The 1,003,028-nt window shown below is 38.4% G+C and overlaps 4 protein-coding genes and 1 long non-coding RNA gene across 15 annotated transcripts; 2 read left to right on the top strand and 3 right to left on the bottom strand.

Moving 5' to 3' along the window:
* Positions 1 to 114,548: 114,548 nt before the first annotated feature.
* On the top strand, positions 114,549 to 611,482 carry ANO3 (anoctamin 3). Of its 8 annotated transcripts, none has more exons than XM_086340919.1 (29): positions 114,549 to 114,719; positions 124,150 to 124,256; positions 246,041 to 246,088; positions 394,516 to 394,710; positions 395,795 to 395,866; positions 416,664 to 416,782; positions 473,972 to 474,130; positions 479,876 to 479,976; positions 489,573 to 489,617; positions 501,186 to 501,317; positions 501,879 to 501,985; positions 504,414 to 504,469; positions 508,258 to 508,379; positions 512,267 to 512,401; positions 520,499 to 520,595; positions 529,130 to 529,190; positions 556,418 to 556,500; positions 556,926 to 557,066; positions 557,603 to 557,767; positions 571,213 to 571,249; positions 577,127 to 577,238; positions 578,094 to 578,151; positions 590,187 to 590,284; positions 593,426 to 593,559; positions 594,418 to 594,570; positions 595,690 to 595,837; positions 601,145 to 601,225; positions 601,376 to 601,481; positions 608,212 to 611,482. In XM_086340919.1, the coding sequence occupies exons 4-29, from the start codon at positions 394,518 to 394,520 to the stop codon at positions 608,392 to 608,394; spliced, it is 2,898 nt and encodes a 965-aa protein (XP_086197045.1). In that variant the 5' UTR covers positions 114,549 to 114,719; positions 124,150 to 124,256; positions 246,041 to 246,088; positions 394,516 to 394,517; the 3' UTR covers positions 608,395 to 611,482. The 8 variants fall into 8 exon arrangements, with proteins under 8 accessions (XP_086197045.1, XP_086197044.1, XP_086197046.1 ...); XM_086340918.1 differs by lacking the exon at positions 246,041 to 246,088 and adding an exon at positions 290,164 to 290,221; XM_086340920.1 differs by lacking the exon at positions 246,041 to 246,088.
* MUC15 (mucin 15, cell surface associated) lies at positions 530,108 to 541,959 on the bottom strand. 2 transcript variants are annotated; one of them, XM_086340924.1, is made up of 5 exons: positions 541,839 to 541,959; positions 541,638 to 541,703; positions 535,214 to 535,932; positions 532,872 to 533,021; positions 530,108 to 530,608 (listed from the first exon to the last, which is right to left on the bottom strand). In XM_086340924.1, exons 3-5 carry the CDS (start codon positions 535,893 to 535,895, stop codon positions 530,448 to 530,450), a joined length of 993 nt encoding a protein of 330 aa, XP_086197050.1. In that variant the 5' UTR covers positions 535,896 to 535,932; positions 541,638 to 541,703; positions 541,839 to 541,959; the 3' UTR covers positions 530,108 to 530,447. The 2 variants fall into 2 exon arrangements, with proteins under 2 accessions (XP_086197050.1, XP_086197049.1); XM_086340923.1 differs by having other exon boundaries at positions 541,638 to 541,840.
* Positions 611,483 to 622,119: 10,637 nt separating the features above from the next.
* Positions 622,120 to 673,479, bottom strand: SLC5A12 (solute carrier family 5 member 12). The gene is made up of 15 exons (XM_086338541.1): positions 672,811 to 673,479; positions 661,103 to 661,168; positions 659,668 to 659,719; positions 658,003 to 658,070; positions 652,939 to 653,093; positions 652,678 to 652,818; positions 647,211 to 647,340; positions 646,250 to 646,338; positions 640,222 to 640,334; positions 634,472 to 634,539; positions 629,026 to 629,112; positions 626,965 to 627,131; positions 625,555 to 625,658; positions 625,231 to 625,358; positions 622,120 to 623,070 (listed from the first exon to the last, which is right to left on the bottom strand). The coding sequence occupies exons 1-15, from the start codon at positions 673,147 to 673,149 to the stop codon at positions 622,924 to 622,926; spliced, it is 1,854 nt and encodes a 617-aa protein (XP_086194667.1). The 5' UTR covers positions 673,150 to 673,479; the 3' UTR covers positions 622,120 to 622,923.
* Positions 673,480 to 832,797: 159,318 nt separating this feature from the next.
* On the bottom strand, positions 832,798 to 849,167 carry LOC147358333 (uncharacterized). 3 transcript variants are annotated; one of them, XR_015141585.1, is made up of 4 exons: positions 848,902 to 849,167; positions 836,943 to 837,045; positions 835,308 to 835,513; positions 832,798 to 834,691 (listed from the first exon to the last, which is right to left on the bottom strand). It is a non-coding gene; the product is annotated as an uncharacterized LOC147358333 (long non-coding RNA). The 3 variants fall into 3 exon arrangements; XR_015141583.1 differs by having other exon boundaries at positions 832,798 to 835,513; positions 848,902 to 849,166; XR_015141584.1 differs by having other exon boundaries at positions 832,798 to 835,513; positions 849,010 to 849,164.
* Positions 849,168 to 957,680: 108,513 nt separating this feature from the next.
* On the top strand, positions 957,681 to 959,713 carry FIBIN (fin bud initiation factor homolog). Its single transcript, XM_086338542.1, has one exon. The coding sequence runs from the start codon at positions 958,105 to 958,107 to the stop codon at positions 958,738 to 958,740; it is 636 nt and encodes a 211-aa protein (XP_086194668.1). The 5' UTR covers positions 957,681 to 958,104; the 3' UTR covers positions 958,741 to 959,713.
* The last annotated feature ends 43,315 nt before the right edge of the window (positions 959,714 to 1,003,028 follow it).

A 1,003,028-nucleotide genomic window follows, 5' to 3' on the forward strand; every position in this document is an offset into this window, starting at 1 on the left:
ATGAGATGGCTGGATGGCATCACTGACTTGATGGATGTGATTTTGAGTGAACACCGGGAGTTGGTGATGGACAGGGAGGCCTGGCGTGCTGCGATTCATGGGGTCACAAAGAGTCGGACACGACTGAGCGACTGAACTGAACTGAACTGAACTGAGCCTATCCCTTCTCCAGGGGATCTTCCTGACCCAGGAATAGAGCCAGGATCTCCTGCATTGCAGGAGGATTCTTTACCAACTGAGCTATCAGGGAAGCCCCAACAATGGATAGATCTTTCAAAAGTTTATAATCTAGGGAGATGCACTGGATATGGTGTAGAAGAGTAGAGCTTCACCCTCTCTTTCTCATGAATTAGCTTAGTATTTATTGAAAATGTTACATTATTCAATGTTTACTTTTCTTATCTCTAAAATGGTACCATATTCTCTGCCCTAGCCAACTAATAGATGCTGAAAATATCAAATTAGATGATAGATATGAATGTGTTTTTAAAACTGTGGTATGCTCGTGAAGTAGCTTGAGAATTTAGAGGCATGGGTTAAGTATATGAAAAAATACAATTCTTGACTAATGAGTTAGACATACAAATGGCTTCCCCTTGCCATTCTCACCTCACATATGGCATTTTTAAGAGTTAGCCTCAATCAAAAATGACGGAATATTCAGAACAGCAGTTGCTAAAATTAGACAAGTTTATTTTCGCTTTTACCAACAAAAATTTGCCCCTAAAAACGTATAAATAATGTGGCATGCTACTTCCCAATGTCGTTAGAACCCAGACATCTTCCAGTTTGTTCTTCCATCACAGCGCATGGCTCCTTCTCAGGGTACAAAATGGATGGTCAAGCTATATCTATCACTCCAAATTCCAACTATCAGGAAGGAAGAAGGAACAAAGAAGGGTGCTCCCCCTTATTTTAAGGACATTTAAAGAAACTGTATGAGACATTTTACTAACAGGGGTTTTCTTACTAGTAAAAAAGGGAAAATAGATATTGAAAGATATCTAGCTGTCACTCCTGCATTTCCTCATACCTCTGTGATAGAATAAAGTTCTCAGACAAAGGAACTTCTAGAGAATGTGTGGAATTAGGGGAGTAAAAGAAAAAATTAAATCAAACGACAAAAATTCTTAAGACTTGTCTTAAAGACAATAGTCTTTGCCACTGGAAATTTTCTGTTGTGCTTTTTTTTTGTGTGTGTGAAAGACAATCTAATGTTGTAGTTAAGAACACGAAGTCTGGACTTCCAATTTAAGATGGCTGAGTAGAAAGATGTGCAATCATATCCTCTTGTGAAAGCTCCAAAATTGCAACTAGCTGTTGAACAACCATGGACAGGAGGATGCTGGAACCCACCAAAAAAAAAAAAAAAGATACCCCATGTCCAAAGACAAAGAAGAAGCTTCAGTGAAGTGGTAGGAGGGGTGCAATCATGATAAAATAAAATCCTATATCTGCCAGGTGGGTGACCCATAAACTGGAGAACAATAATACCAAAGAGCTTCATTGTTGTGAAGGTTCCAAACCCCATGTCAGGCTTCCTAGCCTGGGGATCCAACAAAAGGACTGGGAATACCTAGGGAATCTGGCCTTGAAGTGAGTGGGATTTAATTATAGGACTACCACAGGACTGTGGGAAACAGAGACTCCAATCATGGATTGCACAACAAAATCTTCCATAGGAGACTGAACCAAAACTACCTAATAGTGTTGGAGAGCCTCCTGTGGGGGCATGGGTTGGCAAGAGCTCACCAGAGGGATGGGGGCACTAGTAGCAGCAGGATGGGAAGGTCCGCCTCAGTGTAAACCCTCTTGGAGTTCACTATTAACCCTACCATAGAGCCCATAGATCCTAGGGCTAGGTCTCCTCAGGACAAACAACTACCAGGGAGGGAGTGTAACCCCAGCCTCAGCAGATAATTGGATTACAGCTTTTCTGAGCAAGGCTCTGCCCACCAGAGCAAGACCCAGTTTTTCCCATTGCCAGTCCCTCCCATCAGTCTTACACAAGTGACTTAGTCTCATCCATCAGAGAGTAGATAGAAGAAACAAGAAGGGCAGTCCTGTAGCAGCTAAAACAAAAACCATATTACAGAAAGTTAATCATGATGAAAAAGCAGAAAGTTATGTTCCAGATGAAGGGGCAAGACAAAACCCCTAAATTAAGTGGAAATAGGCAAGCTTCCAGAAAAAGAATCCAGAATTATGATAGTGAAGATAATCCAGGATCTTGGAAAAATAATGGAGAAGATGCAAGAAATGTGTTTACCAAAGACCTACAAAAACTAAAGAACAAACAAACAGAGACAAATAATAGACTAGAATAGGAATCAATAGTAGAATAACTGAGGCAGAAAAATGGATAAATGACCTGGATGACAGAATGGTGGAAATCATTGCCATAGAGCAGAATATAGAAAAAATAATGAAAAGAAATGAAGACAGCCTAAGAGACCTCTGGGATAACATTAAATGCATAAACATTCATATTCTAGGGGTCCCAGAAGGAGGAGAGAGAGAGAGAGATAGAAAGGACCTGAGAAAATATCCGAAGAGGTAATAGCTAAAAACTTCCCTAACATGGGAAAAGAAATAGTCAACCAAGTTCAGGAAGCACAGAGAGTCCTAGGCAGGATAAACCCAAGTAGCAATACATCAAGACACACAGTAATCTGACAAAAATTAAAGACAGAGATAAAATATTAAAAGCAACAAGGGAAAAATAACAAATACAAGGGAACTCCCATCAGACTATCAGTTGATTTCTCAACAGAAACTCTACAAGCCAGAAGGGAATGACATAATATATTTAAAGTGATGAAAGGGAAGAACCTACAACCAAGGATATTCTACCCAGCAAGACTCTCATTCAGATTTGATGGAGAAATCAAAAGCTTTCCAGACAAGCAAAAGCTAAGAGAATTCAGCACCATCAAACTGGCTTTACAACAAATGCTAAAGGAACTTCTCAAGGCAGGAAACACAAGAGAAGGAAAAGACGTACGGAAAATAAACTCAAAACAATTAATAAAATGGTAGTAGGATCATGAAAGTGAAAGTGAAGTTTCTCAATCGTGTCCAACTCTTTGTGATCCCATGGACTGTAGCCCCCCAGTCTCCTCTGTCCATGGGATTTTCCAGGCAAGAATACTGGAGTGGGTTGCCACGTATCAATAATTGCCTGAAATGTAAATGGATTAAAGTCATCAACCAAAAGATATAGACTGGCTGGATGGATGAAAACACATGCATATATGCACTTCCACTAACCACATCACTCTGCTTGACCCCCTAAGTTGTATGTAATTATTTTATACTGTTAAGTTAGTCGTGCTCCTATTATGGATTGCAATTGTAATTATCTTTTATTTTTCATCTGGCTATTGATTGTGGAAAATGATAAACATCTTTTACTATTGTGATTATGTAACTTTTAGTAACAATAACACTGTATCATGATTGGTCAACAGAAAAATAATAGAACTCTATATCTCTAAATAATAGAACTCTAAATCCTCTATTGCAGGATTTAATAGAAAAACCTGCAATCACTTTTTAAAATCCAGATGCATATCAGAATTATCTTAAGTTTTGAAAAACAAAAATACCCATGACTGCTTTTTTTGTTTCCTTCAGAGCTCCAGATATTTTTCTAATAAGCAGTTATGTTTAAAAACAACTGGATTACATGATGACCTTTTACTTTTATCTAGTTTGTTTTGCCTTTTTCTATTTCATATCCAGTGCTCCCATTTCATTTAGTTTATGTTTACCAATTTCTCCATCTCGTCTTTTTTAATGTTCTTTCTCAAGCCTTTATCAAACATAGTGGAAAACCTTTTGTATATATGCATTTAAATATGTCTTATGTATTTTAGAAAACCTACGAATTTTTGTCTAGCTAAAGAATTTATGACTTTTTAAAGTTTTTTTTTAATTTTATTTTTTATTGAAGGACAATTGCTTTACAGAATTTCATTGTTTTCTGTCAAACCTCAGTATGAATCAGCCATAGGTATACATATGTCCCCTCCCTTTCCAACTTCTCTCCCATCTCCCTTCCCATTCTACCCCTCTAGGTTGACACAGAACCTGTGTTTGAGTTTCCTGAGCCATGCAGCAAATTCCTTTTCACTATCTTTTTACATATGGTAATGTAAGTTTTCATGTTACTCTTTTCATACATCTTACCCTCTCCTCCCCTCTCCCCATGTCCATAAGTCTATTCTCTGTCTGTTTCTATATTGCTGCCCTGTAAATAAATTCATCAGTATCATTTTTATATATTCCATATATACATGTTAGAATACAATATTTATCTTTCTCTTCTGACTTACTCCACACATTCACTCTGTATAATAGGTTCTAGGTTCATCCACCTCATTAGAACTGACTCAAATGCATTCCTTTTTATGGCTGAGTAGTATGTATATTACTCATACACATTGTGTATATGTACCACAATTTCTTTATCCATTCATCTGTCGATAGACATCTAGGTTACTTTCATGTTCTAGCTTTGCAAATAGTGTTGCAACGAACAATGGGATACATGTGTCTTTTTCTGTTTTGGTTTCCTCAGGGTATACACCTAGAAGTGGGATTGCTGGGTAATATGGTGGTTTTAATCATAGATTTTTAAAGGAATCTCCATACCATCTTCCATGGTGGCTGTATCAATATACATTCCCACCAACAGTACAAGAGTGTTCCCTTTTCTCCACACCTTCCCCAGCGTTTATTGTTTGTAGACTTTTTGATGATGGCCATTCTGACTGGTGTGAGGTGATATCTCATTGTAGTTTTGAATTGCATTTCTCTAATAATGAGTGATGTTGAGCATCTTTTCATGTGTTTGTTAGCCATCTGTGTCTTCTTTGGAGAAATTTCTGTTTAGGTATTTTTCCCACTTTTTGATTGGGTTGTTTGTTTCTCTGGTATTGAGGTGTATGAGCTGCTTGTATATTTTGGAAATTAATCCTTTGTCAGTTGGTTCATTTGCTATTATTTTCTCCCATTATGAGGGTTGTCTTTTCACCTTGCTTACAGTTTCCTTTGCTGTGCAAAAGCTTTTGGTTTAACCAGGTCCCACTTATTTACTTTTGTTTTTATTTCCGCTACTCTAGGCGGTGGGTCATTGAGGATATTGCTTTGGTTCATGTAATCGAGTGTTCGGCCTATGTTTTCCTCTAAGAGTTTTATAGTTTCTGGTTTTACATTTAGGTCTTTAATCCATTTTGAGTTTCTCTTTGTGTACAGTGTTAGGAAGTTTCTAATTTCATTCTTTTACATGTAGTTGTCCGGTTTCCCCACACAATTTATTGAAGAGGCTGTCTTTGCCCCATTGTATATTCTTGCCTCTTTTGTCAAAAATAAGATACCCATAGGTACATGGGTTTATTTCTGGGCTTTCTATCTTGTTCCATTGGTCTATGTTTCTGTTTTTGTGCCAGTACCATACTGTCTTGGTGACTGTAGCTTTGTAGTATAATCTGAAGTCAGGAAGCATGATTCCTCCAGCTCCACTCTTCTTTCTTAAGACTACTTTGGCTATTCGGGGTCTTTTGTGTTTCCATATGAATTGTGAAATTTTTTGTTCTAGTTCTGTGAAAAATGCCATTGGTAGTTTGATAGGGATAGCACTGAATCTGTAGGTTGCATCTGGTAGTATAGTAATTTTCACAATATTGATTATTCCTACCCAGGAACATGGAATATCTCTCCATCTGTTTATGTTGTCTTTGATTTCTTTCACCAGTGTCTTATAATTTTCTGTGTATAGTACTTTTGTCTCCTTAGGTAAGTTTATTCCGAGATATTTAATTCTTTTTGTTGCAACGATGAATGGGATTGATTCCTTAATTTCTCTTTCTGAATTTTCCTGTTAGTATATAGAAATGCAAGTGATTTCTGTGTATTGATTTTGTATCCTGCAACTTTGCCAAATTCACTGATTAGCTCTAGTTAATTTTCTGATACTATCTTTAGGGTTTTCTATGTAAAGTATCATGTCATCTGCAAACAGTGAGAGCTTTTCTTTTCTTTTTCATCTGGATTCCTTTTATTTCTTTTTCTTCTCTGCTGTAGCTAGGACTTCCATAATTATGTTGAATAATAGTGGTGAAAGACAAGGTGAACACTTGTCTTATTCCTGATCTTCAGGGGAATGCGTTCAGTTTTTCACCATTGAGAATAATGTTTGCTGTAGGCTTATAATATGTTGAGGCTTTTACTATGTTGAGGTAGGTTCTTTCCATGCCCATTTTTTGAAGAGTTTTAATCATAAATAGGTGCTGAATTTTGTCAAAGGCCTTTTCTGCATCTATTGAGATTATCATGTGGTTTTTATGTTTCAATTTGTTAATATGGTGTATCACATTGATTGACTTGCATATATTGAAGAATCCTGGCATCCCTGGAATAAACCCAACTTGATCATGGTGTATTTGCTTTTTGATGTGTTGCTGAATTCTGTTTGCTAAAATTTTGTTGAGGATTTTTGCATCTGTGTTCATCAGTGATATTGGTCTGTAGTTTTCTTTTTTTGTGTGTGTGTTGCCTTTGTCTGGTTTTGGTATCAGGGTGATGGTGGCCTTGTAGAATGAGTTCAGAAGTGTTCCTTCCTCTGAAGCTTTTTCAAAGAGTTTTAGAAGGATAGGCATTAACTCTTTTCTAAACGTTTGATAGAATTCTCCTGTGAAGGCATCTGGTCCTGGTCTTTTGTTTTTTGGGAGATTTTTGATCGCAGCTTCAATTTCAGTTCTTGTGATTGGGTTCTTCATAATTTCCATTTCTTCCTGGTTCAGTTTTGGAAGACTGAACTTTTCTAAGAATCTGTCCAGTTCTTCCAGGTTATCCATTTTATTGCCATATAGTTGTTCATAATAGTCTCTTATATTCCTTTGTATTTCTGCATTGTCTGTTGTAACCTCTCCTTTTTCATTTCTAATTTTGTTGATTTGATTATTCTCTCTTTTTTTCTTAATGAGTCTGGTTAAGGGTTTGTCAATTTTTTTTAATCTTCTCAAAGAAACAGCTTTTAGTTTTATTAATATTTACTATTGTTTCTTTCATTTCTTTTTCACTTATTTCTGCTTGGATCTTTATGATTTCTTTACTTTTACTAATTTTGTTTGTTTTTTTTTTTTTCCTTCTTTTTTTTCCAGTTGTTTTAGGTGTAAAGTTAGGTTGTCTAGTCAATGCTTTTCTTGTTTTTTTTTTTTTTGAGGTAGGGTTGTATTGCTATAAATGTCCTTATTAGAACTGCTTTTGCTGCATCCCATAGGTTTTGAGTTGTTGTGTTTTCATTGTCATTTGTTTCTAGAAATTTTTTGATTTCCTTTTGATTTCTTCAATAACCCATTGGTTATTTAGAAATGTGTTGTTTAATCTCCATGTTTTTGTGTTTCTTACAATTTTTTTCTTGTGATTGATATATAGTTTCATAGCATAGTGGTTGGAGAAGATGTTTGATATGATTTTAATTTTCTTAAATTTACTGAGGTTTGATTTGTGACCCAAAATGTGGTTTATCCTGGAGAATGTTCCATGTGCACTTGAGAACAAGGTGTATTCTTCTGCATTTGGATGGAATATCTTGAAGATATCATTAAGATCCACCTCATCTAATGTATCATTTAAGACTTGTGTTTCCTTATTAATTTTTTGTTTTGATCATCTGTCCATTGGTGTGAGTGGGGTGTTAAAGTCTCCTACTGTTGTGTTACTGTCAATTTCTCCTTTTATATCTGTTAGTGTTTGCCTTATGTATTGAGGTGCTCCTACGTTGTGTGCATGCTGCTGCTGCTGCTAAGTCGCTTCAGTCGTGTCCGACTCTGTGCGACCCCATGGACTGCAGCCTACCAGGCTTCTCTGTCCATGGGATTCTCCAGGCAAGAACACTGGAGTGGGTTGCCATTTCCTTCTCCAGTGCATGAAAGTGGAAAGTGAAAGTGAAGTCGCTCAGTCGTGTCTGACCCTCAGCGACCCCATGGACTGCAGCCTTACCAGGCTCCTCCATCCATGGGATTTTCCAGGCAAGAGTACTGGAGTGGGGTGCCATGTGCATAGGTATTTACAATTATTATGTATTCCTCTTGGATTGATCCCGTGATCATTATGTAGTGTCCTTCCTTATCTTTTGTAATCTTCTTTATTTTAAAAAAGGTCTATTTTGTCTGATATAAGGATTGCTACTCCAGCTTTCTTTTGCTTCCCATTTGTGTGGAAATAATTTTTCCATCCTCCAACACTGAGTCTACATGTGTCTTTAGGTCTGAAGTGGGTTTCTTTTAGACAACATATATATGGGTCTTGTTTTTGTATCCATTCAGCCAGTCTGTGTCTTTTGGTTGGAGCATTTAATCCATTTACATTTAAAGTAATTATTGATATATATGTTCCTACTGCTATTTTCTTAATTATTTGGGGGTTGATTTTGTAAATCTGTTTCCTGTTCTTGTATTTCTTGATTATATAAGTCTCTTTAACATTTGTTGTAAAGGTGGTTTGGTGGTATTGAATTCTCTTAACTTTTGCTTGTCTGAAAAGCTTTTATTTCTCCATCAGTTTTGAATGAGATCCTTGCCAGGTACTGTAATCTTGGTTGTAGATTTTTCCCTTTCAGTACTTTAAATATATCCTGCCACTTCGTTCTGGCCTGCAGAGTTTCTGTTGAAAGATCAGCTGTTAAGCATATGGAGTTTTCCTTGTATGTTACCTGTTGCTTTTCCCTTGCTGCTTTTAATATTCTTCCTTTGTGTTTAATCTTTGTCAGTTTAACTGGCTTCCCTGGTGGCTCAGACAGTAAAGCATCTGCCTACAATGCAGGAGACCCGGGTTCAATCCCTGGGTTGGGAAGATCTCCTGGAGAAGGAAATGGCAACCTACTCCAGTATTCTTGCCTGGAAAATCCCATGGATGGAGGAGCCTGGTAGGCTACAGTCCATGGGGTCTCAAAGAGTCAGACATGGCTGAGCGACTTCACTTTCACTTTCTTTTGTCAGTTTGATCAGTATGTGTCTTGGCGTGTTTCTCCTTGGGTTTCTCCTGTATGGGACTCTTTGTGCCTCTTGGACTTGATTGACTATTTCCTTTTCTGTGTTGGAGAAATTTTCAACTATAATCTCTTTAAAAATTTTATCACACCCTTTCTTTTTCTCTTCTTCTGGACCCCTATAATTCGAATGTTGGTGTGTTTGATATTGTCCCAGAGGTCTCTGAGACTATCGTCAGTTCTTTTCATTCTTTTTACTTTATTATTCTCTGCAGAAGTTATTTCCACCATTTTATCTTCCAGCACACTGATTTGTTCTTCTGCTTCAGATATTCTGCTATTTATTCCTTCTAGAGTATTTATTTCAGTAATTGTGTTTTTTGTCTCTGTATGTTTATTCTTTAATTCTTCTAGGTCTTTCTTGACTGATTTTGCATTTTCTCCATTTTTTTTCAAGGTTTTTGATCTTCTTTACTATCATTATCTGAATTCTTTTTCAGAGAGCTTGCCTATTTCCTCTTCATTTATTTGGACTTGTGTTTCTAGTTTGTTTCTTCATTTGTGAAGTATTTCTCTGCCTTTTCATTATTATTAACTTATTGTGTTTGAGGTCTCTTTTTCCCAGGCTTCAAGGAAAGTTTAATTCTTTCTTTGAAGGTTAAATTCTCTCTTTCTTTTGGTTTCTGCCCTCCTAAGTTTGGTCCAGTGGTTTCTGCAAGCTTTGTATAGGCTGAGATTTGTGCTGAGCTTTGTTTGTTTGTTTATTTATCTTTCCTCTGATGGGCAAGGCTGAGTGAGGTGGCACTCCTGCCTGCTGATGATTGGGTTTGTATTTTTGTTTTGTTTGTTGTTTAGATGTGGCGACCTGCACAGGGTGCGACTGGTGGTTGGGTGATGCTGGGTCTTGTATTCAAGTGGTTTCCTTTGTGTGAGTTCTCACTATTTGATTCTTCCTAGCGTTAGTTCTCTGGTAGTCTAGGCTCTTGGAGTTAGTGCTCCCACTCCAAAGGCTCAGGGCTTGATCTCCGGTCAGGAATGAAAATTTGACAAGTGATTTGTTATGGCATTAAGTGAGATTAAAAGAAATATACAAATGAGACCAAGGATGAACCCCAGACAAATGGCAGTTACAAATTCAGGAAAATAATAATTAAAATAATGGAATATACACAGATACATATACACCCATGAGCAAAGTCAAAACAGTCCAACAAAAATGAAGCACAGTAGATTGTCCCAGCAAACAAAGGAAATAAAAATTATATTTACCAGTTAACAAAACTAACTAAAGCACAAACTGGAAAACAAAACTAAAGGAAGGTGCCAAGTTGGGAATAAAGCAATGAAAAGAAAACTAACAAATATGTTGAGAGGAAAGGAAAGAAAGAAAGAATAGATATGTAAAGTTAAACAGAGGTAGTTGAAGAAGATTTATATACATTAAATATTAACTGCAAGGGGAAAAGAACAGTAGGAAAGGCAAACAAAGGAATAAGTGTAGAAAAAATATAATAGATTTTCAAAAATTGAAAATTAAAATGATAAAAAAAGAAAAAACAACAAAAACAAAAACACGGAAGAAGAAAGAAAAAAGGGAAAAGAAAGAAAAAACTCCATAGAACTGCAAAAGCCCAATAGAGAGGCAGAAGTTTATAAGAACAATAAAAAGTGTGACTGAATATACACATATACATATACACCCATAAGCAAAATCAAAACAGTCCAACAAAAATAAAGTACAATAGATTGACTCAGCTAAAAAAGGAAACCAAAAATTATATCTGCCAGAACAAAACTAACTTAAGCACAACCTGCAAAACAAAACTAAGGCAAGGTGCCAATTGGGGGATAAGGCAATGAAAAACACTAACAAATATATTGAGAGGAAAGGCAAGAAAGAAAGAATAGATATGAAAAGTTAAACAGAGGTAGATGAAGAAGATTTATCTATGTTAAAGGTTAACTGCAAGGGGAAAAGAACAGCAGGAAAAGCATACAAAGGAATAAATGTAGAAAAAATAATGATAGGTTTAAAAAATTAAAACTAAAAAAAAAGAAAAAAGAAAAATTCCACAGAACTGCAAAAGCCCAACATAAAGGCAGAGGTTTATAACAACAATAAAGAATGTGACTGAGAAAGAAAGGGAAAAAAAAAAAGCTCAAAAGCTTAGGTGGATTTCATAGTGCCAGTGAAATCGACAACTACAACAGCTGCTGCTGTTGCTGCTGCTTCAGTCGTGTCCAACTCTGTGCGACCCCATAGACGGCAGCCCACCAGGCTCAGCCGTCCCTGGGATTCTCCAGGCAAGAACACTGGAGTGGGTTACCATTTCCTTCTCCAATGCATGAAAGTGAAAAGTGAAAGTGAAGTCGCTCAGTCATGTCCGACTCTTCGCGACCCCATGGACTGCAGCCCACCAGACTCCTCCGTCCATGGGATTTTTCAGGCAAGAGTACTGGAGTGGGTTTCCATTCCCTTCTCTGCAACTACAACAGAGGTGGGAAAAAAAGAAAAATATCCAAAAGAATCTACAGGACATGTCAAACCATAATAATAATAAATGCTTTTCTTGAGTCATTGCTGTCTGCCGGGAGCCGGTGAGGCATTCCACTCATGATAAAGGTCATGAGGAAGGAGGCTCGGCACACGCAAAGGTGGGATCGAGCCTCAGGAGTCCCTCTGGATATTCTCGAGCATCTACCCCCCAAAAAAACCAGAGTGTGCCTACTTTATTGCTTTGTGCTCTCACCTCTGACTTTACTGGGGGCTGTCCCCCACCACCATCTCGCTCTTTCAGTCAAAGAGTTAACTTACAACTCCAATTAATTAAGTTCCTGGGCAATTAGGAGTGTTTAAATCCAAACCCCTCAGATAGCTCTCTAACTCGCCTGACAAGTTTACCCAGACTCCTACAGCTATGCATACGATTGTTTACAGTCTCCCAGCCTCGAGAGGCATGGGAAGCTTAAGATATTCAAATAGCTTAGAGCCTCTCAGAGTTAGAAACTGTCAGAATAAAACTAGTAAAAGATTTCATTGATGAGCCAATGCTTGCTGCCAAGTTTCCACATCTTCTGTATTGTATCCTTGAATGTGTATTAATTAATATAGTTGGTATGTAGAAAAAATAAGTAGTGGCCTTGGTGTTAGCAACTTTAGACCCTTAAGGTAATAAATTCTTTCCTTTGTTGTAAACCCATTACACATCTGCCCTATAGGAATGCAGCTTTATCTAACACCTTCGGAAGATGGCGCCAAACCTTAAAATAATTACTCTTAGAGAAAATAAGTCTTTGTCAAGAGTCATAAAATGTTAATAGGCCTTCTGGCCAGAAGATGATGTAAATCACCTAAACCATTTGTATATGATAAATTTGCAGGAAAGAAACCTTGGTTTTTGATAAGGATCAAAGACTGCTGATTTTGCATCCCCTATTATCCTCTATGTGTAACTTAGGGTATAAAAGCCCTGTTGAAAATAAAGCTACGGGCCTTGCTCACCAAAGCTTGGTCTCCCCATGTCATTCTTCTCCTCAATTTCCAGCTGAGTCTCCATCTGGAGCGCGGAGGTCCTCTGCGACCATTTATTTACCTGGGCTTCTAAGACCCACTAGAGAAGGTGTCTAAGGTGGGGCACCTTCCGCTATTTGAGAGGGCGCCTGCGGCCTCCATGGTCAGAGCTACCCTGGTGTCACAGGTTATATTGATTTTCCGCGTAAACCAAGCTACTCAGCCTCTTTTCTCCACTGAATTTTCCTACTGAGCTATCCTCATTCTATTACTTTTTATATCTTTGATGAATATGTAAATAGTCGCCGACGCTGTCTCTCTTTCGAATACCCTGGATCAGCTGGGGCTGGACCCTGGCAGCTGTCAGAGTCCTTTCCCTAGTTGGGAGTCATAGTCCACCTCACCTCCCTAGGATGCCCTCTAATACTGTGCTGATCTTTGGACCTGCTGTGGGGGCAACTCAGATTCTAATCTGGTCTTACTCCTCTGTGTTCTTGCCTCCAGTGTCCACAGTTATCAGAACTAGTGCATTTTCTTTTGTGGGAGCTCTCAATGACCTTTTATATATTCCATAGACACAAAGTCTGCCTAGTTGATCGTGTGGGTTTAATCTGCAGCTTGTACAGCTGGTGGGAAAGTTTGGGTCTTCTTCCTTAGCCACACTGCCCCTGGGTTTCAACTGTGGTTTTATTTCCACCTCTGCATGTGGGTCATCCACTGGGGTTTGCTCCTGAAGCTGCCCTAGAAGGCTTGAGTTTGTCCCTATGAGGGTCAGGTGTGGAGGTGGAGCAGCTGCTTGGGTTGCAGGGGTTTTGGCAGCACCAGGTACTCAGGGGAGGTGGCGGCTAGGCCAGCAGGAAATATAGTGCTCTAGAAGGAATGGTAACCATTCCTTCCAATAGCCACTATGCTCCAGTTTGCTTGTCTAGAGAAACCCCTCCTTGACAGAGAAGCCTGGCAGGCCACGGTCTACAGGGTCACAGAGTTGGACATGACAAAGGCAACCCTGCACGCATAGATGTAAGACTTTTTTTGCCTGTGACAGCTCTGCCCTAGTGAAAGTTGAGCATGAAGGTGGCACAGCTGCTTGGCTTGCGGGTACTCTGGTGGTGACTAGTGTGCAGGATACGGGTTGCCTCCATCGCAGGAGTAATAGCCTTATCAGAGTCTTTTTCTGAGCCTCTTGTGGCTGGCCATCAGAAGGCGTCTTCAGCCAGTCTTTCTCCATAGCTCCTCCCATTCAGGCACATAGAGGGGGCCCCCTTGGCTGGGGTCCTACTCTGTAGCTCAGTGCCTCAGGCACTTAAAGGGGCACCCTGGGTGGGGTCCTACTCTGCAGTTCAGTGCCTCAGGCGTTCGATGGGCCAGCCTCTCTATTCTTCAGCTGCAGATGCTAGCATGTGGGGAGACAGAGTCTACAGTGATGGTTCCAACCCCTTACGCATGACTCAGCAGTATCATCTTGCTTCCATGGCTGCCTGGATTTCCTCCACTGGCATTTCCCACCAGGATCTCCTCCCTCACATCCCCTCAATCTGTCGCTCAGCAGTCAACAGCAGTCTTCGCCCTGCAATTGCTCCACAATTCCTGAACTCCAGCTCCCAGCCGCTGTGCCTTCCAGTGGACCAGCGGTCCCATCTGGGGTATGTATGGCTGCGGCAAGGACTGTCTGATTCTCATTTTATTTATGCTGCCACAGATCAACTGTTTCACTCTCAGTCTTAAATGTTTCTCCTCTGACTCAGACAATTGCCCTGATGTGAGGATCAGACTCCTGCTTCAGTTCACCCACCTGCTAAGGGCAGGTCCAGTCCTACTAACACTCCTGTTTTCCCCACTAGTTCCTTCATCCTATTGAGTTTTGCGTGGTTCTATATATCCTTTTTCACTGGTCAGGTACTCTTGTCCACTCTCAGCTGGTGTTCTGCATGCATTTCTGTGTCTGAAGGTGTATTCCTGATGTATCCATGGAGAGAGATGTACTCCATGCCAACCTACTCCTCCACCATCCTGTTCTCCCCATTTATGACATTTTGATTCCACTTGTAGGACATAGTATGAATAGAATGCTAGATTTCTAATTTTTAAAAAAAGATAGGCAACAAATACCAAAGGTTTACTGTATATCACAGGAACTATAAATGTCTTCTAATAACTTTTAATGGAAAATAATTTCAAAAATAATATATGTGCATAACTGAATCACCTTGCTGTGACCCTGAAACACTGTAAGTCAACTATACATCTATAATATATATATGTATATATATTAAGAAACTGTTATTTCATATTCAGTCAGTTCACTTTACTCGCTCAGTCATGTCCAACTCTTTGTAACCCATGAACTGCAGCACCCAGGCTTCCCTGTCTATCATCAACTCCACGAGTTCATCCAAACCCATGTCCATTGAGTGGATGATGCCATCCAACCATCTCATTCTCTGTCATCTCCTTCTCCTCGTGTCCTCAATCTTTCCCAGCATCAGGGTCTTTTCTAATGAGTCAGCTCTTCGTATCAGATGGCCAAAGTATTGGAGTTTCAGCTTCAGCATCAGTCCTATCAATGAACACCCAGGCCTGATCTCCTTTAGGATGGACTGGTTGGATCTTCTTGCAGTCCAAGGGACTCTCAAGAGTCTTCTCCAAATGCAAATCAAAACCACAGTGAGGTACTATTTCATGCCAGTCAGAATGGCTGCGATCCGAAAGTCTACAAGCAATAAATGCTGGAGAGGGTGTGGAGAAAAGGGAACCCTCTTACACTGTTGGTGGGAATGCAAACTAGTACAGTCACTATGGAGAACAGTGTGGAGATGCCTTAAAAAACTGGAAATAGAACTGCCTTATGACCCAGCAATCCCACTGCTGGGCATACACACTGAGGAAACAAGAATTGAAAGAGACATGTGTACCCCAATGTTCATCACAGCACTGTTTATAATAGCCAGGACATGGAAGCAACCTAGATGTCCATCAGCAGATGAATGGATAAGAAAGCTGTGGTACATATACACAATGGAGTATTACTCAGCCATTAAAAAGAATACAATTGAATCAGTTCTAATGAGGTGGATGAAACTGGAGCCTATTATACAGAGTGAAGTAAGCTAGAAATAAAAACACCAATACAGTATATTAACGCATACATATGGAATTTAGAAAGATGGTAACGATAACCCTGTATGCGAGACAACAAAAGAGACACAGATGTGTAGAACAGTCTTTTGGACTCTGTGGGGGCGGGAGTAGGGGGGGATGATTTGGGAGAATGTCATTGAAACATGTAGAATATCATATAAGAAACAAATCGCCAGTCCAGGTTCGATGCAGGATACAGGATGCTTGGGGCTGGGGCACAGGGATGGTATGGGGAGGGAGGTGGGAGAGGGGTTCAGGATGGGGAGCACGTGTACACCCGTGGTGGATTCATGTAGATGTATGGCAAAACCAATACAATATTGTAAACTAATTAGCCTCCAATTAAAATAAATAAATTTAAATGTAAAACAAACAAACAAAAAAAGAGTCTTCTCCAACACCACAGTTCAAAAGCTTCATTTCTTCGGCACTCAGCTTTCTTCACAGTCCAACTCTCACATCCATACATGACCACTGGAAAAACCATACCCTTGACTAGATGGACCTTTGTTGACAAAGTAACGTCTCTGCTTTTAAATATTCTTTCTAGGTTGGTCATAACTGTCCTTCCAAGGAGTAAGTACCTTTTAATTTCATGGCTGCAATCACCATATGCAGTGATTTTGGAGACCAGAAAAATGAAGTCAGCCACTGTTTCCACTGTTTCCCCTGTTTCCCCATCTATTTGCCATGAAGTGATGGGACCAGATGCCATGATCTTAGTTTTCGGAATGTTGAGCTTTAAGCCAACTTTTTCACTCTCTACTTTCACTTTCATCAAGAGGCTCTTCAGTTTGTCTTCACTTTCTGCCATAAGGGTGGTGTCATCTGCATATCTGAGGTTATTGATATTTTCCCAGGCAATCTTGATTCCAGCTTGTGCTTTCTCCAGCCCAGCGTTTCTCATGATGTACTCTGCATATAAGTTAAATAAGCAGGGTGACAATATACAGCCTTGACGTACTCCTTTTCCTATTTGGAACCAGTCGGTTGTTCCATGTCCAGTTCGAACTGTTGCTTCCTGACTTGCATACAGATTTCTCAAGAGGCAGGTCAGGTGGTTTGGTATTCCCATCTCTTTCAGAATTTTCCACAGTTTATTGTGATCCACACAGTCAAAGGCTTTGGCATAGTCAATAAAGCAGAAATAGATGTTTTTCTGGAACTCTCGCTTTTTTTGATGATCCAGCGGAAGTTGGCAAAGTTCCTCTGCCTTTTCTAAAACCAGCTCGAACACCTGGAAGTTCACAGTTCATGTGTTGCTGAAGCCTGGCTTGGAGAATTTTAAGCAGTACTTTACTAGCGTGTGAGGTGAGTGCAATTGTGTGGTAGTTTGAGCATTCTTTGGCATTGCCTTTCTTTGGGAATGGAATGAAAACTGACCTTTTCCAGTTCTGTGGCCACTTCTGAGTTTTCCAAATTTGCTGGCATATTGAGTGCAGCACTTTCACAGCATCATTTTCCAGGATTTGAAATAGCTCAAGTGGAATTCCATCACCTTCAGTAGCTTTGTTCGAACCGATGCTTCCTAAAGCCCACTAGACGTCACATTCCAGGATGTCTGGCTCTAGGTGAGTGATCACACCATCGTGATCATTTGGGTCATGAAGATCTTTTTTGTTCAGTTCTTCTGTGTATTCTTGCCACCTCTTCTTAATATCTTCTGCTTCTGTTAGGTCCATACTATTTCTGTCCTTTATTGTGCCCATCTTTGCATGAAATGTTCCTTTGGTAGCTCTAATTTTCCTATTTATTTATTATTATTATTATTATTTTTTACTTTACAATATTGTATTGGTTTTGCCATACATCAACATGCATCTGCCACGGGTGTACACGTGTTCCTCATCCTGAACCTAATTTTCTTGAAGAGAGCTCTAGTCTTTCCCATTCTATTGTTTTCCTCTATTTCTTTGCATTGATTGCTGAGGAAGGTTTTCTTATCTCTCCTTGCTATTCTTTGGAACTCTGCATTCAAATGGATATATCTTTCCTTTTCTCCTTTGCTTTTCGCTTCCCTTCTTTTCACAGCTATTTGTAAGTCCTCAGACAGTCATTTTGCTTTTTTGCATTTCTTTTCCATGCGGATGGTCTTGATCCCTGTCTGCTGTACAATGTCACGAACCTCCATCCATAGTTCATCAGGGACTCTGTCTATCAGATCTAGTCCCTTAAATCTATTTCTCACTTCCACTGTATAATCATAGGGATTTGATTTAGGTCATACCTGAATTGCCAACATCTGCTGGATCATCATAAAAGCAAGAAAGTTCCAGAAAAACATCTATTTCTGCTTTATTGACTATGCCAAAGCCTTTGACTGTGTGGATCACAATAAACTGTGGAAAATTCTGAAAGAGATGAGATTGCCAGACCATCTGACCTGTCTCTTGAGAAACCTGTATGCAGGTCAGGAAGCAACAGTTCGAACTGGACATGGAACAACTGACTGGTTCCAAATAGGAAAAGGAGTACATCAAGGCTGTATATTGTCACCCTGCTTATTTAACTTATATGCAGAGTACATCATGCAAAACGCTGGGCTGGAAGAAGCACAAGCTGGAATGCAGGAAAAATATCAATAACCTCAGATATGCAGATGACACCACCCTTATGGCAGAATGTGAAGAGGAACTAAAAAGCTTCTTTATGAAAGTGAAAGAGGAGAGTGAAAAAGTTGGCTTAAAGCTCAACATTCCAAAAACTAAGATCATGGCATCTGGTCCCATCACTTCATGGCAAATAGATAGGGAAACAGTGGAAACAGTGTCAGACTTTATTTTTGGGGGCTCCAAAATCACTGTATATGGTGATTACTGCCATGAAATTAAAAGACATTTACTCCTTGGAAGGAAAGTTATGACTAACCTAGACAGAATATTGAAAAGCAGAGACATTACTTTGCCAACAAAGGTCCGTCCTGTCAAGGCTATGGTTTGTCCAGTAGTCATGTATGGATGTAACAGTTGGACAGTGAAGAAAGCTGAGCACCAAAGAATTGAAGCTTTTGGACTGTGGTGTTGGAGAAGACTCTTGAGAGTCCCTTGGACTGCAAGGAGATCCAACTAGTCCATCCTAAAGGAGATCAGTCCTGGGTGTTCATTGGAAGGTCTGATGTTAAAGCTGAAACTCCAATACTTTGGCTACCTCATGCGAAGAGCTGAGTCATTGGAAAAGACCCTGATGCTGGGAAGGATTGGGGGCAGGAGGAGAAGGGGTTGGTAGAAGTTAAGATTTCTGGATGGCATCACCAAGTCAATGGACATGGGTTTGTGTAGACTCTGGGAGTTGGTCATGGATACGGAGGCCTGGCGTGCTGCGATTCATGGGGTCACAGAGTCGGAGACGACTGAGCAACTGAACTGAACTGAACTGAATAATCTAGTGGTTTTCTCCACTTTATTCAATTTCAGTCTGAATTTGACAATAAGGAGTTCATGATCTGAGCCACAGTCAGCTCCCAGTTTTGTTTTTGCTGACTGTATAGAGCTTCTCCATCTTTGGCTGCAAAGAATATAATCAATCTGATTTCGGTGTCAACCATCTGGTGATGTCCCTGTATAGAGTCTTATCTGGTGTTGTTGGAAGAGGCTGTTTGCTATGACCAGTGTGTTCTCTTGGCAGAACTCTATTAGCCTTTGCCCTGCTTCATTCTGTACTCCAAGGCCAAATTTGCCTGTTATTCCAGGTGTTTCCTGACTTCCTATTTATATGTATTTCTTAATATATATATATAAAGAAAAAGAATCTGACTGCCAATGCAGGGGGCACAGGCTCAATCCCTGGTCCCGGAAAATTCCACATGCTGCAGAGCAACTGAGCCTGTATACCACAACGATTCAGCCTACATGCCCGAGAGCCTATGCTCCACAACAAGAAAAGTCACAGCAATGAGAAGCCCCTGCTCGCTGCAACTAGAGAAGCCCATGTGCAGCAACGAAGACCCAGTGCAGCCAAAAAAAAAAAAAAAAGAACACAAAGTCTGAAATTTTCATGTCTGGCCAAAATGAGCAACAAGGCCTACAGTAATTCGCCCAGATTAAATGATTAAAAAAACTGCAAGATGTGAAATAACAGGTTTCAGACAGCATACAATAAGCAGTGAAGTGTAGCAATCCTCGACTGAAGGAAAACAAAGGAAGTGAATGTTATGAATCTCTCATTTAAAACCTGGATATACTTTTTCAGGGTAAAGCACTGGGTGTGAAAACACAGTAGAGCCTGGCAGTATCCCAGACTGAGCAGAATGAAATGGCAGTTTAGGGAGATTAGTGTTCCCCTGTGTCTCTCATGTCTCCAACTGAATCAATAATTGCTTTAGAAGAACTTACCTGAGAGTAGGGAGAGAACCACACAAAATAAAGTGGTGAGTCAATCCCCAGGGCTCATAAAAGGCTGGGAATAGTTTCCACCAAAGCAGAAAAACTGTTGCATGTGGCACTAAGTAGCAGACTTAGAAGGGTATTTCCTCAGCACTGCAAAAAAAAAAAAAAAAAAGTTAGGCCTACATTAAAGGCTGCTATGGTCTGGCCAAACAAACTTAAAGGTGAGCCTCAAAAGAACAGAAATATTAGGTTGGTACAAAAGTAATTGCAGTTTCAGACTGTGAGTTTTAAATCATTATAACTAGGCTCAAACACACCTTTATTAATCAAAATTGGAACCATTACAATCAACACATTTTTGCCAATGAGAAATAAGTTTATTCCTTTAGTGTAAAAAATCCATGCTTCAGGATTTGATGAATGCTAGGAAAGCATTTTCTGCACTCTGGTGGTTGTGGAAGTGTTTTCCCTGCAAAAAGTAGTCAAGATGCTTGAAGAAGTGGTAGTCAATTGGCAAAAGGTCAGGTGAATATGGTGGAAGAGGCAAAACTTTGTAGCCTAATTCATTCAACTTTTGAAGTGTTGGTTGTGTGACATGTGGCTGGGTGTTGTGGTGGAGAATTGCGCCCATTCTGTTGACCACTGCTGACTGCAGGCACTGCAGTTTTTGGTGTATCTCATTGATTTGCTGAGCATTTGTCTCAGATGTAATGGTTTTGCAGGGATTCAGAAAGCTGTAGTGGATCAGACAGACAGCAGACCATCAAACAATGACCATGATCTTTCTTTGGGTGCAAGTTTGGCTTTGGCAAATGCTTTGGAGTTTCTGTGTCCAACCACTGAGCTGGTCGTTGCATAAAACCCACTTTTCATCACATGTCACAATTTGAGAAGTGATTCACTGTTGTTGTATAGAATAAGAGAAAGATGACACTTCAAAACATGATTTTAAAAAATTTTCAGTCAGCACATGAGGCACCCACGTACAGAGCTTTTTCACGTTTCCAATTTGTTTCAAATGTCAAATGACTGTAGAATGGTCAACATTGACTTCTTCAGCAATTTCTGGTGTAGTTCTAAGAGGATCAGCTTTGGTGACTGCTCTCAATTGGTCACTGTCAACTTTCAATAGCCAGCCAATACACTCCTCATCTTTAAGGCTCTTGTCTCCTTTGCAAAACTTCTTGAACCACCACTGCACAGTACATTCGTTAGCAGTTCCTGGGCCAAATGTGTGGTTGATATTATGAGTTGTCTCCACTGCTTTACAACCCATTTTGAACTCGAATAAAAAAATTGCTCAAAATTGGTTTTTGTCTACATTATTTCTATAGTCTAAAATAAACATAAAATAAATAGCAAGTAATAAGTCATTTGCAAAAAACAGAGCAAGAAATGTGCACTAAAATGTTTTAGATAACTACATTTATTAAGAATGTATTTCATTATCAAATGGCAAAGTTCAACAATGTAAAACCTCAATTACTTTTGCCCCAACCTAATATTTTCAAGTTACTTTACTGGGGTATGGAACAAAGACCAAGAATACATATTATTAGGGATGGTATGCGGAGGGAGGAGGGAGGAGGGTTCAGGATGGGGAACACATGCATACCTGTAGCGGATTCATTTTGATATTTGGCAAAACTAATACAATTTGTAAAGTTTTAAAATAAAATAAAATTTAAAAAAAAGAAAAAAAAAAAAAGAAAAGTAGGCAACAAAGCAAAATTCACAATGCTTAGCATCCAATCAAAAATTCTGTTGTTGTTACTGTTTAGTCGCTATATCATCTCTCTCTCTTTGCAACCCCATGGATTATAGCCTGCCAGGCTTCACTGTCGCAGGATTTCCCAGGCAAGAATACTGGAGTGGGTTGCCATTCCCTCCTCCAGGGGATCTTCTTGACCCAGGGATTGAACCCGTGTCTCCTGCATCATCAGGCAGATTCTTTACCACTAGGCCACCAGGGAAGCCCGAATCAAAAATTACCAGGCAGATGCAATCCATAAATAGGAAATAAATAAGTCAACAACTACTCAGAAAAGTCTCAGATGACAGGTTTAGTAGGCAAGGATATTAAAGCTTCATTACAACTATATTCCATTTGTTCATGACAATAGAGGAAAGCAAATATTTTAAGGGAAGACATGGCAGATATTTTAAAAATATGTAAAGTGAACTTCTAGAGATGAAACATAATGTCTGAGATGACAAATACACTGCTAAGATTAAAAGATTAGACACTGTAGAAAAAAAATTAGAAAATTTGAGAAAAAAGAATAGAGAAACTATGAGCTGCAGAACAACTAGAAGCATTCTAAGATAAATGTGACTGGAGTTACTGAAAGTGAGAAGGGAGAAACTTAGAGACAAAAACAATATACGAAGAGTTAGTGGTTGAAAGATTTCCAAATTTGATGAAAACTATAAATCCATAGGCAAACGCATTACAAAATCCCAAGGAAAAGACAGACATAAAACTACAAAACACATCATAATCAAGAGAAAATCACAAAATCAGCCAAAGAAGAATGAAAAATTACACATAAAGGAATAAAGATAAGAATGATTTTGGGATCTTCATGGAACAAGAATGACTTCTGGTGAAAAAATAATGAAAAGCCAAAAAAATAGTGGAGCAACCTCTTCAAAGAACTGAAGAAATAAAGAAACAACTGTGTTACCCTAGAATTCAGTATTAGAATTACAAAAGAGTTACAAAAAGTGAAATACAAGATCTTTTCAGATATTAAAAACTGGAGAATTAATCAACAGGTGACATCTACTATAAGAAATGCTAAAGAAGGTCTGTCAATAAGAAGGAAAAAAAGTACCAGAGGGGAATGTACACCAAAATAAAGGAATGAGGCACGTTGGAAATATTAAACATATGTGTTGTTGTTTAGTCACCAAGTCGTGTCCGACTCTTTGTGACCCTATGGACTGCAGGACACAGGCTTCCCTGCCCCTCACCATCTCCTGGAGTTTGCCCAGGTTCATGTCCATTGCATCGGTGATGCCATCCAGATATCTCATCCTCTGTTGCCCCTCTTCTTCTGCCTTCAATCTTCCCCAGCATCAGGATCTTTCCCAATGAGTCAGCAGTTCGCATCAAGTGGCCAATGTATTAGAGATTCAGCATCAGTCCTTCCAAAGAGTATTCAGGGTTGATTTCCTTTAAGATTGACTGTTTTGATCTCCTTGCTTTCAAAGGACTCTAAGAGTCTTCTCCAGCACCACTGTTTGAAAGCATCAATTCTTCAGTGCTCTGCCTTCTTTATTGTGCAGCTCTCACATCTGTACATGACTACTGGAAAGATCATAGCCTTGACTATAAAGACCTTTGTCAGCAAAGCGATGTCTTTGCTTTTTAACACACTGTCTAGGTTTGTCATAGCTTTCCTGCCAGGAAACAATCATCTTCTAATTTCATGTCTGCAGTCACCATCCACAGTGATTTCAGAGCCCAAGAAGAGGAAATCTGTCACTACTTCCACCTTTTCCCCTTCTATTTGCCATGAAGTGATGGGACAGGATCCTATAGTCTTAGTTTTTTTAATATGGAGTTTTATGCTGGCTTTTCCACTCTGTTCCTTCACCCTCATCAAGAGGTTCTTTAGTTCCTCTTCACTTTCTGCCATTAGAGTGGTATCATCTGCATATCTGAGGTTGTTGCTATATCTCCTGGCAATCTGGATTCCAGCTTGTAACTCATCCAGCCTAGCATTTCACATGATGTACTCTGTGTATAAGTTAAATAAACAGGGTGACAATAAACAGCCTTGTAGTATACCTTGTGTAGGTATGAAAGAATGTTATTCATAAAATCACTTTAGATGATAATTGAATATTTGAAGGAAAAATTATAACCATGAATACTGCAGCTCATCACAATCATAGAAGTAAAACAAAATGTATGACAATGATAATTCAAAGGCCAGAAGTAGAGAAATGAAAGTGTACAGTTTGTTGCACAGTTCTTTACTACATGTTAAGTAGTATAATATTAGTTGAAGGTAGACTAGGATAAGTTAAATGTGTATACTATTAACCTCAATAAGGAGTATATAATAAGCCAAAGGAGCTAAATAGAATTAAAAAAATATTAACATCAAAAGAAGGAAAATAAACATGGAACAGGAGAACAAAGCAAATAGTAAATGCCAGATTTAAATATAAATATATCACTGATTCATTTTAATGTAAATGAACTAAATGCTCCAAATAAAACAATTGTCTAACTAGATTAAAAGAACAATACTCAACCACATATGCTTTAGAAGAGCTTGGTTTGTTGAAATAGTAAGTAAAAGAATAGGAAAACACAAAATTTTATATGTATCAGTATTTCATTACTAGGATAATGCCATGTCCAACCAAAGGCAAAAACTTTAATCATATACAATTATAATTTATTGCTCAAACCTCTGAGCTAATCAATTATTCAGTCTGCTCACCTAGACCAGCCTCAGTTAATATGACCAGATAATTCTGCTCCATGTGACACTCAACTAGGTTGGCGTGAGTATGTTCTTATGGTGATGGAAATTATCTAAGAGAGCAGGACCAAGGTACAAACCCATTTCAACCCTCTGCTCCAAGGGATGTCTTCATGTCAGAGTCAAAGCAGAGTGTGTCAACTCATAGTAGGAGGCCACTGTAAAGTTGCATGGCAACAGCTATAAACACAAAGAATGGAATTAAAGGAAAAATGAGAATTGGGCCCATGTGACATAATCTACTTCACTATATTATCAGCAGATCAAAGAATCTTGAGGCAAAAAGCATTAGCAGAGACAAAGAGGGATATCTCATAATCATGAAAAATGGTTTTTTAGAAAAGAAATTTTCATTTATAGGCATCCAATCACACAGCCTTTAGAAGAGAAGCAGACAAATTCACAATCATGACAGGAGATTTAGCACATTTATCTCAATAAAGGATATAATAAGCAGACAAAAGTTCTCTAAGTAGATAGAAGATTTTAACAACTCGATTAACAAACTAATCTAAATTAACATACATAGAACACTGTCTTCAATAATCACAGAATGAACATTGTCTTCTAATGGAAATGGAACATGTTTTCAAAACTGATCATATATTGAGCCACACAACTGGTTTTAGTAAATATCTAAGAATTGAAACTGAAACTGTACCCCATAAAGTTAAAAAAAAAATCCATCCTGAAACCATACACAATAGGATGACCAGAAACAGGTGAATAAGAAAATTTTGAGCTCATCTAACATATCAGTCGCTCAGTCGTGTCTGACTCTTTGCGACCTCATAGACTATACAGTCCATGGAATTCTCAGGGCCAGAATAGTGGGGTGGGTAGCTGTTCCCTTCTCCAGGGATCTTCCCAACCCAGGGATCGAACCCAGGTCTCCTGTATTGTAGGCGGATTCTTTACCAGCTGAGCCACCAGGGAAGCCCAAGAACATTGGAGTGGATAGCCTTCTCCAGCAGATCTTCCCAAAACAGGAATCAAACTGGGGTCTTTTGCATTGCAGGTCGATTCTCTACCAGATGAACTACCAGGGAAGCTATGAATGGGCTTCCCTCATAGCTCAGTTGGTAAAGAATCTGCCTGCCATGAAGGAGACTCAGGTTCGATTCCTGGGTCAGGATGATCCCCTGGAGAAGGAAATGGCAACCCACTCCAGTATTCTTGCCTGGAGAATCCTATGGGCAGAGGATCCTGGCAGGCTACAGTCCATGGGGTCACAAGAGTCGGACACAATTTAGTGACCAAACCAACAAACAGATCAGTAGATAAGCGTACAGCTTGTTCAAAACACCCTCTGCTTCACTGAGCGAGTCTGCCTTATTTGTTGCAAAATAGATACCCTCCAAACTTCACATAGCTTAGGAACCTGGGGTCAGCTCTTGTCCAGTTGAAGCCAACATACACTAGTTGGGATACTAACCCAAAACCCGAGCCTGCTCAAGTATCTGATGTATGATTTTTTTGATGACAGAGGGCCACAAACTTCACCCTCATATCATGCTAAGCATCTCCATTTTTTGAACATGCATCTATGAAGAAGAATGTCATTCAGATACACCTGCACAAAATACCAATTGCCTCACCTTTTCTCTACCTCAAATTACCTTTTCTCACCCTATTTATACAACTGTTTTTATTTGGAGCATAAAGACCACCCTGCTTATTTATCCCATAAATATCTCAAATCCCTCACCTTCAGGGACCTGGAACTGAGTTTTATTTCTGGCGCTGAGATTTGTTCTCCTCTACAAACCCTGGTGTATTTGTGCTTGGTTTATTGCATGTCAAGCAAATGAAACTGATTTGGTAATAAATTTGGGGAGCCAGACATACTTTTTATCCATGGTTTGTTGATTCTTTGCAGGCATTATGAGCCTGTGGATGAGTCCAAGCAGCTGTCTGGTCCATTCGTTCCAGGGACCATTCCCTGGATTTCCCCTGGCATGATGCTGCTGACCTTTGGTATATTATTTTTCATGGCAGGTAAGAAACAATTTCTGGGTCTGGAAAATACTTGATGCTAAAGCTGAAGCTCCAGTACTTTGACCACCTGATGCAAAGAACTGACTCATTTGAAAAGACCCTGAACCTGGGAAAGATTGAGGGCAGGAGGAGAAGGGGGAAACAGAGGATGAGATGGTTGGATGGCATCACTGACTCAATGGACATGAGTTTGAGCAAATTCTGGGAGATAGTGAAGGACAGGGAAGCCTGGTGTGCTGCAGTCCATGGGGTCACAAAGAGTTGGGCATGACTGAGCAAATGAACAACAACAACCTGATTAAAAAGTACCTGTACTTAAATTTTCCAGATGGTGGGTTAGAGGCCCAGATGGTGGGAACTTGGTAGGATCATGGGCTAGAGGACTACATTAACAGGGACAATAAAAATGTCACACTTGCAGAGTTCTTCTAAACCTGGGTTAATGTCCTGAGGTTTTGGTTTTAGATTGTTTTATGTTTTGGCCTTAGTTGTCTTGTCTGTCTAATATCTGATTGTCTTCTTTGTTAAACATTGGCTATTTGGAGGCTGAGAATTTGGAACTACTTTATATTCAAATGAAAATAAAAGAATACGTGAAATGGTGTTTCTAAATCTCAGCTGGTTGTTAGTTTTAGTCACTAAATTGTGTCCAACCCGTTGGACTGCAGCATGCCAAGCCTCCCTTACCATCACCAATTCCTGGAGTTTATTCAAGCTCATGTCCATTGAGTTGGTGATCCCATCCAACCATCTCATCCTCTGTCGTCCCCTTCTCCTCCCGCTTTCAATCTTTCCCAGCATCAGGGTCTTTTCCAATGAGTCAGTTTTTCGCATTAGGTGGTCAAAGTATTGGAGCTTCAGCTTCAGCATCAGTCCTTCCAATGAATATTCAGGACTGATTTCCTTTAGGATGGACTGGTTGGATCTCCTTGCAGTCCAAGGGACTCTCAAGAGTCTTCTCCAACACCACAGTTCAAAAGCATCAATCTTTCAGTGCTCAGCTTCCTTTATAGTCCAACTCTCACATCCATACATGACCACTGGAAAAACCATAGCTTTGACCTTTGTTGGCAAAGTAATGTCTCTGTTTTTTAATATGCCATCTAGGTTGGTCATAGCTTTTCTTCCAAGGGGCAAGAGTCTTTTAATTTCATGGCTGCAGTCACCATCTGCAGTGATTTTGGAGCCCCCCAAAATAAAGTCTGTCACTGTTTCCACTGTTTTCCCATCTATTTGCCATCAAATGATGGAACCAGATGCCATGATCTTAGTTTTCTGAATGTTGAGCTTTAAGCCAATTTTTAAACTCTCCTTTTTAACTTTCATCAAGAAGCTCTTTAGTTCTTCACTTTTTGCCCTAAAGGTGGTGTCATCTGCATATCTGAGGTTATTGATATTTCTCCCGGTAACCTTGATTCCAGCTTGTGCTTTCTCCAGCCCAGCGTTTTGCATGATGTCTCTGCATATAAGTTAAATAAGCAGGGTGACAACATAAAGCCTTGACGTACTCCTTTCCCAATACGGAATCAGTCTTTGTTCCGTGTCCCGTTCTAACTGTTGCTTCCTGACCTGCATACAGATTTCTCAGGAGGCAGGTCAGGTGGTCTGGTATTCCTATCTCTTTAAGAATTTTCCAAAGTTTGTTGTGATCCACCCAGTCAAAGGTCTTGTAGGTCTTCATAGAACCATTCAACATTAACTTCTTCAGCATTACTGGTCAGGGCATAGATTTGAATTACTGTGATGCTGAATGGTATGCCTTGGAAACAAACAGCGATCTTTCTGTCATTTTGATTGCAGCTAAGTACTGCATTTCAGACTCTTCTGTTGACTATTATGGCTACTCCATTTCTTCTAATGGATTCTTGCCCACCGTAGTAGATATAATGGTTATCTGAGTTAAATTCATCCATTCCAGTCCATTTTAGTTTGCTGATTCCTAAAATATCGGTGTTCACCCTTGCCATCCCGTTTGACCACTTTCAATTTGCCTTGATTTAAGGACTTAAGATTCCAGGTTCCTATGCAATATTGCTCTTTACAGCATCAGACTTTACTTCCATCACTGGTCACATCCACAACTGGGTGTTGTTTTGCTTTGGCTCCATCTCTTCATTCTTCCTGAAGTTATTTCTCCTCTGATCTCCAGTAGCATATTGGGCACCTACCGACCTGGGGAGTTCATCTTTCAGTGTCCTATCTTTTTGCCTTTTCATACTGTTTCATACTGGTCAGAATGGCCATAATCAAAAAATCTACAATCAGTGTTGTGGTGGGTGTGGAGAAAAGGAAACCCTCCCACACTGTTGTTGGTGGAAATGTAAATTGGTACAGCCACAATGGAGAACAGCATTGAGGTTCCTTAAAAAACTACAAATAGAATTATTATATGATTCAGCAATCCCACTTCTGGGCATGTATCTGGAGAAAACTGTAATTTGAGAAGATACATGACCCCCAGTGTTCACTACAGCACTATTTACAATAGCCAGGACATGTAAGCAGGCTAAATGTCCATCACCGAATGAGTGGAAAAAGAAGATGTGATATATAAGATGCACACACACAATGGAATATTTGTTGTTTAGTCACTAGGTTGTGTCTGACTCTTTTGTAACCCCATGGACTGTAGCCTGCCAGGCTTCTCTTTTCTGGGATTTCCCATGCAAGAATACTGGAGAGGGTTGCCATTTCCTATTCCAGGGGATCTTCCAAACTCAGGGGTCAAACCCTTATCTTTTGTATTGTCAGGTAGATTCTAATGGAATATTACTCAGCCTTTAAAAAAAACTAAGGAAAAATAATAAAATACACATAATTCAAGCTACTAGAAATAATAAGGGAAATATTTTAGCATACAGGAAAGATATGCGTTTTCAGTGCAAGAAAGTATGAAAAAATGGAAATGCTTTTTGTTAAGGGAAAACAAAGTGATTTTTTCCTGATCCTGGTTATTTTAAAATGGGAGAGAAAATGAAGGTTAACCTAATATGGATACACTGGAGCAGGAATGGTAACCCACTCCAGTGTTCTTGCCTGGAAAACCTCCTGGACAGAGGAGTCTGGCAGCATATAGTCCATGGGGTCACAAAAGAGTTGGACATGACTCAGCGACTAAACAATATGTACACAGAAAATTGTGGAAGGTTGTTTATGGGAAAGGAACCCTGAGGAGAGTTTTGTAAGTGGTCAGAAATGGTTAGGATTAGATTGGATTTTAATTAGGTAAATGATCTAATTAGGGACTTTGTTATTAAAAGTAAGATGATGAAAGACTGAAGTTTTGGTGCTCTCTGTTAAGAGAACCAAGTTTTCTTGGAATACTGAGCTACTGTTGATTACAGATTTTACATTCCTCACCTCCTTTAAGTGATCTGTCATAACTTTATTTGCCTTTGAAATCTTTTAATGGTACTTTGGTTAAGTGAATAAGTGGTGCTTTACAGTCATCTTGTACCCTATTTGACCAGGCATTTTAAAGCCTTTTTGACAAAGATTTCCGAAAAAATCCCAAGGGTCAAATTCTAATTGAAGTTTTTTGGATCTCGAGCTAACTTTGGGATGCTTCAGAGGGCTGCTGAAGCATCGAAGAGAGAAATATTAAACTAATTAGGATTATTTGATATTTCAGACTACATGGGAAGCATTATAAAATGAGTGGTGATAAATCTTAAGTTGTACAGTATGGATAAATGTCATTAATATAAATTTCCTAGAAATCATGTGAAATTTCTAAAACTTGGATATGTCTGAGTATAGTATTATCAGTCATAATTCTAGCTATTATCTTTAAACACTGTATGACACACTGTATGTCAAGTTTGTCAACTGCATTCCCATCAGATCTTTAACCAAGCTTTTTAAGCTTTTTCAAAGAGAAAAAGAGAGTTATTTATTCAAAGAGAGTTATTATTGCATTCTAATGCATAAGCAAAAAGAATTTCATTTTAAGATTCATAGAAAGGACTTTTGACTAGTACTGCTGCTGCTGCTGCTAAGGTGCTTCAGTCGTGTCCGACTCTGTGCGACCCCATAGAAGGCAGCCCACCAGGCTCCACCCTCCCTGGGATTCTCCAGGCAAGAACACTGGAGTGGGTTGCCATTTCCACAGGTTTCTGTAAACATTCAGATCACACTGCTCAGCTGAATAACTACAGAAATCTAATGGAAACACTGATGTAACCCTGATGGTTCCTTCAAACTGTTAACAAAATATAAGATCAAAGATTAGGTACATTGGATAGAGTGAACTGATGAATATAGTTATACGTTTTATAGTTTTTATCTGAAATATTACTGGCTTTTAATCTGTGTTTTCCATATATGGGGAAAGCTTTCCCCTTAAGCTAATTATAACATATAGTAACCTGGTAAGTTATAACTTTGTAAGTAAAATTGAAACATTTATGTCTTCTCTACCCAATCCCTTCACAATTTGGAAACTCAGTATTTTTATTTTCATGGAAATATAGCTACTTGCATGAGTTCACTAAGAATCTGTTCTCCTTATAATGGGACACAGTAATAATGACTATATGACCATGGCTTTAAGTGGAATATCCTATTTGGAAAATATGTAAACTCAAATATGACTAGACAGCGTTAAAGAACTAAAGTGGACTTTATGGAACCATAAAGCCCCTTGAAAAAACAGTTGTGGTTCAGTAACAAAATCTGGAGGGTATATTCTCTGGCTACAGTTCGATCAAACCAGAAATCAATCATAAAAAGATAACTAAAAAATCTGACATTTGAACTATACACTATACTCATAAAAAAAACCATGGGTCAAAGGCAAATTACAATTATATGAGAAAAAGTTTTAATTGGTTGGTATTGAAACTGCAATACGAATTGCAATATGAATATTTCAAATACTGGCCAAAGAAAGACATTCTGAACAAAAGTTCTGTGACTGAGAGGAAGGTAAACTACTTGAATACTGAATGAAACATTCTAGCCAGAATCATTACTATCATAATTTCCCACATATCCACCAATTCTTTACCTTGCATCTATCAGCCAGGGTAACCAAATTCACATGAAAATTCAGTACTATTTAGAGAAACACTAATAAATATGATTTCTCTTCTAGATCTCTCCTATTTCCAAACCCATACATCCAAAACTCTACTGCAAACTCAACCTGGATTTTTCACAGGCATCTCAAAATTTAGTATGTCCAAAACTGAACCCTTGACTTTTCCTTCAAAATCTATTTCTCTTGAGGTCAGTTCCATGTTAGTAAAGGGCACCCCCGTTCACCCAGTTGTCTGAGCAAAATCCAGGCTGTGTCCATTAGGACTGAGAAAGTAAAACAAAATTTACCCTACAGACATAAAAAAAAAAACAAGAAAACTGGACAAAATGCATGAAACAACTTTCAGACATCTGACAAGGCAAAGATGAACAGTGACTCGAGAAGAGAAATAAAAATGCCATTCACACCTGCATGACGTACAGATAAGCCGAAACAGTGGCCCTGCCCAGGGGCTGCGGGGCTTGGTGCCCCCCATCCCCACACCCACCCCGTCCCATCCCGCCCTTCCTGCCCTACCCCGCCTGGGGACTGGCTTAAGTGGAAGCCCTTTGTTCTTAGCGCTGTCCCTTGAGCAGGGAAGGATGATGGCAGCGCCAGCTTCACTAGACACAGTGAGCTGACAGGGTAGAATGCCTAAGGTGTGCCTACCAAATTGAGAGTATTAATGTAGCTTCATCTTTCTAGAGATGCCTAAGGGGTAAGCACAGAGTTGTACTTACAGTGACTGCAATTTGAAACCTAAATCAGGAATACAGGCTGGAGAAGGCCAACGTCTCTCAAGATGGCGGCCAGGCAGAATGAAGAGCCCAAGACTGCAGGTATGGGTGGGCGTGGCCAGGGGCGTGGCCTCGGATACCAAGTCAGGGACTGAGATGAAATACAAGGCTAACACCTGACCTTAGCTCAGAGCACCACACTTTAAATGTCTTTTAAGGTATGGACTGTTTTGTCTTGCTCTTCCTTAAAATAACTTACACATAAACTCAGTTCTTGTCAGTCATTTAGTTCAGGCATTAACTAACTTTGTACCCCAGTTTGTTATTAATTCTCTTTCTGTTTTACTTTTTTTTCTCTTAACTAACCTGCTTCAAAAATTTACACCTTTGTTTAATCTCTGATTCCTCCAGGCATTTCTCTAGCTCTCATCTTATTTCTGACTTTTAGACTTATATCCAACTGTTTACTGGTCATATTCATCTGAATGTCCTGCTGTAGACACCTCAGAGTCCATCAACCCTAACCTGAAGGATCTTTCCGTCAAATACAGTTCATTGCCTCTGTCTTCAAATCCCTAAATGACAAGATTTGAAACCAATATTTCATTTGTAATTCCTCCTTTTTCCTTTCCAACTCCATTCCCATGGTTACCTACCAAATTCTGATTATTATACTTCCTACTCATTTTTCCTAGACATTCTCTTATTGATTGCAATGCCCATTATTTTCTTGGGCTCCAAAAATCACTGCAGACAGTGATTGCAGCCATGAAATTAAAAGACACTTGCTCTTTGTTTTGTTTTGTTTTGGGTTTTTTTGGCTCTTACACTTAACTTTATTTTTTATTTTTATTTTTTGGAAGAAAAGGTATGACAAACTTAGCATATTAAAAAGCAGAGACATCATTTTTTCTGACAAAGGTCTGTCTAGTCAAAGCTATGGTTTTTCCAGTAGTCATGTATGGATGTGAGAGCTGGACCATAAAGAAGGCTGAGTGCTGAAGAATTGATGCTTTTGAACTGTGGTGTTGGAGAAGATTATTGAGAGTCCCTTGGACAGCAAGGAGATCAAACCAGTCAGTCCTAAAGGATATGAGTCCTGAATATTCATTGGAAGGACTGATGCTGAAGCTCCAAAACTTTGGCCACCTTATGTGAAATGTGGTCTCATTGGAAAAGACCCCTGATGCTGGGAAAGATTGAGGACAACAGGAGAAGAGGGCAACAGAGGATGAGGTGGTTGGATGGCATCTCTGACTCAGTGGACATGAGTTTGAGTAAACTTCAGGAGATAGTGAAGAACATGGAAGCCTGGCATGCTGCAGTTTATGGGGTTGCAAAGAGTTGGACACAACTTAGCAACTGAACTACAACAGGCTGATAATCATCACCCTGGTAACAACTTCTTAGTACTACTATGCTAAGTGTTAAGATCTCACTACTTCCAGTATACCTTTCCAAAATGTGCCTTTCAAGAGTTGTCTAGTGATATTTTTTAAAAATGCATACCTGACCATAGTTAAAATTCATCCCTGCTGCTGCTGCTGCTGCTGCTAAGTCGCTTCATTCGTGTCTGACTCTGTGTGACCCCATAGATGGCAGCGCACCAGGCTCCCCCGTCCCTGGGATTCTCCAGGCAACTGGAGTGGGTTGCCATTTCCTTCTCCAATGCATGAAAGTTAAAAGTGAAAGTGAAGTCGCTCAGTAAGTGTCCGACTCTTCGTGACCCCATGGACTGCAGCCTACCAAGCTCCTCCGTCCATGGGATTTTCCAGGCAAGAATACTGGAGTGGGTTGCCATTGCCTTCTCTGAAAATTCATCCCTAATGTTAAATTTTTAGCTCCTTAAGTTGGATCCTGCCTTTCTTCCCAGCTTCATCTTCCTTCTTCTCTCCTTCATCCCAACTCAGCAAAAGTTGGGTAACTCCAGTAAAAGTAAACCCCTTGTACTGCTCTCCTAGACCATTATGTGTCTTTCTTCATGCTGTCCCTACTGCCAGGCTGACCCACTTTCCACCTCTAACTTTCACCTGGTTAATACCTCTTGTTGGTGTAAGACTCACAGGAAGCTGATCATTTTTGATCATCACCACCTATTCCTCAGAACCATACTCAGTTAAATATTTCCTCCTCTTGTCCTATATGTCCCGTGAAATCATTGTATCCACTGAGATTAGGTAGCAATCAAGGGATTAAGAAATCTTTTCTGATATGAAGATTTTCTAAAACTTCTTCTTTAGACTTTTCTTTTCTCTTCTCTTATCAAGAGAGAATGAAACAAGTTCTGGAGGTTGGTCCCATGTTAGGGCAGACATAGGTCTGATACTATCATTCTTAGTTTTAAAGCAGAAGCAAGACAAAATTAAAGCATGCAAAGCAGAATATAAAAAGGGTAACAAAGAGTTTATCAAATAAGTCTAATTATCACATTTTTATTTCAAAGAACATAAGTACTCAATCTCTGTGTAAGGCTTCAAATCTAACCACAAAATATAGTTAAAGAATTTGACTCAGGGACATGATATAGGATAAGAGACCACGAGTTCTCACTGATATCCGGGAAATATTTTCTCCCAGCTTTATTGTCCCAAAAGAACTGACTCAGTTTCAGACTTGTTATTCATCTAATTAAATGGCTGTTTTGTAATGAATACTGTTCAAAGTCTAGTAAGCCACATATGATTTTAGACAAAAAGTATGATGAACTGATATAAGATTGTGCTAGAAGAACTGAGTTATTTTTTTAAGGACACTTTCGAACCTGCAAACGAAGAATGTTAGCCATTTTTTCACAACTCTACCCTCCTGTAGAGTAGGAACTCTTAGTCAAATAGTTTCCATAAGGAACAAGCTGACCCAAGACAAACTTTTCTTTCTAGTGATCATTGTTACACTATCATCTTGGGGAGAATTCTACTGAAAACAACATAAGAGAGTTTGCAGTTTGTTATAGTGCCTGGAAAATCCCATGGACGGAGGAGCCTGGTGGGCTGCAGTCCATGGGGTCATGAAGAGTCAGACACGACTGAGCGACTTCACTTTCACTTTTCACTTTCATGCACTGGAGAAGGAAATGGCAACTCACTCCAGTGTTCTTGCCTGGAGAATCCCAGGGACGGGGGAGCCTGGTGGGCTGCCGTCTATGGGGTCGCACAGAGTCAGACACAACTGAAGCGACTTAGCAGCAGCAGCAGCAGCAGCATAGTCCATAAAGCCTGTTTCATATACTTTGCAAACATATGTACACACACACACACACACACAACAGTCATTTGCTACTTAAACATCTAGGCTGGCCTACTGTCACTTAAGTCTGTGTGTGACAGGAGAGGCTTCTCAGAAAAGTGTAAGAAGCAAGTAATATTAAAACAAACACTCAGATTTCTAACCTGCAGCCTACAGTCTAGGCAATAGCAATCCCAAACTTTATTTGTATCATTCTAATTACTGTTAGAGCAATTCTGTTTGTTACTGCTTGGACTGAAGGCTGAGTCAGGAGCTGTTTTAAGTACCAGTTATCTAAATCTGCAAAATAATAAAACTGACACAAAAAAGGGATAAATTCAAGACCTATAGCTGGTGAGTGACTCACCAGCTGAGTGACAGCCTCTGATTTTCCTTTCTTGGCAGTATGCTGGGGCTTGATGCCAGACACTAGTCATCTGTACAACAGTGTATCAAGCCCAAAGTCTGGACATTATCTTCACTAAAACATATGGTATTCCTATTTTAACAACTGTCCTTTTTTATTAAAAGTAATGATTCTCTTCATGAAAGCTCATTGAAATTAATATTTTTGCTCTTAATACACTCATAATGAAGAAATACTGAACAGCAAGTTTGAAAGAGCTACTCATTGGTAATATTGGGGCTGAAACTCTTAACAACTTGACAAGAAAAAAAGAATCCCATGCTTTTGAACAGAATATCCGCAAGCAGCCTGAAGTGGTTTTAGGTTGTTTTCAGTGTTGATTGGTCTTTGATTCTGTGGACAGAAACCAGTTATTGGCTAAGATGCTCAAGCATAACTCTGACTCCTAGTTATTGATTCTTCTATAAAATTTCCATATTAGTGTGAGTAAAAGGTTTTGTGGCATAAAATCTGATAAACCAAGTAATTCCAAGCATTATAAAACAGGACTGCATTTGCTGTGTGTCAGGGTTTGTGTTAAATACAATGCATATGTTATTTATTTCTTCAGAGTCTTAGAGTTAGATATTATCATTGTATTTATGTCACAGGTCTAGAAACTGAGAAAGATTAAGTAGCTTCTCCACAGTCACATATACCTCTGACTCATTAACTGTAGCTTCCCAGGTGGCACTAGTTGTAAAGAACCCGCTTGCCAATGCAGGAGACATAAGAGACATGGGTTCAATCCCTGGGTCAGGAAGATCTCCTGGAGGAGGGCATGGCAACTTGCTCCAGTATTCTTGCCTGGAGAATCCCATAGACAGTGGAGCCTGGAAGGATACAGTCCATGGGGTCACAAAGAGTTGGATACCACTGAAGCGACTCATATAATCTAACCCAGTCCATTTGACTTCAGTTACATTATGAAACTTTTTTTTCCTAGACCTGGATTCTTCAGTTAAGTAGCTGTGAGCCACCCATGGCTAACTAAATTTTAATTAATAAAAATTTAACAAAAATAAAAGTCAAGTTTCTCTGCTACTAATCACATTTGAAGTGCTTAACAGCCATGTGTCTCTAGCAGTTATTGTACTTGACAATGAAGGCAGAGAAAGTTAGTATTCAAAGTTTATTGGACAGTGCTGGTCTAGAATCACTGGTAACTGAAATGCCCTCTCTCTTTTCTTACAATGAGAAATACATGAAGTACGTTGTTACTTTGACTTCCAGGAAGTTCAGTTCCAAAGTTTAAAAGCTAGAGTATAACAATATTTTAACTCTTGTGAGCAACATACCTGTGTCATCTTTTCCTTGGGCCTAATTTTCTGTTATTTATTACTGCTTCATTGAAAAAGTTCTTGTTGGAAGTTTTCTTAAATCATTTGTGGAAAAGGCCAGTAGATAAATATAAATAAAAATCAGGACACTTCATCTGATTTTGTATGACCTCCCTGGTATAAAGTATGGAATAGTCAACTATATGCTGTCTAAAAGAAACACACTTCAAAAATAACAACAGTTATTAATAGTCAGGATGAAAGTAAGTGGATGGAAAGGTTATACATGAATCAAAGGAATGCAGAAGAGGCTACATTCATACCAGATAAATTATACTTCAGACCAAAGATAATTACTAGAAACACAGAAGGACATTATATAATGATAAAGGGCCAGCCCACAAAGAAGACATAGCTATTCTAAATTTGTGTGCAACAGACAACAGAATTACAAAATATGTGAATGAAAACTTGATAGAACTAAAAGGTGAAATAGATGGATCCATAATAGTTTAAGTATTCAACACTAAACTCTCAAAAATTGATAGGACAATTAGATTGAAAATCAGCAAATATTTATAGGAATTCAACAACAGCAACCAATAGGTCTAATTGATATGTATAGAACATTCCACCAAACAACATCAGTATATACATTCATTTCAAATCCTTACAGAACATAAGCAAGTATGACCATATTCTGAGTCTTAAAACAGACCTTGACAATATAAGAGGAGTTAAATCACACATAATGTGTTCTATGATACACTGGAATCAAAATAGTAATCATAACAGAAAGATAACATGAAAATCTTCAAAATTTTGGAAACTAAACCACACACTTCAAAATAATCTATGGGTCAAAGAGCAAGTCTCAAGGAAAATCATAAAAATACACTGAACTCAACGAAAGTGAAAATACAACACATACAATTTATGGGACATACCTAAGGCTGTGATGAGAGGGAAATTTATGGCAGTAAATATATAAATTAGTAAAGAGGAAGTCTCAAAACAATAACATAGCTCCCAAGAATCTAGAAAAGAAGAGCAAAATAGACCCAAGAGCAGCAGGAAGAAGGAAAGTAAAATAAAGAGGGATGAGACACGAGAGAAGTGGTTATGACTAGCAAAGGGCAATATGAGAAATCCTTGTAGTTATGGAATTGTCCTGCATCTTCACTATATCAATGTCAATGTTCTGGTTATGATACTGTTACTCTAGTTTTGTAAGTTGTTCCTCTTTACCACATATGTAAAGAGTATGTGGTGTATTCCTTTGTATTCTTAAATATCTCTTCAGTTCAGTTCAGTTCAGTTCAGTCGCTCAGTCGTGTCCGACTCTTCATGACCCCATGAATTGCAGCACGCCAGGCCTCCCTGTCCATCACCAACTCCCGGAGTTCACTCAGACTCATGTCCATCGAGTCAGTGATGCCATCCAGCCATGTCATCCTCTGCCGTCCCCTTCTCCTCCTGCCCCCAATCCCTCCCAGCATCAGAGTCGTTTCCAATGAGTCAACTCTTCACTACATGATATAAAAAGCTACAATTTTCTCAAAACACTTAAAAGAGACAAGCCACAAAATAGATTTTACAGGACAAAATAAGAAAAAAACCATCAAGATTACAACGAATTCCAACAAAAATATTCAATAGATAAAATGAAGAAAAGATTGAAAACTCACTTCACAAAAGAGGAAAAGCACAATAAAATACAATACACACACCAGATTGGTTATGATGAAATAGTCTGATGGTACTGAATGTTAGCAAGGTCCGAGCAATTTGAGAAAGGTTGAGTAATGGATATGAACTTCCGGATTGGTGGCAGATTAAATTGGTACAACTTCTTTGGAAAACTCTTAGGAATTATTTTAGAAATCTGAAGATATATTTGCCCTAATATCCAATAATTCACAACTAGAATGTCTCCTAGGTAAACATGTGCTTTTGGGCACTAAATATAAAGCACTGTTCTTAGCAGCATTCCTTGTCATAGCCTCAAACAGCCAAAAACTCCCAAATGCTCATTGAGAAGAATTAATAAATAATGTCAGCACATTCAGACAACTGAATAACATGGAGCAAACAAAGCCAGATGACCAGACCTTTAGCATAGGATTTATTGGAAGACATCAGTAGCAGGTTTGGAAGTCCCCTGTTGCTTATTCCATTTGTAGTCAACATACAGGAATGAGAGGGGCCCTGATTCTTGTATTAATATGACTGCCAACAAGGGAGGATATTGCTTCACAAAGGAAGAGGCTGGAAAAACACAGAATGGCTAGCTTGACAAGGGTTGTGATCCAAAGCCTGCATGACATGGCAGAATTGTGGCTTATAGCCTCTTCCACCATTTCATCGTATATCAGTTAGGAGTTAGGCACTCATCAGACTAACCATTTACCACCACACACTCAAACTGAGGAAACACAATCTTTGGGTCAATATCAAGCCTACCTACCAGTGGGCCAAACCATGATCTAACATTCCTTCTATCTTACACATAAGAAATCTGTACTTGTCCTCTCAGGAACAACATGGAGGATCTTCTGTGATTTTACTGTTCATTTTTAATTGTTTCTTTCCTCTCATAAACCAACATTAAGAGTCATCAGTTCTTTATCAATCTTGACCCCTTGATCTAAAAGCCAAAATCAAATAGATTATAGGAGATAGCAGCTCACTTAGCTCTCCTACAGTTAGCTCCTCACCTGGAGGTGGGGATGGAGAGTGTGATGGTTAACACTGTGTCAACTTGACTGGGCCTCAGTCAAGTTGGGAAGCTCAGTATCTGGTTAAATGTTATTTCTGTGTAGATCTGTGAGGGTGTTTCGAGAAGAGATCAGCATTTGAATTGATGGACTGGATAAAGCAGATGGTTCTCCTTGGCGTGGGTGGGCATCATCCAATTAACGGAGAGCCTAAAAAAACCAAAAAGGTAGAGGAAGACTGCTCGCTGTTTGACTATTCACCTGGGACATTGATCTTCTCCTGGTCTCATTGCTCCTGGTTCTCAGGCATCAGACTTCAACTAGAATCCAGCTCTTTGGCTGTCTAGCCTTCAAACTACACCACTGGGATTCATTCAAGTCTCCAACTTGTAGATGCAGATCATGGGACTTCTCAGCCTCCATAACTGCTTAAGTCAATGCCTTAAAATATACAAACAAATATACAAACATGAGACCCATCCATTTCTCTTAATATTTAAAGTAAAAGTGAAAAGAAGAATAAATACACATCGAAGTACATAGTGGTAAAAGGACACCTCATCTTCAACTTAATCTCAAATGAATCTGGAAGAATAAACATATGTCATAATATATTTTTTATTAGGTTTTCTTAAGTTTGAAATTATTTCAAAATTTAAAATTAGAAAAGAAAGGAAAGGGAGAAAGAAAGGCATACTCCAATTCTAATATTTTTATCTCCTTTTTTGAAGGAAATAAAACTCATCCAGCAGAGGCAGTGGTACCTCAGAGTATGACAAGATAGCTAATGGGGCTGACATGACAAGACAGAGTGCTGGTTAGGGACCTGGACCATAGTGGGAGGACAAAAACCACAAAGACAGCAGGACAGAGCTAACATTTCCAACACTCTGCAAACATTTCCATTTGCAGAGAGTTTGGCCACACACTGTAAAAACAGGGTACTCTTACAACTGACAGACTATCATCTCAGGCCAACAAACCCATCCAAAATTAACACAGTCTCGGATTTGGAGATCCTTCTCTTTGATCTAAGGATTCAGGCCACCAGAAGATGTTAATTTTTTTAGCTCCTTATTCAAGATGGAAAAAGAGGCCAGCTTCTTGAAGAATAGCCTTATTCTAAAAGTTGTCACAGTTCATTCCCTGACTTCTCAGACTGCTCTCACCTAGTATATGGCTCTCATCCTAGAAAACCTCTCAATGTTGTACACAAGGACAAGATGCGGACAGCAGCCTAGGGAACTTAGGGAGTCAAAAGCTGCTACACAGATAAAACCATTTCACACAAAATAGCATGGAAAACATCACTGAGTCAAGAGCCTCTGAAAGAGTTGCTAGATGCAGATACAAAGTAAAATGTGGTAGTTTTCCCTCCCATATTAGCATCAGCTGTGCCAAAATAGTGGTACAGGCATAATGGTACAGGAAAGAGAGCTATTTAATATCCTTTGCAGACTGAAAAACACTATGGCATCCCTCAAGATATTTGGTGTTGGCAGATGCAAACTATTACATTTAGAATGGATAGGATGTCCAGAGATAAACTTACACACCTATGGTCAACTAATGTATGAAAAAGGAGACAAGAATATGCTATGGATAAAAGATAGATTCTTCAGTAAGTTGTGCTGGGGAAATTGGACAGTTACATGTAAAAAAGGAGGGTTCCCCAATGGTTCAGTGAGTAAAGAATCCTCCTGCAATGCGAGAGACACAAGAGACGCAGGTTCAATCTCTGGGTCGGGAAGATACCCTAGAGAAGGAAATGGCAACCCACTCCAGTATTCTTGCCTTGGAAATTCCATGGACTGTAGACAGGCTACAGTCCAAAGGGTCACAAAGAGTCAGAGATGACTAGGTACACATGCACACACATGTAGAATAATGAAATGACAACATTCTCTAACCCCATTCACAGCAATAAACTCAAAATGAATTAAAGACCTGAATATAACTCCAGACATCTAAACTGTTAGAGGAAAACACAGGCAGAAAATGCTTTGACATAAATAACAGCAAGGTATTTTTTGACCCACCTTGTAGAGTTATGGAAATAAATATTAAAAAAAAAGTACCTAATTAAGTGCATTTGCATATCAAAGGAAACCATAAACAAGATGAAAGATAACCCTCAGAATGGGAGAAAATAATTTCACACAAAAGGACTGACAAAGGATCAATGTCCAAAATGTAAAAAATAGCCCAAGCAGCTCAATATCAAGAAAATAAACAACCCAATAAAAAAATGGGTGAGAGGCCTAAATAGACATTTCTCCAAAGAAGACATACAGATAGCCAACAAGCATATTAAAAGATGCTCAACATCACTAATCATTAGAGAAATGCAAATCAAAACTACAGTGAGGTATCACCTCATACTGGTCAGAATCATCATCATAAAAAATCTACAAACAATAAATGCTGAAGAGGGTGTGGAGACAAGGGAACTCCCATGCACTGTTGGTATGAGTTTAAACGGATACAGTCACTATGGAAAACAGTATCGAGGTTCCTTAAAAAACTAAAACTACAACTACCATGTGACCCAGCAACCACACTACAGGGCATAAACCACCAAAAAAGCATAATTCAAAAAGATATGTGCCCCCAAATTCATAGCAGCACTACTCTAAATATTCTAGATAGTGCTGCTTCCAGGACACGGAAGCAATCTAAATGTCCATCAACAAAGGAATGGATATGGAAGATGTGGTACATACACATACATAATGGAATATTACTCACCCACAAAAAGTAATGAAATGGGTCATTTGTAGAGAAGGATGGACCTAGAGTGTCATACAGAGTGAAGGTCAGAAATTGAAAAACAAATATTGTATATTAATGAATATATGTGGAATCTAGAAAAATGATATGGATGAACTTATTTGCAAAGCAGAAATAGAGACACAGATGTAGAGAACAAATATATGGATACCAAGGGGGAAGGGGGTGGTGGTAGAAGTTGGGAGATTGGGATTGACACATATACGCTATTGATATTATGTATAAAATAGATAACTATCAAGAATATATTATACAATACAGGGAACTCTACTTAAGGCACTGTGTTGATCTGAATGGGAAGGAAGTCCAAAAGAAGGGGTTGTATGAATATGTATGGTTGATTCATTATGCCATACAGTAGAAAATAATACAACATTGTAAAGCAACTACACTGCAATAAAAATTAATTTAAAAAGCTTCAAATCAGGTATTATATATATGTTCAAAGAATTAAAGCATAACAATGGTGTGAGTGCACACAATTGCACTCATCTCACATGAGTGAATAGTGAATCAACAAATATAGGTTCTATTATTTAAAAAAAAACAAGGAATATACTGGAGTTGAAGCATAACATGGTAAATGAAAATCTCACTTGTGATGCTAAATGAAAGATTCAACCTGGGAGAAGAAAGAATTAGTAAATTTGAAGAAAGACCCATAGATATTCCCAAATATAAGAAGCACAGAGGGAAAAAGGATGGAAGAAAAAAGTAACAGAGCATCAAAGAACTGTTGTTCATTTGCTCAGTTGTGTCTGACTTTTTGCATGCCATGGACTGCAGCATGCCAGGCTTTCTCGTCCTTCACCATCTCCTGGAGCTTGTTCAAAATCATGTTCATTGAGTAGGTGATACCATCCAACCTTCTCCTCCTTGGGCATCCCCTTCTCCTCCTGCCTTCAATCTTTCAAAGCATCAGGGTCTTTTCCAATGAGTCATCTCTTTGTATCAGGTGGCCAAAGTATTGGAGCTTCAGCTTCAGTCCTTCAAATGAATATTCAGAGCTGACTTCCTTTAGGATTGACTGGTTTGATCTCCTTGCTGTCCAAGGGACTCTCATAGTCTTCTCCAGCATCACAGTTCAAAAGCATCAATTCTTTCAGGCTCAGCTTTCTTTATAGTCCAACTCTCATATCCATAAATGACTACTGGAAAAACCATAGCTTTGACAGTTGGACCTTTGTTGGCAAAGTGATATCTCTGCCTTTTTTTTTTTTTTTTTGAACCCAAGAAAATAAAGTCTGTCACACATTTCCATTTTTTCTCCATCTATTTGCCATGAAGTGATGGGACCAGATGCCATGATCTTTGTTTTTTGAATGTTGAGTTTTAAGCCATCTTTTTCACTCTCCTCTTTCACTTTCATGGGTACAATAAAGGACAGAAATGCTGTTGACCTAGCAGAAGCAGAAGATATTAAGAAGAGGTGGCAAGAATACACAGAAGAACTGTACAAAAAAGATCTTCACAACCCAGATTATCATGATAGTGTGATCACTCACCTAGAGCCAACATCCTGGAATGTGAAGTCAGGTGAGCCTTAGGAAACAATCACTGCCAAAAAAGCTAGTGGAGGTGATGGAATTCAAGTTGAGCTCCTTCACGTCTTAAAAGATGACGCTGTGAAAGCGCTATACTCAATATGCCAGAAAATTTGGAAAACTCAGCAGTGGCCACAGGACTGGAAAAGGTCAGTTTTCATTCCAATCCCAAAGAAAGGCAAAGCCAAATAATGCTCAAACTACCACACAATTGAACTCATCTCACATGCTAGCAAAGTAATGCTCAAAATTCTCCAAGCCAGGCTTCAACAGTACGTGAACTGTGAACTTTCAGATGTTCAAGCTGGTTTTAGAAAAGGCAGAGGAACCAGAGATCAAATTGCCAACATCTGCTGGATCTTTGAAAAAGCATGACAGTTCCAGAAAAACATCTACTTCTGCTTTATTGACTATGCCAAAGACTTTGACTGTGTGGATCACAACAAACTGTGGAAAATTCTTCAAGAGATGGGAATACCAGACCACCTGTCCCGCCTTCTGAGAAATCTGTATGCAGGTCAGAAAGCAACAGTTAGAACTGGACATGGAACAACAGACTGGTTCCAAATAGGAAAAGGAGTATGTCAAGGCTATATATTGTCACCCTGCTTATTTAACTTATATGCAGAGTACATCCTGAGAAACGCTGGACTGGAAGAAACACAAGCTGAAATCAAGATTGCCGGGAGAAATATCAATAACCTCATATATGCAGATGACACCACTCTTATGGCAGAAAGTGAAGAGGAACTAAAGAGGCTCTTGATGAAAGTGAAAGTGGAGAGTGAAAAAGTTGGCTTAAAGCTCAACATTCAGAAAACAAAGATCATGGCATCCAGTCCCATCACTTCATGGCAAATAGATGGGGAAACAGTGGAAACAGTGATAGACTTTATTTTTTTGGGCTCCAAAATCACTGCAGATGGTGACTGCAGCCATGAAATTAAAAGACGCTTGCTCCTTGGGAAAAAAGTTATTACCAACCTAGACGGCATGTTAAAAAGTAGAGACATTAATTTGCTAACAAAGGTCCATCTAGTCAAGGCTATGGTTTTTCCAGTGGTCATGTATGGATGTGAGAGTTGGACTGTAAAGAAAGCTGAGCGCCAAAGAATTGATGCTTTTGAACTGTGGTGTTGGAGAAGACTCTTGAGAGTCCCTTGGACTGCAGGGAGATCCAACGAGTCCATCCTAAACGAAATCAGTCCTGAATATTCATTGGAAGGACTAATGCTGAAGCTGAAACTCCAATACTTTGGTTACCTGTTGCAAAGAACTGACTTATTTGAAAAGACCTGATGCTGGGAAGGATTGAAGTGGGAGAAGAGGGGGATGACAGAGGCTGAGATGGCTGGATGGCATCACTGACTCAGTGGACATGAGTTTGAGTAAGCTCTAGGAGTTAGTGATGTACAGGGAAGCCTGGCGTGCTGCGATTCATGGGGTCGAAAAGAGTCAGACATGACTAAGTGACCGAACTGAACTGAACTGATGCCACTTTATGTGAGACTTGAATGGCCAGCATGGATTTTGGTATCTGAGGTGTTCCTGGAACCAATTCCCCATGGATACTGAGGGAGGACTGTATATGATAAAGGACTATTATCCAAATGTACCAAGAACTCTTAAAGCTCAGCAAGAAGAAAACAATCAATCTAATTAATACAATGGGAAAAAATCTGAACATGGTATCCCATCCTCTCCCAAGTAAATCAGGTCTCACTGTGATGATTATATAAGTCTCTTACTTTGTCTTTCAGCACCTATTCCTGCTCCTAAGTCTATTTCCAACCCATCAGAGTAAGGTAGTTAGAACAAATAAGATGATATTACTTCTATGTTTAGAACCTCCTAGGGCTTCTCATCTCAGAGTAAAAACAAAAATTCCTATTGTATCTTTGTCAACATTATTTTCTTCCATCTTATTTATGATTTTCCCCTTTGGCCTATCATATCTACCCAAATGGAAGTTCTTCTCTCACTAGGCATTCCCCTGCCTCAGCATGTTCATGCTTGCTTTTCCCTCTGCCTGGAAATGCTTTGATACAGACAATAACATGATTTTGTCCTTCACTTCCTTCCAGACATTTTTCTTGAAACCTTGTAGAGCAACAACTTTAAATTTACAATCCCTACTCCCTCACAAAATATCTTCCATCCCTGTTATATATTTTTGTTCTTTGTGCTTAATACTGATTAAAATAATATACCATATTTTACTTACTTATGTGTAACCTATTAGATTATAAATCTGATGAGGGTAAAGATATTGATTTTTCTGTCTGATAGTGTAACCTTAGTCCATAGTACCCTGTCTGCCTTTGATATATATTGCTGGATGAATAAAGAAATCTTAATGAAAGGGCTTCTCTGATGGCTCAGACAGTGAAGAATCATCCTGCAATGCAAATGCAGGAGACCCATGTTCAATCCCTGGGTCAGGAAGATCCCCTGGAGAATGAAATGGCAATCCACTCCAGTATTCTTGCCTGGAGAATCCCAGGGACAGGGGAGACTGGTGGGCTGCTGTCTATGGGGTCACACAGAGTCGGACATGACTGAAATGACTTAGCAGCAGCAGTAGCCGATCATATTTTAAAAATATATCATATGATATGATATGCATAAGATATGCAAGCATATTCTAAGTACTTGTATGATAAGAAAATGGAGTATAATATTCTGTAAGTTTCTTTAAGTGTTTTCCTCCTACAGGAGCACATTTTACCATTGTATGTTGAAAAATTCGCTAGTCTTCAAAGTGTCTTATTAATATTAATATATTTGTCTTCCCTAGTGGTGCTAGTGGTAAAGAACTGGCCTGCCAGTGCAGGAGACTTAAGAGACATGGGTTCAATCCCTGGATGGGCAAGATCCCCTGAAGAAAGGCATGGCAATCCATTTAAGTATTCTTGCCTGGAGAATTCCATGGACAGAGGAGCCTGGTGGGCTACAGTCCATGGGGTCACACAGAGTCAGACACAACTGAAGCTACTTAGCACAGTGTGTGCACACATGCGTGCACACACACACACATAATACAGGAACACACACACACACACACACACATATATATATATGTATCTGTGAATTTTTTTTCTGAAAGCATGATTCTGGTGCATGTTTGAATTAATATTAAAAAATGCCTCTCTGGAGATGACCATAAGTATAGCTTTAGGCATTTGGAGAATACTGAATTGGATTTCCTAGTACCTCAACATTTAGTCTTAGTGAACAATTTAAATTTACCTCAGTAATAAACACTTCCCAGTTCAGTGGGGACAAATAAACAAGAGCAGAGAGTAGAGAGAAAATAGAGCTCTTTTCTGATATTTCTAGGTTATTCTTGCCTTGTGGAAAGCTTTAAGCAGTTCATCACATTTCACTTAAAGAAAGGATAGATGGATTTGTTTTCCAGCTTTCAGATTTCTCAGTTTCTACTTTAACTAGTGGTTTGTCCCACTGGAGATCCAATACATCTCTTATACCGTAAGTTTATAGGTGGTGCTGTTGTGGTTCATTCGCTAAGTCATGTCTGACTCTTTGTGACCCCATGGACTGCAGCATGCTAGCTTCCCTGTCCTTCACTATCTCCTGCAGTTTGCTCAGACTCATGTCCATTGAGTCAGTGATTCTATCTAACCATCCCATCCTCTGCCACCCCCTTTCCCTTTTGCCTTCAATCTTTCTCAGAATCAGGGTCTTTTCCAATGAGTCAGTTCTTTGCATCAAGTGGCCAAAATATTGGAGTTTCAGCTTCAGCATCAGTCCTTCCAGTTTATATTCAGGGTTGATTTCCTTTAGAATCGACTGGTTTGACAAGTTTACAAGTGCTTGATGCTATTTGTAGTATCAAAATAAGTTGGCAAAATATGTTTTATAATGAGCTAGAATGTAAGTAATTCTTAATGCTAGAAATCAAACTGTGTCTTGTGGAATGCAGTTAATTGTCAACCTGTAGATACTAGAAAGTTTCATCTGTTTCTTATCTACTTTTAAATTTATTTCAAGATTTCATATTTGATTATAGATGAATAATCTTTAACACTTGTATATTTTATATCTATATGAGAGTCATGATTATGATTTTCAATAATAATAATGACAAAAATTATCCAGAAGAAGAATCATTCAAAAATGTATGGAAAATTTCAAAATAATCAGAATTCCAAAATAATTATTATTACTACTATTATCACTAGTATTGAATAATATTGAGTATTAAGATAGCAAAACAATTCAAAAGTGTTAATAAAACAAAACATTTAGTTATTGCAATCATATACTGCTCAAGTAATAACTTTAAATATATTAATGAATTAATGAAAAATATTATATTAAGAAAAGCTGTCCAGTTGTTTTCCAGCATTTCCATTTACAGACACAAATCTACTATGGACAATTGTACAGTAACTAATTAAAAAACCTAGAAGAAACACATAGATTCTTAGAAACATAAATATCAAAACTTACGATGAAATTGAAAATCTGAACAAACCAATTATTAGTAAAAAGACCGGTAAGTAATCAGAAGTTTCTCAAAAAACAAAAATCCAGTACCATATGGCTTCACCAGTGAATTCTACCAAATATTTAAAGAATTAATACCAGCCATTCTCAAACTCTTCTAAAAAATATAAGAGGAGGGAACATTTCCAAACTTATTTTATTAAGCCAGCATTATCTTGATGCCAAAACTGGACAAGCACTTACTAAAAAAGATAATTATAGACTGATATTAATAATGAACATAGATGCAAATATCTTCAACAAAATAATAGCAAATCAACAGTACATTAAGAGGGTCATATACCATGACCAAGTGGGATTTATCTCTGGGATGTTATGCTGGTTCACATATCATTCACAAATCAATCAATATGACATATATCACATTAACAAACATTCACAAATCAATCAATATGACATATATCACATTAACAAAATAGAGGACATAAATCATAAGATCATCTCAATAGACGTAGAAAAAGCATATGAGAAAATTCAACAATTTATGACTAAAAACTCTCAACAATCTGGATATAGTGGGCATGAATCTTAGCATGATAAATGTCATATATGATAATCCTACAGCTAACATCATATTCAATGGTGACAATCTAAAAGCTTTACCTTTAAGATCACAAGCAAAGCAAGTATTTCCACTCTCACTCACTTTATTCAACATAATATTGAAAGTTCTAGTGTGACAAATTTGGCAAGAAAACAAACTAAAAGATGTCCAGATAGGGAAGGGAAAAGTAATGCTGTAACTGTTTGCAGATAATTGTAGAAGGCATACAGAAATGAAAAAAATTCCATACTCATGGATTAGGAGATTTAACATTAAATATGTTCATACTATTGTCACCCTGATTATTTAATTTATATGCAGAGTACATCATGAGAAACGCTGGGCTGGAAGAAGCACAAGCTGGAATCAAGATTTCCAGGAGAAATATCAATAACCTCAGATATGCAGATGACACCACCCTTAAGGCCGAAAGTGAAGAGGAACTCAAAAGCCTCCTGATGAAAATGAAAGAGGAGAGTGAAAAAGTTGGCTTAAAGCTCAACATTCAGAAAACGAAGATCATGGCATCCAGTCCCATCACTTCATGGGAAATAGATGGGGAAACAGTGGAAACAGTGTCAGACTTTATTTTTGGGGGCTCAAAATCACTACAGATGGTGACTGCAGCCATGAAATTAAAAGACTTTACTCCTTGGAAAAAAAGTTATGACCAACCTAGACAGCATATTCAAAAGCAGAGACATTACTTTGCCAACAACAGTCCGTCTAGTCAAGGCTATGGTTTTTCCTGTGGTCATGTATGATGTGAGAGTTGGACTGTGAAGAAGGCTGAGCACTGAAGAATTGATGCTTTTGAACTGTGGTGTTGGAGAAGACTCTTGAGAGTCCCTTGGACTGCAAGGAGATCCAACCAGTCCATTCTGAAGGTGATCAGCCCTGAGATTTCTTTGGAAGGAATGATGCTAAAGCTGAAACTCCAGTACTTTGGCCACCTCATGCGAAGAGTTGACTCATTGGAAAAGACTCTGATGCTGGGAGGGATTGGGGGCAGGAGGAAAAGGGGACAACAGAGGATGAGATGGCTGGATGGCATCACCGACTCAATGGATGTGAGTTTGAGTGAACTCCGGGAGTTGGTGATGGACAGGGAGGCCTGGCTTGCTGTGATTCATGGGGTCATAAAGAGTCGAACATGACTGACTGAGTGAACTGATGTTCATACTTCTCAAAGCAATCTATAGGTTCATTGCAAAATTAAAACATATCAAAATTAAAATTACATTTTCCATAGAAATAGTAAAAGCAATCTTAAAAGTTGCACAAAACCAGAAAAGAAAATGGCCAAACCAATCTGAAAAAAATAAAACTGAATGAATCACACTACTTTTTTCAAACTATATTACAAAGCTACAGTAATCAAAACAGTATAATAGTGAAAGTGAAAGTCGCTCAGTTGTGTCTGACTCTTCGTGACCCCACTATACAGTCCATAGAATTCTCCAGGCCAGAATACTGGATTGGATAGCCTTTCCCTTCTACAGGGGATCTTCCAAACCCAGGGATGGAATCCAGGTGTCCTGCATTGCAGGCGGATTCTTTACCAGCTGAGCCATAAGGGAAGCCCAAGAATACTGGAGTGGGTAGCCTATCCCTTCTCCAGTGGATCTTCCTGACCCAGTAATCAAACTGGGGTCTCCTGCATTGCAGGTGAATTCTTTAAAAACTGAGCTATCAGGGAAGCCCCAAACAGTATAATACTGGCATAAAAACAGACACATAGATCAATGAAACAATTAATTTAAACAATTTAACTAGTGAATTAAATGAAACTTTAACACATGTATATTTTATATCCATATGAGAATCGTGATTAAAATTTTCAATAGCAATAATGACACAAATTATCTGGAAGAAGAATCACACAAAAATGCATGGAAAATTTCAAAATGATCAGAATTCTAAAATCAGATAGCCTAGCAATAAACCCATGCATATATAGTCGACTAATTTATGACAAAAAATGTCAAGACTATACATTGGTAAAGGATATTACCTTCAATAAATGATGTTGGGAAAAGTGGAAAGCCACATGCAACAGAATGCAAGTGTATCCCAATCTTACTCCATACAAAAAAAATCAATTCAAAATGGATTAGGTTTGAACATTAGACTTAAGATCATAAAACTCCTAAAAGAAAACAAAGACAATACGCTTCTTTACATCAGTCTTAGTGATGCTGTTTCGGATCTGATACCAAAGCAAAGGCAAAAAAGCACAAATAAGTGAGTGAGATTACATTAAACTAAAAAGCTTCATCATAGCAAAGAAAACCTTCAACAAAATGAAAAGGCAACCTAAAGAATGAGGAAAATATTTGCAATCATAAATATAAGGGATTAATGTCCAAAATATTTAAAGAACTCACAGGACTCACTGGCAAAAAGGAAAAAAAAATCTGGTTAAAAAATGAACTGAATAGACATCTTTTCAAGAAGACATGCAAATGGCTAATAGGTACATGGAAAAGTCTACACCATTACTAATTATCAGGATATGCAAATCAAAACCACAATGGAATGTCACCTTACATCGGTTAGAATGATGTCACCAAAAATATATATAGAGAGATAAGTGTTGGCAAAGATATGGAGAAGAGGGAATACTCTGTGCACTTTTCATGAGAATATAAACTGGTGGAGCAACGATACAAAACACTATAGAGGTTATTCAAAAAGTGAAAAATATTCAAAATAGAACTACCATATGATCCAGCAGTCCTACTTCTGGGTATGCATATTTAAAAGAAATTTTAAAAGTGTATAAAAGAGATATACTCCCATGTTCAATGTGGCCATTATTCATGATAATCAAGATATGGAAACAGACTAAGTGTCCATTAATGAATGAATGGCTAAAGAGGAGGGGATGATGAACATATAAATATGCAGCTGACTCTTGAATAACATTTCAACTTAGAGGGTCCACTTATACACAGATTGCTTTCGAAAATAAATGCTGCAGTACTATGGATCATAGGTTGGTTTAAACCATGAATGTGGAACCTCGGATCCAGAGGAACCACAGACACACAGGGCTGACTGTAAGTTATACACAGATTTTTGGTATGTGGAAGGTCAGTGTTCCTAACCTCCATGTTGTTAAAAAAAAAAAAAAATATATATATATATATATATATATGATGAAACACTAATAAGCCATGAGAAAGAAGAAAATCCTGACATTTGTGACAACATGGATAGACTTTGAGGGCATTATGCTAAATGAAATAAGTTAGAGAAAGAAAAATGCTTCATTGAATCACTTACATGTAGAATCTTTAAAAAAGTCAAAGTCACAGAAATAGAGGGTAGAAAAGTGGTTTTCAGGGCCCAGGTGGTATGGGAAATAGAGAGAGGCTGGTGAAACAGTACAAATTCTCAGGGTACAAATCGTAAGATAAATAAGATTGAGTCTATAATGTATAAAATGGTATTATATTTGATAGCATTGTATTGTATGAATGAAATATGCTAATAAACCAGAACTTAAATGTTATCATCAAATTAATAAGACGAATAAGAATAAGAACAACGAGAAGAAGTGGTGAGGTGATAGATGAGTTAATTAACTAGATGGGAGGAGTCTTCTCATAATGTTCAATTCAGTTCAGTTCAGTTCAGTTGCTCAGACATGTCCGACTCTTTGTGACCCCATGAATCGCAGCACGCCAGGCCTTCCTGTCCATCACCAGCTCCTGGAGTTTACTCAAACTCATGTCCATTGAGTCGGTGATGCCATCCAACCATCTCATCCTCTGTCGTCCCCTTCTCCTCCTGCCCTCAATCTTTCTCAGCATCAGGGTCTTTTCAAATGAGTCAGCTCTTCGCATCAGGTGGCCAAAATATTGGAGTTTCAGCTTCAACATCAGTCCTTCCAAGGAACACCCAGGACTGATCTCTTTTAGGATGGACTGGTTGGATCTCCTTGCAGCCCAAGGAACTCTCAAGAGTCTTCTCCAACACCACAGTTCAAAAGCATCAATTCTTCGGTGCTCAGCTTTCTTTATAGTCCAACTCTCACATCCATATGTGACCACTGGAAAAACCACAGCCTTGACTAGATGGAACTTTGATGACAAAGTATGTATTCAGTATATCAAAGCACCACAATGTATTAACACACTTTAAATGTCTTACATTTTATTTGTGAATTATATGTCAATAGAACTGAAAGAAAAAAAGAGCAGAAACTGAGTTGATGAGGTTGTCAACTTTTAGAGTTGAGAATCATTGATTGCACCCTCCAGCGCCAGTACTCTTACTCTCCCTACCACACCTGCCTGCCCATTTCTTTATGTGTTTTAATTCTTTTTTTAAATTAATTAATTTATTTTTAAAATTTATTTTAATTGGAGACTAATTACTTTACAATATTGTATTGGTTTTGCCATACATCAACATGAATCTGCCACGGGTGTACACGTGTTCCCAATCCTGAACCCCCCTCCCACCTCCCTCCTCATACCATCCCTCTGGGTCACACACATTCAAAGGATGTGATACTATTCCCATTTTATAGAAGCATAAATGAGTTCAGAGATCTAAGTTATATAGCAAGTAAGAAGCACACTGCAGCATCTGACTGGCTTCTCTTAGATTCTGCTCTTGCAAATTCTTTCTTACTCTCATGTTTTATATCTCTCAAATGTATGCAGAGATTCCTGTGATTCCTACCTGTAAATGAGAGCATGCCCCAGGGGTCTATGCCTATCCAGAGAGGTAATATTGACAAATAAAATATAAATAAAATACATATACATTGTGAGAAGACTCCTCCTATCTAGTTAATTAACACATCACCTCACCACTTCTCCTAGTCTTTGTTTTTATTCTTGTAAATGAGAGCATGCCCCATGGGTCTGTGCCTGACCTTTCAATTTTTTTTTTAATAGAGTGACCTCTGCATTTTAATTGTCACTCAATCTAACAAATTCAAAAATTGAAGTTTTAGTTAAAATATCTTGTCCAATTTATATTCTTATTGCTCCAAATGCAGTGAGGACAATTCCCATCCAGAATCATGCTTTCAGCCTAAACATGACTAACATCCTCTGCCTTAGATAGAGTGTGTGTGTGTGTACACGCGTGTGCACACATGCTCAGTCTCTCAGTCATGTCCAACTCTTTGTGATCCCATGGATAGTAGACCGTGAGGCTTCCCTGTCCATGGAATTTTCCAGGCAAGAATACTGGAGCAGGATGCCATTTCTGATTTCATTACTTTTTCTTTTTTTTAAAAATTTTCTGATACATGTTTTTTTTTTCTTTTATTTTTTCTTTTTTAACTTTACAATATTGTATTGGTTTTGCCATATATCAAAATGAATCCGTCACAGGTATACATGTGTTCCCCATCCTGAACCCTCCTCCCACCTCCCTCCCCATACCATCCCTCTGGGTCGTCCCAGTGCACCAGCCCCAAGCATCCAGTATCGTGCATCGAACCTGGACTGGCGACTTGTTTCATATATGATATTATACATGTTTCAACGCCATTCTCCCAAATCATCCCACCCTGTCCCTCTCCCATGAGTCCAAAAGACTGTTCTATACATCAGTGTCTCTTTTGCTGTCTCGTATACAGGGTTATTGTTACCATCTTTCTAAATTCCATATATATGCGTTAGTATACTGTATTGGTGTTTTTCTTTCTGGCTTACTTCACTCTGTATAATAGGCTCCAGTTTCATCCACCTCATTAGAACTGATTCAAATGTATTCTTTTTAATGGCTGAGTAATACTCCATTGTGTATATTCATTACTTTTTCTGGTTTCCTTTTTCCTTTTAAAGATTTTCATTCCCCCCCTCGCCCCTAGTTACTGAGACGGGAAACCTCAGATATTTTTAACCTCTCCTATATCCAGTTACCTGTTGCACCTTTCTTTTCCTCCTCCCTTGTCCACTGCTCTATCCAGATACCAGCTTAGTTCCTGGCATGTACAAACCATTCTGTTAAGACTCAAGGGGAACAAAAAGTAGTGTTATTTAGCAAAGAATAGAAATTATAAAATAACTATCTAAGATGTCTAGGGTAAAGCAATAAAATGGCTATGATTAATAACCTTCGGTGACAAAATTCCACACATAATGCTCCTTTATTTCTCACCAGAACTCAGTAAGTTAAGTTAGGTGCAATTATTATTTTTATTTTACAAATGAAGACTCCAAAGCTCAGAGAACAGTCTACCTAAATAACACGACTGAGAAAGGCTGGTGCTGGGATCTAAGCTTATCTGTACCTAAAGCTCATTTCCCTTTTAGTGGGGCTACATTCTACAATAATATAAAGTTGATCAGGGAACAATGCCAGACAAAAGAATACCCATGGAATTAGAATGACAAAAGGTTTCAGCAGCCTGAAGAAGCCTGCTTTTTCTAGTGGTACCACAAAGGCCCCCGCAGGCCTCTGACTAGCCACTTGGTCATTCTATGGTATTTAGAAAGAGGTGAAAACACCTACCAGATCAACACCTCATTTAAGATAACACACAATGCTTAGTAAACATGATTACAATGGCAGTACACATGATTACAGAGAACTGCACAGTGGAGTGTACACAGCATGGGTTTTGTGGTAGGTCAGGTCTGGATTTGAATTCTGGCTCTATCACTTACCCTGGGCAAGTGCATCGCTTTGTTTAACTTACTTCTTTGTCTGAACAATGGAATATTAAGACCTACCTATAATTGCTATTGTGAGAACAAAATAAGTAAAGGAATTATGGAGTTTCTATACTATGAATGCTTAGTACTAAATATGTCCTTATTAAGCAAAAATAGTATCATGATTAAAAATTAAATAATACTTTCTCACCTTTGTGAGAAAGGTCACATTTTAAACATGAGTTTTAAATGTGACATAGGAAGTATGAAGTTTAGATTGAGGGACTTTTGTTAAATCTTAGTTTTGCTCAGTGATTACATAAAAGTCCCTTGTAAACAATCTTTCTATGCTAAAATCTATCCAGTGTTAAGTGGATATTTGGAAAGTATAGGGAGAATCATTTAAATGAACATAACATGAACATGCATCATCAAGAAAAGAACTCTCAGTATTGCCAGTTTCCAGTGTTAACCTTAAATTTCATTGTTTATAAAGGCAATTAAATGAATGTTTATAAAGATATTGCATACACACTTATACGAGGCTTATATTTTCACCTTTCTTCATATTTGGTCTAATCCACTGTTATGGTCAATGGTAATCAACATCTAACAAGACAGAACAAGCAAATAAGCAGTTCTTAGCACAGATCTTCTCCATGCAGCTCAGGACATAGCAGGGAATGTTATGAACTCATCTCAGAGATTTGCCCTCAAAGATCACAGTGGTCATGGTTAAGCTTATTCTCTCTCAATTCTGCTTTGTTGTTCATAAATTTACCTATTTGTTGTTCTGTTCTACAAAACCATGCCAACTAGTAATATAATGATGAATGAAGCTTGACTTCTCCCTAATGGAACTGACAGATACTCAGTGCACTCTTTCATATGGTTTCCGCCTTTATTCCCTTGGAACACTGTGCCAGGTATGGGGAAGGACTGAGGCCTCCCGGATAAAAGTCAGGACCTGTCTGTTAGCAGATGTGAGACTACTTTGTACTTATTAGCTCAAGCTACTGTCCAACAAAATTCAATCCATTGTGAGCCCGAGAGAAACCAGCAAAGGGTGAGAGAGCCCTCTCCCGATATGCAAACTGATCACTTTTTGTATCTTCTCGTGGAGGAAAGTGCAGGGTGCTCTGCAGATCTCTTTTATAAGGGGACTAAAGCTTCCCTGGTGGCTCAGTGGTAAAGAATCCCTTCCCAAAGCAGGAGATTTGGGTTTTATACCTGAGTCAGGAAGATCCCCTGGAGATGGAAATGGAAACCCACTCCAGTGTTCTTGCCAGGGAAATCCTATGAACAGAGGAAACTGGCAGGCTGTAGACCATGAGGTCGCAAAAGTTGGACATGACTTAGCAACTAAACAACAACAATCACCTCCTAATATCATCACCCTCGGGATGTAGGATTTCAACATACAGATTTTGGGAGGGCACAAATATTCAATCTATAATATCTGGCATAGATAAATGATAAAATGTTGCTTTATATTTTTTACAACTTGCTTTATGTGGTATCTTCTAAATCAGGGATCAGCAAATACTATTTCTGAAGGGCCTGATAGTAAATATTTCAGGTTTTGAGGGTCATATGACCTCTGTCATACCTATTCACCTCTGCCACCACAGTGCAGACAGTAAGTAAACAAATGGCATGGCTGTGTTTCAATAAAACCTTATTTAGAAAACAAGGCATATGGGCAGATTTGGTTTATTGGTCATGCTTTGACAACCTCTGTTTTAAGTCAACAGCTGAGGAGAATATGTAATTCTCATTTTAATAGTATGAATTCAATGATTGGTAATTAGCCTTTTCGTTGTCTTCAGAAAATTCTATATTGAAAGAAACTATACAGACATTGTCATAAAAAATATCAAGACCAATCACTGCAGTCAGCATACCACTGTGCAGTATGGAAAAGCCAGATAAACAGTTGCTATTACAGAATATATCAGAGAACTCAGCAAATGTAAACTGTTTTCAGAATCACGTTTTCCCTAAAGTAATATTACTGCTATTTTGAATACCATAACAGAAATTTAAAGACAATAAGAAATAATAATATAGTATGTTAGATGTTCTACTTTCTTAAAATTATTAGGGCAATGTAAATTAATGTAAACTTAACAAAAGCAATCTATTCTGACAGAATGTTTGGGTCTGATGATTAATAAAGATGTATGTGAAAAGATCATTTGAATGAAACTGTATTTCTTTCACTCTTGAAACACCATTTGACACCATTCTTACGCAGATTCTCTAAGTTTTTCATTATTCATTTGAGCTACATGTATCAAAGAATAAATCAAAGTCAATAACACTGGAGACACAAATAATAGCATTCTTACTGGAGAAGAAAATAAAAGTAACTTCAAAGAGACTAGCCTGTAGGCGTTTAAGCTTTTATTAATAAATGCGCCTTCTTACATGTTACTCAGGTTAACTAAATTAAACAACGGACTTTCAAAAAATCTTTCCTAACTTCAAAATTGACATAGCACAGACAGAAATGGTAATTTTAAAAGATTGAGACTAACTAATTTCAGCTGAAAAAACTGTTTCTATAAATGTCATTTCCTAGAATTTCCAACAGCCTCTATCTTAATAATTGAGTGATAAAAATAAACAAAACTACTTGCAAGACCAATAGTCACTAATGGATAAATACTACCTCCTCTTGCTACTGACGCATGAATAGATAAATCAGTAGGACAAAAGAGAAAGTTAGAAATATATTTAAGTACAGAGCAAAATCTAGGGTATAAAAATATCTCAAATCACTGAGGAAAAATGACATATTAATAACTTGTGGGCAACTAGATACAAATTTGGAAAAAAAATAAAACTGAACTTACAGTTTAAACAATACACAAGAGTAAAGTCAAAAGGGATTAGAGGTCAAAAAACAACAAAACAAAACCCCAAAAGAATTCATGTATATAATAGAAAAAAAACATAGATTAATCATAATCTGAGGATGAGAAAAACAAACTTTTCCAATTATGGCTTGAAAATTCAAAATCAGTACAAAAAAAAGTGCATAATAAATTCAACTATATTAAAATACATTTATAAAGTGAAAAGACATTGTAAAGTAAAAAGATAAATGAAAACAGGAAACATTTCCAAAAACTACCAGTGAGGACAAGATTATCTTCCTAGTACAAAATGAACTAATACCACTTAAGGAAAAAATATCAGAAACATGATTTTAAAAATGAGTATAGTATAACTGACAGTCCATAAAACAGATATGCAAAATGGCTCTAAACCTTATAAAAAGATGTCCAGTTTCTTACATAATTATTGTAATGCCAATGGACTTCCCTAGTGGCTCAGAGGTAAAGAATCTACCTGCCAATGCAGGAGACACAAGTACAGTCCCTAGGTTAGGAAGATCCCCTGGAGAACGGAAATGGCAACTCACTCGTTCTTGCCTGGAAAATTCCATGGACAGAGGAACTTGGAGGGCTACAGTCCACGGGGTGGCAAAGAGACAATGACTGAGCAATGGAGCACATGAACACATACACACATAGCAATCCTACTTCTATGAATTTACTCTGAAGTTTCATTGTTAGGAATATGAAAAATACATGCATCAATTTTCTCACTGTAGCATTATTTTTGATAACAAAATATTGGGAATGAGATCCTGCCAAACATAGGATGCTATTTGAATAAATAAATTACGATACATCCATAAACAATTACAGTTTCTGTATGCAGATACCTAATGAATGAAGATAATCTCTGTAACTGTTTTGGGGTGATTTCTAATATATACTACTGAATAGAAAAAGCAAACTGCAAAATAGTTTATATGGTATGCTAACTTTTGTGTGAGAAAGAAAGGAAACAAGAATCATTGAAGGAGCCGAGAATACACAATGGAGAAAAGATAGTCTCTTCAATAAACGGTGCTGGGAAAACTGGATATTCACATGTAAAAGAATACAACTTGACCCCTAATTTACATCACTCACAAAAACTGACTCAAAATGGATTAAAGACTTAGACCTAAGACCTGAAACCATGAAACTCCTACAAGAAAATATTAAAAATCTCCTTACATGAGTCTTGGTAATAATTTTTTTGGAAATCACACCTAAAGCACAAGCAACAAATTTTTTTAAAAGTGAGGCTACATCAAACTAAAAAAGCTTCTGCACAGAGAAAGAAACTGTCAATAAAGTGAAAAGACAATCCATAGAACAGGAGGAAAAAAGTATTTACAAACCATTGCCAGGGAGGAGAAAATTCCCCCCTCTACCTTTCTTGAGTTCTTGCAGCTGCACTAATAATAAAACTGACACAAGACAGATTATCAGGAGAAAAAGAAATAAATTTTATTTATGTGCATGCAGGTCTCATAGAAATAGGACCAAAAAAATGGCCAAAGCAGGCAGCTTTTATAGTTTTATTTTAGACAAGCAATAAGTTGTGAGGAATTGACAGGACATAAAAACTTAGGTTTGCAGGGCTCACTTAGTAAAGAATCTGAAGAGTTTGGATTTGGGGCAGTATGTTAAAGAAGTGACAAGATTTGCATAAATAGGCCTCTCACCTGAATTTCCTGTCTCTGGCAATCAGGGCATCCTTTCACCTCCAGATGCAGGGAGTACATCTTTCACCTGAGAGATTTATTTCCTGCTTTCATGGAGCCAGAAAGGAGGTTTACAGTATTCCTCTTGCACTGGCCATTTTTAAAATAACTTTAATTCCAAGTAATCAATATGCTATTGGGTTATATTTGTGGGCAGTTCTCCCTGAGCCCCAACACTGTATGTCTGATAAGGGATTACTGCCGGAAATACACGGAGAACTCTCACAACTCAATATCGAACCCTCAAATTAAATGATTTTTTAAAAATAGGCAAAAGACCTGAATAAACATTTTTTCAAAGAAGATACACTAATGACCAAGAGGTACATGAGAAGATGTTCAACATCACTAGTCATTCAGTTCAGTTCAGTTCAGTCGCTCAGTCGTGTCCGACTCTGCGACCCCGTGAACTGCAGCATGCCAGGCCTCCCTGTCCATCACCAACTCCCGGAGTTCACTCAAACTCATGTCCATCAAATCGGTGATGCCATCCAGCCATCTCATCCTCTCTCGTCCCCTTCTCCTTCTGCCCCCAATCCATTAGAGAAATACAAATTAAAACCACAATGAGATATTATCACCACACGCATGTTAGAATGACCATCAAAAAAGAAGAGATAACAAATGTTGGCATGCATACAGAGGAAAGAAGGAAAACAAGTTAGGTAACTTTTGAATGTAGTACTGACTATATATGGATCAATGAGACATATTTTAAGGGAAACTAAAAGAAATTTTGAATTTTAATAGCAGGGTTTTTTTTTTTTTTTTGGTAGTAATAGTACTGGTAAAGTGACTCTTGAACTACTGTATACTGTAACATTAAGCAAATGGTACAAATGTATTAAAAGTTTTCGAGAACCAGATTTCCTTATGGGAAAAAGGGGAAATGCAAGTATGAAACGGGAAAGGGAGACGACTTTGTGGTTTAGGATCAGAATTCCAAGTGTCACTATGAACTCATAATTAAAACAAACAAACATATTTCCTAACCGTTCACAAAACGGGCTTTATAACAGTGACAATCCCATGGACTGTAATAGTCCATGGGGTCACAAAGAGTCAGACACGACTTAGTGACTTTCACTTTCACAGGTCTTAGTCAACCACACCTAGTTCAAAATATAGCTATGCATGGTGATCATTCCTTTCCTGTAAGAGTCCCTCCATCTAAATTCTTTGGGAAGCTAACAGGAAAGGTCAACACTTTTTTATGGGTCTTTTGGATTTTAATTGTTTTCAGCTCAAAATAATCTACGTGTCAAAGAGACATTTGGTTCTCCTATACATACATATGCATCTACAGTAGAATCTGTTTATTGTACAGATTCCTAGGTTTCACATTTGAGATTCTGATATAGCAAGTACAGGATACAGAGCTTTAGGAAAACACTTCAGGGATATTTTGAAGCTAGTGATCTGAGATCCACACTGTAGACAGTTCCCCAAAACTGGCTGATAGATAACCTGAGGAGGTGTTTTATGTTTGTTGTTTATTAAGTGCCTAGATTAGTAAACTGCAATCAACTGTACCGTGTAGAACTCTGCAGAGTGATACCCAGGATTTCTGTTTTTAAAACTCCAAAAAAGCAAAGTAACAGCAAACAATCTCTTAATCCCAATGAGAGTCTGATTGCAGAATTGATAATATGTGACATTATATGCTCATTAAACTTCTTTGTAGTTTCCTCTCAAAAAAAGTGTGGTATGGTTTATTCGAGTAAACTTATATATCCCAAGAAGTCACCCTATATTGTATTTTCAAAAACAAAAGACAGGTAAGCTGTTGTTTTAACCACTAACTCCAACTTCAGCTCCACTGCTACCATATAGATTTTTTTTATTAGTGGTAGTACTATTGCAATTCCCTTGTTCTTTATAAATCAAACAGATAAGCATAAAGGATGCTACACTTGCAAGATATATACAATTTGAGTAGATACTGTATGAAGAAAAAAAGTGCCTTTTCTTCTCTTTATAAGCAGAATGAAACACTGAGACAGGAACAAAAGAATAACTTACAGGTTGGAAGCATCTGGAGAGACAAGCATTCTGTTTTTCCAAGTAAGAGTTTCTGTAATGTGTGTGAGTATGTATGCTCAGTTGGAAAAAAAAAAAAGAACATATGTATGTGAAAAAAGTGAAAGTGTTAGTTGCTCGGTAGTGTCTGATCCTGTGACCCCATGGACTGTAGCCCACCAGTTCTCCTCTGTCCATGGAATTTTCTAGGCAAGAATACTGGGGGAGGTTGCCATATTCTACTCCAGGGAATCTTCCTGACCCAGGGATCAAACCCACCTCTCTTGCATCTCCTGCACTGGTAGGCAGATTCTTTACCACTGGGCCACCTGGGAAGCTGGAGCTTTATAACAGGGAAGAACAAATCTCCCTATTAGATCTCCTTCTTTTACTTTAACCTTTGTATGTTATTGCTTTTGTTACAAGTTAAGAATGTTTCCTATAGTCTGAAATATACAGAATAGCCCATATTAAAGGTTATGACCCTAAAGGTTTACTACTTGCCCATTCATACAGAGAGAAAAAGTTGCAGAACAGAGAATAACATCTGTCTTGGAGGTTATAGTAACATCATGACCTGACCTACATGGACTTCTGCAGGAACAAAGGACTCTGACACCAAGAACTTTACAACCAACCATTCTCTTTTAATATAAAATAAGCTGGAATTCTAACTCACGTAGGATGATTCTCTGGGATAGCAGTCCACCATCTTCTAGGCTTGTGGGCTTTCTTAATAATGTCACGATTCTCTGTCCCAACAAATATTTGTCTCTCGATTTATTGGCCTGTTCTGTGCGAGCAGTATGAGTTTGGACTTGGTAACATTTTCACAGCTATTTCACAGGTAAGAATTCAGCTAGGTGACAGTTCTTCATAGATGATCTACAATACCACTGCCTGGGGGCTTGTTAAAAATGGAGGTGTTGCAGCACTACAAGTAGCAGGGCTGGTAGGAAAAACAGCAAGTACTTCAGAGGGGTACAGGGTGATAAACCCAAGACTGGGGATATACAACACAGGAATGAGAATTTAAATTGTGCACACATGACACAGGATGTTAAAGGTCACCTGAATGAATTCAGGTGTTATTTAGGTGGCAATACTGAGATTTGAAAAACTTGAAATTCAGTCATCCTAGTGGTATAAGTGTTATCTCATGGTACTGATGCATATGTCCCTAGCGAGCAATGATGTTGAGCATTTTTTCATTTGCTTATGAACTATCTGTATATCTTCTTGGAGAAATATCTATTTAGATTCTTTGTCCATTTTTAACTAGATTATCTTTGTAGTATTAAGTTTTAAGAGTTCTTTATACATTCTGGATTCAAGAGCCTTATGAGGTATCTAATCTACAAAAATAGCATTTTATTTCAAGGTAAGAAATGTGTCTAATAACAAATGGATAAATCACCTAGAGTAGTAAACTGTAGTTAATGAAAACATGGTTTAGGTTGGTTAGGTTTATTTTTGGAAAGAGAATTAGACAAAAAAAGTCCATAGCAATAATTGCTGCTGCTACTGCTAAGTCGCTTCAGTCGTGTCCCACTCTGTGCGACCCCATAGACGGCGGCCCACCAGGCTCCCCCGTCCCTGGGATTCTCCAGGCAAGAACACTGGAGTGGGTTGCCATTTCCTTCTCCATATAGCAATGATTAAGATTCCAGAATAAATCACCAGTATCAGAATACAGGCATAAGGGGTGGGGATATTTTCTTTCTGAGTCCTACACTACACAAACTGTCTCACTGTTGAAACTAGAGCTCTTGTCAGTTTGTAGATTTCAGAGAAATGTTTTATTTTTAAAATTTTATTTGTATTTAAACAAACTTTTTATAATAGCTTTAGATTTATGAAAAAGTTGCAAAGATAATACAAGTTCCAGTATTTCCCTCACCCAGTTTCCTCTCATGTTACGATCTTATATTACTGTGGCACATTTTCACAATTAGTAAGCCAATACCGATACCTTAATATTAACCAAAGTCCACTTTCTCTTTTTTTTTTTTTCCATTTTTTTTAAGTTTAAGGTATACAGCATAATGATTTGACTTACACACATCATGAGATGATCATCACACTAAATTTCAGTTCAGTTCAGTTCAGTCGCTCAGTCATGTCCGACTCTTTGCAACCCCATGAACCGCAGCACGCCAGGCCTCCCTGTCCATCACCAACTCCCGGAGTTCACTCAAACTCACATCCATCGAGTCGGTGATGCCATCCAGCCATGTCATCCTCTGTCGTCCCCTTCTCCTCCTGCCCCCAATCCCTCCCAGCATCAGGGTCTGTTCCAATGAGTCAACTCTTAGCATGAGGTGGCCAAAGTATATGAATTTCAGCTTCAGCATTAGTCCTTCCAATGAACACCCAGGACTGATCTCCTTTAGGATGGACTGGTTGGATCTCCTTGCAGTCCAAGGGACTCTCAAGAGTCTTCTCCTAAATTTAGAGACTAGAAAATTTAACACAGGATATGGGAAGTGATTGTTTCTACACATATTGTTGCAATTTGAAAATCTTAAATAACAATTCCCAAGGCCATTTCCTCCCTCATGAAATATTTTGTTTTCTCAGTTCTAAAGAAAAATATTGGTCTTTTGAGGCAGTTTATTTCTGGCTTCCCTCTTTGGGTGATGCCATTGAGTCTGACCTCCAGTTTTATGAGAAGATTTGATGGAGACATCTGAAGCCAGAAGAATCTTTCACAGGCATTGAGAAGTGATGAAGAATATCTGTTTCACAAAGCAGTACCAGTTTAATATAAGCTTTAGAGAATGCCTAAGCCAGGAGAATTATGATGTTATTATCATACTTTAAGGGTGCTCAGATTTGACTCAAACTATTTACTCAAGTGGCTAAAGCATTTTGTTAACTCTAGAATAAAGCTGAGAAAGTATACTTACAGAATGTATCTTAGTCTCATGCTTGGCAATGAATCTCTGAGGAATCATTTTAATGAGAAAATATTCCCACAGACACATTACAGGACTGAGGATATCGGAAGACAAGGCATGACATAGGCTACGGACAGTCTGCAACAAATACAGATTTCAGAAGTCACATACTCATCAACTTTGAGATGGCCCATCTTTGTACACGTTGCCTTCTGCAATTCAACAACCTATATGGATTTCTGAAAATGGATATCTCATCAAGAGAAGAACTGGCTTGGCTGAAAATGCTATCACCTATGTTTCTGGCAACAGACTCATAGTATCTGCTATATTCTTGTGCTTTTTTATTCATATGCACAGGCAAAGCCAGATGCTGGACAATATAGTCACCTGCTGCTCCTGCTGCTGCTATGTCGCTTCAGTCATGTCCGACTCTGTGTGACCCCATAGACGGCAGCCCATCAGGCTCCACCATCCCTGGGATTCTCCAGGCAAGAGCACTGGAGTGGGTTGCCATTTCCTTCTCCAATGCATGAAAGTGAAAAGTGAAAGTGAAGTCACTCAGTCGTGTCTGACTCTTAGTGACCCCATGGACTGCAGCCTACCAGGTAGCCTACCAGCCTACCGTCCATGGGATTTTCCAGGCAAGAGTACTGGAGTGGGGTACCATTGCCTTCTCCAATATAGTCACCCAGTTGGACTATAAACAAAGCTGAGTGCTGAAGAATTGATGCTTTTGAACTGCGGTGTTGGAGAAGACTCTTGAGAGTCCCTTGGACTGCAAGGAGATCCAACCAGTCCATCCTAAAGGAGATCAGTCCTGGATGTTCATTGGAAGGACTGAAGTTGAATCTGAAACTCCAATACTTTGGCCACCTAATGCGAAGAGCTGACTCATTTGAAAAGACCCTGACGCTGGGAAAGATTGAGGGCAGGAGGAGAAGGGGACGACAGAAGATGAGATGATTGGATGGCATCACCAACTCAATGGACATGGGTTTGGGTGGACTGCAGGAGTTGGTGATGGACAGGGAGGCCTGGTGTGCTGCGGTTCATGGGGTTGTAAAGAATAAGACAAAACTGAGTGACTGAACTGAACACATTGGAAAAAAAACAATTATAATTATCAAATGCATATTTTATATTATGTATATTATTCTAAGAACTGTGTCCTTACAAAGTCACTCTTTCATGACTATTATCCTGATTTTATAGATGAGGATACTGAGGCATAGAAAGACAAATTTAATGGGCCTAAGATCATGGCATCCTGTCCCATCACTTCATGACAAACAGATGGGGAAAAAATGGAATCAGTGACAGACTTTATTTTGGGGGGTTCCAAAATCACTGTAGGTGGTGACTGAAGCCATGAAATTAAAGATGCTTGCTTCTTGGAAGAAAAGCTATGACCAACATAGAGAGCATATTAAAAAGCAGAGACATTACTTTGCCAACAAAGGTCCATCTAGTCAAAGCTATGGTTTTTCCAGTAGTCATGTATGGATGTGAGAGTTGGACTATAAAGAAAGCTGAGCTTCGAAGAATTGATGCTTTTGAACTGTGGTGTTCGAGAGTACTCTTGAGAGTCCCTTGAACTGCAAGGAGATCCAAGTAGTCCCTCCTAAAGGAAATCAGTCCTGAATATTCATTGGAAAGCCTGATGCTGAAGCTCCAGTACTTTGGCCACCTGATGTGAAGAACTGATTCATTGGAAAAGACCCTGATGCTGGGAAAGATTGAAGGTGGAAGGAGAAGGGGAAGACAGAGGATGAGATGGTTGGATGGCGTCACCGACTTGATGGATGTGAATTTGAGCAAACTCCAGGAGTTGGTGATGGACAGGGAAGCCTGGTGTGCTGCAGTCCATGGGATTGCAAAGAGTCTGACATGACTGAGCGACTGAACTGAAGATCATAGAAAGACTGGATAAATTTGCCAAGATCAGATTTAAAATTTGAGCCCCAGAGTCCACTGTTTTAACTACCAGAATAAACTAGACTTTCTAAAATGTATTATATTATGAACCAAGAGTTAAACTTGTTTACTACATTTACTGTAGGACTAATAATTTAAATACAGTAAAAATACTAAAGAGAAATGTTCTTTACACATTCTGGATTTAACTATGGACAAGTATGGAAGGTCATAATTCATTCAACAAATATTTCACTTAGTATCCACTATCCCATTGCTGGGATTGTGGTTATAGCCCTGAAAGAGAAAGACAGGAGATGGGCTCTCAGGGAGATCAAATTGTGGAAAAGGAGGGCAATAAATAATTAAAAATTATTATATAACTTTAGTGTCATAAAGAAAATAAAATAGTTAATACGATGGAGACTGCTGGAGTGGAGTAGATGATTTAAACAGTGTGTTGAAAGGTCTTTTTTGAAACATATGCATTAGATTTGAAATCTTGTTTGTAAAAAGGAGCCAGACTGGGGTAACCTAAGGAAAGCACTCTAGGCAGAGAGAACTACAAGTACAGAGCAACAAACAATGGAAAATGTTTGGTAACAACACAGACAAGGAAACTCAGTACTGAACTCAGATCACAGAACCATTTTCACAAATTGCATATTTATTTTGACACAAAGTCAGCCCTGCTTTTTGTTCCCAAATCATGAAGCAGCATAAATGAGAGGTTACCACCTTATGGTCTTGTATGAACTGGAATTTAAGACTTGTAAGAAAATCTGAGATCATTTAGCCAAGCCAACCTCTCCTTGAAAAACCAGTTAAGAATAATCTCTAAACTATAAATGAAAGATCTTTAAAAGTTGCAATACATTTTTCTATCTACTAAAGCAACTCCTTATCAAGTAAACAGTTAAACAATATTTATATACATTTCTGAATGTGAAAATAAGAAAATATTAAAAATTAATCTTGGCACCCATTATCATCCTTACTCTTCTACTTTTTCTTTTTCCTATTACTTTGTAATATACCAAGGAATTTACTTATTATTATATTTATCTTTAATGGATTGACTCATAGTAGAATGTACACTTCACAAGTACAGAGAGTGTGTCTGCTTTCCTTATTGATATAGACTCTTAACAATATTTAGCCTATAGAAAGCAGGGAATAATTAAGCAAATAAATGAATGAATATGTAACTATGTCCAATGACAGGAAATTAAAAGAAAATATATTGTGTTTGGCCATCAGAGTTGTGATATTTTTCCAGAATTGTCTAGGTTCAGTTCAGTTCAGTTGCTCAGTTGTGTCCGAATCTTTGCCACCCCAAGGACAGCAGCACACCAGGCTTCCCTGTCCATCACCAATTCTCGGAACTTGCTCAAACTCAGGTCTATTGAGTTGGTGATGCCATCCAACCATGTTGTCCCCTTCTCCTCCTCAATCTTTCCCAGCATCAGGGTCCTTTCCAATGAATCAGTTCTTTGCATCAGGTGGCCAAAGTATTGGAGCTTCAGCATCAGGCTTTCCAATGAATATTTAGGACTGATTTCCTTAAGAATTGACTGGCTGGATCTCCTTGCAGTTCAAGGGACTCTCAAGAGTCTTCTCCAATACCGCAGTTCAAAAGCGTCAATTCTTCGAAGCTCAGCTTTCTTTATAGTCCATCTCTCACATCCATACATGACTACTGGAAAACCATAGCTTTGACTAGATGGACCTTTGTTGGCAAAGTAATGTCTCTGCTTTTAATATGCTGTTCAGGTTGGTCATAGCTTTTCTTCCAAGGAGCAAGCGCCTTTTAACTTCTGGCTGAAGTCACCATCTGCAGTGATTTTGGAGCCCAAGAAAATAGATGTTTCCCATCTATTTACCATGAAATGATGGGACCAGATGCTATGATCTTCATTTTTTGAATGTTGAGCTTTAAGCCAACTTTTTCACTCTTTCACTTTCATGAAGAGGCTCTTTAGTTCTTCTTCGCTTTCTGCCATAAGGGTGGTGTCATCTGCATTTCTGAGGTTACTGATATTTCTCCCGGCAATCTTGATTCCAGCTTGAGTTTCATCCAGCCTGGCATTTCGCATGATGTACTCTGCATATAAGTTAAATAAGCAGGGTGACAATATACAGCCGTGATGGACTCCTTTCCCAATTTGGAACCAGTACATTTTCCCCATGTCCGGTTCTAACTATTGCTTCTTGACCTGCATACAAATTTCTCGGGAGGCAGATAAGGTGGTCTGGTATTCCCATCTCTTGAAGAATTTTTCACAGTTTGTTGTGATCCACACAGTCAAAGGCTTTGGGGTAGTCAATAAAGCAGAAGTAGATGTCTTTCTGGAACTCTCTTGCTTTTTCTATGATCCAGTGGATGTTGGCAATTTGATCTCTGGTTCCTCTGCCTTTTCTAATCCAGATTGAATATCTGGAAGTTCTTGGTTCATGTACTGTTGAAGCCTTGCTTGCATAACTTTGAGCATTACTTTGGTAGCATGTAAGATGAGTACAATTGTGCAGTAGTTTGAACAGTCTTTGGCATTGCCCTTCTTTAGGATTGGAATGAAAACTGACCTTTTCCAGTCCTGTGGTCACGGTGAGTCTGCCAAATTTGCTGGCATATTGAATACCGCACTTTAACAGCATCCTCTTTAAGGATCTGAAATAGCTCAACTGGAATTCCATCACCTCCACTAGCTTTGTTCGCAGTAATGCTTCCTAAGGCCCACTTGACTTCTCATTCAAGAATGTCTGGCTCTAGGTGAGAGAGCACACCATCATTGTTATCTGAGTTATGAGGATTTTTTGTATAGTTCTGCATGTTCTTGCCACCTCTTCTTAATATCTTCTGCTTCTGTTAGGTCTATACTGTTTCTGTCCTTTATTTTGCTTGTCTTTGCATACACTGTTTCCTTGGTATCATTAATTTTCTTGAAGAGATCTCCAGTCTTTCCCATTCTATTGTTTTCCCCTATGTTTTTGCATTGCTCACTCAGGAAGGCTTTCTTATCTCTCCATCTATTCTTTGGAACTCTGCATTCAAATGCGTTTATCTTTCCTTTTCTCTTTTGCCTTTCACTTCTCTTTTGTCAGCTGTTTGTAAGGCCTCCTCAGACACCCATTTTGCCTTTTTGCAGTTCTTTTTCTTGGGGATGTTTTTGTTCACTGCCTCCTGTACAATGTCACAAACCTCTGTCCATAGTTCTTCAGGCACTCTGTCTATCTGATCTAATCCCATGAATCTATTTCTCACTTCCACTGTATAATGTAAGGGATTTGATTTAGGTCATACCTGAATGGTCTAGTGGTTTTCCCTACTTTCTTCAATTTAAGGCTGAATGTTGCAATAAGGAGTTCATGATCTGAACTGAGTTCATGATCAGCTCCTGGTCTTATATTTGCTGACTGTATAGAGCTGCTCCATCTTCAGCTGCAAGGAATACAGTTAATCTGATGATGGTATTGACCATCTGGTGATGTCCACCTGTAGAGTCATTTCCTGTGTTGTTGGACATAGTCTAGGTTGGACCAGTTCATCTCTCAAGTTATTTTCAGCCGTACTCATCTATAATTTGCCTTTGAACACTGTAAAAATGCCATACTAAGTAAATATGTTGTTAATAACTTTTGCATTAAACAGATGCTTTTACATTCCTAGAATCTATAAAGATTGAACAGTCAGATGGGTAAGTTTTATATTTTTATTACCATGTTTTCTCTTTGGGGCGAGACCATGCTTATGTGGTTCAGTCTTCAAAAAGCATGTTTAATTTGACTAAAGGTAGAATAAACTCTGAAAGTCTCTTTGTATATCCACATGCACACAACTTTTTCTACAATACATACACAAGGGGTGCTTCTATAAAGGAAGATAAACATTTTCCAAGAATCTCTTAACTGTTTAAATGTGGAAAGCTTGGTTTATGTGGTTAATATACACTTTAAGTAACAGTTTGGGTAAACTTTCCTGCTCTTAACTTCTAAACCATTCACCAGAAAGGGAATATTTATTTTAGAATCATAACAATTTCTACTAACATGTGACAGTCAAAATATATTCATTTAAAAATAAGTAAAAAGACAAGACTAAAACATTAAAGTGCTAAGTCCCCAAATTTCAGAATACAAGTTAAGAATAGAAAATGATGTCTAAAATTCACCTCATTCCTTTTGGCATATGCATTTTTTCCTTCTCTTACTTTTTTTCAATTGATTAAAAATAAATGACTTTGATGGAGAATTTTATACAACACTGAAAGACATAAAGAAGAAAAATTCCAGCTCAGATAAGATGCAGATAGAAATCTCATTATTTTCATGAACACGTTCAGTGTCTTATGCAATTTGATGATGTTGGGATGGTGGACAGGTGCCAAGCAACTATGACTTTGCAGACCAGTGTCTAAGATTTGGAACTATATCTTGACAACAATATGGATGTAAGTGTATGAGTTAAAAGGTGCTGTTGTAGTTTAGAAGAGAAATGGCACTTCCTTAAAGGCAACGGATCTATTTTATACATCCATATTTTCCCATACTCTACACTGTGACACAGAAAACAGTCCTTCCAGAAGACTTCCAAAGAGCTGGAATGTTGCACATACATTCCTCTCTTGTCTTTCCCTCACAAAGGAAATATTTGCATTTATTGGCAAACTAATTATTCTTCTGTTTAAAATCTATCTTCCCCACTATCCCATGTATTCGTGTGCTGTTTATGCTAAATTGCTTCAGTTGTGTCTGACTCTTTGCAACCCTATGGACTGTAGGCTGCCAGGCTACCCTGTCCATGAGATTTTCCAGGCAAGAATACTGGAGTGGGTTGTCATCCCTTCTCCAAGGGATCTTCCTGACCCAGGGATCAAACCCACGTCTCTTATATATCCTGCATTGGTGGGTGGGTTCTTTACCACTAGCGCCATCTGTGAAGCCCAAGAATTGGTAGGGAGCAGAACAAGATAAAAATGCAGGCCTCTGATGAAAAATCTGGAAAAAAGTTTTTCATTTTTCCATGTCTCTCTCTCTCAACTGTCATAGAATTTTTATTTGTTATTAAGTATTACATTTGCTCAGGCATGGGGAAACTTGTGGTACATTTGCAGACGCTCATAGTCTCCAGGGTCCTGTTTCATGACACAGTGGTACACAAACCTCAGCCCTTCCTGTGCCAGCAACTGGGGTCCCTCATGGGGCAGCAGTCACTGGGCAGAGGTGGAGGAGCTCAGGGTAAGACCAGTCACATGATGGTAGAGAGAGGCAGAAGGAGGCGGGACTGGGTGTAAGCTGAAACTCCAAGTTTTTGACATGTGCTATATTATCCATGGAACTTCATTTACAAACACTGATAAAATTTATAAAGAATTTCAACACAGTGACTACCTAGCATTAAGTAATATGATTTATTAAGACGTTTACTCCTTGGAAGGAAAGTTATGACCAACCTAGAGAGCATGTTCAAAAGCAGAGACATTACTTTGCCAACAAAGTTTCGTCTAGTCAAGGCTATGGTTTTTCCAGTGGTCATGTATGGATGTGAGAGTTGCACTGTGAAGAAGGCTGAGTGCCAAAGAATTGATGCTTTTGAACTGTGGTGTTGGAGAAGACTCTTGAGAGACCCTTGGACTGCAAGGAGATCCAACCAGTCCATTCTGAAGGAGATCAGCCCTGGGATTTCTTTGGAAGGAATGAAGCTAAAGCTGAAACTCCAGTACTTTGGCCACTTCATGTGAAGAGTTGACTCATTGGAAAAGACTCTGATGCTGGGAGGGATTGGGGGCAGGAGGAGAAGGGGACGACAGAGGATGAGATGGCTGAATGGCATGACTGACTCGATGGATGTGAGTCTGAGTGAACTCCGGGAGTTGGTGATGGACAGGGAGGCCTGGGATGCTGCGATTCATGGGGTCGCAAAGAGTCGGACACGACTGAGCAACTGATTTGATCTGCATTGGTTGTATGCTGATGGAGTTGGTACTGACTATATTCCATCTTTCAATACCATGACCAATGATAATTTGAGCAACTATGCTTTCACTGAAAAGCATGGATTACCATTTCTTATTTTTTCCTCAGAAGTAAGATATCCATGTAGTTATTAAGCAAACGAGAAACCCACTCCCAGATTCTCATTTGGAAGCCCTGATTCCTGGGATCATTCCTGGTCTAATTACTGTATCAGCAGAAAAACAGATCCTTCACTCAAAAGTGGTGATTAAATAAATTCAAAGACAAGACCATTTACAAAATTTGGGGGCAGAGTTAAAGAAAAATAACAAGGATACCTTGGTAAGCACCCTGGAGTTAACCGGGGTGTAAAACAGTACTGCTTTTAAGTCTGAAGGGACAAAGACAGGGAGCCATTTTCAAAGAGAAAAATCTAGTTGTGGAACCACCAGGCAGAAGTTGCAGCCTTCAACAGCCTTCATCCTCCGTCAACCACACACCAGGAAGGAGGAAGTTGGTGGATAATTGTCTCTACCTCTCTTCCCTTCATGCACTGATCTCCTCCTGGTGCCTCACATTTACCAACCAAAGTATTCCAAACTGCAGAGCTCATGAGGATCACAGTTCTAGGGCACAGAACAATATCAAGTGGGTTGTAAAACAGAAGTAAGGGAGCAAACAGAAGTTACAGTGCGGGTCAGTTTTCACTCATGTGCCTACTGCTGTATACCCAGCAGTGCCCTACACAACTAGCAGTCCCCCCAAAAAGCAATTCTACGGAATAAGTGTGCCAAAATTTCAGATTTAGATAGTCAAGTCAACCAATCCTCAATATATCCATTCTGAAAATCAAAGTTTAAGAGCCTGTAACTGGAAACTATTTGACTCACCGACAAGTTCACATGCATCATCATGGAGTTGATCTAAAGGGTGAACACACTTTGGAATCATTAGTCAGGGAAAGTTTTTTGTTCTTTCTTTCCTATAGTAATACTAGTAATAGGCAAATTAGGCACTAAATTGAATTTATTCACAGAAAATTTTATGGTAGCAATTTGAAATGTATTGTCACAGACAGTCTACAAACTTTCATATCATTCCAGCCTATTTTCATAAATATTTGTAATATAACATAATAAAGATAAAATATAAGAGGTCTGGAGGATAAAATACCTTGTAGCAAAAATATTTTATGTAATACAAATTGTGATTTCTTAGTAGGACAATTTATCATACTCAAAGACAAGCTCAAGAACAACTATATATTTTAATAACATGAATGTACATCAATCATTTATATTTACTCAATAATCACTCTGTGTTCAAACACTGTTCTTGTCTGTCCTGAAGTGCAGGGAAAGTGTTACATATTTCTGATTAAAAGCTGATTTACCTGCAAATTATTTAGAAAAATAATCACTTCTCTGTCTGTCATAATTCTTTTTCAAAGTAACAGAAGCCACCTTAATTAGTTCAAATGGAAAAGCAATTTACCTAAAAACAATCTTACAAAATCTCAGTGAGCAGGGAAGAGCAAAGTAAAAGATTCAGAGATCATCCATCTAAAAAAACACTAAAACCACACTGCTGGAACTGAATCATGAACATCAAAACCCTAGCCACTCCACCTCGAACACTTTATGTTAATGCTTTATGTCACCAACATCACTAGAAAAAACTAATTTCTTCATGCATCTGCTTCTTCATATAGCTTTCTTCTGAATCAAGGTCATACACTGGTGCCTCTGATTAGTAAACCTAGGTTTTTGTTCTAGATGTAAGAAAGGCTGAGAAACTGATGACTCCTGTCTAAAGGGCTCCTTTCTAAAGGGTAGGGGTAGTACACAAAAGAATTATGGCAAATACTCCAAACATTGGAAAGTTATTTAAAAACATCTTCTGCATGATGAAATACCTTGAGCTATATTGACTTTCCAGTATGGAAAAACAAAAAACAGATCCTATGTGTGAAATAATCCCTACAAGCATTAAATAGTACACTTCTCAATAACCCACATGTCAAGGAGGATAGCATAAGAAAAATTATAAAATATTATAAACTAAATGAAAATGAAAAAAGAACCAAAATTTGCATTCATAATAAATACAGTTCTTACACAGATATTTATAGGTTTAAATGTTTATATCAAATACAAGGAAAAGTCTAAAATCAATGATTGAGACTTCTACCTCTGAAAAAGTTAGGAAAACAAACAGTAAGACTAAGGTAAACAGAAAAAAATAAATAAGAGAGATCATTAAAATAAGAAATGAATACAGAGAAAAATCATTAAAACTGAAAGCATTTTTTTCTAAAATGATCTACAAAATTAAAAAGAAAACACTCAGGTTGTACTGATTAAAGTAAATAAAAAAGAGAGAAGACAAAATTACCAAATAAAAGGAATTAAAGAAGAGTCATCAGCACAAGTGCTACATAACTTAATAACATCAAATAAATATATGCAAATAAATTTGATATCTTATGTGAATTACAAAAATTCCTTGAAAGCACACATTTAAAACTTGATGCTGCTGCTGCTGCTGCTGCTGCTGCTGCTAAGTCGCTTCAGTCGTGTCCGACTCTGTGCGACCCCATAGACAGCAGCCCACCAGGCTCCTCCGTCCTAGAGGACATAATAAATCTTAACAGCCCTATATCACTTTAATATATTTGCAATTTAAAACCTTTCCACAAAGAACATTCTGGTTTTAGAAAGCATCATTAGTCAAATCCATCAGACATTTAAGGAAGAAAAAATAACAATCCTTCATTAAATCTTTTAGAAAAACAACAAGGAAGGAACGTATCCAAACTCATTTTATGGGGCAAGCATTATGGTACCCAAACCAGACTAAGATATTTCAAGGGGGGGAAAAAAAACCTAAATACTGATATCCACCACTAACTTACACAAAAACAGGCTTAACAAAAGACTTAGAAAATAAAACACAGCAATATAAAAAAGAATAATACATTAGGACTGCTGTAGTCTTAGCAGAACTAAAATAGCAGTTTGCCAATTTAAAAATGCATCAGTGTAACTGATCACATTAAAATAATAAAGGAGAAAAATATGATCATATCAATAAACATCATCTTAATACATGTTGAAAGCATTTAATGAACTCCAATATCCATTCATAACAAAAAAATTCTCATAAAACTAGAACCAGAGAGAAATTTCTAAATCTGTTCAGGGCAAGCATCAAAATCACATATAATTTCATGCTTAATGGTGAACGCTTTAGCCCTAAGATCAGAAATAAAACAATAGGTCCACTCATCAGCTCTATTCAGCACTGTATGGAAAGTGACAGCCAGTGGGGAAAATTAAGTGCCAAGGGTTTGGAGGGAAAGAGGGATGAATAGGTGGAACACAGGAGTTTTTAGGAGAGCAGAACTATTCTGTATTCTAATGGTGGATACATAACATGATATTCATTAAAACTAGGAAATACAATGCACATCAATTGTAACAAATGTGTCACACTAATGCAAGATGTGAATAACAGCATGTGGGTGTGGGAAATTAAAGGCCATCTGGGAACTTTCTCCGAGAAGGCAATGGCACCCCACTCCAGTATTCTTGCCTGGAAAATCCCATGGATGGAGGAGCATGGTAGGCTGCAGTCCATGGGGTCGCTAGGAGTCGGACACGACTAAGCCACTTCACTTTCACTTTTCACTTTTATGCATTGGAAAAGGAAATGGCAACCAACTCCAGTGTTCTTGCCTGGAGAATCCCAGGGACGGGGGAGCCTGGTGGGCTGTCGTCTCTGGGGTCCCACAGAGTTGGACACAACTGAAGCGACTTAGCAGCAGCAGCAGCAGGGAACTTTCTGTTCAATTTTTGGGTGTACCCAAAACCACTTTAAAAAATAAAGTCTACTGGACATGGAACAACAGACTGGTTCCAAATAGGAAAAGAAGTATGCCAAGGCTGTATATTGTCACCCTGCTTATTTAACTTATATGCAGAGTACATCATGAGAAACGCTGGGCTGGAAGAAGCACAAGCTGGAATCAAGATTTCCAGGAGAAATATCAATAACCTTAGATATGCAGATGACACCACCCTTATGGCAGAAAGTGAAGAGGAACTCAAAAGCCTCTTGATGAAAGTGAAAATGGAGAGTGAAAAAGTTGGCTTAAAGCTCAACATTCAGAAAACGAAGATCATGGTATCCGGTCCCATCACTTCATGGGAAATAGATGGGGAAACAGTGTCAGACTTTACTTTTTGGGCTCCAAAATCACTGCAGATGGTGACTGCAGCCATGAAATTAAAAGACGCTTACTCCTTGGAAGGAAAGTTGTGACCAACCTAGATAGCATATTCAAAAGCAGAGACATTACTTTGCCAACAACAGTCCATCTAGTCAAGGCTACGGTTTTTCCTGTGGTCATGTATGGATGTGAGAGTTGCACTGTGAAGAAGGCTGAGCGCCAAAGAATTGATGCTTTTGAACTGTGGTGTTGGAGAAGACTCTTGAGAGTCCCTTGGACTGCAAGGAGATCCAACCAGTCCATTCTGAAGGAGATCAGCCCTGGGATTTCTTTGGAAGGAATGATGCTAAAGCTGAAACTCCAGTACTTTGGCCACCTCATGCGAAGAGTTGACTCATTGGAAAAGACTCTGATGCTGGGAGGGATTGGGGGCAGGAGGAGAAGGGGACAACAGAGGATGAGATGGCTGGATGGCATCACTGACTCAATGGACGTGTGTCTGGGTGAACTCCGGGAGTTGGTGATGGACAGAGAGGCCTGGTGTGCTGCGATTCATGGGGTCACAAAGAGTCGGACACGACTGAGCGGCTGAACTGAACTGAATATGTAGTTAAATAAAATAATATATAAGTATATACATACATATAAATGTAAAAATGGTGAATCTAGTGAAGAGTAGAGGGTATTCATATTACTCCACTTTAAAGTGAGTTGTGAGAAACAGTAAGGGCTATATGAAGAAGTCTACAAAATATTTAAGAATATATAAAATAAAATCTAGATATGTTAAAAATGTGTGTATCGTCTTGGAAAAATCTAATCCTGTGATCAGTTCAGTTCAGTCACTCAGTGGTGTCCAACTCTTTGTGACCCCATGAATCGCAGCACGCCAGGCCTCCCTGTCCATCACCAACTCCCGGAGTTCACTGAGACTCACGTCCATCGAGTCAGTGATGCCATCCAGCCATCTCATCCTCTGTCATCCCCTTCTCCTCCTGCCCCCAAATCCCTCCCAGCATCAGAGTCTTTTCCAATGAGTCAACTCTTCGCATGAGGTGGCCAAAGGATTGGAGTTTCAGCTTCAGCATCAGTCCTTCCAAAGAACACCCAGTACTGATCTCCTTTAGAATGGACTGCCTATGATATCCCTCCTTAAAATCATCACCAGCTTCCCACTCTTCCTAGGATAAAGACAAAACCGCTTAACACAGTGTCTGAGGCCCAATGTGATCTTGGCGCCTGCCTCTTCTTCCTCACTTCTGTCCACTGACTGGCTTCACCATGACCATCATCTCTGCTCTTTGGGGTTCAATCATACGAAAATGCTACCGAACACATTGGAAGCAATGACTCCTTCAAAGTTCTCTCTCCTCTCAGACTTTGCTCGTGCTGCTGCTTCAGGTTGGCTAAGCCAGACTGGAAAGGGATTTCCCCCGGTTTCTTCTCATCTGTTCCCCTATATCTCCTACAGGAAACTTTCCCCATCCCCTAAATCCAGAAACTTCCTTCCTTAGCATCTAGTGCTTAGTCCCATAGTGTATTGTAACTGTCTGCATGCCTGTCTGTGTTCTTCAGTGTCTGTAAACCTGAGGACAAGGACTATCTTTATTCCTCAACCTCAAGTACTGGATCTGGCCCACAGTGATTATATGTTCAATAAATGGGCTGCATGTGAAATTAAAAAGTTGGACTAAACAATCCAGAAGATCTATTGGCATGCATCAAATAATCCCAACACCAGGAAATACCATTTTCTCTGAATTCCTCTGGTTCTGGGTGTTTGAAGACCTCACGAGTCAGGGTGTAATTCCCAGGAACCCCCTGCATTTCACGTGCCACTCGGACTACGGTCACGCGACACGGACTTCATTTCCCAGCATGCCTCGAGACGCGGCGACTGAACGGCCACGCGAGCCTGGCCCTGAGTGAGCGGAGGAGACTGCCCAGGTGGAGTGGCCGCGTATGCTCATGGGTCCGGGGCCGAGAGGGCTCAAGAACCATTTATTCATATCTTCGAGATGGCCATTTCATTTGCGTGAAGTTGGAGCGGAACTGAACCATGAAGTGTGAGAGTGGCTCAAGAAGAGCTGAGGGGCAACTGGATCCCATGCGGCAGCAGATGTACTTCCTCATGGTCAGGTGAATTTTACCTCTAGGGACTGAAGTGGTCCACGCTATCCTTTCTGAAATGCCGGCTGTTGACGGGCTGACCATCTAGGCATGAAACCTGCCTGGTAGAGGGGTTTATTAAGGGTGAGAATCCCTGGCTTCGTTCAACTGAAATATATTCACCAGAAATAGCAAATTATTAAAAATGCCAAATCTAACCTTGGGGAAGGGCAGAATTATTCAGTACTGCTCTTGCCCTCAACTGTTCAGGAAGGAATGTTCAGTTATTCTGTGTAATCAGTTCAGTTTAGTCGCTCAGTTGCCTCTGACTTTTTGCAACCTCATGGACTGCAGGACGCCCAGCCTCACTGCCCATCACCAACTCCCAGAGCTTACTCAAAGGCATGTCATCTGAGTTGGTAATACCGTCCAACCATCTCATCCTCTGTTGTCCCCTTCTCCTCCCACCTTCAATCTTTCCCAGCATCAGGGTCTTTTCAAACGAGTTAGGTCTTTGCATCAGATGGCCAAAGTATTAGAGTTTCAGCATCAGGCCTTCCAATACATATTTAGGACGGATTTCCTTTAGAATTGACTGGCTGGATCTCCTTGCAGTCCAGGGGACTCTCAAGAGTCATCTCCAGCACCACAATTCAAAAGCATCAATTCTTCGGGGCTCAGCTTTCTTTATAGTCCAACTCTCACATCCATATATGACTAGTGGAAAAACCATAACTTTGACTAGATGGATCTTTGTCGTCCAACGGTGACTAAGAAATCAGCCTGGCCTGATGAGTTGGATACAATCCTTTATATTAAAATAGATAATATTATGTGACTTCCAAATAGGTACATAAATAAAATTTGTATGTATTAGAAATAGTTTTCATTTCAGATGGCATTACTCTATGTGTGGGAAATCTCAATATTTGTAAAAACAATTAGATCTGATAAAAGAATATTATCAGTCTCAGATTCAAAGTAATATACAGAACTTAATTATTTTCCTATATTTAAACAATGTACACTTGAAATTAGATATCATTAACAATAACATATAAACATATTGTTTTAGAAAAAATCCAGGTGGAATATTTGTACACTGAAACCTATAAAATATGCTGAGAGAAATTGTTTTCTGCCGGGATCCAGCATGAGGAGCTCCACCTGTGGCAAAGGTCATGAGGAAGGAGGCTCGGCATACGCAAAGGCGGGATCGAGCCTCAGGAATCCCCTTGGATATTCTCGAGCATCTACCCCCCAAAACCAGAGTCTGCCTACTTTACTGCTTTGTGCTCTCACCTCTGACTTTACGGGGGCTGTCCCCCACCACCATCTCGCTCTCTCTGAAAAGGAGTTAACTTACAGCTCCAGTTAATAAAGTTCCTGGGCATTAGGAGTGTTTAAATCCAAACCCCTCAGATGGCTGTCTAACTCACGTGACAAGTTTACCCGGACTCCTACAGCTATGCATATGATTGTTTACAGTCTCCCAGCCTCGAGAGGCACGGGAAGCTTAAGATATTCAAATAGCTTAGAGCCTCTCAGAGAGTTAGAAACTGTCACAATAAAAACTAGTAAAAGATTTCATTGATGAGCCAATGCTTGCTGCCAAGTTTCCACATCCCCTGTATTGTATCCTTGAATGTGTATTAATTAATATAGTTGGTATGTAGAAAAAATAAGTAGTGGCCTTGGTGTTAGCAACTTTAGACCCTTAAGGTAATAAACTCTTTCCTTTGTTATAAACCCACTGCACTTCTGCCCTATAGGAATGCAACTTTATCTAACACCTTTGGAGGATGGTGCCAAACCTTAGAATAATTACTCTTAGAGAAAATAAGTCTTATGGATTGACAAACCTTTGTCAGAGTCCTAAAATGTTAATAGGCCTTCTGGCCAGAAGATGATGTAAATCACCTAAACCATTTGTATACGATAAATTTGCAGAAAAGAAACCCTGGTTTCGATAAGGATCAAAGACTGCTGACTTTGCATGATTTTACACCCCCTATTATCCTCTATGTACAACTTATGGTATAAAAGCCCCTGTTGAAAATAAAGCTATTGGCCTTGCTCACCGAAGCTTGGTCTCCCCATGTCATTCTTTCTTTCACATTCTGGCTGAGTCTCCATCTGAAGCGCGGAGGTCCTCTGCAACCATTTATTTGCCTGGGCTTCTAAGACCCACTTGAGAAGGTGCCTAAGGTGGGGCACCTTCTGCTATTCGAGAGGGCGCCTGAGGCCTCTGTGGTCAGAGCTAACCTGATGTCACAGGTTATATTGATTTTCTGTGTAAACCAAGCTACTCAGCCTCTTTTCTCCACTGAATTTTCCTGCTGAGCTATCCTCATTCTATTTCTTTTTATATCTTTGATGAATATTTAAATTAATCGCCGACGCCGTCTCCCTTTCGAACTCCCTGGATCAGCCGGGGCTGGACCTCGGCAGTTTTCATTCTAAATTGATCTATAGGTTGAAATTTAACCCAGCCAAAATTTCAGAAGTTTGTATTTTCTGCAAATGGACAAGCCGAAACTATTAAATATATATGGTAATTCAAGGAACACAGAATGATCAAAACGATTTTAAAAATGAAAAAGTAGGAAGACACTACCTCATTCAAGATTTACTATAATGCTGGAGTACTAAAAAGAGCAATCTGTTTGTTGAAGAACATGCAAATATATAACTGGAACAGAAATATACTCACATGCCACTCACAGATATGTGGCCTAATGACTTTCAGCAAAGATTCAGGGTAGTTCGATGGGGGAAAGAATAGTGTTTCAACAAATGAGACAATTAATAATTTAAAACAAAAATGAAGTTTATATCACAATGTATAAAGTTGAACTTGAAATGTATCATAGAAATAAAACTACAAAATTTCTAGATGGAAACATAGGGAATAAAATTTGTAAACCTGAGTTACACAAAGATTTTTTAGAAAGGAAGCAAAAAGTATGAATGATGAAAACATTTGTTAGAATTGAATTTGGTCAAAATTTAAAACTTCTGTTTTCAGAAGACACTTTTTATAAATGAGAAGTCTACCCACAGTCTGGAGTACAAGTTGCATTATTCAGAATATTGTACATGCATATATAAACATGCACATACATAGTACACATGTATATATGTATGAAAATGCATACATATACACATATGTATAATGGAGCTGCAAGATTATATATATGTGTGTGTATTCATATTGTATAATTTTACAGTTCAATAATACAAAGTGAACCAAAACAATTTAACAAAACAATAAATGTTTTAAACAGATACTTCAACAGAGAAGATGGGCAGTTGAAAAGTAAGAACATAAAAGGTTGTCAGCTTCATTGTTCATTAGGGAAATGTAAACTAAAACCACAGTGATATATCCACACATTCACTCGAAGGGCTGAAATTTAGATATACTAGCCAGAATGTAAAAACAAAAAGGCAAAATGGGTTGTCTGAGGAGGCCTTACAAATAGCTGAGAAAAGAAGAGAAGCTAAAGGCAAAGGAGAAAAGGAAAGATATACCCATTTGAATGCAGAGTTCCAAAGAATAGCACAGAAAGACAAGAAAGCCTTCCTCAGTGATCATTGCAAAGAAATGGAGGAAAACAATAGAATGGGAAAGACTAGAGATCTCTTCAAGAAAATTAGTGATACCACGGGAACATTTCATGCAAAGATGGGCTCGATAAAGGACAGAAACGGTATAGACCTAACAGAAGCAGAAGATATTAAGAAGAGGTGGCAAGAATACACAGAAGAACTGTACAAAAAAGATCTTCATGACCCAGATAACCAGGATGGCGTGATCACTCACCCAGAGCCAGACCTCCTGGAATGCGAAGTCAAGTGGGCCTTAGGAAGCATTACTGCGAACAAAGCTAGTGGAGGTGATGGAATTCCAGTTGAGCTATTTCAAATCCTAAAAAGATGATGCTGTGAAAGTGCTGCTCTCAATATGCCAACAAATTTGGAAAACTCAGCAGTGGCCACAGGACTGGAAAAGGTCAGTTTTCATTCCAATCCCAAAGAAGCGCAATGCCAAAGAATGTTCAAACTACTGCACAATTGCACTCATCTCACACACTAGCAGAGTAATGCTCAAAATTCTTCAAGCCAGACTTCAACAGTACATGAACCATGAACTTCCAGATGTTCAAGCTAGATTTTAAAAAGGTAGAGGAATCAAAGGTCAAATTGCCAACATCTGTTGGATCATCGAAAAAGCAAAAGAGTTCCAGAAAAACATCTACTTCTGCTTTAGTGAAAATGAAAGTCATTCAGTCGTGTCCAACTCTTTGTGACCCCATGGACTATACAGTTCAGGGAATTCTCCAGGCCAGAATACTGGAATGAGTAGCCTTTCCCTTCTCCAGGGGATCTTCCCAACCCATGGATGAAACCCAGGTCTCCCACACTGCAAGTGGATTCTTTACTAGCTGAGCCACAAAGGAAGCCCAAGAATACTGGAGTGGGTAGCCTATCCCTTCTCCAGCAGATCTTCCCGACCCAGGAATCAAACTAGGGTCTCCTGCATTTCAGGTAGATTCTTTACCAACTGAGCTATCAGGGAAGCCCTACTTTACCCTTTATCTGCTTTATTGATTACGCCAAAACCTTTGCCTGTGTGGATCACAGCAAACTGTAAAATTCTTCAAGAGATGGGAATGCCAGACCACCTTACCTGCCTCCTGGGGAATCTGTATGCAGGTCAAGAAGCAACATTTAGAATTGGACATGGAACAATAGACTGGTTCCAAATAGGAAAAGGAGTACGTCAAGGCTGTATATTGTCACCCTGCTTATTTAACTTCTATGCAGAGTACATCATGAGAAACGCTGGCCTGGATGAAGCACAAGCTAAAATCAAGATTGCCGGGAGAAACATCAATAACCTCAGATATGCAGATTTCACCACTATTATGGCAGAAAGCTATGGTGTTAGAGAGGACTCTTTAGAATCCCTTGGACTGCAAGGAGATCCAACCAGTCCATGCTAAAGGAAATTAGTCCTGAATATTCACTGAAAGGACTGATGTTGGAGCTGAAACTCCAATACTTTAGCCACCTGATGCAAAGAACTGACTAATATGAAAAGACCCTGATGCTGGGAAAGATTGAAGGCGGGAGGAGAAGGGGACGACACAGGGTGAGATGACTGGCTGTCATCACTGACTCAATGGACATGAGTGTGGATAAACTCCGAGAGTTGGTGATGGAGAGGGAGGCCTGGTGTGCTGCAGTCCATGGAGTTGCAAAGAGTTGGACATGACTGAGCGACTGAACTGAACTGAACTGAGCCAGAATGCAGAATAACTCAAACTTATTAAACTATACAGCTAAAACAGGTGTTTGTTTTTTTTTTAAATGAATGTAAATAATGTCTTATTTAGACTTTCAAAGTAGGCAGCATAAGATAGCTCAAAGGTAGTATGAGAATATAGGAAGACAGAGGAGGCCAAAGCCAGTAAAGACTTCCCAGAGATTACGCTTGAACTAGGTATTGAGGATGACTATGAGCTGCCTAGCTACATAAAGAAGTAGATGGGGAAAGAAGGTGCATCAGTAATTTGAAAAGAGTTTCAGTAAATTCAACAATATATGAAAGCAAATGAGGTACAAGAAAGGAAAGTGAAAGTGGCTCAGTGTGACAAGAGCTTAGGGAATGAATGAAGGTTCAGCAGGAAATAATACTGCCAATTATTATACATAAATAATTATGTATATGGTTATATAGAAAGAAATTGGTAGAAGCTAGTTCATAAAGATCCTTGAATTATAAACTGTGATTTTAAACTATCTTGTTAACTATCTTATATGTGATGGTGTATAATCAAATGATTTTGGACAGAAGACTGATTTAATTAGATTTTATTTATAAATAAATTCTGATTGCAATATGAAAGTTAAAATGAAATATGGGGAAACTAGGTGAGAAACATAGTTACAAGAGGAAGATGAAGAGGGCCTAAAGCAATGACGTTGGTAATCACACGGCAGAAGACATACAGAAGGTTATGTGATTCTGCTACTTAGACAAGGAGAGTCCGAATATAAGTGAGTTCTCCAGGTTGGATGATATCTTGATGATGGTGTTGTTTCTGGGATTGAGACATGTAGTGGTATGGTCAGTTGTGTATTAGGATGAGAATTTAGAGAATCAAATGTATGATATTAAATATGCCGAATCCAAGGTAACCATGGTAAAACTAAGTATAGTCTGGTACAGTTTCTTTGTTCCCTCCCCTCAAAATTGTATTTGTTTTGTACTTTATACCTTTTTAAAATCAACTTTTTTTCTTATAAAGGTTTCTAAAATTGAGTTACTTTATCCCTCATTCTTATTCTTGACCTTCTTTCTTCTTCTACTGTAAAATTATTTTAATATATAGTAACTGTGTGTATAAATATACACACAACCATCAGATGATCTCTTGTAAACATGTAATTTTCAGGTGCTCTCTTCTTTCTTTAGTCTGTATATTTTCTAAGGGAAGTAGCTTTAACTTGCTCCTTAATATGGTGATTGCATTAGCTTTTGTTGATGCTGTTGTGCTGTTATTGTCATTTATCTGTTTGCCAAGCTTCTCTTATTTTGCTTATAACTGGTTTGTTTCAGAAAATTAAATTTCTATCAGATATTAGGCAAAGGGAGAGGGAAAAGATAGATAATATTTAACTGCATCTATTTGGTATCGATTTTGTGCTAAAAGGGACACATTTAATTGTTAGAACTCTTTTCTTAGGCTTCTTGAAATAGGGGAAAAATCCTTTCCAGGTGGTGAGAATATTTTTCAGAAGAAGCACTTCACTTTTTTTAGCAAACACTTTGAACTGTTTAGGATTGTGACAGATATCAGTGAATACGAATTAATTAGCAGTTATAGAAGATGAATAAATTGTATGAGCTGACATCTTATATGCATGTGTTGTTCTATCTGAGTTTTATAAAAGCACAAGGTAAAGACATTTTCACACTTTTAGAATATGTTCTAGTTGAGTATGCTAAATTATAAAGCACACAAAACATTAGGGATTTGCAGTATTTTTTTAATACTTTAAAAAAAAAGTTTCAGTTAGTCAAAACTACTTGAGATTAATCTCTGAGTCATAATCTATAAGAATTCTAGGTAAGACAGGATATTGCCTGAAGTGATGGTATCATCTGCTGTCCATATTGTGCAAGTACATGAAATACTAAAAGTTGTTGATTTAATTTCTCTTGGGAAAGAAAAATTTCCATTCCCAACACAATGTACACATGCACACAAAATAAGACACTACATCTAATAGAATAATCAAAATAAAAGAGATAAAAAATGCAAAATGTTTATAAGAATGTGGAACAATACACATTCTTACAATTTGGTAGTGAGAGGGCAAATACTACATCTAGTTTATTAAAGTTTCAAAGTTATATAGTGATTTCTTACAAATTTAAGCATGCATCAACTCCATGGTCTAACATTTCTATTCCTAGATATTTCCCAAGGAAATAAATTAGAGTTATGTCCACAAAAACACTTGTATAAAGATTTCATAAAAGCATTATATATAATATCAAATAAAATAAAACAGAGAACAACCCAAGTTCTAACTGTAGAAAAATGGATAAACACAGTTGTGATGTATTCAAACAATGAAATAGTACCCAGCAGTAAAAAAGGAAATACACTTGAGATATATGCAGTATCACAGACAGTGAAAGAAGATGGAGACACACACACATATACACATAAAGTAGTGGGAAATGGAATTTTCATAAGGTATATGTGAACTAGCAAAAGCAGTCTATGATGATAGTGAGTGCTTGGGGAAGGGTAGGAATAACGATTTAAAGGGTAAAGTTGAATTTTATGGAATGAGGAAAACGTTTTATATAGTATTTGGAATGGCGGTTATATGCTTGGGTAATTTAAGAACACGTACTTTTTAGCCTATTGTTGACCCCTTCTAGAAGTCATAGCACTTTGCCTCATTGGGAACCATTGGTAGGCTGAGATCAGCAATAAGTATATCTTTTTAGCTACATGGAGAATTTCTAAATCATTAGTAAAATTATATGCAATAATCTGCTGGCTGAAATTATCACACTTGTAGCAGATAGGCACAGTGAAAATCTTGCTAAATAAAATAAAAGTGGAGAAACTGTGTTTCTCAAAACTAAGCTCATATGGACACCTGTGTATTTCAGCATCATCAGTTTAACAACTTTAATTTAGGCCTCAGATTATCACTTACATATTTTTCTTACTTATTTATGAGGCAGTTAGGTTTAGTTTTCAGTATGTAAAGCAATAAATTTCTCCTAAGGTTACTCACTGTTTTATCTGTCACAGATTTTTCAGGCTTAGAGGTTTCAGTATGGAATGATTTATTTTTGTCTTAATATCTTTAATGACTGTATGGCTCAAGTGCTTATATATTCTGCCATTTTAAACACTTCACAAGAGAAATAACATGATAGCAGCTGTGAAAAGGTATAGTGATGAGTTGAAATTTTCAACTATGGGAAAATTTGCTTTTAATCTGCAAATGGCAAAGACATCTGACACCTGATGATATGTCCACATCAAACTCAATAGAACTTAAGATCTGTTAGTTATTTTATTTTTTACTTCACCTGATGTTATCATTTGCTATCTTCATAATTCATTTTTTCCTGCCAAAGGTTAATGTGACATTTGATTATGGTAAGACTTCGTTACATGTAGGGGAACATGTTATTTAGTTAAAAATATGTATGGTGCACCTTCTATGTACTAGGCACAGAAATTATGTAGTATAAGATGCCCATCTATTTTCTTTTTCAAAACACTTTAATCTATTCTAGACCATTTGAATTTCCAAATAAATTTTATGATTTGATTATCAGTTTCTATTTTTAAAAAAAAACTATGAGAATTTTGACTGAGGTTGAGTGGAATCTAGAATTAACTTGAGAAAACTTTTCATCTTGATAATATTGAATATTTAAATTCCTGGTATGTTACATCTATTTTATTTGTTTTACTGTTTTATAAATATACTAAACATGGTAAACTTGCTAGTTCTAAAAGCTGTTTATTTTTTATTCCATATGATTTTTTATATAAAACACCATGCCATCTGAGAACAGAAGGACTTTTATTCCTTCCTTTTTAATATGTATAACTTTTATTTTTCATACTTTGTTGCTTTTCCTGTAGCATCTAGTACAATGTGGAATAGAATTGGTAAGATATTCTTGCCTTAGTCTAGCTCTTAGATGAAAAATACTTGATCTTTCACAATTAGACATACTGTTAGCTGCAAGTTTTCCTTGGATGCTTTTTTGCAGGTGGAGAAAGTTTTCTTCTAATTTGGTGAGAATTTTTATTATCCCTGGAAATGGAACTAAGAGATGAAAAACAGAAAAAAAGTGAGGTAGAGATTGTGGAACTGAAGCCCGTTCCTTTGTGGTAGCAGTTACCATACTTTCTAAGCTGTTATTACAAATAATTTGGCTGAACTATATGATTTAAGCTAGTATTCCCATATTTAAAGTGTTCAATCATGTCTTACCATCAAAGGATAAAATTCAGCTCACTTAGCATGGTGCTCATGGCTCTCAATAGTACACTCTCTGCTTTCGGCTTCCTGTTCTTAATCATCCCTATTATCCTGCATGACCTTCTGTACTCTTGATGGTTGAACAGTGTGTATTTCCTAAAACATGCAATAGTTGGCACTTCTGTTTTGTAACTGTTATTTCTTTTGTCTGGAATCTCTTTTCAGTTCTGGGAAATAATTTGCACACAATTTGAACCACCACTATGAGCCAGTCTCAAATCTGTGATACCTCATTATAAACATTTGTGTCAGAACACAATGTACAGTTACTATTTCTTCTGTTGCTTGACCATCCTCTCCTCTCTCCCCCTCCTCCCCACACACGCACACACTGGACTATGAATTTCTTAAAGGCATGGACTCTCTGGGTGCTATATTTGTATCCTGAAGGCTAAACTTTGTTGTTGTTCAGTCACTCAGTTGTGTCCAACTCTTTGTGACCTCCATGGACTGCAGCATGCCAGACTTCTCTGTTCTTCACCATCTCCTAGAGTTTGCTCAAACTCATGTCCATTGAGTCAATAATGCCATCCAATCATTTCATCCTCTGTTGTCCCCTTCTCCTGCCTTCAATCTTTCTCAGCATCAGGGTCTTTTCCAATGAGTCAGCTCTTTGCATAAGGTGGCCAAAGTAAGGTTGAACTTATTTGTGTGTAACAAGTGATACACATTAGTAGTTTATGATAAATTTTTACAGAAAGCAGTTTACGTGGATTGGCCAAGGCTGGGCTAAAGTATCTTGACTGAAAAAGTCAATCTGGGTTGACTTATCCTGGTATTTATATATAAAAATACCCAAATGGATTCTTAACTCTGGGATTTGTGGGTATAGTAAACAAACAGTATTAATTTGTAATTATTAATTTTGGAACAAGAATGTAATAAGTTTGGTGACACATTGTTAAAGATAGAGTTAATTAACAAAATTATTTACACAAGGATTCTGAAACAAGTTCCATCTCTTCCTTTCCAGTGACCTAAAGGGGTGCAATAACTAATTTCTAAATGGACCTAGTTTGAATTCACCTATATACATATTTTCAGCTATATGAATTTCAAGAAAAATTTAATCAATCCTTTTTCATACCTAGAGGATGTATTCTTCAATATTCCTAGGCATCAAAAATAAGTTGATTTCACCGTTTCCTACTTACTCTGTGATAGCTCTCTGAAGAAAATATATTCTCTATTCTTAAATCAACAGTAGTCTGATGTTAATCTAGATAAAATGACTTTCTAGGACTAGATCAACATGTGAAAGTGAAAGTCACTCAGTCGTGTCTGACTCTTTGCAACCCCATAGACTATACAGTCCATGGAATTCTCCAGACCAGAATACTGGAGTGGGTAGCCTGTTCCCTTCTCCAGGGGATTTTTCCAACCCAGGGATTGAACCCAGGTCTCCTGCATTGCAGGTGAATTCTTTATCAGCTGAGCCACCAGGGAAGATCAACTTGTAGGTATATGAAAAGGAATGAAAACTGAGAAGTCTCTGCTTTTGTTTCAGGGTGTCAGACAACAGGTGAACTCTAATAGTTGTCTAGACAAAACTGACCAAAAAAAGGGTGAAAGGGGCCTGAAGTATGTCTTTGATGGGTATTTTCAGGTTGGAGAAGTGAGTTTTCTGACATGCAGAAAACAAAGTTACTACTTCCTTTAGAAATGTGTTTCATAAGAACTTGCTTACATTCCTAGCCATAACATCCCATCTGGGCTTGTGATTTTGTTCTATTTGGGACCAGTCTCTCCTGCCTAGCTGTTGAGCAAAGGTGTATCTCTTGATCCTGGTAAATCTGTGTCACATCTCTTAGAGCAGTGCTTTCATGTATTAGGATATCATGGAATCTTTAGTCCAATTACACTGTAGTCTACAGAAGTTCATTGTCACATCTTATTTGACTTTTTTCAAAGCGGACCACTTTATTCTTAATACTACCACTTTATTTTAATGACAGGTAAGGGTTGGTTATCTAGGAAGCCCATGACAGAACATTATAGTTATCAGATGTTTTGTTGATGCTCTCAAATATTTGTCTGATACTAAATTACCTGTTAACACCTTCAAGGTCTCAGAAAATTTCTCAGTTACTATTATTGACTGTCATGACACAGATGACACTTTTTACTTATTTTGTTCTCATATACTCAATTTCTTCCCTTTAAATTATAATCTAGAAACATTGGCAGAACTGTAATAAAATGATACTATATGCAGAAATACCTAAACAAAGTTTTATGTATTTTTTTCCTTCTTTAGTGCCTTGCTATTTTTCTAAATAATTGGGATTGCATTTTAAAGCTGTGATACAAGATTACAAAATGTAAATACTTAAAAATCTTACACGTTTAAGTCTAATTTTGCAAGATATATGTTTATAAACTTTGGAAAGAAAAGAAAACAATATAAAGCAGAAAGTAACGTCACATATAGATGACCAAAGCACTAACAGTGTTTTTCTTAACAGATGAATATCTTTCAATAGTGTGTTAAAAGCACTGCTTTTCTTGATCTTCTATGATGGTAGGACAGAAAAATGTTTTTATATAGAGGCATAGCCACAATTTGAACATTGACAACCTGAGGGAGGGATAGCAGTAGACTTCATTGTTTTGAGCTAGTCACTTTGACAGTTCATCATTTGCTGTGTTTTTAATGATCTAATAACACTCTCTGTTTAAATACACTTGTTGGCAAGATTGTAAACACTATGCATTATGATTGCAGGCATGCCGCTGCCGCTGCTGCTACGTCGCTTCGGTCGTGTCTGACTCTGTGCGACCCCATAGACATACGTCATTAATAAAACAGGCAAATGATAAAGCAATGCTGGTGCTGGCTCAGCATCACCAAATCAATGCTGGAAAAAATATATATATTTTAAAATTTTATTTTATTTAACTTTACAATATTGTATTGGTTTTGTATCAGTTCTAATGAGGTGGATGAAACTGGAGCCTATTATACAGAGTGAAGTAAGCCAGAAAGAAACACACCAATACAGTATACTAACGCTTATATATGGAATTTAGAAAGATGGTAACAATAACCCTGTATACGAGACAGCAAAAGAGACACTGATGTATAGAACAGTCTTTTGGACTCTGTGGGAGAGGGACAGGGTGGGATGATTTGGGAGAATGGCATTGAAATATGTATAATATCGTATATGAAACGAGTCGCCAGTCCAGGTTTGATGCACGATACTGGATGCTTGGGGCTGGTGCACTGGAACACATGTATATAGAAAATATTTTTAATACTGGTTTGAAAACTGGTTTTAATGCAGTCAAACTCTGGAGGGCAGTATTTCTCAGAGTTTCATGTGGAAGTATCTGAAACAGAATCAAATAAAATGCAGTTTTCTAAGCCCCACTGTAGAACTTCTAAGCTAGAATCTCTGAAAGAGTGGAGTAAAGAACAGGAAAATTGATATATGTTTTTAAGTATCTCCCCAAGAAAATTTCTTCATACTCAATGGCTTGAGAAACACTGTTCAAAACTATATTATATGAGTAAGGCCAGTTATTCTTGACTTTCCTTTTAAATTCTCATAGCCCCAGATCTATTCTGCCTCCAAATCAGATGGATCGCATCTCTTCAAAGTTACTCATATTTGCTTTCTTATCAACACCACACCATGTTGAAACTCAGACATTCCTTATTTCTTTAAAAAATTAAAAAAATTATTTATTTTAGTTGGAAGCTAATTACTTTACAATATTGTAGTGGTTTGCCATACATTGACATGAATCAGCCATGGGTGTACATGTGTTCCCCATCCTGAACCCCCCTGCCACGTCCCTCCCCATCCCATCCCCCAGGGTCCTTCCTTATTTCTAAATGATGAAATCTGCACTATTTTAGATAGTAGAGACTGTCCACATGTATCTGTTGATCACTTATAAAATCAAGAAAGTGGTTATAATTTTCTTTAAATTAGTTTGGTTATAATTTTATAAATGGATACTTACTTCATATATTGGGAGACTTTTAAGTGTGTTTTAACCAATTTGGAAGTATGAATCTGGTTTTTCAAATGATAATTTTATGAACTCTAAATATAAGCCAGATGTTTCACATGGAAATCCAGCATCCAAATTGAAATGTTGTGTATGTTAAAATACGTAGTGGATCTCAAAGATTTAGTATGAAAAAAGGAGTGCAAAATATCTCAGTAGTTTAATATTGTTAACATGCTAAAATAATAACCTTTGTATATTGAGTTAAGTAAAATATAGTTTTAATTCAACTTTACCTGTTTCTTTTTATGTTTTTATTGTGGCTACCAGAAAAAAATTAAATTGTATATATGACTATTCTTATATCTCAGTTGGAGAACACTGTTCTAGAATAAAGAAACAGATAGCATTTAGTGTGACCAGGGCCACCCTAACCATTAGTAAAATAAACATGGTTTCAGAAACGTCTAGAAGATAAGGGATAACAAAAAGAGGAACTGAAAGGCAACATGGGAATTGCAAGCAAGAACATTAAAACTACAGGAATGGGATAACCTGCTTCACATTTTAACAATGAAATAAACAGAAATCACAGTATCAGATTTGTTTTGCTAACTATTCCTCAAGAATTTTTCTAAGTAGCTCCTTTTCACCCCATGCAATATTAATCAAGGAATCAAGGAAGTGCATAGTTGAGAATGATTTTCTAGGCAATAGCCCAGTCATTAAATTTTATAATAATATTTTAATTGAAAATTCTGCTTAAGAAATATCATCCTCACTTTTGTCCTTAAGTTTTATATAACAGTCATTTAAGGAGGACAATCTGAGCTAAGGTAAAAAGAGAAGGGCCAATGAAACAAATGATCCAGAAAACAAATTTCAGTGTGTTAAAATCATGAGAATTACCTTCTCTTCTATTCTACACCTTCTCTTCTCTCTTTTTTAAACCATTTCTATCTCTGCCTTTCCCTTCCTCAGCAATCCAGTCTTAAGGCCATTAGGTAGGGCCTAGCAGGGAAGTATTCTTTACTAAATGGAAAAGAGTCATGGCTCCACAAAGCAGGGTTCAGTGCCGTGGGGGTATGAAGAAGGCCTTCACACTGAAGAGGAAGGGGAGTGAGGAAGGGAAGTCCCAGCAGAAGAGGGGGACATTGCAATCTATGATATAGAACCTATGTGAGGTGAGCCTGGGATCCAAATGGGGGTGGAACAGCTAGGCCCTTGCAGGGGCCTGGAGCCCAGAGTGGGTACAGAGTCTTCTGTGCTATGGAATGATTTGGCAATGGGTGTTGGAGCATGGGCAGAAGATGGGAGAGTTCTCCACAGGTGGGTGGTAGCTGATGCTAGACATAGCGTGTCCAGTCTAGAGTAGGGTGAAAAGAGGGTGTGTGTTGGATATGGGGATATTAGTTAAACAAATATATTAAAGGTATTAGATGCTAGTATCAGAGAATAGAGTTACAGGTATGAGATAAAGGGAATAAAGAAGAATGATGGTTAATTAATTTTGAAGTCATTAATGGAAACTCAGAATATATATGCATCTACCTCACAACTTTTGACTTCTATATGCCGTTCTCATCTCCAAGAAATCTGGGATTGATGGAGAAGTGACTGAATGCAAGCATAGGGCAACCCCACCCGAATATGAGCCTGACACTGCTGATTTCAAAAAATAAGGAAATGTTCAAAGAATATTTCAAAGAACACAGTAGCCAGCTTGTTCTCAGATAATTTAAGCACAAAAATAAACATGACTAATGGATTATGATGCATTGAATAAAATGGGAAACCAGAAGCTCTAAAATAATAAAAATAGACATGAGAATAAATTGAAAGATTTGCAAAGAACAGTATGTTTATAAAATTTCAAGGCAACTCCCCACAAATACCAATCTATTATAAAGATTGCATATATATAATATATATATATATATATATATATATATATATATATATATATACACACACACACATACACAGAATATATTATTTTGGAGAAGAGATGCCTAACAGTTATCACCCTTGTCAAGAGGTCAAACATTATTGGTAATAGGACAAATTGAAATCTTGTGCCCCTGATAGGCTGCAAAAAAGAAAAGAAAAAAAGCATAGTATAACTTCTGCAGTATCTATCCAAAGATGTATAACCTGAATCTGCTTTTAAGAAAACGTTAGATAAACCCCACTGAAGACTGTTCTACAAGACAACTGGCCTCTAACATTTGTTAGGCAGGGGAATTTTTCCCCACCCCTTTTGTGTTCTTTTGTCTGGACTATTAATTAAATTGATACAAGACAGATTAAGAGAAGAAAAAAAAATCATACATACAGATGTCCCATAGATACGGAAATCAAAGAAGTGACTGAAGCAGGAACCTGATATACCTTTTAGACAAAGAAGCAATAGATTTTTGAAGAATTGACAAGAAATAGAATTTGAAAGGTAATAAATTAGTAAAGAAGTAACAAAGTTTATGTAGGCTCTAAATTCTGTATCTGTGGTTGTAAGGATGTCTTGCTACCTCCTGGTACAGAGAGGGTTCCTTTCACATGAGAGATTAATTTCCTGCTTCAAGGGGGACAAAAGAGGGTCAGAGTATTCTTGCATCAGTGTTTTCTTGCATGGGTACATGCTGAGTTGCTTCAGTTGTGTCCAACTGTTTGCGACCCCGTGGACTGTAGCCTGTCAGGCTCCCCTGTCCATAGGATTCTCCAGGCAAGAATACTGGAGTGGGTTGCTATGCCCTCCTCCAGGAGATCTCTCCTTAAGTAACTTTAATTCAAAATAATCAATATGCCAAAGAGCATATTTTGAAGTGTGCTGCCTTGAACCTCATTACTTTGAAAAGTATCAAGTTCACGAAAGTTAAGGAAAGACTGGAACAGCTACATTCTGAAAATCACTAACGAGACATGATAACTGAGTGCATCGCATGATTCTGAAAGCTATTTCTGGGCTTTAAAGGACATTTGGGGAACAAAGTTTACATGTGAGGGTATGAGAATTAGATTGGTAATAACTTACTGTTAATTTCATGATTCCTGTGGTTTGTCTTTATGCAAGAATTTTAAAATACTAAATTATTTGGTTGGTGCATCATGTTCTCAGCTTATGGGCAAATAGTTCATGAAAATATAAGAAATAAAAATATAAAAAATATATTTTTACTGTTCTTGCAAGTTTTCTATACATTTTGGAAAGTTTTCAAATAAAAACAACAAAAAGCTCGTGAGAATAAAAGTATCTCTATTTTAAAATCTGTAGTCTAGTAGACAAATGGTTTTCAAATATTGTCTTTCCAATTATAGTTCTGTGTAGTTGCTTTGGTTTTCTTAGCTAAGTAAGAACCAAGGTCATAAACTGAGAGAGGATTGGCAAAATATTTTTAAGTTTGAAAAGAAGAGGAAAAATATAAATACTCATCTGGAGGAACTGGATTTAGGAAAGGCTGGGAGTTACAGTATGTCGTGGACAATGTTACGGGCCCACTTGAAAGCAGAAGTCGTAAATTTAGAGTGAGATCAGAATTTTTAGTTACATTTATCTGCAAAGGTGCAGATTTTGGCTTGGATTGTGTTTTTCCTGGGAAATATGAAAAAATTAAAAGGGAGAAAAGATAGCTGAGCATGTTTGCAGAGGAGTTATGATTATTCATTGTGTAAATATGAACTGCGGTAGGTTTTAAACATGATACACGTTGTTGAAGAACATGCTTTTTCCCCGACTCAGCATATTAATGCAAGTGCTCCTGAAATCCTGCTATTCCTAATTGGAGAAAAACATAACTTTATGTGTTGTGAAGCATGGAGTACCATATTCTCCCCATATTTACTGTGTATATATCTCAATCACTAGTGCCATACCATTTGTTCATGATTATCCTTAATGTGTCTATCATTTATGTGTCTATTTTCCCAACAGCACTGAGAGATTCTGAAAGATGAGAGGCTGTTTGCTTTAAATGTCTTGTGCAGACCCTGATACTTAGTAAACTATCAGTCTTTTAGGAAATCCTGCTATTTTATTTTTTGGAACAAAATCACCATCTTGTGAGAAAATAAAATATTATCACTGTAGACTTAAAAGTGTCATTGTCTTAATAATTACTGGCATAAGTATAATTACTTTCTGGTCTTTGAACTCTGAATGAGATAGTATGTTAAAAGTAGTATCTTCGCTGAAGGTGCTGAATTTTCACATTTCTGCTTTAATCTCCATCTATATAATTTAAACTTTTGGTTTTATTTAACTGTAATTTTTCTTTTGTCTTATGGGAAAAATAATACTTTCATAAGAGAGAGAGGTGTTTATTTCAAGAACCTAGATAAGTTTTCCAGAACTCAAATACGGAAAGTCACATAGGGTTAGACTTGAGAACTGAGAAGCCATCAGCAATGCAAAGCAGTTATGCATCTTTCAGGCTCAGAAACTTTTCTTCTCTTAGTTTTTTTTTTTTTTTTTTTCTCTCTCTAGAGAACTCTCATCTGATCCTGCAGCTTGAAAATGTTTCACCATGACTGGTCTTGGCTCCTTTATAACTAAAGTCACTTGTTTTAAATCTTTCGATCAATGGACACAGTCTCTGTGCTCTGAATCTAAAATGCAAAAGAGTTATCTAGTTTGCTCAGATGATCTTTTTCTCAATGTGTCCATCTGTGGATGGGCTCCTTCTTTAAATTTTTTTCTTCTCCTTGTTCAACCAGTTGTTTTGAAAAGATAGGTCATGATCTCATCCAGAGGGAGTGTATGGGCAAGTCTATCAGTCAGAAAAGCAGGACCAATGAGAACATGTCAAATAGGGGATGGACTCTAGGAATTAAACCTTATACAGTGATAAAAGTAAGGTCCAGAAAAGAGAGTTGAATGATCAGAGAAATTTTTTATTGGCCTTCAGAAGAATTTCCAATATTAAACCTCAAAGTATAGAAATGCAGATTTGGTCCTGGTAACCTGATGAAGAACATCTATAAACAGACAGGTTTTGTGTGTTTTTTTGCTATGAAATTCATTATCAGCAACACATTTCCTTAAATTTTACCTTTGTGATGTGCTCTTGATGTTTGCTAACTTTAATGATTTGGACTGATATTTCTCATAATGAGAATGCTTAGCTTGATGAACTTGATACCAAAATCTAAAAATTATCAGTGAGTTCCAGAAAATGATACTTGTTGCTCCCATTTAATACCTAGGAGGTGATTACATTTAAGTCTAATCTCCTCCATAAATTATGTTCACGTGACTTTCATCCCTGAAATTTTTATGAATCTGAGAAAACTGAGTTCTTTTTCTGTTTGTTTCTTCAGTATTAAAGGAAGTTGATGCCCTGTTTTATGAGTTAAAATATATCTATAGTTAGGTTTGAGAAGTCTTCTGAAGATTGATACAATCAACCATTGTTTGTATGATCATCACAGAGGATAGTGCTGAACATCAACTGGATTTTTTTTTTAAAGATTGCCACAAAGAGGAAATTTCTTAAATTGTATGGGAAAGAGATGTTATGAGCAAGGAAAATTCAGCTATAAATGTTTAGGGGTAGAATTAAAAATTTCCAAACAAGAGAACACAGAAAACCAAAAATAGAAAAAAAGAATCAGCTGAATTTTACTGCCACTTACAGTAAAGTTGTAGAGTATTGGGGCAGAAAGATTATAGAAGTTAATGTCCCTCTCCTAGCCCAGTAAGCATTGAATTTGCTTTAACTAAACAGGGCAGGATGGAACTGGGCTGAGATTTGGCAGTCTGTGTCAAGAAGAAATATTTTCCTTTAAATAAAATAGCACAAGGGAGTGAATACTTTGGAATAAGTAGTCTCAGTTTCTGATACCATAGTTATTCCTAAAAATTTGTCACATATTTGAGAAGGTTGCCTTCTAATCCCACAGCAAGCTCTATAAAAGATAGTTTATTGTAAGTGCATTTCTTTGTCATTTTCAATTTACCCTACTTGAATATGAACTGAAAAAGGAAATGTCTATAAGTATAGGTTTATGTTCAGCTCTGAATGTTAACTTGGAGAAAAAGAGGGCACATATGAATGAGATCTCTGTCTAGTCAAGAGATGCTTTTGGATATTTGACAACCAAATCTATGGTTATAGAATATGGAAGAGTCAGAGAAAACATTAATGTAAAAGTAAAAAGTAAGGCACTAAAGTTAGCAATATTTATCACACCAAAGAGCTTATAAAGGCTGAAAAATCTATTGTAGCTATATGCCATGCATGCACAACCTGCCAGAAACTGACATCAAAGAAAAGTACGTGTTGCCAAAATGAATGACTCTTGTGTCATAACATGAGACCATTTTGACCTGTAGTGTATGAAATTACCTGTCACTGTAACAAATTATTGCCCAACCAGTTTTCTGTGCCCTCTTATTAATGTATCTCTTTTTCAGCCACTCCAAATTACAGACACTCTCAGGAGAATCTGCTTCCCAATTCCTGCTTCCTTTTGCCACAGTGTCTTTGCCTACAAACAGCTCCTGCAGTCTCACTTTTACCCCAGCCCTTCTCCTGCTCTGATTGGTGATTACTTAGCTCTATTAATAACTGCATCATCTTAGTAGGAACTCATTAGCTAATGTCAATATTCAGAGAATTACTGGACACCACTCCTATTCCCAGATTGCTACTATAACTTAATCTACATGGAAAGGATTAACTGAAATATATATTCTATTAATCCCAAACTAAATGTACCTTCTCAACTCAACTTTCCTTGAATAAGATTCTAAAAATGTTAATTGTCACCCTAAAGCCACTGATGAGATGGGAATTATTATAAAGTGGGGGGCTTCCCAGGTGGCTCAGTGGTAAAGACTCTGCTTGCCAATGAAGAGGCCAAAGGAGATGTGGGTTCAGTCTCTGGGTTGGGAAGATACCTAGGAAGAGGGCATGGCAACCCACTCCAGTGTTCTTGCTTGGGAAATCCCATGGGAAGAGGTACCTGGTGGGCTACATTTTGTGGGGTTGCAAAGAGTTGGACACGACTGAGTGACTAAGCACAGTATAGCACAGAAGAGGCCTCATGTAAGTAAGAGGCCTTAAACCTTTTATTCCATTAGCTTTCTGGTAAATCAGCCTCTGACTACAACCCCAGCACTCTTATGGTGTAAAGTAAGTTTATAAAAATTGGCCATCATACATGGGTTAACATGTTAAAATGCAGAAAAAAGCAATGTAATATTAAGTATCAGAATGACTGCTGCCAGAATCCATGTCACATTCCTCTAAAGGTCAGGGTACCTCCTGCTCCCTACAACCTTTCAACAAACTTCAGGGAAAATTTTTCCCCACTATGAATATTCCAGACTACATGTCCAGGCTTAGGATGTAGGCCCCGATATCCTGGAGGTATCTAAGCCTCACAGTCATCATCATGACTGTTTCCTGCATCTTCACCATCTCCAGGTTCACAATTCAGCTAGTTAGATAAAATTGTTTTTATTCTCACGTTGAGAGAGTCCTCATTCTGAAGCAGGATGGTAGTTCATTTTGAATAGGAAAAAAAAATAGAACCTTTAAAAGTATTTCCCTTAATCATCACACACACAAAAAAGCAGTCTGTCTACTGCCACTTTCTTCTGGGGAAGGGATGCTGCTGCTGCTGCTAAGTCGCTGCAGTTGTGTCTGACTCTGTGCGACCCCACAGATGGCAGCCCACCAGGCTCTGCTGTCCCTGGGATTCTCCAGGCAAGAACACTGGAGTGGGTTGCCATTTCCTTCTCCAATGGGAAAGGGATAGATGGGAGATAAGCTAAGAGCCTTAGAAATGTCAGAAGTAGTAGGTAGTAGTAGCAGTTCCTTGGACTGCAAGATCAAAAAAGTCAATCCTAAAGGGAATCAACCCGAATGTTCATTGGAAGTACTGATGCTGAAGCTGAAGCTCCAATTCTTTGGCCACCTGATATGAAGAGCCAACTCATTAGAAAAGACCCTGATACTGGGAAAGATTGAAGGTGGGAGGAGAAGGGGACGACAGAGGACGAGATGGTTGGTTGGCATCACCGACTCAATGGTCATGTGTTTGAGCAAGCTCTGGGAGATGGTGAAGGACAGGGACGCCTGGCGTGCTGCGGTCCATGGGGTCACAAAGAGTCGGATATGACTGAGCGACTGGACAACAATGAAATAGGTACTAGTTGCAAAATACTTATCATTGATAGAAGATGCAACAAGATAGGTGCCCAAAGGGAACTGAAAATAGTAGTGGAGTTCAAAGAAGAGAGAATCCACTTACTTGCTGGAATCAGAATTTGATGAATCGGAACTACGGCTATAAGTGCAGGACCCTGTAGGTGAGTGGAAGACAACAGTGGAAAGAAATACTAGAGCTACATCCTCAAGATTTTAAACAGAAGTATAAAAAATGACTATGTAGTGAAAGAAAAATATATTTTTCTCTCTGTGCTGCTAAATTCTTGGCTGAGAACCACCGACTCCCATAAGAAAAGACAGATTACAGAAGGAAAGCAAGCAGAAGCTTAGTAACGTGTACCTCCTCTATGCATGGAAGAGACTCAGGAAAATGGAGTAACTGCCCCAAATGCCCTAAACCATTACCTTAAATACATTTCCAAGTAAAGACAAAAGGTTTTGGGTGGGTGATGAACCAGCAGGGAGGTTTTCAGGCAAAGCCCAGTAAACAAAGGTACATTTGTTATGCAGACCAATTCTTCTCCATTGATGACAGGCTCTGGAGATTTAGTTGTCTTTTTCCTGGTATACCAATGGAGACACTCTTGTAAGGTGATTGCTTTTATCAAAGTAATGTCTATTTACATTACAAAAGGTTAACAAACTTCTACTAGATTTTCTGAGCTGCTCTTGTGTCCACTCTTTCTTAAAAGTAGTCAGCCTAAATCTTTATGCCAAAGAGATATATTTTAGGCTAGCAAATTCTGCTCTCCTTCAAGTATTTGGTGGGAAATAAGCAACCCCACAGAGTTCCTGAGCAGATATCTGAAATTAATCAGATCTATGAATCAGGGAGTTTTGTCCAGAGTGAGAGATAGTGATGAGAGGGAGAAGGAAGTGGACTGCTGAAGAGACAGATCTGCAAGTGAGTCCAAGTCTGAGCGAGATGAATCAAGAGCAATAGCAAAAGAGAGTATGGGAAGAGTGTGGATACAGTAGGCTTTGGGATGGTTTTCACAAGAAAAGGATCAGTGAAGTAGGTACTTGATTGAAAAAGTAAGCACTGAAGTTACTAGAGTGAAATAGACAACACCCATGTTCCTATGAACTTCCACTTCTTCATAGATGTTCTATCAGAATTAAACTGTGCTTGTGTTTCTAGCCACCAGATAAGAATTTTGAGAGTCTCTTTGACTTTTTTTGTGTGTTAAAACACTACACTGCAGCTCATAGATACAAGGACATAACTAATAGACATCAAGACACATTGCAGGAGTTAAGCTTAGAATAGTCTGCCATCATAAAAATAAGAAGCAATCATTTTATTTTTTCAAATAAGCATATATCATCATACATAAATTTGCATAAAATATACAACTTTAGAAACAGTCATGGGGATAGTGATTTTATTCAATAATAGCTGAAGGACACAGAATGCCTAGTTAAATTAAAACAAGGTTTGTCTTCTAAATTCTTCTTCATAGATAGCTATGGGAACTTCATATTTTCCTGGGAAAAATTATTTTTTTCAGAGAATAGAAAGCAAAAGCCAGTAAACATTCAGGCCTCTTGCCAAATGAAAATTATCTGTGCCGAGAATGGTCAAATTCCCAGCACATGAAGATTTTTTTTTTCTTCTTTTCCATGGCATCAGTTCAGTTCAGTTCAGTCACTCAGTCGTATCTGACTCTTTGCGACCCCATGAATCGCAGCATGCCAGGCCTCCCTGTTCATCACCAACTCCCAGAGTTCACTCAGACTCACGTCCATCGAGTCAGTGATGCCATCCAGCCATCTCATCCTCTGTCGTCCCCTTCTCCTCCTGCCCCCGATCCCTCCCAGCATCAGAATCTTTTCCAATGAGTCAACTCTTTGCATAAGGTGGCCAAAGTACTGGAGTTTCAGCTTTAGCAGCATTCCTTCCAAAGAAATCCCAGGGCTGATCTCCTTCAGAATGGACTGGTTGGATCTCCTTGCAGTTGGATCTCCCTTGGACTCTTAAGAGTCTTCTCCAACACCACAGTTCAAAAGCATCAATTCTTCGGCACTCAGCCTTCTTCACAGTCCAACTCTCACATCCATACATGACCACTGGAAAAAACATAGCCTTGACTAGACGAACCTTTGTTGGCAAAGTAATGTCTCTGCTTTTGAATATGCTATCTAGGTTGGTCATAACTTTCCTTCCAAGGAGTAAGCGTCTTTTAATTTCCTGGCTGTAATCACCATCTGCAGTGATTTTGGAGCCCCAAAAAATAAAGTCTGACACTGTTTCCGAATCTATTTCCCATGAAGTGATGGGACCAGATGCCATGATCTTCGTTTTCTGAATGTTGAGCTTTAAGCCAACTTTTTTGCTCTCCTCTTTTACTTTCATCAAGAAGCTTTTTATGGCATCTTTGTCAGGTTTTGGTATTAGGGTGATGGTGGCCTCATAGAATGAGTTTGGAAGTTTACCTTCCTCTGCAATTTTCTGGAAGAGTTTGAGTAGGATAGGTGTGTTAGCTCTTCCTTAAATTTTTGGTAGAATTCAGCTGTGAAGCCGTCTGGACCTGGGCTTTTGTTTGCTGGAAGATTTTTGATTACAGTTTCAATTTCCGTGCTTGTGATGGGTCTGTTAAGATTTTCTATTTCTTCCTGGTCCAGTTTTGGAAAGTTGTACTTTTCTAAGAATTTGTCCATTTCTTCCATGTTGTCCATTTTATTGGCATATAATTGTTGATAGTAGTCTCTTATGATCCTTTGTATTTCTGTGTTGTCTGTTGTGATCTCTCCATTTTCATTTCTAATTTTATTGATTTGATTTTTCTCCCTTTGTTTCTTGATGAGTCTGGCTAATGGTTTGTCAATTTTATTTATCCTTTCAAAGAACCAGCTTTTGGCTTTGTTGATTTTTGCTTTGGTCTCTTTTGTTTCTTTTGCATTTATTGAAAACTACAGGCCAATATCACTGATGAACATAGATGCAAAAATCCTTAACAAAATTCTAGCAATCAGAATCCAACAACACATTAAAAAGATCATACACCATGACCAAGTGGGCTTTATCCCAGGGATGCAAGGATTCTTCAATATCCGCAAATCAATCAATGTAATACACCACATTAACAAATTGAAAAATAAAAACCATATGATTATCTCAATAGATGCAGAGAAAGCCTTTGACAAAATTCAACATCCATTTATGATAAAAACTCTCCAGAAAGCAGGAATAGAAGGAACATACCTCAACATAATAAAAGCTATATATGACAAACCCACAGCAAACATTATCCTCAATGGTGAAAAATTGAAAGCATTTCCTCTAAAGTCAGGGACAAGACAAGGGTGCCCACTTTCACCATTACTATTCAACATAGTTTTGGAAGTTTTGGCCACAGCAATCAGAGCAGAAAAAGAAATAAAAGGAATCCAAATTGGAAAAGAAGAAGTAAAACTCTCACTATTTGCAGATGACATGATCCTCTACATAGAAAACCCTAAAGACTCCACCAGAAAATTACTAGAACTAATCAATGATTATAGTAAAGTTGCAGGATATGAAATCAACACACAGAAATCCCTTGCATTCCTATACACTAATAATAAGAAAACAGAAAGAGAAATTAAGGAAACAATTCCATTCACCATTGCAACGGAAAGAATAAAATACTTAGGAATATATCTACTTAAAGAAACTAAAGACCTATATATAGAAAACTATAAAACACTGGTGAAAGAAATCAAAGAGGACACTAATAGATGGAGAAATATACCATGTTCATGGATTGGAAGAATCAATATAGTGAAAATGAGTATACTACCCAAAGCAATTTATAGATTCAATGCAATCCCTATCAAGCTACCAACAGTATTCTTCACAGAGCTAGAACAAATAATTTCACAATTTGTATGGAAATACAAAAAACCTCGAATAGCCAAAGCGATCTTGAGAAAGAAGAATGGAACTGGAGGAATCAACCTACCTGACTTCAGGCTCTACTACAAAGCCACAGTTATCAAGACAGTATGGTACTGGCACAAAGACAGAAATATAGATCAATGGAACAAAATAGAAAGCCCAGAGATAAATCCACGCACATATGGACACCTTATCTTTGACAAAGGAGGCAAGAATATACAATGGATTAAAGACAATCTCTTTAACAAGTGGTGCTGGGAAAACTGGTCAACCACTTGTAAAAGAATGAAACTAGAACACTTCCTAACACCATACACAAAAATAAACTCAAAATGGATTAAAGATCTAAATGTAAGACCAGAAACTATAAAACTCCTAGAGGAGAACATAGGCAAAACACTCTCTGACATACATCACAGCAGGATCCTCTATGACCCACCTCCCAGAATATTGGAAATAAAAGCAAAAATAAACAAATGGGACCTAATTAAACTTAAAAGCTTCTGCACAACAAAGAAAACTATTAGCAAGGTGAAAAGACAGCCTTCAGAATGGGAGAAAATAATAGCAAATGAAGCAACCGACAAACAACTAATCTCAAAAATATACAAGCAACTTCTACAGCTCAACTCCAGAAAAATAAATGACCCAATCAAAAAATAGGCCAAAGAACTAAATAGACATTTCTCCAAAGAAGACATACAGATGGCTAACAAACACATGAAAAGATGCTCAACATCACTCATTATCAGAGAAATGCAAATCAAAACCACTATGAGGTACCATTTCATGCCAGTCAGAATGGCTGTGATCCAAAAGTCTACAAATAATAAATGCTGGAGAGGGTGTGGAGAAAAGGGAACTCTCTCACACTGTTGGTGGGAATGCAAACTAGTACAGCCACTATGGAGAAGAGTGTGGAGATTCCTTAAAAAACTGGAAATAGAACTGCCTTATGACCCAGCAATCCCACTGCTGGGCATACACACTGAGGAAACCAGAAGGGAAAGAGACACGTGTACCCCAATGCTCATCGCAGCACTGTTTATAATAGCCAGGACATGGAAGCAACCTAGATGTCCATCTGCAGATGAATGGATACGAAAGCTGTGGTACATATACACAATGGAGTATTACTCAGCCATTAAAAAGAATTCATTTGGATCAGTTCTAATGAGATGGATGAAACTGGAGCCTATTATACAGAGTGAAGCAAGCCAGAAAGAAAAACACCAATACAGTATACTAACACATATATATGGAATTTAGAAAGATGGTAACAATAACCCTGTGTACGAGACAGCAAAAGAGACACTGATGTATAGAACAGTCTTATGGACTATGTGGGAGAGGGAGAGGGTGGGAACATTTGGGAGAATGGCATTGAAACATATATACTATCATGTATGAAATGAGTCGCCAGTCCAGGTTTGATGCACGATACTGGATGCTTGGGGCTGGTGCACTGGGATGACCCAGAGGGATGGTATGGGGAGGGGGAAGGGAGGAAGGTTCAGGATGGGGAACACATGTATACCTGTGGCGGATTCATTTCGATATTTGGCAAAACCAATACAATATTGTAAAGTTTAAAAATAAAATAAAATTTTTTAAAAAAGAAGCTTTTTAGTTCCTCTTTACTTTCTCCCATAAGGGTGGTGTCATCTGCATATCTGAGGTTACTGATATTTCTGGCAATCTTGATTCCAGCTTGTGTTTCTTCCAGCCCAGCGTTTCTCATGATGTACCCTGTATATAAGTTAAATAAGCAGAGTGACAAGATACAGCCTTGACGTACTCCTTTTCCTATTTGGAACCAGTCTGTTGTTCCATGTCCAGTTCTAATTGTTGCTTCCTGATCTGCATACAAATTTCTCAAGAGGCTGGTCAGGTGCTCTGGTATTCCCATCTCTTTCAGAATTTTCCACAGTTTATTGTGATCCACACAGTCAAAGGCTTTGGCATAGTCAATAAAGCAGAAATAGATGTTTTTCTGGAACTCTCTTGCTTTTTCCATGATCCAGCGGATGTTGGCAATTTGATCTCTTGTTCCTCTTGCCTTTTCTAAAAGCAGCTTGAACATCTGGAAGTTGGTTCACGTATTGCTGAAGCCTGGCTTGGAGAATTTTGAGCATTACTTTACCAGTGTGTGAGATGAGTGCAATTGTGCAGTAGTTTGAGCATTCTTTGGCATTGTCTTTCTTTGGGATTGGAATGAAAACTGACCTTTTCCAGTCCTGTGGCCACTGCTGAGTTTTCCAAATTTGCTGGCATATTGAGTGCAGCACTTTCACAGCATCATCTTTCAGGATTTGAAATAGCTCAACTGGAATTCCATCACGTCCACTAGCTTTGTACAGGAAATAGGGATCAAGACCATCCCCATGGAAAAGAAATGCAAGAAGGCAAAATGGCTGTCTGAGGAGGCCTTACAAATAGCTGTGAAAAGAAGAGAAGTGAAAAGCAAAGGAGAAAAGGAAAGCTATAAGCATCTGAATGCAGAGTTCCAAAGAATAGCAAGAAGAGATAAGAAAGCCTTCCTCAGCGATCAATGCAAAGAAATAGAGGCAAACAACAGAATGGGTAAAACTAGAGATCTCTTCAAGAAAATTAGAGATACCAAGAGAACATTTCATGCAAAGATGGGCTCGATAAAGGACAGAAATGGTATGGACCTAACAGAAGCAGAAGATATTAAGAAGAGATGGCAAGAATACACAGAAGAACTGTACAAAAAAGATCTTCACGACCAAGATAATCACCATGGTGTGATCACTTACCTAGAGCCAGACATCCTGGAATGTGAAGTCAAGTGGGCCTTAAGAAGCATCACTATGAACAAAACTTACCTTACCATATGTAAAATAGATAGCCAATGGGAATTTGTTGTATGGCTCAGGAAACTCAAACAGGGGCTCTGTATCAATCTAGAGGGGTGGGATGGAGAGGAAGATGGGAGGGTTTTCCAAAAGGGTGGGAATATATGTATACCTATGGCTGATTCATGTAGAGGTTTGACAGAAAACAGCAAAATTTTGTAAAGCAATTATCCTTCAATAAAAATAAATGAATTAAAAAAAAAGCATAAGCATAACAAGGGATGGTCATGGGAAGTAAATGCCAAATCAGCTTCCTCCTTGACTTGAATTCTTTCTGAAGTTCAAACAAGTTTTTGTGTAATTTTAGAGGAAAAAGAGGAAAGGAAGATTTATTCTCCTGGGAAAAATGACCTAATTTAAAATAACATGAAGCATAAAATATTAAGGCGAATAATATGTGGTAGGAGAGAGAGAATAAAATCCCCTTTAAGACTATGTAATACAAGAATTGGTGATGGCGTTATATTTGTACTTGACAAGTGTATAGGAAAGATGCAGATATTTTTATCCCATTGAATTCTTCCACAAGAAAAGTTCGTGGACTGGTCCAGGGAATAATTCTGTTTTGATCCTTCCATGAAAGTTGGGTGCTACCGTGGTAATTTGTATTAATGTTAGCCAGTCTGAACTTTGAAAACAATTATAGTGAAATGACATTTTGTTGTGTGATTTTCTCCTATTAGCTATTAGTTGTAGTATTGGTGATATTGGTGACAGCTCAGTTTAAAGTTTCTTACACAGTGTTCTATGGTACACTGTTTTCTAGTATGGAATAACTGTTAATCAAAAAGAAAAAGAGTGACTCTCTTTTCAAATACATATATACATATATTAGAGAAATGCTGAATTAATGTTAATCTTATTATTTCTGAAAAAAATCAAAGATTTTAATATTTTAACAGTCTTTCAAATATCCTTGAAGTGCTTATTTTCAAATTGGCAAGAACAACTTTGTAAAATTTTTTTAAATTGGAGTATAGTTACTTTACAGTGTTGCTACAAATGGCATTATTTTGTTCTTTTTTATGGCTAATATTCCATTGTATATATAAATACCACATCTTGTTTAACCATTCCTCTGTTGATGGACATGTAGGTTGCTTCCAGGTCCTGGCTATTGTAAACAGTGCTGCAGTGAACATTGGGGTGTACATCTTTTTTTGAATTATGGTTTCCTTCAGATATATGCCCAGGAGTGGGATTGCTGGATTTTATGGTAGTTTTTTTTTTTTAAGGAACCCCCATACTGTTCCACATAGTGACTATACCAGCCAACAAGGGATTAATCTCCAAAATATACCAACAGCTCTTGAAGCTCCATATAAAAAATGGGTAGAAGATCTAAATAGACATTTCTTCAGAGAAGACATGGCCAAGAGTCACATAAAAGATACTCAACATAACTAATTGTTAGAGAAATTCAGATCAAAACTACAATGAAGTATCACCTCAGATTGGTCAGAATGGCCATCATTAAAAAATCTACAAGCATTAAATGCTGGAGAAAAGGGAATCCCTTCACTGTTGGTGGGAATGTAAATTGTTACAGCCACTATGGAGAACAATATGGTGGTTCCTTAAAAAAATTAAAGGTAGAGCTACCATCGGAGAAGGCAATGGCACCCCACTCCAGTACTTTTGTCTGGAAAATCCCATGGATGGAGAAGCCTGGTAGGCTGTAGTCCATGGGGTCACTAGAGTCGGACACGACTGAGCGACTTCACTTTCAATTTTCACTTTCATGCATTGGAGAAGGAAATGGCAACCCACTCCAGTGTTCTTGCCTGGAGAATCCCAGGGACGGGGAAGCGTGGTGGGCTGCTGTCTATGGGGTCGCACAGAGTCCGACACAACTGAGGCGACAGCAGCAGCAGCAGCAGCAGCAGCAGCAGAGCTACCATATGAGAACAGTATTAACATCTAAAGAAGTTAGTGTTCTAAGAAACACAGTTTGGAATTTCTTTATATATGTATTTTAACATCAGGGAATAGATGAACCGTTCTAGGGCATTTTAATCAATTTTTTAAACCAGTTCACCCTGGGAGGTTGAAGACACTTTCTATCTGCCTCTGTCTGTCTGTCTCCCTCCCTCCTACTTCCTTCCTGTCTCTCCGTTTCTTAAATTACATTTGAAATCCATTTTTCACAACAATTTTCTGTGATTGTGCATTTGATGTATTTATTATGGCACCGTAGGACATCCTTGGACATCCTAGGACACACAAGGACATTGCCCTTGTGAATGTGTGGGGCCTTCTTAGATTTTTGCTGACACTGACCACTAGGAGTTGAACATCTTTAAGTAAAATTGAAATCTCTCTTCTTAAAATTGATTTCCTCTCATACTTAATTCTGACATATGCAAATGTTAAAAGACTTCTTGCTATGAGGCAAAACAAAATGGGAAAAAGAAACACAGACCCCTCTTCTGGGAAAGAGGCTTCTAAAATACACTTTTACCATCTTCCTTAGTAGCTGAACTCAACTGAATAATTTATGTCAGCTAATCATTGCCTTTCAGCTTCTGTAGCCATACAGTTAAGTTCTGGTGAATGACATAGGAATCAAATCGCTCAGAGGTACTTAACGTTCTTTCTTTGGAAGGGAAAGAGAATGTTTCTGTTACTCTTTTCTTTACTGTTAAGTGTGGTATTGATGTTGTGGCTAAAGCTACAATGTTCATCTTGGACAGGCAGGGAACCTTAAGGATGAAAACAACCAATGGATGAGGTTCCTGTTGATATTAGGAAGCATTAGATTAAACCCAGAATTGCCTGCCTTTTGACTTGTTTTACACAAGAGAAAAAAAGTCTTGAATATTTAAAGGAGGCCTTTTTTACTAACCAAACACAATGTTTATCTGATGAAAACGTTTTACTACATGTTTACCTGGAGCTCACTTTGCCCTCAGAACTGTACTAAGCTATGCTTTTCAAAGATTTTGATGGTGACCCACAGTAAGAATTTACTTTATATCACAATCCAATATTCACATGTACATTTTTTTCTTATATATAATGGAAAAAATCTTTTAAGAAATAGTATTTTATCCTTGCTGTATGTGCAATATATATTTAGTATATTCAATGTATCTTTTCATTTTATGTGATATTTGAAAACAGAGTTGGATTAATCATGCCAAATAGAACACAAAGAGGTATCGGAGGAAAAATAATGTTAATCCTCATTTAAACAAAGCAATATGTCTGTGTATACACAGAATGAAAGAGAAAGAAGCTGGCAATTTAATAATTGCTATATGCCTGACAGTATCTTAAGTGATTTGCATAGGTTGAACCCATTTGATTTTTATAAAAATGCTGTGAGTTAAAATTTTCTGCATTTAGTAGACAGCTGTAGGTATTTGAAGTGAAAGGACTATACCATAAATTGTGTAGTTAATTGGTCCTAGAGCCAGGATTCAAACTCAAGTTTGTCTGCCAACTACATTACTCTTCAGATATTCAATTCTACTGAAGTATGGGTTTTTATTACTCTGATATGTTTGTGTGGGTTTTGTTTGTTTGTTGTGGTTTTCTTTTGGTTTGCTTGTTTTCTGTTAACAGTGCTGTTATGTTGTTTCATTTTCACTCAATACCTTTGAAATTTTGAGAACTGAAATAAAGAGTAAATAAAACAAAGGAAAATTATTTTGTTCACTTTTGCTCGTGAGTACCTCTGAAATATGGTCATTGATGGGCCAGTTCAGAAACAGTCCAAGTTCAGTAGATTCACTTAACATCTTAGAAATAGCCATGTTTTGTCTTGCGTGTTCCTGAGCATTCCTATGGAATTTCATTGATCAGAACTTGATTTTATTTCTTTTTCTTGTTCTTTACAAGATCTTTTTTGAAGCTATGAGGACTAAGTACCAAATCAAATTGTTGCTGAATTGTGCATAGAAATCATAAAAGACGTTAATACAAATCCTGGTTCTAAATAAAAACGTTACCTTGTGCAAATTATTTAGCTTCAGTTTCCTCACCTGAGAGATGGTGATTTAAGCATCAACTTCACAATGTTGGTTTTAGGCTTATACATCTAAAGTAAAATAGGGAAAGGAGTATGACAAGGCTGTATATTATCACCCTATTTATTTAACTTATATGCAGAATACATCATGCAAAATGCCAGGTTAGCTTGAATCACAAGCTGAAATCAAGATTGCTAGGAGAAATATCAACAACCTCCAACATGCAGATGATACCACTGTAATGGCAGAAAGTGAAAAGGAACTAAAGAACCTCTTCATGAGGGTAAAAGAGGAGAGTGAAAAACTGGCTTAAAGTTCGCAACATTTAGGAAACTAAGATCATAGCATCCAGTCCCATCACTCTGTGACAAATGAAAGGAGAGAAAAGGTGGAAGCAGTGACATATTTTCTTTCCTTGGACTCCAAAATTACTGAGGACAGTGACTGCAGCCATGAAATTAAAAGATGTTTGCTCCCTGGGAGGAAAGCTATGACAAACCTAGACAACATATTAAAAAGCAGAGCCATCACTTTGCCTACAAAGGTCCATATAGTCAAAGCTATAGTTTTTCCAGTAGTCATGTATGGATGTGAGAAAGAAGGCTGAGAGCCGAAGAATTGATGCTTTGAAATTGTCATGTTGGAAAAGACTCCTGAGAGTCCCTTGGACTGCAAGGAGATCAAACCAGTCAATTCCAAAGGAAATCAACCCTGAATATTCATTGGAAGGAACTGATGCTGAAGCTAAAACTCCAATACTTTGGCCACCTGATCTGAAGAGCCGGCTCATTAGAAAACCCTGATGCTGGGAAAGATTGAAGGCAAAAGGAGAAGAGGGCGGCAGAGAATGAGATGATTAGATAGCATCACTAGCTCAATGGATATGAATTTGAGCAAACTGTGGGAGATGGTGAAGGACAGGGAAGCCTGGCATGCTGCAGTCCTTGGGGTTGCAAAGTCAGACATGACTTAGCAACTGAACAACAACAACAACAACAAAATATCTAGAGCAGTAAATATAGACTGAACATTAGTAGTGCTAAGTGTTCAAGGTTCAGGTCACAGAGACCTAGTTCAATATCTGCACCTTCATTACTACCTGAGTAAATTGGCAATGTTTTTTAGCCTAGCTGTAAACCTTTCTTTTCTTTCTATAATCATTAAAAATACTCACTCCTTTTGTGATAGCTGTGAGATTATGAAAGATAATTTATTTGAATTGTTTATCACAAAACGTTACATTTAAGCACTCAAATGTTAGCACTTGCCATCATTCCTCAGTTGATTAATAATTAGTTCATATGTGAAATAGATGCTGCTAAATTTTAGTGGACAGGCTTTTAAAATCCTGTTAGGAAGACCAATTAGTGCAGTAAGTCTTGCAATTTGGAGAATTATCAGACTCCACCTAACAGTGTAAATATCTACATACAAAATCCTGTAGTGCTAGTTCTGGGGGACTTCTGACTGATTTCAAAGAAAAAAAGATCTAAAATGATTAAAGCATGTGAAGACTTTTGAAGTATATTTCTTTGTTATGATATTTGAATAATTAATTAGAAAATATGCTCAATGTAATACAGAAAACATATATTTTTTCCCCTACCATTTGACTTAATGTGTTTTCAGTCATGTACTAATTCTTAGTTACATGGGAAACAAAGATGAAGAATTTCATCTGGGATATAAAGTATTCTTTTCTGTTTTTGGAGATTTCTCCTTGTGACATCTTTAATATAAGTCACTTTAGTGAAATCTTCATGAACATTAGATGATTTTTTAAATTGCAACTACTTCAAAAGAATCCACTTATTTCTCAAGATTAATCTGTTTCTGTATTACATAATCAGGCACATGAGCAATGAATCAACATTAGGATTTTGCAGTTGTTTGATACACAACAAATCTGGTTAATAAAATCTGTTGCTTTCCCTTTCTCACTTTAATAGATACTCTGTTTGAATAATTCTCCTACCTTAAAGCCACTGAATAATTCCATTTCTGAGGCACATTTTATCTAAGTTTCCTATTTAGATTGGATCTTTCTGCTGGTACCTTATATTCAGTCTGTAACCACTACTATTACAATAGGCAAAATTGGAATTAATTTTAAAATGTGGAAAAACTTTATCAGAAAGAGCTCACAGGGCTAATTAAGAATTAATAGGAGTCCTCTTGTCATTTTATTTGCTGTAGGCCCAGGAAGTTACAGTAGTCTCAGCAACTTTGCAAAGCAACTACTGGCTTGATTGAGATTTAAGACATAGATGATTGGTCAGTTTATATCCTGCAAGGCAAATTTACTTTTGGTGAAGTGGTCTTCATGAATCCAAAGATAATCAGTCACCATATCCATACAGTTATATATTTATTCCTTGCTCAAATTCTCCATTATTATTGCTTTGAAATCCATTCATCCTTGTTGTTCACCATTTGATTTAACTGATTTAAAAGCATCAGCTAGAGAGGAGGAGCCAAGATGGCGGAGGAGTAGGACGGGGAGAACACTTTCTCCCCCACAAATTCATCAAAAGAGCATTTAAACATCGAGTAAATTCCACAAAACAACTTCTGAATGCTGGCAGAGGACATCAGGCACCCAGAAAAGCAACCCAATTCTTCGAAAGGAGGTAGGAAAAAATATAAAAGACAAAAATAGAGACAAAAGAGGGAGGGACGGAGTTCCGTCCCGGGAAGGGAGTCTTAAAAAGAGAGAAGTTCCCAAACACCAGGAAACCTTCTCACTGACGAATCTGTGCCGAGCTTTGGAAGCACAGAGGGCAACATAACAGGGAGAAAAAATAAACAAGTAAAACTCGCAGATTGCGAGCCCTATGGTAACTCCCCCAGCGGAGAAGCAGCGCAGACGCCTGCACACACCATTAGCAAGCGGGGGCTGGGCAGGGAGGCGCGGCGCCGGCTGCATCGCTCAGAGTAAGAATCTGGCCTGAATACCCTGAGCACTATCTGAGCGAAATAATTTGGGCTAGCAAACCAGACTGTGGGATATCTACCACGCGAAAAGCCAGCCCCAACCTAAGACACCGCCAGGCCCGCGCACGGAACAAAGGACTGAACAGAGATAGCCGGCTGCAGACCTTCCCCCTCCGGTGACAGGCAGCCAGAGCTGGAAGGGGGCAATCGCAGCCCCAGAGAGACATTATCTATAAAACTGTAAGCAGGCTTCTTTGCTAACTAAAACTTCTTGGGGGTCTGGATGGTCAACATCTGCCTGAGAAGGTGCGCCGGTTTTACGCCCAGATAACCCAGCGGCGGGGAGGCCATAAGTCGCAGCATTGGCGCTCGCCAAACACCTCATCACCTGAGCTGCTCGGACCTGGGAAGAGCACAAAATGCAGGCCCAACTGAGTCTGCGCCTCTGAGGACTACCCGAGTGCCTGAACCTGAGCGGCTTGGACCTGGGAGGTACATGCAGCACAGGGCCGGCCTCGGATTGTTCTCGGTGGAACAACCTAGAGCCCGAGCAGTGTGGGCAGGGAGGCTACACGCGCTGTGAGCGGGGGCAGACCCAGTGTGGCTGAGGCACTGCGAGCGCACGCCAGTGTTATTTGTTTGCAGCATCCCTCCCTCCCTCCCCACGGCGCGACTGAACAAGTGAGCCTAAAAAAAAAAAAAAAAAGTTTCCCCCACCGTCCCCTTTGTGTCAGGGTGGAAGCCAGACACTGAAGAGACCAGCAAACAGAAAAAGTTATAACAGAGGGAAACGCCTTGGAAGCTACGGGCAATAGATTAAAACCCCGTGGTTACTACGGACTACATAGGAAGGGGCCTATAGATCTTGAGAAATATAAGTCGGACCAAGGAACTAGCCAAAAATGAACTGAACCCACAATACAACAAAACCAGAGAAAGTCCTAGATATATTTTTACTATTTTTACGATCATTCTTTCTTTCTTTTTTTTAATTAAAAAAAATTTGTTTTAAGTCCTCTATTGTTCCTTTAATTTTCACTTTTATAACCTATTACTTTGCAAAAAAAAAGACCCTATTTTTTTCTTCTTCAGCAAACTTCATATATATATATTTTATAATTTTTGACCTTGTTTTTTTTCTTCTTCTTTTCTTTAACATTGTATTTTTGAAATTCCAAACTCTACTCTAGTTTTTTAATTTTAGCTTTTTGGTATATGTTATCAATTTTGTACCTACAGTTTTTTTTTATAATTTCTGTGACTTTTTTTTTTTCTGTTTCATTCTCTTCTTCTTTTATATAACATTGTATATCTGAAATTCCAAACTCTACTCTAGATTTTTAATTTATGCTTTTTTGTATTTGATATCAAATTTGTACCTGTATTTTCTTTATAATTTTTGCGACATTGTTTTTGTTTGTTTGTTTTCTCTATTTATGTTTCTTCTTCCTTTTTTTTAACATTGAATTTTTGAAATTCCAAACTCTACTCTAGATTTTTAATTTTTGCTTTTTGGTATTAGTTATCAATTTTGTACCTATATTTTCTTTATAATTTTCGCAACCTTGTTTGTTTTTCTTTGTTCGTTTTTTCTCTCTTTCTTTTCCTTCTTCTTTTCTTTAACATCGTATTTTTGAAATTCCAAACTCTACTCTAGATTTTTAATTTTTGCTTTTATGTATTTGTTACCAATTTTGTACCTTTAAGAACCCAATCTTCAGGACCCATTTTTCACTAGGGAGCGAGATTACTGGCTTGACTGCTCTCTCTCCCTTTGGACTCTCCTTTTTCTCCACCAGGTCACCTGTGTCTCCTCCCTAACCCCTCTCTACTCTACCCAACTCTGTGAGTTTATGTGTGTTCCAGATGGCGGAGAACACTTAGGGAACTGACTACTGGCTGGATCTGTCTCCCTCCTTTTCATTCCCCCCTTTTATCCCTCTGGCCACCTCTGTCTTCTTCCTCCTTCTTCTCTTCTCTGTATAACTCCGTGAACATCTCTGAGTGGTCCAGTTGTGGAGTGCACATAAGGAAGTGACTACTGGCTACCCCACTCTCTCCACTATTGATTCCACCTCATCTCATTTGGGTCACCTCTAACTCCCTCCTCCCTCTTCTCTTCTCCATATAAACGCTGTGAACCTCTCTGAGTGACCCTCACAGTAGAGAAACTTTTCATCTTTAATGTAGATGTTTTATCAATGGTGCTGTATAGAAGGAGAAGTTTTGAAACTACTGTAAAAATAAGACCGATAACTGGAAGCAGGAGGCTTAAGTCCAAACCCTGACTCCAGGGAACTTCTGACTCCAAGGAACATTAATTGACAGGAGCTCATCAAACGCCTCCATACCAACACTGAAACCAAGCACCACACAAGGGCCAACAAGTTCCAGGGCAAGACATACCAAGCAAATTCTCCAGCAACAAAGGAGCACAGCCCTGAGCTTCAAGATACAAGCTGCCCAAAGTCACCCCAAAACCATAGACATCTCATAACTCATTACTGGACATTTCATTGCACTCCAGAGAGAAGAAATACAGCTCCACCCACCAGAACACCGACACAAGCTTCCCTAACCAGGAAACCTTGACAAGCCACCTGTACAAACCCACACACAGTGAGGAAAAGCCACAATAAAGAGAACTCCACAAACTGCCAGAATATAGAAAGGACACCCCAAAATCAGCAATTTAAACAAGATGAAGAGACAGAGGAATAGCCAGCAGATAAAGGAACAGGATAAATGCCCACCAAACCAAACCAAAGAGGAAGAGATAGGGAATCTACCTGATAAAGAATTCCGAATAATGATAGTGAAATTGATCCAAAATCTTGAAATTAAAATGGAATCACAGATAAACAGCCTGGAGACAAGGATTGAGAAGATGCAAGAAAGGTTTAACAAGGACCTAGAAGAAATAAAAAAGAGTCAATATATAATGAATAATGCAATAAATGAAATTAAAAACACTCTGGAGGCAACAAATAGTAGAATAACAGAGGCAGAAGATAGGATTAGTGAATTAGAAGATAGAATGGTAGAAATAAATGAATCAGAGAGGATAAAAGAAAAACGAATTAAAAGAAATGAGGACAATCTCAGAGACCTCCAGGACAATATTAAATGCTACAACATTCGAATCATAGGGGTTCCAGAAGAAGAAGACAAAAAGAAAGACCATGAGAAAATACTTGAGGAGATAATAGTTGAAAACTTCCCTAAAATGGGGAAGGAAATAATCACCCAAGTCCAAGAAACCCAGAGGGTCCCAAACAGGATAAACCCAAGGCGAAACACCCCAAGACACATATTAATCAAATTAACAAAGATCAAACACAAAGAACAAATATTAAAAGCAGCAAGGGAAAAACAACAAATAACACACAAGGGAATTCCCATAAGGATAACAGCTGATCTTTCAATAGAAACTCTCCAAGCAAGGAGGGAATGGCAAGACATACTTAAATGATGAAAGAAAATAACCTACAGCCCAGATTATTGTACCCAGCAAGGATTTCATTCAAGTATGAAGGAGAAATCAAAAGCTTTTCAGACAAGCAAAAGCTGAGAGAATTCTGCACCACCAAACCAGCTCTCCAACAAATACTAAAGGATATTCTCTAGACAGGAAACACAAAAACGGTGTATAAGTTCTAACCCAAAACAATAAAGTAAATGGCAACGGGATCATACTTATCAGTAATTACCTTAAATGTAAATGGGTTGAATGCCCCAACCAAAAGACAAAGACTGGCTGAATGGATACAAAAACAAGACCCCTACATATGTTGTCTACAAAAGACCCATCTCAAAACAGGGGACACATACAGACTGAAAGTGAAGGGCTGGAAAAAGATTTTCCATGCAAATAGGGACCAAAAGAAAGCAGGAGTAGCAATACTCATATCAGATAAAATAGACTTTAAAACAAAGGCTGTGAAAAGAGACAAAGAAGGTCACTACGTAATGATCAAAGGATCAATCCAAGAAGAAGATATAACAATTATAAATATATATGCACCCAACACAGGAGCACCGCAGTATGTAAGACAAATGCTAACAAGTATGAAAGGAGAAATTAACAATAACACAATAATAGTGGGAGACTTTAATACCCCACTCACACCTATGGATAGATCAACTAAACAGAAAATTAACAAGGAAACACAAACTTTAAATGATACAATAGACCAGTTAGACCTAATTGATATCTATAGGACATTTCATCCCAAAATAATGAATTTCACCTTTTTCTCAAGCACACATGGAACCTTCTCCAGGATAGATCACATCCTGGGCCATAAAGCTAGCCTTGGTAAATTCAAAAAAATAGAAATCATTCTAAGCATCTTTTCTGACCATAATGCAGTAAGATTAGATCTCAATTACAGGAGAAAAACGATTAAAAATTCCAACATATGGAGGCTGAACAACACGCTGCTGAATAACCAACAAATCACAGAAGAAATCAAAAAAGAAATCAAAATTTGCATAGAAACAAATGAAAATGAAAACACAACAACCCAAAACCTGTGGGACACGGTAAAAGCAGTCCTAAGGGGAAAGTTCATAGCAATACAGGCACACCTCAAGAAACAAGAAAAAAGTCAAATAAATAACCTAACTCTACACCTAAAGCAACTAGAAAAGGAAGAAATGAAGAACCCCAGGGTTAGTAGAAGGAAAGAAATCTTAAAAATTAGAGCAGAAATAAATGCAAAAGAAACAAAAGAGACCATAGCAAAAATCAACAAAACCAAAAGCTGGTTCTTTGAAAGGTTAAATAAAATTGACAAACCATTAGCCAGACTCATCAAGAAACAAAGGGAGAAAAATCAAATCAATAAAATTAGAAATGAAAATGCAGAGATCACAACAGACAACACAGAAATACAAAGGATCATAAGAGACTACTATCAACAATTATATGCCAATAAAATGGACAACGTGGAAGAAATGGACAAATTCTTAGAAAAGTACAACTTTCCAAAACTCGACCAGGAAGAAATAGAAAATCTTAACAGACCCATCACAAGCACAGAAATTGAAACTGTAATCAAAAATCTTCCAGCAAACAAAAGCCCAGGTCCAGATGGCTTCACAGCTGAATTCTACCAAAAATTTAGAGAAGAGCTAACACCTATCCTGCTCAAACTCTTCCAGAAAATTGCAGAGGAAGGTAAACTTCCAAACTCATTCTATGAGGCCACCATCACCCTAATACCAAAACCTGACAAAGATGCCACAAAAAAAGAAAACTACAGGCCAATATCACTGATGAACATAGATGCAAAAATCCTTAACAAAATTCTAGCAATCAGAATCCAACAACACATTAAAAAGATCATACACCATGACCAAGTGGGCTTTATCCCAGGGATGCAAGGATTCTTCAATATCCGCAAATCAATCAATGTAATACACCACATTAACAAATTGAAAAATAAAAACCATATGATTATCTCAATAGATGCAGAGAAAGCCTTTGACAAAATTCAACATCCATTTATGATAAAAACTCTCCAGAAAGCAGGAATAGAAGGAACATACCTCAACATAATAAAAGCTATATATGACAAACCCACAGCAAACATTATCCTCAATGGTGAAAAATTGAAAGCATTTCCTCTAAAGTCAGGGACAAGACAAGGGTGCCCACTTTCACCATTACTATTCAACATAGTTTTGGAAGTTTTGGCCACAGCAATCAGAGCAGAAAAAGAAATAAAAGGAATCCAAATTGGAAAAGAAGAAGTAAAACTCTCACTATTTGCAGATGACATGATCCTCTACATAGAAAACCCTAAAGACTCCACCAGAAAATTACTAGAGCTAATCAATGACTATAGTAAAGTTGCAGGATATGAAATCAACACACAGAAATCCCTTGCATTCCTATACACTAATAATGAGAAAACAGAAAGAGAAATTAAGGAAACAATTCCATTCACCATTGCAACGGAAAGAATAAAATACTTAGGAATATATCTACTTAAAGAAACTAAAGACCTATATATAGAAAACTATAAAACACTGGTGAAAGAAATCAAAGAGGACACTAATAGATGGAGAAATATACCATGTTCGTGGATTGGAAGAATCAATATAGTGAAAATGAGTATACTACCCAAAGCAATTTATAGATTCAATGCAATCCCTATCAAGCTACCAACAGTATTCTTCACAGAGCTAGAACAAATAATTTCACAATTTGTATGGAAATACAAAAAACCTCGAATAGCCAAAGCGATCTTGAGAAAGAAGAATGGAACTGGAGGAATCAACCTACCTGACTTCAGGCTCTACAACAAAGCCACAGTTATCAAGACAGTATGGTACTGGCACAAAGACAGAAATATAGATCAATGGAACAAAATAGAAAGCCCAGAGATAAATCCACGCACATATGGACACCTTATCTTTGACAAAGGAGGCAAGAATATACAATGGATTAAAGACAATCTCTTTAACAAGTGGTGCTGGGAAAACTGGTCAACCACTTGTAAAAGAATGAAACTAGAACACTTCCTAACACCATACACAAAAATAAACTCAAAATGGATTAAAGATCTAAATGTAAGACCAGAAACTATAAAACTCCTAGAGGAGAACATAGGCAAAACACTCTCTGACATACATCACAGCAGGATCCTCTATGACCCACCTCCCAGAATATCGGAAATAAAAGCAAAAACAAACAAATGGGACCTAATTAACCTTAAAAGCTTCTGCACATCAAAGGAAACTATCATCAAGGTGAAAAGACAGCCTTCAGAATGGGAGAAAATAATAGCAAATGAAGCAACTGACAAACAACTAATCTCAAAAATATATAAGCAACTTCTACAGCTCAACTCCAGAAAAATAAATGACCCAATCAAAAAATGGGCCAAAGAACTAAATAGACATTTCTCCAAAGAAGACATACAGATGGCTAACAAACACATGAAAAGATGCTCAACATCACTCATTATCAGAGAAATGCAAATCAAGACCACTATGAGGTACCATTTCACACCAGTCAGAATGGCTGCAATCCAAAAGTCTACAAATAATAAATGCTGGAGAGGGTGTGGAGAAAAGGGAACCCTCTTACACTGTAGGTGGGAATGCAAACTAGTACAGCCACTATGGAGAACAGTGTGGAGATTCCTTAAAAAACTGGAAATAGAACTGCCTTATGATCCAGCAATCCCACTGCTGGGCATACACACTGAGGAAACCAGAAGGGAAAGAGACACGTGTACCCCAATGTTCATCGCAGCACTGTTTATAATAGCCAGGACATGGAAGCAACCTAGATGTCCATCAGCAGATGAATGGATAAGAAAGCTGTGGTACATATACACAATGGAGTATTACTCAGCCATTAAAAAGAATTCATTTGAATCAGTTCTAATGACGTGGATGAAACTGGAGCCTATTATACAGAGTGAAGTAAGCCAGAAGGAAAAGCACCAATACAGTATACTAACGCATATATATGGAATTTAGAAAGATGATAACAATAACCCTGTGTACTAGACAGCAAAAGAGACACTGATGTATGGAACAGTCTTATGGACTCTGTGGGAGAGGGAGAGGGTGGGAAGATTTGGGAGAATGGCATTGAAACATGTAAAATATCATGTATGAAACGAGATGCCAGTCCAGGTTCGATGCACGATACTGGATGCTTGGGGCTAGTGCACTGGGGCGACCCAGAGGGATGGTATGGGGAGGGAGAAGGGAGGAGGGTTCAGGATGGGGAGCACATGTATACCTGTGATGGATTCATTTTGATATTTGGCAAAACTAATACAATTATCTAAAGTTTAAAAATAAAATAAAATTTAAAAAATAATAATAATTAAAAAAAAAGAAAAAAAAATAAAAGCATCAGCTAATTAAATGACTCAGAGCTATCATTTTGAAACAACTAACAGAAGTATAATTTGGGTACATTAATATACAATCTTATTCATGCAACTAGATTTTATAATACAGTATTAGATTTTATAATACAATATTGGAAATAATGGCTAGTAATTGCAAAATTACTTTTCTGTTTTCATATTAAGAAACAATGTCCCAAATATCACTACTTTGATACCTGCCAGATTAATTGATAAATATAAATCAATTATCAACACATTTTCTATCAGTATATCTTATTTTAGAGTCCAAAGTTGGAAGTTCCAGCTAGAGTCATATGAAACTTAAAACACAAAGTACTCTTTGCATTGGGATTTTAAGGCATCATTTCAAAGATATCAACTAGAAAGCTCTTTGCAAAAAGACATCATTTACTAATTATTTTTTCTCATCTTGAGGGCAGATTTAAATTTTAAGACTTGTGCATACATCTTCATTTGATATTTTTATATTCCAAAATTTTCTTCAATAATACTTCTCTGTCAAGCAAAACATTTCCCTTGTGCTAAAAACTTAATTTCTTAAACAAATATTCTATAGCAGGGAAGTCATTTAATTCTTTAAACCATTACCCATCTATGAGTATATTTTGAACTTTTCATTCCACATTGTATATATTATTTCTACTATTACATCTAAAACCTTTTTTTAAAAAAAATCAGATTTGAGTAAATTAATGCCAAGTTGGAGCTTCCTTCTCTCTTGGTCCTCTTCCTACATTCCCATTACCACCTTTCCTCAACTTTTCATTTAAAACAAAAATGTATTGAACCCAGACAAAGGATCAGTAGTATGCTTCATTCAGGAGCTATAAATATGAGGATGAAACAGCCTGTGCTTCTCAAATCCTTCACAGATTAGGATCAAAAGCTATGCAAATATTATTAACACCAAAGAAATATGACAAGTTTTATGATAGAAGAGTAATCATGAATATCACAGAGAAATTATCATATTTACCTAATGAATAAAGGAAGACAAAAGTGCCTTGAATTGAGCCAGATTTTTATGATTAAAGAAGGTGGGTAGGACTATTCATATGTAAGTATAATCTATAATGGAAAATGCAGTAAGTGTTTAGACTTAGGACTTAAGTCTAGGGGATCATAATGTACTACTTTATAAAACTGTAGAACTTGAATGGATATGAGAATAACTTTATTTTGGCTAATGGGTTTGAATAACTTTCTCCTCTGAATTTTACTCTAGAAAGTGCTGCAGTAAATGGGGTAAAGGAATGATACAACCAGTGAAGATCAAAGAACAGTATCAGATTTGTCTGTAACAATCTGTTATTTCCAATGGAAATTATTTTGGTAAGTAATAACGGATTTTTTCAAAATTATAAATTTGAAAACAATCTCTTAAAGTAATTTATCAAGATATTCAAGATGGTTAATTCTGGAAGGTAAAAATTATTTTTCCTTGAACTATTTTGATATTTAAGAATTCATCTAAAATTAAAAAAAAAAGACCACTTCCAAAGAGAATCTGTTTAATCAGAAGTTTGAATGATTGCTAATTAATTTAGGAATAAAGGCAGTGGGGAGTGGTGTAGGCAAAATGAGTTAGAGGGGTAAAAAAGTATAAATTTTAAGTTAAAAAATAAGTCATAGGGATATAATGTGTAACACAATAGCAATAGTTAACAGTAATATACTGTGTATTAAAAGTTGCTGAGAGAGTAGCTCTTGAAAGTTCTTATCAAAAGAAAAAAAATGTAACTAGGGTGATAATGTTAACTAGCTTCATTGTGGTGGCCATTTTGCTATATTTCCAAATATTGATTTATTAGCTTAATATTGTAAGTCATATTTAAATTAAAAACGAGGGCAGAAATATCAGTTAAGAGATGAAAGCAGTACTCCAAGTAAAAGGTAATATGTTTCTGAATGAAAGGATGACATTAGGAGACTGAGTTTATAGGCTCACTACTGCGTGAAGTGAAAGAAGCATCCTGAAAATATGGTTTAATTACAGAGAGCTGGAGATGTTACTTCATGTAGGTAGAGAGAGATTTTTGTAATTAAAAAATATTATTTGTAATTAAAGTTTTTATTGTGACTAAGTGAAGACAATAATATAAAATATGTGCAATAGATGACAATTCTAAATTAACTCCTAGATTCTTGAAAAGCCAATAAAAGTGTTTAAAAGATAGATAATGTGTAGAAGGTTTAAAGCCAAGAGCTAAGAGGAATCGAGTCACCTTTTTAGAGCATAAAATGAGAGGCATTAATTGACTGTGAGGACCTGGAAAAGTAGAAAGATTTAGAAAATCATTCTCTAGGCATACAGTATATTCAAGAAATGCGGGTGCCTGTGAAGGTTTAAGAAATGGAATTTGTTTCTCTCTTGACTTTGATGAGTGCTTTAAATCTTTGCCACATCACGTTCTTGTAAGTTATGGAGCCTAGCTATGACTCTACTCCTTGTCTTCAGTCTGCTCTCTTCATTCTTCCCTCTTTTGAGAGCTCAGGCAAACGTCAGAGAAAGACTACTCATTAATCCATAAGTGGGTACCAGAATGGAAGGATAGATTTAAAAACTTTCTACCTAGATCAGTTAGAAGCACATAGACTATATTGTTGCTGGTGGTCAGTCGCCTAGTCGTGTCCAACTCTTTGTGAACCCATGAACGGCAGCACACCAGTCCTCCCTGTCCCTCACCATCTCCCAAAGTTTGCCCAAGTTCCATTGCATCAGTAATGCCATCCAGCCATCTCATCCTCTGATGCCCTCTTCTTCTTCTGCCCTCAATCTTTCCCAGCATCAGGGACTTTTCCAATGAGTCATCTGTTCACATCCGGTGACCAGAATACTGGAGTTTCAGCTTCAGCATCAGTCCTTCCAAGGAGTATTCAGGGTTGATTTCCTTTAAGATTGACTAGTTTGATCTCCTTGCTCCAGCACTACCACTACAGTTTGAAGGCATCAATTCTTTGGCGCTCTGCCTTCTCTATGGTCCAGCTCTCATACCCGTACTTGACCACTGGGAACAACATAGCCTTGACTATATAGACTATTGTTGGAAGAGTGATATTTCTGCCTTTCAACACACTGTCTAGATTTGTCATGGCTTTCCTGCCAAGAAGCAATCATCTTCTGATTTCAAGGCTGCAGTCACCATCCGCAGTGATTATAGAGCCCAAGAAGAGGAAACCTATCACTGCTTCCAGCTTTTTCCTTTCTTTTTGTCATGAAGTAACGGGGCCAGACAACCCACTCTAGTGTTCTTGCCTGGAGAATCCCAGGGACGGGGGAGCCTGGTGGGCTGCCGTCTCTGGGGTCGCACAGAGTCGGACACGACTGAAGCGACTTAGCAGCAGCAGCAGCAGCAGCAGCAGCAATGGGGCCAGACGCCATGATCTTAGTTTTTTTAGTATTTAGTTTTAAGCTGGCTTTTTCACTCCTCCTTCACTCTCATCAAGAGGTTCTTTAGTTCCTCTTTGCTTTCTGCCATTAAAGTGGTATCAGATATCATATGCATATCTGAGGTTATTGATGTTTCCCCTGCCCGCATCTTGATTCCAGCTTGTAACTCATCCATCTTGGCATTTCTCATGATGTGCGCAGCAAGTAGTTTAAATAAACAGGATGACACTAGACAGCCCCTTTGCAATGACAAGGCAGTGATCTGTGAAGGGGAGAGAATATATTGGATACACTTAAATCTTAGTTTAAAGAATAAGAGAAGCAGTATTATGCATTGGGTCCAAGATTACAGAGATAAAGATGGGACAAGATGGATCAGATTCTAGATGGGTATATTGAGGGTACAGAGCAATAAATCAGGATAGAGTCACTGGATTCAAGATTTAGGTTATAAACAACACCAAGGTACTGTGAAAGCATTTTCACTGGGTGATAGCTGCATCTGTAAGACTGATTGTCGTTCTTATCTTATGTAAAAGGAAAGGGAGACTCAAAAGGTTAAGTGTCTCACCTAATTTTACATGAATATGCCCATAAGTGGCAAAGCTATTATTCAAATCAAATCTTGCTGACTTTGAGGTCCACATTTTTTGCCTATACCATACTGACCTGTGAAATGAACTATTTCCTGCCATATCCACAGGCTAAAAATGTCTCAGCTATCAGTGATTTCTGGCCTCTTAATGTGAATGAGGGCTCCCAAGAGGGAACAGTGCCTGGAATCCAGCAGATGCTGCCTCCCCCACCAAGGTGATTGTAGAGGAGCTTGAGGGGGATGCAAGAAGCAGCCATCCACCACATCTGCCACACCTTATGTTGACAGGAAACAGGATTTAGCCTTGGTGGCTCAGTGGTAAAAAATCCACCTGCAATGCAGGAGACACAGGAGACCGGGTTTGATCCCTGGGTCAGGAAGAGTCCCTGGAGGTTGGCATGGCAGTCCACTCAAATATTCTTTCCTGGAAAATCCCACGGACAGAGGAGCCTGGCGGGCCATAGTCCATAGCTCACGAAAGGTTGGACACAACTGAGCACTTGGCACGCATGCACAGCTGAGGTGCATAAGATGAATCCAGTGAGCCCCTAGGCTTGGATCTTCCCATACATAGAAGAACTAAATTCCTTAGCTTGATATCTGATTTTCCTTACTACTTAACCGTAGTCTTTGATGTTCCAGCTGCCTGCCCCCTTTGTTGCAAACTTATATGTAGCCTGACTCCCTCTCTTACCTCCTTGGAGCAGTTTTTCTTAGGGCCATTGAGATGCTGCCTTCTGGGGCTCAGAGTTCTTAACATACCCACCAAATAAAACAGCTCTCTATTAACAGATTGTGGCTAAATTTTTTTTAGTTGACAGACCTTAAGACATTTTTAAGGACTTTTAAAATATATTCAGGTGTGCTTTTTGGAAGGATGCTTTTGGCATAGTTTACTGGTAAAGTGTATGTTACAGACCTTTTCTCCTGCCTAAATAATCTCAATTGTTTATGTATTATGCATTCTAGCTTCCTCTAGTACCTAGTTGTTCTTCCTGTTTACCTTTCAGTTTGACAGTAGCATGATGTATTAACCTGTTTTCTTTAAGAAAACAAGATAAAATGTGGACGAATTTTAATAGGGAAGCTCCTGTTTGAAAGGAAGTAGGGGGAGGGCAGTTGCAAAAGACAGGGAGGGTAAGTAAACTGTGTTGTAAATTCAGCCCTGTGGCAAGCAGAAAGGGAGGGAAGGTTGGGTAGATTTGTCTTAGACTGCAGTACAATTCAATAAAGTCTGGACAAGGTCAGAATTCTTCAAGGAGTTCCAAGTCTTGCACGCATGGGTCTGCCTTAGTAGCCGTGCCACACTATCATTGGTTGGGAGCAGCTCCTGGGAAGTAGAATCTTGGCAAAAACATTGCAGCAAATTTCAGATTGCAATAGGCTGTTAATCTATCTACAATGTTGTAGCCACGCGTTCCAGGAAACAAACTCACTCAGAAGGACAATGCAGATAGTGGAGTGCAGTTTATTACACCAGCAGGCTCAAGGTAGAGTCTCCTCTTAGCCAAGGACCTGGACCAGTTTTTGTGAAAACCTTATATACCCTAAGTGTACGTGCCCAAACCCACCTCCCCCAATTCCCTGAAAGTAGTCTGAACAAAGGGAAAGAAAGATACAATCAAAGTTAACCTGTGATTCATATGTCTTAGGCCTAGGTAGTTAACAGTGGACAATTATCAATAGGCCTGTGGTCATACCCCAATAAGCGTAATAGAATGTATGACTCTATTTGTCACACAGATAATTAGGGTATTCTTCTAGGCGAAAGAGAGTCTAGGTATGAGCCCTGGGGCTCTTCTTCCTGGGGGTCTGGTTTTCCAGTTGGTATGTTGTTTCCATAGATACTGGGCTGCTGCTGCTGCTGCTAAGTCGCTTCAGTCATGTCCGACTCTGTGCGACCCCATAGACGGCAGCCCACCAGGCTTCCCATCCCTGGGATTCTCCAGGCAAGAACACTGGAGTGGGTTGCCACTTCCTTCTCCAATGCATGAAAGTAAAAAGTGAAAGGGAAGTTGCTCAGTCGTGTCTGACTCTAGCGACCCCATGGACTGCAGCCTACCAGGCTCCTCCGTCCGTGGGATTTTCTAGGCAAAAGTACTGGAGTGGGGTGCCATTGCCTTCTCTGAGATACTGGGCATAGAGCTCAAAGTCCACATTCCGACTCAAGATGGAGTCCTGCTTTCAAGATGGAGCCTATTCTGTCTGTTTCCTCCTTCAATAGTTGTGGACCTGCAAGCTGCATTCTCATGGTTGCCAAAGATGACTTCCAAAGCTTTACGAAAATTTAGAAACTTATCAGACATTATCTACCCTATAAATTAAGGAATATTTGTTGTTCTGTCACTCAGTAATGTCCAACTCTTTGTGACCCCATGGAATGTAGCACGCCAGGCTTCTCTGTCCTTCAGCATCTTCCAGAGTTTGCTTAAACTCACGTCCGTTGAGTCGGTGATTGTCATCCAACCATCTCATCCTCTGTCGTCCCCTTCTCCTCCTGCCTTCAATCTTTCCCAGCATCAGGGTCTTTTCAAATGAGTCAGCTCTTCGCATCAGGTGGCCAAAGTATTGGAGTTTCAGCTTCAACTTCAGTCCTTCCAATGAACACCCAGGACTGATCTCCTTTAGGATGGACTGGTTGGATCTCCTTGCAGTCCAAGGGACTCTCAAGAGTCTTCTCCAGCACCACAGTTTAAAAGCATCAATTTTTCGGTGCTCAGCCTTTTTTATTTTCCAGCTCTCACATCTGTACATGACTACTGGGAAAACCATAGCTTTGACTGTAGGCAAAGTAATGTCTCTCTTTTTTTAATACACTAAGTTTGTCATTGCTTTTCTTCCAAGGAGCAAGTGTCTAAAGGACAATGGCTGTAGTCATTGTCCACAGTGATTTTGGAGCCCAAGAAAATAAAGACTGTCACTGTTCCCATTGTTTCCCATCTATTTGCCATGAAGTGATGGGACCAGATGCCATGATCTTACTTTTTTGAATGTTGAGTTTTAAGCCAGCTTTTCCACTGTCCTCTTTTACCTTCATCAAGAGACTCTTTATTTCCCCTTCACTTTCTGCCATAAGTGTGGTGTCATCTGCATATCTGAGATTATTGATATTTCTCCCCCCAATCTTGATTCCAGCTTGTGCCTCATCCAGCCCGGCATTTCACATGATATTCTCTGGGTAGAAGTTAAATAAGCAGGGTGACAACATACAGCCTTGACCTACAATTTTCCCAAATTGGAAGCAATCTGCTGTTCCATGCTTGGTTCTAACTGTTGCTTCTTGGCCTACATACAGGTTTCACATGAGGCAGGTAAGGTGGTCTGGTATTTTCATCTCTTTAAGAATTTTCCAGTTTGTTGTGATCTTCACAGTCGAAGGCTTTGGTATAGTCAGTAAAGCAGAAGTAGATGTTTTTTCTGGAATTCTCTTGCTTTTTCTATGATTCAACAGATGTTGTCAATTTGATCTTTGGTTCCTCTACCTTTTCTAAATCCTGCTCGTACATCTGGAAGTTCTTGGTTCACAAACTGTTTAAGCCTGGCATGAAGGATTTTGAGCATTACTTTGCTAGTGTATAGTTTTGATAATAATATGGGATTATATGTAAAGACTTCCTTATGACTCTCTCATATCTTCCATACTCTTGAATGAGAGTCATGGATAAAATCCTTTTAAAGATTATTTAAATAAAAGGAAGAGTGGAAAATCTAAATTTGAATTATAAATAACATTGAACACAGTCTCCTATGAAGAGTGAAAAGCATATTTATTTTTTCAAAACTAAATATATTGAAAGATAAACCAAGAGCATTAATGAGTCTTTGGGACACTAGATTAATACTATTTTTGTTGCAAGAGATAACATGGGATATTTGTTCAGTTTACTCCGATAGATGTGAGGGCTGAGGGGACTAGGAATGCCAACACCTTTGAAATGGCCATAATATGTCCATGATCATGGTAGATGATTTACATTTGAAAGGTAGCAGAATATACCAGCCTGAAATATAACTGTAGGAGTTCAGGGTGTGTCAACCCTAAATATGTTTCTTAAATATATTGATTATTTTGAGTGTTAGACCCTGGAAAAACAGCAAATGTGGGGAGAGGTTTACTCTGAACTCTTCTTATCTGCCTAAAAACAAATCCCCCTAAACTAACTCAGTTGTCATAAGGCTCCTCCCCAGGAGTCTCTTCAGCAGAAGAAGATCGGCACTTCTTACAGGAGATTAGAAGTTGATAGCACACCGAGAGAAGCTTTGTCCTCTTCCTTTAAAAGAATTACATCCTCCCTCTCTTTTCCTTATTCCTGTGGTATTTAAGCTAGAATTCTAGGCCACCCGGAGAAGTTATTCATTTCCCTTGGGTATCTCCCATGTACATGAGGTATACATCTTAATAAACTTCTGTTTGCTTTTCTCTTATTATTCTGTCTTCTACTAAGCGTTATCAGCTAAAAACTCAGAAGGGAAGAGGGAAAATTATTTTTTTTTCTTCTACACATTCAATCCATATAATGACTACAGTAGAAAAAAATATTGGTCTTATTTAAAGATGAAGGTAATAAGGCTCAAGGTCACAGATCAAGGAAATGACAAGGAAGAGATTTTCAGTCTAAATCAGAGCAGCTCTGAATCCTGTAATCTTTCCAAGTACAGGTATTTTACTTTGTTTATCAAATATTTTCAAAATAGCTCTTTTATATCAGACACATTTTATAGACTATGGAAGATTAAATACAAAAATATATGTTTATAATGTTCAGTCCCTCCCTTAAGGAATTTATAATTATTTGCAAGAGATAATATTAAATACAGAGTTATGAAACCCAAACCCAATTGTATATTATATGACTAGTAAAATCAAAATACTATGAGTTGAAGTCGTTAGTGTGAGCTTTATGGTGGTTTGGGTGCTTGCAAAACTAATAGGAGGTAGTAGATGTTTTTTGGGTGGATATCTTGCTATAGCATAATACCAAGAATGGGTAGCTAATAAATATAAAAAAATTATTTTTCACACTACTGGAGACAGAAAGTCCAAGATCATAGAGCCAACATGGTTAGGTGAGGGCCCCTCCTGACTCTTCCTGAGTCCAGACTTCTTGTATTCTGACATGATGCAGCAACTGGAGATCTCTCTGGAGCACGGACCTTATTCAGAGGGCTTTATGCTCATCACTTAAGCGTACTCAAAATGACCCACCTTTTAATATCATAATTTTGGAGGCTTAAGATTTAAACATATGAATTTTGTTCAGTTCAGTTGCTCAGTCATATCTAACTCTTTGTGACCCCATGGACTGCAGCACACCAGGCTTCCCTGTCCAACACCAACTCCTGGAGCTTACTCAAATTCATGTTCATCGAATTGGTAATGCCATCCAACCATCTCATCCTCTCTCTTCCCCTTCTTCTTCTGCCTTCAATCTTTCCCAGCATTAGGGTCTTTTCAAATGAGTCAGTTCTTTGCATAGGGTGGCTAAAGTACCGGAGTTTCAGCTTCAGCATCAATCCTTCCAACAAACACTCAGAGCTGATTTCCTTTCGGATGGACTGGTTGGATCTCCTTTCAGTTCAGGATTCTCAAGAGTGTTCTCCAACACCACAGTTCAAAAGCATCAATTCTTTGGCCCTCAGTTTTCTTTACAGTCCAACTCTCACATCCATATGTGACTACTGGAAAAACCATAGCTTGGACTAGATGGACATTTGTTGGCAAAGTAATGTCTCTGCTTTTTAATATGCTGTCTAGGTTGGTCATAGCTTTTCTTTGAAGGAGCAAGCGTCTTCTAATTTCATGGCCGCAGTCACCATGGCTGCAGTGATTTTAGAGCCCAAGAAAATAAAGTCTCTCACTGTTTACATTGTTTCCCCATCTATATGCCATGAAGTGACGGGACCAGATGCCATGACTTTAGTTTTCTGAATGTTGAGTTTTAAACCAACTTTTTTATTCTCTTTCACTTTCATCAACAGGCTCTTTAGTTCTTCTTTGCTTCCTTCCGTAAGGGTGGTATCATTTGCCTATCTGAGGTTATTGATATTTCTCCTGGCTATCTTGATTCCAGCTTCTGCTTCATTCAGTCCAATATTTTGCATGATGTACTTTGCATATAAGTTTAAGTAGGGTTACAATATATAACCTTGACATACTCCTTTCGTGATTTGGAACCAGTCTGTTGTTCCATGTCCAGTTCTAATTGTTGCTTCTTGACCTGCATACAGATTTCTCAGGAGGCAGGTCAGGTGGTTTGGTATTCTCATCTCTTTCAGAATTTTCCACAGTTTGCTGTGATCCACACAATCAAAAGCTTTGGCATAGTCAATAAAGCAGAAGTTGCTATTTTTCTGGCACTCTCTTGATTTTTCCATGATCCAACAGATGTTGGCAATTTGATCTCTGGTTCCTCTGCCTTTTCTAAATCCAGTTTAAACATTTGGAAGTTTGCGGTTCACATACTGTTGAAGCCTGACTTGGAGAATTTTGAGCATTGCTTTGCTCTCCTGTGAGTTGAATGCAATTGTGTGGTAGTTTGAATATTCTTTGGTATTGCCCGTCTTTGGTATTGGAATGAAAACTGACCTTTCCAGTCCTGTGGCCACTGCTGCGTTTTCCAAATTTGCTGGCATATTGAATGCAGCATTTTCACAGCATCATCTTTTAGGGTTTGAAATAGCTCAACTGGAATTTTAGCATCTCCACTAGCTTTGTTCATAGTGATGCTTTCTAAGGCCCACTTGACTTCACATTCCAGGATGTCTGGCTCTAGGTGAGTGATCACACCATCGTGGTTATCTGGGTCATGAAGATCTTTTTTGTATAGGTCTGTGTATTCTTGCCCTTCTTCTTAATATCTTCTGCTTCTGTTAGGTCTATACTGTTTCTGTCCTTTATTGTGCTCATCTTTGCATGAGATGTTCCTTGGTAGCTCTAATTTTCTTCAAGAGAGCTCTAGTCTTTTCCATTCTATTGCTTTCCTCTATTTCTTTGCGTTGATCACTCAGGAAGGCTTTCTTATCTTTCCCTGCTGTTCTCTGGAACTCTGCATTCAAATGGGTATATCTTTCTTTTTCTCTTGCCTTTAGCTTCTCTTCTTTTCTCAGCTATTTGTAAGGCCTCCTCAGGCAACCATTTTGCCTTTTTGCATTTCTTTTTCTTGGGGATGGTCTTGATCACTGCCTCCTGTACAATGTCACAAACCTCCGTCCATAGTTCTTCAGGCACTCTGTCTATCAGATCTAGTCCCTTGAATATATTTGTCATTTCCACTGTATAATTGTTAGGGATTTGATTTATGTCACACCTGAATGGTGTAGTGATTTTCCCTACTTTCTTCAATTTAAGTCTCATTGTTAGAATAAGGAGTTCATGATCTGAGCCACAGTCAGCTCCCAGTCTTGTTTTTGCTGACTGTATAAAGCTTCTCCATCTTTGGCTACAAAGAATATAATCAATCTGTTTTTTGTATTGACCATATGGTCATGTCCATGTGTAGCATCTTCTCTTGTGTTGTTGGAAGAAGATATTTTCTACCAGTGCATTTTCTTGGCAAAAGTCTGTTAGGCTTTGCCCTGCTTTGTTTTGTACTCCGAGTCCAAATTTGCCTGTTACTCCACATATCTCTTGATTTCCTACTTTTCCATGAATTTTTGGGGAACACTAATATTCCGACCATTAATAGTTGGGAATACATGTTTGACTTAAGACATCTGGGACTGAATTCTACCTCTAACATTTAACATCATAGTTATTTAAGTTAACTCTCTATGACTCTTAGTTTTTACCTTTTTAAAGTAGGGGAAACAATACCCACTTCACTGTATTGTTGTCAGTATTGGCTAGGAAAATGAGTGAAAGAGCAAGCCACAAATTCATAGTCTAAATGCAGAAGGCACTATAATTGGCAATGAGATCTGTATTTTATCTGAATGACAAATTCTGTTCATGCTTAAACTAGATCCAATGTTTAACCCTGCTGTCAAAAGTTTTCAAAAAGAAAACATCAAAACTATTTGTTCTTGAATTTTAAAATTCTTTGAATTGTATGAGTCATCAATTTTCAAAATATTTGTTTCGTTCACTGATGTTTATGAGAGAGCAGAGCTCTTAAGTACGATTTCTAAAGTTGGAAATAAACGAAATACCAACTCTATCTAAAAGAAACCTAAAAATAAAACTAGAGAGGAGCAGGAAAGGCATATTTTCAAAATAGAAAACATTCATAAGAGTCACACAGATAAAGTATATTTCAAAATGGTAATCCAAGAATTCTCATTGGACTGACTATATTCTCATTAAATCAAAGTTGATTTTCCAGTATGGGCAGCATGATACTCTAGTCTATGTTTGTTGTTAACTTTAAAAAAAAGGAATTCTTTTGAGCGACTTTACTTTCACTTTTCACTTTCATGCACTGGAGAAGGAAATGGCAACCCACTCCAGTATTCTTGCCTGGAGAATCCCAGGGACGGGGGAGCCTGGTGGGCTGCTGTCTATGGGGGTCGCACAGAGTCGGACACAACTGAAGCGACTTAGCAGCAGCAGCAGCACCTTATTGTTTATTAGCACATTTAATTCCTGCAACAATTTTAGGAGATAGTTGTTCTCACTTTACAAATGAGTTAAGCCTAAATCCAGAAGGTTATATCCAGATGACATAGGATATAGATAGTCTACCCCGCTGTCCTTGTTCTTAACTGTTGAATTTACGGCATGTATGCTATTTGTAATATTGTCTCCTAGTTTACCTTCTGGGAACATACTAGAACCTGTATGAATTCTGTGAAAAGTGAAAGTGTTAGTTGCTTAGTTGTGTCTAACCCTTTGTGACCTCATGGACTGTAGCTTGCCAGGCTCATCTGTCTATGGAATTCTCTAGACAAGAATACTGGAGTGGATAGCCATTCTCTTTTCCAGGGGATTTTCCTGACCCAGGGATTGAACATCGGTCTCTTGCATTGCAGGCAGAGTCCAACAGATGCAGTACATACTCTGTTCATGGACTCTTGCATTTGTCCAGAAGCCTCTTGTTCCAGATATCTACAGAGCACACCATCCTTTTCCTTTTAGTTTCCTTGCAAACAGCATCTCCCAAGAGCCCTTCCTTGACCACCCTTTCACATGCAATCTACTTACTTGATGAGTTTTGTTTTGTCTTTGTTTTTTAATAATTATTACTGTCTTTAATGTCACCTTATACTTTTAATGGCTTTATCTTTTCTATTATTTTGATAAACAGTGCCTAAACCAATGGATATTATATTGCAGACTCTTTTTATAAATGTGTGTTGAATGAATAGGTGGTCATGAGCCAGATGTTATGCTAATAGCTTTGAGGATATTATCTCAGTCTTAAAACAGTCCTTCTAGGCTATCATTATTTCTCTTTCCACACATGGTGAAACAGATTCATATATGTCAAATAACTTTAACAGATGTAAATAAGTATTAAATATCCAAGACAGGATTTAATCCAGGTTCATATGATTTTAGAGTTCCCAGTTTTGCAATTATTCTGTGCTGCCTTTCTAATTATTTTGAAAGAAAAAATAAGGAAAATGAATATTTTATCTATGCTGTAAATCATTATTTTGTATCACAGTAACATGTTTTAGTATAATATATCCGTTAAACTAAGTCTGTAGTTTTAAAAGGACATTTCTTCATACCTTTATAATGAAAGTGCTGACTGTTTTTTTCCATTATACTTTCATCTATCTTTGTTCCTCTACAGAGATATGCAATTTAAATTCTTCATTAAATAATAATGTGCAGCTTTATGAATCTAAGAACTTTAAGAGGTGTATCAATCCTTAACCCTAAGTGCCCTAGAACAAGTCAGAACTGTAAGTCTTTTTATGACACAGAATTGAAAGTCCACTTCACAAGCGGCCACAATGATCTCTGCCCTCCTCCTAGAAAAACAAATGTTTCCTTTCTCCTTTTCCCCTGCAAATTTCTTTTATGAAGCCTCTGTGTCCTTTAAAAATTTAATCATGTTATTACCCTAGGGATTTCTTATAAATGCCTGATTGCTTGGCTCTAAACAAATTTTTAAGAACACTCATAATGGATCTTTGGTGTAAGATAGTAATCATATGATGTGATAAGTGCAGAAGTGGCCTAACAAAAAAGATTTTTGTGGCTCTGGTTTGTAGTAGATGGAATGTTCAGCTGCTGCTAAGTCACTTCAGTCGTGTCCGACTGTGTGTGACCCCATAGACGGCAGCCCACGAGGCTGCCCCGTCCCTGGGATTCTCCAGGCAAGAACACTGGAGTAGGTTGCCATTTCCTTCTCTAATGCATGAAAGTGAAAAGTGAAAGGGAAGTCGCTCAGTTGTGTCCGACTCCTAGCGACCCCTTGGACTGCAGCCTACCAGGCTCATCCGTCCATGGGATTTTCCAGGCAAGAGTACTGTAGTGGGGTGCCATCGCCTTCTCCGGAATGTTCAGCTAATTCATTCAAATAAATAACTTTCCTTTGCTTCTATTAAAACTTGTGCTCACAAGTTGCATATTTCCAACTCTAAGTAAAGTTTAAAAATGTACGTAGGTGTGTGAGATTGCATCTCAGAAGTCAAATTTTCAGGAGCTATTGTGAGAAATTTGAGAAGCAAATAACCAGGGCTTTGGGATTATGCATTACTTATGTGAATCGTAAATGTAATGAGATAAGAACCCTTTTTCCTCTAAGAGTAGTGTTGGTGCTGGGGAAAATATATTTGAATATGTAATCAATTTGATTGATCATAGTGTTTCGACTGACTTCAATATGGTATGGGAATCTGATGACTGTGAAATGTTATGTAGAATGATGTCTGGAGACTATCTTAGGTCGGTTAAAATGATCAATCAGTAGATTTAAGACCAAAAGCCACAATGAGATAAAATAACATTCAATAGAGTTAAAGTTGGCTAACAAGTAAAAGAAGTTTACTTCAATTTTGTTACTGATTTTTTTGGACTGTTTTTATTCAAGCACTAAGTCATATCTGGTTCTGTGACCCCAGGGACTACAGCATACCAGGCTTCTTGTCCTGCACTATCTCCTGGAATTTGCTCAGACTCATGTGCATTGTGTCAAAGATGATAGCCAACCATCTCATCCTTGGTTGCTGCCTTCTTCTCCCGCCCTCAATCTTTCCAAGCATCAGGGTCTTTCAAATGAGTTGGGTCTTCCCATCAGGTGGCCAAAGTATTGGAGCTTCAGGTTCAGCATCAGTCCTTCCAATGAGTATCCAGGGTTGATTTCCTTTAGGATTGATTGGTTTGATTTCCTTGCTGTCCAAGGGACTCTCAATAGTCTTCTTCAGCCCACAGTTTGAAAGCATCAATTCTTCAGTGCTCAGCCTCCTTTATAGTCCAACTCTCACATCCATACATGAGTACTGGAAAAACCATAGCTTTGACTATATGGATCTTAGTCGGCAAAGCTTTTAATACGCTATCTAGGTTAAGGAGCAGTTCAGTTCAGTCGCTCAATCGTGTCTGACTCTTTTTGGCCTCAGCATGCCAGGCCTCCCCGTCCATCACCAAACTCATGTCCATCGAGTCAGTGATAGTATCCAACCATCTCATTCTCTGTCGTCTCCTTCTCCTCCTGCCTGCAATCTTTCCCAACATCAGGGTCTTTTCAAATGAGTCAGCTCTTAACGTCAGGTGGCCAAAGTATTGGAGTTTCAGCTTCATCATCAGTCCTTCCAATGAACACTCAGGACTGATCTCCTTTAGGATGGACTGGTTGGACCTCCTTGCAGCCCAAGGGACTCTCAAGAGTCTTCTCCAACACCACAGTTCAAAATCATCAATTCTTTGGTGCTCAGTCTTCTTTATGGTTCAACTCTCACATCCATACATGACTAACGGAAAAACCATAGCTTTGACTAGATGGACCTTTGTTGGCAAAGTAATGTCTCAGCTTTTTAATATGCTATCTAGGTTGGTCATAATTTTCCTTCCAAGGAGCAAACGTCTTTTAATTTCATGGCTGCAATCACCATCTGCAGTGATTTTAGAGCCCCCCCAAAATAGTCAGCCACTGTTTCCACTGTTTCCCCATCTATCTGCCATGAAGTGATGGGACCAGATGCCATGATTTTAGTTTTTTAAATATTGAACTTTAAGCTAACTTTTTCACTTTCCTCTTACACTTTCATCAAGAGGTTCTTTAGTTCTTCTTCAATTTCTGCCATAAGGGTGGTGTCATCTGCATATCTGAGGTTATTGATATTTCTCCTGACAATCTTGATTCCAGTTTGTGTTTCATCCAGCCCAGTGTTTCTCATGATGTACTCTGCATATAAGTTAAATAAGCACAATGACAATATATAACCTTGACGTACTCCTTTCCTGATCTGGAACCAGTCTGTTCCATGTCCAGTTCTAACTGTCACTTCTTGACCTGCATACAGATTTCTCAGGAGGCAGATCAGGTGGTCTGGTATTCCCACTTCTTTCAGAATTTTCCACAGTTTATTATGATCCACACAGTCAAAGGCTTTGGCATAGTCAATAAAGCAGAAGTTGATGTTTTCTGGCACTCTCTTGCTTTTTCAATGATCCAATGGGTGTTGGCAATTTGATCTCTGGTTCCTCTGCTTTTTCTAAAACCAGGAGGAAGTGTCTTTTGATTTCTCGGCTGCAGTCACTGTCTGCAGTGATTTTGGAACCAAGAAAAGAAAAACTGTCACTGTTTCCATTTTTTCCCCATCTATTTGCATGAAGCGATGGCACAGGATGCCAGGACCTAAGAATCTGAATGTTGAATTTTAAACCAGCTTTTTCACTCTCCTGTTTCACACTCATCAAGAGGTTCTTTAGTTCCTCTTTGCTTTCTGCCATTAAGAGTGGAATCATGTGCATATCCGAGGTTGCTGATACTTCTCCCAACAATCTTGATTCCAACTTGTGATTTTTCCAGTCTTGCATTTCACGTGGTGTACTTTGCATAGAACACTAATAAGCAAGGTGGCAACATACAGCCTTGACGAACTCCTTTCTCAATTTTGAACCAGTCCATTGTTCCATGTCCAGTTATATCTATTGCTTCCTGGCCTGCATACAGGTTTCTCAGAAGACAGGTAAGGAAGGTGTCTGATATTACCATCTCTTTAAGAATTTTCCACAGTTTGTTGTGATAAACACAGTCAAAGGCTTTAGCATAGTCAGTGAAGCAGAAGTGGATGATCTTCTGGAATTCCTGTGTTTTTTCTATGATCCAGTGGATATTGGCAATTTGATCTCTGGATCCTCTGCCTTTTCTAAATCCAGATTGTACATCTGGAATTCTCAGTTCAGGTACTGTTAAAACCTATCTTGATGGATTGTGAGCATTACTTTGTTAGCATGTAAAATGAGCACAATTGTGCAGTAGTTTGAACATTCTTTGGCATTGCCCTTCTTTGGGACTGAAATGAAAACTGACCTTTCCAGTTTTTCACTGTGAAAAATCTAAAAGCCTCAGGATTCAAGCTCAACTTTGTCTTGGTATTCATATTCATAGCTTATTTTGAAATTTTAGGCCAATCAGCTAATTTATATTGGGCTTCCTTTATGGAATAAAACAATATTTCATGTAAAAATGGGCACAGTAAATGACAGATACAGCAGGGACCTAACCAAAGCAGAAGAAATTGAGAAGAGGTGGCAAGAATAAACAGAACTGTACAACAAGAGTCTTAATGACCAGGATAACCACAATGGTGTGGTTACTCACCTAGAGTCAGACGAACTGGTATGAAGTCAAGTGGGTGTTAAGGAAGCTTTATTAGGAACAAACCTAGTGAAGATGATGGAATTCCAGCTGAATTATTTAAAATCCTAAAAGGCGATGCTATTAAAGTGCTGCACTAAATATGCCAACAAATTTGGCAAACTCAGTAGTGTCTGTCAGTCTGGAAAAGGATAGTTTTCATTCCAATTCCAAAGAAAGGCAATGCTAAAGAATATTCAAACTACCACACAATTGCGCTCATTTCACATGATAGCAAGGTCATGCTCAAAATCCATCAAGATAGGTTTCAACAGTACCTGAACTAAGAATTCCAGATGTACAATCTGGATTTAGAAAAGGCAGAGGATCCAGAGATCAAATTGCTAGCGTCCACTGGATCATAGAAAAAACACGGGAATTCCAGATCATCCACTTCTGCTTCACTGACTATGCTAAAGCCTTTGACTGTTTTTATCACAACAAACTGTGGAAAATTCTTAAAGAGATGGTAATACCAGACCACTTTCCTTACCTGTCTCCTAAGAAATCTGTATGCAGGCCAAGAAGCCACAATTAGAACCAGACATAGAACAATGAACTGGTTCAAAATTGAGAAAGGAGTTCGTCAAGGCTATATGTTATCATCTTGCTTATTTAACTTCTATGCAAAGTACATCATGTGAAATGCCTGGCTGGATAAATCACTAACTGGAATCAAGATTGCTGGGAGAAATGTCAACAACCTCAGATTTGCATATTTCTACTCCTGATGGCAGAAAGCACAGAGGAACTAAAGAGCTTCTTGATGAGTGTGAAATAGGAGAGTGAGAAAAACTGGCTTAAAACTCAGCATTCAGATTCTTAGATCCTGGCATCCTGTCCCATCACTTCATGGCAAATAGATGGGCAAAAATGGAAACAGTGATAGATTTTCTTTTCTTAGACTCCAAAATCACTGCAGACAGCGACTTCAGCCATGAAATTAAAAGATGCTTGCTCCTTGGAAGGAAAGCTATGACAAACCTAGGCAGTGCATTAAAAGCAGAACCTTCACTTTGCTTACAAAGGTCCATATAGTCAAAGCTATGGTTTTTCCAGTAGTCACGTATGGATGTGAGAGTTGAACCATAAAGAAGACTGAGCACCAAAGAATTGATGATTTTGAACTGTGGTGTTGGAGAAGACTCTTGAGGGTCTCCTAGATAAGGAGATCCAACCAGTCCACCCTAAAGGAAATCAACCCTGAATATTCACTGGAAGGACTGATGCTGAAGCTAAAGCTCCAATACTTTGGCTACCTGATGCAAAGAACCAACTCATTTTTAAAGACCCTGATGCCAGGAAAGATTGAGGGTAGGAGAAGAAGGAGTAACAGAGGATGAGATAGTTGGATGGCATCACCAAGTCAATGGTTTGAGCAAACTCTGGGAGATGGTGAAAGCATGGAAGCCTGTTGTGATGCAGTTCATGGGGTCAGAAAGAGCTGGGTACAATTGAGCAACTGAACAATGAACAAAGTGCTCTTTAATGTTAATTGATTTTTTTTTTTTTGAGCTAGCCAATATAAAGTTTTAGAATCGTAAATTCTAACATTGAAAAACTGAAGAATTCTCAAGTAATATCTAATCCATTATTCCTAAATATGACTCATTACTGATATTTCGTAGGTGGCTGTTGAAACATCTAGCTTCCAACTGTAGTTCAGTAATTTCTGCTTCTGTAAGACTGAGGTGTGGCCATGGAAAAGATATTAACATTTCCTGGATACATCCAATACACAATGGCTAGGAGACAACTGAAGTTAAGTGAATAATATTCTCACTAATTAGAAATTAGTTTTAGCTGGAAATAGAACTGCCTTATGACCCAGCAATCCCACTGCTGGGCATACACACCGAGGAGACCAGAATTGAAAGAGACACGTGTACCCCAATGTTCATCCCAGCACTGTTTATAATAGCCAGGACATGGAAGCAACCTAGATGTCCATCAGCAGATGAATGGATAAGAAAGCTGTGATACATATACACAATGGAGTATTACTCAGACATTAAAAAGAATACATTTGAATCAGTTCTAATGAGATGGATGAAACTGGAGCCTATTATACAGAGTAAAGTAAGCCAGAAAGAAAAACACCAATACAGTATACTAACGCATATATATGGAATTTAGAAAGATGGTAATGATAACCCTGTAAGTGAGATATCAAAAGAGACAGAGATGTATAGAACAGTCTTATGGACTTGGTGGGAGAGGGAGAGGGTGGGATGATTTGGGAGAATGGCATTGAAACATGTATAATATCATATGTGAAACGAATCGCCAGTCCAGGTTTGATGCATGATACTGGATGCTTGGGGCTGGTGCACTGGGATGACCCAGAGGGATGGTACGGCGAGGGAGGAGGAAGTGGGGTTCAGGATGGGGAACACGTGTATACCCGTGGTGGATTCATGTTGATGTATGGCAAAACCAATACAATATTGTAAAGTAATTAACCACCAATTAAAATTTAAAAAAAGAAATTAACTTTGGCTAAATTTTAGGGAAAAAAGTATATCTATCAAAGAATAAATTTTTTTTTTTGCCATTTGTACCTTGACATTATAGAGGAATATACAAATATTTAAGATATATTTTGAGAGGATATGTTTCTTATTTAAAATTGCATGAGACACAGACCCTCTAAGACTGAAACTTATCACAAAGTTATAGTATACTCCCTCCTCCCCACATCCTAGCACCGCCACAGTAGGGCTTTAGTAATGTAATACTGGATTCCAACCAAAAGAGCTGTGATGTGTAGCCTCTCTTTAATCAGGCATTCTTAGGGAAATCCAAAAGCAATTGAGGAAACCAAAAAAAGGCAACAGAGTAGACTGAAACCTTTGCCATCTTCGGATAGAATAAACACTAAAGACAGATCAACCTCTATTACCTCATTATGTCTGTCTAACATGGAAGTGTTTGAGAAACCTTCACACTACATTTCCCTCTATAGTTTCATCTAATAGAGTGATTATGTGTACTCTGCAGTCTTACATGAGCAAGACCCTAATCTGATTCTCTTTGCTTTGGGAGAGTCCTTGATGATATAACAAATTTTCTCAGATCAGCTAAGTAGGGCAGCATACTCCCTCCCACAACAGTCACAAATGGTGCTTGGCAAAACATCAGTGCTTTTGGCTGCTGCTGCCTCTGCCAGCCTCTTTAGTGAACAAGTGTCATGGCTCACAAAAACCCATAATAAAACTACAAAGGCAGTTATTTAGATAAAAAAATCTGAGAGAAGTTTTAGAAAAGTATGAAATTGCAAAAAAGAAGCCAAGAACAAAGAACAGGTTAAATATTTGAATAAATAGAACTGAAACCATGATAATATTTTCTTGTAGTGATTAAACATATATACACAATTAGTTACAGCCCCAAAAGGCAGGAAACAAATTAAGGAAGTCTAAAAGTTCCAAGTTCTTTTAAAGAAGTGGCAAAAGTGTCAATTTATTAAAATATTTTGTATTATGGTGATCACTAAGCAAAGATTAAAGTACGTATAATAGCATTATGGGAAAAGAAGAATTGCAGAGAAACAAAACAAAAAAACCATTGGTTTGTCCGGAAGGTTAAGCAATTAAAAAAAAACAAATGGTAGATTTAATCTTAAATATATCAGTTGCTGCTACTGCTGCTAAGTCGCTTCAGTCATGTCCGACTCTGTGCAACCCCATAGACGGCAGCCCACCAGGCTCCCCCGTCCCTGGGATTCTCCAGGCAAGAACACTGGAGTGGGTTGCTATTTCCTTCTCCAATGCATAAAAGTGAGAAGTGAAAGTGAAGTCGCTCAGTCGTGTCCAACTCTTAGCGACCCCATGGACTGCAGCCCACAAGACTCCTCCTCCGTCCATGGGATTTTCCAGGCAAGAGTACTGGAGTGGGGTGCCATTGCCTTCTCCGAAGTATATCAGTAACTACATCTAATGTAATACATTAAGAACAATTAAAGCACAAAGGCTGTCACTGAGATTTTTAAAAACCTTGTCATATTCTCCTTAGAAGAGTCAAAACTGTTATATAGAATACAAAATGCTTGAAAGTAAAGAGATGAAAAAATGTTATACTCTACAAATATTAGCAAAACCAGCCTGATGTTGCTAAACATCTATTGTTGGTAAAGGACTATCAGATAAACAGACTATCAGTTCAGTTCAGTTCAGTCCCTCAGTCGTGTCCAACTCTTTGCGACCCCATGAATCGCAGCATACCAGGCCTCCCTGTCCATCACCAACTCCCGGAGTTCACTCAGACTCAGGTCCATCGAGTCGGTGATGCCATCCAGCCATCTCATCCTCTGTCGTCCGCTTTTCCTCCTACTCCCAATCCCTCCCAGCATCAGAGTCTTTTCCAATGAGTCAACTCTTTGCATGAGGTCTATAAGTCAATAAATTTTAGTAGATATAAGAAGGAGTATATAATTTCTTAAGAAAAAGGTTAAATCCACTACAAAGTGTTATAACTTTGCATGTGGACTAATAACATATTCTCAGAATACTCAAGGCAAACATGACACAAAGGAAATAGATACATACACATTCGTAGTAGAAAATTGTAAGAAAAATTTCCCAGTTATTTGTGAAACATGCAGATAAAAATCACCAAGTGTTTCGAAGCTTAGACAGTATGGTTAACAGATGGCCTTGCTGGCCTGTAAGAACATTGCACTGAAGATCTTATGCTGGGTCTTAAATAATTTTCAGTGAAAGTCCAAAGATGGAAATCATGGTTCTTGCCATGTTAAAACCCAACTTGTCAGTAAAACCAACAAATGGAAAAAAATAAAGAAGGAAAGAAGGAAGGGCCCAAATTTGCAAATTAAGCAAGTACTAAGTAGCCTATAATTCAAGGAAGAAATCATAATGCAAATTAGGAAATCATTTGAATTGAGTAAAAATGATAATATTAATTTTTAACATAAAGTATAATATTAACTGTTAATAGCAAAGTATTAATAACTATCAACAAAACATGAGATATTGTTAAAGCCATGTTTAGGGGAAAATTAACATTGAATTTATACTTTAGAAAAGAAGAAAGATTGAAAATCTGTGTATGCCTCTTAGGAGTCTAGAATAAACAGTAAATTGATTCCAAAAAAAAAAAAAAATAGGAAGAGGAAATTTTAAAAGTAAAAGTAGAAACTGATATATAAAAGAAATAAATAAAGGAGAAAATCAAGAAAGTTTGCTGTCATGTTTAAAAAGATAAATAGAAGTAAAAATACCCTAAACAAGATTGATCAAATCAAAGGAAAAAAGGCCTAAATTGTCAATAGTAAGAATAAAAACTGGAAATAACTTCAGACCTTACATACATCAAAAGGATATGGAGATGCTATCATGAATTTGGTGGTGGTTGTTTAGTCACTAGGTCATGTGGGACTCTCTTTGTGACCCCATGGACATTGCCCGCCTCTGTCCAGGCTCCCCTTTCCATGGGATTTCCCAGGCAAGAATTCTGGAGTGATTCGCAGTTTCCTTCTCCTGGGCATCCTACTGACCCCGAGACTGTACCTGTGTCTCCAGCACTGGCAGGAGGATTCTTTACCATTGAGCCACCAGGGAAACCCATATTATGAATTGTTGTTTATTCTCTAAGTTATGTCTGATTATTCGCGACCCCATGATCTGCAGCAAACCAGGCTTCCCTGTCCTTCATTTATTTCCTGGAGTTTACTCAAACTCATGTTCATTGAGTTGGGTGATGAATAGCATTATGCAAAAGAATTTTTAAAAGTATATAGAAACCGAAAGTACCTTGGGAAAGACAACATTTCACAACTGACTCAGGGATTCAGTGGGAAAAAAAAGAAGTTCTCTATCTAGTAAAGAGATTAGATCAATAATTAAGAATTTTCAAAGCAAGAAAACTTCAAGTTCCAGATGGTTTCCCAAGTTAGTTTACCAAACATTTAAAGAAGAATAATAGTAATCTTAAAAAAAATTCTTCCAGAGAACAGGAAAAATAATAGTTTTAATTATTTTACAGAAGGACAGTATCATCTTCAATGCCACAACTTATAAGGACTAAAGAAAGAGAATTACATGCTGAGCTATCTCATAAACATAGGTGCAAGATTAGCATTTAAATCCATTGATACATGAAAATAATCATTACATCAAGGTCAGTGTTGAACTTAGTGCAGGAATAAAAATTAGTTTTAAATTTAACAATCACATTAAAAGGGAAATCATCTCAATAGACATTGAAAAAGTATTGGGCACAAGTCAACTCACATACTTTGTTTATAAAAGCAGTATGTTCTTATTGAAGTATGAATAAAGAGGAATGGCAATAATCTAATAAAGGAATATCTACAAAAAACATATGATAAGCTACATATGTAGTGAAAATTTTCTGCTCATAATAGGAATGAAATAATATTCATGATTGTCATTTCAATTAACATGTACTAGATTTACTAGCCAGTGCAAAAAGAGCATAATTATTAAAAAGTTTTTAGGTATATAATTATTTTCTTATTGGAAGGTTAGAATCAAATGATGATTAAGAAAAAGGAGCATATCTCATCTTAATTTCAGTATCTCTGGCTCTCAACTGGGGAAGATTTGTCCATGGACATCCTGAGTCAAACTATTTATTTTGAGGCAACTTCCTTTTTGTTATTACGGAATTGCCCATTATTCAGTCTATTTAACACTCACCTCCACCATATAGTCCAGAATTTTCTAAAAATTTCCAATACTTTGCTGTCTTGCTACTCTTAGATTTTTAAAATTTCCTCTGCTAATTCAAGGGTAGTCTATGGTAATTTATTTAGTTAGATCAATGGTTGGTTCAATGGAAAAGATAGGGTATAAACCTGCGGGCTCAAAGAGTCATTCTGAAACCAGAAAAATGATAAATATATGTCTGGGGAATTGTTTCACGCACTGCATCCAAGAGCAAAGCATCTGAGACAGTGAAAATACGTTGTCTGATATTTTCACTGATATTGTGACATGTCACTGATATTGTGTGATATATCACATAACAATTATTCAACTGTTATAAAGTAAAAATTGTTATAAACAATTACAATTCATAACAATTGTTCACTTGGGAATTTGTACATATCCTAAAACCTGTGTAGAAAGCAAGATTATACTTGTTTGAAAATGTATTGATGAGACTATTAAAATTGCAGTGATTCAAAATAAGTTTATTTTAAAAATAAAATCAAGTTACTTTGGCCTGTTAAGAATCCAAGACACATTATAACAAATAGGCTTTATTGAAGAAGACAAAGTTTTGCGAATGCAGTTTATATTTTAGAATGAATAAAGGCCCAGATTTGAATTTATGGTAACCACTGGCAAGTGAGTGGTTACTGTAATAACGGAGACAAACTGATCCAGATTGAGAGAAAAATTTTCGGAGTTAGACCAGTCAGCAGGAAGGTTATGTGCCGTTTCCTGCCCTCTTACGTTCCTACTCTAAGGAGAAAAATATTGGAGGATGTGTTTCAGGTATCAGAAAGATGACATGAGTCAAAAGTTTGCACTGATATTTCCAAAGATTTACAGACAAATATTCTGAATGTAAGTATTAGCTAAGCTATCGTGGAAAATACTTCATGAGAGAATTTGAAGTTTAGAACTAACTTAGGTAATATCTCCATCTTACTCAATGTTTTATGTCAATTTTGCCTCAGTAAAACTGTTAGGGGGAAAGAGGAGAATACAGTGTTTCTTAACTTAAAAAAAAAAAAAGACTGGCAGTCACATTCTGACCAAAGACCCAAGAATAGATATGTGCTGAGGGTTCCAGTTCTTTAGTATCCACATTAAGGAAAGATTCTTTATTACTGACATTTTCAGGCCTCAGGAGATGTTTGTACCTACATCTCTAGTGGAAAAGGACATTGAAGTGAGTTTGTTGACAAAGTTTGCCCATATATATTATTCATAACAGTAAAATCTTATTTTTAATATACTGGAGAATAGTAATTGCTGGTTTATGAATATATGGACCATTTCAAGTAATTTTGTATGGTTTGTAGATCCACCCATCTTAGAGAAGGTTAGTAACATTTTCCACACTTATATGAAGACACTTTGAAGTATGTGATTAATAAAATGTAATATTTAAGTTTTAGTAAATTTCAAGTTGTTTTATATGAATATGTCATATATTGATAATCAAAATACAGTAGTATTATGAGTACAGAGGGATGATGACTGGAGATATATAGTGTCTATATACATGCATAAATATACATATATATATTCTTTTTTTTCCCAAGGTGTCCTCATGTTCAAAAACTAAAACCCATGCTAGAAAAAATGAGACTGTCTTATGATATAAGATATCATACCCTCAGTGTTTTGCTGAAAAATCACTTAGGCATTTCTAACTCTGGTTCTTATGCAAAATCACATTTCCATTCTTTCAAGGATTGCTTGAAAAAGGGAACACTGCAGGATTTGGGCAGACTTTTCAGAGGTATAGAGGGTAGAAATTATCATGTAGTTAAACCTCCGTGTGTGTGTGTGTGTGTGTGTGTGTGTATGTGTAGCTCAGTTGTGTCCGACTCTTTTTGACTATATGTACTGTAGCCTGCCAGGTTACTCAGTCCATGGAATTCTCCAGGCAATAATACTGGAGCGGGTAGCTATGCCCACTTCCAGGGGATCTTTAAATCAAACCATCTAGACTCTATATTTAAGAAACTGCCCTTTACTATCTACCATAACAGATATTTCAATTATTGTAAGCCCATACTTCATGATTCTAGAACCTACTTTATTTCTCTAAATTGTATAATGTACCTTTTGCTTTTATCATCTCCCCAAATTTATGCCAACTATCTTTTCTGCTACTCATTTTATCACTACTGACCTATTTATATCTCTCCTAGAAGCCTTAACTCAAGTTTTAAGAATCCATAGGTGGTAGGAGACAAGTAATTGTTTGTATTGCTGTGAAAGCACTTCATCAGGCATTCAGAATATTACTGATACTTTCATTTTTATTTTAAATGTAGTATTTTTCTGAAATATCATTTATAATTTTTTATTGACGGATAATTGACTTACAGGTGTACAACGCAGTGATTCTAGATCCCCTGGAAAAGGAAATGGCAACCCACTCCAGTATTCTGGAGGAGCCTGATGGTCTGTAGTTTATGGGGTGGCAAAAGAATTAGACAAGACTTAGCGACTAAACTGCAACAACAACAACAACGTATGTATGTGTGTTCAGTTCAGTTCAGTTCGGTTCAGTCGCTCAGTCGTGTCCGACTCTTTGCGACCCCATGAATCGCAGCACGCCAGGCCTCCCTGTCCATCACCAACTCCCAGAGTTCACTGAGACTCATGTCCATTGAGTCAGTGATGCCATCCAGCCATCATCCTCTGTCGTCCCCTTCTCCTCTTGCCCCCAATCCCTCCCAGCATCAGAGTCTTTTCCAATGAGTCAACTCTTCGCATGAGGTGGCCAAAGTACTGGAGTTTCAGCTTTAGCATCATTCCCTCCAAAGAAATCCCAGGGTTGATCTCCTTCAGAATGGACTGGTTTGATCTCCTTGCAGTCCAAGGGACTCTCAAGAGTCTTCTCCAACACCACAGTTGAAAAGCATCAATTCTTCGGCGCTCAGCTTTCTTCACAGTCCAACTCTCACATCCATACATGACCACTGGAAAAACCATAGCCTTGACTAGATGGACCTTTGTTGGCAAAATAATGTCTCTGCTTTTGAATATGCTATCTAGATTGTGTGTGTGTGTCTATATGTGTGTCTATATATATATATATATGTAATATATATTCTTTTCCAGATTCTTTTCTGGTATAGTAATTAGAAAATATAGAGTATAATTTCCTATGCTATACAGTAAGTCCTTGTTGGTTACCTATTTTATATATAGTAGTGCATATATGTTAATAACAACCTCCTAATTTATCCGTCCTCCCTTTTCTCCTTTGGTAACCGTAAATTTTTTGGTATGTCTGTGAGTCTCTTTTTGTTTTACAATAAGTGAATTTGTGTCTTTCTGGATCTCACATGTAAGTGATACGACACTTGTCTTTGTCTGACTTCACTTGGTATGTGCCTGTTACGGCTTCCCAGGTGGTGCTACTCTCCAGGTCCATCCATGTTGCTGCAAATGACATTATTGTATTCTTTTTTATGGCTGAGTAGAAAGTGAAGAAGAACTAAAGAGCCTCTTGATGAAAGTGAAATAGGAGAGTGAAAAAGTTGGCTTAAAGCTCAACATTCAGAAAACGAAGATCATGGCATCCAGTTCCATCACTTCATGGCAAATGATGGGAAACAGTGGCTGACTTTATTTTTCTTGGCTCCAAAATCACTGCAGATGGTGATTGTAGCCATGAAATTAAAAGACACTTACTCCTTGGAAAGAAAGTTATGACCAACCTAGGCAGCATATTCAAAAGCAGAGACATTACTTTGCCAACAAAGGTCTGTCTAGGCTATGGTTTTTCTGGTGGTCAAGTATGGATGTGAGAGTTGGACTATAAAGAAGGCTGAGCACCAAAGAATTGATGCTTTTGAACTGTGGTGTTGGAGAAGACTCTTGAGAGTCCCTTGGACTGCAAGGAGATCCAACCAGTCCACCTTAAATGAGATCAGTCCTGGGTGTTCATTGGAAGGACTGATGTTGAAGATGAAACTCCAATTCTTGGCCACCTGATGTGAAGAGCTGACTCATTGGAAAAGACCCTGATGCTGGGAAAGATTGAGGGCAGGAGGAGAAGGGGATGAAGAGGACGAAATGGTTGGATGGCGTCACTGACTCAATGGATGTGGGTTTGGGTATACACCGGGAGTTGGTGATGGACAGGGAGGCCTGGAGTGCTGTGGTTCATGGGGTCACAAAGAGTCAGACACGACTGAGAGACTGAACTGAACTGAACTGAACTGAATATTGCATTTTATGTATGTACCACATCTTTTTATCCATTTATCTGTCAATGGACATTTAGGTTTTTTCCATGTCTTGGTCATTGTAAATAGTGCAGTGAATACTGGGGTACATGTAACTTTTTGAGGTATAGTTTTTTCCAGATACATCCCAGGAATGGGATATCAAGATCATATGGAAACTGTGTATTTTGTTTTTTAAACTGATAATTTGGTTATGCTTTCACCATCTTATCCAAGCAAAGTGTCATATAATTACCAGAGAAACTTGGTCATATTAGCCATTTCAGTCAGATTGTTCATTCCTGTTCAAGAACTGTGGTAGCCTAGGTTTGCCTAGCATATTTTCTTGTTGTCCTTGCTGTTGGAATGATGATGATTCCATGGCTATGAACAGTAGTTTATAAAAGCATGTAGAGCAGAGAGCCAGTTTTCTTTACTTGTTTGTTCAGTTACAATAATTAATGATGAGTAAGACTTGTCACTTTTTCTCCAGAATCCTTTTATATTATAACAGCAGTGGATTTGCAGGCCTGTTTTATATATTTACCTTCTCAGAGCCTTCAAACATATTTGTAACCTGGCTGGGGATTGTCTTTCATTCCACAGTACCTGGCCTGCAGGGGAATGCAGGGGAATAATAAGTAAGCTTAAGTAGTCCAACAAATACCAGCGCTTAAAGCTGCACTTGGCATTTTTGTATATAAGCTAATACCTAGTACAGGGTCAATACATATTCACTTAAATGAAGAAATAAATGGTTAAGTAATATTCCATTGTACATATATTGCCTTTATCCATTTATCCATCAGTGGACATTTATATAGCTTTCATGTTTGCCTGTTGTGAACAAGGAGGTGCAATATCTCTTCAAAATAGTGATTTCATTTCATTTTATACAACCAGAAGTGGAATTACCAAATTATACAGCAGTTCTATCTTTTTAATCTTTTGAGGAACCTCCACAGTGTTGTCCTGGAGAAGGCAATGGCACCCCACTCCAGTACTCTTGCCTGGAAAATCCCATGGACTGAGGAGCCTGGTAGGCTGCAGTCCATGGGCTCGCTAAGAGTCGGACACGACTGAGCGACTTCACTTTCACTTTTCACTTCATGCATTGGAGAAGGAAATGGCAACCCACTCCAGTGTTTTTGCCTGGAGAATACCAGAGACGGGGGCGCCTTGTGGGCTGCCGTCTATGGGGTCGCAGAGAGTCGGACATGACTGAAGCGACTTAGCAGCAGCAGCAACAGTACACAGTGTTCTTCTTCTTCTTTTTTTTTTTCTGTAACCTGCCTGCATGTTGTATCTTGTGTTTTTGTTTTGTTTTTGTTTTCTTTGTAATAGCCATTCTAGTGAATGTGAAGTGGTATCTCATTGTGGTTTTATTTGCCCTTGCCCGATGATTAGCAACGTTGAACACCTTTTCGCTTACTTGTTGGCCATTTGTATGTTTTCCTGGGAAGACATGCAGGTTGTTTGCCAGTTCTTTAACTGGATTCTTTTGCTGCCAAATTGTATGAATTCTTTGTATATTTCAGATGTTACACACTTTCAGTTACATGGTTTACAAATGTTTTCTCCCATTCCATAGTTTGCCTTTTCATTTTGTTGACTGTATTTTTGTTGTGCAGAACTTTTTAGTTTAACTCATCATTTAATCTCCACTATCACAAGCATGTTTCAGGAAGCATGAAGACTACAGTCTCACAATCCTGACCGAGGAAATATAATTTAGAATTAACTTCCTTCCAAATTAAGACATTCCTCTGATGTGCTGCCCAGTGGAATAAAGTTGCATTCTCTGACAGTACTTAGCCCCACCCAGCTGATCTTTTGTGTACAGATATGCGGAGACCTAATACCAAGTTACTAAAAGCATCTCTCTGCAGCCTTGCCTGTATCTTCACTTAGCTCATTTTACTTTCTGTTGCAGCCTCTCTGAGATGGGGTTAGCACTGCTATCATTTAAAGGCAGCAAGATTATCTTCAAGAAAAACAGCGCTAAAATCCATCCATCCTCTTGACGTCAATTGCTTAGGAAGGGAGTGAATACAGAAAACTTCGTAAAGTCAGCTCTGCATGTTTTATCTCTTTTAAATTTCCAAGTGAAAACAATTACTAGAAAGCCTGGGGTTGTTGCTGATTATAAAACAGTGATTTTCCCCCTCCTGTGATTTTTAAAAATTCAGTAGTTTGAACTATCTGAATCAAAGTTTAAACTTTGATTTATATAGCTGTATAAGAATTTTGCAATGTCAACTGTGAAGTTTGAATTGGATAATCTTTCTCCTGAAGGATTCAGACATGAGCATGCTTCCAGCTCAGATTTTGCTTTAACCTGCTTGACTGAACTTTCTGGTGATTCTAGTCAATGGGAACTTCAGCACTCCAGTTCTGTCCCTGTTGGTAAGCTAAACCTTAGATTGATATTTTTGAGTATCTTAACTTATATCTGTACTTTTTAAATGCCAGATGTGTAAAAAGTAAATCTTAATGTCATTTACTTTGCAGTCGTGTAACTGGTGTCAATTTTAGTTTCTTGAGCTATTTTTTCCTGAAATATATAAATACTTTTTATAGAAAAGAATAGAGGGTTTGCCAATAGAGTAAAATGTCAGAAAACAAATTCAATGAACTAAAAAAAGTTAATGGTGAAGTAGATTTTGTTTGTCTGAACACTCAAGTCTATCATGGCTTAGTTTTGTTTGGGACGACTGATGAAATCAGGGGATTTATCCATAAACTGCAAAAAAAAAAAAAAAAGCCCTGCCATCTTTCATTCCTCTTTTTTATTTCTGTTTTCTTTTACATAATTATATCAAAGACAAAATATGCTTTGCCTCTCTTTAAGAACAAGATAGTATGCCTTTTGGTTTTGTTATTTTATTTGGATTCTGTGTGAGCTGACAGTGTTAATAGAATTTAATGTGAAGAATTTCTTTTTTGATACCTTTGGGTATTACTTATCCAGAATCTCAGTTTTCCTTCTTGCTCTGCAATTTTGAGTAACTAATGCTAGACACTAATAGTTTGCATTCATCAAAAACTTCTGAGGGTTTCATTTGGATGAACAGCTGTGAGATGTCAATAATAAATTGTTCTTTGTAGAAAAAAATTGTATAATAAATAATACTTAAATGTTATTCTAAAGGAAAACTATTATGATTTAGTTCTTTATCTTTACTCATAAAAATGACAGTGTAATATGAATGTAAAAGTTAAGCAAAGCCTTCTGGCATTGAAATATGTGTAATATCATATATGAAATGAGTTGCCAGTCCAGGTTCGATGCACAATACTGGATGCTTGGGGCTGGTGCACTGGGACGACCCAGAGGGATGGTATGGGGAGGGAGGAGGGAGGAGGGTTCAGGATGGGGAACACATGTATACCTGTGGCAGATTCATTTTGATATATGGCAAAACCAATATAATATTGTAAAGTTAAATAAAATAAAATTAAAAAAAAAAGTTAAGCAAAGCCTTCATCACTCTGGTTGTTACTGGACACTAATCTTTGTCCAGTGAAAAATATTTGCAGAAATAATAAATTCCATTTTGTAACCAGAGGATTATTCCAAGAGAATCTGGCATGTTTATTTGTTTTGAGATGTTTAAAAAGAAGCTTTATGTGACTCCAAACCAATTGCTGATTTTTTTGTTGATAGATTCTTTGTCTTCTGTGACTTGTTTTATTATACTATAGGCAGTTCTACAGTCAGGAGATATAACAATCTTTTGTAAATTTTCTTTCCATTGTAAGAAAAGAGGTCCCCATGTTATTGTCTTTTTCTTAAATTGAGAATCTTCTTGAGAATTGAACCTACAATTTCATAAAGTGGAAAAATCAGTTCTTTACAAGTAAATGCAGCTTTATACAGGAAACTTAGACAGGAAAAGAAAATTTATAAACAAAGCATTTGCCAGTTCAATCATTTTCTTTGCAAGGAATTTTATCTTATTTCATCTCTGTCATAGCACATCTTGAATTGAACAGTTGTCTTCATGCAGTTGAGCTGTACATCTATAGCTTAAGTGTAAACCCAGAGCCTGGAAGACACTTCCTCATTGATATCCTGGCAGTGCCTCAAATTCAAAACAACTAAGCAAAACTTCCTAAAAACTCCTCCTCCTTTTTATATCCTTTTTTTCCCTTTTAGTCAATAACTGCTTAGCATATATTTCAGTATAAAGTTTGTGTTTAGTTGTATGCATGTTAGTTTATTAATAATATTTGTCTTCTCTACCTCTTTGACAACCACTGTAGCCCTAGTACTCAGTAGGGTGCCTGGCAATAAAAGGTTCTTGATGTGACTCCCTGCCTGCATACCTAAGGGACTGAAAGATTGGCCCTCTTCATTCCGCCTAGTGCATGCACCTGTGTAGATTTCTAACTGATCTCACCTCCAGGTTCTCTAACAAGCCTCTTGCATATTGACAGTCACATTTGTTGTTGTTTGGTTGCTCAGTCATGTCTGACTCTTTGCCACTCCATGGACTGCAGCTCGCCAGGCTTCCCTGCCCTTCCCCATCTCCCGGAGCTTGCTCAAACTCATCTCCACTGAGCTGGTGATGCCATGCAACCATCTCATCCTCTGTCGTCCCCTTCTCCTCTTGCCTTTGATCTTTCCCAGCATCAGGATCTTTTCTAATGGGTTGGCTTTTCCCATCAGGTGGCCAGAGTATTGGAGCTTCAGTTTCAGGCTCAGTCCTTCCAAAAAATATTCAGGGTTGATTTCCTTTAGGATTGACTGGATTGTTCTCATTGCTGTCCAAGGGACTCTCAAGAGTCTTCTCCAATACCACATTTCAGAAGCATTAATTCTTTGATGCTCAGCCTTCTTTAAGGTCCAACTCTCACATTCATGCATGACTACTGGAAAAACCATAGCTTTGACTAAAAGGACCTTCGTTGGCAAAGTAATGTCTCTGTTTTTTAGTATGTTTTCTGGGTTGGTCATAGCTTTTCTTCCAAGGAGCAAGTGTTTTTTAATTTCATGGCTGCAGTCATCATCTGTGCTTTTTTTGGAGCCCAAGAAAATAAAGACTGTCAGTGTTTCCATTGTTTCCCCATCTATTTGTCATGAAGTGATGGGACCAGATGCGATGATCTTAATTTTTTGAATGCTGAGTTTTAAGCCAACTTTTTCACTCTCCTCTTTCACCTTCATCAATAAGCTCTTTAGTTTCTCTTTCCTTTCTGTCATAAGGGTGGTGTCATCTGCATATCTGAGGTTATATTTCTCCTGGCAATCTTGATTCCAGCTTGTGCTTCATCCAGCCAGGCATTTCACATGATGTACTCTGTATATAAGTTAAATAAGCAGGGTAACAATATACAGCCTTGAAATACTCCTTTCCTAATTTTGAACCAACTGTCCAGTTCTAACTGTTGCATCTTGACCGGCATACAGATTCTGCAGGAGGCAGATAAGGTGGTCTGGTATTCCCATCTCTTGAAGAATTTTCCACAGTTTTTTTTGTGATCCACACAGTCAAAGGCTTTAGCATAGTCAATGAAGCAGAAGCAGATGCTTTTCTGGAATTCTCTTGTTTTTTTTTTTTTATATGATCCAACGGATGTTGGCAATTTGATCTCTGGTTCCTCTGCCTTTTCTAAATCCAGCTTGAACATCTGAAAGTTCTCGGTTTACGCACTGTTGAAGCCTAGCTTGGAGAATTGTGAGCATTATTCTGCTAGAATGTGAAATGAGTGCAATTGTGGGGTAGTTTGAACATTCTTTGGCATTTCCTTTCTTTGGGATTGGAATGAAAACTGACCTTTTCCAATCCTGTGGCCACTGCTGCATTTTCCAAATTTGCTGGCATATTGAGTGCAGCACTTTCACAGCATCATCTTTTAGGATTTTAAATAACTCAGCTGGAATTCCATCACCTCCACTAGCTTTATTCATAATAATGCTTCCTAAAGGCTCACTTTACTTCACAGTCCAGGATGTCTGGCTCAAGGTGAGTGATCACACCACCTGGTTATCTGAGTCATTAAGATCTTTTTTGTATAATTCTTCTCTGTATTATTTCCACCTCTTCTTAATATCTTCTGCTTCTTTTAGGTCCATACCATTTCTGTCTTTTTTTTTAATACATCTTTTTATTAAATATTAGCTTGGTGTCTCTGATTTTCTTGAAGAGATCTCTAGTCTTTCCCATTCTATTGTTTTCCTCTGTTTCTTTGCATTGATCACTTAGGAAGGCTTTCTTATCTCTCCTTGGAATTCTCTGGAGCTGTGCAGTCAGATGGTATATCTTTCCTTTTCTCCTTTGCTTTTTGCTTCTCTTCTTTTCTCAGCTAATTGTAAGGCCTCCTCAGATAACCATTTTGCCTTTTTGCATTTCTTTTTCTTGGGGATGGGATTGATCACCACCTCCTGTACAATGTTACGAACCTCCATCCATAGTTCTTTAGGCACTCTATCAGATCTAATCCTTTGAATCTATTTGTCACTTCCACTGTATCGTCAGAAGGGATTTGATTTAGGTCATTCCTGAATGGCATAGTGGTTCCCTACTTTTTTTAATTTAAGAAGACAGTCACATAGTCCTTCATAAGTACAAGTCTGACCTATTTTCACCTTTGTTTACAATTTCTGTAATTCTTTATGACTTCAGTTATAAACCTAGTGCTCTATGATCTAAATCTGTTTTCTTCCAAAACGTTTCCAGCCTCATATAACCTACACATACCCAACAAGAATGTTTTTCACTTTAAATCAGTGTGCATATTATTCTTTAAAAATAATTTCCAATAATTCTTTCCCTCTGCCTCTATTAAGATCTCACTGAGATAAAATACTGTTGTATCCCCAAATACCTATGATTAACTCTCTATATAAAGGAATTTTTCCTGTTGCTAAACTTCTACAAAATGTTTGTTCATTGTGTTAAAATGTTCACATTCTAATTATTTTTATAAATACATATGCTCATGGATCCTTTCCTATTAGATTATGCTGCTTAAAGGTAATTGCCATTTCACAATTGTTTTTGTGTCTGTGAATCACATATAACAATTGTCTGTCACATACAGTAAATATGATTCAGTGAATTGCCAGTTAGTACCATATAGTTTGGGCTTCCCTGGTAGGTCAGCTGGTAAAAAATCTGCCTGCAATGCAGGAGACCCCCGTTCAGTTCCTGGGTCAGGAAGATACCCTGGAGAAGGGATAGGCTACCCACTCCAGTATTCCTGGGCTTCCCTGGTGGCTTAGACCTGGTGGCTCAGACCTGGGTTCGATCCCTGGGTTAGGAAGATCCCCTAGAGGAGGGCCTGGCAAACTACTCCACTGTTCTTGCCAGGAGAATCTCATGGACAGAGAAGCCTGGCAGGCTGTGGTCCGTGGGTTCAAAAAGAGTGGTATGTGACTAAGCACAGAACAGTATAGTTTATCTTTTAATGAATTTTATGTTATAGGTAGTATTTACTGAAATAAAATTATACATATATTTTAACAGCCAAAATATGTGGAAATTATTACACAATATGTTGCCTGATAATAATAAGTACCTGGAATTTGTTTTTTATTTGAAATTTTTATGGAGCATTGAGCATTCTAGAATCTGCTTTGTCCTATTTCTAATAGAGTCAGGTTGTATCCTTTCATTCAATATATATTGATTGAATATTCATGAGAGTTAATGCTTAGATGTCTATATGAAAATAAAATTAGGTGATAACAGAAGTAGAGAAGAACTGTATCCTTTTAATCTCAGTGGCATGACAGTGTGCATTTTTTTTCTTTTTGGTAACCTTATTTATTTTTGGCTGTGCTGGATCTGGTTGCAGCGAGAGGAGGACTCTCTCCAGTTGTGTAGCGGGTTCCTCACTGTGGCTTCTCTCCTTGCAGAGCATGGGCTCCAGGCACATGAACTTCAGTAGTTCTGGAACATGGGCTCAGTAGTCGCAGTTCCTAGGCTCCAAAGCACAGGCTCAATAGTTGTGGCACATGGGCTTAGTGGCTCCACAGCGTGTGGGATCTTCCCAGACCAGGGACTGAACCTGACTCTATTGCAATGGGAGGTGGATACTTTACCACTGAGCCAGCAGGGAAGCCCAGCAGCATGTTTTCAGTATGCATATGTGCATACTCCTAGCATGGGAAAATGAAGTATGAGATGAATGGTAGTTCCTACATTTTGTCAGTCAGTCAGTTGCGACAGTTCAGTCGCTCAGTCAGTCTGACTCTTTGTGACCCCATGGACTGCAGTGCACCAGGCCTCCCTGTCCATCACCAAATCCCAGAGTTTTCTCAAACTCATGTCCGTTGAGTCAGTGATGCCATCCAGCTATCTCTGTCATCCCCTTCTCCTCCCGCCTTCAATCTTTCCCAGCATCAGTGTCTTTTCAAATGAATCAGTAATCAGCTTCAGCATCAGTCCTTCCAATGAACACTCAGTACTGATTTCCATTAAGATTGACTAGATGGATTTCCTTGCCGTGTCCAAGGGACTCTCAAGAGTCTTCTCCAACACCACAGTTCAAAAGCATCAATTCTTCGGTGCTCAGTTTTCTTTATAGTGCAACTCTCACATCCATACATGACCACTGGAAAAACCATAGCTTTGACTAGATGGACCTGTGTTGGCAAAGTAATGTCTCTGTTTTTTAATATGTTGTGTAGGATGATCATAACTTTTCTTCCAAGGGCAAGCGTCTTTTAATTTCATGACTGTAGTCACCATCTGCAGTGATTTTGGAGCCCAGAAAAATAAAGTCTGTCACTATTTCCACTGTTTCCCCATCTATTTGCCATGAAGTGATGGGACCAGATGCCATGATCTTAGTTTTCTGAATGGTGAGTTTTAAGTCAACTTTTTCACTCTCCTTTTTCATTTTCATCAAGAGGCTTTTTAGTTCTTCTTCACTTTCTGGCATAAGGGTGGTGTCATTTGCATATCTGAGGTTATTGATATTTCTACCAGCAATCTTGATTCTGGTTTGTGCTTCATCCAGCCCAGAGTTTCTCATGATGTACTCTGCATATAGGTTAAATAAGCAGGGTGACAATATACAGCCTTGATGTACTCCTTTTCCTATTTGGAACCAGTCTGTTGTTCCATGTCCAGTTCTAACTGTTGCTTCCTGACCTGCATACAGGTTTATCAAGAGGCAGATCAGGTGGCCTGGTATTCCCATTTCTTTAAGAATTTTCCACAGTTTGTTGAGATCCACACAGTCAAAGGCAAACGTCTGACAAAATATGGTCCACTGGAGAAGGGAATGCGAACCACTTCAGTATTCTTGCCTTGAGAATCCCATGAACAGTATGAAAAAGCAAAAAGATATGACACTTAGAGATGAACTCCCCAGGTCAGTAGGTGCCCAATATGCTACTGGAGATCAGTGGAGAAATAACTCCAGAAAGAATGAAGAGATGGAGCCAAAGCAAAAACAACACCCAGTTGTGGATGTGACTGGTGATAGAAGAAAAGTCCAATGCTGTAAAGAACAATACTGCATAGGAACTTGGAATGTTAGGTCCTTGAATCAAGGCAAATTAGAAGTGGTCAAACAGGAGATGGCAAGAGTGAATGTCAACATTTTAGGAATCAGCAAACTAAAATGGACTGGAATGGGTGAACTTAACTCAGATGACCATTATATCTACTATTGTGAGCAAGAATCCCTTAGAAGAAATGGAGTAGCCATCATAGTAAACAAAGGAGTCTGAAATGCAGTACTTGGATGCAGTCTCAAAAACGACAGAATGATCTCTGTTTGTTTCTAAGCCAAACCATTCAACATCATAGTAATCCAAGTCTATGCCCTGACCAGTAATGCTGAAGAAGATTTTAATGGATCTGTCTAAAAAGAAATACATTCCATTGTCTGCAAAAGCAGTATTTATATTTTTCACTTTTTTAAAAATACCTTGAAGATAACACATACCTACAGAATTTAAATAGTTCTCACAAGACATCTATTAGATAGAGTTTGTTTATCTTAAACTGTTCACTAAGAGAATCCAAATTTCAGAGAAGTAATTTAATTGGACAAAAGTCATATACATATAGTAAGAGAGAGAGTGTGTGTGTGTGTTTGTGTATATTGGGGAAGTTTAAGAGTTCTTAATCTGTTTTCTGTCTCTAGTGTTTTTTCCTTCTTAACACAAGTGGGACATTAAGTTTAAAGAAAGTCACATGGGGGAACATGCTTTATTGTGTTCCAGAAATGAATTTAATTAGTAATCAGTAAATTTCCTGTCTGGACTCCAGAATGCACTTTAAATGATTTGTGAGCCAGTGAGCATTTCATCATTATGGTCATCTTGGTCATCATCCTTACTGTTGTGTTAATGACAAGCACAGATATATAATTTCCTGTGTATTCAAGCAGTGCTTTCTTTTATACCTATAATGTTTATATTTATATATAAAACATATAATGTTTATTTATAACATACTAATGTAATATATATACATTTATACATACATACATGTATACACACACACACACACACACACTCTGGAGAAGGGAATGGCAATCCACTGCAGTATTCTTGCCTGGAGAATCCCCACGGATAGAGGAGCCTGGCGGGTCACAGTCCATGGGGTCGCAAAGAGTCAGACATGACTAAGCAACTAACACTACATTACTACACTATACACACACAAATGTATGTATTTACATATTTAATTTCTCATGTTCAGCCCTATGGAGAGTTAGGTAATATTATTTCCTTATCACACTACTAGTCAATCAACAGATATTTTCTACACCTTAAGAAATGTGTAGTGGAGTAATGGATCATTTCTCGCTGTGAGAACAGTGGTTCACATTTGATATATGTGCCAACATGAACAATAAGGAACAAATTATATGTACATAAATGCAAAGAGTGGTTACCACTGATTTTAGATGTTTATAAAATCTACACATCTTTAATTTTCTGTAACAATCTGTTATGCATCTATAGGTTATAAAAACTTATTTAAACCTAATTGTGTCTTTGATTCGGAGAAGGCGATGGCACCCCACTCCAGCACTCTTGCCTGGAAAATCCCATGGATGGAGGAGCCTGGTAGGCTGCAGTCCATGGGGTCGTGAAGAGTCGGACATGACTGAGCGACTTCACTTTCACTTTTCACTTTCATGCATTGGAGAAGGAAATGGCAACCCACTCCAGTGTTCTTGCCTGGAGAATCCCAGGGACAGCGGAGCCTGGTGGGCTGCCATCTCTGGGGTCGCACAGAGTCGGACACGACTGAAGCAACTTAGGAGCAGCAGCAGCAGTGTCTTTGATTATTGTGACTTTTTGGTGATTGGCTCTACTTGATAGTTAGAGACCTACAATTTAGGAAGCAGATCATTTGTTCAGGTTGTGGTTATTATAATATAGCAGAAAGAAGACATAACTACTGCAGACTGTAGCAAACCCGGATGCAATTTTAAAGAATGTCTTCTCCCCTTGTCTATAGTGTCTGCCTGTGTGGATGTCTAGTTCTCTAGAGTGACTTACTGCTCTGTCTTTACATCTGTTTTCTATATCCTTGATGCTTCTGAATGTTTGCTTTTTTGCCAGCTCCTCAGGGACTCTTACTATTTTTCATGAACTGTTTTTCTAGTTTCAAATTAACCTGTTGCTGCATGATGCAGACACGACATTCCTTTAGAATTTAAGTACCTCATACAATTAGATAATAACCTCTTAACATAAAATCGTATATTACTGAAAAAAAGTTGTGTCAGTTATCTCAATTATGTGAAAGCAAACCAGTAAACATCCATTTGGGCCAATGGGCTGCATATTGAAACAATGCTTATATAATTCACATAAGTACTGCTACAAATACTTCACAGTGGTGGTAAGTGTACAGTGCTAATTCTGAAGATCACTTTGTTCATCTATTATTCCTTACCAAAACCAGGTATGTCCCACTGATAGTCATGTAACTTCCAGTGTGATAAAGTAACATTTTGATCAATGTGATCTATAATTCACTTAAAGGCCAATAACATAAAATACATTTCAATGGTTGAAAGATTTTGGCCATAATAGATAGTAAATCTTTTTTCTAGAGTTTCATACAGTGCAGTCTAATATATTCAAGAACGTATGTGATTCAACTTTGAAGAAGTTTGTTAATTTTATTTAATCTAGGACTGGGCATGTTTATTAGACTCAAAACACTTTTACATAGAACATTTCCAACATCCTGCAAGATTTGCTTTGAAGATTTAAAGAATACATTATGTAACTAATGAAATAATGCGAACTCTAATAAAAAATCAGGATAGGGTCCCACTAAGTCACCTCAAAGTATACCACCTTAGACAAGGTTTTAACATCTCTTCTGGATGATTTTCCTAATCTATACAATATCTAGAATAGATTAGTTGATCTTGAAGGCCACTGATAATTATAAAAAAACTTAATAAAAACAGATTCAGAACATTTCCAATACACATCATTAAGCTTGGTAAAGCCAGTAATATAAAAATAGGTAAAGATAATGTGTATATTTATATGTAAGTTATAGCAGTGAGTGTCAGCATATGCAATGAACTTCATAATTTTCAGAACTCTTTTACATTTGAATTTTACAACCACTCTGTAGATGAAATCATTTTATTATTCCCGTTTTACAAATAAAGAAACTGCATATCTAACAGTTAAATTTTAGTCAGTGGCAAACCAAGGACTTAAATCCAGGTTTTTTCCAATTCCACATGTTATTACCACTATGCTACTACAAGTATAAGTACCACTATTGCTGTAATGATTATAGTGAAAAATATGAAAAACAACAATATTTACTATATTAATTGCCTTCCAGACAATTCTAATCTCATTTTATTTTTCCGATACTGTTCAGAAGAACGGAGAGATTCAATAGTATTGTAATCACCTGTCTATTTCAAATATAGTTTTTCAATAAAGAAGGGTTGAGCTGGTATCTTTGCAAGAAAAAATATGACAAGTAACTTGTTAAGCTAGGAATGACTACTTGGCCTACAGAAATTAACTGTTAACATGCTGGTTTTAAAAAATTAGTATGATCATTTCAAATGTGTTCTATATATTTGGTGAAGCACAGAATCTTTTAATAGTATTAATCATTTTAAATCATTTTTTCCTGTCTAAATTAGGAAGCTTATTCAATTCTAATGATTTCTGGTAAACTAATCCTAACTTTTGACCAACTATCATTAAATACTAGAGGCTGACACAATTGCTGTACTTTAAAAAATTGCCTTTGAGTTATTTCCATAAGAGACTTGCTTTCTTCTCTAAATTTTTATTTAAAAAAATTCAGATGTCTTAGCAAGGTGCTGGTGTACTGTGCATTTACAGTAACATTTTGATGCAAACAACATCCTTTCTGCTTTCTTTTGTTTGTAGCTGAGGATTAACTTGAAATTATTCTATTTAGTCATACTGCTACTTAATACCAAAGATGAAGATGAGAAGCTGGGTCTCATTTCTCATCTATTGCATTTCACACTAAAGTAGTTATCTTCCCTCAAAAATTTCTTAGTATCATGTCTCCCTGATACCAAGTGAAAATAAATCTACTCCACTGAAGTATAACTGAGACATAAAACAATTAATTATTGTGCTTTCCTTAGGAAACAGATTTTAAGGTGTCATATGATCGCAAACAAATGCTGTATTTTCAAGAGCATTGCACCATTCAGTAGTAATCAGAGGAGTAAATATAAACCCATGATAAATATTACACAGTATCCCCATCAAAAGGCACACACGTACATACACATTCAGTCACTGTGTTTTTTAGAGAATTTTATTGCTATTTTTTCGAAAGTGTTCTGGAACCCAGAAATGACTGACCACTCTGCTGAAATTCTAGTTGTGCTAAGCATAAAAACAATCTTTTTATCATCATAGGTGGTTTGGGCTATTATCAAATGGGCTTTTCAGTGATTATTTTTTGTCTCAAAAAATTAAGAGCATGACTACTAAAGGGAATCCAAAGAATAGGTTCTGTGTTCTCTGACCTTGGGGTATGAGGATGAGCATCCAACTAATGTCAGCCCAGAAGACTATCTCTGACCAAAAAGTAGAAGACAGGCCACTCTACAAAAAGAGGTTTGTTCAGTTAGAAGTAATTAGAGGTACTAACTTTTTTGAGATGCTTAGAACTATGACCAGCTGCCACATGACTAATTATAGTTGTACAAACATCACCAACTGTTCGTTTTTATTAAATGTCTGCTCTGTGTCCAACTCTCTGCCAGTGTCTGTGAGAAATGTACTTGGAAGGCCCAATGTCTGCTCTAAATCTGGTTATGAAAAAATCCATATGTATGATTGAAACAGGTTACTGTCTCATCCTGCCAGTGTCATTTAGGGCAGGAACCTATGAACCGGGAGGACAGTGCTTTCAGAGAGGTAGTTCTTAAAGCCAAAGTGTAGCCCACAGAGCACTCGCATTAGAATCTTGTAATATGTGAATATTCTTGGATCCCATCCCAGACCCATTACATGTACACTCTGTGGTTATAATACAGAAATCTAGATTTTAGAAACTTCTCATAATATGACTCTGTATACCAAAGGTTGAGAACCAATGTTTTTGTCAATGGCAAGGAGAGGTTTATTGGCAAAGGCCCCTTTCGGTGATCACTATATTATGGCTTTTTTTTTTTCCCAGATAATTTCTGATTGTAATGATTTTCAAGTCTCCATTTGACTGTCACAGCATTTCCACAACCCTCTATTCCAATCTCATCTTCATGCTGGGGCCCTAGCATAGAGGCCCACATGAAAACATTAAATCCAGGTAAAACACTGAGTACTCCAGTATTCTTGCCTGGAAAATCCCATGGGCAGAGGAGCCTGGTAGGCTGCAGTCCATGGGGTCACTAAGAGTCGGACCTAACTGAGCGACTTCACTTTCACTTTTCACTTTCATGCATTGGAGAAGGAAATGGCAACCCACTCCAGTGTTCTTGCCTGGAGAATCCCAGGGACGGGGGAGCCTGGTGGGCTGCCGTCTCTGGGGTCACACAGAGTCGGACACAACTGAAGCGACTTAGCAGCAGCAGCAGCAGCAGAACTCTTTTGTCATCAACTTTTGTTTAATGGCTGTTGATCCATTTATATACTTGCCAAAGTGTCTTCCTATTTTTCTTACGCCTACACATCACCCTCAGATAAATTCAGATTCACATCCTTCTAAAAAGTCCTTCTTCTCATCTTTTATACAAAATACTTCATTTTCTCTATATTGGAGGTTCATTATACCCATTTCTATGGCACTGATTTCAATGTAAAGTGTTTACTTTTTGCATTTAATCTTGCATTTAAATGGGTGTATTTTGTAAAATAGAGAATAAACTTCTACAAGATAAGAGACATGTTGTACTTCTCTTCCCTCAAGAGGGACCACCAGAGAGCTCTGTGAACAGAAGGACCTGCATCACTTGTTCTTAATATGACTTTACAAAGATGGCCCAACTGATGGAAATCTTTACTTCCTTTGTGTAATGTTTTAATATAACTCTGATCTCCTAATGGCTCTGCCTAGGGACCTTCAGTTCATTCTGTCTCAAGAAGAGCAATCTAGGTTCATATAATATGTGTACTTTGGCTGCCCTGGTAAAATGAAAAGTTAATGCTAATGTGATGTTGTAAAATGAAATAACCCCAACAACCATCATTTTGTTAAATGCTTGCTGAAAATATTCTACTAGGAATTGAGTACTTCTGTTATAATTCAAAATAATGATTTAAAAAGTGGCCTTTCTAGATTCCACATATAAGGGATGACATGATATTTCCCCTTCTCTGTCTGGCTTAATTCACAAAAGGAGTGATGCAAATGAACTTACTTACAAAACAGAAGCAGACTCACAGACTTTGAAACTGAAAAAGAGCTTATGGTTGCCAGGGGTTGGGGCAGGGGAGGATAGGGGGAAGGGATATTTAGGGACTCTGGGATGGGCATGTACACACTGCTATATTTAAAATAGATAATCAGTAAGTACCTAGTGTACAGCACAGGGAACTCTGTTCAGTTATGTGGCAGTCTGGATGGGAGAGGGGTTTGAGGGGGAATGGATACATGCATACGTATGTATGGCTGAATCCTTCACTGTTCACTTGAAACTCTCACACAACATTTGTTAATTGGCTAAACCCCAGTACAAAATAAAAGTTTTTTTTTTTCAAAGTAGCTTTTCTGATAACATACAAGGAGTGCTTATGTGGCCATTGCATCAGTGCATAATAATTGGTGGAATTCACTAAAATGAATAGAGATAAAGATAGTTGCTGATATAGAGATATCTCTCCTCAAATGATTTCTGGTGTCTTGTCTTCCTGATGCCAGATGAAAAAAATTTTTGCTTCAATTTTTTGGAATAAGTCTCAGTACCTTGGCTTATCCAGCATTTTATTTTATTTTTTTAAATTAAGACTTGTAGTGAAATGTTTATGATAATGTTCTCAGGTTGACATAATGATACATAGCCTTAATCTTTATTCATAAAACTGTTTCTGGAAAGCAATTGACAGGAAGCTCTCTCTAAAGTAATGGGTGTGTTCATATCTGAGGTATGGAGTCATACACGCTACCTAATAATTTATGACCAATTACAGAAAATATACTTAGGCACTGCAGCTTGTGAGTATTATCTCTTTACAATAGATTCAAGATTTTCTTACAGTTAATCAATCTCACTTTAACTCCAATGCTCTTATTTTTTTTTTTTTTTAAAGCAGGAGATAAAGTAGTGGGGTACAGATGTACGCTGTGAATTAATTAAGTCTGCGTATGTGGGTGTATTTACATGTGTAAAGGTAGAAACAAAATTGAAAATCACTATTCTTAGAGATATAAGCAGGAAGATAGAAGTCCAAGAGTAAACTATTCTGGAAAGAAATTTGGCATTATTTTTCAGGTGGATTTCAAATCATATATAGCTTTGATTCAGAAATGCAACTTCTAAGAATTTGTTTCAGATAAAATCAGAGACATACACAGAAATAATGAAGCAAAAACGCTCATTGTAGTGCTGCTTTTAATAGAGATAATGAGAACTAAGAGTCCAACAGTGCTGAATTCACTAAACAATTAAACTATAACATATCTCCCAAGAAGGAATGTTAGAGACTCATAAAACAAGTAATGAAGAAAATGCTGTTGGTAATGGAAAATGCTCAAGACGTAACATTAAATGAGGTGATAAAATTATATGCAGATGTTTTATACAAGGTTTGTGTAGATATTTATAATTACATGGGATTTGAGCAAAATATAAAAGAAAATCGTACCAAAATAGTAAAATCTGTTAGTCTTGAGTGTTCAGTTCAGTTCAGTCGCTAAGTCGTGTCCGGCTCTTTGCGACCCCATGAATCGCAGCACGCCAGGCCTCCCTGTCCATCACCAACTCCCGGAGTTCACTCAGACTCACGTCCATCGAGTCGGTGATGCCATCCAGCCATCTCATCCTCTGTCGTGCCCTTCTCCTGCTCCCAATCCCCACCCCAGCATCAGAGTCTTTTCCAATGAGTCAACTCTTCACATGAGGTGGCCAAAGTACTGGAGTTTCAGCTTTAGCATCATTCCCTCCAAAGAAATCCCAGGGCTGATCTCCTTCAGAATGGACTGGTTGGATCTCCTTGCAGTCCAAGGGACTCTCAAGAGTCTTCTCCAACACCACAGTTCAAAATCATCAATTCTTCGGCGCTCAGCCTTCTTCACAGTTCAACTCTCACATCCATACATGACCACAGGAAAAACCATAGCCTTGACTAGATGGACCTTTGTTGGCAAAGTAATGTCTCTGCTTTTGAATATGCTATCTAGGTTGGACATAACTTTCCTTCCAAGGAGTAAGTGGCTTTTAATTTCATGGCTGCAGTCACCATCTGCAGTGATTTTGGAGCCCAGAAAAATAAAGTCTGACACTGTTTCCACTGTTTCCCCATCTATTTCCCATGAAGCGGTGGGACCGGATGCCATGATCTTCATTTTCTGAATGTTGAGCTTTAAGCCAACTTTTACACTCTCCTCTTTCACTTTCATCAAGAGGCTTTTGAGTTCCTCATCACTTTCTGCCATAAGGGTGGTGTCATCTGCATATCTGAGGTTATTGATATTTCTCCCGGCAATCTTGATTCCAGCTTGTGTTTCTTCCAGCCCAGCGTTTCTCATGATGTACTCTGCATATAAGTTAAATAAGCAGGGTGACAATAAAATTTACCTTTTTTTTTGTTGTATGCTTTCCGAACTGCCTTGATTAATCATGTATTACTTTTACAATGATAAAAAGGAGTTACATCTGAATGCATATCAGGAGTATAATTGTTTTCATATACTTAAGAAAAATGAGAAAAATCTTACATGAAAATAGACATAGAGGGAGCTAAATTGTGCCAGAGTCCTTGGCTAAATATAGGTTTCCTAATATTTGAGAATTTTCAAGTCTCCATTTGACTCTCACAGCACTTCCACAACCCTCTATTCCAATCTCATTTTCATGCTGGGACCCTAGCATAGAGTCCACATGAAAACACTAGATACTCAAGACACTTGTTCAGGATGCTGAGGATAGTCATCTTTAGCACTGTTTTTGCAGTCATTGTTCACCGCAGCTCTTCCATATACAGAAATAGCCAATATGCACACATCAATGGCCACTTACCATATCCAGGTAAAACTGCAACTGGCACTTTTATGAGCTTCATTATGTTTTACTTTCTCAGAAGAAGAAATCATTTTACAACCTTTCAAGAAAGAGGATATTTCAGGGAAGACAAAGGGGCAGCCAACAAACAGGTGCCCCATCTATTTAAGGTTAGCAGAAAGGAAAGAAAGGATAAATAATGATGGCTGTAGGCATCAAAATGTCTGTGGGCATCAAAAAGCTAACAATAAGAGAGAAGAGAAAGGGCCATGTATTAAAAACTAACAATAGCAAAAGTATGGAAATCAACAGAAAGATAATTATACAATAGAGAGAGAATATTTTTATGTATCAGGATCTGTTGAAACACAGAGACTTGTTAGGAAGATATTTTATATCTCATAGAATCATTGAATCAAGTTGAAATAGGTTCTAAGGTAAGTTTTCAGGAAAAAAAATCATAGAACATACTGATGTTTAAGCATGAAAAGTGAGACATAGCTGCTGTCAACTCCAAACACATGCTACTTATGCTGATATCCCCAAACTTTCACCTCTCCTCCAACTCTGGCGCTACACAGAAAATCACTTGGTAAACAGGAAAAGTATACAGTGCTACATCTCCAACCCAAAACTGTGCCCTAATTGGTTTCTGATTAAATCACTGCCAAAACCCTTACACTGGGGTGGAATGAACCCCACACAGGACCCATTGCCTGAGAGTAGGCAATGTATAGATTTATCAGGAGAAGGCCACTTTGAACTTGTTTCCTCATTTGAAAAACAAGGGACTTGGACCTCTTTTCAAAGATTCTTTGATTTTTTTCATAAGCATTTGGTTAAAAAATAATAAGGGTCTTTGTTTGAAGGTCTACAAAGTCCTGCAAGTCATCATAAATTTGGAATTGTTGCTTGATATAAATTTGCACACTGGAGAAACCCATCATTGGCTTCTGATCTCCCATGTTCCTGTGTTCTCACCCTTACTCTTGTGTCTTTTCAAAACTTATGGTGCTGCCTGACTCAGGGGTACTTTTCATCTAAACCAAGGGCATTGGAGAAATCATTGCTTATCCCTTGAGTCAGCTGTGGTGGATGCTATTATTGATAGTGGCATTTTGCCTGTTCTTAGATGACCAATGGGAGAAGGCAATGGCACCCCACTCCAGTACTCTTGCCTGGAAAATCCCATGGACAGAGGAGCCTGGTAGGCTACAGTCCATGGGGTCTCGAAGAGTCGGACACGACTGAGTGACTTCACTTTTACTTTTCACTTTCTGCATTGGAGAAGGAAATGGCAACCCACTCCAGTGTTCTTGCCTGGAGAACCCCAGGGATGGGGGAGCCTGGTGGGCTGCCATCTATGGGGTTGCACAGAGTCAGACATGACTGAAGTGACTTAGCAGCAGCAGCAGATGACCAATGAACTCTACTGTCGTTTCCCATATTTGTATCTTACACATTCTGAAATTCGAACTTTTTGCCTGTTCTTTGGTTTTCTTTGTCCTTTGTTCTTTGCTTTTGCTTTTTCTTGGTCTGTAATTTGAGTTCTCAAAGCTCAAATATACTTGTTCATGTTATCTGAAAATTCTGTGCAGAAAGTTTTTGCTTCAGTTTATGAGTAGAAAATACAAACCATAATGATAATTTTAGATTTAATAGTTTTATTTTCTACTTCTTGTAAGTAAATGCAAAAGTTGCTAGCATTTATTTTTGCAATTTTTTGAACATTTAAACTGAACAACAACTTCTTGATATGGGAGTTGTCTACCTAGAAATGGAACTTAGCAGATAATCTGGTACCCTATATAAAGTAAACTTGTTATTCATCATATAAAGCAATAGAGAGGCAGTCGCTTTAGATACTAGAATCAAGCTAGAGTCCAGAGGTTGCTCTGATATTTCTTAGTTATGTGACTTAAGAAACTTTCAATGAATCTCTGTGTGTTTCTGTTTCCTCATATAAGGGTGTAAAAAAAAATCTCTATTTCACAGAATAGTTAAGAATGAGAGTGAAAGTTGGTAAGTTGTATCCAACTCTTTGTGTCTCCATGGACTGTACAATCAATGGAATTCTCCAGGCCAGGATACCGGAGTGAATAGCTGTTCCCTTCTCCAGGGGATCTTCCCAACCCAGGGATTGAAACCAGGTCTCCCGCATTGCAGGCAGATTCTTAACCAGGTGAGCCAACAGGGAAGCCGAAGCCTGTAAAAAAAAAAAATCTCTATTTCACAGAGTAGTTAAGAATAGTAAGTTAAATAATACCAAAAAAGCATTTAGCACAATGCTTAGCAGTTAGCCTATAACTAGTAAGTATCTGGGCTTCTCTGAGCTTTAGTTAAGAATAGTAAGTGAAATAAGACCAAAAAAGCACTTAGCACAATGCTTAGTACTTAGTCTATAACTAGTAAGTATCTGAATTTCCCTGCTGGCTCAGATGGTAAAGAATCCACCTGCAATGTGGGATACCAGGCTTTGATCCCTGGGTTGGAAATATCCCCTGGAGGAGGGCATGGCAACCCACTCCGGTATTCTTGCCTGGAGAATCCCCCATGGACAGAGAAGCCTGGTTGGGCTACAGTCCATGAGATCACAAAGAGTCGGACATGACCAAGCAACTAAGCAGACACAGTAAATATTTAGGAAATTTTGTTATTTTAAGTACATTATACAAGGTAACAAGGTAGGATATATACTATCATGGTGTTCCACAATATGATGACTGACCATGTTCTGGGGATTGTAATCCATATGAGACAAATTATAGCATCTGTGTAGTGAGAACTGAGCTTCTCAATTTAGGTACAGTTTTCCACTTGGATACATGACTGTGCAGAGAATTAACATCACACATTTCAGGAGCATTTATTTTACTTGAAAAGTAATCTTATGAAATTTTAATATTAAAAAGGAAAATTTGGTAGGAAGTGAATAAATACCTAGATTAATTTGTATGATAAAATGTTAGATTTCAAAGAAAATTCCTGTTAACCTAGAGATGTTTGTGGGCATTTGCTTTTCTAACATGAGAAACATTTCTAGAGGAAAGTTTGTGAGGCACTGGAAAGAAAACAAAGCAAGAAAAAAAAAATGTATTGGCTGCATCAGAATCCTGGTTTCTGCTGGTTGTTTGGGTGTTGATGGCCCATGACAACGGCTTCCCTGATGGGTCAGATGACAAAGAATCTGCCTGCAATGCAGGAGACCTGGGTTTGATCCCTGGGTTGGGAAGAGCCCCTGGAGGAGGGCATGGCACCACTTCAGTATTCTTACTTGGAGAATTCCATGGACAGAAGAGCCTGGTGGGCCACAGTCCATGGGGTTGCAAAGAGCTGGACATAAGCACACACAGCCCCATGATGACAGTGGTTCTCAGTGCTTTTTGTGGAGTCAAATGTCTTGGGTTCAGTGAGGCCATGTTCATTTTAGCATTTACATAGTTGCATTGACATTAAACAGTGTTTTCTTCTCAGGATATCATCAGGAGAAGCTGGGCATTTTATAATACTTCACTTAAAATGAGATTGGGAAAGGGAAACTTGAGCTTTTTTCTGTGTTAGTTATTAAACTTGTCTTTTGCTCCCACTCTAGATCTAGACCAGCAGAGTAATATTATGCTTAGTGACATAAGTCATACAGAGAAAGACAAATACTGTTTATGGAGTCTAAAACATAAACTAAAAAAAAAAAAAAAAAAAACTAAAAAATAAAATAAAATAAAACATAAACTAATGTGCTTAGTCACTCAGTTGTGTCAGACTCTTTGTGACCCCATGGACTGTAGCCTGCCAGGCTCCTCTGTCCATGGGGATTCTCCAGGCAACAATACTGGAGTGGGTTGCCTTGCCCTCCTCCAGGGGATCTTCCCAATACAGGGATTGAACTCAGCTCTCCCACATTGCAGGTGGGTTCTTTAGCACCTGAGCTACCAGAGAAGCCCATAAACTAATGAATATAACAAAAAAGGAACAGACTCATGGAGATAGAGAACAAACTAGTGGTTACCAGTGGGGAGAGCAGAAAGGGAGGGACACGGTAGGGGATTAAGAAATACAAACTACTATGTATAAAATAAATAAGCTGTAAGTGTATTTGTACAGTACAGGGAATATTAGCCAGTGTTTTATAATAACTATAAAAGGAATATAATATTTATAAACTGTGAATGATTATGTTGTACACCAGAAACATATAATATTGATAATCAACTATACTTCAGTAAATTTAAAATAAATTGAGGTGATCTAGCTTCTAGAAATGGGATGTCTTCTCTCAATGTTGAACAATGTGTTACATAAGGAAGCTGAGATACTAGTGATGTTCAGGCATCATCTGGATCAGCTTGACTGAATTGTACTTGTCAATGGGTAGAGATAGATCTGTAATCTTCTCTTGTGTGAAAATATGAGAGTGGGACCAAGACAGCATGTGTAGCTTGTCTAAGATCACACAAATAATTGGATACAGAGGTCAGTCTATAATGTTGTATAATTTACATTGTCAAAACTGCAAGTGTCTTCTAATTCCAAGGGTTCATGATGAATAAGAGGCACGACATGGGCTTCATCATAGAAAGCTCTGACTATGATTCAGAGACACAGTAGATTTCAGAACTTGTACAAGTTACTTAATAATTTTCTTCCTGTTCTCAGTGGGATATCCACTTTACAGACTTGTCTATGGGATTGAGAAAATGTATGAAAAAATACCTTGTGCAGAGAAGGGACTTACAATAAGTGTTTAATAAATATGTGATGTCTCCCCATTTCCCATTTTCAGTGTTTTGCCTACTTATTTACTCCCTGTGCTTTCTCAAACGAAAAATTGCTGGGCCATTCATTAATTGCTATGATAACTAAGGATAGTGAATCTGAAAACCACAAAATATTCTACAAATACCTATATCATTGTGAGTTCCCTATTTAATTCTTACAACTACATGCCTTTTACATGCCTTTTAGATCAGATTCCCTTGAGAGTGATTTATGAATAATTTCAAAAAGACAAAGATATGGGAATATTCATCTAACCATTTTTAGTAATATCAGAATCTTGAGCTCATCATTGTTGGTTTATTGTCCATTAACACTGAAGAAATTATCTTCCCCCTTTATCTATTCTGCCATTGTTTGCTCCAAAATTCTTATCTGATTCCTTGGTAGATAAGCATAATTCAGTGCTTTATTTTTATTCCTTTCCACTGAATATTTGGCTCCAGCCAGTCAAATTTCAGAATGCATGTTCCATTTCCAAGGCCACAGTGGAGACAAGTCTTGAAAGAGAAGGACATAAAGAAGAGGTCAGTTCTATAGCAGAAACCAGAGTGTGGATTTTGGAGGTTACCTAACTTCTACATCCAAAATGCTACGTATTTCATAATTTCAAATGAAATACTATAGAATAATCGTAGACAGCGTGGTCATTTTTTCCTCTGGCTTTGTCTTGAAAGTCAAATGAAGTTGTTCTCAATTTATCTGATGTCCTTATTATATGGATTCTTTAAAAAAGTTTTTAGAAAAATAAAAATAAAATTAATTAGTTTTTAGAAAGTAGCATCCTGTTAGCTCCATAAAATACATATGCAAACTGTCTTACATTTGAATTGAAAGTGACCATTTATTTCATCACAGAGAAATGATGAAGAGAAAGAATAGGTGGAATTTTTGGAAGCTCCAGGGAATGAATTATTTATTTATGGATCAACAATATAATGTGTGACCTACTAAAATGTAAAAATTGTATAATACAAGGATAGGAATGAATTAAAAGGAGATTAAAACAAGGTATCTTCTTTTAGATGACTATTAGAGAAGACATTCATTACATTAACACTCACTGAGTAGTCATGTGTCTGTGTGTGTGTGTATATATAAATATATGGCAATACATTGTACAATATATAAATATACGCAATATACAATGTACCATGGGTAAGTGTACTTTGATACGCAAGCAGTAATATCTGTGTATATGTGTGTGTACTGCCTGGGCTGGTATCAACTTTATTCTTCCTGACATTCTAGATATCACCGCATCCCTTGCCTCATTCTTTCTTATTCATGAATTAGCTCAAGCTGTCCTTTCAGTCTTGGGCTCTTGTTCTTGTCTCACCCTGAACGTGCTCAGTATTAGGATCTTGATAGATGGCTACAAAGAAGGAGAAGAAAACTAAGAAAAAGGAGAGTCTGCATGAGAGTTTTGCAGTATAGTCACTGTGTGGATGTGTCCAAGTAAGTTTAATTTTAGTCTTTAGTTTACTGAAAGTTAAGCTAGAGAAGAATCTCTTCCTGGGCTTACAGTCTGTGCTTCTATGTCATAATATCTCTTTATCTGTATTAGTCTTCCCTAGTGTTTCTGAGATGTACCTTTCCCAGATCTGGACTTGGCCACTGTTTTAATCTTCATCCACACTAGATATTCATCCTCCACAGATGTCAAATTCCTGCATTCTCCACACCTCATGCCATCTTACTCAGCCCTACCTGTTGGAACATCTGTATCTCATGCGTGACTCCAGCCTCAGTATTGCTGAGGACCTTCACAGAATATGGGGCCATCAAAATGATGGGAGTGAGCACACCCTTTCACCTCCCAGGTCCAGTGAGGTAAGAAGTGGTAGCAGTGTTCTTCCCTCTCCCAATATAAGTGGTCAGGTGTTAGAGAACAGGAAGGAATTTAGGATCGTTTTGGAAAGTCAAATTAGAACTTTAATATTGTACCTCAGTTTCATGATGAATTAATTAAATGTTGCTAAGCTGTCCTGGAAAGTGGACACACTGTATCACACCACTTTTTAAGCGGAAGAGATTTCTATCTTCTGTACAGTGTAACTTAGAATTTAACCCTCAGCAGCACACACAGCTGCTTTAAAGTTGAGAGTGATTATTGAAGGGAAAAGTGAGGTAACTGTTGATTATAGTGTGTGTCAAAGGAAAAATCAATGATTGAGGATATGTGTTCTGGACTTTCAGAAGAATCGATCAGTATGGCCCAAAGAGAGTAGAAAACGAAAGACATTTTAAAGTGGGACAGACTTTTTTAAAAGAAAGGAAGAGGTTGTTCTCAGGGGATGCAATGATGAAGACTGACCACAGAATATGATGTCTTAAAAGCATTCACTTGTGCGTCTGTGTATGCCTGTGTTTGCTGGTTTATTTTTTGCCAGTCCTGCATACATTCCTCTTTCAGTATGAATACTCTGGATTTCTCTTGGGAAATGAATCCCTTTCCTACTCTTTGATGATAAGGTTTGTGCCTCTAAACTGTGCCCGAAGTCAGCCTTCCTTCCAAGTATTCCAGTTATCGGGCCAATGAATTTCTTATTGGTTATCACTCATTTGATTTGACTTTTCTATCAGGGGCAACAGGAAGATTTCTCAAAGGTAGATATGTACATTTCCAGTTTGGGGTAGGATAATGATAAGAAATGACCTGCTTAGCTAAATTAGAAGATCCTTGTTGTCAGGTGGTGGAACATGGATAGAATGGATGAATGTTGTTGTTCAGTCACTAACTCGTGTCTGACTCTTTGTGACTCTATGGACTGCAACATGCCAGGCTTCCCTGTCCTTCACTATCTCCCAGAGTTTTCTCAAATTCATGTCTATTGATTTGGTAATGCCATCCAACCATCTCATTCTTCATTACCCTCTTCTCCTTCTGCCCCCCAATCTTTCCCAGCATCAAGAGCTTTTTAATGAGTCTGCTCTTCACATCAGGTGACAAAGTATTGGAGCTTCAGCTTCAGCATCAATCCTTCCAATGAATATTCAGGGTTGATTTCCTTTAGGATTGACTAGTTTGGTCTCCTTGCTGCCCATGGATAGAATAGTTAGCCTTTAATGATAAATGAATAGTATTAGCCAGTGTGGATGATAGATACCCTGCTATTTGAGGGAGACCCATTTTATCTTTACTCTTTTTTTCTAGTCAAGACCTCATAACAGTAAGCTGGGCCCATAGCCAGACAACCGTTCTTAACTCATGGAAGTCTAACAAACTCTGGCCTTAACCTCTGCTCTCTAGGTTCCTGACTTTATATCCTTTTGCATCTAAAATAGATGGAAACTAAGCCTCATGTAGAAGCCTAATGTGTCCCCAAGGCAACATTGAAGTTCTCTGTCCCTCCCACCAAAGAGAAAATTTTATTTAATTGTAGGAGGAGGAGGAAGTGGCTAATCTTAGACTGTTTACAGAATTCCTCCAGGGGTCTCAGATTTGCCTAGCCTGATTCAGTTCTATTTCAGGGTGAACTCCATGTGGGTACTTCATGTTCCTGTTTTTTTGTTTCACGCAGGCATGGGATCTAGGCATAAATTTATACTTGCATAACCACCGAGAAATGACATATTTAACCATCTGGTTAGGAACTGGGACAAAGACACTTTTACACTCTTAAGAAGCTATGACTATAGAATTCATTGATATTAATGGTATCCTATGTTTCTATATTTTCATGGTACCTTAATGGATTTTATCTTCCTTATATGAGGAAATTGATTTTTTTCTCAGTGAATGGTTTTAAGACTAAAAACATAAGACCATGTGGTTCTGTATAACAGTTGCAACAGAGTACATTTTCCTCTCAATGGAAACTCTTAGCCAAATTTCTTTGAAGAAACATTCCCTTGCCACATTCTAATCATAATATTAGTAGATAAAAGCCTTTTTTCTGGGAGTTTGACTGATCCATGACCATAGAGTGTCTTACTTATTTAGATATGCTTGTGCAATTAGAGTGGCTATTAGGACTTCAGTTAGGAATTCTGGGCTCACTGTTTGGGTTTGAGGAAAGACATGAGGCTAAAACTGAGACCTGAAACAGTTATGCTGTGAGAGCCTGGAGCTGTCAGGGCCTATCTGTGGAGCATATACTGAGAAGAAGAGGAACCAAGAGATGGATAGTACTGTAATCATTGAGTATTAATCAGGCCCTAATTGAAGCTGGTCTGAATCCAGAAATCTGTTAAATTAAGTCTGTTATTTTTTAAAACTAGCCTATGTCAGAATTTGTGTAACTGACCCTTTCCTTTTCTTCAAAATTTCTCTCAAGTTATTTCTTTGTGAGGCTTTCTTTTTTTTGACACAACTTGATAGGTGGTTAATCCATCATAATCTTTATCATATAATGGCATATTTGCTTATCTATATCTTTCATATTATAAATTACTGTAATTAATTTTACAGTATTTAGCACCTCTTCTATTCTATATTGTGTTCAATTTGGGGAATTCATCAGGACAGAGTTTGTGCTCTGAGTGAACTACCAGAAAGACAGATTATTGATCATTAAAGGTATGATGTATTTTAGCCAAAGGAAGAACTAGGGATGCCATGGAAGATGTCTAATAACAGATTATTACATATGCAACATATTTTTGAAGTCTACATAAATATACTGTTCAGTTTTATTAATAAATTAAACTTATTTTAATTATTTTTATTTAAATATTTTTATTTTGTTTTATTTTAATTACTTATTATTTTATTAATAAATTAAATTCATTTAAATTAATAAATCATAAGTGAAATCATACTGTGGATTTTCAGTGTGGTCAAACATACAGAAATCATGAAGGTCAAGCTCATGAATGTTATGTTTGAGTAGTAATACGTTTAATTCAGAGAGAGAAGTTACATGAAGGGATAATGATTTGTGTATTCAAACTATGTAAATAAACTATTGCATATATTTGGGTCTATTTCTCTCTATAGAATCAGTACATGAGGCAATATTTTTAAAAATGTCCCTCAGAGCCTTTGAGGTCTTAACATACAGGTTATCAAATGAAAGACTGACCACTAGTAAAACCCTGTTGAAACTGTGCTAATGATTTTAGGCAGACACTCTCATTGATGCTTATAGTCTATTGCTATTTTTACATTCATCTATCAAAAGGTCATTTGAGTTTGGCATACAGCTGATGTTGGAATAGAATTAAGCAAACTGCTACCCTGGAGACTAGGTTCAAGCTATTAGCTTCCTTGGTCTTAATAATTAACCTACTCCTATAACTGGTTGAGTCTAGAAGAGTCAGCAACAAAAATTTCTTAGAATATCATATCCAGAATTTCTCAGTTCAGTTCAGTTCAGTCGCTCAGTCATGTCCGACTCTTTGCGACCCCATGAATCGCAGCACGCCAGGCCTCCCTGTCCATCGCCAACTCCTGGAGTTCACTCAGACTCATGTCCACTGAGTCAGTGATGCCATCCAGCCATCTCATCCTCTGTCGTCCCCTTCTCCTCCTGCCCCCAATCCCTCCCAGCATCAGAGTCTTTTCCAATGAGTCAACTCTTTGCATGAGGTTCTAACTGGCTTCAAATAATCTTCTAAGTTATATTTATTTCCAGAATTCCATTCATTAATTTGTTAGTTATAAAAAGTACTTTTTAGAATCTTATGTGGTGGATTTTGATCAATGGAACATTTTAGTGGAAAGAGAAACACTTAAACCTTCTATTAAAGTGTAACATGGTTAGTTCTATAGTAAATTCATGAATAGTGTGTTGTGGAAACACAGCACTAGAAGTGATAAGTTCCGACAGAAAGAATTGGAAAGGAAGTGGCAAAAAAAGTACACAATGGTGGAGACATTTGACTCCTTATAAACAGAATTTTTCCATAAAGTATGAGGCTGGCGAAGGAGTCCAGGTAAAGAGAGCAATGTGGTCAACCACAGAAGAGCATGGGAAAGAAACCTGCAGTTGAGAAATCAAAATCCATCTTTAAAACCACCCTGAAACCACCAGAGATATTCAGTCATTTCTCTGAATTCCTAGAACATTTTTTCATATATTTGGTAGAATAATTTTTTTATGAGTCTCTTAGGCTATTTGTCATCATTCTATGTTCCTCAAAGCAGGAACCATTTCTGATTTACTTGGCAAAGCATATGTTTCCTTGGCAGCAGTTCAGGAGACAGTTGTTAAATGGATAGTAATGTAACTGGGCTGTGGGTTGCATAAGACAGAGATTGAAAGATGAGGTTAAGATGGGCCAATTTATGATGGGATTCGAATGTCAAAACAAGCAGTTTAGCTTTTATTTTTTTAAAGAAGAGAAGCCTCCAAGGATATTAAAGGAGGTTAGTGACACAATCCAAGCTATGCTATTGGTAGTTCCAGAGGAAGAAAAGTTATTTTCTTTGGTCTCCGAATGAAGGCTAATTATCTTGGTAAAAAATGTTTTAGTATGGCCTCATATGATTCTTAAGTTTATGAATAATTAAAACAGCTGGTCATACACAACTTTTAAGTTTATTAATAATTAAAGTACCTTCTGAATAATTAGAAGTGGGTATGGACGGTGTCTCTTCCTTATTACCAGTTGTAATGAAATCAACATATACTGCTACATTCAAATACTCATTAACAGACTAGTGTGAAATAGTTATTCCAATTCTGTAAGTTCACAAAGTCCTATGGCCAGTCCTTTCAGGTGCTCTGATAGTGCCTTGAGTGAAAGATTTATCTGAGGCAACGCAATGATATTCTAAGAGCAAGTTCACCTAAGCTGTAAAACAGGACTATTTAAAACTTAAATCTAGGGAACCATTCTTAAGAAATCTAAGATATGGGTTCCCAGATTTATATACCCTATTGTGCAATGGCAAAAATGCCTCTGTACTGTTTCTACATAAACTATGTTTGAAACATCACTCCTTTCACCAATAAAAAAATCATACTAACATCCACTGTTTTGATTGATAAACCATTGGTTTTGACTGCAGATAGTAATAGTGAAAAACTGGTAGTAACTGCTTCTGGAGTGTAGATTAACTCTAGCAACATGCGCTCTCCTGGGGTATAGAGTAGTAGAACAAAGAGACAGGTACACACACCTCTCTTATACACACACCCACTCAGATGCACAAATCCACTCACACACAAACTCATCACATCCTCTTTGCAAAGGCATATTAAGGTAAAATTTAGAGTATAGAATATTCTTTAAGAATGTATGTACTTTTTCTAATTACTATACATTAATCTGTCATTAAGTCTGTCTTCTCTGCTCTTGAACAGTTTTGTAGGCCAATTCTGCTCCTCTTGCCAGTTGCATTCAGGTTTACGAGAATCAAGTTTTAAGAAATTAAAAAGTCCAGAAAACAATACGATTTAACACTTCAACCTTTCATGCTGTCCGGTTTAACTCACCTTACCTTCTGCCATAGATTTTAATGTCTGTTTTCCCTAAAATTCATATGGAAATCCTATCCCCCATTGTGGTGATAATTAGAAGGTGAAGACTTTAGGAGGTAATTAGGTCTTGAGGTTGGAGCCTCCATGAATGGAATAAGTGCCTTTATAAAAGAAAGCCCAGAGAGCCTCTTGTTCTCTTCCTCTGTATGGGAACATAGTGAAAAGATGACCATTTAGAAGTAGGTCATCACCAGACACAAATCTGCTGGCACCTTACTTTGATTTTGGACTTCTCAGCCTCCAGAACTGTGAGAAATGCGTGTTTATAAACCATTCAGTGGAAAGTTTCTGAGAATTTTCTGGAGAGTCACTCTAATCCCAACATTCACACCTTCTCTGGAGCTTCTGCTCTACTCTCCCTGGGAGGGTGCCACTTTAGAACGCTTCCTCAGTTCCCACACACAAAACTTGCACCTCACACAGGCCTTTTCTTAGAAAAATTTCTTCACCTTGGCAGGCATTCCTCTCAGGCAAGTTCCTTTCAAGCTGTTCCTTCCAAGCATTGGCCTATCCCACAGGATAACACAGTAATATTATACCCAACACATTCCAGAAGGGCAGGCAACTAAGCTACTCTCCGGTTTTTTCTCTTTGCTGTGTTATCAGGAACATCTCCAGCACCTATGTTATTCAGAATTTTTCCAGGAAAATAGTAAGACATTGATTTCTGTGCCATGGGAACCCCAGAAAACGCAGGTTATTTTTCCCCAGGAAGACATTTGTCACTTAGTCTTTCGAAACTCTTAAGAATCTTTCATTGCCGAGCTCCTGTGTGGGTGCAAAGCAGGTCTTTCCCTGAGGCACCCTGACTCTTTGGACTAGTTTTCTTGAATCTGCCACATTTGGTTTGAGATAGACACAGCAGATTTCCAGCCGACTTCTGCCACTTGGAGAGATAATGAGTTCCACATCCATTTCCACATCTGTAAAATGAGGATAATAATACCTATTCTTAGAGCCGATGTGAGTATTAAATGAGCTGTAGAATGTCCAGTAGGATGCAAAATGAGATTTTTTTTTCCAGAAAGAGGAACCAAAGCTGAAAACAATAGGTAAAATTCACCCCCATGTTCCAAAGAATGATGCTGGGAACACTTACAGATTATAAAACACGGCTGCTTCCCTTTACACATCTTTCAGCGCATCTAAATATAAGACAATACAGGAGATTAACAGGGAAGAAAGACTGAAGACTCACTCGTGTACACAGGAAAGTGTTAGCCTGCTGTATCCTCTGCACATCTTCCCAGTGTGCTTCACCTCTATCTCAAACCAAATGTGGCCAAGTAAAATGGCAGTTGAATCAAAGTTACCAATTCATGCCTCAAAAGGCATTGTTTAAAACTCAAGCTTAAATTTTATGTGTCCTCTTCTAGTAATTTTTGTTCCTTCACCTGTTAAAAGGAAAATCTAAAAAACTTTTAAGAAAAATGGAGGTACATGCATAGATGAAAAGGGAGGAGATAACAAGAAATAGTGATAGACAATAACAATATATTGCTGTGGTTTCTCAATTACAATTCAACTTTTATGGTTTAGTTTTCTATTGAATATATCATAGGAAACTATTTCTGATTGAGCTAAAGATATTATCAAACATAATTTGATTATACATTTGGAAATTTGGTTTAATTAGTAATTTGGAGCTTTTAAAATATGGGTTTATATGGATGTGATAGTCTTTTTATTGTACTTCCAGTTTATATTACTTGAATCTTGCATATGTGTGAACAATTCATCTTGCAGTCAAAATGTCACCTCTCCCTGTTCCTAACAGGATACATGATTCTATCCATCCATCTCCAAATGCATATATTATATTATTAGAAATACTGCATATTTAGAATTTCTCTTAAAAAAGTCAGAAATCTGGTATTTGTTAATCAACTTGGTTTGCAGTTCTAGGTAAACTCATTATTATTATCTCTATTTGCACTACTTTTTATAAAAATATCAACACTGTTTCCTTTCTGGGTAGTATCAGAACAATTTAGTTTATATTTTAATATAAACTGATTTCCCTAAGGAAAAGAGAAGGTGACGTGGAGAGGACATCAGCATAATTATTATTTGACAAATGAGAATGATTTTATCTTCTTAGTACAAAGCTGTTTTAAAGACTGAAGAGAAAAATGCATTCAAGGACAAAATAATTGGAATATTCTCAATCAAAACTAACTCAAGGTTAGTGAATTATTTATTCACCTTTAGGGATTAGTTGTGCAGAGGTTTTGACATGCTGGGGCATTATGTGCTCTTAAACATTAAGTTAGGCATTGAGCAGATGAATGAACATACAAGAAAGAAGCATTTTAGTGTGCACTTTGAGCTTTGCTAATTTAATAACTAATTTAACTGTTTCAATTAATTATAGTTGATTTCTAAAATAAAGTCAAATTAATAGGGAATTTGATGCCCAGAGAAATAATTTTATAAGGATTAAGGGTTTAAAAATAGTTTTTTAAAAAGTATAAATTCCTTATAATAAATCAGATTCTTAAATGTAGAGTTAATATTCTAAGTTTTGGGGTTTTTCTGTAACCTTTAGAAGTTTGGAAGAAAAACCTCAGCAGTAGTTTTCTTTTGTATGTGTGCATAATTGCTTTATTAAACATTGATGTGGGTTTAAATTCACATTTTTCTCTCTCATCAGCCATCTTGCATGAACCTTCAACTTCTCTGCTCTTCCAAAGTTTCTTCATCTTTAATGATAATAATAATAATGATGATGACATTAATAAGAATAAATTCATTAAGTACTTGGTGCCAGGCATTGTTTTACATGCTTTTCATAATTTGATTTATTTAATCCTCATAATGGGTCAATGAAGAAGTTGCTATAATTACAGAAGAAAGAGCTGACGCACAGAGATGTTAGAGGTTGCCCAAGGTCGGTTACATCTACTTTGTAAGTGGCAGATATGAAGCAGGGGTACTGCAAAGCAGGGGTACTGCAAAGATGGTTCATTTGCTCTTAATACCCACACTAGGTTACATCAACGTCAGTAAAAGGTAGAACTTGTAAAGGTGACATTTCACTTTGATTAATATAATCCATTAGAGGTCTACACTGAAATCTCTATGGGCTAATGATATCAAACTTTGTGTGGACGATACACATGGTTAAAGATATAGTACTAAGCTTTCACACTTTATTTGCTAAGCATTGATCATGGAGGCTCTCCACAGAGAGCCACACTTCTGCAGATCATTTGATTGCAGGGAACTGAATGTTTTATAAAATATAAAAATAAATGTCAAAACTAAAATATTTCCATATAATATGAAAATGATGTTAGCCCTCACTAAAGGAAAAATAAAGTTCTAAGGTATCCAAGGCATCTTTTTAAAGATTATTTTGATTAATATTTTTAGTTTTACACAAACATTTATTGTTTTACATACATATTTATAAAATCAAAGCAGTTAGCACGTCCTTGTCTTAGATCTGAATGAAGCAACAGCCTCAGGTACAGCCATCATGAGACACAACAGTCAGAAGAAAAAGATATTGAGGTGATTTTGCTTTTCTAATATTTTTAAAGTTTTCTGATTCATTAAGTTTGTTTCATTTTATAGCACTGTATAATATGCAAGACCTTTAATTTGTATTTTGAGGCTTTGCTTCAGCAGATCTCCTCTCTTTTCCTGTTTCTTCTGACTATTGATGAACAACGAGGACTGTTGTTGCTCTTGTGGAGTAGAAGAAATGGGTGCCGGTGGTGGGAACAGATGTACTTGGTGTGACTCTAGCTTTTTTTTTTTTTTATTGAGGGATACTTGCTTTACAGAGTTTTGTTGTTTTCTGTCAAACCTCAACATGAATCAGCCATAGGTATACATATGTCCCCTCCCTTTTGAAGCTCCATCCCATCTCCCACCCCATCCTACCCCTCTAGATTGATACAGAGCCCCTGTTTGGGTTTTCTGAGCCATACAGCAGATTTCCGTTGGCTATCTATTTTACATATGGTAATTTAAGTTTTCATGTTACTCTTTCCATACATCTCACCCTCTCCTCCCCTCTCCCCATGTCCATAAGTCTATTCTCTGTGTCTTTTTCTCCATTGCTGCCCTGTAAATAAATTCCTCAGTACCATTTTTCTAGATTTCATATATATGTATTAGAATATGAATATTTATCTTTCTCTTTCTGACTCACTTCACTCTGTATAATAGGTTCCACCTCATCAGAACTGACTTAAATGCATTGCTTCTTATGGCTGAGTAACATTCCATTGTGTGTATGTACCACTACTTCTTTATCCATTCATTTGTCAGTGGATATCTAGGTTGCTTCCATGTTCTAGCTATTGTAAATAGTGCTGCAATGAAAAATGGGATATATGTGTCTCTTTTTTTTTTATTTATTTTTATTTTATTTTTTAACATTACAATATTGTATTGGTTTTGCCATATATCGAAATGAATCCACCACAGGTATACACGTGTTCCCCATCCTGAACCCTCCACCCTCCTCCCTCCCCATACCATCCCTCTGGGTCATCCCAGTGCCCCAGCCCCAAGCATCCAGTATCGTGCATTGAACCTGGACTGGCGACTCGTTTCATATATGATATTATACGTGTTTCAATGCCATTCTCCCAAATCATCTCACCCTCTCCCACAGAGTCCAAAAGACTGTTCTATACATCAGTGTCTCTTTTGCTGTCTCGTATACAGGGTTATCGTTACCATCTTTCTAAATTCCATATATATGCGTTAGTATACTGTATTGGTGTTTGTCCTTCTGGCTTACTTCACTCTGTATAATAGGCTCCAGTTTCATCCACCTCATTAGAACTGATTCAAATGTATTCTTTTTAATGGCTGAGTAATACTCCATTGTGTATATGTACCACAGCTTTCTTATCCATTCATCTGCTAATGGACATCTAGGTTGCTTCCATGTCCTGGCTATTATAAACAGTGCTGCGATGAACACTGGGGTACACGTGTCTCTTTCCCTTCTGGTTTCCTCAGTGTGTATGCCCAGCAGTGGGATTGCTGGATCATAAGGCAGTTCTATTTCCAGTTTTTTAAGGAATCTCCACACTGTTCTCCATAGTGGCTGTACTAGTTTGCATTCCCACCAACAGTGTGAGAGGGTTCCCTTTTCTCCACATCCTCTCCAGCATTTATTGCTTGTAGACTTTTGGATTGCAGCCATTCTGACTGGCATGAAATGGTACCTCATAATGGTTTTGATTTGCATTTCTCTGATAATGAGTGATGTTGAGCATCTTTTCATGTGTTTGTTAGCCATCTGTATGTCTTCTTTGGAGAAATGTCTATTTAGTTCTTTGGCCCATTTTTGATTGGGTCATTTATTTTTCTGGAGTTGAGCTGTAGGAGTTGCTTGTATATTTTTGAGATTAGTTGTTTGTCAGTTGCTTCATTTGCTATTATTTTCTCCTATTCTGAAGGCTGTCTTTTCATCTTGCTTATGTGTCTCTTTCCATTTTGGTTTCCTCAGGGTATATGCCTAGATGTGAGATTGCTGGGTCATATGCTGGTTTTGTTCCTAGTTTTTAAAGGAATCTCCATACCGTCTTCCATAGTGGCTGTATCAATTTACATTCCCACCAACAGTGCAAGAGCATTCCCTTTTCTCCACACCCTCTCCAGCATTTATTTTTTGTAGACTTTTTGATGATGGCCATTCTGACTGGAGGAGAAGGCAATGGCAACCCACTCCAGTACTCTTGCCTGGAAAATCCCATGGAAGGAGGAGCCTGGTAGGCTGCAGTCCATGAGGTCACTAAGAGTCGGACACGACTTCATTTTCACTTTTCACTTTCATGCATTGGAGAAGGAAATGGCAACCCACTCCAGTGTTCTTGCCTGGAGAATCCCAGGGATGGGGAGCCTGGTGGGCTGCGGTCTATGGGGTCGAACAGTGTTGGACATGACTGAAGCGACCTAGCAGCAGCAGCATTCTCACTGGTGTGGGGTGATATCTCATTGTAGTTTTGGTTTGCATTTCTCTAATAATGAGTGATGTTGAGCATCTTCTCATGTGTCTGTTAGCCATCTGTATGTCTTTGGAGAAATGTCTGTTTAGGTCTTTTCCCCACTTTTTGATTGGGTTGTTTGTTTTTCTGGTATTGAGTTGTATGAATTGAAGTGAAGTTGCTCAGTAGTGTCTGACTCTTTGCGAGCTCATGGACTGTAGCCCAACAGGCTCCTCTGTCCATGGGATTTTCCAGGCAAGAGTACTGGAGTGGGTTGCCATTTCCTTCTCCAGAGGATCTTCCCGACCCAGGGATCGAACCCAGGTCTCCTGCATTGTAGGAAGACGCTTTACCATCTGAGCCACCAGGGAAGTCCCTTTGTTTGTGTATTTTGGAAATTAATCCTTTATCAGTTGTTTCATTTGGTGTTATTTTCTCCCATTCTGAGGGTTCTCTTTTAAACTTGATTACATTTCCTTTTCTGTGCAAATCTTTTAAGTTTAATCAGGTCCCATTTGTTGACCTTTGTTTTTATTTCCATTACTCTTGGTGGGAGGAGGGGGTCATAGAGGAACTTGCTTTTTGATTTATGTCATTGAGTGTTCTGCCTATGTTTTCCTCTATGAGTTTTATAGTTTCTGGTCTTATATTTAGGTCTTTAACCCATTTTGAGTTTCTCTTTTTGTATGGTGTTAGGAAGCGTTCTAATTTCATTCTTTTACATGTAGCTGTCCAGTTTTCCTAGCATTATTTATTGAAAAGGCTGTCTTTGCCCCATTGTATATTCTTGCCTCCTTTGTCAAAAATAAGGGACCCATAGATGCATGGGTTTATTTCTGGGCTTTCTATCTTGTTCCATTGGTCTATGTTTCTGTTTTTGTGCCAGTACCATACAGTCTTGGTGACTGTAGCTTTGTAGTATAATCTGAAGTCAGGAAGGTTGATTCCTCTAGGTCCATTATTCTTTCTGAAGATTTCCTTGGCTATTCAGGGTCTTTTGTCTTTCCATATTAATTGTGAAATTTTTTGTCCTAGTTCTGTGAAAAACGCCCTTGGTAATCTGATAGGGATTGTATTGAATCTGTAGATTGCATTTGGTAGTATAGTCATTTTCACAATATTGATCTTTCCTACCCAGGAATATGGATATCTTTCCATCTGTTGATGTTACCTTTGATTTATTCTATTCAGAGAAGGCAATGGCACCCCACTCCAGTACTCTTGCCTAGAAAATCCCATGGATGGAGGAGCCTGGTAGGCTGCAGTCCATGGGGTCGCTAAGAGTTGGACACGACTGAGCGACTTCACTTTCACTTTTCACTTTCCTGCATTGGAGAAGGAAATGGCAACCCACTCCAGTGTTCTTGCCTGGAGAATCCCAGGGACGGGAAGCCTGGTGGCCTGCCGTCTATGGGGTCGAGCAGAGTCGGACAGGACTAAAGCGACTGTCATAATTTTCTGTGTACAGTTCTTTGGTCTCCTTAGGTAAGTTTATTCCTAGATATTTAATTCTTTTTGTTGCAATGGTGAATGGGATTGATTCCTTAATTTATCTTTCTGATTTTTCATTGTTAGTATATAGAAATGCAAGTGATTTCTGTGTACTGGTTTTGTATCCTGCAACTTTGCTAAATTCACTGATTAGCTCTAGTACTTTTCTGATACTATCTTTAGGCTTTTCCATGTACATTATCATGTCATCTGCAAACAGTAAGAGCTTTACTTATTCTTTTCTGATCTGGATTCTGTTTATTTCTTTTTCTTCACTGATTGCTATAGCTAGGACTTCCAGAGCTATGTTGAATAATAGTGGTGAAAGTGGACACCCTTGTCTTATTCTTGATCTTAGGGTTTTTTTTTTCACCATTGAGTTTTTCACCATTGAGAATAATGTTTGCTGTAGGCTTACCATATATGCTCTTTACTATGCTGAGGTAGGTTCCTTCTGTGCCCAATTTTGAAGAATTTTAATCATACATAGGTGCTGAATTTTGTCAAAGGCTTTTTCTGCATTATATGGTTTTTATCTTTCAATTTGTTAATACGGTGTATCACATTGATTGATTTGTGTATATTGAAGAATCCTTGCAGAGACATTACTTTGTCAACAAAAGTCCATCTAGTTAAGGCTATGGTTTTTGCAATAGTCATGTATGGATGTGAGAGTTGGACTATAAGGAAAGCTGAGCACAGAAGAATTGATGCTTTTGAACTGTGGTGTTGGAGAAGACTCTTGAGAGTCCCTTGGACTGCAAGGAGATCCAACCAGTCCATCCTAAAGGAGATCAGTCCTGGTGTTCATTGGAAGGACTGATACTGAAGCTGAAACTCCAATACTTTGGCCACCTGATGCGAAGAGCTGACTCATTTGAAAAGAACCTGATATTGGGAAAGATTGAAAGTGGGAGAAGAAGGGGATGACAGAGGATGAGATGGTTGGATGGCATCACCGACTCAATGGACCTGAATTTGGGTAAACTCCAGGATCTGGTGGTGGATAGGGAGGCCTGGCGTGCTGCGGTTCATGGGGTTGCAAAGAGTCGGACACGACTGAGTGACTGAACTGAACTGAACTGAACTGATTTTATCTTTATCAGAGGAACTGCTTCGTTCTTCTGCTTCAGATATTCTGCTATTGATTCCTTCCAGAGTATTTTTAATTTCAGTAATTGTGTTGTTTGTCTCTGTATGTTTATTCTTTAATTCTTCTAGGTCTTTGTTAATTGACTTGCATTTTCTCGATTTTGTTTTCAAGGTTTTTGATCATCTTTACTATCATTATTCTGAATTCTTTTTCAGGTAGTTTGCCTATTTCCTCTTCATTTATTTGGACTTCTGTGTTTCTAGTTTGTTCCTTCACTTGTGTAGTATTTCTCTGCCTTCTCATTATTTTTTTTAATTTATTGTGTTTGAGGTCTCCTTTTCCCAGGCTTCATGGCTGAATTCTTTCTTCCTTTGTTTTCTGTCCTCCTAAGGTTGGTCCAGTGGTTTGTGTAAGCTTCCTATAGGGTGAGATTTGTGCTGCATTTTTGTTTGCTTTTCCTCTGATGGGCAAGGCTGAATGAGGTGGTACTCCTGTCTGCTGATGACTGGGTTTGTATTTTTGTTTGTTTTTTAGATGAGGTGTCCTGCACAGGGTGCCACTTATAGTTGGGTGATGCTGGATCTTGTATTCAAGTGGTTTTCCTTTGTGTGAGTTCTCACTATTTGATACTCTCTAGGCTCTGGAGAAGGCAACTGCAACCCACTCCAGTACTCTTGCCTGGAAAATCGCATGGATGGAGGAGCCTGGTAGGCTGAAGTCCACGGAGTCTTGTCAAGTCAGACACGACTGAGTGACTTCACTTTCACTTTTCACGTTCATGCATGAAGGAAATGGCAACCCACTCCAGTGTTCTGCCTGGAGAATCCCAGGGGCGGGGGAGCCTTGTGGGCAGCCATCTATGGGGTCGCACAGTCGGACACGACTGAAGTGACTTAGCAGCAGCAGCACAGCAGGGTTAGTTCTCTGGTAGTCTAGGGTCTTGGAGTCAGTGCTCCCAAGGCACTCCAAAGTCTCGGGGCTTGATCTCTGGTCAGGAATGAAGATTCCACAAGTGGCTTGTTATGGAATTAACTGAGATTAAAACAAGTATCCAAAAATGAGAAACCAAAGATGAATTCCAGACAAATGACAGTTACAAAATCAGGCAAATAATAACTAAAATAATGGAATATACACATATACATATACACCCATGAACAAAGTGAGATAGTCCAACAAAAATAAAGTACAGTAGATTTACCTAGTGAACAAAGGAAATCAAAAATTATATGTACCAGTTAAGAACAAAACTAACTAAAGCACAAACTGGAAATCAATACTAAAGCAAGGTGCCAAGTGGGAAATAAAACAGTGAGAACAAAGCTAGCAAATATGTTGAGAGGAGAGGAAAGAAAGAAAATAAAGAAAAAAATAGATACCTGAAGTTAAATAGAGGTAGATTAAGAAGATTTATATACATTAAAGATTAACTGCAGTGGGAAAAGAACAGTAGGAAAGGCAAAAAAGGAATAAATGTAGAAAAAATACTATGCTTAAAAATTAAAAATATAAAAAAGAGAAAAGAATAAAGAAAAATGAAAACAAAAAAAAAGGAAAACTCCACAAAACTGCAAAAGCCCAACCTAGAGGCAGAGGTTTATAACAACAATAAAAAGTATGCTGAATATACACATACACATATATACCCATAAGCAAAATCAACACAGTTCAACAAAAATAAAGTACAATAGATTGACCCAGTGAACAAAGGAAACCAAAAATTATATCTACCAGAACAAAAGACAAAACCAACTAAGTACATACTGGAAAACTGAGCTAAAGCAAGGTGCCAATAGGGGAATAATAAAGCAATGAAAATAAAACTTACAAATATGTTGAGAGGAAAGGATTGAAAGAAATAGATAAGAAGTTAAATAGAGGTAGATAAAGAAGATTTATAAACATTAAAGATTAACTGCAAGGGGTAAAAAAACTGTAGGAAAAGCAAACAAAGGAATAAATGTAGAAAAAATACTAATAAGTTTAAAAAATTAAAAATTGAAATCAAAAAAAGAAAAAACAAAAAGGAAAACTACACAGAATGGCAAAAACTCAATGAAGAGGCAGAGGTTTGTAACAGCAATAAAAAATGTGATTGAGGGGGAAAAAAGAGCTCAAAAGCTTAATTATATTTCATAGTGCCAATAAAATTGACAACTACGACAGAGGGGGGAACAAAAGGAAAAGGAAAAAGAAATCCAAAGGAATTCTAGAGAACAAGTCAAAACATTAGAATAATAAATGTATTTCTTGAGTCACTGCTGTCAGAATCCTTTCCCTTGCTGGGAGTCACAGTCCACTTCACCTCCCTAGGATGCCCTCCAACACTGTGCTGATCTCTGGACAGCTGAGCTCTGGGGGCAGCTCAGATTCTAATCTGGTCCTACTCCTCTGTGTTCTTGCTTCCAATGTCCACAGCTATCAGAGCTAGTGCATTTTCTTTTGTGGGAGCTCTCAATGACCTTTTGCATATTCCATAGACACAGAGTCTGCCTAGTTGATCCTGTGGATTTAATCTGCAGCTTGTACAAGTTGTGGGAAAGTTTGGGCCTTTTTCCTCAGCCACACTGCCCCTGGGTTTCAATTACGGTTTTATTTCCACCTCTGCATGTGGGTTGTCCACTGGAGTTTGCCCCTGAGGACTTGAGTTTGCCCCTATGAGGGCCAGGTGTAGAGGTGGTGCAGCTGCTTGGGTCGCAGGGGTTCTGGCAACACCAGTTACTCACTGGGGTTGGCGGCTAGGCCAGCAGGAAATATAGGGCATGTCAACCAGTATTGGCTAGTACACTCCAGTATTCTTGCCTGGAAAACCTCAACCCCCCGCCCCCCCACCCCAACCCCGGAAGAGAAGCCTGGCAGGCCACAGTCTACAGGGTCACAAAGAGTCTACTACTGAAGTGACCCTGTGCACATAGACGCAAGACTTTTTTTTGCCTGTTCAGCTCTGCCCCAGTGAAGTTGAGTGTGAAGGTAGAGCAGCTGCTTGACTTGCAGGGACCCTGGCGGTGCCAAGTGTGCAGGGACACGGACTGCCTCTGCTGCAGGAGTAATGGCCCCATCAGAGTCTTTTTCCAAGCCTCTTGTAGCTCCCAATCAGAGGGCCTCTTTGGCCAGTCCTTCTCTGTACCTCTGCCCATTCAGGCACTTGGAGGGCTCCCTTGCCTAAGGTCCTTCTCTGTAGATCTGGGCATCAGGCACTTCAAGGGGCACCCTGGGTGGGGTCCTACTCTGTAGTTCAGTGCATCACGCGGTTTGATGGGCCAGCCTCTCTATTGTTTATTCAGCTGCCGATGCTGGCATGTGGGGAGACAGAGGCTATGGTGATGGCTCCACCCCTTATGCATGACTCAGCAGTATCACCTTGCTTCCTTGTCTGCCTGGCTTTCCTCCACTGGCATTTCCCGCTAGGATCTCCTCCCTCACATCCCCTCAATCTGTCTCTCCACAGTCAACAGCAGCCCTCACCCTGGGATCACTCCATAATCCCCAAATTCCAGCTCCCAGCTGCTGCGCCTTCCATGGGACCTCATCCCTGTCCAAGGTATGTATGGCTGTGGCAAAGCCTGTCTGATTCTCATTCCATTTAGGCTGCCACACATTAGCTGTTTCACTGTCAGCCTTAAATGTTTCTCCTCTGACTCAGACAGTTGCCCTGATATGAGTATCAGATCCCTGCTTCGGTTCCCCCACCTGCTGAGGGCAGGTCCAGTCCTACTAACACTCCTGTTTTTCCCCCTAGTTCCTTCATCCTACTGAGTTTTGCGTGATTCTATATGTTCTTTTCCTCTGGTCAGGTACTCCCGCCTGCTCTCAGGTGGTGTTCTGCATGCACTTTCGTGTCTGAAGGTGTATTCCTGATGTATCTGTGGAGAGAGAAGTACTCCACGTCCACCTACTCCTCCGCCATCTTGTTCTCTCTCTAGCTTGTTTTTTATCCTCAACTGGAATTTTCCTCACAGTTCAGAGTCTCATAAGAGATTAAGTTAGGGAGAAACCCGTGTTATAGGAAAAAAAAATGCTGAAATTAGAGTTGGAAGAAGTAGGTTCCAGGATGGGCTCTGTCACTTGGTAACTGCATAACTGCAAACGAGGTAAGTAACTGTTGGAGCCACTGTAGCTTTCATTGTGAAGTGGGAATAGCTTTGATCCCATAAGGCTGATATCAGTAGATTAGCTAACTGATATGAAAGCGCTGGGTAAACTGTAAAAAAATTGACTATATACAAATACAAAGTAAGTAGTAAACTAATATGGTGTAGTAGTGGTAGTGATAATATGGATAATAATAATTTAGTGACACTTATCACCTTACTTTGTATAACGACCTTTGGTATTGCTGTATCACAATGGGAGAGAAAATTCAGTTTCAGTAGCATCAGTGGATTCATTTCACATTTTATAAAGCAGCTGTTATATTCTTGACAAGGTCAAGAGTTGACTTTAAAGTTCAAGTAGAAATGTCCATGATATAAATAAGTCAGGTTTGCAGTGAGTCTTGGGATGGATGGATTGGGCTAAAAATATTCTTTAGTAGTTTATGGTAAAAAGCATTTATCATCTGCACTAGCCAGTTCATGAGTTTCTCATACCAAGGTAACCTAAAATCCAACTTATCTGTATTAATAGTGATTTTCACACATTTCCACATTTATCAAGAAAGAGGATCAATCTCCTGGGATTAAAATATTATATAGGTGAATCTGTTGGTCTCATGCCTCCCAATCACTGAGCCCTCTAATGATAGTAACACACTATTCTAGCAGAATCTTAACTCACTGACAACATTACCATTATCATGAATAGCTTTCTCTGTGAGGACAGAGAAGGCAGAACTATGGCACCACCTGCCATGTAGTGAGGAAGAACCTGTTAAGGAAAGACTAAAAGGAGCTGGTGTGGCAGACAGTTGAAATAAGGAGCAATCAGTTCTGACTTCCCTGAGAAAACTGCATTGAATTTTGGAATGTTAGACTGTTATCTCTTAATTACAACTTGAGCCCTTTTTCTTAAGGCTCACTGTATGAAAAGTCATATAAAATTTAAGATTATAATTTCCTTGAGATTGTGTTTTATAGTTCATAAATTGCCCTGATTAATAGTGATTTTTAGGGGAACAAAATTTATTTTCTACTAATTATTTTGCAATAGATAATTGATAACCCTGTTTGTGAAGCAACTCCCCACTAAACTCTCTAAATTGATATGAGTTGATCAAGTCCTATAAACATTTTAGTGTGAATGATATTAACTTATTCTATGTGAATGTGATGACAGCTAATAAATAGATACATTTTATAAATAAAGTGATAAACTATTGCCTCAACCAATCAATGATATCTTCTTCATAACTACAAAGAATGAATTTATTCATACTGGTTTTGTATATTTCTCATTTTTGTTAGGCATCAATCCTCTTCTCCCTGTCATCAAACATGCTGGTCAGATGCACTCCTAGTCACTCTTTCTTGACAATGTTTCTCTTGAAAAGAAAAATCTCTGGTAAATACTAGGTACCTGCAGCTGCTACTGCTGCTAAGTCACTTCAGTCGTGTCCGACTCTGTGAGACCCCATGGACGGCAGCCCACCAGGCTCCCCCGTCCCTGGGATTCTCCAGGCAAGAACACTGGAGTGGGTTGCATTTCCTTCTCCAATGCATGAAAGTGAAAAGTGAAAGTGAAGTCGCTCAGTCGTGCCCGACTCTTAGTGACCCCATGGACTGCAGCCTACCAGGCTCCTCAGTCCATGGGATTTTCCAGGCAAGAGTACTGGAGTGGGGTGCCATTGCCTTCTCCAATAGGTACTTAAAAGTTTGTAATTCTTGGATAAGACATTTTTTAAATTGAACTAAAGGCTGCTTCCTTGAGCATAAAACTCAGGAATAAAGAATAAAAATTTATGCAGCTAATGTATTCTAGGAGTAGAGTAGCTAAGAACTTGAGTTATTAGGAGGTTATGTTTTGGCTCAGAATTATTGACGGGAATTGTAAGCACTAGTTACTTGAACGTTACCACTTCTTTATTTCTCCATGGATTTTCTTTGTCTTTGTATGCATCTTTCATATTTGTGTACTGGCCCAAACACATGTTCCTACATAACAAAAATACTACTTCTGTGATTTCATACACAATAGGAAAAAATTCTATCTTAATTCAAATTGAAGCCTTCAAATATATGTAGCTACATAAATTTCCCCAAGCCAATATTTCATGTTGTTCTTTCTAGTCTGACATCCACCTCCATCAAGCCATTTTCTAAAATATTGAGAATATCAGAAATATATAGCAAGCACCTTTATACTAATCAGCATTAATTTAATGGTTAGTATATGAAATATACAGAAACTGCAGTCCACGGAATTGCAAAGAGTTGGACACGGCTGAGCAACTGAACAACAGCTGTCTTCTCTTATGTTAGCAGATTTTTTAAGCTTATGAATATTTACCTACGTTTTCAGGGATTTTCAGTTATATATTTCTCAGGAACATTCTTAATAAAAACATAGTCACATGAGCAACTTTTGCACCTTGATTCAACATCTGATGAGAGCAACAGTTACTTCTTTCCTCAGTAATAAGTCCCTTTATTTAAAATACCTTCTAAGCATCTGTATATCATGTGCCATAAATAGCGTGCATTCCTAATTTACAGGAAAGGTTCACTTTTGTTCTGTGGTTTGAAGAAATTTGGGGAAGAATGTGAAAAGAGTTAGATTTTGGAGAAAAATTTATAAAAGTGGTTAAAAAGTGGAGGAAAGCAAGGTTAGACAGTGGGAAAAAGTGGGGGCAAATATCTTTCTTGTTTTGACCTAATCAAAATTCTTTCCATGAAATAAGAAGATTTCTTATGAAATAAAAAAATAAATTGTTGCAGTAACTCAAAAGGAGAATACTGATTTTGATAAGGTAATTTTCTGGTACTGTCCTGATAAATCACTTTCAGGTCTATTCAGTTAGAACACATCATTCACTTGGTAGTAATTGTCCTTTATCATTTGAACATGTGGACAGAAGTGGGAGAACCTTGCTTACAATTTTGTAGGAACTATAGGGAAAGAGACGCTAATTCTGAGATTACAAGCACTAAGGTGTGATCACTCACCCAGGGGCAGACATCCTGGAATGTGAAGTCAAGTGGGCCTTAGAAAGAAAGCATCACTACTAACAAAGCTAGCGGAGGTGATGGAATTCCAGTTGAGCTATTTCAAATCCTGAAAGATAGGGCTGTGAAAGTGCTGCGCTCAATATGCCAGCAAATTTGGAAAACTCAGAAGTGGCCACAGGACTGGAAAAGGTCAGTTTTCATTCCAATCCCAAAGAAAGGCAATGCCAAAGAATGCTTAAACTACCACACAATTGCACTCATCTCATATGCTAGTAAAGTAATGCTCAAAATTCTTCAAGCCAGGCTTCAGCACTACATGAATCGTGAACTTCCAGATGTTCAAACTGGATGTAGAAAAGGCAGAGGAAACAGAGATCAAATTGCCAACATCCGCTGGATCATGGAAAAAGCTAGAGAGTTCCAGGAAAACATCTATTTCTGCTTTATTGACTATACCAAAGCCTTTGACTGTGTGGGTCATAATAAACTGTGGAAAATTCTTCAAGAGATGGAAATACCAGACCACCTGACCTGCCTCTTGAGAAACCTGTATGCAGGTCAGGAAGCAACAGTTAGAACTGGACATGGAACAACAGACTGGTTCCAAATAGGGAAAGGAGTACGTCAAGGCTGTATATTGTCACCCTGCTTATTTAACTTCTATGCAGAGTACATCATGAGAAACGCTGGGCTGGAAGAAGCACAAGCTGGAATCAAGATTGCCAGGAGAAATATCAATAACCTCAGATATGCAGATGACACCACCCTTATGGCAGAAAGTGAAGAGGAACTCAAAAGCCTCTTGATGAAAGTGAAAGTGGAGAGTGAAAAAGTTGGCTTAAAGCTCAACATTCAGAAAACGAAGATCATGGCATGTGGTCCCATCAGTTCATGGCAGACAGATGTGGAAACAGTGTCTGACTTTATTTTCTGGGGGCTCCAAAATCACTGCAGATGGTGACTGCAGCCATGAAATTGAAAGACTCTTACTCCATGGAAAGGAAAGTTATGACCAACCTAGATAGCATATTCAAAAGCAGAGACATTACTTTGCCAACAAAGGTCCGTCTAGTCAAGGCTATGGTTTTTCCAGTGGTCATGTATGGATGTGAGAGTTGGACTGTGAAGAAAGCTGAGCACTGAAGAATTGATGCTTTTGAACTGTGGTGTTGGAGAAGACTCTTGAGAGTCCCTTGGACTGCAAGGTGATCCAACCAGTCCATCCTAAAGGAGATCAGTCCTGGGTGTTCTTTGGAAGGACTTATTTTGAAGCTGAAACTCCAACTTGGGCCACCTCATGCGAAGAGTTGACTCATTGGAAAAGACTCTGATGCTGGGAGGGATTGGAGGCAGGAGGAGAAGGGGATGACAGAGAATGAGATAGCTGGATGGCATCACCGAATCGATGGACATGAGTTTGAGTGAACTCCGGAAGTTGGTGATGGACAGGGAGGTCTGGTGTGCTGCAATTCATGGAGTCACAAAGAGTTGGACAAAACTAAGCGACTGAACTGAACTGAACTGAAGGATATTATCAGTCTGGCAATATCAGTTGCCACTCTATGGGAAAAGTAGTCTTAAGATTACTCTTCCCATACAGTGATAAAGCTGACCTCAATGTAAACTTGGGAAAAGTTCAAATTTTCTGCTTTTTTTAATAAAATAATGATAATTATTTTAAATGATATATTTTGATTGATGTACAGGTTAATAAGGGTGAGATTAAAATGTTTGTATATCTGACATGATTTTAAAAGGTCTGTTTTAAAGAATTAGTCTTTATTCATTTAAATTTGCACCTCTCTCTTCAAAGTACATTGCACTGAAATATGTCTTGATTTGATTTCTGTTTGGACTAGTGCAAGTTTAATTAGATTTCTGAATCCAGAAGTAATTTGGTTTCTCCACATATGACTTTTAAGGGCAAAATAGCTTTATATATTTGTTCTGAACACTAAAATAAAAATGAAAGTCAGTTTTAATTTTGCAAATCTTTTGGTAATAGAGAGTTTTGAAAGGTAATTTTCACATATATGACCTTTCATGTTATATCAGCATGTAAGTGAAAGTCACTCAGTCATGTCTAACTTTTTGCGATCCCATGGACTGTATAGTCCATGAAATTCCCCAGGCCAGAATAGTGGGGTGAGCAGCCAATCCCTTTTCCAGGGGTTCTTCTGGACCAAGTATCGAACAGGGGTCTTCTGCATTGCAGGTGGGTTCTTTACCAATTGAGCTATTTATATCAGCATACCAATTTCCAAACAAAAGTTTCTCCCTTAAAAATTGCAATGCAATATATTATGCCACTTTACTAAATTGGAAAAGAAATATAAAACAAGTTACAAGTATTACCTTTGTCTAAACCTTATAAATATATTTGTGAATGTAAATAGGCTCCCCTTGTGGCTCAGCTGGTAAAGAATCTGCCTGCAATGTGGGAGACCTGGGTTTGATCCCTGTGTTGGGAAGATCCCCTGGAGAAGGGGAAGGCTATCCACTCTGGTATTCTGGCCTAGAGAATTCCATTAACTGTATAGTTCATGGGGTTGCAAAGAGTCGGACACAACTGAGCAACTTTCACTTTCGCTTTCGTGAATGTAAATAAGTACCAACATTGATTTATGTTTTTCTGTTTGGGAGATTAAGGATGGGCAGTGGTGGTACTTGTAAGATAGGCTGTCATCTTCTAGTTTTCCATGAATTCACAACTGCCATGCTTCATTATTTTCTTTCCGATGGATAACTGTTGATTTAATACTTAGTCATGGATTCTGGCAAAAGTATTCCACATCAAAATAAATATCATCACTGTTAACTAGCAATATTTGAACATGTCCAGCTACATCCAGAGACACAAACTTGGGAATAGTCTGATTCCTTTTTATACTCCATCCTCTACTCATTATTTTTTCCTTCTCCTTATCAACATAATATTTTTAAAATAAACTTTTCAGAAAAGATTTAAATTTATAGAAAAATCCAGGGAATAGTATGAGGAATTCTCATATACACCACCCCTAGTTTTCCCTGTTATTAAATTTTGCATCAATTTGGTGCATTAGTAAAATTAATAAACAGATATATTATTATCTAAATTCCATACTTCATTCGGATTCTCTTAGCTTTTATTTGTATTCATTTTGTTGTTTCAGAACCTCATTCAGTAAAACACAATGCTTGTGTTTGTCGTTTCAAAGATCCCCTTGAGAAGGAAATGGCAACCCACTCCAGTATTCTTGCCTGGAGAATTTCTTGGGAATTTCAAGGACAGAGGAGCCTGGCAGGCTACAGTCCATGGGGTTACAAAGAGTCAGACACAACTGAGTGACTCACACATTAAAGCTACTGTTAGCTGCGACAGTTTTACAGGCTTTCCTTGTTTTTGATGGTCTTTACAGTTTTGAGAACTGGTCAGCTATTTTGTAGAAAGTCCCACAATATGTATTTGTCGTATACTTACCTCATGTTTAGACTGGGATTATGTGTTTGAGGGAGGAAGACCACAGAGGTAAAATACAATTTTCATTACAATGTGTCAAGGTTATACTATCAACATTACTTGCCAATGTTGAAATTAACCTGGATGAAGTACTGTTTGTCAAGTTTAGAATGTTTTCATTTCTTTCCTTCTTTACCATAGAAAAGACTCACTAAAAGTATAAATAGCCCACACTTACGGAGTAGCAAGTTGTTTTCATCTCCTTTAAGGAGTAGCATTCAGATAAATTATTTGGAGGTCTTCTTTATGGGTGATTTGTTCATTTTCCCTCATTTGTTTAAATACTCCGCTGTTTTTATCAGTATGGAAACATGCATAGTTATTTTATATTTTAAGTTTTAATACAGTATGGCTTCAGTTGTTCACACTTTGGCCATCTGGAGCTGTTGCAACTGTCTCCAGTGTCACCTTGCTGTACTACTACTGTTCTGAGTATTTGTTTTTCCCCTTATGAAACATTCTGCACTTTTAGAGAATACAAGATACTACAGACTCTTCTTGTATATTTCTTTCCCCAGTCCTTCAGCAAGCCATTTTTCTGAAAACTCTTATTCCGTTCATTGAAGAACAAATGGAAACCAACATCTGGGTGTTAAGTATGCTTATTAGTGTTCTAATATCATTGCTGTTAGGCTCTCTCAGCTGAAAGTACAGTGAACTATATGTATACATAATAGCCTGTATGTGTGCATCTATCTGTAAATATTTCAGTGTGTAGCGGTATCCATCTATGTTAAACTGATCCATTCCATGAGTCACTGTAGCCTCCTCCTTTGTTTATCTGTAACAATCAACTCTCAACAATGAGAAACTTGACTTGTACCATGTACTGATACCATCCATTTACTGATTTATTTTTCAATGCCAGCATACATATATAGTGTTACTGGAATTGTTAGCCTAAACCCCCAACAGAAAGAACTTTGTCCACTAGAGTACTGTACCTATGTATAGCCTCTTGCCTTTAGTCTTACAGATTTCTTTCATTTTCAAACTTGTTTACGATAGCAACGTTTTCCTTTACTCTCTTTAGTTAGGATGTTTCATTTATTGCAATAAATGTAATTGGCTTTGTTACATTCTGCCTTCTTTCCTGAAGACACTCTATTCAGATTTTTTTTTTTAATTTGCATGTTTTAGGGTTTGTTCTTTGTGTCACAAAGTTCTAAAGGTTTAAATAAATGTGTTCAGTTCAATTGCTCAGTGTTCAACTCTTTGCGACCTCATGGACTGCAGCACCCCAGGCTTCCCTGTCCATCACCAACTCCTGGAGCCTACTCAAACTCATGTCCATTGAGTTGGTGATGCCATCCAACCATCTCATCCTCTGTCATCCCCTTTTCTTCCCGCCTTCAATCTTTCCCAGCATCAGGGTCTTTTCTAGTGAGTCACTTTTGCACATCAGGTGGCCAGTGTATTGGAGTTTCAGCCTCAACATCAGTCCTTCCAATGAATATTCAGGACTGATTTCCTTCAGGATGGACTGGTTGGACCTCCTTGCTGTCCAAGGGACTCTCAAGAGTCTTCTCCAAGATCACAGTTCAAAAGCATCAATTCTTTGGCGCTCAGCTTTCTTTATAATCCAACTGTCACATCCATACATGACTACTGGAAAAACCATAGCCTTAACTAGATGAACCTTTGTTGGCAAAGTAATGTTTCTGCTTTTTAATATACTGTCTACGCTGTTATAGGTATAGGCTAGGCTAGTACACAAATAAATGTGTACTGTCCTGTATTCCACCCAGTATCATAGATAAAACTTTAACTGTATGCCATTGTACTCTACTCATTAAACTTTCCCTTACCCTACACTTGGCAATGACCACTCTTTTTTTTTTTTTTTTTCTACCATCTTTATAGTTTTTTTACATTTAAAGGAATGCTGAGTAATTTGGAGTCATATCATATGCAGCCTTTTCGGATTGACTTCTTGCATTTCACCAACATGCATTTAAGGTCCATCTGTGCTGTTTTGTGGCTTGATTAGCTTATATCATTTTGTGGCTGAATAATGTTCTGTTGTATGTACATGCCACAGTCTTCTTAGCCATTTACTTACTGAAGCCTATTGTGAATACTTCTAATTTGGGTGGTTATGAATAAAGCTACTATAATTTTCATGTGAAAGTTTTGTGTGGACATATTTTCAGTGAGTTTAATAAGCACCTCAGAGTATGATTGCTGGAATGTATGGTAAAATTGTACTTAGCTTTGAAATAAATAGCCAAACTATTTTCCAAATTGACTGTACCATTCTGCATTCTCACCATCAGTGAGTGAGAGTTCCTATTGTTCTGCATCCTGGTCAGCAATTTATGTTGCCACCCCTCCACACACAAAACATTTAAAAAATTTTTTTAAATGTTTGAAGTGATATTTAGTTTTTGTTTTAATTTATAATTCTCTCATGACAAGATCTTGAGCATCTTTCATATGTTTATTTGCCACCAAAACATCTTCTTTGATGAGGAGTCTAGTTGTCTAGTCAGATCTTTTGCCAAGTTTTTTATGGTGTTAGTTTTATTATACAGTTTTAAGAGTTATTCCTGTGTTTTGCATACAAGTCTTTTATCAGATATTTACTTTTCAAGTATTTTCTCCAAATCCGTGGTGTCTTTCTCTTCCATTAAGTGTCATTTCAGAGCAATAGTTTAAAGTCCAAGTTATCAGTTTTTCTTCCACAAATGGCACTTTTGGTGGTGTATCATACAGATATTCTCCCTTATTATCTACCAGAAGGTTTATAGCTTTATGTTTAGTTCTATAATCTAGTTTGAGTTACTTTTTGTGAAACATATAACCTGTGTCTAGTGTACAGACAGGTGATGAAAACTTTGTAGCATTTCTTGACTGTAGGGGAAGGGATTTAAAATACTTCTCTCTGTCTCTGTCTCTTTTTGCCTGAATTTCAAGGAGTCTGAATGTCTTCATGTATTGCCAACAGACTGAGGTAATGAGGGCCTCTCCCATGTCATATACCTTCAGATGGGAGTTAGGTGGATAAAGTAAAGATTGGGGAGTCACAGTGAGAGATCACAGACTCTGAATTCAGATGATCTGTTCAGAATTCCAAGTCTATCTTTTACTAGCTAGTTGACCCTGGACAAGTTTTTGTACAACCTCTTGTATCTTGGTTTCTCCATCTGTTCAGTTCAGTTCAGTTCAGTTCAGTCACTCAGTCATGTCCAACTCTTTTCTACCCCATGGACTGCAGCACGCCAGGCCTCCCTGTCCATCACCAACTCCCATCTGTACAATGGTGATATTAGTCTGTATTCATGCAGATGATGTAAGGTCAAATTAATATTTGTTAAGTGCTTGGAGGAAAACCTGGGACATAGTACATGTTATAACAATATTTGAAAAGTATTTGATATATAAATGCAAATTTAAATTCAAATTATCTCTAGATATTTGTTATTTTTTTTTAACATTTAACTTAAAAAATAAAACCCTTAGTCATTAACGATATGTGGTGTGTGTGTGTATATGTATATGAATGTGTTAGTTCCTTTCTGAATGATTGGAGTTGGGAGGTTGGGAGGTTGGTGTCTGTGTTCATGCATGGACCAGCATGGAAAATGGAGGATGTAATTTGCATTGGGACCAATGTAATAACTAAGGACATTGAACTGCAGGCAGGAGAATTCAGGATACTCGTGGCTTGTATGATTTAGCTATCCTAGGCAGGTCAGGAAGCAACAGTTAGAACTGGACATGGAACAACAGACTGGTTCCACATAGGAAAAGGAGTACATCAAGGCTGTATATTGTCACCCTGCTTATTTAACTTATATGCAGAGTACATCATGAGAAACGCTGGACTGGAAGAAGCACAAGCTGGAGTCAAGATTGCCGGGAGAAATACCAATAACCTCAGATATGCAGATGACACCACCCTTACGGCAGAAAGTGAAGAGGAACTCAAAAGCCTCTTGATGAAAGTGAAAATGTAGAGTGAAAAAGTTGGCTTAAAGCTCAACATTCAGAAAATGAAGATCATGGCATCTGGTCCCATCACTTCATGGGAAATAGATGGGGAAACAGTGGAAACAGTGTCAGACTTTATTTTTTTGGGCTCCAAAATCGCTGCAGATGGTGACTGCAGCCATGAAATTAAAAGACGCTTACTCCTTGGAAGGAAAGTTATGACCAACCTAGATAGCATATTCAAAAGCAGAGACATTACTTTGCCAACAAAGGTTCGTCTAGTCAAGGCTATGATGTTTCCAGTAGTCATGTATGGATGTGAGAGTTGGACTGTGAAGAAGGCTGAGCGCTGAAGAATTGATGCTTTTGAACTGTGGTGTTGGAGAAGACTCTTTTTTTTTTTTTATTCAATTTTAATTAAAAAAAAAATTATACATGTGTTCCCCATCCTGAACCCTCCTCCCTCCTCCCTCCCCATACCATCCCTCTGGGTCGTCCCAGTGCACCAGCCCCAAGCATCCAGCATCGTGCATTGAACCTGGACTGGCATCTTGTTTCATACATGACATTTCACGTTTCAATGCCATTCTCCCAAATCTTCCCACCCTCTCCCTCTCCCTCTCCCACAGAATCCATAAGCCTGTTCTATACATCAGTGTCTCTTTTGCTGTCTCGTATACAGGGTTATCGTTACCATCTTTCTAAATTCCATATATATGCGTTAGTATACTGTATTGGTGTTTGTCCTTCTGGCTTACTTCACTCTGTATAATAGGCTCCAGTTTCATCCACCTCATTAGAACTGATTCAAATGTATTCTTTTTAATGGCTGAGTAATACTCCATTGTGTATATGTACCACAGCTTTCTTATCCATTCATCTGCTGATGGGCATCTAGGTTGCTTCCATGTCCTGGCTATTATAAACAGTGCTGCGATGAACATTGGGGTACACGTGTCTCTTTGCCTTCTGGTTTCCTCAGTGTGTATGCCCAGCAGTGGGATTGCTGGATCATAAGGCAGTTCTATTTCCAGTTTTTTAAGGAATCTCCACACTGTTCTCCATAGTGGCTGTACTAGTTTGCATTCCCACCAACAGTGTAAGAGGGTTCCCTTTTCTCCACACCCTCTCCAGCATTTATTATTTGTAGACTTTTGGATCGCAGCCATTATGACTGGTATGAAATGGTACCTCATAGTGGTTTTGATTTGCATTTCTCTGATAATGAGTGATGTTGAGCATCTTTTCATGTGTTTGTTAGCCATCTGTATGTCTTCTTTGGAGAAATGTCTATTTAGATCTTTGGCCCATTTTTTGATTGGGTCATTTATTTTTCTAGAGTTGAGCTGTAGGAGTTGCTTGTATATTTTTGAGATTAGTTGTTTGTCGGTTGCTTCATTTGCTATTATTTTCTCCCATTCTGAAGGCTGTCTTTTCACCTTGCTAATAGTTTCCTTTGATGTGCAGAAGCTTTTAAGGTTAATTAGGTCCCATTTGTTTATTTTTGCTTTTATTTCCAATATTCTGGGAGGTGGGTCATAGAGGATCCTGCTGTGATGTATGTCAGAGAGTGTTTTGCCTATGTTCTCCTCTAGGAGTTTTATAGTTTCTGGTCTTACGTTGAGATCTTTAATCCATTTTGAGTTTATTTTTGTATATGGTGTTAGAAAGTGTTCTAGTTTCATTCTTTTACAAGTGGTTGACCAGATTTCCCAGCACCACTTGTTAAAGAGATTGTCTTTAATCCATTGTATATTCTTGCCTCCTTTGTCAAAGATAAGGTGTCCATATGTGCGTGGATTTATCTCTGGGCTTTCTATTTTGTTCCATTGATCTATATTTCTGTCTTTGTGCCAGTACCATACTGTCTTGATAACTGTGGCTTTGTAGTAGAGCCTGAAGTCAGGTAGGTTGATTCCTCCAGTTCCATTTTTCTTTCTCAAGATCGCTTTGGCTATTCGAGGTTTTTTGTATTTCCATACAAATTGTGAAATTATTTGTTCTAGCTCTGTGAAGAATACTGTTGGTAGCTTGATAGGGATTGCATTGAATCTATAAATTGCTTTGGGTAGTATACTCATTTTCACTATATTGATTCTTCCAATCCATGAACATGGTATATTTCTCCATCTATTAGTGTCCTCTTTGATTTCTTTCACCAGTGTTTTATAGTTTTCTATATATAGGTCTTTAGTTTCTTTAGGTAGATATATTCCTAAGTATTTTATTCTTTTCGTTGCAATGGTGAATGGAATTGTTTCCTTAATTTCTCTTTCTGTTTTCTCATTATTAGTGTATAGGAATGCAAGGGATTTCTGTGTGTTGATTTTATATCCTGCAACTTTACTATAATCATTGATTAGTTCTAGTAATTTTCTGGTGGAGTCTTTAGGGTTTTCTATGTAGAGGATCATGTCATCTGCAAATAGTGAGAGTTTTACTTCTTCTTTTCCAATTTGGATTCCTTTTATTTCTTTTTCTGCTCTGATTGCTGTGGCCAAAACTTCCAAAACTATGTTGAATAGTAATGGTGAAAGTGGGCACCCTTGTCTTGTTCCTGACTTTAGAGGAAATATAATAAAAGCTATATATGACAAACCCACAGCAAACATTATCCTCAATGAAGAAGACTCTTGAGAGTCCCTTGGACTGCAAGGAGATCCAGCCAGTCCATTCTGAAGGAGATCAGCCCTGGGATTTCTTTGGAATGATGCTAAAGCTGAAACTCCAATCCTTTGGCCACCTCATGCGAAGAGCTGACTCGTTGGAAAAGACTCTGATGCTGGGAGGGATTGGGGGCAGGAGGAGAAGGGGACGACAGAGTATGAGATGGCTGGATGGCATCACTGACTCAATGGACGTGAGTCTGGGTAAACTCCGGGAATTGGTGATGGACAGGGATGCCTGGTGTGCTGCGATTCATGGGGTTGCAAAGAGTCAGACATGACTGAGTGACTGAACTGAACTGAACTGAACTGAGGGTATAAGGAATTCCTTCTTTAACAACTTTAACATGTATGAAATGCATTTATTTGTTTTCAGAAGGTCAGGTAGCACTGTTTATAGTGCACATTAGCAGAAATACAGAATTTTTGTCTTGAGGAAAAGTGGTCCTGGTTTCACTTTATGCCAGACAATCAGACCATGACTGCCTATTGCAGCCAGTTTGACCCTGCATAGAAGAATCATCAGAGGAGAGACATTGTAGCTGTGCCTAGTGGTATTAGCAGTCAGATGACCTTTTCCTAGAACCTTCTAGAATCCTTTATTGTTTTTTTCTCTACTCTCTGTTGTAAATGTACAGTCTCTTGAATTTTTCTCTTCCATATTTTCTCATACTAGTTTCTACTTTTGCTTCAGCAATAATATTTTAATTAGTTACACTCATCCTTCCAGCTCCCTTCTCTGCTCCTCACTTCTCTAGATATTATTTATGTTCAGTGACACCCTCTGACCCTTTATGTCCTGAGCAGCTGCTTCATATCATTGTTCAGCTCATTGAAAATTTGCATTTGTCCAATGGCTGTACTGATAAGAATTTCTCCAAAGGACAATATTAACACTCAGGATTTTTATATAAGGTAAGTAAATGTGCAAAGGCTTATATTTTTCTTGAGAGAAATGGCAGTAAGTAGAGCTCTAAACTGTTAGTTTTTTTTTCCCCAAAAAGGCAAAAAAAGAGATATGTTTTAAAAAAATACACCAGAACTTGGCACACATGTGGTTTTTAATGTGAAAATAAAATGCAATGAAGTGGCAGAGAGCTGGTATCCTGCAGATTGATGGTTTCAGTCATCATTTGAACATTTGATTTGAAGTTGTCATGTTAAATCTCAACTCTTGTGCATTTGTCATCTCAGATTGAAGTTTCTCAGTCTTGGCACTACTAACATTTTTTGCCATAAAGTTCTTTGTTTTGAGGGGCTTTCCTACTCATTATAGGATATTTAGCAGCATCCCTTGTCTCAACAACACTAGATGCTAGCAACACCCCTCCAACCAGCTGTGACAAACAAAAATATCTCTAGGCATTGCCAAAAGTCCCAGGGGAGCAGAATTTCCCCCAGTTGAGAACTACAACAAAAAACATTTAAAATATGCTTTTCCAGGAGATGTTTAAGCCCATGGGAAAGAGATATGGTAAAATGGGGAACTTGAAAGTAAGTACAAGTTAGAAACTTAGGCAGAACTTCAAAGAGCTATATTAAAGTTTCTGTGTTATCTGAGCCTGCTTAATCATTTTGTACTTGATGTTTGTTTTATTTGAGTAGAAATTTTTAATAACCAGCAGTGTAAAAAGAAATCATATCTTATTTTTGTTATGGTAGAATAAACAAAGCTCTTTTCCTTGGGATCTTTTAGTTTTTTTCATGAACTCTGTCTTTGAAACAAGATAAGGTTAAATATTGGCTTTCCAAGTGGCTGTGTGGTAAAGAATCCTTCTGCCAATGCAGGAGACGTGGGTTGGAACCCTTGGCTTGGGAAGACCCCTGGAGAAGCAAATGGCTACCCACTCCAGTATTCTTGCCTGGGAAATCCCATGAACAAAGGAACCTGGCAGGCTACAGTCCATGGTGGTCTATAGTCCAGACTCCACACTCACAAAAGTCAGATGTGACTTAGCGACTAAGCACAACAACATTAAACATTATACCAATTTATGTGGCTGAGGAAAGTAAAAGACAGAAAATATATCATCTCACCTAAGATACCTAAGCAGTTATGCAGTCCAAGAGGAAACATGGAGTACAAGAGTCCACGTTCTCTTCTTATAGCTTAAAGCTACTCACTGCTCTTTTGGGGGTTGTGAATTCACTATACATAAAAAGTCATGTTATCTTTATAGCAAAATTTAAAAATATCTATTAAACTCTCACCAGTGAGGTCATATTAAGGAAAGATTCTCAATTTAGAAAGTCTTTTAAATTCTGCATAACATTTTGCATGTCATAGGCACTGAACTAGAATAATTCAACTTTATTCAAGATCAAGTAAGTGGAAGAAAAAGATAGAGACCATAAACTTCCTACAGAAAATTCAAATGAGAAATTATTTCTGGCTTGAGAGTAAGAAATGATCCAGAATTTGTGAAGTTTGAAGCTTATGTAATAAAAGAAAAAAAAAAAGAAAGAAAGAAAAAGAACTTCCCTGATAGCTCAGTTGGTAAAGAATGCACCTGCAATGCAGGAGACCCTGGTTTGATTCCTGGATTGGGAAGATCAGCTGGAAAAGGGATAGGCTACCCACTCCAGTATTCTTGGGCTTCCCTTGTGGCTCAGCTGGTAAAGAATCCGCCCTCAATGCGGGAGACCTGGGTTGGATCCCTGGGCTGTGAAGATCCCCTGGAGAAGGGAAAGGCTACCCACTCCAGTATTCCAGCCTGGAGAATTCCATGGACTATATAATCCTTGGGGTCCCAAAGAGTTGGACATGACTGAGCGACTTTCACTTACTCACATTCAAAAAATAATGCGAATTTTTAATATATAGTAGCTGGTGGAAAAGGGCACATTTAGAATTTGGAAAAGTAAATTACTACAGTTAGACTTTGTTTCAATGCTGACAATTGCACAAAAGCACAAACTGCATGGAAAAAAAAAGACATGTTATTTTTATTGATGAACTGTCGGACACCCTCTGCCATGTTTTTTCCCTGTTAATTTTCAGATTCATAGTCTTTGATAGCCTCTTTTTATTTTTTATTTTTTTGTTGATAGCCTCTTTTTAATTTTGGGGCTGGTGCACTGGGACGACCCAGAGGGAGGGTAGGGGAGGGAGGAGGGAGGAGGGCTCAGGATGGGGAACGTGGGTATACCTGTGGCGGATTTATTTCAATATTTGGCAAAACTAATACAATATTATAAAGTTTAAAAATAAAAATTAAAAAAAATAGTTTTGTTTATTTTTGACTGTGCTGGGTCTTCGTTGCTGCATGGGCTTTTCTCTAGCTGAGGTGATTGGGGGATACTCTCTAGTTGCGGTGTGCAGGTTTCTCATTGCAGTGTCTTTTCTTGTTGCATTTGGAGCATGGACTCCAGGGCATTTGAGCTTCTGTAGTTCTGGCACATGGGCTCAGTAGCTGCAGCTCTCAGGCTCTAGAGCTCAGTAACTGCAGTGCATGGGCTCAGTTGCCCTGTGGCATGTGGGATTATTCTGGATTGAACCCATGTCTCCTGCACTGGCAGGCAAACTACTACTGAGCCACCAGGGAAACATTGATAACCTCTTCACATGACATTGATTTTGTAATAATTGTTTCTGTAGTGAGAACTTTTTAATGATACATTGTTTTCTCTCTCATCCTTGGTTGAAGAAGCTTATTTTCATTAAAAAAGTTATTTTCAGCTACACAATTACGTTTGATAATATCACGCACATTTTTAGAATTATTGTCCAATTTGGAAATACCTCTCTCTAGTTTCTCATTTGTCATCTATAGGGTTTGGTATAATTTTTCAGATGTTTCAGGTTTGGTACATTCCAAATGTTATTTCAGCTCTAATTACAAATTTCTGGAGTAAAGCAACATAGGACACATCCATTCACAATCACAATTACTATCCTTATATGTTTGTGTCATATCATGGGTGAGTTCACATAGCAAGAAGATGGTAGGAGTATTCCTAGAAGCCATCTGTACACCAGTACTGCCATAAATATGTTAATTCTACATAGCTATAGGTGCTAAGCCCATAATTTTCTCACTAAAATCTAAATAAATGTGTTCGCACTCAGCTTCCCCTGTCAAGTCACAAAGTACTCATGACCAATCCAAAGCCCCACTTGATAAAGGTGAGATGTGACAGAGGAAAATTAGAGTAGATAGAGACCATGGTCCCAATGCATTATAACTTTTGCAAACTTATAAAAATGTGTGAGTGATCATGGGAACATATTAAATGAGAGACACCTTCAATTATGGGCTCCATTGACTGCATTTTTCTGTTTCTCCATGAGGAGTATGTTCAATGGAAAAGAAGCACTGTTAGTTTCTATCATGACCTGTGAACGATGACATTGCCTGTACTATTTTGCATTTTGATTTTTTCTTAATGGTCTATACCATGTGGCACAAGCACGAGCTTGCCATGATTGTAAGAGATAGGCTAGGCCTTGTGTCTATGCCTGGATTTTTTCTTTTTTCTTCCTGGTAAAAACTATTATGAGGATTAGAGATACTGGTTGTGGGTTTGAAAGGCTTTAAATCCTGGCTGTCCATTTACCATCTGTGTGACATTGGAAATGTCATTTCCTTCTGTTTTAGTCCTTCATCTTGGACTGTCTCCTGGGTTACTTGGTCTTTCTCACTACACAAAGTTGTCTAAGGATACACTCTATAGTTTGAGCACAAATGCACCTCTGATACCTCACAGATTGCATGCAGTTGGCACAAATGTTTGTTGAATGATAGTGAATGAATAACTACTATTATAGTTTAATGAAGTGATCAGAGAAGTGAATAACCATTGAGAACTGGTTGTGATTAAGAACTCAAGAGGAACATATCTAAAACAGCCCAAAGCACAGTAGAGGGTCAGTTGAACAATCAGGAAAAACTTTCAAAAGGGGGGAGATATTAATGGGAACCTCTGAAGCATGGCAGCTTCCCTCATAGCTCAGTTGGTAAATCATCTGCCTGCAATGCAAGACCTGGGTTCGATTCCTGGGTGGAGAAGATCCCCTGGAGAAGGAAATGGCAACCCACTCCAGTATTCTTGCCTGGAGAATCCCATGGACAGAGGAGCCTGGAGGGCTACGGTCCATGGGGCCGTGAGAGTCCGACATGACTTAGTGACTAAACCACCACCTCCTGAAGCAATAATAGGGATGAGCATACAAAGAGTCAGGCATTCCCAGTGGAAGGCACACTATATGATAAATGAATAGAGAGATACAGAAAAGAAAACAGTGTTCTAGATCTATAGTGTGAGATGCACGGGGGACGATAGCAGGCAATGGAATGAAGAGGTAGGCAGGAACCAGATCTCAAAGGACCTTGATAATACCAAGTTCAGTTCGGTTCAGTTCAGTTGCTCAGTCGTGTCTGACTCTTTGCAACCCCGTGAACCACAGCATGCCAGGCCTCCCCGTCCATCACCAACTCCCAGAGTCTACCCAAACTCATGTCCATTGAGTTGGTGTTGCCATCCAACCATCTCATCCTCTGTTGTCCCCTTCTCCTTCTGCCCTCAATCTTTTCCAGCATCAGGGTCTTTTCAAATGAGTCAGCTCTTCACATCAGATGGCCAAACTATTGGAGTTTCAGCTTCAGCATCAGTCCTTCCAATGAACACCCAGGACTGGTCTCCTTTAGGATGGACTGGTTGGATCTCCTTGCAGTCCAAGGGACTCTCAAGAGTCTTCTCCAACACCACAGTTCAAAAGCATCAATTCTTCTGGGCTCAGTTTTCTTTATAGTCCAGCTCTCACATCCATACATGACCACTGGAAAAACCATAGCCTTGACTAGATGGACCTTTGTTGGCAAAGTAATGTCTCTGCTTTTGAATATGCTGTCTAGATTGGTCATAACTTTCCTTCCAAGGAGTAAGCATCTTTTAATTTCATGGCTGCAGTCACCATCTGCAGTGATTTTGGAGTCCCCAGAAAATAAAGTCAGCCACCGTTTCCACTGTTTCCCCATCTGTTTGCCATGAAGTGATGGGACCAGATGCCATGATCTTCGTTTTCTGAATGTTGAGTTCTAAGCCAACTTTTTCACTCTCCTCTTTCACTTTCATCAAGAGCCTCTTTAGTTCCTCTTCACTTTCTGCCATAAGGGTGGTGTCATCTGCATATCTGAGGTTATTGATATTTTCTCCCGACAGTCTTGATTCCAGCTTCTGCTTCTTCCAGCCCAGGGTTTCTCATGATGTACTCTGCACATAAGTTAAATAAACAGGGTGACAATATGCAGCCTTGACATATTCCTTTTCCTATTTGGAACCAGTCTGTTGTTCCATGTCCAGTTCTAGCTGTTGCTTCCTGACATGCATACAGGTTTCTCAAGAGGCAGGTCAGGTGGTCTGGTATTCCCATCTCTTGAAGAATTTTCCACAGTTTATTGTGATCCACACAGTCAAAGGCTTTGGCATAGTCAATAAAGCAGAAATAGATGTTTTTCTGGAACTCTCTAGCTTTTTTGATGATCCAGTGGATGTTGGCAACTTGATCTCTGGTTCCTCTGCCTTTTCTAAAACCAGCTTGAACATCTGGAAGTTCACGGTTCACGTGTTGTTAAAGCCTGGCTTGGAGAATTTTGAGCATTACTTTACTAGCGTGTGAGATGAGTGCAATTGTGTGGTAGTTTGAGCATTCTTTGGCATTGCCTTTCTTTGGGATTGGAATGAAAACTGACCTTTTCCAGTCCTGTGGCCACTGCTGAGTTATCCAAATTTGCTGGCATATCGAGTACAGCACTTTCACAGCATCATCTTTCAGGATTTGAAATAGCTCCACTGAAATTCCATCACCTCCCCTAGCTTTGTTCTTACCAATGCTTTCTAAGGCCCACTTGACTTCACATTCCAGGATGTCTGGCTCTAGCTCAGTGATCATACCATCATAGTTATCTGGGTCAGGAAGATCTTTTTTGTATAGTTCTTCCGTGTATTCTTGCCACCTCTTCTTAATATCTTCTGCTTCTGTTAGGTCCATACCATTTCTGTCCTTTATTGAGCCCATCCTTGCATGAAATATTTCCTTGGTATCTCTAGTTTTCTTGAAGAGATCTCAAGTCTCTCCCATTCTATTGATTTCCTCTATTTCTTTGCATTGATTGCTGAGGAAGGCTTTTTTTTTTTATCTCTCCTTGCTATTCTTTGGAACTCTGCATTCAAATGGATATATCTTTCTTTTTCTCCTTTGCTTTGCTTCTCTTCTTTTCACAGCTATTTGTAAGGCCTCCTCAGACAGCCATTTTGCCTTTTTGCATTTCTTTTTCTTGAGATGGTCTTGATCCCTGTCTCCTGTACAATGTCACAAAACTCTGTCCATAGTTCATCAGGCACTCTGTCTATCAGATCTAGTCCCTTAAATCTATTTCTCACTTCCAATGTATAATCATAAGACATTTGATTTAGGTCATACCTGAATAGTCTAGTGGTTTTCCCCATTTTCTTCAATTTAAGTTTGAATACCAAGTTACTTATAAGTTAATAGAAGTCACTGGCTGGTTTTAAGCAGAGGAACGACAAATCCAACTTCTTATCTGCTGTAACTGTTTCTTAACTCTTGGCTTAGGTACCCAAGGAGCAGTTTTTGCTTGAATCATCCTAGTAAGTCCTGTCTTCACAGACTCTATTAACCTCTTACATGCATATTCAGTCTATTAATAAAATGATTCAAAATTGTTATCTTGCTACACTTTCCTGTTTTGATATTAAACATGTTTTGGCCAGATTAAAATTTGGTTTTATCACATAGGCAAAGCTGGAAGATTACATTTAAAACAAGACAAATAGTATGGCATATCTTATTTTAGTTAAATGAATTTTGCAATATCTAACTTAAATATATTATCCTTAAATCTTGAGATATAAAAGTTCACAGTAAACTCTGAAAAAAAACATGAAAATTTATGTTAGTGAAACTTTTGCTGTTGACTCATGAGTTTGCTATATTTCATTTTATGAGTTTAATGAATTTCATTGACACCCGCCTCCATTAATAAACATTCCTTTGAGCTTTACGTGAAAGTCATGAACTGGAGCATCTGTGTCCTCCTGCCATCTACTGGTTGTAGTTGAGAACGCATATTTACATCTTCACTGGTCTTTGGGAAATGATTGTGTTGAATGCTGTGAAATTAAATCCATTTGTAGAAAACAGGGGTGAAGCAATCAGTGATTCATCCATAGGCAATATTGCGAAGTTTCTTTCCCTTTTTTATTATAAGAATCTCTCAACCTGCCTTTATTCATCCTGAGTTTTTGATGAAGGAAGATTCTTCATTTGCGTGATTTCACTTGTGCTCCCCACGTGCTTTGGGGAAACATCTCCCTTCAGTCATACCATTCTCTTCCTCTCATACTTTATACTCCTCCTCAGAATAGCAATCCAGACTGCCAGTTGTGTGTGACCAGTGAGATGAAGATATTTTGCTATTGGTGTATACAGCAATGAGCTTTTTAAACAGAATTTTGATTTCTTAACGTATTGCTTACACAAGTGAAGTGATAGTCACTTTATTGGTAAGTCAACATTGTTGATGATAAAGTGGGACATAAATGCCATGAGTGCCTTCTGAGTTCTGGGCGTGCATGCCCCCTCATATTTCAATGTGCACACCATAGGTTGCTTTTATTTATTTTTTTAAGGAATGCATTCGGTTTTTGTTTTGTTTTAAATGCTAAACTATCCTCTCTTTTTTGTTGTTATTCTTACTTCTCTGATCCTAAAAGTTTCTACAACCTACCTCTTAATGATGGGCGACCCTGAACTGTCACAGAGCCTTTCTTCTTCACCCATCTACACTAGGTGCTAATCTAGGATCCATTGCTTCTTTATGAACATTTGCTGAGCTCATGGTGTGTGTTTTTATTATTATTTAAGTTCAGGATCCACTACATGTACAAGATGTTAATTTAAAAAATCACCTATACACAGAACTACTCCGTATTCAAGTTGTTATGCATATGAAGTATTAATAAACAAATAAAGCTGGAAACAAAACATGAATAAAAGAACGGTTGGCAGAGATTTCCTGTTCTTTTTTGCCTATTTACTTTGCTGTCTTAAAGTCATTTCTCCTCTCTGATCCTTTCTTCTTAGTTTGCCTCATTCTGTTTCAGGATCAGAGCCTCTTTGCTTTCTTCTGAGATTGGTGCCATGTAAAGACAGGGACACTGCCCAGAGATGAAAACAGACTGGCACAGGTGAGCTAGTTGGGTAAGGACTTCTGCCTCCTGAAACTGTGATTCTTTCTAGACACATATAGTTTAAATTAATAAAATCATAGAATTGGATAGTTGAACAAAAGAGGTTACTTTTTTTTTTTTTTTTTGCAACCCATTGTCTTTGAGCAGAGAGCAGAGGTGAGGAAATGGACACAGGTGCTGCTGCTGCTGCTGCTGCTGCTAAGTCACTTCAGTCGTGTCTGACTCTGTGCGACCCCATAGACGGCAGCCCACCAGGCTCCCCCGTCCCTGGGTTCTCCAGGCAAGAACACTGGAGTGGGTTGCCAGTTCCTTCTCCAATGCATGAAAGTGAAAACTGAAAGTGAAGTCGCTCAGTTGTGTCCGACTCTGTGCGACCCCATAGACGGCAGCCCACCAGGCTCCCCGTCCCTGAGATTCTCCAGGCAAGAACACTGGAGTGGGTTGCCATTTTAAAAAGTGAGATGTGACAATGTTATAAGAAGGGACAGTATGGAGAACTGGGGGAAGAAAGGTCTTCAATATAGAGCGCTTGCCAGTGAGGAAAAGTCAATATATCTACAAAAAGGTTCATAAAATACTTTGACTACAAAAAGGAAGAAGAAAGGAGTAGAGGAATCTAAAGACAATTTATGTCCCTTATCTAGACTGAGATTCATTTGATTTCTTAATTCATCAGCTTAATTTTGAAATAAGATGATTCTTTAGTGTCATTCTTTGTTGATTTTGTAAAAAATTGAAATATAGTTGGGGTACAACATTATGTTACTTCCACATGTATAAGGTAGTGATTCAACATTTAAATACATTATGAAATGGTCACCACTATAAATCTAATAACCATCTGTCCCCATAGAAAGTTATAACATTGACCATATTTCTTGTGCTGTATTTTACATACCCATGACTTTCGTTGTTGTTGTTCATTCGCTCAGTTGTGTCCAACTCTTTGTGACACCATGTACTGCAGCATTCAGGCTTCCCTGTCCTTCACCATCTCTCGGAGCTTGCTCAAACTCATGTCCATTGAGTTGGTTATGTCATCCAACCCTTTCATCCACTGTTGTCCCCTTCTCTTCCTGCCTTCAATCTTCCCCACAATCAGGGTCTTTTCCAATGAATTGGCTCTTAGCATCAGGAGGCCAAAGAAATTGGAGTTTCAACTTCAGCATCAGTCCTTCTAACAAATATTCAGAGTTGATTTCCCGTAGGATTGACTAATTTGATCTCCTTGTGGTCCAAGGGACTCTCAAGAGTCTTCTCCAACACCACAGTTTGAAAGCATCCATTCTTTGGTGCTCAGCCTTCTTTACAATCCAACTCTCACATCTTTACAGGACTACTGGAAAAACCATAGCTTTGACTTATACAGACCTTTGCTGCTAAAGTAACGTCTCTTTTTTATTACGCTGTTTAGGTTTGCCATAGATTTTCATCCAGGGAGCAGGTGTTTTTTAATTTCATGGCTGCAGTCACTGTCACAGTGATTTTGGAGTCCAAGAAAAATCCTCCAAGCTAGGCTTCAACAGTATGTGAGCCGAGGACTTCCAGATGTACTAGCTGGATTTAGAAAAGGCAGAGGAACCAGAGGTCAAATTGCCAACATTGGTTGGATCATAGAAAAAGCTAGAGAATTCTAGAAAAACATCTGCTTCATTGACTATGCTAAAACCTTTGACTATGTGGATCACAGCAAACTGCAGAAAATTCTTCAAGAAATGGGAGTATCAGACCACCTTGCCTGCCTCCTGTGAAACCTGTATGCAGGTCAGGAAGCAACAGTTAGAATCGGACATGGAACAACAGACTGATTTCAAATTGGAGGATTTTGTGCATTACTTTGCTAGCTTGTGAGATGAGTGCAGTTGTGTGGTAGTTTGAATATTCTATGGCATTGCCCTTCTTTGGGTTTGGAATGAAAAACTGACCTTTTCCACTTCTGTGTTCACTGCTGAGTCTTCCAAATTTGCTGGCATATTGAGTGCCAGCACTTTCACATTTTTTTGACCCAGGACAGTGACCTCCACCAGAGACTGACTGAGTTGACTTGGTTTTGAGTATTTGAGTGTCTCCTGTGGAAATATGGGTCAGCAGTGGCTTGCCACGGGGGCAGGGGCTCTGGCTGCAGCAATCCTGGGAGGCACAGCGTGTGGCATAAGTCTTCATAGAGAAGGTTGACATTAGCTCCACTACAGAGCCACGGAGCAGACGACCCACAAACTGGAGTATAATTATACCAAAGGAGTTCTTGCACTGTGGCAAAAGTTCTAGGGCCCACAACAGATTTCCCAACCTGGGGACCTGGCAAAGGGCTTGAGAACCCACATGGAATTTGACTTTGAAGGCCAGTGGGATTTGATTACAGAAATTCCACAGGACTGGGGAAACAGAGACTCTTGGAGGACACAAACAAAATCTTATGTGCACCAGGACCCAGGAGAAGGGAACAGTGAGACCTCCTCAAGAGACTGAGCCAGAATTCCCTGTGAGTGTGTGGAAGTCTCTGGTGGAGGCATGGGTCGACAGTGGTCTGCCGTGGGGTTAGGGGTACTGACTAAAACAGTCTTGAGAGGCCTGGCATGCTTGCATAAGCCCTTTTGAAGGACGTTGCCATTACTGCCATTACCTGTACTACAGGGAGGGAACATAGCTCCACCCATCAGAAAAAAATTGGATTAAAGATTTACTAGAATGGCCTTGTCAAGCAGAGCAAGACCCAGTTTTCCACACAGCCACTCCCTTCCATCAGGAAGCTTCCACAAGCCTCTTATCCTCATCCATCAGAGGACAGACAGAATGAAAACCACAATCCCTATGACTTCAGTTCAGTTCAGTTGCTCAGTCGTGTCCGACTCTTTGTGACCCCATGAATCGCAGCACGCCAGGCCTCCCTGTCCATCACCAACTCCCGGAGTTCACTCAGACTCACGTCCATCGAGTCAGTGATGCCATCCAGCCATCTCATCCTCTGTCCACTTCTCCTCCTGCCCCCAATCCCTCCCAGCATCAAAGTCTTTTCCAATGAGTAAACTCTTCACATGAGGTGGCCAAAGGACTGGAGTTTCAGCTTTAGCATCATTCCTTCCAAGGAAATCCCAAGGCTGATCTCCTTCAGAAAGGACTGGTTGGATCTCCTTGCAGTCCAAGGGACTCTCAACAGTCTTCTCCAACACCACAGTTCAAAAGCATCAATTCTTCGGTGCTCAGCCTTCTTCATAGTCCACCTCTCACATCCATACATGATTACTGGAAAAACCATAGCCTTGACTAGACGGACCTTTGTTGGCAAAGTAATGTCTCTGCTTTTGAATATGCTATCTAGGTTGGTCATAACTTTCCTTCCAAGGAGTAAGCGTCTTTTAATTTCATGGCTGCAGTCACCATCTGCAGTGATTTTGGAGCCATAAAATAAAGTCTGACACTGTTTCCCCATCTATTTCCCATGAAGTGATGGGACTAGATGCCATGATCTTCGTTTTCTGAATGTTGAGCTTTAAGCCAACTTTTTCAGTCTCCACTTTCACTTTCATCAAGAGGTGTTTTAGTTCCTCTTCACTTTCTGCCATAAGGGTGGTGTCATCTGCATATCTGAGGTTATTGATATTTCTCCTGACAATCTTTATTCCAGCTAGTGTTTCTTCCAGCCCAGCGTTTCTCATGATGTACTCTGCATATAAGTTAAATAAGCAGGGTGACAATATGCAGCCTTGATGTATTCCTTTTCCTATTTGGAACCAGTCTGTTGTTCCATGTCCAGTTTTAACTATTGCTTCCTGACCTGCATACAGATTTCTCAAGAGGCAGGTCAAGTGGTCTGGTATTCCCATCTCTTTCAGAATTTTCCACAGCTTATTGTGATCCACACAGTCACAGGCTTTGGCATAGTCAATAAAGCAGAAATAGATGTTTTTCTGGAACTCTCTTGCTTTTTCCATGATCCAGTGGATGTTGGCAATTTGACCTCTGGTTCCTCTGCCTTTTCTAAAACCAGCTTGAACATCGGGAAGTTCACGGTTCACATATTGCTGAAGCCTGGCTTGGAGAATTTTGAGCATTACTCTACTAGCATGTGAGATGAGTGCAATTGTGTGGTAGTTTGAGCACTCTTTGGCATTGCCTTTATTTGGGATTGGAATGAAAACTGACCTTTTCCTGTGGCCACTGCTGAGTTTTCCAAATTTGCTGGCATATTGAGTGCAGCACTTTCACAGCATCATCTTTCAGGATTTGAAATATCTTAACTGGAATTACATCACCTCCACTAGCTTTGTTCATAGTGATGCTTTCTAAGGCCCACTTGACTTCACATTCCAGGATGTCTGGCTTTAGGTCAGTGATCACATCATCGTGATTATCTTGGTCATGAAGATCTTTTTTGTACAGTTCTTCTGTGTATTCTTGCCATCTCTTCTTAATATCTTCTGCTTCTGTTAGGTCCATACCATATCTGTCCTTTATCGAGCCCATCTTTGCATGAAATGTTCCCTTGGTATCTCTAATCTTCTTGAAGAGATCTCTAGTCTTTCCCACTCTGTTGTTTTCCTCTATTTCTTTGCACTGATCACTGAGGAAGGCTTTCTTCTTGCTATTCTTTGGAACTCTGCATTCAGGTGCTTATATCTTTCCTTTTCTCCTTTGCTTTTCGCTTCTCTTCTTTTCACAGCTATTTGTAAGGCCTCCCCAGACAGCCACTTTGCTTTTTTGCATTTCTTTTCCATGGGAATGGTCTTGATCCCTGTCTTGTACAATGTCATGAACCTCATTCCATAGTTCATCAGGCACTCTATCTATCAGATCTAGGCCCTTAAATCTATTTCTCACTTCCACTGTATAATCATAAGGGATTTGATTTAGGTCATACCTGAATGGTCTAGTGGTTTTCACTACTTTCTTCAATTTAAGTCCGAATTTGGTAATAAGGAGTTCATGATCTGAGCCGCAGTCAACTCCCGGTCTTGTTTTTGTTGACTGTATAGAGCTTCTCCATCTTTGGCTGCAAAGAACATAATCAATCTGATTTCGGTGTTGACCACCTGGTGATGTCCATGTGTAGAGTCTTCTCTTGTGTTGTTGGAAGAGAGTGTTTGCTATGACCAGTGCATTTTCTTGGCAAAACTCTATTAGTCTTTGCCCTGCTTCATTCCATATTCCAAGGCCAAATTTGCCTGTTACTCCAGGTGTTTCTTGACTTCCTACTTTTGCATTCCAGTCCCCTATAATGAAAAGGACATCTTTTTTGGGTGTTAGTTCTAAAAGGTCTTGTAGGTCTTCATAGAACCGTTCAACTTCAGCTTCTTCAGCATTACTGGTTGGGGCATAGACTTGGATTACTGTGATATTGAATGGCTTGCTTTGGAAACGAACAGAGATCATTCTGTCATTTTTGAGATTGCATCCAAGTACTGCATTTTGGACTCTTATGTTGACCATGATGGCTACTCCATTTCTTCTGAGGGATTTCTGTCCGCAGTAGTAGATATAATGGTCATCTGAGTTAAATTCACCCATTCCAGTCCATTTGAGTTCACTGACTTCTAGAATGTCGACATTCACTCTTGCCATCTCTTGTTTGACCACTTCCAATTTGCCTTGATTCATGGACCTGACATTGCAGGTTCCTATGCAATATTGCTCTTTACAGCATCGGACCTTGTTTCTATCACCAGTCATATCCACAGCTGGGTATTGTTTTTGCTTTGGCTCTATCCCTTCATTCTTTCTGGAGTTATTTCTCCACTGATCTCCAGTAGCATATTGGGCACCTACTGACCTGGGGTGTTCCTCTTTCAGTATCCTATCATTTTGCCTTTTCATACTGTTCATGAAGTTCTAAAGGCAAGAATACTGAAGTGGTTTGCCATTCCCTTCTCCAGTGGACCACATTCTATCAGATCTCTCCACCATGACCCGCCCGTCTTAGGTTGCCCCACGGGCATGGCTTAGTTTCATTGAGTTAGACAAGGCTGTGGTCCTAGTGTGATTAGATTGACTAGTTTCCTGTGAGTATGGTTTCAGTGTGTCTGCCCTCTGATGTCCTCTTGCAACACTTACCGTCTTTATTGGGTTTCTCTTACCTTGGGCATGGGGTATCTCTTCACGGCTGCTCCAGCAAAGTGCGGCCGCTGCTCCTTACCTTGGATGAGGGGTATCTCCTCACTGTGGCCCTTCCTGACCTTCAGCGTGGGATAGCTCCTCTAGGCCCTCCTGCGCCCGTGCAGCCACCGCTCCTTGGACATGGGGTTGGTCTTCCCGGCTGCCGCCCCTGGCCTCAGGCATGGGGGTGTGGGGAAACTCCTCCAGGCTGCCGCCCCTGGCCTCGGACGCGGGGTAGCTCCTCTCAGCTGCCGCCCTGGACCTTGGACTTGGGTAGCTCTTCTCGGCCGTTCCTGCACCGTCGCAGCTTGGCACTGTCGACTGCTGCCCCTGACCTTGCACGTGGGGTAACTCCTCTTGGCCGCCTACTTACTTACTTTAAACTGGAAGTTTATACCTCTTAATCTCCTTCACCTATTTCACCCCTCCCCCACTCACTTCCCCTCTGACAACCACCTCTTTGTTTTCTTATCTATGACTGAGTCTGTTTTTGTTTTGTTTTGTTTGTTCATTTGTTTTGTTTTTTAGATTCCACATATAAGGGAGACTGTCATGGTATTGGTCTTTGTCTGACTTAATGCGACTTAGCATGCATGATAGCCTGTAGATCCATCTCTGTTGCCCCAGATTGCATGATTTTGTCTTTTAACGGCTGAATTCCATTGTATGTATTTGTATGTGTATGCCACATCTTTATTAACTTGTCTGTTGATGGAAACTTAGGTTGCTTCCATGGGCATACCAGACCACCTGATCTGCCTCTTAAGAAACCTGTATGCAGGTCAGGAAGCAATAGTTAAAACTGGACATGGAGCAACAGACTAGTTCTAAATAGGAAAAGGAGTACATCAAGGCTGTATATTGTCACCCTGCTTATTTAACTTATATGCAGAGTACATCATGAGAAACGCTGGGCTGGAGGAAGCACAAGCTGGAATCAAGATTGCCAGGAGAAATATCAATAACCTCAGATATGCAGGTGACACCACCCTTATGGCAGAAAGTGAAAAAGAACTAAAGAGCCTCTTGATGAAAGTGAAAGAGGAGAGTGAAAAAGTTGGCTTAGAACTCAACATTCAGAAAACGAAGATCATGGCATCTGGTCCCATCACTTCATGGCAAATAGATGAGGAAATAGTGGCTGACTTTATTTTTGGGGGCTCCAAAATCACTGCAGATGGTGATTGCAGCCATGAAATTAAAAGACGCTTACTCCTTGGAAGGAAAGTTATGACCAACCTAGATAGCATATTCAAAAGCAGAGACATTACTTTGCCAACAAAGGTCCATCTAATCAAGGCTATGGTTTTTCCAGTAGTCATGTATGGATATGAGAGTTGGACTATGAAGAAAGCTGAGTGCAGAAGAATTGATACCTTTGAACTGTGGTGTTGGAGAAGACTCTTGAGAGTCCCTTAGACTGCAAGGAGATCCAACCAGTCTCTCCTAAAGGAGATCAGTCCTGGGTGTTCATTGGAAGGAAGGACTGATGTTGAAGCTGAAACTCCAATACTTTGGCCACCTGATGCGAAGAGCTGACCCATTTGAAAAGACCCTGATGCTGGGAAAGATTGAGGGCAAGAGGAGAAGGGGACGACAGAGGATGAAATGGTGGGATGGCATCACTGACTCGATGGACATGGGTTTGGGTGGACTCTGGGAGTTGGTGATGGACAGGGAGGCCTGGTGTGCTGCGGTTCATGGGGTCAGATGTGACTGAGGGACTGAACTGAACTGATATCTTGGCTATTGTAAATGAGGCTACAGTGGAGATAGAGGTATACATATCTTTTTGAATTGGCATTTTCATTTTCTTTGTGTAAACACCCAAAATGGAATTTTCTGAGTCATATGGTATTTCTATTTTCAATTTTTTGAGGAACCTCCATACTGTTTTCCACGTGCCTGCACCAATTTACAACCCCACCCACAGTGCAGGTTCTTATTAAATATTTGTCTTTTCATAAGAGTTTTTCTGTTTCTTCTTCAGTGTTTCCTTTTTGTATTTCTCTGAATAGATGATTTTCATAAAGATGATCATCTGGGGTTAAACCTCTGGAGTCCTGGCCTTTGATCAAAACTTCGGGTTTGCCAAGAGTGTTCAAAATCTGTGAGAATCATACTTAAATGAAGAAAATGCAGAAGAGTGACCATTGATTACAGTAGCCATTCATGTTATTCAGATGTGTTTTGATGGAGATTCACTAGGAGAATTGATACCCTGTAATCTCTGGGGATGTGACTTGTCCAACTTTATCTCTGACATACTGAACAATAGTAGTGAACCAGTCATCTTCAATTAGTGGTCTTAATGCTTCTGCACAGATGTGAGAGTTGGACTATGAAGAAGCCTGAGCACCGAAGAATTGACGCTTTTGAACTGTGGTGTTGGAGAAGACTCCTGAGAATCCCTTGGACTGCAAGGAGATCCAACCAGTCCATTCTGAAGGAGATCAGCCCTGGGATTTCTTTGGAAGGAATGATGCTAAAGCTGAAACTCCAGTACTTTGGCCATCTCATGCGAAGAGTTGACTCACTGGAAAAGACTCTGATGCTGGGAGGGATTGGGGGCAGGAGGAGAAGGGGACGACAGAGGATGAGATGGCTGGATGGCATCACTGACTCGATGGACGTGAGTCTGAGTGAACTCCAGGAGTTGGTGATGGACAGGGAGGCCTGGTGTGCTGCGATTCATGGGGTCGCAAAGAGTCGGACACGACTGAGCGACTGAACTGAACTGAACTGACAGAAAGGGCAAGTGAGGGCTAGAATCAGAATTAAGCCTCTGAGGCTTCTTTTCATGAGTCATGTTTCTTTTCTCATCAACAATGTATTATACTTCAAGCAGCCTTTTAAAAGTTTTTGTTTGTTTGTTTTGCCTCAAAATAATTTGAAGCATAACACATTTTTTAAAGAAATATGTGCATTTCTCATACATATGAGATTTGATGGTATGAAATAGTAATTCAAGTGTCTTCAGAATCCCCAGTTTGCAAATAAATATTAGGTTCATTTAGTCTGTAATTCTTATTGGATCAGAAATGAGGATATATACAGTTCCAAAATATTTTGAATTTAGGGAAAACATATATTTTGGGTCAAAATTCTGTTTTTCATAAATTTGAATTATCAAGGATTCTTTCTCTTGTACTGGTACCTCCTCCCTCGTAGTTCCCTGTATAGAAAAGTATTGATTCAATCACAAAGGGTTTGAAGTCTTCCAAAACTGGTTATGAACTTTACAGTTTTCATTCATATGATATTAACGGTTTGCTTATGATCTCTAAATCCAGGTTTTTTATTCTATGAAATTGGTTGTAATTCTATTTCCTCTTCTGTACATTGCTAGGATTAAATAGTATAACTTGTGAAACTTTACATAGATCATTCAAAATAGAATAGCTTTAAGTTATATTTTCCCTTTCCCTAAAGCATTTTGGGTGATTGCAGTTTGATTGCAGGTGATTAAGTTTTTTTTTTAAGTTTGCTGTTTTACTTTTTATCAGTAAGTATCTTATTTATTTCCCTTATAGAAGGGCGAAAATTGGAAACACTGACAGACTTTATTTTCTTGAGGTCCAAAATCACTGTAGATGGTGACTGCAGCCATGAAATTAAAAGACACTTGCTCCTTGGAAGAAAAGCTATGACAAACCTAAATGGCATATTAAAGAGCAGAGACATCACTTTGCCAACAGAGGTCCATATAGTCAAAGCCATGGTTTTTCTAGTAGTCATGTACAGATGTGAGAGTTAGACCATAAAGAAGACTGAGTGCCAAAGAATTGATGCTTTGGTACTGTGTGCTGGAGAAGATTCTCAGGTGTCCCTTGGACAGCAAGGAGATCAGATTAGTCAATCCTAAAGGAAATCAACCCTGAATACTCACTGAAAGGACTGGTGCTAAAGCTCCAATACTTTGGCCACCTGATGTGAAGAGCTGACTCATTGGAAAAGACCCTGATGCTGGGAAAGATGGAAAGAGACGGAGGCAACAGAGGATGAGATGGTCAGATAGCATCACCGATTCAATGGACATGAATCTGAGCAAACTCCAGGGTAGTGGAGGACAGAGGAGCCTGGAGTGCTACAAGTCCATGGGATCACAAAGAGTTGGACAAGATTTAGCGACTGAACAGCAATATCAACAGCAAATCATACTTTTAATTATTATCGTATCTTTCCTTTGTCAAAATATGTTTCCTGTTGCAACACATTTTACATAATTTGCTTCAAGATTTTACAAAGAAAACAAAGCTGACAAAAATCGTAATAAATCTTAAGGAGTTAGTAATTTTAAAAATGATTCTAAAAATATCTGAATATTTTTCTTCTTTCTAAAAAAAGTATGAATCATAGGATAACAACAAAAATGTATTTTTGCTTTTGCTCTTATATAGAGAGCTTTATTTGTTTTGTTTTTCCATGTAGGTGAAAGGTTCTATAATAGACATTTATTCTCTTTGCAAACTGAAAATAATTAGTAATGGAAAAGTTATACATGCCCAAATGTATGTATTAAAGTTTACATGCCAGTCCGTAATTTTAACAAGTATTCTGTAATTTATAACTTAGTATATTGCGTGTCAGCCTTTAATCTTAAACATTCTACTGCACTTGAACGAAAGTGTTTATGAGTGTCATAAGTTAGTGTGAAATTTAAGGGCTGCACTGATTCAAAAATAAGCAACTTTCTCTTGTGTGTGAGTATAAAAGACAAAAACTGGATTGTTTACATGGACTGTTAGATAAATGGTGCAATTATTTTATAAACCAAAAATTTCCCAAATGTCAACAATTTAGAAAACCTCTTCATGAAAATGTCTACCGCCCTTCCTGCTACCATCATTTGAGTGTTGTACGTAGAATGGTTGTGCATGTGTACATGTGCTTGCATAGAACATAGCATTAAACTTCTAGGATTCACATCATAGTAAACTCAATTAGACTAGTTTGAGAATTTAGCTTGTCATGATCAAGAAAAGGAAGCTTGCTCATTAATTGATTTTTCAGCACAGTCTCTAGGGCTTCCCTGGTGGCTCAGAGGTTAAAGAGTCTTCCTGCAATGCGGGAGACCTGGGTTCAATCCCTGGGTTGGGAAGATTCCCTGGAGAAGGAAATGGCAACCCACTCCAGTATTCTTGCCTGGAGAATCCCATGGACGGAGGAGCCTGGTGGGCTACATTCCAAAAGAGTTGGATGCGACTTCACTCACTCACTCACTTACTCACTCATGGGGTTAACTAGTATTTACTTAGTGTGCATACCACTTTTTTCAATGTCATCCAAATTTATTGACTTTAGTGGTCTTAATTTACAATCATAGATTAAAAATGAAAGAGATTAGAAAGTAATCTGTTTTAACATTAATATTCTTTAAAATTTAGATCCTCAAGATATTTTAACTTTCAACCATTAAAACAATTATATCTACCTAATTATCTATTCATTCAATATTTATTGAATGTCAGAAATGTTCTAGGCTTCATGCAGCTGAACAGTATAGGCAGGGATTTTGCATTGAAAATTATTATATTTCTATAATAATTTATTATATTTATAATAATATACATTTATATATTATATATATTTATAATAATATTTTATATTAATTTCTCCCAGAATAGGAGAAAATTCACAGCCATGTATATATAATGAATGTGAAAATTATATATAGTGCTTTAGTAGGTGGTGGATGTTGCATGTTATATAAAACCAGAAGAAAGAGTATTGAAGTCCCTGTTATCGCAAGCATCCTTTTTATTTGTTGTCTGGTAATTCATTATAGTCAAGTTTTATAATGTATTTAATTATTTATCTATTTTGGACTGGAGAAGGGAATGGCAACCCACTCCAGTATTCTTGCCTGGAGAATTCTGTGGCAGGCGAGCCTGTCGGGCTGCAGTCCATGGGGTCACAAAGGGTCAGACATGATTGAGTGACTGACCAAGCACATCTATTTTGGACAGTTATTTCAGATCATTAACCCAAATTTGGAAAATCTAAATTCAAGTTTCTTCTAACTAGAGATAGCTTCTTTTAGCATTTCATGGAACTGTGTCCATTTCTGTCCAGCATTTTAAAAAGACTTATATTAATCCTAATTTGGATTAAAAGACATTTATGGTTTTGTGTTCAGATTTTTTTAAAATTTGTAACTTAATAGACCTGCTAAAAATTGGTGATATTCATAGATGCACTAAGACATTATTAAACTATTTACATGGTAATGTATTGCTTCTTTACACAAAAAAATAATATGAAAATACATTGTTAAAATAGATCCTTCATAATCATGTGGTTACAACAAACTGGAGACCTCCCATTTACGCTAATTAGAGTTCCATTTCACGGCCTTGGAGCAAGAAGCAGGACTAATTTACATCTTCATTTATATTCAGCCTCCTGAAAATGAGTCATGACTTGTGGTTCAAAGTTTTCTACTCTTTACTGTAAATGCCAAATAGTTCCTTGTCTACACAGCTCTTCACTGACTTGCTTCTATTGTTGCCCCAGATCAGCCCAGGGTGACCCTTTCTCATGATTGTGATTTCAATTCAGATGTCATCCCATAAAGGAGACTTTCTTCTGATTCTATTAAAGCAACCCTAGGTCACTTTCTTTCATATTATCCATTTTATTTCCCTTGTAGCACTAAGGTTGATTTGTTTCCCTGTTTATTATCATCTTATTGTCTTACCTTAATGTCTTAAATGCACAGCTCCTATTTGCCTTGGTCTCTGCTGTAACTCTGGTCTAAGCTAAGTATCTGACATGACAAATGCTCAAGAAATATTTGTTGAGTGAAGAATGAAAAATGATAAAAGTCCTAGACTTTCCATGATTAAATTATTCTAGAAAATTACTTTCTCTTCATAATTTAGTGTTTTCACTCTAGTTAACTTTTTAATACCAGATTAGGTGGGAATTAAATTGATACGTTTGGTGGGCAAAAAAGCATTTGCCATAGAGTAGAATAGTCTGGTATGGTATGATATAGTACAGTAAAATAAGATATATAGTATAGTGTAATGTATATAGTATAGTATAGTATGTATACCATAGTAAATTTAGCTACTGCTGCTGCTGCTAAGGAGAAGGCAATGGCAACCCACTCCAGTACTCTTGCCTGGAAAACCGCATGGACGCAGGAGCCTGGTAGGCTGCAGTCCATGGGGATGCTAAAATTTGGACACGACTGAGCAACTCCACTTTCACTTTTCACTTTCATGCATTGGAGAAGGAAATGGCAACCCACTCCAGTGTTCTTGCCTGGAGAATCCCAGGGACAGGGGAGACTGGTGGGCTTCCATCTATGGGGTCGCACAGAGTCAGACATGACTGAAGCGACTTAGCAGGTTGCCATTGCCTTCTCCCAGTAAATTTAGCATGGTTGGTTAAATGGTTAAAGTCATGGACTGTGGATAAGTCCATGATGGTTAGGGTTGAAATTCTGACTCAGCTGCTTACTTATGCAAATTACTTTAACCCTTCTATGCTTCTTTATCTGATAAATCAAGATAATAATAGTTACTCATACAGACACTGTGAAGACTGAATGAGCTTATTTCTTTGCATGTTTATGATAGTGCATAGTACGTAACAAACATTTGACAGTATTTGCTGTCACCATCGTCATTATTCTGTGACCATAATTATCTTTCTTGTGGTGGCCCCTCAGCATATGACAAAAAGAGCACCAGGGGAATCCCTTCATATCCAGTAAAGCTGTACATAAAAATTTATTCCCATGTTTATTCATACCAGAGCTTCCCTTGATAGTATAGCTGTCTTCAAAGGCCCATTGTAGTCAATGCTGTTACAGAAAAACAGAACAATGGGCTCTTTCAAAGATACTCTGTATGTGAGTGCTGAAAGCTGTATTCACTGGAAATTATGTAAAGCACCAGCATTGTACTTCGTCCCCATGTTCTTTAGTCTTGTGGGAACTTTTTCATTGAAACTGGTCTCCAGAGACATGAAATATCAGAATCAAGCCTTGCTAAAACGCATTCTTTAAAAATACTTTCTTTTCTTTACTTCTAGTTTCATAAGAGAAATATTTTGGCTGCCTAGGTAAATAGTATTACTGACTCAAATTTAATCTGAACTTAGTATGTGATAGGAGCTTAAGAATTTCCTTGACCCAGACACTAACCCAAACTTAAACTACCACCTTGTGAAAAAAGATATCTGAGTACTGAATATTCTCTGTAAAATTCCTCAGACTTCAAACATGACCATTAAGTCAGGACTTAAATGCAAAGATCATATTCAGAACTGCAATGAAAATTGGAAGACCCAGAAAAAAAAACTACAAAAAGTCACTGTGTTCTCCCATCATCAGGTACTCAGTGATTATTAGACTCATAAGCACTTTTATTTTTGTTAGTCTTTTGTTAGTCTATTTTCTTTGTTAGTCTTTTGTTAGTCAAAAAACAAATGTGTTTTGTTAGTTGTTAAAATCAAGAGACAGGCCATTGGGAGTTGAAAGAATCGGTATTCACAGAAACCATTGTTTCAGCTCAGTTGAATTAGTGATGGAGCCTTTTTCAGTTTCCATTTCTGTCTGCATCATCTGACTGTTTTGAAGAGAGGGGAATATTATTGAAAGATCCAGAAGGTTTATTTAGTTGGGAACTCCAGTCACTTTTGAGAAGAAGGTTTAATATTTACATCTTCCAAGTTCTTTTTCAAATTAGGCTTCTTTCCCAAATGAGACGGTTATTGTATGTGACTGTGATCTTGACTTTGATTTTTGTCATTCCTGAATGAATGACAGGAAATATAGAGAATCTGAAGAAAAACTATGGCAAATGGTACGACAAGAGACAGAGACTTTCTTCCAAGGAATCTTTTCAATTCTATCCTCTTGAAATCAATTAATGGAGCGTAACTGGATTCTATATGCAGATACTGTTTACCCAGACACAATCATTCTATTGAAATGACTTGTTGAAGTTCTGAGGTTTTAATTTTTTTGTGATATTCTTTAATTCTGTGGGATGCACCATTTTTCATTTGCCTTTACATTTCTGTATTTCTTTTATATCAGAACTTAAGCAAAGATAAAATGTATATTTGCCTAGATCTTTGAAATATTCTTGAATGGAACCTGATTATCTAGCTTTGCCACTCTGGCGTGTGAATACTGATGGCCATATTTGAAAAGGACCCTCTTAATCCAGACGTCCTTTAGCCCCACTGTATACTTGTATGACTTTGTTTATATAGTACTTTGTGAAGACAACAAAAGGTTACTTATAAGACAAAAGCTGAATTTATTCAATGGAGTGATAAGTGAACACATTCCACTATGTAGTTAACATAAGAAGTAATAAATAGTACTATTCTGATATTATCAATCACTATACAAAGGAACAAATGAGAAGCCTTAGCCAGCTTTAGTTAAGGAATGAATTTTATGGTGTTGTGGTTTCTATTACTTCTTGAACTGTGTAATTCTTTGCCTCTTTTGGTGGCCTGTGGTGACTATTTGGTGAGCAATAACTCTCTGCCACTTGTGTTGCAAAAGCATTGCTCATAAACTGGGAAAAATTCCTTTTGTGTTTGTGTGTGCTTGACATCTTCTTCCTCCTGCAGCTCTGAGCACTTTATGTTTTCTGGTTGGCTGCCATCTTTGTTCTACTCATCGGTATCGGTGAGGGCTTTCCAGGTGGCACTAGTGGTAAAGAACCTGCCTGTCAATGCAGGAGACTTAAGAGAGGAGGGTTCGATTCCTGGGTCGGGAAGATCCCCTGGAGGAGGGCGTGGCAACCCAGTCCAGTATTCTTGCCTGGAGAATCCCATGCACAGAATAGTCTGGTGGACTATGGTTCATAGGGTCTCAAAGAGTTGGACAGAACTGAAGTGACTTAGCATGCATGCACATGTTGGTGAATGTATACAAAAATAAAGAATAGTAGACTCTGTTCTCTCTGGAGGACCAGGTTACCGTTTGATTACATTGTAACTGAAGAGTCCCATGATGCGCATAGCTCTAGATGCCAGAACACTCCCTGAGGAGCTAACATGTTTAATCAGCCCTAGGTCAAAGCACTTCTGTATTCCTGTTTAATCTTTTCATTTCCATGATACAGACTACAGTGAAATAAGTTTTCAAAGGATACTATTTTACAAATTTTTTGCTACCTTACATACTATCACTGAGCTGATTTTATGCAAAAATTTCCATTGAATTCCTCACTGCCATCCTTCAGTGTCGAAGCAGTTTATCACCTCAACGATAGGGTTGAGACAATGAATTGATAAGCAAGACGACTAAATCATCTTGTTAGTTCTGTCACTGGCTAGTTATTTTCTTCTTTGGGCATTTCACGCAACTTCTCTAGTCATAAGATCCTTAATCTGTTTAATGAAGGTGCTATTATATCCTTCTGATTTTACACACATAAACACACACACAGCCTGTTTTTTAAATGAAATTTGTTTTAGTTTTCCTAAATATAAACAAGAAAATGAAAAAAAAGGTCTAACTAAAAGGGGGATATAGAGAGCAAGTGTGGGGAGGGAATAGGAGGCTTATCCTTCTATCTTGGGTCAAAGTCTGAGGCACAGCTATTCCATTCTAGGTGTGCTGTTTCCATAAAGCTAAATTCAACTTTAGCCTTGGCTTCAAAAGAAACTCAGAAAATCACATTGTTTAATTCAATTTTTAAAAATTGAGATACTCAAATTTTCTTAATTTTCAAAATTTTAAAACGATATAGTTGGTGAGTCAGTCTTATTTTGGAGTGTAAAATACAGTTAAAAAGCATCATGAGAAGTGATATTCTGAAGATAGTGATATCTTAGCAAAACCATGAATTACTAGAATCTCAATAGGAGATGTCTTGCTCTCCAGATAGTTTTTCTCTGGTTTCTGAACTAAAATTTCAAAGAATCTTATAGAGTGAGGCCAGTGAGGACCCTGAAGACAAATACGTGAATTGTTCATTAATTTTCTAGTATTTAAATAGAGTAGTTTTTAAACTCTTCCATGGAGTACTACTTTTATCACCTTCTTAAGAAAAGTGAGTCACTTTAGTGAATAGTTTTGAGCACTTGGTGTTCCTACTTATTTAATCTTTATTCTCATTAATATTATTCCAGGCTTTTCACATACCAACTCTGCAGTAATTTGAACATGCCTCCCTACACAAACCCCCACTTGTACATATTAGACAGATACACAGATGCATTTACACTTCTTCATGCCTGTTTTCCTTTCTTCACCACTCACCAGTGAACTGCATTTCATTAAAGATAAAACTTCTTTTAATCTTTTCATATTATTTCTAAAATCTGAACAAAATTCATATTTAAGGTAGAATATTAGTGTACTAGTGTCCCAAGTAAACCTTTTTTAAGTAATCCACCTGCAAGATTCTTCTATATCATTGATCTTGAAAGAAACACTTGGACAGTATGAAAGTGAGAACTTCCTTTGTTAGATTTTAGTTAATTGAAAGTCAGAATTCACAAAGGACAACAATACTGGGGTCTCAGTCATCCGTCTGACATGAAGATTCAGGAAGCAGACATTCTTTAACTTTACAACAACGATGGATGATCGTGTCCAGAGGAGACAAACCCTTTTTCTCACTGCACTGTCTTTGCTGGAAGCCACTGCTGTAGCCCATGACATCTCTCTACACACTGACTGTGGTCATACATCTGCACCAGTGCTTTAAAAAATACAACAGAATATACTAAAATATATAAAAACAAGAGAACACTTAAATTTGGGCATATCTTTGAAATCTGCAATGAGAGAATGCTTTATTTTGAAATAATCTTAAGAAACCAATGAGTCAAATGTGTTTTCACTTTTGATGAAGAAATTGAAATTAAGAGATAATGGCACTCTTATGCAAGGCCTAATGGCTGGCCAATGGTAAAGAGAGCTATGAGGACGAGTGATGTAACTGCTTAATGCACTATGCCAGTCTGCCTTGTGTTGCCAGCTTTGAGTCTGCATCACACTCTGAGTTACCTGGGTTTCACAGACAAGGCCTCTGAAACAAATAGTTCATTTGCTTGTTCTGTCTGCTCTACTGGATACTGAGTAGATTATTTAGTGTCTGGAATGGTAGTTTGGAATAATAAGAAGGCATACTCAACAGTAAGATGCAGTGCTCCTCTGCATACTGCAGTCTTATTCTAGAAGGAACTGCCAACACCTGGATTGTGTTCTATGCTGTGGATTTGATGCTGAAATCTTGGCCTCTATGCACCAGTGCCAAGAACAGAATCTCAGAGACAGAGTTTGGGGTGAAGTAGGAAAGGATAGTTTTATTGTTGCACTAGGCAAAGGGGCCATAGCACGCCTGTGCCACTCAAAATTGTGTGTCCTAACCTGGGACATTTGATGAGGAGTTTTATAGCCCTGGTAGCTTAGATGGTAAAGCATCTGCCTACAGTGTGGAAGACCTGGGTTCAATCCCTGGGTTGGGAAGATCTCCTGGAGAAGGAAATGGCAACCCACTACAGTACTCTTGCCTGGAAAATCCCAAGGACAGAGGAGCCTGGTAGGCTACAGTCCATGGGGTCGCAAAGAGTTGGACATGACCGAGTGACTTCACTTTCACTTTATAGCAACAGTTCAAGTGTGGGGTTGTCGATAAGATTAGAGTGGGTACTGGGCCTGCATTCCTCTGAACTTGTTTCAGATAATCTTGATGAGCTGCTCTGGAGTCTTCAGTCTGGCCTTAGGTGGTCTTCTCTAATATAAAGGAGCTGATATCTTCCATTTGTTGGGTTTTAATTCTACAAATTAAAGAGATGAGAATACTAGATCACCTGACCTGCCTTCTGAGAAATCTGTGGGCAGGTCAGGAAACAACAGTCAGAACTGGACATGGAACAACAGACTGGTTCCAAATTGGGAAAGGAGTGTGTCAAGGCTGTATATTGTCACCCTGCTTATTTAACTCATATGCAGTGTACATTATGTGAAATGCTGGACTGGATGAAGCATAAACTGGAATCAAGATCGCTGGGAGAAATATCAATAACCTCAGATATTCAGATGACACCACTCTTATGGCAGAAAGAGAAGAAGAACTAAAGAGCCTCTTGATGAAAGTGAAAGAGGAGAGTGAAAAAGTTAGCTAAAAACTCAACATTCAGAAAACTTAAGATCATGTATCCGGTCCCATTACTTCATGGCAAATAGATGGGGAAACAATGGAAACAGTGAGAGACTTTATCTTTTTGGGCTCCAAAATCACTGCAGATGGTGACTGAAGCCATGAAATTAAAAGACACTTTCTCCTTGGAAACAAAGTTATGACCAACCTAGACAGCCTGTTGAAAAGCAGAGACATTACTTTGCCAACAAAGGTCCAACAAAGATAGCTGGATGGCATCACCGACTCAATGGACCTGAGTTTGAGTAAACTCTGGGAGTTGGTGATGGACAGGGAGCCTGGCATGCTGCAGTCTATGGGGTCACAAAGAGTCAGAAATGACTGATGACTGAACTGAATACAAAATGAAGGAAGGATCTTTATTTTGATATGTTTTTTTGTGTAAGGGTCTTTACCCTTTTATCAGTGTTGGAAGAGCACTCGTGGTATCATTGTGTTAATAAACTGTGGAAAATTCTTCAAGAGATGGGAATACCAGACCACCTGACCTGCCTCTTGAGAAACCTGTATGCAGGTCAGGAAGCAACAGTTAGAACTGGACAGGGAACAACAGACTGGTTCCAAATAGGAAAAGGAGTACATCAAGGCTGTATATTGTCACCCTGCTTATTTAACTTCTATGCAGATCATGAGAAACGCTGGGCTGGAAGAAGCACAAGCTGGAATCAAGATTGCCAGGAGAAATATCAATAACCTCAGATACGCAGATGACACCACCCTTATGGCAGAAAGTGAAGAGGAACTGAAAAGCCTCTTGATGAAAGTGAAAGTGGAGAGTGAAAAAGTTGGCTTAAAGGTCAACATTAAGAAAACTAAGATCATGGCATCTGGTCCCATCACTTCATGGCAAATAGATGGGGAAACAGTGGAAACAGTGTCAGACTTTATTTTTCTGGGCTCCAAAATCACTGCAGATGGTGACTGCAGCCATGAAATTAAAAGACGCTTACTCCTTGGAAGGAAAGTTATGACCAACCTAGATAGCATATTCAAAAGCAGAGACATTACTTTGCCAACAAAGGTCCATCTAGTCAAGGCTATGGTTTTTCCAGTGGTCATGTATGGATGTGAGAGTTGGACTGTGAAGAAAGCTGAGCACCAAAGAATTGATGCTTTTGAACTGTGGTGTTGGAGAAGACTCTTGAGAGTCCCTTGGACTGCAAGGAGATCCAACTAGTCCATTCTGAAGATCAGCCCTGGCATTTCTTTGAAAGGAATGATGCTAAAGCTGAAACTCCAGTACTTTGGCCACCTCATGCGAAGAGTTGACTCGTTGGAAAAGACTCTGATGCTGGCAGGGATTGGGGGCAGGAGGAGAAGGGGACGACAGAGGATGAGATGGCTGGATGGCATCACCAACTCGATGGACTTGAGTCTCAGTGAACTCCGGGAGTTGGTGATGGACTGGCGTGCTGCGATTCATGGGGTCACAAAGAGTTGGACATGACTGAGCGACTGAACTGAACTGAACTGCATCTGCTAGGGCTACCATGAAAAAGTACCACAGACTAAGTAGCTAGAACAACAGAATGTATTTGCTCACAGTTCTGGAGGCTACACATCTGAGATTAATGTGTTGGCAGTCTTGCTTTCTTTTGATCATTTCTCTTGTTGCATTGTTGATAGTTGTCTTCTCTGTTTCCACATGGTCTTCCTTCTTTATGTGTCTCTCTAATTTCCTTCTCATAAGGAAAACTGTCATATTGGATTATAGCTCACTCGAATTATCCCTTTTAACAGTTACCTCTTTAAAGACCTATCTCCAAATACAGTCACATTCTGAACTACTAAGGGATAAATACTTCAACATATAAATTTTGGAGGACATGGTTCGGTCTATAACAATACAGTAATTAAATTTCTCTTTTGAAGACAATATTTATTGGACTTGGTGCTGTTAGTACTATGGATGAAATAAAGGGGAAAGATATACCATCAAGAACAAGAAGATTAAAAAAAAAGAATTGCTTCTCACTATGCTACACCTAGACATGTACCAATGTGACCTTCTTTCCTGCATTTGTACATATTTTTTGTCATCAATAATTATTTCCCCATTAGTTATATGGCTAATTCCTAGGGATGCTTGAAGAATTAATTTTAGCACCATCTCCTATAGAAAGCCTTTACTCTTTCCCACTTTTACTGACCTGAATTCAGCAGTTTTCCTCTATGCTACTTCTGCACCTGAATGCTTATCAGCATTGGTAGGCTTATCATCTTGTACAGTAATCATATACATTTATTCCCTCCATTAAGCTGAGAGCTCCTTGAGGATTAGGACTAGCTGTTTTATTCCCACATCATCAATGCCTGGCTTGGTTTTACATAAACTTAATTTCTTGATCTGATACATATTGTTCAGCATTCTCTCTGTGGCAGACAGAGAAGATACAACAAAAAGAAAAACAATCAGTCTCTGCTCTACTAGAACAATTTAATGAAAGCATCTCAGAAGCAATGCATCTTGGACGAACCCCCACCACTACCACCACCACTACCTATAATCACGGAAAGGCATCCTTCATTCTTTCTTCTCTAGTTAAGTAGGTTTTTATGAGGAATATTACATTCTTTGAGCAGAGATTTCTTTCCATTCTTAGTTAGCCTGTCTAGGACAAATATTAGCAGTCCAGGACTTGAATGTTTTTTTTATTTTTTATTTTATTTTATTTTTTAACTTTACAATATTGTATTGGTTTTGCCATATATCAACATGAATCTGCCACAGGTATACACGTGTTCCCCATCCTGAACCCTCCTCCCTCCTCCCTCCCCGTACCATCCCTCTGGGTTGTCCCAGTGCACCAGTCCCAAGCATCCAGTATCGTGCATCGAACCTGGACTGGCGACTCGTTTCATTTTGTAGTGAGTCAAATATTGTGAAACGTAGGACCATTTCTCAAAGCTCAGGTGGGAAGCAGAAATTCACATATGACAACCTTTATCCTGAGTAAGATGCATGGCAAATTATACATATGAAAACCTGGAGGTAAAGTGGTTACAATTCAAAGGATGGCAATGATAAATGGAATATATGTCAAATAAACCTGAAATTCCAGCCGAGTAGCCTGCCTCATAAGCTCTACAGTGGAGGGAGAAAGCCTGTCAGTGTCAACCCATTTTGACTGGAACACTTCTGGGGAATAAGGAAAGCATTTTAAAGGCATTCTCTGTCTCTTATCTCTGGGATGAAATTCAGGATTCAATAGAATTTTATAAGTAGATGTTTACACTGGGATTCATCAAATCCCTCCATGAGTCACCTAGGGGAAATTTTAGTCTATCTCTGCAAAGTTGCTCAGTGTTAGAAATACTTCCAACCTCCTCAAACCTATCCCCCAATTACTCTGAAATCTTTCTCTGCTCTCACACATCATTTCCCCTTTCCCTATGGTTCAGATTTTAAAGGTTTATTAATTAGAATTATTCACTGATTGATTTTAACACTACTATGGGGCACTTGATATATGGCAGACAGTTCATATAATTCCTGTTCTTATGGACCTTAAATCCAAGCAGTTAATTATGATTCAAACAACAAATGTAAATATTTCTAAGTACAGAGTATTCAGTGTTTTCAGTATTTAGTGTTTTCAGTATTTAGTATTTTCAAAACGTTTCCATGCATAAAGTGCAAGTTGAACATGCATAAAAACCACCTTCCCACAAACATGTAAAAATCTGCAGTGGTGCAAACTAAATTTACCTGGAATTTTCCAACACTCTTCAGTGCCACCAGAAGCTTTCCTTTTGAGGACCATGTATCAGAATAGCTGAGGTCACCGCCTTGAATCCCAAGTGCTTGATGTTACATAAAATATTGTGCCAGAAATTTGTCACTAATAATTTATATTATGTGGCAACTGTTCCATTCCATAGAGAATTTATATTCAGAGATCTTTGTATTTTTGCATGAACACTGAGGAAATACAACTCAAAATATTATTTTTCAGCTTTATCAGTTTATTTCATCCTTGGTTTAGCAGGTAATTTAAATGTCTTGAAAAACATCATCAGCTAAGAGAGAATAAAGTCATAATCATTTCCATAATGTTTCCCTCTTCTTTTAAAAGTGAGTATCAGTTTAAAAAAAAAAAGTTTAAAAAATAAGCAAATAATGTGAAGATCAGGAATCTCTTTTTAAATTCAGTAGCAGATTAGTTATATTTATTGCGCAGGTATTGCCAGCTAAATTTTCCCCTTTTATTGCCCTTTTTTATGGGTCTCCAATTAATCTTATTGCACATCTTACTCATGTTTCCATCTGCTTGGTCTACTGGCGAAAATGATCAGACATACAAAAAACAAAAAACTTATGGTTACTCTCTCTCTACAGAATTATATAACTCCTTTTGTCTCACTTTGTCCTTTCCTTTTGGAGAAGGCAATGGCAACCCACTCCAGTACTCTTGGCTGGAAAATCCCAGGGACGGGGGAGCCTGGTGGGCTGCTCTGGGGTCACACAGAGTCGGACATGACTGAAGTGACTTAGTAGCAGCAGCAGCAGTCCTTTCCTTTTAATTTCTTGGCATATAAAACCTTGGATAATATACTAAAATGAAAATTTAGTTAAGAAACTATTTTACAACTCTAAAAAAAACTGAGAGCAAAATTAAACAAAATTAAACACAGTACGAATAGCCCAAAGACAAATCATTGTGGAGCAGAGAACAGTCCTACATTGTATGGTAAATGTATGGTCTTGAAAGGAATATGATAAAATGATCATTTACAGAATATTTACTGTGAGCCAGATACTGCCATAAGCACCACCTAAAATATAGAGAGTTGGTTGTTTTTTAGTTTCTGTTCTAATGGGATTGATAGCATCAATGTCCAGTCTCTGGCAGTTTCAAAATCTGCAACCTGGAAGTAATATTACCTACTTATGTAATTGTTGTGAACACTGCATGAAGTAAGGTGCCCAGCCCCCCAGGGATGGTGCTAAGTGTGTAACTCAGATGATCACCACGTATTTTCTCCCCCAGAGACCTCTTTGTAGTAGGTTCTTCTTAAGCAGAGAGGATGCATATGAGGATGCCAAAGCCCTCTTTCACCTACAAAATTGTGTCCACTGGAGTACTGAGCCAAAGATGTCAGCCTTGATATATTTATGTAATATTAGCTTCTTGTTGTTTTTGTTTAGTTGCTAAATAGTGTCTGACTCTTGAGACCCCATCGACTCCCCTTTGCAACCCGCGAGCCTCCCCTTCAAAATATCATCTAAATGAAGAGGAGATTGCTTTAAAAGACTACTTTAAAATACTATTTAAAGACTTTGCTATACAATTTTATGTTGTTTTCCTTCTAAAATTATTTAAGGTAAATATTACTTATCTAGTAATTTATAATTCTGAAAATTTCTGGAAAATATTTATATTCTTTGAAAACTGAAAATACAAGAAAGGTCAAATGAGAATATTAAATACTAAGCATTTACTCTGTTCTGAATATTCATAATTTTACCTCATTTAAGCCTCATAAAACTGAAAAGTAGGGATTATTAAGTACATTTTATGGGTGAAGATACTAACCATTAGAAATATTAAGTAATTGACTTTGCTTCATACTGTTGTATTATAAAATTTCAGTGTTACCTCAGGCATTTCTGCTGACAAATTCCATGTTATTTCCATTAAACTAAGGCTAATTAATGGAGAAGGCAATGGCGACCCACTCCAGTACTCTTGTCTGGAAAATCCCATGGACGGAGGAGCCTGGTAGGCTGCAGTCCATGGGGTCGCTAAGAGTGGGACACGACTGAGCGACTTCACTTTCACTTTTCACTTTCATGCACTGGTGAAGGAAATGGCAACCCACTCCAGTGTTCTTGCCTGGAGAACCCCAAGGATGGTGGAGCCTGGTGGGCTGCTGTGTATGGGGTCTCACAGAGTCGGACACGACTGAAGCGACTTAGCAGCAGCAGCAGCAAGGCTAATTAAAACGTGGTATAGGAGAAGCAAAGGATGATAAACCTTATAATGGCGTATGGTTTTCTGTGGGTTTGGTTTCTTCTTGTTTTTGATACGCTGCTGGACTAAGGTGAGAAGGGTGTAAATTATTCATTATGGAAAGAAAAGTCATACATTATGTGGGATCTACTAATTTATAATGATAAGCTTCATAATAGTGATAGTACTATTTTTAAGATTCTTCATATTACAGATGATAAAACATAGTCACAAGAGGTTAATTAGTGAACACAGGTGGCTGATAATTATTAAATGTATTGGTGGGAACCAAATCCAGTTTTATAATATCAAACTTCCTTCTTTGTCCAAAACTCTATGCTTTGCCAGCTATAGTATCACAAAAAGAATCTCATTTATGTGATTTTGACCGAGTATCTGTGGCTCATGTTCCACCAGGAGAAGCTTTAATGTGTTTTCCCAGTTTGGCTCTGATTCTTCTGAACAAATTCTAAAAATACATAACCCACAATATAAAAGGCTTACAGTGAGCTCCACAGACCAGTATATCTGAAAGTAGGCACCTGAATTTTAAGTAAGGATCTGCTTTACATGAAGAAGAATTTATATTTGATAAAATGTTTACAGAAAATATACCTAAGATGAAACTGATATTGTCCTAGAAAAGTATCAGTCAGGCTTCCCCCATAGTCAGTTCAGTTCACTTCAGTCACTCAGTCATGTCTGACTCTTTGTGACCCCATGGAATGCAGCACATTGGGCTTCCCTGTCCATCACCAACTCCTGGAGCTTACTCAAACTCAGGTCCATCGAGTCGGTGATGTCAGCCAGCCATCTCATCCTCTGTTGTCCTCTTCTCCTCCCGCCTTCAACCTTTCCCAGCATCAGGGTCTTTTCCGGTGAGTCAATTCTTTGCATCAGGTGGCCAAAGTATTGGAGTTTCAGCTTCAGCATCAGTCCTTCCAATGAATATTCAGGACTGATTTCCTTTAGGATGGCCTGGTTAGATATCCTTGCAGTTCAAGGGACTCAGAAGAGTCTCAGAACAGCACAGTCCAAAAGCATCAATTCTTTGGTGCTCAGCTTTCTTTATAGTCCAATTCTCACATCCATATTTGACTACTGGAAAAACCATAGCTTCGACTAGATGGACCTTTGTTGGCAAAGTAATGTCTCTGCTTTTTAATATGCTCTCTAGGTTGGTCATAGCTTTTCTTTCAAGGAGCAAGTGTCTTTTAATTTCATGACTGCAGTCACTATCTGCAGTGATTTTGGAGCTCAAGAAAATAGTCTGTCACTGTTTCCATTGTTTCCCCATCTATTTGCCATTAAGTGATGGGACCAGATGCCATGATCTTCGTTTTCTGAATGTTGAGCTTTAAGCCAACTTTTTCACTCTCCACTTTCACTTTCATCAAGAGGCTCTTTAATTCTTCTTCATTTTTTGCCACAAGAGTGGTGTCATCTGCATTATCTGAGGTTACTGATATTTCTCCCAGCAATCTTGATTCCAGTTTGTCATTCATCCAGCCCAGCATTTTGCATTATGTACTCTGCATATAAGTTAAATAAGCAGGGTGACAATATACAGCCTTGACATACTCCTTTCCTGATTTGGAACCAGTCTGTTGTTCCATGTCCAATTCTAACTGTTGCTTCTTGACCTGCATACAGATTTCTCAGGAGGCAGGTCAGGTGGTCTGATATTCCCTTCTCTTGAAGAATTTTCCACAGTTTGTTGTGATCCACACAGTCAAAGGCTTTGGCATAGTCAATAAAGCAGAAATAGATGTTTTTCTAGAACTCCCTTGCTTTTTTGATGATCCAACAGATATTGGCAGTTTGATCTTCCAGTCCCATTCCAGTCTATCTTAGTTCATTGATTTCTAAAATGTCAATGTTCACTCTTTCCATCTCGTGTTTGACCACTTCCAGTTTACCTTGATTCATGGACCTAACATTCCAGGTTCCTATAAAATATTGCTCTTTACAGCATCCGACTTTCGTCACCAGTCACATCCACAGTTGGGTGTTGATTTTGCTTTGGCTCCAGACACCTCTTCATTCTTTCTAGTGTTATTTCTCCATTCTTCTCCAGTAGCATATTGGGCACCTATGGACCTGGGAAGTGCATCTTTCAGTGTCCTATCTTTTTGCCTTTTCATACTGTTTATGGCATTCTCAAGGCAAGAATACTGAAGTGGTTTGCTATTGCCTTCTCCATTCCCCATAATAGCCTTTAGTAAAATATATGTCTTGAGAATATTTATCTTTCTTTCATTCTTGATGACATACTGCTGCTGCTGCTGCTAAGTTGCTTCAGCTGTATCTGACTCTGTGCAACCCCATAGACGGCAGCCCACCAGGCTCCTCTGTCCCTGGGATTCTCCAGGCAAGAATACTAAAGTGGGTTGCCATTTCCTTGTCCAATGCATGCATGCATGCTAAGTCACTTCAGTCGTGTCTGACTCTGTGCAACGCTATGGACAGCAGCCCGCCAGGCTCCTCTGTCCACGAGATTCTCTAGGCAAGAATACTGGAGTGGGTTGATGGTCCCTTCTCCATGATGACATACTATCTAAGTATAAAAATTTTAGTGACAAAATTTCTCTGTACTTTTATACTCATATTTTATGAAAAGGCCCAAGGTCAGTTTGTTTCAAAGTTTGTAAGTCTTGTTATCTATTTGGCTGAACCACACTGATTCCATCTTGTCAGCTCTATCTCAGGCCAGCAGTCCTATCCTCTCCCCTTTCTATGTGATTGAATTTTAGCCTACTCCCAGGACTGTGCCCAAGCCAGATAAGTTCTCATCAACTCTTCCTCTTGCCTTCGTCTGATATGAAAATTGGAAGAGTGCCTTTTGTTGATGCAAATGGTTAATAGTCACGAGACCCCTGGGAGGAGAAAAACCCCAGGTTCCCAGAAGTGTGGATTTACTTTCCCCTAGTGGTCAGATTCTATTTTTATCTTTTGCTCATTTAAATCCCCTTACTGGAGAAGGGAATGGCAAACCATTTCAGTATTCTTGCCTTGAGAACCCCATGAACAGTATGAAAGGGCAAAAAGATAGGACACTGAGAGATGAACTCCTCAGGTCGGTAGGTGCCCAATATGCTACTGGAAAATTGGAAAAGACCCTGATGCTGGGAGGGATTGGGGGCAAGAGGAGAAGGGGATGACAGGGGATGAGATGTTGGATGGCATCACTGACTCAATGGACATGAGTTTGGGTGGACTCCGGGAGTTGGTGATGGACAGGGAGGCCTGGTGTGCTGCGGTTCATGGGGGTGCAGAGTCGGACACGACTGAGCGACAAAACTGATCTGAACTGATACCCCTTTTGGCTCTGCGGAGTACAGCTGTGAATGCCTCTGAATCATTGTTGCCTGATTCCCCATAAGTTACCCACAATAAACTTTGTAAGTGCACTCCATTTTTCAAGTCTTAAAGTTCCTTCTCAGCTCAGAGGATATTATTCAATATCTCTGCCTCCCAACACTATCAGTTTTTTTTTTTTTTTCAGTCACTCACAGGAGTCTTTCATCAGCCTTAAAATGGAGCCATTTAATTGGTATGTATATATCTCATGATTTTCATTTCTTGTAAGTTTGTATTATTGTCCTTTCAAAATACATATTTTAGGTTTTTGTTCTATCTCTTCCCCTCCTCAAAAATTTTCCTTTCCCCAGAAGTTTTTTTTTTTTCCCAGTAGTTTTGTTGTATATATTTTTCCTAGTTTCTATCAAGAATACCACTTGAGGAAGTTGAAATGGTTTTATCTTTTAGTTGAATAATTTCCCCTGAATTATTTTTCTTTTGTTGTTTCCATTTTATTTGTTCATTGCCTGGATCTTCCATTCAGTTTTCTCCTTTTAATGTCTCTTTTTCTGTTGTTTAATTGTATTTTCCTGAATTTTTTGGGTCACAACTGAATTTATAGCACATGGTACAATGCCTCCTGCATAAGGAGTTTCTATAAGCATTTGTTGAATATATTAAGAATAAAGGAAAAAACAAAAACTTTCTTGTTTCTTTGTCCTCCCCTATTCATGTTAGTGGTTAGTGAAAGGAATCTCATTTTCATTCATTTTATGTGTTTAGTTCGTCAACCAAGCAGAATAAGCAAGACTGTTTTCCATTTAGTAAAACAGTCACTGATAGTGCAGTCTGCACATATTTCTCTAGGCCATAATACATGCTAGTTAAAATTGTAGGCTTTGTCTAGTGATGGACCTGGTTTTGGTCACAGTGTTGCTGTGTACTAACTGGGAGAGTGTGGTAGCAAGATCATGTTGTTTCTTCATGACTCCAGCACCTGATCATGGTGTCTTTCACAGAGTAGGTCCTCAATTTTCAGAGTGTTTGTTGGATGAATAAACTTACAAAATTATGGATGTAGTCATCTTTCAATTTTTTAGAAATATTATAATTAATAAATTTATACAATAGAAAATACCATAATATCTATCAAAATTACAAGCAAGGCTATGTGTTTAAATGATATTTAAAGTGAGGTATAACTGTCCATTAATTTCAAAAAGTATTACCCGCTATTTGATTATGTTTGTTCAGTGACATAGGAAAAGAATGGTGTTATTTCTTCAGATGGCTGAATGTCAGATGTGTGTTAGAATTTGAAATATACAATGCGAAGAGTTGACTCATTGGAAAAGACTCTGATGCTGGGAGGGATTGGGGGCAGGAGGAGAAGGGGAGAATGAGATGGCTGGATGGCATCACTGCCTCGATGGACGTGAGTTTGAGTGAACTCCGGGAGTTGGTGATGGACAGGGAGGCTTGGTGTGCTGCGATTCATGGGGTCGCAAAGAGTCGGACACGACTGACCGACTGAACTGAACTGAACTGAACTGAAAGGAAGCTACCCCAAAGTTGACCCAAACTCAGTTAATGATATCCAAGTAGCCAGAAAACTTACAAAGAAGTAATTCTTTATGTAACTTGGATCTGCAAGGTGAAAAAATCTGATTAAAATAGTCTCAGAGAACAGCAAATTTGAACTACCTTTTCTTTTTTAATAAGTGATAAAAAAGTAATTTCTTTCTTTTTTTTTTTTTTTTTTTTTTACAAATTTCAGTTTGTTGTCACAGTAATAGATATTTTAAGCCAGCTTCTATCAGTATTTTGGTGAATGGATAAGCTGTTTAATCAGGCAAGAATGATTTGTATTATTTTGTAAAAGAAGGAAAAATTGAGGAAAAATACAGGTATAAAAGATAATTCTAGAGTTTTAATTTGTATTTATTAAGCATAGTCCAAAAGAAGTGTGTGTACGTGGGTTTATATTTAAATATGTTCAGTCAGGCATTGTTTGTATTTTGAAAAATTAGAACATAAATGTCCACAAATAAACTGTGATGCATTCATATGACGAAATAATATAAAATACTGCAAGGTTAGATATGGCAGTTACTATTTAAAATACCTATTGTAATTTACATATTGTTAAAAATATTTGCTCACCCTCCTTCCACACCCTAGACCCTCTGATATCAGGCTTGACTGAAGGATTTATATAGGGCAATGAAATGTCAGCAGAAGAGATGACTGTCACGTTTTTACACAAATATTTGTTTTCCATGGTTTTCCTTCCCTGAGCTATGATACATGCGGTGCCCCAGGTAGTATGTCCCATCATTGTGGTCTCACACTGGGGAGTGATGGAGTCATGCAACCACATAGCTATTCACTCCTCTTGGTTGCATAATGAGATTAAACCTTGCTGTTGGAAGTCACTAAGGTTTTTGAGTCATTTGTTATTGTCAACAGCATAACTTTGAGGTGACACTGGGAGAGTAAATCCATCATCTTGATATAGTTTATATTATTAACACTCTATATCCTCAATGTAAATCCATCTGCTTGTGACTTTGTCATACATCCTTGCAGTTTAAGTCAGGGAACCGTTTTGCTGTTTGAAAATGTGTTAAATTCAGATACAGTATATAGAGGCACTCCAGTGATGTGCTATTTCTCATTTAAAAAAAAATACATTTTATCTATCTACTCTCCTAATTGTCTGCCCTTCTTCACCTACTTATCTACCTATATGGATAGATATGAAACAACAGACAGAAAATCATGAGTGATGGTTAGAAGTGAGGGGGCAGAAGAAGGAGGGAAAATAATTCTTACTTCATACAAATATAAATTAACTTATTCTTTATAAAAATAGTACCACAAATTATGGTGATGATTTCACAAATGGATGCTTATCTCCAAGCTCATCAAATAGTATACATTATTATAGCTTTTTATATGTCTAAAATAATAACAAAGCTAAGGAAGTAAAATATCAAATATGTATATATAATACATACATAATATATAATTAAAAATAAAAATAAGCTAACTGAAAATGCTGTAATTTATCTTTACTCTTGTAAATATCATCATGGATTTCAGAAGTATTTTTTTTAGTTTTTGATTTTTTAAGGGTTAATTTTCTATGTTTGTTGTTTTCACAATTTGTAAAGGTAACCAATTATATATATATATGTGTGTGTGTGTGTGTGTATACATATATATATATGAAAGAAATAATAAAAATATACATGAAAATCTGGATTTTATCTCTTGCTTGACATTTAAATGCATGCTACTGAAATGAAGTAGAGTTTACCAAAAAAAAAAAAAAAGTTTTATTTAATGGGAATGGCCAAATATACTAAAAGGAAAAGAAAATAAGCCATAAGCCACATTTCATTTTTATGCTATAGTATTTCATAACTACATTCTGACAAGTGAAATATGCTTATTTAGAGACATCTAAAAATCTGCAGTAATTTTTCTAGGATTTTTATTCACTTTATTTTTGGTAGAGATGAAATGCCTAACCTTCTTTTGACTTTAAATGTTAATAATCATAGTTTATAAAATGCTACAAACACATCTCTAAATCAAAGAAATCCATTAAGATGGGTTTTAAATGGATTTCCTTCAAGGAGATAACATTAGAAATCTTTTTTACCTCTTCTTTTGAAACAGAGTCAGGAGCTAATGTTTTTTTCTAAAGTTATATTGTAGGACACAGATTAACTTTTCCCCTGTATAACTCTGGACATCTCAGATTAGATGAATTGCAGAACAACAGATTTTAATTTTAAATGGGGGGAGCTTTCCAATATCCAGTTCAAAAATTTAGGATTAGGAAACAAACAGGAAATTAATGTCTAATAAACTTTTAAGTATTTACCTCTTCTTCTGCTTCTTAGCTAAAGAACTTTAGATTTTAGTAGATCTTGCGTTTACTTCTGGTTTGGTTGCTTTCTAGATGCAGGACCTTGGATGAATCAGTTAATTTTATCTGAAGCTGTGTTCTCTCTGATTTATAAAAGGGAATGACAATATATATTTTCACTGGCTCGGGAAACATTAAAATACAATAATGCACATCCAGTGCTTAGCACAGTAAGATTAAATACTGGTGTCTCACACAGGGGATGCTTTGCCTGCTTTATAAAAATGTGTATTTGTATGTAGGCAAACAGATGACACTTAGCTGTGCTTAAGAGCTTGATCCATCAAAAGCACCCAATAGAGCTAACATGGGGGTAACTTGAGTTGTGCTACACTTGTGTCTCCAAATATTGCAAAAAAAAGACTTACCCAAGGCTCTTGCCAGCAATGCAGATGCCTAGACCCCACCTCAGCAATTCTGATAGGGAGCGTCTGTCATTAAAAAGGAGGATGGAATCTAGTCATCGAAGTTTTAGCAACTATCCTCTTGTCTGAGGAAGGTATCCTGAGGCAGGTCAGGTTAGTCGCTCAGTTGTGTCCAACTCTCTGAGACCTCATGGACTGCAGCACGCTAGGCTTCCCTGTCCATCACCAACTCCCGGAGTTTGCTCAAACTCATGTCCATAGAGTCGGTGATACCATGCAACCATCTCATCCTCTGTCATCCCCTTCTCCTCCCGCCTTCAATCTTTCCCAGCATCAGGGTCTTTTCCAAGGAGTCAGTTCTTTGCATCAAGTGGCCACAGTATTGGAGTTTTAGCTTAAGCATCAGTCCTTCCAATGAATATTCAGGACTGATTTCCTTTGAGGCAGGTAGTCCCCCTTCAAAGAATTCTGACTTCATTTTTACAGGTGAATTTGGTTTTATAACTTTTAACTCTTTCAAAACGACACCAAGACTTTAATCTGAGATAAGGTTGTCTACATACAGGCTAGTCTAGGATCCTTGTGCTTATATTCAAATCGGGGTCAGTTTCTCAAAGAATAAATTCCTATAGGAAGGATATCCCCTCAGGGATTCTATTTAGCCATTGTTTTTAGGTTTAAAAAAGCACTTCTCACTCTGATCTGTTTCTATGGAATTACACCTGGTTACAACACATTTTCATTAGCCTGTTTTAATGTGTTTGAAAAATGCCTCCACCTCACTCCTGATAAGGTAGAATTGGTTAATCTGACAGCAACCTCCTTCCTCCCTTTACAGGTCATCTCTGCATCAAAATGATACTGTTCACTTCTCTGGTATCATTACCTTTGGGCTTTGATGGGTATAATCGGTCAGCTTTGCTTCACAGTGACTCACGTGATACTTTGTCCCTGTTACTTGGACTGACCTCTCCTTTTACACTAATTGACTCTTCGTAACCTCTACTGAGATCACCTTTGCTGTTCTTTCATGCTCTGAATTAACCTAGCTAGCATGGCACCCCACTCCAGTACTCTTGCCTGGAAAATCCCATGGACGGAGGAGCCTGGTAGGCTGCAGTCCATGGGGTCGCTAAAAGTCAGACACGACTGAGCAACTTCACTTTCACTTTTCACTTTCATGCATTGGAGAAGGAAATGGCAACCAACTCCAGTGTTCTTGCCTGGAGAATCTCAGGGACGGGGGAGCCTGGTGGGCTGCCATCTATGGGGTTGGACAGGGTCGGACACCACTGAAGCAACTAGCAGCAGCAGCAGCAGCTGCTGCTAACTGATGACATCACGATGTAAGCTTGCCCTCTAGTGGCAGCTGCTCAAATCGCGCCTGAAGAGCTTTGGTTCTGCCTTCACTCATGAGAAATGTTCAGCTCAGTTCAGTTGCTCAGTCGTGTCCAACTCTTTGCAACCCAATGGACTGCAGCACATCAGGCCTCCCTGTCCATCACCAACTCCTGCAATTTAATCAAACTCATGTCCATTGAGTCGGTGATGCCATTCAACAATCTCATCCTCTGTCATCCCCTTCTCCTCCCCCCTTCAATCTTTCTCAGCATCAGGGTCTTTTCCAAAGAGTCAGTTCTTCACATCAGGTGGCCAAAGTATTGGAGTTTGAGCTTCAGCATCAGTGCTTTCAATGAATATTCAGGACTGATCTCCTCTAGGATGGCCTGGTTGGATCTCCTTGCATGTAAGTTCAGTTCAGTTCAGTCTCTCAGTCGTGTCCGACTCTTTGCAACCCCATGAATTGCAGCATGCCAGGCCTCCCTGTCCATCACCAACTCCCAGAGTCCACCCAAACCCATGTCCATCGAGTCGGTGATACCATCCAACCATCTCTTCCTCTGTCGTCCCCTTCTCCTCCTGCCCTCAATCTTTCCCAGCATCAGGGTCTTTTCAAATGGGTCAGCTCTTCGCATCAGGTGGCCAAAGTATTGGAGTTTCAGCTTCAACATCAGTCCTTCCTTCCAATGAACACCCAGGACTGATCTCCTTTAGAATGGACTGGTTGGATCTCTTTGTAGTCCAAGGGACTCTCAAGGGTCTTCTCCAACACCACAGTTCAAAAGCATCAATTCTTTGGCACTCAGCTTTCTTTATAGTCCAACTCTCACATCCATACATAACCACTGGAAAAACCATAGCCTTGACTAGACGGACCTTTGTTGGCAAAGTAATGTCTCTGCTTTTTAATATGCTGTCTAGGTTGGTCATAACTTTCTTTCCAAGGAGTTCAGTTCAGTTCAGTTGCTCAGTCGTGTCCGACTCTTTGCGACCCCATCAATCGCAGCACGCCAGGCCTCCCTGTCCATCACCAACTCCCGGAGTTCACCCAGACTCACGTCCATCGAGTCAGTGATGCCATCCAGCCATCTCATCCTCTGTCGTCCCCTTCTCCTCCTGCCCCCAATCCCTCCCAGCATCAGAGTCTTTTCCAATGAGTCAACTCTTCGAATGAGGTGGCCAAAGTACTGGAGGTTCAGCTTTAGCATCATTCCTTCCAAAGAAATCCCAGGGCTGATCTTTAGAATGGATTGGTTGGATCTCCTTGCAGTCCAAGGGACTCTCAAGAGTCTTCTCCAACACCACAGTTCAAAAGCATTAATTCTTCAGCGCTCGGCCTTCTTCACAGTCCAACTCTCATATCCATATATGACCACAGGAAAAACCATAGCCTTGACTAGACGAACCTTTGTTGGCAAAGTAATGTCTCTGCTTTTGAATATGCTATCTAGGTTGGTCATAACTTTCCTTCCAAGGAGTAGGTGTCTTTTAATTTCATGGCTGCAGTCACCATCTGCAGTGATTTTGGAGCCCAGAAAAATAAAGTCTGACACTGTTTCCACTGTTTCTCCATCTATTTGCCATGAAGTGATGGGACCAGATGCCATGATCTTCGTTTTCTGAATGTTGAGCTTTAAGCCAACTTTTTCACTCTCCTCTTTCACTTTCATCAAGAGGCTTTTTAGTTCCTCTTCACTTTATGCCATAAGGGTGGTGTCATCTGCATATCTGAGGTTATTGATATTTCTCCTGGCAATCTTGATTCCAGCTTGTCCTTCCTTCAGGCCAGCATTTCTCATGATGTACTCTGCATATAAGTTAAATTAGCAGGGTGACAATATACAGCCTTGACATACTCCTTTCCCTATTTGGAACCAGTCTGTTGTTCCATGTCCAGTTCTAACTGTTGCTTCCTGACCTGCATACAGGTTTCTCATGAGGCAGGTCAGGTGGTCTGGTATTCCCATCTTTTTCAGAATTTTCCACAGTTTATTGTGATCCACACAGTCAAAGGCTTTGGCATAGTCAATAAAGCAGAAATAGATGTTTTTCTGGAACTCTCTCGCTTTTTCAATGATCCAGTGGATGTTGGCAATTTGATCTCTGGTTTCTCTGCCTTTTCTAAAACCAGCTTGAACCTCTGGAAGTTCATGGTTCTCGTATTGCTGAATCCTTAGAACAACATAAATAAGGCTTTCATAATTTCGGCTAAAACAACTTTTAAAAATCTTTTGCTACTCATTCATTTTGCATCCTAAGATTCTAGCCAAGTCAAATTACATGTATCTAGACAAGCTCAGGTGGGGCTAGAGGTAAAGAACTTGCCTGCCGGTGCAGGAGACGTAAGAGACTTGATTTCAATCACTGGGTCAGGAAGATCCCCTGGAGGAGGAACTGGCAACCCACTCCAGTATTCTTGACTGAAAAATCCTATGGACAGAGGAGCCTGGCAGGCCATAGTCTATAGGGTCGCAAAGAGTCGGAAATGATTGAAGTGACATAGCACACAGACAAGCTATGTCCATTCATATTTCTATGCTTTCCCACATGCTGTTCTTCTACTCGAAAGGTCTTTCTTCCTTTCTTCCTCATCCTTCTTCAGAGGCTTGTCCAAACACAGAATTCCTTCTTCTTGACTTAAATATTATCTTCTCTGTAAAACTCTTCTGATTTTTCCTTTTCCCAATCCTGCCTTGAAAATTCTACTAGATCATCACTTAATATAGTAGACTGAGGTTTTAAGAATGTTTTTAAAGCCTGGTAGTGTGCCTGTGATCAAAACATACTCAGGTAATGCATTTCTATGAATAAAAGATTGATTCCCTATTGGCTCAGATGGTAAAGAATCTGCCTGCAGTGCAGGAGACCTGGGTTTCATCCCTGGGTCAGGAAGATACCCTGGAGAAGGGAATGGCAACCCACTCCAGTATTCTTGCTTGGAGAATTCCATGGACAAAGAAGCCTGGCAGGCTACAGTCCATGGAGTCGCAAAGAGTTGGACTTCACTGAGTGACTAACTCTTTCACTTTTTTCACTTTAATATGTAAATAAGCCTCATTGAGTTTCCAAGTATAAACTAGTAGATATACTGTGAACATCTACCTATGATTTTCCCTCTAAGCCATTGCTGGTGGCATCTGTCATTACCGCAGTCCAGAATCCATTCCCAGCTTCCACTGGAAGTCATTTTAGCAATGACTTCCAATCATGTGTTGTAGTAATGACTCCCAGATTCTCTTTCTGTACTTCCATGAATTCTCATGGGCATCCAGTGATGCTGACACCATTTAATTCCTCCATTAGTAAGCATGTGGTTTAGATCTGACTACTGAGAGTACCACATTCTTCAGGCCTTGGTGACTGACTCGAGGATGACCAACATTAAGACACTGCTAATCCTTCTGAAAAACAGAAGGGAAAAAGTGGAAGCAGTGACAGAAGGCAATGGCACCCCACTCCAGTATTCTTTCCTGGAAAATCCCATGGACGGAGGAGCCTGGTAGGCTGAAGTCCATGGGGTCGCTAAGAGTCGGACATGACTGAGCGACTTCCCTTTCACTTTTCACTTTCATGCATTGGAGAAGGAAATGGCAACTCACTCCAGTGTTCTTTCCTGGAGAATCCCAGGGATGGGGGAGCCTGGTGGGCTGCCGTCTATGGGGTCACACAGAGTCGGACACGACTGAAGTGACTTAGCAGCAGCAGCAGCAGTGACATATTTTATTTTCTTAGGTTCCAGAAACACTGTGGATGGTCTCAATAGCTGTCATAAAAAATGCTGTGGTTGGTTTGTACCTCAGGTGTGCCAATTCTGAGATAATGAGTTTTGCACCTGTGTCTCAGATTCCCCAGGTGCCTGAAACGCATTACCCACAGTCATGACTTTCTGGTTAATATACTCTCTATTATCTGTCTTTCCTGATTCACTTTCCCACTTCCCAATTAGTGTTTTCTGTACCTCTCCAAGCAAGCTACTTGCGTTTAAAATTTTGGCCAAGGGTCTTCTTCTGGGGGAACCCAAACTTAGACTCAGAGTCTGTATGTGTGTGCATGTGTATTTGTGTGCTTTTGTGAGATATGTGTACTGTATTCTTGGATTTGTATAATAGGACCATTTTATAATGTTGGGACGGTTTGGGGGTTTTATCCTCTTTTCCTTTAGTAGATTATCTGATTACTGTGTCTCTGTTTATCTCTTTTTGTTGGTTGTTAGGAAACTCAGGGACAAATTTGTTGCTAACTTCTAATAATATTAAGATTACCCCCATAGCCTGCATTCTGTATATTAATTTCACATTTGGATTCAACTTTTCCCAATAGTAGCTTCCTTTTGTTCTATTTCTTCTTTACCTTTAATGTGTTTTCATGTATTTTCTCCTTTCTGAAAAGACAAGTTTTTAACAATTAAACGAATTTATTATTCCTAACACTATGTAGGTCACTGTGCTTTAAAATAGAAATTGATTAAGAGAACTAAATAAAAGTGAAAATACAAGAATACATATCTGATCTATTCAGGTGGAAACAATAATTATCATGTGTCATTTCAGCCAAGCATTAACGGAAAATTCAGATTTCAAGAATACCCAAGACTTTTGAAAAAATAGAAAAATACATAGAACTAGAAAGTAGATGAGAAGACAAAATGATTATAAAATTCTGAAAGGTCACATGCACCAAAACATCACAAAACTCAGAAAAATAACATAAAGTATGTTTTCAGTAATTACCTGTCACAACTCTATAATTACTTTTCTACATTTTGGCTACATGCTATTGGAATATTTTAGTGCATTTTTTTTTTAGTGCATTTTAATAACACTTTCTACAGTAAAAAAAAATTGAAGGATAACTCATTCCTTCCTCCAAAATAGTTGATCCAACATTTTAAATTATTAATATAGTTTGTAATTTTTTTGTTTCACAACTTATTGTCATGCAAATTTGTATCAACTATGAGAGATCCTCTTTTAATTTCCCATCATATATAAACAACTCAGATGGTAAAGAATATGCCTGCAATGCAGGAGATGTGGATTCAATTCCTGGGTCTGGAATATCCTCCAGAGAAGGGAATGGCAACCTCCTCCAGTATTCTTGCCAGGATAATCCCATGGACAGAGGAGTGTGGCAGTTTATAGTCCATGGGGTTGCAAAGAGTCAGACATGAGTAAAGCAATAGCATGCATGTAGAATGTGAAGTAAAATGAAGAAAGAGGATTCAAACTTGATTACTGGTGCTGCACATCTTTCAGTTCAGTTCGGTTCAGTCGTGTCCAACTCTTTGTGACCCCATGGACTGCAGCACGCCAGGCTTCCTTGTCCATCACCAACTCCTGAAGCTTACCCAAACTCATGTCCATTGAGTCGGTGAGGCCATCCAACCATCTCATCCTCTGTCGTCCCCTTCTCCTCCTGCCTTCAGTCTTCCCCAGCATCAGCGTCTTTTCCAATGAGTCAGTTCTTAGCATTAGGTGGCCAAAGTAATGGAACTTCAGCATCAGTCCCTCCAGTGAATATTCAGGATTGATTTCTTGTAGGATTGGCTGGTTTTATCTCCTTGCTGTCCAAGATATTCATAAGATTCTTCTCCAACACCACAGTTCAAAAGCATCAGTTCTTCTGTGCTTGGCTTTCTTTATAGTCCAATTCTCACATCCACACATGACTACTGGAAAAACCATAGCTTTGACTAGATGGACCTTTGTCAGCAAAGTAATGTCTCTGCTTTTTAATATGCTGTCTAGGTTGGTCATCGCTTTTCTTCCAAGGAGCAAGTGTCTTTTAATTTCATGGCTGCATTCACCATCTGCAGTGATTTTGGAGCCCAAGAAAAGAAAGTCTGTCACTGTTTCCATTGTTTCCCCATCTATTTGCCATGAAGTGATGGGACCGGATGCCATGATATTCATTTTTTGAATGCTGAGTTTTTAATGTAGAGAAAGACTGAGGGAGAAACAGATTTTGTTTAACTCTTTTGAAGCAAGTCTGTGAAGTATTTTGTACTTATGGATAATGAGATAGCTTTAACTCTGCCCCCATCATTCAGTGAAAAAGTGGAATAATACAAATTAGATTTTCCCTGGATTTATTGCCCTCATAAATGCTCATTTTGATTACTGATATTCCTTTTCCCCACTTTTTTGACTGGCTAGTTGATCTGTAAGGGCACTACTCAAGCCTGACAATGTAAAATGGCTGATCTGTTTTAGCTGCCTTACCTTCAGAATGTCCACTAGAGGGAGCTACTACCATGCTTTCTATTTTTTTGTTCATTGTATTCTTGGCTTTTGATAACTAAGGCAAAGTTAGTGTCTTTTGGTTACCCATAGATTTAATCTTAATAAAGGTTACTTTGTTATTTTTATAAAATTGTATGCATATTCCACATAGGAGATCCTGGAGTCTTAAGCATAAACCTTTCTGAAGGAGAAAATGTAGGAAATAAAGGGGGAGAAAAGTTTAAATAACTGGCAGTGAAGCATCTAATTTAAACTGTGATTGAGGAAGAATCTGAAAATATTTTAGTCTGTAAGGCATAGAGTCTTATATAAAATTTAAGAGAAATCAGCATTTTTACTTTAAGATGTATAAAATTATATTCACTGTGCTGTCTCTACTTGTTATAAGTGACTAGTGAATATTTAAGAACAATTAAAAGCTACCTTTTGCATAGTCCACAAATCCATTCTTCCTCTAAGGTCATATATTACTGAATACAGAATTTTTCTACCAAAGGAAGTTTTTAGAGCACATGAGTCATATCATGTAAATACCTCCAGTTAAATTACACAGAATAAGTACAAACATAAGAACAACAACAGCAATAATAATAATAGCAACCATTTGGGATACATAGATTCTTCTTTAATTATTTCCTTTAGGTCAGGCATGTTGGTGTCCGATGCAGAATAAGACAGGCCAGCCTGGGCTGTCCCTTCCCTTTGCCGTGTGCTGTCAGGAAATGCTTCTTGAGGACAGTAGCAGCAAGGTGGTAGGAGTCCACGCAAGGGTATGAGCGATAAAAGCCTCACTCAGAATGGAGCTTCTTAGGTGCTAGTAGATAAGTGCCCTTCCAGTGAAGCATGTGTTTCTAATTTGGGATCACCTTTCTGCCAGTGATCTAACATATAATATGTTGTGAGTTCTGCTGCTGCTGCTACTAAGTCGCTTCAGTCGTGTCCGGCGCTGTGTGACCCCATAGATGACAGCCCACCCGGCTCCCCCGTCCCTGGGATTCTCCAGGCAAGAACACTGGAGTGGGTTGCCATTTCCTTCTCCAATGCATGAAAGTGAAAAGTGAAAGTGAAGTCACTCAGTCGTGTCCAACTGTTGGCGACCCCATGGACTGCAGCCTGCTAGGCTCCTCCGTCCATGGGATTTTCCAGGCAAGAGTACTGGAGTGGGTTGCCATTCATTGCCTTCTCCGTGTGAGTTCTGAAAGGGCCTCAAATTTCATGTTATCTGTTGCTACCAGGTGGCGCTAGTGGTAAAGAACCCGCCTGCCAGAGTCAGACATGACTGAAGTGACTTAGCAGCAGCAGCAGCAGCAGGTTTGGAGTGAAGCCTGAAATTCCCAGAAGATGGCGATGTTGCTGTTAACATACCACTGCTTAGCCACTGTACCAGGCAATGTGGGTTTGCTTTCTTCTCCAGGATAAACTGCTGCTGCTGCTAAGTCGCTTCAGTTGTGTCCGACTCCGTGCGACCCCATAGATGGCAGCCCACCAGGCTCCCCCGTCCCTGGGATTCTCCAGGCAAGAACACTGGAGTGGGCTGCCGTTTCCTTCTCCAATGCATGAAAGTGAAAAGTGAAAGTGAAGTCGCTCAGTCGTGTCCGACTCTTAGCAACCCCATGGACTGCAGCCTACCAGGCTCCTCCGTCCATGGGATTTTCCAGGCAAGAGTACTGGAGTGGGGTGCCATTGGAGGATAAACACAGAGCTACTAAAATGCCAGGACTCCTTCAGCTTATTTGGTGATTTTATTGTTGCTCAATGATATGGAAGTGTATTATCTATAGATTATAAAATAAAAGTCAAGCATGTATCTGCTGATACTTTTTAAGTTGACCTGTCTTTATACTCAGAAATGTTTCTTAATAGTAGGCTTCTGTGGTGGCTCAGATAGTAAAGACTTTGCCTGCAATGCAGGAGACCGTGTTCAATCCCTGGGTTGGGAAGATTTCCCGGAGAAGGAAATGGCAACCCACTCCAGTATTCTTTCCTGGAGAATTGCATGGACAGAGGAGCCTGGCAGGCTACATTCCACTTGGTTGCAAAGAGTTGGACACGACTGAGTGACTGTCACTCACTCACTCAATCGTTGTTGCTCCATGGTTTGGAAGCTCTGAATTGTTGACACAAGCTTCAGCCCATCTTCTGTGAATCTTTTGGTTGAGTCTAGAACCCACTAAGATTCTCTGCTTAGATTATTTTTTCTTTCAGGAAACCTGGGCCAACAGATACTCAGATTTTTTAGCAGCAAGGAGTTTTAAACAACAGATTATATATAAATTAGTGGAAACACAATGAGTTTGATTTTACAGTACCCACCTGATTTTCTGTATCACTAATATATTAATTGTAGGTAAAATTAGGTCTGTGAATATTTGAGATACTTTTCCATCATCAGAAATAGAAACACAGAGCAGTTAAGAAACTTATGTAAAGTCACACAGTAAATGATGGTGAAATCGCGATTTTAAACCCAGGCAGTAGGTGCATGTAAGCCTTTGCTCCTAACCGACACTTTTTACAGCTTTGCAATAAAACTGTTATAGGAACCAATTAATAGGTGAGAAAATTAGAGCCCTGGAAAGTAAATGACTTACTCAATTATAAAGAAGTGGTCATTGGCCACATATAGGTCAAAACTCAGATTGTTTCCTTTCAGTGATAAAGTCCAAGTTGGTCTCTATGTGGCTACTGAAACTAAGAGAGGATCTTGTCAAAGAATAGAAAACTGACACATGGATTCAATTTGCCATCCATTTTCTTCTCCGTGTATGTTATGGGCTATCCACGTGACAGCATGGATTAATGCTATCATAAAGTTAACCAAATGATTATGGAAGGCAGAGACTGCCCCCCAAACCTTTATGATGAAAATCTGAACATAGCTGAGCAGGAGGCTAAGTACCAAGAAGAAAAGGGATGGGCTCAGAAGATCCCTGAGGAAGACAGACTGGCAACACTGTACCCACAACAGGGTGAGTAATTTCAAGGGGAAACTGCAAGCTGCCTTTTTCCTAGCTTACTTTTAAGATCAAGAAGTGGAAGTTTACTTCAAAGGTATGTATTATTGCCCATGTTTGAGAAAATGGTTGTTCAGAAAGAAACAAATAGACCCCATGTCTAAGTAGACAATAAATGTGGAATTTTCTATTACTTAAAAAAAAAAATGTTCTAAGAAAGTGCCTACAAGAGAATACATAAATCTTGGCTCAAACTATCATCGTATGAGTTGGTAGAAAAGGGATAAAGGGATTCTCAGCTTTATTATTATTATTTCCTAATAGATTCCATAAAGCTGGTCATTCTAGCTTCAGTAATAATAAACCCAAACTACAGTGGATAAATGTGTAGACTTCTCCTGGCCTCTCCCCTTCTTCCAATTTCAGGCCAATTTCTTTGACTGTTGTGTGCCTGGAGCAATAAAGGAAGAAAACATTTAAAGCAGACTATTTTCTGTACCATGTTTAGAAACTAGCAAGGTAGGAGAAGAGAGGAATGTTGCTTTGCCAACTGGATACACTAAATTAGTCATCATGGTGGAGGATGAGTCACTAAGTCTAGTCTGACTCTTGGGAACCCATGCACTATAGACTGGTAGGCTCCTTTGTCCATGGGATTCTCCAGGCAGGAATACTGGAGTGGGTTGCCATTTCCTTCTCTAGGGTATCTTCCCAGCCCAGGAATCAAACCCGGGTCTCCTGCATTGCAGGCGGATTCTTTACCAACTGAGCTATGAGGGAAGCCCTTAGTCATCTTGGGTGTTTCTAAATTGAAGAAATTAATTGGTACCATGGATATAATATGCAATATCTATTTGCATGCAAATGACCTCCTGGGAAGTTGCAGTAGAGGAGTTAAGCCCAATACCCAACCATCAAGTGTATTATAACTTGGTGCCATTTTTGCTTTTCTGGTAGAGTACAATCTAGTCAAAATTTAATATTAAGAAGTTCTAGGTAATAGATTCTAACTTGGGGCATTACTTTAACTCCCCCAGAGGCTCAGACAGTGAAGAATCTGCCTGCAATGCAGGAGACCTGGGTTTGATTCCTGGGCTGGGAAGATCTCCTGGAGAAGGAAATGACAACCCACTCTGGTATTCTTGCCTGGAAAATTCCATGGACAGAGGAACCTGTCTATGGTGGGCTACAGTCCATGGGATCACAAAGAGTCAGACACGACTGAGCAACACACACACTGGGACATTACTTTATCCTATTTCATAGCCATATAATACACCAATTTAAAGTATGCGCAATGGGATTTAGTATTCACAGAGATGTGCAACCATCAAAACAATAGATTTTAGGAGATTTTCTGCCCCCTAAAATTACCTCATACCCATAGTTCCCAACCCCCCTCCCAGCCTCTGCTGGACCCCAACTCTAGAAAACTTCTAATCTATTTTCAGCTTCTAAAGATTTTTCTACTCTAGACATTTCATGTACAGGGAATTCTATAGCATGCAGTATTTTGTGACTGGCTTTTTCATGTAACAAAAATTTCAAGATTTTTCCATTTTGTTTCATGTATTAGTCATTCAATCATTTTCATTGCCAAATAACTTTCCATTATGTATAGATATACCACATTTTATCTAATCTTTGTTATTTCTTTTCTTCTGCTTGTCTTAGTTTGCTGTATATCCTTACAGAAATTTCTGGAGATTTAAAGTGAATGATGATAGATACATACATCATCATTTAAGGGTGTTTTGCTGGGAAAAAAGGGGAGGGTGGGTCTGTGGAATGCCTCACACTAACATTTAGATTTTCATATGTGTCTTGGCATCTGAAACATAACATACATCAAATTCACCTCCTATCCCCCACCTTGTATCTTGTTCTTCTTTTCCCCTTTCCTATAGCTGTTAATCCATTTACCTATGTGATTAGAGTAAAACTCTTTCAATTATACTCAGGAGCTCTCTTCTCTCATATTGCATATCTGTTCCATTAGAAAACACTGTCAGTATGTAAAAGTGAAATGAAATCAGGGGACTACAAACAGCCTTGGATTTTTGTAACATAATACATAAAGTAGGCAGCTGCTAATGAGATTTCTAGGAGCCAGATCATCAATAAATTAAATTGCAGTGGTATTTAGGAAATGAGAGTACATGTGGCTTTTGAGCCAAGATCCATTGTCTCTTTGCCCCTCTCTCTCAGAACAAAACATCCCAGCATGATGGAATCTTTTTTCTAGGCTGGTGCGGCCAAGAACACAGGGCTGCCTCTCCAAAGGGCTTCCAGGCTAGAACTGCTATATCTCCCCAGAAGGGAGAGGAGCCAACACTTTTCCTCCTCCTAAGCTTTGTGTTGGAAAAAACTATTCTAGGCAAGAGAAGCGAGGTATTTAGAATTCCATCCAGCCCCCACTCAAAGATCAGAGGCTCTATACCAGATGTGGGAGGCCAAAAAGTCTGGGTTCCAATCTATAAACAACAGGGATGTGAAATGGTCACATATAAATGTAAATTACAACATCACGGGTACTTGCTGCATGTAGCAGGGATTGAAGAGATTTTATATTGGATGTAAGGGTGACAGGTGACTATTTTAATAATCCAGAAAATGTAGTAGAGAACTAGGCTAGCACAGTGGAAACTAAGCTATGTGTGAAAAGAGATAGTTAAATTAATGTATCTACAAGTAGTGCAGGATGAGACGTCAGTGGTATATTCTTTCTTTTTTTTGGTGTGTATGAAAAAATGTCAGCTTTTATGATGAATATTCTAAATATATGCTTTCTTAAGCCATCTAAACTGGTTCATAGATTCTCTGATATTAGGGCCAAATCTCTGCATCCTGGACAATGCCTGGATGCAGGGGTGAGTAACAAGTATTTGAAGATGTGATTACCAGTTAACTTACCAAAGATGTGTGTTATATACACTTCAAACCAAGGTTACAGTGTAGTGTACAAGTATATTACCACTACAATGTAACCTTGATTTGAAGTGCTTTCAAAAAAGGTCTTAAATTTTTGAGAGACAGAATAATGAACTGCCAGTGTAAGTGGTTCAACATGAGAATATGTTAAAATCCTAGTTCCTCCACTGTACCCATGTGTTTTTAGCCATGTTACATAACTTCCCTGAGCCTTAGTTTCTTTAGTTAGAAAGACAGAGAACAAATCCTTCTTTCACACATTTGCTGCAGGGAGCAGAAGTAGCACGACAAACAGTCAGCATAGAGCAACCACCAATTAACAGTACTTTATTCATTTCACAAACAGCTGCTGTGCGCCTTTCAAGCTCCAGATAGTTCTTGAAAATACAGGATGAATGAAATATGGTTCTTGCTCTTCATGAATGTACAGTCTAAAGGCAAGACTCCTACAGAGAGAGAGTGAGACGGACAGACAGACAGACAGACAGACACACACACACGAGTAAGATGAAGGCAAACAGAATGCCATTTGTTTATCACTGTTGTTATAGAGTTTGGCCCTCTTAGGACCAGGTTTCTTTCTTCACCACGGGCTCACTTAAACAATTAGTGCACTAGTTGGCTTAAAGCTCACCATTCAGAAAACTAAGATCATGGCATCTGGTCCCATCACTTCATGGGAAATAGATGGGGAAACAATGGAAACAGTGTCAGACTTTATTTTGGGGGGCTCCAAAATCACTGCAGATGGTGACTGCAGCCATGAAATTAAAAGGCACTTACTCATTGGAAGGAAAGTTATGACCAACATAGATAGTATATTGAAAAGCAGAGATATTACTTTGCTAACAAAGGTCCGTCTAGTCAAGGCTATGGTTTTTCCAGTGGTCATGTATGGATGTGAGAGTTGGACTGTGAAGAAAGCTGAGCGCCGAAGAATTGATGCTTTTGAACTGTGGTGTTGGAGGAGACTCTTGAGAGTCCCTTGGACTGCAAGGAGATCCAGCCAGTCCATCCTAAAGGAGATCAGTCCTGGGTGTTCATTGGAAGGACTGATGCTGAAGCTGAAACTCCAATACTTTTGCCACCTGATGTGAAGAGTTGACTCATTGGAAAAGACTCTGATGCTGGGAGGGATTGGGGGCAGGAGGAGAAGGGGACGACAGAGGATGAGATGGCTGGATGGCATCACTGACTCGATGGACATGAGTCTGAGTGAATTCCGGGAGTTGGTGATGGACAGGGGGGCCTGGTGTGCTGCGATTCATGGGGTCACAAAGAGTCGGACACGACTGAGCGACTAAACTAAACTGAACTGAATCCTGAAGTGCACTAAATCCTTAATCATGTGCCAAGGACCATGAATTAATGGGCTAGATATTGTGATTTATTGGAATAGAAACATAATTAGAATAACATTATAGTGTCAGATGTCATACTGGCATTACTTTTGCTTTTGAATGTTCCTCAACTTATAGTCCTGTCAGATTTCTCTTCTCTGCATAAGGAATATTGTTTTGGTTGAAGTGAAATGGATGGGATTTCTAATATTCACCAGAATTCTGTTCTACTATAGAACTTGTTTTGAAAACAAGGATTGGTTTCAATTCAGTTGCTATATTAGAGGACAAATGTAAAGTTTGCCTTTACTTGGGCATGAGTCCCTGCACAGAAACTGCTAGGTGAACACAGAAACTGCACCAAACTGAACTCATCCACAATAGAAGACACAAAACTCACACACATGGATACCCCTCAAACATTACCGACCCCCTCAGCCACGTGGTGTGTTATGAATCCTCCTGTCCTCATATGCATGACAGAGTTCCCTTAGATTCAGACAACACCCCTTCCACTACTTCATAATCTACAACACTTCTGCAAGCAAGCTGTAGGCCTCTGTCAAGGGAAATAGCATGTTTATTGTAGAATTTATGTGCATCTTAACCATTTAATATTTGTAAAACTATGCTTCCTCTTTTATTCAGTTTCAATTTTTATGTCATGTAAGAAGTTTTTGAATGTTGTCACCAACTGTATTTTTTATAAGCCCCATGGTTTTATTCATGCAGTTTGTATAATGTGATGATATTATATGAGTATGTGCCTTATTATGGGGCTTCCCAGGTAGCCCCTCCATGCAGAAGGAGATGCAGAAGACATGGGTTTGATCCCTGGGTTGGGAATATCATTTGGAGGAGGAAATGGCAGTTCACTCCAGTATTTTCGCCTGGAAAATCCCATGGACAGAGGAGTCTGGCAGGCTACAGTCCACGGGGTCGCAAGAAGGTGGGCATGACTAAGTGACTGAGCACACATGGATGTGCCTTATAGCTAAATTATTTGTCACTTTAAGTATTTCAAGTTACTTAAATACTTATATATAGCTTGAAAAATTAATCTTTTAAAATATCATTTGTAATACTTTAAAAAATGTGTCCACACTTGATATCAGAACATTCGATATGCTTCTAGATGGAGGCTAACTGTATTCTTAAAAGTGCTTGAAAACGTTCAAAGAGGTTACATGGTATGTCTGTTGACCTTGTCAGACTGAGGCAAAGCTCCAACGTTATTTTTAGAAATCAGAGAAGGTAGACAGAACCTCTTTTCCTCCTTCTCAATCTCTCACAGTGTAAAAATAGCAATGCTTCTATGCTGTTGGCAGGAGAATAACTAAATAAGTAACCCATGTGCTATTATTTTGCTTAATGTCCCAATAGCACCTGAAATGAGCATTTTACCACATTTATGTATGTGTCTGTACTCATTTTCTGGGGAGACAATAGCCTCTCAATAGATTTTATACTTTTCAGTTTTTCAAATAGCTGAATGCTGTGTAGCTTCTGCCCCGTATTCATTTAGTTGAAGGAAATATGGACTCTGTCTGAACAATTCTCACTATTAAAAGTCTTTAAACTCAGATTTATTATCAGATAGGTTGTATTTTAGGTGTCTGGTTTCTACTGTGTTTTTTTAGAAGTATAATATAAGGAAATTTCTGATTGTATGTGGCTCATCTGCTTTACTATTCTATTAAACCATTCTATTAAACTGGGTTAGGTTTTAAAGGAAACACATTTGATTTCTATCCTGCCCATTTAGAAATAAATCCTGCCAAGACTTTAGGACAAATACAGACATGTAAAAGAAACCAACCCATGATGAAGAAAAGTAGAATAACATCAGATATAAGATACCATATAATTTATCCTGTGATAATAAAATAGATACTAATTTGTGTTTGGCCTTGAAAACAAATCTATATTTTGAATCTAGATTTTGATGCCAAAATATAAAAAAAACAGAGGCCAGGGTATGAACAAAGAGGAAACTAAACTCGTTGTTGTTAATCTAAGATTATTTGGAGGAAGATCTTTTACAGTCTGTACACTCCAGGAAAAGGCAGCATGGTCATTCATTTATTTGAATTGATCAGTTTATGAATTACCTAAAATTGCGTGGAGCTTTTAGTGTGCACACATGACTCTGCTCTTTTTTAGGAGAGTATCAACAGCTTTCATCCTATTTTCAAAAGAGCCCATACCTCCAACAGTATTAACCACCTCTGGTATTTATAAGATGTTGATGCAACATAAAGTCATCACAAAGTTTTGCTAGTTCTCTTAACTATTGCTGACTCTGCTAGTACACAGTAATTTCCTTGTACTTATCACTGTGAGATTTGTTGTCACAAATGAGTTGGCAAAGTAATGTCTCTGCTTTTCAATATGCTATCTAGGTTGATCATGACTTTCCTTCCAAGGAGTAAGTGTCTTTTAATTTCATGGCTGCAGTCATCATCTGCAGTGATTTTGGAGCCCAGAAAAATAAAGTCTGACACCGTTTCCACTGTTTCCCATTTATTTGCCATGAAGTGATGGGACCAGATGCCATGATCTTCATTTTCTGAATGTTGAGCTTTAAGCCAACTTTTTCACTCTCCTCTTTCACTTTCATCAAGAGGCTCTTTAGTTCCTCTTCACTTTCTGCTATAAGAGTGGTGTCATCTGCATATCTGAGGTTATCGATATTTCTCCCGGCAATCTTGATTCCAGCTTGTGCTTCTTCCATCCCGGTGTTTCTCATGATGGACTCTGCATATAAGTTAAATAAGCAGGGTGACAATATATAGCCTTGACGTACTCCTTTTCCTATTTGGAACCAGTCTGTTGTTCCATGTCCAGTTCTAACTGTTGCTTCCTGACCTGCATACAGGTTTCTCAAGAAGCAGGTCAGGTGGTCTGGTATTCCCATCTCTTTCAGAATTTTCCACAATTTATTGTGATCCACAGTCAAAGGCTTTGGCATAGTCAATAAAGCAGAAATAGATGTTTTTCTGGAACTCTCTTGCTTTTTCGATGATCCAGCGGATGTTGCCAATTTGATCTCTGGTTCTTCTGCCTTTTCTAAAACCAGCTTGAACATCTGGAAGTTCATGGTTCATGTATTGCTGAAGCCTGGCTTGGAGAATTTTGAGCATTATTTTAGTAGCATGTGAGATGAGTGCAATTGTGCGGTAGTTTGAGCATTCTTTAGCATTGCCTTTCTTTGGGATTGGAATGAAAACTGACCTTTTCCAGTCCTGTGGCCACTTCTGAGTTTTCCAAATTTGCTGGCATATTGTGTGCGAGAAGTTAATAAAGTAATAAAGTCCTCAATGTGAGTATCTGTAGCTTAGTCCTGTCTGGAATTCCAGGTTATTTGAAAATGGCCTGGCACACATGCTTCAGATTTATCCCACCTAAGAGGTGAAGGACCTTTCTATAAGACCCATTAATCACTGTGTGAGGGATGTTGCCAGGGATGTTAATTTCCTAGAACTCCTAGCCTGCCTTTCACATCAGCAGAATAGATACAGATTGTGAGGAAAAACCCTTTAGACAGAGACAAACAGATGCTTACAGGAACATTCAGAAAGGCATGTACTGAAATGGCTGAGTCAGGGCTCTGCTACAGCAGTCTTTAGAGGTTATGTATTCTAAGAATGTCAGATTCAAATATTAGAACATTATTTTTCAAACATGCTTAATACTTAAGTGAAATTACCTGTCTTTCAAGACATGATAAAGACACATTTTCTTACTAACAAAACTAACATCAGCTCTGTTGCTAGCATGAAGGCATGCTATTAGTCACTGGAAATAGAGTAAGAAAAACAACATGCCATGAAGCAGCATAGATACCAGAGGAACAATTATATATGGCTAGAAAAATAGTCAGTGTGGAAAGCACTGACTTTGTGTGTGCATTTTGGATGAGTTTATGTGTATGAATGATATATATTTATGATGTTACCTTCCAAAGTAGTTGTACCTGACAATTTCCACCTATATCAGAAATTTCCTCTCTTTCTTCACTGGCAAACTCTCTGAAAGATGTTTTTCTCAGACATTCATCTGGCCTATATGCAACTTGTTAAAACTTTTCCATATCCTTATTAAATGAGATTTCATCTTCTGTCCAATATATGAATAACCATTAGTACAAATCAACTGGTTTATTTACTGATGATAAACAATTCTCTCAAATTAATTTTATCATTTAAATGATATTCCTAGGTCTTTTTGCTTGTTCCATGAAGCAGAGCATCGAAAGAAATATAAATTGAAATAAGATAAAGATATTTGTGCTTGGCCAACTTGAATAACAAACTCTAGTAATAATGTAATTGAAAATTTCAGAAGAAATGGCTTCAAGAATGGGAAACTGAATAAGATAGCTAAGAACACATGATGAGAAAATATTAACCATCAAAGTACTACTTATGGAAATATTCAATCTGTGCATTAATGTCGGCAGGTGTGTTTAAGTGATAAGCATTTAGATATCTATAACAAGAAACCTAATTTTCTCAAGAACAATATATTTTACTTTTAATATCAAAGTGAACATTAAACATATAGTTAAATTTTAATATGAAACTCAAAAACTGATTTTTTAAAAAATTTTATTTTATTTTTAAACTTTACATAATTGTATTAGTTTTGCCAAATATCAAAATGAATCCGCCACAGGTATACATTTACACACACATCTACACAAATAAAAAATTATCAGACAGAATGTCTCAAAGTTCAAGAAGTATGATCATCGACACTCTGAAAACCAAAATCATTTTACTGACATAAAACATGAGTCCAAGTAATGGATCCTGGACCTTGAGAATGAGAAATGAGCTCTAAAAGTCACGTACGTAGGGTCACATTCCAGTCACCACTCGACAGCTCTAATGAATTTTGCATTTCTCTGGGCAGAAACAAATACTTCTTACATAGTGAACCATGCTAATTGCAGTTTGAGAATAAGTTATGACATGGTAGGTTATGCTGCTGCTGCTAAGTCACTTCAGTCATGTCTGACTCTGTCTGACCCCATAGATGGCAGCCCACCAGGCTCCTCTATCCCTGGGATTCTCCAGGTGAGAATACTGGAGTGGGTTGCCATTTCCTTCTCCTGGTAGGTTATATTGTGTTCTAAATACTCAAAGTAGTCTTAGGTCCTGTGGTTTGACATTTTGCACCAAAAGATTGGAAAACATCTCCTGTCCCAGTCTATACTTAAGGTGCAGCATGCACAAATTCCTGTGCCCAGAGCCGGCCAGAAGCAGAAAGTAAGAAATGAAGAAGTCTGTCCTCCCTTAATTCCCAGTTCTGTGCCTCTCTCACTCCCTCTATTTTGTATTATTGTATGTTTTCCCCAATATAAACATAATTTGTGTTCATTATATAAACTTTTTAAAATACAAAAATATATCATGAAAACACAATCAAAATTAACCACAAGCTAGACATCCCCACAATCAGTGTTAATATTTTAGGCTATACCTTCATATTGTACTTTTCCTGCACAATTTTGTGATTAGAAATATATCTTTGTGTGCCTAAATACTGCATGTATTGAATTACTTCCACAGGATAAATTCTCAGAAAAATGATTATCCATGGAAAGGGTATGTATACGGAGTGACATTTTAGTGGTAGATTTTGTCTTTTGGCAAATACGTGGCAGCCTCCTTCACCAAAGCAAACGTTCTAGTCCTACTTATATGAGTAATACAGAAAGTCTCCATTTCATGAACACATCCTACTATCCCTTTTATTTTACTCTTTATATGAGTAATTTAATAATTTTTATCATGAATTTTATGTTCACTGAAGTATTTTGATTTTCTTATTTGTCTGATTGTTGCATGGGAGTTATGACTCAGGGGCTTAAAGTTTGGCTGAAAGAACGAATTTAAATTAACACATTAGAATTTACTGACCTTGGTTTTTCATGATGGACAAATCAGTCAGTTAATGACTAAAAGGTACTTTTGACATATAGAGAAATCTTTTTAGAGTATAGACATAAATATGCCAGCAATGAATTATGATTATAGTCAAAGCTAAGTTTAATCTTTTTTATCTTGATCTTTAAGGTTCTACTCAATGTGGTCCCTGTTTCCATTTCTATATCTGTCTTTAGGATTTTTCATTATGTTATAAAATATGATGTTTGAGAGAATATGGGCTTTATTCTCTGATTTCAACATCTCACCAGAATACATTTGCTCTGCATCTTGTCAATTACTTATTTTTGTCAAAACTCTAATAATACTTCACTGAGTTCTTATAATAGTTCAATAACAATTAGGTATTTCGTGTGAAATATGCAGCAAGGTGACCAGCACTAAAGAACACACTCAGGAATATTATTTTCCTTCTCTTTTCTTCGATATGATGTGCACTTCAGCCAAAGTGAAATTGTATGGCTTCTGTGCTTTTTCCAACCTGCCTCCCCACAGAATTTGCTCATGCAGTTCTCTGCTTTGCAGGATACTGTACCTGTTTTCATAATTGAGAACTTCCTACCTAAGGGTTTCAAATCAAAACATCTTCATAAGATATTTGCTCACCTTGCCTCTATTAAAAACTAATGTAATTTTTCTGAAATGCCAACACAATGCTTTATCTGTACCTCCCTTGTGGCCATTATTTCTTCTTTCCTTCCATTATAATTATATAAATACACAGAATGACAAGCTATAGATTGTTTTAAATCATGAGTTTTAGAGTACGAGGGGTATGGCTTTATTCCATTCTGTTACTAATTTATTGCATGTCTATGAAAGGAGTTTTCAACCTCATGCCTCAGTTCAGTTCAGCATGCCTCAGTTACCTCTTTAAAATAGTAAACATTTGTGAGATTCATGTGAGTGTATCTTGATACAGTAAATCTAAATAACAGTGATTATGATGGTGATGAGCTTTGTGAGAACAAGTTTTGTTTAATGCAACTTGGAAACATCTGCAGAAGTGAATAATATGTATGTATGTGTCAAACACAATAATAGGAACCAGGTAGCACGATGCTGTCCTGCTGCCCTGGGCTGTGCTGTGTTCTCTCGGACCTTGGTAACATCATGGCCTTTGATATGTTTTCTTTTGCCAGTGTGTTAAGAGTTGTTACATATTTCCTGTAGCTGTTTGAAAAAAATAATTATCACAGTGTCATCATGCTTTACACCCTTACTCCTCCCCCGTGTTTTATGTTTTTGACACATTAAGATATTTTTGTGTATCCCTTAGCTACTGGCTATAGCCAGAATTGTGGCTACAGCATGGGCCAGGGTTTCTCCTGGGACATGCTGAGACCTTTATTTTGGTGGGAATTCTGGAACCAGAGGGGCTAGAGCTGGAATCTAGTGTATGTTGGAACCCCTCCTGGGGCATACTTAAGGCTGCTGCCTTGGCAGAGGGCTTGGAGCTGGAGCTGGGTGCGGGCTGGTGGGTGTTCTGGGTCAGCCTTGGCAGGCAGGCTGACAACTTTCCAGACACTTTTCTATCTGCTGCTTCTGTGCTGTCATTCAAGCAAGTCAGTTCGTAGGTGCATGAGTGCTAAGTCCTTCCGGTCGTGTCTGACACTGTGGAGCCCCATGGTGTAGCTTTCCAGGCTCCTTTGTCCATGGGATTCTCCAGGCAAGAATACTGGAGTGGGTTGCCATGCCCTCCTCCAGGGATCTTCCCGACCCAGGGATCCAACCCGCGTTTCTTTACCACTAGCGCCACCTGGGAAGCGCAAGTATACATGCATCATTTAAGAAAGGAGTCTTGTTTTACTATAGCCTTCTGATTTTCCTGGTCATAGGCTCCACGCGTTTTCAAAACCAGTTAAATGGTTCATTTTCCAAGTGCCAATCTCCAGCGCTGGGGTGCTCAAAGTGGGATTCAAATTCCTCACTTTTTGGGGAGGTTTTCTAGGTTTTGAAATATCCTTTCTCTTTTGGGTTACCCACTGAAGGTTGGGTTCTTTTTTTCCCCTCCTACGATCTCAGTGTGATTTTCTCTGTATCCTTTACCGTAGAAGAGCTGTTCTGCTAGTCTTCAGGACATTCTCAGGGAGAGTTGATCTATATGTAGCTGTAGTTTGGGTGTGTCTGTGGGAGGAGGTGAGCTCAGGTCTTCCTACTCTGCCATCTTGAGCCCGCCTCGTTGAAAATGCCTTTGAATACATCTCTGGGTTTTGTTCTTACAGATGCTATTGTTTAGAAATAATTCAGTCTGAGAAAGCAGAACCACATGGACACTTTGAGTCAAATTCCTCTTTTTCTACCCTCACCCATGCTTTATTCTTCTATGTTCTTCATGAAATTGTTTCTCCTCCTGCTCTCAAACTAGAGAGCTGATTATGTCTATATTCATGTGTTTTATTTAGCCTGGATATTGTCTTGTGATCAGCACACTCCAATGATAACTGGAAAGAGGGATGGTAGAAAAACGCTTAAACCCAGTGATCCCACTGTTCTTCATTACCTAAATATATTTTTAATAAGGAAAATAAAATGAATTTGACTACTATTCTCTGTAATAGAGTGCTTATGCTCGGTCGCTCAGTCATGTCCAACTCTTTTTAACCCCATGGACTGAGAGCTGCACTCCTCTGTCCATGGGGCTTCTCCAGGCAAGAATACTGTGAATGGGTTGCCATGCCCTCCTCCAAGGGATCTTCCTAACCCAGGGATCGAACCCTGGTCTCCCTCATTGCAGGTGGATTCCTTACCATCTAAGTAACCAGGGAAGCCCAATAGAGTGGTGGTAGGTAACAAGATTATCTTTTCTCTTGTACCGGTAAATGATCGTATGTACACTGATTAATTTTTTAATGATTTTATTTATTTTTGGCTGCACTGAGTCTTCATTGCTGTATGTGGGCTTTCTCTAGTGCGTGAGTGGGGACTGCTCTCTAGTTGCAGTGTGCTGGCTTCTCATTGCAGTGGATTTACATGCAGGCTTCCGTAGTTGCAGCTCCTGGGCTCTAGAGCACAGGCTCAATAGCTGTGGCACATAGGCTTACTTGCTCCTCGGCATGTGGGATCATCCTTTATCAGGGATCAAACCCATGTGCCTACCTTGGCAGGTGGATTCTTTACCACTGAGCCACCAGGGAAGCCCTGCACTGATTTATATTTAAGAATGTTCTTGGTACCTAAGGGAAACAAGCTGTAATTATATGAATGGGTTTGTTAAAACAGAACTGCCTTGGGCGAGTTAACAGTTTCTTCGTAAGTTCCTGAATGTCAACATTTCTAAAATAAGAAATGAGAAAATGTCTGCACGGGATGCTAAGGCTTCTTCTGGCCCTAGATTAATTGACCCTCCCTTTAATGCTTTGAGGGATGACTAATAAGCAACATGTTTAAGCCAGAAATTTAAAACATTTCTCTTTTACCAGTCTAAAAAGGAGAAAAAAAAAAAATAATGAGCTGTTAGGGTAGAGTCCTTGCAGTCTCTGACACATGTTAAATTTCTCCTGAAACTTGATATTAGTTTTACTATGAGACTTTAAGATTTTTACTAAGGTTGGGGATTAGAAGAGAAGAGGTCAGTCATTCTTGCTGCTTTTGTGTTAAGTGACAGAAAATCATCCCATAGATAAGGAGCTATAGATACTTTTTATTATTTTTCACTGCAGTGAGTAATTATCATTGACAAAAGGCTAGCAAGGGCACTGATTTGACAAGCACTCCTGTTTCCAAAACCAGTAGAGATTTAATAATTAAAAAAAAGGTTTATATAATTTACATGTGAGCAAAGGAACCATATTTTACTATAAAAAATGTTACAATCTTCCAAGTCAGGTAAGTGTGGCTTTGCTCTGAGTTCTTGAGTACTAGGTACTGGAAGTTGGAACACTTTCAAAGATCATCTAGAATTCCTAATTATTATTCATGAATCTTTGCTAGAGCTACTCCTACTCCAATTAATGACTGTTTTAACATATATTTGGGCATCTCTTGAGGTGTAGGGAGCCACAAACCAAAGCATCTAATTCCATTTTGGGTAAATTTTACAGTTATGTTTGTCAAGATATTTATAGGTATACTTTAGGAGTTGGGTATCCTCTTTTTTACCTTGCTGACATCTATAAGGATTATTTAAGTTTGCTTTATAAGGGGATGTATTTTATTAATAGTAGTGAGTATTGTTGTCAGTATCAGAAGTAACCAGTGAGTGTTAGTGTTCTAACACAGACACATATTTATGGATTTGTTGTCATGTAATGATCAACAGCACCCTTGCAGAAGCCATTAAAAACTTGTAATTATATAGAACACAAGCCGTGGGCTGGATGAATCAAGGGTCCTTTTATTCCACCCACATCAGCTACTGTGGAAATTTTGGACATTTACTGGTATCTTTTTCTTCTTCATTAGTCTCTTTCAGTTTTTCAAGAAGATAATTTATTTACTTTCCCTTCAATATAAAAGATCGGTTATTTTGCAAAATATGTGGTCTATACAACTCAGTTGTTTTTGATCTGTAAGCAACTTTCTCATGACTACTTATTTCTGAATGAAATAAGTAAGTACTTATGAATCTTATTTCTGACTTGATTTCAGTCATTTATTCTATGGATTATTAATATAAAGGGAACAGTAATAATTCTGAGCATACTTTTATACTAAGTTTCCTGCTAGTCATTCCATATATTACTCCACAACGATGCAGTGAGGGAGTCATTTTTCATACCTTTTATAGATCAGGGAAAAGAAGCCAAGTGGCTTTAAATAAGTCGACTCAGGGTGATATAGTCAATAAGTAACATATCTGACATTTGAAGCAAAGACTGACCTCAGAGCCCATCCTTTCCACTATAGCCTCCTGCCCTCAGATTATACATGCAAAAATGAGGAGTTTAGAAACTAGTATCGTGATCCTTGAATATGTTGGAATTGTGATGGACTCCATAAATTCCCTTCTCTCCTCCCTACCTGGGTTTTAAACCAGTTGATAAATAGAGCACTAGAGACTGACAGATGGCTATCAAAAGGTCAACTGTATAATTGATGAAAGCTGGGAGAATGGAACTTTGATGTGTGGCCAAATGGGCTAGGTCAGTTTCCTCTTCTTCCGAATTTTAGACCCTCCCATCAAGCAACTGACGTAAGTATAAACCTCAGACAACTTCCGTAGTGTCTGACCCCATATTACATAGCAGAAGATAGGGGAACAAACCAAAATAGATAAAAAATTTGTTGAACTAAGCATTCCTTGCTCCTTTTCTTCCAAACTTGCAAATCGTATAGCCCAGATAAACTAGGAGCGTTATTTTGTTGAAGTCCCTCCACATTGGACTTCTGTATATGTAATTTTATAATTCATATAGTATTAACAAACACAGGAAAGAATGAAAAGGAGTACTTAGCTCCTTCTTGTCATGAATTCAAAATATTTTTCTTTAAAAAGTTCATATTTATAATTGACAACAATAAAAATAAAGACTATTAGTATTTTATTACCAAGAGTAAGGTAATAGGTTTATAAAACACTTACATAATTTGATGTGCAAAAATTGAAATTAGAAAGGAAAGTGAATTGAGAAACTAGTAATAGAACGGGAAATCAAAAGAATTATTAGGATTGAAAAAAGCTGAAATGACAGCAGCATTTTTAAAAGAATGTAGGGTACTGAAAGCAGAGAGACATAATAAACAGCATAATTAAATTATAAATGTCCTTATCATTATAAAGATAACTGAGTGCTGTATTAGTCATGAGTAAGCTCTGTAAGCATGTGTGCAGTGATGTGCTTTGAATTCTTAAAGATGCATTTACAGAGGAATATGGAAAGAGCGTTTTCTAAAACAGATGTGTTTTTGTATCTGCAATACCAAGCAAGATTATTTCAGGACTTGTTGTCATTTTTAATTATAAAAATTTGATATTTTACTGAGTGAAATGGGATTTCATTGAATGAAGGGTTTTAGGAAAAGAACTCATCTTCCTCATATCTGCTCACTCTCAATTCCAAACCTACCCCCATGCTCAGTCACTGCAATAGTAGAGAGACCAATTAGAAGCCTTGCCAGCTGTGGAGATCTGAGAAGTCATAGTTAGATTCTGGATATATTTTGAAAGTGGACTGAATGTGGGTAATGAGAAAAAGGGGTCAAGATTTTGGTCTCCAAGATTTCCCCATCATCTGATATGGGAAAATGGTGAGGGAATTTGATCTGTTAGCAAATGTCAGAAGGTTCATTTGAGAATATTGGTTCAGTTTGAACATGATTCTTTTAGACCAAGTGGAAATATAAAGAAGACAGATATGTAATATAAATGCCTGGAGTTAGGGAGAAATATCTGGCCTGGAGATCTGATCTAGTGGTATCAGATGTGGATAAGGTTTAAAACCATGAGGAATCATGAGGTCACCAAGGGAAGGTGATAAAGATAAAAAAGAGAAGAATCCAAAGATTGAGTCATTGGGCTTTCCAAAGTAGACAGGTCAAGAGATGGGAGGACTGAGAAGGAGCGTCTAGTGAAGTTGGAGAAGAGCCACGGAAGTGTTGTGCACTGGAGGCCGAGTGAGGAAAGTGTATTGAGGAGGAAGTTGCAAGCAATTGTGTCAAAAGTCCTTGATAGACCAAATAAGATGAAGACTAGGAATTGACTACTGACTTTGGCACTGAAGAGCCATTGGTGACTCTGATAGTCTTAGTGGAGGTATGGAACAGCAAGCAACAACAACAAAACGTATTGTGGAAGATTCAAGAAGAGTTAGAAACAATAACTACCAACCCTACTTTTGTGGAATTTTGCAATGAAAGGAAACAATTAAATATGGAAAAAACCACCAGGAAAACAGGCATCAAGAGGTTGCTTCCCCTCCCCCAAATTTTTAGGGATTAAAAGAGTATGCTTGTACGGCGATGGGAGTTATCAACTAGGGGTGAGGTGGGGTGTGGAGAGAGGCTGGCTTTGACTCAGTAAGGAGAGCATGGGAAAGTTATTGGTCTGAAGTAGGTGACAGTAATGGAAACTATTGCATAAGTAAAGGAGATAGGCTTTGGTGGGAATGCAGTTAGTTTGTCTTGAGTATCAGGCAGCACGTCAGAATACATGGGTACAGATGCCAGGGGGTGGATGGGAGCTGTGGAAGTTTTCTTCAGACTTCTCAGGGAACAGGAAGCAAAACCATCAGCTGAGAGTGAGCACTGGGGAGAAGGTGTTGGAAGACAGAATTTAAAGTGAAGGAATAAAATACGAAATAGTCTTCTAGAAGAGTGAAAATATATTTTGACTGCTGGTCAGCACTAAGGACCCGTTTGAGGCTACTGTTACAAACTTTAGGGCGATCAGCCTACAGGTTGACACATTTTTAACTCCAGTTGTGTTTTAAACTGTCCAGTCTATGCCTGGAGTTGGTGTGATATGAACATGCACACATACACACACAAATCGTATTTAAAAATAAATTGTGTCTCCTCTATTCTAGTCAAAAGAATATTTTTAATAACATTCATCTCAGCTCTATCTGAGATAGTATTTTTAAACATAGCAATACAAAGGCTTTGATACCATGTTTCTAAAACAGTTGCTAATATTTTTCTTTCTTTTGTCTTTTTCCCTCTAGGCATTGAATATGATTTTAAAACAAAAAATAAAATACAAAGAACACTATACCCCAGTCAACATAACTGACACGTAAGAATTGAAATTTATTTAGAGATCAGTTCCATTCCCCTCATTACAGATGGGGAAACTAAAGCCCAGTGAGAGGGATTGGCCCAGAGGGCTTACGATTCCATACAACTCTACCCACAGAATTTCATCAAACTTTACCTTATTTGTTTTCTTTAGTGCCATCTCACAGACCAGAATCTGCCTTTTGTAATGATATGGGCAGGGAATATTACAGGCTTGGATTTTGTTAGTTACATAGGACAAGCTAGTAGGCACTTTCATTATCAATATTCTTCTACAGAACAGGTGTGTAGAAAAAAGGTCTATGCTAATTCCCAGCAGATGCTCAACCTCTCTTCTCCTACATATGCAACAGCTCAGCTGAAGCAAAAGTAAACTATCCCTGCATAATATCCCTCATATTATTTTTAGGAAAATGGCATTACTGTTGCCTAGTTACCTCTTTAAGTTCTTAATTGTCTCTTCATAATGCAAGTATCATAAGCTATAGCAACCTCATGGGAAATCCAGAATCACAGGTGATTACCACTTTCATTAACTTTCTCATTTCCATTTGAAGTTAAAGTCTAGGTACCTGAATTCTTGTCCTATTTCTGCCATAGATTTGTAACATTGGTTAAGTACCAAACTTTGGGTCACTCATTTTTTTAACATATTAATTGAATAAGGTGAGCTTGATCAGTGGTTAAAGTATTTTTAAAGTAGCAGCATTCTGGTTGTGTGAGAAATGAAAATGACTTTAAAAAAAAATTTTGAATCAGAGATATGATGGCCCAGAAAGAAACCCTTCTCAGGTTTCTTTCAGACAGCTGCACAGAACTCAAGTTCTCCAAGAATCATGATTTAAAACCGTTAGAGGATCTAGTGTCTCTTATGGTTCCCTAATTTTATAAACATACGATGTTAGGCTACGTGTGTTTGTGTGTGTGATGAAAGGTTCAGGCAAGAGATGCCCTTTAGTTTGCCAAGACCCTTATATATACCCTAGACCAGCGGTCCCCAACCTTTTTGGCACCAGGGACCGGTTTCATGGAAGGCAGTTTATCCATGGTCCATGTGGAGGGGGATAGTTTGGGGATGATTTAAGCACATTACATTTATTGTGCAATTTATTTCTGCTATTATTACATCAGCTCTACTTCAGATTATCAGGCCGTTAGATCCTGGAGGTTGGAGACCCATGCCTTAGACCAGAGACTGCTTTATTTTTCCCCTCATTGATGTAGTCTCAAAGGCAAAGAAGTCAGCTCTGAGTGAGATTGATGGAGACCTTTGGCTTCTCATCTCATTTTTAAGTTTCATAATATAGATAAACCTATATTTGTTAAAAGAATATTCATGGTTAAAAGTGGTAGAGAGTGATTAATGCCACTAATTGCAAGGAGGGGGAGAAACTGGTGATTCAACCCTGCTAAGCTTAGGTACTGGGCAGAGGCCGTGAAGGCACCTGCCAAGATCCAGCCAGTCTGCCAGTTATCATATGGTATCTGTCTCACATGATTCTTTATCTGTGAACTGGATCTTACCCTGATACTTGGAGGAGTGAGGATAAAGGCTCCTTCATACAGAAGAGGTTAAGGAGTAGAACTTTTACCTCCCTATGTTTCATAAAGTTTTGTACTAACTTTCCACATGGCACATATCTATATTTGTCTCCCACAAATGTACTTTTTTTTTTTTAAAGAAAATCTTTTTCATTTCAATCTAATGTTGAAATTTAATGCTTTACCTATAACATACTATGTACCCCATCAGTTCAGTTCAGCCGCTCAGTCGTGTCCGACTCTTTGCAACTCCATGAATCGCAGCACGTCAGGCCTCCCTGTCCATCACCAACTCCCGGAGTTCACTCAAACTCATGTCCATCTAGTCGGTGATGCCATCCAGCCATCTCATCCCTTTTCCTCCTGCCCCAATCCCTCCCAGCATCGGAATCTTTTCCAATGAGTCAACTCTTCGCATGAGGTGGCCAAAGTACTGGAGCTTCAGCTTTAGCATCATTCCCTCCAAAGAACACCCAGGGCTGATCTCCTTCAGAATGGACTGGTTGGATCTCCTTGCAGTCCAAGGGACTCTCAGGAGTCTTATCCAATATCACAGTTCAAAAGCATCATATCTACATCCATATCTATATTACAACTTTATGAAAAGTTAAGTTTCAGGGGCTTTGATTAAAAACTACATGATTATTTTTAAAGAGAGAAGGGATTTCAGTTTATCCAGTTTATCCCCTCATTTTACAGAGACAGAAATTAAGGAAAAATGAACTTCCTAAGGTTATCTGTTTAGTTGGTCATGACTTACTTTCATTCTGAACTGATTCATTAGTTCTTTGAAAATTGAATAAAAATTCACACAAACACCTTTGTAATCATGAAAAACAGTCATAAGTTGTGTTTCAGCATTGATGGTATCAATATATGATTCATTCTGATGTAGACAGCATCAGTCAATGAATAAGTGAATGGTTGCAAGCTTTTTAATTTAAACTTTTTAACCAATTGTCCTTCCTTCTACCATCTCTTTCAAGATTATATGTAGCTCCTCCAATGATATTGCGGTCCAGATCTGTCAATTAATTTTAGGCAATTTTACCAGACTAGTGTAGCCTTTCCACTGAGTCAGACAGTAGGCCTCATTTGTGTCTTATAAATGCTGATAAAAGAGGGGTTTCAGAGCTAAAGCAAGTTTGATAACTAATATTTAACAAGTAGTCTGGAGAGACTTTTACTTAGAAATAAAAATTTTAATAAAATATTTCAATTCACTAATGCATTTCTGAGGATGAACTAGTCTGATATAATTCTCTTTGTTCTCAATCCTTTGCTGAACTTCCTAGAATTGTTTTTCATGCAAGATTTGAAACATTTGGCCAGACGTACATACTAAAACAGAACCTAGCATTTTGAAATTGATGGGCATATACACAGTGGACGACCTCCCCAGTGACTTTTAGGATATGGAGTTCTCCCAAGATGGAACTAAAAATACTGTGATATTTTTTTTTCTGAATACTCCACTTGAGGCCCTCCACTTTCTCACTGATTCCCTTTCTTTCTGCCAACCAGCTGTTAGTATTGGCTAGGACTCTGTCTTGGCCTTCTATGTTTTTTCTTCCTGTTTTTTTTTCCCCTTCTCTTCTAAGAACTTTTTCCTTGTATAAGTTCAGCTCTCACTTTTATGTGTGTAGCATCTCAATCTGTGTCTCCTACTCCTACCCACCTCTCAGTTTGTGAACACAGGTACTAAACTGTCTCACGCTCAACCCGAAGATAATGTGCCTGAAATTGAGCCAGACTCAGTTCCTTCAGATGTAGTTACCAATGTGGAAAAGACGTTTCAGTTTTTTTGACTATCACGTGATTGAATTGGACTACATGTTTCTCAGATCCCTTATAATTATGTCATTTCCTGCATTTTGGGGGCTGGGGTTCTGTAAATGTGCTTCTCCAACCCCATATTCTTCTTCTTATCTCTCAGTAAGCCTTTGTCCTGCTTCCACACTTCTCTCGTTATTTGTCATGCTTGAAGTAACTTTATGATCTCCTTAGTCTATCCAAGTCTTTTTTTTGATGCTATGCTAAGTCACTTCAGTCGTGTCCGACTCTGTTCGACCCCATAGATGGCAGCCCACCAGGCTCCCCCGTCCCTGGGATTCTCCAGGCAAGAACACTGGAGTGGGCTGCTATTTCCTTCTCCAATGCATAAAAGTGAAAAGTGAAAGTGAAGTCGCTCAGTTGTGTCCGACTCTTAGCGACCCCATGGACTGCAGCCTAACAGGCTCCTCCGTTCATGGGACTTTCCAAGCAAGAGTACTGGAGTGGGGTGAAGGTCAGCTTAAATCCTATTAGTACCTGAAGATATTCAGTTCAAACTTATTATGACCATCCTAAACAAAAAAACTCTTTGTCTCCCTAAAATAATGTTTAATGTTTTATCATATTGATAAAACAATCGGGAAATCTAAATACTCTTCTATAAAGACTTTTAAGGGCTGGGTAAGAAAGAATAATGAATAAACCTAGGTTTAAGTCTCTTCTGTGACTTTCAATCTGCATGTCTCCTAAAAACCCTTTACAAAACATGCACTGTGTCTTGACTTGCTCATTTATGAAATAAGTAGGGTTGAATTAGATAGACCCTAAGTCTCTTTCAGTTTATAATTGATAAACTGATATTTAAAGATGTTTAATACAATATATGTAAGCTATACTTTACTATTATAAATCAATCTCTACTATTATAAAATAGACTCTATTTTATTACATGTTTGTCTGGTGATCATTAAATTTCTCAACCTCAGATGCTTATAAAAGTACTCACACTTCAGAATCAAAATAATAGATAAATTACAGGATAGTTATTCTATTTTGGTAACTGTATAAGACCAATTTTATTCAGATGAGCCATTAAAATATGGGGTCACCTACTAAATAGGTAGGACTTCCCTGTAGCTCAAATGGTAAAGAATATGCCTGTAATGTAGGAGACCAAGGTTTGACCCCTGGGTTGGGAAGTTCTTCTGGAGAAGGGAATGGCAATCCACTCCAGTATTCTTGCCTGGAGAATTCTATGGACAGAGAAGTCTGGCAGGCTACAGTCCATTGGGTCACAAAGAGTTGGACACGACTGAGCTACTAACACACACACACACACACACACACACACACACTAGGTTCTGATACTAATTCCAATGTGAGTGATGGGGGAGGTTTCCCATTCCAGCAAGCAATTCCTGGGACACCAGCTAGATATCCTACAAAAATTAACTGAATTTTGACAGTTTATCCAGAAATATAATCAAATTTCATGGTTACAAACTCAGTCCTGCAACACTGCTTCCCCTCTCCCTCTCAGTTCACATGCTTGTCAAAAGCCAAAGTGGTCCAGGTTCGATGCATGAGACAGGGCGCTCAGGGTACACTGGGATGACCCTGAGGGATGGGATGGGATGGGGAGGGAGGTGGGAGGGAGGTTCAAGATGGGGGACACAACCCATGGCTGATTTATGTCAATGTATGGCAAGAACCACTATAATATTGTAATTAGCCTCCAATTAAAATAAATAAATTAATTAAAAAAAAAAGCCAAAGTTGTTACCTACACTTTTGACAAACTGGCTATAAATCAGAGTTTCCCATGAGCTTCTTCTTCCTAGGGTTTGATCAGTTTTTTTAGATAGGCTTACAGAAGTCTGGAAAACATTTTCCTTACTAGATCACTGGTTTATTAGAAAAGATTATAACTCAGGAATAGCCAGATAGAAGACACGCATAGAGCAAGGTGTGTGGGAAGGGACACAGAGCGTCTGTGCCTCTCCAGGTGTGCCACTCTCACCAAATTTCCATGTGTTCACCAACCCAGAAGCGCTCAGAAACCTGTCCTTTTGGGTTTTCAGTGGAGGCTTCATTACACAGCTCTGGGCCATTGGTGACTGAATTCCATCTCTAGCAGATGTCAGGATATCAGGCCTGCAGTTTCAGCCTTCTAATCACGTGTTTGACTGTCCATAGGCGCTTTCCATAAAGCACCTAATTAACATAATAAAGGACACCTTTAAGCACCGCCCCCCAACCCCACTTGGGAAACCCAAAGGGTTTTAGGAGCTCTATGCCAAAAATGGGGATGAAGACCATCTATATATTTCTTATTATAAATCACAACATCACACCTATATAATATATTAATTGAATAAGCTAGGAAGCTTTTATTGGGGGAAAAAAGCTTGCTAGTACAAGGCACTGTGACAAATATTGTTAGATTGGGATGGGGATATGGATAGAGAAATGAAGTAAAAGGTTTGGTATCTACCTTCCAGGAGAAAATTTTCCAATGAGGGAGCACACAGATAAAGGTATTACTGTAATTATAAGCATGCTGCTGCTGCTAAGTTGTTTCAGTCGTGTCCGACTCTGTGCGACCCCATAGACGGCAGCCCACCAGGCTCCACTGTCCCTGGGATTCTCCAGGCAAGAACACTGGAGTGGGTTGCAATTTCCTTCTCCAATGCATGAAAGTGAAAAGTGAAAGTGAAGTCGCTCAGTCAAGTCCGACTCCTAGCGACCCCATGGACTGCAGCCTACCAGGCTCCTCCGTCCATGGGATTTGCCAGGCAACAGTACTGGAGTGGGTTGCCATTGGCTTCTCCACTTACAAGCATAAGAAACTGTTAATTGCTACCACTTACTGAATACTTATATGAACTAGGACTTATGCCAGGAACTAACATATGAATGCTAATTAACATGAACAAAACTGTTTTTTTTACAAGATTCCAAGGTTATTATTCTATTTAGCAGAAGAAAAAAAAAATGAGATCAGAAATCTTAATCTCTCCAAAGTCACATAGCTAGTGTGATGAGAATGTACTATTTGTTACATCTTATTAGGTATCTTTTGAGGCTTGGAAACATTTCTGTAGAAGTGCTTATTTAAAAGAAATAATTATTTCTAAATGGAGGTGTCAGAAAATTGCCTTTGAAGGTAGCTTTAGTATTGAGTCTTGTAAAAAGAATAGACTTTTCTTTAACTTGGTGGGTAGACAAGTCATTTTAAGCACAGAGAACAGATTGAGCAGAATCCCAGAAGCAAAGAAGTAGAGGTTGTGTCAGGGAATTCTGGTGATTAGGCATGGTAACAAGAGGAGTAGGGACTGAGCAAAGGAAAAGATGCAGCTTTTGAGGTTGGGTGGACAGGGTATTAGAAGAATGTGTTACTTACCTGGGGCAAATGTAATTGGGAAATCTAGCCATTCTAAGTTCTTCAAAGATGACAGCTCAATCAGCTTGTATAACAGCGAATAGAAGCTACCTACTTGCTTAGTTTTTAATGCAATTTACTGAAAGTTGTATCTTCCTACGCACTTTTTCATAACTAATTTGACCTATACCAGATAGTAGTTTTACAGCAACTGTAGTCAACACGAAAAGCTCTTTTTTTCATGATAATTTTCTACTCTTTTTCTGGTCTATTGAGTTTCTAAGCAATTTTTGGTTCTTTGTTCCTCCTTGCAAAAGTTGTGCTCTTCTCATCATGGGCTTGAAAAGAGTGTGTGGGTTGCCAAAAGGCAAATACAATGAAGGTAAGTTTTGAAGTTGGTTGCAGGTGCTCCCACCTTTTTTCTTCGGTATATGGAGGAGAAACTCCAGAGTCTGTGGGGTGTGAAAATTTAACACGAATTTGTAGGATCACATTCATATGACTAATTATTGTGCATCTTATTGAGTTTTATCCAGTAAAGCCAATCTACTGATAACAGGGTTTGTTGAAGGAGAGTGCAGTATTTATTGCAGGTGCTTGGCAAGGACTATGGGCAGCTAAAGTTCAAAAGACTCCAACTCCCTGAAGGATTTCAGCGAAGGATTTTTAAAGGCATAGTAACATAGAGAGTCACAGGGTACATGATCAGCCCATGCATAATTCTCTGATGGGTGAATGGTGAAGTAATTAACAAGAAAAAATTGTGAATCAATGAAAACTCATATGAATAAAAACAAGCTCTTATATAACATTAATGGCAGTAAGAATGTAAGAAGGAACTGGTATTTGAGTTATTCTGTATGCCAAGTACTGTGTATAAATCCTTTGTGTGGGATTGTTGATTGCTCCCAGCAACTCTGTGAGACCAAGAGTACTACTATCAATTACAGATTAGGTAAATGAGGATTAGACATGTGAAGTCACATTTTGTGATCTAGCTCCTTTTGCCCTCGCAGAGTCATGAACTTGGACACGAAACCAGGTCTGTCTTTTGAAGAGACAGCTCTTGAACATTCACGGATAGTGGTGTGATCCTAAAAATAAGTAACAAAATTTCCATCAACTGTGGAAATCAAAATTAGATGCATTTTGGGAAGAAGTGTTAGTCTTCAGACATATCTTACATGATAAATCATCAAAATCCTGTGTATAGACAAATAAATTATGGGAGAGGATAAGATTAACTTACTAGGAAACTCTAAGTTTATTTTGTTTTAATTCTACAATTCTATAGATGTTCTTATTTTTATAAAAAGTGAATAATTACACTTTTCTCATTTAGATCCACCTGTGGTATTAAATGGCATGTTCTTTCTATCCTATTCTATGAACATTTCAGGTAGGGTTTTTGTATCAAAGAATTTCCATTTATAATGAAGAAATTGACATCCAGATGCTAAACCTGTCTCCTTGTTGGCAAGGTTTAGGCTTTCAACATTTTCCTGCTCTAGGACCACACGGCCACAAGTCTGACTTATCAGAGAAAGAAGACCTCTTTCTTCCTCCCTGATGCCTAACGGAAACAATCCTCTGTACATTATACCTATTTTTGTATATTTCTTAGTGTAAATTCAGGGCATTTACTAGCTTGTTTTTTCTTGGGGATAAGAAGCAAGTATTGTCATATTTGACATTTTACGCTTTGTTTTTAAGTTATTTATTTGACTGCACCGGCTCTTAGTTGTGGCACGTGGAATCTTTAGTTGTGGCATGGGAACTCTTGGCTGTGTCATGTGGGATCTATTCCCCTCACCAGGGATCGAACCCCGGCCACCTGCATTGGGAGAGTGGAGTTTTAGCCAGTGGACCACCAAGGAAATCCCTGTTTTGTTTTGTGTTAAGTCACTTTATTGACATATGATTGACATACAAAATGTTCTGCTTAATGTTAACAACATGATGAATTTGGAGATAAGTATACACTTTTGAAATCATCACTGCAGTCAGTGCCATTAACATATCCACCACCTCCAAAATTATTCTCTGGCCCTATTAATTAAGGGGTCCCCAGTGGCTCAGATGGTAAAAAATCTGCCTGCAATGTGGGAACCCAGGTTCAATCCCTGGGTCGGGATGATCCCCTGGAGCAGGGAATGGCTACCCACTCTTTCGTAGAGTATTCTTGCGTAGAGAATTCCATGGACAAAGAAGTCTGGTGGGCTGCAGTCCATGAGATTGTAAAGAGACAGACATGACTGAGTGACTATCACTTCACCTATTAATTAATTAATTAATTCTTACATGATAAGTGGAATGTTGATTACTAGGGGCTAGGGGAAAGGGAGCATGCAAAGGTGCTGGTCAAAGGTGCTAGTCACCTGTTATGCAAGATGATTAAGTTCTGACGATCAATGGTATAGTTAATAATATTGTGTTATATAACTAAAATTTTTCTGGCAAGGTAGATAGATTTTATGTTGCTCTCGTTTGGTTTAATCAGTAGATTGTTACAATTCCATCCTTCCGGTTACTCAGACCAAACTCCTTATAGTCTCCATGATACTTTTCTCACAGTCCTCCACATAGGATTAGTTAATTTCTCTGTGACTCTGTCTTCAGAATGCATGCCTAATTCAACTGCTGCTTATCATCTTCACTGTTTCCACTCTGGTCAAAAGTACCACCACCTTTCCCACTGGATAACTGTCCTTCCCAACCAGTGGCCTCTATAGCCTTTACTCTATTCTGCTACCCCTCACACACTCTCTTCTTGACAGAACAGCTACAACAGATTTTACAACTTTAGTCAGATAAGGTCACTCCTCTTCCAGAAAACCCCCTAAAGGCTTCCTATGTCATACAGACCTTACTTAAAATGACCTGCAACACCAGTTACCAGCCCTATGATTTTATCTCCTACTAATTCCCTGGTTGAAAAAAATTTACACCATGTGAGCGTTGCAAATTAGGTTTTACTTGGGGCAAGATGAGGACTGCAGCCCAGGAGACAGAGTTTCAGATGGCTCTGAGAAACTGCTCTGAGGAGGCGATGGGAGGAGCTAGGATATATAGAAGTTTTGCAACAAAGGGTAGATAATCCTAATGTCAAAAGATTGTCAGTTAAAGAAACCAGGTATTTCAGGTCAAGGAATATAGCACTTTTCCATGTATGGGAAGATAAGTTCTCTCAGGGCTTACCAGCTTACCCTTGGCTGATGGCTGCAATTGTGATGACTGTGATATCCTTTGTTCTCTGATATGGCAGGAAATATTCCATTTCTCACCCCATAGAGCACAGGGCCTCCTTGTAGGTCTCCTTACCTCTGGATTGTTGTATTTGTGGTGGCTTCTGTCTGGAACACTCCAAATATGTGTATGGCTTCCTGCCTCACCTCCTTCAGAGCTTTGATCAAACATCACTTTTTCAGTGGGACCCTGAGTAATCCTTCCCTGGCCATCATGTGCATGCCTTGCCCCGACTCCATTGCACTTATTTTTCTCCACAGCGTGTATCTGACATGCTATAGTTTTTTTTTTTTATATATACATTATGAGTTATTTTCTTCCATTATATTGTACCTGGCATGGGAGAAGGAAGTTTTGCTTTGTTTAGTTTTTCTATTTTGATCACTATCTTTAGTGCCTAGAACAGTGCCTGATAAATGGTAGGCACTTTTATCAAAAAGTTTGCTGATGAAATGAAATGAACTACACAGTAATCCATCTTTAAAATGTAAAACTGGAAGTTTATGCAGTACTATATTTCCCTGGAGTGAACTGCAGCATCAATTTGAGCTCCTTAGACAGCAGTCTCTCCTTTTGTTATATGTGTCTTTCTGAAAATAGTAATTAGCCAAGCCCATGCATACTGTATACACATCCCTAATGTGAGGTAGGGCAGTAATTGCCTGCCACACTAAGGACTTGTAGGTCTTCCTGTCTTAATTAAAGCCAGATTACTAACTGTGTGGAGATTCTTATGATTCTTACGGGATGTTGGTCTAGATTTTCCCCTTCAGTTCAGTTCAGTTAAGTCGCTCAGTCGTGTTCGACTCTTTGTGACTCCGTGAATCGCAGCACGCCAGGCCTCCCTGTCCATCACCAACTCCCGGAGTTCACTCAGACTCACATCCATCGAGTCTGTGATGCCATCCAGGCATCTCATCCTGTCGTCCCCTTCTCCTCCTGCCCCCAATTCCTCCCAGCATCAGAGTCTTTTCCAATGAGTCAACTCTTCCCATGAGGTGGCCAAAGTACTGGAGTTTCAGCTTTAGCATCATTCCTTCCAAAGAAATCCCAGGGCTGATCTCCTTCAGAATGGACTGGTTGGATCTCCTTGCAGTCCAAGGGACTCTCAAGAGTCTTCTCCAACACCACAGTTCAAAAGCATCAGTTCTTCAGCGCTCAGCCTTCTTCACAGTCCAACTCTCACATCCATACATGACCACAGGAAAAACCATAGCCTTGACTAGATGGACCTTTGTTGGCAAAGTAATGTCTCTGCTTTCCCCTTAGTATGTTCAAAATTTCCTTTTTCTTTTAATGCCATTCTTATTCTCCTGGACGTGGTAGATGCTTAAATATCAAAGGAATACAGCTTATTCCATTTTCTTAAAAAAAAAGTCTGTTTTAAATTAATTGCAAATTCTTTGAGGGAGAATGTAATTTAATCTTCATTGTAACAAACCAGAAATTGTAGTTCCTACTTACCATTTTTCCTTAAATAACAGCCTAGAAAAACCCAGTCTTAGCACCCAGCATTTCTATCCTGTGAATAAGAAAGCTAGCAGGTCTGTACAAGAATATATGTATTGGAGTGATCTTTTATTAGGACTTGTGTTCACTCATTCATTTATCATAGCATTGTAATGGTTCTTTTTGCAACAGGTATTGAGCTAGGTGAGAAAGTACAGGAAGAGAGACTGAAAAGAACATTATATACAAGGTAAGAAAAACCAAGATTGAGTCAGAATGGGGTGTATAAAAACAGGTGACTTTGGCAACTCAAATTTTCTTTGAGTTTCCTATTTTTTATTAAGAAAATGATGGTGCTAATATATACTTTACTAATTTGAATTTTCTGAGCACTGGAAGAATTACTGAATTATAAAATAATTTGTAAAATGCTGTATAAAGGTAAGTTCTTTTATTACCACATTAAAATAAAACATTTTATATTTTCATATGAAATTAAATATTATTATAAAAACTTCATTATATAATAAGAAGGGGATATATAAGAAAGAAACAGGGAGAATGACTGCCAAGGTTCTTTTCTAAACACAAAAAAAGTCAGCAGGAGAAAAATATATAAATGTTTGTAGTAAAAAGCAGCTGGGCTTCCCTAATAGGTCAGAGGGTAAAGAATGACCTGCAATGCAGAAGACAGCAGAAACACCAATTTGATCCCTGGGTGGGGAAGATCCCCTAGAGAAGGAAATGGCAACCCACTCCAGTATTCTTGCCTGGAGAATCCCATGGATGTAGGAGCCTGGTAGGCTACAGTCTATGGGGTTGCAAAGAATTGGACACGACTGAGCGACTTCACTTTCTTTCTTTCCAGTATTCTTGCCTGTGAAATCCCATAGACAGAGGAGCCTGACAGGCTACAATCCGTAGGGTTGCAAAGAGTGGGACACAACTGAGTGACTAAGCACGAAAAGCAACTACATGGCATGGAAGCTGACTGCATGGCCTGTGGAATCAGATTATCTGTGTTCAGATTTTGATTATGCATTTTCCTAGCTGCATGATGTTTAGTGTTTGCTTAATCCTTTTGCTCCTCAATTTTCTCATGTATAAGTTTGAGATAATATTTTGGTCTTATATGGCTAGTATGAACATTGAGATAAGTGTTTTGCATACTACTGCTACTGCTAAGTCACTTCAGTCGTGTCCGACTCTGTGCGACCCCATAGAAGGAAGCCCGCCAGGCTCTCCTGTCCCTGGGATTCTCCAGGCAAGAACACTGGAGTGGGTTGCCATTTCCTTCTCCAATGCATGAAAGTGAAAAGTGAAAGTGAAGTCGCTCAGTCAAGTCCGACTCCTAGCGACCCCATGGACTGCAGCCTACCAGGCTCCCCATCCATGGGATTTGCCAGGCAACAGTACTGGAGTGGGTTGCCATTGCCTTCTCCCATTTTGCATACTAAGGTCTCATTAAATATTAGTTGTTACATTTCTTACTAATGTTGCTAATATTGTAAGTGGGGCAGCACACAAAATTCCTTTTGCCACAAGTGGATTTTCAGGAATGCCATGCAGAAATGTGAGTGGTCTCTTGGTATGATAAAGGAGAATGGAAAGTTGGCCATCTTTCTTTTTCCTTTTTTTCTTTCTTTGTCTTCTGTATATTGATGGTTCCACTCTTCAAAGCTTGGATTGTCCAGGGCCCTTGCGTCAGACCCATCTGGTGCTCAGAAATCTTGGTTCTTTCCTTTTTTGAATGGCAATATGCATGGAACAGGGAGTACAGGGGATAAATAAAATAAGTAACAAACTGACCCAAGTCATATTAGTAATGACTTTTGTCCATTTTCAACAAGAGGTGATCAATGAATAAAATGAATACAGAAGCAAGAAATATAAACTTTATTTAGATATTCAGATAACCTCCCAAACCAAAAAGCATGCTCTATAAATACAAATGACTCCTCCTCCTCATCATCAAGCCTTATAACATTTTATAGTTATTATATTTTAAAGTCACATATACTTATTACTGAGTTGGATCCCAACAGTTTAATAAGTTAAATAAATATTGTTGTTTTTATTTTGCATGTAATTTTTCTGTCCTTTTTTAGAAATTCTAGGCAGGTCTGTAAGTATGTTATTTAAAAAAAAAACAACTGTAGATAATCACACTTACTGATGATCTTCAGATGGTGAGTAATCCATCTAGTCATCTGTCAGTCCATAAATATTTAGTAACTGTATATTATTTCCTACATTTTTATATATTATTTCATAGCTCAGTCACAAAGACCCACTTTAGTTGGGCAGAGTCCACTGTTTTGTCTAGTCTGTACCCTTCTTCCCTTTTTAAATCTCCTTAGCTTTCGTAAGACTGTGCTCTCCTTGTTTTCAGCATCAGTCTGAAAACCTTTGCTGCAAGCTACTTGAAGGAGGTTTACATGAAGCTCAAAAAAGCATCTACAATCTTTCAGGGTCTTTGCAGGACCTGTGAGTGAGTTAGGCAGGCAGGTCATAATATGACAAAGGGAATGATGAATGAAACGAAACCTCTTTAGGAGAAGTGTGATGAATTGAAGAGAGATGGGAGAGGAGGCACCGACAGTTCAGTTCCACTTGACCCCTGACAAGTGACATGAAGTTTCAGTTTTAATGCATGTCCCCAATTTTTCAAGAGAAGTTGCTAATGAGGGTATTTGTCTAAATATTTCAATTTAGAATATTGGCAATACTTTCTAATCCTTGAAAAAAAATACTGTGTAAGCCTAATAAAATGACCCTAAGTTCAGATTTCCACTCCAGCACTCTTGCCTGGAAAATCACATGGACGGAGGAGCCTGATAGGCTACAGTCCATGGGGTCGCAGAGAATCGGACACGACTGAGGGACTTCACTTTCACTTTCAAGTTCAGATTTATCCTTTGTCTATCAACCCGAAACTTCTGCTTTATATACTTCAGAAGTTTTTGAGGGACAATATAAAGAAAATGAAGGCTTGTTAATATTGACTGCCTTTTATCAAGTGGCTAATGAGTTATGACAGCATAGTCTGTCTCTTTATTCTGTTTGACTAAAGACCTCTCCTTTCCACTAGGGGCAGGATTGACAGCAGTGGTGGTGGTGTTTTAGTCACTAAGATGTGTCCAACTCTTGTGAACTGTAGCCCCCCTCCCCCCCCACCCCACAGGCTCCTCTGTCCATGGATTTTCCCCAGGGAAGAATACTGGAATGGGTTGCCATTTCTTTCTCTAGGGCATCTTCCCAAACTGGGGATCGAAATCTTGTGTCCTACACTGTAGGCAGATTCTTTACCACTAAGCCACCAAGGAGGGGCTTCCCTCATAACTCAGTTAGTAAAGAATCTGCCTGCAAAGCAGGAGACCCAGGGTTGATTCCTGGTTGGGGAAGGTCCCCTGGAGAAGGAAATGGCAACCTACTTCAGTATTTTTGCCTGGAGAATCCCATGGACAAAGGGGCCTGGCAGGCTACAGTCCATGGGGTCACAAGTGTCAGACACGACTTAGCAACTAAACCACCACCAGTACCAAGCCACCAGGGAAGCCCAGGATTGAGAATAGGAAGGGTGAATTGAGAATAAAATTATCTCCTGCTGCTTATGAATAAGGTATCTATTACTAGATTATTTGCTCTAGATGGGGGTCACCATAGATTCTAATAGTTTCCCAGGGACAGTCCCTGTTTATACTTGCTTTCCCACCCAGTGTAACAAATTAATAGTTCCTTTTTCATACTTAAAATTATGCAAGTTAGTAAAATTATGTGGTGACGTAAGTGCTATTTAATGCATATCATAGCTATTGACAAACCAAAATCACTTGAATGTAGAGACACAAGTTAATAATAATTGTTGGGTACTATAGGAGATGGGGCTTCTCAGGTGGCTCAGTGATAAAGAATCCACCTGCAATGTAGGAGATCCAGGTTTGATCCCTGGGTCAGAAAGATCCCCTGGAAGAGGGAATGGCAACCTGCTTCTGTATTCTTAACTGGAGAATCCCATACACAGAGGAGCCTAGCGGGCTACAGTCCATGGGGTTGCAAAGAGCTGGACACGACTGAAGCTACTTAGCACTATATGAAATAAAACAGTTGTAGTGTCTAGACTCAAAACCAGGTTAGCTGACTCTGAAATCAGAGTTCTTTCCATAACCCAGGCTGTTTAAAATTTTATATTGAGCTTGAGGAAACTATTTTACAGATAATGGAAATAAGGCTAAGAGAAAAATGTACTCAGGTACATCCCTTTGGAAGTAACAGAGCACAGATTTTAACTAAGATCTTTTGAGGTCAAGGCTACGTACTTTCCTAGCTGTCTCCCTATTTGGAAACCCAAGATCAAGCATTACACTATACATGACAATTACTACACTTAACGGTACAATTTGATGATGCATATGTTAAGGGAAATAGACTCATAGAATAGGACTAATAGCTGGGGAGACAAGACTAACTGGCATAAAAGAATCAGAACAACTCATGATTCTATATAATTAAGTGCCAGATTATTTTGTAAGGATAAAGAAGTTCAGAAGAGACTCCATGTGGGCTGGTATATTCAAGGAAGAGGTGGCAAATCAATTGTGCCATGGAGAACTTGAGTGATGAATAGCAGGTGGAGAACATTTCCATGAGAGAAACAGAAGTATTTTTGGTTGTTTTTGTGAGGCAGATCAAGGAATATATTCTGACCCAAACTGAGAGCCTGTGCTGGGGAATCAAGAGAAATCTGGTGGAAAAACTAAGTTGGGCCAGCTTTTGAGAATTTTTTTAATGCTTAATTTTGTTTTAGCCGTACATATATATAACTTTACATAAATGCATAAATATGGTTATATACTTGCCTTTGGATGTATGGTCATTTTTTCTTTTCCCCCTTTTGGGATTCCTTCTCTTCCTTTCTCTTATACAGCCATGTTAACCTGCCCACACCCTTATTAATAGCCTGGTATGTAGTTTTGTGTGTATTTTAATAACACACACATATTCTAACGATCAGATTTCATGGTACGATAAATTATAATTTAACATGTTCCTAAGTCTGAGTTTTGTTTCCACTGTTTTTTTACCAAGATCAGTGATGCAATAAAGATTCTGACATTTAGGTCATTCTTTATGGCTTCTGTGTTTGTATGGGATATACTTTGAGGAGGTGGATTATTGGTTAAAATAGGCTCTCATACATCACAATTCCAAAGCAATATATGAAAGAAAGCTTTTCTCAACATCCCCTGTAAAAATAGGTATCATGGCTCCTTTCCATTTTTGTTAATGTGCAGAGCTTAAAAATATACCTAGTTATTTTAACTTATATTTCCTTGACTGCTGTAGAAAATGTATTTCCCATTTTAAATTTTTTATGACTTTTTAGATTATGATATGAGAATTCAGTCTGTAAATACTCTACATTTTTCTTTTCTTTTTTGTTTCTCTCTTTTCCTCTCTCTCTCTCTTTTAAATTTGTCAGTCTAGGTTTAATCAGGGAAGCAGAATGAGAAATACTTTAAATATCATGGAATAGGGATTTATTTTAGAAAATTGAATTTAACCAACAATAGGAGACTTTAAGGAAAAAAGTGGTCCAAAAGGGGATGTTGGGTGACCCTATAAAAGCCACTAACCAGCTCTTCTGTGGCACTGGTATGGCCGACAATCAGGGAACATGGAGTGGGATGATGTGGCGCACTGCTGGAGCAGCCCATGGAACAGCTGTTGCTTCAGTACCTGCTTGTGGCATTGCTTTTCTGTAGGAAGGTAAAAAAAGAGCTGGACACGCTGCCAACAACAACAAGGGCTGAGTGCACTTCTGTGTCATTCTTTCATTGCTTGTATACATAACGACATTCCAAGTGCAGTGGCTGCTGCTTTCCTCCAGCTTTCCTACTACTAAGTCGCTTCAGTCGTGTCCGACTCTGTGTGACCCCATGGACTGCAGCCTACCAGGCTTCTCCGTCCATGGGATTCTCCAGACAAGAACACTGGAGTGGGTTGCCATTTCCTTCTCCAATGCTAACCCCATGAACAGTATGAAAAGGCAAAATGATAGGATTCTGAAAGAGAAACTCCCCAGGTCAGTAGGTGCCCAATATGCTACTGGAGATCAGTGGAGAAATAACTCCAGAAAGAATGAAGGGATGGAGCCAAAGTAAAAAGAATACCCAGCTGTGGATGCGACTGGTGATAGAAGCAAGGTCCGATGCTGTAAAGAGCAATATTGCATAGGAACATGGAATGTCAGGTCCATGAATCAAGGCAAATTGGAAGTGGTCAAACAAGAGATGGCAAGAGTGAATGTCGACATTCTAGGGATCAGCGAACTGAAATGGACTGGAATGGGTGAATTTAACTCAGATGACCATTATATCTACTACTGCGGGCAGGAATCCCTCAGAAGAAATGGTGTGGCCATCATGGTCAACAAAAGAGTCCGAAATGCAGTACTTGGATGCAATCTCAAAAATGACAGAATGATCTCTGTTCGTTTCCAAGGCAAACCATTCAATACCACAGTAATCCAAGTCTATGCCCCAGCCAGTAATGCTGAAGAAGCTGAAGTTGAACGGTTCTATGAAGACCTACAAGACCTTTTAGAACTAACACCCAAAAAAGATGTCCTTTTCATTATAGGGGACTGGAATGCAAAAGTAGGAAGTCAAGAAACAACTGGAGTAACAGGCAAATTTGGTCTTGGAATATGGAATGAAGCAGGGCAAAGACTAATAGAGTTTTGCCAAGAAAATGCACTGGTCATAACAAACACCCTCTTCCAACAACACAAGAGAAGACTCTATACATGGACATCACCAGATGGTCAACACCGAAATCAGATTGATTATATTCTTTGCAGCCAAAGATGGAGAAGCTCTATACAGTCAGCAAAAACAAGACCAGGAGCTGACTGTGGCTCAGATCATGAACTCCTTATTGCCAAATTCAGACTGAAATTGAAGAAAGTAGGGGAAACCACTAGACCATTCAGGTATGACCTAAATCAAATCCCTTATGATTATACAGTGGAAGCGAGAAATAGATTTAAGGGCCTAGATCTGATAGAGTGCCTGATGAGCTATGGAATGAGGTTCGTGACATTGTACAGGAGACAGGGATCAAGACCATCCCCATGGAAAAGAAATGCAAAAAAGCAAAATGGCTGTCTGGGGACGCCTTACAAATAGCTGTGAAAAGAAGAGAAGTGAAAAGCAGAGGAGAAAAGGAAAGATATAAGCATCTGAATGCAGAGTTCCAAAGAATAGCAAGTAGAGATAAGAAAGCCTTCTTCAGTGATCAATGCAAAGAAATAGAGGAAAACGACAGAATGGGAAAGACTAGAGATCTCTTCAAGAAAATCAGAGATACCAAGGGAAAATTTCATGCAAAGATGGGCTCGATAAAGGACAGAAATGATATGGACCTAACAGAAGCAGAAGATATTAAGAAGAGATGGCAAGAATACACAGAACTGTACAAAAAAGATCTTCACGACCCAGATAATCACGATGGTGTGATCACTGACCTAGAGCCAGACATCCTGGAATGTGAAGTCAAGTGGGCCTTAGAAAGCATCTTGTAAAGAAATACAAGAACTACAAACAAAGCTAGTGGAGGTGATGGAATTCCAGTTGAGCTATTCCAAATCCTGAAAGATGATGCTGTGAAAGTGCTGCACTCAATATGCCAACAAATTTGGAAGACTCAGCAGTGGCCACAGGACTGGAAAAGGTCAGTTTTCATTCCAATTCCAAAGAAAGGCAATGCCAAAGAATGCTCAAACTACTGCACAATTGCACTCGTCTCACAGACTAGTAAAGTAGTGCTCAAAATTCTCCAAACCAGGCTTCAGCAATACGTGAACTGTGAACTTCCTGATGTGCAAGCTGGTTTTAGAAAAGGCAGAGGAACCAGAGATCAAATTGCCAACATCCGCTGGATCATGGAAAAAGCAAGAGAATTCCAGAAAAACATCTATTTCTGCTCTATTGACTATGCCAAAGCCTTTGACTGTGTGGATCACAGTAAACTGCGGAAAATTCTGAAAGAGATGGAAATACCAGACCACCTGACCTGCCTCTTGAGAAATTTGTATGCAGGTCAGGAAGCAACAGTTAGAACTGGACATGGAACAGCAGACTGGTTCCAAATAGGAAAAGGAGTTCGTCAAGACTGTATACTGTCACCCTATTTATTTAACTTATATGCAGAGTACATCATGAGAAACACTGGACTTGAAGAAATACAAGCTGGAATCAAGATTGCTGGGAGAAATATCAATAACCTCAGATATGCAGATGACACCACCCTTACGGCAGAAAGTGAAGAGGAACTAAAAAGCCTCTTGAAGAAAGTGAAAGTGGAGAGTGAAAAAGTTGGCTTAAAGCTCAACATTCAGAAAACGAAGATCATGGCATCTGGTCCTATCACTTCATGGGAAATAGACGGGGAAACAGTGGAAACAGTGGAAGACTTTATTTTTCTGGGCTCCAAAATCACTGCAGATGGTGACTGCAGCCATGAAATTAAAAGACGCTTACTCCTTGGAAGAAAAGTTATGACCAACCAAGATAGCATATTCAAAAGCAGAGACATTACTTTGCCAACAAAGGTTCGTCTAGTCAAGGCTATGGTTTTTCCTGTGGTCATGTATGGATGTGAGAGTTGGATTGTGAAGAAGGCTGAGCGCCGAAGAATTGATGGTTTTAAACTGTGGTGTTGGAGAATACTCTTGAGAGTCCCTTGGACTGCAAGGAGATCCAACCAGTCCATTCTGAAGGAGATCAGCTCTGGGATTTCTTTGGAAGGAATGATGCTAAAGCTGAAACTCCAGTACTTTGGCCACCTCATGTGAAGAGTTGACTTTATTGGAAAAGACTCTGATGCTGGGAGGGATTGGGGGCAAAAGGGGAAGGGGACGACAGAGGATGAGATGGCTGGATGGCATCACTGACTCGATGGACGTGAGTCTGAGTGAACTCCGGGAGTTGGTGATGGACAGGTAGGTCTGGCTTGCTGCGATTCATGGGGTTGCAAAGAGTCGGACACGACTGAGCGACTGATCTGATCTGATCTCCAATGCATGAAAGTGGAAAGTGAAAGTGAAAGTGATGTCTTGTCCGACTCTTAGTGACCCCATGGACTGCAGCCTACCAGGCTTCTCCATCCTTGGGATTTTCTGGGCAACAGTACTGGAGTGGGTTGCCATTGCCTTCTCTCCCAGCTTCCTAGTCATGCACTAATTTCTCTCTTGATTAGCTTTAACCTGGAACCACAGAAGGAAGAAAAGTCTGGAAAACTTAGTTGCAGCTTAGTGAGGTTGACACAAAAGGTGATGTTACAGTTTGTTCACAAAATTCAAAGATAATATATGCTCTTATAAACTTCTGTTAAATGTTCATTGATTGTGAAAAGTCACTTAGATCATTCTGTGTTTACTTTGTAGTTGTGGCTCATGGACTTAGTTGCTCTGTACCATGTGGGAATCTCCCCGGACGAGGGATTGAACTTGTGTCCCTTGCATTGCTAGACAGATTCTTAACCACTGGACCATCAGGAAAGCCCCTCTGTTTGCTTTTTGTTTTATCCTCTTCTCAATAAAACAAGGTATTAAGATTGTTTTCACTTTTCCTGATTCATTCTCCCTTCCCTCATTAGACTTCTGTAACATTTTTACTTTCCCACTCTCAACTACCTGGGTTTGTTGAAAGAATTGATAACTAAGTGGAATTTGTTTTATAGTGTTTCTCTTCTTTAAAATATCATTTAATAGCTCTTATATTAAGTATCCCTAGAAAATGCATTATTATTAACTTGAATGTAATTCAATAAATATATAAGCATGATACTACTACTACTCTTCTTTTATCTAGAGGTTTCTTTTCTGATTTATCTCTCTTTTTTTCTCTCTTTCCTTAAGGGTTTAATCAAAGTATGTAAGTTAAATATATCACTCAATTTACTGCAAATCCTTAAATGTCTCCCTATACTTGAGAATACATTATATCCTGTCTAGGTATGTGATTCTGGTTTGAAGTCATTTATTCATCAATCTGAAGAAACTACTCCAGCTTGCATCATTGCAGATTAGAAAGTCTGATGTCAGTCTATTTCCTGTTTTCGTTTCTCAATATTTTAATGATTCCAAGGTGACAAAACCTAATTTGGGGGCTGGAAAATATAGTTACTAGCATTGGCAAACAAACTTTCCTGAAAGGAAACACGCACATTCTTTTTTTATTGTGTAAAATGCGACATATTTTTTTTTCCAAATGTTCGACCATTGTTTTATGATAAAACACCACAAACTTGGAAGACTTGAAACTTCAAATGTATAAGGCTTATATAACCATTTGCTAACAATTCTTAAAGTAATTACAAAGATGTACTGTTTCTTCTCCTATAAAGCTTGCAAAAATTAAAATTATACATCCCTACAGAATTTGGCACATAGATTCCAGTATATACTTGTTTAATGTAAGGAAAAGTAATATGTAGCTTTCTCCTCTTACTTATAGAAATTATAGGAAGGGAAGAAGACCTTTCTTTCATATAAAATGTGATTTATTGATTATTTTCAAGGTAATATAATGTGATCAATTATTCTGTGATGCTAAATAGATTCTTTAGATTTAATGAATACAAAGGCTATAATTGGCAGATTTATTACTGATAATGTAAACGGTTTCAAGTAGCAATATTCATTTTTAGAGCATATTTAATGGTATCTCATTAAATATTTCAATAATTTTTCATCCTATAACTTTTATTTTGGCAAAATCTATGTCTCTTCATCACATTACAATGTTTAATTTCAGATCCCACTCAAGTTCAGGTTGCACAAATCTTCTATTTGTAGATTTATATCCGTGAGGATTTTCTGTGCTATTTCTACTATTTTCCTTCAGAGGGAAAAGAGGAAGGACCCTAGTGAAACCAGCCATATGCATTATATATCTGAAGTCAGAGCACGTGAAATTCTCTTCCAGCACATAAGAAGCCTGGAATATGAGGAACAGAACAGACCTTAGGGAGTACCTAATCCGTCAGTCTTATTATAGATGAGACATTTTGGGCCAAGAAGGCAAGATGATTTTCACAAGGTTAGCATGCCAATTTATAGGCCAGGGTAAATAGGTAGGCTCTAGATTCCCAAAGCAATGCCCGCCTTCCACATTTTTCTGCTAGGTTAAAAAAGGGGTCTCCATGCCTAATTGCTGAGTTTGTTTTTCAGTTTCAAATCTGTACTATTACTGGATTAAAATGGCATAATGGTATTTTATATCAAGATTATTTTAAAATATTTGTTATCATTATGCATTTATTTTTTACATTTATTTTTCTTTTTTTTTGTATTTTATTTTATTTACATTTATTTTTCTAACATAAGCAATACATTTTTGATGGCTAAAGTGACTATATAATTTGCTGTCAAAGACAGAGCACTTTTTAAAGTTTGAGGCTATTAATAATTACACTGCAGAGGGAGGAGCCAAGATGGCGGAGGAGTAGGACAGGGAGAACACTTTTTCCCCCACAAATTCATCAAAAGAGCATTTAAACGTCGAGTAAATTCCACAAAACAACTTCTGAATGCCGGCAGAGGACATCAGGCACCCAGAAAAGCAATCCAACTCTTCGAAAGGAGGTAGGAAAAAATATAAAAGACAAAAAAAGAGACAAAAGAGGGAGGGACGGAGTTCCGTCCCGGGAAGGGAGTCTTAAAAAGAGAGAGGTTTCCAAACACCAGGAAACCTTCTCACTGCCGAATCTGTGCTGAGCTTTGGAAGCACAGAGGGCAACATAACAGGAAGAAAAAATAAATAAACAATTAAAACTCGAAGATTGCGAGTCCTAGGGTAACTCCCCCAGCGGAGAAGCAGCGCAGACGCCTGCACGCACCATTAGCAAGCGGGGGCTGGGCAGGGAGGCGCAGCGCGGGCTGCATCGCTTAGAGTAAGAATCTGGCCTGAATACCCTGAGCACTATCTGAGCGAAATAATTTGGGCTAGCAAACCAGACTGTGGGATATCTACCACGCGAAAAGCCAGCCCCAACCTAAGACACCGCCAGGCCCGCGCACAGAACAAAGAATTGAACAGAGATAGCCGGCTGCAGACCTTCCCCCTCCGGTGACAGGCAGCCAGAGCCGGAAGGGGGCAATCGCAGCCCCAGAGAGACATTATCTATAAAACTGTAAGCAGGCTTCTTTGCTAACTAAAACTTTTTGGGGGTCTGGACGGTTAACGTCTGCCTGAGAAGGTGCGCCGGTTTTACACCCAGATAACCAAGTGGCAGGGAGGCCATAAGTCGCAGCATTGGCGCTCGCCAAACACCTCATCACTTGAGCTGCTCAGACCTGGGAAGAGCACAAAACTCAGGCCCAACTGAATCTGCGCCTCTGAGGACTACCCGAGTGCCTGAACCTGAGCGGCTTGGACCTGGGAGGTACATGCAACCCAGGGCCAGCCTCGGATTGTTCCCGGCCGAACAACCTAGAGCCCGAGCAGTGTGGGCAGGGAGGCTACACGCGCCGTGAGCGGGGGCAGACCCAGTGTGGCTGAGGCACTGCGAGAGCACGCCAGTGTTATTTGTTTGCAGCATCCCTCCCTCCCTCCCCACAGCGCGACTGAACAAAGAGAAGAAATACAGCTCCACCCATCAGAACACCGACACAAGCTTCCCTAACCAGGAAACCTTGACAAGCCACCTGTACAAACCCACACACAGCGAGGAAAAGCCACAATAAAGAGAACTCCACAAACTGCCAGAATACAGAAAGGACACCCCAAACTCAGCAATTTAAACAAGATGAAGAGACAGAGGAATAGCCAGCAGATAAAGGAACAGGATAAATGCCCACCAAACCAAACAAAAGAGGAAGAGATAGGGAATCTATCTGATAAAGAATTCCGAATAATGATAGTGAAATTGATCCAAAATCTTGAAATTAAAATGGAATCACAGATAAATAGCTTGGAGACAAGGATTGAGAAGATGCAAGAAAGGTTTAACAAGGACCTAGAAGAAATAAAAGAGAGTCAATATATAATGAATAATGCAATAAATTAAATTAAAAACACTCTGGAGGCAACAAATAGTAGAATAACAGAGGCAGAAGATAGGATTAGTGAATTAGAAGATAGAATGGTAGAAATAAATGAATCAGAGAGAATAAAAGAAAAACGAATTAAAAGAAATGAGGACAATCTCAGAGACCTCCAGGACAATATTAAACGCTACAACATTCGAATCATAGGGGTTCCAGAAGAAGAAGACAAAAAGAAAGACCATGAGAAAATACTTGAGGAGATAATAGTTGAAAACTTCCCTAAAATGGGGAAGGAAATAATCACCCAAGTCCAAGAAACCCAGAGAATCCCAAACAGGATAAACCCAAGGCGAAACACCCCAAGACACATATTACTCAAATTAACAAAGATCAAACACAAAGAACAAATATTAAAAGCAGCAAGGGAAAAACAACAAATAACACACAAGGGAATTCCCATAAGGATAACAGCTGATCTTTCAATAGAAACTCTTCAAGCCAGGAGGGAATGGCAAGACATACTTAAAATGATGAAAGAAAATAACCTACAGCCCAGATTATTGTACCCAGCAAGGATTTCATTCAAGTATGAAGGAGAAATCAAAAGCTTCTCAGACAAGCAAAAGCTGAGAGAATTCTGCACCACCAAACCAGCTCTCCAACAAATACTAAAGGATATTCTCTAGACAGGAAACACAAAAATGGTGTATAAATTCAAACCCCAAACAATAAAGTAAATGGCAACGGGATCATACTTATCAGTAATTACCTTAAACGTAAATGGGTTGAATGCCCCAACCAAAAGACAAAGACTGGCTGAATGGATACAAAAACAAGACCCCTACATATGTTGTCTACAGGAGACCCACCTCAAAACAGGGGACACATACAGACTGAAAGTGAAGGGCTGGAAAAAGATTTTCCATGCAAATAGGGACCAAAAGAAAGCAGGAGTAGCAATACTCATATCAGATAAAATAGACTTTAAAACAAAGGCTGTGAGACAAAGAAGGTCACTACATAATGATCAAAGGATCAATCCAAGAAGAAGATATAACAATTATAAATATATATGCACCCAACACAGGAGCACCGCAGTATGTAAGACAAATGCTAACAAGTATGAAAGGAGAAATTAACAATAACACAATAAAAGTGGGAGACTTTAATACCCCACTCACACCTATGGATAGATCAACTAAACAGAAAATTAACAAGGAAACACAAACTTTAAACGATACAATAGACCAGTTAGACCTAATTGATATCTATAGGACATTTCATCCCAAAACAATGAACTTCACCTTTTTCTCAAGCACACATGGAACCTTCTCCAGGATAGATCACATCCTGGGCCATAAAGCTAGCCTTGGTAAATTCAAAAAAATAGAAATCATTCCAAGCATCTTTTCTGACCACAATGCAGTAAGATTAGATCTCAATTACAGGAGAAAAACTATTAAAAATTCCAACATATGGAGGATGAACAACACCCTGCTGAATAACCAACAAATCACAGAAGAAATCAAAAAAGAAATCAAAATTTGCGTAGAAACGAATGAAAATGAAAACACAACAACCCAAAACCTGTGGGACACAGTAAAAGCAGTCCTAAGGGGAAAGTTCATAGCAATACAGGCACACCTCAAGAAACAAGAAAAAAGTCAAATAAATAACCTAACTCTACACCTAAAGCAACTAGAAAAGGAAGAAATGAAGAACCCCAGGGTTAGTAGAAGGAAAGAAATCTTAAAAATTAGAGCAGAAATAAATGCAAAAGAAACAAAAGAGACCATAGCAAAAATCAACAAAGCCAAAAGCTGGTTCTTTGAAAGGATAAATAAAATTGATAAACCATTAGCCAGACTCATCAAGAAACAAAGGGAGAAAAATCAAATCAATAAAATTAGAAACGAAAATGGAGAGATCACAACAGACAACACAGAAATACAAAGGATCATAAGAGACTATTATCAACAATTATATGCCAATAAAATGGACAACGAGGAAGAAATGGACAAATTCTTAGAAAAGTACAACTTTCCAAAACTCGACCAGGAAGAAATAGAAAACCTTAATAGACCCATCACAAGCACAGAAATTGAAACTGTAATCAAAAATCTTCCAGCAAACAAAAGCCCAGGTCCAGACGGCTTCACAGCTGAATTCTACCAAAAATTTAGAGAAGAGCTAACACCTATCCTGCTCAAACTCTTCCAGAAAATTGCAGAGGAAGGTAAACTTCCAAACTCATTCTATGAGGCCACCATCACCCTAATACCAAAACCTGACAAAGATCCCACAAAAAAAGAAAACTACAGGCCAATATCACTGATGAACATAGATGCAAAAATCCTAAACAAAATTCTAGCAATCAGAATCCAACAACACATTAAAAAGATCATACACCATGACCAAGTGGGCTTTATCCCAGGGATGCAAGGATTCTTCAATATCTGCAAATCAATCAATGTAATACACCACATTAACAAATTGAAAAACAAAAACCATATGATTATCTCAATAGATGCAGAGAAAGCCTTTGACAAAATTCAACACCCATTTATGATTAAAAACTCTCCAGAAAGCAGGAATAGAAGGAACATACCTCAACATAATAAAAGCTATATATGACAAACCCACAGCAAACATTATCCTCAATGGTGAAAAATTGAAAGCATTTCCTCTAAAGTCAGGAACAAGACAAGGGTGCCCACTTTCACCATTACTATTCAACATAGTTTTGGAAGTTTTGGCCACAGCAATCAGAGCAGAAAAAGAAATAAAAGGAATCCAAATTGGAAAAGAAGAAGTAAAACTCTCACTATTTGCAGATGACATGATCCTCTACATAGAAAACCCTAAAGACTCCACCAGAAAATTACTAGAACTAATCAATGATTATAGTAAAGTTGCAGGATATAAAATCAACACACAGAAATCCCTTGCATTCCTATACACTAATAATGAGAAAACAGAAAGAGAAATTAAGGAAACAATTCCATTCACCATTGCAACGAAAAGAATAAAATACTTAGGAATATATCTACCTAAAGAAACTAAAGACCTATATATAGAAAACTATAAAACACTGGTGAAAGAAATCAAAGAGGACACTAATAGATGGAGAAATATACCATGTTCATGGATTGGAAGAATCAATATAGTGAAAATGAGTATACTACCCAAAGCAATTTATAGATTCAATGCAATCCCTATCAAGCTACCAACAGTATTCTTCACAGAGCTAGAACAAATAATTTCACAATTTGTATGGAAATACAAAAAACCTCGAATAGCCAAAGCGATCTTGAGAAAGAAAAATGGAACTGGAGGAATCAACCTACCTGACTTCAGGCTCTACTACAAAGCCACAGTTATCAAGACAGTATGGTACTGGCACAAAGACAGAAATATAGATCAATGGAACAAAATAGAAAGCCCAGAGATAAATCCACGCACATATGGACACCTTATCTTTGACAAAGGAGGCAAGAATATACAATGGATTAAAGACAATCTCTTTAACAAGTGGTGCTAGGAAATCTGGTCAACCACTTGTAAAAGAATGAAACTAGAACACTTTCTAACACCATATACAAAAATAAACTCAAAATGGATTAAAGATCTCAACGTAAGACCAGAAACTATAAAACTCCTAGAGGAGAACATAGGCAAAACACTCTCTGACATACATCACAGCAGGATCCTCTATGACCCACCTCCCAGAATATTGGAAATAAAAGCAAAAATAAACAAATGGGACCTAATTAAACTTAAAAGCTTCTGCACATCAAAGGAAACTATTAGCAAGGTGAAAAGACAGCCTTCAGAATGGGAGAAAATAATAGCAAATGAAGCAACCGACAAACAACTAATCTCAAAAATATACAAGCAACTCCTACAGCTCAACTCTAGAAAAATAAATGACCCAATCAAAAAATGGGCCAAAGATCTAAATAGACATTTCTCCAAAAAAGACATACAGATGGCTAACAAACACATGAAAAGATGCTCAACATCACTCATTATCAGAGAAATGCAAATCAAAACCACTGTGAGATACCATTTCACACCAGTCAGAATGGCTGCAATCCAAAAGTCTACAAATAATAAATGCTGGAGAGGGTGTGGAGAAAAGGGAACCCTCTTACACTGTTGGTGGGAATGCAAACTAGTACAGCCACTATGGAGAACAGTGTGGTGATTCCTTAAAAAACTGGAAATAGAACTGCCTTATGACCCAGCAATCCCACTGCTGGGCATACACACTGAGGAAACCAGAAGGGAAAGAGACACGTGTACCCCAATGTTCATCACAGCACTGTTTATAATAGCCAGGACATGGAAACAACCTAGATGTCCATTAGCAGATGAATGGATAAGAAAGCAGTGGTACATATACACAATGGAGTATTACTCAGCCATTAAAAAGAATACATTTGAATCAGTTCTAATGAGGTGGATGAAACTGGAGCCTATTATACAGAGTGAAGTAAGCCAGAAGGACAAACACCAATACAGTATACTAATGCATATATATGGAATTTAGAAAGATGGTAACAATAACCCTGTATACGAGACAGCAAAAGAGACACTGATGTATAGAACAGGCTTATGGACTCTGTGGGAGAGGGAGAGGGTGGGAAGATTTGGGAGAATGGCATTGAAACATGTGAAATGTCATGTATGAAACGAGATGCCAGTCCAGGTTCAATGCACGATGCTGGATGCTTGGGGCTGGTGCACTGGGACGACCCAGAGGGATGGTATGGGGAGGGAGGAGGGAGGAGGGTTCAGGATGGGGAACACATGTATAATTTTTTTTAATTAAAATTGAAAAAAAAAACACAAAAAAAAAGAAGAAAAAAGAAAAAAAAATAATAATTACACTGCAACAAAAAGCAACCCAGAATGTAAAATTGCTCTAGGAATAGATGGAGAGTAAGTTTAAAATCGGAGGAACCTGGTGGGCTACAGTCCGCCGGGTCGCAAAGAGTCAGATACGACTGAGCGACTTCACTTTCACTTTTCACTTTCAAGTTTAAAATATTAGAAAGTAAAATAAAAATATTTAGTTCACTGGTATTTCCTCCATGCAGACTTAGCTCTAATTTTAGTTCTGTCATAGATATGTATATGTGATATTTTGCAAAGGCAGATCTCATATTGCAATATAATTTTGCAGTTTGTTCTTATTAATAAAACATATATCAAACATTTTTCCAGTAAATAAGCATTTATGCACACTATATTTTTAATGGATTTTTTAGTATTATGTTGTTAATATCTTTGGACAAATGAAAAGCCAGCAGACATATTCCTTGCCCAACAGAGTTGGTTATGTTCAAATAGAGACCACAGTTTGTTCACACCTAGCCACTCCAGCTTCTCAGAGGTTAAGCATATATTACCTTTGAAAAGTAATTTGGTAACTACAAAATCTTCCTCCATTTCTACCTTCCTATTGGCAAGCACCTAACAACCAACAACAGCACAGGCCTACCCAAGTCAGGTAGGGGCATCAAACTGTCAGAAGAGATTCTAGTCACACCCAGAATCAGTTCCACCACATCCAGAACACCAGCTGAGCATCAGCTATGCTCAAGAGCATAGGAACTCAGTAAAATGTAGTTGAGTAGTTGATACAACCAGAGCGTCAGTTTAAGAACTTACAAAGATGAGCAGGCATGGAAAATAAATCAATAATTATTGCATTCTTGGGTTTTCATCACAAAAACAGTCTGTCTGAAATTATTTGCCTGGAATAAATAAAATTACAAAGGAAGGCAAATCCATAGTCTTGCGTTCAAATCTTAAAAGGCAATTAAAGACTTAGATTTGAATATCTTGTTGCTAGACTCTTCTGACAAATACTAGAAAACAGTTGGGTATCAGAGGAGCATTTGACTCAGCAGATGTATATTTGATCCGCTTTTACGTGCCAGGCTACCTTTTAGGCAATGTAAGAAATTAAAAAAAAGATGGGTAAGTACAAAGTCTTCCCTAAACTATTTCTTCTGAACTAGAAGAAAAGTATATGCCTACTTTAAACAGCTTAATGCTGATTCATGTTGATGCATGGCAAAACCCATCACAATATTGTAAAGTAATTATCCTCTAATTAAAAATGGCAACCCATTCCAGTATTCTTGCCTGAAAAAGCTCACGGACAGAGGAGGCTGGTGGACCACAGTCCAAAGGGTTGCAAAGAGTCAGACATGACTAAGAGCAAATACGCACACAAAAAATATAATAAAAAAAGCTTATACATATAATGCATGGTAGAAACATATGCTTTGAAAAGATGTTAGTCATATCCTCTAGGAATTATAGAAGGTTAAATTCACATCTAACTGGCTTTATAGTGGATGGGTATGGATAAAGGAAGCCATCATCCTGAAGATGGTATTGTTCTGGGGCCTTGAAGAATGGGTAGGGAGTGAAAATACTTATGAGTCAGATAGGATTTTAGAATGAGCATTCCATGCAGAGGAAACAGCAGCAGCAAAGCCTATCTTCCAGGCTTGAGGAAGAAATCCACTGTAGGATCAAAGCAGTTTATAAAGGAAAGCCTTGGAAACAAGACAGAGAATTGGCAAGAGCAGATGGTGGAGCTGCGTGAGTGGTAGAGCAGTGAACCTGGACTGTATTCTATAAGCAGCTTGAAGAAGTAACTTGTTTTTCAGCAAGGTCATACAAACTGTGGTTTAACCCATCACCAGCTACTTTGTCCCATACATCTACCTTCTCTTGATGTTGTCTTCTTCAGCAAATCATTTTGTGTTGTCTCTTGAAAATACTTGTGATAAAAAACTTAGGTGGAATTCAGAGAAGATGGAGGTGCTGATTTTCCTCCATTGCTTTCTTTTAGTCACATGAATCCATCAGGAATGTTATTCCTAAATGCTTCTCTGAACATATAGTCTGGATTTTAGCAGGTCTAACCTGCCTAGTTCTGTTGTTAGATAGTAACATGTGACCAGGAACCACTGACTTTGGGGAAAGCAGTTGTTAAATTGCACTCCACCCTTCCATTTATCACAGCATATCACTTTTTTAAAGAGTTTTTTTGGTGCCTTTGAGTAGGGAGAGCCACGAGAACAAAAAAAGTAATTAATGCATTTATATATATATGTGTATATATACATACACACACACATACATACATATTATATATATGAAAATGAGGGAACCAAACAACATTTTTTTCCTTGAGGTCATTTTACATTTTAAAATTCATTGCGTTCTTTACTTATTCATTAGTAAGCATTTATTAAGCATGTGTATCAGGAACTACACCGGTCTCAGAAGAAACAAATATTCTATACTCAGTCGGCTCTCAAAGAGACCGTACACTCCCACTCATAATGTCTTCCAGGGAGATCGCGTTACTTCACTGCCTGTTACTCTTTGTAGATAAATCCATACTGATGTGACTTGTTTATTTTATTTTGCCCACTGATACTTCAAATAACTGGGTTCTAGAAAGGGAGTAACCTCAAAGAGAATTTCTGTCTCTATTTCTGTTTGCACTTGGGCAGAGAAGCAGAATTGGCAATTTCAATTAAGTCAGTGATTCAAGAGCCAAAGAGGTAACAAGGAAACTCTATTTTTCTGTGACAGAGTGCAATATGGGGGAACTCACAACTGGCTGAGCGGTCATATTTCAGGATTCAAAGGAATACAAAGCCTCTCAGTTACATAAAGATCAGAGTCCTTTATCTCTCTGGGAGGCAACAGTTAGCATGGGGCCTTATAAATTAATTACTTAAGGAGGACAGGAGACAGGTGGTGACCTGTGGGAGGGCAAATGCAACAGAAACCTCAACAAGGAAAAAAAAAAGCCATGTTCCAAGATGGAAAAAGAAAGAAACTCAGAGTTGTAGAAAGATAGATATGGAAGGATTTTTAAAGATACATGTATTTAATCAATTTAAAATCAATGTTGCATAATTTATACAAAATATGAACATGACAAACATATATGGAGGAATTTAAAAAATCTAGTCTAATCCCAACTTGCAAAATTAATTATTCTGGACATTTTTGGTATGTTTCTTTCCAGTCTTTTTTTCCCCCTGTTTTACAAATTATAGTCAAGAACATATATTATTATAGTCAAGAACATATTAATCATGACCCTTTATTGAAAATTACATAAAATAAATATTTTTTCATTATTAAAATTTGAGGAAAGTAACTTGCTCAAGAGCAGACATCTAGCAAGTAAGGAAGTCAAGGTTTAAACCCAAGCAGGTCACCTCTGACTCTGAACCTCTGTGTTCTATATTCTGCTTGAATATAGTGAACTTGTATCAATCATTCCAATAATCTCATTTTCATGATTATTCCTAGAAGTGGATTATCTCTCTTCCTTCCTCTTTTTATTGCTTTCTTCTTTTGTTCATTCATTCACTCATGTGAAGCTCTGTGTTAAGCACTGTGATTGGTTCTGGGGATACAAACTTAAAGACACATTAGCCATTCACAGAGAGCAGCTGTATCTAAAGGGAAGGCAGACATATAAACAAATAATTTCAACATACACATGTATTTTTCTCTCAGAAAATTTTGGAATCATTTTACTCAGCATTTTTCTACCTTGTATTAAATTGCAAGAAATTTTAAAAAATGTGAAGAAGTCCAAAATGAAAAACAATATGAAAAAACAAGCCATTTAGTTTCGCTTTCCCTAATGAGGCTGTTTAATATGCATTCCTAAACTGTCTGCAGTAGAGATGTCAGTATAAACTATTTCTTTTGAACAAATCATAGACTTGTTTTTCAGAAAAGTCTTTGTTTAAACACCTCTTTCTGCACTCCCCACTCCCCAAACACACAACCTCTCTTTCTTTATATACCACAGAAACACACAGACACACACAGAGACACACACACACAGACACACAGCCTTTCCTTCTCTTTGCATTGCTTTTCCTGTAAAGCAGATGGTGCTAGAAATTTCCAAGGCCCCTCACAAAGCTGTTCCTCTAGCAACCTTCCTTAAAACACTGATTTTAAAACAAGCATAGATGTTCTTTGAATCCCTTGCTAGTCAATCTGTCAGTCCAGGCTAAAATGTTTCTAATTAAAAGCAGTCAATTTTATGAAAAGATAATTTAATCTTAGTTGCACTGCAGAGGTTTGGGTATAAGGGTGCAAGGAATAATGCCAAACTACTTTTTTTGGGAAAAAAATAATGAAGCTAAATTCTTTCTAATGAGGTTCAAATTCTTAGTCATCGCTAGATCCCATGCACGCATTCTTGCCTCCTGCTGATGTGTGGTTGGAGAAAATCAGACATCAGCAGAACGAAGTTGTTCTAAAAAATTGAAAATGTTACCTATATCTGGAGTATAGGTCGAGTAGAATCAGAGGCTTTTAATTCTTGCAACTGTTCCTCCTGATCATGAATTAGATTACTGCTCACATTTCAAAAATATTTATGATTCAAACCCAGTGATATAAAAGGATTTGAAAAGGAAGATCAAATCCATTGAGATCATAATTATAATAATAGTATCTAATGTTTGAGGTATGTTAGTTTCCTGCCATAAACTAGACCTTAAATACATTATCTAATATTCACCTATGAGAATAGGGTTGTATTAAATTCTAGTGAGTTGTGTTGTATCAAAATGACCTACCAGTTGTATTAGAATTTTAATGAAATGAGCAAAGCATAACAAAAACATTCTCAGGTAAGTGATTTATTGCTTTGGTTTTCAGTGTCCTCTTCAATAGAAACATCTCTAAAAGGACCCTTTGTGGAGACTGACTCTGAGATTTGTTCCAAACCTTAAGTTGAGGATAAACTCACATTGAGTTCATTCTTCTAACCAAATATTAATAATAATAATTAATATTTTCTTGGTGTCTGCCTCCTGAGCTCTTACTGAATACTCAACATTTTCCTTCTGTAGGACCCTCCTTCATTAAAGAAGGCTGCATATCCTTTGCTATGGCTCCCACTGAGAGTGAAATCCAATTTCACTCTTCTTGCTTCAGATGCCTTGCTTCAGGCCCGCTCATTGAAAACTCAGGAGAGACTCTGAGTCAGAATCACCAGGCTTACCCGAGGCAACCTATAAAATACTATGAGAGATAATAATAAATTTCAGTTTTAAGCCTTTACTTTCAGAGTGGTTTGTTATGCTGGCATATATCACTGGAACATCTGCTTGTGCAAAACTGCATTCACTTTACTGTCCTTATTTTATGAGCCATAGGTGAAATCAAAGAGCATATGCTAGTAGCTCGACCTGTCTGAGGTTTTGAAATTTTTGATATCTATGTATCCTTCTCTCTTTTATCTACCTTTATTTGGATCTTTCACCTGATTCTGAGTTGATCTCACAAAACTTTACAACTCAGGAAATATTAGACTTTTTTTGAGTGCCTATTCTGTAATATGTTACATCTTCCAGGAGGAACTTGAGAAGTTCAGGAAGCATTGGTAAGAGGAAAAGAGACTATACCCAAAAGTGTGTTGAGCAGGCCCCTGATTCCTGTTCTGGCCACCGTGGCCTTCTGAAAGTGACTTCATGTCTTTAGGTATCACATGCCTTCCTTTCTCTCTCAAAGTGTTGCTTTATGTGTTTCTTTACGTGATAATTATTTGTTGTGCTGGGCTTCAGTTTCTTTTATAATATTCAGATAGTGATAGTTTACCCACTTTATAGTTCTTTTATGAGGATTAAATTAAGTATCTTGGATAGCATTTTTTCAGCACCTGTTACCTGTTGTTGTTGTTTAGTTGTGCCTGACTCTTTGTGAACCCATGGACTGCAGCTGACCAGGCTTCCCTGTCCTAAACTACCTCCAGGAGTTTGCTCAAAGTCACGTCCATTGTGTCAATGATGCCATCCAACCAGCTTACCCTCTGTCATCCCTTTCTCCTCCTGCCTTCAATCTTTCCCAGCATCAGGGTCTTTTCTAACGAATTGGCTCTTGGCATCAGGTGGCCCAAGTATTGGAGCTTCAGTTTCAGAATCAGTCATTCCAATGAATATTCAGGGTTGATTTCCTTTAGGATTGACTGGTTTGATCTCCTGGCATCCAAGGGACTCTTGAGTCTTCTCCAGCACCACAGTTTGAAAGCATCAATTCTTTGCTGCTCAGCCTTCTTTATGGTCCAACTCCCACATCCATACCTGACTACTGAAAAGGTCCAGAGCCCATATCATATATGATCCAGTCTCAGTAACTGAAATACAAGAGAAGAACTCAAGTGTAATGTGCTAGACTTTAACATTGTTTATCTAAAAACCCATTCTACTGGATAAGTGGAGGTTATTCATATTTTCCATATTCAAGTTTAGCAGGAAAAATAAAACTGTTCCTGCATCTGCCATTGTATTCCTCTTAGAGCAGAAACCAACTTTGCCCTTCTATAAGTGCTGGTGTTTCAGACAAACTTTTAGGAAATCAGTCTGTGCCTAGACATAAGCAGCCTCAAAACTTGAAAAAGAGTGAATTGCTTGTAGTTATGAGTCATTAAGATCATTTTTGTATAGTTTTTTTGTTTATTTTTGCTACCTCTTCTTAATATCTTCTGCTTCTGTTAGGTTCATACCATTTCTGTCCTTTATTATCCCCATCTTTGCATGAAATGTTCCCTTGGTATCTCTTATTTTCTTGAAGAGCTTTCTAGTCTTTCCCATTCTATTGTTTTCCTCTATTTCTTTGCACTGATCACTTAGGAAGGCTTTCTTATCTCCCCTTGCTTTTCTTTGGAACTCTACATTCAGATGGGTATATCTTTGTTTACTCCTTTGCCTTTAGCTTCTCTTCTTTTCTCAGCTATTTGTAAGGCCTCAATTTTGCATTTTTGCATTTCTTTTTCTTGAGGATGGTCTTGATCACTACCTACTGTACAATGTCATGAACCTCCATTCATAGTTCTTCAGGCAGTCTATCAAATCTAATCCGTTGAGTCTATTTGTCACCTCCACTGTATAATCGTAAGGGATTTGATTTAGGTCATACCTGAATGGTCCAGTGGTTTTCCCTACTTTCTCCAATTTAGTTCTGAATTTGGCAATAAGGAGTTCATGGCCTGAGCCACAGTCAGCTCCTGGTCTTGTTTTTGCTGACTGTATAGAGTTCTCCATCTTCAGCTGCAAAGAATGTAATCAATCTGATTTCAGTATTGACAATCTGGTGACATACATTTGTAGATTCTTCTCTTGTGTTGTTGGAAGAGGGTGTTTGCTATGACTAGTGTATTCTCTTGGCAAAACTCTGTTAGTCTTTGCCCTGCTTCATTCTGTACTCCAAGGCCAAACTTGCCTGTCACTCCAGGTATCTCTTAACTTCCTATTTTTGCATTTCAGTCCCCTATGATGAAAAGGAGATTTTTTTTTTTTTTTTGGTATTAGTTCTATAAGGTCTTGTAAACTTCATAGAACCATTCAATTTCATCTTCTTCAGCATTAGTGATTGGGGCATAGACTTGGATTACTGTGATGTTGAATGGTTTGCCTTGGAAACAAACCAAGGTCATTCTGTTGTTTTTGAGATTGCATCCAAGTACTGCATTTTGGACTCTTTTGTTGACTATGATGGCTACTCGATTTCTTCTAAGGGATTCTTGCCCACAGTAGTAGATAAAATGGTCATCTGAGTTAAATTCACCCATTCCAGTCCATTTGAGTTCACTGATTCCTAAAATGTCAATGTTCGCTCTTGCCATCTCCTATTTGACCAATTTACCTTGATTGCTGGACCTAACATTCCAGGCTCCTATGCAATATTGCTTTTTACAGCCTCAGACTTTACTTCCATTACCAGTCACATCCACAGCTGGGTGTTGTTTTTGCTTTGGCTCTGTCTCTCCATTCTTTCTGGAGTTACTTCCCCACTCTTCTGCAGTAGCATCTTGGGCACCTACTGACCTGGGAAATTCATCTTTCAGTGTAATATCTTTCTGTCTTTTCATACTGTTCATGGGGTTCTCAAGTCAAGAATACTGAAGTGGTTTGCCATTCCCTTCTCCAGTGGACCACATTTTGTCAGAACTCTCCACTATGACCCGTCTGTCTTGGGTGGTCCTATAAGGCATGGCTCATAGTTTCATTGAGTTAGACGAGGCTGTGGTCCATGTGATCAGTTTGGTTACTTTTCTGTGATTGTGGTTTTCATTCTGTCTGCCCTTTGATGGATAAGGATAAGAGGCTTATGGAAGCTTCGTGATGGGAGAGACTGACTGTGGGGGAAACTGGGTCTTGTTCTGATGGGTGGGTTCATACTCAGTAAGTCTTTAATACAATTTTCTGTTGATGACCCAGTTCTTAATGCCCCAGATAACCATGATGGTGTGATCACTCACCTAGAGCCAGACATCCTGAGTGTAAAATCAAGTGGGTCTTAGGAAGCATCACTAAGAACAAATCTAGTGGAGGTGACGGAATTCCAGTAAAGCTATTCCAGAAGAGTTCCAGAAGAGCTATTTCAAATCCTAAAAGATGATGCTATTAAAGTGCTGCTCTCAGTATGCCAGCAAATTTGGAAAACTCAGCAGTGGCCACAGGACTGGAAAAAGTCAGTTTTCATTCCAATCCCTAAGAAAGGCAATGTTCAAAGAATGTTCAGTGAACAAGGAATGTTCAAACTACTGCACAACTGCACTCATCTCACATGCTAGCAAAGTAATGCTCAAAATTCTCCAAGCGAGGTTTCAATAGTGCATGAACCGAGAACTTCCAGATGTTCAAACTGGATTTAGAAAAGGTAGAGGAACCCGAGATGAAATTGCCAATATCTGTTGTATAATAGAAAAAGCAAGGGAGTTCCAGAAAACATCTATTTCTGCTTTATTGATTATACCAAAGACTTTGGCTGTTTGGATCACAACAAACTGTGGAAAATTTTTAAAGAGATGGGAATCCCAGACCACCTTACCTGCCTCCTGAGAAATCTGTATGCAGGTTAAGAAGCAATAGAACTGGATATCGAACAATGGACTAGTACCAAATTGGGAAAGGAGTACGTCAAGGCTGTATATTGTCACCCTATTATTTAACTTATATGCAGAGTACAGCATGTGAAGTGCTGGGCTGGATGAAGCACAAGCTGTAATTAAGATTTCAGGGAGAAATATCAATAACCTCAGATATGCAGATGAAACCACTCATTGCAGAAAGAGAAGAAGCATTAAAGAGCCTCTTGATGAAAGTGAAAGAGAAGAGTGAAAAAGCTGGCTTAAAACTCATCATTCAAAAAATGAAGATCAAGGCATCCAGTCCCTTCACTTCATGGCAAATAACTGGGGAAATAATGGAGACAGTGTTAAACAGCAATAAAGAAAACTTTATATTCTTGGGCTCCAAATTACTGCAGATGGTGACTGCAGCCATGAAATTAAAAGACGCTTGCTCCTTGGAAGAAAAGCTATGGCAAACCTAGACAGCATATTAAAAAACAGAGACATTACTTTGCCAACAAAGGTCCGTCTAGTCAAAGCTATGGTTTTTCCAGTAGTCACGTATGGATGTGAGTTGGACCATAAAGAAGGCTGAGCCCTAAAGAACTGATTCTTTTGAACTGTGCTGTTGGAGAAGCCTCTTGAGACTCCCTTGGACTGCAAGGAGATCCAACCAGTCAATCCTGAAGGAAGTCAGTCCTGAATATTCATTTGAAGGACTGATGCTGAAGCTGAAGCTCCAATATTTTGGCTACCTGATGTGAACAGCTGACTCATTGGAAAATACCCTGATGCTGGGCAAGACTGAAGGCAGGAGGTGAAGGGGACGACAGAGGATGAGCTGGTTGGATGGCATCACCAACTCGATGGACATGAGTTTGAGCAAGCTGGTGGAGTTGGTGATGGACAGGGAAGCCTGGTGTGCTGCAGTCCATGGGGTCGCAGAGTCGGACACGACTGAGTGACTTAACTGAACCGAACTGAACTTGCGGTTCTAGAGATTTGCTGCAATTCATTTACAGACTCTAGAAGTTCTCCCTTCTCACACCCAGCCTACCCCGCATGACGCCCACTCATATTGTGGCACTGGACACTCTGGGTATGCGAGGCTATTCCTCGAGTAGCCGCTAAGGGGAGCCGGACGCTGGACCGCCTCGCCGTTTCCATGACAACAGTGGGCGCGCTGTCTAGGGAGCTAAGTGCCGGCAAAAGCAGGTGTCTGATTGCAGTGCGTTCGCGGTTGTTCCGGGATTGCATTGAGCCTCGGAGGCTCTCACGGAGTCTGCATACTGGTACTCCACCTTTCCCTCGGACAGCTTCCTAAACCGGCGGGGACGCACTGAGTGAAAATGGTCCATCATTCAGGCTCGATTCAGTCCTTTAAACAGCAGAAAGGTCAGTCGGAATCTTGGTCCCCCCCTCTCTGTGGGCGTCACGTCCCGTCTGCATGCCCTTGCAGTTGTGTAGGAGCATCCTTTCCAGACTAATGCGTCGCAGAGGTGGAGAACTCTGTGAAGTTTTAAAAAATGTTCTTCTTCTTCTTCTTTTTTTTTTTAAATGCCACTTCACTTTGCATCCGAAATGAGTCTGATCTCTGAGCCTCCGCACGGTCCCTGGGAAAAGCAGAATTCGTCATTTCAGAGACTGTAATGTCTATCTTTTCTAAGATTCTGTCAATGCATTGCAGTAAACCAGATTAGCAGGGGTTGTTATACCGGCCCAGTTGCGCTCTGAGATTTGAAAACAGAGATATTGGCCCCGGTTTGCCCCAGCCTGTGATTCAGATGGTTAATAAGCTCCACATAAGTAGATATCCTATTTAAGATGATTTTACACAATCCTAGGATAAATTAATTTTTGGACAATTCCAGAAGTTGGCCTATTGAAGGGGCTCTGAAACTTTCTCAGAAAATTCAATTTTCCCCTTGTTGTTATGCTTGATTCTGGGTTTCAGGATTTTATTATTGTTAGTAGGTTCCTCTGGCAGGTTCTCTGTCTTATCTCTCTTTGCCTTTCCTTCAAATTTCTCCCTAGATACAGTGATGAGTCTATATATGTTCATAGTCAAATCAAGATTTTTTTTTCAAGTTATCCTCACCCTTTGGTCCTTGTTCATTATTTTATTTAAAAGCTTTTTAATAGATCACATATTTTTGGATATGTTTCCAGTTTTCTGGAATTTGTCCTAAAATTATTAAATAGCATAATTACCATTTTTTAAAATTAATGATGATAATTATGTCATAGTTGATCATATGGTACCTAAGATATGTGAATTCTAGAATAGTAGGTTTGTTAATGCAACGTGAAGGAAATAGGGAGTTCCCTGGTGGCTCAGTGGTGAGGATCCTGGGCTTTCACTGCCATGCCCAAGGTTCAGTCCCTGGTCTGGAAACTGAGGTCTCACAAGCTGTGCAGCATGGTCAAAAAAAAAAAAAAAAAAAGTGACATATACATTTAATTAAATATTCCTACTTCCCCATGCCTAGATGTTATTCATGTTTGTTTTTGTTTTTTTGGCCAACAGTTGTTTCTTTGTAGATATTTGCATTTTTCTAAGCAAAAACTGTTGAATCCACCGGATAATTTAAGAGCAATCCCTGTATTAGGGAAATTATGGACTTAGTGAGCTTTGAATGGCATAGTTTTATACTCTCTTTAAGTCCAAGTTCTCTGGGTTATTTCGCAAATATGTTGAAGTTGGAAGTGAGATGAGAGATTGGGTAGACAAAAAATTCAACTTGTATGCAATACCACTTCAAATCTAAATGTTCCAAAGAAAATTTAGTTGTTCCAAAAGTTGTGTTCCCTTTAATCATTATTTTAAACACATACAAACATTCAGAATGAAGAAAGTATAGGAACTTGGCACCAGCTTCATATGGCTAATAATCCTCCCCTCATGCATGGGTGCTAGGGGTAACTTATTTCTGGGACCTGAACTATTGGAATAGCCCTCACACAACTTATGTATGAACACATGTTGTGTTTTTAAAAGCAAATAATTGCCAACTCTAGGACCAACTGTCATTGTTCCCATTATGATGCATTATGAGCATTGTTCCCATTATGATGCATTATGAGCCATCTATTTTCAAGCTTCCTTTACTTTTTGGCACAAAAAGCAACTTTAGCAGAAGGATAAATGCAGGGAGCAGGAGGGATAGGAAAGAAGTATCATTAAAGTGGTTTTAGTTAATTGTTTCTTAACCCTGAGTGGACTTTTCAAAAAGACATACCAAACATAGGATTAACTACTTTAATTCTACAAAGAGGGAGGAGTAAAACACTATTCTAGATGCTTTCTTACCCAGGAAGTGTGAGACAGAAAGCTTTTAGGGATACTTTTCATTGTAACATTAATTTGAAAACTGCCCATTAAAGAGGAGAAAAGTGTCTACTGTAACTCTAGTGTCCTAAATCCTAAGCCTGCCATTATAATTAGCTTAGAAACCTTGAGTGATGTTTTAACTTCTTTGGACTTTTCTTCATATATAAATATGAAAAAAGTGAGCACCTGATCAACATGGTCTTCCTCTGGTCTATGGGAAGGGCAGGTGCAATGAAAAGAGATGGGTTTTTTTCCCCTGGGCCAGATAAAGTGGAAAGTAGTGCTTTTAGTTCACTGTTAGGAAATAATTTGGATAAATAAAGCAATTTATGAGGATTATTTTTATCTTAAGTGGTATCAGTGTCTTTGTGGTTTTGATTTCAACTTTATAATACCTAGAAATAGCCTGAGATATTCAGAAAAAACTGTTATTATAAAACTTTAAAAATGTTCACTAACTTGATAAACAAGCACACAGTAATGAAACTCTCAGCAAGCTTGGAGATGTTCCAATATATGTGAGAAATATGTAGTAATAAATCATTGATCCAAACACCGATATCACTCAGTGTTTTCAATAAATCAATATGGATGTTGAAATAGTTATCCTTAGGTTAATCTATGTTCTTCATTTTCAGCCTTGGATTTTTATCCTACATATCCTACTAACAAATTACATTTGTTAATCTCTCTCTAAACCTCAATCACCACCACTGTGAAATAAAGATAATAATATATATGTTGCAAAGTACCTGAGTTTGTCTGGCACATGATTGGGGTTCAAAATGTAATAAACAATAACAAAAACAGCAGCAATAATAGTAATAGTTTTTCTTCCCAGCCTCATTCATTTTTTTTTTTTTTACTTTGTAGGAGTTAAAAAAAACACAGACCTTTAGTGATTTCCTTATAATTCATTGCCCTTTATTTCCCTTAGTCTCACTCATTGTTATTACTTTAGGATTTCTTAGGGAAAACTGGATTCCAGACCATCTAAGGATTCCTTCCAGTGGTCTTGAGTTACAGTCCTGAACTATTCAACTCATATGACCATGCCTCAGGAAAACTTCACCTAAATTCCCATAAAGTAAATTTAGAAATTCAATTCTTTTCTTAATTTTAAAATTCCTTTGCAAATAAATTGCATTTATTCACTACCGATTCACCCCATATTTAGCAGGTTCTTGCTATGTGCCAGGGACTATACTTAATGGTAGCAATATTAAGGACACTTTCATTCCTAAACCTGTTATTGCAGAAATCTCCTTCAGAGAACTTTGTATAGTAGGAAGTCTGAGAGGTTTGCTGAACACCACCTTTATGTGAATTATAGAGAACTTTGTATTTTTCTAGGAAGATACTGACATTCTGTTTCTTGGCCATGTCAGTTAAGTTTTGTTTTCTGAAGAAAAGACCCACATATGTTTTTGATTTTTATTTAAATTTTATTAATAGATTGTTTTATTAAGAGGCATAATAAGGAAGCAAAAGAAGTGAGAATCTTCAGCTAGAGTGGGGGGAGTATTGGGATGGGATTTTTGCAACTTTATTTCTGAAGTCCCAAAGGTAAATGAGTATATTATGCTTATAGACAACTGTTTGCTTTGACTTAGCACATGTTGGAGGAACTTACTAGCTGGGAAATCATCACTGATTTCTGATGCAGATCCAACTGCTCCTCAGCCTGGTTTGCTTTGTTTCACTTGATTTAAAATGGACTCGTGTGTCACCCAAGAGTGGGCGGGAAAAAGACAATGATAGTTGTGGCTTCTGGTGGCTCTTATTTACCAATAGAGCCAGTAAGAGTTTCAGAGAAGCCATAGGTCACATCAAACACAGCCTGTCCCCAAAAGCTTGGATTTAATGGGATCATCAGAAGTGGTTAAGTGATTCATCATTATCACAAAGGACATTTGGTTAAACATGAAGAGTGTTTATAATATTTCCACAGAATCAAATACTTCCTACTCAAATAAGTTATGTGGTAATAGTAATCGTTACACTTACATGGGAATTGGCAGGCCACAGGCACTTTCATTCTCTTTTTCTTAAAATAAATTATTCACTACTGCGGGGGCCCACCTGTCGAGCCTCTCAGCAACTAGCTTGCTTTGTGCTTAGTAAGGGAGGGTGTTGGAGAGAATATCTAGTTTCAGAATTTCTGGTATACACCGTTTAAGCCTCCTTTTCCCTTCACTGATATTTTTAGGATCTAGAATCTTCCTATACTCTCACCCTGGTGAATCCAGAAAAAAATCTAAAGCCGTTTGTGCAATGACTGAAATGCATTCACACATTCGTAGTAACTCTCCCTGGTATTTTGACAGTCTGTTCTTTTATTTATGACTGAAGAAGGGAAGGCATTGTCTCTTGTTAAAATACTTCCCAGCTATATAGGCAAAACGTTGGGGAAGATATTTTAAAGTCAGAAAATTATTCTGACTGGTCCTTAAGCACAGACTGGTACTCAGGCTGGTGCTGAATATCACCCTGGATCATCAGAAAGGATTGAGTGTCTAATCTAATTGAGAGCCCCTAAGGTCTTCTGCTCTCCTCATTTTTACCCTTCCCTTTCTTTCCCTTTCCACAGGCTATTTCTTACATATTTATGACTCTAGTTATAGATAATTCATCTCCTAGTAACGATGAATCAAACTGTGAATACAATTAAGAGATATTTCAGTCCAAAAAGCAAGCATATGTATCTAGGATCATCTCTGTGAAAATCCTGTGTACCACAAATGGCTTAGAGAAACTGCCATGTTACTTCAAAGTAAGAACACTGATGTTTAAAATGATAATTTTGAATTAGCAACAGTAGTATATATTATGCAATAAATATATATCTTATAGTAGGAATGAAGACAAGTGGTAAAGTTTAAAAGAAATTCCTCCAAATTAATTATAATGTAAATATGTGAGTGTTTATGAAAGCTATTTAGAAATTCAAGTATCCAAAGCATCATATTTCCTGAGAGTTCTAGAGAGCTGAAATTTTCATCTCAATGTAGAGTTTAACATTATACTGTGAACATGATGTTACTGGAAAAAAATATTGGGACTGGTGATCACAGCTGACCCTTGAACAACATGAGTTTGGATTGTATGGGTCCAGTTACATGTGGTTTTCTTTCAACAGGAAACACTACAGTACTACACGATCTACAGTTGGTTGAATTCACAGATGCAGAGCCACAGATACAGAGGAACCAGATATTTAGTGGCGAACTGTAAATTATATGTGGGTTTTTGACTGCATGGGGAGTCAGCACCCCTAACCCTCACATTGTTCAAGGGTCAACTGGATATAAATCAACCTATTAAAGGAAACCCAAATCTTTAAGCATAGCAAAGCTTGACTTTCTTCTATTTATTACTTTGGCATTTTACCATTGCTCAGATGTTTAAAAATATTAGTATTTACAAATTAATGTAATCGTACCTTGATGAAAAGTGTTGACTCAGTTTTTTCTGTGATTGAATCCTCTTTCCCTCTGTAACTCTGGGTATTTACCTAACAAATACTGGGTTGTTAGGTTCCTTATCCAAAATTTTGGGATAATAATCTTCATCTCTCAGGAATGTGGTGAAGGATAGCAAAAAAACAAAACCAAAAAAAGCTGCTAACGTTGTGTGAATACTATCACTATCCACTGTCCCCAAAACTCAAAAGTACACTGCATTATTTTATAATGACTAAAACTTTAGCAGCTAGATACATATATATATATATATTTTTTTTTTTTTTCTATTTTCAAGGTGAGGGAATTAAGGTTTAGATATATGCATTGCCAAGTTAACTCTTAATGAGTTCAAGGCAGAGTTCAAAGATCTCTGAACTTGATCGTGGTCAGCTCACTCCCTTCTGCGGCCTTGGTGAAGTGAAAACTTTAAACAGAATAATGTTCATTACACCTTCTGACTTCATCAGAAGTTACAGAAGTATAAAATCATATTCTAAACCTGACAGATCATTAGTATAACCAACCCAACCTTCCCTTCATTTATTGCCTTTCCTCCTAAATTGCACAGGAAAGCAGCAGTTACTTCCTACCTGGCAACTCAGCAGGCATGTAGGAAGCCTGTTCTAGCTGCAGGACTCAGGTTTATCAAAACATCAGGCCCAGACTCACATCCTCACTAAATAAAGATGAGAAACAGTTGGCCACAGAGGAGAGGACTTTCTTGTGGGTAAATTGGGTGGATGTGAAAGTACATTGCTTAAAGTATTTTTCAATTGCACTGTATTAGTCATGGAACACCTCTCATCATTATGTTTCTAAGAACCTAACAGGTTGACCAAAAGGCATCTCCCCAAAATAACTCTTAAACTGTACATATTTTATGTTTGGCTTTGGAGCTCTTTTAGAAGCAATTTGGAGGTGGAGTTGTGGCTACATTGCAAATACAGGCACAAGTTCTGTCTTAAACAGTTTCCATCACTCACTGATATACTAAGCAATTCATTTTATCTGCCATAGCTCATTTCCCACATTTGCAAGATTTAACAAATCACCTGGAGTTCTTGTTAAAATTAAAGTTCTTAGTGCCTCCAGACTTAGAGAATCTCATCTCCAGGGACACTGGGAATTTGTGTTCTTTACAATTATGCGCAATTATGCACTATGGAATTCTTACAAGGTGCATTTGAGAAACAATTTTGTAAAAAAAAATAGTAACTGCGTAAACACTGAGAGAGATAATGGATTTAAGAGAGTGGGCTAAATTAAATTGTAAATAGATGATCTTTCTTATTAATAGAGGCAAAACTGTATAGATTCCAGCACTTAAGCTTCATACATGCATTTAGTACTATGAAAATGTAGCTTAGTGTGTTTCTAATATAATTATAATTCCCCAATTCCTCCTCTGTAAGGTTTGATGAACTTCCTAAATGAGAGTTACTGTCTGGTATCCTTTATTGGACACTTCAGTAAAGGAGTTTTTATACTTGTAAGGAAGAGCTCTCAGACTTTGTCTCCAGTTGTCCTGTCATGACCTTAGCAAATGCTGTCAATTCATTTATGCCCCAGGTATTTTAATTCCTATTTTTTACTGTACAAGTTTTTGCAAAAGAAAACACTGTCATGAGTATTCTGCTATTATGACATGTCTCAACATGGCTTTTTAAAAAATAAAATGCACACTAAAAGTTTAAGGTTCTCCTTGATTAATGTATATGAAAGATATGTGTTAGGTTTGAGTTTTATAAATAATTTACTGTCATAATTTAAAGTCACTGTGAGAAAGGTAATGTGTGCAATCAAAAATGGGGGTATGGAAACCTACAGACTGTGTTTAATTTTAAAGGCTGTTACATAGTGGGGAATCATGGGCAAACTGCTTTCAGTCAGTTTTAGTTTCCTCATTTCTAAAATCAGAATAATAATAAGTGCTATTATTAAATATTTTTTCTTTGCCAGACACTGTTTAAAGCATTTTGCTTGTAATTGCCACTTAATATTCCTAAGCAGACATTTCTATTAAATGGTATGGACCTAACAAAAGCAGAAGATATTAAAATGAGGTGGCAAGAATACACAGAAGAACTGTACAAAAAAGATCTTCATGACCCAGAAAATCACGATGGTGTGATCACTGACCTAGAGCCAGACATCCTGGAATGTGAAGTCAAGTGGGCCTTAGAAAGCATCACTATGAACAAAGCTAGTGGAGGTGATGGAATTCCACTTGAGCTATTTCAAGTCCTGAAAGATGATGCTGTGAAAGTGCTGCACTCAATATGCCAGCAAATTTGGAAAACTCAGCAGTGGCCACAGGACAGGAAAAGGTCAGTTTTCATTCCAATCCCAAAGAAAGGCAATTCCAAAGAATGCTCAAACTACCCCACAATTGCACTCATCTCACACGCTAGTAAAGTAATGCTCAAAATTCTCCAAGCCAGGCTTCAGCAGTTTGTGAACTGTGAAGTTCCAGATGTTTAAGCTTGTTTTAGAAAAGGCAGAGGAACCAGAGATCAAATTGCCAACATCTGCTGGATCATGGAAAAAACAAGAGAGTTCCAGAAAAACATCTATTTCTGCTTTATTGACTATAAAAGCCAAAAGCCAAAGCCTTTGACTGTGTGGATCACAATCAACTGAGGAAAATTCTGAAAGAAATGGGAATACCAGACCACTTGACCTGCCTCTTGAAAAACCTATATGCAGGTCAGAAAGCAACAGTTAGAACTGGACATGGAACAACAGACTGGTTCCAAATAGGAAAAGGAGTATGTCAAGGCTGTATATTGTCACCCTGTTTATTTAACTTCTATGCAGAGTACATCATGAGAAACACTTGGCTGGAGGAAGCATAAGCTGGAATCAAGATTGCCAGGAGAAATATCAATAACCTCAGATATGCAGATGACACCACCCTTATGGCAGAAAGTGGAGAGGAACTAAAAGGCCTCTTGATGAAAGTGAAAGAGGAGAGTGAAAAAGTTGGCTTAAAGCTCAACATTCAGAAAACTAAGCTCATGGCATCTGGTCCCATCACTTCATGGGAAATAGATGGGGAAACAGTGGAAACAGTGTCAGACTTTATTGTTTTGGGCTCCAAACTCACTGCAGGTGGTGACTGCAGCCATGAAATTAAAAGACGCTTACTCCTTGGAAGGAAAGTTATGACCAACCTAGATAGCATATTCAAAAGCAGAGACATTACTTTGCCAACAAAGGTTCGTCTAGTCAAGGCTATGGTTTTTCCAGTGGTCGTGTATGGATGTGAGAGTTGGACTGTGAAGAAAGCTGAGCGCTGAAGAATTGATGCTTTTGAACTGTGGTGTTGGAGAAGACTCTTGAGAGTCCCCTGGACTGCAAGGAGGTCCAACCAGTCCATCCTAAAGGGGACAATCCTGGGTGTTCATTGGAAGGACTGATACTGAAGCTGAAACTCCAATACTTTGGCCACCTCATGTGAAGAGTTGACTCATTAGAAAAGACCCTGATGGGGAGGGATTGGGGGCAGGAAGAGAAGGGGACAACAGAGGATGAGATGGTTGGATGGCATCACCGACTCGATGGACATGAGTTTGGGTGAACTCCGGGAGTTGGTGATGGACAGGGAGGCCTGGCATGTTGTGGTTCATGGAGTCTCAAAGAGTTGGACACCACTGAGTGACTGAACTGAACCGAACTGAATTTCATAAGTGAGGAAACAAGGGCAGAGAAGGTAAGCAAGTGTTCAAGGTCACAAAACTAGTAGAAGTGGAGCTAAGCTACCTACCTGGCAGGTATAAATGTTACAAAGATTAGCATTAGTGTACCATTAGTTACTTCTACAGAAATCGCTCTATAGTAGGCTCAGTACTTTGTAAATAATGTTTACATAAAGCATCATTAACTCTCTACTCTGACTCCAAATCAGTAAGATTAAAAATTGTTCATAACTCAGTACAGGGATTTCCTTCTTTACCTAGCTATTTCCTCTACCCACTTGATTTCACCAGCATTTCCTAATTCTTTTTTTCAAATGATTCTCCCAAAGTTGAGCTGATTGAAAATACTCAGCTTCTTTTTTTCTTTTTTTTTTTTTTTAATTTTATTTTTAAACTTTACATAATTGTATTAGTTTTGCCAAATATCAAAATGAATCCACCACAGGCATACATGTGTTCCCCATCCTGAACCCTCCTCCCTCCTCCCTCCCCACACCATCCCTCTGGGTTGTCCCAGTGCACCAGCCCCAAGCATCCAGTATCGCGCATCGAACCTGGACTGGGAACTCGTTTCTTACATGATATTCTACATGTTTCAATGTCACTCTCCCAAATCTTCCCACCCTCTCCCTCTCCCACAGAGTCCGTAAGACTGTTCTATACATCAGTGTCTCTTTTGCTGTCTCGTACACCAGGTTATTGTTACCATCTTTCTAAATTCCATATATATGCGTTAGTATACTGTATTTCTGTTTTTCCTTCTGGCTTACTTCACTCTGTACAATAGGCTCCAGTTTCATCCACCTCATTAGAACTGATTCAAATGTATTCTTTTTAATGGCTGAGTAATACTCCATTGTGTATATGTACCACAGCTTTCTTATCCATTCATCTGCTGATGGACATCTAGGTTGCTTCCATGTCCTGGCTATTATAAACAGTGCTGCGATGAACATTGGGGTACACGTGTCTCTTTCCCTTCTGGTTTCCTCAGTGTGTATGCCCAGCAGTGGGATTGCTGGATCATAAGGCAGTTCTATTTCCAGTTTTTTAAGGAATCTCCACACTGTTCTCCATAGTGGCTGTACTAGTTTGCATTCCCACCAACAGTGTAAGAGGGTTCCCTTTTCTCCACACCCTCTCCAGCACTTATTATTTGTAGACTTTTGGATCGCAGCCATTCTGACTGGTGTGAAATGGTACCTCATAGTGGTTTTGATTTGCATTTCTCTGATAATGAGTGATGTTGAGCATCTTTTCATGTGTTTGTTAGCCATCTGTATGTCTTCTTTGGAGAAATGTCTATTTAATTCTTTGGCCCATTTTTTGATTGGGTCATTTATTTTTCTGGAGTTGAGCTGTAGGAGTTGCTTGTATATTTTTGCGATTAGTTGTTTGTCAGTTGCTTCATTTGCTATTATTTTCTCCCATTCTGAAGGCTGTCTTTTCACCTTGCTAATAGTTTCCTTTGATGTGCAGAAGCTTTTAAGGTTAATTAGGTCCCATTTGTTTATTTTTGCTTTTATTTCCAATATTCTGGGAGGTGGGTCATAGAGGATCCTGCTGTGATGTATGTCAGAGAGTGTTTTGCCTATGTTCTCCTCTAGGAGTTTTGTAGTTTCTGGTCTTACGTTTAGATCTTTAATCCATTTTGAGTTTATTTTTGTGTATGGTGTTAGAAAGTGGTCTAGTTTCATTCTTTTACAAGTGGTTGACCAGATTTCCCAGCACCACTTGTTAAAGAGATTGTCTTTAATCCATTGTATATTTTTGCCTCCTTTGTCAAAGATAAGGTGTCCATATGTGCATCGATTTATCTCTGGGCTTTCTATTTTATTCCATTGATCTATATATCTGTCTTTGTGCCAGTACCATACTGTCTTGATAACTGTGGCTTTGTAGTAGAGCCTGAAGTCAGGTAGGTTGATTCCTCCAGTTCCATTCTTCTTTCTCAAGATCACTTTGGCTATTCGAGGTTTTTTGTTTTTCCATACAAATTGTGAAATTATTTGTTCCAGCTCTGTGAAGAACATTATCCTCAATGGTGAAAAATTGAAAGCATTTCCTCTAAAGTCAGGAACAAGACAAGGGTGCCCACTTTCACCATTACTATTCAACATAGTTTTGGAAGTTTTGGCCACAGCAATCAGAGCAGAAAAAGAAATAAAAGGAATCCAAATTGGAAAAGAAGAAGTAAAACTCTCACTATTTGCAGATGACATGATCCTCTACATAGAAAACCCTAAAGATTCCACCAGAAAATTACTAGAAATAATCAATGACTATAGTAAAGTTGCAGGATATAAAATCAACACACAGAAATCCCTTGCATTCCTATACACTAATAATGAGAAAACAGAGAGAGAAATTAAGGAAACAATTCCATTCACCATTGCAACGGAAAGAATAAAATACTTAGGAATATATCTACCTAAAGAAACTAAAGACCTATATATAGAAAACTATAAAACACTGGTGAAAGAAATCAAAGAGGACACTAATAGATGGAGAAATATACCATGTTCATGGATTGGAAGAATCAATATAGTGAAAATGAGTATACTACCCAAAGCAATTTATAGATTCAACGCAATCTTTTTTTCTTGTAAGTGAGCTTAATTTACCAACATTAGCTCAATTTAGACATATTCAAAAGACATAAAATTGTTCTTATCTGTGAACTGGTGAATCTCACAGGCACAGTGTTATATATTTGCAGTTAGTGGTACACTTATAGTCTATTTGTCTAAAGTTACTTTGAATGTAGATTGAACATATCAACACAACGTAGTCTCAGACTTACAATAAGAGAGAGGTGAATGGTCAAGAACTTGAGTGCAAGAGTCAAGCAGCGTGGGTCAAATGATACTTCTGTATAATTTGATATGTGTGATTGCATGATCTTAGCCATAATTTTACTTCTCTAAATTTCCCACTTTATCTTATAAATTATAAGAGAAATTTCTCTTATAAATTGGGACTGATAGGATTGTTTTGAGGGTAGCTTTTTGAGGTGGATTCTAAAAATTAATACATTTACCAATTTGGCTCTCCCTGTTTCTGCTATTGTTTTAACTTTTCCTAATCTTAAAAAGTTCTAAGATATCCCAGTACAAGTTACACTTGTAGTACAGTGTGTATACTGAGATAGTGTTAGCCAGTCATGTCTGCCTCTTTGTGACCCCATGGACTGTAGCCTGCCAGGCTCCTCTGGCCATAGAATTTTCCAGGCAAGAATACTCGAGTGGGTAGCTGTTCCCCTTTCCAGAAGATATTCCTGATCCAGGGATCGAACTTGGGTCTCCTGCAATGCAGGTGGATCCTTTACCATCTGAGTCACCAGGGAAGCTTGTACTACAGATGTCCCTATAACATAGATCAGAAAAAATCAAATTTAATGCACTTTCCTTACAGCTCAACACTTATGCCATGATTCAAAAGAAATGAGCCTGTATATGAATGTCAACATACCAGGGTTTCAGTTTAGAAATAAAATTATCTAAAAACAATCCATATATTGTTCATCTCTGAATTTTCATTTATTTCTGATATAACATTTTTAATTTATAATTATTTATGATATGTTTTATGCTTATAAGAATTAGAAAGCAATATTATTCATGGGATGAGTGTATAGAAAATGGAAACCGAAACAAATTTTATTCAGTTAGAGTTCAAATTATGTTTCTCATTTTCATATTTTGTGCCTGTTATCATATGCAATGATAATATTTAAATGTCCATCATTGAGAGTAGCCAAAAAAAGTTGGGGGTATACAGTAAATTCTAAGTTTCTTACTAAGGAAAATAGTCTTTGGTGTAATGCCTACTTTGGGGCACTAATATTTTGAATGATGCTTCTCTAGTTCTCACATGTTGCTCCCAGATGAATGAGTTGGTGTTTGCACAGCTTGTAATTAGTCATAACTCTTACCAGATGTGAGCAAACCACCTACTCAGAGGCACTTATGCCAATTTAGACAACATTACTCTAGAGTTTAAATCATGGATACTTCCAAACTCATTCTATGAGGCCACCATCACCCTAATACCAAAACCAGACAAAGATGCCACAAAAAAAGAAAACTACAGGCCAATATCACTGATGAACATAGATGCAAAAATCCTTAACAAAATTCTATCAAACAGAATCCAGCAACATATTGAAAAGATCATACATCATGACCAAGTGGGCTTTATCCCAGGGATGCAAGAATTCTTCAATATTCACAAATCAATCAATGTGATACACCACACTAACAAATTAAAAGATAAAACCATATGATTATCTCAATAGATGAGAAAGCCTTTGACAAAATTCAACATCCATTTATGATAAAAACCCTCCAGGAAGCAGGCATAGAAGGAACATTCAGTTCAGTTCAGTTCAGTTGCTCAGTCATGTCCGACTCTTTGCAACCCCATGAATTGCAGCATGCCAGGCCTCCCTGTCCATCACCAACTCCTGGAGTTCACTCAGACTCACGTCCATCTAGTCGGTGATGCCATCCAGCCATCTCATCCTCTGTCGTCCCCTTCTCCTCCTGCCCCTAATCCCTCCCAGCATCAGAGTCTTTCCCAATGAGTCAACTCTTCGCATGAGGTGGCCAAAATACTGGAGTTTCAGCTTTAGCATTGTTCCTTCCAAAGAACACCCAGGACTGATCTCCTTTAGAATGGACTGGCTGGATCTCCATGCAGTCCAAGGGACTCTCAAGAGTCTTCTCTAACACCACAGTTCAAAGCATCAATTCTTTGGCTCTCAGCTTTCTTCACAGTCCAACTCTCACATCCATACATGGCTACTGGAAAAATCATAGCCTTGACTAGATGGACCATTGTTGGCAAAGTAATGTCTCTGCTTTTGAATATGCTATCTAGGTTGGTCATAACTTTCCTTCCAAGGAGTAAGCGTCTTTTAATTTCATGGCTGCAATCACCATCTGCATACCTCAATGTAATAAAAGCCATATATGATAAACCCACGGCAAACATTTTCCTCAATGGTGAAAAACTGAAAGCATTTCCCTTTCCCCTAACGTCAGGAACAAGACAAGGGTGTCGACTCTCACCACTACTATTCAACATAGTTTTGGAAGTTTTAGCCACAGCAATCAGAGAAGAAAAAGAAATAAAAGGAGTCCAGATTGGAAAATAAGAAGTAAAACTCTCACTGTTTGCAGATGACGTGATCCTCTACATAGAAAGCCCTAAAGACTCCACCAGAAAATTACTAGAGCTAATCAAAGAATATAGTAAAGTTGCAGGATATAAAATTAGCACACAGAAATCCCGTGCATTTCTATACACTAACAACGAGAAAACAGAAAGAGAAATTAAGGGAAAAACTCCATTCACCATTGCAACGAAAAGAATAAAATACTTAGGAATAAATCTACCTAAAGAAAAAATAAAGACCTATATATAGAAAACTATAAAACACTGATGAAAGAAATCAAAGATGACACAAATAGATGGAGAAATATACCATGTTCATGGATCCGAAGAATCAGTATAGTGAAAATGAGTATACTACCCAAAGCAATGTATAGATTCAATGCAATCCCTATCAAGCTATCAACAGTGTTTTTCAGAGAACTAGAACAAATAATTTCACAATTTGTATGGAAATACAAAAAACCTCGAATAGCCAAAGCAATATTGAGAAAGAAGAATGGAACTGGAGGAATCAACGTGCCTGACTTCAGACTATACTACAAAGCTACCATCATCAAGACAGTATGGTACTGGCACGAAGACAGAAACATAGATCAATGGAACAAAATAAGAAAACTCAGAGATAAATCCACGCACCTATGGACACCTTATCTTTGACAAAGGAGGCAAGTATATACAATGGAGAAAAGACAATCTCTTTAACAAGTGGTGCTGGGAAAACTGGTCAACTGGTAAAATAATGAAACTAGAACACGTTCTAACACCATACACAAAAATAAACTCAAAATGGGTTAAAGATCTACATGTAAGACCAGAAACTATACGACTCCTAGAGGAAAACATAGGTAAAACACTCTCTGACGTAAATCATAGCAGGATACTCTATGACCCACCTCCCAGAGTAATGGAAATAAAAGCAAAAATAAACAAATGGGACCTAATTAAACTTAAAAGCTTTTGCACAGTGAAGAAAACTATAAGCAAGGTGAAAAGACAGCCTTCAGAATGGGAGAAAATATTAGCAAATGAAGCAACTGACAAAGAATTAATCTCAAAAATATACAAGCAATTTGATATTTCTCAATTCCAGAAAAATAAGTGACGCAATCAAATAATGGGCCAGAGAACTAAATAACAAACACATGAAAAGATGCTTAAGATCACGCATTATCAGAGAAATGCAAATCAAAACCACAATGAGGTACCATCTCACGCCAGTCAGAATGGTGCGATCCAAAAGTCTACAAACAGTAAATGCTGGAGAGGGTGCGGAGAAAAAGGAACCCTCTTACACTGTTGGTGGGAATGCAAACTAGGACAGCCACTATGGAGAACAGTGTGGAAATGCCTTAAAAAACTGGAAATAGAACTGCCATATGACCCAGCAATCCCACTGCTGGGCATACACACCGAGGAAACCAGAATTTAAAGAGACACATGTACCCCAATGTTCATCACAGCACTGTTTACAGTAACCAGAACATGGAGGCAACCTAGATGTCCCATCGGCAGATGAATGGATAAAACGCTGTGGTACATATACACAATGGAATATTACTCAACTATTAAAAGGAATGCATTTGAATCAGTTCTAATGAAGTGGATGAAACTGGAGCTTATTATACAGTGTGAAGTAAGTCAGAAAGAAAAACACCAATATATGGATATATACGGAATTTAGAAAGATGGTAATGATGACTATGCAAGACAGCGAAAGGGACACAGATGTAAAGAACAGACTTTTGGACTCTGTGGGAGAAGGCAAGGGTGGGGTGATTTGAGAGAATAGTATTGAAACATGTATATTATCATATGTGGAATAGATCGCCAGTCCAGGTTCAATGCATGAGACAGGGTGCTCAGGGCTGGTACACTGGGATGATCCTGAGGGATCGGATATGGAGGAAGGTGGGCGGGAGGTTCAGCATGGGGAACACATGTATACCCATGGCTGATTCACATGAATGTAAGGCAAAAACCATCACAATATTGTAAAGTAATAGCCTTCAATTAAGATAAATAAATTTTTTAAAAAAGAAAAAATAAATCATGGATAACAGTCACTCTAGTATATAATTCATATAAATTCACGTTTTGCAGAACTTATTTTATATATTTTAAAACACCATGTAATGATATAACTGAACAATGAATGTGTACATAAGAATATTCTGTCTAAATATAATGTTTAAGACATAATGTAATTTGCCTATATAATCTGAGACCTGCATAATACTTGAGTACCACATTGTCTTTAAGAATGGCATGCTTTGTAAACTAGATAGCCAGTGGGAATTTGCTGTATGATGCAGGGACCTCAAACCCAGGCTCTGTGATAACCTACAGGGGTGGGATAGGGTGGGAGGTGGGAGGGAGGTTAGGAGGGAGGGGACATGTGTATACCTATGGCTAATTCACTTTGATGTATGTCGCTAACCAACACAATATTGTAAAGCAATTATCTTCCAATTAAAAATACATTATTATCATTTTTTTTTAAAAGAATGGCTTGTTTTGAGAGTAAGAAGTAAAAAAGGGATGGGGAAATTCTGAACTTTTCCTTGCTTCAGACCCAGTCTTGAAAAAACCTCCCATAGCCAATTGGAAATGTCACAAGCAAGACTTTCTTTGAAATTATCTGATAATTCTTCATTTAACCAAGATAATAATCCTTGATGTGTATAGTACCCAGCAGATATAAAACTTAACATATTTGAATTTTATTTATGCCAAAATAATTTTGGGCCAGATATAAATGTCTTCTTCAGCTATTCAGCAGATGAAGAGATGTTATCAAGTGTTCATTGAACATTTTTTAAAAATTCCTGTTTTAAAGATGTGGGGGATTGTAATTGAACTTACTGTGCTTGATGTGCATTGAATTCAAATAATTCTCTTGAAAACCCATCACAAAAGGTACCCTCAGCTTCATTTCATAGATTAGAAAATTGAGGCACAGTGTGAGAAATAGCTTACCCAGTAACATAAGGTGAGTATTTAGGATATGAACTTTAAACCAGCAATTTGGCTGTATAACTTGTTCCCTAAAATAGTATTTGCATTTTAGTAAGGTGGGTAAGAGGAGCTGATAATATTCAGGGCCTAATGTTTGTCAGTGTGCTGGCCATTGTATACATGCAGTATCACACAATTTGTATATTTCAGGCACAAATATATTTTACAGATAGGGAAACAGATGAATTTAAAGTTGCACGTGGCCGCATAGCCTAACAGACTTTCCTTGTCATCAGATGTTGAAGAATCTCCCTGCAATGCCATGCAGGAGACATGGGTTCGATCCCTGGGTGGAGAAGATCCTCTGGAGAAGGGAATGGCAACCCACTCCAGTATTCTTGCCTGGAGAACTCCATGGACAGAGGAGCCTGGTGGGCTGTAGGCCATGGGGTCACAAAGAGTCGGACATGACTGAGCAAGTAACACTTTCACTTCTTCATTTCACATAGCTAATATGTAACCTCTGAGCCACCAGGGAAGCCCAATATGTGGTAGGCCTGGAGTAAAATCTCACTTCTACTATCATGAAATGCATTATATTTAAGAAGAGTTGTTTCTACTATGTCATCCTGAAAAACCTGGATTAGAAAAAATAGTTTATTAATCAATAATCACGATGAATACTCCAAGATATGAACTTTGTATGCCATGCAAAGTGGAAGGATTATTGAGTGCTTGTGTTATTCAGCCAGTTAGAAGGTACAAGAGGGATAACAACAAAGAATATTTGAAAATTTCTGTTACAGAGGGTATCTCTTTTTATAGTATAGTCAATATCTATGAAGACTGTTTTACCATCTCAGAATGACTCTGTTCCAATCTCATGCTATTCTAAACCACCCTCTCCCCAAACACCCAATTCCCTTTAGTCACATATCCTTCATGCTGCCATTTTAAATCTGGACTTGCTGTTTGTTACTTTATTTCCCCTAAATTTGAATATTGAACGTTAAGCTTTTGTTTACTGGGATGGAAAATAACAAGGGGACAGGAATCATAATGTGGCTTACCCTAACTCCGTAATTATGTGTTTCTTCAAATATGTATTGAATATCTACTATGTTCCAGGCACTGTGATAAATATTGGAAACACAACAGTTAATTAAATTTGACATCTGCTGAAGAAGCTCTTCAAAATTTATGTTCCTTTCCATCGATACTTATGGTTTTTCAACATAGAGCTGTCTCTTAACCAATCATTTTTCTTGAAGAAATAACTGGCTGTCATCAATTTGGACACCAGCTTCAGTCATAAAAGTGCTTTGTGGTCATGGTATCACTTAAAAATTTGAAAGCAAGCAAAATTTCTTTAAGAACAGCTATAGTCAGCCTTGTCATTGGAATAAACTCCTGGGAGCTGATCCAGCATTGCAATTCAAAATGTACTGCCCATATTAATATTTGGAAGTATTTTTAATAAAATATTATAGTATCTAATTCTTATGAGGAGGTAGTATAAGATGAGAGTTGTATATAAAACTTCACATTCTTGTTTTATCACTTACTGGCTATGTCATCCTGCTACTAAGTCGCTTCAGTCATCTTCGACTCTGTGTGACCCCATAGATGGCAGCCCACCAGGCTCCCCCGTCCCTGGGATTCTCCAGGCAAAAACACTGGAGTGGGTTGCCATTTCCTTCTCCAATGCATGAAAGTGAAAAGTGAAAGTGAAGTCGCTCAGTCGTGTCCAACCCTCAGCAACCGCATGGACTGCAGCCTACCAGCCTCTTCCGTCCATGGGATTTTCCAGGCAGGAGTACTGGAGTAGGGTGCCATTGCCTTCTCCTAATAACTTCAATAATTATCTAAAACTCACTTTATAATTTCTCATTCTTTCATTCTTGCTTCATTGTTCAACCATAACTCTGGGATATACAGCTTTCAAATTAATTTTATCTTCTCTGTTGTTTTGTCATAAATTTTCCACTTTTTTCCCCCCTATGTTCTGATAGTACTGCTTAAGATTGTCTTCTTTATCAATGATTCAGTTTTCTCATGGGTAGATTTTGTTCTTTATTTTTCAAAACATATTTTAAGTGTCTAGCAACAAATTATTAACAACTCTATAAATTATTTCTTCAATTTATCCAGCTCTGTTTTCATTTTAATGTGGTATAACAATGTTTAAGAATTCTTTTTTTTTTAATTTAGGGGAAGTCACAGATGCTATCTATATTTGTTTATTGTAGCTTGTCTTGTTCAGTTTTACTATTTTGCAAACTTTGAGACATGTTATTCCCTCTTATACTGAAAAAAAGAATAAGCATTTTCATTAGTTCTATACATTAATTTCTAATTTTCATCTTCAATGAAAGAAAGGGCTATAAAAGCCAGATATTTGACCCAAAGCAATAGAGAGGATTCTCCTAGTCATTGCTCTTGTTACCATCCTCCAGTCATATCTTAAAGGGGATGGCTGTTTGCTCTTTCATTTGCCCGCTTAGTGACCTAGAATCTTGACGTGATTTGGGTAAGAAGATCATTGGGCAGTTTCCATTGTGCCATTTGTTAAAGTGTTTATTTAATCAGCTGTGCCTCTTGCTACATTTACTAATGAAATTTTATTTTTGGCCTGGTTTCTACTTTAGGCAAATTGTGTGTTTTTGTGTAATTCTTTCTTGTTTCTATTTCCTTCTGTTTCAAAGTAAACCCGGTAGGATCAATGAAAAACTCCACTTTGAAGTGTTTTTCTGTTTGATGTGGACCAACTTGCCCTATGCTATTGCTTCTCCCCTGTTATTACATAAAGATGAAGGGATGCTGACCCATCTATTTTTCTGCCCTGTCCACTTATCCTTGCTTTTACAATCAACAGATATTAATGAACTCATATCAGAATTCCATAAACTTTCTTCCAATAATTTAGCACCAAATCTGACTAGACATCTTGACTTAATCTGGCTTTGTCTATCCCATTACTTTTTTGTGTGTGTGTGTTCTTGCCTGGAGAATCCCAGGGACGGGGAGCCTGGTGGGCTGCCGTCTATGGGGTCGCACAGAGTCGGATACCACTGAAGTGACTTAGCAGCAGCAGCAGCATTGTGGTAGTAATGAAGATTCATTCATTTATATTATTTCTTCCTCTCCTGCCCCTCTCCTCCCCTCATCCTCTTGCTTTTTCCTCCTAGGTCATTTAATTTGGAATTTCAGACAGAGGGAGTTATATGAGTGATTTTAAGAAGCACCCTCCCCAGAATTCTCTCAGAAATATAATTGAAGAACGTTGCAAAAATAGGAATTATAATTATTAAAATGGATGTGCCTTGGCCTTTTTTCATTTTATCTTAGTGTTCCCTGGATATTGTGTTTATTTACCTTTATTTATTTATTTTTTGCTTTCTGTCTTTGTTATATTAAACTTAATTTGTTGGTTTTCAACTTTCTCAGTGATTTAGAAAGCACATACTCTGTTTTAAATTCTGATTGTCTGGTGGCCTCTGCCTGGTATATAATAAGTATTACATCATTTACACCCTTCCCCCCTTCATTGTCTTGATTACACTTGCCCATCCAAGAAGTTTTTCTATAAATTTGGAAACTATCCCAGTGTTGAAATTTCTTCATAATTAAACACAGCCACCCTCCTCACTGTTTTGAGCATAATCACAATGAATTCTAATTTTCTGTTTATTTGCTGCCACTAGCACCCACTAATAAACTGTAATCTGTTAAGAACATGTTCTTACTAATTTTTATCACCAAAGTTGAAATCCTCACCTAACAACAGTAGATATTCATTTTTATTTTGTTTTTGAAAAATTGGCATGCAAAAATGAGGAAATGTAAACCTCATTTAAAATATTTTATTTATTTTTCCTTTTAACTGTAAAACATATTTTGCTGAAAAAATTGATTCAGAATGCAAATAGAGATTTATTCAAAGCTGCACTAATTGGGAGGTATTGCTAAGACAACAGTTGCTGATTCCTTGTTAAACGTTTTTAGATTAAAGTAAAATGAAAAGGACAATGTGAAAATGAAGGGATAGTGAAAAAAGACTTAAAAAGAGAGCAATGGTTTATTTTACCCCTTTGTACTCCCCAGGACCTTTCCCAGGAACAACCTTTCTTTTAGTTCTTAATATTCTTTATTCTGGCATTTTCCTCTGTATTTCTAAATTATATACTTATGATGCACTTTATTATTTGTTAAATTTAGATACAGTCTATTGATTTCCTCTCAAATTGCTTGTAATTTAACTTTTCATACTACCACTGCATCACCACCACAATCCCTCTTCCTTTACTTTCCCAGTAAAGTTTATCAATTTTGATTAAATCACTAGTTAATAAATATATTATTATCATATTATAATATTTTAGTGCTTTGTCAAGTGATAGTCAAATAGTATACTGATTAATTCCCTTTTTATGAGTTCTTTTTTTTCTTGAATAACTCATTTTTCATTTGCTTTATTTTTATTAACGCTTCCATAATTTCTTAAGTGTTCAAAAATAATTTATTAAAGGCTTAGCAATTATTTTTCCTTGTACTCAAACATAGATGATTGTAATTTTTTTTTTCTTCCCTCTTGAAGATGCTACTCCATCTTACCTGTCTCCTTCTACTCCAGACTTCAAGATTGTTGCAGAGCTGTTGTCCTGGAACTTCTCTTTTCAGTGTTCTTGTTTTTATATCTCTTTTTGATTCCATGTCTTTCACTTTTTTGATTTGCTGTCTTATTTTACTAAGATATTCTCTAGTAACTTCCTAAGAAAGGATGTTTGAGGAGTTAATTGTTTGAGCCTTTGCATGTCATAAAATGTCTTTTTATCCCCCTACCTACAAAGTTGATGAACTGTTTAGCTAGATAATGAATTCTAAGATAGAAATTACTTCCTCACAAAACTTTTACAGAATTATATTGCTGCTCATTTTAACAGACATTTGCTTTCAAAAAGCCTCACATCATTCTGGATCCAAATATGTTTTACAACTTTTAAATTTACTTGTTTATTTTTTTCTCTCCCAGTCTCTTGTTCCTCACAATACCAACTCTTCTAAAGGGTTAGGATCTTCTCTTTAACTTGGTATTCTGAAATCTCATAATGGCAAGCATTGGTTCTAATTATTCTTTATGCTGGTACTTATAAGTCCTTATTTTAATATATAAAACTGATGCCTGTTAATTCTGGGAGGCTTTCCTATATTATCTCTATAACACTTCTCTAAATTTTATCCATTTTTTTCTTAAGCTACTATAAGATAGATTTTGAAAATTGTGACTTCTCAAATTATCTTTTATTTTCTCCTATTTTCATCTATTTGTATTTTTTATTTTTGTTCCATTCTTCTATATATACTCTATATGTTTATACACACATATGCACATGTCTATATTAATACATTATGTGTGTGTGTATATATATATATATATGTGTGTGTGTGTGTGTGTGTACATTTATATATGTATGCTACAGCTACAGCTTCCTAGGTGGCTTAGTGGTAAGGAATCTGCCTGCCAATGCAGGAGGCACAGGTTTGATCCCTGGGTCAGGAAGAGCCTATGAAGTAGGAAATGGCAACTCACTCCAGTATTCTTGCCTGGCAAATTCCGTGGAGGAGGAGACTGGTGGGCTACAGTCCATGGAGTCGCAAAGTGTTGGACATGACTAAGTGAGGAGCACAGTGCAGTACCTGCTACATGCATTTATTTTTTTATTTTAAAAGCCTTGAAGTATATTTGGCATATTATAAACTGCATGTAATTAAGTATACAGTTTTATAGTTTTTGACTATGTACACACCAATGAAACCAAACTATATTCAATATAATATTGTTTATTTCTGAAATTTTCCACGTAGCACTCCTTTCCTCACCTACCTGTCCCCCTTGCCCCCAGACTATAACCAGCATACTCTCTGACACTAGATTGCTTTTGCATTTTCTGGAATTTTATGTAAGTGCCATAATTTTATATAAATGGTATATATTTTATCTTTTTGTTTACTCAATGTAATTATTTTATCAGTTCAGTTCAGTTGCTCAGTCATGTCCGACTCTTTGCGACCCCATGGATTGCAGCACAGCAGTCTTCCCTGTCCATCACCAGCTCCCAGAGGTTGCTCAAATTCATGTCCATCAAGTCGGTGATGCCATCCAACCATCTCATCTGCTGTCACCTTCTCCTCTTGCCTTCAATCTTTCCTAGCATCAAGGTCTTTTCCAATGAGTCAATTCTTTGCATCAGGTGGCCAAAGTATTGGAGTTTCAGCTTCAGCATCAGTCCTTCCAATGAATATTTAGGACTGATTTCCTTCAGGATGGACTAGTTGCAGTCCAAAGGACTCTCAAGAGTCTTCTCCAACACCACAGTTCAAAAGCATTGATTTTCTTCAGCGCCCAGCTTTCTTTATAGTCCAACTCTCACATCCATACATGACTACTGGAAAAACCATAGCTTTGACTAGATGGACCTTTGTTGGCAAAATAATGTCTCCGCTTTTTAATTATTTTATATTCATTTGTATTATGTATATCTGTAGCTCATTTCTTTTATTGCTGATTAGCATTTGATTATATTGATTATAATGTGTTATTTCCTATTGCTGCTATAATGAATTACTGCAAATTGATTGACTTAAACTTACAACTTTCATTTTTGGAGGTCACAGTCCAAAATGAATTTCACCAAGATAAAGTCAAATTGTTGGCAGAACTAGTTTGTTTTGGAGACTCTAAGGGGAGAATGCCTTTCCTTGCCTTTTGAGCTTCTAGAGACTGCCTGTTTCTCCCCCCTGTTGCCCCTTCCCCCATTTTCAAGGTATGAAGTTACAGTCCTGGCTTCTGTCACCACATGGTCTTATCTTCTTAGTCAAATTTTGGTCCTCCCCCAGTTTATAAGGACATTTGGGATTATATTTACAACTCACGCAAGTAATCCAGGAGAATTTCCTTACCTGAAAATCTTTATCACAACTGCAGAGTCCTTTCTGCCCTATAAGGTCACATTCACAGGTTAATGGGAAGAGGACTTGGATTATTCAATCACATATAGATATACTGAAAGTAATTTATCCACTCACCTGGTGATGGTCATTTGAGTTGTTTCCAGTTCGATTTGATGGTTATTACAATAAAGGGACTATGAACATTGAGTGAATGTTTTTGTGTGTAGATACATTTTTTCACTTCTCTCAAGTATCCAGGAGTCAAATGGCTAGATCGTCCTGTAGATATAGTTTTAACTTTTTAAGAAACAGACTGTTTCTCAACATGGTTCTGTCATTTTATATTTCTACTTTAGCACTACGTAAGAGTTCTAATTCCTTTATTAATTCCCCAGCACTTCTTAATTTTAGCCATTCTAACAGGTAGCGGTATGCCATGGTCATTTTTAAAAGACCTTGATGCTGGGAAAGATTGAGGGCAGGAGAAGGGAGTGAAAGAGGATGAGATCGTTGAACGGCGTCATCAACACAATGGACATGAGTTTGAGCAAACTCCAGGACATGGTGAACGACAGGGAAGGGAAGACTGACATGCTGCAGTCCATGGAGTCACAAAGAGTAGGACATGACTTAGCGACTGAAGAACAACAGTGATTCATTATAGGGGCTTTCCAGGTGACAGAGTGGTTAAGTGTTTGCTTGCCAATGTAGGAGACACAGATTCAGTCCCTGGGTCAGGAAGATCCCCTGCAGGAGGAAATGGTAACCCACTTCAGTATTCATGCCTGAAAAAAATCCCATGGATAAATGAGCCTGGCAGGCTACCATCCCATGGGGCCACAAAGATTTGGATACGACTGAGCACAAGCACGAACAGGAGCAGTAATTTATTATGTTGAGCATTTTTTCACGTGCTTATTTTTTCTCCACGTATCTTCTTTAGTAATGCATCTTTCCATATCTTTTCCCCATTTAAAAAATTTGATTATTTGGGTTTTTTCACTTGGGATATTCATTATGTATTACATACATACTAATACTTTGTTCGAAGAAGTCAATGGCACCCCACTCCAGTACTCTCGCTTGGAAAATCCCATGGACGGAGGAGCCTGGTGGGCTGCAGTCCATGGGGTTGCGAAGAGTAGGACACGACTGAGAGACTTCACTTTCACTTTTCACTTTCATGCATCAGAGGAGGAAATGGCAACCCACGCCAATATTCTTGCCTGGAGAATCCCAGGGACAGAGGAGCCTGTTAGGCTGCCGTCTATGGGGTCGCACAGAGTTGGACATGACTGAAGCGACTTAACAGCAGCAGCAGAGCGACTTCACTTTCACTTTTCACTTTCATGATTGGAGAAGGAAATGGCAACCCACTACAGTGTTCTTGCCTGGAGAATCCAGGGACAGAGGAGCCTGTTAGGCTGCTGTCTATGGGGTCGCACAGAGTCGGACACGACTGACATGACTTAGCAGCAGCAGCAGCAGCAACAGCACTTTATTAGATATAAAATTTACTCCCAGACTATGGCTTGTCTTTTCATCCTCTTAATAGAATCTTTTGTTGAGGAAATGTTTTTAATTTTATGAAGTAGAATTTTTCAGTTTCTTTCTTTTATGGGTCACACTTTAGGTATCATATCTAAAATATGCTTGCCTAACTGGGTGTCATAAATGTTTCCTTTTATGTTTCTTTTTAGAAGGTTTTATAGTTTTAAGTAGTCATAACATTTGTTTCAATGATCTGTTTTGCATAAATATTTTATATGGTGTTCTATATGGATCAAAGTGTCTTTTTCATATGCATATCCAATTGTTCCAACATCATTTGTTGAAAATAGTGTCCTTTTTTCTCTGAATTGCTTTTGCAATTTGTCAAAAATCAGTTGTTCATATATGTGTGTGGATCTATTACTGAGCTATTTTCATTCCATTGTTCTGCTAGTCAGCCTTTACAGCAGTTTCACACTGCCTTGATTACTGTAGCTTTATGATAAATGTTGAAATTCAGTTAACATTACTCATTTGTTGTTTTTTAATGTTCTTTTATCTATACTCTGTTACTTGCATTTTCATATGAAACTTAGAGTAAGTTTATTCATTTACACTTTATAAGACTGTTGGGATCTTGATTAAATCTATAGGCCAATTGGCAGAGAAATGGCATCATAATATTCTTTTGACTTACAAGATGGTATATCTTATATTTTTTATTCAATATTGTGTTTGGGGTTTGTTTTATATATATATACACACACACATTTAGTTTCAACAAATTTAGGAAAAAAAAAATTGGCCAGTAGTTTTACCCCATTCTCTTTTGTAGTCTCCATTTACACATAAATTAGGTTACATGAAGTTGTCCCAAAACTCAGTTCTGCTCTCTTCATTTAATTGTTTCTTCAAATTTTTTCCATTATGCCATGTTCAAATTCACTGCTTTATTTCTTCAGTAATTATTATTAATCTTATTCAATGCATATTTTTTTGTTTTATACAATTTTGGTTTTATTTCTAGAAGTTGAGTTTTTTTTTTCTTTCAATTTCATGCTTCTACTCTGATCATGTGAAATAAAATTATAATAACCATTTAATGTCTTTATTTACTAACTCTGTCATGTGTGTCAATTCTGGGTTAATTTTGATAAATTTTCTTGTTACTATGTTTCAATTTTAACTTTTTTTTGAATGCCTAGTATATATATTTTTAATTAGAAACCAAACACTGTCAGTTTTACCTTGCTGAATGCTGGACATTTTTATATTTCTATAAATATCATTGAGCTTTTTTCTAGACGGCAGTTAAGTTACTTGAAACTACTTTGACTCTTTTATATCTTGCTTTTAAGTTTTGTGAAGTGGGATCAGAGCTCAATCAAGGAATTTCTCACTATAGTGCAAGGCTTTTTGAATGTTGAGATTTTCTGGTCTAGTTAGTAGTTGGCACTAGCGGTAATGAACCCACCTGCCAATGCAGGAGACAAGAGATGTGGGTTTGATCCTTGGGTCAGGAAGATCCCAACCTGCCCTGTTGCCTGGAGAATCCCATGGACAGAGGAGCCTGGTGGGTTATAGTCCATGGGATGGAAAGAGTCAGACATGACTGAAGCAACTTAGCGCGCACACAGTCTAGCTCGTGGGCACAGGCACTGTCCCTGGAACGTATGAGTACTGCGTATTGTAAACTCGAATTCTTTGGAATGGAACCAGTTGCATATCTAGAGAAGGTCCTGCATTGACATTGGTTTTGGTGGTGATTTTTTTTTTTTTGGATATAACACCAAAAACAAAGGCAACAAAAATGAAAATAAACTAATGAAACTAAAGAGTTCTGTTCAGCAAAGGAAACCATCAAAACAAAAAGGCAACCTACCACATGGAAGAAAATGTTTCAAATCATTTATCTGATAAGGAGTTAATATTCAAAGTACATAAAGAACTCATACAATTCAATAGCAGGAAAAAAACCCAATCAAAAAATAAGCAGAAGATCTAAACAGACATTTTCCCAAGAAGACCATACAGATGACTGCTGCTGCTGCTGCTAAGTCACTTAAGTCATGTCCAACTCTGTGCGACCCCACAGACGGCAGCCCACCAGGCTCCCCTGTCCCTGGGATTCTCCAGGCAAGAACACAGGAGTGGGTTGCCATTTCCTTCTCCAATGCATGAAAGTGAAAAGTGAAAGTGAAGTCGCTCAGTCGTGTCTGACTCTTAGCGACCCCCTGGACTGCAGCCCTCCAGGCTCCTCCGTCCATGGGAGTTTCCAGGCAATACAGATGGCTAACAGGTCCTTAATAGGTATTCAACATCAGTAATCATCAGGGAACTGTTAATCAAAACCACAATAATTTATCACCTCATACTTGTCAGAGTGGCTATCGAAAAGATAAGAAATAACAAGTGTTCGCAAGGATACGGAGAAAAAGGACCCTGTGCACTGCTGGAGGAATGTAGATTGGTGCAGACACTGTGGAAAACACTACGGAGGATCCTCAGCACATTAAAAATAGAACTATCACATGATCCAGCCATTTCACTTCTGGGTATTTATCTGAAGAAAATAAAAACACGAAATGGGAAACATATATACACTCCCGTGTTCATTGGAACGTTACTTACAGTAGCCAAGATACAGAAACAAGTTGAATGTCCATCAGTGGATAGACAGAAAATAATTCAGCTGTAAAAAAAAAAAAAAGAAATCTTGCTATTTGTGACAACATGGATATCCCTCAGGGACACTATGCTAATTGAAATGTCAGACAAAGAAAGACAAACACCAAATGATCTCACTTATATGTGGGATCTTAAAAAAAATGACCCAAGTTCATAGATGCAGAGAACAGATGGGTCGTTGCCAGAGGCAGAGGGGTGGGGAGGGTGAGCAGAATGGGTGAAGGGGGTTAAGAGGTAGAAACTCCCACTACTTACCTACCTTAATAAATAAGCCGTGAGGATGGAATGCATGACACAGTAACTAGTTAACAATAATGTATTATATATTTGAAAGTTGCTAAGAGAGTGCTTCTTAAAAGTTCTCATCACAAGAAATATTTTGTAGCTATGTCTAGTTACAGATGTATATTAGTTTGTGATCATTTAACAGTACACACAAATACTTAATCATTACGTTGCACATCTAAACTGATATGTCAATTACTCCTCAGTTTAGAAAAAAAAAAGTTCTGCTTTAAGTGTGCAAATGCAACTTGACCCTTTTAAACTATTAAACTATCCTATTAAACTTCAAACACAATATGTGATTACTTTTTATATTTGTTTTCCAGAAGCCAGGATAGGCCAGTTTAATATAATGTAAGAGCTGTTAAATCATATCAGAGGTCAGTGCTTATGGCCTAGGTAATGAAAAGCTGTTGTTCGAAATGAGAGGTATCCAGATTCTTACAAGTATTTTGTTAAGAGTTCCATTGTCTTGGGAAAAAGGCCCCTGGGTGCTTTTATAAGTGTTTTATATTTGCAGCAGTTTGGGGAATATTAGATTTATTTTTCATTTCAAATATCCGATGACATTTTATTGTTTGAGGCTTTGCTCTACATCACAGCGGAACAAAAAGAAACTGCACTTTAAAGAGATCTATTCTTTGTTGTAATATTTGTAATAAAACATAATTGCATTTAACATGGAAATGTGACTTAACTGCCTTTTGTAATATAACTGATAATGTAATTGTAATGACTTAGTTGAACTCTTGTTTATGCTACTTCCTTATGAGTGCCATGGAAAAATAATACAGAACATTTGCAATAAACATATTTATTTTGAAAGAAAACCAAAGGGATGGTAATTAGACTTCTGGTGTCAGCTGCCAATTTTGGCGCTTGCTACCCTGTTGATTTAGAAGGTAATATTTCTGAAATTACTTTTCTACCTTGTGCGTGTCCCAAACAGCACATGCACAGTACTTGCAAAACCACTAGTAAGCATTCATGTTTAGTCCTTTGGCACTCTGGTTCTTTTTGCAATAGCTTCTTATTTAAGATTTTCATCTCTTCATGGTAGGCAGTTGCCTGCTGACTCTGCTTCTGGGTAGTGAACCCTGTTCCAGGTTTTTGAAAAATACCCTTTTATCCCCTCCTTCCATACATCTCCATTAGGATTTAGCTGAACAATTGTCAATTATTTTAGTGACTGATTCACAGATTGAGGAAAATTATTGGAACCATCCATTACTGTCTCCAATTACCATTTCACCACCAAATAGGAGTTTTTAATATGAGAATCACACTTAAATGTGCAGCTTCTCTCACTGAGCCTATGACAGAAATTCTTCATTGACTGTGGGCCATGGAACTTGAGTCAAATCACTGTCTTACTATTTTCATGATGGTGTATCAAGTAGCCACAATCAATCATTAAAAATCATCTTGCCATATTTGTTTTGAAACAAAATAATGATAAATATGTTGTGTTTCTAATGTATGTTAAATAGCCTCTCTGGAGTTGTCTATTTATTATCTCTAATTCTCACAACTGTACAGGGTGGATTATGATTTTCCATCACTCGGTTATAGAAATTAAAATTCTAAAAAAAAAAAGAAATTAAAGTTCTGAATGTTTAAGCAGCAAGTTCAGATTGTTTTTTATGAAGTCTAATAGAGCAGCTCTACCTGACCCTGAAATCCCTCTCACTCCAGTAAGCAAACCAGTTTATCTTAAAGGAATGACTGATGGCAAGCAGAGCCTACAGATTTTTGAGCAGATGGCTTTGTGGCAGTTATGAAATTGTGCTGGCTCAGGCTGACCCTAAAATGCATGAGCAAATTGTGCTTTTGGTGTGTGGATTATCAGTCCATCTCCTAAATTAATTTGATTTTTAGAGGAAGGAGTTACCTTCCTTTGAATTCCAGAATAATGTTATACTTTTTTCCAAGTATTCATTAAGGAAATATTAACAGATTATTTTATATATTGTTAGTGGTTACATTTCTGAATTACTTGCATAATTTTGTTTGTCAGTCTCTTCCATAAAAGAAAGTGTCATATACATCAGCTTTATAATTTTATTCTTAGCATTAATGGTGTTTCACATGTAGGATATGTTTAAGAAAAGAAATTAATTTAAAAAAAAACATAAAAAAAAGAAAATACATGGTGTAGAATCTTTCCTCTAAGTTCTTACAGCTCAGTTGGTGGGCTAAAATATGCTTGTATCATTGAAGAACAAGTGATAACTGGAATTTGTTCAACAGTCAGTAGTGCAGTTTCTTGATGGACTGGCATAGTTAGGAATGTCATCATTCCCATTAAATTTAAATTTGTCAATATCTTAGTGTTCTCCCATCATCTGGGTGAGGAAGCCATGATGCATAGAGATTAAAAACCTTCCCATAAATCATCCTCTTAGTTTATAGAAAAACACAAACTTATCGGGTAATCCATGTACAAATCTTAATTGAGGGCATTTTAGAATATATATTAGTTAGCATTCTGTTTAGTGCTGCCATAACAGCACAGACTGGGTGCCTTTAACAACAAAAATTGATGTATCATTATTATTATTATTTTTTGGAGGCTGTAAGTCCAAGATCAACGTGTCCCTGGTTCAGTTCCTCCTGAAGCCCTCCTCTTTGTCTTGTGAGTGGCCATCTTCTTGCTGTATTGTCACATGGTCTCTTTCTCCATGTCTAGGCATCCTTAGGGTCTCTTCCTCTTATAAGGACATTTATTGAATTAGATTCTGATGCATATGATCTAATTTAACTTGACTGCCGCTTTAAAGGCCGTATTTCCAAAGATTCCTCTTATAAGGACATTTATTGAATTAGATTCTGATGCATATGATCTAATTTAACTTTAATTGCCCCTTTAAAGGCCCTATTTCCAAAGATAGTCATATTGAGGTTTAGGGCTTCCTAGGTGACTCTTAGGCAATACAGTGCAGTGCATGTGAGAGTCAAGTCTGTGCTTGCTGAATTTATGTCTTTGTGTTGTTTTCATATTCTTGAGACACACTACGCATTTATTTCCTTCAATTCTCCTGTTGGCTTCAGTTCTTACTGACAGTTATATTTTCTATGTTTGCTTCACATTCTCTAATATACATTACAGAAAGAAGGAGAGTAAGGCAATTGGCCTAACCCAGCTCTCAAAAGAAGATGATACCATAGATCTGAGAAGAAAGGAGATTGTCTTTTCAAGATTCAAGTGCCTACTTTTGGTACATTTGTCCTGATCAGGACAGTCCTTTTTAAAGGAGTGGCTCACATAGCTCCAAGGTCCTGGGTGCTATTCTAGATCCAACAAGCTGAAAAGAAATTTTAATTTCTTTTCTTTAATTTTAAATATATGCATTTACAATTACAAATTTATATTTAATATAATTTACAAATGATATTAGTTTGTAATGTTACTTAGAAGAAGTATGCTCGTGGAAACTGCAGTAATTAATCTCTGCAGCGTGTGTGAACGTACTCAGTTGTGTCCAACTCTTTGTGACCCCATGGGCTATAGTCCACCAGCCTCTTCTGTCCATGGAATATTCCAGGTGAGAATACTGGACTGAGTTGCTATTTCCTACTCCAGGGGATCTTCCCAACCCAGAGATCAAACCCGCGTCTCCTGCATCGGCAGGCCGATTCTTTACCAGTGGGCCGCCTGGGAAGTCAATCTTTGCAGTGCGTGCATTTTAATCACATCCATTTGTGTTGTTTCAACTGATCGTAGATGCTGCTGTCTCATGTAGACTCACATAGCTCCAGGGTTCTGGCTACTATTCCAGATCCTACAAGCTTAAAAGAAGAAATTTTAATTTCATTTCTTCTTCCCCAAAGAAGAAATGAATCCTATTAAGAAATTAATCCTATCTCTGCATGTCTGGCCTCTGTAGATCCAACCTCTGTTCATCCAGAAGCACAGAGGTTGGATCTACCCTTCAGGTTTGATAACCCTACTGGTTCAGCAACACAAAATATTGCTAATATTTCCAGCAGTTTCCTAAGTGACTTTAAAACATCATTGCCTTTGGTTCAAAAAGGCCTGTCTCTCTTAATATTTCTTGTTCATGCCTGCAAGGCCATCATTTAGAGAGAGCATAGTCATTATATTGATGATCTTTCTGGTTGAGATCCTGAATTCTGTAAATATTAAAGTCCACCTGAGTGGACAACAAATGTTGGTGACAAAGAACTGTTGCCCAGAAGTGCTGAGAGTACTCCCTCTGCCTTATCGCTGTGAATGCAAATACTAGTGACAGATAGCTCTGTGTGTTTTAAAGAGTGAGCCTTGAGAATCTATGTGCTTCGACCTTTCTAAAATAATTAAAGGTTAAATCTAATATCAGTTCTGAATTATCTCTGCATCAGTTTATATCAAGAATCTCAATATAAATGAATCTAATTTAAAACTATACACATTCTGGAAATGCAACTGGCAAAGTTACGTTTTATTTATTCTTACCTGGTTTTGAAATAGTGGAGCATACTTTTTAATATGATAACTTAGGGTTCAAAAAAGCACAAAGTCTATAATTATGGCATAGCTAATTTAAAGCTCAACCAATTTACAGGGTCCACATTCACAGAAGTGCTGAGAGTACTCTCTCTGCCTTATCATTATGAATAAAATAAGGCCTCATTTATTTTTATATTCTAAATTGGGTAAGTAATATATATCTTTTCAAATGACATGAATGTGTGTATGTGTGTTGCAAGTGTGGAGGGCTTTTCTGGTGGCTCAGACAGTAAAGAATCTCTTTGTAATGTGGAAGACCTGGGTTCAATCCCTGGGTTGTGAAGATTCCCTGGAGGAGGGCATGACAATCCACTCTAGTATTCTTGCCTGGACAATCCCCTTGGACAGAGGAGCCTGGAAGGCTACAGTCCATGAAGTCGCAAAGAGTCAGACACAACTCAGCGACTAAGCACAGCACATGGAGTGAGAATAAAGGAGTGGCTGAATTCTGAATAAGAATTCTGAAGAAGCTGAATTCTGACATACTTAGATTTTAGAAGGGAATCTAGGAAATCTTTCAAATCTGTCCTATCTGGAAACATTTGAATGTTGCATAAACTATAACATTTATGTTTGATATTTTTTAATTCTTAATTTCCTTCACTTCTTCCACTTCCCTCTCCTCCTTTTTTATTTTCCAATCGGAGAGCTCTGAGGCTATCAGGTAAACCTAAAGCTGATTTTTGAATACTTTATGATTTTCAAAATGGGAAGCAACAGCACATTGCCAATGACCAACTCTTTTCTTTTTACTTTTGTTATAGTACTCTTGGAAACTTTTAGTATACTCCTTCAATTTTAGCACTTATTTTCAACATGGCCTGATTTTAATGATTCCAAATGATGTGTCTAACACAGTCTCTCTAATCTTCATCCTCATGTTCTCTAATCTATCCCTGTATAAGGAAAGGTTCTTTTTCCGTTTTTTCTTCAAAGAGTATTGACTACTTTCTGGTTTACTGTTATTTTCTAAATTAAAACCCTCTGTTTGGTGTATTATTGAACCATCATGTGGGACTTATCCTTGGATATTCAAATCAATTTCAGGTTTTGAACACCATCAGTGCCACTTCCTGTACCCTGCTGATTGCCTAAAGAGAGGATGAAATTGAGCAGGTTAATGCCTTCTCATCTTTTCTCTCCCTCTGTATACTCAGACTACTCTTTGATGTGAAGATTTAGTCTGTTCTTGGATGAAAATTAAATTGACCTATTTAGAACAGCATATGCACTAGAAATGATTAACCCCCTTAAAAATGGATTGTTAGCCTTTTTATGCTCTTATGATGAAAAGTCAGACCTGGATAAATGAAATTAAATAAATATTCTTTTTAAAAAAGAAGTTGCTGCACATTTATAAAACATCAGTGGATGTATTTTGCTTTTAATTCAAGGGTAAATCTTTAAATAACAGTACTTTTTATACTATTTCAATTACTTTTTTATAAACAAACACACTGATTGACCTTATATAATGAGCTGGACATTGATCTAAATCCTACAATAAACAAAACAGATAAAATTTTTGATTTTTAGCGAGGTAATATTCTGTTGGTAGAGAGAGACAATATAAGAAGTAATATATCTGCATAATGTGTCAGACAAACGGGGCTTCCCACTTGGCATGAAGTGGTAAAGAACCCAATGCAGGAGACATAAGAGATGCAGGTTCAATCGCTGGGTTGGGAAGATCCCCTGGAGGAGGACATGGCAACCCATTCCAGTACTCTTGCCTGGAGAATCCCATGGACAGAGGAGCCTGGTGAACTACAGTCCATGGGGTCACAAAGGGTCAGACACGACTGAAGCGACTTAGCATGCATACATGCATCAGACAAATGGTGACTGGTACCAAAGACATAAAATTAGAGCAGGAAAAGGGCCATACATTGGCAGAGTAATAGTTGAGATTTTAGATAGATTGGCTAGTTGACTGTGAATGTTTATATTCATGTAATAAATACTGTTTTTTATATGTATCATTTTATGGAAATAAGAGCAGTGCATGCTTATTATGGACTATTTAGTAAAATGTAAAAAATGTAAATGGACTAATGATACAATCCATCCCATCACCCTGTTTTGTTATCCTTAACCATTTGGAATTATTCATGCAGTATTAACTTTATATTAACTGTCTCATCCCCCTTTACAATTCTAAGCAGCCATGTCTGTCTTATTCATTGGCAGACAGAATAGGACCTGACACTTAGTAGGGTCATAATGAATGCTTTTTGACCAAAAGAATAATTTGGCTGCTATATAAAGCTGATAAAGCCTCATTCCTAAATCACCTCCACTTCAACCCTCCATTCTTGTGTCTGATACAGAATATTGCCAGCAGTGTCCAAAGAATAACTTGTCAGAAGCTTTACTTATAAGGGAGGTCTATTTACTTATAAGGCAGGTCTATTTCCCAAAGAAGGTGATTGTCAGCTATGATTTAGAAGTTAATGTTAATCTCCAGTAGAATGGAGAATGGGTATTTTATTTTTATAAATAAACATAAAATGGATCTATGTATAAAATACTTTTTAAAAACTTCTTGGTAGCAGGAGAAATCATGTTGTATTCTTTGTTTCTCAAACTGGGTTTTTTACTAATGATAGATTCATTCTATATTATTATAATGTTCACATTCTAGACAATTTGGGTAATAATTTAGCCCACATACACATATATACATACATACATATTCAGTCTGTATTTAATTCAGTTCAGTCGCTCAGTCGTGTCTGACTCTTTGTGACCCCATGGGCTGCAGCATGCCAGGCGTCCCTGTTCATCACCAACTCCCAGAGTGCACCCAAACTCATGTATTGAGCCAGTGATGCCATCCAACCATCTCATTTTCTGTCGTCCCCTTCTCCTCCTGCCTTCAATCTTTCAATCTTTCTTTTCAATCTTTCCCGGCATCAGGGTCTTTTCAAATGAGTCAGCCCTTCGCATCAGCTGGCCCAAGTATGGGAGTTTCAGCTTCAGAATCAGTCCTTCCAATGAACACGCAGGACTGATTTCCTTTAGGATGGACTTGTTGGATCTTCTTGCAGTCCAAGGAACTCTCAAGAGTCTTCTCCAGCACCACAGTTCAAAAGCATCAATTCTTCGGCATTCAGCTTTCTTTATAGTCCAATTCTCACATCTATACATGACTACTGGAAAAACCATAGCTTTGACTAGATGGACCTTTGGCAAAGTAACGTCTCTGCTTTTTAATATGCTGTCTAGGTTGGTCATAACTTTCCTTCCAAGGAGTAAGCGTCTTTTAATTTCATGGCTGCAGTCACCATCTGCAGTGATTTTGGAGCCCCCCAAAATAAAGTCAGCCACTGTTTCCACTGTTTCCCCATCTATTTGCCATGAAGTGATAGGACCGGATGCCATGATCTTAGTTTTCTGAATATTGAGCTTTAAGCCAACTTTTTCACTCTCCTCTTTCACTTTCATCAAGAGGCTCTTCAGTTCTTCTTCACTTTATGCTGTAAGGGTGGTGTCATCTGCATATCTGAGGTTATTGATATTTTTCCCAGCAATCTTGATTCCAGCTTGTGCTTCTTCCAGCCTAGCGTTTCTCATGATGTACTCTGCATATAATTTAAATAAGCAGGGTGACAATATACAACCTTGATGTACTCTTTTTCCTATTTGGAACCAGTCTGTTGTTCCATGTCCAGTTCTAACTGTTGCTTCCTGACCTGCATACAAATTTCTCAAGAGGCAGGTCAGGTGGTCTGGTATTCAATCTGTATAGTGTATTCAATTTGTATGGAGAGTTCTGAGCTTAGCAGTTTTATTAGAAGTCCATAAGTAAGTTGCTCAAAGAAGGTTAAAATCATAAAATATGTCATAAAATATTTTCAAAATTAGAAGTTCCAAGAAAGTAATTTGGAAACTACTGATATAATAATAATAGTATCCATATAGTGAATATAGGGCCTTATAGTTTTCAAAGCAGTGGTCTCTTCATAATTCATAGCCAAACTGACATCCTCAAAATCCAGTTTGCTGGGATTTCCTGAAATTAGAATGTAGTTGGCAAGAACAAGCTAACACGCTAGACTTGGCTCCTCTACTCTTCTTTTCTCCTCCCTCAACCACCTACTCTGCTAGTCTCTCAGATAAAAAGAAGTATGAACTCCCACCTCATAAAACTCAATAAAAATGGATGTTATTTTTTAAAGAAGAAACAGTTATAGAAGCAAGCTGGTTTTCCCCAAATGCTCCTCTGCTGTGGAGTTAGTCATCACGTCTCAGAAATTACATAAATATTCTCCCAAAGCCCACTTCTCTCTGGTAGCAAGGTTCTAGCATTTATGAACCTAGCCTTGTAAACCCCAGTTTCTGCCTCCTTGATGATTCTCCAAGGTAATGCAATAATTGCACTGCTTATATAATTAAAAGTACGTGTTACTCAAGCTGAGAGATTGCCCTCTTTAGGTGTGAAAACATTGGCGTTATTTGAAAAGAAGTCAGAGAATTGCAGCAGCACCTGAGCCTATTATTGAGTCACAGGAGTTTGCCTGCAATGGTGAATCCTCATAAAGAAGTTAGATCTATCCTAATGTGATAATCTTGGACTCTGAGTAAGCATATGCCTGATGTGAGGTATTTGTAAATATCACGTTACTGTGATATTCAGTACTAAATAGAAAAGAAATATTCCCTAACAGATAGATTGCAGCACTTTTACATGAGGTTTAGTCTATATCCACATTTTCCAAAATGTGGTCCTAGAAATTCTATCAAATATCCAAAGAAAAAGGAATTAGAAATCAAATGAGATAGGAATTTGTTTCTTAATAATATTTATTATCTTATCCCCTGGTTACCTCCAGGACAGGTATTAATAGTGAAAATTACTATGATGAAGACACGTGCAAGTTAGTTTTACCGAGCTTTGGCCAAATATGTTTTAAACAAACTTGTTTTCAACCAGTATATGCTAACATACTATAAAAAATTCCACAAGACATACTGTGAGAACTTCTAACCAAAGAGTAGGTCATTAAAACTACATATTCTAGTCATATTTAATTTAGAATTTATTAATAGTTGTGAGAATTTTGACTTATTCCTACCTTTGGTGATATAGTTGCCTTATGGACATTTCACAATCACGTCCTAGAGTGCTCCTGATAATTAAACTCAAGTTAGGATAATGGATTTGCTGTTTTAGGAAATGATAGCAATTTATGTAAAGGGTTGCCCCATCCTAAATGAGTTTAGACTATTAAATTGTGACATCTAGCATGTCAAACAATATGTTTTCACAATTATTTTCAGGCTGCCTTTAGAGAATAACTACACTGGAAACAGAAGCATCCTAAAACAAGTACCGAGATTCAGCCTGAACTAGGAGAGATAAAGTACAATATTCAAATTACTTATTAAATATGTACATTAGCTAATATTTGCTTATGTCTAATACTATCAAAACTGGCAAGAATGTGGAAGAAGTAATAAGAACAACAATAGCTAATCCTCTTATAGCATATATTTGGTGTCAGGCATTGTTCTCGGTGCTTTATACATAATAGCAATTGATAATAGTTCCCCTCAGTTTTGGAATTTGGAAAAAAGCAGATAAGCAAATGAGTAGCTAACTTTAGACATGATAGGTGAAAAGCTGAGGGTACATGGAGAAGACAGCAAGACCCATTCCTATCAGACCCCAGAACAGCTCAGATATTGTAAGTATCAAGAACCTCCAAAGGGGCTACCTGAAGTAGAGCTTAAATAGAATTAACTGAAAATCCTTTAAAAAGTAGAGAGAACCCTAAAATGCATCCAAGTGCTCAAAGAACAGCTTCCAGTTTTCCTTCTTTTCCCTTTCTTCTGAAACCAGTTTTATCACTTAATTCCTCAACTCTATCCCTAACACATGCCAGATCTTTCTTTCTCTTTTCCTTTCTGTCCTGCACTCTCTGTAATTTGGTTAAATCCAGTGCCCCAGTTCTCCTTATGGCTGTATTTAATCTACTGTATACTTTCATTGTTTTATATTTTATTAAATATATTTTTATAAGGTTTTTGCATTTCTCAAATCAGAGGTTTTATGAATAACCCTTTGTTCATCTTTTCAATTCTGTATTTTATTTTTAAACATTTTATCTTTAGTTACTTTATGTTCTGTATGTTGATATTTAAATATCTGAAATCCTGAAGGACCTAAACCTATGTCTTTATTTTTCCTGGTTTTCATTACTAGAGGTTCATTTTCTTGTTTGTTTGAGTGATCTTAATATGTTACATTTGCCAACTCTTAAATCATTTTAGTTGGTGGGAGTACTAGGGCTTAAACCAAGGATGCTTTTCTTCACAGAGAATTTGTGTTTTTTTTTTTTTTTTTTTTTTTGCTGGGAGCCAGGGGACAGTGTGTCTGGAATCATTTTTTTCTGATTTAACTGCTTGATCTTAATGTGAAAATTGCAAATTCAGCTCCTCACTTTGGAGAGGCCAAAGCTCTAGTCTCCTGGGTAACATAGGCTTTTACAAGCTTGCCACCAACTGCCTCTGTTCTGGTTTCAGATCATGATTCTTTTTTTGTTTAATTTTTGTTTGTTTTGTTATGCTGTCATTTTTTAGAGTTTCGTTACTTCCTACAGTCCAGGAAATACATCAAAATATATTTTAACCAGAATCAGGTAGTACTTTAACAAAAGAATCCTTAAAATGTCAAGTCTTTCATTATGAGAAAAGAGGAATATTTTATATATAATATTTTACTGTTTTTCCCAAAGTAACTATAAATCTCTTACGGATTACCCTAGTGTTGCATATCCTTATTGTCTTGGCTTTAGCACAGAATTTCATGCAAAAAAGTTGATTGTAAAGTGAACAACAAATGAATTAATAAAAGTCTATTTGAAATCTCTTTTCTTAACGATAGTCTTTCAGTTCAGATCAGTTGCTCAGTCGTGTCCGACTCTTTGCAACCCCATGAATCGCAGCACGCCAGGCCTCCCTGTCCATCACCAACTCCAGGAGTTCACTCAGACTCACGTCCATTGAGTCAGTGATGCCATCCAGCCATCTCATCCTCTGTCGTCCCCTTCTCCTCCTGCCCCCAATCCCTCCCAGCATCAGAGTCTTTTCCAATGAGTCAACTCTTTGCATGAGGTGGCCAAAGTACTGGAGTGTCAGCTTCAGCATCATTCTCTCCAAAGAAATCCCAGGGCTGATCTCCTTCAGAATGGACTGGTTGGATCTCCTTGCAATCCGAGGGACTCTCAAGAGTCTTCTCCAACACCACAGTTCAAAAGCATCAATTCTTCGGCACTCAGCTTTCTTCACAGTCCAACTCTCACATCCATACATGACCATATGAAAAACCATAGCCTTGACTAGACGAACCTTTGTTGGCAAAGTAATGTCTCTGCTTTTGAATATGCTATCTAGGTTGAATATGCTATCTAGGTTGAATATGCTATCTAGGTTAAAGACAATAGTCTTTAACATGTAATAACTAAATTTAATAAGCATTTTAAATATGACAAATTATGTTCTAAGTACATTGCATATAATATCTCACTTAAGCATCCGTAATACATACCTGACTAGGTACAAATGACTTCCCTGGTGGTTCAGACTATAAAGAATTTGCCTGCAATGGAGGAGAAAGATTCGATCTGTGTGTCAAGAAGTTCCCCAGGAGAAGAGAATGGCTACCCACTCCAATATTCTTGCCTGGAGAATTCCATGGAGAGAGGAACCTGGAGGGCTACAATTCATGGGATCTCAAAGAATTGACACAACTAAGCGACTAACACACATTTTACAGATTAGAAAGCAGACAGAGCTAAATGAATTGTTTAAAATTACACCTTACAAACCACCCCATTAAGACCAATTTTTGATAAATACTAGTCATTGGACCACTTAAAGTCACTGCTAATGACCCACATTGAGAGAATGCCAGCATCTACCAGGTTGGGGGAGCAGTTAAGCATATATCAATCATCCTATCAATGAGTCAACAAACTTTACCCAAATAGAGTAATGTTGGGTATTCTGTACCATATTAGTACTTGAAAGAAATATTGGGGAGCATTTTGTACTTGAGAAAAACTAAAGTTCAAGGCAAGCCTAGAGGTGTTCATGTGTACAGAACACAAATTCAGTGCTTGTAAGTGAGACCTGCAGAATTTCTTCCTAGCCATGAATCCTTAGGCCAACTTTGCTTGATATATTAAATTAATTTATAAATACACATATTTTGATTTTTTTCTACTCCACTGTAATAAGACCAAGCCAGTGTATCTACAAATACTCCAAATATTTTTTCCCTTCTTTATTAGGAAAAAAAGTATAGTACTTTTTTATTTTGTGAAACAAAATAGTACAGTGAGGAATAACACGTGCTGAGACTGCCTGGATTCAGATCCCACCTCTACCACTCATCCTATGATTTTGGGCTAATAACTCAGTGCCTCAATTAACTCCTGAATATAACGTGGATACTAAAAGTTTCTATCTCAAAAAGACTTTGTGATACTGATGAGTGAATAAAGCTAACTGAATCCATTAATGAATGATTCCAGGATCTGTCACAGAATGCACAATGTATGTGTTTTTAATTATATTTCTCCAATCTTAGTCAAGCTGGCCAGCCATGTGCAGACAGGCACTCTACAAATGGATAGGTATAATAGCATTCTTTATAATCTTAGGAACTTTGATTAACATTTGAAAAGATTTTTAATTCCTATGACAAGTCTTGCTTTATAATCATGAATATGTATTAAGTACCACATGTTTGCTAATTTTGTCTAAAAGTTGAATATCTCGTTACATTTTATAGTGCTTTATCTTTTCATTATGCACACTGAAAAGGTATTATTTTTCATCTTGAATAAAAGACTAAGGAATATTGAAATTCTAATTCTGTATGTACTTTGCAAAATTTTAGAATTTAAAAGTTTATGGTAAACTTGATGTATTTTTGAAATATTATAATTAAAAGTCTCAGTTCACCTCTGCTGCCTAACTCAAGAATGATGTACTGCGCTGTCTTAGGAAGTTCAGTGTGTGCCTAATGGTCTGAATTAAGAGCATGTATATAAATAATTAAAAGACGCTTACTCCTTGGAAGAAAAGTTATGACCGACCTAGATAGCATATTGAAAAGCAGAGACGTTACTTTGCCAAAAGGTCCATCTGGTCAAGGCTATGGTTTTTCCTGTGGTCATGTATGGATGTGAGAGTTGGACTGTGAAGAAAGCTGAGTGACGAAGAATTGATGCTTTTGAACTGTGGTGTTGGAGAAGACTCTTGAGAGTCCCTTGGACTGCAAGGAGATCCAACCAGTCCATTCTGAAGGAGATCAGCCCTGGGATTTCTTTGGAGGGAATGATGCTAAAGCTGAAACTCCAGTACTTTGGCCACCTCATGCAAAGAGTTGACTCATTGGAAAAGACTCTGATGCTGGGAGGGATTGGGGGCAGGAGGAAAAGGGGACAACAGAGGATGAGATGGCTGGATGGCATCACTGACTCGATGGATGTGAGCCTGAGTGAACTCCGGGAGTTGGTGATAGACAGGGAGGCCTGGCCTGCTGCGATTCATGGGGTCGCAAAGAGTCGGACATGACTGAGCGACTGAACTGAACTGAACTGAACTGATATAAATAAGAAGGTAATCAGTAATCAGTAAACCACTCAGTGTCTTGCCTTCACATGGTTTTGTCTTTTATTAAGTTTCTTGAAACTGAAAGAATTTGTAGGATGTAATTTCGTCATTGGAAAGAGAATAGTATGCCAGATTCAGAATATCACCAGAAGAGGGTCTTTCAAGCTCCTGTTAGAGAAGCTTTATAGAAATACGCACTCAAATTAGATCTCAAGTATTTCTTTTGTATAATATGGATGTTAAAGTCTCTCTTGGTACTTACAAAGGGAATTTTTTCATATTTATATCCAGTGTAAATTATTTGTTGTTCAGTCTCTAAGTCGTGTCCTACTCTTTGCAACCCCATGGACTGTAGCACACCAGACTCCCCTGTCCTCCACTATCTCCTAGAGTTTGCTCAGATTCATGTTCACTGAGTCGGTGATGCTAACCTTCTCATCCTTTGATGTTTCCATCTCCTTTTGCCTTCATTCTTTCCCAACATCAAGGTCTTTTTCCAGCTCTTTGCATCAGGTAGCCAAAGTATTGGAGCTTCAGCTTTAGCATCAGTACTTCCAGTGAATATTCAGGGTTGATTTCCTTTAGGATTGACTGATTTGATCTCCTTGCCATCCAAGGGACTCTCAGTAGTCTTTTCCAGCAAATTTGTAAGCATAGATTATTTGGTGCTTAGTTTTCTTTATGGTCCAACTTTCATATCCATTCACAACTACTGGAAAAATCATAGCTTTGACTATATGGATGTTTGTCATCAAAGTGATGTCTCTGCTTTTTTTTTTAACTTTCAGCTTTTTATTTTGTATGGGAATATAGCCTATTAACAATGTTGTGATAATTTCAGGTGAACGGGGAAGGGACTCAGCCATACGTATACATGTATCCATTCTCCCCGAAACCTTACTCCCATCCAGGCTGGCACATAACATTGAGCAGAGTTCCATGTGCTATACAATAGGTCCTTGTTGGTTATCCATTTTAAAGATAGCAGTGTGTACATGACCTTTTCAAAGTCCCTACCTATCCCTTCTACCTGGCAACCATAAGTTCCTCGTCTAAGTTTGTGAGTTTCTTTCTGTTTTGTAAGCGAGTTCATTTATTTACAGATTCCACGTATAAGGGATGTCATATGCTATTTCTCTTTCTCTGTCTCACGTACTTCACTCAATATGATGTTCTCCATGTTGCTGCAAATGACATTATTTAATTCTTTGTAATGACTAATATTACGTTGTATATATGTAACACAACTTCTTTATCCATTGTTGTCTCTGCTTTTTAATACCCTGTCTAGATATGTCATAGCTGTCCTTCCAAGGAACAAGCATCTTTTAATTTCATGACTGCAGTTACTGTCTTCAGTGATTTTGAATCCAGGAAGGTAAAATCTGTCACTGCTTCCACCTTTTCCCTTCTATAATGTGAATTATAAGTGGAAGAGAAAGACAGTGGTGAGAGACACATCTAGGAAGTTATTACAGTGAGGTAATAAAGGTGCTGATAAGAAAAGAGACATCCCAAGTTCTTCTGAAAAACTACCTTTATCTTGAATTTTGTAGAAACTGACATGTTGAGAGAGAGAGAAATTGAATTAATCGAAAAAAAGTTATGTGGTTTGTAGAGGATGAGATGATTGGATGGCATCACTGGCTTGATGGACATGAGTTTGAGCAAGCTCTGGGAGTTGGTGAAGGACAGGAAAGCCTGGAATGCTGCAGTCCATGGGGTCACAAAGAGTCAGACATGACTGAGTGACTGAACTGAACTGAATCATTATTTAAACTTTAAAATGATTTGATCATTTTGTCTTGGGCTCAAGCCTGAGCTCTATTACCTATTAGCTAAATAACCCTGGATAATGACTCTTCTTCATTCTTAAATAGAAATAATGAAACTCAGTCAAATGAATCTCTTTGCAATTTAAAAGTATGCAAAAATACTTTGTAAATTCTAAAACTAAATAGGTAAAATGAAGGAATCTGTTATTCATTTCTATCTTTTATGAATCATGAAAATTTGCCTGAGAACTACACAGAAAATATGTAAAATTTGTTTTCTTTACTGTTGGGTTTACCAAAGTGTTTCTTTGGATTTTTCTATAACATCATACAGAAGAACCCAAACAAACTTTTTGGCCAACTGAGTACTTTATCCATTCAGTTATTTCCTTAGATTAATTCCTAGGACTAAAATCATTCACAAGAATAAACATCACCATACCCTTGTTTAATTATTTTGGAGAGTGACTGGACCAGTTTTGAGGCCAGAAGTAGTATATAGTTTGACCTGTTCTCCTCAGTTTGTAGGGTATTTAGATATAGCTATTTTCATCATGTTACAGTGAAGAAATGTACATTAGCCTCAAGATCATCACAAGGACAAAGAAAGTTTCCAATAAGAAAACATTCAGTTTGTTCAGTTAGTTAGCCCAGATAAAAATATTGAAGACCAAAGCTCGAGAGATATGGGCATTTGTCAGACAGACCTCAGCCTCAATCTTGAATATATGGCACACTAGAAAAGTCAGTGTACTTACTCTGAACCACAATTTCCTCATAAAAATGATGTCATAATTTATTTTTCTAAGAGTTATGATGAATAAAGTTTAGTATCACAGCATAGGCTTTAGAAGTTTGTACCTGGCATTGCTGTTGCTATGTTGCTAAGTCACTTCGGTCGTGTCGGACTCTGTGTGTCCCCATAGACGGCAGCCCACCAGACTCCCCCGTTCCTGGGATTCTCCAGGCAAGAACACTGGAGTGGTTGCCATTTCCTTCTCCAATGCATGAAAGTGAAAGTGAAAGGGAAGTCGCTCAGTCGTGTCTGACTCTTAGCGACCCCATGGACCATTTTTTAGCCTGTTTGCCTTTTTGTACAAAAAAAAAAAAAAAAAAAAAGACATGAATTAAAGAAAAAATCAAAATACAAAAATAGCAAAGGATTTCAATGTCACTCTAAAAATGTATTTACTTCATAAAAACAGAGCTTGGGGAACACATGTATACCTGTGGCAGATTCATTTTGATATTTGGCAAAACCAATACAATTATGTAAAGTTTAAAAATAAAATAAAATTAAAAAAAATAAATTTGTAATAACTTAAAAAAAACAAACAAACAGAGCTGAAGTTCTCTTATACAAAAAGAAAACATTCTGGAAAGAATGCCAGCATGTTTCATGTAACTTTTGAGAAGAGCCAAATAACTGATGCTTTTGAACTGTGGTGTTGAAGAAGACTCTTGAGAGTCCCTTGGACTGCAAGGAGATCCAACCAGTCCATCCTAAATGAAATCAGTCCTGAATATTCATTGGAAAGACTGATGCTGAAGCTGAAATGCCAATACTTTGGACACCTGATGTGAAGAACTGACTCATTGGAAAAGACCCTGATGCTGGGAAAGACTGAAGGCGGGAGAAGGGGACCACAGGAGATGAGATGGTTGGATGGCATCACTGACTCAATGGACGTGAGTTTGAGTAAACTCTGGGAATTGGTTATGGACAGGGAGGCCTAGCGTGCTGCAGGCCATGGGGTCGCAGAGTCAGACACGACTGAGTGACTGAACTGAACTGAAGAGCAACAGCCAGGTATTTTGTGATCTTGTGTAACAAGACTTCATGCTTTTAATCACATTTTTCTATATTTTTCCAACTTCCTTGCTAAATTTTTGCTTCTGTAGCTTTTCTGTTACCAACTCCGGTGTGAAACGCAAAACAAAGTTTTCCAGCCTTATGAGACTTCAAAGAATTCATTTTTTTCTTAATATATATATTTTCTTGAAATACAGAAAAAATGAATTCCTTGTCATCCATAACATGTGCACGTATACCACATCATTCTGCTTTACCCCCAAAATTGTATGTAGTTATCTTATGTTGTTAGGTTAATCATTTTCCCATTATGGCTTGCATTGCAAATAATTCATTTTTTACTGTATACTGCCAAATGTGTTCTTAGAAAAGCTGTATTTTACTCTTTCCCTGCTTTTTCTTATAAGCCAGCTTTATATAAGTTTTATCTTTTCCTATGGAACTTTACTTAAAAGAAGTGAGAATAAGCCTTTCTATGGAAGCATGCCCTAAGATGAGTAACTGAGTAACAGTTGAAAAGTATCTACTGTTTTACAAGCTGATTATAGGAACTGTCATCACATAGGGCTGAAATAATTGAGTCATTGGTTCCCTGTGCTGCACCATGGCATTTGGCACACATTTTTTCTGTAACAGAGCAGGTAGTAGATACTTCAGGGTTTGCAGGCCACATGGTCTCGGATGAAACCTCTAAATTTTGACATAATAGCATGAACAAGCTGTAGTCAATATGTAAACAACTAGACAGGCTGTGTATCAATGAAGTTTGCTTTCAAAAATAATTGGCAAGTCAGTTTTGACCTGCAGAGCCTAGTTTACTGAATGGTACTCTAATTTGATCATTCATCCAGTTTCACGTGTTAAAGTCTGTTACTTCCAAACTTTAAGTGCTGTCCTTAAATAAATTCTGATTTGGCAATAACAGAAAATCTAATTCAGAACAGTTTAAACAACAAGGAACACATTTTCTCACATAACCAGCAATTCCAAAATTAGGGCTCCTTCAGGATTGTTTAATGCACCAATTTACTAGCTCAAGGCTGTCTGCAAGGACCAAGCTATACATCTGTGTGTCCTACCATCTTTAGAGTCTTATTCTCTAGTTATGTAGAAACACAATATCACACTGTAAAAAAGAAAGAGTCAGAAAACTTGCCCATGTGCCCCCATTAACATATTTCCCTTCACTTTTCCATCAACATAAACTAGGCCACATGCTCAACTGTATGAAGATTACAGTTACAAGAAATACTATTACCATCATTGGCTTGGACTTCTCAGAATTTATGCCTCAGAATTGAGGATAGAGTCAACCTATATTGTGAATGCCTGAATAAAATCTGGGTCTCGATGACAGTAATGTGGGGGATGGAGTTTGGGTTAGAAACCCAGTAAGTGTAAAAAACATACTTAAGGTTTCTTGTGAACTGTTGATATTTCCTTTGGGCAATATCTTGAAAGAGTAATTAATTCATCAAACAGTAGGCATATTCTTACCATTCATGCTTCCATTTTTTTCCCCAAAAGGTTAAAAGAATGCACTTGGAGAGTAAGACTAGATTAGTTATACAGCAATCCTTCTAATAGTTCTACTCAGTAATCTTTTTTTAAATCTTATATGGGAAGATTAATCTTATTTTATACTCAGTATTGGAAATCCCAAATGGATAAAAAGTAGAGGGAATCATATAATAAATGCCTATGTACATGCAATCAGCTTAAACATTATCAACTACTGGCCCAACATGTTTTATTTATACCCCTATTCACTTCTGTAATCCACTGGATTAGATTTCATCAGACACTACTTATGTCATGTTTTATTTATTAAATATTATGGTGCATATCTCTACAATTTAAATAATGTTTAAAAATTAAAACCAAAATATAATTTCCATACTTAAAAAAGTATTATCCTTGATATCATGATACTAAAAGCCAGTCCTTGCCTATGTTTCACAAGTTGTTTCTTAAATTGAGTTTGGAAGTTGTTCAAATCAGAACCTAAAAGGATCTATACACTGCAACTGGTTGATATTTCTCAGCTCTCATTTAGTGCACAGGGTCCTCTTACTATCATTTTGTCTCTTGCAATTTGTTTGATGGAAAACTTTAATTTTAATCTTGTAAATTTACCCACAATCTAGATTTCCTACTTTTGCATTACAGTGCCCTATAATGAAAAGGACATCTTTTTTGGGTGTTAGTTCTAGAAGGTCTTATAGGTCTTCATAGAACTGTTCCACTTCAGCTTCTTTGGTGTTACTGGTCGGGGCATAGACTTGAATTACCGTGATATTGAATGGTTTGTCTTGGAAACGAACAGAGATCATTCTGTCGTTTTTGAGATTGTATCCAAGTACTGCATTTTGGACTCTTTTGTTGACTGTGATGGCTACTCCATTTCTTCTAAGGAATTCCTGCCCACAGTAGTAGATATAATGGTCATCTGAGTTAAATTCACCCATTCCAGTCCATCTAAGTTCACTGATTCCTAGAATGTCGATGTTCACTCTTGGCATCTCCTGTTTGATCACTTCCAATTTGCCTTGATTCATAGACCTAACATTCCAGGTTCCTATGCAATATTGCTCTCTACAACATCAAGATTGCCAGGAGAAATATCAATAACCTCAGATAGGCAGATGACATCACCCTTATGGTAGAAAGTGAAGAACTAAAGAGCCTCTTGATGAAAGTGAAAGAGGAGAGTGAAAAAGTTGGCTTAAAGCTCAACATTTAGAAAACTAAGATCATGGCATCCAGTCCCATCACTTCATGGGAAATAGATGGGGAAACAGTGTCAGACTTTATTTTTCTGGGCTCCAAGATCACTGCAGATGGTGATTGAAGCCATGAAATTAAAAGACACTTACTACTTGGAAGTAAAGTTATGACCAACCTAGAGAGCATATTAAAAAGCAGAGACATTACTTTGCCAACAAATGTCCATCTAGTCAAGGCTATGATTTTTCTAGTGGTCATGTATGGATGTGAGAATTGGACTATAAAGAAAGCTGAGCACCAAAGAATTGATGCTTTTGAAATGTGATGTTTGAGAATACCCTTGAGAGTCCCTTGGACTGCAAGGAGATCCAACCAGTCCATACTAAAGGAGATCAGGCTTGGGTGTTCATTGGAAGGATTGATGTTGAAGCTGAAACTCCAATGCTTTGGCCACCTGATGCGAAGAGCTGACTCATTTGAAAAGACCCTGATGCTGGGAAAGATTGAAGGCAGGAGGAGAAGGGGACGACAGAGGATGAGATGGTTGGGTGGCATCACCAACAGAATGGACATGGGTTTGGGTGGACTCTGGTAATTGGTGTGGACAGGGAGGCCTGACATGCTGCAGTTCATGGAGTCGCAAAGAGTCAGACACGACTGAGTGACTGAACTGAACTGAATCTAGATTTTGCTGGTTATGTTCCCTTTGTGTTGTTTAATGTGTCTCTCGATCCCATGTTTCCTGTAACTTGAAAGATTTAAAAGCATGATCAGATTCAGATTCAATTCTCATCAAAGAATATCTCATAATTGGTATTACATATTTCCATCAGGAGACACCTAAGAGTGGTTTTCTCTCTGCAGTAATAGCAGTCACTGGTGATCATTATTGAGATTTATTATTTCACTAGGACATCGTTTTAGCCTAAAGATGTTGAAACTGAGGTTCAGTTAGGTTCAGTTACTTTTACATAGTCACAGAGGAACTATGGCAAAACTCATTAGCAATTCCTTTTGGTTCTAGCTTCAAAATATAGCTTGAATAGGACTTTTTACACCTGTTCCCTCACTTACCTTACCACATCAGTTCAATGTTTTCTGTTATCCAGACTACTTCTGTAGCATCTTAATTACCCAGTTTCAATTCTTACTTCCTCCAGTCTGTGTTCCACATAGTAGCTGAGCCAAGCTTTCAAAACAACAGACCAAGTCACTGCTTTTAACCTTCTAGTGACATCCCATTTCACACAGAATAAAAGGCAAATTCCTTGAGATTTACAGGTTCCTGCATTAATGGCTCCTGGCTTTGGCATTTATTTTCTGCTCTCTTCTCCTCACTGTTCTGTAGCCAGATGCCCCTTTGGTCTTCTTTGAACGTTGCAAACACTTTCTAACTCAGGGCCTGCGCTCATTTTGCATTTATACCAAATGCTCTCATCTCAGATGTTTGCATGCTTCATTTTCCAATTCACTGAGATTTTTACTCATCCTTCACCTTCACAGAATGAGATTATGTGACCTTCCCACCTAAAATTGAAGTGTCCATTCTTCTTTGTTCTCATACCCTTCTTTTTGTTTTATTTCTGAGCTGACTTATGAATACCTGATGTTGCATGCTCTGATGGACTGTCTTCCCCACTTGCATGTGGATTACATGAAGGGAGGGCTTCATGTTGTTCATCCTGTTAATATGATAGGGCTAAAATAGTGTCTGTCTGGTAGCGTCTGCCTAGTCATGTAAATATTTTAATAACAGGATGAATGAATGAATTGGAACAAGAAACTACATTGAATAACTCCTAGTCTTCATCACAACTTGTCCAGGTGACACTGTGTGATGAATCTGAGCTTCTGTTTTGGACTCTATAGCAGGAATTCTGGGTTTACATACTTCATGAGGCCCCTGTAGTGCTGTTTTTCCTAATCACTTTGGAAAATTACTCCCTCACTCTCCATCAGTCTCTGCTCTATTTTCCAGTAATAACAAACTTTCTCTACCCTCCAGATATTTGTACATGATGTTGCTTCTCCCTGGAAAGCTTCACTCTCACATTATTTCTGGGTAATCCTACTTATGCAAATATAGCTTAGAAATCGCTTCCTCTGGAAGGTCTTCCCTACTCTCCACTTCCTCTCCAAGTATGGGTAAGAAACCCCTCCGATATGCCCTCGGGGCTGTTGGGCACTTTCCTCCCATAACACTTCTCACACTCTAGTTAGTGCTACATACTTAAGGGCTAACTTTCCCCTAACTTGTCATCTATCCCTGGAGCTGACATTATATATGGAACATAGTTCAACAAACATGGAATTAGTGAAAGGGAATGTACCAGGTACTTGTTTTTCTTGGGAAACAAGAGAAAAGAGATACTTTGGGGCAGGAGTCAGTTGACGAAGCCTTGAAGAATGCACATGAAATTTTTTACCCACCTCCAGTGTATAACACTGGACTTTCCCTCCATATCTACTCTATAAATTGTAGTAACCTGACACTGGAGGAACAACAGTTATATGAATCATGCCAGCCAATTAAACGTGCTGTGTATATATTTTGTGAATTGAGTACTGGAATATATGTAATGAAACAACATAATCTCTCTTATTTTCATCAAGGTAAAAACTACCATGAAAAAAAATGAACGTCATTTTTTTTTTTTTTTCCCAGAGCAGATTATTTTCATCTGATCATCTCTGTTTGTGCCTTGACAGAATTTTAAAGTGTGAGTGAGCAGGATGGCAGTTTAAATGCTGTGTTTTCCTCCTTTTGCTTCTAGCAAAATGATGTAGTAATGGGAATGATGATATGATACCCTTACAGACAAGGCACAAACAAGGTTGAGTGTTAATGTTGAGTAATTAAATGACTGTATCTCAGAGGTAGGGATCAGTGTCAGCCATTTTCTACATGATTTCCTCTTGATCAGAGTTCTTTTTCTAGACTCCACCACATTCAATATTTTCATGAACTCTGAGGGTAGATTATAAGGAAAATATGTCTTTTGACACATAAATGTAAATGAAAAGTAAAGGGATGGTCTTCAGGATCCAGGTATCCCTCAATATTCACTGAATACACTGGCATTTAGTAGTTGCTGAGTACCTTTATTGAGTGCCTATTATGTGCCATGCACCGTGGTGGCCTCAGTGTCAGTCTCACACTGTAGCTGTGAACACACCGTATTTCCTGCCTTCCAGGACCTTACCATGCACAGCAGTTATGCAGACAAGAATCAGATGATTTCAGGGAGGATTCTTTAATGACAATGGAGATACATGCCTATATGTGATGAAAGTGTAAACAGGGAAACCTCCTTTAACTGAGGTGGGATCAGATATGTCCTAAGTAACTGGAGATAGAATGATCTGTTTGTTTCCAAGGCAAACCATTCAATATCACAGTAATCCAAGTCTATGCCCCAACCAGTAATGCTGAAGAAGCTGAAGTTGAACGGTTCTATGAAGACCTACAAGATCTTTTAGAACTAACACCCAAAAAAGATGTCCTTTTCATTATAGGGGACTGGAATGCAAAAGTAGGAAGTCGAGGAACACCTGGAGTAACAGGCAAATTTGGCCTTGGAATGCAGAATGAAGCAGGGCAAAGACTAATAGAGTTTTGCCAAGAAAATGCACTGGTCATACAAACACCCTCTTCCAACAACACAAGAGAAGACTCTATACATGGACATCACCAGATGGTCAACACTGAAATCAGGCTGATTATATTCTTTGCAGCCAAAGATAGAGAAGCTCTATATAGTCAGCAAAAACAAGACCAGGAGCTGACTGTGGCTCAGACCATGAACTCCTTATTGCCAAATTCAGACTTAAATTGAAGAATGTAGGGAAAACCACTAGACCATTCAGGTATGACCTAAATCAAATCCCTTATGATTATACAGTGGAAGTGAGAAATAGATTTAAGGGACTAGATCTGATAGATAGAGTGCCTAATGAACTATGGTATGAGGTTCATGACATTATACTGGAGACAGGGATCAAGACCATCCCCATGGAAAAGAAATGCAAAAAAGCAAAATGGCTGTCTGGGGAGGCCTTACAAATAGCTGTGAAAAGAAGAGAAGTGAAAAGCAAAGGAGAAAAGGAAAGATATAAACATCTGAATGCAGAGTTCCAAAGAATAGCAAGAAGAGATAAGAAAGCCTTCTTCAGCGATCAATGCAAAGAAATAGAGGAAAACAACAGAATGGGAAAGACTAGAGACCTCTTCAAGAAAATTAGAGATACCAAGGGAAAATTTCATGCAAAGATGGGCTCGATAAAGGACAGAAATGGTATGGACCTAACAGAAGCAGAAGATATTAAGAAGAGATGGCAAGAATACACAGAAGAACTGTACAAAATGGATCTTCATGACCCAGATAATCACGATGGTGTGATCACTGACCTAGAGCCAGACATCCTGGAATGTGAAGTCAAGTGGGCCTTAGGAAACATCACTACAAACAAAGCTAGTGGAGGTGATGGAATTCCAGTTGAGTTATTTCAAATCCTGAAACGTGGTGCTGTGAAAGTGCTGTACTCAATATGCCAGCATAATTTGGAAAACTCAGCAGTGGCCACAGGACTGAAAAGGTCAGTTTTCATTCCAGTCCCAAAGAAAGGCAATGCCAAAGAATGCTCAAACTACCACACAATTGCACTCATCTCACATGCTAGTAAAGTAATGCTCAAAATTCTCCAAGCCAGGAGAACTTCCTGATGAACTTCCTGATGTTCAAGCTGGTTTTAGAAAAGGCAGAGGAAGCAGAGATCAAATTGCCAACATCCGCTGGATCATGGAAAAAGCAAGAGAGTTCCAGAAAAACATCTATTTCTGCTTTATTTTTTTTTTTTCTTTCTCAGTTCTTCACTAAGCTTCCCACTCCCTTTGATTTAGCACCCACTGTTGATTCTTTCTTGCTCAGATCAATCTATGATGGTTTCAGGATGGTGATTTTTTTTTTTTTTTCCCATCCTGGACCCTCCTCCCTCCTCCCTCCCCATACCATCCCTCTGGGTCGTCCCAGTGCACCAGCCCCAAGCATCCAGCATTGTGCATTGAACCTGGACTGGCATCTCGTTTCATACATGACATTTCACATGTTTCAATGCCATTCTCCCAAATCTTCCCATCCTCTCCCTCTCCCACAGAGTCCATAAGCCTGTTCTATACATCAGTGTCTCTTTTGCTGTCTCGTATACAGGGTTATCATTACCATCTTTCTAAATTCCATATATATGCGTTAGTATACTGTATTGGTGTTTGTCCTTCTGGCTTACTTCACTCTGTATAATAGGCTCCAGTTTCATCCACCTCATTAGAACTGATTCAAATGTATTCTTTTTAATGGCTGAGTAATACTCCATTGTGTATATGTACCACAGCTTTCTTATCCATTCATCTGCTAATGGACATCTAGGTTGCTTCCATGTCCTGGCTATTATAAACAGTGCTGCGATGAACATTGGGGTACACGTGTCTCTTTCCCTTCTGGTTTCCTCAGTGTGTATGCCCAGCAGTGGGATTGCTGGATCATAAGGCAGTTCTATTTCCAGTTTTTTAAGGAATCTCCACACTGTTCTCCATAGTGGCTGTACTAGTTTGCATTCCCACCAACAGTGTAAGAGGGTTCCCTTTTCTCCACACCCTCTCCAGCATTTATTATTTGTAGACTTTTGGATTGCAGCCATTCTGACTGGTGTGAAATGGTATCTCATAGTAGTTTTGATTTGCATTTCTCTGATAATGAGTGATGTTGAGCATCTTTTCATGTGTTTGTTAGCCATCTGTATGTCTTCTTTGGAGAAATGTCTATTTAGATCTTTGGCCCATTTTTTGATTGGGTCATTTATTTTTCTGGAGTTGAGCTGTAGGAGTTGCTTGTATATTTTTGAGATTAGTTGTTTGTCGGTTGCTTCATTTGCTATTATTTTCTCCCATTCTGAAGGCTGTCTTTTCACCTTGCTAATAGTTTCCTTTGATGTGCAGAAGCTTTTAAGTTTAATTAGGTCCCATTTGTTTATTTTTGCTTTTATTTCCAATATTCTGGGAGGTGGGTCATAGAGGATCCTGCTGTGATGTATGTCAGAGAGTGTTTTGCCTATGTTCTCCTCTAGGAGTTTTATAGTTTCTGGTCTTACGTTGAGATCTTTAATCCATTTTGAGTTTATTTTTGTATATGGTGTTAGAAAGTGTTCTAGTTTCATTCTTTTACAAGTGGTTGACCAGATTTCCCAGCACCACTTGTTAAAGAGATTGTCTTTAATCCATTGTATATTCTTGCCTCCTTTGTCAAAGATAAGGTGTCCATATGTGCGTGGATTTATCTCTGGGCTTTCTATTTTGTTCCATTGATCTATATTTCTGTCTTTGTGCCAGTACCATACTGTCTTGATAACTGTGGCTTTGTAGTAGAGCCTGAAGTCAGGTAGGTTGATTCCTCCAGTTCCATTTTTCTTTCTCAAGATCGCTTTGGCTATTCGAGGTTTTTTGTATTTCCATACAAATTGCGAAATTATTTGTTCTAGCTCTGTGAAGAATACTGTTGGTAGCTTGATAGGGATTGCATTGAATCTATAAATTGCTTTGGGTAGTATACTCATTTTCACTATATTGATTCTTCCAATCCATGAACATGGTATATTTCTCCATCTATTAGTGTCCTCTTTGATTTCTTTCACCAGTGTTTTATAGTTTTCTATATATAGGTTTCTATATATAGGTCTTTAGTTTCTTTAGGTAGATATATTCCTGAGTATTTTATTCTTTCCGTTGCAATGGTGAATGGAATTGTTTCCTTAATTTCTCTTTCTGTTTTCTCATTATTAGTGTATAGGAATGCAAGGGATTTCTTATTGACTATGCCAAAGCCTTTGACTGTGTGGATCATAATAAACTGTGGGAAATTCTGAAAGAGATGGGAATACCAGACCACCTGATCTGCCTCTTGAGAAATCTGTATGCAGGTCAGGAAGCAACAGTTAGAACTAGACATGGAACAACAGACGGGTTCCAAATAGGAAAAGGAGTACGTCAAGGCTGTATATTGTCACCCTGCTTATTTAACTTATATGCAGAGTACATCATGAGAAACGCTAGGCTGGAAGAAGCACAAGCTGGAATCAAGATTTCTGGGAGAAATATCAATAACCTCATATATGCAGATGACACCACCCTTATGGCAGAAAGTGAAGAGGAACTAAAAAGCCTCTTGATGAAAGTGAAAGAGGAGAGTGAAAAAGTTGGCTTAAAGCTCAACATTCAGAAAATGAAGATCATGGCATCTGGTCCCATCACTTCATGGGAAATAGATGGGGAAACAGTGTCAGACTTTATTTTTCTGGGCTCCAAATCACTACAGATGGTGACTGCAGCCATGAAATTAAAAGACGCTTACTCCTTGGAAGGAAAGTTATGACCAACCTAGATAGCATATTCAAAAGCAGAGACAATACTTTGCCAACAAAGATTCGTCTAGTCAAGGCTATGGTTTTTCCTGTGGTCATGTATGGATGTGAGAGTTGGACTGTGAAGAAGGCTGAGTGCCGAAGAATTGATGCTTTTGAACTGTGGTGTTGGAGAAGACTCTTGAGAGTCCCTTGGACTGCAAGGAGATCCAACCAGTCCATTCTGAAGAAGATCAGCCCTGGGATTTCTTTGGAAGGAATAATGCTAAAGCTGAAACTCCAGTACTTTGGCCACCTCATGCGAAGAGTTGACTCATTGGAAAAGACTCTGATGCTGGGAGGGATTGGGGGCAGGAGGAGAAGGGGACAACAGAGGATGAGATGGCTGGATGGCATCACTGACTCGATGGACATGAGTTTAGGTGAACTCCGGGAGTTTGTGATGGACAGGGAGGCTGGCCTGCTGCGATTCATGGGGTTGCAAAGAGTTGGACACGACTGAGTGACTGAACTGAACTGAACTGAACTGGAGATAGTCTTCTTTATTTGTAATATCAAGAGCTGCTGAAATTGTCAAAATATAGCACAATGAATTTGGGCACTGGTTAAGAGCTGATTCTGAACTGAATCCCAAATCATCACCTTTATAGGAATTGATGGGAAATGGTGTGGTTTGGCAACATCCCCCAAAACAGTTGTAGAAACAAAATCTTTAGAGAATACAGGATTTGAAGGGGAAATGGTAGTTATCTTCAAATAATTGAAAAGCTGTCATATGAAAGGTAGACTGCATTTAGTTTTGTACTTTCTGAAAGGCAGAACCAGACCAACCTTGGGAACCATAGGAAGGCACATTTTTGCTCTGCAAAAAGTTCTTAACAGCTGAAACTGCCTGAATGTGAAACAGGCTGCCCTGGGGGAGTCATCGACAGTTTTAAAGCAGGGAATGACATAATGTAAGCAGAGCTGCAGAGTATAATGTTAGAGCAGTATTAGTAGATATTTCCATTGTTTGTAGGATGGGCATCCTGTGCACTAACCATGCCACTGACTGTCAGAAGCAATTTTGTCTTTCTGTTCCGGGACCTCAGATTCTTAAATCTCTGGCAGGTTTGTCTGGCTTTAGGAGAAATCTCTTGGCTTGAATTATAATAATTACCTAGAGTAGAAGGGCTTCCCTCAAAGCTCAGATGGTAAAGAATCTGCTTGCAATGCAGGCAACCTGGGGTCAATCCCTGCGTCAGGAAGATTTCCCTGGATAGGGAAATGGCAACTCACTCCAGTATTCTTGCCTGGAAAGTCCCATGACCAAGGAGCTTGGTGTGCTATGGTCCATAAGGTTGCAAAGAGTTGGACACAACTCAAAAAACTTAGCACTAGCACTGCAGCAATAATCTCTGGGTGCATACATTTTAATAGGTAATATACTTTAAACAATCTAATAGCTGTAGTGGGTAGTGAAACAATATTGCTATGATATAATAATCTGATAGTTGTTTTAGGATTTTTACTCTGTAACTGTATATTGGTATATTTTAAGAAGCATGACTGGCCTTTGGTGTACTGAAATCAACACAGTGCTTCAAGTTATTCAGTGAATGTAAAGCACTGACCAAGTTTCTATGGCAGAAATAAGGAGGCATCTTATTTGTCCCTGACCTCAAGGGGCTGAGTTTAATGGTAGAGATATAGCTTGCTTGCAAAAATTATACTGAAATAAAAATTATCATTTTTAGTTAAGGAGCCTAGGCGCTATTAAAATTTGAAATAAAGAGATAACACTTTTAAGGGAAGAATAAAGGGAGATTGTGTGAGCGTATGGATGCTTTTGAATGGCTTATTAGGTAGGTTAAGCTCCTCATTAACCTCTAAAGTCATAAATGGAGTCAGACAAATCTCTATGTATTTCTGGAAATGAATGTTAAATGGGGTCACCATTGTTCCAGAAATCAAGAGTCCTTTTTAAAAGTGATTCACAAGACATAGAGTGTTTTACATATGTGCCTTACAGTTGGGGAATGGCTTAAACACAATTCCATGGCAGCCACGAACTGTATTTACTCAACAGTGCCGAGTTCTGCCTTAACAGTCTGTTGCCCATAGCGTTCTTAAAAGCAGGAGGAGGAAGTGAAGGGAATTAAGCCTGGTTCAGGCACATGTATTTGCAAGTTGTCATTCTATCATCCCTGAATGCCTTTCCCATAGGTACTTCGCTGAAAAAATTACTTTATATATTGTTTAACTGGAGATAGTAGGCTGTCTTCATAATGTATTTCTAATCCTTAAATAAAAATATATGAAGGCTGAGATATCATGCATTTGGGGGAAAGCTGTTACCTGAAAGTGACTTAAATTCATTTCCTTGGAATTGTCTGATTTTTAAATCTTAGTATAATTACTCTTTCTATTTTGTACAGAAATATTATTATTTTGACCTGTGTATAGAACTATCATAAATTTCAGTCTATTTTAATATGCTGGAGAACTAGTTTAAGTTTTGCTGAAAATGAATTTAATAGGAAACTAACTCCTTACCTTAGGAGTTAGTTTAGACCTTACCCCCAAAGAACTTACACCATAAATCATGCTTATGTACTCCTTTCATCAGTTTAATATTTAAGTTTCCTTGTTATTTCTTTCAAAAACAGAACAAAGGGGTTGGGTTACTGAAGAGAATTTATACACAATGTCTCCTGCCCATGTCTATGGAAATAATGCTGCCCGAGTTTACAGCCTCCTTGAATTTATTGGCAGCTTCACAATGGCAGAAACTTAAAGGAGGTTAAATAAAGTAAGGCTGAGAAAAACTAGAAAAACTTAAAGGCCTTTGAGACTTCTCTTAGAAACAGAATGACCAAATTTAACTGTGAAAATCATAGTATATTACAATCTTGGAATTGAAATTGTCCAGAGTCTGGAAGTTAATCCAAATCCAGTGGTGGAGTTATCATCTGCTTTGGGATCTTTTACAAATAGTATGCCATACTCTTAGAATTATCCGTGACCGTTATGATCAGTCCAATTTCTCTGTTTTAATTTTGGGGAGATTTCTTATAGTTTTGAGAAGTGAAACCACACTCTTAACCCCGGAATGCACACTTGTGGCTGTGAAGTAGCCATGGGTATAAGGTAGAGCCAGACTGACCAAATATTATTTGGGATAGGTGTGAGGATGTGAAAGTCTGTTTAGAAGTACACACAAGCTACTTTAAGGCCGTTAAATACCCAGGTCTATCTAGAATCTCTTTAGGAGCTCCTGAATATTCTTAGAATTGCCCTAAGACCCCTGTACTAACTAGCGTATGAAAACACCATACACTAGACCTGCTAGGATTTTCAGAAGATGACATTCCCTTTTGTAATGACAGTCCCATCTGAACCTGCCCATTCACATAACAGTATGTCCCCAGAAAGACCTGTCAAGCATAAAGATAGTATATTCAGAGGTTCAGTGGCATACCCTGAACTGTGTTTGTGACCTATAGCAATTCCAGGGACCCCTGTTTGACCACTGCCACCTCTAACTGCAAAAGGCCTGCAATCTAGTCAGTTATATAAAGTAACCTTCACTGACAATGTGTGTCTGAATTTTTAAAAATATATGTGGCTATGGTTTCCACTGGAAGAGACAAAGCAGTCAGTCGGCTCTTGTATTTTGAATTTGTTTGCATTTCTTTGCTGTTCATTTCTCCCCTTGCAAAAAGCAGCACCTATTCATCCCTCAGTCCATTTTCCTTTTTAAGGAGTAGAAAAGAAAAGTCCAGAACACATCTTTGTTTTTGTGTGTGCCATTCTGGAAGAAACCTATCGAGGACCAGTGATTGTTTGAAAATCAGGGAAATAAAGCAAGGGACATATTCCCTTTTTCTCTTTGAAGTGGGCATGACATTTGTACATATCATGAGTGATTTGAAATCATTCTTTTTAATAATGTCAGTCTGTCAATTTAAAATACATTCTTCATTCTATAATGACAAGATTAGAACATTTATATTCAGACAGCTTTTAAAAGAAAATTAGAAGGCAATGAAACTCCTCTGAGGTTTTTAACATTAGACTTATACTGAATTAAATGAATTATTCCTAAATTTCTTACTATTTTCAGCTTTGGTATAATAATTAAAGTGCTCAGCATTGATGTTGTAAAGGTTGGCAGTTGTTAATAACTTCCATTTTATAGAACAAGTGATCTTGCTATAAATGTTCGTCATATTCTTCCTAAGATCATCCAAATTCTACTCTTTCTCCACCATAAATAAAAAATATATGTATATTTATTTTAAAGCACTTTTTTGTTGTCTCTTAGACATTATTTGAATGTTGGTATTTCTATTCAGTAAGTAAATTACGATAATGCTGTGGAATTAGAGAATGTGAGCATAGAATCCTAAGGTTTTGTAAGCATTTCTTGAATTAAGATAAAGATTTAGCTGAAACCCAGGAAATGTATTTTCAAATCTTAAAGTAGGTTCATGAGAACCTAATTATGCAGAGAAGACACAAGGCAGTGCTTTTTGTTAATTTTATTTTTTCTAACTAGGGCCTTGGCCTCAAAATTCTAGGTGCAATTATTGGCTTTGCTGAGCTCATCTATGCTTTAAGACATAAAATAACAGTAAACCGAATGGCCTTTTAGGCTTCTTTCTTCTAGGCCTATATCTAATTTTGAACCTTAAAATCACATCCTCTCGAAACCTTAATAAACACCAGGAAATCAGAAAGAAATGAAAATATGTCCCTAAGGTGTAAGTCTTAAACTATCTTCCAAAAGGTTACCTGCATAAACCCTGTACTGTTTTTGCTTCCCCTTCACAAATCCTGACACATGGAAGACAAATTGAGTGGAAAGGAAAGACCAACAGACACTGTACATGCCAGAGTTTATGATCTCTCTTATCAATGTACCCGTTGGCTTCACTCTTAAGAACCCTGGAACAAATGTGTGTATTTGCTAGAACATTATCAGGGACTCTTTACCTTGGAAGTGGAGTATAGGGAGGGAGAGTTTTTGTTGTTGCCCTAGAGGCCATCAGTAATTTCTTCTTGCATATCTGAAAGGCAGGGTGCTATGGTAAGAGGAACATAGCTCAGGGATCTTATGGACTTGAGTTCAGTTCATAGGTTTGGCAGTTACTGGGCTTTCCTGGTGGCTCAGACAGTAAAGAATCCGCCTGCAATGCCAAAGACCTGGGTTTGATCCCTGGGTAGGGAAGATCCCCTGGAGGAGGACATGGCAACACACTCCAGAATTCTTGCCTAGAGAATCCCCATGGACAGAGGAGCCTGGAGGCTACAGTCTATGGGGTCACAAAGAGTTGGACACAACTGAGTGACTAAGCATAGCACAGCACAGAGATGAATGTCCTTTAGTTAGTTAACTTTAATTTTCTCAGTCTCAAATATGCAAATCAAAACTTTAGGATTATTATGAGAATTAAATATATCAAATATCACCTAGGAATGCAAGGTTGGTCCAGCACTAAAAACCAATTATAATTTGCCACACTAACAGACTTGAGAGGAAAACTACATGATATATCAATAAATGCAGAAAAGACATTCAATATCTATCATGATAAAAATATCAGTGACCTAGGATTAGAAAGAAGTGTCCCCATGCGATAAATTCATTTATAAAAATTCACGTCTAACACCATACTTAATCATGAAATTTCCCCCTAAGATAACTTTTCCCCTAAGATCAGGAACTAGGCAAGATTTTCCCCTTTTACTTCTGCTTCTCAGTGTTTGATTGGAAGTTCTAGAAACTCTAGAAACATGTAAGGAAGCTCAGTCTCTCTAGTCATTAAGGAAATGTAGCCTCTCATTATTGTTAGAAGATATAACAGCAGCAGCAACAATCCTGTTGATAAGTGTATGGTACGTCAGAAACTCATACACTGGTGGTAGAACAGCCACTTTTGAAAAAAGTTGACAGTTCCTCTAAAAGTTAAATGTGCACTTACCATATGACTCAGCAAGCCTGCTGCTGCTGCTGCTAAGTCATTTCAGTCATGTTTGACTCTGTGCGACCCCATAGATGGCAGCCCACCAGGCTCCCCCGTCCCTGGGATTCTCCAGGCAAGAACACTGGAGTGGGCTGCCATTTCCTTCTCCAATGCATGAAAGTGAAAAGTAAAAGTGAAGTCACTCAGTCGTGTCCGACTCTTCGCGACCCCATGGACTGCAGCCTACCAGGCTCCTCTGTCCATGGGATTTTCCAGGCAAGAGTACTGGAGTTGGTTGCCATTGCCTTCTCCTCAGCAAACCTACTCCCATGCATTTATGAGAATTTAAAGCATCTATGTGAATGTTTATAGTAGCATTATTCATAAGCACAAAAATTAGACACAACCCAAATGTACTTAAATGAGTGAGTGGATAATCTAATTCTGTTACATTAAGGAATCCCCTGGTGGTCCAGTGGTTAAGAGTCCAGGCTTCCAATACAGGGAGTGTGGATTTGATACTTGTTCAGGGAACTAAGATCCTACATGTTATGGAACATGGCCAAAAGAAATGTGTTACCTCCATACGATGGAGTTATGACTTGGTAATAGAAATGAATTCAAATGAATATGTTATTGATACTTAACAAAAACACAGATGGTTCTCAAATGCATTTTGCCAAATGAAAAAACCTAATCTTAAAATTTATACAGTGTACAATGTACAGTTCTGTTTATGTGGCACTCTGGAAAAGGCAAAAAAGTAGGTAAAAAAAAACAAATCACTAATTGTCAGGAATTAATGGTGAAGGAAGAGCCTGAACACATATGGGAAGACTTGGAAATTTTTTGAGGTGTTGTAATTTTTCCAACTGTGCTTTTGGAGTGGTTATAAGAATATATGTTTGTGTCAAAATCAAATAACTGTACAACGAAAAAGTTAATTTTCTTCTATGAAAATTAAAAAAGGGGAAAAATCCAAGCATATGTGTTATCTCTCAAAACACATATGGTTTTTATAATGAGAATAACAGTGCTTGGCAAAAATAATCTTAGGTTTTATTGAACTCAAATCTTTGAAAAAATAATATAACCTTCTTCATGCAGGTAAACTATGATTTTAAAAATATAATTTCAAAAATCAAAGCTAAAAAGCTATTAAACTAAACTAAAACTCAAATTCTGACCTTCTATAAAATAAATATCCCTTAGAAGAGTAGTTGATAAATAACAGGTGGTAATTATTAGTAGTAATATAAACATAATTAAACAGCAATATTAATAATAACAATAATATGTGAAATCCTTATTATTTGTCACTTGTTTTTAAAAATAAACTTTATTTTTAAATACCATAGGAATAGCTAAAATTTCTCATCCTGAACTGGTTGAAAAAATATTGAAATAAATACTACTTTTTGTTTTGTTTTCCTAGCATTAGTAAACTTATTTTTCCCATTCTTATTTAAGCTTTTGAAATAAGCTTTCAATGACAAAATATCAAACTATATTCAAAAGCAGATGTATAAATTGCCAGCCTTTGGCACAGTATGAACAGAACCATAAGTAAGAACAACAGCAGCAGGTGGCAAGAAGTGGGAAGATCTGTGGCTACAAATGTTCATGGTAGGATAAAAATATAGAACAGCTTGTGTCCCAGTGCAGTACTAGTTAGACTAATCATGCCTGTGTTTGGGTTCATATTCTACACATCAACAAATTTCTTGTAGTTTTTGGCTTTACCAGTAACAATGTGTGGTTGGAAGAGGTTAGATTTTTAGATTTTCAAAATGTTGTCATAGACCTGTGTGATACAGTGGGAGTCTTCAGAATCCCCCTACTTCAGGACAGAGTGTAACCCAAGTGTCCTTGAATGTCCAAATACTTTGGCCAAATGACTTTTTTGAGCTCTTTGGAGTAAAACAGCCTGTGCTGGTCTTGGCAGCCATATAAATAGTATAACTTTGCAGCTCGTCAGAGGTACTCTAAGTGTTTAAGTGTTTTACCCTTATCCAAACCCAAGATTTAGTTTCATTTGGTGTTACCTTCCATGGGACAGGTAAGGGTTGATCAGGAATTTCATTTTACCCTTCTACATACATATGCACAGACACATATGCACACACACAACGACATTAAGTATAATGCAAGGAGCACCCCTGTGGTTTTCATAATAATAACTCCAAGGTATTTAAAGGTTTCATTTTCATCCCTTTCTCACAGCATTGAGAATCCAGTGAGTTTGATTAGACATTTGAAGTCTATCAGTCATCATGGTAGTACTGAAAAAAAAAAAAAGAATAAACATTTTTGTTAAACCAGATAGCTCTGGGCTGCATGTCCATTAGAATATGAACTTGATGATGAATGAATGATACTGAAATCTCCTTGTTTTTAGCTAATCAGTCAAGAGACAGCTCAGAAGACAAAATCCTGAAAATACCTTTTCCCGTTCCAGTGAAGAGTTTGAACAGGTGTTTTGGGTCACAGATGGTTATAGATGTGTGCAGGGGCATGGATTTTGGGCACACATGGTGAGATGACCTGTCAACTGTTCCAGTTCCTGCAATGATTCCTACCTGGCGGTTCCACCAAGATCATTACCAGTCTTTTCCCTAAGAAGTCCACTGCCTTCACCTGCATGAAACACACTTGTGGTACATTAATTGAACAATAAAATTCAAGGTTTCAAAGGTTACCTGGAGGTTATTTCAAAAGGATATCTGCAACCGTTCAAGGTTTTGGATACATGTCCTGTCCCAAATTATCTCCTGATAGTGCTTCCAAGATTTTCAAACACAAAAGGATTAGATAGAAAATGGAAAAAAACAACATTTATGAGCCTTGTTAGACATTGTAATTAGGCAGTTCAGGAGGAAGCTTTGGACTCATTTGGGGATCTTCATTAGAACCATTGTTAGTTTGCATGAAATTCCCTAATTTCTTAATATGTTGGTAGAAGGTTTGCTTCTGCTATTGGATTTTAATCTTTGAGATTGTGTAGGGAATCTACTAACTTTCAGTTTCTTTCTTGGCATTAATTCATGAATCCTTGTTCTAACAGCTGTTGCCTTTTGAACATAGTGATCTCTTTCCTTCAAGGATTTAGGCAGGAGTTCCCTCAAGTATACTGCAATTTCTTTCACCCAGATGCAGTCCTTGACCCTAATTACCAAAAGCTAAAGCAGAAGATTAGTTCCTTTTTAGTGCTCTGTGTCTCTATGCTGCATGAAATATTAATTTTTTTGGAAAATGAGCTACTTATTATTTTATTGGTATAAAAACTCCAGAAGTTTCTTTTTTAAAAAAATTCTGCATACTACATATTTATGGTTCTGATTTTATATCTTATTACATCTTATATATACACGGCATCATTTACTCATTTATAATAATAGCAAATACATATAGGATAAAGTAAGTACCAGGCATTATTCTCACACTTTAATCATTTAATATTCACACTCATCTGTAAATTAATTACCATTGGTGGCTCAGATGGTAAAGATTCTTCCTGCTATGCAGGCGACCCGGGATCGATCCCTGGGTTGGGAAGATCCCCTGGAGAAGAAAGTGGTAACCCACTCTAGTATTCTTGCCTGGAGAATTTCCATGGACAGAGGAGCCTGGTGGGCTACATTACGTGGATTTGCAAAGAGTTGGACACGACTGAGCAACTAACACCCACACACACTTTCTAATTTTGAAGTTGAGTAAACAGAAGCAGAGAGATTGAAAAGTTTATCGAAGATCAATAATTCATATTTTGCCAGTAATTCATATATGCTCATTCTTGTGCATGAGCAAAACCATCCCTCTTATCCACCCACTCTTACTTTTTCTTTCTTTAGAAACCAAATGTGTGCAAAATGCTAAGATCTCAAAACTGAATGAGACTTGGTTTCTACCTTGAGGTAGCTCATGATGTCACAGAAAAATACGCACCTATACTAGAAGTGCCTTGGGAGTGCTACAGATGCTTAGGGAACATGGTAGCAAATACCGCATAAAGGCATTACGAAAGCTTTTCCAATGGTGATGGCATCTGAGCCTCACTCTGAAAGGTAGACGTTTTCAGGACAAAAGAGATAACATGAAGAAAATGTGGCTGAATGACCAGGTTATTGAAGGAATAAGGAGACGTTGACTGTGAGATTATGAACTTAACTACAGTGGGAAATTATAGGAAGAGCTGTTACAGATTTATCTTTTACTAATTTCTGTTTTTTTTTTCCAGTGTATTCTAAAGAAAGCACTTTGCAAATAGCACCTTTCATAAATAGCAGGCATCTCTATGACTCTTAGGTTTCATTTCTGCCAAGATCAATTTGAGTCTTAAAAAGGAAGCAAGGACATGAATGGTATTTGAGGGAGAGGGGATTTGCAAATCACTGTGTGGGTCACTGGTTTTGTAATGATAAATATTCATATCTTATTTGTGGCATTACCAAATGAATATTTAAAGAAAAATCTCATTTGTACTTCAAAATAGCAACAACAACAGCAACACTAAGTTGATAGGTTGCCTGAGCCTTCAAGTTTCAGAACACTGTATCATGAACTAAGAGTAAATCCCTTTTGAAGTCCCCTTGAGATTTATTTATTTATTTATTTTTAATTGGGGGAAAATTGCTTTACAATATTGTGTTGGTTTCTGCCATACATCAACGTCAATCTGCCACTGATGTATTCCCCTCCCTCGTGATTTCAGTCTTTATGCGTGGAGGGTATTTTACTTATTTATTCACTGCCATATCCCCATGGCATCCGGTCCCATCACTTCATGGCAAATAGATGGGGAAACAGTGGAAATAGTGGCTGACTTTATTTTTTGGGGCTCCAAAATCACTGCAGATGGTGATTGCAGCCAAGAAATTAAAAGATGCTTACTCCTTGGAAGGAAAGTTATGACTAACTTAGACAGTATATTAAAAAGCAGAGTCATTACTTTGTCTACAAAAGTCCATCTAGTCAAGGCTATGGTTTTTCCAGTAGTCATGTATGGTTGTGAGAATTGGACTATAAAGCAAGCTGAGCGCCGAAGAATTGATGCTTTTGAACTCAGGTGTTGGAGAAAACTCTTGAGGGTCCCTTAGACTGCAAGGAGATCCAACCAGTCCATCTTAAAGGAAATCAGTCCTGGGTGTTCCTTGGAAGGACTGATGTTGAAGCTGAAACTCCAATATTTTGGCCACCTGATGCAAAGAGCTGACTCATTTGAAAAGCCCCTGATGCTGGGAAAGATTGAGGGCAAGAGGAGAAGGGGACAACAGAGGATAAGATGGTTGGATGGCATCACCAACTCAATGGACATGAGTTTGGGTAAACTCCGGGAGTTGGTGATGGACAGGGAGGCCTGGCGTGCTGCAGTTCATGGGGTCTCAAATAGTTGGACACGACTGAGCGACTGAAATGAAATGAATAGCAAGGAAAAGAACCTATTTTTGGTGGACTGTTTGACTTGGAAATCAGAGCAGTACAGAAAGATAAGGGCTTTCCTGGTAGCTCAGTGGTAGAGAACCTACCTGCTAAGGCAGAAGATGCAGATTCGATCCCTCTGTCGGGAAGGTTGCCTGCAGAAGGAAATGGCAACTCACTCGAGTATTCATGCCGGACGTAATTTTAGTAATGTACTTACCCTTATTTAAAAAAGAAAAAAACTTTAAATTTTATTCTCTAGTGTTAAAAAGACATATGTTGTTTTCTCCTCCCAAAGGCTTATGCTCGGTGCTCCTCTGAAGTTACACATCTGTACATGTGTAGTGGATTGTGTCTGTAGATCCCCCCACATTCATCCTGTACCTTTTTCTACCCTGCACCATGCCCCAGCAAGCAGATATCTATGACTGACAGCAACTGCTGGTTCTCATGCTCCCTAACTACCGTTTAGATTTGACCAGTGGGAGGCTTCAGCAGCAGATTAGAAGCTGACAAAAGAGAGGCTGGGGTATATTATTTCCTTGGCTCCCTTCATGCCTGTCTGTGGTTGGCAGTGGCTATGTTCCTGTGTCTAAGCACACGGAATCTGACAGATTTCCTCTTCCCCACCTTTAATTGTCTCCAGGTTCGTTTATCTACTTCCTCTCCTTGCTCTGTCGGCCCAGGGGTGATAAAGGTTTCCGGGTACTTGCTACTTAGTTGTAGCAAGCTTCCCTGACTGTTATCTTTTTATCTTAATCCTGCCCACAGCCTTTAAGTAGGCTTCTCTTGTGGCTGAGCTGGTAAAGAATCTGCTTGCAATGCTGGAGGCTCAGGTTCAATCCCTGGGTTGGGAAGATACCCTGGAGAAGGGAAAGGCTACCCACTCCAGTATTCTGGCCTGGAAAATTCCATGGACTATATAGTTCATGGGGTTACAAAGAGTCAGACATGACTGAGCGACTGTCACTTCACTTTTAATAAACTCATCAGTTACTCTGAGTTAACCATCTCTGGTTTCCCTAGTGGCTCAGTGGTAAAGAATCCCCCTGCTAGTGCAGGAGATGCAGGTTTGATCCCTGGGTCGGGAAGATATCCTGGAAAAGGACATGGCAACCCATTCCAGTATTCTTGCCTCGGAAATCCCATGGACAGAGGAGCCTGGTGGGCTACAGTCCTTAGGGTCATAAAAGAGTTGGACAAGACTTAGTGGCTAAACAACAACTATCTCTACTCTACTAGGACAGTATGAGTAGACATACTTTTTCTTGTTCAGTTCAGTTCAGTTCAGTCGTTCAGTCGTGTCCAACTCTTTGCGACCCCATGAATCGCAGCACGCCAGGCCTCCCTATCCATCACCAACTCCCAGAGTTCACCCAGACTCATGTCCATCGAGTCAGTGATGCCATCCAGCCATCTCATCCTCTGTTGTCCCCTTTTCCTCCTGCCCCCAATCCCTCCCAGCATCAGAGTCTTTTCCAGTGAGTCAACTCTTCGCATGAGGTGGTCAAAGTACTGGAGTTTCAGCTTTAGCATCAGTCCTTCCAAAGAAATCCCAGGGCTGATCTCCTTTAGAATGGACTATTCTTATTCAAGTGAGAGGAAAACTGAAAAGTGAGTGAAGAGCAAATTATTGTAAAATGAATTTTTAAGTAAACAGAGAAGTTGCTTGTTATATTCCAAAGAACAGAGACCTTGAAATCAGGTGGACCTGGTTTGTTTCAGGCTCCAACACTTGCTGCCTGTGGGACCTGAGACAAGTTACTGTCTTTTGTGTCTCAGGATTCTCACATGTAAAGTGGGGATGACAAGTCTTAACAGGATTGCTGTGAGAAGTATTGATAACACACAGGGTGCACCTAGCATTTTGTAGGCACTCAATATATAGAGCTTTTATCACGTAGAAATAACTTCTGCCGAAAAGGACACACTCAAGCCACATGTTCTTTTGAGGGAGAGAAAACTATTACGATTTCACAAGGCAGACAAATAAGAAAATTATCTGCCCATTTTTGCTTTTTTTTCCCATAAAGCTTATTATTTAGGTAAATATGCTTTGATTGTATCCACTAATATAGCAAAATGTGTTTGGAGTTTATAAAATTAAATAACATCTAAGACACCACCTCTCCTCTGGCCATCAGTTCGAAAGTACTTCTGATAAAGGTATAAAATCTTACTAAATAGCGTAATTCTTCTTGAGACTATAAAAATAGACAAATATATTTATTTTTTAATTTATTTTAAGAATTTTCTCTAGAAAAATGAACCTCTAAATGAACCTAGAACCTATTATACAGAGTGAAGTGAGTCAGAAAGAGAAAGATAAATATTGTATTCTAATGCACATATACGGAATCTAGAAAAATGGTTTTGAAGAATTGATTTACAGGGCAGCAATGGAGAAACAGACAGAGAATAGAATTACAGACATGGTGAGAGGGGAGGAGAGGGTGATATGTATGGAAAAAGTGAATAAAAAAAAATTTCCTCTTATGGACATAATATGAAATTCATTAGATAACAATATTGTGTTCTTTTGCTACAAATTTCCCCAAATTCTTCTAACAATTTACTTGGCAGAAATGTCAAAGTTTGATCTATAAAATATGCATATATTTTATATACTTATAAATATGCATTTATTTTATATATATATTAAATATATATATACATTTTTTCACATGAGTCCTTTAGGATGAGTTAGTTTTTTTGAAATTTTATAAAAGAGTGGTGGGTCTTTTGAAAAATGTGTATTTTGCACCGAAAACAACAAAGAATTTTTTACTCTTCAATTTTCTCTTTGAAGTTTTCAAAGGACCTATTTTTCCAATTAAAACTTTTTATCATCTGGAAGCTCATTGAGTTAAGTAGTATCTCAATCAGAACTTTACCTCCTTTGATGTCAGATGTCTTATGTGAATGTATTTCTAGAAAATACCTTATTTGTAATTGGACCTTTGTGTATACCCAAGTGAAATAGTCTTTTCATGAGATCCTTTTAAATATGTGAGCATTTATTAAGTCCTCTTAGAACAGTTGGAAGTAGTACTAATTGTTGCTTTAGAAAAAGCTGTTATAAATATAGGAAATGACATATTTCTATGCTTCTACAGGTTTAACCTTGAACTTAAGAGCTGCATATGTTTACCAAAACTGACATGTTACTGGGGTCTCTTTTCTAGTTATTAGCTTTAAATAGGTAACTGTCAAATATTCAAGGGTACCAGGTAAAGTCATACAAGAAAAGAAATGGAACTTTAGAATAGAAGAAAATAGGCCTGGATGTGCTGTGGGAGTAGTTAGTGTTAATCATGCCAAGGAAAGAACAGATATTGCTGGTTATGCCAAGCAGAATGTGATGGTGTTTGATGTGGAAATTTGAAAAGAAACTGTACTTTTTAGAACATTAGGTTATCACACTTTCAGCTTAAATTTTATTGGTTTCTAGCAAAGCCAACCTGTATGATAGTTTTGGAAACACTCAATTGTTTAGGAAATGAGAAAGTTCTGCTTTAAGGTCAATGGGGAAGAAAAATGCAGAGCTTTAGGAAGGATATGTGTATCATCAACATTGTTTTCTCAATTTTCTTTTTATGTTGCTTTTAAAAAATGTTTTCCACAGTTACGTGTTTATGGAAGGTCTTACACAGAATTTCTTACCTTATATGCATTATCCTTTGTAGAAAACTTACTAAATCCAAGAATTATAAATAAAATTGTAGGAGAAGGAATGGTTCAGAAAGCATCAGCTCAGATTACCTACACAGTCAGGACTTCACTGTTACTACCTCTTGGATTAGGAGTTCCTCTTTGGTGGTTTTATGATGACTTATCCATATTTTTATATGTTTTTAATATAAAGAACTACTTTTATGTATATGAACATCTCTTGATGGTGAGCAGCATTTTTACCAAACGCTGAGTTAAGTCCTGGTCCAGAAAAAGAACTCAATAATTGTTGGAATTATTAAACATTAGAAAACTGAATGAATAAAAATTAGGTTTAAGCATAATAATATTTATGTTATATAACTCAGTTACATACGTTGTTAACTTAATGATGGAAATGGAAAAATAACAATTAGGTTTACAAATAATAGCTGATACTTATTTTGTGCCAGTCACAGTGTCTACTCATAGCAGATTGTGTATTATTCCTATCCATTATTTTAGGGTTTCCCAGGGGGCCCAGTGGTAAAGAATCTACCTGAAGTGCAGGAGATGTGGGTTTGATCCCTGGGTCAGGAACATTCCCTGGAAAAAGAAATGGCAACCCACTCCAGTATTCTTGCCTGGGAAATCCCGTGGACAGAGAAGCCTGGTGGGCTACAGGCCATAGGGTCACAAAAGACCAGACACGACTTCATGACTAAACAATTATTTTATAGATCAGCACAAGAACAGCAACTTGTCAGATGATGGGTAGACATCCCAGTTACTGTGTACCAAACAGCACACATTCGTTTTTCATCAGCATATTTCAGAGTTGGCTAAGATTGTGGATATAGAATTACAGGTTCTGAAGTTTGCTCTGGCTCTGTGGTTTCTACATTCAGAGCCCTCTGCTGAAAATTTGTGTGATATTTTTACTAAGTGAAACCATGGTAACCACTCATCTAGGACTGGGGTTTGTGAAGAGCCGTGTGGGGAGCATTCTGTATAGATCATGGGTTCTGGAATCCAATGACTTATCACTTTCACATTCAGTTTTCTGCCAATTGCTTGATTTATGACCTAGAGTAGGTAAATTTCATTGCTTCTCACATTTTCATTTCCCATTTGAAGTATGTTTAAAACTATTTTATAAATTTTGGCAAATGCAGTTATTCAAAAAAAAAGGACATAAGGCAGATAAATCTGTGAAAAATAATGGGAACATAAGCGTATGCAAAACTCCCCAAAGAACCATAGGGAATTTTTACCCCCTACCTGGCTGCAGCTGTAGCCCATTTGTGCCTCTTTCACTTACTGTACTGCAGTTGCTGCTGTTGTTTTCTTCAGTTCTATAAATATGTTGCAATCTTTCTCCCCACGGCTTTTACACATTATTATCTTTACCTAAAAGCACTCCCCACAGACACACACATATAAACAACACAAACATACATAGACACCTTTCTATATGTTAGGTTCCTTTTCATGTTTTTTTTTTTTTTTTTTGCCTAACATTGTCAGTTCTTCAGAGAAAATGTCCCTGATCACTTCATAAAAAAGACCTTTTTATAATTCTTCATTATATAACTATGCCTGTATTTTCATAGCGTTTCAGACAATTTATATATGCGTATACATATTGTTTGACCAATGTCTGACACTCTGCTTGAGTGAAAGTCCCATGAGGGCAGAAATTATATGTCAACCGTATTCACCACTGTATATCTAATATCAACATGGAGCCTGCAGAGAGCAAAAACCCAAGTAATGTCTTTTCTGTGACTAGGTGAATACAGAGATGAATCAAATGATGGAAAATACTGATAGCATTGATGAGCATAAAGCTTAGTCTCACCCTATACTGGTTTATAAAATAACAATATCTACATGTGTGCTGGCCTTCCCAGTCGGCACTAGTGATAAAGAACCTGGCTGCCAATGCAGGAGACCTAAGAGATGCTGGTTCGATCCCTGGTTCTGGACGATTTCCCTGGAGGAGGAAGTGGCAACTCACTCTAGTATTCTTGCCTGGAGAATCCCCATCGACAGAGGCACCTGGCAGGCTACAGTCCGTTGGGTTACAAAGAGTCGGACACAACTGAAGTGACTTAGCATGCACATGCACTCAGGCACCAGTGTGATTGTCATCTTTAGCTCAGCAGTTTTTGAACATGCATTCTGGGTTCAGTAGATTAAGGTAACTAGTATCATTGTAGAGTCCCTATTAAGGCCATTCTCAGAGGACCAAGGCATTTCTCTCTGTTTCTAATATCTTTACCAGCAAGTATTACCATCTTCCATCTGTGTACTAACCCCCTCCAAAGAATATTTATTCATTTACTTATATGTTCTTCTATGGTAAAAGATAGTTTTCAGCCAGAGCCCTGTAACAAAAACAGATCATTTAATATTAAACATCAGTGTCTTCTAAATGAAATAAAATATTAGACCATATTACAAAAGATTCACAAGTATAAAACCTTACTAGGACAGATTTTTCCTGTGCAGTTCCTTGGATGTAGTATAGAAAACTCTAGTCAGTCCTTAACTAAGGGAGATTGTATGATATTTGAGTAGGATTTCAATATGAGTTTTGTAGGCCTTAGGGAATCCCTCTTCAAAAGAGTATTTTCCTTTCTTACTATTATGGAGTCCCAGAAAGCTAAGTGAAAGAAAGTGAAAGTGTTAGTTGCCAAAGACTGCGTCAATTTATAATTTTTTCTTGCATCCCTTTCTAGTTCACATTTTATTTGCACCCTGATAATTATTTGAAACTAATTAAATACATTTTTTAATAAAACAGGAAGATAAAATCCATACTGCTAGGTTTATTTGCATTTCATCTATTCAATCATGTCTTATTTCTGTAGAACCACTTTCAAAAATTATCATTTTTTCCCCAAGATTCTCATTTTTCTCAAAGGACAGTGCACATTGGTACCTCTGCTTGTCTTTATTTGAATTCATGCATTTGATACGTTCTTAGAAATCTGGAGTTAATTCATGAGCTGATTATAAAATAGCTTAAAAGTATTGACCAGAACAATGTTGGTGGAGTTTAGTTAACTTGTTTGTCTTATAATAAATATGATAATTACTGTCATGCTGGAGAAGACTCTTGAGAGTCCCTTGGACAGCAAGATCAAACCAGTCAATCCCAAAGGAAATCAACCCTGAATATTCATTGGAAGGATTGATGCTGAGGCTGAAGCTCCAATATTTTGGCTACCTGATGTGAAGAGCTGACTCACTGGAAAAGACCCTGATGCTGGGGGAAATTGAGGGCAAGAGGCGAAGGGGGCAACAGAGGATAAGATGGTTGAAAGGCATCACTGACTCAATGGACATGAGTTTGAGCAAACTCAGGGAGATAGTGAAGGCCGGAGAAGGATGGCATGCTGCATTTCATGGGGTTGCAAAGAGTCAGACACAACTTAGTGACTGAACAATATATCCATTTATCTGTATATGTATACACACATATACCAAGTACGTATAAAATAACAAGAAAAAGCCTAACAATACACTAGAAAAACCATAAAATCGCTTAGTCATTGAAGAGTTATAATTGGCTATGAAATATATGAAAACATGTTCAATCTGTTACACAAAGAATAAAACAATTTTTTAGTTTTCTATTTGTTGGCTTTTTATTTTATTCAAAGTTAAAACAATGGATACTGTCTAGAGTTGGCCAGGAAATTTCATAAGGAAATGGATTCCATCTTGTACTATTTGTGGAAGTGTGAAAAGATAAAGCTTTCAGGGAGATCAGTTTGGCATTATTTATCCAAATCGTAAATATTCATGTTCTTCAAACCAGCAACTGTACATCTAAGTGTTTCCTTTTAGAGAAATACTCAGTATGTGCAAAAGAAGGCATATGCCAGAATACTCACAGCAGTATTCCAGGGCTGAGGAATGCCCTGGGATTAATGTGAGGAAGTGAGGAATAATGGGGACAGGGATGTGCAGGGGCATGGGGTCATTCATTGCTGGGAGCATACAGTTACAGGGACATCCAGTTATGGAGGCAGAGTCCTATCTAGGGGCATTCTTTCTTCTGGCAGATCAGTCCTCTGTGAAGGGAGGGACTGTTACATGGAGCACAGGAATATTGTCCCTTGACCCCTGCCTATTGACCGATTTTTGTGCTAACTACATGTGCTACCTCTTTCCGCCTCTTACTCACCCATTAGTGTGTTATGCATGTGTTGAAAGGAGGATAAGGTATAAAAAGAAGGGTTCCAGTTAATAAGAGTAATTTGAATGTCAGTTCATTAGGTTTTATTTATTTCACTACTTTAAAACTGAAACAGATTTATCCAAAGACAATCCAAATTGTTGTCCTTATAACTCCCCAAATGAACTTAAACCTCAGTTTCTTTTTTGCAGGCCCTTTAACAAATAGTGAAGGCTCAAAACTGGAAGAGGAGCTGTTTATTTCTCATAATTGTTTGATAAAAATCTCAAAACACTTCCCTTGAAAATATAGAAACAGAATTTACTTAGTTCTAATCCCCAGGTGGTACTTTTCAATAGTATTTTCCTGAAATAGCCATCATGAGAATTAAAATTATTTGTTGATTTCTTCTGATAATTTCTTATTGTTAAAACATGCCATTTTGAATTTGCAGGTATGAATATAAGCAAGAGTGAGATAGCAAAAGAAACTTCATTAAAACCATCTCGGAGATCCTTGCCTTGCCTGGCCCAGAGCTATGCTTACTCAAAGAGCCTGAGCCAGTCTACCTCACTCTTCCAGTCAATTGAGAGTGAATCTCAGGATCCCACTTCTGTAACCTCAATCTCCGCTGACAAAGCAGAGCAAGGTGAGCTCTACTTTCTTGCTTAACTTACAAAGAGTAGTGTTCCAACCCTCTGTCTCTCTCTCCCTCCCTCTTGCCCTCTCTTCCTTTCTTCCACTTAGTGTTTATGGAGTCTTCAGAAAGGAGACTGGCACAGGAAGGACAACAGTTGCCCCTGCCAGTTAGACAAAAGGCCATTCCTTGGCCAGATGGTGTTCATCCCTTTATGTCCCTAAAAGTAGCCAATACCATGCAGATATGGACCTACTTTCTGTTGGGAGGAGACAGACCAGCCACCCAAATCACTGGCTTATTAGCATTCCTAGTGAGAATTTATTACCAGTAATTAAATATGTCAGCAATAATAAACTTGGTTTCCTTAAAACAAAAGACCCAAAAACTTTAAATAATACTGACTGTAACGCAATAAAGATTTGGTTGCATGAAGATGTGATTGGACAAGTGCTGGCAACCAAAACTACACACAGCTGCCCATTTGAGATGCCGTTATACCTTTGCTAAGTCACTTCAGTCGTGTCCGACTCTGTGCGACCCCATAGATGGCAGCCCACCAGGCTCCCCCGTCCCTGGGATCCTCCAGGCAAGAACACTGGAGTGGGTTGCCATTTCCTTCTCCATATTTCCTTCCTTCCTTATACCTTTAGATAACGCCTTTTCAAAAGAGTTAGGAGTCAAAATACAACCAGGCCCTTTGTCATTCAGTGGATGGGTGTTTTTTTGTTTTCCCCCCACCCATCTCTAAAAGCTTTTATGTTATGAAAACTCATTTCCTTATGATTCCTGAAGCTTGCTTCCTCCTCTAGATAAATTGAAAATTCTGATTTTCTCTTTTCAATAGTATTGGGAAAGTACTGCCTATTTTAAATAGTTAGCTTACATCCATGGCCAGTAAGAAAAGTGGCTAATTGTTCAAGAGGATCAAAGTGCTAAAATGTAAGATGGATGTCTTTCTCATTTCAATTCGTTAACTGAAAAACACTTCTTCATGTTTGGCAGTCATTTGGATATTAGTCACCACGGTTATTTTTCTAATCATTGTTATGTGTTTAGTCCCCCAAACTACAAAGTCTTTTTGCTGTTGTTCCAGTTAACACTGAGGAAGAGAGAAAAGATTCTGTGCTCAAATGTTCTTTCACCGACCTCAGTGATTTTTGCTTGGGTGAGTTGATTTTTGATATTTTCTTCCTCCTTTCTCCCATTCCAAAAGCAAACTGTCTTCAAATTTAAAACATTATTTTTTAAGAAAAAATTTCATGTTTAATCTTTAACATTTGATGGATGAGAATAAAAGATTAAAGTATTGTTAAGGTATGTCATGTACAGTTGGTAAATCAAACACAGAAAGTTTTAAATGAACAACAATTCTATAACAGAAAAAAGAAAAAATTCTGCTGTTAGTCTTTTGGAAATTTCCTTCATTTCTCTATGAATAAATAAACTTATACTACTATGTATAGATTTATCAAATTTCAGTATTATCTGTTGATCTCTTGTGCTAGATGAGGGCTTATTAGTCCATTTGTATAGTCTTTCATTCTTTTCAGTTACATCGCCATTTAAAATTTTTAATCACTTCAGATTAAATTTATAACTTTAAATAGTATATTTTTTTAATAAAAAAATGCAGTATCACTTCTTTTTCTACAATTCCAAGTCATGCCGTCTATGCTACTCTTGAATCCTCTTAGAGTCAAGGTCAAATAAACTCTCCTTTCCCACCCTCTATCACATACTCAAAGTCATGTCATATTACGTTTATTTTGTTGCTTATATAATGTCACAAACTTTTGTTAGTTTTATTTTCCAAGATCATCTAAATTTTTTCTCAGGAAAAGAAAAATATTCCTTTTTCTAAATACTTCCATTATACTTCAGCTTCTTGTTTTTATATCCTTTATCTCATTCTTCCTGAAATTCTTAAGTGGTGTCCATTGACTTTCATTGAATTACTGCATTAATTCCATTTTCTAATTTCCCCCCATATTCTTCTTTCTTAGTTTTCATTCTCATATTTTTTTCAGAATATATCCTTAAACAACTACCTGTGAATATTGATGTGAGATGCAATCTTTTTAAGTTATTCTATATCTGAGATGACTTCTGTTGGTTCTTACATTTGATTGATTTCTTTGTTTATAAAATTCTGCATTAAAAATAATTTCCTATGAAATTCGTGATTAATTCAATGTCATCTAACATCTGTTATTACTGTTAGAAATTCCTTTGTAGTTGATTTTTCTTCTCTGTGTACCTTTCTATTATATTTACTTTTTTTGTTGTGTTATAAAATTATACAACATTATATTTATATATTTGTGTATGTGTTTTAGTTCATCCCACTCTAGAGATCATTTGTCCTTTATATTTGTCTTATGCCTCCTTTCCACTTCTGTGATACTTTATCTACAATCTATGCACTTTCGTTTTCCTTCTTTTTCTCTTTTGGGAAATCTAGTTAAAAGCCTGACATTTTCTCTCATCTCATAGTTTTGATTTCTGCCTTGGTTCAGGAAGATTCCTGGAATTTTTCCTCAAAATCTCTTTTCATTTATGTTGGGGAGGGGAGCAGGGCGGGGGATGCAACAGTATATGTATACTTAGTTTTTTTGTTTTCAGAATATAACTTTTTCAGAGTATCCTATTATATTTCATAAATACTGCTACTGCTGCTAAGTCGCTTCAGTCGTGTCCGACTCTGTGTGACCCCATAGACGGCAGCCCACCAGGCTCTGCTGTCCCTGGGATTCTCCAGGCAAGAACACTGGAGTGGGTTGCCATTTCCTTCTCCATTGCCTGAAAGTGAAAAGTGAAAGTGAAGTCGCTCAGTCGCGTCCGACTTGTAGCGACCCCATGGACTGCAGCCTACCAGGGTCCTCCATCCATGGGATTTTCTAGGCAAGAGTACTGGAGTGGCTTGCCATTGCCTTCTCCGTTCATAAATACAGCATCTCTCTAACAACACTTGGCTATTGTCCTAAGTTTTCCTTTGCGTTGTAAATTTTAGTCTGTTTTCCGAGGGATCATTTTTAGCTGTAGAATTTTCTCAAATTTCTAGTGATTTTTTGGTCCTCTGTTTACATTTAGGAAAGACTGACTCAAAGCTGGATACAAGGACAAGTCTTAGAAACAGAAAGCATCTATGCTACAGTGAGTGGTTAAGGAACTGTTACTTAGATGAGCCACCCATGTCAGGCTGAGGACTGCACTCTAAAGTGCCAATGCCCACATTACTCTCTTATGCTGTGAATTTCTGTAGAGAAATGGTTTCTGTTTGCCTGTTCTATTGTTCTGTTTTCTATTGCCTGTTTCAGTTCTCATCATGTTTTCACCCTCAATTTTCGTTCTTTCCTTCTGTTTATCTGCCATCTTTGAGTCCAGACATCTCCAGGATTTGTCTAAGGAGAGTCACTCTCTCTTCTTACCTCTGAACATATTCTAGGCTAAGCTGCTCCATTAGTTAACACTTCCATCAGAATTTTGCCTTCTAGAACACTCTGGTAAATTTTTACTTTTTAATAGTTATCTGAAGTCTCCAGAGGAAGGGGCAACAAACATGCCTGAAAACTCATTCAGCCACCTTGAACTCTGCTTCTTCACACTATCAACAAGTTAATGATAAATGACTCTTTGATGAGATATTTTACCATATAGGACAGAGGGGGAAATCTGTGGAATACTTACTTTAGAAACTCAGTGCCCAATTTTACATCTAAAAAGTTATCCCAAGAAAAATAATATTAGAAATTAAAAACATTTTTTCTTACAGCTTTTATTTATAGTCATTATCAAATTTAAGAACAGAAGCAAATTATACTACCTCACACCAGTCAGAATGGCCATCATGCAAAACTCTACAAATATTGGAGACGGTATGGAAAAAAGGGAAGCCTCCTACACTGTTGGCAGGAATGTAAGTTGGTACAGTCACTATGGAAAACAGTATGGAGGTTCCTCAGAAAACTAAAAATAGAATTACCATCTGATGCAGCAATCCCACTCCTGAGCATGTATCAGGACAAAGAGAAAGTGTTAGTCTCTCAGTCACGTCTGACTCTGTGATCCCATGGACTGTAACCCACCAGGCTCCTCTGTGCATGGAATTCTCCAGGCAAGAATACTGGAGTGGGTAGCCATTAACAATAATTCAAAAAGATACATGCCTCTCTGTGTTCAAAGCAGCACTATTCACAATAGCCAAGACATGGAGACAACCTAAATGTCCATTGACAGATGAACAGATAGAAAAGATATGGTATAGAAGAGTCTTTTGGACTCTGTGGGAGAGGGAGAGGGTGGGATGATTTGGGAGAATGGCATTGAAATACGTATAATATCATATATGGAACGAGTCGCCAGTCCAGGTTCGATGCACGATACTGGATGCTTGGGGCTGGTGCACTGGGACGACCCAGAGGGAGGGTATGGGGAGGGAGGAGGGAGGAGGGTTCAGGATGGGGAACACATGTATACCTGTGGCAGATTCATTTCGATATTTGGCAAAACCAATACAATATTGTAAAGTTTAAAAATAAAATAAAATTTAAAAAAATAAATAAAAAAAAAAGAAAAGATATGGTACATAGATACAATGAAACACAACTCAGCCATAAAAAAGAACAAATTAGTGTCATTTGCAGATGATATCTAATAACATAGATGCTATTAGAATTATGATATTAAGTGAAGTCAAGTCAGAAAGAGAAGATATACCATATGGTATCACTTATCTGTGGAATCTAACATAAGGCCCAGATGAACCTATCTGTGAAACAGAAATAGACTCACAGACCTAGAGAACAGACTTGTGTTTACCAAAGGGGAGGGGAATGGGTAGGAACGGGCTGGGAGTTTGTGGTTAGTAGATGCAAACTATGACATACAGGATAGATGAGCAACAAGGTCCCACTGTATAGCACAGGGAACCATATTCAAGACCTCGGGATAAACCATAATGGGAAAGCATATAAAAAGAATGTGTGTGTATAACTGAGTCCTTCGCTGTAAAGCAGAAATTAATACAACATTTTAAATCAACTATACTTCAGTAAAAAAGCCCCCCAAACTTAAAAATTTATTTAAAAAATTAAGCAATAAAACAAAAAAATTCATAAAAATGGAAGCAAATTGAATATTTTAGTAATGGGAGAGTAGATAAATTGTGAAATATATACATGTTAGAATATCACAGGCTCATTAATACACTATATTATGGAACGTTTAGAAATATGTTGCTCAGAAGGGAAAACAGCTTAATGTAAATGCTACTGCTGCTGCTAAGTCACTTCAGTCGTGTCCGACTCTGTGCGATCCCATAGACGGCAGCCCGCCAGGCTCCTCTGTGCCTGGGATTTTCCAGGCAAGAACACTGGAGTGGGCTGCTATTTCCTTCTCCAATGCATGAAAGTGAAAAGTGAAAGTGAAGTCGCTCAGTTGTGTCCAACTCTTCGCAACCCCATGGACTGCAGCCTACCAGGCTCCTCCGTCCATGGGATTTTCCAGGCAAGAGTACTGGAGTGGGGTGCCATTTCCTTCTTCAAATGTAAATGCAGAATGCTCTTATTTTAGTTAAAAATATATTGGAAAAAAACTAGAAAGAAATATACCATTATGCCAGCTGATAATGAATATCATCTCCACATGTGGTTATTTGGGGTTGTTATGTATCTTCTTGCTGTCCATATTTTCTTTTTTCTCTAAGGAAGATAAATACAAATATTATATAGTAAGAATATGTAAAGAAAAATACTGACATCAAAACTTTTTATAAGTTGAGAAAAAAGCTCATATTTCAGTCAAAATAGCACACAACTCTATGCATAGTTTTCAAAACTGATATTTGGAACTGGTTGATAACATTTGGAATAACGGTGGTACTGAAAGATTCTGTCCTGATCCTCCATTAGTAGACAGTATAATTTTTATTTATTTTTTTTATAACAGAGACAATTATACTCAATATACTGTTTTGCCTTTTGCAGTTACAATGCAAGTTTGCTTCATTTGAATGAGATTCATATTCGGATTCATACTCGTTGGACTTGCCTACGAGCAATGCCTTAAAACAAGGGCCTTTCCTTCATAAATTGAATAGAAATAAAATGAAGTCAGAGTTTTATCAAAGAGTGATACCCCAACACGTGGGTCTGCCCCAACAAGTATTTTATAACCTCAGACTGAATTTATTTGTAATCCGTGGAACCCGAGCCATGAATTTTCAGTAGTGCACACACTGGTGGCCTGGCTGCATTGCCTGCATCAGGCATTCTCAAGTCACCTAGAGCTTTCAAAACTTCCGGGACCCACCTCCAGAGAGTCAGTTTTAATTGATCTAAGGATAGAAATCAGGATCCATACGTTTAACTGTTCCCCAGATAAATATTAAATATAGCCAGAATTAAGCATGTCTAGCCTACAACATGTATATTGATCTCTCTCTGAAGACTTCGCTGAGACACTTTTTCATAATTTGTTTAAAGGATGAGCTGTGTTATTTATAATAGCACTCTGAATGTGAATTAGTCGTGTTTTTTTAAATAATACCTCTTTGTGTGTGTGTGGCTTAGACACAAGGTTGGCTTATTAAGTTTCCTAATTAAAGGAAGACAGCCACCAGCAGGTTCATTTCACATACAATATCGAGAAGAGCATTTCATCAGAACAGATATGCTCAGAGTGCAAAGGTCTTTCCCATAAAAAGTAATTAGTCCTGAAAGAGGTTACTTGTGTTAGTTGTTTTCTGATAAGAAAACAAAAACAGAACAAAAATCTTGTTCAAAATATCCATGCAGGTGTTACAGTTTGCATAGAACCCTTCATTAATAATTCTCCCAAGGTACTACTAGGAGCCTAACAATGACTCCAGTCATGTAAACCTTTCTATTCAATTCCAGGAATCTTATTTTTGACAGTTTGCCAATCCAAATATTAACATTTCCTCTACTGCATAATGTAATTAGATGCCCAGACTCCTTTTTTTCCCCTTCTCACCATTCAAGTATCTCAGTCATTTGACACATTTGACTTGTGTTTATATCTCTCCAGGAATTTGTAACTCATACCCATTATTTTTGCATCTCCCAGCATCAGCCTATCATTCATTCAGTTTAGAGAAACATCAGAGCTTCTGAAGGGGTTAAGACATCACACCGGAGGTACATGTTCACCTCTATCATGAAGCCAGGAATGAAGCTCCAGCTGACTGTAGTATCACCTGGCATTCCAGGGGCCTAGCTAGATATAAAACTTGGCTGTGAAATGCTCTTTCAAAGTTGGCTGAATATCTGTAGCTGGTATGTCTTTATCATGTTTGAGAGGAGGTCAAGTAAAACAATGTCAAATATGGAAAAACTGTAACTTCATGAATCATGAGTATTTAATAATACATGCTGTCTTTTAAATTCAGTTAAGTTATATTCTCTAATTTTGCATCTAGCATGCAGATTACTAGCTTCTAATGTTGAGTTGGTTAATGCATTGGAGTTTCCATACTCCATACTAATAGGCTCTAGTACAATTTTTGGAACCCTACTGATGTTTCTAATTAATGGCTTTTCATTTTTTTAGAGTAAACTACTTTGAACTGCCCCATAAAAATGTTGAGGCTATGGCAGAGTTACGTGGATGTGGTCAGTGTTTCACTGAAGACATATTTCTCCCTGTTCAAAAAAGCTATTCAGTTCAGTTCAGTTCAGTCACTCAGTCGTGTTTGACTCCTTGCGATCCCATGGGCTGCGGCATGCCAGGCCTCCTTGTCTATCACCAACTCCAGGAGTTTACTCAAACTTATGTCCACTGAGTCAGTGATGCCATCCAATCATCTCATCCTCTGTCATCCCCTTCTCTTTCTGCCTTCAATCTTTCCCAGCATCAGGGTATTTTCCAGTGAGTCAATTCTTTCCATCAGGTGGCCAAAGTATTGGAGTTTCAGCTTCAGTATCAGTCCTTCCAATGAATATTCAGGACTAATTTTATTAGGATGGACTGGTTTGATCTCCTTGCAGTCCAAGGGACTCTCAAGAGTCTTCTCCAAAACCACAGTTCAAAAGCATCAATTCTTTGGAGCTCAGCTTTCTATACGGTCCAACTCTCATATCCATACATGACTACTGGAAAAACCAAAGCTTTGACTAGACAGACCTTTGTTGGCAAAGTACTGCCTCTGCTTTTTAATATGCTGTCTAGGTTGGTCATAGCTTTTCTTCCAAGGAGCAAGCATCTTAATTTCATGGCTGCAATCACCATCTGCAGTGCTTTTGGAGTCCCCCCACCAAAAAGTCTATCACTGTTTCCATTATTTCCCCATCTATTTTCCATAAAGTAATGGGACCAGATACCATGATCTTAGTTTTCTGAATGTCGAGTTTTAAGTCAACTTTTTCACTCTCCTCTTTCACTTTCAGTGGCTGATTTTATTTTTCTAGGCTCCAAAATCACTGCAGATGGTGATTGCAGCTGTGAAATTAAAAGACACTTACTCCTTGGAAGGAAAGTTATGACCAACCTAGACAGCATATTGAAAAGCAGAGACATTACTTTGCCAACAAAGGTCCATCTAGACAAGGCTATGGTTTTTCTAGTGGTCATGTATGGATGTGAGAGTTGGACTATAAAGAAGGCTGAGCACTGAAGAATTGATGCTTTTGAATTGTGGTGTTGGATAAGACTCTTGAGAGTCCCTTGGACTGCAAGGAGATCCAACCAGTCCATCCTAAAGGAGATCAGTCCTGGGTGTTCATTGGAAGGACTGATGTTGAAGCTGAAACTCCAGTGCTTTGGCTACCTGATGTGAAGAGCTGACTCATTTGAAAAGACCCTGATGCTGGGAAAGATTGAGGGCAAGAGGAGAAGGGGATGACTGAGGATGAGATGGTTGGATGGCATCACCAACTTGATGGACATGGGTTTGGGTGGACTCCAGGAATTGGTGATGGACAGGGAGGCCTGGTGTGCTATGATTCATGGGGTCACAAAGAGTTGGACATGACTGAGCGACTGAACTGAACTGAACCATCTCTTTATGTTATCACCAAAATGTGACCCTGATGGCATACTGGAATAACAATAATTTACTGAACTCACATGCACACCTCCCTGCCTCTGTTATCTTATTTTTCTTAACAGTCCTTTGGGTTGGTGTTATTATCATCTTATTTTTACAAATGAGGAACCTGATTCACCAAGAGGCAAGTTAACTTACAAAAATCATCTAACTAGCCAATGGAGAAGGCAATGGCAGCCCACTCCAGTACTCTTGCCTGGAAAATCCCATGGACGGAGGAGCCTGGTAGGCTGCAGTCCATGGGGTTGCTAAGAGTGGGACATGACTGAGCGACTTCACTTTCACTTTTTGCTTTCATGCATTGGAGAAGGAAATGGCAACCCACTCGTGTTCTTGCCTGGAGAATCCCAGGGACGGGGGAGCCTGGTGGGCTCTATGGGATCACACAGAGTCGGACACGACTGAAGTGACTTAGCAGCAGTAGCCAAAGAGAACAGAGGTTTCAACCCAGGAAACCTTCATCTCTTATCTCCTCTCTTAATCAACACAATAGCGACACAGGCATTTAAGATGACAAGTGGTTAGTGAAACCCAGGGAACACCAGCTCTGCAAGATATTAATAAGTATCAGGCTGGGAGCAGCAAAAGATGGAGGAGTAACATTGCATGGTGAAATATATTTGGGAGATGATTGATTAAAGGAAACTAATCAGGTTGGGAGGTTGGGATTTTGTTGCTGTGTTTTCTTCATTTATTCTTCTAATTGTTGTCTCTGGACTTTTAATTCTTCTTTTCATAGAGCAGCCAGGGCACCATTTCATTGCATAAACCATTCTCCCCCAGCCACATAGCTACATAGACACACACACAATTGTTCTGGGAAGTACTGATCCATGTAACAGTGAACGTGAAATCATAGTGTGCCGGCAATCTTGCTCATCAATCCTGGAAGTCCTGCTACTATTGCTCACCCTTCTTTTCTTGTTAGTGTACGAGAAAATGGCAAAGACAGAGCAATCCAATCAACAAGTAACTAATGCCTCATTCTACCCTTGCCCACGCTGCAGTAAAATCAGGTAACTTTGAAGTGAGATAAGCAGGGCTAATTAAGACCAATATACTTTGGGTCCAACCCACCAAAATATTCATCTTCCTAATCTTGTGCAATCAACATTTTGCCAGTGTTATGAAATGACTCCCTCAGGAAGGGGTTTGTGTTAGATAATCAAGGCATTGGCTTTCTACAAGTTTCATAGTTCAGCTTAATGGCTTGTTTGTTGATCTTATTTCTCCAAACAGTTATGTTCAAATGTAATGATGTATGTATGTAATGATTTTGCTGTCTTTCTGCAATATTAATCTCCACTAATTTTCATCATTTTTTCCAACAGTTTCATGTTAAAATGGTATAAAAATAACTTTTCCACTGATGTTATCAATTTACTTACAATTACAGAAAAAAAAATGGAATTACAGGGAAAGACATTGTTCTCTAGTTTTGAAAGCCTCACAGTCACTGCAAATCTTTCCAGCTTTTTATTAAGCACATTACATAAGTCATCTTGTCTCACTTTTCAAGTTACATTCAGAATGTAACACTGCTCACCATTTGCTGCTACAAGTGCTCTACAACGTAATCCACTCTGCCACCATTTCTTGGGAGATAGTGTAATAACCTCCTAATTGGTCTCTCTGCTCCACCTCATGCTTCCTTATAATCTATTTTCTACACAGCAATTATAGGAAGCTTTAATAAAAGAAATTAAATCTCATCGTTTTTCTCCTCATATTCCTCCAGCTTTCTCATTACACTTAAAATGTAAACCTCCTACTTGGCTTTCAGAGGCTGTATGAGGTATCTGGGCATGGCCATTTCCTATTGCCTCTTCCCCCTTGTTTTTCAGTTGCTCAGTCATGTCTGGCTCTTTTGTGACCCCATGGAGTAGCCACCAGGCTCCTCTGTCCATGGGATTTCCCAAGCAAAAATACTGCAGTGAGTTGCCATTTCTTTTTCCAGGGGATCTTCTGGACCCAGGGATTGAACCCATGTCTCCTATATCTCTTGCATGGTAACAGGCAGATTCTTTACCACTGAGCCACCTGGGAAGCCAATGCTGTAGCCAATTCAACCTTCTGTTCCCTATTGTTCTGATCCCAGGGCCTTCCATCGAAAGAAACCAGATTCACACAAACTTCACTTTATGTGCTCTAATCTTGATTTATTCTTCTTTTTAATACATAGAAAGTATTACCTGAAATCGGAGAAGGCAATGGCACCCCACTCCAGTACTCTTGCCTGGAAAATCCCATGGACGGAGGAGCCTGGTGGGCTGCAGTCCATGGGGTCGCTAAGAGTTGGACACAACTGAGCGACTTCACTTTCACTTTTCATTTTCATGCATTGGAGAAGGAAATGGCAACCCACTCCAGTGTTCTTGCCTGGAGAATCCCAGGGACGGGGGAGCCTGGTGGGCTGCCGTCCATGAGGTCACACAGAGTCGGACACGACTGAAGCGACTTAGCAGCAGCATTACCTGAAATTCTGTGGGTTTTTTTTTTCTTTCTCTTTCTGTTTCCAGAACATAGAGGCTTTGTTAACTTTCTTGATTCCTGTAGCCCAGAATCAAGAACGTTATTTGGCACATAGTAGGGGCTCCAATAATATATTTAGAATCCGAAAAAACGGATAAACGACACAGAGGCTATTGACATGCATATCTTTGGAGAGTTTGCTGTAGGATTCGCCCATTACTTTTCTCACCGTTATGTGATCCCTCAGTGTGATTTTCCTCATTTGTTAGAAATCATTACTGTGTTAGTTTTCTCACTGACGACCTAATCTGATTATGTTCCTCTTTTTCATTTGGGTTGACAAACCTTCTGGGAGAGCATTTAAAGAACTGATAGTCATCATTCTCCTTAAGTAGGAAGAGTATGACTTTCTAACATTACCCTTCTGTGAAGTCCTCCCTAACATTCAGAAGTTGAGATGAGGCTTTCTTTCTATTCTTATAGCACTTTGAATATGGCTTTATGTATACTTGGTCTTCCCTGGTGGCTCAGAAGGTAAAGAATCTGCCTGCAATGTGGAAGACCTGGGTTCAGTCCCTGCACTGGGAAGAGCCCCTAGAGAAGGGAATGGCTACCCACTCCAGTATTCTGGCCTGGAGAAGTCCATGGACAGAGGAGCCTGGCAGGCTACAGTCCACGGGGTCACAAAGAGCTGGACACAACTAAGCGACTTTCAGTTTTGGATTCTCCGGTGGCTCAAACGGTAGAGTCTGCCTACAATGCGGGAGACCTTGGTTTGATCCCTGGGTCGAGAAGATCCCCTGGAAAAGGAAATGGCAACCTGCTCCAGTATTCTTGCCTGGAAAATCCCAGGAATGGAGGAGCCTGGCAGGCTACAGTCCATGGTGTTGCAAAGAGTTGGACACGACCAAGCGACTTCACTTTCTTTCTACTTTCCATGCATACTCATTTTGCTAGATAACAATTGCTATTTATATCTGTCCCATTCGTGTTGCCCAGCATGCACCGTGTTTTCAGTGACAGATAGATAGATAAATGATGATTGACTGGGTGAATATATGGAAAGATAGATGTGGGTAGAATAAACGCCAACACATTGACACAATGGAAAGTAGTTTATCCACAGAATTTCCTCAGTTGGGGGGTTGACTCAGTATAGCTCCAGCAGTACCTGTGCTGTGACTGGTTAGTGTCAGGACTTTAGAACACTGATACTGTTAGGGAGAAGCAGACAACAAAAGAACAGCAAAGAACCAGTAAATCTGGGTCTTCTACGTGTGTATGTATGTCCCTTCACTGTTCCCCTGAAACTATCACAGCATTGTAAAATGGCTATGTGTATTGTTTTAGTAACTCAGTCGTGTCTGATTCTTTGCGACACTATGGACTGTAGCCTGCCAGGCTCATCTGTCCATGGAATTTTCCAAACAAGTATACTGGAGTGGATTGCCATGCCCTTCTCTAGGGGAACTTCCCAACCCAGGGATAGAACCAGGGTCTCCTGCATTGCAGGCAGATTCTTTACCATCTGAGCCACATGGGAAGTTAATCAGCTATACCCCAATACAAAATAAAAAATTGTAAAAAAGACTGGGTCTGGATCTTTACCAGCACCAAACCTCTACATTTTTACTCCAGTTTGTGTTTTTTATGTCAAATTTTGTATCTTTTCATTTTATGTATTTCTAAACTGATTTTTGTCATTTTAGTTGATTTTACTACTTTTGTCTTTTAACTTCCTTACTAGATTTATAAGTGATTAATTCACTACCTTTTCTCTGTATTTGTTTTTGCCAGTGAGATTCTTACTTACCTGTTGTCTCCAAGGGAAGAAATCTCACTTAGCACCTAGTTTCAGGTTGACTGGAGACCATGGCCTCAGACAGCTCTGTTAAAGTATGCAAATAAGTACAGTTTCTGTGGGGCTGCAATCCCAAACCCTACAGTCTTCAGACAGGAAATGTGAGGGTGGCCTTGGGAGACTGTTAACAAAAATCAGAGCTCCAGATCAGTGTGTAAGCTATTATCAAGGTGAAGTGAGGCAAAGGGGTTGCATAGGATGCTATCTCTCTACTAGGTTGGAAGTACCTCCATAGACTCTAGATGTGTGGGAAAACTTAAGCCTATCCCTCAGGCTGAAGCTCCAACATAAATAAATAGGCTTTTCACAGGAAAGTGGGGATGTGTTTCAGTCTGTGATCTGTGCATTGCTCTGAGGGTAGTAGCCTGCCAAGAATTGTCTCTGATTGTCACAGTCTGGTGGAGACCAGAAACCAGCCTCTTTGGCTGCCAGGGTTACCTGATCAATAAATACCACCAGTGTTCCTGTTGGCTTTCCTGAGTCAGCTGTAAGCTGGGCAGTATTGCAGGAAAATGCCTTGACTGTGTTTGCCTGTAGGTCTCAGTGATGCCATACGAGAGTTCCTTGAAGAGCTTTGAAACATGTTCACATTTAAGTTGCTATCCTGGGATGTTATATTTGAGCCTCTTGATAACCACAAAGCAAAAATGCATAACACTAAAGACCATCATTGAACTACAAGGGGAGAATGCTCTTGTTTCCTGCTCCCAGACAGCAGGCGAGGGAGTGTCACACTGCATGAGCTTTTTACTTTCAGCAAGGCAGTGAGACAGTGCAGAGGCTGCTTTCCCCACCTGTCCTAGCAGGGCAGCAAGAGGGTTTAGCTTGCCTGCTTGTGCTAGCTTCTCTGGTAGCTCAGATGGTAAGGAATCTGCCTGCAATGCAGGAGACACAAGAGACATGAGTTCGATCTCTGGGTTGGGAAGCCACTCCAGTATTCTTGCCTGGAGAATTCCATAGACAGTCCATGGGGTCACAGAGTCAGACAGAACTGAGTGACTGACACTTGCACTTGTGCTATCAGGATGGGTAGAGAGTGCAAAAATGGTGTCCACTAACACCTCTGTCTCTGGAGAGAGTTTCAACTGTCTCCTGCCCTTTCTGCAGATGCTTTAAAATTAGCAAGTGAATCTCCTTCACATATAGTCTAGGCACTTTTTAAACTGCTGCTGGCATGAATGAGACCACATGCAAGCCCTTTAAAAGGTGAATCTCAGTTCCATATGTCCCTTGGGTCCTTTGAATGTCTTCCCATTTATTTCCTTGCCAGGTATTTTGGGGCCTTGTCTTCTGGTGCAGATCCAAGGCTGGGGTGCCTCATGTAAGGCACAAATCCCTTGCTCCTCTGAGAAAAATACTGAACTGAGGAGATCCCTCCCTGTTGTGTGTCATTACGCTGAGAGTGGGGTTTTGGAAGGACTGTCAAATATGGTCTCTCCTACCTTTCTTGATGTGGTCCTTTTATCTTTTGTCATGGAGGAGCAGTTCATCTGGTTTACAGCTCTTTCTCAGAAGAAACTGATGCATATGTAACTACCCCAGAAAGAGGTGGGTCCAGCATCTTCCTATGCCACCATCTTGAACCTAATAACTGTTGTTTTAATCTTCAGCCTCAGCTACTCTGGCAGTCCTAAAACATGCTGACATTAGTAATGAATGGGAAGGTTACATAGTTGAAAGTAAGTGATCACTAATATGATCACTCACACATACTGAAAATTGTTCAAAAGTTTCACCATCCGTTTCCAGATGCTTAGGCAGTTATAATACAATGTAACAACATAATGAAATAAAATAGTATTATAATAAAGAAAAATGGCTGAGATGGAATAACTTGGTTATTAAAATTACACTTCCAGAGATGGCTCTAAAGTTTATGTTGCAATCTTAGTAGCCTCCTATATTGATCAGTCTCTTTTGTTTTGAGCTGGTGCTGGTTTACTAGCAACATTTAGAAGACTTACTGGATTCCCACTTGACTCAACAAAAGTTTTTATCATAAATCATATTATTGGTGATTGGAAAAGAGATATTTAGATTAAATTTTAAATTGTACATTGGCATACTTAAGGTAATTACATTGTTTCTTCCCCACTTAGGCTTTAAAAGGGAAGATAAGGTTTTTTTGTTTGTTCCAAATTACATAATTTGTTTTGCTGATTCTAAATATTTGAGTTGTGAATTTAAGAAAAACCAAAGGAAGGAAATATATAATTCTTCAATATTTATGTGTACAAGTCACATTTTGTTATTGTCCTTCAGTCGCTCAGTCATGTACATTTCTTTGCAACCCCATGGACTGCAGCACGCCAGGCTTCCCTGTCCTTCACTATCTCCCAGAGTTTGCTCAAACTCATGTCCATTGAGTGGATGATGCCTTCCAACCATCTCAACCTCTGTTGCCCCCTTCTCTTCCTGCTCTTAATCTTTACGAGCATCAGGGTCTTTTCCAGTGATTTAGCAATTCACATCAGGTAGCCAAAGGATGGAGTTTCAGCTTCAGCATCAGTCCTTACAATGAATATTCAGGATTCATTTCCTTTAGGATTGACTGGTTTGATCTCCTTGCAGTCCAAGAGACTCTCAAGAGTCTTTTCCAGCACCACGGTTTGAAAGCATCAATTCTTCGGCGCTCTGCCCTTTTTATGGTCCAACTCTCACATCCATACATGACTACTGGAAAAACCATAGCTTTGACTAGATGGACCTTTGTTGGCAAAGTGATGTCTCTGCTTTTTAGTACACTGTCTAGTTTTGTCATAGATTTTCTTCCAAGGAGCAAGCATCTTTTCATTTTATAGTGGCAGTTACCATCTGCATTGATTTTGGAGCCTAAGAAAATAAAGTCTGTCACTGTTTCCATTGTTTCCCCATCTATTTACCATGAAATGATAGGACTGGATGCCATGATCTTAGTTTTTTAATGTTGAGTTTTAAGCCAGCTTTTTCACTCTCCTCTTTTACCTTCATCAAGAGGCTCTTTTGTACCTCTTCACTTTAGATTATTCTGTTTAATCCTTGGAATGAAAAGATTTTATTACCCCAAATTTTCATATTAAGGAACTGACTCACTGCCACTCAGCTAATAAATGGCATAACCAGAATTTAAACTTGGCTTTTATGGAGCTAATATTAGTTATCCTTCCATTACATCAAGCTCTCTGCATTAACATACTAATTGATTTTCTTAAGCTTGGAGAATCTTGGTTTTTGTTTGTTTGTATTTTATATAATGGATTTATTGAGTTACAATTCACCTTGACCATACAATTCACCTACTTTAAGTAGTGGGTGAAAACTCAGTGGTTTTTAGCATATTCTCAAAGATATGTACCCATCACCACATTCAATTTTAGATCATTCCTGTCACCTCAAAAAGAAATTCCATACCTATCAGCAGTCAGGTTTTACCGTAATTCAGTAATTCAGCCCTTTTTATTGCTGAACAAAATTCTACAATATTGATTAAACCATATTTTATTTATCCATTCATGAGATTATGGACATTTGTATTGTTTTGACTTTTTCGCTATTATGAACAGTGCTTCTAGGAACATTCATGTACAATTTTTTTTGGTGAAATTATGCTTTCATTTCTCTTGAGTATTATACCTAGAAGTAGAATGCAAGATCATGTGGTGACTCTGTTAAAAAATTTTAAGACCTGCCAGACTGTTTTCCACAACATCTTCACCATTTTTCATTCTCATCAGCAGTATATAAAGATTCAGTTTCTCAACATTCTCATCAGCACTCTTTTTTATTATATACATCCTAGTGAATATGAAGTGGTCTCATTGTGGGTTAGATTTACATTTCCCTGAGCACTAATCATGTTGAACACCTTTCATGTTATTTTTTTCCTTTGAACCTCTTGTATGTTTTTTCAAAGAAATGTCTGTTCAGATTTTTTGCCCATTTTCAGACTGGGTTGTTTGTCTATTATTCAGTTCTAAGAGTTGTACATACATATATACAAGTCCCTTATTCGATATATAAATTGCAAACATTTTCTCATATTCTGAAGGTTGTCTCTCTTTTTTGATGGTATTCTTTAAAGTACATTTTTTTAACTTTGATAAAATCCAATTGTCTACTTTTTAAGAGTGTATGTCTTTCTACCAGTTAGCTACTGGAAAGCAACAGTAGTTTCATTTGTCATAATCAAAATTACCTGTTTTCTACTATACCAGACAGATGTTAAATGTTTTTGTTTTTTGAAAGTCTGTTTTTCTTAGTTATCAAATTTACTGGATTTTAAGACACTAGCAATTGTGAAAAGCATCATCAAATTAATAATCAATTTTAGGAAATATGGACTGTTGCTCTTGTTCAGTTGCTCAGTTATGTCTGACTCTGTGACCCATAGACTGCAGCATGCCATGGTTCCCGGTCCTTCACTGTCTTCTGGAGTTTTCTCAAACTCATGTCCATTGAGCCGATGATGCCATCCAACTATCTCATCCTCTGTTTTCCCCTTCTCTTCCAGAACTCAATTTTTCCCTGCATCAGGGTCTTTTCCAGTGACTTGGCTCTTTGCATCAGGTGGCCAGAGTATTGGAGCTTCAGCTTCGTCATCAGTCCTCCCAATGAATATTCAGAGTGGATTTTTTTTAGGCTTGACTAGTGTGATCTCCTTGCTGTCCAAGGGACTCTCAAGGGTCTTCTTCAGCACCGCAATTCAAAAGCATCAATTCCCTGGTGCTCAGTCTTCTTTACGGTCCAACATGGACTGTTGACCCCATCCTGATTTCAGAAATGCTAAAATGTGGGGGAAAAGCATCTTAAGACAATGAAATATATATGGTATTGTAATTTGGTGCTGTTGAAATTATTCAGTTTGTTTGAAATTTAAATGATCTTTACCACGTGGGGCATATTTCACACAAACACAAGGATCTGTGTCCTCGATAAGAACCAAAACACATTAGTAGGTTTTGTTTATATTTCAGATAATTCTTCTAATGGAAGAGGGATTCACTTTATTAATCATATGCAATGTGGTCCTCTTCATTGTCACAGATGTTTATTGGCGTTAATACCAACGGCAGTTTTTTTTTTTTTAATTCTGCTATTTATGATACGCATAAACTTCTGGCAAGAATAGTAGAAAAAGGTCTAGGGTGAGGGGAAAACTACCATTGTTCTGTCAAAATAAGAAAATGTTTCACATTCTTAACATATTGTAGTTGTCACTTTTTGTCCTTAAGTTTGCATAGTATCACAGAAGTTTCATCATAAGGGAAAGTATATTTGAAATGAAATATATCAAAATTAAGAAAAACAAATTTTAACTTAATATTATATTTTAAACATTTCTATAAGTTTTCAGCCTGTAAAATTAGCCATTTAACAGTTGGAAAATATTGCCACATATAAGTGTACCATCTACTCATCAATTTATTCAACAGATACTAAGTGCTTCAGATCAGATCAGTCGCTCAGTCGTGTCTGACTCTTTGCAACCCCATGAATCGCAGCACGCCAGGCCTCCCTGTCCAACACCAACTCCCAGAGTTCACTCAGACTCACGTCCATCGAGTCAGTGATGCCATCCAGCCATCTCATCCTCTGTCGTCCCCTTCTCCTCTTGCCCCCAATCCCTCCCAGCATTAGAGTCTTTTCCAATGAGTCAACTCTTTGCATGAGGTGGCCAAAGTACTGGAGTTTCAGCTTTAGCATCATTCCTTCCAAAGAAATCCCAGGGCTGATCTCCTTCAGAATGGACTGGTTGGATCTCCTTGCAGTCCAAGGGACTCTCAAGAGTCTTCTCCAACACCACAGTTCAAAAGCATCAATTCTTCAGCGCTCAGCCTTCTTCACAGTCCACCTCTCACATCCATACATGACCACAGGAAAAACCATAGCCTTGACTAGACGAACCTTTGTTGGCAAAGTAATGTCTCTGCTTTTCAATATGCTGTCTAGGTTGGTCATAACTTTCCTTCCAAGGAGTAAGCGTCTTTTAATTTCATACGAGATGCTAAACAGTAAGCTAAATAATGTGTATGAAGCAGTGAACAAAACAATCAGCTCACCAATAGCACTTAAAGTGGGAAGAGACAGATGATCATCTATCAGTACTCTCTCTCTACATATATACTTTTTTCTTTGTCCTTTATATAAGCACCAACACAAATATATGCATGTAGAGAAGGCAATGGCAACCCACTCCAGTGTTCTTGCCTGGAGAATCCCAGGGATGGGGGAGCCTGGTGGGCTGCCGTCTATGGGGTTGCAGAGTCGGACACGACTGAAGTGACTTAGCAGCAGCAGAGCATGTACATATTCATTATATATATATATATACACACACATATGTGCATATGCAGATGATATATATATATATATACATATATATAGGATAAACATATACCACGTTTATAAAATTATGCTTTGTGCTAAATCAACACAATTTGCTTAAGGAGCAGACATGGTGATAAGAGAAAATGAGGAGTCAGAATTCTGGCCTGTGTTGATGGAAGAATTGAGTTGCTGTTTATTAAGGTGGCAATGGTTTCTATACTTTAGTGCCCATAGGCTTGTTGAACATGCTTGTGAAAATAGATTTTCTTTCTTTCAGATTATGACTTTAGGAATACCCTCCAGTCTTTCTGTTAAAACATATTGACACGTTTTGTTCCTAAAGTTTACTTATTATGTTGGTACTTGAGATCGAACCCATGTCTCCTGCATCTCCTGCACTGGCACATAAATTCTTTACCACTGCATCACCTGAGAAGCCCTTACCTAAGTCTTGGGAAACATTATAGCATGTTCACAAACATCAGTTTTGGCATCAATCGGGATGTGTTTGATGTACCCCTTTGGAGAAGGAAACGGCAACCCACTCCAGTATTCATGCCTGGAAAATCCCATGGACCGAGGAGCCTGGTGGGCTACAATCCATGGGGTTGCAAAGAGTCGGACGTGACTGAGCAACTTCTGTGTGTGTGTGTGTGTATTAATGGTTCAGCAACTTTGCCATGCTACTTAATTTGCATATGCCTTAGTTTATTTATCATTGTGTAGATAAAAACCATACACACTACTAGAGTTGTTACAAGGATTAAAGGAAATTATATGTGTAAAGTTTCTGGCTCTTAGTATACGCTCAGCAAATATTAGCCATCCATGAGTGATAGCTATTATTAATAGGTACACAGGTATAGGTCAAATGTCTGCTGCTGCTGCTGCTGCTAAGTCGCTTCAGTTGTGTCCGACTCTGTGCGACCCCATAGACGGCAGCTCACCAGGCTCTGCCGTCCCTGGAGTTCTCCAGGCAAGAACACTGGAGTGGGTTGCCATTGCCTTCTCCATTGTGTGAAAGTGAAAAGTGAAAGTGAAGTAGCTCAGTCGTGTCCGACTCGTATCGACCCCATGGACTGCAGCCTACCAGGATCCTCCATCTATGGGATTTTCTAGGCAAGAGTACTGGAGTGGCTTGCCATTGCCTTCTCCGGGTCAAATGCCTAGAGCATGTTAATGTAATTGGTAGTTAAGTATATCCTAAGGTGTATAATGATCTGTTCGTTCTTAGTTTATACTGTGACTAATAACTTGATACTGCTAGCTATGCCTCACATGCCATATGTTATAGTAGATTTTAAGCATTACTAATAAAAGAAACTAATGCATTAGTATAAATAAAATTTTTTGTTACAATACTGAGTCACATGACTGAAGTCTTGAAAGAACTATGTATAGTTTTCTGTGTTAAAATTTGTTAATAGGTTAGCGACAGATTGAATAAAATAATTACAATAATTTCATTGGATTTGTTTGAAAAGACTAAATATTTAGGAATCTGTTTTTTAATTTGGAGAGCTCTTTGTATCACCTAGAACACAAAGTCTGTGGAATTGTCACCAGTTCTTGGTGATGCTTGCAACCATCATGGGTATTTTCTATTTTATACTCGTTTACTTTGATTCTAGCTTGCTCATTATTCATATAATATGCACATATAGTTTCTTATATGTGTTACCCTTTTTGATTTTTCCAGTGGTAATTACCATATTTCAATGTTTTGCTCCTTTTTTGCTGTTGTGGTTTCATTTCAATCTCCTAATACTTTTTAATCTTTCTTGTAAAATTTGTTAGCATTTCTTATATGATTTCTTAGACTTCTTATTCTTTTAAGTCAAGTTCATATTTATAAAACAGAAATTTAAAAAAATGACCAAAAATCTGTAGTCTTTTTAATTAAGCAAATAAATGTGTAAAATTTGCCTTAAAAAGCAAAATTGTACTGAATTCTTACAAATATCTCTATTTTCAAGTTCAAAAGAGATAACAGCCAGTTGCATTTGCATGACTTTAACTTTGTTTTCAAAATGTTTAAGTACACTAAATGACAGAGATGCATTTTATTTTTTCTGAAAGTTACTGGCAAGATTCTGTATTATTACCTTTTTTTGCTTATTTATTGGATATATGGGTCATATGAAAATGATACTTGGTTAAACCCTGAGAAAACATGGAAAAAAAGAGGTTATTATATTTAAGGAGAAAGAAAAGAAAGAAGGATAAAAATGGATGTAATTTTCTCTTTTTCTTTTCTAGACCTAGGAAAAGATAAGGATTACACGGATGAATCAGAGCATGCTAATTATGATCGATCTCGCCTCATTAAAGACTTTGTTCCTAAAAATAATTCTGAACCGAAGCCCAGATTACCTAAGGTAATGCAAACTAAACGATCTATAAGTCACTGGGGACTCTAACATCTAAATCCATACAGTTCTTTTGAATTTCAGTTGATATTTCCTGGAGAGAATAAGGCTGCACAGGACTAAAACTGAAAAGTTATGTGTAGACATCATATCCATTTATATTGTCAAACAGAATTTTATAAACATTCTGAAGCATAAAATTATTCAGTAATTTTTTAGAGGTTTATTCCATCTTCTTGTTTTTTGAAGGACACCATGGTTTAATGAGAACATGAATTTTATTATCAAGTGGGCCAATATTTGAATTGCAGTTCCAATACTTATAGTTGTGGTAACTTGAGCAAGTCAATCAAACTCACTTAGCCTTGTTTTCATCATTTGTAAAATTATAATCATGTTGTCAGCTTGACAAATTTTTTGTTTTTCTTCAAGTTTTGTTGAGATATAATTGACACAGTGCTTTATAAGTTTAAGGTATACAGTATAATTATTTGACTTACATACATCATGAAATGATTACCAGAATAAGTTGAGTGAACATTCATCGTCTCATATAGATACAAAATCAAAGAAACAGAAATACATATATATATATAGTTCTTATAATAAGAACTCTTAGAATTTACTCTTAACAACTTCCATAAACAGCATACAGCAATGTTCATTATATTTACTATGTGTATCATCCATGGGGTCACAAAGAGTCGGATACGATTGAGTGACTTTCACTTTCATTTTTCACCATATAAAGATATAATGTAGTTATTGACTCCATTGCCCACACTGTGTATTTCATACCCACGACTCAGTTATTTTGCAACGGGAAGTCTGTAGCTTTTCATCTCCCTTACTTCTTTCCTCCCCTCCTCACCCTCCTCTCTGGCCATCACCTGTTCACTTGTCTGTCCTCTCTGTCTATAATTCTGTTTTATATTTATCCTCTTATTCCCTTTTTTAGATTCGACATGTAAGTGAAATCATACAGTGTTTTTCTTTCTTTCTCTGCCTGACTTACTTCAGTAAGCATAATGCCCTCTGGGTCTCTAGGTCCTTCCGTGTTGTCACAAATGGCAAGATTTTATTGTTTTTATGGCTGAGTAATATTCCATATGGGCTTCCCTGGTGGCTCAGAAGTAAAGAATCTGCCTGCCAATGCAAGAGATGTGGGTTCAGGCCCTCAGCTGGGAAGATCCCCTGGAGAACCTTTTTAGTTTGTTGATAGTTTCTTTCACTGTGCAAAGGATTTTTAATGTAATGTAGTCCCATTTGTTTATTTTTTGCTTTTGTTTCTCTTGTCTAAGGAGACATATGTAGAAAATATCATTGAGATTAATGTCAAAGAGCATGCTGCCCATATTATCTCCTAGAAGTTTCATGGTTTTGGGTTTGCATTTACATCTTTAATCCATTTCTAATTTACTTTTGTGAATGGTGTGAGAAAGTAGTCCAGTTTGACCTTTTTGTATATAGCTGTTTGGTTTTACCGACGTCCTTCACTGCAGAGACTGTCTTTTCCCGTTGTCTGTTGTTGCCTCCTCTGTCACAGATTCATTGTTCTGTTCCACTGATGCATGCGTTTGTTTTTGTGCCAGTAACATGTGGTTTTGGTTACTTTAACTTGTAGTATAGTTTGAGATCATAAAGCACGATTCCTCTAGGTTTGTTCTTCTTTCTCAAGATTGTTTCTGGGTATGTGGGGGTCTTTTGTATTTCCATACAAATTTTAGAATTATTTGTTCTGCTACTGCTGCTAAGTCACTTCAGTCATGTCCGACTCTGTGCGACCCCATAGACGGCAGCCCACCAGGCTCCCCCGTCCCTGGGATTCTCCAGGCAAGAACACTGGAGTGGGTTGCCATTTCCTTCTCTGATGCATGAAAGTGAAAACTGAAAGTGAAGTCGCTCAGTCATATCTGATTCTTCACGACCCCATGGACTGCAGCCTACCAGGCTCCTCCATCCATGGGATTCTCCAGGCAAGAGTACTGGAGTGGGTTGCCATTGCCTTCTCCGTTATTTGTTCTAGTTGTCTGAAAAATGCCATTGGTATTTTGATAGTGATTGTGTTGAATCTGTGGAAGGCCTTGGGTAGTATGATCATTTTACCATTATTAATTCTTTCAGTCCATAAGTATGGTACTAATGTATCTTTCCATCTGCTTATCTGGTCTTTAGTTGCTTTCATCAGTGTCAGTTTTGCAAGTATGTCTTTTACCTCCTTAGATAGTCTTATTCCTAGATGTTTAATTTTTTTTGATGCAACTGCAAATTTGATTTTTCTTAAAAATTTCTGTTTCTGGTAGTTTGTTTGTTGTTAGTATATAGAAATACAACATATTTCTGTACATTAATTTGTAGCCTACAGCTTTACAAAATTTCATATCATCTGCAAATAGTGACAGTTTTATTTCTTCCTTTCCATTTTGGATTCTTTGTGCCTATTTTTATTCTCTGATTGTTGTGGCTAGAACTTCCAATACCGTGTTAAATAAAAGTGCTGAGAATTATCAGCCTTCTCTTGTCCCTGAACAAAAGCTTTCAGCTTTCCACTGTTGAGTATGATGTTAACTGTGGGTTTGTCGTATATGTTGAAATATGTTCCCTGTATACTTGTTTTGATGGGAGTTTTTATCATAAATGGATGTTGAATTTTGTCAAATAACTTTTTCTGCATTTATGGAGCTGATTATATAATCCTTATTTTTCAGTTTGTTAATGTGATGTATCACACTGATTTGCAGATTTTGAAACATTATGAAAGGTTTCCATAACAACTTGGATGTTGAGAATATTGTGTTGAAACTATAATTCATCAACAAATCACTGGGTTGGGGTTCAGTTTTAAAAATCTCTGGTTCCAGAAATCCCACCATCCCTCAAAATTCTTTTGTGGGTTCTTCAAAGTATGTGAATAAAGTCATCCAGCACCAAATACCATCATCCCCTTTTGATGCTTTCCAAGACAAATATTGACTCAGTCCAACTTCACTTCATTTTTTCTTAAATTGCTTATTGATTAAAGTGGGAATACCTTAGTAAAAGAAATTTGGATGTTAATATAAGGAATGACTTAACTTTTAGTTGTCACTGCATGGACAATAACTGATAATCATTTCCTTGAAAATATCTTTTTCTGTGATATTTGATTTGGTTTGGCCTGGATTAATTTTACAAATCCCTTCATTTGTCACCATCAGTGTGTTAGTGACAAAATATGGCACAATTTAAATCTTACTGTTATATTGATTCTGAGCTGTAATAAGTAGACACAGAAATAAATATTTGTGCCTGGTTTATTCATTCATCTTTGGTTTGGTTTTGTTAAGTAAGGATACTATTTTGTGCTGATATTTCTTGTCTTCACTAATCGGTAGTTTATCTCCCAATGTTTACTTCATCTGCCTCTCTATGTACTATCTGATTGGTCCTGTGGATGTTTGGAGAGTCGAGTGGCTCAATGGTCAAGAATCCACTTGCCAATGCAGGAGACACAGGTTCAACCTCTGGGTTGGGAGGATTCCCTGGAGAATGAAATGGCAACCCACTCTAGTATTCTTGCCTGGGAAATCCCCTGGACAGGGGAGCTTGGTGGGCTACAGCCCATGGGGTCACGAAGAGTTGGACATGATTCAACAACTGAACAATAACAAACAACAACTATCTCTAAAGCATTGTTCCAAGAGACTTGAGCCTGAGAGAAGCCATAAGAAAAACTGAGGAAAAGCAGATATTCTACCTTAAGATACTTTGAGCACCAATGAGTAGGGACACAAACATGATATGCTTAAAATAATTAAAAAATGAATTAAGATTAAATAAAATTTGTGTTATCTGCTTCTTTAAAAATTAGCACATGCCACCATGTTTTCTTCCCTTTATGATTTCAGTCTCTTCATTCTAATGCTTTCCTTCCCTCCTCTTTGGGCTTCCCTGGTAGCTCAATCAGTAAAGAATCTGCCTACAGTGCAGGAGATCTAGGTTCGATCCCTGGATCGGGAAGATCCACTGGAGAAGGAAAAGGCAAATCACTCCAGTATTCTTGCCTGGAAAATCCCATGGAAAGAGGAGCCTGGTGGGCTATAGTCCATGGGATCACAAGAGTTGGACTCGACTTAGCAACTAAACCACCGCCACCAATGATACCTTCCACTCTATTTCTGCTCAACAGTCACCAATTCCCAAATCTCTAAACTAGACTTGAACTTTAGAATATTCAAGTTAAGAAGAAATAATTAAACCTGCATACATATTTTGTTTTTTTGACAGCAAAATAAGAGAATGATGTGTGATGATGGTAGTATACCACAGTCGTCCAGTCCAGTCATCCTAACCTAAAGTCCTGTTAGTTCTATTACACTTCTAGTCAAATTTGAAAATGTAGTGCATCACCTGGAGGCTTTTGGATTCACTCTTCTGGCTTCTATGAAAATATGCCCACTTTCATCCATTTTATAGGTTAAGGTGTAGCACAAATCCAACTTGAATAAATAGTTTTATTCCAAAAGAAGAAAAAAGATGTTTAAAATACATTTAGCTAGGCTACTTGCTTGCAAAGCTTATCTATAAATGAAAGGCAAAATAATCTTCTTAGGTGTATTCTTTGTGTACATTTATCAGAGAGAACCTCAAAAAAGCAATGACCTATATATCTATTGTTTGAACAAGCATCTGAATAACCTTAGTTTATAAATGCTGTTGCTGTTCAGTCTCTCAGTTATGTCCAACTCCTTGTGCCCCAAGGACTGCAGCATGCCAGGCTTCCCTTCAGTATTTACCTTCAGTGTTTACCAGGAGTTTGGTCCAACCCATGTCCATTCCATCGGTGATGCCATCCAACCATCTCATCCTCTGTCGTCCCCTTCTCCTCCTGCCCTCAATCTTTCCCAGCATCAGGGTCTTTTCCAATGAGTCAGCACTTTGCACCACGTGGCCAAAGTATTGGAGCTTCAGCTTCAGCATCAGTCCTTCCAATGAATATTCAGGACTGATGTCCTTTAGGACTGACTGGTTGGATCTCTTTGCAGTCTGGACTCTCAAGACTCCAACACTGCAGTTTGAAGGCATCAATTCTTCAGTGCTCAGCTTTTTTATTTTTCAGCTCTCACATCCATACATGACTACTGGAAAAACAATAGCTTTGACTATACAGACCTTTGTAGGCAAAGTAATGTCTCTGCTTTTTAATATGCTGTCTAGGTTTGTCATTGCTTTTATTCCAAGGAGCAAATGTCTTTTAACCTCCTCTTTAACCTTCAGCAAGAAGCTCTTTAATTCCTCTTCACTTTCTGCCACAAGGGTGGTGTCATCTGCATATCTGAGGTTATTGATATTTCATCCCATCATTAAATAATATGCATATATATGTGTGTATGTGTATGTACATATATTTTAAGTTGGCTCTTAGGAAATTGACAACATTCATTCACTTGTGACCTACAAAATAGCAACTTTCATATGGTTCAAATTAGCATGTATTGATCTCTGTGTATCTAGTTGTATGGCTGAAGATCTGTGCATTATGTTATTTGCTTGGGATAACTGTACTGGTTGCAACCTGTCGCATGGATATTATACAGTGTAACTGATATTTTATTTCTTCACAAAAGTTATTCAATTACATTTTAGAGATGAAAAAACAAGTTTATAAAAAGTCAGCAGAAAAGGAACAAAGATTCACAGAGGAAAATGATTCCTAATGTAAACTACATTGTAAATCATGACAAGTGTTAGATTACAGAAAACAAATAAAAATTTCTAACAAGATTTGCCATCAGCTATAAAACTAGGTTCTAGGAAATAACTCCAAATGTGTCAAAGTGGTGTCTAACATTGAATTTATGAGGACTCCCTGTTGAGTTTATCAATAGTAAAAACAAATAAATAAATATAGAAATCCATCTGACTAGTTTACTGGTTATTGTATAGGTAAACTATACATCTGCTTGAGAATTTGTTTTGAGAGCCATTGCGCAAACATTCCCTGAATGATCTTGAGTCAGTGTGGTGAATTTTGCTTTGACGATATATCCACTGCTTCTGATAATTTTGTAAGTCAAATATATCTGTAAGATACTATAGTTTGCACTAGAATTATCTTCAGTAAGATGAATTATTTCTTTAGAATGTTTTCTTTAAGTTATTAACTTTAGGCATGTATCATTTACACTAAAAGTCTTTAATATTTCAGAGATTAAACTCATGTGATACTGATATCTAATATGATAAAATGATATTGATAAGTTAATAGGACATATTTTTAATTTATTTTTAACCCACTCTGTCCCGCAGGACAGAGGACAAAGAAAGATGGCAAATATGGACAGGTCTTGCTATCCATGTAGTGGGATGCAGTTCAGGAGATGGGCATGCATATAAACGAAGAAAGCTAAGAGGCTTTAGAAATTAGAGATGATACTAGATATGGGATAAGTCTAGATTTATCTAGCCTCAAGCTGTATAATAAAAGCTGTATTTAAATATCTCTGGGGCTTTGCAGTAGCTACAAAATTGGCCACAGCCCTTCCCTTTTCCCTATACCTACAATATTTTCAATGGAACTTTGCAGGTTCTCTCATCCAAGAGGTACACTCTTACTGGACTGGCCTCGGGCTTTGCTTTGATCAATAGATTGCCTGCAGAAGTGACCATGTCCCAGTGCTGAACCTTGAACTTGAAAGATCTTGCATTCCCATTATTCCCTCTTGGGACTCTGCCTCCATCATAGGAATGTCAGAGCCATCCTGCAAGAGGATAATAAGGCCGTGTGGACTGAAACCAGGGAGTCCAGTTGTCCCCGCTGACACAGAGACGTGAAAGAATCCAGCTAGAACCCACAGAAGGTCTAGCTGAGACTGGGAGAACTACACAACTGGGCCCAGGCTGCTCACAGATTCCTGAGCTAAATAAAAAGTATTTGGGGCTGGTTTATTTATCCACAATAGATATTGGAGCCATAAATGTTAGAGGGTAGCGTATTTGCTGGCACCAATGATTGTAAATGTAAAGTGAATTCTTTCTCACTGGAAAGGGAACATGTGCAAAATTGTCCCTGAGTTTTCCACACATACCCATGTTATCCATTTAATTCTATAGAGCCCAAGAATATCTTAATGTCATAACCTAAATCATGAGAAATCTAGGGCTCTAACATTTTCTTAAATTATCTTTTTTTAATAAAACTCTATTTACAAAAGTAGTTTTTTTGTACCTTTGAATCAGTGAAGAATTCCAAGATTACCTTCCATTAAACCATATGTATATTGTTAGTAATGTTCCAAACACCCATTAAAATTGGTGAGGAACTAGCTTTTTTAAAGGCAAGTTTATTTCCTTTCTAACATTTTGACAAAAAGACTGTGTCACATATATGTAGACAAGAAAAATGAGGGAGAAAATTAATAATGTGATTCGAGAAAAGAAGCAATTCTATGGATTTATAGACTGGAGCACCTGGGCAGACTGCAAGCAAAGTTTTAGAGGAGAGAGGGATTCTTTTTAAGATTATTTCAGTAAATATTTCCTCTCTCTGTCTCATTAGTATAGAGAGAATTATGAATAACACATGATGATAAGGTCCTATAACCAACTGGATGGTTCTGAGAAACAAAATCCCTTTCTGCATCAAGGAATCATATACTTCATACCAGTGGAGACTTCTTGATGTGGACAGTTTACAGAAAATGTCTGTGATTAATCTAGGTTAAAAGGAACGAAGCTGTGAAGCAGAATCAGTGGCTTGTGTACTAGGCATTAATGAAGAGTTTACTGCTGCTACTGTCCCTCAGGATGCCAAAAACAACTATAGAAGTTGCTAATAATATCTGAGAATATATATCTATATTTCAAATTATAGTGACTCCCCCTCTTAAGAGACTTTGGGTATCATATTAGACAGAAAAGGGGTTATAGACCAGGAAAATCTTGATATGAATATTTTAGCAGTTCATTAAATTTGAATCACAAGGCCATTCAATTTGACTGTCTACTGGCATTGGCAGATGATGTTCATCTTTAACTAAATTGGTAACAGAAATAGTTTTCTGTTAACGCTGGAGAAGCACAGATCATATAATGGTGATGGTGAGCCCGATGGTCTCTATAGTCTTCTACAGTGTACCTTTCCCATGGACATTGGCAGTTGTTAACTCAATTCAATGGTTCTTTGTCTCCAAATAATGTATAGGTGTTAATATTCTGAATTTGCACACTTTGCCCCAGTAATTGTAAGATAATGTTATTTTAAAATACAAGGTAAATGACTAAACTTGACCTAGTATGGCTGTTTCAGCTAATGAGTATACATGAAATTAAATACTAATTATTTGCATTTATTGAGATAGTTTCTAAAGAAAATGCTAATATTTCCCTAACTTAGGACTTGAGATAATACTTGTTTATATTTAATAATTTCATCGTGGGAAACTGTACCCTAAATATTTAATTTTTATGTAAACCATGGGACATGCAGGAAATCATTTTGGTTTCTTAATGTTTTTGCCGGTATTTTAAATTTATATTCTTCCCTAGTTTTAAAAAGACTCCTTTTTAATCAGTCTAACAAATAACTGATCTTGTCTGCAGACTCTTTGATACTGAGGAGAGCATTATCTTCCCTGTGGCCATAGAAGGCATGTCCCTCTATTGTGCTGTTTAATCACTTACCTTGACCCTTAAAGCCCTCATCAGAAAATGATGAGGGTGTGTTCTATACTTGCTAATTGCTAGTGTTTATTTTCCCTAAGATTTAGCATAAGATTTTCTAGAACCCCTCCACATTATCTATGAGTTGTTTAAACCCTAATGTGTTCATGTTTTCGTGTATGTATTGTGATAAAAATATCATTTCAAATTGTAAAGACATCAATCTTTTGAAAAATGTGCAAATGTTCTCACAGTAACTGATCAGTAATTTGGAAGAGGTTAAAATGTTTTCAGGCTTCCTAGGTGGTGCTAGTGGTAAAGACCCCTTCTGCCATCACAGGAGACATAAGAGATGTGGGTTTGATCCCTGGGTTGGGAAGATCCCCTGGAGAAGGGCATGGCAACCAATCCAGTATTCTTGCCTGGAGAATCCCACAGATAGAGGAGCCTGGTGGGCTACAGTCAGTAGGGTAGCATAGAATCAGACACGACTTAGTACGCATGCAAAATGTTTTCAGATGCCTACCTCACATCTTACACCAAAATGAGTTGAAGAACTAAATAGTTAACCAATTCAAAACTGTACGTGTAAAAATAAAACGAGCTTTTTTTTTTTTCCTAATCACAGACTGGAAAAATGTCTTCTGTAAAGGGATTTTCTACACAAGCAACAAAATTAATCATGGAAATCTTGATGGAGTTGACTAGATACTTACTAGTATCAAAATTACAATAGCATTAAGAAGAAAGAGGAACACATGTATACCTGTGGCGGATTCATTTTGATATTTGGCAAAACTAATGCAATTATGTAAAGTTTAAAAATAAAATAAAATTAAAAAGAAAAAAAGAAGAAAGAGATAAACTTAAGATTCTACATATAGAATATACTAGAATATACCAAAGTTTGGTTCATATTCTTAGTCTACAAAGACATCATAGTAATATAATTGATAAATGCACAAGTAAAAAAATCATTAAAAAACAATACAGTTTTAACATGTAAAGTGATTAGCAGTGATTAGCAGAACTAGTAATTGCAGAAATACAAAAGTAAGCAATTTTTTAAACCAAATTATAATTTTAAAAATAAAACTCAGAATTGATACTACAGACTGTCACTTTAATTTTTTATTGGTAGATATGTATGTTGATCCAAATTTTCTGGAAAGTAATTTGACAATAACAATTAAAAACCTTAAAATAATCTTTCCTTTGACCCACTTCTAGGAACTTATTCAGAGAATGTAATTAGATGTTAGCCCAAATAATTGTTTAAAGATGTTTCTCACACTGTAATTTGTAAGGGAATTGTGGGGGAGGGAATATAAAGTGCTTAAATGTTCAAGAGTAAAAAATGAAATTAAAAGCAGTAATGCCTTTAAATAAGGTGATAAAAAATGAGTCCCCAGTTATTTAAGGATGATGTGAAATAATCAGAGTGTATAATTACATAATAAGAAAATGGTTCTAAAAAACAGTATATGCAGTTTGATACCATCTATATACAAGTAATATAGCTCTTTTTCATAAATAAAATTATTAGCATTGTGTACAAAAAATTAAACTGGTCAAATTCACATGACTTAAAGTTTATTTCACATATTCTTATATGTAAGCTATTAAGTATTACACTATTATAATTCCTATTTTAAAAAATCTCACACAGCTAGTAAATGGGCAGATGCAGAATTTAAAATAAGATGGTTCTGTTTCTGACAACTGCTTTTCTACTTTGCTATATTGGTGAGATAAGAGCAATTCAGGACTTCAGCTTTTCAATATGTTAACTGTCATTAAACAGAAGTGCACTCTCTCTCTATATATACACATATATATATAATCTAATTCTCATAATAATGAAAGTAAGTAGTAGTAGTAGTAGTCTAATTTTACTAATGCAGAAAATAAGATTTAAAGAGGTAAGTTTTTTGCCCAGTCTCTGAACTAGGCAGGAACAGAGTTGGACTGTAGCATGTCTCTTTATCTTCAGTACTCTATGCTTTTCTGACTTCAGCTTAATAGTTAACTATAATAACATACTCATATATTAATCATATCTTTCAAAAATCCTAAAATGTTGCTCTGAAGTAGGTAGTTATGGACAGGGAGGCCTGGTGTGCTGCGATTCATGGGGTCGCAAAGAGTCGGACAAGACTGAGCGACTGAACTGAACTGAACTGAACCCTCTACATCCCAGGAGTGGACTAATCTGTTTGTAATTTACTCTTGTATCAACAAAATAAAAATTTGTAGGGAGTTTGTTACAGACTTACTATTTCTAGCAAAAGTAGCCAAAGAGGAGGATGTGTATACTCCTTGGTGTTACATAATAATCAGTGATCTAAATGTTTTCAAATGCATCTGCTACACAGTATGGGAACTACCCTTGTAAACCAGGGAAAAAATAAACTCCACAAAACTCTGCTGCTGCTGCTGCTAAGTAACTTCAGTCGTGTCCGACTCTGTGCGACCCCATAGACGGCAGCCCACCAGGCTCCCCTATCCCTGGGATTCTCCAGGCAAGAACACTGGAGTGGGTTGCCACACTCCTCCACAAAAGCCCCTACGGCTATGTCTAGAGCTGGAGGCTAGGAGATCAAGAGACATTTAATTATGAGAGTAGATTTAGGTGAAGGATGGCTTTGTTGGGATTGTTGTCTTTTTGTTTCCTTAAAGACTATGTGGGGAAAATGTGCCTATTTAGGAAGTCGTCTTATTTCATAAGCGATACAAGAAAACAAACAAAATGCCATAGATGTTTGCTCTCTCCTGGAACTAATGTCTTGGTAATTAGACACAGAACAGGCTTCCTCAATCACCAGCTTACTGGTTGTCCCCAAGAGTATTTAGCTTATCTTGGGAGATTTCCTAAGCCTCCCTGGAGGACTTTAGCTCTAAAATGAAAGCTGCGATAACTTGTCTGCAGAATTGTATATACGTTTATGGGACATGAAAGCAAATTTAATAAATTAATGTGTGGGCACACCAGTTAAATGGTGCAGATAATTCTTCTGCTTGATATTTATACAGTCAGTCAATGATAGGCTCACATCAAACTTTCTCTCTACCTGCTGAGATGCGAGGGCAGCCAGTGAAATCACATCAAAAGTAATGCTATTTGAACACAGTTGAAGTCAAGTCTACTTCATTAATCTCCTAACTTGAGGCTCTCCAGGTTGTTGGAACATTAATAAAAATAACATTAAATAATTACAACAGCTAACATCTATTAAGGATCCTTCAGAGATTTTGTTGATGACCTACATCCATTTATACTTGCAACTCTTAAAAAGTTGGGTATATTTTTACCTGCTTTTCAGAGGTGAGGAAATGGAAATTGGGAATGGCTAAGTATCCTTTTATCATAAAGCTAGGTAAACAGTCGGCAGGAAGTCTATAGAGGCCACCTCACTGCTAAGCGCTGTGCTGTACTGAACAGCGTTCTGGAGGTGTGAGACAAGTCCATCAAGTGGTTAGAGAACATGTTCACCTCACTCAGGAATTCTCATGTTCCCTAGGGACCATGGATATTGTGCTTTTGTCAATGTTTTCTGCTTAAGAGGAAAGTATAAAATTGAGGTTCCTATGCTCAAATCCTAATAAACTGTGAAATACTCACCCCTTTTCTGCTGCTCAGAGCCCTTCACCGCACCATGCCCTTTGCCTCCATTCACATTGGCCTATAGACTCCTTCTTGCCACCAAATGCATCCGTCAGAATATGACCATTCTGAGCCACTATCACTATTTGAAAAGGGAAGAAAATATCAACAAGATTAAGTACTCTTGTATTTATTAAATAACTTCTGAAACTTGTAGAATTAAAAAAAAAATTGTCTTGTGACCGTTGACTTCTTTGCAAGGTGCAATTCAAGATTCCAGGTGAGGATCCCAGCCATGGAGACCTGCATGATTTTATTAACCCCTTGATGACACAGACAGTGTAGACATCGGGATTACAGTAACCTTCCATTTGTCGTTTAAAGGTTTCAAACTCTTGTGTGATGTTAAAATGTTCTGTTATGTGGGATTAACTGGAAAATCCATTCTTAGTATGCTGATTAATTCAGGGCAGTATGCATTAAGTGGCTGATTCTTAGTTCACTGTCTTGTCAGTCTCAATTACAAGCTATCCTGTGGAGGTTTCCTTGACAGAAATAAATGTAACCTTCTGTTGCATTTCATCCTGTCAGTGTTCATCACAGATGGGCTAAATTTTCCAATTCGATTTATTCATTTATTTATTTTTTTTTTAAGGTAACAATTACTTCTGTTGCTTTCAGGTTACAATCACTTCATCATTTTCATCGCAGAGCCAATATAATACAATGTCAAGTAATAGATATAGGATTTTTCAAAAGCTACTAATGGTTCTGTTTTAACTTTCTCCAGTGAAAAAGAAAATGTGGCCATTTACATGAACTGGAAAAAAATATATAGCCCCACTCAGCTATCAAAAAACATTACGTATAAAAATAAAGTTCACCAATAAAAAAAGTTTTTGTTTGTCAGACCACTATTATTCAGGCTGAAATATACCTCCCACCTTTTATGTTAATCTGCCCAACTAATTCAAATAACCTAAGAATATGCAATAGATCATTAAAAATTGACAGTAAAATCATCAAAATGTCACTGACATTATATAACTAAATGCCATTTAGATGAATCATACGCAGACACTATTAAACAATGACACATGAAGGCAGCCCCCTTAAAATAAACCACTCCCCCTTAAAATAAAGTAATTAAAAAAATACAGAAGTTCTTATAAAAAGATGATGTGTTATCTTTTTCCCCCTTTTAATCATTATTCAGATTCAGGCATTTAAAGAGTTGTCTAAAAACCCTCCAGTCAAATGCTTTGTGCAGCGTTCAATATGTAACACTCTAGCTAATGGAAAAAGCAGGCGGTGGAAGGGAGAACTTTCTGTTGTCAAGCTGAAGAGTGCTTCAAAGAAGATTGTCATTTGAAACTCTGTTGTCAGCAATGAAGGATTCCAAATGCCGCTGAACCCAGAACTCTGACTGTGGTATGTTTAAATAAGTATATTTAAACATTAGGAATTCTATTTTACTTTTTTGTTTCCTTAAAAATATGTAAGAAGCCAACAAAGAATTATAGGCATTGATTGCAGAATAGTAGATGAGTGTCTCTGTTCTTTCAAATACTAGAAAGTAGATGAGTGTCTCTGTTCTTTCAAATACTAGAAATGTATTTTTAAAAATAAGAACTATATCATCTAAATGGATATATTTTAAGCATCAGTGTTTATCTCACATAACAGATGCTGCCTCTCTGAAGTTTTGGCTATTTTTAAATGCATTTGAATTTTGGTTTCAATGAAATAGGTACTCACAAGTTCTACTCTAAAATTTGTTCTTCATTCAAAATATTTATAAAGTATAATCACTTACAAAAGGATGTCTTTTTAAGATGTTCTTAAATTATTTTTTATACAAGGTATTTTAGTAAATAATATCAGTCAAAGTAGAATGTCTGAGAAAAAAAATCTGAATTTAAAGAAGCATGTCTTGTAACATTAAATGTTAAAAAACTGACACAACTATCAAATTAATTTTGTTTTAAACTAGGGAACAAAATGTTTTTCAACCTACTGTATTTTTTCATGCATTTAAAGGTGATAAAATTATTTTTGTCCCATTCTGAAGGCTTTCATTTCTTTGTTTAAAAATGTCAGCTCCTTCCCTTTGGAGATAAGAGATTCAACTTCTAAATCTCCATTCAAGGTTAGATCATCTAAAATAGATAATCACTGATATGTAAATACGTGTTCTTTAAAAAAAATAAATACTTAAAAGATTCATTTTATAGTATATGAAATATAAAAATCAATGGGGAGGAAAAGTATGCTCAAATGTATTCTCTGTCAATTATTCCCACTAAGATTATATTTAAAGCTCATATGTTAAAAAAATAAATGTTTATTTCATTGAGAACCCAGTAGAAAAACCATAGTCTACCCCATCATAATCTGCTTAGAAAGGTTGGCTTTTGGTTTTCATTAGAACACCCAGAACACCTTTGATTTTGGCAAATAAAAATGGGTGGAAAGAGAATAATATGATAGTCTTAAAAACCAGCACTTAGTATAATATAGTGCCTGTTACATCATAGAGATTCAACCAGTATTTTGTTTCTCTCTTCCTTTTGGTTCCTTTTTAACTATTACAAAGAAAACTTATAATTGCTTCATAATTTTTATTCTTTCTATGGATATCTGTCTTATTCTGTGGTATTTAGAGTCACACTTAGTCCAGTGATAGCAGGTCAGGTAATTCAAGTGTTTTGAATCCAATCTGAGGTTCCACCTTCAGTGATTAATTTTCTGTCTTCTTTGCAATTCCACTTATACTGTGTTGCTCAGTGAACCAGCTCCATTTCATAGGATACTCCAAATGTTAAAACACTGATTCCCCTTAAATAAAATAACTAAAGTCACTAATGCAAAAATTCACCTCCAGTCCAGGTTCGATGCACGATGCTGGATGCTTGGGGCTGGTGCACTGGGACGGCCCAGAGGGATGGTATGGGGAGGGAGGAGGGAGGAGGGTTCGGGATGGGGAACACATGTATACCTGTGGCGGATTCATTTTGATATTTGGCAAAACTAATACAATTATGTAAAGTTTAAAAATAAAATAAAATTAGAAAAAAAAAATTCACCTCAAAGACCAAGTGCTTGATACATTATTCAGAATAATTCATTGTATGAACCATCTTGAGAAAAGTAGGAAATATGTTCTTCCATAATTATACCTGATTTTAACTGAATTAGTACTCAGCCATCAGTAGGAAAGTAGCTTTACATTTGAGGACTTTTTGCAGAGAAGAGTATGTGCTGCATAATTTTACTTGATTTTATAAGAATTATGTGTATTTTATAACCTTAAAAGCAAAATTATAAGCAAAACTTCACTAATTGTCAGGTTAAATATTTTTTTAAAATTATCTTTCAGCATTTTTTTTTTCAATAAATGAAAGACGACATTTGGTAATACTAAAGTTTCAAATTGCAGAAGGAAATGGCAACCCACTCCACTATTCTTGCCTGGGAAATCCCATGGACAGAGAAGCCTGGCATGCTATAGTTCACAAGGTTGCAAAAGAGTCAGAAATGATTGAGCACATAGACACACACAGAGGTTCAGATTTCACATTCTAAGGAATTTTAGCTGTGGCAACTTTCAAACAAAATATGTTTCTTTTTCTAAACAGATACCTTGCAACCGTGGTTGTCAAGCTGGAAACATCAAAATCACCTGTAGGGCTTGTTAAAAAAACAGGTGACAAAGCTCTACACCAGAGCTTCTGATAACAATAATTCTAGTTGAGGCTGGAGAATTTGTTTTCCTAAGAAATTCTCAGATGATGTTGAGGTTGCTGATACTGGTACCACATTTGAGAACCATTCCCTGACATCTTCCCTTAATATCTCCAGTGTACTCTCTTTTTTGAGAGCCTGCCATATGCCAGACCTTATACTAAGTCTGGATATTTCTTGATGAATAAAACAGGCAGAATTCCTACCCTTGCAAAGCTTGTAGATGTCTAATGGAGGAGTCAGAAAATAGATAATAAACTAACAAGTTAAATAGCTATTTACAAGTTGTCATTAAGTGGGTCATTAAATAGTGAGGGAGGCTACACAGGGCAATCAGGGAGGTATTAACCTCTCAGAAGGTATCAACGCCAAGAACTGCAAGATGAGAAGTCAGCCGAAGGAAGAGTGGGAGAAAGAGGTATTCCAGGCAGAGAGGTGCCTCTTATGAGGGCCCTGGAATGGGAAAGAGCTTGGTGTGTTTGAGAAACTGATACATAGCCTGTGTGGCAGGAACACAGAGACTGAACACCAGGACGGCTGAAATGAGAGGAGAGAGAGAGGTAAGCAACACTCCATTCAGGGGCCCTTCCACCGGGAGTCTGGATTTCATTCTAAGTTCAAAGAGTTTTCAACAGATTTCTGTTTTCCTGAGATCACTTTACATGAGAATGGGCAAACAGTGATGAGAGTAAGGTGATGTTAGAGCAGTTCAGTTGAAAATGATGGTGGTGTAGCCAGGAGTGCTGGCAGTTTCCAACATCAGAATACATGTATATGTATAACCATAGAGATGATAGTTACTAAAAAATCACAGTGATGTTGCTTATAGTGACATGGGAACATGTCAAAGAGGGAAAAAAGCAAAATAATTTTGTTTGAAAGCAAAATTATACTTGCATGTGTGTAAAAAGAGTCTTCAAGTATCATACTGGGATTAGAGGTGATTTTTTATTCCCTTTATTTTGTATACACTAGAAATGCATATTATTATAGAATTTCTAAATTCACATGTATCAGTGAAAAGAAAACACTGTGACTTTGAGAAGACAGCCATAGGTTGAATGACTGAGTCATGGGTGCACATACATAGACACTCCAAGCATTATACAAAATATAGTGGCTACAAAATGAATAAGGTATAGTTCCAATCATCAAAAGGCTTGTAGTTAGTTGGGAAAGATAAGAATAGGGACATAAGGGCAACTCTGATGGAAATGTTAGAGTGCATAAGTATCGTCCTTTCTGTTCTTTGACAGCCTGTTTAGATACCAGTTTCTTCCAAAACAATCACAACCAACACCCTAATGGGTCTTGAGTAACTCCCCCACTTGCATGACCTGTGCCTTTACCTGCAGAGTTTGCTTCCCCTTCTTCACATACCACTTTTTAAAGACTATATTTAGAGCAATTTTGGATTTACAACAGGATTAAAAGGGAGGGACAGAGATTTTCCGTATGTCCCTACCCTCACACATGCATATAGTCTTCTGCATCACCAGCATCACTCACCAGAATGGTACATTTTTCACTAACGATAAACCTACATTGATACTTCATAATCATCCAAAGTCCACAGTCTACCTTAGGTTTCACTCTTAGTATTGTACATTCTATGGGTTGAATAAATGTATGATGATGTATATACATCAATATAATAACATACAGATCATTTTCACTGATCTAAAAATCCTCTGTGCTCTGACTGTTTCTCTCTACCTTACTCTGGCCCCTTGCCAGCAACCACTTTTCTTTTTATTAGTACTTCTGTTGTTCCCATAGTTTTGTCTTCTCCAGAATGTCATATAGTTGGGAATCATGCAGCATATAGCCTTTCCAGATTGTTTTGTTTTACTGAGCAATATCCATTAAAGATTCCTCTAGCAGTCCATGGGGTCACAAAGAGTCAGACACGACTGAGCAACTGAACTGAACTGATGTCTTTTCATAGCTGTATAACCCACTTACTTTTGGTGCTGAATATTGTTCCATTGTCTGGCTGCGCCACAGTTTATCCATTGACCTGCTGGAGGACGTCTTGATTGCTTCCCAGTTTGAGCAATTATTCATAAAGCTGCTGTGAACACGCACATGTAGGTTTTTATGTGGACATAGATTTTCAACTCTTTTGGGAAAATACCCAGGAACACAATTTCTGAATCATATAGTAAGAGTATGTTTAGTTTTATAACAAACCCCCAAATTGTCTTCTAAAGTAGCTATACCATTTTGCATTTTCAGCAGCAATGAGTGAGAATTCATGATGCTCCACATCCTCACCAGCATTTATTGTTATTAGTGTACTGGGTTTTGGCTATTCTAATATATTCGTAATGGTACCTCACTATTGTTTTCATTTGCATTTCCCTGGTAGCATGCAGTGTGGAGCATCTTCACATATACTTATTTACCATCTTCTTTGAAGAGGTGTATTTTCAGTGATCACATGCCATTTTTAACTGATTTTTTAATATTGAGTTTTAGGATTTCTTTGTTTACTTAGGATAACAGTTCTTTATCAGATATGTCTTTTGAAAATATTTTCTCTTATGCTTTGTCTTCTAATTCTCTTGATATTGTCTCTTTCCAAAGCAGAATTTTAATCAGGTCTAGCTATACATTATTTCTTTCAGGGATCATGACTTTGGTGTTGTATCTAAAACATCATCACTATTTCAGAGGTCATCTAGGTTTCCTTCCAGCAATTTTATAGTTTCATGCTTTACATTTAAGGCTTTGATCCATTTTGAATTATTTTTGTGAAGAGTGTAGTCCATCTAGATTAGTTGTTTTGTCCTGTTTTGCATTTGACTGTCTACTTGTTTTAGCACTATTTGTTAAAGAGAAGACTTTTCCTTCCTTCTCCAGACAGTCACTTTATCTTTCTTCTCAGCTCTTGTGCTCACCCCTCATATAGTCCAAATCACATCAAATTGTAATTAACTTGTCTTGCTATCTGTCTACTTGACTAAATTACTCTCTCAAGGATGGGGATTATGGTCTCTTTTTCTTTGTAATTACATCAGCACCTTGCACAGAGCCTGCCTCATAACAAGAACACACAATAAACTTGTTAAATAAGTGAACATAAAGAAGAATATTAGGAAAACATTACAACTTTCAGTCAAATAGAGTTATGATTGTGGCCTTAAGAGTTAAGATAAAGTTTATGAAAAAGTAGGAAATCAAGCTTATCTTTGAAAATGGATAAAAGTTTTGAGTAATTTTACTTCTAGGATTTATATGAATAAAACAATTAGAGAGGTTAATAGGGATGTATGATATTCAGGGATATTCACTGAATCATGATGAATCATGCCAAAGAATAATTTAGCAAATATAGCCAAAATATTCTTCAATGAATCATTACCATTTACAATAAGTGTTAGTTGCTCAGTTGTATACTGGCTCCTCTGTCTATGGAATTCTCCAGGCAAGAATATTGTAGTGGGTTGCTATTCCCTTCTCCCGGTGATCTTCCCAACCCAGGGATTGTACTCAGGTCTCCTGCACTGCAGGCAGATTCTTTATCATCTGAGTCATCAGGAAAGCCTATTCTTCACTAGAATAGGCTAGAAGAATAGTCCTATTCTTCACTGGAAGGTAAATAAATGAAAGAACTGTAAAACTGAATACTGTTTGGGTATTAAACAGTGCAATAGGACATAGCCACCTTGCATATTATATATCAGAGAAGTGTATACGCATCACACATACAGTTGCATCTATATCTGTGGACTGAGAGAGGAGAGAGTAAAAGAGAGCTCTGAATTTGAAACAGCAGTCACCTCTGAGCAACCTTAACTTTGTCTTCATTTTGTAGCAAGCATGCAGATTATTGTGAAAGTGAAAGTAGACTTGGAAAAAATGGAAAGTGCCATTGGAGCAGACGAAGGCTGGGGCATGAACAAAAGTAGGGTCTAGACTAGTCATGTATGTGCAGTGATCAAGATAAGAGACACACATAGCTAGAGCACAGAGTGTGGGAGAAAGGGCCTGTGGAAAGACTACAGGTAAGGAGGCAATATGGATTATACAACAAGTCTTATTCATGAGCCTTTGTTGCCTCATACCCGTAAATGCAAATGTTTGTGATGTCATACACACATTTACAAAACACATCCACGCACGGAGTGGATTAATTGACCAACTGAGCATTCAGACAAATGGACTCTATATTGTCACTTAACTGGACAATACATGTAACTCCTTACATAAATGACAGTATAGACATTTCAATTTATGTAATAAGCTCCTCAGTTTGATTCTGAAGGGCAGGTATGGCATTGGAGGATCTCTTGTGTAGGGATGTTGGTCTTTTATATACTTGATAGTAGTACTAAAAATAAAAATTGAAAATAGTAACAGTAATTCACTATGTACCAGCACAATTCTAAATTTCATATGAATATCCATTCATTGATTCCTTATAAATATCTGGGAAGGTATTTATAAGGAATCAATGCCCTTAAAAGTAACAAATAATATGTGCTAAAGAGTACATGGGACTCTACATAATAAGCATATGTGAAATAGGTATGATTCTTATCACTTTATAGATATGCATCTTAACAATATAATAGTTAAGAACATAGCTCCTGAATTTAAGACACGTGAATTTGGATTTGGTGCTGCCTTTTACATGCTGTGTTGGAAAAGCTGTTTACATTTTCTTTGCCTCAGATTTCCTGTCTGTAACATAAGGTGGGAGAGCAGTAACAGTTAATGATACCTACTTCATAGGATATTTATAAGGAATCAATGAATGGATATTCATATGAAATTTACAATTATGCTGGTGCATAGTGATTTATCAATAATATGGACTATTCCTATTATTATTGATGGGAAAATTGAAGATTTGCAAGATCAAATCACTATTTCAAGGATTCACAGTCATAGTAAGTGGCAAGGTTGACTTTATCCCTTTTGTGGTCTAATTCTGTGCTGAGAAAGGGAGGTAGATTGAGATTAAGGGAAAAAAAATCCAAGAGGAGGAGCAGGTACTTAGAGGTTTTAGGACTGTAGGAGAAATAAAAGAAACTAAGAAAAAATGCTCCAGAAGAAGAGCTTTGTCTAATGCACAGTGTGATATGCAATCTTTCATTTTCTTCTACAGTAAGTGACAAATTTCTACCTTGTTTATTAATTGTCTCCACAAATGGGATTTTGTGGGGGAGGGAGATAAGTAAAGAACAAGATGAGAAGTTCTTAAATGTTGTGTTACATGTTTACAACCTAAGGAAAAAAGTAGACCTTGAATGTTGAATCTGGAAAACTAGTCTCTCCCTACACCACTGAACAAGTGGTAATGAATCATGGGAACTTCATGGGGATTATGCTTGTGACTTGGGATCAATTTTATAGAATACTTACCAGTCTGTTTTTTACCTTATATTTTCCCACTTAACAAGAGAGAGGTTATGTGCGTATTAGTCACTCAGTCGTGTCCAACTCTTTGCTATCCCATGGACTATAGCTCACCAGGCTCCTCTGTCCATAGAATTCTCCAGGCAAGAATACTAGAGTGGGTTGTCATTTCCTTCTCCAGGAGATCTTCCCAACCCAGGGATCAAACCCAGGTCTCCTGCACTCCAGGCAGATTTTTTACTGACTGAGCTACCAGGGTAGCCTATATATATATATATATACACACACACACACACACACATATACATACATACACACACACACATATATGTAAACTTTCCTACTTAGAAATAATCTGACTTCAGATATATTCATATATGTTCAGTTCAGTCGCTCAGTCATGTCCGACTCTTTGCAATCCCATGGACTGCAAAATGCCAGGCTTCCCTGTCCATTACCAACTCCTGGAGCTTTCTCAAATTCATGTCCATTGAGTCAGTGATGCCATCCAACTAGCTCATCCTCTGTTATCCCCTTCTCCTCCCACCTTCAACCTTTCCCAGTATCAGGGTCTTTTCAAATGAGTCAGTTCTTTACATCAGGTGGCCAAACTATTGAGGTTTCAGCTTCAGCATCAGTCCTTCCAATGAATAGTCAGGACTGTATATATATTTAAGTAAAATTCACATATGCATATAATTGAATTCCATTTTGTGTTTATTTCATTTATTGTCTCAAACATTTAACTGCCTTAAAAAAAAAAAACATGTACATCAATAAAGCAAATGTAGTTAAGGAAACATATTTTGTTACAAAATCATGAGCGGGATTAAATGGTTAAAAGAGAATGTTTTTAGAGTTCTTAGGTAGAGGTTTCTGGACTGACATTATCTATACCTGCTTTTCTTAGTGATATCACTGCTTTGGAAAGCAGTGGTTTAAAAACCTGTACAAACTTTCCAGGGTGCTCAAAATGTTTATGTGTTTATAGATACAGATTTTCTTTAGTCCTTCTTAGATAAGCTATTCTTCCTTTGGTAACAAGGAGACATTCAAGATCCTGCCTTCAAAGGATTTCTCTTCCTGACATGAGATCATAGAGTTTAGCAGAGGCTACTGGCATTTTTGACACTGAAATAAAATGTTTTTTCATTAGTGAATAAAAAACAGCCATCTGTAAAAAGAAAGGGAGCCTGGGGCAGGGACAAAGAGGAAAGAAACTACTACTCTTATATAACCTGGAACTTGGGACCTGTCATCTTTGTTTGACAGGATCTTAAAGTGGTACTGGGTCAAAACAGGCAGACAAGAGGGGAGGCTTTTAGTGGAAAAAATAGCATCATCTAGCCATTTGTTAAATACTGTTATTAAGAATCATCTCTGATGCTGTGTGCTTTTTGTTATCATTACTTAATGCAGTTGCCACTGCCCTGCAGACGCCGACCTGATTTGCAGGGACTCTTTCATGACTCATAATTGTTTGGCTTTTAAAGTCTCCAAAAAGTCAGTCACAACAATCCGTTTTCCCACACACCATTGCATTCTTTATTCCTAAATCATGGTGATTCTTAAGAGCAGAAGGTTAAAAAAACATCAAAACTATAGCTCTTCAAAACCCTGCCTGTGTGAAACTCAGATTATTTAGACTATTTAAACTTATTTGTTGTGAGTAGCTCCATTCCCCCCAGTCAGGAGATATTCTGCCTTGAAGTAACAGAAACTTTATAAAATTTATGATTTATCCTGCCTTCCTGTTGTTGCTGTTGTTCAGTCAGTAAGTACTGTCCTACTCTTTGTGACCCTATGGACTGCAGCACGCCTGGTTTCCCTGTCTTTCACCATCTCCTGGAATTTGCTCAAACTCGTGTTCACTGAGTTGGTGATACCATCTAACCATATCATCCTCTGTCTTCCCTTTTCCTCCTGCCCTAATCTTTCCCAGCATCAGGGTCTTTTCCAATAAGTTGGCTCTTCGCATCAGGTGGCCAGAGTATTGGAGCTTCAGCTTCAGCATCAGTCCTTCCAATGAATATTCTGAGTTGATTTACTTTAGGATTGACTGGTTTGACCTCCTTGCTGTCCAGGGGGCTCTCAATGGTTGTCTTCCTCCATACATATAACTTGTTCCTGAGCATCTCCTCTCTATTGTAAGGGAATTATGGAAATGGTTGAACAGAGTTCATACACAGCTGGGGACTTTTGTGACACTGTTATGATTTTAAAGGTCATATATAAGTTTTGAGAATGAATTAATGAATGGACTTGCTAAGTCTCCTGTCTGATCTGTCTAGTTCATTTATACCCACAATATAGCAGACACTAGACTAAGCACCACAGAGATGTCATAAAGAACAAAGATGTGGTCTCTGTCTTCCTGCAGTCGACATGTACAAGCATTGGTGGTAAAGGGCTCAAAATTATTTTTCCTGATTTCCATGGTGAAAAAGCAGCAAAGCTCCCAGTGGCCTATTTCAGACTGTCAGTGAGGTCAGCTAGTTCATAAAATTTCCCCAAATTTAAAAGTTGGATCTTGTGAGTAGGTACTGTTGCTGCTGCTGCTGCTCAGTTGCTTCAGTCTCGTCTGACTCTGTGCGACCCCATAGACGGCAGTCCACTAGGCTCCGCCGTCCCTGGGATTCTCCAGGCAAGAATACTGGAGTGGGTTGCCATTTCCTTCTCCAATGTATGCATGCATGCTAAGTCACTTCAGTCGATACTAGCGTGTGAGAAGCGAGGAAAGATCTCAGTGTAGGGAAAGGTACACAAAAAATGGAGGCAGTGTGTCAAAGGACTTCATTACCAGGAGACCATAAGATGCCTCAGAACAGAAGCAACTGTTCTTCATTCTCCGTCACCAGTTTGTTTTTCCTTTTGACTATGAAAAGATAACCATAAGAAAATGTTGATACAATTCATCTATACCTTCTCCACACTCAGAGGGGAAACAGATGAATTTTAACCAACTCTTCCCACATAGCCCCCACCTCCACTGTCACTTCTGTCTTCTACCAAACATCATTAGATTTAGAGAAACCCTATTATTTACAATTTTCTGAAGTTTAAAAAAAAACCCAAATTATAAAAAACTCAAAACTGAAACATTTAATTACCTGTACATTATTTATCAAGTGGTAAGTTGTACCACTTGTGAAGAAGGAGAGTGAAAGAGCCAACTTTAAATACTAAAAAGCTAAGATCATGACATCTGACTCATTACTTAATGGCAAATAGAAGGAGAAAAGGTGGAAGTAGTGACAGATTTCCTCTTCTTGGGCTCTAAAATCACTGCAGATGGTAAATCAGAAGATGTTTGCTTCTTGGCAGGAAAGCTATGACAAACCTAGACAGTGTGCTGAAAAGTAGAGACATTATTTTGCTGACAAAGGTCTGTATAGTCAAGGCTGTGGTCTTCCCAGTGGTCACGTTTGGTTGTGAGAGCTGGACCATAAAGAAGCTGCTGCTGCTAAGCTGCTTCAGTCGTGTCCGACTCTGTGCGACCCCATAGACGGCAGCCCACAAGGCTCCCCCGTCCCTGGGATTCTCCAGGCAAGAACACTGGAGTGGGTTGCCATTGCCTTCTCCAGTGCAGGAAAGTGAAAAGTTAAAGTGAAGTCGCTGAGTCTTGTCCGACTCTTAGCGACCCCATGGACTGGGGCCCACCAGGCTCCTCCATCCATGGGATTTTCCAGGCAAGAGTACTGGAGTGGGGTGCCATTGCCTTCTCCGATAAAGAAGGCAGAACCCCAAATAATTGATGCCTTTGAACTATGGTGCTGGAGAAGACGGAAAGTCCCTTGGACATCAAAGAGATCGAACCAGTCAATATTAAGGGGAATCAACCCTGAATACTCATTGGAAGGACTGATCCTGAAATTGGAACTCCAGTATTTTGTCATCTGATGTGAACAGCTGACTCATTGGGAAAGTCCCTGACGCTAGGAATGAGGGCAGAAGGAGAAGAGGGCATCAGAAGATGAGGTGGCTGGATGGCATCACTGATGGAATGGACATGAACTTGGGCACATTTCAGGAGACGGTGAAAGACAGGGAAGCCTGGTGTGTTGCAATCCACGGGGTCACAGAGTCATACACAACTGGGCGACTGAACAACAGAACAACAATTTGTACTAAGGATATTTAATGTGTTCATAAGTACAATTTAATATCTCCTCTAAATATTGTTTAAAGCCAAAATCAAAGAATGTCATGTTGGAATCAGTCATTACAAAGACATTGTCTGCTTCCCTGTGGCTCAGATGGTAAGGAATCTGCCTGCAATGCGGAGACCCAGGTTCGATCCCTGGGTGTAGAAGATCCCCTGGAGAAGGAAATGGCAATTCACTCCAGTATTCTTGCCTAGAGAATTCCATGGACAGAGAAGCCTGGTGGGCTACAGTCCATGGGGTCGCAATGAGTTAGACACAGCTGAGCAAGTACAGTTTCTTTCTTTCCTTTGCAAAGACAAGAGTTCCTCTGTTGTTTAGAGTTTCCTGTGCCAATGTAGATAAGGAGAAATGTATTGAATGTAGGCCCTGGACCCTGGAACTTGCACCATATCATAGGAAAAACTTAGTTATCTAGAATTAGAATTGTGTTTAATAAAATTGGGGTTCTCTCAAGGCATTAGGATGAGATTAACCATTAGTGTCTTATTAATGAATTAGGGAGCTGAGATATGTATATCTTTTGCTCTATCTCAATGCTGCTGTTACACTTCAAGAATATTCATAGGTGCCTTTGCCTAAATGGTTATGTGATTATCTGATCTTTTTTACTTATTGTCTGGTTAGGAAAACCTTTCTTATTGGTAAAGCTGCCTTTAGTCAGCACCGTCTGCCATGGTAGCTTCCCATATTTAACTTCTAGGACAGCATATAATTTAAAACGCTTATTATTTTCCAGATAGTCATTTGTCATTTAATACCTGCCACTTATTTTATTAAAATACTTTTCTCTTATGGCATGTATTTGTCATCCTGTCCTCCATTCAAAATGCCAGTATTTAATAATTATACCAGTAAGTCCACTGCATCAACTTCCCACTAATCACTTTAAGATAAAGCTATCCACTTATCCTGATGGCTGGACTATAAGGCCATATCTGTTTTGTTCACTGTTTTCCACTTACGCCTATAATAGTAACCACGACAGAAGAACACTGAATCAATACTCGTTGGTGAGAACTTAACTCTATATTGGAGGGGATGTTTGTCTCCTACTTTGTGAATGGGGAAACCAGTGAATGCAGAGATTGGCATGTGCAAGTCCGCATAGCTAGCTGAGAGGCAGAACCAGAATTCAAATCCAGGTCTGTCTACTGCCCAAGAATGAGCCTTTAATTCTAGGCTGCACTAACTCCTATAGGGTGAAAAATGCTAAGGTTAAGAAAAAGACACGCTTGTCAGCATGTAATGGGTGCTTATTAAACATTTTTTTATGCAAACTGGAATATAAAAGACCACTTTTGTACTCATTTTATTCTCCTTTTGCTGTTCACTACTCTATCCTCAATGACTGAAGCAAGTATTTGGATCTGCTGCTGCTGCTGCTAGGTCACATCAGTCGTGTCTGACTCTGTGCGACCCCAGAGACAGCAGCCCACCAGGCTCCCCTGTCCCTGGGATTCTCCAGGCAAGAACACTGGAGTGGGTTGCCATTTCCTTCTCCAATGCATGAAAGTGAAAAGTGAAAGTGAAGTCGCTCAGTCGTGTCCGACCTCTAGCGACTCCATGGACTGCAGCGCACCAGGCTCCTCCATCCATGGGATTTTCTAGGCAAGAGTACTGGAGTGGGGTGCCATTGCCTTCTCCCATTTGGATCTGAGTAGGCACTAAAAAGATTTGTTAAATAATACATGCTCTTTTGTTTCTTCAGCATGTAGTTCAAAGTAGTTGCTGAGTATGTTAGATATGTGTGTGTGTGCATGTGTGTGTTTTAAGTTAGTGAAAGCTGTACCTCTGAGTTTTAATAATGCAGCTTTCATGAGATATGATTTGTTTCCATCTTTTTTTTTTTTAGGACATATTTCTTATTGTCCATATAGGAGCATACTGAAAAGGACTGCCATGGGCAGTTCCAGAAAATACTGGCTAAAAGATAAGCAATGCTGTTTTGAACACAGTGGGGAAAGGAGAGGGTGGGATGATTTGAGAGAGTAGCTTTGAAACATGGACATTACCATATGTAAAACAGATACCCAGTGGGAATTTGCTGTGTGCAGGGGACCCAAAGAGAGTACTCCGTGACAATCTACAGGAGTGGGATGGGGAGGGAGGTGTGAGGCAAGTTCAAGAGGGAGGGGACATATGGATACATATGACTGATTCATGTTGATCTATGGCAGAAACCGACACAATACTGTAAAGTAATTATCCCCCAATTAAAAATTAAATTAAATTAAAAAAAGATAAGCAGTGCTTTAATGGCTTTCCAAATGCTTTACAGAATTACAACTTTGTATCTAGCTTCTAAAAAGGAGTGGGAGTGCATTAGGAAAGATTCGCATCAGTAAATCAGCAATTGAGAGCCATTTTTTCCTGCCTACCGAGCTAATTAATGTCCTGACCACTCCTGCCTTGTGTTTTAATTTTTACTTTTTTAAGTGATAAATTATCTGTAAGTTTTTGCTAACTTTAGCATACTGCTGCCATTAAAAAGAGATGTAGTTTTTCCCTATTAAAAATGATAGGAGCTTATCCATCTCTAGACCTGAGATCAGTAACACCAGTCTTTAAAATTCAGACATCTTCTGTTCTGACCTCCTTTCCTTCTTCTTGTTTGCAGCCCGCAGGGACTGTCACTCACTGGCTGAACGTCAGATGCCCACGGCACTGCCACCTGCCTCCTCGGGGCATTTCCTTCTTCCCTTCCCACCCTCAAAACTCCAACCACCTTGTTTCCTGACTTGGTTTTTGCCAAGGGAAATAATAAACCCAGATTAAGTTTAACCTAAGCTAAGGTTTAGTGGCTTGCTATACCTGCACACTTTCCAAATCATAGTTTTCAAAATAACTTGTAAGCTGCACAGAAACAACTTTTAAAAATTTAATAAATATGACTTTATTTTAATATTTGTTAGAAGAAAAAAACGTAACTGGCCAAACTTGTTTTTTTTAGATGTTGTTATTTTTGCAAAGTCTATTTTTTTAAGAAAGAGTGCAATCTAAAGAAAAATATATTAAATAGGTGGTTTTAGCTGTAGCAAAAAATATATGGATATATGAGTAAATTTTGAGAAGCAATGGCATATTGTATCTTGTCTAATTACTTCCCAGATGACAGTTGTCATTTATCTAGCACCTAAGAAGTCTGGCACTCACAATAGTTGTTTTATACTCATCAGCCACCATCTTCACAATTTTTCAGAGAAATAAACAGGCCTATTATTACCATTTTATAAATAAGACTGTGGAAAATTTAATTAAGGCTTTGTGCACAGTAACTCAAGATAAGAAGTAGGAAATGGGTCTTCATCTCTGTTATCCCAACTGCAAGTTATGTTGTCACAAAATTAAAGGAATATGAATTCTTCCACTTATCTTGGTTTCAAACAGAAGGCATTGTGGTGTGTTGGTTTTTCATAGTCTCCAAAAAGAAAGATTAGGAGGAGGAAAAGAAATGTTGGGTACCATCACTAATCCACATTTCTTTTAAAAACTCAAATGAGTATACTATTAGTTTAGCTGTGAGGCTTCCAAAGAGCTTGGAGGATTTGCTGTAAAAGATGCAACATCTTTCTGTCAAGGCTTGCCAAGGGGAGTTTAGTTTACAGAAGCAGGGGTTCCTAGAACTGGGAGGATTCTGAGACTGCCTGATCCAAAAATTTTCAGCCTGTCCAAGGAGCTCTACAGGGGCTTCTGCATGAGTTCCAGGAGACCCACGAACTCTCTGACATTGCATGTATAATTATATGAATATGTAAGTATGTGTATTTTTTCCCCTCTCGATATTGCCTATTACCAAAGAAGAGTTAAAAACCACTAGTCTTATCTTGACCTATCATTCTACTGGTTAGGGAACTAAGCTACCAATGATGGAGGAATCTATACAAGTAAAAAAAGTCAAACCTCTAAGCTTAAATGACATCCATGGGTGCCTCAAAGAGCTAATGTTTTTATTTCTTTGTTGCTGTTGTTCAGCTGCTAAGTCGTGTCCAGCTCTTTGTGACCCCATGGATTGCAGCACACCAGGCTTCGCTGTCCTTCACCATCTCCTGGAATTTGCTCAAATTCATGTCCATTGAGTCGGTGATGCTATCTAACCATCTCATCCTCTGCCACCCCCTTCTTTTGCTGTCAATATTTCCCAGCATCAGGGTCTTTCCCAGTGAGTCAGCTCTTCCCATCAGCTGGCCAAAGTATTGGAGCTTCAGTTTCAGCATCAGTCCTTCCAATGAACATTTAGGGTTGATTTCTTTTAGGATTCACTGGTTGGATCTCCTTGCAGTCCGTGGGACTCTCAAGAGTCTTCTCCAGCATCACAATCCCAAATCATCAATTCTTCAGCACTCAGCCTTCTTTATGGTCCAACTCTCACAACCGTACACGACTACTGGAAAAAAACATAGTTTTGACTATATGGACCTTTGTCAGCAAAGTGATGTTTTAGCTTTTGAATATGCTATCTAGGTTTGTCATAGCTTTCCTTCCAAGGAGCAAGTGTCTTTCAGTTTCATGGCTGCAGTCACCATCTTCAGTGATTTTGGAGGCCAAGAAAATAAAATCTGTCACAGCTTCTACTTTTTGCCTTCTATTTCCCATGAGGGATGGGACCAGATGCCATGATCTTAGTTTCTTGAATGTTGAGTTTTAAGCCAGTTTTTTCACTCTCCTCATTCACCCTCATCTAGAGGCTCTTTAGTTCCTCTTCACTTTCTGCCATTAAGAGTGGTATCATCTGCACATCTGAGATTGTTGATATTTCTCCTGTCAATCTTGATTCCAATTTGTGATTCATCCAGCTTGGCATTTCGCATGATATACTCTGCATAGAAATTAAATAAGCAGAGTGACAATATACAGTCTTGTCACACTCCTTTCCCAATTTTGAACCAGTCTGTTGTTCCATGTAAGGTTCTAACTGTTGCTACTTGACTGACATACAGGTTTCTCAGGAGGCAAGTAAGTTGATATGGTATGCCCATCTCTTTAAGAATTTTCCACATTTTTTTTTTTGTGTGATTCTCACAGTCAATGAAACAGAAGTAGATGTTTTTCTGGAATTCCCTTGCTTTCTCTGTGATCCAGCAAATGTTCACACTTTGATCTCTGGTTTCTCTGCCTTTCCTATAGCCAGCTTGTACATCTGGAATTTCTTGGTTTACATGCTATTGAGGCCTGGCGTGAGGTATTTTGAGCATAACCTTACTAGCAGGCAAAATGAGTGCAATTTTACAGTAGTGAACATTCTTTGGCACTGCTATTCTTCAGGATTAGCATGAAAACTAACCTTTTCCAGTCCCATGGCCACTGCTGAGTTTTCCAAATTTGCTGGCTCATTGAGTGCAGTGCTTTCATAGCATCATCTTTTAGGATTTGAAATAGCTCAGCTGGAATTCCATCATCTCAACTAGCTTTTTTGTAGCAATGCTTGGACTAAAGCCCACTTGACTTCACACTCCAGGATTTCTGCCTCTAGGAGAGTGACCACACCATCATGGTCATCCGAGTCATTAAGACCTTTTTTTGTATAGTTTGTGTATTCTTGCCACCTCTTCTTCAACTCTTCTGCCTCTGTTATGTCCTTATCTTTTTTGTCCTTTATGGTGCCCATCCTTGCATAAAATGTTCCTTTGATATCTCCAGTTTTCTTGAAGAGACATCTAGTCTTTCCCATTCTATTACTTTCCTCTACTTCTTGCATTATTTGTTGAAGAAGGCCTCCTGTCTCTCCTTACTATTTTCTGAAACTCTGCATTCAGCTGGGTATATCTTTCTGTTTCTCTCTTGCTTTTGCTTCTCTTCTTTTCTCAGCTATTTGTAAAGTACTCTCAGACAACCCCTTTACCTTCTTGAATTTCTTTTTCTTTGGATTGTTTTGGTCACTGCCTCCTCTACAATGTTACAAACCTCTGTCAATAGTTATTCAGGCACTTTGTCTACCAGATCTAATCCTTTGAATCTATTTGTCACCTCCACTGTATAATGGTAAGGGATTTGATTTGGTCATACCTGAGTGGCCTAGTGGTTTTTTGCTACTTTCTTCAATTTAATCCTGAATTATGCAATAAAGAGCTGATGATCTGAGCCATAGTTTTGCTGACTTGTATACATCTCTTGTTTTTATAGATCTTGCTTTAGCTGACTATGTAGAGCTTTTCCATCTTCTGCTGCAAAGAATATAATCAATCAGATTTCATTATTGGCCATTTGGTGATGTCCATGTGTAGAGTTGTCCCTTGTGTTGTTGGAAGAGGGTGTTTGCTATGACCAATGTGTTCTCTTGAAGAAACTCTGTTAGCCTTTGCCCTGCTTCATTTTATACTCCCAAGGCCAAACTTGCCTGTTACTCTAGATATCTTGACTTCCTACCTTTGCATTCCAATCCCCTGATGATGAAAAGGACATCTTTTTTTGGTGTTAGCTCTGGAAGGTTTTATAGGTCTTCACAGAACTGGTCAAATTCAGTGTCTTCAGCCTCAGTGGTTGAGGCATAGACTTGGATTACTGTGATGTTGAATTGTTTGCCTTGGAAATGAACCGAGATCATTCTGTCATTTTTGAGATTGCACCCAAGTCCTGCATTTCAGACTCTTTTGTTGACTATAAGGGCCACTCCATTTCTTCTGTGTGATTCTTGCCCACAGTAGTAGATATAATGGTCATCTGAATTAAATTCATCCAACCCATTCCCATCCCATTTTAGCTCACTGATTCCTGTAATGTTGATGTTCACTCTTGCCATCTCTTGCCTGGTCAGTCCAATTTGCCTTGATTCATGGACCTAACATTCCAGATTCCTGTGCAATATTGTTCTTTACAGCATTAGACTTTACTTTCACTACCAGACACATCTACAACTGGACGTTGTTTCTGCTTTGGCTAAGTCTCTTCATTCTTTCTGGAGCTGTTAGTGATTGCCCTCTGCTCTTCCCCAGTAGCATATTGGATACCTTCTGACCCGGGGAACTCATCTTCTGGTGTCATATCGTTTTGTTTTCCTTTTCCTACTGTTCATGGAGTTCTCAGGGCAAGAAGACTGAAATGGTTTGCTGTTCCCTCCTCCAGCTGACCGTGTTTTGTCAAAACTCTCTACCATGATCTGTCTGTCTTGGGTGGCTCTGCATGGAATGGCTCATAGCTTCAGTAAGTTGTGCAAGCCCCTTTACCACAACAAAGCTATGATATAAAGGGGTTTATCGCTTTATAAATATGTACATTTTAACAGCAAGAGTAACTCTGGTACTGGAAAGAACTAAGCTTGTGGCAAAATAAACATTTATGTTCTATCATGTATTTTCATTGCTCACTTTCTAAAGTTTCCAACATGACCTGGTTCACTTTTGCTCTGAGTAGATTATTTGTAGATATTGTGAAAGGTCATCTGCTTTATGACATTAGCAAAAATATTTGCTTGATAATTCTTCTTCCTCTTGCTGTGTCTCCAGAGACTCTTGTCTTATTGAGGTAGAGCTTTTAGGGAGAAATAAAGAGAAACCTAGGAATGCTGGATCATGAAAAGTAATTTTCTGCAAATATAAAGAACACAACCTATGGCTCCTCTTTTCTGCAAGAGTCAATATATTTCTCATCAGGTCAAATCCATCTTGCCATGAAGGTTATGGAGGATTTTATTCTCTGCCTTCTTAGAGTATATGATTGATGATAAACAAACGCCTAGTAGTTTCAAACAGTTTGCCTGGAGTATTATGTGAATTGCCCTGATTTCCACATATGGTCAAGGACAATGGCGATGATACTGAGCAGTTATTCAGTGCCAGAAACTATGATACCCTGATCTGAAGGTCTGCCACTTCAAGTTAAATATTCAAGTGAAACAGTAGCCTTTGACCAGGGTAATGTTCTGGATTATGCCTCTGTTTCAAAGATAATCTTTTCATGTATTTTGACCTGACATTTTTATTTTGCACTTGCAAAACTGCAAATGAATTCAGTCTGCCCCTGTGTAATCTGACCTCTTTGTGTTGAGCTTCCCATTCTTTTTAGGCATCTGCCTGTCCTTCATCTGCTATGAATTCAGAGCCAAGGGAGTATCTTAATATTTTAAATATTGAGGTATTCTAAAAATATCTTGGCAGATTGGGCTGTCTGGCTCATTCACCATTGTAACCCTGGCACCCAGCACACAGAACAGTGCTAATATGAAAGCCCATATTTGTCAGATCTGCAAAAGTCCTTGAGGAAAAAAGCAGTGTATATGTTCAGGTATGCAGTTTACCTCTCCAATTCTAATTTCTCCTGTGTCCTGAACTTAGCAACCTATCTTTTCCTATCAAAGACACTTTGATCTTTCAAGTAAATAGGGGGATAAGCTTGTTAAGTTATATGCTGCTGCTGCTGGATTAGTCACTTCAGTTGTGTCTGTTTCTGTGGGACCCTATGGACTGCAGCCCACCAGGCTCCTCTGTCAATGGGATTCTCTAGGCAAGAATACCGGAGTGGGTTGCTATACCCTCCTCTAGGGGATCTTCCTGACCCAGGGAGCAAAACCTGGTCTCCTCCATTGCAGGCAGATTCTTTACTGCAGAACCACCAAGGAAGCCCACTAAGTTATATACATACACACAAAACTCTGTTGAGATCTTGATTTAAATGATATCAGCTTTATAGATGAGTGTGAGATAATGGGTATTTTTACAATAATGAATCTTCCTGTGATGAACAGATGCTTTTTACATGTAATGTTGGCAAATTTATCCATCTTTTTCTATTTTTGTCCTGTTTTAGAAATATTCGCCTACTCTAAGTTCCTATGTTAGCATCTAGAAACTATATATTCTAATGTTGTTCACAGTCAGTAATCCATCTGGAATTGATTTTTAGAAGTTTATTGAGATAAAATTCATATACTATATAATTCACGGCCCACTTAAAGTGTACATTTTAATGTTTTTAGTATATTCATAGGATTGTGTAATCATCACAATATAATTTTAAAATATTTTATCTCCCCCCCAAAACACCCTGTATCCATTGGTGGTAATTCTCCATTCCCCCACTCTTCCAATCCTAGAAAATGATTAACTATGTATATTGCCTACTATTGAATTTCATAAATAGGAACATATAATATATGGACTTCTGTACTAACTTCTTTCACTTTGTATAATATTTTCCAGGTTCATCTATGTTGTAGCATGTGTCAATTTTCAATTCCATTTTAGTGCTGAATAATGTTGGTGGTGCTAATAGTAAAGAATCTGCCTGCCAATGCAGGAGACATAAGAGATGCATGTTCGATCCCTGGGTTGGGAAGATCCCCTGGAGAAGGAAATGGCAACCCACTCCAGTATTCTTGCCTGGAGAATCCCATGGACAGAGGAGCCTGGTGGGCTACAGACTGTGGGGTCACAAAGAGTCAGATACAACTGAAGCAACCCAGCATGCACACGCAATGTTTAATTATATGGATAATACCACTTTTGATTTGTGTATTCATCCAGTAGACACTGCATTATTTCTTCTTTTTTTTCTATCACAAATAATGCTGCTATGAATGTTTTATAGAAGTTCTTGTGTGGATGTGTGCTTCATTTTTCAGGGTATATACCTAGGAACATAGCTTAGTTGGTAAGAATCTGCCTGCAATGCAGAAGACCCAGGTTCAAGTCCTGGGTCAGGAAGATCCGCTGGAGAAGGGATAGGCTATCCCCTCCAGTATTCTTGGGCTTCTCTGGTGGCTCAGCTGGTACAGAATCCGCCTGCAATGTGGGATACCCAGGTTGGATCCCTGGGTTGGGTAGATCCCCTGGAAAAGGGAAAGGTTACCCACTCCAGTATTCTGGCCTGGAGAATTCCATGGACTATATGATCAATGGTTGCAAAGAGTTGGACATAACTGAACGACTTTCACATACCTAGGAATGAAATCGATGATTTGGTAACTCTATGTTTCACACAAGGAGTAATCGTCAAACTGTTTTCCAAAGCTTCTCTACTATTTTACATCCCCACCAGCAGCATAAAAGGGTTTCGGTTTCTCCTTATCCTTGCCAGTGCTGGTTTAATTTTGTCTTTCTGATTACAGCCATCATAATGGGTGAAAAATGGTATCTCACTGTGGTTTTGACTTGCATTTCTCTAACTTTCATAATTTTCATGTTGAAAATCCCTCAGTGTTTATACAGTCATTTGTATATATACTTGAAGAAATCTCTATTCAAATCCTTTACCCATTTTAATTAGATTATCTGTGGTTTGAATTATTGTTATTTATATTTTGTGAAAACAAGTCCACTTATCACATATACAGTTTTTTTCAATTTTTTTTTTTAATTCTGTGGTTTGCCTTCTACTTTCTTGATGGAATTTTTGCAGCACAAAAGTATTTAATTTTGATATATTTCTATTTATCTTTTGTCACTTGCGCTATTGGTATTGTATATAACCTATAAACTCAAGGTCCCCAAAAAAACTCACACGTTTTTAGTGTCATAATTTCATAGTTTTCTCTATTACATTTAGGTCCGAGCTCCCTCCATTTTGAGTTATTTTTTGTGTTTGTTTTAAGATAGGTGTGCAACTTCTTTGCCCATGGATATACAGTTGCCCTAGCACCACTGTTAGAAAAGACCTTTTGTTCCTCATTGAATTGTCTTGGCTCTGTTGTTTAAAGTCAACTGACCACGAATTTATGGGTTATCCCTGGACTAGAATTGATGTTTCAAAATTCTAAAAGCCTATTAAGTATAAAGTAGAGGTCTAATTAATCTTTTTTTGTGAATATCCAATTCATCTGAATCAGCATCATTTATTAAATAGACTATGTTTACATTTTCCGAATCGTCTAGCTTTCATCGTATTTTATTTCTTTTGCTTATTAATTATTTGGATGATTTATTTTTAATTTATAAATGTTTGTTTCCACTATGGTTATTAACTTTAGATCCTACCCAGAGTAGCCACACTATAGATTTGCCAGCATGTGTTTAGAAAACCTACCACTTTTTTTCTACTTGAGAGCCAGAGGTTTTCATACTTTCCTGATAATTCCTCTATGAATTTCAGAAGATGTATGTTTTATTTTATCTATCATTTCCAGGATTTTATTGCATGAGAGGTTTTGAAATTATATTGTGTGCCATGTGGCTGGGATCCCAGCCATGCTTTTCTATTTTTATCCCTGTTTCTGAAAACTGGTGCTGGTTTTTCCTGGGAGAATTTTACATCACTGCATTTTCCCCTTCAGACTTTATTTCAGTGGTCAGAGAAGGGTGCTGCATTCCAACGTATGTGCTTTGTATTCCAGCTGATTTGTGAAATTTGATAACATTGATAAGGTAACACGTTTTATTTTGGAATAAGAGCACTGCCTTTTTGTCCTATTTTCTCCTTCATGATGTTAAAGGTGCTCACTGAGGCAGAAGTACAACAGATCTCAATTTTCATTTACGATTTTCCCTGAAAAGACCTTTGGCTCACCTAGGGAGTGAACTCAACTGCCAGCTGTTTATGTGAGCATCATTTGGAAGAGAAATAAAAGCCATAGCCAAAGTCAGTTGAGAAACCTGAAAGACCTTTGAAAAACAGTCACTTGGAGAAATGTTTGGGAAAAAGAAGAGCATCGTGAATGTCAGAGCTGTACATGCCCTTCCTTGTTTTGCACCAACTCTATGATTCATGGTAGGGGAGCTGGATTGCAAGGAGGTCAAACCAGTCAATCCTAAACGAAATCAACCCCAAATATTCCTTGGAAGGACTGATGCTGAAGCTGAAGCTCCAGTACTTGCCTACCTGATGCTCAGAGCTAACTCATTGGATAAGACACTGATGCTAGGAAAGATTGAAGGCAAAAAGAGAAAGGGTGGTAGAGGGTGAGATGGTTAGATAGCATCACTGATTCAATGGACATGAATCTGAGCAAACTCTAGGAGACAGTGAAGGACCAGGAAGCCTGGCGTGCTGCAGTCCATGGGATTGCAAAGAGTCAGACATGATTTAGTGACTAAAAAGAAACAAAGGGGAATTCAGCAACAGATAGGAAAACAGAGTTGTCTGAATGCATTAGCAGTCATAGAACCATGAGTAAAATATGAATTCTTTTGTTTCTTTATTTTTACCTTTAAAAATTTTCCCCTGACATTTCCTAAAATGATATATTATCCCCCAGTTGATCCATGGAGGAATTTGGTGGATGAGATGGCAAGATTTCCTTCCTTTGTGTAGTATTTCCTAAGATCACTCTTAAAAATCAACTTTTTCATCTTTCAAACCAGATCTTTAGCTTTTATCTAATTCATAAACTTTACAGTGACAGACAGACTCTAGGACCTGAATCATCTTTGCCTCTGGGTGTTCACATTCTTGTATAATCCTTTCCCCTGTAGATTTGCTTCTAAACACCAGAATAAGGCCAAAGAGATGTGATGTCCCTTCTGTGACTTTGTTCCATTACATGAGTCTGCTTTGCTATCTGTTTCACTCTGGAGACTCTTCTTGTTGGTTTGATGAAGTAAACTGCCATATTGGAAATGTCCACATGTCAAGAAGCAGTAAAATGCTTCTAGAAGCTGAGAATGACCTCCAGCTAACAGCCAAAAAGAAGTCAAATACTTATTCCTTAGCTACAAGGAAATGAATTCTACCAAGAACCTGAATTATCTTAGAAGTGGATTCTCCCTAGTCAGGTCTGTAAATGAGAATACAGTCCTGCAGACAAATTGATTGCAGCTTATGTGACCCCAACCCACTAAGCTATGCCTGAACTCCTGACCTACAGAAATGTAAGATAATATATCTACATGATTTTTAGTTCTTAAGTTTGTATTAAGTTTTTAATCCAAGAATAGATAATTCACACACTTACCATAAAATATGCTATCCTGATACATTAAATGGAATCTTACCAATGGATTTTTGGTATACCATTAATGAACCAAACTGAAAATTCTTAATCCAACTGAAATATACCAGCTTGTCAGCAGGCCAGGGAATACAATCAACAATATGCTTTGTCTGACTCACTGACACAGATTTGAAATTTTGAGTAAATTAATTTTGTATAACTTCCAAACATTCATTGAATTCATTCAGTAAAATTATGTCAACAAGATGCTCCATCAGCACAATCTGAGTATTCAATCTGAGAAAAATATAATGGCCTAATTTCGTGAATTTCTTTACTTTAAGAAGCAATATTTAAAAAAAAAAAAACACTTTTCTTTTGTACTTATTTATTTCCTGGCTACACAAAATGCCCCATTTTCAGAACGTTCTCCCTATTCCCTAGATTTCTATTTAATAGCATCACACAGTTGTAATAGTAATGGTAATAATAAGAAGCACATTTATAATATTTTATATAGTTTTTACTCCTGTCATTCAAGCGTTATCTCATTTAGCATATATGTATAAGGATGCTTCCCAGGTGACTCAGTGGTAAAGAATCCACCTGCCAATTCGGGAGACACAAGGGACTTGGGTTTGATCCCAGGGTCAGGAGGATCTCCTGGAGGAGGAAACGGCAACCCATTCCAGTATTCTTGCCGGAAAATCCCATGGACAGAAGAGCCTGACGGGCTATAGTCCTTGGGGTTGTAAAGAGTTGGACATGACTGAGCTTGCACACACATGTGCAAGGATAAGATATTAAAATAAGAGACCATCTTACTTATACGTGTTGCCTTAATTCTCCTTTCACAATAATTATATGAACTATTGAACTATTCCTCTTACAGAAAAAAAAAAAAAAAAGAAATGTGATTGCTATCTGTAACTTGAATCTTATTGTCCCAGCTGCAAACCCCACATCTTTATTTCTATCCATTAAAAGGGTCTTTTTTTAAATTAATTTTATTTTATTTTTAAACTTTACAATATTGTATTGGTTCTGCCATATATCGAAATGAATCCGCCACAGGCATACACGTGTTCCCCATCCTGAACCCTCCTCCCTCCTCCCTCCCCATAGCATCCCTCTGGGTTGTCCCAGTGCACCAGCCCCAAGCATCCAGTATTGTGCATTGAACCTGGACTGGCGACTCGTGTCATATATGATATTATCCATTAAAATGGTCTTTACTGACAATTGTCCAAAGCACCAGACTTATTTTTGTGCAGTGCTTGTCACCATCTGGATTATACTATGTAATTATTTCTTTGCTATATCTGCCTTACAGGAGGATATACCTTGTTTTGCTTTGTTCATTGCTGATTTCTCAGAGTCTACAAACATTCCAAAAACATAGTAGTTAAATAAATATATATATATATATACAAATTTTATATATAAAATAAATATTTCTTGAACATATACATCGCCTTGTTAGAGATAAGGGGTTGTACAGCAAGATGAAAAGTCCTTTGTTTTTCACTCTTACTTGAAGATGTCTCCTTTTCTCCCCCAAGAGGTAAATTTAGTATTGCTAGAAAAGTGGCAATAACAGACACAAAGTAGCTTGTAAGGTGTATGACATTTCATTTAGTCTCTTAAAGAAACTTTAAAAAAGGACTTTCTTTTTCAAAGCATTTTTGGGTTCACAGAAAAATTGAGCAAAAAGTCAGAGATTTCCTGTACACTCTGCCCCAACACATGCAACGCCTCTCCCAAGATCAACACCCCCCCATCAGAGTGTGTGTTTTGTTACAATTGATATATCACCCAAAGTCTATGGTTGATGTTAGTGTTCACTCTTGATGTTGTACAATCTCTAGGTTAAGACAAGTTTATGATGGAATATATCCATCATTATAGTATCATTCAGGGTAGTTTCACTGCCCTAAAATTCTCCTAGCTCCTGGAAACCCCTAATCTTTTTATTTTCCCCATAGTTTTCCCTTTTCCAGGATATCATATAATTGGAATAATATGTAGCCTTTTTAACTGGCTACTTTCACTTGACAACTCAGTCATTTCTAAAGCTGAAAAAATTGGTATGATTTAAAAACAAATCCTGAAATTCCAAACCTTCTGAAGATACCAAGCAACAGGAAGAAAAGGCATCTTTTAGTCCTACCCTTTTCTCAAGTGACTGTCTTCCTCTAAAGGTCCTCTCCCAGAGAGAAAGAAACTCAAGAATTAGATCTCAGTCAAGATTAGAGTAAGATCCAGAATGTCTAGGGTGCTTTTGTTGTATCATATAATATGTTAGAGCTACCATTTGGAGCAAACCTCATTGTCCAACCAATTGCATAGCTTGTAGGCAGATAGGGCTGATGAATCCATCTGTACCTGCCTCTAGGTCAGGATAGGAGATGCAGTGGCTTGCTTGCTTCAGTACATTCCCAAGAAGCATAAGCAGTGAGAAAGAAGAGGCAGTAACTCCTTCCCCCAAACCTTGTTCCTTAATCTGGGGTTTACCCAGAGCCACACCATGTGTGCACCCACTAAGCCTTGGGTGAAAGGGAGGTGAAGAGAATCTCTTCTTGGAAATCCCAGTTGGGACATGGAGCTCTTAGACTGCCACTGGGGAAGAAGCTTATGGCTGATTTCTGGATTCCGCTTTCAGCTTCCCTAGTTGCCCTAGCTGAAAGCAGAGTGAATCAGTGAAGTCCCTCTCTTCTATGTCCTAAACTCTGTATATCATTATCTGTCAGGCCTCAGAGGTAGCATTCTGTGGTTGGGTAACAAGGCAACCTCTGGATTCCGTGACTGATGTACTTTTTGTTTATCTTAAAACATTTATTTTTTTCAAAGTCCATGTGGCATCACCTGCTGCCAAGATGTCATAAGCTATCTCTGGGCATTAATGAAATCAGTATTTATTAGTTGTAAATTGATTGAATCCCATAGTTAGTAGTGATTTTTAATACGTAGGAAGCCATAATTATGTGATATACACATGCACAAGTCTGGGTGAAGAGAGCAAAAGGAAAATAGGAATAACACCTCACTGAGCTGAGAGGGTTTATAAAATGCAGTGCTTAAGAGCTGGTGCTTCCTCTCAGCCTGCCTGAATTCTAATTCACTCTATGGCTGACAGACTGGCTGACCTTTGATACTGTTGCCTGATACATGTAACTGAGCTAATGACAAAACTGCTATATTGGGTTCCTATACAGGTTAAATTAGTAGTGTATATCTGTATTTATATCTCTATCTATATCTGTGTGTGTATATATATATATAAGTGCTTGACTAAATGCTTGGCATATAGAAAAGCTTTAATAAATGTTAGCTATAGTTATGACTATTGAATCAATCTATCATCAGATATAGATATCAATGCCCAGTAGTACAAGGTTAGAAGCTAGTTCAGATCATGATTTATTCTTATACTTCTCTAATTAAAATTATTAAAAATTCTCTATTTCCATATGCATTGCCATCAGGGGTAATTAAAACGGTGATTAAAATATATTGTGCTCTCCAGGGACCTTGGTTTCCTAGCTTAGCAATAGTTGAGAATATAGAGAATACAAAGACCTTTCCGTTTGTTTTTTAAAGTCTGCCTCAATATCAGCATCTGTGATATGGGAAAAATAGCACTTACCTCTCAGTTTTGTGACCATGAAATGTGTCAATATATGCAGACTGTGTAGCGGAGTACTTGTTTTCTGCCTAGCTTGTATTAGTGTTAGTATTTTTTAAATATTGGTTATTATTTTATTATAGCAGTTATTCCTGCTAGATTGTAATAGGAGCTGGAATACAATCAGTTAGAGATTCTGCCATCTAATAAACAGTACTTCAGAGTTACTAGCTTAGGGAAGATTTTTATTTCTGATGACTACACGCTAGAGGTGTTGACTTTCTGTAAGGAAGTGATAAGACAAGCCTTGATCAGCAGTGAAGTCAGGCTGTGTCAGATTTTTTTGAGATTCCTCAGAAGTATATTTAGAGATGATTTGCATAGAAAAATTTGAATAGTAATAACATCTCCTGTATGTTTTAAGGTAGGTGCATTAAAATCTGTCAGACCATTCATTTATGACCTAAGTCAAATCCCTTACATTAATACAGTGGAAGTGACAAATAGATTCAAAGGATTAGATCTGATAGATGAGTACCTGAAGAGCTATGGGGGAGGTTCAGAACATTGTATGGGAGACAGTGATCAAAACCATCACCAGGAAGAAGAAATGCAAAAAGGCAAAATGGTTATCTTAGGAGGTCTTACAAATAACTGAAAAAGAAGAAAAGCAAAAGGCAAAGGAGAAAACAAAAGGTACAGCCATCTGAATGGAGAGTTCCAAAGAATAGCAAGGAGAGATAAGAAAGCCTTCCTAAGTGATCAATGCAAAGAAATAAAGGAAAACAAAAGACTAGAGATATCTTCAAGAAAATTAGAGATACGAAGGGAACATTTCATGCAAAGATGGGCACAATAAAGGACAGAAATGGTATGGACCTAACAGAAGCAGAAGATATTAAGAAGAGGTGACAAGAATACACAGAACTATACTAAAAAGATCTTAATGACCCAGATAACCACGATGGTGTGATCACTCACTTAGAGCCAGACATCCTGGAATATGATGTCAAGTGGGCCTTAGGAAGCATCACTACGAACAAAGCTAGTGGAGGTGATGGAATTCCAGTGGAGCTATTTCAAATCCTGAAGGATGATGCTGTGAAAGTGCTGAACTCAATATGTCAGCAAATTTGGAAAACCCAGCAGTGGCCACAGGACTGGAAAAGGTCAGTTTTCATTCCAATCCCAAAGAAAGCCAATGCCAAAGAATGCTCAAACTACCACACAATTGCACTCATCTCACACTCTAGCAAAGTAATGCTCAAAATTTTCCAAGCCAGGCTTCAACAGCATGTGAACTGTGAACTTCCAGTTGTTCAAGCTGGATTTAGAAAAGGCAGAGGAACCAGAGATCAAATTGCCAACATCCATTGGATTATAGAAAAAGCAAGAGAATTCCAGAAAAAAACATCTACTTCTGTTCCACTGACTATGCTAAAGCCTTTGTATGGATCACAACCAACTGTGGAAAATTCTTCAAGAGATGGGAATACCAGACCACCTTACTTGCCTCCTGAGAAATCTGTATGCAGGTCAAGAAGCAACAGTTAGAACTGGACATGGAACAACAGACTGGTTCCAAGTTGGGAAAGGAATATATGAAGGCTGTATATTGTCATCTTGCTTATTTAACTTATACGCAGAGTCCATCATGTGAAATGCTGGGCTGGATGAAGCACAAACTAGAATCAAGATTGCTGGGAAAAATATCAATAATCTCATATGCAGATGATACCACCCTTATGGCAGAAAGCAAAGAGGAACTAAAGAGCCTCTTGAGGAAAGTGAAAGAGGACAGTGAAAAAGCTGGCTTAAAACTCAACATTCAGAAAGCTAAGATCATGGCATCCGGTCCCATCATTTCATGGCAAGTAAATGGGGAAACAATGGAAACAGTGAGAGATTTTCTTTTCTTGGGCTCCAAAACCACTGAAGATGATGACTGCAGCCATGAAATTAAAAGACGCTTGCTCCTTGGAAGAAAAGCTATGGCCAACCTAGACAGTGTATTGAAAAACAGAGACATTACTTTGCCGACAAAAGTCCATTGAGTCAAAGCTATGGTTTTTCCAGTGGTCGTGTATGGATGTGAGAGTTGAACCATAAAGAAGGCTGAGCACTGAAGAATTGATGCTGTTGAACTGTGGTGTTGGAGAAGATCCTTGAGAGTCTCTTGGACAGCAAGGATATCAATTCAGTCAATCCTAAAGGAAATCAACCCTGAATATTCATTGGAAGGACTGATGCTGTAGCTAAAGATCCAATATTTTGGCCACCTGGTACAAAGAACTGACTCACTGGAAAAGGCCCTGATGCTGGGAAAGATTGAAGGCAAGAAGAGAAGGGAATGACAGAGAATGAGATGGTTGGATGGTATCACTGAAATGATGGACATGAGTTTGAGCAAGCTCCAGGAGTTGGTGATGGACAGGGAAGCCTGACGTGCTGCAGTCCTTGGGGTCACAAAGAGTTAGATACAACTGAGTGACTGAAATGATTGAAATACGTATGTAGAGAAAATTAAAACATTTTTATTCTATAAGTACAATTTTAAAAAGTAAAGTTTCTGTGATAGAAAAATCTGAATTTTAGTCTAGTACCATTTACTAAAATTCCATCTATGTGTGGAATTTCTTGTGAATCATAGTGTATGATGTGTGTTCTGTTGATTTGTTTTTCTTAATAGGGATTGTTTCTATTATTTCAAATTTTGTGGTTTTTTTGACAAGACTACTTATTTGTCTGAAATGGAAAAAAATATTAAAAATCATTTTCCCTCTATAACAAGTATGGCCAATAACAAGAGCTTTTATGAAAAATGGTTTTACTCTGAAATAAATTATAGTTACATACCAAGGCTCCTTGGCTGTTTCTCTAATTAAGGAGTGTAAAGCTAGAACTTCTGAGGAAAACATGGGATCAGATAGCATCTGGACTGCTGTCTTCTAGTTTTGTATTAAAGATAGCCAAAAAAATACAGAAACACAAAAACAAGCACCACCACTGGAACCTAATAGGAAAGGTTTTCATTATTTGAAGATTTGTAGGATATGATTAAGCCTGGAACAGACACTTGGCCTTATTAACTAACCTGCCTAATGGCCCCAAAATTGCAGAAAGGAGTTGAGCTAACTTGGTCCATGATGTAGCCTTAGTTTTGGGCTTCAGGGGTCACAGAGTCTAAGAAACTAAACACTGGCTCCCCATCTCAACAGGCACAGTCTTCTGAGTGGGCCAGAGTCATGCTCTGCCTCCTTTGCTCTTCCCCGTCTGTGCCCCACTCGCTAACTTCAAAGAAAACAAATACCCAGGAAATGGGCATGGCAGTAATTGGTTGAATTCCAAATACCAAAATTTTGATAAAAAGAAGTGTTGGGGCAGGGAGGACAGAAACTAGTAGCACCTGAGATTCTGGGATACTGGGGAGAGTTTATTTTTTCATAGACCAGGATGTCTTTAAAGAACAATAGTAGTAATTATTATTTCTAAAAGATTGGAAAAAACACTTATAAAGTAGGGGTAACTTTACTATTGGTAGAGATTTAAACTGATTTAGAAGGTAGTTTGGCATTATCTGCTAAAGTTGAAAATGAGCATTCTTTGTGACTCACCAGTTTTTCTCCTAGGTACATACTAGAAATGCATGCCCAGGTGTATTTTAACGTATACATGAGAATGTCTATTATAGCTTTATTTGTAATAGGCAATACTGGAAACAGCCCAAATATCCATCATTAGAAGAGAGCATAAATAATTTTTATTGTGTTCATATGGTAATATGACAGTGAAAAAATAACTACTAATGTATATGAAAATCAGGGATAAATTTCACACCCGTAATATTACATGAAAGAAGCCAGACACAATAGATTGCTCATTATACATTTACATAAAGTTTAAAAAACTTAAAGAAAGTATCCTTTGAAGATAAAGCTAAGGGAAAGTGAGATAATAATACCATAAATAACAGGATTATGATTATTTTAGAGGAGGAGGATGTGGAGGGCATAATGATTGAGAGAGAAGGTTAACGGTGTATTATTGTTTCTTGGAATAGTTATAAAAAGGTTTGTCTTATAATAATTATTATGCTTTTTTATTGCACTCTTTATTTCATAGTAAATCATGTTTCATAAGTACTTGTGAAGGATATCTGCTTTCCTTTACTCTAGTTCCATATTCACAATAATATCCTTTGGCATATTTATCTGTTTCTGTCTATCTTTGTCCTGAGAAAGATAACATTCCAAAATGTGGAAGGGTTCATTTGACTCATTAGAAAACAAGAAAAATTCTAACAGAAATTAATATATTGCCTGCATTTTTATCTTGTTTTCTTGTGATAATTGCTAACATTTTTAAAAACTTTGTAAAGTGAGTCAGATTATGTTGAGAGTACTCTGTATGCAATGTTCAATTTAGTCATAACAACGATCTTACAAGGTTGATATTTTTATCTTAACTTCAAACCTATAGGAATTGAGGCTAAGCAATGAAATTAAATTACATGTCTAAGAACACAGTAAATCAAAACCCATCTGTGTCTGATCTGGATCTCAATACATTAAGCAATGTGTCATATTGCATTGTACTAACTCAAAGGCATGGTTAACAGATAATCAGCTATCACTTACAGATTAGTGACAAGATCTAATTTTGCAATGGCCTGAGAAAGGACTGCAGTAAATTGACTGAGATAATATGACCCTTAATGGCTTCTGATACCCATTAATCTGGTTTCCTCTGGCTACACCTTGACATTTTTTAACTCTGTAGCTCACATCTCTCCTACTGCACATGTTAGATAGCATTGTAACTAAACATTTCCTTGCCTATCACTCCATGTGAAAATGTGAAAGTTTTAGTCTCTCAGTTGTGTCTGACTCTTTGTGACCCCATGGACTGTAGCCTGCCAGGCTTTTCTGTCCATGGGATTTCCTAGTCAAGAATACTGGAGTGGATTGCCATTTCCTTCTCCAGTGTATCTTCCCAACCCAGGGATCGAACCCACGTCTCTTGCGTCTTCTACATTGCAGGCAGATATTATATGTATGCTAAAATCAGAAAATATTCAGTGTCTCCTTATTTTCATCCCTGGAGTTTAGCACAGCACCAGCACACATTAGGTGTTCAATAAATGCTTGTTAGATCAACAAGAATTAATGTTAGGAAAAATATACATTTCACAAGCAGTTGCTGTCATAATTTTATTTGAAGAATACCCTAAAATGCGTTCTTATGCAAATAAGCAGGCTTTATTGCTATTTGGCAAATGGGCTAAAATGTTTGCAAACCTGAGTCATAACTTGCACATTCTTAAGATCTTCTTTAGGAAGTTGAGCTTTTTTGAAAGTCCCTGTGCTTCATAGTTTGCAATGCCTTAAATAATTAAGTGGTTTTCAAAATTGTTGAAAGATTAGGTACCTGATGGATGATCTGCATCCAGCTTCTCTGAGAGAAGCTGATTTTATTCTGTCTTCTGGGCAAAATAAACATGAAAAATTTGGTGTTAAATTGGATGCATTCCACGTTGTAATTGGAAAGCATTTCACTGTTCTAAATGAGTCTTGATTTTATGTATGAACAACCGTTATTATATCAAACAAAGAAGTTCTTTTGGCGTCTAGATACAATGATATATCTAAAAAAGTTCCTGTCAATTCTGCATTTAGGCAACATATTTGAACATGGGTTAATAAACATCTTGGTTAATGGTTGACATGTATGTATTAAAATATAATACATGTGTGCATACTCAGTTGTGTCTGACTCTTTGTGACCCTGTGGACTGTAGTCTACCATGCACTTCTATTCATGGAATTTTTCAGGCAAAAATATTAGAGTGGATTGCCATTTCCTTCTCCAGGAGATCTTCCCAACCCAGGGATCAAACTTGCGTCTTTTCCATCTCTGCACTGGCAAGTGGATTCTTTACCACTGATCCACCAGGAAGTGTAAAATATAATACTCTAAGCTTAAATTATGTAGAACCTATGTTGTGTTCTCTATACATAATTCAGAAGAGGTTTCCAAATCTTACCATATTTCTTTTTTTTCTTTCTTTTTTTAAAAATTAATTTATTTATTATAATTGGAGGCTAATTACTTTACAATATTGTAGTGGTTTTTGCCATACATTGACATGAATCAGCCGTGGGTGTACATGTGTTCCCCATCCTGAACCCCCTCCCACTTTCCTCCCCATCCCATCCCTCAGGGTCAATCCAGTGCACCAGCCCTGAGCACTTTGTCTCATGCATTGAACCTGGACTGGTGATCTATTTCATATATGATAATATACATATTTTAATGCTATTCTCTCAAATCATCCCACCCTCACCTTCTCCCACAGAGTCCAAAAGTCTGCTTTTACCTCTGTGTCTCTTTTGCTGTCTCACATATAGGGTCATCATTACCATCTTTCTAAATTCCATATAAATGCATTAATATACTATATTGGTTTTTTCTTTCTGACTTTCTTCACTCTGTATAATAGGCTCCAGTTTTGTCCACCTCATTAGAATTGATTCAAATGCATTCTTTTTAATAGCTGCATAATATTCCATTGTGTATATGTACCAGACTTTCTTTTACATTCATCTGCCAATGGACATCTAGGTTGCTTCCATGTCCCGGCTATTGTAAACAGTACTGAGATGAACACTGGGGTACACGTGTCTCTCAGTTCTGGTTCCCTCTGTATGTATGCCCAGCAGTGGGATTGCTGGGTCATATGACAGTTCTATTTCCGGTTTTTAAAGGAATCTCCACACTGTTTTCCGTAGTGGCTGTACTTGTTTGCATTCCCACCAACAATGTAAGAGGGTTCCCTTTTCTCCGCACCCTCCAGCATTTATTGTTTGTAGACTTTTTGATAGCAGCCATTCTGACCAGTGTGAGATGGTACCTCATTGTGGTTTTGATTTGCATTTCTCTGATAATGAGTGATGTTGAGCATCTTTTCATGTGTTTGTTAGCCATCTGTATGTCTTCTTTGGAGAAATGTCTGTTTAGTTCTTTGGCTTGTTTTTTGATTGGGTCGTTTATTTTTCTGGAATTGAGCTGCAGGAGTTACTTGTATATTTTTGAGATTAATTCTTTGTCAGTTGTTTTGTTTGCTATTATTTTCTCCCATTCTGAAGGCTGTCTTTTCACCTTGCTTAGAGTTTCCTTCATTGTGCAAAAGCTTTTAAGTTTAATTAGGCCCCATTTGTTTATTTTGCTTTTATTTCCATTACTCTGGGAAGTGGGTCATAGAGCATCCTGCTATGATTTATGTCAGAGAGTGTTTTGCCTATGTTTTCCTCTAGGAGTTTTATAGTTTCTGGTCTTACATTTAGATCTTTAATCCATTTTGAGTTTATTTTTGTGTATGGTGTTAGAAAGTGTTGTAGTTTCATTCTTTTACAAGTGGTTGACCAGTTTTCCCAGCACCACTTGTTAAAGAGATTGTCTTTTCTCCATTGTATATTCTTGCCTCCTTTGTCAAAGATAAGGTGTCCATATGTGCGTGGATTAATCTCTGGGCTTTCTATTTTGTTCTATTGATCTATATTTCTGTCTTTGTGCCGATACCATACTGTCTTGATGACTGTAGCTTTGTAGTATAGCCTGAAGTCAGGCAGGTTGATTCCTCCAGTTCCATTCTTCTTTCTCAAGATTGCTTTGGCTATTTGAGGTTTTTTGTATTTCCATACAAATTGTGAAATTATTTGTTCCAGCTCTGTGAAAAATACCGTTGGTGGCTTAATAGGGATTGCAATGAATTTATAGATTGATTTGGGTAGTATACTCATTTTCACTATATTGATTCTTCAGATCCATGAACATGGTATATTTCTCCATCTATTTGTGTCATCTTTGATTTCTTTCATCAGTGTTTTATAGTTTTCTATATATAGGTCTTTTGTTTACTTAGGTAGATTTATTCCTAAGTATTTTATTCTTTTCATTGCAATGGTGAATGGAATTGTTTCCTTAATTTCTTTCTGTTTTCTCATTGTTAGTGTATACAAATGCAAGGAATTTCTGTGTGTTAACTTTATATCCTGCAACTTTATTATATTCATTGATTAGCTCTAGTAATTATCTGGTGGTATTTTTAGGGTTTTCTATATATAGGATCATGTCATTTGCAAACAGTGAGAGTTTTGATTCTTATTTTCCAATTTGGATTCCTTTTATTACTTTTTCTTCTCCGATTGCTGTGGCTAAAACTTCCAAAACTATGTTGAATAGTAGTGGTGAGAGTGAACACCCTTGTCTCATTCCTGACTTTAGGGGAAATGCTTTCAATTTTTCACCATTGAGGATAATGTTTGCTGTGGGTTTATCATAATTGGCCTTTATTGTGTTCAGGTATGTATCTTCTATGCCTGATTTCTTGAGGGTTTAATCATAAATGGATGTTGACTTTTGTCAAAGGCTTTCTCTGCATCTATTGAGATGATCATAAGGTTTTTATTTTTCAATTTGTTAATGTGGTGTATTACATTGACTGATTTGCAAATACTGAAGAATTCTTGCATCCCTGGGATAAAGCCCACCTGTTCATGATGTATGATCTTTTTAATATGTTGTTGGATTCTGTTTGCTAGAATTTTGTTAAGGATTTTTACATCTATGTTCATCAGTAATATTGGCCTGTAGTTTTCTTTTTTTTGTGGCATCTTTGTATGGTTTTGGTATTAGGGTGATGGTGGCCTCATAGAATGAGTTTGCTTGCCATATTTCTTTATCATCACTTTGAAAACTACTTTTCTTTTTTGCCTGATCAATTGGTCAAACTCTTTATTCATGATTTAGAATCATAGAATAATTAGATACTAAACTAGAATCCTAGTAACTCTAGTTAATAGAGTTTGATTGTGAACATGTTTACAAAGATACAAGAACTGTTAATATTACCTAAGGTCACTAATTATAAAAACATAAAATATGTAGTTTTTTTAAAATTTTCAAATTGTAAGTTGATTCTATGGAAGAGTTTAACATTTATTTTGCTTAATCTTAGAGTAATGAATAATAACTATCAGAGTTCCACTTTCTTAAAATTAGAAAAGCACATAAAATATTTTAAAAGCTATCTTACTGTCTCATAATTTTCCTACAAAACAATCATTTGATTTCTAGATCATCTCATTGAAAGATTTTACCTTCACCTGGACTAAATATGTTATTATTAATTTAAGGTCAGGTGATACTTAATAGCAAACACTCTCTTCCAACAACACAAGAGAAGACTCTACACATGGACATCACCAGATGGTCAACACCGAAATCAGATTGATTATATTCTTTGCAGCCAAAGATGAAGAAGCTCTATACAGTCAACAAAAACAAGACCAGGAGCTGACTGTGGCTCAGATCATGAACTCCTTATTACCAAATTCAGACTGAAATTGAAGAAAGTAGGGAAAACCACTAGACCATTTAGGTATGACCTAAATCAAATCCCTTATGATTATACAGTGGAAGTGAGAAATAGATTTAAGGGCCTATATCTGGTAGATAGAGTGCCTGATGAACTATGGAATGAGGTTTGTGACATTGTACAGGAGACAGGGATCAAGACCATCCCCATGTAAAAGAAATGCAAAAAAAGCAAAATGGCTGTCTGGGGAGGCCTTACAAATAGCTGTGAAAAGAAGTGAAGCGAAAAGCAAAGGAGAAAACGAAAGATATAAGCATCTGAATGCAGAGTTCCAAAGAATAGCAAGAAGAGATAAGAAAGCCTTCCTCAGTGATCAATGTAAAGAAATAGAGGAAACAACAGAATGGGAAAGACTAGAGATCTCAAGAAAATTAGAGATACCAAGGGGACATTTCATGCAAAGATGGGCTCGATAAAGGACAGAAATGGTATGGACCTAACAGAAGCAGAAGATATTAAGAAGAGGTGGCAATACACAGAAGAACTGTACAAAAAGATCTTCACGACCCAGATAATCATGATGGTGTGATCACTGACCTAGAGCCAGACATCCTGGAATGTGAAGTCAAGTGGGCCTTAGAAAGCATGACTACGAACAAAGCTAGTGGAGGTGATGGAATTCCAGTTGAGCTATTTCAAATCCTGAAAGATGATGCTGTGAAAGTGTTGCATTCAATATGCCAGCAAATTTGGAAAATTCAGCAGTGGCCACAGGACTGGAAAAGGTCAGTTTTCATTCCAATCCCAAAGAAAGGCAATGCCAAAGAATGCTCAAACTACCACACAATTGCACTCATCTCACACGCTAGTAAAGTAATGCTCAAAATTCTCCAAGCCAGGCTTCAGCAATATGTGAACTATGAACTTCCTGATGTTCAAGCTGGTTTTAGAAAAGGCAGAGGAACCAGAGATCAAATTGCCAACATCTCCTGGATCATGGAAAAAGCAGGAGAGTTCCAGAAAAACATCTATTTCTGCTTTATTGACTATGCCAAAGCCTTTGACTGTGTGGATCACAATAAACTGTGGAAAATTCTTCAAGAGATGGGAATACCAGACCACCTGACCTGCCTCTTGAGAAACCTGTATGCAGGTCAGGAAGCAACAGTTAGAACTGGACATGGAACAACAGACTGGTTCCGAATAGGAAAAGGAGTACGTCAGGCTGTATATTGTCACCCTGCTTATTTAACTTATATGCAGAGTACATCATGAGAAACGTTGGACTTGAAGAAACACAAGCTGGATTCAAGATTGCCGGGAGAAATATCAATAACCTGAGATATGCAGATGACACCACCCTTATGGCAGAAAGTGAAGAAGAACTAAAGAGCCTCTTGATGAAAGTGAAAATGGAGAGTGAAAAAGTTGGCTTAAAGCTCAACATTCAGAAAACGAAGATCAAGCCATCCGGTCCCATCACTTCATGGGAAATAGATGGAGAAACAGTGGAAACAGTGTCAGACTTTATTTTTGGCCTCCAAAATCACTGCAGATGGTGACTGCAGCCATGAAATTAAAAGACGCTTACTCCTTGGAAGGAAAGTTATGACCAACCTAGATAGCATATTGAAAAGCAGAGATATTACTTTGCCAACAAAGGTCCGTCTAGTCAAGGCTATGGTTTTTCCTGTGGTCGCATATGGATGTGAGAGTTGGACTGTGAAGAAGCCTGAGCACCGAAGAATTGATGCTTTTGAACTGTGGTGTTGGAGAAGACTCTTGAGAGTCCCTTGGACTGCACGGAAATCCAACCGGTCCATTCTGAAGGAGATCAGCCCTGCGATTTCTTTGGAGGGAATGATGCTGAAGCTGAAACTCCAGTACTTCGGCCACCTCGTGCGAAGAGTTGACTCATTGGAAGAGACTGATGCTGGGAGGGATTGGGGGGAGGAGGAGAAGGGAATGACAGAGGATGAGATGGTTGGATGGCATCACTGACTCAATGCACGTGAGTCTGAGTGAACTCCAGGAGTTGGTGATGGACAAGGAGGCCTGGTGTGCTGCAATTCATGGGGTCGCAAAGTGTCGGACACGACTGAGCGACTGAAGTGAACTGAAATGATACTTTATACTAGACTAGTATTAAGAGGATTGTATACTTTAGGCAAAACAAAATGCAGAGGAAAAATTTTATATAACCTTATTTTAACTCCTTATTTATATTATCATGGGGATACCTGGAAGCAGTGGGTCATATGTATAAAACAAAGTGCAAGCCAGGGCTTTTGCAATTCCGCTATAATTTTGTGATCAATCATCTTATTCTAATTTGATTTGTGTTAATGTTGGAGGAAAGAGGTTGAGAAATTATTACATGATCTTTTAATGGCATTATATTTTTGAGGTAATTCCTGTGTGGATACACATTACTATGCATTATTCCATTCTTTCCATTCCCTTATTTTCTTCTATCCTTCCTTCCTTCTTCCCATAAATATTTTGATGCCTACTATGTGTCTGGCTCTGAGTTAGATGTGTGAAATATTCTGTGAACAAAAGAGTAAGAAATTATTTACCTTTGTAAAATTTATATTCTAATAGAATAAGGTAGACAATAAAAAGATAACAAATAAATAATTTAGTGTTATATAACATGTTGGAAGCAAAGCTATGACCAACCTAGAGAGCATATTAGAAAGCATTGAGAGATAATACTTTGCCAACAAAGGTCCATCTAGTCAAAGCTATAATTTTTCCAGTAGTTATATTTGGATGTGAGAGTTGGACTATAAAGAAAGCTGGGTGCTGAAGAATTGATGCTTTTCAACTGTGATGTTGGAGAAGACTCTTGAGATTCCCTTGGAATGCAAGGAGATAAACCAGTCAGTCCTAAAGGAGATCAGTCCTGGGTGTTCATTGAAAGGACTGATGATGAAGCTGAAGCTCCCATACTTTAGCCACCTGATACGGCGAACTAACTCATTGGAGTTCAGACCCTGATGCTGGGAAAGATTGAAGGCAGGAGGAAAAGGGGATGACAGAGGTTGAGATGGTTGGATGGTATCACCGACTCGATGGACATGAGTTTGAGCAAGCTCTGTGTGTTGGTGATGGACAGGGAAGCCTGACGTGCTGCAGTCCATGGGGTTGCAAAGAGTCGGACATGACTGAGCAACTGAACTGAACTGAACATGCTGAAATTTAACAATCGTTAAGAAAAATAGGTTAAGGAAAGTAGGATCAAGAGTGGAGTATAATGGAAAACAGCTGAAGGGTCTCGAAGAGAGGAGTTACATAATGTAATTTATAATGTGGAGGATCACTCAAGTGTCTTAACTGTCATGCTGAGAATAGATTTTAGAGAAGGAAAGTTAGAAGCTAAGAGATGAGTCAGACTATTGTGATAATGTCGTCAATAGATGACATATCTTAGAACAGAGTAGTGATGAAGATGTTAGAAAGTGATCAGATTCTAAATATATTTTGAAGAATGTTCTAATGATTTGCATGTTAGATGGGTGAAAATAGAGGGAACAAAGATGACTCTAGATTTTTGATCTGAGCAATTTAAAGAATAGGTTTGCAGCCAATCAAAATAACAAGGGTTTGGGGGAACATTTGCTTAGATAAGATAAGGAATTCCATTTTAGACAGTCAGCTTTGATATGTCCATTAGACATCCAAGTGAAATCTCTGGAGTGGTGGAGGCAAAAGCATTCTAAAGTCTGAAGTTAATTATGTCTTCTCCAGCTATTAATCCTCAGTATCTCTACCCTATAGGAACTATAAATCATAGGCCTTTTGAGGGGTTAGCCTTCTATTACTGCCAAACCCCAGACCTAGTAATGTGCACCTACATATGCTTGTCTTTTTCAATATAGTTGTCAAGACCACCATCAAAGAGGTGAGAGTTCTAGTTTCACTATTTCCTTTTCCATGACATCTGGGATGTAACTTAACCTTTTTGGCTTCTATGTACTCATGTCAATATCTACCTTAAAGAATTATGAGAATAAATCACTTGGCACATTGCATGGTACTATAGTAAATTGTCAGTTAGTGATAGCTGTTATTATCATCATTATTATGGGCTTCCCTGGTGGCTCAGATGGTAAAGAATCCACCTGCGATGCAGGAGACCTGGATTTGATCCCTGTGTTGGGAAGATCCCCTGGAGGAGAACATGGCAACCCACTCCAGTATTCTTGTATAGAGAATCTCCAAGGACAGAGGAGCCTGGCGGGCTACAATCCATGGGGTTGCAATGAGTCGGACACGACTGAGCAACTAAACGCAGCACATGTTATGCAACTACAGGGCAGTGTGTGACTCTACTTGAGTTGTTACTTAGTCACTTTATAGTATCCAATAAAGTAATCCTGGGACTCTCAAGACCTTTGTATTCACTGGAGAAAAGAATGTCTAAAGTCTTCTTGTCCTTGAGCCTGAAAGTTTCTGCTGCTGCTAAGTCACTCCAGTTGTGTCTGACTCTGTGTGACCCCCTAGATGGCAGCCCACCAGGCTCCTCTGTCCCTGGGATTTTCCAGGCAAGAATACTAGAGTCTCTAGTACCCCTGAATTCACACACTTGAACCTATTTTCTCCAAGAAGATAGCTCCTGAGCCACCTGACCTGTTCCTGTAGGATTACAATCACTCAGATATCAGTTTTTGTTGCTTCACTTGGATGACTTGTTGGCCACTAGGTTACTCTGGTCCTCACTTTTTTAAACCTTAAGCTGCATATATGTCCTAAGCAGGCTCCTCCAAAGTCTGAGATGCCTTTTTTTTGAAATTATCAGTTAACTCTCAAAATGTTAGGACATTGCTTAAGCTCAAGAATGCCTGTATGGGAAAAATGGGACAGAGATTTGGTACAGATAATCAAATAGCTTGATAGGAAACATGGGAAAAGAAGGATCATGTATCTAATAGCTAAAAACATGGACCAGGAATAAAAACTGAATTAAAGTAATATTGAGCTGTTTACTGACAAAGTGCCAGCTCCCAAAAAAAGGCCATTACAAAAATCAGGTGATTGCTGAAATTAATTTTATTAAAGTTACAGCAAGTAAAGATATCATCTGGGTAGTCTTAGTAGTGTTTTACAGAGATGAAGTTGGGAAAGAGTTTTCAGAGGGTTCTAGGACCTGGGCTGGTAGGTATTAAGGTAAATCTTGCAAGGCAGGCAGTTGGTTGAAAATTGGGCAGCATCCTTGAAAAACAGCTGGGATAGGTTGACAGAGCAAGATGAGTACCTTAAAGATCTTAATAAGCACATGGTTAGTCTTAGTAAGTAGGTGGTTGTCATCAGATCATAGTCTTATACTCTGGGGGGAAGTATTTCTTGGAACAAGCAGTTCAGAAATTATTTTTTTGGTGTTGTTGACCATAGGTTTAGGGAAATAATGCCTCATCTGAGTATCATTTCATGGAAGAAATTATGTTAATTTCAGTTCTTAGTACTTATGTTGTTTAAGCTTTGTTGTCTTTATTTTTGAAAGGCAAGTTTGAGTTTTGAGTAAGATAAAACATGTAAAACATCTATATCTGGGCCTGATTTTGAGCAAATGTTCAATGTATATTGGCTGTTATTATTTTTATAGGGTTTTATTGAATAAAACATAGACCTTCAGATGCTAACATCAGAGAATCCATGTTCTGGTGTCAGACTAATTTCAAATCCTAGAACATCACTTGGTAGCTTTCTTCCTACTGTAAGGTGAAAACTTTAAAATTTATCTTTTCATGTCTCATAATTGGAATGTAAAAAATACATTTTTACATTGGATTGCCAATATTTGAACAGAAGTGTCTGAAAGCTGAATGTGTGTGCTTATCCAACCCACACTATTAACAACCATTGCTTTATTTGCAGAATGACATGAATTACATAGCATCCAGTGGACTTCTATTCAAAGATGGCAAAAAGCGGATTGATTACATCTTGGTTTATAGAAAGTCAAATATACAATATGACAAAAGAAACACATTTGAAAAGAACCTCAGAGCGGAAGGCTTAATGTTAGAAAAGGAGGTAGGTGCTTTAATAATATTACCTATATGATACAATGTGCTGGAAGAAATATGATATTTTACATTTCAGTATAAAAGGTGTAACATATGGCTTTTAAAAACATATAGCAATTTTCTCCCACATGTAAAAGAAATGCATATGTATAGTCATATTTTAAAATATTTTCCTTTTTTACTCTATACATTTCTGTAAATTTAAATATTTTGCAAAGGGCATAGCTGTTTTTACATTTTTTAAAATTAAAGAAGGAATGATCCTGTATAAAGTACAAAACTCTATGAAAAGAAAAACAAAATGTTGAAAGAAATGAGTCTGCCAAACCGTTAATATCTAGATTTTAATATTTTAGTAAGCATGTTTGAAATTTGTGTCTAGAGCTCAAATGAGGACTCTAAACTGAAGGTAAATGCTTTAATCTTTAGAACATAGATGGTAATATAAGCTGTGTTTTAGTAATGAGATCACTGGAGAGAATGATAAAAAAAAAAAAAAAAAAAGAGCCTAAAAGTGAGCCTATAAAAAGTAGGAGGGGGAAATAAATGGTTGAAGATGTTGGATGTAGGTGGAAGTAGAAGAGATGAGGAGTCACAGAGAAGAGTGGTTACCAGGGTTAAGTGCTGCTCAGAAGTCAAGTGAGACCAGAAAGAGGCCCAGTTAACTGGAGAATATGGAGATCTTGGTAAAATCAGTGAGAATCTTTTCTCTGAGGAGAGAGACTAGGGCAAGTTGAAGAGTGACTGGATAATGGAAAAATGGAGGCTGTGGCAAACATCATCTTTTTGCTCATCTGTGAAGGGAAGGATGAATGATAGCCCAAGATGGAAACAAGGTCTCATGAGGTTTTACTTCTTTCTTTCTGTTTTCTTTTTTTCTTGTATGTGATGTTTAAATAATGAGAAGGAAGGAAGGGTGAATGGAGAGAGGCAGGGAAAGAAAGAAATAGAAGAGAAAGATTGAGGAAACAGAAGACAGATGAGTAAAAAAAATTGAAAGGCCTTTAGGTGAAAATTAAGGGTGAGATCCAGTATACAGTTAGAATATCATGTGTAATATCAGGGAAAATTAAGATTCCTTAATGGTATTCTAAAGTTAATTTTCTGCAATCATTTATTTTGGTTGTCAATGTTATGTTTACTTATATTCTTAATTCTAAGAGTATTAACATTGGTTTTTTAAATGGTTGAGTTAATTAGGACTAGATTAATTATCATAATGTTAATGTGTAAAATCAACAAAAAACAGTTTAAGTGAACAAAACATATTCATGTAATAAGCATGCTAACTTTATATATGAAATAAGCATGTTATTTTTATATATGAAAAAATAGTCTTAAATTTTCTAATCAAGAAATTGTTCAGTACTATTTTTATTAATTTTCTATTGCTGCTGAACACATCACCACATATTCAGCAGCTTAAAATAAAACCCATTTGTTAGCCCACAGTTTTGCAAATCAGAAGTTTGGGTATGGTGAGCACTTGGCTCTGTTTCTTGCAAGACTTAAATCAGTGTGTTGAATAGGCTTGCATTCACACCCGGAACTTAGGGTATTCTTTCAAGCTTATGTGGTTTTGATAGAATTCAGTTCCTTGTGGTTGTAGGACTGAAATCCACATCTCCTTGCTAGCTGTAAGCCAGCTACCTCTCTCAGTTCCTAGAGGCCATTCTGATTCCTTGCTGCATGCTCCCCACCCACGTTCAAAACCAGCAACAGAGACTCCCCTTTGTGTACCTCTGCTGTTTTGAATCTCTTTTGCCAAGAAGAGTCCCTTTCAGGGAATCATCTGCCATGGAGAATAATCTCTGTTTTAAAAGTGAATGTGTCATATAAAGAACTTAATCATGAGACTGAATATGCCATCGTATTCACAGGTCCTGTAGATTGTTCAAGATGAAGACAAGGCATGAAGATCTAAGAGGATTTCTTAGAATTCTGCCAACCACATTAAAAAATTCAATATCCTATGTATTGCCCTTTTAAGCAAGTAGGCGTAGAAATAAACAACGCTATGATTATAATATAGAACATAGATATGTTTTTGGTTTAAACCTTATGTTAACTGATGACTAAATGGCATCTAAATAGTTATACCTATCTGAACTATCAAATCCAGTGTTTTGCATTATCATGAACTTTTATTTCTTCTTAAAATTTTTAGTATTATAGTATGTGTGCTTTATTTGCAACTTAATTTTAATAAGTATTAAATTGAAAATATTTAGGTCTTGTCACAGGTGGAAAAGGAAAATGAAATTGTGAAAATATCAGCAAGTACCGGATTTTTAGCAGAAAAAATGGGAGTATTCCCTAGGAAACAAGTTCCAATTTTTAAAATTTATATTCAACAGAGTTAAGCACTGAGCCTGGCACAGAGTATATCTCAAATCCTCATTAAATTGCATGTTGATGTGGATAGTTTCTAGATAATCACATCAGCAACAGATAATGATTCATGTTTGAAGATTGTGCAGATAAATAGGTAGATGATCTCTGTCAAGATATGTTCTTTGTTATCCAAGTATATTTCCAGACTATATCTGCATTTTACCTTTATCTTATACTTAGTATAGCAAGCTACCATATTCTATATTTTTTTTCAGCTCTCTGCCACCAACTTGCAGAGTGACATTATAAAAACATATTTTTAAAATTTCCTTTTTTTCTCAAGAATGAATCTTCTACCTCTTGAAAATCTTGGATGGAATAATTAAATAATAATGTGAAGTGTGAAGGCTGTGGGTGTTTTGTTCCCCTGGAAAAGCCTGCCTGCATCAGAGCTAAACAGAATAGTGCCAGATTGGGAGCTTCTGATTCCAAGGGAGAAAGTAATCTTGCTTTCTGCCAACCCCATCCCTTCATCAACCCCCTGCTGCAAGGAAATAAAACTATTTTTGTTTTTTTTTTAAGTAGAGGTATAACAAAAGAGAAATTAAGTTGAAGAAGTTATAAGACAATTCATGCTGCTTGGAAAAAATATATACATCTGTATGTATGTATATATTAATATATTTTAGACATACAAAATTAGAAATGTTCTAGCTGTATGTGCCCTTAGCTTGATGTTTCACTGGTGGTAGAATTAATGTAGTAATGTCCTTCTGAAGCATCTGCTTTATTTGGGTGTATTAGATTTTTTTCACATCTTAAGAGTTGACCAGACTGAATTAATTATCAGTGCTAAGCCAGCTATTCATGATGCTAATTTGAACCTGACATAGTACCTCTTCCAAAATAATTCTGGCTTATTTGCTTTCTTATCTTCATTGTCTCTCGCTTAGGTACAAGTTACAAAGAATGTGTACTCAAAGTAAGTGAACTCATTCATTCATTCATCCATTCAGTGAATGCTTAGTGAGTGACTACTGTGTGCCTGGTGTAGAACTAGGTGCTCAGTAGACATAAATGAACAAAGCAAATATCCCTCCTCTCACAGCACTTACATAAACAGACTCATTCATTAGAAGATAATAAACACTATAGAAAAAAAAAATGGAGTGAGGTAAGGATGATGGGGTGAAGCAGGCAAGTAATAGCAAGTGACCAAATGATGGAAGTAGAGTGAATGAGAGGGAGATTAGTAGGAGAAAGGTTTAACAAGATATGGAGGGTGAGGTTGTAAAAGGTTGTGTAGGTCATTGGAAAAACTTTGGTTTTCACTTTGATTCAAATGAGGTTCTGAGAAATTATATGATCTGAGTTATATTTGAAAGAATAACTCTGGCCATTGTGCTATGAATAGACCACTGGGGGCAAGAATATGAGCAAAGGCTCTATTAGAAAACACTGTAAGACTCTAGATCAGAGATGGTGGTGATAGACCAGAGCAGTAGCTGTGGAAGAAGTGGGGAGCGACCTGTTCTAGCTGTACATGCTGTGAAGAAAAACAAGCTAGGAACCAACTAATGGTATGAAACCCAAGCTCTCCTATGGTGGAGGGTAAGCCTTCCCAGATCTATCCCAACACCCATGCATGTAATAGTCATTCCTTCTTCATGCTGCTAATATATTCTGGCAGCCAACATTCCTAGGTTTTAAGAACCATGATGCTCTGTGGGAGAGTGTGATCTCCATTCATACCAAAATAAGGCTTAGCTCCTGAGAAATGATTTTTTTTTGTCCCAACATCTGCTTATTCCTCAAAAGAGATCCCCACTCTCAAACTTCTGAGAAACCATTGGAGAGAATGTAAAGATCTAACATCAGTGCACTTCTCAAGGGATTGGTTGTTATCTTAAATCATCCCACCCGTACAATGTGTCATTCTGGGAGAGACTGATTTTGTCTGAGTCTAGATTCATTTTCATAGAAGTCTCACTTCCAGATTCTGGGATGAAATGAGCACTAAATATGTTTTCTTTAATTCTGAGGGTCCCATTTTCTCTGTTTTTGAGTAACTGCTGGAAAGGAACCCACACCTCCCCAGGAACTGAGCAATGACATAAAAGCATAAGGCACTTTGAATACATAAAGAGGAAAGAGAAATTTCCCAAAGAAACTATAGTCTGTAGAAATACAGTTTTATTACAATTTATACTGAGTTTTATTTTAAAGAAAATTTAACTTTTCAATCACTTGATTCAAGTCCCCAACTTCAGAGTTTTCCCCAATCATACGCTGTTACTGGCTTTTTACTTGTATAATTCAAAGCCTATTATAGAAGGCCTGAAAACCAAGGCAGTGCTCCACCAAAGATGAATCAAGTAGCTATTTACTGAAAAAAAGAAAAAAAAAAAAAGAACTATTCTAGTGAAGCTTTGAAAATAGCCATTACTTTGGCCATGGTCTGATTCTAGAAGCATGCTCTCACTGGGAATGAACATTCTGGTAAACCCCTTGTACTTGAGCTCTTTATAGTCTAGTCTCTCATAAGACTCAGGACAACTCTATGAGGTAAGACCATTCTCTCCATTTCCCAAGCGAGAAAACTGAGGATCAGAGAAATTAGGTAATTTCCCCAAGGTCCTAGAGTTAATAAATGATAGAAATGGAATTTGTACTTACCTCTTTGTGATTCTAAACACTGTGTTTTTTCTTCCATACTGTGTCATTTCTTCCAAGTAGGCATTTAGGATTAAAGAAATTGACCAGAGTACTCAAGTTTGTTAAAAGCTCCTTAGATAATCCCAATGCCCACTTTATTTTGCTTAAAAACCTCTTGTCTAGATCAAAGACACAAATTATTATGATCTCTTGCAGGAAACATTATACTAACCTTTTAAGATTCAAGTAAGTATGCAAATTTGACAGCTCCACAAGGTCATGGACTTGTAAGTCTTATACTCTGTTTATCCCCAGAATTGTCATAGGCTCTCACAAGTATAATAGTAATTGCTCAATAAAATATGCTAGAAGAATAAATGAATGAATAACTGGTATAACTGTCAGTATTGTCTATCTACCTTGAGCAGGAAAAAAAGGATCATGAGAAAGTTTGCAACCAGAATAACTTCGGAGTCCTAATTGGCTCATGATTATTCTGGTTGGTGGCTCTGGATCTTAATAATGGTCAAGGAAGAAAGCACGCTAACTCACATGGATGATTATTTCTTGCATACAATGGCATTATTACATTTTTATTAAGATAATTCTGTGTTAAAAAATTTTATTCATATAAATTCCTTTTAAATCAGCGATAATGATTCCTGTGTATATTAAGGGGACAGTGTTCTTCCCTGTAAGGTCAAATTGTGACATGATAATCAGCTCTGATTCTAATTGGCACCTGTTCTGTTGCCCTTTACAGCCAGCTGTTGCAAACTCGGATATCATGTTTATTAAAATTCACATTCCGTGGGACACACTGTGCAAGTATGCAGAGAGACTGAATATTAGGATGCCCTTCAGGTACTTTCAGGTTTTGTTTCGTTCTATCTCAGAATATGTTAAGGTGAGCCTGTTTTTTTGCAAAGCCAGAGAGTAATAAATGTAATTCTTTCTGCAGAAGAAATGCTTTTTTCCCCCAAGTTTAGTCAATTTTGGCCATTTATCTTACCTTCTAATTTCCTTGCCTAGTGTAAGCTTCCAGGTTCCCTGGATGCTTTATATCATTTCTAGCTGGACTAGACTGGAAGGAGGGAAAGATAGTTGTTTTCCAATTTTACTTACTATTCCCAAGATCAGTCTCACTTATTTAATATAGGTAGATGGAACTCTTGTTTTTGTGACAGAAGTAAGTGTGTAGCATTCTTACGTATACAGATTCGGCATTCTGTATGTAGCAGTTATCAGGAAACTTTCCTCAGGTGCAGATCAACCAGATAGTTTCTTGGCTCTGTCCTCAGTGCCAAAGGATAAATGGTAATGAAAGACCTTCTCAGTTCAAAGATGTTTCAGCCTTTCCTATAGGCAAGACTACAGGAAAGTCAAAAATTGAATAAACCTATTTCCCCATATTGTGTGTTTCGTGTTATATGCAGAATGTATCACTTTCCTTCCTGATGTCTCACAATGAAATTCAAGTGTTTATACCATGCGTGAACTGGCATTGAAGCTCAGTATGCTTCATCAACTGCTAAAAAAGGTTTTAAAAGGTTCAGGGTAAGAAGATGCCAAGGAAAAGAGCCTCTAGATAATGAATTTTCATGAACAGTAAGAGGGCAATTCAAAACTGTGAAGAAATTTATCAGACCTGGTAACATGGAAGAGACCAGATCTGTGAGAGGGCTGCCAGCCTCGGGTCGCATGACAAGCCTCGAGAGTCTTGTCTTTTTAATCATCTGAAATTCCTCAGGCTTTGGAAGTTGCACCCACAAGTCATTGCCCACAAAGCAGAAATTGATTAAGCACTGGCAACTACTAAGGAATTTTACAGTGACAATATTAGAATTAGATACCTAAATTGACTCCCATTCCTGTTTGGATCAATCTCAAGGGAAATCAATCCAGTCAGTCTTAAGGGAAATCGACTCTGAATACTCACTGAAAGGGCTGATGCTGAAGCTGAAGCTCCAGTATTTTGGTCATCTGATGGGAAAATCGACTCATTGGAAAAGTCACTGGTGCTGGGAAAGATTGAGGGTAGAAGGAGAAGAGGCTGTCAGAGGATGAGGTGGCTAGATGGCATCACTGATGCAATGGACATGAACTTGGGCAAACTTTGGGAGATGGTGAGGGACAGAGAGGCCTGGGGCGCTGCAGTCCATGGAGTTGCTAACAGTCGGACATGACTGGGCAACTGAACAACCTGTTTGAGAAATAGTTTCAAAATCCTCTATACAGATAATTATAAGATAGATAAATAATATCTTGAAGAGCTTGGCAAAAATAATAATAGTAACAATATGGGGAGAGAGGTGGGAGGGGGGTTCAGGATGGGGAACACGTGTACACCCGTGGCGGATTCATGTTGATATATGGCAAAACCAATACAATATTGTAAAGTAATTAGCCTCCAATTAAAATAAATAAATTTAAATAAAAAAAAAGAACAAAAGAAGATGAACACAGGAAAGAACATTCCTTAGAATTCTTTAGCACCTTATATAAATTATTAATATGATATCTATAAGAACCTGAAGTTTGTACATTTTTATGAAACTTGATCCCTGAAGGAAGCAAGTAAGGACATATGAAATATTATTTGTGTTGTGATTAGATAGTTTGAAGTCTCCAGAAGACTTCTTTCAATTCAGGTCATTCTACTGAACCAGTCTTGAGAGCACAAGTAGGTAAATAAACACCATGCTACTCTACGTCTTTTGACTTCTGAGGAATTTTTTTCCTCCTGACACTATGTCTCCTTCTTAAAAAAGCCTTTTGATATACATGACTGTGACTTATTTCAGGCTGACAATGGAGCATATTTGCCTTTTGCTCTATCTGGTTTCTTCTTGTTTGGTCTGTACATGCTACACAGAATCATGCAGAATTAAAACAATGAGATTCATTTTAACTTACAAAATTATCAAACACTTTCACAGGTAGTACTCTTCAAACCTACCACAGATATGGTGAATAATCACATCTGTTGATATGTGGTGAGACTCAATCTTCATAAAATATTCTGAAACAATTTAAAATTATTTTCTGTGAGACTTAAAACTTTTCATAAGCTTCATATTTTATCTTAAGAAGAAAATTGAAAAATATGTAAAAACATTCCCTGCAATATTTTTTATAATTGTGAAAAAAGTAAATATGTTCAACGGTAGAGGATTCAAATAAATTAGATATATCCTTGTGATGCAAAATAGTTCATTTATAAAGTGAATGGGTACAAGGACTTCTTAATGACTGTAGTTAAATAATAAGTAGTAAAATTTAATAAAATATGTATAGGATATGCATTTATTTATACAATGAGATTTTAACAATGTAAAATGAATAGAAAAAAATTGGAGGAGAATATAATATGCTAAAACGTGATTGCTTCTGATGGGTGGGAGTGAAGTCTTTATTATTTTGTGGGTCCTTATTTATTTTACTTTCTTACAAAATTATTTTTAGCAAGTTCTAATTTGCTTGCAGGATATAAACAAAGATGCAAAAGAAGTGTAACACCCAAGACAATAACCTACTTTCTGATATCAGGGTGAAATTGCTAAAAAAAATTCCAAATGAATTTCCATATGCCTTCATCCTGCCCCTATTCCTGTGATTTCACCATTGTTTCTAAGAGGAGTTATAGTTGAGTTTATGCACAAACTAATTGCCTCATAGATGCAAAAGGAAGAAACTCTTAGAGACTGTCACAAAGCATGCCATTTCAGTAGATTTTATTATTCGGATTATGTTCAGGTTAACTGAATATTATGTTTAAATATCTCATCCAAAAAGGTTCATAGCTTCCATTACCTCCTCTGAACTTTATACAAAACACATGTCTGCTAGAGGTCCAAAAGACTGAATCCTTTTTTGCTATCCAAGGGGGAATTTGGCATCATCTGATTCTTAGTTCCTGGCCAAGACACTTATTATTAATTTGAAATTATACTTTCCTTCAATGAAAAATAAATGTTGGTTAGCATGTTCACTTTGTACCAAATATTTGACACTCATAATTTCAGAAATATTTTTTCTTTCTCTATCAGTACTGTTGCAGGAAGGGGGACCCCTTACAGGGCCTGAAACTGGGCTCTTGTCTAACACTCGGAAATGAATTGTCTGAGGAGACACATGTGCTGACAAAGCAAGAGATTTTATTGGGAAAGGGCGCCTGGGTAGAGAGCAGTAGGGTAAGGGAACCCAGGAGAACAGCTCTGGCTGCAGTCTCAGGTTTTATGGTGATGGGATTAGTTTTCGGATTGTCTTTAGCCAATCAACTGACTCAGAGTCCTTCCAAGATGGATGCCAGAGAGAAGGATTCTGGGAGGTGGTCGGACATGTGGTGTCTCCTTTTGACCTTTCCCGAACTCTTCTGGTTGGTGGAGGCTTATTAGTTCCATGTTCCTTACCAGGACCTCCTGTCATAAAACAACTCATGCAGATGGTTACGATGGTGCCTGGCCAGGATAGGCGGTTTCAATCAGGGTGCTTCCCCTAACAGTACTATTCAAGTATGTCCACTCTGCTGTAGTGTATCAGGAAAAAGTCTTATAAAGACAATGCAAAAGAATCTAGTGTCACAAGTTTCATATAACTCATTCCACCATCTTGGTTGGATTGTATTATTTTTAAAAATTGAAAATCTGTTACAGCATATTGGCCTTTTTCCTCTCATTTCCCTTACTCTTGACTTTTCAGATAACTATTGAGGAACTCTAATTTAAATAATAATCAATATTCTCATAATTTTTAAAAAATCTGTATCAAAATTATTTCTTCGTGTCTTTTCCTTAGAAGTTCTTTAAAACCGTTCTGCTGTTATAAATGATATTCATTTTTATTTTCTGATAAGATTGCATTTGAAAGAAGAGTTATGATACATCAAAAGAAAGAAATATGAAATATATATAGTTACTGTCTCTTTTAATTGATGCTGTGGCTGAAGTTTCTTCTTTATGTTTTTCAAGATAATGTTTACAAATTCCACATTACTGAAACTTTGAAAAATGCAATTGTGATTCTTCTGATTTAATAATATAAATATTAGAAAATATATAGCTTTTCCAAAGTATACCAAAAGAACACTGGTTCAAGAGAAAGTAAAAGAAAAATATCCTGTGACCAAATATGTTCTTGAAATTCAAAGTTAAACAATAAGTTTATTTACTGTAGGAATTTTTAGAGAAGTGATTCTCAATCTTCAGAATACATCAAAATTACCTGGGAAACTCAGCAAAAGTAAAGTTTCCTAGAACCTACACCCAGAGGATAAGATTGGGTATATACGTTTTTAACAAGCATCCCAAGTGATTTTATTATAGTTGGTAGAGAAATATTGTCTTGAGGATTTTAGTATTTTTATAATTCTTATATTGTTTATAAATTTCAACAGACAGTTACACAGAGCAACCTTGCCTTAATTTTCATCTAATGATGGATTTTTTAAATCATAATATGATGATGTTCTTGAGAAAACATTCTGAGGAATTCTAGAATGAGGAGTTCTTTTGCAACATCTTTCCCTATTACTTTAATAATAGATGTAGCATTAACCAACTCCTTAGTAACCAACTTCTGATTTATTTATAAGGTATGCCTAAAATTTGGGATAGCAGTCAGCTCATAAAGAGGGAATATTATTTAAGTATAAAATAAGTGGCAAAGTATTTTCATGATTGTCAGCTCAATTTCCAAATGTCAATTGTTATCATATTTAAGGACATATATAGACATACATATTGTCTTAAAATTAAGAAATGGATAGACATCAAAGAACTTAAATAGGAAAAATGCATATCTCTTTTCAAGACAAGATTTTTAAAAAAATTTATGTAAGAGGGACATATGCATGCTTGACTATTCCATATTCAGTAGTGAAACCTATATTGCATTCCATAAAGAAAACCTGCAAATTTATTCAGAAAAAATTATTAGAGTTATAACCCTTCCTACAAAAGTTTTCTGCTAACTTACTGTTTGAACACAAAACTTCAACATTTTATCTAGAGCCTATGCTTGAATATTCTGCATATATAGAATTTTGTATATCTAAATTGTCTAGCTATTTCTTTTCTTGATTAAAATGGCCTGCATACTGGACTTGATGTTTCATAACTAACCAAAAAAATCTGAGAATTAAAATATCCCACATTTTCTATCTTTTATTCTATTAGGAATGACTTTGTGTGTCTTCTATATTACATAAATATCAATTCCCACTTTCCTCACTTTTCTTTTTATTCAAGGTGATTCATATTCATTCTTACCCATCTTATATTAAAGTGGGCAAGCCTATTTAAGATGATTCAGTCATCCTGTAGCTTCTCAGACTGAGTTCAATATGGGTCAACCTTCTGTCTTTCCTCAAGCTTTTATTCCCACAAATGTTTTAATCAGAGCAAATTTGGGAGAATTTTTTAAAACAACTAAGAATAACCTTTTATTATTGTTGGGAATAAACTTAGATCACCTTTGTATGCAAAGGATAACTCACTCAAAAATAAAGTGATGTAATAACATACAGAGACCCCAGTGTGTAAAATAGATAAAAGTACAGGAGCTTCGCTTAACAAGGAGCAGGGGCCAGGGTCCCTCTCATATGACAGTCCTTCTCATTTGGACCTGCAAACATCTTCACATGTGGCCACTGGCTATGTGAAACACTGGTTGGAAACAGTGATTGAGATAATGATTTACTTATAAATCATTTTGAGTGACTGTAATCAGTTCTAATGAGGTGGGTGAAACTGGAGCCTATTATACAGAGTGAAGTAAGCCAGAAAGAAAAACACCAATACAGTATACTAATGCATATATATGGAATTTAGAAAGATGGTAATGACAACCCTGTATGCGAGACAGCAAAAGAGACACAGATGTACAGAACAGTCCTGGACTCTGTGGGGGGGGCGGTGGTGGTGATTTGGGAGAATGGCATTAAAACATGTACAATATCATATAAGAAAAAAAATAAACTTATGATGGAACAAAAAAAAATGCTGTCTTGACATAAGGTGTAAAATAGAAGGATCTTTCAAATGAAAAAATAAGGGAAAATAAAGAAAGCTCTGTCAATGAACAATATGCAGTTAATAAATTATGTAATGAAGATTGTGTGTGGAAATAATTTGGTCCTGCAGGTTCATTTATGCAGAAAGACTAAGGAGAATTGCAAGTTATTATTGACTGAGTGGGTTAAAGGTTCACTCGTATATGTTAGGGGAATGTAATTAAGAACTAAATCTTCCCCAAGTAAAGAAACTTCTCCACAAAGATACGAGAGAAAGATCACGCTTTTTATCATAAATAAGCATTAAACCAAATGCGGCTTGCGTCACAGGAAATTCACTGAGATTGCAAAGACAGAAAGAAAGCTCCCCCTTTTATACAGCCGCGCAGATACAAGCCATTATGGGCATGTCCTCAAGATAAACAGTAACCAATCCTCAAGTAAGAGGACATTACAGCATTAATTGTCATACATAGTTCATCCTAGATTTGACTGGTAATTAGAATGTTAGTTAATTGGGAAAAGTGAGTCTCTTAATTTTATTTGTTTTTATGGTCTAAAAACCACATGTATTCATCTTGTATGATATTCTTCCTTCACTTGTTTTTTATTTCTCCGAAAGCATTTCAAAATTTTTAAAAATGCTTGAAAGAAATATTTCAAAATAGTAACAATAAAAAGAGGATAACATTTAGTCTCAATGTTCCCTTGTCTTTTTATGTTATTCCTTACCATATCCACAACTGATAATTATAGTAATCATAATCCTTATCATCTCTTAATCACATTCCTAGATTTTTTTGACACTGACAATTATTTTAAACTAATTTCTACATTTGTAGTTTTTTAAAGATATACCTTATTTAGTAAATGTTATTAAATTGAAAGTACCCTCAGGCACTGAAGGAAATAAATGCAGCTGTGAGTTAAAAGCTCATTCATTTATTCATCAGTCATGGGAATCCTCATTACTATTTACCAAAGAATATACCATATACACAAAGTCAGATGAACTGAAACTGGCATCTTTAAGAAGCCCGATCTCCTATATAAGATAGTCAGTGAACAGTTATATAATAATGGGGTAAATGATGTGAGAGTTTTAGAGTGAAGATGGGTTTATAGCCCAATAGGGAGTAAATGACATATGCACACAAACCTGTGTATATTTGAAAAAAATAAAGGAAGTGGTATTTAAATGTGAGTTTAGGATAAGCAGAGCAAGCATTCAAACTCCATACTTATAATTAGTGTTAGAGTGTGTCAGGGACAAGTTAAAATTCTTTTCTAGGATTGTGACTGGTGATTGCTATGAAATACAGTAGCTCAGAATGTTTTCAGGTTTTCTAAGCAGTTAATAATACAGGACTAAATGTCAATTGTACTGACTCTCAGCCCTGCTTTCTAGAAACCACATGCACTGCAGAGGAGTCTTCTGATTCTCTGGAATGGGTTTTGGTGGGTGGGGGTAAAGAGGCATTTTAGAAGGTCCCAAATGAGATTCTTGAGCTCCAAGATGTAGATTTAGTGAGAATCTTCTAGAGTGTGAATTAATCAGAATGGTACACATTTACTTAATACATTCAATATCTTTCAGTCCAAAACCTTAGCATCAGTGGTTAAGATCCTTCATTATATATGCCTTGTTCATTATCCCCTCACCTCTTTATGATCCTCAACTTGCAATTTATATGCTGGCAATTATCAAATTAGTAAAAATTCCCTGAATTTTACAATGGTTCACTTGCTCCCATAACCATTCATGTGCTGCTGCTGCTGCTGCTGCTAAGTCGCTTCAGTCGTGTCCGACTCTGTGCAACCCCATAGATGGCAGCCCACCAGGCTCCCCCGTCCCTGGGATTCTCCAGGCAAGAACACTGGAGTGGGTTGCCATTTCCTTCTCCAATGCATGAAAGTGAAAAGTGAAAGTGAAGTTGCTCAGTCGTGTCCGACTCTTCTCGACCCCACGGATTGCAGCCCACCAGGATCCTCCGTCCATGGGATTTTCCAGGCAAGAGTACTGGAGTGGGGTGCCATCGCCTTCTCCGAGCTACCTCAGGCTAAAATGCTGTGTCCTAAGTACTCCGTTTAGAAGACTCCTGTCATTCAACAAGGTTGAATTTAAGACTCAGCACAGATAACACATAGTGATGAAGGCTTCCCTATCTCCTTTCTCCTACATCTACAAAGGCTAAATGAGATCCCTTCCTAGGTACTTCTATAGCCCTCTCTGTTTTACTGTGTTATCACACTTTATTATAACTATCACCTCTCTCCTCAACTGTAAAGTAGCTTTTTGAGGGTAAAGACCCTCTTTTTTCTCTAAATTTTTAATGGTTATAATTTAATTATAATATAATTCTAATTATAATATTAAGGTTATAATAGAATTCTTTGCAATATCAGAAATATTCAGTACATATGTGTTTAGATGGATAGATGACTTTGTAGAACATACAAGCCTATGCTCTGATTAATATGCATTGTGTAGAAGACTACACAATGAAGACGGAGAAGGCAATGGCACCCCACTCCAGTACTTTTGCCTGGAAAATCCCATGGACGGAGGAGCCTGGTGGGCTGCAGTCCGTGGGATTGATAAAAGTCGGACCCGACTGAGCGACTTCACTTTCACTTTTCACTTTCCTGCATTGGAGAAGGAAATGGCAACCCACTCCAGTGTTCTTGCCAGGAGAATCCCAGGGACAGGGGAGCCTGGTGGGCTGCCTTCTATGGGGTCGCGCAGAGTCGGACACGACTGAAGCGACTTAGCAGCAGCAGCAGCAGCAAAAGACAGACTTTCAAAAGATAATTAAGGGACTTCCCTGGTGGCCTAGGGGCTAAGACTCTGAACTCCCATTGCAGAGCACCTGAATTTGATCCCTGGTTGGGGAACTAGATCCCACATGCTGCAACTAAGACCTAGAACAGCCAAATAAATAAATATTTTTTTAAACTTAAAAAAAAAATCAAATGTTCAAAAATGATCTATTGATTTATGAAGTGTCTCTGTTATTAGTAACTTAGGGTCTGAAATTAAAACAATGCAAATTCACCGTTCTTCCTATTTGTGTGTGTTCTCAGTCGCTTTAGTCGTGTCTGATTCTTTGCAACCCCCATGGTCTGTAGCCCACCAGGCTCCTCTGTCCATGGGATTATCCAGGCAAGAATTATGGAGTGAGTTGCCATGTCCTCCTCCAGGGGATCTTTCCAATCCAAGGGATCGAACAACATGTCTTCTGCATCTCCTGCATTGCAGGCTGATTCTTTACCCACTGAGACACCTGGGAAATGTTCTTCCTGTTATACTGGTTTATTTCATGTCTTTCTTTAGCATGTGAAAATGAGAGTATTGAAATGCTCAGTATAATTGAATGCTGTCACTCTCTGATTTCACGATTTTCATGTGACTTTCCTCAGCTGATTTCTTTCTTTCTTTCTTTTTTAGGAAAAAATCTTATTACACTGACCGGAGGAGCAAATCAATGGGCAGGTTGGTGGGTGATATGTAATTTGTTTATAACCAATTTGTCATTTGGGAAAAACAATAAAAATGCATTTGATTATCTGTAACAGCAGTTGTAAATTTTACAAAGGGGAACTTTATTATTTATGCAAGAGATTTCCAAAGTGATTATGCCAAATTTAATAATGCTTAAAATCATGATCTATTTTTTCCTATTTGCCATTGCCATTCCTATAATCCTCCTTTTATATAATATTATAGAACAAGGATTTTAATTGCTAGTTAGTGTTTTAGGAGATTTTAATTTTAAAAATAGTTATAAAGCCAGGATTATAGGTAAATGATGACCCACTAAAGTAATAGACACAGTAGAGGCCTTTTGGATCATCTAATCCAAGCCTCTTATTGATGAGATGGTAAAAGAAAGATTAGCATCCGGAATGATGAAGTGGTTTCCCAAGGCCGTACAGCATCTTTTGTATCACGTACCTACTTTTATTCCACGAGCTGAAGCTGACTCTCTTTCAGTTCTGGCATTGAAAGCAAACTTCTTTTTAAAAGCTTTATCTCAAAACAACATCTCCTTACGTATTGTGGTAACAGTAGCTATGGCAAAGGAAATAATTAAAACATAACCCTGAGACACAAGAAACCCTCCCACCTGAATTGCCTTGGCCCCTTTTCACTGGAGGAAATGAGCTTTCATTTAATGAACTCTACAAACAAAAGGCTTATAATATTTGACTGCTCTGCTCCTTGCAAAAAAATCAATTAACCAAAGCAGAATGTGAATGTCATGTAGTAGGCTCTAGTGAATGATACTGCAGGACGTTGCAAATCAGAATGACACAGAAACTAGAAAAATACAGTGTAAATATCTGACCGTTTCAGGAAAGAATTTAATAAATCTAGTTCTTTTACCAAAGAAATATCTAAATATAATTTAGAACTTTAAAACAGGAACATTTTGAATTCAAGAGTAGAAGAGTATACTCCTTTAAACACTAAATTTGAGTGTGGTTGGAATAGGTGACAACAAAAGCAAATCATGGGGGGAAAACTTGAAATTTGGATGGATGTTAAAAGGAATTAGAACTTAAATGGCTTTTAATAAAATTAATGATGTTCCTTAGCCAGTCAGATTTTTCTGTTTGTCAGGTTGACACATTCAGAGTTACTGTGAGCATTCATCATTTCACTTGTGTTCATTTGTTCCTGGTCTATATAGCAAATTTCCAAAGTTAGTTTCGCATAACAAGGGCAAATTCATTGGGATTTTACATAATTATACAACTGTGGGTTTTTCTCTACACATGCCTGTTCAATACTGGATTGTGTTGAGAAAACATATTTGGGTTTACTTCTGGGTGCTGTATAGAATTAGTGGGATTTTTGCCACTATGTAAGTGGTGGATTTTCTGCTATACAGGTGTATTCCTTTCAGAGACTTACAGAAGGATAAAATCCTGTATATTAAATTGGCGACAAATGTCTATGTCATGCCGTCGTAATTTAGTTTTAGAGTAAACTTGTGTTTAGAATTCCTGATAAATATGTATTCTAAATTCTGTTTCTTTAACATTTTTAATAGTAGAAAATGCTTTTCTTTTCTATTTTGGTCAAACAGAAGTAAACTAGAAAAATGAACACTATATTATGTGTCATAATATGTTTTATTTTCTTTTGTGTTTATTATTTTTTCTTTCATTTTATGAAATTAAAATAAGATTACCAGTTATTCCAAATGATTGTTAATTTATTTTAAGTGGTACTCTAGCTTACTGACTTACAATTTACATATTACAAATAGTTTTCTTTGTTCTTGTGTTAGTGGATGCATATGAGGAGGGTAACAAATAAATAGGAAAGGCAAATTTATAAAATACATGATATTAAACTGAAAAAAATGATTGTCTTGGTATTTGCTTGCGTTTACATTTTCAATTAAGGAAATGACTGATTTTGATTTTTCTTAAAACTTGGCCTTTGGAAAAGTAAACTTAAATGTTTGCATGTGTGTGTGGGCGTCATCATTGTTATAGAATTATAAAACCCAATTTGTAGACAGTTGGAAAGAGGGAAGCAAAAGTCAGAGTGTGCAGTTAGATGGCACTGTGCTTTCCCTTTTCTGATGTGGGAGAAATGTTTTGTGCATGGGTAATTTGGCCAATAAACATTAGGGGATAAATAGGTACAGGCAATTATCCAGGCTTTGAAGATCATTGTTTCTACAGGCATATTGATAGAATATGTATATAAAAATACAGTTCAAGCATTGCTGCTATCTATAATTAGTTTACAAAGCAATTTAATATTCAATTTTCAAAGCAGTTTCAAAACAACCCTTTAGGGAGGCATAACAAAGCATAACCAGTTTTACAGATCAGGGAAAAGGAATGATTTCATTATCACTCCTTTTCACCAACCCTGCATCTCATGCCCTAACTTTTATAGCTGGTATGCTCTGACAAGTTCTTTTGACCCTTTAATCCAGATTTATTTTCAAGTTCCCTTGAATTCTCTGCTCTGCACTGATTTTAGCAAATAAACTTAAAGCTCTGTTAGAAGTAATCTTCACATTTTGCCATAAAATCTTGAGTTTGCAAAATGGCTAATGTGATAAAGGTTTGGTTCAGTTCAGTTCAGTTCAGTTCAGTTGCTCAGTTGTGTGTGACTCTTTGCGACCCCATGGACTGCAGCATGCCAGGCTTCCTTGTCCATCACCAACTCCCAGAGCTTACTCAAACTCATCTCCACTGAGTCACTGATACCATTCAACCATCTCATCCTCCTTCGTCCCCTTAACCTCCCACCTTCAATCTTTCCCACCCATCAGGGTCTTTTCAAATGAGTCAGTTCTTCACACCAGGTGGCCAAAATATTAGAGTTTCAGCTTCAGCAGCAGTCCTTCCAATGAACACTCAGGACTGAACTTCTTTAGGATGGACTGGTTGGATTTCCTTGCAGTCCAAGGGACTCTCAAGAGTCTTCTCCAACGCCACAGTTCAAAAGCATCAATTCTTTAGCACTCAGCTTTCTTTATACTCCAACTCAAATATCCATACATGACTACTGGAAAAAGCAAAGCTTTGACTAGATGGACCTTTGTTGGCAAAGTAATATCTCTGCTTTGTAATATGCTGTCTAGGTCGGTCATAACTTTTCTTCCAAGGATCAAGCATCTTTTAATTTGGTGGCTGCAGTCACCATCTGCAGTGATTTTGGAGCCCCCTAAAATAAAGTCCGATAGAAGCAAGGTCTAATGTTGTAAAGAGCAATATTGCATAGGAACCTGGAATGTCAGGTCCATGAATCAAGGCAAATTGGAAGTGGTCAAACAAGAGATGGCAAGAGTGAATGTCAACATTCTAGGAATCAGCGAACTAAAATGGACTGGAATGGGTGAATTTAACTCAGATGACCATTATATCTACTATTGCGGGCAGGAATCCCTCAGAAGAAATGAAGTATCCATCATGGGCAACAAAAGATTCCGAAATGCAGTACTTGGATGGAATCTCAAAAACGACAGAATGATCTCTGTTCGTTTCCAAGGCAAACCATTCAATATCACAGTAATCCAAGTCTATGCCCCTACCAGTAATGCTAAAAAGCTGAAGTTGAATGGTTCTTTGAAGACCTACAAAACCTTTTAGAACTAACACCCAAAAAAGATGTCCTTTTCACTATAGGGGACTGGGATGCAAAAGTAGGAAGTCAAGAAACTGGAGTAACAGGCAAATTTGGCCTTGGAATGCAGAATGAAGCAGGGCAAAGACTAATAGAGTTTTGCCAAGAAAATGCACTGGTCATAGCAAACACCCTCTTCCAGCAACACAAGAGAAGACTCTACACGTGGACATCACCAGATGGTCAACACCGAAATCAGATTGATTATATTCTTTGCAGCCAAAGATGGAGAAGCTCTATACAGTCAACAAAAACAAGACCAGGAGCTGACTGTGGCTCAGATCATGAACTCCTTATTACCAAATTCAGACTTAAATTGAAGAATGTAGGGAAAACCACTAGACCATTCAGGTATGACCTAAATAAAATCCCTTATGATTATACAGTGGAAGTGAGAAACAGATTTAAGGGCCTAGATCTGATAGATAGAGTGCCTGATGAACTATGGAATGAGGTTTGTGACATTGTACAGGAGACAGGGATCAAGAACATCCCCATGGAAAAGAAATGCAAAAAAGCAAATGGCTGTCTAGGGAGGCCTTACAAATAGCTGTGAAAAGAAGAGAAGTGAAAAGCACAGGAGAAAAAGAAAGATATAAACATCTGAATGCAGAGTTCCAAAGAATAGCAAGAAGAGATAAGAAAGCCTTCCTCAGTGATCAATGCAAAGAAATCGAGGAAAAGAACAGAATGGGAAAGACTAGAGATCTCGTCAAGAAAATTAGATACCAAGGGAACATTTCATGCAAAGATGGGCTTGATAAAGGACAGAAATGGTATGGACCTAACAGAAGCAGAAGATATTAAGAAGAGATGGCAAGAATACACAGAAGAACTATACAAAAATGATCTTCATGACCCAGATAATCACATAGGTGCGATCACTTATCTAGGCCAGACATCCTGGAATGTGAAGTCAAGTGGGCCTTAGAAAGCATCACTACAAACAAAGCTAGTGGAGGTGACAGCATTCCAGTTGAGCTATTTCAAATCCTGGCAGATGATGCTGTGAAAGTGCTGCATTCAATATGCCAGCAAATTTGGAAAACTCGGCAGTGGCCACAGGACTGGAAAAGGTGTTTTCATTCCAATCCCAAAGAAAAGCAATGCCAAGGAATGCTCAAACTACCACACAATTGCACTCATCTCACACACTAGTAAAGTAATGCTCAAAATTCTCCAAGCCAGGCTTCAGCAATACGTGAACCATGAACTTCCTGATGTTCAAGCTTGTTTCAGAAAAGGCAGAGGAAGCAGAGATCAAATTGCCAACATCTGCTGGATCATGGAAAAAGCAAGAGAGTTCCAGAAAAACATCTATTTCTGCTTTATTGACTATGCCAAAGCCTTTGACTGTGTGGATCACAATAAACTGTGGAAAATTCTGAAAGAGATGGGAATACCAGACCACCTGACCTGCTTCTTGAAAAACTTGTATGCAGGTCAGGAAGCAACAGTTAGAACTGGACATGGAACAACAGACTGGTTCCAAATAGGAAAAGGAGTACGTCAAGGCTGTATATTATCACCCTGCTTATTTAACTTATATGCAGAGTACATCATGAGAAACGCTAGACTGGAAGAAACACAAGCTGGGATCAAGATTGTCGGGAGAAATATCAATAACCTCAGATATGCAGATGACACCACCCTTAAGGCAGAAAGTGAAGAGGAACCAAAAAGCCTCTTGATGAAAGTGAAAGTAGAGAGTGAAAAAGTTGGCTTAAAGCTCAACATTCAGAAAACAAAGATCATGGCATCCGGTCCCATCACTTCATGGGAAGTAGATGGGGAAGCAGTGTCAGACTTTATTTTTTGGGGCTCCAAAATCACTGCAGATGGTGACTGCAGCCATGAAATGAAAAGATGCTTATTCCTTGGAAGGAAAGTTATGACCAACCTAGATAGCATATTCAAAAGCAGAGACATTACTTTGCCAACAAAGGTCTGTCTAGTCAAGGCTATGGTTTTTCCTGTGGTCATGTATGGATGTGAGAGTTGGACTATATATAAAGAAAGCTGAGTGCCAAAGAACTGATGCTTTTGATCTGTGGTGTTGGAGAAGACTCTTCAGAGTCCCTCGGACTGCAAGGAGATCCAACCGGTCCATTCTGAAGGAGATCAGCTCTGGGATTTCTCTGGAGGAATGATGCTAAAGCTGAAACTCCAGTACTTTGGCCACCTCATGCGAAAAGTTGACTCATTGGAAAAGACTCTGATTCTGGGAGGGATTGGGGGCTGGAGGAGAAGGGGACAACAGAGGATGAGATGGCTGGATGCCATCACTGACTCAAGGGACATGAGTCTGAGTGAACTTCAGAGTTGGTGATGGACAGGGAGGCCTGGCGTGTTGCAATTCATGGGGTCACACAGAGTTGGACATGACTGAGCGACTATACTGAACTGAAAATAAAGTCTCTCACTGTTTCCACTGTTTCCCCATCTATTTGCCATGAAGTGATGGGATGAGATGCCATGATCTTAGTTTTCTGACTGTTGAGTTTTAAGCCAAATTTTTCCACTCCTCTTTCATCAAGAGGCTCTTTAATTCTTCACTTTCTGCCATAATGGTGGTTTCATCAGCATATGTGAAGTTACTGATATTTCTTGTGGCAGTCTTGATACCAGCTTGTGCTTCATCGAGCCTGGCATTTTGCATGATGTACTCTACATATAAGTTAAATAAGCAAAGTGACAATATATAGCCTTGATGTACTCCTTTTCCGATTTGGAACTAGTCTGTTTTTCCTTGTCCAGTCCTAACTGTTGCTTGTTGACCTGCATACAGATTTCTCAGGAGGCAGGTCAGGTGGTCTGGTATTTCCATCTCTTTAAGAACTTTCCACAGTTTGTTGTGATCCACACAGTCAAAGGCTTTGGTGTAGTCAATAAAGCAGAAGTAGAAGTTTTTTTGGAACTCTCTTGCTTTTTCCATAATCCAACAGACTCTGGCTATTTGACCTCTGGTTCCTCTGCTTTTTCTAAATCCAGCTTGAACATCTGGAAGTTCATGGTTCATGCATCATTGAAGCCTGGCTTGGATAATTTTGAGCATTATTTGCTAGTGTGTGTGTGAGATGAGTGCAATTGTGCAGTAGTTTGAGCATTCCTTGTCATTGCCTTTCTTTGGGATTGGAATGCAAACTGACCTTTTCCAGTCCTGTAGCCACTGCTGAGTTTTCCAAATTTGCTGGCATATTGAGTGCAACAGTTTCACAGCATCATCTTTTAGGATTTTAAATAGCTCAACTGGAAGTCCCTCACCTTTCCTAGATTAGTTTGTAGTGATACTTCCAAAAGCCCACTTGACTTCACATTCCAGGATGACTGGCTCTAGGTGAGTGATCACACCATTGTGATTATCTGGTTTGGTAGAGTGTCGATAATACATTAGATTGCAATGATGGCCTGGGGGTGGTTGTGTTGGTTGTAGAAGTAGTAGTGATATTCCTTTTCCTTATTAATGTCATAAATTTTATTGAGTCTTCACTTTGCACTGTAGGGTCAGGCTTTATCTATCTAGTTATCAGGATATCCCTTCAATTAAGAGATGAGAAAACTGAATGAGAATCAAAGAAATTAAGTAATAAGCTAGATCTTCACATCATGTGATTCAGATCCAACCATGACTGCATTGGACATGTCCTGACACATAGACATCGCCAGATGGTCAACACTGAAATTGGATTGGTTATATTCTTTGCAGCCAAAGATGGAGAAGCTCTATAGAGTCAGCAAAAACAAGACCGGAAGCTGACTGTGGCTCAGATCATGAACTCCTTATTGCCAAATTCAGACTTAAATTGAAGAAAGTTGGGCAAACCACTAGACTATTCAGGTATGACGTAAATAAAGTCAAATATGATTATACAGTGGAAGTGAGAAATAGATTTAAGGGACTAGATCTGATAGAGTGCCTGAAGAACTATGGACGGAATTTTTTGACATTGTACAGGAGACAGGAATCAAGACCGTCCCCAAGAAAAAAAATGCAAAATGGTGGTCTGGGGAGGTCTTACAAATAGCTGTGAAAAGAAGAGAAGCGAAAAGCAAAGGAGAAAAGGAAAGATACAAAAGGAAAGATACAAGCATCTGAATGCAGAATTCCAAAGACAGCAAAGAGAGATAAGAAAGCCTTCCTTTACAATCAGTGCAAAGAAATAGAGGAAAACAATAGAACCGGAAACACTAGAGATCTCTTCAAGAAAATTAGAGATGCCAAGGGAACATTTGATGCAAAGATGGGCTCAATAAAGGACAGAAGTGGTATTAACCTAACAAAAGCAGAAGATATTAAGAAGAGGTGGCAAGAATACACAGAAGAACTATACAAAAAAGATCTTCACTACCCAGATAATCACAATGGTGTGATCACTCATCTAGAGCCAGACATCCTGGAATGTGAAGTCAAGTGGGCCTTAGGAAGTATCACTATGAACAAAGCTAGTGGAGGTGATGGAATTCCGGTTGAGCTCTTTCAAATCCTGAAGGATGATGCTGTGAAAGTGCTGCAGTCAATAAGTCAGCAAATTTGGAAAACTCAGCAGTGACCACAGGACTGGAAAAGGTCAGTTTTCATTCCAATCCCAAAGAAAGGCAATGCCAAGGAATGCTCAAACTACCACACAATTACACTCATCTCACACACTAGTAAAGTAATGCTCAAAATTCTCCAAGCCAGGCTTCAGCAATACGTGAACTGTGAATTCCTGATGTTCAAGCTGGTTTTAGAAAAGGCAGAGGAACCAGAGACTATGGAAAAAGCAAGAGAGTTCCAGAAAAACATCTATTTCTGCTTTATTGACTATGCCAAAGCCTTTGACTGTGTGGATCACAATAAACTGTGGAAAATTCTTCAAGAGATGGGAATACCAGACCACCTGACCTACTTCTTGAAAAACCTGTATGCAGGTCAGGAAGCAACAGTTAGAACTGCACATGGAACAACAGACTGGTTCCAAATAGGAAAAGGAGTACGTCAAGGCTGTATATTATCACCCTGCTTATTTAACTTCTATGCAGAGTACATCATGAGAAACGCTGGGCTGGAGGAAGCACAAGCTCGAATCAAGATTGCCAGGAGAAATATCAATAACCTCAGATATGCAGATGACACCACCCTTAAGGCAGAAAGTGAAGAAGAACTAAAGAGCCTCTTGAAAGTGAAAGAGGAGAGTGAAAAGTTGGCTTAAAGCTCAACATTCAGAAAACTAAGATCATGCCATCCAGTCCCATCACTTCATGGCAAATAGATGGGGAAACAGTGGAAATAGTGGCTGACTTTATTTTTGGGGGCTCCAAAATCGTTGGAGATCATGATTGCAGCCATGAAATTAAAGATACTTACTCCTTGGAAGGAAAGTTATGATCAACCTAGATAGCATATTAAAAAGCAGAGACATTACTTTGGCAACAAAACTCCGTCTAGTTAAGGCTATGGTTTTTCCAGTAGTCTTGTATGGATCTGAGAGTTGAACTATAAACAAATCTGAGCACCAAAGAATTGATGCTTTTGAACTGTGGTGTTGGAGAAGACTCTTGAGAGTCCCTTGGCCTTCAAGGAGATCCAACCAGCCCATCCTAAAGGAGATCAGTCCTGTGTGTTCATTGGAAGGACTGATGCTGAAGCTGAAACTCCAATACTTTGGCCACCTGATGTGAAGAGCTGCCTCATTGGAAAAGACCCTGATGCTGGGTGAGATTGAGGGCAGGAGAAGGGGACAACAGAGATGAGATGGTTGGTTAGCATCACCAACTCAATGGACATGGGTTTGGGTAGACTCTGAGAGTTGGTGACAGACAGGGAGGCCTGGCATACTGCGATTCATGGGGTTGCAAAGAGGCGGACACAACTGAGCAACTGATCTGAACTGAACTGACTGCATTTCATTAGCAGGCATCATTTTTTCCTTCACAGTAAGTGTGTGAAAAGCCTAAGCTGATAATATGATTTATTTTTCTTTAAAAGGTCAATGATGATCTAAAAGTCACTTTATTTCGTTTGTCTAATTTTGTCAGAGATAATAGGCCCTTGAGTCCTGTAGCTTATCAGTGTTTTCTAATTGTCATCAGATGCCTCTTTTATTTGATCCTCCTAGCCACCTAATGAAGTAGGACAGATGGAATTACTTCCTGTTTTTACAGATGAGGGACCTAAAGCTCAAAGACTGGAAATGTTTGGCTCAGTTTCCATACTGGCAATTTCATCCTCTCGCTTCTATACCATTGTTTTCTTCACTAGGCTGAATTTGAGAAGTTAGAATAGTTGCTTTAAAACACACTCAGTGTTTTCACATGTCTGTGCACAAGTGGCTAGAATGTGGTGATGTTTTGTGATTTCAGAGACTTTCTTTGTAGTAAGAAGAAACAAAAAAGACTCTTCAGATAATTTTAATGTGTTATTTTAGGCTAGAAAGAAACACTCTGATCCCTGAAAAACCAAAAAAAAAAGATTTGACATCTAAATGATAACCTTATTTGGTAAAGAAAAGGTCCAAACTCTTTACGTGCTAAAGTTTAACATCAAGACTTGACGTTTGTTTCAAATTATGCATGGTATTTTTACCATAATAGACTTTAGTGAAATAATTTCTAAGATACGATCATTGCCTGCAGATTGTTGTACTAAATTTTTTAATGGAGAAGGCAATGGCACCCCACTCCAGTACTCTTGCCTGGAAAATCCCATGGATGGAGGAGCCTGGTAGGCTGCAGTCCATGGGGTCACTGAGAGTCGGACACGAGTGAGCGACTTCACTTTCACTTTTCACTTTCATGCATTGAAGAAGGATATGGCAACCCACTCCAGTGTTCTTGCTTGGAGAATCCCAGGGATAGAGGAGCCTGGTAGGAGGCCGTCTATGGAATCACACAGAGTCGGACACGACTGAAGCGACTTAGCAGCAGCAGCAGCAGAGTTGACCAAATATTATGAGACATTGTACTTCTCTAGGAAAATATTCTTTCCTGCCACTTTGACTTACTATTACAGAAGAAGCCAAAAATTGCCAAAGATAGACCTCATAGTGTATAAATATAGCACATTTTTATAAGTATGACATAGCTGAGTTCATGGATAGCAGGATGAGCACCACAGAAGCTAGTTAGAAATGCAGGGTCTCAGAACTCAAGCCTGTTGAATTAGCATCTGCATTTTAACAAGATATTCAGGTGATTTAACTGTCCATTAAAGTCCTGAAAGTACAACAAAGGCTCCTTGACTCAACTTTACTTGTTGTTAATAATCAAGTTTAAAGTAAAACACCAACTCACAACTGTCTAGCAATGTCAGTATGATTACTTTCATGGGTGAAGAAACCAAGGCAAGAAGTTAAATAACTTGTCCCTACAGCACCCATAATGCAGAGCTGCCTTTGAACACAATTTTTCTTGATTCCAAAATCCTTGCTGGTCTCATAGGACCTATGGCTCCTAAAACTGAGTGTGTTGAGTATGTTGGAGCCATTTCTTTCTTTTCAGTTTCCATGTTTGTGGAGCCACATTGCTGTAGATTTTCTAAAGTGATCTGTAACCACACACACACACACGCACACACACACACATATACATGTATACAAACACCTTTAATAAATAATCTCACTGGTTTTATTCTTTATGCTTTTTCCTATGCCATCTTTATACATAACGAGTTTCTAATATTTTTCCACAAGACTTTTCTTATGAGGATAACCTAGTTGTCCTGAAGGAATTTAAATAAATGCAAGATTTGGTCTGTTTTGGAATGTATTTCCTTTGTGTGAGCACAGAAATAATACAGGTGTGTGGGTATGAGTGTGGATGTATGTATGTCTTTGGGAAACTCTTTTTCAGAATGGTAGTGAAAGGTAGACATTCATGACTCTGGAATGCAACTTAATTCAGTTAAAAAATGTGACCTTGTTCCAGGGTGCAAAAATATTTTAGGAGAATCAAAAAATGGATGTCCCAAAACCCAATGGTTCTTGACAAGTCAGCTTTCCCAGACCTGGAGGAGTCAGACTGCTATACTGGCCCCTTCAGCCGTGCACGGATTCACCAGTGAGTTCCCATATCTTTTCTCCCAACATCTCTTGAAATCACCCTTTTGCTGTTTACATAATTGGCTCTCACATTTATTTCATGCAACTCTTTGTGCATTGGGAGAGTAGGACATGAAGGGAAAGGGAGAAACATTGCTTATCGCTAAAGTACTGAAAACAAAATAAGCTAGCTCCTCGCTTGGAAAGTGCAGGTATGGGGGAATGACATCAATTGTTAATGTGTTCTATTTGGAACCACATTGCTTAAGGTAGTACAAAATTTATGGGAGGCAAAAGACAATCTGTTTTTGTTTCGTGCTCAACAAGAAATATGAGGATATCTATGCTTCCTTATAAACTGAAAGATATTAAAATGAATATTTGATAATGCCCTGTATTATTTATAACTGTAGCCAAATGATTTTCTTTTAAGAAGAGGGTTTCTCTTCTGATTTACTATACTTTACATGCATTCATTTTAAGGGGAAAAATGCATGGATGACTACCCAGGACCTTATAACTGTTGCTAGATTCTGTGGTCTGCTCTGAATATTAAAACCAACCCCCTTAATCTTCCCAGCTTCATAATTAACAATAAGGACACCTTCTTCAGCAATGCTACTCGAAGCAGAATAGTCTATCACATGCTGCAGCACACCAAATATGAAAATGGAATATCAAAAGTGGGTAAGAACACTAATTCAAAATGCAATATGGTATTTACTGTTACTAATTACACTCAGAAGTATTTTTTGACTACTGAAGCTTTGCCTTCTTGCATTAGATATGAGGATATAATGCAGTGAACAAATTCTCAACCCTCTTTTTTTCAGCCTTTAATGAAAGAAAACAAAATGAAACAAAGCTTTTTTAAGGGCATATGGCAACATGTATTGAAATGTGAAATGTTCAAAAACTTTGGAACATAGACTTTATTTCTTAAAATTTTTTCCAAAGAAAAAAATCTGACTCTTGAATAATGATATATGTAGATATTTGTCCACTGTGGCTTTATAAACAGAAAATAGAATAGAGTACTCTACTCCAGTAGAGTAATACTGGAGATACTTTGTCCACTAGGTTATATCCACATAATGTATCCATTAAAAATGATGTGATTTGATTCACTCAACTCAAATGTATTCAGCATCTATTATACTCTACATATTATAAAAAGTGTATTACATAGACCCTTTACTGATGGAGATTGAGAATTAGTATCAGTTCTCTATTTGTTGACTTTGAAAGATAGCTGAAAGCAATTACTAAGTTGAAAAAATTATTACAAAACTATAAGTCTAATATAATTCCATTTCCTAAACACAGATGAAAAAAATCTAGACTCTATATGAAATATTTTAGAGATTATCTCTGAAAGGTGAGATTATACCTAACTTTAGCTTTCTAAACATCTGTGTTGTTTGAATGTTTAGCACTGTGCTATAGTATGTCTGATGCAACAGAAAACTGAGAAAGTATCACCAGGGAAAATTAAGTAAAATTGCAAAGTTTACACAGAGCAAAGCAGAAAACAGCAGGTATCAGATGAGCTGGCCATTGGTTAGGGTGAAAAAGATGGCTGAAGAAATAGTGTTAGTCACATTCTAAAAACTTTTAAAAATAAAGAGTTGATAGCCAATGGAAACTTGTATTAATATCTACTAATTTGCATTCAAATAGAATGCCACATTAGTAAAATGAACTATGTTTCAAGTCATCCAAAGAGGAATGTTCAGATTTTGGTTCTCTTCTGATTAATAATTAATTTATTATCTAGCAGTCAAAATAATTAATTTAAGCACTAAATCTTTATTAAAAATTTTACAGTTAATCAGATGTTTTCTAAATAAGAAATATAGAGAAATCCAGACTGTAAACTACAAATGTGTCTAAATGATAGCACTATGTGCTTATGTAGTCTTTAAAGATAAAATTGACATTTAAATGATTCATGCACTTTGTCAAACATGCAATAAACAGAGAAGGGTATAAAAATAAAATTTAAAAATTGGCATTGTTACAAAATAGTGCTAAATTTACGTACATACATATATACCTCATAATTAGAATCATCCAATGTTTACAATTTTCTGTCCTTTTCAAAATTACCATTATGTATATTTTCTCAAGCCCTTAGTATGCCTGAAAACATTATTGTAAATAGCTATAAATACTCTGTTATAAGCATTCATCAAACTGCAGTCATTTACCAAGCCCTAATATAATTGTTTGAACGCTAATAATGAAACAATTCCCTAATTTTGATGTATCAGATCAGATCAGATCAGTCGCTCAGTTGTGTCTGACTCTTTGCGACCCCATGAATCGCAGCACGCCAGGCCTCCCTGTCCATCACCAACTCCCGGAGTTCACTCAGACTCACGTCCATTGGGTCAGTGATGCCATCCAGCCATCTCATCCTCTCTCGTCCCCTTCTCCTCCTGCCCCCAATCCCTCCCAGCATCAGAGTCTTTTCCAATGAGTCAACTCTTTGCATGAGGAGGCCAAAGTACTGGAGTTTCAGCTTTAGCATCATTCCTTCCAAAGAAATCCCAGGGCTGATCTCCTTCAGATTCTTTACTAATATAAATGATATTGCAATAAAAATTTCTCCTCAGAAAAGTTTTATCAATATCTAGTCTTCCCAAAACGATATGAGAGAGTCCATTTCACTACACTCTCATTGGGTCAGAAGAAATTTTAAAAAGAGTCACATATTGCTATTTATTCTCTTTGGATCAGCATTAAAGAATTAAACATTTCTTGATACGCAGTCTCCTTTTGAGACATTTTTTCTTGAGGAAAAACAAGTTGTTCCAGGTTCATCTGCCTCCAAATAAGTTGGTAAAAAAATGCCCACATTTCATGATATGGCAAAGTGCCATCTGTTAGCACCTTGCAAAGCTCCATTTATTATTGTTATAAGGACACAATTAGACTCTTAGATTCAGTCTCTTTCACAGTGTCACTGTGCTTGTAGGTGGTACAGCTGTGGAAGTCATTTGGGATATTTTGTTTTAAAATTAATTTATTGATCCAAGTATTATATATGTTGCTTCAGAGGGAATTCTTCAATTAAACTAACTCAGTTAATGTTCTATTCTTCTCTTTCCAGGTATCTGTAAACTTATAAACAATGGCTCATATATAGCAGCTTTTCCCCCACATGAGGTAATTTTAAAGAACAATTTCCATTAAAAAATTTTTTTTTCCTCCTGTTCAATGCTTGGTCTCATTTTCTTTCAGTTAAGTCTACCTGCCTTATTCCAGGAGGGTTCAATTAAGTGAGTGGCCCTGGACCTTTCTGAGACCCCCATTATAATCTGTGCCTGTGCACTGGTTCTATATTCCTTCTGCAGTTTGCCCTGTACCAGGAATCCCAGCCTCTGAGGGAACGCATGGACGTGGCTCAGCCACTCTGACCAGACTGTTCCAGCATAGAGCTCCAGGCTTGACACAGCTTGGAATTCACACAGCTGTGAAACGGGGCAGATTCTGGTCTGTGCCTACTGCCTTGGGATACCTGAAAGCCCAAGGAAAACTCCAACCGCAACCCTACACCCCATTATTTACTTGATTTTCTGCCAGATTATTGCCTCTTCCAGTTTTCAGTAGGTCATGTTGTGGTAGACTCTGCCTGTTGAGACATAAACAACACCTGAATCAGTTTTAAACTCCCTCCCCCAACACACACACATGCGTGCACACACACACACACACATAATATTCTTTTTTAAGGCAGTTTTGCATTTTAAAATAAGAACAAAGTATTTAGGAGTTTAATGTGTGTGTTTTCAAAGCCCAGCAGTCTTCTAGTTTTAAAGGCTGAATTTACAGTCTAGTATAACTCATAAAAGGTAAAATGTATTGAGCACTTCCTATTTGGTACTGAGCTGTTATTTATATGGACTATCTCATCTAATCCTTGCAAACAACCCTTTGAGATGGGCAATAATATTGACCCTATTTTACAGATAGACCATTGAGCCTGAGAAAAGTTAAGTATTAATGGCAGTTTTGAACCTAGGCATCCAGACTTCAATGCTTCTATTCATTATAGTATACCTACTGATATTAGGAATAGAAATAATGATAGCAGATAATGTGTTAGAGTGTTTCATACAACAGGTCCTGTGCGTGAATATTCCCATTCATCTGACAGTAACCCTGGAGAGGAGATATTATTTTGCCCTTGCAGAGAGACAGAAACATGGCTCAGAAATTAAACACCATGTCCAATATGACCTAGTCAGTAAGTGGTAAAGTGTTTGGAGTGTGAGTCCCCACAGGAGCTTCTATAGCACATCGTTTGTTTTCTTATTTTAAATACTTTGTCTACCTAAGTAGTGTGTGTTCTGACAGTTTTTATTTTTTGACAGTTTCTTATGTGAAATTTGGAACCTATTAGGAATAGGTTGGAGAAGGAAATGGCAACCCACTCCAGTATTCTTGCCTAGAGAATCCCGTGGACAGAGGAGCCTGGTGGGCTGCTGTCTATGGGGTCACACAGAGTCGGACATGACTGAAGTGACTTATCAGCAGCAGCAGCAGCAGCAGGAATAGGTTGTAAATAATGGTCATTTTCCCATTTATTCTTGTAATTTTGTAGAAAAACTAATATATGGTACACATATACAAAATTATGGGTACACATATACAAAATGACAGAAAACAATATTGTTGAAATACAGGCAATGAAAATAAAGCGGCAAGTCAATAAAATGGACTCAGGAATTTCCTATTGATTTTGAAGGCTATTACTTGAAGAAAGAAAAGCAAAGCTTGTTTAGAGGAAAATGGAGTCAATGGACTCTTTAATTTGAATAAGGGCACTCACAGTTTTAGACCTCCGCAGTTGAGATTTATTTTTTGCTTACAAAAAAGACAATAGCAAGAGGGGAGAAAGAGACATTTCCAGGGAAATTTGGCACAATAATGAAGAAAGGGAAGGAGAGGAGTATATATATGAGAAAGACTGCCTAAAATATAGGTAGAATTGATAATCCCACCAATTACGAGTAGTGGAGACAAGAAAAGTGTGTTGGCTGAATGAGGGGGCTGATCATGGAAAAGGTATGGATCAAGGAGTGTACATAGTCCTGTGAAAAGGGATGAAAATACATGGTTGAGCAGGAGTCTGCACTTTGATCCGTTTTCTCTTGCAGTGCTTCTCATGTCACTGTCATCCCAGAACTTGTGGTTCATTGAGATTAATGAGTAGAAGTCAGACAATGATGTACTGAAGATTCTGAAGGTTAGCATCTTAAATCCAGGAAATGCCTACATCTGACCATTGAGGCTGGCAAGGAAAGTCATGTATTTTAGAAGGATTATCAGGAATGATTTAAAGAAACCTGAGATTTTGAGTTACCTTCCCATCTCAGGGCAAGCTATCTTAATGGAAGTGGATGTCTTAAGCATCTTGATCTTTCCTCCCATCTACTTAGCTTCCAATCTTTAAGCACCTTGGGTTCCCTTAGGGAAGAAACTTTTGAGACTGCACACTAACTGTACGTCTGCTTTTACCTGATTAATTTATTTTGTTAGAAGTGATAGTGAAAAGTGAAAGTAGCTCAGTCGTGTCTGACTCTTTGCGACCCCATGGACTATACAGTCCAGGGAATTCTCCAGGCCTGAACACTGGAGTGAGTAGCTGTTTCCTTCTCCAGGGGATCTTCCTATCCCAGGGATTGAACCCAGGTCTCCAGCATTGCAGGCAGATTCTTTACTAATTGAGCTATCAGGAAAACCCGGAAGTGAGAAAAACAGAAGCAAAATCCATATGAACTTCTCATTTCAGCCTTGAGGCACCTGCAGACCATGAATCAGGTGCCATTTTTTCTTCATAGGATCTCACAGCCCTGATTGTCTAGAAGGAGATGTTAGTTTGGCACTGTTCAACTGCCAGAGTATAGCAAACTTCTATAAAATTAATTAACAGTGATTTTGTACTTCTTATGTGCCTGACATTTTATAGCTATACGCGAAGTGGGTCCTCACAAAACCTCTTCTATATTGATATATCATCAATATTTATTATCCTCATAATCTAAGTGAGGTAACTGAAACATGACTTGCTTTAAATTTTCATCAAACATGTCATAAAAGTAGAATCACACATCGAAGTGAACAGAGGAACTTCATTAAGTTCTGTGTTTAAGTTTTGATTCAGAAAATAAAATTATGATATCTATTGTCCTTTTTTATTATAGAAGCAGAGCAGTTCAGGCTTCAGGGAACACTTTCTTCTAAAAGACAGATATATTCTATGTTTCTGAAACTGCATATGACAGATTTTTGAGAGGCGATATAAAGAATTTTAAAACACAATCCCATTTTTGGAATATCTTATATAAAGTAAGTTTTACAAATTCTAGAATTCAAAAACATGGCTAAAACTGGTGACTTACATCTCTTTTACTTTAAACACTTTTAATTAAAATACAGCTGATTTATAATATTATATTAATTTCATGTGTACAGTGTAGTGATTCTTTTAGATGGGGAGCACTTATTTAATGAACATTTACTCTTTTCATTAGCTTCTATTAATGAAGTAAATATTTTCTGGGAGTGGATAGCTTATCAAAGCAGAATAAGACTCAATTTCTGAACTAAAGATTAAAGCAATTTCTCTCGATGATGAAGACATTGTGTTTATTAAAAGACCTTAGGTTTCAAACAAACCTAAAGTCTAATTTAAGTAAAAGGTATTTCATTGGGTTAAAAAAGGAATTTAAGAAAAGTTTTAAAGAACTATCAGAATATTTTCAATAAAAGATAGATATATAAATGCATTTACTGCATCACTCCAGTGATGGGTTTATGTTTATAATCCTGAAGCTTCCAATAAGTTTTTAAATTATTCTGTAAGAAAAACAAAAAGCAAAAGCAATTCCTAGTAATTCACATTTCACTAAAAGAATGTGTATCAACTCATTTTATCTTATTTGTTTCAGGGAGCCTATAAAAGTAACCAACCCATCAAAACCCACGGACCTCAGAATAACAGACATCTATTATATGAACGCTGGGCACGCTGGGGAATGTGGTACAAGCATCAGCCCCTGGATTTAATCAGGTAGGTCTTGGGGATAGATCAATAATGGAATACATATAATGCTGTTTTCTCAGCATTGTCTTAGATTTAGAATTATTTTCTTTACCCACCAAATCATCTGTATCAGTCAGGGTTGAACAAGGGAAAAAAAAGGCCACTATGCATCTTTTCAATAAAAGAAACAATTTAGGGAAATTAAAAACAGCAGACAAATGCTAACGACACTTAATGCTGGAGGAAAAATGGGATGAAGTGTGTTTCAGAGCTTAATACCTGAACTCTTTGGTAGGAGCGTTGCTATTGATGATGAGGACTGTCTGCAGAGATGTGAAGTGTTGAGAGTCAAGCCACAGAGAATTATAGGTGGCTCAGTGGTAAAGAATCTGCCTGCCAATGCAGGAGACACTGGAGACACAATACGATCCCTAGATTGGGAAGATCCCAGGGAGGAGGGCATGACAACCCACTCCAGTATTCTTGCAGGAAAATCCTATGAGCAGAGGAACCCGATGGGCTGTAGTCCACCAACTCATAAACAGTCAGACATGACTGAGCATACACACAATTCACAACAAATTATGGCTGCTCTGGGGAGAGCCCTGAGAACGGCCAGGAGAGGAGATAAGATACAAGCTCCTCCCATCCTTCCACCTCTGAGACTTTCAGTACCTCCTAGTGTGACTTAGCAGCAATTTACAAGGGAATCTGTATGATCTACTTCCCAGTGAAAGAAGGACAGGCAGAAAATAGATCTGAGAACAAATAGAAAGGTGGCCAGCATAGCATCTCTGCATATATTTATCTTTCAACGAAGATTTAATGAGTGTCTATTTTATTCCAGGAGGTATAGCCTAGTGAGTAACTGCTCACAACTTGAATTGGTCTTGAAATAGTATTATATTCACAATTTATTTTATTTTGATGGAAGATGATTTGTTCTTATTTTTAAAAATCAGGAAATATATATTAAAGAGACTTACACCCCCAGCTAACTAGAAATATTTATAGGATAAAATTTTTAAATAGCATTCATATTATAAGATTATATGTGTTGATGAGATGTTCATGAATTATAAATATCAAGAATAACTCAAAACCGTATCATTGTCCTAATAGGAAATGGATAGAATGGACAGAATAAAGGGAGAGTTTGAAGATAATTTAATAAAAGAATTTAACATACAGACGTGTAATAGGGTCAAGAGAGCCACGAGATGATGATGAAGCGTCTGCGTACTGGTGTGCATGTGTGCTCAGGGGCTCAGTCGTGCCCGACTCTTTTTGACTCCATGGAATGCAGTCCACCAGGTTCCTCTGTCTATGGAATTATCCTGGCAAGAATACTGGAGTGGGTTGTGATTTCCTTCTCCAAGGGGATCTTCCTGACCCGGGGACTGAACCTGTGTTTCCTGTGTCTTCTTGCATTGACAGGCATATTCTTTACCACTGAGCCGCCAGAGAAGCCCAGGTGGAAAGTGAGGGAGTATCAGTTCATTTTCTTTTTTTATAAACAACCATTTCTAAGCACGTGTTTGTGTTTGTTTTCATTTTAAGAATGAACTCTATCATTTTAGTAGCTAAAGCCTTTTCAGCCTATTTTTCCAAAGAAAATATTGAAATCTGGAAAAAAATACATTTAAAAAAATGGTCTGCTACAAAACCTGCTTAAGATAGCTGTGTGACTTTTTTTCCTAATATCTTTCAATAGACACTGGAAGGATTTAAGTGTAAAAACTAAATGGAACAATTCACTCTAAAAAGAGTTCAACTTAACATTCATTTTTATGATAAAAGTTATTTCAGCAGCGGAATCCTATCGTCAAATGAAACGTAGCACAGACTGTGCTGTGCTAAATTGCTTCAGTCCTGTCCGACTCTGTGACGCTATGGACTGTAGCCTGCCAGGTTCCTCTGTCCATGGGATTCCCCAGGCAAAAACACTGGAAGGGGTTTCTATTCCCTTCTCCAGGGGATCTTCCCAACCCAGGGATCAAACCTGCATCTCTTAGGTCTCCTGCATGGGCAGTGGGCTAACGCCACAGGGGAAGCCCCATAACACAGGATACCAGTATATACAACATAAAAAGAGAGTGACTCCAGTTGAAGTGTGATGGCATGACACCAATAGCAACCCCCTGTTCCTCCTTGCCCTGTTGTGGTTTTAAAGAAATTGAATAGAGCTCCTAAGAGATTGTGACTACCCACGTTCTAGATTAAGGATATTTTCATTAGCCTTCTTTGCTTGGAACTAGTTTCTTCTCTTGAAACAGATCTGAAATTTGCTATAACTTAGGTAATTGCACTCTTGTCAAATAACGTCGTTGCTCCTCTTAACCTTCGATAATGTATAATTAAAAATCTTGGTATAATACTCTGTGTATGTAAGGGTTTCTGTCTGTGCAGTCCTCTATAATCATCATCATAAAAATGTTAGTATTATGTGCCAGAACTGTACTCCACCCCACAGAACACTTGTTTGAAGGAACAAGTAGCTTTGTTAGAATACCTGCTAATATTATAAGCTTCATTTCAGAGTAGAACACTTCCATTATAAAAGAAATAAATAGGCTTTTGATCTATGTCTCCTACGAGAAATCAATGAAAAAAGCAAAAAATTAGATAAATGATGCTCAGTAGAGGATGATTTCATGTCTACACTAGATAGAATACACACATTTTAGTTGGCACAGTACAGAGAATGGAGTAGAAAGAGGATGATTTTTGAGAGGGAAGTCTTACTGAAGAAGAAAAAAAAATAACAAGAGAATTTTCTTTCCAGTAAGAATTTTTGCCCAGAGAGGTATTCCCGAATGAACTAATCTCTAAAACTAGTACTGGGACAGAACTGTGTTAAGTAATCATTTTTAGAAGATGGAGACCAAACACCAGTGCAGAATTCAAGAAATTGTCATTTCTTACTGGTGCCTTGTAAATTGTGAGGGTTAATATTGGCAGTGACATGGTGAAGAGCAACTGAGAAGTTGTTGGAACCATCTTGTTCATCTGCTGTGTCCATATGAAATGTTAACCAAGTGAAGGGAAATAAAATACATTCATTCCCTTTGTTTCATTCAACAAAATACTTCCTGGGGTGGGTGCCAGTGAAACAAGATACAGGTCCATTTTCAAGTAGCTTGTAGTCATAGGGGGAGGGTAAGGAATGGGGGAGTGACAGGTAATGGTCATGAAGTTTTATGAGTTTAGGATACTGAAACGTGGGTCAAGGGAGTGTGGGAGCAAGACCAGGGACATCTAACCCAGGTTTGAAGTGAAGTCAGGGCAGGCTTCCTGGAAGAAGTGATATAAAGGACAGGATAAGTATAAGCCAGATAGGAGAAGAGGGTGAAATGTAATCTTCCAAAGTGAGGAAACAGCCTTAACCAAGAAAAGAGTCATGTGCTCCAGGAACGGCAGAGTTGAATTTTGTTGAGGAAGATGTGTGACAAAATTGTGCAGATTGTGTCTGGCATGAGGGAATCTGGCCAAGAGTGCAGATGGAGACTGAATTCAAGTCTGCTTTCAGTAACTACCCAGAGGGAGACACTTTGCTAATTTATGCCAAAGCAGTATGGTTTAGCACAGCTCTGTGTGGGGGAAACAAAAAGGATTCTACTAAGAGGATGAAGAAAAGCAAGAACTGGCTTATGAAAAGCTTTATGAGCCATGTTAAGAAGTTTGACACAGAAATAAATAGATTTTGCAAAATTGCTCCTATAAAGGCAACATTCAAAACAAACTATTACCATCACTGGATTTATTAAGCAAGACTATTATGATATCCCAGATGGAGCTGAGGAGGAACTGAGCTGGAACCTCAAATGTTTATCTGAAAGTCATATTAGGTGTGGCATTAATATCTGTAGTATTCCTTAGGTTGCCATAAGCTAAGAGTTTGCTTTCTCGCACAGGCTGTACTTTGGTGAGAAGATTGGATTATACTTTGCTTGGCTGGGGTGGTATACTGGAATGCTGATTCCTGCAGCCATTGTTGGCTTGTGTGTGTTCTTCTATGGAATATTAACAATGAATGCAAGTCAAGTAAGGTAAGCTATTAACAGACTTACTAAACAGCTTGGCCTTCTGATTGGATCAAAACTTTATAATAATGCTGATTGAAAAATAAATGATTTTTTATTTACAATAAAATTTGTACTACAATTTGTTTTTATTTTTGCAGGGAGGAGGCACCATATAAAGGCCATTCCTATTTTTTATATGCAGATTATCTTGGATAAGTTCTAAGACTGTTTCTCTTTATGCCAAATTTCTCTTTCTAGTACATAACTAATAATAATTCAACAATGCAATAGACCATTCTATGTAATTTAAATTTGCATATAGTCTTTGGTAGTCTGAAATACTCTCTCAATATAGTAATTCAAATAATTATAACAGATACAATTCTTTAAACACTTAAGATATACAAAGACCTTCCAAGCACACTGTTTCATTTTATACAACTTTCACTACCAGCCTTGGAGATGAGTTTTCCTTTCAGCACCTGAGCGAATCTTACATAGCTCAAGGTATCTGAACAAAATGTTGTTGTTTATTGCTTAGTCATGTCCGACTCTTTTGTGATCCCATGGACTGTAGCCCACCAGGCTCCTTTCTCCATGGGACTTTTCAGGCAAGAATATTGGAGTGGGTTGCCATTTCCTCCTTCAGGGGCTCTTCCTTACCCAGGGATCGAACCTGAGTCTCCCAGTCTCCTGTATTGCAGGTGAATTTGTACCATGTAAATCCTATCCTAAGTGGTCTCCTGTCATGACAACATAAAGTTACTTTCTACTTTCTTTTTATTCTCTAAGGGAATAGAATTTATAAAAGATTTTCGCATCAACTTAAAGTATCAAAATGGTAGTAAATAAGATTTTGAGAAATAACAAATGTTTATCAGAAGGATGGTTTTTCTGTTAAAGTTTAAATGACTCAACTTTTGGATATAGAAACAATATAAAATTATTCAAGCTTCCCAGGTGGTGCAGTGGTGAAGAGTCTCCCTGCCAATGCAGGAGATGCAAGAGATGTGGGTTCAATTCTTGGATCAGGAAGATCCCAAGGAATAGGAAATGGCAACCCATTCCAGTATTCTTGCCTGGAAAATTCCATGGACAGAGGAGACTGGCAGGCTACAGTCCAGAGGGTCACAAAGAGTCAGACACAACTGAGTACTCAACACATACAATGATACTATTCAGCAGAAGTAAGAGTCACCTTGGCATTAAAAAATCTCTTAATAGCGTGTTCTATTTACTGTGCCAAAGGGACTTCATCAAGTTCAACCTTGTATGATACAATTCAAAATATGATAAAGCATTTTTGCTCCCCTTAAAAGCTCAGTACTTTTTTCTCTTTTGGTTCATCTTTTAACCATGGCCATGCTACTGGGTGGTAATCATGACAGTTAATGGGACCATTAAATGCATTTCCTTGAATTTTCTTTGTATATTTGTGTACATGCACACATACACACACGTACACACTGCATTATAAATAATGCAGATATATTTGCGTAACAATTTTGCCTAAAAACAAAATATTTTCATTGTTCCAGAGTTGAAGCCTATTCCATAACCAAATTCCTTGATTTGGTATCTCAGAATCCCCTTGTTCTTCAGGAAGGCCAAATGGTAATTAGCATGAAAACAAACACCTAATGTTCAAAAGCATTTCTTCTAGTAACAGTCTTTCTTCAGAGTTTTGCAAACTCAGCACCAGTCTAGAGGGCAGCATCCTCCTGGATAAACATGCGCCCACTGAAGACATTCGTCCCGCTTTGGGTATTTCTTTATATGCTGTTTTTGCATTTATTGCCTTTACTTTCAGTGTCAAACCCTATAAATCACTGCCAAAACTGATTTCAAGGAATTTACCCCCTCAGTTTTCTATTAGTAGTTTCACAGCTTCAGCTCTTAAGTTAAATCTTTAATCTATTTTGGGTTAATTTCTGTATATGGTGGAAGATAGAGCTGTAGTTTCATTCTTTTGCATGTGGATCCTTCTCTTCTAACACCATTTGTTGAAGATACTGTCCTTTCCTCATTGAGTATGCTTGGCTTTTTGTCAAAAATTGGCCACATATACATGGGTTTATTTATGGTTTCTCTATTGTGTTCCATTGATCTATGTATCTGTCTTTATGCCAGTAATGTACTGTTATGATTATCATACCTTTATAATATTGTTATCAAAGGTGTGATGCCTCCAGCTTTGTTCTTTCTCAAGATTGCTTTGACTGTTCGGGATTTTTGTGGTTTCATAAAAATGTTAGGGTAGGTTTTTCTGTTTCTGAGAAATTACCATTGAATTTCTGATAGAGATTGCATTTAATCTGTAGATCTCTTCAGGTAGTATGGACATTAAACAGTGTGAAATTTTCTAATTCAAGAGTACAGAATATCTTTCCATTTATTTGTATCTTCTTTAATTTCCTTTGCCAATGTCTCATAATTTTCAGTGTATAGAGCTTTCGCCTCCTTGGTTAAGTTTATTCCTAAATGTTTTCTTATTTTCTATGTAATTTTAAGTGGGATTTAAAAAAAAAAATTTCTCTTATTGATAGTTTTTTGTTAGTATATATAAACACAACTGATATTTGTGTACTGATTTTATATCCTGCAAATTTATTGAATTCATGTTTTAGTTATAGTTTTTTGATAGAATGGGCTTCTCTGATGGCTCAGCTGGTAAAGAATCCGCCTGCAATGTGGGAGACCTGCGTTTGATCCCTGGGTTGGGAAGATCCCCTGGAGAAGGAAATGGCAACCTATTCCAGTATTCTGGCCTGGAGAATTCCATGGACTGTAAAGTCTATGGAGTTGCAAAGAGTCAGACATGACTGAGGGACTATCACTTTCCTTCACTTAGGGTTTTGGAGACATGGTCTTTTAAAATGAATTGACAAGAGCAGAAAATGATTTTTAGGCAGTTTGCTACTGTTCAAATTGATCCCATGGAGAACATATTCACAAAGTTTTCCCAAGTGATGTAGACTTCCTCCTCCACACTTTTGAAGCTGAAAATGAACAAAAGGCAATGAAAGAAATAGATTTTCTGTTCCTATTGATTTATGTACCAATGAAGAAAATTAGACTCCTTTTGTATGAGATAAGTATTCTTTAACCTTTAGCACAAGGAGTGTTTTAAAAGACTCGCAAACTCTTTTCTTCTGTGCTTTATGGTATTATATTACTGCTACTTCTGTCACACTATAATTAAGACCCTGTCAGACTTACTGTTCTAAATCAAGGTAAGCATCACTGAATATCTTGACTTTCAAAATTTCACGGGACTGAATTTTTCCATTCAAGGTGTCAGACGTGGTTAAGTTGTAGGTGTTATCATGGCATGTGGGTGGAGGACATAGGACTTTTGAGTTGCTTTGTTTCAGTTTTATTTTAGTAATCTCTTTCTTGTTTATTGCAAGGTAACAAAATGTTAAAAAGCTAAAGATTAGGTTGTATTATGTTTCTACCAGTTGTGTTTATGTAAATTAAGGTCATATTTCTTAACTGCTCTGCAGTTAATTGTTTATGTGAAAATCATGTTCAGATTATTTCTTGTATGTGCATGTACAAGCATATATTTACATGTATATTGGTCTTACACAATCAAAGGTGGTCAGATTTGTGTCAGGTAGAGCACATATTATAGGAGTATGAAAATGAACAAGCAGGAACACATGGTCCCTTCTTCTCAGGCTTTGGGTTTCAGGTCCAAGGCAAAGAGCAGAAACAGCTTTCTTGCCTCTTTGGCATTAGAACTCACCAAGAAATATCAGTACTGGCCAGGTTTTCAAAAGCTGTTGGACCAGGATTGAACCCCTGTCTTAAAGGACCTTTCAAACCCTCTCCTGACAACCTCCTTAGCAATAAGGGCTTCATCGGCTTATCAAGTGCCTATGATGTGCCAGGCACATTATCAGTATTCCTGAAGTAGTATCCCACTTGGCTATTATCTCCAACTAGAGATGAAGAATTGATCCTCAGAGTGGTAGATGACTTGGGGGAAATATCTAGCAAGTTAAACCTATATCTAATTTTTTAAAATTGCAATAAGAACACTTAAGTGGGGCTTCCCTGGTGGCTCTGGTGAAGAATCTGCCTGCCAGTGCAGGAGACAGGGGTTCAATCTCTGGTCCAGGAGGATGTCACATGCAGTGGAACAACTCAGCCCATGCATTGCAACTATTGAACCTGTGCTCAGATCCCAGAAGCCACAACTGCTGATCCCATGTGCCACAACCACTGAAGCCCACACGTCCTAGAGCCCACGCTCTGCAATGAGAAGCCTGTGTGCTGTAACTAAAGAGCAGCCCCTGCTCATTACAACTAGAGAAAAGCCCATGCAGCAAAGAAGACCCAGCACATCCAAAAATAAATAAATAAATAAATATATTTTTTAAAAGAACGCTTAAGTGCACAGGTTTCCCTGGTGGCTCAGACAGTGAAGAGTCTGCTTGCAATGCAGGAGATGTGGGTTTGATTTCTGGATTGGGAAGATCCCCTGGAGAAGGAAATGGCAACCCATTCCAGTATTCTTGCCTGGAGAATCCCGTGGACAGAGGATCCTGGTGGGCTCCAATCCATGGGGTCGCAAAGAGTTGGACACAACTGAGCGACTAACACACACACAAGTGCACACTGCAGTATTGTTAACTGTAGGCACAATGTTGGACAGCATATCTCTAGAGTTTACCCATCCCACATAACTGGTACTTTATACTATTGAACAGCAGCTTTCCATTTCCGCTCCATTACTCCCTGGCAACCACAGTTCTACTCTGTATCTATGAGTGTGTTTTTTAAGATACCTAATATAAGTGAAATTACACAGTATTCATTATTCTGTGACTAGTTTATTTCACTTAACATAATGTTCTTCAAGTTCATTCATGTTGTTGCATATGGTAAACTATCCTTCTTTTTTTTAAGGCTAATATTCTGTTGTATGTCTATTCCACCTTTTTATCCATTCATCCATGAATGGATATTTGGGTTATTTCCATACCTTGGCTAATGTGAATAATATTGAAGTGAACCATGAGGTGCAGGTATCTCTTTGAGACCTTGGTTTCAGTTCTTTTAGATATATACCCAGGAGTGGGATTAATGGATTAAATGGAAGTTCTATTTTTAATTTTTTGAGGAACCTTCGTATTGTTTTTCATAGTGGCAGCACCAATTTACAGTCCCACCAACAATATTCAAGTGTTCTAAATTTTCTACATCCTTGCCAACATGTGTTGTTTTTACTTTATTTTGTTTGTTTTGTTCGATAATAACAATCCTAACAGGTGTGGCTTAGCATCTTATCATTTACTTATTCCTTGACAATTATATATTATTCTAAAATCCATGTTTTAGTCATGTTTCCAAACTTCCTTCCTTTAAACCTACTTTCATATTATCAGATTTCCCCAAAATGGGCATCACCACACATCTTATTCTGTACTTTGCATGTTAACAGAATCACAGGAAGCATCAAGAGCCTGGAGCAGGTCCAGGCATTCACCCCCAAATGGACAAATTGCTCCCGCCTCCCTTATGGATAGAGGTGGTAATTATGATAAATTGGTGATAATTATTATTTCCTTTGAATTAGCTTTTGATGTGTATTTCTAACAGATAGAAGACAAAAGAAAGCCACATTTTAAGCAATGCTTTGTATCATGTTGTGCATAGTTGCTAGTTGCTCAGTTGTGTCTGACTGTCTATGGGATTCTCCAAACGAGAATACTGGAGTGGGTTGCCATGCCCTCCTCCAGGGGATCTTCCCAATCCAAGAATCAAACCCATGTCTCCCGCATTGCAGGTGGATTCTTTAACATCTGAGTCCCCAGGGAAGCCCAAGAATACTGGAGTGGGTAGCCTATCTCTTCTCCAGGGGATCTTCCAACCCAGGAATCTACCTGGGGTCTCCTGCATTGCAGGTGGATTCTTTACCTGCTGAGCTACCAGAGAAGCCAGGTGTATATTAGGAAGAAATTAAGAAACACTTTGGGCACTCTCTCTCCATCTAGTGGTTAAGTCAAAGAACGCTGTAATCATCTCAAATTCCATATTTTAGGCTAAAAAATGTTGCAAAACTTGTTTAGTGGGGTTTTTTGTGTGTGTGTGTTATCTGTCCAGTGGAACTTTGAGCAGCTTATGGAAAATGAGTTTGATAATTCTAGACATAAAAATAAGGCTCAGTCTGATGACTAGGATCCTAGACTGGATGCTTTGATACATCTGTGCTTTTGTCTGATTATTTGGAAGGTGGGAAAAATGATGTAATATAAACCAAATTTAATACCATTCTAGTGTGAGAGTTCAATACAGGGCACATTATACATTTTTTAAACAACGAATTATGATAGCAAGCCTATTTTCATAGGAATTTTCTCCAAGAGGTGGGTTAATTCTTTTTTTTATTACTACAAATTAGTAGTATTAGTAAGAGGAAGTATAATCATCTCTCTTTTTTTCTGAGCTTTAAAAATGTATATTTTACCTGCTTCCCCCTACTTTACATAGATATCATGATTACTAGCAATAAGATGTATGTGAAAGTGGGAGAATTATAGTTTATATAAGACTCGTCATACCATCATCATCATTAGTAAATTAGTTTTTGGTAGGAAAGTCCCCTGTAATATGAAATAAACGTATCCCTCTTTCAGATGAGTTGTAGTTGATGGAGAACTGGACCTAGAATCAGGAAAACCTAAACTCAGTTCCTTCAAGTATCTCTTGTAAGCTTATGACCTTGAACAAAGCTCTTAAACATCAGCTTCCTCTCAGCTGTGGAGAACATTACCACTGCAGGAGATTGCATTGAGGACTAAACTTAACGGACGTGAATCCATTTTTGGTTACTGTAAGGCGTTGCATTACAGTATAGTACTATTATTTACTAGTCATTTCCACTTTGTCTTGAGTTTGTACACATCCAGCATTTGAAATAGATATGCATTATTTTTTTTTCACTTTGAGTTTATATATTTTGAAAACAGCAAAAGTTTTATTAACAGTTGTATTTCCAGGCATAGTTTTAAAAGCCTTTATATTACCTTCAACATTTCTAGAGCAGATTTACTTAAAGACAATTTATTAAGGGGATACCAAATGGGAAAGGGCCAGGTACGACAGATAAAGGCACAAAACATCTAATAACAGTTTCTGTGAACTCTCAGATTGTGAGTCTTTTGAGAAATTGTTATTGATGCCCTGCTCCTGTCATGATGTCATCTATAAAGTATGCTGAGATTTTTGAAAGATAGCAATAAACTCAAGAAGCAAATGTTACAAGGTTACATTCTATTGGAGGATATCGTATATTTCAGTAATCCGTAATGCACTGACTGACTGCAGTAGGGGTTGTGGAATTATGTGAATTATGGGTGCTACTCATTTTGGTGACTGTAAAGCAGTGAGAACCAGGGGAAAGGTCTACAGACTTGAAAAATCAGCATGCTGCTGCTGCTGCTAAGTCACTTCAGCCGTGTCGATTCTGTGCCACCCCATAGACGGCAGCCCACCAGGCTCCCCCGTCCCTGGGATTCTCCAGGCAAGAACTCTGGAGTGGGGTGCCATTTCCTTCTCCAGTGCATGAAAGAGAAAAGTGAAAGTGAAGTCGCTCAGCCGTGTCCGACTCTTCGAGACCCCATGGACTGCAGCCTACCAGGCTCCTCCATCCATGGGATTTTCCAGGCAAGAGTACTGGAGAGGGTTGCCATTGCCTTCTCTGAAAAATCAGCATAGTTAGATGTGATTCCAGCTCAGCCACATCCAAGCCTGTGAGCTGGGTTAAAATATTCTTAGGTGTTCCTCCCAAGATTGTCCTACATGCCATGAAATCAGGTGGAAAAGTATCCTTGTAACAAGGCCCCACAAGTGCCTCCTGAGTATAAAATTGGCCTATTATCATGAAAATATCTTGGATCAGAGATTTATTAAAACAAAGAAGCAAACTCAGTATCACAAAAATTCTACAAATTTGGGTGGGAGTCATTCAAGTTCTTCCTCCCCTGTCCACCAGTATTTCCATTTCTTCTTTTCCTTCCCACCCTACTACTTCCCATAGGATTGGCCGTAGGGGCTAAGCAGCTTCCTGAGTGTGGAGGTTCATGCTTTCTTTTTCTTTGATTTCTTAAGCCAAGAAATTTGCAAGGCCACTGAAGTCTTCATGTGCCCTCTCTGTGATAAGAACTGCTCACTGCAGAGACTCAACGAAAGCTGTATCTACGCCAAGGTCAGTGTGGACCCTCACATTCCCCTCCCTGCCCTCTACTTTTCCTAGGAACGTAGGCAGTAAAAAGTCCTCTAGCAAACTGCTTTCTACCAAAGTTAAATGTTCCCAAGAGTTTCAACAAACAGTGTCATTGACAACTGAATAAAACATCACTCTGTGGCAGTTATAAAAAGGATGTATTTTATTAGAATATCTGTCTTCCTCTGTTTATATAAGTGGTTATTGCCATCACAGACATAAAACATCCACTTGGAATGATATCTAGATTATTTTTTTGGAGAAGATTATTTCTTCTTCAGTGGTAAAGTTTGTATCTTCCCATGAAGACTCATGAAGTCTAAATACTTCTAATTTGACAGAGAAAATGAAGTTTTCTTAACATACCTGAAGTTCTCAAATTTTTTCCTATTAGAATCACCTGAAGAGTTTTTTAAATTCCTGAAACCCAAGCCACATCCAAGAACAATTAAATTAGAATCTAGTTTTTGGAACCTAGGCATCAGCATAATTTAAAAACTCCCAGGTGATTTCAGAGTGCATACAAGTTTGAGAAAAGTGTACTTCAATTATATAATTATGAGTACTCATTTGTAAAATGGTTTTATTAAAGTATAGTTAATATGTAATAAAATGTACATATTTGAAGTATATAAATGAATGTGTTTAAATACATATATATGCTTTTGTGAAACCACAGCCACAGTCAAGATAAAGTAACATATCCAAAGGTTTCCTCGTGATTTCTTGTAATCCCTGCCTCCCAAACCCCACCCCTGGGCTCAGGCAAACATTTTCTGCCATTATAGATAAATTTGTATATTCCAGACTGTTATGTAAATAGAGTCATACAGTGTGTGAATTTTTTCTAGTTTCTTTCACCCAACATAATTATTTTGAGGTTAATCCTCAAAATAAATGTCATAACATTTATCAGCAAATCCTCTCTCTTTATTGCTGAGTATTAATAGTATTGCATGATATGGCTATATCAGAATTCAGTTATCCCATGATCTTCATAAGTAAGATGAATCTTAATAATTATTCATTCATATTAATAATCTGGGGGGAGGTTAAGTTGTTATAATTTTAAATAAAGGTGCTATAAACATTCATCTACAAATGTTTGTTTGGACAAGTATTGTTATTTCTCTTGGGTAAATGCCTAGAATAAAAATTACTAGATTTGATGATAGGTAGATTTTTATCCTTCTAAGACATTGCAGAACTTTTTTCCAGAATTTCTACACATTTTACATTTCTACCAGTGATGTATGAGAGTTCTAGTTTTCCATATACCCACTAGTTCTCATGATAGTCTTTTTCATTGTAACTGTTCTAACAGATCTTTAGAGAGAGCGCATTGTGATTTAGTTACTTGAAAATTATTTGATTCTTTCGGGTCTTGCTTTTAGGATTTGTGAGTTAGCCTCACATCAGTGCTCTTTCTAGCACTAATTCTCCCCACAAATCTTTCTGTGCACTCTCCCCAGTGAAGTGTGAATACTGAGGATTTGCAGTCAGGCTAACAGGCCCTACCCCTGCCTGAATCTGAGCTCCTGAACCCGTTTCCTCTAATGCTTTCAGGGACTATGTCTGCAGCCAGTTTCCTCACGAGTGCTCTCTGTCTGGCTTGTCATTCTGTGCACTCTTGTGACTCTTTCAGGCAACCATAATGCTCACCTCCATTGTTTCCCACCTCTTAGGAATCACTGCCCTTCATTGTCTCACATCCAGTCTTGAAATCTGTTGCATTATGTATTTTGGGAATTATTCGGTTATTTCCAGAATGTGGGTAAAGTCAGTCTCTGTTACTTCATCTTGTTCAGAAATGCTGTGCTAGGTCACTTCATTTGTGTCCAACTCTGTGGACTGTAGCCTACCAGGCTCCTCTGTCCATGGAATTTAATAGGCAAGAATACTGCAGTGGATTGCCACACCATCCCCCAGGGGATCTTTCTGACCCAGGGATCAAAACCACGTCTCTTATGTCTCCTGCATTGGCAGGCATGTTCTTTACCGCTAGGGCCACCTAGGAAGCCCAGTTCAGAAGTAGAAGCTTGTGTATAATCACTTTTGACAAGGGTGAACATAAAAACAAAAGCCACTTAGGATCCTCCTAGGAGACCAAAACTTACTAAAATCAGCTTCGGAATTATTTTTCTTAAATGCATGTTATGGGGAAAATCTGTTTTGTTTATAATTTAATTTCTGAAGTGTGCTTAGTATTGAATTCTCTCAAATGTTCCCCAAAGATATCTTGTTTTGGGAAGCATTTTCTCGACACTTTTTATAAAAGCCAAGTATATTAGAGTCATTTGATGTATAGACACATGTCCCTCCCTTTGCCCATGCATTTCAAAGATACATGACAGCCTTAGGGACACCAACAAATCCAAACACTAAAGATAAGAATCATATGTGGCAGAGTGATAAAGTGAAGAAGCTGTCCAAGGAAATGCTAAATCTAGGGAGCTATTGTAATTATGTGGTATCTACATTCCTCTGTTACCCTGGAGAAAAGAGTATATGTAGGGGTAGGTATGACTCAGGAAGATCTCACTTAGTAACTACTATCAGGTAGGTAGAAATGTTAGCTTGCAGAGGAGAATATTGCCTTAAGGAACAATGCAAGAAATAAAACCCACCAGGGTGAAATCTTCATTATGTCTTGTATTTGATCCTCTGGTTAAGGTAAAATGTAGTTACTTGATTTACATTTTAAAAATCAGAACTACTCTTCCTTCATTGAATGGAAATAAACATTTTCTTTTAAAATCTGTTATATTTAAACACCTAGAGGTTACTAGATGGGCAGTGTCATAAATAAGAGAAGAAATTTTTAGCAAAGAAACAAGCCCACCAATCTAAAATCATCTAGTCACCTGATCACCTAGCCACCTCATCTACTGCTGCTGCTGCTAAGTTGCTTCAGTCGTGTCCGACTCTGTGCGACCCAGCCACCTCATTTAGAAACTGGTAAATTCCTTATGGAATCACTGCTACTTGTGAAAAGTAGCAGGACATTAAATCTGCCATATTTTACATGTAATTATTGTGCATAAATAAATAAATAATGTGCACATTTAATCATTCCCTTAATAGTGTCAAGGGTGTGTTTCAGGAAAAATGTGGTCCCGTTATATAATAAAAATTATATCTAAGTACATTAACATTTTCTTTGGTGATTATTTTAAGTTTCGATACTTAAAAGTATGGGGTTGAGAAATATTTGCAATTAAGTCATTGCAGTGATATCTGCATATTCTTCAAAGCACAGGTGACCACAGGTGTCAATTTCCATTATGTTAGGATTTTTCATTAAAGGTAAAATCATTAGGTACAAGAGTCCTGCATTGTTTTTTCATATAGTTCTAAAAATGACTCAATTCTTATTTGAAGTTATGCTTATTTATAATAGTTATTAATATTCGGTGATTTTTTTTACTGGTTCAGCAAACATTTATTCAATCCCTAAGGTACTGAGCCTCAGATTGTATACTAATATTGAGATTACAACAGAATCAGGACAGATCATGTTTCTTCTGAAGGAGGAAATGGCAACCCACTCCAGTATTCTTGCCTGAAGAATCCCATGGACAGAGGGGCCTGGCAGGCTATAGTCCATAGGATTGCAAAGAGTCAGGCATGACTAAAGTGACTTAACACACATGCATGAACATGTTTCTTCTTTAAGAAATTTCATGGAAGAATCCTCAGAAGACTACATCAGAATCATCTAGAACTGTCATTAAAAACAGATTCCTGGGCCCATGTTAGATTCAGAATCAGCTGGTCAAGGGCAAGGCTTAGAAACCTACATGTTAACAGATTCCTCAGGTGATTCTTATTTGTAGGCCCACATTTATAAAGTTATTGCACTAAACAAGTATTGAGTTGGGGTGAGGATGAATACCTGCCTCTTGAGAGACCTATATGCAGGTCAGGAAGCAACAGTTAGAACTGGACATGGAACAACAGACTGGTTCCAAATAGGAAAAGGAGTACATCAAGGCTGTATATTGTCACCCTGTTTATTTAACTTATATGCAGAGTATATCATGAGAAACGCTGGGCTGGAAGAAGCACAAGCTGGAATCAAGATTGCCGGGAGAAATATCAATAACCTCAGATATGCAGATGACACCATCCTTATGGCAGAAAGTGAAGAGGAACTCAAAAGCCTCTTGATGAAAGTGAAAGAGGAGAGTAAAAAAGTTGGCTTAAAGCTCAACATTCAGAAAACTAAGATCATGGCATCTGGTCCCATTACTTCCTGGGAAATAGATGGGGAAACAGTGGAAACAGTGGAGAAGGCAATGGCACCCCACTCCAGTAGTCTTGCCTGGAAAATCCCATGGGTGGAGGAGGCTGGTAGGCTGCAGTCCATGGGGTCGCGAAGAGTTGGACACGACTGAGCGACTTCACTTTCACTTTTCACTTTCCTGCATTGGAGAAGGAAATGGCAACCCACTCCAGTGTTCTTGCCTGGAGAATCCCAGGGACGGGGGAGCCTGGTGGGCTGCCATCTATGGGGTCTCACAGAGTCGGACACAACTGAAGTGACTTATCAGCAGCAGCAGCAGCAGTGGAAACAGTGTCAGACTTTATTTTTTGGGGCTCCAAAATCACTGCAGATGGTGACTATAGCCATGAAATTAAAAGACGCTTACTCCTTGGAAGGAAAGTTGTGACCAACCTAGATAGCATATTCAAAAGCAGAGATATTACTTTGCCAACAAAGGTCCGTCTAGCCAAGGCTATAGTTTTTCCAGTAGTCATGTATGAATGTGAGAGTTGGACTGTGAAGAAAGCTAAGTGCTGAAGAATTGATGCTTTTGAGGTGTGGTGTTGGAGAAGACTCTTGAGAGTCCCTAGGACTGCAAGGAGATCCAACCAGTCCATTCTAAAGACCAGTCCTGGGTGTTGTTTGGAAGGAATGATGCTAAAGCTGAAACTCCAGTACTTTGGCCACCTCATGCAAAGAGTTAACTCATTGGAAAAGCCTCTGATGCTAGGAGGGATTGGGGGCAGGAGAAGGGGATGACAGAGGATGAGATGGCTGGATGGCGTTACCGACTCGATGGACATGAGTTTGAGTGAACTCCGGGAGTTGGTGATGGACAGGGAGGCCTGGCGTGCTGCATTTCATGGGTTTGCAGAGTCAGACATGACTGAGCAATTGAACTGAACTAAACTGAGGGTGAATACATGAAGCTTCCATGTTTGTTGTAGCCTGTGCCCAGGTCCAGTGGGCATGGATAGGTGTACAGATTTTGCGCTATTGAAGAATTAGGAACTGAGGAACTGAGAGAAGGCTAAACTTTGGTCTAAATTCCAACTCTCTGCCTCTCTTCCTTGTAATCACCTGGCCTGCAGGGTTGGATCTGTTCAAGAAGAGTCTTATTCTCCTTAGCCCACAGAATCTTGAATGAAATATATATAGCAGTTTCCAAAGCCTTAAGTTATTCTGAACCTATTGTTGACTTAAAAAAGTCACAACCTAAAAGTTGAGAGTTATGTTTTTTTGGTGGGAGTTTTTAGGACTTTAAGCCCAGGAGACATCTCAAGTAACCCTAAGAGAACTGCTCCAAGTAGGTAGAGAGGAGTCAGGTTATATAGAAGTTTTCAACAAAGGGCAGGTGGTCTGAACATCAAAAGTATTTTTGTGAATTAAAGAAAACCAGATATCTCAAGTTAAGAAATTTAGCACTTTTCTATATACAGAAAGATGCTAGAGTCTGGGCTCACTGAAATCATTCCTTTCCTATGCATCTCAGCTGTCTGGAGCCAGTATTCTGCAATATTTCACATCCTGACATTTTCAGTTCTCATTGTAGGGAGTGGCTGCAGTCTAATGGCTGCCAGATGGTGCAGGTATTCTTTCTGCGTGCCCTGGAGGGCTGGAATCCTTGATGACTGTGACATCCTTATGTACTGATATGGCAGAAAATAGACCATTTCTCACCAAGAAACAATTTTAGAGAGAGCTATCTATCAACTACAGTAGAGAAGAAGAAACAGACTTTAAGCTTCCAACCTAATAAGAAATTTATTTCCATAAGCAGTCCTCACATTTATTGATTTTCAGCCACACTCAGCTCTCCAAGAGAAATCACATGTCAAAGAAAATGGAGAATTTGTGCTAAAACACAGCTTTGTTTTCTTAAAGAAGTTTGCTTCTGTCTTCTTAAATTATCCCTACTCACATGCATAATGTTAAATAAAACGCTTGTCCAGAGGTTCTCTATGCATAAAGGCATGCTATTAAAATAAAGTAATTCACTGCAAATATACATTTGTAGATTGGACAAGATTTTTTACTTTTCGCGTTTTTGGTGGGGTTTTTTTTTGGCTCTGTTATGCTGCTTTGGGATTTTTCTTGAGATTTCAACTGGAGTTTTCTTTTATAGAGCAACTGTTCTTTTCCTATTAGGCAGAAGGTCTCTCCCACCTTTATTCTCCTGCCAATTGCTCACTTTCTAAGCTCGAGCCATTCACACTGTGCTTGACTCTTCATTTTTTGTCCCCTCCGTTTTCATTTAGCAGCTCTTATATTAGGCCCCTGGTTGGTGGTGTTGTTCAGTTGGTAAGTCATGTCTGACTCTTTGGGACCCCATGGACTGTAGCCCTCCAGGCTCCTCTGTCCATGGATTTTCCAGGCAAGAATACTGGGGTGGGTTGCCATTTCCTTCTCCAGAGGATCATCCCAACTCAGGGATCAAACTCGAGTCTCCTGCATTGTCAGGTGGGTTCTTTACTACTAAACCACAAAGGAAGCCCATATTAGCACCCTAAAAAAGCCTTGTCATGGGAAGCTATTATATAAGCACAGGCTTCTGAGTGTTCTTCTTATCTCCGAAGTCTCCCCTCTCATAATACACACCACAGGTAACAGTTTAGTGGAGGTAACATGACGACCTTACACTTTTACCCGCCTCCTCAGGGCAAGTTCTGAAGACTTCCCTAACTTCCATTCTAGCTTTATTTCTCACTACAAGTTTATAATCTCACATTACATCAGTATGACATGTATACCTTACTATGTCGAGCGGATGTGTTTCTAAAAGTTGGTATTTAAATTTACTTAGTTAAAAAATGCCTGAAAGATTTATAAACAAAAGTAACAAGAAAAAAATGAAAAGCTTTTTTAAGGAAAAATATTGCTCAAAAAATAATTTCTATGCAACACAATTGTTATTAAATATGGCTTTTTACATGTCACTTTTCTAAAAACAGGGCCGTTTCTGGAGCAGGGGGAGCCATTATTTCTTGGTCACCTTTATGTTTCCATGTGTGAAGCCTCTGTTCTAACACTTTTAAGAGGCTGTTTCCTGCACTGAACTTGTTTATAAAGGACAGCAGACAGCTGTTCAGCTGCTTGGCAGCCACTAGTGTCTCTGTGGGATATCTTTGGACATAAAAAAAAAAGCTAAATTCCCCTACTGGGTGGAATTTTATGAGCTCTGTGGGAGAATTTCTTTGTGGTCCTTTTCTCTACTGTACATAATATATGCTGATGATTGTTGTGAAAAACTATTCTTATTGCATTTTTCAAAAGCCCAAGCCTTAACATCAACAGTCTTAGAAGTTTAGAACCATCTAGAATATCTTGCACCTATCTACCAACTTTCAAAAGTAGTAGTTTTCATTATCATTTGTATAATGAAATTTTCAATAATGCAATATTATAGGAAAATACCTAATTGCCCTCTACTCCTGTGAGAATAATGCACCTATTTTCTGTATGATTTCTATGGTATTTAAGTGACTGAGAAAAATATGATGCCTTGACTGTATTGGTTTAATCTCCCTCACTAAATTATGACTATAGTAAAGATATTATGCAAATGAAAAGAGAAAAAGGCAAATTGAATTTATACTTTATTAAAATCAAACAATTCTTACAACTCTGAAATGTATATTCAATAACATTGTGTAACTGTACATTGTTCTTTATAAAACTTCAGGTCATGTCTGATTAAAAAACACTTGGACTGTATCCTAAATATATCCAGTGATTGATGAAATTTCTTAATGACCCATGGCACGTTCTGAAAGACATCAGAGAGCAGGGCCAGCACTCTGATACCTCTCCCTTGGAAATGCTGGATCACTAATGGAATTCTGCATTCTGCAACTGCCCCAGCCCTGGCAGTTTGGCTAACAGGAAGTGCAGCTGTGTGTGCTTTCCCTGGAAAGCTAACTTCTTAAAGCTCACTGCATAGCTCCCATTTGTGACCCACAAATACTTCCTCAGAGTGCTAGAACCACTTCAAAGCAGAAATAAAGGTAGAGCCCAAAAGGAAAAGAGAAAGTAAGGGGGGAAATGCTGATTCCCCAACTTTCCCCATGAGTAAATCACGTGAAACAGTTGCGGGACCCATGAAAGGATTGTCTATGTTATATTTACAAATGATAAAATAATGTCATTCCAGTGAGAAAAAAAAATCAATAGTGCCTCAATGTAAAAAAAGTAATCACTGGATTATTATAGCCAAAAATGTGGCTAATATTTTCGTTTGTTTTCCATTAAGGTGACATACCTGTTTGATAACGGAGGGACAGTCTTCTTTGCTATTTTTATGGCAATATGGGGTAAGTATGTTCCTCCATTACTTAACTTCCTAACCCTTGTTTTCTGAAGCTGTTGTATGTTTCTGCACACCCACACACCCACAAACACACATACCACGTGTCAATTCAACAATAAAATCTCTTTTTTTCCTATGCCTTCTTGATACATTCACAGCTTCTTCGGGAATTTAACTCTTGATCTAATCTTCTAATCCCTAAAGCCTCAACCTTCCTATACTATAGAGCATATTTTTCCCACCAAAAGCAGCCAGTAATTAAAAACAAACTGAAGCATACTTGTGAAAGTGATGATCAGAAAATATTTTGTTTGCTTAAGGCTTCCAGTAATCTATTTTTTTTAACCTTACATTTTATGCACTTAGAGATACAGAATCTATTCTGTATATGATTGAGCAATAATGTCTAATACTAAATAAATCCTGTTCCTATCTAGCATCTTAAAACTGTAAAAATTATGTTTAGGTATATGTATTGGCTGACTTTTTCATGAAGTTTCTCATTGAATTTTTAAAGAACCCAATTAATTGAGACCTAAAGTAAATTACAGATTGGAATTTCCCATGATTTGAAAAGAAGTGATTACTTTCCTGGGTAGGGTCAACTTTCTGATGATGGTCTGTTGAATGCAAAGTTTTCATCAACTTGGCAACTTGAGAACTTTACTATGGACCTGCTGATACAGAAAAATAAAATGTACTGGAATACAAGTCTTTCACTCCCAGTGCCTTAATTTCCCAGGAACACAAACTCTGTGCCATACTCTTTCTAGTTTTAAGTCAAAAAAAAAAAAAAAATCACCCTTCCAATTTTCCTTCAGGAAAATGCATTAAGACTACAAAGGGAACAATGAAGAGTTAATCCATTGACTTTTGTCTACCCCCTCACCCAAAAAGTAAAAACGTAATTTGGGGTTCCTATTTTCATTGAAGGATTTTTTAATTAATCAGGCAGGGCAATCATGGTGAAGTCTTTTAGTTTTACCTGATTCCATAGATATTTCCTACTAAGAAAAAAATAGGCCAAAATACTAATGAAGGTTTCTCAATGGATGAATCAGCATAGCCAAAACTGGTAAGAAAGGAAACCTCTTGGATGATTTATCCTCTGTTTATGTTTTTGCTAGTAGCCTTACGCTTTTACAGTTCTCCTTGACACAGGCCACGTGACAGTGGTCTTGCTTCAGTGTTTGGAAGATGGATTTGAAAAAGCCAGGATGTAGATGAACACTTGCCATCTGCAGCCTTTCCCCCCTAAGTTTTACACTGAGGTACGAAGCGGAGGTATGTCATCCATAGGAATGCCGTCGTGTGCATTTTCTCCACCTGCTGAAGTAGATGAATCATTTGCAGTTGGATTGTAATAACTAGAGTTCCCAAAACTCATGTCATAAGGTTCCGGTGCATTATCTAATCGCAGAACTAAAAAAGCAACAAAAAAATTGTTTTATAGTGACAGTCTGGAATGCATACTCCCGCATCTGCTAGACCATAGGAATTGTTCTGGATGAGCAAATAGTTACATTTTTATGTGATATTTTCAGATACTGGTTTTGAATTTAAATAAGTAGTTATTTATCAAGCCACATTGTTCTTTCTAAAACTAAGAACAGTTTAACTTCCAAAATTTCCCTGCTGGTGTTCCAAACATAAAGGAACTACGGGAGAGATCACACAGAAGTCTAGCAATATTTGGTATAAGGAAGTATTGACATGTCTCATTGACTTTTGAATCTTGTGAATTCAGAACCATGTCAACAAGTTCAGAATTTTTTTTTTAGTTTGGTCATGTTGTGCATTTGTGGGATCCTAGTTCCTGACCAGGGCTAGAACTTGGGCCCACAGTGATGAAAGCATACAGTCCTAACCACCAGGGAATTCCCAACATGTTCAGAATTTTTACTTCTGGTGTTAAGTGATTTTTAAAAAGTGAGAGCTTTACTTTTAAAATCAGTGTCATTATTTTATTAAGTGTCTTAATATCTTTATGGGTGAGCAATGGAGAGGAAAAAAATTATAAAATCTTCTGTTTGCTTCTGATAGATCCAGGTTATTGTACACTTAAGGTTTTCTAACTAATAACATGGTTAGTTTTTTTTTTTCTTTCCACAAACAACTAATTATTATTTCCTAAATGATCTTGAATTTATTTTTATAGAAAACTTGGAATGTTCTAGGCTTCTGAATACTAAAACAGTGACTCTTTACTAGCTATATTAGTCATCTAATTATTCAGCTAGGTAGTCTCAGATCCTACCTAGTCCTTAAGGCTTCTGTTTACAAACTGGGCTCCCAGGAGCCTTATGGATTTGAAAGGGGTGACACAAAGTTACCTTGAAAAAGTAAAACTGTTGTGATTGAATTATTACATTTTGCCTCAATCACAACATCTTAGATTGTGTAAAGTTGACAGACTGACCTTTTACATGTGATAACATTTAAAGAAAATATTATGAAGTTAAAAAAAAAAGTTTGGAAGCCCCAAAAGGTTGAAATCCTATCCTTCAATTTGGAAAAGTGCTACTTTTTATTTTCTATGGCTTGCTGGAAATCCATAAACAGATTTGAAAAGGCCAGGATGTAGATGAACAGAGTTCAGTTAAATTTACAACTAATGGGTTTGCTTTTGAAAATCAGCAATATATCAGTAATGATCCAAACTTATAAAAAATCAACAAGATTTTATCAATAGGACTTAACAGGGGCATTTAACTATATTTTGATGGTAGCAAGAGTCTATTGTGTAAGCCAAAAACCCGATTTTTTTTTTTGTCCTGAAATATTTTTTTTAAAAAGATGAGTCAAGCTTTTGAAGTGATTTCATTTCTGTTCTAGTTAATACTGATCACACTCAGTAGTTTATTCTTAGCAGACACATTTCTCATCCATAGATGTGGGTGCTTTTTTTTTCCATCACGTGATTGGGAAATTTCTGAATTAAGGTATATGTGACTTTATGTACCCAAATATACAACTCCTCAGAAATTCTTTTTTAGAACCTCATCAACATAATTAATAGACAGCTATTGTATATGTGTAAACTTTGTTGTATATGTGTAAACTTTGAAAGAGCATCCAATTAGAATAAATCATTGTTCAAAATCCTGCTACTAAGAGATCCAACAACAATGGAGAATGGCTCCAATTTTTTTGCTTACAAACTGGCAATTTTGTTCTTAATATCATACCATAGTCTTTTCATTGGCTTCTCTGATGGTTCAGATGGTAAAGAAACTGTCTGCCATGCAGGAGACCTGGATTCGATCCTTCCAGGGGGTTGGAAAGATACCCTGGAGGAGGAAATGGCAGCCTATTCCAGTATTCTTGCCACACTCTTCCTCGACAGAGGAGTGAGTGGTGGGCTACATACAGTCTATAAGACTGCAAAGAGTCAGACACGACTGAGTGACTAACACTGTTTATAATGCTATGTTTTAGGTTCTGGGATTACTTAAAACCAATTGTGATGTAATAAGCAACAGTTCCAAATGGTTTTACAACTTCACCAACAGGCCCATAGTTATTTTGGCTATGTTCTTTGAGAAAGAGAGTAGATCAGAATAAATCTTTAGTTCGTTTCTGTCATGTGACTCTCTAAATCCCATCTAGATAGTGCAGTGAACATTAGCATCTTCACTTACTTAAAACCAGTGTGTACAGGTGAAGTTCTGAAAGTTGTTTTTACCTGGTTCATTTCTGTCGTCATAAAGTCGCCGATGGGAAAATGAATCTGTTTTCCTTTTTCCACATAAAAGGTAGCCAACAAGACTAAGCAATGAAGCACCCAGAATAGCACCTAAAATGGCCCCAAATACCACTCCTGTATTTCTGTTCTCTAGAGGACAAAGGAAAAATAATTTACACATAGGAAGTAGAAAACAGTTATTCAAAGAATAGAAATACATGTGGATTTTATGTAAGCAAAGTTTAACACATTTCTTTTAAGATAATGGGTATGTATATACAGTGTGTGTGTGTGTGTGTGTGTGTGTGTGTTATAAAGTACTGAGTTTTGGGGATGTATCCAAAATATATACTTCCTGATAAAACTGTACTTCAGAATTTGAATTATGCTGAAACATTCCTAAGCCTTAGTTTTGTAACTGTCTCATTACGTATTAACACCAATAGTACTGAAATGCCATGTGCATTCTCCATTAAGATCTAACTTCTCTGTTGAATTCTATATTGTTTTTAATCATCTCTGAATCACTGATGAGCTTTAATGATGAGATAGGCTTTGAGTTTGTTTCTATTCAAAAGTAAAAAGCAAATGGGAGTAAGTAGGTGATAGAAATGAATTCACCCCAATGAAAAGGCATTATGAGAAAAATAAATATATCCTGATATAGAATATTTTCAAATACAGGAAATATACCAAACAAAACAGGATGTTTGCTGTGCTTTGTACATTTCAAACAAATGTGTAGGTCTGTTTCAAGGAATCCAGAATTTCATTCTATCATCCCCTTTAACAAGCACCTTATTTGAAGGCTGTCATCAATAAATCACATAATATTCCCTGAATTCATGCTTAGTGCAATTTATTTTCAGCTTTAAAAAATAATTTCTCAAGAAGCTTATTAATTAGGTAGGCAAGGGTTCTTATAGGGTCCCTAATTCTATATCAGACTCCATTTATACACCAAGAAACATGTTGAAATTTATTGACAACAGCAGCACATTTTTTTACTAAGCTGAAAGTGAGACAAAGTTAACTAAATTTTCTTTTGATTAAAAAACAATGGTAGGATTAAGTACTCAATATTCTCTCTCTCTCTCTCTATATGTATATATGCTGCTGCTAAGTTGCTTCAGTCGTGTCTGACTCTGTGCGACCCCATAGATGGCAGCCCACCAGGCTCTCCATCCCTGGGATTCTCCAGGCAAGAACACTGGAGTGGGTTGCCATTTCCTTCTCCAATGCATGAAAGTGAAAAGTGAAAGTGAAGTCGCTCAGTCATGTCTGACTCCTAGCAACCCCATGGACTGCAGCCTACCAGGCCCCTCCGTCCATGGGATTTTCCAGGCAAGAGTACTAGAGTGGGTTGCCATTGCCTTCTCCATCTATATAGTGTTAGAAAGGCAAAACAGAGCATATTTTTTTATGTATGAATGGAAGGATGTCTTAAAATTATGAAAATATGTGTACATGTAATATATTGGTTGCAATGCTATAGTAATCTTGAATTTCAAATTTTAAAACTTTTCTTGTACACTAACAACAGCTTTCAAATAGGAATTTGTATATATAATTTGTTGTTTATATCACTAACATCTGTAGATAAGTTGTATGGAAATCAATTAGTTCATGGAGGGAAAAAAGTATTTTTTTTTTTAATTCAGGAAACAAAACCATGGTTATATAAACAATTTTCATTATATATTGGAAATATTTTCTGTTTTATGCTTTAAAACTTGACTAATCCCCAAATGAAAACAGAAATGTCCCCATAACACAATTTTCTTGTGATACTCACAGCTAAATTTTATTTTTATGGTGTTCAGTAGGTACCAAACCAAAAATCAAGAAGGGTATCCTGTTGAATTTACTTTTTTAAAATATCAGTGTTCTAGTCTCCTGTGACTGCTGTATGGTTTCAGATAATTTCCAAATTTATTCATTTCATTCTCTTTTCAAAACCCACATACATATATTTTTAAACTTCCGTTGCGTTGTATTCCTAAAAGCCTGGGAAATTTCATATAATCTTTCTGAGATGCAGTAAAATTGTTACAGTGTCTTAAAACTGTACCATTACATCAGTTTCGGTTTCTTTTCAGCTTAACCTATTTCTTATTTTGGCCCACTGTTTCATCACATTCCCATTCAGTAATGACTAGTGTCTATAAGCCCCAAATCCCTTCACTGTTCACTATGAATATCATGGCTGCTGTTGCAAAATGAGAACCACTTGCACTATTGCACCCTCCTTTTTCTTCTAGAGTGGTGCATTCCTCAGGTGTAATAACTTATTTGGATATTCAATTTCACACAAAAGGAAAATTAAATCCATTTATATTTACCTTCTTGGGGGTCTGACGTATTTGGAAAGATTTTTGAATTATTGGTGAATTTCAGGGTGGGATGTAAAGTTGTTTCTTGATAGACGGTAAACCCCTCCACGCTCTCTCTGGTTGTGGTAGGCCATCCCTCTGTTACCACGGGGGTCACAGACGTGGTGTTTGGTCCTGAAGGGAGGTTGCTAACTGTAATGGAACTGTTGTCAGGAGCTTTCATGGTATCATTGATGGAAGACAGGGTAAAGTTTTCTGAAGATACAGGAACTGTGGTATTGGGAGGGGCTGAAGCTGGCAGAAGACTGTTATCTGCTATGGATGAGTTCCAAGGCAGTTTAGAAACAAAGCTGTGGGTTGAGGGAGATCTTGGGGAAAGTGTAGGCATGAGGCTTGGACTCCTGGAAGAGTTGTCTGTTGACAGATTACTGTAGAAACCTGTTTCATGTGTTTTATTTGATGGATCCTCAAAAGAGAAATTACTTGCCTTGGGGTTGGAGGTTTCTCTATTTTCTTTATCTGAGGTTAAATTTGCTTTACTTTCTAAAGGGACAGATTGATTTTCCCTTGTTTTTAAGTCTTCTGCAGTGCTTTCTGTTGTGTTTGTTTTTTGACCTTCTTCCCCATGGCTTCCAAACAGTAGTAAACTAGACAAAATTGAAATCAACAGAATTTTGGCTGAAGTCAACATTGTAATCTTCTTTGGTATTAGTGTTAATATGGAGAATCTGAAAGAAAATAATAACCATTTGATTTATTAAATGAAGTATTGAGGTTTTTCTTTAATGGATCTACATTTCTAAAGTGACTTTAAAAAATATAGAGACATAGTACTCAGATGATAGTATCATAACCTTTATTCCAAAAGTTTGTTTTCTTTGGATTTTATTAAAACAAGAGTCACTAAGTTCTGTTTGACTGAGTTCTATTTTCTATATAATATTTCTTTCTTTCTTCCTCTAGGGAAATGCCATATAGAAACTTTTTCAAGCTAGGCATTGCCATTTTATTATTTCCAAGATCATTTAGCTTGGGACAAGTTGAAGTATACACACACACACACACACAGTGTATATGGATGGCTAAGTAATTTTTTTTTAATACTATAAATATAGGGCATGTAGAGCTTGCTGATTTCTTTAACCTATTTAAGGAAACATGTTTCTTATAAAGATGTAATTTGGAGTGTTTATTATAAAAATTATGTTATCAATTATACACTAAACATACCACTTTAAAGTGAGTCAGTCAGGAACTCCACTTGAAAGCATTTTATTAGTTCTTAATTTGAGTTACTTGAATTTGAGGTTAACATCCCTTTTTTTAAACATTATCTTTACTTTATGTAGCCCCTTTTCCTATTAATCCCAAGTTACAGAAAGTCAGAAAAACTCTTAGAATTGGAGATTGTTTCATTGTATCCTCCTATTGTATAAGTGAAGAATCTGGGAGTATGTGTGGAAAAAGGTACCTAACCAGATCATGGCAGAGTTGGAGTTGGAAACCATGGCTCTGACCTCCAATCCGGGCACATCACATTGCCTCTTAAATGTGGAAGCTCCACAATTCATAGGTAGGAGGATATGGGGGAGAGGTTTTGAATTTACATTTATATTGCAAATCTGGCTTCTATATGAAAAACATATGAAAAAGAATCATCATGTGAAGCAGTTGTTTTATCAAATCATAATAATCATACTAAATTCATAGTGTTCTGCAGACTAAATGAAATAATTTAAGTAGAAGTACTTTAAACCATATTTGGTCCAAAGTAAGTGGTTAGTTAATTTCCATTTCTTATTATTAAAATATAACATTATTTCCATAAGTGTCTTACAGTTTGTAATATCAACTCATTAGATCCTCACAATGATCCCTTGAGACAAAAAGAGTAGCTCACATTATCCTCATTTTGCAGATGAAGAAACTGAGGGTCAGAGTGTCCGGTAATGAAAGCTAGTAAATGAAAAAAGCAGCAGTGAAAGCCAAGTTTGCTGACTCCAACCTAATTAGGTGTTAAAATTTTAAGTATTTTTTATTTAAAAATAATTCTTTAAAAAAGTTAGACTATATTTGTATTTGTGATTATTTTGTTTATTTATATTTCAGTCACTTTCTGTGATAATCATGAAAATTCATTTAGATCCTAAAAATTTTTAACATAATTGGAAAACATATTATTAGTATGCACGTATTACATGAGATGGTTTGCATGTTTTCTCATTTAATTCTTAACAAAAACAATCAAACAATAAGGAAGAGGGTATTAATCCTACTTTACAGATAGTTAAATGGGAATAAAAAAATGTAAATAATGTATTCAAAACACATAGCTAGTAGTTGAAAGATAGGGTTAAGATTCAGACCTTGGCATCAAAATCTCATAATCACTCATCTATATAATAGAAGCTACAAAGGAATATAGATTTGGTATCAACTGGTTTTTAGAACTTTTCCCACAAGTGTTTACTTAGCACAGATTAAAATAATAATAAAATAATCCAAATTTTATTTTAACCAGAGCTGTTGATAACCTCATCTTTTTAATCACTGGTAAAGTAGTGACTTCTACCTAACTGTGCTGTGCTTAGTCACTCAGTCATGTCCAACACTTTAAAACCCCATGGACTGTAGCCCGCCAGGCTCCTCTGTCCATGGAATTCTCCAGGCAAGAATACTGGAGTGGGCTGCCCTGCCCTCCTCCAAGGGTCTTCCCAACCCAGGGGTTGAACCCAGGTCTCCCGCATTGCAGGTAGATTCTTTACCGTCTGAGCCACCTTCTTTGTTTAGTACCTCTTAAACATACTAAAGTACACCTTTATCCTAATTTAGAAATTCCCAGCAGTTGTCGCCATGGTTTCTAAATAAACACTTTTACCTTGTAATTTACAGATTAACATGAACAAAATAGGAATGATTATCCCTAGGACCTGAAGTTCACCAACATTTAATTAAAATATTGCTTCACCTAGCACATTTAAAATGCAATCAATTTAGTTTAAAAATACTCAAATGAACCTTTTCAGAAACATCTCTTTCCTGTTAACTGTCAAGTTCATAGTAAACTTTATAGCCTCTTTCACTGTCTCCTGCCATGGATCTGATTCATTTTGCATTGTATTTGGTCACCTGTCTGGTTAGGCAGTTTGATTTGCCTTCCCTAAACCTAGGCTTTCTGATTATTTTGTCTTCCCAAAGAAGCAGTCACCAGAGGGGACCAAAAAACAAACCTTGGCCGTTCATCTAATTTTCTCATAATGTCACATAAGGATTGTTGCAAAGTGCTTTTACTCCCTTCCCGTTATGAGAATCCACTCAAGAGTCAACAAAGTGACTTTTGTTGTTCCTGTTTCACTTTGCCTGTAACATGGAACCACCGAGGGGATCACTCTACCTTTTACCCAGCTTTTGATTATAACTTGAAAACCTCAGGTATCAACACCCCTAATGGGCCAAGCAGTCTGTTATGCCTATAATTTATTTCCAGGGAAACAGGAGAAAGTAAAGAGTGGGATAAGACAGTACATTGTGAATGCTATTTGTAATTTATTCAAAAATTAATATACTCATGGGTAAGGCTTTTGTGAGCATTGATTTGTTCTGTTGTCCCAGAATGGTAACTGGGGACAACTTTGCTTCTGCCCTCTGGCTTCTGAGAGAACCAGGTTGCACCTCCTACTCAGGTCCGCTCATCTTAAAGGGACAGAAGCAGCCAGGAACTGAAGCCATCAGCTTTTCAGAACACTGGCACTGGATTTTTGCTGGGGCATGGACTAAGCAATTTTGGTTAAGTTGTGACCCCATTTTCCCCTGGAGTAGGAGACGGCAACTACTCCAATATTCTTTCCTGAAAAATTCCATGGAAAGAGAAGCCTGGTGGTCTACAATCCACAAGGTCGCAAAGAGTCTGACATGACTGAGCACAGACCCCATTCTGAATGGAACAAGGCATATTACAAACAGGGGAGATTAATGTTAGTGGTACAGAAACTCCAGAGGACAATAAAAGAAATCTATATTCTTTGTAATTTTCTTTCAGCCTCCTTCCTTCTCTAGTTAATATATTTAAACTCTGTTGTCTATTTGCTGTGTAAAGTTACACTGGATAATGGATTGCGTGCTCCTGTCTTCCAAGTTCATCAGTCAACCAGTTGCATAGTGAAGGCAGAGAGAATGTGGGGATGAAAGAAAGTGAATTTGGAGAGAGAGAGAGAGAAAAAAAACCAGGAAAACCAGATAGCATCATTTCTTCTGTTCTTTGCCCCATCTTGCCCTGAGGTAGAAATTCCTAAGAGGAATTTTCAGGATGTAGCCTGCTGCTGCTGCTAAGTCACTTCAGTCGTGTCCGACACTGTGCAACCCCATAGATGGCAGCCCACCAGGCTCCCCCACCCCTGGGATTGTAGCCTAGGAACAGAGATAAGCTCATTATGAACCTGAAAACCTTCCAAGATTAGAATTATTATAAAGGGAATAGAGACAGAGAGAGAGAAGGATCCATCCAATTTGTGATACGTTAAACAAAGATTCTAAGTCCTTCTGAATATATTGAAATGTTTGTATTGCTTCTAAGGCTTAATAACTTTTAAAATATACTTTCAGATAGTGTGAGTTTCACTTTTTTTTTTAATAATTCCTCTATCCAAAGAAAATGAACGCTATTTTCTCTTGTCTTTGGTGTTAGCACTAAAAAGTGGTTTCACATTACTGCTTTTCTATAGAGGGTTTCAGGAGATGGTGATAAAGGAAGAAAAAAAGAAAACTTGTGGCTGTTAAGGGAAGCAAATCCACATTCACTGTTCATAAAATTGTTGCCCCTTAATTTTGTAAAGTTATTATTCTGCCCAGCCCTCCTGTTGTAACTGAGTCATACCTATTTTGCACTGAGCTTTAAAAATAAGGACGTACCCTGGTTTGTGTCAAGTAATCAAGCCATGCAAGGGAAGAGGAATAACCATGCTAGTTATTCTAACCTAAACCAAAATCAGAAATGTTAAAGAAAACCATTGCTTTAAGCTGCACTGAGAAGATGTATAAAAGCATGTTTCTACATGTAGTGAAACAACTAAAGAATATATTCTGTGCTGCTTCTCTCTCAGTTGTTTGTGATCATTCTTATTGTAGATCTCAGGCTACCAATTAAGACAGATGAGTTGTGCTTGTCTTAGTCATAAGAAACAGCCTGACATATAGCTGGTATCCCAGGCAGAACTCACATTTTACTCAGAGTGGACTTTCCAGTCTTGCATTGTATTTTGCTTTTCCCTCACTGAAAAAGCCACAGTAAATGAAGACATAAGGAATTATGCTTCTAGAGATGCCTCTTTTATGAGAGGGTTTTAAGGGAGAGAAGACTTAACTAGCCAGAAGGTAGGATTCTATTGAGAACCCATATCATTCACTTTATTTGATTTTAAAAGGAAGAAACAAACAAAAAGGAAAACATGACTTTCCTTCAGGAACTAATACATTTCAAGAGTTTGAGAACATCATTCTAATATAAGACAGAGGAATGTATAAGCCCAGAAGAATAGATAGAATGTCATACTCCCTGCTAACTTGAGCATTTTCAGTCATAAACTTCAATAGTGAATAATTAGGTTGAAGAGTGTTAAGTTTAGAAAGATTGTGTCTCCAAAAGAAATATTCTGGACCCAAATTCCCGGGTTTTCAGCCTTCTATTGTTTCACTGTTTGTAGAAACAGTCTCTATGGGTTGGTTAGAAGACAGTGGTAAGCAGTATATCGACCTCTCTTTACTAAAAGAATCCTTACACAGCCACAAACTGAAAATAATTATAAGAAACTTAATGTCTGTCTTTGATCCATGGGAGGTCTTTTGCAGCAACCGGCTTAGCCTTTTAGATTTCCATTGAGTGCTCTACAGGTACACATACCATGTTAAGTAACATATATACACATCATTTTGTCAATTTTTGATTAAGAAGATCTTTGGTGAAGATATAAAGTTAATAATTCCTTGCATTAGTAGATTGTTTTCGAAAAGCTGCTGTGTTCTAACACTTCAGCAAGAACCATTGAGCCAAATGCATAATTTAAATCTAAATACTCAGTTTATATTCTCACAGCCACTTCTGCTTTAAACATTTTGAAGCTTTTTACTAAGATCTGACTTAAGGAAATTCGCCCTTGCAATCATGCACATTTGAAGCAAGTTTTTTCTTTAACTCTTCAGCTGGTTTCATCATCTACAGAATTTGGCAATAATTCTTAAAGTTAACTCACTTAGCACGAGTGCTGATTTGGAAGGTAATTACTTGATGAAACAGCTACCTGTCTTCACAAAGGGTCTCTGTAGGTACTTGCCAGACTGTTCTGCCAAAAGTTCAACTGACTTTGATTCTCTTTGGTAAATAAGAGAAAGAGAGAGAGGAATGAGACCAAGGATCTGATATAATCCAGCATGCACTTACCTTCAGGTCTAGGAGATGTTTACAAACAGGAACTCAAGTATCACAGCCGTCCTGGCCACAATGAGTCTGCCATGCATTAAAGAAAGCAAATGGGTTAAGTGTACAGATGTCCCACTAAGCAGGAGGGTGCCAGAGAAATGAAGTTAGGTGAGGCTAGCTGTATCTTGCTTGTGTAATAGAGCACCCAAGAACCCGACTGACCTGCTTCTCAGCTGTCAGCATGAAGCTATCACCTCATTCAGGCCTTTAAAAAAAAAAGAGAAAAAGAAAGCCCAACCCTCCGGCTTTCATAGGTTGGTTGCTTTGACTTCGGGACAGGCTAGTTCTCTTTCGGGTGTTGGAAAACAAAGGGCATACATTTCTTGCCCTCGGTGAAAAAAAGCGGGACAGAGAGTTTGGTCCTGGTCACTGCTGTATCAAGGATTTCTGACACATGCTGGGTTCCCCCTTTGCAGATGAGGAAACCACAGTGAGTCAGGCCTGCACCTGTTGCTCGAGTGACCTGTGCCGGCCGCATGCTGTTCTCCAAACACATAAACAAATATTTTTTTCCCATTGTGAGGATGCCCGATTTGTGTACTCACAACCTGAATGCAGAAAGTGTTGTCTGCTGTGCGCTGAAACTAGATTTATAGAAAGTCACACTTCAGACAGTGGATTACTGTGCATCAGATCCTTGAGAAAGCTGTAAAATATTAAGTTAGAAATCAGCACCAGGACTGAGGTGGGGTTTCTTGCTGACTCTCAGAAGTTTGGGGGAGGTGGTAACTGGGGCCTGACTGAGAATGCCATGTGATCCCGAGTAATCTGGCAGCCTGCTCAATTAGTTTCCATCCTGTGTTCTCTTTGCTTTTCCTCTCAACTTAGAAGCCAGAGAGTTTCAGAAGAGCCTAAGTAATGCTTGGTTAAATACTAGAGTTGAATAACAACCTGGCATACTTCCTTTCACGGCTTATAAAAGGGAGAAGAATGAAACTGCACTTTCTGGGAGATTCCGCCCATCAATATTTGGGGACCGTCGCCAGGGTCTGTTCAGTTCAGTAAGCCTGAGGTTCATGCTTAGATTCTTTTGTGCAAGGAGATAGGTTTCCAACTGCTGAGAGAGAAAATGAAACTTTAGCTAAGGTTCAGGGGCTTTAAATTGAATGCAAAGAATCTGCCCAGTTAATTGGCTTTAAGAAAGAACAAGGTAATTCTATAGTTTCAAATTTTCTGAAGCCCAAAGTCCTTCAGAGTTTGATTAGAAATTAAGCCAATTAAGCCTAAAACATATTCACTAAAAAGATATTTAAGCTATATCTGTACTGGTAGGAAGAAAAGCAAGTTCAGTTTAATCAAATAACTAGTTACTGAGAAATGGCTTAATAAAATTCAATTGGTTATTTTCAGATTAGCTAGTTACTGGGAAAAAAAAAATTCAACTGAATAAATATTTTTATATCTGTGCTTAGAGAACTGAACATGACTTGGCAGGACCGGGTGTACCGTACATACCCTTAGGGATTTTCCTAGATATGTGCATGAATACATTATCACATTCTACTTAGCATAGTAATCATGGCCTATACCAGGCAAGGAAATTACAAGGTACTTCTGCTACAACTCTGCTTTCACTGCCACAAGAGTCAAAGTTAATCTCCAGTGACCCTTTTTTTCTGAAGACCCTAGCTGTGGCCTCAGAATCCTTCTCACTACTGCCGTCCTGACAGCCTTAACCAATTGAGTAGACCTGACCCTAGAGATAAACCTTGTTTACCTTCCCTGTCATGAGCACATCTGGAAGCAAAGTTATAAAATGAAAACTATGCATAAATTTAATGCCTCAGTTATTACTTAGCTCACGTAGTTGTGATCAGACACCTTTATGGAAGCACCTGAGTTGGAGTTAAAAAGTAATTTCTTGCCAAACAAACAAGTCTTGCTGAGATGCATTTCCAGGTGTACCTGTGCATGATACCACAGTCTAGGTAAGACCTATCCCATTTTGGACCTGAAGAACTCAACAATAAGGGACAATTACCGAACAGTTTCATCCGGCAAACCAGCTGAGATGACATACTGTGCGATGCTTACATAATTTGTGTTGTGCTTCCTTACCTCCTATGGAGGCTTTCATCTAGCACTCTCCGATTGCTTGACACCATTAATTAGAGCTCACAATACATGATGGAAGAAGAACTACTGCCTCTTTGTCTTAAATGTCTCCACTCACCAGTGGAGTTTCCAGAACATGAAGTCACATTATTGTCACTGATGGATCTGAAAACAGAACCAGATTGTAGCTTGGGACCATGTCTCAGATAAAACCAAAATATTGTTCTAGGTCCAAAGTGGTATCTTATTTTACAAACCCTATTGCGTCACATGTGTGATACTGACATGACACATATGGAATTTGTTTTCATAGGTTAAATTCATTATTAGCAGGTGATGAGCTTAAAACAGATTCTATGTTTAATTTATGTTTTGTCTCTCCAGAGGAACATAGATTTTTTAAGCAATAAAAAAATTTTTGAGTAAAAATAAGGTAATATCATGGTTATATTATCTGAGGATATGTCAATGATATTCTTTACAAGCACAATGGAAATTGGCGACTGGAAAATTTCTTTGGGATGTTAACAGCTGTTTTAGTATTCTCTTAGAAGATAAGTAGAGGGATCATTCTCATAAGTGCTAACACTTGTTTAGCATACGAGGTGTTTTTTTTTTTTCCCTAAGTCATATGGTATTATAGTATGATCTTCATTTAACTGTAACTTCTTGGAAAGGTTAAACACTCTATTTTGGTGCTAAGGACAATGCCTGTTGTTAAGCAGAACTTTTGAAATAGCATATACATGGCATACATACACGCATAAATGGGGATCCTATGAAAGTTATAAATTGGGCATGTCAGATACAAACTTTAATTCAGGCATAGTTCAAAGAAGTGAATTACATAACCATAGCAAAACCTGTTGCATTCCTATCTACACATTTAAAGGAACATGTTTTCTCAGTAAACATCCTTATAGAAACAGGAAATTAAAATGCAGTTGATGATGAAACCTATCTGATTGTAATAAGAAGTAGTGGGTGTCCATGGATATCTGGACCGATCAAAAAACAAAAAGACCATTGACGTAACAACTTAAGAGAAACATTTATAATAAAATCTTATATTTTAAGCTTAATATTTATTAAATTTTGGAATGAATTCTATTTTTTTATTAATTGAAGTGATAATCCAGGTGTTTTAAAGAGACATATCCATTCTGATGTTCAAAATTGTTTTAATCATTTTAATTTCTGTCTGTATTTTTTTGTTTCAAAGAAGTATGATAAGGTTATCAATAAACGTTTTCAGGCATAAATATAAAGGATAATATTCTGAGGTAGAAATAGAATAGAATTGGATTTAAAGATGAAATGGAACCATTAAAATGTTTCAGTAGATAAGAAGAGCTTTCTGAAAGTATATATCTTAAAGGGATATGAATTAGGTATAAAAGACCAACATAAAAGTTATATTTTAAAATGTCAGTTTTTATAATGCACTGGAAATTGCATTGTTTGCCACAATTAACATATATGATGAAAATAAATTTTGGGTGTCATAAGTATATATAATACGATACATAGTTCTATAAACTTATTTGAGGTTACAAAAATTTTGAAGACCACTGATTTAATGCGTTACTTTTTCACTAATTTCTAAGGATTCAGAATATTTTACTGGGCATTTTTCTATAATAATTAGGGCCTGACCCAGTAACCATTTTACTCTCTTCTAGTTCCATTAAAGGAAAAAAAAAAAAAAATGCCGGAGAAGGTTTCAGAGCTTTTGCCAAAATGTGATGGAAACATTTCAAAAGTAGATATTACTTTCTTCAGTGTGTTACCATTGCCAGTGTGCTCATAATCTACTCTGTATGTTACTACAATAGATTTGTTAGCATGAGGTGGCCCTACCAAATCTTTATTCAGTGTGAGAACTCTGGGGCTCCTTCTCTGGCTGTGTTCTCTGTTGAATCCTGGTCCTGCTACTTACTGGTTCTGTAACCTGAACTATCATATCCGAAGACTACTTTCTCATGTATAAAATACAGAATGGGATATCTACCTCCTAGGTAGATATCCTAGACAGTGGGGAACCAAAAGATAAAGTAGGTAACGTATTATGTGTTGCTTGACACTAAATAAGGGCTTATCAATGATAACTATAATAATTTTAAAGATGGTAAAAATTGAAGCTTCAACATTCTGAATAAAAGTTGAGATGAATCCAACAAAATGTAGAAAAACTTATATTGGATTATTTTGAGCTTGGGTCTATACTTTAGTACATAGTAGTTGTTTGATAAATATTAATTGAATGAAAAATGATTTTTCATGATCATGAAATGACCCAATTTTAATTGATTTTTTTAAATAAAATCTTTCCCTGGTCACCCTTTTAAAAACTATAACTCTTCTTTCTTGATCTGTTTCATCTCCATTCCCTGCACTCTTTTCTCCCTCAGCACTTAACTGCCATCTAACATACCCTATATCTTATTTTAGTTGTTGTTTTTTGTCTGTTCCCATACTAGAAATCTCATGAAAGCAAGCATTTTTATATTTTCTTCATGGTTTTATCTACATAGCTAGAATAATTCCTGGCAAAGGCTAAATGCTCAATTAATGTATAAAGGAATGAGCAAATGATTGAAAGTGAACAAATAAATAAATATATTTAACAATAAATAAAAAAGTACACTAAGCATAAAATAACTGCAAGTTCATTTTTCTTCTACCTAGAATAGTCTTCCAATTATAAGCTCAACAGATCTGAAATAATCTTTTCTTCACTTAAAGATATTCTTTAGACATCTTTGTATATTTATACACATAGATCCTTGAGCAGTTCCCTTTAGCAGATGATAAGAGACGGGAGGTAGTTCACAAGAAGAGTTGATTTTAGCTAGGGATGCATAAAATTTGTATTGTAACAGGTGAGAATATGGAGGTTATGGCACAAGTGTAGAACCATAGATATATATGGTTTTGATGAATAACTTATTCTGAATATTTAATTTTGAAAGATGAGAGACAGTAAACTGTTGAGTGACGTTAGAGGTATAGCTGCTGGATGTTAAAATAGGGAAGAGAAAGTATGATAGTATGGCAGCCCTGAGGGTCTACTCAAATCATTGATTTAAAATAAAACAAGTCATCCAGTAAAACTATATTTTTCCTCAAGCAATGGTAATGTGCTTGGGAACAGGTAGACAGCAGAGGGAATGTTGTTTTTAATTAGGGTTTTGTTTTAACTATGGGTTTATGTGACAGACTGAAAGAAGAGCTAAAAAGTTGACGGCATTTGCGAGTGAATATAGTGATTGATCAAGAGGATGCAGAGAGAAGAAATTGAGGGTGCAGGGGAGGAAAGGACAGAGAAAATGTGATGGGGAGAATGGATTGAAAATCTGGGTGAAAAGTTAATGGATCAAAAAAGTCTGGGTGAGGTTGTTGTTGGAAGTGAAGTTTATAGGAAGTAAGCTAAGGATGGAGGTGATAATTGGGAGATTATGGAGGGTTTGGAGTGACTAATCAAAAGTACACCTTGGGAGGGCAGGCATAAGATAGAGTAGGAGAAAGCAAAGAACTGAGAAGCCAAGATACTAGAAATATTATCGGTGGATGTTGTACTTTCAAAAACTTATTTTGGGAGTCACGTTGATAAGAGTTACACTCAGCTGACTTAAAAAGTTTTTTTTAGAAAACTTGGGGAAGTATCCCAAGGGAGTAGTAAATGACTTCCACAGAGAAAGAGGGTAGAAAGTATGAACTGATAATATGAGACTCAAGTCTGTGAATCTTTAAGGAGGAGGGAGAGAAAAACTAGTCTTGAAGCAGCAACGAGGAGCAAAAAATTCAATGCCTCATCTTTGGCACCTGTTGGTGTGGGAGACACATAGCCATCACCTGAAAATGTCACATAGAAAGTGAAGTTTCAGGAGTGTCCCCTAAGTGTCCCTTACTTGTCTCAGTTGAGCAAGGAGGTGAAGGAACATCTTGCCAGGATGGAGAATTCTGAGCTCCCTCTAGACGCCTGCTGATGAAAGAGTTCTGAAGGGAAGCCTCTTACTGCTAGCACCTAAAGCAACTTTTCTTTCCAAGAGGGCAGTAGCAGCCTGCTGGGAAATGATATTGCTCTCTTTAACAACTGCATGATATTCCACTGTGTGGAAGTACTGCACAACTGATTCATTCCCGTATGATGGAGTATTCTATTATACAAGTTCACATCTTTTAGAATCCTAATTTTGTTATAGAATCTTTAGATAGCCATTGCCTAATTTATCAACTATATGATGTATTTTGATATTAATTTAATTAAATCAAGTTACAACCGGTTTTAAATATAATAAAGTGGCAAAACTGGCAGATTGATAATATTGTAGTTTATTTTTCTACCTTTAAGAAGAGATCCAAGTGAAATCACTGCCTTTAAAAAAATTAAGATGGATAATTAAAAAATCCTGTCATTTCTAATTTGTTTCTTTCTGGTTTTAAAAGTTAGAGTAACAAGTAATAACCTCACAACTTTGCCAACAAAGGTCCATCTAGTCAAGGCTATGGTTTTTCCAGTAGTCATGTATAGATGTGAGAGTTGGACAATAAAGAAAGCTGAGCACTGAAGAATTGATATTTTTGAACTGTGGTGTTGGAGAAGACTTGAGAGTCCCTTGGACTGCAAGGACATCCAACCAGTCCATCCTAAAGGAGATCAGTCCTGAGTGTTCATTGGAAGGACTGATGTTGAAGCTGAAACTCCAACACTTTGGCCACCTGATGTGAAGAACTGACTCATTTGAAAAGACCCCAATGCTGGGAAAGATTGAAGGCAGGAAGAGAAGGGGATGGCAGAGGATGAGATGGTTGGATGGCATCACCGACTCAAAGGACATGGGTTTGGGTAAACTCCAGGAATTGGTGATGGACAGGGGAGGCCTGGCGAGCTGTGGTCCATGGGGTCATAAAGAGTCAGACACAACTGAGCAACTGAACTGAACTGAACCTCATAACAAAAGAGTTTTTAAGATTTTATTTGCTGAGTGTTCTCAGAACTGAGCCATGACCTGGAGAGGAGCAGAGTGAGGAGAGAGTGAGATACCTAGGCTAGGTCTATATACTTTAAGAATCCAGATTTGTTCCTTGGCTCAAAAGCAGGGACAGAAGAAAAAGAAGTTATTCATGACCTAAAGGGGATTTTGATATTAAGTTCATGGGCAAAAAATAACAATGACAAGTGTTTTTCTCATCTCTTTGGAGGACTAGGAGCAATATAAACATTTTGCAGAGAACAATGAAAACATGTTAGGTTTAACTAAGCTGACAGTTCTATAAGGTCTTAGCTACAGTAAAAGGAAGGTAGTTTTGTGTTGCATCAGGAGAGAATCCTTATTAAAAACATGTAGCGTTGTCATAAATCCTCTTCTCTGAATGAATGCTTTAAACCAATAACTCTGCCATAGGCGTCACAGTGAGCTGGTCTTCTAGGGTCCAGTTCATTTGAGGACAAGTCTACTATGCTTTCTGAACTTTTGCAGCATTACCAGTACAATAACAGTAACTTAATTTCTTGAACATGGAGCTGTTGAGGATTTTGTGAGTAAGTGTGTGTAAAACATTTGAACAGGCTATCTGGAACATTTGTGTCTAATGCACAATAGCTATTCATTGGAAGGAGATACACAATTTTGGACGCTCTCTTTAGGAAAAGAATGCAAAATAAAAATATCAAAAGTTTACAAATTTTAAAAACTTCAAATGCTACATAAAATCAAAATCCATAGAAGTAATAATATTTTAATTAATTAGTTGCCTAACACATCTCCATAAATGCTTTTTGTCTTACTTTTTTATCTGCATTTTTTTTATTATCTATGCATGTTTTAGTCACTCAGTCGTGTCCAACTCTTTGCGACACCATGTACTGTAGCCTGCCAGGCCGTTCTGTCCATGGAGTTCTCCAGGCCAAGAATACTGGAGTGTGTTGTGATCTCCTTCTCCAGGGCATCTTCCCGAGCCAGGGATCGAACCTGTGTCTCCTGCATTGCAGGCAGATTCTTTACCGTCTGAGCCACTAGGGAATCCCAATCTCTGTATGATGTTTAAAAAGATATTTCATGGAAGGAATGGAGAAGTCATTCAGTTTTTCCTCTTCCTCTAGCACAATTAATTGAAAGTTATTTTATTATTTTGGACAGTTTTTAAAAAAAGATTTATTAATTTGTTTTGCTGCCTCAAGTCTTGGCTCTGGCACATGGGATCTTCATTGCGTCATGTGGGATCTTTGAGGATGGTGCACAGATTCTCCAGTTGAGGATGGCTCCCAGACTCTCCAGTTAAGGTGCAGAGGCTTTGTTGCTCCACAGCATGTGGGATCTTAGTTCTCTGATCAGGGGTTAAACCTTTGTTCCCTACATTGCCAGGCAGATTCTCAACTGCTGGGCTACCAGGCAAGTCCCCATTATTGGCAGTTTTGAAAGGCTTATTTCAACTTCATAATTGATAATGCCATGCACATTTTAATATTGTTGGAACTCTGAGAAAATCTCTGGTGTGTTTCATATATGACTTAAAGTTTGTGAAATAATTCCCATGGAGTAGTTTCTGGCCCCATATATCTTAGATCTTATTTCTCTTCCATAATCAGTACTGGATACCACAGAACATGTGCATCTCTTCATACATCCCCTAGCCTGGCACCTGAAAGAGTCAGCATGTGAACTGGAGGAGTCACCTCAGAAGCCAGTGCTACATTAGGATAACTGGCAATAATGGAACAACACTTGGAAGTGCCTGCAAATCACATAAACATATCTTACTAAATGCATGTATCCCTAATTATGGAAACCTTGCAATACTTAGCTATCAAAAACACTTGGCCACTACCTCAGCCATATTTGGAAAAATCAGAGATTCTGGCTATGTCTACAGGGAACTATTAGACACATCAAAATTGTAAATAGAAGCAGTTTAATTATTCTGGGACTAACTGAGTGTTTGCTTGAATTGTGAACCCAGAAGCATTATGCTTACTTCTGCATGTCTACCTTCACAAATTCAGATACAGTCGTCTAATAAAGGAAAAATAATAGTCTTTTCAGACAATTAAGTTATAACGTGTCAAATTTTTATTTGAGTTTGATTGCAAAGGAAAAGTCTTCTAAAAGACCAATGCAAAGATTTCTATCTTGGTAGAGACATTTATAAGAAAAGAAAATTGTTAGTAATCATTTTTAGACTCCAAAGCAAACAAAAAAGGGTGACTTCTGATTAATAGGTCACTCTCAACCTCATTTAGGTCTATTAGAAATCTGCTCAAACATTTTGTCTGTGATGCTAATTTCTTCCCAGAAGGATGTTGCAGATTATGTAGCTCAAAAAGTTCTGTATCAGACCATGTTTAGCAATAGTTTTTCCTTTAGCATAGAAAAAGGTCAGTGTTTGGATTAGATTTGAATTTCAGCCAAGTGACTTCCTCAGGTAACTTAATCTCCAAGAGCTTTGATTTGCTTCTCTACTGAAAGAGATAATAATCTTTACTTCACCTGGGTTGTTGTGGAAATGATAGGAGCTAATTAAAAATATGTCTAACACAAAGTCTTGAAATTTGAAAGTGCTCTATAATGGTAGTTTTATTCTTCCTCTTTGAGACTATGATGCAACTCATTTTCTTTTTTGTGTGTGTGCTCTAATAATAGACATTGTGCTCTCAAAAATAATTTTGAATTGAATTATTTGTTCTAGCAGTGGTCCCCAACCTTTTTGGCACAGGGACCAGTTTCATGGGCTTCCCTGATGTCTAAGTTGGTAAAGAATCTGCCTGCAATCCAGGAGACCCTGGTTTGATTCCTGGATCAGGAGGATCCACTGGAGAAGGGATAGGCTACCCACTCCAGTATTCTTGGCTTCCCTGGTGGCTCAGCTGGTAAAGAATGTGCCTGAAATGTGGGAGACGTAGGTTGATTCTTGGGCTGGGAAGATCCCCTGGAGAAGGAAACAGCTACCCACTTCAGTATTCTGGCCTGGAGAATTCCACGGACTGTATAGTCCAGGGGGTTGCAAAGAGTTGGACATGACTGAGCAGCTTTGACTTCACTGTACTTCACCAGTTTTATGGAAGACAGTTTTTCATTGGACCAGAGGCAGGGGAATGGAGTCAGGATGATTCAAGCACATTGCATTTATCATGCATTTGATTTCTAGTCTGACGCCACCACTGATCTGACAGGAGGTACTGGTCCGTGGCCCAAAGGTTGGGGACCTCTGCTCTAGAGGCAGCTTTACTGTCTTAAATACAAAAGAAGAAAAAGAACAATATAAATGGTTTGCTGGGTCACCAGAAAAAGATGGGCAGTGTTATGACGCATATGACTGAATTTTTATAAAACAGTCAAAATATAAATAATTGAAAAAGCATGTTTCCTACAGAAAAATATATAGTAGCTTTATTCAATGAAACCAAGAACTTTCTCTACCAAGTTCCCTATGTATAATAACTAACAGAATGTTGAAAAAAAGATTATTATAATTTATTATGGGATTTCCCTGCTGGCTCAATGGAAAAGAATTTGCCTGCTAGTGTAGGAGATGTGGGTTTGATCCCAGGGTTAGGAGAGTCCCTGGAGAAGGAAATGGCACACAGTATTCTTGCCTGGAGAATCCCATGGCTAGAGGAGTCTGGTGGGCTACAGTCCACGGGGTCGTAAAGAGTTGAACATAACTTAACGACTAAGCAACAACAACATGATCTATTATATTCTTCAAATGAATGAATAATAGTTAGATGTTAGATCACTTATAAATTATACCTTAATTTAAGGTTAATTTGTACAACACCTCTAAGAAGATGATTTTGCTATTCTTGTTTTTAAATTGTGAAAACAAAGGCTTATCATTTTTCACTAGTCTAAGGTCACATAATTAGAAAAGAATATAGGAAGCTCTCAAAACCAGAACATCTGTATCCCAAGCCATGCTCTTTCTCCAGCACCACATTGTCATTCCTAGATGGTCTGTTGGGGGTCTTTATAACTTGATCAAGAAGATAAATTGTATTTATTGTAAAAATGAAGTTAGTAATTTCTTTGATAGTTGTTGGCATTCGCCTATGATGCCAAGTACATTTCTAAGGATTCAATTCCAGGGGGATGTTTATAAGGTGAAAAGGCAAGTATTTAACCATGCTTGGAACTAGGACTCCTTACTGGACAATCAGAATGGATATTGACTTTAGTTCTGGAGCACTTTCCTGGAGGCCAGAGCTGTTCCAGGGGTTAATGCTACATGTACCTCATCCTGGTGAAGGTTTCCTGGAGAGGAAGGGCCAACCTGTGAAGGACATGATGCCTTTAGAGGGTTCAATTATGAATTTTTTTTCTTTTTCCCTGTCACAAATGAACAACCAGGCTCATTTATGACAGAAAAAGAGAAAAGAAAAACAAAAACAAAGAATGGATGCTTTTGAGTTGTGGAGAAGACTCTGGAGAAGACTCTTGAGATTCCCTTGAACAGCAAGATCAAACCAGTCAATCCTAAAGGAAATCAATCCTAAATATTCATTGGAAGGACTGATGCTGAAGCTGAAATTCCAATTCTTTGGCCACCTAATGCAAAGAGCCAACTCAGTTGAAAAGACCCTGATGATGGGAAAGATTGAAGGCAAAATGAAAAGGGGGCTGCAGAGGATGAGATGGTTAGATAACATCACCAACTCAATGAACATAAATCTGAGCAAACTCTGGAAGATAGTGAAGGACAGGGGAGCCTGACATGCTGCTGTCCATGGGGTTGCAAAGAGGTGAACATGACTTAGCAACTTAACAAAAACAAATGGTTGTGTCTCTGAGTGTCAACAACATATCAGCCCTAAATACACTTCTTTAGTAAAATACTTTGGATGGGATTGCCAAAATTGAAGTAGTGACTGTTTATGAATGTGGAATTGTAGGTGACTTCTATTCTTTACAGTTTAATTTATTCATTCAGCATACATTTACTGAAAGCCTTGTAAATAGCAGGCATTCCTAGATTTCAGAAGTAAGACAGGGGCTGTTTCTGTTACTTTCATTGGTGTTATATTTATAATCAGAGACTATTCCACAGAGTTAATTAAAGAAGTTATATCAAATATATGAATGGTAAGAAGAAATGTCCTGAGAAGAATAAATCCAGAACTTTAAAAAGATTAAATTGTATTTATTAAAAATGCATGGCAAAAAAAAGTTAACAAGTTATTTGTATAGACACCTAATTTTTTAGCAATTCATTTAGTATCCATTTTAATGTGAACAGGTGCTACTGAATGCCTATTTAATGTACAAATGTCAATACCATATTGAGTGACAGGAAGAGTTAACTTAGACACATTCCATCAAATTTAAGAGTCTGGTCTGGTCAAGACCGTGGTGAGAGTTCTCGTATTTTAATATAGCACAATGCTATTTATGTGTAGATTTTTATTTCTTAATGAAGTTTCCTATGGGGAAGAATGTCTGATTTTAGAAATTGGTAAGGATTTTCAGTGCTTATATCAAATACTGGCCTTCTCATGTTTTTAGAACATAGATATGTATTGTTTTATTTCTTACTTAGTATTTTTAGAGAGACAAAAGGAGAGGAAAATTGGAAGTGAAGTTAGAAAAAGATTCTGTGTCTTTGGACAAAGAGAAAATTTAACCAGACAAGAAGGTCTTGACTAGCCAGTTCTACAACTAATCAGTGGTGACTGACTCAAGTATAATCCAGCCCAAATATTCCAAATCTACTATTTCACACATAGGCTCTTTCCATTGATTAACCTACTAGATATTCATGCATAAAAAGCTCTACTAATTGCATTTCTGTAAAGCATTAACCAGAAAATCAATAACTTGTCCTAAGCAGAGAAATTTAAAATGTCTCATATTCATGGCCCTTCTGTTGATTGTAGAACCTGTTTAGTGAGGTTTCTGTTTCTACCTCATGTATAGTGATGTTGCAGTGCTGTGTGGGGAAAGCACATTATGCTTGCAAATGTTGCGGAAAAAATATCTGGGGAATGGAGGACTCCAGTTGTTCTCGGGTGTTGTCTCCATTGATGAGGCCAAGCATTTGCTCTGACACAATCTCATTTCAGCTGGGTCTCCTTTTAAGAAGGCTTCAAATCCTTATCTCTTCTGGTGAAAATAATACTTGGAATTCTTTTGGGGGCTCAATATATTCAGACATACTTAAATTCATTTGTGTTTGGAACTGACCTCTTACCCCTGATCCCCCTCTCATTAGCTACTCCCCTTCTTCAAAGTATAGTGAAGTAGTTTTTAAAACTTTTTCAACAATAATTATTTTTCCAAATAAAATTTGAACATGACTGCTCAATATATATTTATATAAAGAAAGGGATTCTCTGTCAAGGGACTCTCTTTCTTCCAATGTCGTCAGTGAAATTCCATGGAGCATTCCATGAAAACCTCTGGAATAATGCAAAGAACACTTGCACAGGAATTAGAGTTGCAATCCCTGAGTTGTTCAGTAATTCAGTTCATTTATTAAACATTTTCAGTATGCAAAGCACTAAAATGCTAAGGGGAAAAAGGCCCTCAAGAGACTTAACCTTCAAGTGTGGGAAAAAAACAGGTACAGGAAAAAGTTCTAGATGCTTTGCAAGGTCAGTGATATATATTGATCACTCTGGACCTTGTTTTTTGGTAAATTAAAATAAATAACTTCAGACTACACATAGAACTGTGCTTTTGAACTGTGGTGTTGGAGAAGACTCTTGAGAGTCCCTTGGACTGCAAGGAGATCCAACCAGTCCATCCTAAAGGAGATCAGTCCTGGGTGTTCATTGGAGGGACTGATGTTGAAGCTGAAACTCCAATACTTTGGCCACCTGATGCGGAGAGCTGACTCATTTGAAAAGACCCTGATGCTGGAAAAGACTGAAGGCAAGAGGAGAAGGGGACAACAGAGGATGAGCTGGTTGGATGGCATCACGGACACAATGGACATGGGTCTGGGTGGACTCTGGGAGTTGGTGATGGACAGGGAGGCCTTGCGTACTGTGGTTCATGGAGTCGCAAAGAGTCGGACACGACTGAGTGACTGAAGTGAAAACACATAGGACCTTACTATTCTCACATGCTTGACCCTGTGATTCCGTTACTCTGTGCCATTGAAATTGGATCACAGAGGAAAGCCGCTGGAAATGGACGTGAGACATGAAGGTACAAGGACTGGATGCAGCACGTGCATCTGTGAAATTTTTGTAATGTTGAGAAAAGTATACATGATAGTCAGTGAGATAAGAGTGAAAAAATAAATGCATAGTTGCTAAGGAGCAGAATTACTGGGCATCATCTTCAGCTATTTTGAAATGCTCTTCTACCTCCACGATGCACAGGAAACCCAGCTTTTCCCTGATAACTAAGCTCCCTTTTCCACTGAAGGCCTCTTATCCTCCAGCTTCATCTCCAATCCAGTTTCACAAGATCAGGGTCATGCTACCAAAAGTCTCTGCTTATTTATTCCAATAAAAAGAATCACTCTCCATTGAGAGTGCATGTTGATAATTTATATAGAAGAAGGTAAGGGAAGAAAAATTGCAGCTGTATGAATTTAATACAAATTAAATGTAGTTAATTTTAATTATTTAATAATATGATATAAATGCATCAATTCAAAGAAGAAAGGCAATGATGACAGAATGTGATGTCATCAGGTAAGAATTATAATAGTAATATTATTATTCTTATTTATATAAGCCACAGTCTTCCTGGAGTTTTGGAAAAGGAGAAGAAGTACACTAACCTATACTTGGGACCTTATTGAATGGGAAGAAGAGGAGGTAAGATGTTAAGAGACCAGGAGATAAAAACTGGAATAACATATGATGTCGGAAAACACTCACTGCCTTAATGTCTAAGCAGAAGCAGCTAAACCCAGCTCAGTCTTCCCTTGATTTTTTTTTGTTTTACTAACAACATTGTTATTTTATGAATATAATAGACACCAGTGATAAAATATGTACTTTTTAAGAGCGCTTCTTTAATGTCTCCTTAAATTCCATTAGTGGGAAATCATGCCAATTAAAATATAGCTTAGGGTTTAACCTGGAAATTATCTTGCATCTAATTTTTTGCAAGTTGCTTCTTTGCCAAGACTCAACATAGAAGTAGGCCAAATTCCAAGAATTTAGTCAATATTGGATGATTTTTTTTTTTTTTTTACTTTATGCCTTAGATATTTAATTAACTTTAGTTTTTCTCATAGGAAACCCTTCGTCCCCAGTTCGAAGCAAAGTATTACAAGATGGAGCGAGTGAATCCTATCAGTGGAAAACCTGAACCACATCAGCCTTCCTCAGACAAAGTCACTCGTCTTCTTGTTTCTATCTCAGGAATATTCTTCATGGTAAAGTAGAACCATCAGTCTCAGAATATTGTGGGATTCCAGGGTTAGAAAGAAGTTCTAAAATACCAACTCATATTGTGACCCTGAGGGGGTAAGCAACTGTATCCTGTTCAGTATGTTGGTGGTACATACATACTATTAAGCAAAATAAAAATCACAGCAGGTCATGCAGTAATTGCAGAGGGAGTTTGCATATGTTTTTAAATAAAATACTGTCTGGGAGAAACAAAGATCATCTAAGAAAAAATGGAAATTATGTAAGTCATCCTAAAATTAGATCCTCTGTTTTAAAACCAAGCATTCATGTGACAGTTGAGATTTGAACAACATATCATGCTAAAACAACTGAGGCTTACACTGTTTATTTTGACTCTAATGTAACTCAGTTCTTTAAAGGAAATGTTAAATTTATGTATGCTTTCTTGGAAAAGTAAATTTCTTTAGCTTTTGGGGTCAATGTTTTGGATCTATGTTGCTGCTTTTATTTTTTTAATAATGCAAAACGTGGATGTCTCTTCCGGTCTCCCATTTTGTAGATTTCCCTGGTGATCACTGCAGTGTTCGCTGTTGTGGTGTATCGCCTGGTTGTCATGGAACAGTTTGCATCATTCAAGTGGAATTTCATCAAACAACACTGGCAGTTTGCAACTTCCGCTGCTGCAGTCTGTATCAATTTTGTAATCATTATGGCACTGAATGTTGTAAGTGTTTACAATTTTTCAGTAGGTGTAAAGTGGGTGAGTAGAGGAGAGGTCTGTGTTTCCTTTATATTTGGATTGGATTTATAAGAAGCCAAAATAAGGCCAAGTATCATTTCTGGCAAAGACAGTTTGGCTTAACAGGAAGTATTTCATTTGTGTGGTTTACATGATTTTTTAAAAAAATTAAAATCCATGACAGTTGTATTGTCTTCCTTGGTCTTTGAATTTATAGTTTATTTATTTATTTTTATTTTTGGTTGTGCTGGGTCTTTGTTGCTTTGCACAGGCTTTATCTAGTTGCAACAAGCGAGGGCTAATCTTCTTTGTAGTGCCCTGGCTTCTCATTGCAGTGGCTTCTCTTGCGGAGCACAGGCTCTAGGCACATGGACTTCAGTAGCTTTGACACACAGGTGCGTGTGGAATCTTCCCAAACTGGGGATCGAACCAGTGTCGTCTGCATTGGCAGTGGATTCCTATCCACTGCTCCAGCAGCGAAGTCTTGGGTTTATAACTTGATTTAGTGATAGCTTCCACTCATCAAGTATCTAGTGTGTGCTGGAAATGGTGCTATGCTCTTTATTTAAGATGCTATGCTCTTTTCATTCAGATAAGGAATTGTTAGGTTTAGAAAACCAGTCCAACAAATTCAAACTCTGAGAATTTATTGGAAAGATATAGAAAATTCTGTTTGAAAGTGTAGCCTCGTTACCTCCAAGACCTCACGTGAAATGGAAAACAGTTTCTCCATTTGCATTTCTCTGAGACTAAGTATTTTTTCCTTCCTTCCTTTCTCTTCATCTTTCTGTCTTTCTCTCCCTGTTTCTCCTTTCTCTCTCTCTCTTCCTTTCTTCCATTCTCATCTTTTTTTTTTTTTTAAACAATGATTCTATTTGCATTTGTTTTCATGGGGAAGAGACTGTTTTTATCAGCAAAAGACTATATTGCCTAACAATGGCCGCTGTTTCAGTGTCTGGTGTGCTGGTGCATTGATATGCTTTTCTTATCTTCATTGACTCTAACTTCATGATCCTGTTGGTCAGTTTCTGTAGTTTATTTAACTTAGATCATCCAGTGTTTTAATGTGCTAATTTCTCAGAGAGTGCATGTGATTGGTTCAACATCACATATACCAATTAACTTGTGAACCAAATGTCTGTGGCTGAGAGGACATTATGCTTAGGTCTGCCCCTTTAGCAAGGTCTGTGGTTGGGGTCCTATTTTCTCTGAAGACAGGAGGCATTGACTGGCTCATTTAGAACAATTTATTTCCTTTAATTCTTCCAACACCACCACACGATCAATATTCTCTCCATTATGTAAATAAGGAAACTACAATTCAGAGAGCTTAAATAACTTGTCCCAGATTGTGCATTTAATAAGTATTAGTGCTTACATATTTATTTACATGATAATTCATGTAGAGAGCTGACCAATACACACATAATGATGTTGATACCATAAACAGGTAATATGTATCTGGGTCCAAACTAGATTGACACTGGTGTTATATGATTAGTTGGGAAGGGACTGGAACCATTTTCTATTTAACTTTAAAATAATCAGGGAAGTTCTTAAGTGAAAAGTGAATAGTCACTTGAAGAAATGGGTAAATTTCAATGCAAGGACAATAGTTAGTATTTTCTACTGGAGTTTGCTTTCTTCAGGTTCAGTTTATTTGCAGAAGGAGAATATTTTTTTACTGTATCTCCAAGTAAGCCATACAGTATTTTAATTTATGCTTTTGACTCATGGATTGAAATGAACAATAAACATTGAAAAACTACAGAGCTAGGATGAAGAGGGCTGTGTGATAATCTATGAAAGGCAGTATAGGTTGTATGTTGCACAAAATCACCACAGTGAAGGAGGAGCCATTCACAACATGGGTTTTATACAACAGATTTTTATATCTTTAATTCTTATGTTAACTGTTCAAGCAGATAGGGAAAGAAATTGTTTAAGGAAAAGCAGGCTTTAGTGGTTAATATATTTATTTCTAGGTAACACTAGCGATAAGCTAGTATGATTTTAAATTGATTCATTTTCCTATTCTTGGTAGGTTGGTTGAATATTAAATTTTAATAGTATTTAAGTACATGACATACAGTTACATAAGAAGGATATATAATTTCACTTGATTTCGATGGGAATACATCTGCATTTTGAAGAATGACAATAAAATGTTAATAGTGGTTATATTTCAGGAGTGGGATAATATTTGATTTCATATTTTTTTCTGTTCATTCAAATGTTTATCTCTATATGTAGGTTTTGATTTCTAATCAGAAAAAAATAGTCTTTACTTTTAATACATAATACCATGATAAAAAATCTGGAACAAATCAGAATCGGAATGTACTTTTACTTTGTATATGAGTCACTCATAAAACCACAGCCACTTGGGTAGCTTTAGGTAGCAATTTCAAGTCATTTTTAAAATTTTGTCTTTCACCAAGTAGAGCAAAGGTTTACTGATGGCTGCATAGCATCCCAGGACACTCACACGCAGGCGTGCACACACGCACACGCTCTCTCTGTCTCTGTCTCTTTCTCTCTCTCTCTGTTCCTTCTGTTCTCATTTATGCTCTCCCCCTCCCTCCTGCCCCTCTGAACACTGTCCAGGCTTTCATCAGTTTGTATTGTCAGTTCCTCAACATACTGTCCAGATAAAAAGTAATGGACTTTAAAAACAGGCAAAACAGAGATTTGCTCCTTGACCTGTGTGATCCTGACTACCCTGCATAACATCTTTGAACTTTAATTTCTTGATCTTTCAAATGAGGGTAATAAGACAAATGCCTAGGGGGATTGAAAGATGGAATGAAATCTGCTTCTAGTGAATAGAAGTGTTCAATAAATGCTCATTTTCTTCCTATTTGTTCAGTGCTTTGAATTTTTATTTCTCTTTATAAGTCTATTTATACTCTCATTTCTTTTCCTGCAAAATACAAAATTTTCTTTATATTTTTTTTCCGTTTCCCTCATCTTTAAATAATAGAGTTTGATTATTGCCCTTTAGTTCAAGATACAGGAATGCTGATGATCTTTTCTTTGATCCTTCTAAATTCTTCAGGCCACATCTGCATTTGTTAATAATTTTTTACTCTCTGTTCTTTATTATCTGCTACCTATAAATATGTAAATACTCATAGTGCTGGTAGAGAGAAAATAAATCACATATAGGTTGTTGTATTATATGTTTTCATCAAATATACATCTAAATATAAGAAAATTGAAATGTTTACTTATTTCATACAGAAATCATACCATTACACTATGGTAATTTCAGTAGTCTTGTTCTTCTTATGTCTTAATTTTATTTTATCCTTTTTTAAATCCATTGTTTATTAGCATTGAACTATAAAATAGCTACATTGTTCTTATAAAACTAAAGACAGTATAAGGATATTTAAAATATTAGATGAAAGTTACTTTTCTCAATCCAAAATGCCAGTCTCCTCCCTTCCTACCATAAACTAATTGTACCCATTGGAGATAATCAATGTTAATGGTTTCATGTCTGTAAATCTCCACTCCCCCCATCAATTATTATTGCCTTCAAAAACGTACCCTGTGTTCCTGGGTTTATTTGGCAATTTGTTCCAGAGACCTACCGATCTTCAAATACATCTTAAGTACTGAAATGGGCTCATATTTTTGAAGATGGACAATATTTCACAGACAAAGACAATGAAGAAGACAAATATGATTAATTAATTTTTGCTTGGGAAGGCAAGCATGACAGCTCTGGTAACAGAGCTTCCACATTCAGTGTTCATTCCGTAATCCCTACCCAGAAAATTACTGATCATTTCAGTTAAACTAAAAGACATGTTACAATCAGAACTGCATTTGAATTAATTAGGAACTTTTATCCTCAAACATTTTCCCTACAAGTTCAGTTCAGTTCAGTCACTCAGTCATGTCTGACTCTTTGTGACCCTATGAACCACAGCACACCAGGCCTCCCTGTCCATCACCAACTCCCAGGGTCCACCCAAACACATGTCCATAGAGTCAATGAAGCCATCCAACCATCTCACCCTCTGTTGTCCCCTTCTCCTCCTACCCTCAATCTTTCCCAGCATCAGGGTTTTTTCAAATGAGTCAGCTCTCCACATCAGGTGGCCAAAGTATTGGAGCTTCAGCTTCAACATCAGTCCTTCCAACAGACATCCGGGACTGATTTTTAGGATGGACTGGCTGGATCTCCTTGCAGGCCAAGGGACTCTCAAGAGTCTTCTCCAACACCACAGTTCAAAAGCATCAATTCTTCGGTGCTCAGCTTTCTTTATAGTCCAACTCTCACATCCATACATGACCACTGGAAAAACCATAGCCTTAACTAGACGGATCTTTGTTGGCAAAGTAATGTCTCTGCTTTTTCATATGCTGTCTAGGTTGGTCATAACTTTCCTTCCAAGGCGTAAGTGACCTTTAATTTCATGGCTGCAATCACCATCTGCAGTGATTTTGGAGCCCAGAAAAATAAAGTCAGCCACTGTTTCCACTGTTTCCCCATCTATTTCCCATGAAGTGATGGGACTGGATGGCATGATCTTAGTTTTCTGAATGTTGAGCTTTAAGCCAACTTTTTCACTCTCCTCTTTCACTTTCATCAAGAGGCTCTTTAGCTCTTCTTCACTTTCTGCTTTAAGGGTGGTGTCATCTGCATATCTGAGGTTATTGATATTTCTCCTGGCAATCTTGATTCCAGCTTGTGCTTCATTCAGCCCAGCATTTCTCATGATGTACTCTGGATAGAAGTTAAATAAGCACGATGACAATATATACCCTTGAAGTACTCTTTTCCTATTTGGAACCAGTCTGTTGTTCCATGTCTAGTTCTAACTGTTGCTTCCTGACCTGCATACAGGTTTATCAAGAGGCAGGTCAGGTGGTCTGGTATTCCCATCTCTTTCAGAATTTTCCACAGCTTATTGTGATCCACACAGTCAAGGCTTTGGCATAGTCAATAAAGCGGAAATAGATGTTTTTCTGGAACTCTCTTGCTTTTTTGATGATCCAGCGGATGTTGGCAATTTGATCTCTGGTTCCTCTGCCTTTTCTAAAACAAGCTTGAACATTTGGAAGTTCATGGTTCACATATTGCTGAAGCCTGGCTTGGAGAATTTTAAGCATTACTAGCGTGAGAGATGAGTGCAATTGTGCGATAGATTGAGCATTCTTTGGCATTCTTCCTATTATCAGTGATGTTGCAAAAAATTGAAATTTGACGAAAGTTTCCACTGATGTACCATACCCTAGTTTTGTATTATTCCAGGTGCTTCTCAATCCCCAGTCCCTTGACCTCTGATTCTATACCCCCTCTAGTCTCTCTCCTCAGTGACCACTCCTTCCTGAGAATCACAATTAACTCTCCAACATACACTCCTCTCACAGGTTCAGACACAGCTTCTTCTCACTAAGTTTATATTTTTGATGAGGTTTAACGTATTCTCCCTTCCAAAGTACTTGCATTTTACAGATAAGAAGACCTCTAGAGACAGGTGAAGACAGTACTATTCTTATTATAGAAACTATCCTTTGAGATTCTTAAAATCCCACTGTGTGTGTGTGTGTGTGCGTGCATGCCTGTGCTCAGTTGTGTTCAATGGACAGTAACCCATCAGGCTCCCACTAGCTCTACTTCTTCAAATACAAAAGCCTGTGTAAATACCTAGAGCTAAGTACAAGCATCCATAGTTCCCAGGAGAAAACAGCTGACTTTTCTTTTTTAAATGTTTATTGCTACTTGTTGAACATTTGGCATAAAGACAGGGATTCTTGGAAGTGAAATAGGCCATAGAACTTGTACTTTGCCGTTGCAACTAACTCAGGAGAAAATTTTAAATTGGATTTAGCATCAAGCAAGAACTATGTGACAGAGGATGAGATAATTGGATGGCATTACCGACTCAATGGACATGAGTCTGAGCAAGCTCCAGGAGTTGGTGATGGACAGGGAAGCCTGGCATGCTGCAGTCCAGGGGTTGCAAAGAGTCAGAGACAACTGAGTGACCGAACTGAAGAACTATGCAGTCTACTCAACAAATGTGAAGGGAATGTTACATTTCTCAGATTCAATCCATATAAAAAATTCCTTCCGAATTTATGCATTTCCTTCCTTCTCAGGATGTTAAGACACTTCACAGATTATCAAACAGTCCTACCAAACACATGAACACACGGGATTAATTTAAAAGCTTAATCAAATAAGGATAGATGAATATCAATTGATATCAAAATATCAGACCCTTTAAAAAACATACTGCCAAAAGGATTCACCTGGAATACCAAATGCTACCTTTTGCTATTTTCAGACCAACACTAAATATACAGCTCATGGAAATGTACTTTTTGTTCCTTAATAACTTGACTTCGTGAAACTATATTCCCCAAATTAGGGATTTGGACTCGGTCAAAATACTCTATTAATCTAATATGTTTTTTGGCTATATGTCATATACATGAAATTACAAAATAAGTGCATGGAAAATAGTTTAAATCAGCCAAATATGTTTAATTGGAACTTTTCATATTTAATGGACACAGACTGAAACCTTAAGTCATTATTCATGCATTACTTTTGTCTCTTTCATCATGTCGGTGACTAACGAGAATTGTGCTTCGATAACATATCTCCTATTCATTCCCTGCTCCTCAGGCTCGCTTCTGCTTCCTTAGTTCAGCCAGCTACTTAGCATTTTTAACTTGGACTGTTGCTTCAGCCTGATTAGTCTTCCTGTCTGTGTTTTCACCTCTTCCCATCTCCCTTTCACTCCACTGTTGCAATCGCCTTTCTGAATTGCAAATTTGATCATTGTAATTTTGTACTCGAATCTGTCTAACAGGTTCCCACTGCCTCTGATATCAATGGCAAGGAGGGTTTCCATTATTAAAATCGGTTTTCCCTTCTCTCCTCATTAGTGGTGTGTCCCGTCCCCTCCCTGTCTATCACACCCTGCATTGCAGCCTACAGACTCACTTGTGCTTGCTCCCTGGCATTCTGCTGTTTCGCACCCATTTCCGGGTTCGCAGTGCTTCCTCTGTTGGCCTTTATTTCCTTTTATCTCCTTGGAGAATATCTCTTCATCTTTGACAATTCCAGTTAAGGATCACTTCCTTCTTAAAATTTTTCTCAGTTCCACATATGAAATGAAATAATCTTTTGTGTCTCTTCTCATAGGTACTTTGGCAGGTCTGTTCTCCATTTTTATCAGATTCTCCTGGTAGAATCGAACAGTCTTTTGTGACTATTCTTCTGTTACTTTTTGGGACATGCCTTTTCTCCCCCTATCAGGGTATCAACTCCTCAAGAACTGGGACTGTAGCTTCCTCGTGTTTGTATCTCCAGGTCTTGCCGAATGACTAAAAGACATTTAGAATATATTTTCGAAGACGTTTAAAATATTTTATTCTTCAAATATCCTAGCATTTTGAATATTACATTTGCTCAAAATTATTTTTGTTATTAGAATTATATTTTCAGTGCCTTTCAGGTTTTCTGCCCTTGTTATTTTAATTCAAATTAATGATCAAAGTATACACATTCTCTAAGCTTTTAAAATAGGTGGATCAAGCCATTCCTAAAGAAATGTTCAATTTGGGAGAGAGATATGGGTCAAGATAATAAAAATTTGATGACAGGCCAGTTTTACAGATCATAAAAGTAACTTAAAGGATTGTTTCCTGTTTTTTATTCATCAAATCACCTGAAACACTTTTGAAAAACTATAGATCCCTGAGTCTCATTCAGAATCTTCTTTGTAGGACTATGAAGTCTGTATTTAAAACAAAAAATAACCCGTAATGCTCTCCAAGTGATTCTGATCCAGTCATTCCCCAAAATAGCATTACAAAATCAGTGATTTAAGGGATATAAGCTAATTTTGATACACAGCCAAAATCATAAATCACATATTCCAAATACAGAATACAAATAATTTAACAGTAGCTAAAATTTCAAGTTATTATCTTTAACATCTTTTACCAGGAGGACAGCTAAAAAAACTTCAAAGCCAGAATTTAAAACCAGGACTTTATTTTTATAAATCCCATCATCCTTTTTCTTTTTTATTTTACTGACCCTGAAAATATGCTATTGAAGATACCGTAAATAGCATGCTTAGCCATCATCAGGAAATATTTCCAAAAAGTTTTTAATAAAAATTTAAAATGCCATTATTTTTTAAATGTATGTTCTTGTTGCTTGACAACAAGATTCTTAATTCTTAATTTATCTTAATTCTTAATTAATTAATTCTTAATTAGTTTAAGAATAGATTGCAATAGCATGACAGCTGTCTGGTCTCATGATTAATGCATAATTTTGAAGAAAAAAATAGAAACATCACAGCAGAAGTACTCTTACAGTTTGAAATAGCTGGAATTAAGCCAATTAAACTATTTCAGCATTGCCAATAAAAGGATGAATTCCTTTTGATTTTCCTCCTCTCGTTTTAGAATCCATGTGCCATGCATAGAGCATGCTTTAACCAAAAAAAAAAAGAAAGAAAACCCTTGAATATACTGGGCTGTTCTAAGTACTCCATGCTGGTTCTGGACTCATCCACATTATTTATTTATATTTTGCCACTTTATTTTTTTTGATTGAAGGATATTTGCTTTACAGAATTTTGTGGTTTTCTGTCATACATCAAGAATCAGCCACAGGTACACCCATGTCCACTCCCTCCCAAACATCCCTTCCATCTCCCCCCATGTCTTTAGGTCTGTTCTCTGTCTGTTTCTCCATTGCTGCCCTGAAAATAAATTCATCAGTAGCATCTTTCTAGATTCCATATATATACGTCAGTATATGATATTTCTCTTTCTGACTTCACTCTATCTAATAGGCTCTAAGTTCATCCATCTCATTAGAACTGACTAAAATCCATTCGTTTTTATGGCTGAGTAACATTCCATTGTGTGTATGTACCACTGCTTCTTTATCCAGTCATCTGCAGTGGACATCTAGGTTGCTTCCATGTTCTAGCTATTGTAAATAGTGCTGCATTGCACATTGGGGTACATGTATCTTTTTCAATTTTGGTTTCCTCAGGGTATATGCCCAGGAGTCGGATTGCTGGGTCATATGGTGGTTTTATTTTTAGTTTTTTAAGGATTCTCCATACTGTCTTCCATAGTGGCTGTATCAATTTACTTTCCCACCAGCAGTGCAAGAGGGTTCTTTTTTCTCCACACCCTCTGCATCATTTGTTGTTTGTAGATTTTTTGATGAGGGCCATTCTGACTGGTGTGAGGTAATATCTTATTGTGGTTTTGATTTGCAGTTCTCTGATAATGAGAGATGTTGAGCATCTTTTCATGTGTTTGTTAGCCATCTGTATGTCTTTGGAGAAATGTCTGTGTAGGTCTTTTTCCCACTTTTTGATTGGGTTGTTTTTTCTGATATTAATTTGTATGAGCTGCTTGTATATTTTGGAAATTAATTATCTGTCAGCTGTTTCCTTTGCTATTATTTTCTCTTATTCTGAGGGTTATCTTTTCACCTTGTTTGTAGTTTCCTTTGCTGTGCAAAAGCTTTAAGTTTAATTAGGTTCCACTTATCTATTTTTGTTTTTATTTCCATTACTCTAGGAGGTGGGTCATAGATCTTGCTTTGATTTATGTCATTGAGTATTCTGCCTATGTTTTCTTCTAAGAGTTTTATAGTTTCTGGTCTTGAAAGTAGGTTTTTAATTCATTTTGACTTTATCCTTGTGTATGGCATTAGCAAGTGTTCTAATTTCATTCTTTTGCACATAGCTCTCTGTTTTTCCCAGCACCACTTATTGAAGAGGCTTATCTTTGCCCCATTGTATATTTTTGCCTCCTTTGTCAAAAATCAGGTACCCATAGGGTGTGGGTTTTATCTCTGGGCTCTCTATCTTGTTCCATTGGTCTATATTTCTGTTTTTGTGACAGTACCATATTGTCTTGATGACTGTAGCTTTGTAGTATTGGACTCTTCCACATATTAATCCCCTTCTGTCTCTAGAGTCCAGAGCATGCATTTCTATGTTTCTTCCATGGGCCTGATCCCCAAAGACCTCAAAATGTACCCAAGTTTCCTTAACTGATAATTACAATGCAAAAAGGCCTTGACCTCAAAAGGAAACAATAACAAAAGACTCTTAATAAGAAGATTGGCTTTTTAAAATATATTTGTTTAGTTTGTTCATGTGTATGGCAACGATTTCTAGAAATTCAAAAAGGAGAATTCCTGGAAAAGTGAAGACTCTTTTTGTTTCTGCATTTGCCATTTGGAGCTCCTTTTTACAATGAAAGTTAGATTGTGAGCATCTGACTTGGAGATGAAGAGCATTAAAGCAAATGTAGGACTCCTGGATTTTGCCCCTTGACAGCAAATGCCTTTGCCACTTTTTCCCAATGGATTTCCCATGACAACTCAAAGCATTATTTGGGGAGATGATGACTTTTTCAGCTCAGAATGCATTCTGAAGTCCTCACCACAGCCTATGAGACACCAAAAAAGTATTTCCCTCTGAGATCTCTCTGATTCGCCTGTTACTTCCTTTGCACCTCCACCCCATCGCTCTTATTCCTCCACCTTCAGGAGACACACCAAGTGCATGGCCGGCTCAGGCATTTGCACTCATTGTTTCCATGTCTCCCAGATACTTAGCCCCATCTCTGTTTGGCTCCCTTACTCCAAGTAGCTCTCTGCTCAGATGTCTCCCTCTCTTAGAGGTTTCCCTGACCAGCTTCTACATAGCACTCTACTGCTCTCTACCCATCAGCCTGCTTCATCTCTCCTCTTAGTACTTGGCATCTCCTGCCAAGTACATATTTCTTTGTCATATGTCTCTGAGAACCAGAATTTAAATTCCATAATGATAGAGACTATATTTGATTCACTGTCATTTGTTTCCCTGGATAGTACCTGACTCATTAGAAATTTCTAATAAATACTTTTAACCCAATGTACATGACTAAGAGAATATTGGCTTATTGAAATGGACTCATGAATGATTTTTAAAGCTTGGGTTCACTATGTGGTATTTTATGTATTTTTAAAATTTATTTTATTTATATATGTATTTTAAAGACACACATATATTGCATATATATATATGTATAATGATGCAGATTCATATAATGTATACATACACTCTTTCATAAATTCTTCTTCCTATCCAACTCTGTGACCCCATGGATTGCATCTCACCAGGCTCCTCTGTCCATGGGATTTCCCTGGCAAGAATACTGGAGTGGGTTGCTATTTCCTACTCTAGGGTATCTTCCCGACCTAGAGATTGAACCTTGGAGGTGTCTTTTGCTTCTCCTGTATTAGCAGGTGGATTCTTTACCACCACAATACCTGGGAAGCCCCCATACAGTCACTACCTGTATATAATGTAGTAAGCAGAACAACTGACCCTGAATCCCTTTATTTTCTCCTCCCTCAATTATATCTCCATTCCAACACACACACACACACACACACACACACACACAACACTTCCCCTGTCAAGGTTGCTGTCATATACCATCTAGTTGGTTATATTTAAATTATGGTTTCCTCGTACACTTTGTGGGTGAGTTAATGAGTCACACTGCAAGGACTGTTTTGTAGTTTATCATCATGACAGTGCCAGTAGGCAGTAGCATTTGGGCCTCGGATGGTATAGGCTCTCCACTACTCTAGATACCCTTCCAAAAGTGGTATTTCCAGGGGTGGCACAGTGGCTTTTCTGACTGGTAAAATTCCTTCAAAGATTATTAGATTATTATAGTCCCTTGGGGCATCAGCTCTAGATATTGCCATCCTGGGCTTATGGGCAGGTCTATGTGCTAAGTCCTAAGATAAAATCTGAAATTGTTTATGAGACAAGGCATAGTGTAGATGCTACAAGAGAGTCTTTAAACCAAATACTGACTTTGCTTCTTGCTTAGAAGTATTATCTCAGGCTAGGTACTTAACATTCTAAACCTCAGTTTCCTGTTCCATAAAATCGTAACATCTATTTGATAATATTTTTGTAAGGACAAACATAAATAATATACACTGGGTTGGCCAAAAAGTTCGTTCCAGTATCTGTAACATCTTACAGAAAAACATGAACGAACTTTCTGTACAGCCCAATGGAAAACACTGTTTGGCACCAGCCAGATACTCTAAATGGCAGTTACTTAAGTAAAATTTTCTCAGTCTCCATGAGGGCATGGAGTGCTTTCTCATTCAGTGCTTGAAGCCCAGTAGCTACTCATGGACTATTTGCTGATTGATAAGGCTTTCTTATCATACTCTTTGGAGACCCTTCTCTAATCATCTTAGTTGATAAACGGGGCATGGAAAAGAGTAAAGTCAGGAAAATTTTGGTGCTCACAGATTCAAACTTATCTAATTCTAAAATTTGAAAATGATAACTTGTGTGTATAGTTTTTAAAAAAACTGCACCAGGAATAGAATGAAACTTTTGTACTCAATATAATCTTTCTGTTTGAAGACACCGCTTCAGATCTTAGGAAGAGATAGTTTGAATCATGGTTAAGATGAATAATCACATTAGTTCTATTGAATGAACAGTCAGGGAAGGTGAACAAGTTTTAATGTGTCCATATACCTTTTTGATTTTGCATGCTGATAGGCAGGGTTACTTGAATTTATAGTCTAAAAAATAATTTGTTTAATTTTGAAGTTATGTAATTATATTTACATGCACACATATATCACCCTTCTATCTGTAGTAAATATATGCTTCCAGCTGTATTTACTTGTAATATTGTGAAACATGTTTTTTTTTCCCTTGAGTCTGTATGAGTTGTGAACAGAGTAAGGTGGGACAAGGAGAATATAAAAAATATAAAAAAATATTCTGACAGATTATAAAAAAATGTTATAAAAATATTCACGTAACTACAGATTCAACAGATTTGATTAGTGAATCTTATTTTAAATAAGCACCAAACCAACTTGTTTTGGGAAACAAAGTGAATCTTGTTTTAAATAACCACCAAACAGCTTTGTTGTTTGGGAATGCAACTTTGTTCGCTGTCTTTGTCATAATTAGGAAAATTGTTTATCAATAGTAAAGAAGACATAGTTCCACTAAACCTTCCAGTGTAGGAAAAAAGCAAATATAATTTGGTTATCAAATCCCAGGTCAGACATTAACTAGCTGAAACTCTTTGGGGTATATACAAGTCTCTTTTGTTTGACTTATAAAGTGAAAATAAAGACAGCAGAAAGGTTATTGCAGAAATCATGTCTGTATATAGCCACATTTACAATGTGTTTTATTACATTTTGTGTGTTCATGTATATAATGCACCACATAGTAAGATTTAAAACGTGCTTCTTCTTAATTGAAAGAAGTCATTCCACTTTGTAGAATAACTTTAGATGTTTCATTGAATAGTCTAAATAGCAGTTTTTTCTAAAAGAAAATAACATTAACTGCTTTCTCTTATTACAGGCTTATGAAAAAATTGCTTACCTTCTCACTAATTTAGGTAAGTCCACTTTTCTTACTTCACTCCTTAGTAAGAAAATAACACGGGCATATCAGTCTGCAGTTTCTTTACATACTTTAGCATTTTTTATATCAACTTTGGTTGGATAATTGTCAATAAAATGAAAGAAGGGACCTAGGAAGTTGGAATTCATCGTATAACTATAGAGAAGCAAAGTATATAGTTACAAAATCCTAGTAGAAATTAACAAACCTAGTTCTGCCTACTTGGGATTGCTTTCCCCCCTACCTTTTCAGTTCTTTGGGATTTTCCCTGCAACATTTATTTTATCACAGTGTCATATTACATGTACACAACTTAAAAGGCACAAGAGAATCAAGAGATTTATGATAAATACCAGCTCTTTGCACATTGCCCATTCTTGCTTTCCATATCCCTGAGGTAGTGCTTTTTAGCAGTTTAATCATTGTTTTCTGTTCTACCCTATTTCTAAATTGCATGCTATTGCTGCCATTCTTGAGTTTTCCAGCTTTGGGAAGTGATTGCCTTCCCATACTAAAAGACAGGAACTTCGTACTTTATTCCCGCAGTATCCTGCACCCTCACACTTCCCCAACCATCTCGAGGTAAAAGCAGACTGTTATTTCTCCTCCTTCCAAAGCACTTGTACTGGCAGCATTAGCCTATGAATAATTGGTGTTCACATCGTTTATCTACAGAACTATGCTCATATCTAAGGCATGATGTATACTGTGGTGGCTTTCTTTCTTACACAACCTTTATATTTTCGTGAAGCTAATAATAACTTTTTTTTTTTTTGCTTAATTGTCTACACATACTTGCCTTGATTTATCCCCAACTTCCTGCCGTAACTCTAAATTCTCTCTAAATGCATTAAAAACATCAAATATTGTACTCACTTTCTTCTGAGAGGTATCCTCCCTGAACCACTGTCTACTCCAGTCTCAATAGGTTACCCTCTGGGCTTGTGCTCAATTGCATACACTGCTTTGACCAGCACTGTGGCAATTCCTTCACTTTTTATTTTTTCAGTTGGACAATACTTTTTGGATCCTTTGTTTCTTCTGTCTTATTTTCTTATTTTGCTACCTGGAAAGTAAACATCTCAAAACCTTGAATGTCAGAAAATACCTTTATTTCTATCCTCAAACTTAAATTTTGGTCCCCTAATTTGGGTACAAAATTTTTATTACAGAGTTGTTTGAGCAGCGATCTTTTATTATTTGAGAACTCAACAGAGCCAAGGCATTGAGCTCGGCTAGACTCTCCTCCTTTACTATTTTGTTTTACATCACAATTCTGTGACAGTAGTATCCCAAGTTTATCGATAAGACAATCAAGGTAATTAAGTTGCATGCGTGCAAAGTTGCTTCAGTCGTGTCCCACGCTGCAACCCTATGGACTGTAGCCGGCCAGGCTCCTCTGTCCATGGGATTCTCCAGACAAGAATTCTGGAGTGGGTTGCCATTCCCTGCCCTAGGATCTTGGTTAAATCCCTCGTCGATCTTCCCAACCCAGGGATCAAACCCGCGTCTCCTGTGTCTCCTGCCTTACAGGTGGATTCTTTACTGCTGAGCCTCCAGGGAAGCCCAATTAAGTTAATGGGTAGAATTTAAACTCAGATGTGACAGACTCCACTGACTGGTGGAGTAACTGTATCACTCCATTAGGATGTGTTGCTTGCCTTACAGTGTGTTTACAGATGCGAGTAACATGAGAAGAGACAATGTATAGGGGGAAGAACTAGCCCCTAGTTCATAGTCTGGCTGGTAGGGTCACTTGGAAATTACATGACTGTGAGCAAGTTTTTTATTCTTTCCATTCTTTCATCTCCTCTTCTCTCTGCTCCATCTCCTTTTCTTTTTTTGAGTCTCAGTGTCTTCATTGGTAAAATGAGAATGAGAATAGTTGCTGTTTCACTGTCACTGTAGATTAGCTGCCTGACACATGACAAGTGCCCCATAAATGGGAATGATCTTTTTCATTGTTCTTTAAACCCTCTGAGCTATAGTTTCTTCAGTTGGGTAATAAAACACTTGAACTAGATATCTCAAGGCTTTCTTCTAGCTCTGATTCCTTACATTTATTTGCTTGTAAAGTATTTTATGCCCAAGATGAAAGCAAACCTAAGCAAGTAATTTGGGGGAACCATAGTATTAATTATAGAAGCAGAATATGCTAATTGCCAGGAATGTCAGTTTTCACTTGATATTTGATTTTTCCTTCTATAACTCATACCATAATGCCTGTGGACTCATAGCTGTCAATTAATAATGAGCTTTATAAATTTAAATTAATAAAATATTGATATTTTGTTTAAAGAAATGTAATGTTATTGCATGTATCTATAAAAATAATATGTATGCAATATATATGATATTAAATTCTATATAAATTTAGGCTTGCAAATTTGTGCTTCAAATTAGAAATTAGATTTTACTTTCTAATTATACAAAATACTTTTAAGACTTTGTTTCTTGATTTATTTTTTGCCCAAATATTTTATTTTCAAATATCATACATACACAAAAATCAAACCTTCAATTCTGTCACATTAAGGTTTTTTAAAGAGAATATATAATATTTGATCCAAAGTGATACTTTTTTCAGCCTAGCTTTTCGGTTGTTAAGAATTAGATCAGAATGGTTGTCAGTTGTTTCAAATAATGAAGTATCTGTAATAATGAACAATGATTTATCTGTAGTATTGATTATCTATAAAGATAAACTTAGATTCCAAGAAGCAAATTAGGTCAACTGTTGAATTTTTATTTTGTCAGAGCTCAATTCAGGAATAAAACTATCTATGTCAAGGGAAGAGTAACAATAAAATCAGATGTCATCATACTCATATTAGGCAAACTAGAATTTAATATATAGTTGAGAGGGAAAGAGAGACTTTATACTGATAAACAACCTACCAGGTCAGTATAATAGTCAATTTCTATATACCTTTCCACCAACTTTCAAAGCATAGAAAGCAAAATGTAATAGAAATACACAAATAAATTGACAAATAAACACTCAAAATACAAGCCAAGATATATAGGACTGGAAAAGGTCAGTTGTCATTCCAATCCCAAAGAAAGGCAATGCCAAAGAATGCTCAAACTACCGCAAAATTGCACTCATCTCACACGCTAGTAAAGTAATGCTCAAAATTCTCCAAGCCAGGCTTTAGCAATACGTGAACCATGAACTTCCAGATGTTCAAGCTGGTTTTAGAAAAGGCAGAGGAACCAGAGATCAAATTGCCAACATCTGCTGGATCATCGAAAAAGCAAGAGAGTTCCAGAAAAACATCTATTTCTGCTTTACTGACTATGCCAAAGCCTTTGACTGTGTGGATCACAATAAACTGTGGAAAATTCTGAAAGAGATGGGAATACCAGACCACCTGACCTGCCTCTTGAGAAATTTGTATGCAGGTCAGGAAGCAATAGTTAGAGCTGGACATGGAACAACAGACTGGTTCCAAATAGGAAAAGGAATATGTCAAGACTGTATATTGTCACCCTGCCTATTTAACTTATATGCAGAATACATCATGAGAAATGCTGGCCTGAATGAAGCACAAGCTGGAATCAAGATTGCCGGGAGTAATATCAATAACCTCAGATATGCAGATGACATCACCCTTATGGCAGAAAGTGAAGAAGAGCTAAAGAGCCTCTTGATGAAAGTGAAAGAGGAGAGTGAAAAAGTTGGCTTAAAGCTCAACATTCAGAAAACTAAGATCATGGTATCTGGTCCCATCACTTCATGGCAAATAGATGGGGAAACAGTGGAAACAGTGGCTGACTTTATTTTTCTGGGCTCCAAAATCACTGCAGATGGTGATTGCAGCCATGAAATTAAAAGACGCTTACTCCTTGGAAGGAAAGTTATGACCAACCTAGACAGCATATTAAAAAGCAGACACATTACTTTGCCAACAAAGGTCCGTCTGGTCAAGGCTATGGTTTTTCCAGTGGTCATGTAGGGATGTGAGAGTTGGACTATATATAAAGAAAGCTGAGCGCCAAAGAATTGTTGCTTTTGAACTGTGGTGTTGGAGAAGACTCTTGAGAGTCCCTTGGACAGCAAGGAGATCCAGCCAGTCCATCCTAAAGGAGATCAGTCCTGGGTATTCATTGGAAGGACTGATGTTGAAGCTGAAACTCCAATACTTTGGCCACCCGATGCGAAGAGATGACTCATTGGAAAAGACTCTGATGCTGGAAAAGATTGAGGGCAGGAGAAAAAGGGGACAACAGAGGATGAGATGGTTGGATGGCATCACCGACTTGATGGACATGGGTTTGGGAGGACTCCGGGAGTTGGTGATGGACATAGAGGCCTGGCATGCTGTGGTTCATGGCGTCACAAGGAGTTGGACATGACTGAGTGACTGAACTGAACTGATAGAGTATTTAAATATCGTAACTAGCAGGCTTCCTTTAAACATATATAAGCTGTATGCTCAAGAGAAAAGTGAATATTCTTTTGAGACACTTGATAACTGACATAACTTATCCATGTAATTTGGCTACAGTGAAATTGCGACTTTTTTTGTCCCAAGGCAGAAATCACACAGGACACATGTGTGGATCATGAGGTAATGAAATTGGAAGTGAAGTGAAGTGAAGTGAAGTCGCTCAGTCGTGTCCGACTCTTTGTGACCCCATGGACTGTAGCCTACAGGGCTCCTATGGGATTTTCCAGGCAAGAATACTGGAGTGGGTTGCCATTTCCTTCTCCAAAGTTTTCTCCAAAATTAGAAATGGAGACCCAAAACAATCTTACACAGCGGATTTTTTAAAAACCCACAGTCTTATTTCTAAATAAGTTTTCTGTTTAATTTACAAACTATTTAGAAGGAAACAACAGTGAAAACATAACCATGCAGAAATGTCGGTTCTCCTGACAGCTCTCCCTTCTGCCCATCAAACAGTCACTCTTGTGGATCCCCACAGATCCTTCCTGTTTCTGACAGTTGTCTGCTTTGGGCTTGGTGCTCCCCAAGACCTATTCTGGAGTTCCCCAGGATAAAGTTTCCTCTTTATTCTGTGCTTTGCTCATGCATACAGTTTGGCCTATCTTTTCCTTTAAGTCAGAGCACATCTACTTTCTATCTTTCTTGAATTTTCAGTTACGTTACAATATATACATTAGATGTGCATATATATTTTCTGTCCCTTATTTGGATATCCAGTGGGAGCTGAGGCTGAGGTACATTCTGCTATCTTCATCCAGTTTTATGAAGATGTTGCTTTATGTTGTTATCTATTGTTTGCTATATTTTGAGAAGTCAGAACCCTAAGGTGTAAGTTGACAGAGTTCTTAAAATCATTTTATCTAAATTCCTAATTTCACAGATTATAAAACTGATTGCAAAATACATGCAGACACCTGCCTGAGGTTACCAGCAAATTAGGTATAAGGTTGAGATAAGAACTGAGCTTTTCTGACTAATGTAGCCCTCTTTTTTCTTTACTAATCCACTTTAGTCTGCATATAAAATATTCCTTTTTTAAAGAACTCTGTAGACAGTTAAGTTCTCTGAATTAAGTATAGACATTTGGAATGAAAGACTGATCTAATATTTATGGTTACCTCTAAATGACAGGAGCAGAGAGAATCATGAAAATCCTTATGTCTTAACAACAGATATCATACTTTTATAGTTGTGGAAAATGTCTAAAGATTATCTCATTGGATCTTTTCAGCAATTCTGTGGAACAGATATTATCATTCCTATTTTTACAAATGCAGACACTAGAACTCAGAGGCATTGAATGGCTTATAGACTCAGTAAATGACTGGACCAGACTTTGAACATAGGACTTCTGATTCTGTATTCATATTTTTTGTCATTTACTTCATCTGTGTAAGCACACTCTATGTTCCTTTTAGAATATCCTCGAACAGAATCTGAATGGGAAAACAGCTTTGCTTTGAAGATGTTCCTCTTCCAATTTGTCAATTTGAACAGTTCTATCTTCTATATTGCTTTCTTTTTGGGGAGGTAAGTCAACTTCATACACATTGTCTTTGCTCAGTGACGGAGACTGTCAACAGTTTTATTGACAGTTTGTTAACAGAGGTAGCAAATTCTTGTCCTCTGCCTTGAAAAACTGTCCCAATGAATCTTCACATGCTTTTTCAAATCAAGACTTAGTATAGTGCTTCTGGCTGCCACTCCCAATTAAAGTTGAAATAAAAAGGTAAAGCCATATACTTGAATCACTTTTCTGTACAACTGAAACTAACACACCATTGTAAATCAGCTATACTTCAATAAAATAAATAAGACCTATATGCCATGCTGGGGTTGAATTATGATTCTCCAATCATTAGTGATGATTTTGTTAAATAAGAATATTTTTGTATAAGCCCAGAGTACACTTCCTTAGTGTGGAAACATACCTATCATGGTAAAATTTTTTTCTGAATTTGCTGCAAAATATAAAAAAGAAGCATATTAAGCTACCTGTTCTGGTTTGCCATATGCTCAACACTCCAGCCAGTGCCATGGAAACATACTGAAGCTAGAAAATTTTAAACTAAACAATTCAGCACATTTTATTAATAGTCACTAACTAGGTCAAAAAGACATTAAAACTCTACAAGTCAGTATGGAAAATGTCATTTGGTTGGTTTGTCTGTACTTTCTCAACCCGTTGATAATGACTTCACACACCACTCTTCCTTTTTAAGTCAGGTCCTTTGATGTGTAAGCATGGCCTAAGTCACTGTTTGGGTACAAATTGCTCCAGAGAACACTTACGTCTACCCACACTTGCACTGGTTGTAATGCATTAGTAAGTGTTCTTCAGTCAACCCCGCCTAAACACTAATGAATTAAAATGGCTTTTTACAGATTTGTTGGCCATCCAGGAAAGTACAATAAACTTTTCAACCGGTGGAGACTAGAGGAAGTAAGTAACCTTGTAAGGGTGGGGGTGGGCATGGATATGGGCCAATGACTGTGGGGGAAAAGGGGGTGGGAAGAGAGAGAAAGGGGAGGTGAAACAGGCAATTTCATCTGTACTGAAGACATGTTTTTGATAAAGCAGGAAATCTATGGGTTCCTAAGAAACCAAGTCTTCCAAAAAAGAAGGTGTACATTAAAACCCAAGATCCTGACCTCAGAGCTCTTTAATATACTATCAGAACCATTTCTTCCATTCACAAAGCCCAGAAATTTAGCTCCAGTAGATTTTTTTCTTTTGGAGGATTATTATTATCTATGCACTGATCTCCAAACTTTTAAATGTATTGTGTTTCCTTCTAAGCAAGGAAAATTTAGTCTAAAAGAAATCTTACATGAAATACCAATTTATATATGTATAGGTATATCTTCAAAGTCTTATATTTCTTTATTGATTTATAATATGTATATATGGAAACAAAATGTCTAGGAATAATATTTCTATATTCCAGGGAGAGAGTGTTGTGTATTTTCACTAAGACTGACAAACTGTCCTCCCAAATGCCAGCTCCTACCTATGGTATATGAATTTACTTCTTCACAATTTGCCAAGTGAAACAGTTTCGTTTTTACCAATAATCCAAAAGATATTAGAATATCTCTTGATTTCAGTTCCTTTCATTACAAGTGACACAGAGAATGTTTTTCATGTTTATTGATATTTTGTATTTCTGCAGGTATGTTATTCCTGTTCATTTTCATTAAACTGTTTTTTCTGTTTTAATAATTTCTAAACAAATACAATTAGGTTCTTCCAAATTTGTTAGGGATATGTTTCCCATTTTCTTGTATATCTTTTAATTTTATTTTGATATATTTTTTATAAAACTATATAGCATTTTCTAATCAAAATATTATTGTCATTAATGTTTTGGGGAATTTGTTTCATCACAAAATGTGTTGTCAATTTGGGAAATTTTAAAAATTCATGCATATTTTTAACTACTGTTATTTTTAAAAATATTATCTTTGACCCATTGGAAGTTTATTTTCATGTAAAGTATAATTAAGATCCCCCAAAATTAGCAGCCACAAATTTAATAAAATTACTTTTCACTCAGAGAAATGAGATTGTAAGGTTTATTATATCAGTATTCTACATCTTAAAATTTCTGGATCTATTTAGAGTAATTGTCAAATTTTTTACTTATCTAGTTCAAAATTTTAAAAATTATTCTAATATAAAATTCAATTTAACATATGGCAGCATTAGTTGTTTTTGTTCAGTCACTAAGTGGTGTCTGACTCTTTGCAATGATATGAACTGCAACATACCAGGCTTCCCTTTCCTCCACTATCTCCCACAGTTTGCTCAAGTTCATGTCCATTAAGTTGGTGATGCCATCTAACATTCTCATCTTCTGTTTTCCCCTTCTCCTTTTGCCTTCAATCTTCCCAGCATCTGGGTCTTTTTCAGTGAGTCAGCTCTTTGCATCAGGGTCTTCCCAGCATCTGGGTCTTTTTCAGTGAGTCAGCTCTTTGCATCAGGTGGCCAGAGTATTGGAATTTTAGCTTTAGGATGAATCCTTCCAATGAATAGTCATGGTTGATTTCCTTTAGGATTAACTGGTTGGATCTCCTCACAGTCCAAGGACTCTCAAGAGTCTTCTCTAGCATCACAGTTCAAAAGCATCAGTTCTTCAGTCCTCAGCCTTCTTTATGGTCCAGTACTACTGGGAAAACCATAGCTTTGACTCTCTGGACATCTGTCAGCAAAGTGAGTCTCTGCTTTTTAGTACACGGTCTAGGTTTGTCATTCCTTCCAAGGAGCAAGTGTCTTTTCATTTCATGGCTGTAATCATCATCCATGGTGATTTTGGAGCCCAAGAAAATAAAATCTGTCACTGTTTCCACTTTTCCCCCTTCTATAATGTTTGCCATGAAGTGATGGGACCAGATGCCATGATCTTTGTTTTTGAATCTGAGCTTTCAGCCAACTTTTTTCACTCTCCTCTTTGAGCTTTATCAAAAGGCTATTTAGTTCCTCTTCAATTTCTGCCATAAGAATGTTACCATCTGCATATCTGAGATTGTTGGTATTTCTCTCGAGAATCTTGATTCCAGCTTTTGAGTCATGCGGCCCAGAATTTCTAATGATGGCTTTTCATAGAAGTGAAATAAACAGGCTGACAGTATACAGCTTTGTCATATTCTTTTCCCAATTTTGAACCAGTCCATTGTTCCATGTCTGGTTCTAACTGTTCTTCTTGACCTGCACACAGATTTCTCAGGAGACAGATAAGGTGGTCTGGTATTCCCAGCTCTTGCAGAATTTTCCAGTTTTTTGTGATAATAGGTGGATAATAGGCATTAGTGTAGTCAATGAAGCAGAAGTAGATGCTTTTATGGAATTCAGTTCCTTTCTCTGTGATGCAATGAAATCTTGGCAATTTAAACTCTGGTTCCTATGAAAAAAGTGAAAAGTGAAAGTTAATTGCACAGTTGTGTCTGACTCTTTGCAATCCCATGGACTGTATAGCCTGCCAGGCTCCTCTGTCCATGGAATTCTCCAGGCAAGAGTACCAGAGTGGGTTCCCATTTCCTTCTCCAGGTAATCTTCCTATGCATTTTCTAGATCCAGCTTGTACATCTGGAAGTTCTCAGTTCATGTACTACTGAAGCCTAGCTTGAAGGATTTTGAGCATTACCTTGCTAGCATGAGAAATGAATGCAATTGTACAGTAGTTTGAGCATTCTTTGTCTTTGCACATCTTTGGGATTGGAATGAAAACTGACATTTTCCAGTCCTATGGCCACTGCTGAGTTTTCCAAATTTGCTGACATATTGAGTGCAGCACTTTAACATCATCTTTTAGAATTTTGAATAGCTTGTCTAGAATTCTGTCACCTCCATTAGCTTTGCTGTTAGTAATTCTTCCTAAGGCCCACTTGACTTCACACTCCAGGATGTCTGGTTCTAGGTGAGTGACCACACCATCATGGTTATCCAGTTCATTAAGATGTTTTAAAATATAGTTCTTCTATGTATTCTTGCCACCTTTTCTTAATCTCATCTGCTTTTTGTTAGGTCCTTACCATTTCTGTTCTTTATCATGCCCATTCTTGCATGAAACATTCCCTTAATACCTCCAATTTTCTTGAAGAGATTTCTAGTCTTTCCCATTCTATTGTTTTCCTCTATTTCTTTGCATTGTTCACTTAAGGTTTTCTTATCTCTCCTTGCTATTCTCTGGAACTCTGCATTCAGTAAGGTATATCTTTCCCTTTCTCCCTTGCCTTTTTCTTCTCCTTTTCTCAGCCATTTTTAAAGCCTCTTCAGATGACCAGTTTGCCTTCTTGTATTTCCTTTTCTTTGGGATGGTTTTGGTTCACACCTCCTGTACACTGTTATGAACCTCCATCCATAGTTCTTCAGGTACTCTGTCTACTAGATCTAATCCCTTGAATCTATTCATCACCTCCACTGTATAATCATAAGGGTTTGATTTAGGTCCTATCTAAATTGTATGAATATTTTCCCTACTGTCTTCAATTTAAGCCTGAAGTTTACAATAAGGAGTTCATGATCTGAGCCACAGTCAGCTCCAAGTCTTGTTTTTGCTGACTGTATAAAGCTTTTCTATCTTCAGTTGCAAAGAGAATAATAAATCAAATTTCAGTATTGACCATCTCCTGATGTCCATGTCCAGAATCATCACTTATGTTGGAAAAGGGTGTTTGCTATGACCAGTGTGTTCTGGACAAAACTCTGTTAGCCTTTGCCCTGCTTCATTTTGTACTCCAAGGCCAAACTTGCCTGTTACTCCAAGTATCTCTTGACTTCCTACTTTTGCATTTCAATCCCCTCTAATGAAAAGTACATATTTTTCTTGGTGTTCTAGAAGGTGTTATAGGTAGGCCTTCATAGAGCTATTCATCTTCAACTTCTTTGGCATTAGTGGTTGGGGCATAGACTTGGGTTACTGTGATGTTGATTAGTTTGCATTGGAAAAAAATGAAGTCATTCTGTCATTTTTAAGATTGCACCCAAGTGCTGTATTTTGGACATGAGTTTGAGCAAACTCCAGGTGATAGTGAAGGACAGGGAAGCCTGGAATGCTGCAGCCCATGGGATTACAAAGAGTCAGACACGACTTAGCGACTGACCTACAACAACTGCATTTCAAACTCTTTTGTTGGCTGTGAGGGTACTCCATTTCTTCTAAAGGATTCTTGCCCACAGTAGTCAGTGTAATGGTCATCTGAATTCCTAAAATGTCGTTGTTCATTCTTGCCATCTCCTGCTAGACCATATCCAATTTACCTTGTTTCATGGATCTAATATTCCAGGTTCTTATGCAATATTGTTCTTTATAGCTTCAGACATTACTTTCACCACCAGACACATCCACAACTGAGTAACATTTCCGCTTTGTCCTAGGCTCTTCATTCTTTCTGGAGCTATTAGCTCTCTGATCTTCCCCAGCAGCATGTTGGACACCTTCCGACCTGGTGGGCTCATCTTCTGGTTTCATATATTTTTGCCTTTTCATACTGTTCATGGGGTTTTTGTGGCAAGAATACTGGAGTGGTTTGCCATTCCCTTCTCCAATGTACTACATTTTTGTCAGGAATCTCTGCTATGATCAACCTGCCTTGGGTGGCCCTGCATGGCATGGATCATACCTTCATTGAGTTATACAAACCCCTTTGCCAAGACAAGGCTGTGATCCATGAAGGGGAGACAGCATTATTAGGAGGTCATAATTTAGTGAAAGGTTAAGAAAAAGATCACCTGAGAACTTGGAGGGTAGAGGCAATTCTGATCTCTATCTAAACAGTCCCCCCAAACACAGGGGCTCTCTCATTAATGTTGTCTCCTTTGAGTGCTCTAAAAGTTGATTGGAATACTTTGAGAAAGCCCAAAGAATGTATGCTTTTTATCAAAGAAAACTGGGCTCAAATGTTAATCTTTCTGATTATTCTTTGTCCTTCATTTAACCTCTCTGAATATTTGTCTTCTCATCTGTACACTGGCAATAGTAATACTTAGGTTGCAAAGCTGTACTAGATAAAAGATAATTTGCATCACACAAGTAGCCCAATCCCTGTACTATGGTAGGAACTCTGTAAATTGTAGCTGATATTTATCAATGCTATGTCTCTATAGCTACCTGGGTATTATTCTATTGGAAAGAGATAAACTAGGGCCTTTCATAATCCCAGGCTTCCTGGAAGTCCCCAAATCAAACTTGCAGTTTTCTTTCATAGCCCAAAAGTATGACCATATCCACTAAGAGCCTTTCAGCTCCCCTTTGTTGTGTGTGTGTGTGTGTGTGTGTGTGTGTGTGTGTGTTGTGGTGAAGGGGTGGGGAGAAAAAAAGGCTTACTTTTTTCCAAGAGTGTTCAGTGGAGTTAGCAAGGGTAGTTCGGGGAACAAAGTGGTCACAGGCAGGTAGTCTGCATATGATGCCATTTTCGTGCCTGCTAGCACCAATAAAGTGAAAGTGAAGTCACTAAGTCGTGTCCGACTCTTTGCGACCCCGTGGACTGTAGTCTACCAGGCTCCTCCATCCATGGGATTCTCTAGACAAGAGTACTGGACTGGGTTGCCATTTCCTTCTCCAATAATTTTGTTTAATTGGGTACTGTTACTGTTAACTGGGGCTTCCTTGATAGCTCAGTTGGTAAAGAATCTTCCTGCAATTCAGGAGACCCCAGTTTGATTCCTGGGTCAGAAAGATCCTCTGGAGAAGGGGGAAACTACCCACTCCAGTATTCTTGGGCTTCCCTGGTGACTCAGCTGGTAAAGAATCCGCCTGCAATACTGGAGACCTGGGTTCAATCCCTGGGTTGGGAAGATCCCCTGGAGAAGGGATCGGCTACCCACTCCAGTATTCTGGCCTGGAGAATTCCACAGACTGTAAAGTCCACGGGGTCGCAGAGTCAGACACAACTGAGCTACTTTCACACTTTCACTGTTAATCGTGAAATTATTAGAATTTGTGATTCCTCTTTGAAAGTCCCAGGGAAATAACTGTAATACTAGTGTCAGGAAAAATATTTCATAGCCATCCTATTTTCCACAATGCCTATGACATAGATAGTAGCCATATTTTCCAATAAAAGATTTATTTTGAAAATAAATCAGTGAATTAAAAATATGGGTTTGGAATAGAGCCTGGAAATCCTGGAAGTGTAGATAGAAAAGGTATATATGATGGAAAATAAGAATTAGATCTCTGAATTTAGTCATACAAAAAGCATTTATTTTTTTAAATTTTATTTTATTTTTAAACTTTACAATATTGTAATGGTTTTGCCAAATATCAAAATGAATCCACCACAGATATACATGTGTTCCCCATCCTGAACCCTCCTCCCTCCTCCCTCCCCATACCATCCCTCTGGGTCGTCCCAGTGCACCAGCCCCAAGCGTCCAGTATCGTGCATCGAACCTGGACTGGTGACTCATTTCATATATGATATTATACGTATTTCAATGTCATTCTCCCAATACATACTGTATCTTAGACCTCTGCTGGGTAATATGTGGTGTACAAGTGAAGATATCTCTTTCCTTCCTTTAATAATGTTAACAATCTTGAAGAAAATAACATAACCATGATATGTAACAAGTATTTTGTCTTTGGAATCTGACAATCTACATTCTAATTTTGCCCCGCTGGATAGATGATCTTAATATTTCTATGTCTCAATTTTTTTTTTCTTTGCAAATTGTGATAAGAATAGTCATTCTCAATAATACTGGCCATAGGTGGATTAAGTTGGGTCTTGCATGTAAAATGCCTGGCATGAATAATGACAGCTATTTATAAAGAAAGAAAAATAGTACTGCAAATTATTTAGAAAATTTATAAACTGGCTATTATGGACTTCTCTCATACTATGCTATACAATATCTCATGGCTTCTCAGATTGTGCTAGTGGTAAGGAATCCACCTACCAATACAGGAAACACAAGAGACACTGGGTTCAGTCTCCCTGGGTCGGGAAGAAGCCCTGGAGAAGGGAATGGCAACCCACTCCAGTATCCTTGCCTGGGAAATCCCGTGGACAGAGGAGCCTGGCGGGCTACAGTCCATGGGGTCACAAAAAGTCAGACACAAATGAGCAACTGAGCACCTTATTTGTGTATCTATATAAAATGTTAATAGTAGTTAATATGGAATGAGTGTTTACGATATACCAGCACATTCAAGAGAGTTCCAGAAAAACATCTATTTCTGCTTTATTGACTACACCAAAGCCTTTGACTGTGTGGATCACAATAAACTGTGGAAAATTCTGAAAGAGATGGGAATACCAGACCACCTGACCTGCCTCTTGAGAAACCTGTATGCAGGTCAGGAAGCAACAGTTAGAACTGCACATGGAACAACAGACTGGATCTAAATAGGAAAAGGAGTTCGTCAAGTCTGTGTATTGTCACCCTGCTTATTTAACTTATATGCAAAGTACATCATGAGAAACGCTGGGCTGGAGGAAGCACAAGCTGGAATCAAGATTGCCGGGAGAAATATCAATAACCTCAGATATGCATATGACACCAGCCTTATGGCAGAAAGTGAAGAAGAACTAAAGAGCCTCTTGATGAAAGTGAAAGAGGAAAGTGAAAAAGTTGGCTTAAAGCTCAACATTCAGAAAACAAAGATCATGGCATCTGGTCCTATCACTTCATGGCAAATAGATGGGGAAACAATGGAAACAGTAAAAGACTTTATTTTGGGGCTCCAAAATCACTGCAGATGGTGACTGCAGCCATGAAATTAAAATATTCTTGCTCCTTGGAAGAAAAGCTATTGAGCAACCCAGACGGCATATTAAAAAGCAGAAAGATTACTTTGCCAACAAGGGTCTGTCTAGTCAAAGCTATTGTTTTTCCAGTAGTCATGTATGGATGTGAGAATTGGACTGTAAAGAAAGCTGAAGAATTGATGCTTTTGAACTGTGGTGTTGGAGAAGACTCTTGAGTCCCTTGGACTGTAGGGAGATTCAACCAGTCCATCCTAAAGACAATCAGTCCTAAATATTCATTGGAAGGACTGATGCTATCGCTGAAACTTCAATACTTTGGCAATCTGATGCAAAGAACGGACACATTGGAAAAAAACCTGATGCTGGAAAAGATTGAAGGTGGGAGGGGATGGGGACAACAGAGGATGAGATGGTTGGATGGCATCACTGACATGATGGGCATGAGTTTGAGTAAACTCCGGGGGTTGGTGATGGACAGGGAAGCCTGGCATGCTGCAGTCCATGGGGTCAAAAAGAGTCGGACATGACTGAGCGACTGGACTGCTGATGGTCATATGATTGTGAGTGGTGCAATGGGAATGAAAGTCTGGGTCTCCTGCACATTTGTCCATGCCCTTTACTCATTCTGAGCTTCCCTGGTGGCTCATCTGGTAAAGAATCTGCCTGCAATGTGGGAGTCCTGGTTTTGATCCCTGGGTTGGGAAGATCCCCTGGAGAAGGGAACAGCTACTGACTCCAGTATTCTGGCCTGGAGAATTCCATGGACTGTATAGTCCATGGAGTCACAAACGAGTGACTTTCACTTTACTCTTTCTACGTATAGACTTTTTACTAAATGAATTTTAGAGTATTGAAGGACTGGATTTAGCTCAAAGGAATCATAATGTGAGGAGGTAGCTTCACTGAAACTGTTAAACCGCTTTCTCTACCATATTAGAGAAGGAAATTGCAATCCACTCCAGTATTCTTGCCTGGAGAATTCCATGGGCAGAGGACCCTTGCGGGCTATTGCTCATGGGGTCGCAAAGAGTTGGACATGACTGAGCAACTAACATACTCTATCCTGTGAACCAAAAAGTCCTTATGCTCAATTCCAACAAAATTATAAATGGCATGTCTTCTGGCCTCCCCACTTTGCCCTACCATTCTGGAGAGTGATCCAGTCACATGGTTCTATGATGGTCTTCCTTTTCCCTTTCCACAAAATAATAGGGTTTGCTAAAGCAGCCCTGCTGCTGCTGCTGCTGCTAAGTCACTTCAGTTGTGTCCGACTCTGTGCAACCCCATAGACTGCAGCCCACCAGGCTCCCCTGTCCCTGGCATTCTCCAGGCAAGAACACTGGAGTGGGTTGCCATTTCCTTTTCCAATGCATGAAAGTGAAAAGTGAAGTCACTCAGTCGTGTCAGACTCTTTATGACCCCATGGACTGCAGCCTACCAGGCTCCTCCATCCATGGGATTTTCCAGGCAAGAGTACTGGAGTGGGGTGCCATCGCCTTCTCCGAAAGCAGCCCTACAAGGCAGCAAATACATTTGATAAATAGAAGTCATCCTTAGCATTATGTGAGGGAGCAGTGCATTAGGGTAGAGGAGACCACAGCTTTCATTTCTACATCTCCAGTTAGCATTGCATAATCTTGGACAAGTTAATTTGCCTCTTTGAATCTCTCTGCAAAAAATGAACAGTTTCAGCTTGCTACTGTGATCTTTGATCTGCCTCTGTAGCTTAGTAATTATTCTGTCTCAGACATTCTACTGAACCTGTTTATGGTATATATGTGGCAGAGTTCAGGGGGTCCTAAATTCATCCTGAAAAGGAATATGCTTGTATAGGAGAACTGAAACTTTCCCACACAATAAAAACTACCACTGGCAAACCCTCTCTGGCTCAGATTGGAGAGTTTTAAGTTACTGGGCTGGAAACAGAAAAGCAGGCTCTTTGTGTCCTAAGTATTTGTTCCCTTTGAAGTCCCACTGGTACTGACTTGATAGAAATAGAAACTGTAGATCAAAGCTACAGAGACCATCAGCCTTATGAGCAGGACATGAACCCATTTCCAAAGAAAAAGACCTATGCTTTCCTACTCAAATAGTGTGCAGTTTTCAAGCAAAACACATTGATTACAATTTTCATTGTAATCACATTTTTGTGTGTATGGGTTTCTAATGTTGTTGCATTCGTGCATGCTCAGTCACTCAGCCATGTCTGACTTTGCAGCCCTGTGGACTGTAGCCCACCAGGCTCCTCTGTCCATGGGATTTCCCAGGCAAGAATACTGGAGCAGGTTGCCATTTCCTCCTTCAAAGGATCTTCCAGACCCAGAGATCGAACCCACTTCTCCTGCATTGGCAAGTGGACTCTTTACCACTGGGTCACCTGAGAAGCCCTCTAATGCTATTACTGAAGATCTAAAAAAAAGCAGTGGAACACAGACAGGGCATCACTGGGATCATACTGGCAAACAGTTTTGTGGCTCACTTTTATCACTTAAATGCATTATAATATGCATAGATAATTCCTCCCTGGGCAATAGACCTTTCCCCCATCTTGAGAGTGGGCTAGACTTAGTGACTCACTTCTGAGAGAAAGGAAAAATGAGTAACTTTTCCATGGAAACACCTGGTAGATACTATACTAACCAAATGTTGAAGGTTAATATCACTAGTAATGACATGTGGATATCATGTAACCCTGATGGTGAAAATGGCACTTCACCACTGTACCCAACCTCCATTCCAAAACATATAACCCCAGTCTAAAGGTGAAAACATGAGATTAACCCAGCTTGGGGGATTGTCCACAGGATGCTTGTCAGTGGTGCTCAAAATTGCTAAGAATATGAAAATCTGAGAAACTGCCTAGACCAGAGGAGACTGGGAGAGACATGACAAATTCTGAGGTATCCCAGATTAGATTCTTGAGCAGGTGAAATCTAGTAAAGTCTGGAGTTTAGTTCATTGCTGTTCAGTCTCTTAAGTCATGTCTGACTCTTTGTGACCCCAAGGACTGTAGCTCTCCAGGCCTCCCTGTCCTTCACTATCTCCCAGAGCTTGCTCAAACTCATGTCTGTTGAATTGGTGATGCCATCCACTATCTCATTCTCTGTCATCCCCTTCTTCTCCTGCCCTCAGTCTTTCCCAATATCAGGGTCTTTTCCAATGAGTAGGCTCTTCTCATCAGGTGGCCAAAGTATTAGAGCTTCAGCTTCAGCATCAGTCCTTCCAATGAATATTCAGGGATGATTCTTTAGGATTGACTGGTTTGATCTCCTTGCTATCCAAGGGATTCTCAAGAGTTCTTCTTCAACACCACAGTTCAAAAGTATCAATTCTTTGGCATTCAGCCTTCTTTATGGTCCAAATCTCACATCCGTACATAACTACTAGAAAAACTATAGCAAAGCAATGCCTCTGTTTTTTAACACACTACCTAATAGAAATGTATTACTGTGAATTTCTTAGCTTTGACAATATACCTTGGTTCTGTAAGGGGCAGTGAAGGAAATTGGGAGAGGAGTGTATTGGTACTCTCTGTACTATTTTAGCTTTGCAAATTTTCTACAAATTTAAAATTAGCCTGAGATGGGAAGCTTATTTTTAAAAATATAAACATTTTGTTAAACATTTTAATATCACTTGGTTATTAAATTGATTCCTTGATGGTTCAGATGGTAAAGAATCTGCCTGCAATGCAGGAGACCCAGGTTTGATCCGTGTGTCAGGAAGATCCCTTGAAGAAGGAAGTGGCTACCCATTCCAATGTTCTTGCCCTGGGAATCCCATGGATAGAGGAGCTTGGTGGACTACAGTCCATGGGATCGCAGAATCAGACATGACTGACTAATACTTACACTGTTTTCATAAAGTATTCCAGAACATTCATTAAATGTGATCATGCCTAACATGGAGCCTGGCAGTAGTAAGTTTTCATTAAAAGGTAGATTTGTTAGACTTCCCTGGTGGTCCAGTGGTTAAGATTTTGTGCTTCCAATGCAGAGAACACACCTCATGGGGTGGCCATGAAAAAAAAAAAAAAGAAGATTTGTTGTTATTGCTATTATAATTTTGGTCAATATTCCAGTATATTTACTGAAAACTTCCCTATCAAGTATCCTCATACCTGCTATTCCTTCCTTGTTTTTATTCTCTCTATGCATTGACATGAGGAGACATGGCTTTAGAATTTGCTGTGCAGTTGGAAGATAGGGGTGTTTAAGCTCTCTGAGAGGAGCAAGATCCTTATTGCCCTGTTGTTGGTTTCAGTGTCATCCCAGTGGCTGTTTGATAGACCTTTGCCTCCAGATGGGAGTCATCATGTTTTTGAAGCAAATATGGAACAACTTCATGGAACTGGGATACCCGTGAGTACTTAATTTTTAAACTGGCCATGTATAGCCTGACAGGTCTTCCCAGGTGGCACTAGTGGTAAGAACCTTCCTGCCAATGCAGGAGACAGAAGAGACTCACATTCAGTCACTGGGTTGGGAAGATCCCCTGGAGTAGGAAATGGCAACCCACTCCAGTGTTCTTTCCTGGAGAATTCAATGGACAGAGGAGCCTGGTGGCTTATAGTTGTGGGACCTCAAAAAGTCAGACACAACCAAGTGTGCACACATATACATATAGAGTGACAAAGAAGAAAGATACAGGCAGTATGGCTGGCTGTTAAGAAGTGGGCTTGGTAATCAGAGTCATAACAGTTCAGTTTCCATTCTGCTCCTCTCTAAAATGTGTGACCGTGTGTTAAGTCAGTCGTTCTGTGCCTTAGTTTTCACATCTCCTGGAAGGGCTCAAAAGCTGTATCTTCTCAAGAACAGTTTAAAGGATTAATGGAGATAATGGATGTAGAATACTTGTATTCTGTTCAGTATCCTAACACACTTGTTGGTATTCTTAAAGCATTATTGATAGTGTGGGTTCTTGAGGACTAAAATAACTTTCTGGTCTCTTTTGGTTACCAGAAGACTAAGGTTGTTGTTGTTTTTGTTTAATACAGAGAACCTCCATTCTACCCACCTGCCCAAAAAAAGCAAAATAAAATAAAGTTAAAATTGTAGATGGGACTATTTTGGGCTCTTTGTTACAACAACAATAATAACGAAAATCATTACACCAGTATTGGTTGTGACAATATCAAACCAACAGCATTCTATTTTTGTCCATAAAGATAAATTCTATGAAATGCTGGCATAAAAGGGCCTTGAATGCTCACTTTTACATCTATTAAAATATATTAACCTTTAGAATATAGTGAAATAGGGTGTATTTAAAACAATGTGATATGGAAGCTTTGAGGTCTAACCAAGCTAAAAATAATATAGTATTGAGAAATTTCCTTGCTATGGGGGAAGAACTGGTTAGTTAATTGATGCTATAAAAAAAATAGTTTAGGCTCAGTCATCAAATTATACCATATTTTTTTCTCCTCATTGACCCATAACTATATCAGGACATGCCTGAGCAGAGGGCTTGGAGAGGTGATATTAACCCTGAAATTGGTAATAAAGTATTGTGTTAAACTACAGGCAGTCTAAGAGCACTGGACTGTGAAATTACTGAGGCCTGGTTCAGATTCGTTCTCTGCCTCTTGCTAAAGATACCTATAATTTACTTAACCTCTCTGAGACTTTATTTTTTAATTTGTAAAATAAAGGATTTATGAAGATTAGATTATATGACACAATGGTCTTTAAATCTTCATCAATAAATGACAGAAGGTTTTTGTGAAGAGATATTTATACAAATCCTCAATAGTCGAAACGGATTAAAGCGAATTTCCTCTGAATGAAGAGAGAATAGCAACAGAGGTTTGGGAAGCCCAGTCCATTTTTCATATCCCTTTCTATCCTTGGCTCATCTCTTTGAACATAGATTTTGAAGAATATAATTTGAAAATATCAGAATAAATTAGGTATCAAGTGCCTACCGCAGCCTCTGACATAGTGTGGGTACTTCACAAGCACAGTCACAATGGTGTGGTAGCCATTGTGGTATTAACATTGAATCTTACTGTTATCATTATCCATGTACTTCTATACATACTGTGCACTTTGGACAGCATCTTCCACCATGTCCTTGCCCAAGAGGTCAGCCTGGATTTTGTATTTCAAATCCCAAGGGTACCATGGCAAAGGATATCCTGGTGGGGTTTTTCCAACAATTGGATTAAGACCTCGCTGCAGAAAATCTAACAGGAGTGACCCAGTCCCTAAAGCAATAATTTTTAAACTTTAAACCACAATTCTCTTTCTTCAAGTAGAATCTTAAGCAGATTGAAGTAAATAGCATATAAACAAGCTGGCTTTCCAACTCCAACCCTCTTTTTCATCTTCATGAGGCTCCAGAGGCAACCTACATGGAGCACACACTGAAGCACTCTGCCCGACGTTTTTATCTGGCTATGGTGGCTCTTCCAAGCCCCACTAAAGCTCCAAGTCTATGATTAATTACAACTGAGAGTTGGGTAGTGTTCACTGAGTCCTGTGAAATTCACTTTGTCCTAGAGATAATTTTCATCTAACTCTTAAAATAATTACCCAGAAGTCTATAATATTTGCATACCAGGATATTTCTGAGTCATGTAATTTCAAGACTGCCCCTGGACTGGGTAAAGTATTGTTACTTCCTTCCCAAGTCTGATAAATGGACTGAAACTTGGACTCATTGCCTGTAAGTTATTGTTGTCTATAGGAGCAGAGTGTAATCGCTTGAATGCTTCATGTTTATAGACTCAGAGAAGTGAAGTGACTTAATAAAAGCCACACAGCTAATGCATTGTAGGGTGGAGACTAGAAATTACATCTCTTGAAACTCTAGGTAGGGCTCAATTAAATGATTTTACTCGTGTTCAGAGAACACAGTCCATACGATATGGCAGGAAGGGCTCAGATACAATTACAGCATGCAGCATAGGAGTTTAAATATTTATATAGATGGGATCATAGAATCATAGAAATGAGACTCTGTCTAAACAACGTCAGGAAGCACCAGTGCATGGGAGGTTCAACTCTGACAAATATGTAGATGTTTATAGGGGCTAGGAAGTCTAGGGCCCCCTTGGTCCAGTGGTTAAGAATCCTGCTGCCAAGCAGGGGACATGGGTTTGATCCCTGCTCCGGGGAGATTCCTCATGCTGTGAGGCAACTAAGCCCAAGCACCACAGCTACTGAGCCTGTGTGTCACAACTACTGAAGCTCGCATGCTCTAGAGCCTGTGCTCTGCTGAAAGAGAAGTTACAGCAATGAAAAGCCCACCCACTGCAACAAGAGAATAGCCCCGCCTGCCACAACTAGAGAAAGCCCACACGCAGCAACGAAGATGCAGCACAACCAAAAATAAATGAATAAATAACTTTGTAAAAACAAAGTTGAGACCATACAAAGACCCCCGATTCCCAGTACAGTTTCAAGGTAGTGAATATTTCACTTTTCTTAATGCATTGTAAATTGTTTACTAGTTGCTTAAATAAGAGCTCAAAAGCCCTTTGTCTGCTCATAATGTAGGTTGATCCAGAACTGGTGGTCACGACATAAAATCAAGCGGGGAATTCAAGATGCTTCCATCCCTCAGTGGGAAAATGATTGGAATCTGCAGCCCATGAATATTCACGGACTGATGGATGAGTACTTAGAAATGGGTATGTAACCTTCTGCAAAGCTATTTGACCTTCTTGATACTTTTTGTACTTCATGCAGACTCTGATTCCAGAGAGAAAACCATCTTTCTCCTTTCCAACTCCAAGCTTTCTAAAATACATCTACACCTTTATCTCAGCAGAGCTGGAGAAGATATTAAGGCAGTGTCCTTGGAAAGCTTATGCGTATTGCCCTGTCAACCATAACATTTGAGCAAAATGAAAGTATCTACCTTTTGAACAAATATTTTAAAGGAACAAAATAAAGCAAAACTCATTCCTATGTTAAGAAATGTATCATCCCATCCAAATAAAGCAGTAATTCTTTCTCACAGTAAATCTTTGCACAGATCAGTCTGAGTCTGGGCTTCTTCAATAAACTTATTTATATTATGAAAATAAGGATTGACTGTTAAGATTGCTGCATGTTGGTGTGTTGTTTTAATGTTTGTTTTTGTTCTCTGGCCCTCAGTTTTCTCATCCAGAAAAACAGAGGACAAGATTAGGTCTCTTGCTTCTCTTCTAGGACTGAGCATTTTTCTTCAAGTCCTCTGACATTTTTCTTCCTTCATGATGTATCACATAGAGATGAAAGGCTCATAGAGCCTTTTACAGTCTATTGAGACCTGAGTTTGAATTCAGATTTTAACCTTTTTTTAGCTATCTACCCTTTAGCCAGATTAACTAACACCTATGAGCTTCAAGTTTTCTCAACTGTAAAATAGGATAAGCATACTTACTTTATAGGGTGTTGAATGGATTAAAGGCAATCTATGTAAAGATGCCTAATATGACACAAAGAAGACACTCAATAAATGAGACTGTTTATATTACTAATTTTCTAACTCTCTGCCTTTACAGTTTTGCAGTTTGGTTTTACTACCATCTTCGTTGCAGCTTTTCCTCTGGCCCCTCTTTTGGCTTTGTTAAACAATATCATCGAAATCAGGCTGGATGCATACAAATTTGTCACCCAGTGGCGGAGGCCTTTGCCAGCCCGAGCAACCGACATAGGTAAGATTCAGGAACTACATGGGTTTTTGCATTGCTAAGGCCAAGTGGTGGCTTGATCTTACTTAGCACCATATGTGTTTCTATTGCTGGGGCTCCCTTCCAACCATAACAAAACTGTTTTCATTAACAAAAGAATGAAATGAGAGTGATTTTATTTATAACTCTTGGCTGCGTGTAAGTTCTTACTGAGCATTGCTATTTCATAAACTTGTTTGTAACTGTAAAGGATGTCATATATACCTTTCTAGGACTTATTTTTTCATATCATCATTTTTTAAAGTTAATTTTAATCCTATTTGAAACATCAATTTTGACCAAAATCAATAGTCTGTTGATACGATATACAATTTCAAAGCCTGTTTGGTGTATCTATGTAATGCCAGATTGGTTGACATTTTCTACTTCTTAAGAAACCAGTGATTTCCAGATCTTGACACTAAACTAGCTTTACTTTTTAATATTTTTACATCAAAAATGTTTTTGACAAAGATAAAGGCAAAACTCATAGTGAATGCAGATATTTTGGGGTTCACACAATGAAGTACTACTATATTTTTATTGGTTTTAGTACTAATCAAGTTCTATATATAGGCTTTGAAGAATCTTAAGCAGCTATGCCATATCTCATTGTTAAAAATAAAAACCAATTCCAACAATTTTCTAATTTTCAAATCTCTGTAGATGGGATCTTCCTCCTCTCTATAGAAAGTATTCAGTAGCTGTAATATCTGTAGTGAGATATATACCATCGTTAGAAAGTAAATAATGGACAGAGCTTGGTTCCAACATTGGCTTCTCTGGTGACTCAGACAGTAAAGATCTGTCTGCAGTGTGGGAGACCTGGGTTCGATCCCTGGGTCAGGAAGATCCTCTGGAGAAGAGATGGCTACCCACTCCAGTATTCTTGCCTGGAGAATTCCATGGACAGAGAAACCTGGTGGGTTATAGTCTACGGGGTCCCAAAGAGTCAGAGACAACTGAGCAACTAACCTTTCACAATACTTGGTTCCAGCATAACTAAAACATCTGTTCCAAGTTAAAGGTTGGAAAACTAAAGGATTTTCTTTTTATTTATTTTTTTTTATTTTTATTCACTGTCTTTTATGTTTCTCCTACTAGGTATCTGGTATGGAATTCTTGAAGGAATTGGTATATTGGCTGTGATCACTAATGCATTTGTAATTGCTATAACATCTGATTACATCCCACGTTTTGTCTATGAATACAAATATGGCCCCTGTGCAACTCATTTTGAATATAGTGAAAGGTAAGGTTGAACTTTACACATTTTGTGTTTGTCATTAAACAGAACTTACTGGGCAGTTTTGTTCTGTGACCATTAAGGGTAATGTTTCTGATCATTGTGTTTCTATGTTTATTAGATGAAATCAACTGGGATAAAAAGCACAACAGGGTTTTACAGAAAATAATTTTAGAGTCTCTCTATGACTTTCTGTGTAAATTCATCACTGGCATTAAAATGGTAAAAACGTTATAATGTATTTAGAAGTCAGATTTAAAACCAGGAGAGACCTTAAAAATCATCCAGTAATTTTCTGTCTATGAAGTGAAGTGATATGAAAGTTGTTCAGTCTGTCCAACTCTTTGCAACCCCATGGACTATACAGTCCATGGAATTCTCCAGGCCAGAATACTGGAGTGGGTAGCTGTTTCCTTCTCCAAGGGATCTTCCCAACCCAGGGATCAAACCCAGGTATCCCACATTGCAGGCAGATTCTTTACCCTCTGAACCACAAGGGAAGCCCAAGAATACTGGTGTGGGTAGCCTATCCCTTCTCCAGCGGATCTGCCCAACCGAGGAATTGAATAGGGGTCTCCTGCATTGCAGGTGGATTCTTTACCAACTGACCTATCAGGAAATTGAGGCCCATAATAGTTAATCGGATTACTGAAGGGAATTAAACTAGTTTGTGAGGAGATGCAGAATATGAAGAAACTGTCAGCTATATAAAAGACTTTTCTAAAGGAATTTACTGCTAGAGGTTTTAAGGATGCAGAAAAGGATACCCTAGATCTGCCTCCTTTTTCTTTTTCGTTAAAATTTAAATCAACACTTCCAGGGTTTCTCGACCTCTGCACTACTGACACTGCAGAGCAGATAATTCTGTTTTTGAGGAGGAGGGGACATCCTGTGCATCTTACGATGTTTAGCAGCACCCATGACCTCTACCCAGTGGATACCAAAAGCAACCTCGCTGCTCCCCGAGTTGTGACAACCACAGATGTCTCCAGTCATCACAAAATGGTCACTGGGGAACAAAATTTCTCCTTTTATTAATGGGACCATTGCCTTAGGGGACATGGACTTTCCAGATCTTTCCTTCTTGAAAATGTGTGTTAGGGAAGAATGAAAGGCAGTGCTGCACTTGGCGACAGAGAGAAACTGGAGTTTTTAGCTAGAGGGTAGCTTTAGGCCTGAAAGTAGTGATAAGTGGCTAGTAGTGCTAGGAGAAGCTGCCTCTCCTCCCTTCAGGAGCAGCTCTGGGCTTGCATCTTATCTGGATACAGGACTTGTGCCCCAACAGGCCGAGTCCTGGTTAGGAAGACATCAGCTCTTAGTTCTGCTGATGAGCTAACTAATTTGTCTCAGAACATTGCAGTGCCTTTCTGAACACAAACAAACATCTCAATTTTTCAAAGAGAGGTAATAAAGACATGAGATTTTATTTTATATTTTAGAGTCTTGTCAAGAGATTTTTTTTTTTTTCCCCAAGAGATTTTTGACTTGAAGTCAAACTCCCTAGACTTAAGTATTAACTTTGCTTCTTACTAAAAGGCACCTCATCAGTCTGGACCTTTGTTTCAGAAATGATGTCTGAGGTAACATTTTATGAACTGTAAAACACAAAACACTAAAAAAAAAAGGTTTTAATATTAGTAGTGAAAAATCACAAAGTCCCCTTTTTCTTAATTCAAAATGGTCTAGAAGCAGACTTTAAAGATTTGAAATACGGAGCACAATTCGCAGCCCTCTTCCTCACAGGCATTATTCGTTAGTGTCTTTACCGCCACCTAGTGGCAGGCGAGAATGAGACTGGCTGGGCACCAGCTGCTTTACATTCCAGTCCTGACTTTTCACTTAGTCAGCATATGAGCCCTTCTCCATAAGCAGTGACTAGGGATGCAGAATCATTTCGAGGAGACATGTGGTGGACTTATGTGAGGTTGAAACCACACATTCTCAAGGGCTACCTGTATTTAATTTTCTCTGGCTATGCTTAGCAGCTAAATTGGAGTACCGTCATTCAGATTGGAAATTTCCAGAGCAAGAGGGCAAAAGGACAAGGTGGCAGTGGAGAGGAGAATATTGGCAAGAGAGCAGCTGAAATGATAGATTATGAGGTCTAGGATGGACAGGGAGGGGAGAGAAGTCAGTGGGACCCTATAATTAATATTTGGAGGTTTAGAATAAGATAAATGGGCACTCAAATCCAAGCTCTAACAACGCTATGTTCCTGACAGTTTCTCAATCTGTGTCAATACTATTTTCATAATAATACTAAGATACTATTTGCTTTTTTTACCACATTGAAGTCTGCACAGATGGTACAAAAGCACTGGTGGATAAAATTTTTGCGTGGCTTTGCATCACTCAAATCAGTGGCACCAAAAACAAACTAGTAATGACTGTATTTCTCACTACAGTCACCATTTTTAAGATGCCAGTACGAAATTTCAGATGGTTGAATACCATTACCGACGCAATGGACGTGAGTTTGAGCAAACTCCAGGAGGCAGTGAACGACAGGGATGCCTGGCGTGCTGCAGTCCATGGGGTCGCAAAGAGCTGGACGCGACTTAGCAACTGAACAACAAAGACATTTCAAAATATCTTGGATGAAGCGTAATAATTATTAATTGTATCAAGTCTCTACCCTTGAATAAATGTCTTCTCAATATTCTATCTGACAAAACACGAAGTGTGCATGAAGCACGTGTGCTATATCCTGAAGTGTGATGGGAGTGTCACAGAAGAGCACCTGTGTGATTGTTGGAGCTGCATACCAAACCAACATTTTTTCCAACAATTGCCAGACAAAGAACAATTACGAAACAAACTATGAGTATTCAGACTTGGGTGTTTAGCAAACACTCTTTTATAAAATGCACAAAACTAGCTTGTCATTTTAAGGAAAATAATCAAGAGTGTGGGGCTTGAGAGTTTCCCAGTATTTATTTTTTCTGATAAAAATCAGTGGTGATATTAACAATTGTGCTTTTTCATGGTCTTTAGTAAAAAATAAATCAATATATGGGATATCTGCATAAGCAGCGGTCCCCAAACTTTTTGGCACCAGGGGCCAGTTTTGTGGAAGACAGTTTTTCAAGACCTGGGAGAGGAGGGATGGTTTGGGGTGATTCAAGTGCATCACATTTATTGTGCACTTTATTTCCAATCTAGTGCTGCTGCCGATCTGACAGGTACCAGTCTGTGGCCCAGAGGTTGGGGACCCCTGATTTATCTTTTCATTTGGAAAAGATATTCTCCAAATGGCCCCTATTTGATATCACGGAATCATGCTTGGGTAAATGATGAATTCAGAGTACAAGATAGACCTGCTATGAAACAATTTATGTGAAAGTTCATTGAAACTTTAAGATTCCACGTTGCAACAAAAACTTGAGACATTACCATAGGTGGGGCTTTGGTGGAATACCAAAGAAAAATACTAACATTTATCTGAAATATTAAAATAGTCTTCCTTTTTCCAACTAGTTAATCTGTATGAGGCCAGATTTTCTACTTAACCTTCAACAAAAATAACACATTGCAACAGATTTAATGCAGGTATCCCAAGATGACTCAAGTGGTAAAGAATCCACCTGCCAATGCAGGAGACCCAAGACACTTGGGTTCAGTCCCTGAGTCAGGAAGATCCACTGGAGGAGAAAATGGCAACCCACTCCAGAATTCTTGCCTGGGAAATCCCGCGGACAGAGGAGCCTGGTGGACTACAGTCCATGGGGTCGAAAGAGTTGGATACGATGGAGCACACATGAGTATCTTGTTGTTGTTGCTCAGTCGCTCAGTCGTGTCTGACTCTTTGCAACCCTGTGGACTGCAGCACGCCAAGGTTCCCTGTCCTTTACCATCTCCTGGAGCTTGCTCAAACTCATGTCCATTGAATCAGTGATGGCATCCAACCATCTTATCTTCTGTTGTCCCCTTCTCTTCTTGCTTTCAATCTTAGCTGTCTTCTATTAAGGCAGATATTAAGGTATTTTGCAAACATGTAAATCTGTGTCATCTCTCACTCCATTTTTTCTTTTGGAATATATATTTTTCAAATGTGTTTTTATATTATTTGAATGGATTTGATAGTTATTTATAACGAGTTAACATAATATTTTCTAAATTTCTCTTTCAATTTCTAATGTGGTAAATATCAATTGATACGCATGCTTGCATGCTAAGTCACTTCAGTCGTGTCCAGCTCTGCAACCCCATGGACTGTAGCCTGCCGGGCTCTGCTGTCTGTGGGATTCTCCAGGGAAGAATACTGGAGTTGGTTGCTATGCCCTCCTCTAGGGGATCTTCCCATCCCAGGGAAACAGTGTCTCTTATCATTTTCTGCATTGGCAGATGGGTTCTTTACCACTAATTCTACCTGGTTGCCCTTATGCAAATAGCTCCTTGAGATCCTCAATGCTTATTTTAAATGTAGAGGGTATCTGAAACCAGAAATTTTGAGAATTATAGTACTAAAGAAAGTCATTTAGTTTCTGTAAATATTAGTTTTTTTAATCCACATGATGGAAATAATAAGCTTCTAAAGTTATTGTAAAATTTGACCCTGATTACAATTTAATACTGAACCATCAGGGTAGGGAATTTTGCCTATATTGTTTACTGTTGAATACCAAGTATCTAGAATTTTCTAACAAACTTTAGGTCCTCAATATATAAATTGAATAAGTTAATAAATCACAAATAAGCATTTTTATCAACTGGCTGCTTGATTATAATTATCCAAATACTGTAACATGTATATATATGTATATTTATAAAAGTATATTTATGCAATTTCAATGCATATGAAATAACCACAATGCTCACTGCATGAAAGAAAGTGAAAGTGAAGTCGCTCAGTCGTGTCCGACTCTTTGCAACTCCATGAACGGTAGCCTACCAGGCTCTGCCGTCCATGGGATTTTCCAGGCAAGAATACTGGAGTGGGCTGCCATTTCCTTCTCCAGGGGATCTTCCCAACCCAGGGATCGAACCCGGGTCTCCTGCTTTGCAGACAGACGCTTTACTGTCTGAGCCACCAGGGAAATCCACCCACTGCATAGTGAACATTTAACAAAATATAAGTCAAGTGATAGGGCAAGACAGAAACTATTGCAGGGAATTGCAGGCAAGAGTCAGTCTCATTAAGGTATAATCACAGGTATAGTGAGTCAGGGAATAGAATCAGAGAGCTGAGTTGCTCAGAGTTTATAAATAGAATGAATGGCATAACAGCACTTACTAAATCCCATCATTTGTAATGAAGGAGTTGGATTAGAAATTTATGAATCTGAGTCACATGATGCTTTCTTTTCTTTTCAGTTGTTTAACAGGATATGTCAACAATAGCCTATCCTTCTTTGACCTGAGTGAACTTGGCATAGGAAAATCTGGGTATTGCAGGTACTTAAAAATTATAGCTGTCTTTTCTTTTTGCTTTCACCATTCCATCTCCTCCGTTCAACATGTTAATGGGAACACTGAAATTGTCATTTTGAAGTTTTGGCAAATAAAGAATATTTGGGATCTTCACTCTGTTTTTGTGGATTTTAGGTACCGAGACTACAGAGGTCCTCCTTGGAGTTCCAAACCCTATGAATTCACCCTCCAGTACTGGCATATCCTCGCTGCTAGATTGGCCTTCATTATTGTGTTTGAGGTTAGTCACAGGCTGATAAAATTACAGTAGATAAACACTTTTCCAACTGATACATTAATTGTCTTTTTGAACTCAGTTTCTCACTGACTTCCAAAACTGGAGCTGACTATGTACCTGTAAAAGATTTAAATACAATGAAACCATGGTGACAAGTACAAAAAAGGCAAGGGCTGAATAATGTAAGTTAAAGAGTATTTATATCAGAAAACTAGGATAATCTCTAGGTCCACGGTGGACCTACATATTATCACACTTAGTGAAGTAAGCCAGACAGAGAATGACAAATATATTCCACTTATTTGTGGAATGTAAAAAAGTGACACAAATAAATTTATTTATAAAACAGAAACAAACTCACAGACAGAAGACAAATGTATGGTTACTAAAGGCGAAAGAGGGGGATAAATTAGGAGTTTGGGATTAACATATACGTATATACGTGAACTGTGAACTTCCAGATGTTCAAGCTTGTTTTAGAAAAGGCAGAGGAACCAGAGATCAAATTGCCAACATCCACTGGATCATTGAAAAAGCAAGAGAGTTCCAGAAAAACATCTAGTTCTGCTTTATTGACTATGCCAAAGCCTTTGACTGTGTGGATCACAATAAACTGGAAAATTCTGAAAGAATAGGGAATACCAGACTACCTGACCTGCCTTTTTTTTTTTTTTTTTTTTTCTGACCTGCCTTTTGAGAAACCTATATGCAGGTCAGGAAGCAACAGTTAGAACTGGACATGGAAAAACAGACTGGTTCCAAATAGGAAAAGGAGTACGTCAAGGCTGTATATTGTCACCCTGCTTATTTAACTTATATGCAGAGTACCTCATGAGAAATGCTGGGCTGGAAGAAGCACAAGCTGGAATCAAGATTGCCAGGAGAAATATCAATAACCTTAGATAGGCAGATGATACCACCCTTATGGTAGAAAGTGAAAAGGAACTAAAGAGCCTCTTAATGAAAGTGAAAGAGGAGAGTGAAAAAGTTGGCTTAAAGCTCAACATTCAGAAAACGAAGATCATGGCATCTGGTCCCATCACTTCATGGCAAATAGATGGGGAAACAGTGGAAACCATGTCAGACTTTATCTTTTTGGGCTCCAGAATCACTGCAGATGGTGACTGCAGCCATGAAATTAAAAGATGCTTACTCCTTGGAAGAAGTTATGACCAACTTAGCATATTGAAAAGCAGAGACATTACTTTGCCAACAAAGGTCCGTCTAGTCAAGGCTCTGGTTTTTCCTGTGGTCATGTATGGATGTGAGAGTTGGACTGTGAAGAAAGCTGAGTGCCAAAGAATTGACGCTTTTGACCTGTGGTGTTGGAGAAGACTTTTGAGAATCCCTTGGACTGCAAGGAGATCCAACCAGTCCATTCTAAAGGAGATCAGTCCTGGGTGTTCTTTGGAAGGAATGATGCTAAAGCTGAAACTCCAGTACTTTGGCCACCTCATGTGAAGAGTTGACTCATTGGAAAAGACTCTGATGCTGGGAGGGATTGGGGGCAGGAGGAGAAGGGGATGACAGAGGATGAGATGGCTGAATGGCATCACCAACTCGATGGACATGAGTTTGAGTGAACTCCGGGAGTTGGTGATGGACAGGGAGGCCTGGCATGCTGCATATCATGGGGTCGCAAAGAATCAGACACGACTGAGCGACTGAACTGATTACTGTATATCAAATAGATGACAAAAAATGACCTACTATATAGCTTAGAAAACTATATTCAATATTTTATAATAACCTATAAGGTAAAAGAATCTGAAAAAATAGAGTATGTGTATATATATATATATATATATATATATATATATATATATGTCAGTCACTTTGCTTTATACCTGAAGCTAACACAGCATTATAAATCAACTGTACTTCAACTTAGTTATGAGCACCATAGTAACCAAATTTGAAAAGGAAAGAATGATTTTCATAATCTAACAAAAGAACCCATATTTGTTCATCAGATGGAGAGATTATCTTCTGAACAATCAACTCTAATTATAGTTAATCATATGTATTTGTGAAAGTGAAAGTGAAGTCTCTCAGTCGTGTCTGACTCTTTGCAACCCCGTGGCCTGTGGCCCATCAGGCTCCTCCATCCATGGGATTCTCCAGGCAAGAATACTGGAGTGAGTGGGTTGCCATTTCCTTCTCCATGTGTATTTGTATAAGCATACAAATAATTCAGTAATTTATGCCTGAGAACACTTTTATAAAAATTGCACAGATTTTGATGATCAGAGTGATACAGTAATACTAGATTGTAGTCCTGTTAAGAAATTTAGAGAAGCTACAATATCATTGCCTTGCTTAAAATATAGCCAGCCTGATACAGTGAAGAACTTAATTAAATGCCTCAGTTACCAGCAACCTTCCATCATGGATCCATGACACCAATGATTCCCTCCTTTTTTTTTTCTCTTTTCATTCCCTGCTACCCGCTCCCTCCATAAGCACCCACTCTGTCTTCTTCTGTGGAAGATGCTCCACATCTTGATTTGAATATATGTTTGTTTATAAATATATATATGTGTGTGTGTGTGTGTGTATAGTATTACTTTAAGTACTATTTTTCAGAATTACTTCAATGGTATTATGTAATAATTCATTTTATCCCTTGCCATTGTACTTTTTCAGATCTAGAGAGACATCTATCCATGAGATCTGTAATTTATTTTGTGTACTTATGATATTTCATCAAAATTAAATACCATACGTACCATAAGATAGGTACTTGCTGCTGCTGCTGCTAAGTCACTTCAGTTGTGTCTGACTCTGTACGATCCCAGAGGTGGCAGCCCACCAGGCTCCCCCATACCCAGGATTCTCCAGGCAAGAACACTGGAGTGGGTTGCCATTTCCTTCTCCAATGCATGAAAGTGAAAAGTGAAAGTGAAGTCGCTCAGTCGTGTCAGACTCTAGCAACCCCATGGACTGCAGCCTACCAGGCTCCTCCATCCATGGGATTTTCTAGGCAAAAGTACTGGAGTGGGGTGCCATTGCCTTCTAGACCTACAATAATTCTCTACCTCATTGTGTCTGTTATTAAGACTATAGGACATGTTATCTTGTAAACACATTTAGGGTTTTTAAGGAGTATTTTACTCAGGTGTGGAATTGTTAGTTTATATGGGTACTTGGTTTCATGTATAATAATACTGACAGACTGCTCTTCAAAATTCTCCTGGATTTCCACCAGATTTTCATAGTATCTGATTTCTAATATTTTGCAGTTGTAAAAGAGTAAGGTAATATTTTGCTTTAACTTTTTTGTATTTAACCTGTTATAATGGCACTGACCATCACTTTTAGTACTAGAAAGCCATTTAGGCTTCCTTTTTTTGTGTGTGTCTTATAACTTTGATCCATTTTGGATTGTGTTTCCAGTGTATTTGTTAACCAAATTTTATGATTTCCTTATCTATTTTATGTATTAATCTTCACCAGTTATATACATAGCAGATGTCATTTTTTGTCCACAACCTATTAGTCTTACCTGTAAACAGATAATGTTCAATTTTGATGTAGTCAAGCCCATAATTGTTTACCTTTCATGGTGTGTGCTTATTCTGCATAGCTTAGTTAGGACATTTTCCTTATCTCCAATTCAAAGAGGTATTCTACTACATTTTTACTATTAACTCTATAGTTTTACCTATCACATGTCTTTAAGATACCTGATGTTCTTATAGAGTCTGAAAGAAAAAGTTATTTTTTATTCTCCATATAGTAAAATAATTTTTGCACTGCTATTTACTGAATAATCTATTATCTATCCACTGACTTGTAAAACCATCTCTGTTATATTTCAAGTTCCTATATTGTCACAGGTATATCTCTGACCTTAGTATTTTGAGTTATCACTCTGTCTGTAACTGGATCACTATTGCATTATATAAATGCAATATTTAAATATTTCATATCCAACAAAGCAAGTGACCTTCCATTCCTGCCACATTTTCTCTTAATTTAAAAAATTATCATAGCTATTTGGAATTATTAGTCGTTCATATAAACTGTTTTTCAGGTTCCTTCAAATATTGAGCAAAGACTTTAGTTAGAATTACATTTGTAGAAATCAAATTCTGACTTATTTACAAAATCTCTGTTGTTTCATTAATGAATGTGGAATTTATTCAAATCGTTCTATTCCTTTAATAGATTTTTAAATATTCTTTTGCTTATTTTTCCCTTTTAATTTCTAGAAAATTTATAGATATTTTTATTGCTGTTATGAATACTATCTAAACCTCCCTTACATGATTTGCTTGATTTTTGCTGGAATACTAATAATGTTTTTAAGATGATCATACCTCCTTGTTTAAGTTCTAGTATTCTGTCTGGTAAATCTGGTGAATTGTCTTTTCAAGTGATAATACCGGTTGCAAATAACAACAGTTTTTGTCTTGAATTCCAAAGTTTCATTGCTTTTATTTGCCTTACTGTATAGCTGGAAACCAATAGGATGTTGAATAGCAGCAGTGTGAACAACCATGTCTTGTTTCCATCTTCAGTGGAAACACTTCTGGTTTTTTAAAGTATATTATCTGCTGTAGGTTTTTTAAGATAAACTCTATCACTTTAAGAATTGTCATCTGTTACTGGTTGTGAGAGTGCCTTGATAAATGGATATTAAAATCTAACTTAAAAAAGATTTCCTTTTTAGTATTAAGCCATCCTTGCATATCAATTTCTGAGAATCAGTTTGTAGGTTCATTTATTACCATTGTATACGACTTGGAGATCATGGCATCCGATCCCATCACTTCATGTGGAAACAGTGACAGATTGTATTTTGGGGGGCTCCAGAATCACTGGAGATCATGACTGCAGCCATGAAATTAAAAGACACTTCCTCTTTGGAAGAAAAGCTATGACAAACCTAGACAGCATATTAAAAAGCAGAGACATCACTTTGCAGGCAAAGGTCCATATAGTCAAAACTATGGTTTTGCCAGTAGTCATTTACAGATACGAGATTTGGACCATAAAGAAGCCTGAGTGCCAAAGAATTGATGCTTTAGAACTGTGGTGCTGGATAAGACTCTTGAGAGTCCCTTGGACTGCAAGGAGATCAAACCAGTCAATCCTAAAGGGAATTAACCCTGAATATTCATTGGAAGGACTGATGCTGAAGCTGAAGCTCCAATATTTTGGCTTTTTGAGAAGTGAAGAGCTGACTCACTGGAAAAGATCCTGATGATGGGAAAGACTGAGGGCAACAGAAGAAGGGGGCGACAGAGGATGAGATGGTTGGATGGCATCACCAACTCAATGGACATGAGTTTGAGCAAGCTCCAGGAAATGGTGAAGGACAGGAAAGCCTAGCATGCTGCAGTCCTGAGTCACAAAGAGTCAGACATGACAGAGTGACTGAACCACATAGGACTTGGAGCATATTCCTACTTACTAATTTAAATTGTAACAAATGTTTCTAATTTTTACTTCTGTGCTCTTGAGTCACATTGCTGGCTGTTCTGTGAATATCAAGTATTTGGTCGGGAAAGAAACTCTTGATCTGCTTATCTATGGGAAAGTATGACTTGCATTTCTATGATTTACTATGCAGTGCTGTTTCCCTGGACATGTACAGCAAGCCCAGGTAAAAGTACCTTTTTCCTTTCCACATAGAGATTAAGTCCTAAGTCCTTCAAGTGAATGGGTTCTTTTCTACAGATCATCCTAACTCTATCAATCAGATTTTTTTTTTTAATCAATGTGACTCAAGAGCACAGAAGTAAAAATTAGAAACATTTGTTACAATTTAAATTAGTGAATGGGTTCTTTTCTACAGATCATCCTAACTCCATCAATCAGATTTTTTTAAATGAGAAATTAAAAGACCTATTATTCATGGGAAAAGAAAAAAGATCCATTTATAATAGTTGAAGTTACTATTTAAGCAGTGCTTATACTGTACCAGGCACCCCTTTGAACTTTTCGCATATATTTGCTCTTTTAATTCTTATACCAACCTTTAAAAGATACCAATATTAGCATCATTTTAGAGCTGAGACATAGAGAACATAAGTGATTTGTATAAGGTTACACAGCTAAGAGTGTTGGAGTGAGATTCAAACACACGCAATTTCATTCAGCATCTGTACTTTTAATCACAGGCATATTACCCTATAATTTTTGTTCCTGCTTTTTTTAATGCAATACTTTTATCAGTTTATTTTAGTATAATATATTTTATCATAGAATAAATGTTGATAAAGATAAGATATTTTAGAGCAGTTATAATAATATATGATTTTAATAGAGTAGAAATTCTGAAAAATGTGTATGCTGGGGGTTGAGTCCAAATTCAGCTTCACAGCTTCACTGTATTCTGTGTGGTTCATACACTGTGTCTTATAACATCTTATGAAGCAGGAATTTTCCCTGCGTATGGTCTTTCTTATCCATGTATGACAATGCATATCATAGCAGTATTGCATAGTATATAAGGGTTTTATGGGTGTGCATGTCAGATTCATTCAGTGTTTGTAAGGTGACATCAACACGTTTTTGTTGTAATACTTATTAGATGGAAGGCAATAAATGTATCCCCAATATAGTTTTGGGATATCTCCAAAATATTCCCAAAATATTCTAGATGGTACATACCGAGTTCTGATGCTTGAATGTAAGGCAAACACAGCATTGTTCATGACTATTTTGTTTTATAATTAGCATTTCAGAATCGTTGAAAATGTACTTTCTCCTCTTCAACTTTCAGCACCTTGTTTTTGGGATCAAGTCTTTCATCGCATACCTGATTCCGGATGTACCAAAGAACCTATATGACCGAATAAGGCGGGAGAAGTACTTAGTCCAAGAAATGATGTACGAGGCTGAACTAGAACACTTGCAACAGCAGCGGAGAAAAAGTGGTCACCCTGTTCACCATGAATGGCCTTAGTGGATCTGTTGCCCAGTGGGGGCAATACCATTAGTGGACATGACGGCAAATTATAATTCTAGGTGGGATCTAAGAGGAAGGCATACCTGGCAAACCACATGTATAATATGATACTTGGAAATACATCATAGCCATCTCTGGATTTGAAATATCCAGTCGTCTAGGGAAGAAGAAAAATGGCTCATGACCTTAAAAAATGGTTAGATTGAGAGTGCAGGAAGCCAGGGTCTAATTCTCAGAACCAGCCTCAGGGAGTTGTGTGTTTGGAAACCTCCACCTTCCATCAACACAGTATACGAGGGAGGGTGATGATGAGGTTTCTAATGACAGATTTCCATGTAAATGTACACAAGTCAGGCATGACTTAAAGTATCATGTGGTCCTCATGTGCACACTAATCTGACTTTGGAACCTTAGGTTGAGTTGAGCTACTTACCAAGAAATGACAAATTAGTTATTGCCTTTGCTGCCAGAACTCTGCGTCCCTTCAAGTTACTGTTTTATAAGAATTTCCTTTGTTTCCTGCTGGGATTTTTGGATCTCTGTCACAGGAAATTCATGTTGTTTTTCACTGACTATGCAGTTGAAGAGTTGCACAACTTCAGTAGTCAAACCAAAAATCTAAGACTCCAAAAAGAATACCATTCATTGAAATAATACTCTATTGCATTGGCTGCATTCCAATCTGTTTTATCACTAGCAGATTCACTTTCACTGCCTTTTTTTCTCCTTTACTAAAGGCCAATGGAGTCATATTGTTATAAAATATGGATGCTCATTCTCATATCATTTAGAAGATAATGAATCCATATTTTACTGTGGAAGGCTGTTTTCTAGTATATTTAATTTCCACCTCCCTGATTTATTACAGTTCTCACAGAATAACTTGAAATGCTGTAAATATATTGATTTTCCTTGTACCTTTGCACCTTGCAATATGGAACACAAGTTATTAATACAATTCATGCAGCTCTGAGACCAGTTACACAATATTCCACTGTAGCTTGTTTATTCAGGAAAACAGAAGCCAGATGCTTTGCAACATGTAAGCTTTTCCAACAATGTGCACTCTTGCTCGTGAGCTGATGAAAACAATGCATGAATATAAATTTATATTATTTGTAAAAGAACACATTTTTTTGAGTTTTACTTTCTCTTCATCACTGAAGGGAGTTTTCTGTTATTTCTTTGGTAGATTGATTTGGTTTATTTTTGAAAACTCACTAGAAACGATGTCTTTTCTTGTGAAAGACATCGTTTTTGCTTGTTGTGGAGTTGCTGTTTCTCTGAACTCTGTGAGCATGAATGTTCACAGACTGATGTTGAGGAGGCATTCAAACAAAGTCTGGTGGAGGCATAAACTATGGGGGCAGGATGGGAAGAAAGAGAAGAGTTGAATTAAGAAAATATATAGTAGAAATCAAGACACTTTTTCTTGCAAAACAAAACTAATCTCAATTTTCTTCTGGGAGTGGGGTTAGGCATGCATAGTCGTGGTGGTGGTGGTTCAGTTGCTAAGTCATGCCCATTTTTTTGAGACCCCATGGACTGTAGCCTGCCAGGCTCCTCTGTCCATGGGATTCTCCAGACAAGAATATTGGAGGGTTTGCCATTTCCTTCTCCATGGGATCTTCCTGACCCAGGGATCGAACCCAAATCTCGTACATTGACAAGCAGACTCTTTACCACTGAGCCACTAGAGAAGCCCATATGTAATCATGCATTCATACACATATGTGGTTGTTTTGTGTGCCGTTTAAAGGTACAGTTATTTCCAAAATTTATAAAGACCTGTGGAAATAAAACTACTTTGTATATATGCAAGGGTTTCTCTAGCAAGAAAAATCATAAAGTTTCTCTTCACTATTTAAAAAATTTTAACAATGAAGTGTTTTTTGTTTTGTTTTATTTTAGTTTTCCTTCTTTCTCTCCAGAGACAAATAAATCACAGTGGTTGGTTGATTTTTGTCAAAAATACTTACTTCCCTACCTGCCCTCTTATTCTGAGCAAGAGGAAGAACTTCAGACTCTAAATGTCCCTCCCATTCCCTTGTCTCAAGGAATTCTTCCATTCAGATTCCAGAATCTTCCTCAGATTCCAGAGAGGTTTTGTTTCTGCCACCTGCCTATTCACAGTAACTAATTGTACTAATTTCACAAAGAAACTTTAAATACTTCCATTTTGTAGCATCTGCATTTCCTTTTCTTTGTTTGTTAAATATATACTCATGCCTGAGGATAAATACTCTCTATGCCTATTGAAGACATAAAAGAACCTGACATTTATGTCCTTTTACAATTAGGGACACAAGGCAAAACCATTTGCCTTATAGTAAAGAATACAGATAGCCCTTGAGAATTTGTCTCTTTCTGAGTTATTTTTATATAACCATATAAAATCATATTGATTACCTAGCAGGAATAAATGAAAAGAAAAAGGTATTTTTAATAAAAATTATGATACATTGATTTAGGAAATGCCTTCTCTGATATTTTTGAAATCGATGGAAAAACAGAGAAACAATGAAAAACATTATCTGAAATTCTCCTTTTGTGAAGCAATGCAGTAGAATCTAGTTATATCTTCATCATCGTTGACAGCAAAATATTGACAGCCCCTCACAGTATATCAGTTTTAGACAACTCAGCTTTAGTTGAGAGAAATATTTTATACCATGGTTTTCGTATGAATACGAATTATTTCTCAAAGATTTATATAACACACTATTCTCAGGAATTCTGTATTACATGAATGCTGCTTATATATTTTCTTATTCTAAATTGTCTTTTCAAGCAGATAACTAGTATATACATGTATGTGCATGCTCTCAGCCTTGACAAGGTGCGCCAGGCTGTAGCATTTTCATTGTACAGTGTGTGGAAAATCGCTCTAGGTTATAGCTGAAATTGTTTGCAGTTGTCTGAGTCCGTGCACGCACTTTGAGATAAAATGTGCCTGAGTGACTGCATGAGGAGATACAACTTCTGAATGCTGCATATTCTTCCAAAATGACTCTTAGCACAATCTGTTGTAGAATGCGATGAAAAGGAATCTTTTTCACTCAATAAATTTTCATGTGAGATGGTATTTTTTCTATAATATGCATGTTAATTTAATCCTGTTTGTTTTCTAAGTTTGACGCTGGGATTTGTTGAGTGTGTATGGGAAGAGGGGATTACACGTTCTTTAGTTCTCCAAGGCAAGAGTTTCCTTTTCTTTGGGCCCTTCCCCACGCTTGAAAAGTTTTGACTCTTTGTCTTCCAATAAACTATCATCATCAAGGCATTTCCTCATATGGTAGTGCAGATGGAGTACCACATTGATCCTAATAGTGCTTTGTGTTAGCAAAGATGGGAGAGGAGCTTGATCTTGTCACGTAGAAGCATTTTCTTTCTCTTTTTGACACTTGCACTGGCTCTATCAGTTGCCATTAAAATCTCCTTAGAACAGGAAGTTTAGCAGAGATTATAATTCATGCCAATGAAGGAGGACAAATTGAACCTGCTGTCAACAAGAAGCCACCAAATGGCCCATTTTTTTCTCAATTTGATGGGGCAAATTGAAAATCCAGGTTGTGCAAAGAGTTGCGTAACTGATAAGGCTGAATTGATTAGTCTATCAGTTGGTAACAGGGAGACATAAGCCGAGAGTATGATGTGTTTGTGTATATGTGTGTGTGTGTGTGTGTGTGAGAGAGAGAGTGGGTGCATCCACACACAGGACTAGGAATTCATTTTATTCTGTAAAAAACAGTGAGCACTTACTCTCTGTGAGATATGCCTAACTCAATCCTGTTACATTCATCCGATATTTTTATTTTCCCCCAAATCTCAGTATTATAACAAGCTCTGAAAACAATTGTAAGTTTTATCCAGAGCATCAGTGAACCTCTCATATCCTTCCTGTTATCCTCAGTAGCTGAAAAAAAAACATTTTAGGAGTGACTTAGAAAACCCAGCTTCTAGTGGAAAGGAGGGCATTCCCATATAGACATTTCTATTCAAAATGAAATGTGTCAACAAAACATAGTCTGAAGACTGATTTGACTTGCGCTTGAATCACTAATCAGTGTAGGTTCTCGCTAGCTAGGATTCACATACTTGTAGTGGTGTTAAGGTACCTTCAAGAGTGCTTGTAAGCTGTGTTCATCTCGGAAACGACACCCATGACCACATTAAATGGCTTTCTTTCTAGAGAACACAGATATTAGAGTCACTGCATCCTAGCCACATCCACAAGACATGTTTTCAGGAAAGTAAGATGACAGCAGGCAGATTGGGAGAAGAGACTCATATCTGAGGCCAGATCCAATTTCTTAGACCATCACATTAAGGAAAAGACATCTATACCTCCTGCCTTATACTTTATGATGGTATCAACGTGTGCTCCTTGAGGAGCACATTCTTCTTGAGGGAAAAAAAAAGCAACTGTTCCATTTATCAGTTCAGTTCAGTCGCTGAGTCACGTCCAACTCTTTGAGACCCCATGAATAGCAGCACACCAGGCCTCCCTGTCCATCACCAATTCCTGGAGTTCACTCAGACTTATGTCCATCGAGTCGGTGATGCCATCCAGCCATCTCATCCTCTGTCGTCCCCTTCTCCTCCTGCCCCTAATCCCTCCCAGCATCAGGGTCTTTTCCAATGAGTCAACTCTTCGCATGAGGTGGCCAAAGTATTGAAGTTTCAGCTTTAGCATCAGTTCCATGTATAACTATCCCCAGAGTGGGAGCCTTGTACAGTAGACAGGACAGTCAGCTAGGTGGGTTCAGCTTCACATCTTTCCCTGAGAAGGAAGGTGATGATACTTTCATACATATGCTATCATTGACTTATTCAGGGTATTTGTTCGCTCTCAGTTCTCTCTCTGTGGTAAAAGCATTATCTTTGCTCTGTTTTTCAGAAAACAAACATTTCCTAAAGTTATTAGCTGAAAACAAAACTTAATGAGATCCATTTCGATGATTCCCCACGAAAATGATTGTCATGTGGATAGCTAACCCCCCTGTGGTATTTAAGCTGCCTGCAAATTTTTATAATTATTTTGTCAATACCCCTCAATGCTGCCAGGTAAACACTTCAGACCAAATTTAATATCTTTTCTAACAAAAATATGAGCAGATTGCCTCACTGATTTTGACATATTATACTTTTTTTGGATGCTGTTCTGTAAGTGAGAGAAGGGAGAATTGAATGATCAGTAAACTTTGATAGCAAAGATAATTATGGAAGCAGTGTTCTGAGAATGGTGAGCACGGGCACAATGGGACTTTCCTACAAAAGCAAAAATGGCTATTTTGCAGATCCTGATTCAGTATCTGCTGTCAGTACACCCTGCCTTCTTTCTGACTGAAAAACAATTTCAGTTTAGTTCATCTTTTAATATGAAGAAGAAATGGAAGGTTTATGGTCTTGTTTTCCTTTTTTTTTCTTTTCTATTTTAAGACATGAAGCTAAATCTAGTAAGCTTAGATTTCAGTGACAACTCTAGTTAAAGAATAATCGTCTCAGTTTTCAATGTTGAAGATGAAAATGCACTTAAGTGCAAAATCTTATCTTCCTGGAATGGTGGTTGGCCTCTATAGTGTAATTTTCAAGTAGGAAAGAATTATTAGTGTCCTGTAATTGGGGGGATTTGGGGATGGCCAGAAGAGAAAGACTGGGTTTCTCCACACATTTTTGTTCTCAGTATGAGAGTTGCACTGCAGCCATATATTTAACCTGATGATTATAAATATCAATTTTTTTCTTTTTACTTTCAACTTTTGCTCTGAAAATGCGAAAAAATCTTAAAGTATGAATCTTAACAATGGTGATTATTAATCTTTAAACATTCCAAACTTTCATAAGAAATTTTAAAGCCAATTAAGGAATTCTTTGTTCTGTTGAGATAGAATAAGTTTTTTAGATGGTATCTTCCCAAAGATACCGTTACTGAAAGAAGGTCGACATTATTGAAGAAAGTGAACAATAAAGATTCATAAGTTTTTATAATGTAGATTCTGAATCGGTCAACAACATTGTCTGATTGCTCAGTTCTCTACAAATTCTGCCTGACTATATTATACTGCTACAAATAAGCAATTTGGGGATTGCTTATTTATTTTCTTACACGGCAGTTACATTGGCATGAAAGCAATACACTACATGAAATTTATTCTTAGCTTTTCAAATGTGTTGAAGCAGACTCTATAATTGGGAACCGTGTGTTGTGAATACCTGAGTATACACTTGCTTTAAGATTTTTAAAAAGAGATGAATTGTTGCTTATAGAAATTCCTGAGGACAAATAAGCCATGTCCAGAAATGCTACCATCATTATATTTGCTTTTCTTTTATTTACAGTAACCAATTTTATTGTCATAAAATCCCCTTAATGTTTATTTCTCTGTCTGTATGTGTGTGTGTATGTGTATATGTAGCCCTGGGTAGCCCAGCTGTTACAAGCACTATCCAAAACACTGAAAAAGAAGTCATGTTTTATAACGATATGTCAGATCTTATTTTGACATATGTTTGCTTGCTCACTTGGTTGACCTCCCATACCATGTTGTTTAAATAGAAGATTTTAGAGAAGATAACTATTTTCATCCCACTCCTGACCCTAGTCAGTCAGTCAGTCAGATCAGTTGCTCAGTCGTGTCCGACTCTGTGACCCCATGAACTGCAGCAAGCCAGGCCTCCCTGTCCATCACCAACTCCCGGAGTCCACCCAGACCCATGTCCATTAAGTTGGTGATGCCAAACAATTTCATCCTCTGTCTTCCCCTTCTCCTCCTGCACTCAATCTTTCCCAGCATCAGGGTCTTTTCAAATGAGTCAGTTCTTCGCGTCAGGTGGCCAAAGTACTGGGGTTTCAGCTTCAGCATCAGTCCTTCCAATGAATATTCAGGACTGATTTCCTTTAGGATGGACTGGTTGGATCTCCCTGCGGTCCAAGGGACTCTCAAGAGTCTTCTCCAACACCACGGTTCAAAAGCATCAACTCTTCAACACTCAGCTTTCTTTATACTCCAACTTTCACATCCATACATGACCACTGGAAAAACCATAGCCTTCACTAGATGGACCTTTGTTGGCAAAGTGATGTCTCTTCTTTTTAATATGCTGTCTAGGTTGGTCATAACTTTCCTTCCAGGAAGCAAGCATCTTTTAATTTCATGGCTGCAATCACCATCTGCAGTGATTTTGGAGCCCAGAAAAATAAAGTCAGCCACTGTTTCCACTGTTTCCCCATCTATTTGCCAAGAAGTGATGGGACTGGATGGCATGATCTTAGTTTTCTGAATGTTGAGCTTTAAGCCAACTTTTTCACTTTCCTCTTTCACTTTCATCAAGAGGCCCTTTAGTTCCTCTTCACTTTCTGCCATAAGGGTGGTGTCATCTGCATATCTGAGGTTATTGATATTTCTCCTGGCAATCTTGATTCCAGCTTGTGCTTCTTCCAGCCCAGCGTTTCTCATGATGTACTCTGCATAGAAGTTAAATAAGCAGGGTGACAATATATGGCTTTGACGTACTCCTTTTCCTATTTGGAACCAGTCTGTTGTTCCATGTCCAGTTCTAATTGTTGCTTCCTAACCTGTATACAGATTTCTCAAGAGGCAGGTCAGGTGGTCTGGTATGCCTATCTCTTTCAGAATTTTCCACAGTTTATTATGATCTACACAGTGAAAGACTTTGGCATCGTCAATAAAGCAGAAATAGATGTTTTTCTGGAACTCTTGCTTTTTCGATGATCCAGTGGATGTTGGCAATTCGATCTCGGGTTCCTCTGCCTTTTCTAAAACCAGCCTGAACATCTGGAAGTTTGAACTTCAGTCTGCACTTATATTTAGAAGATATAATTAAAATAATTATATATTTTCATTATGTATATCTATTCTTATTCTATAGGCATTTTCCCCCTAAAATTAGTTATACAAATGGCATTAAATTGAATGGTATTCCAAGGCTCTATCAAAAAGCTACATACACTTTTGGAAATATAAAAATATCATCTTAAATTTCCTGTTGATGTACAGAAGCATTATTATTAACCAACAGTTTCCATTATAGAGTAGGATTATTTTTCTAATTTGTCATTAGAGTCCAATAAGAAAGGCCACTGTTATCCTGAAATCCCATGTGAGGGCCATTTTGTATTAAGTAGCCAAATATTTATAACCTTATGTCTGTCTTGTGAAGATAACTTTATATTTCAAATACCAAAGGTACAGTAAAAGAAAAGTGGGCTTATGAGTGTTTGTTACTCATATAAGTGTTTGCAAATCTAGATTATGTGGGTCAAAAGATTGGAATGGAGGAGAAAATAATGGCATTAACTCTTTCCAAGAATTGCAAATAAAAATAACCATTAGGTGATTACAATTGATTACTAGTTACTCTTGCTTAATTAAAAGTTTTACATCATTTTAATATACATCATTTGTAATATCAATTAAATTTTGTTTGAAAATAGATTTTACTTCAAGGTTATAAATACTGGATAAAAGAGGTTAACTCTATAGGAAACCTAGTTGCTACAAAACTGAGACTGAGCACATTAGATTTTTTAATATTCAAATGTACATAGAAAGAGCTAAAATGTCTATTACTAATTTTAAAGCAATTTATTTCTAAAAGAACAACTAAAGGGAGACTCCCCTATGTTTTTTATTTGTTGATCTGATCTTTGTAATAATGCTTGATTAAGATTGAAATTACCATAAATAGATTTCAATAATACTATCTTTGAAATACTGGTTGCAAGCTCCCTGGTCTGTGGTTTATTTCTTTTTATTTTAGAAAGAAATGGTATAACACCATAAAATCACAAGATAATGAAATTTATACTAAACAAAAATTTATTTGAATTAAACAAAAGGAAAAGTCCTCCCGCTTTCCACTGTTGTTTCACTTCACCTCAGTTCAGTCGCTTAGTCGTGTCCGACTCTTTGCAACCCTATGAACCACAGCACGCCAGGCCTCCCTATCCATCACCAACTCCTGGAGTCCATCCAAACCCATGTCCATTGAGTCGGTGATGCCATCCAACCATCTCATCCTCTGTTGTTCCCTTCTCCTCCTGCCTGCAATCTTTCCCAGCATCAGGGTCTTTTCAAATGAGTCAGTTCTTCACATCAGGTGGCCAAAGTATTGGAGTTTCAGCTTCAACATCAGTCCTTCCAATGAACACCCAGGACTAATTTCCTTTAGGATGGACTGGTTGGATCTCCTTGCAGTCCAAGGGACTCGCAAGAGTCTTCTCCAACACCACAATTCAAAAGCATCAATTCTTTAGTACTCAGCTTTCTTTATAGTCCAACTCTTACATCCATACATGACCACTGGAAAAATCATAGCCTTGACTAGACGGACATTTGTTGGCAAAGTGATGTCTCTGCTTTTTAATATGCTGTCTAGGTTGGTCATAACTTTCCTTCCAAGGAGTAAGCGTCTTTTAATTTCATGGCTGCAATCACCATCTGCAGTGATTTTGGAGCCCAGAAAAATAAAGTCAGCCACTGTTTCCCCATCTATTTGCCATGAAGTGATGGGACTGGATGCCATGATCTTAGTTTTCTGAATGTTGAGCTTTAAGCCAACTTTTTCACTTTCCTCTTTCACTTTCATCAAGAGGCTCTTTAGTTCCTCTTCACTTTCTGCCATAAGGGTGGTGTCATCTGCATATCTGAGGTTATTGATATTTCTCCCGGCAATCTTGATTCCAGCTTGTGCTTCCTCCAGCCCAGCATTTCTCATGAGGTACTCTGCATATAAGTTAAATAAACAGGGTGACAATATACAGCCTTGACATACTCCTTTTCCTATTTGGAACCACTCTGTTGTTTCATGTCCAGTTTTAACTGTTCCTTTGATTAGAGAACTACATATGCTATTAACTGTGCATTGAATGGCAAACTTGGGTTGAAATGCTGTTTACTTATCAAAGTTTATACTTATAAATGTATTACTTAAATTATAGATATGAATATTATACTTTTCAATAACAAAACTTGTCTGTCTTTAGAGCAGTATTTTTTTTTCCTGTTTTTAAGAATTTAGGACCTTTAGGAAAGTTACTCTCTGGAAGATCATATTTTAATTGCACTCAGCATTATGTGTCTTGAAAATCCTAAAGGGAAACAGTAAACCAGTTTAATTTAAAAGGAATCCTGGAATGGATACCATTTTCTTCAGGCACTGCAGACTAACAGCCACTGAATGTTATACACAGGTCAGTCCCTGTGCCAACTACCTTAGATTATTTACCTCTGTAAATCCTTGCAGCAATTCTATTAAGTAGGGACAGTTTTGCTCCTTTTAATTTGTGAATAAAGTTTAGAAAGTCTTGCCCAAGATTACCAAGATAATTTTTGCTGGAACTTACATTTATACCTGAAGCCCTTTGACTCCAATCCCTCACCTCAATCAAGGAGCTATACTCCTTGCTCCAAATGGTGACAAAGAAAATGTCAGTCATCAAAACGAATTCATTCCATATGAGTGAAAGAGGCATTGAGGACATTCTATTCCATTTCTACCAATATCTGTGGGTATGTTTAACAGATTAAGAGACTGGAGTCAAATTTAGCACATTTTAGGCCATCCTAAGAGCTCATCATTCATTGCCCCCTTATTGAAAATAACCCTGTTCATTCTGTGGCAAAACCAACCACAAGTGTAACCCATTTTTATGGCTTTGAACTTAGCCCTGGGCAGACTTTATACCTCCGCAGCGGCCTTGACACAACTCTGAGCTGGCATTCCTTAGGGAGGAGTGAGGCAGCAGAGGTGTGCTATGACTAACTAGGCAAATCTGTTGACCTTGCCCTTGTAGGGCCCGTCTGCTTCACTGCACAGCACGTGTGGCTTCTGCGCACTGTGGAAGGTGGCTTTCCTGTGGATCCCCATCTGCTCTTGGATTTTTCACCTGTTCTTTTGGGGAGAATTAGGTGTGATCCCTATATTGACCTCTAAAATTTCTTGAAATGTGACTTCAGAATGCCATAGGTTCAATCACATGAGAGAAGACAGAGATATTTTTATAATAAATATTATTTCAATGTGCAAATAAGTCATTTTATATTTTGGTAACACTCCAGGTGAAAGAATTAGTGACTGAAAAAGAAAAAGAATCCAAAAACTTTCTGGGAAAGTAGTAAGCTAGTGAAATATCTGTAGGAGAATTTGGAGTAAACTTTGTAAGAGAATTTGTGAGTAAAATGGAAAAATATAGGGTACCTTTTAGTTTTGCAGAATTCCAAGTGAAGTTCTGAATTTCATATATATAGCTACTATATATATATGTATGTATATATACACATACATCTATATATTTATAGTGTGATGCTCAGTTGTGTCTAACTTTTTGGGACCCCATGACTGTAGCCTGCCAAACTCCTTTGTCCATGGAATTTTCCAGGCAAGAATACTGGAATGAGTTGCCATTTCCTCCTCCAGAGGATCTTCCCCACCCAGGAATAGAACTCACATCTCCTATGGCTCCTGCATTGGCAGGTGGATTCTTTACCACTGAGCAACAGGGATATCTCTTTATAGATAGAGCTACTGTTAATCTAATTCTTATCCTCAGATTTTTTTTTCCTTCTCTATCCCATTAACTGAGCCAATGAGGTTTGGCCCAGATTTCAACATCCACCCAATGTATTTTTCAAGTTCTAATTGATAAGAATGCCTTAACCACTAAATCATTTGGAAATAGTTGCAATTCTCAATTTACAAATCCTTAGAACAATACCTTCATTAACATGCTGTACCTCAAAAATATTTTTAGTAATTCTTTTCATTCTCATTTTCATATTATTTTCTCCAATGTACTCCCTTTCCCTTCTTTCCTCCTCTTTTCAAAATGTATTTTTCTCATCTCTATTGTATACCATAGCCAAATTTTCTCTTCTTCTCCCATTATTTCCCCTCTTGTTTGAAATTGGAGAAGAGAAGGCAAGCAATGGACTATGACTTATAAACTCCGGCTATATTTTAAATTCCTCTATTGATTGTTTTCCCTTCTTTCTAGTTTATCTCCCTGTTAATAAACACTATTTACATAACTTCCCCCCATCTCCTGCTTCTTTTAAAGTTTTCTCCTCTAGGGTAACATTGACAAAACACAGCTTTGGGACTCCTTATCCCTATTTATTTGGACCATTTCTCCTTACTTGGCTGACATACTTGTTCTAGGCCTCTTCATCTTACCTGGCCACCAAAATAAATACCTGGCCCCTGACCTAATGTACTTAACAGACATCAGTTTGTTTTCTGCTATCTTTCCTCTGATCTAGCATCTTTGGCACTGGCTCTTTTTAACCCTTTAAGGATTTGATTTCTTTTCTTCTTCCAAAAAGCTTTGACTGACTCTCCATTTGTTAATTCACTTTTTGATCTATAGTCTCCTCTCACTCCAGAACTTTAACGATTATTTTCTAGAATTCAACAACTAGGGTCTTTACTTCCATCTCCTTAACCTGATGGATCACAGTGAGTTTGCAGATATGAACTGAAGGAACAAAGTAGGAATCCTATGGATGAGGCACTTAGCACCAAAGAAGACTCTAGGGCTACTGAAATCCCCTGTGGGTTGGTAAGCTATCTGTAAGTTTCTTTTGCACAGTACTGTCCTAATTCACTTCCTATTGGGGGCCTTTGCTCTTTACCCAGCTCAGTAGTAAAGAATCCTCCTGCCAGTGCAGGAGATGCTGGAGTGCAGGAGACAACAGAGACATAGGTTCGATCCCTGGGTCAGAAAGATCCCCTGCAGTAGGAAATGGCAACCCATTCCAGTATTCTTGCCTGAAAACTTCCATGGAAAGAGAAGCCTGAAAGGCTACGGTCCATAGTGTCACAAAGAGTCAGACATGACTGAGCAACTGAGCACTCATGCATGCACAGAAAAAGACTCCAGACTTCTTATTTAGCACAGTGTGAATTTTTCACTGTAAGGTGACAGATGAGAAGAAGAAATACTACACTAAGAACATAAAGGGAGCAGAGTATTTAGTTATAATTGTTCCCATTTACCAGACATACCAGTCTGTCCTCTTGTGTTGAGCAAAATTAATTTGAAGGCTTGATCAGGACAGCTGTAATAGCAAGAATGACTGGAAGAGGACTTAAAGGTGTGTGGGTGGGTTGGGGGGAGGGACTAAGAGCAATTGTGTTCCCACTGCACCTGAAGGATGAAGGGATGCAACATGTCTGCATATGTGTAAGGTATGGGGGTTGGGGTGGACGTCATTCCCTTGTTTTATGTGCAGCGTCAGGGAAGCATTTAATATGCATCTCTCCTCCTGCAAACTCCAACATGTATATGCTGTGTGTGCTTAGTCGCTCAGTCCTGTCCAACTCTTTGAGACCCCATGGACTGCAGCACCCCCAGGCTCCTCTGTCCATGGGGATTCTCAGGCAAGAAGACTGGAGTGGGTAGCTGTTTCCTTCTCCAGGAGATCTTCCCAACCCAGGGATTGAATCCAGGTCTCCCACATTGCAGGCAGATTCTTTACCAGCTGAGCCACCAGGGAAGCCCAAGAGTACTGGAGTGGGTAGCCTATCCCTTCTCCAGGGCATCTTCCTGACCCAGGAATCGAACTGGGGTCTCCTGCATTGCAGGCAGGTTCTTTACCAGCTGAGCTACCAGGCAGGCTCAAACTTCAAGATATTTGATGGCTAAAAAAAAAAAAAAAAACTACAAAAAAAAAAATACCCAGCCAACAAACAAACACACACAGTCCCTGGAACTTTATATAACACAAAGCAAAGAGACTGATTCTTGCACTCTGATGAAGTCAAGCCCAAATTTATTACAAAAGAAAGTTGCTGGGGCACTTAAGTCTTGTTTATTTTTTCTCACCTGAAAGTGGGATCTTCCAAAGAATAATCTTCAGAATATTCTGGGGAACATTCATTTTATTTGTGGTCATCAGTTCAGTTCATTTCAGTCGCTGAGTTGTGTCCGACTCTTTGCGACCCCATGAATCGCAGCACGCCAGGCCTCCCTGTCCATGACCAACTCCCAGAGTTCACTCAGACTCACGCCCATTGAGTCAGTGATGCCATCCAGCCATTTCATACTTTGTCGTCCCCTTCTCCTCATGCCCCCAATCCCTCCCAGCATCAGGATCTTTTCCAATGAGTCAACTCTTCGCATGAGGTGGCCAAAGTACTGGAGTTTCAGCTTTACCATCATTCCTTCCAAAGAAATCCCAGGGCTGATCTCCTTCAGACAACCCCTCTTCTAGTACTGGCAACTACAAAGTCTACTAACCAATGTGCTTAGTCGCTCAGTCGTGTCTGACCCCATGGACTATAGCCCACCAGGCTCCTCTGTCCATGAGGATTCTCTAGGCAAGAATACTGGAGTGGGTTTCCATGCCCTCCTCCAGGGAATCTTCCCAACCCAGGATTGAACCCAGGTCTCCCGCATTGCAGGCGGATTCTTTACTGTCTGAGCCACCAGGGAAGCCCACTAAACATTAGGAAAGGAGTATGTGGACTGTGTGTATCTGTGTATCATGTGTGTGTGTTGCCTTAGAAATGGGTAATCTTCTCTAAAGCCATGTTGTCATAGCTTTTGTCCTTGGGATCGTAGCCTGGAACCAGGCTTTCTTGCTTGAGGCCATTTTGTAAGACAGATTCAGCTCCTTGTTTCCAGGTACTGCCATTCTCAAGGTTTTCCTGAGGAAAATAGAGAGACACATATTAGTGGAACAGTCTTAATGTATCCCAAATCAAACTGAGGGAATCTTGCTCACACCTTCCCTTTTGAAAAAGAAAAAAAGATAAATATGAAAGCAGCACAAATAACTCTGACCCAGGGCACTTCCCAATTGGTAGCTTTGGTGCCTCAATCCATGTAGGTGCCATTTCTAATGATGATAATAATAATAATAACAGAGCAGTTTGGTGAGCTGGTGGCCCAGACAGTAAAGAATCTGCCTGCAATGCAGGAGACCCAGGTTCGATCCCTAGGTTGGGAAGATCCCTTGGAGAAGGGAATGGCTACCCACTCCAGTATTCTTGCATAGAAAATCCCATGGACAGAGGATCCTGACATGCTACAGTCCATGGGGTCACAAAGAGTCAGACACAACTGAGCCAGTAATTGCATCGCACAATGTATCAATGCATGGAGTGAAGACATTTATGTCTCTAGTACAATAGTCCTGTGAGGCAGTAGTATTACTTGCTTAGGAGAGACAAATTTGAGTCTCAGAAGGTGGTCACCCTCTTCCTTTCCATGAACAGCAAGTCTTCTGGTCACAACAGGGGCCCTGTATGCGAACTCTGCAGAAGGCTGCTCAGTGTTATTTCTTGGCAAAGGAGCCCAGTAGTGACAAGTAAGTGTCCCCTCCCACTCTAGACTTAGCCTTGAAAACAGAAGCTGCCTGCATCAGCAAGATTTCCCGTTTATCTCAGGAAATTTGTGCCCAGGATGATGTCTGTAAAGCAGTAAATAACATTATTCTTTTTTTTCTAGAACTTCCTCAAGCTCCATTTATCCAAACAATACACTGCTTAGCCAGCTGCCTTGTCAGCAAATAGGCTGCCTTCCCATTCCAAGCCCCTGTCAAGAAGGTGCTCTCCTTAGCAAAAACTATGAAACTCAGCTTTACTTCACATACATGTTATTATGGGCTTTGGGTAGGGGGGAAGCAGATGACAACTTAAGAGGTGTGATAAGGGCAAAGAGTCCCTCTCCTAGAGTACTGAAAGAGTGAAATATCTGGGCTTGAAAGAAAGATAATAAGCCCTCACTTTAAGGGAAAAAAATTCCTGCCTGTAATCTGACTGAGAGGACAGACATGGATAAAAGCAGCTGCAAACCCAACAGGAATCATTGCTTCTGTCAAGGTCCTGGCATTATCAGATGCCATAGTAACTCTGAGTGATTACTGCTCTTCCACCAAAGCTGCCGCAGATGGTTTTGTCTCCAGTCCCTCTTCCCTAACTTAGACCGCTCTTAGAATCCTCCAGCAGAAACACCAACCTTACCCTTTTGTTGAGGGTGGCAATCCCGGGCTCCCCTGGGATGTCCCGGCCCTGCTTCCTATATCAAGTCAGTAAGTCCAATCTGGTTTGACTTCAGGCTGTTATGGTCATGGGCTGATGTGACCTTAATCATACTTGGACAGCATCTCTAGACCTTAATAGCAATGGGACAATTTCCCTCACCCTGTGTGGTCTAACCATGATTCTTGGAAGGATAAGAGGAGAGCTGGGAGATAGTATGTAACCTGCTGCTTCTCTGTCTGAGAAGTTCCACCAATAAATCTTACTTTATATTTACACTGCGTGACATACCAGACATGTTCATGTCCAGGTCACACTGCATGGTCTCCCCTTTGTTCTCAGATAAAAGCTGAAGTTCCAAAAGTGTTAAAGTTGCTCAATCATGTCCTACTCTTTGCAACCCCATGGACTATACAGTCCATGGAATTCTCCAGGCCAGAATACTGGAGTGGGTAGCTGTTCCCTTCTCCAGGGGATCTCCCCAATCCAGGAATTGAACCCACGTCTCTCACCTTGCAGGCAGATTCAGGGAAACCTAAGAATACTGGAGTGGGTAGCCTATCCCTTCTCCAAGGATTCCCCCAGGGTCTTCACAACCCAGGAATCAGTCCTGGGTCTCCTCTCCTGCATTGCAGGTGGACTCTTTACCAGCTGAGCTACCAGAGAATTTAGCTGAGGTAACTGAAGTGGAAAAGCAGATTCTTTCAGATTGTCCTATCCACCAGCTACCTTCCCAACTCCCAGCCTTGCACATGGTTTAAATGGGCAGAAACGGAATCCTTTTGAGCCAATTCACATTGTTCAGAAGCTCAAACATCAGCTTACCTGCTCTGTTCCACTGTCATGCTGAACTCCACACCAGCACAGTGTTTTGTATTTCTTAGACCAAAAGCAAAATAAATTGCAGACTGGTCTAATTAGCAGTGGTGGAATATCCTTGCCCTTTTGGAGACCTAATAATAAAAGGAAAAATGGATTAGGTGTTGCAAGCTTCCAAGAGTTCCTTTAAGGATTGTCCATTTGAGAACTAGGTCAGTCTTTTTGTGGTGAACCCCAAATCATGCCTGTAAGATGGGTACCTCGTTTGGCAATGCATAAGACTAGCCTATGTCTTCCTTGGCCCCAAGAAGAGGAAAGTATGTAACTGACCTGTTAGGAAGCTGATGATTACTCCAGCAGCTATGCATCCCAGGCAGCCCACGGTGCTGTAGTGCAGGTAGGAGAGGGCATACCAGGTCTCAGCGATGGCGGGTCTGTGAAGAACAGCAGCATATACTCAGTTCTGAGTGTGAAGTCATGATTCACAGTGACTAAGAGGATGGCTGAGGGCTCGGCATTTCTTAAAATGGTCTTCCCTGGCGGCTCAGTGGTGATGAGCCAATGATCAACCAGGTATGATCCCTGATTGGGAAGATCCCCTGGAGGAGAAAATGGCAACCCACTCCAGTATTCTTGCCTAGGGAATCCCGAGGACAGAGGAATCTGGCAGGCTACAGTCTATGGGGTCACAAACAGTCGGACATGACTGAGCAACTAAACAACAATCTCTCAAAACCCCAAAGCTTATCTTTTTGCCATTTGATAGTTTTTTTTTAAATGACTGTAGAGTGTTTTATATTTCACTCAACTCAATCCATTCCTGCATTACAAGTCCTACTACTACACCACAATTGCAATAAAGACCATGCTTTCCATTTCAGACATTTACTAAGCCCAGATTTAGTGTCAGAAATTGTGACAGACACTGGAGATTAAAGATAAGTAAGCCACAAAGTCTACATATAAGAGTTAACAATCATAAAATAGACCAGCACCCCTTCGTAGAAGAACAACAAAGGATTTGGAAAATATTCAGAAAGAGTGTTAAACCCAGGCTGATATGTGAGATGATGCCTCAGCTTGTTTTAAAAAAATGCTGCTGCTGCTGCTAAGTCTCTTCAGTCGTGTCTGACTCTGTGCGACCCCATAGACGGTAGCCTACCAGGCTCCTCCATACTTGGGATTCTCCAGGCAAGAACGCTGGAGTGGGTTGCCGTTTCCTTCTCCAATGCATGAAAGTGAAAAGTGAAAGTGAAGTAGCTCAGTCATGTCTGACTCTTAGCGACCCCATGGACTGCAGCCTACCAGGCTCCTCCGTCCATGGGAGTTTCCAGGCAAGAGTACTGGAGTGGGTTGCCATTGCCTTCTCCATTTTAAAAAATACTTAGCTGTTATTCAAGCAAAAAAAAAAAAAAAGGTTTGTTAGAGCCAGGATTCAGCTTTCCAAGAAAAAATATAGAATAAGCACAGGAGGAAGGAAGAAATAGCGTAGTGGACCTGAGAACTGAGACTTCCAATTAACGCTCTTGCCAAGTTCATCCTTGGGCACCAGGATGCAGAGGAATGCATATTTATGTAAAGCTGGAACGCTGGGGCACTCTTTATTGTTGGGTACCGTCCAGAACAACTCTCTCTTAGGAGAGCAAGATGGTCTCCTCAGACTTAGCATGAAGTATGCACCTTTCTCTAACTTGGTGACCGTCTCTCTGGGACCTGACGCCATCTTTAAGGTGAGAATACCTGCTGGACAGCACCGGAGGCACCGATTCCGTCACGTTTGATAGGCCACACTGGTCAGTCGACAAAGGCAAAGGCCATGTCTTAGAGGCTGGTGCAGGGTAAATGAAGGCCCCGATGGCCACCCAAAATGACAAGAGGATTCCGGTCAGAAGGCCTGCTAGGGCACCCTTGAAAAAGAAAAGCAAAAGTTAATGAGAGATCTGACCATTGAAAGATCAAAGCCATTGAAAGAATAATGAGATGAAAAGCCTTCTGTCTCAGACATTCTGGCTTTCTACCCCCAATCCTGGCCACTTGTGCTCAAAACAGCACACTGCCTGCCTTCAAACTCCCACAGTGAGCTTTATTTAGGAATACATTGTTCCTTAAATGAAGACATTGGAGGATTTTATTGTGGTCATTTTATGTAAATTTTAGCAGGATTTATTTTCCTCTTTTTGGCTTCTCCATCCTATCACTAAAAAATACTTGTTGAATCTCAGTTCCCAGAAGAAGAGTTTCAGAAATTCAGGAAAACCTCAGATAATGGAGACACTGGGGTCATTTTCCCTTGACATCCATTGTAGCTTGTGATATAGAAATTTTTATTCCTGTATCTCTTCTCAGGTGATGCTGGTCATGTCCTTGGACTCCCAAGTTTAGAGTTTTTGGTTTGAGTCTAAATGTTAGTCATGTCAGTTAAGGGTCATACTTCTTGATAAAAAGTTAAAAGTCAGTGAGTCACTCACTTCTCCTTCCAAGGAAACAGAATAACCCAGCAGGGATCAGGACCACCGAAAACTAAAACTGAATCTTGCTGGTCTCTGCCAGATAGCTGAGCTTTCTCTGTGATAGAAAACAACTTGTTGGTTTCTCTATTTACTCATAAAAACGTCTCTTCAGTTACAGCACCAGAATGTTCTGTTTGTTATTGTTTAGGGAAGCTAAAGCAATGAATGAGACTTGACTACTAGAGCCCTTGGACTGCACCGCACGTTTGCTGTCACGTCTGACTCTGCAGCGCTGTGGACTGTAGCCTAACAGGCTCCTCTGTCCATAGTATCTTCCTGCCAAGAATACTGGAGTGGGTTGCCATTTCCTCCTCCAGTGATCTTCTAGACCCATAGATCGAACCCACATCTCTTGCATCTCCTGCGTTGGCAGGTGGATTCTTTATCACTAGTGCCACCAGATGCTATAAATTAATGATCAGAAAAGTATTTGCAATAACTGAGCATTGTATTATATTTCCAAATAAGTGTTCCTTTTTAGTTATTTTTACTACACAGTCATCCAACCAATATTTACTTAAGGACATACCATTAGCTTGTACTGGGGCTTCCCCAGTGATGCTACGTGGTAAAGAAGAAACTGCCTGCCAATGCAGGAGACATAAGAGATGTGCGTTTGATCCCTGGGTTGGGAAGATTCCCTGGAGGAGGGCATGGAAACCCACTCCAGTATTCTTTCCTGGAGAATCCCATGGACATAGGAGCCTGGCGGGCTATAGTCCATAATGTCACAAAGAGTTGGACACGACTGAAGTGACTTAGCACTCATGCACACACATTAGCTTGTATGGTATCTAGTATCTGTACCTTTGTCAAAACCAAGAATACCCAGCTATTAAAATATGTAGGCTGGTCTCCTCTCTCCTTCTTCAATTAGTTAATTAGCTTAATTAAGTTACTTATAATTTGGGGTAACTAAATATAGAAAAGAAAATTTATACTTTTAAAGTTTTCAAAGTTGGGTTTTAAATAAACTATTTCTGATCTTAGTATCTGTTTTATATTTCATTTTGTGGGCTCTTAATTTAGAGAAGACAACTTAAACCCTAAAGAGTTAGCATTGATGCCATAAAATATGATATTTCATGACTGGCTTTTACTTTGTTTTCTGCTCTTAATACAGACTCACAGATTAAGAGATTGGAGGGCTAGTGCTCTATTTAGATCTACTATGGAAAGAAGACCTCATTTTTTTCTGGCAAAGACAAATGGCCTTTCCAAGGAGGACTGAGACAAGAGTGGCTGGGCCCGATCTCAGCTGGAAGTGTGCAGAAGGGTGTGGGAGACTTACCTTCCAGTTCACAAAAGGGAACAGAATTCCCAGAGAGAACAAGCCCAGCATCGGCCCCCCACACATGCCGTGGATGCTGAGGGCAGCCTGTGGAGCAAAGCAGATCAGATCAACAAACTATATTCCCCTGAATCTGTGGCCCACCCAGGACCAGCTCCCTTTCTTGGACATGTGGTGAAATACGGTCCTAGTCCTGACTGTGTGCTTTCTCAAAATTAATTATGTGCTTTCTCAAAATCATTTCTCTCTTCTGGGCTCATTGATAAGCATTACATAAAAAAACAAAAATATCTATAAACATACGTGTGTGTGTGTGTGTGTGAACACAGACAATTTGGATTGAGTAGAATAAGTTTTCCCGCAAGCTGGAAATTACTGATTTGTTTATATTTTCTATCTTGTCAAAAAGCTTTTGTAGGGGGGTGGGAGAGAGGTCCAAGTGGGAGGGGATATATGTATACATATGACTGACTTGCTTCATTGTACAGCAGAAACTAACTAAGGGGATTGTAACACAGTTTTTAAAAAGAAAGCTTTTTTAATAATTTATTTAATAAATATATCTATAACTTGGTTGCCTATCTTATGCAGTTGATCCAGTTGTTTTCATTTAGTTTGAACAACTCTATTATTTTGACAATAATTATTAACCCACTCTTGCTATTTCACCAGAATACCTCAAGGATGTTGCAGCATTAATTTGGAACATGGTGGGGAGGCCATTGGATACTCCATATCCTATATCCCATTGTTATGGCTCCGTCTCCTTTGTATATAGAGGGAGTTTGGCAAATGCATTTCCATCTCTCTTAGCCATTAAGTTGTTGAACCCAGTGAATTGGCAATGGGTTTTAATTAAACTAGTTTTCTATCAACTTATATAGTTTTGTACCATAGCTTTTCGAAAGTCTTTAACATACACAGTCACTGATAAGCCTGGAAGGGAACATGTTACTTAAGTATATGCATGCGTGCACACACAAACGCACACACAAACACACACACAAAGCTACTCTGCAATGCAACCCTAGTTCTATCCATACAACTACAGGGCTGTTAGATCAAGGGGCTGTGATAAGAATGCTCTAAACATTTTATACATCTTTTCTGTTTGTCAGGCACCAGCTCCATGTCTTATGTGTCAGATAATAGAGATGAACTAACTTGGCACTCTAAACAAATGATCTCATTTCATTCCCACAATTACCCTGCTTAGTTGATAGCACTAACTGGATTTTACAGATGAGAAATTTGGACTGAAAGAAAGCATATTCAAGGTATACTCTCAGAATGTTGCAGAGGTGAGATTTAAAAGTCTGAAGTCAGTTTTGTTTGGCTCTAAAACCCATATTTTCTCTTCTAAAAGCAAGTCCCACCTAAAAAAAGACAAAAGCATGGACAACCATCATGGTCTCCTTTTTTCTGTTTAAGGGAAAAAAGTTCTTTGAAAGAGCTCATCACTAAGAGAATATTTAGATTCTCATTTTGACTCTGCCACATGTAAATATGATCTGGTGAAACTTCAGTTATTAATTCAGATTTATTTTACTTCAGAGAGTCTTCTTTCTCTAATAAAATAAAATAGAAGTAGGACCAAAGGGACTTCAAGTCCAATCCAGCTATAATATAAATTCTTTTGTCCAGAAAAATGAGCTACAATGCACTGTGATGATTGCTTTTCCAGGATAATTTTTAGAGAAATCAATGCCACAGATAGATCTTTGACAAGATGGAGATAGATAAAATTACAGTAGATACTCTTCCCCAAAGTCAATACTTAATAGTCTTCACATTTTCTCTGCTGATTGATAGTATTAATTTCTAGTTGCTATGGTTGCTGAATTTGGAAGCTAACTTACTAGCTATTATATGGGAGAATCAATAAATTAGGATAAATGTTTATTTCCCTTGTAGGAGAAAAATAATGATCAATCTTTTACAAAGTCCTTGGCCAATATGCTCTGGGTAAGGGGGAAGTCTTCATGTGATAAAAGAGAAATAAATCAAAGAGTTTCTGGATTTTAAAAATACATATTTCTGTAATATACAAAACCAACTTCAATTTCTTGTCTTTCTTTTTGTCATTAAGTATGTTTTATTGAAGGAAGACAGAGCTCATTTAATAGCCCCTACCCCAATGGCCAAATCTCATTTAAGCCCCTGCTGCAAGGAGAGGATTGCAGCTAAAGAAATGTGTTTCAGTACGAGGTGTCCTAGCCTTCTCAGATGACAAATGGAGATCAAAATAACTGCTTCTAATACCTGCTTCCTAGGATTTTTGTGTGTGTGCCTGTTTGAGAGTATTCAATGTGGAATCCAATAGAATCTAAATAGAACCTGCACTCTGGAGCACATGATAATCACCCCTGAAATATTATCCACCATTATTATCATCTTACTATTATCTTCTTACCTCCCCTGTTGGTGAGCTCTCTGATCCCTGAGGTGTGTCATTTGATAGTTGGACTGTTTTGAAATCTAGAATGTACTTCTTTTTATAATACTTCGAAAGAAAGAAAGATCACCACCCACTCTCACAGAAAACAAACAGGCACTTTCTTAAATCGGGGAAAAATATAAGTGTAGAGATCGTGGTATGCATGGGAAGCCTGGAGTGCTGCAGTCCATGGGGTTGCAAACAGTCAGACGTGACTTAGCAACTGAACAACAATAACAGAGGCCATTGCAGCCCTCAGCAGAACTATTGAGTTGGCCAAAAAGTACATTCCAGTTTTCTGGAAGATCCTGAATGAACTTTTTGACCAACCCAGTAGCTGATGGCCATTAAGAAAGCAGCATAATAGATAGAATTACTTTTCCCAGAGAGAACTCCACAAATCATTAGTTACCAGATCTCCATTGGTTACTCTACTGATGTGGCTGACGAAGGTCTGTCTAGTCAAAGCTATGGTTTTTCCAGTAGTCATGTATGGATGTGAGAGTTGGACTATAAAGAAAGCTGAGAGCTGAAGGACTGATGCTTTTGAACTGTGGTGTTGGAGAAGACTCTTGAGAGTCCCTTGGACTGCAAGGAGATCCAACCCAGTCCATCCTAAAGGAAATCAGTCCTGAATATTCATTGGAAGGACTGACACTGAAGCTGAAACTCCAATTCTTTGGCCACCTATTGTGAAGAACTGACTCATTTGAAAAGACCCTGATGCTGGGAAAGATTTAAAGCAGGAGTAGAAGGGGATGACAGAGGATGAAATGATTGGATGGCATCACTGACTCAAAGGACATGAGCTTGAGTAAGCTCCAGGAGTTGGTGATGGACAGGGAGGCCTGGTGTGCTGCAGTCCATGGGATTGCAAAGAGTTGGACATGACTGAGCAACTGAACTGACTGATGCTACCTGCCCCTCCTATCATCTTCTCTCCCTGTAGATGATTCTATGGTCACATATTTAAAATGAAACAGCTTACTAGGTTTTCCCAGAGCCTTTGCTATGGTACTGTGTGCTGTAGCTTTCTGAAAGGGTAATGCATTGGAAAATTAAATGGTATATTATAGTTGTCTTTCTGCACCTGTCAAATCAGATGTCTTCAGAGAAGCAAGGAGAGCATTTTAGACACAAATCTCTCTCCTAGGAAACAACACATCAATGTGTTCATTTCTTGCCCACTGGCATCCCCTAAACTGTGTGAACTTTGTGACACACATTTTAACCAATCAGGAAAGGAAGCAAGCCTAGCATACTTATTTGAATAAGGACAAGCATCCCTCACAGCTCCCTCTTCATGGTAAGCTTGATGTGTTACACCAGTGTTGCAGGAGACCTTATCTATTCTGGAGCCTTTCATGCCTCAATGGCAAATAAGCTTAACATGGAACTATCTCTGGAAGAAAACAATTTATTGTTTCAAATTTTCACCAAATTGGACATGGTGATGCATCCTTAAAACAACATTGTTAATCAACTATACGCCAATAAAAAAATAGACAGAAAAAAGAGTAAATAATGATTGTATAAAGGGGAGAAAAAAAAGGGGCACAAAGCATCAGAGGTAACTTGGAAAATAAACCGTAAAAGGGGGCTTCCCCAATGGTTCACTGGGTAAAGAATCTACCTGCATCGCAGGAGACAAAGGAAACATTGGGTTTGATCCCTGGGTCAAGAAGATCCTCTGGAGAAGGAAATGGCAGCCCACTCCAGTATTCTTGCCTGAAGAATCCCCATGGACAGGGGAGCCTGCAGGGCTATAGTCCATAGGGTCGCAATGAGTCAGACATGACTTAGTGATAAGCATGCAAACCTTAAAAAATGCTGTTGAGGTCACTACAGACAGTCAGTTCTGCTGTGTGGAGGGGGAGATAGCAAAGTCCTCAAAAGTTGTAAAGAGATCAGCAAGTAACTGTCATTAAATAAAGCTCATACTTAGCACAGAGGACAGGACGTTTCCAGTCCCACAACTTCTCTTATAAAGACAGAGGATGAAATGGTTGTTACAGTACTAAACTACCCAACTCAGTTTCCTGTACTTCAAAAAGGAAATAATGGAACCTATGTAGAGAGTCATTGGAAGGATCAAGCAAGATCCACTGCTCTGGAAACTAAAACACATCCTATAAAAGTCAGTGATGACTATTCCCTCATTCTCACTCATTTATACATTTAAACAGCATGTATTAAAAACCTAAACCATGCCAAGAAAATATAAAGGATGTTCAAATTATACAAAGATGTGATAGGATTAAGATGGTTGATGTAGACTATGAAGATTGCTTATCTGATGATGTTTTGTGAGTTGGGCAATTTGAGGAAGGAAAAGGGGGAGCTCAGAAGACTTGGGTCATAAACATGGTTTAACTACTAACTAGCTGGGAGAACTTGAGCAGGATGTTTTCATTTTTTCTGTATCATTTACAAAATAAATGTTGAAACAGATTATCAGCACTTTCTAGTGCTGACATAAGCACTGGAAGGTACTTCAGCACTGACTTCCCTGATGGCTCAGACAGTAAAGCATCTGCCTACAATGCAGGAGACCTGGGTTCAATCCCTGGGTTGAGAAGATCTCCTGGAGAAGGAAATGGCAACCCACTCCAGTATTCTTGCCTGGAGAATCCCATGGATGGAGAAGCCTGGTAGGCTGCAGTCCATGGGGTCGCAAAGACTCGGAAATGACTGAGTGACTTCACTTTCCTTCACTTTCAGCATTGTTAATAGGTAGAGGTGGGCTCATTTTCAAGGTCTATCATGCTTTGGTTAATGAATTTGGGACAGTTCTTCACCTCTCTACTTCTTAGTTTCATCACCTGTGACATTAGTACATTACTCAAACTACATCTTAGGGAAGTGATGAGGATCAAATGAGGTAATACATTCGAGACTGCAGCTAGACCATAATAAGCATTCTATAAATGTTCATTTTAATTATTGATTTTACTAGTATGATTATCCTAGTTTTATTTAAGGATAATAAATTCTCAGATCTGTCATTACCTGTATGACACCACCCATGAGGGATGCAGCCACAGCTGTGGAGGTACATATCACGCCAAATAAAAGACCTGAAGAAAGAAAATGCATGACTGTCATCCGACCTGCTTTGAGGGATTTCTTGAGCTCCTACTCAGGGTCTTCTCTCATGCAAGCCATATTGGAAGGGGTCTCGGGAAGGATTGTCTACCCCATGTAGCTATCACAAACCCCAAGAAGGGCACTGATGAGAATTTCTCCCACAATACATGCTTTCCTCAGTCAGGCAGAATGAGCTGGAATCCAGCCTTGAGGAGGCTTCTCTCCAGGATTTAAGAAGAAAACTGTCATGTTGAAGCAACATGAAGATGCAGAAAGATCACTGGTCTACAGACTAATCCAGACTAAATTAGTGAGAATTAAGTCCATTTCACAGAGAAGGCAATAGCATCCCAGTCCAGTACTCTTGCCTGGAAAATCCCATGGACGGAGGAGCCTGGTGGGCTGCAGTCCATGGGGTCACAAAGAGTTGGACACGACTGAGCGACTTCACTTTCACTTTTCACTTTCCTGCATTGGAGAAGGAAATGGCAACCCACTCCAGTGTTCTTGCCTGGAGAATCCCAGGGACGGGGGAGCCTGGTGGGCTGCCGTCTATGGGGTCGCACAGAGTCGGACACAACTGAAGTGACTTAGCAGCAGCAAGTCCATTTCAACCACTTACCTATAATCAGCTGAAGAAATTACTAACTTCTCTGGGATATATGTAGTTTTTCGTCTTTAAAATAGCTAAATATCTATTCACTTTACCTCATAGATTTTGAAAATCTGGAAATTTTTTCTGGTCTTTTCATGCTTTATTCATAACCTCCTCATGGGCCTCAGTATATTGCATAAGGATTTCTTTGTTTACATGGCTATGTTGGAGCACCATGAGGGTCATCAGGGTACCACGCTCTGAAGCATCTTACGCAGTGTGCCTCTAGCATCATAGGATCTTGCTGGATGAATCAGCATATCTTGGTTATCTTTTAAAGGTGATATCTTTTTCTAAGCCATATTTTAAAAAACAATTGTTTTCATACATCTTTGTTTAAAAACTACCTTAAAACTATTCAATTCCCATTAAAACCCATAGACTAAATGAGAAAGGGCGAGAGACAAGGAGTTGGAGATAGATAGAGACACAGTGACAAAAATAGAGAAAATTATTTTTCTCATTTTGTTTGAAATTCTCTCTCAGGTAAATATTTGGCTCAGTTCCCAATGTCACCATTAATTTCACTGAGTATGTCAAACACTTTCTAAATGCCAATGCTATAAATACCACTTTCCCCAAAGATCTCATATTCTAGGAAGGGATGACATCTAAATTAATTTATCCAAGAGTACCTGTTATATAGCAAGTACTATATGCTTGTTATTATTATTATTATTATTATATCAGATTTGGTATGTGATATCCATAATATTTATTATCAGGAATTCACTTTTAAGATGAAATCAGAGTAGCAACTTTGAAGCTGTATTTTCCAATCTCTCAATAAAACATAGAAAAACAAGGAAACCTACACAATAACAATAAAACCAAGTTTGACCAGTAAACCAATAAACTTGACCAATAAACTTTCAGAATTATAAAATTGCTCCCTTTATTTTTAAAGATGATAGATTAGACATCAGAAATAAATGTTTGCCCTAATTCTGTGTCACTTCATGGTTAAGGAGAATTTCACCTGCCTGAAGAAAATTTAAAAGACATATTTTCTCAACTGTTAATTATCTTCTTGCTGAGCCAACAGTTATCTGTTTCAAATGGGATTCTAGGAAACCACCCCTCAATCCAAGGGTTCTACTTTTCTGTGCTGACTAGAGAATTGATTCAGTCCCTCTCTCCCCCAAATCTTTATACACCCACCAAATAACAATCAATAGCAACTTTCAAGGCAAGGGGCTTAGGGAAAATTGGTGGTGTTCCATGGAGACCTAGAGTGTATGGATCCACAGACAAAGCAGTAAATGTGCGAGAGAGAGAAAGCACCACAGTTTCAGAAAATCCTATGGATTTTCCCAGTGTTATAACAGCTTGGAGGATCAGACAATAAACTGTGAGCATAGCAGAAACGTCTACCCAGCATGTTCTTGAATATCTGCTAGAAATTGGGAATTGCATAAGAAATGATGCTCATCCACCTGCTATTAGCTGTATGTAACTCATTATGCAAGATAGTAAAAAAAAAAAATTCAAGGCAATTCAATTACCCAGTTAACAAACATTTGTCAGCACCAATCTCTTGTTTGAGCATAAGTGAAAAGAAAAAAGAAAGATAGGATCCATGCCAAAATGTTTCCAAAGAAGGAAATGAATATATTAACTTAAAAGCTCAAATACAGAGTATGTTTTCTGGAAATAATTTACCTTAAGTACCATAAAAAGTATTTAGAAACTATCTGGTAATTTCAATACTATGCAAAAACATGTGGACTCAATGAAGTGAAAAGTGCAGGTCAACAGAAAACAAATGGCAAGAAAAAACCAGCAGGATAGGGTAAACACCTATAGTTTAGGTGAGGGTGAATCCAGGTGTGAGCAGAAAGGACTACAAGGAAATTGAAAACTATGGTGTTGACCAAGCACTTCTACTCCTTGGTATTTACTAAAGAGAAATGAAAACATGTTCACAAAAGACTGGTACAAGAATATCCATAGCAGCTGTATCAAAAGAACTTCAGACTTAAATAATCCAGGTACATCAATAGAAGTTAAAAAAAAAAAAAAAAAAAACAGTGTATCTATACAATGTCATACTACTCAGCCATAAAAAGGGATGAAATACTGATACACAAAACACTATGAATGTACTCAAACATATTATGCTGAGTGAAAGGAGTCTTACAAAAACAAATGTGTACTGTGTGATTCTATTTACCTAAAATTCTGCTGCTGCTGCTGCTGCTAAATCGCTTCAGTCGTGTCCGACTCTGTGCGACCCCATAGACGGCAGCCCACCAGGCTTAGCCATCCCTGGGATTCTCCAGGCAAGAACACTGGAGTGGGTTGCCATTTCCTTCTTCAATGCATGAAAGTGAAAAGTGAAAGTGAAGTTGCTCAGTCGTGTCCGACTCTTCGCGACCCCATGGACTGTAGCCTACCAGGCTCCTCAATCCATGGGATTTTCCAGGCAAGAGTACTGGAGTGGGGTGCCATTGCCTTCTCCAACCTAAAATTCTAGAAGAGTTAAAACTAATCTGTGATGAAAAAATCATTAATTACTGCCTCTGGAACGAAGTGGGAGTAGGAATTGACCAGAATAACCAAAAGAGAACTTTCGAGGGTGATGGTAATAATTTATATCTTTAGTGGCTGAGTCACACAGGTGTATGCATTTTTCAAAACTCAGCAAATGCTTACTTAACATTTCTCCACGTCATTGTGGATAAATTTTACACTTAAGAAACTTTAAACAATTATTGAATTCTAGTTAATAATATGCTAAAATAATTAGAGGGAAGTGTACTGATGTCTGGATTTACTTTTAAATATATCAAATATATGATGGATTAATAGATGGATAGAGAGTTAGATGGATGTGTGAAAAATCAAGTTCAATAAAACATTAATGGAGAATCTTGGTGGTATATATACAGGAGATCATGATAAATGTCTTTAAACTTTGCTGTGTGATTGTAGTTTTAATAGTAAAATGTGAGGAACAAAATACTATAGCAGAATTCAAATCACTATTATTAAGAAATTTATTTTGTGGAATACTTATTACAATAACACAGAAAAAATCTAAGCCTTTCAAGTACACAGAGGGAGAGGAAAAAATTATGAAAGTAAGAGAACGTGAAGAATATGGACAACACAAACCACAGATTAGAGAAACATTTAAGAATGAGGATACCATAAAATCATCAATATTTGAAGGTAATAACCATACTTACTAGAAAATCAATTAAAATTTTGGGGATAAACAAGAGTTGTGCCAATGGCCATATATGTGCTTTACAAAACAAATGAAAACAAAAACTATAGCATTTTATTCAACCTGGTAATTTTCTTTTGGAGTTTCTGACTAAGGAAAAAAAATAAAGATACGATAAAAAATTATGCATATGGATTTCATCACAGTGTTACCAAAAAAAAAAAAAAAAAACTTCAAACTAACAGCATAAAAATGAATCATTTTGTAAAACACTAAGCAATCACTCAAAATCATGCTCTCAAAGAATACATTAAATGGCACAGGAAGGTGCTCAGTATAGCATACTAGAAAAAAAAAAAAATAACCAGGAACAAAATTATACATAATTTTATTTTAAAAGCACATATACTTTCCCAAATTACCTACATTTCCTATAGTAAGTAGGTGTATAATTTGTTTATATTTAAAAAGAAGTAAATTTTGTAAAACTATAATTCAATATAAGTGCTACAGTGATTATAAATATAAAATGTGATTATATGATTAAGCAAAGAGCAATTACCTTTTGAGTTAAGGTTACTGGGAGTTTGGTAATAAAGGATTCTTTAGAAAACAATTTGACTTTATTAGACAAGCGGACTGGCCACAGTGAGCTAAATGTCTTTGTCTTTGGAGGAACAAATAGGATCAATATATGGCATAATCAAGAGGTGTTGATGTGATGAATCTAGAGTGTAGGATGAACACAGGAGAATGTCAAATATAAGACTGGCGAAAGCTAAGCTAGCCAATCATTCTTTCTTGATACCCTCCTGGTTTCCTGGGACCTTTGGAAGTGTAAGAATTTATATGTGATTCTGTTTGCTAGCATTTCTTGAGAATTTTTGCATCTATGTTCATCAGTTCTATTGGTCTGCAACTTTCTTTTGTTGTGATATCATTGTCTGATTTTGGTATTAGGGTTATCTTGGCCTCATAAAAAGAACTTGGGAGTGCTCCTTTCTCTACGATTGTTTGGAACAGTTTGAGAAGGATGGGTGGTATCTTTTCTCTAAATGAATGATAGAACTCACCTGTGAAGTCATCCGGTCCTGGACTTTTGCACATTGTAATATTTTTAATCACAGTTTCAATTTTATTGCTTGTGATTGATCTGTTTATATTTTCTATTTCTTCCTGCTTCAGTCTTAGAAGGTTGCATAGCGGGGAGAGTGGAAATGGAAGGGTGGGATGAATTGGGAGATTGGGATTGACATATATATGTTGTTTGGTCACTTAGTCTTGTCTGACTCTTTGCAACTCCATGGACTGTGTAGCCCATCAGGATCCTCTGTCCATGGAATGTTCCAGGCAAGAACACTGGAATGGGTTGTCATTTCCTATTCTAGGGGATCTTCTTGCCCCAGGGATCAAACTGCGTCTCTTTTTTCCATGCATTGGCAGGCAGATACTTCACCACTGTGCCACCTGGGAAGCCCGTATATACAGTACCATGTGCAAAATAGCTAGCTAATGGGAACCTCCTGTATAGCACAGGAAGCTCAGCTCAGTGCTCTACGGTGACCTAAATGGGTGGGATGATGGGCAGGGGGTGGATGGGAAGTCCAACAGGGACGGGATATATGTATACATATAGTGATTCACTTTGTTGTGCAACAGGAACTAACACAATATTGTGAAGCAACTATACCCCAATTTAAAAAAGAATTTATATGTGAGATTACTCATGTATCTCCATGTGCACTTGTGCCTGTCAGTATGCACTGAATAGAGTGTGCAGGATTTTGACATGTACCACATATACATTTCATGATACGGAATAGAAGATCCACCGGCTGTACCTACATAAGCCTTTACTGATCCAGGTGCTCAGCTTGTCAGAGAGACGAGGAAAACAGCTCTTGACAAAATCCTCAAAGGTCACTGTTGCTAAGGCATTGATGCTGGCAGCCACGGTGCTATATGGAGACAAAAGCGAGAACACAGCCCAAACTAAATAAAGCTGACCGGCCTGCCCTGGCATCCAGGGTAAATAGACAAGGCAAGGCTCTAGACAAAATAGACGTATGTCCTTATTCTGGATCTCTGGGGAACTACAGGGCCTCACTCTCCAAAGCTGTTTCTGTGTTTAAAGCTTTTCACTTTCTTCCTCTAATTCCAGTGAAGAAGCTAACCTTTCATTCTCTAACTCCCACTGATTTCCCTAGACCTTAAATAAGCTAACATGCAGTAGCAGAGAGGTTTTGTGTGTGTGTGTGTGTGTGTAGGTTAAACTTGATGCAGGAAGTAGTGATATTCTACTTCAGGAATCACTACAATATGTCATTCATTCATTCTTTCATTCATACCATTTATACATCTGTTCATTCTGAATACTAGGCATACAATAGTGAACCAGAAAGACATAGAGCTTATACTTTAGTTGTGACATAGATATTTAACAACTAATTATTCAACTGACTACACTGTTATGAAGAAAAATAACAAAGAGTTAAGAAAGCATATCTTGCAGAGACCTAAACTGAAATGAAGTTAGGATTCTTCTCTAAGGAAGGGCTTCCCTGGTGGCTCAGATAGTGAAGTGCCTGCCTGCAATGTGGGAGACCCAGGTTTGATCCCTAGTTTGAGAAGATCCTCTGAAGAAGGGAATGGCAACCCACCCTAGAACTCTTGCCTGGAGAATTCCATGGACAGTGGTAGTTAAGATAGGTACTGAAAGGATCCTTGCAAATTCAGAATAAGATGTTTTAGAACAAAGAGAAAATTTTAAGTAAATGCCTGCAGATGGAAAACTTGTTTCATCCAACAACAGGAAGCACCAGTGTGACTAGCATGTAATTAATAAGGGAGAAAGAGACAAAGAAAATACTAGGAAGTAGGCAAAGATCAAAAGCACATAAAAGCTCTGGTATTCTCTCTCTAACTTTCCAAACAGAGTTCAGTCTTACAGCCCAAAATTTGCTTAATGGACAGAAAAATCAAAAAAATTGGAGTTTCCTTTGTAGAACAACATGAAAACTTATTAAATTTCTCATACAGACCAGGAATATTTTAGTTAGTAGGATAGATGTATTTATTAAATTCATGTTATGCAAAATCACAAGCACAAACAAAAGTTCTGGAAAAGAAAGAAACAAATGAACAAAGCCTGGTCAGCTGTTGGTAAATTCTCCATTGCTGCTGCTGCTACTAAGTCGCTTCAGTCGTGTCCGACTCTGTGCGACCCCATAGACGGCAGCCCACCAAGCTCCCCTGTCCCTGGGATTCTCCAGGCAAGAACACTGGAGTGGGTTGCCATTTCCTTCTCCAATGCTTTCCTTTTCCACTGCTATCCATTAGCTAATTGTTTTGTTATCCTCCAATGCTCATTTGAAGACAAGCTGTAGCTATGGCAACAGCATGGAAGAAAATGCAAACTTTGCCTTTTTTTCTGTAACGCAAGATAATAGTATTATTATTAATTCATTAGCTGTAGTTTACTTCAGTTGGGATGGTTCCAGGTCCATCTAGTGCAAAATTTAAAAGTTCTTTCCCTAATGACAGATACAGTTAGTAGAAACTTTCTGTGACCCATTTCTAGAAATTGAAATTCCAAGTACTTCAGCTTAGCTTTCTCCTTTTCCTGAGAATCAAGGCACAGTGTATGTCCCCTAGAAGACTTCTCTTCTATCTGCAGCTCCATGCAAGTCAAATAAAGAAAGGAGAGGATCAAATAAAATAAGCTTCTATGCTCCCTACATATATGGCTCAAAATCCATCATTTGAAAGCTTTAAGTTTTAGGGTTTATTTTCTACCTTTGAATCCACTGGGAGGGAGGCGACAGAAAGCCGTTTTTCCCCAGAAGGATCAGATTTGCAGAACCTCTGCTGGACTGCTTTTGCAGTCAGATATATTATCCATATGTCAATTTCTCAGATTCTAAAACTGGTACAAGATGGTGAAAATCTTTTTTTCTTTCCTAGCTTTAAACCACTATCTCTTTATTCTACCCCTTCCCTTGTCTTCCCCATTCTCTAACCCAACATCCTGCTTAACCTTACAGCAAAAGAAATCTCTCTATAGTATGTACTGTCCAGTATATCTCTTTCTTGGAATTTTTGGATTTGAGATCAAAAGAATCAACTATTCTTTTACGAGAGAATCAATCTGTTGACAGCTATATTTATCCATTATGGAGGAGTCAGCTTTAGGAAAATTGAATAAATAAAACAAGCTCTGTAGGGAGGGACCAAATGAAAGCTAATGTGTCATCCCTATTTGCATTTGATCCTCTACTGTTCTTTATTTCTTCCTTAGTTTCCCTGAGATGCCGATACTAACACCACAGAACAACATCATTTGTACTACTGATGCAAAATCCTATGAAGTAAAGTAGCAAAAATAATTCAGCAGAACACTAAATTAAAATTATACCATAAGCAAGCTAAAATCATTATGTGAATTCATAGATATTGCTATTTTGGAAATACATAAGCATACTAATATTGATATGTCAAAAGCTAGAAAAGAAAACAATAGTCATTTCAAAAATGCCAATAGTAATCACAATTCCATATATCTCCCTGATAAAAATATTTCCTAAAAGTAGAATAAATATAGGCATTATTGTTCTTATTTATGATTTTGTTAGTTTTATATATAAGTATATTAAATGTAAATAAATAATATCATTCAAACCAAAACCTGGTATCATATTTACTGGTAATATCCAGGAACCATTCCCTTTAAAGCATATAACAAAACAAAGATTTCTGTAATCCCTCAATTTTCTTATCATTGTTCTCAAAGCATAATTATATGAGAGTGAACATAGAAGTGTAGCTATTAGGAAAGAAGAACTCAAAAGTATTTGCAAATATTATGACTTGAGTACATTCAAGTTTTATAGAATGGACTGAAAACAATTAGAAAAAAATGATATCAAGGGAAATTCTGTAAAAGTAATGAATAAATACCATATACTAAGTTAACATATTTAAAATCATTCTTTAAAGCTTCAGTTCAGTTCAGTTCAGTCGCTCAGTTGTGTCTGACTCTTTGTGACCCCATGAATTGCAGCACACTAGGCCTCTCTGTCTATCACCAACTCCTGGAGTTCATTCAAACTCATGTCCATCAAGTCAGTGATACCATCCAGCCATCTCATCCTCTGTCATCCCCTTCTCCTCCTGCCCTCAATCCCTCCCAGCATCAGAGTCTTTTCCAATGAGTCAACTCTTCCCATGAGGTGGCCAAAGTACTGGAGTTTCAGCTTCAACATCAGTCCTTCCAATGAACACCCAGGAATGATCTCCTTTAGGATGGACTGGTTGGATCTCCTTGCAGTCCAAGGGACTCTCATGAGTCTTCTCCAACACCACAATTCAAAAGCATCAATTCTTCGGCGCTCAGCTTTCTTCACAGTCCAACTCTCACATCCATACATGACACTGGAAAAACCATAGCCTTGACTAGAAGGACCTTTGTTGGCAAAGGAATGTCTCTGCTTTTGAATATGCTATCTAGGTTGATCATAACTTTCCTTCCAAGGAGTAAGCGTCTTTTAATTTAATGGCTGCAGTCACCATCTGCAATGATTTTGGAGCCCCCCAAAATAAAGTCAGTCACTGTTTCCACTGTTTCCCCATCAATTTCCCATGAAATGATGGGACCAGATGCCATGATCTTCATTTTCTGAATGTTGAGCTTTAAGCCAACTTTTTCACTCTCCTCTTTCACTTTCATCAAGAGGCTTTTCAGTTCCTCTTCACTTTCTGCCATAAGGGTGGTGTCATCTGCATATCTGATGTTATTGATATTTCTCCCAGCAATCTTGATTCCAGTTTGTGCTTCTTCCAGACCAGCGTTTCTCATGATGTACTTTAAAGCTTAGTCATTAAAATTATTAGTATCATTATAGCTGTACACAAATAGATCAAAGGAATATAACAGAAAATCCAGGAAAAGTTCCAAAAATATTAAAGAAGGTAGGATGTAATAAAAGTAGCATTTCAAGTCAGTGATGAAAAGGTGATTTTCATTAAAAATAATGAGGTAACTTGCTACTATCTTAGCAGAAAAATAAGTCAGGAACTCCACTTCTTTTCTATACTATACCCCATGTATATACTATACCCCATGTATAGTCTAGATGATTTAATAATTTTAACATTTAATAAGACAATAAATATACTAGAATGATATCTGGATGATTATTTGTAAGCATGGAGCAGAGAAGAATGATATAAACCTAGAAATCATTATGTAAAAAATTAATTAATATGATATAGCTGTTCCATATATTCAAAAATATTAATAAAGCAAATATACATAGGACAAATGAGAAAAAATGAGATATATATCAATAATCCTTTCCCATATATATATATATGGAAGAAAACTCAAAAGCAAACAAAAAAGTAACAGGGAACATGAACTGGCATTTCACAGAGAAAGAAATTCAAATGGCCAGTGAAGGTATGGAAAGATAGCCAACCCCACTTCTGCTCAAGGCAATTTGTATTATACTAAATGAATTAAGTCAGACAAAGACAAATACCATATGGTATCACTTATATGTGGAATCTAAAAAAGTGATACTGTCTTACTGTTTTAGTCCATTTTTCTCAATACTCTTGCCCCCACCATTCTCCCCATGACTGTCATGTCTCACCTGGGTTAAGGCAAAAGTCTCCTTTATAGTCATTTGCTCTCACCACTCCTTCTTTTGCGATAGCCCCTTCCCTTCACAAACAAGACCAAGTCTTCAGCTGTATGACATCACTCACTCAAACTTCCCTGCTTCAAATTTTCCAATGACTTCCTAATTAATATGCAATGAAAGCTCTTCAGTCTTTCATAAAAACTTTCCTGATCTGATGCTTGCTTGCCTCTTCTAATTTCTCCTCATTTGCTCTCCTCTTGATTTCTTAAGCTTCAACCGCTTTCATTGATCCTGAACTGTTTCATACAGATTATGTCCTTGGGGGGTTTGGTATTTGCCCTCCTCACTGCCTGCAAAAATTCCTGTTTGTGATCTTCACACTCTTTAGATCTCAACGCAAATGTCATACACTTAAATAGAAGTGCACTAAAGACCCTTTCAAAAACAGAGCTCCCAACCCAGCCTCTCTCTATGCTATCACTCTGTCATTTCCTTTATGCTATTTGTCATCATCAAATAATATCTTGTTTTTTTGTTACTGTTTAGTTATATATTATCCATCTCCCATGTTCACTAGAATGCAAACTCTATTTAAGGGCAACATTTATGCCAATCTTGTCTGCAGCATCCCCACGTCACCAGCTGTGCCTGGCATAGTATAAGCCTTTTAACATATGTCAGAGTAAACATGTGAATAATTTTGAATTTATAATAATGCCTACATTTTGGAAATGGATGTTCTTAGCTGCCTGAGTGTGTTATTAAAGATGTAGAGAATGGATTGCAAAGAAGAGATCTGGAAGAATCTACTGCAGCTGAATGAGAAATGCCAGCAAACAGAGCTGCCTTGTGGGCAAGTGATGTGAAACCATGGGGGCAGTGAGCTCCAGAAGAGGTTGAGAAAATAAACAGAGAGATCTAGTGCAAGAGCAGGCCTAGGTTTACATACGACTTCTGCAGTTTACTCTCTTACCGTGGGTAAGTTATCTACCTTGCTAAATCTCAGTTTCCTTATCTGTCAGCAGAAGATAATGAGTAGTTTCGGTCTCATATACTGTATGACAACTGATGAACAGATACATATAAAGCATTCAGAAGGCAGCTAATACACAGTGAGAACTCAGTAATACTGGTGGTGAGTACCACTAATACTCTTTTCATCCTTGTTGCTTTGTTATTACCATCCTCATTGTCAGAACACTATTGACAAGTGTTATCAATACACTAACCTCAAAGTTCCACTGAAGGCACAAGCCACGAAAAGTCCTGGAAGTCCAGGCATCGTGGAAAATAACTCCATGACGAAGTATGGCATCAGCTGAAGAGGAGGCAAGATAAGATGGGACAGGTGAGAGGTCTCATCAGCAATGTCTGAAATGTGGGATTTTGGGGGCTTCCTGTGCGGCACTAGTGGTAAAGAATCTGCCTGCCAATGCAGGAGATGTAAGAGACACGAATGCCATCCCTGGGGTGGGAAGATCCTCTGGAGGGGGAAATAGTACATCACTCCAGTATTCTTGCTGCGAGAATCCCATGGACAGGGGAGACTGCTGGCTGACAGTCCATGGGGTCATAAATAGTTGGGCAAGACTAAGCATCTGAGCACGTATTGTAGCTTTTTAGCAAAAGAAGGTGGGGAAAAAAAGAAAGTAATTATAAAGAAGTTTTCATTGACTATGGTTTTTAAATGCCAGCAAATGAAGTTATGATCCATCCAATTTCCATGGACCTGAGGTCCAGCTGTAGGGTAGGAGAAGCGGTAGGAAGCAGACAGTCATATTAGGAAAACCCACTGTATGAACTTTAGAATGTTCAGAAACCTTTAATTTTTTTTAATGTTTTCAATGTGTGCCATTTTCTTGCCTGTTTACTTTAATGATAGAAACCAAGCCATAAAAACAAGTACTTAAAACAGGTCTTCAGGGAATCTAGGTATTATGGTTCTACTCTGGAGCTAGATTCGTGGGAGAGGAGCTCCCACAAGACACAGTGGCAGTTTAACAAGTAGGAGGAGAGAGTGAAGACTATAGATCCTGGTCTGTGACAATATCATCCAAGAGGAGAGGAAAAAATCAAATCGTGGGGTTTGGGAAATAGCTAGAAGTCCAGGTGGAAAAAGAGAAAGGCTCAACATTATCTAGTGATGGCCTGAAACACACTCATTTCAGCTGGCCCCAAGGGAGCACATACCTGGTCTGGGGCTGAGATGATGCCCGAAGTCCAAGGATCACAGTCTTTGAAGTGCGCGTACATGGTTAAACCAGAAAAGACTGCACATAGCAGAATGATCCAGAGACCTAGCAAGTTGAAGTACAAGGCTCTAGAAAAGAACACACGGTAGACTCTATGTCAAACTATAATGTGATGAGGTTGTCAACTACAATTTGGCACTTGCCATGGCATTAAATCATGAGCTGCTGCAGCTGCTGATTTTCAACACATCCTGAAAGGAGTTTAGGTTGGAGAGCAGAAATGAGGCACTCTGTGTTCAGGAAAAACTGGCAGGACAGGTCTTCAGATAGTTAGATATTTTAAGCAGCTAATTTTATGAACTCAATTTTTATATCTCCTTATATCTAGAAAAGCATTAAAATTCTTCATGGTGATGGCTGTTCCTAGTGACTAGCAAAAGCTTCACAAGACTAGTTAGAAACCTTCTGGAAAAACATGTGCTTGACTGCATGTATTCTTTCTTCACCAAAATCACAAATGTACTGACCTTTCCCCCCTGCCTCTTTGGAGCAGTTTCTCAGAGCTATCTGAGGTGCTATCTTCTGGGCTTCAGTTCTCATTTTTTGCCCCAAATAAAATTTAACTTGCATCTGTTACATAGTGCATTTTTCTAAGTCAACAAGGTCATTACCAAAGAATCCAGACAAAATTTGGATGGCCTTTTTGCTATAAAATAAAATTCTCTAGCCTTCAGAAATCTTTATTTTCTGATATCAAGTCACTATGTCATACACCTGAAACGAATATAATATTATGTGCGAAAAAAAAAAAATATTATGTGCGTCCTAAGTCACTTCAGTCATGTCTGACTCTTTGAAATGCTATGGACTGTAGCCCACCAGGCTCTTCTGTCCACGGGTTCTCCAGGCAAGAACACTGGAGTGGGTTGCCATGTCCTCTTCCAGATGATCTTCCCAACCCAGGGATTGAACCTGCATCTCCTGTGGCTCTTGCATTGAAGGCAGATTTATTACCACTGATCCACCGGGGAAGCCCCATAGTATTATGTCGATTATATTGCAATTTAAAAAAATCATTACATTTTGTATTTTTTCATTTTTATTTGGGAATGTTACATTTTTAGACTGATTATGAAATTTAAACAAGATAGATTTTTTTATGAGTTTTTTAATTCAAGAGTTTTTCTGTAAAGCTTTTGAAATTGAGAGATTTTCTGCAAAGCCTTAAATATGGGGTCAGGTCTAATTCCTTGGGTGAAATTTCATGTATCAATCACTCATATTATATAACTTCAAATAATTTCCCCTCTCCCAATTCATGAAACTGTCAAAAAGCCAACTTATGTTTTAACATCTTTTTTCCCCCCAGAGGGATGATGAGATAAATGTAGAAGTAGACATATTTTGGCAATATTCACTTTAGGGATTAAGTCAGATGAAATTTAAAGTTCAGTTTTTTAAAAGGCAATATAAAGTATGACAAACCTAAAGTCATTTTCCCTATTTCTTTGAAGCAATTCTTTTTTATTCTTTTAAATTCTACAAAATTCTTCTTAACTTCAATTTGAGTGCATTTGTAGTATCTTATGGCTATTTTGTATTCATACTGTCCTTTGAAAGTCAAAATATCACACATTTTCTAAATCTCAGGTGTGGAGCCATATGCCCAGGACATAGGTGTAAGGCCTTGTACCAAGGCCACAGACGTGGGACCTGCGCTAAGGTCAACTCTGGAACTGACTAGGTGCCAGAGCAGCCATTGCCATGAGCAGTCCTAATCTAAATCTGCCAACCCCCTGATCCCATATTAGGTAAAAATACCCACTCTATTACCCAACCTATAGCACCCTAACAAATAATCTAATGCCACCCTTCCAGCAGGAGTTTTCTTTGTCTTGAAGCTCTAAAAAAGCCACAAAAGCCTCAACTCTCCCTTGAGCCGGCCCACTGCTCTAACAGTGTTTTCTGCTCTAATAAACTATTCTCCTCTCATTCTGCTTCATGTCTGGAAATTCTTTTCCAACTTGCACAAGACCATGACATCAGGGAAGATTTGAAATTTGGTTGGCCTCACACTGGATCTAGATGTGTGTGCGTGCTCAGTCATGTCCGACTCTTTGTGATCCCATGGACTGTAGCCAGGCTCTTCTGTCCATGGGATTCTCCAGGCAAGAATACTGGAGTGGATTGTCATGCCCTTCTCCAGGGGATCTTGCCTGATCCTGAACCCAGGCACTGAACCTGTGTCTCTTGCGTCTTCAGCAATGGGCAGGTGGATTCCTTACCTCTGCACCACCTGGGAAACCCATTTTTTCATTAGAGATATACTTTAACTCCCTGCAAGGCTGATTCTCCTATTTGAAACCTAAGCCATTTTGGTGATTCATTCAGAAAATACTTATTAGGCATCATTATGTACCAGGTTCTTTTAGGTACTGAGGACATAGCAGTGGGCAACCCCGAACCCACTGGAGGCAGGTAATAATCACCAAAGCAAAATAAACAAGGTGTTTTTATATATGATAAGAGATACAAAGAAAATAAATAAAGGCAATGAGAATGGAACAAAAGGGACTGCATGTGGACGTGCTCATCTTAGCTGGGAGATGAGTGGTGGTGGGAAGGGACCTGATAACCTGCACCAGCTTCTCCTGCCCTCACAGCACTATCTCCCACCAGCACTCCTGAAATGTAAATGGAATTCTAGAAACAAGAGTCCAAGGAAGTTTCCAGGGAGCACATCTAAGATGACGGTAAGTGGTACTGTTCCTGGGTGTGAAGAAGATCTAGCTTGAGATGAAGGTGTCTTTTGTAAGTAATCAGAATTCTAACCATGCAATTCAATTCATTTATAATGCGTCACTTTTGGTTTTCACTTATGGCCACATTCAGTATGAACTTTCTGGATGTATTTTCGCCTACCAATGATTCATAGGTTTAGCCCTGATGGACTGTTTTAATCACATCAGATAACTGAATGGAAGTGGTACTTGTGATCAACATTCTATAGAGCCTTCTAGGTCAGAGTCTGCTGGCAGCTGGCTCTGAGTGGCATTCAGGTGCCCCAGTGCTGGCCTTGATGCTCAAGTTCTGTGACAAATGATGGTCCCAGTAGATCTCTACTCTAGCAATCTCCCCTCCAGCTATGGGCACTTTAACTGTACTGACCACTTGGGCTAATTTCTCACTCCTGGATGGTATCAATGAAATCAACTTAGATTCTTACAGGTAAATATTTTCTAAAGACAGTTTTTATTTTTTCATCTTTCCTTATTCTAACAAAATTCCTACCATAGTTCTGGTCTCTCCATGGGAGTGGGGATGGGTCAAATCAAGAATGGCGAGTGAAGTAAGCCAGAAGGAAAAACACCAATACAGTATACTAACGCATATATATGGAATTTAGAAAGATGGTAACAATAACCCTGTGTACGAGACAGCAAAAGAGACACTGATGTATAGAACAGTCTTATGGACTCTGTGGGAGAGGGAGAGGGTGGGAAGATTTGGGAGAATGGCATTGAAACATGTAAAATATCATGTATGAAACGAGTTGCCAGTCCAGGTTCGATGCACGATACTGGATGCTTGGGGCTAGTGCACTGGGACGACCCAGAGGGATGGTATGGGGAGGGAGGAGTGAGGAGGGTTCAGGATGGGGAACACATGTATACCTGTGGCGGATTCATTTTGATATTTGGCAAAACTAATACAATTATGTAAAGTTTAAAAATAAAATAAAAATAAAAAAAAAAGAATGGCGATCTTAAATGCTTAGGAAATTATACATATTTCTTCCTTAATGAGTATCTCTCCTTTTCTGACAGTTTTCATATGCATCAAATACTAATATAACAAATTCCAAGAAACTATTATGAATGGGTTGCTTAATTTAAACCAGTCCACTAAATGAGACTGAAAGATACACAAACACAAGTACACTTGCAGGAGTATACACAAACACTCCTACACACACACACTCCTACACACACACACACACATACAAATTCCTATGTATATATGTATCAATTTATATGCTTATACACTCACATATATAAGCATCACCTTGAAGCATTGCTTTGTAAAATAAGTAATAAATATTTAATGAGCACAAAGTATCATTCTTGGACATGTAGGGAATATGATGAAAAAAGTACATTTCCTAACTTTTAGGTACTATTATAGTAATAGGAAGAAATTGGTCATGTTCACAAGAATAAATGGTATAACACAATCACATAAGACCAAAAAAACCCTTGCTCTAACAGAGAATTATTATTTATTTCACCTAAGGATTCTTCCCCTATCAGATATCCTCTAGTTTATTTTAATGCAGAACTTTAAATAAATTCTAATTTCATATTATTTTAAGATCAAAATTACATTTGATCTTGAACACATTTTAAGCAATTCAACTATTTGATAAAGTGATGATCACATGCGTAGAGAGTTTAATATTATTTATTGTAATAAGATATGAAATGATAGAATAGTAAACAACATATTCACTTCTTCCTTCTGAGGGTATGTGAACTATATAAGTAATATATTCCCTTTTGTAATTCAAGTCACAAAATGTTGAACTATGTCCATTTACTTGTATCTTTTATTCCATCTAAATAAGAAACTATGCAATTAAAGTCTTTATGATCAGCTGTGGAAATATTTATAGAGACTGTTTCTCATTCCAAAAGAAGTTAAGGGCATCCTGACAGGTCTGCAGAGGCTGGAACTTTGGATAGCAGCAATGAGGATGAAATGCCTATTTTCAATGCAATTCTAGCTTATTTATTCCAGCTTTGCAAAAAAAAAAAAAAAAACAAAACAGTGTATAACTTTATTTGGTCTCCACTCTCGAGAGTGGGATGACTTGCATGGTTTAAAAAAGGCTTAACAAGTTGTGACTCTGTGGTGTTCTTCAGAGTAAGCGGCCTGGTAAGACTGGTTACTGATTATCCTGGCAGGAGTTAGAGACACTAAAGTCCTGTTATGACTGACTCATTACCTGTGTTATAACTGCCTCATTACCTTGTGTTTTATTCTCTTAACCTCCTTGGAAACTTTTATGGTAAATCCATCAAAATAAAGATGCTAGTTGAAGAGACCACATGGTGAATGGAAATAGTGATGAGAACCAACTCGTCACCGAAACTGTAGGTAAGAGACAGGTGCTCCTTATCTTCGCATTGTCTCCCACAGCACCTAATTCAACCTAGTAATTTCTCAAAAAATGAAAGCAGCAAGTGATAGTGAGAAAAGGCAGACAAAAACAAGTTCAAATCCCAGCCCTGCCACTTCCTCATGGAGAAGGGAGTAATAGCCATGCCTGCCTCAAAAAATTATTGAAAGGGTTAAAAGAATCTTCACTTCTTTCTCTCTTTTACACATACATATACACACTCAAAGCATATAAATACCCAAGAACGGCAGAGAAGAAAACATAAAAATGTTTATTAATAACTTACAGCTTCGCATGCTTTTCTGTTTTGCAAGAGATGCATCGCTGGATGGTTGACTGATTAACTCCATAGATTCCAAGCCATGTAAAGGTTCCTCCCACTGAGATTGTCCAAAAAGTGTGCCTCCTGAGAGGATCTACATCAAAGCTATGAAGCAGAGAGAAATGAGTGAGCAAACACATTCCTTTGATACCTAAATATTATTTTAGGTGATGAGGTCATACAGCTAAATGTTTATAAAACAAGAAAAAGTAGCGTTGGACATACTCAAATATATTTAATCGAGATCCATTTTCTGCTTGTTCTAATACATTGTGTAATCCACCAGCATAGGTTGATCCTTGAATGAGAACCGTTAAGAAGCCCACGATCATGACAACCATCTGAAATGCATCTGTCCACACTACTGCTTTTAATCCTCCCTGAAATGAAGAGAATGGATGTGAGTTCTTAAAGTGAAGACTCAAACCCTTCCACTTCAGCACAGCCTCTTTGCTATCTGCTAGATACCACCCTTTCTGTCTTTTTCTTCCCTTTCTCCCTTCCTTCCTTTCATTCTTTCCTTCTCCCTTCCTTTCACAGTCACTGAACACCTTTTATCTGCCAAGTTTATTGGGGATAATCACCTGGGTCTGGCTTGTACAACTTGAGATTTATTTTTGTAAATTTAGTGAATAAATGTGGGGAAACGGAAATGGTAGGCTACTGAAAAAAAAAGAAAAGAACTGGGAAGGAATGATAGATTCCATACGTTCATGGAGAAAAGCGTTTTAAGAGCTGGAGGAAGATCGAATAGTGAGATGAGCAAACCAGAGTGTCAGGAGAGTGAATCTAACAGTAGATTTCAGGAGAGGGTGATTAAACAAGTGGTTAGAGAAGTTGTTATCAAATCTGGATCCTCTTTACAGTCACTTGGGGAATTTAAAAGCGCACAAACAAAAAACAATGTTTGAGCCCCATTCCCAGGAATTCAGAATAAACTGAGGTCTGGGTTGGGGCAGTTCTAAGTGTTTCTGAAAGCCCTCCAGGTGACTCCAATGTACAATTCTAGTTGGAACGATGTGGGCAAGAAGAAAGGAAAGAAAGAGGCTGCTGGAGAATCTTAGGACCATGGCGAAGATGGAATGCGCAAACTAGGAAAGATTAAATGAAGTGATATATTTTAAAAGTATTTTGAAAATGAATAAGCACTATGGGAATGAAAGGATGTGATATTTTTAACGCTGAAAAATAGAATTATTATCCTCAGTTACTCCTCCAGAGTGTCAAGAACTTCTATGAAAAGATGACAGGCTTCATCTTTATCTTGAGAAGAAAGAAGACATTGGATTTGTCTCATCATTTCTTGTGTAATTAAAATTAAAATGAGTTTAAAAAATAGGCATAAAGGTCCCTTCCAGATGCATTGTATTTGCATATTCTGTTCAATTTCTGATTGGAAGGATATTCAATCTCTTACTTACCCCTCCTAAGTAGTGGTATTTTGATTTTCTTTAAAGGCGATAAAACCCTTCCAAATCCAAATCAAAATATCAGATTTTGGTGATACAAAGACCAATGCCAAAGACGTCCTTTCAGAGGCTATTTGGCATGGGTTATACAAAAGTATGTATAAACCTGAACTTAAGCTAGACCTGGGGCAAGAGAACAAACCACTTTATCAAACGTGCATCAAAAGGCATGAAAACTTCTCTGATTTTTATGACTCCTTCATATAGCAAGAACCACACCTACCCACACTCCACTCATATATAATCCTGATTGTATCTTGAGTGTCACTTAGGTATTTAATCAGTCTGTGTTGTTTTGTGTTGCTGACTGTTTATCTCACTAGGTTGCAAACTCCTGCATGGCAGGAATTATTTCTTCTTATTTTTAAAATCTCTTCCACTGTCCACTGATTATCTTAGCTATGCTATACATCCATGGGATTATCAGAGTAAGAGACTGCAAGATGAGCAAGTGTTAGCTAGATGAGCCATTGTTCTGGTGAGACATTGAAGCCTGCAGCCTGGCCAGAGAGGATGGAATAGAGGTGTGGTGAGGAGAGATCAAATTGGGCGGACTGACTCACAGACAGAAAGATTTTCAACGCTAGTCTAAGAAGCTTACAGTTTATCCTGTGAACAATGCAAGCAGAGAGAGAATTAGATCAGTCAAGTGCATGAAGAGATGCATGTTTGAAGATTAGGCTGACAGAGGTACGCAGGCTGGAGGGAAGCACTGAAATCAATTAAGAGGTAGTACATTTAGCTCATTTTTGTTTATTGTGATTTTTAAAATATCCAGACTTGTTTCTGACATCTTTTTGCTATTTGTTCTACTTTTTCTATATATATATTTTTTTCCTTTTGCTTAAATAAGTTGAGGGTGATTTTTTTTTCACTTTGTTTTAATTCCCTTTTTCTACTTTGACTGTTTTATTTAAATGGGTCCCCTTGAAATTGTGCCGTGAATTTTTCATTTAAAGTCTAAATTTTTAAAATGTCTTAATCTCCAACAATTCAAGGATTAAACATCTTTAAATCTAAGTACTCTCTCCTTGATTTACATGCTATTGAGGTCTAAATGAAATTATTCTTTTTAATCCCTAAATCACATATAATTATTGTTATTACATTTTAATATTATAAATTATATTATTTAATATTATATAAATTATACCACACTATAAAATTATTGTGATTAAGCACCAAAAATTGTTTGACTAGACCTACTGTTTATTATTATATTTTTGTCATTTTTTCCATCAAAATCTAGAGAATTTTATTTCTTCCCACAATATTTCCTTTAGGTTATTCTCTGGGGAAGATATGTTAATGGTAATTTCTCTTAGTTCTTGACAGTTGATAGTTTTGCTGAAAGATAGTTTTGCTGAGTACACAATTATAATTGACAATTGTTTCTTTCAATGCTTTGAAGATATTGTTTCACTGCTCTGGCTTCCATTACTGTTGCTAAGAAGTCTGCCTTTCATGTCCCTGGCAATGCATCTAGTTATCTTCCTACAGGCAAATACTTTGAAGCCACTAATCTGTTACGTATGGCCAGACATGTATGAAGTAGAAGCCCATTTTTAATTTAGGTAGGAGATGTATGTATGCTCAGTCGTGTCTAACTTTTTGCAGCCTCATGGAGTGTAGCCCTCCAGGCTCCTCTGTCCTGGGATTTTCTGGGCAAGAAGATTGGAATGGGTTGCCATTTCCTTCTCCAGGGGATCTTCTCAACCCAGGGATGGAACCTGTCTCCTGCTTGGTAGGTGGACACTTCACCACTGTACCACCTGGGAAGTCCAGGCTGAGATAGTTAGATAGCATCACCGTCTCAATGGACATGAAAAGGGAGCCTGCTGTGCTGTACTCTACGGATTCACAGAGGTAGCCATGACTTAGGGACTGAACAACAACAAAAGGAGGTGTGTGTCTGGAACAGAAGCATGGTAGTGAGAATGGAATAGAAAAAAAAATAAGATGAAGCTTTGCCGTGTAAAGAAAAGATGGGATTTATAAGTATGAAAAAAGAGATAAGAACATTTTAAAATTGTATATTATCATAACATATGTTAAAAAAAGTAGGTGATATGCACACAAGGCCAAAATGCATGGACAGTATGCTATATCAAAATACTATGTGATAATTTAGCAATTACTTTATTTTTCTCTATAAAGGGGGAAAGACAATCTGACTATCTGGGAACCATTACCATATTCTTAACTAGTTACTTATAGGCTCCATATATAGGACCAATACAAGGAGATCCAACCAGTCCATATTTAGTATGATTTCCATACTAAAGGAAATCAGTCCTGAATATTCATTGGAAGGACTGATGTTGAAGCTGAAACTCCAATACTTTGGCCACCTGATGTGAAGAACTGACTCATCGGAAAAGACCCTGATGCTGGGAAAGATTGAGGGCAGGAGGAGAAGGGGACGACAGAGGATGAGATGGTTGGATGGCATCATTGACTCAATGGACATGAGTTTGAGTAAACTCCGGGAGTCGGTGATGGACAGGGAGGCCTGGTGTGCTGCAGTTGGGGTCGCCAAGAGTTGGTCACAACTGAGCAACTGAACTGAACTGAACCGATAGTACCAGTAGGGCTTCCCTGGTGGCTCAGATGATAAAGAATCTGCCTGCAATGCAGACTCGGGTTCCATCCCTGGGTTGGGACGATCCCCTGGAGGAGGGTATGGCAACCCATTCTAGTATTCTTGCCTAGAGAATCCCATGGACAGTGGAGCCTGGCAGGCTACAGTTCATGGGGTCACAAAGAGTCGGACACAACTGTAGTGACTTAGCAAGCATGATATCAATGGCTCAGAAGAATAAAGACTCCTATTATAGGACATGACAAATGATAGGTGCTCAATGAATATTTGTTGAACTAAACTAATTGTAATAATTTCATAAATATAATTTCCAATACCACCCAAGTTCCTTGGTTAAAACTAAGCATACGTAAAGCCAAATGTTAAATGTAATCCAAGCTTATCCATCAATAAGAGACAAAATCAAGGTGTGGAATCCTCAAGTTTCCAAAATATCAGCCATCACTGGTTGTTCATTGGTACATTTTGTATTCTTTAGCCAGTAGTCATGGAGAAGGCAATGGCACCCCACTCCAGTACTCTTGCCTGGAAAATCCCATGGATGGAGGAGCCTGGAAGTCTGCAGTCCATGGAGTCGCTGAGGGTCAGACACGACTGAGCGACTTCACTTTCACTTTTCACTTTCATGCATTTGAAAAGGAAATGGCAACCCACTCCAGTGTTCTTGCCTGGAGAATACCAGGGACAGGGAGCCTGGTGGGCTACCGTCTATGGGGTCGCACAGAGTTGGACACGATTGAAGTGACTTAGCAGCAGGAACCAGTAGTCAATGAAGTACTGGTTGGTCAAAAAGTTTGTTTAGCTTTTCCATAAGATGTTACAGAAAAACCCAAATGACCTTTTTGGCCAACCCAATATAAATGTTACCTAAGGCTTATAATCACTGTTAATGAGCACATTTTTTTTTTTTTCCCTCAGTAGTTGCATATGGCCACCTCACCTTCAAGCGGGGAGATATTTCTGTCATTAAATCTTCTTTTACTCATGGCTCTCTCAAATGAACCCAGAGCTCAACTTCTACTAATGGTTGATATGAAAAAGGATTTTAAATAAAACAACAGCACCTTCCTCAGAAAACTGTTACAGATAAGGCAGCATATTTTTATTTAATTGAGAAATAGCAATTTCGGCTATACTTAGATGCTTTGTTGTTGAAAATTTGCCCTTATCCCATATTAGGAGGTAGTGCTAAATACTTTTTCACAGCTAGATACATACCAGGGTACAGTAGAATGTGCAAACGATTCCCGTTGCAAACACAGAGCCCCAGAGATCAAACCCAGTCACTATGAAAGGAGACAAAAATATTGAAAGAAGTTCCTTTAAGAACAGTAAAAGAACAAACTTCATGAGGAAAAAGTCACAATATTCTTGTCTGTATTCTTTGTGGGCAAATGAAAATCAAATTAGAGGTCAAAATTAAATTAAATTAAATTTTATCACATCTGACAGAGATTATTTTATTATATTATTATAACTCAACCCAGTCCATGGGACTTCCCCAGCAGTAAAGAATCCACCTGCAGTGTAGGAGACACAGGAGACACGGATTCCATTCCTGGGTTGGGGAGACTCCCTGGAGGCGGGCATGGCAACCCACTCTAGTTTTCTTGCCTGGAGAATCCCAAGGACAGAGGAGCCTGGTGGGCTACAGTCCATAGGGTTGCCGAGTCAGACACAACTGAAATGACTGAGCAGCAGCAACCCAGTCCATAGTTTTCATGTAATGGTATAAGCCAAATGTTTTCTTTTAAGATTCTGGAGTTCCAAATCTCTGTACCAATTGTTTGCTTATTTGTTTGTTTTCCTTAAAAAAGTCAATTAGTCCAATTTCTGCACCAAACATTTCATTATTTGTTTGCTTTTCTTAACAAAGTCTGCATACTTTGAAACCACCTCAACAATGACTGTGAATAAATATTTTTCAGTATAAGCACATAGCACAATTAAATTGAATATTGAGGACTTCTAATATTATACATATCATTATGAAATTTCTTTTGCTTTTGGTTTTTCTTTCCTTTTTTCCCCCTGGGATTCTATTCTTTCAACAAGGTCAAGTGTAAATCTTAAAATAATTACTACAAACACCTTTTACTCATGTATTCAGAATATCCTCTTCATGAGATTACTCAGAAAGGACCATATGTTATGGATGACCTTATTTAGGTTGTGTGTATACAACACAAAACTATCAACTTATGGTTACCAAAGGGGAAAGAGAAGAAGTAGGGATACATGGTAGCTCAGATGGGAAAGAATCTGCCTGCAATGCAGGAGACCCAGGTTTGATGCTTGGGTTGGGAAGATTCCCTGGAGAAGGGAATGGCAATCCATTCCAGTATTCTTGACTGGAGAATCCCATGGATAGAGGAGCATGGTGAGCTACAGTCCATGGGGTCACAAAGAGCGGGGCATGACTGAGCGAATAACACACACACACACAGGATTTCTAATACTATTTCTGAACTGTTATACATGAAAAAGATAAACAACAAAGATTTAGCACAGGGAACCATATTCTATATCCTATAATAACCTATAATGGAAAATAACTTACTGAATCACTTTGATGTACACCTGAATCTAATACAATATTGTAAATCAACCAAACCTCAAAAAAATTTGTCATTACTTCAGTGATTAGAAAATGAATGACAATCAAATTGGATGTTTGAAACCACGTGGATACAGTCAAGTAACTAGTTATTTGCATTATTTTCAATGATCAATTTTTAGAGCTTTATGTTGTGACAACTACAGTAATTCATAGTATTCTAACCACAGGAATGTCTTCCCAACAAGATTTCGTGCATACATTTCTCAAGGTGACAACGCAGGTATAAAAATGGTGGAAAGCACAAGGGAATGTGGTTAACTCACCTTGATTGAGGGCCAGAGCAGGAGCGTACACCACCACTCCCGTGTAGAGAATCTGGGGGAGAGACAGGAATCAGGTGAACGGTGAGAAGAGTGAAATGGAAAGGAAACTTTCCTAAAAATTTCCTTACAGCCTTAGCACTACATTTCCTTCAACTTGTTCCAAACATTTCATTCCTTCACACTCTCATTTTGAAGTCCTTGGCCACTGTAACTAATTCACAAAAAGGATAATAAGCATGAGATAGAGGAAGGCTGTTGGACTTTTAAAATGGCTATACATTTTGAGATTTTATGGCTACAGCTGGTGTATTTCTGAAGGATATGAAAATAGGGTTCAGTTTATGACTCACCCTTCCACTACCCCATCATACACATATCACCATGACACAAACACATTTTAGCAGTTTGCTGAAACATAGACTTTAAAGTGGAGATGGAATAATCTATGAAGAGAGCACCTTGCAGGGAAAACTAGCTACACAGGCGACCCCCTTTATGGGCATATCTTCAAACTCCCAGAACTGGAGGCCACTACACGGACAGAAGTGGGTCCGGTCCCATATAGTTTTAAATGAAATTTCACCATTTAGAGATCCATGTGAGAGTTTTAAAAGGCAAGTAACCATGGACAGGTTAAGGAGCATTGTTTTCCCCATTTTCTTGCTCTTAAATCCTTCAGTCACTGATGGAAGTTTTAATTTAGAAATGGAAGAAGGTTATCTTATAGTAGAAAGTTCTTGGTGAGTCATTGAAATGCATTGAAGCTATCCCACAGGCAGCTGTGGGCAGCAAGAGGATACCCTTGAACCAAGGAGGGAGCAGAAGAGTCCAAAAGGGGATGTGGGAGTATTGGTTTGAGACTATAATTTTAAACTATTTTTCAGAAACTAACTCATTTCTCTGTTGAATTGGAAATGAGCATTTCTGGTTCAACACAGCTAAACTAGCAAAAAAAAAGAAAACAAAAAAAACAGTTACCAGACCATTTCATATCAAAAGCAACTTGTACCAGTTAAATAAGAGTTCACAATAAATTTAAGAAAATGCTTTTTTGCCCCCTTGGTGGTTTATGATATGTATTTGGTATTATTTATACAGATATATGATTGGAGAAGGAAATGGCAACCCACTCCAGTGTTCTTGCCTGGAGAATCCAAGGGACAGGGGAGCCTGATGGGCTGCCGTCTATGGGGTCACACAGAGTCGGATACGACTGAAGCAACTTAGCAGCAGCAGCAGCATACAGATATATGAAGTCTATGAAATGTGGAAATCCTTCTATAAAATCACATATTTGAAAGTGCTATCCTTGGAAGACAGTAGTTTCTTCTTAGTGTTGAATCTTTCCTTTAACTGTGTTAATTGCTTCTTGAAATAAACAAACTCGTTCCTTGCCACCCCACAACCCACCTCTGCAGCAGCCCTTTCTCCTTACCGTTTGCACGATGTAGATGACTGTGGCTGCATAGCGAACTGGTTTGTTGAATCGTAGTTGTAAGTACTAGAAAGAACAGAGAGAAGGACATGCAAAAAATAAGCAAGTTTTATTTAAAGGCTGCTAATAGCATATTGAAAAGTAGAGACATTACTTTGCCACAAAGGTCCGTCTAGTCAAGGTTATGGTTTTTCCAGTGGTCATGTATGGATGTGAGAGTTGGACTGTGAAGAAAGCTGAGCGCCGAAGAATTGATGCTTTTGAACTGTGAAGACTCTTGAGAGTCTCCTTGGACTGCAAGGAGATCCAACCAGTCCATTCTGAAGGAGATCAGCCCTGGGATTTGGGATTTCTTTGGAAGGAATGATGCTAAGGCTGAAACTCCAGTACTTTGGCCACCTCATGCGAACAGCTGACTCATTGGAAAAGACCCTGATGCTGGGAGGGATTGGGAGCAGGAGGAGAAGGGGACGGCAGAGGATGAGATGGCTGAATGGCATCACTGACTCGATGGACGTGAGTCTGAGTGAACTCCGGGAGTTGGTGATGGACAGGGAGGCCTGGCGTGCTGCGATTCATAGGGTCATAAAGAGTCGGACACGACTGAGCGACTGAACTGAACTGTACTGAAGAGGGTTTCCTTTTTCTTGGTATTTCTCTGAGTTTAATGCTTAGCTTTATAACATGATTTTACCCTATTTGATCTTGAAAGAAAGGGAAAGAAATTTGGATTGTTTAAAGTCAAAGATGTATTAAAGCTCAGTTTTTGCTCAAACTTCACATGATGGTCAGAGAAGATAAATACTTTTTTAAATTTTTAAATTATTATTGCTTCAATTAGAAGGTCTTCTGGCTCTCTCCCCAGGGCTCTTCCTACTAGATATACTAAAGCCATTATTTCCTTTTCTAGCCACACTACCCCCAGATTCAGCTCAGGCCTTCCTTACCTCTTGCCCAGATCAACGCAGTAACCCTCTATCTGAGCTCTCTAAACTCTCTCCAAACTGTGTCCACCCATTCCACCAACCACACACCTGCCACATTGATTCTCCTAAAGCAGAACACTGGTCACATCATACTTTTCCTCAAAGGTTTCAGTGATTCTCTATCACGGACAAAACAAAACGCACATCCAGGCTTTCCATTCTAAACCCTCTACTATCTGATCCACACCCTTCCCCTCTCAATATCACTAGCCCTCACCTGGTTTACTGTGTACGTAAAATCACTATGTATTGTTCAGCCAGAATGTTTGTACTCTGTAGATTTCTCTTCTGTGTAGCAAGATTTTTCAGGGCAAGAGAGCATCCCCTCACCCCCAGCCCTCAAAATTCACCAATTATTAGTCATCTTTCAAAAATGAGAGCCTGATTGCCATTCCTGTTCCTACTCATACTTTCCCCTCCGAACTCTTAAGGCAAGTATACTAAACTTCTTTAGCACGTGATAACCAGCTACCTTATATTTTAGTGTTGGTTCACATATTTTATAGGCTTCCCAGGTGGCACAGTGGGAAAGAATCCACCTGCCAATACAGGAGATGCAAGAGATGTGGGTTCGATCCCTGGGTTGGGAAGACCTCTAGAATAGGAAATGGCAACCCACTTCAGTATCCTTGCCTGGAAAATCCCATGGATGGAGGAGCCTGAGTGACTACAGTCCATGGGTTGCAAAGAGTTGGACTTGACTGAGCACACATGTGTGCACACATCACATATTTTACAGTATTCATTTCCTATAGCCACTGTAACAAACTATCACAAATTTGGTGACTTTAAACAACAGAAATGTGTTTTCTTACAGTTCTGGAAGTCAGAAATTCAAAATCAATTTCACTGGACCAAAATCAAGGTGTTGGCTGGGCTCTGCTCCCTCTGGAGGTCTTAGGGAAGAATCTACTTGCATCTTAGGAGTTTTTGGTGGCTGCAGGCATTCCTTAACTTCTAACGTCATCACTCCAGTTTCTGTCTCTGTGGTCACATTGCTTTCTCTTTGTCTGACAAGTGTTCCTCTGCCTCCCTCTTATAAATATGATTGTACTTAAGGCCTGCCTGGTTAAATCAGGATAATCCCTCTATCTCAAGATTCTTAATTTAATCAATTTTGCAAGGATCTCTTTTTTAAAACCATATAAGGTAATAGTTTCAGATTCCTGGCATTAGGACATTTATTATCCCTTTTGAAGAGTGGTAGTGGTAGTTTAGTCACTAAATTGTGTCTGATTCTTTGTGACAGCATAGACTGTAGCCTGCCAGGTTCCTTGGTTCATGGGATTTCCCAGGCAAGAATACTGGAGTGGGTTGCTATTTGCTCCTCCCGGGAATATTCCAGACCCAACGATAGAATTGGTACCTTCTGCTTGGCAGGTGGCTTCTTTACCACTGAGCACTGGGAAGACCATTTTTGGAGGGAGGTGTATGCATCTTCCAGTCTACCACTTATTTTCCCTGGGGCATGTAAACAGTGTCCAATTTTATCATTTTATCTTCATCTTTCATTTATTCATTTAACAAATATTTATCCTTTGTCTTCCATATTGCATTCTGACCTACAATGATAGCAAATATTATATAGTTCATGATCCAAAGGACTTTACCGATGAGAGGAGGAGACTACTAAATTTATAACAGTAAGGTTACAGTGATGGTGTGTACTAGAAGAAAAGCTACAGGGAGCTGTGAACATACTAAATAGATGTATCTGATTTACTGTTGGGGGTCAACAAAAGTACCCCTGAATCCCTAGAATTCCTACTCTAGAAGGCACTAGTATTTGAATTCCAGTGCATAATAAACATGCATTGAATGAACAAAATAAATGTTAAAAGTAGCAAATACTTAAGGATTTAATATCTTAGTAGTAATTCTTGGTAGTAATTTTTAATTGGTAATAGTTGTTATCTAATTTAAGAAAAATAATTTTGATTAAGCCAGGAATTAACCACTCCTTTTTCCTAGAAATAATACATAAGTAAGAGTTGTTTAAAGCTCAACATTCAGAAAATGAAGATCATGGCATCCGGTCCCATCACTTCATGGGAAATAGATGGGGAAACAGTGGAAACACTGTCAGACTTTATTTTTGGGGGGCTCAAAAATCACTGCAGATTGTGACTGCAGCCATGAAATTAAAAGACACTTACTCCTTGGAAGAAAAGTTATGTCCAACCTAGATAGCATATTAAAGCAGAGACATTACTTTGCCAACAAAGGTCCATCTAGTCAAGGCTATGGTTTTTCCTGTGGTCATGTATGGATGTGAGAGTTGGACTGTGAAGAAGGCTAAGCGCCAAAGAATTGATGCTTTTGAACTGCGGTGTTGAAGACTCTTGAGAGTCCCTTGGACTGCAATGAGATCCAATCAGTCCATTCTGAAGGAGATCAGCCCTGGGATTTCTTTGGAAGGAATGACGCTAAAGCTGAAACTCCAGTACGTTGGCCACCTCATGTGAAGAGTTGACTCATTGGAAAAGATTCTGATGCTGGGAGGGATTGGGGGCAGGAGGAGAAGGGGATGACAGAGGATGAGATGGCTGGATGGCATCACTGACTCAATGGACGTGAGTCTGAGTGAACTCTGGGAGTTGGTGATGGATAGGGAGGCCTGGTGTGCTACAATTCATGGGGTCACAAAGAGTCAGACAGGACTGAGCGACTGAACTGAACTGAACTGAACTGAAAGAGTTGTTTGATGCCTTAAGATGGGACCTTCTTTAAAACCCTAGAAAAGACTCCTCTTGTCAGAACTGTCACTCGATTTCACACTAATCCACATCTCCCAACTTACTTGCTCAACCCTTCCCCCTAAGAAAGAACTGCCTTATTTTAAGCCCATCTTTCTACAGAAGATGCATTCAGTACACTATGAGTCAGGTGGATGTGTGAATGAGGGCACCAAGGAAAATATTTTTAAAGAAGTGAAGAAGTCACTGAGGAAGAATCCGAAAGTCTCAGCTATCACAGGATAAAAAAAACAGAACAAAACTTTTATGTTGAGGACAACTTGGGTTTAGATTACATGTCCTTGGAAAGATCAGATTATTGCACTAAACCATGGCTCCCTCTTTCTAAAATTGACATTTGTATGACCTATCGACACACTGGACGATAATAGCAAGTGCAGGGACAGGAATATATGGGATCTCAGTGACCGTAGTAGCTGTCATGGGTGTGACCCCTGTAGTTTATTGCCATTCTCTGTCCCAGTACACCCTGATGGCATCTAAGTGTTCTGTGATTATCTGCTTGAGGGCTTTATCTCAGCCCTTCCCCAGGACAGACTGGAACTGCTGAAAACCAATGATAAAAGGAAGTTGGATCCCCAAAATCCTGGTAATTTCCATTTCAGTGAGGCCAACCCTGATATGTGACTTATACTGTCTCCCTGAGATTCCCACTGAGATGGAACCTCAGTTGCTCATGGTTAACAACCTGCCCAAAAACATTGGCTTTTTTTCCCATGTCTTACTTGCCACTGGCCTACTGAGAGTTTAATTAAATCATTTCCCCAAAAAATGACTTGCATACAACTCCTTGTCTCAGGATTTGCTTCTGGGAGAATGCAACTTAGGACAGTGATATTTTTATTAATAACAAATATGATTCAAGTGAAGACTGCAGAATTGCTTGTGTGATAAGCTGTACCTTCTTGTTGAGAAGAGATTCTTCTCCCATAACATTAAGAGTCAAGGATAGCCTACTGTAAGATGAGACTAAGTCTGATATGCTATTATACAAGTTGTCCCATCTGAGTTTGCCTAGACCAATGAGCCAAAGCACTAGCTGATGACAGTCACATCAGTCAGTGCAGTTCAGTCATTCAGTTGTGTCCGACTCTTTGCGACCCCATAAATCGCAGCATGCCAGGCCTCCCTGTCCATCACCAACTCCCGGAGTTCACCCAAACCCATGTCCATTGAGTCAGTGATGCCATCCAACCATCTCATCTTCTGTCATCCCCTTCACCTCCTGCTCTCAATCTTTCCAGTATCAGGGTATTTTCCAATGAGTCAACTCTTCACATGAGGTGGACAAAGTACTGGAGTTTCAGCTTCAGCATCAGTCCTTCCAATGAACACCCGGGACTGATCTCCTTTAGGATGGACTGGTTGGACCTCCTTGCAGTCCAAGGGACTCTCAAGAGTCTTCTCCAACACCACAGTTCAAAAGCATCAGTTCTTTGGTGCTCAGCTTTTTTCACAGTCCAACTCTCACATCCATACATGACCACTGGAAAAACCATAGCCTTGACTAGATGGACCTTTGTTGGCAAAGTAATGTCTCTGCTTTTTAATATGCCATCTAGGTTGGTCATAACTTTCCTTCCAAGGACTTCAGTTCAGTTCAGTTCAGTTGCTCAGTCCTGTCCGACTCTTTGAGATCCCATGAATTGCAGCACGCCAGGCCTCCCTGTCCATCACCATCTCCCGGAGTTCACTCAAACTCACATCTATTGAGTGGGGGATGCCATCCAGCCATCTCATCCTTTGTCGTCCCCTTCTCCTCCTGCCCCAAATCCCTCCCAGCATCAGAGTCTTTTCCAATGAGTCAACTCTTCACATGAGGTGGCCAAAGTACTGGAGTTTCAGCTTTAGCATCATTCCTTCCAAAGAACACCCAGGACTAATCTCCTTTAGAATGGACTGGTTGGATCTCCTTGCACTTCATGGGACTCTCAAGAGCCTTCTCCAACACCACAGTTCAAAAGCATCAATTCTTTGGCGCTTAGCCTTCTTCACAGTCCAACTCTCACATCCATACATGACCACAGGAAAAACCATAGCCTTAACTAGATGGACCTTTGTTGTAAGCATCTTTTAATTTCATGCCTGCAGTCACCATCTGCAGTGATTTTGGAGCCCAGAAAAATAAAGTCTGACACTGTTTCCACTGTTTCCCCATCTATTAGCCATGAAGTGATGGGACCGGATGCCATGATCTTAGTTTTCTGAATGTTGAGTTTTAAGCCAATTTTTTCACTCTCCTCTTTCACTTTCATCAAGAGGCTATTTAGTTCCTCTTCACTTTCTGCCATAAGGGTGGTGTCATCTGCATATCTGAGGTTATTGATATTTCTCCCGGCAATCTTGATTCCAGCTTGTGTTTCTTCCCGCCCAGCGTTTCTAATGATGTACTCTGCATATAAGTTAAATAAGCAGGGTGACAATATACAGCCTTGACGTACTCCTTTTCCTATTTGGAACCAGTCTGTTGTTCCATGTCCAGTTCTAACTGTTGCTTCCTGACCTGCATACTTATTTCTCAAGAGGCAGGTCAGGTGGTCTGGTATTCCCATCTCTTTCATAATTTTCCACAGTTTATTGTGATCCACACAGTCAAAGGCTTTGGCATAGTCAATAAAGCAGAAATAGATGTATTTCTGGAACTTTCTTGCTTTTTCGATGATCCAGAGGATGTTGGCACTTTGATCTCTGGTTCTTCTGCCTTTTCTAAAACCAACTTGAACATCTGGATAGATGGCCCCAAGGAAAACCAGAAGAAGAACTTGACTGTCTTATTAGAACTTCTTGAGCTCAGATCAGATTACTGATCCACTGAATTGTGAACAGATATAATTGTTGTTCTAAGAAATTTATTTTGGGGTGATAGATCACACATCAATAGATAATTGACATAAAAAGTGATGTCAGATGTTGAGAAATGTAACAAAACCCAAAATATATGGTATTGGCTAGAATGCATATGAAGTCTAGGAAAGCAAACAGAAAATTGTTACTGAAAAATGGAGACAGGGTAAGGAAACTGCTATAGGAATCTAGAAAAAGTCACTGGTTTTAACGTGCAACTCAGTTTAGTTCCTCTAAATTCAGTCAATTTGGTCAAACTAGAAAGTATTAAGAAAAAAGAAAAAAATATATATATATGAAGTAAGACTCCTTGAATTCTAATTTGAGCTTTACCACTATCTCACTCCATAATAAGAGACTATTCAAACTGCATAATTTTCCATCTGAAAGATTGTATTCACTCACTTACTCATCCAGTGGTCGTCTTTGTAGATGTATAGCTTTGCAAGCAAGCATGTTCTGCCGGAGTCCAACTCCAGCAACCAGGGATTCAAACTGAAGAGGTGAACAGTGTTGGCGATGAGACAGCCTCTCATTTTCCTAAGGACTGCCTGTTTATTTCAAGTTTAAGATTCTCTTTTATACTTTTACAAAAACATTAGGCCAGAGGTTTGACATTTTCAGTGCCCCCTCGCCCAGGTTTATTATCTCCATAAATCATTGTTGCTCTTCAAACAGAGTTCCTGCTTCAGTGATTCTCTTGGTATCAGCCTTATCATCTATTATCTACCTCTTCTAATGTGTCTTATAGTTAACTTGTGATTACATTGTAGCTCATGCTACATTCCTCAGTTTACTACTTATCTCCCTAAGTCCTGTTTGCCCCTAACATACTGAGCTCACTATCTCTTAACAAGGCTTCTAGCTATAGTGTCTCTAAAAATTCATAACTTCTATAAGCTATAGTAAAATATGCTAACTTTACAACATTCCTTAAATCTTTAACTTCTAACTATTTTAATTATTTCTAAGCCCTAAATTCAGTAAACTCCTTTGCCATAAACATTCTCCTCACAAATAGGCTTCAGATATCAATCCCTCCCATGGCCTCAAGCTACGGCCTATGTGCTCATCCTGGAACACTCTTTTGTGAAAGTCCTTGAACAAATGTCAATGATTAACTTTATGAATTATTTTCTGAACACAACTGCAGAAGGCTTTGTGCCTTCTCATGCTCCTCTTAAGAACAATAAGCACCTTAATATTCCTTTTCAGTCAACTCAGCCGAGGAGAGGAAAAGAGAAGTCAGAATTACAAGGCCTAACTCCTTCATCCCAGGATCCGTGCCTGCGGAATGAGGAGAGGGATCTGGGGACCACGCCTCCATTTTGTCAGTAATGCTTAACGCGGCTCCCGACATGTTCAGTTGCTCAGTTTTGTCTGACTCTTTGCAACCCCATGGACTGAGGCTCACCAGGCTCCTTTGTCCATGGAATTTTCCAGGCAAGAATACTGGGTATGGTCAAAAGTAAAGATGGAAGTTCAGCAGAAAAGTTGCACACATCATGCTTGCTTCTAAAAATAGCACAGGTAACATTTACCATCATGATGGATTATTTTCAAACCCCAAATCTGATCTAGCCACACTCCTTTTCATCTCAGGAAATAACAAATCCACTTTTCATGCGGGTTCAAGCCCAGGTAACAGGAAGCCATCCTTGACTCCTCTTTTTTGTCTCACTCCCCACACGCAATTCATAAAAGAGTCCCGGCACCTTCTCCCCCTACTTTCAGAATTCCACTTGTGTCATCCCCTCTGTCTCCACACTAATACTGTCATCTCTTGCCTAGATTATGGCAGTAGCCTCCTAACTAGACCCCCTGCTTCAGCAATAATATCCTGCTAGAGGAATATTCTTGAAATACAAGTCACTGTTCTGCTCAAACATTGTAATGATCTATCTCACTGAGAGTAAAAACCAATCCTTAAAATGGTCTAAAAGGTCTCATAACAGTGGTTCAGACACTATCACACACTAAACATCCATTTTACAACAAATATTTGGTCACAATATTTACTTTACTGAAATAATACTCAATAATGATATCAATAAACAAAGGTCCGTCTAGTCAAGGCTATGGTTTTTCCTGTGGTCATGTATGGATGTGAGAGTTGGACTGTGAAGAAGGCTGAGCACCGAAGAATTGATGCTTTTGAACTGTGGTGTTGGAGAAGACTCTTGAGAGTCCCTTGGACTGCAAGGAGATCCAACCAGTCCATTGAAGGAGATCAGCCCTGGGATTTCTTTGGAAGGAATGATGTTAAAGCTGAAACTCCAGTACTTTGGCCAACTCACGCGAAGAGTTGACTCATTGGAAAAGACTCTGATGCTGGGAGGGATTGGGGTCAGGAGGAGAAGGGACGACAGAGGATGAGATGGCTGGATGGCATCACTGACTCGATGGACGTGAGTTTGAGTGAACTCCGGGAGTTGGTGATGGACAGAGAGGCCTGGCATGCTGCCATTCATGGGGTCGCAAAGAGTTGGACACAACTGAGTGACTGAACTGAACTGAATGATATCATACACATCTAATTTCTCAACTTTTAACTATAATTACTAAAATGCCACAAATGTAATTTAAAGGAGAAGTAAAAGGAAAGCAATTTATAAATAAAGAGTATATATAATCTATAATGCTTAGACAACACTATGGAAGAAGACATAGAGAAGTAGTGGCCTTGGCATTATAATGAAAAATCTGGATTAGAGAGAAGTAAGTAGTTCAGAAACTGTTTAGTTAAGAAGTACAAGAAAGGACTTCCCAGGTGGTCCAATGGTTGGGAATCCACTTTCTAATGCAGGGAACACGAGTTTAATCCCACATGCTGTGGGGCAACTAAACCTGTTTGCCAGCCCGTGTATCACAACGAAGACCTAATGGAGCAAAAAAATAAAATAAATATAACAAATTTATACTTTAAATTAAAAGAAGAAGAAGAAGACTAAGAAAAATGAGAAAGTAGGTAGCCCATAAGCTAGTGTTAAGGGTAAATTATAACAAACTGGATCTATTAATGTGATAACAGAAAGAAGAAAATAACTCTAACTGGAGTGGAGACAACATGGTGAGACTAATTATAAACTGTCTGAGTGGAGATAATGAAAATGCACGCTATTGCAAATGAGCTGAGCCTGAGTTACAGCTTGAGGGTGAGAACAATTCCTTATGCTTTGACATGGGAGAGAATAGTGACAAAGTAGCCCAGATTCATAGATTAGTCTTGAAATCTCTCTGCATATTAAAGCATTTAAATCAGTTGGTTATTGCCAGCCCCAAAAGTCATTGGCTTAAAAACTAAGGACTTAATATTTCTCAGTTTTTAGGACTGGGTGGGCGATTGCTGTACTTGTTTGTCCAAGGTTCTCACGGGGCTGCAATCAATGGGAAGATAAGCTGGGGGAGAAAGTCCAAGATGGCCTCACTCACAAGTCTGGTGATTGGTGTTGGCTGCTAGCCAGGCTGCCTCTGTTCTCCTCTATGTGTCCATTCATCTTCCAGAAGTGAGACCAGCTAGATCCACTTCCTAAGATAGCTGTATCAGGACAGCATTCCAAGAAAGCAAAGGCAGCAGTTAAAAGTCCAAGAGACTTCGGCTCCAAATTTACACATCACTTCTGCCACATTCTATTGGCCAAAGCAAGTCACAAGGCCATCCCGGATTTGAGATGGGGAAATAAACTCTCCCTTTTCAGTCCTTTCTACTTTAAAAAACCTGGTAAGAAGATCCATAGATAGGTAGCAAGAAATGGAGGATGAAAAATAAACATAAATTAAAGTCTCTATAGCGAGACTATAAATTTGGAGACAGTAGCAACAACAAGAATAATAATTATAATAATACAAACTCTTCCTCTGTATTTACCATTTGCCAGGCTCTGTTAAGAGTATTTGCCTACAATAAATTGCCTCATTTACTCCTCACAGATATTCTTTAAGATAGACCCTTTTATTATTCTTATTTTACGTGTGTTAAAATCAGATACAGAAGTGAGGCATTTCCCCAAAGCTATGCAGCTAGTTAAGTGGCAGAGCTAGTAATCAAAACCAAGTAACTCTAGACTCTTTTGAGTCTAGAGCTCATGCCTTTAACTCATATGCCACACTGCCAATGCTTTCCTCTCTCTCTTTTAAATTTTTTATTTTATATTGGAGTATAGCCAACTAGCAATGTTGTGACAGTTTCAGGTGGACAGCAAAGGGCTTCAGCCATACATATACATGTATCCATTCTCCCCCAAACTCCCCTCCCCTCCAGGCTGCCACATAACATAGAGCAGGGTTCCCTCTGCTGTACAGATGGTTAACCATTTTAAATATAGCAGTGTGTACATGTTGATCCCAAACACTCTAATTATCCTTTCTGCCCTGTTCCCCACCCCTGACACTGCCAATTCTTACAAAGAAAGAGGCTGTTCCAAAATATATACTTTACACAATCTGAGTTTCTTTGTATCAGCGTACAACAATTTAAAAAATTTGTAATGGGCAAATGTGAAGGGTTAATTAAATTCAACTAAATCCCTGTGTGTCCTCTATCTGTATGGTCTCAAATCTCCTCAGTTACATATTTGCAACTGGTTTAAGTAACTGAACCACTTTACTAAAAGGGCACAATCTACTGTACAATCTTAAGTCATCTATCTGTATCTCAGTTTTCTCAGCCAAAAAGTGACAGTACACAATGTTCTTTGTGCTTTTCAGAATAAAATAAAACAAGTGACAAGCTCAGTTCTCTTTCATTGAGAATCTCCTATGAGTTAGGCAGTGCTTTAGATGTTTACCAACAAATTCTCATTTAATCATTGAAATAGCCTCAAAGCTTAACTTTGTTACTTTCACTCTACAGATGGAAGGTGTAGATGTCTGTGGCTGTCTCTGCATACAGGTATGTCCGTGTCCAAAGCTTAAGCTTTCCCCAATAACACTGTAATAAATTCTCACCATGATTCATAATTATCCTGCAAATAAGTGTTTTCAACCACCATGTGTTATCATTAAGACATAATACACATAAGATGTGTATTAGAGGGAAAAAGCAATCATAAAAAGACCTGTTCAAGTGGAGAGGAAACAGCAACTCTTCCCAAAGTGAAATAGAAGCAAGTAGTTGTTTTACCTCGTACGTGCTGGTGATGCCAGATCTGTAGAACACAGGAAGAAAGAGCTCTGACGTGAGGATAATGACTAACCCGTACGTGATGAAGAAGAGGACGAAGGATGCTCCAAAGCGGTAGACGTCGGCAGGGGTCCCCAGGACAGTGACGGCGGACATGAAGCTGGCTGTCAGGGATAATGCCACTGGGCCAAAGCTCATTTGCCGGCCACCGACCAGAAACTCCCTCGAAGTTGCTTTTTTTCTCTCCTTAATCGCATAGAACACCCCAATTCCAGAGGAAATGATGAAGAGGGCTGCAAAGACAACATAATCCCAAACTGCAAAGTTCTTCACCTCCATGCTGAGAAGTATAGGCACCAGAGAGTTGCTCTCAACCTGATGTCTTTCCAAAAGCGAAGCTCAGTACAGTATATGCTTTTCTGTGAGAGGAGGCTGAGGTTGTGTGAAGAGAATGATGACCAGAGGCACTGGGGTAGCACTTCAGATACCAAGTTGCACCTGGGAAGGATCTCAGAAGTTGACAGCAAAGAGGATTCTGGTAGTGGTATGGGTATCAACAGATAAGAACTTGAAATCTGACCCTGGCCTGGAGCTCTCTGTTCCTTTGCTAAAGCGTATGCTGCAGAGAAGGAACTCAGATGTATTCTGAAATTAATAACCACCAAGGGTGAAATGCACTTGCCAGATAACATGTTCTTTAATCTTCTAGGTTTTCTTTTAACTTAAGGTTAAATATTACTGGGAAACATAGGAGTGATTCAAGTTCACCACCTCAGCATTTTTAATGAGTTAAACAGAATCTGTAAAATGCCAACATAACCATCACTGGTGTCTTTCTTCCGAGTAAGGGAGAGTGAAGGTGTGTATCTGTGACTTCCTGAGGCAGTGGGTGTGGAGGAAAAGGAGCAAAGAACAAGGAGTCAGGAGACCTTTGCTCAAGTTGGTGCAAACTTAAGTGAGCTGTGATATTAACTAGACATTTCTCCAAAGAAGACATACAGCCAAAAAGCACATGAAAAGGTGTTCAACAGTGCTAACTATTAGAGAAATGCAAATCAAAACTATAATGAGATGTTACCTCACACCAGTCAGAATGGCCATCATCAAAAAGTCTACAAACAATAAATGCTGGAAAGGGTGTGGAGAAAAGGGAACCCTCCTTCACTTTAGTGGAAATGTAAATTGGTATAACCACTATGGAGAACAGTATAGACTTTCCTTAAAAGATTAAAGTAGAGTTACCATGTGACCCTGTAATACTTCTTCTGGGCATATATCTGGAGAAAACCATAATTCCAAAAGATAGATGCACCCCAGTGTTCATTGCAGCACTATTTGTAATAGCCAGGACATGGAAGCAATCTAAATATCCATCCATGGATGAATGGATAAAGATGTGGTATATATTAATATATACAATGGAATATTACTGACTCATTAAAAGGAGTGAAATAATGCCATTTGCAGCAACTGGGATGGATCTGGATATTATCACACTAAATGAAGTAAATCAGACAGAGAAAGACAAATATCATATGATAACACTTTTATGTGGAAAAATATTACAAATGAACTTATCTATGAAACAGTTAGAGATTCTTGATTCTGCTCTTAGACTCTGTTGATTGATCCAAAGTGCCCCCAGCAAGCCTCTGTGGGGCAATTTCTCCACATTATTCATGCTTCTCCTGCCTTCTCAATGGTTTTCCCCCACTCCACCCCTACAAAACCAGTCGGTTCCACAAGATCTAGTTCATATTTACCTTGCTCTGTGGAGCCTTCTCTGACTCATACTTCCTACTGCCCTCTCCCCCAACTCCTGTAGGAAGCAGGGTCCCTTGGTACTCTTTACTCTGCAAATATCCTCACCTGTTTTAAAGACTCTATGTATGTATCTGTAGGAGCCACTCAGTGGTTGTAGATGACCAACTCCTTGAAGGCAGAGGCACAAGATCTGGTCCAGGGTGCCCAATCCATATGTAGAAAGAACTGATGCTGAAGCTGAAGCTCCAATACTCTGGCTACCTGATGTGAAGAGCCGACTCATTGGAGAATACCCTCATGCTGGGAAAGATTGAGGGCAGGAGAAAAAGGTGGTGACAGAGGATGAGTTGGTTGGATAGCATAACTACTCAGTGGACATGAATTTGAGCAAACTCATGAAAAAGTGAAAGACAGGGAAGCTTGGTGTATTGCAGTCCATGGGGTCTCAAAGTGCTAGACACAGCTTAGTGACCGAATAACAACAATTGTAGAAAGTAAAGAACTCATCCAAAAAGCAAAAGAAAAAAAACAAAAATTATGTCCAAGGCCAGAAATACTTCCTATTAAACAGAGGAACCTCTAATTTTGCTTTTGACATCTGAGTAGCTGACTGACTCCTTGATTAGTTGCTTAGTTTGGATACTGTTTTTACTCCCTACCTTGATCCATGGATTTGAAGTCAATCACACAAAGGTTTGATGACTGAAATATGCTTTTAGTTGAGAATAAATCTGAAAAAGCTCTGCCAGGTTTGTCCATGTCCTGTTTCTTTATTCCCTCCTCTAAATTTACAGAGTTGATATCAGGATTAATGAAAAAAATAGTTCTCTAATTTTTTTGCTTTAACATTGAGTTTTACTAATTTTTATCATGAGATATTCTAATTATATAACAGGTTTTGGTTGGTATCTGTCTCAGCAGAAAATCAGAGCTCCAGCTTTCAGAGTTTTGGCTATTCTATGCTTTAATATTAACATCTAAGTGTTAATGTTCAATCCATAAGACATGAGGACAATTTGTACAAGTCTTGTGAATATTAATTCAAAGCACTATTATATCAATACATTCCCAAGGTTAAATACCAGAAGCTTGTAGATAAAGAATTGATGAGTGATTTCAGTTAACCTTTGTCAAGAAACGGTATTGGCAGACCTCACTTTCAACTTTCGCTGATTATAAGGCACAACATTAATATATTGATTTAATTCTTAGTTATTTTCTATTTCTTTACACTTTCTTCCTTTGATAGCCTTCAGTGTCTTTAAACCCTCTCCCTCTATCCCATTAAAACTCACTTTATGCAAGGCTCATATTGATTATAATATAGAACACTTGTTTATTCATAACTTTGGGGGAAAAACAAAAAGCCAACACATTCAGTGATTATATCAGTTAGAAAGTACATCCCTATGTCAAAAATATTAACATGGGGGGAGAACAAAGGAAAATGTGCTGCTTTGACCGAAAGAAACCACGGTATTTCCTGTATCCTCTTACAGAGGCCTCCAGGGGCACCATCTCTATTTTATTTCTTTAGTGTAAAACTGAGACCTTTATTAGAATGTAAATACTAAACACTGCCACCCTTCACCCACAAGCACACACACAGACACACACACACACACACACTCCCTTAACAAGGCCCAGTTATTCAATTATCCCCTTGCCTAGTAGGTTATATTTGAAGTTGTGATCATTAATAGTTCTGTGCTATGAAATTGTTCTGCACCTGGCATAGAGCACTTATAATGGAAAAGAGTTGGAGGACGTTGAATGTTAACAAAGGTGGGGAATGGGGAAAAGAGTAAAGAACTGGAAGGACAGGACATCCAAGGAAAAGACACCACTGTTGCAATATTCTTAACAGCAGGCTATGCACACTAGGTTTATGTTAGCCTAGGAGAGAAAGGAGGAAAACAGACATGAACAAAACTTGGCCATTTTGATATTGTACTATAGTGGATCAGATCAGATCAGATAGTTGCTCAGTCGTGTCCGACTCTTTGCAACCCCATGAATGGCAGCACGCCAGGCCTCCCTGTCCATCACCAACTCCCAGAGTTCACTCAGACTCACGTCCATCGAGTCAGTGATGCCATCCAGCCATCTCATCCTCTGGCGTCCCCTTCTCCTCTTGCCCCCAATCCCTCCCAGCATCAGAGTCTTTCCAATGAGTCAACTCTTTGCATGAGGTGGCCGAAGTACTGGAGTTTCAGCTTTAGCATCATTCCTTCCAAAGAAATCCCAGGGCTGATCTCCTTCAGAATGGACTGGTTGGATCTCCTTGCAGTCCAAGGGACTCTCAAGAGTCTTCTCCAACACCACAGTTCAAAAGCATCAATTCTTCAGTGCTCAGCCTTCTTCACAGTCCAACTCTTACATCTATACATGACCACAGGAAAAACCATAGTCTTGACTAGACGGACCTTTGTTGGCAAAGTAATGTCTCTGCTTTTGAATATGCTATCTAGGTTGGTCATAACTTTCCTTCCAAGGAGTAAGCATCTTTTAATTTCATGGCTGCAGTCACCATCTGCAGTGATTTTGGAGCCCAGAAAAATAGTCTGACACTGTTTCCACTGTTTCCCCATCTATTTCCCCTGAAGTGATGGGACCGGATGCCATGATCTTCGTTTTCTGAATGTTGAGCTTTATGCCAACTTTTTCACTCTCCACTTTCACTTTCACTTTCATCAAGAGGCTTTTTAGTTCCTCTTCACTTTCTGCCATAAGGGTGGTGTCATCTTCATATCTGAGGTTATTGATATTGCTCCCAGCAATCTTGATTCCAGCTTGTGTTTCTTCCAGTCCAGCATTTCTCATGATGTACTCTGCATATAAGTTAAATAAACAGGGTGACAATATACAGCCTTGATGTACTCCTTTTCCTATTTGGAACCAGTCTGTTGTTCCATGGCCAGTTCTAACTGTTGCTTCCTGACCTGCATACAAATTTCTCAAGAGGCAAGTCAGGTGGTCTGGTATTCCCATCTCTTTCATAATTTCCCACAGTTTATTGTGATCCACACAGTCAAAGGCTTTGGCATAGTCAATAAAGCAGAAATAGATGTTTTTCTGGAACTCTCTTGCTTTTTCCATGATCTAGCAGATGTTGGCAGTTTGATCTCTGGTTCCTCTGCCTTTTCTAAAACCAGCTTGAACATCAGGAAGTTCACGGTTCACATATTGCTAAAGCCTGGCTTGGAGAATTTTGAGCATTACTTTACTAGCGTGTGAGATGAGTGCAATTGTGTGGTAGTTTGAGCATTCTTTGGCATTGCCTTTCTTTGGGATTGGAATGAAAACTGACCTTTTCCCGTCCTGTGGCCACTGCCGAGTTTTCCAAATTTGCTGGCATATTGAGTATAGCACTTTCACAGCATCATCTTTCAGGATTTGGAATAGCTCAATTGGAATTCCATCACCTCCACTAGCTTTGTTTGTAGTGATGCTTTCTAAGGCCCACTTGACTTCACATTCCAGGATGTCTGGCTCTAGGTCAGTGATCACACCATCGTGATTATCTGGGTTGTGAAGATCTTTTTTGTATAGTTCTTCTGTGTATTCTTGCCACCTCTTCTTAATATCTTCTGCTTCTGTTAGGTCCATACCATTTCTGTCCTTTATCGAGCCCATCTTTGCATGAAATGTTCCTTTGGTATCTCTGATTTTCTTGAAGAGATCTCTAGTCTTTCCCATTCTGTTGTTTTCCTCTATTTCTTTGCATTGAGTGCTGAAGAAGGCTTTTTTTATCTCTTCTTGCTATTCTTTGGAACTCTGCATTCAGATGTTTATATCTTTCCTTTTCTCCTTTGCTTTTCACTTCTCTTCTTTTCACAGCTATTTGTAAGGCCTCCCCAGACAGCCATCTTGCTTTTTTGCATTTCTTTTCCATGGGAATAGTCTTGATCCCTGTCTCCTGTACAGTGTCACGAACCTCAGTCCATGGTTCATCAGGCAGTCTATCTATCAGATCTAGGCCCTTAAATCTATTTCTCACTTCCACTGTATAATCATAAGGGATTTGATTTAGGTCATACCTGAATGGCCTAGTGGTTTTCCCTACTTTCTTCAATTTAAGTCTGCATTTGGCAATAAGGAGTTCATGGTCTGAGCCACAGTCAGCTCCTGGTCTTGTTTTTGCTGACTGTATAGAGCTTCTCTATCTTTGGCTGTAAAGAATATAATCAATCTGATTTCGGTGTTGACCATCTTGTGATATCCATGTATAGAGTCTTGTCTTGTGTTGTTGGAAGAGGGTGTTTGTTATGACCAGTGCATTTTCTTGGCAAAACTCTATTAGTCTTTGCCCTGCTTCATTGTGTATTCCAAGGCCAAATTTGCCTGTTACTCCAGGTGTTTCTTGACTTCCTACTTTTGCATTCTATCCTTAATCTGCAACAAGGACCAAGTCTCTTTCTCCACCCTCTCACTCAGCCATCTTGTAATATTGGACACATTACTATTGTCTCTGTTCTTGGCTACCTATTTGAAAATGCTATATCATATTTAATAATAATTAGATAATTAGACTAATTAAGCAACTAAATTACCTTTTCAAGCCTGCTCAAATGTTACCTTCCTGGACCAGACAACCTTCTTACACTGTAAACAGATACATGTTCAATCTCTACTTTCTTTATTCTCCATAAAATGTATCTCTTACTAATATATCATATAGTATTTTAAGTGTCAATATCCCCCTACTAGAATATAAGCTCCATAAAGAACTTTATCTATTTTGTTCTCTATGTTACTCTTAGTACCTATAAGTTTCTGTCCCATAGTATACACTCAACAAATTAAATTATGTGAATTCTAGGGGTTTCTTTCATTGTTATAATTTACTGATTAAAAAAGGAAACTAAAAGAAAAATTTCCAAGACTATTTTTTAAAAAGTTGAAATATTTATCTACCTCCAAAACACATTTTCCCATCTAAATAAAAACTGAAATTTATATTTCATTCTATCAGATTCTCAAAATTCTTTACAGCTAAATTTGACAGTAGTTAAAATTTTATTCATTCATCCTACTTACACTTAACAATTTTGAAAAATGGTGACTTGCAACTTTAAGAGGCAAATTTCAGAGTCCAGCAGAGATCATCATTTAATATTAAAACAGACTAATGGCATCACACACTTGCAGTAAACAAGTAGAACTTTTAAAGTGAATATGTAGTTAGAAGGGAAATTGAGCGTGAGGATCAAGTTCCTTAGCTGAATATCCTTAGATACCAAATAACTTCTAATCGTAGAATGACAAATGGGAGAACCACCAGCAAGATCTATTATGAGCTTCCTTTTGTTAAATAAGCAAAAACAGAAGGGATCTTGCTTGTTTCAGGTTTCTAGGCATTAAAATAGAACTTTTGAATAAGTTTCAAAAGGGGACAGAATCTACCACATGTGTGACACTTTCATACGTCATGTCATTCATAGTTATAAAAAATCTGTTAAAATTAGTGTCAATAATCCCATCTTCCAAATGAAAAATATAAACAAGTAAATGCTTTGTGCAACATGAAGATCCAGTTCACACAGTCACTAAGTGGTGTTTTTTAACACAAGTCTAATCCTGGGTGACTCGAAAATCCATGTTCTTTGTACTGAATATTTCTTACAAACACAGTTCTGACTTACTTTTCAAGCTTTGATGGGGGCACTTCTTAAAAGTGATAGAGAAAAATCTGGATTTGTCTCTCCTGTCAACCTCAACAATGATAATCAACACATGTGAAGTAAAACAGAACAGTGATACTCAAGGCTCCTTGTGTTGATCTTGTGATATTGTCACATCTTCAAATATCTAAAAATTTCATGGATGGAGGAGCCTGGTGGGCTGCAGTCCATGGGGTCACTAAGAGTCGGACACGACTGAGCGACTTCACTTTCACTTTTCATTTTCATGCATTGGAGAAGGAAATGGCAACCCACTCCAGTGTTCTTCCCTGGAGAATCCCAGGGACGGGGGAGCCTGGTGGGCTGCCGTCTATGGGGTCGCACAGAGTCAGACACGACTGAAGTGACTTAGCAGCAGCAAATATCTTATAAATAAGCAAATGACATTTCCATTAAATTCAGGCAAAATTTAATGTTGAGTGATTTTTATTTTTCAGATCCTGTAGAAATGTATTCGAACATACAGTATATCTGGCAAGCTCAGATGCAGTGTTTATCAGTTACCACGGAAACTCTTTTTAGTTTCTCATTTCCTGTCAATTCCAGCATTCCTCATGCTATCTCTGACATCACCAGACACCGCTATGAGTAAATGACTTTTATATATTTCCTAAACCGAAATTAACTGGATATTTTTCATCACTAAGAATATACAAATGAATATCTCCCAGCCTCAAAGGTGATGTCAAAGAAAGATTTCACAAACTGTATGGTGCAATGTAACCACAACATATAGTTATTCCAAGAGGACTTGTTTAAAACCCTGATTGAGGGGATTGTGTTCGCAAGTGTTTGGAGACACATATAAGATGCTGTTGTCCTCTTTAATAAAAAATGGTAATAGCAGAGGTTCATCCACACTGGTCACAGTCATTCAAGCTTCTTTAAGTGTTGAATTTCTCAGTGATCATGTGTGTCTTTTGGAATTTTATTTCTAAGAAAGAATTTTCAGAAATTTTATTCTAATTCTATACCTTCCAATTTATTCTAAGACTTGATTTCCTTGCTTGGTAGGTTGCCAGGTCTTGATGATATTTTATTTTGGGTTCATGATAAACGGAAAATATGTCATTAAAAAATTCCCCTTAAAATTTAGTTTTCAGCTTTCTGAAATGTTCCATTTTTAGAAATTGTTTAATTAGAAAAGCTTCTTCTTACATTAAAGCAGAAAGAACTGAATTCAAATCTCATCTCAGTCAACCAACCTTACGACCTTCAGAAAGCTGCTGTATGTCTTTTATTCTTCATCATGAAACTCAGGTGAATGCTAAAGCACACAGAGGGGAAAAATTTGGAGTAATTTGTGAGCAGAGTTTTCTGTAGGAAGTCAATGAACATATCCATACAAAGACCAGGTAAAGATTTGTATCTCTCCTCCTTTGCTGGAGACCTTGAAGTTATTTTATTTGTATCTCTCTCTCTCTTTTTGTTTTCTAGAAGCTTGCTCTTCGTGGCGCTACTTATGATTTGGGGATTAGTTTAACACTCAGGTAATTGACTCATACTTAAGTGGAGAAGGCAGTGGCACCCCACTCCAGTTCTCTTGCCTGGAGAATCCCATGGATGGAGGAGCCTGGTGGGTTGCAGTCCATGGGGTCGCTAAGAGTCGGACACGACTGAGCAACTTCACTTTCACTTTTCACTTTTTTGCGTTGGAGAAGGAAATGGCAGCCCACTCCAGTGTTCTTGCCTGGAGAGTCCCAGGGATGGGGGAGCCTGGTGGGCTGCCGTCTATGGGGTCGCATAGAGTCAAACACAACTGAAGCGACTTAGCAGCAGTAAGTGTATCAAGTGTAAGTTTTTAAGTGAAAGCTCTTATTAATAATGAAGACTGGAGAATTTGAGTCATAACTAGGCTCAGATTTTTGCTCAGGTATTTAATTGATCATCTTAAAAAGTTATTTCATTTCTTTGACACTCAATTGCTCATCTTTAACATAGAAATGAGACCCTTTTCACTGGATTGTTGTTAATTTTGAAGGTGTCTGTCAGCTACCTTATGCAGAGTTGGGCACATCATAGGAACTTCAGTAATAATGCTTATCCATTTCAATGCCTCAACAAACATGAATTTGACCAAATTTTCCATTGACCAAATTTTCAAAGAGATAGTGAAGGACAGGGAAGCCTGGCATGCTGCAAACCGTGGGGTTCCAAAGTCAGACATGACTGAGCTACTGAACAACAAATTATCAATATGATTGGCAGCTGTCGTATTTCAGCATTTGCACTAGGAACTTTTAGTACTATGCTGGGAAGATCAAAGCCTAGGAAAATAACACAGGAGCTACCATACTATCATTCATAAATATTTATTTCACAAACCAGAGGGATAGAATTTATATTTCTGATTGGGTTTCCCTTGGTTTTTGCTCTACTCTTTGCTTTTAATGTATAGATTATGGAAACCTTCTCAATTTCATTGAACTGATGATATTCATCATTTTGTGACTGTTATAATTTTTTTTTCTTTTTTCAAATTAGCTCTTTGCATCTTTGGATGAGAATCTTCTTATGAATGTGCTAAAAGTTCTGGTTTAGCTAATATCTCTTCAGCAAGCCTGAAGCTGACTTTGTGATGTTATAGGTATTTGCAGAAGAATTGATGCTTTTGAACTGTGGTGTTGGAGAAGACTCTTGAGAGTCCCTTGGACTGCAAGGAGATCCAACCAGTCCATTCTGAAGGAGATCAGCCCTGGGATTTCTTTGGAAGGAATGATGCTAAAGCTGAAACTCCAGTACTTTGTCCACCTCATTCGAAGAGTTGACTCATTGGAAAAGACTCTGATTCTGGGAGGGATTGGGGGCAAGAGGAGAAGGGGACGACAGAGGATGAGATGGCTGGATGGCATCACTGACTTGATGGACGTGAGTCTCAGTGAACTCTGGGAGTTGGTGATGGACAGGAAGGCCTGGCGTGCTGCGATTCATGGGGTTGCAAAGAGTCAGACATGACTGAGCGACTGATCTGATCTGATGCTTCTGTGTAATTTCTTGTCAGTTCTATACTCTAGAAAAGCAATTGTATGGCCCCTTTTGCAAATATTTCAAGCTTTTCCAAATCAATATTATTTCAGTCCCCCTATGAAGCAAACATGTTATGGAATATCATACCAACGAGGCCTGGTGTGCTGCAATTCATGGGGTCGCAAAGAGTTGGACACGACTGAGCGACTGAACTGACTGAACTGAACTGAAGAGTGAAAACTTGACTATTGAACTAGAACTTAGGGAAGACTATGTAAGAAAGCACATTTGCACATGATCTGTCTGTGTGTTATAGTTTAAAATTGTATAGGATTAGAAAGAAAAACTTAGGGAAACACTTACAATATCAGTGCCTTCGTGGGACAAACAGGGTTGAAGAAGCTAATTTCCATTTCTTTTAAAGCATATCTATGTATGGGAATGCCTATATGGATGAGGTTTTAATATGTATTTACCTGATACATTTCAAGTTCAAAATCTCACTTTTTATCCCTGCCAAGGAAAATTATTAAACTCTGTTTGAGGTCTTTGAGGTCTGTCTGAAATTGCTGAGGTTTTTCTGATGGGAAAGCATGGGTTAGTAACAAAAATTATCAACTGGGAAAGACATACTGCTACATTTTAAATCATAAGTACATTTGGTAACAATTTTAGGAAAACATATTGCAAGCCAAATAACTACAAAATTTTTAAGAATTCATCACCAGCATAAATTAAAAGGCTGTGTATCGTATCCCTGAGGAAGGAAGGCTGGGGTGGAGTGGGGAGGGCACAATTAATTCATCCTAGAACACTGAAGATATCAGTAGGTGAGCTATTTCACCATTTTCAGTATTTTTAAAAATATCGTGCATGTGAGCTCAGTCACTCCGTTGTGTCCAACTCTGTGACCCCATGGGCTACAGCCCTCCAGGTTCCTCTGTCCCTGGGATTATCCCAGCAAAAATACTGAAATGGGTTGCCATTTCCTCTTCCTGGGGAACTTCCTGACCCAGGGATCGAACCCATGTCTCTTGCATTGGCAGGCAGTTTCTTTATCACTGAGACAGCATATTTAAAAGTATAAACCAAAGCAATTTGTGATTTGAAGTGAAAGGAACTGAGTTTGAGCCCAATTTTCTGCTAATCAGCAGTGTGATCTTGAGCAAAACAAACAAATTTTAAAAGACATCTTTATTAAAATGAAAATGCTACTGCTGCTACTGCTAAGTTGCTTCAGTCGTGTCCGACTCTGTGCGACCCCATAGACGGCAGCCCACCAGGCTCCCCCGTCCCTGGGATTCTCCAGGCAAGAACACTGGAGTGGGTTGCCATTTCCTTTTCCAATGCATGAAAGGGAAAAGTGAAAGTGAAGTCGCTCAGTCGTGTCCGACTCTTAGCGACCCCATGGACTGCAGCCTACCAGGCTCCTCCGTCCATGGGATTTTCCAGGCAAGAGTACTAGAGTGGAGTGCCATTGCCTTTTCCAGAAAATGATACTACTTACCTCAAATAACTGCTTTGAGATTTCCATGCTTTTGTGCATTATAAACTGTAAAAGCATTATATGAGGATGCTGGCATAGGCGGTTGGGGGAGACAGGGAAAATAACAGTCTTGAGCTTAGACACAAAACTGAAGGGCATTTTTGCTATATTGTTTACTAACTATGTAACTTACTCTGATTACTGAACCTCTCTGACTTTCTTCTTTGGTAAAATAAGAATACCTTGCAAGGTGTTTATGAGCAATAGAAGATATCATCTAAATCAGTGCCTGCTGCTGCTGCTTAGTCGCTTCAGTCTTGTCAGACTCTGTGCAACCCTATGGACTGCAGCTCTCCAGGCTCCTCTGTCCATGGGATTCTCTAGGCAAGAGTACTAGAGTGGGTTGCCATGCCCTCCTCCAGGGGATCTTCCTGACCCAGGTATTGAACCTGGGTCTCCTGCATTGCAGGCAGATTCCTTACCGCTGAGCCACCAGGGAAGCCCAAATCAGTGCCTACCACACAGTAGTTTTTCTGTACACATTAGTTGCTTTCATTTTTTTTTTTTTAACAATGGGTGGGGAGAGTATGAATACAGGAATCAATTTAGTAATATAAGCATGTATTATGTGCAAACTGTGTAAAAGGGTCCAAGCTTAATGCTGAGGAACTATGCAAGGGCAAATGAGGTCTGGTTCGTACTCTCAAGTTAGCTATCATCTAGTATGAGTGTGAAGATGGAAAGATAAGATCTATAACTAAAGACATGACGTAATTTATGATACATCAACTGAATTGGGAGTGCTGACAGTGAAAAGGGTGTTATGATAATGAGAAAGAGATTGTGGTTTCAAGCAAACTAGAGCATATGGTCACCCCTTCTGCAGGGCATATATCTGCTGACTTTCTCCAATTGCCTCAGGCCAACTTTTAAGTCCGTGGTTGGTACTTTGTTTCTGATCACAGGAGGATCCAGAACATTCTGGTTTCCAGCACCCACACTCTGGCAACATCTCCACTGGGTAAATGCTTGAGATCAAAAACAGCTCCATCCCCCAGTATCTTATGAAAAAAAAAACACCCTCCGAAACAGGATGCCCATCCCAGTGGAGGAAAACCTACACACTGCAGCTGAGATCTTTGATGCCCTGGTTTCTGTCACTAAGCCACTTCTTAATGTGTCTATTTTTAGGCACCAAAGAATGAAAATACCCCTTATGACTTTGGGATTAAAGTTAACCTTGCTGTCAAAGGGGAAAAGCAGAAAGCGAGTAGAACTCATAGAACTGCTAATAAAAAGCAGTACTTTTGTGTTTGATTTTGTCTTTGTGTCGAATCAAGGAGCTTCTATATAGTTTACTTATAAGAATCAACTGAAAACAAACAAAAAAAACACCAAAGAAAAAAAGAAGCCACTGACACTGTTCCTACTCAAGAGGAACAATGGTAATTTTAAGGAGGGTGGCTCTAACATGCTCTTTCCCTAAGAGAGCCCTTATACTTGATTAAAGGGTTCTGGTTTTGAGTAACCACCTGCTCTTCCAAATCTAAAATTAAATACAGAAAAGGGAGGGGGGAGGTTTTTAAAAACCACCAGTGAGTGACCTTGTCAGGCAGAAGTAAATATTTTTGAGAAGACAGGGTATCATGGTGGACAGATCATGACCATGATCTAGATTCTTTCCCAAGCTCTGCTCCACACTACAGGTTGGAGGAAAGTTCTGAAAACTGTGAGATTTAGTGTCCTTGGCTGTGAAATGGGAATTATTATATGAAAGATGATCATTTGGATTAAATAAAATAATACTTATAAAGTGGTTAAGATGATTAATACAGTATCAGGTCTTAACTATTACCAAGTAATTCAGATGATTAGTCCGATACACTATAGATGGGATAACTCAATAAATGGTCTTGCTGCTGAGGATATAAAGTTTATAAATATACAACTTATAAGAAAATCTTACTGCATTAAAAGTTTTGAAACTTACTAAGCACTTTGCACTCTCCCAAGGATATTTTCCTTCAGTTAGAGATTTGTTTTTGAACTTTGGCTTTTGTTAATAATTGTTTTACCTGGTAATAAGATGTTGCTGTTTAACTGTACCAAAGGTCACAGGTCACATAAATTTAGCTGAAGTTCTAGGACTTCATTAACGCTAAAGTTTCATTGCAGGGAATAGTCACTGAGTATGAAGGAAAAGATTGTATTACTTGTTAGAATAGAAAAGACATTCTCGACAATGTTTAGAATCTGAATCATCTCAGATGAAATTTTTTCATGAGTTGATTTCACATCCCATCTTTCCAGGGAATCCAAGGCCCATTGAGTGGGCATACAATACAATTTTGTTCCCAAGTCCAGCCTATGGGAAAGAGCCTACAGGAGAGAAAAAAAGAAAAAAAATAAAATGCCTTTGTAAGACCACTTCTTTAATGTGTGTGGATCGGAAAGCTTCACACTGCATGACAGACCCAAAAATCATCTGAGTTTCCCTTGTTTCTTGAAATGGAATCTTAATTTTCTCAGAGCCCCACTAATTAAACTACCTCTAAGTATCAGGAGTTGTTTTTGGTTGCTAAGTCATGTCCAACTCTTTGCGACCCCGTGGACTGCAGCACACTAGGCTTCCCTGTGCTTTGCTTGCTTAAATTCATGTCCATTCAATCGGAGATCCTATCTAACCATATATCAGGAGACATCTCTACAATTTTGTTAAGTTTTAGGAAACTATCTTTTCTATGGCCATCTGTACCTCCAGTGAAAAACATAAGCCTAGATAAAGAAGAGCTTCCTCACCTAGGGAAGCTCTCATAGGATACTATTTTTAACACCTTGGCAAGGACCCCCAGAAATGGTATAAACTTACCACTCAGGTGGCTCCTAGAAGAGTGAAAAGGTAATGGTCCATGATGAATGAAATTTAAGCCTGCATCACCATGGCAGATGATAGAGAAAGGATAGCATGACGTAGGACACCAATATAATTGTAATAAAAATATCATACAGAAGGCTAACAAACACATGAAAAGATGCTCAACATCACTCATTATCAGAGAAAGGCAAATCAAAACCACTATGAGGTACCATTTCATGCAATCCAAAAGTCTACAAGCAATAAATGCTGGAGAGGGTGTGGAGAAAAGGGAACCCTCTTACACTGTTGGTGGGAATGCAAACTAGTACAGCCACTATGGAGAACAGTGTGGAGATTCCTTAAAAAACTGGAAATAGAACTGCCTTATGATCCAGCAATCCCACTGCTGGGCATACACATGGAGGAAACCAGAATTGAAAGAGACACATGTACCCCAATGTTCATCGCAGCACTGTTTATAATAGCCAGGACATGGAAGCAATCTAGATGTCCATCAACAGATGAATGGATAAGAAAGCTGTGGTACATATACACAATGGAGTATTACTCAGCCATTAAAAAGAATACATTTGAATCGGTTCTAATGAGGTGGATGAAACTGGAGCCTATTATACAGAGTGAAGTAAGCCAGAAAGAAAAACACCAATACAGTATACTAACACATATATATGGAATTTAGAAAGATGGTAACAATAACCCTGTATATGAGACAGCAAAAGAGACATTGATGTATAGAACAGTCTTTTGGACTCTGTGGGAGAGGGAGAGAGTGGGATGATTTGGGAGAATGGCATTGAAATACGTAAAATATCATACATGGAATGAGTCACCAGTCCAGGTTTGATGCACGATACTGGATGCTTGGGGCTGGTGCACTGGGACGACCCAGAGGGATGGTATGGGGAGGGAGGAGGGAGGAGGTTTCAGGATGGGGAACACATGTATACCTGTGGCGGATTCATTTCGATATTTGGCAAAACCAATACAATATTGTAAAGTTCAAAGATAAGATAAAATTTAAAAAAATATATCAGTCACACGTAAATTGAGAAATACTCTAAAAAACAAGTACTACTCAAATATGTCAAGGCTATCAGAAACAAGGAAAGTCTGAGAAACTGCTGCCATCTAAGTGTGTGTGCTTAGTCGCTCAGTTGTGTCCAATTCTTTGTGACCCCATGGGCTGTAACCCACTATGCTCCTCTGTCCATGGGGGTTCTCCAGGCAAGAATACTGGAGTGGGTTGTCATGCTCTCCTCCAGGTGATCTTCCCCACCCAGGGATTGAACTCAGCTCACCCACAGTGCAGACCAACTCTTTACCATCTGAGCCACCAGGGAAGCCCTCCAGAGGAGGCTAAATACAAAGATGGCATAACGTCATGTGATATTCTGGATGAAATCCTACAACAGAAAAAGGGCATTAGGTAAAAATCAAGGAAATCCAAATAAGTATGGACTTTAGCTAATAATAGTGTATTGATGTTGGTTTATTAGTTCTAAAATTATAGCATGGTAATGTGAAAAGTTAATAATGAGGGAAACTGAGGGATATATGAGAACTCTGTACTACCTGTGTACCTTTTCTGTATACCTAAAACTATTCTAAAATTAAAAGATTATTAAGAATAAAAATAGACTTAAGTGAGTGAGCAAGCTGGACAGGTGTAGGAGGCCAGAAGAACCAGCAGAGGATTAGGCTTCCCCCAAAGGCCTAGCAGACATACTATTCATAAAAGCTGGTGGGAATGGGATGGGACAGAAATGCCAACATCTCTGAGATCAGGTGGTTGGAGAGGCTGTCAGAGAATGTGGCTTACTGATAGCCATGGGAATGATGGAGCCCTGAAGCAAAAAGCTAGATGGCAGCCTTGATGGCTAGAAACTAAGATGTTGCAATTGTTACAACAAATGGCAAGGCCAGAGTGGCAGTCCAGGGAACTTAAACCAGTGAGAATTATGGTGGCTCTGGCTGCAATGTGGGAGACCCAGGTTCGATCCCTGGATCAGGAAGATCCCCTGGAGAAGGAAATGGCAAGCCACTCCAGTACTCTTGCCTGGAAAATTCCATGGACTGAGGAGCCTGGTACAATCCATGGGGTCACAAAGAGTTGGACACGACTGAGCAACTTCGCTTTATAGACATGTAAATAGAGCATAGTGTCTCTATGGGTAATGATACCTGGAGGTACAAGGAATCGATATGTTCCCCAAAGTCTGAATGACTGTAGGTCCCCTCATTCATTAACCCAACTGGTTGGTCACTTACTTGGTCCATGAAAGTGTACTTGTGAATGACATCCTTGACAGGATCTGCCATACTAAGACCTTGGCATCTGGGGTAAGTACCAGCAGAGTAAGGAAACCAAATGGAACCCCCCTGAAACTGCATCCCAAGACCAGCCAGAATAGTAAATTTACAGCAATATCACATCTCAGAGGAGATGACAGATTAAAACAGTACAAGTTTAAGGAAAGCAAAGGTGAGGGTCATTCTCATAGTTCTATTTCATTTGCAAGTCTGAGCTCATATAAAAACCAAATGGATCCTGGAGAATGTCATAGACTATTGCAAGCTTAACCAAGGAGTAGCTACAGCCAGAGTTATCATGGAAAACAAGATATTTTTGCAGCAGGAGATTGATGTAACATGACTCTGTATGCATGGCATGTGACCATTAATTTGGTGGGTGTATTCCTTTCAGTCCCATCACAATTGAGGATTAGAAACAGTTGACATGTACAATACATAGACGGTAATATATTTGCAATTTTACCCCAGAGTAATATCAACTCTCCTTTCCTTTGTCATAATATAGTAAAGAGATCTGAGCTGTTGTGACATCCTGCAGACCATGACATTGATCTAATGTATCACTGGTATCATATTGATAGGTTAGAATAAGCAGGAAGTGACTTATACACAAAAGCCTTTGAGATATAAGTGCTACAGAGGCACTCAGATCAACCTTATGACTATTTAGAAATGTGCTACTGTAATGAAATATTTCAGGGAACCATAGATCAGAGATGTGTCAGGACATTCCCTTAAAGATTGTGACTCTTGTATCCTCTTCCACAAAGAAATCTAATTCCTGAGAGTCTCCTTTTATCTGGAGGTAACCCATTTCATGGGCTTCCCTGGTGGCTCAATGGTAAAGAATCTGCCTGCAATGCAGGAGATCTGGATTCGATCCCTGGGTTGGGAAGATCCCCCAGAGAAGGGAATGACAACCCATTCCAATATTCTTGCCTGGGAAATCCCATGGACAGAGGAGCCTGTCAAGCTACATCCATGTGGTCACAAAGAATTGGACACGACTGAATGATAACACACACATGCACACACACACAACCAATTTCACAACTATAAAAATTGCTCTGGATCATACATCGCATACCATGAAAGAATGTCAACATTGATTGGGAACCGGAAAGAAAGGGTTCTGCAGCAGACTTAAACTGCAGTGCATGTGGGCCTGCCAATTGGGTCACATGATCTAGCAAAATCTATGATTCTGGAGATGTCTTTGGTGGAAAAAGCTGTACTAAAGAATTTGTGTCAGATCCCAGTGGGACAATCACTGAGTAGACTCCTGGATTCTGGACCCTAGTAGAGACAAAAAGGTTGGCCTCATAGATACCACTGTTGCTCAAGTAGATCTTTTAGCCATTTGGTGGCAAGTTGATTATTTGGGGCCCCTTCCAACTTGAAAAGCCCAGTGATCCATTCTCAGAAAACAGCAAAATTCTGTAAAGCAATTGTCCTTCAATAAAATATATATATATATATATATATATATATATATATATATAAAAGCATTTTTGTTTTTGCTTTTTGCCACTTTACATTTTGCTAGTCACCCTCTCTCTCATCTTTTCTTTCCTCCTCTCTCTTTTTTCCTTGAGGAACAAAATTAATCAAAACTAATCAAATAAAAATTCTGCCATTTTCATCTTCAGAGTCATTCAACTCTGTATAGTTCCCATTTGCTAAGTCAGTTCTGAGCCTCCCTTTGACCAATAAAAAAATGTAAAGAAATCTTTGAATCAATACTATCAGAGCCCAATCCTTGTCTGGTGTGGAACAGAATGTTTGATCTATCAGACAGAGCTACAATAAAGTTCATATTGATGATACTGTAAACAAAACCTTTGAACTCTATCTTAGGAAATATAAGCTAATATAAAATTTAGTTATATGCCACTCTCAGTCCAGATTTAGGTACAGGTGGTATCTATTTTCCCTAAAAGATAACACTGTAAAATTTGGGCATGAATGAATTTTAGGGAAGACAAAAGCTGCTAAAATTGACATGTTTTAAATCATTCAGAGAAGATAACCTATGGTTGGGTTTTGGAAGACTTGGTTCAAGTTCCACTATTTAGCTCATAGTTTCATGTTCTATAAAATGAAAGCACATGTAATAGTGCCTGCCTTTTCTGCCTCAAGACAAAGGTATGACACCTAGGTGAGAAAAGTAATTTGAAAATGAGAAACAGTATAGGATGATTTGAATTTAAAATTAGATTCAAAAAGACTTTCATCATCAGAGACATTATTTATACATACACACATGCATATGAATATCTAGTGTATACGTGTAGACTCTATCCAATACTTTGCCCAGTTAATGTGAAGAGCTGACTCATTGGTAGAGAACCTGATGCTGGGAGAGATTGAAGCCAGGAGGTGAAGGGGACGATAGAGGATGAGATGGCTGGATGGCATCATCAACTCAAAGGACATGAGTCTGAACAAACTCCATGGGATAGTGAAGGACAGGAAAGCCTGGTGTGCTGCAATTCATAGGGTCACAAAAAATCAGGCATGATTTAGCGACTGAACAACAATATATTCAAAATTATTGGGGACTTCACTGGCAGTTCAATAGTTAAGACTTCATGCTTCCACTGCAGAGGGCATGGGTTTGATTCCCGGACAGGACTAGGATCCTACTTGCGTCAGTCAATCTGTCAGTTCAGTCCCTCAGTTGTGTCCAACTCTTTGCGACCCTATGGACTGCTGCACGACAGGCCACCCTGTCCATCACCAACTCTCGGAGCTTACTCAGACTCATGTCTATAGAGTCAGTGATGCCATCCAACCATCTCATCCTCTGTTTTCCCCTTCTCCTCCTGCCTTCAATCTTTCCCAGCATCAGGGTCTTTTCCAATTAATCAGTTCTTCACATCAGGTGACCAAATATTGGAGTTTTAGCTTTAGAATAATTCCTTCCAATGAATAGCTATGGTTGATTTCCTTTAGGATGGACTGGTTAGATCTTCTTGCAGTTCAAGAGACTCCCAAAAGTCTTCTCCAACACCACAGTTCAAAAGCATCAATTCTTCAGTGCTCAGCTTTCTTTATAGCCCAACTCTCACACCCATACCTGACTACTGGAAAAACCATTGCTTTGACTAGACAGACCTTTGTTGGTAAAGTAATTTTTAATATGTATTTAGTATTTTTAATATGCTCTCTGGGTTGGTCATAGCTTTCCTTCCAAGGAAATTTAATTTCATGGCTGCAGTCACCATCTGAAGTGATTTTGGAGTCCAGAAAAATAAAGTCTCTCACTGTTTCCATTGTTTCACCATCTATATGCCATGAAGTGATGGGACTGGATGCCATGATCTTAGTTTCCTGAATGTTGGGTTTTAAGCCAAAATTTTCACTTTCCTCTGTCACTTTCATCAAGAGGTTCTTTAGTTCTTTGCTTTCTGCCATAAGCATGGTGTCATCTGCATATCTGAGGTTATTGATATTTCTCCCGGCAATCTTGATTCCAGCTTGTGCTTCATCCAACATTTGCCATGATATTTTCTGCATATAAGTTATAGAAGCAGGGTGACAATACACATCCTTGTCATACTCCTTTCCCGACTTGGAACCAGCCTGTTGTTCCATGTCCAGTTCTAATTGCTGCTTCTTGACATGCATACATATTTCTCAGGAGGCAGGTCAGGTGGTCTGGTATTCCCATCTTTTGAAGAATTTTCCACAGTTTGTTGTGATCCGCATAGTCAAAGGCTTTGGTATAGTCAATAAAGCAGAAGTAGATGTTTGTCTGAAGCTCTCTTGCTTTTTTGATGATCCAACAGATGTTGGCAATTTGATCTCTGGTTCCTCTGCCTTTTCTAAATCTGGCTTGAACATCTGAAAATTCATGGTTCATGTACTATTGAAGCCTGGCTTGGGGAATTTTAAGCATTATTTGCATGGTACAGTCAAAAAATTAAAATAAGAAATGGAAAAAATTTGTTTTAATTGTTGATAGTAATGGTGTTTTGGAGCCAGAAGTTGTAGACAACAGATTGGCGAACTATGTCCCTCAGCCCAAATTCAACCCTTGTTTCACTTGCTTGTCCTTATAAATAAAACGTTACTGAAATGCAGTCCTGCCCACTCATGTACTGTTGTCTGTGATTGCTTTCCTGCTACAATGACAGAGTTCATTTGTGCAACAGAGACTTTACGGGCCACAAATCTAAAATATTTACTGCTTGCTCATTTATAGAAAAAGTTTGCCCACCCCTGCTCTAGGTACTAGAAAAAAAAAAAAATTACATGCTGTGATCTAATCTGCACTGTGAAGTGGAGTACTCAGGCCATCTTCCCAATCACTCAAGCCAAAAACAAGTTCTTTTCATCATGTCATCATTTTGGATGAAAGAGTTTCAAGTCCTGAATGTGCCAGACAATTGCTCATCTCTCCGATTTACTTCTGTTGCTCATAATTCATTGGAATAGGTAACTTTAAAATATTTTTATAAGTCTCTCTCCAGATCTCTCTCAGAAATTACAGAAAGTACAAGGAATCATTCTTCCAGTTTCTGGTTTCTATTTAACAACAAATATTTGCTGTGAAATCATGCAAGATAAATATGTATGTCTATCCCACCATCACACATTTATGACTGCCTCTTTTTGCAGTGAATGTGTCTATTAATGGAGGTGTAAGAACAAGCTTGTGTTTTTGCTAGAGCTCAAAAATGAATGAGGGCATTAGTCAGCAAAGAAGTATAGTAAATTCATCCCCTGTTAATGCTTTACCAAAAGCAGTTAGTTCTAGTTGTTTCTTTATTGAATAGGTTATAACTTGAAAGGACTTCAGTGGCATTATAGAAGAAAGAAACTTTACACTTCACAAGTAATTTGAAGTTGTGTAATTCATTGGTTGACTTTCCTTGGTGGCTCAGTGGTATAGATACGCGTGCCAATGCAGGAGACACGGGTTCGATCCCTGGATCAAGAAGATCCTCTGGAGAAGGAAATGGCAACCCACTCCAGTATTCTTGCCTGGGAAATCCCATGGACGGAGGAGTCTGGTGGGCTATAGTCCATGGGGTCGTGAAAGAATCAGACATGACTTAGTGACTAAACAACAACAATTCATTGATTATTGACTTCATTAGATGAAGTCAGAAGCAAAAGGTATGACAGACACATTCACATTGACATTGGGAATTAAAGAAGAAACATCAGATAAATATATCAAATCTCAGTTCTGATAGCTTTCAACTCTGTTTTTCCCTAAGAGCAAAGGTTTAACAAGGACAAAAAGAGTCTGCAGACTAGTAATGAAATGGACTCTTGCTCTCTGCATATCAAATTCGAGGACTAATTATGACTCAAAGATTTGCTCTGCTGCTCAAATAAGATTGGACTCAGGAATAGATTTTAAAACTGGGATAGTCAGGTGTGATACAAAATTACTTGAGCCAGACTGTCATGTGCTCTGATGTATGACACGGTCAGACTGCATGAGTATAAACTCAGACTTTACTACTTACCTGTTCTATAACTTTATGCAAGTTACTTAGCTTCTTTGAGACTTTGTCTCCTCATCTGTAAAATACACGTTTTATTGATAACCACAGATGTTTAGACAGTTTAAATGAGGAAAGATATGCAAAGTGCATAACCTGATGTCTGATGAATAAGTATAAAACGTAATTGCTAGCACTTAATAAATACAACTATTATTATGTTGTTGTATTATATAAGCCATTATTATATTATTGTATTATACATATCCTCTATCTTAGATGTCTATTATTCTTAAGCAGTAGCTTATGGTTCCTAAGAGTTTGCCTCAGTTCAGTTCAATTCAGTTGCTCAGTCGTGTCCAACTCTTTGCGACCCCATGAACCAAAGCACACCAGGCCTCCCTGTCCATCACCAACTCCCAGAGTCCACCCAAACCCATGTCCATTGAGTCGGTGATGCTTTCCAACCATCTTATCCTCTGTCGTCTCCTTCTCTTCCTGCCCTCAAACTTTCCCAGCATCAGGGTCTTTTCAAATGAGTCAGCTCTTTGCATCAGGTGGCCAAAGTATTGGAGTTTCAGCTTCAACATCAGTCCTACCAATGAACACCCAGGACTGATCTCCTTTAGGATGGACTGGTTGGATCTCCTTGCAGTCCAAGGGACTCTCAAGAGTCTTCTCCAATCACCAACATCCACTGGATCATCAAAAAAGCAAGGGAGGCTTTGGCATAATCAAGAAAGCAGAAATAGATGTTTTTATGGAACTCTCTTGCTTTTTTGATGATCCAGTGGATGTTGGTGATTTGATCTCTGGTTCTTCTGCCTTTTCTAAAACCAACTTGAACATCTGGAAGTTCACGGTTCACGTACTGCTGAAACCTGACTTGGAGAATTTTAAGCATTACTTTACTAGCATATGAGATGAGTGTAAAAGTTTGCCTAGAGCCTGGCAAATTGGTACTGTGTATCATATTAAATACTATTGTGCCAAGAATGTTGTAAATTGTCTTTTAAATTCTTTTTTTTTTAATTTTAGAGCTCATTATTAAAAGATTTCCATCACACTTCTAATATAGGTATATTGTATCTGCTTAAAGATTATTTATATATACTAATATATCATGCACATCTTAAAGTATATTTAAATACAGACACTAAAAGAAGATCAAAGAATATATACTATGTTATATATATTAAGACAAGATCTATATATATTTGATATATTGCATAATATATACTATATAAAACATATAGGCATATATATGCGAAGATCCAATAGACCCCAACAGATCCATGAGTGGAAAAACTCACCTTTTCACACCATTTAGAAGTAGATTCAGGGACCTGATTAAACTTAAAAGTTTTTCACAGCAAAGGAAACTATAAGCAAGGTGAAAAGACAATCCTCAGAATGGGCGAAAATAATAGCAAATGAAACAACTGACAAAGGATTAATTTCCAAAACATACAAGCAGCTCATACAACTCAATGCCAGCAAAACAAGCGACCCAATCAAAAAGTGGGAAAAAGACTTAAACAGACATTTCTCCAAAGAAGGCATACAGATGGCTAACAAACACATGAAAAGATGCTCAACATCACTCATTACTGCTGCTGCTGCTGCTACTAAGTCGCTTCAGTCTTGTCCAACTCTGTGAGACCCCATAGACGGCAGCCCACCAGGCTCCGCCTTCCCTGGGATTCTCCAGGCAAGAACACTGGACTGGGTTGCCATTTCCTTCTCCACTGCATGAAAGTGAAAAGTGAAAATGAAGTTGCTCAGTCATGTCCAACTCTTTGCAACCCCATGGACTGCAGCCTACCAGGCTCCTCTGTCCATGGGATTTTCCAGGCAAGAGTACTGAAGTAGGTTGCCATTGCCTTCTCCATGCTCATTACTAGAGAAATGCAAATCAAAACTACAGTGAGATATCACCTCACACTGGTCAGAATGCCATCATCAAAAAGTCAATAAACAATAAATGCTGGAGAGGGTATGGAGAAAAGACAACCCTCTTACATTGCTGGTGGGAATGTAAATTGATACAGCCACTATGGAAGATGGTATGGAGATTCCTTAAAAAACTAGGAATAAAATCACCATATGACCCAGCAATCCCACTCCTAGGCATATACCCTGAGGAAACCAAAATGGAAAAAGACACATGTATCCCATTGTTCACTGCAGCACTATTTATGATAGCTAGAACATGGAAGCAACCTAGATGTCCATTGGCAGATGAGTGGATAAAGAAGTTGTGGTACATATACACAATGGAATATTATTCAGCCATAAAAATGAATGCATTTGAGTCAGTTCTGATGAGGTGGATGAACCCAGAACCTATAATACAGATTGAAGTGAGTCAGAAAGAGAAAGATAAATATCATATTCTAACACATATATATGGAATCTATAAAAATGGTACTGAAGAATTTATTTACAGGGCAGGAATGGAGAAACAGACATAGAGATTAGACTTATGGACATGGGGAGAGAGGAGGGGAGGGTGAGATGTATGGAAAGAGTAACATGGAAACTTATATTACCATATGTAAAATAGATAGCCGACAGGAATTTGCCGTATGGCTCAGGAAACTCAAACAGGGGTGGGATGGGTGGGAAGTGGGAGGGAGGTCAAAAGGGAGGGGAGATATGTATACCTATGGCTGATTCTTGCTGAGGTTTGACAGAAAACAACAAAATTCTGTAAAGCAATTACCCTTCAATAAAAAAAGTTTAAAAAAAAGAAATAGATTGGGAGAGAAAACCATGGGTACACCTGATTGTGAGCTAGGTGGTGAGTGTTTGGAAGTATGTTTACTGAAGTAGCACGTACTTTGTGCATTATGGACCTTGAGAGCTTGTTTGGAAATTTGTGAGTAATAATAATTAACAAATATTGAATATTAAGTATTTCTAGGCATAGTGTTAAGCAAATTACATAGTTTCTCATGAAATCCATACAATCCCATATAACATAGATATTAATTTTACACCTCATTTTACGTTTGAGGAATATGAGAATAAGGAGATAAAGTAACTTGTCCTAAGTTTCCACCTGTTAGCCATAGAGTGATGCTCTGAAACCATGTATCTCTCCCATGACCAGTGCTCTTTCCCATGGCAAAATCACAATAATGATAATTACTATATCCATTATTATTAAATGCTATATCACTGAACACATTTTATGTGCTTTAACTTTACTAAATGTTGCTTGTGGGTAACAGGATAAAACATTTGTTCAGGAATATCCTTTGGTAAGTAAGCCAGGATATATGTCAACAAAAGTCAAAGAAACAAAAGAAATAAATTACTTTAGAGAATGGTGAATGGAGTGGTAAAATACTAAAATGACAAGAGAAAAAAAGGGAAGAGAGAAATAAGCTAAATGATTTGAGGCTAGGATACACTGAAAGGTAAAATGATGAGAGAAAAACTCCCTTATGATAAGGACTTTAAACAAAAGCAATATCTAATTTTTAATTAGAAATTTTGTTCTCCCAAATTGTCAGTGATTTTTACTACACATTTAAGTGCTATGTGTTTATTTAATCTCTCTCTGGATCCCCTCTCAATTTTTCTTCTCTCCCTTTCTCTTCGCTGAGAAAACCATTGCAAAACTGACAAGAGCATGAGAGAGGAGGTGGGGGTGTTCATATTCTTACACAATTCAGAAAAAGACAAAAAGCACAGCATCAAGGTTGGCCAGGAAATTCAAAACTCAGGCCAATCTGAGGAAACATTTGAAATTCCAGGGAGTGTACAATGGAGCTCCAGTTAAACTTTATTAGATCTGGAGGGTTGCATCATGTTAGACTGATAATTTTTTACAACAGTCCAGTGAGGTTACTGTTATCCTGATTACATTGTACATCAAGTGAGTGTGGATCCATCAGAAGATCTCATGTTCTTAATGAGACTGTATCTAAAGATAATCAAAGAGAACCTTATCTACCCTTTCATGAGATGAAGTCAAATAAAAAATATCTTGGAAAGTAGAGCACTCTGAGACAGTCTATTAAAACGAAAAATCCTCCGATCATCACCTTACACAACAGTAATTAAAAGATTTGGGAGAATGGCATGGAAACATGTAAAATATCATGTATGAAATGAGATGCCAGTCCAGGTTCGATGCACGATACTGGATGCTTGGGGCTGGTGCACTGGGACGACCCAGAGGGATGGTATGGGGAGGGAGGAGGGAGGAGGGTCCAGGATGGGGAACACATGTATACCTGTGGCGGATTCATTTTGATATTTGGCAAAACTAATACAATTATGTCTATCATGTCTTTTAATTCTCTTTACAATCTTTTGAAAAGTATTATTACCATTAGCCTACAGATGAAGAGACTGAGGTGTGGTTATCCAAGTATATAGAATTATATAAAAAATGGTGTGGAATTGAAACCTAGGCAGCTTGATTTTCATTATTTTGTGATTAGCCACTATTCAAACTGCCTCCTTTTTGTAACAGATAATAATGACAACTATAAAGACAACATACACGGGACTTTATAACAGCAATTTATTGAGCAGCTACAATGTAGTTAATAGATATTATTGGCTACTCAACATTATAAACATTTTTCAAGATATTATCAAATTCCTCATCTTATTGTCAGGAGACTGAGCCTCAAAAGAATGTAGTAATTTGGTTAGGATCCTACAGCTGGCATCAGAAGTCAGATTCAGACTCAGGTATGTTAGACCTCTCTTCTTCCCAGACCTCAATCCTTTCCTAAAGTAGTGCTGAACCTTTGTTGCAGTGAATAAGTCTTTCCAGTAGATAATCGTTTGAATTTATCCCAGCTCTTTAATCTTGGAAGGAGTGCTTTGTGCATTAGAAATGTGTAGCTACAGGTTGAATGCCTTCTAAGACCTGGGAGTTGAGTAAGAGATAATGCTCAGTTCAAAGGCATCAGAGAGATCTCTTCTATGGGCTAGAGGGTCAAGGGACCACCCCTCGCCCATCACAACAAAGACCACACATATAGGTCTGGAACTGTACTCTCCATATTTTCTCCCTCAAAGGAAAAAGAATATCTCAAGAGCCTGAGAAAATTATGGTAAAATTTCAAGCAATCATTAGATGATCATACTATGCTAACATTGGAGTAATATCCTCATTTCCATTCATTTATAAAAGTTTTGGAAAGATTTAATAATAATAGATTCCTAAAAACAAAATCATATTGGCTTTTCTGATTCAGGGAATTTAGCACAATCAGTCTCAAGGGCACACATGAAACTTTCTTTGGTATCTGAGATATTACTCTTCCCTGGTTTTCCCCTTACTTCTTTAATCACTTTTTTTTTTTTTCATTTTCTTGCAGTAATATTGCTTTTTTAACCTGTCCTTTAAATAGAGTGCCTTTCCAGAATTCCATCTTCGATCCTCTCATATTTACTCTGTTTAGTCAATATTGCTATTTGTCTCCCCAGCATTCCATTTCACTTTCTTAAAGAATGTAATGTTTTCCAGTCTAAAGTTTGAATAGGATCGATGCCCACAGCTCAAGAGAATAGGCCTTTCTGGGTCTTTCCCAGTAAGCAAACTCCAGGCCTCCTTCCCAGCTATAGTAGCTGTTTCATGAAGATGCACATAAAGTCAGGTGTAAGCAAGTCAGCACATTCTGTTCCTCTAGTCAAATTAATTGGAAAGGCAGGAAACCATGATTTAAGCTGGTCAGTGAGAGCAAATCTGTGGAAGGCAGAGCTGGAATCAAGAACTGAATGGAAGCTGGTTCTGGTGAGACACGGCTGAGTTTTAGGGTCAAATTTCAACTGGACCTACCCTATTTGGGGACATTTTAATTATTATATATCAATAGATTAGAGTTTGAGTTTAGTTTCCTGTTAGTTGCAGTCAACAGCTTCTCAGTTGATTCTGTATACCTTCCCTCTAAGGAATGAAATCCACTCTTTGTATATAATCATTTAGCTTTCTGAGGTTCCCTGTGTTCAACAATAAAATATTGTCAGAGTTAAATAAAATAATGTCTTAAAGTGTTTAGTGCCATGACTGGCACATAATCAGTGCTCAGTTAATAGTAGCTTTTGCTGTTGTTGTTACAGATGTTATAATTATTTATATTCCTTCACTTTCATCTTCATCTCTGAATCATGAGCCCCAGAATACAAGATACAACTATTTACTGCACATCTCTGCTTAGATGATTCCTCAGCACTTCACACCAACCCATTCAAAATTAACTTCAGTGTTGTGTCTGCAAAACTGCTCTTCCTCTTCTGTCAGGCTGATGATTCTATCATAACATTACTGTGCGTGTGTGCATGCTAAGTCACTTCAGTCGTGTTGGACTCTGTGACCCTGTGGACTGTAGCCTGCCTGGCACCTCTAGCTGCCATCAAAACTCCTAACTCTTTAATCTCTAATATTCAGCCATTACAAACTTCTATTTGTCTACCTCTGAAAAGCCTCTAAAATTGCAGTCTTACCCCCTTTTAATTTCACTACTAGGACCTTAGTCCAAACCCTTATTTTACACATGGACTGTGAAAGTGAAAGTGTTAGTCACAGTTGTGGGCAACTTTTTGTGACCCCATGGACTAGCCCATAAGTCTCCTCTGTTCATAAAATTCTCCAGGTGAGAGTACTGGAGTGGGTTGCCATTTCATTCTCTAGAGGATCTTCCCGACCCAGGGATCCAACCTGGATCTCTTACATTGCAGGCAGACTCTTTACCGACTGAGCAGCCATGGACTGTGGCAATGGCCAATTTGTTTTCTGTCTCCATTCTCCAAATTCTTTAGTTCTTATTCTATAGAGTTGCCGGTTCCTTCCTAAACACATTAAACCAGTCATTTGCTTAAAAATTATGTAAACCATCCACAGTCTTTCTGCCTAAAGACAAATTCCAAATCCTTAGCAAAACACATCTTGCCTTTCAAAAGGTAGCTTCAACCAGAATCTTGGTCCTCAGTTTGTGCCTTGTCCCAGATTACCTTTACTCCAGGATTTTCATGGACCCTTATCTTTTATCAGGTCGGTCCTTATGGAAAAAGTTCTACTCATCTTTAAGACAGACCCAAATGTCTTTGCCTCCAGGCCTTTTCCAACCACCCAGAACAGAATTAATAACTGATAAGCTTTTACCCCCGTGGAACATCATACATGTTGCTACTAGAATATTAATCACATTATTTCTTAACTCTTTATTTATCTATCTGTAGCCTCTTGTTAAACTCTGCATTCTTGAGGATAAGAACTATGTCTTTATATCTGAAATCTAAAAAAATTAAATAAAATAACAAAAAACAAATCTTGAAATGCGTAAAGTTGTCATGTATTGATCACTTCCCATGTGCCTGACTTTGAATAAAATATGTTAAAAAGTGTGTATTGTCAACCCTAAGAAATAGGTAGCACTATTCCCATTTTACAGATAAGGAAATTGAGACTGAAAAGCTGTTTGACTTTTCCAAGGACACAGAGTTAATAAGTGCCAGAGCCAGAACACCAATCCTAGATTTATATAATTCTAAAGTTGTCTTTCTACAAAGATGTACTGTTTTTTTGGACATGAGCTTTCTTTCAGTTTTCATATAATGAATATATTTCAATCTTACCCAGTATATATGTTTTCTTCTCCATTTAATTTCAAACCCTGAACAAGGTCATTTTCCTGCCCCCCTTTTGCTTGAAAGGTTATTATTGAATAACCTCCATAACACTTTCCCTTGCTAAAATAAAACCATCTTTCTATTTTTAAGCTATAATTCCACTTTCTCTAACTGGTGGCTGCTGCTGCGGCTAAGTCGCTTCAGTCGTGTCCAACTCTGTGCGACCCCATAGACGGCAGCCCACCAGGCTCCCCGGTCCCTGGGATTCTCCAAGCAAGAACACTGGAGTGGGTTGCCATTTCCTTCTCCAATGCATGAAAGTGAAAAGTGAAAGTGAAGTCGCTCAGTCCTGTCCGACTCCTAGCGACCCCATCGACTGCAGCCCACCAGGCTCCTCCGTCCATGGGATTTTCCAGGCAAGAGTACTGGAGTGGGGTGCCATGGCTAGGATGTAACAAAAATGAAAACATTGCAAGGCTTTGTATTGGCTTAGGCTATAAAAGCAGGAATCCACCGAGGCCCTGTTGTGAATACCTGGTTATCATTATAACAGAATTATGGAGCAGGAATGTGATACTTTAATGAACTCTTTTTTATTTGGGGAGCTCACACTGGCCAAGGTTTGCACATAAATGCTTCTAAGACCACAGTATCTAATTAAGTAGTCATTGTACTTTACTGTATATAACACTGCATTATTATTTCTAAATGTTATTTTGACTGGTACTTGATCTCCTTCACCTTTGATTTATGTGAGTATTCTAATCTTTCCTTAGGTATGTAGCATTGTCTGCTTGCCAAATTTAGATAATTCTTGGAACAGATTCAGTTAAGCTTCATGGTGCAGTTCCATTACAATCAAGGTCAAACATTAGCTCATAAGTTTTCAGACCATAGGAGAAATCTGAAAGAAAATCCCATTTTCCTTCTCTCTCACTTCTCTTCTCATACCTACTTTGTCCTCTTGTAAATTCTTTATTTCATCTAGTCCATCATAAGACATAAGATTAAAACAAGCAATTCTATATTTGTACCTCAAGGGAGAATTTTCTGGATTGTTTCCGGTGGGGAATAGGAGGAGAAGGAGCATTGATTTATCCATTAAAACTCAATAATATGGCCAAAGTTAGATATTAGCTATTCTTTAATTACAATTAGTGATGATATTCTTCTCTGTGTGTATAGTGTGTGAGCATGTGTGTGTCTGTTAGGTGGGAGTCAAGTGTAGAGAAAAAGGGAGGGACAGAAAGAAACAGAGAGAAAGCTGAGATAGAGAGTATTGTTGCAAGAAAATTAACTTTCACCTGAAATACATATCATGGGAGGTTATCTTGCTAAGTTTAGAACCAAGATTACTGAAAATTCCATCTAGTAATCCATATGGTCTTATCTGATCACACTGGTTTGTTTAATTGCCAAGTTTTTACCTTTGACATCAGTTGCTCAAACCCACATTAAATGTGTAGTTCATTATAGTTTGAATGATTAGTCTTATTTATGGCTCCATTTTGTATCTAGTCTTTCACAACTTTTTGCCCACATTTAACCTGAACTAATTTATCATATTTTATTATGCCCTACACAAAATATATAGGTCTTCTGAAATTCTTTCTAGAACAAGATGGGATATAATAAATAGAAAGTGAATATGAAGTCCTTAAATTGTGAATTTAATGAATAATTATCTCATATGACAATTGATGCTTTTGAACTGTGGTGTTGGAGAAGACTCTTGAGAGTCCCTTGGACTGCAAGGAGATCCAACCAGTCCATTCTGAAGGAGATCAGCCCTGGAATTTCTTTGGAAGGAATGATGCTAAAGCTGAAACTCCAGTACTTTGGCCACCTCATGCAAAGAGTTGACTCATTGGAAAAGACTCTGGTGCTGGGAGAGATTGGGGGCAGGAGGAGAAGGGGATGACAGAGGATGAGATGGCTGGATGGCATCAGCGACTTGATGGACGTGAGTCTAAGTGAACTCTGGGAGTTGGTGATGGACAGGGAGGCCTGGTGTGCTGCCATTCATGGGGTCGCGAAGAGTCGGACACGACTGAGCAGCTGAACTGAACTGAACTGAACTGATACCAATTTCATCTTTCTTCTCTCTCTCTCTCTTTTTTTTTTTTTTCTTTTGTGGACATACCAAGTGTTCCCTGTCTGCCAGAAGCCAGGAGTAGAGTGGATGTGGAGCTTGGCTGTTAATCCAAGATGTCTCTCTAACATATTTTGAGTCTTCCTCTGAAATCTCTTAAATTCACTCTGTCTTCTGCAGTCCAAGCAATTTTATTCTGTTCCTTGTTCTCTTTTACATTTATAAGCCTTTGTATCAAGCATCCTAGTTCACAGAGCATTTTGTAGTGCCTGTTAAGCAAGGTGTTTGGGTTCCCAGGTGGCCCAGCGATAAAGAATCTGCCTGCCAATGCACAAGACACAGGAGACTCAGGTTTGATCCCTGGGTTAGAAAGATTACTTGGATGAGGAAATGGCAACCCACTCCAGTATTCTTGCCTGTAAAATCCTATGAACAGAGGAACCTGTCAGGCAACTCTTAAGCAAGGTCTCTGCCTCATGTCTTCATCCATTCTAATTCACCCTGCAAATCTGTACAATGTAGTTTTCTTGAAATGATAATTTTATCTTGCTCAAAAACCACTTTTTGTCACTATATAGTGACACTTCTTTGCCTAGGCTCCAATAGCTCTCATTAGCTAGCCCCTTCCTTCTTCTATAAGTCACTTCTTTGATCTCCACATAAGCCTTCTTCTCCTGCCCTTGTTCTTCTACCTTTTCCTTGTAGAACCAGCTTCATTCCTGCTTCCCCCATGTTCGTCCAGTATTCATTACCTAGAATGCTCTGTTTCTGTCCTCCCATTCAAATCCAATCCAATTTTTAGACTCAGTTAAGCCAAGACTTCTTTCACAGAAGTCCAAAATCTCAGAGATTGTTCCCAATCAAATGTGCTAGACATTTCTTTTTCTTTTTTTCATTTTTTCCGACTAAAGTATGTGTTCCTTAAAGGTAGACATACTTCTGTGTCATTCTCTCGGGGCATGTCACAAGCACAGCATTGAGAATTAGTATAAAATTAAAAGAAACTTACTGAGGCTTGCACTCTTCACATACACAAGCAAGTACTCAGCCAGGGCCATATATTTCTTTAAAACTTTTAATTTTATATTGGAGTGTAGCCAATTAACAATGTTGTGATAATTTCAAATGGACAGAAAAGGGACTCAGTCATACATACGCATGTATCCATTTCCCCCCCAAATGTCCCTCCCATCCAGGCTGCCACATACATTGAACAGAGTTCCCTGTGCTATACAGTAGCATCTTGTTGGTTATCCATTTTAAACATAACAGTGGGTACATGTTGATCCCAGACTATCTCTCCCCTGACTGTTCCCCCGGTAACCATAAATTTGTACTTTAAGTCTGTTTCTGTTTTGCAAATCAGTTCACTTGTATCATTTCTTTTAGATTCCTCATATGAGGGATGTCATATGATATATTCTAGAATCAGTGAAAGAAAAGGCTTTGAAATTCCAGGAACTCTTTCAATGGCTTGATTTGTCTAAGCAAAGATTTCATGATGATAATACTGAATCAGATTTATAATATAATCTGAGTCTCCAACATGATCTAGAAGAAAATATCTAAGACTTTTGTTTGGTTACTATAGGCTATGATTGAATATGGTCATGGGGAAATACCTGCATTTAAAGAACTGTCAAAAAGAATAAATTTGGATTTTTATTTTCATGTACAAGAGACTCATGTTCCTTCCCAAGAGTCTGAAAAGTTAGTCTGAGTTTCCCAAGATCCATATGTCCTTAATGCTTTGTTTCCAAGGAAGTCAACTAAATAGGATGTATGTTACCATTTCCCCTTGCCCACATTTAGCATGGGTATGTGAGCTCACTCACACTGCTTGCTTTCCCTAATGCTGTGTGCAAGCCAACAACCTTTCTCAACTCAACACTCCAAACAGCCATCAGCAATTAGTCTAAGTTAGCACAAGAACTGAAATTTATTTGCCACTCCCATCTTTAGAATAAAGTTGAACTCTAATTGAGCATTTGAAAATTTTGAATTCTCTTCCTACTTACCTTCAGAATCTTCCATATGAATCTACTCTTACATCAACCTTTGTTCTAGTCAATGGATCTAAATTAACTAATATAATAACAATAACTGATATTTGACAAGTTACTCTAACTCCCCACAATTCAATAAACTGGATGATGTAAAATATAGGCAACAATAGGACCTATCTATATGCATTATCTTAAAGATTAATTATATTAAATTATGTAAAGCATGTGCACATTTTGCTCATTTAATTCTCACAACAAACCTAAAAGCTAAGTATTATTATTTCCCTTTAACAGAAGGAAAAAACCAAGTTACAGAGAAGATAGCAATTCATAAATGATCAGAAAGCTCTTACTTTCTGGAATCAGGACTTAAGATGAGGCAGTTTGATTTCAGAATCTACATTCTTTATAATGAGATGTACAAACCTCAGCATCTCCCATGTGCCAGGCTATATGCTATATTATTGTTGTTTAGTTGCTAAGCTGTGTCCTACTCTTTTGTGACCCCATAGACTGTAGCCCGCCAGGCTCCTCTGTCCGTGGGATTTTCCAGGCAACGATACTGGAGTGGGTTGCCATTCCTACTCCAGGGCATCTTGCTGACCCAGTGATCGAACCCACATCTCCTGCATTGGCAGGTGGGTTCTTTAACACTGAGCCATTGGGAAAGACCCATGTGATGGATACAAGGATATAAAAATGAATTAGACTTAGTCTGGCTCTGGAGAAGCTCTAGTCGAAGAGCAGGCAAGAAATAATTGTGATATGATATAAATCAAAAGATCTACCAGAGGATATTTAATAAGAAGTATCTATCAACTTCCAGAGTTTCCTCAGTGGCTCAGTGGTAAAGAATCTGCCTGCAGTGCAGGAGATGGATTAGATGCTGGTTCAGTCCCTGAGTTGGGAAGGGACATCCTGGAGGAGGGCATGGCAACCCTCTCCAGTATTCTTGCTTGGAGAATCCCGTGGACGGAGGAGTCTGGCAGGCTACAGTGCATAAGGTCAGAAAGAGTCGGACACAGACACGGCTGTGCAACTGGGCACAAATGCACACACTCACACCAAGGCCCAATGGGATCAAAGACATAGAAAAGTTGAATTCTAACTGACAGACTCAGATTAGGTTCCTAAAAATTGTAACATTCAAGAGGAAGCTTGAAGAAGAACACAGTGATAAGTGGGTAAAAGTGGAGTATAGATGGCAAGAAGTTCTAGATAGAAAAATAAACACATTCAAAAGCATGGAGGTGATAGAAAACACAACTTTTGTGGGTAATGTGTTAGTAATATTGAAGCTTAGAACCTGAAAACTGGAAGTAGATGTGGCTATATCAGCTAAGCCGGAAATGATCATGCCATGAAAAGAAGACTGAATTTTCAAGTATATATTATTAATATACATTGACTCATTGTCAAGGGAAATATGCAATCATATTTGAATTTTTAATTATTCTCTCAAATATTTATTGAATGCCCAGCATGTGCAAAAGCAATTTTAGATTGATTCAGCAATTGTATGGTAATAACTTGGCATGAGAAGAGCATGGAGATAAAGAGACCAATAAAGAGGCTTCTGTAATATTACATTAAAAACACTCAATCATTCATTCATACATCTACTTATCATATATTTTTATTGAATCAATACCACGCTGTGTTCTGAACATCCGTAGGAAAGTCAGTAGTGAAGCATTTCCCTTTCAGAGGTTGCAGTTCTTGCTCTGTTGCTTGCCAACTCTGTGGACTTGGGCAATTATTTAAACTCTCTGTGCATCACTTCCTCTTCTGTTAAATGGATATAATAAGGGGTACCTTCCTCAAACCAGTCAATCCTAAAGGAAATAAAATTTGAATATTCATTGTAAGGACTGATGCTAAAGCTGAAGCTTTGGCCACCTGATGTGAAGAGCCGACTCAGAAAAGACCCTGATGCTGGGAAAGATTGAAGGCAAAAAGAGAAGAGGGCAGCAGAGGATGAGATGGTTAGATAGTGTCACAGATTCAATGGACTTGAGTTTGAGCAAACTCTGGGAGATGGTGGAGAACAGAGGTGACTGGAATGCTGCCGTTCATGGGGTCACACAGAGCTGGAAACGACTGAGTGCACATCAGCAACAACAAACTTCCTCATGTTAAATTAAATGGCCATCAAATGAGTTAATATGTGTCATTGTTTAAAATAATTTCTAGCATGCATATAATGGCTAACTTATAAAACTCTATCCTTTTTCCTGGTTTACTACCAACTATCTCACAGCCCCCATCCTGCGGAAGGCCTTGGGCTGCACAGGGAGCCCCCAAGTGGACCTTACTGTTTGTGAAGTTTTCCTCTTCTTTATTCCAGCTTACAGAATCAGTGATAGGCATCTACATCTCCTTTAACCCAACTTATTAATAATAATAGGTCATGTTCATCCTTTCCTCTTTGAAGACCCCTCTTCCTATCACACAGACCTAAGGGGCAATCAGAACAAACACAGAACAACTGACAAGTCAGCTAGAGCCTCTGCAGGTGATGACTTGCATCAAATAGAAAATATATATCCTCTGACCTTTGGTCCCACATCTGGCTTGTGACTTTGTTTAGGAGTTTGTTCTGTAGGCCATGAGTAGCCACTGGAGGTTTATGAACTGATGGTTGGTATGATCCTTATAATAAAATGCTGCTACTAAGTCGCTTCAGTCGTGTCCAACTCTGTGCGACCCCATAGACGGCAGCCCACCAGGCTCCCCATCCCTGGGACTCTCCAGGCAAGAACGCTGGAGTGGGTTGCCATTTCCTTCTCTAATGCATGAAAGTGAAAAGTGAAAGTGAAGTCGTTCAGTCGTGTCCGACTCTTAGTGACCCCAAGGACTGCAGCCCACCAGGCTCCTCCGTCCATGGGATTTTCCAGGCAAGAGTACTGGTAGTGTCATTGCCTTCTCCGAATAAAATGCTAGTTAACAAGTATAATAAGAATGATAAAGTTTTCAACAAATCCCCATTTTACAATCATTTTTCCCAATAATTGATTCAGTCAAGAATCAGCAAAGGTTGCTAAAACATTGCATGAATGTCTGGTGGAATAAAGATTAACATCTGTAGCCTCAAAGTTCTCTCACAGATTATTAATTACTTCTGAAAGGGAAAATGGGAACTGTATAGTGAAAAACTATGGCAAATGCTGCTAGTCAAGTAATCAAAATTAGCATCACCAATAACAGAATAATCTGATAGTGTGAGCCTCCTTCTATATTACATTGAGATGACACAGCATTACTTTTGTGGTCTTGCTGCCAGCAAAACCATCACTTGAGTCTAATCCTGAGGTTAAAAAATTCTGAATGACCAAGATTGAGAGACATTTGGTGAAATAACCATCCTGTACTCTTCAAAAATGTCAGCAATGTATGATCTTGAGTTGAATTTTTTAAAGACATTTTAAAAATAACTGTTGAAATGTGAATATTAGGTAATAGTATTATCATCATTAATTGCCTATACATTTTGCTAATTGCACTGTGGTTATAAGTGAATGTGCTTGTTCTTAAGAACTACATTTTGAAATATGAAGGGTTATAATGCCTGCCAGTTACTTTCAAACTTATCGCAAAAATTACTATAATATGCATATATGTATAAGTTTGGCTTCCCTTGTACTTAGCAGTAAAGAATCTGCTTGCAATTCAGGAGACGGGAGACATGAATTCGATCCTTGAGTCAGGAGATTCCCTGGAGAAGGAAATGTCAACTGACTCCCGTATTATTGCTTAGAAAATCACACGGACAGAGGAGAATGGTGGGCTGCAGTCCATAGGGCTGGAAAGAATCATATACAACTGAGTGACTGAGCATACACACATGTAAGCATAAATATACTGATGGAGATAAAAGTCATGATAATAAAGGGAAAATTGAAGTTGGCTGTTCTTTTCTTGTGAGCCTTCTCTAACTTCTGTGGTAGACAGAATGGTGGTCCCTAAAAATGTGCACATTCTAATCCCCAGAATCTGTGAATATGTTAGTTTACATGGCAAAGAGCAAAGTGGCCTGCTGCAGGGTCGGGGCACTGAGTGCCGACGTGAGTGCACTGGACCTTTCGATGGAGGTTGCCATTAGCTTCATTACCTCCAACATAGTTTGGTCTCAAGTCAAACAACAGGGAGGGAACAGAACCCCACCCATCAACAGAAAACTGGATTAAAGATTTACTGACCATGGCCCCGCCCAGCAGAATAAGACCCAGTTTCCCCCTCAGTCAGTCTCTTCCATTAGGAAGCTTTCATAAGCCTCTTATCCTTCTCCATCGGAGGATAACCACAATCACAATCACAAAAAACGAATCAAATTGATCATGTGGAACACAGCCTTCTGTAACTCAATGAAACTATGAACCATGCCAAGACAGACGGGTGTGGTGGAGAGTTCTGACAAAACGTTGTCCACTGGAGAAGGGGATGGCAAACCGCTTCAGATTCTTGCCTTGAGAACCCCATGAACAGCATGAAAAGGCAAAAAGATATGACACTGAAGGAGGAACTCCCCAGGTTGGTAGGTGCCCAATATGCCCAATATGGACACAAGTAGAGAAATAACTCCAGAAAGAATGATAAGATGAAGCCAAAGCGAAAACAACGCCCAGATATGGATGCGACTGGTAACAGAAATAAAGTCCAATACTGTCCCTTCAGTCACTTAGTCATGTACAACTCTTTGCGACCCCATGAACTGTAGCACGCCAGGCTTCCCTGTCCATCATCAACTCCTGGAACTTACTCTAACTCATGTCCATTGAGTTGTGATGCCATCCAACCATCTCATCCTCTGTTGTCCCCTTCTCCTCCTGTCTTCAATCTTTCCCAGCATCGGGGTCTTTTCCAGTGAATCAGTTCTTCCCATCATGTGGTCAAAGTAGTGGAGTTTCAGCTTCAGTATCAGTCCTTCCAATGAGTATTCAGGACTGATTTCCTTTAGGATTGACTGACTGAATCTCCTTGCTGTCCCAGGGACTCTCAGGAGTCTTCTCCAACAACACAGTTCAAAAGCATCAACTCTTAGGCTCTCAGCTTTCTTTATAGTCCAACTCTCACATCCATACATGACTACTGGAAAAACCATTGCTTTGACTAAATGGAAATTTGTTGGCAAAGTAATGTCTCTGTTTTTAATATGCTGTCTAGGTTGGTCATAGCTTTTCTTCCAAGAAGCAAGTGTCTTTTAATTTCATGGCTGTAGTCACCATCTGCAGTGATTTTGGAGCCCAGAAAAATAAAGTCTGACACTGTTACCATTGTTTTCCCATCTATTTGCCATGAAATGATGGGACTGTATGCCATGATCTTTGCTTTCTGAATGTTGAGTTTTAAGCCAGCTTTTTCACTCTCCTCTTTCACTTTCATCAAGGGGCTCTTTAGTTCCTCTTCACTTTCTGCCATAAGGGTGGTGTCATCTGCATATCTGAGATTATGGATATTTCTCCCAGAAATCTTGATTCCAACTTGTGCTTTAGCCAGCCCAGCATTTCTCATGATGTACTCTGCATATAAGTTAAATAAGCAAGGTGACAATATACAGCCTTGATGTACACCTTTCCTGATGTCATAAAGAACAGTATTGCAAAGAAACCCGAAATGTTAGGTCCATAAATCAAGGTAAATTAGAAGCGGTCAAGCAGGAGACGGCAAGAGTGAACATCTTAGTATGTTAAACATCTTAAACATCTTAAAATGTTAGGACATTTTAGGAATCAGTAAACTAATATGGACTGGAATGGGTGAATTTAATTCAGATGACCATTATATCTATTATTGTGGACAAGAATCCCTTGCCCACAGTCAGCAAAAACAAGACTGGGAGCTGACTGTGGCTCAGATCATGAACTCCTTATTGCCAAATTTAGACTTAAATTGAAGAAAGTAGGGAAAACCACTAGAGCATTCAGGTATGACCTAAATCAAATCCCTTACGATTATACAGGGGAAGTGACAAATAGATCCAAGGGATTAGATCTGATGGACAGAGTGTCTGAAGACCTATGGTTGCAGGTTTGTGACATTGTACAGGAGGCAGTGATCAAAACCATCCCCAAGAAAAAGAAATGCCAAAAGGCAAAATGGTTGTCTGAAGAGGCCTTACAAATATCTGAGAAAAGAAGAGATGCAAAAGGCAAAGGAGAAAAGGAAAAATATACCCATTTGAATGCAGAGTTCCAAAGAATAGCAAGGAGAGATAAGAAAACCTTCCTCAGTGATCAATGCAAAAAAATAGAGGAAAACAATAGAATAGGGCACACTAGAGATCTCTTCAAGAAAATTAGAGATACCAAGGGAACATTTCATGCAAAGATGGGCTCGATAAAGGACAGAAATGGTATGGACCTAACAGAAGCAGAAGATATTAAGAAGAGGTGGCATGAATACACAGAAGAACTGTACAAAAAAGTTCTTCATGACCCAGATAATCATGATGGTGTGATCACTGACCTAGAGCCAGACATCCTGGAATGTGAAGTCAAGTGGGCCTTAGAAAGCATCACTACAAACAAAGCTAGTGGAGGTGATGGAATTCCAGTTGAGCTATTCCAAATCCTGAAAGATGATGCTGTGAAAGTGCTGCACTCAATATGCCAGCAAATTTGGAAAACTCAGCAGTGGCCACTGGAAAAGGACTGGAAAAGTTCAGTGTTTGTTCCAATCCCAAAGAAGGGTAATGCCAAAGAATGTTCAAACTGCCACACAGTTGCACTCATCTCACATGCTAGTAAAGTAATGCTCAAAATTCTCCAAGCCAGACATCAACTGTACATGAACTGTGAAGTTCCAGATGTTCTAGATGGATTGAAAAAAGGCCAAGGCACCAGAGATCAAATTGCCAACATCCGTTGGATCATCGAAAATGCAAGAGAATCCCAGAAAAACATCTACTTCTGCTTTATTGATTACACCAAAGCCTTTGACTGTGTAGATCACAGCAAACTGCGGAAAATTTTCAAGAGATGGGAATACCAGACCACCTGACCTGCCTCCTGGAAAACCTGTATGCAAGTCAAGAAGCAACAGTTAGGACCGGACACAGAACAACAGACTGTTTCCAAATTGAGAAAAGAGTACATCGAGGTTGTATATTGTCACCCTGCTTATTTAAGTTATATGTATAGTACATCGTACGAAATGCCAGGCTGAATGAAGCACAAGCTGTAATCAAGATTGCTGGGAGAAATATCAACAACCTCAGATATGCAGATGACACGGCAGACAGCAAAGAAGACTTAAAGACCCTCTTGATGAAAGTGAAAGTGTTGAGTGAAAAAGCTGGCTTAAAACTCAACATTCAAAAATTAAGATCATGGCATCTGGTTCCTTCTCTCCATGGAAAATAGTTGGAGAAACAATGGGAAAGGTGACAGACTTTATTTTGGGGAGCTCCAAAATCACTGCAGATGGTGACTGCAGCCTTGAAATTAAAAGGCACTTGCTCCGTGGAAGAAAAACTATGACCAACCTAGACAGCATATTAAAAAGCAGAGACATTACTTTGTCAACAAAGGTCCATCTAGTCAAAGCAATTGTTTTTCCAGTAGTCATCTGTGGATTTGACAGTTGGACTATAAAGAAAGCTGAGCACCAAAGAGTTGATGCTTTTGAACTGAAAGGTTGTTGTTGAATCACGCGAAGACACTAGGATTCTTGGCTCCCAGAAGAGAAGAATTCAATCCTGGGCCAGTGATGAGGCTTGGATCGCTCAGAGCTTTTGTGTAATAAAGTTTTATTAAAGTATAAAGGAGATAGAGAAAGCTTCTGACATAGGCATCAGAAGGGGGCAGAAAGAGTACCCGCTTGCTAGTGTTAGCAATGAAGTTATATACTCTCCAATGAATCCAAAGAATGTCTGGAGGTTATAAAGACCTCACCAGACCTACTCCCATAATTTACATTTTAAGATAACAGAATTAGCCAGAAGGTTTAATCCAGAGACTGTCCTCAGGCAGGATACATTATTGTTATATAATCCTAAGGAATGTGGAGAAGGAAAAAAAGTTTGTCCTTTCTTCCTCCTTGAGAATTTCAGATCCCTCTCTCCTTGGGGACTCCTAGACTCCTTATCAACCTGCCTAGGAAACCTGCCTCTCAGAACTGTGATGTTGGAGAAGACTCCCGAGAGTCCCTTAGACTGCAAGGAGATCAAACTAGTCAATTCTAAAGGACATCAGTTCTGAATATTCATTGGAAGGACTGATGTTGAAGCTGAAACTCCAATACTTCGGCCACCTGATTAGAAGAATTGACTCACTGGAAAAGACCTGGACACTGGGAAAGATTGAAGGCAGAAGAAGGGGACGACAGAGGATGAAATGGTTGGTTGGCATCACCTAGACTTGATGGACATGAGCTTACATGAGTAAGCTCTGGGTGTTGGTGATGGACAGGGAGGCCTGGCGTGCTGCAGTCCATGGGGTTGCAAAGAGTCAAACACGACTGAGCTACTGAACTGAACTGAACTGAGATGGAGAGATGATCCGAGATTATCCCAGCAGACTCAGTGTCATACTAGAGTCCTTATAAATGAAAGAGGAGGGAGAAAAAAAAGAGAAGAAGAGAAATGGCAGCATGCGAAGGACTCAGCCTGTTGTTGGTAACTTTGAAGATGCGGGAAAGGTCCTCTAGCCAAGGAATTCAGACAAGGAATTCAGATGGCATCTAGATGCTGCAAAGGCAAGGAAAGAGATTTTCCCTGCTCTCCAGGAATAGAGCACTGCTTGCTGCCATGTTGATTTTCTGTGAGACATATTTCAGACTTTCACTCTCCAGAACCATAGGATAATAGATTTGTATTGTGTAAGCCACCAAGTCTGTGGAAGATATTACAGCTGCAATAGAGAACAACTACATTTTTTTTTTTCAAAACAATTATTAAAAAGAGGAGGTGACCATCAGAGTGATTTTTAAGAACATCATCTCAGAGACAGCTCAATTGGGGAGGTTAAATAATGTCTGTAGGGTTTGCAACCTTTAGGAAGCTTGATCTATAACAGAAATGATGATGATGGGCCATGTTAGTGTACCTGGGAGTCAAGAAATGACAAGTATAATGGAACCAAGAGGAAGTGAGGCAGGAAGAGAGAGAAAAGTTTTCATTCTGAGAGCTCATGGGCATTTATCATGAAAGGAGCAACAGGAAGGAGACAGCTTTACCTACGTATCTGCAGTGTTTTAATACAAACGTTAACATTGCATCTGACAGATGGACACAGTGGCCTACAGAATTTTCTAATGAGAATTGCATCTTTATAAACATATAAGGGCAAAACAGCTGAATTATCTTCTCCATAGGAAACCTGACCTTCTGCTTTGAGTTTGTACAAATCTGTGTTACTACCAACTTGCCTGGGTGACTGAAATCCTTGCTGTAACTCAGCTAGTAATAGATATGAGCAGGGGTATATTAACACACTTCTGAAAATGAAAAGGCCCTGGTCTGATGAACAAAGAATTCTACTTCCTTTTTACTTAATGTGCCCTTAACTATCACATTTCCATAACATCTTTTTTTTTTCTCCCCTAACAAAGTCCTCTCTCATGCTTTCCCTTTATAGGGGAGAAATTAGAAAGGAAAAAACTCTGTTAGAGAACAGACATAAAGATAAGAAAAAATATGTATTTATGTATTTGTGAAGTGTCATTTGGAGCATGTGAAGCATTATGAAGGGGATTAAATTTTAACCCTGTCTCTGCCAACCTCTTTTATAAAACTGTGTGTGCTGTGCTTAGTCGCTCAGTCGTGTTGGACTCTTGCGACCCCATAGATTATAGCCTGCCAGACTCCTCTGTCCATGGGATTCTCCAGGCAAAAATACTGGAGTAGGTTGCCGTTTCCTTCTCCAGGGATCTTCCCACCCAGGAATCGAACCTGGGTCTCTTGGGATTGCAGGCAGACTCTTTACCAACTGAGCTATGAGGGAAGCCCATTTTATAAAACTAGAAAATAATATAAATCGTCCAAGCCTCAATCCCTCTACTGTACAAGAGAAAAATCATATTTATCTTGAAGACTGTCATGAGAATTAAATTAAAAAAATCCAAATATTTACAGGCAGGATTAGTATAAAGTAGGAGATCAATATAGAGAACAGTCAATATATCTTATTATTATTTTTGAAATTATTATTATTTTTTTGCTGTTTATACTACTGTTGTTGGAACTCAGTGACTTTGAACATTTTTTTTTTCTTTCCTTTTCAGTCCCTCTATATCAGTTAATTTCTACTTCTGTTTTCTTTGGTCAACTTTTATATTCAATCATTTCCTTAATCTTTAACCTTCAACCCTCTTTTGTTCTCAAACTATATTCGTTCCCTGGAAGGACTTTTCACTTTGATCACTTAAAATACTGCCTCTCTATTTATGATATCTTAATTTATATATCTAACTGAATTCTCACATCTGAGTCACAGCACTGGGGGAGTCACAGCACTGGGGAAGTCACAGGAAGGCAGAAATGTAAATTTGTTAGGAGAAATAAGACTAGGAATGGTGGCTTAAGAGAAATAGGTGATTGAACAACACTTTTTATTTGGTTTTGTTTCATAGTATATTTTTAGAGATGAGGAAGTTTTACTTTATACAGTAGTGGGAAATTGCTAAAGGAAATAATAAAGCTAAAAAAAAAACAGAAAGATGACTGAAGAAGTAAAACTTCAGAGGAGACTTAAGGAACACAGGATCAAGGGAGATTTGAAGGGAAAATATGTGTAAGTGTGATGAGAATGCAGATTCCCCAATTGAATTAGAATTCTGTTAGGATGGGGTTTCCCTGCTGGCTCAGTCATTAAAGAACTGCTTGCAATGCAGGAGACCCAGGTTTGATTCCTGGGCGGGGAAGATCGCCTGGAGAAGGAAGTGGCAACCCACTCCAGTATTCTTGACTAGAAATCCCATGGACAGGGGAGCCTGGTGGGCTAGTTCATGAAGTTGCAAAAGAGTCAGACACGACTTAATGACTAACAGAATAAATTAACTACGAAGATGAATTGAGTGATAAACTCACTTCTTTAAATTTTTTTTGGTCCCAGTAGCTACAACTCTCAGGCATTGGTTGACAGTTGGTATGAATAGTGCTTCTTATGTCTAAGGAGCCTGCACAGGAATAGATTTGAAGGTTTTTTGTATTTGTTTTTTTTTTTCTTTTTGTAATTTCAATGTTAATTATTTCACTAAGGAGCCATCTGTATATGACAAAATGACATAAGCAATTTGAAGCCCACCATGCCATTTCCTCAAACATTAGAAAAAGCAAATGAATAGGTAAATTGAGTGTGTGTGTGTTTGAACAGAGCCCCCATATAAACTTTTTTGCACACTGAAATTCTTAGAAGTCTTTATAATATTTCCTCTGTTAGGCCACTACAGACAGCCTTCTGTGTGGCTGTCCTCCCCCTGGCTGTCTGAGGAAAGTCCTCAGAATGCGGCAAACACACACAGTTAGGTGCACTGTGAATTTCTGAAGGCCTCCAAAGAGTGAAGACAGTAGGTTGTTCAGAATAATGTTAATGGCAAAACTGCCGGAAATGGGCCACACGCCCAAACTCAAATGACCCTTGCTTTTTAGAAAGTCATAAAAAATGACTGTGTAAGACCCCAGTCCTACTCTAACACATGACTAGGATTTGTATTTATGGTCTATAGACTACAGTCTGAAACAAGCCTAATATGAACCAGCTGTGTTTTGTAAGAGGAAAACTACGCAGACAGAGCAAGCGTGTTCTCAGTGGCCACAAGATGGCAGCCTCTTCATGGTTAACTCTTCTGTGATCTCCCTGCTTCTGCTGGGTTTTGATTTTAGGGTCAAGAAACTTGGGGTAGAGGGCAGGACTGGGAGCAGGGATTCGATCAAGGGCCACAAATAAATAAAAAGTTACTTATTTTCTTTCTAAGATTACTTTTTATCATAAATTTAAATTGTTACTTTATCTTGGGTTGTTCTCAGGAAGATACTGAAAGCACAAGCATATTTCCAGGGAGGGCTCTGCCCCAAAATTCCATCTGGTCTGAATCTACTGGGCTGGGGACCTGAGGTCACCTGGGGCCTATTTGAATCTTAAAGACAAACCAAGTTGAGACTCTTCCTGGTTGTGGTGACCACCTTAAGGCAAGGTTCTGCTTGTACCTGCAGGGAAGGACTCTTTCTTGTGATTTGTTTTTTTCAGTCTTCTAAGACTAGAGATCTCTTCAAGAAAATTAGAGATACCAAGGGAACATTTCATGCAAAGATGGGCTCGATAAAGAACAGAAATGGTATGGACCTAACAGAAGCAGAAGATATTAAGAAGAGGTGGCAAGAATACACAGAACTGTACAAAAAAGATCTTCACGACCCAGATAATCACAATGGTGTGATCACTCACTTAGAGCCAGACATCCTGGAATGTGAGGTCAAGTGGGCCTTAGGAAGCATCACTATGAACAAAGCTAGTGGATGTGATGGAATTCCAGTTGAGCTTTTTCAAATCCTGGAAGATGATGCTGTGAAAGTGCTGCACTCAATATGCCAGAAAATTTGGAAAACTCAGCAGTGGCCACAAGACTGGAAAAGGTCAGTTTTTATTCCAATCCCAAAGAAAGGCAATGCCAAAGAATGCTCAAACTACCACACAGTTGCACTCATCTCACACGCTAGTACAGTAATGCTCAAAATTCTCCAAGCCAGGCTTCAGCAATATGTGAACTGTGAAATTCCAGATGTTCAAGTTGGTATTAGAAAAGGCAGAGGAACAAGACATCAAATTGCCAACATCTGCTGGATCACCGAAAAAGCAAGAGAAAAACATCTATTTCTGCTTTATTGACTATGTCAAAGCCTTTGACTATGTGGATCACAATAAACTATGGAAAATTCTGAAAGAGATGGGAATACCAGACCACCTGACCTGCCTCTTGAGAAACCTGTATGCAGGTCAGGAAGCAACAGTTAGAACTGGACATGGAACAACAGACTGGTTCCAAATAGGAAAAGGAGTACATCAAGGCTGTATATTGTCACCCTGCTTATTTAACTTATATGCAGAGTACATCTAGAGAAATGCTGGGCTGGAAGAAGCACAAGCTGGAATCAAGATTGCCGGGAGCAATATCAATAACCTCAGATATGTAGATGACACCACCCTTATGGCAGAAAGTGAAGAACTAAAGAGCCTCTTGATGAAAGTGAAAGAGGAGAGTGAAAAAGTTGGCTTAAAGCTCAACATTCAGAAAACTAAGATCATGGCATCTGGTCCCATCACTTCATGGGAAATAGACAGGGAAACAGTGGAAACAGTGGCTGACTTTACTTTTCTGGGCTCCAAAATCACTGCAGATGGTGATTGCAGCCATGAAATTAAAAGACGCTTGCTCCTTGGAAGGAAAGTTATGACCAACCTAGACAGCATATTAAAAAGCAGAGACATCACTTTCATAAAGGTTCATCTAGTCAAGGCTATGGTTTTTCCAGTAGTCATGTATGGGTGTGAGAATTGGACTATAAAGAAAGCTGAGTGTCGAAGAAATGATGCTTTTGAACTGTGATGTTGGAGAAGACTCTTGAGAGTCCCTTGGACTGCAAGGAGATCCAACCAGTCCATCCTAAAGAAAATCAGTCCTGGGTGTTCATTGGTAGGACTGATTTTGAAGGTGAAACTCCAATACTTTGGCCACCTGATGAGAAGAGCTGAATCATTTGAAAAGACCCTGACACTGGGAAAGATTGAGGGCAGCAGGAGAAGGGGACGACAGAGGATGAGATGGTTGGATGGCATCACTGACTCAATGGACATGGGTTTGGGTGGATTCCAGGAGTTGGTGATGAACAGGGAGGCCTGATGTGCTGCAGTTCATGGGGTCGCAAAGAGTCAGACACGACTGAGTGAATGAACCGAACTGAAGTACTTGAAAATTCTCGTTATATTTTATTTACTTAAAATTCTAATTTTAATTTAATTTTCTCATTTTACTAAGCACTTTTAACTGTAATAATTTTTAACTTATCTTTTTTGAGAAAAGGCAACAGAGTTTCATTCAATAAAGACAGTAAATGTGTTTGACATTCCTTCATAAAACCATGCTTTTTGACATGTTATGTTACTAAACAAGAACAAAATTTTAAATACAAGAAAAATGAAAAAGAAAAACATAAAACAATATATCTTATTACCACCTAAAGAGAAACCCTGTTAACTGTTTTATAAGATCCCATATCTATATAAATAGGGTATTTTCCAAAAATCGAATTTTACTATATAGAGATTATCTTTTGTAGGTTTAAAAAAGATTTGACAATGTATTATATACATTTTTCTATGTCAAAAATGTATTGGTGCTGGTAGTTTAGTTGCTACGTCACGTTTGACTCTTAAAACTCCATGTACTCTAGCCCTCCAGGCTCCTCTGTCCTTGGGATTTCCCAGATAAGAATACTGGAGTGGGTTACCATGTCCTTCTCCAGGGGATCTTCCAGTATGTATTCAGAAGGATACATACTGAATTGGGACTGGCTGTAAAACTAGAGGTCTAAGGGGACAGCAAAAGAAACATTTGAGATTTTATTTGATATTTTTATTGTTTTAGAATGTTTATAGAGAGCCACATATTGTTTTTATAAATAAAGATAAATGAATGTCAAGAGAAAACATCAGTTTACTGAGCACAGGTCTCTCATGGGTAGAAAGGAAGAAGGATAATTCTGCAAAATGCCTAACTCATGGTTTATAGAACAGCCCCTCTGGTCTCACTTCATTGTGTGCTTTCTCCAGCAGCCCCAAAGACCTTATTCTCAGGGGGTCATGTGATTCATGCTGTACTGTGCCTTTAAAGCCTCCCTTGAAGAAAATCCTTTGTGAGGTTTAAATCTGGACCTCTTTATTTTCAAATAGTTGTAGACAGTGATATTAGGTTTCACGAAGAAATACTGTGGATTGGCAGACTTGAGTCATTAACATAGGTGTCCCTTCAGAGGGAACAGAGGATCTAAAAATGAAGACATTTTTTCTGGGAGTTAAGCAATAGGATGAGAAAGTAAAACTCAGGGAAATGTTAAGTTCTTCATGTTCCAAAAATAAAGGTGCAAGAATTGGAATTGATTCACTCTAATGACTCTCCCAAATCTTACTCGGTGGCCTCCTAGGAATCTATAAAGATTATAACAGGGGTCTGCAAAGCAGCTTCCATATTTCTTAAAATGTAATGGTAATCATATGTTTCATCACAATAATTCTGTGTAAATTGGCTAAATATCAAGGGTCTTCCCTTGTTTAGAACCATCTCAACTCACTTTGATATACCATGCCAACTTAGAAAATTTTGTTTTTAGTAAAAATGTAGGAATAATTAACAATTACTTAAGAAATGGAAACTTTACCTTATTTTTGACACTGAGTCTCATCTATTTCTTGAGCTCTACTCTTTGTTTAATCTTTCAGCTGGTTTCCCTTCTTGTGTCCCATCTTGTGATTCACACTGGTGTCTCCTCAGGACACTCTTTTCTATCTGATATCTCTGAGAAGCTCTGGTAAGACCTACCCAGAATTCCAGGCTTCTCTTCCTTGGTTTCTGCAGAAGTGCAGTGGAATCTGCTTGTTTTTAGCTTGGAAACATGTTTTTTCCAAGAATCAGGCAGAATCTTTACTTAGGACTCTAGGCAAGTATCTAGTGGAGGAGTGATTCTCCCAAGAGAGCCACCAGAGACCCAGACTCCTGATCTGAAAGCAGTAAAATAAAATAAAAAACCCAGATTATAGGTTACGCTATTTGGGAATTGGGTAAAGCCAAGATGACTGAGGAAAGCTTTTAATAAAAACCATAGGGGCTTATTTCAAACACAGACATTTTTGAGTGACGTTTTATCCTTTAGTTCTAAAGTAACAGACGACATTCTTCCTTATATCCTCATTTTCTCTCTCTAGGAGAACTTTCAAAAGATAATGTAGCAACTGACCACTGTTGGGGAACTAAATAATTTTAGAGACTTCCTAAAGGTCTTTCTGAGATACAAGAGGAAATAACCTAATTCTTGATCTCTAGGAGTTTACAAGTGTGACAAGCAGGTTTGTTGCTATTTTAGCTGCTAAACCATGTTCAACTCTTTCAGGACCCCATGGACTATAGCCAGTCTGCAGAACACAACAGAAGGTTGACTAAAATGTGTGCCAAAGTCTGTGAAAGTGAAGATAAACAGGAGCAGAAAGGTCTTTCTGTTTCCTAGAGAAACATTTGCACTGGTCTCCAGAGATTAATACAATTTTTTTTTTAAAGAATGGAAAGAAAGAATTTTAGCTGTAAGGTACAACATGAGCAAAAACTTGGAGGCATGAAGAATGAATGATAAAAGGGAGAATGATAAGCATGGTATGATTGCTGAAGTTCAAACTAGAGGGGGCTATAGTGGGAAGGAATTCTGCAAAGAATTTCAGGGCCAGAATATACTGTGCCCTGAATCCCAGGCTTGGAGGATTTTATTCTGTTCTATATTCAATAAAAAGCCATTGAAGGATTTTAAGCAAGAGTTATTTTCAGGGCTATGCCTTAGAAAGATTTATCTGGCAGAAACAGTAAGATAGTAAGATTGGAGGCCAGGAAACCAATTATTAAAATAATACCAATGGCAGATGTTGAAGACCTAAAATAGTACGTTATGAAAAGAAAGAGACTGAGTTTTGGCCACAAAAACATCTGTCATTTGAGAAGGTGGGCACTGAGCTTTAGCCTATGGCTGTCAACTCCATCCCTGTCTCTGTCCCCAGGAAGATCTAAAGTAAATATTTTTACTTGAAAAGAGGCTCTACAAAAACAGATATAAAACATTTCTTGTGGGGCTTATGGGCATCAATAGTGCCATGAAAAGAGGAAACGCTCTGGCAAAGTTAAGACCTGATGGTCACATTTCCAAATGCTACTTTATCCTTTAAATAATACCTGCAATACAGTCAAAGCAGGAGAATTATAACATTTACTGCTTCTGTAGAGAAAAATGGCTTCCATTGCCTCTTCACAGAAGGTTGAATTCACAAGTTTATCCTGGGAAATTTGTTTTGGATAAACAACTTAGGATATGATCATGACAAATTTAGGCCACAGAAATTAGGAATTTCAAATTAAAGAATGTTAGGACTTGAGCATGCTGGCTCAGTCACTAAGTATTGTAGAACTCTTTGTGACCCCATGGACTGTAGCCCACCAGGCTTCTCTGTCCATGGGATTTTCCAGGCAAGAAAGAATACTGGAGTGGATTGCCATTTCCTTCTCCAGGGGATCTTCCCAACCCAGAGACTGAGCCTGCGTCTCCTGCATTGGCAGGTGATTTCTTTACCACTGAGCCACTAGGAAGCCCCCATGAGAACTTCAGGTACAAAATAATGTACCTGTTCTGGATTTTCCTAACCTTTGCATGTTGTTTATTTTTTTTTTTTTTAACATTTAACAGAGAGCTTCACTCTTTTGTCATGACCAGTGTGACCCTATTTTATTACCAGAGTCTAGTCCATCAATCATGTCCCAGAACTTCTTAAAGCTTTCTATAGCCAGGTAACATTTTTTATCACCTTTAAATAACCAATATAGTCTCAATCCATGGATAGATTAAAAAAAACCTCGAACTCAATAGTGATTATTTTTATAGCCCTGTGTCCATGTGTGCATGCTCAGTAGCTTCAGTTGTATCTAACTCTTGGCAGCCTCATGAGCTGTAGCCCACCAGGCTCCTCCGTCCATGGGATCTTTCAGGTGAGAATGGAACAGTTCACCATGTCCTCCTCCAGCAGATCTTCCCAACCCAGGGACTGAACTGGTGTCTCCTGTGTCTCTTGCATTGCAGGTGAATTCTTTACCTACTGAGAAAGCTGGGAAGCCTTTATAATTTCCATTAAACTTTCAGAGACACTAAAAGCAATTTAATGATTCTTGTCACTACCTTACAAGGATTCCAGGAACTTTGGGTGAGGAACCATAGTTCTAACCTTATTTCTGATGAAAATGAGATACAGAGAAGGGAAATGATTTCCAGGGACATATAAGGCTACAGTCCATGGGGCCGCAAAGAGTTGGACACGTCTGAGCAACTTCACTTTCACTTTCTTTCATAAGAGTCCTCAACATCTTATAATTTAATCTTAAGAAACTTTTCAGGCCAAGAAAAAAAGGGCAATCTTATAATATGTTTCAGTGGTTCTTTGCATCCCTAGATTATGAGGCTGGTTTACATGCTGCCTGGCTTCTAACTTACAAGTAGAAGGCCAATGACTGCCCATAGAGCCATGCTCTTGTCAGTAGGTTTTTCCCCAAAAGTGTTTAATTATATGCAAAAAAGCAGCAGCTGTCTTTGATTCCACAATGTGCTTAGCTAATTTCCTCAGGTTGCTTAACACTGCCATCTGGACACATTACTGCTCTCTTTGGATCACTTTTAAATAACCATGACAAGGAAAAATTTTTAAGTGAAAAAAAAAATAGGAAGACAAAAGAAAAAAAAAAAACGAACAGAAAATGAAACAATGGGAAGAAGCAAGACAAGATTGATCTTCCTGGTGGGAAAATATAGCTGCATGGTAACTTCATCTTAGTTCTGGGAAAAGAAGCCTGGCTGTGTCACATCCCTCTTCTCTGATATTCTCCTCCTTTCTTTGCTTCTTTATCCCTGCTCTCTTTTCCTTAACTCAGTGCAGATAGGCCCTGGAGCATTTCAAGTACCAGGTTTCTATTGGAGGACTTCTGTCAGTGCAAAAGAAGGACACAATCAGAATGTTTGCTTCTTCACCTATGTATTTGATTCCAGTGCTCAGTCACTCAGTCGTGTCTGACTCTTTGTGATCCCATGGCCTGTACCCCACCAGGTTCCTCTGTCCATGGAATTTCCAGGCAAGAATACTGGAGCAGGTTGCCATTTTCTACTCAAGGGGATCTCTCCAACCCAGGAATTGAACACACATTTCTTGCATCTCCTGCATTGGTAGGCGAATTCTTCACCATTAGCACTACCAGATGCTATAAATTAGTGATTAGAAAAGTATTTGTAGTAACTGAGCATCGTGTTGATGTGCAGACTATATGTGGCCTGAGTAGATAAATGTAGGATATCAGCAGTGTTTTCAAATACACAAAATGTGTGTGCTCTTACAAGCAAGGCAGAAAGACTCCTGTCTGGTTCTATTATCTTTGATCAAATATCTTGTATAACTTCTTGCTAAATATCCATCAGTGTATTTCTTAGTGCTTTCCATAACAAAAACACATATCAGCCTGCTTTGACTTTCAGAAAGTGTTTTCTTATAATACGCAAAAATTAGTCTCCCTGCGGGCTACCCCTTTTGTCTTCATCTTACATCCTTTAGTCATGAACAAAAAGTTAAAGGTTTGGAATCCAGATGTAATCAGTCCCTTTGAATTGAGCAGCCTCTGGAGGTTTCAGAAACCAGAAGGTAGAAGGGAAGAGAATGAAGCATCCTGCCTGTTAGATAGACGCTGGCTTGAGCAAATACTATGCTTCATGACTTTATATACTTTATACGTATATATACTTTATATATGACCTAAGCTGGTAAAGTAGACCTTATCCTTTACAAATGTGTGTGTGTGTTGTGTATGTGTGTTTACAAACATGCTGGAATAATTTATTCTTATCTCAACAATATATTAAGGCTGTTTTTCCCAGCATGATCTAAACATACATATTAGTATACATCTATTACTCTCTCCAGAGAAGGCACTGGCAACCTACTCCAGTACTCTTGCCTGGAAACTCCCATGGATGGAGGAGCCTGGTGGGCTGCCGTCTATGGGGTCGCACAGAGTCGGACACAACTGAAGTGACTTAGCAGCAGCAGCAGCAACATTACTCTCTCATTTTTCATACCTTGACTCTCAGTGTAGCCTAAGATTGAATGAGCATTTAGAGGCTACATTATGATATTCGAACCTGCTGCTGCTGCTGCTACTGCTGCTGCTAAGTCGCTTCAGTCGTGTCCGACTCTGTGCGACCCCATAGACGGCAGCTCACCAGGCTCCCCCATCCCTGGGATTCTCCAGACAAGAACACTGGAGTGGGTTGCCATTTCCTTCTCCAATGCATGAAAGTGAAAAGTGAAAGTGAAGTGGAGTCTAAAATCCTGAATCTCCTTACAACTCTGCTATTCTGTTCTTGAAAATTCATCTTGGTGGTTCACAATTGCTGTTTTATAGCCTCCAGCATCTTTTTTTCCCTCCTATTAGTAGTAGCAATAACTTAAATTTGAGATGAACAAGGATAAAGGGAGAGATTATAATTAAAATGCTCTTTTCTTTCTTAGTGTAGACATCGGCATATAGCTGAGCATTCAGACTCTGTTTGCCCAGGATACTTAGTTTTATATAAAGAAAGTCAGATTGAGAATAAAAATGGTTCCACATTTTCATTCCAGAAGTGGCCTTTCCGGAGGATTAAAGATGTTCTTATTATCTAGATAATTAGACTGAACTTGTTCCTCTTTTTTGCAGTAGGATCCTAGGTCTCATAATTTCTAGGTGTTAGCTGGTATCTTTCAAATATTTTTTCTTATTAAGAATATCCAGTATTGTACTGTGTTGTGTGTGATCTACGAATATATAAATGATATACATTTTGGCCACAGTAGAAAACATATCCTTTTCTCATTAAAATTATTGTTTTTAACTTGTGGCCCATTGACTCACACAACGTGGACATTTTTGGTACCTTGTTCTGCCAAATAACTTATTCCCTAATCCATTCTGTTTCATTTTATTCTGTTAGATTTGCAGAAATGAAAAATATGTCCTTAATATTGTTATCAAATATTTGATAAATATATTGCTATCTGTAGGGAACATCTTTTTCCTCTCTCATAATTTTTAAGACATGTTTGTGACCTCATATGAGCAAACGTGAATGTTTTTAAAAATTAAATCATATACACTTATTCATCCCTTTGTGGTTTTTTTGTTTTTTTTTTTACTGTCCTTAGTGAATCTCTAAAACTTTAAAATGTCTACTTGGTGCAATATGGAAAAGAACAGGTATAATTAACCCAAGGTGTCAGTAATGAAATTAGAGTAAGTTACTCTATATTATCTATTTGTGTGTAACAAATAATCTAAAAACCTTGTGACTTAAGGCAATGATAAAATTTGTTGTTTATCACATAATCAGGAATCAGGAATTTGGAAGTAGACTTGGCTGAGCAGTCTGGCTCAAGATCTCAAATGAAGTTACAGCCATCTTTGACCAAGGCTACAGTTATCTGACGGCTTAACTAAGGCAGGAGGATCCTCTTTAGCTGACTCACCCATGTGGTTTGCAAGCTAGTGTTTGTTGCTTGTTGGAGGGCCTCAACTCCTCTCCACATTGGCTTCTATACTAGAGTGACTTCATGACATTGAAGCCCGCATCTCCCAGAGCAATTGATCCAAGGAATCAAAGAGGAAGCTTCGGTACTTTGTATGACCTTGTCTTGTAAGTCACATACTGTCACTTCCACTTTACTTTATTGGTCACACAGACCAGCTCTAATTCATTGTGGGAGAAGACTACACAGGGAAATAAACGCCAGGAGGCAAAGATCATGGGGGTCATTTGGAGACTGACCACTGCAGTCAGTACGAATCTCAATAGAGCAGTTCCTTTAGAGACCTAGCCAGCCAACAGTCCGTGCAGGTGACACAGTGAAATAGAGTGTCACTCTCTGTGGAAGGCAAGCACATGCAGTGTACTCAAGAATATCTTCAAACCATGTAACATGCCTTTTTATTTGCAAGATTCTGTTAGTATATGCTCTAAGACTTTTAGAATCATTGCCCTATGGAAACACCATTAACTAAAAGCTATAAGTGAAAGTCTCACTTACATCAGTGTAGAAAAACTTAACCTTCCTAGAAGTAAGCCCTTGGCCCTCTCACTTCTCTCAGAGTCAGACCTGAGCGGCTTACCCTGACTCACTCCATACAACCCACCACAAGCCATTTCCAACCTCACACAACCTCAGTATGGCACTTTGGTATTGTTTCCTTGACTACAACCTTGGCCCCATCCCTGGCTAGATAGTAATTTATCTTTCTCCTTTCATCTATCCACACATCCTCAAAGACCCCTATATGAGCCCTTTGGAGACAGGAGTTCCTGGACAAAAAAGAAAACAACTGTTTGTATCGTGGACCCTGTGAGATATGGAGATCAAGCACTACTGGCTTCTGTGCCCCTGTAAAATCACGTTGCTTTCAGTGAGGAGAATGTACACATTCCCTCCCTTCTGGGTGGAACATACGGAAGTGTGGGCAAGGTGAGGTGGATAAGGGGACATGGTGTTTTTTAGCACTGTGGTAGATAGCAATTTCAGAAGAGCTGGGAAACCACATAGATAGCAGTGATTTCATGGAAATGGGCAGACATAGAAAATGCAGCTACAGGAAACTCAGTTCCTTCAAGAACCTACAGGGACAAGAATGTGGATAAGGGGATTCATTGCAAGAGATGAAGAAACAGAAGAAATAACTTACTAACGAAAAAAGGCATACTTACTTTCTCATATATGTGAGAAAGCCCTCACAGACCCCTTGAAGTAACTGGGAGACAATTTGAAGGATTCTGGAAGTTCTGTGTGAGCAGGTCAAAGCAAGAGTCATTAAATTCAATTTTATGGTTATTAAACCTCCATTTGTCCTGATAAGTCCACATGGTCTGGAAGATCCTAGAAGTAAGTAGCTGTACACTGTGTCAGTTTTATTGAGGAGACAATCTGTTAGCAGGTAGCTGGCTCTAGCTACTGAGTGGAAGTCTGGCCAGAAAAGCAATCAAAACATTATATCCTCTTGTAATATCACTTTACAGACTGAAAACTACTCTCACATTTATTACCTCAGCCGATCTGCCCAGAAATCTGTGAATGAAGGGTTACTGAGCCACTTATTACAGAGTTATCAAAAATGAAAATCCTGATGTTGAAAGCTTTGCTCAAGGACGTGCATTTGATAAGTAGTAAGCTTAGAGTTGCATTCAGAATTTGTGACATGAAATCCTAGGCTCTTTCTATTACACTGATGGTTTTCAAGTTGTGCTTGGTAGCCCTAAAATTCCACAAATCTGTCCAAAGAGAAATTTCAGAAAACGAGGAAAAGAGAGAGCACAAGTTAACCAGAGAAGTTATAATTTAACCAGAGAAATTGTGATTTTATTGCTTATATATGTTGGGCTTCTCTAAGATATTTATTTTAAACAAAAGGTTTAGCGATAACATAAAAATTTAAAGCCTCTTCACGGAAACACAGTATCTTGTGATGCAGTCTGTCAACTTGCCTGCCTGATCCCCAGTACATTCCTCTATCAGAGTTACTCCTTGGACAATAAACACTCCTGTTAAAATACAGGACTTACAGTATATGTAATTAGTTTATAAGAGTAAAATGGCAACATTTCTCTTTTACCACTCTTAGCAAATACCTATTATTTTGTCAGCTCTAATCCTCTCCCTTCTTTTGGTAATATCATACCAAATTTAATCAGGGAAACTTTCTCTCTTCTATTTTCAATCTATGTAGTTAAAATGGGACTTGAATCACTTTCTGTTTCTAGAATTGTGTGTTTGATCAAACTTGTCAATTACAAACTGATAATTATTAGAGAACTTAACCCTCTAAGTGGTGAAGGAATGGGTACATGATCACACTGGGTCAGTGAGAGTCCTACCCAGGACTCTGCTAAGTCAACTAAATGAATGTTCCACCACAGTTTTTAAACTGATGAAAGCTTAAAAGCTGCTGGGGATTCATTCTGTCACTATGTCCTGAGATCTAATCTGAGAAATGAGGCAATGCCCAGGAGAATACAGTAGAGAAGAGGAGAAAGACAGATGAAGGATGACAAAATGTGAATATTTGGATTCTGTTGTGCCTGAAGCTGTGCTTTAAGGAATGTGACCTAACTTTTGTCTATGTGACTGGCTGTTTTCTCCTTACACAGTTTAGTTGGGTTTTGATCACTTGTAACTAAGAGAATTCTAACTAATTCACCTGTTGTTCATATAAATTAATTCCAAATTGTCACTGATTATTATGCTTGGAAGCTTATTCAAATTTTGATTCCCATTTTCTATTATAAAAGTTTTGCTCTAGCTCAGAACAAGTATAATTTCTCTTCTACAAACTTTATTTTAGGTGTAGACCACTTAATGGAACTCTGACACTTTTGCTCTTCATCCCCTGTCGGCATATCTGACGAGCTAGTCAGAGCCAAGCTGATGAGGCTGAGATGTGGAGATATTCTATAGAACTGGGTAGAAACTGCGGGAAAGTCAGAAGGTAACAGAAAAGTGGGTAGAAGTCCATAAGGGAAAATTTTCATTATTGGCAAAAAAATATCTCTAGAGTGTCTGAAACTTGAGCATTTCCACATATAGCCTTCTGTTTAATCTTCATAATACACCTGTAAAGTAAAAATTTCCCACCTTATTAAAAAAAGTTTAGGCTCAAAGATAGTCATTTACCTAAGAACCCAGAACTAATATGTGGTGAGGCTTGGTCCAATCACATTTTTTTCAATAAACATTTATGGAATACCAATCCGGTGTCAGATGCTTTCTAAGGACTTGGACAACAAGGAAAGGCAATAGAGAGAGCTGACATTCTGTTGCCCTTACTCTGTGCCTGACACTGTTCTGAACCTTCCCCATGCTTGCTAAGTTGCTTCAGTCATGTCTGACTTTTTGCAACCCTATGGACTGTAGCCCACCAGGCTCCTCTGTCCATGGGGTTTCTCTGGGCAAGACTACTGGAGTGGGTTTCCATTTCCTTCTCCTACTTAACTTCACAACACTATGCATTAGATATTATTATTAGCATTTTCTCTATTAAAAAAAAAGACTTATTTTTAGAGCAATTTTAGGTTCACAGAAATGTTAAGAGAGAGTACAGAGCTTTCCCATACACCTCCCTGATCCCACATGTGCCTAGCCTCCCCCGTTATCAGTAGCCAGTACAGCAGGTGTACATTTGTTACAACTGATGAGCCGATATTGATACATCATAATCACCCAAAGTTCGTAGTTTCCATTAGGGTTCAGTTTTGGTGTTGTACAGCTATTATGAAATGTATTCATCGTTAGCATACTTTTCTAGGGATGAGGAAACTGAAGGAAGATGAAAACAACCTCCTTGTGAATAGGCTGCAAGGAGAGCCCAAAGCATTCTAGAGCCCTACATCTATCCCCCTAACCACTGCTCCAGTGGTCCTCAAAGTACCCAGAGGTCTTTGAGACCTTTTCATGAGGTCAGTGCCATTTTCATATTTGCTTTTCATCATGTTGACATTTACACTTATGGTGCAAAATAGTGGTTGGTAAACAGCTAGTGTCATCCCATGAATCAATGCAGTGGCACCAAACTGACCTAATAGTCATTGTGTTTACACACAGGAAAAAATAATCTTAATGTCGAAGATGTTAAGAATGTACTTGATGAAGGAGTAAAATTATTAGTTATATTAAGTGGCAACCCTTGAGTATACATTTTTTTAATAGTCTATGTCGTGGAATAAAGAGTGCACATAAGCCCTAATTATGCTTACAAAGTATAACAATTGTCTTGAGGGAAAGGATTTATATGATGTTTGAATTGGGAAATAAGCTAGCCAGTTTTTTCATGGAATACCATTTTTTTTAAATGAATAAAAGTCAAAATAAGGTTACTTGCACTAAGATATTTTGTAGATAATTTCTCAAAAATGAATGAAGTAAATTTATCAAAATTAATGGGATAAGTGAAAACTTAGAAGAAATAAAGCTATGCATTATTGTAATAGAAAGGAAAAAGCTCTAAAATTAGTAACTGTCTACTTTAGGAAATTAGAAAAAGATAATAAAATTAAGTCCAGAGAAAGCAGAATAAAAGAACAAGAATTAGATCAGAAATCAATAAAATTGAAAACAGGAAACAAAAAGAGAAAATAAATGAAATCAAGAGCCAGTTCTCTAGCCACGCTAAATAAAACAAAAAGGAAGAGAACACAAATTACTAAAAATCAGAAATGAAAGAGGGGTTATTACTACAGATCCCATGGACATTAACAGGATAATACAAATTATAAAAAACTCTATGACCATAAATTTGATAACCTGGATGAAATGAACCATTTTTTTTCAAAGTCACAATTTGCTGGAACTCACTTAGCAAGAAGTAAATAATCTGAGTAGGCCTATATTTATTAAAGAGATTGAATCAATAATTAAAAAAACTTCCAAAACAAACAAACATACAAAAAAATCAGGCCCAGATCACTGGCAATTTCTGCCAAACATTTAAGGGGAAAATTATACCAGATCTCTACAATTTCATTCAGAGGATAAAGGCAAAGGAAATATTGTCTAATTCATTCTCTGGGCCCAGCATTACCTTAATGACAAGACCAGACAAAGACATCACAAGAAAGAATACAGATCAGTATCTCTCATGAACATGAATTAAAAAGTTTTCAACAAAATATTTGATCACTGTTTGCCAGGAGAAGGGATGAAGAGGCAGAGCACAGAGGATTTCTAAGACAGTAAAATGCTCTGCTTGATACCTATATGATGGATACCTGTCATTATGCATTTCTCCAAACTAATAGAATGTTTAACACCAAAAGTGAACCATAGCATAAACTATGGACTTTGGGTGATTACACTGTCAATGTAGGCTCTTTAGATGCAACAAACACACCACTCTGGAGGGGGATGTTGATAATGGGAGGGTGTATGTGTGGGTGGAAAGTAGATGGGAAATCTCTTAATAGCTTCTTAATTTTGAAAAGAAAGTGAAAGTGTTAATCGTTCAGTCCTGTCTGACTCTTTGCAACACCCTGCACTGTGTCCACCAGACTCCTCTGTCCATGGAATTCTTCAGGAAAAAATACGGAAGTATTTTTGTTAAAAATCATCTTAACAAAAATTTTAACCCTGTCACTGCAAGACAACTGACAGTATTTTTTGCTATTTATAAAACGTAAGCTTTTAAACAAAAAACTAGGATTTTGAAAAGCATATATATGTTGCTGTTGGCTTAATAAGCTTCCTAATGAAATTTTTTCTTGTGAGATTAGTGATGATATTAGCAAATGAAATTACTTGATATCCTATCATAACCTATGTTAGCATTTGACAGATAGGCATAGACCAATTAACCAAATTTATTTAGATGATCAAAGCATGATATTAAAAAATCATTCATAGGTTAAAAACTCTTTCAGATTACTAGGCCAATGAATTATAGTGTGACGAATTATTAGAAGTCCATTGATAGGGTTTCAGATTTCAGTTTGCAACTTTAAGGAACTACCAGTTATAAATTTTGGGTATAACATCAAAGAAGAGTGTATGCAATATTTTTTAGTTATTCAACCAAAATAGTGTATCACAACAAACTGAATGTAGAAGCCTATGAGATAATGGTAGTAAGATAGTATTAAAGAGATTTGCAAAAATATAAAATAATGCCACTCACTATACTGTCTTCGTATATTTTGGAAGACAATATTTCTTTCTAATAAAAAGTATTATTTATGTTAATATGCAGTGGATTTTACTACTGTTATTTTTAAATGACTTAAAAGATGTATTGTTAAAATTTACCCAGTTTTACTTTTTAATACAGAAAATATAGATATGTATAACTTACATAAATAAAAACTCTCAGGATCCTTAATACCATTTAAGGATGTAATAAGATCCAGAGATTAGAAAGTGAAAGGTTTGAGAACCATGACTCTGTCTGTTCTACTTCTCAAAAAATAAAATAAAAAACAGATGTGTTTACAGTTCCGCCTTCAGGTAACTTGCCTCTTAGAGTATCAATTCAGTCGCTCAGTCGTGTCCAACTCTTTGCAATCCAATGGACTACAACATGCCAGCCTTCCCTGTCCATCACCAACTCCCAGAGCTTGCTCAAACTCATGTCCATCAAGTCAGTGATGCCATCCAAACATATCCTCTGTCGTCCCCTTCTCCTCCTGCCTTCAATCTTTCCCAGTATCAGGGTCTTTTCCAATGAGTCTGTTATTCATATCAGGTGGCCAAAGTACAGGGGTTTTAGCTTCAGCATCAGTCCTTCCAATGAATATTCAGGACTGATTTCCTTTAGGACTGACTGGTTTGATCTCCTAGTAGTCCAAAGGACTCTCGAGAGTATAGGGGAAACTAAAACACAAATAAACATATAAGTAAACAGCACTTATATTTGGAGGAAAATGCTTTGGATGAAACTGAGGATTGTGATGATAATAACTAGAGGGAGAACAGGAAGGGTGTAGCTTTCAGTGGACCGGCCAGGGAAGACCTCTTTGGAAAAGTGACAGTTAAGCTGAGATGTGAAGATGAGAAGTCGTCAGTAATGAAACAAACTGAGCTAAGAGAACAGTCATCTGGGCATAGGAAATAGCAATGCAAAGACCCTGAGGCCGTAAAAAATTAGGGCTAGACTCCAGAATTGTATCATTCCAAAGCCTATGCTTCTCTTTCCTTCTCATAAACCACAATTGACTTCTCTTAGGCCAGCTATGCTCTGGCCCTTGGAACCACGCATCTGGAAAATGGAGCGGGGGTTGTTTTGATTCTTCCTAAACGATGGCTTCATATTCAGTTAGTTGGCAGGTTAATCAGGAGCTTGCAAACAGCCTTTCATGGCTCTAAGGAGTAGCACTCTCAAGAGTAAAGCTTGTCAGCCATGCCAGGAAACTGCAGTTGCAAGAAGAAGTAGGAAAAGGGTGGAATTTAATTTTACAGGGAGAAGACTTAAATGGGACCTATAAATTATGGAGCTATTTCTCTATACCTTGGCCCCAGTCTGGAATTTTTCAAAATAAATGGTTTGAGCCAAGTTCACTGTGGTTGCAAGTATTACATCGTGTGCTGTGGTCTCTGAAGCGTATGTCTTGCTGACCTGGCATTTTGAAGAACTGCTGTAACCTTCTACAGTCAGTGGTGGTTCCCAGGGAAAGTGTTCTCTCGTTCCCCCCTCCCCAAGATGCTTATGGAGGGATCAGAGGCAAAAAGTGAAATGACATCTGTGCAGTGTGTAAGGGAAACTATAAGCATAATTTCACTAAATGATGGGATTTCCTTATATTTCCAAGAGTCAGAAAGTAATACATTACCTCTCCTTCTGCAGTAAGCCTTTATAAAGCCAGATTTGAGCAAACAGGAAAGGAACACATGAGTCAGGATCACAGTACAGACATCCCTGTCTAAACACTAGATACACAGGCGGAGAGTGTGAAAGAGAAAGCACAGGCTGGTCAACATGGCACAGAAGCAGCTGGGTGACGAGCACAACTGGGGCCAATCGTATCTCTGATATAGCCTGACAGTCAGGAGCCTTGTGTTCGGGGCTGCTTGCTGTGTAGGGGGAACCACGGGTACTTTCTCCCTATGATAGATGATGAGACAATTGATCTTGGCTTCCCTTCTAGTCTTCTCTGTTATCGTGTCCTTTATAAAAGGGTATTTATTCTCAGAGTTTCAGTTTTTACCCCAATCCCAGTGACTCAAATATCTCTCTCCTATCTTGACCCACTGAAAGTTACCATCCTTGCTGTTTGTCACCTGGACATTTCAACACATCACCACGGATCCAAAGTCAGTGCCAACAGCCTGTCCTCAGTGTGGATATCATCTTCTGTCTTCCCATTCTTATGGTTGCTTTTATTTTCCAGTTTTAGGGAGTCAAAATGTGGAAGCTATCGATGGATTGTATACATTTTGTTCACATTCAACCTGCCAATACTATACCATAAATAACTGATGGGATGGACATTTAAGCTTTGAGACAGGAAGCTGAAAGCTTGTGAACTTCAATCTAGGCAAAGTTACCTTGAACACAGCTAGGCTTAATTTTCTGGTCTAGGACACTAAGAGAGCAAGTCCGAGATGGGATTCCTCAGACTGAAAATCACCTTAAAGGAAACAGCCTCCAGGGCAGACTCATGAATTTTAATTTGTTAGGCTCTCTGAAATGGACTTGAACTTTTTTTCCCCTAAGAAGTCAGCTAAGAAGTTGTTTTTTTAAAATGCCTTTCATTCTCCTTTCCATCGCTCCCTGTAGTCCCTACCACCAGCCGAGTCTAAATTATATTTCACACATGTTTTATTCATATAGTCCTAGCCATTCTCTCTGTTTACAATCTTTACCCATTGCAAGCCATCCTGTAAACATGACTGTCCATGGCTGTCTCTTGTTCAGAAATCTACAAAATATCCCTTCATTTACTGCCTCAACTCCTCCTGTGTGAATTGAGCAACTGTTAGTTGAGGCAACTCTGGTTTTAAATATTCCCCAACATGCATCTTTCAATGACAGCAGTCTAGGAATCTTATAGTATGGAAATAATCATTCCTGCTGCTCTCTAATCAAGCTTTTCCTCCTGTGGAGAATATCTTCCTCATCTCCTCATTTGTATTTTCTCTCACCTCATTCTATTTTTATGAAATGTCAAGGATCATCTGTTTATGGAGGGGAGAGAAAATAACTAACGTGCTCTAAAGGTGAACACCCAGTTACAGACTAGAAGGATTTGTTATAGTAGTGAGCTACTCATAGTATGTACAGAGTTAGTGTTTTTCTCCAGAAACCAGTGCCAGAGTCTTGGGCAGAAGTAGTGGTTAAAAATAAAAGTGATTCTGCTTGCATTTCGATGGAGATCTTGAACATGCTGCTTTAGAGTCTCTAACAAAGAACAAAGGAGAATAAAGAAGAAACCTCAAAAAATGTGACGGCAACACGGTGAAGGCACACAGTGGGGAGCATGAAGCCGACAGGCTCACATCTGAAAAGGAGGAGATGCCAAGGAAACAACAGATGTGACAAGCAGGGACATGGTGATTCCGACTGCGTGCGTTTGTGAAGTGAAAACGGCTGGTACCCTGCATGGAAAATGCTGGTACCCAGGGCATGGAAAATGCTCCCTCCCCTGCATTCATGATACTTGCCTGAGGAGATGGTGAAAAGACGGCAAATGTTCTAACGCTAGCTAGAAAGAATGAATTCACAAACAGCAGAGTTACTCTCTGGGGACCCCATAAAATAGATGGGAAGGAGCAAACTTCATAGAGCATTAGAATTCCCGGGACTCTCATAATTGTGTTAGTGCAAACGGAATTAGAAAAACTCAGCATTGCTACTGTGCTTGTGAAATGATTTAACCTGTAGCTTAACAAGGCACAGGAAACAGAAGGGCATGTGGAGGGGACTTTATGCAGGGTGCCACTTGCCAGGAGTAGTCTTAGTGTATGTGCCCCTCTCATAACTCATACAAGTGTCCCAGTCTGGAGGAAACAGAATAGTATTTCACCCAGTTTTTCCCTGCATACCATAATATTCACCACTTGAGATGAAAGATGTCAACTCTGGTCTGGCTGAAGACCTCAAACTTACAGGGTCTGGAGGAAAGAAAGAAGAAAGTGTTAGTCATTCAGTCATGTCTCTTTGCGACCCCATGGACTGTAGCCCACCAGGTTCCTCTGTCCATGGAATTCTCAAGGCGAGAATACTGGAGTGGGTAGCCATTCTTTCTCCAGGGGATCTTCTTGACCCAGGGATCAAACCCAGATCTCCTGCATTGCAGGCAGATTCTTTACCGTCTTAGCCACCAGGGAAGACCCTGGTCTGGAAGTAAGCTTCAGTTTGAGGGGTTTGTCTGAGTAAAGCGGGGAAGATGGGGAAGAAATTGACAGAGATTTGATGCTGAATTCTTGTTCTGATATAATTTCGCTCCTCAACTCAGTAGATGCAAAGTCTTTCAGAATCTTATTTGTTTTTGTCTTACTTTCAATGTAATTTTCTTCCATTCTTACCTTTTGTTTTTCATTTTCAAAGCAGGGGAAGTGACAAGGTCAGGGAGGGTAAACAGTCATGATTGCTACTAGTTTTCCCTACATCCCAACAACTGGGGTTCACTAAGCTCTTTCACATTTGTTATGTCGTTAGAATGTTGTCAGCATCTTGCAACTATTTCTCCACTATCTTACAGATGAACAAATTAGGTTCAGGGATATAATGTGATTTCTCAAGCTGTTAGAAAAAAGTTTTAGAAGGAAATCCTCACAATTTTAGTCTGGATTTCTTTCCACAATATAAGGTTGTCTTGAAAATCTCCCCACAGTTTCCATCATCTCCACACTTGGTGAGGGAACGTCCGTAAATTTAGTACATGTGTCATCTTGTAAAACCCACTTAATCCTCTGGAACAGCAGGCCTTGTAAGAGCTCAGTGAAGACCCCACAATTTATTTTTCAAATCTAAATTTCAATTGTTTTTTAAATCACTTAGTATATTCATATCTTTATTTAGACTAATACACATGCTTTGTCTCTGTTTCAAATACATTCAAAAGATGCAAGAAATAATGTGACTTCTTTATATATGTATATATGTAAAGAACTAGTACATTAGGAGTATGTTTCTTTATTGGTGTCTATCAAGTAGACTTATATAAACATCATGTAGTTTATATCAAACAGACTTTTTGAGCCACCTGGTAAATAAGCATCTTGAAGCATCTTTATTTGGGAAGAAATAGTATATAGCATGTGGTGATGGACTTTGTCAGTATTTGACTAGAAAGCAATTGGTTTATCTCAAGTACATCCTCAACTCTAATTAATATTAATGGATGTTTCATGTATTTTAGGAGGAAAAAAGTATATTCATTCATATCAGTCAGCTCAGTCACTCAGTTGTGTCCGACTCTTCATTCATATAGAGAAACATAAACCTCTAAGCTGAACTCTTCAAGATATTCTGATGGAAATGCTAAAAGTGAAGCATTGTCTCACAAGTAAATAACTCTGGGCAGAATGTCCTGGTAGGTTTTTCAGACAATTTTATTTCTTGGACATCAGGTATGGAGAAATGAATCCTTGCTTCAATACATGTCACTCTCAGTGATCCCAGTAAAGCCGCTTTCTTATTGAGCTGGCCAAAAATTTTGCTCAGACTTTTCTGTAACATACTATGGAAAAACCCAAGCAAATAATTTGACCAATCCCATATTTCATTTAATTCTATTTATTTTTTATTATACTCTCCATCCCCATCCTAATGTAATTTCCTTACAAACCCTTCCTTTGTGGTGAACCTATTATAAAGTGTTTAATGTGGTTTGGAGTATGCATATCCTTGAGAGAAATATCAATATAACATTAAGTGGACTTAAGTTTTAATTTATGTAAAACTACTAGCTCTTGTTTCAATGCTCTCTCTTTTTTAAAAAAACTCAACTTTCCTCTTAATCTGTCCATATTGTTGTTATCAGTATTGTTCATTCCTTCTCATTGCTGCATTGTACTGCATCACTGAAAATATATCCATTGCATTTAATTTAACCATATATGCAGTAATGGACATTCAGGTCATCCAAATTCCCTAATTCCCTAAACAATGCTCTGACGAACTTCTTTTCATCTGTCTTTTTATGGAGATTTGGGAACGTTTCTCTAGCATGTATATATAGGTGTAGGAATAATTGTTTGTTGCTCATTTCACTCAACCATGCCAAATTACTGTCCAGAAAGACTGCAACTGATTAAATATTCATTAGCAGTGCATGTACATTCCTCACAATCTCAGGGACACCTAGAATAATTAAATTTTACATTTACATTTTTGTTAAACTGATTGGTATAAAATTATCTTTTAATTTGTATTTCTCAGATTATGATAAATTTGAGTATCTCATCATAAACTTATGTTGTTTTCCCTTTTTTGATTTGTTTATTCAAAAACTCTCCTTTGTGATTTTTATCTTTTTCTAGTGATTCTCTGCTATATTCAAATATTATGTTCTTACCATTACACCAGTCATCTGGTAACTTTGTAGGTTCCTCTGCTAGAGAGAAGTCTAAAGTTGATTTTATCAAATCAGTCCATTTTCTTTCTCAGTTTGTGCTTTTTTGTGTATTGTTTAAGAAATATTTTTCCACTTGGATTTTAAAAGATAAGAGTCCAGTGCAAAACCAGCATATAGGCCAAGCTAGTATCAATCCAAAAATCCAGAGTGGTAAAATTCAAATCGGAGGCAATGGAACTGCAATAGAAACCGCAAGATGGAGAACATAACCTGAGAGGAAAGAAAAGAAGAGAACTGAAGTGAAGAAACTGAGAACTCTATGGCATTTTCCAACTTGCTCATCAAATAGAAGGAACTGTAGGAATGCAAAGTCTGGTCACCTGTGCCTTCTAAGGAGAAGCTGCTTTAAGCCTGAGGTATATGTGAATTGTGCTTCCTGGATAGGGCAGTGCAAAATTTGCATAACCAGAAGTAACAACTCAGTATTAATTCTAGAATCAGAGATGCAAGGATGCCCCTAAGATAAATGCACCGATCCATCCCAGCCATGAGCTGAGGGGAGACCTAAGAGCACTCTTAAGACCAGATCTGACAGTTATTTTAAAAAGTAAACTGTGTTAATAACTAATAAATGCTAGTCAATTTTCTAAGCAATTTACCTAAAATCACAGCAAATTTATGAAATTGACACAAGGACAACTCAACAAGAAACAGATGCTAAGTAAATACATAAAGAAATAAGTGAAAAATCTATATTTTAGTTATTATGACACATAAACTATTAGGAAAATATGAATTCATCTTAAACCTGAGTGGGAGGAGAAGTGTAGTGAAATTTGAACTGTTGGATATGATGTGCTTTAGAAAATATGCAAAGTAAATAAGTGAAAACATTAAAAAACTGTCTTATTTATAGAAACTCTGTATAGTTGTTTAGAGTCTTGGACTTAAATTTATTTTTAAAGGGACTTACAGATCATTTCAATGTCATTTCTAGTGATATGACTGTCACAAGTCATTTTCATTTCTCAGAAACCTATGGTGGCAATCAGTAGTCATAAAATTGGATAAACTAAAAATTAAATAAATTAAAATCTTCTTGAACAAGACAGGAAAGAATAAACAAGCAAAATCATATATAGATATATATATATTTTTTTTTTTGGTAGATACTTTTCTGCCCCATTTACTGATCCTTTAGTTTTTTCCCTTTCCTTGGTAAAAAATGGACTCAGAGAATACTGTTTCTTTAAGTATGGCAGGTTGTATGGCTAAGCCAATATGTTTCACAAGCATACTAGTTGCTCATCTTGATATGGAAGAAGTTATGATTAATACTGAGCTTTAAAAATGTTATTAATATCATACAGAAATGAAAAATAAATCATACTTTTATTTGGTTTGAGCAAATGTAGTTAGCTTGAGAGGTTGGACTGAACAGAAGTCTCTTTTTGTGTTAAAAATAATCCTGGATCAAATTTAGCAAGCCACAAGAATAATCATCTAGCTGTGTATAAGGAGCTTTAGAACAAGTTGATATTTGATCATTGCATATGCTTGGTAGGATTTAAAGTGCAGGCACTCCCTTATCAGAGTCTTTCCCAACCAGAGAGCAGAAATACTGACGAAGGCAAAAGTTTGACAGAGAAGACTAGTGTTTTTGATATTGATAGGCTTCTCTGGTGGCTCAGACAATCTGCCTGCAATGCAGAAGACCCAGGTTTGACCCCTGGGTCAGCAAGATCCCCTAAAGAAAGGAATGTCTACCTACTCCAGTAATCTTGCCTGGAGAATTCCATGGACAGAGGAGCCTGGTGGGCTACAGTCTATGGGGTCACAAAGAGCTGGACACATCTGAACAAGTAACATTTTCACTTTTTTTCAGAAAGGCTAATCTCATGTGATGAGAAGGTTCTGGATGAAAAGTGAGAAGTTCTGAGTTCAAGTTCAGCTCTGTTGCTACCATCCACTGTATATCTCAGTTTTATCTTCATTATGCTGTTGAATTTTATTATCCTGGCTTCCCAGGGTCGCAAAGAATTGGACACGACTGAAGTGACTGAGCACACAGTGTGAAGTTGAGGTAGTTTAACATAGAACTCAGGTTATGGAATCAGACTTGACTCTGGATTTAGAAGTTTTCACTTGCTGAGAAGCAGTATAACTCACCTTAAAATTCATCATTGAATAAAGGCACTACAGTATGCAGGATTGGAAAACAAACCAGTAACCAGGGTGAAAAGTATACACCTCCAGGGCTGACCTTCAGTTGGCCTGCTACTGCATGGTTGCAGCACAGTTAAAATATGGAAATACTTTCCTTGGGCTATAAGAGTCTCTGCCCCAAGCCAGCCCACAGTTCTCGCCATAATCCAGCAACTAAAGGACACAAATTGTCTATATGACACAGGGAGCTCAGCCTGGAGCTCTGTGATGACCTAGAAGGGTGGAGTCAGGATAGGGAGGAAGGGCGGTTCAAGAGGGAGGGGATATACATTTATTTATAGCTGATTGTGGTGTGGCATAGGAACCTGGAATGTCAGGTCCATGAATCAAGGCAAATTGGAAGTGGTCAAACAAGAGATGGCAAGAGTGAATGTTGACATTCTAGGAATCAGCAAACTGAAATGGACTGGAATGGGTGAATTTAACTCAGATGACCATTCTATCTACTACTGCAGGCAGGAATCCCTCAGAAGAAATGGAGTGGCCATCATGGTCAACAAAAGAGTCTGAAATGCAGTACTTGGATGCAATCTCAAAAACAACAGAAAGATCTCTGTTCCTTTCCAAGGCAAACCATTCAATATCACAGTAATCCAAGTCTATGCCCCAACCAGTAATGCTGAAGAAGCTGAAGTTGAACAGTTCTATGAAGACCTACAAGACCTTTTAGATGCTATGCTATGCTAAGTCACTTCAGTCGTGTCCGACTCTGTGCGACCCCATAGATGGCAGCCAACCAGGCTCCCCCGTCCCTTGGATTCTCCAGGCAAGAACACTGGAGTGGGTTGCCATTTCCTTCTCCAGATCTTTTAGAACTAACACCCAAAAAAGATGTCCTTTTCATTATAGGGGACTGGAATGCAAAAGTAGGAAGTCAAGAAACACCTGGAGTAACAGGCAAATTTGGCCTTGGAATACGGAATGAAGCAGGGCAAAGACTATTTGATAGAGTTTTGCCAAGAAAATGCACTGGTCATAACAAACACCCTCTTCCAACAACACAAGAGAAGACTCTATACATGGACATCACCAGATAGTCAACACCGAAATCAGATTGATTATATTCTTTGCAGCCAAAGATGGAGAAGCTCTATACAGTCAGCAAAAACAAGACCAGGAGCTGACTGTGGCTCAGACCATGAACTCCTTATTGCCAAATTCAGACTTAAATTGAAGAAACTAGGGAAAACCACTAGGCCATTCAGGTATGACCTAAATCAAATCCCTTATGATTATACAGTGGAAGTGAGAAATAGATTTAAGGGCCTAGATCTGATAGATAGAGTGCCTGAGGAGCTATGGAATAAGGTTCGTGACATTGTACAGGAGACAGGGATCAAGACCATCCCCATGGAAAATAAATGCAAAAAAGCAAAATGGCTGTCTGGGGAGGCCTTACAAATAGCTGTGAAAAGAAGAGAAGCGAAAAGCAAAGGAGAAAAGGAAAGATATAAACATCTGAATGCAGAATTCCAAAGAATAGCAAGAAGAGATAAGAAAGCCTTCTTCAGCGATCAATGCAAAGAAATAGAGGAAAACAACAGAATGGGAAAGACTAGGGATCTCTTCAAGAAAATCAGAGATACCAAAGGAACATTTCATGCAAAGATGGGCTCGATAAAGGACAGAAATGGTATGGACCTAACAGAAGCAGAAGATATTAAGAAGAGATGGCAAGAATACACAGAAGAACGGTACAAAAACGATCTTCACGACCCAGATAATCACGATGGTGTGATCACTCACCTAGAGCCAGACATCGTGGAATGTGAAGTCAAGTGGGCCTTAGAAAGCATCACTATGAACAAATCTAGTGGAGGTGATGGAATTCCAGTTGAGCTATTCCAAATCCTGAAAGATGATGCTGTGAAAGTGTTGCACTCAATATGCCAGCAAATTTGGAAAACTCAGCAGTGGCCACAGGACCGGAAAAGGTCAGTTTTCATTCCAATCCCAAAGAAAGGCAATGCCAAAGAATGCTCCAACTACCACACAATTGCACTCATCTCACACGCTAGTACAGTAATGCTCAAAATTCTCCAAGCCAGGTTTCAGCAATATATGAACCGTGAACTTCCAGGTGTTCAAGCTAGTTTTAGAAAAGGCAGAGGAACCAGAGATCAAATTGCCAACATCCGCTGGATCATGGAAAAAGCAAGAGAGTTCCAGAAAAACATCTATTTCTGCTTTATTGACTATGCCAAAGCCTTTGACTGTGTGGATCACAATAAACTGTGGAAAATTCTGAAAGAGATGGGAATACCAGACCACCTGATCTGCCTCTTGAGAAATCTGTATGCAGGTCAGGAAGCAACAGTTAGAACTGGACATGGAACAACAGACTGGTTCCAAATAGGAAAAGGAGTACGTCAAGGCTGTATATTGTCACCCTGTTTATTTAACTTCTATGCAGAGTACATCATGAGAAACGCTGGACTGGAAGAAACACAAGCTGGAATCAAGATTGCCGGGAGAAATATCAATAACCTCAGAGATGCAGATGACACCACCCTTATGGCAGAAAGTGAAGAGGAACTAAAAAGCCTCTTGATGAAAGTGAAAGAGGAGAGTGAAAAAGTTGGCTTAAAGTTCAACATTCAGAAAACGAAGATCATGGCATCCGGTCCCATCACTTCATGGCAAATAGATGGGGAAACAGTGGAAACAGTGTCAGACTTTATTTTTCTGGGCTCCAAAATCACTGCAGATGGTGACTGCAGCCATGAAATTAAAAGACACTTACTCCTTGGAAGGAAGGTTATGACCAACCTAGATAGCATATTCAAAAGCAGAGACATTACTTTGCCAACAAAGGTCCATCTAGTCAAGGCTATGTTTTTTCCTGTGGTCATGTATGGATGTGAGAGTTGGACTGTGAAGAAGCCTGAGCGCCGAAGAATTGATGCTTTTGAACTGTGGTGTTGGAGAAGACTCTTGAGAGTCCCTTGGACTGCAAGGGGATCCAACCAGTCCATTCTGAAGGAGATCAGCCCTGGGATTTCTTTGGAAGGAATGATGCTCAAGCTGAAACTCCAGTACTTCATGTGAAGAGTTGACTCATTGGAAAAGACTCTGATGCTGGGAGGGATTGGGGGCAAGAGGAGAAGTGGACGACAGAGGATGAGATGGCTGGATGGCATCACTGACTCGATGAACGTGAGCCTGGGTGAACTCCGGGAGTTGGTGATAGACAGGGAGGCCTGCCGTGCTGGGATTCATGGGGTCGCAAAGAGTCGGACACAACTGAGCGACTGATCTGATCTGATCTGATCTATGGTGTGGCAGAGGCCAACACAATATTGTAAAGCAGTTATCCTCCAATTTAAAATAATTTTTTATAAGTCACAAACTTGGTGTAGCAAGGAACCTCCAGGATCCTCTTGATCTGAGGCTAGCCACTATATTCATTCTGATGGCTTAATCTTGACGTCAATCCAATTACTAAATATTTTTATTAGTATCACTGTTTCTACTTCAGAGAAGAGAGTATCCTCTGGTTCTGTCACTAACCAACTCAGGCTGAGCCACAAGAAATCGAGGAAAGAGTGATGAGTTGCCTTCTCTGGGTCACTCTCTTGCAACCCTTCCTATCCTATCCCTAGTTTCTCACAGGGAAGAAAAGCAGGTATAATGAATCTGAACCTAGGTTTCCCACAAGTGAATTGCAAAATGTATGGTTGAATAATTCGTTGGATGTTTCTGTGTTAAGCTGCATGCTGAAGTGAATATGAAAAGGGCTTGGCACTATGACGATCTGAATGCAAACTCTAATTCTAACTTCTTTGCTAGTTGTCTAGCTCCGGTAACTTATTTAAACTTCCTATGCTTCTGCTCCTTCATCTGTAAAATTTTTAATAATAATCAAAATAGCTAACATATTCAATAATTACTGAATGCTAAATGATTTATGTAAATTATCTTATTTAATCTTCATAATAAACTTGTGTTGTAGAAACTCTTCCATTCCCACTTTACAATTAGGGAAGCAAAGTTCAGAGAGTGTCAGTCACTAATCCTTGTTCTAGATCACACAGCTATGAGTGAGAGAACACAAATTTGGACCTAGTTAGTCTGATTCTTGAGCTCATGCCCTTACATACTGCCCCGAAATAATGTAAAATGTTTTCTAGGATAGCTACTACTATTATAACAACAACCAGATCTCTAAGAACAAGAATCTTGTTTTCTAACAAGTACTAATTGGTTTATACTGACGACAGAGTTAGCATTTTGAAAACTACCCCAGAAAATACAAGCTCTGTGTTTATCTCACCTCTACGGTATCTTCCAGTTGGATCATTCCAAAACACTCCAACATCAAGCATCATGTCTCCAGAAGCTTCTAAGCACAACTGGTTCTAGTGTTCCAAGAACTGATTACAGCACCTGTGGTCAATGTCTAACCCTTCCAGACTATGAAATTCTGTACATTCAAGGCCAACAGAGAAGATTATGGTTTGGAGGGAATAAGACAAAAAATAAGGTTCAGAGATTTTAGTAGATAATGAAAAGCAGCTGCCACATGACAGTCTGTTCAGACTAACGGTGGAGCCCACTTATGCACTAGGTTTCTTAAGTCCTGGTATTCAGCTTTTCAGGCACATCTGGTCTACCTCCTGGGTTATTTAGTGAAGACTCAAGACAGTCTCCTTCTCTGCATGCAAATATGATTGATCTATGTCCTCTCTCGGAGAAGGCAATGGCACCCCTTTCCAGTACTCTTGCCTGGAAAATCCCATGGACGGAGGAGCCTGGTGGGCTGCAGTCCATGGGGTCGCTAAGAATCAGACACAACTGAGCGACTTCACTTTCACTTTTCACTTTCATGCATTGGAGAAGGAAATGGCAACCCACTCCAGTGTTCTTGCCTGGAGAATCCCAGGGACGGGGGAGTCTGGCGTCTATGGGGTCGCACAGAGTCGGACACGACTGAAGCAACTTAGCATCATGTCCTCTCTAATTAGAAGAGAAGTTACATAGACCCTAAAGAAAACATGAAAATATAAAAAAAGAAACACTTCTCTTTTAGATGTCCATGCTCCTAGAGGCCAAGGGAGGAGCCTTGTTGTGAGAGGTAGAGTCTATAGAGCAAGTATGAATATTGCTTTGCTGAAGTCTTGGACTGGCTATTTTGCAAATAAATTCCACATCTGTGTCATGATCTTACTGTCATGATTCACTGGCTATATAAATCATATTGACCTTTTGTTGCCAGGTTAATGTTAGATTCAAAATTTGAGTCATTTATTCTTTTCATAAGCATTTATCACCAGGCTCAGGTCCTATTTTCAAGGAATGTACAGTTCAATAGGCATGATGAGGGAAGAATACAGATGCCTAGAATACAAACTCTGAAGAGAAAGCTGTGGAATAGACAGAAAATATGGGATACCTGCAGGAATTGTTTTTAGCTTGAAGGTGAAGGGGAGTCATTGACCTCCCTGTGGTGCACATTTTGTGTTAGGTCCCTCTTTTAGCACAAAGGGGCATGGATGGGAAAGTGGAGAGACCACCAAGAGATTTCAAAGAATGATTCAAATAAGAAATAAAGGAAACTTTGACTGAAACTAGATATAGATAGGATAATAGCTGCAAAAGGATTTACAGAAGGCTTTGTTTTAACTTTTTATTTTTATATTGGGGTGTAGTTGATTAACAATCTTGTGTTAATTTCAGGTGCACAGCAAAGTGATTCAGTTGTACAGAAACATGTATCTATTCTTTTTCAAATTCTTTTCCCATTTAAGTTGTTACATAATATTGAGCAGAGTTCCCTGGGCTATACAGTAGGTCCATGTTGGCTATCCATTTTATTTTATTTTATTGGAATATAATTGCTTTACAATGTTGTGTTAGTTTCTGCTGTACAATAAAATGAATCAGCCATATGCATACATATGCATATGTGTATGCATATACATATGCATATATACTCCTCTCCCTCTTCTTGGATCTCCTGCCCACTCCCAGCCCCATCCCACCCATCTGGGTCATCACAGAGCACTGAGCTGAGCTTCCTGTGCTTTATACCAGGTTTCAACTAGCTATCTATTTTATGCATGGTAGTGTACATATGTCAATCCTAATCTCCCAATTCATCCTACCCTCCTCTCTCTACCCAGTGTCCAAATGTCAGTTCTCTATGTCTGTATCTCTATTCCTGCCTTGGAAATAGGTTCATCTGTACCATTTTTCTAGATGCCACATACATGGGTTAATATGTGATATTTGTTTTTCTCTTTCTGACTTAGTTCACTCTGTACAAATCCCACCCCGAAACACTTTTTGTATCTCTGTGAGATCCTCAGTGTGGGTCCCAGTGAGAAGCATGGTATCTTTATAGCTGTGCAAATAGCATTCCCAAGACAACAACTTCTTCCCTATAATTTTTTAAAATTAAAGATATTAGGAATCGTCTACCCACATGAATTGATTCACAAATTGTAGACATTTTTTATATCTTAGTTATAGAATATCAAAATATATTCATTCCCTACATAATTTCATATAGAATGTACTTAAAGAAAATTAGCATTTTAAAAACAAGAATGAGGTATTCCTGTTTTTCCCAAAGCCCATAAATAGTAGACTTTTCACATTGTATAGCTTTTAAACACTTTTGAGAGAGATAAATTTTTTAGAAACCATATTGATTAAGTGAACATATGCAATTTTTACATTCACATATCAAATCATTTTTAAAAGTGTCTTTTTTCCTGTTTAAAACATTCAAGCCAGTTCTCCTTAGCTTAAAGAAACTCATTGCAAATTCAAGTCAAAGGATGAAGAAAAATACTCTGGTAAATATAAATTCTCTTTCATTCAACAGGCAATCCACTGGAATTATGTGAATCACTATTTGTCCATGTGAGTAAGGAAAATGCAAGTTGATATTGAGGGACTGAATGCTGTGTAACAAGACACCATAAACTTATTAATGTGAAAGAAAACATATTAATTATCCTACATTTTCATGAGTCAGGAGTCTGAGCATGACTTAGCTTGTCCATTGCTCAGATTTTCACAGGGATATAATCAAGGTGTCAGTCAGGCCATGGCCTCAGGTGTATATATGGGAAAATATACACTTCCACTTCCAAGCTCTCTCAGGTTGTTGCAGAATCCATCTCTTTGGAGTTGTAGGACTAAGGTTCCCTTTTTTTATTTCCTCTGCCTGTTTGTCAGAGGCTGCTCTCAATTCTTAGAATTGTTATTTTTTACCACCTGGCCCTCTCTGTGGGCACTTGACAACATGGCAGTGTGCTTATGTAAACAAAGAAGGGAAATAAATTAGGAAGTCTCTCCCATGTGTGATAGTAAGATGGATATATATATACACACACACACACAACCATAGTAACTATCAAAAATCACAGGAGTGACATCATCTCATCACATTGCAACATATTTGCTACACTGCATTTATTAGAAGCAAGACAGAAGTCCCAGATACACAAGATATGAACATGGGGGTCACCCTGAGCTCTGTCTACCACAGTCCCCAAGACATAGACAATACTTTGGCATGCAAAAAAAAAAATGCCTTTATTTCAATGTGATTTAAAAATCAAACACAAATTTTGACATTATATTCCAGTACCAATACTGTTCCAGAATGCATGCATAAAATCTGTCTCATTTCTTATAGTTATCTTTTATAGAACTGTGATGCTGGAGAAGACTCTTGAGAGTCCTTTGGACTGCAATGGTGAAGGACAGGGAAGCCTGGCATGCTGCAGTCCGTGGGGTTGCAAAGAGTCAGACATGACTTAGCAACTGGATAACAACAAATAAGTAATACATATATAATATATATCATGAAACATATATATATGTTTATATATATACATATATATATATGAGTATAGTTAAGTTTCTCTAGTGGCTTAGTGGTAAAGAATCTGCCTGCCAATGCAGGAAATACGGGTTCAATCCCTGGGTTGGGAAGATCCACTGGAGAAGGAAGTGGCAATCCAGTTCAGTTTTCTTTCCCAGAAAATCCCATGGACAGAGGAGTCTGGCAGTAGTCTGGCTGTAGTCCATGCAGTTGTATAGAGTTGGATACGACTTATAGACTAAGCAGCAAAAGCAACAACATACGAGTAAAATTACAATGTTGTGTTAGTTTCTGGTGTACAATGAGGTGAATCAGCTGCATGTACACATATGTCCCCCCTCTCTTGGACCTTCTGCCCCACACCCCAGCCTTCTAGGTCATCACAGAGCACCAAGCTGAGCTCCCTGTGCTATACAGCAGCTTCCCACTAGCTATCTATTTCACACATATAGTGTATTTATGTCAAATCTAATCTCTTAAATCTTCCCACCGTCCCTGGCGTCCATGTCCACACGTCGGTTCTCTACATCTGTGTTTTTAGTCCTGCCCTTCAAATAGGTTCATCTGTACTATTTTTATAGATTCCACGTATATGCTTTAATATATGATGTTTGTTTTCCCGTTTGACTTTCTTCATTCTGTATGATAGACTCTAGGTTTTAATTAAACAACAAAAAAAATATGCATGACCCAATGAAGAGTTGTGCGTGTGTGTGTGCTTAGTTGCTCAGTTGTGTCCGACGCTTTGCAACCCCAGGGACTCTAGTCCACCAGGCTCCTCTGTCCATGGGATTCTCCAGGCAAGAATACTAGAATTGGTATCCATTCCCTTCACCAGGGGATCTTCTCAACTCAAGGATCAAACCAGGCCTCCTGCACTGCAGGCAGATTCTTTACTGTTTGAGCCACCAGGGTGTATAGTTACCATGTGAGGCAGAGTAAAATCAAGCAAGGTTGAAAATGATAGATCAAACAATCTCCAGAAAGGCCATGAAAGAAAACCTAAAGTATAAAACACTAGGCTTGTAAACAGAAACTCTGTAGTAGCCAGGCATCATTTTCATTTATTCCTACCTTGGTATTTTAGTTTAAATGCAGTTGTTATCTGTTGAATTATTTTTCTCTACTCCTGATATGTGTCAGCTATAAAATGCCTTAAATAAAGTGGGACTGTAGAAGCAAGAATACATTGGGTAGTACAAAAAGGCATTTTACATTTAAATTCTATTTTTGCTTAAAAGAAATATATCTTCACCATTCTGGAATACATTGGCAAAGACAACAACATCAAGCCACAGTTAAGTCAGAATCAGACAAACTGGGCCTTGATTTCCATCTTTATCAGTTATTTTCTAGATATTTCCCATTGGTAAGTCTCCTCATCTGTAAAATGGAAATAGTCATAATAGAATAGCTGTGTTTCTTAGGGCTTAGTATTTAGTAAATAAGCCTACATTTATTGTAGTGATTGCTGTCATTATTATTAGCAGCAGTAGCAAATTCAACCACATTAGCCAAAGGAAATTTTCTAGTAGGCACAGAAAGTTATCTTTCAACAAAGAAATAGAGCTGAGACATGATGGAAATACATAAAGTGAAGTTAATATTTTATATATTTTTTAAATGTGAGGGTGTTCTCTCAATATCAGCTAGATCACGGTCATTATTTATTTACTGAGTGTTCACACTGTACATGAATTACAAAATAAAAAATAAAACTCATGTTATTTCTAGAATGCTATTTCATACTTAACTTAGTGTGTATATATATATATATAGATAGAGAGAGAGAGAGAGGTTAGGAAAGCCACCCCCACAAAATCTACCCCAAATGATCTATGTTAATGCTACATGTCAACTTTCATCAGCTTCTAACACATCTGTTTTGTGACTGAGCTGTGGAAGGGGCCTCTGTATCCTGTTCTGAAAATGAATTAAGCAGGTTTCCTCTTTCCTCTAAGGCTAATTAGAGAATTTGAAAGAGGAAAAAAAAAACAAAAACACAAACCCCTGACACCTGTGATAAATAATCTAGTCTCATAAACAACGCATCTGGAAAATGTATCTGGCATTCCCTGGGAAATAGATCTGGCATTCTGAACTGTAAATCATGGGTGTTTTGAACGTTTAGGTCTAGAATGAAGTAAATTATTTATTTAAAAAAATGAAGGTTTTAAAAACAGTCTTTTTCCCCCTGGTAATTTTTCCATGGACTAATAATTCATGGTGCTTTGTTTTCTTAGACTCTGGAAAATTGAGAAGAGAAGGAAAAATAGGAAAGCATAATCCGGAGTCTAGAATTATTTCTGTTCAAGTTTCAACAGCTGTGTTTCTAATTACACAGGGGGAGGCCTTTAAGATGACCATTTCCAAGTATTTAGCTAGTGTCATTGGAAACTACAGAAGTGCATTTTTTTTAAATCCATTTGGTTATTGGGCAATATCTTTCTTTTTCATAACAATAACATGTTCCCATTATAGATAAAATACACTATGAATTTACTGTAAGACAACATGGGCTTATGAGCATATAAAGAGAAGAATGTAATAGGTACCTAAATACTGCTCGAGGCACAATTTTTATGTACATTTTCATACTTTATCTGAACTCCCTACTTCTCCCCAGTGTGTACGTACATTTCTTACTAATATGAGATCATAATAAATGTGATCATTTTAAAACAGCTCTTACACTTTACAATGCATTGTATTCATCTTAATGTCAATAAATACAGAACTTAAAGAGTTACATGGCTGATAACTCACCAATACACGGGTACACGAGAATTTATTCTAAAATTGCTTATGAATAGCAGCATTATAGATAAAGGCTGCTAAGCTGTAGTCTTTTTACATTTATATTTTCACACAAATCTGATAATTTCATTAGTCTAAAGTTCAAGAAGTAGAGTTGATACCACAAGGTGAATGGCCATTTTTGTAAATTTTTGTCAAATTACTCTCCAGAAAGGTATATCAATTTACAAGTCTGTTTATAATTTATGTAATATCTATTTGGCCATATCCACTCCGACAATAGATTTTACCCAAAACAAACAAACAAACAAGATACTCAATCTGATAGCTTTAAATTTATATCTCAGTATGGGTTAATTTGATATTTTGATTACTTGCTTGGTTAAATATCTTTAACCAAGATATTAATATTTAAGTTAAGTTTAAGATAATAATATTTAAGTTAGATATCTTTAACTTAAATATTAGTGAATAATATTTCTTCTTTTGAGAACTGTCTGGTTATGTCATTTGCTGATTTTGTTTGAGTTTGTCTTTTTCTTATTTATTTTAAAGAGTTTCTTGGAAGTCAAAGTTGTTAATCTTCTGTTTGTTATATTTTCTGCATATATTTTTCAAACTTTGTATCTAAAACCTTAATGTGGTTTTTATCTTTGCTTACTGTATTTCTGCCATCTTAAAAGTATGCTGTATTTTATCAATTATAGTTTCTGCCTTTATTATAAACTGAGAAAAATTTGTTTCAAAACCCTAAAAATTATGAATTTACATATATATTTTTTTAATAATAACATTACAATCTTGAATTCATCTGAGATTTATTTTACTTTAAGATGTGTTGTGTAATCCTTGTCCAGTATTTTTTTCCAAAGTCTTTATCCAGTTGTCTGAATCCATTTATTGAAAAAAAAAAAATCCTTTCTTTCTTTAGATATTTTATCTTCTTTTTTTGACCTATATATTTATTTTGGTATCATTCTGGTTTAATTGTTTGCAGTAAAATACATTTTATTAATTGGTAGAGCAAGTCACCAGGTAATTTTTTCCTATTTTTTCTGTTATATTATTTCTTTATATTTATTATATTATATATTCCTAGTATGTACAAGGGTTCCTAATATATTCAAGGGATAATCTTCAATATTCAATGCAAAGTAAATTCACCAACATTCATCAAAGTTGAGAATGAAAGGTAAAACAAATAAGAATAATTCAATAGATGGTGGTAAAACACAGAGTCTAGAAGTAGTGTAAAGAGGAGAGTGATTCATTCTGATTTAAAAAAAAAAAAAAAGGTGCAGGGAGACCAGAGGTCTCCACAGCAAAGGAATACATCTGAGCAAACTTCGAGGGACAAATTGGAGTGGGGAGGCAGAGAAAATTTTCAGGAAGAGGAAAGCCTTTCTTGACCTTCCTAGGAAGAAAAAAATACAACCAGTCTTCTGCATCCCAGGCATTCTGCTCATATCTCCATTACAATCACATTTAGAAATTATATTTCTATTTTTTAATGTTTTTAATGTTTCTAAATATAAATTTATATATATAAATAATTAGAAAATAATAATAGCTAGCAATGTACGAAACTTACTACATACTAGGGCTTTTTAAAGGCAATTTTACTTATTTACTAATTTATTTAATACCCTTTATAACCATATGATGTAAGCAAGATTGTTGTGTGTAGTTTATCAGTGAGTGGTTGAAGCATGAAAAGATTATGTAAATTCCCAAGTAGTACAAATAACTAGCTACAGTTAACATTTATCAAGATTGTTATGATATGTCAGAAGTTTCTTAAATAATTTATAAAGATACAGTAGTTTAATTCTTCCAACCACCCATCAGATAGGTACTATTACTGTATAGATGAGTAAAGCTGGTATGTGAACAACAGCATGTTCACTTAGCTGTTTGGCTTCAAATTCTACACTGAAAAGTAGAGTAATATATTTTTCCACAAAAATTATAAGTAGCTTTATGTCCAGTATTTATTGTCTGTGCAAACCTTAGCAGTCATACAACTCTTGGCTGCTGCTGAGCCCTGTGGCTTGCAATGCAACCATGCCGTAGTGCATTGAGTGTTTATTATTCACATTCAGTCCCTGCACCTAAGAAATTTTGCCTCTCAGGTAGGACAAAGAACTCCGTAAACCCCCTACCACAGCCCCTAGAATAAACCTTTACTTATTCTGATAAGTACAAGAGCCCAACTCCCTCAGAGACCATTTGAACATTTGAACATGTATTTTTAAAGGCCAACTTTTAAAGCAACTACAGAGAAGTTGAGTTCATGGTCACTGAAAAGTCAGTATTGCCACCTAAATGTGATTGGATTGGATGTTTTGCATAATACAATTTCATTAAGAGACTGATCAAAGCAATTTCCTTTTATAATTTCTGTAGCAATCAATCTAAATTTGGAAGAATAATACTCTTTGCATGAAACTATTCCAATAATTTTAGCTATAATCTTCACAAATATATTTTATATATAAATTTTGAAAATGAATAGAAATTATATTTCTATTTTTTAATGTTTTTAATGTTTATAAATATAAATTTATATATATAAATAATTAGAAAATAATAGCTAGCAATGTACAAAACTTACTACATACTAGGGCTTTTTAAAGGAAATTTTACTTATTTACTAATTTATTTAGTACCCTTTATAACCATATGATGTAAGCAAGATTGTTGTGTGTAGTTTATCAGTGAGTGGTTGAAGCATGAAAAGATTATGTAAATTCCCAAGTAGTACAAATAACTAGCTACAGAGTTGCAGTTCCAAACCAATTTGTCTCATAACAATATTCATGATTGTAATGACTGCAGTGATGTCTTACTATTAATACAAAGTGAAAATTCAATGCAACTTCTAGGTAAACAAAACAAAAAAAATTAATATTGGTTTCATCCAAATTTGGCCTGAATAATTCAATAGCTAAGCATTAAAAAAGGTACACAAGAAAGATCTACTGTGATGGTCTAAATATATAGGGGGCTTCCTTAGTGGCTCAGTGGTAAAGAATTTATCTGTGATGCAGGAGGTGGGAGTTCAGTCCCTCAGTCAGAAAGATCCCCTGGAGAAGGAAATGGCAATCCACTCCAATATTCTTACCTGGGAAATGCAATGGACAGAGGAGCCTGGTGGGATGTAGTCCATGGGGTCACAAAAGAGTCAGACATGACTTAGCAACTAAACAACAAAACAAATATATAGACAAATAACAAAACAAATATATAGACAACTATAGACAAGCATCACTAAATTTGTACAAGAAAATAATTTTAGAAAGCAAAACATATATTAAAATATAAAGCACTTGATATTTGAAAAAGATGACTTTCAATGTTTTAAAAGATAGAAGTAAATCACGTGTTTTTCTCTTATTGCTTAATTAATGAATACATTTGTGTTTGCATGTGCACTTAGAATCTAAATAGTACAGTTACCTTTATTTTTGTTTCAATGGTCAGTGTGGCCTCAACAACTGCCAAATTTGGATCTAAAGCCCTGTTCTCTGAGCTGACTTTGGATTTCATATTGCAAACCATAGACATCTCCATGCATATGGTTCAGAGAACTTCATATTGATTTCCAACATGAAATTTGTTATCAGCCTTCTTAAACTTGCTCCTTGTTGAGGAGCAAGTTTAAGAATTAAAATTAATTGTCCTCTGGGTCTGAATAAACTAGAAATCTGTTGTCACTCTAGACTTATCTCTGTTTCTCATATTCCCTATCCATTGCCTGTAGCTAATGCCTCAGCCTACCCAGGAAAAAGTTTACCATGTTACTTTACTGTGTATGGAGCTTGGAATCTCCGTGGCTGTGGAGTAGATGCGCTGGCCTTAATTGTCTCTTCAATGAGAGGGAGATACTCCACAACAACCCTTTTCTTTTGTCCTCCTGCCAGATATGGTTGGAAGAGACACTTTTCAGTACTTTAACTAAACTCCAAGCCCATGGAAGTTATGGTACAAAAATCTCATTAATTCATCCAACACATATTTGTTCAGTTCATGCTGTGAAGCATTGATTTAGAAGCTGTCATCATTCCCTTAAATTAGCAGGATAAAAAGCTATTGTGACAGTGGAGGAGGCATAAAACCATAACTCAAGAAGTCTCGGTGAATTCCTTCCTCTATTATTTTACTTACTGTGTAACTGCAAACATATTGTTTATTTTAACTATATTCCATAAGGAGTTGAAAGAAATAATGGCATAGCAGTTATGAAAGTACTATGTTATTATCACCAAAGAATGGAGAGACAATGACCCAATGGTTGGTAAAACACACCCCCCTCGATTTCTGCTCACTCTACAAGCACATTATTACACCATGATTTTCTATAGAAAGTTAGAGATCATATAAAATAATGAGTATAATGTTAACAACACCCCCAAAAAACTTTATTATATCCCAAGGCACTACATTCAGAATACCTTTTATTTTAAATCTTATAACATTGTGGTGAGTTGTTTAGCAGTTTCCTCAATGAAAGTGGAAAAGTGAAGGTAGCTCAACTGTGTCTGTCTCATTTTGACCCCATGGACTGTAGCCTGCCAGGCTTCTCTGGCCATGGGGATTCTCCAGGCAAGAATACTCGAGTGGGTTGCCATACCCTCCTCCAGGGGATCTTCCCAACCCAGGGATCAAACCCAGGTTTTCCACATTGCAGGTGGATTCTTTACTGTCTGAGCCACCAGGGAAGCCCACTCTCCTCAATACTTCCATAAAAACTCAAAATGAATGTCATATTCTGGGAAACTCTAACATAAGCAAACACATATCTACTCCCCTACCCAAGTCCTAGGCACAAGAGAGGAAAAATATTGTGTACTGAACTTGAACTCATGGACAGAAGACTAAGAGTTTCAGTTGCAGAATCAGAGACATGCCATTCATTGCTCATGTCCCTTTCTTTCTGTGGGAGGGTTGGCTTCTCCAAGATCTACTTTAGTTTTCTCAACTACCAGATAATTTTGGGATAAATTATCCAAGCTTCTTAGGGAGTACAGCCAGTAAGTTTCCAGAATACACTGAAAAAAAAAGCCTCCTCATGCTTTAAGGGGAAGGCCATATTTAATTCTGAGGTTAGCAAAAATCATAAATATTTGAGTTGGTACAAGTTTCCAAAAATGTCCTATAAATGTGGAATCAATTTCAAAGCAAGAAATAGGACTAGTTTACAAAACTGTTAACCCAACATCTGTGATCTATAATAGGAGAGTGAGACGTGGGTAAGGCAGAAGATAGCATATTTAGGAATGGAAACACAGTGGAAGATAAACAATGGTAATTTGGAAAGAGTGTTTTGTCTTCTGAGTGGTGTTGACTTGTTTGAGTATTTATTTATAAAGACTATGGTGTCTGTTTTCTTATATTGTGTTTCAGACAGACTCTAATAAAAAAATCAGCATGACAGATTCCTCCTTGCTGGGACCACTAATGGACTATAAAATAAGTATTTTGATTATTTTATAATTTCTATGATCCCAGTTAACTCAATATCCTCTTTCTTTATATACGAAGAATGGAGAACACAGAGATGATGTCCTTGTATCTCAGAATAAAACTTATCCTATTGGGCTAAGATGCCCTTTAAGATGGAAACCTAAATGAAAACAGACACACACATACACATAATGGAGTTTAGGATGAATGAGTATGAACTTTAACTTAAAGCTTCTTGCAGAAAGGAGAAATAGTCAGGAGACAAAACCTTACATTTGTTTTTAGCCATGTAAAAATAGCAGCAAAATTTGTCTAAATGTCAAGATGGTACACATAAACACATTTCTTCTTCACCTAGAGACCTGTTTAATGCATTCTAAGGCTCCAGTTATAGTTACTGGATATGTTTTTTTTTTACTAGTGTAATAGATTAAGGGCATTTTGGACATAAAAGGAAAATTAGAATACAGACACTTTTATCTTCTTTCAGCAAAGGAGGAAACCACAACACCCAAAGGGGAAGACATGATCTTGGTTATATGGTGTGTTGGTTTCAGAATATGGACTTGATACCAGGAGTTTTGACTTCCAGATTAATATGCAATAACCCTTACAAACATGTATATTTATTAATTCAAACATTAAATAATATCAATATGTATATCACAAGTTGTTGTTGTTATTTAGTCCCTAAGTCTAATTCTTTGCCACTCCAGGGACCATAGACCCCCAGGCTCCTCTGTCCATAGGATTCCCAGGCAAGAATGCAGGAGTGGGTTGTCATTTTCTTCTCCAAGGTATCTTCTCAACCCAGGGACTGAACTCGCATCTCCTGCATTAGCAGGCAGATTCTTTACTGCTGAGCCACCAGGGAAGCCTTACCACCAGAAACTATGTTAAATTACAGTTCAAAGAAGAGCAAAGATTTGAATCCTATTCTCACTAATTTTATAATATACTGAGAATTTCAGCAAAAAAGATAATCATGCAAAGAAGTAAATTAAAACTGTGATAAGTGCTATAAAATAAAAGAATATAATGCTTGAAATTTTACAGAAGGACTTAACATAGATTAAGAGAATATAACCCAGAAAGATCTGAGTAAATGAATTTAAATGGCAATTTAATGAATGAGGAGATGTGAGTCACGTTAACACCATAGGAAGAGGAAACAGCATGTAGAAAGGCTCTGAGGTTCACATCTTACAGTAACTGAGAGAGACCAGTGTAGGATGGCAGAGAAGGAGGAAAGGAAAAGAGGAGAGATAAGGTTGAGATGAGGGCTGGTAAGAGAAGGTCTCTATAAATTATGCCAATAATTTGTCTTCCAAAAACCGAAAGGAAACCACTGAAGGTTTGTAAGCAGAGAATGGTGACGTGGCCTCATTTCCATTTTTATAAAATCATTATCTTACATTGTTGACACAGGGGAACAAGTGGAAAGACCTGACATCACGGATGTAGAAAGGTAAGAAAGATGGGCAGTCAGCAGAGTTGAGATCTGTTTGGTTGATATATAATCAAGAGGACTTGCTTACTGATTGGATAAAGAAAATGAAGGAGGTGAGGGTCATGATGGTGTCAGTATTGATCTGGGGGAGACTGGATAGAAACGTGTCTGTGAAGAGGTGGAAGACAGATAGAAAATATCACCAACTCAATGGACAGGAGTTTGAAAAACAGGGAAGCCGGGCGTGCTGTGGTCCATGGGATCAAAAAGAGTTGGACATGACTTAGCAACTGAACAACAACAAAGAGTTCAGAAATCAATGTGTGGCCCATTAAACTTGCCCTGGCATGTGCAATATAAGAATGCAAGTTGTATCTGAATTCAGAAGAATGTTGTTGAATTAAAATATTTATGAATTGTTGGCAGATAGGTAGAGTTTTAATTTCATGTGAATGGATGAAGTCATTTAAGCAGAGTGTGAGGTGATGAGAGAAGACAGGTCATAACTGAACTCTGAGAAATTCCAGCAGTTAGTAGCCAGGCATGGAATGATGAACTGGCAAAGATACAGAAGAGACAATATTAAATTAGAAAGGGAAAATATATATATATATATATATATATATATATATATATATATATTATATCATTAAGGAAATGAGGAGAATACAACCATTTTAGCTTTCTGTTTCCAATATTTTTGTACATATTGAAAGCACAGAAATTCATGTTTTCGAGACCTTTATTCATAATGAACCAAATGTTTGACTTTGGGAAATCATTAAAACTTTCTTCAACATAAATGGGAGTAATAATCTCTTCTCCCACCTTAGATCATGATGGACATTAGTTGAGATAACCCATGCAAGACACACTTTGTAAACTATTAATCATTTTATATATGTAAGATTTTTGCAAAAATAAGGCCAGAAGTTTTTATTTGTTACTGATTTGCTACTGATTTCTACTGAATCTAGTTATTATTAAGATACCTAATGTTACTAAGATACCTAATCATGTGAGTATAAATTACATTACCAGGATTTATTTATTACATTACTACTTCATGTGAGTGCATATGGAGGAATTAAGTGGCCATTAAATATAGTATTCCATCAGAGGAATATCTCCATGTTGGGTACTCCACTATGAAAACAGAGAAGAGGCTGGAAAAGTGAAAAAAATTTCTTTTAAATGGATAACTGATCCACCATGACCATGAGCACTTGTTAGAGGCTTCAAATTAAATGAAATACAATGAATTGACATGCTCCTCTCCACACGTGTTGCTCTCTTCCGTGGACATTGAAAACAGTCTACTCTGCAATGACATTAGCTGGTCCTCCTACTCAAGACTAAAATCTTCTTTAGTCCTTGGGCTGTTTTCTTCATCCTCCCCTTTATCCATGATGGAGAATTTCTCAGGACTATAGTCACTTTGAACATCAGTTAAAATTCATTGGACCAATATGCAGTCTTACCTCCTGGTGGGGGGCAAGAGAAGACGTGCATCATTTATTATAATAGAAGTCCAGAATCTGGGTGGTTGTTGAGATCTAGGGTGGAAGGATGGGAAGGTATATAGCTACAGATTCCAGATCAGATTTGATTGGAAGAAGCTGATTCAGTGTCAGGCACAGTTTGGGAAATCTCTATTCAGGGAGATCCACTTTAGGCTTATAGACCAATAAAGATTAATTTTATTAGGTCTTGAAAACTGTTAAATTTTGTGAGGTCCCTATAAAAAGGGCTTGAAACTCTTGGAGCTTTGAAGTCACTATTAAAGGTAATCACATTATTGGGCAGAGTAAGACAGGAAAATAAGTGGAACCATGCAATATGGTGTGAAGCAGGGTGTGAGACAGTGAGAGAAGTAACCAAACATCCAGAAAACTCAGAAGGCAGCATGATTAGGAGCCTGGAACCCAGAGATGGAAGTGGACTCCAAATTAGCTGTAAAAATACTTCAAGGCCTTTGGGGTGCAGTATAGATGGTTTTCTTCTGCACAGTATGTGTGAAGCCACTTCTATATCTCCCACCTGTCCTCTCACTGACCTGTAGCCACTGGTCATATCTGCCAAATTTTAGGGGGATGCAGACCAACTTGTAGTTCCCAGGAGACGCAGAGACGAAGATAATGTGATTCAAACCCATTCTTTGCTGTTAATTGATGTCATCCTAAGATGATGTTGTATAAACATAAATGTCACTGATACTAAGAATATAGATGTTTCAGAGAATTAGCAATTGGCTATTTATGTTTGGTGGTTTAGTCTCTAAGTTTTGTGTGATTCTTTGTGAGCCCATGGACTGTAACCTGCCATGCTCCTCTCTCCATGGGTTTCTCCAGGCAAGAATACTGGAGTGGGTTGCCATTTCCTTCTCCAGAGGATCTTTCCGAGCCAGGGATCAAACCCAGGTCTCCTGCATTGCATGCAAATTCTTTACAAACTGAGCTATGAGAGAAGCCCATTTATGCTTAGTGCTTTAATTTTTTATGCCGGGAGTTTTTGATGATATAATCTGAAAAGTGACTCTTTTTGGAAGTCATTCATAGGATGAAAGAAAACAGCTATGCAAAGAAGTAATTTAGTGAAAAAACATAAGCTTGTGAATTCTCACTTTGTGGAAGTGGGAATTGTCAAATGACAAAAAAAGAAGACCAAGAAGAGATAAAATTCCCATTGGAATATTGCTCATTATGTTGCCATTTAAATTTTCAAGAAAATAATCATAAATGGTTTCCTAGCCCTTAAGAAGAATGAATGCTTATACTTAGTGGTTTTGAATCCTTTGGAGCTTCTGATGACCTGGCCCATTTCTTCATTTAATTTAAAAATGACCAGATGAAAGCTCTCAGCCTAGGAACTTGGAATAGAGGCTGTCATATTAAGATGGTTGAAAATCTGCTTGTTTATATGTTCATATTGCAGCATTTTCTGATGGTAGTTGAGGTTATCTGAAAGGAAGAATCAAGAGAACTGAAAAAATAGTTGAAAACAACAGCTTGAAAATTAGGTAGTAAATTACATATTCTAAAACAGAGATTCTCTCTAAGTGTGATAACCTAAACTAGAAGCATTAGCATCATCTGGGAACTTGTACAAATGCTAATTCTCAGATCTTGATCTAAACCTTTGGAAAAGGCAACTGTAGAGGAGGGGCCCAGGAACCTCTGTTTTAACAAGCCCAGGTAACTAGGATGCCAATAAAGTTTGAAAACAACCTGGAGGAAGACATTTTCTTCTTAGCTGAAAATTTTTTCTTCTTTGTTGCCAGGAAATAGCATTCCATTTCTGTTCAGCTTCATGTTTCTGTTCTTGGCTGTTGAGTTTTGGATTTTCTTCTAAGATCATCAAGTCATATCTGGCACAGTCCGGCCTTGTACCCAGCACATCCGAGTTTAGGCCCATTGCTCTCTGATTTCTTGCTCATCACTCACCCCTAAGCTTTATATCAGTTCCACGGTGTGCCTTGGAAATATAGTTCAGTTCGGTTCAGTCACTCAGTTGTGTCTAACTCTTTGCAACCCTGTGGGCTGCAGCATGCCAGGCTTCCCTGTCTATCACCAACATACTCATGTCCATTGAGTCAGTGATACCATTCAACCATCTCATCCTATGGCGTCCCCTTCTCCTGTCTTCAATCTTTCCCATCATTAGGAGCTTTTCCAGTGAGTCAGTTCTTCACATCAGGTGGCCAAAGGATTGGAGTTTCAGCTTCAGCATCAGTCCTTCCAATGAATATTCATGACTAATTTTCTTTAGGATGGACTGATTGAATCTCTTTGCATTCCAAGGGACTCTCAAGAGTCTTCTCCAACACCATGTACAAAAGCATCAATTCTTTGGCACTCAGCTTTCTTTATATTCTCACATCCATACATGACTACTGGGAAAAAAAGTAGCTTTGACTAAACAAACCTTTGTTGGCAAAGTAATGTCTCTGAATTTTAATATGCTGTCTAGGTTGATCATGCTTCTTGAGAAACCTATATGCAGGTCAGGAAGCAACAGTTAGAACTGGACATGGAACAACAGACTGGTTCCAAATAGAAAAAGGAGTACATCAAGGCTGTATATTGTCACTCTGCTTATTTAACTTATATGAAGAGTACATCATGAGAAACGCTGATCTGGAAGAAGCACAAGCTGTAATCAAGATTGCCAGGAGAAATATCAATAACCTCAGATATGCAGGTGACACCACCCTTATGGCAGAAAGTGAAGAGGTACTAAAATGCCTCTTGAAGAAAGTGAAAGAGGAGAGTGAAAAAGTTGGCTTAAAGCTCAACATTCAGAAAACTAAGATCATGGCATCTGGTCCCATCACTTCATGGGAAATAAATGGGGAAACAGTGTCAGACTTTATTTTTTTGGGCTCCAAAATCATTGCAGATGGTGATTGCAGCCATGAAATTAGAAGATGCTTACTCCTTGGAAGGAAAGTTATGACCAACTTAGCATATTCAAAAGCAGGATATTACTTTGCCAACAAAGTTCCGTCTAGTCAAGGCTATGGTTTTTCCTGTGGTCATGTATGGATGTGAGAGTTGGACTGTGAAGAAAGCTGAGTGCCAAAGAATTGATGCTTTTGAATTGTGGTGTTGGAGAAGACTCTTGAGAGTCCCTTGGACTGCAAGGAGATTCAACCAGTCCATCCTAAAGGAGATCAGTCCTGGGTGTTCATTGGAAGGACCGAGGCTGATGCTGAAACTCCAAAATGTGGCCACCTCATTTGAAGAGTTGACTCATTGGAAAAGACCCTGATGCTGGGAGAGATTGGGGGCAGGAGGAGAAGGGGGCGACAGAGGATGAGATGGCTGGATGGCATCACTGCCTCGATGGACATGAGTTTGAGTGAACTCTGGGAGTTGGTGATGGACAGGGAGGACTGGCGTGCTGCAATTCATGGGGTCGCAAAGAGTCCAACATGACTGAGCGACTGAACTGAACTGAAAGACCTATCCCACCAAATTCCCTGGAGCACAGAGTGCCTCACTCCACCCTGAACTCCCTCAGGGGTTGTTGAAGGTCAACAGCTATAGCAGCATGGGGTTCAGTCTCCATAGAGGCAGACGGCAAATGCCTTTGATGTTCTGTGGTTGTCAATGCTCTTGGTAAGTGCCAATTTGTAGTTGACATCATATTTACTTTGTTGGCTTTCTCTTCACACAGTTCATCCGATCTCTATTCTGTTCTGGATCTTTCCAAATCTTCTGTTTCCTTCATCATTTAGGAGATGCTTGCTGTAGATCTCAGAGTAGTCATTTAACCTTTGATCTTCAATTTCCTCACCAGTAAAGTAAGTAGCATAATAAAATTTTTATATACTTGCCCATACTAAATTAGACCTTATATATGAAAGTAATTTGCAAGGTGACTGGCACATAACATCTGTTCCAGAACTGTTCATTATAGTTTCTTTCTTTTACCTTTATTCTTTGTAGTTGTATACCTAGAGCTATTTAGGTGGAGACTACATAGGGTCACTTAGTGCCTTACTGAGTCTTCAAAGTAATTCCTATAAATCTCTATTTCCCGATAGTGTTTATGTAAAATTAGCTGATCCAATGTCTTTAGCTTGTCCTAAATTGACCTTTCCTAGGTTTTGAGGGATGTTCCTTAATCTAATATTCTAGAATTTTGAGACTAAATTTTTTACCTTTATCATTGAGGATAGAATTGGAAGATGGAGAAGAATCCAGAGTTTATGAGGAGTCAATCTAGGCCATCCAAAAACATGTTTGATCCCTTTTCTGAGGCCCAAGTCTTGGTTGCTAATAAGGCCCAAAAAAAGAAATGTATCTATGAAATATCAAGATTCATTTTCCATGATAGAAACTAAGAATCAAAAACCAAAAAGATAAGATACTCTAGCAGAAAAGCTTTAATCCAAATAAAGAAGCAATAAGAAAACAAGAGCAACTAACTTTCCTAGTGCAAAAAAAAAAAAACACAAAAATAAAAATATTAAGGAAATATATCTTTCTGTGGTTTGATTGAGTCATGAAAGTCATACACAATTGGAAATATGAGTTATAACCTTGTATTTTCTGGGCACCAATTCAGTGTTAACCAGGGTCACTTAAGCTAGTAAGCAACCTCAGTGGCTGGTCAAATGACTTAGCTGAAATTAATCAGGAATTACTACCTAGTGCTTAATTCATAGTCATGATTCATATTAAAATCCACTAACACATGGGAACATTTGATAGCAGGCTCAACAAAATCAAAGTGACTAGCAAATGAACTAGAATCTAGCATCTTTCTTCTCGATCATTCTTTTCAATCTGGTTGAACTCCATCTAATGAGAGGAGGCTTAAAAACAAAATTCAGCAGACAAACTTTGTGGCAAATTTTGGGATTCATGCTTTATTCTATCCTATGATATTATGGGTCACAGAAAGCCAAATTCGGACTGGATGGGTACTTTGCTGGTGGTCCAGTGGTTAAGACTTCACCTTCCAATGCAGGGGGTGAGGGTTCAATTCCTGGTCAGAGAACCAAGATCCCACATGCCTCAGGCCCCAAAAAACCAAAAGATGAAATAGAAGCAATGTTGTAACAAATTCAACAAACACCTTAAAAATGGTTCACATCAAAAAACTTCTAAAAAAAGGAAACTGGGTAAGACCAGGACTCTGAGGTAAACACTCTTACTGCACTGTAACAAGTTCTAGAGCTGCAGTTTTCTATATGGTAATTGCTAGCCAAAAGCAGTTATTTAATGTAAATGTAAATTAATTGAAATTAAGTAAAATAAAAATTTAGTTCTTCAGGTGCAGAGGCTACATTTCGAGTGCTTAATAGTCACCTTTAGCTAATGGAAAACATTTGGACAGAAGACATAGAACATTTGCATCACAGACAAAAATTCTTTACACAGCACTGTTCTAGAAAGAGGTAGAAGTGCATAATAATGCAAGGAAAAATTCCATCCAGGAACTGTGAGGGTAGTGTACAAGTTTGCTAATGTTGCCACAACAAACTGTCAGAAACTAAGTGGCTTAAACAATAGATTTTATTATTTCACAGTTCTGAGAGCAAAATGTCAACAGGACCATTTTTCCTCTGAAGGTGCTAAGAAGGATCTCCTCCAGGCCTCTGTCCTCACTTGAGGTAGTTGCTTGGCTTATGGCAGCATAATTCCAATCTTCATATACCATTCTCTCTGTGAACATGTCTCTATGTCCAAGTTTCTCCTTTTTTATTAAAAAAAGTTGTATTGGACAAGGGGCCCACAATATTCCAGTGTGCACTTAACTAATCGCACCTCCAGCAACCCTGTTTCCAAATTAGGTCACTGTCTGAGGTAATGCTATGATTTTTTTCCAGTAGTCATGTATGGATGTGAGAGTTGGACTATAAAGAAAGCTGAGCACCTAAGAATTGGTGCTTCTGAACTGTGGTGCTGGAGAAGACTTGAGAGTCCCTTGGACAGCAAGAAGATAAAAACAGTCAATACTAAAGGAAACCAGTCCTGAATATTCACTGAAAGAACTGATGCTATAGCTAAAACTCCATTACTTTGGCCACGTGATGTGAAGAACAGGACTATTTTGAAATCTAAAATGTACTTCTTTTCATACTTCGAAAGAAAGAAAGATCACCACCCACTCCCACAAAAAAATGAAGAAAGCACTTTCTTAAATTGGGAAAAAGAACAAGTTCTAGAGATCGTGGTATGCATGGGAAGCCTGGAGTGCTGCAGTCCATGGGACTGCAAACAGTCAGACATGACTTGGCAACTGAACAACAATAACAGAGGTCATCTGAGCCCTCAGCAGAACTATTGAGTTGGCCAGAAAGTACATTCCGGTTTTCTGTAAGATCCTAAATGAACTTTTTGACCAACCCAGTAGTTGATGGCCATTAAGACAGCAGCATAATAGATAGACTCTTTGAAAAGACCCTAATGCTAGAAAAGATTGAGGGCAGGAGAAGGGGACGACAGAGGATGAGATGGTTGAATGGCATTACCGACTCAATGCACATGGGTTTGGGTAGACTCCAGGAGTTGGTGATGGACAGGGAGGCCTGGTGTGCTGTGCAGTTCATGGGATCTCAAAGAGTCAGACATGACTGAGTGACTGAACTGAACTGGACTGATAATAGATAGAATGGCTTTTCCCAGAGGGAACTCCACAAATCATTAGTTACCAGATCTCCACTGATGTTACTCTACTGATGTTCCTGACAAAGGTCTGTCTAGTCAAAGCTATGGTTTTTCCAGTAGTCATGTATGAATATGAGAGTTGGACTATAAAGAAAGCTGAGTGCCGAGAATTGATGCTTTTGAACTGTGTTGTTGGAGAAGACTCTTGAGAATCCCTTGGACTGCAAGGAGATTCAACCAGTCCATCCTAAAGGAAATCAGTCCTGAATATACACTGAAAGGACTGATGCTGAAGCTGAAACTCAAATACTTTGGCCACCTGATACGAAGAACTGACTCATTGGAAAAGACCCTGATGCTGGGAAAAATTGAAGGCAGGTAGGGGAACGGGACAACAGAGGATGAGATGGTTGGATGACATCACCGACTCAATGGACATGAGTTTGAGCAAGCTCCAAGAGATAGTGAAGGACAGGGAAGCCTGGCATGCCTGCCGTCCATGGGGTCGCAAAGAGTCAGACATGACTGAGCAACCAACCAACAACAATAGCGACAATTGAGATAATGGGAGCTAGGAGTTCAACATATACATACAGAAGGGAATACAATTTAACCCATAATACATAGTAGGATATTAATTCATTGTTGGTAAGGCAATAAGACTCGACATGGCCTAAGAGTCTCAGAGAAAAGAATAGCTGGTGAAGAGTCATAGGAGAAACTTAAGGATAAAGTAATATACAAATATCCTGGCAATAAATTAATGACCACAATAATAGTCCAATTGAATACTGAGTATTTGAATGGAATGACTGTATATAAATTAGTACTCCATCAGTACTCCATCACTAGGTACACTAGCTTACTTTAATATGGATTTATTCCCTCCCACCTTATTAAAATTATAATTTTAAAATCAATTAATAATTCATTCTTTTTAAGAAAGATCTTTTTAAAGTCTTTATTTGGACCATTTTTAAAGTCTTTATTTAATTTTTACAACATTGCTTCTGTTTTATTTATTTATTGGCTGCCAAACATATAGGTTCTTAGCTCCCTGGCCAGGGATGGAACCTGCAGCCCCATGCATTGGAAGACGAAGTCTTAACCACTGTCCCACCAAGAAAGTCCCAATCAAAAACTTTTGAATCATGGAATCAAAACCCCTCCACTCATCTAGCTTATTGGTACTATAAGTGAAAAACATCAGTGTAAACTTAAGATACAGCTTCTGGTTCAGCCCACTAAAACCAAATCACTCTGTATCATGTCCATGATGCAAAAGAACAAAGCAATATTCCAACTTGCTTAGACTAAATCATGGCAAGCAATCATACCAAGTCACAATCCAACCAATCAAATGAAGAAAAATTGGAAAGTCAAAGGTTTTGAGGAGTGATTAAAAAAAAAAAAAAAAAGTTAATTTTCTGCTCTCAAAAAAACACACCCAACCTAAGGAAAAATACCAAGACAAAATTCAAAAATGTGTGTGGTCCAAATTAGAGTTCTAGTCCTACAAGCATTTATAAAATGTCTAAAAGCTTTGCTAAGACCTGAGAAAAATCAAGGAATGCTTCAGAGAGGAAGCAGATATAGAACCGAGCCTTAAGGGAAAGGTTGAAATCAGATAAGTGGACATGATGGGAGAAAAAGTCAGGAAGTTAACATGAAAATGAGGTATTCTAGATACATATAAATGTATTGATCTGACTGGGATAAGATTTCTCTTTTGGTAAAGAAGAAGATGAATGTTAACTAGATCAGATAAACTGAGATTAGAAATATCAAGACAGATAGTTTGAATTTAATCCAATAGGCAGAGGTGGTTTAAATTTTAAGAAGATTAAATTGAAAGGACAGATTGAAAGTGGAGACAAGCCAGAAACTTGGAAATCATTTAAGGGATTAATGATTAATCTTCTAGGCCAATCTAAAGCAGTGAATGTAAGAATAAGAAAGAAAGACAGATACTTAAAATAACCTTATTTTGAAATAAGAAATGGGATATTTTCAAAATGAAGGGAAAAGTCTTCACTTTATATGAAATTTTTCTGGTTTAAAATTTCTATGACATTCCAACATCTGTAGTATAAAATACTGAATATAGTTACAGATTTATAAAACTTTTTGGAATATCTATATTTGTATTTGATTTCTCTTTCTCTTTGTTTAAAAAAAGAACTACAGTAAAATGGTCTGCTTCTAACATGGAAGAACATTGTTCTGCTTATTAAAGAAAAAATTCATCTTGAAATTTAGAAGCCAGATATGTAATTTGAAATTGGCAAAACTTCTTTCATTTCTTTTTTGGCTGTGTTTGTTTATGAGTGATTCTTACTCTGTGCTACTTAAAGCCCTACATTCTTGTCCAAGTCTACACAGCAAGCTAATGGAAGAAATGGGATTAGAACATGAGTCTCCTGGATCTCAGTCTGATGTTCTTTCCACTATGTGCTCACGTCAGAAAGGGTGCCAATTTATCCTTTGGCTGAAATGAATTGGGGAAAAAAATGTGAAGTTCAGTTGGCCCCTTAGGAAATTCTCTCTCTCATCTGATGGCCAAGCTTTCGAATGGAATGATGAGACAAATAAATCCATCAACATTAACCCAATGGGAACTCTCTTGGGACCTAAAACAATGGTTTCAGCTGGACAATTAATCTCCACCTTGGTTTAGAGCATGAATTTAGCAAGAAGTTATTTGAAAATGTAAAAATACAAAGAGTGCTAACTAGATAGATACTTAAAATAACCTTGTTTTTAAATGCTAGAATTAATGTAAAAAAAAAAGCTGCCTTTTTTATCAATGGTGGGGGTTGAGATATTAAGGGTAGGGTTCCACTCTAGTGCATGCTGCTGCTGCTAAGGCGCATCAATAGTGTCTGACTCTGTGCGACCCCGTAGACGGCAGCCCACCAGGCTCCCCCGTCCCTGGGATTCTCCAGGCAAGAATATTGGAGTGGTTTGCCATTTCCTTCTCCAGTGAAGAGTGAAAGTGAAGTCGCTCAGTCGTGTCCGACTCTTCGCGACCCTGGTAGGACTGCAGCCTACCAGGTTCCTCCGTCCATGAGATTTCCCAGGCAAGAGTATGGAGTGGGTTGCCATTGCCTTCTCATAGTGTATCAATATTCCAGAGTCTATCAGTGGCTCTTGTATCTCATCTAAAATCTTCATTTTTCTATCAAATTTTCTATCAAATTTGGAAAAGAAATATACACTAATATTTAGGGTTCTCCATGTTTTTTTCTATCTCGCCTTTCTCTGAGATTCTTCTTTTGAGGCTATCAAATAGTGAATATACCAATTATATATATAACTGGTGTAGATATATAATATATATCCATATATATCCATCCATTTGAGTTTCCCTGGTGGCTCAGATGGTAAAGAATCCACCTGCATTGCAGGAGACCTGGCTTTGATCCGTGGCTTGGGAAGATCCCCTGGAGGAGGGCATGGCCACCCACTCCAGTATTCTTACCTGGAGAATGCCATGGACAGAGGAGCCTGGAGGACTACAGTCCATGGGGTCACAAAGAGTCAGACATGGCTGAGTGACTAAGCACATATATCCATACACACACACACACACACACACACACACACATAAGGGTAATGTCTCCCTCTATACACATCAGGAAGCAACAGTTAGAACTGGACATGGAACAACAGACTGGCTCCAAATAGGAAAAGGAGTACGTCAAAGCTGTATATTGTCACCCTGTTTATTTAACTTATATGCAGAGTACATCATGAGAAATGCCTGGGCTGGAAGAAGCACAAGCTGGAATCAAGATTACTGGGAGAAATATCAATAACCTCAGATATGCAGATGACACCACCCTTATGGCAGAAAGTAAAGAGGAACTAAAGAGGCTCTTGATGAAAGTGAAAGGAGAGTGAAAAAGTTGGCTTAAAGCTTAACATTCAGAAAACTAAGATCATGGCATCCGATCCCATCACTTCATGGGAAATAGATGGGGAAACAGTGGAAACAGTGTCAGACTTTATTTTGGGGGGGCTCCAAAATCACTGCAGATGGTGATTGCAGCCATGAAATTAAAATATGCTTGCTCCTTGGAAGGAAAGTTATGATCAACCTAGATAGCATATTCAAAAGCAGAGACATTACTTTGCCAACAAAGGTCCGTTTAGTCAAGTCTATGGTTTTTCCAGTGGTCATGTATGGATGTGAGAGTTGGACTATAAAAAAAGTTGAGTGCCGAAGAATTGATGCTTTTGAACTGTGGTGTTGGAGAAGACTCTTGAAAGTCCCTTGGACTGCAAGAAGATTCAGCCAGTCCATCCTAAAGGAGATAAGTCCTGGGTGTTCATTCGAAGGACTGATGTTGAAGCTGAAACTCCAGTACTTTGCTCATCTGATTCAGAGAGCTGACTCATTTGAAAAGACCCTAATGCTGGGAAAGATTGAGGGCAGGAGGAGAAGGTGATGACAGAGGAGGAGATGGTTGGATGGCATCACTGACACAATGGACATGGGTTTGGGTGGACTCCGGGAGTTGATGATGGACGGGGAGGCCTGGTGTGCTGAAGTTCACGGGTTCGCAAAGAGTCGGACATACTGAGCGATTGAACTGAACTGAACTGAATGTCTCCCCCTAGAGCAGAGGGCAAGTTTATTCACTGTCAATGTAGTAAAGATAACATCTCCCTCTGGAGCAAATGTTAGGCAGCTTTGCTTGGGGTCCATTAAATCGGATTTTCTAGGCTTCAGGTCTCTCAACACATAGATGCATATCCACTATGTATGCAGGATGTACCAAGTGACTGCATCTGGGTTCCAGTGAATTTGGAGGGCAAGGCGAACCAATGCAAAAGTAAGAGCTCATGCTATGACCTATGCTTTGAAAAATGCAATTTCTGACCTACAAATATCACATCTTCCACCAGCATCCTTGAACCTGTGTTTGGTGAAGTGGTTAGTTTACAAGTAGCGTAAAATCTTAGACCTTTCACAGTTCTTGAAGTAATTTCTAGTTAGACCTCAAAATAACCATGTGATAAACTATTTCTTTTTATTCATATATAAACAGAGTTTAATTCCAAAAGCTCTTTAAAAATAAAAAAGTTAGGGACTTAATGTCTCTGGGTTTGAGTTAGTAGACCTCAAAATAAACATCTATATTGGGAAGCCAGACTTGAAGTTTCTATTCTGAGTTCTGTATGACTAATTCTGAGTAGCTGACTACATATGGCTCTAATCTAATATGGTTATGTTCTTGCTCTAATTGTATTTACTCCATGTGCCAGGAAATCAATGTGAGGCTTCTTCAAGCTACAGGTAGGTCCATCAGTTCAGTTCAGTTCAGTCGCTCAGTCATGTCCGACCCTTTGTGACCCCATGAATTGCAGCACACCAGGCCTCCCTGTCCATCACCATCTCCTGGAGTTCACTCAAGCTCACATCCATTGAGTCAGTGATGCCATCCAGCCATCTCATCCTCTGTCGTCCCCTTTTCCTCCTGCCCCCAATCCCTCCCAATATCAGTCTTTTCCAATGAGTCAACTCTTCACATGAGGTGGCCAAAGTACTGGAGTTTCAGCTTTAGCATCGTTCCTTCCAAAGAAATCCCAGAACTGATCTCCTTTAGAATGGACTAGTTGGATCTCCTTGCAGTCCAAGGGACTCTCAAGAGTCTTCTCCAACACCACAGTTCAAAAGCATCAATTCTTTGGTGCTCAGCTTTCTTCACAGTCCAACTCTCGCATCCATTCATGACCACTGGAAAAACCATAGCCTTGACTAAACGTACCTTTATTGGCAAAGTAATGTCTCTGCTTTTGAACATGCTATCTAGGTTGGTCATAACCTTCCTTCCAAGGAGTAAGTGTCTTTTAATTTCATGGCTGCAGTCACCATCTGCAGTGATTTTGGAGCCCAAAAAGATAAAGTCAGCCACTGTTTCCACTGTTTCCCCATCTATCTGCCATGAAGTGATGGGACCAGATGCCATGATCTTCATTTTCTGAATGTTGAGCTTTAAGCCAACTTTTTCACTCTTCTCTTTCACTTTCATCAAGAGGCTTTTTAATTCCTCTTCACTTTCTGCCATAAGGGTGTTGTCATCTGCATATCTGAGGTTATTGATATTTCTCCCAGCAATCTTGATTCCAGCCTGTGCTTCCTCCAGTCCAGAGTTTCTCATGATGTACTCTGCATACAAGTTAAATAAGCAGGGTGACAATATACAGCCTTGACGTACTCCTTTTCCTATTTGGAGCCAGTCTGTTGTTCCATATCCAATTCTAACTGTTGCTTCCTGACCTGCATATAGGTTTCTCAAGAGTCAGGTCAGGTGGTCTGGTATTCCCATCTCTTTCAGAATTTTCCACAGTTTATTGTGATCCACACAGTCAAAGGCTTTGGCATAGTCAGTAAAGCAGAAATAGATGTTTTTCTGGAACACTCTTGCTTTTTCGATGATCCAGCGGATGATGTAGGTCCATATATCACTATAAATATACGCTCAGAAACCAGAGAAATGACAGCTGGTGTACTCACCAGTGCAGTGGACTCACTGTGAGGCCAATACTAGACCTGTATTTACTAGCTGATTTCCACATACCTCTGTTTTAGCAGGAGTGAAACACTTGTACTTTGGGTCCCTGGGTGTTCATTTCAGCTCAGACCTTGTATCCAAGCTTGTACCCAGACCTTGAAAATCTGAACTTCTTCCTTTCCCCATTATAAATGGTCCTAAGTTTTTCTGGGGAAGGCCTGGGGAAATCACCACTAAGAAGAAGGAAACTATTTTAACTGATGGGCACTAAGGATTATAACTGGTCAAAGATTTGAAGTTGGGCAATGCATCATGGTCTATTATTAAGGAGCTAACTCATTGTCTATCTATTTTTCATAGAATATTATGTTCTATGATGCATATACGTAGATCCTTATGGATCAGGACCTTCTGGAGGCCATCATGACCATGCTCTCCATTGAGAATTATGCCTTGACTCTGATGGCTAGTGCTTCCCTGGTAGCTCAGCTGGTAAAGAATCCACCCACAATGCAGGAGACACCCGTTCCATTCCCTGAATCAGGAAGATCTGCTGAAGAAGGAATAGGCTACCTACTCCAATATTCTTGTGCTTCCCTGGTGGCTCAGATAGTAAAGAATCCGACAGCAGTGTGGGAGACCTGGGTTGATCCTTGGATTGGGAAGATCCCCTGGAGAAGGGAACAGCTACCCACTCCCATATTCTGGCCAGGAGAATTCCACAGTCCATGGGGTCGCAAAGAGTCGGACATGATAAGGCCACTTTCACTTTCATTTTTCTAATGGTTAAGTCTTGGTCTCTGCTGTACCTGAATTCTACCATTTTCCTTGCTACTAGGGATCTCAGCATCTTTCACCATCAGAACAAGGTTCTGGGGGGACTTACATCACCTGACTTTAAGGATTACATAAAGCATGTAGTACCATCCTAAAAATATACAAATGGATCACAAGAAGCTCAGATATATACCACTCACATAGTCAAAAGAGTTTTGAAAAAATGACAAAGATATCCACTGGGGAAAGGGCAGGTTTTCCAACAAATAGTTTATAATTTCATTTTGACATTGAAGTTGTTCAGTCGTGTCTGACTCTTTGTGACCCCAAGGAATGTAGCCTATCAGGCTCCTCTGTCCATGGAATTTTCCAGGCAAGAGTACTGGAGTGGGTTGCCATTTCTTTTTCCAGGAGATCTTCCTGACCCAGGGATTGAACCTGGGTCTCCCGCCCTGTAGGAAGACGCTTTACTGTCTGAACCACCAGGAAGTATTGAAGACTTATTTCCACCTCCAACCATATATAATTTTATATGAATTATCTGGGCTTCCCCAGTGGCTCAATGGTAAAGAACCTGCCTGCCAATGTAGGAGATGCAAGAGATGAGGATTTGATCCCTGGATCAGGAAGATCCTCTGGAGAAGGAAATGGCTACCCACTCCAGTATTCTTCCCTGGAAAATGCCAGGACAGAGGAGCCTGGTGGGCTACAGCCCATGGAGTCGCAAAAGAGTCAGACATGACTTAGAGACTAAACAACAACAACATACACAGGCTCATAAAGTGAAATTATAAAACTTCTATGAAACTATCTTTGCATCTTGGGAGCAGGCAATGAATTCATAGGACATAAAGCAATAGTGTATAAGAAAATTATAATTTAAGTGTAATTATTTAGTGTCTATTTAAAGATAATAAATTAAATCTTTGTATTCCTATCCTCTCTGTCTGGATACATTACTAAAATTAGTGTATTAGAACTCTTAAAGTTCAAAATAATGAAGATAACAGAAAACATCATCAGTGGATGAGCAATTCAATAAAACTCTGACAATAGCAGTGGTATTGTTAGAGCAAGCCAAAGGTTAGAGTGTTAGCAAAAAAGAATATAGAGAAGAAAAGAGTAGATTTGCCACAAAGACCAAAATGTCATGGAATCCAAAAAAAACAGATATAGCATTGGATAACAGGAATGAAACGTGAAGCTGAAAGTAAACGGAGGAAATTTACTGCAAATTGTGATAGGCATCAGTACCATTCACTCGTATTTCTGCTTGTTGCTTCCTGCCATGTGTTAGGATGGTACTGCCCACCTCTTAAAAGTCAGATAGGCCATTTATGACATGCTTTGTTAATCAAATGTTAGCTGAAATACATGTCACCTCTTTTAATATCTGTGACACTTTACTTTCCTTTTGTCCTAGCTCTTTAGCTGCACAAACTTACTGTTTAGCAGGCATCTCTGTCTCTTTATCCATTAAGTCACGTGTTCTTTGTAGTTCTGTCCTAAGCCTCTTATTTTAATACTACAAATTCTTCCAAGGCAGATCCCATCCATTCTATGGCTTTCTTAACATCTGCACTTCTGACTCACAAATGTCCATATTCTGCCAAGGTTTCTGCTGACCTCAAGACTCACACACTTAACTATTTACCAGACATTTTTACTTAGATATCTCATAGACAGATAACACTCAGCATTGTAAAAACTTAGCTCAATTTTCAAAGCTTTCTTCTTCTCCTGGCTAAGCTATTTCTATGAATGAATCACAAATTAATGACATCACTATACCATGAAAAAATCCTAAACTAGAAGTTATTTCTGAGTTCCTCTTTTATGAACAATTTTCCCATGTAACAGACACATGAAAACAAAGACTAATCTCAAAATATTGTTCATCCAAATGTTTGACTGTTTGTATCGATTTTCAAGTCAACTTTATTGAGATTTGAATTTGAATACAGTAAAATTCACCCATTTTAAGTGAACATTTGGTTGAATTATAACAAATGTATACATTTATATAACCAATACATCATTAACGAAGTAGTAAATCTCCATTATCACAGAAAGTTTTTTCTTTCTCCTTGTCAGTTAATCCTCTCCCCTCCAACCCTAGGCGATCATTGGTCTAGTTTCTAATCATTTAGATTAGTTTTGGTTGTTCTGGAGCCTCATGTAAATACTTATACAATGTGCATGTCTTATTTAGTTGAAAGAGTTCTGTATATATTTTTAATACAAATCCTTTCCCCCATATATGTGTTGCAGAAATTTTTCCTTAACTGTATTTTTGCATTTTCATTATTTCATTTTTAAATTAATTTTTATTGGGGTATAGTTGATTTACAATGTTATGTTATGTTCTACTATACAGCACAATGAATTGGTTATATGTATATATATATATATCCACTCTTTTTTGGATTCTTTTCTCATGACAAAGAGTCATGTCTGACTCTTTGTGACCGCATGGATTGTAGCTCACCAGGTTCCTCTGACCATGAGATTTTCCAGACGACAATACTGCAGTGGGCTGCCATTTCCTACTCTAGTGGATCTTTGCAACTCAGGATGGTACCCGCATCTCTTGTGTTTCCTGCATTGGCAATTGGGTTCTTTAGCACTAGTACCACCTGGAAGCCCCAAAGGGTCATTATATAGGTCATTATAAAGTACTGAGTAGAGTTCCCTGTGCTATACAATATGTCTTTGTTGGTTGTCTATTTTACACATAGTAGTGTGTGAATGTTATTCCCAAGCTCGTAATTTATCCCTTCCCCCACATTTCCCATTTAGTAACCATAAGTTTGTTTTTGAAATCTGTGAGTCTGTTTTGTAAATAAGTTCATTTATATCATTTTAAAAAAATTAGATTCCGCACAAGTGATATCATATTTTTCTTTCATTTAGTATAATAATCTCTAGATCCATCCATGTTGCTGCAAATAGCATTATTTTGTTCTTTTTTTTATATATAAATGAGTAATATTTCACTGTATATATGTGCCACATCTTCTTTATCCAGTTCTCTGTCGATGGACATTTAGGTTGCTTCCATGTCTTGCCTATTGTAAATAGTGCTGCAATGACCATTAGGATGCATGTATCTTTTCAAATTATGGGTTACTCCGGATATATGCCCAGGAGTATGATTGTTACATCATATGGTAGTTCTATGTTTATTTTTTAAAGTACTTTTCAAGTTTATATATAAACAGTTGATCCTTGAACAACTGAATAACATGTATCTGAGCTGCATGGGTCCACTCAAAGGCACATTTCTTTTACTAAAAGTAAAAGACAGTTTTCTTTCACTAAATATGTGCTACAGTCTTACACAATCTGCAGGTGATTGAATCCATGGATGCAGAAGCTTGGATGCAGAGGGTTGGATGTTAAAAAGTTTTACATGGATTTTTTTTTTTTCTACATGAAGGGTTGGCAGCTCTAAGCCCTGTGTATCAAGAAATTAGTGTGCTTGCATCCTATATTTAAAACTTTTTGCTTATAATAAGGACACAAAGATTCTTTCCTAGAAGTTTTAGCACTTTAACTTCTATATTTAGATCTACAATTATTTTTAATTATTTTAATATTTTATTATTTAAATTATTTTTGTATGATGTGAAGTAGGGATCAGGTACATTTTGTTCATGTAGACAGTTATTGCTGCATCATTAAAAAAATACAAAAACTGCTTTTCCCCCAATGAGTTATCCTGTTGCCTTTGTTGAAAATTGAATGGCCATATATACGTAGATCTATTTCTACACTCTCCTTTCTATTTCACTGATTTGTATGTCTGCCCTTATGCCAACACCAACCTGTCCCGATGACTTTTGCTTTTATAGTAAGGTTTGAAACAAGGTAGTGTGTATCACCTAAATTATTTTGTTTTTCTTACTTTTTTCAAAAATTTTTTGGTTATTCTAGGTCCTCTGCATTTCCAAATTGATTTTAAAATCAGTTTGTCAACATCTACAAAGAAAGGCAAGACACCTGGGAGTTTGGTTGCTAAATCTATACATCAATTTAGGGAGAAAGAGCATCCTGGAAAAAATATTAAAATTTTCAGAGCCTCTGATTCTTTATCTGAAAAATTGAAAAGGGAAAATGGCTTGCATGTGCATTATATAGTCTAGGCAAAAGATTTTATGCCAAATTCTGAATCTGGCCAGACACATAGTAAATGATTATCATTATGACTAATAATATTATTACCCAAATAGTTTTATATATGTTAGTTCATGTTCTTCTGATTCTAACCATATAAGATAAAAAGAACAGCATTAGTATCATCAGGTTTCTACTGAAACCTTTATTGGACGTTAACTTTATGGATAAGGAAAGGATTATTCAGGTAATTAAGTATCTTGCTCAAAACCACGTGGGTAGTGGGTGGTGAACATGCATCTCAAATCAAGTCAGTCTTCTAATTCTGACACCTATTTGTTACAGTGCTGCTGCTACTGCTGCTAAGTCGCTTCAGTCGTGTCCGACTCTGTGGGACCCTGTAGACGCCAGCCTACCAGGCTCCGCCGTCCCTGGGATTCTCCAGGCAAGAACGCTGGAATGGGTTGCCATTTCCGTCTCCAATGCGTGAAAGTGAAAAGTGAAAGTGAAGTCGCTCAGTCGTGTCTGACTCTTCACGACCCCATGGACTGCAGCCTACCAGGCTCCTCCGTCCATGGGAGTTTCCAGGCAAGAGTACTGGAGTGGGGTGCCATTGCCTTCTCTGTTTTTTGTTTCTGAATACCTATTGTTTGTTATGTTTGTTACAATAGGTATTCAGAAAAAGCCAGGGGAGGCAGCAAGGAGACAAAGGACTCAGAACACGGCTTCATTTTAAGCAGAACCCGGATAGGGGCTGACAAAAGGAGAAACTCTGGCTCCTTAGTTCTCTGTGTCTACACCCGAGCTCATCACACTTTTCATTCCCCTGTCCTCACTGGCCCCTCATCCAGAGAATTGTTTTGTCAGCTTTTCTACAATGCACCTAAAGTCTAAAGGGCTGGTGGAGACCTGGCCTCCCTGCCACTGGGTCAGCCAAAAGAGAATTGGACGCTCAGTCAACACTCCCTGTACCACTCTGTCCCAAGCACCTCCGTGGCTGCAGCCTCATGGGGGTTAGTCCTCGGGCCATTTCCTGAAGCTGACATGCAGTTGACGGAGACCAGGGGTGTATGTTTTGGTGCGCATATCCCCCCTGCTTGCTAGGCTATGCTTGCTTAGTTTGATAGTTTCCACTTTCCAGGATGACCTCATGTTGGAAGCTTCTGGATAATTAATAAATGTTCTCTCAGCCCTTTTTTGGCATCCTGTCCATTTCAGGTACTGCTTTTTAGCTAAGTTTAGTCTTTGAAAGAATAACTCAACTGAATTAGCTGAGAAAAGCTAATGTTCATGCCTGGCACACCTATCATCTTGTAGAAACAACTGAGTTAATATTTGAAGGGATGTGTAAACATTTACTTTATGGTTTGGTGCCAGGTTTCAGTGGAATATTAATTTTTATAGACATACTAATAAACTTGGGCTACTTCAGGGTAAAAAAAGAAGGGGTGTAATGGAAACACTGACATATCCCTGAATGATTCTATTTTACTCAAGTTAAAACTATAAACACTTCACTGACTAAAAGGCCTGGAATGAATTGGATAAAGTGTGAGAGATGTTTTCTAATGAAAGATTTCAGTAGAATGGATTTTGTTTTGTAAACCAGTTATTGGTGCTAAAAGTCATGCTGAAACAATGCCTTTCACTGAATCTGACACATACGAATACCCATATAATCCAACAGTTCCCAGATACTGAGACTCATACAGTGTGTGAAAGTTGCTCAATTGTGTCTCTCTGTGAGCCCCATGGACTGTAGCCTGCCAGGCTTCTCTGTCCGTGGAATTCTCCAGGAAATTCTGCTGGAGTGGGTAGCTGTTCCCTTCTTCAGGGGTTCTTCGCAACCCTGGGATCGAACTCAGGTCTTGCACATTTCAGGTGGATTCTTTACCTTCTGAGCCACCATCCACAGGCAATAACAACTGGAAATCACAGCCCCTTCTTTCAAGGGGCTGTGCCTTGCCTTCATTCAAGGAGCTGCTTCTTTTTTTTTTTTAATTATTTTATATTGAGTAGAGTTGATTAACAGTATTGTGTTCATTTCAGGTGGACAGCAAAGTGATCCAGTTATAAATATACACTTATCTATTCTTTTTTTCAAGTTCTTGTCTCATTTAGGCTATTACAGAGTATTGAGCAGAGTTCCCTGTACTCCTGACATTCTGAGAGAGTTCCAAGAGCTCCAGACGTTAGAGGAATGTTCGTGACTACACAGAAGGATGGCCTTTGTATAAAAAGCCTCAGTGAATAAAATGGGTCTCTATAACTTGAGGTAAACTAGAGCATGCTCCTGAAGCACCAGAAAGGTTTCAGGAATGTTCTTTCAGTGTTTAGCAAATACATCACAAGAAATATATGGCTTTTATAGAGGGTTCTGTGACTCTTAAGTCAGATATAGTTCAGAGTCTGGGATTCAAGGAAAAGGTTTGATTACAAGAAGTATTCATTTGAAGTTAAGCCTAGGTTTGAAAAGATACTAAGAATACTTTTCCTTTAAAAGCATATTCTAGGGAAAAGAAAATTTTAATATGGTTCCATTATTTAGGAAGCCTAAGTTTAATTAGTTCATTTTGCAGCTATTTACATCACAGACTCATTTACCACTTATTCAAATTCTTTGAGTTTTAAAAAAAATTTTCATGGGCTACTCTCAAGCCATCTTTTTCCTACCCCAAGCTATGCTTAGAAAATGCACAGAAGGCCACTTTTCCAGAATCGTGGAGAGCTAAGATTTTTGAAGCTATTTTAAAAAAATCAGATGTCTAGGTATATCTGACACAGACTGTCTTCATATGTGGACCAAACATCTGGGAATACCTGTTGGACCCCAATCCTTTATTGCTGTGTAGATGTTGTACCTGATAGTTGACCATGAATTTAGTTATGAACACATATCATTTAAGTGTGGTATTTTCTGTCATCTTTAAAGAATGAAAATCCAGAATAAAGCACCAGAAGGAAGTAAATAAATTTAATTACTTTGAGCTACAGCTTCTCTAAAAATAAAAGATGTAACACTGTATTCTTTGGGAGAGTATCAAGAGAGCAAAATAAGACAAATATTCTGCTTAGCACAGTGCAATCATGAGCTGTCATAAATGCAGCCATTTGATTAAAACAAAGGGGCTAGGCCATAACTGACTGTCATGAAGAGTGTTTTCCGCCTTTGTGACGCTTTTGTTAGGTATGGGTCTCTCTAGGAGCAATCTCTATGAGAGCGTAGGATGACAGATCTGTGGTGCACGTGTAGCTCTAGTAAACTTCTCAATAATGTGAGGAGACGTAGCGGTTAAAAGCAGAGAGGGGCCTGAATTTGAACCACATCTCCATCACTTACTAGTTATGTGATGCTAGTTTAGGTGATTTGACCTGAAGCAGGATTTTCTCAGCTAGAAAATGAATTGTGGTCCTTACAAAATAAGGTGTTTGTGGTGGCTCAGTCAGTAAAGAGAGAGCCTGCATTGCAGAAAGACCTCTGTTTGATCCCTGGGTCAGGAAGATCCCCTGGAGAAGGAAATGGCAACCCACTCCAGTTTTCTTGCCTGGAAAACTCCATGGACAGAGGAGCCTGGTGGGCTACAGTCCTTGGGGTCGCAAAGAGTCAGACTTGACTTAGCAACGAAGACCAGACCAAGGATTAAAGGAGATGTGAATATTACTTAGTAAATTGCGGGGAGCTGCCCGTGAGAACGGGGTCTTTTGTCTGAAGGACACAGCTCTGGGTGCTGCCTCAGTCCTTGAGGGTTTGCTTGCAAACATAGCTCTCTGTCCCGCCACCCCAGAGATTAGGTGATTATTTACTGCAGACACCTGGAGTTCTGTGCAAACTTCTCACGCACAGGGAAATGTTATCTGGTGTAAGAAATAATAACAGTGTGCCATTCCCATGCTCTCAAGATTTCTTGTGACTGTTTGTAAGATGTATAGGTCAACCAAGAAAAAATGTTAACCGTCTTGTCTTTCTCACGCTCTCCTGTATAAATATAAGATGCTGAATAAAGTTGGTGTCAGACCACTTCCCTTTGTGGAAACGTGTCTGAACCTCTCGACCTCATCTTTGTTGTAGTCTCTTGCTGTAGTATTCTTTCTCAGCCGCGCCGTGCACGTTCTCAGGAACTGATCGACTTTGCCAGCTGGCACCGGCAGTAAATGCTAGCTGTTATCAAGACATTGGTCTCAGTTAAGTATTATAGTATCTTTCTAAAATAGAGGGTGCTTGTCCTCTGCCCTAAAATTTGAAACTGCTCAGGGGCTGTTCTTTAGGTACGAACAAAATTCCAGGGTCTGTTTCGGTCATCGGTGGGGAGTTTACTGAGGTCGTTCGGTATGGTAACCCCCCACAAAATGGCAGAGGTTCACAATACGATGACAGAACCCCTGAGAATCCCTCCTGATCCTAACATGGGGCAGGATTATTGCTTTCTTTGTTTGAGATGTCTGGAGCAAAGACAACTTTGGGAGGCAGAGATCAAGAAGAACAGTGAAGCAAGAAAAGGGACAGCCTGACTCTGAGGTCAGGGAGCTAATTCTTCTGCTAAGTCAAAGAGCTGCTGCCTGCAAAAGAGAAGCTCTGTCATAACTCCAGTGAAATGAAGTTCTGTTTTGTAGATGTGGAAAAGGAGTTTTGAAAAAGACCCACCTCAAGTCTACCAGGGAGCTGCAGGTGTTGAAAGCTGTAAAATCTGACAGCAATTGAAATTAAAGCTCACTTAATCACGTTGAGGGAGTGAGTCCATGAACTTCATATTGGAGGGTTATTTCATAATTTTCACAAGCTTCCTCTGGCTGCATATCAGGCTGTGTGTGCCTAAGAGAACTTGTCTGGGTCACCCTTTCATTACTGCTAAGGGAGCCAGTGGTTGTTGGAGTATAAACTGAAAACTGACTGGCATTTTGTTACATAAGATTTGTGTCAAATCCAGCTCCAATTATGCAGTACTATATCAGGCTATGTCCACTTCACAATCGTTTTCACATGTTGCTACAAATAAAAGCCTGAGCTTTTCAATGTGCTGAATCTTTACTGCAATACCCAGCAAGATCTCAAAGGCTGCCCATGTGAGCTGTGAGGTTTAGAAGCAAGACAAGTAGATACTGTATTTTTTATATAATTTATTTGTACATTCATCTCGTCAGTCTTAATTGATTTCATGAAATTTGCAATCTAGAAGTTGGTTCCAATTCTCCTTACTCCCAACTAAGCTAGGCTATTTCTCTCCACATCCTATTCATAAGGATAAATATGATTTTTTCTAACTGTGTTCTTTGAATAACCCCCAAGAACACAGATAGAATCATATTAATCCTTAGAAATAGGATAAATTACTACTCTCCAAAGTACTGTCTCTTCAGCCAACTTGACAGCTGAGGTAGTTGCTTACTTCCCCCTTCATTCTAAGCCCATAATCTTTTGAATATGACATACGTTCTCTTTTTCCTTATATCAACTTTACTACTTTAATGGTTAGGATGCATGGAGGGTCAAGTAACAAACTTTACAGTTATCATCCATTTAAACCATAGAGACATTTATAACCTCAGATGGAATAAGATTCAGGAGATGGATGGTTTTAAGTTCATTTTGGCAACTCAGCCAAGTGTTCAGCCTTGTCACCTCTTGGACCCCAGATGGCTGCTGCTGCTCCTGGCAACTTTTCCTCTTACAACTGCGCAGAATAGTATAAAAGGAAGTTATTTCTTTTTCTGCATCCCTTTTAATAAATAGAAGAGAAATAAAGGAGAAAACCTTTCCTAGAACTCACTGAGTCGACTTTCCTTGAGGTCTATTTTCTAGGATTGAGTAACTGACCATGGTAGACATCTGAATAGTGGTCTCCAAAACGTATTTCCATGCCCTAACCCCTGGAACCTATGAATTGTACATTATATATTTAAAAAAAAAAAAAAGATCTTTTCAGGTGTAACCAAACTAAGTATTTTGAGTTTAAGGGCTCATCCTGGTGTGTCCAGGTGGGCTCTAAATAAATAGCAAATATCCTTATAAGAAACACACAGAGGAAAAGGAAGAGGAGGCAGAGGAGCCATGGAAGTCATTTAAGTTGGAGTGATGTGGTTGTTAGGCAAGGGATGTCCACAGCTACAGAATTTGGAAGAGGCAGATTCTCCCCTAGAATCACCAATTGGAATGCAGTCTTACTGACAAACTTGATTTCAGACTTCTGGCCTCCAGAACTACAGAAGAATAAATTTCTACCTTTTTTTTCTTTGTTTTAATAGACTTTATTTTTTAAAGACGTTTTAGGTTCACAGCAAAATAAGCAGAAAATAGAGTTCCCATCCTGGAGAAGGCAATGGCACTCCACTCCGGTACTCTTGCCTGGAAAATTCCATGGATGGAGGAGCCTAGAAGGCTGCAGTCCATGGGGTCGCTAAGAGTCGGACACGACTGAGCCACTTCACTTTCACTTTTCACTTTCATGCATTGGAGAAGGAAATGGCAACCCACTGCAGCGTTCTTGCCTGGAGAATCCCAGGGACGGGGGAGCCTCGTGGGCTGCCGTCTATGGGGTTGCACAGAGTCGGACACGACTGAAGTGACTTAGCAGCAGCAGCAGCAGCAGAGTTCCCATATATTTCTTGCCCCCCACACTCATACCTTCCCTATTATCTACATCTTGCACAGAGTGATAGATAGATTATTTGCTACAGTCAGTGAACGTACACTGACACATTATTATCACCCATTACCATAGTTTACATTAAGTTTCAGTCTCAGTGTTGTACTTTCTATGGGTTTTGACAATGTTTAATAGTATATATTAATATCTGCCAATGTAGTAGTAGTATACAGAGCACGTTGTCTGCTCTAAAGAGTCTCTGCACTCCCTCTTTCATTACTCCTTCGCTTATGACCCCTGGAAACTACCAATCTTTTCTTTTAATATTTATTTTTATTTATTTGGCTGTACCAGGTCTTAGTTGAAGCACATGGGATCCTTAGACCCTTAGCCTGTGAACTCTTAATTGTGGCATGTGGGATCTAGTTCCCTGACCAGGGATTGAACCTGGGCCCAATGCATTGGGAGTGCAAAGTCTTAGCCCCTGAACCTCCAGGGAAGTCCCTACTAATCTTTTAACTGTCTCGATAGTTAACACCTTTCCTGAAGTGTCATATAATTAGAATATATAATATTATCTCACCAGGGTTCTCCAGAGAAACAAAATCAATAGTGTGTGTGGGTGTGGGTGTGTGCATAAGAGAGAGAAAGAGATTTATGATAAGAATTGGCTCACATGATTCTAAAAGCTGAAAAATCCCAAGAGCTGTAAGGTGAGCAGGTAAGCTGAAGACCCAGGAGATATAATGGTTCAGTACTGGTCCAAAGGCTGGCAGGCTCAAGATCCAGTAAGAGGTAATGTTATCACTTTGAGTCTCAAGGTAGGGAAATGGCCAAAGTCCCAGTTCAAAAGCCATCAGACAGAAAGAATTCTTTCTTAGTCAAGGGAGAGTCAGCCTTTGTGTTCTATTCATACCTTCAACTGATTAGATAAGGCCCACCCACACTCTCGAGGGGAATCTCCTTTTCTCAATCTATCCACTAAATGTTAATATCACCCAAAAATATCCTCACAAAGACACAAGAATATGGTTTGAGCAAATGTCTGCGTTCTTTTTGCTCAAACAACTTGACACATAAAATTAATGGTTACAAGAATGTAGCCTTTTCAGATTGGCTTTTTTCACTTAGTAATATGCATTTTCTGGCTTCCCAGGTGGCTCAGTGGCAAAGAACCCACCTGCCAAAGAAGGAGACATGGGTTTGATCCCTGGGTCGGAAAGATCTCCTGGAGAAGGAAATGGCAACCCACTCCAGTATTCTTGCCTGGGAAATACCATGGACAGAGGACTCTGGCAGGCTACCGTTCATGGGGTCACAAAAAAGTCTGACATGACTTAGCTTCTGAGTAACAATAACAATATGCATTTACATTTCCTCCATGTCTTTTCATGGGTTGGTGGCCTATTTTTTTCAGTGCTGATCTATATTCCATTGCCTGAATATCCCACAGTTTATTTATCCATTCACCTATTGAAGAACATTTTGGTTGCTTTCAAGTTTTTGGCAATTTTAAATACAGCAGCTATAAACATCTGCTTGAAGGTTTTGGGGTGGACATACGTTTTTAATTCATGTAGGTAAATACCAAGGGATGGTATTACTGGATGCAATACTAAAAGTATTCTTACTTTTGTAAGAAAATTTTCTGCTTGTGTTAAGCTACCAGATTTGTGTTAGTTTGTTGCAGCAGCCCTAAGAAACTAATACAACTGTCCATATTTGCAAATGAAAGAAAGACAGAAATCTGTATCTACCATTTTTATCTTAATAAAGGAAATGAGATCAGCCTACAATGAAGAGAATTTGGGGGAATCATCCTTGGCTAGAGAACGAACATGTCTGAAATATCCAATTATTTAAGAAGCTGGAAAGATGGATTTGCAGGGTTTTCTCTTGGCACTAAGTACTTGGATTTTCCCTGGTACTACTGTAGCTTTTCCTCTAGCTTCAGAGGTCATTGTTGTTGTTCAGTCACCAAGTTGTGTCTGACTCTGTGATCCCATGGACTGTAGCCTGCTAGACTCTCTGTCCATGGGGTTTTCCAGGCAACAATAGTGGAGTGGGTTGCCATTTCCTTCTCCAAGGTATCTTCTCAACCCAGGGACTGAGACCACTTCTCCTGCATTAGCAGGAGGCATCTTTACCACTGAGCCACCAGGGAAGCCCAGTTTCAGAGGTCAGAGTCTTTTAATTAAACTAATAACCAACCCTTAGTTAGCTTTAGAGTAAAGAAAGTATTATTTTTTCTGCATTAACTCACTGGCTCCTAATGATAGTCCTGAGAAGCATATGAAATTACTGCACTTTTTTGATGGCGAGCAGTTTCACTTTCATGCATTGGAGAAGGAAATGGCAACCTACTCCAGTGTACTTGCCTGGAGAATCCCAGGGATAGGGGAGCCTGGTGGGCTGCTGTCTATGGGGTCACACAGAGTTGGACACGACTGAAGCAACTTAGCAGCAGCAGCAGCAGCAGTAGACTGCAATGTCTAGAAGCACAGACTATGAACACAAGCTCTGATGCCTACATAAGCCATGCCATGTAATCTCTCTCTGAGCCTTAGTTTGTCATCTGCAAAGTAGATCTAATACTAACACCAATCTCATCACTGTGTATATTAAATCAGACTATAAGTATGTGTGGGTTAGGGCATAGTAAGCTTTTAATAAACATTCATGGCAATTATCATTAATTGCCAATGATAAATGATCATTATCGTTATTGTACATAGGAGAAAACTAAAGTTGATAAAGATTACGTCTACGGATTAAACAGTTATAAAGAGCAGGTATTCTGGCCCAAAATCCTTTTATTTTGCTGTTCTCTATATAAGGAGGGTAGAATACATATTTAAATGTTTGCAAAAGTTGGAATCTTTTGTCTTAAATGGTATCAAGGGGAAACTCATCACATGCTATGCATGAAAAGAATGTAGATCAGGCTCTGGTGTGAGCTTTCGTGTACACTTATGTTTCATGAAAACAATGCCATTTTTATATAGTCTGTGTAAAAAATAAGGAATTGGCCTGGGACAAGTCATAGCATGTGTTGTTTCATTTCCCTTCCCCACAGACATTTAATACTTTGGGCAGAAGACTAGGAAAAGATTGAGCAAATAAATTATATTTGGAAAACACATGAACATGTTTAAATACATATGTCTAGCCATATGTGGAGAGTTATAGATGAATTATATTTTTATTTTCAGGACTGCAAGTACTATCATTTTACAAATACCATGGAGATCCACCATGGAGACATTGAGGAGGAGGAAAGTCACATAATCTGAAGCATTGTGCTCTGTGCTTTTCAAATTATTGTTTGGTCACTCAGTCGTGTCCGATTCATGACTCCATGGACTGTAGCCTGCCAGGCTCTTCTGTCCATGGGATTTCCCAGGCAAGAATATTGGAGTGGGTTTCCACTTCCTACTCCAGGGGATCTTCCTGGCCCAGGGCTCAAACCCACGTCTCTTGCATCTCCTGCATTGGCAGGCAGATTCTTTACCACTGAGCCGCCTGGGAAGCCCCTTTTCATATACATATTCCTTTAACTTGCATAATAACTCTGCAAGATATTTATTATTATTCATTTTATAAATGGGGATATTGAGGTTCATAGAACTTTTGTAATTTTTCTATAAGTTATTCAACTCTTACTGATAGAGTAAAGGCAGACTCAGGTCTGTCTGGATTCAAATCTTATATTATGTTGACAATATCATTTTCCTTGAAAAGAAATGCAAGTATTCTGTCTAACAAATTTATACTGTAGAAAACCTTAGTTAAACTGGAATGAGAATGAAGGGAAACCTAATTGCTTCACAAAGTCATACTTGCATTCCTCAGCTGAAGTCAACCCTGCAGTTCCACTTAAAGTCAAGGTTTCAGGTAATGGGCCAGTAGTGAATCTGAGCTTTGTTTCTGGATGGTGGCTACAGGGAGTCTTGATGGAATTTTTCTAGTATTTTATGCCAACTTAAACAAACTCTGGAGATTCAGAAGAGTATTCCATGGATCTGAGAGCAGAAGTGGAAAGCCCACAATGCTGAAAAGAATTTTTTGGAAAAAGGAATTTTACAGAGGATAAAAACCAGAATATGAAACATTAAATTTTCTACTATTCCGTTTAATAGATATTGTCTTCTAAAAGAGGAAAGACATATAGAGCTGGGAGGACCTGCACAGACCTTTTATTGTAATGAAATGTTTAATTTGTCACTTTGACTACTTGTTTTATGAAGATTTATCAAAATTAAAGATAATCATGTGCATAAAATTGAAAATAAAAGGTGTTACCATGCCCAAAGAAGTAAGAAGAAGCAAGCTAGAAAAATTATTTCATCTATTCATGTGAATAAGTTCAATGATACAGTTTTTAAGCCTCAAGTTATCAGATAAAGAAGAAAATAACTGAAGTTTTGTTGATTAGCTAGTTCTTTAATATAGTAATTGGCTTATTGTATGTTAGAGAGCTGGATTACAACTATAGAGACCTAAGTATATCTGAATTAAAATAAATTGACAGAAAGTGAATTTAATTAGAAAACACACACACATATGCAGAAAGTTAATGTAGATAAAACAGCTGGTACCCAATTGATGTTTTGTGTTTCCAAAGAATAAGTATAATGAAAAAGGGTCACATATGAAGATCTGCCCATAAATTGATTCATGCTGATGTTGGAGTAAAGAGAATGGGAAATAGAGATATTTGAAAACATTTTCTAAAATGCCTCAGGTATTTTAGATTTCGGTTATATAGATTTGTAACTCTTGTTTCTAGATTCAAACTTTAAGGTGCATATGAATCACCCGCAGATCTTATTAAATACAGTTTCTGAATCGGTAGGTTTGAGGTGAGGCCAGGATCCCCATTACTATCAAGTTCCTGGGTAACCCGAGTGCTGCTGGTCTCTCATGGAGTGACCTACCTTCCCAGTTTGCCTGAACTTGAGGGATTTCCTGCGATATAAATTTTCCAGGTAAAGCTGGAAAAGATCTGGGCAAACTGGGTTGTTTTGTCGCATTATTGGACATTTTAAATTAAATGGAGTTTGTTGTACCTAAGATTCAACAAAAGAATTTCCATCATGTTTAGATATCTGTTCATAAATGAGAGCAACAGGTACACCCATAGGCTTATATGGCATGGCATTAAAATGCTTTCTTTGAAGAAATGTCCTACTTAAATATGGACATCCAACTAGGTCTGGTACAGCTTATGATTCCATCTCTGACCTAGGTCTAATTTTATTCCTTAGCAGGCTTAAAAAAAAAAAAAAAAAAAGATATTCTCAGGTTAGAAATAAGTTAATATTTCTAGAAACAATTTTTTTTTGTCCGTTATTTATCTAGGTTGCAAAATTTAATGTCCTAAAACAAAGGATAGACATTCTATTAATATTTGTATCTCCCTAAGTAAGAAAAGAGAGTGATAGGCATATGGGGATCCTCAAGAAAGCTTTGTTCTGGGAGGGGTAAATTAGGAGTTTGGGATTAACATATGCACACTACTATATGTAAAAGAGATAACCAACAAGGATCTACTGTGTGGCACAGGGAACTCTACTCAATATTCTGTAATAAAGTATATGGGAAAAAAATCTGAAAAGGAGTGGATATATGCACATGTACAGCTGACTCACTTTGCTGTACGCCTGAAACTAACACAACATTGTAAATCAACTATACTCCAGTGTAAAATAAAAATGAAATTTAAATACAAATAAGAACATTTGTTCAACATTGATGGCTTTTTAAAAGTTGTACTCTTTACACTTGGGTTGAGATATATAGGAAGCATTCCTAATTTATCAGATTACCTCTCTCTCTGTTCTGAATATGTTATAAAGCAAAATAAAATAAATGGAAACTTGCATTCATGACAGCAATTAAAAAAGGAGAGCATTCTAGGAAAATGCTCTAAGACCTTTACATGTTTCACTATACTTATTCCTCACAAAATACTCTGGGGCCGGCACACATTACCCCAGGTCTAATAATGTAGGGAAATTGAGGCACAGAGAAATTCAGAAGCCTGTCCAAGCCGTCAAGGAGTGATGGATCTGAGTTTAAGCCCAGGATTAATCCTCTTGCCTGTGTCTCTAAATTAAGAAGAAAAAGGATAATACTGAATAACCTAATACAGAGCATCAGGTACTAACTTGTTCAAAAATACTTGGTCATCAAGTCAGAATGGCCACCATTAAAAAATTTACAAACAATACATGCTGGAGAGGGTGTGGAGAAAAGGGAAGCTGCTTTCACTGTTGGTGGGAATGTAAATTGATAGTCACTATGGAGGAGAGTATGGAGATTTCATTAAAAAGCTAGGAATATAAACATGACCCAACAACCCCACTCCTGGGCATATACCCTGAGAAAACCATAGTTGAAAGAGACATATGTACCCCAATGTTCATTGCCGCACTTTTTGCAATAGCTAGGGCACTGAAGCAAGCTAGAAGTCCACTGACAGATGAATGGATCTAGAGGCTGTGGTACACAAATACAGTGGACTATTACTCAGCCATTAGAAGGAACAGATTTGAGTCAGTGCTGAGGTGGAAGAACTTAGAGCCTATTATACAGAGTGAACGAAAGGAAAAAACAAATATCATGTACTAAAGCATATGTATGGAATCTAGAAATATGGTACTGATTAACCTATTTGCAGGGCAGCAGTGGAGATGCAGATATAGAAAACAGACTGGTGGACACAGCTGGGGGAAGGAGAAGGTGGGATGAATGGAGAGAGTAGCCTGGAAACATATACACTACCATATGTAAAATAAATAGCCAGTGAGAATTTGTTGTGTGACGCAGACAGCTCAAACTAGGGTTCTATGACAACCTAGAGGGGTGGAATGGGGTGGGAAGTGGAAGAGATTCAAGAGGGAGGGGACATATATATGCCTATGGCTGATTCTTGTTGATGTATGGCAGAAACCAACACAATATTGTAAACCAATTATCCTTCAATCAAAAATAAAATGTTAAAAAATACAGGTGGTCTGGTACATCAAAAGATTACTGTTAATTATACAGACATTTCAATTAAAAAAAAAATTTGGTCGTATAGTTCAAAAATAGTTTAGAGTGAAAGGTATTTTAAAGGCTCATAAACATTAACCATAAATCAAAAGTGCTTATTCACGGGAGTCAAGAGTTAGAACTTACTTTTCAATCCCATCCTTGTAATTCCATCCTTTTTAAGAGTTCATGGCAACTCTGGGCTTTCTAGGTGGCACTAATGGTAAAGAATCTGCCTGCCAACTCTTGGTGTAAAAGCCTAAATTGTGTTTGAGAATCATGAATCCCACCCCCCCCCCACCCCCTGCCTTTTTCTGACTCTATTCACCAGCCAGGTAATATACATGGAGAAAGAATTTGCCCCTATGAACCGTCCTCAATTCTTTCCCTTGCTTCTAGGTCTGACAATCACCTATCAACATTCCTGGGTCCACTCTGCCAGACCAAAACCTGGAGAAAGCGTTCCCTCTGAGACAGTTCCAAATGCACCAGTGACCATTCAACACCTTTTCCACAGGTGGTCTGTGTGGGGCTTCTTGCTCTCAGTCCCTTTAGGATTTGCACGTTTTGTTTACATTCACTTCACTCCTAGCCAGAGGCAAAACCTTCCTACTTCCCTCTTCATTTGTGTAGACCTTGTATTTTTTTTTTTTTTTTCACCTTATGGTAGCGAGGCGGGAGCTGCATGTCTGGGTTGCCTATCGTGCACTATGGCTCTTGCCCAATTCCAGTTTATAAAAAGTTTAGAACCATATTTTTTTTTTTCTTTTATGGTACCAAGGGATTAATAACAAGAAAACTGGCAAGGAATTGCAGTCTGCAAGCTGCAATCAATATGATTTGATGCAATCCAGATGTCAAAATTTCCCTGCGCCATCCTGTGCCCACCACAGTATAGGTGTGTGAACTTGGTAAATGCAGAGCCAGTAATTACATTTATTTGGAGATATATGGCCTCTGCCTTCCCCCTCCTTTTCCCACTTTGAGGGAAAGAGTGATTTGGAATGTATTTTTATGCTTACTAAAAAGGATGTGGAAATAAAACTTTAATTACTGGAAAAGCTCTTAAGAAGAAAGTATATTTTATTCTTCCAGAACCATGAGTTTTTCGGGACAGAATGGTCTTAGATCTCTTTAGTTGCCACAAACCCAGGAAGCAACGGAAACCTCAGAGTGGTCACTTCAGCTGAGGGATGGAATGTTCTAAGACATGGCTCATCTGTTGGACAGTTTGGACCAAATCAGCTGAAGAAAGTTTTTTCCCAATTGTCCTGCTGCTGTTACCATGACTGCACAACAGATTGTCCTAAAACTTAGCAGTTTAAAACAATACTAATTGTTTATTATCTCTCGCAGTTTCGTGGGTCTGGAATCCAGAAGCAGTTCATATGGTCTTCTGACTTGGGGTCTGTAATGAGTATGCAGTGAAACAGTGGCCAGAGCTGGGATCAGACCGAGGGCTTCTTCACTCACATGTTTTGATACCTTATCTGGGAGGATTGGCTTCCCAGATAGCTCAGCAGGTAAAGAATATGCCTGCAGTGCAACAGATGCTGGAGACGTAAGTTCAATCTCTGAGTTGAGAAGATCCCTTGGAGGAGGAAATGGCAATCTGCTCTAGTATTCTTGCTGGGGAAAACCCATGGACAGAGGAGCCTGGCAGGCTACAGTCCATGGGGTCACAAAGAGTCAGACATGATTAAGCAATCATGCTCATGGGAAGGTTTGGAGACTAGCAGAGTTGGACATGATTGAGCAACTGAACACCAACAACAGCTGGGACTCCTTGGGCATCTGTTTTTGTGGATCCTTCACACATTCTCTCTAGTAGGAACTTGATGGTAGCTTGACTTTTACATGTTGATCTAATGTTCTGGAGGTGCACATCCAAAGAGAGAGACAGGTGAGGAATATACAATGTCACTTTTGGTATGCAGTATTGGCTGAGGCATTTACAATGGTTCATTCAGTTTCAAACGGTGAGAGGAGGGCATAAACCAGCCCCTTCTTGGAGGTCTATCAATGTCACATGGTAAAACAGATGTATGGGATGGTCATCTTTGAAAATACAATCTGCCATGTGCTCCAGGAGTTCTATTCCTGAAAAAATATCAACAATATCCTATTCATAATGGCTGCTTTTAATATCCAGCAGCAGAGCCAGCTGACTAAGATTTGTTGAATGAGTCAGAAGTAGAGTTTCAGATGTTCAGTTTTTGGAATGCTGGGCCCATTGAATCAGGAACTTATGCAGGATCCAATTTAACTCCCAAAAAGGGATGCACGAGCTTGCATGGGCATGTGCATACCATGGTTATGATAAAAATGGGAAGTAAATGCCATATATTAGTTATCTAATTACAATAATCATTAACTGAGCAAGCATTCATTAAGTTTCTCAGGTAGTAACACTGAAATTATTGTGGGGAAGATAAACAGGACTGTGTTTAATTCCCTAGAAGTAGAAAAATGGAATCAAACTCAAAACCCCATGCTTTTTCCACCAATCAGCTTTATATTTATGAATTTTACAAAATACTGCGATGCTAATATGAATTATTGGAAAGATTCTAAGTCTTACATGAATTTGGAATGGGGATTGGTCAGAAAAGTTTGAGTACTCAGAGATAGCCAGCATTTTTTTCTTTAGACCTCTTTCGACCTGGAACCAAAGCAGGAACCAGAATAAAGTGTAGATACGTAGGAAAAGGGAGAGCCAAGAAAAATAGCAAAGCAAAGGAACACAGATGAGTGTATACATGGTGTGTTCCCAGAACAACGAGGAGACACCAAGTAATCAGCATTCACTATTTTCTTTTCAAAGCAACATTCACATATAAATCATTATGAGAGGAAATAGACGTAGCTATTCCATTAGAGAACAAAATTACAGGATATGACGGTGCTTTTGAACAAACAAGCTTTGAAAGTACTTAGCTTTCTGTTTCCCTTACTTCTTAATTTTCACAGTGGTGTCTGTTGCTCTAAATGGATCATTTGTTTAAAACACACATGCAGTCTATTACACCAATAGAAGAGTACGAGAGAAATTGTACGGAGTTGTTTTTTCTATTTCATCTGTATGTTAACATCAGGACCTTTCTATAAGGTTAGTAAATTCTGTGCAGACCAGTTTGGATGAAGTGAATATAATATAATCACAGTATCAATTACCACTCACTGAGAGGCCATGTTATATCAGCTTCTTTGCATAAAAACAACTTTTTCAAACAATAACTTTATAAAGTAGCTATCATAATTTCCTTTATAGGTAAAACTAAGAATAGAAAATATAGAAAGGTTTAACACACTATGCTAAGTACCAGTTAAGAGGTGACAAGGCAATATTTTAAGTTGAGTCAGTCGTTTGGCTCCAAAATTGTGCTTCAGTATGGAAGCGTTGATGTTTAGTCACTGTCCCAGTAGCAGGTAGTTTTCACTGATGCAGCCAACTTCTACCTGCTATCGAACATCAATCTTTAACCCTTGACCTTGGCTTTTTCATTTACTAGCTGTTTCAGCTCAGTTCAGTTCAGTTGCTCAGTCATGTCCGACTCTTTGTGTCTCCATGGACTGCAGCATGCCAGGCTTCCCTGTTCATCACCAACTCCTGAAGCTTGCTCAAACTTATGTCCATCGAGTTGGTGATGCCATCCAGCTATCTCATCCTCTGTCACCCACTTCTCCTCCTGCCTTTGATCTTTCCCAGCATCAGGTTCTTTCCCAATGAGTCAGTTCTTCCCATCAGGTGGCCAAAGTATTGGAGCTTCAGCTTCAGCATCAGTCCTTCTAGTGAATATTTAGGACTGATTTCCTTTAGGATGACTGGTTTGATCTCCTTGCAGTCCAAGGGACTCTCAAGAGTCTTCTCCAACACCACAGTTCAGAAGCATCAATTTTTCAGTGCTCAACTTTCTTTATGCTCCAACTCTCACATCCACACACGACTACTGGAAAAATCATAGCTTTGACTATATGGATCTTTGTCAGCAAAGTAATGTCTCTGCTTTTTAATCTGCTGTCTAGGTTGTCATTGCTTTTCTTCCAAGGAGAAAGCATCTTTTAGTTTCATGGCTGCTGTCACCATATGCAGTGATTTTGGAGCCCAAGAAAATAAAGTCTGACACTGTTTCCATTGTTTTCGCATCTGTTTGCCATGAAGTGATGGGACTGGATGCCATGATCTTCATTTTCTGAATCTTGAGCTTTGAACCAGCTTTTTCCCTCTTCTCTTTCACTTTCATCAAGAGGCCCTTTAGTTCCTCTTTGCTTTCTGCCACAAGGGTGGTGTCATTTGCATATCTGAGGTTATTGGTGTTTCTCCCAGCAATCTTGATTCTAGCTTGTGCTTCATCCAGCCCAGCATTTCATATGATGTACTACCCTTCATATAAGTTAAATAAGCAGGGTGACAATGTACAGCCTTGATGTACTCCTTTACCAATTTGGAACCAGTGCATCATTCCATGTCCTGTTCTAACTGTTGCTTCTTGACCTGCATATAGGTTTCTAAAGAGGCAAGTATGGTGGTCTGGTATTCCCATTTCTTGAGGAATTTTCCACAGTTTGTTGTGATTCACACAGTCAAAGACTTTTGCATAGCCAATGAAACAGAAGTAGATGTTTTTCTAGGATTCTCTTGCTTTTTTGATGATCCAGTGGATAATGGCAATTTGATCTCTGGGTCTCTGCATTTTCTAAATCAGCTTGAACATCTGGAAGTTCCCAGTTCACCTCTGTTGAAGCCTTGCTTGGAGAATTTTGAGCATTATTTTGCTAACCTGTGAGATGAGCTCAACTGTGTGATAGTTTGAACATTCTTTGGCATTGCCTTTCTTTGGGATTGGAATGAAAGCTGACCTTTTCCAGTCCTGTGGCCACTGCTGAGTTTTCCAAACTTGCTGGCATATTGAGTGCAGCACTTTCACAGCATCATCTTTCAGGATTTGAAATAGCTCAACTGGAATTCCATCACCTCCACTAGCTTTGTTCGTAGTGATGCTTCCTAAGGCCCATTTGACTTCACCTTCTGGGATGTCTGGCTGTGGGTGAGTGATCACAGCATCATGGTTATCTGGGTCATGAAGATCTTTTTTGTATAGTTCTTCTGTGTATTCTTGCCTCCTCTTCTTAATATCTTCTGTTTCTGTTAGATCCCTACCATTTCTGTCCTTTATCGAGCCCATCTTTGCATGAAATGTTCCCTTGGTATCTCTAATTTTCTTTAAGAGATCTCTAGTCTTTCCCATTCTATTGTTTTCCTCTATTTCTTTGCCTTGATCCCTCAAGAAGGCTTTCTTATCTCTCCTTGCTATTCTTTGGAACTCTGCATTCAGATAGACATTACTTTCCTTTTCTCTGGCTATTTAGACTGTGGTAAATTAGTTAACCTCTCTTTGACAAAGTTTATCGTATTCAGATTGAATGAAACAATTCATAATTCTCTAAGTGGCTGTCTTATACTAAGTGATCAGTCAAGATGCTACTCTTATTAGTCTTACTATACTAACATTTTTTTGCTATTAGTTTATATTTATAAGATAACTGGCTTGTGTTAGACGTACATCCTAGTCTGAGAGAAAACCAGAAGCTTCCCAGAAAATATTTTTGACATCATTAACAAATTGATGTACTTGACGGACTACAGCTGTGTTGATGATCTAGCCAATGAACTATAGCTTTGTAACTAGTATTCAGCCCTAGGTCTTAAAAGGGAAGATACTACAGAAAATAGCTGCCAATGGAATTTGTAGTCCCTAATTTCAGTCTTAACATTTAAAGAACTGCTTCACCTTAGGGTCAACTATGATTTCTCATAGTACATCTCTCTTTCTTACTGTTCGAGGCAACATGAAAGAGTGATTGTTAGCAGATGATTTTTGGTGTAGAACAAGAAAGATAAAATATGAGTGGGAAAGGGAAAAATCCTTCAAGTATTTATCTAAAGCACTGCTACTGCTAAGTCACTTAAGTCGTGTCTGACTCTGTGCTATCCCATAGACTGCAGTCCACCAGGCTCTCCCGTCCCTGGGATTCTCCAGGCAAGAACATTGGAGTGGGTTGCCATTTCCTTCTCCAATGCAGGAAAGTGAAAAGTGAAAGTGAAGTCACTCAGTCGTGTCCAGCTCTTAGCGACCCCATGAACTACAGCCTACCAGGCTCCTCCGCCCATGGGATTTTCCAGGCAAGAGTACTGGAGTGGGGTGCCATTGTCTTCTCCATATCTAAAGCACAGATAATTATAATTCCAACCAAAAAAAAAATAATAATTTAGATATCTTTTCTTGTCTAAGAAGAAGACAAGAAAAGAAAAACTCTCATCTTTTCTTAAGAGTTATGAGATAATATACAGCGTGCCTGGTTACATTTTAACTTTAGATAAGCAACAAATATTTTAGCATAAAAAAGTCTCAAATATTTTATGAGACTTACTTATACTTTTAAAATAAGTTTTTTTTTAATCTGAAATTCAAATTTCATTGAATGTCCTATATTTTTATTCACAAGATCTGGCAGCCCTGCTTAGAATGACCACAATCAGTTATTATCTAATTGGCTCAGGCATTTTCACACTTTCTAATTTCACACTGACTTCGGAGGCAGAACATGAAGCCAGGCTTTCTAATATGGAGCCCCAGGCTGACTGTATCTGTGTGCTTATTCACTCAGTCATGTCCAACCCTTTGCAACCCCATGGACTGTAGCCTCAGGCTCCTCTGTCCATGGGATTCTCCTGATAAGAATGCTGGAGTGGGAAGCTATTTCCTCCTCCAGGGGATCTTCCCAACCCAGGGACTGAACCCATGTCTCCTGCATTGCAGGCAGGTTCTTTACTGCTGAGCCACTGGGGAAGCCCCACCAGACTGAATCTGATACCAAGGAAACATTCATAATGAAGGTCATGTACTGAACGAGTTCAACCTCCCATCTCCTATACTTCCTAGTACGAATCCTATATTTCTATTGAAATTTGAAATGTTTTTTCTCTAATCTTAAACATTCCTTGATTTATTACTCATCTTTTCTTTACCTTAGGACAGCCTTCCCTGTCATATTTCACCCATTAAATTCTTAAATACGGTGGTGTTGGAGAAGACTCTTGAGAGTCCCTTGGACAGCAAGGAGATTAAACCAGTCAGTCCTATAGGAAATCAGTCCTGAATATTCACTGGAAGGACTGATGCTGAAACTGAAGCTACAATACTTTGGCCACCTGATGCAAAGAACTGACTCACTGGAGAAGACCCTGATGCTGGGAAAGATTGAAGGCAGGAAGAGAAGTGCGTGACAGAGGATGAGATGGTTTGATGGCATCACTGACTCAATGGACATGAGTTTGAGCAAGCTCTGAGAGTTGATGATGGACAGGGAAGCCTGGCATGTTGCAGTCCATGCGTTCACAAAGAATCAGACATGACTGAGTGACTGAACTGAACTGAAGCCCTATTTAGAAATGGCTAATTGCCCCCTAAAAGTCGACATAATGGTGTGGGACCAAGGATGGTTTTTACAGTAGAATGTCATCAGAAGTGAGGTATCTTATTTCTGGGCCAAGGTGATCAAGAAGAAAGTGTGTTTTCTTTCCCTCTTCTTTCTCCTTTTGCTATTTTAGTGCAGATGGGCATAAAAATATTGGAGGTTATGTGTTGTGGACAAAGGAACCACAAGATAGAAGCATCCTGGGTTTCTGTATTACACTTTTGAGGAGAGATACCTGATGATCAGACAAGTGTATTTGAAATTTTACAGAACCAAGATATGAACTTATAATGTTTTATTTTGTTATTGTTTAATGTTTTCCTAACATATAGCCTATAATGAATCATACCCTACACTCTGAAGCTTTTATCAGTGAATTAAATAAGAACATCATCAGGCACTAAATATATATATAAGAGTAATTGAGTTCACTGTCTAGTCATAATAAGGCATCAGATTTGTTGAGATCTATATGTCAAGTACTGTGCTGGCCACTTTATCTGTATTATTTCATTTAAACATCATAATAAGCCCATTAGAAAGATGCTATTATTAATTCATTCTACTGATTTTAAAAAATGGCATAAGAATAGAAAAATTTCTTAAGATCTTTATTTCAAATATTCAAAGATGTCAAGAAATTTTCTGACTGTTAGGCAATTAAGTGCAGAAATTGAGTTTCAATTCCAGACAATTTGATTTTGGAGCCTAAATGCTGAATCAATACTGAAATACAGCATGACACATGTTACTGAATAATAAAGTAAGTGGTAAAGAAGAACTAGACAGTTTTACTAGGACAGTGATACCCAGAAAGCTTTCTCAGATTCTTGAGCTGAGTTTGAAAGGAGGAAGAGTTATCACACTGCAAATGCTTCCTGTGTCATGCTAAAGAGGTTTTGTCTACCAAAAAAATGGTGAGGAGCCATTGAAGAGTTAAAAGGAGGGGTGGCAGAGTGACATTCTTCCCAGCTTTCCCCAATACTTTTTTTTTTTTCCAGAAAATACCCAGACCTGTCTTACAATGCCAAATACTTGGTTTTTAGAGCGCTGAAGAAAGTGAATTCCTTTTTGTAGACTTTTCTGGAAGAAACCTACTCGTTCTGAACTGTTTGTGCTTTTTTCATTGTTGTTGCTTCCTTTTCACTTCTGGCTCTCTGAGAAAACATTCCGAAATGTCACCATGTCAATATTCAAATAAGACCTATGATGAGAACAGCATGTTATATTAGTAATAGAAAAACAAGGTTGTAAACTCTGCTTCAAAGACTTCATGTTGCTCTTGGCCGTAACTGGGGAAGAGACTTGAAGCAGGCATATGAAATAGGAAGCTACAAATGCTGCTTCAAATAGAGCAGACATTGAGTAGCATGGGCGGACCTGAACCAAATGTTAAGTTTGCTGCAAGGCAGGCACTCCCTCACTAAATATACATGAAAGGAATTAAGAACAAGAGAGATATTTCCCCCTCATTTGTATTCGTATCAATGGATATGGATTGCTCAGCACATTCTTTTTTAAAAAGATTACTTGTTTTTAATTGGAGGACAATTGCTTTACAATATTGTGTGGTGTCTGCCATATATCAACTTGAATCAGCCATAGGTACACATATGTCCCCTCCCTCTTGAATCTCCCTCCTACCTCCCACCCCTTCCCACCCATCTATGTAGTCACAGGGCATGGGGTTTGAGCTCCCTGTGTCCTACAGCAAATTTCCACTAGCTATCTATATCATATATGGTAGTATACATGTGTCAGTGCTACTCTCTGTATTCACCCCACCCTCTCCTTCCCCCACTGGGTCCACAAGTCTATTCTCTGTGTCTGCTTTTCCATTGCTTCCCTGCAAATAGCTTCATCAGTATCATCTTTCTAGATTCCATATACTGTACATGTATTAATATATGGTGTTTGTTTTTCTCTTTCTGACTTATTTTATAAGTTGAAGGGAATCAGGCAGCTGAGCAGGGATGAATAATCTGCTTATTAAGACTTAGTCTTTCAATCCTCTCATCCACTAAACACAAAATTGGAAATAAAACTAAATGCCAAAGGAAAAAATTTTGCTTTGTAGAAAGGATTGTTGCACTCACTTTTGGTCAAAGTGGTAAGGTTTACCTAGTGGGTTGGAGATAGGACACAATACTGATGAAATCAATATTTGAGGCTTGTTCATGGCGTGGACCATTTGAATTTTCTGTGCTTGGCACATCATAGGCATTCAATAAATGCTTATTTGCTGGAATAATAGAGGAAAGAGGACTTTGTGGTATTCAGTTCAAACTGGCAATTTAATATGCTCAACTATTTCTCAATATGAGACAAGAGGAGTGAGGAAGACAACTGGGGACAAAGGAGTGAATGGGACAGGTTGTTGTAGATGGCACTGGTGTCAGATCAGGAAGGTTTGGATGCTGGCTTTGCCTCTTATTTGTGGTGTGACATGAAGCAAGGCACTTGGTCTTTTTGAACCCTTTTTCCTATGTAAAATGTAAATAATTTCCCCTATATTGTGTCATCTGAGGATTCAATCAGACAAAAAAATGTAAAGTAAATACTTGATAAAAGCCACTTGGATAGCAGGTATTTAGTTTGAGGGCACTGACCCCTAAGGACAAGGATGATAATCTCCAAGGGCTCACTAATTAGGCCATATAGACTATCCGTGGCCAGCATCTTCTAATTGGTTAATTCTACTATGTACCACTGCTAAATATGTTGCCTCTCACTTCTGCCTAAAGAAATCATCATATCACACCATGCAATAAATCAATGCATTTAATTATGAGTGTAGTAAGAAGGAAGTAGATATTGTTTTAAAGGAAGATCTTGATCCACCTTGAATGTCTGTTTTCCTGAAGATCAAGTGGTTAGACATGGATTTACGCAGACAATTCACTTGCTAGAAAGACTGAAATCCTAATGAGTCCAGGCCAACAAACTGTTCTTATAGGAGCTTTGCCTCATTAACTCTTGGAGAAATTAGCTCACAGGAAGGGCACAGGTTCAGATAAAACGAAGCCTTGTAAATGGGAGTGTTCTGTTAAGATGAGCAAAGTCTTGAAGCACCAAAGTAAAGACTCCTTAAAGCAGGACTGGGGAGTGGCCTTCAGACAGTGGCTTTACCTACAGAGCAAGGCCAGTCCGAGGGCTTATGCAACAGAGGGCCTCTTTAACTCCAGCAGGAAACCCTATGTCCAGACAAATCTTGCTTCCAGACGCTGCTAGGTAGCAGCCTGACTGCCTTCTTTCTTCTTCCTTCCCCTTGAAAGAGAGACTCGGAGCGGATTTTTCCCTCACAGCCTGAATTCATTAGATTTATTTTTTTTTCCTCTCATCCATGCTGTGGAGGTTGAATTGCCTTCATTCATAAGTTGACTCCAGACCAAGAGAAAGAGACGGCAAGATCCAGCTATCACACCTCGTAAAATGTGTCCACTGAAAATCATGAGCGAATATTGGATGAAAGATCCAAAATAACAAGGGTACTCAGGAACCCATACTAGAATCCCAACACTTTTTACAGGCTTAGGGGCATGAAGATGCTTTAACATTAAAAATAAAAGACCCTTCTGCTCACCCTTGATCATCATTTCATTCCTGGTTCCAGACGGTTCTCTGGGGTTTTCCTTTTTCCACTCCAAACAAACTGCTTGCTCTTTATGGGAAAAGGTATATTAAGCTTAAAGGTATATCAGAGGCAAGGATTTGAGAATCAGATTGGTTTTAGCCAGAGAACCTCACCCCCTTCTTCTCTGAACTGTCTATTCCTAGTCCTGCTCGGTAGCAGTTAATAATTATATCTGCTGTCATAATGCTATTGCTTTTGGCAATAAGCACTTAGCACATTGCTACTGGTTTTTGCCAGGATAGCATGGCCCATTCAGATTTACGGTCTAGAAGATGCAAGACTAACTTTCACACCATACTTCATTCCATAAAAGAAAGTGATTATATTGAAAGTCAGCTCTCTACCCATGTCCATCTCCCTCTCCTTTTCCCCAGATCCAGGACAAGTTGCAGATTGTATAATTGGACATGAGAAAGACAGTGGCTAAATAAGACAAGAACTTGCAATCTGACTTGAAGTCTATTTTTCCTGTCAGAATATATTTCTCTTTGTTCTTCAAAGCAAAAACAAACCAGAGGCAAAATCATAAGTAAAACAGAAATTTCCCACTAATATCTGATCATTTACCCCACATATGTACCTTTTTAACACCTCTATTAATCCCCTCTGTACCCCAAACATCCATCTTATCCAAGTCAACACAGCAGAGAACACAATAGGCTTTAGAATCAGATGTACATGGGTTCAAGTTCACTAAATCTCTTTGAGTCTCAGTATGTCTATTTTTAAATGTTAGTAGTTGGCATAAAAGCATGTTTTGTGGCTAGTGTGAGGGGGCTTAAAGAAAAACCAATGCTGAAGTCTGTGGGTGCAGGATTGGCCTGTACAAAAATTCTAGCTTCCTTCTTTTCTTCCCTTTTCCCCTTTCACTGCCCATCAGGTTTTCTCTGTAAGCTTGTGTATCCTTTTAATGGCCACCTTCCATCATTCTGACCTAGGTAAAAATACTGTGGGTACCACACCTCCCTGTTCCTTACTTACCTGTTTCCTTTCCCAGTCTCTCAGAACATTGAGAACAAATGAGTGGTTACTGGTGAGGAGAGGAGTGGACAGGTAAGGGGGATTAAGAGGTGCAAACTACTAAGTATAAAATAAATAAGTTACAAGGATATAATATACAGCACAAGGAATATAGCTAATGCTTTACAATAACTTTATATGGAGTATAGTCTATAAAAATATCAACTTACTTTGTTGTATACCTAATATAATATTAAATCAATTATACCTCAATAAAAAAAGAACGTTTCTCTGCCTTTTGTTGTTCTGATAACCTAACCAGAGTTAGAGAAAAATGGAGGCACTTGGTCACTGTATTCCTGCTTTCAGGTGACAGCCTCATTTTGATAAAAATGGACACAACACCTCAACCCAAAATGCTGAGGCCCTTAAGTAATTTAACTTGGTAAACATTGATTGAATGCTTGATAATGTAACAGATTAAATAGATGTTTGGAATGACACAGAGAAAAGACTTGGCCCTTTCCCTCGCAGAATTTGTAGTCTGGTGTGGAAGACACATCAGAAATAAGTTAAAAGATTGTATTTCAATGTGTTAGAAGAGAAGGGGAACCAAAAGTCACTAGAGTATGTAGAAGAAGGAGATGAAGTCCAGCCACAGAAATTAAAGAGCTGTTCATATAGGAGGCATGTTTGAGATAAATCATGGAGTAGCTTAAATAAAGACCCAGCAGCTAAAGATGAAAAGTGCTTTTACAAAAAGCGAGGAAAATATGGTGACTGTGTGGATGAAGAAAGCTGTCTACCAAATAACTGAACAAAGGATGTTGTGGCCATCAACTAATCAGTCACTGCAGCCAACCCCAGATGTGTACCTGCTGGGAATTCAGGAAAGAGAAAACCAGGATATTGGCCCTAGATAGCTAAGGTGCATATCAAAGAAATGACTTCAGTGAAGTCCAGACTCTTACATCTTTCCATAAAGAGAAATGTGCCAAGTTCATGTACTCAAGATGTTTGGTTTTCTTTCATTAACAGTAATTGCTTGAAGCTCCAACTACTCGGATTTTTGTTTGATTTGTTGTTGTTGTTGTTGTTGCAAAAAACTGCATATCCTGACCCTTCTGTTACCTCATTAGAACAGTCCTTCAGAACTGAGAGGCCGTCTCCTGGGTTTAAGTCTTCAGTATGTCTACCGAATAAAATGTAATTCTCAAGTTTCAGATTGTGCTGTATTTCCAGTTGACAGCTGTAATACAAGTTACAAGTTGGAAGTGCATGCTGTAGTAGAAAATAAAATTATAAATGAAGTTAGATATAGAGTTGAGGGCTGTGCTTCACAGCTCAAGCCAGGTGAACTTTCCACTTGTGGTATAAATCTACTGTAGGTTCTAAAGCAGGAAGGACCATGACTGCTTATATATGTCAGAGAGGCACTCTGGTGACAGATTTATATGGGAATCAGAGAGAAGCTGGTACTAGGCTGACCAGTTGGAAAATGGTTACTAGAATTCAGGTCCACGGAACATGGCAATAGCTGTCAGAAGGTGATGAAGTGACAGAGGGAAGGAACAGATGGCAGGGACATTTCAGACCAAAGACAACAGAGCTTGGATTCTTCACAAAGTGTAGAAAGTTCCAGAGAAGGAAAAGTTAAAGATTAGTCTAGGCTATTTACCCTGGAATATTGAAAGCAGGGAGATTCCACCAGTGAAATGTGTAAGTAGGAAGTTTGGTTTGGAGTTTGCAATAGAACAAATAGAGGGCAGGCAGATTTTTCCTGATCTTGGACAGCTTTAAACTCACTGGGCCACAGTTTTCTCATCTATAAAATAAACATCATAATTCATGCTGTGTTTATTTCACTGGGTTGCTGTGAAAATCAGGCAAGGTCATGAGTGTGTCTGTTTTCTAAATTATCAAATATATTCCCAAATGAGAGGTCAATGAAACCATTTAAAACCCCTATGCTGCCCATAGTGACAACTCTATGTAGGTTGGTATGGGGCTTTCCACACATGAAACCCACACCCTGACCTATTGCAAAATGAGTTTTTAAGAAAAGCAATCTCAAGAAAATGCTCTCTAAATATCACATTTTTAATATCTGACCCAGCAGTCTGTGAGTTTTACTACCAAAACGTTCTGAATTGAATCAGGTGCATTTAGGGTTTTGACCAAAATGGTTTTCAAAATAAAAAAAGAACAAAAGCTCTTGTTTTAGAAGCCAGAAAGGTCTTCTTTCCTGAAGTTGGCTCATATGTGTGACTTCAGCTTTCATTGAGCAGCTTCAGGTATGAATGAGGCCAGGCACCACAAGGGGCCTGAAATGTGAAAATGAATTAAATCTAGCAACATGAATATTATGAAAGCTTTTTTACTATCAAGCTAGCCAGGGGATTTAATATGTCTTTACCTCTAAGTGTCACGTGTACATTCTTTGTACATTCACTGTACAGACCTACACATGATTATATTCTGTGTAGGTTTCTAGGAGTTCTGAGATTGGAAAAAGAATCACAGGCGTAGTCTTCTGAGAGGATGTGATTTCTGTGCCTGATTCCCTGTGGAAAATGTAAGAAGCTAGTTGAGAAAAGGGGGCATGTGAACAGATGCTACCCATGGACATCTGGTTAGAGGCTTTTTATTTGTCTTAAGTCTAATTATGACATTATATATCTATATTTATAACTATATGTATGCTGTACACATATATATGACATTTTGTTTGTCCATTAAGGATGTACGTATGAATGTATTTGTTGTTGTTCAGTCATGTCCATGGAGAAGGCAATGGCACCCCGCTCCAGAACTCTTGCCTGGAAAATCCCATGGATGGAGGAGCCTGGTGGGCTACAGTCCCTGGGGTCGCTAAGAGTCGGACATGACTGAGCAACTTCACTTTCACTTTTTACTTTTCACTTTCATGCATTGGAGAAGGAAATGGCAACCCACTCCAGTGTTCTTGCTTGGAGAATCCCAGGGACGGGGGAGACTGGTGGGCTGCCGTCTTTGGGGTTGCACAGAGTCAGACGTGACTGAAGTAACTTAGCAACAGCAGCAGCAGCAGTCGTGTCCAATTCTTTACAGTCCCGGAGACTGAAGTATGACAGACCTCTCTGTCCTTCACCAACTCCCAAAGTTTGCCCAAGTTCGTGTCCATTGCATTAGTGATGCCATCCAGCCATCTCATCCTCTGACATCCTCTTCTCCTTCTGCCCTCAATCTTTCCCAGCATCAGGGACTTTCCCAATGAGTCAGTTGTTCACATCAGATGACCAAAATACTGGAGTTTCAGCTTAAGCATCAGTCCTTCCAACAAAGGTTCAGGGTTGATTTCCCTTAAGATTGACTGGTTTGATCTCCTTACTGTCCAAGGGACTCTAAGGAGTCTTCTCCAGCACCACACTTCAAAGGCATCACTTCTTCAGCCCTCTGCCTTCTTTACAGTCCAGATCTCATAATCATACATGACCACTTGGAAGACCATAACCTTGACTACTTTGTTAGAAGAGTAATATCTCTGCTTTTCAACACTCTGTCTAGGTTTGTCATAGCCTTCCTGCCAAGAAGTAAACATCTTCTGATTTCATGGCTGCAGTCACCATCCACAGTGATTTTAGAGCCCAAGAAGAGGAGATTTGTCATTACTTCCACCTTTTCCCCCTCTATACATATCCATGAATGTATGTATGTATATATAGATATATAGATATGGAATAAATACATTCCATTTATTTGTTTATACCTGGCCTTTGTTCCGGAAGAAATTAAGGCAGCCTTAAAGCTAATATTAAGGACAAATAAATAGATGAGGAAATTGGAACAGAAGGGAAGTTTTATGGACTGAATGTCCATTCCCTCCAAAATTCATACACTGAAATCTAATCCCCACTGTGATGGTATTTGGAAGTGGTACTTTTACAAAGTAAAAGGTCATAAGGATGAAGTTTTCATGAGTGGGATTAGTACCTTTATGAAAACACTAGCTTAGCACTAAACTAGCCTATTCTCTTTCTACTTTGTGAGAATACAAGGAAAAATTGGCAATCTGTATCCTGAAAGAGGGCTTTCACGCAAACCCAACTATGTTGACACTGAATCTGGGACTTTTAAGCCCCCAGAAATATGGGCAATAGATTTCTCTTTTTTATAAGACACCTAGTCTCTGGTAATTTGTTATAACAGCCTGGGATGACTAAAATAATAAGAGAAAACAATAAATCTAGGGATAGCATAAACAAAAACTAGCCACCATGCATTCTTGAAGAATTGCCACCTAATTCTGGCTTTAGACTTATTAATAGCCGAGGTAAACATGAAAGTATGCTCAATGACCATGGGTATTCCAGAGGCACAGCTATTGCTGGTGGTAAGACTCAACTCAAGTTTCTGTTGTGAAACCTCACAAAGGCAACACCTTAGAATATAGTGGACAACACGATCATTGTAGATATTATGCAAAGTTTCATCTGATTGTATTTATGATAATTTTCCTCAATGAATGAAAATCAGTGTCCCAACACTGAGATGCCACAAATCAATGTGCATCAAGAGCATTTTTTAACTAACAAAATGGAAATTCATACTATAGATTAAAAGTACTATATCAAAATCAAATTTACTGAAGTTGATAACTATTCTGTGGGTACTACTTCTTTTTTGCTCCTTGATTATTTGCTTAATTTATTCAAGACTATATATACAAAAAGATCTTAATGACCCAGATAACCATGATGTTGTGATCACTCATGTAGAGCCAGACATCCTAGAGTGTGAGATCAAGTGGGCCTTAGGAAGTATTGCTATGAGCAAAGCTAGTGGAGGTGATGGAATTCCAGCTGAGCTATCTCAAATCCTAAAAGATGATGCTGTGAAGTGCTGCACTCAATATGCCAGCAAATTTGGAAAACTCAGCAGTGGTCATAGGACTGGAAAAGGTCAGTTTTGATTCCAATACCAAAGAAAGGCAATGCCAAAGAATGCTCAAACTACCGCACAATTGCACTCATCTCACACACTAGCAAAGTAATGCTCAACATTCTCCAAGCAAGGCTTCAACAGTTGGTGAGCCAAGAACTTCCAGACATTCAAGCTGGATTTAGAAAAGGCAGAGGAACCAAAGATCAAATTGCCAACATGCACTGGATCATCGAAAAAGCAAGAGAATCCCAGAAAAACATCTACTTCTGTTTCACTGACTATGCTAAAGTCTTTGACTGTGTTGCTCACAACAAACTGCTTCCTGAGAAACCTGTATGCAGGTCAAGAAACAACAGTTAGAATGGGACATGGAACATTGGACTGGTTCCAAATTAGGGAAGGAGTACATCAAGGCTTTATATTGTCACCTTGCTTGTTTAACTTATATGTAGATTACATCATGCAAAATGCTGAGCTGGATGAAGCACAAGCTGGAATCAAGATTTCCAGGAGAAATATCAATAACCTCAGGTATGCAGTTCACATCACCTGTATGGCAGAAAGCAAAGAGGAACTAAAGAGCTTCTTGATGAAAGTGAAAGAGGAGAATGAAAAAATTGGTTCAAAACTCAACATTCTCGAAACTAAGATCATGGCATCTGGTCCCATCACTTCATGGCAAATAGATGGGGAAAAATGGGAACAGTGGCAGATTTTATTTTCTGGGGCTCCAAAATCACTGCAGATGGTGACTGTAGCCATGAAATTAAAAGACACTTGCTCCTTGGAAAAAAACTATGACAAACCTAGACAACATATTGAAAAGCAAAGGTCTGTCTAGTCAAAGCTGTGGTTTTTCCAGTAGTCATGTATGGATGTGAGAGTTGCACCATAAAGCTAAGCACTGACGAGTTGATGCCTTTCAACTGTGGTGCTGGGGAAGATTCTTGAGAGTCCCTTGGACTGCAAGGAGATCCAACCAGTCCATCCTGAAGGAAATCAGTCCTGAATATTCACTGGAAGGACTGATGCTGAAGCTGAAGCTCCAATACTTTGGCCACCTGATGTGAAAAAGATTCTGATGTTGGGGAAGATTGAAGGCAGGAGGAGAAGGGGATGCCAGAGAATGAGATAGTTGGATGTCATCACCGACTTGATGAACATGAGTTTGAGCAAGCTCCGGGAATTGGTGATGGTCAGGGAAGCCTGGCATGCTACAGTCATGGGGTCGCAAAGCGTTGGACGTGACTGAGTCACTGAACTGAACTATATATCATTGGTCCCCAATCTTTTTGTACCTGGGATCAGTTTCATTTAAGATAATTTTTCCATGGACCAGTGGTGGGGGGATGCTTTTGGGATGATTCAAACCCATTATACTTATTGTGCACTTTATCTCTATTATTATTACATTGTGGTATATAATGAAATAATTATACAACTCACCATAATGCAGAATCAGATCTCAGGCATTAGATTCTCATAAGGAGCACGCAACCTTAGACCCTCACATGCATAGTTCATAGTAGAGTTCATACTCCTTTGAGAATCTAGTGCTGTTGCTGATCTGACAGGAGGCAGATCTCAGGTGGTAATGTGAGTGATAGGGAGTGGCTGTAAATATACAGCAGCAGTCTATGGCCTGGGGGTTGGGGATACCTGCTATATATAATGAAACACAAAATAGCTGAAAAAACTCACATACATTTTAATGACTTGACTTTGTTTTTAAAAGAAAATTTAAAAAATATTTTTACAAAGCTGATATATTCATAATGCAGACATTTTAGAGTACAAAACCAGAATTAAAATCACTCAAGTCTTATTTATTGTTCAAATATTTTTTATGTATGTGCATTTAAAAAATGGAATTATTTCATAGTAGTTTTGAAATTGCCTTTTGTAAGCAAAATAGGAAAAGGAGTATGTCAAGGCTGTATATTGTCACCCTGCTTGTTTAACTTATATGCAGAGTACATCATGAGAAACGCTGGACTAGAAGAAGCACAAACTGGAGTCAAGATTGCCGGGAGAAATATCAATAACCTCAGATATGCAGATAACACCACCCTTATGGCAGAAAGTGAAGAGGAACTAAAAACCCTCTTGATGAAAGTGAAACAGGAGAGTGAAAAAGTTGGCTTAAAGCTCAACATTCAGAAAATGAAGATCATGGCATCTGGTCCCATCACTTCATGGGAAATAGATGGGGAAACAGTGGAAACAGTGTCAGACTTTATTTTTCTGGGCTCCAAAATCACTGCAGATGGTGACTGCAGCCATGAAATTAAAAGATGCTTGCTCCTTGGAAGGAAAGTTATGACCAACCTAGATAGCATATTCAAAAACAGAGACATTACTTTGCCAACAAAGGTCCGTCTAGTCAAGGCTATGGTTTTTCCAGTGGTCATGTATGGATGTGAGAGTTGGACTGTGAAGAAAGCTGAGTGCCGAAGAATTGATGCTTTTGAACTGTGGTGTTGGAGAAGACTCTTGAGAGTCCCTTGGACTGCAAGGAGATCCAATCAGTCCATTTTAAAGATCAGACCTGGGATTTCTTTGGAAGGAATGATGCTCAAGCTGAAACTCCAGTACTTTGGCCACCTCATGCGAAGAGTTGACTCATTGGAAAAGACTCTGATGCTGAGGGGAACTGGGGGCAGGAGGAGAAGGGGACGACAGAGGATGAGATGGCTGGATGGCATCACCGACTCGATGGATGTGAGTTTGAGTGAACTCCAGGAGTTGGTGATGGACAGGGAGGCCTGGCATGCTGCGATTCATAGGGTCACAAAGAGTCGGACACGACTGAGCGACTGAACTGACCTGAAGCTTAATATAAATTGTTTTCTATAAAATTGTATCTTTTAAACAGTTAGATGTAATTCTTAACTTTAACAGTTTATTACTGTTTATTTTCTTTTGCGGAAGTTATTAGTTGAGTTGGTTGTATGTATATAAAGAAACTTGGAATGTAACTACCTGGTAAATTTTAGAAACTTTATATATAATGTAACTTAGGGGGAAATTCTTGCTGAGTTACCCAAATCAACCATAAGGAAAGCTAATAAACTCTAATAGACCAATTTAACCTCGATGCTTCTATTTAAGCAAAACAAATTTTGGGTGATGATAGTATTTAACCTTGTGGAAACATTTTTTTTCCCCAATAAAAGTTGAGTAATAGCAATTCTGGAATAATTAAAGGCAGGTCGTATTTTCTTGTGAAAACTTTTCCAGTGAACAGGAACTCCAGTTTTCAGTTTGCTTTCCAGTCTGGTTTTTAGGTGAATTTAAAAATTAGAGGTAGATGATAAATAGGAAATGAAAATATAAAGGGAGAGAATTAAATTCTAAAAGCTTAATGAGTTCCCTGATTTCAGAATGCCTGGTTAATATGATAATGGGAATATACTTGGCAAAGCAAGAAAGATTGCAAATGATCTGTGATTTCTATCAATGGTTCTTAAATATGTTATCCACGGAGGGTTAATAAAAGAAAACAGTAAGACCCCTTTTCGGTTGGAGGATAATTGCTGCCTTCTCATACAACCCGACTGGTCTTCAAAGCCAACCATGCCTTTACTATTACAGTCATTTAAGGTAAAATGGGCTGTTTGCTTTACATGGAAGCCAAGTTGGAAGAAAGCATATTGTGGGAAGTTTCTTCAACACAATTTCATGCAATTTGAAAATGAAATGCATTTAAGAGGGTTCAAAGAAATATATTAGTTCAGGCTGAGAAAAGTAAAGAAAATTACTAGGGACAAGGACAGAAAGATGTGACTTTATTTTGGGGACATTAATTTACCTACTTAAATGTATCTTTCTTAACTTTGAAGGTCACTGAGATGATCTTAGTTTTCCAAAACATCCTAATTCACTTTTCTTAATCTCATCTGCTCAGAAGATTTACCTCAAAAGTACCAGGCATCCTTGCTGACTTTCCTCTTGGCCTGGAAAAGAGCTGGGAGAATGCAAAATTTGAAAGAACTGGATTATCTTGCCATTTCCACTTCTTTCCAATAACATTTCATATTAAATTCCATTTCCCCAAACATCACGAAGTCTGCCACTAGTCTATCAATGCTTCATATTCTGGGTCTCTATTTACCATCAAAATATATTAGGGGCTTCAGGGTTCCAAATTCATCCCAAGGGACAAAGAGAGGAAACGGCTTAACCAGAAAATCCATACCTACTAAAATTCTGATTAATTAATGAATCCTCTCAAAAAATGATATGCTTCAATCAGCTGATGTCCTTAAGGAACTTTTAGTACCTAGGACTGTAAGAAGAAATGCTGTTTGTCCCAGAGTTCTTTCTGTGAACATCTGTTTCATCCATGGGAAGAAACAGGTCCAAATGAAGCCTTTATTTTTGGAGCCCTGCTAATGAACATTGGTATCCTAAAATCTTCAGGGAAATTATAAACTGTCTCTAATTTCACGGCTGAAGAACCCAATTACAGAGAGTGAAGAACCCAATTACAGAGAGAGTTTTCGTATTGCCCAGGGTCAGTGAGAGAGCTTGTGCCAGGCTGGATTTAAAATGCAAGTCTTTGGCTCCCCTAACAAACAGACCTCCAGTATATCCTGCTGCTAAATTAAGGATTTCTAATGAGATTACAAAATACAGAGAATAGCCATAGAGAATTAAGATATTTTAACAAAAACACATTCCAGCTGTTTGGAATCTAAACCTTCACAGTATTTTTCAATAGTCCTTAGATGGAAAACATTCTGATTGGTCTGGAAAATATATACTGATCTTAAATATGATCATCTTCTCTGAGACTACTTTGTTAATTAGATTTACTGTATTATTCAGTTTAATTGGGTTTTATGTAGACTTTTAAACAATTAATTTGGAATGTTTGGTCAATTTTTTGTTCAGAATAATATACAACTGCCTACCTGGATTCTTGTTTTATCCAGAGATACTAACATGAAAATGAAGCCAACTGCTGCTAAGTCGCTTCAGTCGTGTCTGACTCTGTGCGACCCCATAGACGGCAGCCCACCAGGATCCCCTGTCCCTGGGATTCTCCAGGCAAGAACACTGGAGTGGGTTGCTATTTCCTTCTCCAATGCATGAAAGTAAAAAGTGAAAGTGAAGTCACTCAGTCGTGTCCAACTCTTAGCGACCCCATGGACTGCAGCCTACCAGGCTCCTCCGTCCATGGGATTTTCCAGGCAAGATTACTGGAGTGGGGTGCTATTGCCTTCTCCGGAAGCCAACTATATGAATAATTTAAACAAATATAGTTGTATATTTAGATCAATATTCAATATTTTAGGTGAAATGTTACTACTGTTTGATACTATAAAGTGAATCAATTAACCATTGTAGATTTAATGGTTTTTGCTAATATAGATGTTTTGAGGAGAGATAATACAATATATTCTTTTTTCTTGTAATTAGTATGTATTTTACAAATAACATTTAATAGTACTAAAGAAAATAATGAAGAAAGGAAAGAAGGAAGGAAGGAAGAAAAACTACCTATAATTCATACTTTGAACAATAACTGTCTTCAGTTTTCTTATTGCACTCTCTGTATGAACAATTTCGTAGTGTGAGTGTGAATAAATACCATTTTTATTCTGTATCAAATAGTAAACATTTTGTCATAGATACAGGTAGTGTAAGAATTCTTGTGATTACGTTTAGTGACTTTATCATTCTTCAAATTGAAGAACATGGGTCACCTAACCAGGGGTCTCCAAGCTTTGGGATCTGGTACCTGATGATCTGAGGTGGAGCTGATGTAACAATAGAAATAAAATGTGCAATAAGTGTAATGCGCTTGAATAATCTCAAAACCATCCCTCCCCCTGGTCTGTGGAAAAATTTTCTTCTGCAAAACTGGTTCCTGGTGCCAAAAAGTTGGGGACTGACCTAAACCACTCCACTCTTTGGAATTTCCTTGTTTTTCAAGTTTTTCTAGTGTGAATAATGTCATAATAATTATATTGGAACAAGTATCATGTGCTCTTATAAAAATTTACATTTCTAGAAGACTGAAAAACTGCTGGCCCATAAGATACAGTTTTGTGACTCTTAATTCATAGATCAAATTACTTTTAAAAGAGGTTGTGCCAACTGACAATAAAGTAAACTACTCTTAAAATTCTTTAAAAGTGACATCAATTATAATTTTTAGCACTTTCTATTATAGGGATGGCATTATATTTAGGACTGTATGGCCCCCTGATTATTTTCTACTTTTCCACAGATAAACAACTTGTGAAATTAGAAATAAAATAGGTCTTATCTTTTAAATCTTAGAATTCCCGAAATGCTCTTCACATCGGATATGAGTATGGTGAAGAAAGTAGGGCCAAAAAGGAAGGACACCTTTACTGTACATCCAGATTAGTGCTAATGCTAGGGCTAAGTTGCTTCTGTCATGGCCAGCTCTATGTGAACCTATGGACCATCACCTGCCAGGCTCTTCTGTCCATGGGATTTTTCAGGCAAGAAGGCTGGATTGTGTTGTCGTTTCCTTCTTTGGGTGATCTTCCCAACCCAGGGATCGAACCTGCAGCTCTTATCTCTCCTGTATAGGCAGGTGGGTTCTTTACCACTAGTGCCACCTGGGAAGCCCATGTACCTCTAGATTAGGCATTATACTTTTCACAAAATGTTGAATTAACATTAAAGCTTATAGATTTAACATGGTCTAAGTTGGTCTGAAGTGCCTGTGACTGTCACACAAGAACAGTTTGAGCAAAATTAGAAATGTAATTGTAGCTCGGTCTAAATACAGCAAACTGGAAGATAAAAGGTACAGAAAAATTCACTCCAGGCATCGGAATATATTAGGTAAAGTCTCATTTCAGTACATAATATCCAAATAGCTTTCTTTACCCATGGATATATTGTAACCCTAAATGTCTATGAAATCATTCTATTTCTAAACTGTATTGTAAAAAATTGTTTCAGTCTCCATTTCACTAACCGTAGCCATCATATAATTAGAGATTCAAGAATCGTGATTATGGGATCATGTATCTACAATGTAGCTTAACCATGGAAAACTTGAAAATATTATATTGTTATTTATGAACTTTTAGATCTAGTTAAATAATTGTGGGGTTTGAAGAGAGAAGCTGTGAGAATATCTAGCATGTTTTGTTGAATATGCAATTTTTAGTTGCAGTAAAGAACAAAAAGTTTATAAAAGTGACATATCAGAAGCACTAACAGGTACTTTCAATTTAGCACTAGACCAAAACTGAACTTCAGACTAAGTATATTTTGAAAGAAATCTACTAAATAAGAAACTGAGTTAAAAATTTTCTAATTATGTTAGCAAATTCAATAAACCTAGAAAAAGTAAAATAGCCACCTCATTTAACTTCCCAAATTTCAACAGTAGAAAGTATGTTTCTGTAGTTATGAGAAATAACAAATAATTTGAAAAAATATCTTGTACACAAATGCAGGAAAAGAGATTCTAAAGTCACTGAAGTCATTCTTAACCTAAAAAATACAACAAAATGCAAATCTAAATTATCTTTGATATAATTCAGTTAGCAAAATATGTCTAGTAGCTGAGATACAGAACTATCCTCTACTTAGAAATATTTCATTTTTTAATATTTTGGAGATACAAAAGAAAGGTAGAAAACTTTTGAGGAAATATTCAGCTACTTCCTATTATATACTAATCTGCATCTTCTGAATCCTTTTTCAAAACCGAATATTTTCACAAAATAAATTCTTCATTGGTTGATTTCTAATTTAGACAACACCTCCTTCTTTCCCTAATTCAACTTATCAAAATGCAGCTTTACATTTGACTATCCCCCATGCTTAATTTTTATTTTTAATAAAAATATAATAATAATTATTGCTATTATAAGAATAGGTAATAGAAATTGAAGACTTACTATGACTGAGGTATTATGCTTTACACTCTCTATGTATTTTCTCATTTAACTTTCACAACAGTCCTATGACAGACACTATTACATGCATGTTATTGATTAGGAAAGTGACATTGAGAGAAGTCAAGTGTCTTCTTCAGTATCATAAAAATAGTAACTAGTGGATCTGCAATTTGAACTTAGATCTGTAGCACTTTGTAATTGTCTGAATCTGAATTACTGCATGAGACTGCCATCTGACTGTTAGCTGTGAGGGGTTATTGTCTTCAATGAAAGTTGCTCAGTCATTTTCAACTCTTTACGACCCCATGGACTACACAGTCCATGGAATTCTCTGGGCCAGAATTCTGGAGTAGGGAGCCATTCCCTTCTCCAGGGGATCTTCTCAACCCAGGTATTGAACCAGGGTCTCCTGAATTACAGGCGGATTCTTTACCAACTGAGCTATCAGGGAAGTTTATTGTCTTCAATAAACCAGGGTAATAGCATTTTACTGAATACAAACCCGTCTCAAAGCGTAGAATCTTTAATATGTCAAATAGCAAAGATTTGGGGGATTCTTTTAGCACCATGAAAATACATATTAATTAATTTCTGAGTTGGTCATTTTAATGAAAAATATTTGAGACGTTACTTGTAAACAGAATTTAAGAAAGTGATACAGATAGTTTTAAGAGGGCCAGGAATTGCTGACTTGAGTCAGGAGGAGAAAGCTCACAAAGATAATCCTCAAGGCATGTGGCTCAGACTTTGGGTCCATTTCTTAGAGCTATACTATAGAGACTGGATATTCAGAACAGAAAGCAGAACAGATGGGTAATAGGTTCCTCTTGGCTCCCAATCCAGGGGAAATGAGCCACACTTTCTGCTCCAGCTGGAGCTTCTGGGTGGTCCGCAAAGGTAGAATCAAACAGAGAGTTTCCAGATCCAATCTGAAAGTCCCACATGTGCAAGGGAAGGAAGTGTTTGGCATATCCACAGTAAGCACTGCACTCCTGTATTCTTTTTCCATTGCTTCCAGGAATTTCAAAAGGGCTGGTTTCTCATTAAAATGGTACATATAAAGTGACTGTTAGAAATAATGGGAATATCACTAGCATCAATTGGTAAAAGGGTTTCTCATCAGAACTCATGTTCTGAAATGCACACTGAGTGCCTAATATATACCAGTCACTATCACTGATTTGCTATTTTTTTTCTGAACATTTCTTTCAACCTCTGAGGTGAATAATAGTATTCTCATAATACTGGAGAGAAAACTAGGGTTTAAATGCCATGTAACTTGCCCTCCAATCATATAGCTTGAAAGTGAGGATGCCAAGATTCTTATCTAACACATCCTGAACCTGGTGGCAGCATTCTGACTTCCTCTCATCGACTAGCATTGCCTTTTGCAGTACAGGAGAAGGACAAGGCTGAATTGTCAACTCTCATCATACCCATTTTAGTCACTGAACATCCTTGACCCTATCCATTAGCCCTCTTTATGTGCTTTCTTTTCTTTCACTTTTTGAGAAACAGTGAGTAGGAGACGCAGTATGGATCCTTGGCTTTGAAAGATTCCCTGGAGGAGGAAATGGTAATACCACTCCAGTATTCTTGCCTGGAAAATTGCATGGACAGAGGAGCCTGGTGGGTTGCAGTCCATAGAGTCGCAAAAGAGTGGAACACTACTTAGTGACTATAAAACAAAAACAACAACAACACCATCTTTAAACTGGTTTTCCTTGTTGACTGTAACAGCACACCAGGAGAACCACAAATTCAATTAAAAACCCCAAAACACCAGTAATGTCTTTGGGAATCTTTCAATCCATGATAACAACAAAGATAACCACTTTCCTTGTGATATTACTAAAAGAAATTTCTATTCTCGTGAAACTATTCATCTAACACATTTACACATGCATTTCAAAGAAGTGATGCATAATTATTTTGGTCTTATTTGATGATTCTCTAAAGTTTTTAAACTATTGCATGTCTTTTGATAGAAAAAATCCTATAATTGAATATGCATTGGGAATTAAGTGAAACATACTAACATTGTTTTATGAAGACAATCCAAAGATTACATCATGCTGTTTGTTTCTACATATGAATACAATTTGTGTGAAAATATTTGGAAACTATGAACCATTTGCTTCTGAAGGCTCTCTATCAAACTGCTAGGTTAATAGTGCAGAAATCAGAGTAATTTATATTCAGATTTTGATAAATGTATTAGCTTTATAATCCTTGCTTGACAATTTATAGCTATTCTTTTCAAATCTTAATGAAAAGCAAAGCTTTTAAGATTTTCATGATCATCATAGGAAATGTTCCAAGAATCACATGATTAAGTAGTTTCTAACCTGATTCTATAAATTATCTTTCATTATTTTCTTCTAGTTGACTTATACTGCAGATGGTGACTGCAACCATGAAATTGAAAGATGATTGATCCTCAGAAGGAACGCTATGTCAAACCTCAGCAGCATATTAAAAAGTAGAGACAATTACTTTGCTGACAAAAGTCCATATAGTCAAAGCTATGGTTTTTCCAGTAGTCATATATGGATGTGAGAGTTTGACCATAAAGAAGGCAAAACTCTGAGGAATTGATGCTTTCACATTGTGGTGCTGGAGAAGACTTTTGAGAGTACCTTGGACTGCAAGGAGATCAAAGCAGTCAATCCTAGGGGAAATCAACCCTGAATACTCATTGGAAGGATTGATGCTGAGGCTCCAATACTTTGGCAACCTTATGTGAAGACCTGACCCATTGGAAAAGACCCTGATGCTGGGGAAGATTGAAGGCAAAAAGAGAATGGGCAGCAGGGGATGAGATGACTGGATAGCATCACTGACTCAGTGGACATGAGTCTGAACAAACTCTAGGAGATAGTGAAGGATAGGGAAGCCTGTCATGCTGCAGATGGAGTTGTAAAGAGTTGGACATGACTTAGCAACTGAACAAGTTGACTTACAAAGGTATGCAATTTTATACCAATAAGACTTTTCAAAATTACTTTCACATTTGTTTCCCTACTTCCTTTTCTATTTGATAGTTAGAGGATGGTAGTGGGTCTCATTATTCCCATTTAAGGGTTGGGAAAATAAAGGTACAGGAAAGTTTAAGCAGCTTGCCTAAATTCAGATAGATAGTTGTTTAGTGGCAGACAAATGATGAGTGCCCAGGTGTTTTTTATTCTTAACCCTTAAATTATTTCTCAGACTCATGTCTGTGGAATACTGCTGTCCTAATAAATGTGAATAGGTATTCTAATAAAAATTAGTGTCTGAAGGTCAAATAAATTTGAGAAACATTGCATGATATAATTTTGTAGTTGCCTTAAAATTTTCATTACAGTCATGAGATTTTAAAAGATAAGTGAAGTCCCATAATGTAAAAAATGTTTAACCAGAATATTTCCAACTTATTAGCTCATGAACATCTTCCAAACCCACTAATATTCTGTAGTACACAGATTAGAAAGCATTATACCAGCTATACACGTAAGTTTTAATTTGGACGATGGGAATACCAGACCACCTGACCTGCTTCTTGAGAAATTTGTATGCAGGTCAGGAAGCAACAGTTAGAACTGGACATGGAACAACAGACTGGTTCGAAATAGGAAAAGGAGTACGTCAAGGCTGTATATGGTCACCCTGCTTATTTAACTTCTATGCAGAGTACATCATGAGAAACGCTGGACTGCAAGAAGCACAAGCTGGAATCAAGATTGCCGGGAGAAATATCAATAACCTCAGATATGCAGATGACACCACCCTTATGGCAGAAAGCAAAGAGGAACTAAAAATCCTCTTGATAAAAGTGAAAGTGGAGAGTGAAAAAGTTGGCTTAAAGCTCAACATTCAGGAAATGAAGATCATGGTATCTCGTCCCATCACTTCATGGGAAATAGATGGGGAAACAATGGAAACAGTTTCAGACTTTATTTTTTGGGGCTCCAAAATCACTGCAGATGGTGACTGCAGCCATGAAATTAAAAGACGCTTACTCCTGGGAAGGAAAGTTATGACCAACCTAGATAGCATATTCAAAAGCAGAGACCTTACTTTGCCAACAAAGGTCCATCTAGTCAAGGCTATGGTTTTTCCTGTGGTCATGTATGGATGTGAGAGTTGGACTGTGAAGAAGGCTGAGCGCCTAAGAATTGATGCTTTTGAACTGTGGTGTTGGAGAAGACTCTTGAGAGTCCCTTGGACTGCAAGGAGATCCAACCAGTCCATTCTGAAGGAGATCAGCCCTGGGATTTCTTTGGAAGGAATAATGCTAAAGCTGAAAGTCCAGTACTTTGGCCACCTCATGCGAAGAGTTGACTCATTGGAAAAGGCTCTGATGCTGAGAGGGATTGGGGGCAGGAGGAGAAGGGGACGACAGAGGATGAGATGGCTGGATGGCATCACTGACTCGATGGATGTGAGTCTGAGTGAACTCCGAGAGTTGGTGATGGACAGGGAGGCCTAGCTGTTGGGATTCATGGGGTCGCAAAGAGTCGGACACGACTGAGCGACTGAACTGAACTGAACTGATGCCTAATATATTTCATTTTTCACAAAGTCTAGAAAATGCTAGCACTAAGAGTAAGGGTTCAACATTAGTTTACTAAGTGATAAAATCTATGATGTAGTTATTTAAATGTATGGATGTCAATTTATTATAACCATAAACCAGTTTATTGAAATTCCCCCAAAGAGAAAGAAACAGAGAATCTATTGAAAATTCAGCAACAGGTAGGAATATACATTGAGAAAAAATTCAATGGTGTAATGAAATAAATCAATAAATATGTATTGAGTATATATTGAGTACCTACTATCTTCTAGCTACTACAAATACTTCCTCATTTAGTCTGCCCTGATCTTTACAAGATAGATAGTATTGTCATTCAACAAATAAAATGTTTTTCTTTTTGTTTCTCATTGTTCAGTGTCCAGCCATCATAGTTGTTAAATATTTCAACTATCACCATGTGTAGAAAGAAATCTCATTGAAAGAAATTAGACTTGAAACTCTAAGGTCCCCAAATTGTGTGAGTCAAGGACCAAGGACTTGCACACTTTTATCAAACTATCACTAGCCAGACATATACGAATCACAATTTTATATTCTAAATACTATACTCCAAATTCTAGCCTTAGGAACCCAATCACATGGTTAAAAAGCAAAACTGTTCATCCCTAGTGCCACTATGACAGAAATTATTCCTCATTGGAGCTTCAGGTATCTCAAGAAGGTGACGTTAGCATGACTCCAGTGTGCATACTAAGTCACTTCAGTCATGCCCAACTCTTTGCAAGTCTATGGACTATAGCCCCTCAGGATCCTCTGTCTATGGGATCCTCCAGGCAAGAATACTGGAGTGGGTTGCCAGCATGACTGCAGTGTTAGCATGAACTCAGATAATTTATGCTTTTATACTTAAAAGATCAGTGTCAAGCTAAATATTGCCTTCAGCTCATTTGGAGGTCAGGGGCTTCCCAGGGAGGAAATGGCAACCCACTCCAGTGTCCTTGCCTGGAGAATCCCATGATCAGAGGAGCCTGGTGGGCTACAGTCCATGGGGTTGGAAAGATTGGACACAACTGAGCATGCGTGCACTGCACTGCATTCGGAGTTCAAAATGAAGTGGTGGTTTGACTGAGATTTGAAAAGCAAAATTTTCAAAAATTTTGAGATGCCAGGGTCATCTTGTTTCAGTTATCCACTCAATAAATATAGCAAGATGTTCTGGGACCAAAGAATGAGAAACATTTGTTGCTATTCTCAAAAATACAGAACAGTACTCACAGGTGGACTATGTCAGTTAGAACCCTTTCAATTAAATCAAAGTCCCGTGTTCCCATTAGCCATTCATCATGGACCATTCACAGAGGTATCCAACGCAGATTTCGCAGCTGTTGTAAAGTAATGCTTGATCTCTGCCAAGATTGCATGAGGACTGAATTACTGTGAGTCATGATTTCCCCAGAACTGGTAGAACTCCTTCTTGTACAACCAGGCTCGTATATCTCAATAACAGAGTTTCTGCCAGGGAGGGTCCAGGTAAACTTTGATACAGAAACATTCCTTGAAGTTTGATTTGGCACAAACTGACTCAGATTCCTCTGTTGCCTTACTGTATGATTTTTATCCCATTGGTGGGAGAAACTGTCATTTGTCCCTTAAATACACTCATGCAATAATCTATTGCTATTACCCTTGAGAGCTTAACCAGCAAGATTTATGACTTGAATCAGGACATTCCATTTAAGGCACGAGGGAACTTCGATGGCTTGTTTGGGCTTACTTCTACTGGCTTTCTCTAACTTTGGGTCAAAATATTTGCTAGGGCAAAGTTTTGTTTCTTTTCATGGCTGAGGTCTGGCTCCACGAGTGGTAACAGTGAATAAACTGTTGCAAGTCTTTCCACTCACATCATGTTATTTAGTTGTTTTAATTGCTTATCTAAATGCTGGTGCTTCCTGCAGCCATCAGTTTGAGTCATTTCCTTCATGAAGCCATCTCCAGTTCAGAACAGGGTCCCATGGTCTTTTCTGCCTTTGCAGAAAATGAAGAGCTCTAAGGATGTGGCCACAATGTGGTGCTTCGTAATATGCCTCTTATTTTACACTGTTTTCTTCATAATCTTTCTTTCCCTCCAAGTCTAAAATGGTGCCCAGTTTAGATGATTTAGAGCTTGTGCCCTGGAGAAGGAAATGGCAACCCACTCCAGTATTCTTGCCTGGAGAATCCCAGGGACAGAGGAGCCTGGTGGACTGCCGTCTATGGGGTTGCACAGAGTCGGACACGACTGAAGCGACTTAGCAGCAGTAGCAGCAGCCCTGGAATCAGAATTTCTACAGTCATATCCTTTCACCTGTTAGTTATTTTTTTTAACCCTAGGTGAGTTCCTGGCCTGCCTATGCCTTAAATGCCTCATCTATAAAATACTAATAATAACAGAATCAACCAAATACCGTTGTTAGAAAGATTAAATGAGATCACATCACAAGCCCTTAACACAGTGCCTGTGGCAGTAAGTGTTCATTTAGTGTTATTGGTGCCACTGCCATCTTCTAGAAGATGGGAAGCACAGCTGTGAATCACCTATCAACCACAGAAGCCTAGAAGGTAGCAGTGCTAAAATTCACAGTCAAGCCCCTTAGATCAAGTCCAAAATATCTATGTAGATAGATAATACATGTTCAACAGACAAAAATATCATATTATAATAATTGATTTTCACATTCTACATAGTAAATTCATGGTTGATTTATAATTAGTGCTAGAGTTCCCAAATTTTACATTATTTTGAGTTATTTTTTCAAAACTTTCCTGTTTTTTAATCATTATTGACATTTTAGAGAAGTTTCTACTTCTAAACAATTATCGCTTAAGTTCATGTAAATGTTTAAGATGACTATCAAATTTGGGGAAAAACATCAGATATTTTTGCCTATGTGAACTACTGAGTTTTGCGGTGGTTCAAATTTGCTTATTCAGTACACGGCTTTAAAACTTGTAAATTAATGATAATCTTTAACCAGTTTGTTCTAGATATTTACATTGTGCTGTTGTAGTGTCAGTTTTATGTTGTTTTTGTCCGTGTTAGTGTTTCAGTTCGAATTAATGGGTATCCACTTGTTTTTCTAATGTATTCATATGATTCAATCCACTTTGTTAATTTAATTATCAATCAATAATAGCCTATTCAGTAATTGTCTCCAAATGAATTTTTCTTAATAAATTACTGCTTTAAAAATGAGAAATAATTGTCAAAATATACTTTTCAGTATCAGAATAATTTCTATTGATTGCATACGGTACACTCTGAAAAATAATTTCATTGTATGAGGCATTTAATCTTATATGCTGCATCATTGAGAACATTACCAATAGGAGAGAGCTTCACATGAATTAAATAGTGAATATGCAGCCACCTGGATGGCTCAGACAGTAAAGAACCCGCCTGTCAATGCAGGTTCAATCCCTTGGTTGGGAAGATCCCCTGGAAGAGGAAATGGCAACCCACTCCAATATTCTTGCCTGGAAAATCGTATGGACAGAGGAGGCTGGTGGGCTATGGTCCATAGCGTTGCAAATAGTCAGACACAACTGAGCAACTGAACCTTGAGTATAGATTTGCAAACTATCCGGAGTCACTCTGGCACGAAAAGACAAAAGAGTAGAAGTAAGAATGGAAAGAGACAGCAGCCTTAATTGATAATGCTTAAAATGTCTTTCTATGGCTGTGGTACATATACACAATGGAGTATTACTCAGCCATTAAAAAGAATACATTTAAATCAGTTCTAATGAGGTGGATGAAACTGGAGCAGATTATACAGAGCAAGTAAGTCAGAAAGAAAAATACCAATACAGTATACTAATGCATATATATGGAATTTAGAAAGATGATAATAATAACTCTGTATGCAAGACAGCAAAAGAGACACAGATGTATAGAACAGTCTTTTGGACTCTGTGGGAGAGGCAGGGGGGATGATTTGGGAGAATGGCATTGAAACATGTATAATATCATATAAGAAACTAACCACCAGTCCAGGTTCAATGCAGGATACAGGAAGCTTGGGGCTGGTGCACTGGGATGACCCAGAGGGATGGTATGGGGATGGAGTGGGAAGGGGGTTCAGGATTGGGAACTCGTGTACACCCGTGGCGGATTCATGTTGATGCATGACAAAACCAATACAATATCGTAAAGTAAAAAAATAAATAAATAAATATTGAAAAAAATATAAATTAAAAAAAAAGAAAAACCTCAAAAAAATTTAAAATAAAATAAAAAAATAAAATGTCTTTCTATGTCAGCTTTAAAAGTTGTTTTTGCTGTTGTTCAGTCACTAAGTCATGTCCAGTTCTTTGTGACACCATTAACTGCAGCACACCAGGCTTCTCTGTCCATCACTGTCTCCCTGAGTTTGCTCAAACTCATGTCCACTGAGTCAGTGATACCATCCAACCATCTCATCCTGTCATCCCTTCTCCTCTTGCCCTAAATTTTTCTCAGCATCAGGGTCTTTTCCAATAAGTTGGCTCTTTGCATCAGACGGCCAAAGTATTTGAGCTTCAGTTTCAGCATCAGTCCTTCCAATAAATATTCAGGGTTGATGTCCTTTAGGATTGATTGATTTGATCTCCTTGCTGTCCAAGGGACTCTCAAAAGTCTTCTTTAGCACCATAGTTCAAAAGCATCAATTCTTTGGCACTCAGCCTTCTTTATGGTCCAACTCTCACATCCATACATGACTACTGGAAAAACCATAGCTTTGACTAGATGGACTTTTGTTAGCAAAGTAATGTCTCTGGTTTTTAAAGCACTGTCTAGGTTGGTCATAGCTTTTCTTCCAAGGAGCAAGGGTCTTTTAATTTAGTGGCTACAGTCATCATCCACACTGATTTGGGAGCCTAAGAAAATGAAATCTGTCACTGTTTCCATTGCTTCCCCATCTATTTGTCATGAAGCAGATGCCATAATCTTTGTTTTTTGAATGTTGAGTTTTAAGCCAGCTTTTTCATTCTCCTCTTTCACTTTCATCAAGAGGCTCTTTAGTTCCTCTTTAGTTTCTACCGTAATGGTGGTATTATCCGCATATCTAAGGTTGTTGATATTTCTCCAGGCAGTCTTGATTCCAGTTTCTTACCAAGTAAGAGTCACCAAAGCTAAGCATCATTAGATTCACAGCCAATCCACCTCTGCTCCTCCTTATACTGTCTATCCTAACCCTGTTGTTAATGCTTCATTCCACAACAAACTCTCATGGCTGTGTGTCTCTCTGTGCCCAGTTCCCAAAACAACCAACTCCTGCTTCCTCACCTGGAACTGCTGAATCTTCTCTTCATGTGTTTCTTTTTTGTGCCCTAGGGTTTTTCTCCTCAACCTGTGGTGAATGGACCCAAAACAGGAGATTTTCAAAAGTTCAATATCTCAGGTCCCATACCAAATCTACTAAATCTGAATTTTTCTTTAAAAGATCTCCAGCAGCATTTCATTCACTTGGCGGTTTGAGAAGCACATCCCATGAAACCACCACTCAGAACCATGGAGAAGGAGAGAATACTCTTTTTTGCTCTAAATGAAGTTTTCACCTATTGCAATCAAATCCAGATTTTCCCCTCAACCCTGGAAACGTGCTTATCGCTACCCTTTCATAAAGAATGTCTCCACTTTGCAGTCTCTAGAAAGGAAGGATTGGTCTTTCCAATTTGTGTCTTCTTCTAGACATCAAATTGGTTATCATTATTTGGTGACCCACTGGGCACTTGGCTCAATCTTGGAAGATTATCAGTACTGTTAATTGTTTCCATAGACACATTTGAACATTTACATGTAATATTAATATGACATATTTTACCCTGTGTCTCATGAAAAACCTGTATGCAGGTCAGGAAGCAACAGTTAGAAACTGGACATGGAACAACAGACTGGTTCCAAATAGGAAAAGGAATACATCAAGGCTGTATATAGTCACCCTGCTTATTTAACTTATATGCAGAGTACATCATGAGAAACACTGGGCTGGATGAAGCACAAGCTGGAATCAAGATTGCCAGGAGAAATATCAATAACCTCAGATATGCAGATGACACCACCCTTATGGCAGAAAGTGAAGATGAACTAAAGAGCTTCTTGATAAAAGTGAAAGAGGAGAGTGAAAAAGTTGGCTTAAAGCTCAACATTCAGAAAACTAAGATCATGGCATCTGGTCCTGTCACTTCATGGCAAATAGATGGGGAAACAGTGGATATAGTGGCTGACTTTATTTTGGGGGGTTTCGAAATCACTGCAGATGATGATTGCAGCCATGAAATTAAAAGACGTTTACTCCTTGGGAGAAAAGTTATGACCAACCTAGATAGCATATTAAAAAGAAGAGACATTACTTTGTCAACAAGGGTCCATCCAGTCAAGGCTATGATTTTTCCAGTAGCCATGTATGGATGTGAGAGTTGGACTATAAAGAAAGCTGAGTGCTGAAGAATTGATCCTTTTGAACTGTGGTGTTGGAGAAGACACTTGAGAGCCCCTTGGACTCCAAGGAGATCCAACCAGTCCATCCTAAAGATCAGTCCTGGGTGTTCATTGGAATGACTGATGTTGTAGTTGAAACTCCAATACTTTGGCCACCTGATGCAAAAAGAGGTGATTCATATGAAAAGACCCTGATGCTGGGAAGGATTGAGGGCAGGAGGAGAAGGGGACGACAGAGGATGAGATGGCTGGATGGCATTACTGACTCAATGGACATGGGTTTGGGTGGATTCCAGGAGTTGGTGATGGACAGGGAGGCCTGGAGTGCTGTAGTTCGTGGGGTCGTAAAGAGTCGGATACGATTGAGCGACTGAACTGAACCGAACCCTATGTCTCATTATTGTCTACACATTGATGATCTGAAAAATGATTGACCTCACATTCCCACTGAATCTAAGCCACATAAATATTATTTAATCACTTCAAGCAGACATTCTTATGTACCCAGTTATTTTCATGTGTCTTTGATGTGTTTTGATGGCAGGGACAATGTGGGTGATTTCTTTTGAGTTCTCATAGAGCTAAGCAGAGGACCTGACATGTTGTGACTTTCGGTTAAGGGCTTTTTTGATGACTGAGAAATATTCAAGGCTGCAGAATTAATACTTTGAATTATAATTCTTACTGAATGTGATACAGAACACAATATTTTATTATCATTATTATCCTGAAATGTGCATTTTCCTCACACATTTTCGTGACTGCTTTGTGTTGCATTTTAGTGCAGAATGCTTAGTGTAATGAAACTGGCAATGGACCAGAAGTTCTATTTTCCTAAATAACCATCTACTAGGTTTGTGCTTTGAATCCAGTTACTGACCCTCATTCATTCTGTTTCCTTAAAGAGAATAATAATAGTGCCAACCTTATGGGGTTTTATAGCATTTAATAAGATAAAATATATGCAAAAACTTTAAAAATTAATACATATCTCAACATTTCTCTCTTCAACCCATTACTCTAAATTCTGATTCTTGATATTGAAATTTAAATCATTGTTCTAATAAGTATGGTGGCATTGAGTACTAGTTTTAAAAGTAAATAACAATCAAAAAGTTTTAAGTTTGGAATTAGGCCATGACTATGTAGTTACTTGTACTTTCTACCCTCCAAGTGAACCAGAGAAATTTCAAAATTAACAAGGGAGTAGTGCAATGACTCAGATGACTAGGAAAGATTAAAATTCTTTTTAAAAAGCAGATGTAGGGTATGAGCCTTTCTTAGTTTGTTCTGTTAAGAAAAAGATGTATTGCTTGAGATTGGGAATGATGATGAGGCAATGCTTATTTTCAGTTAGCTCTAGGCTACTGGACTTTCTCAAGAAAATAAAAATAATGCACTTAAGAGTTTTAGGAGTTGGACAGTGGAAACAAGCAGCAAAAGGAAAGAAAAAGCAGTGTAGTGAATTTTTATGTCCTGTCAAGATTCATATGTCAAAATCCTAGCCCTTAATGTGATGTTATTAGGAAGTGAGGAGAGGTGATTGGGTCATCAAGGTGAGGAGCAGAGCCCCCATAAATGGGGTTAGAGCCCTTAGCAAAGACACCCAAGAGAATTCCCTCACCCTTTATGCCCTGTGAGGACACAGCAAAAAGATAACTGTCTATAAACCAAGAAGACCCTCACCAGATACGGAATCTGCCAGCATCCTGATCTTGTATTTTCCAGCCTCTGAACTGTGAGAAATACATTTTTAGCATTTATAAACTACCCAGTCTGTGGTATTCTGTTTCAGCAACCAGAACAGGAGAAGGAAGGAAGGAGGGATGGAAGAATGGAATGGAAGAAGAATGAAGAAACCAGTGAGGACCAGGTGCGAGTGACGGGCTTCAATGTGTGTAACTTTCAAGTGTTACAATGATATATAGTCAAACAACTTGCTGATTTGGTCAACATACAACAAGATATACTTTAATCTCTATTTCAAAAGCCTTCTTTGAAAAGACCTGTATTTTCCAAAGATGTCCACAGCATGTCCCGTCATACCTGCTCATCTGCCAGGTGAACTTGCTGCTCTGTGAAGACTCAGAATCTGTTTCTCAAGCCTCCCTGAATCTGGCCCGATGCCATGCATGACTACTTTAAGCAACAGGATAATGATGCTGTGCAACAGAATTGATGTTGTGCTCATTTCCACAAAATCCCTTAATACACCTTGCAGCTCTGCTTTCTGTCTCTAGGAAGACAGCAACCATTTAAGAAGTGTACCACCCTCAAATCACCATAACTGGGAAAAGCCAGAGGCCTGAGGCTCCAGATGAATGAGTAAAGAAGCTGTCTTGAGAGTAAATCCTGCATCCCCAGACACCACAGCTGGGGATCAGGAACAAACTTGCCAGATGAGTGCTTATAAAATTCTTCAATCATAGAACTGTGAGCAGAACAAATCTGTTTTAGTGATTGAGATTTAGGATAGTTTTTCAGATAGCAAAAAAATAACAAGATATAAAACAAACATATCTTAAGATATAAAATAAATTTCTATAAATTAGTAAGAAAAAGACAGATAGACCCAAATTTAAAATGTGAAGACAATTTAAACAGGCACTTTTACAAAAGAGGATATGCAACTGGCTAGTAAACATATGAAAAGATGCTCAACAATTAGGCATCAGGAAATGTGAGTTAAAATCATGAAGGGATATCACTACATACATACCAGAATGACTACAATTTAAAAGTCTGACAATACCAGCATTGGGAAAGGATGTGGACCAACTAGACAGACACACTGAAGGCAGGAATTAATAAAGTGGTACAACCGCTTAAGAACAATGTTTGTCAGTAGCTTCTAAAATAAACCTCCATATGCTCTGCATGCATGTTAAGTTGCTTCAGTCATGTCCAACTCTGTGCAACCCTATGGACTGTAGCCCACCAGCCTCCTCTGTCCACAGGATTCCTCAGGCAAAGATACTGAAGTAGGTTACCATGCCCTCCTCCAGGGGATCTTCCTGACTAAGGTATCAAACACGTGTCTCATGTTTCCTGCGTTGGCAAGCAGGTTTTTTCCACTAGCACGACCTGGGAAGCCCTACGATTCTACAATTCTTCTGAATACACGTAAAAACGTGTAGTTTTATATCCACCAAGAGACATGAACAGGAATATTCACTGCGTCTTTAATCATAATCACCAGAAATTGAAAACATCTCAAACACATCAACAGTAAAATATATTAAAATAGTACACAGCAATAAAATCACACATACATATATACATTAATATTATATCATATCCTATAACTTTACATTTGTGTTATCATATAGTTTATATGGATATATATGCACAGATGAATCTCAGTATTGAAAGAAAGAAATCAGATTGAAAGAATATATAGACTAAATGATTTTCACTCATACGAATTTCAAAAACAAGGGAAATTCTTCTGCAGTAATAAAGCTCAGAAGAGTGCCATTGATGGGTACACCCAAGAGGAGGAATAAAGTAGTCCACTAGTTCTCTCCTTTCAGTTCATGGGGTTTGAATTGAGCTAATCCTACCCTTGGGCTTCCCTTGTGGCTCAGTGGTAAAGAATCTGCCTGCCAATATAGAAGACGTGGGTTTGACCCTTGGGTCAGGAAGATTCCCTGGAGAATGAAATGACAACCCACTCCAGTATTCTTGCCTGGGAAATCCCATAGACAGAGGAGCCTGGGGGCTGTAATCACTGGGGTCTTAAAGAGTTGGACATGATCTATTCAACAACAACAATCCCACCCTTAGTCCCAAGGATTGGCACCTATTAAATAAACTAATTCAACAATCTTTATTGAATACCTGTGGGAGCTCCAGGGAAGTTCCCTACTTTCATAGGTCTTACATTCTAAAGTGGCATGTGACCCATCACTGTTGATATTTAGCTGAGATCCCATTCTAGGTATTTTTTCTAGAACTGTTCGGAAAGAGGTGTGCTGTCTTCCACTGAGTCCCTGTGATTTTAGGATACAAGTCTGGAACTGCTGTGAGCCACATTCATGATATAAGGAAACAGACTAGCTGAAAATTAAGTCAGCATAAGTGAAAGTGAAAGTGAAGTCGCTCGGTCGTGTCCGACTCTTTGCGACCCCATAAACTGTAGCCTACCAGGCTCCTCTGTCCATGGGATTTTCCAGGCAATAGTACTGGAGTGGACTGCCATTTCCTTCTCCAGGGGATCTTCCCAACCCAGAGCTCAAACCCGGGTCTCCTGCATTGTAGACAGACACTTTACCGCCTGAGCCACCAGGAAAGTCCCTAAGTTAGCATAGAAGAAAATAAAAAAGGGGGCAAGAATCTATTGAAGCCCCAAATCAAGCCCTATTTCCAGCCATAGAAGCTGGCATAGCCCTGGACCTTTTGGTTATGTGAAGCAGTCAAGTCCCAGTTTGAGGTAGGTATTTTTTTCAGTTTGCACACAAGAATTTTGGCTAATTCTGTGCCTAACAATAGAAGCACCTTGAAAGGAAACATCTTAGAAATATTTTAGAAATTAGTTGGCAAAGAAGCCACACTAGACTCAAAAGTTTAAGTCCACCATTATATCATATAACTAGGAATGAGAAAAACAAGCCACAGACACTGGGTTTTTTATTGCACTAGTCAGCTCAACTCAAATCCCCTTCAAGTCTTTCGTGCTCTTGTTTGAAGGTCATCATACTCCCTCTCAGTCTCTAACTTTATTTTTAATATTTGAATCCATTCATTTTCCTCTTTAAATTATTGAATGGGTTTGATTTATCCACAGGAACCTCAATTCTTTCTGGGAATGTGAGTTTATCCTCTTTTCATTCTAGGATACCTGGAGAAGAAAATCAAAACACATCTCTGAAGCACAATCTAGCATTCCTTCTGGCCTTATTCTAGCTTTGCAGCATGAGGAGTGTTTCAACACTTGTATTATTTCTTCTTATATCTTCCGATTTTCTTATGGTAGGAGAGAGGACTTGGACAAATCTTCATCGTTTTGTTCCAGAAGACTGGAAGGCCAAAGAAGCCTCCTTTCTATTTAGCTATCTGTTGCTGAGTGAACCCTAGAAGAGAAAAGGAAGTATTGGGAAGGAGATTCTTCTGAAGGATTTTGATGTCAAATTAGACACAATGGTAGTTCAGGGATACAGTATCAAATATCTTCATATTCCACAAAATCACTGGTTCAACCAAACTTGGCAATGTTATTAAGTGTATTTGTAAAGGATGTTTTCTGATTTTATTAACACATTGTGGTAGGCATTAGGACTGTTCACAATCCGGGGCAATGGCTGGAGTGCACTTTCCTACCATCAGCCTCCTATGTGGCCAGATGGCTTGCTTTTACCAATGAAATATGAATGGAAGCGATTTCCACCAAGGCAGAAACTCTAAGGAGATAGCAGATCTTGGCCACATCATGATTTCCCTCTGCCACAGAGCCTGGCAAAATTACAGATATTACTTTGTCCGCCTAACCTACCAGAGAAGTATGATAACAACACGGAAACAGCATTTATAGAAAGTCCACAGTGATCAGAACGAAAAAATAAACTTGTAGTTTTACACCACTTGAATTTTGTGGTTGTTATATAAGTCAAAATTCTTCAAAGAAACAAAGCCAATAGGATGTATATGAAGAGACTTATTTTAAGGAACGGGCTCATGCAGTTGTGGGACCTGGTAAGTACAAAATCTGAAGGGCAGGCTGGCAAGTTGGAGATCCAGGTCAGAGTTGATATTCGATTCTTGGGTCTAAATCCACAGGGCAGGCTAGCAGGGTGGAAACTCAGGCAGGATTTCAATTCAAGTGGTGAAGTAGAATTCCATCTTCCCCAAGAACCCTCAGTTTTTGCTCTTAAGGCCTTCAATTGATTGGATGAGATCTGCCACAGGATGGAGGATAATATGCTTTACTTAGAGTCAACTGTTGCTAATACTACTTACATCTACAAAATACCTTCAAAGCAACATCTGGAGTAGTATTTGATAAAAAAAAAACTTGGCACCATAACCTAGCCAAGTTGACATGTAAAATGAACTATATAGTTGTTTCTACTGTACTGTAATTCAGCTCAAACTGACTGAAAAAGCATTTGTTGTATAGAACTCTTAGAAATTACAAAACAATATCTAAAAATAACAATTACTTTTATTTTATTATAAAGATCTCATATAAACATTTCACTGTACTTTCTTTCAATCATTTTCTTATACAACAAAATTTTTTCCTCTACATTTAAAAAATTAGTATAAAGCATTTTATAGTGCATTAATGAATCCTTTGGTACCTAAATAGTTTATATGAATAGAAAGCAATCCAGTGTTATATGACCTTTGCTAACATCTAATGTATTAATAAAAATAAAAATTTCAATAGATATATACATACCACTTGCAGAACCAATAATATTAATTTAATACATTTAGTTTTTCCAACATGTAGCCCTTGGCTACAAATTCAGCTAACTCTGCTAGTCACAAAATATGCAAATTAAATGTCCTAGATTATTCCAAATATTTTAATCAACTTTTCTCAAAGAGAAAATCCTCACATTATTATAATCATAAAGCCAAAGACACTTAAATTGAGACCATTTAAAAATGCTAAGTATAGTGAATTTCAATTAATTTTTCTACTATCATTTTTTTTTATTCTGACTCTGATTTCTTATTCTTCCAAGAGCTACAGTGTTACTTTGTGTGCCTTAAGAGAGAGTTTAAATTCAGGCAGAAGATGATAAGTAAAGATTTAGGACTGGGGACCAAGTCTTGGGTGTATCTTCCAAGAAGATTCTACCTACATTTATTAGCTGGCTAAGCTGGTCCTGTTTATAGATCTCATACATTATACAGTATTAGAATTTTCAACTGTAATGGATCCTAGTTTTTAATCTGTGTGTGTGTCTGTGTGGGCAGAGGAGGTGTCAAGTTTTATTATAATCATTATTTTATAATATAGCGTGATAAATATCTACCTTAAAATAATTGTTCTCAGTTTTTTTATATTACACATTAGATATAAGCCTTTTTCACAACTGCTGCTTCTAAGAGGGTCCTGTTCAGCTAAATTCAAAGACCATTTCTCAATTATTTCACTGGAATTGTATTTTTTTCTTTTTATCAACTACTGAGACTTACAATGTTATATCAAAAGTGTTGTTTTCATGTCTATAAACTTTTGAAACATAATTGTCATGTTAAATTTCTGTATAAATTTCTATGGTAAGAGTATAGCATAGTTTTAACAAATTTTATGTGTATCACAAAACAGGATGTTCTATGGTGTTTCTTTGCTAACAATTTTCAACACACCTTTTGAAATTTATTGGAATCTTCCTGACCAAGGGATCTAATCCACATCTCCTGCATTGGCGGGAGGATTCTTTACCACCTGGGCCACTTGAGAAGTCTATCGCTAAAATGAAAACGATTAAAAATGAGAGAAAAATATTCAGATTTAAACAATTAGATTTATACACAACTGAAAACTACCTTCAAGATTTGGAAAAAATGTAAAGTCTCCTCTAAAGCTATACATTTTAGGAAGTAATAAGGAAACCATCAAAAGGAAATATTTAGAACTTGATAAGATCTACAATTGATCTAGAAGGGAAAATGAGCACAACAGACAGCACAGTACATTTTTAAATGGATCATAGCAGTACTAAAATATTGTCTTAAGTATACAGATTAAAACAGTCTGGAAATGGTAAAGGGAAAGAAAAATAGACCAGTCACTAAGGCACATTAAACTTTTATATAAAAAATGGGTTTTTTTCAACAAATAGCATTGGGACAAATATCTAGATATTTGGGGATAAATGAGCAGATTATATTGCTACCTCATGGTTTATACACAAATTCCAGGAAAGATAAAATTAAATGTATTTTTAATGAAGCAATAAAAGTGCTACAAGATGTTATTAAATTTGTTTCTTGGGGAAGGACTTGACTTTCTCAGTATTTTATATCTAGCAACAGAGGTAGAAATCATAAAGGGGAATATTAATGTTTTAACAGAAACATTTATAAAAACTTAAAAATATCTAAAAATAACATTTGAAAGTTAAAGGTATAATCTTCAAAATTGTCAAGGTCGTGAAAGACAAGGAATGACTGAGGGGTTGCCACAAATGGAAAGGAACCAAAGAGATACAACAACTCAGTGCAATGACATTAATATAAAATGGAAAAATCCAAATGAAATCTGTACTTTAATAGAATTGTACCAACATATGCTCTTGGTTTTGGTAACTGTTCTGTGGTTTTAAGACAACAAAGGGAATGCTGACATGGGGTATATGGGAATTCTCTGTATTATTTTTACATCTACTCTATAAATCTTAACGGAAAAAGTTGGGAGCAACTGAACTGAAAACACTGAAAGCAAAAGATAAAGTGTGAAAATTATTGATAATTTTAAATGAGTTATGAAAGACTAGTATCATTAATGTAAAAAGATCTCCTTTACAACCTAAATATCCATCAACAGATAAATAGATGAAGAAGATGTGGTATATATACACAAAAGCATACTGTGTGACCATAAAAATGGAAGAAATTTTGCCATTTGCAGCAACATGGAGGACTTGGAGGGCATTATGCTAAATTAAATAAGTTAGAGAAAGTCTAATACTGTCAGATCTCACTTATGTGTGGAGTCTAAAAGATACAACAAGCATGAAAATAATAAAAAAGAAGCAGACTCATAGAGAACAAGCTAGTGGTTACTAGTGGGGAAGGGGAGAGGGGCAACTTAAGGGCAGAGGAATAGAAGGTACAAACTAGTGGATGTAAGTTGCAAGACAGGCTCAGGATTTATTTCACAACACGGGGAATATAGTCAATACTTTATTTAACTATAGATGGAGTTTAACCTTTAAAAATTGTGACTCACAGTATTATACACTTGAAACTTACATAATATCACTGTATCAACTACACTTCAGATAAACTTCAGTAAGTCTGTATTCAAAAGGAAAACCATAATAGAGAAATGATTCAATGAAACCAACAAATAAATCACTAAGAAATATAAATAAATAATAAACATATTAAAATGTGAAAGTGTTAGTTTCTCAGTCGTGTCCAACTCTTTGGGACCTCCTACACTATAGCCCACCAGGTTCCTCTGTCCACGGAGTTTTCCAGGCAAGAATATTAGAGTGGGTAGCCATTCCCTTCTCCAGGGGATCTTCTCGACCCAAGGATCAAACTCAGGTCTCCTGCATAGCAGGAAGATTCCTCACCATCTGAGCCACCAGAGAAGCATCCCCCCCCCGCAAAAAAAAAATTGGGTCTTCTCTGGTGGCTCAGATGGTAAAGAATCTGCCTGCAATGCAGGAGATGCAGGTTCAATTCCTGGGTCAGGAAGATCCCCTGGAAAAGGGAATGGCTGCCCACTCCAGTATTACCTGGAGTATTCTTGCCTGGAGAATCCTATGGACAGAGGAGCCTAGTGGGCTACAAGTTCACAGGGTCCCAAAAGTTGGACATGACTGAGTGACAAAGCACACACACACATATTAAAATATTTCATCTCAAGTAAATACCATTATTAAATACCATTTCATCCATAAAATTGGCAGATATTTTAAAATCTAAATATCCAGTCTAAATAAATAAATATCCAGTCTTAGTAGGATGTGGTGGTGGTGGTGGTTTAGTTGCTAAGTATATAGCTTCTAAATACCTTCTAATATAAGACTAATAAAATAAATCATGACTGATTCCTAAATGGGAAATTAGACAATCATTAAAAGTGATATTGCAGAGTAAAAATTAAGGATATAAAATATTAGTACTATTTTGATATTTAAAACTCTGATATTAAGACTATCTTTACCTTCATTTTTGTTTTCCTGAAAAAAAGCTTTAACTTTTCATTTTTAAATTTAAAATTAATAGAATATTACAGCCAGGAATACAAGAGAAGCAAACCCCATGCAAACAAGACTGGAAAATAGAGGGAACAAAGCAAAAAAAAAAAAAAAAAAAATCATCAGCTAAGTTGAGAAACGGCAGAAGTAGGTGGGTTAGTGTGATTCAGAAGTGGTCCTTGACTGGAGAGTATGTCAGACATGGTGGATACCTGATAACTGATATGTATTAGGAGGAAACACAGATGAAAGATGTCAGGCTATATAAGGAAGCAAGAACTGGGAGTGTTTGACACAAGGCTTTTCACAATGTGACCAAAAACTGATAGATTTTTTTAAAAGTATTAACATCATTGACTTTATCACTGTCATAATTATTAAGATCAAATTGAGGCCCAGAGAGATTAACTGACTTGCTCCAGACCACCCAACTAGAAAAGAATCCCCTGCTCTAACTTGAATTCTAATCTACTCAACTCCAAGGTCTTTATCTCTTGGACCCATTTAGAAAATTTGGGGCAATGAAACACCAGCATCAGAATGCAAAAAAATGAAGAGTTGCCTCCACCCAGTTTGGGGATCCAGAATTGCTGTTCCAACACATTTTTTTTTTTTAATAGCAATTTCTCAGATGGTGTTTAGGGGATGCTAGTGGTGTGATTGATGCTAAAGCTGAAGCTCCAATACTCTGGCCACCTGATACTAGGAAAACACCCTGATGCTGGGAAAGATTGAAGGCAAAAAGAGAAAAGGGTGTCAAGGGTCAGATGGTTAGATAGCATTACCGACTGAATAGACATGAATTTGAGCAAACTCTGGGAGGGAGCAAAAGACAGGGAACTCTACTCTTTGGAAATCCAAAAACAGAGGGAATACTTGTAAACTTAGAGCTGATTCATTTTGCTATTCAGCAGAAACTAACACAACATTGTAAAGCAACTACACTCCAATAAAAATTAATTTAAACAAATAAATAAAAGCTTACAAAAGGATATTCTGTTTCATCAGTGACTTCACTCTTTCCAGCACAGCTGGGCCATTTAAGATGTTTCCATCCCCACAATCCCCACATTGTGAAATCTGAAAAGACATTTCCTTATCTCCCTCCATTTGCTTTTTCAAACTCCCGAGTTTGCTGTTCCCCTAATACTTTTAGTTTGAGACAATAATTAAGATTTCCTCTGCAGTCTGTCTTTTCTAGTTCAATAATTTTTACTCTATGCTTAAATTCTACATTCCCAGTCATCGTGATTATCCACTTGGATTTTGACAATAATGACTGCAAAATCCATCACCCTTGTCCTCTTTTCAACTTATAGTCCACTCGCTCCATGTCTTTTTTAACGCTTATTTATTTATTTTATTTTCAGCAGTGCTGGGTCTTAGTTACTGCACAGGCTTTTCTCTAGTTGTGGAGAGCGGAGGCTGCTTTCTAACTGCCATGAGCAGGCTTCTCACTGCAGCGGCTTCTCCTGCGGTGGAGCGCCCGCTCTAGGGCGCGCGGACTTCAGTAGTTGTGGCTCCTGGGCTCTAGAACACAGGTGCAGCAGTTGTGGCACACAGACTTCGTTGTCCTGAGGCGTATGGGATCTTCCCAGATCAAAGATCAAACTCGTGACTCCTGCATTGGCAGGTGGATTGTTTACCACTGAACCACCAGGGGAGCCCTCTTGAAGTCTTCATTCTGATTTCTTTGCTTTTTGCTTGGAGTTCTTACATAAATATTCTATCAGTGGGATAGATAAATAGTAGATATTCTTTGGTATCTTGAATATCTTGGCCTTTTTTTTTTCTTATCCATACAAATAAGTGTTATACTTGGGTTGCCAACCTTTTTGCTAACTATTCTGTACCTGTTACCACCCACCACTTTCTAGCTTCCAGTGTTTCATATGAAAATCAGATGCTGATTTGATTTTTTTTTCAACTTTCTTGCATCACCACTATCTAAAATTCAGTGGGTATTTTCCATTTTCATAATAAATTGTTAATTTATTTATTGTTTTTCTTCAATTATTTTTCTTCAATTGTTTTCTTCTTTGGAAAACTTTTCTTTAACATACTGGATATCCTGGTCCCATTCTCCAAGACTCCTTTTCCTAATAATATCCATCTCTTGCGTTTTGTGTGGGTGTTTTGAGATACAGATTTCACCTACTATCAGAAAGTAGAGAGTTCCTATGAAAACTTTCATAGGCAGACATGACATGAAATGAAGATAATCCCTCCACTTTCTAAATGTTGCTTTATGCCATTTTGTTTCTATGAAAGACCTACATTAGTATAGTAATAGCTTTTTTCATAAAAGTGAAAATTCTTTGAATTTCTTTTGGTTGGAGAAAACAGGTACTAATGTAGATCTTTCTTGAAAGTAAAGTGGTGGAAACAGAAATTATCAGAAAGAAGAGCAATACCTCTATTTATACCAACCCCTAACTAAGGTCTCAGCTATGACCCCTCCCTTTTTTTCTTCTGACTAGATGCTTTTTTAGTTCCCCAGTCATGTTTATAAACAGATTGAGATTGTTTTTTTTTTTTTTTTTTTGGTATTTGACTCTTTATAGGTGATCTTTTGGGCTTCCCCGGTGGTGTTAGTTGTAAAGAACCATCCTGCAAATGCAGGAGATGCAAGAGACGTGAGTTCAATCCCTGGGTTGGGAAGATCCCCTAGAGCAGGGCAGGATAACTCACTCTAGTATTCTTGCTTGGAGAATCCCCATAGACAGAGGAGCCTCATGGGCTACAGTCCATATGGTGGCAAAGAGTCAGACATGACTGAAGTGACTTGGTACACACACAGGTGATTTCTACATTAAAATAAAAATGTTGTCTAACTTCTCTTCAGTGTTGTTCCTCTGGAAGCCACCTGTTCTGTGTCTTCTGTTTGTTCTTTCTCTCTCTGCTGACTCTATTTGCCTGACCAGTGGATCTAAGGTCTAACTGTTCATGTGCCCTAAGTGGCATCAGCCCTTTTGTTGGCAAGAAGCACAGAGGTCTCTGTACATGTGTGCCCTGGGCCACACAAATGACACAGAAGAAACCCTCTCTGCTTTACCATCTCCCAAACTACCAGGCTGGAAAAAGCTGGCAGACTGCAGCTGGTGTTTGCCCAGCTTAAGGGGAAGGGGAGATCATTCACTTGTGGGACTTTGCCAAAGCTCTTAATACTCAAAACATAATCCTTGGGCTAGCAGCAGCAAATTGAAAATAAAAAATGTTAGACCAGGAGCTGGTTAGTGAAGCTCAGTGATGCCCAACATGTTTGACAATTACTCCCACCAATCAGATTGAACAGAGTCATCATTAGAGTTTTATGTTATGCCCCAGCACACATACATACACTTGTCAGAGTGTATTATTTCTTGTTGAATTCAATCTGCCTACAATGATGACTAATAGCATAGCATACAATTAGTGTAACTACTTGCCAATGCAGGAGATGCAGGTTCGCTCCCTGGGGAAGGAAATGGCAACCCACTCCAGTATTCCTGCCTGGGAAATTTTTCATGGACAGAGGATCCTGGTGAGCTCTAGTCCATGGAGTTGCAAAAGAGTCAGACATGACTTAGCAACTAAACAACAATAATGAATGCAACAGTGTATTCAAGGAGCCCCAGGATTATAAAATCATCACGCTTCACATATAACTCGAGATTCAGAATTGCAGTAACACTTTCCAATGTTTGTAGGATTATGGGATTTATAGTATCATATAGTTTTTTGTAATGAACAGATTCTAGGGAAACCAACTTATAAAGCTTAGTCATTATTTCTGAAATGCACTTACACTCAAGAACCCAACTAAATTTTCATCAATGATTGCCTTCAAAGATTAAAAGAACTGGAAATTTAATAGGCTTAAATCCACTTAAGCACAGCGACAGTGCACAAGCGCCGTGGCTGCTACCGAGAGGAGCTACCCTAACGCCCGAGGTCGGGGAGGCAGCTGCGCTTTGCTGGAACAGCCGTGAAGAGATACCCCACATCCAAGGTAAGAGAAACACAAGTAAGACGGTAGGCACTGAGACAGGGCATCAGAGGGCTGACAGACTGAAACCACAATTACAGACAACTAGCCAATCTGATCACATGGACCACAGCCTTGTTTAACTCAGTGACACTAAGCCATGGCATGTGGGGCCACCCAAGATGTACGGGTCATGGTGGAGAGGTCTGACAGAATGTGATCCACCCGAGAAGGTAATAGCAAACCATTTCAGTATTCTTGCCTTGAGAACCCCATGAACAATATGAACAGGCAAAAAGATAGGACACTGAAAGATGAACTCACCAGGTCGGTAGGTGCCCAATATGCTAATGGAGATCAGTGGAGAAATAACTCCAGAAAGAGTGAAGAGATGGAGCCAAAGCAAAAACAACACCCAGTTGTGGATGGGACTGGTGATAGAAGCAAGGTCTGATGCTATTAAGGGCAATATTGCATAGGAACCTGGAATGTTAAGTCCATGAATCAAGGCAAATTGGAAGTGGTCAAACAGGAGATGACAAGAGTGAACGTCGACATTCTAGGAATCATAGAACTAAGATGGACTGGAATGGGTGAATTTAATCAGATGACCATTATATCTACTACTGTGGGCAGGAATCCCTTAGAAGAAATGGAGGAGCCATCATAGTCAACAAAAGAGTCTGAAATACAGTATTTGGATGCAATCTCAAAAACGACAGAATGATTTCTGTTCGTTTCCAAGGCAAAACATTCAATATCACAGTAATCCAAGCCTATGCCCCAACCAGTAATGCTGAAGAAGCTGAAGTTGAACAATTCTATGAAGACCTACAAGACCTTCTAGAACTAACACTGAAAAAAGATGTCCTTTTCATTATAGGGGACTGGAATGCAAAAATAGGAAGTCATGAAACACCTGGAGTAACAGGCAAGTTTGGCCTTGGAGTACAGAATGAAGCAGGGCAAAGGATAACAGAATTCTGCCAAGGGAACACACTGGTCATAGCAAACACTCTCTTCCAACAACACAAGAGAAGACTCTACACATGGACATCACCAGATGGTCAACACTGAAATCAGATTGATTATATTCTTTGCAGCCAAAGATGGAAACCTTTATACAGTCAGCAAGAATAAGACCGGGAGCTGACCGTGGCTCGGATCATGAAGTCCTTATTGCCAAATTCAGATTGAAATAGAAGTAAGTGGAGAAAACGATGAGACCATTCAGGTATGGCCTAAATCAAATGCCTTATGACTATACAGTGGAAGTGAGAAATAGATTTAAGGGACTAGATCTGATAGAGTGCCTGATGAAATATGGATGGAGGTTCATGACACTGTACAGGAGACAGGGATCAAGACCATCCCCAAGAAAAAGAAATGCAAAAAGCAAAATGGCTGTCAGAGGAGGTCTTACAAATAGCTGTGAAAAGAAGGGAAGCGAAAAGCAAAGGAGAAAAGGAAAGATATACGCATTTGAATGCAGAATTCCAAAGAATAGCAAGGAGAGATAAGAAAGCCTTCTTCAGCGATCAATGCAAAGAAATAGAGGAAAACAATAGAATGGGAAAGACTAGAAATCTCTTCAAGAAAATTAGAGATACCAAGGGAACGTTTCATGAAAGATGAGCTCAATAAAGAACAGAAATGGTAGGGACCTAACAGAAGCAGAAGATATTAAGAAGAGGTGGCAAGAATACACAGAAGAACTGTACAAAAAAGATCTTCACAACCCAGATAATCACAATGGTGTGATCACTCACCTAGAGCCAGACATGGAATGTGAAGTCAAGTGGGCCTTAGAAAACATCACTACGAACAAAGCTAGTGCAGGTGATGGAATTCCAGTTGAGCTATTTCAAATCCTGAAAGATGATGCTGTGAAAGTGCTGCACTCAATATGCCAGCAAATTTGGAAAACTCAGCAGTGGCTGCAAGACTGGAAAAGGTCAGTTTTCATTCCAATCCCAAAGAAAGGCAATGCCAAAGAATGCTCAAACTACTGTACAATTTCACTCATCTCACATGCTAGTAACGTAATGCTTAAAATTCTCCAAGCCAGGCTTCAACATAACGTGAACTTGAACTTCCAGATGTTCAAGCTGGTTTTAGAAAAGACAGAGGAAGCAGAGATCAAATTGCCAACATCCACTGGATCATCAAAAAAGCCAGAGAATTTCAGAAAAACATCTATTTCTGCTTTATTGACTATGCCAAAGCCTTTGACTGTGTGGATCACAATAAACTGTGGAAAATTCTGAAAGAGATGGGAATATTAGACCACCTGACCTGCCTCTTGAGAAACCTGTATGCAAGTCAGGATGCAACAGTTAGAACTGTACATGGAACAACAGACTGGTTCCAAATAGGAAATGGAGTACTTCAAGGCTGTATATTGTCACCCTGATTATTTAACTTATATGCAGAGTACATCATGAGAAACACTGGGCTGGATGAAGCACAAGCTGGAATCAAGATTGTGGGAAGAAATATTAATAACCTCAGATATGCAGATGACACCACCCTTATGGCAGAAAGTGAAGAAGAATTAAAGAGCCTCTTGATGAAAGTGAAAAAAGGAGAATGAAAAAGTTGGCTTAAAGCTCAACATTCAGAAAACTAAGATCATGCCATCCGGTCCCATCACTTCATGGCAAATAGATGGGGAAACAGTGGAAACAGTGGCTCACTTTATTTTTCTGGACTCCAAAATCACTGCAGATGGTGATTGCAGCCATGAAATTAAAAACACTTACTCCTTGGAAGGAAAGTTATGACTAACCTAGACAGCATATTAAAAAGCAGATACATTACTTTGCCAACAAAGGTCCATCTCATCAAGGCTATGGTTTTTCCAGTGATCACATATGGATGTGAGAGTTGGACTACAAAGAAAGCTGAGTGCTGAAGAATTGATGCTTTTGAACTGTGGTGTTGGAGAAGACTCTTGAGAGTCCCTTGGACTGCAAGGAGATCCAACCAGTCCATCCTAAATGAGATCAGTCCTGGCTGTTATTTGGAAGGACTGATGTTGAAGGTGAAACTCCAATACTTTGGCCACCTGATGCAAAGAGCTGATTCATTTGAAAAGACCCTGATGCTGGGAAAGTTGAGGGCAGGAGAAGGCGACGACAGAGGATGAGATGGTTGGATGGCATCACCAACTCAATGGACATGGGTTTGGGTGGACTCTGGGAGTTGGTGATGGACAGGGAGGCCTGGCATGCTTTGGTTCATGGGGTCACAAAGAGTCGGACACGACTCAGCAACTGAACTGAACTGAAAGCATCTTATGGAATTGAAATTGAGCTGAAAGGCACAAAAATAATAGGTCAAAGTTCTAAAACTCGATGGAAGTTTCCAAAATGTATTCACAAAGTCCTTCTTCCTTCCTTCAATCTTATAGTTAGATATTATAAAGCTCTCCATTGTTCTGCTTTTTCTTCTTCACAGATAGGGCCATTTAATGATACACTTTAATTCATTTTGTTTTAAGATATTTTAAAAAGTCAAATTTGGGTCCTTTTTTCTATGTCAGTGTTAAGTAATCTAATATCTTTCATCCAATGATGTACAGTAGTCATGTACGAATGTGAGAGTTGGATCACAAAGAAGGCTGAGTGCTGAAGAAATAATGCTTCAAACTGTGGTGTTGGAGAAGACTTTTGAAAGTCATTTGGACTGCAAGGAGCTCCAACCTGCCAACCCTAAAGGAAATCAATGTTGAATATTCATTGAAAGGACTGATACTGAAGCTGAAGCTCCGATAGTTTGGCCACTTGATGTGAAGACCCAAATCACTTGGAAAGACCCTGATGCTGGGAAACACTGATGGCAAAAGGAGAAGGGGGAAACAGAGGATGAGATGATTCAATAGCATCGCTGACTCAATGGACATGAATTTGAGCAAACTCCCGGAGATGATGGAGGACAGGGGAACCTGCAGTCCAGGAGGTCACAAAGAGTTAGACATGACTTAGTGACTGCACAACAACAGCAACAAATGTAAGTAATGTATTTGGTGATAGGATGTGGGATCTGCTAGAATTGGAGCCTTTTGTAGTTTTCATAGACAAATGCAAAATGTCCCAGGATTATAAGAGCCCACACAAGGATGATAAAATACCAGATAAAGCCTAAAAGAAGATTTTTAGTCTTCACTCTGCCTCTCTCTCTTGATAATGACCCAATCATTATTTTTCATGGGATTTGAATTGTTTTGGTGATGGCAAAGGGACAATTATAAGCAATTTGAACATAAACAACAACTAAATAAAAATAAGTTAATTTAAAAAAATTTCAAACTAAATGTGCTATGTTTTTCTGCCTTCTCCCTTGAAACTGGTATGTGAACATTTCCTAATGCTTCTCAAGTCACCCTAGCCCATCATTTCCTTCATACCATGTGACCTAAGAAAGACATTTAGCAGAGCTCCTCTTGGCAGTAAAACATGATGCCTTTGCATTCTCCATATGATCCCTTAAACCATGGGACAATTAGTACCAGAACATTCCATGGTCTTTGCAGTACTCAAAACCAAGTGTGCCACAGAACACTCAGTGCACATGCAGCATTACACCATATTTTAGTCCCTGATTCTCTGGGTATGTCTTACTCTTTAGATACAGATATCATAGCTTCCACAGGTGGAAAATAAGAAAATATAGAAAGATAGGAAGGCAAGTTTGGTGATGTAACCTCTCTCCATATCTCTAAGTATAAAATTTCTCTCTCTTTCGTTATATGGAAATAGATGCTCAGCAAAGCCGTACCACACTTTACACAGCATACTTCTCTCTTCTGCTACTCTATTACTGATCTTCGGGGTCTAGAAACATTTCCTTGCCCTCAAATTTATTTCTTGTTTCTACTTTTCTCAGTCTCTATACTCCCTATGCTGCATTTATTCAAGGTGAGACCTCAGTCTATATTTTCTAAAGTACTGAAGCTGGGAAAACCTATAGAAATGTATCTGAGTCCAAATTCTTCTTCTTACTATGAGAAATCTGTAGTCCAGAGAGGAAATTTCATTTCAAGAGACCATACTTTAGCCAGCACTACTTCCTGAATCGTCTTTCACCCAATTTCTTTTTCTACCATCCTCATGCCTTGTCATAATGCAAAAAAAAAAATATATATATATATATATATATGAGTTAACATATGCTCTATCATGCAAAAATAATTTGTAATTATAATCTTATAATTTTTTTAAAGTAGGATTTAAGGATCTCACTCCCAGGCTCCCACTTCCACTCCCCAAAAGTCGAGTATAGAAGTAATTAGAGAGAACAGTGCCCTCCTGACCTTCAATATTTGTTGACATAAAGAAAGATTTGACCCAGAAGAAAGATGTCTTTTCTCAGGAGCACAGTCAGTTTAGTCACTTCAACTCAACAGATACTTTGGAAGGCTTACCTCAACCATCAAGTTCATGCACATTGGAGATAGGAGCAGAAAGCAAACAACTTGAAAAGGGACAATTCTCTTTGAGAATTCAACTTCTGTTCATGTAAAAGACATTACCTCACAAATAGGAGCTTGTTTCCTGCTTTTTGTTAATAAGGGAAGCCAAGTCCTTGGGGATGAGAAAGAATGTGTGGAAGAGTTCTCTGGCAAGACTACCTAAGGGATTTGGCTTCTCAACAGTGAAAATAGGCCTCAACTCAATAAATTATGGAGATTAGGACAGCCTGAGTCTCAGCCTTCCTTGATGGAGTCATGTGGGAAAGGACGGCTAGACATCAGAAATCAGGTGATTGCCTTTATAACTCCCTATTTAAAAAAATGCTAAGAGCAATACCTGCAGTAGACTCTAAGGTAAAGCTGTGGAACACCGGTCAAATTGACTTCAGCAGTCACAGAAAGCAGACATTTTGACTAGTTGAAAATGATTGATGACTTCAAATAGCATCAACATTTGAAAAAAATGCTACTTCTTGTTAATTAGAAAGCACTGTTTAAAAAATGGCTTGCAAGAGGAGAGATTCAGTGGCCTATAAATTTGCATATGTTATGCATGAATTCTAAAGTCATAAACCTTCTCTGGGACTCTAAGGGGTGGGGGGGTGGTATGGGGACCCTCCTTTCAAAGGTTTCTGGTGTCTCAGTTTGTAGTTAAGGAATATTAAAGAAGCACAATAAATAAAACCATGAGGTAATATCAGTTAAGTGGCTAGTCATAATCAAGAAAGACAGTAAATATTTTAGTTTTCAGGGAGAATTCAAAACTCCAAAACAATGGACCAAAAAAATGTCAACTGTAGTAAGAATTGATGTAAAGTCATACAGTTTGGCTCTAAATGTTCATTGTTTAACTACAGCTTGAAGGAGTCTTAGCCAGTGGAGTCTTTATTTCTTGGATAGAAGTAAAATTTCTACAAGAGAAGAAGCAGTTATTTCCATTCTTATTTTTGAACTTCTCTAAACTTTACCTCATGCATTGCAATGATTTTTTTTTTTTTTTTTTAATAGGCTCCAGTGGTAAAGAACATGCCTGTCAATGCAGGGAACATAAGACACACAAGTTCAATCCTTGGGTCATGAAGATCCCCTGGAGGAGGGCATGGCAACCCACTCCAGTATTCTTGCCTGGAGAATCCCATGGACAGAGAAGTCTGGTAGGCTACAGTCCATAGGGTAGTAAAGAGTTGGACATGACTGAAGTGACTTAGCACACACAACATTTTACATATATTCCTAATATTCCCCAGGTAGTATTATTTCTATTCCCATTTTGTAGATGAGGGAACAGACACTAGATGGCTGGATGGCATCACTGACTCGATGGACATGAGTCTGAGTGAACTCCGGGAGTTGGTGATGGACAGGGAGGCCTGGCGTGCTGCGATTCATGGGGTCGCAAAGAGTCAGACACGACTGAGCAACTGATCTGATCTGATCTGACACATGAAGTAGATGGCAGAGCTGGAATTCAACCCAAGCAGACCTCTGCTAGAGCCTGTAATTGAAAAGCAATAATTTTAGTATCAAATTTTAAAAAGCAGTTATATGAGGAACAGTAGAAATGATTGAAACATTGTATTTTGCTTAAAATAATGGGAATAATTATAACCATTTTCTTCAGCCATTGGAAAAGATACAACATGAAAGAGGAAATTGTTTTTGGATGCAGAACTAGAATCAGTGAGTAAAAGTGACAGAAGCTCAGATTCTGAGTGAAGGTGATTCTTATGGCAATTTGGCCAAAGAATGATGGACTATCATGACAAATACTGATATTAGCAAATGGTTTCAACTAGACATTATTGTTAGATTCTCAGAGAATTATGTGAAAGTGTTAGTCATTCAGTCATGTCCAACTCTGCAAAGCCATGGACTGTGGCCCACCAGGCTCCTCTGTCCATGGAATTCTCCAGGCAAGAATACCTGAGTGGATTACCATTTCGTTCTCCAGGGGATCTTCCCAACTCAGAGATCAAACCTGGGTCCCCTGCATTGCAGGCAAATTCGTTACCATCTGAGCTACCAGGGAGGCAAAAGAAATTCAGGCATAAGATATTTTAATATTAGAGTTGATGAAATAAAAAAAGGGGGGAAGGAGATTTTTTCCTTAAAAGTATAATTTATGATAGATGATTCCTAAGCTTTGTGGTTGAGAAAACTTTCAGCTGACTACCCAAATGTTTCTCCTATATATTGCTTATTTTTTAAACATATAGATACTTTAACATCAGGATGAGTATCTATACCAAGGAAAACAATCGGGAGGAAAATAAAAAACACTATTGTCATTAAATAAATACCCTCTCCCTAATCATAGACTCATCTTGTTGTGGGGTGAGTCCTAAGGAGCAAAGGATGGTGGAATCTTTTACCCAAAACTTACAAGGATGCAGGAAATACCAGGGTTAGGAGGAATACAGATATCAGTCTTAATTAGGAATCTGCACTTGAGAGTGAATTTTGAATGGGTTTTGAAAATCTTGAAATCAGAAGGGGACAAAACTGGAGGTAGTGATGGAGAGAAGGGTTAGCCAAGAGGTGAGCAAGAAAGATTGGATTCAGAGGAAACAGAGAGGAGAACTAAGTACTACTGGTTTTATAAGTGGGGCTTTTACTGTCTGCAGCTACATGAGAAATAACAGCATTTCTGGACAATGAGTCAGATTACTAGTGTTGTCTTTGGCTGTTTTTGTCCAAAAGAAGGGAGTAAACCTAAAATAAGAGATCTGTAGGGGCTTCTAAAATGATAAATCAATTAATTTATGTTATTTGTTTTGCAACCAATGTGAGGCATTACAAGAGATATAAATGCAACTCAGCCTCCTTTACTCACCCCCTTCCTTTTTTTCTGCAATATATATAAAAATTATTCTAAAATATATGGAATTAAAGTTAATAAACAGAAATCTCTATTAAATAGAGTCAGGAGATTGGAAGGGAGAGCTCTCATGCCCGGAGACAATGGCAAAGCACAACAAAAGAAAGGACTCCTGTCCTGGGCAATAAATTCAGCCAATAAAAAGCCAGACTAGTTGTTTACTCCCAACTTCTTTTTCCCCTCTATAAAAGAGTGCTCCTTCTCTTGCCCTGTGGTATTTGTATGTGGCTCATCATAATTGCAGATCTTGAATTTAAAATTCTCTGCTGATCCTGAATAAATCTGTCTTTGCTGGAGAAATATCTGGCAGTCAGTTTGTTTTAGGTCAGGAAGTCCCAATTTTTTATTTTTAAATTAAATCCACTTTGAGACCCATCAACAAGATTGGCAAAAAAAAAAAATTATTATTGTCAAGAACCATTCTCCCCCATGCCCAGTGTGGTATAACAATATCCAGCATTGAATCCCAGAAAAAGAAGAAATGAGCTAATTCTAGCTCTCAGTCCATTGAGATCACCCCTATTAATAATTCTAAGTCCCAGTACCCATATGAAAGTGTGGAGCTCTGCAGCACGCCCATTACTACACGAGGAGAAACATAAGAAACTGCCCAAAGCTCCTAAAGCTTAGTGCCCAAATGCCATAAGGTGGTGCCCTGCAATACCTTTTGCATGGGAAGTCTACAGTAGAAATAAACACAGACAGCAATATTTTTTTAATCATTATTGCTTCCTGCCTTCCTTTCCTCTTCTTTTCCTTCTGTCTTATCTAATTTCAAAAAAGAATTTATAATACCTTAAGAAAAAGGAAAAAAAGACACCAATGTAGCAAGACCAAATGAGAGTCATTTCCTAGGCAGGTTGATAAGGAGTCTAGGGGTCCCCAAGGAGAGAGGGGTCTGGAATTCTCAAGGAGGAAGAAAGGACAAACTTTTTTTTCTTTCTCTACATTCCTTAGGATTATATAACAATAATGTATCCTGCCTAAGGACAGTCTTTGGATTAAACCTTCTGTTACCTTAAAATGTAAATTATGGGAGTAGACCTGGTCTTTACAAGGATGTATCCTGCCTGAGGACAGTGTTATCTTAAAATATAAATTATGGGATTCGGTCTGATGAGGTCTTTACAACCTCCAGACATTCTTTGGATTATATAACTTCACTGTTAACACTAGCAAGCGGGTACTCTTTCTGCCCCCTTCTGGTGCCTATGTCAGAAGCTTTCTCTATCTCCTTTATACTTTAATAAAACTTTCTTACACAAAAGCTCTGAGCAATCAAGCCTCGTCTCTGGCCCCAGATTGAATTCTTCTCCTCCGGGGGCCAAGAATCCCGGTGTATTCTCGTGATTCAACTACAACCTTTCACAAAGTTCTTTAAACCAGAGGAAAGGGCAAAAGACTCATTATGAAGGATTGGGTATGAAAGAGGCATTTGAATACAAGCAGGCTTCCCAGGTGGCTCAGTGGGCAAAGAATCTGCCTGCCAATGCAGGAGATGCAACAGACGCAGGTTTGATCCCTGGGTCAGGAAGATCCCTTGGAGGAGGGCATGGCAACCCACTGCAGTATTCTTGCTTGGAGAATCCCATGGACAGAGGAGCCTGGTGGGCTACAGTCCATAGGGTCACAAAAAGTTGGACACGATTTAGTGACTGAACAACAACAATAACAGCAAATGTATATAATGCCCATATTGCAAGTTCTTGGTATATGCTGGTGATGATGATGAACAATGGGGACAGGTGACCGGAGAGGCAGGCACGGGCCTGGGTTAGGGATCTTCTTTTCCATATAATTGAATGTAGGAGATGGAGGAAAAGTCTGAAGGAGCAGTCAGAGACAACTTAGAACTCTCAAGCATTTGTAACTGGGAGAACAATGGTACCACTTATAAAATCAGGGCTACCAGCCAGTGGTAAATTGAAGTTTGAAAGGGAACAGAAAACAACTATGGAGACATGGTACATCTCACCTTTCCAACATAAATACTTAGCACCATCCAGCAGAACTCAGAGCTCCAGGAAAAAGCCAGCAGGCCAGTCTTCGGTGACCTTATGGTCTTAGGACTCTAGCTCTTCACTACTCAAAATATGGTCTGACATGACTGAGCGACTGAACTGAACTGAACTGAAGCCATTTGAAGCTTGTCAGAAACGCAGTATCTTGGCTTCTCTGCAAACTGAATCAGAATCTGCATTTTAACAAGACTCCACAGTGATTAGTATGCAAAATACATTTAAACAGGCCCTGCTCCAGGCTACATTGGAAACAGGAAGAGGCAATGTCAGTTAATTGGATGGCTGAATCTCAATTGTTTACTCCTTAGACAGTAATCTGATTAAAGGAATTTTGTTTGTTGACTACATGAATAAATTAAAGAATCAAATAACAGAGTCTCATTCTGCCTCAGTTGGTTCTATTTCCACTTTATGGGCCCTTTATAGATCTGGAGAAGAGACAACAAATACGGGATGTTACATTGCTGGAACTACAACCATTATGGGGCTGAAAGAGTTATATATTTAGATTCCACAAAATAATAAAAATTATCACCAAGTGATGGCATTTTCCCTCATTAAGAGAAGATGGCTTGGCTCTTAGCATTATGTTCAGGTTTTGAAACAAAAACCCTTCAACTCAGTTACTCAAACCATATGTTATATTTTACTTAGAAAATTTGCCATTGTAAACCATGCAGTTTTCTTTCAAATACTTCAGGTATGGTATATACTAGGGCTGTATATAAAGCAAATTTCTTTGACATTGGTAATTTAGAAAACATTTTTATTAAAATGCCACACCAAAACATTTGGAATGTCTCAAAGTCATTGTGGAACTATTTATTTTTGTTGTCACAGCAAATCAGCTCTATTACATATTCTGCAATGCATTCAACTTTGATTCATAAAGATTACTGCAAAAGCAGTTCATGTTTTTCCTCCTGCATAAGGAGAACAGAAAAAAAATTAAATATGGATGCTAACTGCTAGAACTAGATGTGGGAGGACATATTGGATTAATCAATATGATGCTATCACTTCATATTTTGTTTTAAAGAGTGAAAAATCATTATCCATATTTATCTTCTACATAACTGTATACTTAATTCAATCATTCATTAATTCAAGAGATATTTATTAAATACCTACTATGTGTAAGTGTCCTAGATACTGAGCATTGGGCTCTAAAGATGCAATGAAGAGTGGGGAAACACATATTAACTTCCCTGAGGTAACTTACAGAAATTTCGCAGATAATGTACAATGACAAATATGAGAAATAGACATGAAGCAATGAAACTGAAGGATTTGCAGTCACACTCCATGCATGGTTTGTTTGAAGCCATTCTCACATCACTTCAGCTTAATTTGGAAGGCATGGGATTGGGTGGGGTGAAGGAGAACTTTGCTCAAATCCAATAACTGTCTCCATAGAGACAATCTCTATAAAATACCTCTCCCACCTTCCAATTTTGAAATATTACTGAGAAATTTGTTGAACTGAAAAATCACAAAGCTGATTCGCAACTGTTACCTTTGCAGATGTGCATAGGTAATCAACACCTCACTCAGGAATGTGAAGGCACTTCGAATTTCTTGTTCTCAGACTTTGGTTATCAGTCAACACGAAAACAAAAGAATATCAGGACAGTATTTTGTTAAATATGCAGAGTTTGTGGCTTTGTATACATTTAAAAGAGAAATAAATGCTGTTCATCATTTTCATTAGGTAATACTTAGTATCTTATTTTATATATTGCAATTACATCCATAGTGTCTTCTAGAACCTTTTAAAAAATCTGAGTGCTGAAAAAAAAAAAAAAAATCTGAGTGCTGACCATATGCCAATTGAGAAACAAGAACTGACATACATCTTACACAGTATTGTGGAAGGATGGCAGTAAACATTGTGTTGGCCAAAAATTCATTCGGGTTTTTTCTGTACATCTTATGGGATGTACGCATATGCAGTATGCATAAATAAATATGAGTACTACAAGTGATAAGCAATATAAAGAGAAAAAAATAAAGCACATTTAGGGATTGAAAGTGATGAAGGGAAAAGGCTTGCTTTTCATACTGAGTGGTAAGGCAAAATTGCCATGAAAATAAACTACTTGAATAAGAACTTGAATAAATTGAAGGAGGAGATCATGAAGATAACTTGATGAGGAGCCTTCCAGGCAAGGCAAAATGCATGAGGTGGCAAGATGTTTGATGAGTTCAAGAAGACAAGCGTGTCTTTCACTGAGTAACCTAGAAAAGAATTGGTAATAAAAGATTAGTCAGTCAGCAGCAGTTTCATTTTGCTGGAGCAGCCATGAAGAGATATCCAACATTCAAGGGAAGAGAAACCCAAATAAGATGGTAGACACTGAGAGAGGGCATCAGAGGGCAGACAGACTGAAACCACAATCACAGACAACTAGCCAATCTGATCACACGGACCACAGCCTTGTCTAACTCAATGAAACTAAGCCTTGCCATGTGGGGCCACCCAAGACGGACAGGTCATGGTAGATAGGTCTGACAGAATGTGGTCCACCAGAGAAGGGAATGGCAAACCACTTTAGTATTCTTGCTTTGAGAACCCTATGAACAATATGAAAAGGCAAAAAGATAGGACACTGAAAGATGAACTCACCAGGTCGGTAGGTGCCCAATATGCTACTGGAGATCAGTGGAGAAATAACTCTAGAAAGAATGAAGGGATGGAGCCAAAGCAAAAACAACACCCAGTTATGGATGTGATTGGTGATAGAAGCAAGGTCCGATGCTGTAAAGAGCAATATTGCATAGGAACCTGGAATGTTAAGTCCATGAATCAAGGCAAATTGGAAGTGGTTAAACAGGAGATGGCAAGAGTGAACATCAACAATCTAGAAATCAGTGAACTAAAATGGATTAGAATGGGTGAATTTAACTCAGATGACCATTACACCTACTACTGTGGGCAGGAATCCCTTAGAAGAAATGAAGTAGCCATCATAGTCAACAGGAGTCCAAAATGCAGTACTTGGATGCAATCTCAAAAATGACAGAATGATCTCTGTTCATTTCCAAGGCAAAACATTCAATATCACAGTAATCCAAGCCTATGCCCCAACCAGTAATGCTGAAGAAGCTGAAGTTGAATGGTTCTATGAAGACCTACAAGACCTTTTAGAACTAACACTGAAAAAAGATGTCCTTTTCATTATGGGGGACTGGAATGCAAAAGTAGCAAGTCAAGAAACACCTGGAGTAACAGGCAAATTTGACCTTGGAATACAGAATGAAGCAGGCCAAAGGCTAATAGACTTTTGCCAAGAGAAGGCACTGGTCATAGCAAACACCCTCTTCCAACAACACAAGAAAAGACTCTACACATGGACATTACCAGATGGCAGAAATTGAAATCAGATTGACTATATTCTTTGTGGCCGAAGATGGAGAAGCTCTATACAGTCAAGCAAAAACAAGACCAGGAGCTGACTGTGGCTCAGATCATGAACCCCTTATTGCCATTCAGACTGAAATTGAAGAAAGTGGGGAAAACCACTAGACCATTCAGGTATGACCTAAATCAAATCCCTTATGATTAAACAGTGCAGTGAGAAATAGATTTAAGGGACTAGATCTGATAGACAGAGTGCCTGATGAACTATGGATGGAGATTCGTGACATTGTACAGGAGACAGAGATCAAGACCATCCCCATGTAAAAGAAATGCAAAACAGGCAAAATGGCTGTCTGAGGAGTCCTGACAAATAGTTGTGAAAATAAGAGAAGAGAAAAGCAATGGAGAAAAGGAAAAATATAAGCCATCTGAATGCAGAGTTCCAAAGAATAGCAAGGAGATATAAGAAAGACTTCTTAAAGGATCAAGGCAAAGAAATAGAGGAAAACAATAGAATGGGAAAGACTAGAGATCTCTTCAAGAAAATTACAGATACCAAGGGAACATTTCAGGCAAAGATGGGCTCGATAAAGGACAGAAATGGTTTGGACCTAACAGAAGCAGAAGATATTAAGAAGAGGTGGCAAGAATACACAGAAGAACTGTACAAAAAAGATCTTCATGACCCAGATAATCACGATGGTGTGATCACTGACCTAGAGCCAGACATCCTGGAATGTGTAGTCAAGTGGGCCTTAGGAAGCATCTCTGTGAACAAAGCTAGTGGAGGTGATGAATTCCAGTTGAGCTATTTCAAATCCTAAAAGATGATGCTGTGAAAGTGCTGCACTCAATATGCCAGCAAATTTGGAAAACTCAGCAGTAGCCACTGGAAAACGACTGGAAAAGTTCAGTGTTCATTCCAATCCCAAAGAAAGACAATGACAAAGAATGTTCAAACTACCACATAATTGCACTCATCTCACACACTAGAAAAGCAATGCTCAAAATTCTCCAAGCCAGGCTTCAGCAGAACATAAACCGTGAACTTCCAGATATTCAAGCTGGTTTTAGAAAAGGCAGAGGAACCAGAGATCCAACTGCCAACATCTGCTGGATCACTGAAAAAGCACGAGAGTTCCAGAAAAATATCTATTTCTGCTTTATTGACTATGCCAAAGCCTTTGACTGTGTGGATCACAATAAACTGTGGAAAATTCTGAAAGAGATGGGAATACCAGACCACCTGACCTGCCTCTTGAGAAATTTGTATGCAGGTCAGGAAGCAACCATTAGAACTGGACATGGAACAACAGACTGGTTCCACACAGGGAAAGGAGTATGTCAAAGCTATATATTGTTACCCTTCTATTTAACTTATATGCAGAGTACATCATGAGAAATGCTAGGCTGGAAGAAGCACAAGCTGGAATCAAGATTGCTGGGAGAAATATCAATAGCCTGCATATCAATAGATATCAATCAATATCAATAGATATGCAGATGACACCTCCCTTATGGCAGAAAGTGAAGAGCTGAAGAGCCTCTTGATGAAAGTGAAAGAGGAGAGTGAGAAGTTTGGCTTAAAGCTCAACATTCCGAAAACTAAGATCATGGCATCTGGTCCCATCACTTCATGGCAAATAGATGGGGAAACAGTGGCTGACTATTTTGGGGGGCTCCAAAATCACTACAGATGGTGATTGCAGCCATGAAATTAAAAGATACTTACTCCTTGGAAGGAAAGTTATGACCAACCTAGACAGCATATTAAAAAAGCACAGATATTACTTCGTCATCAAAGGTCCATCTAGTCAAGGCTATGGTTTTTCCAGTAGTCATGTATGGACGTGAGAGTTGGACTATAAAGAAAGCTGAGCACCGAAGAATTGATGCTTTTTAACTGTGATGTTGTAGAAGATTCTTGAGAGTCCCTTGGACTGCAAGGAGATACAACCAGTCCATCTTAAAGGAGACCAGTCATGGATGTTTATTGGAAGGACTGATGTTGAAGCTGAAACTCCAATACTTTGGCCACCTGATGTGAAGAACTGACTAATTTGAAAAGACCCTGATGCTGGGAAAGATTGAGGGCAGGAGGAGAAGGGGACAACAGAGGATGACATGGTTGGAAGGCATCACCAACTCAATGGATATGAGTTTGGGTGAACTCCAGGAGTTGGTGATGGACAGGGAGGCCTGGCGTGCTGCATTTCACAGGGTCACAAAGAGTTGGACACGACTGAGCAACTGACCTGACTGATTGACAGAGAGGTGATCAGAAACCAGGTTAACCAGAACCTGGTAAAGCCTGGTTAAAACTTTTATTCTGAGAAAAATATTAATTCTTAGAATGTTATGAGCAAAACATAACTTCAAACATAACTGATTGAACTTTTTAAAGGATTTTCCTGGCTGTTACTTTGACAATTAACTGAAGAGGATAAACTCTGTGGCATGTAACTGGTTAAATGATAATCCACCTGAGAGGTAGTGCACTTGGGTAATGGCGGTGGAAATGGTGAAAAATGATTAGATTCTGGACATATTTTGAAGACAAAGCTGTCAAGATTTGTTGATGGATATTGTAGTAGGCTGAATAATAACCACCCCAAAATACCAGATCCTAGTCTCTGGTTTCTAGACGTGTTACCTTTTTTGGAAAAAGGTATAATGATTGGTTGAGATTCTGAGTTTTATTTGGTGATGGAACAGATAACCTGCCTCCTCCCAGTAGGAAAGATACTGGGGGGAGAGAGGACGGGTGAAACCTCTGGGGTGTACTCCTCATGGTCTAGACTCTGAGTAGGGCTTGGTTGAAGGATAAAAATTCCCACCCAGGCAAAAGATGCTGGGTGGGAGGCTGGATGAAAGATGTCAGGGAAATTGCCTACCCAGTGAAAAGGTACTGGGTAAGGGGGCTTGACTGGTAACTAATTGAGAAATACCTGGGGCTCAGCTGAAAGACGCCAAGGTCACTCTGTGGTAGGGGACTAAATGGTCTTGGCTGGGTGGTTAAATAAGAGGCTGATCTGACATTTTTCCTCAATTTGACTGCCACTATAGAATCTGTCAGTATAAAAGTGAGGAGAATATATGAAAGCTTTGCTCTGAAGGAAAGGGAAAAATCTCCTCCTGGTCAGTTTTGGTTTTCTCAAGTGACTGAGAAATTTACAGAAGTGTTGGAGGCCTAGTCATATTGTGTAGTGGTCCCATAGGGAAACCCACTCATTAATTAAAATACTTGTTTATCCAGGGGTCACACATTAGAACTGGCCATTCAGTGACCTGGACAACCATAGTGGCCTTGGATTGCTGGAGGCAAAATCTGAGACACATAAGACAAGTTGAAACAACTCTGGGGTGACTCCTGGAGGGGTTAAGCTCACAAGCAGGACATGGACCCACTACACAAGTTCACTAGTGATTTTTATCCCTGACAAATTCAGCTTAAAATGGGCAACAAAATCTCTCAAAAGCAGAAAAAAAGGGTGTCAGTAAGTCAGCCTCTGACTAACACTGCAGCCAGACTCATGTACAATACATACGGAGTTCATACTTGCAACTACCTAGTTAATTGGAGAAATTATACTAAAAGAGATCTCAACCTAAAATGGCCAAATTGAGGTTCTTTTGATGTTCTAAAATAGATATTTTGTGTGCACAATCAGAAAAGGCTGGCCGTGCTTACTTTGACTGGTATCTAGACGCTTCTAAAAGAGGGAATGATAGAGTAGCTTCTTCACAGAAAATCAGTAAGAAACTGCTTGAAACTGTCAGGCAAGTGTATGTTTTTTGGTTCTGTCTCGTCACAACAAAGATTTGGAGTGACGGACATTAAAGCCCTCAGTGCATCACAGCTCTTGGTTCTTGGACAGACTGTGTTATAGTTCTTAGACAAATCAGTGTTACAGCTCTATTTTATTTAGAAAATAGCAAGAGAATCCATCCTCGAGGCGTGAGGGCATGCTGACCCAAAGATGCAAAGAGAAGAGAGTGGGGGAGCGTGCCAGCATGCGGGAGAGAGCGTGCGCGCTTTGGCTCATATTTTTATATGTTTTTTCCTCCCCCTGGGCCTGCCCTATGTAAATTGGGCTAGCCAGGAGTGCTGTTTGTTCTACCTAAGGTCTCACTCAGGTCCTCGGACCTTCCTTTGACCTTCCTTTGTACTATTTTCGTGGGCTTTTCCCTTCCTTGTCTTTTAGCCACCACCATTTTGGACTCCTGTTTCCTACTCTAATTACCTAACAAAACTATATCAAACAAAAAAGGCTGCTAGCACTGACTCTGCCCGGTCACAAGTCTAATGGAACTGGGAAGTCACATTTGGCATTTATGCTGTCAACTACAAATTGGCACTTACCAAGAGCATTGCCAACGACTGAACAACGAAGGCATTTGCCATCTGCCTCTATGGAGATTGAACCCCATGCTGCTATAGCTATTGACCTTCAACAACCCCTGAGGAAGTTCAGGGTGGAGTAAGGCACTCTGTGCTTCAGGGAATCTGGTGAGACAGGTCTTTAGATAGTTGGATGTTTTTACAAACAGATTTTATGATCTCAATCCTTACATCTCCACATAGCTAGAGAAGCACTAAACCACTTCATGGTGACATCAGATCCTCATGAATATCAAAAAACCTTTTGTAAAATGAGTGCTTCAAGATATTGACTCCCCCTTCACCAAAACCTTATATATTGACCTTCCCCCACTGCCACTCTGGAGCAGTCTCTCAGAGGTATATGAGATACTGCCTCCCAGGCTGCAGTCCTCATTTTGCCCCAAATAAAACTTAATTTGCAACTCTCAAGTTATACATCTTTTTTAGTGCACAGTGACATTTGGCTTTTGATTTCTGGGTATCGTTTTACCATCATTTTGGAGCACTCTTGCCACTTGGCTTTGATTTCTGGGCATCTCTTTGCCTTTTGTTTCATTTGGAGTGTGACTCCTGGCTGGTGAAGTTTTGGTTTTGTTGGTTTGGTTTGAGCACACAGACTTCTGGTACAAACTGCTCGAGCTAATATGGAAATCGCTCACTCTAAGGTTCCACACTCCACCTGGGAAACCCTAGAAAAAAAAAAACACACTTTTTTTTGACTAATCAGTCTATAGCTATGATCTAATGACAAGAAAAATGGCCTAAAAAATTAGATCTTTATCGACATAGGATAGGAAAATGAACTAAAGTTCCCTTATGTCCAGAACTTCCTCCTTTAATCAAAAGCCTGGGGCTGATCAAAGACCCCACTTCCCCAGAGGGACAGTCTGCCCTTTTCAGGGCAAATTTGAGTACTATCTCGTCTAAATTCTGCCTGCAAAACTATGACCACAGAGAAACATGGTTTTTGACAATGTGGTCACAATATTCTTTAAACTCCAGAGAAAGCTTCAAGAAAAAAATACCTCTTTAAGAATTCTTGCCCTGAGGAAATAATTCCTCCTATACCTTTAAACAGAGCTCTCTGGATCACCTATCTAGAATATCTTATCTCTAATTCCTGAAACCAAAAGCAAAAAATAAATAAATAAACCAGAACAAAACCTTTTAAAATTTAATTCCAACTGTTGTTTACAACTAGTGAGTTTTGTGTTGTGATATCTGATTCATAGGGGCTTTCCTGGTGGCTCAGATGGTAAAGAATCTGCCTGCAGTGCCGGAGACCTAGGTTCAGTCCCTGGGTCAGGCAGATCCCCTGGAGAAGGAAATGGCAATCCACTCCAGTAATCTTGCCTGGAGAATCCTATGGACAGAGGAGCCTGGAGGGTTACAGTCCATGGGGTCACCAAGAGTCGGACACGACTGAGCAAGTAACACACAGGTATAATTAAGTTAAAGACTTTGAGAGAAGGTGATAATCCTGAGTTACCCAGGTGGGCGTGAAGTGCAATCATAAATGTGATAAGAGGTAGAGGGAGTTTCCATAAGCATAAAAAAGAAGAAGCAGCAATGTGACCATGGAGGCAGAGACTCTGAGGCTGTGAGGGCTCTGGCCACAAGTCAAGGGGCGCCGGGAGATACCAGACACTGGAAGAGGCAAGAAACAGATTCAATCTAGCCTAGAGCTCCTGAATTCTTGATTTGGTCTCAGTTAAACACTTCATGGCAAATAGATGGGGAAACAGTGAGAGACTTTATTTTCTTGGCTCCAAAATCACTGCAGATGGTGACTACAGCCATGAAATTAAAAGATGCTTGCTCCTTGGAAAAAAAGCTATGACCAACCTAGACAGCATACTGAAAAGCAGAGACATCACTTTGCCAACAAATGTCCATCTAGTCAAAGCTATGGTTTTTCCAGTAGTCATGCATGTGAGAGTTGGATGGACTATAAAGAAAGCTGAGCCCCGAAGAATTGATGCTTTTGAACTGTGGTGTTGGAGAAGACTCTTGAGAGTCCCTTGGAGTGCAAGGAGATCCAACCAGTCCATTCTGAAGGAAATCAGTCCCAAATATTCATTGGAAGGACTGATGCCAAAGCTGAAACTCCAATACTCTGGCCACCTGATGGGAAGAACTGACTCATTGGAAAAGACCCTGATGCTGGGAAAGATTGAAGGCAGGAGGAGAAGGAGACAACAGAGGATAAGACAGTTGGATGGCGTCACTAACTCGATGGACATGAGTTTGAGTAAGCTCCGGGAGTTGGTGATAGGCAGGGAAGCCTGGAGCGCTCCAGTCCATGGGGTCACAAAGAGTTGGACACAACTGAGTGACTGAACTGAACTGAAACAGAGTTTGGACATCTGGTCTCCAGGACTATGAAAGAATAAATTCTTTTGTCTTCAGATACTAAGTTTGAGGTAATTTGTTAACAGCAGCCTCGTGAAACTAATACAGAGTTTATATGGTATATAAAAGACGGAGAGAAGTCTAAGATGGTTTCAAGCAATTTTGACTAGATGAAGTGAAGGGATGGCTTTTCAGTTACTGAGATGGGGATGTCTGAAAAAGGAACAGGTTTGGAGGAGACAAAAATTAAATGTTAGAGGGACTCCCCTGATGGTCCAATGGTCGGGGCTCTGTGCTGCCAGTGCAGGGGGCATGGGTTCAATCCTTGCTTGAGCAAGTAAGATCCCACATGTTGTGTGGCATGGTCGGAAAAAAAAAAAAAAAAGAATTAAAAGTTAGGTTTTAGACATGTTAAGTTTGAGATCACTGTCAGATATCTAAATGTGGATGTTCAGAAGGAAAGTGAATAGGTGAGTCTTGAGTTTAAAGGACAAGTTGGGGCTGGAGGTAAATAGTGGATTTATAAATGTCTTCCCAACCCAGGGATCAAACCCAGGTCTCCCGCATTGCAAGGGGAATTCTTTACCAGGTGAGCCACCAGGGAAGCCCTTATAAGTTAAGATAAATGATAATTAATGTTATGGAACAGAATGAGCTCACCTGGGGAGGGCATAAGATAAAGAAGATGTTGAACTCTGAGACATTCCAATGTTTACACAAGATTAGCAGGACCTCACAACAGAGATTAAGAAGCAGCAGTGACCGAATCAGAAGAACTGAGACAGCAGTGTCCTAGATTTCAAGTAAGAAAGGTACCTCAGGAAGGAACAAGTGAGTAACCATGTCAAACGCTGTGGAAAGAGTAGAAGGTGAAAAAGTTTGAGAGTTAATAGGGACATTTGAGGAGTTGTGCTATCAGTGGACTCAACAGAAGGCGCAGGTAGTTAAAGATAAAAGGAGAATATTTTTTAAGATGAAAGTCATCATAGCAATAGGGGCCCAGCCTTCATAGGGTCAATTATCAGAGCATAATGAGCAGATGCACTGAATCAGAGAGGATCATGAATGGAGCATCAGGAAGCTCTTCTGGAATCAGAAAAGCTTTTGAAAACTAAGAAGATGACTTGAATCTTAATGCTGTAGACAATTTTTTTTAATTTTATGGAAATGACATGATAGAATATTTAAGAATAAAATGTCTATTTATATAATGATTTGTACCTGTGAAGGTCTTTCATGTACTTGATCTTCACTTCTTACACCTCTGTGAGGTTAAGTGTTATTAGCCACATTTTAAAGAGGAATAAACTGTGTTTTCAAGAGTTAAAATGACTTGACCATGATCTAGCAAGTTACTAAGTGGTAAACTGAAATTACTAAAAGAAAAGCTGTCTTGAAATTAATGTGGCACATTGGACACTAGGAGAGAATCACAAGTAGGAAGAAAAAATAATTATAAATGGCAGTCATCCAAATGGAAGATATTAAAGACCTTACCAAGGATACTAGCCAACCCAGTGAAGACAGCAATACATACTCTGTGTGTTTGTTTGTGTACACGCACAAGTCTGCATACATGCACTTTTGTAGCCTCAGGTTATGAAATCTCTTTGTAGCCATAGCTTTTTTATCACCAAAATAATACAAAGGCTTCCATATGTACCTTTCACAAGCTATAAATCTTTTTTTGCATATTATTAGTCCTAGTGATTCTTCAGTTCAATATAACATTTTTCAGATCTCTCTATCAGTCAGTTCAGTTCAGTCACTCAGTCATGTCCGACTCTTTGTGACTCCATGAACAGCAGCAAGTCAGGCCTCCCTGTCCATCACCAACTCCTGTAGTCCACCCAAACCCATGTCCATCGAGTCAGTGATGCCTTCTAACCATCTCATCCTCTGTTGTCCCCTTTTCCTCCTGCCCTCAATCTTTCCCAGCATCAGGGTCTTTTCCAATGACTCAGCTCTCTGCATCAGGTGGCCAAAGTATTGGAGTTTCACCTTCAACATCAGTCCCTCCAATGAACACGCAGGACTGATCTCCTTTAGGATGGACTTGGATCTCCTTGCAGTCCAAGGGGCTCTCAAGAGTCTTCTCCAACATCACAGTTCAAAAGCATCAATTCTTCCGTGCTCAGCTTTCTTTATTGTCCAACTCTCACACCCATACATGACTACTGGAAAAACCATAGCCTTGACTACATGGACCTCTGTTGACAAAGTAATGTCTCTGCTTTTTAATATGCTGTCTAGGTTGGTCATAACTTTCCTTCCAAGGAGTAAGTGTCTTTTAATTTCATGGCTGCAATCACCATCCACAGTGATTTTCAAGCCCAGAAAAATAAAGTCTGACACTGTTTCCACTGTTTCCCCATCTATTTGCCATGAAGTGATGGGGCCAGATGCCATGATCTTAGTTTTCTGAATGTTGAGCTTTAAGCCAACTTTTTCACTCTCCTATTTCACTTTCATCAAGAGGCTCTTTAGTTCTTCTTCATTTTCTGCCATAAGGGTGGTATTATATGCATATCTGAGGTTATTGCTATTCTCCTGGCAGTCTTGATTCCAGCTTCTGCTTCCTCCAGTCCAGCGTTTCTCATGCAGATATCAAGAAATGAAATGTCAAATTCTGAGTTTCTTTGCCTACTGGATAGCAATGAAAGGGTATCATTTGCAAAGCTTATGAACCTCAAAGGAGATTTATATTGGGAGCCAGGCTACTGATTCTAATCCCAGTCTTGGCCAAGGCCATGAGCACATATCAGTTGGGCCATTACTGTGAACAAGAAGATTGTAAAAGATTATCTTAATGGTTTCTGCTAGTTTTGATGATTTTGTACTATTGTGATTCTAACAAGGCTTATGTCTCCTATTTAAAATCCCTTCACATTCATTACTTCATCTTAGAGTTTATCAACCCCGTGAAAGATCATTGCCTTTTTACATAAGAGAAACCTAACTTTCACAGACCATGCAGAACTTGAACAAACTTACAAAGTTGGGACATTGGAAGAAATATTACTCAAAATTCAAGCTTATAGCTCCAGAGTCAAAGTAATTTTTTAAAAACAAAATAAATGGAAGAAGGCAAAGAATGAATAAAGAACAAGGAAGTGCAAACAAATTTCTTGACAACTTAGGTGGGATCATACTTGCTAATTCTGTCAAATTCTATTATGGCAGAACTTCTTGTGTAGCTATTACACATGGGAGAATTACTCCTCAATCTTTGACTTTAGTGCAGACCTTTAGAACCACAGATAACACTGGATGATTCCATCAGGGTACACTGTCATTTCAAACTCAACATGCCCTAAATTCCCATCACTAACATATTTCTTTTTTTGAACTTTCCCATCATGATAAAAGATACTAATCTACCAGGAACCTGATACAGAAATCTGAGAATTATCTTCAGTTCTTCTTCCTTGACTGCACACCTCCAATCAGTTATGAAGACTTGTCTAATTCATCCCTCCACTTCTCTTCTCTTCATCATCATTATCATGATGTTCAAACCATCACTTCTTCTTGCCCCCCTGCTGCTATTGCTTCCAATGTGTTCTCCTTGCCTCTGGCCTTTTTATTCTGATATAATCTCTACCTTTATATTTCTATGATTCTAAATTGCAAAATAATATAAATATCAAATCATGCCCTGGCTGAAACCTTCCATATCTTCCTCCAATTTAGTGGTGATGTTCATTATATAATTATATATAATATAGATAGCCTTTCATGATCTGACCTCTGCCTGTCACATCAGCTTCATCTCCTTTTGATTCCATTGTATACTAAACTACTTGCTGTCCTTCAAATGTACCATATTCTTGGCACCTGCTTTCCTCTCTCCTTCACCCTAAGGAGGCTTCAAGGCTTGTTTTCTTGAACCCTCTTCCTGGCTCTTTATCAGCCCCTCTTTCCTCCCCTATCAAGATATTCACCCTTCACTCTGTATTCTTATAGTACATTGATTACAACAACTCTCATTTAAAGTATGTTCTTGTTTTTGCAGGTGTTTCTTTGCCTTTACTGCATTATTTAACTTCCTGAATACAGAAATTCTTTTCTACATCTTTGTATCTTCAGAACGTTCCATAGTACCTCATATATAGCATATCCTAAATAACTAACTGATTAAAAATGTGGAAAAAAAATAATGATACATCTGTGTGATGGAATACTTCAGGGGCTAAAATTCAGAAGAGTTAGATCAACCTAATTTATAGCATAAATCTTTTACAGATATGTTTTTTCATGTCTGGGCTTTGGTTTTCTCATCTTTAAAAGCATGCCTCTTAACTAGATACTCTCAAAGGCCCCTTCAGCACTAAAATGTTCCAAACATATCTGTTTGGAATCAAACTGCTTAATGCAGTTCTATTTTTTTTTGTTTCAGCAAAACCCCAAAGCATACAAAATCATCGAGCCACCTGAAAAAGTCAATCATCTTCCAAACAGTGAACAATTTATTTCCTAACTACTGGCAGAACACTTCCAATCTTTTATAAATAGAAATCTTCCAGTAATACAAACAAAAGTGATTGGACCTAGAGATTGAGCCTTTGGAAAATCTGATTGAATTTCTCATCCTCTTTGGAAGATGAGTATATGGTTTTAAGAGGTTTCATTTGAAGTCAGCTTGTACATGAAAATCTCACTTTGGATGTAAATAGCACTCATGCTTGGAGTCTTTCTGCTGAATCTCTAAAGCCATTTGCTAAGTTCAAAAATATTTAGCAAAATAAGTATTTTTGACAGAAATCTTTGCTTCCCTAATAGCATTTGGAAGTAAAAAAAGGCTTCTTGCTTATGGAATATTCATTATTGGCAATTTGGGGTGCATTTGCAAGCCACAAAAATCCTCTACTGATTATAGACTCTCTTCAGTTTGTCATAGTGTGTTCTGGAAGGAGCTGAATTTGGTCAAATTGGAGCCAAGGTATATCAGCCTTACACTGAAAACACTCATGGCAGCTGAGTATCTGCTCTGCTGCAGCACAGCTGAGTAGGGAATGTCATGCGAGATATTTGAAACACAAGAAGATATTTTTTAAACTACTGTTTGGACATAGTCAATATATTAATATTAAAAAGCTGATGCTAAGAGACTGCAAACACGGTAATCCTATGAATTCTATAATTATTTGTGTTTGTGGTACAGAATCAACTGAGTCTCAGGATAACGTCACTGATAACTCATGATGAATGACAGAAATTAAGCTTGCAATGGATGTAATTTCAGTCTCTTCCTGCTAAACATCAGCCTTGGTTGCCAGAATGTCTGTAATTGGTGTATAGAAGGCATTTATGCCATACTTAACACAAAAGCAATGCTGGGTCTATTCCATGTTATTTCTGAATGGTGGCCTTAAAAAAGAAGTCAAAAATATCCCATACTTCAATTTATTTGTGCAAAGCTTGCTTTAAAAAAAAAATAATAAAGTAGAATAGATTGAGAAACAAACTTCCCTCACACACACACACACACAGAGTCACTCAGGATTTGACTACCATTTTTTTCTGGGATGAATAGTTTGTATCAGCAAAAAACAGTAATTTGGCAGAAAGCTATAAAAGTATTTCAATGAGTAGTTTATACTACAAAAAAACCCATGTGATTAAAAGTAAGAAATGGCTATTTGGAGAGTTTTTTGCAGTGGTGAAGAAGTAATGTGTGAATTTTGATAAAGTAATGTTCCATTATCCTCAGGCCATATTTCTAGCAAATTTAATCCTCCAAATACGCTTTTAAGCAAAATAGGCTCCTCACTTATCTCATGAAATAGCCATCACAAAACTCAAGCACCAAAACCACATGCCTTGAAAGGTTTATAGAATAGAATAGAAAAGTCTGAGGGAGAGAAATATTCAGAGAGAGAGACATTTGAAAAGGACTGTTTATTGTTTAACATAGAAGAAAAAGACAGAAAACTGCAGTGCAGGGCGAGTTTTCTCACCATCACATACAGAAATGGAGGCCCAAGGACTGATCCTTACTTATCAGAAAAATTATTACAAGTTCAGTATTCCCTGTGTCAAAGGAGTAGAGAATACATTTTTGGATAGCAAAACTTAACAATTTTCAGTCTTGAAGTGAACAATGTTAACTCAGAAAAATCCTTTGTACAGAGGAGAAGCTTTTGTAAAGGTGCCTAACCTAAAAAGCACTGCTGTTCATTTCTAAGGAAACTTAATATGCTAACATGCACGAGCTATAAGTGGTATATATTTCATTTCCAAGACACTATTGAGCACATCTGGCCAATGGCAGTTTCTGGCTATTCCTCTTCATTTTTCCAGTAAATACCTATCTTTTCTCCTCTTGTTTCCATAGTGAGTTTGCCAATGCTTGGCAATGATGATGTCCATTAGCATGCCTGCAGCCGCTTGAGCAGCACAATTTCTTGAGATTTCTTGCTGTCATGGATGGTGACAATGAAAAGACAAAAATAAACAAGATACGATTGGTTGGACTTACGCTGGAGAAAAAGAAAAATCAATGATGTGTTTAGAAAAAAGGCACTCTTCCTAGAAAGCAACAAGAACAGCTTACTTTCACATTTACAGGAGGAGAAAATCTGCCATATTTTTAATCTACTTCAATGATGGTAATAATATCGATGGAAGATGTTTCCTGTTGGAACACCTGCAGCTCAGCTCTCTGTGAGAAGCATGAAAGCTTAAGTTCTTCTATCTTCCTGAAGACAACACGACCTTGTCTAATATTAAAACAGCCAGGAGAGAAGAAAGAAAAGCTCTTGGACTTCATTTACTCTATCCTGAAAGCTCCAAATTTAACAATGAAGAACAACTGGTGGATTGCCAAGTTTTATGAAACTGCTAAGTAGGATTGCTCTATCCAAGAAAGGTGTCAGTTGAAGGTTATGTGTAAGTTGAAGGTTCCTGGGTACCACCACATGTTCTGATCTTATTGGGAAATGGGAAGAAATGGATTAACCACTTTAGTTTGTTCCCTGTTTCCTTCTCCTTAGCAAATGCTCACATTTCTTCCTTTTCTTTTTCTTTTTACCTCTATCTCTACTTTTCCTTCCTTTTCTTTTTTTACTATCATCCTCTTATATCACCTGCAGCTCTTTCTTCTATCTCTCTCCCCTCCTCCCCTATTAATATTGATTTCTCTTCTCCTTTTGCAGTTTTTCCAATCACCCACTGGTGTCAGACAGTGTTCTTTGCAGTTCAAAAATCAATTAAAATTTAAAATTCTAGAGACTTGACAGACAGAATAGTATTGCATATGGATCTCTCTGGATCATTTCCCCAGAATATCTTTGGTAACAACCAACCTGACTCTGGGTGCTAAGTTGGATGCCATTCATCAGTATTCCTGTCTCTCTCCTGTGACACATACCACTGGTGACAAACTCAAAGTGTGTAGAAAGAGTGACTTTATTTTTAAAAATTAAATTAATTCTACATCCAATCATTCCTCAATTATCAATATCCATTGCCAATATGCTCCCTTTATATTACACAAGGCTGTGTACTGCTTTATCTATCATTTTGGGAAACCCTCCCCATCCCAAGGTATATAGGATCTTGGATATTTATAGGGTAAATATCCCCAAAATGAGAGATGAAATATTTTAATCTCCAACCTACCATGGTCACAACATACAAAGACTTTGACAAAGACATGTGAAAATTTTTTAATATGGCGTTTCTGCTACTACTTCTCAATCATGTATTCAGAGGCTTGTCTCACTCTTGGCTCTTGAGTCTCACCAACATTTCTCAACTTCCCATGGAGCAGTATCTCTTCTTAGATATGATGCCCATGAGAGATGACTGTGCTTTTTCCTCTGCCTCCAAAATACCTAGCATAATTTCTTCAATGGACTTTAGCCTTCTACAAAACTAGAAAACCTATATAATCTTAAAACTGTCTTTCTACTCTTGAAGATACCTGAAGCAAGGTATCTTGAAGATAGATTGCCCACCTGAAGTAAGAGAAGCAAGGTGGAGAGGAGAAGTTTCAAAAATGTGGAGAAAACAGCACAAATGAATTATCCTAAAATTATTTCACCCAGAGATTTCAAGTGTAGAAATAATGAGGCCTAAATAAATTTGGCTAGTTCAAAAGAGAGCAAGAAGGTCAGTGTGGCTGGTGCAAAGGATAAAAGTAGAAGCAGAGAGACCAAGTTAGAAGGTTATTACTGAAGCCCCATGGTGAGATGGTTGGTGGCTTACACTAGACTGGGAGAAGTGGGGTAGTATGTGCATAATACAAAAGTATTGTGGTGGTATAGTCATTGTGATTTATCCTTTTTAGTCCTCTTTAGTACATAAGGAGCAAATGGCAACCCACTCTAGTATTCTTGCCTGTAAAATCTCATGGACAGAGGAGCCTGGTGGGCTAGGGTTACAAAGAGTCAGACATGACTGAATGACTGAGCATGAGTAGATAAGCAAGGAGAAAGGGTCAAAGTCTCGTTCTTTGATTCCTGGACAGTACTTCCCAGGAGAGAATATGGAAAAGGGACCACTGAGAAAGGGTTGAAAGTTTCATTTAATTTTCTAAACTTTATTATCACAGGAAGCTTTGCTTATCATTTATTCTCCACTTGGGTCTCAATCTGCAATCCCAATATATGATGACATGTGAAAAACAAACAAACATTGTTACAAAACCTGACTGGTCATCAGATCATTTGGATACTTTCTTAAAAATTAGTTTCTTACTCCTTAACTCTAGATCTGCAGAATAAAAATTTTCTAAACATGGGGCACACATTTAGAAATCTGATTTTTAAAATCTTCCCAGATCATTCTAATTATGATGAGTTTAGGAACCACTGGAGCAAAGTATATGTAACATATCCCTGTGGTCTCCCAGAGATAATTGAAAGTGACCTGGCATGTAATAAGGCAAGAGGATTCAAGTATCAATAATAACGGTTGGCCTATTTGCATTCAGAGACTTGTGAAACCTCAGCATGAGGCATGGTATACTATAAATAAAAACTTTTTGGATCTGGGAATTTGAAAAACTCAAATTTAGTTTCAACTCATCGACCTATTGGCATGTGTATCTCTGGGCCAGACATGTAAACTCTCATTTTCTCGATTTCTGTATGTGTAACAGGAGGGTAAGAGTACCTGATTTAGAAGGTTACTATATGGGGACTGAGTTCAGGGTCCCTGGGATGCTTATCACTACATCTGACACCCTAGTAGGACCTCAATTAACATTTAGAAATGAAGATGTAGAGAAGAAAGTAAAGATCAGTAACAACTTTCAAAGTTCTCTCTTCTTGATGCAAATTTCTCTAAGAAGATTATTTGGAAAGCAGTGGCCCATTTAGAACAGTTTAAATGGGTCCTGTGTGTGTGTTTCCTTCCCGCACCCCCCCAACCTAGAAATTTTACTTAGACTCAAATTGGCTTAAGGTTGAAAGAAAACTCTCTAGTGGCATGAAATTTTCTAATACTGGGAGAAGTTCTTGATATGGGTCATTGGCCCTGCTTTAAGTGAAGTTGTTATTAGGGATTTGCATGAAAATGCACAAGGATGTCCATCAGATCTGCAAATGGCAGGAGCAGGAAAGGAGAGCTACTACATGTGTTACTAACTCAAGCTCCCAAAAGATATGGTCAGGTTATCCCAGTAGGGCAGAGTGGACAAGATATGGGATAACCTGTAAAAGAGTATAAAGCCCAGCACCGAGATCCAGGATATCACTTATTGAAATAAAGGATGGGAGAGACTTAATAATAGTTCCTGTAAAAATCTCCTAGGAGTTTTGTTCACTAGAAAGAGCAGAATTCGGTCACATCTATTTTTGTACTCACAGAATATCATTCTTATGTCTATAATAGCACTTAGAATATTTTGTTTCATGGTTCATTTGGAATCTGTCTCTCATTTTAGTCCATGAGTAATATAAAAACAAAGATTACATCTTGTTCATCTTTAAAGATCCAACATCAATATCAGACCTGGCATAGAATGTATGCTCACTCAGCATTCATTACATAAATGGAGATATGTATGAATTCAAGAATAGCAATGTGTATCAGTAGGCTAGGATGTGGTGGAAATCAAGATATGGTAGAAATGGAGGCCTAAGGAGGGATGGAGAGAAAAAAAATCTATTAATCTATATGGATGATGCTGATTTCCAAAGATGAACAACTTTTCAAGCATAACATGATAATGTAGTATTTCCTAAAGTGTGAGCTTCACTTACAAGGTACTTTGAAGAAAATAAATACTGGGGAGAGGGGATGATTTTCTTGTTCAAAAATGGTCAGTCATTTCTGAGTACTCGGCTAACATAAGATTCACAATGTATTTATTGTAATATTTTAATATTTATTTTTATTTATCTGTTTATTTATTTGGCGGCACCGGGTCTTAGTTCCAGCATGCTGGATCTTCTCGCTGTGCAAGTAGGATATAGTTCCCTGACCAGGGGTTGAACCCTGGCCTCATGTATTGGCAACGCAGAGTCTTAAACACTGGACCACCAGGGAAGTCCCACAATATATTATATTTTGTTAAAGGCTCTAAGAAGTTCTGCAAATAAAACTTTGAGCTTTATCTATCCTATTGTTTAATCCTGTCTTCGTGAATTAGTTTAACGACAGAATTACTTTTGTGTGTGAGAGAGGGATATCATACTAATCTCCAAAAAAAAGCATTTGGGGAGGCCTGTTGGAGGAGGAGTACTGCACTGGGAGTCAGGAGCCCTGGGTTCTACTCCTGACTCATCAATACTGGCCCAGAGCATAAATCCTTAGTGTCTGTACGTTGTCAGTGCTGCATTGCCTTTATCACCTTTACCAATGTTATATCTTATTATGCATGGAATTAGGGCTGGAGTTCAGTGTAGAAGAGACTACTTCCTACCATTTCAGGGAGAGGGGGGAACATGTGTCTCAATTCAGTTCAATGTTCAGTCATGTCCAACTCTTTGCGACCCCATGGACTGCAGCACGCCAGGCCTCCCTGTCGATCACCAACTCCTGGAGCTTACTCAAACTCATGTCCATTGAGTCAGTGATGCCATCCAAGCATCTCTGTCTCCCCCTTCTCCTCCTTCCTTCAATCTGTCCCAGCATCAGGGTCTTTTCCGATGAGTTAGTTCTTCACACCAGGTTGGCCAAAGTATTGGAGTTTCAGCTTCAACATCAGCCCTTCCAAAGAAGATTCAGGACTTATTTCCTTTAGGATGGTCTGGTTTGATCTCCTTGCACTCAAAGAGACTCTCACGGGGCTGGTGCACTAGGATGACCCAGAGGGATGGTACGGGGAGGGAGATGGAAGGGGTGTTCAGGATGGGGAACACGTGTACACCCATGGTGAATTCATGTTAATGTATGGCAAAAGCAATACAATATTGTAAAGTAATTAGCCTCCAATTAAAATAAATAAATTTATATTAAAAAAAAAGAGTCTTCTCTGATACCACAGTTCAAAAGCATCAATTCTTTGGTGCTCAGCTGTCTCTATAGTCCAACTCTCACATCCATACATGACCACTGGAAAAACCATAGCTTCGACTAGACAGACCTTTATTGGCAAAGTAATCTCTCTCCTCCTCAATATGCTGTCTACGTTGGTAATAGGTTTCCTTCCAGAAGCAAGTGTCTTATAATTTCATGGCTGCAATCACCATCTGCAGTGATTTTGGAGCCCCCCAAAATAAAGTCTCTCACTGTGTTCATTGTTTTTCCATCTATATGCCATGAAGTGATGGAACCGGATGCCATGACCTTAGTTTTCTGAATATTGAGTTATACGCCAACTTTTTCAATCTCCTCTTTCACTTTCATCAAGAGGCACTTTAGTTCTTCACTTTCTGCCATAAGGGTGGTGTCATCTGCATATCTGAGGTTATTGATATTTCTCCCAGCAATCTTGATTCCAGCTTGTGCTTTAGCCAGCTCAGCATTTTGCATGATGTACTCTGCATATAAGTTAAATAAGCAGGGTGACTATATACAGCTTTGCATTCTCCTTTGCCTATTTGGAACCAATCTGTTGTTCCATGTCCAGTTCTAACTGTTGCTTCTTGACCTACATAGAGATTTCTCAGGAGGCCAGTGAGGTGGTCTGAGATTCCCATCTCTTGAAGAATTTTTCGGAGTTTGTTGTGATCTACACAGTCAAAGGTTTTGGCATAGTCAGTAAAGCAGAAATAGATGTTTTTTTCCTGGAACTCTCTAGCTTTTTCAATGATCCAGCAGATGTTGGCAATTTGATCTCTGATTCCTCTGCCTTTTCTAAAACCAGTTTGAACACCTGGAAGTTCACGGTTCATGTATTGCTGAAGCCTGGCTTGGAGAATTTTGAGTATTACTTTACTAGCATGTGAGATGAGTGAAACTGTACAGTAGTTTGAGCATTCTTTGGCATTGCCTTTCTTTGGGATTGGAATGAAAACTGACCTTTTCCAGTCCTGTGGTCACTGCTGAGTTTTCCAAATTTGCTGGCATATTGAGTGCAACACTTTCACAGCATCATCTTTCAGGATTTGAAATAGCTCAACTGGAATTCCATCACCTCCACTAGTTTTGTTCATAGTGATGCTTTCTAAGGCCCACTTGACTTCACATTCCAGGATGTCTGGCTCTAGGTGAGCGATCACACCATCGTGATTATCTGGGTCATAAAGATCTTTATATTAAGTTTGATTTAATCTAACCTGATTGGAGAAGGAAATGGCAACCCACTCCAGTGTTCTTGCCTGGAGAATCCCAGGGATGGGGGAGCCTGGTGGTCTGCCGGCTATGGGGTCGCACAGAGTCAGACACGACTGAAGCGACTTAGCAGCAGCAGGAGTAGCAGCAAAGATCTTTTTGTTCAATTCTTCTGTGTATTTTTGCCACCTCTTCTTAATATCTTCTGCTTCTGTTAGGTCCATACCACTTCTGTCCTTTATCGAGCCCATCTTTGTATGAAATGTTCCCTTGGTATCTCTAATTTTCCTGAAGAGATCTCTAGTCTTTCCCATTCTGTTGTTTTCCTCTATTTCTTTGCATTGATCGCTGAAGAAGGCTTTCTTATGTCTCCTTGCTATTCTTTGGAACTCTGCATTCAGATGCTTATATCTTTTCTTTTCTTCTTTGCTTTTCGCTTTTCTTCTTTTCACAGCTATTTGTAAGGCCTCCTCAGACAGCCATTTTGCTTTTTTGCATTTCTTCTCCAAGAGGATGGTCTTGATCCCTCTCTCCTGTACAATGTCATGAACCTCATTCCATAGTCCATGAGGCACTCTATCTATCAGATCTAGTCCCTTAAATCTATTTCTCACTTCCACTGTATAATCATAAGGGATTTGATTTAGGTCATACAGAATAGTCTAGTGGCTTTCCCTACTTTCTTCAATTTCAGTCTGAATTTGACAATAAGGAGTTCATGATCTGAGCCACAGTCAGCTCCCAGTCTTGTTTTTGCTGACTGTATAGAACTTCTCTATCTTTGGCTGCAAAGAATATAATCAGTCTTATTTCAGTGTCGACCATCTGGTGATGTCTATGTGTAGAATCTTTTCTTGTGTTGTTTGCTATGACCAGTGCGTTCTCTTGACAAAACTCTATTAGCCTTTGCCCTGCTTCATTCCATACTCCAAGGCCAAATTTGCCTGTTACTCCAGGTGTTTCTTGACTTCCTACTTTTGCATTCCAGTCCCCTATAATGAAAAGGACATCTTTTTGGGGTGTTAGTTCTAAAAGGTCTTGTAGGTCTTCATAGAATTGTTCAGCTTCTTCAGCATTACTGGTTGGGGCATAGGCTTGGATTACTGTCATATTGAATGGTTTGCCTTGGAAATGAACAGAGATCATTCTGTCATTTTTGAGATTGCATCCAAGTACTGCATTTCGGACTCTCTTGTTGACTATGGTGGATCCTCCATTTATTCTAAGGAATTCTTGCCCACAGTAGTAGACATAATGGTCATCTGAGTTAAATTCACCCATTCCAGTCCATTTTAGTTCTCTGATTCCTAGAATGTCGACATTGACTCTTGTAATCTCCTGTTTGACCACTTCAAATTTGCCTTGATTCATGGACCTAACATTCCAGGTTCCTATGCAATATTGCTCTTTACAGCATCGGACCTTGCTTCTATCACCAGTCACATCCACAGCTGGGTATTCTTTTTGCTTTGGCTCCATCCCTTCATTCTTTCTGGAGTTATTTCTCCACTGATCTCCAGTAGCATATTGGGCACCTATCGACCTGGGGAGTTCCTCTTTCAGTATCCAATCATTTTGCCTTTTCATACGGTTTCATATATGCCTTTAGGTTCTGGCAATTAAAAGATCATCATAAATGAAATATATTACTTCTTTTAACTTCAAATAATGTTATTTAAGTCACTGTTTTAAATGCCAAATTGTATGAAGAAAATCATAATACCATGCATTGGGTTGTCATTCCTGACTCCACGGAGTTCAGATTGCTTTTACATATCTTATTCTGGACACTTGCAATCCAAGGAGCTAGAAAAAGAGATATTCTTATGCTTATTTTACAAAGAGCAGGGTGCTGTGCTCAAAGAGGCTAGGTAATGGCCTCAGAATCCCCAAAGAAACAAGCTTTACAATCATGTTCCCAGCATCCATTCTAGGATTCTACCTTTTCACCCCTCAACTTTTTTCTGTTACATTGCTTTGTGACATTTCCTCTTCAAACTCCTGTAGCAATCTCTCTAGCCCTCTCTGGTGGGATGTTTGCTTGTTCAGAATATCTACTTTAACAACCTTTACAGAGCCCCTGAAATGTGAAGAATAACATTTCTGGTTATCAGAGACAGGAATGAGGACTTGAGGAACAGAATTCATGGAAGAAAGATTAAAATGAATATTAGTCTCTTGCCCTACGAGGAGTTCACAGTCAATTAGAGTTGAAGGAGGTGGAATGCTATAAAGCAAACAAGATACAAAAACACAGGGGCAGGAATAAAGACCCCAACGGTCCAAATGTGGAGGTCAGCTGCCTGCAGGGCCCCAGGCAGGACTCTACTTTAATGTGAGAGAGATTGCTTTTACATGTAGTACCATAAATGGTATTAGAGCTTCCCAGGTGGTAATTAGTAAAGAATCTGCCTGTCAATGCAGGAGATACAAGAAATGCAGGTTAATCCCTGGGTGAGGAAGATCCCTTGGGAGAGGAAATGGCAACCTGATCCAGTATTCTTGCCTGGTAAATCCCATGGACAGAGGAGCCTGGCAGACTGCAGTCAATGAGGTCATAAAGAGTTGGACACACCTAAGCAACTGAGCACACACATCACACACAGCATAAATGGTATTAGGTCTTCAATAATTCAATTTACCAAAGAAAAATGGCATAATGACTGAATATCTCTCATTCAAGGCTAAAGCAAAAATTATTTTTAGCGAGCCTGGCCATCTGGCAGAATTATAAGAGCCTGGGCAAGGTCATGTGAGTGGAAGGTGGATGGATGATGTATAAGATGCGATACTGCTCACAATCAATTTGCTTAAAGACTTCACATAATCAACTTGTATGAAGACTTCTCTCTGCCTTTAATATTATGTCTGCCTGCAATGCAGGAGACCTGGGTTTGATCCCTGGGTCGGGAAGATCCTCTGGAGAAGGAAATGGCCACTCACTCTAGTACTCTTGCCTGGAAAATCCCATGGATGGAGAAGCCTGATAAGCTACAGTCCATGGGGTCACAAAGAGTCGGACATGACTGAGCGACATCACTTTCACTCTGCCTTTCACAAACTAACAATCTAATTAAGTAGGCTCTGTTAACAGATAATCAGAGAACAGTAGCCAGACTAATCAAACAGCATAGTTTTCCCTCGATTCTAAGAGGTCTCTGATACTTTCTACTATTTTATATCTGATGTCACTCTTTAGTTCAAGTCAAGATTATCTCATTAGAACTATTAAAAAGATTTCCTCCCTCTCCCCCTTCTCTTCTTCCAATATCTTTTAAACACTTATGTGCTAAGCCTTATGTATTAAACTTAGCACATAAGAACTGTACATATTACACATGTTATGTATACATGACTCTTAGATTGCTAAGGACTACACATGACTTAAGTTATTTTATCTCCCTACTGTCTCCAGAACTCCCCCTTAGCTTTATAATGTGTTCATGGTCTGGGCTTAGTGTTTACTTACAACTTCTGCTCTACAGCCATACCTGAAATGACCAACTGGAGTAAACTCAGAGAGAAAGAGAGGATATTGTAGCCATGAAATAAAAGCAAGCTGTCAAGAAGAAGAGAGAGTCCTTGTGCCTAAGAAAGAGTTTCCAACGTAGAAGCCACAGTCATTTGTTTTTTTTCCCCAGAATGTGACATCCCATCACTTCTGCCGTACTCTGTTTGTTAGACATGAATAAGTAAGTTCCACCCCGACTCAAGGGGAGAATATTACACAAGAACATGAAGAACAGGAGACAGGACCTCCAGAGGCCACCTCAGAGGCTTCTAACTACAGAAAGGAGGAGAGCTATTTGGCAGTTCTATAGAAAAGCCCATCAAAATTGAGCAACAATAGGGAAGAGATCTCCAAGGGAAAATAGCAAAATGGAACTAGAGATTATCTGATACATGTGACAATACATCAATACAGGTGAAAATAGTATTAAGAGGCATATTGGAATTGTGTTGCATTAAGAAGAAACTGCTGAAAATGTATAGATAATTTTGCAAAGGAAAAGAAATAACATACAACTAGGCAATTAACTTATGAAAGAAAACAAAACATTTAAGAAAGAAAATAGAGTCGTAGCATACTGCTTGTGAAAGTGTTAGTTTGCTCAGTAGTGTCCGACTGTTTGTAACCCCATGGACTGCAGCCCACCAGGCTCCTCTGTCCATGGAAATCTAAAGGCAAGCATACTGGAGTGGGTTGCCATTTACTCCTCTAGGGGATCTGCTCAAGCCAGGGATTGAACCTGGGTCTCCTGCATTGATGGCAGGTTCTTTTCCATCTGAGCCACCTTGACTCAGCAGCAAATAATATTTACATGGACAAAGTAATGTAAATGAGGACTCAACAAAATTGTGACATAACTATGCTCAAAGAGAGGGTAGGAAGAAACAATTAAAGAATATGAACGGGACACACTACTAAATCCTCATCTACCATAGTGGGTCAATAGATAATTTCTAAAGTTGAGACCAGGTTAATAAATAATTCTTGAAATGTTTAAATCAAGAAATCTGCATTGATGTATTATTTAGAAACAAGAAGGAAAATATCAAACAGTAGTCAAATATTTCAAAGTTTCTAGAGGCTGGAACTAGGGCATAATAGGAAAAATTAAGTGTCTGCTGCTTTTCATTATAAGACTTGAAGGCATTTCAGCTTAAAAAAAAAACTATGAAGGTATGCTTATTTAATGAAAATAAAATAATTTGAAAACAAATATAAGTACAAATAAACTTTAGACACTGTATTAGGTGAGAAGCATACAAAGATGAATAAAGACCACATCTGATTTCAAATTTCTATACTCTAATAGAACCTACAGCATAGTCACAAAGTTTTTTTGTTTTTTTTTTTTTCATTGCTTTTACAATAAATGTGTCTGGTTAGGGTTTATCTTTGCCTACTGAAATGGAAAGGAGTTCTGATTAATTGAAGATTCTGGTTAGCTGAGTTTTAATGACTCAAAGACAGAAGTCTCTCTCCACTTTGCCTGTCTTCCCCTTTTCCCTGTAACTTTTTGTTTTGTTTTGTTTTGGGTGGGGGTTTGTTTTTGGTTTCAGTTTTTTTGGCCATCCCACATTGCCATCCCACATTGTGGAATATTAGTTCCCCGACCAGGGATCGAACTGTTCTTACCCCCTGCAGTAGAAGGATGGAATCTTAATCACCAGATCCCTGGGAAGTGCCTCTCTGTACCTTTCCCAGCACAGCAGACCCACCTTCGACCGGAAACACACAGAGAAAAAGTGACTCTGTCCTTTTACTCAAAATGAGGACACCTGAGAATGCAGCTGGTGTCTGTTCCACGCGAGCTTCAAGGACTGCTGCTGCTTAGCAAATGGGCCTCACTGGCCAGGAGTAACCAAGTGTGATTCCAGGTCCAAGCCACTGATCACGTCTGAAGTGTTATGCTTGAAACCCAGAGAGAGAGAGGAATGTACTTATTGGAAAAATGTGTTTTACCATAAAACTTCTGACAAAATATAAGCTGTAAACTAGTTAACATTTTTCTTCTGGACAGCTGGTCAGATATAAAAGTCAGCTGGTGATAGCTTTTATAAGCAAATATGATTTCTGTGGCAGAGCAATTCTAGGAGCACGAACAGCTTTATAAATACCAACAGCTGGCCAGTTGAAGGAGATAACCTCTGCCTTTTTTTTCCTTTTGTTTGGAGCAGCACACAGTCTGGAGTTGGAAACTGTCTTCTAGAATAACAGAAGGGTTGGATTTTGAAGCTTATGTACCAACAAAAAACATACTTGTCAAGGGATTCAATAGTTTAACAGAGCCTGGCTTTTGGTAACCAATACAATGAAGACACTAAAAAGTATACTGTTCTCAGTTTGTAGAATTCTTTGCAATTCGCCAAGGGTCATGGAAATAAAGACTATGGATCAATGGCACTCACATTAGAAATAGGGGACATGAGGACTTCCCTGGTGACTCAGTGTGGAAGAATCCGCCTGCCAGTGCAGGAGGCACGGGTTCAATCCTTGATCCGGGAGGATTCCCCATGCTGTGGAGCAACTGAGCCTGTGTGCCAACAACTATTGAGTCTGTGCTGCAGAGCTCATGTGCCGCAACTACTGAGCCACGTGCACTAGAGCCTGACTCCACAAAAAGAGGAGCCACTGCAATGAGAAGGTCACTCATCACAACTAGGAAATAGCCTCCACTTTCTGCAACTAGAGAAAAGCCTAAGCAGCAATGAAGACCTAGTACAGCCAAAAATAAAGAAACAAAATTATTAAAAACAAATAAATAGGAGACATGAAAAAAAAATACTGATATCCAGGATCCAATTATGCCAATCATTGGAATAGGACTTCAGCATTAGTATTTTTCAGTAAGAATGTCAGGTCATTCTAATGTGGTTAGCACTATATGAGGGGATAAGAACGAAAGGTGTGGTATGGTGAAAAAAGCTTGGACATGGAACACATCAATCCTTTATTTACTGGTTGTGTGACTTTGGATCAGAATCTCAGCATCTTTAAATTTTGGTTTCTTCATTTGCAAAATGAAGGATTGGAATCTTCTTAACCTTTATCAGAAAATTTAAGGCTCAGGAGCGGTCCTCTGAAAGCACTTTGCAAATGATGGTACTCAGATCCAATATCAGTTACGAGGTTCTTCTGACCCTAGTTCTAACACACAGAAGTATCATGTGAGAAAACAAAACAAAACTCACAGCAGCCTGACAACAGCTGGAAACTCTGGATGGTCAGCCTTTCCAAGAAAAGCTCTACAAGGCATAACATTATGGTCATCCAAACCCAAATGGTCACCTCTTGATAAGACCAACCAAGAAAATAAAATTCCAAAGATGGAACTTGGAGAAGGAGAAAGAGTAAGAAAGAAGATTCAGGAAGAAGGAATCTACAAGACCTCCGTGACCCTCCGGACATCCCAGCCCTGGAAGCTTGCCTTTTGTGTCCGTTTACATCAGCCCTGCTCTTTGAGCGCTGATTCATGCTGATGTAGGTCAACTGCCTTACACCGAGTAGATGCTTCAATATCAATTCAAATATTGTCTAAAATCTCAATATGAAGAAATACTCTCATTATAAAGCTGTATCTATCTCTAGGTACAATTGGGACCCTGAAAATGTAAAGAAGCTGAGGAAAGAAGGATGTGTGAGCCGTAAAGGATATGAAACCCAAAGTTTGGCTACAAAAGCTGGGTCACGAAGCCATTACTAACCGCCATCTCAGCAACAGTGCAGAACACAGGACTATATCTGCCTGAAGCCCTCTTTATCCAGGAGAATTAAACCCTCAGCCTCTAAAGATAATCTCCTGGGGTTCCTGGCAATCTTACCCTCTAACTGGTGTTAAAGTGATGTAATCACTGTAGGAGCAAATAGAGGGGGAGTCATTCAACAGGAGAGAGGGTCTGAGCTAAAACTCCAAGGTGGACAGGATTGAACAAGTCAAACAAAAAGGATGTTAAGAAAGCAAACAACATGACTAAAGGGAAAGCTACAGGCCAAAATAAATGAGACATTAATCATAATCTATTTTCAGCTAAGAGCAGCTAGCTGCCAGTCTATGTGGGGTGAGACCAGTCTCTGGAGAGGTCAGAGTTCCAGTGGCATTGTTTCTCTACCATATTTCTGAGCGTAGATGACTTCTGGTAAAGTCGGTTGGAGAGCATCATTTCTTTGGTTTTTAGTCTTTTTTTTTTTTTTTTTTTGGTTTTTTTTAAGAGGGTCATGGTTTTTAGAGGAAAAAAACAAGCAGCCTTCTACTGTAAAGGCACAAACTTGTTCTCCATTCATTGAACATTTAGTCATTCCACAAGTGTTGGGTTTGGGTGACTGGTAGTGGAGGAACTTGAGGTTATTTATTTGGTTTTCACATCTTCTGTGAGTAAGGCCCTTTGCTAAGTACTGAGGACTCAGTGCTGAGCATTTCAGGATTCCTGCCTGTAAGGAGCTTACAATAATCCTGCCATTGAGAAAGCAAAGGAAGTAGGCAGATGAGCTATGTGACCTTCGACAAATGACTCACCCGTGGATTTCAAAATATTGAAGTGGATTCATATTTAGAACCACTTCATGAGGTAGTTGAGAGTATTTGATAGAATAATGCATGTAAAACACTCAGCACTGTTCCAGGTACATAATAAGCATGTTATAAATACTAACCATTGGTGTTCCTAACCACGTCACTGAGCTTGATCAGGGCAAGCAGGGCAGACGGGTAGGTTATTCTCTGGTGCTGAGACCACTGTTAGCACTCAGCCAGCAGGCTCTCCTGACCAAATGAACATGCACCTGGCTGGATTCCATAATTCGAACCTTACAACTTCAGGTTCTCTAAGCTTCTCCCTGAGAGCTGCACTCACAGACTTGATGAAAGGCAACTGGCCGTGCTTACCAGTTTAAGCCAACTAGTCCCCTGCCATATGCCAGACATATGTGTTCTCGCAGTAAACAATCACATATGAAAAGAAGAGGGAAAGAAAATGACAGTTGTTGCTTTTCCAGTGGAAAGGATAGGGGTAACCTATACAGACATTGTCATTTACAAGAAGTAAACGAAGCCCTTGGACTACTCAGGCCGAGTGTTTCCACTTGGACAGAGCAGCTGCTAGCCAGATGGTCGCTTGGGGGCAGATCCAGGCTGGGAACCTCGGCATGGCTTGTGATGAGCAGGAGGAGTAAATGCAAAACAAAACTTGCTTTCCTTTGGAAAATATTGCCTCAGCCTGCTGAGGGAATTTGCCTCATCAGAAACCACAGTTAAAGTGCTGGTGATTAGTAAGAGATGATGGAGATGAGCTTCTCGCTTCTTATCCTCAAACAAAGGAAGCCTCGGGTCTCCCTGCAACACTCTTATTTCTGGCACTGAGCCAGGCGATGGGTAGCATTTGCTCCTAAATGATTCAAAGACAATCGGTTTTAGGATACAGTGTCTTTGTGATGCTTGAGGATGGGGCTTCCTTAATGAAAAAGTTCTTTTGAGAGATTTTAGGCTTTTTAAGACTGAAATTTTGGCCTCAACTTGACGATGCAGGTTCCTTTATTTGAAGGCCCCTTACAACCAAGAATCACATCTTAGTAACTCTTGTAGGGCTAACACTATGTGCTCAATAAATGGTGAGTATGTGTCAGGGGTTTGGGTGGTCAGCGAATGAAAAAGACAAAGAAACTCATGAAGGAAAAGAGAGAAAAGGAGAAAGTAAGAGGGAAATGAGAAAGTGGAGGAAGGAAGGAGCAAAGGGATGAAGAAGGCAGCGTAGACTATGGACCAGGGAAGCCAAGTAGGGCATGCACCTCTCAAGAGATGTAAATATGGGGAAGGTTTTGTCTCTTCAGCAGATTATTAAAGATTGGACTGAACAACTGGACCTCCCAGAAAATATAGTACAGATGACCTTGTATAAAACCCACTGGCAGGAACTGGAGACAACTGGAAAACAAGAAGAAAACTCTAAATGGGCCTGAGCTTTCCATCTGAATTGACTAAAGTCACCTGGAAGTGACTAGCTCAAACAATCTGCAGCAAGTAGAACAGAGGGCAATGAGAGAAAGACCAATTACAATAAAAATAAAGATGGTTTTTGCACACTTGAAGTTTTAGCATCAGCTATGCATCAAATGTTTCCAACTTAATTCAATTGGACAAGTGTTTGTGGAAAGCTTGCTGTGACGACTGAAAAGCCATATTTTTCCCACATGCAAAGTTCTTTTGCTTTGAGTTGAGAATTAAGTCAACCAGGGGATCTCTCAGTGGTGATTCAGACATTCATTTTTCTAAAGGTAGGGTCTCAAAGAAACAATTTCTCAAATGCCTCCCAGCTATGGGAATCTTGATTTCGGGGTTTCTATGTCATGATGATACCCTGTATCTACACAACAGAACTACAGGGTGTGAAATTGTTATTATTATCATGTTAGTTTAAAAGGGGGGAAATGAAAAGCAGAGAGTTTAACAAAGGACTTGCCAAAGATAGTCACTCAATAGTAAAACTAAGAGTTTTACTATTGTAAACTAAGTAAAACTAAGTAAAACTAAACCCTGGTCTTCTAATATCAAGGGCACTACGTTCTGTTCTATCCCATTCACTCACAGATACAGCTTATGGACTTCATTTTGCAGGTTCAGAAACTAGATTTTTAACAACTCACTGAGGGAAAACTGAGTTCTCAATCTAGATTTGTTAATCTCATTCATAAGAGACTAACTTCTACCAGAGAGGGAGAAGAAATCATTGGTTCTAGAGTAAGAGACCATTATCTGTCCAGGAAATTCTGGAGTTAACTGGAAAACACAGACAGAATCTGTGTGTGTGTGTGTGTGTGTGCACATGCATGTGTTTCTGTATTTTTCTTTCTTCACTTACTGCATGAAGTGTGCTAACTTGATTGAGCACCTTGCTGTTTCTGGAGAGCATTGTCCAGGAGGGGCCTCGAGGTACCTTAGGTCCTGCTGCAGACTGTGTACTTGTTACTCAACCTTGAGCTCTTGGCATAAGGAGCTTTCTCTCCCTGACCTTTCTTTGTGCTGAGAGGACCATTTCATTCAGTGGGATGGCCGTTACAGTCTAGTTGTGAGAATGTCTATTTGCCATAGATCAGGGCAGAAAGCCACTGCTTATCAGCACATCAGGGACAAGATATGCATAATCAGAGATTAGAAAGCCAGTAGAAGAGGTTTTTCTTTGATGGATCGTACCATCATCATCAGCTTGTTCATCCCCAAACACTGGAGTGAACCCAAATGGTTCAGTGACTGTATTCTCTAAACTTATGTTTGGTACAGGAATTTTGACAACTTTTGCTCTTTTTGGCGCATTAATTTTTTGAAGTCTGTAAGGTTCTAAACATTGAATCACATTAAACATTCTCTTTTATATATGTATATCTTTTTTCCATGCCACTTCTATAAAAGGAATCTTTAAATTCTTTTTACAAGATGCTTCAACAACTGCAAGAAGATCCAACCAGTCCATCCTAGAGGAGATCAGTCCTGGGTGTTCATTGGAGGGACTGATGTTGAAGCTGAAACTCCAATACTTTGGCCACCTGATGCGAAGAGCTGACTCATTTGAAAAGACAGGAAGAGAAGGGGACGACAGAGGATGAGATGGCTGGATGGCAGCACCTACCCAATGGACATGAGTTTGGGTAAACTCCAAGTGTTGGTGATGGACAGGGAGGCCTGGCGTGCTGCAGTCCATGGGTCACAAAGAGTCAGACATAACTGAGTGACTGAACTGAACTGACTTAACAACTATTTATTTTTTAAAATTGCATTTACTGAAAATAAGAAAATTATGTGGAATTAGAATCATCACATTTCTATACTATTTGCAGTCCCTTATATAATAAGGGGCTTCCCTGGTGGCTAAGATAGTAAAGAATTTGCCTGCAATGAGGAAGACCTGGGTTCAATCCCTGGGTTGGGAAGATCCTCTGGAGAAGGGCATGGCAGCCCACTTCAGTATTCTTGCTTGGAGAATTCCATGGACAGAGAAGCCTGTTAGTCCTTTGGGTCACAGTTGGACATGACTGAGCGACTTTCACTATATAATAAATATTATAATATTCTCCTATTTCCCAAAACTGCTTCAATTTTTTAAAAAATAGACTGTTGCTAAAAACAAGCTAAATAAAATATGGCTTTGGGATTTAGGCTCACACAGTTTTAGTAAACCTATGCTAGAACTACATGATGCGTAGCATATAATGTATGATGCTGTAGACATGATGACATCCTTCCTGCTCATCAGAGAGCCTTCAGCTGCCTGCCCCTTCAGATTTTATCTCAGCCACAGAAGGCCACTTTGCCCAAAGTCATTTCCTTCCTGGGAGAGCTCAGATACTATTAATATCATTAGTCAGGTCAGGGAATAAAATCCCAGTCATTTCAATGGGGACCACTCAAATGGCCAGTTTTGCTCTAAATCGCCCCATGGGGTAGCTAAGACTGCCTTGTTCAGTCACCAAGTCGTGTCTGACTCTGCGATCGCATGGACTATAGCACTCCAGGCCTTCTTGTCCCTCTGTCCATTAAGCGTGTATTGAAGCTCAGCTTTCCCTGTTTCTAATCTTGCTTCCTTTTATTTCCATTAACAGATCTTGACACCAGGAATATCTCATAATAAACATCTTGGCTCCTAAACTTATCAGAGTGTGCTTCCCAGACAATTAAACCTGTGGCTTACAACAAGAATATAGTTCTCGAAAATAGGAACATTTGTCTTGTTCACAGATGCCATATATCCCTAGTTCCTGGGACAGTATCTGGCAATGGATAAATAAATAGATACAATGAAAGAATAGGATTATCCTGGTAGAGAGTACTCTCCAGACAATAAGTAAAAAACTAGAGGTAGGAGGGAGTCTGGAGCCATCAGCACTCATTATTTTCCTGACAATGCAGAGAAGAGTGTGAATGGAAGAGGGACCAGGGGGAGAGGCAGTTGGTTAGGAGGAAGGCCCTTGATGAAATCCACAACCTGGAACCAGATGCAGGCCTACCAGGTTTAGATCATAAAGAGAGGGTCTGTTTAAAGGTCCTAGGGCTTAATGTCTAAAAGTTCTTCTGAAAATATTAACAGATTGAACTGTCTGGACTAACAAATTGGACTGTGTCTGGACTACTTAGTAAATAGCACAGTAGTCTGATTATTGGAATTTCTGTGAATGGGTAAATTGAATCCATGGGCTAAAGAGAACATGAACCGTTCCTTCCCATAGAATTTTCTTTTCTAAAGACAGTCATTCAGGGGCTTCCCTGGTAGTCCAGTGGTTAAGAATCCACCTTGCAATGCAGGGGATGCAACTTCAGTCCCTGGTGGGGGGACTAAGATCCCATGCATGGGGCAGCTAAGCCTTTGTGCCACACATACAGTTGTGCCCCGCAATGAAAGATCCCCTGTGACACAGCAAAGACTCCATGTGCCACAGCAAAGATTCAACACAGACAAACAAATGATTCTTTTAAAAGAGACAGTCATTCAGTGAAAGGCTACTGTTGTTTCTGAGGGAAAAAACATGATATATGGAATATTTGATTTTACACATTTATATATGACTATGAAATCAGTAAATCAGTGTCAAAATGTTCTGGGAATGTTTATGTAACAAGATAGTTTAAGAGAATGAAAGTGTTGGGTTCAAAAAGAAGGAAAAATCACAGACTCCAGTTAAGGGAACATGGCCAACCTTTTTCTTGATCATGTCTTGATTGCACATCCCTCGCCCTCCTCCTTGCAAAGAGGAGAGCATACTGTGCTGTCTGCTCAGGCTGTCTTATCAAAATGACACTGGCTGGATGGCTAAAACAACAGAAATTTCTTTCTCACAGTTATGAAGTTTGGGAAGTCCAAAATCAAGGTGCCAGTGGATTCAGTTGCTAATGAAGAGTCTCTTCCTAGCTTGCAAATAGGCCACCTTCTTGCTATTAAATACATCCATGCATGTAATGTCCTCAATATGGAGGGATAGAGAGAAAGAGGAAGGGAGGGAGGGAGAGAGGAACAAGCTTACTGTCTGGTATCTCTTTTTATAAGGACACTGATTCTCTCAGATCAGGGCCCAATGCTTATGACCTCATTTAATGTTAATCACTTTTTTAGGGGGCCTCATCTCCAAATATCATCACAATGAGGGTTAAGGCTTCAAGATATGAGGTTTCTGGGGACCCAAAACTTTCAGTCCATAACATATATACAACTCGTATAATTCCCTGTAGAGTGCTCTGAAGAACTAAATTTCTAGTATGAACCTAGTATAATCACAATTAAACAAAACATTTTCTGTGGTCTGTTTTAACGTCACCAGGGCTTCCCTGGGTCTAGAAGATCCACTGGAGGGGGGAAAAGCTACTCATTCCAGTATTCTTGCCTGGAGATTTCCACAGACAGAGAAGCCTGGTGGGCTATAGACCATGTGATCTCAAAAAGTCAGACACTACTGAGCTATGAACTTCATTTAGCAAAACATTAAGCTTTAATAAATATGAATGACCCCATCAATGTCTCCAGTACACTGATGACGGATGTGGCAGAAATGCTGACACTATAAACACGCTTCTCTGGGAACTACAGATGCGTTCTACCATTTTGCCTCCATATAAAACAGACAGCAAATCATTCTCTTGAAAAGCAAAGCAGATGGGCAAAGCGGCTGTGTTCATTTTTCCAGATAAACAGAATGCACAGTCCATTTGAGGAGAGGATTCAGAGGTTTGCATGGGTTGTGGATTGTCTTGAGAATTGGACCTAAACATTTCAACTTAAAGTTTAGCATCCTATCTTTGTGCTGAGTCCCTAGGACAGGCGAAGAATGCCTTTACTCTGCCTCGTCAAGCCTTCTAGATTTCACTTAATGAGGACCACTTTCACCAGAGTGAGATACAAGCCCTGTCACGATGTGTGAGATCACACTGGAGCAGAACCAAGAACGACTCAAGCCAGCCAGCCCTCCTGCGGCAGTGAACAACTCACGCTCCGTTCCCTTGGCCAGCCTACCTTTGTGAATTGAGCCCTTCCATGTCTGGCTAACTCAAGGCCAGAGCCCTTCACGCCTTATGGAAATAGAAAGCTGAGTCTTCCAGGTCTGCTTTCAAACAGGGACTGGGATGCAAAAGGATCCATGCATTAGGCAGTCTTTTCAGCAGAAAAACATTTGGAGAAATGTCACAGTGGAGACTGTTTCCAGTTCAAACTGCATTTCGAGGCTTGTGGTTAAAGCCTGGATTCAGAAAGCATTGTTTCAAAATGCATAGACCTGGCTGAAATCACTGAGTTGCTTTCTTCTCTGCCTTTCTAACTTTTCTACCCGGATCTTGTCCTGCTCTCATTTGTATTTTCTTCTCTCTTTTCTCTCCTGTTTGTCTTCTGCCTTCCTCTTGCCCCTTTAATCCCCCTTTTCCTTTCCTCCTTCAGTTAATTTTCTCTTCTGGACCCTTCATTCCTTTCTTTTCTCCTTGTCATCAGTTGCTTCTTTTAATTTGTTTTTCTTTTATTTACTTTTTTCCTTCTTTCCTTTCCTCATATTTGCCAAAGTTTGTTTGTAAAATGAAGTGAAAGCCATCTGCAGACAGTGTTTTATTTGATTATGATGATTCTAGATCCATATTAACCAGAAAAAATACAGAATTTCAGGACAATCAAAAGAGAATTATGATAGTATCTATTCTTTACTTTTTGCAAGGAAGAAAAGGGAGGTGTATGTCACTGAGACATGAGCAGCAGAGAAAAAAGTTGTGCACCTTCCCCCAAATGTAGTTAGCTATATATTTTCCCACCTTTATTCTCACATTTTTGTCACTGTAATCATTCTTCAAGATAAGTACATACTACAGTTAATATATAGAATACTGTTATTGATGTATAACTAATTCACTTTGCTGTATAGCAGAAACACATTTTAAATCAACTATACTCCAATAAAAATGTAATAAATAATAAAATATTCACAATAAAAATGATTAAAATTTTTAAATAAAATCATAACAAAATAATAATTCTAAAAAAAGAAAAGAAAATGAAAACCCTGATGGATTATTTAAGTCAAAGATGGCATAATTAGTGACCCTACTCACCCCTCCTCACGTGGCAGCAAGATTAACAAGCCCTCCCCTCACCCACTCCTAGTTATAGTTACACAAATTATACCAAAGGCTAAGGCCACCAATGGCCTATCATTTGAACAAAAATAATAGTGGAGTAGTTCTAAAATAACCCCATCATATAACACAGGTTTGGATTCTTGAGTCATTTAACAGATGTTTACTGCTTGCTTATATGTGTGCTAGCATCTGAATACAACCATGAATTAAAACCAATTCACTTTTTATTTAGTAAATTACAGTCTTAAAGTAGAACTTGGTTTTCCTATTTGAGACACATTATGTCATATTGCCTAAAATAGGGTATTTGCAGTCAGGCAGGTCTGGACTCCAATCTTGATGTCACCTCCTAACGGTTGTGTGACTTCAGACAATTACTTTTCTCTAAGCTTCAAAAAATAATTCATAAACTAGAGATAATTACTACCTTCAGAATAGTTGTAATTATGAAAGTTAATATGCTGATCATGATGCCTGCCCTGTAGATACTATTATTAAATTAAAATACAGAATTATAATGTTCAGATGGTTGCACAATCCTGTAGAGTTACTAAAAATCATTGAATTGCACCTTTAAAATGAGAATTTAAAATTTAGAATTTTCTGGCATGTAAATTATACCTCAATAAAGCCAAATATCCCCAGGAAAAAGAAATGCAAAAAGGCAAAATGGTTATCTGAGGATGCCTTACAAATAGCTGAGAAAAGAAGAAAAGCTAAAGGCAAAGGAGAAAAGGAAAGATATACCCATTTGAATGCAGAGTTCCAAAGAACAGCAAGGAGAGATAAGAAAGCATACCTCAGCAATCAATGCAAAGAAATAGAGGAAAACAACAGAATGGGAAAAACTACAGATCTCTTCAAGAAAATTGGAGATGCCAAGGGAACATTTCATGCAAAGATGGGCTCGATAAAGGACAGAAATGGTATGGACCTAACAGAAGCAGAAGATATTAAGAAGACGTGGCAAGAATACACAGAAGAACTATACAAAAAAGATCTTCATGACACAGATAACCATGATGGTGTGATCACTCACCTAGAGCCAGACATCCTGGAATGTGGTCAAGTGGGCCTTAGGAAGCATCACTACAAACAAAGCTAGTGGAGGTGATGGAATTCCAGTTGAGCTATTCCAAATCCTGAAAGATGATGCTGTGAAAGGGCTGCACTCAATATGCCAGCAAATTTGGAAAACTCAGCAGTGGCCACAGGACTGGAAAAGGTCAATTTTCATTCCAATCCCTAAGAAAGGCAATGCCAAAGAATGTTCAAACTACTGCACAATTGCACTCATCTCACACATTCGCAAAGTAATGCTCAAAATTCTCCAAGTTAGGTTTCAGCAGTATGTGAACCATGAACTTCCAGATGTTCAAGCTGGATTTAGATAAGGCAGAGGAACTAGAGAGCAAATTGCCAACATCTGTTGGATCATTGATAAAGTAAGCGAGTTCCAGAAAACCATCTACTTCTGCTTTATTGACTATGCCAAAACCTTTGACTGTGTGGATCACAACAAACTATGGAAAATTCTTCAAGAGATGGGAATCCCAGACCACCTTACTGGCCTCCTGAGAAATCTGTATGCAGGTCAACAAGCAACAGTTAGAAATGGACATAGAACAATGGACTGGTTGGGAAATGAGTAAGTCAAGGCTGTATATTGTCACCCTGCTTATTTAACTTATATGCAGAGTACTGCATACAAAATGCAGGGTTGGATGAAGCACAAGCTGGAATCAAGATTGCCAGGAGAAATATCAATAACCTCAGACACGCAGATGACACCACCCTTATGACAGAAAGCAAAGAACTAAAGAGTCTCTTGATGAAAGTCAAAGAGGAGAGTTAAAAAGTTGGTTTAAAACTCAATATTCAGAAAACTAAGATCATGGCATCCAGTCCCAGCACTTCATGGTAAATAGATGGGGAAACAATGGAAACAGTGACAGACTTTATTTTGGGGGCTCCAAAATCACTGTAGATGGTGACTGCAGCCATGAAATTAAAAGATGCTCCTTGCAAGAAAACCTATGACCAACCTAGACAATTTATTAAAAAGCAGAGATATTACTTTGCCAAAAAAAGGTTCGTCTAGTCAAAGCTATGGTTTTTCCAGTAGCCATGTATGGTGTGAGAGTTGGAATATAAAGAAAACTGAGCACCAAAGAATTAATGCTTTTGAACTGTGGTGTCAGAGAAGACTCTTGAGAGTCCCTTGGACTGCAAGGAGATCCAACTAGTCCATCCTAAAGGAAATCAGTCTTGAATATTCATTGGAAGGACTAATGCTGAAGTTTAAACTCCAATACTTCGGCCACCTGATGTGAAGAACTGACTCATTGGAAAAGACCCTGATGCTGGAAAAGATTGAAGGCAAGAGGAGAAGGGGATGACAAAAGATGAGATGGTTGAATGACATCACCAACTCAATGGACATGAGTTTGAGTAAGCTCCAGGATTTGGTGATGGACAGGGAAACCTGGCATGCTGCAGTCCATGGGGTCACAAAGAGTCAGACATGACTGAGCGACTGAACTTAACTTAAAGCCATATATGTATATATGGGCTTGAATATATATATTCAGACTTGAACTGTAGATATACTGACATGAAGTTCAGAATTAAAAGGATATTTTCAGGAACTTCCCTGGCGTTCCAGTGGTTAAGAATCTGCCTTGCAATGCAGGGGACCTGGGTTAAATCCCTGGTTGGGGAACTAAGATTCCACATGTCTCGGAGTAACTAAGCCTGTTCACCATAACTAGAGAGGCCATGCACTGCCGTGAAAGATCCATATGATGCAATGAAGATCCTACATGCCGCAACGAAGACCCAGCACAGCCAAATAAATATATTGAATTTTTTAAAATATATTCTCCAAAAGGGAGAAGTTCAGGGCAGGTAAAGGCAGGTGTGAGAGGTGTCAAGACATTCTGAAGAAAGGGTCAGTGTAATATGAAGTCACCAGGTGAATGGAAGCATTTTGATCAAAGCAGGAATCAAAGTTTGGGATAGTGAGACTGAATATCATGCTACAGATTTTGGATATAATCTATGAGATAGTGGAAAAAATTAAATGTTTTTATGCCAAAGGTAAAAAAAAAATTAAGATTTGAAGCTGTGCTTTGTTAATGCAGACATGAAGACCAGTTAGAAATCTATTTCCAAAACACCTTAGAGTTAACAAGAACCTGACTAGCAAGGAAGCAACAAGGAGGGAACAAATGTAAGAGATCCTGGGGAGGCAGGTACCAGACAATGGATGACCACACTGACGGACTGCCAAGAGGAATACAGAAGAAGAAATCAAAATGACTTAGATCTTTAGCCTGGGTATTAAATTTGAAGTAGATTGAACTTTAATTACAAATGGCATGTATGGATGAATTTTCAGTCAGATGTTTAGCAGATTGGTAAAATATCAGTCTGAAATTATGGAACCAGAGATAGTCATTTATGTGACAAGCTGCAAATTAGACCTTAAATTTATTTCGAGTCCCTAACCTCTTAACCCCTTTGCCTGAAGCTCTTGTTTGATCCCCATATGACTAAAATTCCCCATGTAAGAATGAGACTTTTTCTGAAGAAAAATGTCTAAAGACTTTTCCTAAGCTTTCGTCAAATTCTCAAAGAAGTCTGTGACCCCAAAAAGGTTAAGAGCCACTGGTCTAAGCAATGTCAGTTGAATGAAAGAAACCAGAGAGTTGTGTGAACTGCTCATTCTCTTCTTCCTCCCAAAGGGCTGGCTCAGGTGAGTATGTAGAGACATACCCTTTGGCTTCATTGTTGGTTCATGGCACTGTTCTGCACTTCCATATTTATAAGTTAGCTTCACTGTCATGCTCCAGGCTCCAGAATATTCGGTTGTTCCGGTTATTGTCCAAAGAGAAATACATTTTAAATGTTCTGCTAGTTCAAATTTGATTATGAAGAAATATACTCAAAAGCATTTCTGAACTAGAACATCTCTGTTAATTGCATTGACACATCTAAGATCAGCTTTCTGGAGAGGAGGATGGGCATGAAAAATCCAAAATGTCATGTGAAGCGGGTAGATGGAAAGTTAAAAAAAAAAATTATATCCAGACAGTCATTATTAGCATGCACTTTTCAGGCAAATTAGTGAAGAAAATTTAAGATTACACTGCTTTACCAGCAAGTGAACCCAAATTAAAAAAAAAAAAAGCAAAATAGTTCAGATGCTTTTGTTGACACAGCTCATTTTCCTTTATTGCTCAGCTTTCCTTCTTCCTTGAGAAGACGTTAAATCTAAAATGTTGCTGTAAGTGTTTTAATTAGACTGTGTGGTACAAAGCATGGTTTAGTGAGGGAAACACAGATGTTGAGGGAGAGAAGCACACCTCACTTTACTGCTTCTTTAGCAACAGCTCTGTTCTGCACTTGAAAACCATAGAATTAGACCAACTGAAAGAACTCAGACTTACAAGTGGATGGGTAAAAAGAGAGGATGACTCTTTCCTTCATAGGTGTATATTCCTACAACCTAGAGAACAAGTTGACGTTGCATCAAAAAGGGATTCAGAGAATTGAGGAATCTTCAGGTTGCTGCTCTTTGAGTTCATGGGAGATGAAGGGAAATCAGGGGAAGAGATCTCAGGATAGAAAGATCCCAGGCCGAGGAAACCAAGATCTGTGCTTACTTTAGGTAATCAGAGGCAGCGTAGCTGGGTGAGAGAGAGGCAAAGTGAGGATCAGGGTCACGAAACAAAACATCGAGTCTTAGGGGTGAGAAAGGGATGACTTTAGGATTGCAATAACATTAGTTGCTGTAAAGACAGAAGTCAGATGGAAGCAAGCACAAGGAATGGTTTAAAAAGAGCAGATGAGAGCAAAGACGGAAGATGGCAGGAATACCCCTACAGTGGTGTTTGGGGCTCACAAATGGCACAGATAGAACAGAAACCCTGGAAAGTCCATACACTTAACTATTATACTATCTGCAGTATGCCAGAAGGCGGTTTCTTTAGTCCATGCTTATTGTCCTCTGGAAAGATCATCATGTACCGAGGGAGTAGATTTTACCTGGCAACTCCAGCATCCAGAAGGACATTTCTTTTACTAAACAGAAGTCTACTTCCCAAGAGGAGATTATAACAAGACCAGTTCAATGGCACATCAGGGAGGCTCAGACTCCCTGACCTCAAGAGCTCACTGCCACTACCTCTGTTAGAAGTTAAGTGAAGATGATAGAAATCAAGTGGTTTTCAAACTTTGAATATATATATATATCTGATTGCTAAAATACTTCAGAGGCTTCATGAGTGGTACCATGGATCTGCTGGATTTGAGGACCTATGTCCTATTGTTCAGAGTTTGTTGAATTATTTAGGCTTCTTTGCTAAGGGACATGTTTCTTCTCTCAGATTCATTTTCTAGCAGAAGATTTCCAAGTGGGAGATAAGCACCAGGATTTGTCTCCATTCAGCGATACTTCATTCTGAATCTCATCCAAGAAGGAAGGCTACTGAGTCCTGTGTGATAAATATACACCCTTGAACCTGAAAGCATACCAGTTTGGGAACTTCCTGACTTGAGACATAACCGTTATGAGTGTGACTTCCCCATTGCTCAGCGGGTAATGAATCCACCTACAATGCAGGAGACACATGAGACATGGATTCAATCCCTGAGTTGAGAAGATCCCCTGGAGGAGGAAATGGCAACACTGTCCTGTGGATTATAGTATTCTTGCCTGGAAAATGGCAAGGACAGAGAAGCCTGGTGGGCTACAGTCCATAGGGTCGCAAAGTCAGACATGACTGAGCATGCATGCACAACCTAAGAATGTGAGCTACTCTAGGAAGTGTATTGAAGGGGTTCCCATTTCCACATTTGCCTATGTTTTCTACCCACCAGTCTCAGTTCTGCCCCATGGGGATGCATACAGTAGTTTACTCTTGCTGCTACACAACAGCCTTTCAGATATTTTTAGAAAACTCTCATGTCAGGTCTTATTCATTTCTTTTCTGAGTAAATGGTTTCAGAGCGTGGAACCAATCTGCATCATATGCTTTCCAGCCAGTCCCCAACCCCGTCCCTTTCTTCTGAAAGTGCTCCAGGTTTTTCCTATTTCCCTGAAGATTATAGTGGCTACAACTAAATATAACACATTATCTCACCAATCTAGGTGGCTGCCTCACCCTGCAGTCTTGAGATTATGGTTCTGTTTACATGGCTTAAGATCACATTACCCTCTACTATAATAAACCCACCTCACTTGCCTTGGTACTCTTATTTTAGAGACTATCTTGCTATGGCTGTGAATTATAGCTTATTGCTAAGCAGTTACTAGATACTGACTATGCAATGGTCCTTGTAAAATAAACAAAAAGAAATAAGGTGTTGTCCTGCCTGAAGGGCTTAGAGGCTAGTTGGAGGCACATGTGTTCAAATGCATTGCATTACAACCCACAGTCAGTTATTTCCAAAGTCAAGGATGCTAAGACAGCTCACAGAAGGGAGATGCTAGATGATACTGGAGTGAGTTGGGGATCATTTTAGAGAGAACATGACACTTGGCAGTGGAATTGCTAGCTAGTGAAAAGTCTAAGAATTCATTCATTCTACAAATATTTATTTTTACACTTAGTTTGTGCCAGGAACAAAAAGGGAAATTAATTTAATCAGGACTCAGAGAATGTTTTGATGTAACCCACTTTCCAAAAACATCAAGGATTCTGAGAGTGCTCAACTTCTATGTTAAACAGGCCTCTGGATAGTGGATGAGAATGCCAAGACCAATTAACACTCCCCTTGTGCTAGTGCGCTGAGAATACAAAAGATACATGAGAACTGAATAGCCACATCTGCCCTCATTATGACAGTATTTCACTCGGCTCAGATGTTTTTAGTGTGGAACCCTTATTGGCTTATGACACCAAGTCAGTGGCTTTAGGCTGGGAGTAACAGACTGCTAATTACTCACAGGATGGGGATTACGTTTGGAGTCATTATCAGAAAGCCCAGGCATCCCTGGGATCTGGGCGTGATCTTCTCTTTGATGCAATTCTCAGAAGCCTAAATCTAAACACATCGAAAGGCCCACATAGATCTACTGGAAAATAACAGAACTGAGGGGTCTTCAGAAAATATCTACTGCCAAGAACAGTGAAGGATGTCTTTAGTTTTGAATCTCATGTACAATCTTTTCATTTAAAAAAACTCCAGTAGGGACTTCCCTGGTAATGCAAGTGGATAAGAATTTGCCTGGAATGCAGGGGACAGAGGTTCGATATCTGCACCAGAAGAACCCACATTCCACAGAGCAGCTAAGCCTATGCACTGCAACTACTGAGACTGTTCTAGAGCCTGAGAGCGGCAAATACTGAGCTCTCGAGTTGCAATGACTGAAGCCAGAGCACCTAGATCCTATGCTCTGCAACTATATACAGCCTGTGCAGAGCAACGAAGACCCAGTGAGGCCATAAATAAATAAAAATTTAAACCCCCAATAGAATAGAAGGGACTTCTTGTAGTGTTATATAGAAATGAATTTTGATCTTCCATATAGATTCAATGAGAATGAGTTTAGAAACCGATTAGCAATGTTTGCCTTAAGCACAGCAGTAGTAAATGGTATAAGGAGTGCCACATATTTGCAGTCTAGCTCAATGTCCTCATTATGCTAATGGACAACTGGGACCAGAGGAACCATCCAAGTCTTCATCCAAGGGCTTAGAGGCTAGTTGGAGGCACATGTGTTCAAATGCATCACATTACAACCCACAGTCAGTTATTTCCAAAGTCAAGGATGCTAAGACAGCTCACAGAAGGGACCAGTCTTCATCCAAGGTCATACAGTTGATGTAACAGGACCAATACTAGGATCAATAATTCCTTTTCTATTGCTGTGGCTTATTTCATTTTAATCTTTGTTTTGAAATAATAAAGCATATTAAATATACATAGATCCTGACAATATTGTGAGAGTTAAATCAAAAGTTCAGGAGTTAAGGAGACCAGCTAGGATACAATCACAAGAAGCTATATGGAGAAAAACGGCAGTCTGGGTTAAGCTGGTAACACTATAGGATAGTGTACGGAATCACTGCATATGTAAAGTCAGTGACCTGGATTGTATTAGATACAGAGAATAGTGAGAGAAATAACCAAGAAATAAAAATAGTTCTTTTTTTTTTTTTTTTACTCTATAGAGTAGTAAAAATGAACTAAGTTTATGGATTTAAAAGTACCTTAAAAATGCAAAATGTTTTTATTATCACAAGATCTTACTGCTAAATACAATTTCAATTTACATCTTAGCTCAAGGAAATGGGTCCAATTCCTTGTGAACAAAGTAGAACCATGACAAAGAGAAGGATGCAACATCTAATTCTGAACTCATTCATTTACTCCAACCATCATGAACACCATTATGGATTAAGCATTGATCCATATGGATCAGAGCAGGAGGGACACAGAGAGGAATCAATCACATTTTTGGTACATGGATCAAGTGGTCATTGTTTGAATTTTCCTAGGGAACTCATCTATATTGGTAGAAAGGCATTCTCAGAGCTACTCCAAATTATAGAACAACCCTTGAATAGGACTTCACTAGGTGAGTAACAGAAAATGTTGAAATGTATGAGTCTGATTTAGCTATTCCACCAACAAGCTGCCAAATTGAGCTTTTTGGTAATTAGCAAAACATCTGCAACAAGATTAGTGTCTCAGAAATAGCTTCTGCTTTCTTGGCCAGAGGACGGGGTAGGAACATTGAAAGGGAAGTGGGTAGAGAATTTGGACATGGACTTGACTTCAGCCCAGCTGTTTCCCATTTGAAGAGAGGATAAAGGACAGACACTGAGTCAGTGGGAAAGCATCAAGACAAAAGCGAAAAAGGATTTGATATCAAATCACCCTGGCCCTCAGTTGATTCAAGTGCATACCACTGGCATGTGGTGAGCAAACCTTCCCTTCTCTCCACAGTCCTGGGAGCTAACCTTGGTTGCCAAAAAAATGTCCCAGTAAAAATATTTATAGGAAAACAGCACAAAGGCAGTGTTAAGAGTACCGCTGACCTCTTAACAGTTTGACCTCATCTCTCCACAGCAACAAGAACTTGGAAAATCTCCCTCTCTGTGTGAATGATGCAAGACTCTTGGTTGCACAAGGTGGTTTGAGCACTTCCCCCTGGCTCTGAGCCTTCATAGACTGGGAGGAGCACATGGGAAACACCAGTGGATTATAGGAATCCTTCCATGGAAGAGGTGGTTCCCACTGAGAAAGCCTGGGGCAAGTTACTACAAGATTTGGGCCCTAGCTCTCCCACTGGGAAAAGAGCCTGGCTGAGTTCAATCATTTATTCCATCTATTGTTGAGTATAACTGAGTGCATACAATGTGTGAGGCGATGTGTTAAATGTAAAGGATGGCATGTTGGAAGTGACAGGTAGGGTCCCTGCCTTTGCAGAAATCATCACATGGAGAGGGTAAAGGATATGAAAATAATGAACCTTGGACCTCCTGTTCTTTTATCAGATGTTCGTAGACTCTCCAGTGTTGCTCCTATTTTCTGCATTCCTCTCTTGCTGTGTCTACTCAGCCTCTGATTAATTGGCTCTCACTGTACGCCCCTTTGTTCCTATTGATCAAAATTCTATTTCTCCATCCTGAGTACTCAATGAGACATCTATCCAAGAAAAGATTAGACAAAACTGACTTCATTTCAGTAATGGCCAGACCCAGCCCAAAGCTAGCTGTATTCAGAGGGGACCTTTAAGCCTGGGGCTGAGCAAAGCATTTGGCCAAATTAAGAAGTAGACAAGACTTGTCCTTGATGGTCTACATCTCCTCCACATTCACTAATTTTTCCTGTTCTAGATTCCCTGGTCTTATTTACATTCTTCTTCTGCTTGGACCAGCCCTCTTTCTTCTCTCTACCTTTCAAAATCATATTTGTTCTTCAAATCTCAACTTCACTGCCACCCTCTCAGAGGGGCTGCCCGGCTTCCCACTTGCCAGGTATGCTCCTTTAACTCCTTTAGTGCTTTGTGCTTCTCTTGGGACAATAGAGACTGTCCTATTTTATTTTGCTGTTGTTTTATTGTGCTTCTGACTCAAATGGAACCATCTTATTCACCCCTATATTTTATGCAGCTAGAAGTTCAGAACTCTGCACAAACTAGGTACTTAATTAGAACACTTTCACACAGGGTTAGAGGGAGCCTGTTTTTTAACCTTGGCACTGCTTTTTTTTCTTTTCTCCCTCAGTCTTTTATTTTTTTTAACTTTTTATTTTATACTGGAGTATAGTCAATTAACAATGTTGTGATAGTCTCAGGCGGACAGCAAAGGAACTCAGCCATACATACACATGTATCCATTTTCCCTCAAACTCTCTCCCATCCAGGCTGCCACATAACATTGAGCAGGGTTCCTTATGCTATACAAGAGGTCCTTGCTGGTTATCCTTTTTAAATATAACAGAGTGTATATATTGAACTTTGAAACTGCTTTTTATGAAGAGATGACTCATTTATCTCTAAGTCTCAGCTTACCCATCTTATCCAAAAATTGAAATAATAATAATAATTGCTAAAAGCAATAAGAGTTATATCATATGGAAACTCCCAGCCAAGACTCTGGTTCATTGGAGGCATTCAATAAGAGTTTGTTCTCTTTCCTCCTCTCAATATGCTTTTACTGAATTAAATCGAAATTAAAGAAATAGAAATTTAGAGATATTAAAACAGCCCTTATTTTCCCCCAATTCTGCTTTACTTGTTTTCTTGTAATTTCATCATTCATAGAAAGGGTCTGCACCATAACCCTTGGGCCAAATCTGATCCCCAAAATGTTTTTTATAAATAAAGTTTTATTGGAGCACATTTTTTATAAATAAAGTTTTATTGCAAGTTCATTTATGTATGTGCTAAAACTTCTTTCTCATTACACCTGTAGGGGTTAATAGTTGCTATAGAGACTATGCAGTCATACCAGGAAAGTCTAACATACTGACTCTCTGATTCTTTACAGGAAAAGTCACTAACTTCTAATTTCAGGTTAAGGCTCGGCTCTTTTTCTTCAGAAAATCCCCTGTGGAAATTCCAACATAACCTTCAATAGGTGACACACCAGGCCATTTGCACTGTACAACATTGTCTTAGATCCAATCACCCCATGAGGTTTGAAAGCAGTGAATGAGAACTGAGGGAATAACTCTCTGGAAGGGATAAAAAAAAAAAGAGAGAGAGAGAGGAGAATCTGGCCTGAAGCTGTTGACTCATAAAGCAGAGAAGGAAGTTTCTTTTTCTGAGTAGGAGAGCGGAGAGCTGGTAATCAGCTATCATCAAACTGACTCTGAACAAGAGGAGGGGTAGTAGTAATAATAATAACTTTGCCTATCTTTGCCAGGGTTCCCAAGAATACAGAGACAGAGGCAAAAATTTACATTCTAAGTCCTAAAAGAGTATTGAGATCATAATTCCAAAAAATGGGAGTGAAAGTGAGAGAGGAGTGGGGCAGAGACAGAAGGAGAATAATTTTAATAGTGTGTTTGTAACAAGCACATCAAGGGCTCAGTCTCCTGGGGCCTCTCCAGAGAGCTTCTTGAAACCACTGCTTTCCAAGACGGTCTGTCAGAGAGTGAGAAGGAGGGATGTCTCCTGGTTCCTATTCAAGCGGCCCTGTATATCCACATGGTGGCTATTGATTCCAGCACACTTCAGGACAGTCCCCCTGGCTTGAGGCAGCCAGGACTCCAATCAGCAGAAGTGACATTGGCAGCATAAGCCACGGCATGAGGGGCCAGCCTGTCAGTGGCTGTGTGCTCATCTCCGCAGTCTCTAACCAGGAGCCTCGCCAGCCTGCTGAGTGGACCAAAGCACACACAGGCACCAAGGGAGTTCTGCTGAGCTCAGGGAAACAGGGAGGCCCTGGAACAGAGGGAAGAGGCAAGGCAAGGCACTGCTCAAGCGTGACTACCAGTGACATGAGGGACCAGGAAAAGTCATCACAGCAGGCCTGGCTGACCATGGGAGGTAGAGCCTAGAAGACATGGTACCCCCCATGGAGGGCTGCTGTGTAGCTCAGGGAAGGCCAAACCTCCTCTTCTACAACCCGAAGGAAAGCCGCTGATGTCAGGCAATCTTCCTCGAGTCATTAGTCACGTGGACCAGAAACGCATGGCATCAAGGAAGCATTTTGCTTGGGTTTGGCACACCATGGCTTATCGGGCACCTACCGTATGCTGAGTTCTTTTCAAACACATATATGTTTACTCCTCAGGAAATTCCCTTAACGGTTAAACAATAATTTCCATTTTACATAGGCATAAACCAAGATCAGAGGAGTTAAGTAACTTGCCCATATAGAGCTGTCATATGGAAAGGGGGGCTTCCCAGGTGGCATGAGCAGTAAAGAACCCTCTTGCCAATGTAGGAAATGTAAGAAACTCAGTTTCGATCTTTTCTGAGTCAAGAAGATTACCTGGAGAAGGGCATGGCAACCCACTCCAGTTTTCTTGCCTGGAGAAACCCATGGACAGAGGAGCCTGGCAGGCTATAGTCCATGGGGTCGTAAAGAGTTGGACATGACTGAAGTTACTTATCACACGTGAACACATATGGAAAGGGGACTAGACCCATCCTCAGGTGTCCCTAGGAAGTCACACTGAAGTGAACTGGTAGAAATTACTGGAAAGTAGTACTTAGAACAGTGACTTTCTGAGAGTGTTTTCCAACAATATAGTGAGCTACCATGCAAAGAACTGAGGTGTCCATCAGTGATGGATAATGCAGGAATGATCGTGTTGTGGCACCTTCTGGGAGATGGAGGCAGGGTTCTTAGGTCCTGTAGGGGCTGAAGATGAAGGCTGAAGTCTTCAAGAGTTCATTTGAAAGGGTCAATCTCAACACACAGAAATTTTTACTGTTGTCATTTTAATGTCAATGCAGTATAAAAAAAGATACAACAATAATAATAATATAGGACTTCCCTGGTGGTCCAGTGGTTAAGACTCCACACTTCCACTGCAAGGGGCATGGGTTTGGTTCCTGGTTGGGGAAATAAGATCACACCTTCCATGCAGTACAGCCAAAAAACTAAAAAAAAAATTTTTAATTTTAATAACATAATAAGTAAACAATATTAAAATAATATTTTTATTTAAAAATATTTAAAAATAAGTAAAGTAATAGTATAATATCTACTAGTATTCAGCTCTTAATCAGCACCAAGCACTTTGCAAAGAGCTTTATGTTTGTGTGCTCAGTTGTGTCCAGCTGTTTTTGACCCCATGGACTTGTTCAGTTCAGTTCAGTTGCTCAGTCGTGTCCGACTCTTTGTGACCCCATGAATCGCAGCACGCCAGGCCTCCCTGTCCATCACCAACTCCCGGAGTTCACTCAGACTCATCTCCATCGAGTCAGTGATGCCATCCAGCCATCTCATCCTCTGGCGTCCCCTTCTCCTCCTGCCCCCAATCCCTCCCAGCATCAGAGTCTTTTCCAGTGAGTCAACTCTTCACATCAGGTGGCCAAAGTACTGGAGTTTCAGCTGTAGCATCATCCCTTCCAAAGAAATCCCAGGGCTGATCACCTTCAGAATGGACTGGTTGGATCTCCTTGCAGTCCAAGGGACTCTCAAGAGTCTTCTCCAACACCACAGTTCAAAAGCATCAATTGTTCAGTGCTCAGCCTTCTTCACAGTCCAACTCTCACATCCATACATGACCACTGGAAAAACCATAGCCTTGACTAGACGGACCTTTGTTGGCAAAGTAATGTCTCTACTTTTCAATATGCTATCAAGGTTGGTCATTGCTTTTCTTCCAAGGAGTGAGCGTCTTTTAATTTCATGGCTGCAGTCACCATCTGCAGGACTTGTTAGGTAGTTAGAATAGGGAAAAGGAGTCCAAAATGGCAGTGGCTAAAAGACAAGGAAGGGAAAAGCCCACGAAAATATAACAGAGGAAGGTCAAAGGAAGGTCCGAGGACCCGAGTGAGGACTTCAGGTAGAACAGCACTCCTGACTAAGCCCAATTTGCATAGGGCAGGCCCAGGGGGAAGAAAAAAACATGTAAAAAGAGGAGCCAAAGGGCTCTCTCTCTCTCTTCCACTCCCTCTCCCTCTCCCACTCCCTCTCCCTCTCCCTCTCCCGCACACTGGGGCACTCTTCTTTTCGCGTCTTTGGATAGACATGCCCTCACGCCTCGAGGATGGATTTTCCTGTTATTATCTAAATAAAATAGAGCTATAACACTGAGCTGTAACACTGATTTGTCTAAGAGCCATAACACGGTCCATTCGAGACCTGAGAGCTATAACATGGTCTATCCAAGACCAGAGAGCTGTGACACGCTGAGGGGGCTTTAATGTCCGTCACTCCAAATCTTTGTTGTGACAAGACAAAAACCAAGGAGCATACACTCGCGTGACAGACTGAAGCCCACCAGGATCCTCTGTCCATGGGGATTCTCCAGGCAAGAATACTGGAGTAGATTGTCATGCTCTCCTCCAGGGGATCTTCCCAATCCAGGGATCGAAACCAGGTCTCCCACATTGCAGGCAGATTCTAGAGTGGGTAGCCTATGCCTTCTCCAGGGAATCTTCCTGACCCAGGAATCAAACCGGGGTCTTCTGCATTGCAGGCAAATTCTTCACCAGCTGAGCTACCAGGGAAGCCCAAACAACTTTACACATTTCATTTAATCTTCTCTGCAACTATGAGATAATTACCATCATTAACGTCAATTTAGGGGCTTCCCTAGTAGCTTAGACGGTAAAGCATCTGACTGCAATGCAGTAGACCTGGGTTCGATCCCTGGGTCGGGAAGATCCCCTAGAGAAGGAAATGGCAACCCACTCCAGTATCCTTGCCTGGAAAATCCCATGGACAGAAGAGCCTGGCAAGCTGTACAGTCCATGGGGTCACAAAGAGTCGGACACGACCGAGCGACTTAACACACAACGTCAATTTACAGATGAGAAAACTGAGACTGGCAGAGGTAAAGATCAAAAACTTGCCCCAGGTCAGCTTGCCCAAGTCCCTGGTCCCTGCTTGTTCTACTCTGCTGCCTCGATTATTCTGTATTTACCTGCTGTCAGCAACTCAAAACTTTTGGAGCCTGAGCTCCTGGAAAAGAAGAGTCAGTGTAAATAGACCGGAATGGTCACTTTGGCAGACAAAGCTGCCTTTTCAACAGTTTGAACTTTTTTTTTTTCTGTGCAAATTCCCTGAAAACCCCTTCCTCATGAATGTCTTATTTTTCCATTGCATTTAAACACCCCCCAGACTGCTGCCACTGCGAAAGTTTTGAAAAGCATTTTTGCAGATTTCTTCCAATGAAAAAATCAACAAAATCACCAAAAACTAGATGTTCTTTTTTTTCCTCTCAGGATGAAAATGACTTCGAAAAATGAAGAAGGCAATTGAAACAAGGGAAACATAGCCTCAGGAGCAAGATTTTAGCACAACAAAGGGCACACCGCCAGTCAAAACTTTAGATGATTCAGAGGTCATCAAGTCTTCAGGAAATGAAGAAAAACGGAGAGGAATATTAGCATTCTGAAGGCTCTAGCACCAAGAATCTAGTGACAAGATAACCCAAAACTGCATCCGTGGAAAAATCACAGCTGCAGGAAACCACAGAGACGATTCAAAGCTACTGTTGTATCGATTCCAATCTCTGCCTGAAACGGTGCACATTTATCAGACGTCTGTGAAGCGTCATAGCAGAAAAAACTTTAAATACTTAAACCATATTTTAATCTTGAAAGGACACATCTTGCTACAATTTACTTCTTTGATTTTTCCATCATAGCTGAAACGTTTTGTCTTGAGTTATAATCTAACACTTTCCTAGGTTTAGAATGAAGAGTGTAGGCTCTGGAATCAGCCTGCTGGAGTTGTAATGTCAGCTCAATCACTTACTAAGAGATGTGAACCTTAGATGAGTTCCTTAACCTCCCTAAATCTGTTTTCTCATCTGTAAAATGGGATCAATTATAGCTCATCCTTCATACAGTTTTTACTTGACTTAAATGAAATCATGTATGATAAGTGCTTGAAACAGTTCCCGGCACCCAGTAAATGCTCTAAAAAATTAGCAGTTATGATTATAGTTTATCTGTTTCTATCCATAAGAAAGAAAAAAGTTATTTTCCTTAGGAAGTAAAAATATGAGAATAGACCACTTAAACTGTTGAGTGCCAGATTTTGAAACAGACTTCATAAAAAGTTAACTACACATCCGGCCCTTCTGTGTGCATCATCCCTTCCAACTAGTTCTTCTAAGACATCAGCATCTTTATGTCTTTATGCTGTCTCAGGTTCTAGTCCAAGAAATACATGCTCTGGGTGTGACACTTTCTTAGATGATTCCTCTGGAGCTCTTCCAATTTTTACCCCTTGCTCTGTCTTCCACAATGGAGCACTTGGTCTGAAGCTTTTTCCTCTATTTCTCCAGAAGGTTTTCATTCTCAAGATAATACTTATCTTTTAAGTTAATTGGCTTCCCTTGTGGCTCAGCTGGTAAAAAGTCCACCTGTAATGCAGGAGAACAGGGTTCTATCCCTGGGTTGGAAAGATCCCCTGGAGAAGAGAAAGGCTACCCACCACTCCAGTACTCTGGCCTGGAGAATTCCATGAACTGAATAGTCCATGGGGTCACCAAGAGTCGGACAAAACTGAGTGACTTTTTCTTTAGGTTTATTATAGGATTAAATGATATGGTTCATGTAAAGTCCTTAGAATTCTTCCTGGGACATAGTAGGACTAAGTGTTAAATATTATTGTACAGATATTAATATTTCTCCTTTCCTCTTGACAAAAATAATACTCCTACATTTGTGACCTCATGACACCTCTGTTCTCTCTCTTGTGGCATCAGTAGGTCACCCTGCTGTCTTAGTTTGGGTTGCTATAATCTAATACTACAGACTTGGTGGCTTAAACTAAAAGTATTTATTTTTCACAGTTCTGGAGGTGGAGAAGTCTAAGATCAAGCACTGGAAGCTTCAGTGTCTGATGAGGGCACTCTTCCTGGTTCATAGATGGCCATCTCCTCATTGTGTTCTCACATGGCTGAAAGAGGGCTACAGAGTTCTGTGGGGTCTTTTTCACAAAGGCACTAATCCCACTCACTTCATGGCAAATAGATGGGGAAACAGTGGAAACAGTGGCTGACTTTATTTTTCTGGGCTCCAAAATCACTGCAGATGGGGATTGCAGCCATGAAATTAAAAGATGCTTACTCCTTGGAAGGAAAGTTATGACCAACCTAGACAGCATATTGAAAAGCAAAGACATTACTTTGTCAACAAAGGTCCATCTAACAAGGTTATGGTTTTTCCAGTGGTCATGTATGGATGTGAGAGTTGGACTATAAAGAAAGCTGAGTGCTGAAGAACTGATGCTTTTGAACTGTGGTGTTGGAGAAGACTCATGAGAGTCCCTTGGACTGTAAGGAGATCCAACCAGACCATCCTAATAAGGAGATCCAACCAGACCATCCTAAAGGAAATCAGTCTTGGGTATTCGTTAGAAAGACTGATGTTGAAGCTGAAACTCCAATATTTTGGCCACCTTATGCAAAGAGCTGACTCATTTGAAAAGACCCTAATGCTGGGAAAGATTGAGGGCAGGAGGAGAAGGGGACGCCAGAGGATGAGATGGTTGTATGGCATCACCAACTCAATGGACATGGGTTTGGGTAGACTCCAGGAGTTGGTGATGGACAGGGAGGCTTGGTGTGCTGAGGTTCATGGGGTCACAAAGAGTCAGACACAACTGAGTGACTGAACTGAACTGAATCCTACTCATGAGGACTCCATCCTCATCACTTAATTACCTCCCAAAGACCCCACTCTTGTACATCACTTTGGTGGTATGATTTCAACATATGTACTTTCAGGGGAGGACACAAATCTTCAGTTCATAACAACTTCCCATGTGGTATATTTCATGTTAAACATTTCTACTTCCTGAGCCATGACATAATGAATGATCCAATGGTGAACACCTGGATTCTGACCACTATCCCCTCTTCCTAAAGGCACCTGTTGCTCTTTCCCCAGTTGGTTAGGTGTCCTATTAGTGCATGGGCTTCTGAGTTGGGTCAGTGGTAAAGGAGATACAGTTTCAATCTCTGGATCAAGAAGATCCCCTGGAGGAGGGCTTGGTAACCCACTCCAGTATTCTTGCCTGAAATATCCCATGGACAGAGGATCCTGGTGGGCTACAGTCCATGCAGTCACAAAGAGTCAGACACATCTGAGGGACTGAGCATGCACACATGCATGTCACTGTACCTCCCCCATCACAGCCCTTCTTACACTGAATTGCTTTTGTGCGTTATGTGTGTCTCTCCTTGAAATCAAAACACTAATCTTCTTTATTTCTTTTTCCAAAACCTCATACAGAGTCTCGCACAGAGTGGGTACTTACTGTTTGTTAAATAATATACTTATTTACATTTTTAAAATATAGGAATCCTTGGGACCTAGTTCAAATCATAGCACAAATACAACTAAATCCTGAGTCTATATGGGGGACAAGCCACACCTCTTACATGTGGCAAACTTGGATGCATCACACATGTGAGCAAAATTTAAGCAAATGGGTCTATTTTACTTTAAAACTCTGAACTGAAGAGCTATGTGACTCTCTACTAGGAAACTACTCTGTGTTGAAATGGGTGATTACCACCTTTCTAGCTGACTCCACTGGGACTAGTTCGCAGAAAATCCGAAGAGACAATACTGGAAGCAGGCTGTGTTTTCCTGTGGTGCTCATATACTCCATCCTTGACTAGGCCTCTTATGTCATTGTCCAGTGGAGTCCGCCAGTCTGGTCATCTAGTATATTCAGCAATATATTAAAGTTTATGTATGACATTGTCTATACTTTTGTTTCTAGCCTCAAAACTTCTGCTTTTAGATTTTTAATAGAAACCAGACATCACATCATTAATGTGTCATCAAAAGCAGTGCCAGATTTCCTGTTCTTCCTGGGAATGATTTAATGGCTAGTGAGAATCCATGGATGAGGTAACCCTGGGGATTCAGTTCAAATACACGCAGACCCCAAAACACCAGATCAGGGCCCAAGATCTAAAATCAGCTGTGCACAGAGGGAACAGAGCAATTTCCAAAGTGAAATACCTGCAAGCCTCAGATTTCCAGCATTGTTCCATTCTCTGGACAGATAGGGGTTTGTCAACAATGTGCCATTGTCTATTCTATGTGCTAGAATCACAAAGATGAAACATGTGTCCATATACACAAACATATAGTACATTTAAGGAACAAATAGAAGAGTGATTCAATCTTCCAAAATATATTAAAATTACATAACACAAGAGGTAACGATGAATTATGACGTACCAGTTGTATAAGAAAACAGTAGAAAACTATATGTGTAGTCACAGGACAAATAGCCCCATGAAATTCTTCTGGTATAAATCATGTGTATGATTTGTTGTGTGTGATACAAAAAATTAATGCCATTGACCATATTTGTTAAACGAGTTGCACCAAAGTGAGCTATAGAGTTTCGTGCAGAATGTCAGCATATTTTCATTTAAAAATAAAAATAAAATTAAAAAACCAACATTTGCATAACTCTACATGCTAGACTTCTTTGCTCACTTTATCATATGCATTTGGGAACAGGCTTGTTTCTTTGTGAAGGGGTAAGGCAACTGCCTATAGGATGTGCATTGTGAGTTAGCCTTGAGAGGCCACAAATTCCATCCTTTCCAAAGGGTTGGGAAGAGACAGGTCATGGAGAGAAGGCCAGAAGCCTACAGAGTCTCCAGTATAAAGTCCAGAAACTACTCTGTGTTCATTCACTGTTAGTGAATACTTATTCTGCTGGGAGAGTGTGCAATCTCACATCTAACAAAGGCTAAAATCAATAAGGGCTGTATCTAATAATGTTTGGTTGTTGTATTTAATAGGGAAATTAAAAGTGTAGGAAACATTTTGGTTAACTTTGATGACCTGAAACTTTATTCTCATTAGAGATAAAAGAGATTTTTCTGTATCTAGCACAGAAAAAAAAAAAAAGCCAGCCAGATTTGGGGCAGGTTGCTAACGAGGATGGGATGAACAGTCAAGAGAAAATAAACAACATTTATAAAGACAGAGTGGAGAACTTATAATGTGCACTTATTCTGTGATTTTGCAAAGTATCATAATTAATTAGCTTCATACATTATTGAAGGATATCTCAAGCAATCCCTGAATTTGAAATCCTCATCAACATTTTATGTGTACATGTGTGCTAACTTGATTCAGTTGTGTCGAACTCTTTGCCACCCTATGGACTGGAGCCCACCAGGCTCCTCTGTCCATGGAATTCTCCAGGCAAGAATACTGGAGTGGGTTTCTATTTACTTCTCAAGGGGATCTTCCCAACCCAGGGGTCGAACCCACGCAGATCCTTTACCACTAGCGCCACCTGGGAAACCCTAAATAAGGTAATCACCATCCTAAATCTTGTGTTTGTTATTCCATTATTTTTTCTACAATAGACTTGTAAGACACACACACAATAATCACAAATAACAATATTCTACTTTTGAAGTAAATTGAAGTATCTTCTTCACTGAAAGTGACTCTAGCAACAACAAAATCTAAACTGAGCTCAACCTGTGACCAAACTGACTCAATTCTCTGCCTTAATAGCCTGACAGAAGAAGAGGTAAGTCCATTTTCAGCTGTAAATATTTTCATCAGCCTGTACTGTTTTCTAACATTTAATCAAATGTTGGATAATATGTACAGAAATAATGACACAGAAAACAGATTTTTAAGAAAGAGAATTCATTACCAAAAGATAAAGCAATCGACAGAACCAGACTCAGAGTTGATCCAACTTATGGGCTGAATTGTGTGTCACTAAATTCATATGTTGAAGTTTTAAACACTAATGTGACTATATTTGGATATAGGACCATTAACGAGGTAATTGGGGTTAAATGCAGTCATAAGCATGGCCCTCTATTCCAGTAGGACTGATATCCCTGTATGAATATGAAGAGGCACCAAGGAGCTACATGCACAGAGAAAATTCTATATGAGGATTAATGGAGAAAGCGGTTATTTGTAAGCCAAGAAGAGAGGCCTCAGAGAAACTAAACCTACCGAAGACTTGGTCTAGAATTTCCAGCCTTCAGAACTGTGAAAAAATATATATATGTTGTTTAAGCCAAGTCACCAAGTCTGTGGTATTTTGTTCTGGCAGCCCTAGCAAACTATTACATCTATTGTGTGGAAACCGTCAAACAGAAATATTGAAATAACTACGAGCAATTTTTAAGATACAGTGAAGAAAGTATACAAAATGTACAAATAGATGGGAAATTTCAGAAGAAATTTTAAAAGAGAGTAAAATAAAATAAGAAATAAAAATCATAATAATAGACATTAAAATTATTTTGACAGGTTTCTCTAAAGATAGGACAGAGTTTGAAGCATCAGTGGATTTGAACTTTATTATAAATTACTGAAGTTGAAACAAAGAGGAGAGAGAGGAAGGAGCAGAAGAGGAAGAATAAGGAAGATGGTAGAGAAGAAGTAAGAAAGAGAAGAGAAAAGAAAAGAACAGGTGAACAAGGAATGACAACAGAGCATCCAGACTGTAGGCTTGTATCCACATAGTATAAGTGTAATTGGAGTCCCAGAAAAAAATGAAGGTTAAAAACATGTCTCTCCGTGAGACATGGCTCAAAATTTCCAAAAATTAATGAAAGTCAGCAATGCACAGATCCAAGAAACTCAGATAACTATAAGCAGGATCATTACACACACACATACCACATACTTGCACACACGTCTGTTTACATCAGAGTTAAAGAGATAAAAAAGAGAGAAAGAAAATTTTGTGGGTGGTTATAAAAAAAGAAATATTACTTTCCTATGGAAAAAAATATCATAGCAGCTATGCATGCCAGAAGAAAATGAATACTATCTTTCCAGTACTGAAACAAAATTAGCTAAGCCAGAATTTTATATTTAAAAAAAAATGTCTTTCAGACAAACAAAAGTTGAGAGCATTTGCTGCCAACACACCTGCACTGCAAGAAATATTAAAGAAGGTTCATCAAACAGAAGAATTAAGATACCAGATGAATATTTGGATTGACAAAGAAATGAGTGCCAGAAATGTCAAAAAGAGAGTAAACATTAAAATATTATTTTTTAAATTGTAATTACTTTAAAAAATAATTGATGGCCAAATAAAAAATAGTAGTAATATATTTGGGGTTAGATGAAATATGTAGAAGTAAAATGTAGGCTAATAATAAGACGAATGATAAAAAGAAAGAATTAGATGGTATATGCTAAAGTTCCTATTCTAAGTATATAGTGGTATAACATTACTTAAAGGTAGATCATTATAAAGATATATATATAGAGAGAGAGAGAACTCTAGAGCAAACACTTAAAAAGAGACATAATGAAAAAATATGGAAATAAAATTAAATCATAAAATACTCAATTTTATCGGAAGAGGAAAAAAGAAAGGAAATAAAAAGCAAATAGAATATAATAGATTTATGATCAACCTTACATGACTAATTTCATAAAATAAATGGTCTAATCACTTCAGTTATTAATAGAAGACAGAGTTTGTAAGATTAAAAAGAAAAAAAATAACTATGTGCTATTTCCAAGAAATTAACTTTAAATATAAAAATATAAACAGTTTAAAAGTAAAAGACAAAATACGGTCAAGATTTCTAGGTTGCAAAAAGGGAGAAATTAAGATTTGAAATAATGTTTTGCCTTGAGAAAGTTGAGTAGTGATGTTATACATAAAGGTGGAGAGGTTAGACAAATAATAGGTTCAGGAAGTACAAACAATAATTTAGTTATAGACACTGTTAGTCAAAGTCAGAAGTTATTAACCTATGATACTAGCTGGTTTCCTATTTTTGTATGGCCTGTGAGCTAAAAATAGTTTCTATACTTATAAATGGCTGACAATAATAAAGGGAATATTTTGTGAAATGCAAGCCTATAAAACTTAAGTTTCAGGGTGCATGGATAAATCATATTGGAGGACAGCTGCATTCATTCGCTTACACATTGTGGTTGCTTTTGCACTACAGTGAGGTTGAGCAATTGTGAAAGAAACCACATGTGACACTAATCTCTGCACACTAATGCTTGGTGCATTATAAATCACAGTGCGTAGTTACTACTCAACAGCATGTCATTGTCACAAGCATTGTCTTACAAATATATTTTACTGCTTAAATAAAAATTTAGTAATTGTTATTGCTAATGCATCCCATCGTGTCAATAAAAGAAAAGAAGAAAGTGGACTTGAATAGTATGTTTTTAAGGCACGGTGAAATGTAGATGATTTTGTTACTGAATTAGATAGCAAAGTATTGTGTTCTTCATGCAATGATACTATAGCTATAGAATATGTGATGACATTACCAGATTAAACTTTTATCACAATATTCCCAATACACAGGAAAGCAACAGTCTGAAAAATTACTAGAAAGTTTAAAACTGAGTATCTCATCACAGCAAGATTTCTCCATACAAATAAAAATAAGATTACAGCCAAAGTAAATTTCTAAGTGGTTCATTTGTTAGCCAAACAGTAGTTGGTGAGTTAATGAAATCATGTATGATTTTAGCAGCCAAAGAAATGTGTTTAGACTAAACTTGCTTAAGACTATTAGCCTTTCAGCCAAGACAGTTGCTCAAAAAGTTGAGAACATTGGGATCAACATCAATAATCTATTTAAAACAAATGATATGTCTTTCTATAGCACTTAATGAGTTAACAGATGTTACCAATACTGCTCAGTTGTTTAGTCAAGAGTTAATACTGAGTTTGAAGTGACTGAAGAATAATCCTGAGTGATCTGTGTGAAATAACTATAGGCAAGAATACCTTCAAAATTGAGAAAACATATTTCAATATAACATGACGTGGAATCTTCTAAGAAGTATAACAACTAACAGTGATGAAAATGTGGATGGAGCAGAAAAAATCATAGTTGAACAAACATAAAGTTTGTAAGAAGTGTACTTTTTATAGTCTTTGCTGTATTATTTGCTGTATTATTCATCTATGGACATTTCCAGATATTTTTTAGTTATCTTGTGATATTATACCAGTAGTTAGTGGTGAGCTTTGCTTGCTGTCATGGACTTAATCATCACTGATGCTGAAAACTTATGAACTGAAGTTGTGAATTGTAGCTGAATGGTATGACTTACTCCATCACACAACAGTTCAGTGACTTAGCACTAGTAAAATTTTATTGCTATGTTTTGGATCTCACAAACGAGATTTGAATTTTTCTAAACAAAATGAACCCCAAACACTATGATCAAATGGTGAACAACTTTGAAAATTAGTTTTTGCTGTGGACTTGAGAATATTTATTTATGAATTCAACCCAAAATTATAAGACAAAACAAGGTTTATTCAAGATACAAGTCGTTATTTAAATAACAAATAATGTTTGAATTACAGTGATGTCAATCTACTTTACATACTTCTGTGCTGTTGAAAGTTAAAACAAAAGTAGCTATGTTTTCAGAGCTCACAGTAGAGTTCCAACAGCCTTTCAATGCAAGTGCAATGCAAGTGCAAAAGAGATGTTCAAATTTCAAAATCCATTCAACTGTGCTATCAAAGACAGTCCACCTAAACTTCAATTTAAAGAGATAAATCTGCAACACTGCTGTTTATTCACTAAGTCGTATCTAACTCTTTATGTGATCCCATGGACTGTAGCCCTCCAGGCTCCTCTGTCCATGGGATTTCCCAAACAAGAATACTGGAGTGGGTTGCCATTTCCTTTTCCACAGGATCTTCTGGACCCAGGGGTCAAAACCAAGTCTTCAGCACTGGCAGGGGGATTCTTAACCACTGAGCTGCCAGGGAAAGCCTTGATCTAGAGTGTGTGGACATGCTGAAAAGCAACTAACAAAGAGAAGAATTTAATGGAATTCTATAAATGTCTTCCCCTGATGCTGGGAAAGGCAAGAGGAGAAGGGGACAACAGAGGATGAGGTGGTTGGATGGCATCACTGACTCAACGGACATGAGTTTGAGTAAGTTTGGGAGTTGGTGACAGACAGGAAAGCTTGGCATGCTACAGGCCATGGGATCACAAAGAGTCAGACATGACTGAGCAACTGAACTTAACTGAAAATTATATGTAAATAGATTGATATCAGTATTTGGTAGTACCTATTTTTGTGAAAAGACATTTTCAAAGATGAGATATACTTTTATATATAATACTACAATATTAACAGAAGAAAATTTGCAGTTGATTTTGTTAATAGGAAAGGCTACCTTTGAACTTCAAATAGGCAAAATATTGTCCTCCCTCAAACTAGAATTCCATTCCTCTCATTAGTGATCTGTATTACAAAAAGTAACATATTGCTTCTAATATGATATGATAAAATAATATTATTATTGCATTTTTTTATTTCTCAATAGAAATTTAGGGAAATTTGTCTCCTCCATTGATTTAAGGGCCTATAATATATTTAATCTCTTGCTAACAATGTCTGAAGTATTTGCTATCTGATGACCCTTTACAGAAAAAGCTTGCCAATCCCTAGTCAAGACAAACTACGTGGTAGTAGCAATGAACCCTGAAATATCAAGAACTTAACACAATAGGCTTACACTAGGCTTTACTTTTCATGGCTCAGTCTAACATGGGTCCCACAGGTTCCTTGTGCTCTCCTCCAGTGGTGATTCAGGAATCCAGGCTTCTTCTGTCATGCAACACTTTCATTTTGGATTTCCTTATTTTCAAACCTGTGTATGAGAAAGAATATTAAGAATTCACAACAGTTTCATCTACCATGGAATGGAAGTGACAAATTCCTTCTGCTCAAATTTGAGAGTCATTCGCATATGGATGATATTTTATGATATGCAAATAAATGAGCTCTTCTACAAAGAAAATAGAGAAAAATCACTCAAGGAACATACCCCAAGGCACTTCAATTTATGGAGGCCCAGTCAACAAGAGGAAAATGAATACAAGAAGGTCACTGAGAGTGACAGCTAAAAAAGAAGAAATAATAGGAAAATTTAATGTCACAAAAGCTAAGCAAAGCCTCTAAAAGACTGTCATGTATGGTTTATAACCTGTTTCCAATTGTGACTCAGGCAAGTCACAACTGCTCTGAACTGAACTGCCCACACCTGTATATTAGTATATTGAGAATAATTACAGTAAATATTTACCCTGAATATTCACTGGAAGGACTGATACTGAAGCTGAAGCTCCAATACTTTTGCTACCTGATGTGAAGAGCTGATTCATTGAAAAAGACCCTGATGCTGGGAAAGATTGAAGGCAGGAGGAGAAGGGGGAGACCAAGGATGAGATGGTTGGATGGCATCACCAACTCAATGGACATGAGTTTGACCAAACTCTGGGAGATAGTGAAGGGCAGGGAAGCCTAGTGGTGTGCTGTAGTCCATGGGGTCGTAAAGAGAAGACATGACTTAGTGACTGAACAACAACCTCAAAAGATTCATTATGAAGAGGAAATGCAATAGTGTACACAAAAGCACTGAAATCCCTACACAAATTATGACAGCAGTTGTTTTCATTGTAGTCACATGCAATAACTCCTCTACTTAGTGCCACATTTTTCTGGAGTTAGAATTCTCCCATAACCCACCCCAACCACTGCCTCCAAATTATCACAGCAGATTTTACCAAACTGGTTTGGGTGTGGATAACCACAGTCTAACTGAAATTCAGTAATTCCCAGCTAGAAGCATTTCAGAGGCAAGAACTACCCAGGGACGTGACTCTCTCTTTCAGTAAAATGAGATTAGTGTGTGAAATCCTTAAGATCTTTCTGGAACAAAGCTCCAACTCAAGCGGGCAGCTCCTAAGCCACCACTGGCCATAGGCAGACACAGTAAGCTATAGTCTGAAATTCTGGTAAATAGTGCCCCAAACTTCAGGGAAATCATAAAAGCAGCTGAATGAGAACTGTGTCCTAAAGCTCACTAGCTGTTAGGTGTGATCAACACTGAAGGTAAAAATAAACAAATATAAATGAAACTCTACTTAACTCAAGACCTTTCCCTTCATAGATTTTTATTAAAACACATTTGCAAAAGTACAAAGGTTAGTCTGTGTTTTCTTTTTCCTTCTTTTTTTTCACAATGATATATTGGAATTGTCCAATTGAAACCATATGTTGGCTCAGTAATTCTCAATTGCAAAATGTGCACCATTTTAAAACCCAATAAAAAGAAGAGGGGTAGGGGACTAATGTATCAGGATAAATACTCTTGAACTGATAGAAATATTGTGTTTCCAATCTATTGGAAGGAGGAAAAGCCACCTCTTTCATTAAATATAATACCTACAGAACAGAAATGTAATGCAACTGAAGTAATGATAGGTTGATGCACTGGGGGGAAATAAATCATAATTTGGAGAAAAAACAGAAAGCCTGGGTTTGAATCTACCTCTTCCACCAACTGGCTCAGTGCCCTTTTAAAACAGTTGTAATCTCACTCAGACTCAGTTTCAATTCCTATAATATGAACAAAATAATGCCCACCTTGGATAATTGTCATATGGACTTGATAGAGTTAATAAGACAAAGCACACATCTGTGTGATACATGCTTGGAACTTGACATTGAATGAAATGGATGACAATTTACTCCATTCTAGATTCTGCTACTTTGTTTTGTTCTCTTTTTCTTTTTATGAAAATTAATTATGGAAAACAGAAGCTGAATAGGATAGCAAATTCAATAATATGTCAAAACCTGAAGCATTAATAGGAATAAAAATAAATCTGTTGGGCCTCGAGCACTGATCATGCACCCCTCACCCAGTTCAAGCTTCTCCAAGGCTGATGTGCATCCCAGTTACCAAGGACCTTGATCAAATGCAGATTCTAATTCAGTAAGTCTAGGGAAGGTCCTGAAATTCCATTTCAGGCACTAGATGATGCCAATGCTTGATCATTAATGAGCAGAAGTTTTGCACAAAGGATGATTTTTTAAAAATTAAAATGTTGATGGGTCACTTTTTTCCTTCAAAATTCTAGTAAATTTACTGAATTTTACTAAAAAATGCTATTATTAGATTTTTACATAATAATAACAGTCAATGCTATTGAGAGCTTGTGTGTGTGTGTGCTAAGTCACTTCAGTCGCATCCAGCTCTGTGACTCTATGGGCTGTATATAGCCTACCAGTCTCCTCTGTCCATGGGATTCTCCAGACAAGAATACTGGAGTGGGTTGCCAAGCTCTCTCCTCCAGGGCGTCTTCCCAATGCAGGGATCAAATCCTCATTTCCTGCATCTCCTGCATTGCAGGCAGATTCTTTACCCCTGAGCCACTGGAGTAGCCCTGTGCTAATTGCAATGCTAACTGCTTTACATCCTCTCGTATGTACTTAAGTACCTAATATTGTATTAGTATCTTCACAATAAGGAACCAGAGGTCCAACTATGTCTTTTCACTCAGCCCTTCTTCTTTGCTTAATTCATTCTGTTTTGAGCAAGGGAATCAATGTTCAGTTCAGTTCAGTCACTCAGTCATGTCCGACTCTGCAACGCCGTGAACTGCAGCACACCAGGCCTCTCTGTCTATCACCAATTCCCAGAGTCTACACAAACCCGTATCCATTGAGTCAGTGATGCCATCCAATCATCTCATCCTCTGTCATCCCCTTCTTCTCCTGCCCTCAATCTTTCCCAGCATCAGGGTCTTTTCAAATGAGTCAGCTCTTCAGCATCAGTCCTTCCAATGAACACCCAGGACTGATCTCCTTTAGGATTGACTGGTTGGATCTCTTTGCAGTCCAAGGGACGCTCAAGAGTCTTCTCCAACACCACAGTTCAAAAGCATCAGTTCTTCGGCACTCAGCTTTCTTTATAGTCCAACTCTCACATCCATACATGACTACTGGAAAAACCATAGCCTTGACTAGACAGACCTTTGTTGGCAAAGTAAGGTTTCTGCTTTTTAATATGCTGTCTAGGTTGGTCATAACTTGCCTTCCAAGGAGTAAGCATCTTTTAATTTCATAGCTGCAATCACCATCTGCAGTGATTTTGGAGCCCAGAAAAATAAAGTCTGACACTGTTTCCACTGTTTCCCCATCTATTTCTCATGAAGTGATGGGACCAGATGCCATGATCTTAGTTTTCTGAATGTTGAGCTTTAAGCCAACTTTTTCACTCTCCTCTTTCACTTTCATCAAGAGGCTCTTTAGCGCCTCTTCACTTTCTGCCATAAGGGTGGTGTCATCTGCATATCTGAGGTTATTGATATTTCTCCCAGCAATCTTGATTCCAGTTTGTGCTTCCTCCAGCCCAGCATTTCTCATGATGTACTCTGCATATAAGTTAAATAAGCAGGGTGACAATATACAGCCTTGACGTACTCCTTTTCCTATTTGGCTCCAGTCTGCTATTCCACGTCCAGTTCTAACTGTTACTTCCTGACCTGCATACAGGTTTCTCAAGAGGCTGGTTAGGTGGTCTGGTATTCCCATCTATTTCAGAATTTTCCACAGTTTATTGTGATCCACACAGTCAAAGGCTTTGGCATAGTCAAGAAAGCATAAAAAGATGTTTTTCTGGAACTCTCTTGCTTTTTAGATGATCCAGCGGATGTTGGCAATTTGATCTCTGGTTCCTCTGCCTTATCTAAAACCAGCTTGAACATCTGGAAGTTCACGGTTCACGTATTGCCAAAGCCTGGCTTGGAGAATTTTAAGCATTACTTTACTAGCGTGTAAGATGAATGCAATTGCGCGGCAGTTTGATCATTCTTTGGCATTGCTTTTCTTTGGGATTGGAATGAAAACTGACCTTTCCAGTCCTGTGGCCACTGCTGTTCCTTGCCTTTAATATAACAGACAAAAAGAAACAAGTACATTCAAGATAAGCTTGATTACAAAAACAGTCTATATTTATTGAAAGTAGTAGCTTTTGAGTGATATTTGCTGTGTTTTAATATAGTGATTAATGGATAACACTGTTGGACATCTGGGATGTCAGAACTACCTGGATTTTTGTGTGCATCCTTACAAAAGTAAATTTCTATTACTAGACTTTTCTCAAAAAGTTATATTTTCCTGTAGCATAATGTTGGCATATCATGGGCATTTTATACTCAGAACATATTTAAAGAGCTCTCATTCGTTCTCTAAACGTACAGTGAACACCTATTCTAAATTATACAAGCAAGCTTACTTTGAGAGCAAACAGATAATTTAAAACAAAGGTCACGTCAAAGTGGTTTTGGAGAGCCACACTATTTTTCAGGCTGCCTGGGACTCACTCATTCCAGCTCCCAAAGGAAAGTGAGCACATGGTAAGAAGGGTAGATACTTGTAACAGAAATTTGAGTTAAAATCTCAGCTCCTCAATTTACTACTCATATGACCTTGAGCAAATTGCTTAACCTTTTTGTTTTTGTGTGCATGCTCAGTTGTGTCTGACTCTTTGTGACTCTTTGGATTGTAGCCTGCCAGGCTGCTCTGCCTACAGGATTTTTTTCAGGGAAGAATACTAGAACGGGTTGCCATTTCCTCCTCCAGGGGATCTTCCTGACCCAGGAATCGAGCCCATGTCTCCTGCATCTCCTGTGTTGCAGGCGGATTCTTTACCTGCTGAGTCGTCAGGGAAGCCCTCATGTTTACATTTATGAGCCTCAATTTCCTCATCTGCAAGGTAGAGATGAAAAATAATCATACTTATTTTCTATGACTGCTATAAGGGTTAAAAAGTATATAAAGCACTTAGCCAATGATAAATGCTATGGATGCTGCACTATTTTGGTTCTAAGATGCACTTTTTTTGTAACACTTTAACGTCTCTGAAATTAGGAAATGTTGTCTAATAAATGTGAACGTGTCTGACAGTTAGCTTTTGTGTATTATAACATAAGTGCCTGACATTAAGTTTCTGATCACCAAGATAATCGTTTCAAAGACATCCACCTGGAATAAACAGACTGCCAGCTACACAATTAGATAAAGAGCCAGGCAGCTCCACCCATGAAGTTTCCCTTTTAGGAAGCCCTGGTCAACCTAGATAATTGATGGACTGATCTAGCTTTCCCTTCTTGTGCTTTAAGTCCCACTCTTATGTTTTAAATTCACCAATAAAGAATACAAACTCAAAAACCTTGGCACACCACCCTTGATCCCAATAAAGGCAGAGCCCCAGGTTCAATCTCTTTTTCTCTCTCTTTCTTTCTCTGTCATTCATTGGGTCTGGCTGGTGAAATGTCTGCAGGGGCCTCACCGCAAGTACAGTAGTCTGGTAAGTTAGGTGAGTGCCCCCAGGCATTGCTAGCTGATAGCGTTAGGGAACTGTTGACTGAAACTGACCACCTTGGCCAGGAAGATAACAATCACGTGTATGAATTATCTCACAACAGGAGATTCCAATAAGAGACATGGTGTTGCCACCAGCAAACTAACTGGGGGGATTCAGGTGGGGTCAAAAGGAAGAAAGAGATATCAGCCCATAGTAACGGCCAACTTCTCAGAACCTCTTGCGCTAGAATGTGGGTTGAGACATGTGAGCACCGCCACGAAGGACCTGAGTCAGACCAAATACCGGCGCAAGCAAGATGACTGGCTGGGACACCATGAACTTAAAACCTATGACTGCAAGCCACATGGCAGAGCAGATGTCCTGGGTTCCCATTGCTCTCCGCCTGGGCTCTCCTTCCCAATAAAACCTTTTGCTTTGTCAGCACATGTGTCTTCTCAGACAATTCCTTTCTGAGGGTAGACAAGAACAGATTCTCAGGGACTGGAAGGGGCCCTGTTCCAGTAATAATAGTATGACTGTGGATAGACAGAGACCAACCCCAAACAGGAGAGCTTATAATCGCCATTAACCAGACAGCATTTTGAGGTGTCATTCTCTGTGCCTGCATGATTTCAACAGTAGAGACACACACCCTTGTCTCTTCAACTGATGTATTTGCATAGCTGTTTCCATGCACACTCAGTGTGATTGGTATTTTAGATGTTTTTTAAAAGATTATATGATTTCACATGGAAACAAAAATTATTATGTATGCCTGAGATCACAGGAAAAGAGTATTGAGACATTTGATATTAGGGACGCAAATGTCACTGTTGAGAAATTACTAAAATTCCGTATTTTCTTGCAAAGCAACAATCAAGTGTTTAACAGGAGCTAAGAAAGTAAGAGACCCACAAGTAAATGAAGCCATTAACATTTTCTTGCCTGTATATCTACAAAGAGATCATCTATCACACACCAAGCAACAGAATTAAAGAGAGGAGAAAGTGATACCTGGAAGAGGTAAAGGAATCTTAAAGAAATGAGACACTAACAAGACCAATTCTTATTTTACACAGTATTGAACAAGAATTTGTGAAAATTTTCCTTCCACTTTTGAATTTATATTCCAGAGCTATATGATCAATGAAGACAAAAAGGAAGAATGGAAAAAAGGAGGAGGTTGAGAGCGAGAAAGGAAAGACATAGTTAATTTCTCTTACATTTTCATTTTAATGTATTCTATAAAGTGATAAATGATAAAAGTCTATGTTTATATAAGGCTAAAAGGGCTCTTTCAACCAAACTTTTTAAAACTTCTATGATAGCATTATGTTATAGTTTAATTGATAGCATTTTTTCTTTTAGTACACAAACTAATAGTCCATCTTAAAGGTGATAACATCTTGAAATGGATGAAATATGGAAAAGGTTAGCTGCTATTAATACAATATGGCTGTATCTCTATAATATTAGCAAGACTTCTCTCAAAATAATTATTGATAGAAAAAGAGCCACTTTCAAAATTGTACTATAACTATTAGGATCCAATTTACAATATGTATGACAATGAAGAAGCAATTAGAGGAAATTAAAAATTCAGCCATTTACTTATTTTTTTCATCTTAAGTACAGCTTGGTAAACCCCTGTGACTTTTCTCCTGGGGAGCTTTTGGTAACACTTCTGTAAGGCTCAAATGCATCCTGTTAACACTTAGGTTAACTTTTTTGACTGATTTGTCTGTTTAGTCCAAAAAGTGATTCAGTAGATTTTTCCCCAGTGAACTTCCTGCCAGGACTATAATCACCCAACATGAATAATAGTCTCTAGACCACGGGAAGCACTAGAGAGGGTTCTGAATGTCATAATCAGAGACAGCCCTTGAGAAATGTTTAAATGACAAATCATCTAAATTTGTCTTGAGTGTTACCCTTCTTCCCTTCAGTTACTCATTGTGGATGTGCACACATGCATCACACACACACACACACACACACACACAGGACTATTCCGACTCTCAGCTGGCTAATAACAGAAAGTTAAACATAAGCAATATGACAGAAGAAATATTTGCAATACTAACAGGATGATAATTTGAGTACGTGTGGCATTTGTTCCTTACATGCTATCTGTGAAGGGATGCAATGGGAAAGATGCTAATAAAACCAAGTTAACTTCATTTGTGGTTTTTAAGCTCCTGATAATTCAGTGCCTGCATTAAAAAAAAAATGGATTTGCTGAAATATTTAGCTAGCCAGAATTTCCTACCTCAGAGACAATATATAGAACTTCTATGGACTAGAGGAAACAAGCAGGAAATTCTCAAAGAAAATAAAAGAGTTAGGCAGAATGTGGAAAACCTGTACCTTTTCCACTCCAAGAATAGAGCCCTGGGTGGGAATAGGGGAAAATAATAGAAACGCTAATATGAACTTAAACCCAAAAGTAGAAAATTTCTAAGTTTTTTTTCTTGGGTGGAGCCAGAAAAATGATGAGCATCTTAAAGAAATATTCCACACTTGCAAACAACTGTATGGTGGTAGGTATGGTAGTTGCATCTGGAGACATGGGAAGACAGAAAGACCCTCAGAACTTTTCACATGAAAGGAGAGTAAGGATGCCTAGGTAAATAGTTAATCATGTTAACTACACCTTTCAGTGTCCTTACCACGACTGGTCTCTTACTCTAGCAACATCCTGCTGCAGGGCTTACCCTGCGGTACATTTGTAAGGCGCAGCCTTATACCATCCTAGTAAGAGGGATCTCTTGTCCAGGCTGCCTTTTCCATGGCTTTATTTTGAAAGATATTTGTGCTGGTGTGAATCGTTTGTTGACACATTTGGTTTTGTTTGTTTTTCGCTTTGTTGTTCTGTTTTCCCTACTTTAAAGATGTTGATCGGCTATTTTCTAGTTTACATTATTTACCCCAGGAGAAATTTGTTGCCACCCACATCTTTGTTCCTCTGTTCACAATTTGTCATTTTTCCTCTCGCTGATTTTTAGATTTCATTTTTCTCACTAGCTTTACGTAGTTTGATTCATGATTGGGTTTCTTGAGTTCGGGGATGTGTAGGTTTGTAGTTTTAATCAAATTTGGGAAAATATTAGCCATTGTATCTTCAAATACTTTTTCATTGATCCCACCTCTTCTCCTCCAGGAACTGCAATTATATCTTCATAAGTTTGCTTCAAGACATCCCACAGCTCAGAGATGCTGTCTTGATATATTTTTTATCTTTTATATTTCTGCTGAATATTTATATATTTATATATAAATACATTTACATTTTTTTATATCTTCAAGCTTGTTAACCTTTTTTTTTTTTTTCTGCACATGTTAGCTACCTTTAATCCACTCTGGTTTATTTTATGCCTCAAATGTTTTAGTTTTCATATCTGTGGGTGGTTTGGTTCTTATTTATATTTTCCACGTCTCTCCTTAACATCATCAGTCTTTCCTCTAGCTTTCTGAATAAATGGAAAGCAGTTATATAACTGTTTTCATGTCCGTGTCTTCTAGTTCAATTATTGGTGTCATTTCTGGGTCAGTTATGATTGACTGACTTTCTTCCTCATCATGGCATCTGTTTCTCTAGATGAAAGTGCCTGGTAAATGTGTATACCTGCTAAGTTTTAACTAATGAGGAGTTTTACATTGTTGGGTGCTGTATATTTTTATGGTCTTATAAACACTCTGGAGTTTTGTCGTGGGATTGGGTGTGTTACCTGGAAATAATTTTGATTTTTGCAGGTTTTGTTTGTGAGCTCTTTAGCCTGCAGAGCGGCATGTAGAACATGATTAACATTTCCCCACTACTGAGGCGAAATTCTCTTGAGTAATCTATTCAACATGAAGCTTTCTACTTTGCCTGGATGAAATTAGACTTCTTTCCAGCCCTGTGTGAACTCGACATTGTTTCCTCTAATTCCTTTGGGCAGTTCTTTCTCTGCTTCTGGTAGTTTCTTCACTTGCCTCTGCTTACTAACACTCAGCTGAAGACTTCAAGGAGATCCTCTGTGTATTTCTTCTGCTCCTGCTCTGTTCTATCCTCTCCATGACTCAGCTCTATGCACTCTAGTCAACCTAAACTCCCTGTACTTCAAGCCCCACCTGGGTTCCCCTCCCTCCTCATGTTTGATTTCCTCTCTCTCGGGGGACACTGTCCTCCACTGCCCAAGGCGTGATGTCTTGAAAATGTTTTTTAATGTATTATATCTGGTGTTTTAGTCACTTCCAGGTTGAAAGATACATTCAAATTGTGCTATGCCATTTTAGGCAGAAGCACAAATCAATGTGATGATTTCTTAATGTCTTATTTTTCCTGTGATATTTGAGTTTACATACGTGATAATATTCTGGTTTTTGTCATTTTGGATGATATTTTTCAATCAAAAGTTTTTCTTCTTCAAATTAAAATACCCACAAACCTCTTAATGTTTAGGATTTTAAGCCCAGGTTCCTGGTATATTAAAATATCTAGAGTAAGAAGAAAACGTAGGAATATTTTGCCTATACATTGCCAAGAATCCGAAGTCTAAATGTATCCAAATAGCTTGATGTTTGGTTACATATAGGCCTAACATTTGAGTGCTTGCTTCTTCTCTTTCCTGTCAGCTGTTGGATCTCTACATTCACAAATATAAACTACAGTGAATTCATCATTTCAAAGCTAATCCTTTCCTTCTCTTCAAGCAGCTTTGGAATTCAGCCATACCTGAGCCAAGGAGGACCAGAGAGGTTTAAAAACAAGAAATGTTTTCCTCTAACTGAAGATTGTAAAAATCATTCTACAAGTGGAAAGCAAACCTTTAACGACAAGTCACTTTTAGCTATTTTTAAAACTTGTTTATGTAACTCCTAATAGAACATTTTTCTTCTCTGGGGATCATTTTGTCCTTTTTCCATTTGGCCCCTGCTTCTGAGATAAAGCCATTATCAATAAACCACTTGGGAGGAGAAAAGAGGAAGACGGCTTATCCTAAGCAGAAAGCCTCTTTCTCTCCTCATCCAAACATACATGGACCCCAGTGACACATCCCACAGTAAAGTGGCTCAGTATCCTTAACACTAACTAAAACCTCTAAGACTGAGAACATTTTTATTTTGTGTTCCCTCTATATTAAACAGCGCAAACACTATTATATTACTATGTTGCACAACAGGGTCATTGTAAGTCCCAAGTCTTGCCACTATTCATAATTTATAATTTGCTATCCACTTGTTTAAGACACTAGTCTACTTACAGGAAAGGAAAAAGGAGAAAGGATTCTCTATCTTTTTATACCATTAATAGTCTTTCTGAACATCATCAGTTACTTGGTTACTTGACAGACCTCCCTGGTGGTACACACTCTATTTTTAAACTTTCTTAAAATCCAAACTTTGTTTTTTCACTTCACAGCATTGAAAAAATACTCACAGGGTATTTTCCATGATCAGTGTTAAGACCAAGAAAAATTTTGCTGTTAAATTTCATTAAAACTTGCTCTTTTTATTTTTTTCATCTTTAAAAATAGGAAATTATAACTTTTCCACCATTTTCTCTACAAAAACCACATTTTCTACACATCTTGAAACTTGGTTTAAACATTGCTGAAGGAAACCTTTGTTTATATTAAAAGAAATGAAAGAGAAAAAATATATGGCATCTAATTAATGTTATGGACTTTAAATTTTTCTGCTGTATGTAACAGGACACAAATTAGACTATGAAGTTGCCTTCATGGTATTAATAGAAACCTCTTCCATTTAGGTGATGGTGTGAAGCAAAATCTGGAAAGTAACAGTCTTAATAAATATAAGGGACCTGAAAGTGAGAAAGAAAAAAATTAAAATCCAATTGTCTTGGATTATTTAGCTTGCCTCTACTTTCTGGATTTTAAGATTTCTGCTTAGAAACTCTTCATCTAGTGTGTATAGAGAGATTTTTATCACAAAATATTACTCTGCAACACATAGGAATTGCATCTCTTCTCACCTTGCTTTCCAGTCCAACAACTAATACTGGAGACAAAAATTCCAATCCTTGAAAATTTAGAATTTAACTTCAAACTGTCATGCGAGTGAATGTTCCTCGGCTCTTTGTCTTGTCACAACAAAGATTTGGAGTGATGGACATTAAAGCCCCCTTGGCATGTCACAGCTCTCAGGTCTTGGATAGAATGTGTTATAGCTCTCAAGTCTCAAATGGATCATGTTATAGCTCTTAGACAAATCAGTGTTACAGCTCAGTGTTACAGCTCAGTGTTACAGCTCTATTTTATTTAGAAGATAGCAGGAAAACCCATCTTGGAGGCGTGAGGGCACGTCGATCCAAGACACGAGGAGAAGAGTGCCCCAGCGTGCTGGAGAGAGAGCTAGCTTTGGCTCCTCTATTTATATGTTTATTTCTCCCTGGGCCTGTCCTATGTTAATTGGACCAGCCAGGAGTGTTGTTTGTTTTACCTGAGGTCCTCACTCCAGTCCTCGGACCTTCTTTTGTTCTATTTTCACAGGCTTTTCCCTTCCTTGTTTTTTAGCCACCGCCATTTTGGACTCCTTTTCCCTTTTCTACCTACCTAACAAAACCTACAAAGAATGCTCAAACTACTGCACAATTGCACTCATCTCATACTCTAGTAAGTAATGCTCAAAATTCTCCAAGCCAGGCTTCAGCAATATGTGAACCATGAACTTCCTGATGTTCAAGCTGGTTTTAGAAAAGGCAGAGGAACCAGAGATCAAATTGCCAGCATCCACTGGATCATGGAAAAAGCAAGAGAGTTCCAGAAAAACATCTATTTCTGCTTTCTTGACTATGCCAAAGCCTTTGACTGTGTGGATCACAATAAACTGTGGAAAATTCTTCAAGAGATGGGAATACCAGACCACCTGACCTGCCTCCTGAGAAACCTGTATGCAGGTCAGGAAGCAACAGTTAGAACTGGACATGGAACAACAGACTGGTTCCAAATAGGAAAAGGAGTACATCAAGGCTGTATATTGTCACCCTGATTATTTAACTTATATGCAGAGTACATCATGAGAAAAGCTGGACTGGAGGAAGCACAAGCTGGAATCAAGATTGCTGGGAGAAATATCAATAACCTCAGATATACAGATGACACCACCCTTATGGCAGAAAGTGAAGAGGAACTAAAAAGCCTCTTGATGAAGGTGAAAGAGGAGAGTGAAAAAGTTGGCTTAAAGCTCAACATTCAGAAAACGAAGATCATGGCATCCAGTCCCATCACTTCATGGGAAATAGATGGGGAAACAGTGGAAAGAGTGTCAGACTTTATTTTGGGGGGCTCCAAAATCACTGCAGATGGTGACTGCAGCCATGAAATTAAAAGACGCTTACTCCTTGGAAGGAAAGTTATGACCAACCTAGAGAGCATATTCAAAAGCAGAGACATTACTTTGCCAACAAAGGTTCATCTAGTCAAGGCTATGGTTTTTCCTGTTGTCATGTATGGATGTGAGAGTTGGACTGTGAAGAAGGCTGAGTGCCGAAGAATTGATGCTTTTGAACTGTGGTGTTGGAGAAGATTCTTGAGAGCCCCTTGGACTGCAAGGAGATCCAACCAGTCCATTGAAGGAGATCAGCCCTGGGATTTCTTTGGAAGGAATGATGCTAAAGCTGAAACTCCAGTACTTTGGCCACCTCATGCGAAGAGTTGACTCATTGGGAAAGACTCTGATGCTGGGAGCGATTGGGGGCATGAGGAGAAGGGGACGACAGAGGATGAGATGGCTGGATGGCATCACTGACTCGATGGACATGAGTCTGGATGAACTCTGGGAGTTGGTGATGGACAGGGAGGCCTGGCGTGCTACAGTTCACAGGGTCGCAAAGAGTTGGACACAACTGAGTGAATGAACTGAACTGAACTGAACAAAACCTACACTGTAATGGAACATTCTGTGTTTTATTTTAACAGTAGAATGAATCTGCCAGAGGCTCCTGAATCCCCAGGATTTGGGTATCTGGCTCCAGACTGCAGACAGTTTAGGAGACAATGCACCAGAGAGTCTGCAGACCCAGAATCAGGGTGTCAGGGAAGACTTCTGCCTAAAAAATGTGAATTCAGGAGGCGCTCTGGGAAGCGAGTGCTTTCAGAATGTTTTTCTACCTATGTATACCTCTATACTGGTGTTTCCCTGATGGCTCAGACAGTAAAGAATCTACCTGCAAAGCAGAAGACATGGGTTAGATCCTTGAGTCAGGAAAATCCCCTGCAGAAGGGAATGGCAACCCACTCCAATATTCTTGCCTGGAGAATTCCATGGACAGAGGAGCCTTGTGGGCTATGATTCGGGGGGTTGCAAAGAGTCAGACACAACTGAGCAACTAACACTCTTCACGCTTTCATATCTCTATATACTACAGTCCTTTCTTTGTTTCTCTTTCTCTTCCCCAAATTCATACTATCTCCTATTGTGGAAAATTGAAGAAAGCACACCAAATTAAAGAAGAACATAGCATTACCTACAATCTATCCATAGAACTAAACTTTTTGTCATATCACCAGCTTGGCTTTGTGTTGTTACTTTTGTGATTGTTTTCTGTATTAACCATTTTAATAAAATGGGAAGCAATCATGATACAATATTATATGTAAATACATAAATAAATACATTAATAGTATTGTATCATGACTGTTTCTCATTTTGTTAAAAAAAAACTTTAAATTTAATTTTCAAAAGATACAAATTAGGACTTCCCTGCTAAGACCCCACATGCCTCTTAGGAAAAAACAAAGCATAAAACAGAAGCAACATTGAAATAAATTCAATAAATACTTTGAAAAGAAAGATGCAAAAAACCTCCAACATATGAGTATACCGTGTATTTAATTCTTTTCCTATTTGAGACATTTTTCTTGTTTCTAGGTGTCTGTTCTTGGACAATGCAGCAATAAATATTTTTGCTAATAAATCTTTTTATGCATTTCTGTTTATATTTCTGATATATATTCTAAGAACAAAGTTGCTAGGTGTAAGGATATGAAAAAATTTAAATCTCTGCATATTGCTGTGCAGAAAGGTCAGACCCATTACTATCCCACTTTCAAAATTGTTATAGTCATAAATAAACGTTGTCCCAATTTATTTATGACTATAATAATTTTTAACTCATTTTATGTAAAACAAAAGCAACAACAACAGTTCATTCATTTTTCCTACCCATCACCCTCTGTCTCTCACAACCTCCAATCTATTTTCTGTGTCTATGGACTTAAGGTTTTTTATTAAAAAAAATTTTTTTTAGTTTCCATATATAAGAGAGATCATGTTTTTCTCTGTCTGGCTTATTTCACTTAGTATAATGCCCTTGAACTCCATCCATGTTATTGTAAGTGGCAAAATTTCATTCTTTTTTCAGCTGAATAATATTCCATTGTATATTACAATTTCTTTATTCATTTATCCGTTGATGGACTCTTAGTTTGTCTCCATATCTTGGCTACTGTAAATAATGCTGCATTGAACATATGGGTGCATACATCTTTTCAAATTAATGTTTTTGTTTTCTTTGGATAAATACCCAGGGTGGATCATATGGGATTCCTATTTTTAACTTTTTGAGGAATCTCTATACTGTTTTCTTCAGTGGCTACATCAATGTACATTCCCACCAGCAGCACACAAGTTTCTCCTTTCTCCACACCCTCACCCAACATTTGTTATTTCTAGTCTTTTTGATAATAGCCATTTGAATAGGTGAGATACCTCATTGTTGTTTTGATTTGCATTTCTATGATGACTGATTATACAGAGTATCTTTTTGTGTACCTGTTGACCATCTGTATGTCTTCTTTAGAAAATGTGTATTCAGATCTCCCCGTTTATTAATCAGATTGTTTACTTTTTTTGCTGTTGAGTTGTATGAGTTCTTTGTATGTTTTAGATATTACCCCCTTATCATTATAATGATTTTTACATACACTTTTTAATGTAACCAAATATATCATATTTTCCTTTTATAGCTCCTTCTACGCTTTTATTTGCTGATCATTTCAGAGCTGCAATAGCATTCTAAAGATAAGATAGGCTGTGACTCAGACTCATTTCCAACAAATCAAATGTTATTTGTAAAAAAGAAAAACAAAAAAACTTTGCAGAATATGTTTATCAGTAAATGAGAATGTTTGCCTAGTCTAAACAATCATTAGCTACATGATACGCAAACTCTGCTGAAGAGTCTTAATCACACTAATGAATCATGTCAAATCTATACCATTAAGTCCTCTTATAGCCACCGGTCAAAACATATGGTCAGCATTAAATTGGTAAGACCTACTCTGAACATGATCAGACTGAAGAGCATCCCAGTTTCAAACAAACATATGCCTAAATTAAGACTTAATACTGGGACTTCTCTAATGGCCCAGTGGTTAATACTTGACCTTCCAATGCAAGGGATGTGGGTTCTACTTCTGGTCAGGAAACTAAGATCCCACATGCCTTGGGGCCAAAAAACTAAAACTAAAGCAGAAATAATTTTGTCATGAATTCAATAAAGACTTTTTAAATGTCCCACTTTAAAAAATATCCTAAAAAATTAAATAAAATTTTTAATTCAATACCTAATAAGCGTATTTAAGAGAATTGTTATATGACCAATGTCTGGATGAGTCGACTCTTCTCCCTCCATCTGTTTGACACTTGGGATCATGGGGTTTATCAGTGATAAGGACGCAATGAGGAGTAGGTGGAAAAGTGAGAGTTAAAGTGTGGGTACTCACTAGGTGGCATACACAAAGCTGCAAAATAAGAAGTGGAGTGAATCGAGTCCAGCTTGGAACTAAGGTCTGGAAATGAGCTTTGTGAAGTCTCTTCAGACTTCCCCTCCCAAAAGCAATGGTAACAAGCCCATTTTTGATTCATCTTCAAAATAGCCTCTATTATCCTCTTCCAACTGCATTTCTTTAGAATTAAAAATTGGAGTTGGACTTGGTGACAAAGTGTAATCAGGGACTTGTTCACTGTAGGACAGTTTAAAAGTCTCCAAGATTTTAAAAAAGAAAAGGCAGCCAAGAATCAAGAAACCCAAGTGTGGAAGATATTCCTCTTGCCTAACAAAGAAAAGACAGAAAAATGTGAATACTAACCCTGCCACAATCCTCCATTTCCTGCTCAGTCTTATTTCTGAGGGGCATCTATTTGGCCATTTTGTGGGCTCCTTTGTAAGTTTTATTAAGACCAGAAACAGCAGAATGCCTTAAATAAGGGGACTGACTCAGCCCCTTTGTTCCTCGGTAACCTCAGCTCTTGGCTTAAAAATTCCATGACACTTATTCTGTTCCCAATCAGATGTGAGCTTCACCTCCCTCAAATCATGCAATCCTCACTGTACACTTCAATTTGTGGACTCTTCGCACCTCATGTTCCCCACAATCTCCACAGAGTATGGAACTGCATCCAAGTCTCTTTGTTTTCCATGTGGCTGCTAGATAAAGTGCTTGCAGAATTGAAGTGAGACCAATTATTGTCAGTCTGTCATATTCACCTTTTCTCATCTCCTCCAATTCAATCAGGCCTCAGAATTAAAATAAGAAAAAATAAAGCACTGCTTTAAGAAGAGAAATAAACAAGGCCAGATTCTTCTCCAATCTGACTTGATCACAACCCAGGCATGTACTTTCAACAGCAGAAAAGTGGAAATCTTTACTAGGCAAATAACAAGCTCCCCTGCAGGGTGGTCTGATGCTTCTGAAGCTTACAGACCAGAACACTCTAGAATCACATGTACAGACTGCTGCATAGTTTACTTAAAAGTCGGTCAAAAGTTACCCTTCTGAGTGATACTCCCTTCTGAATGTTCTGAACATTGGAATTCATGCGGTTCTTTCTCTTTTCTCTTGCCAGGATCATCCAGATTAAGTGTGAGACATCACTGGCTGACTGTTGGCTGGATAAAACATGTGCACAAATAAGACTATTATCTGAGTATCATTAAATAATAGAATTCTTTAAATTCTACAGTTTAGCTATCATAAAACTAACAAATATTGGCCCTTGCTATACACTTGGCTCTGCGCTAATCACAGAAACCATAAAGGTAAATAAAACATATCTTTACCCTTGAGAACTCACCATTAATTAGAGGAGATAGACCAGTTTAACAGATAGCCCAACACAATGCAATACATATTATAAAAGAACAAAGAAAAAGTACCTCTGAAACATGACAGAAACGTTTTGTCAAACACTAAATAGGAAGTGACCAACTTAGCCTAGAGTTTGCCAAAAAATATTCACTAAGCAATGGCACCCCACTCCAGTACTCTTGCCTGGAAAATCCCATGGATGGAGGAGCCTGGTAGGCTGCAGTCCATGGGGTTATGAAGAGTCGGACACGACTGAGCAACTTCACTTTCACTTTTCACTTTTCACTTTCATGCATTGGAGAAGGAAATGGCAACCCACTCCAGTGTTCTTGCCTGGAGAATCCCAGGGACGGGGGAGCCTGGTGGGCTGTCTCTATGGGGTCTCAGAGAGTCGGACACGACTGAAGTGATTTAGCATAGCATAGCATAGCACAAGCACCTCCTATGATTCAGGCAGTGTGCCAGGCTCTGGGGAGATAGAAGTAAACACAGCTCCTATCTTTATATGCTGTAAGTTGAGCTGGAGTGACAAACCTATAATAAATAAATACATAAATTACAATTTTAAATAATGGAAAATGCCATGAGGGAAAAAGAACAGGGTGGTATCAAAGGGAATGCTGCTGCAGCAGCTGCTGCTGCTGCTAAGTCACGTCAGTCATGTCCGACTCTGTGACCCCATGGACTATGCTGCTGCTGCTGCTGCTGCTAAGTCGCTTCAGTCGTGTCCGACTCTGTGCGACCCCATAGACGGTAGCCCACCAGGCTCCCCGGTCCCTGGGATTCTCCAGGCAAGAACACTGGAGTGGGTTGCCATTTCCTTCTCCAATGCATGAAAGTGAAAAGTGAAAATAAAGTCACTCAGTCATGTCCGACTCTTAGCGACCCCATGGACTGTAGCCTACCAGGCTCCTCTGTCTAAGGAGAACTAATTAAAATCTAGAAACCAAGGAGGGACTTGAGAGGAAATGACATTACAGTCAAGACATGAGGGATGAGTAGGTATGAGCCAGGAAAGCAGTTAGGTAAGAGGATGCTAGGCGAGGAGACCAGAATGAGTGAAGACTTTGAGATGAGAGCAAATTTGAATAAGAAGCTCCTAGGCTTGGTAGGGCTTCCCTGGTGGCTTAGAGGGTAAAGTGTCTGCCTGCAATGTGGGAGACCAGGGTTCAATCCCCGAGTCAGGAAGATCCCCTGGAAAAGGAAATAGCAACCCACTCCAGTACTCTTGCCTGGAAAATCCCATGGATGGAGGAGCCTGGGAGACTGCAGTCCATGGGGTCGCTAAGAGTCAGACACGACTGACCAACTTCACTTTATGGCTTGGGCACAGTGAACAAAGTGGGGAGTTGCAGGAGATGGAAATTGAGAAGCTAGAATCAGACAATGCAAGACCTGGGAGGATAACTAAGGGAACTAAATTTCAGTCAAAGTGCAATGAGAAGCCATTGAGGGATCTGCAATGGAGGATACAATCCTTCCCAAATGAGTGTGAGTCCTTATAACATGCTTAGCTGACATGGCGTGGTGATTGATCACACTATTTGATCCTCTGGCTCAAGACACAGCATTCTCCTCTCCTCTGGACCCCCTAGCTCTCATTTTCAATGATGCATCTCCTGGTTGATTTAACTGTCCTTTTTCCTCACCTCTCCCCACGGCCCTCCATATGTACATTGTTTCGAGTGCCTACCTCCTCAGAATCCCCTTCAGCTAAGCTGATCTGTGGTCCTACTTCATATTATGGGCTTCCCTGGTGGCTCAGGGGTAAAGAATCCACTTGCAATGCAGGAGGCTTGGGTTCGATCCCTGGATTGGGAAGACCCCCTGGAGAAGGGACTGGCAAACCACTCCAGTATTGTGGCCTGGAGAATTCTGTGGACAAAGGAGCCTGGAAGGCTACAGTCCATGTGGCCACAAAGAATTGGATGTGACTGAGTGACTAACACACACAGCAGATAGCATGCTTCTCCCTCATCCCTTCCTGGAAAACTTCCTCATACTCTTGATCTTCCTCCTTCCCTTTAGACTCTCCTACCTCCACCTCTATGACTCTCCCTAGCTCTTTCCTCTGTAATTGGTGTGGACTGTGTTCATGGGTGAAATGAGTGGAAAACACCACCAACTCCTTGTATCCGGTAGTGCTAATGAAATAAGTGCTTATAGTCTTTTCTTTTGTATTTTCTATCCTAGCTGAAACTAAGAAACAGTTGTATTATTGTGGAACCTATTTCACAACCTACATCCTCATTTCCTGTTTAGCCATTCCAGAACGTTTCTAACAGCTTTTTTTTTTTTTTTTTCTGGAAAGTGTGGTAGAGATACCTAGTGTTCATCTTCATCTGCTTTTCCTTTCCTTCTGGGCACATGAAAGAATTAGACTCCCCTTCTCTTTGCAGCAAGTCAGGGCCATGTCACTGGCCATAGGCCACATACAGAGTGACACGTGTCACTTCTAAGACACTGCATTTAAGCACAGCATGAGTCTCTCTGGAGCCTTCCTGCCACATTAACCAAGGAGGTCTTATGTTGTAAATAGTGAGGCAGAGTTGCCACACAAAGGAGACTTACTGAGTTACTTTGACCGGCAGTAGGCTTGAATTCTGCATTAGCGTTTAGTGATGTTTGCTACCACAGCATATTATGACTCGTCTGACTAATAGAGAAGGATTGGAGAGCTGATCACTCTCTTTACACACTATACTCATTTCCTTGTAACCATTCTATTTATGTTTTCATAGGTTAGTTTATTGCATATATTTGACAGGAACTTTGTGTGTTTGTGATTGCTAATTAACTCTCCTCTTCCCCTAACCAATGTTCTTATCATAAATAATAATAACCACTCTATTAAGTTAATGCAAAAATAGTCAACTAGAAAATCAAAATATATTTCACTATCATCCCTCTTTTCCTCTTTAGGTCTTTTCTTCCTTCCTTCCTGGCTACCTTCTTTCTCTTCTTCTCTCTTTTCTTTTTTCCCATCCATTTCTATTCCTGTCTCCTTCCCACCCTTTGTAAACAATAGCTGCTCAATAAAAGCTACTGACATGTTAATTGATCACATAATCCCCAAAGTGTTAAACACTGTGTCCTACTTATCTTCCTCAACTTTTTCTCCTCTTCTACCACTCCAGGACCCCCATTCTGGTCCAGACTAATTCCTTTTATTTGTTTGTCTTTCAATGGTCTTTATTTATTCATTTGTCTTTAGCCTGACAGTTTTGGATCCCCTGGAGAAAGGAATGACTATCCATCCCAGTATTCTTGCCTGGAGAATTCCATAGACAGAGTAGCCTGGCAGGCTACAGTCCATGGAGTTCCAAAGAGTTGGACAAGACTGAGTGACTCACTTTCACTTTCTTTGCTTGACGGTTTTGGGAGGACGTTGGAGCCTTCACTTCCCAGAGGCTCCTTGTGGGTTGCAATCCAAATATAGTCTAAAAGACTATATAGGGGAACCTAATCTCCCCAAACTTTCCTATATTTAATGCATAGAAGCCCATTTTCTATAAAAGTTCTACCATTATCATAATCAGAAACAGTCAGAGGATCACACCAAAAAAAAAAAAAGCCTGTCAAAGGGAAGTCACAGAGCTTAAGAAATCTTACAAATGTTTAGGCTTATGGTGACAACCTGAATTCCTGGTCTCAGTAACTCAGTAACTCTCTCTGGAGTGGGAACTATACCAAAGGAACAAGATTTTAAAGTGCACTGAAAAGAATAAAGGATAAGCAAATTTTAAGTTATCCTACCCTGCTGGCACTGCATAACAAGAATTGCATATAAGCAGCTCGTATTGGAAAGCAGTGCTTGTCTACATGACATCTACATAACTCTGGTCCCTGTCCCAGAAAGTGAAAATGTTAGTTGCTGTGACCCTATGGACTGTAGCCTGCCAGGCTCCTCTGTCCATGGACTTCTCCAGGCAAGAATACTTGGGTGGGTAGCCATTCCCTTCTTTGGGGAAATCTTCTCCTAAAGATTGACCCAGGGATAGAACCCAGGTCTCCCGCATTGCAGGTAGATTCTTTAACGTCTGAGTTATCAGAACCTCTGGTTCCACCCCAGAGGTCCTCCTTTATTCTTGAATTTACACAGTTCCTGTCCTTCAACTTTGTCTCTAATTTTCAGTCTTAAGCTCAATCTCTGTCCCTTTCAGCAGATAGTGCTTCTTGATTTTACTCTTCAAAGTCCTCTGCATGGCATGTCTGTGTTTAGATGTTTCCTCTGACTTCAGCAATATGTGAATCGTGAACTTCCTGATATTCAAGCTGGTTTTAGAAAAGGCAGAGGAACCAGAGATCAAATTGCCAACATCTGCTGGATCATGGAAAAAGCAAGAGAGTTCCAGAAAAACATCTATTTCTGCTTTATTGACTATGCCAAAGCCTTTGACTGTGTGGATCACAATAAACTGTGGAAAATTCTGAAAGAGATAGGAATACCAGACCACCTGATCTGCCTCTTGAGAAATTTGTATGCAGGTCAGGAAGTAACAGTTAAAACTGGACATGGAACAACAGACTGGTTCCAAATAGGAAAAGGAGTACGTCAAGGCTGTATATTGTCACCCTGATTATTTAACTTCTATGCAGAGTACATCATGAGAAATGCTGGACTGGAAGAAACACAAGCTGGCATCAAGATTGCCGGGAGAAATATCAATAACCTCAGATATGCAGATGACACCACCCTTATGGCAGAAAGTGAAGAGGAACTAAAAAGCCTCTTGATGAAAGTGAAAGTGGAGAGTGAAAAACTTGGCTTAAAGCTCAACATTCAGAAAACGAAGATCATGGCATCCAGTCCCATCACTTCATGACAAATAGATGGGGAAACAGTGGAAAGTGTCAGACTTTATTTTTGGGGGCTCCAAAATCACTGCGGATGGTGATTGCAGCCATGAAATTAAAAGACGCTTACTCCTTGGAAAGAAAGTTATGACCAACCTAGATAGCATATTCAAAAGCAAAGACATTACTTTGCCAACAAAGGTTCATCTAGTCAAGGCTATGGTTTTTCCTGTTGTCATGTATGGATGTGAGAGTTGGACTGTGAAGAAGGCTGAGCGCCGAAGAATTGATGCTTTTGAACTGTGGTGTTGGAGAAGACTCTTGAGAGTCCCTTGGACTGCAAGGAGATCCAACCAGTCCATTCTGAAGGAGATCAGCCCTGGGATTTCTTTGGAAGGAATGATGCTAAAGCTGAAACTCCAGTACTTTGGCCACCTCATGCGAAGAGTTGACTCACTGGAAAAGACTCTGATGCTGGGAGGGATTGGGGGCAAGAGGAGAAGGGGATGACAGAGGATGAGATGGCTGGATGACATCACTGACTCAATGGGCGTGGGTCTGGGTGAACTCCGGGAGTTGGTGATGGGCAGGGAGCCTAGCGTGCTCCAATTCATGGGGTCGCAGAGTCGGACCCGACTGAGCAACTGATCTGATCTGATCTGGCTCCATTTATTTTAGACCTATTCTCAGAAGCCTACCTTAGCTCTGAACCTAGAAGAGCAGTCCAAGATGGAACTGTGCATAAACAAAGAATGTGTGAACAAGTGCTTTTTAAAAATGAATAAAATGAAGAGTTTAATGCAAAAAGTTGCAGTGGACTATCGCTGGCTAGCACTGGCTCATGAGAGCTAATTGTTAGGTTTTCGGGAATTTTTCAAGTCAGTTGTTAAACATCTATTGTCTTTATTAAAATTTGTTATTTAAACTTACAACTAAATAAATTATACTAAGATAAAGGGAATGCATAAGTAAGATTCATCATTTCTTGATTATTTGACTGCATTCCATGCCTTTGTGATTATCTGTGTCAAACGTATGTAGATGATAAGAATACTATACAATGACGTTTCATTGTACATCTTCCTAAATCTGCATTCAGTGGCATTGGATATGGTAACAGTATTTGCCCCACTGAAATCAGCAAATGGTAGAAAGGGGTCTCCTTTCTCCCCTCAAGCCAGGTGTTAAACACTAATCAGCACACCACTGCAACGGGGTGCCAGTGTCTTTCAGAAGTGAGTACTGAAGACAAAAGCAGGGGAAGGGGGAATATCTGCAGATACTTGACCAGAATCTATTCTCATGTTGTCCCCTTCCTATGCAGGTGCCTGTTTCCCAGCCATATCCTTTGCCTGGTACCTTACCATCAGCCACAGAATTGGCTCCTTATTGTCTTAAGCCCAGTGGCTTATCCCAAACCTCTGACTATGATCAGCCTCATTCAAGAATGGATTAAAGATCTATATCAGGTCAAGAGTGGAATCTGAGGTTGACCTGAAGGACCTGCATTTGAGCTACCAGGAAATCTAATCTGCTATTCCTGCTAAATGTGAACAAGGAAGTCTGTAACCCCAGAAGATGCTGGTAGCCATCTTGGAACCACAAATTAAAGAGACTGCCCAAGAATGACTATAAACTGAGGAACTAAAACTAAAACATGCTGAGAGAAAAACTAGATTCTGGACAGACCTAAGTTAAAAAGAATGTGATGGTGATAGAAGCAAGATCTGATGCTGCAAAGAACAATATTGCAGAGGAACCTGGAATGTTAGGTCCATGAATCAAGGCAAATTAGAAGTGGTCAAACAAGAGATAGCAAGAGGGAACATCGACATTTTAGGAATCAGCGAACTAAAATGGACTGGAATGGGTGAATTTAACTCAGGTGACCATTATATCTACTACTGTGGGCAAGAATCCCTTAGAAGAAATGAAGTAGCACTCATAGTCAACAAAACAATCTGAAATGCAGTACTTGGATGCAATCTCAAAAATGACAGAATGATCTCTGTTCGTTTCCCAGGCAATCCATTCAATATCACAGTCAACCTCAGATTCCACTGTTGCCCCAACCAGTAATGCTGAAGAAGCTGAACTTGAATGGTTCTATGAATACCTACAAGACCTTTTAGAGCTAACACACAAAAAAGATGTCCTTTTCATTATAGGGGACTGGAATGAAAAGTAGGAAGTCAAGAAACACCTGGAGTAACAGGCAAATTTGGCCTCAGTGTACAGAATGAAGAAGGACAAAGACTAACAGAGTTTTCCCAAGAGAACGCACTGGTCATAACAAGCAACCTCTTCCAACAACACAAGAGAAGACTCTACACATGGACATCATCAGATGGCCAACACGGAAATCAAATTGATTATATTATTTGCAGCCAAAGACGGAGAAGCTCTATACAGTCAGCAAAAACAAGATCAGGAGCTGACTGTGGCTCAGATCATGAACTCCTTATTGCCAAATTCAGACTTAAATTGAAGAAAGTAGGGAAAACCATTAGACTATTCAGGTATGACCTAAATCAAATCCCTTACGGTTATACAGTGGAAGTGAGAAATAGATTTAAGGGACTAGATCTGATAGATAGAGTGCCTGATGAAATATGGATGGAGGTTCATGACATTGTACAGGAGACAGTGATCAAGACCATCCCCAAGGAAAAAAAATGCAAAAAGGCAAAATTGCTATCTGAGGAGGCCTTACAAATAGCTGTGAAAAGAAGGAAAGTGAAAAGCAAAGGAGAAAAGGAAAGATGTAAGCATCTGAATGCAGAGTTCCAAAGAATAGCAAGAAGAAATAAGAAAGCCTTCCTCAGTGACCAATGCAAAGAAATAGAGGGAAAACAACAGAATGGGAAAGACTAGAGATCTCTTCAAGAAAATTAGAGATACCAAGGGAACATTTCATGCAAAGATGGGATCGATAAAGGACAGAAATGGCATGGACCTAACAGAAACAGAAGATATTAAGAAGAGGTGGCAAAACTAATACAATATTGTAAAGTTTAAAAATAAAATAACATTTTAAAAAAAAAGAAAGAAAACTGAATGTTACCCCAGAAGCAATGAGTGGTTAACTCATCTTAACTCAATGCTGAATCTGAATCTTTACAAAAAGAATAAAATCCATGAAAGCTAAAAAAAAAAAAAAAAAAAAAAGAAGAAGAAGAGGTGGCAAAAATACACTGAAGAACTGTACAAAAAAGATCTTCATGACCCAGATAACCATGATGGTGAGATCACTCACCTACAGCCAAACATCCTGGAATGTGAAGTCAAGTGGGCCTTAGAAAGCATCACTACGAACAAAGCTAGTGGAGGTGATGGAATTCCAGTTGAGCTGTTTCACATCCTAAAAGATGATGCTGTGAAAGTGCTGCACTCAATATGCCAGTGAATTTGGAAAACTGAGCAGCAGCCACAGCACTGGAAAAGGTCAGTTTTCATTCCAATCCCAAAGAAAGGCAATGCCAAAGAATGCTCAAACTACTGCACAATTGCACTCATCTCACACGCTAGTAAAGTAATGCTCTAAATTTTCCAAGCCAGACTTCAGCAATATGTGAACCATGAATTTCCAGATGTTCAAGCTAGTTTTAGAAAAAGCAGAGGAACCGGAGATCAAATTGCCAACTTCCACTGGATCATCAAAAAAGCAAGAGAGTTTCAGAAAAAGATCTATTTCTGCTTTATTGATTATGCCAAAGCCTTTGACTGTGTGGATCACAATAAACTGTGGAAAATTCTGAAAGAGCTGGGAATACGAGACCACCTGACCTGCCTTTTGAGAAATCTGTATACAGGTCAGGAAGTAACAGTTAGAACTGGACATGGAACAACAGACTGGTTCCAAATAGGAAAAGGAGTACGTCAAGGCTGTATATTGTAACCCTGCTTATTTAACTTATATGCAGAGTATATCATGAAAAACAGTGGGTTAGATGAAGCACAGCTGGAATCAAGATTGCTGGGAGAAATATCAATAACCTCAGATATGCAGATGACACCACCCTGATGGCAGAAATTGAAGAAGAATTAAAGTGCTTCTTGATGAAAGTGAAAGAGGAGAGTGAAAAAGTTGGCTTAAAGCTCAACATTCAGAAAACGAAGATCATGGCATCCGGTCCCATCACTTCCCATCATTTCAGTGCTGCCGTCAATATACCAGCCCTAAATGACTTTCTCCTTTACCCCCAGGCAGTCCCCTCTAGAATACCTACCAGAGTTTTTGGACCCCTGCCCCCACAAACCTTCGGTCTTTTACTTGGCAGATCTAGTTTGACTTCTAAAGGAATTACTGTTCAGCCTGAAATAATTGATTCAGATTATAAAGGAGAAATTCAAATTATGACATCATCTCAGATTTTATGGCAATTCTAAAGGGGGGGATAAAATTGCTTAATTACTCCTTTTACCTTATATTTCTATTAACTCCTCTAATGATGTACAGAAGGGCAGATTTGGCAGTACAGATCGAAAGTAGTCCTTTTGGACATCATTAGTATCTGAATTCACCCAACCGACTATAAATATCAAAATTAATGGTAAAAGATTAACTTATCTCCTCGACACTGGATCTGATATTACTATTATTTCCAAACATTTATGGCCCAAATCCTGGCCTGTACAAAAAATTTCTTGCCAAATTGCAGGGATTTCTCAAACCAAAGTACAAGAGGTTGATCAGAGTACTCAAATTCATCCATGTGAGGGACCAGAAGGCCAAATTGCAACATTAAAACCTTATGTGATAGATGCACCCCTTAATCTAATAGGAAGGGACTTATGCAATGGCAAACTCATATATACATTCCACATTTTCCCTAGGGGCCACTGCTCATTTAACAAACAATACAATTATTAAAATAACTTGGAAGAATGACGAGCCTATTTGGACAGAGCAGTGGCCCCCTCATGAAAGAGAAATTACAGGCAGCTAAGGAACTTATAGACACACAACTAGAATTAAAACATATTGAAGGATCTTGTTCTCCTTGCAACTCTCCTATTTTTGTCATAAAAAAAGAAATCTAACAAATTGCGTCTCCTAACAGACCTTAGAAAAGTTAATGCATCTATGAAACCTATGGGTGCATTACAACCAGGAATCCCATCACCTATCACTATTCCTCAAAATTGGCATATTATTATTGTTGATTTACAAGATGGCTTTTTATATATACTTTTACACCCTTTAGACCGAGAGAGATTTGCTTTTTCTCTCCCTTATCCTAATCATATTGGACCTCATAAACAGTACCAGTGGACTGTACCACCACAAGGGATGGTGAATTCTCCCACCACGTGTCAGTACTACGTAGCCAAAGCCCTTGAGCCTGTGAGAAAGCAGTTTCCTAACTTTCTTGTTATTCACTATATGGATGATATATTGTTTTCGGCTCCATCTATCTTGGAAACTCAACACATGTTTGATATAGCTCAACTATGCTTAAAAAACTCTGGATTAATCATTGCCCCTGAAAAAAATTCAAACCTCTACACCTTACCATTACTTGGGGTTTGTTGTTAATAGACTAGGTATTACTCCCCAACTAATGCTGATAAATTATCAACCTTAAATGATTTTCAAAAGCTCTTAGGTGATATTAATTGATTAGACCTTCTTTCAGTCAGTTCAGTTCAGTCGGTCAGTCGTGTCTGATTCTTTGCGACCCCATGAATCACAGCACGCCAGGCCTCCCCGTCCATCACCAACTCCCAGAGTTCACTCAGACTCACGTCCATCAAGTCAGTGATGCCATCCAGCTATCTCATCCTCTGTCGTCCCCTTCTCCTCCTGCCCCCAATCCCTCCCAGCATCAGAGTCTTTTCCAATGAGTCAATTCTTCACATGAGGTGGCCAAAGTACTGGAGTTTCAGCCTTAGCATCATTCCTTCCAAAGAAATCCCAGGGCTGATCTCCTTCTTTAGGCATTGCTAATTATCAACTGAATAACCTATTTAATACTTTAAAAGGAGATCCTGATTTAAATAGCCCTCGTTCACTTTCTCAAGAGGCACAAGAGGAACTCTATTTGGTGCAAAATAAATTACAAAAACAATTTCTTACTCGCATCAAAATAGATTTACCTCTAGAATTGTTTATACTCCCCTATCCTCATTCTCCCACAGGACTTCTTGCCCAACAAGAACACTCAGTAGAATGGATCTATACCTGTTTTAGGGGAATAAATTCACTTACACCTTACCTTGATTTAATTGCTATAATCATTATCATGGAAGAAATAGGACTAAAACTCTAATTGGCTCCGATCCTCATAAAATTGTAATACCTATCAATAAATCTCAATTTGAGAATGCTTTACAAACTTCTACCAATTTGCAAAGAGCTTTGCTGGAATATTTTGGAGAAATTTCATTTCATTATCCTTCTGGTAAGCTGTGGAATTTCTTCAAAAATACTGAATTTATTATTTCTCTCATTATCAGCTCACAGCCTATACCACAGGCCAAGGTTTTTTATATAGATGGGACTAAAAATGCCAAAGCTTCATTCTGGTCTATTAAGGAATATAAAGTCTTTTATACTAAATTTCATTCTGCTCAACAAAATGAATTATATGCTCTATTCAAGTTATTTGCCTACATCCTTACCGCATTGATATAGTCTCTGACTCTATATATTCTGTTTTTGTATTAAAAAATATAGAAACCTCCACCATAAACTCCAATCAACCTATTATTCCACAACTCTTTTTCAAACTACAATCTGTTGTTAGAAACTGCAATTCTTCCATTTATATTACACATATTCGAGCACATTCTTGTCTTCTGGCACGATGACTTATAGTAATGAGCAAGCTGATAAACTGGTTTCCTTTGCTACTCCAGAGGAACAGCATGTTCTGTTGCATAACAATGCTGGCTCCCTACACCTGCTATGGAAAATCCCATACCACCAGGCTAAAGAAATTATTAATAATTGCTCTACTTGTAGACCCCTGCATCTTCAACCCATTGCACAAGGTATTAATCCTTGTGGTTTGCAACCTAATGAACTATGGCAAATGGATGTAACTCATTGCCCTGAACTCTCTCCATCTTCTTTCTTGCATGTCTGTATCGACACTAATTCTTCTTTTATTTGGGCCACACCTCTTCGTGGTGAGGCCACACAACACGTTATAACTCACTTATTAGCTTGTTTTGCTGTAATGGGGACTCCTAGTTCTTTAAAAACAGACAATGGCCCTGCCTGTATTTCTAGACACTGTAAACAATTTTTACAATCTTTTTCTATTAAATATATTACAGGTATTCCTTATAATCCACAGGCACAAGGCACAGTCGAACGAGCACATCACACACTAAAGTTGCAAATAAAAAAATTTAAAAAGGGGGAATACACAGGAATACTACTGTCTTCATTACCTAAAGCAGACTTTACTAGATTCCAACATAAGATATTTTCTAAACCTATAACTATTGTAAATACAGCTTTATTTGTTTTAAATTTTTTAAACTTACCAGAGGAAGATATCTTAAGGAGAGCAGAAAGGCATTTCAAGGAACTGAAGGACACTTCTCTTCCTCTGTCCATTTGGTACCAAGACAAGTTAATGAAACAGTGGAAATCTGGGAAACTAATCTTACAGGGAAAGGGGTTTGCTTCTATTTCCCCAGATGGATCCAACGAACTCACATGGCTTCCTCTTCAGAAGATTCGACCCAAGGGGGCCCCCGGCCTTCAAAATGGAGACGGGACAACAAGGACGCCAGGAGGAAGAAATTCCAATACAGGCCATGGCGGTTCTAAAGATCTCCAGGAAGCACCACCCTCGGCGGCATCACCCCTATGCTCTCCCAACTTGTGGACAAACAAAAACCCTTACTAATTGAGCTGAAAATTTGGTCTCTCAACAGGGATTGCCTCGGAGTCCTGAATACATTCTCCTGGCAATGCTCAGTCTTTTGGCCTGTACCTCCCTCCTCTTGAGCTCGGACTAGTACCCAACCCTCCCCTATTACAGGTGGTCGAATGGACAGAGAGAGGACCAATCGTTTCAACTAACGACTCATACATATGCCTTCTTCCTAGTACATTAAAGGGCCCTCACACCCTGGGGAGGAGAGAAAACTATTTAACAGTTCTTTAGGATATGGAGTCCTTCCCTTGTGCAGGGGCCCAGAGAAACTACGCATAAACGTCAGCCGACAAACTTGAGTTTTCGTCCCACCTCCAAAAGAAGACCTTCAGACACTGCTTGGGTCATTTATTATGAACCATGTTTACACTACTGAAACTCTAGGGAAAGAGTTAGGGAAAGAACAAAAATCATTATGTAAAAGGTTACTAATGAAACATTACCATGACAAAGGACTTCTTGGCTGGCTTGATGGCAGAATGACACCCCCTCCTCCTCCTCAAATCATCCTCGATAAACAGAGTGGCTCTAAACAATGGGACACTGGGGCTGCGAGACCCAAAAACTTGTAACTTGGACCGGACATTTTACAGGGACCAGTCGTGGTCATAGTAACTATTTCTATAATCAGTCATATTTTATACAGGCCTATGTCCCACTTCCTTTTGTGATAGCCATAGAAAATTTACAATAAGACTTTATGTTCTGTTCAGTTCAGTTCGGTCGCTCAGTCGTGTCCGACTCTTTGCGACCCCATGAATCGCAGCACGCCAGGCCTCCCTGTCCATTACCAACTCCCGGAGTTGACCCAGACCCACGTCCATCGACTCAGTGATGCCATCCAGCCATCTCATCCTCTGTTGTCCCCTTCTCCTCCTGCCCCCAATCCCTCCCATCATCAGAGTCTTTTCCAATGAGTCAACTCTTCGCATAAGGTGACCAAAGTACTGGAGTTTCAGCTTTAGCATCAGTCCTTCCAAAGAACACCCAGGGCTGATCGCCTTCAGAATGGACTGGTTGGATCTCCTTGCAGTCCAAGGGACTCTCAAGAATCTTCTCCAACACCACAGTTCAAAAGCATCAATTCTTCGGCGCTCAGCCTTCTTCACAGTCCAACTCTCACATCCATACATGACCACAGGAAAAACCATAGCCTTGACTAGACGGACCTTTGTTGGCAAAGTAATGTCTCTGCTTTTGAATATGCTATCTAGGTTGGTCATAACTTTCCTTCCAAGGAGTAAGCCTCTTTTAATTTCATGGCTGCAATCACCATCCGCAGTGATTTTCGAGCCCATAAGAGTAAAGTCTGACACTGTTTCCACTGTTTCCCCATCTATTTCCCATGAAGTGATGGGACCGGATGCCATGATCTTAGTTTTCTGAATGTTGAGCTTTAAGCCAACTTTTTCACTCTCTTCTTTCACTTTCATCAAGAGGCTTTTTAGTTCCTCTTCACTTTCTGCCATAAGGATGGTGTTATCTGCATATCTGAGGTTATTGATATTTCTCCCGGCAATCTTGATTCCAGCTTGTGTTTCTTCCAGTCCAGCATTTCTCATGATGTACTCTGCATATAAGTTAAATAATCAGGGTGACAATATACAGCCTTGACGTACTCCTTTTCCTATTTGGAACCAGTCTGTTGTTCCATGTCCAGTTCTAACTGTTGCTTCCTGACCTGCATACAAATTTCTCAAGAGGCAGGTCAGGTGGTCTGGTATTCCCATCTCTTTCAGAATTTTCCAGTTTATTGTGATCCACACAGTCAAAGGCTTTGGCATATTCAATAAAGCAGAAATAGATGTTTTTCTGGAACTCTCTTGCTTTTTCCATGATCCAGCAGATGTTGGCAATTTGATCTCTGGTTCCTCTGCTTTTTCTAAAACCAGCATGAACATCAGGAAGTTCACAGTTCACGTATTGCTGAAGCCTGGCCTGGAGAATTTTGAGCATTACTTGACTAGCACGTGAGATGAGTGCAGTTGTGTGGTAGTTTGAGCATTCTTTGGCATTGCCTTTCTTTGGGATTGGAATGAAAACTGACCTTTTCCAGTCCTGTGGCCCCTGCTGAGTTTTCCAAATTTGCTGGCATATTGAGTGCAACACTTTCACAGCGTCATCTTTCGGGATTTGAAATAGCTCAACTGGAATTCCATCACCTCCACTAGCTTTGTTCGTAGTGATGCTTTCTAAGGCCCACTTGACTCCACATTCCAGGATGTCTGGCTCTAGGTCAGTGATCACATCATTGTGATTAACTTGTATTAATTGTAAACTATATACTTGTCTTAATTCCTCTATCTGTTTAAGAAATGATTCCCTTTTGATTCTTCAATCTCGGAGTCATTTGTAGTTACCAGTAAATATCCAATGGCCCTGGGAAGAAGGTCCCATGGCTGGACTAGCTTCCAGATTATTTCAATTTTGTGTTACTCTTGATTCATTTTAATCATAGTGCCTGCAACTGGATACAAATCAAATTTCATTTTATAAATATAATAAAATAGGGGAATTGTCAGGAAGCATTTAACAGGAGGCTTCCTGTGTGCTGTTTTGGATCTGTCAGGAATCCTCTGTTCCTAATTAATTCCCAAATATTCAGGAATTAAGAGGAGAGGCAAGCATCTCCTGGGGCTGAGGGATCCAGGCATTTCCTTTGTTAGTTTTTCTATACGGTGATAAGTACCCTCTTCCTTCTTGTGAACCATATAGTAAAAGTGATTATGTACAACTCTCTCTCTCTCTTTAATATGGATTGCCTATGTTTTGTAAGTCTGGAATTTTAATCTTTATCTTTGCTGAGAATAACTACAGTATATATGCCCACACCATGCTGATTAAAACACCTTTGCTCCATCAGAGCTTTGGTCCCCGTGTCTTGCTTTCCCTCTCTCTCTCTTTCAGGCTGATCCCCTGGAGCACAGAAGTCCTCTGGGTTCACTTTCCTGCCCGGGCTTTGTGCCTTCACCCCATCAAGAGGGTGCCTGAGGCCCTCGTGAACAGAGCAAGCCCCGTGCCAGGGGCTTTATTGGCTTTCTATGTAAACCAAGGAGCTGTGGCTGCATGGACGCAGGAGGGCCTAGAGGAGCTATCCCACGTTGAAGGTCAAGAAGGACGGCGGTGAGGAGATATCTCGTCCAAGGTAAGGAGCAGCAGCTGCGCTTTGCTGGAGCAGCCGTGAAGAGATACCCCACGCCCAAGGTAAGAGAAACCCAAGAGAGATGGTAAGTGTTGCAAGAGGGCATCAGAGGGCAGACACACTGAAACCATACTCACAGAAAACTAGTCAATCTAATCACACTAGGACCACAGCCTTGTCTAACTCAATGAAACTAAGCCATGCCCATGGGGCAACCCAAGATGGGCGGGTCATGGTGGAGAGATCTGACAGACTGTGGTCCACTAGAGAAGGGAATGGCAAACCACTTCAGTATTCTTGCTTTGAGAACCCCATGAACAGTATGAAAAGCAAAATGATAGGATACTGAAAGAGGAACTCCCCAGGTCAGTAGGTGCCCAATATGCTACTGGAGATCAGTAGAGAAATAACTCCAGAAAGAATGAAGGGATGGAGCCAAAGCAAAAACAATACCCAGCTGTGGATGTGACTGGTGATAGAAGCACGGTCTGGTCCAATGCTGTAAAGAGCAATATTGCATAGAAACCTGGAATGTCAGGTCCATGAATCAAGGCAAATTGGAAGTGGTCAAACAAGAGATGGCAAGAGTGAATGTCGACATTCCAGGAATCAGCAAATTAAAGTGGGCTGGAAGGGGTGAATTTAACTCAGATGACCATTATATCTACTATTCCGGGCTGGAATCCCTCAGAAGAAATGGAGTGGCCATCATGGTCAACAAAAGAGTCCAAAATGCGGTACTTGGATGCAATCTCAAAAATGACAGAATGATCTTTGTTCATTTCCAAGGCAAACCATTCAATATCACAGTAATCCAAGTCTATGCCCCAACCAGTAATGCTGAAGAAACTGAAGTTGAACAGTTCTATGAAGACCTACAAGACCTTTTAGAACTAACACCCAAAAAAGATGTCCTTTTCATTATAGGGGACTGGAATGCAAAAGTAGGAAGTCAAGAAACACCTGGAGTAACAGGCAAATTTGGCCTTGGAATATGCAATGAAGCAGGGCAAAGACTATTTAATAGAGTTTTGCCAAGAAAATGCACTGGTCATAACAAACACCCTCTTCCAACAACACAAGAGAAGACTCTACACATGGACATCACCAGATGGTCAACACCAAAATCAGATTGATTATATTCTTTGCAGCCAAAGATGGAGAAGCTCTACACAGTCAGCAAAAACAAGATCAGGAGCTGACTGTGGCTCAGGTCATGAACTCCTTATTGCCAAATTCAGACTTAAATTGAAGAAAGTAGGGAAAGCCACTAGACCATTCTGTATGACCTAAATCGAATCCCTTATGATTATACAGTGGAAGTGAGAAATAGATTTAAGGGACTAGATCTGATAGATAGAATGCCTCATGGACTATGGAATGAGGTTCATGACATTGTACAGGAGACAGTGATCAAGACCATCCCCATGGAAAAGAAATGCAAAAAAGCAAAATGGCTGTCTGGGGAGGCCTTACAAACAGCTGTGAAAAGAAGGGAAGTGAAAAGCAAAGGAGAAAAGGAAAGATATAAGCATCTGAATGCAGAGTTCCAAAGAATAGCAAGGAGAAAAAAGAAAGCCTTCCTCAGTGACCAATACAAAGAAATAGAGGAAAACAACAGAATGGGAAAGACTAGAGATCTCTTCAGGAAAATTAGAGATATCAAGGGAACATTTCATGCAAAGATGGGCTCGATAAAGGACAGAAATGGTATGGACCTAAAAGAAGCAGAAGATATTATGAAGAGATGGCAAGAATACACAGAAGAACTGTACAAAAAAGACCTTCATGACCCAGATAATCACGATGGTGTGATCACTGACCTAGAGCCAGACATCCTGGAATGTGAAGTCAAGTGGGCCTTAGAAAGCATCACTACGAACAAAGCTAGTGGAGGTGATGGAATTCCAGTTGAGCTATTTCAAATCCTGAAAGATGATGCTGTGAAAGTGTTGCACTCAATATGCCAGCGAATTTGGAAAACTCAGCAGTGGCCACAGCACTGGAAAAGGTCAGTTTTCATTCCAATCCCAAAGAAAGGTAATGCCAAAGAATGCTCAAACTACCGCACAATTGCATTCATCTCACACGCTAGTAAAGTAATGCTCAAAATTCTCCAGGCCAGGCTTCAGCAATATGTGAACCGTGAACTTCCTGATGTTCAAGCTGGTTTTAGAAAAGGCAGAGGAACCAGAGATCAAATTGCCAACATCTGCTGGATCATGGAAAAAGCAAGAGAGTTCCAGAAAAACATCTATTTCTGCTTTATTGACTATGCTAAAGCCTTTTACTGTGTGGATCACAATAAACTGTGGAAAATTCTGAAAGAGATGGGAATACGAGACCTGACCTGCCTTTTGAGAAATCTGTATGCAGGTCAGAAAGCAACAGTTAGAACTGGACATGGAACAACAGACTGGTTCCAAATAGGAAAAGGAGTACATCAAGGCTGTATATTGTCACCCTGCTTATTTAACTTCTATGCAGAGTACATCATGAGAAACACTGGACTGGAAGAAACACAAGCTAGAATCAAGATTGCTGGGAGAAATATCAATAACCTCAGATATGCAGATGACACCATCCTTATGGCAGAAAGTGAAGAGGAACTAAAAAGCCTCTTGATGAAGGTGAATGTGGAGAGTGAAAAAGTTGTCTTGCTGCTGCTAAGTTACTTCAGTCGCGTCTGACTCTGTGCGACCCCAAAGACAGCAGCCAACCAGGCTCCCCCATCCCTGGGATTCTCCAGGCAAGAACACTGGAGATGGGTTGCCATTTCCCTCTCCAATGCACGAAAGTGAAAAGTGAAAGTGCAGTCGCTCAGTCGTGTCTGACTCCTAGCGACCCCAAAGCTCAACATTCAGAAAACGAAGATCATGGCGTCTGGTCCCATCACTTCATGGGAAATAGATGGGGAAACAGTGGAAACAGTGTCAGACTTTATTTTTTGGGCTCCAAAATCACTGCAGATGGTGACTGCAGCCTTGAAATTAAAAGACACTTACTTCTTGGAAGGAAAATTATGACCAACCTAGATAGCATATTCAAAAACAGAGACATTACTTTGCCAACAAAGGTCCGTCTAGTCAAGGCTATGGTTTTTCCTGTGGTCATGTATGGATGTGAGAGTTGGACTGTGAAGAAGGCTGAGCGCCGAAGAATTGATGCTTTTGAACTGTGGTGTTGGAGAAGACTCTTGAGAGTCCCTTGTACTGCAAGGAGATCCAACCAGTCAATTCTGAAGGCGATCAGCCCTGGGATTTCTTTGGAAGGAATGACGCTAAAGCTGAAACTCCAGTACTTTGGCCACCTCCTGCGAAGAGTTGACTCATTGGAAAAGACTCTGATGCTGGGAGGGATTGGGGATGGGAGGATAAGGGGATGACAGAGGATGAGATGGCTGGATGGTATCACTGACTCGATGGCCGTGAGTCTGGGTGAACTCCGGGAGTTGGTGATGGACAGGGAGGCCTGGCGTGCTGCGATTCATGGGGTCGCAAGAGTCAGACACAACTGAGCGACTGAACTGTACTGATGTAAAGCAAGGAATATCAGCCTCTTTCTCTCTCCTTTATTTTCTTATTGGTCAACTCTGGACCACCATGTTCTGGTCCATTAAAGGACCTCAACAGGGAAACAGTGGAAACAGTGACAGACCTCATTTTTCTGGGCTCCAAAATCACTGCAGATGGTGATTGCAGCCATGAAATTAAAAGACACTTACTCCTTGGAAGGAAAGTTATGACCAACCTAGACAGCATATTAAAAAGCAGAGACATTACTTTGCCAGCAAAGGTCCATCTAGTCAAGGCTATGGTTTTTCCAGCAGTCATGTATGGATATGACAGTTGGACTATAAAGAAAGCTGAGGGCGAAGAAATGTTGCTTTTGAACTGTGGTGTTGGAGAAGATCTTGAGAGTCTCTTGGACTGCAAGGAGATCCAACCAGTCCATCCTAAAGGAGATCAATCCTGAGTATTCATTGGAAGGACTGATGTTGAAGATAAAACTCCAATAATTTGGCCACCTGATGTGAAGAGCTGACTCATTTGAAAAGACCCTGATGCTGGGAAAGACTGAAAGCAGGAGGAGAAGGGGATGACAGAAGATGAGATGGTTGGATGGCATCACCGACGGAATGGACATGAGTTTGAGTAAATTGAGGGAGTTGGTGATGGACAGGAATGCCTGGTGTGCTGTGGTCCCTGGGGTCACAAGAGTCAGACACAACTGAGCGACTGAACTGAACTGAACTGAAGCTTAAACCTTCAATAAGTCAAGGAATTCCTTTTGCCTTTAGTCCGATTAAGTTGGACTTTGAGCTACTTGCACGAAAAAGATTCATTCCTTCCAAATTTGTGACATGGGGTTTGTCTTTTAAATGAGGAAACTGCAGGAAAAAACAAACACTTTGTGTGTATATATGTGTGAACTTTTTATTGCAGACCCGTGTTTCTGTAGCTAACTCTGTGCCCTGCACATAGTAGGGGACAAGTATAGTAAGTGCTTAAAATAGGTTTATTTAGTTTAAGTGGTTAGTAAGTCAGAGAAGAGATTGTGCAAGAAGTGAAGTGAATCAGAGTAAATTCCTCTTCCTTTTCTTGGCCAAGCCAAGAATCCATTTGAATCCATCTGCTGTCATTTGTCAATGTGCCAAGGGAAACGAAATTAAGCAATATGGCTCTTGGGTCCAAGAGTCCAGTCTCTCAACTGGAGACGGTTGGTGTTTTCTGCTGAAACACAATGAAAATAAGTCATAGTCTTTAGTTAGCATAAACACTGAGGAAACTCATTTGGTCTCTGTTTTCATGATGCCAGATATCTGGATAAAAATTAAAATGTGTGGTCAATATGCTCCTCATAATCTATGCATATGACATCACATGGATAAATATCCAGTTACTTAACCAGACTTCTCATCATGTAGCCAGGGTGGTTTAGGTCATTGAACATGATAGCAGGAAGGACTTTGTGGTACTGATACCAGTGCATTATGACTTTGAGAGGAAGATAAGTATAAACACAGGCAAATCACATGAGTGTTTCAGTTACATTTCAAGGCAGAAAGAGGACATAACCATAGAAACAGGGATGCTGCCTGTCTTCCTACTCTTTCCCTGTCTTTTCCTTCACAACTCTGTTCAACATATAATCTTATTTATTTATGTTAATTTTCTTTCTGTGTTCCAGAATGTAGGGCTCCAGGAAGGCAAGGATTTCTCTTTATTTTTGCTCACTGCTCTTTCTATAGTACCTAAAATAGATTCTGGCATATGACAAATGTTCAATAAATGTGTGATGAACAAATGAGATAGCAATTTGCTTAAGGATATCCTTAAGGATAGCAATTTGCTAAGCAATTCATAAATCAAAAACTAAGATGGCTGGGTGAAACAAACACTTTTTTCCCCCCTTAAATTAAAAGACCCAGTGACTTACTGAGTGCTGCCTGGTTCAACTGTAATCTTTGTGACAATAAATAATTTGTTTAATCTTCTATCCCTTGGATTCTCCATACAGAAAATGAGGATAACAGTACCAATCCCCTATTTTTCAAAAAAATTTTAAATGTCCCAAAAGAGGCAATAGCTGTAAAGGTGTTAGGTTAAAGATGCAAGGAAGGAGCTTAGCAAGGATGGGCTTTCATGAAATTAAACAATTATCTCAGTTGTCCACTGACTTGCTAAACTGGCAAAAGTCCATTTCTCAGCTTTTGTTCCTATACATACTAGCAACAACACATTAATCAGTTTTGTATATTCTTGTTTCTTCCAAAGTATTGTTATTGCACATTTTAATTAACCATTTCCAAACAAAACTGCCTTTCATACATTGCAAATTTGTCTTCAAAGTCATAAACTTTTTAGTGATAAAAATAGGACATACTCACAGAATCCAATCTAACTGACACTTATTTAAAATTGTGATGGGGCATTTCTCCAGGGTAATTACCCTTCCTCCCAATAGTTAATAGTTAAACAGCCTTTCTGTTATGGGAATTCAGCTAATCCTCTTCCCATTTGTTCCTTCAGTTTAAATTCTGTTTTCCAGGGTCTCCCTGCCAATCCTCAAAAAGAGACCCTGTACCTTTAATAGCAGAGACCTGGTGAGAGGTTTCTTTCCAAACTTGTTCCCTGGCTTCCAAGTGACGAAACCAGCTGTAATTTGAGAGCAGAAAGATCCTCAGGATATCATTAGCCAAAGGAAAATCTCCGCATTCCCACCCAGTCCAGGAGTAGAAATCGTATCAGAGGGCAAGAGCCTTTCTCTCCAGCTACAGGCTCCATTTCCCAAGGAGCAAGAGGGACCTCGGAGAGCCAGAGTGGGGCAACGGAGCCAGCCAGCATCCAGCCAGAACCCTGGAGGAGGGGTTCCCCATCGTGCCGGCATCCTGCCAGGAAACAGCCGGCTGAGTTCCAACCACCAGAGCGAGCGCAGGAGCTCAGAGCGAGGGTGCATCCTGGGCTGCTGGCTGCGGGGTGGGCTACCCAGGCTCTGCTGCGCAGCCACATGAAGCCAGCTGGGGAGGGGGGGTCAGGGTGCAGCAAGGCGACTGGGACTGAGGCTGACGCCGTTGCAGGGAGGCACTGACTCCCAGGGGGACCCCCTCCCCTTCCTTGCGTCTGGGCGAAAAGTCTTCTCCAGGGGTCCCCGGTCATCCTGAATATCCAGGATGGTGTTCCTGAAGTTTCTCTGGATGGGTTTTCTCTGCCACCTGTGTCAGGGCTATTTCGACGGTCCTCTCTACCCAGAGATGTCCAATGGGACCCTGCACCACTACTTTGTGCCGGACGGGGACTACGAGGAGAACGACGACCCCGAGAAGTGCCAGCTGCTCTTCAGGGTGAGTGACCACCGGCGCTGCTCCCAGGGGGAGGGGAGCTCGGCCAGCACTCTGCTAAGCCTCACCCTGCGGGAGGAGTTCACCGTGTTGGGCCGCCAGGTGGAGGACGCGGGGCGCGTGCTGGAGGGCATCAGTAAGAGCATCTCCTACGACCTGGACGGGGAGGAGAGCTATGGCAAGTACCTGCGGCGGGAGTCCCACCAGATCGGGGATGCCTACTCCAATTCGGACAAGTCCCTCACTGAGCTGGAAAGCAAGTTTAAGCAGGGCCAGGAGCAAGACAGCCGGCAAGAGAGCAGGCTCAACGAGGACTTCTTGGGGATGCTGGTCCACACCAGGTCCCTGCTGAAGGAAACGCTGGACATCTCCGTGGGGCTCAGGGACAAATATGAGCTGCTGGCCCTCACCATCAGGAGCCATGGGACCCGACTAGGTCGGCTGAAGAACGATTATCTTAAAGTGTAGGTGAAGGGGCAAACTGCCCGGGAGAGGGCATCAAGTCAGTCCTCCTGGTGGAGGATGGGGGACAGAGCCAGGGCTAACTTTCCCCTTATACTTACTATTTTTTATAACCTGATTTGCACTCGGAGAATGATCCTGAAAATGGAAAAAAGTGAGAGTTGAGTGGTTTTAGTTTTGTACACTATTTATGTGATTGTTACTGGTTTGTCACCTGGAAAGGACAATTTAAAGCCATGCCTCCTGCCTTTCCCAGAAGGGCTTTATAGACTCTGCAGAGACACCTGTTTCAGCCACATCTAAAAGGACACAGTTTATGCAGTAAGGACTGATTAAAGTTCCCCATCCTGGAGATTAAGTGAAGATGCCCAGGGAGCTTGTGCACAGCTCCTTTCAGCCTTCTCTCCTGGGCTCTGAAAGCTGTCAACATTGCCTGTTTTTCAGATGAGGTCAGAGGTGCTGCTCAGCATGCCTGCCAGAGGATGGAAGCTTGTTTCTTCTCCTTTTCCTTCTTATTTATTAACCATGGTCTCCACGGTTTTGTTTTTCTTTGTCTTCTTTTTTCTTTTGGATTTTGGGGGTGTTTTTTAAAAGATTATTGGCTAGAAACTATATGCAAATCATCTTTTGCAGGGAGATGTCTGCGGTGCCTCTGTGGGTATGTGTTTAAGTTAAAGGAGCCACATGTAAGAAGCCTAACCTTTGTGGTGGTCATGAACTCCTGTGATCTGCCAATTTGCCATGTCTCTCACTGTATGCGTGTGTCATCAGCATGGCAGTCCATTACAGAGAAGTAGGTAGATCGTCTTGACACACCTCCAAAAGCCTGGGATTTAGGTTACCAGTGTATTTTTTCTAATTTGGGGGTTTTGCTTCTGTTTGCTTATTGAAAACTTGTACTTCGAGTAGAGGGAATTCTAATTCTCATAACTCCTTAACTAAGTTTTATTATTCAGCCAATAAATATGTTCTCATATAATACTTGCTTATTTTCTAATTTATATTCATAACTTTCATATTGCAAAGAGGAGCCAATGCAAAAGGAAAGACAGGCTGGGATTTAAGCCAGTTTACTTAGAGTATATGATAAAGCAGGCAGAGGATCGCTGCATATTTAGCAATCCTCCCTTCCCTGTCCACCCTTACCATCCTCAAAAGGAAACAAAAAATCTAGACTGTGTCAAAACTTGATCTCTGCTGGTCTGCCTAAAACTTCAATTTTCTCTAGTGTTTTTGCATAGAATCAACTGAAAAAAAGTTTATGGTGAGGCTCAGAGCTTATACGCCCCTGGAATGCAGAGGGAGAGAGCTCCATTCTAAGTTGTAGGAACTACAGTAATGTTTGATAATTTTGAAGACAGGTCTACATTATTTCATTAATAATTTTAAAAGTGGAAATGCACTTTATTTCATATCATTCCCCAGCCAGTCTTCATCCTCGCCTTAAATATGTGCATATCTGCACAGATCCACACACACACGGGCACACACACACTAAGAAATAAGTATTCATTATCTCCTTTTCAACATGGATGAAAAGTCTCCTTTTCTCTCCCATGCATGAGGAATCCAGTTTTCTATTCCTCTGAAGTGTCCAATGTCCTCCTATGACAATCAGGGAAACTCAGATTCAGAAGGTGACCAACCCTCAGTTAGTTCCAACAGCTCCAAGTCTCCTAGATTTAAGTATGGGATTTTCCCACAATGCTTTTTTCAAGGATGCTGAGAAATGAGATAGAGTGACCTGAGGCCTGTGGCTTTGCATAACTATTTCATTGTTTAAAATAAAAATGAACAAAATATGGAACAATACTTCATACAATCATTTATTATTTCTTTTCATCACCCAAGGCTCTGCTTTTAACCACCAAGGGTATGTGAGAAATAGGTAAATGATTTTTTAAGAGAGTTTCAGTCTTTATTCTATGAAAGATGAGAAAAAAAGATAACAGCAGAGGCAAAAGAGATTATATTCAGTACTCAAATGATTGTAGTTTATGGTCACAACCCTTGCTATCTCAAAGCCTCATATCACTCACTTCAGGGTAATCACCTTTAATCCCCAGACGTATTAAATGTCATCTTCTCAATTTTCCCAGCTGTAATAGGAAGATATTAGACTCATGACATGGATGGAAAACTGCTTTCCTCATGATGTTAATTTCAACCAATTGTTAATGGCTTCATAGAATAATAGTATATTAAAAAGGATTTAAATAACACAGTTGCAAAGATTGCTGTCCCCAATTAGAGGTCTTGCATGCGTGCAAGTAGGCGAGTAGTAACCCATCTGCTACAAATTTGAAAACCTCAGAATAGAAGATGGCTGAAGTTCTTTCCAGTGCTGACATTCTATGATTCCTACAAAACCAGAATTAAATTGTTTAACATTGACTCATCCATTCAAGGCTAGACATATAGCCAGTAATCTCATAGAGTCTTATGTAAATGACCCCAGAGGTCAAATAGAAATTTCCAGGTGGGGAGAGTAAGCCATCCTGGACTACCAACACAGAGGCTGGCATTACAGAGAATTTCCAAATTAGGATAGGGAGCCAGCCCCACACAAATCTTCCCTCTCTGCTTCCTTGTTATTCTTATTAAGACTTTATTACACAGTGACAGAATTCTTTTTCTTTTTTTTAAGTAGTTGTGCCTTATTGTTTAGATCATGAAATATCTTAAAAATCTGAATAAAACTGTGTACTTTCTTTCCTGAGGAATGTACTTATAAGAACATTCGTACAATGTAGGTTAATCTTTCTTTAATAAATATTTGTTGATCACTCAATATGTGTCAGGCACTAGTTAGGTTGTAAGTAATACTGAGATATTACAAAGAGTTGAGACACCATCTAACTGAAAGCTTAAAAAACCTCTTAGAGTTTTATTTGGAGTAGGAGGAATTTATTATTATTATTATCATTAAACAAAATAGCTAGCTTTCTTGGAGAACTCATTTTAGCATTATTGGTTAGGGCCTGTGCTAAGAACTTTGCTTGGGTACTCCCTTAATTCTGACAACAAACTGTGTGAGGAAAATATTATATGAAAGGAATTAATATATGCCAAGAGCTTAGAATAGTACCTGACACAGAGTGAATCCTCAGTAAATGTTAGTTGCTGCTATTACACTGTTTATTATTATGATTATAACTGAGGCCCAGAAAGCCTAGGTAATTTTTCCAAAGTTAAAACTGTGATGTCTTATTTACTTCACTATGTTCTCACTTCTTAAGCTGATGATTATCTAGTGGAATATATGATCAAATAAAAGAAGAATATGGAGGGCAAAAGTCCACCGGGGCCACCATTTGTCTATTCCATATGGTGTCCTCTCCAAGTCAGTCAGCCTAGAGCCTAAGGCAGTTCAGATGCCAAGTTCTATCAGTCAGAAACTGACTCTGGTAACAGAATTTCTCACTGATACCTTCTCTGAGGCATTGTTCAATACCACTCAACTTCACACTTCCAATTTCACCTTGTGGACACTAGCTTATCCTACTTTGAGGGGCTCCATAGATAGAGTCTGCCAATTAAGGACGCCAGGTTGTGTTAGCCTCTGCAGTAACCAAAACCACACTCAGAGAAGCTGGCAGGTGTGGGTGTGCTATGCATGGCACATGGAGAGGCTCTCCTATAGTTTAATGCACTTTCATTGCCTTTTAAACTCTCATTTACAATTTTTCTAAGGAAACAGACTCAAAAGTTTCTGAGAGAAGCCTTGAAACTTCAATCATAAACTATTTTAACAAGTAATAAAAGTGTCCATGAAAAGCACTAAAGATATGAAATGTCCCCAAAGTGTATGCTAGAATTTCCTTGGGATATTTTTCAGGGGATGGTTATTAAAATCTTCTTGATAAAGAAGAATACTTGAGTGTGAAATATGAATGTTGAATGTGCTTTATAAATGTTTTAATATAAAAGGAAAAATAACTGGAGACATAAAAAGTCTTGTTGATGTATGGCAAAACCAATACAATATTGTAAAGTTAAAAAGTAAATAAATAAAGCTAATGTAAGGAAACACACACACAAAAAAAGAAATAGAATACAGAAATACGGAACAGTCATTCACCAGTATAGAGAAGGAGATTTTTCAAATCATCTTCATAATTTTGGAATCAGGGTGGTCCTTAGGAGTACTATTTCCAGAGTCAGAATCCTCAAGGATATGTTATTCATCAGACATTGTCAAAATGCAACCATATGAGGTAACTAGGATAGAAATAGTATACTCAGCCTTCTGAGTTTGTGGGTTCTACATCCATGGATTCAACCAATCTCAGAGTGAAAATATTCAAAAAGGAAAAAATAAAAATTCCAAAAAGTTCCAAAAAGGAAAAAGCAAAAGTAATACACTGGCAACTATTTCCATAGCATTTACATTGTATTAGAGAGGAAATGGCAACCCACTCCAGTGTTCTTGCCTGGAGAATCCCAGGGACGGCAGAGCCTGGTGGGCTGCCGTCTATGGGGTCGCACAGAGTCGGACACGACTGAAGTCACTTAGCAGTAGCAGAGATTATAAGTAATATAGCAGGTGAGTGTATGCTCAGTCATGTCCGACTCTTTGCAACCCCATGGACCGTAGCCCGCCAGGCTCTTCTGTCCATGGAATTTTCCAGGAAATAATACTGAAGTGGGTTGCCACTTGCTACTCCAGGGGATCTTCCTGACGAGGGATGGGACACACATCCTCATGTAAAGAATCCACCTGCCAATGCAGGAGACACAAGAGACATGAGTTCAATTCCTGGGTCAGGAAGATCCCCAGGCCACTCCAGCATTCTTGCCAGGAAAATTCCGTGGATAGAGGAGCCTGGTAGGCTACAGTTCATAGGGCCCCAAAGAGTCAGACATGACTGAGCACACATGCAGACATTATAAATAATTTAGAGATGATTTAAAGTATATGGGAGAATGTGCATAGGCTATATGCAAATAATAAGCCATTATATATAAGGGACTTGAATATCCCTGGATTTGAGTATCCACAAGGGCCCTGGAAACCAATCAACTGCAGATAAAGACGGACAACTTGTATATAGACATTTAAGGAAACTGACGCCTAAAAGAGAATTTGAGTGTGGCACACAGGACATTGGCACATGTACAAGGTTCTGTGAAAGCTCAATGAAAGTATAAACTAGAATAGTCTGGAAAATGTCAAACAGTGTAAATAAGATAAGAATTTTATATAATCACACATTCAAGAGATATGCTATTTTTATTTATTTGATTTAATTTAAATTAATTTATTTAACTTACTTTGTTAATTTTATTTAATAATTTATGTTATTATTATTATTACTTTGCTTTTTAAATAACTTTTTTTCTAGTTATATAGGCCATACCTGCTGCATTCTAATAGCAGGGCAAACAGCAAACACAAAGAAAATAGGATTGTTTATAATTCTCAAACTCCCCCTTCCATACACCCAAGATTTGCATTTTGGTTTGCATTCTTTTAGTATTTTTCACATATATCTAGGTATATTTTTAGAAAAAAATGATATCAGAATAATACATTACTTTGTGGCCAATGTCTAGTTCAGGTGTTGCTGCTGCTAAGTCACTACAGTCATGTCCGATTCTGTGCGATCCCATAGACGGCAGCCCACCAGGCTCCCCCGTCCCTGGGATTCTCCAGGCAAGAACACTGGAGTGGGTTGCCGTTTCCTTCTCCAATGCATGAAAGTGAAAAGTGGAAGGGAAGTCGGTCAGTCATGTCCAACACTTAGCGACCCAATGGACTGCAGCCTACCAGGCTCCTCTGTCCATGGGATTTTCCAGGCAAGAGTACTGGAGTGGCGTGCCATCGCCTTCTCCGAGTTCAGGTGTTAAATATGCTCAATTGCATAAATGCTTTTAAAATGTTTCACTCTGTCCACAGCACTTGGGAGGTAGAAGTTTTGGACTCACGTCTAGCCCCATCGTGTATTAGCTGTGCACCTTTGAAGAAGTCCCTTAAATGTCCTGAAATTCAGTCTCTTTGTTTGCAAAATGAAGATAATTGAACAGGCACAGCTCAAAGTGTTTTCCATACATTATTTTATATAACATTTCAGGTGGATGTTATAGTTTCTGAACTTTCTGGATAACGACACTGAGGCACCAAGAGGTTAAGGTCTTACAGCTAGACAGGAGTGGAGTCAAGATTCAAACGCAGGCAATCTGATTCCTCTGCTGCCATCCTAACCACTAATGAGGCTTTTCCTTTCTGGAGGCAGGAGACTGGACACATGACTTCTTAACTCTCAGCCTCTTCCAGGATCTATGACATGTGGTCTGTGAAATGAACATTTTCCTTTTATGATTTCCTTAATTGAAAAAGGCAAACCCAATTTTCTCAAAGAACTTTTTTCTCTGCTTGATTTTATGCTGGGCCAAGTATCTCCCTGGGGCTTCCCAGGAGGCTCATTGGTAAAGAATCCGCCTGCTATTGCAGGAGATGTGGGTTCAATCCCTGGGAAGAGATTGGAGAAGGGGAAGAACCCCTGAAGAAGGAAATGGCAACCCACTCCATTATTCTTGCCTGGGAAGTCCCTTGAACAGAGGAGCCTGGCGGGCTACAGTCCATGGGGGTCGCAGAAGAGTCAGACACGATTTAGCGACTAAACAACCCCAAAGTCTCTCCTTACACTTGTGTCACCTGTGATTCTCTCCCTAAGAACACCTAGCTTCTTGCTAAATAGGATGTTTGCCAAGCACTTCCACAAGTATTAGCACATTCTCTCTTCACCCAAGTTATAGATGCTGAATTGCCCCGGACAAGTTATGGTGGTTCACCATTTGGAAATGGTAGCCCAGTATTCATAGCCAGAAATGTTATGCAGTCAGGATGAATCCAGATATAAAAACTCCTGATGCAGGCACCACTTAGCCTGCAGGACTGCCTTTCACTCATCTATTCATTCACTCAAAATACAATTATTGGATGCCTACAATGTATTTGGTGCTATTGAGGATACAGCAATCAGATAAAATCTGTGCCCTTCTTGATCTTATATTTACATATGCAGATATAATGAATTCATTAGGACCTCTTTGTTGAGGGAAGAGATAAATAAACTAAATGCAAATATATGTATAAATAAAATAAATACATATATATGCAATATATACATATAAATGTTAAACAGTGAACTGTATATAGTATTTTGGTTAAGATGACTAAGGAAGATCTGAGTAAGTAGAGGTTATTTGAACTGAGCCTTAGATTTTGAGTAGAAGGCCAAGAATGTAAATATTACAGGAAAGAGTATTCCTACAAAACCCTTCAAGCAGAGATAATTTTATAAATTTGAGAAGATGGAGGGGGAGGGAGGAAGCCAGTGGAATTATAGCAGAGTAAATCAGAGGAAATTAAAAACTGGGTCAGAGATGAGAACTGAGGCTAGGTAATATAAGAACTAAATGGTTATCTTAGGAAATTTGAGTGTTATTATAATTTTAATGCACTGGAAGTCTAAGGAGAGGATATATTTAGGTATTAATTAATATAAGATATATACTATTGAAATATTAATAATATTGGATATCATTCATTTCAATTATCAAATTTCCATTTAAATAGTATTCAAATTTCAATTGTGCTTCTCTTGTGGCTCAGCTGCTAAAGAATCCATGTGCAATGCCTAAGTTGGGAAGTTTGATGCCCAGTTTGATCCCTGGGTTGGGAAGATCCCCTGGAATAGGGAAAGGCTACCCACTCTAGTATTCTGGCCTGGAGAATCCCATGGACTGTATAGTCCATGGGTCACAAAGAGTTGGAACTTGGAAGTCTAAGGGGAAGAATGGTATTATCTGACTTACACAAAAAAGATTATATACAGGGCAGTAAGAATGGAAGCAGGAAAGCCACTTGGTTGCTACAAGGTCATGCTGATGGAAGATGAAGAAAGCTTGGTCCAAGGTGGTTTTGGTAAAAATGGCAGGAAATGACCTTGATTCTCCCAATACATCTCATTATTGTTTTTGTCCCATAAGAATGTGTGTCATTATTTGCGAACTTCTTCTGCATTGGTCCTATTTCCCGGCTCCTGCCTCCATTTTTTCTCTCCCTCCCACTTTGGGCTTGATTTTAGCACTGCCTTCCTCTGATTCTTTTCTCTTGAGGCTTTTGGATGACCTCAGAATATTGCATTGCCTTGTATTTGATAAGGGCACAGAGCATCCTATTTTGACTTAAACAGCATTTACTTGGATGGCTTGTACATTTGACCATCTTCTTTTTTTCTTTTCCACGAAAAACAAGACATTTTATATATCAATAGCTTGCTGTTTACAGAGTGGTACCTGACAGCTGTGATTAATGAGGTAAAGCCTCCATGCTTTGGGGCTGGCAGTGATGGCTTGCGTTTTCCAGTTGTGAAAAGTTTCCTGCTGCAGGAGTTAAGGAAATGTGTTTCCTGAACATCTTTTTTTTTTTTTTTTTTTGCTTTGATCTTTGCTCAGCCCTAAATGCGGGTGCTCTGCACAACTTTCAAAATGTATCCTTTGCTGGCAGTCCCACTGAGTCAACCACTAACATTTTCCACATGATTCCACTACAGATGAAATTATAAAGGGCAGAAAACCTGGTGGGTTCGCTCTGCTCTGAGGTATATTTTTGCTTACCCTTCAAGTGTCAGTTATCTGCTGCCCTGGTTTCCCCTCCCCCTGGCTTTAGCCAAGCTCGTTCCTGTTGCTTCCTTTGCTCTCCATCTCTCTCTCTCCTTTTGTTATTAGGAGCATGGGAAGTAGAGGCAGAATTCTGATTCACATCATGACTCTGCAATTTAGTAGCTGTAGAACATAAGCAAAACATTTAACTTCTAGGAGCCTCAATTTCCTCTGCTGTACAGTGGGAATTGTGGCATGTAGTTTGCAGCGTTCTTGGATTTGATAAACCAATGTGTGGAGAAGACTTACTATAATACTGAGCAAAAGTAAGTCTTGCCATGAGAAGCTCATGAAAGACCCCCCTTTAAAAGGAATACCTTTACAAATAGGTTCATGTATAGCATTTTTCTAGATTCCACATATATGCATTAATATGCAATATTTACTTTTCTCTTTCTGACTTCACTCTGTATGACAGTCTCTAGGTCCATCCACATCTCTGCAAATGGTACGATTTCATTCCTTTTTATGGCCGAGTAATATTCCATTGTATATATGCACTGAATCTGAGTCTGAGTGAAAGTCACTCAGTTGTACGACTCTTTGCAATCCCATGGACTGTATAGTCCTTGGAATTCTCCAAGCCAGAATACTGGAGTGGGTAGCTGTTCCCTTCCCCCAGGGAATCTTTCCAATCCAGGGATTGAACTCAGGTCTCCCACATTTCAGGAGGATTCTTTACCAGCTGAGCCACCAGGGAAGCCCAAGAATACTGGAGTGGGTAGCCTATCCTTTGTCCAGTGGATCTTTCCAACCCAGGAATTGAACCAGGGTCTCCTGTACTGCAGGTGGTTTCTTTACCAACTGAGCCATGAGGAAGTCCCTACATCTTCTTTATCCATTCATCTGTTGATGAATGAATTGAGATATTGGGATTGGCATATATACGCTATTACATGTAAAATAGATAACTAATGAGAACTGGCTATACAGTACAGTGAACTCTACCCTGTGGTATGGGGGAACTCAATGCTCTGTGGTGACCTAAATGGGAAGGCAATACAAAAGAGAGGGAATGTATGTATACGTATGGCTAATTAAAGTACTGTTGAAACCTGGCGGAGAATTTTGAGCATTACTTTGCTAGCGTGTGAGATGAGTGCAATTGTGTGGTAGTTTGAGCATTCTTTGGCATTGCCTTTCTTTGGGACTGGAATGAAAACTGACCTTTTCCAGTCCTGTGGCCACTGCTGAGTTTTCCAGATTTGCTGCCATATTGAGTGCAGCACTTTCACAGTGTCATCTTTTTGGATGTTCAAGCTGGATTTAGAAAAGGCAGAGGAACCAGAGATCAAATTGCCAACATCTGCTGGATCATTAAAAAAGCAAGAGAGTTCCAGAAAAACATCTGCTTTATTGACTATGCCAAAGCCTTTGACTGTGTGGATAGCAACAAACTGTGGAAAATTCTTCAAGAGATGGGAATACCAGACCACCTGACCTGTCTCCTGAGAAATCTGATGCAGGTCAGGAAGCAACAGTTAGAACTGGACATGGAACAACAGACTGGATCCAAATCAGGAAAGGAGTATGGCAAGGCTGTATATTGTCACCCTGCTTATTTAACTTCTATGCAGAGTACATCATGTGAAATGCCAGACTGGATGAAGCACAGGCTGGAATCAAGATTGCTGGGAGAAATATCAATAACCTCAGATGCACAGATGACACCACCTTGATGGCAGAAAGCAAAGAAAAAATAAAGAGCCTCTTGATGAAAGTGAAAGAGGAGAGTGAAAAAGTTGGCTTAAAACTTGACATTCAGAAAACTAAGATCCTGGCATCTGGTCCCATCACTTCATGGCAAATAGATGGGGAAAAAATGGAAACAGTCAGAGGCTTTATTTTGGGGGGCTCCAAAATCACTGCAGATGGTGACTGCAGCCATCAAATTAAAAGACACTTGCTCCTTGGAAGAAATACTATGACTAACCTAGACAGTACATTAAAAAGCAGAGACATTACTTTGCCAGCAAAGGTCTAGCTAGTCAAACCTATGGTTTTTCCAGTAGTCATGTATGGATATGAGAGTTGGACTATAAAGAAAGCTTGGCGCTGAGGAATTGATGCTTTTGAACTGTGGTGTTGGAGAAGACTCTTGAGAGTCCTTTGGACTTCAAGGAGATCAAACCAGTCAATCCTAAAGGAAATCAGTCCTGAATATTCATTGGAAGGACTGATGCTGAAGCTGAAACTCCAATACTTCAGCCACCTGATTCAAAGAACCGACTCATTGGAAAAGATCCTGATGCTGGGAAAGATTGAAGGTGGGAGGAAAAGGGGATGACAGAGGATGAGATGGCTGGATGACATCACCAATGCAATGGACAGGAGTTTGAGTAGGCTCCAGGAGTTGGTGATGGACAGGGAAGCCCGGTGTGCTGCAGTCCATGGGGTCACAGAGAGTTGGACATGACTGAGCTACTGAACTGACCTGATAGATGATTTACTTTGTTGTACAGCAGAAACTAACACAACATTGTAAAGCAACTATACTCCAATAAAAAAAAAGGGGGACACCTTGTGTATTCTTAGGTTAAAATGAAAAAAATGTATTTCAAATAAGCCTTAGATGCTGTATGTGTGTGTCATATGTACTGACCTCCCCATTCTAGGCATCTCAGAAGCCATACCCATGTTTGTTTCCATTCATATAAGAGAAACTCCTATGCACATATGTGTTTATTTCACAAACACTCCTCATTTGGGACAAGGGAGTGAAAGCTACAACAGGAAATAACAGTTAGTAACTTGCTTACCCTTCCTTTCAAGTGTTAACAGTGCTTTTGCTTTCTGCCTTGAGTGTGGGGGTGATGCACATGAAAGAAACTCAGGGATTGCGATACATGGGCAGCTACGGTAAAAGAGCTCTCAAAGCTTGGCAACAGGGCTACGAAGTGAGAGAGAATAAGAACAGTAATTCCTAATATTTATTGAATGTGCACTCTCAGTCGTTAGTGTCCAACTCTTTGCAACCCCATGGACTGTAGCCCACCAGGTTCCTATGTCCATGGCATTTTCCAGGCAAAAAATACTAGAGTAGTTTGCCATTTTCTCCTTCAGGGGATCTTCCTAACAGAGGGGTTGAACCCACATCTCTTTTGTCTCCTGCCGTAGCAGGTAGATTCTTTACCACTGAGCTACCTGAGAAGCCCATTTATTGAGCACTACCTACATATTTGGTCCTGGGTACCCTGAAAAGTCCAGTTTTCAGACATATAAGACTAAGGCCAGAACTCATTTGTGGTGATCTCACTATGGAAAGGATTAGGGTGACAGCATGTTCTTCTTTATGTAACCCCATGCTCTGGCTGTATGATTTCCTGAACTTGACTGCCTGGCAGTACTCTATAGTCTCCAAGTCATGAGTTTGCCAGAGCTGGTAGATTGGATCCAAACCTTGTGTCAGCTCAGACATGTGCGGGCTTCACTAAGAGAACTTGGGGACATTTGCATGTAGCTTGACAGACCTCCTGAAGTGTAAATTTCTGCACTGAGTAATTCTCTACCTTGCCTGCTTCTCCCCTGTGCAGTCTCTACCTGGACTGCAAAGGAAGAGGCGCTGGCTCAGATGCACAAGATTCAGGAGAGGGCGTGGTGATCCTTGCAGCACACGCTCAGAGAAGACTTGGATCTTCACCCTGTTCAGTGTAAAAGCAGATAGTTTGGCCCAGTGAACACTAATCTGTGCATATACTTAGCAATAAATCTAAGAAATAAATAAGCAGCATTTTGTTTCTAATTAGAGGCATTGTGTTCACTTGGGAAACTTCGGAAATAGAACAATTTTTAACTGTTTGGCTCAAACAAAAACTCATTCAGGCCTAGAAATTGGCAAAGGCCATATTAATGATAAATACTTATCCCATAATCACATTTTCCATAGCCTCTCTAATTTCCAAGAGTTTTGCCATAAAAAGAATCACAGTGAAAAGTCTGGACTGACAGTTCACAATCATGACATAATATTAACGGGATGTTTGGCTTTGCAGGGTTCTCCCATTTCCTCTGTAAAAATACGACCATAACCAAAACATGAAGCCACCACTTTGCTTACCATTCACTATTTTTCAAAGGACTTATTCACTCATTTTTCTGTTCATTCAACAAGCATTTGTTGAATACCTACTATGTGCAATTGCTTTACTAGATTTAGAGCATAATAGTTGTAATAATAATGATAATAATAAAAATAAAGCAATAGACAATGTTTTTACACTTATTATATACCTAGCACACTATTTTGAGTGTATCACATTTATTTAACGCAGGTAAACTTTGCAACAGTCCTTCACAAGTCTTGCCTGTAAACTGTTCCATGACCTTTCTAGAGTATCACCAGATACCTATGCCAACCCTTCTTCTGGCCTCCGCCCTGATCTGCACTCTTGCCAGAGTCCTCTCTCTGGCTACCAGCCTCTCCTGACCTGGCCCATCCTACCCTCTACAGAAGTGCTAACTGTGAAGGGATCAGACAGTCTTTAAATCAAGAGTTCAGGAGTATTTGGAGACAGTTCTTCCTCAGTGATACAGTTCAGTTCAGTTCAATTCAGTCACTCAGTCATGTCCGACTGTTCGTGACCCCATGAATCGCAGCACACCAGGCCTCCCTGTCCATCACCAACTCCCGGAGTTCACCCAGACCCATGCCCATCGAGTCAGTGATGCCATCCAGCCATCTCATCCTCTGTCGTCCCCTTCTCCTCCTGCCCTCAATCCCTCCCAGCATCAGAGGCTTTTCAAATGAGTCAACTCTGCGCATGAGGTGGCCAAAGTACTGGAGTTTCAGCTTTAGTATCATTCCTTCCAAAGAAATCCCAGGGTTGATCTCCTTCAGAATGGACTGGTTGGATCTCCTTGCAGTCCAAGGGACTCTCAAGAGTCTTCTCCAACACCACACTTCAAAAGCATCAATTCTTCAGTGCTCAGCTTTCTTCACAGTCCAACTCTCACACCCATACATGACCACAGGAAAAACCATAGCCCTGACTAGACGGACCTTTGTTGGCAAAGTAATGTCTCTGCTTTTGAATATGCTATCTAGATTGGTCATAACTTTCCTTCCAAGGAGTAAGCGTCTTTTAATTTCATGGCTGCAGTCACCATCTGCAGTGATTTTGGAGCCCAGAAAAATAAAGTCTGACACTGTTTCCACTGTTTCCCCATCTATTTCCCATGAAGTGATGGGACCGGATGCCATGATCTTCGTTTTCTGAATGTTGAGCTTTAAGCCAACTTTTTCACTCTCCTCTTTCACTTTCATCAAGAGGCTTTTTAGTTCCTCTTCACTTTCTGCCATAAGGGTGGTGTCATCTGCATATACACTGAGCTACATAAAACAAACTTTAGATTTAAGTGAGAAAGAAATGTTAGAGAAGATTGGCAGGAGAAGACCTTGACTTCAGGCTCAAGCTTTCAGGACTGAGCCAACCAACCTGATCATGAAACCCCAGATTTCAACATTATGTTAACCTCTGTCAGGCTAAAATAGTAATAAAACTGCACTTGTATTTGCATCCCCATCATAGTTTTTGTCCGAGAGCTACATAATCTGAGAATATCAGAGATAGAAACAATCTTCACAAATGGAGAATCTGAAGTATAAACAAGTGAAGAAATGTTATTCCGGGTCACATAAGCTCAAGGTATTAAGGCCAGGACATCACAGAATCATGACCCAGGGAGGCCGAGCTTATCCCGCTCATCTGGTCAGTCCTCAGCTGCCTTAATCTGACAGCCCAGCCCTGACTTGCACTGCTTGAATTATAGGGTGCTCCCTTGTCTCTGGAGGAATGCATTCAATTGTCAGAGAGTTCCAACTCTTAGAAAGTCCTTCCGTATTTTGAACTGAAATCTCTCCCAGTGGGATTTCTACCACTGAGAGACTCACAGACTCATTTATCCCTTTTCTACTTCAAGTTAATCAAAGATCTGGCAGCTCCTTTAGTCAGGCTCCATAGACCCAATTCCTCCAACCCCTCCTTCTGTAACATGAGAACCAGGGTCTCCTCACTTTACCTTATTACCAGGAAGCAGCTATTCACAGTGGTTAAAATCATGGGCTTTGCAAACCGACAAACCTCTAGCTTGAATCTCAGTTCTGCACTCACAACACAAATGTCTAAAGACAGATTACTTATCCTGACCACAGCTTGGGTTCCTTTTACATGCATCAGTGATGATGATATTTCATTTATTCATGAATAACATGCATGAAATAACACACATAAAATTATAAGTACTATATCTAGTACTTCATAGGAATTCAACAATTATATCTGAATGAATGAATGAATGAATCCAAACCCTGGGTTGGATCTTTGCATAAATTCATCATGAATAAGGGAGCTGTATAGAAAAGAATTGCAAATTTGGAGAAGACTCTGTTTAGGAGAAGGTCAAAGGAAGAATGAAGAGGAGAAGCCCAATGATTACCCCAAAGTGACTATGGCTGATGAGCTTTCCGTGCAAAGCATCTTCAGCTTATCTGTCACTAGTTCACCAACTATGTGATAAGCAGGGTACTTCATGCTCATGGCTTTGCTCAAGAAGGGGATGAGGATTCAAGTCTTTTTAACTAATTCTGGACTTTCCCATAAAAGTGTGACCATATGCTAATTTGAAAGTTCTAACACTAAGATATTTGGGGGATGGAAGAGAAGGAACTTTCTATCTTATCCCTCCCCAGCCCCTCTCCACCTACAGAAACAGCTGACCAGACTTTCCTAAATCCTTTCCCAAAGTTTTATGTTTGGGCTGAGCTCAGGCCTGGAAGGTCTCACTCTCAAGAGAAGGACCTGAGAAAGCCATTAAAGGCAAATGAAAGCCCTGGAATTGAAATACACAGGGAAGATGGGAATTCAGCTGGCTTTTTCTCCCATGTGATCCATCTCTTAATAACAGGAAAATGAAACCAAAGCAAACCATCTTAAAGATAATATCTTTTAAATCACACAAACTTCAACAGAGTGTTAAGGAGAGGCTCTTTAGGCAGACTGCTTTGCGTTGAGTCATAGCTCTTCCTTTATCACCAGGGCTGTCTGTGGCAAATGATTAAATTCCTGGGCCTGTTTTCTTCTCTATACATGGATACTATGGTCCTTATCTCCTAGGATATTGAAGAGGATCAAATAAGAGACTCTAATTTGATATATGGGATTTCCAAGTGGCTTAGTGGTAAAGAATCCGCCTGCTAATGCAGGAGACATGAGTTTGATCCCTGGGTTAGGAAGAGCCCTTGGAGTAGGAAGTGGCAACCCACTCCAGTATTCCTGCCTGGAGAATTCCATGGACAGAGGAGACTGGCAGGTTATCGTCCATGGGGTCACAAAGAGTCAGACACGACTGAATATGAAAGCACCTCAGGGTTGGTAGATGGTGTGGCATGTATGTTACACTATTGCATTAGGTGTAAAAGCACAAAGGGACTTCCCAGGGGGTGCTACTGGTAAAGAATCCACCTGCCAGTGTAGGAGATACAGATTTCGTTCCTGGATTGGAAAGATCCCTGGAGGAGAGCGTGGTAACCCACACCAGTATTCTTGCCTGGAGAATCTGCCTGCTAATGCAGGAGACACGAGTTTGATCCCTGGGTTAGGAAGTGGCAACCCACTCCAGTATCCTTGCCTGGAGAATTCCATGGACAGAGGAGCCTGGCAGTCTGCAGTCCATAGGGTCTCAAAGAGTCAGACACAAGTGAAGTGACTTAGCATGTATGCATAAAAGAACAAAGAGCAAGCAGTCTTTGTCCCCTTAACACAATAGGACTGGGATGATTAACACCCCCAGTCCATACTCATTCTCCTATCCCTTACATGTTTAGCCTCTTCTTTCCTCCTCTCTCCCTCCTGGCTCCTGGTAAAAAGGAAAAAACTGCACTGACATGATCCACTCCACTTCCCAACAAACAGGTTATGAAGGAGGAAGAACTACATGCATTGGGGGATAGAGCCTGACATGAAAGGAAAGGCATAGAGACCAGGGATGCTGATCAGCATCCTATAGTGCACAGGATGACCACCACGACAGAGTCCTCTGGCCCACAATGCCAGTAGTGCCAAGGTAGAAAAACCCTGGTCTATAAATGTAAGACATAAGGGGGGCAAGAGGACAAGAGAGAAATGTTAGTTAGACTGAGGATCCTGAATATCAAATTAAAATTCTTCCCAGATGTAATTGGTGTATTATAGAATTCAAAGCAAGAATAAAATACAAATTTTTTTAAAGATTTGTATTAGAAAGATTTGTCTGATGTATTCGGAGAAGGTAATGGCATCCCACTCCAGTACTCTTGCCTGGAAAATCCCATGGATGGAGGAGCCTGGTAGGCTGCAGTCCATGGGGTCGCTAAGAGTCGGACACGACTGAGCCACTTCACTTTCACTTTTCACTTTCATGCATTGGAGAAGGAAATGGCAATCCACTCCAGTGTTCTTGCCTGGAGAATCCCAGGGACGGGGGAGCCTGGTGGGCTGCCGTCTATGGGGTCGCACAGAGTCGGACACGACTGAAGTGACTTAGCAGCAGTAGCAGCAGCAGTCTGATGTATTAGAGCACAGTGACAGAGAGTTTCAGGGTGCCTGATGTGAATTCACATATTTTATATAGTATCACGGTTACAATGCCCCAGCATCTGGCTGAAGACTGAAAGCATCTATCAACAGGCTAATTTTATCTCCTTGGCTGGGCTGGACAAAAAGGCTGGACTTCTGGCCTTTACATTGATGAGGGCTTCCCCTATACTCTGGCAAGACAATTAAAGGGAAAGAGGGATGTTGATTTTTCTAAGTAATAGCTTGGTATGGTGTAGATGAAACATCTGGTTGATTGGCACTTTCGTTTTTCACTTGGTGGTTTTGACATGGAGGACACATAATCATTGCTGGATGTTGGCTAGTCATCATTGTAAACCTAACTGATGGCAGGGTAGAATCAACTTGTCCTAAAATAAAGAATTGTAGGTATGAATTTTCAACCTGAAAGACCTTTACTTATAAGAAAGAGGAGCTCTAGAGTTGAAAATGAAGAACTGATGCAGAATCTTCATTTATGTTGCCCTATGATTGCTTATATCCAAATATCCTCTCGAAGTTACCTTATACCCCTGGGAAGTTTGTGTAATCCATCAAATCATTAGATTAAACATTAGATATCTGCCTGGAAAATGGGGCTCTTTCTTCTCCATACACAAGTTACTGTCTGCTCACAAACTCAAGTGAATGCATCTACTCATGGCAACCCACTCCAGTTTTCTTGCCTGGAGAATCCCATGTACAGAATAGCCTGGTGGGCTACAGTCCATGGGGTCACAAAGAGTCAGACATGAAGGGCGACGGATCATGTACACTTTACTCCTTCCTTCATCAGAAGGTGTCATCTTACGTTCCTTCCTTTGAATCTGGATGCTGGGGGACTTGCTTTGATCAATAGAATGTGGTGCAAGTGACACTGTGCTAGTTGTGGACCCACAGTTTAAAAGGCCAAGAGCAGCTTCCATCCTTGTACCCTGGAAGCCAGCAACTAAGGTTGGGTTAGACAGTTGCATGAAGGAGCCCACGTGGAGAGAGACCAGGGAAGGTGAGAAGCCATAACGAACATGACGGGGCCATCTGAGCTCCCAGCTGAATGCAGTTGTGCAAATGATCTCATCACAGAATGTGGAACAGAAAAATCATTCAGCTTAACCCAGTCAACCCAAAGAATTGTGAAAAATTTAAACTGTCGTTATTTTTAAGCCAGTAAGCATGGAGGTCACTTGTTACATAGCAATAGCTAACTTAAACACATCATATCTAAGATAGGCCTCTACCACATTCTTTTTCTATCACATTTCCCTGTTGTATTTTCTATTTTCTTTATAGCTCTTATCACTAAAATTATTCCATTTATTTTTTTTGTTGTCTGTCTCCTGCAACAGGAGAAAACTGTGATAGCAGGGACCTTGTCTATGCTGTTTTCTGCTGTAAACTCTGTGCCTAAAACAATGCCTGACTGAGCAGAAGGTCAGTAAACACTGCGGATTAAGTCAATAGATAGACAGTTGCAACTATGATAGATAACAGAAGTAGATGTTGCTATAACTGTAATAAGACCTGGAGAGGGACATCAGGAATGAGAAGACTTATTTTGATAAAATCTTCACATGGTTTGTCCAGAAGGAGAGTAGGGAAAGGGGCTATTTTCTTTCTAGTTACTGTCCAGTTAATCATTATAAGTGTCATTATCACTTTAAACTTCCCATGGTGGCAGGGCATAAAAACTTTTTCAAAATATTTTTAGAGCAACCTTCTGAGGATCCAGCTATTAAATAAATAAGTAATCTCCTGAATTATAAAAAAAATTAATTTTACAAAACTGCTTTAAAAAAGATTTGGAATTTGCTCTGCTACTCTGCTAGAATTCTAAATTAAAGGGAAAATTCTGCCTACTCAATTTGAGGAAATAGTTCTTTCTAAAAGTGAGGAGACTTTGAGGAGTGTTTTTTGTTTCCTAAGCACAGAGTCCATTTGGGAATCTTTATGGGAAAAGAGAAACGGATGAGTTCTTAAAGAATAGATTCAGTGGGGGAGAAACATGGAAAGATCCTTTTTCTCCTTCTTCTTGAGAAAAACGTTTTCTTGCTGGGAAAGGAGAAATCAGAAGAGCTCTGGAGCTGCAGAAACCAAAAGTGAGAGTGCAGTAGACATGGTTTCAGGGCTGTGAGTGAGGTGGTGAAGGTAAACAGCTGAACTTTCCTTCAAAGCCAAAACATGAAGATAAGGAAAATCAGAAAGAGAAAAAGAAAAAATGAAAACAGGAAATAATGGAGTTGGTGTCAATTTTGCTATGCATGTGAAATATATATAGAATGTGTGATAGAATTAAATAATTCTACTTTCTTCCTTAAACACATTTTATAAATGTTAATTTTATACACACACATATGCATGCATGTGCTTAGTCACTCAGTTTTGTCTGACTCTTTGCGAACCCATGGGCTATAGCCCGCCAGGCTCCTCTACCCATGGGGATTCTCCAGGCAAGAATACTGGAGAGAGGTTGCCATGTCCTCCTCCAGGGGATCTTCCCAACCCAGGGATCAAACCCAGGTCTTCCTCTTTGCAAGCAGATTCTTTACTATCTGAGCTGCTGGGAAGCCCATGAATACTGAAGTGGGTAGCCTATCCCTTCTCCAGGGGATCTTCCCAACCCTGGAATCGAACCAGGGTATCCTGCATTGCAGGTGGATTCTTTACCAGCTGAGCTACCAGGGAAACCCACATGCATATCTGCATCTATATCTACATTTATATGTATGCATCTTGAGTTTCTAATTTTAAATTTTTCTTTATATCACTGTTTGATCTTTGTTTAAAGTTTGGTTTGGGAAGATATCCCTGGTAGCCCCATGTCTAAGAATCCGCCTTGCAATGCAGGAGATGCAGGTTCCATCCCTGGTTGGGAAATTAGGTTCCCACAAACCACAGGGTAACTAAAGCCCATACACCATGACTCCTGAGCCCACACATGCTTTGTAGACCACATGCCACAACTAGAGAGAAGCCCAAGCTGCAACTAAGACCCAATGCAACCAATATTTTTTTTTTCCTTTCTTTAAAAAAAAAAAAAGAAACAGAACTTTTGGACAATCTCTTCCTATTGCACATTCTTTCCCTGTAGAATTTATCAGGAAGTATCGTTGATCAGCAAAGCACTGGGTATGTTGTAGTCAGCTTTGGTGATTGGAATGTATAATGACACCAGTGTGTCTGCTTCCAGGATAAGAACGCATCTGCCAGTGAGAAATGGATGTTTATACCATCTAATCAGAGCACTCCCTCCTCTGGCTTGTGTCTCTCTGCTTCTCTCTGCTGGGCAACATCTCTTCTGAATGACACATTCTTTTCTTAGATAAGGTAATGCCCTCAATCAGGTTTCAGTCCTGTCTTACCAGCCTGAAAGGCACTCTTTCCCCTTCATGTAGCTTTGTCTATCCCTGACGGATCAAACCTCAAGTGTTCGTGTTATAGTTTAATCCTCATGTGGCCATATTACTTCATTTTCTGTGTGTTTTTTGAGGGCACTTCCTTGTTGCCCCATCTATCAGCAACAATAATGATCTAATTCACCTCCAAATTTGAGGGTCCCTTCCTGCTCCTCATCCTCTATGCAACATGAAAATGCCTATCTTACTTGCACTAGGAAGTTCCTGCTGCTGCTGCTAAGTCACTTCAGTCGTGTCCGACTCTGTGCAACCCCATAGACGGCAGCCCACCAGGCTCCCCCGTCCCTGGGATTCTCCAGGCAAGAACACTGGAGTGGGTTGTCATTTCCTTCTCCAATGCATGAAAGTGGTAAGTGAAAGTGAAGTTGCTCAGTCGTATCCGACTCTTAGTGACCCCATGGACTGCAGCCTACCAGGCTCCTCCATCCATGGGATATTCCAGGCAAGAGTTCCTAGTCATCCCTTTTCTAATTAGTACCCAATTTCTTTCAGGGAAATCACCTTCCTCCATTGTTTTTGAAGTTAGTGGAAGGGTAATTCCTGGCTTGCAAGTGCCCACCTCTAATTCTAGCCCAGACTCTGGCTTAGCTAGGATTGCTCTGTGACCAAATCTCAACAAATCAGATGCTTTGGGGACTTTAAGGAGCAATCATTCTTATCACAGGGGAAGATAGAGTGGCAGTATCTACTATATTACCAGCATATAGCATGTTATTTCCGGCTGGGGACAGTTGCTAAATGGTTCAACCATCCTGTGTTTTTAGACCTCTGGATTGATACATGTATTATATATGCATTTTATATAATATATATACACAGTATATAATGTTTAACATATTGTATTATACTATATTATATTACATGTTACATTATATTACATCATTCCTGAGCCTGGTCTCCTTGCTCCCTTTTTATTGCATTTGAGGATATTTTCAATAAAAATCTTGAGTTTGAGATCCCGGCTAGGTAATCTTTAGCACTAGCAGTCAGGTTTCTCTGACATGACTGCATGGCCAGCTATGAGATTTATCAAAACAACGAACTCAAGCACATTGAATATTTCAACATTGTACTCAATTGTTCGTATTTAACTACCTCATTAGCTACAAGGCTTCCCTGGTGGCTCAGATGGTAAAGCACCTGCCTGCAATGCAGGAGACCTAAGTTCAATCCCTGGGTTGAGAAGATCCCGTGGAGAAGGAAATGGCAGCCCACTCCAGTAGTCTTGCCTGGAAAATCCCATGGATGGAAGAGACTGGTAGGTGACAGTCCATGGGGTCGCAAAGAGTCGAACACGACTGAGCAACTCCACTTTCTTTCTTTCTTTAGCTACGAGATAAACCAACGTAATGCTTAATACACAGAACAAATCAACAGATTCTTCATAGAAGAAAATAATAAAAGACTAACCCTTTACCCATGTTTTCTCAAAAATTTTAATCTAGATTCTAAAATGTGTAAACAAGGATCCATATAGTCAGAGCTGCTTTTATAAACTTTTTTTGTTTATTTTGCTGTATATCATATAAAAATGAATATCTGGAAATAAAGGCAATTGTTTAATGATAAGTGTACTTTTAAGTTACTCATGGTTGTATGAATTTTGTTTATATGGCTATTTGCTTATGTTGTTGTTGTTTAGTCGCTAAATCATATCTGACTCTTCACAACCCCATGGACCGTAGCCTGCCAGGCGCCTTTCTCCATGGGATGTCCTAGGCAAGAATACAGGAGTGGGTTGCCATTTCCTTCTCTATATTTGCTTATATGGGTGTTGTAAATGGCAAGATAATACTGTATGTTCTGTGACCCTCTGAACCCTTTCATTAAATCCTTTTGCTTAAAGTAAATAGAGGAATTTTTATTGCTGCTACCAAGGAGCTTTCAGTCTCCTCATGTAAAATGAATACAGCAAAACAGTTTCTCTTCACATTCCCCAGCACACTGAGTTGTACATATTAGGTTCTCAATAAAGTCCACATAATGGAACTATTGTATGTTCAACTGCAGCTGAATTGAACTGCATTGAATTGAATCAAGTCAAATCAAGTTGAAATGAATTGAATAGGCCTTTCTCTGACCCACAGCAACTATAAAACTAGAATATTTGACCACCATTCAGAAAACTGTGCTCACAAGATTATATTCTGGAATCTTGACAGATAAGATTTCAGCAACTCTTTATTTAAACCCTTCTTAGATAAATTACGTGCTACACTACATGACTAGGATTTCTGGCAAGGATTTCCCAGTAAAATGTTATTCCAAAGAAACTGCCTGTGTTTGTAGGTGGTGTGTCATCATGAAGTGGCTGTAACAGACTGCAGTGCAGTTCAGGGCTCTGGTTTCACTGCAGACTCTGACCCAATGGCAGCACTGATTTGCAGAAAAAGATGGAGGAATGTATGCTGAAAACATTCAGTATGCTAAATGCATGCTGAATTACAGATAATAGCACAAATTGGTTTTTGTTGTCCTGAAGCTCAGGAAAAAAAAAAAAGATTTTCTCTCTCTGTTTCTGATTTTCTATAGCACCTCCCTTATCCTAGCATTAGATCAATGCTACTCGGCAGTTGTGCAAAAGTCTGTTAAATAAAAATGAGAGATTGAAGTTATGCTTGTGGAAAATACTTCTTTGTAAGACACTTATTCAATAAGATACTTTTTAAAATAATAAGGATAGACTTTGATTTTTTTTAAAGGCAATCCATATTTATGTGGCTCAAAAGTTTACCAAAATGAGACTATATGCTAACTTAGTCAAGTAGTATTTTTACTTTTTCTTGAGAATGAACCTCGAGAGAGAGAGAGAGAGAGAGAGAGAGAACTATCATTGGAAACCACCAGATCTTGCTGACCACAGAGATCTGAATTCCATCAGTGAGTCCACAGAACTCACTAAACACCACCCCATACGTGTACTGGATATACATACACCATACGGACCATACCATCTCAGCAGCTTTTCACTCTCTAACCAGTGTGTCTTTCCCCAACTTTGCAGAACACTCAAACGTATTCTTTCTTCAAAGTGACCCTTGAATATCCTGGATGAAATCTCAATGGAGGGAGATGACACCCTCAATGAACACATGATTCATCTTTCTTCACTGATTGTGATCCGGGAGAAAGGATTTGGCAGCAATAATATATGGCCTGGTTCTGAAAGTCAACCTGAAAGAACTTAAAGCTATGATTTAGAGCAAAGCAAATCAAATAATATCGACACTAAGAAAAACTTAAGAAACAAAAAGTTTAATCAGCCTCACTAAAAATAAAATAAAACTTAGCCATGGTGAAGACAGAACCTTTTCCTGCTTAGTTATGATGGGGAGACTTTGTCTACGGGAAGAAATAATGAGGCCCCTTCTATATCATGCAAGATGTTAACCCAGGTAAAATGTCAAACTCAAATCCCTAAAGTACAAATGATGTAATAGAAAGACCTTCGCAAATTGGTTATCCATATGGCCAAAAATAAAATTGGATTTCTGCCTGCCCCACAAAAATCAATTCCAGATGGATTAGAGAACTACATGTCAAAAGTAAAGATTTTAGTGGGAAATACAAGTGAATGTCTTTCTGACCTCAAGGTAGAGAGAATTTCTTAAAACATAAAATGTGTTGTTGTAACTGAAAAAAAAAATGGATGAATTTTACTATATTAAAATTAAGACCACTTGTTAATCAGGAGACATTAAAGAAAGTGAAAATACATGTTGTGAACTGGAAAAAGATATTTTCAACATGTACAACCAATAAAAAGGAAATAAAAACATATAAAGAACTGTGGGAAATCATAAGGAAAGGGCAAATTGCACACTAATAAGTAGTTAAAGGCATAAGCATACCTTTTGAGGCTATACATTGTTGCCCTATACATACAGAGAAAGATTCAGTATCATCAAATACCTGGAAAATACAAATTACAGTACAAAGATGCCGGAGCCAGCCAGCAAAGTCGATCAGGTCCCGAGAACGTGCACGGCGGGGCTAAGAAAGAAACTAAAGCAAGAGACTACAAAGATGGGGTCGAGAGGTTCAGACACGTCACCACAAAGGGACGCAGTCTGACACCAACTTTATTCAACATCTCATATTTATACAGAAAAGCGTGAGAGAGACAAAACAGTTGACATTTTTTCTTGGTTAGCCTATACATCTTACAAACAGTCACAAGAAATCTTGAGAGCATGGGAATGGCTCCCTGTTATTATTTCTTACACCAGATAGCATTTCTCTGTGCGTGAGAAGTTTGCACAGAACTCCAGGTGCCTGCAGTAAATAAGCGCCTAATCTCTGGGGTGGCAGGACAGAGAGCTATGTTTGCAAGCAAACCCTCAAGGACTGAGGCAGCTCCCAGAGCTGTGTCCTTCGGACAAAGGACCCCGTTCTCACGGGCAGCTCCCCGCACAAAGATGCCATTTAGATCCATTTAATTGGCAAAATAATAATAAGAGTAATGATTTTTGACTAGTGCCAAATGTTGAGAATAATTTAGATAATAGGTTTGAGAGGTACATATTAACTCTTTAAGACCAATTCACTGTAGGCTTATCTCCCCCAAAAAGAGCTGGCTTCCTGCAAAGCTTCATAGAAACAAGCATTAGTCAAAAACATAAAGTGAAAGTGGAAGTGAAAGTCAAGAGTCATGTCTGACTCTTTGCAACCCCATGGACTATGCAGTCCATGGAATTCTCCAGGCCAGAATACTGGAGTGGGTAGCCTTTCCCTTCTCTGCGGTATCTTCCCAACCCAAGGATCGAAACCAGGTCTCCCGCATTGCAGGCAGATTATTTACCAGCTGAGCCACAAGGGAAGCCCAGTCAAATTCTTAGGGTGACATCAATCCCATTTTTGCCAGGCTTAGAGCCCAGCACCCTGAAATGCCCTGTGATAGACTCGTGCTTCTGTAAACATGAGTACTCATGCCAAGAGGCAAATTCTATCACTCATCATATCATCATACAGCTGCAACTGATAGACTGGGACCCTTACCTCCTCACCCCTGCAAGGGAAAGGCTAATGGTACCCTCTACTAACTAGCAAGGTAGGGCTGGACTAAAAGTTTTGCTAAATTACTTTGCCATTTTATTCTGGAATCTGATCACATTGGCAGAGGAGCTGGAACATCCTTAAACATACAGATTAAAAGCCCACAACCTAAGAACCAGAGTCTTCTCCTCTGGCCTGACATTTGTTTATGCCAAATAACTGTAATCTATCCATAACGTGTGAGTAAAAGGTAGTTTTAAGCTATATTCTAGTTCTTATATTAAATAGTGAGTCCTCAAGTGTTTCTGGTATTATTGGAAATAAATAAATAATTATAAACAAACAACAAAACAAATGCAATCATTCATGAGCCAGTGAGGAGAGTGCTTCATAGCTAAAGACTATGATTAATCTCATCCTGTGCTCCCAGGTCCAAAATAGATAGGAAAAAATGGTTTTATAGCTTTACCTACCTTTTCTAAATTCTAGTAAGAATTTTTAGTGGACCTATTTTGTATCTAAATTTCACACAAAGTAAGAGGATAAGATAGGATAAGTGAAGAGCCCAACACTAAATATCTAATAAAAGGTAAGATTTAAGGCTTAAGTCTATCTGATTATATATTAGTTTGATTAAGCTGCCGCTGCTGCTGCTAAGTTACTTCAGTCATGTCCGACTCTGTGCGACCCCATAGACGGCAGCCCACCAGGCTTCCTCGTCCCTGGGATTCTCCAGGCAAGAACGCTGGAGTAGGTTGCCATTTCCTTCTCCAATGCATGAAAATGAAAAGTGAAAATGAAGTCACTCAGTCGTGTCCGACTCTTCGTGACCCCACGGACTGCAGCCCACCAGGCTCCTCCATCCATGGGATTTTCCAGGCAAGAGTACTGGAGTTGGGTGCCATTGCCTTCTCCTTGATTAAGCTGCAATGATACTAACCCCCAAACTTTCAGTGGCTTAACACAATAGAAGCCTCCCATTCACATAGGTGTCCCAGGAGCATCATTTGAGTCAGTGGGGCAACTCTCCTTTATATGGTCATCAGTGATCTAAATTTCTTCTGTCTTGTGGATCTATTATAACCTTTTAAGTCTTCATCATTATGTACTAGAAAGAACACTGAAGAACACACTGGAGAAGTCATGTAAGCCAGCTTTAGGAGGATAGTCATTATTCCTAATCAAACTGCATTAGCAAAAATGAAGTCACATGGGCACACTTAACTGTGAGGAGATGCTAGAAAACGTGGGAAGAGTGAATCTGGGGTGACAGCCGGTGACTTCCACCACAGGCTCCAGATTTCATGCTCTTTCCAATCTTTCCAATGTAGTGGGTTGCTTCCCTTGAAGACGAATGCCAAAGATCAAAAATCATTTTGGAAAATCACATAATAGCAAGCCATGAGCCAGAAGTTCTGTGATGCTGGAGCACATGTGTTCCCTGAACTAGTGTATTCATTCTTGCTGTTGTTGTTGTTGTTCAGTCACTAAGCTGTATCTGACTCTTTGCAACTCCACAGGCTGCAGCACACCAGACTCCTCTGTCCTCCACTATCTCTTGGAGTTTCCTCAAATTCATATCCATTGAGTCAGTGATGCTACATAACTACCTCTGCTGCTTCCTTCTCCTTTTTCCTTCAATCCTTCCCAGCAGCAAGATCTTTTCTAACAAATCGGCTCTTCATTTTCCTGGAGTATAAAAGAAGTCCCAAGCAAAGCTGTGTGAGGTTCTTCCTCTTCACGCTTGAATCTGTGGATGCTTATTAAACAACTGCATTATACATAGAGCTGGCCATTCTTTAACTGGTAACTATAGGGAAGAAACGGGACTGACTATTGTATGGTACTGGGTGTGTGCATTGGCATGAATAGAAGGAAATAATGAAAAATGAAAACAATCATAATGTTGTAGACCAGTATATGTTGGTTGTCATCCAAGACATCTTTCCTGGGCTTTGCTTCATAAAATACAACATATTATTTTTAATTTTGGCTAGCCCATTAGAGTCTAATATATTAAAGAATCATCAATATTATTTATAGGTCTTTCAAAATTGGAACTTGTAAAAAGAGAGTTTTTCAAACAAAATTAAAAGTTTCTGTATGACTAATAGCAGATATTAGAAGACCATAGTGGAGAAGGTAATGGTGACCCATTCCAGTACTCTTTCCTGGAAAATCCCATGGACGGAGGAGCCTGGTAGGCTGCAGTCCATGGGATCTCGAAGAGTCGGACACGACTGAGCGAGTTCACTTTCACTTTTCACTTTCTTGCATTGGAGAAGGAAATGGCAACCCACTCCAGTGTTCTTGCCTGGAGAATCCCAGGGACGGGGGAGCCTGGTGGGCTGCCGTCTATAGGCTTGCACAGAGTCAGACACGACTGAAGAGAGTTAGCAGCAGTAGCAGCAGCAGCAGCAGAAGACCATAGAGGATATTCTCTAAGCTGCATCTATACGTAGTACCAACTCAATTAGTTATCTGCTTTTATGCTTTTATAAATAATAGTAGCCACCATTTAGTAATCACATACTGTGTGCTAAGACCTTTATATACTTTATATCATTTAACTACAATGATGCTATCAGGTCATTACTATGATTCCCAATTTTCAGATGAAGACACTGAACTTGGCTTAGAATGTAGATTTCTCTGATTTCCAATACCCTTCTTCTTCCCCATCGTGATCAGCAGCCAGAAGTCCAGCTCAGAGTCAATAATGTTATTTACAGGATGTCAAAAAGAATGATGATTCCCTTGTTTTGATTAGAGCATTTCTTCTGGGAAGGCTACAGCTGGTATTATACTTGGTAAGTTTAAATGATATCCTTTCATCTTGCCTCTCAGAAAGGTTCCAACTAGCCACCCAATTCTGAACCACCTGGACACAGGGTACCAGACAACTGAACTGAGAATAGAAGGGATTAAAATATTCTCTTGGTTTAGTCCTTTTGGAAACAATGTTTATCCCTAGGATACCACCAACTTAGAATTTCAAGACTGCATTTTTATCCAAGACATGATCTTTCCAGGGCACTCAAATTATACCCTGCAGGTCGAACAATTTCCCTAGTAGCAATTCTGCTCTTGACTGGAAATGTCAGTTTCACACTTACTAAATAATACGAAATGGAACGGATTTTTCCACCATTTCCTTAGAATTGACTCTTAAGAGCCTATGCAGATGGCAACATGACAAGTACCCCACACTTTATTTTTTTAATTTATTTTTTAATTATAGGAAAATTGCTTTATTGTGTTGTATGAACAACTTCTCACCAGCTATCTATTTTTCACATGATAGATATTTGTTTACGCTTCTTTCTCCATTCATCCCACGCTCACGTTCCGCCACTATGTTCATATGCCTGTTTTCTACACCTGTGTCTCCACTTCTTCCCTGCAAATGGGTTCATCAATTCCAGTTTTCTGGATTCCATATGCTGTGCTGTGCTTAGTCACTCAGTCATGTCCGACCCTTTGAGGCCCCCTGGACTGTAGCCCTCCAGGCTCCTCTGCTAAGTGTTAATATATGATATTTATTTTTCTCTTTCAGACTTCTACTTCACCTATGTATAACAGGCTTTAGGATCATACACCTCACTAGAACTGACTCATATTCATTCCTTTTTATGGCTGAATTGTATATGTGTATAAAATTGTATATATGTACCACATCTTCTTTAAAAAGAACAAAAAACAAAGGGGAGCCAAATTCTCTCCAAGGCTTATTTAGAAGCAATAGATCTGGCTCTGCCAGATCCAAACCACGTCTCAGCTACCCGAGTCATCTTCCTCTATTCCCTGCCACCTCCATCCTAAATAAACAGACAAAGAGCTACAGGTATATGGGATTAGGGAGTCACTGACTCCCCAACTCCAGCGTCTCGTGAGGAAAAGAATGATGCCTCCTAACTTTACCCCACAGCAAGTGAGGAGAGCACGTAGAGAACAATCTGAGAGCCTGACAGATCCGCAGCAACAGAAAACTGTCGTCTCATTCCTTGGTTGGACCTTTGCTTACGCAATGCACATACTAAACTCCCCGTTTAAGCAAGGCAAAGGGACTAAGGAGAGATGGCAAGCAGGAGAAAGAGGCATCAGTGGTGAGATTTGGTAAAGGTGTGTGAAATTTTCAAAGTTAAGTGAACATGGCAAATGGTAATTGAACAGGAAATATCTTGCTGGTAACACACCCAAAAGGGTTGGGCATGCAGTGGGATATCAAGAGCATCAAGAAGCTGTGAGATAAACTACCAGGAGCATAGGCTGAATGGGTTCCAAACAGTTAAGCTAGAAAGAATCTCATAATAAAAAGTTGGCAGTAAGGAAACCTCAAAGGGCCCTTTTGCATCCCACAAGAGTCGGCATAAGCATGCTTGCCTTACAGGGGTATCAGCAGCCAGTCAATCTTAGCCAGTGACTCATTGACTGCCCAGAGATACGGAGAATTGCTGTGACCTACTAAGGTACGGATGCTTGTACTATTCCATCTTTTTCCATAATAGAGAGAATAAGAAAGGGAAAATAGAGAATGAAGAGATATAACATGTGCTCCTGCTCTAAATCAAGCTGAAGTCGGATGCAGAAGAGTAGAACAGAAGCAGTAAGTTGAATGTGACATTGAAGTTTTAAATTCAACTAGACTAGACTGGACTTCTTTGTACCTAAAATTTACTGGAAGCCTATACAATTCATTTAAAATAGTTTATATTATTATATTTCATTAAATTACTTGCAAATGGTCACTTCCTCCCCCTTGTCTGCCTCCATAGACTGGAAGAAAATGGCATGAACCCTGCATTCATGTTGGGCTCAACTATGGGACTTGCTTTGGCACATGGAATGTTGGCAAAAACACAAATAGCATTTAGGTGGATTGGCTGGCTCTCTTGCATTTCTGCTTTTTACCATGAGAAGAACAAGTCTCATGTCCAGAGAGGATGAAGAACAAGTCACTGGTCCAAACAGGATGGGAGACCCGTGGAGAAGACATGAACTAAGCTTATAAACTTCAGCCAAGCCCTGTCTAGAACAGCTGGAGCCCAACCAACTGGCAAAATGAGAGAAATAAAAGGATAGATAGAAGTTAATGTAGCCATTCCACCATGTTGATAGGTATTACATTGTTTACCTTCTTAAAATTTTAAATTCAGAGAATGCTGCAGTCAATATCTCTTCGCATATATCACCGTGAATAAGAAAATTATTTCTGTATGCTAGAAAATGAAAGGAAAATTTCCTAGCCAAAGGCATTGCCCATTAAAACTTTGTTATATACTGCCTAAATTCCTTGAAAAACTGATAAAACTGTTCATATCATCACTATTTACGTTCCTACCCACTGGACCTAGGAGGATCTGTTTCTCCATTTCTTCCTAAAGACTGGACTTGATCTTGTCCAATTTTATCAAGTTGAGAAGTGAAAAACAGAATCTCATATCTCAGTATCAGTGGTTGAAAATAGTAAGGCATTATTACTACATGTGCTCATAGGGAATGTTTATTACAATTCAAGTGAAAAAGCAAGTTGTAGAATTATGAGCGTAATATAACCTCATTTCTTGTGTACACATATGAACTTATACATGCCTCATGTACAAATGTGTACATGTATATTAACTGTGTGTGTAGGCATACCTTTATGTAAGTCTATATAAACATTAAAAATCTGGAAATATATTCTCCAAACTGTTACCGTGATTCTCTATGGCACATTTCTTTGGGGACAAGAGAGTAAAGAGAGAACTTTAGTCATGTACTTTATTTATGTAGTTCCATATTATTTAAAATTTTATGATCATGTAAAATTTTATAAGAAAAGAAAGTGATACAAATAAAACCATTTCCTTAAATATGAAACAAAGATCTTCATTAGCAGAATTATATAGCCATAATCTCTATTAATGATTTCTTTTATTTTCGAACTCACTGAGAAATCCATAAATTGGTATATTCATGTGATACGTCACAATCATTCTGTGGCTGGTATTTATCATTAATGTTATTTAATTTAGTAACATATCAAATATGGTAAGTTATAATAAAAAATATTTAAACATCATATATTGATAAGGCAGGCTTCCCTTATGGCTCAGCTGGTAAAGAATCTGCCTGCAATGTGGGAGACATGGGTCAATGTGGGAGACCTGGGTTCAGTCCCTGGGTTGTGAAGATCTCCTGGAGAAGGGAAAGGCGACCCATTTCAGTATTCTGGCCTGGAGAATTCCATGGACTGTATAGGAATTAATAATAATAATCCTTATAATAAGTAAAGAAGTATGAAAAATTTTAAAATCTCATTCTATATATATTCATGACTGGGCTCATGAAAATAACCAAGTAACGCTAATGTACTACAAAATAAATGAATTCCAGCTTTCCATTTGTATTTCTGTCTCAGAGCTCTGTGTTTATCAATTTTTTTAAAGCCATTAATGGGCCAACCCAACCCTTTTAAGTAATCTGTTAAAAGAGTAAAACAACGTTTCCATTGAGATGTTTTTATATCGCTAGTTTATCTGTCTAAAAGCATCTCAAAATTAAAATTTACTCCTACATTTGCAAACCAAGTACACATGTCTGGATGAAGCATTTTTAGTGGCTTTTGATATTCAAGATGACTTTCTCAGAAGTAGGAAAAAATAGAGCACTTTGAGAAATTGAAATTTGGCTAGACAAATAATGAACCCACAGATCATTATTTCCCAAATATTTTATATAAATGGTGTGTTAACTCTCTTTTCCCACTGCTCAAATCATGCAGTGAGTGAGAAGCCACCCTCTTTCTGCCAAAAATGCCATCAGAGTCTTGTGAGCTAATTGGAAAAATGATCATGAAAGAAAAACAAAGAATGTTATAGAACCCTATAAAGCTGAGAACAAATAAAAAGTATTGTAAATCTTGTAGCCATGCGTTCTGGGAAACAAACTCACTCAGAAGGACAATGCAGATAGTGGAGTGCAGTTTATTACACCGGTGGGCCCAAGGCAGAATATCCTCTTAGCCAAGGACCCGGACCAATTTTTGTGAAAACCTTATATACCCTAAGTGTACGTGCCCAAACCCACCTCCCCAAATTCCCTGAAACTAGTCTGAACAAAAGAAAAGAAAGATACAATCAAAGTTAACCCGTGATTCATATGCCTTTAGCCTAGGTAGTTAACAATGGACAATTATCAATAGGCCTGTGGTCATACCCCAATAAGTGTAATAGAATTTATGATTCTATTTGTTTACACAGATAATTAGGGTATTCTTTTAGGCAACAGAGAGGCTAGGTACAAGCCCTGGGGCTCTTCCATCTGGGGGCCTGGTTTTCCAGTTGGTATGTCATTTCATATCTATGGTAAGCCATAGATACTGGGCATAGAGCTCAAAGTCCACAGTCCGGCCCAAGATTGAGTCCTGCTTTCAAGATGGGGCCTGTTCTGTCTGTTTCTTCCTTCATTCCCCCATCTTGATGCTCTTAACTCATAGTATGAGCATCATTCATAGGGATATATTGCACCTTGACTCTCCAACCTCCAATTTGGGAGAACAACATCAACCTTTGGGTTACAAAGTTCATAATACATTGTAAAATAAAGGGTCCACAAAGCAGAACTATCAAGGCAACTATAACAATGGTAAATATAGTTTTCCACCCATCACCTTTCACCCAAGATAGGACCAAAGCCCAAAAAGGAAGATTATCAGACATAACTTTTACCTGACCTTTCATGTCATCTAGGGTGGCTGATATATAGCCAGATAAATCAGGAATATATACACAACATTCAACTTTAATTATAGCACAGGTCCCTTTTTGTACTGAAACTATGATTAGTCTCAAGATGATACCAGCAAGTCCTTGTAGCAGCAGTTGATTGTAGAGCTTCGTCTCTGTTTCTTCTTCTTCTTCTTTTTTTTTAAATGTGTTTATAATAGCCAGGACATGGAAGCAACCTAGATGTCCATCAGCCTATGAATGGATAAGAAAACTGTGGTACATATACACAATGGAGTATTACTCAGCCATTAAAAAGCCAGAAAGTCTTTTGGACTCTGTTTCTTCTTTAAAATGATCTTGGTTTCACAGGGATCAATGGGGTCCTATTGTGTAGTCCACTCAGCGTCCTCCGGGTCTGCATGATATGCTCTCTTCACCCTCATTTGGTGGATCCAGGGAGTGACGCTTGCAGTAGGGCTGGTTAGAACAACAGTATATGGACCCTTCCAATGTTGGGTCAAGGAGTCGTGTTTCCAGTCCTTGACCACACCTGATCCCTGGGCACAAATTCGTGAATCTGTTCCCCAAGGGGGAATGGCACCCTTTCTAAATGTCTTCACAAATTTAGTCACCTGATTTATTACCTTACCCAGTTGTTCCATCTGCTGTAAAATCTCATCTCCCTTTACCTGAGGCAAATTTGTTGACACCTGTTTTATTATGGGAGGAGGCCTCCCATACACAATTTTGTACAGAGAATTTTGTATACAATTGTACACAATTTTGCCATGGGACTGTGGGGTCATCCTGAGTCTGAGCAGAGCCATCGGAAATAAGTCCACCCAGGAACAGTCAGTGTCTAAGATCCACTTGGAGAGTGTCTCTTTAGGTGTCCGGTTGGTTCCTTCCACCATCCCAGAACTCTGGGGCCTATATGCTGTATGTAATTTCCACTTGATGTTTAAAGTTTTGCTTACTTGTTATACTAAATCAGCTACAAAAGCGGGGCCATTGTCTGATCCAATGCTGGTAGGAAATCCAAATCTGAGAACTATCTCCCTAAGCAGGCACCAGGCTACTTTTGATGCTCTTTCAGTCCGGGTAGGAAAAGCTTCTACCCATCCCAAGGACGTACATACTATGACCAGCAGGTAATGGTAGTGTCGGTGAGGTTTCATTTCAGTGAAGTCCACTTCCAGGTGTTCAAAGGGCAGCGTGCCTTTTACCTGAATCCCTGGAGGTTTCTGTCAGTGCCAAGAGGCAGCATTGGCCTGTGAGCAGGCAGTGCAGTTCTGAGATTTTGTGCTGCATAGGGAAGAGAGGCGGGAAACCAAGAAATATTTTCCAATCAGCTCTTCCAGTTTATCATGGCCTAGATGGGTCGCTTGGTATGTTTGGCTTACCAGAGTGGGTGCCAGCTCCTCTGGTACCAATAATTTGCCACTTGGCAATTCCCACCATCCCTTTTCAATCTTGATGGCCCCTTCTGCTTTGGCTAGTTGGTTTTGGGCTTCAGTGTATTTTGAAGAGTCTAGCGTTAGCTCAGGTAGCTCCGCCAATATGAGAGCTTTAATAGGGGCTTTACTTGTCACCCCCAAGACCTCGTCTGCTTGTTTAGCGGTCTTATCTGCCAATCTGTTCCCTGAACCCGGGGGGGTATCCTCTTTTTGACATTCTCAGCAGTGTATGACTGCAACCCTTTCTGGTTCCCACGCAGCATCTAATAAGGTTTTAATTTCTTCCTTATTTTTAATATCTTTTTCACTACCTGTCAAAGGCCTCTCTCCTTATACAGAGCCCTGTAGTGTGGCAAAAGCATACCTGGAGTCTGTGTAAATGTTTGTCTTTTTACCTTTTGACAGCTGGAGGGCCTGGGTTAGAGCATATAGTTCGGCCTGTTGAGCGGACCAGTGTGATGGCAGAGAGCTAGCCTCAACGACGGTTTCTTCCGTGACTACTGCATATCCTGACAGTCATTGTCCTTGTTTCGCCAGGCTGGTGCCATTGGTGGACAGGACCCAATCTGGGTCCTGGATTGGCTGGTCTCTCAAGTCAGGTCTGTTGGCATATTTCCTTGCAATCATGTGAGGGCCCACCTTCTCCCACAAGAAACAGAGTGGCCAGATTCAGGGCCTGACAAGGCTCAGTAGTAACATGGGGGTCTCACATAACAGTCCCTGGTATCGAGGAATCCGGGATATTGACAGCCATTCATGGGGGTCCCCTCACAGGAGAGTGTTGACCTCATGCAGGACTTTTACGAACAAATCTTGACCCAAAGTCAGCTTGGTTGCCTCCCGGACCAGTAAGGCAACTGCAGCAACTGCCCGTCAGCATCCCAGCCCCAGGGGCTATATTGTCCAGCTGATTAGAGATAAGTCACTGGTCTGCCGCATGTCCCCATAGTCTGGGACAACACTCCCACAGCCACCTTGTCCTTTTCAGTCACATAAAGAGTAAACGGCTAAGCAAGGTCTGGCAGACCCAAGGCGGGTGCTGACATAATTGTACCGGGTTTGAGTTCTATTACCAGTGGAACTTGTTTTGCTAGCCTGGGGCAGGGAGGGGCGGGTAGGGTGGTTGTCTTCAGCCCAGACCTCAGCGAATTGTTGAGTTAACTCTCTCTCTTGACTGTTTAGTCCATCTGGTTTCCTTGCTGGGAGATTGTGCAACCTCCATTCATCTTGAGGGGTTACTGAGAGGAAGAGTAAATAGTTGGTTGAGCCCACTTGAACAGTGGGTCTTCTGTGGGGGGAAAGGTCACTTGTGCTCCCAATTTAGACAGCAAGTCCTAAAAAAGGTACTGGGCATTCAGGGATGTATACAAATTCATAAATACATCTGGATAAGAAAGGAATGTGGATTTTAGGATTTAGTTTCAAGGGAACAAAAGACACTTAATATACTTCTCAAGTGCAAATTTGTCCACAATTGCACACATCGGACCAGGTTCTTTAAGACAGTTCAGTGTAGTATATATTTTCTTCCAGTCACACTCTAAATTCATCTTCCACAGTATATTTTCAAATTCTAAATCTGTTTTCCCACACATATGTTTAAGTCTTTTGTTAAGGTATCCAAACAGTCTGGAGAGTACTTCATTTGTTAAACAACAAATCAGAAAACAGAACTATCTGTTACTTTGTCGAAGTATGCTGGCTTGCACTCAGGAGACAACAGCAAGGCAAGTTCCCTTGGATCCCCCTGGCTCTCCTAGAATTTAGGCAAAAGATAAGAAACATGCTCCATCTTTGAGATCACTTGCCTGGAGACTTCAAGAAACCCCCTAATTTCAAGGTAGGTATGTAGGATTCAGATCCACATTACAGAGTTAATCTGGGAACCACTGGAAAATCTTAGAGAGGTATATTTATCAGTTTATGTCCTCAGATCCACAGGTACCATTTACTTAGTCCCATTTTCAGCTGTGTGTTCACCTGAACCACCATCAGTGTGTCACACATCTTTCTAAATGCAAAAAATTTAATTACAAACAGCCATTTGTAATATGCCTGTTTGACCTAATTGCACCCAAGGTTATAGATAGTCTTGTGTCTTGTGTTCAACAGGTGCTTGAAGGAATGCAATGGTTTGAATAGCTAAAACCAAATCTGTAATACCTGTCACTGAATCTTGGGGGCGGGATACAAATTAAGAATCCCAGGAAGTAGGGATGTCCTTGGAAAGAAATATTTCTGTAAAACTCTGTCTCCCAAGACTCCTCAGTTTTTCCTTCTTGTTTCTTTCACTCCCATCCAAGAGCAGATGCTGCTCCTTGCCTCTCATCTTCTGCCCTAAATGATTCCTGCCCATCTGCTTAACCTCGCTCCTCTCATTCTCTGCCTGATCAAGGGCAACTGCAGTGACCTGTTTTTTCCTCAAGGGCACCACACTGACTGCTCTCTCAAACCATTTTTCTTTGCCCTTCTCCCTGCCTGAAATATTTTTTATACTCTCTCCCATTCTTCTGTTCTGTCTGCCTGTAATGTTTTTCATCCTCCCCCAAAGGCTGGCTGTCTCATCATTCTTGTCTCAGCTTGAGCATTTTCTGCATAATTTTTTTTAAAATAAAAGCTTTCCCTGACCAGCACAACTAATATGTTTTCACACAAGTTTCTCTCCACCCTATTTCCCTCTTTAGTAAATTTTTTACAGCACTTACCACTAACTGAAATCATCTCACTAATTTATTTCCTTCTTGTCTGTGTTCCTCAATAATAGCTCCCTGAGGAGCATCTCAAAGTGTTTATAGCAGGCTCTTAAACATGCTTGTTGAATAAGGGAGTAAATGATTATTGCAGTTGCTTTTAGTCTCTTCATTGCTACAAAGTGAGGGAAGGGAGCTCTGATTTTGAAATCAGAACTGCATTTCAATTCCAGCCTTGCTGATTACCTGCTGAATAAACTTGGGCAAGTTACGAACCTTCTTTCTCTGAGCTCCAATTTCCTCACCTATAAAGTAAGAATAATAGTATCCACCTCATTGGGTTTTGTGAAGATGGAACAAAATGGAACAGAAAACAACGATTGAAGTGTCTGCTCCATAAGAAATGCTCAGTAAACATTAGTGACAAAGTAGTGTTTCTCTCAAAGGACATTTGCATTTGAAAAGGTCTCTGGAAGAGGCTAAATCTTAATGAAGAGATGCTTGCCTTGCAATCAATGGAATGCCTGTTATTGGCATAGTTTCTTTTGGCCAAAAAGAGATCATATTGAGAAAGAAAGTTAACTAGCGCCCTGCACATCATAGTTTGAAGACAACATTTCCAATGGAGAAGGCAAGACCTCTTTTAAAGGATGAGCAAGAAAGGAGCTTAGATATTGGTGAGGAGAAAGTCTTACTCAGCAGCATCTCCTGGGTGGATTTATCTTAAGTATTGGCCCTGGAGACACAGAAAATGTCAGTCTCTCAGAGTTGATAACACCAAGAGATACTGCCTTGCAAGGTCCACACTGATGCATGTAAACTAGAAGCCAATTTGTTGAATTAGAACAAGAACTCTTAACTTTGAAATGGCAACTATTCATATTAGCCTAAGCTGTCCATTTTCTCTTTCTATGAAAAAAAAATTGTGGAAGACAAATTTTAATATAAAAATGGCTTGATGGGCAAGGAGAACTATTCGTGGGTCTCAAATATTTTTGGATATATTCTATCCGACACTAAGGCATCCATCGTCACTGCCAAATCCTTATGTGGTTGGTGCTAAAGGGGTGATGGCAGCTTTCTTCTTCTAATTCCTATGTTTCAATATTTCCTCACCTTCCAACTGACCCTTTCCTTAGATATCTTGATATCATTTATCCTGCAACTAGGGGCTTCCCTGGTAGCTCAGATGGTAAAGAATCTGCCTACAATGCAGGAGACCCAGGTTCGATCCCTGGGTCAGAAATAACCCCTGGAGAAGGGAATGGCAACCCACTCCAATATTCTTGCCTGGAGAATTCCATGGACAGAGGAGCCTGGCGGGTTACAGTCTATGGTGGCCACAAAGAGTCAGACACAACTGAGTGACTAACACACACACACACACACACACACACACATCCTACAACTGCTTGGGTCTTACTAATTCAGACAGGTAAGAGTTGGAAGAACTGTTTCAGCCACTCAGTTCCTTGCCAGTTTCCTAGAATGAATTTCCTATAATTACATTCTCAAAACATTTTATTGTTAAGGACTTACTATGCCTTAGTATATTTTATGTTTACTATCTGTGTCTATGAGTTCACACATTTGAAAATTGTCAGTGACTGTAGGAGTAATAAGGATTTCCAGACATTCAGACAGTTCAAAGATACCTCCAGTTTCATCCTCCCAATAACATGATTGGATTGCAGTTATCTGCCTCCTTGAAAGGATGTGTGATGATTGACTTGCTTAACTAATGAAATGAATGGGGGTGATTTGTGACACTTACAGATGGGAGTCTTTAACTTCCAGGCATAATTAGCAATGCTTACTCTGTCACAGCATCTGGTGATGTACCAGGCTGTAGAGACTTCATCAGTCTAAATCCCCAAGTTCAGTTTTGATTCTCAAGCTCATTGAGCAGATCCCACTGCCCACAAAAAATGGACATGTCATATGTGTAAGAAATACCCCCTCAGTTGCTTTAAGCCATTTAGCTTTTGCAGTTATTTATTTATGCACCATAATTCAACCAATCCTCACTAATACTGGAATGAAAATCTCTAGAGTGGACACGTAGATGATATCACCTTAATGATACCTGGTTTTTCTTTCCTTTGAAAATATTCCAGATTCACCATCTATAAAATAAGATTTTAAATCAGAAGATGTCTAAGGTTCTTCCCAATTGCAATTATACTTGTACCTTTACTGATGATTTTCCTGAGCCCTGTCTTTAGGTTCATGGGCATATGGATCAATCTGCATTTCCATTCAGCCATCTGTTCAGAAGAGTTTTCAATACTTTGTGATATGATCCTAGGTTATCCCTTTTTGGAGATCTTTTGCAGAAAGAACTGTGGGTTTTTGATAGTATAAAGGAAGGTTCTCAGACAAAAATTTTGCTATTTACAAGTGATTTCTTTCTCAGAGTTTTGAATGTATAGAAACAGAGCTCTCTCAACTTTTTCATAGAAATTGGGAGGTAAAACAATAAGTTATTTGTGGCATTGTGAAAAGAAAACATGGCTAAAAAAAAAAAAGAAAATAAAGAAAAATTACACCTAAAAAAAAAAAAAGAAATAAAACATAGCTAATGGTGAAAAAAATATTGAAGGGAGAACAAATGGCTCATTGAGCATACGGGAGCAAAAGTGAAATACTTTGGGAGGAAGAAAACACCCTCATGAAAAGTAAAATATCTGCTAATTGGAATGATTGAGAAAAAACAATGCTTTAACTAAGTATATCAATAATCAGTCAATGGACTATGCTCACAGAAATGATTACTAATCATTAAGCTTTATTCAATTAGCCAAGCAAATAAGAGGGAGAATGCCACTGCAGAATCTTTTACACTTTCTTATTTTTTGTGTTCATCTTTAATTCCTCACTGAGCATAACATATACAATGACTAAATCTTAGTTATTAATTCAAAGTCCTTTTTCTTTTCACTACCCCAGTTTACAAAATACAGCTGAGAGCAAAGTAAAAGCATAAAACACAGCCTTTCCTCCCTGAGGCTCAGATAACAGACTTGTAGCCAAATGGAATTTTACCAAACTTTCTAAAATGAGTAACACTGTGTGAGCACTGTTCCCTTGGGAACTGTATGAAAATGAGATGTCTTATCACAAAGGATTCTCCAAGAAATATCCTCAAAGAAATGGGCAATTGTCTTGATCTAGAGACAACTGTAGAAAATTACGAACACCTAAGAACAGCTTAAACTAAAAAACATGAATTTTTCCAAATATGATAATAAAAAAAAATGAAAATTTATTGAAAGTCTATTACTCATTCTTTCAATGCCATTTATTGATTGTATCTAAGGTGCCAAGAACCATGTTAGATGTTTTTACATGAATTGTGTCATTTGGTCAAGAATTCTATAAAGTACAGATGAATTTATAGATAAATGGCTTATCTAAAGTCATGTACCTATAAACCCTCTTTTCCAGGAGGTGTTTATTAAGGTTTTCTGCATGCCAGCACTATTTTATGCACTAGGGTGCATCATAAATGTTTGAGGGGGAAGGTCCAAGAACGGGAGTACAAACTGAGGCTCCTATACCATATGGCTAAATATTTAAAATATAAATGTGACCTAACACAAGTTTGTATGCCCGATGCACAATAAGGCCAAAAAAGCCCAAAGTTGAAGTCTGGAGCAGAGAAAGTTTTATTGTAGGACCATTCAAGAAGACCAGGTGGTTCGTGCCTTAAAAAAATCCTGAATTCCTCAAAGGGTTTCAGCAAAGTGCTTTTAAAGGCAAGGTGAGAACAGAGGCACAGTTTGTTGTTGCAAACTTCTTGGTGTCACAATCCTTTGTTCGTGCAGCTGTTCATGTAGGTCAGGTCTGATGCTCCTATAAAACTCCAACAAAACAAATGCTGTTTTCTGTTCTGCAACTTTTTTCTCTATGTGAGTGGACACTTAATTATCATAAACCCAAGAGTAGGCTATTTGGTATATTTCAAGTTATAAGCAACATTCTTTTACAAAAGGTGCAAAACCAGCATGACTAAGCACAGGCCACAAAGCACAAGGGTTAAAGTCAAAGGAACACATCTAATACGAAATCAGATTTCTTCTTCCCTATTACATAAATAATATTGTGCTAGATCCAGCTGTTAACAGCTCAGGGGAGCCAAATGTATGCATCTCTTCCCAAATTCATATTTAGTAATGTTGCATTGGCAGTTTGAACTTGGCCATGATGGGATCATTTCAGTTCAGTTCAGTTCAGTTCAGTTCAGTCGCTCAGTCATCTCCGACTCGCTGCGACCTCATGAACCACAGCACACCAGGCCTCCCTGTCATCACCAACTCCCGGAGTACACCCAAACCCATGTCCATTGAGTCAGTGATGCCATACAACCATCTCATCCTCTGTTGTCCCCTTCTCCTCCTGCCCTCAATCTTTCCCAGCATCAGGGTCATTTCAAATGAGTCAGCTCTTCGCATCAGGTGCCCAAAGTATTGGAATTTCAGCTTCAGCATCAGTCCTTCCAATGAATATTCAGAACTGATTTTCTTTTAGATGGATACGTTGGATTTTCTTGCTGTCCAAGGGATTCTCAAGAGTCTTCTCCAACACCACAGTTCAAAAGCATCAATACTTCGGCACTCAGCTTTCTTTATAGTCCAACTCTCACATCCATACATGACCACTGGAAAAACCATAGTTGACTAGACAGACCTTTGCTGACAACGTGATGTCTCTGCTTTTCCATATTCTATTTAGGTTGGTCGTAACTTTTCCTCCAAGGAGTAAGCGTCTTTTAATTTCATGGCTACAATCACCATCTGCTGTGATTTTGGAGCCCCAAAAAATAAAGTGTGACACTGTTACCACTGTTTCCCCATCTATTTGTCATGAAGTGATGTGACCAGATGACATAATCTTAGTTTTCTAAATGTTGAGCTTTAAGCCAACTTTTTCACTCTCCTCTTTCACTTTCATCAAGAGACTCTTTAGTTCTTCACTTTCTGCCATAAGGGTGGTGTCATCTGCATATCTGAGGTTATTGATATTTCTCTTGGCAATCTTAATCTTAAGCTTGTGCTTCCTCCAGCCCAGTTTCTCATGATGTACTCTGCATATAAGTTTAAATAAGCAGGGTGACAATATACAGCCTTGACGTACTCCTTTTCCTATTTGGAACCAGTCTGTTGTTCCATGTCCAGTTCTAACTGTTGTTTCTTGACCTGAATATGGATTTCTCAGGAGGTAGGTCAGGTGGTCTGGTATTCCCATCTCTTTCAGAATTTTCCATAGTTTGTTGTGACCCACACAGTCAAAGGCTTTAGCATAGTCAATGAAACAATGAAGCCAATGAAACTTCTGGAATTCTCTTGCTTTTTCTATGATCTAGTGGATGTTGGCAATTTGAGCTCTGGTTCCTCTGCCTTTTCTGAATCCAGCTTGAACATCTGGAAGTTCTTGGTTTACATACTGTTGAAGCCTAGCTTAGAGGATTTGGGGCATTACCTTGCTAACATGGGAAAGGGCACAGTATAGAAGCCTTTACTGTTTGTCCTAAGACTGATATTAAATACAGAATTCCCAAAGCCCTGGTGGAACTTATGTTTCACAAGAGAATATATAATAGTTTAAATATCAAATATTTAAAACAAATTATTTTCAAGATCAAATTGGTTATATTATCACCACTCTCTAAGATTAATAGTGATATTAATCATCATAAGATTAAGAATGACTGTTTATGGATAACTTATTTAATTGGAAATTAGTTCTAGGAGAATAAGTGACTAAAAATTCAGAGCTGAGTTACTGATTTCAGCTTGCAAAATGATTACCAATATTTATTTTTCATCACAGTATTTGTTACGATGGCTGAGGATGGACTCAAAACAGCTTCCTACTCAATAAGAGTGCTCCTTCTATTTACCGGCTGAGTCCTTTTGTAGATTCTGGCTGGGCCTGCTCCTTGTTCACAGGTCTCTTGATCTTAGATAATGAAAGCACTTTTGTTATTTACCTGAGAATTAGAAACTTGTAGACACACAGAGCTGGTTGTTCAATGTTTACCAGCATACCACTGGGTTATACATATGGGTAGTAAATCAGTGTGGACTAAAAATAAAATATTATTAACAGCAATTACTTTTGGGAAAAGGAATTCAAAAGAAGGAGAAGGAAGGCTTTTTATTATATTTCCATATTTTTCTAAGTAATATGAGGGCAATGGGATTATGATCCATTTTGGTTTTCTTCTTTATAGATATATATAAAGAAGGCTTTATGTATATAGCCTTTTTAATATCATTATATTTTGTTTTTTTTAAACCTTTATGAAATGACTAAAATTTAAATAAAAAGAATCAACTGTGTAGGAAGTATCCTGTACAGATCCTGCTATTTTTTTCCTTAAACAAAATTGGAAATGATATAAGCAGCAGAATCTTCCCACAGGTACTAGATTTCGCTGAAGCTAAATGGTCCTGCCACTTACAGTATTTTCTTAAGCCCAAGCCATCCCCCACCTCCAGCATCACCAGATGCTAAAAATGAGACAAGCATGTTGCCACTATAGTCTCCAGGCTCCAAAGGCTTCCTCCTTTGGAAACACTACCCATCTTCATATCTTTCAGTTAGATCTTGCTCAATCTCATCAAATCTGACAACATCATAGAGGTCTTTCATGTAACCCAGATCATCCTCCATTCATGCATGCTCACTGAAAGGAAAGCATCATTCATTATATTTCTGTTTAGAATAAAAACTGAGTTTCAATGTGTTTTTAATGTCTAACTCATTGACAAGATCAATTATC

This window comes from Bos grunniens, chromosome 15 (assembly GCF_055505025.1).
Source record: "Bos grunniens cultivar Pamir isolate PY7600 chromosome 15, Bosgru_T2T1.0, whole genome shotgun sequence".
NCBI classification, from domain to species: Eukaryota; Metazoa; Chordata; class Mammalia; order Artiodactyla; family Bovidae; genus Bos; species Bos grunniens.

Bases quoted from the DNA above. Each gene is read 5' to 3' on its own strand.
- FIBIN (XM_086338542.1), top strand. From the start codon at position 958,105: ATGGTGTTCCTGAAGTTTCTCTGGATGGGTTTTCTCTGCCACCTGTGT.
- ANO3 (XM_086340914.1), top strand. From the start codon at position 153,823: ATGTCAACTGTGAAGTTTGAATTGGATAATCTTTCTCCTGAAGGATTC. The intron at 416,783-473,971 runs GTAATGCAAACT...CTTTATTTGCAG, and splicing joins CGAAGCCCAGATTACCTAAG to AATGACATGAATTACATAGC. The intron at 590,285-593,425 runs GTGAGTACTTAA...CTCATAATGTAG, and splicing joins TTCATGGAACTGGGATACCC to GTTGATCCAGAACTGGTGGT.
- SLC5A12 (XM_086338541.1), bottom strand. From the start codon at position 673,149: ATGGAGGTGAAGAACTTTGCAGTTTGGGATTATGTTGTCTTTGCAGCC. The intron at 652,819-652,938 runs GTATGTCCAACG...TCTGCTTCATAG, and splicing joins TCTCGATTAAATATATTTGA to CTTTGATGTAGATCCTCTCA. The intron at 625,359-625,554 runs GTCAGTTACATA...TTTTATTATTAG, and splicing joins AATCATCAGCTTCCTAACAG to GTCTCCAAAAGGGCAAGGAT.
- MUC15 (XM_086340924.1), bottom strand. From the start codon at position 535,895: ATGTTGACTTCAGCCAAAATTCTGTTGATTTCAATTTTGTCTAGTTTA. The intron at 533,022-535,213 runs GTAAATATAAAT...TTTGTCCTCTAG, and splicing joins TACGTCAGACCCCCAAGAAG to AGAACAGAAATACAGGAGTG. The intron at 530,609-532,871 runs GTAAAAACAACT...TTGCTTTTTTAG, and splicing joins TGACGACAGAAATGAACCAG to TTCTGCGATTAGATAATGCA.